The following is a 1,153,433-nucleotide window of genomic DNA, read 5'->3' on the forward strand; positions in this document are numbered from 1 at the left end:
CTTTTGATCCACTCTAACTTTAATGCTACAATATCTGCAAGAATGGAAAAAAAAATATTTATTACTTAAATGACAAAAAACAGGAACTCATTTCATATCAATCTTCCACAGAACAAAACAATTGAAGGAGGATTAATGAGGATTGTGATCATAGGAGGAAAAAGACCTCAGACACCCTGTGGTGTCTCAAGTTTATAACACCGCATACTCGGGGGGGGGGGGTTAGCTTATTCACTGGTCAAATATCCTCCTCAAAAAACATTTATCCAATACACTAGGGGCTCCTTTTACTAAGATGCGCTAGTGTTTTCAGCGCGTGTTAACTCCGCGCTATGCGCCAAAAACTAATGCTAGCTCAATGGTGGCATTAGCATCTAGGGTGCGGAGCAATTTAGCATGCGCTAAAACCACTAGTGCAGCTTAGTAAAAGGAGCTCTAATGAAGCGGGCAGAAGAATTTCTAGTGTATTCACATTTCATAGCACTTTAATGAAGAATTTTCTCTGGATCCCCTGATGAAGCAGTGAAATGAGTTCCCATTGGGATCACAGTAGATTAAAGATAAGTGCTTTTTCAATGTTTCCTGTCATAGACAATTGAAAGTGTATTGGACAAATGTTTTTTGAGGAGGTTTTTTTTGACCAGTGATTAAGCTAACCCCAAGTGAAGGTGTAAACTTGAGATACCATAGTTGAGGGGTTTCTGAGGTCTTTTCCTTCAGATGATTGCAATCCTCATTAAAAACTTTGTATAATTACTTAAATCAGTGTTTTTCAACCTTTTTACACCTATGGATTGGCGGAAATAAGAGAATTATTCTGTGGACCGGAGGTTGAAGAACACGGGGTTAAGTCGTGGGTCAGACCCCGCCCATCTCTACCCAATCTCCACCCCAGACCCCGCTCCCATAATAGTTCTAATTGCACCTTGCACGTCCCGTGCCTCATCTGGAAGCCTTCCCTCTGACGTTGCAATGTCAGAGAGAAGGCTTCCGGTTCAGGTGCAGGATGCCCGTAGGAGCCACTGCACGTGGCTTTGTGCACTGAATCAGTTAGGAAGAGGGAGCTGGCCCTAAGATAACGCCGCATCAATCGCACCGTGGACCAGCAGTTGAAGAACACTGTTTTGGGCCTGATGCACGTGCTGGCCCTGTAGACCGGCAGGAAATTTCTGTGGACCGGCACTGGTCCATGGACCGGTGGTTGAAGAACACTGACTTAAATGATTTGTCCTCCTTCAAACATTTTGTTCTGAAAAACTATTTATCAAACATAAGCTATGAAAATATTTCAAAACTGTTCACGTTTCATGGGTAGTCTGGGCAAAGCCAACAGTGAATATAATGTAATCAACTACACTTTCAAAATTCAAGTATAATATTTTACTTTATTTAAATCAATGTCATGAGAAGAAAACCCAGAATATTTGTATCACTGGCACCGAACACTTTCAGACAGGTTCATGAGTTGCCTTAAAAGAATTCAACAATGAATGTGTCGCCATGAGGCTGGCCTAAGCAGGTCACTTGCTCAAAGAGTATTGTTTGCTCAAGAGAATTGTTTGCTCCTGATATCATAGATTTGAGGATCTTAACATGGTTATTTAAAATGTGCTCATCATTGTTCTGCAGTTACATTTTTACCAAATGTAGAAATATGGAATGGAGAAATAAACCTAGAAAATATAGACTCAATGAGGGGGAAAAATCACTCCTATAGTGTATGTCTAGAACAGGGGTGGGCAACCTTTATATACAGAGGACTGACTGCATGATTGTCAGTACTATCCCTAGTGAGCCAAACCCAAAAAATTAGCAAATGCATCATATACAGTAATTCACTGGTGATAAAACTCAGGCCTCCTTTTATGAAACTGTGATAGTGTCTAACACAGGGAGCCACACTGAATGGCCCATGCTGCTCCTGACGCTCATTGAGTTCCTATGAGCGTCGGGAACAGCGAGAACCTTTCAGCGCGGCTCCCCGTGCTAAAAACTGCTATCACAGTTTTGTAAAAGAGGGGGGTCAGTGTGATGACTGAACAAATAGAAATTATTACCCGAATGGTTGGTTACTGTATACTTCTATCTTTCCAAACACTATCAATCCCAGTCTTGCCCTATTGAATCCTTCAGCAATTCCACTGACAACAAAACTGGTTAATGACATTTGTGCAGGTCATTTTCTGTATATACTTCCCACAGTTTTGTGGACTACATTAAATTCAATGGCGGGCCACAGGTTGCCCCCACCTGGTCTAGAACAATGATGAGGTCAAAATAGTCTATTCTTGATCTCAATGGAATATGGCTGTTATATTCAGGCATAATTGGCAGGGTGTGATAAAATAAGACTTTGTTCCTCCCCCCTTCAGGGTATTTACATTCTCAACCCCACCCCACCCCCATATGGTTCAATGTGGGAATGTAGACAACTGTTTTTCAAGTTTCTCCAACCAGATACTAAGCTTCAGTTCACTGCCTGCCAAACTTGATTAACAAACTTATTAATGCTACACAGAAATGACCTCCAATAGAATGCTTGTGTTTGAGAAGGCATGTAATGTGAATAAAATCGGGGTGGGGGGGTGTAAAGTTTTTCATTGTTAGCAGAACCATTTCTCTACAAGGAGCAACCAGTATCAAGATATTAAGTTTTTCTAGCATGAGCTACTAACATGGCTTCATTTTCATTGTTTATTATGAATGTTGAAGAATTCACATACAAATGGAATGTTGTCAGTTTTTACCATGTACATCTTTCATGCTAATTATGTAAACTTTAAAAAAAAATTTAAATTAAACACTGTTGCCCAGACCTTAACCTAGTGATTTCATTCTAATGGAATACTGGCCTGTTCATGTTGGAACATGTGATATAAAATCAATTCAGCTGGATCGAGGGCTTCTACATGTGTTGTTTCACCACTGCTTTATTTTAAAATAATCCTTATACATCTCAAATGTACACCAAAACTTTAAAATAGCTCTGCTGGCTTAGTTTTAAGTACTTTTAGATACAAGTGCCAGAGACGATGGTACTTATTTCAGAAATACATTAACTAACATTATACAAAGTTGGGATATACGAGTACGTACATTTCTAAAACTGAAACATGCATATAGCAAGGCCGTATTGGTCAGGCCTACAAATTGAACATGTATTCCCCATTTCAAAAGGGTAATGCATGTCTTATGTCCAGATTTAGATTTGTATACCTAGGCCATCAAAGTTTCTAAAAATACTTCCCATTGAGGACCTCTCTTCTGTAAAAATTTAGGAGAGCACATCTTCTTCATCCTACAGTGGTGGCTGTTCTCCTCCCCCCCCCGAAAATGAAATGTAAAACTAACAAGGGATACCAGACTCTATGATAGGTTTGGAATAAGCCACCATATTTTTCGGTCTATAAAACGCACCTACTTGTAGAGGAGGAAAAGCAAGAAAAAAAATTTGGTGCAAAATTTTTTTTTCTTGGATTTTCCTCCTCTACACGTAGGTACGACTGGTGGTAGGCAGCCCGCAGCCCCCAGCCCCTGTACCTTTTTAAAAATGCCAGTGGTCCAGCACAGTCTCATCAACTTTCCACGCTCCTGCTGGACGGCTGCCTCATTTGTAGTTGCAGAGCGGCGAATAGGGCAGGAGAGTGATCTTTTCGCATTCTGCCTGGTCCCACGCCGCTCCATGAATGGCTTCTGTCAGTTCTCAAGATTCACGAGAACTGATGGCAGCCATTCATGGAGTGGCATGGGACCTGGCAGGAACTGAAAAGCTCACGCTCCTGCCTTATTCGCCGCTCTGCAGCTACAAAGGAGGCAGCCGTCCAGCAGGAGCACGGAAAGCTTCTGGTGAGTCCGTGCTGGAATGCCAGCATTTAAAACAAAAGTACCAGGGGGCAGCAGGGAGGTGTTTAAAAAATTGTCTTCGCTCCATAAGGCGCACTCACCTTTCCACCCACTTTTGGGGGTGGAAAAAGTACATCTTTTAGGGTGGAAAAAGTGCATCTTATGGAGCGAAAAATATGTTATTTAGGTTTCTAAAATGGCAAAAAATGTGTATGTTCTGGCACGGAAAGGGAAAGGGAGGGGGAGGGATGGGATGGAATTTGATATACAGTGGTACCTTGGATTACGAGCATAATCCATTCCAGGAGCATGCTCGTAATCCAAAATGCTCGTTTATCAAAGCGAGTTTCCCCATAGGAAATAATGGAAACTCACTTTGATACGTTCCCACCACCTGAGGCCAGCGTCACTGCTCTATCCCTCCCCCCCCCCCATGAGAACCGGCATTGCCCCCCACGAAGGCCCCCCCTGCGATCCGGCACCCTCCCCCCCCCCGTGATTGGGCAACCCCCCCCTGCCGTGATCGGGCACCCCCCCCTGCTGCTTCTTACTGTCATCTGGGCACCGGCACCAGCATGTCCTATGCGTTGGTGCTGGTGCCCAAAGATCAGCCTCCTCTTCTTGCTATGCCTTGAGCTGCACATGCTCAAGGCCTGCGAGTTCACGCTCTCTCCGAGATTCTCGGAGAGAACGTGAACTCCCAGGCCTTGAGCATGCACAGATGCTCAAGGCCTAGCAAGAAGAGGAGGCCGATCTTCGGGCACCGGCACCAACGCACAGGACATGCCGGTGCCCAGATGACAGTAAGAAGCGGCGGGGGGGGTGCCCAATCGCAGCGGGGGGGGGAAGGGGTGCCCAATCGCAGGGGGAAGGGTGCCGATCGTGGGGGCGCCACTCGCAAATCGAGACACGCTTGGTTTCCGAGGCGCCGAATTTGCAAATGTTTTGCTCGTCTTGCAAAACACTCGCAAACCGGTGCACTTGTAAACCGAGGTACCACAGTACTGCCTTTCTGTGAATATAACCAAATCAGTTTATATATTGTATACAGGCATTTACTGCTGGATTCTATAAATGGTGCCATTTGGCAGCTGCCTTAAAAGTAGCCACCGATCACATGTCAATCTCGCGATGGCACTGTTTAAAAAAAACAACAAATCACACCTCTGGCAAAGATAGGCACCAGAAATATAGGCCTACATTTCCAGCACCTACCTTTGATGTGAATCATGCCTCCAGAGGCGCCTACCGGCATTAGCCACACCTATAGTGGCATTATGAGCTGGTGTTTTTTCACTTAACTTAAGCGCTTACATTAAAAAGTGCCATTTAGAGAGCATGGCCCTTATTTTTTATACCTAGGGCAATGGAGGTTAGGTGAGTTGCCTAGAGTCACAGAGAGCTGCAGTGGGAATTGAACCTGGTTTTTAACCCACTGCATTAACCATTACACTGCTCCTCCACTCCCAGCTAGTATCTCATAGCATAAATTTTTATGTCCATTGATCTTTTATAATAATAATAATAATAACAACAACAGTTTATATACCGCAGGACCGTGAAGTTCTATGCGGTTTACAAAGATTAAAAGAAGGTTAAAAGATTAAAAGAAGGTACAAAGAGATTGAACTTAACATGGTGGAAGCTAGAGATTAACAGTTCAAGGGATCAGTTATTGAGGAGAGAGAGTTGTACGGGTCAGCTACCTAGATATTTCAGGAACAGATATGTTTTTAAGCGTTTCCTAAATTCCCCATAGGTAGTAGGCGTAAGTGTAAGCAATTGTTCTAGATCTTTACCCCATAATGCTGCCTGATGCGAGAGAAGGTGTTGATGGTGTCTTTTGAGTTTGCATCCTCTAACTGGAGGGGAAACAAAGATCGAATGTGAGCTTCTCTTATGTTTGTTGGCTGAGAAGGAGAAAAGGACAGTTATGTATTTAGGGGCTAGGCCATATAGTACTTTAAAGTAGAAACAGGCGAACTTGAACTTCACGCGTGCCTCCATTGGCAGCCAATGCAGCTGTCGGTACTAAGGTGTTACATGATCAAACTTCTTTAAGCCGAAAATCAGTCTGACCGCCACATTCTACATTAATTGTAATCGTTGCATGTTCTTTTTGGAGATTGCTAAATAGGCTATGTTACAGTAGTCAAGTTGACTCAGTATAAGGGATTGTACCAGGATTCTAAATGCTGGCATATCAAAATATGCTCTAATGGATCAAAGTTTCCAGAGAGTGAAAAAGCCCTTTCTGATTAAGGAGTCTACCTGGTCCTTCATGGTTAAGCATTGGTCTAGTGCAGGGGTCTGCAACCTTTAAGACATAAAGAGCCACTTGGACCCGTTTTCAAAAAGAAAAAAAAACTTGGAGCCGCAAAACCATTATAAAACAAATCTAACACTGCATATATTGTTTCTTATCTTAATGCTATATACAGGATCACTAAATTGAAAATAAAATCATTTTTCCTACCTTTGCTATTTGGTGATTTCATGAGTCTCTGGTTGCACTTTCTTCTTCTGACTGTGCATCCAATCTTTCTTCCTTTCTTTCAGCCTCCTGTATGTTTCCTCTCCTCCAGACCTCATTCTCTCCCCCAACTTTTTCTTTCTGTCTCCCTGTTCCCCCTTCTTTCTGTCTCCGTGCCGTCCCCCAAGCCACTCGGTTTGCTGCCACCGCAATCGGGGAACAGCCCCCAAGCCACCGCCGTCCCAAGCTTTCCCTGCAGAAGTGTTGCGCTGACCAGCATTCCGCTCCCTGACGTCAATTCTGACGTAGGAGAGGAAGTTCCGGGCCAACAAGGCATTTCTCCTCATTCCATCCAGCCTGAGCCCCATCTCTCCTTGATCCAGCATTTCCCTTCTGTGTCTGTCAGAATTACCATTCCACCTATTTTCCAGCATCATGGTTTGTGTCCATCCTTCTTTGTGTCCATCTCACCTATATCCCTATCTCACCACTTTTTCAGAATCTTCATTTGTCTCTGTCCTTATCTTTACGCCATGTTCACCATTTGCCCTTTCAATGTCTTTATCTCCCCCCCCACACACTTTTTCAGCATTACTTCTATGTCTCTATTTCACCTCCTCTTCATGTCCCCTCTGTATCTCTATCCTTATTCAGTAGGTCCTGCTTACCCTTTCTCTTCTTTGTGTCACTATCTCCATTTTCAGCTTTCCCCCCTTTTCCTTTGTTACTGCACCCTGTAGCTAGAATCTTTCCACCCTCCCTCCACTCCGGCCCAGCCCAGTATGAAATATTTCCTTTTGTTTCCCTCCCCTCTCTCTTTCTCTCTCTCTTCTGCTCCCTCACCCACGAGTCCTGCATCTGGCCCTCTCCCTTCTACCTGCACCTGGCAACACCCCCCTGCTCCGCGGCTCTCTTCAGCAACTCGTCAGCAGCGGTGATCAAGACAAGCTGCCGACATCGAGGCCTTCCCTCTACGAGTCCCGCCTTTGTGGAAAAAGGAAGTTGAAACAAGCGGGACTCGCAGAGGGTAGGCCCTGACGTCAGAAGCTTGTGTCGATCGCTGCTGCTGAGTTGCCGAAGAGAGCCGCGGAGCAGGGGATGTGGCCGGAAGCAGGTAGAAGGGAGAAGGAGATAGGAAGGCTGTAGATCTCCGGAGCATGACACCGACCCCGGCCAGGATGATTTCTTTTTCAGGCGTGCACCTTACAAGTCCAGCGTCGCGGCGGGAAATAGCCATGCTGAGCAGTGAGCTCAGCACGTACACAGATGAAAGCCTTGCTTGCTGATTGGTCCGGCGGCACGGCGGGGCGGGGCTGCCGGACCAATCAGCAAGCAAGGCTTTCATCTGTGTATGTGCTGAGCTCACTGCTCAGCATGGCTATTTCCCGCCGCGACGCCGGACTTGTAAGCTGCATACCTGCGTGACACACTACCGGAGCCGCAGCAAAGGTGGAAAAGAGCCGCATGCGGCTCTGGAGCCGCAGGTTGCCGACCCCCGGTCTAGTGTTACAACCAGTACCTTCATAGTGGACTGAATAGGATAGCTAAGATTACTGATGCATAGTGGTGTTTTGGTGTCAAGCAGGTGTGGCGAAGCTACAAAAAATTTTGTTTTTTCCGAGTTAAGTTTCAGTTTGAATTCAATCATCCATTGTTCCATCAGATTTAATGCTTCTGATGCCTTGGGAGTAGTTTCTGAGAGAGAGTTAGTAAATGGAATGATGATCGTAAAGTCATCTGCGTAACTGAATACTTTTATCCCCTGCTGGGTCAGTTGCACACCTAGTGAGGACATGTAGACATTGAAAAGCAATGGGGATAGTGGTGATCCTTGCGGTACGCCAGATTGATTGGTCCAGGTATCGGAGAGATCGTAATTGAAACGTACTTGATAGGTGCGGGACATAAGGAAGCCTCAGAACCATTCCAACACCTCTTCCCTAATACCAATTGCATCTAGGCATTGCAGCATTTTTCCATGGTCAACTAAGTCAAAGGCAGAGCTCATATCAAATTGCATGATCAGGGCATTAAAGCCCTTACTGAACAAGAGACGCAGATTATCTAAGATGGCCGCAATTACTGTTTCAGTACTGAACAAAGGTCTAAAGCCAGACTGAGTTTCATGCAAGAGAGAGAACTGATCAAGATATTGCAGCAGTTGGGAATATACCAATCCTTCCATGATTTTTACGATGAATGGAATAGATGTTATTTGTCTATAGTTGGTTACCAGCACTGATGATTCTTTACAATTTTTTGGAATTGGGGTTATTATTATGTGACCATTATTAGTGAGGAATTTTCTATTTTTTAGATTATGGGCTAAGTAATTCAGCAGAGATAGTTTAAATTCTAGAGGAGCCGCTTTCATGATTTCTGGGGGGCATGAGTCCAGACTGCAGAATGATTTAGATTATTTGTTATATAGTTTGATGTAATTGTTCCATCCTAAATCTTGAAAGGAACTCCAGATCATGTCTGCTGGTATTTCATGTTCTTGTATGTTAGCTAATTGTCATTTGTTGAGCAGTTTCTTAGGTTTTTAATTTTTGAATCGAAATGCTGTGCTAAATCATTAGCTGAAGGTAGTTTAATATTGTGCACAATTTGAGTGTGGTGTGTGGTGTCAACTAAATTTGTAATCAAGTTGAACAGCTCTTTTGTATTGATTCCTTTTGAACTAGTGCTTGATTTTAGAAGAGTAGAATGCTTTACTTTTATCTTTTATCAATTGTTTGTAGATTTTTATGTTAGATCTCCAGTTGTTGCGGTCTGACAATTCTCCTGTTTTTTTCCAAATTCTTTCTAGCCTTCTTACTAGTTGTTTCATTTTTAGAAGTTCGGTGTCAAACCATTTGTTATATTTATTTGCGCAGCTTTTGCTTTTTAGTTTAGGGGCTATTTCATCTAAAATGGCTGTGCTAGTTTTCATCCAGTGATCCTAGAAATCGACTTCTTCTCCTAACTCCACTTGGAATTCATATTGTGACCAATATTCTTCTGGATTGATATGACCCCTTGGTGTGATGTTCTCTTGTTATCTTTGGGTGTGTTTTAGATTTTGAATGAGTCCAGATTAATTTGAAATAGTAGGTAAAATGGTCAGACTAGATATCATGAGACCAGGTGCCATTGAGTAGAGAGATGGCAGGGTCTAAAATATCCTTTGTGGACATAGCTACTACATCTAAGTGATGACCTTTTTCATGTGTTTGTGTGGGTAGGGGGAGATTGTAATTGAGTAGAGATAGAAAGTTTTTAAAGTCTTTCATATCTGGATTGTCTTCCTCATCTAGGTGTATGTTTATGTCACCTGCGATGAAACTGTAGGAAGGATTAATTGAGTTATGTAGGACAAATTCGCAAAAGTCCTCTTTGGCTTTTGGCCAGCTTTTCGGTGGGACATAGAATAGTCCTTATTGCTGATTTTACAGGCTAATATTTCTAGCTGATTGGTTATTTTAGAATCCAATAGTTCAAACTCAAATCCTTCCTTAAGAATAATTGCTAATCCTCCCCCTTTTCTTCCCTCACGGTTTAGCATAAAGATTTTAAAATTATCTGGTAGAAGATCAATTATTATTGGATCTTCATCAGACATTAGCCATGTTTCGGTAAGAAAAAGACAGGTTATTTGTTTGCTGATGATCCAATCTTTGATTAGGAAAGATTTATTCCTGACAGATCTCGTATTGAGATAAGCACAGGGAACAGAGGCAGATGTGATATTGATAGGAGTAGTGGTTCTGATAGTTTTTACTTTCCTTATTCTTTTTTTAGGGGTTCGTTGATGTCTTCCTTTATTCGAGATTACGTCAATATGATTTACCCTGTCTTCTTGTGGGTTAATTATGTGCTTGATTGATAGATCAGGGTGGTGGATTGAGCATAGTTGTGGATAAAGTGAGTTAACTTCTTTGATGCTACCACCTATTAGATATACCAGTAAAATTAGTAGGAAATTCATGGTTGCGGGTAATATGTCTCTTCCTGTTGCAATAACTATATTGGTTTCCCTAGCACTCTCAATTTCTAATTTGTGTAGTTGGTGTCAGGCAGATTGATTTAGCTCTTAATATGTAGCCAGGAACTGATAGTAGTGGTTGTTTTGGGTGGGTTAATTCTCCCAGCCTGTTGTACATTGCATATAACACTCACTCATGCGTTTAACATTAAAAAAAATTGTTGGAGCCGGGGTTTGAACCGGCTCCAGCCTAGGACCCTGGGGACTACAGGGCGGGTGCTCTGAACTTCTTTTTCTCCATCTGTTTTAGAAGAGGCTCTATGTCAGCAGATCCTATTCCAATATACTAGTGCAGGGGTAGGCAATTCTGGTCCTCGAGAGCCGGAGCCAGGTCAGGTTTTCAGAATATCCACAATGAATATGTATGAGATGGATTTGCATGCACTGCCTCCTTGAGATGCAAATCTATCTCATGCATATTTACTGTGGATATCCTGAAAACCTGACCTGGCTCTGGCTCTAGTCTAGGAAAATGCTATCCTACAGAGATGTCACCATGGCTATCACCATAGTTTCTGGAGTCTTTTTTAAAATGCTACTCAATACATGGGTTTAAAAGTGATGCTGCCATGTGGCGTATGATGACTATGATAAAAGAGTCTCAAATGTGTGATCCATTAATGTAAATCAAATCAAACAGAATGGCACAAACAACAAATTTCTTCTTGGACTGTCAGATGGCATGTGTATATCAGACTTAACCTAATCTCCAACTTATCGGGCTCCAGTCACATCGTCATAGGTCCATCAAGTTAACACCTTTTAAATGTTATACTTTATAGTGAATTCATTCACAACATTTAATTTTAGGATATTTAACCAGTCAACATATCCTCATTTAAAGAATTTGTGAATGAAAATTTTGATGTGATATATACCTGCTCCACATTTTTGTTCAGTGTCTTTGTTGACTTTTCAGTGGAGTATTTCGTTTGTATTTTTGTTATTATCAAGGTAAGGATGATCTCTTTAGGCTTTGCAATGCTTCTGAAAACAAGAACTGGTAAAAAAGAATCCTCTTATAATATTTGATTTTCCATTAAGCTTCCATAAAACAATGTGCTGTTTTTCCTGAACCATTTGGACTAATTCTTTCAGATAAGTAGTTGCATATTTTTTGAATCACTGTATTATGAGAAACATTAATGCTTTGTGGAAAGTTAATGGAAAATGAAGTACAGTATTTCAATGTTATTTTCAGCAATGATAAAAATTGTACCATTTAAAAACTTTTGTTACCTTCAAATAATCTATTGTTGAGGGGCAGAGAAATATGGCCAACTGAAAGGACACTTGAGAAACCAGCTCTGCTTTTTACCTTTGTGCCTTTGAAATGTAAAGGAAGAGTGAGGGTCTCTCCCTCTGAAATCCCATCAAATCCGAAAGTACTAGAGGCTTTTGCTTGTCACAAACAGGAGGTATTGGAGGGGAGAGAAATATAGAAACATGACCAAGTTTCCAAATTTATTAAAATTTTGATAAAGCGCAAATCAAGACTTCTAAGCATTTTACAATTTGTATTAAAAGGGGAAGACAATGAACAAATAAATACCCACTAAACAATACTTGACAAACATAATAAGAATAAGAAAGTAGGAAGAACAACAAATTAAAAGTAAAGAATACATGAAAGTTAAGCCATAGTAGGGAGGCTAGGGAACAAGGATTATTAAACAACTCTGGCTGTATCCAAGTCTATTTAGCAGTCGTATGCATCTTGGAAGAGGTAACACTTTAGATTTCCCTTAAATTTATCTAAATTATTTTCCGCCCTGATATGAAGCAGTAAGGAATTCCATACTGTGGGAGCCGCAGTTGCAAATGAGGTGGCCCGACGTGTGCTAATGATTTTCAAGGATGGTGTATGAAGAAGATGCTGAGAGGCAGCTCTTAGAACTCTTGTACGTTCATGAGGAATAAGAAGTTTGTGAATAAAGGCCGGTTCTTTAGAGTTTTGAGACTTGAAGGAGAAGATGGCTATTTTATATATGATTCGGTGTAGAATTGGTAGTCAGTGTGCATTTTTTAACAGGGGAATGACATGGTCAAATTTTTTCCTGTTTGTAATAATTTTTATGGCAATATTTTGTGTCACTTGTAGGCCCATCCACAGTAACCATGATCTCTTTCTCTCTCTGAAAGATCCTGCGGGAGAGTCCTCACTTACAGGACAAATATAATTGTTGCCCTTATCAATTAGCCCCACTGCTTCGCCCGATAGATAGAGCCTTTGGTGGTAGCAGAGGCGGTAGTGGTTGCAAAGCCAGAAGGGAATGTAATAGTCACAGCCTCCAAAGTAGAGGGAGGCAGGCGGCCTGAATCATTTAATTGGAGTGACGGTGGAGAGAGGCCTTTCCAGCAAATGGAAGATCAGCAGCTTCAGCTGTGAAGACTGTGAGCTCGGACACAACTGACTTGATTGAGCGACATTATCTAAAGTACCAAGTCTAAGGTTTGTCCTGCCATGTTATGCCATTCTACCACTTAGAAAAAAAACAAACAACCCTTGTACCAGAAGGCAAAGTTTGACAACAAATGTTAAAATCACGTGACACTGTATTAGGATACTTCAAAGAAATTGCAGAAATAAATTGCATGATAAATTAACAATAGTATAACTGTAATTAGCCTAATAGCTTTAACAGAAGGACCCTTAGATGATGGAAACAGAAAGGGAGTGGTAAAAGATGAAAAAGAGATAGCGGACAAGTTAAATGAGTTCTTCACGTCAGTCTTCACGAGGGAAGACACAACCAACACTCCGGAACCTGAGGAGATCGTAAATGGAGACCAAGATGTTAAGCTGGTCAAATTAGAGGTAAGCCAAGAGGATGTCCTCAGGCAGATAGACAGGCTAAAGATTGACAAATTGCCGGGTCCGGACGGCATTCACTCAAGGGTACTCAAGGAACTAAGGAACGAAATAGCAGAGCCACTTCGACAAATATGCAACCTATCCTTAAAAACTGGAGAGATCCCGGAGAACTGGAAAATAGCAAATGTCACGCCCATCTTCAAGAAGGGTTCAAGGGGTGACCCAGGTAACTACAGGCCGGTGAGCTTGACCTCGGTCCTGGGAAAGATGATGGAAACGCTGGTTAAGGACAGCATCTGTGAACACATTGAAAACAATGGGCAGCTAGAGTCGAATCAGCATGGCTTCTGTAAGGGTAGGTCATGCCTTACAAACTTATTGTACTTCTTTGAGGGGGTAAACAGCCAGGTAGATAAAGGGGAATCTATAGACATCATTTACCTTGACTTCCAAAAAGCCTTCGACAAGGTACCACACGAAAGACTGCTTAAGAAGATATGGAACCACGGGGTGCAAGGGGAGATCCACCGATGGATCAAAAACTGGCTGGCGGACAAGAAACAGAGGGTTGGAATAAAGGGACATTACTCAGACTGGAAATGGGTCACAAGCGGAGTACCGCAGGGGTCAGTGCTGGGACCGCTCCTGTTCAATATCTACATAAACGACCTAGAGGTGGGAACAAAATGTGAGGTCATTAAATTTGCGGATGACACCAAACTATACAGCAGGGTTAAAACCATGGAAGACTGCGAAGATCTCCAAAAGGATCTAACGACACTGGAAGAGTGGGCCAAAAAGTGGCAAATGAGCTTCAACATAGGGAAATGCAAGGTCATGCATGTGGGGAAAAAGAACCCGATGTTCAGCTACAAAATGGGGGGATCACTACTAGGGGTAAGTAACCTGGAAAGAGACCTGGGAGTGATGGTAGACACAACACTGAAGGCGTCGGCGCAGTGCGCCACAGCCTCAAGGAAAGCAAACAAAATGTTGGGTATCATTAAAAAGGGTATCATGACCAGGTCGAAGGAAGTCATCCTGCCACTGTATCGTGCAATGGTGCGGCCGCATCTGGAATACTGTGTCCAGTACTGGTCGCCGTACCTCAAGAAGGACATGGCAGTACTTGAGGGAGTCCAGAGAAGAGCAACAAAGCTGATAAAGGGTATGGAAAATCTCTCATATACTGACAGATTGAAACAGTTAGGACTTTTCTCCCTGGAGAAGCGGAGACTTAGGGGAGACATGATAGAAACCTTCAAGATCCTGAAAGGCATAGAGAAAGTAGACAGGGACAGATTTTTCAAACTAAGGGGAACCACAAGTACAAGGGGGCATGCGGAGAAATTGAAAGGGGACAGGTTTAGAACAAACGCTAGGAAGTTCTTTTTCACCCAGAGGGTGGTGGATACATGGAATGTGCTTCCAGAGGCTGTGGTAGACAGGAGCACTGTACAGGGCTTCAAAGAAGGTTTGGATAGGTTCCTAGAGGACAAAGGGATTGAGGGGTATAGATAGGTGTAGATATGGGTTGTAGGGATAAGAGTAGAGGTAAGTTACAGGAATAGGAGTAGAGATAGGCTATAGAGCTAGTCAGGGACCACTGCTCAGGCAATGTGCCTGATGGGCCGCTGCGCGAGCGGACTGCTGGGCGAGATGGACCTCTGGTCTGCCTCAGCGGAGGCAACTTCTTATGTTCATTCTTTTCCAGGTGACTGCTCTATGGGTATCTGAAACGCTGTATATCTTTAATACATATTATGCCAGAACCATTTCTCTCTCATGTGGGATACTTTTCATCATAAATCCAACAGCCTGGCAAATAGAGCTCTTCAGGTCCAATCATATCAGCCTCTCTCAACAAGTTTTAGTAAAAGAAAAAAAAAAAAAAAAGACCATCAAGATTGTTGTCAGCGAGTAACCAAAAATTGTAGAAGATGTTGATCTGACAGAATGAACACTGATCAGTGCAGCACAAAACGGCAAATCAAGATACCGCTGCTCACTCCTAGGGGCAGAAAGCGCAGACATCAAAAGCTGGCCAGCTAAACAGAAGTTAATGGAAACTTATCCAAAGCTCAACTATATTACTAGAATTAATCACATTTTCTGGCAGCAAATTCTATAGTTTAATTTTGTGCTTCTCCAATTTGTTTTAAATCTGCTATTAGTTTAATGATGTATCACCTAACACTAGTTCTTTTGGAAAGTATCAGTAACCATTGCCTATCAACTAGTTCTACATCATTCATGATTTTATAAACCCACCTCTTCTTCATACTGAGGATTAAAACTTTCACTGATTGGCAGATCAAAACAATTTAGAAATCAAATAAAAGAAATAGAAAGGAGCTGCAGAGTACATGAGAAAGAAAAAGAGATCATGTTCTTACCTTGATAATATCTTTTCCAGTAGATAGGAATGATATATTGAACCATGGGGTTGTCCATGCCTGCTCACGAGCATTCTGCAGATGTCAATCACAGCTTTGCAGCTTCTCCTCTTCCCTAGTCTCTGCTGCCCTCCAGTTTATACCAAAGCCAGCAAAGAGACAGAAAAAGGGGAACTACCCGAAACCAAGGGCTCCTTTTACAAAGGTGCTCTAGCGTTTTTAGCGCACACACCAGATTAGCGCGCGCTATATCAAGCGCTACCCGAAAAACTACTGCCTGCTCAAGAGAAGGCGTAGCGGCTAGTGCGTGGCATTTTAGCGTGCGCTATTCTGCACATTAAGGCCCTAACACACCTTTGTAAAAGGAGCCCCAAGTGTCTGATCTGCTCAGATAAATGTAAAACAATTATTGAATGAATAGTAGTGCAAGGAAAACATTAACAAGCCTCTGAGAGGAAACATGAATGCAAGAAAAATATGTTAAGAACAAAATAGCCTGAGCTCAAGCATTTCTCAAGCCTGAGCTCAAGCATTTCTCCCTTTTAAGTATATACAGAGACTTCATAATCCCATTAGTCTGACTGACAAGAAATCGTAACTGTGAAGCTGACCATAAGGCTTGATTCAGAAAGCAGGCACTTCAGATAATTGCTGGACAGGGGTTCAGCATACCATTCCTATCTACTGGAAAAGGTATCAAGGTAAGAACCTAATCTCTTTTTCTAGTGCAATAGGAATGTATGCTGAACTGTAAGGATGTATCTAAGCAGTCCCTAAACTCTCTGGTGGGATACAGGAGCCTGTTCATAGTACTGAAGACCCAAAAATGGCATCCTCCCATGCTGCTACGTCCACCCTGTAAAATTTGGTGAAAGTATGAAGTGAGGACCAGGTTACTGATCTAAAAATCTCTTCAGGTGGAATTGCCTGAGCTTCCATCCAAGAGGAGGCCACTCCTCTTGTCGAATGCACATTCAAGGAGACAGGTGTACTTGCAGCAACCAAGTTAGGCAGAGGATACAGCTCTATGAATCCATCTAGAGATAATACCCTTGGAGGTGGGCCTGCCTCACCTCACCTGATTGGTTAACACAAAAAGATTATCTGAGACACGAAACTCGTTGGTTACCTCCAGGTAATGTAAAAATACTCTTTTGAGGTCCAAAACCTTTTTCTTGGACTCTGTGGGTGAAATGCTGACACTAACTCACGGGTGGGGAAAGAGAGCCGCAATCCAGTTGAGTTTTCAGGATTTCCCCAATGAATATGCATGCGATCTATTTGCCCAGACCAACACTTTTTGTAAACTGCTTTGAACTGAAAGGATTGGACAATTTCCTGCTGGAAAAGGGGATAGAGGGGTATAAATAGAGGATTACTGCACAGGTCCTGGACCTGTTGGGGCCGCCGCGTGAGCGGACTGCTGGGCATGATGGACCTCAGGTCTGACCCAGCAGAGGCATTGCTTATGTTCTTATGTAAAACACTAATGTAATGTAGTCTATTCCTGCCAGAACAAGCTGAGGTATGGATTCAATCTGTCAGGCTCTGGTTTCTTAGTCTGACATGTGATACGAAGGAGGCTGCAACTGCAGCCTTGAACCCTAAGGTCAAAGTCTCAAACTGTCTCTTGAGGATCATATCCATTCTGCAACCTGTGGATCATTTAAAACCACCCTTCCCTCACTGGGTAGGGAAGCACGTTTGGTCACCTGGGCTACCAAGAAATCCACTTTTGGAATAGCAAACATTTGCTGGAATTCCTGATCCATGAGATACAGTTTAGCCACTCTCAGGGAGCCTTCAGGGGTCTCCCAAGGCTCTGTGATTAAGACCCTCATGTCTGGGTGCCACAGGAAAGACGTGGGCTGAGCTTGGACCCCGCTCAGAACACTGTGAAGATAGGGTTTGCAGAGGGTCTATTTTCAGTTCTTGGAGGGACTTGATAATGTTCTCCATTAGGGCAGAAGGCTTAAAAAATTGGCAGATGGAGAGATCTTTTTCTTGATCTATAGTCAATAACTCTTGGCCCACTAAATGTAACCTATCAAGGAAGCCTCACTTTGGGAAAGAAAAGAGATCAGATCTGACCCCTCATCCTCCAAATCCCTGTCTGAAGGACCATCCTAGTCCAGATTAGTCTCTGCTTTTAGGGAGGAAATGCTCAGACTCCAGCGAGGTCAGCATGCTGGCCCAATCATTTGCAGAATGGCCTGGCAGATTTCTGCCTTGTGCATAAGCCTGCCAGAGGAGATTAATAAACTCTGGGGTAAAGGCCTGAGAGGGCAAGACTCCTTATACCTTAAGATGGAGCAGACATCGTTTCTTGGGCGGTAAAGCTTCTACGTCCTTATGGTGCACAGAAGTGCTGTCCCGGGACTACAGAAGGTATTTCACTCCCTCTGATAGGCCCCATCTCCAGTCCCAGAAGCCTGCATAGAGTGAAACTTCATCCAGCACCCTAAAGGATTCTATTGATGCCAAACTGCCTGCACTCAAGCTCTTGACTGAGTCAAGGAAGCGAGGGAATGCTGAGGGCTCGGAACCCTGAGCTCCACAAATATTCATCAGGATGGCTGAACAGGGTAATCCCCGCTTCCCTCCTCAGGCACCGTTCCGGCAAAGAAGCCATCCTCGGGGGGGCCTGGTGGGTCGACCTCGGCCCGATCTTTCAATACTCCTAGGGAATATTCGTTGCCGAGGTCGCCCTCTGTGGAGTGCACAATGGCTACCGACATGCCGTCCATGATGGCGGTCCCGGTTTTTTAGGACATGCTCCGGGCTCTTATTTCCTCAGAGCTGTCCTCGGCCTTGGCCCATTTGCAGCTGGCCTCGGCCCCGGCCTAGCCTGAGCGGGGCGTCAGAGTGCCCCGAGACAAGGTGCGCCGGACTCGACGGCTTTCGTCCTCGAAGTTGTCCTCCAGAACCTCGGGGGGTTCTTCGCCTTTAGGCCGGCCTCGGGAGAAGCGCCATTCCAAGAGGCCAAAACGTTCTCGGGGTTCTCCTCCAAGGCGGGGTCGCTCCCTGCCGGCCAGGGACGTCGAGGCTTTTCGGATCTCTGATCTTTCCCTTTCGAACCCGAGGTTGCTTCGATCGCCCCCTCGGAAGGGTTCGCTCCGGGGTTCCCGGGATTCCTCTCCGAGGCGTCGGAAGGTTTCGGTGCCCCGGACCCCGAGGTCCTCCCCGAGGGGCTCCTCGAGACCTCGGAGGTCTCCGACCCCAGCACATTCTTTCGGCGCTGCTTCTTGGGGGTTGGATGTGGGGGCTGGCCGCGAGGCCTCGCCTTCCTTTTCGGCGGCTCGTTGCTCTCACTCACCTACCCCGGAGGATGATCGGTCCGGTCTGCGTCCCTCCTCGTTTTTGAGGTTTGTTCAGGACATGGGACGAGCCTTGGATGCACCATGAAGTTTAATTGCCTTCTTACATTTCTTTATAGATGGTTCTACACTAATGCACATTGGTAAGTTGTTCCAAGTAAAAGGGGCAACAAAACAGAATGCCAAGCATCTTTATAGGCAAGTAATGATCTGGGTTGAACCAATCTTTGATCATTTAATGAAGAGAGAGTGTGAGTAAATGTACAGAGTTTATGTAAGATGGAATACCTATCCAGAATGCCTTAAATATAAGGTTTGTTTACTTACCACTGATACTTTTAATTCTGAATTCCACAATGAGCCAATGAAGGTTTTGGTTTGTTTTTAAGAGTTGACATGATATCTGATCAAACCTGTACAGACTACTTGACAACTGTGAAACATTGCACGAAGACCTTAGGAAACTGGAAGACTGGACATCCAAATGGCAGATGAAATTTAATATGAATAAATGCAAAGTAATGCATATAGGGAAGAATAAAATCCAAATCATAGTTACCAGATGCTAGGGTCCACCTTAGGAATGTCAGTGGGTGTCAGTGTAGACACTATGCTGAAATCTTCTGTCCAGTGTGGGGCTGTGGCAAAAAAAAAAAAAAAAGCAAACAGGATGCTAGGAATTATTAGGAAAGGGATGGTAAACAAAGCCAAGAATATTATACCACCTCTGTATTGATCTATGGTGTGTCTTCGACTTTTACTGTGCATAGTTTTGGTTGCCATATCTCAAAAACGAAATAATGGAATTAGAAAAGGTTCAAAGAAGAGTGACCAAGATGATAAAGGAGTGATCTCCCACATCTTGCTGCACCAGTCTGGTTTCCACAGGCTGGGGATCCTTCCCAACTGCTCTACAGTTGTAGGTGGCTCCCTCATGGAAGTGGAGCTGTCCAGGGGGCTTGTCCCGTCTGATCATGATGGTTCCATGGTTGACATCAGTGTGTGTGTGTGGGGGGGGGGGGGGGAAATGGAGCAATCTCCCATACCTTGGTAGAAATGGAGTTGTCTAGAGATCTTGTTCCCTCTGATCAGGATGCAGTTCATCTCGTGCATATTCATTGTAGATATGCTGAAATTTGACAGGCTGTGGGATCGCCAGGACAAATTTGGGAAGTCCTGCTTTAGAAAAGATTTGGGGGAATGAGAAACCTATTTTCAAAAGATGGGCTCCACTAACTTGTGTGGAACTAGATTCAAAGGCAATGTTAGGAAATTCTACTTTACGGAAAGAGTGGTGGATGCCTGGAATGCGCTCCGAGAGAGGTGGTGGAGAGTAAAACTGTGACTGAGTTCAAAGAAGCGTGGGATGAACACAGAGGATCTAGAATCAGAAAATAATATTAAAAAATGAACTAAGGCCAGTACTGGGCAGACTTGCACAGTCTGTGTCTGTATATGGCCATTTGGTGGAGGATGGGCTAGGGAGGGCTTCAATGGCTGGGAGGGTGTAGATGGGCTGGAGTAGGTTTTAACGGAGATTTCGGCAGTAGGAACCCAAGCACAGTACCGGGTAGAGCTTTGGATTCTTGCCCAGAAATAGCTAAGAAGAAAAAATTATAAAATTTAAATTGAATCAGGTTGAGCAGACTGGATGGACCATTCGGGTCTTTATCTGCTGTCATCTACCATGTTACTATGTAGATAGTGCAGCTTCTTAACTAGGTCATGGAAAAAAAGGCCAAGTGAAACTCAGGGGTGCATGGTTTATTGAGCTACAGTAGAATCTCAGTCAACCAACCAGAAAAATAAAAAAAGTCTCCCATGCTCATGACCCAACAACCCCCAACTGCCTCCTTCAACCCTTGACAGGGTGTTTCCTCTGCCATGTCACTTCCTAGGTGATAAAGACCCTGTCGGGACTGGCTGCAGCCTGTTTACAGCGCTGCTTCTGCTGACTGGCTGCCACTTCTGCTTTGGGAGAGCCGCAGGTAAGAGCTACCGGTTCTACAGGGTGAGGGGGGTCCATCAGAGGCCAGACCTGAGCAGAGGGAGGGGGCAGACCCAGGGACGAAGTGGACTAAAAGTGTTAGGAGTAGGAAGGGATATGGATGCTGGACCTGCAGGGTGAAGGGCAGGGGAGGGGAGATGGCTGGATGCTGGACCCATAAGTGATGGGGGGGGGGGGGGAAGTGACCCAGGCCAGAAAGAAAGGTGGGAAGGAAGGGATGGGATATAGTATTAGCTAGGCCCATTTTTTTTTTTTACATACTCGTAACTCTTAAGCAACCAGAAACTATATTTTTTCTGGCATCTACCAATGCCGGTTAACTGAGAATCTACTGTATCTTCTAATGCTACTGGCAAAATGGAGAATGTCACTAAAACAAATGGTTATTATTTTTGATTTAATAAAAATATGCCCCAGTGAAGAAAAAGACCCACTATTAATCATTTTGTGGCCAAATTCTCCTCTACTTAGTGTTCCACAACTAGTTTATAAAGTAATTCATTCAGCAAGTCAAAAATTCACACTTTTCTGCTTTAAATGCTCAAAACTGTTTTCCACCTTAACTGCAAAAGGACTTTAACTACTCTAGAAGGAATAGCCAACTGATTTTTTTTTTTATCAAGTAGTAGAGGTTTTTGGCCATGCCATGATTAATAGTGTTGATTCTTTTTCTCTACTAGTAATCTTATTTTTTATTAAGTCAGCAGTAATTTTGGATAATAAAATGAATAGAGAGGGCAGTAGCATCAATGATTACAAAAAAAAAAAAAAAAAAAATCCAATATAAACCCATATAAACCAACATTTGTTTCAGAGGGTGGTGGACCCTGAGGGTTCTGCTTCCTAGAACATTAATATATCATTGTGGTTTATTACTTTGTTGTGGTTAGTGCTCCCCTTCCTATTGATCTTTAATTTAACTAAAATTTTTCCCCTCTGGGACTGAATTTTGTTCAGCTCTTCAGCGTCGAAGAGACGGCTGAGGGGAGATATGATTGAAGTCCTCATAATCCTGAGTGGAGTGGAATGGGTACAAGTAGATCGATTTTTCTCTCCCATCAAAAATTACAAAGACTAGGGGACACTCGATGAAGTTACAGAGAAATACTTTCAAAACCAATAGGAGGAAATATTTTTTCACTCAGAGAATAGTTAAGCTCTGGAACGCGTTGCCAGAGGATGTGGTGAGAGTGGATAGCGTAGTTGGTTTTAAGAAAGGTTTGGACATGTTCCTGGAGGAAAAGTCCATAGTCTGTTATTGAGAAAGAAATGGAGGAAGCCATTGCATGCCCTGTGTCGTTAGCATAGAATATTGCTACTCCTTGGGTTTTGGCCAGGTACTAGTGACCTGGATTAGCCACCGTGAGAACAGGCTACTGGGCTTGATGGATCATTGGTCTGACCCAGTAAGGCTATTTTTATGTTCTTATATTGGAAATTAAGAATATTCCCCCCCCCTTTTTACAAAACTTTAGTGCGGTTTTTAGCGCCGGCCACAGCAGAAACAGCTCAGACGCTCATAGAATGCCTATAAGCATTGGAGCTGTTATCGTCACGGTCACTGCTAAAACCAGCACTACAGTTTTGTAAAAGGAGGGGGGGGGGGGTAAATGAAGACAGATATAATAGGCATTTCAGAGACCTGATGGAAGGAGATAAATAGGACACAGATACCACCAACAGTGCATCTATGATTTGCATGCTGTACAGAACAGCGTAGGAGTTCTGAGCATCAGCCAGTAAAAGAATTGCTTCAATCTTTACTGCAGAAAATGCTAGGGAGATACAAAATGCAGAAATCATCCCCCCCCTTTTTTTTTTTTTTACAAAGCTGTCGTGCGGTTTTAGTGTGGCCGCTGCGGTAACAACTCCGAAACTCAAAGGAATTCTATGAGCATTGAAGCTGTAATCGCCATGGCGCAGTGGGTTACAGCTGCTCCTTGTGACTCTGGGCAAGTCACTTAATCCCCCCATTGCCCCAGGTACATTAGATAGATTGTGAGCTCACCAGGACAGACAGGGAAAATGCTTGAGTACCTGAATAAATTCATGTAAACCGTTCTGAGCTCCCTTGGGAGAATGGGATAGAAAATTGAATAAATAAATAAACTACAGCATGTAGGGAAAATAGTCCTCCCTGTAGGGATTCGATACTGAATTCAAAAGAGAATGAACCCTTAGTGACCAGGTGTTTAGGCGAGTGTCGATGTGTCTTAGATTTTTTCAGAGGTCCTCTGAGGTCTGACACTCGTAAGAAGAAAAGCTGGAGTCTCCTCTGGACAGAGCCAGAGGCTGACTGGATGTCGGCATTGACGTCTATAGAAGAGGCGCCTGGGCTGGTAATGGGTAGGTAGACATGGTGGACTTGGACCCAAAGAGCTTCTCAATCTGAATTTGGCAAGCCTTTAGAGCCCTCTTTTGCAGGCACGCACAGAGATTATAAGAAATGTCCTGATGCTCAGGACCTAGACACTACACACACCAGTTGTGAGGGTCTGAACCTGAGAAGGTTCTGTTATTTTGAGAGTACTTCTTAAACCCACTGGACATTGGGGACATCGACGGGAAGATCACATATGCTAAAACAAAGGGCTCAATTGTAAGGGAGATCGAGTAAAGCCGCTCCCGAAAAGGAGTTGACATGTGTGGCCTCAATGGAGGCGGGAAGCTGCCTGCAGGCTCGAAAAAAAAAAATCACAAGTATAAAGAAAAAATGAAAAAAATATGAGCAAAAAATGTTATGGGAAGGCACCAGAAGGGAAAGTGTTTACTGTACACAGGAGTTTATGTTTTATTAAAACTTGGTATACCGCTTGTTCTTGGAAAATAAAGAACTGAAGGTCCCGCAAGCTGACATCGGGTGGGAAGGCACATGCGCACACATGATATGGACAGTGCTAAAGTTTTTAAATGACAGTACATTTTGGTAAATATTTATGCTGGGCTCCATGGACGTTGCAACTCATGTGAGAATATACTGCCTGTTTATCCTCAAAGAATGTGTGTTAAGGATTTGCATGCATAAAATGGTATCTGGAAATAATAAATCTTAAAGTGTGTTAGTTCCCAGCATCACTATTAAATGAATCTAACCCTAAGCAAAATACTGTAGTTCATTTTTAATGTGAGATAAGAAAATTGGTATGCAATGCAACCCTTGTTCAAGCTCTCGTAACCTCACGCTTTGATTACTGCAATCTACTCCTAACTGGTATCCCTCAGTGTCACCTCTCCTCCTTGCAATCTGTGCAAAATTCTGTTGTGCGACTCACCTTCTACCAACCTCGCTATGCTCATGTCACCCCTCTCCTTAAGTCACTTCACTGGCTCCCTATCTGCCATCGCATACAGTTCAAGCTCCTATTGCTGACCTACAAGTGTGTTCATTCTGCTGCCCCTCAATATTTCTCCTTGCTTCTCTCTCCTTATACACCTCCCAGATTACTCCGTTCCTCAGATAAGTCACTCTTAACATTACCATTCTCCTCCTCTGCCAATTCCAGATTTTGTTCCTTTCACCTAGCCGCCCCCATGCCTGGAATAAATTGTCCATCAGACCCCTTCCTTTCCCTTGTTTAAAAGCAGACTGAAAACCCACCTTTTTGATATAGCCTTCAATTCTTAACCCTACTCCTCTGCCCTCCAACCCAGCCAACTGATTAATAGTTCCCCTTAACTGTATCCATGACATCTTGTTTGTCTGTCTTGCCTGTTTAGATTATAAGCTTTTCGAGAAGGGACTGTTTTCTTACTCTTTGTGACTCTGTACAGCACTGCATGCATCTGATAGTGCTATAGAAATAATTAATAGTAATAGTAATGCTAAATTGATGACTATGCTTTTAGAATGGAAAGTAAATCCTGTTGTAGAAAAAAATAATTTTCCATTCAAAAAACATGCAAAGAATAAAAGTTCTGACAAAACAATTAGAGACACTACATTTTTATTAACAGAGAAAGCAAGCTCTACAAAATATACAAAATACTTTGCAAAGTATAACACAGATAAGGTCTGTCTTAGACATATTGCCTTATTCTAGTTTGCAGAATACCATTAATTTCTTAAAAGACATGCTACATATCAAATAGAAATGAAGAAAAAAGTAGGGATAAGCAATGGAATTCCAACACAGAGGAAAAAACCCAAGGTGCAAAATAAATAAATTGTACACATTTTGAAAAAGACGAGAAGTCCAATTAACAAAGGCACATATAGAGGACCCGATATGGTGCTGTGTTTTGGAGATGATCACACCTGCCTCAGGGGTCAAATCATTCTGTATGGCAAGATGTTACCAAAAATGAGGATCTGAAGGCTCTATATAATATATAAACAAATCTACCTCCGAGTACAAACTGTTAGACTAGTTTATACTTGGAGGTAGACTTGTCTGTATATATTATATAGAGCTTTCAGGCCCTCATTTTTGGTTAGTAATATCTTGCCATACAGAATGTTTTGACCCTTGAGGCAGGCATGATCTTCACCAAAACACAATGCCGTTTTGGGTCCTCTATATGTGCCTCTGTCAATTGAACCTCTCTTCTTTTTCAGGATTTATACAATACATTTATTTCTTGTGCACCTTGGGTTTTCTCCTTTGTGTTAGAATTCCATTGCTCATCCCTGCTTTTTAATTCATTATCTTTCGCTGTGGGGATTGTTTTTCCTCATTTTTAGTTCGACAAACCAAACAGTTCTGCCCAGCAGAACTTAATATGGTTTGTTTAGTAATTTTACACTAATATGTATAGAAAACAAATACTGCACTTTCAGAAGGAAAAATAATGTTAAACATAATTTAATACTCTTATCAAGTATAGTACTGGCATTCTTTTCAAATGTATTCTGAAGAGTAAATCTGTACAAGCACTTCTGCATGCCACCTTGAATTCTGTCAGATGTGGCAGCAAAACCTCTGCAGCTGGGTGGGTTCTTCTTCAATGACTGCTGCAAAGAACTCCATTCATTGCCACGTCCCACCCCTCCAAACACCACAATAAGCCCAGCATCAGTAAGCTGCTGGCAACATGTATACACGTTGGTCTCTGTTTTTCCTCCACGGAGACAGATTGGAAGTTATGATGATTAATCATGATCATTGGGGGAAGACGTGGAGAAAGGAAGCACAAGGGAAAAAGAGAAGAGGCAAGAAAGAGGTCAGGGTTTCAAGTTTCCTCTGTAACTTCTTCAAATATTTAGAGGGCTATTCACTAACGGCATAGCCTCACACAGTTATCAAGCATTATCTACCGCAGGTAGCTCGCTGAATAAAACAGAGACGCAAGTATGAAAGCAGAATGACCAAACATATGAGAGATGTTAAGCAAAAACAATTGTGCTTTAGAAAGGATAAATTGTAGTGATTTGAAGTTCTTTTTCTCACATTAATAATCTTGACTAACAAACAGAAGAGAAAAAAAAAGGGAATGCTGGGAATTAAGAAAATGAAAGAGGCAAACAATCTTGCTTCCAGATTATCAGGCTACTTTTCATTTTTCAATTCATTTAATTTTCAAAGGTACAAATAGCAACCCTTCTACAATAATCTGTCAGGCAGGAGGAATACAGAAAAGGCCATAACAATAACAGGGGTCACTTATGCCCCCCACTTGCAGCACACCATTTTCCTTTCATTATATAAACCTTGTTCTTTAATGTGCCAGCCATGGTATGCATTATTTGTCTCTCCTTTCTAGTTCCCATTGAATAACCTAAAGAATCAAATGAAAACATAATATGAAATGTATATCTGGGAAAAAAAATTCTGACCAATGCAAATATAAATATTCTATAGCTCTAAATACATTAGTGATATAACTTCTTAAAAACACAGATAAGAGGTTCAATTAACTGGAAAAGTTATTTTTATAGCACTGTACATGAAAATTACATTTTCTGAAAAGTATTACTGTTGCATTCTCATAATACAAAATGATGGTAATATAGATTTATCTGTTTTAATATTACCTGCTGAACAAAATCATACAAAAATAGTGCTATTATTTTTCATAAAACTTGAAGAGGCAAAATGACAATTCCACAAGCACCAACACCAATGATGAAAAGCATCTAGGCATTACCAAGGAAAACAACCCAAAACACATCTACCAGCTACTGAAATATGTTGTAGCTTGAAATTCATTTTATGACATTGTTTGTATTTTTTATGCTATTGTGATTGTTTTATTTGTAGTTTTGTTTATCACTTAATACATAGAAACATGACGGCAGATAAAGGCCAAATGGCCCATCTAGTCTGTCCATCCACAGTAACCATTATCTCTTTCTCTGAGAGATCCCATGTGCTAATCCCAGGCCCTCTTGAATTCAGACACAGTCTCCGTTTCCACCACCTCTTCTGGGAGACTGTTCCATGCATCTACAACCCTTTCTGTAAAAAAGTATTTCCTTAGATTACTACGGAGCCTATCACCTCTTACCTTCATCCTATGCCCTCTCATTGCAGAGTTTCCTTTCAAATGAAAGACTCCACTCAAGCACATTTATATTATGTAAGTATTTAAACGACTATCATTTTTCCCCTCTCCCGCCTTTCCTCCAAAGTATACAGATTGCGATCTTTAAGTCTATCCCTATACTAAGTTATTCAGAGTAGTGAAGATGAAGGATTGTGAAGATCTGCAAAGTGACATAAACACGCTCGAGAAATGGGCCGCAACATGGCAAATGAGGTTCAACGTGGATAAGTGTAAGGTGATGCATGTCGGAAACAAAAATCTTACGTACGAATACAGGATGTCTGGGGTGGTTCTTGGAGAGACCCCCCCCCAGGAAAGAGACTCGGGAGTACTAGTCGACAAGTTGATGAAGCCGTCCGTGCAATGTGTGGCGGCGGCAAAAAAGGTGAACAGAATGCTAGGAATGATTAAGAAAGGGATCACGAACAGATCGAAGAAAGTTACCATGCTGCTGTACCAGGCCATGGTATGCCCTCACCTGGAATAATGCGTCCAGCACTGGTCACCGTACATGAAGAAGGACACGGTACTACTTGAAAGGGTCCAGAAAAGAGCGACTAAAATGGTTAAGGGGCTAGAGGAGTTGCCGTACAGCGAGACATTAGAGAAACTGGGCCTCTTTCTCCCTTGAAAAGAGGAGACTGAGAGGGGACATGATAGAAACATTTAAGATACTGAAGGGAATAGATTTAGTAGATAAAGACAGGTTGTTCACCCTCTCCAAGGTAGGGAGAACGAGAGGGCACTCTCTAAAGTTAAAAGGGGATAGATTCCGTACAAACGTAAGGAAGTTCTTTTTCATCCAGAGTGTGGTGGAAAACTGGAATGCTCTTCCGGAGGCTGTTATAGGGGAAAACACCCTCCAGGGATTCAAAACAAAGTTAGACAAGTTCCTGCTGAACTTGAACGTACGTAGGTGAGGCTGGATTCATTTAGAGCACTGGTCTTTGACCTAGGGGCTACTGTGTGAGTAGACTGCTGGGCACAATGGACCACTGGTCTGACACAGTAGCGGCAATTCTTATATTCTTATGCCTTATCACGAAGACCACACACCATTTTAGTAACCTTCCTCTGGACTGACTCCATCCTATTTATATCTTTTTGAAGGTGCGGCCTCAGAATTGTACACAATATTCTAAATGACGTCTCACCAGAGTCTTATTCAGAGGCATCAATACCTCCTTTTCCCTACTGGAAATACCTCTCCCTATGCAACCTAGCATCCTTCTAGCTTTCACCATCACCTTTTCAACCTGTTTGGCCACCTTAAGATCATCACATAGAATCACACCCAAGTCCTGCTCTTCCGTCGTAAACATAAGTTCTTCACCCTCCTAAACTGTACTGTTCCTTCGGGTTTTGCACTATGACCTTTATCATAGTGGTGTATCAAGGATAATAGATCCAATCCAATCCTTATCATGCACTCTCCATTTTGGTGGTTTCTCTTTTTTTGTGTGATGGAAGTGTTAAGTATGCAGTACAAAGTATTTGACGCTTTGGCAGATTAGCACAGTCAAAAAAATGTTTTTGATCACAATCACATGATTCATAATAGACTTAGGAAAATATTCAGAACTTTCAATATTCTGTTATTGCACTTGGAATATTTCAGAAATGTAATTACCTGTTTTGCATTATTGTTAGCTGTTTTCTTCATCTCTTCAAACAAACCTCTAGAGGTTTTCAGATCCTAAGGTAAAAATGAGAACAGCACATATGATCATATGCTTTGGAATGGGGGAGCTCAGAATAGCTCTACTATGGCCACTCAGTCCAATGCCTACCCATTTTAGATACAGTTAAATATTTTATATTCTGCTTTTGCCAGCAATTAGATGATAGCAGATAACATACAAAGAAGACAGATTAATTGATCTAGAATATAGGCAAAGACATTATCCCATAATTAACTACTGAGACTGAATTTTTGGAACAAAAGTTTTAAGAGCTTTTTTAAAGACACTGAAGGTAGATCAAATTTGAGCTGGCAAAGTTGACCAAACAAGAGCAGCCTTATAAGAAAAAAAGAGCTGTAGTCTTGAAGATATAATTCCCTTTGAACTGGGGAAGTTCTCGCGGGATTCGCGGTTCTCACAGCAGCCTATCAAGGAGCGGTGCAGGGCTGGCTGGGAGCACAAAAAGCTCACTCCTGCGTGCCGGCCCAAGTGTGCCGCTAGCTACTACCTTAAAAATCTAAAGGATTGCAGCGCGGGATACATGCTGGACTACCAGGGAATAGGTACGCGAGGGAGGGAAGGTGGTAATTATTAGTGTCGTCCGGGGCAGGAGACGGGAGGGATGCCTCCTGTCCCAGCCTAAGGCAGGCCTGCAGGAAGTCAGGGGGGGTTTCGGGTGGTCACTGGGGGATGACCCGAATATAAACCGGGACCCCCTTTTTTGGCCCAAAAATCCCGGTTTATATTCAAGTATATACGGTAGTTAAGCTCTGAAACTCATTGCCAGAGGATGTGAAAACAGCAGTTAGTGTAGCTGGGTTTTAAAAAAAGGTTGAACAAGTTCCTGGAGGAAAAGTCCATAGTCTGCTATTGAAACAGACATGAGGTGGAAGGCACTGCTTGCCTTGATATCAGTAACATGGAATGTTGCTACTTGGTTTTCTGCCAGGCACTTGTGACCTGGATTAGCCACTACTGGAAACGGGATACTGGGTTAGATGGACCACTGGTCTGACCCAGTATGACTATTCTTATGTTCTTATTTTTTTCATATAAAAGGTTAAGTTCTGGAACTCGTTACGTGATTTAAAAAAGCAGTTAACGTATTTTGTTTTTAACAAGATTTGCAAAGTTCAGGGAGGACAAGTCCATAAACCATTAAGGTAGAAATGGAGAAAGCCACTGCTTATCCCTGGTATTAAGTAAAATGGAATCTTGTTTCTTTCTGAGATTCTGCCAAGCACTGTACTTGTGATCTGGATAGGCCACTGGTTGGAGGCAGGATGCTGGTCTAGATGGACCTTTGGTCTGACCCAGTATTTATAAAGGCACAGGCAACTATGTCTCTTTATAAAATTATTCTTTTGATATGGACACGTGCCAGATAATGCACACAAGGAAAAATAAACTCAATTTCAAAATACAAGATTTCAAGTTAGGTGTCACCAAACAAGAAATTCATTGGAATCATTGTAGATAATATAGTACATTGAAATTTTCAGCCCAATTTACCACAGCTACTAAGAAAGCAATTATGTAGAATGATAGCGATTATCTGAAAATGGATTGAGAGCAAGAAACATCAACATTATGCCTTTGGATAAGTTGCTGGGCTCGATGGACCATGGTGTGATTCAGGATGGCTTTTCTTATGTGGCAGCAATGAGTGAAGTCATCAAAGCAGTTAAATTAGGAGCCAATAGTAAGAAATTGTAATATAAGAGCAGTGAAGTGATTTATAGAGGGAAAAAAAATCCAAACTATGGGCATGTGATAATAGAGGAGATCACAATGCTCCTGTTTTGATTCATAGTGCGATAAATAGGATCTGAACCACGCAAGTATTATGCCACTGATACCTGTTTCTGCTAGTCATGATAACACGATATTGCCATCCACATTGTCAAAAGCTGCTGTGAAATCTAGCTGTACCAACACCAAGGCAAATCCCTTGTCTCAGTTTTTATGATCATCATCTAGCAAAGACACAAGAACAGTCTCCATTCCATAATCAGGTCTGAATCCATAAGAACATCAAATATAATAAAACGCTAGCTGCGCATGCGCACTCCCTCTCGCGTGTTCCGTTTTCCATGCGCTGTAGGGCCCCGCAGGTAGGAGTGCGCATGCGCGGCTACCGTTTTATTATATTAGATATTGGCTGCTGGTAGGGGCTAGAGTGATGCTGAATATCAAGGTATTGCATGGAATGGGTTCTGTATAGGGTTGTTTTTCATCCTGTTGTTCGGTCTGGCCTGCTCCCTGCCGTATTTAAGTTGAAAGACTCGGCGGTGGCTCCTATCACGATACCCACCTGCGTCGGACTTCCGACGCAGGTGGGGATCATGAGAGGAGCTGCCGCCATGTCTTTCAACTAAAAAATACAATATGGCAAGGCACGCAGGGAGCAGGGCAGACCGAAGCTCCGAATTGAACTGCCAGTTGACCGGCTCCCTTGCCGGAGTTATTTTTCAGTTTATAGGTACTGCCGCGACTCCTGTCACGAGCTGCACCTGCTTCAGAGAAGACTTCCGATGCAGGCGGGGATCGTTAGAGGAGCCGCGGCGGCACCTTTAAACTGAAAAAGAACTCCGGCAAGGGAGTCGGCCAGACCGCGGGAAGATTAGGGGATTGGAGAAATCCTGCTGCTGCACAGGGAAATGGAGGGGGAGGGATGCTGTGGCTACTGCACAGGGAAGTGGGGGGAGGGGAAAAAATGCTGCTGAACAGGGAAATGGAAGGGGAGGGAATGCTGTGGCTACTGCACAGGGAAGTGGGGGGGGGGGGAAGTGGTGCTGAACACGGAAATGGAGGGAGAGGGAATGCTGTGGCTGCTGCTCAGGGGGATGGGAGGCAGGCAGGCTGGCATCAGGGGGTGGGGGGTTTAAATGGAAACATGCTGCTCAGGGGGATGGGAGGCAGGCTGGCATCGGGGGTGGGACAAAGTCTGGAAGATAATGATGGGAACATAGGAAGGAGGCACTGGGGGCACTAAGGACATAGAAAGGGGCACTGAGGGCACTAAGGACATAGGATGCACTGATGGCACTAAGCAGGACAGAGGCACTGGGGGCACTAAGGACACGGGAAGGAGGCACTGGGGGCACTAAGGATATAGGAAGGGGCACTGGGGGCATTCAGGAAACAGTACGCTGGCACTGGGGCACTAAGGACACAGTACGCAGGCACTGGGGCACTAAGGACACAGTACAGAGGCACTGGGGGCATTATGGACACAGGAAGGAGGTACTGGGGGCACTAAGGACATAGGAAGGGGCACTAAGGACATGAGAAGGAGGCACTAGGGGCACTAAGGACATAGGAAGGGGCACTAAGGACATAGGAAGGAGGCACTGAGGGCACTAAAGACATAGGGAGAGACACAGACAGAAAAAATGACAGACAGACAGGCAGCATGCAAGGAGAGAGAGACAAAGAAAAAAAAAACCAGACAGACAGACAGACATCTACTCTAGCACCCGTTAATGTAACGGGCTTAAAGACTAGTAAGAATATAAGAATAGCCTTACTGGGTCAGACCAAAGGTCCATCAAGCCCAGTAGCCCGTTCTCACGGTGGCCAATCCAGGTAACTAGTACCTGGCCAAAACCAGTTTAGCATGGATCTAAGCAGTTTATTTCTTCTAGTCAATTGTTAAACTAAATGCAGTCTGTTTATATGTTTTGCTAGAAATAAGAAATCACTGGCAAGTGAGCTTGTTCTGTCAAGATTGTTCTTTGACACAGGGTGCACCATTGCCCTTTTTAAAGCTGTTGGTAGTTGGTCAAAGGCTTCTCAGGATTTTATCAAGGCCCGCCTCTGTTTTTGGCTTGAGTGTCCCATATGTTCATGTTTAAATTGCAGAGTGATTCAAACCAAAACTTTATTGATCCATGATATCTTAGAATCCCATCCTAAATCCATGTTTTTTTTATAACAGAAACATGGCTTCGAGATGATGAAGAGAGTATCTTGAATCAATGTTTACCACAGGATTATTTTGCATATTCTTCACCTAGAATTTATGCTTTTAAAGGTGGTGGTCTGGCTTTATTAGCTCCTTTAGAAAACTCTGTTTTACATTTGTCTTCATCTTCTCTTCCTCAAACTGAGATGATGCTTTTTTGGTTTCCCACTTTATCTTTACATGCTTTATTACTCTACTTACCACCTCCTCCTTCACAGTCGGTTCACTGTCTTATCTCTCAGACCTAGCTTTAAAATATTCAAATTTGATTGTCCTAGGTGATTTTATTATTCACTATGACAACCCCCAGCATTCGTTTGATTTTCAGTTTCTCTCATTGGCCCATGATTTAGGACTAATCTAACATGTTTCTCAAGCAACTCATTCAGCTGGACAAACCCTTGAACTCATTTTTTCCTATTTATCTGATAATTGGTTAATCTCTACTACTGTCACATTTGTTCCTTGGTCCCATCATGCTATAATATATGTAACTATCATATACTATTATGTCGGCAAATTCCAATTCCAATTCCAATTTGTCGTCTCATGTAATCACTAAGCGTGATTTTCATGCTGGTGATATTTATACATTATCACCTTTTATTTTCTCATTTTCCAAGTGACTTTATTTTTCTACCACTCTCAGTGCAATCTCAGTTGTGGAATTCATCTTTTGAAAATGCAATTAATACTAGGGTTACCATAAAAGGTTTGCTCTAGCGCTCGAAAAAGACCATGGTTTTCGAAAGATTGTCATTCCTTCAAGAGGTGCTTAAGGCACTCAAACGCAGATGGCATAAATCTTGTCACAATGCAGACCTTGCAATCTATCATGCGTTTTACACATGCATTTATCATGTGTTTTCAATCTAACGTGCACCTACATAAAATCTGCACGTCTTTTCTATTATACAAGTCAAAATAAACAAGCTCCAAATAGGTCTAAGCAGTTATTTGCTACATTGCATAAACTTTCTTCTATTAAACCATCACCATCTCAAACCTCAAACTTTGACAATTTAGCAGATTTTTTCGTGAATAAAATTTCTTCATTGAGAGATACATTTCCAGCTTCACCAACTTAAGTTTCTCCTTGTAAAACTAAAAGTTTATTAGTAGGTGAAAGTTCGTCTAAGGTTGCCTCAGTGTGGTGAACTTTTAATTTTCCTTTCTTTAGTTACAGTGGAGAAAGCAATAAATTATATGAAAAAGACTACTTGTCCATTAGACCCAATACCTTCAACTTGGATCCTTGATAATAAACATAGAAACATAGAAATAGACGGCAGATAAGGGCCACGGCCCATCTAGTCTGCCCACCCCAATGACCCTCCCCTACCTTTCTCTGTGAATAGATCCCACGTGTCTATCCCATTTGGCTTAAAATCAGGCACGCTGCTGGCCTCAATAACCTGAAGTGGAAGACTATTCCAGCGATCAACCACCCTTTCAGTGAAAAATAATTTCCTGGTGTCCCCGTGCAGTTTCCCGCCCCTGATTTTCCACGGATGCCCCCTTGTTGCCGCGGGACCCTTGAAAAAGAAGATATCTTCTTCCACCTCGATGCGGCCCATGAGATACTTGAATGTCTCGATCATGTCACCCCTCTCTCTGCGTTCCTCGAGTGAGTACAGCTGCAACTTATCCAGCCGTTCCTCGTATGGGAGATCCTTGAGTCCCAAGACCATTCGGGTGGCCATTTTCTGGACCGACTCCAGTCTCAGCACATCCTTACGGTAATGCGGCCTCCAGAATTGCATACAGTATTCCAGGTGGGGCCTCACCATGGATCTATACAATGGCATAATGACTTCAGGCTTACGGCTGACGAAACTCCTGCGTATGCAACCTATGATTTGCCTTGCCTTGGATGAAGCTTGCTCCACTTGATTGGCAGTCTTCATGTTCTCACTGACGATCACCCCTAAGTCTCGTTCTGCTTCAGTTCTTGTTAGGATCTTGCCATTAAGGGTGTAAGTCTTGCATGGATTTTGGCTGTCCAGGTGCATGACTTTGCATTTTTTGGCATTGAAGCCGAGTTGCCAGGACTAGACCAGCACTCCAGTAGGAGTAGGTCTTGCATCATGTTGTCGGACATTGAATTTATTCTGTTGTGCTTTTGCCCACTACATTGCTTAGTTTGGCGTCATCGGCGAATAATGTTATTTTACCTCGCAGCCCTTCTGCCAAGTCTCTTATAAAGATGTTGAATAGGATCGGGCCCAGGACCGAGCCCTGCGGCACTCCACTGATTACCTTCATCATTTCAGAGGGGGTGCCGTTCACCACTACCCTCTGAAGCCTACCTCCAAGCCAGTTCCCAACCCATTTCATCAATGTGTCGCCCAATCCTATAGAACTCATCTTGCTCAGCAACCTGCGGTGTGGTACGCTATCAAATGTTTTACTGAAGTCCAGGTATACGATGTCCAGGGACTCCCCAACATCCAGCTTCCTCGTCACCCAGTCAAAGAAGCTGATCAGGTTGGATTGGCAGGATCTCCCCTTAGTAAATCCATGTTGACGGGGATCCCGTAGATTCTCCTCGTTCAGGATCGTATCCAATTGGCGTTTGATTAGAGTTTCCATTAGTTTGCACACTATTGATGCGAGACTCACCGGTCTGTAGTTTGCTGTCTCCATCTTGGAGCCTTTCTTGTGGAATGGAATGACGTTAGCCGTCTTCCAGTCCAACGGGACGTTACCCGTACTAAGGGAGAGATTGAAGAGCGCGGATTGTCACCTTTAATTCTTAGCATGAACAACAATAGTTTATCCTCAGGCGAGGTTCCTTTGGAATGGAAGACTGCTTTAGTCTATCCAGTTCTCAAATATCATTCCTTAAGATTCATCACAAGTATCTAACTTTCGCCCTATTTCTAATATTCCATTTGTATTGAAAATTCTGGAACGTGTTGTTTTTCAGCAGCTCTCTCAACATTCTGAGCTGTCGCATATGCTTCATCCTTTTCAATCAGGTTTCAGGAAGTTTCGTTCTACTGAGACAATTTTAGTTTCACTTCTTAATTATTGTTATACTGCAAAAGATCAAGGAAAAGCTTAATTATTCATCTCATTGGACCTTCATGCTGCTTTTGATTTAGTTAGTCATTCTCTTTTGTTATCCCATCTTGAATCAGTAGGGATTTCAGGAATGGTACTTAGCTGGTTTGAATCATTCCTAAAAGACAGAACTTTCAAAGTTTCCTTTGGCACCTCTTGTTCATCAACTTGTCGCCTGTCTTGTGGTGTTCCACAAGGGTCTATATTATCACACTTGCTATTTAATATCTTCTTAAGTCCTCTCGCTCTGACAATTCAGGAGCATCAGATTAAATGTTATATCTATGCTGCTGATATTTTGTTGGTATCCACACATTTTGTTTAGATATGATCGATGAATGGATTTCACAAAATAAAACTAATATTAAATCCTCAAAAAACTACTGTTTTTTTACAGTCTCCAGCAGAGTCTCCACTCCTACGATCCCATCCTGTAGAACTTCAAAATTCTATAAAGTATTTAGGAGTCAATTTAGATACAGCTTTGACTTTTCATCTTCAATTGGTCTCGGTAGTTAGGTCTTGTTTCAATTCTCTGCATATGATACACTCTATACGGCCTTATATAGATACTTCCTGCTGCGAATCTCTCATTTATACGCTGGTTACATCTCTTTGTTTTTATGGTATCTTAAATGCTATTTTTTTTTTTTTGGATCAAGCAAATCAATTGTGTGTTTAAAGTTACCTTTAATTGGTTTATCTTTTTTCTTTACTATTATTGTCTTCCATAAACTGTATTCTAATCTAGAATATTACGATACAGCCAATACATTTTTTAATTAAACACAACACAGTAGCACCCACTAAATGCTGAAAAAAATACCTTGAGGTAGTACTTTGAAATATCAAAGAGACGCTGGCTGCATGCTTCAAAACATTTATGATCAACTCCAATACCATGTTTCTCCAGGGTTTTAGCAACCACCTCTTTTAGCATCTTGAAGAGAACAAAAAAAAATATATGTACAAGCGATGAGTGAAGGATAAAATACATAATAAAGAATTCACCAGAAACACTCTAAATATTCTGCTTGCCATTTACAGTTATTTTCCATGAAACAGGATACCAACATCTGATACTACTATATATTTATTTTTAGTCCAGCAGTTTCCTCCTGCTCTTTTGTACCAACAGCTCAGTCAGAATGAGAACTGGGATCTGGCATCATTAGATTTATTTATATGTATATCACCTTTATCTGTGTACCCAAATCTATTTAAAGCACAACTAAATTACAAAATAGTTCTTAGCACATTTCCAATCACTATTGTTTATGTGTTTGTAAAACTGTATTATTCTAATTTGTTAAAAATTACTGTTTCTTGATGTTTTTTACTATCCTGTATACCACCTTGAACCGAAAGGTTAATGTGGTATATAAATAAACATTTATATTATGTTAACTCTCCTGAAACTCATCCCCATTGGAGATCGGAAAGGTAATTTCCATCCTCTCTTATCATGTTCCATTACACTTTATTTGTCAAAGTGTTTAAGGGTGTGAAAGGGGAAGATGCTCTTTTACTTGCAGCCCATATGTACATTTCTCCACTTCAAAGTTCATTCAGAGCTACTCAAGCCTCTTCTCCTGCTACCCCTTACTCTTTCCAACTGTTTGCCAGGTGCTGGGGAGAGGGTTTGCAGACCATTTCATATACCTCCCAGTAACTATCACCCCAACCTCCCAGGTCCACCCCAAGCTACCCAATCTCTTACCAGCCACTTGCCATATCATGTCTCCAAAAGTTTGTATTTTCATTTCTCCTATTTCCTAGGCCTCCACTACATTTGCTAACTATCTTGTCTTATTCTCTATCCCAAACTGCTACACTGCCATTTTCTACTTTGGTCACCTCTCCAGCCTTTTGTCTTCCACCCTCTTCTTGGCTCTTGACCTTCAAAGTTTTCTTCTTTTCATTCAGATCTCAGTTTCATCATTGTTGTCATGCCTCCCTATTCTTCTCTGTATTCTCTTGCTTCTCTTCCTCTCTACTGAAGATATCAATCCCAATCCTGGTCCACCAAATCAGCTTTCAATGCATCTTTGCAGATCAAACTTGCAACCTCTTCAGTCTTAATCCTATTTCTCTCTTTTCTGTCTTTCCTCATGTGCCATTCTCAAGAGGAATGTCTGCCCTGTCTCTACCAAGCTTGCTTACATTTGTGACCTCTATTTCTCATACATAGACTTGGCTTTTCTCTGAAGATTCTCCTTCAGTTGCTGCTCTCTGCCACAGAAGTTATCTTTTCTCCCATAAACCTCACCCTGTTTGAAAACAGTTTGATGTCAAGCTTCTACTCTATCCTTCTTGTATGTTCCAACCCCTTCTTCCACTTCTGACTCACTTGCTCCTTTTCTTCCTTTGAAGTTTACTCCATCTCTCCAGGTAGCTGTCATTTACTCTTCCTTTCTCACTAACTCCTGGCTTTCCTTCTTTTGCCAATCATCCTCTCCTTCCCTCATGCTTGGAGACTAACACTTACGCTGACTACCCTTCAGATTCTTCTGTCTCAAAGGTTATGACTGAAGTCTACAAAATCCAGAGTGGTGTAGAATGGATACAAGTGGATTGATTTTTTCCTCCATCAAAAATTACAAAGACTAAGGGGCACCTGATGAAGTTATAAGCTGTCTTCTTGGAATTATTTCACTCTTTGGTGAATCCATGCTAGAATATTTTAATGGTTTTTTATATTGGAGGTACATAAGTGTGATGTGCCTTGCTCTTGAAATAGCATGACCGCAAAACAGAGCTGCTGTTAGGCTTGGCTGCTGTAATTTCTGAAATTGTGAGTGCATATGTACTCCCCAATTTAATCTTCTGTTGTTCCCAGTCTACAACTACAAAGATAAGTACATCACTGCTCATTTTTCTTTTTCATTGTGAATTTGTGGAATAAATGGAGTCTGTTGTTTTTTTTAGAGACTGATAACTGTTTAAAGCCCTTTTGCAGGACTCTTTTGGACTGAGAATAAGGGCTGTTTTTTTTTTTTTTTTTTTTTGAGCTCTGTCTCTCTCCACGTTTTTGTTTAAATTTAAAAGGGAAGCTGTGCTTTGTCTAGATCAGTGGTCTCAAACTTGCGGCCCAGGGGCCACATGCGGCCCGCCAGGTCCTGTTTTGAGACCCTCGGTATATTTATCATAATCACAAAAGTAAAATAAAACCGTTTTGATCATGTCTCTTTACCTATAAATTACAATATTATTATTAAGACTTAGCCAAAAGGAAAGATTTATAAATTATAAAGAATTTTATCTCATGCAAAATTGTCATTTCTTTAATAAGAAGAAATTAACTATTCTTTCTGCGGCCCTCCAAGTACCTACAAATCCAAAATGTGGCCCTGCAAAGGGTTTGAGTTTGAGACCACTGGTCTAGATGTAGGAGCACTGAAAAAAATACTAGTCCTATAAAACCACAGAATGCTGTTACTCTTTAGTCCAAGGATATCAAGATTCAGAAATCCATATGGAGAGAAATGTAAAGTAAAAATAACAGCTGTAAAATGGAAAAAAAAAAAAAAAAAAAAAGACTACCATTTTTTGCTGTTTTGATCATGGGAAGTAAAACAGTAAACATATTAAGTTCATAAACAGCAAACATACCCGAGTGTGTTTCTGTGATCTCGATTCCTTGACCTCTTTTGAGATCTTTGGCTCCGGCATGTTTTGTTTACTTGTCTGACCTGTTGTAGTAGTTACTTCTGAAGCTTGGCTTCTAGACTGTAGAGAACTAGAAAATGTGTTTTTTGATTGCTCCAGTCCTTGTCTGATGGCAGCTGCTGACTGGTAATGACCACTACTTCCACTTGCTTGGGAGACAACAGAGTCTGTGCTTTCACATTTTGCTAATCTGGAAAAAAAAAAGTATATGTTTAGTTCTAGTTTTAAAGTCTATATACACTGAATTTTAGGGCTCCTTTTATCAAGCTGCGCTAGCGGTTTAATGCGCATTAAACTGTCAGCTGCGCTAGCCACTACCGCCTCCTCTTGAGCAGGCGGTAGTTTTTGGCCAGTGTGGGGGCTACCGCATGATGAAAAGTCGCGCGCGTTAACCCCGCTAGCGCGGCCTGATAAAAGGAGCCCTTAGATTTTTATACTTTACACTAGTGTTACATTAACGGGAGCTAGAGTAGATGTCTATCTGTCTGTTGTTGTTTTTTTGTCTCTCTCTCCTTGGACGCTGTTTGTCTGTCATTCTTTCTGTCTGTGTCTCTCCCTGGTCCCCTGTCTGTCTATCTTTCTTTCTGTCCTGGCTGCCTGTATTTCTCTGTTGCGCCATGCCTGCCTGTCTCTCCATGGCCCCCTTCCTATGTCCATAGTGTCCCACAGTGCCTCCTTCCCATGTCCTTAGTGCCCCCAGTGTCTCCTTTCCGGTTCATAGACAACGGCGTGAAAGACAAAAGCGTGCGCCGACAATTGAGCGCAGCGCGCGCCGCCGCGCCGCTCTAAATTACAGTTTTTAGGGGCTCCAACGGGGGGGTTTGTTGGGGAACCCCCCCCAGTTTACTTAATAGACATCGCGCCGGCGTTATGGGGGGCTTGGGGGGTTGTAACCCTCCACATTTTACTGTAAACTGCACTTTTTCCCTAAAAACTCCCCACACCCCCCACAACGCCCCCACAACGCCCCCACAACGTTGTAATAAATTTAGCATTTTCCCATTTGAGATCACATCATCTAAAGTACATATGCCTGCCAGCAACCAATGTTTCCAGAGGATTTTAGACTCACCAATTTGTATCTTGCAGTTTAACCATAGAGATTGATACGTGGATTGTTGTATTGGAGTAGGTGTTAAATTATTAATAAATTTTAATATATTCCAGATTGAAAAAAAGAATACTATTGTCCTTATATATTCTAGGCAGTTTGATACTCAAAATATGACTCAGACGTAATGGGGACAAAAGACAAGGTAGGGAGAATATGAAGGTAGGGAGAATATGAAGAGAGGCTAGCCAGGGAAGCACGAAATTTCAAACCGTTCTTCAGATATGTTAAAGGGAAGCAGCCTGCAAGGGAGGAGGTGGGACCACTGGATGACAGAGATAGGAAAGGAGTGGTGAAGGAGGACCAAGAAGTGGCGGATAGACTAAACATGTTCTTTTTGTCAGTATTTAGAAGAGAGGATACATCATGTGTGCCGGAACCTGAAAAAAATCTTTAAAGGAGATCAAGCAGAAAAATTAACATCCATGGAGGTAAGCCTCGAAGACGTGCTTAAGCAGATAGATAAATTAAAAACTGACAAATATCCGGGCCCGGATGGAATCCACCCTAGGGTATTGAAAGAGCTAAAAGAGGAAATAGCGGAATTAATACAGCAGGTTTGTAATCTATCCCTGAAAACAGGGGTAATCCCAGAGGATTGGAAGATAGCAAATGTTACACCCATCTTTAAAAAAGGACTGAGAGGCGACCCAGGGAACTAAAGACTGGTAAGTCTGACTTCGGTTCCGGGGAAGATGGCGGAAGCGCTGATAAAAGACAGCATCGATGAGCATCTAGAAAGGAATAAACTGATGAAAACAAGCCAACATGGCTTCTGCAAGGGAAGATCGTGTCTAAAGAACTTATTGCACTTCTTCGAAGGAATAAACAAGCAAATGGACGAAGGGACCCCCATAGACATCGTATACTTGGATTTCCAAAAAGCCTTCGACAAGGTACCCCCATGAACGCCTACTTAGGAAACTAAAGAACCATGGGGTGGAAGGGGATGTACATAAAAATTGTTTGGCAGGTAGGAGTGAAGGGCCACTACTCAGACTGGAGAGGGGTCACGAATGGTGTTCCGCAGGGGTCAGTACTCAGACCGATGCTGTTCAATGTATTCATAAATGACCTAGAAACAAGGCTGAAGTGCGAAGTTATAAAATTTGCAGATGACACAAAACTTTTTAGTGGGGTTAGGAATAAAGAGGACTGTGAAGAGTTACAAAGGGACCTGAACAAGCTGGGAGAGTGTGCAAATAAATGGCAGATGAAGTTTAATGTAGAGAAATGTAAAGTATTGCATGTAGGAAACAGAAACCCGATGTACAGCTATACAATGGGAGGGCTGGTAATAGGAGAAAGTAGCCTAGAGAAGGACTTAGGGGTACTGGTGGACAAAACAATGAAGCCGTCAGCACAGTGCGTAGCGGCCTCTAAAAAGGCGAACAGAATTCTAGGTATTATCAAAAAAAATATTACAACCAGACGAAGGACGTTATCCTGTCATTGTATTGGGTGATGGTGCGCCCGCCTCTGGAGTACTGCATCCAATATTGGTCGTCTTACCTAAAGAAGGATATGGTGATACTCGAGAGGGTTCAGAGGAGAGCGACGCGAATGATAAAGGGTATGGAAAACCTTTCATATGCTGAAAGATTAGAGAAACTGGGCCTCTTTTCTCTGGAAAAGCGGATGCTTAGAGGGGACATGCTAGAGACTTACAAGATCATGAAGGGCACAGAGAAAGTGGAGAGGGACAGATTTTTCAAACTTTCAAAAACTACAAGAACGAGAGGGCATTCGGAAAAATTGAGAGGGGACAGATTCAGAACTAATGCTAGGAAGTTCTTCATCACCCAAAGGGTGGTGGACACCTGGAATGCACTTTCAGAGGGTGTGATACGACAGAGTACGCTACTGGGTTTCAAGAAGGGATTGGATGATTTCCTGAAGGAAAAGGGGATTGAAGGGTATAGATAGAGGATTGGATGATTTCCTGAAGGAAAAGGAGACTGAAGGGTATAGATAGAGGATTACTATGCAGGTCCTGGACCTGATGGGCCGCCGCGTGAGCAGACTGTTGGGCATGATGGACCTCTGGTCTGACCCAGCAGAGGCATTGCTTATGTTCACGAGAGGGCACTCTCTAAAATTGAAAGGGGATAGAATCCATACGAACGTAAGGAAGTTCTTCTTCACCCAGAGAGTGGTAGAAAACTGGAACACTCTTCCGGAGTCTATCATAGGGGAAAACACCCTCCAGGGATTCAAGACAAAGTTAGACAAGTTCATAATGAACAAGGACGTACGCTGATAGGACTAGTCTCAGTTAGGGTGCTGGTCTTTGACCAGAGGGCCGCTGCATGAGCGGACTGCTGGGCATGATGGACCACTGGTCTGATCCAGCGGCAGCAATTCTTATGTTCTTATGACTCTAATATCAGCCAGTCCGATAGATTCTCCATGAGTTCAAGAAGGATCCAATACATACCCTAATGCAATATGAAGGCTTAATGATACCTATAAAAATTTGGAAAATTTACCCCCCCCCCCCCAATTGTGGTTTTTGCAAAGATACTAAGGCTATTCTAGCAGTTTTGCCCAGCCAAATAAATTTTGTAAGAATCCCATTTAATTTCTTATAAAATGAACTTTGAAAATAAACCGGTAACATACTCATTTGGTAACAAACCACAAAATCATCATTTTGATGGATTGGACTCTCCCCCACCAGGAAAGATGTAATGTGTTCCAATGCTCACACATTTCTTTGACTTTCAGCAATAAAGACTTTTCATTTACTGTCATTGTGTCTTCCAATGTTCTTTGAATCAAATATTTTATACCCTCTTCCTTCCAAAGAAATGGGAATGAATCAAATAAACCTTTTACACAATGCACATTTAATGGAAGAACCTCTGATTTGCTCCAATTTATTTTGTAACCAGAAAATTTGCCAAATCAATCAATCAATTCCAGTAAATGCGGGATGGTAAATTCAGGATTCTTCAAATGAAGCAATATATCATCTGCTTAGGCCAAAACCTTATAATCTCAACCCGCATATGGAATTCCCTGTATCTCCTTTGCCTACCGAATAGCCAACAACAAGGGTTCCAGAACAATATCAAAAAGCAAAGGGGATAAGGGACATCCTTGTCTAACTCCCCTCTTCAGACAAAAACGCTCTGAGAATGTATTACTGATATATAATCTGGCAGAAGGGGAACTATACAAGGTTTGAACCATTTGAATAAATCCAGATCCTATACCAAACCAAGCCATTGCTTGATACATAAAAGTCCATTCTACATGATCAAAGGCCTTCTCTGTATCCAAAGAAACAGAGAAGGCTGAATCATTCATTGGCATTTCATATTCTAAATTTAGCAAAAACAATCTGGTATTATTTGAAGAATTTCTACGAGCAACGAAACCCGTTTGGTGCATACCAATCATATAAGGGAGAGCCTTGACTAATCATAAAGCCATTAATTTAGCCAGGATTTTCCCATCCACATTAATTAAAGAAATAGGCCTTTAGTTTGAAACCAACATGGGATCTCTGTTTGGCTTAGTACCCGATATACAACCCTTATTCAGTTGTGATTGATATAAATTTAAAAGATGAGGTAATAATAAACTTTGAAATGATTTGAAAAACTCCACAGTGAATCCATCACTACCCGGAGCAGATCCAGCTCTGAGAGACTTCAATGCTGCCTGGAGTTCCTTAGATGATATAGGCGCTTCAAGATTTATTTTTATATGTTCAGGAACTTTTGGCCCATGATTTAAGTTTAAAAATTCTCTACCTTCCAATTCTTTATATGAATAAAACTCAGAATATAAAGATTTATAATAATCCAAAAATTGTTTTAAAACATTTCCAATTTGAGTATGAATTTTACCTCTCTCATCTTTAAAAACCGCAATCTTCACTTTCCTTTTTTTAGCTTTAAGAAAATTAGCCAATAATCTTCCCGCTTTATTCGAGTTTCCATAATACAAAGCCTGTTGAAAATAAATCTTTCCTAGCCAATTGTGAGGAAATCTCATTATATTTTGCTTTCAACAGGGCATTCAAAGCATTTTGTTCCCAATGTGAAGCCAATTGTAACTCTAAAGCCTGAATAGTTTCTTCCAAATTTGAAAATTCTAATTTAAGTAATTTCCTGATATGGGCCAAATACAAAATTATTTGCCCTCTCACTGTAGCTCTGAAAGCATCCCAAATAGTTTCCAAAGAGATTTCCTCTGAGGTATTGAACTGAAAATATTCATTCTTGTAACGGAATTTGTTTAATTATTTTCTTTTTTTTTTTAATTAATATGTTAAATCTCTCTTCCCTATATACATACTGTATGAATGTATATTTATAAAACTAAATAAATAAAAAAAAAGAAAAAAGAAAATATTCATTCATTTTTATTTGAATCTCCTCGAGAAAGTCTGAATCTGTAAGCAATGCATTATTAAACCTCCAAACAGGTCTATTAGAATCTTCTTCAGTGAACTGATATTCTATCCAAATTCCAGCATGATCCGACAAAAGGATCGGGTCTATGCTGGCCTTTATAACCTGTTGAATTAACTGATCTGAAACAAAAAAATAATCAATTCTTGAAAATGATTTATGAACTTGGGAGCAAAATGAGAATTTGTGAGCATTAAAATGAAAAATCCGCCATATATCTTTCGATCCACAGGAATTAATAAGATTATCTAGGCATAATGATTTTAATTGTTTACTGGGTTGTTTGTCAATTAATGGATCCATGACAGCATTGAAGTCTCCGGCCACAATTAAATTGGTTGTAGCCAGTGATAGAATTATTTGTTGGAGTTTTTTAAAGAACTCTGCCTGATTTGAATTAGAGAAGTGTCAGGGCATCATTTCCTGAAGTCATATTAACATGGAGCCATCTACCCATAGGATCTGCCTAAAAGTTACCAAATGTAGCAGACAACCTCGTACTGACAAGGATAGGCACACTCGCTTTCTTCCTTATTGCTGGTGCAAAAACCCAGTGTTTTACCCCCCCCCCCCTTTCCAGTTTGGCTGACTCAATAGATGATAAACATGTTTCTTGTATGAAATAAACGTCTGCCTCCTGTTGTTTCAAAAAATTAAGTATCTTTTTCCTTTTGATGGGATGATTGAGTCCATTAACGTTCAGGGAATAAAATTTTAAAGGCATTTTATTTGATTAGGACTTAATAATAGATGAACCCTCAAATTCCATTTGATCAAATCTAAAAATAAAATCATCACACACATCCAGAACCCAAATCCCACCCAATCCAATCCCAACATATAATACAAAAGCTTGTATGCGAACATATAGACCAGTGATTAACATCCCCCCAAAGCACATCTAATTTCCTCCCAAAATTAACCCATACTGTAATTACTGAAGTAAATAATTAAAGTACAATTTCCAGAAAATTTTATCTTATACCGTATTTTTCACTCCATAAGATGCACTTTTTTTTCCACCCAAAAGAGGGTGGAAATCTCGGTGCGTCTTATGGAGCGAAGATACAAAATTTGTACCCCCCCCCCATAGTGTTGTAAAACACCTTCCCACCACCGCTGAACCTTTTCAAAATTCCCCGCCTTTCAGCACTGCTGCCGCACTTTTTCTAAACCCCCTCGCCTCTTAGCACTGCAGACGCACTTTTTCTAAACACCCCGGCTCTCAGCATCGCTGCAGCACCTGTTTAAAACAAACACCCGTCGCTGTCAGTACCTTGTTTTAACAGCCTGGTGGTCCAGCTGTATCCCTCCCTCGCTAGACGGCTCTCGTATTCAGGTCAGGAGCGCGGTTGTCAGGAGCAAGCTTTGCATGCTCCCGCTTGGGCCCGCCTTCGCCCAAGGAAGATTAGGTTTTTACCTTCGATAATCTTATGTTAGTCCCTGTAGGATTCCATATGCTAGGTGTTCAATCCCTTCCTGCAATCCAGGAGTTGCAGAAATCCAAACACTTTTCTGAGCACATGCTCCTCCCCCTTAGAGTGAGAGCTAGAGCCATCTGCAGTTGAGTCCTAAAGTCAAGCAACATACCTGAACAAATTCTTGAGAAGATCCCCAGCAACATAAATAATTTATTTACTTATTTTAAAAATTTCTACACCTCTTCAGACCTAAGCAGTTTAATTGTTCTGATCTGTGAAACATGAAACAAGTAATAAACTGGCATAAAGGCAACCCAGAAAAGCATTGAGGAACAATACAGAACTAACCTGCTGTGTGCAATGAGCACCCACATAAGACAGTCTTCAGTTTAGCATACTCACAGAGGTAGAAAACTTTCTACAGGATCCATCAACTGGCTGGAAAGTCTTTAAGCCTGCAAGGGTAATAATTGAGGCAGAAAGAGGCAGGCTATTCCAAACAACTGAGCGTACACAGAGGGGGCGGATTGTATGGAATCTTACAAAGACTAACAGAAAGAAGATTATCGAAGGTAAAAACCTAATCTTCCATTCTGTTATGTCTCTTCCATAAGCTAGGTGACTTACCAAAGAAAATGGTAGCAGCTAGGGAGGGACAGAAGAGCCTGCCCTCAACACTGAGGTCTCAAAAGTGGCATCAGAGTGAGCTGCCACATCCACTCAGTAAAACTGGGTAAAGGTATGAAGAGAGGACCAATTAGCCACCCTGTAAATTTTATCTGGATGAATTGCCAAGACTCTACCCATAATGTAAAAACTTTTCTAGTTGAGTGGGCCTTAAGAGAAACTGGCAGCTGCTTGCCGCAGGCAGAAAACGGCCAGATGAACCCATCAAGCGATCGAGGACTTGAACTTCGATCGACCACGGCAAGGCAAAGCAATCAGGTCAAAGAGGTGATCAGACAGCCGGAAATCATTAGTCCTCTCCAAACAGTGGTGCAAGACTCTCCTGACATCCAACTTGCTCAAGATCTGATCCTGTCACTCCGAGCCTGAAGAAGAAAATGCAGACAAATGAACCTCCTGGCTGATATGGAAGGTGGAAACCACCTTCGGTAGAAAGGAAGGTACAGTATGGAGAACAACTTCTGTGTCACAAATATGGAGAAAGGGTTCCCTGTACAAGAGTCTGAAGCTCCGAAATACGCCGTGCCAAGGATAATGGCGACCAGGACAGTCTTGAAGGTCATATCCAGAAGAGTAGCTTCCTTCAGTGGCTCGAATTGGGCTTCCCCAAAGCCCTGAAGAACAATGTTAATATTCCACAAAAGAAATGATGACGCAAGGGAGACCACAAATGAAGCACCCCTCTCATAAATCTGGTCACATCTGGATGAGCAGTAAGCAAACTAGAGCCTCTGCGTGCTTAGAAGCATGAAAGACCTGCAACCAGAACTTTAAGGGAGGCCACTGCTAAACCCAGGCCTACCTGAAGAAAAGCCAGGACTATAAGAACTCTTCCCTTATACTTAAGAACCGAAAAAAACTTACAAAAATTTAAAAGCAGCCTAAAGTGCTTTCTTTTTAAAGATGCCTTCAGCTGACCATATAATCTAATATAATAAAATGGTAGGACGCGCATGCGCACTAAAAAAATCGTGTTCCCTGATCTGTCGCGAAAACACGAGTGTGCATGTGCGGGTTTTACGTCACCAAACTCTGTTCCTCCTCCACCATGCCATGCCAGGCATGTCCACCGCCGGCCTCAAGCTCCTGGGGGCCCCATGTCCGCCGCCGGCCTCGAGTTCCTGGGGGCCGGCGGCGCGAGTCGCCTGGCCGGTGCTGAGGCCCCACCTCCCGCTTCCGCCCTACACGCTCTTCAATTCCTCCAGGCAGTGGCAGACCAAACAGGACCCAATCGGTCACCAGGGTTCTACACACTCGCGGAATCCAAGATAATGTTCACAAAGAAGTTATTTTTAAGTTCAGCAGACCCCAAGGTAATGTTGTGGCCGAAGTTGTTTTTTAAGTTCTAAGCCGCCGCCGCGGCTCTTCTCACGAGCTGCACCTGCGTCGGAGAAGGCTTCCGACGCAGGCAGGGATCGTGAGAGAAGCAGAACTTAAAAATAACTTCGGACACAACTAAGGGAGTCATGGCTACAAAGCATTGGGCATTACTCGCGATCCCGGCTGCTCCTCACACCCACTAGCCTACAAAACAGCTTCCCACGAGGAAATAAGCAAAATGGCCCTACACTCACAGACCCGCGAGCAGGGTTGCCATGGAAACGCAATCGCAAGGGTCAGTGAGAGGGGATCAGGAGCGACATGCACAGCAGGGGCTTAGAGGGCAATAGAGTTGCAGTTGGAGAGACTGAGGAAGGGAATGTTCAGATAAAGAACTGAGACTGAAGAAGGAATTAAAAAAAAAAAAAAAAAAAAAAAGGGAAGAGACACCTACAGGGAAGTTTGCAGGAATCAGGAACAGGACAGGGTAGGTAAAAGGAAGGGAGAATGGACAGGGGGAGCAGGCAAGGGGTGGTGGTGGACAGCCAAGGAAAAAGAAAGATAGAAAGCGCAAAGGACAGACAGAGAGAGAGAAAGAATTAAAGACAGACATACACACATATATTCTAGCACCCGTTAATGTAACGGGCTATAAGACTAGTTCTTAATAATGTTGAATGGTTACATTCACCACCGGGGAAACTGTCCACAATTTACTTCTTTCTGCTTCTCATTCTTATCTTCCCATCTCCCTTTTGTATTTACCTTAATTGTTTTTCTCTCTTTCTATGACGATTGTATTTCTCCCCCCTTCCCTATTTGTTTCTAGGGGCTCTACAGTTCCACCTACCCAGTATGTACTTGTAATTGGTCATATACGTCTTACTTGACAAATCACTAGTAGATTTGTTATCATGGCCAAGTATGTTCAGTATGTCTAATATTTATTTGTTTATATGTCATTTTTTAATATTTTGTAAATCGCTTTGCATTTTGAACATGCGTTTAATCAAAAACCGGAATAAACTTGAAACTACCAGAATGGGAGCCCTCTCAGACTCAATCTGGTCCTTAGCACACCACTGTTGGAAAACCTTCCAGACTTTGGCATAAGAAGCCATAGTAGAGGGAGTCTTTGACCACAAAAGCATTGAGATGACTACATCTGAATAACCACACTTCATTACGGCTAAGCACTTAAGAGCCATGCTGTAAGACCAAAGCGCTGTGAATTCTCCATGGGCACCAGACCCTGACTGAGATTGTAGCGATGACAAGGGAGTCGAAGCTTCCTGTTCCGCTGAAGATGGATGAGATCTGTGCATCACGGAAGAGGCCAGTTCAGAGAAACTAGAAGCATGAGGCAGGCATGCGTCGCTATCCAGCGAATGACCCGACCACCCAGAGGTCACGGATGGAATACATAAAGGAGCTCGTGAACCATCCAGGGCTGAACCAAGGCATCCAGCCCAAAGCCTCAGCGCTCTGTTCTTTGATTGAAGAAGTGCCTGATCTTCATGTTCTATGCTGAAGCCATCAAGTCCAGGTGGGGCTACCCTCAACACCACACGATCATACAGAAAGCTTTCCATGAGAGGGACCATGCTCCTGGATCTAGGACTTGTTGACTGAGGAAGTCTGCCTGTACATTGTCAACTCCAGCCACATGGGCTGCCGATAGGGACAGAAGATGTGATTCCATCCAGCGAATCAACATGGGTGCTTCCTGGCCCAAGGGGGCACTTCTTGTGCCCCCATAACGAATTATGTACGCCACCACTGTGGCGTTATCAGAGAATACTCGCACTGCTGTTCCTTCCAGAATGGGCTGAAGAATGAGTAACTCTGGCCGAATCGCCCAGAGCTCCAGATGATTGATGAATGCTTCGGACAAGGAGTCCACTGCCCCTGAATGGAACGGTCCCCGCAGCAAGCACCCCAACCTGACCGGCTGACATCCATCATAAGAGTCATCCACTCTGAAATTCAAAGAAGCCTGCCCTGGCGGACAGCCTCCCCCTGAAGCCACTAGCCCAAACTGTTGCGAGCCAGTACCGTTGAGGGGAGCGGCATCTGAAGGGGATTATACTCTGAAGACCACCGAAAGAGGAGGGATTCCTGTGCGCTCTGGCCCAGGGGACCACCTCCCAGGAGGCTGCCATGGACCTCATCACCTGCAGACAAGCCCAGGCCATGGGAGCCGAACAGTCCAGGACATCTCTGATCTGCTGTTGAAGTTTGTGTCTGCGTACCTTGGGAAGAAACACACAACCCTGCTGGGTGTAGAAGAGAAGGCCTAGAGACTTGAAGGACTGGGATGGCGTCAACTGGCTCTTCTGGAAGTTGACAATGCAACCTAAAACCTGTAGCAGAGACACTACCAACTCCACCGCACTTTCGCACTCCCATTGAGACAAAATCCAGATCAAACAATCATATAAATAAGGAGAAACCAGGACACCCTGCTGGCAAAGAAAAGTTGCCAAAACAACCATCACTTTGGTGAAAGTGCAGGATGCTCTCGCAAGGCCAAATGTCAGAGCTGCAAACTGGCATAATGCAATCGAGCTTTGCCATAGCCAGATGTGAGGGCTTCTGAAAAGGGACCTCTGCCACTGGTGCAACTGGATTAGAAGAAACAGACACGCCTGCTGGCTGCGTCCAATGAGCTGGGTCAGAAAAATACACTTTCCAGAGGAGCCGAAAAAAAGTCTGGTGAAAATTTACACTGTGTGCACTGCAGGGCCCTGCTGAGGTGCTTGCACTGCACCAAGAGTCTTCACACTTGTAACAAGGTGTTCTGTGCTAAACTCCAGAACGGCCTCTGTGCGAGATATCTCCCCAAAATCATGGACCCAGGCCAGCTCCTCAGCCCTGGTGGACCTAAAGGAGCTGAAGTCTGAAGCTCCCACCCCATCCCCAGCGCACTGCGGCACGTGGTATACAGTCACAGATCCGGGTCCAATCCAGCGCAGCCAAGGAACACATTTCACAAATCGAGGGGTTTTAAGGCAGAAATAAAACTTTGAAAAAAAGATTGATAAAAATTCAAGATGGCCGCCGCCAATGAATTCGTGCCAGTATTTCATTGTACTAGGGAGAGATTTCGGTGCATTTTATGCTATGTTAATGATGTGGGGCTAGGGTAAATAGAAAGTCCTTTGGTTAAAGTTAATATTTAAAAGCATCTTAAATTCAATGAATAATAAAACGCTAAGCGCACATGTGCACTCTTAACGCCGTATTGCCTGATCTGTAGTTCCGTAGCCGGCAGAGTGAGCATGTGCGCATACCCCGCATTTCTCTGTCTCGCAGCGGGTTGCTGGCTCCAGCCAGACAAAGTTCATTTTTTTGTTCAAAGCCCCCGCTGTGGCTCCTCTATCGAACCTCACCAGAGTCGGAGAAGACTTCCGACTCTGGCGGGGATCGAGAGAGGAGACGCAGTGTTGTTTTTGAACTAAAAAATGAACTTTGTCTGGCCGGAGCCGGCAAGCCCGCTGCGAGTCAGAGAGATGCGTTGCCAAATTTCAGTCGTAGGAGTCAAGCTTACGTCTGACCAGCTCCCTTACTGTCCCCTCCTTCCCTTTCCGCGGTCCCGACTACATCAGGGACGTGCCAGAGTAAATCAGGGCAGTAGAAAGCCCCGAAGCATCATGTGTACAATGCTGCACACACTGCTGAAATCAGCAGGTTTGTAGTCGGGACCGCAGGAAGGGAAGGGGGGGGCAGTAAGGGAGCAGGCAAGACTGCGGGAAGAGAAAGGGGAGGTAGGGGAAACTCTGCTGCTGCACAGGAAAGTGGTGTGGGGGGAGGGAATGCTGCTGCTGTTGTGGCTGCTGCACAAGGAAATGGAGGGGGAGGGAATACTGCTGTGGCTGCTGCACAGGGAAGTGGGGGGAGAAAAATGCTGCTACATAGGAGGAAGGGAGAGAGACAGACAGAAATAAAGACAGCAGGAGGGAAAGAGAGAGACAGAAATAAAGACAGACAGACATATATTCCAGCACCCGTTAATGTAACGGGCTAAAATACTAGTGAATATTATAATTTGCTAACAATATTGAACTCATTTTTGCTCTGCATATATGATTTGTTGAAAAATAGCATATTGCTTTGATAATTAAAACAAATTAAGTCTTGTATATAAATCTAAAACTGAATACCACAGTCAAGAAAGGTATGCTAAGATTATAAAGGGGAAAAAAAGACACATTTACACAATAAACTTGAATATTTCATACTATAGCTTTACTTTTAACACTTTACCTTTTGGTAGGGTAAAAACTGTCCATGTCTTTGGATCTGCGTTTCAGTCTTGATGCTTCTGTTCGGACTTCACTCAATGATTCCCCATCAGGTACACTTCCAGGATCAGAGAGAACTGCAGGAGATGGCAGAGGACTCAAAACACTTGGAATAGGACAGCACTCTCTGCTACAAGTAGTTTGAGTTTCATAACGAATAAGTCGAGATTGAAGTTCAGATATTCCAATATCACGCTCCAGGGCTTTCTGATTGTCCAGACAATATCTAGATAAATAAAAATAGGCATATGGAAAATTGAATTGGATTAGAGGTCTGAAACCGTATCTTTCCTCTCAGGCAATGACCAATGTAGTAATTTTGCTTGTGCTTTCTGTTTTTGACCATTCTAATGCTGTCTTTCTGGGTCTACCAAAGTACACGATCAGACAAATTCAAACAGTGCAAAATGCAGCGGTAAGATTCCTGCTGGGAAAATCATGACTGACGAGCGTCACCCCTTTATTGAAAAAGCTGTACTGGCTCCCAATCAAGAGCAGGATGAAATTCAAGATCCTGTTACCGACATTCAAGATCCTGCACCTATCCGAACCACAATATCTGTTTACCAGATTACAAAAACTTGTACCACCACAGTCCCTATGTTTCAATCAAGAGCTCTTGCTGGAAATACCCTCCTTCAAGGAGTATCGGGGTGAGAGTGTTCTCAGTGATGGCTCCTGTGTGGTAGAACACTCTACCAAGAGAACTAAGAACAGAAACAGACATTGCCAAAGAATAAACTGAAGATGGTCCTCTTTACAGGCTACTTCAGCTGATGTATGTGCTAGACACTGGAAAGGCATCCTGGAGCTTCAGTGCTTTTAATCTATTATATGTAACATAGATATAGGTATTGTTCCTAAACTTCAAATGTTCATTGTACACCATTGTGTTAAATTTAATTTGTACTATTCGTGACACCATTTATATGTTTGTAAGTATTGTTCCTAAACTATGTATGTTCATTGTACACCATTTTGAATTGACTTTCTAGTTATTATAAACAGTATAAAGAGATTAGGTTCTCACATTGCTAATATATTTTCTAGTAGATAGGTGTGTCATTCAGTGTCAGGTCAAAAGCGCGCCGGGACAAAGGCGCGAGCAGACAATTGAGCGCAGCGCGGAGGTGCGCGCCAAAGAAAATTACTGTTTTTAGGGCTCTGACGGGTGGGAAGTGGGGGGGGACCTCCCCACTTTACTTAATACAAATTGTGCCGCGTTGTAGGGGGTTTGGGGGGTTGTAACCCCCCAAATTTTACTGAAAACTTCACTTTTTCCCTGTTTTTAGGGAAAAAGTTAAGTTTACAGTAAAATGTGGGGGGTTACAACCCCCCAAACCCCCCACAACACCGGCGCGATTTGTAGTAAGTAAACTGGGGGTGCTCCCCAACAAAACCCCCCTTCGGAGCCCCTAAAAAACAGTAATTTTCTTTGGTGCACGCCTCAGTCTTGCGCTCAGTTGTCGGCGCCCGCCTTTGTCTTCCGCGTTGTTGTCTATGAACCGTGTCATTCTGGAGAATAGGGTATTCTTCCCATGCTCATGAGCAGTGCAAAAGGGAATTCAATCAAGGTTTTTGATTCCTCCTCCTTCATCAGAGGGCTCTGCTGCTTCCTTCAGTTTGTATTAAAGCAGGCGAAACCCTATATAGGAACCCTATATAGGAACACAAAAGAAGGAGGGGTACGGGGAGACTTCCCAAAATAGGGTGCTACTCTGCTCATCAGAGGGCTCTGCTGCTTCCTTCAGTTTATATCAAAGCAGGCGATATCCCTATATAAGAACACATAAGAAGAAGGGAGACAGGGATACGGGTGCTGCTCTGCTCTGAACAAACATGTTAATGTTAAACAATACAATGGAATAACCATACATATCAGAAACATTTATCGAGTTCAAACATTCCCCAATGAGCTATAGCAATACATTACTCTTCATACCCTTGAGGGCTGACCAACATCAAAATTTCTGGAGCACAGAAACCCACCCCAAACCATCAAAATAACACTGAAAACAATAAAATTATACAGAACAGATCAGAAAGATTCCTTCTGGCTCATGAACAGAAGGAAAAACTGAATGAGGCAGCAGAGCCCTTTGGTGAAGGAGAAAGAATCAAAAACCTGTAGTGGATTCCTGCTGCATGGCTCGTGAGAATGACACACCTATTGCACTAGAAATAAATCTGCAATAAAGATAAAACCAAGTTTTATAACACTTTTCAAAGCCTGTAATATCTTCTACTCTGGGATCGGTTTATTGGCCTGCTTTGAAGCAAGAAAACTGTGCGCCTGTTATCTTTCCACACTCATTCATAAAGCTTGATGAGGCTGCCTACTACCTTGGCCATCAAACTGCAAAAGGGCATGCAATTTCTACATATGGGCAAGATGTTAAGTGGCTCAAAATTAGCTTTCATTAAGTTGGTTAAGACAATAATGAGATCCCGTGATACTATGGGAGGCTTCAACAGAAGCAAATCCCACATAAAGCAAACAGCCAAATGCTATACAGAGATGGGTAAGCACCAAAAGCACTAAGGTGTACCCTAACAGAAACCAAAACAAGCCCAAAATTCTGATTTGGCCATAACACCCTCATCCTAAAAGAGAAGTCCATAGGCCATTATTGAGATGGTTTGGGGAAATCCACTGCTTATTCCTAGGATAAGCAGCATTGAATCTGTTTTGCTACTTGGGATCTAGCTAGGTACTTGGGACATGGGTTGGTCACTGTTGGAAACAGGATATTGAGCTTGATGTTCCTTTGGTCTGTCCCAATATGACAATTCTTATGTAACTAGATTTTATTCACTATTTTTAACACTGTCCAAATATCTTGTTGCAGTTTGTATCTAGAGGAGAGCTGAAGAACACAGAACACCAACAGACTTCCTTGTAAATGTTCTGTACTATAATTGAACAGGCAGCTTTGTAATGGAACTTACTCTAATCCATGATAGCAACACATTGCTGCTTTTTCAAAAGATAACTTTTTCACTTTCTGCACAGTCAGCTTTGGTGTCAGTAGAAAAGCATTTTCACTGTAAGACAAATACAAAGAGATATATTTAATCAAGTCAGGTAAAACAAAGCTCTTATTTCTGCAGTTCAACTGGACAACAAAATGCAGCAGCATGGATAGCATTCAGCAGCAGATAATAAACTTACAGGTAATAAGTATAACAAAACCTCCCTTGAATGCTACTCTTTCTTTTGGTGGTGAGAGAAAGGCTGTTTAATACACTATTCAAATGCAAATCCAAAATAAGCAGCTGCTATCTTAACCCTGCTGATAGTTATTCAACATGAAAGACTGGAAAAACATAAATAATACCTCATTTATTTTTTTACTATTTTCCCTGTGCCGCTTTTTAGGAATGTAATTGTGTTAATTTTCTCAGCCATCAGTTCTTTCAAATAAAACCAAAATACATTTTACATCTCATTAACGTGTGAGCTAAATCCAAGTCTAAATAAGCCACAGACTGCTGTATAATGCCAGCCCCAGTTTCAAATTAACACTAAATAGCAATACCATAGAATCAGTCAAGAACGGGGCGAGAAACATAGGAGTATGGCTGGGCCCAAGCCTAGACATGACAACACAGATCCAACGCCATTGTCAACTTTACTGGGTTAGAGGACTCATCAAACAATGTCCAACATAGTAATATTCCTGGTACTGACAATCTTCGACTACTGCAATGCAGCCTTGCTGGGTTACAGAAATACATGATCAGTTAGATCCAAACAGTACAAAATGCTGCAGCAAGGTTTTTGCTAAGAAAATCAACACAGACACGGAGCAGCCCGCTACTGAAAGAGTTACACTGGCTGCCGATTGAAAGCAGGGTGAAATTCAAGGTCTTACCGCTGATACACAAAACTGTTCACCTCTCAGAACCACTTAGGCTATAAGTGGTATATAAATACCTAAATAAATAAATATCTTGTGGCCAGACTACATAACCATACTCCACCACACGCCCTACACTCAAGCTAGGAGTCTCTACTACAAATACCCTCTTTCAAAGACATCAAACAGAAAAGCACAAGGGCAAGAATATTCTCTGTACTGGCTCCAACGTAGTGGAACGCCCTACCAAAGGACACTGGAAAAGGGCACTGGAAAATTCAAGAAAGCGATAAAGACTGTCCTTTTCTCAGACTATTTCAACTGAAACTGAGCTGACAGAGGAAGGAAGCAACATAGAGGAAAATGATTGACAGCATTCTGCAAGTAGTTTGCAGGTTCAGATGCAAAACCCTAGCTAGCGTTCAGGACCACTGGACACATTGTACTAGAATGGGACATTTCAATTACCCTAATATTGATTGTGTAAATGAATTACTGAATACTTTAAGGAGATAAATTTTCTAGATGCCATAAATGGCTTGATTCATAGAGCAGCACCTGGTCCATGAAGCAGTGAAAAGGAGGAACAACTTTACATCTAGTACTGCAACATTATTCACTTGTAAAAGTTAAGGGATACTACTCAAGCTAATCAATATGTCAGTGTCTATGCTAAACCTCCCCAAAGGAGCCTTTTAATATAGCTTCTATACAACAAATTATGTGTTCTTTCCACAATATTTATCAATGTTTCATTTCCTTAAATATGAATACCAAAATAGTGAACCTGAACATTTGCTGAGATCTTACCCTCTTTGAACTTGCAATGGTTGGAGCTCTCCAACTGGTAAACCTTGTGATGTGAAGTATTTCAGCAGTTCTTTAGCATCTAGAAGCATTACTGATTCTCTCTGACTATCTTTTCGGCCTAGCAAGTGCTCTGATGAACCAATCAACACAGGAGCTCTGGAACATGAAAATATTTTTGATTATAAGGAAAAGGCTTTAGATTTGATTAGAAAACACTGGATGCAACCATTGCTCAGAGGGAAGCCCATGCCTGCCAGCTATATAATAGAGGGATTGTGAAAATATGGCTTGGAGTCCCTGAGGTGAGCAGAGCACTGGGGCAGAGCATTGCATTCCTCTACTCAGCTGGAGACTAATATAGCTAAGGCTTCAAGTACTTGCCTCAGAGGAGCTGTGGCTGTTTACCAGTAAGGAAAAGCTATGGTTATTAGGCAGGATGAATGGGACAGACATCTGATTGCAGGGAATATAATCTAAGTTGTCTGTCAATGTAGCTTGGAAGGGAACAAAAAACACAGATATGAAGCAAAAATTTGGGCATCAAAATATGCTAGAACTTTGCTAACATACTAGTATTAGTTATACGTAAAAGCTCAAAAATTTACTTGTGTGTTCAATTTTTGATGCAGCTTTGAACTTTCATTTCCTTATTTATCTACATTTCTCTATATATCTATATACAGTAAAACCTTGTCTATATATAGTCTTATCTATATACAGTAAAAGCAAGTAACTTGGTTTGCAAGTGTTTTTCAAGACAAGCAAACCATTTTATTAAATTTTAACTTGATATACAAACAATGTCTTGCAATACAAGTACAAACAGTATACATGTGTCATATCATCACAACTGAGCCAATGGTTCTTCTCTCTCTGACGCTGCAGGAGTGTAGTGACTGCTCTAAATTAGCGAGATCTTGCAATACAAGTACGTATAGTATTTTGTATTAAAGTTTTTGGGTTGTGGAACGAATCGTCTGAGTTTCCATTATTTCTTATGGGGAAATTTGCTTTGATATACGAGTGTTTTGGATTACAAGCATGTTTTCAGAATGAATTATGCTCGCAAACCAAGGTTTTACTGTATATGACAAAACAGTGGTTCCCAATGCTATCCTGGAGACCTCCAGTTTCTCAATTTCAGGATATCTGTAATTAATATTTCTGGATTAGATTAACATGCACTGTATCCATTAAAGGCAATTCTTTAACTAGGTGACTGAGGTTAGGCACTCCTTTATGTGCTACATATGCTAAGAAGTAGCGTTAAAGCACTTCAGTGCCCTAACCATTATACTATAAAGGTTCGTATATAAATGTTATGGTACACAAATGGAAATGTTGGGCAGTTATACATGCTACTTAAAGAATACTGTGTTACACTCACCCTTGCCAAATTCAGGCACACTCACCTACACCAATTCTAAGGCTAGTCTAACTGGGGGCACTTAAACTTATGGTGCACCAATTTTGGGCTATGCTAATATTTTATAATGGGATCTGGGTACTCACTATGCCATTACAGAATAGGCACTCCCTTCATGGCATCAAAGGCACTTACACAGAAGTGCCCACTTATAGAACTACCATCTACTACTGTCAATTCAGTCATGTCTGACTCTTGGATACTCTGTAGGCCAGTCCTCGCCATGTTTTCCACAGCTTTTTTCAATTGCTTAATGTTCATTCCCATATCATTCTTAATGGTATCTGGCCAATGGGCCTTTGGTCTCTGCTGCTTCCTTTTACCACTGGCCATTCTGAGTAGCACCGCCTTTCCTAGTGAATTCGCTCTCATCACATGACCAAAACAGGTTAGTGTCTATCTGGCAGTCAACTCTAGGTTTATATGATTAAGAACATCTTTGTTGGCGATCCTAGCTGTCCATGGGATTTGTAGAAGTCTTCTCCAACACCACAACTCGAAGGCATCGATTTTTCTTCTATCTGCTTTCATGAGTGTCCATCACTGTATGTAAATTACTCTCAAGATATTTATTGTGAATATCCTGAAAATCTGACTGGCTAAGAGTTCTCTCCCCTTCCCCTTTCACAAGACAGGTTTGAGAACCACTGCATGTATAAAGTGAAATTATACACTGCAAGAACTTATCTGTAATGCAAGTAGAAATTTATCTGTGTTAAAAGATAATTTAGTCCAATGCAGGAAAATGAAGATCATGAAAGTGGCAACAAGAAACAAGTTATAATTTATTAATTTCTCCAAATTGCTCATCCAATCTTGAAATTTTTAATTGGAGGTACTTCTTGGAAGGATTAAAAATTCCCCAAAACCAAACAGTCAAATTTGACCAAAGTATACTATCTAATAGGGCTGCATCTTTATTAAAAGTTGTAATTGCCTGATTGTGATTATAAGTATATATATATATATCCCCCCCAACTGTGGCTCCTTGTGAATTTGGGCAAGTCACTTAACCCTCCACTGCCAAAGTCACAAGAAGCTGCAGTTGGCTGGGGGTGGGGGGGCTGGAACAAACATACCTGAATTCAAGACAGCTTGGGACAAGTATGTTGGATCTCGAAAGGAGAGGATTGTAGATGGCATGGTTAGGTAGACTAGATAAGCCTTTATCTGCCTTCATTTATCTCTGCTTCTATCTTTAATCGCAGAATTAAAGCACAGTTACTTACCTGTAACAGGTATTATCCAGGGACAGCAGGCAGATATTCTCACATGTGGTAATGTCATCCATGGAGCCCAGTACGGATGGAGCCCAGTACGGACGGAGATTTGTTCCCATATCACATATTCAGCGGGCTGGGAATCTCAGAGAGCTCCTTGGGGTGAAAATTACTACTACTAAACTGAATTTGAAAAGCTGTTGGACCCGAGGTAAAAAAGAACCTTTGACAGTGTTCCAAACAGATGTCTAACAAATAAACTGAGCACCCTCAGGATGGGTCCCAAAGTGATGGGATGGGTCAAGAACTGGTTGAGTGGAAGTCGAAAGAGGGTAGTGATCAATGGAGATCGTTCTGAGGAAAGGGATGTTACCAGTGGTTTGCCTCAAAGTTCTGTTCTTGGGCCTATTCTTTTTAACATTTTTATAAATGATATTGCTGAAGGGTTGTCAGGTAAGATTTACCTCTTTGCAGATGATACCAAAATCTGCAATAGAGTAGACACGCCGGATGGTGTGAATAACATGAAGAAAGACCTGGCGAAGCTTGAAAAATGTCCTGAAATTTGGAAGCTAAAATTTTAATGCCAAGAAATGCAAGGTCATGCATTTGGGCTGCAAAAACCCGAGGAAGTGGTAGTTTATAGGGTGAAGAACTTATGTGCACGACAGAAGAGCGGGACTTGGGTGTGATTGTATGTGATGGTCTTAAGATGGCCAAACAGATTGAAAAGGTGACACCAAAAGCTAGAAGAATGATAGGTTGCATAGGGAGAGGTATGGCCAGTAAGGAAAAAGAGGTATTGATGCTCCTGTATAAGACTTTGATGATTTAGAATATTGTGTACAATTCTGGAGGCCGCACCTTCAAAAAGATATAAAAAGAATGGAGTCAGTCCAGAGGAAGGTTACTAAAATGGTATGAGGTCTTCATCATAAGGCGTATGGGGACAGACTTAAAGATCTCAATCTGTATACTTTGGAGGAAAGGCGGGAGAGGGGAGATATGATAGAGACGTTTAAATACCTAAGTAATGTAAATGCGCATGAGTCGAGTCTCTTTCATTTGAAAGGAAACTCTGCAAATGAGAGGGCATAGGACGAAGTTAAGAGGTGAAAGGCTTCAGAGTAATCTAAGGAAATACTTTTTTACAAAAAGTGTGGTAGATGCATGGAAAAGTCTCCCAGAAGAGGTGGTGGGGACAGAGACTGTGTCTGAATTCAAAAGGGCCTGGGATAGGCACATAGAATCTGTCGGAGAGAGAAAGAGATAATGGTTACTGCGGATGGGGAGACTAGATAGGCCATTGGCCTTTATCTGCCATCATGTTTCTATGTTTCTACCATATATGCCTGCCTTAATAGTAGGTCCAATCTCCCCCTGAAATACATATTAGCTTAGGAAGCAGATTTGGGCTGGAATATAACTCCGGAGGAATGGAACATGACCTGGAAATATATTGCTAAGCTTGGATACTGAGATGGTGGAAAATGGGTACAAAGCTTTGTTATGCTGGTACTATACCCTATTCTGCTAGCAAATCTCTCTTGAGGGGGAAATGGGCAGTGTTGGTGGAGATACGGGCTCCCAGGTACTTATTTGCATATGTGGTAGGATTGTGGAATGGCTCGGGGGTTCTGGACCTCAGTATTCCAAGCCTTGTCATCTATTCTGCATAGAGCTCTCAAGCCCTACATTATGTTAGTATTTCTACATCATTATGATAATGTTTGGAAGGAGGGGGAAGTCTACTTCACTAAGCTGTTCCTAATGGTGGCTCACCTGGTGCTGGCAGCCAGTTGGAAACAGTCTGCTGCTCCAAATATGCAATTTGTGCTGACTAACCTGGACGACTGGTACTCTCTGTACAGGCTGATGGCCTTGAAGTATCACAGGATGGGGAGCTTTATTAGGAAATGGCACTGCTATGAAGAGTGGAAGAAAACTTTATAGTGAAGGTGACGTCTGATGTATGTGGATCTTGAGGGAATTAATGAGATTTAATGTTGCTGATTAATTTCTGTATAATAATGGCCATTCTGTATATGATGCCTTTCAGTTCTATTGTTTTTGTGCTTATTGAGCTTATGGACGCTTTGTTCTGTATAATGTGCATTGGTGAAAAATAAAAGCTATAATTAAAAAAAACCCAAATTGATTCTGGAAGAGATCAAACTGGCTATGTCACTTGAAGCCCAAATGATGAAGTTACAACAGTATTATTTTGGTCATATCGTCAGAAGAGAGCGAGCATTGGAGAAGGACATCATATTTGGGAAGATTGAAAGAACCAGATGAAGAGAGTAACCTGCAACCAGATGGCTGGAGATGTTGAAAATAATCATGGGGATGAAGCTGGAGGACCATACTGCAAAAAATTATATAGCACAATTAGAAAAGGTAAATAGAAGGGCGACAAAAATGATAAAAGGAATGGGATGACTTCCTTATGAGGAAAGGCTAAAGTGACTAGGGCTCTTCAGCTTGGAGAAGAGATGGCTCAGGGGTGATATAATAGAGGTCTATAAAATAATGAGCGGAGTGGAAAGAGTAGATGTGAATACTACTAGGACTAGGGGACATGTGATGTAGGGGACATGTGATGAAGCTACTAAGTAGTAGATTTAAAACAAACTAAAGAAAATATTTCTTTATACAACATGTAATTAAACTCTGGAATTTGTTGCCAGAGAATGTGGTGAAATCTATTTACTTACCGGGGTTTAAAAAAGGTTTGGATAATTTCCTAAAAGAGAAGTCCATAGGCCATTATTGAGATGGCTTCGGGAAATCCACTGCTTATTCCTAGGATAAGTAGCAGAAAATCTGTTTATTACTTGGGATCAAGCTAGGTACTTGGGGCCTGGGTTGGCCACTATTGGAAATAGGATACTGGGCTTGATGGACCTTCGGTCTGTCCCAGTATGGTAATTTTCATGTTCTTACCACACTAGCACAAAAAAGATTTCTTTTTAGATCTATAATTCATCAAGTCGCTTGGACTTGATGAATTACACTGCACTTGCCTTTTTTGTGTTCTATTGCCTCTCGATTTTCTCATTTCACTGTTGGAAACAAGACACTGGACTTGATGGACTTTGGTCTGAGACATTATGATAATTCTTATCTTCTTATGGACTTTTCTGATAAATTGGTTAGCAGTTCCATAAGAGCATGCTTTTCTCACAAGAAGAAAGTTTGGAAAGAGTGTAACTGACTTCTGTTCTGGCTGCCAGTGCATTACACTCCCTGAGGGACTAAGAGAAAAATTCTGTCAAAGGCTGGTGCCTAGCCAAGTAAAACTCTTAGGGCTCCTTTTACTAAGCTGCGCTAGCGGTTTTAGCGAGTGCGTGCTAGACGCTAACGCCTCCATTGAGCTGGCGTTAGTTTTTCCGTGTAGAGTGGGGGTTTGCGCCTGCTAAAAATACTACCACAGCTTAGTAAAAGGAGCCCTTAGTGATCTTAAATTCAGTTTAATATTTTATTTTTATTTATTTTAGAAAGCTATTGTACACTACTAAAGCACCAATATATATATAATATTTCACAGTGTAAAAGAGGGGAGTCATATTAAAATTCCTAGAGGGGATATATAGTCTAGTTTTCAAGATATCCCTAATGAATATGCATGAGAGATATTTATATACAACTGAAGCAGCAAATATATTTCAACATATTAAACACATCCTGAAATCCTGACCTGACTTTAGCTCTCCAATAATGCTCAACTTTGGCGTAGTACGGATCAGCGCCAGGAAATATCGCGAGAACAGCACAGCAAAATAACCTCCCAGTGCTCAACACTAATAACATGCAATGCTGTTAGTGTTGAGCATTGGGAACTTAAGGGAGGGGAACGTGCCTGGTGAATGTGCACAAGAGCTGTGCAATAGGCTCAGCTCTTGTGTGCTGGTGCCAGGCAAACCCAAAGGTGAAGCACACTTTGGAGCCTGTTTTCTGCACCTTTAAATGTAAGCTTTTCATTTTTTTTATTTTTTAAACTTGGAAGGCTTATATTTAAGCTGGAAACAGGCACCAACGGGTGCATTCAGTTTCAGGTTTGCTCCAATTTGCACATATGCATCTCACTGCCATTACCAGTGTTTATGAGTTTGCGTAAGCTTCCTTCTGTTTCTAATTTCAATAAAAACTGGCAGATTTTAAAGACAGAATCATGGGAAATCTTACTTCAAACAAACCTAATCCCTTCTTGAGCTGGTGTTAGGTTTTCAGCGGGGTAAGGGTGGCTTTGTTTTGTGCACTGTTCTGTGTACATGGGAAGAAATAGGAAATGACCTTATTAACATCTGTTTGACTACATTTGCAAGTACTTGTGCTAATCTTTGGAGTGCACATTACTACTACTATTTATCATTTCTATAGAGCTGAAAAACATAAGCAGCACTGTTCATTCAACATGCAACAGATGGTCCCTGGACAGATAGATAGGACATCTAGGGGATTGTCTCCCATGCTACTGCCCTCTGAGCATTCTACACTCAATACTGTCACTCCTCCAGCGCTAATTGCAACTAGTGCTTTGGTATTAACTTTTCAGGATTGCAGTTGGTATTGCTGTGGCATTAACTTTTCAGGATTGCAGTTTGGACACCCTGGTGCAACTAATTCAACAAAATTATGCAAAGGAAAAAAAAAATCATGCTGCAGGTTTTCGGGTCTTGCTGCATCTTGTCAGGTAGAAACCAACATTTCAGCTACAATGCTGTGGCTTTCTTCAGGGTATGCTCTGAAGTCTGCAGTTTGACCTGAGAGAATATGTAACCCAGCTCCACAGGGAGAACATCTTTAAACCCACCAGACACTTTTCCATTCTATGGGAAAAAAAACAAACAAATTCAAATTTCTGACCAATTGACTTTCCCGCCAAAATTCACTGACCTGAGAGAACATGTAACTCAGCTCCATAGAGAGAACATCTTTAAACCCACCAGACATTTCCATTCTATGGAAAAAGAAACCAACTGACTCTCACAACAAATTCAAATTTCTGACCAACTGACTTTCCCACCAAAATTCAAATTGGTGGGCTGCCCTGTTCCCAATTAGATCAGTGAACCCACTATTTACAAAGGCAAAATACAGACTTCACAGCATACCCTGAAGAAAGCCACAGCATGGTGACTGAAACATTGATTTCTACCTGACAAGATGCAGCGAGACCCAGAAACCTGCAACAAGCACAATGTCAGCTGTGCAAACCTTGAGAGAAAATAACAACAACAACAACAAAAAAAGCAAACTAGTAGTAGTAGTAGACTCCAGACTCTCCAAAAGGGCAACAAGTACCCAGGAACCATTCTAGCAGATCAGAAGTATCCTTTTGTGGACATGTTTGCCACATTTGACCAGATCTTTTAACATGTGCTAGAGGAAGAAGTTATGAACAGCAAAGTACTTTCAGCCTATAATATATTGTAGATTTGGTAACAAAGTATGCCGTTGGCAATAGGAGTAAATCTGAATATTAAATCTGTACATCAAGTCAGAGAAACAAAATGGGCATTCTCCTAACAAATCACTTTTTTCAACTCTTACCTGAGTTTTTGTTTAGTTTTTTCAAAATTTTCTAAGTTCTGAAGGACACATTTTTCTAGCCATTCTGTAGGATTTGATCCTACAATATCAGACTCTAGAAAATCAAAAGTAATTAGATTAATACAACAGACTTTGACTGAAATGTTACTTACAAAGCAGTCAATTCAAATCACATCTTTAAGGTCAAATGACCCAATGACCAATATTAAATATAAGAAAAATAAAAATTAGAATAAATGTATTTTATGGTCATATGCATCAAACTCAAAGCTACAACGGATACAACTCCATCAACTTTAACAGTCAAAAGTAACTAAGTCTGCTTCTTTGAACTAGTCCAAGTGCTTCCTTATGAGCCCTTTTTGTGGACAGTACAAATATGCCTTACCGGCCAGATAAATGGGATTAAACCCTCACTCCAGCAAAAGCAAATTCCTATGCCACTATACATGTCAAAAGTAGTAGGATAGCCTGTCAGCATTCTTTCAGCAAGGTGCCTCCATAGCTGTGCTTTGGATCTCTCATTGCCTATTGTCCAACACTGACACTCATATTGACCATTCCCTTTTTTTATCTGTTTACACTTTGCAAGTTTTATAACTCAGGGTGTACCTCCACCCCCAACTCCCTGTATTCCCAGATTCTTTAGACAGGTTTTGTAGACTACCTAAGAACATAAGAATTGCCATATTGGAAAAAAACTGAAGGTCCATCAAGCCAGCCCAGGTCCCAAGTGCCATTTTGTCACAGAAATGCTAACGGCTTTGTTTGGCACTGCATGTTCCACTCTTTGGACTACTGGTGTTTAAGCAACTGCTTATCCTTATGCTCTTTCATTCCTTTGACCCCTGAGGCAGACATTTCTTTTTAACAAAACACAGTCCATATTGGGTCCAACAATAAAGTTGATTTGATTATCCCACATCTGGATGGTCCTTGGTGTCTTTCACTAAAATCAGACAGCAATTCTTTCCTGAAGGGTCTAATCACTGAAAAGTCTTCATCCTCTGGCTTCCATGCATCACCGTAATCACATTCCTCAATGCTAGCTTCTGGTGCTCCCTCAGCAATGAGTGAGCCAGAGGTTGGGTGAATTGGGATGAATGTTGAGTCTCTCCCATCATCCTGGGTCTCTCATCCTGTTGAAGTTGATGCTGTCTTCATGCCAGACCCTGATAAGCCTAATGCATCTACATCAGGAAATCAAGAGAAAAAGAACCCAGAAGAGAGAGGTCCCCCAACAGAGCTGTTTCTATCTCTACTTGGTCCATGGGATTTGAAAATATGCAGATGAGGGTGAGGATTGAGCAGAGGACCCTGGCAAATCATCCTCTCAGTGGGTCAACTCTGCGGGGGAGAGGGATGGGGCACACTTCCAGATGCCTCGCGCTGTGGCCACTACATTTACTGTGTCGCAGCTCAACAAAAGTTTGCAGAACATTGCATTATAACATTCTTAGCTTTGTTTACCATCCCTCGTCTAATAATTCCTAGCATCTTATTTGCTTTCTTAGCTGCAATTGGGTGGAAGGTTTCAGTGTATTGTCCACAATAACACTCAGATCTTTTTCCTGAGCGCTGACTCCCAAGGGGGACCCTAGCATCAGGTAACTATGATTTGGATTATTCTTCCCAATGTGCATCACTTTGCATTGTTCCACATGAAATTTCATCTGCCATTTGGACGCCAGTCTTCCAATTTCCTAAGGTCTTCCTGCAGTTTTTCACAATCCGTGTGCATTTTTTTTTAAATTAAAATTTCAAATTACAAGTTACAAGAGAAAATCTTGTTATAGACAACCCAGAGAGAATAAATTTAAGGTAATATAACAATTAACAAAATAAAGAAATATCCTTAACTCTTCCTTAGACCTCAATTAAGAGGGAGTGGGCAAATTTAATAATGGAGAATATCAAGAAAAAAGTTAGCAAGAAAAGGCAATAATGTGAATCCATTTGTTAATTTATATGTCCCAAAATTATTCTTTGATGATCTTCTTGAGTTTCAGGAACTCCTTCAAATGGTCTGAAGGAAAAAAAAGTATACTTAGTTCCCAAATATCGGAGCAAACATTTGCAAGAGCAAGCAAGGAGAAAAGTAGCTGAAATTTTAATAGTCTCTTGTCTTAATAAAAAAACATTTTTCTCCATTCTTGTGTGGATTTTGATACATCTGGGTAAACCCAGATCCTTTGACCCCTAAACAAAGTTTGAGCATTTTTGAAAAACAATCTCAGAGAATCATATTCATGTCCTGCTCAAACACAAATGATACTTAGGGCTCCTTTTACTAAGGTGCGCTAGCGTTTTTAGTGCGTGCTTAAGATTAGCACGTGCAAACCACGCGCTAAATGAAAAATACTAACACAAGCTCTATGGAGGCGTTATCGTTTAATGCGCACAGCATTGTGGTGCACACTAAAACCACTAGTGGACCTTAGTAAAAGGAGCCCTAAGAATGTCGCTCTCTCAGAAATTTCTTTCAACTCCTCCAGTCCCGACTCCTCCAGAACTGCCCAAAGACTTAAACTAGCCTTCCCCTCTCCACACGGCATCCACTATTCAGGCAAACTGGGAAAATCCCTTCTCTTCAAAATCACAGGTCTTTGGAACGACCTCACCACCCCGCTGCGGAACCTGAGCTCCCTTCAGTTATTCCGCAAACAACTGAAAACCTGGCTTTTCAGCAAATTGTAGCTCTATCCTTCCCCCCTTTCTCTCCCCCCTTCTACACATAAGTTCATGTAATCCTTTTTCTTCTTCTCTACCCACTATTTTAAGTTCTTGTAAACCGTGTCGAGCTCCATTCTCATGGAGATGATGCGGTATATAAACTTAAGGTTTAGATTAGATTAGATTATAGTTTGTTCAAAAGAGCAGACATATTTTCAAAATCTACTTGTAAAGTATTATCATTAACCTTTTCAACATCATCTTCAGGACTTTTTTGTTTTTTGCTAATTTTTTTTATTTACTGGAAGAATAGCATTAGAGGAAACCTTTAAATTCTCAATCAGATATTGCTTGAAAAGGTCTATATGCATTTTAACAACTTTGTCATCTTCAAATTTAATCACCTCACTCGTAGTTACAATTTCCAGATCATTTATAAATAAGTTAAACAACAACGGTCCTAGTACAGATCGCTGAGGCACACCACTATTTTCCCTTCTCCATTGAGAAAAAATGGCCATTTACCGTATTTTCTCGCATATAACGCGCGCGTTATACGTGGTTTTTACGTACCGCGCATACCCTTGCGCGTTATACGTGTGAGCGCGTTGTACAAAAATTTTTTTATATAGTCCCCCCCCGACGTCCGATTCACACCCCCCCCCCCGCAGGACCGCTCGCACCCCCACCCCGAAGGACCGCTCGCACGCACTCCCGCCCGCACCCGCACCCCCACCCTGAAGGACCGCTCGCACCCCCACAGCCTCCCGACCCCCCCCCCATCATGTAGAAACTCCTACCTGTGTCCTGCTGCTTCCTCTTAGCGGTCCCGACACCCGACACGATCGGGGCAAGAGGGAGCTCAAGCCCTCTTGCCCCAGCCAACCGCGGCACCTCCGACACGATCGGGGCAAGAGGGAGCTCAAGCCCTCTTGCCCCCCCGACACGATCGGGGCAAAAGGGAGCCCAAGCCCTCTTGCCCCGCCGACTCCCCAACTCCCCGACAATATCGGGCCAGGAGGGAGCCCAAGTCCTCCTGGCCCTGGCGACCTCCCCCCCCCGCTAGTTGTTCAGGCCAGGAGGGAGCCCAAACCCTCCTGGCCACGGCGACCCCCTACCCCCACCCCGCACTACATTACGGGCAGGAGGGATCCCAGGCCCTCCTGCCCTCGACGCAAACCCCCCTCCCCCCAACGACCGCCCCCCCAACGACCCCCCCGCCCCCACCTGGGGGCGGGGCCTGAGGCACATGGGCCCAACCTGACCATGTGCCCAAGGCCCCGCCCCCCAGGAGGGACCTAAGGCTCCCGGGCCTATTCTGATTGGCCCAGGCGCCTTAGGCCCCACCAGTAGGCGGAGCTTTGGGATGGATGGGCCAATCCGGCCTCATTCCGTCGTTGGCTGCCTGCCGGACAGGCGGGTTTGGCTCCCGTCTGTCCGGCCAACTACACAAAGGTACGGGGAAGGGGGGTGGGGGTGTCATGGGGATCGGCCAGGGGGGTTGCGGGTCGGCTGGGGGGGCGGTCGGAGGTTCTTGGGGGGGGCAGTCGTTGGGGGGGGTTTGCGTCGAGGTCAGGAGGGCCTGGGATCCCTCCTGCCCGTAATGTAGTGCGGGGTGGGGGTAGGGGGTTGCCGTGGACAGGAGGGTTTGGGCTCCCTCCTGGCCCGATATTGTCAGGGAGTTGGGGAGTCGGCGGGGCAAGAGGGCTTGGGCTCCCTTTTGCCCCGATCGTGTCGGGGAGTCGGGGGGCCAAGAGGGCTTGAGCTCCCTCTTGCCCCGATCGTGTCGGGGGTGCCGCGGTTGGCTGGGGCAAGAGGGTTTGAGCTCCCTCTTGCCCCGATCGTTTTGGGGGTGCCGCGGTTGGCTGGGGTAAGAGGGCTTGAGCTCCCTCTTGCCCCGATCGTGTCGGGGAGTCGGGACCGCCAAGAGGAAGCAGCAGGACACCGGTAGGAGCTTCTACATGATGGGGGGGTCGGGAGGCTGTGGGGGTGTGAGCGGTCCTTCGGGGTGGGGGTGCGGGTGTGTGCGAGCGTTCCTTCGGGGTGGGGGTGCGAGCGGGTCCTGCGGGGGGGGGGTGAATCGAACATCGGGGGGGGGGCATCAGGCTTTCAGGGTGGGAACAGGACTTCAAGGGGGAGAGGAGAGTCGGGGCGGGCGAAAGGAGAGTCGGGGCGGGCGAAAGGAGAGTCGGGGTGGCCAGAGGAGAGTCGGGCAGCATGCGCGGTATACGGGTATGCGCGGTATATAAAAATTTCTGTACATAAATTTGTGTTTTTCACACGCTATACCCGTGTGCGCGTTTTACACAAGTGCGCGTTATCTACGTGAAAATACGGTAACTCTACCCTCCTATCCCATGACTTTCATTTTCTCAGGAGCCTCTCATGAGGAACTTTATCAAAAACTAATTGTTTCAACTATTTTGCCCGGCATTGAGGTCAGGCTTGCCGGTCTGTAATTCCCCGGATCTCCCCTGGAACCCTTAAAAAAAAAAAATTTTTTTTAAAAATCAGCATAACATTGGCCACCTTTCAATTTTCAGGTACTACAGACGATTTTAGCGACAGGTTACAGATCACTAACAACAGATTAGCAGTTTCATGTTTGAGTTCTTTCAGTAGTCTGGGATGTATAACATCCAGTCCAGGTGATTTATCACTCTTTAACTTATTGATTTGGCTTATTACATCTTCCAGGTTCACTGAGATTTCTTTCAATTCCTCCACCTCATCACTCTTGAAAACCGTTTCCAGTTCTGGAAGATTTCTTATATCTTCTTCCATAAAGACAGAAGCAAATAATTCATTCAGACTTTCCGCTATGGTCTTATCCTCCCTGAGTACCTTTTACTCCTTGATCATCCAATGGTCCCACGGATTCCCTCATAGGTTTTCTGCTTTTGATGTATCTAAAAAAATTGTTACTATGAGTTTTTGCCTCTTTGGCAAGTTTCTCTTCATATTCTTGTTTCGCTTTCTTTATCAATGTTTTGCATCTAACTTGCCAGTGCTTGTTTCTTCTTATTTTCTTTACTGGGATCCTTTTTCCATTCTTTAAAGGATGTTTTCTGGGCTGTAATAGCCTCTTTCACTTCACCTTTTAAACATTCCTCTTTGAATTCAGAAGAGAAAAAAGAAATGTCCTGACCACCAGGAATAATGAGAGACCTGAACCAGGTGTAGGACTTCTTTCTCCGGTGGCACTCCGGTTAAATCTTCAGGGGAGGTGGTGAGGATTTCTTAGGGCTGCAGTGGAGCCTGTGCATGCTGCATTTCCCCTTTTCTTTCCTTCTGTTGCTTAGCTATGTTCTTTTTTTAAAGAAATTGCATTGCCAAGCTGCTTGAGCCAAGAAATCCTCAGAGTAAATTCTTGATTGGCCTCAAGGGCATCCTCCATAGAAAAAGGACTAGGGCAGGGATGGGGAAGAAAATTTGTACTACAGGAGTTCGATCAAAAGTTCCCTGGAGCACCTGGCTCCTGCTTAATGGTGAAGCCCATGGCTACAGGAGCTTTTAATTATTTCTTTATCTGCTGCACAACCACTGTTCTCTGCTGAAGACAGAGAAATTACTGACAAGCTACCAGCTGCAAAAACATATAGAGCATGAGCTGGGATGGTTTAGATGAGCTGGAGTGAGCTTTGACGGAGATTCCAGTAAATGGAACCTATGCAAAGTACTGGGCAGAGCTCTGGGTTTCTGGCCCAGAAATATCTAAAAAAAGAACAATTTAAATTAATTAATTAAATTATAGAGTGTATGTTTGGGGCATACTGGATAGACCATTCAGGTCTTTATCTGCCGTCATTTACTATGTTACTATGTCTCACCCTGATGGGAGATTTGGTCTGGCATGGATGAAGAGACATTACCTGTTACTCTGTTAAACATATAATGCAAGCTGCAGAGTTCTAAATAAAATACTGGCACTCCAAACTAAATTATTAGCCACAGCCAAGACTGAAAAACATCCTTATATCCAATATAATGCTACATTATTATAAAATCAGAGACATTATAAATAACTAACCTTACAGAAATTGATGAACCTAAAAATACATATGAGAGTATCTACTGACATCATTCAAACCATTCATCACTGTGGTTAACTTAACTAAATCAAATTATCTGAATCAAAAAGGAAAATAAGATTGCGACAGAAGTGGTATAAACAACTAGACTAAAGTAACTGTTCAATCAAACTCAAATGGTAAAGTCCCCAGTATAAAGTCAGAAGTTTCCATGAAGAAAAGCACAAGATCTTCAGCTGGAAAACAAGCCATGGCTCTGTGGAAAACATGCTTATGCTGACATTTTATTAGAGGAGGAAGAGGGGAGGGGGAAATATTGTCTTATGGCTCAGTTGCTACAGCTCAAGACATCCTCTTGAAATTCTCATTCAACAAAGCTGGCAAGTCAGATGTGCCGCACAGATGTGATGTTCTGACCCAAGAAAGAAGAGAGAACACAAGGGTTGTTAAAACCAAGTTGGATGCACCATGCAGCTCCCAAAATACCATTTGCTTTGGGCACTTACAAATTCAGCCTGATGTGGCACGTCACAAACAAAAATGACCGTCATGGAATACAAAAATCAGGATGGTTCTTTCAGAGCTGACATCAGACAATACAACTATTCTAAATTCTAATGTTTTTCTAGTGTTGTTTACCATGGGTTTCAGCAACCTGTGCTACTGGGATCCCATAGGGAATCAAGATGCAGTAAAAAGTGATCTTTTACCACATCTTGATGAATTTTTCTTCTGTATGTCCTAAAACCCCCTACTCATCCTGTTGGTCTGTTAATTAGACTGTAAGCTCTACTGAGCAGGGACTGTCTTATATGTCTTAATGTATAGTGCTATGTACATCTAGCAGCACTATGGAAATTATAAGTAGTTGTAGTAGTAAAACTACATCTCATAAGAACAAAACTATCTAATAAAAAAAAACAAAAAAAAAACAACAAAAACTTTCTGGAGACCTGAAAACTAAAGTAGGTGCAGTTCTTACTCGTGTGTTCTCAAAAAGTGATGCAAATCCATTAAAGGATAAAGCAGCACGAAGGTAGTTATTACAGAAGGCACTTTATAAACAGCACCAAATATTCTGCAAAAAAATTCATGTAACCAGAATCAAAATCACTGAACATCTTATACAAGCATTATCAAAGCAAGGATGGAAGAAGCTTTTGTAAAAACGTAGGTGTCAGACAAAATATTTAGAAACTGGATGAAAATTTTTTTTGCAGTTCTTGACAAGAATTATTACCGTATTTTCACGTAGATAACGCGCACACGGGTATAGCGCGCGGGAAACCGAAATATATGTAAAAAAAATTTTTTATACCGCGCACACCCGTATACCACGCATGCTGCCCCGACTCTCCCTTCCCCGCTCAACTCTCCTTTCGCCCGCCCCGACTCTTCTCTGGCCACCCCGACTCTCCTCTCCCCCCTTGAAGTCCTGTCCCCACCCTGAAAGCCTGATGCCCCCCCCCCCGACGTCCGATTCACCCCCCCAAGCAGGACCGCTAGCACCCCCACCCCGAAGGACCGCTCGCACGCACTCCCACCCGCACCCCACCCTGAAGGACCGCTCGCACCCCCACAGCCTCCCGACCCCCCCCATCATGTAGAAGCTCCTACCGGTGTCCTGCTGCTTCCTCTTGGCGGTCCCGGCCCTTCTTTGAGCCCTGCGCCTGCGCTGCTTCCTCATCCGGCGGTCCCGCCCCTTTCTTTGATGTCTTCCCAACTGCCCTCCCATCCAGCATCTCTTTCTTCTTCCTCCTTTCCTCCCTCTCATCCACTACTCCAAATTCACCATCTCTCTCTTTTTCTTCCCAAATGCTATCCCATCCAGCATCTCTCCCTTCCTCCTCCTCCTTCTAGGAGCGTTAAGGGGGTCAAGCAGGGCAGCTCCGGGAGGAGCCTGCAGTTGAGATGTCATTCTTCTCTTCCCCCCAACTGCCATTTTGAAGAGGCAGAAGGAGCAGAGTCAGGAGTTGACAGTAGAGGAGAAGGGTACAGACAAGAGAGACTTTCCTAAAGAACAGAGTTCCTGGGGTGGGATATAGGGAGAGAGATAAGAGGAGAGATATTGAGGAGCCACAGAGTGAATGGCAGTTGGGGGGAAGAGAAGAATGACATCTCAACTGCAGGCTCCTCCCGGAGCTGCCCTGCTTGAACCCCTTAACGCTCCTGGAAGGAGGAGGAGGAAGGGAGAGATGCTGGACGGGATAGCATTTGGGAAGAAAAAGGGAGAAATGGTGAATTTGGGGTAGTGGATGAGAGGGAGGAAGAAGAAAGAGATACTGGATGGGAGGGCAGTTGGGAAGACACTGTGGCCCCGATGCTCAAAAGCTTTCCATGGCAGTAAGAGTTGTTAACTATCTCCAAAGAATATGATTAATAATAATCCTATGCTCAGAGTGTAAACTCTAATTTTAATATTGTAGATACTCTGGAGCATCTAGAACATCTTTTGAATATTTATCAAAAGAATTTATGAGCCTCAGTCCCACCCACTCCACCGCATCAAACAGCTTTCATCGCGGTGAGCTTTATGGAGAAATTAGGTTCTTACCTGCTAATTTTACTTTCTTTTAGCTTCTCCAGAACAGTAGAGGTTAACTTTACGATTGGGTATATATCTAATCATGACCAGCAGGTGGAGACTGAAAACAAAACTTTGGGACAGTATATCCTAGCCCCTCCTCTCTATTTCCCTCAGTCTGCCGAATAGCCCAAGCAGAACCAAGAACTGGAAAACAACAGAGAGAAAAAACAATACTCCGAAAGGAGTAACAAATAAACATACCCAAAATGCTGTTGGAAAATGCAGAGGAGAAATTCCCGAAGGAAGAAGGTCCCCACAGCTCGCCAGCTAAGCCAGCCGAGCCACAGCCGCTGTTCTTCAATTCTCCCGGCCCTAGAAAAATACTAGAACCCGCAGCAAAAACCAAAAACTGCCCGCGCAACAGCCCCAACACACAACAACAACAGACAGGGTGGGGACCTCTACTGGTCTGGAGAAGCTAAAAGAAAGTAAATTAGCAGGTAAGAACCTAATTTCTCCTTCTTTAGCACTCTCCAGACCAGTAGAGGTTAACTTTACGATTGGGACGTACCAAAGCAGTCCCTCTCACGGGCGGGACCCCCGAAGGGCCGATACCAGAACACGCTCACCGAACACCGCGTCCCGACGCGCCTGAACATCTACCCGATAATGCCGAACAAAGGAATGCAAGGAGGACCAAACCGCAGCCTTACAAATATCCACCGGAGGCACGAGCGACGACTCAGCCCAAGAATGCCGCCTGACCCCTAGTGGAATGAGCCTTGAGAAACTCCGGAACCGGCTTCTGACTCAGAAGATAAGCGGAAGCAATCATCTCCTTGATCCAGCGCGCAATAGTAGCCTTAGAAGCGCCAGCCCCCCGACGAGGACCCGCCAGAAGCACAAAGAGATGATCGGAGCTCCGAAAATCCCGGGTCCGCTGCACATAAGCATGGAGGACCCGACCGACATCCAACTTGCGCAGCTGTCGTTGCTCAGAAGAACCCTCCCGACTACCCAAGACCGGGAGGACCACCGATTGATTGACATGAAAAGGAGAAACTACCTTCGGCAGAAAGGAAGGAACAGGCCGCAAAACAACCCGCTCCTTCGAAAACTCCAGGAAGGGAGCCCTACAAGAGAAAGCCTGTAGCTCCGACACCCGTCTAGCGGAAGTAATGGCCACCAAAAAGACCGACTTCAGCGTAAGGTCCTTCAACGAACAGCCATCCAACGGCTCGAAAGGAGGGCGCACTAGAACAGAGAGAACCAGATTGAGATCCCAAGAGGGAATCGAGGGCCTTATGGGAGGCCTGATCAACTTGGCCGCCCTAAGAAAGCGAATCACATCAGGAATGGCTGACAAACGCTGACCTGTCACCAGCCCCCGAAAAGCCGACAGGGCCGCCAGATGAACCCGAAGAGAAGACCAGGCCAGGCCCCTATCCAGGCCATCCTGCAAAAACTCTAGAATGTTAGGCAGAGAAGCGCGAAAGGAGACCACTCCCCGCGCTCGGCACCATTCCTCAAAAAGACGCCAAACCCGTACATAAGCCCGAGAGGTAGAAAGCCTCCGGGACCCCAAAAGTGTAGAGATCACCTTGTCGGAATATCCCTTCTTACTCAGGCGGCCCCTTTCAAGAGCCAAGCCGTAAGACAAAGGGAGACGGGTCGAACATGGGAATGGGACCCTGCGTCAGAAGATCGCATCCGAGAGGCAGAGGAAGAGGATCCGCCACCAGATGCCTCACCAGATCCGCATACCACGGACGACGAGGCCAATCCGGAGCCACCAAGACCACCAGCCCCGGATGGCGAACAATGCGAAGCAGTACTCTGCCCACTAATGGCCAAGGAGGGAACACATACAACAGCCCCTCCGTTGGCCACGGTTGGACCAGAGCATCCAGACCCTCGGCCAGACCGTCCCTGCGACGACTGTAGAAGCGGGGTACTTTGGCGTTGCCACTTGTAGCCATCAGATCCATCAGGGCTGCCCCCAAGCACGCACTAGCAACTGAAACGCCTCGGCGCCGAGACACCACTCTCCCGGATCCAAGAAGTGACGACTGAGGAAGTCCGCCTGAACGTTTTCTACCCCGGCAATGTGAGAGGCCGAGAGGTCCAGAAGATGCGACTCCGCCCAAACCATGAGCCGAGCCGCCTCCTGCGCCACCAGAGTGCTCTTGGTGCCCCCCTGACGATTGACATAAGCCACCGCCGTGGCATTGTCCGACAGGACTCTGACCGACTTGCCCAACAAAAGGGAGTGGAAAGCCAACAGCGCCAGCCGGACCGCCCTGGTCTCCAACACGTTGATCGACCAGGAGGCCTCCTCCGTGGACCAGGTTCCCTGAGCTGAGTGACCCAGGCACTGGGCCCCCCAACCCAGGAGACTCGCATCCGTAAGGAGCACCGTCCACTGCGGAAGATCCAGACCCACCCCCTGAACTAGGTGAGGGGTCCGGAGCCACCAACGCAGACTGCAGCGCGCCAAGCCTCGCAGGGGAACCGGAACATCCATCCCGTGCCTCTGGGGAGACCACCTCCGGAGCAGAGCATACTGGAGAGGACGCATGTGGGCCCGCGCCCACCTCACCACGTCCAGGGACGCCGCCATCGACCCCAGGACCTGGAGGAAATCTCGCGCCCGAGGACACCGGGACGCCAAAAGCAGGCGAATCTGAGACTGCAATTTGCTCACCCGGGCCTCTGGGAGGAAGACCTTCCCCAAGGAGGTGTCGAACAGCACCCCGAGGTACTCCAGACGCTGAGCCGGAACCAACCGACTCTTGGAAAGGTTGACCACCCAGCCCAGCGACCGGAGAAACTCCACCACCCGAGCCGTCACCCGGGAGCTTTCCTGCAACGACTTGGCCCGAATTAACCAGTCGTCCAGGTAGGGGTGTACCAGGATGCCCTCCGACCGCAAGGCTGCCGCGACGACCACCATCACCTTGGTGAACGTCCGGGGAGCCGTGGCCAGCCCAAAGGGAAGCGCACAGAACTGATAGTGCCGACCCAAGATCGCAAAGCGCAGGAAACGCTGATGAGAGGCCCGAATAGGAACATGCAAGTAGGCCTCCGTCAGATCGAGAGAAGTGAGAAACTCCCCCGGCTGAACCGCCAGAATGACCGACCGCAGCGTTTCCATACGGAAAGAGGGAACCTTGAGAGCCCTGTTGACCCCTTTCAAATCGAGGATGGGCCGAAAAGTCCCCTCCTTCTTGGGCACCACAAAGTAAATGGAGTACCTGCCCGTGCCCCACTCCGGGGGGGGCACTGGAACTACTGCCCTGAGATCTAGCAAGCGCTGAAGGGTCTGGCGAAACGCCAGCGTCTTCCCAGGAGTCTGACATGGAGAAGCGAGGAAAAAATCCGGCAGAGAGCGGGCGAACTCCAGGGCATAACCGTCCCGCACCCACCTCCAGGACCCACTGATCGGACGTGATCTCGGCCCATTTGGGAAAAAAAGTCGCGCAGCCGGGCCCCCACCGGAACCAAGGGGGGCGCCGGCAAGGCGTCATTGTGCAGGACGGGAAGCGGGGGAACCGGCGGAGGGATTCCCTGCCCCCCCGACGGGCCCCCCGAAAGGGCTGCATGCGCTGGAAGAACCGACCCCGGGAAAACCCCGGAGACTGGAAAGAAGCAGCCCCACGCCCAGGGCGATACTTGCGAAATTCCCGCAAACGCCCCCGGGCCGCACCACCCCGAGACGCCGGGCGGGCACGGTCCTCCGGCAGACGGGGAACTTTCGAGTCCGACAGAGTCTGAATCAACTTATCCAAGTCCTCTCCAAATAAAAACGACCCCCGAAAGGGAAATTTAGTAAGCTTAGCTTTGGACGCAGCAATCCGCCGCCCAAGCGCGCAGCCACAACACACGCCGTGCGGCCACGCCAAAAGCCATGGACTTAGCCGAGATCCGCACCAAGTCATACAGAGCATCCGAGAGGAATGAGGCAGCCATCTCAATCTTCGCTACCTCCTGATCCACCAGAGACCAGTCGTCAGACTCTCGATCCAAGACCCGCTCCGCCCACCGAAACACGGCGCGAGCGACCAGTCCCCCACAAATAGCCGCCTGGACCCCAAAGGCAGAGACTTGAAAATTTTGCTTAAGGATGGTCTCCAATTTGCGCTCCTCAGAGTCCCGCAAGGCAGAACCGCCCTCAACAGGCACGGTATGCCGCTTGGAAATAGCCGAGACCACCGCATCCACGACTGGCGAAGCTAACGTAGCCCGATCCCCTTCAGGAATGGGATACAGGCGAGCCATGCTGCGCGCCAGCCGAAACGGCGTCTCCGGCGTTTTCCACTGCTCAAGAATAATATCCCGAATATCCTGATGCATAGGAAAAGAGCGGGAAACGGAACGGATCCCTCGTAACAGAGGGTCCCCCACACGCGGAGTCTCCGGCGGCGCGTCCTCAAAACGCAAAGCCGAAGAAACCTGTTGAATAAGGTCAGGCAGCTCATCTCTCTGAAAAAGGCGCACCACGGACGCCTCGTCACTGGAGAACGGGAAACCCGATAACCCGCCGCCAGCTTCCGTCCCCTCCAGAGGGTCCTGGAATTCCTCAGAAGGGTCCAGGTCCTCCTCCAGACCGACACGTTCCTCCGACCACAAATCCTCGTCCCACGACACCCGCGGACGCTTGGACAGAGAGGCGGCGGAGGGGACGTCACGTCAGACGAGAGAGGCAAAGCCGCAGGGAGCGCGGAGGAAACCCCACCCCCCGAGACCCCCTGGGCGCAACCGGGACCCCCAGCCGCCTGAAATAGGCTTTGCATAATGAAAAGAAAAAATCAGGGGAAAAAACCCCCCGAGGGCCCCAAGGGACTCCCTGCCACAGCAGGGGACCCAGCAGAAACCTGCCCCTGCTTAGCCAAAACAGGGGGGAAGGTCACCTGAGGTGGAAGACAAAATGGAGGGGCCAGACAGAGAAGATGGCGTCTTTCCCGCCAAAACAGCTCCCTCCATAGCCTGCAGCGGCTGAGAGACCTGAATAGTCTCAGCCGCTAAAACAGGCAAGCCGGCATCAGCTGTCAAAATATCAGCTGAGAGGGAATCCTCTAAAACCCGACCGTCGGCGGCTCGGGGAATCCCTCCGTGGGCGGACGGAGAAGACCGGGCTTCTCCACCGTTCCCTGCCGACTCGCGAGGCACCATCGGCGGGGAGCTCTGGGCGCCTGCAGCCGCTGCCGACGGAGCTCCTCCACCGCACCGGCCTGAACACCGCTTGCACAGGCCGGCCGCGAGTGCCTCGCGTCTGGAGCACAATGAGCACTTTTTCCCTTTAGAAGTGCTCATTGCTCCATACGCGACCTAGCTGTAAAAAAAGTGCCGGTTAGTTGAAAAAAAATACAGTAAAATACAGTTTTCTTAAAGGGATACAACCCTCCAGACCAGCACTACCTCAGGATTTTTTTTTTTTTTTTTTTTTTTTTTTACAGAACAGACTCCACAGGCTCTCGAAGCAATATGCCTTGCTTGATTTAGGGGGCAAGGCTTACTGCTGAGGCTCCTCTAAAAAAATATGGGGAGGTGGAGGAAGTGGGGGGAGGGACCCCGCTCGTGACCCGCCGGGTTTGACACCCCCGAGGTCGGACGAACCCCCCAAACAGAGTCCGTCCAAGCTCCGTCCGGCTAAAAACAGGGACAATAAACCTCTAAACAAATTCCAACAGCCCTACCAAGGGAGATGGGTACAGATCACTCAACACCTGCTGGAGACTGAAAGAAGACTGAGGGAAATAGAGAGGAGGGGCTAGGATATACTGTCCCAAAGTTTTGTTTTCAGTCTCCACCTGCTGGTCATGATTAGATATATACCCAATCGTAAAGTTAACCTCTACTGGTCTGGAGAGTGCTAAAGAAGTGGTTATTTCCTCATTGGCTCTTTCTATTTCTTATCTTTTTTTTTTCTTTTATTCTCAAATCTTTTAAAAGTGCATTGTGCATTATGCTATTGCTACAATTCCTTTAACATTTTCTATAGAAGTGCTTAGTGCTTTCTCAATTCATTATATTTCTACCTCATTTCATAAAAGTCCAACCCTTCCAAACTGAACGAACTAAACTATGAAGATAGATGAATTAAAATACATGAGCTAAGTTCTTTGATATATTTATAAAACTTTTATGACTTGAGGTAGAAATATAATGAATTGAGTAAGCACATCTATAGAAAATGTTAAAGGAATTGTAGCAATAGCATAATGCACTTTTAAAAGATTTGAAAATAAAAGATTATGGGAATAATGTTATTTCTGCTTTTCGATCTTGGCTTAAATATAGAAAAGATGTGTTCTCAAAAAAAAAAAAAAAAGAAAAAAAGATAAGAAATAGAAAGAGCCAATGAGGAAATAACCACGTAAAGCTCACCGCGATGAAAGTTTTTTGATGCTGTGGAGTGGCGGGACTGAGGCTCATAAATTCTTTTGACAAAATATTCAAAAGATGTTCTAAATGCTCAGAGTATCTACAATATAAAAAGTAAGAGTTGTTAAAGCACTCTTAATGCCCAGAAAGCTGTTCTGCCGATGCACAAAAGGGTTCTCTGTGGCTGATGCCAATTGTCGCAGCCGTCACTGAGAATCCTATGCTAATGCATTACAAGGAGCTCATTAGTATTCTAATGAGCCTTCCATGAAATGCACAGCAGGAAAAGCAGTTGTTTCCCGTACCAACTTTAATGGCAGGATCTAAGCTGACGTAGCCTTACTTTCCTATCAGTACCTGAGCGCTGATCGGCTCAGGCACTGACAGTAAGCTGAAAATTTGCTTTGACATATACATGATAGACTTGCTGATTGATGAAGGACAGATAGCAGAGTTTATTGTTCTGATAATTTATTTTATATTGGTTATACTGTCTATTGATTTTATATGTTTTCAGTTACTCAGTTATAAGCAGGATATACATATTATAAATAAAACACATTTTTTCTTCCTTTCTTCCTTCCAAGGAACAAGAACCTCAAACACTTCGCTCTCCTGTGCTAGGACTGGATACTATGGAATCGTTTTTATTGCCAGGATCTCCTTGGATCTTATTCTCCTTTTTCTTTAGCTTAAATGTCTAGCTTGGTCAAACCCAGTCAGCTTGTGGATGGCAGCAAAAACAACTGACAAAAATACAAAAAATGTTTCTCAACGGTTTATCTTACCATGGGCTAAAGAGAAATGGGATCTCAGGGCTCTGCTGAAAAAAGAACTACTGAAGTGAGACATGGGGGAGCCATTGCTTGCCCTGGATCGGTAGCATGGAATATTGCTACCCCTTGGGTTTTGGCCAGGTACTAGTGGCCTGGATTGGCCACAATGAGAACAGGCTACTGGGCTTGATGGACCATTAGTTTGACCCAGTAAGGCTATTCTTATGTTCTTATGACTCTGTGCAGCAAACATAGATATAAGAAACACTGCAGATACACAAGTCACTGGTCTATGAACCTCTGGGAGCTTTGAGAGGTCCATCAGATGGTACCACCCACTTGAAGGGCTACATATTTTTCTTGTTCTGTGAGAAATGTCTCAAGCAAATAAAAATTCTTACCTGCAAGGAAAGCAACAGTATTCCTCTTGTCAGCTGTTCTCAGTACACTTTTAGGAAGATTTTTATCATACAAACTAAACAGATGTTCCCTTGTAAGTGTTAACAGTGTCTTGAGATCACTAGCAGAAAGAGTTGGAGAGGTCTTGTTTACTTCTCTCCTTCCTATAATTAAAAGACAAAAGATGAAAGAAAAAAAAGTTTCAAGAAATTTCATAAAATACTTCAAGTACACAGGAAGATACCAGTTTATAATATTAATTTTAAATTAAAGGACATATAATTTGGAAAGACTTATAAAAATACAACTGGAAATAGAAATGCTGTCTGATTTTTCCTGAGATTTAGAATACAGCCTCTTAATACTTTTAAGAGAAGCTGAGGAGTTGACAAAGGAATCTATGCCTCCTTTCACACAACACATTTTTATATTCTAGGAAGAATAGTGAGTGGGGGGAAGAGTCACAATGACAGGCTTACATGGTATCTCTTCAGATGGACTCAATGAGATATGAGTTGGGGTACAAAACTAAAAATGTGAATGTGTAAGTGTGAGAATGTGTGTGTGTATCTAAAGAAAAATAAAAAATACGAGATCCTTTAATAAAGCCATGTAGCTAATTTTCCCTATGGAAAATACAACAAACCCCATTTAATCTCTATGCACTTTGGTGCATTTGCCACAGAGGAATCACCACAACATCTTTATGGGCCCTAAACACACACATTTCTATACATGCACCGAGGTGGACTGAGGGGGCAACATATTCTTCCCCCAACACAATTAAACTTCTACTGGTGGGGATGTCAAAGCCCTGCCAGCCAAATAAATACACTACTGCCACTCCTTTCCCCTCATGAAACTTCATGTAGAAGTCAGTAGCATGCCTTCAGTCACTGACGTCTAACGTACAAGTAGTCCCGGTGTCAGCAGCTGGAGGTAAGCTGCCAACCTCTACATGAAGGAAGCGGTGTAAGGAGGAGGGGAGTGGCAGTACTGTATTAATTTGGCATTTCCACCAGAAAAGGTAAATGGGTGCTGCAGTTCTGGAGGGGGCCTGGGCCCCCTTATGTCTATGTCACTAGTTCTAGGGCCACACCAAGACATTTCACACTGCAAACTTCTGTTAGATTATGACTTTGAATTCTGTTGTTTTATCACAGTGACTTGCAACAAGGACATAAGACCAAATTTGTTTTAAATCTTACCATTTTTAAACTTCTGCATTGTTCAGCTTATCCTAAAATGAAATTATGCATGAATTCCTAATTTATTGATAGTATTAATTATTTCATTACTTACGCAAACATTCTTTCAAAGCAGAAGTCTGTGCATGAATCAGCCTTTTCTCTCTCTGCATAAGCTGATCTCCGTTGAAATGTGGGAGACTGCAAATTAAGTCTTCAATGAAATTCCCCTGAAGATAATTCCAAAAATTTTATAAAATGTTTTTCTTGTTATCAACTTATAACTTGCATATAGGTGCACAACGCAACTAGCCTACTTGTATTTAACTTATAAGTTAAATACCAAGTCTCGATTATCTGATGTAAATAGGACTGACCTGTTGTCAGATAAGTGAAAACTCAGATAATATAGAAAACAATATTAACCTCTTAAAAAATGTGTGCAAAAGGAGAAATTAGGTTCTTACCTGCTAATTTACTTTCTTTTAGCTTCTCCAGACCAGTAGAGGTCATGATTGGATATATACCCACTCGTAAAGATTAACCTCTACTGGTCTGGAGAGTGCTAATAGAACATGCTTTATGATTCAAAGAAACAAGTACTGGTATCTGTATTTTAAAATATCATTTATTAACACTAATCAGCAACAAAAAAAATTGCAGGGGACCCAAATCCAAAAATTGCTGCATATACTGGAAAAGCATGGTCTCAGCTAGAAAACATGGCTCCTTGCAGCAACTCTATGTCTCCTCTCTTCCTTTCCTCTTATGATCCAGTAGCTCCTTGTCCTGCACCCCCCCCCCCGCTCTTCCCCCCCAAAAAAACAACAAACAAACGTAAAGCAGCTCGAAGGTGAGAGCAGCTAGATGAAACCCAGCCTGGTGGCAGAAGATGTGGCTACACAAATTCCAATGCCTTGCTTCTTTCTGGGTTGTGAAAGTGGCACACTGTACAATCAGAAGTGAAAGCATGCTAAATGCGGTTTACCGCCTACACAACTTGGGAAGGAGTACAGCTCAGGGTTCATGTAGCCACATTTCTCCTCTCTCTTCCCTTTATCTCCTGCAGTCTAGAATCTCTCTCTCATACTGTCTTCCTCTTCCTAACCTCCACCTCATTGTCCAGCATCTCCCCCCCCCCATCTTTCCCCAGTTCCCCCACCTATAGTGTAACATCTCTCCTGTCCTCCTCCCCACTACAGGTCTAGCCTCTCTCCTTCCTCTCCCTTGCTCCACTTCCACCTCCTCCTTATAGGCTGAGCATCTCTTCCTCTGCTCCCACTCAATCCATTAAACCCGAGTTCTTTGCTAGCACCAGCAACACACTTCTTTGGCTGACCCAAAACATTTCCTCTGTCACATCCTGCCTGTGCAAAAACAGAACGTTGCATCAGAGAGAAGTAAAGCTCCAGGTCAGCCCAGGCAATGTGTTATCACTGCCTTTGCTGCAGGATTTGTGAGTGGGTGGGGAAGGGGAAAAGACAAATGTGCTGCATAAGCTTTCCAGAAAAAAATGCAGCTGTGTTTCTGTGCCAGCCCTGCAACATACCTCCCAGGCACTCATGACATACTAGTGTGCCAACATATTGGTTGAGAACTCTTGATTTGGAGGTATACAAAATGAAAATGGCCTAATTTAGTGCATTTTACTATTTGTCTGAAAGTAGATGCACAGCCTTAATGAACATGCTAGAGATTTACATGCAGATTTATTAGGAGCATTCATTGTTGATATCCTGAAACTACTGTATTTTTCGCTCCATAAGATACACTTTTTTTCCTCCCAAAAGTAGGTGGAAATGTTGGTGCGTCTTATGCAGCGAAGATACTTTTTTTTTTTTTTTTAAACACCCCACCCCCACCCCGTTGTACCTTTTTAAAGGCCCGCGCCAAATACGGCTCTCCCTAGCGTCTGTGAGCACCCGGCTGTCTTCTTAGTTTCCACACAGCACCCTCCAGATTCCCCCCTTTAAAGCTAATTAGGCTCGTGATGGGCGGGAATCCTTACCTCCAAGCTGCTTCCCGCACCCAGCAAGAGAGGTTGTCTTCGGCGCTGTAACTGCCGCTGAGCTAATTGTGGCAGCCTGCAGAGTGAACCTAGCAGGCTGCTATTGGCCTGCGAAGCACATTGTCTCTGCCGCGGTCCCGCCCCTGAAGTCAGAGAAGGGAAAGGACCACGGTAGAGGAAATGTGCTTCGCAGGCCAACAGCAGCCTGATAGGTTCACTCTGCAGGCTGCCGTAATTAGTTCAGTGGCGGTTACAGCGCTGAAGACGACCTCTCAACAGAAAAGGAGAGCTGTGTCTCCCCCGATCTCCTGCCCCAGGTAGCGATCAAGAAGAGCAATTGTTGGGGAGGCGATGAGAGCCTGCCAACCCCGGAACATTAATTCAGATCCGGGCAGAAGCTGCAGCCCTGCACTATGAGGGATTCTACCAACCATCCCAGCTCAACCCAGCACTGTCTGGGAGCTGGAGAGAATGACCTTGCAGGAAGCAGGGAAGGTAAGGCCCTACCAATCGTGATGGCCCCAGTGGGATGCTGGATCTGGACAGGGGGGGGAAGAGACAGGAAAGGACGGGAAACAGACTTGAAGACAGGGCAGATACTGGACTAGAGGGGGTAGAGAGGGGAAGACTCAAAATGTTAGCAGAAGGAAGATAGAGAGAGGGAGAAAACTGAAACAAAGGGGAAGCAGAAGAGAGGGGGACAGATGTAGGACTTGGAGGTGTATAGAGGGAAGAGAGAGAGAGAGAGAGACTGCAGAGAGGTGGAAAGATTCTGGACCAGGGAGGGAGGCAGGAAGGAGAGAGAGAGAGAGAGAGAGAGAGGCCTGGACCAAAGTGGTGGTAGGTACAAAGGAGAACTGACACTGGATCTGCGGAGAATAAGGAGAGGGAAAAAAAAAAAAAAATAGAGACCTGGACCCAAAGGGGATGGGGCTGGATTGTGAAAGAAATGTTGGATGCACAGTCAGAAGGAAGTCCAATCAGACACTAATTAAATCAGCAGACAACAAAGGTAGGAAAAATGATTTTATTTTCAATTTAGTGATCGAAATGTGTCAGTTTTGAGAATTTATATCTGCTGTATGTATATGAATAATGAAAGGAAAAAATTGCATTAGTAGGGGAGGGGGGACAGGGTGCAGAGCCTTGCAAGGAGTGTGGGACTGGGTGCAGAGCCTGGCAGGGAGTGAGGGGGACTGGGTGCAGAACCTGGTATATGTTAGTACACAATTTGGTTTAGAATGTTTTTTTTCTTGTTTTCCTACTCTAAATCTAGGGTGCATCTTATGGAGCAAAAAATGTGGTAAATTGCTGGAGGACCCCCAGAGGTGGTTTGGGAAGTTCTGCTTTACTTGACTAGGCAACAAACTGAGAATACAAAAATTGTATTCCCTATTCAAATTTGGGATTAAATTCAGTTTCTATAGTTTATGAACTTAAAAAAACCCCATGACTTCCTTTTAAAAATGACTCTAAATGGTGTATTTAAATGATTACAAGTAGCTATTCTGTGTTTTTTTAACCTATATCCCAGTATTGCAATGCTTATATTCTTATGTATTTTCCAGCTTCCCTAACTGTAGGTCAGGATCTCAAATGGGGTTATAAAACCTATGTTTGGGGGGGGGGGGGGTCATGTTTTGGTTGAGCTTCCATAGGTGTGTCATTATTCTGCATCTGTAAGGAGTCGCATAATTTTATTTGGCCGTAATCGTGGATTCATAGCCACAAAAAAAATTGATAAACACTGCATTAGAGATTCTTTGAGAGTAGAAAAAGTCATTTTTTACCAATGTTTTCATGCCACAGGTACAGTATCTTATTTTACAAATATTTGTATTTTTTACTGTATTATTGTATTTCACTGATTGTCCAGATCTTTTTAGTATAAACCGCCTAGAACTTTTGGTTATGGCGATATAAAATAATAAAGTTATTACTATTATTATTATCTTTTCTGGTGGAATCAAATAGGTTCATAAGTCACTTAGGAGCCATCTGTGCAGAAAAGGTACAAATATTTAGTGATGGATGCAAGAGAAACCAGGGGAGGGGTGACTATCAGAAATGTTTTAATGGTATATTGGTTAAATCCTAAATTCAGAAGCGCTAATAATAAAGTCCAGTTTCCCTACAGATAGCTAGGCTGAAAACTGCTTTAAAAAGCACATGACATTTCTTTCCTGCACTGATGCTATCAACAAAATTACCATATTGCCTAACAATTTCATGACAACATATCATCCAAAAGCCACTTTCCTAAGTAGTATTTGTACCATAAATTAGACATGTTAAGTCTTACCTGTTTCAGACTCTCTTCTTCTCTCTCTTAATCTTCCATTTACTACTGCAAGAGCAGCTGCACCACTAATCTGGTTGGCTGAATGAATCAACTTAGCTTTACATTCTCCACTACCATTGCTTTGGATGAAGAAATAATAGGTATACATCTCTCCTTTCATCTCAACATAGGGCACTAAACAAATGGGAACACAATTGTGAATTATCTGGGAAAAACTTAACAATTAAGCACATGAACGTGAAACATAGAAAAACTCATGAATAACACAAACAATGAATGAAACTGAAAGAAGCGAGAGATATAGAACTGGCAAAAGCACAGGCAGAACAAATGTAAGGAGGGTGACTGATTAATCATGAAGACAGCTGGCCATACTGACTGAATCAGTCTTTTTCTATGGAAACACTAGAAGAAATATATTCAGGTTACAAAGATTTGAAATGTTTCTACATTGCCACCTTTACAGAGCTCTGCTAGAATCTAGAAAGCGTATTCCATCTTCTGTATTGTATTTGACACAAGACACACAAAGGGGTCTTCTGGCAGTCATAAAAAAAAAAAAAATCAAAAAAATAACCAACAAATATTCAGAATAAAGCTGCTAATAGTGGAAGGAAACAGGCTGAAAGGCAAGTAACTAACATGGAGAAAAAGACCTGTGTTTCAAGGAAACAACCAAGAAACTATATGTTCAGTTATAAACTGCCATACAAAACACATCCCAGGTCAAAAAACTCCATGGAAAAGATTCATAAAGATACAGTTTAAAATACACAAGTTAAACTGCAAAAAAACCAGCAAAAAACTGTAAAAACTTGCACTTATCTTCCATTCATCTCCCACAAGCAGTGGAAATAAATATCCATTGCTCCAATACAGAACCAGACACACTTTTCAAAGAATGAACTCAGTATTCCCGAGTCATAAAAAAAAACATACTATTTACACGACAAATTTTTAGAAAGGTTCTGACCTTTGCACTTCAATCATTCTACTGCATCTCAAAATAAGAGAAAACCAGAAAAATAAAACAAAAGACATTGTCATTATCTTTAACCTTAATAACTAATTAGAACACAGTGATTTTCTATTACCAACAAAAGCTGCAACATGCATAATGTTTTTGCCCTACATATTAAAACAGCATTCACAAATGCAAACAGTATAAAATAAAGAACAAAATGACAGAAAAGGTGTACTCCACGAAGTACACAGTTTCCAAAGATGTTCTTTACACTGTCTTGTCTTCACAATATTTAAGCCCTTTCTCTTCTACTCAACCCACTTTTCAACCAACACTCTCTCTCTAGAGAATGACACAGGGACAAATTTCTCCCCGTCCCCGTGGGAACTCATTTTTCCATCCCCGCCACATTCCTGCAAGCTCTATCCTCATCTGCACAAGCCTCAAACACTTTAAAATCATAAGTGTTCAAGCTTGTGCGGTTAAGAAAGAGCTTACAGGAATGGGGCAGGGACAGTAAGATGGGGAAATTGAGTTCCTGAGGGGATGGGAACAAAATTGTCCCCATGTCATTTTCTATTTCTCTCCTCTTACATGCAGTCTCCCTCTATCAGTACCCACTCATCAAATCTCCATCGTCTACCCCTCAGCTCTGAATGACCCTGGACATCCCTGCCACTCAGACTTAATCATGCACTCAACATCCCAATAAGACCATCAATCAGCAGACTTCCAGTTTCCTGCAACCCTTCCTCTGCTCAGCCTCCAATTCTAACCCTCTCAATCCCAAAGAGCTCAAGGATCCCTCTGGTTCTGTTATTACAATCCATAGCCCCATGTTCACTTGCCTCTCACACTGAAGCCCAGAGGGAACAGAGATGCTGGAGTCTGTAGTGCCTGTGAGCAGAGCCTCAGGCTTACTCAGAGCCCTCACTCCTGTCCTCTGGTAGCAGCACTGCTCAGACAGGAGAAAACGTCAACCAAGGTGTATAAGGATAGGAAGAAAATGGAGTGGTGTGTGGAAATCCAAGGTCTCCCATGATCAGACACATTCAGCTGCTTCCTAGTTTTCGCATCCATCCCCTATTTTAAAACTACAAGATTAGGGGCTCCTTTTATGAAGGGGCGCTAGCGTTTTTAGTGCATGCACAGGATTAGCGCGCACTAGCCGAAAAACTACCACCTGCTCAAGAGGAGGCGGTAGCGGCTAGCGCGCACAGCATTTTAGCGTGCGCTATTCAAGTTTCAAGTTTAATAAATTTTGATTATACGCAATATCCAGTACTTCAATGCGTATTACATAATTCTAATATACAATATAAACCGGGGATGACAGATACAAATAAGACATAGTTATACAGACTAATCATTTTGTTCTATTTATACAAACTGGGACAGTTAGGTAAGGGGTAGAAATACAATTTATACAATTTATAAAATAAAATAACATTTAAGGTTTGCACACAAGGGTAGGATCATTTAAGAAAAAAAATATAAAAAAGAATTGATTGTAAAGGACTAGATACAGCTTAAATTGGGATATTCTATCTATGTATTAAATGCATCTTTGTAAAGAATGCTTTTCAAGGCGTGTTTGAATTTGTCTAAGGATGATTCATTGCGTAAAAAGATGGGTAAATTATTCCACTGTTGGGGTGCTTGTACTGAAAACATAGTTGCTCTTCTAGTCCCAATTATTTTCAAAGAGGGAATAGTTAATAGATTTTGTTGCGATGATCGTAGTGTCCTAAGTGAAGAGTAAGGTATTAATAGTCTATCCAGAAATAACGGCTCATGTGATTGTTGAATTTTAAATGTTAATAATATAATTTTAAATGTTATTCTGTGTATAATGGGCACTTGTAGGAGTGGTGTAACATGGTCATATTTTTTTGAATTTGTTACAATTTTTATTGCTGTATTCTGTATTATCTGTAATCTTCTTATTTCTTTATGAGCTATACCACAGTACAAAGAGTTGCAATAATCTAATCTAGAAATGATTAGAGAATGAATAAGAATATTAAGTGCTTCCGGTTTAAGGACCTTAGCTAATGATTCCATGCGTTAAGGCCCTAACGCGCCTTTGTAAAAGGAGCCCTAAGTTTATAGCTCATGGCAGATGAAAAAGTACACAAACTGACGAAGCTCATGGAAAAAGGAGCACACACTGAAATAAATTTAACCTTGTATTGTTATCAAGGAGAAGATACATTTTCACTGTAAAAGTTTGACAATTTCTAAATTCTACTTAAACAGAATTTAACATTACAATAGTAAATATGGTGTCTCTTACCACTGATGGCTTTTGGCTTTCTGGCCATATACTCTTTCCATTTTTTTGTGTTAAGTTGACTGGACGGTGGAACAAGTATACTGCTGACTTTGCAGGGCAAAATAAATAGTGCTCCCACCTACAGGAACAAAGTAAACCAGAAATATTTCCTCAATATATTCATGTTTATTGTGAACTTATTGGCAATGCAAGTCAAAGTGGTTCACAAAATAAAATATATACCCTTCAAAAAGGGAAAGGAACTCCAATAAAGTCGTAGGAAAGACACAATGATACAAGTAAGGCATTCAAGTGCTGACCAGTATTCTGTTAGACTAGAAAGTTCACTCAGATGTAATAAGAGCAGTATGCCTCTTCACTCTCCTAGAGGTACGGTGTCTACTCTGTCTACTCTTCAATACTGAAAGCATCTAGGGCAGTGGTTCACAACCCTGTCCTGGAGGACCACCAGGCCAGTCGGGTTTTCAGGATAGTCCTAATGAATATGCATTGGGCAGATTTGCATGCATGACACCTCTGTTATATGCAGATCTCTCTCTTGCATATTCATTAGGGCTATCCTGAAAACCTGACTGGTTGGGAACCACTGATCTAGGGTATATGCCTGAAATCTTGACAATCTCTAGGTAACAGGGGACTGATTGGTGAGGCCTGACTTTAGTACAGGAAGAGGCGGTCGGAGCATACCGCGAGTGATTTCCTTCACTCGCTGGTGCTCCGGTTGCCCTCTCCTGCCTCCCCTTTGCGGTTGGAAAATGCCGCGAATGACCGGGACCATGAACCGTGGACAGCGAATTCGCAGGGGAGCTTTGTACATCACAGGACCAGATGATGTACATCAGATATAGATAGCAGAGGAGCTGCCAGGCTATTGGTCTTTCCTGACTGACTGTACAGTGTATTTCATTAAATTTTTTGTTGGTAAAGGGATGTAGTGTGAATATAAGAAAGCTCTGATGGCCAAAAAAAGATTTCAAGCTTTCACATACTACTAATTTTGCAAACCACCTTGCCCTGTTCAGACTGGATAATACATATTAAAATTTAATACTAATATTGATTCTACAGCACTTCGAGGATATATTTTAAAAACTGACTATTTTGGATGTCAACTGTAGCAAGTTCCACAAAATGAGATACCTGAGCATACTTAAGAGATTGTGCAGTTATCATATCACGTGGACAAGATTAAAATTAAATGCATTTACAGGATTTGAAGAGCATTTCAACCAACTGTTTGAGGGCCACAAAGGAGGACTTTGGGGGATACATGTGGCCCTGGGAATGCATATTGAAGACCATTGGGTTAATCAAATGATAAAGCTTGAAGTATTTGGTATGCATAGATACCTTTGTAGAAAAAAACAACAAAAAAAACACACACTCAGAGGTTGAGCAGCATTTAGTGTTGGAATACAAAAATATAGACAATGCACAGATGCCAAAAAAGAGATGGCATGTAGTAACAGTGGTCCACAGAATAAACTCATGTCCAACTTGGTAATGTTGAAGAGAATGTGGTCTCTTAAGACTTCTTAATTTTGGCAAAGCAAAAAAAAAAAAAAAAAATTTTCTGGCATACTCACACAGAAACTGTATGTCTCAAAAAAGGGAATAAGGTCCACACCAAATAATAAAGTCCAATATATACACACATATACACACACACACAATGTGGGACCACAACCGGACTTAATGGTATTACTATTACTACATTATTAAATTATATTTTGTCATACATGAAGGAGGGAAAAAAAGACCTCAGTGAGTGGAACAGACTGCGCTAATGAATATCACTGCAGTGCTGCACAACTCAAACTCAATCCAATCATAGGTCAAAAACCTCCAAAAAACAATGTCTGTAGTTATTACTCAATACAAAAACTATAATGGCACTTAATTTAGAAATCCCTATGGAGCAACTCTATTTCACATACAGCTTCTTCAAGGGAAAATATGCTGTCTATATCAAAACAGTAGTGCAGGCATTCTTTTACGCTCTGCCACTTTGCAATGCAAAACTCCCCTTAGGCATCTGGGATCCTGGGATGCACCGGGAAGGGGCCTAAGACTCTGATTGGCCCAGGTGCTTAAGGCCAACCACAGCCTTAGGCCCCTCCCTGGTGCATCCCAGGATATACCGGGAAGTGAAAGGCCTGCCATTTTGAAGAAGCAGGCCTGCCGGCAGGAGGGAATAAGCACCCCTCCGTCATAGAGGTACAAGGAGTGGGGGGGGGGTCATTGGGGTGGACCCCAGTGGGGAGGGAGTGGGCATCCCTCCTGCTGGGAGTTTCAGGGGTGTTGACGGGGGGTGGGACCCCAGCAGTGGGAGGGAGTGGGCCTCGCTCCTGCTGGGGGTGTCAAAGGATTGTTAGGCATGCCTCTCGGAAGGTTAGCTCCTACCCTACTCATCTTGAAAGGGTATCTGAGGTATCACACAATTTGGACTACTCAATTTAGGATCTTTGAGTGTTTGCTGAAACATAGACCATGTAGGGTCCGTATTTCACTTCTGTGAGCAGACACATTCTGTACCTAAATAAATCCTGAGGCAGCTTTTACCTCATATACGTAACCATCAGGCAAATAGATGGGAAGCTATGCCTGCTGTGCAGTATCCTTAAGAATGGAAGAAAAGCCATGCTAGGTCAAAACCAAGATCAATTGACCCAGCATGCTGCCTCTGTCAGTGGCCAGTCTGGGTCATAAGTACCTGACAAATGCCAAACAGAACCATTCTCTTCTATTCTCCAAGATCCCCCTTTTTAGCTCCAAGCGGAGCACAGCAGTAGTGTGGCATTGAATTGAGTTGCATTTCTGGGAGTCCCAATTAAATTTGACGGCTTTCTCCCCTTTCAGACAAAGATTTTATAATCTGTGCAGCATACACATGTATATGTGCACCTCCACCTATGTGTACACCCAAATGCTAAGTAATGCACTTAGAATATACCACATATCCTCATATGCATGGATATGACTAGTATATTGGCATTTGCACACATTTTTGGCACCTAAGCAGCTCCTTACAAAAATATCCCCAGTTGTCCTACACACACGTCACTTATAAAATTACCTCCAATCCTAGTCAGGTTGGTTGAAGTTAATTTTTCAATGGCTATAACTCTGCACATATTAGGGATGGAACGTTCAAATGGGTATGATCAGGCAGGAACCCACTACTCATGCTCAGAAAACTTTGTAAAGGTCAATCTGAGCTATTAGAGAAAGGCCACTCGGTGCCGTACAGCCATTGAAAAGTTAACTTCAACTAAGAGATGGGTAGGGCGGGATTGTGTGGCTGTTGTATTCTGCTATCCACAGAGAACACCTGTTACAGGTGTGCAACATTCGCTTTCTCCATGGAAAGCAGTATAGACAATGGCCACACATATGGAGACTCCAAAGCTACGAGTTGCTGAATTCTGACTAGGAGCAACCCAATACAGAAGGAAGAAGAGGTAGGTTGAAGTTATGTAACTGAATTCTTAAGGATCAACATGGAACTGTTAATACAACAATGACAGATAAAGTGTGAGGGGAGCTCCAGGTGGCTGCCCTACCAATATCCATTAAAGGGTCAGAATGGAAATACTCAAGGTAAACTGCAGAAGTCATGATTTATGAGCCACCATTGTTGATTGTTCATTTTGTTTAGCTTTTAAAGCAAATCAAAGACGGTTAATGTAAGAACTTGATGAACAGATACCCCAGAAACAGCAACTTGGGACAACCTGAATTCAAAAGCGGCACAAAGTCAGGCTCACTTAGGACAACCTGAATTCAAAAGCGGCACAAAGTCAGGCTCACTTAGGACAATTCGCAATTGGCTGTTATGTGAATTATTGATTGGCCAATAATCATCATCATATCCCACTGCCTCACTTAAATACGAGAGCTTCTCTAGACAGGTGGAAAGACATTACTGCACATCAGGAAGCTCCTGGCTAGCTTGAACAGCCATTAGAAACTACTTTTAAAATTATTTGATAACATCAGTCAACATAACATCGTACTTCTTAACCACGCAACCATAAGTTCTAAACGGTTTACAAAAGATTATAAACTAAAGACAATTTAATGATGACAAAAAGAAATTATTTGACCAAGTATTTTGAAAAGAGATGAGTTTTCAGTTGAGTTTTGAAATGTTTATAAGAACAGGCTCCAAGCAATAACAATCAAAATTCTCTATCATGTGAAGCTGCTTGGAATGCTAAAGTATGATCCAGAAGTTTTTTGCTTTTACAGTTCTCTCCAGCTCTGGTCTAAAATTTATACATTATGTATCTGCAGCCACAGAATTCCACCCTCCACTTGAGTGGAAGCAAAAAGTTCAGCATTGGCACCAGCTTTTTCTGCCCAAGGTAAATATATTAAGAATTACACCCAAACTTCCAGACTTACTAGCAGCAGCTCAGCACAGCACAGCCTCTGCTGACTAAATCTAAACTAAACTAGACTAAACCTTAAGTTTATATACCGCATCATCTCCATGGAAGTAGAGCTCGGCATGGTTTACAAGAACTTAAAAATGAGAAAGGGTAGGAAAAGGTTTACATAAGTTTATAAGTCGAGTGGAAAAGTAAGGGAAAAGAAATTACATGTTAGAGAAGAGCCAGGTTTTTAGTTGCTTGCGGAATAAATGGAGGGAGCTCAGGTTCCGCAGCGGGATAGTAAGGTCATTCCAAAGACCTGTGATTTTGAAAAGAAGTGATTTTCCCAGTTTACCTGCATGGAAAATACCATGTAGGGAGGGGAAGGATAGTTTTAATTTATGGGTGGTCCTGGTGGAGTCAGGGCACGAGGAGTTGAAAGAAAGTGGGATTAGGGAAGGAAGGATGCCGTGAATAATCTTAAAAGCCAGGCAAGAGCATTTGGATTGGACTCTGGAAATCACTGGGAGCCAATGAAGATTGGCCAGGAGTGGGGAGACGTGGTCAGATTTACGTTTTGCAAAAATCAGCTTGGCTGCCGTGTTCTGAATAAGCTGGAGTCTTTGGAGGCTTTTTTTTGTTAAGCACAGGTAAATGGCATTACAATAGTCAAGTTTGGAGAGGATAATGGATTGGATAAGACGGTGAAATGTTTTTGGTGGACTTTTCTTAATGAGCCCAAAACTAGCAGCCTGAAAGCCTTACTTCAAAGTAAACAGAACACAAAGACTATTAAAATATAACCCCCCACCCACCCCAGTGTAGTATGGGTACCTTTTTCTTTTCTTCGAGTCCTTACCTGCAGACTTCAGGCTGCTGGCAGCATCAGTCAGGTGAACATGCTGCCTTCTGCAGCAGTCCTGGAAGCTTTTCCTCTGCTACACTTTCTGACCCTGTAGAGGCAGGGCACTGTAGAGAGAAAGCTTCCGGGCGCCACCAAAGGCAGAGTGTTCAATTGACTGATGCTGTCAGCAAACCGAAGTCTGCAGGCGCTGAAGCATGGTGAGGGAAGAGCACCCCTCTATGACCTACACCCAGGACGAACTGCCCAGACCTCCTTGGTACACCACTGCTGCATCCAAGGCTCTCCTTATGGTTACTGCAGCCAGGATATGCATTCAGCTGCTACCTGGGGTTCCACACAAATGTATATCTACGAGTGTCCCACTGACAGCTGAAAATATCTGATGCCACAAAAGCAGCATCCAACCATGTCATATATGCAGCTTCTTTAACTGTTTTCTGAATTTGAAAGTGAGTGAGGGAACGATGGATACAGTGAAACAGGCTCTGTGTCAGAATGAGAACTCCCTAGCCATTTCTAAATCTAAAAGATGAGTATTACTCTAAGTTATTAAGTTTAAACAGTTTATAAGCTAAAGAGATATACACAGTTTGAAAATGAAATTGAAAAATTAAATTAAATTGCAGAATACAGCAATAAACTGAAGAAAAGGCATTCTAGAAAAGGGTAAATTACAGAGAGTATCTAGCTGTTATCAGAAAGAAAATGGTGGAGCTAGAAAATCCAGCTCATAGAAACTGCAGGATAAAAGCTATTAAGGGTCTCAAAAACATACCCAGAAAGGACCCATTAAGAGCCATTAGCTCAGGAGATAAGGGAAATTAGCCAACCTTAGGATCCACAACTAAGGACAAAAAAAGGTCTCTCCTTCTTATTCTAACTTGAGAGTAGCTAATAAATGTCTGGACTTGCTTACTGTGAATCAAACAGCCAGAAAGCACCTGAAAAGGCAACACATCTGCTGACAGAAATGGAAAGAATTCTGGTGGTCTCAAACGCAAACTCTTTGCAGGGCCACATTTTGGATTTGTAGGTACTTGGAGGGCCTCAGAAAAAATAGGTAATGTCTTATTAAAGATGACAATTTTGCATGAAGTAAAACTCTTTATAGTTTTTCTAAATCTTTGCTTTTGGCTAAGTCCTAATAATAATATTGTAATTTATAGCTAGAGACTTATGATCAAGAAACTGCTTTATTTTACTTTTGTGATTATGATAAAAATATTGAGGGCCTCAAAATAGTACCTGGCGGGCCACATGTTGCCCCCAGGCCGCAAGTTTGAGACCACTGATCTAGACTGAGAAAACTAATACCTCACAGAAACACAGAGTCATAGAAAAATATTAGCTGTTAACAGAGTCACAAAGAGAAACAAGCCAAATACCTGTTTGTGTTTAATAAGGAAAAGAGGCCCGAACACCAGTGTCGAAATAACTAAAATAAATCAGAACAGGTTCATTAAATGAAAGCTGACTTCCAAAGGAGACGGCAGTTTGGAGGGGTGGAAAGGAAGAAGTGGAAGAGAAGTATGGATCTCGAAGACATACTTCAGTTCCATAGAATAGCTACTTTTATTTTTTAACAGGAGCTTATACCAAAGAAGGCGTTCCCGACTCAATTGAAATCCAGGCATTAAACTGGATCAGGATTCAGGAGAACAAGTCCAGAAGGACACTCCAAAATCAACTGAGACTCAGAATTAAGCTGGCTGGGGAGCATAAACCCCCCCAAAAGGGTACTTGAAACTCAAATGAAACTAGATAGAAATCAGTTCAGGAGCAAGACTGTTAGCCTATAATCTATCCACTTGGGAAAACAGAGAAAATCATTCCATGATGCATAATAACCTTAAAGGGCGAGTAACTTGATGACTATTTTCTTCCTTTGCTGGTTGACAGAAACAACCCATTTGTCTGGATTGGTCTGATAACATGCTAAAGAAAAGATACGGTACACACTTAAATTCCAGTCAATTTTAACTTAACATAAAAGAAAATGATGTACCTCTCCATGCAATGAAGACAGTTGGTCCAATAGCAGCTTGGATTTCCCTCCAGCACTGTTTCTTGTCAAACCTCTGATATTTTTGTTACAGGAAACACCTCTGCACAGATTTTTTTTTTCTATCAGAAGTATTCTATGGTCACATAGGACAAAAATTTAACCAACTGCATAAGCTGAAGAGCTGATTCTGCCTTGGTTTCAAATCACTAAACATGGATTATTAAAATTTTTATCTCCTGCTCCTGTTGGTTTAACCTTGAGGAGAAACCTTTGGTGTGTTCTCCAAATTACATTGGAGGACAGCCATTTCCCAACTTAATTCTCAAAAGCTTTACTCTCCATTTTTAATGTTCTTTAAAATTTAATGAAGGTATGAAAAAAAACCTCAGAGCTTCGGACTAGGGTAGTAATTTTGATATACCTGCATATTATCAGAACAAAAACATAGTAACATAGTAAATGATTGCAGATAAAGACTTGAACAGTCCAGCCAGTCTGTCCATTAGTTATTCTCATTAAAAATATATGATTAAATTAACTTGTTTCTTCTTTTATATTTCTGGGTCATGGACTAAAGTCCACCTGGTATTGTCCTAGGTTCCAACTGCTGAAGAAAGAAAATGTTCATCTGATCCTATGTCATGAAACACACTACTGCAGGGAATATTTACTGTTGCCCTTGTATTCTTAGTGGTCTTTAATATTACCATTCCTCTTCTGACAGCCACTCCCAGGAATTATTTGCCAGCCTTAGCATCTCTAACTGTGCATCAGAAGCTACTACTGTTAACAGCAGTTCATCTTAGCTCCCTCTCTGAGCACATCACCCCTATGGGAACTTTGAACCTGAATAAAGATTAACTGTGGGAAAAAAAAATCATCATCATGATAATTTCACTTTCACAGTCATGCATAGATAATAGAGGGGATATGAGGGTCAACTGAAACGTTTCTGGCCTGACCAAGATTAGCATCACAATTCCAGAAGATGGCATTGACAAACATCTACGGCTAGATTTTCAAGTAAGTCTGATGTCTAGTTTAGTCTTGTCAGCCTTTTCAAGTGAACAACTGCTCCACTTTATAAAAAAACAGAAAAAGTTGAAGAGGAAGTGACATCATTGAGTTGAATGTCTGCTTGAGCCTATGGTTCCTCAACAATTAGAGGCAATCTGCAAACATTAGATCATTGGAGTGATATAATTTGATGCTCTGGATCACTCTGTCTAGCCCAGTGGGTCTCAAACTGGTTTTTTTTTAGCTCCGACACACTAAACAGAACAAATGTTTTTCATGGTACATTATAACCAACAAAAAATTAAATTTGAGAGTCATTTATTTAAAGTTCTTTATGCTATGTAATTGTAACAATGGTGAAACTAGAATAGAATTGCTAATCAATGCAATGGATAAGCTTGATTTAAGTGCAAATTAACTCAAAACACGGCTCAATAGTCGACAAGCAAACATGCATTTCATCATCCACCATCTGCAGTCATTCTCTTTTTTTTTTAATTTAATTTCTGTCAGAGCTGAAAATCCAAGTTCACAAAGATAAGAAGATCCAAACAGTAGCAAAAGCTTTGATTGCTTTGTAACTCAAGTTAGGATAACTTCTGCATAAAAAAATAAAACTAAAAATGACTTGTAGTTAGTTTTAAGGACCAATTACATTAAAGAATGATGTTTGTCTAGGCGGTTGTATTCTTTATACATGCAATGCTCATAACATTGACAGACTCTTCCATACGCAACATACATGTCATCTATTCTAGTGTATACTTATGAAGGGAATTTTTTAAAATAAAATAAAATTTTGGAATCTCTTGTGGCACACCCGTAATCTCTTCAGGGCACATCACTGAGCTGCAGCATACAGTTTGAGAGATACTGGTCTAGCCCAAGCTTCACCATCAGGAAATGAGCAAAAAGAAAGTGGAAGATCTTCAGGAATTTGCATTAAAAGGCATCAGTCCACGGCTCTTGCTACTAGCACTGGCGCTAGTAGACAGATCTGCAGGTAACTACAAAAAACAGTGTAGCAGCCTAGGAGAACATTTGAAAAAGTCAGCATTGATGGTGAAACAGGTACCGTCAGGCCATGGCTGTTTGCAACCATCAAAATAAGTGTAGATTGTTCTATTTCAACATGTTGTATTTATTCAAGCACAAAGCATGAGTTTTTTTGCATGAACTTAAAATATTAAAAATAAGAAAAGAGTGAGAGGTATTTTAGGATCGATGATAGAAAAGTGGAACCTCATAAGATTTCTGAGATCATTTTCCTCTCACATAAACACTTATTGCATAGTGATAGGTGAGATTTTGTGTATTCATTGTGGATTGCTCCATATTAATCCCCCATACCATCTTTTTTGTGGATCAGTGTTGCACGTGGCATCTCCCCATACTGCATACAGTTTCCTAGCTGCTTCTACACACAAACACATACCCATGTGCTTCCAAGATCCAAACCCTGATTTGAAATGGAGTGATAGTTGATCAAAATGCAAAGGATACAGTTTAAACTCAAGGTCTGAAATGAAGTATGGTGGGAGATCTGAAAGCATCACCATCTGTATAAAATCTAAAGCAGAGCTGTAATAATGGAAAACCTGAAAAGACAAGGAAAAGTCAGTTGGTCAGAATGTCATCAAATTTACAAAATAAACAAAAATCAGGCATTACTAGTGAACTTCCCAGTTCCAGTCACTATTGTTCCAAAATAAACAAATAACCAAACATTATTTTGAAGTCTGCATTTTTTTTTTTTTTTAATTCTTTATTCTTTATTCATTTTCATATTTTACATGAAGTGTACAAAATATTGAATTACAACTAATGAATACACAATATCACTTTTATATCTATTACATAATATTCTAAACATATTTTTATCCCCTCTTCCACCCCCCACCCTTCAAGTACTTTCCAATCACCTTATACATATTGTATACCATATTATAACATGTTATGTAAAATTATTTTCACTACCCCCCCTCCATGTGTGCCACAAAGAAGACAATGAAAAGAAGAAAAGAAGAAGAGAAATCCTACTATTCATTCACTACAATATTTTGTCAATGGCCCCCATATTTTTATAAATTTAGGATATGTCCCTCTTTGTATTGCTATTGCTCTTTCCATTTTGAATATATGACAAATTGTATTCCACCAAAATGTATAATTAAGGTTACTATGATTCTTCCAGTTATTGGTTATATGCTGAATGGCAACCCCTGTAATGACTAGTAAAAGCTTGTTATTTTCTGGTGAAATTTGACTTTTTTTTCTCATCATCATTCCAAATAACACTGTATCTTATGATATTGCTACATGATTTTCCATCAATTTATTAATTTGTGGCCAAATTGCATTCCAAAAACTTTTAATGTAGGAACAATGATACAGTAAATGATCCAACGTCCCAGGTTCCAGATTACAGTGCCAGCATTTATTGGACTTAGAACTATCTAATTTTTGCAAACGTGTAGGGGTCCAAAAAGCTCTATGTAATAAAAAGAACCAAGTTTGTCTCATAGATGCTGACACTGTACATCTCATTCTCCAAGACCAAATTAGTGGCCATTGAGATGCAGTAATTTGATGCTTAATCTCAATGCTCCAAATGTCTCTTAGACCATTTTTTGGTTTTTTATTCAAATATCCAGATATTAATTTATACCACAATGCGGCTTGATGCCCTAGGAAGTCTGCTTGGAAACATAAGAACTCTAAACTATATTGATTATTCAATGTTTTCCATTCAGGGAACCCAACCTGAATGGCCTGCTTCAATTGCAACCATTTAAAACTTTGTGTTTTACTAAGACCAAATCTATGTTGCAATTGTGAAAATTCCAGCAGTTTACCTTCTGAAATAACATCATTTAGAGACCGAATGCCTGCAATAATCCAGTTCTTCCAAAGGATTTGAGCTCCGCCAATTTTGATCTTGGAGTTTATCCATAAAGACTGATTAGTTGACTTGTTTATTGGGATAGGTGTTAATTTACTAATAAATCTCAACGTTTTCCAAGTATCCATTAATATTTTATTTTCTCCGTATCTTCTAGGCATGTTGATACTTGGAAGATGAACTAAATTTAGGGGAAACATAAGGTGCCATTCCAAATACAACCAATCCGGTGCATTATCTATAAGTTCTGGGAAGATCCAATACATACCCTGACGTAAAATATAGGCTTGATGGTACCTATAAAAATTTGGAAAATTTACCCCTCCCTCCTTAATTGATTTTTGCAAAGTTACTAAAGCTATTCTAGATATTTTACCAAGCCAGAGAAATTTCGTTAAAATGCTATTAAGCTTTTTATAAAAGGACCCCTGAAAATAAATAGGTATCATACTCATTTGGTAACAAACTACAGGCAATATCATCATTTTAATAGTTTGAACTCTCCCCCACCAAGAAATATGTAAAGGGTTCCATTGCTCACACAACTCCGTAACTCTTTTTAATACAAATTTTTCATTTTCTTTTACAGTATCTTCAATTGTATTTTTAATTTGAATACCAAGATATTTAAATCCTTCTTCCTTCCATATGAACGGAAAATCATCAAATAGTCCTTTCACACAATGAACATTTAAAGGTATAATTTCCGACTTACTCCAGTTAATTTTATAACCTGAAAATTTACCAAACATATCAATTAATTCTAATAGACAAGATAAGGTAGACTCTGAATTTCTCAAATAAAGTAAAATATCATCCGCATATGCCGAAATTTTATATTCCATATCAGAATATGGAATACCCTGTATCTCCCCTGCTTGCTGTATTGCTAACAATAAGGGTTCTAATACAACATCAAATAACAAAGGAGATAAAGGACAACCTTGTCTAACTCCCCTTTGCAACTTAAAACCTTCAGATAACCTATTATTAATATTTAATCTTGCAATCGGGAAGCTATACAATGTTTTTACCATTTGTATAAATCCAGAACCTATACCAAACCATTCTAAAGCTTGATACATAAAATTCCATTCTACCCTATCAAACGCTTTTTCTGCATCCAATGAAACTGTAAAAGCCGGTTCATCCATTTTTTTTATAAATTTAACATATGAAACAATAATCTAGAGTTATTAGAGGAATGCCTTTTAGCAACAAAACCAGTCTGATGCGTGTCTATAATATGTGGGAGAGCTTTGGCTAATCTCAAAGCCAAAATTTTCACCAAAAGTTTATTATCAACATTTATTAAAGATATAGGCCTGTAGTTCGAAACCAAAGTAGGATCTTTATTTGGCTTAGGCAAAACAATTACTATTGATTCAGCCATAATACCTTTAATATCACCTTTTATAAGTTGTGTCTGATATAAATTTAGTAAATATGGGGAAAGGACATTTTGAAATGTTTTATAAAATTGTACTGTATAACCATCACCACCTGGAGCGGATCCAACTCTAAGAGATCTCAATGCTGTTTCTAATTCTTTTAATGATATAGGTTCATCTAAACTCCGTTTTATATGATCAGGAACCTTAGGTTCATTAATTAAATCTAAAAAATTTTTACCATCTTTTTGCCTCTCCAAATAAGGCTCGGAAGAATACAGGTCCTTATAAAATTTTAGAAATTGTTTTAAAATTATATCCGTTTGATTTGTTATTATACCATTATCATCTTTTATCCCATTAATATTAGTTTTTCTTTTTTTTGCTTTAAGATAATTCGCTAATAATCTTCCCGCCTTATTAGAATTTCCATAATATGGAGGGACAGATTTCATGTCAGATTAATTGTATTATCAATAAGGGATGTATAATTATATATAAATTTGGAAGGAATATTTTATTGATATGGAAAAGGGTGGGAGGTGGGGGGGGAATAAAAACATGTATAATAATATTGTTTAAGAATGCCAAGTGTGTTATGTAAATTAATTGTAATAATACTGTACCCTTGTTGAAAGAAATAAAAAGGAATAAAGATTTAAAAAAAAAAAAAGAATTTCCATAATACATTGTCTGCTTGGAAAACAAATCTCTTCTTATCATTTTTGAAGCTAATTCATTATATTTACCTTTTGCTTTCAAAAGAGCTTGCAAAACCTCATGTTCCCATTTACTTACCAATTTAGTTTCTAATATTTTAATTTCTTTTTCTAACTCTATATACTGCATTTTAATCTGTTTCCTAACAAAAGCTGAATAGGATATAATATAACCTCTCATAGTCGCTTTAAATGCGTCCCATACATTTTCAATAGATGTATCCTCCACTAAATTCATTTGGAAGAAATCACTAATTTGTGTTTTAAAGTTTTCCAAAAATTTGTCGTCCACAAGCAATGCAATATCAAATCTCCAAAGAGGTCTTCTATTCTCTAATTGATCTAATTGTAATTCTATCCATACTCCCGCATGATCCGAAATAATAATAGGATCTATGGAAGCTTTAATCACTTGTTGCACCTTATATGATGAAATAAAAATATAATCTATTCTTGAAAATGATTTATGAACCTGTGAACAAAATGAAAATTCCTGATCATTAAAATGAAGAATACGCCATATATCCTTCAAATCACATGATTGAGCCAAATTATCTAAACCTAAAGATTTTATACTTTTACCTGGTTTTTTATCCAATAATGGATCCATTACAGCATTAAAATCTCCAGCCACCACTAAATTAGAAGCAGCCAGTGGTAACAACATACTCTGCAACTTTTTTAAAAATTCTGATTGATTCGAATTAGGGGCATATATATTGAACAACGTCAGGGTATTATTTCCCATACTTATATCAATATGTAACCATCTTCCATTGGAGGAAGAAGACTGGCCCTACTCCAAGGACGTGGACCTACGCCCCCCAAGGAACTCCCGAATAAAGAAGATGGGGATCATCGTAGGCGACTCCATCATACGACATGTGGACAGCCACACCGCAGGAGGAAGAGAGGACAGAGTTGTCACCTGTCTGCCTGGAGCAAGAGTGAAGGATGTGACCAACAGGATCTCCAGGATCATAGATGGAGCAGGGGGAGAGGACACCGCTGTACTTATCCACGTGGGAACAAATGATGTGAGCGGGCGGAAGTATGACAGGGAAGAGATGAAGGGCCAGCTCACTCGGAAGACAACTGAAGATCAGGGAGGTGAAGGTGGCCTTCTCTGAGATCCTCCCAGTACCAAGAGCGGATGGAAAGAGACAAGGGGAATTGCAAGTAATCAACGCCTGGATGAGACGATGGTGCGAAGAAGAAGGCTTCGACTTCGTGCGCAACTGGACGGCGTTCTGGGGAAAAAGCAAGTACTACAGAAGGGACGGACTACACCTCAACAAGGAAGGAGCAAGAGTTTTGGCAGGCAACATGAAGAAGGCAATCGAGAAGGCTTTAAACTGAAAGATAGGGGAAAGCCGACAGTCGACCACCGGTCGATGGTACGGATAGCAGGATGCCCCGGCGAAGAAGCCAAGGACTACTACTCCTACACAAGAGAAGACGACCTCACAGCCAATAAGGGAGAAAAAGCAGGAAGGGACAACTCAGACACAGGAGGGGACGACCACACAGCAAACAAGGGTGATAACACAGGAGCAGTAAATGATACCGTAATTGAAACTACAGGGACAGCCAAGAGTAGAAGGTCCAAAAAGGTAACACGAAGGGAACTTAGATGTATGTATACGAATGCTAGAAGTCTGGGTAACAAAATGGGGGAACTAGAGACAATAGCAAGACATGACATATTGGACATCATTGGCATAACAGAAACATGGTGGAATGAAGAAAACAAATGGGACACAGTACTACAGGGATACAAACTGTATAGAAGAGATCGAGTAGGGCAGAAAGGTGGAGGTATTGCTCTATATGTTAAGGAGGGAATAGATTCTGTTGAAATGGTTACAACAGAAATGAAAGAGAAGCTTGAGTCACTCTGGATCAAAATTCCTGGTCAATATGGTGCAGATACGAAAATTGGCCTTTACTATCGTCCCCCAGGACAGGCGGAGGAAACTGACTCAGAAATGATGGAGGAAATCAAACAAGAATGCAAGACAGGCAATGTAATTATATTGGGAGACTTCAATTTCCCAGGGATAGACTGGAAACTAGCAACCTCCAACTGCGGCAAGGAAGCCAAGTTCCTGGAGGTGCTAGGGGATTGCTTCCTGGAACAAATGGTAAAAGAGCCGACAAGAGGCAACGCCACCTTGGACTTGGTCCTAAATGGCCTCACGGGACCGATAACAGAAGTGGAAGTCATGGTTCCACTGGGAACGAGTGATCACAATGTAATCAACTTTAAACTTGACATCGGGAAAGGGAAACATGCCAAAACCTTAACCACCACCTTGAACTTTAAAAAGGGTAAATACGATAGCATGAGAGCCATGGTAGAAAAACGACTCGAGAAGATGGTGGACAAACTTGAAACGGTTGATCAGGCATGGACCCTACTGAAAAATACTATCACAGAAGCACAAGATCTCTACATTCCGAGGATTTCCAAAGACCAGAGAACAAAGAGAAAAAGAGAACCGGCATGGCTTACCATACAGGTGAAGGAAGCCATAAAAGAAAAGAAGGACTCTTTCAAAAAATGGAAATGCATAAAGACAACCGAAGCCTGGAACAAACATAAAGATGATCAGAAGAAATGTCACAAGGCGGTGAGGGATGCAAAACAGGAATATGAGGAAAAAATAGCCCAGGAGGCCAAAAACTTCAAGCCCTTCTTTAGATACGTGAAAGGGAAAAAACCTGCAAAAGAGGCAGTGGGACCCCTGGACGACCAGGGAAGAAAAGGGTACATCAAGGAAGATAAACAAATCGCAGACAAACTAAATTCCTTCTTTGCGTCCGTCTTTACGAAAGAGGACACCTCAACAATACCTGAAGCGGAGAAAGTGTTTGCAGGAGAAACAGAAGACAGCCTCACCACAGTTGAAGTGGACTTAGACCAGATATACTATCAGATCGACAAACTTAAAAGTGACAAATCCCCTGGACCGGATGGGATTCATCCGAGAGTCTTAAAGGAATTGAAGGTTGAAATCGGAGAGTTATTGCAAAAACTTGCAAACCTGACAATCAGAACTGGACAGATACCGGACGACTGGAGGATAGCGAACGTCACCCCAATTTTCAAAAAAGGATCGAGAGGGGAACCGGGCAACTATAGACCTGTGAGTCTTACGTCTGTCCCCGGCAAGATGGTTGAAGCACTGATCAAGGATAGCATAGTCCGGCACTTGGACGCACACGACTTGATGAAACCCAGTCAACATGGATTCAGGAAAGGGAAATCATGTTTGACGAATTTACTCCAATTTTTTGAGACCGTGAACGAGCAAATTGATAGTGGGAAGCCGGTGGACATAATATACTTGGACTTCCAGAAAGCGTTCGACAAAGTTCCACACAAAAGACTTCTCAGGAAACTACAAAGCCATGGCATAGAGGGGGATATACAAAGATGGATAGGCAAATGGCTGGAAAACCGAAAGCAGAGAGTGGGCATAAATGGGAAGTTCTCCGACTGGGAGAAAGTGACTAGTGGTGTACCCCAGGGCTCGGTACTTGGGCCGATCCTTTTTAATATTTATATCAATGACCTGGAGGAAGGAACATCCAGTGAGATCATCAAGTTTGCAGACGATACAAAACTATGCCGGGCGATCAGATCGCAGGAGGATAGAGAGAAACTCCAGAGCGACTTGTGTCGGTTGGAAACATGGGCAGAGAAATGGCAGATGAAGTTCAATGTGGAGAAATGCAAGGTAATGCATTTAGGCAATAAGAATAAGGAATACGAGTATACAATGTCAGGTGCAACTCTGGGGAAGAGTGAACAAGAAAAGGACCTGGGTGTACTGATAGATAGGACCCTGAAGCCGTCGGCACAATGCGCGGCAGCGGCAAAGAAGGCAAATAGAATGTTGGGCATGATAAAGAAAGGAATCTCGAGTAGATCGGAGAAAGTTATAATGCCGCTTTATAGGGCAATGGTCAGACCCCACTTGGAATACTGCGTCCAACATTGGTCTCCCTACCTAAAGAAGGATATAAAACTGCTGGAGAGGGTGCAGAGACGAGCAACAAAACTGGTGAAGGGTATGGAGAAACTGGAATACGAGGACAGACTTATAACACTAGGATTGTTCTCCCTTGAGAAAAGGAGACTGCGTGGGGATATGATCGAGACCTTCAAAATACTGAAAGGAATCGACAAAATAGAGCAGAGAAGATTATTTACATTGTCCAATTTGACACGGACTAGAGGACATGAAATGAAGCTAAGGGGGGACAGGTTCAGGACTAATGTCAGGAAGTTCTGCTTCACTCAGAGAGTGGTTGACACCTGGAATGCCCTCCCAGAGGAGATTATGACGGAATCGACCGTCCTAGGCTTCAAGAGCAAACTAGATGCATATCTCCTTAAGAGAGGCATATAAGGATATGGTGGACTATAAATTAAGCCAGGTGTACACCTGGCAGGGCCTCCGCGTGTGCGGATCGCCGGACTTGATGGACCGAAGGTCTGATCCGGAGAAGGCAGTTCTTATGTTCTTATCTGAATTTACTACCTTAAAATTGGCCATACACTTTTTATTTATAAGAACTGCTACCCCTGCTTTTTTACCTGCTGCTGGAGCAAAAAAAACATTCCTTCACCCACCCACCCTTTAGTTTCTGTGATTCCTTTATATTCAGATGAGACTCCTGCAAACAATAAACATCCGCATTTTGCTTTTTTTAAAAATGCTAATACCTTTTTTCTTTTGATTACATGATTCAGGCCATTGACATTAATAGAAAATAACTTAAAAGACATAATATATTTTAAACTTCTCATCATAATCTTCTTCCTTCCTTCCTTCATATTTAAGATCTAAAGAACTTCTCTCAATGACACACATTTTTACCCCTAAAGTACCCAACCCCTTATTGATCTTTTCCTTAATTATTCTAGTAATATCTTTAAAACCCATCTTTCCCCCCCCCCAATATAATGACTGCTTAAGGACACACATTGGAACAGCAACCCCAACTTCCCCCACCCCCCAGGCAACCAATATTTATTAATATCCCCTTTATCATTTCTTAAGATAAACTCATTAACCCTCCACAATGTATCTTAATATATCTCTCTTCTAATCATAAAATCCTTTTTTTTTTTTTTTTACCATTTTAAAATAATTACTTTCTCTATCTGTTATTTAACCTTTGGTCACATTAACCATTCAAGTTCTTTATTCCTTTCTGTTCACTCTTTACTCCAGCCATCCATCCCTTAATCGTCTAAAGTTCAGTCTCATGAATTTCCAGTCCATCCTTCTTGCCTTTACTTCTTTATATTTTTTTATTGTCTTTTTCCCTTGTTCATTTTATTTCCTGTTCTTTATTTCATATTCTTCTTTCTTCAACACTCCAGAAGTCTCATAGTTTTACATTAAATTTTTTGCTCAATATCCATCAAAACCAGACTTAATATTTTCTTTTCATTTCAACATCCATTATGCTAAAATGACATAGGTTCTGATTTTGAAAGAAAGGTCTTTAGCTTTTCCGGATCTTCAAAATACAAAGATTTATCCCCAGAAGATACCCTCATTTTTGATGGGTTATACAACCCATATTTATATCCTTTTTCCTTTAATTGAGGTCTCAATTCAAGGAATTTCTTCCTTTTGTTTGCTGTATTTTTAGCAAAATCAGGTAAAAACCATATTTTGGATCCTTTATAATTTAAATTTTTATCTTTCTTGGCAGCATTTAAAATTTCTATTGCTTGCTGGTATCTTAACATCTTAAAAATTAATGGTCTTGGCCTCCCTTGATTTTCCATATTTTTTATTGGAATCCTGTGCGCCCTTTCTATTTCCAAAGGCTGTTTAAAATCCAACTGCAGTATTTTAGGGATTAGATTTTCTAAAAACTGTATGGCATTTTTCCCTTCCAAATTTTCCTGCATTCCAAAAAGTTTTATATTCTTTCTTCTTCCTCAGTTTTCATAATCTTCCAGCTGATTTTTCAATTGAATCAATTCCAAACTGTCATTTTTACATCTTTTTCCTTCACATTCTAAACCCTCCATTTTAGCTTCTAACTCTGTTGTTCTTTTATTAGTTATTTCCATTTTCTGTGGATATTCAGTATTTCTTCCTTCATTTCAGCCATATTACTCACAGTCTCTTTCAGCATTTGTTTAATTTTCCTCAGTTCCTCCATAACTTCGGCTTTGCTCAACTCCTCCGACTCTTCAGCAGGAAGCGGAACCTTACTCGGGGTAATTTGATCCTGCTTCTGCCTTTTCGCCGACCCACCAGTTTCATTTTTATTTTGTCGGGTGCTTGCCATGCTCCCGCGAAGTCTGCATTTTAAAACTTTTACTCAGCTGATTTCTTAAAAGTAGTTGTACTTGAAACAATTTTTTATGCTGATTCTAGAAATGATTTCCATTTTTGCCTATGATATCAGGTTTTTACACAAAATAAGAAGTTATTTTTTCACGATTTTAACTACTGTAAACACAAATGTATTCAAGCACTATTTCACACGAGGTCAATTTTTATTACAAACACATTTTAAAAATACTGTAAAGAACTATCCTAATTTATTTCTCGACTACCCTGTAACAAAACAAAAAGCAAACAATGTTCCATTAATTTTCAAACTTTCTCTTCTTTGACTTCCATGCAGATCCTTGAAGATCTTGATTGTCCCTCTTCAACATCCAACAGTAGTCGGCCATCATAGTTTCATTCCATCTCCCCTGGTATCTCCTTTCCATCTCCTTAATATCTTGGTGAAAATTTTCACTTTGCTCTTCACTATAATGCCCAAAATTTTCCTGAAAGTAGTCGATGTGGGAATGTAAAAAGTGAACTTTTACACTCATGTTACAACCCAACTTCTTGAAATTTTCCAACATTGTTTCAACAATGGCCCTGTAATTAGGATCTTTGTTATTCCCTAGAAAGTTTTCAGTAACAGATCGGAAGGCGGTCCATGCATCTTTTTCTCTCTCATTCATTGTTTTATCAAAATCTTCATCCTTCATCTGTTTCTTTATTTGAGGACCAACAAAAATTCCAGCTTTCAATTTTTTCTTGTGTGATGATGGGCAATTTCTTAGAAAGGTACTTTAAGCAGGGCCCATCTTGTGGTAGAGCCCTTACAAACTGCTTCATCAAGCCCAATTTGATGTGTAGTGGTGGAAGCAGGACTTTTTGGGGGTCTACAGTGGTTCATGCAGGATATTTTTAGTTTCAGGCACAAAATTTCGCCGCTCTGGCCAAACTCTCACACATAGAAAACAAGGCATTTTTGTGAACCCAGCTTGTTGTCCTAATAGTATTCCTATAACTTTGAAGTCACCGCAGATAAGCCATTTGTGTTCCTCATACTGGATACTTGTTAAAATGTTAAATGTTACAATGTTAAAAGTAGCTTCAAGTTCTCGAATGTCTCTTTCATTTGAGCTGAATGGGCCACAGGAATGAACCCATACACATTCCCATTATGCAGTAACACGCCTTTGAGGCTCCTCTTTGATGAGTCTATAAAAAGTCTCCACGGAGTAGGATCATGTTTAGTGCCATGGAAGTGCATTAACTCGTTTATGTTATTGCAGTAAACCAAGGAATCATTCTGTGAGAATAAAGGAACTAGTTCTTTTTCTCTGTGTCTGTACCATGAGTAATGTGTTCCTGGTTCCAGAAGATTCTTATTTTAAGGCAGTGAGCCAAGTAATAATAATAATAATAATAACAACAGTTTATATACCGCAGGACCGTGAAGCTCTATGCTGTTTACAATGATTAAAAGATGGTACAACTTGAGTGGAATAAACAGAATTAAGAGCTAGTGATTAACAGGTATAGATTAATAGTTATTTTGGAGTAAGAACTGTACAGGTCAGCTGCCTAAATACTTCAGGAACAGATATGTTTTTAGGAATTTCCTAAATTCCCCATACGTAGTAGGTGTAAGCAATTGATCTAGATCTTTACCCCATAATGCTGCCTGATGCGAGAGAAGGTGTTGTTGATGTCTTTTAAGTTTACATCCTCTAACTGGAGGAGAAACAAAGTTCAAGTATGAGCTTCTCTTATGTTTGTTGCCTAAGAAAGAGAAAAGGTCAGTTATATATTTAAGGGCTAGACCGAATAGTGCCTTAAAGCAAAAACAACCAAGCTTAAACTTCACACGTGCCTCCATCGGCAGCCAATGCAGTAGTCAGTAGTAAGGTGTTACATGATTGGACTTCTTCAGTCCGAAGATCAGTTTAATTGATGCATTTTGCACCAGTTGTAATCGTCGCATATTCTTTTGGGCAATTGCCAAATAGGCGATATTACAGTAATCAAGTTGACTTAAAACGAGGGATTGTACCAGAATTCTAAAAGCTGACATGTCAAAATATGCTCTAATGGACCGAAGCTTCCATAGAGTGAAAAATCTCTTTCTGATTAAGGAGTAAACCTGGTCTTTCATGCTTAGGCTCTGGATCCAATGTTACACCCAATATCTTCATAGTAGATTGAATAGGGTAACTAAATTTATTGATGCGGAGTGATGTTTTGATGTCAAGTGGGCGTGGGGAGGCTATGAAAAATTTAGTTTTTTCTGAGTTGAGTCTCAGTCTGAATTCAGACATCCACTGCTCCATCAGATTTAGTACTTCTGTAGTTCTGCAGATTCCTTAGGCAAATTCAAATCATGTACTAGATCATTAAGTGCATCTGAGAGAACAGTTGTGGAGCAAAGTCGTATTCAGGATGGTAGATATCATCAGTATTGTCTTTGGTGATTACGTCAAGTTCACTTACAACATGATCTTCTGCCAGGTTCTCTAAAACATCTGGAGAAAGAGGAGCATGCAGGTTTTCTCCATGTGGAACTGGCCTAATGGCTGAAGGAATGCTTGGATACACAATCTGGTTCTTATTTTTCAAATTGCACCCCTGAACATTAACTAAACAGAAATAACAGTCATTAAGGTGGGCTTTAGACTCTCTCCACACCATAGGAATTGCAAATGGCATGCACGATTTCTTTCCTTTTGTCTGCAATCATAACCTCTCAACACAATGGCTGCAAACTTTCTTTAGCGCCCATGCCTTATCTTGGTCACCAAGTTTCACTTTAAAATAAGCATAGTAAGCTTTTTTCACAAAGTCTGTTATATCCGTTCTTTGCTTAAGCACTGTATAATTTCCACAAATGTAAGAAAACATTTGGATTGTTGTAGACATTGTAGTACCTGCAGTCACAATAGAGAAATAAAATGAGAACAGCACTGGTAATGCAAACGTCTGAGATAAACACTTCCAAGGTCACACAATAACAACTAGCAGCAAAAGTTGTGCCAGCCTAAAGGCTTACAGGTCTGTATTGAGAAATTTCCCTTCAACAATACTCATTACCTACTGGCACAGCAATAAATCTTTGAAGTAAAATTGTGAAAAAAAACTGTATGTGATAAAAAGAAAACTAAGAACAGTTCTTGAATCAGCATAAAAAAGTGAGGTAATATCACCTATCAGTTTTCAGTCATCTGATATGCAGACTAGTCGAACACTGTCAGGTAAGTTAAAAAAATAAAAAAAACTCCAAAGTTGCCCTAACTGCATGTACTTTATACTTAAACTGTGGAAACATTTTTCATTTAGCCTGGGTAAACTTTTAAAATCAAGAAAAACTTGAACAAGATAACCACAAAAGGCAAATCCATTTTTTTCTTTTTAAATAATATTTCAAAACCGTTTCCTGACAATACAGAAGAGAGACCAAGACAGTTGCCTATGTTTCAATAATATCTTCAGAGTTTTTAAGAAACTCAGTAAAACTGAATGATTTGGGAGTATTTAATATATCCAAGGCATCTTCTCTCTCCTTCTATATGACTTTTCTACCTGGAACGTATAGACAGACATGGGGGGAAGCCACTGCTTCCTCTGGAATCAGTAGCATGGAATGTTGTTATTATTTGAGTTTCTGCTAGGTACTTGTGACCTGGATTGGTTATGGTTGGCAACAAGATACTGAGCTAGATAGATCATTGGTCTGACCCAGTATGGCTATTCTTACATTTTTATAAGCTATAGAATAAAGTCTAACATCTGTGTTACTTGGTCAATGTGAGCATCTCTGAGAAATTTCCTAAACAGAATTTCTGCAGACAAATAAACAGAAAAATTCAGGAAATGGAAATTCTTAGATCACTATCGCTGATCTTCTAGCATTTAGAGTTTCCAGCGCAGAAGTAAACTATGTTTAACAGCTGACATACTAGTTGCTTGCAGGGTAGAGACCCAAGCTTCAATCTTATCACAATCTACCACATGAAAAATCTAGTATCCAACTCGCTTAACTTTGCAGACACTTGTTGGGAAAACTCTGCAAAATGAGTCACAGACAGTGTCATACCTAGGGGGTGTGGGATGGAGGGGGCAGTCCGCTCCAACTGTACACTCTAAACAAATGCACAGCCGGCACACCCGTTTTGGGACCTCCCACTCTACCCTGCCGCTGCTGTTTTCCTAAACCAGCAGCAGCGGCAGTAAACTTTAAATTTGGCCATCGCAGGACCTCCCCATAGCTGCCGGTCTGCCCCCTACAACATCATTTTCTTGCTCCAGAGCAGTGTAGGAAGCTGCGGGAAAGTGTAGGAAGGTCCTGTAATGGCTGCATTTAAGTTTACAGCTGCTGCTGCTGGTTCGAGAAGTACACAGCAGCTGTAGAGAGATGAGGGGAGGCAGGATACTGGTATGGAAGTGGGGTGGAGGGAGAGGGGGCAGATGCTGAGGAACTGGGTGCAGGAAGAGGGAGAGAGACAGAAGGGGGAAGGATACTGGATGAAATTGGGTTGGAGGGACAGAACTGATGGGCGTGGGGTGGATGGAGAGAGAGAAGGGGGGCAGACATTGGATGTTAGTGGGGATGGGAGAGAGGGGTGCAGACATTGGATGCAAGTGAGAATGGGAGAAAAAGAGGGAAGCAGATGCAGGAAGGAAGTGGGGAGGAGAGAAAAGGGAGCAGACGCTGAATGGAAGTGGAGAGGACAGAGAGGAGAAGATGCTGGATGGAATGGGTAGAGAAAGATGACACATGATGGAAGGAGGGGATAAATAAAAAAGGGTATATGCTGGGTGGGGGGGGGGAAGAGGATAGAATTAGTGAAATACTGGAGGGGGTGATGGAAAGAGGTGGCAAGTTGTAGGTAGACACAGTGAAAAGAGGGAAATTGAGGACTGGATAGTTAGAAAAAAAATGAATCTAGACAGAGGCAGAAAATAAATTGAGAAGGAAGATTAGGGAAGAAAAGGGAATGGAGAGAGTGAAATGCCAGACCTTGGGGGGAGAGGGAGAGAGATGACAGACCATTAGGGGAGGAGAAGAAGGGAAGAAGTTGGATGCCAGACCAATTGGGGTGGAGGGAGAGCTGGAAGGGGAAAGCAGTCAGTTTCTGGAAGGGACAAAGAAGGAGAGAAGATGCTATATGGAAGGGACTGAGAGAGGGCAGACAATGGATGGAAGGAAGAGAGTGACAAGAAGATGAGGAAAGCAGGAACCAGAGATGAGAAAGGTAGAAAAAAATATCTATTTCTTTTATTTTTTGCTTTAGGATAAAGTAATACTGTAGCTGTGTTGATAAACATTTATAAACAAAAAAAAGGAAACAAGGTAATCCTCTTATTGGACTAATTTTAATACATTTTTGACTAATTCAGAGACCAAAACACCCTTCCTCAGGTCAGGACAGGATACCATAACAGCAGTATACTTTTCTGACCTGAGGAAAGTTTCGGCTTCTGAAAGTTAATTGAAAAATTTATTAGTCCAATAAAATATCTTATTTTTCATTTTTCGTTTTATTTTTATTTGTTAATTTGTAAAGTGATGATTGCTATTTCTCAGTTTTTTTTCAAATCTACATCTGCTATCTTTATATTTTACATATTAGGGGACATGCATCATTGCATACAATGCAGAACCACAAAAATGAAACAAAGTCTGGCTTTTTGTGGTTCAGTTTAACTTTTGTCTACATATTTCTATTTTTAGTTCTATTTCCATACTGGGTGAGGGTGTTTCTTTATTCTGTGTGTACGAAGGACATGGTTTTCTGTTAGCATTGACTGTGCAGGATCGATCAGTACTAGTCTGGCTTGTTCAGCTTTACAATGGGTGTACTGATGTTCTACTGCTCACTGAAATATGTAAGATGCTGCCTTTTCCTAGGTACACTCTTGTTGTGTGACATGTGGATTACTTCTTTAAATCATGATTTTCATATAGAGGAGGGGGTGTTTACAATGATGGCCCTGGGTGTCATATATGCTAGGTATGCCACTGGTCATTAATGTCAGCAATATGATTGGTAGACATATGATCAATATTTACTAAAGTAGCATCTTGCTTAAAATCTGAAAGTAATGACTCTACCACCTCAGACATCATATAAGACCCATCTATAGGTAGAGAAACATTAACATGAGACAAAGAGCAGACTTGAAGACAGGACTTGCTTCAACAACGGGTTCAGAATGCAGTGAAACGAATTGAGAATCCACTTCTGAAACTTCCAAGGGAAATATTGTTTGGGTGTGGCGGGGTTGAGAGGGTAGATAAACCCCCAGAGATAAGCCCCCCCCTCCCTTTTACAAAGCTGTGTTAGGCTTTTTTTTTTTTTTAAATTGCTGGCCACTGTGGTATTAGCTCCAATGCTCATAGGAATACTATGAGTGTCAGAGCTAATACCACCACAGCCAGCGATAAAAAAGCCTAACGCAGCTTCGTAAAAGGGGGGGGGGGAGGAGAGGGATAAGTTACTTCAAAAGCAACAAACATTGAGTGTGTTGCTAGGAGTCAGGGACATCCCTTCAGCTTTTTAATTTTATATTTCTTTAAGATTATTTCATAGGAATATACAGAAAATGAAAGAAAAAATAGATAATACTAAAAGAAAATTATAAACCATACTTAAAATCAGTATGTTGTCCATCTGCCAACAAAAAAATCATTCCCTTACCTATGATTTTTGTCACATCTGATTCTTAAATCTAGTAGGAATTTTCCAAATGAACAGGATCAGAAAAATCAAAATTATTCTCTAGAAAAGTAACTACACTCTTGCAGAGGAACTTTAAAAATAGCATAAGTAGCACTCACAGTCAGCTACAGGACCTCAAATAAAGAAAACACTTGGATTTCTCCTGTGTAGACCTAGCTACATCAGGAAAAATCCTAAGGGCTCCATTTACTAAGGTGCGCTAGCATTTTTAGCGCACCCAGGATATTACTGCACGCTACGCGGCTAGAACTAATGCCATCTCAATGCTGGAATTAAGGTCTAGTACGCGCGGCAATTCAGCGCGCACTATTCTGCGTGTTAATGCCCTAACGCAGCTTAGTAAACGGAGCCCTAAGTTTCTGACCACAGTATTAGGCAGTGTAACAGCTAAACTTTTTATCTTGTTTTTACTTTTTAATATACAGTGGTACCTCGGTTTACGAGTGCAACGGTTTGCGAGTGTTTTTGCAAGACAAGCAAAACATTCGCAAATTTGGTGCCTCGTAAACCGAGCTTGCCTCGCTGTACGAGTGCCCCCTCCCCCGAGAACCGGCACCCCCCCCCCCCGCGATCCGGCACCCCCCCCCGCCACCTGAGATCCCCCAACCCACCCGAACCATCTTCTTACTTCCCTCCGCATCGGCATCGCCGGCATCAGAATGTCCTCTGCCTGAAAATCTGCTTCCTGTGCCGGGCCTTGAGCATGCGCACATGCTCAAGGCCCGGCACAGAGAGCAGATTTTCGGGCACAGGACATGCTGATGCCGGCGATGCCGATGCGGAGGAAAGTAAGAAGAGGGTTCGGATGGGTTGGGGGATCTCAGGTGGCGGCGGGGGGTGCCCGATGGTGGCGGGGGGTGCATGATGGCGGTGGGGGGGGTGCCGGATCGCGGGGGGAGGGTGCCCGTTCGCGGGGGGGGGCTTCGGGGGAGCAATGCCGGTTCTCGTGGGGGGGGGGAAGGTTTGGGGTGGGAGCATATCAAAGCAAGTTTCCCTTACTTCCTATGGGGAAACTTGCTTTGATATACGAGCATTTTGGATTACGAGCATGCTCCTGGAACGGATTATGCTCGTAATCCAAGATACCACTGTATTTAAGAAAGAGAAGTAGTTAGCCAAAGAGGTAGGTTCTTCTAGATTCTCAACCAATCATGAATTCCAAAACCTGCTGTGGCTCCAAAGGGGCCAGGCATGTCCTTGCGGTCACATGTCACAAGACGCTTTTTCTTTAGTAACAACAGTTGACACTTACCAATGATGTTGCCGTCAGCTAACTCCCCTTCTCTCTCTCCAGGCAGTTACAACCCTACCCAACTTACCATCTATGTTAGCCACCACAGCCATCTTTAAGCAACAACGAGCAAAGAAGCAATTCCAACAAAAACAAGAACCACCAAGTTTCCTGATAAGAGATAAGGGACAAGAACTCAAGTGCCGCAAATCTCCCACCTCAGTTCAAGGAGCAAAGAGCCTGAAGTCAAGCTGTTCATCCACTCATCACTCCTGTCCCTGCTGTCCAACCTTTGAAAACCCTAAAGTGCATTGTTTTTCTTTTTTTTATTTTATTTGATGCACTGGCTATGAAGCACAAAGAGCTGTAATAGAAAATTAAAGCAACAATGTTCCAAAAAGCGAGACTTTTCTACCACTTGATTCTTACCTCGGGCAATATGTTTTTCTTTATTTGGACAGTTTTCTTGGTTGTTGAGTGACTTTTCTCGTTTAATGCATCTAACTTCTTGCATGAAGAATCCCTCAAACAAAAATCTGGAAATATGATGTCAGATCCAAACTAAAAAGCGCATAAACACACCAAAAAAAAAAAAAGATGCTGAATTACTGAAAAGATGCAGGTTAATTTCCATATTTTTTAAACTCACAGAAAATAATGACCACAAAAATCTGTGGAACCAAAGTGACACAAAATTATACTGCATATAATAAATTTGAGGGTTTTTTTTTTTAAGGAGTGAAATATAAAAGCCATTCCAACAGAAAACCATTTTACTGGGCAATACATTCCATTTGGTATCACCATTTGGTATTGCACAACTGAGATGAGTGATGTCAGTTTAGGAAAAATTAGGTTCTTACCTTGCTAATCTTTCTTGTAAACAGAAATAGTAGTACTGACCAGTGAGTTAAACACTCATTAGAGGATTGTAGAAAGCCCATTGCTTTGTTTTAATGTTCCACCTCTCATCACTCTAGGATGAGCTCTATCCCCTTAGTTGGTACCAAAGTTTCTAGCAAGTCCTAAAGTGCAAATATAAGACAGGGGTGCGGTGAAACTCCCCAAAATAAAGCCACTACTAAAAAAAAGAAACAAGGACTAATGCAGCCATTTTGATAGAGAATTGAAAAAAGCGAAACATTCTCAAAAAATCATCCATACAAATGAGGTTGGCAGACAGCAGCAAAGATTCGCTAAATTTGCTTTTGCCCATCGTGGGTGACAGAGATGGGCATATGTGCAGGAAAAAAAAACCCGTGTAAAAAAACAACACACAAACACAATATCAGCGGGAGAGATGTTCAATCTCTCCCGCTGCCAACCAACAACTCCCCTTCCCCAGCAGTGAGATATGCGCCCTCCCTTAGGAGGGGGCTTTAAACAATTTGGGCCAACAGTGCTTCGGGCTCTTCCCTGGTGCATCCCAAGATGCACTGGGGATGGGAAGGCCCATTTTGGATGATGCAGGCCAGCTGGGAGGGAATCTGCGTCCCTCAGGTCATCTATTTAGACTAGGCAAGGCTGAGGGGGGGAGGTATGCTAGATGCGGGGGGGAGGTGTTGTATGGCAAGGGGGGGTCACTTGGAGGTGGGAGAGAGTTGGCATCTCTCCTGCTGTGGAGGGTGTGCTTGGCTGGGCGGCAGCAGGAGTTTCTTAGCAGCGGGAAAGAATCAGCATCTCTTCTGCTGTAGGGACGGAGGTATTGCTGCCACTGCAGTTAGGGGGGAGGGGGTGTTTGCTGCTGCTGCAGGGGAGGGGTGTTGTGATGCAATGGGAAAGAATGAGTATCTCTCCCCCTGCATCACAACACGGCTTTCTAGTAGTCTCTGACACTATCATGCCTGTACCGGCAACCCTGAACCAGTCACTTATTTTTCTCGCCAAAAGTTGACGTCACTTTTTGAAAATGGCTTGGCATTTTTTAAGAATCCACTCAAGGGCTCATTTCAATGTTGAAGAGCCCATCTGCATGTCATTGTTGGAGACTGCTAGAAAGCTCGCTATTAACAGAAACCTTTAAAAATGACTTTGAAGGATCCACTCCCCCGCCCCCCTTGATTTTCCCCAAAGGCTGCAATAGCCTTACTCACTGTTGCTATGCTTCTGTGCTGAAGCTGCATAGGGAAACCTCTGATCAGAGGGGAGAGAAGATTTCTGCCTCAGACAAACCTGGAGTCCAACAAATGGCTCATTTCTTTGAACTATCATCAAGATTTAAAGCTTCTAAGCATCTGCACCCTGGGCTCCATGGATATGTCACCCACATGTGAGATTACTATGGCCTGCTTGTGCTTGGAAAATACATTTTAGAGATAGGTGGACAAGAGGTCTCTGGCAACTTAACACCTTCTAGGAGGTACTTTTAAAATATATCATATGGAGAAACTAGCTGCATTTTTGAAAAATTCAAGATATTCTCCAGATTTTTAACCTTCTTATGTAGCATAGCATTGCTTTTAATCAGCATAGCCATAATAATAATAATAATAATTTTATTCTTATACTAGTCTTTAAGCCCGTTACATTAACGGGTGCTAGAATATGTAAGTGTGTGTGTATTTTTCTTTCTTTCTCTCTCTTCTGTCTTTCTTTTTCCTCGGCGGTCCACCACCACCCCTTGCCTGCTCCCCCTGTCCATTCTCCCTTCCTTTTTCTTCCCCTGTGTCCACCACCACCCCTTCACTGGCCCCCTTATCCAGCAGCAGCCCTTCTCCCTGTTTTAACTCCCCCCCTGTCCAGCAGCACCCCTTTCTTGCTCCCCCTGTCCAGCAATAGGCCTCTCTTCCTTTTTTTGCCCCCCCCCCCCGTCCATCAGCACCTCTTCCCCTGTCCAGCAGTACCTCTTTTCTGTTCCCCCTGTCCAGCAGTAGGCCTACCTTCCTTTCCCCCCGGTCAATCAGCACCTCTTCCCATGTCCAGCAGCAACCCTTACCTCCACTGACATCTGCCTAAAGCTGCCACGGCAAGCAGGCACCGACAGCCTCTGCAGCCTGCTCCCACTCCTTCCTCGCCGTCCATCCGTCCCCCCCCCCCCCCCCGGAAGCTTTGTTTCCGGCTTCGGCAGCCTCCTTTCTGCGGGCGGCCGCCTGCGCCACAGCTCCTCTCTCGATCCCCGCCTGGTGCGGTTCAAGAGAGGAGCCGTGGCGGGTGGGTGAGGAGGGTGAGAAGATCCTGGCAGGTGCGCCTGTGCCCCCTCTCCCTCTCCGAATCAGCGGCAGACTGCAAACCGCCAAATGCGCCGAAGATGACCGCTGAGAAAGCTCCACAGTCAAGAGCCTCCAGCCCCCGCATGCGCCCTGAGGTTTAGAATGTTGCCACAGAAGCACACCTCAGGGCGCCAGCGCTCACGAATTTTCAAGAGCGCATGCGCCTCTAGCATTTTATTATTATTGATACCGCCACACTGAAAAAGTTCTTATGGTCTAAAGAGAAGAAATTTGTCCCTCAAGATCATTCACACTAGAATTAAAATTTATAACACCTTTCTCCAACCAAGAGAAGGCTCCCAATATTAAAGTCAGTTGCTAAAACAATGTTGAAATCTGGCCAGACAGAAACTGTTGTACAGACTGAATAGCAAGACATATTGATTCTAAGTTGAATACAACTAGTTTCTTTAAAGAAGAAACAGCATGTTTCTAAAGCAAAGGCAGCAATTTATCAACTTGTATCATATAGTCCAGAGGGTCACAGCAAACACCCTTTTATTACACCCAACACCAAAGATAAGTGTAAAAAGTCTGTAGTGCTAGAATGACAAAAACCACAGTGTGTGTGCAGAACTGCTGGGGTACATCCAAAGTAAGAGAACACATTTTGAGCTATGTGATTTGTCCCAACTATGCATAACCAGTTTAAGAGTGTCAGCCTTATGGTGGTAACATTTGGTTCTTTTGCAGAAATGTATTTTCAGTGCAAAAAATAAACATAAGAAAATGTAATATTGCAGAACACTAAAGAACTCATAAAAAACAAAGATATTAACTCCAAGCAGAAATTTTGGGCACCTTTTTTTCACATATCTGGATCTTCCCCCTCCATAACTCTTCCCAGTCGATTACTCTTTCAAGGTCAGCTGTAGTCACGACCCCAGCTGACAGATATGCTGCAATCTTTTGCCAACTGAATACACAGAAAATAAAAAGTAAAATTTATTTCCTCTATGTTCTGTCATTGGAACAATTATAATTTAGATGAGTACAGTTCTTCATTCAAAACAGGACACTTGTCACAATATTTTACAAACACACACAAAAATAAAACCATCTGAGTCTATACCAAAAGTTCTATCAGATGAGAATTAAGGATGCCCCTCTCTGCTAAGGCCTTTGTATGGGGCTTAGGGAAGGCAATGTAAGGAATGCCACATGAGTGATTGAGTGAAATATATCATTTTCAGAGCCATTTGAACATAGGGCTTTTATCTCTAAAGCTAAACTAGAATAAATTTATGTATTATTTCCAAATCCAGCATTTTGTCTTAACGAAAAGGTATAAAAAGCATTCAACATAGAACCTCTAGAAGTTGAGACTTTGTTTAAGGAAATGGGTTTAAACATATTATTGTTTGTTCCTATGCAGCCCTTATGTCTATTTGGTCTTCACAATATGACCCGTGCCAGAGCCAGTGAGAGAAAATTTTGGGAAAGATTTGGACATGTGTTCAAGGCTTCAATATCAATGAACTTGGGTCTCCTTACAGGCAAATATATCAATGAGATTTTTTTATTTTTTTTTTGTAAATGTCACCCCCACCACAAGTATGAGGGTCCAATGAGTATTTTGATCATTTCTGGTGAGGTTGCCCCGTTATTCAGAACTACAGGGAAGAAGTACAATCCATGACTGAAGGAACCTCACTCCCTTTGAGATATGAGGTTTTTTGTTCTATGAGATAAGCTGATTTGTCAGCTTATTCAGTGCCTTTTCTTAGCAGAATGCTGTGCAGTAGCTAACCAGTGGAATAAAAGTTTGTGCACCATTGCTGGATAATTGAAAAGTTGAACAACACAGAACACATTCAAATTGCATAGAAAATGTGTATTTCAAATGCTGCAGTGAAAGCAGGGCCTCAGTAGCAAGCAAAGCCAATCATTTTTAAATGCTGCAGTGAAAGCCAAACAAAGGCAGGTGCTGCTCTTCCACTGAATCGGACACCAGGAAAGTGGAAAAAGTTGTTATTAGGTGTCCAATATGCTGGATGGCTGGAATCGAAGTCAGATAATCAAGACTGCACTGTAGTTTACACACCTAGTCATGGGGGATATTGACTACACCATGGGGATTTATTACTTATTTGGTTATTGGAATTTATTAACCGCCTTTTCATAAAGAGATTCACCCAATTTAATGTTTTGCTGATAAGTTGTGGCTGTTGACCTGGATTTAGACAATTTTGGGTAGGGAGAGTTCATATTAAATGGGTTTTCCACAGATTATGCAGCATTTGGTTTATGTTTTGTACTGTAACAAATATGCTGGACTTTCTTCTAGCTTGTGCATTTTTATAGCCATTTGTATTGGTTATACATTTTCAACCTCTTTAATAAAGTGAAATTTATTTATATCTGTTAGTTTGCTAGATCAGTCCAGACCAATGAGCTGCGACTCCCTAGAGAGAGGTAGAGAATTGAAGTTTTCTAGTGATATCACTTATATAAGGGCTGGTGTAGCCTGGAACTCTCTAGCACAATGGTTCTTAAACCTGTCCTGGGTGGACTCCCTCCCCCCCAGGCAGATTTGAATACCTGTCACTTTATTATTTGCAAATCTGCCTCATACACATTCATTAGGGATATCTTGAAAACTCAATTAGATGGGGGGGTCCCCCAGAATAGGTTTAAGAACAATTACTCCAGCAGATTTTGCAATCAGATTCCACCATTCAATACCCTTTGGGAACCACTACATAATGAATTAACAATCCCTAGCTGTAAAAAGAGATTATTGTTCTTACCTTGATAATATCTTTTCCAGTAGATAAGTCATTCTGAAGAAGCGGGTTATTTCCCCATGGCTGCGAGCCATATGCTGAAGGAATTCAGTACGGATTTTTTCTGTGCCCCTCGTACTTCACTGGGAGTTCTACCATCATCTGCAGTTAGTACCCATGCATGCAAGAGCTCCATCCAAAGTATGTGAATTAAGGAAAATGGGAAACTTCTGCTCGAACACAACAACACATGATCAATGAACAAGTAACAGCCAACAGAAGCATCTAAAGGAGCTCATGTAGTACCCCTTTGGACACTAAACATATTATAAAGTATTCTTCAAGGCCTAAAGGGCTGACTGGTACCAAGATACATACTTGGAGAAGAACAAACAGAATTAGAGAGTAGGCAGGAAGGACAGGACGGGGGTCCAGAATGACACACCTATCTATTGGAAAAGATTATCAAGGTAAGAACATAATCTTTTTTTCCAGTGCAATAGGTGTGTTATTCTGGACAAACGGGACATACAAAAGCAATTCCAGAAATCTAGGGCAGGTTGACTGCACAGGCCCGCTACACAGAGGCACCAAAAGCAGAGTCCTTTTGTATTGTAATATCCACTCTATTTTGCAAATGTGAGTAGAGTGAACCAAGTCGCAGCTCTACAAATCTCAGCTAGAGAGACTGTTCTACCTTTGGCCCACAACAAAGCTATACTCCTGGTCAAATGTGCCTTGACAGAAACAGTTGACTGTTTCCCACAGATAATGTAGGCTGACGAAATGGCCTTACAGATCCATCTGGAAATTATGGTCTTGGAAGTGGGCGCGCTTGCTTAGTGGAGTGAGTCAGCACAAACAGATGGTCAGAGAGTCTAAATTTGTTGGTAACCTCAAGATATCGAAGAAGGACTCCTCTCACAGCCAACTTCCTCAAAATGTGTTCCTGTTTCTTAGAACTAGAAGACTGGAAAACAGGTAAGACCACCTCTTAATCAAGATGAAATGCCGAAACCACCTTCAGCAGAAAAAACCAAACAGTGCATAGGAAGACTCCAGTCACTGAGATTTTAAGGAAAAGCTCTCTACAAGAAAGAGCAAGAAGTTCTGAAACTTGTCTTTCTGAGGTAACTGCTACCAAAAAGCGTGAAGTCCAAAAGGGACATTTTCTCCAGCAGCTCCAACGGAGTCTAGGTGAGATCTCATAGAACCACGTTAAGGTCCCACATAGGGAGCAGTGGTTTAAGCAGTGGTCTGATTCGGACAGCAGCCTTCAGAAACTTGGCAATGTCTGGATGAGACACCAGCGAAGGCTGGCAGTCCCAGGCCCTGAAACAGGACAGCTCTGTGACTTGGACCTGAAGGGAAGCCATAGTGAGGCCCTTGTCAAGGCTTGCTTGGAGAAAGGCTATCACCACTGAAACCAGAGCTGAAAACAACTCCACACGTTCTTGGGCACATCAGTGCTGGGAAGTCCTTCATGCTTTAGCATAGACAGAAACAGTAGTTAAATTCTTAGGCTTGAAAAAGATGGCAATGACCATTGCTGAATATCCTTTACACCATGATGTATGAGCAAAGCAATCAAGATCCTCTATACAGGACCCTGGAAAAGGAGGTCTTGATGCACCTGTAACCAGAGGCTGTGGCCTGTTCGAAGACGCATCAGATCTACATACCATGGCCTGTGAAGCCAATCTGGAGCCAACTGAATGATTCTTCCCTGATGAGTTGCAATCTGTTGAAGGATGCAGTCTATCACGGGCCAAGGAAGAAAGACGTATGACAGGTCACATTCGGGATCAAATCTTCAACTGAAGAATTTGTCTGCAGTCTTGCTTTTCACCATCACCATGAGGTCGAAGTGTGGATGCCTCCAGAGCTGAACAATGGCCTGAAACACTGCTGTCGACAGCATGTACTCATCCAGATCCAAGGTTTGTCTACTGTGGAAGCTGGCTTGAACACTGTCCACACCCGCGACTTCCATTACTGATAACACCTGAAGATGATGCTCTACCCAATGGAAGAGTATGTAGGCTTCTAGATATAGAGATACACTCTTGGTGCTTCCTCTGGCGATTGACACTTGCCAGCACTGTAGCACCTGCTAAGAAAAGCTACTTTACCTCCAGGTCCACTAAGTCTGTATTTTAAGTCTATATGTTATGTCCACACTGTATATGCTGAAATCTAAGACCCTTTGTCTATACTGTAAATGCTGTAACCTGTTCTGGGCTCCTTTGGGAGAGCAGGCTAAATAAATGACTAAATAAATAAAAACTGACCGTTTGTCCTTCGAGTCTCCTGCATTTCACCAGAGCCAACTGAATAGCACACAATTCTAGCCTGTTGATCGACCACATCCTCTGAGAGGGCATTCAACACCCACAAATTGGCTATGGGCTCACCGGCCCAGGAGACTGCCATCTGTCGTTACAACCACTCAGGAAGCAATCCGCAGAGGCATGGCCCTGAAGAGGGACTGAGGAAGGAGCCACCAATCCATGCTAGCTCTAGTCTTCAGCATCCAGGGCAGACACCTCTGTAACGAGTCCACTTGTGGAAATTAGCAAAAGAGGGACGTATTCTGGAGAGGATACATGTGGGCTCTCACCCAAGGCACCACATCTAGTATGGCTTCCATAAACCCCAAGACTTGTCCAAGAGATAAGAAATCTGAGAGCACAGCTTCTGTCTGCGAGCGTCTGGTAGGTAGACTTGGCCGCAGCCGTGTTGAACAAGACACCCAGATACTCCAGGGATTGAGTCAGCATTAAATTGTTGTTTTGGTAATTTACAATCCAACAATATAACAATAAGCAAAAATGTACGCTAGTCAGTCAAAGAAGTTCCTACCAAAGAAACCAGCTCAATGAACAATGCTTGCCCAAGTAGGAAAAGGAAACAAAGGATCTCCGATATCCATACCAACGGCACAAAAGTGTCAAATAGTAGTATCTGGATGATGGTATCTATCATCGATCCTAAAAAAAAAATATTTTATTATTTTTTTTTCTTTTGTTTTCTTTTCTAGGACTTGTGTATATAAAAATGTACAAAATGTTTATAACTAAACTTTCAAAAACTTGAAACTTCTCAAGCCTAAATCAAATGGCAGGTACTATAATGAAACAAAATAGCAAACCGCTGAAACAGAATGGCACTTGGCTAATGCTCTGCAAAAATGTAACTCTAAAATCCGTCAGCAGTCATTTATGTAACAAAAAATAGCGAGTCACTAATAAAGAGAACAACTTAGCGCAGAACATTTTGTGAAAAACACAATGGCTAACAAATTCACCTCGAGGAACTCTTTTTGGCAAAATGGGTCCCGTAGAATCATTGGTCCACATAGCATCAGCAGAATGAACATTTGGCATGGCTTTGCTCCTCTGTGGAGTTCCATGAAGGCGCTCATGATGTCTTTCGAAGTTCTGAGCTAAGTGGTTCTCTTTATTAGTGACTCACTAATTTTTGTTACATGAATGCCTGCTGATGGATTTTAGAGTTACATTGTTGCAGAGCATTAGCCAAGTGGCATTCTGTTTCAGCAGCTTGCAATTTTGTTTCATTATAGTGTCTGCCCTTTGATTTAGGCTTGAGAAGTTTCAAGTTTTTGAAAGTTTAATAAACATTTTGGATATTTTTTATACACAAGTCCTAAATAAAGAAAAGAATAAAAGGGTTTTTTTAGGATTGATTATAGATACCATCATCCAAATATTACCATTTGACAGTTATGTGCCATAGGTATGGATATCCGAGATCCTTTGTTTTCTTTTCAAAAAAACCTATTTGGGCACGTTTTTCATTGAGCTAATTTACAATCCAACCCATGTCCTCCAGGTCTCAGATCACCTGATCCGCTGTGTACCAACCTTCAAGCAATGAAGGGCTCTGATCAGCCAGCTGTCTAAGTCAGACATTGGCAACTCCGATCTTCGAGGGCTGGAATCCAATTGGGTTTTCAGGATTTCCCCAATGAATATGTATTGAAAGCAGTGCATGCAAATAGATCTCATGTATATTCATTGGGGAAATCCTGATAACCCAACTGGATTCCATTTCTCGAGGACTAGAGTTGCTCACGTTTGGTCTAGGTCAATGTAGGCAATTCTAGTCCTCGAGAGCCGGAGCAAGGTCAGGTTTTCAGGATATCCACAGTAAATATGCATGAGATAGATTTGCATCTCAAGGAGGCAGTGCATGCAAATCCATCTCATACATATTCATTGTGGATATCCTGAAAACCTGACCTGGCTCTGGCTCTGTCTCTCGAGGACCGGAATTGCCTACCCTGGTCTAGGTACACTCCTATCTTGTGCAGAGCTAGTACCACAACCATCACCATGGTAAAGGTGTGAGGAGCTGTTGCCAGGCCAAAGGGCAGAGCTGAAAATTAATGATGATTGTCCAGAATATGAAATGTGAGAAACTTTCTGTGGTCTGGGAAAATAGGGATATGCAAGCACTCTCCCAGGGTCACCGTCGCTATGCCAGAGCAAACCATCTGCATGCAAAAGCTTGGAACTCTGAGTATTTCATTCATGTCCAGGTCCAGAATAGGTCTCCATTGACGGAGTCTTTCTTTGGCATGATAAAGTATATGGAGTATCTCCTTGAACCCAAGTCCTCGGGGAGCACAGGCTCTAAAATCCTGAATATCGAACAATCTTCTCACAGTGGCTTACAATTTTATTGCTTTCTCTGGGCGGCCTGCAGGAGTCCACATACCAGGCAAATTCCAGCTGGTAACTGGACCAAATGATGTCCAGAACCCAGCAATCAAATGAAATCTGAACCCAGGCCTGCAAAAACGCCGAAAGGCAGCCCCCTATATAAGGAGCATTTATTAGTGGATGGAGCTGCATGGAAAGTGGAGGCCTGGTTACACCCGGATCCAGAAAACCTATGCCTATAGTCCTAGGAGAATATCTGTAACATGAAATGGAATATTGTCAAGAACACCTGGAGCCATGAAAATTAGAGCACCCTGAGCCTCTAGAACAGGGCTGCCCAAGTCTGGTCCTCGAGATCTACTGGCAGGTAAGGTTTTCAGGATATCCACAATGAACATGCATGAGAGAGATTTGCATACTAAGAAGGCAGTGCAGGCAAATCTCTCTCATGCATATTCATTGTGGGTATCCTGAAAACCTGGCCTGCCAGTAGATCTCAAGGACCGCACTTGGACAGCCCTGCTCTAGAGGTTCTGGGTGTACTATCAGACAGTGTCTTGGGGCGATGGCAATCATCCAGCCTTTACCAAATAATAGCTGCCCCTTAAAAGGGAGTCTGGCAAGAGAAGCTTTAGAGGTGGAATTGCCAGTCTATTGTCTGATCCAGAGCATTCTACGAGCAGAAACTGAATAAGCTGATGCTTTACGCAGGACACATAAAAGTAGCTAAGGAGGAGGGTCATCTCCCTCACTCTCCAAAGTGCGCAGTCTGGACAGACAAGCATGTGTAACAAAGGATGCCATCGAGGTAACTTGGACTCCCAAAGCTACCGTCTCGAAAAGTCTCCTAAGGAGTACATACACTCAGCATTCCTGCATATCCTAGCAGCACCAAAGAATCCACTTCAGACTGATTAAATAGCAAAAAGATGCTGCACACAGTGTAGGGAATAAGAGAGTGAGAAATATTATGTGGCAGTAAAAACAGTTGAAGAGAGTCACCCTGGATCCCTCTCTCTTTCCCCACTCCCTTTGCAGCAAGGGAGGGAATGAGAGAGAGATGGTGAACAGTGAGAGAGAGGGAGACATTGCACATGGGGGTGGAGGAGACAGAAAGAAAAGCTGTGCAGGGGTGGGAAAGGGAAAAGAGCGTGCTTTGTGTAGTTTAATTTTGTGGTTACCACTATGTGCTGTTAATAAAATTATATTGTGTCATATGGAAGAAATGGCATTTATAATTAGTACTATTATTATGGGGCAGGATCTGGGGAAGAGCTTGGGCAGGTCTAGAGAAGGGCTTTTGGGCCCCCGCAAACAAAAAAAGTGTTTCGCTGCCTATGGTCTTGATCCCCTCCACCATCCTAGCAGGTTCAATAACAAGGTTCCTTCCCCATTCTCTAGGCTGGACATCTCCCAGCATTCTCTCCCTGCCCCTAGCCCCACTCTTTTACCCTTTTCTTTCTCAATTCCAACCACCGACCCTCTAGCTTTCTTTAGCCCCAAAACTCTTCCCCTATTTCCAGCCCCCTCTCTTCTCCCCCAGTTCTCTATCCTCAAAGCTCTCTACCACCTTCAACCCTCTCCCAAAGTTCTCTATCACCCTTCTGTTCCAATTATATGGCAAAAGGAGAAGGAAAGTGCCTGGACAGCAAACCATGTCCACATCATTGACCCAGGGTAAAAAGAGGAAGACAATGTGGTTCAACATGCACTCACCTTCCTCCTTTTCTTACCATGATCATCTTAGGAGTGGAGTAGGGAACAATCAGACAAATCACCACTACTGTCCCTTCTACGTCATGCTCCCTGACAAAAACTGACTGCCAGTACATCAAACTCCGTCCTTGGCAGTATTCAATTCCACTCTAAAAGTCCACTCTTTCAAGATTGCTTTTAAACCCTAACCCACACTCGCTTGTAAAGAACCCATGCCCGAGAAACTCCCTAACCCCCTACTTGTCCTGTTTTGTCTTTTGATTAGACTGTAAGCTCTACTGAACAGGAACTCTCTCTTGAATGGTTTTAATGAACAGCACTGTGTAGGTCTAGCAGCACTACAGAAATGATTAGTAGTAGAAAACTGAGCATACAGGGAATTCTGATCTGCACTACACATAATTCCACCAGAAATGTAGAGTTTACAGCATTATACACAAACAGTAGAATATCTTAATTGAGTTGTATCAAAGAAGAAGATACATAGTAGCAAACCTTTACCCTTTGTTATCTTTTACTGCCATTGTGATTTTTGCTAAATGCCACTCTCTCATGTGTTTTAATGCCCCAATGGCAGGCAAGCAGTCTTTTAACCTTGGAGCATCTTGGTCAGTTGTTAACAGAATCACATCCACCATAGCTCTCCCTGTAAAGAGAAGACATTTCTTGCACATAAAAATATTGATCCAGTCCAACATGAAGCCTAGGCTAAAAGAATCAATGCACGCTGCGAGGAGTACTCATTGTAAGCAGCAGCTCAGTAAACTGATTCACCAGTTTGTAAAACACCTAACTGACAAAAACGCCTTTCATGGAGTTCTGTTTTATAGCTTAAACAAGTCTCCAGACGCTTTACTAACACTAAAAGCCCATTAGTTAAGGAAAGCTGACAGAAGGTTAACACGATACTTGGCAGGATCTTATAAAAGAAAAGAGCAACCTTAATAAAGTTAATGAGAAGTTTATTTGCAGTTTCAGCACACAAGCTCTGTTACACACTACTGCACCAATATACCTCGCTGGCCTGCTTCTGTTGTATTAACAAGAGACATATTAAACTCTAAATTTTGTCCAATACCAAATCACATCACTGATACTTAAAATTAAATACTCCCATAATGAAAGATGTCAAGGCGGATTTATGATGTGCATTAAATATCCATCTAATTCATTACCTGGAACAGGAAGTTTGTCTGATAACTGATGAAGACACTCAGCAGATTCTGCAAACAAACTGAAAATTAAAGAGAATTACTAGATCAAGTGCAAAGCATTTTTCTACTAAATTAAGGCTGATATCAAACAACTTTATTTTATTTATTTTTATTTAAGCATTTATATACCACTTCTAGTCTAAGGCAGGGGTGTCAAAGTCCCTCCTCGAGGGCAGTAATCCAGTCGGGTTTTCAGGATTTCCCCAATGAATATGCATTGAAAGCAGTGCATGCACATAGATCTTATGCATATTTATTGGGGAAATCCTGAAAACCCGACTGGATTCCGGCCCTCGAGGACCGACTTTGACACCTGTGGTCTAAGTGGTTTACATTCAGGTACTCAAGCATTTTTCTCTATCTGTCCTGGCAGGCTCACACTATCTAATGCAGTGTTTTTCAACCTTTTTTGGGCAAAGGCACACTTGTTTCATGAAAAAAATCACGAGGCACACCACCATTAGAAAAAGTTAAAAAATTTAACTGTGCCTATATTTACTATATATAAATATATAGGAATCAAATAAACACAAAGAAAGTATTTTATAATGCTGCCACCGCCACTGGGGAATAGGCTGCCACTGCCGCCATCGGGAACAGGCCGGCACCGAGTTCTCCCTGCTTCTCTTCCCCGCAGGGCCGACCAACTCTCGCCACCCGTCGTCAATTCTAACGTCGGAGAGGACGTTCTAGGCCAGCCAGGCAGCGATTGGCTGGCCCAGAACGTCCTCTCCGACGTCAGAATTGACGCGAGTGGCGAGAGTTGGCCGGCCCCACAGGGAAAAGCAGGGAGAACTTGGCGCCGGCCTGTTCCCGATGGCGGCGGTGGCACTCAAGTGGCTAAAGAGCCGCAGTTTGCCAGCCTAGGGACAACACTGGAGGGTGGCCAGCTGTGCACCCCCTTGGGATGTAAACCTGGGGTGGGGCAGACCCCCCCCCACCCTGGTATGCCACTATCTGTACCTCACTCCCTCCCTATGACCAAAAATTCTCCTTTCTTCTATTCCCCGTGTACACAACCATCTCTTTCCCTCCCTTCCTCTCTCCAAAGTCCATGCCTTCTGTGTCCAAACACTCATTCCCTCCCCCACCTCAGCATCTCTTTCCCTCCCTTCCTCTCTCCCAAGTCCATTTCTTCTGTGTCCAAAAACACATTCCCTCCCCCACCTCAGCATCTCTTTCCCTCCCTTCCTCTCTCCCAAGTTCATGCCTTGTGTCCAAAACGCACTCCCTCCCCCCTTTTGTGTTCCGTGTTTGCCTCCCAGCCCATCTTTGCAACTTTCTCAGCAAAACGAAGCTCAAGCCGCGAGGCTTGTCTTCTGCTTCCTGCCTGCCCTGCCGCGCACAAATAGCCGAACGGAAGTATTCTCCGACGTCAGCGCTGACGTCGGAGGGCAGGCTTTGCTTAAGCCCTCCCTCCGACGTCAGCGCTGACATCGGGGAACGCTTGCAATCGGCTATATGTTAGCTGCAGGGCAGGCAGGAACAGAAGACGAGCCTCGCGGCTCGAGATGTATTGAACTCCGCGGGTCCCCCGTCCAGCTCTCTCATGTCCACGTGGGGCGGACCGCCCCTCTCCCTAGACTGGTGGTACTGCCCTGATGGCGGCCCTGACCGTACGGCACACCAGGCAACATCTCGCGGCACACTAGTGTGCCGCGGAACAGCGGTTGAAAAACACTGATCTAATGTACCTGGGGCAATGGGGGATTAAGTGACTTGCTCCAAAAATCACACAACCTCAAGGAAACCAACAATTCAATACTCCAAACACCTAGGGCAGGGGTGTCAAAGTCCCTTCTCGAGGGCCACAATTCAGTCGGGTTTTCAGGATTTCCCCAATGAATATGCATGATATCTATTAGCATACAATGAAAGCAGTGCGTGCAAATAGATCGCATGCATATTAATTGGAGAAATCCTGAAAACCCAAGTGGATTGTGGCCCTCGAGGAGGAACTTTGACACCCCTGACCTAGGGGATATATTCACTTGTTTCCTAATTAAAAGGGATTAACTTTCAATATAGTGTTATGCTATCATATGCTCAAAGGATACCACAAGGAAAGGAGAAAAGAGCCTCAGACTCCCAGCCTGCCATTGCTCATTAGCTTTCAAGCAGCCTGTATTCATGAGCTACCTCAGGGGTAGGCAATTCCGGTCCTCGAGAGCCAGAGCCAGGTCAGGTTTTCAGAATATCCACAATGAATATGTATGAGATGGATTTGCATGCACTGCCTCCTTGAGATGCAAATCTATCTCATGCATATTTATTGTGGATATCCTGAAAACCTGACCTGGCTCCAGCTCTTGAGGACCGGAATTGCCTACCCCTGAGCTACCTCATTGGCTCAAAAACCTCCTCCTCCCTATGTTTCTTAGTTGATTTTATAACTCCTTATCAATTTTATAATTTCATAATCAAATAATTAATTTTATAATTTAGTAATAAATTATTTTAGAATTTTAAAATAGAGAAGTTTTTATATTAAAAAAAACTTCCTCAGAGTTACACACTACATTCCAGACTTACTTTCTTAAGCTGGAGGGGGCCTAACAGAGGTACTCGGGAGTGACCATAAAATCAATTCCCGCTAAGTCCCTCCTTGAAGGCCGCAATCCAGTCGGGTTTTCAGGATTTCCCCAATGAATATTCATGAGATCTATGTGCATGCACTGCTTTCAATGCATATTCATTGGGGAAATCCTGAAAACCAGACTGGATTGCGGCCCTCAAGGAGGGAATTTGAGATCCCTGCGCTAGTGTGTTAGAACTGCGATCAGATCAGTGCTAGCATAAAATATGCACAAAAGCCTTAAGCTACAACACTTATCTCTATCCCTTGCAGTTCAAGGTATCATCAGCATTCCATACTCTTGTTCAAAGCAGTAAGTCTGCTAAGCCCATCATCCAAAATACGATGATGGCCTGCCAGCGTTTTGCTATGCTGTGTCAGGGCAATAAGGCTGCATATCGGCACTTAACTCTGTGCTAGCCTTTTGAGCACAGAGTTAAGTCCAAAAACAAAGTTACAACAGGGCTAAGAGGGGATCCAAAATTAGCCTACCGCCTGCTATCGGACACTGAGGAAGACTGGATTAGTACAGAGGATGCTATACTGATATACAAGTTTAATTTCAGTCTCCACCTGCTGGTAGCAGTGAAGTATAATATCCATCTGTAAGGAACTATACTGGTCTATCAAGCGATACAGAATGGCTATTTTCTAGTTGTGGTAAAAATGGACAATGCACAGGAAAAACTCACATAAGGGTGTGTTAAGACCACGTGATGCCATACTTCAAACAGCTACACTGGCTGCCGATGGAAGCTCGTGTAAAGTTTAAGTTCTCCTGCCTCTGTTTTAAAGTTTTCTATGGTCTAACCCCTAAATACATCACTGACCTATTCTCCTTCTCAGCCAACAAACACAAGAGAAGCTCCCACTCGCACTTCGTTTCTCCCCCGGTTAGAGGATGCAAACTAAAAAAACACCATGAGCATCTTCTCTCACATCAGGCTGCTCTATAGGGTAAAGACCTAGAACAACTCCTATTGCCCACCACTTATGAGGTATTCAGGAAACGCCTCAAAACTCACCTATTCCTGAAATACCTAGACAGCTGACCCACTTCCCTCCTTCCCCTCTCTTGCCCTTTCTCCCCATTGTTCCCACATCCCTTAAGTCAACTCAACTTGTACGTCAACTCAACTTGTACCCCACTAATCTTCTGTAAACCGAATAGAACTTAACGGTATTGCGGTATATAAACTGTTATTATTATTATTATTAAAGGACCTCTATAAGTCAACTGCATTTGCTCTCTCGACTATTAAGATGTTTCACTGTATTGTATGACAGCATTAGCATCACATATCCATTATTTAAATATTCAAATGCAAAATCTTTCCAACCCTAATGAAAACCAGAAGTAGGAGAAAAATGTGAATTGTTCAACTCTCTCCTTTGCTTTGTCTCTTAAATACAAGGGTGGATAAAAATAAATTTTTATTTTTTAAATAATCAGATTTTTAAAAATACTCGTAAAATGCTTTTTAAGGAAAAAAATCTATCTAAAGATAAATAAATTGTAGTCAAAAATGTTATTCATCATGAAATAAGGTTTAATTTTTAATTATGTAGCATGAGGCTATATATTCATGCAATGTTTACTTCTTTGGTAAATTAATTCTATTAATCCATTCATAATGTCAAAGGCGATTTTTCTATCTAGAAGACATCACAGATGCTTGCTTTTGCATTTCTCAAAACTGTGAATGCTTCTTTACAATGAAAATGTTATAAAATATATAAATATCTATGAGAAAAAGACTTTAGCCCCACTGTTACTTGCAAATCGATATACATTCAGATTCAACCCCTTACCTCTTAAGTTCTAAGTCAGGGGTGCCCAAAAGGTCGATCGTGATCGACAGGTAGATCGCGAAGGCAACGTGAGTCGATCGCGTTGCCTTCGCGTTCTACTTGCTTCCCGACTCAGAAGCGCCGAGCCAACCAACTTTCCCCACCCAAGTCAATTCTGACATCTGAGAGGAAGTTGCGGAATATTGTGTACAATTCTGGAGGCCACATTACAAAAAGGATGTGCTGAGAGTTGAGTCGGTTCAACGAATGGCCACAAGGATGGTCTCGGGACTCAAAGATCTCCCGTATGAGGAAAGGCTGAATAAATTGCAGCTATACTCACTCGAGGAACGTAGAGAGAGAGGAGACATGATAGAGATGTTTAAATATATCATGGGCCATATTGAGGTGGAGGATGATATTTTCTTTCTTAAAGGTCCCTCGGCCACAAGAGGGCATCCGCTGAAAATCAGGGGTGGGAAATTTCATAGCGACACCAGGAAGTTCTTCTTCACTGAAAGGGTGGTCGATCATTGGAATGAACTTCCACTTCAGGTGATTGAGGCTAGCAGCGTGCCAGATTTTAAAAGGAAATGGGATACACATGTGGGATCTCTAGGAGGGGTAAAATCAAGGGGGTGGGTCATTAGAGTGGGCAGACTTGATGGGCTATGGCCCTTTTCTGCCGTCATCTTCTATGTTTCTATGCCAGCAATCGCTGCTTGGCTGGCCTGGAACTTCCTCTCCGACTTCAAAAATGACAGGGAGAGCATGGAGTGGTTTGGAGGCCTGTTCCCTGATGGCGGCGGCAGTGGCTTGGGAGCAGGCAGGGAGACAGAAAGAAGGGGGAGCAGAGAGATAGAAAGAAGGGTGACAGGAAGACAGACAAAAAGGGGGCATGGAGAGAGAAAGAAAGAAAGAGACAGAAAGGGGAGGGGGCAGGGAAAGAGAAAGAAAAAGTTGGCGGAGGGAATGAGGTCTGGAAGCATACAGCAGGCTGAAAGAAAGGAAGAAATATTGGATGCACAGTTGGAAGAATAAAATGCAACCAGAGACTCATGAAATCAACAGACAACAAAGATAGGAAAAATGATTTTATTTTCAATTTAGTGATCAAAATGTGTCCATTTTGAGAATTTATATCTGCTGTCTATATTTTGCACTATGCCCCCTTTTACTAAAACGCAATAGCGGTTTTTAGCGCAGGGAGCCTATGAGCATCGAGAGCAGCGCAGGGCATTCAGCGCAGCTCCCTGCGCTAAAAAACGCTATCGCGGTTTAGTAAAAAGGGAGGGGGTATATTTGTCTATTTTTGTATAGTTGTTCCTGAGGTGGCATTGCATAAAGTCATCTGCCTTGACCTCTTTGAAAACCTGCAGAATATAAATAATTAATATTTTCTCTGCGTACAGTGTGCTTTGTGTTTTTTAAAATTTTATCATTGGTAGATCATTTTGACTTGGCCATTTTAAAAGTAGCTCGCAAGCCTAAAAAGTGTGGGCACCCCTGTGCTAAGTTTATATATCTGCACAAGGAGCTAAGTGTGAGAAGGGAGGGGCAAGCAGTAAAAATGAAAGTGAAACCTTTTGAGCAGAATACTCCACGTCTGAGGTTCAGTGGCGTACCAAAGGGGGGGGTAGGCAGGGGAGATCTGCCCCGGGTGCAGCCTTACGGGGGTGCACAGCCGGCCAGGTCCGGAAAATGATTGATCGCCAAGGCAAAGTGAGTCGATCGCAGAGCCCATCCCAGGTTCCGTGATAGACTCACTTTGCCTTGGCGATCAACCATTTTCCGGACCTGGCCGGCTGTGCAACCCCCTAAAGCTGCCGTCGGAGAGGAAGTTCGGGCCATCCAATCGCTACCTGGCTGGGCGGAACTTCCTCTCCGACGGCAGAATTGATGTCGGTGGGAGGAATGCTGGTCAGCCCGTCGGTGGGAAGCAGAGAGAGCTTGGGGCAGCCGCGGCAGCGGCTTTGGGGCCTGTTCCCTGATGGTGGCAGCAGTGGCTTGGTAGAGGATAGGGAGAAAGAAAGAAAGGGGGCAGGCAGGGAGACAAGGGAAACAGAAAAAAAAGAAAGGGGGCATGAAGAGAGAAAAAAAGAAAGGGAGGCAGGGAGAAAGAAAGGGCAGGGAGAGAGGAAGAAAAAGTTGGGGGAGGGAATGAGATCTGCAGGAGAGGAAGCATACAGGCTGAAAGAAGGGAAGAAAGATTGGATGCACAGTTAAAAGAAAAAAGTGCAACCAGAGACTCATTAAATCACCAGACAAGGTAGGAAAAATGATTTTATTTTCAATTTAGTGATCAAAATGTGTCTGAATTTATATCTGCTGTCTATATTTTACACTATGGCCCCCTTTTACTAAACCGCAATAGCGGTTTTTAGCACAGGGAGCCTGAGCGTCGAGAGCAGCCCTGGGCATTCGGCGCAGCTTCCTGCACTAAAAACTGCTATTGTGGTTTAGTAAAAAGGGAGTGGGTATATTTGTCTATTTTTGTATGGTTGTTACTGAGGTGACAGTGCATAGAGTCATCTGCCTTGACCTCTTTGAAAAAAACCCAGAATAGGAATGATAATTAACATTTTCTCAGTGTACAGTGTGCTTTGTGTTTTTTTAAAATTTTATTGTTGGTAGATCATTTTGACTTGGTCGTTTTAAAGTAGCTCGCAAGCCCAAAACGTTTGGGCACCCCTGAGCTAGAGCGTTGAAGCTGCGTGTGGCTGCCGTGAAGGTCATCTCTGACACAACCGGAAGTTGCATCAGAGACAACCTTTACGGCAGCCATATGCAACTACAACGCTCCGGCTGCTGTAACAAGGCAGTTTAGACATCGCCGGCCACAGGGCAGGGAGGTTTGTCGGACCAAGCCTGTTGTCCGGGGGGTGGGGGGGGAGGCGTTGCAGATCCTGTTGCCAAAATCAGAAAGGTGAGGAAGGGAGAAAGATGGGCCTGTTGTGGATGGAGAGATTGAGAGAAGGGGGCAGATGATGGAAGTGGGTAGAAAGGGGAGAGAGAAGAGGTCAGATGATGGAGAAGGGAGAGTAAATGCTGAATGGAAGTGAAGAAAGAGAACACATACTGGATGGAAGGAGGGATAAAGAAAAACGACATATGCTGGATGGGGGAAGAAGATAGAGTTAGTGAGATAGTGGAGGGGTGAAGGAAAGGGGTGGCATGCTGTGGGTAGACATAGTGAAAAGAGGGAAACTGAGGACTGCATAGTAAGAAAGAATTTAATTTAAAGGGAGGCAGAAAATAAAGAAGGAAGACCAGAGAAAGAAAGGGGAGAGAGAGATGCCAGAGAACGGGGAAGGAGATAGAGATATCAGATCTGAGCGGAGGAAATGAGAAGAGAGAGATGCTAAAAACCACAGGGGGGAGGGAAAGTGAGATGAAAGGAGAAAGATGCCAGACCATGAGGGAACAGAGGGAAGATGATGGATGCCAGACCAAAGGGGGGGGGGGGTCTAGAGGAGAGATGAAAGGAGGAGGCATACAGTTTCTGGAAGGGGCATAGAAGGAGAGAAGATGCCATATAGGGAGGGGCAGAGAGATGGCAGACAGTGGATGGAAGGAAGACAGTAACAAGATGAGGAAAGCAGAAACCAGAGAAGACAAAGGTAAAACAAAAATTTTCTATTTATTTATTGCTTTAGGAGACATGTCACTATTTCTGTGGTATTACATTTTATGCAGAGTCCAGCTTCTTGCTGGTTCAATTTAACCTTTGTCTATGTATTTCTATTTTATCCCCCCTTTTACAAAACTGTGGAACGTTTTTTAGCGCCAGCCGTGGTGGTAGCAGCTCTGATGCCCAGAATTCTATGAGCGTCCGAGCTGTTACCACTATGGCTAAAATCCACACTACAGTTTTGTAAAAGGAGGAGGAGTTAGTTTGTGATGATATATTCCATACTAGGCGAAGGTGTTTTGTGTTCTGTGTGTTCGAAAGACATGGTTTTCTGTTAGGATTGATCTGTACTGGTCTGGTTTGTTTAGTTTTACAATGGGTGTATTGATGTACTGCTCACTGCAATATGTAAGATGCTGCCTTTTCCTAGGTACTCAAATGTGACGTGTGGCTTGTTACTAAAAATCATGTTTTTGTACAGATGTGGGGGGGGGTGCAAAAAATGATGGGCCCCGGGTGTCACATATGCTAGGTACGCCACTACTGAGGTTTATTATACTATTCTCTCTTTAGAAGGAAAAAAAACTATAATGGCAACAAGCCATAAAAGTGACCCAGTTTGGGAAATAGTTTTTCTCTACTTATGGGTAAGGCAGGCATGTGTGAAAATGCAAATACTGCAACAAAGAAATGCAAGGTCTGGTGGTCCATATGAAACAATCATGAAAAATGCTTTGATGAAGATGACAATAGGAACATATTTGAACCAACAGGACCTTCAGGTTGATAAATGTTTTGATCTCATCACATTTCTTAAAGACTGCCTTGAGGAATTGTCTTATTTCAGCAAAAATGTATTTTACAATTATTACCGCTTGATACCGTTATGAAGAAATAAAGATTTGAAACAAATAATTAACCCTTTTGTAGGCAGTACTGACTGAGTAACAGTGAATACAATGAGAAAAACCATGATTTCAAATAAAATCCACAATTAAATACTGTAGGAATCTATGTAATCAACTGCAGATAGATGGCAAGTTTTGCATCCCAAACATTTAAATGTAGATTTTGCACATCATGGTTAATGTGTAATTTGTTCTTGCCTCAAATTGATCAGTTGCCATCAAATTGATATTAGTGACAATGAAGGCCATTACTTGTCCTATATAGTGATGTAGAAAGTTTCTCTCCTCTCTCAATTTTATATATTACATATGTTATTGCAAAGAAATAACATAATAATGTCAAAACTGTGTCCTGAGTTTACTCAGTTAAACAAAAAGTATGAGACAAAGGAACCTGTCAGAGGTCATTCAGTGTGGCACATATGCAATAAGAGAAATCAGGAGGGAGAACTTTTTCACATTGCTGAGATTACTCCCTCTCTTACTCTCTGGGTTGATATAAGGGGCTAGACAAGGTCACAAAGTTTTTGACCCTTTCTGTGTTTTTAGAGGAGCCAATAGAATTTAAAAAAGCAGTGTTAATATTTGGTTTCATAGCAAACAAAGATGCATCATCCATATGCTTCTATGAACATGTTCACGTAAGGCTGCTTAAAGTGTCACCCTAACTTTACATATAAACAGAGCTAGGATGGCTATTCCTGCATTTAGACTAATGCAGAAAAAAGTTATACAGACAAAGCTGAATACCATCACTATCCAGACTACTTCTGGCCCACTCCTGGCCATGCTTTCAATCCTGCTCCACTCTATTTGCAGAGCTTTTGGCCATATATTGACTTACACAGCCAAAAATTATTGATATGATAAGGATTTTGACAACAAAGGACTTGTTTATCTTCTTAAAATTACATGCAGAGCAATTGTTCAATGTAAAGAAATCTACTTAAACCCTACTCTACATGTAAATACTACTCAGTTTCTAAGCAAATTATTGGAATGTTTTGTAGTATCCTAACTTACCTATCCTTTTATAAAAGTGTAGTGTGTGTTTTAGCACTGGCCCTGGCGGTAACAGCTCTGATGCTCATAGAATTCCTATGAGCGTAGGAGCTCATATCACTGCAGCCAGCGCTAAAAACTGCGATACGCTTTTATAAAAGGAGGTGGGTTATTTCTTAGAGGAATCAGCTGGCCTGGATCCATTTCAGTTCTGCATCAGAATAGGAATCAATACTTTATCAGTTAATGTCATCAACAAAGATTAACTTATATTGTAAGCTAAATCAACGTACATCTTGTTCACGGATGCTTCTTTATTATCAGTTTTTGAGAAAGACATCCTTGATCACACTCTCATTCAAGAGACCAGTAGTTTAGTGGGATTTAGAGAAGAGGCCATTAATTGATTTTCACCCTTTGTTCTCAAAATATTTTATTGGATTTTAAGTGAACAGAAACAAATATGAATACAAGTACACTTAACAGTATGAATACACATATGCTTGAACATGAGTGCTTATAAAAAAAAAGGGGCAATGAGAAACAAGCTGTGAGCAATAAACAGTAAATAACAGAAATTATTATTAATTACAAAATTTATCTAGAGGTGACAGATTTTATGCAAGCTATCGCAATTAAATATCATAATATTGCATAATTTCCTAAAATTTTCATATGGAGCAAAGGTAACTCCATCATTCAGTAAAATTAAGTTGTAAGTTATCTTTCCAATAATAAATTATTAAATGTCTGGCCAATGCAAGTAAAATATTAAATACAGTGGTGCCTCACACAACAAACTTAATTGGTTCCAGGAACAAGTTTGTTATGCGAAAAGTTCGTTATGTGAAACGCGTTTTCCCATAACAATACATGTTAAAAAAAATAATTCGTTCTGTAGCATAAAATATGCTAAGATGACATAAAAAAAGATAAATTTTTTGTTATTTTTATTTAGATACATCTAAAAACATACATCTCCCTGTCCTTTTACTTCCACTATCTTCCTATCCCATCTCTATTCCCTTTTGTCCCTCTCCCCATGATCAATCATCTCACCACCTCTCTCTTCCCTCACCCTCAGGGTTCAAGATTGCTTCCACTCTTTTTCCTGTTGTTCTCTCTGCCTGTCACCCTATGATTTAGCATCCCTTCTGCCCTTGTCCAATATTTCCCCTTCTCTCCCTCCCTCTCATCCCCTGCTCCAACATACTGTATTTCGACTGCCCTTTCATCCCCAGGCCTGCCAACTTCCACTCATTTACTGCTTTCTCCCACCTCTGCCAAAGCCCGCCCCCCCCCCCCGCAGTGATCGGCAACACCAGGCACCCCCCCTCGATCGGCAACACCAGGCACCCCCCCTCGATCGGCGAAACAGGGCCCCCCCTCAATCGGCGAAACAGGGCCCCCCCTCGATCGGCGAAACAGGGCCCCCCCTCGATCGGCGAAACAGGGCCGGCGACTGCTTTCTCCCGCTGCTGTTGAAGTCTGTAAAGGGCTCTAACAGTGCGTATGCTGCCAACTGCTTCCTTCCTCCTTCCTCTCCCCTCATGATGTAACTTCCCATTTGGTTGATGGAGGAGGAGGAGGAGGGTAGCCGGTAGCGTCACGCACACTGCGCGGAAGGATGCAGCTCGGGCGACTTCGTTGTGTGAAACGAAGTCCGTTGTACGAATCAAGACCTGAAGTTCGTTGTGCGCAGCGTTCGCTGTGCGAGGCGTCCGTTATGCGAGGCACCACTGTAGTTTTATCAGGAATAGTAATATCTGGATTAGATAAGTGTAGAATAAGTGTCTTATTTGAAAAGATCAGAGTCTTATCAATATCCAAAATATTGATAATTCTGTTCCATAAAGAATTCCAGAACATTTGTAAATTAGAATAGAATAAAAAAGTGTACCAGATTCTTTGAAGCAGGACCAGCACATATTTGAGGAGTTTTGTGAAAGTATTCTTACAATTTTATTAGGAGTCCAGAATGCTTTGTAAAATGAAAAATATTGATTGGCAGATTGAGGTTGACATTTTTAACATTTATATCCAGCCTATACCTAGGCGGGTTACAGAATAAAACATACATAAATTATCAATACATAGACAATCTAAAAATGACAACATTCAAATCTACATTCCTCCCTCTTAAATCATAATATAAACGATGAAAACCTTCCTAATAGTTGCACTGCTCGGTCTTATCATATAAACATACACCACTTGGCAACTTGCTCAGTAATCTTATATTTCTACTTTGAACAGTTAATTTAACATTACAATTCCTGTAATCTACATTCCTCCCTCTTAAATCATAATATAAACGATGAAAACCTTCCTAATAGTTGCACTGCTCGGTCTTATCATATAAACATACACCACTTGGCAACTTGCTCAGTAATCTTATATTTCTACTTTGAACAGTTAATTTAACATTACAATTCCTGTACAAATAAATGAGTTTTAAGAAATCTACAAAAATGTTCAATGCTCTTATACAATTGTATACTACCTAGCAACTTAGTCCATAGACTCGCAGCCACCACTGAAAATGCAGAATGACTTGTTATAGTATAATGTACAGTATCCACAATCAATTGCATGGTTGTCTCAGATCTTAAACTCTACCTGCAATATTCAATAATAATTTATTTTCATTCATCCAGTGTTCAATTGCACTCGTACACCTAATTCAACTGTTCAACAAATTGTTGTCCCCAATTTAACAGGCACAAAGAAGAACACCTCGCTTGACATACAGACAGTCCAATAAAAGACAGTGTCAGGTCAAAACCGCGGAAGACAAAGGCGCGCGCCGACAACTGAGCGCAAGACGGAGGCGCTCGCCGAAGAAAATGACAGTTTTTAGGGGCTCCGACGGGGGGTTTTGTTGAGGAGCCCCCCACTTTAATTTATACAGATCGCGCTGCGTTGTGGGGGCATTGTGGGGAGTTTGGGGGGTTGTAACCCCCCACATTTTACTGAAAACTTCACTTTTTCCCTAAAAACAGGGAAAAAGTTAAGTTTACAGTATAATGAAGGGGGTTACAATCCCCCAAACCACCCACGCCGCCGCGATCTGTATTAAATAAAGTGGGGGGGGCTCCCCAACACAACCCCCCGTCGGAGCCCCTAAAAACTGTCATTTTCTTCGGCGCGTGTCTCTGTCTTGCGCTCAGTTGTCGGCGCGCACCTTTGTCTTCCGCAGTTTTGTCTATGAACCTAAAAGACAAAGGAGATGTCTATTCAACCAGTGAGAAGATTTTTATTCATAAATGTAGTCCCAACAAGGATCCACGTTTCAGTGTAATCAAGACGCACTGGAGCCTTGTGGACTTTTCTTAGAACTCAACTTGCACTAACCTTAGACATGCACAACTTTTCATGAATTATTTTCCAAACTGTACCTGCCAAGAAGCCTATTTCTTCAGCTATTCGGGAAACCTTAATCTGTCAGACAAAATTAAATCCTCAATTTTCATGCACATTTCTGTAGAAGTTGCTTCCAAAGGCCGTCCAATGTGAGGGTCATCTTTAATGGACTCTCTACCCCAACTTAAACTGCTTGCTCCAAAATTTTACTTTCTAGAATGATGTAGCAGACTCACCATAAACTGCAGTCATGCATTCATGGATCTCCTTTGGCTTTTTCCCTTCTTTTGTGAGAAATGTTATCACTGAACGGTGCTCCAAATTTTGCAGTTTCTTATTTGTTTTGCATGAGAACTCTCCTGTCTCTTGGAATGTTAGGCTCGCACCGAGTCGCAACTGCGCATGAGTAACCTTGAAACATGTCACAAAATGCTTGCTACTTTCTTTCATACTCAGGCAGATAAATTATTCTACGCCCCTCGTAGTTCAAGTAGGTCATCATTAACTCATCGTTATATCCCAGGAGTTTCATTAGACAGTCTAGAAATGTACTTTTACAATTACCATTTTGCATCCGCAAAATAAGACAACCTAACTTCCAAAGCAGGAAGAAAGTCTGGAGTAGAGTCTAAAGAGAATTGTTGTGCCCAAGATTGGTTCTTATGTAGCAAGGGCATTGCCTAAGGATCATGGCCTGAAGACTCAGTGCCGATATTTGAAAGGAAAACTTCAAAGATGACTCAAGCTTGCAGTCATGGACATCTTAAAGAACGGTACTGCTTTCCACAAGGATGGTTGTAGTTTCCTTAATGACCATTGTAATTAAGGAATCAACCTTAGGTCAAACAAACATCTCCACTTGAGAAGAGAGAATAGGGTTAATATATCATAACCCTTGCATACCTTGAGAATGGCATCAGGAACTTTCTACTGAGCTGAAATAAGCTTTTGTATAGCTTCATGAACATGAAACAAATTTTGGAGGCTTTTTGCTCCCTGACATAATAAATGGTGGCATAGAAACCCCTTGAGAATGCAGAGAGGAAATAATTAAAGCCTTGGAGGTTCTGAATAACAGTGGTAACTCCTCCTCAAGAAAAAGTCTAGTTGCAGTAGGATCATCCCCTTCAACACCTGGAAGGTCCTCCTCCACATAATCCTGAGTAGCTGAGTATAGTGACGTGATACAATGATCCTGTTCAGAACCATGCAGAGAGGGAAGAGATACTTCATCAAAATCTTTAGCAGCCTCCAATCCGTGCTTCTTTGCAACTTGCCAACGAATAGTAGCCTGAGGAGACACTGTGACAATGTCAGGCTGACTACACTTCAATAAATAAGACTGATGTAGAGCATGAATTTAGAAGATAAAGGCAGAAAAGCAAGTATTCTGCCCTAAATCGAACTCCCTAAGCTTGGGAGGGGGGGGGGGCAGTTTGAGACCTTGAGGCAGTTATTAGCCATGGTAAACTCAACACGCTACTGTGTGAAGAATCCAAAATGACTGCCATAGCCTCGCTGTCTGCAGCTGAAGCCGCCAAAACCTCAGTTATGAAATCTTCCTCACTCATAGAGATGGGACCTGCTAAAGGCTACAAATCGTACTGTGCTGAGCTTTCTACTTGACAAGAACACATACTAAACTGACCAGACGCTGTTCTCTAAATTGTACCGACTAACAGTATCTTCAGTAATAAAATCTCTGTATTTTGACCATAGCACTTGGACTTTTCTCTATAGTCTATTCGCTTTGTGTAAACTACAAAATACAATTTACAGGTTAAATTTGTCATAGTTACGGTGCAAGATTTTATCCTAACACAACAAATACTGAAGATCTTGTATTAATGCACATTTTTTTGTAATCTATTGAACATAACATAAAGAACATAAGAACTGTCATCTCCGGATCAGACCCATGGTCCATCGAGTCCGGCGATCCGCACACGCGGAGGCCCAGTCAGGTATACACCTGATGTAGTTTTAGTCACCCATATCCCTCTATGCCTCTCGTAAGGAGATGTGCATCTAATTTGCCTTTGAATCCTAGCACAGTGGATTCCTTAATAACCTCCTTTGGGAGAGCATTCCAGGCGTCTACCACTCGCTGTGTAAAGCAGAACTTCCTGGCATTTGTCCTGGACTTGTCCCCCCTTAGCTTCAAACCATGTCCTCTTGTCCGTGTCACGTTGGACAATGTAAATAATTTATTTTCCTGCTCTATTTTATCGATGCCTTTCAGCATTTTGAACGTCTCGATCATGTCCCCTCGCAGCCTCCTCTTCTCAAGGGAGAACAGTCCCAGTTTCTTGAGTCGTTCCAAGTTCTCCATACCTCTTATTAGCTTCGTTGCTCGTTTCTGCACCCTCTCAAGCAGTTTTATATCCTTCTTTAGGTTGGGAGACCAATGTTGGACACAGTATTCCAAGTGTGGTCTGACCATTGCTCTATAAAGCGGCATTATGACTTTCTCCGATCTACTCGTGATTCCTTTCTTTATCATGCCCAACATTCTGTTTGCTTTCTTTGCCGCTGCCGTGCATTGTGCCGACGGCTTCAGGGTCCTATCTATCAGTACACCCAGGTCCTTTTCTTGTTTGCTCTTACCCAGAGTTGCGCCTGACATTCTATACTCGTGTTCCTTATTCTTACTACCTAAATGCATTACTTTGCATTTCTCCACGTTGAACTGCATCTGCCATTGCTCTGCCCATTTCTCTAACTGATACAAGTCGCTCTGGAGTTCCTCGCTATCCTCCTGCGATCTGATTGCCCGGCATAGCTTTGTGTCGTCTGCAAATTTAATGATCTCAATGGATACTCCTTCTTCCAGGTCATTGATGTAAATATTAAATAGGATCGGCCCAAGAACCGAGCCCTGGGGCACACCACTAGTCACTTTCTCCCAGTCTGAGAACTTCCCATTTATGCCCACTCTCTGCTTTCTGTTTTCCAGCCATTTGCCTATCCACCTGTGTATATCTCCCTCTATACCATGGCTTTGTAGTTTCCTGAGAAGTCTTTCATGTGGAACTTTGTCGAACGCCTTCTGGAAATCCAAATATATTATGTCCACCGGCATTCCACTATCAATTTGCTTGTTCACGGTCTCAAAAAATTGAAGTAAATTCATTAAACATGATTTCCCTTTCCTAAACCCATGTTGACTGGGTTTCATCAAGTCGTGTGTATCTAGGTGCCGGACTATGCTATCCTTGATCAGTGCTTCAACCATCTTTCCAGGGACAGACGTAAGGCTCACAGGTCTGTAGTTGCCCGGTTCCCCTCTCGATCCTTTTTTGAAAATTGGCGTGACGTTTGCTATCTTCCAGTCTTCTGGTATCTGTCCAGTTCTGATTGTCAGATTGGCAAGTTTTTGCAATAGCTCTCCGATTTCAACCTTCAATTCCTTTAAAACTCTCGGATGAATTCCATCCGGTCCAGGGGATTGGTCGTGGGCGGGGAAGTTAGGAGAACAGGTATGTGTTTTTATTGCTTTCCTAAATTTGAGAAGTTCTTCAAAGGATCTAATTTGTGGTTTTGATAGCCAATTCTGAAGAGTAGTGTCTAGTTTTTTTCTCTATAAAATTTCAGGGTTTAATCTCTTTCCAGTGACAAATTGTGGTCTACTTTTTTTATTTTCAAACCTTAATATCTAAGGACTGCTGAGCTCTGGGAATTATAATACAGTGGTGCCTCGCACAGCGAACGCCTCGCACAGCGAACGCTGCGCACAACGAACTTTATGTCTTGATTCGTACAACGGACTTCGTTTCACACAACGAAGTCCGGGGTTCCTGCGGGGTTGGATCGCAGCGGGGTTGGTCGAGCCGCGAGGGTAGTCTCCTTCTCCTTACCTGCCCTGTCGCAGCACACAGCCGAACGGAAATCTTCCCGATGTCAGCGCTGACGTCGGAGGGAGGGCTTAAGCAAAGCCCTCCCTTCCTCCGACGTCAGCGCTGACATCAGGAAGACTTCCGTTCGGCTGTGTGCGGCTGCGGCAGGGCAGGTAGGAAGAAGGCAATGGCGAACGAAAGAGGGGGGAGGGGGAGGGGGCGGTCCGCCCCGAAGAATGTGCACAGCTGGTCAGGTCCCCCGATCGACCGACAACAGGCCCGGCCGACAAACCTCCCTGCCCTGTAGCCGCGAATCTAAATTACCTCTTACAGCAGCTTCAATAATCCAGCTGCTGTAAGAAGGTAATTTAGATTCGCGGCTACAGGACAGGGAGATTTGTCCGACCGGGCCTGTTCTGTTGTCGGTCGGGTGCAAAAGCGCCACAAAGGTGGAGGCAGGGAGGGAGGAAAGGTGGAGTGGAGAAGAAAAGACGCTTAAGGGGGGAGAAGGCCGCTGAAAGCACATGTTGGAGCAGGGGATGAGAGGGAGGGAGAGAAGGGGAAATATTGGACAAGGGCAGAAGGGATGCTAAATCATAGGGTGACAGGCAGAGAGAACAACAGGAAAAAGAGTGGAAGCAATCTTGAACCCTGAGGGTGAGGGCAGAGAGAGGTGGTGAGATGATTGATCATGGGGAGAGGGACAAAAGGGAATAGAGATGGGATAGGAAGATAGTGGAAGTAAAAGGACAGGGAGATGTATGTTTTTAGATGTATCTAAATAAAAATAATAACAAAAAATTTATCTTTTTTATGTCATCTTAGCATATTTTATGCTGCAGAACGAATTATTTTTTTTTACATGTATTCCTATGGGAAAACGCGTTTCACATAACGAACGTTTCACATAACAAACTTGCTCCTGGAACCAATTAAGTTCGTTGTGTGAGGCACCACTGTATATGTTTTGAGAAAGCAATCATCTGGGACTATATTTGTTGTTGCAAATTTTAGAAATAAAGTTTTGCACAATGGGTGTTAAATCCACTACGCTCTGTGTTAGAAACAAATACCAAACCACTAATCTAGTCAGTCTAGAATAAGTGTAAATTTCACCTTGAGTATATTTTACATCATTTTATAAGGAATAAAATGCTTTCTTTCAAACTTCATATATATGAATAGAAGCTAAGAACTGAAAACCCCAAAAAGTCTCCTCTGAAGAAGTATCTTGTTTCTTCCTCTATAAATTTAGGTTTTAATCTCTTTCCAGGGCTATTTATTTTGAAATCCACTTTTCCGATTTTCAACCCTTAATATCTCAGGAACCACTAGGCTGTGCAAATTATAAGTTTTCAGAAAGCTCTCATCCGAGGCTAAATTAAAAAAAACAACAAAACCCCCAAAAAAACTCAACACTAACTTTAATTTGATTTTTTCATGTATAGTACATTATGGATAATGGTATTAGTAAGGATAAAAAAACTTGTACCAGAAAAAACACTTGGAACTATGGCAAATAGTAACCTATTAACTGTACATTATATGCTAACCTGTAACCCATCCTGAGTTCTTTGGAGAGGACGGGATAGAAAAATGAATTAAATAAATCCCCAGCACCAAAACAGTTTTAGCAGGTGCTTAAAATTTTCTAAATATTTTTTTACATACTCTAAATACACAGCACTGGTACACAAAATTAAAGCTTGAAGGGCTCATAGGAGTAGATCTGAGAAAAGCTACAGAAGCCGCCATGGGCTGCGACTCGACCCTGTAGATGCAGTCCAGCCTGAGCACAGCAAAAAGAGATGCAAGCAGCCAGCCAATTGGAGAGTGTTCGCTTGGAAACTGGATGACCCAACTTGTTCGGATCAAGGAAACATCTATGTGGCTTAGTCCTTTGCAAGTAAAAAGCCAAAGCACACTTATGAAGAGCTGTTTCTCCAAGATGAGAATGAGGCTTTGGAAAAAACACTGGAAGTACAATTGATTGATTGAGATAAAATTCTGTAAGAATTTTGGATGAGTTTCACCTTGTAGTGATGGAATACTGTGAAAGGTGGGTCCGCTACTAAAGCTTGTAGCTCACTGACTGCGAGCAGACATGAAAGCGATAAGTAAGACCACTTTCCAAGTGAGATATTTCAGATGAGACAAAGACATTGGTTCAAATGGGGGCTTCATCAAATTAGCAAGAACAACATTGAGATCCCAAACCACTGGAGGCGGTTTCAGAGGTGGTTTGACATTGACAAGTCCTTTCATAAATCTGGAAACCACAGGATGAGCAGATAAAGGTTTCCCCTCCAACAGCTGATGAAAAGCAGCAAATGCACTCGAATGGAGATTGATTTGAGGACAGACTGAGATAAATGAAGGAGGTAATCCAGAACTGAAGACAAGGAGGTGGACTGAGGCTCTTTGTGATGAAGATGGCACCAAGCAAAAAATCTAGTCCACTTTTGGTTGTAACATTGTCTGGTGGTAGGTTTTCGGGAAGCATCTAAAATATCCTTGACAGATTGAGAAAACTGCAGGATTGAAATTAAGTCAAGAGGTGCCATGCTGTCAGATGTAGAGACTGCAGGTTGGGATGAAGAAGCGAACCGTGACTATGTGTAAGCAGAGATGGAAAAACTGTTAGAAGTTGTGGCTCCCTGCTGCTGAGTTGAAGTAGAAGGCAGAACCAAGGTTGTCTGGGCCACTGAGGAGCTATCAGAATCATGGTGGAGTGTTCTTGTTCGAGTTTGACAAGTGTCCTGAGAATTAGAGGAAATGCATATAGAAATTTGTTTGTCTATTCCAGAAGAAAGGCATCTGCCTCCAGCTGGTGAGGAGAGTAGATCCTGGAGCAAAACTGGGGCTGTTTGTAGTTGTGGGGAGATGCGAACAGGTCTATCTGAGGAGTCCCCCACTGAGAAAAAAATGTGACAGAGAGGGAGAATTGAGTGTTCATTCGTGAGGTTGCAGGAGACTACTCAAATTTTCCGCTAGAGCATTCTGGTCTCCTTGAATGTAGACCACTTTCAGAAAAATGTTGAAGAATTGCCCAATTCCAAACCTTCTGAGCTTCTTTGCACAGAGGAAGAGACCCTGTGCCTCCTTGCTTGTTGACGTAGTGCATGGCGACTTGATTGTCTGTATGAATGAGTACTAACTGATTATGAAGAAGGTGTTGAAAAGCTTTGAGAGCATTGAAGATCGCTCTGAGTTCCAACAGATTGATGCGATGTCGACGGTCCTCGGTGGACCAATGCTCTTGAGTCCGAAGACCATCTAGATGAGCCCCCCAAGCGTAAGTTGAAGAATCTGTTGTGAGAAACTTCTGGTGAGATGGTGTTTAGAATAGTAAACCTCTGGAGAGATTTAACTAAAAGCATCCACCAGTGAAGAGATTGCCAATGAGAAGGAGTCACTATAATATACTAAGAGATGCCACTGAGATGCCAGTGTCCACTGAGGAATTCTGAGGTGAAGTCTGGCAAAAGGAGTCACGTGAACTGTAGAGGCCATGTGACTTAGAAGAACCATCATGTGTCTCGCTGATAGTGACGTGAGGGTCGACACTTTGTGGCAAAGTTGCAGAAGAGCATCCTGAAGTTGTTGAGGAAGGAATGCTCCGAGTTGCACCGTGTCCAGTACAGCTCCAATGAATTGCAAGTCAGAGGGCTGCAGTTGGGATTTTGAAAAGTTGATCTCGAATCCCAAACTTTGCAGGAACCAGATAATCTGTTGTGTCGCTACAGTAACCCCCTGGCATGTTGGGTCTTTAATAAGCAAGTTGCCCTGATACGGGAAAACCTGGAGACCGTGGCTTCGCAAAGCTGCTGCTACCACTACCAGGCACTTGGTGTAAACTCTGGGAGAAGAGACGAGGCCGAAAGGTAGCACTCTGTACTGATAATGCTGATTTCCCACCTGAAATTGGAGAAACTTGCGAGATACTGCATGAATAGGAATGTGAGTGTTAGCTTCTTTGAGATCCATGAAGCGCCCCTCCTGGCCTAGTGGAACCACTGCATAGACTTTAGAAGGATGAGATCTCTTCAAAGATGATTCAACCACAAGAGAAAGTTGTGGTTTCTCAAATCCTTTATGAGAAACTGTTTTGTAGCAAGATTCCAACTTGGTTGGCACCGCAGGAATGGAATATGGTGTATCCAAATTATGCTCAAAAGTATGGTTCAGAATGGCATTCATGAGCAATCTGAGAGAGTCCCTAGGAGGATGAGGCATTTCAAGTTCCTCCAAAAGTTTTTTTTAGTGTATTTGGAGTCGGGCTCCAAAGAAATGTCCAGATCCTTACTCATCTAGCAAAGGAACTTTGTGAAGGACACCATATCAGCTGAGGCATGATCTTCCTGAGTATAAGAGGGATGAGATTTCTGAAGAGCAGAAAAAGAAGGGGACGCCTCACGTGAATACTGGTACTAAAGATCTGATTCAGGTGGTAGGGATGTAGAAGAATACCTGCTTTGAGAAGGAACTGGAGAAACAGAATGTTTGCTTTGAGAGGAATGAGCTGGAGAAGATGGTCGTGATCCACGAGGACCATGCGCCAGGTGAGAACGAGACTCCTTTGGCGACTATTTTGACAAAAGGAGTGCGTGGCCTGGAAGAGCCTCGATGCAATAGTGAACGAGGTGTCGAGACTCGATGACCTCAAGAGGAGGAGCGCCTCAAGGAACGATGTTTTGGCGAGGACAATCTGCGCCTCGAAGAACTGGAATGTGAAAAATCCTGTTGCTTCTGCCTCGAATGATAATACTCAGAAGAGCCTCGAGTCTGACAAGGTGACATCGAGACTTGTCTCAATGCATGCTTCGATAACTGAAGGTGCAGTAGAGCTGGCATTTGAGACCTCGGTGACTGGGATCTATGCTCTGAAGAATGACTCGATGAAGATCGAGGTAGAGACACTCTCAAGGACTTGGCTCCTTGCAGAGTAGACGAGTGCGCAGGCTGGACTGCAGGTAACAGAGACGAGGTTGCAGTTAACTTGGTCAGCATGTTATCAAACTCTTTTTGCAGGAGAGCTTCCAGTATGTCCTGAAAAACAGGTAGCGATACCAATTGAATTGGTATGTTTGGTGTTGCCGAACATTCCATCGAGGAAGACCTTGATGAAGAAGGGACTCTTTACCTGGAAGCACGGCTTGCAGAGGGTTTCTGAATGACCGGCAGAGCTTGACTGTCTGCATGAATGGCCGGAGACTCTGCTTGAAAGACTGGTGGTGGCTTCTTAGGCAGCATACCTGAATGAGGAGACATCGACTTGGACGGAGCTCCGTCCGGCAATGTCTTCGACGACTTCCCTGAGGTCAAAAACTTGACCATCGAAGATGGCTTAGTCAAGGCCGAGGTCGGAGTCGAAGTCAAGATCGAGGCTTTTACCATCGAGGAAGATTTAGTTGAGGTGGATGGCTTGTCAGAGGTTAAATCCATGCCTCCAAATATTTTTTCTTGCTGTACCCGACGCTTCTTTAGAGCGCACGACTCCATACAGTGGTCTGGTCCGACACTAAATACACCAATGATAGGGGATCGGTGATGGAGATCACACATTGACACCGCGTACACTTCTTGAATCCTGTGAGCGGACGGGACATCGAAGTAAAGATGGCCGCAGCCAAATCGAAGTCCGCAAATTTAGGCCGCAGAATGGGTCCCGTTATACAATATATTATTTTATTGATTTTTTTAAATACATAAAAAACCACTACAACTCTCGTACGAAAAAAAAAAATGAATGAAAGCTGTGGTAGAGAAAGCAATTCGAAAAATCAAACTAGTTTGACGCTTGCACAGAACTGAAAAATAATGGCTTCTCAGCTCCGCGGAAAAACTAGAACTGAGGAGATGCTGAGGAGATGCACGCCCTACGTTGGGCGGGAAAGCACTCGCGCAAGCCCGGTGCGACAGTCGCAAACTTTCTAAAAGTTCTTCAAGCAAGTCTGCTTGTGAAGCTGTCCGCATCAGGGCTCCATGGATGACGTCACCCATATGTGAGAATATGCTGCTTGCTTGTCCTGGGATAAACTACAGTTATTTAGCATCTACCTATCCCCATGAGTGCCGGATAACTGAGAGTTTACTGTACTAATCTTTAGCTTTGAGTAAAATGGGGCTTTTAAGAATGCCATATGTGCAGTTTACCATGTTTTGATTATACTTATTATTATTTGATAAGCCATTTTTGACTCAGGGAAAATATCCATAAACCAGAAAAATCCATTATCTAGAAAGGTCTTGGTTCTAAATTGTGCTATTTAATATATGCTCTATTGCGTCATAAGAACAGTTTTATTTATTACTGTTCTGTACCATCTCTCCTGATGCGACTCCAAAATGGTTAGCAATATAAAATCATACAATGCAAATATAATCAGAACATCCTAAAAATATAGAACACTCAAGTACCATAACAAATCTTAAAACAACAATGTTCTGCAACAAACAGCATTCTATTAGAATAACATCCAAAGGAGTTTGCAATTATCCCTTCCGGGATGAATACAATGGTGGGAGTTTTAGACATATACAATAAATACCCTGGCATATGTATTTCAAAAAAAGTATAATGGCCATACTCAGCAAGGGAAATGGAATCTCTACTGTCATCTTCTTCAAAACTTTGAATAGCACCCAAGCATTCTTCAATTGCTGTCTGTACATTATCCTCAAAGTCTTCATTTTCGGTGTTCAAATTGAACTCTTCCCAATTTGAACTAGAAAACTAGATTAATAGATAATAGAAGTCAGAAAATGTTTTTATTAAAAAGGTATTAGAATTCATTTAATACCTTTTTGAAGGATTTGACTTAAGGCAGTGTACAGCAAGAATAAGTCAAACAAACAAAAACAATAAAACAAATTACAGCATTAAATATTCAAATTACAATACAAAGTTTGACATTGTACACTACATTATTAGTGCTATCCTTTCCATTCCTCACAAAATAATACCTGAAAATCTCCATATATTGCTTGAACCGCAAAGAACCACTTTCTCACACCAGGAATTCCAGCAAGTGAGCAGGCTGGAAAACAAAATGGTATTAAAATTCTGGAAGAGATGATATCCAATTTCTAATCTATTGAACACTAGTATGTGAGGGTTCACTGAACTACTCCTAAAACATTAAAAATCTACATTCATAGGCAATGAATTACTTAATGCCATCATCAACCATTTTCCCTGCACTATTCTACTTCTCAGTAATACAGTCAAGTATTTATTATTTGCCACATATATATACCGCCTTAATCAAAGTTGTTTACAATAAAACATACATATATACGTAAAACATAAACGCATTTTTAAAAAAAATCTAGCATCACCTCTCAGGGAAGATAAACACACTGACTCTGAGACCCTAGAGAGGAAGAAAAGAAATTCAAACATGTCTACTTAGTGGTGATTAGATGGTAACATTAGAAATCGCAAAACAAAGTCAGTGCTTGGCAGACTTTTACAGTCTGTGCCCTGATTGTGGCTGAACAGATATACCAATGCCGGGCAAATTTCTATTGTCTGTGTCCCATATATGGCAAGACAGATCAGGATAGGCTAGAGTTAGCTTTGATGGCAACTCCAGCAGTGGAGCCCTTTAAACAGCAAGGACAAATCAACTATGCGATTTATGTTGTTTGGCAGACTGGATGGACTGTACTGTTCTTTATCTGCCATCATGTTATTATATTAGAACCACCAGAATCCTGTTGTTCTGTACTAGAGATTGACACTGTGACTGAAGCTGAATGGAATGAAAAAAGGTGCTGGACCCATGTGGGTGGGGCTGGGGTTGCAAGGGACAGAGGGACTGAACCTGCAGAGTGGTAGACCCATGATGGTGGGGAGCTGGAAGGAAGGGAAAGATGTGCTGGACCTATGTTGGGGAAAAAGAGAGAGATGTTGAACCTGCAGGGAGGAGGAGAAAGAAGGGAAGGGCAATAGAAGATGCTGAACCAAGGGGATGAAGGAAATGAAATTCTGAACACAGAAAAGGGAGGGCATTAAGAGAACAAAAGACATATTGGCGTAAGGGAGTACTCTTTGGGTTTTGGCCAGGTACTAGTGACCTGGATTGGCCACAGTGAGAACAGGTTACTGGGCTTGATGGACATCTTTGGTCTGACCCAGTAAGGCTATTCTTATGTTCTTATGAGAAACAGAAACCAGAACCTGAGATCAACATGGTTCACATGATTTGAAAAATAAAAGGACCTGACAACAAAAGATAGAAAAAAAAAAGAGAAGAAATTAGGTTCTTACCTGCTAATTTTCTTTCTGTCAGCTTGTAGACTGGTATAGTCCTTATGAATGGGTTATAGGCCTCACTGCTACCAGCAGGTGGAGACTGAGCACAAACTTGTATATCAGGCTACAATCTGCTTAGCAACTCAGACTGCCGAATAGCCAAGCAGAACCTAGGAAAGACTTCAACTGAAAACAGTATAACACACTCCGAACAGGAGTGGAAAAAACAACAAATACTTATAAACTACTGTTGGAACATGTGTAGAACTTAATCCTGGTATAGAAAACATCCCCACAGCTCACCAGCTAAGCCAGCTCAGCTATAGCCGCTGTTCTTTCTTCTCACCGGCCCTAGAAAAATTCTAGAACCTGCAGAAAAAACAAAATCTGTACGCGAGTAAAACAAAAACCCGTAATCACCGCACAAAGACAGACAGGGTGGGGGACTATACCAGTCTACAAGCTAACAAAAAGAAAATTAGCAGGTAAGAACCTAATTTCTCCTTCTGTATCGCTTGGAAGACTGGTGGTATAGCCCTTACGAATGGGACGTACCAAAGCAGTACTCATTAAGGGTGGGACCCCCGAAGGGCTGAGACCAGAACACGTTCACTGAATACCACGTCCTGACGCGCTTGAACATTGTAGTGTCTTACAAAGGAATGCAGAGAAGACCAAACTGCAGCCTTGAAAATATCCACAAGAGAAGATTCAGCCGAAGAAGCTGCCTGACCCCTAGTGGAATGAGCCTTAAGAAATTCTGAAACAGGCTTCTTCTTCAGAAGATAAGTGGAAGCAATAGTCTCCTTGATCCAGAGCGCAATAGTACCCATAGAAACACTATCCCCCTTACGAGGATACGCTAGAAGGACAAAAAGATGATCCGATTTCCTGATCTCCTGGGTCCTCTGCACATAAGAGCGAAGGACCAGACTGACATCCAACTTGCACAGCTGTCTCTGCTCTGAAGAGCCCTCCCAGCCACCCAACACCAGGAGGACCACTGCCTGCTTAACATGAAAAGGAGAAATTACCTTTGGCAGAAAGGAAGGAGTCATTGAGCAGGGCAGGCGGCAGGGGACATGGCGGGGGCGCTACCCGCACCCTGATGGGCCCCACGGAAGGACTGCATGCGCTGGAAGAACCTGCCTCTAGAGAGCCCAGGAGACTGAAAAGAGGCAGCCCCTCGACCAGGGCAGAAACGGCAGAAATCACGACCAACCCTACGAGCAGCACCACCTCGAGCCAGTGGCCTAGGCCTATCTTCAAGCAAATGAGGCACCTTAGAATCAGTGAGAGTCTGAATCAACTTGTTCTGGTCCTCACCAAACAAGAAAGATCCTTTAAAGGGAAACTTTGTCAACTTAGCTTTGGACGCTGAATCCGTCGACCAAGCGCAAAACCACAAGGTACAGCGAGCTACCACTGCAAACACCAACGACTTGGCAGAAGCTCACAAGGGGTCATATATGGCATCTGAAAGATAAGAAGCACCCAATTCAATCTTTGCCACCTCGCGCTTGAGCAATTTCCAATCCTCAGATTTACTGTCAAACACATGCTCGGCCCAGCGAAAACACACCCAAGCCACCAGCCCATCACGCATTGCTGCCTGGACCACCAAAGCTGTCACATCAAAACTCTGTTTAAGGAGGGACTCCAACTTACACTAATCCGGGTCCTTCAAGGCCGCACCACCCTCAACAGGCACGGTATGCCTCTTAGAGATGGCTGAGACCAACGCATCCACCACAGGCAACTTCAGAGTGTCCCTATCCCCTTCAGGAATGGGATGCAGGCAGGCCAAAGCATGTGCACAACGAAAGGGAGCTTCCGGCACTTGCCACTGTGCGAGCATAATGACCCGATTATCCTGATGCATAGGAAAAGAGCGGGAAGCAGAGCGGATCCCCTTCAGCAAGAGGTCCATCGTACGCGGGGGCTCAGACACGGTGTCCTCAAAGTGCAAAACTGAGGAAACCTGAAGAATTAGCTCATGAAGGTCGTCCCGCTGAAAAATGCACACCACAGACACCTGGGGGGTGCGCGAACCCCTCGTTGGCGGAATCTGACTCCCCAAGAGGATCCTGGAAATCTCCCCAAGGGTTCAGATCCTCATCAATAACATCTTGCTCCTCTGGGCAAAAATTCTCAACCCAAGAAAACCTCGGGCGCTTTGATGAGAGAGGAGAGGTGTGCAAAACCGCCACTGTAAGGGGCCGCACCAGGGAAGACATCGAGGGCAAACAACCCCCTCCCCCAAGACCCCCCCCCGAAATGGACATGGAACCTCCAGCCACCAGTCCTTAAGCTTTATATAGTGCAAACATACATTTAGGGGGGAAAACCCCGGCGACCCCAAGGGACTCCCTGTACCAGCAGCGGACCCTGCCATACCTTGCCCCTGTATTTCCAGAAGGGGGAAGGTCATAAGAACATAAGCAATGCCTCCGCTGGGTCAGACCTGAGATCCATCTCACCCAGCAGCCCGCTCACGCGGCAGCCCAACAGGTCCAGGACATGTGCAGTAATACTCTATCTATACCTTTCTATCCCCTTTTCCAGCAGGAAATTGTCCAATCCTTTCTTAAACCCCAGTGTCCGTCCACCACACGTTGGGTAAAGAAAAACTTCCTGGCATTCGTTTTGAATCTGTCCCCTTTCAACTTTTCCGAATGCCCTCTTGTTCTTTTATTTTTTGAAAGTTTGAAGAATCTGTCACCTGAGGTAATAGAAATGAAGGAGGAGGTTCCTGCCGAAATTGGACCTGAAACTGCCAAAATCGAAGCTCCTGCGGCCTGTAGTGTCTGAAAAGCCTGGGACTTTCCTGACACTGAGGCCGATGAATCAACCAATGCGAAAAGGGAAACCTTCGCGAGGTACATGCGGCAGGGTGCCCTGGCCGCCGGCAACCACTGCCGACGAGACTTCCCCACCGCTCCGGCCTGCACAACGCTTGCTGCACAGGCCGGCCACGAGTACTTCGTGTCTGGAGCACAATGAGCATTTTTTTCCTCCTTAAAAGCACTCTTTATGCTGAAAAATGCCCTAACTGTAATAAAAGATGAGAAAAAAAACAATACAAATGGCAGTTTTAAAGGGAATTGAGCCCTTTAGGCCGGCATACCTCAGGATTTTTTTTTTTCACTTAGAACAGGCTCCACGACTCTCAAAGCTGGAGAGCTGACCAACCAGGGGGCCAGGCCACCGACTGAGGCACCTCTACAAAAATATGGGTAGGTGGAGGAAAGTGGGGAGAGGGACCCAGCAGACGGATCCCCAAACAGGATCCGTCCAAGCTTTATCCAGCACAAAAGGGGAACCCAGGAGGCCAAAACAATATTCCAACAGTACTAAGAGGGGAGTCGAATTAGTCTTACCACCTGCTTTAACAGAGACTGAGGAAGACTGACGGCCTCTTTTACAAAGCCGTGCTAGCGGCTGCTGCTCGGCAACAGCCCCAAAGCCCTTTAAATATCTATGGGCTTCGAGGCTGTTAGCGCAGCTTTGTAAAAGAGGCCGTGAGTTGCTAGGCAGATTCTAGCCTGATATACAAGTTTGTGCTCAGTCTCCACCTGCTGGTAGCAGTGAGGCATATAACCCAGTCTACCAAGCGATACAGAATTTTTATTTTGTGATTAGAATATATCACATTTGAAATGTGTATCCTGCCAGAGCTGGTATTAGATATAGTTGGGGACCACAAAGCCCACTAACAGGCTGTACCTTGTTTCAAGTTTATTTAAAATTTCTTATACTGCCCAATCAAGCCTTCTAGGCGGTGTACAAAAACGCTAAAACAATGTGCTAAATAAAAAACATTTTAAACAAAAATTTTTAAAGACATGATAAACAGGAACAAAAGGGAAGGAAGGGTTTGAACTACAATTGATAGAGAAAAAGAGAACATGCAAGGGGAAGAATAACAAAGGGAGGGGGGGGGGCTGAAGGTAAAAACCTTTCTTGAATATAAGTCGCCCTTAAAAGCTTCCAGGGGGCAGTTGCCCTTGTTGCAGTATTCTGTTAGCATGATTTTTCTATTAGCATTCTCTAGTAATTTGGCTTGTTTTGTTTTCTTGATAGTGGAAGGGATATTTGTGAGAGGAAGGGGTTTTGTTGATCCTTGCTCTGTATTATATGTGATTTATGAAACTGACAATTGTACAGAATATTATTTTTATACTTTAATAAAATAAGTTCAATATAAAATCTTTCAATATAAAATCTTAACTATTCGAGGCTTGTGCGGATGGGATCAGAGGGTTTGCGGGGACGGTGAGGGGACAAATTTTTTCCCTACACCATTCTCTATTCTGTACTTCCTATAAGATCGGGGTTAGGATGAAGGTAGAAAACACTTGTGTTGTCAAACAGTAGCTGAGCAAGGAGTGACAGAAAAAGGGGGCAGGCAAGCAAGGTTTACTGCTGCCAGGTAAAGGGATGGAGAAGCACAGCAGCATAAAGACTAAGTTGGTTCAGGAGAAAGGGTTGAAGGCGTGAAAGAAGAGAGAGTATAGAAGAACTAAATGGAAAGCTGCTAAATTGGCATGAAAAAGAAGGTGAAAGGCAACAGATACCAGTGGTGAATACAAGATGATGAATAAGAAGGAAGTGGTGCCAGAAGGGAGGGGGGAAAAACAGGTGTAAAGGAGTTAACTGGAGATGAAAGCCACTGGACACTGTGAAAAAGGTTTTCTTTTCCCCCTATCTCAACCTTGGCCAGGTTACCCTTAACTCTCAAAATTATGGCAGAAAAATTGGTGCTATAGTTTGCATGACACAAGATTCATCACCCCCTCCTGGTGTATATGAAAAACCTTCTAAAATTTAGAGATGCTTACTACTTAAAAAAAAGATGAGGAATACAATATTGAACAAAAATACAAATTAGTGTGTAATGCATGTTCATAAAATCTAATTCCCTTCTCCTCCTACCCATCATTGATTAAATAACTGTTTCTCCAACTACAGACCTTCTGCACTACCTTTCTCTTGCATGCTTCCTCCCATAGAGGAGAGCCTGGAGGAGATCAAGGACAAGATAAATCTAACCAAGCTGTATAACACCTTGAGTGTATTCCTTTAAAAAGGAAATAAACCAATAACCAAGACACATACAAGGTATGGAGAGTCAGAAGCTCAGACACACTATGGCTCACTTGTATGCTTCCTTTCCTCCTAGCCTCTCCCTGATTATTCAAAGACTGCATGCAATTACATAGTAACATAGTAACATAGTAGATGACGGCAGATAAAGACCCGAATGGTCCATCCAGTCTGCCCAACCTGATTCAATTTAATTTTTTTAATTTTTTCTTCTTAGCTATTTCTTGCACTGAAAGCCTATTCTACCCATAAGGCTCCTCTTGTTTGACCATCCATCTATAACCACAAAAACAAGTAGGCTGCTCTCTTCCTCAGAGGTTAACTTACAGGGTTTTGTTTTGTTAACCCTGTACACATTTCTGAGTACACTCAAAAGCTTACTTGAACTCACTGATTGAAATCATTCCCCAGAAATAGAACATATTCACCTGGAAATGGGTTTGTAGCTGAAGCAGATCTGCAGTTTTCTTTAATACTATTATAAATGTTGTTTCCAACTTCCAAACCTGAATATTTAAAACAAATACACAGAAAGTAAATTAGGCAGAAAATAAATATTTTAATAATCATATCTATTCCTACATTTCTAGGCAAATTACAACTCACAGTCAAAAAACCAAATATTAAAACCCAAATATTTCCATTTATAATGCTAGTTATTGTTCAAGGCAAGTAGCATATGTACTCTAATATAAACCAAGATTTTTGGGTTAAAAAAAGCCCAAAAATGGGGTCTCAGTTTATATTTGGGTCATCACCCACCCTCCTGGACTTGTTGCAGGCCTCCGCCAGGCCTGCCATACGGCCTGGTAGGGTTAGCTGAAACAGGAGGGATCTGATACCACCAGATGTAGCTCCTAAAGTAGAACTGTTTAGCCTAAACACCCCCTACTTAACTGAACTAAGAAACTTGGAATAGAAGCAAAGGAGCTAAGGAGCTTGTGAAATACCATCCATCCACCTGCTTGGAGATAGAGAATACTGGCTTCCCATCCTATATATGACAGCACTCAGCTTTTGTGTTCTCTATATCTGCCTGCTGGTGAAAGATCTTAACCCACTTATCTCTGGATTAATCTGCTGCTGATGACAAGGAAGTATGATACTACACTTACCTGGTAACTTTTTTTCCTTGAATTCTGCTAGATCAGTTCAGATAAGAACATATTTGGATAGACCAGAAGTCCATCAAGCCCAATATCCTGTTTCAGACAGTAGCTAAGTACCAGGCAAGAGCACAAAACAGTAAAGCATATTTTATGCTGCTTATCCCAGGAATAAGCAGTGGATTGCTAAGAACATCTTAATAATGGCTTATGGACATTTTAGGAACTTATCCATACCTTTTTAAACTCTGCTACACTAACTGCTTTTACTACATTCTCTAGCCACAAATTCCAGAGTTTAAATTACAGTGTTCCCTCGCAAATTTACAGTTTGCGAATCGCGGACTCGCTCATTTGCAGTCTGCTCTGACAGTCTCTTCCTATAGTAAAGTCGGACTACATCAATCAGGAGCTGCATGTCAAAGCAGTAATTTTCTTCACCCACCAGCGCTCCAGCTGCCCTCTCCTGCCTTTAGACAGGTAAAAAACCGCATTCCTAGAACAGCTGCAGTGTTGGACACATCGGAGGCTCAGCCAGGTGTACCCTGGCGAATACATTAGTCACTCGTATCCCTCAAGGTCTCCTGCAAGAAGATGTGCGTCCAATTTTCCCTTAAATCCTAGAATGGTGGTTTCCTCCACCAGCTCTTTCGGGAGAGAGTTCCAGGCGTTCACCACTCGCTGTGTGAAGCAGAACTTTCTGGCATTTGTCCTGGCCGTGTCCCCTCTCAGCTTCAGGCCATGACCTCTGGTCCGAGTCTGGGTTACATTTGCCAATGTGAATAACGCTGTTTCTTGCTCACCATCCTTTCCCCCTGCTGGTGAGTAAGCTTGCTCCATTTTGTCGATTCCTTTTAGCAATTTAAAAGTCTCTTATCAGATCCCCTCTCAATCTTCTCTTCTCAAGGGTGAATAATCCCAGTTTTCTGAGGCGATCTTTGTAGCTCAAGTTCTCCATACCTTTTACTAGCTTTGTCGCTCGCCTCTGCACCCTCTCCAGCAGTGTTATATCCTTCTTCAGGTATGGAGACCAGTTTTGGACACAGTATTCCAAGTGTGGTCTGACCATTGCTCTATAAAGCGGCATTATGACCTCCCTTGATCTACTCGTGATTCCCTTCTTTATCATGCCTAACATCCTGTTGGCTTTTTTTGCCGCCGCTGCACAATGAGCCGACAGCTTCAGGGTCCTGTCTATCAGTACCCCCAGGTCCTTCTCTTGTTTGCTCTTCCCCAATGTTATACCTAACAGTTTATATTCATGCTCCTTGTTTTTGCAGCCCAGGTGCATCACTTTGCATTTTTCTACATTAAAATTCATCTGCCAATTTTCTGTCCATCTCTCAAGTTGCTTCAAATCTCTCTGGAGTTCTTCGCTGTCTTTTTGTGACCTGATTGCCCGGCATAGCTTTGTGTCATCTGCAAACTTGATGATAGCACTGGTCGTTTTTTTCTTCCAGGTCATTTACAAAGATATTGAATAAGATAGGCCCAAGAACAGAGCCCTGAGGCACACCGCTAGTTACTTTCTTCCAGTCTGAGTACTTCCCATTTATGCCCACTCTCTGTCTTCTGTTTTCTAGCCATTTTCCTATCCATCTTAGTATATCCCCTTTATTCCATGACTTTGTAGTTTTTTGAGAAGTCTCGCATGAAGTACTTTGTCGAACGCTTTCTGGAATCCAAGTATATTATGTCAACCGGTTCTCCGCTATCAACTTGTTTGTTCACTCCCTTGAAAAACTGAAGTAAGTTTGTCAAGGACGACTTCCCTTTCCTGAAGCCATGCTGACTACCTCTCAGCAGGTCATGGTTATCCAGATGCTGTACTATGCTGTCTTTAATCAAAGCCTCAACCATTTTCCCAGGGACCGATGTGAGACTCACAGGTCTATAGTTTCCCGGTTCTCCCCTTGATCCTTTTTTGAAGATTGGGATGACGTTTGCTATTTTCCAGTCTTCTGGTATCCATCCTGTTCTAATTGACATGTTAGCGAGGGATTGCAGTAGTTCTCCGATTTCCACCTTTAGTTCCTTTAATACTCTCGGGTGAATTCCATCTGGGCCAGGGGATTTGTCACTTTTTAGTTTGTCAATCTGATAGTATATCTGGTCCAGATCCACCTTCACTGTGGTGAGGCTCTCCTCTATTTCCCCCTTGAAAACTTTCACTGTTTCGGGTATTGATGTGGCGTCTTCCTTGGTAAAGACAGAAGCAAAGAAGGAATTTAATCTGTCAGCAATCTGTTTGTCCTCTTTGATGTATCCTTTTCTTCCTTGGTCGTCGAGAGGGCCCACTGTCTCCTTTGCAGGTTTCTTCCCTTTAACATATCTAAAAAAGGGTTTGAAGTTTTTGACCTCTTTGGCTATCTTCTCCTCATAGGCCCTTTTGGCTTCTCTCACAGCCTTGTGGCACTTCTTCTGGTCGTCTTTGTGACTGTTCCAAGCCTCAGTTGTTTTCTCGCGTTTCCATTTTTTAAATGAGTCCTTCTTTTCCCTAACTGTATCCTTCACCTCTTTGGTTAGCCAAGCTGGTTCTCTTTTGGCTTTAGTTTTCCTTCCTTCGGCTATCTGCGGGATGTATAGATTCTGTGCTTCGGTGATAGTATTTTTTAGTAGGGACCATGCTTGCTCTACCGTTTCTATTTTGGCTGTCCTTTTCTTGATCTGTTTTCTTACCATGGCTCTCATGTTATCGTATCTTCCTTTTTTAAAGTTAAAGGTCGTGGTTAGGGTCTTTGTTTGCTTCCCCTTCCCGATGTCGAGTTTAAAGTAGATCGCTCGTCCCCAGCGGGAACGTGACTTCTACTTCTTTTGTTTGCCCAGTTATGCCATTTAGGACCAAGTCTAAGGTGGCGTTTCCTCTTGTCGGTTCTTCTACCATTTGTTCTAGGAAGCAGTCACCCATCATTTCCAGGAACTTTATTTCTTTGCCACAGCTTGAGGTTACTAGGTTCCAGTCTATTCCTGGGAAATTGAAGTCTCCCATGATCATTACATTGCCCGTCCTACATTCATGTCTTATTTCTTCTATCATCTCAGAGTCTGTTTCCTCCGTCTGACCTGGGGGTCGATAGTAGAGACTTATTTTTGTGTCTGCTCCGTTCTGTCTGGGGATCTTTACCTAGAGGGACTCCAGTTTCTTTTTCTCCTCCGCCTTCCCTTCTCCAGTAGATTCTACTCCTTCCTGGACATATAGCGCAATGCTTCCCCCTTTCTGCCCTGTTCTTTCTCTTCTGTAAAGCTTGTATCCCTGCAGTACTGTATCCCATTCATTTTCCTTGTTCCACCATGTTTCTGTTATGCCAATGATATCTATTTCTTCACGTCTTGCTAATGTTTCCAACTCCCCCTTTTTATTTCTCAGGCTTCTGGCATTCGTGTTCATACATTTAAGCTCCCTTTGTGCTACCTTCTTGGACTTTCTGGGCTTCACAGTCCCTATTGTATCTTTCACGGCATCTATTTGCGCTCCATTGTTGTCTCCCTCATTTGCTGCAAGTTCTTCCCCTTCATCTGAGCGGAAGTCCTTATTTCCTGCTGTCCGGGCCATCGACTGGTTGTCGACTGTCCGCTCTCCCCTGATCTTCAGTTTAAAGTCTTCTCAATGATCTTCTTCATGTTTCCAGCCAATATTCTCGCCCCTTCTTTAGTGAGGTGTAGTCCGTCCTTCCTATAGTACCTGCTCCTTCCCCAGAACGTCGTCCAGTTGCGCACGATTCAAATCCTTCTTTCTCGCACCATCGTCTTATCCAGGCGTTGATTTCTCGCAGTTCATCTTGCCTCTTCGCATCTGCTCTCGGTACCGGGAGGATCTCAGAAAATGCCACTGTCACCTCCCTGACCTTCAGTTTTCTTCCAAGTGAGCGGAGCTGGTTCTTCATTTCCTCCCTATCATACTTCTGTCCGCTCACGTCATTGGTTCCCACGTGGATAAGTACAGCAGTGTCTTCCCCTCCTGCACTGTCTATGATCCTGATGATCCTGCCGGCCACATCCTTCACTCTTGCTCCGGGCAGTCTGTCTTCCCTTCCTCCTGTGATGTGGCTGTCTACATTGCGTATAATGGAATCTCCAACGATGATCCCTATCTTCTCTATTCGAGGGTTTCTTGGGGGTCGCAAGTCCACGTCCATGGTGTAGGTCCTGTCTTCTTTCTTCTGTGACACATCCCCAACCTCCGCTTCCGACTCTTCATCAATTGTAGTGGTATCTCCGCCCATCTCACCATGGCCTTCTTCCTGGGTAGTTCGGGTACAGCTCTCCAACCCTGGGACCTCCACATGTTGCTGGTGGGCTTCCTCGATGAATTTCTCAAGTTCCTCGATCTCTTCGCTGGCACTGGACGGCGGGATGGGCCGGGAAGGGGCGGGCCCGCCTCATTTCGACGAGGCGGTGCCTGCCGGCTGGACGTGCAAGACCCATCTGGCCGTAAGAACAGGTTTGGTGGAGTGGAGGTTTGGGGGTTGTTAGCGCCGGGGGGGGGTGCGTCTTCGGGCAGGAGGGATTGGGCACCCTCCTGCCAGCGATCGATATTGTCGGGGGGGGAGGGGAGATCGGTAATGTCGGGGGGAGGCATCTTCTTGCAGGAGGGTTTGGGCACCCTCCTGCCAGCGATCGGTCAGGGGGCCGCGGAGCAGCAGAGAGATCCCTTGCCGTGATAAGTGTAGCGGGCCGTGTCTAATCTAACCTGATTCTCTAACCAGCGTCTGTAACATGGACGCCGGTTACAGAATTGGGGTTTAGTTTAGGCCGATTCTGAATAGGACGCCTCTCCCGGGCGTCCTGTACAGAATCAGGGCCTAGGTGTCTTGCGGGCCTCGCCTTCAATATAGGCGGCCTGCCTGGGGAGCATTTTTTTTTTAAAACGTGCATCCCGATTGGCTGATTAGACAGCTGTAGGACGCCTACAGCTGCCTAAAATCGGGACGCACTTTTGGAGAATCAGGGCCGAAATGTTCCCTGCTGTGTGGCTAGGTAAGAAAACCCTTGTAACTTACGCTTTTGGTCTTTCTTTTGGGCGACCTAACTTCCTGGCTCCTTCGCAAAGGCTCCTTCGCAAAGGCGCACTCACTAAGGCGAGCGCCTTTGCCGCGCGCCGAACGGCTGCGCGCCGTTGGCTCCCTTCCTGTTAAGGGGGAGTCGGGTCGATGACGCTGATGATGCGGAGGGGGTGGGCGGAGCTTCCTCTCACCGCTACCCGCTCCTCTCCACCGCCGCTGGTAGCTCTCTCCTGATCTTCCCGGCTTCTCCCCACCCGCTGTTCACTTGCGCTTCCTCTGCTTCTTCCGCTCCGCTGCTCCTCTCTACGCAGCCGCTGAAGTGGCCTTCGCGCCCTGGCTCCCTTCCTGCTAAGGGGGAGTCGGGTCGATGACGCTGATGATGCGGAGGGGGTGGGCGGAGCTTCCTCTCACCGCTACCCGCTCCTCTCCACCGCCGCTGGTAGCTCTCTCCTGATCTTCCCAGCTTCTCCCCACCGGCTGTTCACTTGCGCTTCCTCTGCTTCCTCCGCTCCACTGCTCTTCTCCATGCGGCCGCTGAAGTGTAGTGTAGTACACAAAAGCAGCCATGCAGTTTTAAAATAAACATGAACACTTACAGTTGAATCCAAAAAGCTGTTCCTCCAAGTTCTTCTAAGCTCTTTTAGCAGACAGAGGAAGTTGAGCAGATGCTGCTGCCTTTATCTTTGTTTGCTGATCTGCTGAAGACAGGGCAGTGGGAGGCTCCAGGGTCAGGGGGGCCACTTAACTAACTTTCTATTATTAGGTGGTGTGCAAAATGATGTTAAAGTTCAGCCCTGGATCGGAGCATATATGGACAGTGCAGAAAAGACACCTGAACACACATCAAGGCCATAGCACTCACCTACACCTACATCACTACTCTTGTTTACACTCAAATGAACTTGTTAAACACATTATACCTAAAATAAAAAGAAAACACTTTTTGTAATGTACATAATCCAGATTACAATAATGTGAATGTCAGGTTGTATAATAGCTCAGCTGAACTTCACAGTAGTAGAAATACAACTATGTACTGGGAAACGAGTAAACACGTTTTTTGCATACTATCATTAGAGAGCGGGAGTCGACAAAACTTGGTTTCTCCAAATTAGCGCTGGGGTGCGGCAAAAGTGTAAACATGGTTATTCGACAAATTAAAAATTATGCATTATCTATCGATAAGACGTTTGGCGGTGAAGAGATACCTGACGATCTGTGGAATTAGAGTCGGTAGGGAGATCAAAATCATAAATAAAATAGCGGTAAAGTCAGTTGTCTTTCCTTAAATTTCTTCAGTATAAGTTTTTTTTAATTTTGAAATTAACCTTGAATGTTGTAATTGTTTATAACAAAATAATTTAAAAATGTGTTCAAATTATAATAAAGAATTCAATATAAGAAAAGAAACAAAGTTTTATTCAAAAATAAGCAATGGTTCTGAAGTTACATCTATTTTACACAAAACAATTTCCCGTGCAACATTTAAAAAATTTGTCAGCTTTTCAGAGTAGATGTGCGAAAAATGCCCGCAAACAATGATTTAATTATGACTATTGTTTGTGAAATGGGACATTTGAACTTGCTGTATTTTTTTATTGTAATTTAAATTTATCAGGAGTCTGAGTCAGTACATTTTTTATCGACTGACTCCAGGTACCCAAAATTGTCTCCAACTCCGACTCCATAGCCCTGGATGTAATTGCAGGTAAACAACAAAGTTTTCCTCGATTTACTCATGAAACAAAAGATATCCACAAAAATCTGTATTCTAACTGAGGAATAAATTAGGACACCCTACACCCTAATAGCTAGTGTTACCCCCTTTGGCTGAAATAACTGCAGCGAGACACTTCTTGTAGCCATCAACCAGTCTTTGAAATTGATCTAAAGAAAGTTTGGCCCACTCCTCAATGCAGAATTCTTTCAGCTGTGAGATGTTTGAGGGGTTTCTTGCATGTATAGCCTGTTTCAAATCACCCCACAGCATCTCAATGGGTTTAAGATCAGGGCTTTGACTCGGCTACTCCAGGCTTCTCCATATCTTAGTTTTCAGCCAGTCCTTTGTGGATTTACTGGTATGTCTTGGGTCATTGTCGTGTTGTAGGGTCCAGTTCCGCTTCAGCTTTAATTTTCTTACAGATGATCTCACGGTATAATTCTTGGTGGAATCTATGATGGTGAGCTGGCCAGGTCCTACTGCAGCAAAGCATCCCCAAACCATGACACTTCCACCTCCGTGCTCCACTTTTGTTCCCGGTGGTTCCTTTAAGTTGCAGCTCAAAGGAACAATCTGATGGCAGAGGAATAGGAACTAGCCCAACGTGCAGCTGGGCAGTTCATCTTCGTACCACGATGAAGGGGGAGTGTACAAAGAGGGGGAAGGGTTGCTGAATTCCTCTTGGAGTAAACTGTGGAAACCAACAAATGTGGAAAGCACATGACATTCTTTCCAACACCTGTATACATCTTTAAGTACTACATGTTTCAGTTTTGTAATTTCTTGTTCTTCCTGACTTGAAGAGGGAAAAAGTTCAGAGATGGGGAAAGAGCAGGAGCATGGAGGGGAGAATGAAGGCAGGGTCTGCGATTGTTGGGTGGGAAAGATAGGATGTAAGAATGTGAAGAATTGCCCAGTGCACTGCTGATGTTATGCAATTGCAAGCCTGGTTGGTATGAAAAAGTTTGGGCTAAATTTGGCAGTTAGATGAACAAGGACATGAACTGTGGTTTTCAGGGGGTTGATGCAGCAGTAATGACAGGAAATACTTTCTCATGGAGAGGGTGATGGATACATAATATGCCCTCTCATGGAGGTGGTAAAGATTAAAAGTGGTAACAAACTTAAAAAAATGCATGGGATAAACAAAAAAGATTCTAATATGGAAAGAGAACGGAATCAAAATAACTTAGTGGTACTTAGATGGCAAATTCAATAATTCTGAAAAGCACAGTTACTTACCGTAACAGGTGTTATCCAGGGACAGCAGGCAGATATTCCCACACATGGGTGACGTCAGCAACGGAGCCCCACAGCGGACAGCCTCGAAAGCAAACTTGCTTGAAGATCTCGCGCTTTCGAGTGCTGCATGCGCGCGTGCCTTCCCGCCCGAACTAGGGGGGCGCATCTCCTGTGAGGATCCTCAGTTCAGATACCAAGCCCAGAAGCCAACCAGGGGAGGTGGGGGGTTGTGGGAATATCTGCCTGCTGTCCCTGGATAACACCTGTTACGGTAAGTAACTGTGCTTTATCCCAGGACAAGCAGGCAGCATATTCCCACACATGGGTGACCTCCAAGCTAAGTAAAAAGGGAGGAGGGAAGTTGGCAATTTACGAAAAAAGATTTTGCAAAACAGATTGGCCAAAATGGCCATCCCTCCTGGATAAAGTATCCAGACAGTAATGAGAGGTGAAAGTATGAACCGAGGACCAAGTGGCAGCCTTGCAAATTTCCTCAATAGGAGTTGATCTGAGGAAAGCGACAGATGCCGCCATAGCTCGAACTTTGTGGCCCATCACTCGACCCTATAGAGGAAGACCAGCCTGAGCATAGCAGAAAGAAATGCAAGCAGCCATCCAGTTGGAGATGGTACGCTTCGAGACAGGACGTCCCAACCGATCTGGATCAAAAGAGATGAAAAGTTGAGGAGATGTTCTATGAGGTTGAGTACGTTGAAGATAAAACGCCAACGCACGCTTACAGTCCAAAGTATGCAGTGACGCCTCACCAGGGTGAGAATGCGGCTTAGGAAAAAATACTGGTAGTACAATAGATTGATTGATATGAAAATCAGACACTACTTTAGGTAAGAATTTCAGATGTGTACGGAGTACCACCTTATCATGGTGAAAAACTGTGAAAGGCGGGTCCGAAACCAAAGCTTGCAACTCACTAACTCGACGAGCCGAAGTGAGGGCAATCAAGAATACAGCTTTCCAAGTAAGATATTTAAAATGAGCCAAGTCAATAGGTTCAAAAGGAGGTTTCATCAGTTGAGCCAAAACAACATTAAGATCCCATACCACAGGAGGCAGTTTGACTGGGGAATGGAGATTAAAAAGACCCTTCATAAAACGAGCAACCAGAGGGTGAGCCGAGAGCGGTTTCCCATCCAAAGGCTGATGAAAAGCAGCAATCGCACTAAGATGGACTCTAATAGATGTGGATTGAAGGCCTGACTGAGATAAATGAAGCAAATAATCCAGAACTGAAGTCAAAGGGGAAGATTTCGGCTGAAGACTATGAGTGGAACACCAAGCCGAGAACCTGGTCCATTTTTGACCATAACATTGACAAGTGGATGATTTCCTGGAAGCTAGAAAGACATCCTGAACAGACTGAGAGAATTGAGAAGGATCTGTCAAGTGGAAAGGAACCAAGCAGTCAAGTGAAGAGACTGCAGGTTGGGATGAAGTAAAGACCCCTGACTCTGAGTGAGCAGAGAAGGAAAAACTGGTAGAAGAAGAGGTTCCCTGATGCTGAGTTGAAGAAGAAGCGAGAACAAAGGTTGTCGGGGCCACCGGGGTGCTTTGAGAATCATCGTGGCATGGTCCGACTTTAGTTTGACAAGAGTTTTGAGAATCAGAGGAAACGGAGGGAAGGCATAAAGAAACTGACCCCTCCAGTCCAGAAGAAAAGCATCCGCCTCGAGACAAAGAGGCGAGAAAATGCGGGAGCAAAACAGAGGTAGTTTGAAGTTGTCGGGAGACGCAAAGAGATCCACCCGAGGAGTTCCCCAGCGCGCAAATACTTGACGAAGTGTGGGGGAATTGAGCGTCGATTCGTGAGGCAGAAGCAGACGACTCAATTTGTCTGCAAGACAATTCTGTTGACCCTGAATATAGACAGCACGAAGGAGGATGTTGTGAGAAATCGCCCAATGCCACAACCTCAGAGCTTCCTGACAAAGGGAGTGGGAGCCCATCCCGCCCTGTTTGTTGACACAATACATCGCTACTTGATTGTTCATCCGAACAAGGACTACTTGGTCGTGAAGGAGGTGAAGAAAAGCCTTTAGAGCAAGAAAGATCGCTCTGAGTTCCAACAGATTGATGTGACATCGACGATCTGTGGCGATCCACAACCCTTGCGTACGGAGACCATCTATGTGGGCTCCCCATGCGTATTCTGACGAATCTGTTGTGAGTACTTTCTGATGAGGAAGATGGTGAAACTGCAAACCTCTGGAAAGATTGGAAGAGAGCATCCACCAGCGGAGAGACTTCTTTAATAAAGGCGTCACCGCTATATGATGAGAAGGTGGATCTAGGGCCAGGGTCCACTGAGGAATGCGAAGGTGGAGTCTTGCAAAGGGAGTCACATGCACCGTAGACGCCATATGCCCGAGGAGGACCATCATTTGGCGGTCCGTGAGAGTCGACAGGGAAACTACTTGATGACAAAGGCGTAGGAGAGTTTCTTGACGATTGAGAGGAAGGAAAGCTCTCATGTGAACAGAGTCCAACACGGCGCCAATAAATTGGATCGATTGAGTTGGAACCAACTGAGATTTTGGAAAGTTGATATGAAACCCCAGACTTTGAAGAAAAGAAATAGTCTGAAGGGTCGCTTGAGTAACCCCTGGAAGAGAAGGGGCTTTGATAAGCCAATCATCGAGGTAAGGAAAAACCTGAAGGCCCCGAGCACGGAGGGCTGCAGCCACCACGACTAGACACTTGGTGAAGACCCTGGGAGAGGTCGCCAAGCCAAACGGAAGGACCCTGTATTGAAGATGAAGGTTCCCCACTTTGAACCGGAGATATTTACGAAAATTCGGATGGACAGGAATGTGAGTATAAGCCTCTTTGAGGTCCAGTGAGCACATCCAATCTCCCTGATCCATGAGAGAGTACAAAACTGGAAGAGAGAGCATGCAAAATTTCTCTTTGACTAGAAATTTGCTGAGAGCACGGAGATCCAGAATGGGTCGCAAATCCCCCATCTTCTTGGGAACCAGGAAGTATCTGGAGTAAAACCCCAGATTGTGTTCGGAAGGAGGAATCTCCTCCACTGCTCGAAGGCAAAGAAGAGCCTGAGCCTCCTGAAGAAGAAGGGGGAGTTGCGAGAGACTGGAAAGACACTCTCCGGGAGGATGATCTGGAGGCACCTGAAGCAGGCGTAGAGAGTATCCCTCGCGGATGACTGTGAGGACCCAGAGGTCCGATGTAATGGTTTCCCAGACAGATGTAAAAAGGGAAAGGCGACCTCCGATGGGCAGGGAGGAGTTTGGATGCAAAGAGGTTGGAATGCTCACTACTGGACCGTCAAAAAGACGGAGCGGGTTTGGTTGGAGCAGGCGTCTGGGACTTCTGAGGCCGCTGTTGTTGGGGCCGTCTAGGTGGAGGCCTGGAGAAAGCTGGCGTGGACTTCATAGGGTAGCGCCGAGCCGGAGACTTGTAAGCCCTAGTTGTAGAAGGTTTTAGTTTAGGGCGAAGAAGAGAGGCGAAGGAGCGTTCATGCTCAGAGAGCCGTTTAGTCACCGCCTCAATCGAGTCATCAAAAAGCTCAGAACCTTGACACGGTAGGTTCGCTAACCGATCCTGTAAATTTGGATCCATGTCCACTATTCTGAGCCAGGCGAGACGGCGCATGGCCACTGCGAACGCCGATACCCTAGAGGAAAGCTCAAATGCATCATAAGATGCCTGTAACATGAAGAGACGCAATTGTGAGAGAGATTGAATAATTTGTTTATACTCAGCAAGGCGGTCTCTGGGCCAGTCTGGGCAAAAGGATGACAACTGCTTCAAAAAGTAATTAAAATAAGTGAAGACATAGTTGTAATTTAGAATTCGGTTAGTCATCATCGAATTTTGATATAGTCTTCGCCCAAATTTATCCATAGTGCGACCTTCACGCCCTGGTGGAACTGTGGCAGACACCTTAGAAGGGTGAGCTTTCTTCAGGGATGATTCCACCACTAAAGATTGGTGAGAAAGTTGTGATTTCTCAAAACCCTTGCACGGCACAGTGCAATATCTAGACTCCAACTTAGACGGGATCGCCGTCACAGAATATCGATTTACATTCGGATTCAAAGTACACACCTGAATACTTGGCAGATATGGAGCTTTCCCATCCTCCAAAGGAGACTTTGCGTCTGCCCATGACACCGGTGCTGAAGCAGACTTTCCTGCGGAATATGGAAACTCCTTATTAAGGGCCTGGCCCATATCGAAAACAAACTTCGCAAAGGAAGAAGACTTCGATGTAGAGGCTTCCTGAGGCGAAGCAGAACGAGAACGAGGTGCCACTGAAAAAGATGGGGAAGCCTCGCGGGAATACTAAGAAACAGGCTCTGAATCGAGACGTAGAGTAATGGAGGACGCCGCACTACCAGTCAGAGGCGGAGTGGTGGAATGTTTCCGCTTAAGACTCCGAGACGGAGAAGTGCGCGGAGTGCGAGGCTTTTCAAGAGGAGATAGATCCCGAGGCAAAAGTCTCGAAGGTGGAGTCCTCGACCTGGAATGCCTCGATGAAACAGAGGAGGCAACAGTACTCTGGGAACGAGGCACATGCTTCGAATGGAGATCCATAGGCCTCGAGCTCCTCGAGGAAGGAATCTTCGAAGACTTAGAGCGGTGCTTCGATCGAGGCAAAGACTTCTTAGAAGCTCGGTCAGGTGAAGAGTTCGAGGAAGAGACCCGAGATCGAGACCTGTGACGAGGAGACCGCCGATGAGGCAGAGACTGCTGCTCAGGCTGGACCTGTGAAGACAGGGTCGAGGTCGGGACCAACTGTGCCACAATTGAGGAAATTTCCGTCGTCAAAATTGACTTGAGCATGTCCTCAAACATGGGGACAGAGACCAAGGGACTTGGAGTCACCGGAGGCCTCGTGCATTCCAATGAGGGCGACCTCGGAGGAGAGTATTCCCTCGATTTGGAAGCACGTTTGGAGGATGGTCTAGAAGACGGAGCTGAACCTGTAGTCCCAGGTTGCGAGGAACTAGACTCCGTCGGCTTCTTAGGAATGGTACCTGAAAAGGAAGCAGGAGACTTACCCCCCAATCCAGGCTTCGAAGACACCGAGGAGGCCTTCGAGGCCGAGGACCCGGAGGTCTTCGAGGCCGAGGCCTGCAGAGGAGGCGAAGTCGAGGGCTTCGTACTCGAGGCTTGTCTCGAAGTGGAAGGCTTCGTAGATGCCTCGGCCTCGGCCACCGCTTTTTCGGGCTCCATTCGAGGGAAAAGCTCGAAGAACCTGTCGCAGCGGCGCTTAAAGGCACGAGGTTGAAGAGTGAGGCAGCGAAGACAGTCTTCTGGACAATGGGTCGTCCCCAAGCAGAGCATACACCGGCTATGGGGGTCGGTTATGGAAATAGTCCTGCCGCACTGATAACACCTTTTAAACCCGGTAACAGGCCGGGACATAGAAAGGACAAAGTCCGTGTCGAGAACGAGGGAGAGAGGCCTAGGCCTCAATCTCCCAACCCGACGCAAAAATTACAAAGAAAATTAACTTTTTTTTTTTTTTTTACAAAGAAAAAGAAGAAACAATCACAAACACAGCGACCGAATGAAAAAGAAATACTACTCAGCCGCGGTGAAGAGAAGGCACAATGCTACGGGAACTAAGTCGACAAGTCTTCTCAGCTCCGCGGAAAACGTTGAACTGAGGATCCTCACAGGAGATGCGCCCCCTAGTTCGGGCGGGAAGGCACGCGCGCATGCGCGATGCAGCACTCGAAAGCTCGAGATCTTCAAGCAAGTTTGCTTTCGAGGCTGTCCGCTGCGGGGCTCCGTTGCTGACGTCACCCATGTGTGGGAATATGCTGCCTGCTTGTCCTGGGATAATAAGGCTAATGCTGGGCAGACTTCTATAGTCTGTGCCCCAATTAGAGCTAGACAGATCTGGATGGGCTAGAGTGGGCTTTAATAACAAGCCTAATAGTTGGGGGATAAGGCAAGCACGAGGCAGACTTCTGCCTTCCCCACAGTGCACGCACTCTCTCTCTTCCCTACAACAGCACAACAGGCAGAGAGAGAGAGAGCACTGTGGGGAAGACACAATGCTCTGGGGATTTATGGGTTGGGAGTGGACGGAGGATTCAGAGAGGCTACTGTTGGGATCAAAGATGTGACAAGACTGCTGTTGGGGCGGCTTTGTAGGTGAGAGATAGAGGCTTTAGGCTGTGGTTGCTAGGACTAGGGATTAAAACTGCAGCTGCTGGAGGTAAGTGCACAATGGAGAAAGAATAAGGTTGCAGTTTTTGGAAATAGGTGGATGGGTGCACCATCTCACTCACCCTTAGAAGCTTAAGCTTCTCCCCACTGCTCAAGCAACCACAGCCTAAAACCGCTCTCCATCGCTTTATAGGCTGCAGGTTGGTGGGCAAAGTGGAGTGCGTAGCCTCTTATCCACTCCTTCCCTGACATTTTAATAAATAAACAAATTATGAATGCACTTTTTATAAATGTACATAAATAAGAATTCCAGTTATTCTAAATATGGCTCCTAGATCCTAAGAAACTTTGTTAAACCCTGCCTTAGTCACTGCTGCATACCGAGCAGAGGGTTTCAACACAAAATCAATGACATCTAAATCCTTTCCTGGGCATCACATAGCTATAGTTTTGTTTCCTGTTCCCTACATGCATTACTTCTCATATCAAATGGCATCCAGTATTATTTGGATGCCCAGTCTCCTAAATTCCTCTTGAAAAGCTCCTCTTGTCACATAACATAAAGCTATTCAAAGTTGTTTTATCAGCAAATTTTATCCCCTCACACATTCAGGTTACAGGATCATTTTATAAACACCCATGCTGAATATGTACAGTCCCCTGCATTGTAAACTGCGCTCAACTGCATAGTACATTTCCTTGCATTGTATCTTCGCTGTGTATGTACAGTCTCTCTTACATTGTAAACCGCTCTGTTTGTGGTATTGCGGTATACAAAAATAAAGTTATTATTATTATAAATATGTCAAAAAGTAGCAGTCCCAGCATAGATCCCTGGGAAACCCCATTATTTACCCTTCTCCATTAAGAATACTGACCCTTCAACCCTACTGATTTCTAGTCTCTTAACCAGTTCTTAATTCACAAAAGAACAGTCAGGACTGGACTTAAGCAGGGGCGAGCAGCACAGCTGCAAAGGGCTTTGGGTTGCCAGGTCATCCCCTTCCTGCTCCTGACCCGCCCATCCCCACCCCCAAGCCTTCCTAAATCAGCAGCTGGACAGCAGAGGCTGCTTGTGATCAGGGTCTTCCCTCTGCTACATGACATCACATTAACTAAGGGTACCTAAATATAATTTGTTTAGTTTCTATTTCATTTAAAAATATTTATTTATTCATTCAGTTTTCTATATCATTCCATTTACATGAATTTATTCAGGTACTCAATCATTTTTCCCAATCCACCTGTGACAACACACACCAATAACCCACAAATGACCACCTATAAACCTTACTCAAACTACTGCATAACTCAATACACCTAGGAAAAAAAAGGTGTGGGTGTGTGTGGGGGGGAAGGGGGGCCTTCAATCAAAAGCCCCCCCCCAAAAAAAAAAAAAATAAAGCCACAAGAACAATAAAGTACAGAACCAAACAAAAGGAAGAAACAAAGCATCAACTTTTTCTCCGACTATAGAACAACGTAAATCTGGCTGAATTTCCACTGACACAATATTCTTTAAAAAAAAAAAAGGAGCCAAGACAGAGAAAGCCTTTTTCATAAAGGTTATTCCAAAACATAACTTGCTGAAAGGCAAAACTTTTACCCAGGATAATTTCATTAACTCAAATAAGAGAGCTTTAAACGCTAAGACTAAAACTTCCAAATGTCACCGGCACCACTATGGCTAGGATGAACGATTCCCAAATTCTTTCCCTCTCAAACCCGAAAGGGAGGAGTGGAGTAGACTGAATGTGAGATACTGTGTTAGTTTGACCTAGAATTTTTAACATAGTAGATGACGGCAGATAAAGACTCAAATGGTCCATCCAGTCTGCCCAACCTGATTCAATTTAAATTTTAAATTTTTTCTTCTTAGCTATTTCTGGGCAAGAATCCAAAGCTTTACCCTGTACTGTGCTTGGGTTCCAACTGCCGAAATCTCTGTTAAGACTTACTCCAGCCCATCTACACCCTCCCAGCCATTGAAGCCCTCCCCTGCCCATCCTCCACCAAACGGCCATACACAGACACAGACCTCTGCCCAGTACTGGCCTTAGTTCAATATTTAATATTATTTTCCGATTCTAAATCCTCTGTGTTCATCCCATGCTTCTTTGAACTCAGTCACAGTTTTACTCTCCACCACCTCTCTCGGGAGCGCATTCCAGGCATCCACCACCCTCTTCGTAAAGTAGAATTTCCTAACATTGCCCCTGAATCTACCACCCCTCAACCTCCCTCAAATTATGTCCTCTGGTTTTACCATTTTCCTTTCTCTGAAAAAGATTTTGTTCTATGTTAATACCCTTCAAGTATTTTTCTCGTTTTCGGGAGGAAGCGCCAACAATAACACAAGATAATAATAATAATAATAATTTTTAAAAAAAGATAGGCGCGAACTAAGACAGGGGACTAGACTTAACCACCCAAAAAGAACAGCTCACCTCCCAGCAGCGGTTCCTCGCCTCCATCGCCGACAACAGCTCTGCTCTGCCAGCTCACAAACAGCACGAAGCGGTCCATGGTCTCCACCGGCGAGCGCCGAAATCCTCCAGCCAGAAACCGGGCAGAAAATCAGCTGCCCCGCTTCCACGGGGGGGAAACCAGGCGTTAAGAAAAACCCCTAACGAACTGCGACATCTGCTGAAAGCTGCGACACATCCAAAGCCCGTTCCCGACACTTGGCAACCAAACAATCCAAAGCTTACAGTCGCTTGACAACTGCAAACTCGACTACCCGCGACAACCGCAGTAGCCCGGGAGAGCTTTCGCTGATCCAAAAGCGCCGCCACAGCCGACGCACTTCCGCTTCCGCCTCTCCACCCTGCTAGAGGGCCACCTCTTGACTCTTCCGGTCGGGAACGGCGGCTGGCGATTGCGTACCCTTAGCTCCAGAGATAGGGGAGGGGCTTGGCGATCCGATCTCCAGTCGAGTCAGCAGAAGATCGACGCTGCCCGGAGGAGTTTGAGCGGCGGACACCGACCGACTGAGGGAAACATGGCGGGGGTTAGTCGGGCGAATCAGGTGAGTGATGGACAGTGGTGATATTGTGGGAGTGACTCGGAGAAGGTCCGGTACAACTCTGCTTATGAGACAGAAATATACAAAAGGTGATTTAGCATAAGCAGACTTGGAATTAAGGGGTTGCCTTAATTCATATGTCCACCCTAGTCCTGGAATCAAACCCAGATCCTTCGCATGATGGTATAACATGTCCTATTCAAATCCCCAAACTAACCACTTGGAGAAATTGCCTCCCCAAGAAACCCCTAGGTCGGGATTATAATGTAGTACGCTACACTAAAAAAAATTTCTTTATAAAAGGAGCTAAAACTTTTCATAGATAAGCAAATATGCAAATTTAAACATGAATCGGATGACTCGAAATATAAAACCAAATGATTGGATTATTTACTAGAGTTATATAAAAAGAAAAAACTATTTTCTTATAATGACCTTTTTAAAATGAGCCAATATTACTGTAGCAGCCGAGGGTACATGATTAGTGGAGAATAATTTAATGTGTTCAGTGTGATCTAATAGCAAGCATCTCTTCACTGACAGCTAATTAGAGTGGGTTTCATATTTTTAGGCGCAAGAGCATCTGTCAAGAGCCTATCTCAACACATGTTGCAGGGACCTTCTCAATGGATAGATTTTTACTGATATTTGGTAACAGTGTGAGCACCAGCTTATTGTTAGTGTTATGCCCGGGCAGCCTTTATAGCATTAAAACAATGAACCTGTCAAACACTGTCTCTAGTTATTTTTATTGCAAATATTGTCAATAGGTACCAGGGTCAAACTTTAAGCGCTGAAGAAGAGACATTGGCTGTGACATGAGTATTCCAAAATCATCCATCTGAAATGCCAACTATAATACACTTCAGAGCTAAAGAGGAACCATTTAGGAAATATATGTTTGCTGATGATGTTTTACAGAAAGTCAAACCAGTGAACTGGTAGATAGATGCCACTTATTAAGCATGTGGTTTTAGAGACTGTTGAAGTAATGGTTTCATTTTTAACAGCAGTAGCTTTTAACACCAGTAGCTGGCATAGAAAGAATATTCTCTTCCTTTGGACTCATTCAAAGTTGAGAAATTGTTTAGGACCCAAAAAAGCAGGAAAGCTTGGTTTTCTTTTCCAGATTATGAACAAACAAGAAGACAGTATTTTAAGTTTTTCATGTGTGGTCCTGGCTGATAGTATAAGTTTTTTTTTAAGATTCTTTGTTTAACCACATCAGTTACCATGGATGTTTTGAGCAAATACAAGAATACATTTGCAATATTATTTTGATTAAATAAAACTGTTTAAATTGTTAATAAGGTAATGATTATTTTTCTCCTTTTTATAAAGTACAACATAAAAGTTTCACTAATATGAATGATTAGCCTATTAAACTGGAGATAGTAAACCATGCAATGATTTAATAATTATTAATATATTTCTAATACCATGTTTCCCCAAAAATAAGCCCTAACATGATTTTTAAAGATGGTCCTAATAAGCCCTAGTCAAGCTCGACCCCTGAAGCCACCCCGACACTCCCCAACTCCATCCCCAAAAGTATTTTTGCCTGATTTGCCAATCATCTCTCCCTTCCTCTCCTCCACCCCAATTCTTCCCCTTTCCTTTCTCCCCCCCCCCTGCATGTGCAGAATCTTTCCTCGCCTCTCACCCATCCCCTTGTGCAGCCGCTCTGAGGCCTCCAAAAAGAGTGGCTGCACTCTGAACATTCATATGGACATTCAGTTGAGAACGGGCTGGAGAGGGTTTCGATGACTGGGATGGTTAAGATGGGCTGGAGTGAGCTTTAATGGAGACTCCAGTAGATGGAACCTAAACATACTACTGGGCAGGGCTCTGGGTGTCTGGCCCAGAAATATCTAAGTAAAAGGACCATTTAAACTAAACTAATTTATGGAGCATGTATGGTTGGGCAGACTGGATGGACCACTCAGGTCTTTATCTGCCGTCATTTACTATGTTATGTTACTTTGAATGGGCCTTCCCTCTGCAGTGTCTTTCTATCCCTCTGTCCCATCCCTATGTGCAGCGGAATCCCACCAACCCTCTCACCTTGAGCCTAACATACCTCCTCTCTGAAACCTCCAAAACAGCGGTGGCGGCAGCACTCTGAATGGGCTGCTTCATGGCCTTCCCCACTGGGGCCTTTTCTCTGCCACATCACTGATAACATCAAATCCACCCTTGTTTCTTTCCTTAGAATTTATTTTTTCTCCTAGTCTGCTTCTCTTCCATCCAGAAAGCCTGATTAGGAGTCTTATTCCAGTTCCACTTCATAACTTCTCTGAAGTACATGGATCTCTCCCTTCCCATTGTTTTTCCCATAAGTGTCTTATTTACTATCAACAACTTGTATTTCTCTTCTCCTTTTTATTTTTGTTTTAATTTGTTTGTAAGGTTAGTCTTTAAAATGTCTTATATTTAGTTTTTGTCGTTTGGTTTGCTGTCCCCTAAAAATCTGTAATTTTATACATCACTTAGAATTTTGAATAAGCGATCAATCAAATTTATATTAAACTTGAAACTTGAATTCTCAGCATTAATCACACCCCTTAAACCTCCAAAAAGAGCCAAATGCAGTATAGTGAACAACCGAAATATTAGAACAAAATGACAGTTTCTATAAAGTAGAACAACATTTTGCATTATTAATATATATATAATTTTGCAAATTCCCTCTTTCCTATTCAGCCCCCATGAAGTAAATTTTTTCCAATGCAGCCTGAGATTAACACCCCTAGGCTAAAAGGTTAATCTCATTTTGTATCTTTGTACTTAGAGTCTTTACTATTTCTTAATCTAAACATTTTTTTTTTGTTTTCCTAGCAATGGGCCACCTTTGCCAGAGTGTGGTATCTCATAGATGCTAAGATGCAGCCACCTGGAAAAATTGCAGCCGAGACCTCAATTCGACTACAGGGAAAGCATAAACCTGTGTTTCATCCAATAAGTAAGTAAGCTTTGGAAGGAAAGTAGTTTAATTTTAGATGCAGATATTATTTAAACCATATTATAGTGTTTAATAGTGTGTATATTTTATAAACTGGTATAATAAAACAAAAGCTCTTTACACTTACGCTGATGACATCCTCGTCCTTCTTGAGACCGACTCAAACTTCACTAACCTCTCTACGAACATATCCTCATGCATAACGAACCTCCAATCCTGGGCATTCACAGTACAAATGAAACTGAACTAGTCCAAAACAAAACTCCATTGGCTCGGCCCAAAATTAGTCCATTTACCCTCTTCCATCCCATTGTCCTCCGGCTCCTCACTACAGCTTGAGTTTTCAAGCAAAGTTCTGGGTGTCACCTTGGACTCTTCTCTATCCTTCAACGACCATCTCCAATCCTTGGTAAAAAAAAATGCTTCTTCAGCCTTCACATGCTAAGGAAAGTCAGACCCTATTTTCATCAAAAACACTTTGCAGTCCTAGTACAATCCATCATCCTTTCCAGATTGGACTATTGCAATTCTATCTACCTCAGCCTAACCAAGAAAAGCCTCCATAGACTTCAGCGGATTCAAAACGCCGCGGCTAAGCTTATTTTCACGAAAAGCAAATTTGATCACGTCTCACCACTCCTGTCTAAGCTTCATTGGCTCCCAGTAATCCCCAGGATCCACTTCAAATGTGCATGCCTAGCCTTCAAGATCCTACATGGCATCCTTCCTGCCGTTATCCCTTTATCCTGGAACTCCCCAACTCCTACCTCCTCCAGATCCTCCCAAACTCTTAAACTATCCTTCCCTTCCACAAAAGGTATTTCTCATGCAGGCAAACTTGGGTCATCCCTCCCCTTTAAAATCATTGAGCTCTGGAATAACCTTACCTCCCCGCTCCGAACCTCAAGCTCCCTCCAACTTTTCCATAAACACCTAAAAACCTGGCTATTCTCAAAACTGTAACACTTCCCCCCCTCTTAGGCCTCTCCCACCCATCCTCACCCTTTTACACCTAATCCTTAAACCCTCCACTGGAGTTCCTCTCTCATCCTATTTCCTGTAAACCGTGCCGAGCTCTGCGTCTACGGAGATGGTGCGGTATATAAACCCAAGGTTTAGTTTAGTTTAGTTTAAAAGCTCTTTGCTGACTGTGTCTCTCTGTATTTTCTGGAGAAAGTTTCTTAAGGGTACTTTGAACCTTACTAGAAGGGCTAGCAACACTAATTTATAGTAGAATTTTCAAAAAGGTTTACTCACCTTTCAGAAGAACAACTCCATTAACCGATTTTTTTGCCAGGAAGACATGGGGAATCACTACCATTTATTTTTAGGACTAAGCAACAAGAAAGTTCTTCTTCACCCAGAGAGTGGTAGAAAACTGGAAAGCTCTTTCGGAGGCTGAACCAGAACATACATACGTAAGGCTAGTCTCAGTTAGGGCACTGGTCTTTTTCCTAAGGGCCGCCGCGTGAGTGGACTACTGGGCATGATGGACCACTGGTCTGACCCAGCAGCGGCAATTCTCATGTGAACTTTCCCATTAAGGTCTGCTGGTTACTGTCAGAGACAGGATGCTAGGCTTGATGGACTGTTGATCTGACATGTCATTTCTTAAGGTTTTATAATAGAAATATTTCTGAGAAATAACAGAATTTTCAGTTCAAACAATCTGAGATACCTGAAAAAATGTATATATGTAGTACAAAAAAAAAACCTCCAGAGGAACACTAAGGCCCTGATTCTGTAAACTACGCCTAGCTTCTAGGCGTTGTTGAGCGCGATTGTCAGTCTAGGTGCTGTGTATAGAATTGTGCACTGGTGGGTGTTAAAACTTTAGGCACGCTGCCATTTAGGCCAAGGTTGTCTTGGCCTCAGTGAGTGTGCCTAAGTGAACCCGTGTCCAAAATGCTTCATGAAAACACTCTTAATCATGCCTACATGCCTACTAGATGCCTCGGTGTAGAAGGTTAAGTCAAAGTGCTAGGCACCTACCAGCTAATTAATTGTTTTAATGGTTTTCTAATTGTTTTTTTTTAATGGCACTATCAGTTAGCACTGATTAAGCTAATTAAAAAATTGAAGTTAGGCACCTACATCGGTTAGGCGTGCTGAAGTAGATGCCTAACTTGAGGTGTTTTTAAGACTGGGGCCTAAATGCAACCATATATACAAAAACATAACAAAGTAATAATGAATAAGTGTTAGCAGTTTCACAAAATACTTTCCAAAAGATTCTTTACACAAAAGTAACAGCTGTACTCAGCAAATAGCATGAAACTATTTACAGAAAACATAAAAACCAAGGAGTTCTTCAAGGACAGACAGAGTGTCAAGTCCACACACATGGGTGATACTATCTGATAGAACTCGAGTAGGAAAAGTCTTCTTGTAGCTTAAAAAAATAATATTTATGATACCCCGTGACACGTGTATCTCTTCTCATGCTGCATTGCCATGAAGGGCTTCGGTTTTTAGTTTTCCATGGAGGTGACAACCAGCTAGCCACATTCTACTTCAACAAGCTGGAAGAATAGACTCATACTTCCTAAGTGACTCTCAGAATTCGTAACCAGGCCATCTCTTAAAGCCACAGATCTGGCAAGAACAGACAAAATCCTAGCAAAATGAACTGCAACCACATGAGTAGGTATCACTGGGATGAGTAGCATAAAATCTTGCTACTCTTTGAGATTCTGTCTGGATTGGCCATTGTTAGGAGCAGGGTACTGGGCTTGATGGAACTTCAGTCTAACCCAGTATGGCAGTTCTTATGTCCCTGGAACTGGATTAGTGAAAATATTTTGCAAGTGGGACACACAGGCCCGGATTCTGTATAGGATGCCCGGTCTCATAAGCCGACGGGCATCCTATATAGAATTGGGCCTAAGGCTCCTTAAAATAAACCCGATTCTGTAACCAAAGTCCATGTTACAGACGCTGGTTAGACAATGAGGTTATTGTAGACGCAGCCGCTACACTTAGCGAGGCAAGGGATTTCCTTGCCACGATAAGTATAGTGGCTGCGGCCTCAAGTCCCCCCCCCCCCCCTGAATGACCGTGGCAGGAGGGATGCCCAATCCCTCCTGCCTGGAACACCCCACCCGCCCTGAAGATCGCCAGCAGGAGAGTGCCCAATCCCTCCTGCCGGAACAACCCCCACCCCCTGAAGATCTCCAGCAGGATGATGCCCAATCCGTCCTGCTGGAACCCCCCGCCCCACTGAAGATCGCCTGCAGGAGGGTGCCGAATCCCTCCTGGAACACTCCCCCCGCAGATCACAGAACTCCCTGCTTGGATCCCCCACCCCCAATGAAACCCCCCTCCCTGAACCCCCCCAACAAGATCCCCCATCCAAGGACCCCCCTCCCCCCACTAACCTTTAAAGATGGTTGGACAGAAGGGTCCTCCAACCGTCCGACAGGCCCGCCTCTGTCGGAATGAGGCGGGCCTGCCCCTTCCCAGTGCATTGTGGGATGCACTGAGGAGGGGCCTAAGGCCTGATTGGCCCAGGCACCTAGGGCCTCGCCTATGGGCGGGGCCTTAAGCAAATGGGCCGAATAGTTAAGCTCTGTAATGCATTGCCAGAGGTTGTGGTAAGAACGGATAGCGTAGCTGGTTTTAAGAAAAGTTTGGACAAGTTCCTGGAGGAAAAGTCCATAGTCTGTTATTAAGAAAGACATGGGGGAAGCCACTGTTTGCCCTGGTTCGGTAGTATGGAATATTCCTACTCCTTGGGTTTTGGCCAGGTACTTGTGACCTGGATTGGCCACTGTGAGAACGGGCTACTGGGCTTGATGGACCATTGGTCTGACCCAGTAAGGCTATTCTTATGTTCTTAAGTTCATTCTTTATGTTGAAACAAAACAATGCTGATTGATAATTGCATAGAGTTTTTATGCTTTTACATGTTCTCTATTTTTGAAATAGTGTAATTTATAGTATTGTGAAATTTAAGTAGTTTGACTTAAAACTATGGGGTCTTTTACAAAGCCGCTGTAGCCATACTGCTGCGGTAAATGCACCAAAGCCCATAGAAATTGAATGGGCTTTGGTGCATTTACTATGGCAACATCGCTACAGTGGATTTGTAAAAGGAGCACTATATGATCTATAGCTTGTGCATAAATTCTAGCACACATAAAAACATTTCTTTAACTTTCTGTGTCTGGTAGAAATCATTTACATATCCAACCTATAATATTATGCTTATACCGTATTTTATTATTTCTATTCCACCTTTCTAATAGAAACTGTTCAAGGGATTTAGAGCATTAATCTCAAAATATACAGAAAAAATACAATAAAACCGTACTTCACAAACCCTTAAAAATGTACTGTATAAGATAAATTCTTTTTTGTTTTATTTCATTTTGTTTCTTTTTATTTCATTTTGTTTCATTTTATTTCATTTTGTTTCATTTTTGTTTTATTTCATTTTGTTTTATTTCATTTTATTTTATTTTGTTTTTTGTTTTATTTCATTATGGGGTCCTTTTACATAGTAACATAGTAAATGACGGCAGATAAAGACCCGAGTGGTCCATCCAGTCTGCCCAACCATACATGCTCCATAAATTAGTTTAGTTTGAATGGTCCTTTTTCTTAGATATTTCTGGGCCAGAAACACAGAGCCCTGCCCAGTAGTGTGCTTAGGGTTCCATCTACTGGAGTCTCCATCAAAGCTCACTCCATCTTAACCATCCCAACCCTCCCCAGCCCGTCCTCAACTGAATGTACTGAAGGGGTAGACTTAGTAGATAAGGACAGGTTGTTCACCCTCTCCAAGGTAGGGAGAACAAAAGGGCACTCTCTAAAGTTGAAAGGGGATAGATTCCTTACAAACGTAAGGAAGTTCTTCTTCACCCAGAGAGTGGTAGAAAGCTGGAGTGCTCTTCCAGAGGCTGTTATAGGGGAAAACACCCTCCAAGGATTCAAGACAAAGTTAGACAAGTTTCTGCTGAACAAGAACGTGCACAAGTAGGGCTAGTCTCAGTTAGGGTGCTGGTCTTAGACCAGAGGGCCGCCGCGTGAGCGGACTGCTGGGCATGATGGACCACTGGTCTGACTCAGCAGTGGCAATTCTTATGTTCTTATGAATGTTCAGAGTGTTGCCGCTCTTTTTGGAGGCCTCGGAGCTGCTGCACAAGGGGATGGGTAATAGTCGAGGAAAGATGCTGCACATGCGGGGGGGGGGGGGAAGAGAAGGAAAGGGGAAGAATTGGGGTGGAGGAAAGGAAGGGAATGATGATTGATTAAGGTGCGCTAAATGCTAAGACATCCATTGTATTCCTATGGACATCTTCGCATTTTGCATGCACTAAATCGGTTAATGCACCTTAATAAAAGGACCCCTATATTAACACGGTACCAAGAAATAGACACTTCAGATGAACAACTATTAAAATAAAAAAAGAAACCAGTGTAATAAAAATACCCAATGCAAACATGACAGTTTACAAAAAGCAAACTCTTGAACAATTCTTAAAATCAATCCTTGGCACACTTAGGAGCCCTTTTTTTAACCTGTGGTAAGCATTACCATCTGCTTAACATAGCATAAAATGGCTGACGACAGGACACATTCTGACATTTTGCGGTAATTTCCTAATATATATGCACAAACTGCATACTAAAAAAATATTTACAATTTTTTTATTATGGAGGGGGTGTCTGGGGGGGCAAAGATCAGGTGTTGTTCATGCACTAATCAGTAAAGTTACATTTTCACATGCTGATTGTTTGTTTTTATTTATTTTTTAAATTTCTATTCCTCCTACAACCTAGGTGGGTCACAAATTATAAAACACATAATAAAATTAATACTGTACATACAAAGGATTAGTGCATGAATCCTTACCGCCTACAAATTAGTAGAGTAAATGCTCATGCAGTAATATTTTTTAATGGCTGCATGCTAATGACTTGCATCCGCCTTGAACCGTAAGGTAATGGCGGAATAAAAATCACTAATGTAATGTAATTAATTAATTAAATAAAATTTTTTAAAAAATGGAAACGCAATCATTTTCTGGCTACAGTAAACATGGCGTTAGCATGCAGAAAAACCTATGTAAGGGCACACTAAGGCCTCTTTTTAACACAGCTTAATAAAAGGACCCCTTAGGGCTCACTTGGTATCCTTGATGATAACTTCTGTATAGCTGGGGCAGCACAAGAAAAAGTGTGCTTTACTAATACTATCCTTACTAATATCTGTTCTTATAAAGAAGAAGTGCAAAGCAGACCACCTTCTGCAGATCTTAAAGTTCTGAGAAATAAAGATTGGAAAATAGATTTCCTTTTGGTAAACTGGTTTTGTTTCTCATCTAATTTAGAAGCCTAAATGTTAAAGATAACACCTTTAAAATGACATGCTCTTTAATAATCATCAATCATTATAGCTTCCTCAGCCATCTAATACCATATCATTTGCATTGTGAAGTGTTTGCATGTTATCAATCTATACATATCATTGCAATTTTGTAGGTGACTGTGGAGACCATGTTGTTGTCATTAATACAAGGCACATTGCTTTTTCTGGGAATAAATGGGAACAGAAAGTGTACTCTTCACATACTGGGTAAGTGTTTCTGAGCTGCATTTTAGTTTGTACTAAAGAACTGATTCCTTTTTAATTTTAATTGGGAAGTTTAATCCTTCTGCTCTGGCAATGGAGCTTTTGAAAAATCCTGAGTTTCTATATCAGGGGGATAAATACTGAGCTGATTTTTGATTTATTCTGGCATTTTTTGTGAGTGTGATGATTTTGCCTTCTTTGCAACGATATGGACACTGTAGTAGTGTTCTAATATAGGGTACCAGCAGTTTAGCCCTATTTTGATTTTGGCACTAAGAATTAGTGCACCTTTGATTCACTTCACTACGGGAGCGACCCAGGGATGTTTCGCAAACAATTACCCTTGTGGGTTTATTAGAGTGACAAACACCCTCTTTTCGGAGGGTGGTTTATTCTTTTTTCCTCCCAGTTATGAGTTGTGAAGACTGAGGACCCTCCCTTCACTAATTATTTAATTTCAACATTGCTTGAAACAGTGGGCTCTCCTACTGCTGCTCTATTTAGGACAAGAAAAGGGAAAAGGTTAATTCTCTGGCTATGGTCATAACATAAGCCTGTTTTTAATTGGGTCAGATGACAGGGCATGACGGTACTTGAGAGAGTCCAGAGAAGAGCAACTAAGCTAATAAAGGGTATGGAGGACCTCTCATATACTGACAGACTGAAGAAGCTGGGGCTTTTCTCCCTGGAAAAGCGGAGACTTCCAGGGGACATGATAGAAACCTTCAAGATCATGAAGGGCATAAAAAAAGTAGACAGGGACAGATTTTTCAAATTATGGGGAACCACAAGTACAAGGGGGCACTCGGAGAAATTGAAAGGGGGAAGGTTTAGAACAAACGCCAGGAAGTTCTTTTGCACCCAGAGGGTGGTGGATACATGGAACGCGCTACCGGAGGATGTGATAAGCAGGAGCACGCTACAGGGCTTCAAAGAAGGTTTGGATAGGTACCTGGAGGACAAAGGGATTGAGGGGTACAGATAGGAGTATAGGTAGGTTATAGGGATAGGATTAGAGGATTAGAGGCAGTTACAAAATTAGTCAGGGACACTGTTCAGGCAATTAGGCCTGATGGGCCGCCGCGGGTGCGGACCGCTGGGCAAGATGGACCTCTGGTCTGCCCCAGCGGAGGCAACTTCTTATGTTCTTAGGGCATGAAAACCACCCTACCTATTCTGTACAGTTCACCCAAGATAGGACAGTACTCCACATTTAACTCAGGCTTGCCCTTAGGTCTTAAGCAAAATGCAAACAGGTATTAAAGAATGAATAGAGCAGAAAAGTGCTATTTAAAGAACTGGCTTCCTTTTTGTTTTGATGATAAAATGAATGGAGACATTTTTGTTTGTATCACAGAATCAGAATCAAAACCAAACAATGTAGCAATTCTCCTTTTTTATTGCAGAGCTTCCCAAACTGTGGGTCGGGATCCCAAATAAGGTCCCAAAACCCTTGTTTGAGATCGCAACCTGGCTGGACTCTCCCTAAATACACTATTATTCTACATGTTTCGAGGGTAAACAATTTTATTTGGCCATGGTGATGGCCACAAAAGCACTGTTCTAGTGTGAGATGATATTTATAAGGGACAATTCCAAATGCAACTTGGGTTATACATGAAGAAATGAATTTGAGGCAGACTGAAAGCACAACCTCTCTGAAAGCAAGCACTATACCAAGTCACACACATGGCTGACTTGACCACATGAAATGGATAAATTCTTCTGGAACTTTTCCAGTTCCTGCTCTGGAAAAGCCCTACTGATCTCCTCTATTTTTGTCCATTTAGACTACTTGAAATGATATTCTTCTCTCCTGTGACTATGTAAGGATCAACGTGCAACACACAGTGGTCTGTGGTTTGTTTGTTTTTTAACACCAGCTGTCATGGGTTTTTATACCTGGATATTGGCACTGAATGTCTTGGTTTAATGCATAAATAAGTAATTGGCTTAACTGAATAATTTCCTACAGGGAGATTGTTTTAGCTTGAAAAAATATAACAATAAAACTTCGGGCCCTGATGCCACCAAGTTCCAAGAACAACTTTCAGATTTACAGGTTTCTTTGCAAGAATTCCGTAAAAAACAAAAACAAGGTAAACTCAAGAGATACACAAGATTATAGCCAGGGGTCGGTATACCCTTGACTTAATCCTCAAAATGGTTCATCTCCTACCAGTACCAGTAAGGACCCACAGTCCAAATATCAAGGTTTCTCTGATGATAACCAAAGCTCAGCCAGTGGGAGTGATACAAGATCCCAATCTAGAGATAGGACTTTTTTAGGCCAACAGAACAGACAGGGCCAATGGCTCGCAGACGCAGAGGACGAGGACGGATACAGTACAATCAACAGAGCCGCCCACAGACACGATCCAGCAGTCCCAAGACATATTAGTTACCAACATCTCGGGACACCCTCTTTCAGAGAATCAAGTCAATGTCCTTAATAAAGGTTTGTCGTTTGTCCCTACAGTGAGATATGATCCTTTCAAAATCAGATGCGACTTGGCACGTATCATACGGAATTTACAAGTCAAATTATATTTTTCTAGTATTACCTCTGAATCTGATCAATCAATATTACGTCCAAAATCAGCCTGGAGTCCTCCAGGTCCGGTGGATCCCCACACAGCCACTTTTCGAGATCTAATATTAAAGGACCTGGACCAGATTGAATCTAATCATCGCAAAAGATTTTTCATTAATATGACTACAGTGGAATCACGAGCCTTACAATCTCTTCAACAGGATCACCAACTGATTATTAAACCTGCTGACAAAGGTGGATCCATTGTGATCCAAAATAGACATCAATATCAGGCCGAAGCTTTACGCCAATTGAATGATCCTCACAGTTATATCAATCTAGACCATGATCCTACTAAGATTCTTCAGTCAGAAATATGTAAAGTGGTCCAGGAAGCTTTAACAACGGGTATGATTACCAAAGCTGAAAGTCGCTTTTTACAAACACGTCACCCTAGAACTCCTCTCTTTTATACAGTGCCTAAAATTCATAAAACCCTCATTTCCCCCCCTAGGCAGACCAATTGTTTCCCTCAAAAATACCATACTAGAAATTTTGTCCCAATTCTTGGATCATTTCCTCCAACCTTTTGTGAGTAGAGCCAAGTCATATATCAAAGATACAACTGATTTTTTACATAAACTTCAATCTCTAGCTATTCCTGAGCCTGAAGCCATATTGGTCCCAAGATCAAGCCATATTGGTCCCAAGATCAAGCTATGAACATCGTTCAGATTACCCTTGACCAAAGAGAACCTCCTTTTCGTGTGACCACTGCTTTTTTGATGAAATTAGCTCACTTGGTTCTCACAAAAAATTATTTCAAATTTGATTGCTCCTTTTACCAACAAGTTCGAGGAGTTGCTATGGGCACCACTGCAGCTCCTAGTATCACGAATCTGTACATTTCCAAATTTGAAGAAGATTTTCTGTACACTAACCCCTTCGTCAGTTCAGTTCAGGGTTGGATGCGTTTCATAGACGACATTTTCTTTATTTGGACCGACTCTGAAGAACAACTCGGATACTTTTTTAATTGGCTAAATTCTCTTACTTCTCATTTGTGTTTCACCATGACTAGCCATAAACATGTCATCACTTTTTTGGACACCAATGTCATATTGGAAAATGGCCTATTACACACCAATGTGCATCATAAAGTGACCGAGAGGAACAACTTATTGTCTTTTAAAAGCTGCCATCCTAAACGTCTAAAAGCAGCTATTCCCATCGGTCAATTTTTACACATCAGGTGCATTTGCACCTCTGATGAGGCTTATAAAAGAGAAGCTAATCTCTTACAAAAAAGATTTTTAGCCAGAGGATACCCCAGGAACATCATCAGAAAAGCCTTTCTCAGAGCATGGCATGCTAATAGGGACCTTATGTTGACCTGTATTCACAATAAAGAAGTTTCTTCTAACCAGATTTGTGTTTTGTCCCATTCTATCAAGTCTCAAGAAGTGACTGCCAGTATAAGGTCTCACTGGCACATCCTTCATTTACATTTGGCTTTTCAAGAAAAACCCTGCATTGCTTTTACTCGGGGAAAAAACTTGGCTGAGCACTACTTCTGATTTTTAGGCTCAATCTCAGAGCCCCAGGGGTAGTGGCTACCACTCCCCCTGCGGCAAATGCTCAGCATGTAACACCTCGATCTCTAGTAGTCAGTGGATTCATCCCACCACAAAGAAGATTTATTATTTAAGATCCAATACCACGTGTAAGTCCAAATATGTTGTATATGTAATCTCGTGGGGTGCACTACCCGCAGCATCAGGATTAGACTTATCTAACGCCGGAGCTGTTTAAAAACAGGTAGAACTACAGCTCCCATGGACACCTATAACATTACTCAACAACATGACTTTTCTCAGCTGCGGTGGTGCATTTTGGAACAAGTTCCCCCCACTTTCAATGGGGACAAGCATACTTATCTATTAAGACGAGAAAATTTTTGGATTTTTCATCTTAAATCCTATGTTCCTAAAGGACTTAATGAAAATGTGGACAAATGTTTCATTCACTAATTCTTAGCTTAGAGTCGGGTTTCTCCCGACGTTGTACGTCTTTTACGTCATCACGGTATTTAGAACGCTGCCCCTGCTGACTCTCCATGGCGTTCTTATACTCCTGAGACACCATCATTATTTTCCGCAGTGATAGTTTTTGATTTTTTTTCTCACACTCTGGAATTTTGGAGCCGACAGCAGTAAATAATCTCCTGTCGGTAATAACCCTAATACTTCCCGCTCCTGACAAAGAGAACGAAATGGAGCTCTGTCGAGTGGTAGTATTTTTCTAAGTGGCAGTACTTTTTTCTCCATTTGGTTTACCAAGTACTCCTCGTGTATTAATGTTTGGTTTCATTTGCGTTTCATTATGGTGCTATTTGAATGTCTATGAAATGAAGTGACTTTATATATAGTGCATGAAGTGAAGCAATTTTATGAATATCTAACTTCTAAATGGACCATTATTATTTTTGATTTGAGAAATTTATGAATTCATAGCGTTAGTTCTTTTTAATGTTATTTCTATGCATGTTTTTCAATTTTCTATATATCGTAGTTAAGCCATGCATGTATGTGTTTTATAGCATCTTAGAACAATATTTTTAGTATATTTATTGTATGTTGTACCACATGACTTTATCAATTTATCAATCTATTAACTTTTTTTTCAAAACACCATTAATCACTGAGGGGTCTTTATTAACTTATTTATTCTTCCATTTGAAAAGAATTCCAGCACCTGTATTTGCACTAGGTAGTTTCTTGGGAGTTATTACATAGTTTTTTAGCTTAAGCTTATTCTTTCCCAGGGATGATTGTTTACATTTGATGATCTTAGCACTTTATTCCAGCGTGGTTTGCACACCAAGGGCCTAATGATGTATGAGGCAGTGCTTGAGACTTCGGTCTGATGCTAGTCATCCATGAGTCACTGCCTGAGCTCAGTGTCCTTCGTTCGTATTCCAAGAGCTCATACTGAGGCCTCCTAAATTCATTTTTCTTACAAAGATCATTTTCTTCAAGATAATTTTTTCATAGATTTTTATATTTTTTAAGCTAAAACAATCTCCCTGTAGGAAATTATTCATTTAAGCCAATTACTTATTTATTTATAGACTTTTGGACTTATTGGCACTGATTAGTCCAGAGGGTTAGTTTCTTTTGTGCTTATATTGGTTTAATGCAGCCATTGGACCTTATCCCAATACTGATGATATTCAGACCAATACCTGAAAAAACTTAGGGCAGCCTTTTTGCTGTTTTCACTTTATCCAGAGATGCCAACAGGAGACATTTTTGTTTGTATCACAGAATCAGAATCAAAACCAAACAATGTAGCAATTCTCCTTTTTTTATTGCAGAGCTTCCCAAACTGTGGGTCGGGATCCCAAATAAGGTCCCAAAACCCTTGTTTGAGATCGCAACCTGGCTGGACTTTCCCTAAATACACTATTATTCTACATGTTTCGAGGGTAAACAATTTTATTTGGCCATAGTGATGGCCACAAAAGCACTGTTCTAGTGTGAGATGATATTTATAAGGGACAATTCCAAATGCAACTTGGGTTATAAATGAAGAAATGAATTTGAGGCAGATTGAAAACACAACCTCTCTGAAAGCAAGCACTACACCATGGCTGACTTGACCACATGAAATGGATGAATTCTTCTGGAACTTTTCCAGTTCCTGCTCTGGAAAAGCCCTACTGATCTCCTCTATTTTTGTCCCTTTAGACTTCTTGAAATGATATTCTTCTCTCCTGTGGCTATGTAAGGATCAACGTGCAACACACAGTGGTCTGTGGTTTGTTTGTTTTTTAACACCAGCTGCCATGGGTTTTTATACCTGGATATTGGCACTGAATGTCTTGGTTTAATGCAGCCATTGGACCTTATCCCAATACTGATGATATTCAGACCAATACCTGAATAAACTTAGGACAGCCTTTTTGCTGTTTTCACTTTATCCAGACATTTCCCTGATGCCAACAGGATAAATATCCTGATAATTATTCATGCTAACTAAAATAACTCATGGCTCTACATGGACTCTATCCCTGGTGATAGGAATTGGCACATGCGCAGAATGCACCCACAAATTTTTTTTTTAAAAAAAACAAATCAAAGATCGGCAGGAGGGATGCCCACTCCCTCCCGCCGTCAAGTAACCCACCTAACACCCCCCCCCCCTCCCCTGGCAATGGGAGAGATGCCCACTCTCTCCTGCCACCGACATCAAGCAACCCACCCTACACACACATCCCCAGCAGCGGGAGAGATGCCCACTCCCTCCCGTCACCGCCTTAAAGCAACCCACCCGTCCCCCCGTCCCCCCCGGAAGCGGGAGGGATGCCTACTCTCCCGCTGCTGCCATAAAACACCCCTCACCTGACATCCCCTGGCAGCAGGAGGAATGCCCACTCCCTCCCGCCACCACCGTAAACAATCCCTCCCCCACATGACACACCCACACCCCCTACCCTCGAGCAGCAGTAAGTAAGACTACAAAAGCTCAAACCTGCTGGAAAATGTTACCTGCAAATGTAGGACAGCGAGGTTAGGGAATCACACGTTGATGATAGAGAATCGCCCAGAGTGCTTATTTAAATATTAATGTAATATATTTGCATGGCAAAGTCGGAGTTTCTCAGGAAGCTCTGAAAAGACTACAGTAAGCCTTTTTGAGAATTGGCTGGTAGAATACTTCTATGCTAAACCGCTGGATCCAGTTTAGCGACCATCGTTAAAGGCACAGTGGTTTTGAGAATCTTCCTCTTAGTTAAATTTTTTTGGTGCTTCTGAAAGTTGTTTTCTTCAGCATTCCTACTGAACTGGCCTGTATTTATTCCAGTTTGGGCATGCCAGGAGAGCACCCAGCCAAATGTTTCTCATCTCTTCTGACTTTTTTCATTTAAGTGGAAAATTTCTCTCTTTGATTTTCTCTTTGTCAGTTTACTTCTCAATGTCCAAAGAGCATGCAGCTTCAAGCACAACCAACAACTACAGGTTCTGTTACAAAAGTTTGAAACATAGCTATGACTAGGCTCTGAGACTTCTTGCCAAGAGCTAAGATAATGCTCCTTGAAGCAGGCATTAAAAAGGCTCAGTCCTAGGTATGGCTGCACCAAAAAGAAGAAAGCCAGGAATTAAGAGAAAGATCACTGGCCTCACTTGAGTCAAGGTCAATGTGGTGAGTGCTTGAAAAAGAAGACCCGGGTAGAGGAGGGGGTCAATGCTGAGCTGCAAGGTTGTCTGCAGCATCAGCCTGTCCTTTCACCTCACTTGGTTGAGCTGTGACACACATGAAGCTCCAATTAAGCAGCCACACTTCAAGATGAGCATTACTGCCTTCCAGTTACAAATGACTTACCTCCAATTCCAACAGTGACCTCCAAACAGCTGTATTGTGATGCGTGGCCTTCTTTTCCAGCATCAACACCTTGTATATTCATTTATTAACGATTTATAGGCATTACAGCATTCCTACACAGGTTTGGGGGGTTTCATCTGTTTTCGTACTTGAATGATTGGCTTGTCAAGAGTACAAGTAGGTTTTATTATTCTGAGGTGTTCACAGCAAAAAGGGATTATATCAATCTTAGACTGGATAAGGTTAATAGCAGTTCTTACCATCTTTTTAAAATAGTGCGTGAATTGATTTCCCCTCCTGCTGAACACTCAGAATGAGTCATTGACTTCGTCTGGATTTGCTGATTTATTTTTTTTTTTTGCCAAAAAAGTTGACAGTTTGATTAATATTAGTTTTCCCTCTTCCGACTGTTATGCGGCCGATTTAGATATTGTACAGGGCTCAACTGAGGATGTTTGGTTTCAGGTCCAAGCATATTCTGATGCCACAGTGATTAAGTATCTTCGGGGACTGCACTCTTCTGCAAGAGCCTTGGATTTACTTCCTTTTATTATTCCATCTCAATGTAGTGAAGTTTTTATTGCCCGTGATTTCTTATTCGGACTATCTTTCTTTGCAAATCGGGCTGGCACCTGATAGATTGAAAACAAGCCGTGAGTACACCTATTTAAAAAAAAAGAGGAAAAAAGCTGATGACTGACATTCTAGTTTTCATCCAATTTGTCATCGTTGACTAAAGTGCTTGAAAAGTCTGTTTTAGAACAGTTAAATGATTTTGTGGAAAAAAGGACAGCATCAGATATAGATCGCATCACACAGTAGTACTAAGCTTCTTCCTAAGGGCTCCTTTTACTAAGCTGCGATAGCGTTTTTAGCGCGCACAGAATTTCAGCGCGCGCTAAACCACCGCTATGCGGCTAGAACTAACGCCAGCTCAATGCTGGCGGTAGCGTCTAGCGCACGTGGCAATTCTGCGCGCGCTAAGCGTGTGCTAAAACCGCAATTGCGGCTTAGTAAAAGGAGCCCTAAGTGTCTGCTCAAGATCATTTCCTACGAGTGGCTTTGTGTCCAACCAGCAGATGGGGAGATTGAGACACAACTAGTGAAATTTAGGGCTCCTTTTATCAAACAGCGCTAGCGGGGTTAACGCGCGCGATGTTTCATCACGCGTTAACCCCCGTTCTGGCCCAAAAACTTAATGCCTGCTCAAGGGAGGCGTTAGCGGCTAGTGCGGACGGCGGTTTAGCGCGCGGTATTACGCGCATTAAACTGCTAGTGCGGCTTGATAAAAGGAACCCTTAATGTGGACAAATGCAAAGTTTCACATTGGGAAGAATAACCCAAATCATAGTTACTAGATGCTAGGGTCCACCTTAGAAGTTTGCACTCAAAGAAAAAGATCTGGGTGTCATTGTAATGTAGACGATACGATAAAACTTTCTGTCCAATGTGCAGCGGTGGCCAAAGAAAGCAAACAAGATGCTACGTGATGGTTAACAAGACTAAGAATGACCCAATGTTCCTGAATAATAAAATATTTTACTGGCTATAACATGAATAATAATAATAATAATAACTTTATTTTTGTATACCGCAGTACCACAAACAGTTCAGAGCGGTTTACAGTGTAAGAGACTGTACATACACAGCGAAGATACAGTGCAAGGGAATGTGCTATGCAGTTGAGCGCAGTTTACAATGCAGGGGACTGTACATATTCGGCATGAGTGATTATATAGCGAAGATACAATGCAGATTTACCATGCAAGAGCCTGTACATATTCAGCGGAGATATTTATACAGTGAAAATACAGTGCGAGTGACTTATAGAACAGGATAAGATGCAAGAGACTGTATAATGCGGTTGAAATGGATTACTATGCAAAGATAGTTACATTCTGGTTATTCTGGTAGAGTTTGGTTATTCGGGGGGGAGGAGTTCGAGAAATTTATCATAGAGGTAAGATTTGAGGGATTTCCTGAAGTAAGAGTAAGATGGGGCAGATGAGATGAGGGTGGTCAGGCAGTCTGTCCATCTGCCAGCTTGGAACGAGAGAGTTCTATTGAGGAATCTTTTGTAGGTGCATCCCTTTGGGGATGGGTAGGTAAACAGATAGGCATTGCGTGTGCGAGTGGTGCATGAGTACGCAAAGTGGTGAGAGAGATATATCGGGGACAAGCCAGATAAGGTTTTGAAGCAGAGGCAGGCGAATTTGAAGATGACTCTCGCTTCAATTGGCAGCCAGTGTAGTTTTCTGTAGTAAGGGCTGATATGGTCTGACTTTTTGAGGCCATAGATTAGGTGGACGGCGGTGCTTTGAATGAGTCTCAGACGTTTGATGGTTTTCTTGTAGGAGCCCAAATATATGATGTTACAGTAATCCAGGATGCGTAAGATTAGGGATTGGACCAGCAGTCTGAAGGAGGGGAAGTCAAAGTAATGTTTGATGGTACGGAGTTTCCAGAGGGTGTAAAAGCATTTTTTGACCTGAGCATTGGTGTGGTCTTCGATGGTCAGGCAGCGGTCTAGGATGACTCCAAGGATTTTGATGGTGGGATTGATAGGGTAAGTGAGACCGTTGAGTTGTAGGGTGGTGGTTGTTAATTTGTGATTGGGACTTGCAAGGAAGAGATTAGTCTTTTCTGGATTTAGTTTTAATTTGAACCTGGTGGTCCAGTGTTCGACCATGGTGAGAACTGAAGCGATGTGCTGTTCTGTTGCTTGTGACAGTGAGGAGAAGGGGATGACAATTGTAATTGTCATCTGCATAAATGTAGGATTTCAGCTTTCGTGCAGATAACATGTGTCCCAGTGAAGCCATGTAGATATTGAATAGGGAAGGTGATAGGGGGGAGCCTTGTGGAACTCCACAGGGGTTAGACCAGGTATGAGAGTAGGTTCCCTCATTGTGGACTTGGTAGGTGCGGTTTTTTAGGAAGCCTGTGAGCCAAGTTAGTACCTGTCCCAAAATGCCTATGGAATCGAGGCAACTAAGCAGAATGTCATGGTCTACCAAGTCAAAGGCACTACTGAGGTCGAACTGGAGTAGCAGAGCGCTGTTTCCCTGGGAGAATAGTTGGAGGAGGTAGTCGGTTAGTGACGCTAGGACGGTTTCCGTGCTGTAGTTAGTGCGGAATCCAGACTGGGAGTCATGGAGGATGTCGAACTTCTCGAGGTATGACATGAGGTCCCGGTTGACAAGGCCTTCCATGATTTTGAGGAAGAAGGGAATGTTGGCAATAGGTCTGTAGTTGGTGGCTGTGGAGAGTGGTTCTTTGGGGTTTTTGATAGTTGGGATATGAGGATGTGGCTGAGTTCCAGCGGGAAGTAATCGGTGGACAGGCAGAGGGTGACCCAGTTGAAGAGCTCCACTTTGAAAGGAAGGGGAGCTATTTTCATGATGGAGGGTGGGCAGTTGTCTAGTAAGCAGTTAGATTTGGAATATTTAGAGTTTAGCTCGAGAAATAGGTTCCAGTCTGGGTTTTCAAAGTGATTCCAAGTCATGTCGGCGGTTGAACCTTCATTGCTTGGGGTAGGTAGGATGGTTGGTGGGCTGGTGTTTGTTGTTGTAAGAGTGGTTTTTAAGTTATGAATGACCGGTAGTGTATACCTGGTTCGCACCACAAGCCGTCTTACAGTATTTACATAGTAATGAGCTGTTTTATGAGCAATTTCTTGTTTTGCATCGCCTTACAATGTAACGCAGCATGACCTAATACTGCGCCAGGCCCTAACACAGTTTGATAACTGTGTAATTGCACAAAAAAGGAAAAAGTACAATTACATATATTGAACAGAAAATAAAACATACAGCATAGTACTAATAAAGTACATATATCCTATATAATAAAACCCTAGAGCGCTTATGCGCTCTTGAAATTTCGTGATCCCTGCCGCCGTGATTTCTGATCTGTGGCAGCCAATCCAGCGGCAGGGAACATTCTGGCCACTCCCCTCCTCCCGCACTCACTCACCCTGGAAGCCAGGCAAGCTCTCTCCCTGCCCGCGTCCTCGGCAGGGAACACAACTCGGCCCTCACTCGCCGCCGCCACTGCTGCTGCTGATCCTCCTGTAAAGAGCAGCCTGCGATGGTGGCCGGCTTTAGCGAACCTCACAGGCCGCTCTCCAACTCGGTAGCACGTTCCCTCTGACGCGATCCCGTGCGTCAGAGGGAACGTGCTACCGAGTTGGAGAGCGGCCTGCGAGGTTCGCTAAAGCCAGCCACTATCGCAGGCTGCTCTTTACAGGAGGATCAGCAGCTGAGAGGAGCCGCCGCCGGCTTAAAACTTAAAACAAAAAACTTAAATCTTCGGCCGCAGCAGGCCAGCCCACGGGAAGGGAAGGGGGAGGGGCCGAATGGAGCAGGCCAGATCGCAGGGAGGGGCTGAAACAGAGCAGGACAGCTCAGGTAAGAGAAGGGAATTGCTTCAGCAGGGACCTGGAGGGGAAGGGAAATATCACTGCTGCTTCTGCAAAGGAAAGTGGTGGGGGGGGAGAGAAGGGAATGGGGGTGGGGGAAAATGCTGCTACTACTTCACAGGGACCTAGAGGGGAAGGGAATACGCTGCTGCTTCTGCAAAGGAAAGTGGGGGGGGGGGGAGAGAAGGGAATGGGAGGTGGGGAAAATGCTGCTACTACTTCACAGGGACCTGGAGGGGAAGGGAAATACGCTGCTGCTTCTGCAAAGGAAAGTGGGGGGAGAGAAGGGAATGAGGTTGGGTGGGGGAAAATGCTGCTACTACTTCACAGGATCTGGAGGGGAATGGAAATATCACTGCTGCTTCTGCAAAGGAAAGTGGGGGGGAGAGAAGGGAATGGGGGGTGGGGGAAAATGCTGCTACTACTTCACAGGGACCTGGAGGGGAAGGGAATACGCTGCTGCTTCTGCAAAGGAAAGTGGGGGGGGGAGAGAAGGGAATGGGGGGTGGGGAAAATGCTGCTACTACTTCACAGGGACCTGGAGGGGAAGGGAAATACGCTGCTGCTTCTGCAAAGGAAAGTGGGGGGAGAGAAGGGAATGAGGTTGGGTGGGGGAAAATGCTGCTACTACTTCACAGGGACCTGGAGGGGAAGGAAAATACGCTGCTGCTTCTGCAAAGGAAAGTGGGGGGAGAGAAGGGAATGGGGTTGGGTGGGGGAAAATGCTGCTACTACTTCACAGGATCTGGAGGGGAAGGGAAATATCACTGCTGCTTCTGCAAAGGAAAGTGGGGGGGGGAGAGTAGGGAATGGGGGGTGGGGGGAAATGCTGCTACTACTTCACTGGGACCTGGAGGGGAAGGGAAATACCGCTGCTGCTTCTGCAAAGGAAAGTGGGGGGGGGGACAGAAAGAAATACAGACAGACAAAAGAAGGCCAGGGAGAGAGACAGACAGAAAAAAAGACAGACAGGGAACCAGAGAGACAGACAGACAAAGGGTGCCAGGGAGAGAGAGAGAAAAATAGCAGTAGGGAGAGAGACGGAAAGAAAGGAAGAAAGAGACAGGAGCAGGGAGAGAAACATAAAGAAAGACAGACAGGCATATATTCTAGCACCCGTTAATGTAACGGGCTTAAACACTAGTTAGTATAAATAAAGCAAAGAGTACATTTTAAGATCATTGCAATCATCCATCAGATATTGTACCAAATTGCTCCAAGGGTATTAAAAGAATTGAAATTTACCAACCTAGAAGAAATTTAAGGTCTGAAAACACTGTGAAATTGAGTTTAGAGGGGAGGATACCTATTATTCACGTTAGAATTGGAGCATCAATGATGTCAGTGGCGGGTGTCAAACTTTGGAATGCTCTACAAGGCATACTGCGCTTTTGTGTTGGAAAGATCAATTTTAAGAAAATGTTGAAAACACAGCTCTTTGTTAATGCTTTTCTATGAAATGCTGCTACTTTTATTCTTCCTGTAAGATATAATAATAATAATAATTTTATTTTTTATATACCGCCAAAGCCATAGTAGTTCGAGGCGGTTTATAACAAGAAGAGCTGGACAGTCAGCGAATGTAAAGTAACAATGGAGAGTTTGGATACAGCGAGAAGAAAAAAATAACAGTGAGGATTTTGGTTACATAAAGTCACAATGTGGGGAAACAAGAAGATGTGAAAAGGGGTACAGTAGAGGGTTTAAGGGTTCTTGGTTACAAATCGGTTGAACAGGTTTGTTTTAATTAGTTTTCTGAAGTTAAGGTAGGACGAGGAGAGTTTGATGAAGTTGCCTAGCCAGTTGTTTTGTTGACTTGCTTGGAAGGCTAGTGCCAATAAATATCTAGGTTTTAACTTGTTACAGTTTTATTGTTGAATGTTTTATTGATATGATGTTTGTCTATTGATTGTACATATCCATGCGACTAAAGGGTGATCAGTATATATTAGGGGGCTCATAATCGAAACAGGAAAACATTTAAAAACTGGCCTAAATCGGCACTTAGACGATCAGTAACAAAAAACGTCCAAGTGCCGATAATTGAACGGGGTTTTAGACGTGTTTAGGCCTTCACAGTGCTGCTGAACAACCAGAGCTAAAAGGGCGTTTTAGGAGGAGTGGTGAGGCAGGATTTGGGTGGTACATGGGCCATCCTAGACTTAGTCGTACTGCATGTATAACTGAAGGTTTTACAACACTGCCTAGACGGAACTTGGACGCTGTGACTTAGGCCATCTAAAACCAGGTCTAAGTCCACAAAAGATATCCAAAGTGACCATATAAGCACTGCAGACACAAAGTACAGACCCTCATACATAGCCCCAGTGATCACTGACCCCACCCCCATAAAAAACATAATAACAACTTTACATATCTGCCTCCAGAGCATCGGCACCTGGCAGCCTGGCATAGGAAAGCCTAGTAGAGCTGCATAATAATAATAATAATAATAATAACTTTATTTTTATATACCGCCTGCTATCTTGCGACTTCTAGGCGGTTTACAGTAGAAGAGATTGTGAATACAATAAAAGAAAAAGTAAATACAATAAAGGGAAGCTTTACGTACAATGAATTAGGAGTTTAACAGTGTACATCTCCATACAATAAAGAGAAACTTTTCGTACAATGAGTTAAAGAGTATAGCATTATACATCTCGTACAATGAATTAGAGAGTGAGGCAGTCTACATCTGATAATATTAATAATGTTAACAACAGTTTGTGTGTTGCAAGGCCCGGGAGTGCCAAGCTGTTTGCACAGAAGTAGAAATATTCCGTGACTTGAATGGAGTGTTCGTAGTTAGTGATTCGGGGTTGGGGTTAACAGTTTGCAAGTTTAGTTATGTGATGATGTTACGAGGGGGGTTGATGTTCCGGTTCGTTGCCTAGGTGTTTCAAGAATAGGTAAGTTTTTAGATGTTTCCTGAATTCTTCATAATTGTTTGTGTGTGCAATGAGTTTTTCTAGGTCTTTACCCCATAGGGCTGCTTGATATGATAGCAGTTGTTGATGGTGTCTCTTATATTTGCATCCTCTAGCCGGTGGGGAGACAAATTTCATGTGTGTTTTTCTTTCGTGTCTGTTGGTTGGGAATGAGAAGAGATCTGTGATGTATTTTGAGGCTAGACCGTTTAATACTTTGAAGCAGAGACATCCTAGCTTGAACTTTGTGCGCGCCTCCATCGGCAGCCAGTGTAGGAGTCGGTAAGAAGGGGTTATGTGATCGGACTTCTTCAGCCCGAAAATCATCCTGACTGCTGCATTTTGTATCAGTTGTAGAGGTGGCTTAAGTGATCTTGGGGGTGGGTTAGTGAACCATGGAGAGGAGGACCCAGGCTCATAAGCCACTCTAATCACTGCATTCATGGAGAAACGTGCACCTCCCATAAAGATCCCAAAACCCTTTTGTACTGCCATATAAGTGGCTCCTGCAGCCATAAGGGCTATTAGAGTGGTAGATAGGTGAGTCTAGTAGATTCTGGGGGTGTTTTGGGGTGCTGACCATGACCTATAAGGGAGCTGTGAGGTGTTTGTGGCACCCTTTTTGTGAAGTTCACAGCAGTGCACTGTAAGGTGCCACATTACTCTGTTGCCATGTCTGGGTGTCCAGTCCCTTACTTTTCTGTCCTCTCCCACGTCCAAAAGGTCTTTTTCTAGGCATTTTTTACTTGGCCAAATTTTTGGACAAAAATGGGTTATAAAGATGGACGACTTAGTGGTCTGGACGATCAGATGGCTGGATGTATAGCTGTACGATTTTTGGAAAAAAAAAATATGCTGGACATATTTTATGAAAATGGACATTTTCCTGTATCCGACTTTGGATGACTTGTGAGTTAGGCCAAAACACACTTGGACGTTTCTTTTGATTATGCCCCTCCTTGTGTATAACCAATATGTTAACCGCATAGTTTTATGCGGTATATAAATTTTTAAATAAATAATAAGTAAATAAAACAGATAACGTACAATAATAGCAGGAGCGTACAATTTCCAAGTATATCCTCAATCGGCCTATTCCAGAAGCTTGCCCTAATAAAAATGTTTTCAGGTTTGCTTTGAATCGGGATAGCGAAAGCTCTTCCTGGAAGTGAGAATATATGGAAATTCCAACAGAGTAGCAAGGAGATAAGAACTTTGGAGAGGGGAGAGGTCTACAGGACTGTACGGTAGCTGATATTTATTTAGTATTCCTGATTTCAGCACCATGACATTTAGAAGTAAAATCTAAAATATTTCACAACATGATACAGGAAGCCAGAGCACTGGAATTAAAGAAATAATGTGACAATTTTCCCAGCATTATATGAAAACTGAATGGCTGAGTTTTGAATAATTTGTAACCACAGATGACAACTTTTTACTAAACCTTAGCATGTATATAGATATTGCTTGTCCTATTTTTATACTTGTGGGCCATGTGGCACTTAGCACAAGCTATTGTCTATGGGGCTCATTTCCAAAAAGAAAGACATCCCAAAAAAGGCATAAACTGGCCCTTGGAATTTTTAATTGCCAAAATGTCCAAGTGCAAATTTTCAAATCCTACTTCCTAGACATCTTGCTAGGCTTTTTGTCTGCAGTGCATCTAAAGTTCAAGGGCCCATGTCAGAAGAGTGTTATGGGCAGACTTGGGGTGTGCTTAGCGCTTGGACGACTTGTGTCAGTAATCAAACCTTTACCAAGGTGTCCAGGATGCCATATAGACATCCAGAGTTAGACCTGTTTTAAAAGCATCTAAGTGCCAAAAAAGTACCCAAACTGGCCAGATGACCACTGGAGGGGCCATATTCACACTGTAGTCAAGGACTTGTATTTGGACTTTGGACCAATTATCAATCAAGTATATGTAACTGGAGGTTGGTTTTGACATCTCATGTGCCTCTTCTTTTGTTGCACTGGAGGGATTAAGTCATGACCTTCCCACTGGTCACCCTCCCATTCCCCCAAAGATATGAATGAAACAATACATGCCTGTGTCTAAACAGCAGTACCTGGTATGGGAAACCCTAGTAGAGCAGCAAGCAGGTATCTGGAGTAATCTGTTGGGTGGTGTAGTGAACCATAGAGAGGGGGACCCAGGTCCATATCCTGCTCTAGCCACTACATTTATGGTGGAAAGTGTGAGCCCACCAAAACCCTACTGTACCACCATTTATGTACAACCTGCAGGCATAACGGCTATTGGAGTGGTAGACAGGTGGGTATAGTAGGGTTTGGGGGAGTTTTGGAGGAATCACCATACATTATAAGGGAGTTATGATGAGATGTACACCTGACACCCTTTATGTGACATTCACAACTGTGCCCTCTAAAATGCTGCACTGCTCTGCTGGCATGTCTGTGTGGCCGGTGTAGTATAAATGGTGGCCCCCGCCTATGTCCAAATGGCTTGGTTTGGACATTTTTAACTTGGATGTTTTTATTTTCAAAAATTACCAAAAATGTTTAGATGTCATAAGAGCCAAAACGTTTAAATAGGTCATTTTTAAGAAAAAAAAAAAAAGACTGTCATCTAATGGTTTTGAAAATGGACATTTTCTCCACCTGATTTTTGGACGCATTTCTCAAGACATCCAAATTAGAGAATGACACGGGGACAAATTTTTCCCATCCCCTCAGGAACTCATTTTCTCATCCCGTCCCAGTGAGTTCTTTTCCTGTCCTTTCCCTGTAAGCTCTGTCCTCATCTGCACAAGCCTCAAACCCTTTAAAATCAGAAGTGTTCGAGGCTTGTAAGGCAGAGCTTACAGGAATGGGGCAGGGGCAGTGACAAAACTCACAGGGGCAGGAAGGGGAAATTGAGTTCCTGCGGGGATGGGGAAAAATTTGTCCCCATGCTATTCTCTAGTCCAAATCTTATTTAGACACATTATCAAAAATGACCCTGTATTAGTACATGCTAAACTTTAGTAAAAGGATTCCTTAATGTCAAAGTATTGGGGGACCAGGTAAAAGAATCTGTGAAACTATGAAACTTTTTTCTTGTTTAGTATTTCTTTAAACTATTTCATTTTGTTTTGTATGGACAGTTTTTATATTCTGTATTTCCTCCGCTGCACATTTTTTTATGGTGTTTCTATAGCTTGCAAATACCCTACAGCATACAAAGTGATTTGTGATTTATTATCTTTTGATATAGAAATGAATGGTCATGTATGAAATATTGGCCATTTTTCTCAGTGGAGTGCCACAGGGATCTGTATTGGAATCGGTGCTATTTAACATATTTCTCAGACAGGTATTTTTTCAATAGGTCAATGGGAGTCATCACCAGAGATTTAGGAAAATTGAGAATTCTTATATTCAATCTGCGAGTTTTTCCTCTGACAATATCCCGCCAGTAAACCGTATTTACTATTTGCCAAAGGAAAAAGAAATGGGATTGGATCCAGCGAATTTACAACTAAGTCCAGTTAATGCTCCTTTAAATGTTACGAACTTATTGGAATCTACTATCACTGAAAATACTGAAAGAGCAATTTTATTGGTGTCTTTTGTGTTTGAACAGGACGTTAATGCAGTCTTTAAAATGTTCTTTAGAATTTCTCAGGTACCATTTTGTGATAAAAAAAAAAAAGTCTGGATATTTCCAGACATTACCAGACAAACTCAAGAACGAAGGAAATAAAAACATTTTTAAAAAACCAAAACATATTTCTAAATGATCTGGAAATTGAAACAACAAGGGGAAGTGAATAAGGGCAAATGCGACACAGCCCACAGGAATTGAATGGACTGTATTGCATTTGCCACCTGGGAATTGCTACCGTGGCTTTTTTAAAAGGGGCCCTAAATTTGCAGATGACACCAAACTATTCAAAGTTGTCAAAATACATGAGAACTGTGAAAAATTGTAGGAAGATCTTAGGAAATTGGATAAGTTTTTGGACGAAAAGTCCATAGCGTGGTGATGAGACAAACACTGAGAAAGCCGATGCTTGTCCTGGGATCAGTAGTATAGAACGTTGTGACTATTTGGGTTTCTGCTACTGTTGGAAACAGGAAACTGGGCTAGATGGACCTTTGGTCTGGTCTGGTCTGTTCTTATTATTCAGAATACATGTCATTTTGAGAATATAACTTCTTGATTAAGGTCCTGATGTCTTCCCAGATGTAGTCTGTAGAAATAGCTGATTGGATTTCTAATTCCAAATGGAAGACTAGCCTAGTGGTTACAGTAGGGGCCCTAGAACCAAGGAAACCTAGTTGCAAAAGCACATTTTCCACCGGTGTTCCTTGTTACTTTGGATGAGTCATCCCCCCCCCCCCCCAATTCCCTTAGGTTTTTACTTAGAATATAAACAACCTGGGGCAAGGACTTACTTATCATGCCTGAATCTGTAATTTGTCTTGAGTAAAAATTTGAAAAGTTGAGAAATTGTCCAGTTCAGGGAGATGGGTGAGGTCGCTTGGACACACAGTAGAAGACCAGAGGCAGCAACAGTCTCAAGCATCAAAGACATAGGTCTAGCACTATTCAAAGCTACATTCTAAAAACTTACTAGATCAAACTTCTACAAAGCAAACAGCTATTTAAATATTTTTATTTATTTATTCAAAAAATTTCTTACCCATTTAAAAACCTAAGCAGCTTACAAACATAAAATATCAAACACACAAACCAGGACATAATAATTCCAATGCTCTCATAAAATACCACTACTCATTCAATGAAAAGCTTCCAAAAATAAAGTTGTTTTAAGTATCTTCTTAAATTTTTGCATGTCCGAAAGTAATCTTAATGGTCCTTTCAAATTGTTCCATAGTGATACCCCTGCTATCGAAATTACAGATTTTGTATTGTAGTGGAAACCACCTCAGTTATCCACTTTATAAGCCCGTTATAGCCCGTTACATTAATGGGTGCTAGAATATATGTGTGTGTGTCTGTCTTATTTCTTTCTCTCTCCTTCTCCTTAGCCGCTTTCTGTATTTCTTTTTTTATGTCTTTCTTTTTCCTCGGCTGTCCACCACCATCCCTTGGCTGCTCCCCCTGTCCATTCTTCCTTGCTTTTACCTCCCCTGTGTCCACCACCATCCCTTCACTGCTCCCCTTATCTAGCAGCCCTTTGTTTTACCTCCCCCCTGCCCAGCAGCACCTCTTTCCTGCTCCCCCTGTCCAGCAGTAGGCCTCTCTTCCTTTTTCTGGCCCCCCCCTGTCCATCAGCACCTCTTTCCTGCTCCCCCTGTCCAGCAGTAGGAATCCTTTCCTTTTTCTTCCCCCTCCCCTTTACATTTACCCTTTCCTTAGCAACAGCAGCAGATGAATCCAGAGACCAATGGGGATAGCCCACATCTACCAGCAGGCGGAGATAGAGAAACTGATTGACAGGTGGTCCTATTGGCTGGCACTTCTCCTGTTATCATCAGTATGCTCTATCTCCCAGCAGGGGTTGGATCGCTATTCTATTAGCTCCTGGATTCTGGCTGTGTCTGGAACCTTATTTTCTCCTGTTGAGTTTTTTATCTTCAGTGAGCTACGAAGTCTATTTTTCCTGTTGAGGTTCTCTCTTCAGTGAGACTGGGGTGTCCGGCTGAACGGTGCCGGCTTTAGAGGTTACACCTGGGCCCCCCCAGCTCCCTGCCTCACCCTCCCTCCGGTGATAGAGGGTTTGACTTAGTCCCTGTTTTTTCTTCTTTCCCTTATTTAAAAAAAAAAAAAAAAAAAAAATACAAAAAGGGACGGAGCAGTTGCATTTCTGCCCTGCTAGTGCTGAGCAACCGGCATTTGCCGGTGTCTACCGGCACTCCTAACAAGGTTGTGAGTATATGTTTAACTCTTCTTGTATTTGACCTGCGGGTGCTGTTTTGTGCTGGGGTGAGCTCAGTTGGTTCACTGTTAAGTGGTTCTTCTTGCTAGAACTTTTCTTTTGTTAGCCGCTGTTTTCTTGTGGGGTAAACGTTTGGTTTTCTCCGGAGTGGCTTCGGTGCAGGGCTATACTTGGTTAAGGGAGCCGGTGCCTTCCCACGTGGCAGAAGCACACGCTTCTTTCTTTCCCTGGCAATAGAGCTGCAGTGGTTGTAGGTTTCTGGGGCTGTTCCTCCTCAGCGTTACAAAGCAGCCAGCCTCGTCTTGACATGTTATGCTTCCTAGTTTCTGCGGCAAACATAGGGAGTGGGAGTCCAAGGGGGTAGCAGCGTGGCTTCTTTCTCGCCTCTGGTTTCTCTTTTTTTCAGGGTTTCCCATGGCTAATGATGACTTGGCTTGGCCATCTCACGCTCGCTTTCAGGGCGCAGTATTTGTAGACTCTCTGGATTGGCTGCGCCATTTTTGCTAGGCGGTTCTGATGAGTCTGTCGTCCGCCGAACTGTTGAGTTTCTTGGTGTCTCCGGGTTGCTTACCTAGAGTCCGATCAACATGCTTATTTGTACTACTTTGGTATTACGACCTCACTTTTGAAAGGTCTCGTCTTGCGTGTAGGGGTTATGCGCTGGCAGGTTGTTTCTTCTCTTATTCTGGTGATACAGGCGTATTCCACTGTGGCTTCTGCTTCCTTTTGGAGATTTTTTCCTTCTTGGGTAATTCTCTGCAGTTGCACCCTTCCTGGGTTCTTTTTTGGCACTAGTGTATTGCCAAGGGCTTGGCATTCATTTCCCTTCAGCTTCAAGGGCTTGTTATCTTGCTCTTCGCTTACTTCTCAGCTTCATGTAGTTCAGTTCCTAAACGGAGTACGGTATATTCGTACACCTCGTAGTAAGCCCTGTTCAGAGTGTAGTCTTAAGGTACTTCTTCGCAGTTTACCGAAGGCTTCGTTTCATCCTTGTCTTTTGAGACGCCAAGAGGCTGTGCCGTGGCACACGTGGTGTCTTGTGGCCATGGCTTCGGCTCGGCGGTTTTCCGAGTTGCGGGCCTTGTTTCGGCAGGGATCCCTATTTCTGATTTACACAATCTGGAGCGTCAGTTCGGACGGTACCTCCAGTTCTTTCTCAGGAGGTGTCATCTTTTCTTTTATGGCATTCTCACGTTTCCTTCCTTCTTCATGGGGGGCCGTGCTGTTCACTGCATTTTTTGCATGTACTTAGCTTTCTCCACGGGCTAGAATTCTCATGACTTTTCGTTGTTTAGATTGCCTTTTTTGTATTCTTCATAGCATCCAAAGCCTCCATCGCTCGATGGGTTCAGGAGGACATTATTTCTGTTTGCTTGATGCGGTTGGCGACAGATCTTCATGGCCATTCCGACTGAGCGCTGATTACTTCTTGGACTCGGTCCAGAGGTGGTTTTTTCCTGGGAGGGGCTTGGTCTCGCGGCTACTTGGTCTTCCGAGAGTGCTTTATCTTAGTTTTCCCAGTTGGATACGGGGGAACGTGCGGTGGTTGCGTTTCGTGCTTCGGTTGTTGCGGAGGCAGCGTTTGCTTCCCACCCAAATTGAGGATTGCTTTGCTACATCCCATTGGTCTCTGGATTCATCTGCTGCTGTTGCTAAGGATGAAAAATTATGTTCTTACCTGTTAATTTTCTTTCCTTTAGACGCAGAAGATGAATCCAGAGCCCCACCCTTTCTGGATATTGTCTGTCGGTTTTTTCTTTTGCAGCTTTCCGAGTTTGTTATTGTTGATGGTTGTATTTTGTATTATTGCATTTTGTGATTTGTTATGGGAAAGAAGTTTTTTACATGTTATGCCTATTGATGGTTACGGATGCTTGGGCAAGGAGCTATATTGATGATAACAGGAGAAATGCCAGCCAATAGAACCACCTGTCAATCAGTTTCTCTATCTCCACCTTCTGGTAGATGTGGGCTATCTCCATTGGTCTCTGGATTCATCTGCTGCGTCTAAAGGAAAGAAAATTAACAGGTAAGAACATATTTTTTTCCGTCTCTCTCCTGCTCCTTCCATCCTCCCTGAATTCCCCTGTCCAGCAACGCCCCTTCCCTGCTTCCCTCTGTCCAGCAGTAACAGCATCCATAATTCAGCAGCTCACAATCAATACGTTTGCCACCCACTGACCTTCACATCAAAGTTGCATTCGTATCATCGAATGAGAGCAATGAAGGAGTCCTTGCCCGATGCTGCCAGGGGACCTCAACTAAGAAACCCTGTAAAGAGCAGCAGCAAAATCAGCACAATAGTAGCCCTTCCTCTATAGAGCAAGCAGCCGCTGCGGCCTGCAGGCACCAACAACCGCCACGCACGTGCCAGAAGCCAAGCCGCAAGTGTGGGGCCGTTTCTGCCCGAAGTTTATTTTTAATTTTGAAGGTACCACGGCAGCTCCCCTCATGATCGCCGCCTTCATCGAAATCCTTCGACGCAGGTGCATCTCGTGAGAGGACCCACTGCAGCGGCGCGAGGTGGAGAGCAGGGAGGCTTGTCTGGCACGCATGTGCACTCCTACCGGCCACAGCCCGACAGATCAGATCTCAGGGAACACGCCAGTAAGAGTGCGCATGTGCGCTTAACATTTTATTATTATAGATGGTATTGTAATACTGTAACAGTCACTGATTTCCAATTTTTATTTGCAACAAATTTGCAAGCAGGTACATTTTTCTGTTAAGCTTTTTACTCTCACATACCCACCCTCTACTTCCACTTCTGGTTAAGGTAAATTTCAAGAAAATGTTTTCATTTATCTTAATAGTTACCGTCATGGCTTCAAACAAGTGACTGCAGCAGAGCTACACCGGAAGGATCAAACAGCAGTAAGTAGAAGTCGTCTGACTATGGTGGTATAGAAAAATAAAGTTATTATTATTATATCTTTGTATGTGGTTTGGAATTTTTCTTCTCTTATTTTTTTAACATATTTCTGTAAAGCTAGGCTCCAGAGCTCACTGGCAGAATCTCTACCTTGAAGTCCAAAAAGTGGTCATTTCAGATATCAGAAGAAAAGTTGCTAAAGTCCTCTCTACAGATCGTTACTGAGACCTCAGTTCAGGCCCTGTTTACCAAACTGTTAGACTTTAACACGGCAATTCACGCATGACAAAGTAAACTTAAGTGCCTTTTTTATTTTTTATTTTTTTACAGTTACCACATGGTAATTTGCCCTTTGCAATTAATGCAACAAGTGATGCAGCCCAGTTGTGCCCCCCCTGAATAGGTACCTAATCACATTGAGGGGCATAATCAAAACATGCGTCTAAGTCCGATTTGAATGTATGGCGCTACACGGCCAAAGTCAGCAGTGGGAAAATGCCCATTTTTGAAAAATACGTCTAGAATATTTCTTTGTTTTGAAAATCATCATCTGGACGTCCAGGCTATTGTTCTTCCAGACTGCCAGAATGTCTATCTTTATACCAAAATTTCATCCAAATCCCAAATGCCCAGAACAAGATCATTTGGACATGGGAGGGGTCAATATTTTAATGGACTGGCCACTGAGACATGGCAACAGAGAAGTGGGGCACCTTACAGCGCACTGCTGTGAACTTCACAAAAAGGGTGCCACATAAACATCTCACCAGAACTTCCTTATAGGTTATAGTGAGCTCCCCAAAACCCACTATGCCCACCTGTCTACAATCCCAATAGCCCTTATGACTGCAGGTGGCACCTATATGGCAGTAGAGTAGGGTTTGGTGGGTTTTGGTGGGCGCACATGTTCCACCATAAATGTAGTGGTTAGAGTGGCTTATGGGCCTGGGTCCCCTGTGGTTCATTAGCCCATCCCCCATGCTATTTAAAAGACCTGTGTGCAGCTATACCAGGTGCTGAAGTTCTGGAGACAGTACTGTATGTACCTTTTTATTCTGATCTTTGTAGAGTGTGTTGGGGTCTTTACTTTGTCTCTGCAGTGGTTATTTGGTCACTTTGGATACCTTTTTGGCACTTATACCTGTTTTCACATCTTCTAACTCACAACGTTTAAGTTTAAGTTTCGTCCATGGTGTCTAGTAAAACATTCGATTATCCCTACAGGACAACTACGGTAAGTCTAGGTCAACCCACAACCCGCCCACATATTGCCCTAACCACTCCTCCAAATACGCCCCTTTTAACTCTGGGCGGCATTCAGAGCATAAAAAGTCCTGTGACACATCCAAAAAGTCAGTTTGTTTATCGACACTTGGATGACCTGGCTTTTAGGTCGTCCAAGTGCCTACTTGTTCGGGGTTTTAGACGTGTTTAAGTTTTGATTATGAGCCCCATTGTGTTAAAGGTTTCCTGCATTATCCGAACCGTAAACTGCTGGAAATACCTCCCAACAATTAATGCAGATGTTTTGTGCTTATTGAGCATTAATTTTACAATTAAAACATAGTGACTGTAACATTTTATCACATTTTAAGGATCACAGAGTACTACATTAGGTTCTAGAAATTGTTTCTTTACAAAAAATCCTAGATAAAGTAGAGACAGACCAGAGGAGGGTTGCTGAAATGGTACAGAATCTATACTTTGAGTCTTAAAATGGATTTAAATATGTATACTCAGAAGAGGGGAAACATCTAATAAAATCATTTAATTTCCTCAGTGTTATAAAGAATATGCAAGAAGTAGGAATTATTACATAGAAAAGAAGTTACGGAACATGTGATCATGCAGTAAGCTGAAAGAAGACAAATTGTAGAATAACAAAGATTTTTTTCAAAGAGATAGTGGCAGATACATGTAAGTGGAAATGGCGGAGGAAAAAACAGCATTGGAAATTAAAAGAGCAAAGAATAGACATAGAGGATCCTTAGTTATAGAAAAATGAATATAAAGCCAAAACAGGAGGCTAATCTTTCTGCTTTGGAAATGGTTGGAATATAATCGTGCTCCCGTTGAGGTTAGTTAGCAGGACACTGTCCTCCTTCTTATTATGCATGTTCTCAGTCTCAGTAGAAGGTCCCACGTAGGGATCCTTCTCATCTCATCCAATAGCTCTCAGAGTCTACTCTTGGATCTTAGTCAAAATGCCAAAAAGCAGAGTAGTGGTGTTATGACAGGAAGGAAATGAGCAGATTAGATGAGCATAGAGATTTTATTTTATGTATGCATTTATTTGTATTTAGCACATACTTTTTTCTAGTATAATTCAAGCCGTTCAAGTATAGTCAGTATTTATTTGTTTTCATATTCCATGTTTCTATGGATAACCAGCTCATGATGATATCTGCATTTTTAAATTCACTGCTCTCTATAATATGGATTCACAAGAGGCAGGTCTTGTCAGACAAATCTGATCAATTTCTTTGATTGGGTGACCAGAGAATTGGCTAGAGGGAGTGTGCTAGATGTGGTGTATTTAGATTTAAACAAAGCCTTTGACACCGACGTCTAATAAATAAACCACACAGACGTCTAATAAATAAACTGAGTGCCCTCGGGATGGATCCCAAAGTGACAGGCTGGGTCAAGAACTGGTTGAATGGAAGGCGACAGAGGGTAGTGATCAATGGAGATCGCTCTGAGGAAAGGGATGTTATCAGTGGCTTGCCTTAAGGTTCTATTCTTGGGCCTGTTCTTTTAAACATTTTTATAAGCAATATTGCTGAAGGGCTGTTGGGTAAGATTTGCCTCTTTGCGGATGATGCCAAAATCTGCAATAAACACCCTGGAGTAGACACGAGGAACAACCTAGCAAAGCTTGAAGAATGGTCTGAAATTTGGCAACTAAAATTTAATGCTAAGAAATGCAAGCTCATGCATTTGGGCTGCAAAAACCCGAAGGAACAGTACAGTTTAGGGGGTGAAGAACGTATGTGCGCGACAGAAGAGTGGGACTTGGATTTGATTGTATGTGATGATCTTAAGGTGGCCAAACAGATTTAAAAGCTGATGGCGAAAGTTAAAAGGATGTTAGGGTGCAAATGGAGAGGTATGGCCAGTAGGAAAAGGAGGTATTGATGCCCCTATATAAGACTGACGAGGCCTCATTTAGAATATTGTGTACAATTCTGTAGACCGCACCTTAAAAAAAATATAAAAAGCATGGAGTCAGTCCAGAGGAAGGCTAGTTGGTCTTTGTCATAAGGTGTATGGGGACATACTTAAAGATCTCAATATGTATACTTTGGAGGAAAGGCAGGAGAGGGGAAATATGATAGAGACATTTAAATACTTACGTGGCATAAATGCGTATGAGTCGAGTCTCATTTGAAAGGAAGCTCTGGAATGAGAGGGCATAGGAGTAATCTAAGGAAATACTTTTTTTACCGACAGGTCTACCCCCCCATTTTTTTTTTCAATGACACAGATATGTGTTAAACAAGCAAAATATCTGTCCATTAAAAAAATGAAAACAAAAAAAAAGTCTCCCTCTGCCGATGACGGCCAATGACCCCCAACGAACCTGGCACCAGGAATCCCCCCCAAGAGAAAATTGGCAGGAGGAATGCCCACTCCCTCTTGCTATTCCATCCCCACCACCCCCATGAGAAAAAATTGGCAGGAGGGATGTCCACCCCAGTACCTTTGCTACCCATTGGGAGCTGGAGAGAAGCATGTCCTCCAGCTCCAATCCCCGCCCATGGAAAATGACATGCCTTCCCCTCCCCAGTGTACCAGGTGATGCACGAGGAGGAGCCTAAGGCTCTGATTGGCTCAGATGCCTAAGGCCTCTCCCCCTAGGCATCTGAGCACATCAGAACCTTAGGCCCCTCCCCATGTATCACATGGGATACAAAGGGAGGAGCCTAAGGCTGTGCAAATCTTTTTCATGCAAATTTGGTAGTGCATCAGTCGCTGTTCCACAGTCGGCCAGAGAATCGGCTAACAGCAATCCAGTTGGTATTACCGACTGACTTTAGTGCAAGAAGCACTTAGTTGGCCTTTACAATAGTAGCAGTGTTTACTTCAGCCAAGGGAGAGGAGGAAGACCAGCTGTAGCCCATCAAAGCACATCCTACTGGCCACCAAACCCTCTTCTTTTTCTTTCCCTGCCACTGAAATCAAAATAATGACAGCTGCAGGCAGGTTGATGGCAGCATGGGGACATGGTGAGAGTGTTCACTGATCTATTCTGTTTCTTTTACCCTTTCTTTTCCATTTCTTGTTGTTAAAGCATGTGAGAAGGGAGAGGGACAACTGTTAGAGCCAGGAACTTGCTCTCACTGTGTTCCCCTTACTACCACCCTGATTATGAATTTGGGACAAAAAATTTCTATAATCTCCCATAGAGCAATATCTTTTTCAGGACCATTGTTGTATAATATGGGCAGAAAAACCAAATCTTACGCTTAGGTATATATTTCACTACAGAGTTGATTTATAAAACTGAAGCTAGGTTAGTGAATTGGGTCAGAGGAAATTCGGGTTGCTAAGTGGTCGGGACTTGATCGGTGGGCTTAGTGAATCTAGCCCTAAGTAGGTGTTTTAGCTTCATTACTTGTTGATTTTCCTGCCATGCTTTAACTACAACTGTACACTAGGTGGTGCTGTCTCCTAACATTTGAGTGCTTAAAAGACAGGCGTGCAATTTCAAAACAAAAAGTAATATCCATACTCACCCATTTCAAATGTGCAGTCGCTATTTATTAAATTGTTAAAATTGCTTCCTTGCAATTTCCCTGAGTTCTTAGGAGTCCTAACTCCAACCCACTTCTAAAGCACCCATATCTGTTTGTCATTCCCGCTATAGTTCCTACCCTATCTGCCTTATCATTCCCTCTGTAATTCTTTACCTGAGCAAAGTGTTTAGATTCACCCTTTTTGACCTGTTTGTCTGTCACAGATTGTAAGCTCTCTCAAGCAGGGACTATCTCTTGTGTGTTAATGTACAGCACTGCACGCATCTGGTAATACTATAGAAATGATAAGTAGTAATAGTAGCATGTTAAGAAAAGTTTCACAGATTACCTCTTTTTCATTATTCCCCTCTTTTACTAAGGCATGCTAGCCGATTTAGCACACGCTAAACGCTAACATGTCCATAGAATATAATGGGTGCTTTTGGGACTTTAATTATGATGAGTAAATAGTAATTTTGTCATATAACTGTTACTTCATTTGTTTTATATTATGTTGACTCACTCATATTCTGTACAAGAAGATTATTCTTGATAATATGTTTAAAATTTAAATAAAGATTAAAAAAAAAAAAAAAAAAGAATATAATGGGTGCGTTAGCATTTAGCACGTGCTCAATCGGCTAGCACGCCTTAGCAAAAGGACCCCTATGTGATTTGCTCATAATGTCACAGATAATGTACCATACAGTAAGTACATGAAGTCCTTTATATTATATTATATTATATTATATGGATGTGTTAGCGTTTAGCATGTGCTAAATCGTCTAGCTCAGTGGTTCCCAATCCTGTCCTGGAGGATCCCCAGGCCAATCGAGTTTTCAGGCTAGCCCTAATGAATATGCATGGAGCAGATTTGCATGCCCGGCACCTCCATTATATGCAGATCTCTCTCATGCATATTCATTAGGGCTATCCTGAAAACCCAACTGGCCTGGGGGTCCTCCAGGACAGGGTTGGGAACCACTGGTCTAGCTGTTATGAATATTTTGTTTGTTTATTTTAAAATTTTCTTCACCACTTAAAGCCTAAGTGGCTTACAACGTAAACATACACACATGTAATCAGTAATAATATTTTTTCTACCTAATCCTCTCAGCTCTTCTAGCTGTTAATAAAACTAGATACAACAGATTCTCAAAATCTAAAACATCGCTACCTAGTAAAAAGCTTTCACAAACAAATACGGTTGTAACCAGGGTTTCCAAGGAATTGCAGGAAAGTAACTGAAAAATTGAAATGTTAAAACTTACAGCTGTAATTTTCTCTCTGCATTAGCAAAAAGTACACACGCACTTTCTGCTAGACAGACCCCAGATTTTCTAAGCAAAAGTACATATATTCACATTGAAAATTATCCTAGGGAAAACTATTCATGCACATTTACATTTGGTATGGTTAATTTTGGGGTGAAGATGTATGTACATTTATTTAACTTTTCAAAAAGTGTGTTCAAAACTAAGGGCTCCTTTTACGAAGCCGCGTTAACGGCTTTATGGCACGCAACTTTTTAGTGCGCGCTAACCCCCGCGCTAGCTGAAAAACTACTTACTGCCTGCTCAAGAGGAGGCGGTAGCGGCTAGCACGCGCTATTACGAGCGTTAAACCGCTAACGCGGCTTCGTAAAAGGAGCCCTAAAACAACCTAATCCAGTTCACCACTTTGGGTTCAAACTAGAGGTCTGCTCGGGAACGGAGATCACGGGAATCCTGCGGGTGTCCCGCGGGAACCCCCCCTAACCCACGGGACTCCCACGGGGACCCCCCTCTAGCCAACGGGACTCCCATGGGGATGGAAGGCTTTGGAAGCAGGGTTCATCCATATAATATAATGGACACGTCAGCCTTACTAAAAGAGGGGGTTTATAAGTTAATTACCTAAACAGAAAACAAAAAAAGGGTTCCACCAAAGAGATTCCACAAGGAAAACAGCAGCGCAAACACAAAAGAAACTGTGGAATTGATGATCCTGTCAGAAGTAATTGCTGCTTTTTATGGGGACGGGCGGGGATGGAGGTAATTCCTTGCGGGGATGGGTGGGGACTGAGAGGATCCTGACGGGGACGAAGAGGATCCTGGCAGGGACGGGTGGGGACGGAGAGGATCCTGGCAGGGACGGGCGGGGATTGGTGAGATTTCTGTCTCCGTGCAACTCTCTAGTTCAAACGTCAGCAGGTCAAGTTTGCTCAAGATCCTCTTGTGAGGAACCATGTCAAAGGCTTTGCAGATTTCCCTACAAACTCACCTGTGAACAAAGCAGCGTGATAGCTTTTTTTTTTTTTTTTAAATAATTTTTATTAAACAGAATAGCACTGTACAGCCACAAAAAACAGTACAATACAGACATGGCAAGGAAGCTATTTTAATTTAATTTATTGCAGTGTTTATATACCGCTAAATGGCTTCAAAACGGTTTACAAAAACAAATAAAATCTGATTTATGCAATGGCCAAAGGTTAATCAGGTACTTTAAGTAAATTCCCTCTATGTCCCAATGGGCTCACAATCTTAACTATGAAAAGGAATAAACGAACAAGCAATTATAATTATACATACCAGGAATAAAGAAAGGGAAGAATGAGAAAAGAACAAAAAAGCACAACAGAAAAGAAAAAAACTCTAGAAGAAGTAAAGTTACTGGGCAGATAGATAGTTAACAAACATGTAAGTTTTAAAATGTTTTCTGAAGATGAGGTAGTTCAGTTCTGTTCTTAAAGGGGCTGAAGGTCATTCCAGGTTCTGATAGCAGCTAACGTAAAGAGGGTGTTGAATTTTAGAAGTCCTTTCACAAAGCCGTGCTAGCGGTTTTATCGCAAGCACCGGATTAGCGCGCGCTAGCCGGGAATCTACCGCCTGCTCAATAATAGGCAGTAGTGGCTAGCGGGTTAAGGCCCTAGCGCAGCTTTGTAAAAGGAGCCCATAGTCCACTTAAAGGGTGATTAAATAAAGCAAAAAAATGGAAAATAAGGCAATGTATTTTTATTGTAAATATTTTTGACTAGTTTTTGAAGTTTCCTTCCTTAGGTCAGGACAGTGTGCAGAAAAAGAAGAGAATATCAGGATATATAAGTAAGACATAAAAGCATTCCAGTGCAAGACTTAAGGGGAAAGGGAGCAATAAAAACATAACCTCTTCATCTGACCTCCTGCCCTTCATCCATGGACTACAAAGACTTGTATATTGGTAACTGAAGTACATCCAAAAGGTTGACCCTTAGTACTCCACAGAAATAAAAATCTAATAAAACCAAAGACACTGTGGAGAAGATGATCAAGATGCAGGCTTTATTAAAAGTTCAATCCAATAATCCACAAAAAGAAATATCTAGGACCCAAACCATTGGGGACTGTGGACCCAACATGGTCAGTGTTTTGACAAAACTGTCTTCCTCAGGGGTCCCTAAAGGTCCTGATGCAGAAACTCATGGGGCAGAGGCTAAAAATGACTCTTGGCAAAACTCTGCGTGGTTTTGGTCCTAGCTATTTCGTTTTGTGGATTGTTGGATTGAACTTTTAATAAAGCCTGCATCTTGATTATATTGGTAACTGAACCAGTCTGGGTCACTCCTTAGATCTATGAATCAAAACTTATTGACAATACCCTCGATCAAGGATCTATACTATCCTAGAAATTCTATTTTTTCTGTAGTCGCACCCTCGCTTTGGAATTCAATGCCACTTTATCTCCGCAACAAAAATTTCCAAAATAAATTTAAAACGAATCTTAAAACATTTTTTTTTTTTTTTAAACATGCCTATCAATAAGAGGGGGGGAAAAAGTTTTTAAGAAGCGCCATCCCTGTCTCCCTCTCATTATTCCCTATCCCTTCCTTTTTATTTTTATTTACACATTGTAATTAAAACTTCCCTATCCCCTAGTACCTTTCGTCTCTAATAAGTCTTAATTTGTCATAGTTTTAGTTTTACCCTCCTCTTATTTTATTTCAACTAAATCTTAAATTTTTAATATTGTAAACCGTCCTGTTACATGTGATGGTCGGTATATCAAGCCATAAATAAACTAGGATGAAAACTTGCATTGTAATCTTGTACTGATATCCGTTCTGCACTCTTTGGGGACAACGGGATCGAAAATAAGATGGATGGATGGAAGGTAATAAAGCAGTATTTTATGGAAGACTTCTTTTCAAAACTAGAGCTTTGTATCAGTAACCCCCTTACGCTCAGAAAACGAAATCTCCAACACTTGAAGTTAAAATAACAAACTTTACAACTAATGAGAGAGGGCGTAGCAAAGACCTGGGTTTTGCTACCACATTATACATCATATAATTCTATAGTTTTGTCACCTTCTGTTCACCTCATTCATCTCTCCTGTGGCAGATCCACTGCCCGGGAGCCACATAGCAATACTGTTTGAGCTGCAGTCTTTTGATATGCATATCAGGGCCAGGTAGGAAAACACTACGCACTAAGGGCTCCTTTTACTAAGGTGTGCTAGCGTTTTTAGCGCACGCTACATTGCTGCACGCGCTAACCTCACACTGCGTGCCAAAAACTAATGCCAGCTCAATGGTGGCATTAGCGTCTAGCGCACGCGGCAATGCTAAAACCACTAGCAGCAATAAAAAGTGGCTAAATAGTTAATGGCAAAACAAAGAAAACTGAAGACGGGCGTACAATGATGCAGGCAAAGTTTATTATAACAATAGATAAAATGCGGTTAAAAACATCACCTAAAAGCAAACAAGTTGTTTTATTTGATTTAATAGGACCCCTGATGAAAGCGTGTTTTCCGAAACACGGGCCGTGTCGGGTCCACTTGTTTGCTTTTAAGTGATGTTTTTAACCGCATTTTATCTATTGTTATAATAAACTTTGCCTGCATCATTGTACGCCTGTCCGCAGTTTTCTTTGTTTTGGTTTTGCCTTCGTATTCCTGACTGCAGACCCTTGTTGGTTCTCCCCTTTGTTGTTTGCTCTTAATAGTTAATGCACCATCAACAAAAATATATAAGTCCCAGTATGGCAATTCTTATGTGAGCCAAGTATAGGATAATCAAGCCATTGTGACATCTCTGATTAGGTTGGCTCTTATTGGTGGAATGAGGCATTATGACATCACAATCTCAGCTCTGGAATGTTGCTACTCTTTGAGTTTCTGCCAGGTACTTGTGACCTGAGTTGGCCACTGTTGGAAACAGGATACTGGGCTTGATGGACCTTCGGTCTGTTCCAGTATGGCAAATCTTATGTTCTTAATTAGCAAAAAATTATTAATACCGGTGTGCGAGTGTTTTGCAAGACGAGCAAAACATTTGCAAAATCGGCGCCTCGGAAACCAAGCTTGCCTCGATTTGTGAGCGGCGTCCCCCGCAATCCGGCATCCTCCTGCTCGCGTTGCACCCCACCGCCGCGATCTGAAATCCCCCAGCACCCACCCGAATACGCTGCTTACCCCCATCTGGCCACCGGCACCGGCACCAACACTCAGGACATGCCAGTGCCGGTGCCCGAAGATCTGCGTCTTCTTCTTTGCTGGGCCTTGAGCATCTGCGCATGCTCAAGGCCTTCAAGTTCACGCTCTCTCTGAGATTCTCGGAGATCTCTGAGAATCTCGGAGAGAGCGTGAACTCGAAGGCCTTGAGCATGCGCAGATGCTCAAGGCCCAGCAAAGAAGACGACACAGATCTTCGGGCACCAGCATGTCCTATACATTGGTGCCGGTGGCCAGATGGGGGTAAGCAGCGTGTTCGGGTGGGTGCTTGGGGTTTTTAGATCGTGGTGGGGGGTGCGACGCGAGCGGGGGGGGATACCGGATCGCAGGAGAGGGAGGGTGGCGGATCGCGAGGGGGGGTGGCGGATCACGTGGGGAGGGCCTTCAGGGGGAGCAATGCCGGTTCTCGGAAGGGGGGGGAGAGCAGCGCCGCTGTCCTCGGGGGGGGGGTGGGGGTGGATGGGAACATATCAAGCAAGTTTCCCTTAGTTCCTATGGGGAAACTCGCTTTGATATACGAGTATTTTGGTTTACGATCATGCTTCTGGAACGAATTATGCTCATAAACCAAGGTACCACTGTATACATATAAACATACAAATTCATTACCTCCCATCATGCTAGAGAACTACAGATCAGCATTTTAGTAAAGGTTTTTGTAAAGGGCTGTTGCTTCTCACCTAAGAAAATCTCAGGTGTCCTTTTAGTAAGCTGTAGTAGTTTTTGCATGGGTGCATGCCACCTATGTGCTAAATTTTTTTTTTTTTAGTACATGGGCATGGCTTTACTTATTGGTTAATGTTTGGACACTGCCACTTGCTGATTAGTGTAGGATTAGAGCATGGGGCCCTATATCCTACAAAATAGGTGTCAGTAAGTGCTCATGTGCTAACGGACACATGCTAATGGGAAATTGAAGAAATAGGAAAATCGTCCATTTCCCAGTAGAGCTAAAAGTGGCCTTAGCATGCAATGTAGGCACGCTATAGAGAATCAGGCCCTAACTGCCTTTATGAAGAGATTTACCCAAGATGATATACAACAGATATAGGTTTGATATATACAACTTTCATTGTGTTAATAGTGTAAAAAGAGTAAAATGGCCAAATGTCAGCATAAAACACAGTTAAAACAATGATATAATAAGGCAAATTAAATCCTAATAAAGTGCTCCCCTGGTCATTCGCGAACGGCAATTCGTGGCCCCACTCATTCGTGGTATTTTCTGACTGCAAATGACCAAGCAGGAGAGGGTGGCAGGAGAGAGCAGCCGGAGCGCCGGCGAGTGAAGGAAATCACTCGCAGTATGCTCCGACCCCCTCTTCCTGCACTAAAGTCAGACTTCACCAATAAGGAGCTGCGTTGACACGCATTTCCTGATTGATGAGGCCCGACTTTAGTGCAGGAAGAGGCGGTCAGAGCATGTCCTTCACTCGCTGATTTTCAAGATTCGCCAATTTTCAAGATTCGCGGGGGTTCCGTTCTCGGGGGAGTACTGTACAAGCAGAAATATGATAGTGTCTGACATAAGCAATTTAAAACAACATTGTACAATATAACAAATATGATAAATGTCAGCAGAATATAAATGATATATCATAATAGGGCAGCATGTTAGAATATTTGCCTAAGTATGATACAAATTCAACACAATACAATGGAACATCATAATAGAGATACAAAATGGGTAAGACAGAAGAATTGGGTTAAATAAGTGGAATACAGAAATAATCTGGATGAATACAGGTAGCAGTCAGGGTCTTCAGGAGATTTGCACCACCCCCTAAAGGCCCTGAGGGCATTGCTCTGAATTTGATTGGTTGAGCAGGCAACAGGCAGATGCTGTTCAGCCAATCAAATTCAGATCAGTACTGTCAGGACCTTCTGGAGGTTCAGAGAATCCCCAGTCCAAGAGCCCTGCTTTTTTTTTTGTTTACATTTTCTTTGATGCAGCAGGCTGCCTACTCAACAAATCAAACTGCATTAAGCAAAGAGTAAACAAAAAAAAAAAAGCAGGGCTGTAGAACTGGGGAATCACTGAATCCCCTGAAAGACCTCACCACACGCCAATGCCAGGTAATTTTAGTAAACAGTCCAGTAGTAGCTATACAACTGTACTCAGTTGTAGGCAGTGAGATGATGTGCTAAGACCCAACAAAGTCCGTATTTCCAAAATTCCTGTCTTCATCAGCAATCCATATATCCAAGAATCACATCAGCTGCACAAGTGAGTTTGCAACACAACTGGCATGATATCTAGACTGAAGGCAAATCAAATGTACTGCTGAATAACATCAACTTATTGGGATACAAAAGTCAACTTTTTAATCTTTTGCATTTTTCTTACAGATTGTGAAATTAGCTATTTATGGAATGCTACCAAAGAATCTACAAAGAAGAACTTTGATGCAAAGGTTGCATCTTTTTCCAGAAGATGTAAGTTTATGATTTTGTTATATGAATTTCATTTTTTTTTTTAATTTCTTTATTCATTATAAATTTTCAAACAAGTGTACAATAAATCACTTCATAATATACATTTCCACTTGAAATTATTACAAATTTCACACCACAAGAATTATCTCCCTCAACCCCATACATATATCTTTATAAATATCCAACACTTTTAAAAACCCCTCCCACCCCCCACCCTCCACACATACATAATAAATGGGGTTAAATACAATTTATTTATTATAATAATCTATTAATGGCCCCCAAACATCTTTAAATTTATTAAAATATCCTTTTTTAATTGCCAATGTTTTTTCCATTTCATACATATGACACACCGAACTCCACCAAAAGCAGTAATTTAACCCTCTATAATGTTATATGAATTTCAGCTACAATCAATATTATAGGAAGAGTACCGTAGTAATTATTATTTATATAGACTCTTCTATCTTAACAAATTTCAAAGCATTAATGTTTACAACTATCTATAGTGACTAAGTCTCGCATTTTTGGCACCTTGACTGCAATGAACATTAGCGATATAAAAGAAGAGGAGACATACGTAATAGCACATTGATTGAAATTAACCTGATCAAGATTGAATGAAAAGTTAACTAGAGACAAAGATTTTAAAACAAGTGTTAATGTGTTTGCTATATTATAATTGAAGGTTCTGCCCTAGACCACGCTTTATTTCTACAGTGAATATGGTTATAGGCAGTCCCCAGGTTAAGAATGTCCAACTTACATTGGACTTGTGCTTATGAACCGGGGTCCTGCTTCTCCCTTTGTGTCCCAATGTGCCCTTCTTCGTCCTGGTTGGCTCCCTCCTCCCAGCCGCACTTCTCTTCACAAAGCCACGAGCAGCGACTCCTACAAGCTACCAGCGGCTGACCCGGAAGCCTTCCCTCTGATGTCAGAGGGAAGGCTTCTGGGTCAGCCTCGGGCTGCATGTAGGAACCATAGCCACGGCTTTGTGAAGAGTAGTGCGTCTGGGAAGAAGGAGCCAGCCAGAACAGCAGTGCGTATCAAGGAGGGGAGCGGTCTGCCCTGTGTGCAGCGTCGTGAACTTCTTCCGGCAGTGGCAGCATTCATATTTTGCTGCTCTGCTGGCATCAGATCTGGTGTCAGGTCTTCCTCTCTGCCTGGTCATGCCAGGAGAGAAGGGAGGGTGAGAGAAATGATGCACCCAATTGGGGAGAAAGAGGGATGGAGGGAGAATGAAGACCAGAGAAGGAAGAGGAGAGGAAAGAGATGCAAGAAGAAGGGAGGGAGGGAAAGGAGATACCAGACCAGGGGTAGGGAGAGATGCCAGTGCATGTGGGGAGGGAAGGGGAAGAGACAGAGATGCCAGAGCGGGGGGTAGGGAAAGAAAGGAGAGGAAATGCCAGATTATGGAGGGAAAGGGGGAGATGGAAGGAGAGAGATGCCAGGTCATGGAGGGAAGGAAAGGAAGGTGTGGAGGCATAGGGGAACAGTGGAGAAGATTAAAAGCCTGACTTGTAGGCACATGACTGTGGAGGAGGAGAAAGAAGGCAGAGTTCAGGACCTGGGTAAGTGAAACACACGTTACATACAAATTCAACTTAAGAACAGTTTTAAAAACAGAACCTTTTCTTATCCTGGGGACTGCCTGTATTTATAATTAAGGGACACATATAGAGGTGGTTTGGTATTGTCAGTTTTGTTCTCTATTCCAAACCCCCCCCCCAAAAAAAAAAAAATAAAACAGAAATTCTAAATACTGGAAATGTTAAGAGCACATGAGAATCATGATCCGAGGATCACTGGGTGTGTGGCCAAAATTTAAAATACATGGTTCAAAATAAGCTTAGGGCTTCTTTTACTAAGGTGCGCTAGGGCTTTAACGCGCGGAATAGAGCACGCTACATTGCCGCACGCACTAGACCTTAATGCCAGCATTGAACTGGCATGAGTTCTAGCTGCATAGCACGCGGTAATATCCTGCGTGCGCTAAAAACGCTAGCGCGCCTTAGTAAAAGGAGCCCTTAGTAGAAAGAACAGACATGATAATTCTACAGGCCAGAAGAAAGTTAGGATTAAAAAAAAACAACAATCTAATATGCAATGGTAGTGGTTGAGCAGATGGATTAAATGTTCTTTAGATCTGTTTTCTGGGAAAAAAATGTTTTAAAATGGATTTGGTGTGGGAAATTGTTACTTCATCATACTCATCATCATCTTTCCTGGGCTGGGCATTATGGATCACCATCAGTCCATGGTTCCGTGTGTCTGCCTGAATCTCTCTTTCCTTTAGGTCAGGGGTAGGCAATTCCGGTCCTCGAGAGCCGGAGGCAGGTCAGGTTTTCAGGATATCCACAATGAATATGCATGAGATAGATTTGCATCTCAAGGAGGCAGTGCATGCAAATCCATCTCATCCATATTCATTGTGGATATCCTGAAAACCTGACCTGGCTCCGGCTCTCGAGGACCGGAATTGCCTACCCCTGCTTTAGGTCAATATAAAAAGGATCTGTTTTTATTGCTTCTTAGATTATTCCGGAAGACATACGTAAGAATCTGGTAGAAGAGCTCCCACAGCCGCGCCTAGTGCCTAAGAGGTTGGATGAGTATACACAAGAGGAAATTGACGCCTTCCCACGACTCTGGATTCCGTATGTATCTTTAAAACTCTTAGAGCAAAACAACAAACGTACTGTTAAGTGTGTTTGGCAGGAAATCACATTCATCCAAAACAAAACAAAAAAACTGACAGAAACTAATAAATACAAAAAAAACGGAGAAAAACAGACCTCATACACGGAAGGCCGGAACATCACTGGTCTGAAAAAAAAACTCCGTACATCAAAATTTTCTCAATCTCACTTCTGTCAGATAGACTTCTTTTTCAAAACTTTCTTAACTTCTCAGAGCTGGATAATAATTAGATTTCATCTGCATAAAACTTAGGGCTCCTTTTACTAAGGTGTGCTAGCGTTTTTAGCGCACGCAGGAAATTATCATGCGCTACGCTTCTAGAACTAACGCCAGCTCAATGCTGGCATTAAGGTCTAGTGCGCGCGGCAATGTAGCGCACGCTATTCCATGCATTAAAGCCCTAACTCAGCTTAGTAAAAGGAGCCCTTAGTAGCAAAGACTACAGCTGGGGGAACAATCTCTTCTTTTACAAAGCCACGCTAGCGGCTGTGCTGCACTACCGCCCCCTATGCCCATAGGGATTTAAAGGGCTTCGGGGCTGTTGCCACGCGGCAGCTGCTAGCGTGGCTTTGTAAAAGAGGTGTTAAGTTATAATATACAGTGGAACCTCGGTTTGCGAGTAACCCGGTTTGCGAGTGTTTTGCAAGACGAGCAAAACACTCGGCAAACTTTTGACTCGCAAACCGAGCACTGCCCTGATAAACGAGCACTTACAGACCAGGAAGCGCTGCTTTGGGGGATTCCTCTTCCGGCCAGCCTTCCACGTCAGGTGCCATCTGCAGGTTGGAGGACCTTTGTCTGGGCCTGCGCGGCCTGTGCTGTCCTGCCTGCGCGTTGCGTGTGACGCGCACAGAGTCAATCATCGGCGTTGTGTGTGTCATGCGTAGTGTGTGGGTGGGGCGGCGATCGGCTGCTTGGGCTCGGGTGTGGGCTCTCCAGCATGCGAGGGGCATCTGACGCGGAAGGCTGGCCGGCGGATGGAGGAGGCATCCCTCTGAAGGTACTGCGGGGTTCTCCGGCAGCTGGTGGACATTACATGCATCCCCCCCCCCGAAGCGGCACTGTCAGGTTCTTCTTCTGATGACGGACGGAGGAGGCAGACGGAGGAGACGACGCTGCAGCACCCGGCCCCGACAGGTACAGACCCCGGGTTCTGGAACCAATCGTTGCTTTTGCCACTATTGTCTATGGGGAACTTGTCTTTGATAAATGAGCATTTTGGATTACGAGCATGCTCCTGGAATGGATTATGCTCGTAATCCAAGGTTTTAAACTGTGTTTAAAAGTTTCTCATTAGGAAAGAGCGTAAGTGAAAACTTATTTTCACGTAGTCTGCCAAAGGTAATCCATTCATTACTTCTTCATGGAGAACCACGACAGCCAAATCCCAACAGTCTGTCCTACTGTTTCTCCTCTTCATCGAGGCTACATCAGGGGAGCAGCAATCAAAATTTCATTAGCTAACACACACACTTTTCTCCAAACACCCTCTTGTAACTGTGATTAGAGATGTTGGCAGGGCTTCAAAATGGCTCTTGACATGGCATTTATGTATGTACTAATTTAGATAGCATTGTTCCTAAAAGATTTGATAGTGAAATATAGTAAAAATGTTATCTACCAGCAACAGGGCAGTTTCTAAATTTTTTTATCCAGCCTATCATTTTTGCTAGCCTTTAAATCAGCATATGATTTCTATTAGGTACAGAGATTGTTTGTTAGTCATAAATTTTCATGCCAGATAATTTGTTTCCTTTTTAGTTTGGGGTTTATAAGTGTTAAAACTTGTGTAGTATCCTATGCGAGCAGACAGAAAATGAGTGTCCTAGAGCTGGCTTAATTAGAGATACAGCTTCCAGTTTCCTATAGTAGCCTATAGCCAGATATGTTTTGGAAAAATTAGCATTATTTCTCTATCATATTTACATAAATTTGAAAATTTAATTTGGTTTCATTTAGATTAACATTTAAGTTCAATCAGTTTTATTAGCATTTTGTTATAGAATATACAACACAGACCTCATGTTCATAATATGTCAGTACAAAGTGTAAATACAGGCGGTCCATGACATAGCAACAAAAACAGTATACAAAAATGGTAATAACATAACCCAACTAACAAGCTATCAGTCGTGTGTACAAGGCTGAGATAAGCGTACAAGTATAAGAAGACATAATAATGTAGAGTGTCACTTAAGATTATAGGGTGGCTCATACATTCATATAGATCAATAAGATGATACAGTAAAGTAAGCCTTATAGTCATGATTATCTTGATTGTCTTGATTCTGGCTCACCAGGACGGTCATGAGGCAACTCAAACACCATCTCACTGGACAGCGGGGCCCACATTTTTGTGAACTTCCGGAGCGAATTATTCCGTTCCGCAGCAACCCTTTCGTAACGAGCATACAGGCAAACAATGTTCCACCACTCATTATACGAGACATTGGAATAATCTTTCCAATTGGCTAAAATGAGTCAAATTGCAATTAATAAAAGTAGTTGGATCAATTGGAACGTCTCATGTATAACTGGGTCCTGTGTAAAGTAGATATCAAGCAGGAATATGTGAGTGGAGTATTACTACCTGTCAGATTTTGCTTTACCCAGGGTAATCCGGTTCAATGCAGATTACAATCAAATTTATAAAAAGCAGCTTTAAATGAGAAAGACTATAGACAATTAGTTAACAACAAAACAATGGCTAGCCACTATTTATAAGACCATCTTCAAAGGCATTTCTCTGCATAATGCAGGGTTTTATGCAGTGAATTGAAGCTCTTCCACATTGGCCAAAATCATACAAGTGTACTGGGGAAGCTTTATGATTTAGGCTAGTGCAAGCAGGGCAGTCTCCCAGGATGCTGTGTTACAAGGCCAGCCACTGGGAGCTTTAAGCTTGGTTTGACACTGGACAGAAGGAGAAAAGAGTAAGAATGTTCATAAATGGGGGAAAAAAGAAATCCCCCTGGGTCGCACACCAATTTCCTGCCTGCCCTAAACAGGCTAAAATCTTTTGTTATGGAGATAATGATACCCTGCTGATTCCAGTGATTGGTAATAGAATAGACTTCTTAGGCCCCGTTTCTCAAAGCTCCAGCTTAAGAACATACGAATAGCCTTACTTGGTCAGACCAATGGTCCATCTAGCCCAGTATCTCGTCTTCATGGAGGTCAATCCAAGTCACAAGTACCTAGCAAAAACCCAAATAGTAGCAGCATTCCATGCCACCGATCCAGGGCAAGTAGTGGCTTCCTCCATATCTGTCTCATCAGCAGACTATGAACTTTTCCTCTAGGAACTTGTCCAAACCTTTTTTAAAACCAGCTGCATTAATTGCTCTTACCACATCCTTTGGCAACGTGCTCAGAGCTTAACTATTCTCTGAGTGAAAAAATATTTCCTCCTATTGCTTTTAAAAGTATTACTGTGTCCCCTAGTCCAGTGTTTTTCAACCTTTTTACACCTATGGATCGGCAGAAATAAAAGAATTATTCTGTGGACCGGCATCGGTCCGTGGACCGGCGGTTGAAGAACAATGAGCTAAGTCGTGGGCCAGACCCAATCTCCACCCCAGACCCCGTCCCCATAATAGTACTAATTGCACCTTGCACGTCCCGTGCCTCATCTGGAAGCCTTCCCTATGACATTGCAATGTCAGAGAGAAGGCTTCCAGTTCAGGCGCAGGATGCCCGTAGGAGCCACTGCCCGTGGCTTTGTGCACTGAATCAGTTAGGAAGAGGGAGCTGGCTCGAAGATAACGCCGCATCGATCGCACCATGGACCGGCGGTTGAAGAACACTGTGTTGGGCCTGATGCACGTGCTGGCCCTGTGGACCGGCAGGAAATTTCTGTGGACCGGCACTGGTCCATGGACCGGTGGTTGAAGAACACTGCCCTAGTCTTTATAAATCATGGTATTAAATACCATGTTGGGAGCACAATAGCAAGCAAATTACATGTATGCTATTTGTGCGGTGCAGGCCTGGCACCTGCTCAGAAGAGCAGTCACTAGTCACAGCTCTTCCTCCTGCCTGCAGCCTCCGTTCTCCTCCTCTCCCCAGCTGATGGTAGAGCCATGATCAGCTGAGAGCCAGCAGAGGGGAGAGCAGCGGCTGCCGGCTTAGCTGATTCACGGCTTTCCCTGCCGGCTCCACAGGCACAGTCTGCTAATTGGGGGTTTCTCCTGCTGACTCCTGCTTTGGAGCCAGCAGGGGAAAACCCGATCAGCTGATTTGCAGCTTCCCCTGCCAGCTCCGGCCCTGGTGTGTGTTCAGACAGACTTTACTAACGTGGAATAATGGGTAACTTAATAAAGATATTAGACCTTCACAGAACTTGACCCCCTTTAATGGCATGTTGAAAAATAGATTGGATTTTTCATTGGAATCCTCTGTAAGAATTTTCAGTGTAATATTTGATTCAGCTCTTTCCCTGGATGAACAAGTTAAAACAGTGTCAAAGAAAGCATTTTTAAGGTTAAGACAATGATGTCAAATTTGGAAGTATTTCATATTTGAATACTTCAAACTATCATTCAGATGTGGATCCTATCCCAATTGTAATTTATCTATATAGACTGTTTGGGAAAGATTTGCAAGGCTGCAAAGTATGCAATATACCAGAGCTAGACAGTTGTGTAGCACACAAAAATACGATAGAGTAACACCATTAATGCAGCATCTTCAATGGTTAACAAAAAGGGGTTGAGTCATTTTTAAAAGCACTTTAGGTCACAAGATATAGGCAAGCACCCTCTTATATAACGTCTTTAATACATGTACCACCTATCACTATGGCTCGCTTTCCTCAAAATGGATCATCATTACATTTCCCTTGCTAAAAGATATTCTTCGTAAAGCATATCTTACCATATCAAGCAACAAAAGAATGGAATACTTTATTATTTTCTGTAAGATCTATTCACAAGCACAAAGAATTAAAAACTCACTTAGAAAATTCATTGGAAAATTTTGATTAGGAAGTTATTTTCATGTGATAGATTTTGTTCAACTGCTGTTTAAACTGATTACCTGTATTATTACTATAATTTTGAATGCCTAGTAATGCAGGAGGGAGGAAGCCAAATCTGGGCTCTTAGATGGAAAACTGAAATCCAGAACCTCCAAGATAGTACAAAAGTGCTCCCCGTTCTGTGCGCAAGAGACAGGCAGAGATCTGAAATCTCAATGTGGGAATGAGGCAATGGTACAGAGAGGAGGGTTTTAGATTTGTTAGGCAATGGGCAACATTCTGGGGAAGGGGGAGCCTATTTTGCAAAGATGGGCTCCACCTTAACCATGGTGGAACCAGGCTGCTGGCATCAACATTTAAAGGAGATAGAGCTGCTTTAAACTAGAAACTGAGAATGCTGACAGTTGCTCAAAAGCACATGGTTTGGAACAAGGTATCTTTAAAAGATATCAGCAAAACAGGGAAGATAGGGTAACCTAATATATATATATATATATTTTTTTTTTATTTATTTATCATTTTAATGCATCCTATATACAAAGATGTTTAAAGAAATACAGAAATATAATATTCTCTTAGTCATAATACATACTAAGAATTGAAATTTAAACATCCATAACAAATCATCTAATACAGTCCACAACTTGGGGAGAAGAGACAAGATGAAAATAAAACCCCTCGGAAAAGGGGAAATATACAAAGGAAACTGAAAACATTAAGAAATAGAGCAGTCAGATCTTAACCTATCCAAAATAAAATTACCGCATTATTAACCTGTATCATTCGGACTGTGTGGAGATACCTTTACCTTCAAGGAAAAAACCTAATTGGGCAGGTTCAAAAAAAATATATTTACTTCCCTGATAGGAAATAAAACATTTACAAGGAAATCGCAACTGAAAACTTCCCCGCAAAGCAATCACCTTTGATCTATATGACAGAAATTCTTTCCTCCTGGATTGCGTCCACCTCGAAACATCAGGAAATATATATACCCTTTCCCCCAAATAGGAAATCTGCTTTAAATTAAAATATAATTTCAGCAACATCTCTTTATCTTGAAGAAATACTAACGAGACCAATAAAGTTGCTCTTCCCTGAATTTCAATATCAGAGGACTGCAGAATAGCAGAAACATCTAATTGAGCATTTTCATCTGCTATAGCTTTTTCTTTCTGCACTTGTTTTATATAATAAATTCTTTGTATCGGGGGAAGACTTGCTTCAGGTACATTTAAAACATTCAACATAAAGTTCTTAAACAGTTCTTGAGGAGACATAAACTTGGCAACCGGAAAATTAAGAATCCTCAAATTTAAGTTCTTCTGCTGGTTTTCCAGGTTTTCAATCTTCCTCAAAATCATCATTTTATCTGTTGTTTGTTTGGTAATTAAATTCTTAGTCTCTGTTGTTGCTTTATATAGATTTTTTAAGTCCACTTGATGTTGCTGGGTAATAGTCGCTAAGGAGCTTATCCTGGAGGTAGAATTCTGAGTTATAGTAACAAAGTTAGAACATACCAGGTGAAGATTCTCGATTGCAGCCCAAATAGAATCCAGGGTAACAGCCTGTGGTTTCACCAACGGTCCGAGGAGGGAGATACCAGCCGACTTGGGTACGGCTCCCGCTCCAGCGATGGAAATCTGGGCTCCTGCAACCTCCCCACCGCTGGCCACCGACGGCTCCTCTCCCCCAGAACGCTGCCTCTCCGACGTCGAAGTCAGCGTATCTGCTGCGTGTTTCACTTCCGGGTCAACTTCGGAGAGAGAGCAAGCCTCCCCCCACACACCGGGGGAGCCCTCTTGCCAGTTCCGTTGCAGCAAAGATTCTCCGGGGATGGGAGGGGTGTGTGGTCCTCGCGGGCTCAGCGAGAGTGACATCTCGCTGTCCAAGCTGTGGATTTCCCGTTCCACAGCAGCGGAGACGCCCGATGTGGAGGAAGGGACTGTGAATGCTGTTATCACAGTCTGCCTCGGCGTCGAAAAGCCCGGGGTAGGTAGAGGGATACCCCTCGGTTTTCCTCTTCTTTTAGGCATAAGAAATATCGTTATTTGAAAGTAAAATGAAGAAATTTTTCTCCTAGAAGATGGAAGTGCTTCTCTCAGCGTCCTGCTCCAGACGCCATCTTGAATATAGGGTAACCTAATATTGAGAATGCAATAGTGACCATAGGAGACCAGGTGTCCTAAATACAGAGCAGACAGATTTTAAAGACTGCAAATTATCACTGTCAACTTCTGAGCAAGTTGTAAATAGGAATGGCAGACATTGTTTGAAATGTCTATATACAAATGCCGGAAGCCTAAGAAACAAGATAGGAAGGTTCAAATATGAGGGTGAATCAAAAATTAAAGGTAATTGTTAAATTACACGATAACCAGAAAGAGCTAGCGAAATGGAACATATGTACTCGTACATTGCCTGTTGGATAGTTCATCCATGCACAGTGCAGCACTTGACCTTTTGTCGTGTGGCAGCCACGAGGTCAGAAATACGGATGCTGTTTTGCAAGATTACACCATTGAAGAACAACATGCAGTAGTGCGCTTTCTTTGGGCAGAGGGAATTAAACCTATGGAAATTCACCATCGGATATTGACTCAATATGGACATAGCACCATGAATCAATGAAAGGTTTATGAGTTTAAAAGGTTTAAAGCAGGAAGAACAGGTGTAACCGGTCGTCCATCAACATCATGCATACAAGAGTACATTGACAGGGTGGATGCCTTGGTTAGAGAAGACAGACAGATAACGGTGTCTCAATTGGCTGTAAATTTGGTAGGTAGAAAGGTTTAAAGCCTTGATTAGAGAAGACAGACAGATAACGGTGTCTAAGTTGGCTGTAAATTGGGTTATCAGCTATGGAACTGCATTTGCCATAATGCATGACAACTTGGGATACAGGAAAGTCTGCACACAATGGGTTCCCAAACAGCTTACTGATATGCACAAGCAACAGTGTATGGAGGTTGCGATCCAGTTCCTGAGATAGTATGAAGAAGATCCGACTCTTCTAGAGAGAATTGTCACTGACGACGAGACATGACTGCATCACTGCAACCCAGAAAGCAAAAGGAAGTGCTGGTATAGCAGGATCCTGTTTCGTGTATAAGTTCTGAGTAGCGGATAAGGGCAATTGGGCCTTGGTGAGACAGTATTTGGTTGTTGCTCTTTGTGAAATTGCTACGGTGTTGAAGGGGGGGATGGACTTTCCAATCATGAAAAGTTAGTAACAGACTTTGTATTATGGAAGGCAGAGAGGTATTAATAAGTTTCATAAAGTATGAGCTTCTTATGTAGCATAATAATAATAATAATTTTATTCTTATATACCACCATACCGAAAAAGTTCTAGGCGGTTCACAACAAGGTGAGCTAATACATGGGATACAGATAAAATACAAATTAGAATAATGGACTTAAAAACAGATAAAGATAGAAAGCATTTACAATATAATGCAGAAAATACCGGCATGGCAGGGAAAGAACTAATACATTGAACAGATAAAATACATCAAGTTGAATATAAGGAACTTGATTGAAAAAATGAAGCAGAATCCATTAAGATACCAGCCTATCAAAGAGTTGAGTCTTTAACAATTTTCTAAAATCAAGATAGACAAAATGTGGATAGTTGTGTGGGGTAGATAATGATAGATCCATTCCAAGGGGGAGAGGATTAAGGTGGGAATTAACTTTCTTTATAAGAACAAGCTCTTTGTTCTGGATGTGGATGTTTTATTATGGCTGTTAAAAATAGTTATTAAAAATGATTAGTTCTTTGCTGAGGATAGATTATCAAGCATAATCTTGGAGAGCAGCAGGATGCAAATTGAATTCACAGAGAGACAAAGAACATGATTTGGCTCTATTCGATAATTTGTCAGCAGGGTAGAAGTATAAAGAAACTGCAGTTGAAGAAACCTTTAAAACACAACAGTGGGGAAGAGATCAGACCTCTGGTTGGGATAATCAAGACAGTTTTGATATGAGGCAGTTTGGGGATTTGACAGTATCTTAATATTTCAAGTAATATTGGTTTCCTGTCTTAGTACTTAATGTACTGAGAGTTTAAGAAACTGTTCAAAAGCTCTAAAGATCTGGTATAATCACCTGGAAGTGCATGTTAACATCAGATGACACTGATATCTGGAACAATATAGTGAATAAACATGTTTAGTAGAAAAGCATTGAAGGTCCTTCTTTTAAGGAGCATTCATAAGAGACAGCGAGTTTCAGCAATTACAATCAACCCTAAGTTATCTAGTAATTCCTCACATATGTGACACTGAAAGTAAAAAGAGATTGTCTGAAAAAATCCAGGACTATAATGTAAAACTGTTATGCAGTTCATAGTGACAGTTGTGTTGGTTATCTCACTAGGTTTTGGGTAAGATTATTAGTCATTTGCGTTTCCTAAAGATAAACTTTTGTAGTTATAATTTTGTGGCAAGTTGTATGTTTAGTCAACTATTTATATTCTCAAAACAACAAAGGAATCGGGGAAACAAAACTCAAAACAACTCACTTCCAAAAGGAACGAATATTAAAAAAAAAAAAAAAAAAAAATGGAAGTGACACTACTTGTTTTAAAGCAAAGGTGATTCAAAACTGCAACTCATCTGCATATCTCTTTAAGCACCCTCACCCTCACTAACATCTTAATATTTCATGCCACGTTTTAACGTCTCCCTGTTGTGACGGAAAAGGTCAGCCAGGTTAAAAGAATGCATACCTGATCAGAAACACATAGAATGTGAACAAGAAGGAAAAAAGAAGCCTAAGGCATAGTTCATTAAGGCTGTGAAATATGGGGACTTTTTTTTAATATAAAACTTGTCAACAAAGTAAAAAACATACAGACTATAAAAAGACTTTAAGAAAAATAGGAGTGTACTCTAATCTTGAAACTTTTGTATGCAGTTCTGTGCATCAGTTTAAAAAATTCATAGTAAGCTTCATATAAAAAAATACAAAAATGAAATGCTAAAGTATGCACTTCCTAACCTCCAACTCCTCACGATGCATGGAATTCTCTCTCTACCTCGCACTCTCATTTTCTTACTATAAACATGACTCCAGCTCTGTCCAAATGCAGGAAAAAGTAGAAATCCATATGTTACAGGCAGCCTGCTTGGTTGATGAGCTGACTGCTATATGTGACTGTTAGAGATCCATCAGAGTCATAGAAAACAGAAATATTTTCTTCACACTTCTACCTCTAACCCTCTGTTGTAGTTCCTTCCTATTTCTCCTACTGTAAACCGCGTCGAGCTCTACGAACGTGGAGATGATGCGGTATACAAACCTAAGGATTAGATTAGATTAGATAAAGACCATATGGCCTGTCTAGTCTGCCTAACAATGCCATCAAGTCACATCCAGTTCTTGGTACGTGCTTTTTTTTGTGTGTGTCATTTTGCCTGGGGATAAAACAAAGCCTGAAAGGACTTGAAGGGGGAGTCTCAAGAGGGAAAGAGGAGGAAGTACTGGTTTTGTGATGCCCTGTTAATGCCTGAGCACAGTCCAGTTGCTGTCTGGGCCTGAATATCAGGTTTGACTGCTCACTGGTTTGGAAAACTGGCTTAAGGAGCTAAAAACTAATTTATTTATTTTGTTTGTATTTGCATAGATAGACTAACTCTCCCCCTTTTACAAAACAACGCAAGAGGTTTTTAGTGCCGGCCGGCGCGCTGAAAACTCTGCACTGCTCCGACGCTCATAGGAACTCTATGACCATCGGAGCAACACAGAGCATTCAGTGCGCTGGCTGGCGCTAAAAAACCTCTTGCGTGGTTTTGTAAAAAGGGGGCGCGTGGTTAATTAAAAATGTGGCAAATATAAACAGTGGCACCCACAAAGAAATGTACACGCCAACAGAACTGGGACAAATAATTCTTTATTCAGTATTTCGATCCCTTTCTGGGCCTCTCTCTGAATAAAGAATTATTTGTCCCTAGTTCTGTTGGCGTGTACACCTCTTTATGGGTGTTATTGACATTTTGTGTATTCCGATCCCTTTCCATGTGTTGTACTTGAATATAAACAGTGGCCCATCTTACTTTCTTCCCTGAAACGGAATGTGTTGACTAAAATTTATGAGAAGTAGAACTAGCATATTTTGGGATTGAATGATTTTATATTTGCTTTGTTTAGTATGCCAATTCTGTATATTTTAATGTACAGTTTTTTACATGAATAAATACACTTCCCCCTCCCGATTCGCGGTTTTAGGACTCACAATTTCAATTATTTGCAATTTCCTAAAACCAGAATCACCCCCACCTCCCCAGACCTTACCTGGTGGTCTAGTGGTCTTTCGGGGCAGGAGCAATCTTCCTATGCTCCTGCCCCATGAAGTTCACTCATCCAAAATGGCTGCCGTGTCTTCCCGAGAGACTACGGGAACTCACGGCAGCCATTGTGGATGAGTGATCTGCATAGGGCAGGAGCGTAGGAAGATCGCTCCTGCCCCAAAAGACCGCTAGACTACCAGGTAAGGTCCTGTGCACTGCAGCCTTGGGTATTAATCAACTTAAGGAGGGAAGTGGGGGTGGTCAGAGCTGGCCCAAAAGTTATTCACAGGCCGGCTTTGCCCCTAACCCCCTCGAATATTGAGGGATGAGTGTACATCATCTACTATATAATTCATATCAAATGCAAAAGAAAAAAAGGATAGGGAGACATCATGGGGCTTTGTTCAGAAAGAGACCTGGTGTGAAGATGACCTCAAGGCTCCATATGCTAGACATACAGTACAATTGATTTCTGTTTTTTTGCATAGTGCTTGGTGTCAGCAAACTTCACTTGCTTACATATTTTTTATAAAACAGATGTTGCATTTTGAAGAAACCTCACTTACTGGGAAACAATACAATACACTGCCAGAATTGTTAATTTGTTTCATACATTCATCAGTGTCTCAATCAATAACATATTTGTAAGGGAAAAGGTGGGCAATACTGACTGGTCTTAGTCTCTGGAGCTCCTGACTATGATGTACCCTGCTGATATTAAGCACCAGTAAGCTACCCTTAATCTTCTGGAGAGAGAGATGTACTCTGATTATGAGAGAAGAAAAGTGCTAAAAAAGAAATTAAATCAAGTCATGTTTCCATAATAAACTATGGTGCTTCTGAGGTCAAATCTGGCAGTCTAGTTAGATTATATAAATATTTCAATTTTATATTAAAAACACGTGTCTTTTTTGGCACCGTGAAAGGACTTTTTCGATTTAGTTGTCATCACAAAACATTGAGTATTAACAGGACAGTATGATAATAAAGAACACTACAGTTCCATTAACTAAAGCAACATTCTGTAATAATGATATACCACAGTCTCTATATAACTATGAGGGCGAATCAAAAATTAAAGGCAATTGTTAACTTACACAATAACCAGAACAGAACTAGCAAAATGCAACATATGTACTCATGCATTGCCTGTTGGATAGTTCGTCCATGCACAGTGCAGCACTTGGCCTTTTGTCGTGTGGCAACCACGAGGTCAGAAATATGGATGTTGTATTGCAAGATTACACCTTCGAAGTAGTGTGCTTTCTTTGGGCAGAGACCATAAGAACATAAGCAATACCTCCACTTGGTCAGACCTGAGGTCCATCGTGCCCAGCAGTCCGCTCACGCGGCGGGCCAACAGGTCCAGGACCTGTGCAGTAATCCTCTATCTATACCCCTCTATCCCCTTTTCCAGCATGAAATTGTCCAATACTTTCTTGAACCCCAGTACCGTACGCTGCCCTATTACGCCCTCTGGAAGCGCATTCCAGGTGTCCACCACACGTTGGGTAAAGAAGAATTTCCTAGCATTTGTTTTGAATCTGTCCCCTTTCAACTTTTCTGAATGCCCTCTTGTTCTTTTATTTTTCGAAAGTTTGAAGAATCTGTCCCTCTCTATTCTCTCTATGCCCTTCATGATCTTGTAAGTCTCTATCATATCCCATCTAAGTCTCCTCTTCTCCAGGGAAAAGAGTCCCAGTTTCTCCAATCTCTCAGCGTATGAAAAGTTTTCCATATCTTTTATCAAACGTGTCGCTCTCCTCTGAACCCTCTCGAGTATCGCCATATCCTTCTTAAGGTACAGCAACCAATATTGGATGCAGTACTCCTGATGCGGACGCACCACCGCCCGATACATTGGCAGGATAATTTCATTCTGGTAGTAATACCCTTCTTGATTATACCTAGCATTTTATTCGCTCTCTTAGCGGCCGCAGTGCACTATGCCGTTGGCTTCATCGTCATGTCCACCATTACCCCCAAGTCCCTTTCTTGGGTACTCTCAATCAATAACATCCCTCCCATCGTATAGTTGTACCTCGGGTTTCTGCTTCCCACATGTAATGCTTTACATTTCTCAACATTGAACTTCATCTTCCAACCTGTGGAAATTCACCTTGGATATTGACTCAGTAGGGACATTGCACTATGAAACAGCAAAAGGTTTTTGACTGGTAAAAGATTTAAAGCGGGAAGAACAGGTATAACCGACAAAGGCCGTCCTGGTCACCCATCAACATTGTGCACACAAGAGCACATTGACAGGGCAGGTGCTTTGATTAGAGAAGACCGCCAGATAACGGTGTCTCAGTTGACTGCAAATTTGGATATCAACTATGGGGCTCATAATCGAAAGAGAAATACATCCAAAAACAGGCCTAAGTCAGCACTTGGACGAATATTTTTCAAATACGTGAAAGTGCCGATAATAAAAACAGATTTTGGATGTATTTCTAAACGACCTAGGTCTACATAGTGCCGCTGAACAACCAAAGCTAAACGGGGCGTTTTGGGAGGCGTGTCGAGGGCGGGAGTTGGGCGGGATATGGGCCGGCTTTGACTTAGTCGTACAGCATGTATAACCGAAAGTTATACAGCCCACGATCGACGGAACTTGGACGTTGTGACTAAGTCACAAAAACCCACCTAAAGTCACCAGATAAGCACTGAAAACACATAAAACAGACCCCCACACTACCCCAGTGATCAACGACCCATCACCCCCATAAAAATTTTAATCACAACTTTAAAATTCAGCCTCCAGACCATCATCACCTGGCCGCCTGGCATAGGAAAGCCTACTCGTCCAGCACAGAGGCAGCTTAAGTCGACTTGGGGGTGGGTTAGAGACTCATGGGAAGGAGGACCCATGCTCATAAGCCCCTGTAATCACTGCATTGATACTTAAACATGTGCACTGCCCTTTACACCCCTAAAACCCATTTGTAGTGGCATATAAGTGGCTCCTACAGCCATAAGGGCTATTGGGGTTGTAGATAAGTGGGTCTAGGGGATTCTGGAGGTGGTTTGGGGGGCTCACCATGACCTATAAGGGAGCTGTAGTGAGGAGAAGACATGGCACCCTTTTTGTGAAGTTCACAGCAGTGCCCTGTAAGGTACCCCACTATTTAGGTGGCATGTCTGGGTGGGCAGTCCATCACTTTGCAGACCCCTCCCATGTCCAACAGGGCTTGTTCTAGGCGTTTTGGACTTGGACGGAAATGTGGTATAAAGATGGACGATTTAGCGACTTGGACGTATAATTAGACGGCAGGACGTATAATTAGACGATTTTTGAAACGAAAAAAAGTTGGACGTATCTTTCGAAAATGTGTCTTAAGCTGTTTTTTTACTTTGGATGACTTGTGAGATGGACGTAAACGGATTTAGACGTCCCTTTCGATTATGCCCCTCCACGGATCTGCATTTGCCATAATGCATGATGAGTTGGGATACAGGAAAGTCTGCGCATGATGGGTTCCCAAACAGCTTATTGATGTACACAAGCAACAGCATGTGGAGGTTGCAACCCAGTTCCTGAGACAGTACGAAGAAGATCCAAATATTCTGGAGAGAATTGTCACTGGTGAGGAGACATGAGTGTATCACTGCAACCCGGAGAGCAAAAGACAAAGCATGATGAAGTAAAGGAAGCAGTGCTCACCTGGCTTTGGGAGCAGCCAAAAAAACTTTTTCTCTGAGGAATGCAGACACTAGTAACCACTTCAGATAGTATTTGCTCCAAGTGGGTTATTTGAGAGGAGATGAGCTCAAGGTGCAGTTCCAGCACCTTGGCAACTGCGGCCTTTAAATCACTCAGTGCTGCCTCGGTAAACTGGGACACCGTCGTGGGTGCAGCCTCCGCAATTTTGCTGTCAGTAGGCCATGCATAGTCCCGATCTTTTTTCGCCAATTTTGCTGACATAGAGGCTTGAGAGCGAGCGAGAAATTTGTCCATACAATCTGGACACTTCCCCGATTGATTCTCACCTGTTAGGGGGGGTCTAACAAATTGCAAATATGTCCATAATTGGAGAAAAGCCCTGGGGTAAGCAAGTGCATGTCTTTACGCGCTCATCGCGTCACGTGACCTCCACAGAAGCTAGTAAAACGATGCAACAAATGTATTATCTTGCAGGGGGACTATGTGGAAAAGTGATGTGTTCAATTGCTCACAGTTACTTCTGTTAAAGCCGTTAAATTTATTTTGCCTTTACTCTTTGATTTACCCTTGTATATTGATTCTATTCCTGCATTATAGCGCAATCTAATACACACACTTCTCTGAAAATAACCTGCTTTTCTTTGTAATAAAATGGCACATCTTTTTGTATCCCTCAGTAAAGAGCTTTGCTTCCAAGGAGAAAGTTCTGAATAAGTTAATATCAGAGTCCGTTAGTGTACCATGGTGAGGACACCACAGAGTTGGCCAGTTCTGCAGAAGCGCCATAGTATTTCTGTACTGGGCTAAGCCAGGCTAAAGAAATGTAGCTTTTCTTGATTTTTACCCCCCTCTTTTACTGGATTGGATTATCGGTGCTTTATATACCACATGGATCAATGTGGTTTACATTTCTCTTTCTTCAGGTACGCTTAACTATTTTCCCTACCTGTCCCTGGGGCTCACAAACTAACTACGGTACCTGGGGCACTGGACGTTTACTGCATTCCTCTCATGCCATCTAAGGGCTTCAAGGAGAGCAATGGTAGTAAAATGCATTGTGCCACATTGTCCTCTTCTCCTGTCCGAATATGTTTACAAAGCAGGACATTCAAGCCCCAGGAGGGTAAAGAGGAAGACATAACTTGAATGCTGACCTTTTCCGATTCTCAAACCATGGGATGAAGGTCAGTGATGGTATCAGATAGGATGCCATGGAGTTAACGGAACACCAATTGCAAGGATAGTGAGTATGGAAAATTAACTGGAGAAATGTGAGGGCGGAGATAGTGTCTGAGGAACAGAGCAGGAAGTAATTGGGAGGGGGAGTGAGGAGATAATTAGATTATGAAGCATGAGGGGCAGAGGTGACCAAAGGAATGTGTAGATGGGGGCAAAGGAAGAAAGTGCCTGAAGAAGATGGGGGTGTGAGTTGCAGGCAGAGAGAATGTGAGCAAGGAGATGGGCAATGCAGTGATGAAATCCAAATGAGTATGGGAGGATAGATAGAGTGAGTGATGAGATTCAAGGAGGGAAGTGGGGCAAGAAGAGATCAAACGTAATGCCATGAGCTGTGAGAGACAATCAGAGATGGAAATAGTGCTGTGGGTTGTGGATGAGGATTGGAGGTGGCAGGCAAAGAGAGTAACAATAGTAGATGATGACAGATAATGACAGTCTGTCTAACCGTCACACTCAGGAGCCAATCCAGGTCCTAAAACTTAGCAAGATCCCAAAAGGGTAAAATAGATTTTATACATTCGATTCCCCTCCTTCGAAGTCTGCCAGTGAGAAGAATCTGTGTCATGAAACACTTGGGATCTGCCAAATTACCTGTTCTCATTCCTATCTTTATTGTATTTCACTTTTTTTTTTATTATTGAAAAGACCCTAAGGGTGGTAAACCAAGTACTAATACTACTTATCCCAGAAATAAGCAGTGGATTTTCCCAAGTCCGTCTTATAAATGATTTATGGACTTTTCATTTTAGGAATTCGGCCAAACTTTGGGGGTTTTTGTTTGGTTTTTAAAACTCTGCTAAGCTAACTGCTTTTATCACATTCTATAGCAATGAATTTCAGATTTTAATTACACATTGAGGGCTACTTTTACAAAGCCACTCTATTGATTCCCATGTGGGAAACGTGATGAAGCCCATTCAGTTTTTGTGGGCTTCGCTGCATTTGTCATGCAGGAATCACTAGCATGGCTTTGTAAAAGGAGCTCTAAGTGAAGAAATGTTCTCTGATTTGTTCTAAAGCAGGGGTGTCAAAGTCCCTCCTCAAGGGCCGCAATCCAGTCAGGTTTTCAGGATTTCCCCAATGAATAAGCATGAGATTTATTAGCATACAATGAAAGCAGTGCAAATAGATCTCATGCATATTCATTGGGGAAATCCTGAAAACCCAACTGGATTGCGGCCCTCGAGGGAGGGACTTTGATTCCCCTGTTAAAGGAATCAAAAAGGTTCTGAAGTTTTAGCAGAGGTATGAGGGCTGTGGAGAGGATCTTTCCTAGGGCCGGTGCAAGCAGGAGAGGGAGGTGCCCAGTTAGGAGTGTCCAAAAGCTGCCATGACCACTTTTAACTGTTGTGCTTGTCCCGAGGAGCAGTAGGATGGACATCAAATCACAGAGCATGGACCAATCCCTCTTTCTTTTGTTGTTACTATCACTGCCTTTCATGCCTCCAAGCCCATAGCAGACATGAACAAATCACCAATGATAAGCGCTAAGGAGCCCTCAAGCCCATTTGTATTCAAAGGCCCTGCTGGCTTTTCCTTCTTTATGGTGTTATTTGTATATGCAGAGCTTAAGGTGTTTGTTACTAGAAGAATAACTGCAAATAAGTTGATTTTTGTTTCTTTTTTTTTTTCAGCCCTGAAGACTACAGAATGAAATAACAGAATAGACATGGCTAAAAGAAAATAATTAAATTTTTAAAAACCCAAACATTTTATTTTTCATGATTTGTCTTGTATGAAAAGATAGTTCTATAGCTGTTAATTTTGTAAAATACATTTTTCAGTATAACAGGAAAACATTTCTTTAAAACGTGTAAAACTACAAATCAAAAAATTTACACAATCTGCAGTGTCGATAATAGAATGAGTGTATAGCTGTGTGTCAAAAAGGTACAAACTGAGACGGTCCTGAATTTTACTACATCGCTTGTATCATTAAGGCCTCCTTTTACAAAGGTGCGCTTGCGGTTTTAGCGCACGCTAAAATACCACCCGCGCTAGCCGCTACCGCCTCCTTTTAAGCAGGCGGTAATTTTTGGACTAGCACACGCTAATCTGGTGCATGCGCTAAAAACGCTAGCGCACCTTTGTAAAAGGAGTCCTAAATCACAAATAACATCTGAAACCTGAATAATGCAAATAAAGGAAACAAGATGCTGGTGTGTATTGTGTTACAAAACGAACAGTTCTAGCAAATCAAACTTTTTGGTAATCTCTCCTCTCACTTTTACATGTACAGTGTATGAATTTTATATACAGTGGTACCTTGGATTACGAGCATAATCCGTTCCAGGAGCATGCTCGTAATCCAAAATGCTCGTTTATCAAAGCGAGTTTCCCCATAGGAAATAATGGAAACTCGCTTTGATACGTTCCCACTCCCCCCACCTCCGATAACCGGCATCGCACCCCCCCCCCCCGCTCCAACTGCCCCCCCCCCCCCCGCCAGTACAACTTAAATTTACCCACCTCCCCGTCTAGCACCAGCACTGGCACCGGCACGCAGGCACAGCTCGTGTGCCTAGAAGATCTTCCTTCTTCGGTTCATAGTCAAAGCGCGCCTTTGTCCCGGCGCGCTGTTGACCTGACACCTCCGGCTTCTGCCTGCCTGCCTGCCTGCCTTGAGCATGCATCTCGGCGAGAGGGAGAATTAGAAGTCCTTGAGCATGCGCAGATGCATGCTCAAGGCAGACAGGCAGAAGCCGAAGGTGTCAGGTCAAAAGCACGCCGGGACAAAGGCGCGCTTTGACTATGAACCGAAGCCGGAAGATCTTCTAGGCACACGAGCTGTGCTTGCGTGCCGGTGCTGGTGCTAGATGGGGAGGTAGGTAAATTTAATTTGTACTGGCGGGGGGGGGGGGGGGCGGATGGAGCGAGGGGGCCTTTGCGAGCAGGGGGAAGCGATGCCGGTTATCGGGGGGGGGGTGTGCTTGCAAATCGAGTCAACACTCGGTTTGCGAGTCAAAAGTTTGCTGAGTGTTTTGCTCGTCTTGCAAAACACTCTCAAACAGGGTTACTCGCAAACCGAGGTTTGACTGTATATCTTTCTAGGAGTGGTGATACTACTATTATTTATTATTTCTATAGCGCTGAAAGGCGTATGCAGCGCTGTACATTTTAACATACAGTAGACAGTCCCTAATTAGATAGAACATTTCAGGGTTGGAGAGGTTATAGCGGGTCTAAGTATCTGACAACAGTGAGGGGGAGTTAAGAGTTGAAAGTAGTTTCAAAAAAAGGGGGTCTTTAGCTGGGATTTGAACACTGCCAGGGACGGAGCACGACGTATTGATTCAGGCAACCTGATCCAGGCCTACGGTGCCGCAAGAAAGAAGGGAGTATATGAAAGTTGATGTCCATTCTGTCTGCACAATAAGGCGGCCAGAGCTGCGCCTGCCACTTTCTGCACCCCCGTTCAAGTGCCGGTTGATGACCGAATCTTGACTAGTTTTTGAGAGGAAGTGCAACGTATTTATTCTGTGCTTAGATCACTCTCAAAAGGTGTCTTCAGAAATTTATTGTTGACTTAATCAGCCATAAGGGTTATTAAGGTGGTATATCGTTTGGTACTGTGGGTTTTGGAGAGCTCAGCATACACCATAAGGGGGTTATGGTAGAACTGGGCCTTTTCATGTAAAGTTCACTGCAGTGCCCCGTAAGGTACCCCATTGCTCTGCTGGGATATCAGTGTGGCCACTAAAAATGCTGGCCCCTCCTACATCCCAAAGGCTTGTTTTGTGCATTTTTAGAAGTTGTTTTTTTTTTTTTTCTTTTTTCAAAAATGGTTCAAAAAGATAGATGCACCGAGGACAAGCACATCTGAGAAATGACCATTTTTGAAACAAAAAGAGATATTTTTCTGTTTCCAAAATGGCCATGTTCGCTACTTTATTTTTGTGCTTGTTCTGCAAAATGTCATATCAAAAATGCCCCACCACCTCGTTTGCTTCTGTTTTGGCTCATGAGCTCCCTGCTGACCATCTGACCCCTAACATAATGTTCCCTCCTCTCCTGATTATACCAGCAGCCTCAGCTGTTATTTGTACACACTTTTCTATGGACTGGGTGTGTGATAGACAATCTGGAACCATCATGGGCTTGCTCAGAAATGCTTTAATTTCTGCTGTTGTCATGTACAAGGTAAGAGGAAGCTCAGAGTCGAGCAATTGTGTGTGTGTGGTTGATGGATGGTGTTTTCCTGGGTCTCACCTTGCTGTCTCCAAGCTGTGTCTTCTCTTCACATCTGATCTTCAAGATCTTTCTCTCCTGTTTCTCTTCACTGCATAACAGAGCTTGCAGAACAGACTGGCTGTAACCATACCAAGCTGACTTCACCGTAGGCATGACTATCTTCCTTACCTCTTCACACAGTTCTTTCAACAGGTGCAGCTGGAAGAGGGGATGCCCGGGACCTTGTGTCCAATTGCTACTTATTTTTATATTGAACCAGTTTACCATGTAAACCCCAACACAGAAATCTACAATTGTTCTCAAGTTTGTCAAATTCACAGTAGGCTTGGAAATCCATATTCTCATGAACCTGAGAACTGTTGGAAGCCATCTACTCTGTGACATAGGTCCTATTTCCTACAGAGCTAGATCCTTGAGGAAGACACCTAATGGTAATTACAGTTCTATAGCCATAGCTTTGGCCTGTACTTAAGTCTTTGATCACTTCATTGTTTATTTATCTCCCGCCCTTATCCAGGGCAAGTTACATACTCACATAACAAAATATAGCATTACATTTAACATACAAGTCACATCAATCATGTAATCTTACAGTACATTTTGAAAAGGGATTAAGACTGTACTATTTGACAAATTCATTTCTTAACTGAAGTTTTATTCATAACAAAAATTTTATACTGTCTAAGTAATATGTTGTACTTTTACTCTCAATACTTTGTACTTCGCTGATTGTCCAGTTTCTCTTCTGTGTAAACCGCCTAGAAGTCGTTTGATTGTTGGCGGTATAGAAGAATAAAGTTATGTTATGTTATATATTATCAACAACAAACATCACTATAAAACAAATTACACTCTTACATACAGAATATAAAATTACATACAACATACAAGTTGCCTCAACGACAAACATCATTATAACCAATAAAAACTAACCAGCACCCCACACTCAACAATCTCCACTCCTCCCTAAAACAATCTCAGACCCTATATTTCATTTGACAGAACAAGTGTACTTTCTTAAAATTCTGTATAGTCTGCTGTTGACAAATATATTCTGGAAGGTTGTTCCATTCCCTGGGCCCAATACAATGGAAAACGCTATTCTTGGATGATGATGGCCTCAAGTCCCGCACAGAAGGAATTGACATCAAAATGATCAGTAGACTGAAGCAATCGCAATGACTCATGTGGCATTGCTGAGCTGTGGAAGATCGGGGCCAACAGAGATCTTAAAATCAGGATTTATTTCTAGTCCAGTAGTATGAAATGGTATGGTGGCCGTGTTAGTCCACTCTTTAAGGTAATGGGTTTTGTTTTTTTTTTAGTTTATTTCTACATACTACCTAGTTCTGTAGCAGAATTCAACATTTTTCTAATTGGACCTTATTTATTGTTGCTTCATGTCTTGCCATCACCCAGATTCTATAAAAGTCGCCTATAGTTAGGTGCCTAGATCGACACACCTGACCAATAGATGCCTAACTTACCCTCCCCACCCTTTATTAAGCCACTGTAGAAGTTTCTACCAGGGCGCTAAATGCTCTCAAGCTCATAGGAGTTCTATGAGTGTTGGAGCAGCAGTGGAGCATTTAACGCGCTGAGCCATGGTAGAAATCTCTACCGCGGCTTAGTAAAAGAGGGGGTTAATTATTTAAAAAGCTTAATCAGTGACAATAAAAAGCTTAATTGGCTTAAATTAAACTTAATTGCTAGGTGCCTAATTCAGTAGGTGCCTGCCACTTTTAGATAGGTGCCCAGTCCAAGGTGTCTACCAGAAAGTAGGCGTGGTTAAGGGTGGATTGTGGGCATGTTTTGCATGTAGGTGCCTAAATTAGACTGAGGTGCTGGTATTTAGGCCATAAATAGGGGGCAACTAAGGACTTGATGCCTACTGGAGCTAAAGTCCAACAAACAGCGCCTGACTCATGACTAATATATACTATGTGATGCATTCCTCTACAACTATGTTTTAGGTGTCAGTTGTAGTTCACCAGCTTTTGTAGCTTCTCCTGAACCTACATAATGCATCACTCCCCCCACCCTTCCCAACCAATGTTTACATTACAGGATTCGCCTCCAACAGCTTGAAGAGTTTTGTTTGCTCCTCTATCAGCCATACAACCTTAAGAACCTGAAAACATAAGAATTTTCCATACTGAGACAGACCAAAGGTCCATCAAGCCTAGTATTCTGTTTCCAACAGTTGCCAACTCAGGTCCCAAGTAACTAGCAGAAACCCATATAGCAGCAACATTCTAGAGCTGGTATTGTAACATAAGACCATAAGCCGTGTCTCTGCTGGGTCAGACCTGAGGTCCATCATGCCCAGCAGTCTGCTCACGCAGCGGCCCATCAGGTCAGGACCTGTATACTAGCCCTCTATCTATACCCTTCTATCTCCTTTTCCTTCAGAAAATTGTCCAATCCCTTCTTGAACTCCAATACTGTACCCTGTCCTATCACACCCTCTGGAAGCACGTTCCAGGTGTCCACCACCCATTGGGTGAAGAAGAACTTCTTAGCATTGGTTCTGAATCTGTCCCCTTTTAATTTTTCGGAATGCCCTCTCTTTCTTGTAGTTGTCAAAAGTTTGAAGAATCTGCCCCTCTCCACTTTCTCTATGCCCTTCGGGATCTTATAAGTCTATCATATCCCCTCTAAGTCTCCGCTTCTCCAGCGAAAAAAGCCCCAGTCTCTCTAATCTTTCAGCGTATGAAAGGTTTTCCATACCTTTTATCAAATGTGTCGCTCTCTTCTGAACCCTCTCGAGTATCGCCATATCCTTCTTTAGGTACGGTGACCAATATTGGACGCAGTACTCCAGATGCGGGCGCACCATCGCCCGATACAACAGCAGGATAACTTCTTTCATTCTGTTTGTAATACCCTTCTTGATTGTGATGTCATGATGCCTCATTTCACCAATGCCTAAGAGCCAACCTCATCAGTGAAGTCACAATGGCTTGATTGTCCTATACTTGACTCACATAAGAATCGGCAATTATCTCTTTAGTTGCCACAGACATCTGCTTCCTGCGTGTATGAGGCATTAGGATGGATGTGTGAGGTGTGTGAATTTAAAAGGTAGGGGAATGTGTGTGTGGGGGGGGAGGGTGATGATTGTAGGACTATGTGAATTTGTGTGGAGGGATGTAATTATGTGAGTTTCTATAGGGGAATAGGATGACAGGTGATTGAAAATAGGGATGTGAGTATGGGGGAAGAAAGAAATTAAGCTATGTGTAGGTGGGCAAACTAGATGGGCCATTTGGCCTTTATCTGCCATCATGTTTCTATGTGAGAGGAGATGTACACGTGTGAGGTGTAGATATATGTGGGGGAGTTATGGGTTTAGAAGTAATCTGTATTAGGTGCAGAGGTGTACGAATGTGTGAGGTGTATCTCTGGAAATGTGATGGAGGTGGCTTTGAAATTGTTGCCAGCTGCTTCAGTTCTTTTTCACTGTCCTTTTGCTACTAAGAACATAAGAATAGTCTTACTGGGTCAGACCAAAGGTCCATCAAGCCCAGTAGCTTGTTCTCATGGTGGCCAATCCAGGTCACTTGTACCTGGCCAAAACCCAAGGAGTGGCTTCCCCCCATGTCTTTCTCAATAACAGACTATGGACTTTTCCTCCAGGAACTTGTCCAAATCTTTCTTAAAACCAGCTACGCTATCCGCTCTTACCACAACCTCTGGCAATGTGTTCCAGAGCTTAACTATTCTCTGAGTGAAAAAAAATGTCCTCTTGGTTTTAAAAGTATTTCCCTGTAACTTCATCGAGTGTCCCATAGTCTTTGTAATTTTTGACAGCATGAAAAATCAATCTGTTCTACCCCACTCAGGATTTTGTAGACTTCAATCATATCTCCCCTCAGCCATCTCTTCCAAGCTGTTTTAGTCTTTCCTCATACGAGAGGAGTTCCATCCTCTACCATCTTGGTCACTCATCTTTGAACCTTTTTTAGCGCCACTATATCTTTCTTGAGATAAGGAGACCAGAATTGAACCAGATGAGGTTGCACCATGGAGTGATATAGGGGCATTATAACATTCTTAGTCTTTGTTAACCATCCCTTTTTAAAATAATTCATAGCATTTTTGGGCCACCGCCGCACATTGGAAAGAAGGGTTCATGTATTGTCTATGATGATACCCAGATCCTTTTCTTGGTCGTTACCCCCAAGGTGGACCCTAGCATCCGATAACTATGATTCAGGTTATTCTTCCCAATGTGTATCACATTGCATTTGTCCACATTAAATTTCATCTGCCATTTGGACGCCCAGTCTTCCAATTTCCTAAGGTCTATCTGCAATTTTTCACAATAAAGTGCTGGAAGGGTGAATTTGGGGGACTTTGGAATGGAACAGTAGTCATCTTATGTTTCTCCAAGAAAGCAATGGGATTTATTTTTTTATTTTTTTTTTGAGGTTTGGTTCTCTGAAATACTGATCAAATGTTTCTCATTTTCAAATCCATCCAAGATATTCACATTTTCTTCCCACATGCCATAGTTAGTGAAGTTCAGTCCCTGTTTTGGGGAGTTATTGTTGGAAAGCCTATCAAAATAACAAGTAACTTGTGAAGCCCAGATTCCAAATTACCAGTAGGGTGATCATATTTCTCAAAGCCGCATAACTCTTCAACATACAGATGTTCTTCATATAAAATTGGCCTCAAGGTTACAAGAAACTAGAACCACCCAAATGGACAGATCTTTGAAAATATTCACTAACCGTAAAGTATTCTTTTTCTTAATAGAAACCAATACAAAAAAAAAGCAGAAAATTAAAATAATAATAACCAAGCACACTTCCACTTTTCATCACCGCACAGACCTGCAAAACACCACTGAGGTGGTTTATGACAATACAGGTCTGTGCAGTGTGTTCACATCCTGAAGCAGCCATGAATGTGAAACACTGGCGATCATCGGTGTGACAAACGTTTCCTAACGTAGATAAGCCTGTTATTTATTAATCTTTGGAATTTCAGTGGATTTATTTGCATTGCACAGAACACCAATTTAATTTGTATACAAAGAGGATTTTTAAAGCCTATGAGGTTTACCCTGCTATACCTGTCACTGTAGGGTGGAGGTTGGGATCTGAGTCTTTTTCCTCCTCATTTTTCATTTTATTGACTGCTTTTCTCCTCTGGGCATTTGTTGCAGTGCCACTGTATTAGTGTTTATTTAGAAGTACGTACCAGCTTTGTTTCTGAAGACAAGTAGAAGTATGTGTTCTTTCGATGCTGTGATGCAGGATTAGGCCTCTAATAGATAAGGTACAGTGTATTCAGGACTACCCCCGACCAACCTCGAAGAAACAATTGCGGGGATTTCTGGGACTTTTGGGATATTATAGGAGATTTATCCCCGAGTTTGCTACTAGAGCCACCCCATTAACCAACATGTTGAAAAAGGACAGTCCCGACAAGTTACCATGGGGGTCCGTTAGTGTGGAGGCTTTTCAGGACTTGAAGGGAAGTCTTTGTAAACAACCAGTACTAACAGCGGTAGATTTCAATAAGCCTTTCACTCTACAGACAGATGCTTCCGGGTGTGGTTTGGGGGCCATTCTCAGTCAGGAGAAACAGGGTATGGAACACCCCATCTTATATCTGAGCAGGAAATTGCACCCTAACGAGAGAAACTATGCGGTAGTGGAATTAGAATGTCTGGCTGCAAAGTGGGCAATGCAGACCTTAGTGCACTACCTAGAGGAACGGCCATTTACTTTAGTTACGGATCATGCAGCTTTGAAATGGTTAGGCACTATGAGAAATAATAATGCTCGTCTCACACGGTGGTACCTAGCGCTACAAACCTTTAGATTCACTGTGGTACACCGTCCAGGTAGCCTGAACACTAATGTTGACATTCTTTCCCGTATCCCAGAAAACACCTCGAATACTCGTGCTTATCAGGATAAGCATCCTTTAAGGGTAGGGGTATGTGACCAGGCAGACACGATGCCTGCCAGGGTCCCTGGTAGTTCAGGAAAAAAAGTAAAAATGAAAACCCGAGGTGGAATCAGGAAGGTCCATGTAAATCCTGAGACTGATAATTTAGCCTGTGACCACCAGAGGGAGCCTGATTTATGTAATGAAGAATTGGGTGATTCATCCCCGAGCTACCACTGGGGGAGCTCAAGAGGCCCCTGGAACACTGCTGAGTCACCCAGAGTAGGGCGTTGCCCCAGAGTACTTAAGCCAGCAGTGGAGAACAGACAAGCAGGCCAGCTAGGGAGAGGGTTTAAACCTTTTCTCCCTAGAGAGTCCCCTGGGCCAAGCAGGAGCAACCAACCTTCACCCATGGAGCTGCTAGAGGCTGGACAAGCTGAGGAGCTGTTATTTCCAGGAGAACAGCCCATGGAGTATGAGGAGAGTCTGACAGAGTATGCTCCTGATGTTTCTGAAGCCATGCAGGTGGGCTGGGCTTTCACCTATGAACAGTGAGTTGTGAGTTTTGCTCTGGACTGTTTGGGGACTATTTTTGTTGTGAAAGCTAGGAGGGTGATTTGTTGGGAGAGGTTTTGCTAACACCCTGGGAGGGAATTTTTGAAAGCCTGTCTAGAGGCTTTAATTTGCAAAACCTGACACTCTCCTGTCCTGGCAGTGAATTGAACTGGCCAGAGGCTTTAATGAACTTTGAGCACTAGTGTTACTGAATAAGTGCCATGAACTGTTTTTTTTTTTGTGTGTTTTTGAAACTGCCTGCCTGGGAGCAGTCAGAACTAGCTCTGAGGAGAGCTGAACTCTCAGACACAGCTGTGACTAAATCATTGCTGAGAGCAAGCCAAGGACTTTATTGTATGCTGTTTGTTTGCTTGCTTATTTTGATATTTTGTTTGCTGCTGTTTGGGAACATTCTGACAAGTTTGGCAGCTGTATCATGAACTACTTACCTTCAGGAAGGAATGAGTAAAATTGATTTATTTCCTATGAACTTCAATTGTTGTGTTTTGTTTTGGGATTTTTCGTTCCTGTTGAAAACAGTTCAGTCCTGCAGGGTGACTCCATTTCGGGTCACACACTGGTATGCTATTTTGTAGTAACCACTGAGAGTGCTATTGAGCCCTGTCCTGGGCTACAGTGGGCTACAATATCCTCATAAGAACATAAGAAGTGCCGCTGCTGGGTCAGACCAGTGGTCCATCATGCCCAGCAATCCGCTCATGCGGCAGCCCTCCGGTCAAAGACCAGCATCCTGAGACCAGCCCAACTAGCGCATGTTCCTATTCAGCAGGAACTTGTCTAACTTTGTCTTGAATCCCCTGAGGGTGTTTTCCCCTATGACAGACTCCTGAAGAGCGTTCCAGTTTTCCACCACTCTCTGGGTGAAGAACTTCCTTACATTTGTATGGAATCTATCCCCTTTCAACTTTAGAGAGTGCCCTCTCGTTCTCCCTACCTTGGAGAGGCTGAACAACTTATCACTAAGTCTATCCCCTTTAGTATCTTGAATGTTTTGATCATGTCCCCTCTCAATCTCCTCTGTTCGAGGGAGAAGAGGCCCAGTTTCTCCAATCTTTCATATTTCTCATCCTTTCATGTACTCCTACAAAAGTGTAAAGGAAGGGCCCATACACATCTCAAATATGTAGCTAATGTCACTGTCTTTGGTGAAAAAAGAAAACCCAAACAAAACAAAATTTTAAAAACACATGTAAAACAACTTGTCTCTGAGTACAAGTAGGCATAATATTCTCACTTGTGGGTGATGTAATCCACGGAACCCAGTATGGGACATTACCAACTATGCTGTCACTTTAAATCTTTAGGCAGTGCCCATACCTTAAGCATGCCAGTGTCTTCCTGCCTAATATTGGCTCATGGGACCATCAGTTCTTTATTTTCTGTAGAGCTGAGAAACTGTGTCTTCAGTTCTCAGCACATCAAAACTTTTTCCATTCTTTCGTGCCTTCCTGTACTTATTTTTCATTGTTTTCCTCATATTTTGTTTTTATCCTGTTCCAGTATAATAACCGAGTTTGGTTTATCTTTGTCTACTTTTTATTTTTTGGGTCTTCAAGCCACTCCAAAGTTCTTATTTCCTCCTGGAAGCATCGATCATTTTCAGCATCCTAGTTACTTGACCTCCTCAGGTCATTAAGTTCTAGTCAGTGAATAAAGGATCAATAAATGGGTGAGGTATAATGAAATTTCAGACATAAAATTTTAAAGGAAATCCTGTGGTTAATAGGTAACCAATGTTCTTCCTTCAATGAGGGGGTTACATGGTCATATTTCCTAGAATTTTGTTATCAGTTTAATTGCCTTGTTCATCACAGTGTAACCATTTAGTGGTTGCTTCTTATGTAATTATAGGGTTAGATACAATACAGGCCAAACTGAACAAATCTAAGACAAGAATATTGTGGTTTGGACATTACTCGCTACCAAGCACAGAGCTAAAACTGTCCACTGGTAAAAGTCTAAAGAGAGAGTCTAAAACTAGACTCGAAATTAACCTTCAACACACGCATTACCACTCTAGTGAAAAAATTCTTCTTTAAGATAAGACATGTGAGGACAATAAGACCAACCCTGACCGAAACCAATTTCTGGATAGTAGTACAATCTGTCCTAACACCATACCTGGACTATTGCAACTCACTATATGGTGGCATTACAGAAAAAGAATGCAAGAGACTTCAACTACTACAAACACAGCTGCAAGATTAATTCTAAAAAGGAACCGATACGAGAGGGCAAGTCCACTATTAGAGCAACTACATTGTCTACCAATGAAAAAAGGATCCAGTTTCCAGATAGCCTGCATGGTCCACAAAGCAATCTATGGTGAGAAATCAGAGGGACTAACTTCTGGCATTAAAGTCCCACATTCCTTCTTCAACTCATGCACTACTCAACACTACAAACTATCCTTCCCATCTCAACAAGTACGGTGAAAGAAGATATTCAAAACTACCTTTGAATATCAGGGACCTCTCATTTGAAACAAACTGCCATTACACCTAAGACAACCCAACAACTACTTTGAATTATAGAAGAAACTAAAGACATATCTCTTCTCACTATAGTCACTTTCCTACCCCTCACTCATTCCTTCTAAACCAAACGTTCTTGCCAACAATGTAACTTATGAACTTGATCTAAATCTTTTTGTAAACCGCAGAGATTACTTGCAGAAAATTGTAGTATATAAAACTCTTAGTATATAATATATACTAATATATTATATATACTATACAATTATATACTAATATATAGTATATAATTGTAGTATATAAAACTCCTTTTACTAAGCTGCGTTAGGGCATTAACGCAACGAATAGCGCGTGTTGAATTTCCGCGTGCACTAGACCTTAATGCCAGCATTGAGCTGGCATTAGTTCTAGCTGCATAGCGTGTGGTAATATCCTGCATGCACTAAAAATGCTAGCACACCTTAGTAAAAGGAGCCCTTGGGCCCAAATTCTGTAAACGGCATCCGGATTGTAGGCAACGGTAGGCGTCCTACTGCTGTCTAACCAGCCAATTGGGATGCACATTTTTTTTTTAAACTCCTGAGACAGGCAGCCCACATTGGCGGTGCTTCCGGGTGCCTAGGGAGGCCCACATGCCCACCTAAGCTCCCCTAAGGCTAGGCATGGGCGTGGTTTGCTCTGGAAGTAGCCTTGGGTGAACCTAAGGCCGTATGTATCTCCCTAGTCCAGTGGGAGATGCGTACAATGTAGGCCAAACTAAACTGGCAGGAGGGTGCCCAATCCCTTTTGCCGGAAAACTCCCCACCCAAATGAAACCGGCAGGCCCACCTGTCGGAATGAGGTGGACCTGCCCCTTCCCGGTGAATTGTGGGATTCACCAGGGAGGGGCATAACGCCTGATTGGCCTAGGTGTCTAAGGCCTGCCCATAGGAGGGGCATTAGGCACGGGCCAACCAGAATCTTCAGTAGGCCAATGTGTCTGCCCATGGGTGGGATCTTAGGCACATCGGCCTACCAAAGATTCTGGTTGGCCCAGGTGCCTAAGGCTCCTGCTATGGGTGGGGCCTTAGGTGATTGGGCCAATCAGTCCTTAGGCTTCTCCCTGGTACATCCCCACCTCATTCTGATGGTGGAATGAGGTTCACTTTATTATTTAACCAAAACAAAGAAATTGACACTGAGATATCCACAGAGAAGAAAATCGAAGAGAAACCAAAAGACACTGTGGAGAGACGATGTTCCTGAAATGGACTTTATTGAAAATTTAAAAGTTCCACAAGTTAACATAAACAGTTCACATAGAAATAAAATGGTCCACATAGAAACCTTGAGGACCTAATCTGCTAGCAGCATGGGACCCAACATGGTCCCTGATAGTCCTAAGGTAGTAGATATGTGGAATAAACAGTCCAAAAGAGCATATGCGTGGAACTCTGCAGAGAACGCACTGCATATTGCTATTGGTTTATGCAGCGTGTTCTCTGCGGAGTTCCACGCATTTGCTCTTTTGGACTGTTTATTCCAAGTATCTACTACCTTAGGAATATCAGGGACCCCTGAAGAAGACTATCTTCTCGAAACACGGACCGTGTTGGGTCCCATGCTCTCAGCAGATTAGGTCCTCAAGGTTTTTATGTGGACCATTTTATTTCAATGTGGACTGTTTATGTTGACTTGTAGAACTTTTAAATTTTCAATAAAGTCCATTTCAGGAACATCGTCACTCCAAAGTGTCTTTTGGTTTCACTTTGTTATTCTGCAGCAGCTTTAGGATGCAGATAATTCATATTGCATCTTCTTGCAAAATGACCCACCCGTTGTACACCTTGGTCACTAGTATTTTTTAAGAACAATTGTAATTGATGCAGGATGTTCACGTGCACAGTTAATTTTTATTTTTTTCACAAAAAACACATGGCAATCTGACCATAATAATTTACCATTTATGCTGGTGTAACATTATGCATGCCATGAATGGGTTCTATTGAAAGAAATCCCAGAAAGAAAACAAAGAAAGTTTCAAGTTTTCAACCAATCAGGGACAACGTAATGGTTTCACAGCTGGATTCAGTTGGTTCACTTTATTAACAAATCAAATTACTCTTTGACACTGTCCAAAACACATCTGCATATATCGAAAACATTTATTTCAGAAAACTATTCCTGGAGGGTTTCACATTATATCCCATTGCCCAATTTCCTTAGAAATAAACCACTTAGTTACTTATTTGGTCCCATGATGTTATACTACACAACAGTTTCCAAAAATGTATAATGGAATTCAAATGTGTGGGTTCTTTAATAGCACCAGTCCATTAATATACACAATTAACAATTGCTTGTCATGCAATTATTGTTAGACATGAAATGAATAATCTTCAATTCTATATTAAAAAAATATCTCTCCACGTGGGTGAGGTTTTGGCATTGCTTTTCATTTATTTATTTACTTGTTTTGGCATCTCTGAGTCTGTAAACATTTTCAAACTGATGTTTTGTGCTATCCTACAAAAAGAAAAAAAAAATCCCAACCTAGTCTCCATATAAAACCAAATATGAAAGCCATTTCTCTTCAAGAGTCTTTTGTCTTCTTCCTCTTTAGCAGTGAATATACAGCACGTTTTCTTGACGTGTCCCGCGAGACGCGGTTCATTCCTGGCGATCTTATTTCAAAGGCTTCTCTCTCTTCTTGCACAGGGGTAAACTCTGGTTGTACAGGACCAGGATCTGGATAGGAGGGTTGGGGATATGGGGCTGGACGGGGGTAGGATCCATGAATTATATAACTCTCTTGGTCTCCATCATAAAGGTCTTCGGGATCATATATTTGGTAGGTGTTATGTGGTAACTGTACTACAGGGATATCTTGATCTGTTGGCTCACTGTATCCACCTTAACCCACCACCACCAAAAGCATTTATATGGTTAGCATAGAAGGAGGAGGGAGCAAAAAAAATTAAAATAATCATTATGAAACTGAAATATTACAAAACTATTTTTTTTTAATAGCAAATTTTCTTTCTTTATAATATATTATTCAAATTTAAAATAAAAACAAAACAAAGATTGGAGAGTACTTATCTGCTGACAGCAATGCCAGAAATAACCACCAGAGGCAGTAATAATGATATTTACACTTTTATAGAACATCATTGCACTAATGATGGTTCAACAGTGTCTTAAGGACCCTGCAATTCGTTATAATGCAAGACTGAAGAGAAGGGAACTTAATCCTGGTATGCATGAACGATTGATGGAGAATGGTGGTCAATAGTCTCGGGAAGCAGCACGAAGGACTGCTCGGGATCCAGTTCAGAAAAGATGAATGAAGCCAGAATCCATATTTTTTTCATTTCAGGGCTAATAGCCATTATATCGAATTATGTCTTAATATCGGGAAAGAGTGATAGGGGAGGGGGTATGAAAATAGGAAGAGATGAACAACAAAGAAAAACACAGAAATCAGTACACACAAAACCTAAATTGCATACTTCAAACAATCTGCACCGTATATATGCGTGGTTCTAGCTAACCCACCACATTTAGGGCCCCTTCTACAAAGCCGCGGCAGCGATTCTCCAGCGGCAAATGCACCGAAGCCCATGGGAATTGAATGGCTTTGTAAAAGGAGCCCTTATTTATTAGCTCATGTTAAAGGTTAAAATACACACACACACACGCTTATGTCATAATGCTGATTCAATGGTTTCCATTGCCCTCGTACTGAGATATAAAGAAACAGTACAGACAGGCATATAGTTCACATACTTTTGAGCCCTTTTACTAAAACGTAGCATGAGCTAATGGAATTAGCACATGCTAAATGCTAAGAAGCATTTAGCATGCATTAATTCCATTAGTGCATTCTAAGCTTTGGGGGAAAAAAAGCTCCTTAATAATTTATTTACATGATTAATGCTCAACGTATTCAGTTTTCTTTTTCAAATTAATGCATTTATAGCGCATGCACTCTGTGCATAATTTGAATAATGCAATCAAGATGGAGCTTTACCACCAGACAAAATATTAGTACAAACACCACAGCAAAAAACTTAAAGTAGCAGTATCGGAGGGAAAAAAGCTTAAACAAGTTGTTCATTAAAAACAACTAATATACTATGTTAATTTTTTTGTCCCAATTTACATTATATACTTGAAATAATAGGTTTATAGTTTTTTTTTCAGTTGCTTTTGCTCAGCTATTTGAAACAGTTATCCACCAAATTCTATAAGTGGCATAAGAACATAAGAATAGCTATACTGGATCAGACCTATGGTCCATCTACATTATCCTGTCTTCATGGAGGCCAGTCCAAGTCATAAGTTCCTGGCAAAATCCCAAATAATGGCAGCATTCTGTGCCATCGATCTAGGGCAAGCAGAGGCCTCTCCCATGTCTGTCCCAACAGCAATTTATGGACTTTTCTTCCAGGAACTTGTCCAAACCTTTTTTTAAAACCAGCTACATTAACCGCTCTTGCCTCATCTTCTGGCGCCTAAAGTTCCATTGGGATCAGAGGTATAGACTAGAGGCCGGTTATGTGCATAACTTACCCCCCTTACACAAAAGCACGGAAGAGATTTTTAGCGTCGGCTGGTGCCCTGAATGCTCTACGCTGCTCCGACGCTCATAGGAACTCTATGACTTTTGGAGCAGCGCAGAGCATTCAGCGCGCCAGCCGACACTAAAAACCTCTTCCGTGCTTTTGTAAAGGGGGGGGCTAATTAGTGAATTTGGGGCTAAATTGGCTCTTAATTGGCAATAAGTACCAATCATTGGCCTTGACAAGCATTAATTGGCAGTTACGCGCAATAACTACTATTCATCTTTTCTTTAACTGCCATAAGTTGCTGTTCTGCTGTATAAGTTGTGGGCCCAAAATCTTAACGCGTGCAACTGCAAGGGTGCATGGACCTGGGAGGATCATGGGCATGATCACGTTATTCCTTTTCTGATTAAATCGCACTGGCTTCTCAATGGCCACCACATCACTTATAAAATTTTATTATTAGTATTCAAAACCCTTGATACTAACGAATCCCAATTAACTAATAAATCACTTATTCCTTATAGCACGTCGCACTCCCTTCGGTCTACTAACCAAAAACTCTTAGTGGTTCCCTCCCTGAAAATTATTGGAACTCGATGACAAGATATGTTCTCGGTGATGGCTCCACAACTTTGGAACACTTTACCTCAGCAATTGAGAGAGGGAAATAATTTGAGTCATTTTAAAAGTAATTTAAAAAGCTTTCTTTTTAAAGATACTTTTAATCCATAAATTATGTTTAAAAAATTTTACATTATCATCTTCCCCCTCCTAATGTTTCTTGTTTCTTATTTCCCATTTATGGTTCTCTTCTGTACCCTAAAAATATTAAATTGTTCCGCCTTTTTTTTTTTTTTTTTTACCTATTGTTTCGGTCGGTCTGTATGTCTGTTGGTCTTAACTACTGTTTTAAAAAATTTTAAGCATTATGTTAAAATAAATGTTATTTTTTTGTTGTAATTTGCTTAGTAACAATGACATTAAGCGATTCATCAAATTAAAATAAAACTTGAAACTTATGCACGCTGGTTATGGACTACTGGAATACTGTCACCTTTGCGCCTAACTGGGTGAGCATTTACACCAGCCATTGAGCTAGCATCATAGTACTTGCGTCTAAAGTTAGATGCATAAATATGTCATGCGTGAATTTTTGCTTAGGGTGCATCATCTCAGCGCCAAACTTTAGGCAATTTATAGAATTACCCTTTATAAGCAATGTTACTTCTAAACTGTGTAGGAGTCCTCTAACTTCACCAAAGTTGCAAATTGATCACGTATGTTCCAAGTAGCCAGACCTTTACTATGGAATTCGGTTCCAGGTTCTATCCATCTGATCTCAGATTTTTGGGGGGCATTTTGGAAAAGTTTGAAAACCTATTTTATTTCGACTTGCCTTTTCAAATTTGGCTGCTTTGTAATCTTGTAATTGCTTGGCTTTTTATTTTAAGGTATATATGTAAGTTGTTTATTGTATGCTGTTATTTTAATAATCTGCTATGTTCTGTTTTATTATGTACTAGCTGATAACCGGCGTTGCCCGGATATTTATTTATCCCAAAATGTCCAACCCCCTACATGTCCCACCCCCCTATGTCCCACATGTCCCACCCCCCACGTTACCCCCCCCCCACATGTCCCAACCCCCTACCCTCCACATGTCCCAAAGGAATGTCCCTCTCTATGGGGCTGAACTTAGACTTAAACGGCATTGGGAGTGTCGGTATTCATCTCTGCGAGCCCGAAAACTATGGGTTGGACATTAATATCTGTCGCTTTTGATAATTTTAACATATCACCCTCTTCCCACCCCCACAGTATTTTACCCCGTCCCACCTGCACAATATTTTTCCCCAGATAGTAAGTCATATGTGTACCAAGTTTGGTTGAAATCTCTCCATGCGTTTCAGAGTTATGGTGAGTATTCATCTGTGAGCCCGAAAACACTATGGGGTAGATACTAAAATCTGTCATTTTCAATCATTTTTACATATCCCCCCTTCCCACCCCCACAGTGTTTGTCCTCAGATAGTAAGTAATGTGTATGTCAAGTTTGGTTGAAATCTGTCCATGCATTGAAGAGTTATGCTGGAACATACATACATACACACACACACATATATTCAAATTATAATGTGAAATATTTAAAAAAATGAATACAATACAACTAACGCAAAACTTGATTATAAACAACATTTTTAGTTTCACCTCCAGGAGCAAGAACATAAAATCTTGGGTGAACCCACCCTTGAGCAAGCAACATAGAGTTGTGGGCCGCGAGACCCCCAGAACATATCACCCCAGGTAGTGAGGGATCTGCATACCAAGTTTCGTTCAAATCGGTCAAGCCGTTTTTGAATTACTGTGAGAATGGCAGCTTTTTACATTTTTTCCATTGACATGAATGGGTGAAATCTGATTTTCTGTTTATAGCTCCGCCCACGTGTGCAGGTGGGCTGCGAGACACCCAGAACATATCACCCCAGGTAGTGAGGGATCTGCATACCAAGTTTCGTTCAAATCGGTCAAGCCGTTGTTGAATTACTGTGAGAATGGCAGCTTTTTACATTTTTTCCATTGACATGAATGGGTGAAATCTGATTTTCTGTTTGTAGCTCCGCCCACGTGAGCAGGTGGGCCGCGAGACTCCCAGAACATATCACCCCAGGTAGTGAGGGATCTGCATACCAAGTTTCGTTCAAATCGGTCAAGCCGTTGTTGAATTACTGTGAGAATGGCAGCTTTTAACATTTTTTTCCATTGACATGAATGGGTGAAATCTGATTTTCTGTTTGTAGCTCCGCCCACGTGTGCAGGTGGGCCGCGAGACCCCCAGAACATATCACCCCAGGTAGTGAGGGATCTGCATACCAAGTTTCGTTCAAATCGGTCAAGCCGTTTTTGAATTACTGTGAGAATGGCAGCTTTTTACATTTTTTCCATTGACATGAATGGGTGAAATCTGATTTTCTGTTTGTAGCTCCGCCCATGTGTGCAGGTGGGCCGCGAGACCCCCAGAACATATCACCCCAGATAGTGAGGGAGCTGCATACCAAGTTTCGTTCAAATCGGTCAAGCCGTTTTTGAATTACTGTGAGAATGGCAGCTTTTTACATTTTTTCCATTGACATGAATGGATGAAATCTGATTTTCTGTTTTTAGCTCCGCCCACGTGTGCAGGTGGGCCGCGAGACCCCCAGAACATATCACCCCAGATAGTGAGGGAGCTGCATACCAAGTTTCGTTCAAATCGGTCAAGCCGTTTTTGAATTACTGTGAGAATGGCAGCTTTTTACATTTTTTCCATTGACATGAATGGGTGAAATCTGATTTTCTGTTTGTAGCTCCGCCCACGTGTTCAGGTGGGCCGCGAGACCCCCAGAACATATCATCCCAGGTAGTGAGGGATCTGCATACCAAGTTTCGTTCAAATCGGTCAAGCCGTTTTTGCGTGATCGCGGCACATACACACATACCTCCGATTTTATATATATAGATGTAATGTTTTGTTTTAATTATGTATGTATCATTGTTATCCGCATAGATGATTGATATGTGGGCAACAAGTGTTTTAAATAAATAAACTTCATTCCTGCCAGTGAGGGGTGAGGCTTCAATACTGTGTTTTCAATTTCTAGGGGCAGGCAGCATAGCTATAAATTTACTTACCATTGAAAATGTGCTACTGAGACAGCACCCTCCAGTGGAAGGAATGTACATGGAGGACTCTGGCACAGCTTAGAAGGAACCTTGCTTATGAGTCTAAGGGGCACGTTTACTCAAGCATGCTAAGCAGTTAGCACTGAATTCGCATGCACATTTATCTATATATATAAAATCGGATGTATGTATGTGCCGCGATCACACAAAAACGGCTTGACCGATTTGAACGAAACTTGGTATGCAGATCCCTCACTACCCGGGATGATATGTTCTGGGGGTCTCGCGGCCCACCTGCACACGTGGGCGGAGCTACAAACAGATAATCGGATTTCACCCATTCATGTCAATGGAAAAAATGTAAAGAGCTGCCAACGCAAAAACGGCTTGCCCGATTTGAACGAAACTTGGTATGCAGATCCCTCACTACCTGGGGTGATATGTTCTGGGGGTCTCGCGGCCCACCTGCACACGTGGGCGGAGCTACAAACAGAAAATCAGATTTCACCCATTCATGTCAATGGAAAAAATGTAAAAAGCTGCCATTCTCACTGTAATTCAAAAACGGCTTGACCGATTTGAACGAAACTTGGTATGCAGATCCCTCACTACCTGGGGTGATATGTTCTGGGGGTCTTACGGCCCACCTGCACACATGGGCGGAGCTACAAACAGAAAATCAGGTTTCACCCATTCATGTCAATGGAAAATATGTAAAAAGCTGTCATTCTCACAGTAATTCAAAAACGGCTTGACCGATTTGAACGAAACTTGGTATGCAGATCCCTTACTACCTGGGGTGATATGTTCTGGGGGTCTCGCGGCCCACAACTCTATGTTGCTTGCTCAAGGGTGGGTTCACCCAATAATTTATATGTTCTTGCTCCAGGAGGTGAAACTAAAATTGTTGTTTATAATCACGTTTTGCGTTAGTTGTATTGTATTCATTTTGTCAAATATTTCACATTATAATTTGAATATTGTACTTTTTATTAAGCTGTAAAAAAATAATTTAATTCACCACTATAAAGTATCCTTATTTGAATCCATTTACAGTGTTATTGCTATAATTAAATACCCGTGCAACGCCGGGGCATCAGCTAGTACAGCAATAAAGTGAAAACCAATATACCAATAAAAAATGCTCCACTTAAACTCTTGCTATACTTATCAGGGGTATACAGTAACTTCGTATGTCTTGTAAACTACTATAAAGAAATACAGTAAAATGGAAAGAAAAAGCTTTACAAAGCATTTTATGGCTTGTTAGGCCTATGAGGCTTTTCCCTTCCATTGTAGTTATTGATTTCAAGCAGTTTTAATAGTAACCGTTACTGCACTGGCGTAAGAGTGCATGCTAATTCACACCTACAGTGCATGCTAAATGACACCTACAGTTAAGTGCCTAGACCGGTGCACCTAGCCAATCTAGGACCTAACTTAATTGGCTTAATCGGCACTGTTAATTGAACAGCGCCATTGAAAATAATTTTTAAACTTTTAATTAGCTAGTAGGCGCCTACCTCAAAGTCGCTATTCATCACAACATCATGATTCAACACCTCAACATTGATCTACATCCAAGTGTCGAGCTTTCATGTCTTGATGTCAAACTTCTCGATGTCATTCACCTCATGCCTTTAAATCAAGGTATACTTCCCGAGCCTCCTCTCGACGTTCGACATCTCCATTGAGGTACTCTTGATGCACATCTCCTTCACAGTCTTGATGGTCTTTACACAGTCCGTGGACCATTTGACATAGTCTAATGCTTCTTTGAACTCTACTCAAGACTCCTGTTCATATTCCATATGAATGGGAAGAGCCAGACCCATTTGCCTGATTAACTCCATAAAAGAGAAACTTTCAGGTGGGGATCTTCTCCTAGGGAGAGGAGGTGAAGGATCCAATGAAATTCCATAAGACTCCTCAACAGAGAAGTCAATGTCAGATATATGGAGAGAGAGTTCTGAGTCAGTGTCCTCGATATGATGTCTAGTACAACGAGATATCTGAAGTCTTTAATTCAGCAAGTGCCAAAGTTCCAGTAATACCTTTCTTCTGACCAATAGGAAGCTTTCTATCACCTCATCAAAGATTTTTTTGGAACTAGAAAATAAATGGTGGGGTCTACCTTTGATGCTTTTGACATCTCATTTAGAACATCAGCAGTTTCTATTGCTATGCACAGGCAGGCATGGCTCCATGTTTCCAACCTTGAGCCCAATGTCCAAGACCATCTGTCAAACATACCTTGTATGGGGATAACCTTTTTGGAGATAGAATAGAGGAAGCTACTGAAAAAATAAAAAAGCATACTGACTTTATGACAACATTGTCCAAAGCATAATTTACACAGCAGTCACAAAAATACGTTGCTTCTTATCAACCACAATCTTATTATCAATCCATGCATCGTTTTTCTCAGCCTGCCTCATTTTCATGCCAATTTTCTCATAGATGCCATCTTCAAAGAGACATCAAAAACAAAGTCTCAGCTGTCTTTCTCATAGAGAGCTTAGCCACTGTCTTTCTCTCTCTTCCAAAACAGTTACCAGTGGTGGGTCAAATCTACCATTTTTATCCATGCTGGACCCACATAACAGTCAAATGGGTCCTTCAGGTAGTATCTTGAGGATATGCTCTTCGCCTTCTGAAAAAAGCCTCCATCCCACCCTCCAAAAGAATCTACTTTCAACTCACTCCAGAAATATCTGCTTCACCAGGAGCTCTTAGTCCTTCTTCACCTCAATGCAATACAACCAGTTCCACCAAAGGAGAGGGGCAGATGGTTCTACTCCAAATACTTTCTGATTCTGAAAAGGATCAGAGATCTCAGTTCAATATTATATCTCCATGTGCTCAACAAATATTTAGTGAAGGAGAGATTTCACATGATTTCTGATACCCCTGCTAGAAAAGAATGAATGGGTTTTCTCTCTAGATTTAAAAGAAGCCTACATTCATATTCCAATCTTACCAGCCCACAGAAAATTCCTATGATTTTGAGTGGGATCTTGACACTTCCAGTACAGAGTCCTGCTGTTCAGCTTTGCTCTGCTCCGAGAGTCTTCACCAAGTGTCCAATCATAGAGCTGCGACTTTGCACAACTATGGGTTTCATGTCTACCCATACTTAGTCAAAGCTTTCATGTCTACCCATGACTAGTTAGTCAAAGTTTTCTCACCATCTCTGGCTCATCAGGTTACCACTTCTACGATTCATGTCCTAGAACTCTTGGGCTTCATAGTCAACTACCTGAAATCACAATGCTCTCTGGCTCAGAAACAACAGTTCATAGGAGCCTTCTTAGACTCCATCCAAAGTCAAGTTTTCCTACCTGAACAGATGCTCAACAATCTCCTACACCTCTGCCAGACAGTCTCATCACAAACATATCTTAAGGCAAGACACATGTTACGCCTTTTATGTCACATCTATGTCTATCCACCATACACATAGTTCTATTTGCATGCCTTCACCTCAGAGTGCCACAGTAGACTCTATGCTCCCAATAGATTTAGGCTACAGACTCCATGTCTTCGAGTCACCCCAGAATTTCAGCAATTGCTTCACTGGTGGCTCAACCCATCCGATCTTTCCAGAGGCCTACTATTCAACTTCCTCTCCACTAAAAAGTCCTCACAACAGATACTTCACTTCTCGGTTGGGGAGCTCATCTAGACGGCCTCAGCACTCAGGGGATCTGGTCTCCTCACGAGAAAACACTACAAATCAACCTACTAGAATAAAGAGCGATCTGCAATACCCTGTTCACCTTTCAGGATTGCTTGCAAAATCATGTAGTTCTCATGCACACTGACAATCAAGTACCCATGTATTACATAAACAAGGTGACACAGGCTTTCATTTCCTTTGCCAAAAAGCCATCCACATTTGGACTTGGGCAATTGCTCACATCTTCCTCAATACAGTATATCTAGCAAAGAAAGAAAACTGCTTGGCAGACAAATTGAGCAGACTTCTCCAACCTCACAAGTGGTCCCTCCACATAGCGACCTTTATGTCAGATTTTCATATTATGGGGGACTCCTGACATAGATCTCTTTGTGTCACCCACCAACCACAAGCTGCTGCTTTATTGTTCCAGACTATTCAGTCCTAGCCATCTCAAATCCAATGTCTTTCTCCTCAACTGGCAAAGATGCTTCCTCTATGTGTTTCCTCAAATATCACTAATCAGGAAAACTCTACTCAAACTTCACCAAGAGCAAGCCTCAATGATTCTCATAGCACCACACTGGCTGTGACAAGCCTAGTTTCCTCGCCTCCCACAGTGATTGGGTCCCATTCCGCTCCAATTATTTCCAACTCTTACTAACTCAGAATGAAGCTTCCCTCCTTCATCCCGATCTATGTTCATTGGCACTCATGGCCTGGTATCTATCTTCCCAGAAGTAGATACCACTCCCCTGTTGCCTTCAGTCTTGAACATTATTGAAGCATACAGAAAGCCACCTACTAGATGCTGTTACCAATTGAAATGGACACGATTTACTATTTGGTGTGATCTTCTCCACTCCTTAGATCTAATCACACCTCCCCTAGATGGCTTCTTAGCTTTTGGATGGAACTGAAGGTCCTGCAAGCTGTCGTTGGGTGAGAAGGCAAATGCGCGCACACGCACGTTATGTTTTAAAGTGACATTACACTTTGGTACATGTCTAATGCCTGATGTCCTCGAAGAACACCTACTACAGGTGAGTAACTTTGCTATCCTGCTAATGCTCCTCTCAGACTCTGCCTATGTGTACATCTTCCTGTCAAATATGTGCTAGATAAGATATGTGCATATTTATAGAATAGCACTAAAATTAATTTTGGCATTTACATATGTATGTGCACACATGTTAGTGTGTATGCCATTGTTCTAATTGATGTAGTTGAAACTGCTGGCACAAATGTTAAAGAATTAACCCCATGTGCACAGGCTGAGGGGAGATATGATTGAAGTCTTGTCAGTGCATAAGTTGTCTACAAAATCCTGAGTGGTGTAGAATGGATACAACTAAATCGATTGATTTGCTCCATCAAAAATTAGAAAGACTAGGGGACAATCAATGAAGTTACAGGGAAATACTTTTAAAACCAATAGAAGGAAATATTTTTTATACTCAATGAACAGTTAAGCTCTGGAGGAAAAGTCCATAGTTTGCTATTGAGACAGACATGGGGAAGACACTCCTTGCCCTGGGATTGGAAGCATGGAATGTTGCCTGCTATTTGGGTTTCTGCCAGGTACTTGTGACCTGGATTGGCCACTGTGCTAGACGGACTGGCTCAGAATGGCTATTCTTATATTCTTACGTTCTAGTGCTAGTTATACAACATAGGAAAGAAAATTGAACTAAAAAGAAGCACTATACTGCTGAGAGAAAAGCAATTTGAAATTTTAAAGATTTTAGTTAGTACTGCTGCTTTAAATATAATGCGACAGAGAAACAGCTGGACAAAAGCAGAAAAGAGACGATGGATGTTATTCAGTAAAGATTTGTTTCCATAGACATAGAATAGGACAGTCTTTTTTGAATAAGGCCCAGCATCTGTCACACACTGTTGCATACACATTATTGTGTGGCCCTATTTCATGTGCTTTGTGGTATCTCCTCAAAGAATCACCTGGCAGAGGGCTGCTATCTCACAAGATCATTCAGAATCTGCTAAGTTAGTGGTTCTCAACCCCAGCCAGTCGGGTTTTTATGATATCCCTAATGAATATGCATGAGTCATATTTGCTTGCCTGTCTCCTCCATTATATGCAAAACTCTCTCATACATATTCACTAGGGATATCCTGAAAACCCTACTGGCTGGGGGTTCCCCAGGACAGGGTTAAGAACCACTGTCAGCTATAGCACTGGTTCGCAACCCAGTCGTCAGGGAACACCCAGCCAGTTGGGTTTTCAGGATCTCTACAATGACTATGCATGAGATAAAGAAGGCAGTGCTTGCAAATCGATCTCATGTATATTCATTGTGAGTATCTTGAAAACCTGACTGGTTGGGTGTTCCCTGAAGACTAGGTTGAGAAGCCTTATGCTAAGAACACCGTGTATGGTAACATCATGGAGTAAGGTTTACATAGCAAGCCGCATACACTATTGCAGTGTTTCTCAACTCAGTCCTGGAGAACCTCTTTGCCAGTCAAGTCTTCAACATATCCACAATGAATATGCATGAATGAAATTTGCATATAATGGAGGCAGTGCATGCAAATCAAGCAAGAGGGCACTCCAGGACTGAGTTGAGAAACGCTGCACTATTGCATACTATACTGAGTTAAAAGGTCAATAACTGGTGGTCATGTTAAAATTATTATGCTACCACAAATAATTAGAGAAGAGGATTGAATCAATAACTATACCATATATTCTCCCAAAATTATGACAATATTTAGGTGCTCAAAAATATAATCTAACACATTGAGAGTCACTCATAAAAAACTGAGTAGGAAAAAGTCTCAGAACCACACCTCCTCTCCAGGTATTGGAAGTAAGGATTTAAAGGTGAACACCTCATTAGCATAACAAAACCTTGCTTATACCAGTGAGGTATTTATCTTTAAATCTTTACCGCTGATACCTGGTGTTCAGATGTGGTTCTGAGGGTTTTCCTTCTCCTCATTTTTTTATGAGAGAGACTCTCAATGCATTAGATTATATTTTTTGAGCACCTAAATATTCTCATAACTTTGGGAGAGTATGTGGTATAATTAAAAATAATGCTACCTAGACTACACTGATCCTATCAAAATATCATAAGTCAGCAGCCAATAGGTCAGGGCAACTCAATTCCAATCCTCAAGGTCTACAGGTCAGGTTTTCAGGATTTCTACAATGAATATGCATGAGAGATTGGCATGCCCACTATTTCCATTGTATACAGGTCCCTCTTATGCATATTTATTAGGGAAATCCTGAAAGCCTGATCTGCTTGAGGCCCTCAAGGACTGAACTTGGACAAGACTGCACAAGTTTTGCATTTGGAGTCGGATGATAGTGGCTACCTCGGGAGACCCTTGATAAAGCGTAACAACGCGAAACATGTCAGGTCTGGCTCCCAGGTTGGCGGATGCAGAGATAATCTCTTATTGATTCCGTCAATAAAAGAATTTTATTACACACGCAAAATAAACTTCGCAGTAACTACCCCGACATTGTGGAACTCCCTTCCACAACCAATTCGTGACGAACAAAACCTAGACAAATTTAAGAAAAACTTAAAAACTTTCTTATTTCGAGATGCATTCTCTTCCACTTAATATCTATCCTCTCAATCTCCTTTCAATCTAATTTTGCTCTTTTAAACATTCAACATATCTTATCCCCATCCAACATGTTTCTTCCTAATCCCTCTTTCTCCTTTTCTTACTTACAATGTAACTTTACCCATCCATTCCCTCTCTCCTCACTGTCAAGTCTGTCTTGTTATTGTCGTTAATGTTCACTATACATTATTTAATTTATTTAATATCTTTTGTTTTTTATTTTTTCTCAATTGTTTCTACTCTTATCTGTAAATTTTTTAAATCCAATGTAAACCGTCCAGATATTTGCTTGATGGTCAGTATATTAAAATCTAATAAACTTGAAACTTGATAAGTACACAATATCATAAATAAGCAAATAAAAAAGAATGGCACATAGCACTTAAAATGCATATTGAAATATATTTAAATTATTTATGTTTTAAATATTTATGAATGCGGAATAGCCAATGATGAAGGTTATCACGTAATTCTCCCCGCAGTTGCAAACGGTAAAGCGGTGGAGTGGTGGGACTGAGGCTTCCACAAATATTTATTGGAGAATTTTTAAGAGGATTTGAATATCCAGTCCCCTGTGGCTGTACTCTTAGCATGTGAAATACACTCCACAGCTTAATAAATAGCCCTTTAAATAGTGCACGGTATTACAAGTCCAAACAAAATGAAAATGCACCCCCAGAGGAGGACAATCCATTAGGGCTGATCCTAAGGCTCAGGCCAGAGTTCTTTGAGCTGTAACAAAGAGCATACAGGTCTGTTTCCATCATACAGCTGTGCCAGAAAGAGAAGATTAATATTGTAAAATCAGCAGTCCATTTCATCCAAAGGGTCAGCAGCTCTACAGTGGAAGCAATAGTTAGTTCTGAGTAGCTACAAAGAGTGGCAGTAATTTAAGGTTTGCACAACAAAGAAAAATGGGGAGACCCAATGATCCACAGTGAAAACAATCCACCGATGAAAACAAAAACTGTGGATACAGATGTTCTGGAGATAATTTATTAAACACTGACATATAAAACCATGAATATTCAATTAAAAAAGTACAATGATAAAAAATACTGTGATAAAAGTCCAACCGGACCCTACACGGTCCATGTTTCGGCGAACACACCTTCCTCAGGGGTAAAATGGTTTGCAACCTCACATATAAAGAATTGGACTGAAAACAGTCTATTGTCTTTAAACATGTGAGCAAAGAACACCGCAGACAAGCTGAAGTAGCAAAAAAAATGTCAGTGTTTAATAAATTATCTCCAGAACATCTCTATCCACAGTTTTTGTTTTCATCAGTAATTTAAGGTTACCATATGGTGCCAGAAAAAAAAAGAGGACGGATTGAGATATCTGGGTTTTACTTCCACTGAAAGCAATGGAAGTAAAATCCCGGATGTCTCAGTCCATCCTCTTTTTTCTGGAGTCATATGGTAACCCTAGAAAAGATGAACTTTTATAATTCAGCATTCAGATGCTGCACTCTTGCAATCTACATTCATCTTTTTGGCCACAGTTCCTGAATTAAAAGAGGAGGTTATATTTCTGGAGCAATGTTATAGCTTTGCATTGCTACCTCATTGGACTCGCTGAAAAGAGCTGAACTCACCCACGGCACCATAACCAGCGCAAGAAGAAGGATCACAATATCCAGGTTGGCCTTGCTGACCCTGTGGACCACTTGTGCCTGTATGACCAGGTTGACCTCGAGGCCCTGGAGGACCAGGAGGTCCCTGGCTGCCAGCTCGACTTTCTCCTGGAGTTCCTAAATAAATAAAAATATTTTGTAGCAGATAATATGAACTGAAAGATGATTCAAAGTGAATTATTTAGTGCCACAGATCTGGCACTCAATTGGCATTTGAAAATAACATCCTTGCCCAAATCTCACTGGCTATTAAATGAAAAACAATTTAAAAAACATTTGATGATACCTAAAAACAGCTTATAGATCAGGGGTAGGCAATTCCAGTCCTCAAGAGCCAGAGCCAGGTCAGGTTTTTAGGATATCCACAATAAATATGCATGAGATAGATTTGCATCTCAAGAAGGCAGTGCATGCAAATCCTTCTCATACATATTCATTGTGGATATCCTGAAAACCTGACCTGGCTCTGGCTCTCGAGGACCGGAATTGCCTACCCCTGTTATAGATGAAAGAAAATATCATTTTTTTAAATTTATTGCTCTATTTTTCAGTGGAACTTAAATTCTAAGTCTAATATGACATGCTACACAGTATTTTCCAATCTCACATTATAATAAGTTTTTCATACCTAAAATTTAGATCTGGTTGCATTATCTAGCAGTATTTCAGTGTTGATTCAAATGTGCTTGATAGCAAATTGAATTATATCATAAATTGTTGTAACCATCTGTCACCGTAGAAAAATAAAAAGGCGATATTCAGCTTGTGTCAGTCAGCATTTTTTTTTTTAAATGTTGGCCGCTGTGGGCTAATTTAGAAACCTAGAAACATGATGGCAGATAAAGGCCAAATGGCCCATCTAGTCTGCCCAGCCTCAGCATCCAGTATCTCCTCCTCTCCCTAAGAGATCCTTTGTGCCTATCCCATGCTTTCTTGAATTCAGACACAATCTTTGTCTTCACTGCCTCTATAGGAAGACTATTCCACGCATCTACCACCCTTTCTGTAAAAAAGTATTTCCTGAGTTAACTCTTGAGCCTTTCACCTCTTAACTTCATCCTATGCCATCTGGAGTTTCCTTTCAACTGAAAGAGACAGGCCTCATGTGTATTTATGCCACATAAGTATTTAAACAACTCTATCATATCTCCCCTCTCCCTCCTTTCCTCCAAAGTATACATATTGAGATCTTTTAAATCTGTCCTATGCCTTACAACCATTTTAGTAGCCTTCCTCTGAACCAACTCCATACTGCTTATATCTTTTTGAAGGTGTGGTCTTCCAGAATTGTATACAATTTTCTAAATGAGATCTCACCTGAGTCTTATACAGGAGCATTAATACTTCCTTTTACCTAATGGCCTTTCTTCTCCCTATGTACCCAAGCATCCTTCTAGTTTTCGTCGTTACCGTTTAGCCCTTAAGACCATCACATACTATCACACCCAAGTTCCGCTCCTCTTTTGTACACAAAAGTTCTTCAACCCCTAAACTGTACCATTTCCTTGGTTTTTTTGCAATCCAAATGCATGATCTTGCATTTCTTTGCAGCTAAATTTCAGACCTTTCTTCAAGTTTTACTAGATCTTAGCTCATGTTATCCATATCATCAGGGGTGTCTACTCTATTGCAGATTTGGTATCATCTGCAAAGAGACAAATCTTACCAGACAGCTCTTCAGCAATATTGCTTACAAAAGTTAAAAAAGAGCAGGCCCAAGAATTGAACCTTGAGGCACACCACTGGTAACATCCCTTTCCTTAGAGCAACCTCCATGGACCACTACCCTCTGTCGCCTTCCACTCAACCAGTTTCTAACCCAGTCTGTCACTTTGGGGCCTATACTGAGGGTCCTCAGTTTATTTATTAGAAACCTATGTGGAGCAGTGTCAAAGGCTTTGCTAAAAGCTAAATACACATCTAGCGCTCTCCCTCTATCCACATCTCTGGTCATCCAATCAAAGAAATTGATCACATTTGTCTGACAAGACCTTCCTCTAGTGAATCCATGTTGCCTTGGTTCCTGTAATCCACTGGATTCCAGAAAAGCACAGTTACTTACCTGTAAAGGACAGCAGACAGATATTCTAACTTGTAGTTGACGTCATCCACGGAGCCCAATGACAGTGTACAAAGAATACTGTTTACTTTAAATCTTTTGAAGGTACCGTGCATGTGCTAGTGCCTTCCAGCCTGACTTCTACTCACGAGACCATCAGTTCAGTAAAAAAAGTTAAGAGGCTAACTAGGGGAGGCAGGAGGGTTGTAAGTATATCTGCCTGCTGTCCTCGGATAACACCCTTTACAGATAAGTAACTGTGCTTTATTCTATGACAAGCAGGCAGCATATTCTTACATATAGAACACCCTAGCTACTAGAGTTAGGGTTGAAGGGTAGTTGGCATTAAAATAGAGAATACATTTTGTAAAACAGCTCGACCCAAACTGACTATCCAGTCTGGAATAATTCTCCATACAGTAGTGAGATGTGAATACATGCATGGATGACCATGCAGCTGCTTTACAGATGCTTTCAATGGAAGTGAAATTTAGATGAGCTTCGGAAGTGGCCATAGCTCAAACTTTATATGCAGTGGCACAACCTTCCAGCATCAGCCCAGACTGAGTATAGCAAAAAGAGATACAGTCCGCCAGCCATAAGGAGATGGCTCTTTTGGTAACAGGAGCTCCAAGTTTGTTTGGATCAAATGACAAGAACGGCCGTGTAGAAGTTCTGTGAGGCTTGGTCCAATTTAAGTAATAAGCAAGAGCACATTTATAGTCATAGAGAATGACACAGGGACAGAATTTGTCCTTGTACCCACAGTTAACTACAGGAAACTATCCCCATGTCATTCTTTAAGGAGAGAGGGAAGAATCAGAGTATGAATGGGCCCAGCCACTGACCCTCAAGCCTTGCATTGAAGAATGCTGGTGTAGAAGGACTGAGGTTGAGATAGACACTAAAGAATGGCACAGGTACATGGTTATCCACAGGGACAAATTCTGGCCCCATGTCATTCTCTAGGAAGTGCTGCTTTACCAGGGTGAGAATGTGGTCTTGGAAAGAAGATAGGAAGAACTATAGACTGGTTGAAATGAAATTTCAAAACTACCTTTGGGAGGAACTTCGGATGAGTACGGAAAACCATTTGTCATGGTAAAATGTTGTGTAAGATGGATCTGACACCAGTGCTTGCAGTTTGCTGACTCTTCGAGCTGAAGTAATGCAGATTAGGAATACTACTTTTCATGTGAGGTGTTTGAGAGATGAAGTAGCCAGTGGTTCAAATGGAGGCTTCATCAGATTTGAAAGTACAACATTAAGGTCCCAAGCAACTAGAGGAGTCTTGATTGGAATCTGGAGACTAAAGGATGCACGGATAAAGGTTTCTTATCCAGCATTACATGAAATGAAGTTATAGCACTGAGATGAACTCTGATAGAAGTAGTTTTGAGGCCAGAGTTAAAGGAAAGAAGGAAATGAAAAAAATTAAAGGAAAATAAACATGGGAAGGCACAAAAAACTTTGAGTCTGCTGCGCTTTAGATTGACTCCAAATAACACAACTTCTCAGCTCAGCTGAAAACTGAGAACTGATGGTCTCGCGAGCTGAAGGCACCGGAGCAAGCGTGGTACGGGCAGTCTCGAGACCTTCAAAAGATTTAAAGTGACAGTACACTTTTTTACACTGTCTGTACTGGGCTCCAAGGATGACGCTATACACACATGAAAATATGCTGCCTGCTTGTCCTAGGATAACTTCACTATTTTCTGTTTTAAAAGTGTTCCCATTAATTTACTTTACCACAGAAGTCAGACTTACGAAGTAGACCTGTCGTTCCCTACTTCTTCCTTACTTCCACTTTTGTGGAGAGGGACCACTTCTACCATTCTCCAAATCTCCAGCACCACATCGGACTCTAGAAAAGCACTGAAGAGGTCAGCTAGCAGAGCCGCCAGAACTTCCCTAAGTTCCTTCAGTTAGCTCGGATGTACACTATCCGGCCCCCATCATTTTGTCCACCTTTAGTTTAGCTAGCTCCTCATGAACACAGTCCTCAGCAAATCAATCGGGGTCTACCATATCTTCAGCCCTATTTGTTTTTGTCTTCTGTGATCCTGCTCCCGGCGCTTCAGCTGCGAACACAGAATGGAAATATCTGTTAAGCAATTCAGCCTTATCTTTATCTGCTTCTACATGTTCCTCCCCTTCACCTTTTAGTCTCAGAATGCCACTTTTGCAGTTCCTCCTATCACTAATATATCTACAAAAATGTCTTGTCTCCCTGTTTTACCGTGTTGGCTCTTTTTAATTCCATTTGCATCTTTGTTTTTCTGAATACTTAACCAGCCTTCCTTAACTTTTCCAGATATTCTAACCCAGTGGTTCCCAATCCTGTCCTGGAGGACCACCAGGCCAGTCGGGCTTTCAGGATAGCCCTAATGAATATGCATGAGAGAGATCTGCATATAATGGAGGTGCCAGGCATGCCAATCTGCTCCATGCATATTCATTAGGGCTATCCTGAAAGCCCGACTGACCCAGGACAGGGTTGGGAATGGGAACCACTGTTCTAACCTTTCTCTTTCTGCAATCTTTTGTAGTTTATGAAAGCTAAGCTCTTTTTCCTTACCATTTCAGCTACTACTTTTGAGAAACAAAGCACTTCTTTTCCTCTTTCTATTTACTTTCCTTACAAATGATTTGTTGCCCTTTCAGTTTTGCCCACTGCTTTCCTACTTCTTCCAGATGTTACAATCCAGACAATTGCTTGACATAATCCCTCATCTGAACAGTTAGTTTTTTTAAAGTCTAGAACCTTCACTTTCGAATGAGCTCTCTCTACACTTGTCTTAATATTAAGCCACACCATGCCATTATCACTGGATGCCAGAGGATCACCCACTATAACATCAGAAACACTTTCCCCGTTTGTAGGCACTATGTCCAGTATGGCCCCGTCCCGTGTGGGTTCAATTACCAACTGCTGGAACAGTTCTCCTTGTAGAGAATCCATGATCTCCTTACTTCTAGGAGATCCCACTATAGGGATGCCCCAATCAACATCTGGCATATTACAATCACCTATTAGTAGTATTTCACCTTTTACTGCTATATTTTGAATGTCTTCTGTTAAATCTCTTTCCATTTCTTCTGTCTGTGAAGGAGGTATTTACACCAATGTAAATACATTTTCCATTCCCTCTTTCCAGTTTGAACCACAGTGTATCTCCCGTACCCTGTAGATCCTGCAATTGTGTGGCTTTAATATGATCTTTAACAAATAATGCCACTCCCCCTCCTTTTCTTCCTACCCTGTCTTTCCTGAACAGATAATAGCCCACTATAACTATATCTCACGCATCTTTCCCCGTGAACCACGTCTCCATGATCTCCGATAAATCTAACTTGGCCTCTTCCATCACAACCTCTAGATCCAGAATCTTGTTTCCCATACTTTGAGCATCAGAATATACTGCTTTCCAGACATTGCCCCTTTTTCTCATTTGTGTAAAGGCATTTAGTGATTCACTTACCTGAGGGCTTTGATCACCCTGCTCCAACAATTCTAATTTAAAGCCCTCTTCAGTAGATTAACTAGTCTGCTGCTGAAGCCCCTTCTCTTCTTTGATAGATATATACCATCTCTGTTCAGCAGCCCTTGGAAAATCATCTCATGGTTCAGGAAGCCATGATATTCACTGTTGGCACCTATGAAGGTGCCACACTGGATTTCTGATGTTTGTGCAAGCTCTGGCTGCATCCAAAATGCTGTCAGCTAGCTCAGATATTTAGCTAACCAGACACTGGGCTGAATATCAGGTTAGCTACTAATAACTTCTTCCCCTCTCCCCAATATGAGCTAGCACTCTCTCTGGTCCCTACCACTGAAAAGTGTTGAGGCTTCCCATTCCACTCCCCCCAAGACCCTCCAAAAGAAGATCAGCATCCCCCTCCTAGACCCAAAGAGGGTCAGCATGCCCACGTTCTCCTGCCTACTGCAGCTTCTCCATCAAAATGGCTGCTATGAACTTTAATGCAATGTTCCCTCTAAGCCAGGGAAGCAGCTGTGCAAGTCATGATGTGTTCTGAGTAGTGATTGATTTGGGTTGGGCTGGCGGGGGGGGGGGGGTAGTGCACATGCTGCCTTTGGCACCCGGAAGCTTTCCCTCTGCTACTGCTTCCCACCTACGCTGTTGGCTGCCCGAAGAATGAAAGAGCTGCAGAGATGGATTCCATGTGGCGAGGGGGGAATGGATGGAACCCCAGATTGCAGGCAGCAGCCAGTTGGCCTGCTCCAAGATACGTCCTGGAGGCGGGAGGTGGGGAAGTGCTTCTTCTGTTGCACGGCAGCCAAAAGCTGCTGCGCAGGGCTCTGATGAGACATGCACAGCCACACCCTGTGCAGCTTAGAGGGACCATTGCTTTAGTGGCAGTACTGCAGTGTTAGTGGTAGTACCACAAGACTGCTGCTAAGGGTTGCAGCAGCCATTTTGATGGAAGGGCTGCAAAGGGCATGAGGGGGAATCGTTCCCAACAACAGCTAGAGCAACAGTGATTTAAAGGGTAGGCCAAGGAGGGGCCTTATGGTGGGCGGTCAGGAGAAAGGCACTTCAAGCCATTACCCACAAGATTTTTGGGCACCAGCCAATATTCAGTGCTTGAATAGGTAAAGATAGGACTGCTTTTTATTGCCAGTACCTGCATAACTTTCAGCTTCTTCCTGACTCTGCCAGAATGCCCTTCTCCTGCCCAGATTAAACATGGCTGGATAGTGCCGATATTCAGTGGAACTGCCCGGTTAGATGCTGGTGAATATCGAAGGCTGGCCCGTTGAGCTAGAGTTAAGTCACTTTTAATACCGGGCTCTAAATTTCTATTATATTTGAGATTTCTGCTTTTAGATGTTTATAAATTGTAAGGTTAGGTGTTTTTATTTTCCAGGTAATTAGTATTTGTTTCAGGATGCAGCAAATCAGTGTTTTCACAGCTTATGAGCCATGGCTGGGTACTTTTTCTGGTGGAATCAAACACATAGATTTGTGCAGCTGAGCAGTTATCAGCATAAAAAAGGTACAGAAACAGTGCAAGGATGAGGTGAGGGAGCACCCAGGAAATGACATTATCCCCAGCCAATGGAAAAGCACCTAAGTACTGTATTTTTTTTTTTTTTAAATATCAGATAAAACCTAATTATACAGTAGTTGTGTTACCTGTGGGTCCTGGTGGTCCTCTTGATCCTTGAGCTCCGACTCCTGGATTTCCTCGTTCTCCTTTTTCACCTGGTAAACCTGTTTCAAAGTTAATTATTAGAACATCAAGTGAGATAAAAGTAGAATTATCTCATTCATGGTGAATACCAGTCCCAAAAAGAATAATGAAGTCAATAATATGAATGGTTACATGTCATAGTGCAGTGATTCCCAAACCTGTCCAGGGGAAACCCCAGCCAGTCAGGTTTTCAGGATATCCACAGTGAATATTCATGAGATCAATTTGCATACATAGCCTCTTTGGTAGGCAAATCTATCTCATGCATATTTATTGTGGATATCCTGACAACCTGACGAGCTGAGGTTCCACCAGGACAGGTTTGGGAATCGCTGTCCTAGTATCTACATATGCAGCCATACTGCCAAATTTCCCTAGAGGGCTAGGAAATTGACTAGCCACAGCTGGATCTATCTAGCATACTTCAAGTACTATATTAAAACCAGGTTTGTCTGGCAGGCTATGCAGAGAATGATCTTGAAGGTTCATCAGTAATGATCAGGTTTCAAGTTTATTAAAAATTTGATATACCACCTTTTATCATTTATTTCAAAGTGGTTATACATTTTTTTTTTTTTAAGTTCAATCATTTTTATTGAAAATTTTTGAACAGTTACAATACAATTAGGCAACAATGACCGATATATAAAGCAGGGAACAACAGAAAATATTAAAATAGGGTAAAAACAGATAATACAATTTAACATTACTTTAACAAAATAAACATACACGATTAGACGAAACAATAACATACACGACTGGACAAACGGGTACAAATGGAAAAAAGGGGAGAACTACAATGATTAAAGAAAAGTAATGTATAAAGGTATAAACAAAGGGGTGGGGGTTAAAAACAAGTAAGTCCAATACAAGCGGACTCATAAAAGATAAAAAATGTCAGGAGCAAGCCAGTAGCTGGGTCTGTCTACTAGGCTGCAAATCCCATAAAATCCAGTAGGGGGCCCAAGAGGCTAGATTTTAGAAATGATCACATTTGTATGTCTGGCTATTTAGTTAGACCTGAGAAAGGTGGGGTACAAAGTGCCAGCCTTAAGCAGCGGCAACAAGGGCAGCTGCCAGGGCGCCACACTTAACCTTTGCGGCTAGCAGATGACCCAAAAGTGACACGGGGACAAAGATTCATCTCCATTCCCTCCCTGCAGCCAAAGATTTTTTTCTGTTTCCAAACCATCCCTCAGTGAAACACACTTTTCATCCCTATCCTTTAAATTTTCTTTCCCGCATCTTCTTGCTCAAAGCAGAAACATGATTTCATGCAATTTTATGGGCCCTAAGGCATTGCAAACAAGCATTTCCCCCCCTCTTTTACTAAGGTGTGCTAACCAATTAGCATGCGCTATTCAAATTAGCGTGTGCTAAATGCTAACACGTCCATAGACTAACATGCACGCATTAGCGTTTAGCGCACGCTAATCAGTTTGCGCACCTTAGTAAAAGAGGGCCTTTATGTTCGTATGAAAATTTTCTGTTATTTTCCACAAAAAAAGTGCAGATACTGAAAATTCATTTAATAAAACACTGCTAGAATGTTTGCATGAAATGTCTTTTTTCCAATGTATGATTGTTAATTAATTAATAATAATAATAATTGATAATTAATTGTTTACTAGATAACCCAGTGGCATTATCATATGATACTGTGCTATTTGGTATGGTAATGAGAGCAAAAAGTCAGATTTCTACAAATAATAACAAATTATTACTTATAATGACTGGGGTTGCCATTCAACAAATTACATATAATTGGAAAAATTGGAGTAGATTCAATTATAATTTCTGGTGGAATTCCTTATGTCATGTTTATAAAATGGAAAGATTTATTGCAATACAGCGTGTTTTTTTCAGGAAATTTCAGGATGTGTGGGAGCCATTAACAAAGTATTGCATCGATTAGATGACATTTTATTTTTTTATTTTTCCCTTAAAGTTACAAGTTTGATTGTGAGGGGGGGAGGGGAGGGTAAATTTATTGTTACATATTGTATAAGGTATTGATTATATGATAAGAAAGGGTGGGAAGGGTGGGAGATAAGAGCATATTATTTGTACCATTGATGATTATTAAGTGTTATATTTATTGTTAATTTGTTCGGATATATTGTTACACTTCTTGTAAATTTGAAAATGAATAAAGAATTTTTTTTTAAAAAAAACAAACAATGTATGATTGGTGAGTATGAAAACATAAAAGTTATAGCTACAATACCAAGAAATTTGCTACATTAAATAAAAATAATAGCAAATTTTAAGAGAAAAGGAGCTTTATGTAATCAGTGGCTTTTAGGGACGCCAGGATGGGTTTAAAAATTTTTTTTTTTAAAAAGTTAATTTCTGCTCAAGCACAATCAAATTCATGGGAAAAACTTCAATTCGCACAGTTGTCTTCGGTTTTTTTTTCCGGACAACCCTAAAGTGCAGCCTGTGCCAAGAAAGGGTGTGCAAGTGTAGGCAATCCTGGGGGGGGAGGGGGATAACTGGGAAGAGCAAGGCTGAGTCATGAAGTATGTGCTGACTTTGATACAGCTTCCTTTCGTTTGTTAGTTCAGTCATCGATACTGAGTATCTTTGATTATTGTAATATCTTGGGGTGATAGTGTCCGAAGATCTAAAGGCGAAAAAACAGTGTGACAAGGCGGTGGCTGCTGCCAGAAGGATGCTGGGCTGTATAAAGAGAGGCGTAGCCAGTAGAAGGAAGAAGGTGTTGATGCCCCTGTACAGGTCATTGGTGAGGCCCCACTTGGAGTATTGTGTTCAGTTTTGGAGACCGTATCTGGCGAAGGACATAAGAAGACTTGAAGCAGTCAACGAAAGGAGGGCAATGAAAATGATAGGAGGCTTGCGCCAGGAGACATATGAGGAGAGACTGGAAAACCTGAATATGTACACCCTAGAGGAAAGGAGAGACAGGGGAGATATGATTCAGACATTCAAATACTTGAAGGGTATTAACATAGAACAAAATCTTTTCCAGAGAAAGGAAAATGGTAAAAACCAGAGGACATAATTTGAGGTTGAGGGGTGGTAGATTCAGGGGCAATGTTAGGAAATTCTACTTTACGGAGAGGGAGGTGGATGCCTGGAATGCGCTCCCGAGAGAGGTGGTGGAGAGTAAAACTGTGACTGAGTTCAAAGAAGCGTGGGATGAACACAGAAGATTTAGAATCAGAAAATAATATTAAATATTGAACTAAGGCCAGTACTGGGCAGACTTGCATGGTCTGTGTCTGTATATGGCCGTTTATATGGGAAGGGCTTCAGTGGCTGGGAGGGTGTAGATGGGCTGGAGTAGGTTTTAATGGAGATTTCGGCAGTTGGAACCCAAGCACAGTACCAGGTAGAGCTTTGTATTCTTGCCCAGAAATAGCTAAGAAAAAAAAATAAAAAAATTTAAATTGAATCAGGTTGGGCAGACTGGATGGACCATTCGGGTCTTTATCTGCCATCATCTACTATGTTACTATGTTACTATATAATCTACCTAGGCGCCTATAAGAAAATCTTCAAAAAAACTAAGAGTGGTTCAAAACACTGCTGTCTGACTGATTTTTGGTCTGAAAAAAATGGGAGCATGTCACTCCTTATTACCAAAAATTACACTGGCTACCAACTGAGGCTAGAGTTTTATTCAAATTCACATGTATTTGCTTCAAATCAATCTTCGGTATGTCCCTAGGTTACCTTGTTTCCCATTTCTTTTTAAACCACTGCAATAAGCCCACACGAAGAGTCCAGTTATTCACATACCCTACTGTCGATTTGTGTCATTTGAAGAGATTTCTCGAGAGAACTCTCTCTTTCCAGGCAGACAAAATGAACTTCTGGTTTGGCAAAATCATGCCAGGAGTCTCATCCTATTATTTTTTTTTTTTAGAAAACTATTAAAGACACATTTATTTGACAAATTTGTAACCCAAGCTTCCTAATTGCTTTTTAATTACAACATGTATTGTGTACATTCTAGAAATTGATGTATTTTTTTGAACTGTATATTCGCTGGATGTTCAGCCTTATCTGCTGTGAACCACCTAGAACCATTCGTGGTGTCTGGCGGTATATAAGAATAAATTATTATTATTATTTAAAGATATGAGTTTACTCTTTTCATTTTTTCATATAAGTGTAAAATATTTAAGAGAAAGTTTAGAAATTAAAAGAAAAGTTTAGAAATTACCCCCCCCACACACACCTTTTACAAAACTGTAGCGTACGAATTTTATGAGAGTCGGAGCTGTTACTCCCGCGGCCGGTGCTACAAACTGCGCTATGGTTTTATAAAAGGGGAGGGGGGAGGGAGATAAAGAACTGAACAAATTGGGATAACATTGTACATATGAAGATTTTGGTGTATTATTTATTTATTTATTTATTAGGGTTTATTTACTGCTTATTTGAAGGAATTCACTCGAGGCAATGTATAGCAAGAATGAGTCAGAGATAAGCAATAATCTTGGCAGAAACTGTGTGCATATGAGTGACATCTCTGAAGGTTCGATATCCATATATATGAACTTCAACAACCAGTGAGAGAATTTAATTGGGTATTTCACAAAATACACTCATATGTTCATACTTAGCATTTCTACTGTTCTGTTACTCAGGCTGAAGGTAGACAATCTAGTTTCAAGTTTCAAGTTTATTTAGCATTTGATGAATCGCTTATATGAGATTTCTAAGCGATGTACAATTTAAAAGCCACCAGGTGGTGGTCTCATATACAATTTAAACGAATTAAACACAAGACAAACAATTTACATCAATTGGCATTATAACAATTGAGTTAAGGACAGACATGAATGAGTAGGGAAGGAGGGGAAAGTTACAATATCATAATCTGTTGAAATTTACATAGAATGGGAAACACAATAAGGAGTAAAAGGGGTTCGTGAGTTTAATAGTCATAACAGAATGTAAGAATTAAAATGTGCCATATTACATATCAAACGCGTCTTGAAATAGAAAGGTTTTTAAAGTTTTCTTAAAGGATAAAAGATCTTTTTCAATTCTAATATAGTTAGGAAGGGAATTCCATAATGTAGGGGCCATAACGGAAAATATGTCATTTCTTCGTGTGCCTATAATTTTTAAGGAGGGAATTGATAATAGGTTTGAGGAGGATGATCGTAACGAGCGAGAGGCATTATATGGGATGATCATTTTTGACATAAATTGTGGTTCATTGAAAATTAGTGTTTTATATACCAAAAATATAATTTTAAAGGTAATTCGGTGAGAAATGGGAAGCCAATGTGATTTAATCATTAATGGAGTGACATGATCATATTTTTTTGCTTTGTGAATTAATTTTATTGCAGTATTTTGAATTAACTGAAGTCGTCTTTTCTCTTTCTGAGTTATATTGATTAAGAGAGAATTACAGTAATCGATTTTGGATATGATCAAAGAGTGGACCAGGATATTAATCGATTTAGAGTCTAGGAAAGTAGAAATTGATCGGATAAGACGAAGTCTATGAAAACATGATTTAACTATTTCACTGATATGACTGTGAAATGATAAGTCTACGTCAACTATAACTCCAAGAATTTTCAGTTTAGGTACAGATTCCAGAGGGGTGCTGTCTAGAGTAAATGGTGAGATTGGTATTAAGTTTTTTTTCCAGGTGAAAAACATGGTTTTAGATTTTTGAATATTCAGTGCCAGCTTGTTACAACTCAGCCAATTTTTTATTGATTCTAGTTTTTCATTAATGGCTTTTATTTCTTCATCTTTTTCTGGGTCGAAGGGATGTAAGAGTTGAATATCGTCTGCGTAGGAAAAAGATGTAAAGCGTAATGATTGCGAGATGGTAAGAAGAGGTGATAGAAAAATGTTAAATAAAAGAGGTGACAGTATTGATCCTTGCGGCACTCCATAGGTTGAGGTGTAACGTGAAGAATAGACATCATTGAATTTGACTTGGGAGGAACGGTCTGATAGGAAGGAAGTTAACCAATTTAGAACTTGACCACCTATATCTAAGGTGTAGAATGATAACTCGCTTTTTCTCCCTGTGTCCCACAATGCATTCTGCGGAATCTTATAACTCAGCAGATTCAGCATCGTAGGAGGGCACAATGAGGGGAAAAAAAGGAAATTAAAGAGTTGCTGAACATTTCACTTTGTCAACTCAGCCAGTGTCCATTGGTACTTTAGTCAACCCATTTTAGTCAACCCATTTTATTTTATTTAAAGTGCATGCCTTTTCATAATGGATTAAGAGGATGATTAGTTGGGGAATTAAAGATCTCCATCTCACATCTGACATTCAAATTCAATTTTGCTTCTCAACACAATTAGATATGGGTCAGTGGAAAATTCTACAAGTAAAACAGGTAATTATCCAAGCTGCCTTGAGAGAAAGTAGGCAAAATAGAGGGGAGGGGAGATATGATTGAAGTCTACAAAATCCTGAGAGGATTGAATTTTCACTCTGTCAAAAATTACAAAGACTAGGGGACACTCGATGAAATTACAGGGAAATACTTTTAAAACCAATAGGAGGAATTTTTTTTTTCACTCAGAGAATAGTTAAGCTCTGGAAAGCGTTGCCAGAGGTTGTGGTAAGAGCGGGTAGCCTAGCTGGTTTTAAGAAAGGTTTGGACAAGTTCCTGGAGGAAAAGTCTATAATCTGTTATTTAGAAAGACATGGGAGAAGCCACTTCTTACCCTGGATCAGTAGCATGGAATGTTGATACACCTTGGATTTTGGCCAGGTACTAGTGACCTGGACTGGCCACCGTGAGAACAGGCTACTGGGCTTGGTGGACCATTGGTCTGACCCAGTAAGGCTATTCTTATGTTCTTATGCCTACTGGAAACACAGTTATCATTATTATTTTTGAGTATGTATTTTGAGTTTAAAATTAGAAGTGAGACCAAATTCAGGTTTTTTTTCAATAATTTATAGACTACAAAAATGTAAAAGTTATAGGTATTTTCATATGTGCATTTTGGGGTTGTTAGTTCTTCAGTTGATATAGCTGAGTTTGGAATATTTGTGACTTCAGAAATATTTTCTCTATTTATGATAATGTTTATGTTTATTTTATATACTGCTTTTAACCAGCAGGCCAAAGCAGTGCACATTAAAAAGACATAAAATCAAAAAGTGAAAGAATTGCCAGCTAATCTTTAAAGAGGGAAAGGGTCGCTTCTACCCACACATCTGGGTTTCCTCTGGCCAATGAATTTAAAGAAATTAATTTTCAATAAACATGGAAAAACTCATTACATTATAGCACATACAACGATGGTTCATTCAAACTCAAGGATCCTAAAGCAAGAAAATTGTTAAGATGGAAGAAGGAGTGCTTCAAGGTGGCTTTAGCAGCAGGTGGGGGAAGCAGCAGGCAAAATGGAAAAGGAGATTTTGTAAAAGCAACAAACCTTTTTTGTTTGGAAAGTAACTAGAGGGAAAAGAGACCACTGTTGTCTTCAAAAGACATCACTATAAAGAGGGAAATAGTTAGCACTCATACAACAGAGCAAAGAAAGAAGACAGAACAATATCTGGAAATGGTAAGACAAGCTGGGAAAGTAATCAGGAAAGCAAAGTTGCAAATGGCAGAAACAGTGCTAGTATGTAAAATGGGAGACACCAGGATATTGTCTATATCTATAAAATGATTTTGTAAGAACAGAAACTATTGTGTTACTCGGGCTTGGCATTCCATCCTTGTGGGTAAGAACATAAGAATTGCCGCTGCTGGGTCAGACCAGTGGTCCATCGTGTTCTTACCCACAAGCCTGAGCCCCCCTCCCATCTCTCCTAGATCCAACATTTCCCTTCTATGTCCATCAGTGTCACCATTTCACCTATATGCCTATCTCACATCTTTTCCTGAATCTTCATTGTGGCTTTGTCCTTATCCTCCCCCCCCATGTTCACCATCTGCCCTCTCAATGTCCTTATCTCCCCACCCCTTTTTTCAACTTTGCATCACTGTGTCTCTATCTCCTCTCCCCCCCCTTTCAGCATTGCCCCATCTGTATCCCCATTAACCCTCCATTTCAGTATTATCCCCCTCTGCCCATCTAGCCTCTTTCAGCTTTGCCTCCCTCTGTAAACCCATCTACCCTCTTCAGCACTGCTCCCTCTGTGTTCCTATCTACCACCTCCCCCTTTCAGAATTTCCCCTCTGTATCCCTATCCTTATAATTCCCGCTTGCTCCTTTTCTGTGTTACTATTTGTCTCCATTTTCAGTGTCCCCTCTCTTCCCTTGTTCCCGCACCCTGCAGCCAGTATCTTTCCACCCTCCCCCAGCCTGTGTGACATTTTTTCTATCCCTCCCTTCCCCCTTCTCAATCTCTCTCTCTCGGTAACAAAAATCTCATGCACGAATACAGGGGCGGTACATGGAGTACAGGGGTACAGGGATAGTACATGGAGAGACCTCCCAGGAAAGGGACTTGGGAGTTCTGATTGACAAGTCGATGAAGCCGTCCGCACAATGTGCGGCGGCAGCAAACAGGACGAACAGAATGATCACGAACAGATCGGAGAAGGTTGTCATGCCACTGTACTGGGCCATGTTGCACCCTCACCTGGAGTACTGCATCCAGCACTGGTTGCCGTACATGAAGAAGGACACAGTACTACTCAAAAGGGTCCAAAGAGTGACTAAGATGATTAAAGGGTTGGAGGAGCTGCCATACAGCAAAAGATTAGAGAAACAGGGCCTCTTCTCCCTCGAACAGAGGAGATTGAGAGGGAACATGATTGAAACATTCAAGATAATGAAGGGAATAGACATAGTAGATAAAGACAGATTATTCACCCTCTCCAAGGTGGGGAGAATGAGAGGGCACTCTCTAAAGTTGAAAGGGGATAGATTCCGTACAAATGTAAAGAAGTTCTTCTTCACTCAGAGTGGTAGAAAACTAGAACGCTCTTCCAGAGTCTGTCATAGGGGAAAACACCCTCCAGGGATTCAAGATGAAGTTAGACAAGTTCCTGTTGAACCAGAATGCACTCAGATAGGACTAGTCTCAGTTAGGGCACTGGTCTTTGACCAGAGGGCCGTCACGTGAGCAGACTGCTGGGCACGATGGACCACTGGTCAGACCCAGCAGTGGCAATTCTTATGTTCTTACCCACAAGTCCTGCATCTGGCCCTCTCCTTTACACCTGCACCCCCTTCCCCGCGGCCCTCTTCGGCGACTCTACAGCGGCAGAGATTAAGACAGACTACCGATGTCGGGGCCTTCCCTCTGCGAGTCCTGCCTGTGCGGAAAAAGGAAGTTGAAACAAACAGGAGGGACTAACAGAGGGAAGGCCCCGGCGTTGGCAGTCTGTCTTAATTGCTGCCGCTGCAGAGTCACTGAAGAGGGCCGCAGGGAAGGGGATGCGGGTGCAGTTGGAAGGGAAAGGGACAGATGGGAATGCTGCCAGAATAGGAAGGAGCTCCGGAGCATAACGCCGACCCCGGTTGGGTTGATTTCGTTTTTAGGCTGCTGGCGCCTCCCCCCCCCCCAAAAAAAGAGTAAATTTGGACTACAGCAGCAAATTAGAAAAGCCGTCCGGACATCCGACAGAGCCCCTAAAAAGAGGACATGTCTGGGGAAATTCGGACATTTGGCAACCCTAACAATCGGGGATTACCGGTGCCTAGCAAAGGCCCCAGGCACCGGAAATGTAGGCCAGCTTAAGAAGGTTTAGTTAAACAGCTCAGGGTGCTATATAGTCTTTTGCACTAAGGGCTCCTTTTACAAAGGTACGTTAGGGACTTAACGCGCGGAATAGCGCGCGCTAAAATGTCGCGCGCGCTAGCCACTACCGCCTCCTCTTGAGCAGGCGGTGGTTTCTCGGGTAGCGAAAGCTAATCCGGTGCATGCGCTGAAAATCCTAGCGCACCTTTGTAAAAGGAGCCCTAAGTGTCACTTGTATGATTATCTCCCGGTTGGCGCGAAGTTGTATGTGTGTGCTCGGCGCAAAAAGCTCCTAGCTCTCAAGAGAACAAGACTGTTCCCTTGAGGCTAGAGTTGCAGACTTCGGGGAACAGAGGAAAACAGAGAGGTATCTAGAGGGCACCTACAGGGATGCTGTAGAGAAGTCCCATCTCCAATCTGGCAGTCCCTATGCTGCCTTGGAGGAGGGAGGTCTCATAAAAGGAGAGCATCGCCCTAGTGAAGTAGGAAATAGAGAATGACACGGTGGCGGTTTACCCACGGCCACCGCATTTTAGCCGCGGGTCACCCGCCGAAAACGGGGAAGAAAACTAGCAGTCGCTGCGGCGACGGGGACAAGGCCATTCACCGCCCGCGGGGCGGTGAATGGTCTTGTCCCCCGCAGTGAGGCATGAAGGATCGCGCGGTCCCCGCAGCTCACACCCGCCCGCCCAATCGATTCCAGTGTCCAGCCAGCTCTCTCCCCTCTCCTCACCCCAGTCCACCCGCACGCTACCAGAGAGCCGCGCACACCCGCCGCTGCTCAGCCTCGATCTTCTGCTCTGACGCAACCGGAAACAGAAAGTTGCAGCAGAGCAGAAGATCGAACACTGAGCAGCCGCGCGTGTGCGGCTCCCTGGGAAAGCGCGCAGGTTGCCGAAAAAGAAAACCCACAAACCAAGGCAGTAGTTTTTAGGCCAGCGCGGGGGTTAACAAATGATGAAATGTCGCGCGCGTTAACCCCGCTAGCGCGGCTTGATAAGAGGAGCCCTAAGGGTATGAGTAGGAACAATATCAAAACAGTACCAATCTCTCCTCACTTCCAAAGAGGTCAAAAGAGTTGTTGCAATCAATTTTTAAAGTGGAGAAAAAAAAAAAACCTCTGTGTTACTTGAGCCTAACTATTACCAGCATATGCTCCAAAACAGCAGGCACATCTTCAGTCATCGGTCAACCCCCCCCCCCCAACACACACACACATATAATAATGATAATAACTTTATTCTTGTATACCGCCACACCACACAGTTCTAGGCGGTTCACAAAAAAGAGAACTGAACAATCAGTGATAAAATACAAGTGTTAGGGAAATACAAGCTATGGAGAACAGAAAGATATCAAGTAACAAATTTATCAAGCAAAGAGGTCTTCGCCAGTTTTCTAAAGGAATAATAAGACGGAACATAAGGAATAATAACGCCTAGCCAGGGCATTCATTTTGCCTGCTTGAAAAGCAAGTGTTTTATCCAAAAATCCCTTATACCGACAAGATTTCATGAACAGCGTTCTTAATCCTTAATTGCAAACAGCCTTTAGTCAATTTTTGGAAAAAATATTTACTCCCTCTTTTACAAAGGTGCGCTAAGCTTTTTAGCGCGCGGTAAATATTAGTGCACGCTAAAGGCTAATGTGTGCATGTTATCCTAACGCTAACGTGTGCATGTTATCCTAACGCTAACGCGTGCATGTTATCCTAACGCTAACGTGTGCATGTTAACTGCTTTAGCAATTAGTGCACACGTTGATTTAGCGTGCGCTCAATCCACGCTAAAACGCTTAGCGCGCCTTTGTAAAAGAGGGCCTTAGTCTCTCGATATTGTCATAGGAGGGGCAGTGCAGAGAAGCCTGGAGCCTCATTATGTCTTGATAGCCCCAAGCCTTTGACCTATATTCCTTGCCCAGATGATGCCAGTGTACCCCAGGCACTCCTAAAAGTCCGTACACAACTTAGTTGCAGGTATTTAGGCCTGGTTTTTCTTGGCCTGAATGGATGAGCCTAAATGTTGTGTATGGCTGCAAAATGTGATTCTATGTATGGTTAGGGTTATCAGATTTTACTTTAGTACAATCTGGGCCCAACCAGTTCCACCCATCCCCACCCCATTACACCCCAGTCCCACCCTAGTCCCGCCACCCATTTCCTGCTCTCTTCGGGCAGGAGGGCATCTGCGCATGCACGGATGTCCTCCTGCCTGACGCGATTTTGAGGAAGCTTTTCAAAACCTGTACAAAGTGCCAGGTTTTGAAAAGCCGTCCGGACCCCCTCCCCCCCGCCCCGGACATGTCCTCGCAAAAGAGGACATGTCCAGAGAAACCCAGCCATCTGGTAACCCTATCTATGGTGCATGCCTTTTATAGAATTGTGCTAAGCACTATTCTGATCGGTAACAATTTTTTAGATGCCATATATAGAATCGGGCCCTCAATATGTAATTAAACTCTGGAATTCGTTGCCAGAGAATGTGGTAAAAGCACTTAGCTTAGCAGGATTTAAAAATGTTTTGACAATTTCCTGACGGAAAAGTCCATAAGCCGTACTTGGGAAAATTCACTGCTTGGTTCTAGGATAAGCAGCGTAAAATATATTTTGTTCTTTCTGGATCTTGCCAAGTGAAGGTGACCTGGATTAGCCTCTGTTAGAAACAGGATACTGGGTTTGATGGCAAAGCTTATGTTCTTGTTTCAGATGCCAAAGAGCTGCATGTCACTTACACAGCAGCTACCTTTGCCTGTCTCATTAAGAAGCTAGTTAGGATTTTTTTTTTACTTATGTTCAGCATTCCTTTTTTTTTTTTTTTTTTAATTCTTTATTGATTTTTAATCACAAACAATGTCATACAAATGAAAGAACAGAAGGTATTACATACATTACACCAATATCCTTATAGGTAACATAAATATCATTCAATAATTTCAATTTCTTATAAATAACAATATTAAAATATATCTTAATATTTGATACAACAGAACAAAAGCTTGACAAAATGTAGAAAAATATACTGCATACTATTAAAGAATAGAATTTATATCCACCTAGGGTTGCCAGATTTTACTATAGTAAAATCTGAACCCCTAGCCCGCCCTCAGGCCTGCCCAGTTCCATCCATCCCCGCCCCCATTATACCCCCAACCCCACCCTAGCCCTGCCCCAGCCTCATCCCCTGCTGCTTGCTCTCATCAGGCAGCAGGGAATCTATGCATGCGCGGATTTCCTCCTACCCAATGCAATTTAGAGGAGGCTTTTCAAAATTTGGACAAAGTGCCAGATTTGAAAAGCTGTCCAGGGAAATCCAGACGTCTGGTAACCTTATATCCATCCATAGGAAACAGTCTGCAAGAGTAAAAAGTATTATCTCACATTCTAATCTGTATCCTACCTCTGTCTCCGTGTGTGCCTGCCTGGCCTGGATTGCCTGGAAATCCTGTTCTTCCTGCTGGTCCTTGATCTCCCTGTGGACCAGGGGGTCCCTGTCGACCTGGCTCACCCGGTGGCCCCGAAACAGTTCGCACAGATGTAGACTGACTTGGAATTTGATTCAGCATAGAATTATACCTGGCCAAGTGACCTGCAAAATATTTCACCAGGGTAATAACAATTGAACATTACATTACATTAGTGATTTTTATTCCGCCATTACCTTGCGGTTCAAGGCGGATTACAGAAGAGGATTTCTGGACATGTCCAGAGGTGTTACAGAGTAGAGCGGGTTGCTTCAGAAGATTGAAATGTTCCAGAAATTCTGTCCATCGTGAAGTATTTAATTTAATTTAATTCTTATATACCGCTAATAACCGTGAGGTTTCTAAGCGGTTTACAAAAATGATGCATTAAAGATACAATAAATAAAAACGAAATAAATAAGATAGGTACTTGGAAATTCCCTAACTATCCAAAAGGCTCACAATCTAACTAGTCCTAGACTCCTCAACATATCATCTTCCTCATTTCTTGGCTATATTTTCTCAGATTTATGTAGCAGGATGCTAGCCTCCGCTTTTACTAAGGTGCGCTAACCGATTTTCACGCGCTAATTCGATTAGCACGCACTAATCAGTTAGCGCACCTTAGTAAAAGAGGAGGGTAAAAGGACAATTCTAGCAAGGCTATAATGGGGCATATACATTTAAGTACAACACTACCATTAAAAAAATGATATGTGAAATAAATATGAAACCTTCGCAACACACAACAAAATCCCACCGATCACCATACAATAAGGATCTCAGAAACCTGCTTGATTAATCGCAATGAATCTTAACCAAGACTTACAAGGTTCCACGTTTCTGTCATTGATCCTAAAAATTTTCTAAATAAATAAATAAATCCGCCCACGATCTGCCTCTGGCCTCACCCTCTTTCACTGGACATGGCACGGTTCATAGACAACCCCGTGAAAGACAAAGGCACACGCCGATAACTGAGCGCAAGACAGAGGCGCGCGCCAAAGAAAATTACAGTTTTTAGGGGCTCCGATGGGGGGTTTTGTTGGGGAGCCCCACAATCTACTTAATAGAGATCGCGCCGGTGTTGTGGGGGGTTTGGGGGGTTGTAACCCCCCACATTTTACTGTAAACTTAACTTTTTCCCTAAAAACAGGGAAAAAGTGAAGTTTTCAGTAAAATGTGGGGGGTTACAACCCCCCCACCCCCCACAACGCCCCCACAACGCAGCACGATCTCTCATAAGTAAAGTGGGGGGGTTCCCCCCACGCCCCCCCCATCGTAGCTGTAAAAACTGTAATTTTCTGCGGCGTGCACCTCCGCGCTGCGCTCAATTGTCTGCGCGCGCCTTTGTCCCGGCGCGCTTTTGACCTGTCACCACATGGCACATAGCACTTTGTTGTGCAGACTAAACTAGGGTTACCAGATTTTACTTTACTAAAATCTGGACCCCCTTAGACCTGCCCCCAGGCCCGCCCAGTTCCACCACTCCTGCCCCGTTATTCCCCAGTCTAGCCCCACCCCAGTCCAACCCCCCCTCCCCCTGCTGCCTGCTCTCGTCGGGCAGGAGGGCATCCACACAAGTGCATTTGGAACGCGATGACCTCACGTGCACACGCACGTTACAGCACCGCGTGGCATCCGCACATGCGTGGATACCCTCCTGCCTGATGTGATTTCGTGGAAGCTTTTCAAAACCCGGACAAAGTGCTGGGTTTTGAAAAGCGGTCCGGACCCCTGGACATGTCCTCAAAAAGGAAAATCCAGACATTGGTAACCCTAGACTACACGAGTAATAATAATAATAATAATAATAACAGTTTATATACCGCAGGACTGTGAAGTTCTATGTGGTTTACAGTGATTAACAAATGTTACAGATTGAGTAGTACTGACAGAGTTAAAGTTTAGCGGTCAGTTAATGCCTTTTTGCTCCATCTACTCGTTTGGCCTGCTCTTTCTTCTACACCTGAATCATCACAGATCATCTGCCTCTCTTATGTCCCTCTCACGTAACACTTTGTGCAATGCACCTACCCAGTTGTGTGCGTAATTTCTAACATTTCAATTAGCATTAATTCATGTATGTTAAATTTCAATAATTGGTGCCAATTAAGTCAATTAATCAATTAAGTTGTGCGCACACTTTAGGCGCAATACACAGAATTTGGAGATAGGTACATAAACACTGACATTAATGTGTGCATAATTGTCAATATACCACATAAGCCTAGTGTTTACGAGTTCGTTCCCAGTATTTTTGAATAAGAGGGCGGTGAAACAACATATGCTCCAGGATGCATTTTGCAAGACCGGCATAAGGGAGAGGTGGCAGCACTGATTTTGTTGGATAAAATATATAGTTAAAGGCCCATCCAGTTTGCCCAACCAGGTGGCCAGAATTGAATCTGGCCCTCTGCACTTCTTCATTAATCTCTGTCTCTCCGTGCCAATTTGGGGGCACAGGCAGTAGAAGTCTTTCCGGCACCAGTCCTAATTCCCAGCTACTGGAGTTGCCATCAAAGTCCACTCCTGATCTGTTTTTGCCATTTGTGGGAACCAGACCTTAGAAGTCATGCCAGGCATTGGCAACCTCTGAAGCTACTGTGAAAGCTCACTCCAGTTATGAGGTTATTTAAGTTTTGCTCTAATTGAATTCCATCCTTTTGTCTACATAGTGCTTCTCTATGTTTATCCCATCATTCTCAAATTCTGTCACCGTTTTTGTCATCACAAATGCCCATGAGAGAGCATTCCAGGCATCCACCAACCTTTCTCTGAAAAAGTATTTCCTGATAATATTCCTAAGGCCTTCTTTAACTAAGGTGCGTTAACCTATCAGAGTGCGCTAATTCAATTAGCGCGCACTAATCAGTTAGTGCTCATTAGTAAAAAAGGGAGTAATGCTCCCACCCTGCAACCTCAACTCATGACCTCTAGTTCTACCCCTTCCCCAGTTCTTAAAAAAGATTAGTTTGCATATTAATAACTTTTTAATATTTAAATATCTGTATCATATTCCCTCATCCCTCCTTTCCATTAGGGCAGTGGTTTTTAAACCTGTCCTGGGGGACCCCCAGCCAGTCAGGTTTTCAAGATATCCCTAATGAATATCCATGAGGCAGATTTGCATATAATAGATGTGACAAGGCATGCAAATCTGCCTCATGCATATTCATTAGGGATATCTTGACAGGTTTAAGAACCACTGCTCTAGGGTATACATATTCAAGTCTCTTCTCATAAGGCTTTTGGCGCAATTTTGTCACCTTCTTCTACACAGCCATCACCTTGTCACACTGTTTTGCTGCCTTAACATCCTCTGACACCATCACCTCAAGGTCTGTGCTTATCAGCCACTCACCCCCTTGCAGATACAACTATTTTGGGTTCTACACCCCGTGTACATCATTCTACACTTCTAATGTTTGGCGGTTAAAATTTAATACAAGAATCCAATTAAAGCAAAACTCAAATGACCTCATACTGAGATGAGACACTAGTATTCTATAATGGAACCCAGGTGGCCAGACGGCAGTAACAAATGGCAGATAATGGCATCCTTCTATCGTCCTTATCGTCCTTCTATTCTGTCCAGTAAGATAGCTAGCATTATACCTGCTGCTTTATGCAGAATGTACAGATTGCCCTCCACTCTCTCAATCTAGCTGTGTGTTAAGCTGTAATTTTAATAAGAAGACGCTCAATATCTTTCAGACTGCGTAACATCTAAACAGAAGCAAGAGGTTATATTATCCCTTTGAGACTACAGTATTCCCCCGCTCATTTGCGGTTCGCGAATCGCGGACTCGCTCATTTGCGGTCTGCTCTGACCGCCTCTTCCTGTAGTAAAGTCGGGCTACACCAATCAGGGGTTGCGTGTCAAAGCAGCTCCTGATTGGTGTAGCCCGACTTTACTACAGGAAGAGGCGGTAGGAGCAGACCGCGAGTGATTTTCTTCACCCACTGGCGCTCCAGCTGCCCTCTCCTGCCTCCCCTGACTTTTGACAGGCGAAAAACCGCATTTGTGGTTTTTTAAAAATTCACGGGGCTTCCTGGAACAGAACTCCCGCAAATTTCAGGAGAGTACTGTAGTCTAGATCTCAGTATTTTGTTACTTTTAATCTACTAGTCTTTGATTACAATTTCGAAGGTCATAGTTCTGCTAACTACAGAGTAAGCTAAAGTACAATCATCCCCAGTGAAAGCAATGATGCTACTGTAGCTTGCCACATTACTACTGCTACTACCATTACAAGTAAATCCAGGAGACTGACACTGTATCAAAGGCATAAATGGCATTTGTAAAATGGAGATACTTACTTTGGATAAGCTGTTCACATACTTGACGAGCAATTGCACGCACCATAGTTTGAGACTGGGTATCACCCTAGATAAAAGAAAAATGAGGAAATTATTGTTAACATTGGTCTTCACAGGAACATACTAACAGCTAGGGAGGGGGGTCAAAAAGGGGTCTTTGTTCCTGGATGCCAGCCTGAGCAGGGCACTGGAGGAGGAGGAATGAAAAGGTGAAAAACCCCCCCAAATGTACAGTGCCTTTGTGAGATGGTTCACGTTGGCAGAATGCAAAATTAAACACTGCCCCCCACCAGGTACTGGAGATCCATGGCATGGCACTGGTTTTCATAGTATGTCTGCAGTACAAATTTACCACTGCATTCAGTTCTGTATACTGTAGTATAGCGAGATAAGTTTTGCATGTGGGGAGGGGGTACCCAGCATCACCGTGCCATGTGTTTCCAGCATCGCTACACTGTGTGTCCCCAATGCACCCTTTCCCATGCCATGCATCCCCCCACCAGACGCATCTTTCTCTGCGGTACTCCCCCCCCCACCTCTTCAAATCTTCACAGGCAGCAAACAGCTATTTCTTACCCCCTGCTTACACAGGCCTCATCATTCCCTCTATCATCACTTCCTAAGCCCCGTAAAAAGGAAGGAGGGAGGGATGAGGCGGGCGCGATAAGTGGGTAAGAGATGATGCCCGCTGCCAGCAAAGCAAAGATTTGAAGAGGTATGGGGGGGGGGAAGAGGTGACGGTGCTGAATAATTGGACTGGTACTTTAATTGGTATATGAAAAATAAATGTTGATTGGCATATGAAATAATATTTTTTAATTGGCTTGATATAAAATTCATTTAATTGGAGTTGGCAAAACACCTGACAGAGAAAAACATCTCTGTCAGTTTCCCCTACTTGTTTTTTTTTTTTACAGTGGTTCAGTGATGTCATCATAGATGACAGACTTACTTGACAGCTACTGACGTAAAAATAACCCAAGCTGATCAAAAATTCTGATAGCAAAAGGCCGTGATGTGAGGAACCAGTACAGACCTGGCCTACATGAAGGATATGAGATGAGCTGTTTTTGTTCCTTAGAGACACTGACCCCCTCTTTTACTAAGGTGCGCTAACTGATTAGCGCGCGCTCTACGCGAACGCGTCCGTAGACTAACATGCGCGCGTAAGTGCACCTTCGTACAAGAGGGCCTGAATGAGTCTTGCTAGGCACGTGACCCTACAGATGCATAACAGTCAGAATGTCTATGATAAGAAACTTAGGTAGATCAAGATATATGATAGTTGGAACTAAATTAGCATCATTTCTAACTAGGCTTTTAGCACGAAATAGACTTCTTCTGCTTCATAAAATTCTATAAAAGCTGCCTTAAAACTCCCTTCAGGGGAGAGAGTTTCACATCCCTGATCAGAGGCAATTGGCCCAGGAAGGTCCCCTTTCCCATTTCCTGTCCCCAGTCCTTGTCTTTGTAACTTTGTGCTTATAATGAGTGTTGGCTTGGGTCAGTCATAATGTTCATACTAATTGTACCTAAATAGAGGATCTAGTGCCATATACTTTATGTATACATCTCTTTTTTCCCATATGGCATTAGGCAAGGGGATTTTGGTAAAGAGGTAAGTTCTTATCGCTTTTCTAAAGTTTAGGAGCCCTTCAAAGGAAATTTCTATTTGTCCTATACAGTATTCCCCTGATATTCACGGGGGTTACGTTCTTGGGGTGACCGCAAATGTTGGAAAAACCGCGAATATCGGAAGAGTACTGTAATCGGCACTCTCCCTCCTCCTCTCTTACCGTGGCCCCACCCGCTTTGCTTGGGGTTTTTTTTCTGGAGCTCAGCACCCCCTGCCTTCACCCTCGGACTGAGCTACGCCGCTTACCTGGTCCCAGTTGCCTAAGTCGGCGGCACCGCGCACGAGCAGGGAGACAGCTGTTACTACGGAGTCCAGGAGCTGCACTGCAGCCGGAACCGCGAGGGTTTACTGTGGTTGCTGCAAAAGTGTTGGTTAGCAACACGAGCCCCTCCCAGTGATGCCACGAGAGCCGAGCCGGGCCAGGCCCCCCAGAGGAGGAAGGACAAGTGCAACATTGATCTCTCACCCCCTGCCTTCACCCCCCAGCCCGAGCTGCACTGCTTACCAGGTCGCGGTTGGCTTAGTCGGCGGCGCCGCGCACGAGCATGGAGATAGCTGCAAAAGCAAACCCCGGAATCTGTATGCGGGGACCGTAAAGGATGGGAGAATGCACCAGAGAGCGGAAGAGGAGCTGAGCTGTTACTACAGAATAATTACAAAGAGAGGAGGGTTTTAAAGAAAAAAAAACAAAAACCCTGAATTACTGAATCCGCAAATTCAGAACCGCGAATTCGCAAGGGTTTACTGTATACCCTCTTTAGTGGCGTAGTAAGAGTGATCGGCGCCCGGGGCAGTGGCATCCCTCCCCCACCCTCTTCCCCGCCCCCTTTCCTTTCCCTTTTCTTTCCTTTTTAACTTCTCCGGCATGAGCAGCATACCCATGTTGGCTCGCCCTTTGACGTCGCTTCCTAAGCACAGGCCCCGGAAGTGACATCACAAAGAGTGCCAATGCTGACGTGGACAGCAACCTTGTGCCAGGGAAGTAAAAAAGGTGGGGCACATATGCAGGGCAAGGATAGGAGCGGGGGGGGGGGGGCAGAGATGAGTAGGGGTGCCATGCCCATAGCAAGATGGCCCCCCCCCCATTACTACACCACTGCCCCTCTTTTTACCTGATAGTGTTCTTCTGGTCTCCCTCCTGTGCACATAACCAGCTATAGAGTAGCATAGGACGCTAAGGATTACAGTAGGTATTTTTCTATTCCTAGAGGGTTCACAAATGTAATAAAAACACCGATAGCTGGTGGGATTTGAACCTGCATCCCTAGGTTCTCAACTTTCTGTGTTACCCATTAGGCTACTCTTCAGTTCTACATAGAGGGCTCTTAAGAGGTTACACTTCCCCTTATGCATTCGCAGTTTCACGGTCCGCGGTTTCGGTTATTCGCGGTTTTTCAATCGAAGGCCCCGCCCCCAAATTTACATCACAGGAAATCGCTGCTCCCGGCGTTGCACAGAGAAAATCGCTCCTTCCTGCTGCACTTTCTTCACTGGAACAAGGTAAGGTTATTTGCGATTTTGTGGGGTTTTTTTACAGAAACCCGTGAATAACATACAAAAAGTTATTTGTGGTTTTTCTGTATTCGCTGCCTTACCGTTCCCCTATCCCCGCGAATGCAAAGGGGGAAGTGTAATTTTTAAAAAGTCTTTAGTGCCATGTGTACTCTATGTACCTAATTCCAGAAGCTGTCATAGAGCCCTGTATCCCTTTCTAGTTTCACATTTGGGAGGAGAGGGGAACAGCAGTCACTGGAGGATTAAGGGGATGACTCGCCTTAATACTTCCAGTAGAAAACTGCTCAATCAGAGTACCTTTCTGTAAAATGGATGAGCCAAGCACCAGGTCCAAATAACAATATACAATTTTTTTTCCATTTGAAGTAGGACATCCATATCATTGCCCCTCCCTAGTCACGCTCAAAACACCCCCCCCCCCTTGCTATAAGATCATACTGCAGTTTTAGACATATACATATTGAGATCATTAAGGGGTCCTTTTATTAAGGCATGCTAACCGATTTAGCGCACCCTAAATGCTAAGGCGCCCATAGAATATAATGGATGTCTTAGCATTTAGCGCATGCTAAATTGGTTAGCGCACACTAAATCGGTTAGTGGGAGCTAAATTGGTTAGCGCGCCTTAATAAAAGGGTCCCTAAGTTTGTCCGCATGAGTTTTATGACAAAGACCACTAAGCATTTTAGTAGCTTTCCTCCGGACCAACTCCATCTTGTTCATATTATTTTGAAGCTAGGGTCTGAGAATTGTACATAATACAGTCAAACCTCGGTTTGCGAGTGCCGCGGTTTGCGAGTGTTTTGCAAGACGAGCAAAACCATTTTTCACAAATCGTGACTCGCAAACCGAGCATTGACTCGATTTGCGAGTCCCCCCACCCACGAACTGGCATCGACCCCCCCCCCCCGCCCGCAAACGCCGCCCCCGCAAACCAGCATCGCCTCCCTCGCAAACGCCCGCCCCCCCCTACGTGAACCGGCATCCCCCGCCCGCCCACACTAAAGGCTTGCCCCCAAGCTGGCACCGGCACGCAGCACCAGCCCACAGGAGGTGCCAGTGCCGGTGCCCGAAGATCCTGCCTCTTCCCGGACTGGGCCTTGAGCATCTGCGCATGCTCAAGGCCTTCTGGCTCTCGTTCTCTCCCCGCGCATCCTTCTAGCTTTTGCCGTCACCTTTTCAACCATTTGGCCACTTTAAGATAGATCACATACTATCACTCCCAAATCCGTCTCCTCTTTCATGCCCCAAAGTTCTTCATCCTCTAACTGTATTTTCCCTTGGGGTTTTTTTTTGCATCCCAAATGCATGGCCCAACATTATTTTTAACATTAGCTGCCAAATTCATAACACTGTACTGGTCCTTTTACATTTACATTTGTGATTTCTATTCCGCCTGTGCCTTGCGGTTCTAAGCGGATTACAGTTAAAAGAGATCAGGGCATTACCGAGAGAATAACATAACAACAATCAAGTAAATTACATGCTGTGGTATAGAAATACAGGTACAGTGGTGCCTCGCCTAACGAACGCCTCGCACAGCGAACGCTGCGCACAACGAACTTCTTGTCTTGATTCGTACAACGGACTTCGTTTCACACAACGAAGTCGCCCGAGCTGCATCCTTCCGCGCAGGCACTGCACTTAACTGCCCTCTCTCACTTGTTTCCCCCGATTATCCAGCATCTAGCCCTCCCCCCCAAACACTTCCTGTTTCCAGCGTCAGAGGGGACGGGGTATCGAAGCGCGAGCGAGCTGCGGAAGTGGTGTTGGTGGTGGACGGCCTAAGGTATGAGTTAGGATGGTGGGGTGGGGAGGGGAGGCCTGAGAGTGAGCATGCGCGCACAGGGAGGAGACGGGGAGAGACGCGCTGGATTGGCAACGGTTGCTCTCTGTCGCCTCCCGGGTCCAGCGGCGTGACAGTTTTCAAACAGGCGACCACCAGCTTTAACGGCGCTGACTCCCGACTACAGCCTCCAACAGATGACTGCTTCCCATTGCATCCGGCCGCTGGCAGGTCTCGCGCGCAGCAGCCAATGGGTGCCAGCCACGAGTCGGCCAGCACCAGAGGGGGGAATCAGGAGAGACGAGCATCAGAGGGTGGAGGAGAGGCAAGGTAGAAGAAGAAAATCAGAGAGGAGGAGAGAAGCAGAGAGAGAGAGATTGGACAAAGAGGAGGGGATGGTGAAGGAGGAAGAGAACAGAAAAGGAAAGCATAGGAGGAGCATTAGAGAGGGAGAGGAGAAGACAGTTTGCCAGCCTGAGAAACTCCCTAACCCCTTATGCTGCTGCACAGGGAAATGGGGAAAAATGACAGACAGACAGTGGGAGGGAGGGAGAACGAATTATTTTTTTTTACATGTATTGTTATGGGAAAACGCGTTTCACATAACGAACTTTTCGCATAACAAACTTGCTCCTGGAACCAATTAAGTTCGTTGTGTGAGGCACCACTGTATAAGAAATCTGGATTTCTCGATAGAATAACTCGACAGGGATCAAGTAGATTACAAGGTTCAGTGGGGAAAATAGTATAGGCAACTGAAGAAAGGTACCTAACTTTGAAGGAATCAATTAAACGGATACCTAAGGGAGATTCTTATTTAGGAGAAGGTTAAATGGATACCTTTAGGAGATGCTTATTTAGGAGTCTGGATATTTTTGGTAAGTAAGGTTCGAGGGGATGACTAGAGTGTTATTTGCTGGGAGGAGTGCATGTGCGATTGGGGAGGAGAATATTAAGTAAGGACGTGTTTTTTGAAAAGGAATGTTTTGATTTCTTTTCGAAATATTTTGATGTCTGTTGTGTTGATCATCAGTTTGGTGATGGTGGGGTCAATTTTCGCTGCTTGTGTTGCTAGAAGGCTGTCGTAAAGTTTCTTACGTCGGGTGCCATTATGAGGGGGGAAGGTGAACAGGTTCTGAGGTCTTCTTTTGAAGACCAAATCTAAGTTCAAGTTCAATTTATGAGTATGATTATTTTATCCAATCCAATTCAGTAAATACAGGTGAATACAGCTATAGATAACTTACTCTTTCACCTCTTTCTCCTTTGGAACCAGGAAAACCCTACAAAAAATGAAAATACAAAGTTTGTAACTGAAATCAATCTAGAGTTATTGTACATATAATTTTTTATTGAACAAATGCTTTCTGGTTCAACATTTTTTGCATATTACATACCCAATCCCCCTCCCCTATCGCTCCCTTTTTATCAGTTTCTATGCAAATATTTTTATTGGAAAATTCAATAAACAATCCAAGAAAAAATACAATATGTCGGTTGCATTTTACGTTCAAATTCTCTCCTTCCCAGTACTCCCCTAACAGAATGCTTCTAAACCATAACCATCGAGGCATGAAAGTTATAAATAAGTGAACATTTTATTATGTCCCTTTAAAGCGGTATTATGTACTTTCTCACCCCCTGTATTATACCCCCATCCCAGAGTTATTATGGCTATTCTGTATATCAATCCCAATGAAAACTACTGGGTCAAACTTAAAACTATGTCTCCCAAAAGAGCAGAATCATACAACAAAACTGGAAAGGAAGAACTAATAAAGTAAACTTCACTTAAATATATAAACTTTCAACCTGAGAGGTGCTCAGAACCTTGAAAAACAAGGTGGAATAAATGCTAATGGGGACAAGCCCCTATAGACATTTCAGTGTTCTATCATTGCATCCTCTCCCGTGTTAGAAAGAATATAGTGAACCAATTTTTCTAAAAATTGAATTAATGTACCAAAACAATCATGTGAACAAAATAATAACTTCAGCGTTTTTTCAAAAATGTGAACTTAGCTTGCATGGGTGCTTTAGGAAGCTGTCTCACTCCAGCGGGCTCTAACGCGTTTCGCCGCAAGGCTTCTTCAGAGAGCCGCCAAACAAGCTGGAACTGAGTGAAAACTTCTTCCTTCCTCGTCACCCGTGATTACATCACTTCCTGTTTTTCAAGGTTCTGAGCACCTCTCAGGTTGAAAGTTTATATATTTAAGTGAAGTTTACTTTATTAGTTCTTCCTTTCCAGTTTTGTTGTTATTCTGTATATCAATCAACTATGACATGTACAGCCAGCACAACAATGTCTCTTATGTAGATATTAAAGAGCTGTGAAATCACCTATTAAATTTCTCTCCCTTTTATTTTAAATTGGCACATTTTTATTGAACAAATCAAATATCACTAATCCTATAAGAAAATATCAGGAACATCTCTTCCCCCCCCACCTCCCTACCCCCCCCCCACCAGTTATTGTACATATAATTTATCATACGAGATGATTATGGGTGTCAAAATGATCAGAAAAGGATTTGAATAATTATTAGACTCAAATTTCTATAAATATTCTAATTATGAGATCCTTAACCATGCACAGAAACAAACAAATCAAGAATCATGCAGTCACTTCACATGGAAAAACATATCTTGTTAATGTTCAGTTCAATCCCAAATTGTTCATTAATACATGTCCAAATAAGGAGTCTCCAAAACTCTTTAAAGTGTAACATCAAATGCTTCACAGAGAAGTTAAAGTTTCAAGTTTAATAAATATTTTGATAAAATCACAGTTAAATGCAGAAGTTGCCTGTACAACATAAAGTATTCTGAATTATCAAATCTATAAAAATGTTTTTGACTATGCTGTATCATATTTAAAAGAAGCTACATTCCTTAATTACAGAAAAGCCAACATGGAATGGATCTGTCCTTTTGGATCCTGCAGGGTGCTTGTGACCTGGATTGGCCACTGTTTGGAACAGAAAGCTGAACTTGATGGATCATCTGACCCAGTATGACACATCTTATATTTTTGTGCCACTATATATTTAAGGATAATATATAAAAACATGATCAACTGGCAGAATGCATATTAAAACAGGCTAGCTTTCAGAATTTGGGAGATCAAGTGCCCCGAGAATTGTTCTCCCTCTCTTTCTCCCATTAGAACATAAAAATTGCCATACTGGGACAGATCGAAGGGCAATCAAGCCCAGTATCCTGTTTCCAACCATGGCCAACCTAAAGAGCAGCAACAGTCCAGAGCTGAGATTGTGATGTCATAATGCCTCATTCTACCAATGCCTAAGAGCCAAACTCATAAGTGATGTCACAATGGTTTGATTGTCCTATACTTGACTCATCTAAAAACATACAACTTGTCATACTGGGACAGACCAAAAGTCCATCAAGTCTAGTATCCTGTTTCCAACAGTGGCCAACCCAGGTCCACTCCCAAGTACCTAGCTAGATCCCAAGTAGCAAAACAGATTCTGCATGATCCTCCCTCCCTCCCTCTCTCTCTACCAATTATTCTCCCACCAGGAACTCCTCTGCCTCGTTCTGTTCCCCCCTCCACATCTTCTTCCCTTTAGCTGGCTGGAGAAAAGCAACATGTCATGTCACGTCAGCATCATCTGCCAGCTGGTTTCAGTCTGCAGTCTGAATGTGAAGGGTCCCATAGTCTCATAGGACCTGTCAGCACTGTATATTCATACTGTCAGAACAAGTTGTGAACCTAGCTAGCAGAGATACGGCATGAAATACTGCCCCCCCCCCCAGTATGCTACATATAAACTGGATTTATGTCTTGATTTTTTTTGTTCAGTTATTTATATTCCACCCACAAGTGAGCAAATTACAATTCAAACATACAGTATATTATAATATTGTAATCCAGAGGACTGCAAAATAGAAACTGGGCAACAACTAGAACAGAGACGATTATATCTAAAATTAGGATTTGGGGGATTTAAAATTTAATTATTTGATTCCAAAACTGAGCTCAAGGCAAGCTTCATTAAAGTGCAGTGGTCTGTTCTTTGCCTATAAGTATTTATAGTCTACAATAATTCTAGTTAATGCACCTCAAAATAGATAGAACAGAATTAGAAAAAGTACAGAAAAGGGTAATGAAAATGATAAAGGGGATGGTACAACTTCCCTTTGGTGAAAAGCTAAAGTAACAGAAAGAGACAGCTCAGGGGAGATATGGCAGAGGTCTATAAAACACTGAGTTGAGTAGAATGGGAGGATGTGAATTGCTTGTTTAATTTTTTCAAAAATACTAAGACTAGGGGGCATGAAACTAGATTTAAAACAAACTTGATAAAATATTTCTTCACTTATCATGTAATTAAACTCTGGAATTTGTTGCCAGAGAATGTGTGAAAGCAGTTAGCTTAGCAAGGTTTAAAAAATGTTCTTTTCGAAAAATTATCCAAAAAGTCCATATGCCATTATTAAGATGGACTTAGGAAAATGAACTGCTTATTTCTAGGATAAGAAGCATAAAATCTCTCCTATTCTTTGGCATCTTGCCAGGTACTTGTGACCTGGGTTGGCCACAGTTGAAAACAAGATACTGGGCTTGATGGGCCTTTGGTCTGTCCAGTATGACATCTCTTATGTTCTAATGTTCTAGGACAGTGGTTCCCAACTCTGTCCTGGAGGACCACAAGGCCAGTCGGGTTTTCAGGATAGCCCTAATGAATATGCATGAGAGAGATCGGCATATAATGGAGGTATCAGGAATGCAAATCTACTCCATGCATATTCATTAGGGCTAACCTGAAAACCCGACCGGCCTGGGGGGTCCTCCAGGACAGGTTTGGGAACCACTGCCTTAGGGCAATTAATGTTATAGTACCTTAACTGTGTTTATCACAAATATTTGCAAAGCAGCTCATTATTATTCAAACCAATTAATACAGATTCTGGTAAACTTCGCAAGTTGCATTATTCAAGAAAAATTCTCTGGACTTTCCAAGGTATAAATCAGTGGTTCCCAACCCTGTCCTGGAGGAACACCAGACCAATTGGGTTTTCAGGCTAGCCCTAATGAATATGCATGAAGCAAATTTGCATGCCTATCACTTCTATCATATGCAAATCTCTCTCATGCATATTCATTAGGGCTAGCCTGAAAACCCGATTAGCCTGGTGTTCCTCCAGGACAGGGTTGGGAATCACTGGTCTAAATTATCCTTGGGATTATCAGTTAATGCTTCCTGATACCATATTTGAAAAGGTCTCAAACACAGTAGTGATTCCTCACACCCCATTTTTTAATTACTGTACTGCAAACACACTTGAATTATATTTAAGTTTACATAAAATATTCCTCTATGTATCGATTACATATTTTACAAATTAATTTTTTTTGTACAGTGGCGTACTTCATGCTTAAAAGTTATATTTTTATAAAAATGTGCCGCCAGGTGTCCGAGGTCCATCGCGCCCAGCAATCCGCTCACGTGGCGGCCCAACAGGTCCAGGACCTGCACAGTAATCTTCTATCTATACCCTTCTATCCCCTTTTCCAGCAGGAAATTGTCCAATCCTTTCTTGAACCCCAGTACCATACTCTGTCCTATTACGTCCTCTGGAAGCACATTCCAAGTATCTACCACACGTTGGGTAAATAAGAACGAACAAGCACCTTGTTATATAAATAAAGGTGAAAGTGTCTCTTTCCCTCCACCCATTTTGCTTAGGTATGGTGAATCTCATGCAACATAAACTCATGGCATATGCTAGTTTCGAGTCCACAGAGTTTAGGTGTTTTCTGTCAAAAGCAGGCCTCCATCTGCTTCACAATGCCATCAAAATATACAGTTTCAAGCCGCGAATGAGAAAGAAGTGAATGAAACTCAAACAAATCTGAAAGTCCATACTGCACATCCTAGAGTACCCTGGGATTCCTGGGCTGAAACACCAAACAGTTTCCAGGTGATTAAACAACTTCCCATCTGTGCAAGATGCCTGTCTCATTAGAGTAACTACTGATGTACACATCTCCACCACGGTGGTGGTGGTGGTGGGGGGGGGGGGGAGAGGGAATCTTATTTCTAAATGCACAGCCCCCTGTCCCGGCACCTTCCCGTGATACCCCTGTCTATATAGAAGGATTTATTGTCCTGTTTCATCTCAGCCTTGCCTCCTTTCTGTGGCCCTGTACCTGGTCAAATAAGGTATCCCATGGAACCCAGCCTCCCAGTCCCTATCCCATTGCAAGCCTATTTTCCATTCTCAGGGGTTGAGGGTGTGAGCGGGAATGAGTTCTACAACTCTGCTTTAAGCCATGGAGGAGCATAATCGAAAGGAACGTCTAAGTCCGTTTTCGTCAAAGTCGCAAATTGTCCAAATTATAGAATAGCTTAGGACACATTTTCGAAAAATACGTCCAAATTTTTTTTCATTTTGAAAATCGTCTAACTATACGTCCTGCTGATCTGATCGTCCAAGCCGCTAAATCGTCCATCTTTATGCCACATTTTCATCCAACTTTTCGTCCAAGTCAAAAACGCCTAGAACAAGCCCTGTTGGACTTGGGAGGGGTCTGCAAAGTGATGGACTGAACACCTAAATAGTGGGGTACCTTACAGGGCACTGCTGTGAACTTCACAAAAAGGGTGCCATGTCATCATCTCACTACATCTCCCTTATAGGTTATGGTGAGCTCCCTAAACCACATCCAGAATCCCCTAGACCCACTTATCTACCACCTCAATAGCCCTTATGGCTGCAGGAGCCACTTATATGACAGTACAAAAGGGTTTTGGGGCTGTATAGGGGAGTTTCAATATCAATGTTTCAATATCAATGCAGTGATTACAGGGGCTTATGGGCATGGGTCCATCTCTCCATGGGTCCTTACTCACCCCCAAGACAGCTTAAGACGCCTCTGTGCAGCATGATTAGGCTTTCCTATGCCAGGCGATGATATTCTGGAGGCACAATTTTCAAGTTGTGATTAATATTTTTAGGGGAGGGAGTCGGCGATCACTGGGGTAGTGTGTAGGGGTCTGTATTATGTGTTTGCAGTGCTTATCCGGTCACTTTAGGTGTTTTTTTTTTACTTAGACCATGTTTTAAATGGTCTAAGTCACAACGTCCAAGTTCTATCTATGCTGTTTAAGTTTCAAGTTTATTAAAAAAAATTTTATACCGCTTATTCAGATTTCTAGGTGGTGTACAGCATTAATAAAAGAGATATCTTTAAAAGAAACAAAACAAATGAAAGTTAAAATATTATACAAGACAATGTTAGGTTAATCGATATTAACAAAAGACACATATACAGACTAGAAACCATTGGGAAAGAAATGCTGAACTACAATTTTTAAATAAAGCACACTTAGGGATAAAACAATTGTGCTGTATAACAGTACAACTAAGTCTAAGCCTGCCCACGTCCCGCCCAAATCCCGCTCTCAACACTCCTCCTGAAATGCCCCGTTTAGCTATGGTCGTTCAGCGGCACTGTGAAGGCCTAGGTCATTTTAAATACGTCCAAAACCCGGTTTTATTATCGGCACCTGGACGTTTTTGACCGATGATCGTCCAAGTGCCAATGTAGGCCGGTTTTTGGACGTTTTTCTCTTTCGATTATGAGCTCCATAGGGTATAAGTTCCTATGCTCATATATACCGTATTTTCACGCATATAACGCGCGCGTTATACACGATTTTACAAACCAAGTATAACCATGCGCGTTATATTCGCGAGCGCGTTGTACAAATTTTTTTTTACATAGTTCCCCCCCCCCCGATGTCCGATTCACCCCGCAGGACCGCTTGCAACCCCACCCCGAAGGACCGCTCGCACTTGCACTCGCACCCCCACCCTGAAGGACCGCTCAAACCCCCACAGCCTCCCACCCCCCCATCATAGAGAAGCTGCCTACCGTTGTCCTGCTGCTTCCTCTGCTGGCGGTCTTGCCCCTTCTTTGAGCCCTGCGTCTGCGCTGCTTCCTCTTCCGGCGGTCCCGCCCTTTCTCTGACTGTAGATGGATTGCGCATGCGCTGGCCCTCCGTGCTTGGTAGAGCAGAAAACCTTTTCTTTTTTTTGCTATTTTTTTCTTTGCAAGCCCGTGGTTTTAACCCCCTTTAAGCCCGCAGGTTAAAACCACGGGCTTGCACTGCGGGGAAGGGCAGGAGAGTCGGGGCGGCAGGAGAGATTCGGGGCGAGAACAGGAGATGGGGGCAGAGAGCAGATCGTGGCAGGCAGGAGATCGGGGATCAGAGCAGGAGATCGGGGCAGGTAAGAGATCAGGACTGAATGCAGAGAAGTAGGGCAGAGAGCAAGGTGGCAGAAGGCAGGGCAGTCGGAAAGGACCTGAGGACTGGTCCTCAGCAGTCGCTTATTTTTGGATCGGTCAGCCCAGTCGGTGTCCCTCTTCTTTTTTTTTTTTTTTTTAGTGAATCGCGTCCCTGCCTACTTTGCATGTTGTTTCCCCTCATTTGCATGCATGGATCAGAATCGGATCGGAAGAGAGGTTAGTGAACTGGGTCGGAGGAAAATCGGTTTGCAAACCAATCGGTACACGATCGGTTTGCTTAGTGCATCTAGCCCTATGTCTCTTGTATAGATATGAAGCTAACTTAGCTGAAAGGTCGGGGAATATGGCCTCATTTAAGGATGTATGGGGCCCTTTGGAAGGTTTTGTTAAGCAGTATGTGTGAGCGCATGAATGACCTGCCAGACAAATGGAAGGGAGGAAGGGTGGGGGGGCTAGGTAAGGGTGAGTGGGGGGATTTGGCAAGGGTGGGTTGGGTGGATAAGATATTGATGCGTTCTTGTTAAAAATTTCTTATTGTAGGTACATATATGTTATGATCTATTTGTGAATTGGAATATTCTGTAAGATGTAAAAATTTTATTATAATAATAATAATGACAGTTTATATACCGCAATACCGTTAAGTTCTATGCGGTTTACAATAGATTAAGCGAGGTACAAATTGATTGAATTTAAGAGGGGGGGAAGAGGAGAGTTAATAGGACCGGAAATGCGTTGTTGAGGAGAAAGAGATTAATAGGACAGAGGAATCACTATGGAGGAGAAAGAAGATGAGTGGGTCAGTTGTCTAGATACTTAAGAACAGTTGAGTTTTTAGACGTTTTCTGAATTCCTCATAAGTAGTGGGCGAAAGCAGTTGATCTAGGTCTTTACCCCACAATAAAGATTGAACTAAAAAAAAAAAGGAATGAGTTCTACTTGTTCCTGTCAGTGCCTGTAAAACACAGCAGCCACATCATTTTGCCACATCTGAGAAGGCACAAACCAGTTGCCTGTGGCTACACTAAGACAATTACCAAAGAATTTCCTAAACATTGGTAAACAGATATCACAGTAATTTTTCTGCAGTACAACAGTACATAAATATACTGTTTGAGCACAACTTAGTAAACTGGACTGACACCCATAAGAATTTGAAAAGATTACTTACCACAGGCCCACTGTCACCTTGGGGTCCTTTGACTCCTGGAACACCTGGTGAGCCTGGGGAACCAGGACTCCCCTACATAGTTGTAGGTTAAGACAAAGAGAATCAGTTAATATTTGGTGCCACAGCATATTTTTTCATCTTTTATTTATTTTAGCGATGGACAACAATTGAACAGAAGTGTGATTAAACATGCAGGTAATTAAATGTATAGACCGACCACTTATGTTCTCCTGAGAGGGGGAAATTTTTCTAAATTCTTACGCCAAGGGGAACAGTATTAAAAAGTTGCACAGATTAAAACTATTTGAACCGAATTTAGATCTCGAAAGACAAGCGTTTTTGTGAGAGAAGTTTTGCATATGACGGTGGAGTCGATATTCAAAGCAATTTAACTGGTCAGAAACAGCTCCTGGTTGGTTAAATTGCCTGAACGGCACTAACTGGTCATATTTAGCGGCACTTAACTGGTTAGTGCCTCTGAAAATGTCCAGTTAGCATCTAACGCAAAACCAGCTATTTTGGGAGCATTCTTGGGGCGCAGTCAGCATTTTTCTGATTGAGGGGGAATTCCTCAGTGGGTGCCAATTGCGTTAGCATGCCCTAACAATTAGCACGTGTTAAATGCACCCATTATATTCTTATGGGCATCGTTAGCGTTTAGCGCATGCTTATTATTAGCATGTGCTAACATGCTTAGCACCCTTTGAAGAATTCTCCTCTAAGTGGCAATATTCAGCACTTAACCAGCCCAGGTAACTGTGTCAATAGGACCGCATAAAATTCAATCGTAACTTTATGTGGCAACCCATAGCTAGTGAAGTGTTGAATATCACACTTAACCAGCTATGGTTTATCCCAGCTCCACAAACTCAGTACAGGAGTGCCTCTGAATCTGCGGTTTCAATTATCCACAGCTTACCACCCGAGTGCTGAGCACTCCCACCTGCCTGAACTCTACCCCACCGTACCTCCCAAAAATTTCACCAGCAGCAAGCATCATCTCCTGCCCGCTGCTCACGAAGTCCTGAGCTCCCTTCTTCTGAGGTCACATCCAAGACACAAGACCAGGAAGTGACATCAGAGGGAGGGAGCTCAGGCAGAAGGCAAGAGATGATGCTCACTATCAGTGAAGATTTGAGGAGATACGCTGTGGGTGCTGTGGGCATGGTAAGGTAAAGTGTGAGTAGGCGGGGGTGCTCGGCACTCGGGCGGCAAGCCACAGTAAATAGTGTTCGCTATTATCTGTAGTTTCACATATCCGCAGTTGGTCTTGGAACCCATTACCTGTGGATACGGGGGCCCCCCTGTAATTCAATGCCAGTGCCTTGACATGGCTCAGCAATGAATTTCCAGGTATATGGCTGGTGGCAGTCAGCAAAATATTACACTGAGTGCCACTGGCTTAATATCAACCCCAATGTTTTCAATCTTGTGTGACATTAGCTCTGCAATAAATTTTATGGGTGAGAAATGCACATGTGCTAGTTTTTAAAGCTTCAAAAACAGTATGGAGCGGGTCAAAGTACACAAAAACATAAAACAAGAAAAATACAGCGGGCCTCAATGAACCAGGACAAAACTTTATTGACCCAGCACCTGCATCATAGGTCAAGCAACGTCCTTGATTATTGAGACAAGTCAGAAAAACAATGCATGGCCAATACAAACAAGATTCAGCATACCAGGGCACTCAAAGATAAACTGTCGGCATCCCATAACAAATGGTGGAAAGTTACCGGGACGCTGACAATTTATCTTTGAGCGCTTGACTCCTGATGTTGGCGCTGAGCACCAGAACACGGCTCATGTTGGGTCACTAAAATTTTGTTCTGGTTCATTGAGGCCCGCTGAGTTTTTAAAGCTTCCCCCTTAGCTAAGTTTTATGTATGATACCATCTTCTATATCCTGGAGTCTGTTTTCGATATGCAGTATTTGTATTATTATTCAATTGTTCATTATTATGCTCCATGACAAATTAGGGAAATCTCTGCTTTTCCAAAATTACTGAGCTGTAGAAAAATTTTCCTGTTCAACTGCATGATCTGGACTCCTTCCAACTATTTTGAAAACATTTGAAAACTTGGCTATTTCAAAGTTGTAAATTCCGCTCCTTCCCATACTATTCCAAATTCATATTGTACTTGCTCTCTTTTCTAATTTTTTGTAAACCGTGCCGAGCTCTATTGTTATAGAGAAGATGCGCTATATAAGCCTAAGGTTTAGCTTAGTTTAGCCCAAAGAGATGAAATCACCAACCAGGCTGGAGATAGATGATTATGGAGCTATAGTTGTTATGAGATTGTAATTTACCTACAGGACTTTGTGGAGTTATACAGTTCTATTGAGTCATGATTTAAAGAAGTTTAAACAACTGAAATTGACATTGCATTGAGATAAATTTTCATTTTTTTCATATTTTTGATTTATCAAACACTTATTTTGCAAACTTAGAAAAAGAAAAAAAAAGAGATTATGGGCAATGATGAGGTGAGAATAATTAAATTGACAGTTGGATTAAGAGGCAGAAAATCCTGCGGACCTTAAATCGCCAGTGAATTGACGTTGCCTTTTTGCAGGAGACCCATTTGCCTAAAGTAGAACATCTGAAACTTAAACGATGGTGGGTGGGGGAAGTGTAAGAGGCTCCTGCTTCTCACAGGAAGGCTGGGGTTGTGATCTTGTTCCGGAAGGGACTGAATGTTATAACTCACAAAGTGTGGTCGGACCCACAGGGCCATTATTTAATAGCTAGAGTGACCCTTCATAGACAGGAGTTGTTGTGCAATATATATGCTCCCAATTGGTATAAAGCTTTTATTCAGGTATTCACATGCCTTCTGCATCAGAATCTTCCTATTGTGCTGGGAGGGGACCTCAATCAACCTTTTGATCCTACTCTTGACAAGTCTCAAGCCCTCCCTCAGGACAGGTTTGTTTCAGACAGGGGGCTCCCCTTATTTGCTTCCTCTTTATCTTTGCTAGATGTGTGGAGGACATTACATTTGGGGGATCGGAAATACGCTCATACCTCTAGGGGCCATGCAACGCTGTCCCGCATTGATTATTCGCTGTTTTCCCAGGTTCACTCGGTGGAAATCGGGGGCTATGATGTCTCTAACCATGCTATGATTCTGTTAGATTTAGATTTTCTAGGAGATGTTCAGAAGAGTTACCATTGGCAATTCCCTCTTTCTCTCTCTATTCTGATCTAGAGTTTGCTCCCTATTTGATTGTTAAATGGCGGGATTACACTACTCATAATGCAGGGCACGTGGGGGAACCCATCTTGTACTGGAAGGCAGCTAAAGCAGTTCTGAGAGGGGAGACCCTGGCTTTTCTCCAGTAGGAAGACGAAACAGAGGGACCGACAGTTAATGCATTTGGAGCGTCAGGTTCGGGAAGACCGACATCGCTATGGGCTTCGCCCCACTGGTTTCAATAGGGCTTTATTGTTGGCGTCCCAGCAGATCTTGCAGGAACTTATCCATGACCGCACTGTTGCTGATGGCCAATTTAGAGTGGCGGGCGAAGGGGTTCTCCCCTATTGCCCAAGTGCAGGCTGCTGACGGGAGGCTCGTTCATTGGGATGATGAGATCGCTGCAGTGTTTCAACAATTTTATCAATCTCTTTACGCTGCTCCACAGGACTCGCCTTTGGCAGGAAATCTGTATTTAGATCAGGTGGACCATCCAGGCCGCCCAGTTGCAGGCTCCTTTTTCAGAGGAGGAAGTGGCATATGCAATTGGACAGTCTCCTTTAGGTAAGGCTGTGGTGCCCAATGGTTTTTGGAACGAGTTCTATCGGTTGCTACAACCTAACATCATGTCGGCGTTGGTACGTATGTTCAATCGGGTGGTAAAAGTTGGATCTCTTCCTCCGTCGCTGCAGATGGCTCAGATCGTGGTTTTGCTTAAACCAGGGAAAGATCCTCTCTCTCCTTCTTCGTATAGGCCCATCTCTTTACTGACAGCTGAAGCGAAGCTTTTTGCTAAATTACTGGCAAATCGCCTTGCTCGGGTTCTTCCTCGGTTGATTGCGGACCCACAGGTGGGTTTTGTTAAGGGTCGGACTACACCACGGAATCTTTGCACTATCTTGACGTCTCTAGAGTGGGTAGAACGGGAGCATATCCCCTCATTGCTGGTCAGTTTTGATGCCAACAAGGCATTTGATAGGGTGGAGTGGGCATTCTTATTTAGTACCTTACAGCATTATGGCTTCGGGGGATTTTTTTAGTAAAGCGGTAGAGGTGTTATATAGTCAATCCCAGGCAACAGTGCTTGTAAATAGAGTCCAATCCTCAGTCTTCCCTATACGGCGGGACATGCAGCAGGGCTGCCCTCTTTCACCCCTTCTGTTTGTGTTATTTTTAGATCCTTTGATACAGGACATTATTTCTAATCTGGAGGTTCGGGGAGAGCGACTCAGGGGTCATGAATTTAAAATTTCAGCCTTTGCGGATGATTTACTTGTTCATTTAACTGCACCCTGGGACTCCTTTCCGATTCGTTTATCGCTTTTCAAGGAATATGGTGATTACTCTGGCTTTCAGCTTAACTATGATAAATCTTTGGCTATGGCGCCTGAGGCATCTATTCGATTGGAGTGGCCAGGGGATTTTCCATTACGCTGGGTTGAGGGCTTGTTTCATTATTTGGGGGTATTACTCACTTGTTCTGTCCGGAATCTTTACGAATCTAATGTCACTGCTTTGTTGGCTTCGACTTCCCAATGTTTGGAGAGGTGGATGAATCTTCCTCTTTCCTTTTATGGCCGGGCTCAATTATATAAAATGATCATCTTTCCCAGGTGGCTTTATATGCTTCAGCTATTACTTCTTCGTCTCAAGGGGATGGATGTTCAGCAGCTCCATCGGCGGTTGGCCCGGTTTCTTTGGCAGGGGAAAAAGGTATGGGTCTCCCTGACATCGCTGAATACAACGTGGCTTGCTTGCTTCGCTATCTGGGGGACTGGTATTTGGTCACTGAGGACTTTCTTTCTAGGGATTTTGAATCTGCTTTGTTCTATCTGTGGCATCTTCTCTGCTTCAGGTCCCGGCACAGATGATGCCCTCGGTAATGAAATCAAGAGTTCTTTTACACTCTTGGTGCTCTAACTGGAAGGAGTTGGTCAGTCGGCTTGACGGGAATTATCGGGAGTCCGATCAGTTATCTATTCAAGGTAATCCTCAATTTCTTCCTGGTCTTGATAACCTTAAATTTGCTCTCTGGACTTGGGAAGGGTTGCTCCTTCTTGAACATCTCTTGGATGGGGAGGGTAGAATCAAACCTTGGGTGGATTTTCCTGCTTTGCACCACTCTGGTCTGGGGGGTATTTTTGCTTATAAGCAGATACACCACTATGTGGGTTCCTTATCGTTAATTGGACTGCAGTTTTGTTTGGGCCATAAAATTCATGCTTTTCTTGCTCAGTTTTAAGAGGTTGGGGTGTCGGTGTCTGTGTTGCATGGTGCCTTGACTATCTTAGGCCCTCCTAGGTCCTATGGGACACTGGGTCAGAGATGGGGAAGAGATTTGGGGGTGCCGTGGATTCCCTGAATTTTTCTTCCCTCATTAATCATATCTCAGGGATCTCTCTTAGTGATGAACTTAGGGAGTGCCAGTTCCGGGTGCTTCACAGAGCATATTTTTCCCAGGAACAGGTTCACAGGGTGGGTGGAGTTCCTACTCCATTATGCCCTAAATGTCATCTTTTTTCCATGCTTTTTGGGATTGCCCAAAGGTTAAGGCATTTTGGAGGGCTATTCTCCGTTTCTTGGAGAGGCTCTTTGGCCAGTCTTTACCGCTGTCCCCCGTAGGCTTACTCCTGGATCGTTATGAGTCTTTTCATATTCCCAACAAGGGGAATCTAATGCTGATGCGGAAGGGTGGCCTGATGGGGAAAAAAATAATTCTTGCTGTATGGATGTTGGAGATGTACCTGCTTTTGGGCCTGGCATAATCGTTTTCATGGGCTGATGTTACTGGAGCAACGGCATGCCCGTCTCACCTTTAAACATAAGCGCCTTTTTTTGCAGATTTGGGATGCCTACATACAGATTTTGTCTCCTAGAGCTCGGAGCCTAGTATTGAATTATTTTTAAAGTTTTGTTTTCTCTTCTTCTCTTTCCTCTTTTTCTTTTGCTTGTGGGTACTCAGTGGGGAGTGGTGGGAGGGGAGTGTAGGTGATATGTATGTGGTAGGGCTGTGGACTGCTTGGGGTTACAAGGGGGTTGGTTGCCAAAGGGGAGGGAGGTTCCATTGGCGAGGAGGTGGTGGGGGTCTCTTTCATGGGGTGGGGGTGAAGAGTCTTTGTTCGTTGATTGTCGTGGAGTATCAGAGTACAGCTCGCCGACGACTGTGCCTGTTGGTTTTCTGCTATTTAGAGAGTTAGGGGTTGAGGGTCGTTTTAGAGGCTCTTTTCTACTATAGAATATTTGGGAGGGATGAGTATTGTTTTAGGCTTGTTCCGCTTTTTGTGTTTGCTGGGGGGAGAGGGGTCTCTGTGTTTTTTGGGGAAAAGGGTTTTTTTGGGGGGGAGTTGTGGATGGGTTGGGAGGCTCTCACCATATGAAAAAAAATTTTGATGACTACCTTTTTGTTGTATACTATTGTTTGCTTGTTATCTTTGTATTTCTGAAGTTTGGTTCTGGATTTGTTTGGTTCTGTTCTGGACTTGTCATCAATAAAATATTATTTGACATAAATTGACAGTTGGTTGTTCTGTTGAATCCATAATTCCTTCTTCATACACAGGTGGATAGGGATTAATAAAATATTTTGAAATTAATCATGAAAAGGGAGAAATTCCACAACTGTGGGTTTTTTCTTTTTGTTTAAAAGAGTCTGATATTAATCTTTCATTTAGCACAAAACGAGTACCTTTGAAAAGCATGCTCAGTGTGCCCGATATTCAGCTGGCTGTGATAAGCATGTTGCTGACCACCACCGGTCTTATACCTGGAAATTGAATGCCAGACCATGTCTGGGCTCCAGCATTAAATTTACAGGTTTATGAAGACAGCAAAAACATAACCCCCCCTCCCCCTTTTTTTATCAAGCTGCAGTAGTGGTTTCTATCGTGGCCCGGAGGCATTTTCTCCGAATATTAACCGATGAGGAAATTGTGCTCCAGAGGATCAACTATGGGCTCCTTTTGCTAAGCTGGGGTAACGTTTTTAGCGCGCGCTGAAGATTAGCGCACGCTAATCCCTGCGCTACCCGGAAAAACTAATGCCAGCTCTATGGAGGCGTTAGTGTCTAGCTCGCGGGGCATTGTACCGCATGCTAAACGGGCGCTAAAACCGCTAGCATAGATTAGTCAAAGGAGCCCTATGTTTGGAGGTACTCTCCTTGAACCAGGTGAAATCTGGGGTCTGACGACGAGCAATATTAGCAGTTCAGGGTGGATTATGGTAGAACAATCTACATCCTGAAGTAAAGAAAGCAGCAACTTGACTATATTTTAGGAAGTTACTGAAGACAAGAGTTATTCAGACGCAGCTTTTCTTCCTGATTTCCGGATAGTAAGTAGAGCTGTTTAGCAGACAGGTATTTATCAAGGCTGTTGTACAATTTTGTGGCCTGTATTTTGTGGCCTGTATTTTAATGATGAATGGTATTCTGTAACTCGCACAGAACTAGAGGATGGCGCGAGCAATAAATTTTGGAAATAAATAGATGCTCTGACGCTGCTCCGACACTCGGAATTCTTATGAGCGTCAGAGCATTTAGCGGACTGGGCTACGTAGAAACCTCTACCGCGGCTCAGCAACTGAGGGCCGTAGTCAGTTAAGTGTGCTATTCAGCACATAGCCAGCTACGGTGTAACCGCACAAAGACAGGACTAACTTTTATGCATTCCTCCTTATGCGGTTACCTCGATTGGTTATGTGCTGAATATCGGCGGTTAATTGGCCAAGGGCTGTCTCTGCCCCTGGAATGCTCCCAAAATAGCTGGTTTCACGTCGGGCATGAAGGGCCTGAGTCTAGTAATGGCACCTACATCGGCTGGCACCACCAAACCTGGCACCGGCCGCATGTCAACTACGCGTAGGCGCCGTTAAGAGAATCGTGGCTTACATCTAACATAGGTGCCGGAAATGTAGGCCAGGGTTTTGCAAGCTTTTATTACTGGCACCTATGCTTGACGAGAATCTCGTCTACAGTCGTGCCTAAGGTCATTTCCAACATAAACCACGTCTACTTTGACCATTAGGTGCCTCCTTAGCTGTGATTACGGCATCCTCTTTGCGGGCGCCTACATTTTTAAAAATGACTTTTTAATTGGTTTTAAATGACATGATCAATTACCACGCCAATTAAAACAATTGTTAGGGGGCAGTAGGGTGCCTACCTCCACCTAACTTAAGGGTACTTTTATTAAGGTGTGCTAACCGATTTAGCACGCGCCTTAGCATTTAGCGCACACTAATCTTTAGCGTGTGCTAAACCAGTTAGCTCACCTTAATAAAAGGACCCTTACAATGCTGTTACTAGAATCAGGTCTTAAGTAATAATAATAATAATAATTTATTTCTTATATACCGCTATACCGTGAAGTTCGAAGCGTAGACATTTTCAGTGACATTACCCTGTTAAGTGCCACTGAAAATGGCCACTTAGACCTGAACAAGCAATTTCACCAGCCAGGAGCCATTTCTAGCCTGTGAAATCGCTTAGACTATTGACCTCATTGTTTTTTTCAAACTCAACAATGACTCTACAACAGACACAACAGAATACCTACGATATGTAGTTTGTATGTTTTGTGGCGCATCACTAATTTGAGTATTCTGTTTTTAAATTCAATCAATCTTTTAACCTAATTTGTAAAAACTTATTAACACTTCTGCAATATAGAAAAGTATGTCAATTATCGATACATATTACTCACAATGGACCCAGGTGAACCCTGTGGTCCGATAGATCCATCGTTTCCTGGAACTCCCTGGCATACAGAATATGAAAAAGCCAATGTTTAGTATATCAAGAAGATATCAGTCCTGTATTTAATTAATTCAGAACAAAATTCACTTATCACTAATAATCCAAACAGCTTTCTTCTTTACTACCTTACCAATTGGAACAAGAGTCACTAATGCTTATACTGCCATAACATGCTTCTCATACATTTCATTAATAAATCTGTTTATTGTGGCACTAAAATACATATTTTAAATTTGAAACAATTCTTTATTAAAGTTATCCAAAATGTAAATAACAATGATGTCATTATAATGGAAACACCCCCCCCCCCAAGAAATATACAGCACTGCAACATAGAAAACAGTTACCAGTTTTGTAAATTTCTCCTCCAAACAAAATAAACAAAAAAGTCCCCATCATGTCACCTTCCCCTCACCCCAAATTTATCTTTTTTTAAAAAAAAAAAAAAAGGGAGGGGAGGAAAAAGAAAATAAGGGAGAAAGAGCAAAACCACTAAGTTCAATATATTCTACCCAACTGTGTATAAGAGAGAGACTCAATTTTCCAGGAACATCTTCTCCAGATACATCTTCATTTGCCAACAGTCTTACGTCTCTCAGCTGTTAACTTTTCAGTTTTATATACATGATACATCTTGATTCACCAAGTAAGAAGGGATTGGATCCCAGGTCCTTCCATGCTGCAGCCATCTTTAATTTGGCCGCATGTAAGAAATGATAAACCAAATTAGTCTGGTGTGGCACAGTGGTTAAAACTACAGCCTCAGCACACTGAGGTTGTGGGTTCAAAATCATGCTGCTCCTTGTGACCTTGGGCAAGTCACTTAATCCCCCCCCCTTGCCCCAGGTACGTTAGATAGTGTGAGCCTGCTGGAGCAGACAGGGAAAAATGCTTGAGTATCTGATTGAGTTTCAATAAAACATGGCATTATACAAGGATGCATCTTGTCACCTTATCTATTTAACCTGTACAGTGAAACAATCTTAATAAAAGCAAATTTGGAAGATGAGAGTGTCAGTTTCAAAGTTGGTGGATGAAATATTAACAGCCTGTGCTGTGCAGATGATACAACGCTCTTCACCATCAGCAAAGAAGACCCACTGTATCTACTGAGAAAAGTCAAAGCCAAAAGTTATAACATGGGATTAGAACTGAACATAAACAAGATGAAGATCACGACCATGGAAAATGATGAAGATTTTGAGCTTGAAGGCGATAGAATAGACATTGTAAAGGATTTCAATCTCCTGGGCTGATGTCGCTTCCGGGTGCCACGCATAGGAAGGGGCATCAGAGGGAGAGACGCAGTTGCGAGGAGCACATTGAAGGCCTTGTTGCTTGCAGTGGTGAGCAACCAGAGGTATAGGGGAAGGGAAGGGTCGTGCGCGCGGCAGGGGGGTGATCGGGGAAGGAGTTCGGGGGACAGAGACGAGAGTGGGGGAGGGGCACCACCGCTTCAGGCGCCTCACACCCTCACTACACCACTGGCTGTAGCTTATAGGTAAATCTAGCACTGGGGTAAAGGCTGGGGAGGGGACAATACACTATCATATTTTGCCGCTAATTGACGAAACACGCAGCAAAATACAACAGTATATATATTGGCTCTCTAAATGTTACAAAATATATAATGTGGCCCCTGTAGAAAAAGGTTGAACAAGCTTGCTGTATATAATATGTTATACTGATTGTACCATGTAATGGTGGTATATAACATAACATAACATAAAATCTCACTTGTATACTGCAAATACCGTTAAGTTCCATGCGGTTCACAGAGCTCAGCAATACAAATGAATAAACAACCAGTATCTAACTTCCAAAAGATTCTGTAAAAAGATGCGTCTTTAAAGCACGTCGAAATTGTTGATACGAATTAGAAAGTGTGAATACGTTGAGTCAGATCCCTAATCCATGAGGCTGCCTGGAAGGACAACAGTCGTTCCTGGAACTTCTTATATTTGCGTCCCTTTGCGTGAGATTTTCTAGAATGTTTAGAATTTGTAATGATGAAAGATTCCATAAGATACTCTGGGATTAGACCTGTTAATGCCTTGAAACAAATACAGCCGAACTTAAATCTAATCCGTGCTTCAACCGGAAGCCAATGCAGTTGACGATAGAAATCGGTGACATGATCTTAATTCTTTAGATCAAAAAAAATCAATCTAACTGCTGCATTCGGCATTATGTGAAGTCCTTGAAGATTTTTTTTTGAGTTCCACAAAGATGGACGATGTTACAATAATCCAGCTGACTAAGGACCAATGATTGGACTAACAGTCGAAAGGAATTAATATCAAAATATGCTCTTAATAGTTCTTAGTTTCCATAGAGTATAGAAACCCTTTGACATGACCTAATTTGTGCAGTGGAATGCTATACACAGAAACAGTGTATTATTCTAATGCACAGCATAATAACATAGTAGATGACGGCAGATAAAGACCCGAATGGTCTACCTAGTCTACCCAACCTGATTCAATCTAAAAATTTGTTGGGGTTTTTTTTCCTTCTTCTTCTTAGCTATTTCTGGGCTAGAATCCAAAGCTCTGCCCGGTAGTACTGTTCTTAGGTTCCAACTACTGAAGTCTCCATCAACGCTCACTCCAGTCCATCTACACCTTCCCAGCCATTGAAGCCCTCCCCAGCCCATCCTCCACCAAACGGCCATATACTGACACAGACTGTGCAAGTCTGCCCAGTACTGGCCTTAGTTCTTCGATATTTGCTATTATTCTCTGATTCTAGATCCTCTGTGTTCATCCCATGCTTCTTTGAACTCTGTCACCGTTTTCCTCTCCACCACCTCTCTCGGGAGCACATTCCAGGCATCCACCACCCTCTCTGTAAAGAAGAATTTCCTTACATTGCTCTTGAGTCTCCCACCCCTCAGCCTCAAATTATGTCCTCTGGTTTTGCCATTTTCCTTTCTCTGGAAAAGATTTTGTTCTACGTTAATACCTTTCAAGTTGCATCAAACCCCTTAAAGGGTTATTTTCTTCTTTTAGTTCTACATGTCATAGCTTTTACAGTTTAGGCTCAGTCCTCCCTCCCCCCCAACCTTCTTTCTACTTTTCCTTTTTTTAATCTATTTTCTGTTTTCCATTTTGTTAGTTTATGTCAGGAAGCTGTTGCAAACTGGCTCTTTTGAGATAAACTGAGACTTTGAACCCTTTTAAATCAGAAGCTCTGTGGATCAGTTGGCGTCACATATTATTAACTATTCTTCCTTCAATTGCCAGAGTCAACATTACTTTAAAAGGCACAGTGTCAGTTACTAGTCTAGGCATGAAACTTGATGTGAAGTTATACGTGCCAGTCCAGATTTTGGCGGTGGTGCAGGGGATGTTTCTATTGCTTAGTCAAATTTATCAGCTTAGGCCACTGCTAAACAACAAAAAAAGATTTTATTACAATCATTAATGCATCAATAACAAATTACCGGTAGTTGTATTATTGTAATGCACTGTAACAGGGTTCTGCTTTTCCAAAACATTGTATTTGGCATTTGCAATCTCTTTTGTAGGAAAAGTCACGGTAGATCCTGAATTGAGTTTATGAAAGGAAATAGTACAATTTTTAGTAGACTGATTCTTTGCATGCAGTTTTTAGCATGATTTCCTTGCCTTTTCATTAAGTGTTCCTAAGAAAGTAACCCAAAAAAGGAAAAAATATCAAAAAGATAAACAATAAGATTTTTTTCACCACAACTAGGAAATGAAGCGGTGAGAAAGTATATAATTTGTGTGCGTCAGAAGGAAGGTTTGTGGGTCAGCCACGTGCAGCATGTGAATCACTGCCTTTGCGTCCCCCCAACAAGCTGCTGAAGGTGCGAGTGCGGCTCGAATAAGTAAGGGGACCCAATCTTTCTGGATCAAAGGGAGAAAGCGGGGGGGGGGGGGGGAGAGGAGTGCATTGGGGCACTGGAGGGGCACGATTCTGGGACAATGGCTGGAAGGCAGTGAGGGGTAGGGGACATGAACATGGGACCCAGAAGAGAGGGAAGAAGGGGCACTAATTGGGACATAGGAGGGAGGGAGTAAAAAGGGAGAATTGTTGGGCAGGAGTGTATGAGTGAGAGGGAAAGAGATGGTGCACATGGGGAAAGGAAGAAAGAGGAAAATTGGGCATAGAGAAAGAGAAGAGAGAAGTAGAGATCCATGGGAAAGAGAAGTATGAGAGGGAGAAATGTTGAATATGGTGGTGGAGAAGGAACAGAGGGACAGATTGAAGGGGATGCAAAGGGAGGAATATTGGACATAGTGATGGAGGGAGAGATGTGGCATGGTGCTGGAGAGGGGTGATAGAAGGTGAAATGGACATGGAGCTGGTGGACAGTGGTGAAAAATGCTGTACATGATCCGTGGGTTGAGAGAGGAAGAAATGTTGGACTCATGGAGGGAAAGAGATAGAGATGTTGGTTGGGAAAGAGAATGAGGTCTGGAGGAAAGGAAGCGTGCAGGAGGCAGAAAGGAAGAAACATTGGATGCACAGTCAGAAGGAAGTGCAACCAGAGACTCATGAAATCACCAGCCAACAAAGGTAGGAAAAATTATTTTATTTTCAATTTAGTGATCGAAATGTGCCCGTTTTATATATCTACTGTCTATATTTTGTACTATATTTTTCTGTTTTTCTACTGTTGTTACTGAAATGACATTGCATATTTTAAAATCATCCGCCTTGACTTCTTTGAAAAAAACCTCCAAATATAAATGATAATTAACATTTTCTCTGTATACAGTGTACTGTTTGGTTTTTTTTATTTTGTGGTTACCATTATGTATTAGTAAGATTATATTGTGTGTATATGACAAAGAATTCCAATTAGTACTATTTGCATTACAATTAGTACTATTATTATGGGGGTGGGATCTGGGGTGGAGCTTGGGTGGGGATACTTGATTGATATTTGTTAGACTTAGGGGGTACTTGGCTTAAAGAAGTTGAGAAACACTGGTCTATTGAACTTTGGCTAAACGGTTTACAATAAATTTGATAAAATATAGTGGCCCCGCATTCCCTGGCCATACATTCCCAGGCCCCTTCCTCCCATATATATTGCCTGGTAGTCTAGTAATACTCTCCCTCTCCCAATATCTAGTAGTCTAGTGGGTTCCCACCCAACCTACAACCCCCAGTTTAGCCTCTGATCCTGTACCTCAAATGAGGCAGGAGAAATGCCTTCTTGCTCCTACCTCCTGGTACTGTCATCAGCAAAATGAGATGCCCCACCCTGTGCAGTGTATCCTGAGATGCACCAATCGGGGCCTGCCTACCATATAAGGGGATATTCCATTATATGGTATAGGGCCCTCTCCCAGTACATCCCAGAATACACTGTGTTGGGGCAAGGTGCAGCCATTTTAATGATGACAACACTGGAGGCAGGAACGAATGGGCATTGCTCCTTCCTCATTTGATGTATGGGGTCAGGGGGCTAGGCAGGGGGGTCCTGCTAGACAACCAGGGACTTATATTCTACACTGGCTCACAAAACACCATTCTGTACAGGACTCTTCAGATTGCCGCAGGTGTAACATAACACCAAGCGGCTGCAATCCTCATTAGTGCCCTGTATCACGGTGCTATTAAATTTTTCTTTTTTCAATAATTTAATTCATTATTTAATACTTATTTTACTTCTTACTAAAATATGTAAACTTAGCTTAATAATGCTGCTCCGACATTGACTCATCCTCTCTCTCTCTCTCTCTCTCCGACATGTTTCGATCACTTTCTCAAGGTTGGGGAAGACAGTCTAATAAAGGGGCACTTAGCGTCAATGCTATCCATTATTCAACAACGCCAGTAACGGTGTTTTGTGATCCAGCGTGGAATATAAGTTTATGGACACAGTTTATAAAATTGTTGTGTATAAGAACTGAAAGACTACTGGGGAGTTATCTCAGGATATTTTCACTACACAGAATTATTTGGGGAATGATTTAAGAACCAGCTTCAGAAGTGGATGCACAGCCAATATCTCTTGCATTCTACATATGGCACCCAAAATTAGGTTGCACTAACTAATAGCCAAGTTTGTTAATGAATTGCAAAAGGGGTAGTCTGGGACAAAACCTTTAACAAATGGCAAGCCTCAAAATCAAACAACAGGCTTCACAATTTATTTTAGTATTTATATGCCACTTATAGCCGTATGTGGTTTATATTCAGGTATTCAAGCATTTTCCCCTATTTATCCTGGTGGGCTCGCACTCTATCTAATGTATCTTGGGCAATGGGGGGATAAAGTGACTTGCCCAGGATCACAAGGAGCAGTGTGGGATTTGAACCCACAACCTCAGGGTGCTGAGGCTGTAGCTCTAACACTCCACCACACAGTAGTGCTGCCCGTAATATGCTGGGTAATGGACTTATTCAAGACGATTTGAATTGATTCATTGATTCACTTCAGGTGGGGACAGGGCAGGCCTTCAATGGGACAGGCCTTTGGGGGGATGCAGGCCTTCAAGGGGGGAGGACAGGCCTTCAGGGATGGTAGCATAGACCTTCAGGGGTACAGGCAGGCATTCAGGGGTGGAGTGCAGGCCTTCGGGGGGGGGATGCAGGCCTTCAAGGGAGGCCAGACCTTCAGGGGAGGGGGCCCTGGTGTAGAAGTACACGGAGGGAGGGAGGGAAGGGGGTTCAAAGAGACGTGTATATGCTGGACTTTGGGGGGGAAGAAATAATGGGACTAAAAACAGAAGAGAGGGAGAGAGTTGGTGAACAATGAGATTTAGGGAGGGAAGGAACAGAAAGGGAGAGAAGTTGGACACAAGGGATGGTGTGGAGGGGGAGGATAGAGATACTGGATAGGAGGGTAGTTGGGAAAAGAAAGGGAGAGATGGTGGATCCTGGGGTGGTGGGGAAGGAGGGAGAGATGCTGTATGAAAGGGTAGTTAAGAAAAGGTGGATCTGTGGATGGAAGCAAAAAAAAGGAAAGATGCCAGATCTCCAGGGGAGGGAAGGGAAACGGAAGGGGAGGACAGAGATGGAAGATAGTTAGCACGGAGAAAGAAGAAAGAAGGAGACCCTGGCAAGCAAGTTATCAGAAGACAACCAGAGCCTGGGACCAACAAGATTTGAATAAAGACCAGACAACAAAAGGTAAAAAAATAATTTTATTTTCTGTTTTGTGATTACAATATGTCAGATTTGAAACGTGTATCCTGCCAGAGCTGGTGTTAGATTGCGAACGTGAGCTAGGATTTAACAGAGAGGAAAAGTCTTTTTTGTTTGTTTATTTTGTTTACTGCGTGTGGTTAGGAGAAGGCAAAGGGGGTGACGAGGTTATAAAAGAGGTGAAGAGGCTATAAAATAAACCCACCAGAATGTTTGAAAAAAAACAAACAAACACCCAATTGGGCAGGAAAATTGAATCGAAAAATCGATTCAATAGGCTGAATCGAATCAAAATTTTTTTTCCTGAATCGGGCAGCACTTCCACACACTCCATTATTAGACTCAGAAGCCCTACTCATATCACTGGCTTACTTTTAATAGTTGGGAAAAAGTGGAAAAAAAACTCCACAGTATCGTGAGAGGAAAAAAAAACCCCTGCTTCCTAATTCCACACTGCCTTTTGCAAAACACCAGCAGTTCAATGAAATATCGTTGCAATCCTCTCCTTATCTTAACATACTGAATATCCATGGAGTTCACATCAGATCCAGATAGCTTCTTTCAAATAGTCTTGTAGATACCAATCCAGCCAGAGAGGATAAACAGCCCCAGCAATCCCGACAAGGGCCCCTTGCTTCGCGGCTTCCCGCTGTGTTAGGAGAAATAAATTTACCTCAAATTGAGTGCCAAAATTGACTAATGAGCCAATTAGTACCAGTATTGGGCGCTAATTGGCACCCATTGGCACCGAGTTGAATTTGTGCCCGGATTTTGTTATGCACTATTCTATAACAGTGAGGCCAAAATCCTAGGGCATGCAACCAAAAAAGGGGCGTGGCCATGGTAAGTGCATGGGCAGGTCATCGCATCACACCTGAGGTCATCGCATCACACCTGCGCGGTGCGCAGATGCCATCCCAATGAGCAAGCCGGTCGAGGGGGCAGGGCTGGGGCAGAATGGTGTGTGACTCGGGCGGGACGTGGTGTGGCCAGTTGGAACGGGGCAGGGTGGGCCTGGGGTGGGGCCAAGGTTTAACCAAATTGGTGAAGCAATAGTGAAACACCACTTGGTTGTTTTGTGCCCCTGAAGTAGCCCTTGTGGGCGAAACACAGCCAGTGTTAGGCTCTAATAAAGTACATGAAGGCAAGATTTCCTGTTTGGATCTCTATTTCCTGTTATACCTATATCCTCCTATAACTGATGAAGAAGCAGTTAATGGCTGACAAGATCATATGCCACGGTTAAATCTAGGGAAATCATTACTTCTATCTTGTCCTGATCAAAACTGTATTGTATAAAGAGGACAATTGCAATGAGAGCTGATTTTTGTGCTATGACTGTGTCCGAACCTTGTCTGGTTAGGGTGTAATATGTTTGTTTATCCCAGAAGTTGTTCAGTTTATTGCCTACCACTAGGGTGATAGGTCTTTCTTTGGAAATAAACCGTGTGGAGTGAACTGGAAAGACTCGGCAGAAGTGAGCCGTCATCTCTGGATTTAGGACCTTGAGAATAAGCTTTCCCCCACCCCCCTCCCCTCAGGAACTACAGAGGTACTCAAATCCTAGCCCCACGAGGGGCCCTCTACAGAAGTAAGAAAGTGAAGAATGAAAGTCGTAGGCATATCAGGATCTCTCCCCGCCCCCAACAGTTGGAAAATGAAACTATAATTACTACTAAATCAACGACTTCAGATAAACACCACTTTGAACGAATGAAAGAACCCAGATCCCCACAATATATGGACAAAACTGGAGGAAATGCTTTCTGAGCAGTTTTCCAAAGCCCATAAATAAAATACAGAATACAAAAAAATTGGCAGCATTGTTTTGGCATTAATGATTGGAATATGAAATATAACATATTGTACATATCTAACACAAATAAAAGCAGAAGGTCATACACATCATTTAAAACTCACCTCTGCACATGAAGTCTGCTGTTTCAGCACATTGTTTGCCGTTGTGCCTTTCTGCTGGTGAGCCATTGCTTTCTCATGATACTCAGTGAACCAAGGCTGGCCTAGGGGGGGTCCTGCATTTAACTGAGTCAGCACTTATGTTTTCCTCTCCTCTGCTCTCAGATCTAGCATCTCACCCTTCTCTTAACCCCTCCCTTCTGCATTTGCCCTTCTCTCTAACCCCCGGCCCCGCGATCTGGCATTTCCCCCTCTCTTTGACCTTTCTTCATGTTGCATCTTAAACGGTGTCTCTCCATGAGTCTACAGTTCACCGGTGGCAGCAGCGATTCACCTACACTGTTGGAGACTGGTCCTAGAAATTTCCCTCTGTGGCATCTCACATGGTAATAGGAAGTATCCCATCCCTCTGACAAACTACCTGTTTCAGCAGTGGTTAAAAGGTTCTCCTGCTTTATTGAGGCACTTATATGCATGTGAAACATAGAAACATGGAAATATGTTGGCAGACAAAGGCCAAATGGGCCATCTAGTCTGCCCATCCGCAGTAACCATTATCTCTTTCTCTCTCTGAGAGATCCCACGTGCCTATCCCAGGCACTGTTGAATTCAGACACAGTCTCTGTCTCCATCACCTCTTCCGGGAGACTGTTCCATGCATCTATCACCCTTTCGGTAAAAGTATTTCTTGAGCCTATCACCTCTTAACTTCATCCTGTGCCCTCTCATTGCAGAGCTTCCTTTCAAATGAAAGAAACTCGACTCATGCACATTTACATCACATAGGTATTTAAACGTCTCTATCATATCTCCCCTCTCCCGCCTTTCCTCCAAAGTATACAGATTGAGATCTTTAAGTCTGTCTCCATACGCCTTACATGAAGACCACACACCATTTGAGTAGCCTTCCTCTGGACCGACTCCATCCTTTTTATATCTTTTTGAAGGTGTTGCCTCCAGAACTGTACACAATATTCTAAATGACGTCTCACCAGAGTCTTATACAGGGGCATCAATACCTCCTTTTTCCTACAGGCCATACCTCTCCCTATGCAACCTAACATCCTTCTAGCTTTCGCCATCACCTTTTCAACTTGTTTGGCCACCTTAAGATCATCGCATACCATCACACCCAAGTCCCGCTCTTCTGTCGTGCTCATAAGTCTGAATTCTGGAGGAACCTAATCAATTTCTAGTGGCCTTTTATTCTGTGCCAATATCCAGGAAGGCTCCAGCATTGAATATCCAAATATAAAAGGTCTGGGGCTGCTAGAGATTAAGGGCTCCTTTTATGAAGATGCGCTAGCGTTTTTAGTGCACGCACAAGATTAGCGTGCGCTATAGTGCGCGCTAGCTGAAAAACTACCGCCTGCTTAAAAGAAGGCGGTAGCGGCTAGCGTGCGGGGCATTTTAGCACGCGCTAAGGGTGCGCTAAAACCACTAGCGCACCTGTGTAAAAGGAGCCCTATAAGATGGTGAACATTGCAGGCTAAATACAGGAGGATGACTTTTTGGCATATTTGTATCAGTGAGCCGAGCTCCATTAAGATACACTGTATTGTTGTGGGAATAATTGTCTTAATGAGGAGCCCTGATAATTTATATGAATTTCTTTTTATTAAAAGTTATTATGGGCATTACTATCTTTTTAATGTTTACGCCATTTTGTATTTCTAGAATGAGAGGGGTTTATATTTGTGGGGTTTTTTTTATGTTTTTCTACTCAACCTTATTCTTGCAAGGTTATGCAGATCATACAGTAAGAACCTCAAATTAAATTAAATTAGCATTATCTATCTGAATGAATATGTATTTACCAGTGCAGATTTTTCTGGGTTAAATTGCTCCCCCTCTGTCCTAAGGGGAGGGGCCTTAGGCGTTTGAGCCAATCAGGACCTTAGGCCCCTCTCTGTGCATCACATGGTGCACTTTGGAGGGGAAGGCCCACTATTTTGGACTGGCAGGACTCAGTGCTGGAGGGACTGGTTTCTCTCCTGATCTCAACTTCGTACAAAGGTACAGGGGGGTGGCGTTGGGGAAGCATCTGGTGGCATGGAGTTGGCTTCCCTCCTGACTTTTGGGGGGGAAAGGAGGAGGGGAAGGGATGGTTTGCAGGGGTGCACCTGGCGTGGTGGTGGGGGCCTCCATTGGCAGGAGGGAGTGGGCATCCCTCCTGCCATTTTTGCTGCTGCAGAGAGGGGGGGAGTTCACCTGGCAGGAGAGAGTGGGAATCCCTCCTGCCATTCCTGCTGCCACGAGTTACTGAGGCAGGAGGGTGTGGGCATCCCTCCTGTTTCTCACAGGGGAGGCCGTCATCATCAGGGCCCAGGGGTTGAAATGGCTGTGGTCGGGAGGGGAAGCCAGCACAATGTATTTTTTAAAAATTGGGACAGATATATTAAATGGGTAACACGCATAACATCTGTGTTCATTTAAAAAAACAAGAAAAAAAAAAAGGTTTCCTGCCCCGAACAGCTGTTCTAGTCGGTGCCAATTTTTTAGGTGATCTATGTTTTTACTATTAACTTTTCTAACTTATGCGAGCCCAGCGAGCCCGTGATTTTAACCCGCTTTAAACCCGCGGGTTAAAACCACGGGCTCGCACTACGTGGAAGACGATCGGGGCAGAGTGCTGGAAAGTTGGGGGCTGAGAGCAGGAGATCGGGGCAGAGAGCAGAGAAGCAGGGCAGAGAGCAGGGCGGCAGAAGACAGGGCAGTCGGAAAGGACCTGAGCGACTGATCCTCAGCAGTCGCTTATTTTTGGATCGGTCAGCCCAGTCGGTGTCCCTCTTTTTTTTTTTTAGTGAATCGCTGCCTGCCTACATTTGAATGCCGTTCCTCCTCATTTGCATGCGCGGATCAGAGGATAATCGGGGCAGAGATTAGTGAATCGGGTTGGAGGGAAATCGGGTTGGTACCGATCAGTTTGCTTAGTGAATCTAGCTCATAGTAACAATTTGCAATGCAGCAAGAGAGCATGTGATAATTTTAAAAACGGGTCAATCACAGACTGTGACAACCACAGACTGTGGTAACAATTTGCAGTACAGCAAGAGCAGGTGTAACTGCGACAGGGGAACGGATGTGGGAGAGACATGGACGGGGTAGGGACATGCCAAGCACTTATGTGCTAAGCTTTAGAGAATGCTGTCAGTTATGCACATAATTGCCGCATTTAGAGGTGAACATTTATGCCTGCTATAGAGTTCGCGTAGGTACCCACGCTGAAAGTTACACACGTAAACTGAGGAGTTACACCAGTATTCTATAATGGCAATTAAGCGCTGAATTGCTGAAACAGAATTCGCACTTAGCGCACATACTTTAGACGCTTATCATTCGGTGACCTGTACCGATTTACCCCCATAATGCGCAGATTCGCCATACTGGTGGAGGTGCAGTTAAGATTTTGCAAAACCATCTGCATAGGCACACTTTACTGTATCTCTAATATGCATGCCATTAACATACACTAATGGCTGATGCATTTTTCATATTTAGAGCCTCATATTAGAAATATCAATGCAGCATCTTACCCGTGGACCTTGAATCCCATCTCGCCCCGGTGATCCAGACACTCCAGGCACACCCTAGACCCAATGAAGAGTTAAATATTAGCACAGCAGCAGCTTTTCCATTGTACACTTTACATCAACAGCTGTGTGCTTTGTACAGAACAAATTAGTTCACCTCTAGCATAGTAACAAAAACCACACACACACACACACATAACTAGGAATTCATACCAAGTGCACAAGCCCTATCCTGTTCATTGTGCTGCTGGCAAAGACCTAAGCAAGTTAGCTCATGCAGCAGCCTTTAGCTATGAATTCCCGTTGAAGGGGTTGCTTTATCCAAACAACATTTATTACACGGTGACAGCACAGTTTCATGCCATCGTAGGCTATGGTTGTATTTCACTGCATGGAAAAGCATCCATCCCAATCAACATACTTACATGCAATATGGAAGGCTGAATGAAAGTTTTACACAATTAAGTCATCACACACCTATCAATGTAGAAATTATGGGCTCCTTTTACAAAACTGCGATAGTGTTTTTAGCGCACGCAGAATTTTAGCGCGCGCTAAACCCGTGCTACGCGGCTAGAACTAGCGCGCGGCAATTTAGCGCACGCTAAGATCACGCTAAAACCGCTAGGGCAGTTTTGTAAAAGGAGCCCTGTGACTTTGCCTACCTATATTTATTACTGCATCTTTACGACTGGAGTACCTTGCATGCTGATCTAAATAAAGGAAGGCATAATAAAGATCCTACCTGTTGTCCAGAATTACCAGAATCCCCTTTATCTCCTTTTTCACCTGGTGAACCCTGGAAATGAATCATGATGTGCAGGCTATCATTATCTCATGGTGGCAATTATTGGCGCAGTTAGCTAAGATCTGCATGCAACTCAGCCGGTCTTTTGCACGACTGATCCGTGTGCAAGAATTTCTAATCCTAATAAATACTCACAAAAAAAAGTTTTGCCCTAAAATCTCTGCAACTTGAGAAAGAATATATGCCTGTTTTTTTTTTTAAACTATTAAATGGGCTTAGCACATCCTCACTACTACTGCTACTTATCATGTCTATAGCGTTGAAAGGCGTACGCAGCGCTGTTCATTTTGACATTTATAGGCAGTCCCTGCTTGGAAGAGCTTACAATCTAACATGGCATTTTCCCTTGCAGCAAGCCCATTTCAATTTTCCCGCATCAAGCGTGTGCTAGGCTTAACTGAGTTTATTAAAAGGACCCCAAAGAGACTTCAGGCAAACCAGAAGCAAAGCAGAGAGAAGATCTGAATTTTATTTTAAAAAACTGAACTCTCACGTCGAACGTGAACTCTCAGGCCCAGCACAGGAAGCAGATCTTCAGGCACCGGCACGCACAGGACATGCTGATGCCGGTGCCGCTGCGGAGGCTACAGAAAAGTAAGAAGAGGGTTCGGGTGGGTTGGGGGGACCTCAGGTCGCGGCGGGGGGGGTGCCCGATGGCGGCAGGGGGGGGTGCCTGATGGCGGCGGGGGGGTGCCGGATCGCGGGGGGGGGGAGGGTGCCGGTTCGCAGGGGGAGGCGCTCGCAAATCGAAGCGCGCTCGGTTTCCGAGGCGCCGATTTTGCGAATGTTTTGCTCGTCTTGCAAAACACTCACAAACCGGTGCACTCGTAAACCGAGGTACCACTGTATATGGATGTTTGGGAGCCATTGGCTAAATATTGTAAAGAAGAAAAATTATTCATTTTGTGGACATGTAAACATACACATCCGGGGGGGGGATGGGAATGGAAATAGTATTGATATAGGAATTTATGAATAGTTTCAATAAGATTTTAATATATTTATATTTGGTGGGGGGGGAGGGGATAAAAATAATAGAGCATTAATGTTATACATTTGTTGTGCTTGGTTTGTAATACCCATATTTGTGATTCATTTGGTGCACAATTGTAGCTTGAAAAATCAATAAAGATTTATTTAAAAAAAAAACTCCCAATAAGAATCCAATGCTGTCTGTAACTGAAAACATACGAATGAGTCTGGATAGGGCTATTTGAAAATAATCATCCAAAAAGCAACAGCTGGCATTTTTATTACAGCTCGTGCTTTTACAGAAAACGCCAACTGTTGCTTTATGGGTAATTATTTTCAAATAGCCTTATTCAGACTCATTCGTATGTTTTCAAGTTATAGACAGCAATGGATTTTTATTGTTAACCCCTGAAGAAGGTGCATTTTTTGCCAAAACTTGGTACTATGCTGGGTAATGGACTTATACAAGACGATACCAGGTGTGAAGTTATCTTTTCGACTCTACTCTTCTTTACCTCTATGTGGGTCTTTTATTCATTTTTAAAAGATATGCTTATTATAATCTTTTGATATATGGTGATGATATTAATGAAATTTATTTGTATTGCTTTTTACAGTCAATATACCAAAATGCAGATTATTCAAAATGTAGCCATGTCGAGTGTTTGTGATATATATTAATAAAAATCTTTTTTTTACCTAATACTAAAACCAGTGTATTAAATAAGTCTGCTACTCTATTTTCTACCTATCATTTCTATAGACATAAGCAGCTCTATATACAAAACATGTATAAAAACAAAAAAAACTGTGGATATACCGTAGATGTTCTGGAAATGATTTATTATATGCTCTTTCACAATAAAACCATAAAAATACAAATATAATAGTCTAACCGGACCCTGCATGTTCCGTGTTTTGGCGAACATGTCTTCCTCAGGGGTCCAATTGATGTAAAGTACCCAAATAAAGCAATTTTTCATGCCACTTTGCTAATCTCCAGTCATTTCCGGCTATCTGCTCAAAGACAAGTACCACTATTTTTAGTCCATTTCTTTATTTGTGTACATTACATCAATTTGACCCCTGAGAAAGATGTGTTCACTGAAACACGGACCGTGTAGGGTCCAGTTGGACTATTATATTTGTATTTTTATGGTTTTATTGTGAAAGAGCATATAATAAATCATTTCCAGAACATCTATATCTACAGTCTTTTTTGGTTTTATCATTGGATTGATTCTACTATGGATTATTGGGTTGAGATAGATGACAGGAGCCTATGGGAGACTTTTACAGGTTTTGAGACCTATTCCTGCATTTTGCTGGAGTTGCTGAAGTCATGGGCTTGTACAAACTGGTTTCAGTTCAGATGCTGAGATGCTAATGTGTAGCATGTGAGTGTGTAGATTTCTTGCTGTGAAGTTTCTCAAGGACACCAACCAATGCTAGAAAGACAATGAGCTATTTGCCAGTGCTGAAAGCAAATGCAAGTCAGCAGGACACTCCATCCAGGAACCTAAGAACTGATAAAGTGATGCCAGGCTAATGTACTGATACTGATGTACCCGTGTGAAGAATGGAAACTTCAAGAAGAAAGTTCCAGAAGCTATGCCTGTCCAGGGCCCCCCAGGGAAGAATGGAGGCATGGACTAGGAGAGGGTTAGATAGGCAGTTGGTCTGATCCAATAGGGTGATACATATTCACAGCTTGGGGAATGGTCTAAGACAAAGACACTTTCTGTATAAAACCCCCATACTTTGGCGGAGTTTCTTTAGAGAAGCTGCGCCATACTTATAGAAATATGCTGGCACTGTTTGTATGAGGCTTTTTTCTCTCCATTGTATATGTCCAAACTGATTTATTTCTGATTTGACAAATGCTGCTATAATACTTATTACTAGAATAAAAAGTTATTTGCTTTGGAATATACAATGTAATCTTGTTGGCTTTATTTTTGTTTTGGTTTTTTTTCCTTCACGATGGATCCCCAGTGAGGTAAAGTAAGGTCTTCTTTTTTCTTTTGTTGTGTTGCACAAAACATGTATGACACAGTCCCTGCTCAACAGGAGCTTACAATCTATTCAAGACAGACTAACAGGACAAATAAGGAATTAGAAAGTCATTGTGGGAATGATTAAGAGCTCCTTTTATCAAGCTGCGGTAGGCAGTAATCGCGCGGAATACCGCGCGTTCAACTGCCTGCTGTGCTAGTCACTAACGCCTCCATTGACAAGGCGTTAGTTTTTTGGTGTGCTGCGGGGGTTAGTGCGTGATGAAATGTCCAACGCGCTAACCCCCATAGCGCACCTTGATAAAAGGAGCCTAAGACTGACATAGGTACCTCCTCAGTTATTTTGCGGACCTTGCCTATGTCCTTCCATTTAAATGAATCCAGTTCAGGTTTTTCTATCTGCTGACTACATGCTTTGTTTGAGTTTCACAGCAAGCAGTACTGCCTCTGTTTCTGACTTTACTCTAACCAGGAAAACACTAGAAATTGGTAAGGCTACTACTCAGATCAAGGAGACTGTAACCTTTATTTAGTAAGGCCCTCACATTTATGGAGTGTTTTTTGGGGTTTTTTTAAGAATATGATATAAAAAGGTGAGAGTTGGTCAGAATCATTATTTGAAAAGTTGTATGTATAACTGAGATAAAAATTTGCACAGAAAGGACTTACAGATGGTCCTTGAATTGAAAGTCCACTTGGGCCTTGTGGCCCAGGAGGTCCCTGAGGCCCAGTAGAGCCATGCTCTCCACGAGGCCCCACAGGTCCCTACAAGAAGAACAGAGAATATTTAGTAATAAGTTAAAGAATTACAGATAACATATTTACTAGTAAAAACAAAAATCAAGTTCTTTGAGCAAGATTTGAACACCAAACACTTATAAAAAGATTCATAAATTTTCAAAATGTATGGGTATAAGCAACAGCCTTTATGAAATATTCTCAATTACAAAACAAGAGAGAAATGTTTTATTTATTTAATTTAAACTTAATTGCTTGACCAAACAGACTAAGGGGTGTAGTTATCAATGCGGACTACTGTTAAGATGGGTTATTTTTAACACTAAAGTTATAAAGATGAATAAACTATACATTCTTACTAGCAACACCTAAAAATATACAGAATATAATTAAAAGCAAGATAAGTACATTAGCAATTATATCAATAGAGACTGTACTAGTTTCAAATAGTGGAGAAATAAGCCCTCAGATATTTTGCCTCAAGTCCCAACTTCATGAGACTGAATATATATATATTTTTATAAAGGAGCTTCTCCAGTCATTGGTCATAAAAATTCCATTTTAAGTACAGTATATCACTCTATTGCGGTCTTCAAAAAAATTGCAAAAATGTGTCTTTAAGCACAGTTTATATAGACACAATCCTATATCATTCACAACTTATAACAATAACAGTTGGAAAAAAAGCAAAGTCCAGCTGTATTCTTTATCGCGCAATAAAAAAAAGCTCCAAAGTGGCCCTGTTTCGCCTCCAGCTTTGTCAAGGGCTGCAACATTAATTCTCCTTCAGAAGTCTTCGCCTAACACAACATTCTTTACCCTCACTAAGGGATTGCACCAAACAGCTCAAAACACAGATAAAAAATATATTCAGTCTCATGAAGTTGGAGCAAGATATCTGAGGCCTTTTTGCTCCACTATTTGAAACTAGTGCAGTCTCTATTTATTTTAACACTAACATAAAATGAGACCTAGTTACTAATAACTGGGTTTAACAGTAAAATAACATATCTTAACAGTAGACTACTTCCCCCCCCCCCCCCAAGAGGGGTAACTATTAAGGTAGCTTGTGATATCTCAGTACTACATATTACTGACTGCTTGCAAATTACTGCCTAGGAATATCAAGTACTATGCCAGGGGTAGGGAACTCCGGTCCTCGAGAATATGCATGAGATCTATTTGCATGCACTGCCTTCAATGCATATTCATTGAGGAAATCCTGAAAAGCCAATTGGAATACGGCTCTCGAGGACCGGAGTTCCCTATCTCTGTGCTATGCCATGGCCAGATACTCCTGGTACACATTTTAAGAAAGCTTGACATTAGTTTGGTCCCCTATCCTTGATACCCCCCGAGCAGAAATCCTGCCTGAAGCATCCCCACCCATCACATACCTTTACAAACCCCAAACCCCAAGGTCACATGCTCCCTTACATGGCAGCTTGATCCTTAGTGGTAGAGACATGAAACTACAGCCAGGAGATAGATCACTGGTGCTATTTTGAACTAATGAAAGGAGATGCAGCGATGATTGGGACTCGCTCGTGCCCCAGACCCACTAGACTACCAGAGATTTGTAAAGGTAGGTCTGGGGGGGGGGGGGGGGCCTACAGGAAAGTGAAGGGCTTTGGAGGAAAGGGGCCCTTCAGGGGGTACGATATGGGAAGGAGGGCATCAGTGGGGATGTGTCTGCCAGGGTGAACATGTGGAACAGTCCTCTGCAAAGAGGACATGTCTGGGTTTCCCTGGACATCTGGTATCCTAGGCATAAATTCACACTTTAACTCTTTTGTTTATTTCTCTACAAATATGTGGGCCTTCCTGAAACATAGAAATACCTACTGTATCTGAATTTATAAGACACCTGAAAGCATGATGGCTATTGTAGTGGTATACCTTTAGGCAGAGTAGAGCTCCCAGTATACATAACGGAATTAAGGTGGAATTCGGTCCCATCATTTAAAGACCACTGTACTGAACACTAGGGCTGCCCCTCTGCTTAGGGTTACCAGGGGGTCTGGACGGCTTTTCAAAACCTGGCACTTTCCTTCGAGTAGGAGGGCATCCGCGCATGCACGGATATGACACGATGATGTCACGCGCATACACGTCTTTGCACCAAATCTGCGCATGCGCAGATGTCCTGCCCGAGGAGAGCGGGTAGCGGGGTGGGGGGGTGGGTGGGGAGGGCTGGCACGGGATTGGAGGCGGGGCTGGGGCGGGCTTGGGAGGTGTGATGGGGCAGAACCGGGGTGTGGCGGGGCAGGGATGGGTCTAGGGGGTCTGGATTTTCCAGATGGAAAATATGGTACCCTACCTCTGCTCTGCAGGGATGTCTGTGTGGCTATTTTTGTGCAAATGATGCCAGACTGACAGTTTTGTGCCTGCTTAGTTTGAATGTTTCATTTGGGAGTAAGAGTGGAGTCAAAATGTGGAACAACACCGTGAGAAATTCAAAATACTTCTGAGATCTTCTTTGTAGATGTTTGTTCAGTTCTGGAGGTCACATATCCACAGGCTGCTTAAAGAAAGGCAACCAAAATGGTGCAGAGTGCCCAAAAAAGGCCTATGAAACGAGACAAGGACCTAAACAGAGCGGGGAGAGAATGGAAGCCATTCAAGCAACTTAAAGGTAAAATTAATGTGCAAGGATAAACCTTTACAGAGGAAAGTTCTAGAACAGGTTTGGCAAACTTCTGGACCTGAGGATCATCTTAGGCAACTACTCAAGATGATTTGGGAGACTGAGGAAGTCCAAGGGCCAGAATGGAATGTTCTCCCAGAGATCTGAGAGGCTCGTGGGGGAGAGAGAGATGACGACAGAGACCTGGTTGTAAAACTAGTTCCGGCCTGCTGATGTCACCTCCAGCCAAATGTGAAATGGACTCTTTACTGGTTGGGAACTGCACTCTGTATTGCTGGTCCACTATCATAAGCAAGAGCCTAACATAGATTGGAGATAGCCTGCAGGTTGTAGTTTGCCTATCTCTGTCCCAGAATAAACAGTTATAATATAAATCTCAATAAGGAAAGAGTAAGGCCTAATATTAAAGAAAGAAAAAGTTTCTTCATGGACAGAGTGGTAGGTGTATGGAGCAAACTCTCAGTGAAGGCAATGGAAGGATAAATAATAACAGAAAGCAAGGGACAAGCACAGAGGCTCCTTACTTACAAAATTGTGTAGGAAATCTCAAAAAACAAGTGATGTCTATGGCAATGCAACAGGAATGAAATTGGACAGACATATATTCTGTTTCTATTGTATAAATACAGGGTATTAGCACTCCCATTTATTGAAAGTAAATAGAACTTACCAAAGACCCTGATTCTCCTCGTTGACCTTTTGCACCCCTGATTCCTGGGCCACCCTGTCAAACATTACATTAAAAAAAAAAAATTTCCTTAGTAGAAAGCAATCATCATAAATGTACATTATTGATTTTCCAGATGCTTTTGTTGTATAAGATTTAAAATGTTGTTACAATTGTCTTCATATGATATCTGTCGAACCTAAAATCTGTACGTCCCACCATCAGCATTTTTTTGTTAAACACCAGCCATAACATTTAAATAGCGGTACTTCTTGTATATCCAGTGCCAAAATCTGTACAAGTGACAGTGATGAATATACTCTACATACAGACCGTTTGGCAATGCAGAAACACCCACATTCTATGCAGGTCGCCCAAAGTTGAGCGTGCAAATTTGGGCATGGATCATAGACCTGTACGCAAACTAATGAGTTAAAGAGTCATTAATAATCAATAATAATTGCTGTCAATTGGCATTCATTTGTGTTTGAGCTGGGATCTGCACCTAAATTACATGCCAGGATTTACACCGGGTGTAGAAATTGACTCTAAGGGCTCCTTCTACTAAGCTGCGTTAGCGTTTTTAGCGCATGCAGCATTTTAGCGAACGCTAAACCCGTGCTGCGCAGCAAGAACTAATGCCAGCTCAATGCTGACGTTAGCGTCTAGCACGGGCGGCAATTTAGTGCGCGCTATTCCACACGTCCGTGTCCTAACGCAGCTTAGTAAAAGGAGCCCTAAGTGCTATTCTATAAATGGCGTGGAATTCACTCCCGCTTTACCTAAGAGGAGAAGAATTTGGAAAAATTTAAGAGCCAACTTAAGAGCTTTCTTTTTAAAGATGCGTTCAATACTTAATTGAAATGTTAATTTGCTCTTTCATCAATTGCTCTTTTGTCTACCTTTATTTTTACCTATTTATTTGTCCTTTTATTCCTGTTGTGTTTTACCTTTAATTGTTGATTCTTTCCTATCCAAGATTGTATTTCTATCCCACCTGTCCTATTGTATTCTTGTCTTATTTTAATTAGTTCGTTTTGTGACTTATCCCCTTGTTAATTATATGGTCTATGTTATGTATATTTTAGACTAGTGATTCCCAACCCTGTCCTGGAGGAACACCAGGCCAATCGGGTTTTCAGGCTAGCCCTAATGAATATGCATGAGAGAGATTTGCATATGATGGAAGTGATAGGCATGCAAATTTGCTTCATGCATATTCATTAGGGCTAGCCTGAAAACCCAATTGGCCTGGTGTTCCTCCAGGACAGGGTTGGGAACCACTGTTTTAGACAATTTATTTTACTAATTTGTACATCGCCTAGAATTTGGAATAGGCGATTAATCAAATAATAAATAAACTTGAAACTTGAACTTGGAGCACTGTTTCTAGAATAATGTTCTGAGCAGATTTTTTTCAGCATTCTTTTTTTTTAGCGCAATTTACTGAATCTAGTCCAATCTGTATAGCTAAATAGTTTATGTTAGGCCAGCTCTGTTCTAACCTAAACTGAATAACGATGGACTGGTTTGCAGGAATTTTCAACAGCTCTATTCATATGAAGGGCAATTCTGTAACCCAGGTGCTCACATTATGGGGCTCATAATCGAAACTGAAATACTTCTAAAAACCCATCCAAGTCAGCACTTGGGCAATCTAAAAGACAGGCCATCCAGGTGCCAATAATCGAAAACGGCTTTTTAGACATATCCAGAGACTTTTTAAGCCTCTGAATCCCACTGTGCACCCAGAGCTGAAAGGGGCATTTTTGGAGGAGTGGTTAGGGCGAGATGTGGGTGGGATATGGGCCGACCTAGACTTAAGTTGTCCTGCAGGGATAATCGAAGGTTTGACGAGACTGCTTAGATGGAACCTATATGTTGTGACTTAAACAATGTAAAGACACATATAAGTGACCAAAAGGTATCCAAACTGACCAGTTAACCACTGCAGGGACAAAGTAAAGACCCCCCTCCAGTATTCACTGACCTCGTCACACCTCCACAAAGTTCAGAATAAAAACTTACATAACTGCCTCCAGAACATCAGCACTTGCTATAGGAAAGCCTAATAAAGCTGCACAGAGGTGGCTTAAGTAATCTGTGGGGTGGGTTAATGAACCATAGAAAGGAGGACCCTGGCCCATAAGCCACTCTAACCACTACATTAACGGTGGAAAATGTGAGCCTACCAAAAAAAAACAAACAAACCCTACTGTACTGCCATATAGGAGCTACCTGCTTCCATAAGAGCTATTAGGGTTGTAGACAAGTGGGTATAGTATGTTTTTGGAGGGGCTCACGATATCTATACCAAAGTCTGAGCAAGTTGTAAATAAGAATGACAAACATTCTCCCCTTTTACAAAACCGCAATAGTGTTTTATAGCGCAGGCCGGTGCATTGAATTCTCTGTGCTGCTCCCGACGCTCATAGGAACTCTATGAGTGTCGTGAGCAGTGCAGAGCATTCAGAGTGCCGGCCTTCGCTAAAAACCACTTCCGCGGTTTTGTAAAAGGGGGGGAGATTGTTTGAAATGTCTGTATGTCAATGCCAGAAGCTTAAGAAACAAGATGGGAGAGTCAGAGGGCCTGATATTCAGCGCTATTTAGATGGCCGGGAATGGCTTCCAGCCATTTACAGAAAATAGCACACAGCCAGCTAAGTTCAGCAGCCAAAAACAACCACCTAAAAAGGTGGTATATCTTTGGCCGTTGAGACTTAGAAGGTCAACTGCTGGTATAGCCGGCTATGTCTCGGACAGCCCAAAATAGACCGGAAATTCAATGCCGGTGACCGAATATAGCACCAGCACTGAATTTCCAATATTGATGGGGACTGCAAGAGATCACCGGCAATCTGCCATGGTCTGAATATGAAGCTGAGAATATATTGCACTAAATGAAAAGATAGATATAATAGGTGAGACCCGGTGGAAGGAAGATAACCGATGGGACACTGTCATACCAGGGTACAAATTATATTGCAGTGATAGGATCGAATTGGTGGAGGCACAGAGTAAAAATTTTATAGGAACCAAAACACACTTTGAAATCCTTATGGGTAGAATTCCATGTCTAAAGAGGGAAAGGAGAGTTGATAGGAGTGTATGACTGTCCGCCTGGCCAGGATGAAGGGAAGATTAGGTACTTATCTTGATAATTTTCTTTCTAGTAGAAAGGCATATGAGTCATGATCAGTGGGTTGTGCACCCTTACTCAAGAGTTTGTGTAGAAGGCATCATCTACATTTTTTGGCTCCTTCTCCTCTGACACTACTCTGTGCTCCTCATTTTGTACTAAAGCAATTGAGAAAGAAAGAGAGAGAGGAAGGAAGGAAGGAAGGACGGACTCCCCTTTTGCTGTGACTGTAAAGAAAATTGATTAGAAAATGAACAAAGAACCAAACCATACTACAGCGCAACAGGCACTGACACTGAAATAACAACCATACAACCATGTAAGGTGGATATAAGAATATAAGAAGTTGCCTCCACTGGGTCAGACCAGAGGTCCATCGTGCCCAGCGGTCCGCTCCTGCGGCGGCCCATCAAGTCCTCGACCTGTGAAGTGGTTTCTGACTATTTCTGTAACCTACCTCCACTTCTATCTGTACCCCTCAATCCTCTTTTCTTTCAGGAACCTATCCAGACCCTCCTTGAACCCCTGTAGCTTGCTCTGGCCTATCACAGCCTCCGGGAGCACGTTCCATGTGTCCACCACCCTCTGAGTGAAAAAGAACTTCCTAGCATTTGTTCTAAACCTGTCCTTTTTCAATTTCTCCAAGTGCCCCCTTGTACTTGTGGCTCCCCACAGCCTGAAGAATCTGTCCCTGTCCACCTTCTCTATGCCCTTCATGATTTTGAAGGTTTCTATCATGTCTCCTCTAAGTCTCCGTTTTTCCAGGGAGAATAGCCCCAGCATTTCCAATCTGTCAGCATATGAGAAGTTTTCCATACCCTTTATCAGTTTTGTTGCTCTTCTCTGGACTCCCTCGAGTACCGCCATGTCCTTTTTGAGGTACGGCGACCAGTACTGGACACAGTACTCCAGATGTGTACTTTTTTTTTTCAAAACAGAAGGAATTTTACCTGTGTGGCAATGGCACCCCCCTCCTCCCCCATGGAGGCATCCATCTAAAATCTGCTGAGCTGTCCAGGATATTCAACACTCTGCAGACCCTGGAGCAGCAGATCAAACGTAGACCCAGTACACCTATGTCTGAGACAGTAAGCAGGCGACATGAAAATTTGACAGGGAGGGATGTCATAAGGCTTTCTACTAATCTTCCCTTCAAGTGCAAAAGGTATTTGATTCTTGACCAGTGAGATGTACCAAAACAGTCCCTCGAGGCTAGGGCGAGATAAAGGAGCCTGCTGACAAAACAGAAGACCCAAAAATGGTGTCCACACGAACTGCCACATCTATTCTATAAAATTTAGTAAAGGTATGAAGAGTGGACCATGTAGCTGCCCTACAAATTTCATCAGGCAGCACCACTCAGGACTCCGTCCACAAAAAAGCCATCCCCTAGAGAAATGTGCTCGCAAAGAAAACAGAGGTTGCTTACTGCACCTGGCATAGGCCGATGAAATAGCCGAACAAATCCACCTTGCAACCGAAGCTTTAGAGAACAGTTTCCTTAAACAACAGGATTAGTCAATATAAAGAGACGATTCAAACAATGAAAGGGATTCATCATGTCCAGGGACCAGATGAGAACTCTGCAGACATCCAGCAAGGCCAACACCGTATCCCTTTTCTTAGAGTCCATTGAATGAAGAGTGGGTAGCTAAACATCTTGATTCATATAATAATAATAATAATGACAGTTTATATACCACAGGACCATGAAGTTCTATGCGGTTTACAATGATTAGAAAGATGCTACAAAATGAGTGGAACACACATAGTTAGAGATTAGTAGCTAACACTTTAAGGGATCAGTTGTTATGGGAGAGATTGTGATGGGAGAGATTGTACAGATTCATTACCTAGGTACTTCAAGAACAGGTATGTTTTTAGGTGTTTCCTAAATTCACCATAGTTATTTGCATGTATAATTGGTTTTTCCAGGTCTTTGCCCCATAAGGCTGCCTTCACTTCCTGGCTAACATCTTCAGCTGAAGAAACAAGGGACTTTCTTGGCCATCAGATCAAACGTTGTAACCCCCTAATGTCGTACAATCATGGAGAATGCCTTCTGGGACAGAGACCACTCCCCTGGATCTAGCATTTGTCTGATGAGGTAGTCGGCTTGCATATTGTCCACTCCTGCCATGTGCACTGCTGACAGTGCTAGCAGATGGTCTTCGCCCAACAGAACAACAGTCTGGCCTCCTGCATCAGCGAGGTATTCTTGGTGCCCCCTTGTCTGTTGACATAAGCCATTGCTGTTGCACTGTCCAAGAAAACTCTGACAGCCTTGCCTTTTAGGCACTACAGCGCCAACCAAATTGTATGCAGCTCCAGTCTATTGATAAACCATTTCCACTGGGAAGGCAACCACTGATCCCGAACCGGATAACCATTGTAATGACCTCCCCAGTCAAAGACACTGATGTTCATCATCAGTATTACCCAGGATGAAATGCAGAGTGGCACACCCTTTGCCAGGAACTCCAGCTTGAGCCACCACTGCATGCTGCGGCGTGCCTCAAGCATCCAGGGCAGCATCTTCTGGAGCGAGTTTGACAGTAGAGACCAATGGTACAGTAGAAAATTCTGGAGAGGCTGAAGGTGAGCTCTCTACCAAGGCAGAGCTGCTCCAGGAATCCTGAGTTGCTTCTAGATACCAGACAGCCTTTAAGGCCCGGATATTATAAATGGTGCCGTTGTTGGCGGCCGCCTTAAAAGCAGCCTCCGTTTGCATATCAATCATGCGACAGCACCATTTATAGAATTACGCCTTTGGGGAAAGGTAGGTGGGAGAAATGTAGGTCAGGGTTTTCATTTACTTGAACTGCGTATCCAGAGGCACTTTTACGATGCCGAACGCCACTTTTGGCATTAGCCATGCCTATAGTGGCATTAGGCATCATAAAGCACTTCCAGAGGTGTGATTCCTGTGCCATTTTTTTAGGGGGAAGAGAGAAGAAGAAACTGACAGATGCATTTATGCAAATCCCAGTCAATATTCAACCAGGATCCATATAAGTATCTTATGCAGGTTTCAGCTGAATATTGGCCAGGACACACATAAATTCAGGAGGTCAACAGAAGCCAAGTCAGACCTGGATATTCAATTCTTGTACCTGGGCATGGCCTGGCATTGAATATCTGGGTCTAACTTAGCTGGTGACAGCTTTTAAACCCATGTTGATTGCCACCGACTGAATATTCATTGGATAGTTCCATTCTTATCTTTAATTTTTTGACTCATGTTCTGCACTATTTTAGCTTTCAACTGATCAGCCAATAATATAACTTTATTACTGAATTCATAAGATTTCTTTTTGTGTTAGTTTTACTTTCCAATTCAAGCCTCCTTTGTTCTAAAGCAACTAACTCTAATGCAGAGACAGTTGCTTTATGTTCTAGTTCTAATTTATTTCCTCGTAAAGTTTGTCCCATTTTATCTTTGGACATTTTTTTTTTGTTTCCAGCTACTCCCATAACAAGTCTTTCTTATATCACTGCTTTTAGTGCAACCCAGACCATCTCCCGTCCTACGTCCTCACTGTCGTTAAGCTTTTAGATGCCGGTCCAAAACTTTTATAAGGTGGTCCAAAACCCTTTCATCTGTCTAGCCGACATTTTCTCACACTCTGTGAAGACAACCTCCTCAAGGATACCCACAATGGGGAATGATTCAACAAAGTTATTGCCTCTGTAGTCAACTGTGTTTCATCAGGGGGTCAAGTTCTGGTCTACTAACAGTAGATGAATAGTTCAAGGGTGAGAACAATAATAATCTCTCTGCTTTGGATATAATACTGTCCACATGTCTGCCAGGTTGAATTGGGATATCTGCCCATCTGATCTCTTTCTTAAGTTTTTTTTTAATCATACTCCAGCTCTGGGGCTAGTTTACAATTCCCTGCTATTATTAGTTTTGCCTTTGCCCTTTCTAGTTCTCCATCTCTCAAAGCATTCCAGAAGGGGTGCCTGGTCTTCATTAGGCATACATAGATTAACTAAAGTAATTCCTTCTCTCTTCATTTCTCCTAAAAGTACCAACCCCTGGATCTAATCTAATCTAATCTTTAGCCTTATATACCGGGTCATTCCCCTGGGGGACTCAAACTGGTTAACAAAACTTAACTTAAGGATACATTAAAAAACAATATTAAGACGGGAAAAAGTCAGTAGATGTCAATATTCAGTCATCAACTAGGAAATTCTTAATAGATACATCATCTTTCAGTTATCAGTTAGAAATTTCTTAAAGTTTATTAAGTTTCAAGTTTATTAGGATTTTATATACCGCCTATCAAGGTTATCTAAGCGGTTTTTACAATCAGGCACTTAAGCATTTTCCCTCTCTGTCCCGGTGGGCTCACAATCTATCTAACGTACCTGGAGCTATGGAGGATTAAGTGACTTGCCCAGGGTCACAAGGAGCAGCGCGGGGTTTGAACCCACAACCCCAGGGTGCTGAGGATGTAGATCCAACCACTGCGCCACACACTCCTTAAACAAATACATTTTCAAAGTTTTTCCAAAGCAAGTTAGCGAAGAGACAGTTCTAATATCTGAAGGAAGATCATTCCAAGCTTTCACCATAGTAAATGCCAAAGAGTGTGAAAGCCTACCTAAAATTTGAATCCCTCTAACAGGAGGGAATATTAATTTGAATTGATGTATATTCCTAGTGAACTGGAGATGATAAGAGTCAAGCCAATCAAGGCCTTAGGATCCTCCCTCAGTATCTTGGATACAGAGGGAAGTGCCCCTTGGTAGGGGCCTTAGATGACTGAACCAATCAGGGCCTTAGGCTCCTCCCTGTGCATCAAATGATATACCAGGGAGGGAAAGGCCTGTCATTTAGGACTGGCAGCCTGAAGCAGGAGCCTCAGAGCGTGCTTCCTGCTTCCAACTTTTTAAAAAGGTATGTGGAAGGTTTGGGGGAGGGAGGGGTCTGGTGGCAGGAGGGAGTGGGCATCCCTCCTGCCTTTTTTAGGAGTTTATGGAAACAGACATTTTGCATCTGTAATATGCAGAATTCTAATATTTTCTAAAACATAAGAACATAAGAGTTGCCATACTGGGACAGACCGAAGGTCTATTAGGCCAGTTTCCTGTTTCCAACAGTGGCCATTTCAGGTCACAAGTACCATTTTTAAAAATATTACAGTAATGTCTCAGGTGAAGGGAATATCTAACACCCCAAGGGTAGGTAATATGCCTTGCCTGGTCCCTATACATATCCCTATGCCCTGCCCCGTTTTACCCCCCCCCCAACCACAGCCCCAAACAAACCTCATCTCTTCGGGACCGTGTCTGGAAGGTCTCTGCCCATGCGTAGATGCGATGCAATGACATCACACGCATGCGCACATACATGTGACATCATCTTGTCACATCCACGCATGCACAAAGAACCTTCAGACGTGGCCCTGAGCTAAAAGCTTTTCAAAACCCAGACAAACTTCCAGGTTTTGAAAACCCAGCCGGACACCTGGACAGTCCTCTAAAAAGAGGACATATCTGGGTATATCTGGACATGGGTATATCTGGACATTGGTAACTCTACTCCCTCCCCTCTCATTCATTTCTTTCCTCCCCCTGTTGCCTCCCACAAAAGCCAGCAGTGAAGAATTCTCAGGAGACATCTAGGGGCAGCTCTGAGCGATAATTATCTTTGGAGGGGGGGGGGGGGGCGAAGTCTTCAGCTGCCGTAGCGTCTCCTGATGATTGGGTGACTGGGCCAGATCTCTTCATGGTTCCTTCTTTCACCAACAGCCAGCTTCATCTCCACTCTTTGGCGGTAGGCCTGGCTTTTTTTGCCACCCTGTAATTTTCAAATCATGCTATCACTAGCGTCTCCATTCTTCAGTGGCTGATCTGGCCTGCCCACCAGCCTATAGCTCACTGTTTCTTGCCTTCTCTGCAAATTTTGATTCTACATATTTCTTAGTCCAAACAGCATGCATATGGACTGATTAGGGATACCAGATTTTACTTTAGTAAAATCCGGACTCCCTAGACCCGCCGACCCCCCCAGGCCTGCCCATTCCACCCATCCCCGCCCTGTTACGACCCAGTCCCACCCTCGCCCCACCCCCAGCCCATGCCCGGCTGCCTGCTCTCGTGGGGCAGGAGGGCATCTGCGCAAAGCGATGTCACGAGCACCTGCCCTCCTGCCTGACACGATTTCGAGGAAGCTTTTCAAAACCTGGACAAAGTGCCGGGTTTTGAAAAGCCGTCCGGACCCGCGCACATGTCCTCGAAAAGGAGGACATGCCTGGGGAACTCTGGACTGATGGACAGAGCAGGACCAGATTGTAAAATGCCCCCACTCCATCTAAGTAAGAAAAGACATTTTAGATTAGATATGAATTTTTCACTTCATCCACTATCCAATACGCATTCTCTTTGAGTCTAGACCCTCTAAATTTCTATACTGAGCATTAATAGCAAACAGAACAAAGATAAACCTTGCTAAGACTTGCCAAATTGTGACTCATGCGCAGCAATTGACCTTTCTCTGGCGTTTCTCTTTCTCTCTTTGTGTCAGAGAAATTAATTCAGATCAGTTGCAGCGCAAATGACAGAATCAAAGCAGATGTAAAGTTTAAAATTAGAACAAGATACAAAAACAAGTTTGTTTGGCAAGATGCAATTTCTTTCTTTGTTCAACTGCAAATATTTCTACTGTATCTTTTAAGCAAAGAATGAATAATCAGGAAAAAAAAAAAATGCCTCCACAAAAGTCTGCAAATAAAAAAAAAAAGCCAACAACTTTTCAGATCAATATTCAAAGCACTTCAGCTTCAAGAGTTCACTGGATAACAAACTACGAGTATTTTGAAAATGTGCGCGCCAGCGAAAGGATAACATTTGGTGGACATCTTGATTATTAATTGGTAACTGCTTTGACACCCAATAGCAAAGATTTTGGCTTTCGTTTGTGCAGTTTGCTTGCAGGTGTGCCTGGCCCTGTTCCTTCACTCCTTCCCTCACTCTGGTGACTGCTGTACAAGAAGTTTAAGGAGAAGAGTCTCCTGGCGGCCACATGGCTGATGGAAGAGGCCACATACCATACTCATCACACTCTTACAAGCATCTGTGAGAGGCCTCTGAGTGTTTGCACAGGACAGCAGCGATGAGCAGCTCCAGCTGTTCATTTCCTCCTACGTGGCAGCTACAACCTGAACTTACTATAGGATCTCAACTGGTTTTTTCAAATATGTTGTCCACATTAGTCTGAGGCTTTTTCTCCCTCTTTTTGGGCGCATGCTGGGTTTGAAGAGGGGGGATACCTCGGTGCCACGATCGCACAACATTTTGAATCATTATATGAATATATTATATGTTGTGCGTTCTCATATAATGTGTTGTCCAGATAACTTTAAGTTCAATATGTTTTTATTAGTTTTATAAGAACAGTGAATAAAAAAATACATATACTTTGTGGACATGCACAAGTACATAAGCATTGCAATGTGTTGTCATCTATCATGAAAAGGTACAAGTGCAATGTATATCAAAATACGTCTAAATCTCAAACAAAACAAATATAAAACTGAGGAGAGAAAAGATGTCAGTCATAGTCGTGTTATCTAAATTACATCATACCCTAGATTACAAGAGAAAAATCTGGTACAAGAATATGACATTAAAGAGAGTCACAGTAGTTAAGTACAAGAGAGATCATGACTACTGTGGATGGGCAGACTAGATGGGCCATTGGCCTTTATCGGCCGTCATGTTTCTATGTTTGATTACCGGTAATAGTTTATTGAAAGTCTTCACAATAAAGTGATGTAGATCACGGCCATGTGAAGCACAAGATACTGCATGACACTCTCTGGACTGCTCACGCTTATGAAGAGTGTCTTGTACTTCGCCAGTGCTCTGGATTTTAGCTCATGGTATATATTTTTGGCTGCTTCTTGGCATATCTTTCTTCGTGGCATCATCAGATTGGACCCCTAAAGAAGGTTGTCATTTCCAAAAATAGACCGTGTCGGGTCCACATATCTGTACTGTGATATATATGGAATGATCCACTGATCTGCATCACTTTATTGTGAAGACTTCCAATAAACTATTGATCAAGATCATTGATTCCACAATCCTGTTTCTTTTGCTTGGTTTTCCCTGTTTTGCTGTAGAAGATTTTGGTGTTTTTATTTGGCTTGTCCAGATAACTTTGGACAGAAAAAAGCTGCCCTAAGCGTATCTGGATAGCAGCTGGATATTGCTGCTATTTAGATAGTGCTGGACACTCACCATAATATCTGGATATTTAGCAGCAACTAGAGAATGATACGGGGACAATTTTTTTCCCTGTCCCTGCAGGAACTCAATTTTCCCATCCTGTCCTCATGAGTTTTGTTGCTGTCCCTGTCCCATTCCTGTAAGCTCTGCCTTAACTTTACAAGCCTCGAACACTCATGATTTTAAAGCGTTTGGGGCTTGTGCAGATGAGGACTGATCTTGCAGGAAAGGGGCAGGGACAGGAAATGAACTCATAGGGATGGGAAAGGAAAATGAGTTCCAGCGGAGATGGGGAAAAATTTGTCCCCGCGTCATTCTCTAGCAGCAACCACTCTCTGGGTATAGCTCAGGGATGCCAAAGTCCCTCCTCGAGGGCCGCAATTCAGTCAGGTTTTTAGGATTTCCCCAATGAATATGCATGAGCTCTATTAGCATACAATGAAAGATGTGCATGCAAACAGAATATCTGCTGAATATTTATTTGCCCACAATGGTCAGGGTTTATTTATTTCATTCCTTTAAAAAATGTATAATCCACATTATCTTACAATTTTAAGTGGCTTACATGTTTGAGGGAGACTTGGATGTTGTTGCTACAACACCACATATCGATAACGCCACTCACTTATCAATAATGCCATATTGCAAATGTAGCTCAACTTGCTGTAAGCCACAATGATTCCATGTTGGAAATTTGTGGGGCATAAGAAGTTGTATTGTACTGTAACATAGTCCAATGGTTCCCATTCAAGGACAACAACTATACTGGGCTATAATCAGTTTAGGATGGATAGGGAGGCTGAAAAGATAGAGGAGTGGCGCTGCATGTGAAAAATAATGTCAGAGCGGTAGAAATACAGAGAACCTGAGGAAAGAAAGAAGCTATATGGATCGTCCTGGAAAGAGAAGCTAGAACCTGTATCTTCATGGGTGTTAATTACAGATCCCAGGCATAAATGAGCGAAAGATTAGAGAAACTGGGCCTCTTCTCCCTCGAACAGAGGAGATTGAGAGGGGACATGATCGAAACATTCAAGGTACTGAAGGGATAGACTTAGTAGGTAAGGACATGTTGTTCACCCTCTCCAAGGTAGGGAGAACGATAGGGCACTCTCTAAAGTTGAAAGGGGATAGATTCCGTACGAACGTAAGGAAGTTCTTCTTCACCCAGAGAGTGGTGGAAAACTGGAACGCTCTTCCGGAGTCTGTCATAGGGGAAAACACCCTCCAGGGATTCAAGACAAAGTTAGACAAGTTCCTGCTGAACCAGAACATACGCAGGTAGGGCTTCTCTCCCTGCAATCTTTTAAATGATCTCCCTTCAAATCTCTGTATACTTATGCTGATGACATTTTTGTACTCCTTGAGGTAGGCTCAAACATTTCTAATCTATCCACAAACATAATCAAATACATAACGAAACTTCAATCTTGGGCCCTTTCAGTTCAAATGAAGTTAAATGAGACAAAAACAACTGCTGTGGCTTGGCCCAAAGTTAGACCATCTTCCTACTTCTATTTTATTACCATAGGGGACATCTTTGAAGATTGATTTTTCAAGCAAAGTTTTGGGCTTTATTATTGATTCATCACGTTCATTCAACAAACATATTAACTCGCTGGTAAAAAAAAACATGTTTTATTAGCCTCCACATGCTGAGAAAAGTCAGGTCTTGTTTTCATCAACAACACTTTGCTGTTCTTGTACAATCAATCAATCATTCTATTGTGGTTAGACTACTATAATTCAATTTATCTAAGTATGTGTAAAAAAAAGTCTACAAAGACTTCAGTTGATCCAAAATACCGCTGCTAGGTTGATCTTTGGAAAAAGCAAATTTGAGCACATATCTCCACTCATGTCTAAACCTCATTGGCTTCCGATAATCTCTAGGGTTTATTTTAAATGTGCCTGTATAACATTCAAGATCCTGTTTGGTATTTGCCCTTTCTTAATCCTTTTGTCTTGGAGTTCAAAAAGATATGGTCTAACTACAACTACTCAAAAACTCACACTTTCTTTCTCTACACTAAAAGGCATCTCCACTGACAAACTGGGGAAATCATTACTTTTCAAAATTGCCGATCCATGATACAACATTCCTTTACAGCTGCGAGATCTGGGCTCTCTTCAAATATTTCGCAAACATCTGAAAACTTTTTTTTTCTCAAAATTGTAAAATCCTCTCCTTTTATCTTTTTATTACTGTAGATCTTAATTGCAAACCAAGTCAAGCTCTATTTGTTTGGAGATGACACGGTCTATAAATTTAAGGTTTAGTTTAGTTATTTGTTAATTATCACTAACCGTTCATTGTCTATTGTTTCATTTAATTATGTTGTAATCTGCCTAGAACTTTGGATAGTGCGGAACAGAAATGTAGAAAAGAAAAAAAAAGAAAGAAATATAAGCATCTTAGACTACTGCAACACGCTACTCTTAGGCCTTCCACTTAGACATCTCGCTCTCCTCCAATCCGTCCAGAATTCATCTGCACGACTCATATTCCATGAGAGCCGTTATACTCACATTACCCCTTTCTTAAAGTCACTTCATTGGCTTCCCATCTGTTTCCGAAAACAATTCAAACTCCTCTTAATGACCTACAAATGCACTTACTCGGCTGCCCCTCACTATCTCTCTTCCCTTATCTCCCCCTATGTTCCAGCTCCCCCCCCCCCTGTGAGCTCCACTCAGCTGGTAAGTCCCTCCTCTCTGTGCCCTTCTCTTCCTCTCTTCCTACTCCATCCCTTCTACCTTGCTATGCCATATGCTTGGAACAAGATGCCCGAATCCCTATGGCGGGCTCTGTCTCTGGCAGTGTTCAAGGCCCAGTTAAAAGCCCACCTCTTAGATACTGCTTTCAACTCCTAACGCCTCTCACCACGGGTTTGCATCCTTAACCCTATATGTCTGTCTGTCCAAGTTAGATTGTAAGCTCTTCTGAGCAGGGACCGTCTATTAAATGTCAAAATGTACAGCACTGCGTACGCCTTTCAGCACTCTATAGGTGATAAATAATAGTAGTAGTAAATTATGGTGATATGTGTACCTGGGATTTTTTATGTGATGTTCCCTGCAGTTTTGTGTGTGTCCAGTTTGCTATGAAGGCTGGCTGCTTCTACTATACGTCCCAATGACTTGTTTGTGTACGTTTTTTCTTTGGACATTCCCCCCCCCCTGAAAATGGTCCTGAAAGATAGACGCACTAAGCTCAAAACCATCTAGAAAATGGTCATTTTCGGGGGGGGGGGAATACGTTTTTTCTTTTTTCAAGTTTCAACTTTAATAATAATTTGATTAATCGCTTAATCTAAATTCTAAGCGATGTACATGATAATAAAATTACAAAATAAGGGGAATAATACAATAAATAAAAAGACTAAGACTAACAAGACTATTGACAAATTTAACAAAACTAGGAACATAAGGGATGAGATGGATAAGAATTACAATTTGTATAAAAGTTAAAGAAACAAATAAGGGGGATACATAAGGAGAGGGAAGATAAAAAAGTTACTTCAATAAAATTGTAGAAAGAAAAATAAAATTAGTTCAAAGACTAAATGATTAGTTTACAAAGGCATCTTTAAAGAGAAAACTCTTTAGTTTACCTTTGAATTTTTCTATGTTGGGTTCTTCCCTTAAATGGCTAGGGAGAGAATTCCAAGTTTGGGGGGCCGTAACTGAAAAGATCAACTACAATTATGCATGCAACTAATTCATGTACATATAATATTAAAAGAAAAGCACAATAAACTTACAGACATTAATAAGCAATTATATTTCCCCACTCTCCCACCTAGTAATCAAGAAAATAAATACCCACAGGAAATTATCTAAAAAAAATCCCCGAACCAATTCCAAACGCCTCCCCCCTCCCTCCCACCCTGGATGTATATGTTTAAAGGTCAGTAAAATAAAGTTAGTTATCATTCCTTACAAAATTTAGCCAATGGCTCCCAAACATCCAGAAATTTCCTGTAACTTCCCTGCTGTATAGACATCGAACGTTCCATTTTAAAAGTATAACAGAGAGATTCCCACCAGAAAGTGTAATTTAACCTATCCCAGTTCTTCCAATTCTTCAATATAAGTTGTATGGCAACCCCTGTCATTATAAAGAGAAGTTTGTTATTCCTAGCAGATATTTGGCTTTTAGCTGTCATTAACGTACCAAATAGGATGGTATCGTACGTCATAGCCACTGGATTTTCCAATATTTTGTTCACATGATCCCATATGGATCTCCAAAATTTAAGTATCAAGGGACAATAGTACAGTAAATGGTCGAATGTCCCGGCTTCGAGATGACAGTGCCAGCATCTATTAGACTTTGAACTATCTAGTTCGTTCGAAAATACTTTTTTTCTGATTTGAAAATGGCCTTGTTCTCCACTGGATTTTTGGATGCTTTTCCAAACTCAGACTTAGAGGTCATATCGAAAATGCCCCTCCACGTTACAATATAAATTGTTATCTGGATTATCTCCATTCTATCTTTTTTCTCACTTCGAATTGTTTAGTCCAATTAAGTCTACTCGTCGCTCTGGTCTATTTACTTTTTCCAGTCCCAAAAATTGCTGTTACAAAAAGTTTTTTGGATAGAACCTTGGCCTATCAAGCAGGTAAAATCCAAGCTTGGTTAGAGATATGATTCGACAAACTCCATCCTATTGCACTTTCAGGAAATTAGTAGAGACTTATTTGTTCAAGAAATTTGTTACTTAATTAGTGACTACATCATTGTATTCACACTACAATAGTATAAAACTGTACATTGTACTGTTGCTTTTCATATGTTCTGTATTTCATCACTGAATTGCTCAGTTCTCTTATTTTGTGAACCACCTAGAACTCTTTGGGTGTTGGCGGTATAGAAAAATAAAGTTATTATTATTATTATATAACTAGTGTTTGAGCCCGTTACATTAACGGGTGCTAGTAAAGCCTCCTTCCCTCACATGTCCCCTATTTTCAGCCCCAGCTCCAAACCAATTTTACCCCCCCCCCCCAGCACCCTTCTCCCCTGGCCCAGTAGCACCTCTTCCCTGCTCCCCCTGTCCCTCTTCCATGCTCCCCCGGTCCAATAGCACCTCTTCCCTGCTCCCTGTCCCTCTTCCTTGCTCTCCCGGCCCAGTAGCACCTCTTCCCTGTTCCAGAAACACCTCTTCCCTGTTTCCCCGGTCCAGTATGCAGCGTTGTGAGCATCGCAGCCGGCTTTTGTGAACCTCGTAGGCCGCTCTACCCCTCAGAAGTATGTTCCCTCTGACGTGATCGCGTACGTCGGAGGAAACGTTCTACTGAGGTGCTATGTGGCTGCGAAGTTTAGTAGAGCCAGCCACGATCCTCACTGGAGCAGCGCCTGACCCTCAGCAGATCGAAGCCTTCCTCCCAGCAGCCGCTGCCAGTATCGTTGCAAAAAGCCTTCCTCCCGGCAGCCGCCGCCAGCACCGCTCCGCACCGCCTCCTCAAGCCGCCGAATGTGGCCAGCTTCCTCCAGCGGTTGGTGAGTGAGGGCGGGAGGAGGGCAGTGGCCATAATGTTCCCTGCCGCCGGGTTCTAAAATGGAACACGGCCATGGATCACACACCACATCGGCAGGGATCACGATGTTTTCAATGCACATGCGCCGGTAAGCTTTTATTATATAGGATTAAGAAAAATAAAAACAAAATACAATTATCAAAACACTCCAAGCTGTATAAAATTACAATCTTGTCATAAATACTACACCTCCCCCCCAAATTACAACTGCCACAGAATGAATATCTGAAGGTCATTGGTAAAATCTTACCGGTGGTCCAGGGGGTCCTGATGGCCCTTTGCCATCCTGCGCACAGTCACAGTCGTGTGGAAAAGCTGGGCAGTTTTCTTCATCCCTCTGTTAAGAACAGAAAGCAGTCTCGGTAAAACTCTGTCAGAAACTTAGGGCTCCTTTTACGAAGCCGCGTTAGCAGTTTAACGCGCGTAATAGCGTGCGCTAATTTGCCGGCCATGCTAGCCACTACCGCCGCCTCTTGAGCAGGCGACAGTTTTTCGGTGAGCGAAAAAGGTGCGAAAAAGGTGCGATAAAGCCACTAACGCGGCTTCGTAAAAGGAGCCCTTAGGGTCTCTTTTACTAAAATGTGCTAAAAAGTGACCTGCGCTGTACTCGGCGCAAGTCTTTCCCACATGCTGAGGCCACTTTTAGCATGGTCGTAAAATGGCTTCATTATTGTGGCTTGGCCCAAAACTGGATTATCGCCCTAGTTCTGTAGCATGGACTTCTGGAACTTCTTTACAAATCAAATTTTCTGCTAAGATTTTGGGAGTCCTTTGTGATTCCTCGCTCTCTTTTAAGGATCAGATTAGTTCTGTGATCAAGAAATGTTTTTTCAATCTGCGTATGCTGAGGAAAGTCAGACATCTTTTCCATCAACAGCATTTCTCCATTCTGGTTCAGTCGATTGTTTTATCTCATCTTGACTATTGTCACGCTCCTCTATCTTGGTATTACAAAAAAACTGTCTTTCTAGATTACAATTGATCCAGAACACTGCTGCCAGATTGATTTTCAGGAAATATAAGTTTGATCATGTAACACCATTACTTTATAACCTACACTGGCTTCCTGGCAAGGCATCACAATAAATCATAAAAATAAACTAAAACCCTCCTCTCAAAAATCATAGGCTGGTTTACACTCCTGGAATTAGCAGACTTTTCGAGTCACTTAAATTGGGAGGGAGACTGCTGACCAAGGAGTGCATCCCCTGCTTTCCACACAAGGGCTTAGGAGGCAGAGCAGAGAAACACTGGAATCCTGGTGCACAACAGTTCAAGCTCCACTTCCAGTTCAATATTTTTTTTATTGAGTTTTTTGAAAAAATATAAGAAACAGTTCAAGTACAAGATATCAAAAAATAAAACAAAACATTTAGTATAACAAATATTCAGTTACAGTGTGCAATGTAGAATTGAATCGTTTTAAAAGATCTAAAGTACTAGGACTGTTTATGAAAAAATAATAAAAGAAAAGATAAGAGTACAGTCCTAGTACTTTAGATCAAGCTCCACTTCCACAAAAAATCTGCACATTTAATGTGACATTTCCTGCTTCCCATCTCTCGAGATCGCCAACAGGCCCATGAGAATTAAATTTGTCTGCAGTGCTAGAAAAGGAGACATGGAGCATGGGCTGGAACAGAATGGACTCAGCTTCTGTAAGGAAAAGGCCTTTGAGAGGCTGAGGGATATAGAGGGGTGAACAATGAGTTGCATTTGGTGGAAGCATGGGCAGGGATGGAAGGTGGAACTATTTATTTTTTTTTTTTTTTTACTGTGGCTGAAATTAGGTATAATGAGGAAACCGGTGTCCATTTTTAGTCACAGTGATGGGCCAATCTGCAGGACAGGCAGTCTACCTGAGCACATGGTTCTGAAAACTGTCCTTGAGAAGAGAAAGATTTGGGCACGAATGCCGAGTTGAACAATAATTTAGCTTGGTCTGTTCTAAACAAGAAAAATGGGTCCCTCTTTGGGAAGGAAGGTGCCATTTTGAACGACAACAGAAAGGAATTTAAAACAACACTTACCAAGCCTGGAAGTTCACAGCATTTGTCTCTATTGGCCCAGGATGTTGTACAGACAATGTCGAACATCTGTAACTGGAACTGAAATAAGGGAGTGAAAGAAATGTATAAAAGCCAAGTTATAAGGAAGTCAATGACAAAGTGTACGAGTATTCTTACTCCCAAAAAATGCAATTCTACTTTTTTCTAGGATAAGAACTGGTAGAAGGGTATTAGATATCCTAAGTGAACCTTTGAGGAGAATTGGTAGCAGCCACGGAGAACCATTTGGAGCATCAGGAGGAGAGCTTCTGTACCAGTAAGACGGTTTTAACGAGTCTTACAGGCATGGAAACCTTTTAAGCATCGGAGCCTGAGGGCTCCTTTTAAAAAAGCTGCGCTAGCGGGGTTAACGTGCGCGACTTTTCGTCACGCACTAACCCCCGCGCTAGCTGAAAAACTACCCCCTGCTCAAGAGGAGGCGGTAGCGGCTAGCGCGGCCAGCGGTTTAGCGCATGCTATTACACGCGTTAAACCGCTAGCGTGGCTTTGTAAAAGGAGCCCTCAGTCTTGAAATAAACCTAAACCATAAGGCGATATTCTTGGATTACACCTCTTGGTTTTTGTTTTAAATTCTTTATTCATTTTACATCTTACAAGTGTATCATAAAATAACATTTGAACTTATACAATATCACTTGATTTTCTATCAATTTAACTTAAATTATAGTATTTAAACCCTCCCTCCCAACCCTACTAATTCATATATAGTTGCATATGTCATATAATATATTATATAATCTGTCCTATTAATCTAATCATTTAATATCAAATCAGAAATCCCCCCCCCCCATACTTTGCAATTATACCTTTTAGGGAAAATTGATATTCCAATAATTACTCATTACAATATTCTATTAATGGCCTCCAAACCTCCTGAAAGTTATTAAAATTTCCTTTCTGCAAGGCTAACATTCTTTCCACCCAAAACTATAATTTAATCTATTCCAATTTTTCCAATTAAATGTAATCTGCTGAATGGTGACTCCTGTCATAATAAGTAATAGCTTCCTCATTGACATTCCAAATAATATAGTATCGTAGGATAGAGCCACAGGATTTTCCAACAAACAATTTATTTGGCCCCCAAATCGATTTCCAAAAAGCCAAAATGAATGGACAATACAACAATAAATGATCTAAAGTCCCCGCTTCGAGATGACAATGCCAACACCTATTAGACTTGGAGCTATCTAATTTTTGCAAACGAACAGGGGTCCAGAAAGCTCGGTGCAGCAGAAAAAAACAAGTTTGTCTCATAGATGCCGACATTGTACAGCTCATCCTCCAAGACCAAATTTGTGGCCGTTGAGACGCAGTAATTTGATGCTTAATCTCAATGCTCCAAATGTCCCGAAGACCAGTTTTTTATTGGTTGGTTTTTTACTAGCCCCTGACGCAGCCCTTGTAAGGGAGAAATATGGCCATGTCAGACTTTTAGGGGCTGATTCTGGAAGCGACGCCTGCCTGGGCAAGTGCTTACAAAACGGGGGTCTGCCGCATGCCGCTCATCGACAGGCGCTGCTTCCAGAAACCGCAAATCTCTCTCATGCCTGTTCATTGTGGATATCCAGAAAACCTGGCCTGCCAGTAGATCTCGAGGACCGGACTTGGGCAGCCCTGCTCTAAATAATGAAACATTCAACAGCAACAGCCAGTTTGGGTCAGAAAACATCCAACTGATGACCTACAACTTGCCACTGAGAATGTTGGTGCTCAACATTTACTGCCCGATAAAACATTGAGCAATGATGCAGGAAAATGAATGAAGCCTTTAGATATGTGTTTGTATCTTTACACAAGCTTCTGTGAAGCCCACGCTTCAAACAACTAAATATTTCTATGACATCACAGTTTGTTAAATAACCAACACTTCAACAATGTGCATGACTGAAACAAGAGCAGCAATTTCCTTCCGATATCTCATACAAAGAACTCTTTAATTACCAGTTTTTTGGACGTCTGCCTTCATCTCCTGTCACTGGATTGAGTTCACAAAGATTGCTCTGTTCTGCTTCTTTTTTCCGTTATAAACTAGATTTATATTCATTATTATTCATAAAGCCTAAGGTCAAAAGGCCTTTTTATTGCTTCCAGGCATTACTGTTTGAGTTCTCTTGGCTTACAGTCATTTTGACCATATAATATGTTGTATTGATGCAGCACACATGCTCTAGGGTCCATGATTTTCATTCATAGAAGGCAGCGTGTCTCAAACTTTTTTTTAGCTCTGGCACACTAAACCCCTCTTTTACTAAGGTGCGCTAACCGATTAGCGCACGCTAAATGCTAACACGTCCATAGACAAACATGCACGTTTTAGCGTTTAGCGCGCTAATTTGACTAGCGTGCACTAATCGGTTAGTGCACCTTAGTAAAAGAGGGCCTAAACGGGGCAAATGTTTTTCACGATGCACTAAATGGATTAAATACTTTTTGTTGCACATTATAATTGAAATTATAAAATTGCAAAACCAACAAAAAAATTAAAATTTGAGAGTTATGTAAAGTTCTTCAAGCTATGTAAGGGTAATAGTAACAAAAAAAATAAATCTCCCCTGCCCCAAACACAAAGGGGTGAGGGGAAGAGAATAAAAAAATATAATAAAGAAAATAACTGTGATAAAAGGAAAACCCTCAGTCACACAGCTTGCAAAGGGGAATCACCCCTAAAGCACCAGCTGTCACAAGTATAAACCCAATCAAGGGTATTATCTGTGAAACATCCCTGGGCTGACCTTATGTGAATTTAACGTGACAAACCAGTGCACAAACCAGTGTGCTAACAGTGAAAAAAATCAATAATATCTACAAGTTGTAAAGGCTGTCTCTGCTCCCCCCCCCCATCCGGGGAGCAAAATCAGCCAAGCGGGCACAGGTGGAAACTACTGAAAGCACTTAGCTTCTCCAATGAAAAGGAAAAATAGCCAGCCAAGATGAAGCTCGTCCAACGGGACTCCATTTCAAGGGTGAAAGCCCCCTTCGTCAGGAACCGACCAGGCTATCTCGGTGAGATCTTGAACACCAGCCAAAGATGATGTCACGAAGTTGAAAATGGCGCTGACCCGAGGGAAACGCCTCCTAGAATTTAACTGCAGCGTAACCATACTTCACACGTAATGAGTGACTCGGGAGATTCAAAATCTCTCCACAAAAAAACTCCAAAATAGAAGTCAAAAAGTTTATTACACAGATTTAGTGTACAGTGTTGTTCGGGCTGTCTCTTCCCCTCACACCTTTGTGTTTGGGGCAGGGGAGATTATTATTTTTTTACTACAACGTTTTTCTTCCCTTGTTGTGGGTTCTTTTTGAATCTTTATTGGGTAATAGTAACAACAGTGAAACTAAAGTAGAATAGAATTGCTAATCAATGCGATGGATATGCATGTTTTTAAGTGCACATTAACTCAAAACGCAGCTCGATATTTGACAAGCAAACACGCCTTTTCATCATCCACCATGTGCAGTTCTCTCTTTTTAAAATTTAATTTCTGTCAGAGCTGAAACAAAGCCTCGATTGCTTTGTTGCTCAAGTTAGGATAACTACTGCATAAAAAATTAGCATAAAATGACTCGTCAGTTTTCATTAGTTGCCATTACTTGATTCGTTTTTAAGGACCAATCACGTCAAAGACTATGCTTGTCTGTGTGGTTGTATCCTTACGCACATAGATGCTCAGAACATTGACAGACTCTTGCATATGTGATGTACATGTCATCTACTCTAATGTATATTGATGAAGGGAATTTTTAAAAATAAAAGTAAAATTCTAGAATCTCTCATGGCACACCTGAAATCTCTTTGGGGCACACCACTGTGCCATGGCACACAGTTTGAGATAAAGTAAGGAGTGAGAGGTCTAACCGGAGGGATTACATTCCCAGCTTTGGCAGAGAACTTAAGAGGGTTTCACAATAGAAAGTATTTTGTAATCATTTTCTGGCTTTAAAGAAGGAAGTACCCAGCAATATTTCCTCTCTCGTGGCAGATCTTGCTTATGCATTCGCATTTTGCTTATCCATGACCCTGAAGCTTCCTGAGACAAGGACAACAAATAGACAAGGTATCTTCTAAGAATATCTGTTTGGTCTACTTACTGGTGCAGAATTATCCCTTGGTCCTCTCGATCTGACCATCCTCCCCAGCACTTCTATCCCATCGGAGGTAATATTACCTGCTGTGTTAATTGCCTTTTCGCCCACTTGTTTGCAGTCTATAATTAGTCTGGAAGAAGTCTTGCTGATGACTACATGTAACTATAAGATTGAAAAAAATATTTCAGGAAGGTTAAGAAACATGTGGAAAGTAAGGAAATATTATGGGTTCAATATACAGTAGCAGCAGTGACAAGCATTTCAGTTTAAAAACAAGTACTATAAAATTTTGCCATTATAAGAAGTTCTTTGAGAGAACTTTCTCATTTCAGGCTGCCAAATTGAACATGAGGCTTGGTAAAACTATGCAAGAGGCTACTTCCTATTTTGATTTTAGAAAACTGTTAAAAACACATCTGTTTGATAGGTTGATATCTTAATGCATTCTGTTTAAACTATCTTGCTTTTTAATTGATGTATTTTAATAATATTCGCTTGTTTCATCTGTGTGTTATCTATTTGCACTGTATGTACCAACTTTTCCTGTTGTAAACCGCTTTGAACCTTTTTTGGTATGACGGTATATAAAAAATAAATTATTATTATTATTATTATATAGATTTGATAACACTCTATAGAAGGGGTCTCAAAGTCCCTTTTTGAGGGCCGCAATCCAGTCAAGTTTTCAGGATTTCCCCAATAAATATGCATGAGATCTATGTGCATGCACTGCTTTCAATGCATATTCATTGGGGAAATCCTGAAAACCCGACTGGATTGCGGCCCTCAAGGAGGGACTTTGAGATCCCTGCTCTATAGGGCCCTTTTACCAAACAGTAGTAAAAAGTGGCCTTAGTGCAACCTTATGCACGTCATTCCTGTGTGCTAAGGCTATTTTTACCACTATAGCAAAATGGCTGACATTCCTATATTTGGTATTAATGGCTACGTGCTAATTTTCAAAACAATTAGTTCTACCAAAGCTAATCAAGAATTATCACATCATAATAACACTCCAGTAGTGAAGTTCCATAAAGTTTTTTAATAAAATATCGCTCATATTTATATTTTCTGTTGTTCTTTTTCTTATTATTGTTATGGGGATCTTCAGAAAACTGTTTGGGTATATTTAAGTATTTTACTCCGAGCAGCTACATTCCTCATTGATTATTTAAATTTTTTTGCAATATAATTTTTAAAATTAAAAAGGTTTAAATTTAAGATAAGATGTCTGAAGGTAGTAAATTGGACTGATGAAATGTGTGGTGATAGACACATTTTTGAAGTAAAAGATATACACTCTTTAAGTTGCAATTAACTTTCTGATGGTCCACTTTGTTGACATAAGTGGAGGTAGAAAGTTTTATACCATGCCGGGACATCTGTATGTTGAATTACGATATCCCTTGTGCTACATTTAGGGCCTGTTTTACAAAGCCGCACCATGCGGCAACAGCCTCGAAGCCCTTTAAATCTCTATGGGCTTTGGGGCCATTACCATGCTGCAGCCGCTAGTGTGGCTTTGTAAAACAGGCCCTTAATTTTTGGACTAGTTTTTAAAAAATTTTTTTAGTTTATTTAATGAATTTTAATAGCATGTTTACTTAAACCAGCAAAAATGTTTTTTTTTCTTTATAATGGTGATCTCTAACTACTACTGATTTGGAAAATAAATATTTCCTGTTTCATGACTATTTCAACTTCAATTTGTCAATTTAAGAGAAGTCATTCATATTATGGACAACTTGTACAATTATTATCAGTATCAATGATAGTTTTATAAAATTGATGTAAAATAATCTATTTGAACGAACCTTATGAAAACTTCCATAAAATATTTTTCTGATTTCAGGTCCCTCAAATGTAACCGGCTGAAATTCTCCTTTGTAATCATAGTTAAAGAATGTCAAAGTTTTCCCACCATCTGTAAAGCAGAAATTACAAATATTATTGTGGGCAGAGTTCTGGTAGCCACATAGCTCATGGAGAAAACTGATGTGTAGGTTGTCAGAGCTTTTTCTAGCCCGTGATAAAAATGGCTCAAAAACTGGTTAGTGACAAATTCTTTGCTTCTTTAGAAATGCATTAAATATTATCAGAAACACATACAGTAATTTAAATGTCTAAATCAAAATAATGCATCATGTGTATAGTTAATAGTTTGTTGATAGGAAAATGGGTTTACATAACTTTCTGCTCAAAAAGTTTGGGATAGGACATCTAGGTTGGAAAAAGACATCCAATTTGGGACACTCACTATTAGTTGTTTTTTGGTGGGGTTTTTTTTTTTTTTTTTTTAATTGTCTTTATTAGCAATTGCAAAGGGAACAACAACCAGGGTCAAAACAAGCAGAAAACATAACAGGTAGAGAAAACAATACTGGAAAAAAAGCAGAGGGGCACAATACAGAAACCCAATGGCCGGATGCCCAACGCAATTGACATTTTTGAAGTACAAAACCCCCGATCAACCACACACAAACCTCAAACACTCGGCCTCATTTTACAAAAGACTCACTGAGGCAGTCTTTTATAAAATACATATAGGTCCACAGGAAATATTTGTATTTCCCTAAATATGCAGTGGGAGAAAATATTTTGAAAAACTATGCTTTGGAAAGAAGTGCAATGTCATTTAGAGGCTTGAACATGGAAATGCCTGTGCTTGCATGTATAGGTGCTGATTTTTCTCAGTATACATGTAAATACTGTATAAGAACTGTATTTAAAAACAACAACAACAAACTAGGAGGCTGATATTCAATATGATTTAAATGGCCAGGAGAAGCTACTAGGCGTTTAAATTGTCTGTCCAGGGCTAACCGTACACTTTCAATGGCATGTAAGTGAATAGTGAACATAAGAACAGCCTTACTGGGTCAGACCAATGGTCCATCAAGCCCAGTAGCCTGTTCTCATGGTGGCCAATCCATGTCACCAGTACTTGGCCAAAACCCAAGGTATAGCAATATTCCATGCTACCGATACAGGGCAAGCAGTGGCTTCCCCCATGTCTTTCTCAATAACAGATGCGGCTTTGTAAAAGGTGCCGTAAGTGTCTACATCTGAACTTATTTCGATATGTGATATAGGATAAATAATACAAAGTAAGCTTTCATTCATCTTGCTCTATTAGAGGAACTGCTGCTAATTTGAGCTTTTTAAGGGAGAGGGATTCATCAAGCAGTCTTAGAACCTTAATGCTTGTTATTTGGCCTTTAACATGACATTTGTATGAGCCGGAGAACAAATTAATATCAAGTTTAATTAAGTTACCAGACCTCAAATACCCAAGGCACTACTTGAATAATTTTTCATGCCCTTGCTGGGGTGGTAAATTCATCACTGGGCTTGGTAAAGTGACATGTGCTATAAATATTTTTTTATAATTTTAATTTCATAGCAATCAATAAATATAAAGTGCATTTAGTGCTTAAGGTGCTAAAGAAAGGAAGGCACTTATCTTTTGTACCCAAAAGTTAAGTGCCTTCCTATCTTTAGCACCTTAAGTAGTGCCTTGGGTATTTGAGGTCTGGTAAATTTGTTCTACGGCTCATACAATAGTTATCTGTTTGAACAAATTTTGTTTTCTTCAGTTCAAGTTGCTTTAACATGACCTACAGGGCCCTAAAGTCGCTTGATTAAAAATATCATTGTAATATTTAAATCATTGTGAGTTAGGTAGTAAAGAGATACAAAATATGCAAATGCATGTTTTGCATTTCATTAGTATGCAAATACCCTAATGTGACTAGCAGCGACATCCTACAAGTCACTTTAGGGCCTAAAAACTATGGTAAAATATTCACAGCTTATTGCTGCGGTTATTACTGTGTGGGAGCATCAGGCCACAAAGCTGCAGCCCGATGCTCCCAGGCTGCCAGTGGGGGGGGTCCCCTCAGGTATCTGCCCCCCTCACCACAAGCCCTCCCTCACCCCAAAGGGTTTCCTTCTCATTGATGGTCCAGAGGGGCCTAGTCACACTTACTATCTAAAATGATTCCAACCAGTGGCTCAAACTCTTTATTTAAAATTTCCCATAAGGCAAACGGTTCCTGTGGAGTATCTGGCAGTACTCGAAAGAGGAATGTAATCGTGTAGTCGGAGGGCAGTCCCTCGGGATGAATATACCTGTGAAAAGAGAGAAGGTCTTTGTTAAGTCCTGTCTGGTGGGTGTCAAAATATTTTATCTTTTTGATATCAAAGGTCTTACATGCCTGGATTTTCTTAAAATTTCCTTTTAATATTCTCAAAAAAACCCCAAAAAGAAACTGCAGAGCAGAATGTACAAGGTACAGGAACTTTTATTAAAAGTCAATAAAATATTTTTTCCAAAGGATAGCTTTCATATGCATGGAGACCAGACCCGACATGGTCCGTGTTTCGGAGAAACACTCCTTCTTCAGGGGTCCAAGTTGTTCAGTGCTAACAGAGAACCACATGGAATACAACAATGCATAAAATCTTTATAATTCATGAGTGAACAGGCAATACTCCTGTCAGACTGACGCTCAGCGTAAAAACTGCGCACGACTGAAGCCCCTAATGGCAAACTTACTTTTTTGTTTGAATCTGCTTATTGACTATCAAAAGATACATATGTTGCATGTCTCACTACCAAAGCTTTTGCATTATAGCAAGGTTTGTCTAGTCAGGTGATCTCACTAATATACAACTATTGCTTTAACTAAACTTTTATTTTTTTAATGCTGAATAAGATGTAAGGGTGTTAAGCAAATCTTCAATCACTTCTTTCAAACCCTGGCTGAAATGTGCACTTTGCATAAACATGCATACCTCAGGAGAGGCAAAGCCAAATAAACCCATTGCAAAATGGAGAAATATGTGCATAATATTTTGGCCCAGCAAACACATGTCCCCTTTAAATCGGTGTGTCCCGGGCCATCGATGTATGTAAATAGCGGCATTCTAAAACCACCATTTACACATGTATGGGATCAAGCTGTGTAAATGCCACTTATACATAGAGTTGGTGCACAAGGCCTCTAAAATGACTTCCATATAAGCTGTTAGTTTTTATATATATTTAGAAATATTCCAGGGCTACTCATACATACTTTGTAGGCTGAGACACTAGGGCGTCCTTATGTAGTCGGTAACAGGGAAAGCTATTGAAGGTCCCAGGATCCATAGAAACTCCTTCTATTGCTGAGAATTCTTTCTCAATCAAACCAAACATCTCCATCATTTTAAATCCTGTAAGGAAACGTGGTGAAACAGTTCAATAGAAATACACTGTTCGGGGCAGAGACTTTCTATAGTGTCCACCCAGTCTGTCCAGTTTCCTTCTCAATGCAATGCCATGGATCTCAATAGAGGGTTTTTTTTTGTGGTTATCTCATACTATCTTCAATTGTATCACTTCTTTGCTTCTACTATAATTTTTTGTTATGGATGTAACTGACAGAAAAAGAGAGGTGGTAAGAAGCAGAGAAAAGAATGGAAAGGAAGGGTTTGCTCAATAGATATGGGGGAAATTCTATAAAGGGCATCTAATCTAATCTAATCTTCTATTTGTGCGTCGATCATACCTATATAGGCTCAAGGAGACTGTAAAGAGAGGTAAGAGGAGAGAGAAAGAGGAGGTGGATAGGTAAGAGGGAGAGGAAGGGGAGAGAGGAGGAAGGGAGGAAGGTTTCTAGAGGTAGGTACCACTTAAATGTGTCAAAGGAACTGTTGATTGACAGGTAAGCACCTATGTGCATTAGTATTCATGCGGTGGGAGACAGCCTGTATAAGTGCCAGGGTCGTGCGCTGACCTTGGATTTTTAATGTCGGGCAATTTCATTTGGCCCGTTAAATTAGTGCTGAACTGGGCTAAGTGAATATTCAGCGCTGGCCAGTTAACTTAACAGTGGGCAAAGATAAGCCTTCTATTTATACAGACTGCTAAATTTGGCCAGTCAGCGCTGAATATTGTCAGTTATCGCGTGATGTAGCTGGTTAACATTTCGGCACCGACCGCGAATATTTAGTGGAAATAACTGATTCTCTCACGATTTAACCAGTCAGCGGCTGTTTTCTGGCTGATTAAATAGCTTTGAATAACGGGAGGATAATGCCTAGCTGCAAGGGAGGTGTAGAGCAGAGGCAGCCCGTGAGTATGGCTCCCTGGTATGCCTATAGGCCTGGGTTCTCTAACTGGCGCTTACTTTTTAAGGCACCCAAACTCTAAAAAAACGCCACTAAAATGATGTTTTTAACTGAGTTTCAAGGTGCCTCCTGGCGTCTAAAAAATTGGAACCAGAATCAAGTTTAAGTTTATTAGGATTTGATATACCACTTATCAAGGTTATCTAAGTGGTTTTTACAATCAGGTACTCAAGCATTTTCCCTATCTGTCCCGGTGGGCTCACAATCTATCTAACGTACCTGGGGCTATAGAGGACTGAGTGACTTGCCTAGAGTCACAAGGAGCAGCACAGGGTTTGAACCCACAACCCCAGGGTGCTGAGGCTGTAGATCCAACCACTGCGCCACCCACTCCTTCAATCGCTCCTCTGTAGGCACTTTAGGCCACCTAACGCCACTGTGGGCATGGCTAACGCCAGAAGTGGCATTAGGCAGCTTAAAGCACCTACGGAAGTGCAATTCATGACAAAGATAGGCGCCGGAAATGGAGGCCCGGAAAACCCTGGTCTACATTTCCGGCGCCTAGCTTTCCTGTACAGAGAATCCAGGCCATAGTTTATATAATACTACACATAAATAACACTCGTTACCACTGTTCACTCTAAGCTGAGCAGGTTCCATCACCTACAGTCTTGCCAGTGAGGGGTGCTGTTTTACTGTCACATTTTCAATGGTGAGAGACAGGCATGCTCTGCCGGAATCCAGGTAACCTGCCTGTCTCTAGCGATTGAAAGCACGAGATTGAAGCACCGCCCCCCCACTGGCAGCAATGCAGTTGAAGGACTTCCGCTCAGCTTAGAGGGAACAGTGCTCTTCACTTGGCACTTCTAAATACATCAACTTACACATGCCAAGACCAGCTGACACCAGAATTCCGTAATGGAATCTTCGCATCAAGATGATGTCATAGAATTAGCGCTAAGTACAGGCCTTTGGTAATTCAAAGTGAGGTGCCAATTTATAGACTTGCCAGTGTGTGGCGCAGTGGTTGAAGCTACAGCCTCAGCACCCCGGGGTTGTGGGTTCAAACCCCGTGCTGCTCCTTGTGACCCTGGGCAAGTCACTCAGTCCTCCACAGCCCCAGGTACATTAGATAGATTGTGAACCCACCAGGACAGATAGGGAACATGCTTCAGTACCTGATTGTAAAACTGCTTAGATAACCTTGATAGGCGATATATAAAATCCTAATGAAAACTTGTACAGAGCATTAGGACTTGATCACCCAAAGCGATGTGATCCCATGCCCTAAACGATCATTTTTTTGTGCTGAAAAAAGTAAAGTCTGGGCATCATACCTGCTAAACTGTTGCCATGCATCATCGACAATGGGCACACTGCAAAACATAAAAATAAAATAAAATATATATATATATGGAGAAGGATTTGAAATGTGAACGATCTGATTCATCCTTAGGAAACCTGAGGAAGAACGAGTTCAGGCCAAAAACATCTACATCTCAGTCTGGAGTCTTACTACAAAGAAAAATCAGTGATTTTTTTTTTTCTTCTGTTTCAGATAGCACCAAAACTGGATCCTGGTTTTTTTTAAAAAAAATTTGTTTTAAGGACAGTAGTTTGTTATTTTCTGCATCATGTCTATCTACTCCTACCCTAGATGAGATTTCAAGCACCAGCCTGACCCTCATGCGAAACTTCTTTCAAATTAGTCCTTTATTTTCTAACCTCCGTTGCTCTCTCTCTCTCTTCTATCTATACACGTCTCCCTCTGTATTCGCGGTGATGGGGGATTAACAAACCTGCAAATAACTTTTTCATATGTTATCCGCGGTTTTCTATTAAAAAAACCATCGTGAATATGGTGAAACCGCGAATAACATGTCGGGAGACCTGGCCTGTTCCCGAAGGAGGGGCAAAACACGGTGAAGAAAAGTGCTGGGAATCGGCGATTTTCTCTGTAAACGCTTGGAACCAGCGATTTCTCTATGCAAGCTGATGTAATTTGAGGGGGGGGGGCTTGGAGTCAGCAAGCTAAAAATGCAAATAATCGAAACCACGAATACGGAGGGAGAAATGTACTCCTTCTTTGCTTACATCCTATGGTGTCTATTAAAATGTTTTATCACCACATTCTGAACCCCTGAACTCATCACACTGTTTAGTAGAAGGGCCCCTGTCTCTGTTAATGTGCATGAAGTGCAAAACCTTAGCAGAAAGTTAATAAATATGTTATCACATGTTATTCATGATTTATTTATTTATTAGGATTTATTTAACACCTTTTTGAAGGAGTTCACTCAAAGCAGTGTACGCTGTGGTGCTGAAAAGTTCTCAGCCCACCCAAGAAGAGAATGACTTGGATATGGTTCAATCAATGGTCTGAAACAATGTCACAACATAGAATTTTGTTTCTGCAAATTGGCACTTAATGGAATAAGATAACACTCCAGTTACAGTGGTAAAATAATGCTCAAAATTTAGGAAGTTGGTTGGTTGGGTTGAGATCTTTTCAGCTCCCCCTCATATATAATAAAAGTGAGCTAAGTATAGGACAATCAAGCCATTGTGACATCTCTGATGAGGTTGGCTCTTATTGGTGGAATGATGCATTATAGCATCACAATCTCAGCTCTGGTTACCAGATTGAAAGTGTTCACACTACAAGAGGGTGCAGAAAAGTTCTCAGCACAACCAACCAACTTCTTAAATCCACACTCCCCGCAGCAACGATCGCAGCAGGAGAGATGGCTCATTTCCCCTGCCGCGATAGCGATGCCCCCCACCCCGAATGGCGGCACATCGGGGTGAACCATCTCCCCTGCCGTGATCCTCATCCCTGAAGTGCTACGGATCGGGGGGGGGGACAAACGCCATCGCGGCAGGAGAGATTGGCCATCTCTCCTGCCGCGACCCATCCTCCCCCCAATTGGATCGGGAAGGAGGAAGCCCAACCACTCCTGCCCTGGCGACTACTCCACTGCGCGACTCGATCTGGGCAGGACAGAGCCAAACACCTCCTGCCCCGGCAACCCCCCCCCCCACCGACTTGATCTGGGCAAGAGGGAGCCCAACTCCTCCTGACCTGATGGAACCCCGCCCCGCTGATCTGATAGGCAGGATGGAGCCCAACCTCTCCTGCCCAGGTGATCCCCCTACCCCCCACCCCCACTAAAATACAGGCAGGAGGGATCCCAGGTCCTCCGGCCCACAACGCACCCCCTCCATGAAGGCCCCTCTGAACTCCCGATCGGCCCCCCGAAACCCCCCCACCCGCCGTCCCTGCAATACCCCCCACCGACCCTGCGACCCCGCACCCCTGAGACCCCCCCCTTTACCTTACAGAAGTTTGACGGATGGATCCCAAGCCCATCCGCCCTGCAGGTCTGCCATTCGCAGAATGGTGGGCCTTAGGGCCTGATTGGGCCAGGTCGCCTAAAGCTCCGCCCACAGGAGGGACCTTTGGCACCTGGGCCAACCGGAATTGGCCCAGTTGCCTTAGCCATGATCCCCCCAAACTGCGGCACTTCGAAGGGAGGATTCTCATCCCGAAGTGGCGCAGTTTGAGGGGGGGGGGGATTGCCATTGCGGCAGGTAAGATGAGCCATCTCTCCTTCCGCGATGGTTGCAGTGGGGGGTGGGCAGATTGCCGGGGCTGCTAAGCTCATCGCGGCAGCCGCAATCAGCTCAGCGGCCCCTTTTTCGGCACTTATACCTGTTTTGACTTGGTCTAAGTCAAAACGTATAAGTGCCGACTAGGCAGCCTGTTTTAAGTTTTGGTTATACCTGCTGTATGACTATGTCTAGGTTGGCCCACCTCCCGCCCTTTCCCCTCCTCTAAAAACGCCTCTTTTCACTCTGTGCATTTAGAAGCAGGGGACAGGCCTAAGCTGGTTTTAGATACGTCTAAAACCAGCTTTGGTTATGGGTACTTGGACGATCAGGCTTTTTGATCGTCCAAGTACCCATTTAGGCCACTTTGTAGACCTTTTTTTTATTATTATGAGCCCCATAGATTCTAAACTCTTCAGAACCAATTTCCAACTCCCTAGGCATGCTTCCCCACTATTTTCTCACTCCTTTGAACTCAAGGGGAGTAGATATCCTCTTCTGTTATTCTGACTCAGCTCTGCTCAGTTCACACTCCCACATTCATTTTAGCCCAATCATTAGATAACCTCTTAAAATGCACAACATTTTACCCATGTGTTTGAGTGTTCATGATATGCACACAGCCACAAATTGGATACAATTCTCCTGCAATCAGGTAAGAGGCAGACAGAAACCCCTTTTGAGTTTTACACAAACAAATAACTACTGGTTTTCAAACCCCTTGCTCACAAACCCTTTTTTCTAGGCTATCAGAACACATTATCATTGGGGGTAGAGAATGACACGGTGACAAAATTCATCACCGTTCCCGTCCCCGCAGATAACCGCGGGAAACCATCTTCATGTCATTCTTTAAGGAGAGAGGGAAGAATCAGAGTATAATTGGGCACAACCACTGACCCACAAGCTTTGCTTTGAAGAATGCTGGTGTAGAAGGACTGAGGTTGAAATAGACACTAGAAAATGACATGGGATTATTTCCCGCGGTTATCCGCAGGGACGGGGACGGTGATGAATTTTGTCACCGTGTCATTCTCTAATTGGGGATTTCATCAGCATACTGCTTTGCAGTTCTTTTAGGTATTTTAGTAGCTCAGCTGACCCCTGATGTAGGCATTCTGGCCGAAACACGGCTTGTGTTGGGTTAATGAAAGACTAGTCGCTGTTCATTGAGGCCCTTTGTACTTTTTTTTGCTTGACTTACTTCAGTGTGCTTTTTCAGACTCAGCTCTTGAACGGTGCTGTGGTGCTCTTCATGCAGTTCATTAATAATAATAATAATAATTTTATTCTTGTATACCGCCATATCCATAAAGTTCTAGGCGGTTCACATCCATTAATTAAGGTCCGTGATGACTCACGGATTTACAAAATTTTTGACAAAGTTAACCAGAGCGAGAGCTTTCTTTTGTATTTCACCATATCTTTGGAATTCTCTTCGAAATATAGTGCGTCTTTGAACCCACTTATTTGAAATTTAGAACTGTTTTGAAGACATTCCTGTTTTAAGAAAGCTTTTTTCTATTCAGTTAGATGATTCTGGTGTCGTGAGGGTTTACTAGTGAGGCAGTCTGCAGAATATTTTATTTTTTTTCTCATCCCTGGCTTTCTTTTATGAATATGGAGTTCTTTTCTATTTTAATTATAATTTTGTAAACTGCTCTGTTATTGCCTAAGGATAGGGTAACCCCTCCTGTGGGCGGGGCTTTAGGTGCCTGGCCCAATCAGGCCCTAAGGCCCACCATTCTGCGAATGGCGGACCTGCTGGGTGGACGGGCTTGGGACCCGTCCGTCCAACTTCTGTAAGGTAAAGGGGGTTTCAGGGGTGCGGGGTCGCAGGGTGGACTGCTCAGTTCTGCTCAGTTCTGACTGTATCCCGCCCCCATCCCTCTTATCCTGTTTGTGCGACGGGGCAGCCACCGCACATGCGCGGTTGTGACGCGATGATATCGCGTGCGTGTGCAGATGCGACACGTTGACATTGCGCATGTGCGCATGATGTCACGCGTTGCATCTGCGCGTTCACGGATGCCGTACCCACATCAGAAGCTTTTCAAAACCCGGACAAAGTGCCGGGTTTTGAAAAGCCGTCCGGACATGTCTGGGGAAATGCAGATGTCTGGTAACCCTACCTAAGAAAGGGTGGTATATTAAATAAAATTAAACCAGAAACCATAAAGGGGATTTGCACCAGCATCGCCTAATTAATTGCTACTGAATATCCCCTCCTGACTGGTTAAATAATTTTGCAAATTGGCTCCTTAGATTTCTGGGTGTCTTTTACTGTACAGTGTTCCTCCATGAATTTGCAGTTCGCGAATTGTGGACTCATTCATTCGCGGTCCGTTCCGACCACCTCTTCCTGTAGTAAAGTCGGGCTGCACCAATCAGTGGCTGCGTGTCAAAGCAGCTCCTGATTGGTACAGCCCGACTTTACTACAGGAAGAGGCGGTCAGAGCAGATCGCGAGTGATTTTCTTCACCCGCCGGCACTCCAGCTGCCCTCTCCTGCCTCCCCTGCCTTTTTGACAGGCGAAAAAACGCATTTGCGGTTTTTCAAAATTCACAGGGGTTCCTGGAACGGGACACCCGTGAATTTCGGGGGAGTACTGTAGTTCCGATACTGAGCTTCAAAATGTTGGGAGTAGGTAATCATCTTCCAAAAATCTCCTCAGGAGTGAAACAAAAATCAGAATTATGCAACAGAAGGGCGGAGTGTGTATGGGGGGGGGTTCTTTCTCAGCTACCTAAATCATCTGAAAAATGTTCTGGCATTGCTATGGCTGCAGCTGCTTTCACATCTATTTTTCCTTCTCTAAGGGGAAGCCATAACACAGTTTTCACAGGAAATAGATATGTTACTTGCTGATGCCGTTTCACAGATGAAAGTGATCAGTTCGTCTTCTATCTTCTTAAAGGCGTCAAAGTCATCCACAAAGAAGACGTGCCGCTCAATGGGCTTGCTGCCAATGTTCACCAGTTCTGCATAGTCTGCATCCGCCACTCCAATAGCAAATATACTAAAACCTGGGGAAAGAGAAGATAAGTCAATATTCCATTTGTTCATTTTAAGGGCTGTATGGCGTAAGCTACAAAAACATTTACCTTGGAATATTTCTTGACCTAAGAAGGCACTGAATTATGTGTAATATTGTGAGAGAGGAAAATACATTTGTAATCATTTCTGCGCACTGCATACCTAATTGAACTCTGATCAGTTCTATACAGTATCTAGGTATTCTTCATTTTAAATGTATGCAAAAATCACAAATTTATCTTATTAAGTGGTAGAGATGTGCTGGAAGGGGATCACTAAAGCCCCATTTAACATAGTAACATAGTAGATGATGGCAGATAAAAACCAGAAAGGTCCAACCAGTCTGACCAACCTGATTCAATTTAATTTTTGTCTTCTTCTTCTTAGCTATTTTTGCCCGGTACTGTGCACAGATTCCAACTACTGAAGCCTCTGTCAAAGCTCACTCCAGCCCATCTACACCATCCCAGCCACTGAAGCCCTCTCCAGCCCATCCTCCACCAAACGGCCATATACTGGCACAGACTGTGCCAGTCTGCCCAGTACTGGCCTTAGTTCTTCGATATTTGCTATTATTCTCTGATTCTAGATCCTCTGTGTTCATCCCATGCTTTTTTAAACTCCGTCACCGTTTTCCTCTCCACTACCTCTCTCAGGAGCACATTCCAGGCATCCACCACCCTCTCTGTAAAGAAGAATTTTCTTTCATTGCTCTTGAGTCTACCACCCTTCAGCCTCTTTTATTTCTTTATTTTATTTTCATCAAGTAAATAGAAAATATCTTTATCACTGCCCTTCCTCTTTTTTTTTTTTTTTTTAAACAAAGGGGGCTCTTTGAATGGCCTAGACCAGGGATCGACAACCTGCGGCTTGCGAGCCACATGCAGCTCTTCTTGCATGTGGCTGTGGCTTTCCAGGCCCCCGACCCTTTAATCTCCCTCCTGATTCTACAATCTCCCCTCCCCATGGACCTACTTAGGTACCTGGTGATCCAGCAGGGATCTTTGTGGTAGGAGCGCAGCCCTCTCACTCCTGCCTCCTCATGGCTTCTTTCTAAAATGACAAAAATAATAGCGAAATACCACTATATCAAACAATACACATCAGTATTGTCAAGCCTTCATCTATCAAGGCATCCTATACGGCCTCAGAAATGGAGCCTACGCACAGCAATGCAGTCACAAACTGAGACAATCCGCGTAGTAGAAATGCTCCTGCTCCAATCATTGGCCTTTAAAACTATTTTTTTTTTTAAGTGCTATTTTTTAATCACTATTTTGTAATATAAACCCTACACCACTCAATATTTAAGATGTGGTTTTAAATACGTAATGCTTATTCAAAAAATCTGCATCAAATACTGTGTGTAATATCAAAATTTGAAAAACTCGACCACAAAAACTTATCTTATTTGTTTAGTAGTCTTCACTGTCGGAGTCTTAATAGTAAAATCTCAATTCATGTCCATTCGCCAACGCGGCCAGCGTTTCGCGGGAATTGCATACATCCGCTGCATCAGGGCCACCTGGACATTACCACACACATCCTCACTTTTCTCCTTCTGTTGGAATGGGCTCCTAGTCTGACCTCTCTGGCAACCTGGGTGTGGAGAGTATGGCAGCCAGCTGTCCAGGTTCAGCTCACCTCCAGCTGGTTGCTTGAACTGTTGAAACAGAGCTGTTAGCTTTCTCTAACAGCTCTGTTTCAACAGTTCAAGCAACCAGCTGGAGGTGAGCTGAACCTGGACAGCTGGCTGCCATACTCTCCACACCCAGGTTGCCAGAGAGGTCAGACTAGGAGCCCATTCCAACAGAAGGAGAAAAGTGAGGATGTGTGTGGTAATGTCCAGGTGGCCCTGATGCAGCGGATGTATGCAATTCCCGCGATACGCTGGCCGCGTTGGCGAATGGACATGAATTGAGATTTTACTATTAAGACTCCGACAGTGAAGACTACTAAACAAATAAGATAAGTTTTTGTGGTCGAGTTTTTCCAAATTTTGATATTACACACAGTATTTGATGCAGATTTTTTGAATAAGCATTACGTATTTAAAACCACATCTTAAATATTGAGTGGTGTAGGGTTTATATTACAAAATAGTGATTAAAAAATAGCACTTAAAAAAAAAAAATAGTTTTAAAGGCCAATGATTGGAGCAGGAGCATTTCTACTACGCGGATTGTCTCAGTTTGTGACTGCATTGCTGTGCGTAGGCTCCATTTCTGAGGCCGTATAGGATGCCTTGATAGATGAAGGCTTGACAATACTGATGTGTATTGTTTGATATAGTGGTATTTCGCTATTATTTTTGTATTTGTGTTATATACCACTGGGTTATACTACATTAGGTTTCTTTCTAAAATGGCCACCATGACCTCTCACAGCTGATCGTGGCATTTCCTGTAGTACTGTGAGTCAGTGGCGTACCTAGGGTATGTGGCACCCGGGGCCCATCATTTTTTGACACCCCCCATGTAAAAAAATATTTTTTGTAATGACCATGAAACGGAATAAATGGTCAGAATAGAAACAGGCAGTGAAAATGTTCTTATATTCCAAACATAACATAACATAAATTATGTCTGAATTGTCATGACATCAGAAGTACATATGGAGTAGTTGCAGGTGATGCTTGGGACAGTTCTGATTGTGTTAGTTCGGTTTTATGTGTTTTTTGAATAGAAGGGTTTTTATTTCTTTTTTGAAGGTTTTGTAGTCTGTGGTCAAGGTCAATAGGTTGTAGAGTTGGGGGTCGAGTGTTGCAGCTCGAATGGCTAGGAGGTTGTCGAACATTTTTTTTCTTTTGACGTTTTTGGTTGGAGGGTGTGTGAATGGTGCGTGAGTTCTCCTATGTCTGTTCGAAGTGGATTGAATTATTTAGCTGAAGAAATTAGTTACCCCCTCATCCCACACACATTAATTCTCTTCCATTTTTGTTCCCATTATAAAAAACACTGATAAGTTCCCAGAAAAAAAATACATTAAAATAAGAAGTGAAAACAAAGGCCCCTACAGATGAGAACATAACATAAGAATAGCCTAACTGGGTCAGACCAATGGTCCATCATGTCCAGTAGCCCATTCTCATGGTAGCCAATCCAGGACACTAATACCTGGTCAAAACCCAAAGAGTAGCAACATTCCATGCTACCGATCCAGGACAAGCAGACACTTCCCCCATGTCTTAATAACAGATTATGGACTTTTCCTCTAGGAATTTGTCCAAATCTTTCTTAAAACCAGCTACACTATCTGCTTTTACCATAACTTCTGGCCACTTCATTTTTAAGTTTAGATCTTTCCTTTCAAACAGAGACCTTGCTAGATGTTAAATACAGCACAAGGTCTTCACATGGACTTAGCTGTGCAGGAAATGTGAATCTCCTCATACACCCACCATATAGTGCAAAAATGTGCAAAGGTCTGTTTTTTTCTTTCGATCACTACATAGCCTAATGCCACACAAGCAGCGCTGTTACAAACATATTCTGTAGGTCAATGCTAAGGATAACAAAGTTTTCTTCCTTGGACCAGAAACCACTGGAAGAGATCCCAAAACAACACCCAAAGACCCACTCAGTGTGTGAACCAGTTGAGTGGAGTGGACTAACTGGGGGGGTGGAAATGGGCCGGGAGTTTGCTCAGCAGAATTTTCCAGACCACCTCTTCCTCTCAACACATTGACACGCTGCCACCATCACCACTATGAACACCTCACTGGGTAGGCCAGCTATGCTATAAACTTTATAAAACACATTGTTATATTTTCTTATAAAGCACATATTTTAACTGAACTCTCTGACATCCTCAGCCTTTCCATTCACAAAAATAGAAGGAAGAAAAGTTCCCATTTCCTGCTGTCTCATGTTCCCGGCCTATACAATATTTTTTTTCTGCAGACCCTTCAAAAGTCTGACCAAATCCTCATTTCACTTGCATTATAAAGTACTGAGAATGCCATCTCTCCCCAATCCCAGGTCCTAAAGTCTAAGACAGTAGCGCAAACTAATGCTGCCAGATTCAGGAAAAAAAATTTCGATTCGATTCAGCCTATTGAATTGGTTTTTCAATTCGATTTTCCTGCCCAGTTGGGTGATTTTTTTCAAAACTCCTGGTGGGTTTTATAGCTTTTTCACCCCCTTTGGCTTCTCCTAACCACACTGGCGCTGTGGTGTAAATAAAATAAAGAAACAAAAAGGACTTTTCCTCTCTCTGTTAAATCCTAGCTCACGTTTGCAGTCCAACACCAGCTCTGGCAGGATACACATTTCAAATCTGACATATTATAATCACAAAACAGAAAATAAAATTAATTTTTCTACCTTTTGTTGTCTGGTTATATTTCAAATCTTGTTGGTCCAAGGCTCTGGTTTTCTTCTGATAACTTGCTTGCCAGGGTCTCCTTCTTTCTGCATGCTAACCATCCATCTGCCAACTCTGTCCTCCCTTTCCATTTCCCTTCCCTTCCCAGGAAGTCTGGTATCTTTCCTTTTTCTCATCTCCCTCCACAGATCCACCTTTTCTTAACTACCCTTTCATCCGGCATCTCTCCCTCCTTCCCCACCACCCCAGAGTTCACAATCTCTCCCTTTCTTTTCCTAATTACCCTCCTATCCAGTATCTCTATTCCTCCTCCACACCATCCCTTGTGTTCAATTTCTCTCTCTTTCTGTTCCTTCCCTCCCTAAATCCCATGGTCCATCATCTCCCTCCCTCTCCTCTATTTTCAGACCCATTATTTCTTCCCCCCCAAAAAAGTTTGGCATATGCATGTCTCTTTGAACACCCCCTTCCCTCCGTGTACTTCTAAACCAGGGTCCCCCCCAAAGGCCTGTCCCCCCTTAAAGTTCTGCCTGTCCCCCCTTGAAGGCCTGTCCCCCCCCTTGAAGGCCTGCACCCCCTTGAAGGCCTGCACCCCCCCAAAGGCCTGCACCCCCCCCCCGAAGTCCTACACCCCCCTTGAAGGCCTGTCCCCCCTTGAAGGCCTGCCTGTCCCCCCTTGAAGGCCTGCACCCCCTTGAAGGCCTGTCCCCCCCTTGAAGGCCTGCACCCCCTTGAAGGCCTGCACCCCCCAAAGGCCTGCACCCCCTTGAAGGCCTGCACCCCCTTGAAGGTCTGCACCCCCCCATAGGCCTGCACCCCCCGAAGGCCTGTCCCCCCTTGAAGGCCTGTCCCACCCCCTTGTAGCTTGTCCCCCCCCTTGTAGGCCTGTCCCCCCTTGAAGGCCTGCCTGCCTGCCCCCCCTTGAAGGCCTGTCCCCCCTTGAAGGCCTGCACCCCCTTGAAGGTCTGCACCCCCCCATAGGCCTGCACCCCCTGAAGGCCTGTCCCCCATTGAAGGCCTGCCTGCCTATCCCCCCTTGAAGGCCTGCACCCCCTTGAAGGCCTGCACCCCCCTTGAAGGCCTGCACCCCCTTGAAGGTCTGCACCCCCCCGAAAGCCTGTCTCCCCTTGAAGGCCTGTCCCACCCCCTTGTAGGCCTGCCCCCCCTTGTAGGCCTGCACCCCCTTGAAGGTCTGCACCCCTCCCAAAGGCCTACACCCCCCCCAAAGGCCTGCACCCCCCCGAAGGCCTGTCCCCCCCCTTGAAGGCCTGTCCCACCCCCTTGTAGGCCTGTCCCACCCCCTTGTAGGCCTGTCCCCCCCTTGAAGGCCTGCCTGTCCCCCCTTGAAGGCCTGTCCCTCCCCCTTGAAGGCCTGCACCCCTTGAAGGTCTGCACACCCCCCGAAGGCCTGTCCCCCCCTTAAAGGCCTGTCCCCCTTTCAAGGCCTTCCTGCCTGCCTGTCACCCCCTCCCCCTTGAAAGCCTGCCTGTCTGCCCGCCCGCCCACCCCACCCTGAAGGCCTGATGCCCCGACCCACCCCGAAGGACCGCTCGCCCCCTGGCCTCCCCGCACCACCTATGAAGCAGCCGCAGCAGGATCGCGACATCAGCGATCCCTGCGCTGCTTCCTGCGCCGCGGTCCCGCCCCTCCTCTGATGTCAGAGAAGGGGCGGAACCGCAGCGCAGGAAGCAGCGCCCAAGCAGCTCCGGGATCGCTGACGTCGCGATCCTACTGCGGGCTGCTTCACAGGTGGTGCAGGAAGGTCAGTGGGGCGAGTGGTCCTTCGGGGGTGGGGGGGGACTGAACGGCAAGGCCGGGAGCACCCCCTCAGGGCTGGCACCCGGGGCGCACCGCCCCCGCCCGCCCCCCCCCCCCTTGGTACGCCACTGCTGTGAGTTGCCACGAAAGGTCGCAGCAACCATTTTAGAAGGCAGCCATGAGGAGGCAGGAGCGAGAAGGCTGTACTCCTGCCACAAAGACCCCCGATGGACCACCAGGCTTTGGTAGGCCTAGGGATGGATTGTGGGGTTGGGAGGTAAATTTAAGGATTGGGGCCTGGAGAGCCACAGCCACATGCAAGAAGAGCCACATGTGGCTCGGGAGCCACAGGTTGCTGACCCCTGTCCTAGACGGAACTTAGATGTTCCAAGCTAGACCTGTTTTAAAAGTGTCTTAAGTGCCAAAAAGGTATCCAAACTGACCAGATGATCTCTGGAAGGATTAAGTAATGATGCTACCATATTCCCTCAGAGGGCACTAACCCCCTTCCACCCCTCAAAAATATGAATAAAACAGTACATATCTATCTCTAGAATAGCAGCACTTGGTATAGGAAAGTAACCTGTTAGATGGGCTAGTGAACCACAGAGAGGAGGACCCAGTCCCTTAAGCCAGGGGTAGGCAATTCCGGTCCTTGAGAGACGAAGCCAGATCAGGTTTTCAGGATATCCACAATAAATATGCATGAGATAGATTTGCATCTCAAGGAGGCAGTGCATGCAAATCCATCTCATATATATTCATTGTGGATATCCTGAAAACCTGACCTGGCTCTGGCTCTTGAGGACCGGAATTGCCTACCCCTGCCTTAAGCCATTCTAACCACTATGTTTATAGTGGAAAGTGTAAGCCCACTAAAACCCACCAAAACCCTACTCTGCTGCCATATAGGTGCTACCTGTAGCCATGAGGGCTGTTGAGGTGGTAGACGGGTGAGTTTAGTAGGTTTTGGGGAAGGTTTGGAAGGCTCACCATAAATTATAAGAGGTATATGGTGAGATGTACTTCTGGCACTCTTTATGTGAAATTCACAACAGTGCCTTCTAAAATGTCCCACTGCTCAGTTGGCATCTCAGTGTGGTCAGTCCTTCACAATGCTGGCCCCTTCCTCATCCAAATGGTATAAATTAGGACGTTTTCAACTTGTATGTTTCTTTGGTTGAAAATGGGGTATAATGTTGAGCATCCTAAGGGTTGGACATCCTGACAGCTTAAACATCCAAGTAGACGATTTTCCCAAAAAGTATTTTTGGATGCCTAGCAGTTCGGCTTTCAAAAATGGACAATTCCGTGCTTCTGACTTTGGACATTTAGCGGGAATCATCCAAACTGGACTTAGACGTCTTTTTAGAAAATGGCCCTCCATGCATGCAATAAATAAAAAATTTAAAAGAAAAAACTCTGGAATTTGTTGCCCAGAAAATGTGATGAAAGGAGTTAGTTTAGCAGGGTTTACAAAAAGGTTTTGATAATTTTCTAAAAGAAAAGTCCATAAGCCATTATTAGGATGGATTAGGGAAAATCCACTGCTTATTTCTAGGCTAAGCAGCATAAAATTTGTTTTACTCTTTTGGGATCTTGCCAGGTTCATTGGCCTCTTGTTGGAAACAGGATACTGGGCTGGATGGACCTTTGATCTGTCCAAGTATGACAATGCTTATGTTCTTATGCTCTTATTTGAGGTACAATGCCATAGATTTCCCCCACTCTCTCCCCTATACCTTATCTCCAGTTGATCTCTGGCTGTTCCCTTACATTTTTATAACTAGACACTTGTTAAATCTGTTATTGTCTGTATGTTCCAGGAAAAAATGGGTCTGCATGTTATTTCGTGTCGATTTTCTTGAACAGGAAAAAAAAGCAACACTGTTTTTTCTTCATGTGTTAATAGTGCACACTTTCCTGACCAGAGTGTGCACTTTTTATGAAGATTGAGCACTGTTTGTAAAGGGGGCGCACTTGTTCTCAATAATGTGCGTATGCGTGAACCATTACAAATAGTGTAGTCTTTCGGACGAGCGCATATGTTTTACAAAACTGTGTGTGCTCTTCCTGAACGAGTACACACTCTTAACAATGTTGCTTGCAGTGAAGAATGCTGGTGTAGAAGGACAGAGGTTGAGGTAGACGCTAAAGAATGTCACAGGATGGTTTTCTGCGGTTATCCGCAGGGACTGGGAACAGTGATGAATTCTGTTACTGTGACATTCTTTACTTTAGAGATAAAGAAGCTTCAGAGGAATTTTCATCTGGAGAACAGACACTCTCAGACAGGGACCATAAAAAAAAAACCAGAAGCCATTATCGGAAACCTCCAAGGTGGGGAACATGTGATGAAGTAGACAAGAGACTAACTTTTAGAATTATTTTTTGCTTTCCCTCTGCCTGTACATACTTGGCCCTGTTACTTAAGGCTCCAAGTTTAAGAAAAATCCCTTTTGGTTCAAAACAAAACTTCTGGCCAGACTATATTACTGTCTGCCAGCAGGCTGCAGAGTGAGTGGATTAATAGTGCCAATGGCCTCCCAGTGAAAGCTGATCCAAGCCATAACCTCCTTACAAACCTTTACTAAAGTAACCTGCCCAAGCTATCTCTTTGAAAACATTATAGCACACCAAAAGAGCCTAACTATTCAGAAAGAGCAGCATGGTCGGATGGAGGTAGTTTGTTACCTGGCCCACCAAAGGTTTGGAAACCAAGCAAGCATAAGTACGGAAAGAAAAGAAAGCCCAGTTCCACAACTCAATCAACTCCCAAGCTTCATCGAGGTCAGCCGTAGCCTCACATGTGTGTTATGCATCTGGTCTTATATCACATCAGCACACACATACAAAAAAAACCCAGCTAAAGGGAGTTGCTGGAAACTCATACGTCATCCTCACCTGGAGATTCCATCATAGCAATTAATTATAGGCCACTGAATTATTTGTTTTGCTATTCACTCATTCTACTCAGAGTGGAATTTCAGGCCATATACAGACACAGTCTGTGCAAGTCTGCCCAGTACTGGCCTTAGTTCTTCAATATTTGCTATTATTCTCTGATTCTAGATCCTCTGTGTTCATCCCATGCTTTTTTAAACTCCGTCACTGTTTTCCTCTCCACTACCTCTCTCAGGAGCACATTCCAGACATCCACCACCCTCTCTGTAAAGAAGAATTTCCTTACATTCCTCTTGAGTCTACCACCCTTCAGCCTCTTTTATTTCTTTATTTTATTTTCATCAAATAAATAGAAAATATCTTTATCACTGCCCTTCCTCTTTTTTTTTTTAAACAAAGGGGGCTCTTTGAATGGCCTAGACCAGGGATCGACAACCTGCGGCTTGCGAGCCACATGCAGCTCTTCTTGCATGTGGCTGTGGCTTTCCAGGCCCCCAACCCTTTAATCTCCCTCCTGATCCTACAATCTCCCCTCCCCACGGGCCTACTTAGGTACCTGGTGATCCAGCAGGGATCTTTTTGGCATGATGGCAGAAAAGGGCCGGCGGCCCAACAAGTCTGCCCACTCAAGAACCTTCCCTCCCACAAGTCTCCCACTTGAGACGAACCCTCCCTCCCCGGAGTACTCATCTTTTAAGCATAACTCTGTGGAACCTCCACCTGTTTGTCCCTTCGACTCTTTTTTTCCCCCCCCCTTCTTATCTCTAATAATGTACCCCACTCCTCCCTCTCAATCATCACTTTCAAGTCTGTCTTGTTGATGTCCTTAATATTCACCTCCCTTTCTTTCCTTAGACATTTTGTTTAAGTACTATTTTTTATTTTTTTTTATCTCTATTTTAGTATTTTATTGTAAACCGGCTAGATACTCGTTGATGGTTGGTATAATAAAAATCAATAAACTTGAAACTTGAAGTCGAGCACGCTACTGGCCTCGACCACCTGGCGTGGAAGACTATTCCATCGATCAATCACCCGTTCGGTGATGAAGTATTTCCTGGTGTCACCATGAAATCTTCCCCCCTTAAGTTTTAGCGGATTCCTTCTTGTCGCCATGGGACCCTTTAGAAAAAAGATTTCTTCCTCCACTTCAATGAGACCCGCGATGTATTTGAATGTTTCTATCATGTCCCCCCCTTTCTCTGTGCTCCTCGAGAGAATACAAGCGCAGTCTGGTCAGACGCTCATCATATTAGGAGTAGATCTGATTCATTTTGTATCTATTGGTACAATCCCTGAGTTGCTGTAGTAGTTCATAACTAAATACTGCAGAAAAGATTAGAAAATTCTGTGGAAAAAATTTTGCAGCAATTATGAAGCAAATTTGCATATAACTATAGAACCTGGTAAAGGTAAGAGGGGTAGACAAAGTAGCTGCTCTGTTGATTTCCTCAGGCAAAACCGTCAGAGTTTTGCCCGAGGAAATGCGATTGCCCATGAAATAGCGATTCCTCTAGTGCGGTGTGCTTTCAATGTGATCGGCGGCTGCTTACCACAGCCAATATACACAGAGGCTTTAGACAATGACCTCCCTTTCTTGGCATGACTGGTCGGAACAAAAAGGTGATCCGATATGCAAAACTCATTGGTAACTTTAAAGTACTCACTTGACATTCATCAAATGTAATGCTTTATCCTTTTTCTTAGACCCTGTAGGGCAGTGGTCTCAAACTCAAACCCTTTGCAGGGCCACATTTTGGATTTGTAGGTACGTGGAGGGCCTCAGAAAAAAATAGTTCATATCTTATTAAAGAAATGACAGTTTTACATGAGGTAATACTCTTTATAGTTTATAAATCTTTCCTTTTGGCTATGTCTTAATAATATTGTAATTTATAGCTAAAGAGACATATGATCAAGAAACTGTTTTATTTTACGTTTGTGATTATGATAAACACACTGAGGGCCTCAAAATAGTACCTGGCAGGCTGCAAGTTTGAAATCACTGCTGTAGGGTGAAATGCAGTCAAAAGGACTTCCTGATTGACATAGAAGGCCGAAACTACTTTCCGTAAGAAGAAAGGAACCGTGCACAAGGAGCACCATGCTTCAGTAAACTTAAGCAACGGTTCCCTTCAGGACAGAGCTTGTAACTTGGAAATTCATCTCACCATTATGAGGTTAATTTTTCAAGCCATTCCTACCATACACATATAAATTATCTCCTATAACATGTCAACTGATGTAAAAGTATGCGCTTTGGCATGATATCATGTACTTTGTTGGTAGGTGTGTATAGGGATGGAGATTAGACAGTGAACATGCAGATTTTGTGTGATGGTATGCAAATTATAAAACATCAAATCCCTGCCAGCCATAAAGGGCAGTAATGGGGGATCATTTGTGAGGAGACATCCCTCTGGACCATGTGGCTAGCAAAGAGTCTTAGTGCCATCTGGGCATGTCATGAGGCAAAGTTAAGGAGGGGGGAAATACGAGAAAAAAACTGTCTTAATATCGGATATCAAAGACATAAGGTAAACAATGAAAATAAAATCCTATTCTTACCATCTAGTTGCATATCTCTGGAGATATTATTCACATCATCCTGTGATCTTCCATCAGTAATAACCACCAAAACCTTGGGTATGCCTCTTCTCATGCCAGAATTATTCGTAAACAAGGACTCTCGAGCATGCTTAATGGCTTTGCCTGAAAAAAAATACATAGAAAAGGAAATCAACAGTTAACTTGTCTGTGTTTCATCTTTAGTGGGATGCTAGAGAAGGACAGACTGCATAGGCAATTTGGCCTTTATCTGCTATCATGTTTATACACTTCAGCTCTCTTCAGGTCCTGTTGCAACGTACTGAGTCAGCTGTGACCCACATCCCGAAGAAGACTAAGCATCGCCTATTTATTTTGGATTCCCCTCTGTCTGGTAGATGGACAGGAATAGATGTGAAGTAAGATTGCTATGTGCCTGTGACAGAGGCAAAAGCAATTAGTAGGCCAATTGTTGTGATACACAGTTATGAAAATCCTGCCCTTGAGGATTCCTGGCTCTGCTCTCGCATGAACTCAGACTAAAGCACCAGGTTTTAAACATTCATAATTCTTCTCGCTGTCATGCTGACTGTATAGTAGGTATTAGGACCTTATTTTTCTTTTGCAGTTCTCTTAGTAAGCAGATTAAAAATGTTTCCTGACAAATGGTTGTTTTTATTTATTTAGTTGGGGGTCCTTATACTAAGGCGCGCTAATCAATTTAGCGTGCACTTATTGTTTTAGCGCGTGCACTAAATGCTAATGCGTCCATAGAATATAATGGGTGCGTTAGCATTTATCGCACGCTAATCATTAGCGTGCCCTAAATCGATTAGCGCGCTAAATCAGCTAGCTTGCCTTAGTAAAAGAGGGGGTTAGTTAGTTTTATGGCCCGTTCTCCCCAGGATCCCAGATTCATTTAGAGAATGACACGGTGACAAAATTCATCACCGTTCCCGTCCCCGCAGATAACCGCGGGAAACCATCTTCATGTCATTCTTTAAGGATAGAGGGAAGAATCAGAGTATGAATGGCCACAACCATTTTGCTTTGAAGAATGCTGGTGTAGAAGGACCGAGGTTGAAATAGACACTAGAAAATGACATGGGATTATTTCCCACGGTTATCCACAGGGACAGGAACAGTGATGAATTTTGTCACCGTGTCATTCCTAGACCATTATCATTCACTATTAATACCAGTTCTGTGGTCCGTACAATTATTCATCTCTAACCAACCTTTTTCCTGGGCAATGTAAGAGAACATAATTTCTCTTACATATTCAGTGGCATACTATGGGGGCTATGGTGGGGGGAGGGGCAACCACCCTGGGTGCCAACTTGGCAGGGGCACAGCGCTTCTCCTCTAATGGGATGGGTCTCTAAAAAGCACACACACACCACTACCGCTTCAAATTTTCACCTCATTCTGACACCACTTCCTGTTCATAGGACCAGAAAGTGATGTCAGAAGGAAGGCTCAGCTGGCGTTCGCTGCTGGCAAAGATGTGAAGAGGTATTGGTGGGGGGCAATGTTGGGGAAGAACATGGAGGAGGTACAGCGACGTTGGGGTGGTGGGGAAGAGCTCATGGTGGGGGGGTGTGCAAGGGCAGCGATGCTAGGCGCTTCTACCCTGGGCACCAACTTCTCATGCTATGTCATTCATTATTTATTTGCATATTCTACGCATATTATAAATACACATGATTTTAACATGTATATGAATAATATTTGCTTGTGTTTACATAATCCCCCAGATTCTATATACTGCGACTAAAGTTATATGTGCAAATCTGTCGCATTGCCAATTTGCACATACAACAATTAGTTAACAAGCCAATCTGTGCCGATAATTACCAATTCACAAGCAATTATTGGCACTAAGTACAATTTATGCACACAACTTTATAAGCATATGCTATAAAGCAGTACACATAAAGTCTACTGTGCGGATCTCAGGGAAAGGCATATGCGAGTCATGGGCATTCCTAAAAGTTAGGAGCACTGGTATAGAATACGCTCAATCCATGCACAATTTAGGCGCAGGCATTTATGCTAGGCTTTAGCTGGAATAAATGGCTATGCCTAAATTTTAGTCATCTAGACAGGTGATACATGTATTCTATAACTGCAACGAACTGTAGATACGGTTTATAACAGGGGGAGAGTGTGGCACAGTGGTTAAAGCTACAGCCTCAGCACCCTGAGGCTGTGGGTTCAAGCCCACGCTGCTCCTTCTGACCCTGGGCAAGTCACTTAATCCCCCCATTGTACATTAGGTAGATTGTGAGCCCACCAGCATAGACAGGGAAAAATGCTTGAGTATCTGAAAAAATTCATGTAATCCATTCTGAGCTCCCCTGGCAGAACAGTATAGAAAATTGAATAAATAAATAGCATGGATTTTTTTGGCACACTTATTTTTATTGAATTAAATAGAATCTGGCCCAATATATATTTTTTGTAGAAGGACCTGATCAATGTTTTACCAATGATGGGCAAGGCATTTCTTTTGGTTGAACATTTAAGTACACAAAGCTGTTGTAAATTTGACAATCCCACCTATGAGTCCAACAATAGTCTGCCGTCATGTGTGCATCCCATCTTCCTTGGTATCTGGCTTCCATTGTTTTTAGGTCTTGGTGAAATCTTCCACCTAGCTCTTTGCTTAAGTCACCAAGGTTCTCCTGAAAGCGATCTAAGTGACTGTGCAGATAATGGACTTTAAACCCTCATGTTACAGCCAGGCCTGTTGAAATGAAAGAGCCCACGCTCGGAGGTCTTACAAAAGGAGCTTCTTGTGTGTCGAACGACTGGAAAGTTTGTATCATAAACTTGTGCTTTTGGTATGAAATAAGTAGATTTTCATGTTGTACACTTTCCTTTTAATTTTTAATATGTTTCCTTCATGCTTAAAATATATTAATTTAAACACGACATTAAAATATCCTGATTTTTTTTAAATAGGCGAGCAGAGTAAACAGTGGTATATGGCACATGTTCTGTTTCTCAAAAGTAGAGCTGATAGGAGAAAACTGGTGCCATTTTTGGAATCAGCAGGTCAAATATACCCAGAAACAGGTCTAACATTTGAGGCACCAAAATGAGGGTTGGGCAGCGATTAGTGCAGATTAAGCTTATTAAATAATTAGGTTATGCACCTAGATCAGCCAGCATGTGACCATTTAGGCGTCTAACTTTAGGTGTCTTTTATAGAATCAGGGTCTCAGTGACACTATCTAGTTAAGTGTCATGTCATGTTGCCTGATGAAGTCTATAATCGAGTCATATTTTCTCAGATTGACAGCGGTGTTTTGGATGAGTTGCCTTTTATGAATCAGAGTGGTGTTGATTCCCATGTAGATGGAATTGCAGTAGTCCAGTTGAGGTAGTATCATCAGTTGTACAACTAAGGCAAAGTGGTGTTGGTGAAAGTATGGTCTGATTAGCCTTAGTTGTCTCAAGGTCCATCCAGTCTGCCCAACCTTACCCACTCTTTAAATTACTGATTTAATTTAAATTTTCCTTCTTATTAGCAATTTCTGGGCCAGAACCCAAAGCTCTGCCTGGTACTGTGCTTAGTCAACCCTTTTTCTTTTTTCTGTTAAAAGTGATATGAAACATCTGCAGAGCATATTGGTCAACCTTCTGAATTCTTCTGTGCAGAACCCGACAGCTTTTTTCTTTGCAACAAACAGCTTCCTGCTGCTACACTGATAATTTTTAGGATGAGAGTTGCAGCCAAATATCTTTATTTGAAGACACGTATCAAATTTTGGCTGTATGGCAAAAAACACCGCATTCCTAAATCAACAGTATTTCACAGTAGACAAATTGTCTAGCAAAGGCACACTACAGCAGTGTTGTTGGTTGTTTTTTTAATTATTTCAGCAATCTAGCAGAGTTCACTTACAAGGCAATATAATTTTATTTTTATGCACTAAGCCAGTGGTCTCTAACGCAAACCCTTTGCTGGGCCACATTTTGGATTTGCAGGTATTTGGAGGGCCGCAGAAAAAATAGTTAGGGGTCCTTTTACTAAGGCGTGCATGCCGATTTAGAACGCGCTAAATGCCAACACATTCATTATGGACGTCTTAGCGTGCTAAATCGGCTAGCACGCCTTAGTAAAAGGACCCCTAACTATTTTTTCTGCGGCCCTCCAAATACCTGCAAATCCAAAATGTAGATTATCAGAAGCAATTAAGGAAAGATTTATAAATTTTTCCTTAATTGCTTCTGATAATTTCATCTATACACAGCTGAAAGCAGTGCAACCTGCAGAAAGTGAAAAAGTATCAACAGCTCTCACCTCCTCCAGCACTGGACACACGCACAAGCTGCACTGCCTCCAACCATTGCTCCAAGCTGCACACTCTGGAACGTTGCCCGCCTCACTGCTGTAACCTCACGCCAGCACTTTCCTGCGTCGGCACGTGATTGGACTCCACCTCACAATCGCGTACAGATGCAGGAAAGCGGTTGCGTGAGGTTATATCAACTGCTGAACACTTGTGGAGTGGACAACGAGGGCCTCAAAATAGTACCTGACGGGCCGCATGTGGCCTGCGAGTTTGGGACCACTGCCCTAAGCTAAGCAGATTCCGGTGCTGAAATATTACTATGCCACTTGCCCAGTCTTCTTGGTGTTTTCCTTGGGTTTTTATTTTATTTCTCAGAAAAAAAGGAAGTGTTGATGCTATAAGTTTCTTCTTTCATGTATGCACATATCGATCTGTAAAGAAGGCTTAAATACTTAAACACATTTAAAAGCTTAAAGGAGATTTTACTGCATCTCTGCTCTGCCATAGCAAATATGTGCACATTTTTAGAACTGCCTGATGACGTGCTCAGGAAAAGGAATGAAAGTAAATCTGATCCAATCTATTAAGATTTTAGCACCCATAGGCAGGATTGGGAATGAGGGCAAGGATCCTCCCCTGGAGCTCAGTAGCCAAAGGGGCTCCCTGAAAGACTAGAAAGAAGGGATGGGGATGCTGAGTCAGAGATACTATGGGGGGAGGTGCAGTTAAGAGACCCCCCACCACCACCGGGGGGGGGGGGGCAGTAGAACAGAGATGCAAGGAGTCTTCAGATGGAACCAGGAAGTTATGTCAAAGGGAAGGTTCAAGCTGGTGTTTTGAAAACACAAAAAGTAGAACACAAGTTTCTGGAGATACAGAAAGCTTATATTAAAATATTTATTCTACAAAACTCCATATAATAAAAGAAGCATGTCAGGTACAGAATGTCTGTGTCAAGAATATTACAGTAATTACATCATATATTGAATGCTCAGAATGAGACCTGACACGGGCCGTGTTTCAGCAGTGCTTTGTCTTCCTCAGGGGTCCTGATGATAAGTTTTGAATGAAGTATGGATCAAAAGATTGAATACTGTGTACAATACAATGAATTTCAAAACTGCCTGTAAAGGATGTTACAATTTGCGCCACATCCAAACTTTTCGATGAGCTTGTAACAGCTTCCATCTTTAACCACAAATGGCCAAAGAAATACGCTTACTGGGTATCATAATAGACAATACGCTGAAAGATTCCACCCAATGTGTGGCATCGGCCAAGAAGGCAATTATTAGGAATTATTAGAAAAGGGATGATTAACAAGACTAAGAATGTTATAATGCCGCTGTATCGCTCAATGGTGCGTTCAGTTCTGGCCTCCTTATCTCAAAAAAAGATATAGTAAGGGGGAGGCAGGGGCGGTCTGCCACAGGTGCCATCTTACTCAGGGTGCCAGTACCTCTCCTCTTCTCAACCCTGGGCATGCCCCTTCCTTTCCCCATACCTTTTAAATTTTGGCGCAAGCAGCCACCAACTTTCTGCCCACGTCGGCTTTGGCGCTCTCTCTAATGTCACTTCTGGAACCCACGCCCAGGAAGTGATGTTGGGAGAGTGTCAAAGCCGGCACAGGCAGCAAGTTGGTGCCTGCTCATGCCGAAGTTAAAAGGCATGAGGAAGGGGTTGCACATGCATGGTTGGGGGGGGGGGGCAAGAGAGGTGAACCACTGCCCCAGGTGCTGTTCACCCTCACTACACCACTGTATAGTGGCACTAGACAAAGTTAAAAGAAAAGCGACCAAGATGCTAAAGGGGATGGAACTCCTCACGTATGAGGAAAGACTAGAGAGGTTAGGGCTCTTCAGCTTGGAAAAGAGACGGCTGAGGTGAGATAGGATTGAAGTCTACAAAACCCTGAGGGATGTAGAATGGGTACAAGTGGGTCGATTTTTTACTGCATCAAGATTTACAAAGACTAGGGGACACCTGACGAAGCTACAGAATAATACTTTTAAAAACAATAGGAGGAAATATTTTTTCACTCAGAGAATAGTTAAGCTCTTGAACACATTGCCAGAGGATGTGGTACGAGCGGATAGCGTAGCTGGTTCTAAGAAAGGTTTTGACAAGTTCCTGGAGGAAAAGTCCATAGTCTGCTGTTGAGACAGACATGGGTTGGTAACATGGAATGCTGCTACTATTTGGATTTTTGCCAGGTACTTGTGACTTGGATTGGCCTCCATGAAGACGGGATACTGTGCTAGATGGACCATTGTTCTGATCCAGTAAGGCTATTCTTAAGTTCTTATGTATCTCCAGAAACTTGCATTCTACTTTTTGTGTTTTCAGAACCTTCGATTTTTGAGTAGATCATTGGTCCTTCTCTGTAGACCTTGTGTTTGCTCAAGCTGGTATTTTTATATTTCATTTGTATTATACTTAAAGATATGAAGTTTCAAGTTTCAAGTTTATTATGGGACTTGATAAATCGCTTAATCGGATATTCTAAGCGATTTACATTTAAAATTTACAATGTAAAATCAAAGAACAATAACAATGCAATACATAATAATACATACAATTTAAATAATGGCTAAAATATTCTAAATTTTAAACAATGTTAAACACTAGGAAAGGAGGGATGAAATATAATTTTAAAGTAAAGAAGAAACATTAAGGGCAAATACAAAAAGGATATAGTTAAAACAGGTTCAACCAAATAAATAATTCATGAAGTATAAAATTATGTAGAAAAGGCATCTTTAAAAAGGAAAGTTTTTAACTCAGTTTTAAATTTTCCAAGGTCTTTCTCCTCCCGTAAAGTAATAGGGAGGGCGTTCCATGTTTGAGGTGCCGTACAAGAAAAAATGAGTTGTCTTCTTGTATTAATAATTTTTAAGGATGGGATCGTTAGCAGATTTTGTTCGTTAGAACGTAAAATTCTCTTTGCAGAATATGGAATCAGTGATCTATATAAAAAAGCAGGGGTCTTATTAATCAAAGTTTTAAAGATAATTACACATAACTTATAAGTGATTCTGTAATTAACAGGAAGCCAATGAGCCTCTTTGAGAAGTGGTGTTACATGATCAAATTTTTTGGAATTATTTATTAATTTTATTGCTGTGTTCTGTATAATTTGTAATCGTTTTATTTCATATTGTGCAATTCCTTTGAATAAAGAGTTGCAGTAATCAAGTTTAGAAATCACCAAAGAGTGAATCAATATAGTGAGTGATTTAGCACAGAGGAATTTCGAAATGGAACGAATTTTACGTAATCTATAAAAGGTGATTTTCACAATGTTACTGATATGATCATGGAAATTTAGTTTGTTATCAAAAATTACACCTAAAATTTTTATATTTTTAACTAATTGAAGGGGAACATTATGAATTGAAATCGGATGAACAAGAGAAAAGTTCTCTTTCCAAGGAAATAACATAACATTGGTTTTTTTAATATTGAGAGCCAATCTGTTTTTGTCTAGCCATTGATATACATGATCAAGTTTCTCATTGATAGATGAAATTTCAACTGTATTATTATTATTTAGAGGGTGTAATAATTGTATATCATCAGCATATGCAAAAACATGAAATCCTACTGATTGGCATAATGTCATTAATGGAGCTAGAAAAATATTAAAAAGTAAGGGTGAAAGAATAGATCCTTGTGGAACCCCATGAGAAATCTGAGATGGAAGGGATGAAGAATTATTGAAATTAACTATTGAAGTACGCTCACTAAAGTAAGATGTGAACCAAGCCAGAACTTCATCTCTAACCCCAATAGATTGAAGTCTAGCAAGGAGTAATTGGTGATCAATTGTATCAAACGCTGCTGACAGATCAAGAGAAACTAACAGCACTGATTGATGGTGATCAGAAGAAACCAAAAAAGCACTGTGGAGTGACGATGTTCCTTAATTGGACTTTATTAAGAATATGAAAGTTCAAAATGTACAATACAATCATCCACATAAAAATAAAATGATCTACATAAAAACCATAAAGGACCTAGTCCACTAAGGGCACAGGACCCAACACGGTCTGTGTTTTGACAAAAAGTCTTCTTCAGGGGTCCCTGATGATATGGTGGTGAATACGTGGAAAAGCTAGTATGTAGAGAGCCTCAAAGTGAAACACTGCTACAAACCAACATGCGTACCCTGGAGGAGAAGAGGATAATCGCCATGGCTGACATTTTCAAAAATGTTGACTGCAGCCTTTCTATAAGGACCTGCAAGTTTTTCTACCCTTAAGGTGCCCTAATGAACTGGAAAATAGACATCAAAATTTATAGCTTGCAAATAACTGAAACAGAAGCCATAAATGTAATGTAAAAAGGCTTTCGGGAATAATTAACCTAATCGGACGTACCTGTTTTTGTGTTTCCTCCTTTATATTGTATATGTTGTATGGCTTCAAGGAGAGACTCTTTATCTTTGAATGAGTCGAGTTTAAACTCTGTCCGGGCATCATCACTGAACTGAACAAGTGCCACCTGTGAACAGCATATAAGCGCCATCTTAATCCAGAAAAATTTAAAACTAGGGGCCCTTTTAATAAAACTTGGTGCACGCTAACATATGTTAGCATGTGCTAAGTGCCATGTGGCCCTTAGATATAAAATAGAATGTACAGTTTTTAGTGCATGTCAATGTCTGATGGCGTTCACTAAGCTTGCTATTACTTTCTGACGATCTTTCCCAATAAGAAAAATTACTGTAACTCAGTAGAATAGCCTGATGTGCACTTTTGGGTGGGCCTGAGCCCAAAGCGGGTGGGCACAATGTTTTTCCTCTGCCTCCACCTTTCCTCTCTGCCTCACTCAGGACCCCCAACTCAAATTATAAATATCTGAGCTGGTGGAAATCCTCATGTCCCACTAGTTAATGAGGATTTTATCCAGCAGCCAGGACACATCCCTACACTGTGCAGTCAGCAGCACTGTCTATGGGCTGCAGCCACACTTATCCCCCTCCCCTCATACTCATGTTTTTTGCACATGTGCAAAATCTGAGCATGCAGTAGGGGCTATTGCAGAGGCAGATCATAGACAGTGCTAGCGACTGTCAAGTGTATGGGAGTGTTTTGTTTGTTGGAGAAGGATTCCTTTGGCTGGCAGGGCTTGGGGATCTCCAAATCCCTGCCAACCATAGCAAGGATGTCACAATTATGGATGGATGTGAGCGCACCCATAGGTACACCGTTGCTGTAACATGAAAGCAGAGAAAAACATTCCAAAGATCTTTCAAAGCCGAATATTCATTTTTGAGTTCTTAGTTCTTAGGACAGGACTTCCCAAATATGTCCTGGGGATCATTTAGCTAGCCCATTTTTAGAATATCCACAATAATGATGCATGAGATAGATCTGCAAACAATAGACACAGATTTTCAGTTACTATTTCATGGATATTCATTGTGGACATCCTGAACTCCTGACTCATCTCTTCAGGGCAGGTATGGAAAGACCTGTCTTAGGATAATACAATTTGCAAGCTGAAAAATTGCTCCGGACGGCTTTTCAAATCCTGGCACTTTGACCGGGTTTTGAAAAACCTCCTCAAATCATGTTGGGAACTTCCTCCCTGCCCGACTTGAGCAGGCAGTGGGAGCAGTGGCATACCTAGCATATGTGACACCTGGGGCCCATCATTTTTTGACCCCCCCCCCCCCCCCCATCTATATGAAAAATATGATTTTTAGTAACAATCCACATATCGCACAACAAGAGTGTACCTAGGAAAAGGCAGCATCTTAAACACTGCAGTGAGCACTAGAACAGTGTTCTTCAACCACCGGTCCACAGAAATTTCCTGCCGGTCCACAGGGCCAGCACTCCAATCAGGCCCAAAACAGTGTTTTTCAACCGCCGGTAACACGGTGCGATCGATGCGGCGTTATCTTCAAGCCAGCTCCCTCTTCCTAACTGATTCAGTACACAAAACCACAGGCAGCGGCTCCTATGGGCATCCTGCACCTGAACCGGAAGCCTTCTCTTTGACGTTGCAACGTCAGAGGGAAGGCTTCCAGATGAGGCACGGGATGTGCAAGGTGCAATTAGTACTATTATGGGGGCGGGGTCTGGGGTGGAGATTGGGTAGAGATGGGCGGGGTCTGGCCCACGACTTAGCCCCATGTTCTTCAACCGCCGGTCCACAGAATAATTATTTTATTTCTGCCGGTCCATAGGTGTAAAAAGGTTGAAAAACACTGCACTAGAACACCAACACATACATTGTAAAACTAAACAAGCCAGATCCCGCACAGTCAATTGATCCTTCAGTCAATGACAACTGAAAACTATGTTCTTTTCATACACACAGAACAGAGATACACCCTCACCCAATATGGAATAATCACAAACTAAAAATAGAAATATGTAGACAAAAGTTAAACTGAACCGCCAAGAAACCAGACTCTGCATACAATGCAACACCACAACACCACAAAAACAGTAACACATGTCCTCTAATACTGTGCAAAATATAAAGACAGTAGATGTAAATTTGAAAAAACTGATATATAACAATCACCACTTTACAAATTAACAAATAAAAATAAAACAAATAATGAGAAATAAGAAAATACCATTTTATTGGACTAATCCATTTTTCAATTAGCTTTCAGAGGCCAAATCTTTCTTCAGAACAGTAGTGTTATGGTATCCTGTCCTGACCTGAGAAAAAGGGTTTAGTTCCAAAAATTGCCTTATTTCTATTTCCTATTTATAAAATTTTATCAATACAGTTACAATACTTCTTGATTCTAAGTAAAGCAACAAAAAAATCTTTCTACTTTTGTCATTTCTGCTTTAATCATCTTCTCTTTGCTCTCTTCTTTCTATACAGCATTTGTCCTCTCTCCCTTCCATGCAACATCTGCCCTCTCTTTGCCACTTCCACCCAGCTTATGCCCTCTCTCTCTACCCCTTCCACCTATTGTCCAACCTCTCTCTGTTCCATATGGCATCTTCTTTCTTTCTATGTCCCTTCAATAAACTGTATATCCTATGCCCTTTCTCTCCTTTGTACATGATTCATTTTGGCTTCACTCCCTCCCCTATGCTCTGGCATCTCTCTCTTCTCCTTTCCTTCCTTCCCACTCCACCCCATGGTCTGGCATCTCTATTTCCTTCCCTTCTCTCCCCCCATGCCCTGGCATCTCCCTCCTATCTCTCCCTCTGACACCTCCTCTCCTTTCTTTCCCTCTGGTCTGGCATTTTGTCTCCTTTAGTTTCCCTTCCTTCCCCCCATGCCCTGGCGTCTCTCTCCTCTCGTCTCCCCCTCCCACTCCATTATCTAGCATCTCTTCTCCTTCCTTTCTCTCCTTCCTTCCACCTGGTCTGGCATCTGCCTCCTCCCCCACCCCCTGACATCTCTCCCTCCCTTCCATGGTCTGGTAGCTCCTTTCCTTTCCTCCCATGGTCTTGGCATCTCTTTCCTTTCCCTTCCCTGGTGTTCCTTATCCCCTCCCCCTCCCCAATTGGGTGCAGCAGCAGCATCTCTCTTCCCCCCTTCCCGGGTGCAGCTGCAGCAGCATTTCTCTTCCCATCTCTCCTATCGGTGGAGTTGCAAGCTTCCCTCCATCGTTGACCTCTTGCTTGCCTTCCTCATTGCTGGGTCCTGCCTTAGTGGAAACAGAAAGTAGGCAGGACCTGGCAGCCAGGAAGGCCCGTAGCAAGGAAGAGCAACAAGACAAGTTTTAACTTCCCTCCATCACTGACCTGTCTCCCTTAGCTTCCTTCCATCGCTGACCTTAGCCTTAGCGAACTCATGCTTCGGGGTTCAAACATATGCGTGCCTTCTCTTCTCCTCTCCCTCCCCCCCCCCCAGAACGTAATTTCCGGTTTCGGAGGGAAGAGAAGGGAAGTTGGCACGCACACCTTAAAGCCCCGAAGCTTGACTTCGTTATGGGCTAAGGTGGGAAATCACCAAGCCGGTAAGAGGTGGGGGTTGGTTTTGTTTGTTTTTTTTAAATGTTGAGCAGCGGCAGGATTCGCGATAAATGGCAGCCGGGCAATCATTTAAATTAGCCGGGCGCAGCACCCAGCTAAAAGGCCCTAGTGCAGTGGTAGGCAAACTCATTAGTCAAAAGAGCCAAAATCAGCAGTACGATTAAGATTTTTTTTGGAAAGCAATACCCCGTGCCTGCTTGCGCTACGACGGCTACGTCAACCCCGCTTATCCGCACATAGTCGAAATCAATTCGTGGCAGAGCTTAGAGAATGACACTTGGAAAAAATCTGTCTCCGTCCCCTCCCCATCCCCGTAAGTTCGGTCCTCATCCCCGCAAATTACCTGATTCCATCCACACAAGCCTTGAATTGTTTTATATTGAACTTATTATATTAAAGTATAAAAAGAAACAATATTCTGTACATTTGTCAATTTATAAATCAGCATCTTCTTCCTACTCTCTCTTCCCCATTTCCCTTCAGCGTCCTCAGCCCACACTCTCTCCACTTTCCTTCAGCGCATGCACATAAAAACAAGCAAGTAATTTTATATCATTTTCATTCTAATCATTCATAGAAATTAAAGTCTAAATAATGCCAGTCACATAACAAAACATGATTTTACAAAAATAATTCCCTGCACAGTCAAGCCTGCAAGGATTACTAGATGTCTTTCAGCAGCTCCAATCCCTCCCCCTTACCTTCGTTGCCAAGTCAAAATGATCTACCAACAATAAAATTCTAAAAACACAAAGCACACTGTACGCAGAGAAAATGTTAATTATCATTTATATTCCACGGGTTTTCAAAGAGGTCAAGGCAGATGACTTTATGCAATGTCACCTCAGTAACAACTATACAAAAATAGACAAATCCAAAAATTATTCGACAGGAAACAATTCCAACTTTTGGTACAATCTCTTATCCTTGGACTAATAGACTACTGCAACATACCTCCCCTGCCCAGTGACCATGATAAAGCAATTACAAACAATACAAAATACAGCCCTAAGACTCATCTACTCATTGAAAAAATATGACCACATCACAGCAGCATACCACGACTCACACTGGCTCCCAATACAAGCAAGAGTACACTTCAAATTCTACTGCCTACTATTCAAAGCTATTAACGGAGAAAGCCCAACCTACTGGAACAACCGACTAACCCAATCCACCTCAACCAGGCACAGGAGAACCCACTCTCTATTCACACACCCACCAACCAAAAATGTTAAAAGAGGAAAACTATATGACAACCTAATGGCCACCAAAGCAGCTAAACTAGACAGATAAATCACCAATCTGCTGTCTTCGACCACAGACTATAAAACCTTCAAAAAAGAAACCAAAACCCTACTCTTCAAAAAATACATAAAACCTATCTAACACAATCAGTTCCTTCCCAAACTCCACCTACCACACACTCCACCCATATCTAATCTAAAATGTTTCTAATTACCCAACATGTATCTCCTTAACTTCTCAACAATTCTCCAAGTAATTCTTACAACAATTCTTATGTAATGTTATAATTCTTGTAACCTCCTGACAACTCTTGTGTAATCCGCCTTGAACCACAAGGTAATGATGGAATAGAAATCACTAATGTAATGTAACAAATATACCCCCTCCCTTTTTACTAAACTGCAATAGCGTTTTTAGCACAGGGAGCTTTGCTGAATGCCCCACGCTGCTCTCAACGCTCATAGGTTCCCTGCGCTAAAAACCTCTATTGCAGTTTCATTTTCTATGTCTGTCTTTCTCTCTCTCCGTGCCCCATTATTTTCTTTCTTTCTTTGTTTCACCCTGCCCCCTTTCTTTCTGGCTCCCTGCCCCCCCCACCTTTTCTTTCTTTCTGGCTCCCTGCCCTTCCCCATGCCACTGCCATTGGGAAACATGCTGCCACTGCCGCAATCGGGAACAAGCCGGCGCCGAGTTCTCCCTGCTTTTCTTTCTTACGGGGCCGACCAACTCTCGCCACCCGACGTCAATTCTAACGTCGGAGAGGACGTTACGGGCCATCCAGGCAGCAATTGGCTGGCCGAGAATGTCCTCTCCAATGTCAGAATTGACGTCGGGTGGCGAGAGTTGGTCGGCCCCGCGGGGAAGAGAAGCAGGGCGATCTCAGAACATGGCGCCAGCCTGTTCCCCGATGGCGGCGATGGCTGTAGACGAGCCGTGAGCCGCAGTTTGCCGACCACTGCCCTAGGGAGAACACTGGAGGGTGGCCAGCTGTGCACCCCCTTGGGGCATGCACCCAGGGCAGATCGACCCTCCCCCTTGGTACGGGAGGTGGGAGGCAGGACTTGGGGCGGGGATGGGCAGACCTGGGTGGGCCTAAGGGCAGGTCTAGGGGTTTCAGATTTTCTGATTGGAAAATCTGGCAACCCTATGTTGAGTTATATACTCAAACAGCTTTCTGAAGATCCTGAAGAAAAATTATATATACATCCGCTGGACCAAGCTGAGTCGGTCCAGCGGATGGCCACTAGGATGGTCGCCGGACTCAAGGGTCTCTCATACGAAGAAAGACTGGGCAAACTGCAGCTCTATACCCTAGAGGAGCGCAGGGAAAGGGGTGACATGATTGAGACATTCAAGTACGTCACAGGTCGTGTAGAGGTGGAAAACGATATATTCTTTCCCAAGGGACCCTCGGTCACAAGGGGACACCCGCTCAAACTCAGAGGAGGGAAATTTAGTGGTGACATCAGGAAGTATTTCTTCACAGAAAGGGTGGTAGATCACTGGAACAAACTTCCGGTGCAGGTGATCAAGGCCACCAGTGTGCTCGACTTTAAGAATAAATGGGACATCCAGTGGGATCCCTACGATGGTCAAGTTAAGGAACTAGGTCATTAGACTTATAGTAAATATAGTGAGCAAGGATCCAAGATGGCGATCTGAGACAGGACGCGCTGAGCTGCGTGTCCCAGGACTGTGCTTCTCTCAATTTTCTTAACGGTAATTACTTACCGCGATGCCGAAGAGACGGGGCCGGAGTGCCGCTTCTGCCTCGCGGCGTCCTGGAGCCCCGGGTCTCGGGAATATTCAGGATTTACTGCGGCGCATGCAGGAGGTCGCAGTGACGTCGGATGGCGGCCCGCTGACAACACAGGGAGGCGAAACCAACGTGGATGTTCCTGGGCCCGACACTACACTGAGCCCCGACGTTAGGGCACCGCCCCCGCAACCCCAGACGACCAGCTCTCCCAGGGGCGGGGAAACCCCGGATTCATTGGTTTTCTCCTCTCCAGAGGCAAGGGAAGAGTTACTGGAGAGCTTGGAGACTGGGGCCCACTTTTCCAGGGCCCCTATGGAGGTACCTGGGGGAATATCATCTCAACATGAGGGGGAAGGGCTGAAGACACCCCCCGAAGGACTTCAGAACGGTGAGCACTCTACACCTACACAAACCTCAATTGAACTGATTAAACCTGCAGAAGTGACTTTAGACTCTATCTGGGACTTATTGGCTGGTTTTGTTAAAAAAATTACTCCTACACTCCAACAAATTGAAGGGAAAATTAAGGAACATGATAAAGAATTGAAGGATTTAAGGAAAGAAACGAATATTTCTAATTTATCTGTTCAAAAAATGGAAAAAGAAATTGTATCATTGAAACAAGTTCAAGAGGCTTTAGTTAAAGATAATATTAACCTAAGGAAGAAGACTGAAATGCTCGAGAACAATTCACGCAGTAATAACTTAAGGTTAATTAACTTTCCAAGACTCGAGTTAGTAACACCTAGAGAAATGCTAAAGAGATATCTAGTAGAGAACTTAGAGATACCCGAAGATTCATTACCACCATTTTCACGGGTTTATTATTTGCCTGATAAAGAACAAAATCAACAACTAAAAGAAAAACCCTCAGATCAAGAACTTCCAAATATATCGCAGATCTTAGAAACATCTGAGAAGGATTTAGCATCACCAGCCACCATGATTATTACTTTAGCTTTGCCAATTGATAAAACATGGTTGTTAAAACTTTTCTTTAAAAATAGACAAAAAAGCTTTCTTGGTTATAAAATACAAATGTTCCCAGATTTGGCACGGGAGACGCAAAGGCGTCGCCGTGAATTTCTTCTATTGAAACCTGGGGTTTTATCTTTGGGAGCAACTTTTTATTTGAGACATCCGTGTAAATGTATTGTATATCACCGTACTCTTAAATATGTGTTTTTTGAACCATCACAATTGACAAACTTTGTGGCTATGTCTCGCCTGAATGTTAACAATCTTTGAGCCCTATATTTAGGATATTGTGACCTCATCTCAGTGCTATAGTTCTCAATTTCTTTTACAATTTTCTTTTTAGATAATTTCACCAATTTTCAATAATTCTTGGATCCTAACTGTGGACTTGAGCATAAATAGTATATTTGTTTAATTTAAGATTTATATTGCTTTGTATTTGATATCTATCCTATTCTTGCTTTCTGTACAAGTGAAATACTTGAAATTTAAGTTGAAAATAATAAATAAATAAATTAAAGGAACTAGGTCATTAGCACTCAGACTTAATAGGGTGGGTAAATGGAGTGGGAAGACTTGATGGGCTGTAGCCCTTTTCTGCCGTCATCTTTCTATGTTTCTATTATAATCAAATATATACATTTATGAGAAAATATTATTAAATATTAAAATAACATCTATGTCACATGACTTAGCCAGTCATCACCCAATAAACAGGACTATCTTCGACCACTAGGCCTTGTCTGACCAGCCGCTGAACTTTGACTTGGATATTCAATGCTGGTGGCTACATATGGCCCTGGCATTGAATATTCAGAATCACCGCGGAATGCGTGAAGTAGCTAGGCTGCCTCCCATGGTCTCAATATCGACCATTATTTGTCTTTTTTCCTCTTTTTCATTAATTTTCTTACTTGAGTTCCATCAGCACCAATCTGATCCAGGGCTCCAGCAGTACTGTACAGAAATCGAATGATTTTGTTGAAATTTTCATCTCCAATACTCCAGGATCCATCCACCAGAAACACAAGATCAGCTCTAGCGGCTTTACAAACTGCACACCAAAGGAAAAAAAACCACATTTAGAGATGAAAGAAAAGATACAGCAATCGGCTCATGTTACCGTATTTTGCATACATCATTAGACCCACCATAAATTCCATGGATGAGAAGTTAATGTTCTCTCATTTATGGACCAATTACCATGGCCGGCAATAGTCACGTTATGTTGTCTCTTTCACTTGCGATCTCAACAATTACTCACAGATTATCTCGTTATTCTAATGCTCAATTTTATGGCCTACACTGCTGTCTAATCTTTTTCATATGTCGGATATAACTATTTCATTAGTTGACTCTATTAAAATCCTAGGAATTATTATTGATGATAATCTCAATTCTCAATCTCATATGTAATTAACAATGCTTTTCAAAATTGAAATTAGTATATTCCACCTCTCTCTAACCTTTCTCTTTGGCCACTGGTTCGTGCATTAATTCTTAGGGTCTACAGATATCAGACTTATGATGCCTTTAGATAATATAGCTCATTTCAGGGTACATCGGTATAATGGAATTACTTCTCTGCTCAGGAAGGAGCACTGGTTACCTATCTCATATTTATTTATTTAAAAATTTATTTTCCTCCTACAACCTAGGTGGATTACAATAAAACAAACACAAAATATTTCACATAATCTTTACAACAAAACAAACTATAACAAATAACCCTATGCCATCATTCCCCCTTCTACAATTTCAAATATAAAATCTCACAAAGACATTTCAATCAAAAGAGTATTTCACAACATTTCGCTCTGAAAAACAAAGAAGCTTGTACAAATAAGTAAGGGCCTCTTCTACCAAATTGCGCTAGCAGTCTGTAGCGCGATGAGCCGCGCTGAATGGCCCGCGTAGCTCCCGACGCTCATAAAGTTCCTATGAGCGTCGGGAGCAGCGCGGGCCATTCAGCGCGGCTCTCTGCGCTAAAAACTGCTAGTGCAGTTTGATAGAAGAGGCCCTAAGTTTTCGATTCCTTTTTAAAAGATTTTAGCTCCCTACATAATCTCAACTGACCTGGCAACTGATTCCACAATCGTGGACCTGCAACTGAAATTGCTGTCGTCTGTGCTTTTTTGATAATGAGTCTCCCCAACTGAATCAATCGCCAATTGCATCGCTGTTTCAGATCTTAAAGAACGTGTTGGCAGGTACTTCCTCGGTGCGTGTGTTAAATACCAAGGTGCTGTGCGGTAACTTGAAGCACAATTGTCCAAAACTTTATATTCAGTCCTAAATAAATCTCCATCGGTAACCAGTGTAATTGTTTTAACACTGCTGAAATATATTCTATTTACTGCTTCCGTTCCTTACTCACCATCCTGAACCTTTTGTTAGTTCCATCTTTTAGCCATATTCTGCTCGATAATATATGGAACTCGGTTTTTAGCATGATAGGCCTCTCCCTCTGAAAGCCTCTCTCTTCACTAAGTTCTACTTGTGTTGAGTATACATTAATAGGCTGCTGGATAATAAAGGATGGCGCCTGGCTTAGGGTTTAGCATGCTTGGTTCACTGACACTGGCGATGACAGAGGGGTTGCGGCAGCGCTGGGTGAACAGGCACAGGATGGGGGGGGGGTTAAGAAAGATGCTGGACCATGGGGATGGAGAGGAAAGGGAAGGAAAGAGGCCCTAGACCTCCAGGGGAAGAAAAGGAAGGGGCAGCTAGAGATACCAGACCATGGGAGGAGGGAAAGGGAAGGAAAGAGATGTTAGACCACTGGATGGGGGGAGGGGGAAGAAGAGAGAGATGTCAAACCAGGAAAAGGAAGGAAGAGCAATATATCAAATTTTAATACAACTTGAAACTTTGTTATCGTGATGCACAACAACTTCAAAAGAATTACAAATTAATAGGCAAGGTATACTTGTATTCACAACATAAATTACAGCCTGAGCTTCTCCATACTTACTTTAACCCTTTAATTGGCAGATGGTGAAAATGGTTGTTTTACGTAACTTAATGTTGAACGAGAGCAACCATGCCAAGTAACAGGCATTTGGAGATGCAAATCTCCCATAAGAGCCATAGAAACAAATGTTGCTTCTGAGCAACAATTCCAAATAAAGGTTTAATGCAAATAATGATGTGATAAAATATTTTACCCAATATTCAAATCATTTATCAGGGTAACAGCCAACATTTATCAGTATAGTGCCGACGCACTGCATGGGCGAAGCAAGGGCTGTCCAAGACATAATCCAGATTGCAGCTATATTCATAAGATAATAAGAATTGACATATTAGGACAGACCAAAGGTCCATAAAGCCCAGTATCCTGTTTCCAAAAGTGGCCAACCCAGGTTCCAAGTACCCAGCTAGATCCCAAGTAGCAAAACAGATTCTATGCTGCTTATCCTAGGAATAAGCAGTGGATTTTCCCCAAGCCATCCCAATAATGGCCTATTTCTACAAAAATGGCCTTAAGTCTACAAACTTGCATTCACAATTTAACGCTTACGGCTAGATTCACTAAACCTCCTTTGCTTCCCCGATCCGTGGCTGATCCGTGCAGGCCCGACGAATTCAGAAAACAAAAAAATTCAAATGAAGTCAATTGGAGAAATGCTCCTGTCTGACCGCATGGATCACTAGAGTGCGATCCCAATGCATACACAGACCATCTGTAGATGGTCTGAGCATGTGTCTAAGAGCCATCTAGAGCCCCGACTTTTTATTTTTTACCTTTTACTAGCCCAGTGTACAAATGAGCCCGTGGTTTTAACCTGCTTTAAACTTGCGGGTTAAAACCACGGGCTCGCAGTGCGGGGAAGGGCAGGAGAGTCAGGGCGGCAGGCAGGAGAGATTCGTTGCAAGAGCAGGGTGGCGAGTTGTGGTGGCAGGCAGGAGAGATTCGGGGCGAGAACAGGGCGGTGAGTCAGGGCAGCAGGCAGGAGAGATTAGGGGCAGAGCACGAGATTGGGGCAGGCAGCAGACAGCAGGAGATCGGAGCAGGCAGGAGATGGGGGCTGAGACAGGGCAGCAGATCAGGGCAGAGAAGCAGGGCAGAGAGCAGGGCGGCAGAAGACAGGGCAGTCAGAAAGGACCTCAGCGACTGGTCCCCAGCAGTCGCTTCTTGTGTTGATCGGCCAGCCCGGTCGGTTTGCAAGATTTCTGTAGTGAATCGCGTCCCTGCCTACTTTGCATGCCGTTCCCCTCATTTGTATGCATGGATTGGAATCGGATCGGATTGGAATTGGATCGGAGGAGAGGTACGTGAATCGGGCCGGAGTAAAATTGGGTCACAAATCAATCGGTACATGATCAGTTTGTTTAGTGAATCTAGCCCTTAGTGTGCAAAGTTACATTACATTACATTAGAGATTTCTATTCCACCATTACCTTGCGGTTCAAGGCGGATTACAAAAGAAATAAAAAACAGAGGGTTATAATGGAAGACCATGATGCGTGCACAAGTTATAGAATAGTGTCAGCTGCATATGTAACATAATAATTAGCTGTTAGTTGGCTATGATTGGTGTTAATTGGTGCAATTTGGGCCTGATTCTATAAATGGCACCTAAATCATAGGCGCCTAAGAATGTGGCACTTAACTCCTTTCAATCCTAAATTAGGCATTGTTTATAGCAGGGGTGTCAAAGTCCCTCCTCGACGGCCGCAATCCAGTTGGGTTTTCAGGATTTCCCCAATGAATAGGCATGAGATCTATTTGCATGCACTGCTTTCATTGTATGTTAATAGATCTCATGCCTATTCATTGGAGAAATCCTGAAAACCCGACTGGATTGCGGCCCTCGAGGAGGGACTTTAATAATAATAATAATAATAACTTTATTCTTCTATACCGCCATAGTCGTGAGACTTCTAGGCGGTTCACATTGAAGAGAGCTGGACAGTCAGCGAGTTACAATATGCAGTTAGTCAGAGAATTACAGTATGCAGAATCTTTAAAGGCAGCGAATTACAATATACAGATTGTTAAAAATTGTTAAGAATTTCAGACTTATACACAGGAGTGGACATATTTGAAATAATAGAATTTGATTTAGTGTTTGGTGTAGTTACTTTTTAGGAGATATTTCTGTCGAATAAGGCAGTTTTTATGGCTTTTCTAAAGGCGTCATAGGTCATCAGTCTTGCTCCATTAATGTAGTTGTCTAACCAGTGTTGTTGTTTGTTTGCTTGGTACATAAAAGTTCTATCCAGAAAGATTTTGTATTTACAGCCGGTAATGCTTGGGTATGCAAATAGATTGCAGCTTCTGGTTTGTCTTGTAGGGCTGTATAGTACGAAGTGAAGTAGCAGGTAGGTAGGAGCTAATCCCCAAACCAGCTTGAAACATATGCAAGAGAACTTGAATATTATTCGCGACTCCACTGGCAGCCAGTGAAGCAGTCTGTAGTAGGGGCTAACATGGTCGCTCTTTTTCAATCCAAATATCAAGCGGACTGCTGTGTTTTGAACAATTCTAAGTTTCCTCACTGTTTTTTTGGGTATACCCATATAAACGATATTGCAATAGTCCAGTGTAGAAAGCACTAGCGATTGCACTAGTAATCTAAATGATAATGTGTCAAAGTATTTTTTGATGGTCTTTAACTTCCATAATGTCAGGAAACACTTTTTTACCACTATGTTCATTTGTTCAACCATTGTCAAATGTGTGTCTAATGCGACTCCCAATATTTTTATTGTTTTAGTAATCAGGCAGTCGTGATCTTTTATATGTAATGTTGTTTTGGTAATTTTGTCCATTGGGCTTGCAAGGAAGACTTGTTTTTTCTGTGTTTAGTTTCAGTTTGAAGTTGATTGACCACTGTTCTATTTCGGTCAAATAGTGGTACCTAAAGTAGACAGAGGGGTACCCTATTTTTGCCAGGGTTTTCTTGGCCTAAATACTAGCGCTTAAGTCCACTTTAGGCGCCTACACGCAAAACATGCCCATGAGCTGCTTCTAACTATGCCTATTTTCTGATAAGCACCTTGGGCTAGGCACCTACCAAGTTCAATGCCTACCACCCATTTGATTTTAATTTAAACTAATTGTAAAGTGCTAATTACTTGTTATCGGCACCATTTAAGCTTGTTAAATAATTAATACCCTCTTTTATGAACGCATAGTGCGGGTTTTAGCGCCGGCAGTGGCGGTAACTGCTCCAATGCTCATAGAATTCCTATGAGCGTCGGAGCAGTTACCGCCGCTGCTGGCACTAAAACCCGCGCTATGCATTCATAAAAGAAGGGATAAGTTAGACCCCCCTAGATTGGTTATGCGCCATCTAGGTGCCTAAATTTAGTCGTCTTTTATAGAATCAGGGCCTTTGTGTACACAAAATCCATCACATGCAACTGCAAGGGGGTGTGAATGTAGGAGGGGCATGAAGGGGTCAAGGCGTGCCTAGCACTTAACACAGGTTATAGACTACTAGCAGTTATACACCTACAGTTAGATGCAAGGATTTGCACCAGGTGCTCATGCCTAAAGTTAGAACAAAAATAGAACAAAAACTTCTTGTACTATTTTATAGCCACTGGGAAGTCACAACCAAATCTCCAATCTACTAATTATGACCCCAGACTGCAAACCATTCAGAAAAGAAATAAAGATCCTACTCTTCAAGAAATTCCTGAAAACGACTTAATACCGCTAGCTCCTTCCCACTTCCCAATACCTTCCCGATTCCCCAAAGCAACCTCATCTACTCCGTATCTCCTCTAGAAATTACCAGATATTACATTACATTACAGATTTCTATTCCGCCATTACCTTTCGGTTCAAAGCGGATTACAAAAAGAGTTATGGAAGGAGAGTTACAAAGTTAAATCAGAGATCAGTTCCAAGAGTGGGTTAGGTAGGATCAGGGGTTAGAGAGAGGATGGTAAGAAGGACGGTATTCGTGGTTTTAAGCCTTATTCAGGGATTTCTTGAAGAGTATAGTTTTTATTTCCTTTCTGAACATCTTGTAGTCTGGGGTTGTTATCAATAGGTTGGAGATTTGGTTATCTAGTTTTGCTGCTTGAGTGGCTAGTAGGCCGTCATATAGTTTTTTCCGTTTTACTTCTTTGATTGGGGGGTATGTGAATGGGGTGTGTTTTTCTATTTCTGGTAGAGGTAGTTTGGATGAAGCGGTAGTTTAGGTAGATTGGGCTGTCACCGTTTATAGTATTAAATAGTATACAGTAGAATTTAAATTGTATTCTTTCCTGGATTGGAAGCCAATGTGAATCGATGTATGCCTCAGTAATGTGGTCATGTTTCTTCAATGAGTAGATGAGTCTTAGAGCTGTATTTTGAATAGTTTGTAGTTGTTTAATCATTATTGCAGGGCAGGGGAGGTAGAGGATGTTGCAATAGTCCAGTGTACTTAGGATTAGAGATTGTACTAGGAGCTGAAATTGAGTTCTTTCGAAGAATTTTCTGACTTGTCTAAGGTTTCTCATAACTGCGAAAGATTTCTGTATTGTTTTGTTTATTTGTGGTTGCATGGTGCAGCCTCTGTCAATAGTCATACCTAGTAGTTTTAGGGTGAATTGCATAGGGTAATTGATTGAGTTGATTTCTAAGTTGGTTGTGGTTGGGACTTTATTATTTTCTAGGAGGATGAATTTAGTTTTGTCTGGGTTGAGTTTCAGTTTGTGGTCTTCTATCCAAGTCGTTACTGTGATTAGTGTTTGGTGTAGTATGTCTGTCATTGAGAGCTCTGGTTGGTCGAAAGGTATGAGGATTGTGATGTCATCAGCATAGCTATAAGAGGTTAGGCCTTGTTTGTTCAGGTAAACACCAAGAGAGGCCGTATATAGGTTAAAGAGAGTAGGGGATAGTGGAAATCCTTGCGATACGCCGCAGGGGTTAAACATAGAAACATAGAAATAGACGGCAGATAAGGGCCACGGCCCATCTAGTCTGCCCACCGCAATGACCCTTCCCCACCTAACTCAGTGAATAGATCCCACGTATCTATCCCATTTGGCCTTAAAATCAGGCACGCTGCTGGCCTCAGTGACCTGAAGTGGAAGATTATTCCAGTGATCAACCACTCTCTCAGTGAAAAAGAATTTCCTGGTGTCACTGTGCAGTTTCCCTCCCCTGATTTTCCACGGGTGCCCCCTGGTTGCCGTGGGACCCATGAGAAGGAAGATATCTTGGTTGGACCAAGGTTTGGATTTTTCTTTGTCTGATTTTACTTTGTATGTTCTGGATTTTAAGAAACCTTCAAACCATGAGTATACTTTATCTGAGATGCCTATTGAGTCCAAAATTTGCAGTAGGATGCTATGGTCTACCAAGTCAAATACCGCCGTCAGGTCCAGCTGTATGAGCAGCATTTTTTTTCCAGTGCTGAGGTGTTGGCTTGCTGTGTCGATAAGGGAGCCTAGTAGTGACTCTGTGCTGAAGTTAGTTCTGAAGCCAGATTGCGTGGGATGGAGTAAGTTATGGTCTTCGAGATAGTTGGTGAGGAGTTTGGCTACTAGTCCTTCTGTTAATTTGATATATAGAGGTATTGAGGCGATTGGTCTGTAGTTGGATGGGTTGTCTGTTGGTCCTTTTGGGTCTTTTAAGATTGGAGTGATGATGATTTCACTGAGGTCAGTTGGGAAAATGCCGTCTGTGAGCATATTTTATATCCAATGTAGGAGTAGAGTACGGAACTTAGTGCTCGCGGATGTCAGGAGATATGGTGGGCAGTGGTTGAGTTCACAGGATGCGTGGCTGTACTTGTTGTAGAGTTTGTTGAATTCGGTCCAATGTATCTTAGGGAATTGGGACCAGGTTCTGTCTGCAGCACATGATTCATTTTCTGTGGGAAGTATTGTGACATCAATTAGGTGTGCTGGAGTACTATTGAGGGTAGCTCTGGTGTTTGTAATTTTATTCTTGAAGTGCTCTGCTAGGAGGGAGGCTGAGGGGGAGGGGTTATTGTTAGTGGTCATATAGGGTTTGGTGTTAGTTAAATCTTTTAATATTTGGAATAGTTTTTTGGTGTCTTGGGTTTCCGTGCCTATTAGGTTGGTGCAGTATATTTTTCTCTTTTCTTTTAATAGAAGTTTGTATTGTTTGTTAATTTTTTTCCAGGCGGTTTTTGTGTGGTCTAGGTTGGTTTTCTCCATTTTCTTTCCAGTCCTCTACATTGTCTCTTGAGAAGGAGTAATTCGTCGTTGAACCTAAGGTCTGATCGTCTTCAGGTTCTGGTTTTGGTTCGTAGTGGGGCTTGTACATCAAGGATGTTATTGCTAAATTTGCCCCAGTGTGAAATGAAGTCTTTGGGGTTACATTCTTGGATTGATTCATCTACTTTTGACCAGAATATGGTGGGCTCTAGGTGTTTGCGTGATGTGTAGGTTATTATTTTGGGTATTGGTTTTTGTTTTTGGACCAATTTATGTTGAAGGTGTATGCGTAATGCTCTGACCAGAGGGATGGGGACCAGGTTCCATTAGATGTTTGAATTTCTGAAGTAGATGTTTGATGGGTCTAAAAGGCTGCGATGTCAAGTTGGTGTCCTTTCTCATGAGTAGGTTGTGGGTTTAAAATTTGAAAGAATAGGGCATTGAGGAAAGAAAGGAGGTTGTCTACTGGCTTGGATGAAAGGTTTAGATCTCCTAGGATAAGGTTGTGAGCTGCTGTTAGTGAGTTTTGGTATATGAAGTTTTCAAATTTGGGCCTAACCGTGGCCCAGTTTCCCGGTGTTATATAACAGAGCATGCAATTAAGTGAGTTTTTTAGTGTGGTGGCTGAGATTTCACATGCTAGAAGGTCCATGTATGGGATGGATGTTTTTTCCAGTATGTTTAGGGTTAGGGAGTCTTTGATTAAGATTGCTAATCCTCCTCCTCTTTTTTTTTCTCTGCAGGTCACTGTAATTTTGTATCTCTGAGAACATAAGCAACATAAGAACATAAGCAATGCCTCCACTGGGTCAGACCTGAGGTCCATCGCACCCAGCAGTCCGCTCACGCAGCGGCCCAACAGGTCCAGGACCTGTTCAGTAAACCTCTATCTATACCCTTCTATCCCCTTTTCCAGCAGGAAATTGTCCAATCCTTTCTTAAACCCCAGTACTGTACTCTGCCCTATAACGTCCGCTGGAAGCGCATTCCAGGTGTCCACCACACGTTGGGTAAAGAAGAACTTCCTAGCATTCGTTTTGAATCTGTCCCCTTTCAACTTTTCCGAATGCCCTCGTTTTTTTATTTTCTGAAAGTTTGAAGAATCTGTCCCTCTCTACTCTCTCTATGCCCTTCATGATCTTGTAAGTCTCTATCATATCCCCTCTAAGCCTCCTCTTCTCCAGGGAAAAGAGACCCAGTTTTTCCAATCTCTCAGTGTATGAAAGGCTTTCCATCCCCTTAATCAGTCTTGTCGCTCTCCTCTGAACTCTCTCGAGTAACGCCATATCCTTCTTAAGGTACGGTGATCAATACTGGATGCAGTATTCAAGATGCGGATGCACCATTGCCTGGTACAGTGGCAGGATAACCGAGGGCAGACTTCCGTAATTCTTGGGTCAGTGTCTGATGTTAGCCAGGTTTCTGTGAGGAAGAGGCAGTCTAGGTTTTTATATTTTATCCAGTTTTTTATAAGATCTGTTTTTGGGCCTAGGACTCTGATGTTTAAGTAGGCACATTTAAGAGTGGTAGTTTCTGTTTGGTAGTTGTGATATGTTTTAGGGTAGATGAGTGAATTTGGATGATGGTGAGGTTTGTTCTTGGGTTGTGTTGCTCTTCTTCCCCATGCTGGGGGTATGGGATGTTGAACGCTTGTTTGATGGTTAGAGTTTCTGTCTGTTAGAACTCTCCTGTTGGGGTGATAGGTTTTGTTTGTAATTGAACTACTGGGTAGGTTGGGTAGGTTGTTTACTACTACCTTGCAGCTGGAGATAAGAAGGATTATCAATAAGATGGTCTGGGTGTTTATTTGTGGGTTAGCTTCATTTTGAAATTTGGGGCAGGAGGTTAGAGGAAGCGTGGTTCTCTGTGATTAGGTTGTTGTTCTTATACTGTGTCTGGGTAAGCGTATGGTTGTGAAAAGAGGAGTAGAAGTTGTGGTAGAGTGGTTTGATGTGGATGGAAGGTCTCTTCTTGGTCGCTTCGCAAAGGTGCTCTCACTAAGGCGAGCGCCTTTGACGCGCGCCTTAGACGGCGCGACGAATGGCTGCGCGCCGTTAGGCGCTGAGCCTTTTATTGGCTCAGTGGTGCACCGTCGGGAGGAGAGGGGCGGAGTTCGCTCCCACGCCCAGAGTGTGCCTTTCTCTGCTCTTCATGTAATACCCTTTTTCTTCTTCATGTAATACCTTTTTTGTAATTCTTTTGTAATCCACCTTGAACCGCAAGGCAATGGCGGAATAAAAATCTCTAATGTAATGTAATTGTTTGTCCAATAGATAATTAATACATAATGAATGAATAAATAATGGTCCTCAGTATTCACTCTTCTTGAGTCAGGACTAGCCAGTAATGAGAGTCGTGAGCGACTGTTACCCAAAGGGGTACTCAAGCATGAAACATCCTCGGACCTTACACCCTCAGTGAAAGTGCTAAGTGCAACTGATACAGTGCTCAAAATTACACAAAAAATGTTTTTTTCTATTTTCTATTTTCTTTTTACTTATCTTTTGTTAATGTTTTTCTTGCTCTTTTAAATGGTGACAAAATCACTCCCAATGTACAATAAAAAATATTTTGAAATCCATACGACGAGATAAGAATCCAACTCAGAACTAGGTTCTTGATGACGCTCCCCTAACATCCACTATTTCAAACATATAGTCAAAAGTTCATTGAAGAAAAGTAGAACGAGAGAGGTGGTGGAGAGTAAAACTGTGACTGAGTTCAAAGAAGCGTGGGATGAACACAGAAGATTTAGAATCAGAAAATAATATTAAATATTGAACTAGGCCAGTTACTGGGCAGACTTGTACGGTCTGTGTCTGTGTATGGCCGTTTGGTGGAGGATGGGCAGGGGAGGGCTTCAATGGCTGGGAGGGTGTAGATGGGCTGGAGTAAGTCTTAACAGAGATTTCGGCAGTTGGAACCCAAGCACAGTACTGGGTAAAGCTTTGGATTCTTGCCCAGAAATAGCTAAGAAGAAAAAATTAAAAAAAAAAAAAAAAAAAAATTTAAATTGAATCAGGTTGGGCAGACTGGATGGACCATTCGGGTCTTTATCTGCCGTCATCTACTATGTTACTATGTTACAATGGACTTATCTGTGTCAAGGCAGTTGCAAACGCTCATATGACTTGCTCAACAGAGCTCCGTTTCAGGGAATTGATTAAGTTTCAAGTTTATTTAAAATCAGGCTTCTAGGCGGTGTACATTAGTCTTCAGGAGCAAACACTGGATGCTGGCAGAGAATCGTCGGGGGAGTGCAAGCGTGAATATCTCAAGGCAAAATGGCGTTTCTTTTGAAGGTTATATATTTTGGCATGCTTAAAGTTAGTCACTTAACTGTGGATTTAAACTTCTATAACTTTGGGCTTATAATGGCAATTGCATGCACAACTGTTGTTACAGAATTTGAGCTTAGCCCACATTATCCCGTCACCTAACTTTATATAATCTATAGAGAAATACCCCTTATTTGGTCACAGAAAAAAATCCATCCTAATTTTATCCAGATTACAGGATCAATGTTAATATTAAAAAGGAAAGCAACAGACCCCACAATGGTAAACCAGTCAAGAAATGTAGGGCCAGATAAATGGTCTTCCAAAAAAAAGGGGAAAGAAGCCTGAAGAGGTCTAGATAACGATTTTATTAAATAACAGGTTAAAAGAGCTCTCAATGTCCACCACAAAGCTGCAACTCAACACGGCTGGGTGGCAACAACAATGTTTGATATTACAGCCACAAAGGTTTGGGCCTGTACATGTTTCCAAAATTGTGTGCTCTCACATATTTATATGACTGTGCATTTACCATAAGATTAAGACACCTGAAATATGGCCCCATGTTGAATCGTAGCTTTGCGGTGGACATTGAGAGATCTTTTAACCTATTATTTAATAAAATTTTTGCCTGGACCTCCTCAGGCCTCTTCTTCTTCTTTGTAACCAAAGATACAGCACAAGCAGTTTCAAGCATGTGTGGTCAATCATCACATAATAAGTATTGTATTGGGCCCCTACATTTCAGCCTCAACTTTTTTCCAGGGTCTGGTCAATGTGAGTATAAACCTGAAGGAGGGTACAGCTGGCTCTGACCAGTATTTGGCACTGTATCTGTATTCTTGGGATAATGATGGTTCACAAAAATAAAAATAACGGTTTTCTACTGAGAACTCTGCACATTTTTAAGAAACAAAAAAATAAATTAAGAAGTAGATTGCTTTCTCATGGCTTCTGAGCCAAAATATTTCAGGTCTTTATAGAGTACAAACTGAAATTCACTGTGGCATTAAGTTCCCAGATTCATACTGGGCTCCATTTCCAAGAGAAGTACGGAATGGAAAATAAAAACCATTCCAACAGCCGGGCTTATTGTGCTTCCAAAAGCAGACAAACATCAAAATGCACTTGAATAAAGAAAGGTAATTAAGTGGGGAAGTTATTGACAGGGGCTTCCATCAAGACATGCTATTTTACAATTAACCCCAGTTATTAGTAATAAGGTCTGATTGCATAAAATAAGACCTGCGCTAAAATAGTGCCAATTTATTGGTAAAATAACACATCTTAATGGTAGCCCTAAATATAATTGGCATTTCTTCCCCCCCCCCCCAAAAAAAAAAAATCTGTAATTCATTAGAACATTTGTAAGCATTACAGATATTACAGATACTCTAACCTTCGCCATAATAATTTTCATGTCACATGGTCTCCACTGTCCATGGAGGGAAATAAGATTAAGCTGTTTAACATTGTAATGGCATTAGCTATCCAAAATATTCTTTACTAGTCTTTAAGCCTGTTACATTAATGGGTGCTAGAATAGATGTGTGTGTGTGTCTTTCTTTCTTTCTCTCTCTCTCCTTGGCTGCTGTCTGTCTTTCTTTCTTTTTCTTTCATCAGTTGTCTACCACCACCCCTTATCTGCTCCCCCTGTCCAGCAGTAGCTCTTCTCCCTTCCTTTTACCTCCCTCGTGTCCAGCAGCAACTCTTCCCTGCTCCTCCTGTCTAGCAGCAGCCCTTCTCCCTTCATTTAACCTGGCCCCCTTTCTGTCTGTCTCTCTCCCTGTCTTTCTCTGTTGCGCCATGCCTGCCTGCCTCTCCGTGGCCCACTTCTGTTTCCTCCCCTCTCCCAGAGCAAAGCATGATTGCTGTCTGCCCCCCCAGCACACTCCTCCCCCCAAAGCAGCCCCCTTTCCCTCTCCCCCTCCACTTCTAACCAGCATGAGACACCTTGCAGCGCCTGCATGACACCCTCCTGCCGTTGTAGAGACAAACCGCCGCTCAATCTGCGCCCCAAGCCGGGGCACACGCCGTAAATGGAATTCGGCACAGAGGCACACATCACGGCGGCAAGGATCACGGCCTCCTAAGTGCACATGCGCGCTTAGGGTTTTATTATAGAGGATAATTGGAAAGACCTCTCTGTCGTTGATTTCCATGCCTGGTGGAATAGTGTGTGTTTAACTGGAAAATATGTAAAAGTGTTAGCCGAGAGAAATAATAACCTTTCCCGATATGCGCTCATATGAGCACTACCGTTGAGATATTGTGAATCCTAGTTAGCCCGTTAACTTGTTACATGTGTTTCATTATCCTCCTGATTTATCACATATGGGGCTCCTTTTACAAAGGTGCGTGGAATAGCGTGCGCTAAAATTATGCGCGCGCTAGCTGTGACCGCCTCCTCTTGAGCAGGTGGTAGTTTTTCAGCTAGCGCGCGCTAATCTGGTGCGTGCGCTAAAAACGCTAGCGCACCTTTGTAAAAGGAGCCCATATTCTTTGTAATGTAAACTGAATATACCCATGTAGATGCCTTGTTCTTCTGTATTTTTCAAGAACACTATGTTTATGTAATGTACAACTGTTATAGTGTCTGGTTAATAAAAACTTTTGAACACACACAAAAAAAGAACATATGTAAGCAATCATTATTACCCATTAAGGTCATAGAAACATAGATGACGGCAGATAAGGGCCATAGCCCATCAGGTCTTCCCACTCTACTGACCCACCCCCAAGTCTACTATTCTAGGGATCCCACTCCTGGTGACAGGTTCTCTTGGCTTAACCCTCTAAGGGATCCCACATGGGCATCCCATTTGCTCTTAAATTCTTGCACGCTGTTTGCCTCGATCATCTGCACCGGGAGCTCGTTCCAAGGATCAACCACTCTCTCGGTGAAGAAATATTTCCTGGTGTTGCTGAGCTGTTATGTTTCTCATCATGCAATCACACAATTAGCTTTGGGTTATAAAGGGCTGCTGAAAAGGTCTCAGCCCAACCAGCAAAGCTGCGGCAGTCTCCATCGAGGGCTATACACTCAGCCAAGCGATTTTCCACTTTTTTTTCGTTCTGTTGGACAAAATATGGAACGAGAAAAGTGGAAAATGGCTGGAATAACCCCCTCTTTTACTAAGGAGCGCTAAATGCTAACGCATCCATAGATTAGCGTTTAGCGTGTGCTAAATCGATTAGTGCACGCTAATCGGTTAGCGCACCTTGGTAAAAGAGGGCCTTGGTGTATAGCCCTCAGTGGAGACTAGACGGGCCATTTGGCCTTTATCTGCCATCATGTTTCTATGCTTGTGGGTCGGGCTGAGAACCTTTCAACAGCCCCTCATATTTGATGACCTGAGAAAGAAAAATGAAGGCTACAGGTTAGTCATCAGTAAAGGACGCTTTGAAAACTGATTGGTCTACCACAGGGGTGTCAAAGTCCCTCCTCGAGGGCCGCAATCCAGTTGGGTTTTCAGGATTTCCCCAATGAATATGCATGAGATTTATTAGTATGCAATGAAAGCAGTGTATGCAAATAGATCTCATGCATATTCATTGGGGGAAATCCTGAAAACCCGACTGGATTGCGGCCCTTGAGGAGGGACTTTGACACCCCTGGTCTACCACAAGTAGCTTCAGAGATTCTGTGCCAACCAGTTGGAAGTGAGACCAGTGCTGAGGGATAATATCCATACAATCTATCCAAGCTGTCCATCCATACCAGCTATTGAGCACTAAAATCATTTCTTCTCCTTTAGAGATCCTCTGTTCTTGTCTCGTGCTTTTCTCATTTCAGATGCAGTTGTGTCTACTACATCTGCTGGGAAGCTTTTCTACACATCTACCATGCTTATATTAAGAAATAGTTCCTCACATTGGTTCTTCATCTGGCAGATACTGGTATTAAAATAGCCACCTCAGCCTCTTAGAGTGGTGGCCCTATGGGACTTCTGCTAGGGAGTCAGGCCATCAAATAAGGGATTGCCCTGCTGAGCCCCCTACATGACTCACCATGGAACATAAGAACAGCCTTACTGGGTCAGACCAAAGGTCCATCAAGCCCAGTAGCCCGTTCTCACAGTGGTCAATCCAGGTTACTAGTACCTGGCCAAAACCCAAGGTGTAGCAATATTCCATGCTACTGATCCAGGGCATGCAATGGCTTCCCCCATGTCTTTCTTAATAACAGACTATGATTTTTTCCTCCAGGAACTTGTCCAAACCTTTCTTAAAACCAGCTATGCTATCCGCTCTTACCACATCCTCTGGCAATGCGTTCCAGAGCTTAACTATTCTCTGAGTGAAAAAAATTTCCTCCTATTGGTTTTAAGAGTATTTCCCTGTAACTTCATTGGGTGTCCCCTAGTCTTTGTAATTTTTGATGGAGTGAAAAATCGATCCACTTGTACCCATTCTACTCTACTCAGGATTTTGTAGACTTCAATCATATCTCCCCTCAGCCGTTTCGTTTCCAAGCTGAAGAGTCCAAACCATTTTAGATAAGTCAATGAAGCCGTCCGTGCAAACAGATCGAAGAAGGTTATCATGCCACTGTACTGGGCCATGGTACGCCCCCACCTGGAATACTGAGTCCAGCACTGGTCGCCGTACATGAAGAAGGACATAGTGCTACTCGAAAGGGTCCAGAGAAGAGCGACTACAATGGTTAAGGGGCTGGAGGAGTTGCCGTACAGTGAGAGATTAGAGAAACTGGGCATCTTCTCCCTTGAAAAGAGGAGACTGAGAGGGGACATGATTGAAACATTCAAGATAATGAAGGGAATAGACATAGTAGATAAAGACAGGTTATTCACCCTCTTCAAGGTAGAGAGAATGAGAGGGCACTCTTTAAAGTTAAAAGGGGATAGATTCCGTACAAACGTATGGAAGTTCTTCTTCACCCAGAGAATGGTAGAAATCTGGAACACTCTTACAGAGTCTGTTATAGGGGAAAACATCCTCCAGGGATTCAAGATGAAGTTAGACAAGTTCCTGCTGAACCAGAATGTATGCAGGTAAGGCTAGACTCAGTTAGGGCACTGGTCTTTGAGCTAAGGGCCACTGTGGGAGTGGACTGCTGGGCACGATGGACCACTGGTCTGACCCAGCAGGGGCAATTCTTATGTTCTTTTCTAGCGTCACTATATCTTTCTTGAGATAAGGAGACCAGAATTGAACGCAATACTCCAAATGAGGTCGCACCATGGAGAGATACAGGGGCATTATGACATTCTTAGTCTTGTTAACATCCCCTTTTTAATAATTCCCAGCATCCTGTTTGCTTTTTTGGCCACCACCGCACATTGGTTTGAAGAGGGACTGGAGGGTGCAAGATGACTGTTGGGGGGGGATGGGGGCATATTGCCAGGGGACAGGCTATCAGGAGGACTGGTACTTAGTGGATGTAGGGAATTAGGGGTTGGTACTAGGTACTTGGGTAGATTTATGGTGGGGTAAATTATTTTGTAATGCAGTGGCTTCTTTAAGAGGCTGCATGGGAGCATTAGTTCATCAGCTACCAAAGGACTGGCCTTAGCAATTAGTGGGCCCTGTCTGAAGTGTCATGGATTTCTTTACTTATTTGAACAGAATTCTTTGATCACAGTCTATTATTGTAATCTTAATGATTTACAAGCTTAGGATGCCTTGGCATTTGAATCAGGAATGGTTTTGGAGGACTGGAGAAGGATGGATAATGTCCCTCTTGTGATGCTTTGTGCGGTGGGGAGGGGGGTGGGGGAAGGTCCAGGTAAAAGAAATGTTGCTGGTGCAAGAACCTCTTAGACAAAAACACAGTCATCTCATTAGCAGCTGGGTTAACTCTGCAGTGGCCAACACAGTCAGGATTCAGTGGCTTCAGCAAAACAACCCCTACTGTGCAGCTCCAAGACACGTGTTTATTCCACAAAACTCAAAGTAAAAGCAAAATAAATGTGGGTGGATGACTGTGGTAGAGTGAGTGTGGAGTGTCTGGTGAGTTATGGGTGGTGCGTATGGGGATATGATTGTTTCTGAGGTAGATGGAAGGGCTGCGTGTTTGTGGGGGATAAAAAATGAATGTTGCAATTGGGCTGTTGACTAGTTGGTAGCTGCTTTTTGCTGGTGTTCTGCTATTATTGCCGGTGGAATGCACTTTTCTTGCATTCTTTGTACTGATCAAAATTGTATCGTTTGATGGTTGTACGGTCTTTGTTGCAATTCTCAATAAACACAAAAATAAAAAATAAAAATAAAAAAGCAATCCTATATTTGCCCTGGTTAGCTATGCAGGTACCGGCACAGTATTGTAATATTCATGCGTCCTTATAGAGTATCTGAAGTGCTCCATTAATGCCTGTATGAAGTCATACATTTTGTTTATTGAGGGAGAGTCCCTAGATGATAAAAAAGCACTCACAGAGCTCAGCCTTTAGTCCACATACATTAACTATGAAGAGTAATCTAAGGGTTAGTGCAGGGAGCTGAGAAACAGGAAAACCAGGATTCAGATCCCACCAATACTTCTTGTGATCTTGGGTAAGTCAATGAACCTTCCCATGGCTTCAAGTACAAACTAGATTTTAAGGCCCTCAGGATATGAAAATACCTACCGTACCTGAATATAAATTATTTTGAACTACATCCAGAGTCCCGCAGTGTAATCAGATTTGGCCCGTGAGAAAATACCCTTTCTGTTCCTTCCCTCCATCCCATTGTCCACCATCTCTCTCCCAGATTCCCGTTCTCACCTTCAAAGCAGCCTGCAAAGGATCGCCGGTCGGCTGTAGCAATCCTAGCAGGCTGCTGTAGCCTCCGCAGCACATTCCCTCTGCCGCGGTCCTGTACGTCAGAGGAGGGGTGGGACTGTGGCAGAAGGAACGTGCTGCAGAGGCTGACAGCAGCCTGCTAGGATCGCTATAGCTGACCGGCGATCCTCTGCAGGCTTCTTTGAAGGTTAGACCGGGAAGCCAGAGGATGCTAGAAAGAAAAGGGAAAACATGCAGGCCTTTGGGGGGGGGGCAGGGATAGAAGTATGGGGAAATCATGCAGGCCTTCTGGGGGGGAGCTGGTGTAGAAGTGCTTGGAGGGGAAGAAATAACGGGTCTAAAATCAGAGGAGAGGGAGAGAGATAGTGGACAATGGGGTGGAGGGAGGGAAGGAACAGAAAGGGAGAGAAGTTAGACACAAGGGATGGTGTAGAGGGGGGATAGATATACCAGATAGGAAGGTAGTTGGGAAGAGAAAGGGAGAGATGGTGGACCCTGGGGTGGTGGGGAAGGAGGGAGAGATGCTGGATGAAAGGGTAGTTGAGAAAAGGAGAGATGGTGGATCTGGGGATGGTGGGGTCCATCACTGCAGCTGCGGGGATGGAGACGAAAAAAGGAAAAATGCCAGACCTCTGGTGGAAGGAAGGGAAATGGAATGGAATGGGAGGACAGAGGGAAGATGGATGGTTAGCACCAAGAAAGAAAAAAAAACAAGAAATGGGCAGGAGACCCTGGCAAGCGAGTTATCAGAAGACAAAGAGAAATCAGAGCCTGGGACCAACATGATTTGAATAATGACATTATGTCAGATTTGAAATGTGTACCCTGTCAGAGCTGGTGCTCAACAGCAAGTGTGAACTAGGACCTAAAAGAGAGAAAGTCTTTTTTATTTATTTTGTTTACACCACAGAGCCAGCGTAGGGTTGGAGAGATTGTAACCCTATACTTCTACTAAGACTCGTATCTTAATAAAAAATTCAGCCCGTGACTTAGCCTGTGTTTTAGATTTCAGCCCTTTATGTGACTGAGTTTGTCACCCCTGTTCTGGACTATCCCTCAACACCATTTGGTGGCCAACAAGGGCTGCAACAGTAATGGAAGTCGATTTTCTTCCCTTGCCTAGAATGAATGCATTTCTTTCATGATGTGCCCAAATTGTCCCTATTGGATAGGAAAGTGAAACATGAGCCTGCTGTGGATTTAGATTTTAGATTACTCAACGCAGTTTAGAGCATTACAGCCTGAACCAAAGCGCCTGTCCACATAAATTAGTTTTAATTGGATTTTGTGAATGCAGGTTTTTATGAGGCTGCTAATATTACACATTGTTAAGCATTATTTACAAAAGACATTTTGAGAAAAATCTAGACAGTTCAAAATACTAAATCTTCCATATCAGGCAGAGAGTTTGTTTTAGAGCTGAGAATAATCCCAGACATTAACCAGGAAGTCATTTCTCTTCCATGTATTGCTTAAGCGGCTTTGTATGACAAAAGGCTTGTAAATTCCAGGTATAAAATATCTAAATTGCTGCTTCTCATACATGTCCTGAGGGACATCAGGATACCTCTAATGAATATGCATGATATAAATATGCATATATATCTATCTCATGCATATTCATTAGAGGTATCCTGAAAACCCAAATGGCTGCTGTGCCCATCTAACTACTGACCTAAAGGACACATAGGAATATATTTTTAACCATTGGGTTGCTTTTCTTTAAAACATGCTTTTTAAATGCATTCATAACATTGCTGACATCACAGTAATAATTTTGACTTCCTATTGCCAGAAGTTCTCAAAAATTAAAACTTACATTTCCCTCTCTTAGTGGTAAAAACAGAACCTCCAGTCACTCTTTTGCTTTTAAATTAACCAAATTCTGGAATGTTTTACCGCTTACATTAAGAGGTTTAGGTTCTTTTGCTTTATTCCGGAAAGCTCTGAAAACCTTTTTGTTTGCTAAACATTTTGGAAACTAACTATTCTAGTCTCCTTTTCCTTGTCAAGTTTATGTATTATGTATTACACTTCTCCCTCGGTATTTGCGGGGGATAGGGGCAGAGCCAGACCGCAAATTGAGAAAAACCGCGAATAACTTCTCGTCCAGCTCTGACCCACCTCTGCCTCCCTCCCGCCCCCTCCTAGCATCCCAGCCTTACACTCGCGGTTTCACATATTTGTGATTTTTTGGGGAGGGGGGGACCCCCCCATAGTATAGAACGTTCCCGCCTCCCTCCAGCCTTCCTCCCGGCAGCCCAGCCTTACCTGGTGGTCTAGCGGGCTTTCGGGGCAGGAGCGATCTTCCTACACTCCTGCCCTGTGCAGATCTCCAATAGGAAATGACTGCCATGAGTTCCCATAGTCTCTCGAGACTACGACGGGAGCTCACGGCAGCCATTTCCTATTGGCAATCTACAGGGGGCAGGAGTGTAGGAAGATCGCTCATGCCCCGAAAGCCCGCTAGACCACCAGGTAAGGCTGGGATGCCGGGAGGAAGGCTTGAGGGAGGCAGAAACGTTCTATACTATGGGGGGGTCCCCCCCCCAAAAAAATCACAAATATGTGAAACCGCGAGTGTCAAAACCGTGAATAGGGAGGGGGGAAGTGTACATTACTGTTAACCGAGTCGAGCTTCTTTTGGTTGATGACCCGGTCTATAAAACTAAGGGCTCCTTTTGCTAAGCCGCGTTAGGGCTTTAATGTGCAGAATAGCGCTAAAAACGCTAGCGCACCTTAGTAAAACGTTTTAGTTAGTTAGTTAATAACAAAGCCAGTATAAATTCAAGACTCCTAGCAGTAGCGTACCTTCTCTTGCAGGAGGAATTGTAGTCGGCGGTGGAGTTGTTGGAGGGGGTGTTGGTGCTACAGTCGGGACTGGCACTGAAAATGAACAAAGAACGAAGCAGAGATTTCAGTAGCAATAATTCCAATGAGACACGTTTAAATAATACAGACATTTCATGGCTATTGATTCCAATTTAAAAAAAAAAAAAAAATGATTTATATACTGCTTTCCTGATTAATCCACTCCCCCCCCCTTTTTTTACAAAAGCACGGAAGAGGTTTTTAGCACCTGCTGGCGTGCTGGATGCTCTGCGCTGCTCTGACGCTCATCGGGTTAATGAGCAATGAAAGTGGTTTACATGGGCGGTATCACCTACTATGAAGCAACAAAACATGAAAAGCAAATTATACTACCTCATAGAAACCCAACCATCTCTTCTGCTCCCTTCCCCACCAGAACTAGCTTAGACACGCTCCAACCATGAACTACACTTCCCCCTCCGTATTCGCATTTTCTGTATCTACAGATTCGCTTATTCATGGTTTTAAACCAAAAAAATACATGCCCATGGATCGTGTATCGTCATTTTGGGACAGAGGCGCGGATGCACTAAAAATGGTCGTTAAACCATGTGGGTCGCTTTGGGCCAATCTTTTTGTCCGATTTCCACACAGCGATTCATGCTCAAATGGCTTCCCATGCAAATAAGTTTCGCAGAGGTCTGTTGTAATCCCACACCACCAGTCATTAGAAAACCGACTCTGACACATGTGCAGAGCGGTAGGGGAATCCCAAACAGCTGAGCTACAGAGAAAGACCTGAAGCATCTTCCTGCTGCTCAGCTGATCAGGCAGGAAGCCTCAGAGAATCTATGAATGCGCGGAAAACACATGGTGGGCCACTGTGTACAATGGATCAGCAAATTAGTTTGTCGTTAAACCCAGTCAAACTGGTTTAGCGATAATCATTAGACAACTGGAGAGCTTAGTGCATCCGGGTCAGAGTCCAGAAAGGCTACTCTTATTAACTTTCTTTATGTAAGCAAGGACACACACAGACAGAAAATAGATAGTAGATGGAAGAGTAAAAGGATTTATCATATGACTATATGCTTCCCTCTCCGTATTCGTGGTGGTTAGGGGCAGAGCTGGCCCGCGAATATTAAAAAAATGCGAATAATATTCGGGCCGGTTCTGCCCCTAACCCCCGCTTCCCCTGGCTATTTTAAGCCCTGAAAGCCCACCCACCCCTTAAGCCTTACCTGGTGGTCTAGCGGGTTTTCGGGGCAGGAGCGATCTTCCCATGCTCCTGCCTCGTGCAGATCGCTCACAGGAAATGGCTGCCTTGAGCTCCCATCGTCTCTCGAGCCATTTCCTGTGAGCGATCTGCACGGGGCAGGAGCGTGGGAAGATCGCTCCTGCCCCGAAAACCCACTAGACCACCAGGTAAGGCTTAAAGGGGGGTGGGGGGCTTGCAGGGCTTTAAATAGCCAGGGGAAGCGGAGGTTAGGGGCAGAACCGGCCCGAATATTATTCGCGGTTTTTTAATATTCGCGGGCCAGCTCTGCCCCTAACCACCGCAAATACGGAGAGGGAAGCATATAGTCATATGATAAATCCTTTTACTCTTCCATCTACTATCTATTTTCTGTCTGTGTGTGTCCTTGCTTACATAAAGAAAGTTAATAAGAGTAGCCTTTCTGGACTCTGACCCGGATGCACTAAGCTCTCCAGTTGTCTAATGATTATCGCTAAACCAGTTTGACTGGGTTTAACGACAAACTAATTTGCTGATCCATTGTACACAGTGGCCCACCATGTGTTTTCCGCGCATTCATAGATTCTCTGAGGCTTCCTGCCTGATCAGCTGAGCAGCAGGAAGATGCTTCAGGGCTTTCTCTGTAGCTCAGCTGTTTGGGATTCCCCTACCGCTCTGCACATGTGTCAGAGTCGGTTTTCTAATGACTGGTGGTGTGGGATTACAACAGACCTCTGCGAAACTTATTTGCATGGGAAGCCATTTGAGCATGAATCGCTGTGTGGAAATCGGACAAAAAGATTGGCCCAAAGCGACCCACATGGTTTAACGACCATTTTTAGTGCATCCGCGCCTCTGTCCCAAAATGACGATACACGATCCATGGGCATGGGCAGAGCTAATCCGGGGCTTCCCAAACTTCTTCTGGTTACCCTGTAGTTAGTTGGGATACCCAGAATTAAAATTGCATGACATAATTTGCATACATGGTAGACTTTATATATGAAAATGTACCACATTCTGTATCGTAGCACTGAATATCCATAATTTATTTAACCGTCACAAAGATCATTTTAATAAAGCTTGCTGCAACAGCTCAAATATTGATATGTACACTCTTACTTTATGTCTCATGTAATAAGATAATGATATACAGAAAGCAGTGAAGTAAAAGTGGAAGCGAAATCAAAATTGTTTAAAAAGTAGATAATATTTTGTGAATCTTTGCATTGGTACGGCATGCATGTTTCTTGCCTTGTCAACATTTATTGTACTTCATCTACTAAACTCAATAAAAAATTTTTGAACTAAAAAAAGTACACTTAACTTTGAAATACCTTTATACCAGTGGTCTCAAACTTGCAACCCATGGGCCCTATTTTGAGGCCCTCGGTATTATAAAGAATGATTCTTTATGGAAAACTTGTGCCTTAGGTGAGCGGCGGTCGCTGTAACCTCATGCAAGCGCTTTCCTGCATCTGTACGCAATTGTGAGGTGGAGTGGAGAGGACAATCACATACAGACGCAGGAAAGCGCTTGCGTGAAGTGACAGCAGTGAGGCGGGCAAAGTTCCAGAACGTAAGATAATCATTGGAGGCAAGTGCAGCTTGTGTGTGTGTCCAATGCTGGAGGAGGTGAGAGCTGAAGGCGGTTGCGGACGCGACTGCCGGACACTTAAGGCACAAGGTTTCCATAAAGAATCATTTTTTATAATACCGAGGGCCTCAAAATAGTTGGTCCAAAATCTTGCCTCTTGCAGTTGATACTTTGATAGTTTTTCACTTTCTGCATGTTGCACTGCTTTCAGCTGTGTAGAAATGATATTAGCAGAAGCAATTAACCCCCTCTTTTACTAAGGTGCGCTAACCAATTAGCGCATGTTAATCGAATTAGCGCATGCTAAACGCTAGCATGTCCATAGACTAACATGCACGCGTTAGCGTTTCGCATGCGCTAATCGGTTAGTACACCTTAGTAAAAGAGGGGCTAAGGAAAGATTTATAAACTATAACGAGTTTTACTTCATGCAAAGTTGTCATTTCTTTAATAAGACATTAACCATTTTTTCTGCGGTCTTCCAAGTACCTACAAATCCAAAATGTGGCCCTTCATATGGTTTGAGTTTGAGACCGATGCTTTATACCTATCTAAATATAAAAACCTTGGAGGTTTTCTGTACCAACGATCTCCTGGCCCAGGATTCCACGAGCCAGGGTCTTGGGCCAGAAAGCCCCCAAATCACACACCCCTACCACCCAGTGGTCCAGCAGTACTTACCTGGACCTGCCCACTGGTTGCCTGTCGCACACAGGGTAACTTACAAAATCGCCCTCCTGACATTCAAAACAATGCAGACTAACACACCAGCATTCATAGATAGATTTTTGATTCCTTATGACCCCCCAAGATCTTTAAGATCTATCTCTCAACATAACCTTAACATTCCTTCTTTAAAAATTATAGGCACACGTCGCACCTCCACTTTTTCTGTAACAGCCCCTACGATCTGGAATGCTCTTCTTTTATATCTAAAAATGGAAAAAAACTTAAAAAATTTTAAAAGCAACCTAAAGTGCTTTTTGTTTAAAGATGCTTTTAATTGAACTATTGTATTTTAGCTATCAATTTTTATGTGTTCTTTTTTATACTGTTCCCCAGTTCCTAAATGTTTTCCTTATATGTTCCTCACATTTTCTATTGCAATTGTATTTCTCCCCCCTTCCCACTTGTGTCTATGGCCTTTGGGTCAATAGTTACCCAGTTTGAACAGTTGGTAGTCTAGTAGTTTTTATAGGAAAGTATGTTTAATTGTTATTTTGTTTAATTGTTATTTTTTATCTTGTACAACGCTTTGTAGAAACGAAAAAGCGTTTAATCAAAAACTGAATAAACAATAAAGACATATCATCTATGCATCTTATTTTGTCACCTGCTGTCTTGGATAGCCACTGGAGTTCAAAAGAAACCATTTAAGCCAGCTGAACCTACATCATTTTAAAATTACTTCAGCTAAACCTTCATCACTTTCCAAGATGGCAGGCAGCAAAATAGGATACATAAGCAATACTTCCCTAGGTCCAGATAAGCACTGGTGAACAACTGGGAGGAGGCAGGTGATTTGGAAGTCTCTGTTCCTCAGGTCGCCATGTTTCAGGAGTCCCAGGCTAGAGACATCTGGGCAAGGGATACCATGGGATCTCAGACTATGGGTTAGGTGATCTGGAGTCTGTGTCCAAATTTTCAGATGCTATCTCCAAGGTCCCCAGCTTGGGGATCTCATAGCAAATTGTTTTTCCTTTCTGATGACTTAAATACTTATGGAAACTTTACTTACGAAAGCTGTGAGGAAGTGGAGAGTGTAGTGGGGAACACTTCCTTGCTGAGGGTGCAGTTTAGCTGCCTGGCAGCAGGGGGCACTAAAAAGCTTAAGCAAGACCTGAGTCAAAGGGTCAAGGCTCAGGGAGAAGGAGGTTCAAAAGCTTTGGGAGAGTGTAGAATCAAGATACTTCCCAGCACCATGGAGGGAGGGAGGGAGGAAGCTGGAGAAACAGCATGGAGGAAGGGAGGGCTGGAGAAGCATTATGGAAAGGAGAGAATGCTGGAGAAAAGAGCATGGAGTAGAGTAGTGCTGGATGGGAAGGCAGAGATAGAAACAGCAGGAGAGGAGGTTGAAAGGAGAGAGAGGGACACCCATGGGGGGGGGGGGAGGTTGGAAGGAGAGAGAGAGAGAGAAGCACCTGTGGGGAAGGAGGGTTGGAGAAAGAGAGAAGCACTAAAAGATTATAGAGGGTGGGAAGAAGAACCAAGGAAATGGGTGGTGTGGACGAGGCTGTGGGTGGTATGGGCAGAGCTATGGGTAGAATATGGGCGGGGTCATGTGTCCTCTTTTTTTTTTTTCTGCAAGTATGGTAACCCTAATTCAAGTGTCCAGCCTGTGGAAAGAACAGACTTGAGACATACCTGTTTTGAACCTAATCAAGTTTTGTTTTACTTGCAATCCATGTGTGTTAGGCTGCATTCCTGGGAGTTCCAGCCTTGACCATAGAAGTGAACTAAAGTTTAGCAGTATCAGAGAAATATAAAATTGCACTAATTTGGGAGGCAGTTTGCTTCTTAAGAAGTAAGGTAGTTTCATATGAGAGAGTGGTGGAAAACTGGAACACTCTCCCGGAGGCTGTCATAGGGGAAAACACCCTCCAGGGATTCAAGACTAAGTCAGACAAGTTCCTACTGAACAAGGACGTACGCTGGTAGGCTTAGTCTCAGTTAGGGCGGTGGTCTTTGACCAAAAGGGCCGCCGCGTGAGCGGACTGCTGGGCATGATGGACCACTGGTCTGACCCAGCAGCAGCAACTCTTATGTTCTAACCATTCCCGTGCTAATTGCGCTAAGACTAGCACAGCAGTTTATTTTAATGCTGAGTAATCTTAGCGCAGACAGGTCAGTACTAAACTGGAAGTAAACTGATGCACCAAGCTTGATGCAGTTTATGGCATCAGCTCATAAATACTGTTTGGATAAACAGATTGATATTCTTTTTTTTTTTTTATCTTTATTGATTTTTCAACTATCAACAGTGCAATACGGAAGTATCTAAACATATAATAACTCAAGAAAAGCACATTCATCTTACAGACATATAAGAGCAACCACTTTATCCCACCCACCCAATGACTAATCAATAAAACACAAATAACCTTTTCTTACTTAAAATAATAACAGGTTGATATTCAAAAACATTTACGTGATCCATAGTTGTACCAGCTGCATAAGTGCTTTGAAAAAGTTGTGCCAGATCTATGGACAACTTTGGCCATTTTAATTGCAAAAGAGCCAAAGTTATGTGTTTAAAAAGGGAAGTAGTTTGGGGTGAGCCAAGGACGATCTAAAAAAGTTGTTTTGTTTCATGTTCAGCACACTTTGTTCCTGTCCCCCTGATGGCATAACTGCCCCGTGGAGAAGAGTAGAAGAGAAAAATCAGAGGAACTGTTGTTGTTTATTTGTGTGTGTGTGTGTGTGGGGGGGGGGGCTGCTGGATTCAAGCCACAGGAGATCCATGTGTCAGTTCGGAAGATGAAATAGACAACTGAGGAGTGTACTGGAATATCCAGGAGATGAGCTACCCCGTTTCCCCAAAAAATAAGGCCTATCCCGAAAACAATCCGAAGTTAAGATCAACCCCTGAAGCCTCCCCCACCCCCGCCAGAATGTCCCTGACACTCCCCGACTCCATCCCTGACACTAGCACTGCCTGATTCGCCAAAAAAAATCAAACTTTATCAATTCAGCGATCCCCACCCTGGTGAGACCTGACATATCTTCGCTCGGAGGCCTCCTAAAGCAGCAGAGACGGCGGTGCTCTGAACGGGCTGCTTCATGGCCTTCCCCGCTAGGGCCTTCCCTCTGCCATATCATGGTGGAAAGGTCAGTAGGGTTCTGCTGCACAGGGGGATGGGACGGAGGGATAGAAAGATGTTGCAGAGGGAAGATCTAGCCCCGGTGGGGAAGACCGTGAAGCAGCCCGTTCAGAGCGCTGTCACCGCCGCTGTTTTTGGAGGCCTCAGAGCGGAGGTATGTCAGTCTCACGGTGGGAGGGTTGGTGGAGTTCTGCTGCACAGGGGGATGGGAGGGAGGGATAGAAAGATGCTGTACAAGGGGATGGGTGAGAGGGTAGGAAAGATGCTGCATATTGGAGGGGGAGGGGAGAAAGGAAAGAGGAAGAATTGGGGTGGAAGAGAGGAAGGGAGAAATGTTTGTTGTACATGAAAAAAAAACAAAATAAGACATTCCCTGAAAATAAGCCCTAATGTGTTTTTTGGCCCCATAATTAATATAAGACACTGCCTTATTTTTGAGGAAACATGGTATTTCCTGCAGTCCTGCATCCCACTTTCTCTACCATAAAGACTCCAAGTCTATCCTTACTGCCTACAGTAGAATTCCAATTTCTCTCTTTGTCCACACCCCTCCTCCTGGCTTACAGGTACTAGCCACTAACTTCCTCCTGGGCGCTACTGCGGTGGCCTGGAGGACTGCCAATTTCCCTAGCCTGCCTTGCGCCTCACTTCCCCCCTTGCAACTACAAAATGAAATGAAAGCATGCGCAGGACCATAGCCCTGTGTACAATGCTGCTGGTTTCCCTCCTCCTCCTCTCAAGTTTTATTAGGATTTTATATACCGCCTATCAAGGTTATCTAAGCAGTTTTACAATCAGGTACTCAAGCATTTTTCCCTTTCTGTCCCGGTGGGCTCACAATCTATCTAACTTACCTGGGGCTATGGAGGATTAAGTGACTTGCCCAGGGTCACAAGGAGCAGCGCGGGATTTGAACCCACAACCTCAGGGTGCCGAGGCTATAGCTTCAACCACTGCGTCACACACTCTCATAATGTAACTTTCTATTTCAGAATCCATAAGGATTTTAACTTGTTCCATCAAACTCCATACCTCTCCCCCGAGCCTCCCCAAACAGTAGCCTATAATAGATTGGAAAGCAAATCTGGAAGTCAGTATGAGGAGCAAGAAAATGGGGAATCTGAATCTGTTTTGCAAAATCTTCAAGGAGAAGAGAGAATTTGGAAGGGATATTTTAAGATCAATTCTATAACAGAATAGGAGCCTATTCTATGAAGGAAAGTAGGTATCTATCAGGTGCCTAAATATAGTTGCTTTATTATAAAATCACTCTTTATGTGTTTATGTGTGTGTGGGGGGGGGGGGAGAGGCGAGGATTTAGAAGTGATAGGATTCTCAAGCCCCTTTTGTGCTATTATGGGGAGATGGAAGGACGGGTAGTGGGACTGCCAAGCCCCTTTTGTGGTGTGGTGTCTATCTAGAGTATATTTTCCACCTAGAGATTTGTAACAGTCCAACTTGTTCTGTTTTCCTAGTAGGAAGTGTATTAATGTTCTAGGAAATTGTTTTCTAATCAGTGATCATGGTAAACTGGTATACTGTTAATTCTCATCTCAACCCTTTCATTGTATTTAAAATGGCTTCCTTCACAAATCTGTAAGGTTTAACATCAATAAGTAACACTCGGTGCTATTTAACTTATTTATAAATGATCTGGAAATTGGAATGGCGAGTGAGGTGATTTAAATTTGCAGATGACACTAAATTGTTCAAAGTTGTCGAAACACATGTGGATTGTGAAAAATTGCAGGCAGACCTTAGGAATTTGGAAGACTGGGTGTCCAAGTGGCAAATGATATTTAATGTGGACAAGTGCAAAGTGATTCACATTGGAAAGAATAACCTGAATCACAGTTACCGGATGCTAGGGTCCACCTTAGGGGTTAGCACCCAAGAAAAGGATCTGGGTGTCATCGTAGACAATACGATGAAACCTTCCACCCAATGTGCGGTGGAGGCCAAAAAAGCAAACAGGATGCTAGGAATTATTAAAAAAGGGATGGTTAACAAGACTAAGAATGTTATAATGCCCCTGCATCGCTCTATGGTGCGACCTCATCTGGAGTATTGCGTTCAATTCTGGTCTCCTTATCTCAAGAAAGATATAGTGGAGTTAGAAAAGGTTCAAAGAAGAGCGACCAAGATGGTAAAGAGGATGGAACTCCTCTCGTATGAGGAAAGTCTAAAATGGTTAGGGCTCTTCAGCTTAGAAAAGAGAAGGCTGAGGGGAGATATGATGAAGTCTACAAAATCCTAATTGGAGTAGAACGGGTACAAGTGGATCGATTTTTCATTCCGTCAAAAATTACAAAGACTAGGAGAGAATAGATGAAGTTACAGGGAAATACTTTTAAAACCAATAGGAGGAAATTTTTTTTCACTCAGAGAATAGTTAAGCTCTGGAACGCGTTGCCAGGGATTGTGGTAAAAGTGGATAGAGTAGCTGGTTTTAAGAAAAAATTGGACAATTCCCTGGAGGAAAAGTCCATAGTTTGTTATTAAGAAAGATATATGGCAAGACACTGCATGCCATGGAATGTTGCTACTCTTTGGGTTTTGGCCAGATACTAGTGACCTGGATTGGCCACCGTGAGCATGGGCTACTGGGCTTGATGGACCATTGGTCTGACCTAGTAAGGCTATTCTTATGCTCATATCAAAGTGCATATGCTCCTTGTCAAACTACAAACTTCTGAAGGAGGCTGTTTTCGACATAATGAAAAGTGCTGAGAGTTTGACATCGCCTTCGGGCAACATACTCTGATTTAAGAGTGAGATTCATTCCTTTAACTGTTATGGGATACACAAAACCCTGCCCTCAGCTCCACCCCCTTCCTGCTCCTTCCCCAATCCCCTGCCGCACGCACACACCCCTTCCCTCCCCAGTACCTCTAGTTGTTCACCGCTGCCAACAACAATAACTTCGTCATGCTCCTCAAGACCCTGTTGGCTCTCCCTCTGATGTCACTTCCTAGGCGTGGCTCCCAGAAGTGATGTCAGCAGGAGAGACGACATGGTCGCAAGGAGCACGTTGAACTTGTTGCTCGCGGCGGTGAACAACTAGAGGTATGGGGGAAAGGAAGGGGTAAGAAGAGGCGGGGCAGAGAGGAGGAGGGGTACCGGCACTCCCACCAACATGGCCCCCGGGGCAGACCCCCACCTTTACTATGCCACTGACTAACAGTATATAGGTTGCAGTTAACACTTAAAGGGTTGCAATAAACCAGTGTCTCACAAACTCTCCCGAGCCGTAGCACACTAAACTCAGGGCCGTGATTGGAGGGCATCCATAAATGCACAGACGTCGATGCGATGATGTCACACACATAGACTATGTCATCATATTGACATCCGTGCATGTACGGAGGCCCTCAAGACGGAGTCCTGTGCAGCAAGTGGAGAGGCACAGAGAGGAGGAGCCTGGAGCCTGGAGGAGGAGCCATAGGGATTGGACTGGCTTAGCATTGGCAAGTCAGACATGACAGAAATTTGGCTACTAAAGCGAATAATCTAGCACAAATATTCCATAGGAACTGAGCTAGGAAGCATAGGTATGACGGATGTGACATTGCTTATTCAGGGTGGGCCACGGAAAAGTAGCCCGCCTCTAATACCGGTGCCAGAAAGATGATGTTCTCCCTGGAACAGCGAATAGTGATTGTGGAAGGTGCATAGATGTGAACGGGGACCACTCTCACCATCTGTGGCAACTTGTGGGTAAGTGAATAAAAACGATCCACTTGCTCGTTCATCTTGTCAAATTATTGCCGGAGGCGGGGCTACTTTTCCGTGGCCCACCCTGTACAAGGATAGCCTACCACAGTAGATTTGGCCATAGTCTATAGTGGGTTCCTCTTGGCAATTGCTGGAGGAAAGGGAAAAGGCAATATGAGGAAGTGTAGGTGAGGCTAGTCTATAGCGCTACTAGATGCACGCGGCGCCATTAAACATGCAAGAGATAGTCCCTGCTCAAAAGAGCTTGCAATCTAATTATGATAGACACACAGATTGTATAATAGTATTGTATGCTAGTATTGTATAATAGAGGCCCCAGGCAGAACTACTGTTAAAAAATTTTTCATTTAGTGCACATCATCCCAGCGCCTACATTTCAGAGCTCTTCCTTGAAATTTTTGGTTAAGGGGCTGGAGGAGTTGCCGTACAGTGAGAGATTAGAGAAACTGGGCCGCTTCTCCCTTGAAAAGAGGAGATTGAGAGGGGACACGATTGAAACATTCAAGATAATGAAGGGAATTAGCTTAGTAGATAAAGACAGGTTGTTCACCCTCTCCAAGGTAGAGAGAACGAGAGGGCACTCTCTAAAGTTAAAAGGGGATAGATTCCGTACGAACATAAGGAAGTTCTTCTTCACCCAGAGAGTGGTAGAAAACTGGAACGCTCTTCCGGAGGCTGTTATAGGGGAAATCACCCTCCAGGGATTCAAGACAAAGTTAGACAAGTTCTTGCTGAACCAGAACGTACGCAGGTAAGGCTAGATTCAGTTAGGGCACTGGTCTTTGACCTAAGGGCTGCCGCGTGAGCGGACTGCTGGACACGATGGACCACTGGTCTGACCCAGCAGCAGCAATTCTTATGTTCTTACCCCAAAGTGCATTATATAGAATTGCCTTTCATATTTTAAATGGTGGTGTTAACTAATGAACAATATTATTAACAATGCTTTTTGTACTATTTGGTATGCAAAGTAGGTGGGCTTTGGTAAATACATCACACAAATGCACTTACATGTTGTTTCCATTATTCCGATAGCTGGTCCCTCTACTTCCTGGAACTGGGAATAAACACTGATTTTATACTGTGTGTTAGGTTTCAGCTCATAGAAACAGTGCTGGGATGTCCCTCCACTGAGCAGCACTTCATTCTTTCTCCCATCTGAAATGATAAAAGGTAGAGATCGGTGCTCGTGAATGCGGAAACGCTCCTCGTTGCAATCAAACCAGGCATGAATACTCTGACTTACATTTACTCAAGATACCATTGTTACAAATTGAAATACATTTTTAAAATTTCTATATCTGTGAAGTTATATGGTACGGCGACCCGTCAAATGCGCCCAGGACAATTGTGCCCCAACATTTGCGCGCAAGACAAATGCGCACTGAATAAGGGGGGGGGGGAGGGTGACCTGATCTGACCTGACAATTGTGCCCCAACAGGATACTCTTTTGTATTTTTGAGAGTTACAAAGTAACCCTCTTTTTTGAGGGGGGAACCCAACCCCCACTACACTTAAAACATTCCCTTGCTATCTCGTGTTAGGATAAGGTTCACATGATGATTATAGGAAGCGAATGTTTTAACAGGGCGCGATTGTCATATGGGCACTTGTTGGTGCGTGCATCTGACAGGGCGCAATTGTTGGGGGTACAACTGTCCTTCGCGCAATTGTCGGTGTACCATAGAGTACAGGGTACGTTGTGAGATCTGCCGTTTCTCTTTGTAAATAGCGGGTTCACCGACCTGATCGGGAACAGGGCAGTCCGCCCATCTGAATCTACAAAGACAAACTGCAGATCGCACATCATCCCCCAAAGAAAGCCACAGACATGCTGTTGAGCAGAATCTTTTATTACAGTACTCGGACCGCTGCTGTTCAATGTATTTATTAATGACCTAGAAACAGGGTTCATTCCTTAGTTGTTTCCCACCTTGATTACTGTAACTCTCTTTACAGCGGACTCCCCCCCAAAAGAAATCCGACGCTTACAATTAATCCAAAATACGGCAATAAAACTCATTTACAAAATAGGCAAATATGATCACGTTACCCCTCTTTTGAAAGAAGCACACTGGCTTCCTATTTCACATCGCAAGACTTATACAACTATCCTGCTGACCTTTAAAATAAAACTCTCTCACCAGCCTTCATATCTTGATAGGCTTCTCATCCCTCAATGCCCAACACGCACACTGAGGTCAGCAGATCAGAAGCTCTTTTTAATTCCTTCTATAAAAGATTTCTTTTACACCAGGAAAATAAATTTCACAGTAGTCGCCCCAACATTGTGGAATGCTCTGCCACATCAACTCCGATTCGAACAACAACTCGATAAATTCAAGATAAGCCTGAAGACTTTTTTATTTCGTGACGCTTTTACCTGTGCTTAGAGCATCTCTTTTTTACTCAACCAACCGCTTTTATAAAGCGGACCCACCCCATATGTTTTATCCTATTCCCTCTTTTCCTTCTTCTTCTAATTATAATATAATAATAATAATAATAACTTTATTCTTATATACTGCCAACAATCTTGCGACTTCTAGGCGGTTTACAATGAAGAGAAACTGGACAGACAGCGAATTACAGAGTATAGCATTGAACATCAAGTGATAGTAACAGGAGAGTTACAGGGCTGTGTATTACATGGTTTCACAATGAGTAGCATTATACAGTCGACGATATTCAGAGCATAAGTAGGAGAAGAGAAAGGAGATTGCGCTTTGAGTTACAAAGGTGCAAGGCTGCGAAGGTGAAAAAGATAACATAAGATGTTGATGAGAAGTAAGTTGTTAACTTGGTACATTTGAATGAAGGACGGGCACCAGTGGGAAAAACTGGTAACAATTAAAGATAGAAATTTTGGCAGAAGAGGGTAGACGGACTCCTTGGGATGGGAGGGAGGCTCCGATTTTAGGGGAGAAGTCTGGTTAGGTTATAAATTTATTAAACAATGTGGTTTTTAGTTCTTTCCTAAAGATACTATATGATTCTCTGGCGGCATAAGTGAAGTAGCCTGTCCAAGTTTGTATGTAACTTTTCCCCTCCTTTCCCTCTTACCCTCACTCTCAAGTCCGTCCAGTTAATGTCCTTAATGTACACTTTTATTATCTTTTTTAAATATTTATTATCTTTTCCTCTTTTTAAATATTTTATTGTAAACCGGCCAGATACTTGTTGATGGTCGGTATATTAAAAGTCAATAAACTTGAAACTTGAAACATGAAGTGTGAAGTTATAAAATTTGTGGATGACACTAAACTCTGTAGCAGGGTTAGAACGGTAGAGGAATGCGAAGAATTACAAAGGGACCTGAACAAGCTGGAGGAGTGGGCAAATAAAAGGCAGATGAGCTTCAATGTGGAGAAATGCAAGGTCATGCATGTAATAATAATAATAATAATAATTTTATTTCTTATATACCGCTATACCATAAGTTCAAAGCGGTTTACAACAAGATTCATGCAATGAGAGAATGCGATGTTTACAACAAGATACATTAAGTTCAGGGCGGTTTGCAAGAAGATACGTGCAATAAGAATACGAGATATTTGCAACAAGAAACAATGTTTGAAGCAGGATACAGAAGTACAGAGCGGTTTACAACAGGACGCATGAGTTCAAAGCGGTTTACAAGAACGTTGGTTTCTAACTGACAAAACACAGCGAGACCCGGACACCTGGAACAAGCACAATGCCAGCTGCGGAAACCCTGAGAGAACATATAGAGTGAATGTATGGCATAGACGCACAGTGAGGGTGGTAGAGACAAGAACGGTGTGTAGAATTCAAGACAGCACGGTGAGAGGATGATATTATAGCACTGGGCGTTCTTATTGTCATTATGTTCTATATTTCCTCTTGTCTATCTTTCTAATCTAATCTTCAGGTTATATACCAGGTCATCTCCTATCAGAGCTCAACTCGGTTAACAGATAATCAGAAGACCAGAATATACATAAAGATGTGGAAAGGAGAGAGGAGTAGAGTTTAGCTTAGCCTATCGTAAAAGTAAGTCTTGCAATGTTTATTGGTTAGTAGATCTTATGGGTAAACTGTTTAAATATTGTGACAATAAGAGTTTTTAAAGTTTTCCGAAACAATTGCAGCTGACCTATCGTTCTAATAGAGCCAGGACGTCCATTCCAAATCTCTATTAACTTAAAAGCCTACGACTGACAAAAGTTTCCCAGTCAATTTAATTCCCTTAAAAGAGGAGAACAATAGTTTATACTTCTGTGTGTTCCTCGAATAACAGGATCTATGAGCATTCCAGTGTAATGGGATCAAAGAGTCAAATATTCCATAAAGAAGTTTGAATGCAACACATGCACATTTAAATTGAATCCATGTCTATAATATAGTGAATGAAAGGAGATAACTGATCGGCACCTCCAGTCTGCCCAATAGTCACACTCATTATACAGTATGTTCATGGTTAAATTGTCTTTTCTTTGATATTTCTGGGCAATAGACCATAGAAGTCTGCCCGGTACTGTTTTTAGTTTCCCAAAGCTAGAGTTGCCATCAAAACCCATTCCAGCCTATTCTAACCATCTTGTCACTGGAGCTCCAATCAAAACCCTCCCCAACTCATCCTAAGCTAAATCACCATATATGGGACACAAACCACGCAGGATTGCCCAGTGCCGCCCATAGTTTGTTTTATACTGTTCATTTTCTGATTAGAGATCCTCTGTGTTCATCTCACATTTTTTTGAATTCCATCACCACCTCCTCCCTCGGGAGGGCATGTAATTTTTAACATAAACTGCCTGATTTGAACATTTACTGTAAGGTAGCATTCAACTGATTAGCACTCACTGTATTATTATATAAGGTTCCTCAATAAAAATATCAAAAGAAAATTGAGTCTATAACTCTCTGTACTGCAAAAATTGGAGATTTGCAGAAAACGTCCATGCACAAAATGGAATGCTAATCAGATGCTTATATGGATTAGGAAAAGAGGTCAACAGCTATGTTGAACTGTACTATATTTATAGATTAATTAATCTTCATAACGCCAAGACAAATAATTTCTAAAAAGATTGGAAGCAAAAGCTACAGTATTAAAAAGTGAAAACAATAGTCTTCATTTTTATATGTGCCAAACCATTGCTTGGCGTTTATAATCTTCTGTAGATAACCCTAAATACTTTAATGAATTTTGGGTTCAGTAACAGTGATAATCACTGGCTGAATAAGAGGAAGACCAGGTTGAACAAAGAAATCTCTTCATTATAAATGTTAATCCAAAGAAATATAAATGACTCTTTTGTTCTTTTTTCATTAAACCATGCCTATTATGAGAAGGACTGAGGCGATTTCTGGCAGTGTTCCACAAGGCCAAATGGGGAACAAAGGAAGCCTGAACTTGGGTTACTCCTAGATAAGGCGGACATTTTTAATCATTGATATCAGGAATGATCTTGGCTTAAACAGAGCTTGTGCTTAGCTCACATTTTGGATCAACCTTATCTGTATTTATAGACTCTAGTTTTAAAAGGCATGAATAAATACACTGATAGGTTTTAACAGTATCTCTTCTCATAGTAAAGACAACTTAATTTCTAAATAATTCTGTCTTTATATCATCATTTTCATTTTGTAAGGTTTTTAGAATGTGCATAGGAGTTTTTAACTAATCGTGTTCCTGTTATAGAAACATAGAAACATGAAAACATGATGGCAGATAAAGGCCAAATGGCCCAACTAGTCTGCCCATCCGCAGTAACCATTATCTCTTTCTCTCTGCAAGAGATCCCACGTGCCTATCCTAGGCCCTCTTGAATTCAGACACAGTCTCTTTCGAGAGACTGGTCCACGCATCTACCACCCTTTATGTTAAAAAGTATTTCCTGAGCCTATCACCTCTTAACTTCATCCTTTGCCCTCTCATTCCAGGTATTTAAACGTCTCTATCATATCTCCCCTTTCCTGCCTTTGCTCTAAAGTATACAGATTGAGATCTTTAAGTCTGTCCCCATATGCCTTATGACACAGATCACGCACCATTTTAGTAGCCTTCCTCTAGACCAGGAATCTCAAAGTTCCTCCTTGAGGGCCACAATCCAGTCAGGTTTTCAGGATTTCCCCAATGAATATGCATGAAATCTATGTGCATGCACTGCTTTCAATGCATATTCATTGGGGAAATCCTGAAAACCTGACTGGATTGCGGCCCTCAAGGAGAGACTTTAAGATCCCTGCTCTAGACTGACTCTATCCTTTTTATATCTTTTTGAAGGTGCGGCCTCCAGAATTGTACACAATATTAAAAAATTAGGTCTCATCAGTGCCTTATAGCGGGGCATCAATACTTTCTTTTTCCTACTGGCCATACCTCTCCCTATGGTATATATAAGCACTTTAGCCAATTCACTGATGTCACTACTTTTCATATTTGCATTCTACCAAGAGGGAATGCTTGAAATCTCAGCATCTTCATGCTTATTTTTGAAAATTTTGGCTCTGAACAGACTATTAACCACGGCTGCTCCACGCTGGCCAGACTTTGGAAGAGTGCAGTTTCCTTCAAGGCTCTTTTTAGTAGTGAACTAGGCATCATTTTATTTTAACTTATTTTAGTTGGTGGTGGGAGGAGGGAGGTCAGGAAAATGTTGACTGCAAATAATTAACCTCATTTAACTAACTTCCATTAAATCGCTTTAGCACACATTAAGTAATTCAAGTACATTATTCTTAATGATGCCTATTAACTAAATATAGGGATAATTTTTATAATTGGTGCCTGTGTGACAAGTCCAAGAAGGCAGCTGGTTTAAACCTAAAGGCAACATAGGCACCTATGCACTTTCTATACAATAGGCTCCCAGAGCTAGTCCTAGTGCCACATAGGTCCAGTGTACAAATTTACACTTACTCCAATGTATGTACATTGTAACTTCACCTCACTCTGTCCCCGGAAACGCCTGCTCTCAGATCACTTAACAATGGGCTCACTGTTAAAAATGTGCCTACTTCGTAAGCATGTGTACCCTCTGTAAGAGTTGCTTCCACCACTCTATAAAATTACTCCATGTGCTTATTAACTCAGATTAATGTAAGTGAATGTGCAACAACCCAATTAACTCATTAATGCTCATTCATAAATCAGGGCCAGACTTGGATGTAAGATTAAAGGATTCAACTTTATACAAATGAATGTATGTGTCACAGAGCCAAGACATTATTAACATTAACTTAGTTCACCACCCTTTCCGTAAAAAACTATTTCTTCAGAATACTCCGGAGCCATGAGAAGGCATAGGATGAAGTTAAGAGGTGATAGGCTCCGGAGTAATCTGAGGAAATACTTTTTTACGGAAAGGGTGGTAGTCTCCCGGAAGAGGTGGTGGAAACAGAGACTGTGTCTGAATTCAAGAGGGCTAGGATAGGCACGTAGGATCTCTCAGAGAGAGAAAGAGATAATGAGGCAGACTAGATGGACCATTTGGCCTTTATCTGCCATCATGTTACTATGTTACTAAAGTTCTATGGCATCACAATGCAGGTATAAAGAGCTTTAGCCAATAGGGAGAGGAGATGATAGTTGATGTTGCAGATGGGCAGACTAGATGGACCATTTGGCCTTTATCTGCCATCATGTTACCATGTTACTAAAGTTCTATGACATCACAATGCAGGTGTAAAGATCCTTAGCCAATAGGGAGAGGAGATGATAGTGGATGTTGCAGATGGGCAGGCTAGATGGACCATTTGGCCTTTATCTGCCGTCATGTTTCTATGTTTCTATAAATTAGAGCCAAGACAATACTGACATTAGCTCAACTTATAACATGGTTATAAATTAGTCTAAATCCATGAAGCACAGAAAAGTGTGTAATCCAGGAAACACTAAAGAGAAAGTTTTCAAAGAAATCTAACCACCTAACAACTCCTCTGCCCTTTCTTTCTTCTGGACAATATATCTTTGGCTGCAAAAGACTTTCCATGTATGACTCACAGTGCAGGTCATATAACGAGTTTTGATTTAATGCATTTTCTTTGTCAGAACTGGATGCTAGTAAAAATAAATAGGAGTGCTCTTTCTTTCAAGAACTTAAGAAAAAGAAAAAAAAAAGTGAAACAGTAGGAGTATGAATACTGGCAGGGGCCTGGTAGTGCAGTCTTTCATTTACTTACCTAATAGTGATTCCAAAATAATCCTGTATGCAGTTGCATGCCTATGAAGCTCCCATTGAGCACACATGCTAGTCATTCGCACCTGATACGCATTCAGATTCGTCACCACCAAGTCCACTGAAATAAAAGTACAATCCTTGAGACAGTTGTACTCTGCTAAACTTTTAGAATACATCAGGAAAACATAAAATACCATCGTACCATACTGCACCGTGATATCCTACTGAAGCATATGGGAAGTCAAAGAAAATTTGTTAGCAACGATGAACTAACGTTGAAAATTCCTGTAAATACACGGTGCAAAATAAAAGAGTGAAGCAGTCAACTGTGACCTTGGATAGGTCACTTGGTCCCCCTTATGCCCCAGGTATATTAGATAGATTGTGAACCCACTGGGACAGACAGGGAAAAATGCTTGAATACCTGAATTAATTCATGCAAACAGTTCTGAGCTCCCCTGGGAGAACGGTATAGAAATTTGAATAAATAAGCATGGACTAGATGATAGCCCTTGAATGCAGAATAAACACACTGCACAAGACCTCTGATGGATTAAGGTAACATTCCGACCTGTTCAACTTGAGTCCCCAAGCAACAGTTTTGGAAAGGGCTCCAAAGCCATAGAGGGTCCACCTCAGAAGATCCTGGAACAGCTGCCCATTGGGTCTACTTCTTCCTCAGGACCCAGAACCACAGAGCCTGCTTGGGTTGAATGTATGGCAGTCTCTCCTAGAACAAGACACGCTGCGTGCAACAGTTATCAAACTGAGGGATGCCAAACTGAGGGATGTCCAATCCCTCCTGCCTGGAACATCCCCCCACCCCCCAACGGATGTGGCAGATGATATGCCCAATCCCTCCTGCCCGGAAACCCCTCCCCCCTCCCCCACAATGAAACCAGCAGGAGGGTGCCCAATCCCTCCTGCCTGGGACATCCCCCCACCCCCGACGAATGTGGCAGGAGATATGCCCAATCTATCCTGCTCGGAAACCCCCCCCCAATGAAACTAGGAAGGTGCTCAATCCCTCCTGCCTGAAACCCCCACCGTAGATTCTGCAATGACCCTCCACCCCCACCCCTACTCCTCCTAACCCCCACCCTTCCCGGACCCCATACAGACTCCCCTAACCTGTAATGATGGCCAGCTGGATGGGTTTTCCCACCATCCGGCCGTCCAGCCCACCTCCGTCAGAATGAGGCGGGTCTTCCCCTTCCTGGTGCACTGTGGGATGTACCAGGGAGGGGCCTAAGGCCTGATTGGCCCAGGCACCTAAGGCCCCTTCCATGGGCAGGGCCTTAGGCACCTGGGCCAACCGGAATCTTAGGTAGGCCAATGTGCCTAAGGCCCCGCCCCGCCCAGTCAAGTTCCCTGAAGAAGCCAAGAACGTTGGCAAGACGGGTCCCATCAGACTTTGGGATTTACAATAATTTCAAGCACTAAGATAAGTGCCTTGATTTATTGCTTATTTACTGCTGGTTTAAAAGTTATTTAAAAGAATTATTACTATTTTCAAGTATTTATCAAACATTTCATTAATTGAGAGGTTTTTCTGATCAATGAAAGATACTCTGACCTGCTAATGCTGGCTGAATCTCTATTCGAATCCAGCGCAGGCATCTGAGATCTTTTCCTCTTAATGCAATTTACGCACTAGAGTTGTGTTTGAAACCTATTTTTCATATTTGCTTGAAAGTCTGTAAGACTTTATACAAACTATATTGGAACTTTATGGAAAGGCTGCATTTGTAAGTAATTGACTTTTGATAAATATTGAATAAATATTTTCAATTGAAAATGCATATATTTATAAAAATTCTTAAATTTATTGTTTATTGAGAGTTTCTATACCGCCACAATTTCAGTATGGAAGTAACGTCTAGCGTACAGTGACTTAGAATGTTAGGACTGCATGAAGGTGAGAACAAGATGGAGCCATTCTTACATGTCTTAGCCACACCCATTAAGGCATCACTGACACCTGTCGAGTATGAAGCAAACACTTTGAGGCTGTATTCTGTCCCACTCAGCAGGTTCACAATCAGCATGTTGGTAATATCATCTCCCACAAAGGTCTCCAGTGCAGGTCCAGAGACTGAAGGAAAAAGCACACACACAAAAAAAAAAAATACCTGTAATTGATTAAAATCATTGCCAGTGAACACAATGTGTTGTAAGAATACCGTCTCAGTGAACTTTGCCTCTAAAAGAATTTGCCAGCTTATCTTCCATCTCTTTTAGAAGAAGCCAGGTATACATGACTGAATATTGGCTATAGTTAATTTAGAATAAACACAATATATAAGCAGTATGTGGATATTGGCTTACAAACATGACTTTATCCTCAGAAGAATTTTTATTATGCGTGAATCACTGATTTTCTTCCCCCAGCAGCTTCCACGTGCTCCTTTGGGCTTCCTGTTCAATTAGAACATGCTCAGCAAAGGCCAGGATGCTGGATGCCTTTGTTCAGCAACAGCAGTCCTCAACCAGCAGCTAAGGACCATGGGGCTCATAATCAAAACAGAAATACGTCTACAATTCCGCCCAAATCGGCACGTTGACGACCTTAAAGACAGGTCGTCCAAGTGCCGATAATCGAAACAGGTTTTAGATGTATCTAAAAACAGCTTAGGCCCTTTCAGTGCCGCTGTATGCCCAGAGCTGAAAGGGGCATTTTAGGAGGAGTGGTGAGGGCGGGATTTGGGCGGGATGTGGGCTGGCCTAGACTTAGTCGTATTGCAAGTATAACTAAAAGTTTAACAAGACTGCCTAGATGTAACTTATATGTAGTGACTTAGGTAGGGTTACCAGACGTCTGGATTTACCCGGACATGTCCTCCTATTGCGGACATATCCTGGGGGCCGGACGGCTTTTCAATACCCAGCACTTTGCTGTTCCGGGGGGGGGGGGGTTGCCGTTGCTGTGGGGGGGGAGGGGCATTGCCATTGGGGGCCCATTGCCGTTTATGCCGGGAGGGGGCCGTTGCTGTTTTATAAAATATCAAGGTGAGTTGTCCTCCTTCAGCGGGCCCCCCTCACAGTTTCGGGCCCTACGCACGTGCCTACTGGGCCTATTGATTAATCCGGCCCTGCCTGGAAGGAAGGGATAATTTAAATTGTTGATTACCTCTTAAAAAAGAATAAGAGGAGTAAGAATTCCATATAAAATTTTAAAAGCCACACAAGCACACTTAAATTGAAATAAACCAGGAGCCAATGAAGACTCTGGAGCAACGGAGTCACATGCTCAGATTTACATTTCCCAAAGATCAATTTCGCAGCAGTATTCTGAATCAGCTGCAATCTATAAAGACAATTTTTTTGTGATACTGAGGTAGATAACATTACAATAGTCCAGACGAGATAATATAATTGACTGAACTAAAATAGAAAAATGACGATGAAGAAAAAGATGTCTCACCTTCCTCAGCATACGCAGACTAAAAAAGCATTTCTTGACCACAGAGTTAATTTGATCTTTAAAAGAAAGAAAGGAGTCAAAAAAGACTCCCAATATCTTAGCAGAAAACTCGATTTGTAGAGAGAATCCAGAAACCAGGGTTACAGAAAGAGGAAGACATCTATAATCTATCTATATAATAATTTGGCCAGTCTCTGGAAAACAGCATTAAAAAAAAAGTTTTCATATTGCAGTAAGGCATTTTGAGCTTCACATGGTAGCAGAGATCTCCTCTCCTCAAGTAAAGGCACAAGGCTCCAATACACATGAGGCACAGCACCATTTAGCCTCCATCTCATGCCTTCTGGCTTAGACAGGATGTTACAGTACGTTCTTCCATTGTATTTTACTTTATACTGACATTCTTTTAAACCAAGAGCACACAGTGGGATGATGCCACACACAGAGTGGCTAACCACAGTTTTCTCAAGTGGTTCTTAGAGGCCAGCCAAAATTGTTGTGTCATCTATGTCAATATTGTTGTGGTGCCATAGAAATGATAAAGAGGAGTAGCTGTAGCGGCGGAAGTGGGTGTGGGGGAGGGGAGGTGGTGGTTTGCCTAAATTGTTTGGCCATGCAAACAAAAAGAAAAAGCCTTGCAGCAGTGCAAACAAACTACCACACACTCCCTTGAGAACAGTAACTAGGAGCAGATGTGATCAGGAGAATGGGAATGGGGACGTGCATACCGCCTTTTTGTCGCTTTGGCATTTCAAAGCCGATATTCAAAGCGGTAAGCACTGGAGGATTAAGTGACCTGCCAGGGTCATAAGGAGCAAAATCATACAGTTGTGGTGGGCACTCTTGTAATGAGAGATGATTTTTTTTTCATTAGCAGTTCTTCAAAGCAACTACATTGCGCGGCCGCGCTTGCCTTTAGAGCACAACGGTAATGTTTTGAATTTCAAATATATTTATTGAATTTTTAGTAACCAAAACAGAGATACAAAAAGAACAAAAAGAATAATGAACAAGTGAACAAAGAGGTTCAAACGAACCAACCAGATATCAGAAGAGTACATAATACAGAATACATATGATATGATGTTTATAATTTTCGTTGCAAAAAAGAAAAAACACAAGGAAACCTGGAGGCTCAAAAGAACCCACTGTAGAACCTGGAGAGGAGAAAGAGAGAAAAGAGGAAGACTAAGAAAAGGTGAGGAGGAAGAGGTAGATCAAGTAGAAGATGGAAGAGAGAGACTAGTAATGAAATAGTAATGAGTGAAGAATGATGAGTAATGAGTAAAGGATACGGGGCGGACATCCCATGCCAACCTAGAGTAATGGATAGAGAAGAAAAAGAGAGAGAAAGTTGGACATAACAAGATCAAGAGAAATTAGAGGAAAGACAACGGTTAAGGAGAGTTGTGTCGAATAGGATCCCATATCTTGGAAACGCGCTGCAATCGGTTTGTAAATTCAGCAGCTTTTAGTTCATAGGAATGAATCATGAGAACAGTATTCCACCAGAAAACAACATTAAGCAAATCTGTGGATTTCCAATTGTGAAGAATCATTTGAATTGTTAAAGCAATTAAAATATTAAGAAGAGCTTGTTGACTGGCGGAGAGGGGATCTGACACAGCTAAAGCTCTGTAAAGCAAGATATCGAAGGAGAATCCCGACGAAATAGGGAGAATACGTTGAACAAGACGCCATATTTGTGTCCAAAAGTCCTGAAGGATAGGACATGCATAAATCATATGATGAAGGTCCCCTAACTCCGAAGCACAGTGCCAACACCTATTGGAATCCCTAATGCCAGCCATATACATCTTGTTAGGAGTCCAGAAAACTTTGTACGCAAGAAAATAAAGCGACTGAGATAAACTTGCAGATGCTGTTGGGCGAATTATTTTGCTGAAATAATGGTCCCAGTCCTGTTCGGTTCCACGCCAAGTGGAGTAAGATAACCAAATATCCGTAGATCTCTTGGATCTAGGGTATAAATGTGATCTGAGTTCTTTATAAAAAAGGGACGTGGTATGACCTAGTTCTAGCGCTAATTTTGAGAGAGTCATGAAAGGAGAGGTTTGGGTATAGGAAAAAATGGATGGGGAACATTTAAGTAGACAGTGAGAGAGTTGAATCCAATGATAGCATTCTGTTGTAGGTAAGTCAAACCTGTCCATGAGCTGAGCAAAAGAAAGGAGTTTACCATTATCCATGAACTGATTTAAAGTCCATATCCCTTTGTCAATCCAGAACTCCAGTGAATAGGGCGATTACCAATACAAAAAGAGGGGTTGTACCAGAGAGGAGAACCGTTCGTGTTGCGTCTATCGGACCCGGAAATACAATCAAAATGCTGAACCGCTTGGAGGGTGGCATATATGGTGGTAGATTTACAAGGTAATGAGGAAGTAGAAAGGAAAGACAAATTAGATAATGGGATCGGACTGACAAGATGTGTTTCGACTCGAAACCAGGCAGCCAGTTCGTTAGAGAGACTAGGATCCAGTGTCCAGAATGAACTATACCGCAGAAACGAGGCAACATGATAGAGAAAAAAGTCCGGAAAGCCCATGCCCCCATTTTCTTTAGAGGCTTTGAGAATTTTTAGGGAAATATGAGGTGTTTTCTTACACCAGAGGTAAGCTGAGAGCTTCACTTCAATAGATTTATAAAACTCCTTGGGGGCTAATCTAGGGAGCATAGAAAGATAGTAGTTAACAGTCGGTGTGATAGTCATCTTGATAGCCTCAAGACGTCCCCACCACAACAAGGAAAGAGGGGACCACCTCTTCACCAATGCATCGATCTTGGATATTAAAGCAGCTAAATTGATAGATATCATGGTATCAGTATCATGATGAAACAGGATACCGAGGTATTTTAAGGAAGAGCTGGCCCAACGAAATGAGATATGACCACAATCAGCCAGTGAAGTAGAATCATTGAGAGGCATAACCTCGGATTTATCCCAGTTTATACGATAACCGGAACAGCGTGAAAAGTCAGACACTATTTGGAGAAGAACAGGAATGGAGGAGGCTGGTTTCGAAAGGAATACCAACAGATCGTCAGCGTAAGCTAAGGTTTTAATTTGTGAAGAGCCCACAGGAATGCCAAGTAAATGCGGATGTTGGCGAATCGCCAATAGCAATGGTTCGAGAGCTAGGTTGAATAAGAGGGGTGACAAGGGGCAACCCTGTCGGGTACCTCTGCGGAGAGAGATAGGGGTAGATAAAGAGTTGTTGATCCGCAATCTAGAACAAGGCTTGTTGTATAGTAATTTGATCCATTGTATAAAATCTGGGCCACATCCAAACCATTGGAGAGCCGCAAATAAATGATTCCATCATATCGAAGGCTTTCTCTGCGTCCAAGGAAATAGCTATCATCGGTTCAGTGGTAGAATGGGCGATGTCTAGAACAGAATGGAAAGTACGTGCATTATCACCAATAAAACGAGCTTTCATAAAGCCTACCTGATCCGGATGAATGAGGTTGCCCAAGATCTTATCCAATCGAGATGCTAGGACTTTAGCCAGTATCTTACAGTCAGTGTTGAGTAGAGAAATAGGCCGATAATTGGCTACCCGTGTTTCGTCTCTCCCCGCTTTAGGTAAAACAATAATGTGCGCTTCCGCGAAACCACCTTGATCATCAGGATTAGAAAAAAGGTAATCAAAAAGGTGTTTCAGCCAAGGAATAAGATCAGTAGAGAAGGTTTTATAGAATTCCATCGGAAGTCCATCGGGCCCTGGTGATTTATGTGAGGAAAGGGATTTTATGGCTTCCAGAATCTCGGTTTCTGCAATAGGAGCCCCAAGACATGAGGCCTGGGAACAATCCAAAGAGGGATGGGATATATCTTGAAAGAAAACAGAACTAGAAATAGAGGAGGAGTTGATGGACGAAGAGTATAAGGCACTATAAAAAGTGGCGAAGAGCTGGGATATGGAGCAATCATCTGTAGCAGAGGTACCATCTTCTCTCACTAGTGCAGCCACTCTAGATCTTTGCTTATGATTAGCCAGGTAACGAGCCATAGAACGACCAGCTTTGTTGGCAGACATGTAGGTGCCCGCTTTGGATACTAAGAAGTCCTGTTGAGCTCTAAGCCGAGATAGAATGTTATATTCAACCTTTTTCTGAACTAAATCCGAGGACATTTGAGTAAGATTATTCGTGATCTGCTGGCGTTCCAATAAAGATATATCCTTCTCCAAAGATTCCATATTAGAATGATCTGACCTACGCTTCCAAGCAGAGAAGCTGATTACTTCACCTCTGAGGGTCGCTTTAAAAGCTTCCCATATGGTGGTATAGGATTCAATGGAAGAAACATTATCAGTGAAAAAGTCCGCAATAAAGCTTCGGAATTTATCTTGGAAAGCAGAGTCCAGGAGAATGGCTGAATTGAGCTGCCAGATTCGATTGGGGCGTGTGTGTTGTAATTCCACATGTAACCCAATGGGGGCGTGATCCGAAAGTATAATAGGATGAATGATAGCAGCACGAATCGTAGGGAGAAGAGATTTAGAAATAAGAAAGAAGTCCAGTCTAGAGTAAGAACGGTGAGGGGCAGAATAAAACGTGAAGGATCGTTCACCCGGATGGAGTAATCTCCACGGATCGCAAAGGCCAAGATCTTGAATAACGTTGTGAAGTTCAGATCGCATTTTAGAGGGACGGAACTGTGATTGAGAGTGCCTATCTAGATCGGTGTCTAACGGGAGATTAAAGTCCCCGCCGAGTATTAAAGGATGGTCGGCTACATCTAGCAGTACGTCCCTCAAGGTTTCCATGAAGGATGGCAGGTCAATGTTTGGAGCATAAATGTTGACAATAGAGAAACATAAGTCACCGAACTGAACTGAAATTGCAATCCATCGGCCTTCAGAATCCAACAATTGATGTAAGATGTGAGCTTGTAACGAAGTCTTCACAAGAATGGACACTCCTCTTTTTTTATGGAAAGCAGGGGAAAATGCATGCGTAGCATATCCAGGAATACGAAGCTTGGAACAGTCTATGGGATTCAGGTGAGTCTCCTGTAGCAAGAGAATGTCATAATCTTTCGCTTTAAGATAATCTATAATTTTCTTACATTTGAGAGGTTGGTTAATACCGTTGACGTTCCATGATACTAGTTTAAGAGAAGACATACAAGTAGGAGAAAAAGCCGAAATCACAGAGGGTATGACATGGAATGCCCACCCCGCATGGTATTAAATTAGGCATGACGAAGAGGAAAAAATCACGAATATGAAAAAGGATAAGAAGTCCTCTCCAGGAAGGAGAAAAGAGGGGAGAAAGCACCAGTTTGATAAGCAAGTGGATCGGAAGTCACAAGGACCACCCAAGCTGAGAGTCATATGTACTCTGTAGATACCAACCATGGTAAGTGTTAAATAAATATATTGCCTGAGTCCGGAAGCAATATAGTGTACAGTGTGAACATATGTGGGTCGGAGACAATAAATACTAGTATAAACTGAGCAATGTACAAAGTACAATGCATAAAACATGAGAAAAGTGAATACAATACTTGAGATAATATAAAATATGAAAAGCAATGAAAAGAGAAGAGGGGGAAAAAAGAAAAATTAAATTTTTGTTCAAATACCATCAATGGTAAATGCCATCTGTAAACCTTATTCAGAATGTTGAAAGGAATATCATTTGTAGGATGAATGTGAAACCAGAGGAACATATTACATTATGTGTTGATCAATTTGATAAACCAGGCAATAAAACAGAAGAGATATGCCATATTAATAATAAGAGCAGAATAACAGTAACATTAACATTTGCGGCTACACTGGGTCAGGGAACGAGTGCAGCACAACACTACTTGGTGTTAACATATAGAATATCCAGGAGGCGTGTCTGAATCAAAATGATGTCTAGAGGGGACAGACTCCTGGATATAGAACCAGCTACCCAGATTAAATCTAAAACACAAGGAAAGGAGTGGGACGTAAAAATGTTAGGGCAATAACAAAGGGAGTATGTTGAGAAAACAAAGTGCTATATGTCTGAGAGAAAGAGAGAGAGGGAGCACATTTGGAGGCAATACAGTACGAATGATATAAATTCATTATTAAGTAAAAAGAAAAAAAAAAGAAAAAAGAAAAATTTAAATTGATCAGATGGGTTAAGATGTTAATGGATTATATATCAGGGATAGAAATAATCCAAATAATATAAATAATATATAAACTTGTAATAAAATATGAATTCATCTATCAGTTAATAAGTTAGAGCTGTACATATGGAGAGCAAAAATCATGAAATGTAGGCTAAAGATGCTGTAACATTAATCCGGGGGGGTAACACAAGTCAGGATGGGCAATAAAATTAGAAAATAGAAAATATAAAACTATTTAACAATGATACACAGATAGGGTAAGTAAAAGAGGGTTATTAAGAATTCATCAGCAAGGGGAGTAGAGGAAAAAGCATGAGTAATAGATAAACTAGTTATAAAACATGAGTTCATCCAACAGTTAATAAAGTAGAACAGTATATATGTAGGATAGCTATCATGAAGACAAAGCTAAAAATGATTTAAAATTCATCAGGGGGGTATCACATGTTATAATGGGTAAGGAAAAGTAGCCAATCAAAAAGTATAAAACAATTTAGTAAAAGTTCATAGATCGAGATAAATAAAAAAGGGTATAAAGAGTTCATCTGCGAGAGGAATAGAGGAAAAAACATGAATAATATATAAACTAGTATGAAAAAATGAATTCATCCGTCAAGTAATAAAATAGAGCCGTACATATGAGAGATAGTTATCATGAAAACAAAGTTAAAAAAAGTTTTAAAATTCATCAGGGGGGTATCACAAGTTATAATGGGTAATAAAAATTAACCAGTAAAAAGTATAAAGCATTGTATCAACAATTCATAGACTGAAATAGATAAAAAGGTTAATAAGGAATTCATCAGCAAGGGGAATGGAAGAGAAAACATGAGTAATATATAATAGAGAATGACACGGTGACGGTTTACCCGCAGCCACCGCATTTAAGCCGCGGGTCACCGCCGAAAACGGGGAAGAAAACTAGCAGTCGCTGCGGTGACGGGGACAAGGCCATTCACCGACCGCGGAAACGGTGAACAGGTTTGTCCCCGCGGGCCAATGTACCCCCTTCTAGGAACCGCTATTTACCTGTGTTTCACCGTGCTCCTCATTTGTCAGATCAACCCTTCCTGCCAATCGCAGCAGAAGGGTACCCAACCCCTCCTGCCGGTCCTCCCAATGGCCTCCCCTAAGATCGCCGGCAGGAGGGTACCCAACCCCTCCTGCTGGACCCCCCCCCCAACGAACCCTCCCACCCCGGAACCCCCTTAGTCTTACTTTCCAAGTTGGACCGGACAGCTCCTCGCTCGTCTGGCCAGCAGGCCTGCCTCCGTCCAAATGAGGCGGGCCCGCCCCTCCCCTCCCCTGCCTAACCCACAGGATCCTAGGGCCTGATTGGCCCAAGCACCTAAGGCCCCTCCTATAGCGGGAGTGGCTTTAGGTGCCTAGACCAATCAGGCCCTAGGATCCTGTGGGTTGGGCAGGGTAGGGGCGGGCCCGCCTCATTTGGACGGAGGCAAGCCTGCTGGCCATACGTGTGAGGAGCCGTCCGGTCCAACTTGGAAAGTAAGACTAAGGGGGTTCCGGGGTGGGAGGGTTCGTTGGGGGGGGGGGGTCCAGCAGGAGGGGTTGGGTACCCTCCTGCCGGCGATCTTAGGGGAGGCCATTGGGAGGACCGGCAGGAGGGGTTGGGTACCCTTCTGCTGCGATTGTCGGGAGGGCCGTTGGGGGGGTCTACAGGAGGGGTTGGGTGCCCTCCTGCCGTGATCGCTGGGGGGAGGGGAGACTTGCAGCCGTAGCCGCGGTCACTATGCTAATCACGGCAGGGAGATCTTTGCCGTGATTAGGTACAGCGGCCGCGTCTACTTACCATATAGGCTAACATTGTAAGCATTTAAAGTACATGTCGTGTTTGTTTTTGCATTGCTAGCCCCAGGGGTGGTGGAAGATTAGTGATTGAAAAACTGTATGAAAAATAACTATTTTAAATTTAGTGATCAAAATGTGTCAGTTTTGAGAATTTATATTAATTAATTTTTTCTCTGCGTGTTTTGTTTTTGTATAGTTATTAACTAATATTTAACTAAGTTTTAAAGTTTTAAAGTTTTAAAGAATGTTTCCTTTATACGTAAATAAAGAAAAGTGAATGGGATTGCAGTGGCGGTGACGAGGCGGTGAATGGGGTGGCAGTGGCGGTGACGGGGCGGTGAAGAGGATGGTGAGACGGGGACGGGGCGGTGACGGGGATGGTGAGACGGGGACGGGGCGGTGACGGGGACCAATTTTTTCACCGTGTCATTCTCTAATATATAACCTGGAGAGAAAATATGAATTCATCCATCCATCAATTAATCAAGTAGAATTATACATAAGGGGGATAGCTATCATAAAGGCAAAGTTGAAAATGGTTTAAAATTCATCAGGAGGGTATCATAAGTTATGATGGGTAAAAAATTATCAGGGAAAAGTATAAAACAATTTAACAGTAGTGTACAAATCAAGAAAAATAAATGAAAAAAAAGGGGGTTATAAGGAGTTCATCAGTAAGGGGAATAAAGGAACAAACATGCATAATATATAAACTAATAGGAGAGTGTGTGATCATCCGTCAGTCGGTAATTTAGGTCTGTACATAGGGAGGACAGATATCATAAAAGCAATACTAAAAATAATTTAAAGTACATCAGGGTTGGAGTGCAGGCAGTAATGGGTAAGAGAAATTAGTCAGTAGTAAAAATACATTAAAAAGCAAATTAGCAGCGAGTCGTATTCAAAGGCAAAGAGAGGGGAAATATTATGTGGCTGAGCAGCAGGAGAAGAGAGATAGAAAATTATAAGTACATATAGCATAACATGAGTCAATGTGATCAAGATAAGATATAAAAAATTCATGACAGTAAATTCATATCATCCGAAGGACAGAATATTAGGCAAAGAAAGAGATAGGAAACGTTGAGCTAAATTATACTGCATGAAGAGAAGCATCGTGGAGGAGGGAGGAACAGAAAAGAAAAACAAAGAACCGTTGGAAAAGCGAAGGTCACCATGACAACACTCGTAAAAGTAAAGGGTATGCAAAATGCAGAAAAAGTTAAAATATAAATATAACAGCAATTGAACAAAATTTCAACGAGTTGGGTAGGTAAGAGGCGGGAGAGAAAAATGACATACAGTATGTTAGAGTGATTCTAGGAGAGAGAAAGCACGTGTAGAAATGGCAGGGAGAGAACATGAATAAATAGGTATAAATTACAAGCGTAGTATAAATAGGTTGTAGAGAGAGAAGGGGGATAACAAACTTAAAACGAGAGGGGAGAAAGCTCCGGTTAAAGAAAGTAAAATCTTCGCTGCAGGAGGGAGAGCAAGATATAAAAAAAAAAAGAAAAATTGAAGAAACTGAAGAAGGAGGACCCAAAATGGCGGGAGGTGGACGCGTGAGGGAAAAAGATTAGAATAGAGTAGAGCCACTTATAATATCGAGAAAGAAGCAGAAAAAGGAAGATTTGAGTATGGGCAGGTAAAGTAAAATAAGCAACAACAGGTCAGGGTTTAAGAGGGTGGAAAGTCCATGAGTTTGCAGGCAGCGTAGTGAAGAGTCCGATGCGGGGAACCAGGGAGCATATGGCTGGAGAAATCAGAAGGATTGTACAGTCAAGTCCAGTGAGAAGAGCCGTTGGTAAGCTAGTCGGGAAGCAGCAGTGAGTCAGAGGCGATGTAAAAGGGGATAAGTCGTCCCATAGACTTGAAGGCAGTTCGGTGAGGAGATCGCAGCAGGTAACCGGGTAGCACATGATGGTAGATCACATAGTGAGTACGGCGCTAAGTCCAGTGCAGGGAGTCGCAAATAAGACAGTCAGAGATCGACTACCCCATCTTCGTCTGTTGGAGCCACGCACGCAGAACCTCCGGGTCACTATAGTTGTCCGTTTTGTTGCGATAAGTCACCCGGAACCTAGCAGGATAGAAGAGTCCATACTGTGCGCCAAGGTCTTTTAAATCTTGCCGCATGGAGAGGAAGGACTTTCTCTTCGCTGCAGTGGCGGGAGCTAGGTCGGGCACAATTATAATTTTACGTCCCTGATGTAACATGGACGCCTTTCCCTTCGCGGCATTTAAGATTTGTAAGGCATGCTGGAATCGGAGTACCTTGACGACCAGCGGGCGTGGGCGCTTGTTTCCAGGCTGCAGGCTGGAAGGGGAGCGATGAGCACGCTCGAGCTCTAAGATCGGGGAGAAGTCAATGTCCAGGAACTTCGGGAGCCATGAAGTCAGGAAGGCTATCGTATCATTACCCTCAGCCCCTTCCGGCATTCCAAGGATCCGTAAATTAGATCTACGGCTGCGATTCGCCATATCCTCGAGGTCAGTGGTTAGTTTAGAAATGGCCGCCGAGTTAGCACTTATTGTCGGGAGATCTTTTTCCACAGCAGTGACTCGTTCAGACAGTGAGTCGAAACGCTGTTGAGATGCAGCCATCTGTGTGTGGATTAACTCTAATTCCCCTCGCATATCTTGTGATATTTCCATGTGTGATTTCATTAGAGATTTTATATTCTGCAATTCTGTTAGGATCGGGTCGATCTCCTCCATGAGGTCTGCAGCGGAGCCAGGCTTCTCAGGAGAGGGGGGAGCCGACTTGAGACGTTTACTTGCTGGAAGTGTGTCGGCTTTAGATTTTTTGCTAGCCATGATATATTAAAAGTTAGAATAGTTGTTAACAAGGCTGCAGCTGAGAAAAAAAATGAAAGAAAGCAAAAAGAACAGGCAAATTCTCAAAGATAAGCTTAGAAAAGGGTGGGAGCAAGCAGCTCACGCGACCATCTTGCTCAAGTCCAAACCGGAAGTCAACGGTAATGTTTTGAAATAAGAATTTGATGAGGGGCAACGCTGGTTATTACCCCCTGAGGAAGATCTGCTTTGGACAGATTGAAACGCCCGTTTCTCCTGTCAGAAGGGCTTTGGGAGTTGTACATTTGAGATAAGTGTTGCTTTCCCTCTTCACACATATGATTTGAGGGTTTATATTTACTACTTTTGTGATTAGTGGTTTTTGGAATTTTTTTATTATTATTATACAATATATTTCAACTAGTATTTTAGCCCGTTACATTAACGGGTGCTAGAATATATGTCTGTGTGTCTTTATTTCTGTCTCTCTCTCCCTGGCCCCCTTTATCTGTCTGTCTTTCTGTGTCTCTCCCTGCCCCTGTGTCTTTCTTCTTTTCTTTCTATCTATCTGTCTCTCTCCCTGCCTCCTATGCAGCAGCATTTCTCTCCCACCACTTCCCTGTGCAACAGCCACAGCAGCATTCCCTCCCCGTTCATTTCCCTCCCCCCACACCACTTCCCTGTGCAGCAGCAGCGTTTCCCCTACCCCCTCCTTCCCTTCCTGCGGTCCTGACAAACCTTCCGATAACAGCAGTGTCTGCAGCACTCTACAAACACTGCTTCGGGGCCTTCTACTGCCCAGCAAATCAGGGCAGTAGAAGGCCCCGAAGCAGCATGTATAGAGTCCTGCAGACGCTGCTTGAATCAGAAGGTTTCAGGACCCGCAGCCTTTGCCGGACCCGAAGCGAGCTCTGGGGGTTTTTGGTTTTTTTATGTGGGCCCAACCAGAGCAGGAGGAGAAGCCTGGGAGCCAGGAAGTAAAGTCTGTTGGGGGAGGGGAGGAGAACAGCTCCTCTCCCTTCCAGCTCCGGTCTGGCCCCCACTGACGTCGCCCTGGCCAGTTCAAACTCCGAAGCCGCGGGAGACGCGGCGCTATAAGGCCTCTTCTTTCTGCTGCTGTGAGCATGGGTTCTGGGGAAGGACGGTGGCGGCGGCGGCAAACTTACAGGAAGGGAGGGAGGGAGTACTATATACTGCAACTTACAGCCTTCTCATAAGATCTTCAGATGTGCTCCTTATATATTTTGTGCTTCTTGGCTTTATCCTTCAGCCGGCAAGAGCCGCCGCGGCTGACAGCCTCCGCGCCGCCACGCGCACTCCTACCTGCGGGGCCCTACAGCGCACAGAAAGCACAGTTACTTACCGTAACAGGTGTTATCCAGGGACAGCAGGCAGATATTCTTAACACATGGGTGACGTCACCGACGGAGCCCTCGGTACGGACCTTTTTAACTAGAAGTTTCTAGTTGGCCGCACCGCGCGTGCGCGAGTGCCTTCCCGCCCGACGGAGGAGTGCGTGGTCCCCAGTTAGGATAAGCCAGCTAAGAAGCCAACCCGGGGAGGTGGGTGGGACGTAAGAATATCTGCCTGCTGTCCCTGGATAACACCTGTTACGGTAAGTAACTGTGCTTTATCCCAGGACAAGCAGGCAGCATATTCTTAACACATGGGTGACCTCCAAGCTAACAAAGAGGGAGGGGGGATGGTTGGCCATCATGAAAATAAATTTTGTAACACCGATTGGCCGAAGTGACCATCCCGTCTGGAAAAGGCATCCAGACAGTAGTGAGTAGTGAACGTGTGAACTGAGGACCAAGTGGCAGCCTTGCAGATTTCCTCGATGGGCGTGGAACGGAGGAAAGCTACAGAAGCAGCCATAGCTCGGACTCTGTGGGCCGTGACAGTACCTTCCAGTGAGAGACCGGCCCGAGCATAGCAGAATGCAATACAGGCAGCAAGCCAATTCGAAAGTGTCCGTTTGGAGACAGGGCGACCCAAACGGTTGGGATCGAAAGACAAAAACAGCTGAGGGGATGCACGGTGAGCTCTGGTACGATCAAGGTAGTAAGCAAGGGCACGCTTACAGTCCAGCGTGTGCAGCGCCTGTTCCCCAGGGTGCGAGTGAGGCTTAGGGAAGAAGACGGGCAGCACAATGGACTGGTTGAGGTGAAAAGCCGAGACCACCTTGGGAAGGAATTTAGGGTGGGTACGCAGAACAACCTTGTCATGGTGAAAAACAGTGAACGGTGGGTCAGCAACCAGTGCATGCAGTTCGCTAACTCTCCTGGCAGAGGTGATGGCAATTAGGAAAAGTACCTTCCAGGTAAGAAGCCTGAGCGAAGTTGTGGCAAGAGGCTCAAACGGAGGTTTCATGAGTGCTGAGAGAACCACATTCAGGTCCCAGACGACAGGAGGAGGCTTGAGAGGCGGCTTGATATTGAAGAGCCCTCTCATAAATCTGGAAACCAGAGGATGAGCCGTGAGGGGTTTTCCGAGGATAGGCTCATGAAACGCAGTGATGGCACTGAGGTGGACTCTGATGGAGGTAGTTTTGAGGCCAGCGTTGGACAGCGAGAGCAAATATTCCAATACAGTTTCCACCGCTAAGGAGGTGGGTTCCTGATGATGCCGGAGACACCACGAGGAGAATCTGGTCCATTTCTGATGGTAACATTGGAGGGTGGCCGGTTTCCTGGAGGCGTCCAAGACGAGGCGGACCGGCTGAGATAGATTCTCTGGAGAGGTCAGCCCGAGAGAAACCAAGCTGTCAGGTGGAGCGAAGACAGATTGGGATGCAGTAGAGACTGATGCCGCTGCGTAAGTAGAGTAGGAAACACAGGAAGAGGAATGGGCTCCCTGGAGCTGAGTTGGAGCAGGAGGGAGAACCAGTGTTGTCGAGGCCACCGAGGGGCGATGAGAATCATGGTGGCGTTGTCCCTGCGGAGCTTGGACAAGGTCCGCAACATCAGAGGAAGTGGAGGGAAGGCATACAGGAACCGGTCCCTCCAATCGAGCAGGAATGCATCCGGGGACAGACGGTGAGGAGAGAAGAGTCTGGAACAGAAGAGGGGCAGTTGATGATTGTGAGGTGCTGCAAAGAGGTCCACCTGCGGCGTGCCCCATCGAGCAAAGATGGAGAGCAGAGTCGGAGGGTCCAACGTCCACTCGTGAGGTTGAAGGAAGCGGCTGAGATTGTCGGCCAGGGAGTTCTGTTCGCCCTGGATATATACCGCCCTGAGAAAGAGATTGCGGTCTGTGGCCCAGGTCCAGATGCGCAGAGCCTCCAAACAAAGGGGGCGAGATCCGGTGCCGCCTTGTTTGTTTATGTAGTACATGGCGACTTGATTGTCTGTGCACAGGAGGAGGACTTGAGGACAGAGGAGATGTTGGAAAGCCTTGAGGGCGTAGAACATGGCTCTGAGTTCCAGGAAATTTATGTGATGACGACGCTCCTGTGGGGTCCAAAGTCCCTGGGTGCGTAGATCTCCCAGGTGAGCTCCCCACGCATAGGGGGATGCATCCGTGGTGATGATCATAGAGTGAGGGGGTAGATGAAAAAGAAGACCCCTGGAAAGATTTGAGGAGTTCAACCACCATTGGAGAGATTGCTGAAGAGATGATGTCACAGAGATGGGATGAGAAAGAAGATCCGTAGTCTGTGACCATTGGTTGGCGAGGGTCCACTGAGGTGTGCGAAGGTGGAGACGTGCCAGAGGAAGGACATGCACCGTCGAGGCCATGTGACCCAGGAGGACCATCATCTGACGGGCAGGAATGGAGGGATGCAGAAGCACCTGACGACAGAGGTGGAGCAGGGTTTGCTGACGATCGGAGGGGAGAAAAGCCCTCATTAGTGTGGTGTCCAGAACTGCTCCAATGAACTGAAGTCGCTGGGTGGGAAGCAGATGCGACTTGGGGTAGTTGATCTCGAACCCCAGGAGGTGGAGGAGAGAGATGGTGTGATGAGTAGCCTGTAGCACAAGTTGAGACGTAGGTGCTTTCACCAACCAATCGTCCAAATAGGGGAACACCTGGAGGTTGTGAGACCTGAGAAAGGCCGCCACTACTATAAGGCACTTGGTGAAGACCCTGGGTGAGGAAGCGAGGCCGAACGGTAGCACCTTGTACTGATAGTGGTGATGCAGCACCTGGAACCGCAGGTAGCGGCGAGAATTCTGATTGATGGAGATGTGAGTGTAGGCCTCTTTGAGGTCCAGGGAACATAGCCAGTCGTGTTGAGAAAGAAGAGGGTAGAGCGTGGCAAGGGAGAGCATTCTGAACTTCTCCTTGACCAGACACTTGTTGAGGTCCCTGAGATCGAGAATGGGACGGAGGTCTCCCGTCTTTTTGGGTACCAGGAAGTAGCGGGAGTAGAATCCCTGACCCCTTTGATCTGGAGGTACTTCTTCGATGGCATTGAGAAGGAGGAGGGATTGAACCTCCCTCAGGAGGAGGGGGGTTTGAGATGAGTGTGAAGCAGACTCTACGGGAAGATTGTCCGGTGGAAGAGTCTGGAAGTTGAGAGAGTAGCCGTGGCGGATGATGTTGAGGACCCACTGGTCCGATGTGATGACCTCCCAACGGCTGGAGAATATGGTGAGACGATCTCCGATTGGTTGTGGAAGAGGTAGCGAGGGTGGATGACTGGCTATGCCCTGGAGAGAAGAGTCAAAAGGGCTGGGATTGCTTAGCAGGCTGAAGAGGCTTGGAGGGTTGAGTGGCCTGAGAACGAGCCTGGGCATGGTGCTGCTGTTGACGGGGCCGCCGAGGTTGTTGAGGAGGCGGATTGAGTGGCCTGGCTGAGAACCTGCGCTGATAAGATGACTGAGGTCGATAAGGTCGGGCAGGCGGAGCCTTCTTTTTTGGTTTGATCAGGGTGTCCCACCTTGTTTCATGGGCGGAGAGTTTCTGGGTGGTGGAATCCAGTGACTCTCCAAAAAGTTCATCCCCGAGACAGGGGGCATTGGCTAGACGGTCCTGGTGGTTGATGTCCAGGTCGGAGACTCTCAACCAGGCCAAGCGGCGCATGGCAACGGCCATGGCAGAGGCACGGGAGGTGAGCTCGAATGAGTCGTATATCGAGCGGACCATAAACTTGCGCAGCTGAAGAAGGCCAGAGATGTGCTGTTGGAACAGTGGGACCTTGCGCTCCGGCAGGTACTTTTGAAGGGCAGACAGCTGTTGGACCAAATGTTTCATATAGAACGAAAAATGAAAGGAATAGTTGTTCGCCCTGTTGGCCAGCATGGCATTCTGGTAGAGCCTCTTGCCAAACTTGTCCATGGTCTTACCCTCTCTGCCAGGAGGGGTAGAGGCATAGACACTGGAGCCCTGAGTCTTTTTCAAGGTGGATTCAACAAGAAGGGACTCATGGGGCAATTGAGACTTGTCGAACCCTGGAATAGGGATGACTCGATAGAGGTTGTCCAGTTTACGTGGAGCCCCCGGTACCGTAAGGGGATTCTCTAAGTTTTTGTAAAAGGTCTCCCATAGGATGTCATGCACGGGGAGCTTGAGGAACTCTTTAGGAGGCTGTTCGAAATCTAAAGCCTCCAGGAAGGCTTGAGACTTCTTTGAGTCAGATTCTAAAGGGAGGGACAGGGCTGCAGACATTTCCCTCAGAAATTTAGAAAATGAGGACTGCTCCGGTTTGGAGGTGGCATCGGGTGCCGACGGGTCCTCCTCAGATGAGGAGGGATCCTCCTCGGTACCGAGAGGGGTTTCCTCCCATAAGTCAGGGTCCCGGACCTCTGGTGCATGTCGAGACACCGGGGTGGAAGGTGAGGTATGGCGGGTCTTGGATAAAGATTTTCCAGAACGCACCGAAACGGTACCAGGAGAGGAAGACCGGCGTCGATCCCGGTCCCGGGAAGAATGACGCACTGCTTGGTGCCGAGGAGGATCCGATGTGGTATGGGAGTGCACCACTGGATGGGCATGAAGCTGCTCAGCCGAAAGAATCGGCATGGAAGTATTGATGGGTACTGAAGGGGTGGATACCGGGGGCTCGGTACGGGGCTCGGGCCGGTCTGGTACCGGAAGGAGCGGTGCCAGGATAGTGGGCAACAGGTGTTTGAGCTGCTGCTGCAATTGTTCCTGGAGTTGAGCCTTTAAGATGGCCGAGATACGGTCATCTAGGGGTGGCATCGGAACCGCTTTCTTTTTCTTCGGTTCCTTAGATGCCGCTCCACGCCCCGGCAATGAGGAGGCCGATGACGAGGCACTCACCGAGATCGGGGCGGAGCGCTTGCGGGACCGGTGCGATGCCGGCAAGGTCGGCGTCGCCACCGTAGTTGGAGGGCGCTCGAGGGAAGAGGAAGGCTTCTTAGCCGGCTTACCTGGCGCCAGAGACGCCGATGTGGGGTCGGGCGGTGTCGAGGTAGACGGTGCCGATTTCTGTGGTACCGTTGTCGATGTCGAGGAGTCCATCGCCGACCCGGTGCCGAAGAGGAGAGTTTGTTGAATTCTTCGGTTTTTAAGGGTTCTCTTTTGAAGAGTGGCACAGCGGGTGCAGGAGTCCGCCCGATGCTCCGGACCCAAACACTGCAAACACCAATTGTGTGGGTCAGTGAGGGAGATCGGGCGTGCACACCGCTGGCACTTTTTAAAACCGACCTGCGGGGGCATGAAGGGGAAAACGGCCTCCGCAAAATCGAACCCCGAGGCCTGTATAATGGCAACAGGCCCTGCCGGGGCAAAACGAAAAAAGGGGAAAAAAAGCAAAGTTTTTTTTTTTTTTTTTTTTACAAAGCAAAGAAAAAAGAAACCCGAAGGCAAAGGAAGATAAAAAATGGAAAAAAGCGCGAGCGGGAAGGCAAAAAGTGGTTTCAACGGCCGTTGAAAAAACACACGCGTCTTCTTCGCTCCGTGGAAACGAAGAAACTGGGGACCACGCACTCCTCCGTCGGGCGGGAAGGCACTCGCGCATGCGCGGTGCGGCCAACTAGAAACTTCTAGTTTAAAAGGTCCGTACCGAGGGCTCCGTCGGTGACGTCACCCATGTGTTAAGAATATGCTGCCTGCTTGTCCTGGGATAAAACGGAACACGCAAGTGGGAGTGCGCATGCACGCTTAGAGTTTTATTATATTAGATGATGATACAGTTCATGAAGCACACACCTGCAGATGTAGTTCTGTACACAAAATAGGTGAGGCAGGTAGGATGGGACAGGCGTAGGTGATTAAAATTTGGAGTCAGGATGTGGACCTGAAATAATATGAAAATTATAAGAGGTCCTATGATTTGATCACCCACGTTTATGATATGCCTGTCTCTTACCGCAAGTAAATCTACTGTTTAGAAAAAGATAGTAGCTTATTTTGTTCTATATGGCAACAGCTAATATTGAAGATAGACCCAATTTGTTCTATGCCTGGGTCACAAGGAACAGCACTAGGATTTGATCTCACAACCTCTGGACGCTCAGACAGTCCTCTAAAAAGAGGACATGTCTGGGTAAATCTGGAGGTCTGGAAAACCTAAGAAGGGGGAGTGGTAATATCCTATAGACTAGTGGTCTCCAGCTCAAACCCTTTGCAGGGCCACATTTTGGATTTGTACGTACTTGGAGGGCCGCAGAAAAAATAGTTAATGTCTTATTAAAGAGACAACAATTCTGCATGAGGTAAAACTCTTTATAGTTTATAAATCTTTCCTTTTGGCTAAGTCTTAATAATAATATTGTAATTTATAGCTAAAGAGACATAAGATCAAGAAACTGTTTTATTTTACTTTTCTGATTATGATAAACAAAATAGTACCTGGCGGGCCATGAGTTTGAGACTACTGAGTTAAGGGGAATGGTTAATCTGCTGGCTGGGTTGGAGGGCCGAGGGGAGAACAGGACAATCAAGCCATAGTGACATCACTGATGAGGCTGGCTCTTATTGGTGGAATGAGGCATTATGACATCACAATCTCAGCTCTGCTTCCCAAAGACAAACAGGATGTCATGGTTACAGTTAAGCCAGTAGTCTCAAACTCAAACCCTTTGCAGGGCCACATTTTGGATTTGTAGGTACTTGGAGGGCTTCAGAAAAAAATAGTTAATGTCTTATTAATGAAATGATAATTTTGCATGAGGTAAAACTCTTTATAGTTTATAAATCTTTCCTTTTGGCTAAGTCTTAATAATAATATTGTAATTCATGGCTAAAGAGATATAGCTTGAAATTAGTGCTTGAAGTAAAACAAAGGTGATTAGTACAACAGTAAAGAGATATATGACCAAGAAACTGTTTTATTTTACTTTTGTGATTATGATAAACATACCGAGGGCCTCAAAATAGTACCTGGCAGGCCGCATGTGGCCCCCAGGCCGTGTCTTTGAGACCACTGGTTTAGACTCTCTCACTATCTTCTACATGTACACTCTTCCCTTCATTCTATAACAGTTCACCTAAATTTAAGAACCAATTGCACTTGTCAGTCGCATATAGCCAGTATTTACACCAATAACTGTAACAATCATATTCTTAAGTGCTAGTATAATGCTCAGTGGCAATCTACAATTTTAGCATACAGATTGCTTAGCTCACAGGGGGAGGTGTGTGGGCAGCCTTTAAGCGTATACAACATTTATGCGTAACTTACAGAATAGGGTTAGTTACGTGCTAAAGTGCTGCATTTACGTGTGTGCTTGAATTTACACCTGCTATTGACATGGCGTAAGTGGGTGTACCTAAATGTTGGCAACCTATGGTAGCTGCCATTACAGAATTAGCTCTTAGCCTGCACCTAACTTTTGGAACCCTTTATAGAATTGACCCTATATGCTACCTATATACAAGAGTTCTTAAAAATATTTCTGCGCTTTCATATTTTCGCAGGAAATGGTTGGGATGGGAGAAGTGGTAAGAGGGCATGTTACCGTGTTTCCCCAAAAATAAGCCCTAGTCGCCGGCAGCAGCAGCACTTCCCCCTCCTCCCCTCCCCATATTTCCCTTCCATCCAAACCGCGATACAGGAATACCTTATAACAGCGTTGGTAGCAATCTACACAGGCTGCTTCACAGCCTTCTATCTCGCGGGCGTTCCTCTGCCGCATCACTGATGATGTCATCAGCAACGCGGCACAGGATTACCTGGGAGATAGAAGATCATGAAGCAGCCTGTGTAGATTGCTGCCAAAACTGTTATAAAGTATTCCTGTCTCACGATTCAGATGGGAGGGAGAGATGGATCAGTGGGGATGTGGGGGGGGAGTGCGCGGCAGCAGGGGGCGGTGGGGGATAGAAAGATGCTACACGGAGGATGGGAGGAAGGGAGGGATAGAAGCTGCAAGGGTTCTGCTGCACATGGAGATGGGAGGGAGTGAGATACTGCACAAAGGGATGGGTGAGAGGGGAGGAAAGATGCTGCACATGTGGGGGAGAGAAAGGAAATAGGAAGAATTGGGTGGATGAGAGGAAGGGAGAGATGATCATTGTATACAAAAAAAAATAAGACAGCCCCAAAAATAAGACCTGGTGCCTTTTTTGGGCCCCAAATTAATATAAGACAGTGTCTTGTTTTCGGGGAAACATGGTAGTAGGATTCTGGGAAAGATGTAACACAAAACAGGGTGATTATATGGAAATATGATGCAATTTCCTTTTGAGATATTTAGGGCTCCTTTTACGAAGCTGCGTTAGCGGTTTAACGTGCGTAATAGCGTGCGCTAAACCGCCGGCCGCGCTAGCCACTACCGCCTCCTCTTGAGCAGGCGGTAGTTTTTTGGCTAGCGCAGGGGTTAGCGCATGATAAAACGTCACGGTGTGATAAAGCCGCTAACTCGGCTTCGTAAAAGGAGCCCTTAATGAATAATGTTTAAAAAATAAAAGTGTGAAAACATTTTGAAGATCCCTCGTATGTGTTTTCCTAAGAGATCAAAAGCCATACTGATACCTACCACTGATAGGTTTATATACAATCCTGTATCCCATTGTAGGTGACGGAGGGGCATCCCAGGAAATGCGCACTCTGTTGTACCATTCGTCTGAAACCCGTAAGTTTCTTGGAGCAGAAAGAGGCACTGAAAAATAAGACAGGAGGAGAGTTTAAAAAAGCATGGGATGAACACAGAGGATCTCTAATCAGAATATAATGGTATATATTGAAGAACTAAGGTCAGTACTGAGCAGACTTGCGTCAGAGGAGAAGCTTGCTGTGAAGGTAAGGGGGAGGTAGGGTAGGGCCCGTAGGTAGGTAGGGAGGGGCCACGTACAATTGGTGACCGCACGCTTTCCCTCCCTTAAGTTTCAATTCTTTACAAATGCGCCACGAAGGTAAGGGGAGGGAGGGAGATTCTCGTGCCGCTGAAGGGCAGTGAGGTGGTGAGAGGGAAGGGTGGATGCTGCAGGGACGGGGCAGTGAAGGGGATGGTGGTCCGGTGACAGGGCAGTGACGGGGACAGATTTTTTTCCCCCGTGTCATTCTCTAGTTGGGCAGAATGGATGGAACATTTGGATCTTTATCTGCCGTCATTTACTATATTACCTTGTAGATTTTCATCAGAGATACTGCAAATCTACTTAAATCCTGACCCATCACCATCACTGAAGGAGAGAAAAGTCTCTGTGAATCAGGACTTTAGATAGCAACAATCTGTAATGTTAGTCACATTCTTTTCTGCTTCACAAATAATTTTTATATATGATAAGTGATAAGATTCTTTATTTTTCTTGCACTAGTCTCTCTGCACACAGATGGGTCCTTTTACAAAGGAAACAACTGCAATATTAGGGACCAGTTCAATGGTGAAGTTCACTAGCAAAACAAAAACAGCTGGCTTACAACCACTGTAATGAAAATGATAGAAAAATATTACTGGTTAGGGTGCAATCATTAATCACGATTATAAACATAGCCTCAAAAAACTCAACAAGCACCAAACCAACACAAGTGCTCTTATGGAGTCCAGCAATATTATCATTGGCCCAATTAGACTGGTAAAAACTGAGCAAAAAACAAAACCCCAAACAAAGAGGAAAATTAAGAACATAAGAATAGCCTTACTGGGTCAGACCAATAGTCCAGCAAGCCCAGTAGCCCGTTCTCACGGTGGCCAATCCAGGTCACTAGTACCTGGCCAAAACCCAAGGTGTAGCGATATTCCATGCTACTGATCCAGGACAAGCAGTGGTTTTCCCCATGTCTTTCTCAATAACAGACTATGGACTTTTCCTCCAGGAACTTGCCCAAACCTTTCTTAAAACCAGCTCAAAGTTACAAAGGTACATTGCCAAGCAGCACACCTTAAATGCCAAGTCACCCCATTCTATTCCTACGGGTGGCTCAGCATTTATTGTGCTGTTAAAGTAAGAAACATCATGGGCATTGTCTTTCCTACCAAGCAGCTTTCCATCCATTATTAATTAGATCCATGTCTTTTGAACATTTTAGAAAACTGTTGAAAACTTTTCTTTTTTCTAGTTTTAAGTTTTTATTAAAGTTTATACAAATTAAAATATAATAGGGAAAACAAAACCAAAAACATGACTAAAATGAAAACAACGCCAATAACAGGACAATTAAAATAATTTAAATGAAACATCACATAAATGGCGTACTAATGGTTGACAGATTGAACGACAAACATGAGACAGAAAGGAAGTTTTGTTGGAACTACAAGTTATATAGGAAAGAAAGACAGATAAGGAACAAACAAAAGGAAGGGGAACATTGGTACTTGTTTCTTTAGAGGAATTTGAAACATGAAAAGAGTGAAAAAATCAAATGTTGAAAGCTTCTTTAAGTAGGTGGCTCTTGAGTAGGCCCTTGAAATGGACAAGGTTATTCTCCTCCCTTACGGGAGCTGGAAGGGTATTTCAATTAGATTTCTGTATATTATATTATTCCTGTATTTTTTCATAGCATAATCTTTTGTTAACTGCTTTGAACTCATGGCTATGCGGTCTAGAAATCTGCTATTATGTTATGTTATATTATTATGCACCTTTGTAAAATCCTACCAGTGTGAACACAAGTGTTACCAGCAATTTTCATGAACATGAATGATTTCTTGGGGAGGGGTGTACAGAGGAGGAATGTGTTGCCCCCCTCACTTTACCCCTAGGGCCCCCTCAAACTGAAAGGCTGGCTACGCCTCTGTATATATTCAGGTACTCATTAAAGGAAATTAGATTTTAGACCACAATAAAGTGATATAAGATAAAAACCAACAGTCAGCTTGATTACTGTAATACAGTATTGCCTATTTGGCAATATCTCAGAGGAATATGCAGCAACTGCGCATGGTTCAAAATGCGGCGGTCAGATTGATTTTTGGGCTGAAGAAATATGACTATATAATACCTTCCTATCGGAAATCGCATTGGTTGCCAGCGGAGGCGCAGGTGAAGTTCAAGTCTGGTTGTTTTTGTTTCAACTCCTAAATACATAACCGGGCACTTTTCTTTTGCAACCAATAAACACAAGAGAAATTTGCATTTGAATTTCATCTTTCCGCCTGTTAGAGGTTGCAAATTTTTAAAATATCATCAATATCTTTTGTCATACCAAGCGGCATTACGGGGTAAGGACCTGGAACATCTGATCATGCTTTCTAATTCCTGTGGAATTTAGGAGACATTTAAAGACATATTTGTTCTTGAAATAACTAGGTAATTAGCTTGTATGGATATTGTAAGCTTAATAAACCATTTAGAACTCTATAGTATTATTTTCTAATCATTTGTTTATCTAATTTTTTTCATGTAATTGTATATTTTTTAATCTTTTGTAAACCACATAGAACTTCACAGCTCTATGGTATATAAACTGATTATTATTAATAGTTACATTACATTACATTAGTGACTTCAATTCCGCCTGTACCTTGCAGTTCTAGGCGGATTACATTTGAAGATAACTGGACATTACCAGGAAGTTACAAATTAACGATTGGATACATAGGAGAGGTTTTAGAATAAAAGAGGAAGGAAAGAAATTTGAGGAATACCTTTAGGGGAGTTGCGGTTGAGGGGGAAGGTTTCAGGTTAGAGACATTGAGGGGGAGTTACAAGAGGGGAGGAGGACGACGGGAGAATTGCAAGGAAGGGGGGAAAAGAGAGGGAGGGTTGAGAAGGCTGGATATATTTTTTAAATAGCAAAGTTTTGATTTCTTTTCGAAAAGATTTAAAGTCAATTGTTGCTGTCAGCAGGTTGGAGATGGAGGGGTCCAGTTTTGCTGCCTGCGTTGCTAGGAGGCCGTCATACATCTTGCGCTGAGTGCCCTTGAGTGGTGGGTAGGAGAAAATGATCTGGGATCTCCTAGGTCTGGGAGAAAGGTTTCTAATTAGGCGGTTGATTAGGTAGGTGGGAGCAATTTCGTTTATTGCTTTGAATAATAGACAATATAATTTGAATTGAATTTGGGCTCATAACGGTAGCCAGTGGGAGTCGAGGTAGGCATTGGTGATATGGTCAAATTTTCAAAGAGAATAGATCAGCCTGAGAGCTGTATTTTGAATGGACTGTAATTGATTTATCAAGGTTGTGGGGCAAGGTAAGTAGAGGATATTACAGTAATCCACTAGTCCTAGGACAAGTGATTTAACTATGATTCTGTAGTGCTCTTTGTCGACAAATTTTCTTATTTTTCGTAGGTTGCGCATGGTGAGGAATGCTTTTTGAGTCGTTTTGTTGATTTGGGTCTGCATTGTGCAGCATCTGTCTATCATCACTCCAAGGATTTTGAGAGATGCCTGCATGGGGTATTTGGTGGCATTTATTTCTAACTCAGATATGGATTGGATTTTGTCCTTTTCAAGTAGTAGAAATTTTGTAGTATCCGCTATAATAATTACCTTAGCGCGCATACGCACTTCAAACCTGGGGGCTCCGTGCTTCCGTAGCTCCGTGGCTGGCAGAATGCTAAAGAGTGCGGCGCATGCGCTTGGACGTTCGGAGCTGACATTGGGGAGAGAAGGAGGCGGCAGCGGCAACCGAGCTACGGAACTATGGGAGGGAAGGCCACAACCACTGCCGCTCCCTGGTCGCACGGCCTTCTCCTCTGCCTCCAATCTCTCCTCTGGGTCAGAGCACCATTGCAGCTTGCAGGAGCCGCGCTCTCTGCCCACCCAGTGGCGAACCAACACCCCTTACCTCAGAATTTGAGTTCGTTGGATGGGTCGAGAATGAGGATTTGTTTATTCGCTGCCATGGCGCTGGAGGCTGGTGGCGCTGCTGCAGAGAGTGGGGTGGGGTATGGGGGCGGCCAAAGGAAGGGGAGCGGGGCACAGGCGGAGAATGGGAGGGAGGGAAAGAGACAGACAGACATAGAGACAACAGCCAAGGAGAGAGAGAGAGAGAGAGAGAGACAGCGGCCATGGAGAGAGAGAAAGAGACAGAAAGACACACAGACAGCAGCCAAGGAGAGAGAGGCAGAAAGACACACAGACAGCGGCCAAGGAGAGAGAGAGAGAGAGAGACAGCGGCCAAGGAGAGAGAGAGAAAGAGACAGAAAGACAGACAGACACATAGACAGCAGCCAAGGAGACAGAGAGGCAGAAAGACAGACAAACAGCGGCCAACGAGAGACAGAAAGACAGAAAGGCACACAGACAGCGGCCAAGGAGAGAGAAAGAGACAGAGACAGAAAGACACACAGCCAGTGGCCAAGGAGAGAGAGAGAGACAGAAAGCCAGAGGCAAACAAGAGAGAGAGAAAGACACACAGACAGTGGCCAAGGAGAGAAAGAGACAGAAAGACAGACAGACACACACACAGACAACGGCCAACAAGAGAGAGAGACAGAAAGACAGACAGACAGCGGCCAATGCGAGAGAAAGAGACAGAAAGATACACAGACAGTAGCCAAGGAGAAAGAGACAGACAGACAGACAGACAGCAGCCAAGTAGAAAGAAAAACGGACAGACACATCTATTCTAGCACCCGTTAATGTAACGGACTTAAAGACTAGTGGGAAATACAATAATAGTCAAAGTGAAAAAGCAGATCTCCAAATTTAATTCATTACCCAATACCCATTCTATTCAGCATTGGTCATCACTCTAGATTTTGAATAAACTCATGGAATTGGCCATGGTTCATGAAAACCAAAAGAAGCTTCTTGCAGCTTAATTATGCTTTTACAAGGACATTTAAAAAAACAAACATACTTCGCTCCCAAGGAAGAGAGTTCCTGCTGCATAGCAAGGAATGGACTTCTCTGTTCCTGAATTTTCCTAAATACGTCCAAGTAAATACGATTCTTACCACCAAGAAATTTAGAATACAAAAAAACGGAAATCATTATTCATAAGTGAGTCCTTATCTTAAGCAAATACATATGGGACCAATAAAGCTGCCATTTTAGTAACTAACTTGCCAGATGTCTCTAGCAAAGCTGTCAAATTCAAAGTACCAGATGTTTCTCTAGTGGAAATCCCCTGGATATAGTAAATATTATTTAAAGGTGGCATTGTTAAACCTGGAAAGTGTAAAACTTTCCTAACGTATCAATAAAATAGTTCCTTGGGGGAAATTAATATAACACAAGGAAAAATTCAAATAAGAACATTAAAATGCCTAGCAACATGTTCCATGTTCTCAAGTTTCTTGTGAACCGATTTATCCAAAACCAAGGGCTCCTTTTACTAAGCACGCAAAATTGCCGCGCGCGTTAGACGCTAACGGCAGCATTGAGCTGGCGTTAGTTCTAGCTGCGTAGCGAGGGTTTAGTGCGCGCTAAAATGCTGCGTGCACTAAAAGCGCTAACGCGGGTTAGTAAAAGGAGCCCCAAGTGGACTGGATTGAAGCTCTTTAACTTCCTTTTCCAAAATGTCCACCTAAATAGAAGTTGTTCAAGAAAGACTCTGCTCCGTCAGTGAAGTACGTAAGTACCAATTGAGAAGAAAACGATGCAAAAAGAGAGCAAACCCAGGGATAGAAGCAACTGCAGACCAAATATCTTCAATAGTAATTTCTGATGATTTAATTTACAGGAGACACCATATTAAAAATATAAATCCCTCAGATATTTCCCCCACCACCACTTCCCTTTGGGTTTCTTCTGATCCTCCAAGGCCTATGGCCTATGGAATCATCAAGGGGTTAACATCTCTTAGCTCCTGTTCATCTTTCATCTCAGTTATAGGAGCCAGCTTTTCAAAATTATTGGGGGCTGCTAAATCTAATGGAAATTACTTCTCCCTAGACAAAGGCAAAGAGTCTGCTCAATATTGGGGGTGCTCAAGCACCCACAGCACCTACAGAGTTGGCTCCCATGATCTCAGTTGCCCTGCTCATCTTTCCTCCAGCAACGCCTGATAGCTCATCTGGCAATTGGCACTGTTGAGTCATACTGGAGCTGCTAAGGGCTGACAACAGATTGGGTGTCTCTGGACTAAGTGATGTCTTGCCTCCCAAGGGAGAGTGTTACTCTTTAGCACTAACACCAGCAGAAATGCCCACAGAATAAGGTACCCTAGTGAAGCCCAAATCGACATAAGACCCAGCTGAGAGATGGGAGTAGAAACAGAAGGGGGTTCCTACTATCCCCTTCTTTTAGGCATGGCACAAGAATGAAAAGGTAAGTTTGAGTAGAAATAAGCTAAAGTCAAGGAGCTCCTTCTCAGCATGGTTATTTCAATGTCATCTTGGATTTCCCAACAGAATCTGATCTTAGACACTTTCTGCTGGAAGTCCAAGGAGCAACATCATTGATACAGGCCTCAGGGAAATATGAGGGGCCGCTGAAAATTTCTGAGTTCAGTCAACAAAGTTGGGGCAGTCTCCATCAAGGGCTATACTCTTAGGGGCAGATTCTGTATAGGCCACTGGTCTCAGCAGCCACCTAAAAAGCGGCTGAGAATCACACACCAGCGTCCTATACAGAATCACGCCTGCCCTAACCCCGCCTAACCACCCTGCTTCTCTAGCCAGTGCTCATGTCACAGGCGCCGGTTAGAAAATCGTGTTGCCATCAGCTGATCATGGCAAGGAAATCCCCCTGCTGCAATCAGCTGAGAAACTGTGGCTGGACCCCCCCCTCCCTCGCAATTTTCCCCAGCAGGATGGTTGCCCACTCCCTTCTGCTGGAACCCCCAAACACCCCTCCCTCACCGAGAATTCCCCTGGCAGGAGGGATGCCCACTTCCTCCCGCTGGAACTCCCAACCTCTCTCCCGACAAAGTCCTCCAGCAAGAGGGATGCAACTCCCTCCTTCTGGAGCCCCCCCAGAACTTCCAAACCTGCCAACAGTGACACTCCCCTCCAGACACCCCCCCCCCTCTGAACTCTCAAGATTCTAGATCTCCCATCCCGTTCCTCTTTGTAGAAAGTCCAGCCAGAGGGATGCTTACACACTGTGGCCAGCTGGCCCGCCACACCATAATGGCAGGCCTTCCATTTCCTGGTGTATTCTGGGATGCACCAGGGAGAGGCCTAAGTTTCCAACTGGCTCATATGCCTACGGCCCCTCCCACAGGAGGGGCCTTAGTCACCTGGGCCAATTGGAGTCTAACACTCCAATTAGCCAGATACCTATAGCAGCACCTAAGTCTTTCTCCACCCCTAAACACGCTTACTTTGGTGATAGGCACCTATCTTTTGTAGAATTGCGCCTAAGAAGATAGGCGCCTATCTCCCAATTAAATTTTATGGTTTTCAATTATGAGCTTGTTAAAGCTCATTATTGTAGCCAATTTACTAATTACCGTATTTTTCGCTCCTTAGGACGCATCTGACTATAAGACGCACCCTAGATTTAGAGGAGGAAAACAAGAAAAAAAATCTTTCTGTGTCAAATTCTCCCTGCCAGGCTCTGCACCCAACCCCATACTCCTTGCCAGGCTCTTCACTATGTCCCCCCTTCTGGTGATCTTGTGGTAGGCCGGGACAGGGCACAGCGCAGGTAGGCCTAGTAAGATGCACCGAGATTTCCACCCACTTTTGGGCGAAAAATACGGTAAGTTGGGCACCTAACTTTAGGTGCCTCTTATAGAATTTCCCTCAAAGTGTTTAGTCAAAACCATCTTGTTCATAAAAGACGAATACTGGGTCTTCTAGAAGCATATACACAGCCATTTACTACTTACAGGTTTTGCCATAGGCTGAAATGTCGACTCCTTCTCCACTGTAGTAGACAGGTGTGACTGTGACTTTGTATTCCGTATCTGAGAGCAGAGGCTGAATGCGAAGACTATTTTGTCTTCCTGGAACCATTACCTAGAACAGCAGAAAAACAGAATGCTGCTAAGAACAATTAACTTTGAAAGATTCCGGAACCAAAAAACAAACAAACTAAAGAAATGGTGTGTTCTACTCATTCAGAGTAAGAGAGTAAATGGAAGGATTTAGATAGTTACTGTTGCTTCAGGTTAACATTATTTACTAAGCTTCTTCTGCAGAGCTTTTCAATTTCTCATTGTTTATGTTGTTATCTATTTTATATCAATTTTACCTAGAACTTATTAATCTGGTCTCTATATTCTTGTTACTCTATGGGGTCAGTATTTAGCAGTCAGCAGTGAAACTGGAAATTCAATGCCGGTGCCATATCCAGAGGCCGGCATTGAATTTACAAGAATTATTTGGGGACATAGCCAGCTAAGTTCAATATTTAGTGGCTGGACAGTTAAGTCCTAGTAGCCAAAGATAGATCCTCCTGAAAAACAGGTCTTTCTGGCCACCAAACTTAGGCCCAGATTCTCAAAACTCTAACACCATCGCTTAACTGTTTTCCGACGGTTTAGCCTGCATGCATTTTGGCGGCATATTATCTAAGTGGATTATCTCTGTCTTAGTGACATTTCTAGCAGTCTCCGACAATGACATGCAAATGGGCTCTTCAACACTGAAATGAGCTTATTTCCTATTTGATCTGCACATCCAGGGAGGGAGGGGGGTATTATATTTTGTTGTATTAATTGACCAAATGAAAAGAGTTTGTGTTCTTGAATTAGGGTGGGAGGAGTGGGAGGAATGTTTTGTAGTATTTCTTTGATCGATTGTAAGTGTGGTCTTGAAGTCAATTGTATGTATAATTTAATGCACTGTTTTCATATGGAAAATTAGTAAAGATTAAAAAAAACAAAACCCCACTGAAATGAGCCCTCCAGTGGATTCTTAAAAATTGCGGAGCCATTTTCTTAAAGCAGCGTTGACTTTTGGTGACAAAAATAAGAGCCTGGTCCAGGGGTGCCGGTACAGGAATGGTAATGTAAGAGACTGCTAGAAAATCCATGTTGTGATGCCCATTCTCTCCTGCTGTACGGTATGGGGGAAGGGAGGGGATGCACATTAGGGGGAGGAGTGGGAAGGGGGGACGGAGAGAAGGAGGGGGTGCCGGCACCCTGAGCAAGATGGCACCCCTGGTGGACCACCCCTCCCCCCCCTTTATGACGCCACTACACTGAGCCCAGTTTAACATAGCACTTTGTAGGGCACTTCCTTTTTTGGTTGTTGTTCCAGGTCATGCCCTAATGGTTCTCATTAGCACACAGAAACTGCAAAAACTTCACAAGGGAGCACTTACCAGCTCCAATTTAGGAGGCGCTAAGTGCTCCTGTGTTATCCGGTGATGGGATAATCGCACGCCAGCGCCAACAATCCAGCGCCGACAATTCGCTCCGACTGGGGATTTGGGGTGGCAACCCCGTCACTTTATTGGTTAGTGTTCGTGCTGCTGTTGCGAGAGGGGGGGTGAAACCCCCACATTATAGAGAAAACAGAACTTTTCCTGAAAAAATCAGAAAAAGTTCTGTTTTCTCTATAATGGAGGTTTCCAACCCTCCGAGCTCCTCTCCAACAGCAGCACGAACACTAACCAATAAAGTGGGGGGGTTGCCACCCCAACACCCCTCATCGGAGCTCTTTAAAAATTATTTTTTCCCCCGCGCACTTCTGTCTTGTACCGAATTGTCAGCGCTAGATTGTTGGCGCACTGGCTTCTTGCGCGCCACTGACTATGAACCGTGTTATCCAGTTAGCTGCTGCTAATACTGATATACTAAGGGCCACATTCTATATTTCAGGGATCTGGAAGACTATGTTGACAATTCAGGGGGCGATTTGCTGGAACCTACTGCCACTGGAGGTGAGACATAACATTAGAACATAAGAATAGCCTTACTGGGTCAGCTCCATCAAGCCCAGCAGCCCGTTCTCACGGTGGCCAATCCAGGTCCCTAGTACATTCCAGCATCTCAAAGAATAGCAAGATTCCGGAACCCCACTGAGAGCAATATTCCAGAGCTGAGATTGTGATGTCATAATGCCTCATTCCATAGTACCTCAGAGCCAACCTCATCAGTGATGTTACAATGGCTTGATTGTCCTATACTTGGCACATGTAAGAGCGTAAGAACAGCCATACTGGGTCAGACCCAAGGTCCATCTAGCCCAGTAGCCCGTTCTCACGGTGGCCAATCCAGGACCCTAGTACCTGGCCAAAACCCAAAGAGTAGCAACATTCCATGCTACCGATCCAGGGCAAGCAATTTGGAAAATGTTGAAAACTGTGCTATTTGATCGTTTCTATGTTTGATAGATGAAGAGTCCTACTCTGTGATACATGATTTTTGTTAGATGGGGAGCGTTCTGTTATTGGTTTGTTTGATTTTTATTACTTGCTGTTACTTTATTAGAGATTATTTAGGCTGTGTTGTTTTGGTTTTTGTTGTTTGTTTACAGTAGGGTTTTGTGGGTTGTTGTTTTTTTTGTAATATCATGTTTATTATGACAGAAGGCAATCACATACAAACATAGCCACAGCAGGGAGGCATAACAAATCAACACATCAACAAAGGAAATAGTATGAGATACAGCAAGATTTTCCCATCCTGACCCCGCGACTTCTTTTCCTGTCCCTGCCCCATTCATGAAAGCTCTGTCCTCATCTGCACAAGCCTCAAACCCTTTAAAATTATAAGTATTAACATTCTAGAGCTCTGATTGTGATGTCATAATGCCTCATTCCACCAATGCCTAAGCTCTGTCCTCATCTGCACAAGCCTCAAACCCTTTAAAATCATAAGTAGCAATATTCTAGAGCTCAGATTGTGATGTCATAATGTCTCATTCCACCAATGCCTAAGCTCTGTCCTCATCTGCACAAGCCTCAAACCCTTTAAAATCATAAGTAGCAACATTTTAGAGCTCAGATTGTGATGTTATATGCTTCATTCCACCAATGCCTAAGCTCTGTCCTCACCCGCACAAACCTTGAACACTTTAAAATCATAAGTAGCAACATTCTAGAGCTCAGATTGTGATGTCATAATAATCAAAAATGTCTCCACAAGTTTACTATTAAACCAAAACTTGAATAAATAAACCTACAAAAACTCCTAATAAAGGACAGATATTTTGCATGTGTAACACAAGCAAAATATCTGTGCCATGGAAAAAAATGAATAAAAAGACAGGCAGGCCTGTCAAAAAACCTGCAGACCTGACGGTAACTCAGCAGTCGGGTTTGCTAATAGTAAAACCTGATTCAATCGCTTGGCTATTTTGAATCAATCGCTTGACTATTTTGCATGGGGTTTTGCTAATTTGCATGGGAGGATCGCTACAGGCTTTAGTGAATGGGGTTGGAGGGAAATTTGGTCGCAAAGGGCTCGCAAAGCGATTGGTACACGATCGGTTTGCTTAGTGAATTTGGGCCAATATGCTTAGAAAGTTCTAATTAGTGCTAATAATTATTTGTTAATTGCCAACTATCACCAATTGGCTTGTTAATTAAGTTGTGTGCACAAATCAGCAATGCACGCAGATCTGTGAGCACAGCAATGGGCGCAGAATACAAATCAGGTCCTAACTGGATAACATGGGAACGCCCACTCTCCGCCCATGACATGCCCCCTTCCAAAAAATAAATATTAAAAAAAAAATCGATAAACCACATGCAAATAGGCAAATACCTCATAATGCTTTAACATGTGTCTGTGGTAGACAGCCTGTGCGCATGCGCTAACCACGTGCTAAGAGCTTAACGCCTTTTAGTAAAACTTTACTACCAGCTCCTCAAAAAGAAATTAAAACAATCACAAGAAAGCAGAGATGCTACGGGTTCAGGATATTCCAGATGTTTTTAGCTTGTCCTAAAATGTAGCATTGATCTCTAGAAAGATCAAAATTTTATGAGCATGGATGGACTCACATGCTTTAGATCAGCGGTCTCAAACTTGCAGCCCACAGGCCGCATGCGGCCCTCCAGGTGCTAATTTGCGGCCCGCGGTCTGGACGCGATGATCAACTGCTCCCTTGCTGCAGTTGATTGTTCCGGTCAAAGCTGCGGCCGGTGGCGGCTCTTCGCGCCATCCACACCAGCATTTCTCTTCCCCCTTCCCTTCCTTGTGGAGCAGCAGCGTGTCTGGCTGGCTCCCTTGCTCAGTCGATCGTTCCGTTCAAAGCCGCAGGTGGCGGCTCCTCGCACTATCCACTCCTGCATCGGAAGCCTCTCTGATGTCACAACATCAGAGAGGCTTCTGATGTAGGCGCGGATCTCGCGAGGAGTCGCCACCCATGGCTTTGAACGGAATGATCGACTGAGCAAGGGAGCTGGCCAGACACGCTGCTGCTCCACAAGGAAGCGAATGGAAGGGGAGGGGAAAGAGAAATGTTTCTGCTGCATAGGCAAGGGGGACCCTAGGGAAATGCTGTTGCTGCTGCACAGGGAAAGGGAAAGGGAGGGAAGGGGGAAGAGAAATGCCTCTGCTGCACAGGAAAGGGGGAAGGGAAATGCTGCTTCTGTTGCTGCTGCACCCAACTGGGGAAAGAGAGGGAAGGAAGGAGAAGGAAGACAAGGGAGAGGCGAGGAACAAGATATGCCAAGTTATGGGAGAGAGGGAAGGAAAGGAGATACCAGACCATGGAGGGGGAGGGAATTATGCCAGGGCATGGGGGGAGGGAAGGAGACAGATGCCAGACGAGGGGAAAGGAAGGAAGGAGGGAGGGAGAGAAAGGAAGGAAAGAAATGTCAGACCATGGAAATAGGATGGAAGAAGAGAGAGATGGGAAGGGAAGGGAAGACATGGAAACGTAGATTTTGAAAAGAAAGCAGAAAAATTGAATATTAAGTTAATGCCAAAGAAGGATGCAAGGCAGAAAGTGAAGATGGAGAGAAAAACAGTCAAAGGACAAGAAGGCCTTGGAAACATAGTTAAAAGAACACAAAAATAAAGTCACCAGCCAACAAAGGTAGGGAAAATGATTTTATTTTCAATATAGTGATTGAAATGTGTCAGTTTTGAGAAAGAAAAGATATTAAACTTTAAATGTGAGGGCTGCAGAAAAAATAGTTAATGTCTTATTAAAGAAATGAAAATTTTGCATAAGGTAAAACTCTTTATAGTTTATATATCTTTCCTTTTAACTGTTAAAGGAATGTTTTATAAACTATAAAGAGTTTTACCTCTTGCAAAATTGTCATTTCTTTAATAAGACATTAACTATTTTTTCTGCGGCCCTCCAAGTACCTACAAATCCAAAATGTGGCCCCACAAAGGGTTTGAGTTTGAGACCACTGCTTTAGATCATGTTTTTCCAGCTATGGCCTATTAGTCATTGTGGCCCCGTTTGGGTGAAAAGGAGCTCTGTATAGTGCTTCGTGCAGCAGTTAACACTGTGGCTAGGTTACTATTATTTCCTTTATCAAAGGCTGCCAAAAAAATCTACTTCAAAGGCTTTATCTTTGCAAAATACAGCTGCAAAATACAGTTGCAAAATATATCTCAGATCATATTACATCAGTACTTCATCCCCTATACTGGCTGCTATTAAGCAGCAAAATAAATAAGAGGTATTGTTTTTTACTTTAAAAAAATGTTCATCCCTCACTGTATTTATAATCATGTTTCTATCATATTCTAGAACTACAGCCACATTCTATACAGCAAACATTACTACTCGTAGAAACCCAAAAGGGATTCCATCAATTGCTATGCAACCAAGAGTCCATATGTATAAAAGGCCAAGCCTCTGGAACAGGGGTGGACAATCTCGGTCCTCGAACACTGCAACCCTGTTGGCTTTTCAGGATTTGACCAATGAATATGCACATAATGGAAGCAGTGCATGCACGTACATAGATCTCGGACATATTCATTGGGGAACTCCTGAAAGCCCGAATGGGTTGCAGCTCTCCAGGATCGAGGTTGCCCATCTCTGCTCTAGAAATTGCTGCCTTTTGAATTCTGAAAACAGCACAAACCCTTGCTAAAGCTTGCTATTTAAGCCTTAAGCTCCTTCCTCTGTATCCCGGGCCGCTCCCCTTGGCTCAGATGCTTGAGGCCCCTCCCAATTAGGGCCTTAGGCTCCTCCCCACGCATCATATGATGCACTGAGGTGGGGAAGGCCTGCCATTTTGGATAGGCGGACCTCAGAGCTGGAGGGACCGAGCCTCTCTCCTGTTCTCTTCACACAAAGGTATTGGGGGGGGGAGTTTGAGGGAGCATCTAGTGGCAGCAGGGAGTGAGCATCCCTCCTATCAAATGTCACTGGTGTATGTGTGGGGGGGGGGGAAGCAAGGCAGGAGGTAGTAGGCACCTCTTTTGACTATTTTCGCTGGTACAGGGTGGGGGGTCGATCCCCACTGCCGGTTCATTGGGCAGTGGGGAGATGTCAGCAAGGGCTGTCAGCGGCAGAGGGAGGGCTTTTTTTATGGGGCAGATATTGTGCGTGTGTAACACACACACATCTGTGCCCATTTTTTTTTTAAAAAAAAAAGGTTTCCTGCCCTGAACAGCTGAGTGGCAGGAGGCTGTTTTGGGGTTTCCCCTGCCTCTTAGTTGTTCGGACTAGAGAGTTACGCAGGGACAGAAATCCCGCCCGTCCCCACTAGTATCCCATTCATTTCCACCAATCCCCACCAGTATCGGGTCCGTCCCCTCCCATCCCAGCCAGAATCCCCTCCATCCCCGCCCATCCCCATGAGGAATCCCCTCCGTCCCCGCTCGAACCCGCGAGGAATCTCCTCTGTCCCCACCCATCCCCCATAAAAGTTACCTGTCCCCATAAAAAGTGGCAATTACTTCTGACAGTTTTTACTTTTTTTTTTAAGTATTAGTTTATTTAAACCAACAATAAAATGCAATATAAACACATAACAGTGAATAGAAATAAGAGATGCATACATCACCGGAAAGAATTAGAATAGAAATTAGGTCATGTGACTGTAGGGTCAACGATTTCTTGTTAAAAGAAATAAGAGTTGGATTTTTTGGCAACATAAATCTCATATCTGTAGCGCAAAGAAATCTGATTCCACCATGCATAGGTAACTTGTGGTTCCATCTGGCATAAGTAACTTGTGAGAGGTCCTTCCAAGATCCACAAATGGTTTTTAATGCAGCAATGAGTAAAGAATCAAACAATACAGCATCAAAATCATTTAAAGCAGAATTGAAAGAAGCACTTTTCAGGACAATGGTTGCATAAGAAAAATGTGCCAAAACTGAACTGGAAACCCCAAAACAAACTCAGCAAGTACTTCATTTTATACTAAACACAATTGGTGGCATAACCATGAGAGGGGGCTGGGCCTCTCACTTTGAGCTTAGCCCCCCTAAAAATGAACATCTCCCTTGCTGTAGCTGGTGGGACATTTTGTTTTTCCATCATCTTGGCCCCAGTTTCTGCTTTTGTCTATAAGAACATAAGAACATAAGAAGCGCCATCTCCGGAACAGACCCTAGGTCCATCAAGTCCGGCGATCCGCACACACGGCGGCCCCGCCAGGTGTACCCTGGCATAGTTTTGGTCCTCATATCGCTCCAAGCTTCTCGTAAAGAGAAGTGCATCTAGCCTACCTCTACCCATGTCACTTCATGCCACTCATAAGGAGATGTACATCCAACTTACCCTTAAATCCTAGAATGGTGGATTCCGCAATTACCTCTTCTGGGAGAGCATTCCAGGTGTCCACCACTCGTTGCGTGAAGCAGAACTTCCTGATATTTGTCTTGAACTTGTCCCCCCTTAGCTTCAGCCCATGTCCTCTTGTCCGTGCCACATTGGACATTGTAAATAACGTTTTTTCCTGCTCTATTTTGTCGATTTCTTTCAGTATTTTGAATGTCTCGATCATATCCCCTTGTAGTCTCCTTTTCTCAAGGGAGAACAACCCCAGTCTCTTAAGTCTTTCCTCGAAATCCAGGTTCTCCATTCCTTTCACCAGCTTTGTTGCTCGTCTCTGCACCCTCTCTAGCAGTATGATATCCTTCTTTAGGTATGGAGACCAATGCTGGACGCAGTATTCCAAGTGTGGTCTGACCATCGCTCTATAAAGCGGCATTATGACTTTCTCCGATCTACTCGTGATTCCCTTCTTTATCATGCCTAGCATTCTATTCGCGTTCTTCGCTGCCGCCGCACATTGCACCGACGGCTTCAGTGTCCTATCGATTAATACTCCCAGGTCCTTTTCCTGTTCAGATTTTCCCAGAGTTGCACCTGACATACTATACTTGTGTTCCTTATTTTTTCTGCCTAAGTGCATCACTTTGCATTTTTCCACATTAAACTTCATCTGCCATTTATCTGCCCAATTCTCCAATCGGCTTAAGTAACTCTGGAGTTCTTCACTGTCCTTCTGCGATTTGATGGCCCGGCATAGCTTTGTGTCATCTGCAAACTTGATGATCTCACTGGATGTTCCATCCTCTAGGTCATTGATGAAGATATTAAATAAGATGGGCCCAAGTACCGAGCCCTGGGGCACACCGCTAGTCACATTTTCCCAGTCCAAGAACTTCCCATTTATGCCCACTCTCTGCCTTCTGTTCTCCAGCTATTTGCCTATCCATCTTAGTATATCTCTTTCTATTCCATGGCCCTGCAGTTTCCTGATGAGTCTAACATGTGGAACTTTGTCGAACGCTTTCTGAAAATCCAAGTATATAATATCCACCGGTTCTCCATTATCAATTTGTCTGTTCATTGTCTCAAAAAATTGAAGTAGGTTCATCAAGCATGACTTCCCTTTCCTGAATCCATGTTGGCTGGCTCTCATCAGGTCGTGTGTGTCTAGGTGCCGGGTTATGCTATCCTTGATCAGCGCCTCAACCATCTTTCCAGGGACCGACGTGAGACTCACAGGTCTATAGTTGCCCGGTACTCCTCTTGATCCTTTTTTGAATATCGGCGTGTCGTTCGCTATCTTCCAGTCGTCTGGTATCTGCCCTGTTTTGATTGACAGGTTGGCCAGTTTGTGGAATAGTTCTCCGATTTCCACTTTTAGCTCTATCTTCTACTAATTCTCTTTGTAGGTCTCGGAAACCCCGGTTCCATCCCCGTGGGAGTCCCGTGAGCCTAGGGGGATCCCTGCAGGAGTCCTGCGGGACCCGCGGGATTCCCGCAATCCCCGTTCCCGTGCAGACCTCTAGTTCGGGCTTCCCCTGCTGGCTCTGCACTTATATGACAGTCACTCTCGCAGCGATCAATCGGATGGGAGAGACGGGGATTACGACTAACCTCCGTGCAAATCATTTGCATGCAAAATTTTTAGTGTTTTAGAATTGGTCAAAAATCAGAACATAGCGGACCCACCGATCCTGTTTAATGCATCTAGCTCTGGAGCATGGTTAGAATAGTTTTGGAAAGTAATCCTTTTTCAGATCAGAAATAAGCAAATGAAGACAGGTATCAGTATATAAGAGCAAAACAAAGGGCTAAATTCACTTAGCGACCCCGGCCCAATTCACTTACCTCTCTTCCGACCATCCTGCGATCTGTGCATGCAAATGAGGGCAACGGCATGCAAAGTAGGCAGGGTCGCAATTCACTAAACAAAACCCTGCAACACCGACTGGGCTGGCCGATCAAAAAAAGCGACTGCTGAGGACCTCAACCCTTTCCGGCTGCCCTACCTTCTGCCACCCTGCTCTTTGCCCTGTCAGCCCCTATCCTGCAGCCCCAAACACACTCGCCTTCCTGCCCCGAATATGCTGCCTGCCTGCCCCAAATGCGCCTGCCTACATGCATGCCCAAAATGCGCTGCCTGCCTGCCCCAAACATGCTGCCTGCCTGCCTCCCTTTCCCGCACTGCTAGCCCCTGGTTTTAACCCGCGGGCTTAAGCGGGTTAACACCACGGGCTCCATTAAAATGATCGCCTTAAAAAAAAAAAAAAAAATCTCTGCTGGCCCTAAGGGCCAGCGCATGCGCAGACTATCTACAGATGGTAGATGGTCTGCGCATGCGTGGGGATCGCTATCGAGCGATCCGGGAAGGCAGATGGGGGCATTCCTCCGATCGCCCCATCTGCATATTGGGGCTTCGTGAATCCATCAGACCTGCCCGGATCGGAGGTTCATGAATCTAGGGCAAAGTATTCAAATGACAGTCTTACAGGAAGAGGGAGGGTGATATGAAGGTGTGATATGAAGGTGTCAGAGCAGTAAAACATGATAAAACATTTTTAAACCCTCCAGACAGGACTTAACAACTAGAGAATGACACGGTGACAAAATTCATCACCGTTCCCGTCCCCGCGGATAACCGCGGGAAATAATCCCATGTCATTTTCTAGTGTCTATGTCAACCTCAGTCCTTCTACACCAGCATTCTTCAAAGCAAAGCTTGCGGGTCAGTGGTTGTGGCCATTCATACTCTGATTCTTCCCTCTCTCCTTAAAGAATGACATGAAGATGGTTTCCCGCGGTTATCCGCGGGGACGGGAACGGTGATGAATTTTGTCACGGTGTCATTCTCTATTAACAACGACATTGGATTTCTCTAGCATTATAAAGCATAACAATTTTTACTGCTCTGACACTTTCCTATCATCCAGTTTAAATGAGACTGAAATATAACAGATCATATCACGCCAGTTGTTATGTATGTTGCTTAATTAGTTACTGTTTATCAATAAAATGTCCGTTTCAAAATCTGAGCTGCTCAAAGCTCAGGGGTACTGCTTACCGATTCTACACCCCGATCACCTTTTGCACCTATATAGGTAACCCTGAACTGTCGAACACTGGCATCGGAGATCTGCCATTTGATTTGTAGACTAGATGTAGTTTCATCATCTATCACGAGATTTCTTATTCCTGTTCGAACAGCTATGAACAAAGAGGACAAAATATGTTAGCCCTTGTTGTGATGTCACTGACAAATAGTTACATTGTATAAAGCATCCCTTAACAACAGTGCATTCTTTTCTTTTCTTTTTTTTTTTTTAATATCTTTATTCATTTTGAAACCAAAAACAAGTGCAAACATATTATATGATCATATTGCACTATAATAGCATCTAAATTCAATCAAAATTGTAATCTATGACAAATAAATATATCAACCCCCCCATCTTCACATTCAAAAATTGCACTCAAATTAAAGATTAAAAATACTTTCTAACCCCCCTCCCACCCACCCTTCTATTCTTAAATACAGGCAGTCCCCAAGTTACAGACGCCTGACTTAAGTATGACTCATACTTAAGAACGCAGTTGCAGCTTCATTTGATTTTACTGAGCAGCATTTCCAGTGGCCTAGACGCCTACACTTCTCCTGCAGCAGATTCAGGAATGACGCATGGCCACATTAAGAACAGTGTGTGGTTGTGCATGCTGTACCTTAGAGGGAACACGGGTAGGGGCAGTTGGCCCTTTTGTCAGCTGGGAGCAGAGTTCAAGAATCTTAAAATCTGCAAGTTCTGAGTTACATACAAATCCGACTCAAGAATAGCTTTAAAACATAACTCGTTCTTAACCTGGGGACTGCCCTTATATTGACTTTTTCTTTACCTGCTGTCATGGATCTTGTGGTTGTAGTGATTGTAGTGGTGGTGGTGACGGCAGCACTAGTTGTCTTTAGCACTGTAAAAAAAAAAAAAATAAAGCATCATTAAAATGATAGGAACCAAACCGGCCACGCATTCTTTTCATCCATGGGTTTCTGTATCTGTAACTTAGAGCTGCACACTAAACCAAGAAGTCTCTATACTTTTCACATGAAAACGAACGGATCGGTATTCAGACAAAGTTATACATTCGCTGGTGGCTGATGAGCATTTAGGGGTCCTTTCACTAAGGCACGCTAACTGATTTAGTGCGTGCTAAATGGTAAGGGGCGAAAACGTCCCAAAACCGGCCTAAGTTGGCACTTTCTTCGGGGAGAAAAACGTCTCGAAACCGGCCTAAGTCGGCACTTGGACGAGCATTTCTCAAAAACGCCCAAGTGCCGATAATAAAACCGGGTTTTGGACGTATTTCTAAACGACCTAGGCTTTCATAGTGCCGCTCAACGTCCACAGCTAAACGGGGCGTTTCGGGAGGCGTGTCGAGGGCGGGAGTTGGGCGGGACGTGGGCCGGCTTAGACTTAGTCGTACAGCATGTATAACCGAAAGTTTAACAACAGAGCCTAGACGGAACTTGGACATTGTGACTTTAAATATCACTGGTTCCTGTGACATTTAAAGCTAAGTCTCACAAACTTTAGTACATCTTTAAGTTTTGAAAATATAACTCGTTACTACCAGCATTAGTTTTGACTCGTATTGAACACTGCAATGATTGGGTGGTGAGGCGGTGGCATCTGCCTTCATGTCTCTGAGCAGAGTTCGATTAGAAGTGGATATGAATCATATTTTGGTTATTCCATTTTGACTTCATAGAGTGACTCTTCTTAAAAATTTGCAGTGTAAAACTAGCGGCATAAAGTTAAACAGAGCACAGCACTAGCCTAGCTAAAAATGATTGGTTTAGTAAATTAACTGAGAGTTAATTTGAATATTTTAAAAAAGTAATTGCATTTGAAACGTTAATCTATCTGTGTCATCTCGGTAATTATTTTCCAGCAGACTCATCATTAACCCCCCCCCCCCCCAATTACAAATCCATGAAAGCAGTTTTTAGCGCTGAATGCTCCTGACACTCATAGGCCCTCTTTTACTAAGGTTTGCTAACCGATTAGCGCACGCTAATCGGATTGGCGCGTGCATATTAGTCTAGAACTAGTTTGTTTATCAATGACTGAAGGGTCTGCTTCCATTTTTTCTAGTTTTACCCACTGGGCATGCCTGGACTTGTAAGTATGATTTCTCTAATAAAGGCGGTACAACAAGCCCATGCACTCCATAGATCAAACCAAAGACTGGATTGGATTGCCCTCCGAGCTGATTATCCTGGGAAGTTATCATTCTCTGGTACATACAAGACCTGCTTATTATAGTGGGAAGTGCAGTTCAAAAGACTATATACAGATATAACATAGTAAATATACCTTTCCGAACTACATTTTTCAAGCCAGCTTGTCCCTAATAAAATTCTGGTGTGTGCCGCGGTACAAATTCTGTTCCAACTCACAGGGCCGACACTCTCTTGGACTGTCTTAAAGCTTTTATCATCAGCAACTGAGTGTTGTTGGAACTTAAGTTCAACTTTCAGTTCCAGTCTATTTCAAAATTATTAAACAAAAATAAAAGAAACCTCTAGCTGATCCGTGGAATTTGCGTTTTACTCCTGGCTCTCATGAAAACCAGCTGAGTGACTCAGTGGCAGTGCTGTACAATGTTATTCAGAGAATCCTCAGTATAATTCCTGGATGAGTTCTCCCATACCCAGATCAGCTAAGGATGCGGTAAATAATGCTCAAATATTGGCACCGATAAAAAAAACTGGCACTAAGCACTGTCCTATAAAGGGCTCTCCAAGGGTGTAGCTAGGGGTGGGCCTGGGCCCTTCCAGCAGCAGTGCAACCTTGATAACACCAGCCATGGGAACAAGCTAGGTTCCTGCTGCTGTCTGCAAAGGGTCACTGGGAGCATGTAAAATCACTGCTTCTGCTGCCAGCTGACCCAGAAGCCTTCCCTCCCAGGCTGTAATTAGGAAGTTGCACCAGAGTTGGGGGAGAGGGGACATGGTAGAGGAAAGGCTTCCAGGTCAGCCAGCAGCAGAAGCAGTGATTCTTCATGTTGCCAACAACCCTTTGAAAGACGCAGCACAGGAGGGAGAGGGTAGGAGAGAGGGATAATTGTTGGCCGTGAAGGTGGAGGAATAATTGTTAGACGTGAGAGAGAAGGGCAGGGTAGATGCTGCACAGGAAGGGTGAAAGGCGAGAGAAGAAATGTTGGAACTTGGAGGGAGGGAAGAGAGAGAGGGAGATATGCTGGACATGGTGGTGGAGGTAACGAGAGAAATGGAGAGATGCTACAGGGGGGAGAAAGATGCTAGACCTGGGATGTAAGAGAGAGATGGTGGACAATGACAGGGAAGAGAAAGAGACAGAATGATGTTGGACATGAGGGTGGAAAAGAGGGAATGAAAGATGCTGCACAAGATGGGGAAGAAGGGGAGAGATATTGGATCCAGGGCAAAATGAAGTGGAGAGATGCTAGATTGTGGTTGGGAGGGAAGAAAGAAGGAGAAATGCTGGACCACGGGGAAGGAGGCAAGAGAAAAGAGAGAAGGGACAGGACAACGTTGGAGAGGTGGAGTGGAAGGGGGAGGGCGATATCAGACTACAAGGGTGGGGAGGGAAGAAAAAAGGACTGATACTTGGCCATAAGGTGGGGGTGGAGAGCCACTTGGAATAATGGAATCATGTGAGAGAAGCTAAGGGGGAAGGTGGAAAGGAAATGAATGAGAGGTGGATAGTGATTACAGGGGAGTAAAATATGGTAATAGGGATTAGATGGAAGATGGAAAGGAATGGAAGGCTTGGGAAGGAGTGAGATGGGGGCTGAGAGAGCTAGTGGTTGAAAGAAGGAGAATGCATTCTGATAGGTATCTGATAAGTACAAAGAAGAAAAGAGGTTAGAAAGAGGGTGAAATTTGAATGGGCAGAGGCAGAAAAGAGAAGAAAATAAAGAGAGGAAAGAGCTAAAGCGAAAAGATCAATATGTCAGAGGCAAATTTAGTAAGGGAATGGAAGGAGACAGGAGAGAAGACAAAATGGACAGCAGTCACTTGAAGAAGAATTAGCAGAAGACAGACAGGAAAGCTGAAAAGAGAAACTGTAACCAACATGATGGAAAAATAAAATTTCCAGACAACAAAGGTAGAAAAGCCATGTTATTTTGAATTTATTAATTGAAAGATGATAGCTTGCGAAATGTGCATAGTGTGTTCAGTAGAACATGTGTGTTCAGTAGAAAAGGGAATACATTTCTGTTTTTATTTCTTCACTGTTGTAGTTCAATTTTTGTCTACAGATTTTAATTTCTAATTTTTGATCCTTAGTTCTGTATTTAGTGAGGGAAGGGGGGTGTCTTATATATTTCCTGCCCTGGGCCCTAGTATATCTAACACCAGCTCTGACCCTTACTGTAGCTGGTGGGGGATCCCCAAGTTCCATCAGATGAGCATTTCCTCTGAAGGCAGCTAAAACTCCTTTCTACTAAGCTTGGCAGATGGCGGCAGCATCCTTGAGCCACCAGCATGCATGCGGAGCCTGCATCGGTGACTCAAGGAGTTTCTGCTGCTGCATGTCAAGCTTGGTAAAAGGGAGTTCTAGCTATCTTTGGAGTAAGTCTTCAACTGCCAGAGCTTGGAAATCCTCATGAGCTAAAGTATTTGCATTTTGAGTTGGGAGGTCCCAGGGAGTGCTGGAGAGTGGGGGAGGGCAGAACAGAGAGAAAATGTTATGCCTACCTGCTTTTGGGCTCAGACCCATCCAAAACTGGTTGTCTGGCTATGCCACTACTATAGGCTGAGTGCCCTAGAGTAATGCATAGAAACATAGAAACATAAAAATAGACGGCAGATAAGGGCCACGGCCCATCAAGTCTGCCCACCCTACTGTCCCTCCCCTACCTTTGCCCTGTGAATAGATCCCATGTGCCGATCCCATTTGGCCTTAAAATCAGGCACGCTGCTGGCCTCAATCACCTGCAGTGGAAGACTATTCCAGCGATCAACCACCCTTTCAGTGAAAAATAATTTCCTGGTGTCACCTCGTAGTTTCCCGCCTCTGATTTTCCACGGGATGCCCTCTTGTTGTCGCGGGACCCCTGAAAAAGAAGATATCTTCCTCAGCCTCGATGCGGCCCGTGAGATACTTGAATGTCTCGATCATGTCCCCCCTCTCACTGCGCTCTTCGAGCAAGTACAGCCGCAATTTGTCTAACCGTTCCTCGTACGGGAGATCCTTGAGTCCCGAGACCATCCGGGTGGCCATTCTCTGAACCGACTCCAGTCTCAGCACATCCTTGCGATAATGTGGCCTCCAGAATTGCACACAGTATTACAGGTGGGGTCTCACCATGGATGTATACAATGGCATAATGACTTCCGGCTTACGGCTGACGAAACCCCTGCGTATGCAACCTATGATTTGTCTTGCCTTGGATGAAGCTTGCTCCACTTGATTGGCAGCCTTCATGTCCTCACCGACGATCACCCCCAAGTCTCGTTCTGCTACCGTTCTTACTAGGATCTCGCCATTAAGGGTATAGATCTTGCATGGATTTTGGCTGCCCAGGTGCATAACACTGATTCACTCCCCAAATTTGGTATAAATGTTGGCGTCCAGCTCATGGCATTCAAGTGCATACATGGCATGCGAGTTTTCAGATTTTCAGAATTCCCCTGACCCATCTATGCCCCTCTTTGGGTTTTGCGCTATGGAATTTAAGTGCCCTGGGGTTACAGAAGAACATGCATGTGCAAATCCAAATCAGTGCCAATTAATGTCAATAACTGATTGTTCACCGGGCTGTAGGGAATGTCAACTTCTGCACACATACAAATGACAATCCAAAAAGAGCAGAGCAGTCCAGGTCTTCAAACCAAAGGGAATTTAATAACAACCATACATGTAGAACAATGACTGAACTCGATATTGGCCGTGTTTCGGCTCCAAAGCCTGCCTCAGGAATCCTAGGGTCTCATAAGTTGAATCAGATCACATGTAGCAGTAACACATATGCAATTTAAGGTTAAGTTTTCTCTTTAAAGATGCTTTTAGTGAATAAACATAATTCTTTTGTCTCTCTTCATCTAATATTTCATCTCTAATCATTTTTGTTTCCCCTCCTAATGTTTTTACCTTAATATATTGAATTTAACACTGATTGTAATCCTTAAATAATTTTTCCTTTTGTTTTGATGTCGTATGTATAAATTATTTAACTTAAATGATTTAAATTTTGTATAAGAATGTCCGTATTTGCAATTTAATTTGTTAAGCTGTATGTTTATGTGATTTGTTACCTATATTTTAGATATTTTAACAATTTGTACATCGCCTAGAACTTGGAATAGGCGATTAATCAAATTATATAATAAACTTGGAAACTTGGAAGAACATAAATCATACCAGTAAAATGGAGAAAGCAGAGGCCAGCACTAGGTTAGATGCCCATTTTCAATTCAGTTAGGTCCTATGTATTTAATAAACCCACTTTCCAATTGAAACCATTTTTATTTTTGTATAAACTTAGGGACGGAAACCTTTTCATCAGAAATAGACATTTTTTTAGCGAGTCAGAAAATATGAAGGGCTCCTTTTACAAAGCTGCGATAGCGGTTTTAGCGCGCGCTAGACGCTAACGCCAGCATTGGGCTGGCGTTAGTTCTAGCCACGTAGCGCGGGTTTAGCGTGCGCTAAAATGCTGCATGCGCTAAAAACGATATCGCAGCATAGTAAAAGGAGCCCTAATTAATAGGATAGATGCATCTTTATGAATATGTTCATTGGACAAAAACAAAACTTAGGGTTATGATTGTTATGTACTCTGCATACAAATTAGAGCATGACACGGTGGCGGTTTACCCGCGGCTACCGCGTTTAGCCACGGGTAATCCGCCAAAAACGGGGAATGAAAATTAGCAGCCTCTGCGGGGACGGGGACAAGGCCATCACCGCCCCGTGGAGCGGTGAATGGTCTTGTCACCGCAGTGAGGCATAAAGGATCATGCGGTCCCCGAAGCCCCCACCCGCCCACCCGCATGCCGGCTCGATCGTTTAACCAGCTTCCTCTCTCCACCTCACCTTAGTTTGCTGGCTTTCTTTTTCGGCGACCGGAACGCTTTCAAAAGAGCCACGCATGCGCGGCTGCTCAGTATTCAATCTTCTGCTCTGACCCAACCGGAAACAGGAAGTTGCAGCAGAGCAGAAGATTGAACTTTGAGCAACCGCGCGTGCGCGGCTCTTTGAAAGCGTGCCGGTCGCCGAAAAAGAAAGCCGGCAAACTAAGGAGAGCTGGAGAGAGGAAGCTGGTTAAACGATCGAGCCGGCGTGCGGGTGGGGGCTGTGGGGACCGCGTGTTCCAGCTCACACAAGGAAGGAGGGGGTGAAAGGGAAAAGTTTCTCTTCCTTGGAAATGTGGAAGGCAGAGTGGGGAGAAGACGCTGGAAGGGAAGAAGACTATGGGGGAGCGGAGGGAAGAAGATGGGTTCTAGACCAATTGGGGGGGAGGGAGTGAAGGGAGAGGCACAGTAACAGCAAATGGAAGACGCAGAGCGAAGATACACAGTGGATGGAAGGAATTGAATGAGAAGATGTGGAAAGCAGAAACCAGACAACAAAGGTAGAAAAAAAAATATATTTATTTTTTACTTTAGGATAAAATAGTATATTAGATCAAAATTTATAAACAAAGCCCTGCCAGCTGAACATCTCTTTCTCTAGTTCAGCAGCAGGAACTTTGATTTATAAGAAAGGAATAAGCTAAATATTACAGTACTAAGGCTTATATGGATGCAGCGGGGGCGGTGACGGGGCGGTGAATGGGATGGCAGTGGCGGTGACGGGGCGGTGAAAGGGATGGCAGTGGCGGTGAAAGGGATGGCGGTGACGGTGACGGGGCGGTGAAGGGAACAGCGGTGACAGGGTGGTGCAGAGGATGGTGGGCCGGGGACGGTGCAGTGACGGGGACAGATTTTTTCCCCGTGTCATTCTCTAATACAAATCTTTGCAGATCTCTGAACTTGTTCACAGGAAAACTCATTCAGGTGAGAGTACAGCTGGACTCCCTTGAGGATCCATTTGGACTCTGTCAGTTTTACAAATGCAAACACCAAACCATCTGTACAAATTAAATAAGATTTGGTGGCATTGTGTACTAGGGATAGAGTAACAAACACCTATAGTTTATTCTCCTATTAACATAATATAACATAACATTATACTTATAGACTGTGTTACCAAAAAGTTCTATGCGGTTTATAAAAGATTATAAACATTAAACACAATCGTATATTTGAATGAGTCAGCTAGTCAGGTATTTGGAGAAAAGATAGGTTTTTAGCTGTTTTCTAAAATATCTGTAAGAAACAGCTGTGAGCAACAATGACTGAAATTCTTTTTCATGAGAAGCTGCCTGAGATGCTACAGAGTGATTTAGGAATTTCTTGCTTTTACAACCTTTTACAGAAGGGAAATTGAACAGAGCGTGAGTTTTTCTACTGCATTTGTGCAAAGCTATGGAAAAACTATTAGCCTCTGTGAGGTCCTTTTGTTTCCTGTAACGCAGTGCATCGCAAACTGTGTGTCGAGGCACACTAGTGTGCCGCAGCAGATTCCAGGTGTACCTCGATGAGATGCCGGTAAGGAGGAGAGGTGCCTGCACAGGCTGACTGCTTATAGGACATGCCTCTTGCGGCAAGAAGCACGTCCTGTAAGCAGTCAGCTGGCGCCGACAACTCTCCTCCTCGCCAATGTCTCTCCTCCTCTCCCCGCACCTCCCCTCCTCTAGGATCCCCACCGAAGTGGTGGTTCAGGGTCGCGGCTGGAGGGACGCTGCACACTTCCAGGTGCCATCTGGCCGGGGCACCGGGTTTAGCGTGCCACTGGCTGAAAAAGTCTGCGGGACACTGCTGTAATGTGTTATTAAAGTTTTAACAGCATGAAAAAAAAGAACCAAGAAATATAATTGAAACCATGGAGAAGACTTTCTTACATGTAGCTGCAAGGACAGCAACTGCATCGCTTTCACTTTCATCATCAAAGATTGCAGACATTGAAACTTCGTACTCTGAATTATGTGACAGTCCGTCGATAATATATGAGTTCACGTCGCTTTTCAGGAGCACCTAAATTGGCAAAGACCAGAAACACAGTGTACACCTGTTCACATTGTTGCTTTATTACCACAGTACTAGCAATTAAGATATTGAGGCACTTGGATTTTCCGAACCTTACGGTCATCCTCTGGCCTCTTCTCTAGCCACCCCAAGACAAGCTGGTTCCACTTTGCAGAATTGTGCACCTTTGATAAAAGATATAGACCAGGGGTGGACAACCTGCAGCTTGTGGGCCACATGCAGCTCACCATTGAATTTTATGTGGCCTGCAGGACCATGGGAAGTATACACAAGAAAAGAACAGCCTGCACAAACATCATTAACCAGAGCTTGTTGAAGGTTTCCGGGTCTCGCTGCGCCTTTGTCAGGTAGAAACCGACGTTTTAGTCACCATGCTGCGGCTTTCTTCAGGGTATGCTCTGAAGTCTGCAGTGTGACTTTGGAAATAGTGGGTTCACTGACCTGATTGGGCAGTCCACCAATTTGAATTTTGGCGGGAAAGTCAGTTGGTCACAAATTTGAGTTTTGTCGTGAAAGTCCATAGAATGGAAAAAGTTTCTGGTAGGTTTAAAGATGAAGAAAGCCACAGCATGGTGGCTGAAACATTGGTTTCTATCTGACAAAGACGCAGCGAGACCCGGAAATCTGCAACAAGCACCATGCCAGCTGTAGAACATCATTAACCAGAGTTTTGTTGTCAGTGGAACAGTTGAAGGATATCACCATGGGAAGACTGTTTGAAAAAGATAGAATGATAGGGTAACACCATTCTGGTAATAATTTAGGTTCCTTCATGGCCCTGCAAAGGGTTTGAGTTTGAAACCACTGTCTTATATACTATTATTGTGATTTACAACAACCTTTTTCAATATACACTTCTCCCTCCGTATTTGCGGTTTCAGCAATTGCAGTTCCGATTATTCAGTTTTTAGCTTTCTGGCGCCTCCCCCCAAATTATTTGTGGTTCACCATATTCATGATGGTTTTTAATAGAAAACAGCGAATAATATATGAAAAAGTTATTTGTGGATTTTCTGTATTTGCGGTTCTGTTAATCCCCTATTACAGCGAATACGGAGGGAGAAGTGTATACTTTTAATTTAAAAAATATCAGAGAAACATTGCTTTTTATCTGGCATTTAACTTACAGTATAGTTTTTAATCTGCTTTATTTATATTTCGCAAAGTACAATATGAAAGTATCCATTAGGGCCAGTTTTCCCTTGTAGTTTAGGTAGAGGTCCTGAAAACTTACCTCTTCCGATTTTCCACCACTTAACGGAACCCAATTTAGTCGGTACAGTGCTACATCAGATGATATGGATTTCCAGGAAGCTCTGAAACTCTCTGTGGTTATATCACTAATCTCCAGATTCTTGGGGACAGGAACTTTCTCTATGAACAAATAAAAAAGGAACATACAGAATCTCAGTTAACCAGCTCTCGATTAACTGGCCCTCTCACCCAACCAGCAAAAAAATTGCCAGTGAAAAAAAATGTTCCCTGAAGCAGCAGCGGTCCCTCTCTCAAGCCCCCAAAAACTAGAAGTGGCAGCAGTCCTGAGCCGCAAATCACCCCTCCCTCCTTCAAGCCCCCAAGTCCTACAGCAGCTGAGAAATGAACCCCTCTCCCTCCCGCCCTGAAGCACCTGTGCGGCAGCGGTCCTGAGCCGCAAAGCCCTCCTCCCTCAAGCCCCGAAGTAGGCAGCGCTACTGTGCCATGAGCCCCCTTGCTCCCTCTCTGCATACACAGCACAGAGATGGTTCAAAAGTCATGTCATGGCTTCTGATGAATGTGTAAGCGGTAATTCTGGAGGAAGAATGAAAAAAAAATAATCAAGAAATGCCTGAAGGAAAGGGTGCCCGGATGAAAAGCGATCCAAGAAGATTCGTTATGCAATGATGTAATTGGACAGTATACCCCCATGAATTTGTGGTTTGGGATTCGCGGATTCATTCATTCGTGGTTTTTTCTGACCGCCTCTTCCGGGATCCGGGACCCCCCGTGTACATCCTCCGACCCCCTGATCCACTCTGCCTGACTAGCCTGCAACCTGGGACCCTGCCGTGCGCATCCTCTGACCCCCGATCCGTAAGCACCACTGCCCGCATTGGCACTCGCAGCACCCCCCACTGCCCCTGCAGCCCTCCCCGCCTCTGATCCCTGCTCCTAAACCACATCCAATGTTCATGGTTTATCAAAGTTCGCGGGTGCTCCTGGAATGCAACCCCTGCGAATTTCAGGGGAGTACTGTATTTGAGAAGTAGGTGAGGACTTGGGTCTTTAAGGGAAGGATGGTATGTTTGATTTGTGGATCTTTATGGCTGTTAGCAAAACCAGACCAAAGCTACCAAATTTGTTGAACTTGCCCACATTCCTCGTTGTATATGGTTGTGTTTTTTGTTCAACTGTTTTAAGATGTTCTGTTTATAATGTATGTTTTTGTTTTGCAATAAAAAGATCAAACAGTCAGATTTAAAAAAAAAAATCCATACTGAAAGCAATCCTTGAGATGTCTGTTTAGGCTGCACTAGAATGTTTGCTCATTCAAAAGAATTCTTATTCTGTTGTCACCTCAGTAATAGTGACACAAACTCTCTCCATTGCTGGTCACCTTGGGGGCCCTTTTTCTCAAATGCAGAAAGTTTTTTTGCATTTACTGCCTGAGCGGATTTCTGAGGTGAAGTCTGTGCACACTCAGCCAGACACAAATCGAAGGTACAACAAAACTCTTTATTAATTCAGAAAACCTGAGCCTGTTACTTCACAGGCTCAGGGAAAGAAAAAATAGTCTCTCAGTTCAAAAGTAAAAGTCTTGAAATGGGCCTGTGATTTACAGGGTCCAAGATACTGTTCATGACCAGTGGCTTCCATGCCCCAAACACAGATTGCAATTGTATTTTTCTAGTCAGTTGTCCAGGTCTGGTGCCAGCCAGACCAAGAACATGGCTCACAGTACTTCAGCAAAAGTAGCTGACTTAGAGAATGACACGGGGACAAATTTTTCCCCGTCCTTGTGGGAACTCATTTTCTCATCCCTTCCCCGCAAGTTCTTTTCCTGTCCTTGCCCCATTCCTGAAAGCTCCATCCTCATCTGCACAACCCTCAAATACTTAAAATAATAAGTGTTTGAGGCTTGTGCAGTTAAAGCAGAGCTTACAGGAATGGGGCGGGGACAGCAACAGTGACAAAACTCACAGGGATGGGGAAAATGAGTTCCTGCGGGGACAGGAACAAATTTGTCCTTGTGTCATTCTCTAAGTTTACTTATATCAGCCAAGCAAGAAAGCTAGAGCGGAACTAGAAAAGGTTCAAAGAAGAGCGACCAAGATGATAAAGGGGATGAAACTCCTTTCATAGGAGGAAAGACTAAAAAGGTTAGAACTCTTTAGTTTGGAAGAGACCGCCAAGGGGAGCAAAATCCTGAGTGGTGTAGAACATGTACAAGTGGATCGATTTTTCACTCCATCAAAAATTACAAAGACTAGGGGACACTCAATGAGGTTACAGGGAAATACTTTTAAAACCAATAGGAGGAAATATTTTTTCACTCAGAGAATTGTTTAAGTTCTGGAACGTGTTGCTAGAGGTTGTGGTAAGAGCGGCTAACATAGCAAGTTTTAAGAAAGGTTTGGACAATTTCCTGGAGGAAAAGTCCATAGTCTGTTATTGAGAAAGACATGGGGAAAGCCACTGCTTGTTCTCTGTCCCTAGCATGGAATGTTTCTACTTTTTGAGTTTTTGCCAAGTACTAGTGACCTGGATTGGCCACCTTGAAGACGGGCTACTGGGCTAGATGGACCATTGGTCTGACCCAGTAAGGCTATTCTTATGTTTTTATGTTCCAGTCACTACCGGTCACTTGGGTCTCTTCAGGTCACCACCACAGGTACCTTCTGGTCACTTCCAATCACTCAGGTCTCATGCTACATTGGTCCCTGCAGACCCGCTGGTGACCAGTCAATTCAGCTCTCCTTGTACACTGGTCCCCAGAAACCCACTGGTCAATAGTCAATTCGGGTTTGAACTTACTGGGTGTTAGGTGGATGCCAGCATATATCTCTCCCCCACCCCCCTCCCGAACAGAGAGAGGAAGCGCATTCCAGACAGACAGGTCTGTAAAGTAAAATGCTCGATTACATGTGGGCTCAAGTTGTGCTTGTTGTGGACCTGGTAGGATTAGGCGAAAATCGTTCTGGGAGCGTAAGAGCCGTCCTAGATTGTAGGGGATGGTGAGAGGAGTAAGATACTCTGGGGTTCCGAGCTCATAAGGGTGGCAGGTCAAAAGCGCGCCGGGACAAAGGCGTGAGCAGACAACTGAGCGCAGCGCAGAGGCGCGCGCTGAAGAAAATTACTGTTTTTAGGGCTCCGACGGGGGGTATGGGGGGAACCCCCCCACTTTACTTAATACAGATCACGCCACGTTGTGGGACATTGTGGGGGGTTGTAACCCCCCACATTTTACTGAAAACTTCACTTTTTCCCTGTTTTTAGGGAAAAAGTTAAGTTTACAGTACAATGTGGGGGGGTTACAACCCCCCAAACCCCCCACAATGCCGGCGCGATTTGTATTAAGTAAACTGGGGGTGCTCCCCAACAAAACCCCCCGTCAGAGCCCCTAAAAACAGTAATTTTCTTCGGCGCGCACCTCCGGCTTGCGCTCAGTTGTTGGCGCGAACCTTTGTCTTCCGCGTTGTTGTCTATGAACCTCCGATAAGCTTTGAAGGTCAGTAGGAGAACTTTATATATACACATGCAAAATGGCTTTTCACATTTGGCAATAGTACCTAACCCATCCAAAATGTTTTCCTTATAATATCCTCTACTGCTGAGGGTGGTGCTGTAGAGATAGGGAAGGGGCATGTCCTAATTTAGCGATCTCACAACTTCCACATTCTTGAAGCCTATGTATATGAAAGTTGTGTTGGGAAATTAGAAGCAACTTACTTGTAGTAAAAGTGCCAGTAAGTGATTCCGATTGACCTTCATCATAAATAGAAAAAATGGCCACAGTATATTCTGTAAGGGATGATAGGCTTTTCAGAAGGTATGTTGAAATTTGGTCAACCTCCACCTGTGGAAAGAATAAATCTAATGAAAACTCTTTCTACTTCAGGAATGATTTTGCATTCAAAGCTGAGCAGGAGTCCTCCACCCACAGTCTCACCAATAGAGGGTGCTGTTTTACTGTCACATTTTTCAATTGTGAGGGACAGGCAAGTTCTGCAGGACTCCAGGGAACATACCTGTCCTTAGCGACTGAAAATATTCCACCCCCTAGTGGTAGCAATGCAGCTGGAGGACACCTGCTCAGCTTAGAGGGAACACGCCTAGCTATTCTGGGTTTATTGAATACCAGCGATAAATATGCATGTGATAGGTTTGTATACACGTGGAAATAAGAGTATGCAAATATCTGATGTATATTCATTGTGGATATCCTGAAAACAGGACTGTGTCTTGAAACTGACTTGAAAACGACTGCACCAAAACATTCAATTTAAATTGAATTAACAGCGTAAGAGAAAAATCTCACTTACCGCAAATAAATGAATTCGGAGAAACTGTCATAACTCTCTATCGCATTTATTTATTCAATTTTCTATACCGTTCTCCCAGGAGCTCATAATCTAAGGCAGTGGTTCCCAAACCTGACAGGTATGCAAATCTTTCTCATGCATATTCATTAGGGATATCTTGAAAACCTGACTGGCTGGGGGTCCCCCAGGACAGGTTTGGGAACCACTGATCTAGGTTTTGTATTTGGGAGGGTTAAGTGACTTGCCCGCAGTCAAAAGAAGCTAGAGGGGGGAATTTAACCCACCCAGTTTTAAAAATAGGTCCCAGATGCAGCACCTGTAGTATAAAAATGTCAATCCACACAACTGCATTTGCTCTAAAGGGGGGGGGGGGAGGAAAGGGGTAAGATTATGGGGGCATGGACATCAGTAGAGGTGATTGCGAGAGGACCCAGATGTTGGGATTGACAACTGCCCTTTACAGCATTCATGAGAAGGGCCATTCTATAACCTAGGCACCCACACTGACCAATGTAAATGTTTGGGTTACTAGAATGGGTGGGACCTAGACGGGGCTCCCACTTAAGCACATGAGTTACAGGATAGTGTAAGTCAGTGTTCTTCAACCACCGGTCCATGGACCAGTGCAGGTCCACAGAAATTTCCTGCCGGTCCACAGGGCCAACATGTGCATCAGGCCCAAAACAGTGTTTTTTAACCGCCGGTCCACGGTGCGATCGATGCGGCGTTATCTTCGAGCCACCTCCCTCTTCCTAACTGATTCAGTGCACAAAGCCACGGGCAGTGGCTCCTACATGCATCCTGCACCTGAACTGGAAGCCTTCTCTCTGACGTTGCAACGTCAGAGGGAAGGCTTCCAGATGAGGTACGGGACATGCAAGGTGCAATTAGTACTATTATGGGGGCAGGTTCTGGGGTGGAGACTGGGTAGAGATGGGTGGGGTCTGGCCCATGACTTAGCCCAGTGTTCTTCAACCGCCGGTCCACGGACCAATGCTTTTATTTCTGCCGGTCCATAGGTGTAAAAAGGTTGAAAAACACTGGTGTAAGTTACATGCTTCCTTAGCTACCTACACTTACACCAGCATCTTGGCTAATGTATTTATTTATTTATTTAAAAAATTTATATACCGTTTAAAACGAAACAGTTTACACACAATATTTGAAATGAACTTATAGTAAAAACAAACGGACAGTTAAAAACATAAGATCAATCTTCAAGAGGTACCGTAATGTAAAATCATGGTTAGTTCATCAACTTTGTCAAAAGTACCTTACAAAAGGCATCAACAAATAGCTGCATCTTTAGTAATGTTCTAAAGTTACACTTTTCACAGCAATTACGTATTTGCCCCACCAAGGAGATCCATAACTTAATCCCATGTGCAGCAGAAAGTCATTTTGCTAGTCTCAACAAGTCTTGGGTTCAAGGACGTCTTCAGTAGTGCTAAGTTCTCAGAACGCAAAGATCCTTTTGGTATATAACTGAGTATATTGCTTTTAAGCAATTCTGGAATGTTACCATATATAAGTTGATGACAAATCATCACAACCTTATACTGAACTCTGAAAGCGACTGGAAGCCAATGCAATTTTTTAAGATGTGGTGAGATATGATCATACTTGGACAAACCCATTATGCCACTGCCCATCTACAGTAACCATTATCTCTTTCTCTCTCCGAGAGATCCCACTTGCCTATCCCAGGCCCTTTTGAATTCAGACACAGTCTCTGTCTCCACCACCTTTTCAAGGAGACTGTTCCACGCATCTACCACCCTTTCTGTAAAAAAGTATTTCCTCAGATTACTCCGGAGCCTATCACCTCTTAATTTCATCCTATGCCCTCTCATTGCAGAGTTTCCTTTCAAATGAAAGAGACTCAACTCATGCGCATTTACATCACATAGGTATTTAAATGACTCTTATCATAGCTCCCCTCTCTCGCCTTTCCTCCAAAGTATACAGATTGAGAGTTTATGGTGTTAGGAATCAACAGTGTGCAGTCAGCAGGGTCGCTTAGGACCTAACCCCCTTTTTCTAATTTAATCAATGGAGTGTTCTAGGATAGAGAGTTGCACGGGGACAGATATCCCACCCATCCCCGCCAGGATCCTCTCCGTCCCCACGCATCCCCACAAGGAATTACCTCCATCCCCACCCGTCCCCATAAAAAGCAGCAATTACTTCTGACAGGATCATCAATTCCACAGTTTTTTTTGCTGTTTTCCTTGTGGAATCTCTTTAGTGGAACCCTTTTTTTGTTTTCTATTCAGGTAATTAACTTATAAACCCCCTCTTTTACTAAGGCTGACGTGTCCATTATATTATATGGACGAACCCTGCTTCCAAAGCCTTCCATCCCGGTGGGAGTCCCGTGGGCCAGAGGGGGGTCCCCATGGGAGTCCTATGGGTTAGGGGGGATTCCCGTGGGAACCCCGCAGAACCCACGGGATTCCCGCGATCCCTGTTCCCAGTGCAGACCTCTATTCTAGGAATCTAATCCCAGCAAATAGCGAAAACACACTGTATCTATTTCTGCTGTCCAGATACTCACATCATTGGTTTCGGTTCCATCGGTCTTAACGTACATAATGCGAAAACCTTTCACTTTCTTTGAAGAACTCTCCCACGACACCTTTGCTGTGCTGTGTCCAATATCTGAAAATTTCAGGTTCCTTGGTGGACTCAGAGGCACTTCACAGGAAGAAATGAAAAAAAATGAAACTCTAACAATGAAACATTTTAGAATATTATTTCAAGTCTTAGGGGACGATATCCAAAGATGCTGCTAACCAGGTTTATGGTGGCGAGAGACATACCGAGTAGCACTAACCAAATAGTACTGCTGTCCTCAGCATTATCTAGTCTTATAGATGCAAGTGCTTATGCCAGTTCTATGGTTAGTGGGAATGCTCACACCTAAATTACAGGTGTTTATTTTCACTGTTATCCTACTACGGGGGTAGGAAATTCCGGTTCTCGAGAGCCGGAGCCAGGTCAGATTTTCAGGATATCCACAATGAATATGTATGAGATGGATTTGCATGCACTGCCTCCTTGAGATGCAAATCTATCTCATGCATATTTACTATGGATAGCCAGAAAACCTGACCTGGCTCCAGCTCTCGAGGACCGAAATTACCTACCCCTGCCCTAGTATTTTATGAAAGTGCCGAGGAAGCCATGAGCAGTGCTAGAGAATCGCTGCCACGCCGGCAGTCCCTTTGCATTTTAAAAGATAAGGAGTTTCAGAACAGGATCCAGGTTTCCAAGTTTTATTAAAATTTGTTATCCCGCTTATCAGATTTCTAAGCGGTTTACAGTAATAAAATTATTTTTTAAAATGGGGGATATCCAAACATTGGTCATTAACAAGACAATATAAACGTACATATAGAAATTAAAGACTAACAACGATTACAAAATACAATTTTAAATTGGATAGGAAGACATAGAAGGCTAATGCATGTAGGAAAGGGGAATTACGGCTGTGGTAGAAGATAGGAGCTGGCTGTTATGAGTTATAAGTCAAATGCATCTTTGAACAAGAAGGTCTTTAGGTTTGATTTGAAATTTTCGAGGTTAAGAACATAAGAAGTTGCCTCCGCTGAGGCAGACCAGAGGTCCATCTCGCCCAGCGGTCCACTCCCGCGGCAGCCCATCAGGCCTATTGCCTGAGCAGTGGTCCCTGACTATTTCTATAACCTACCTCTACTCTTAACCCTATAACCTACCTCTACTCCTATCTGTACTCCTCAATCCCTTTGTCCTCTAGGAACCTATCCAAACCTTTTTTGAAGCCCTGTAACGTGCTCCTGCCTACCACAGCCTCCGGGTGAAAAATAACTTCCTAGCGTTTGTTCTAAACCTGTCCCCTTTCAATTTCTTCGAGTGCCCCCTTGTACTTGTGGTTCCCCATAATTTGAAAAATCTGTCCCTGTCTACTTTTTCTATGCCCTTCAGGATCTTGAAGGTTTCTATCATGTCTCCTCCAAGTCTCCGCTTCTCCAGGGAGAACAGCCCCAACTTTTTTAGTCTGTCAGTATATGAGAGATTTTCCATACCCTTTATCAGCTTAGTTGCTCTTCTCTGGACTCCCTCAAGTTGATTTCTTCCCAAAGGTGATTAGGGATTGATGGGGAGAAGGGAAGGATATCCTGGGCCATGGGGGAGCTGTGATGGCAATGTTTGTACTCCTCCTCCTTCCCCCCCCCCCAACCAACGCCAGCCCTGCTCATTTCACTATTGTTAAGCTATTAAAAAACTGTAGGATTTATGTGAAGTTCTACTCACTACAAACCATCCTGGGCTAATCTAATCTAATCTTCTATTTCTGCATCACTCATACCTAGGTAGGCTCAAGGCGACTTAAAGAGGGGGCTGAGGAATGAGAAGGGGGAGGAGGAGGGGGAGGGAGAAGGGGGAGGGGGGAGGAGAGGATACAGGTGATTAAGTGTCAAATAGATGAGTTTTCAGTTTCTTCCGGAATATGGTGTAGTTAGGTTCCATCTTGGTCATTTCAGTAAGGTCATTCCAAGTTTTTACACCTAGAAAGGTGAGCATGGAGTGGAAAACACGTTTGTATTGCAGATTTTTTGTGGAAGGGAGATTTAGAAGTATTCTGTTGAGGGTTCTGCGGGAAGTAGACCATGCCTTGGAGAAGAATTGGATGAGAGGAGCCGCGGAGTTTCCGTAAAGTATACGATGAATGATGCCATGCAACTCTGTTCATAAAAGTGGTTAATAAATTCGTAAATAAATAAATCAATTTGTTACACATGTTTGAACAGAGGAATTCTAATTTGCATAGGAAAACATGCAGTGCTTTGTGAGAATGTTAGCAAAGGCACGCCACATACATGTTGTCTCTTGTGCTGTGAGTGGGTCACTGGCTTCCTCCCCAAACATGGCATAAACCGTCACGGTGTATTCTGTACTGGGGGACAATCCATCCAGTTCTACATCAGTGACCAGTGCTCCAACTTTTATCTGAAAAGCACGCATACAAGTATCATTCAATGTGGCATACAGACTTTACATTGAAAACAATAAGGGCAAAAATATACACATATTTTATAGGCAGACGTACATAAAGGTGAAGTCCAAATGGTATGGGCGTTATTCACAAATCCACTTGTAGCTTATAATATTATAATGCATATCTCCAGCATTTAGGTGCAAGCACTTATGCCAGATCTACGGCTGGCATAAATGATCGCACCTACATTATAGGTGTATTTTCCCTGTTATCCTAGTATTTTATAACAGAAAGGTGACTATATTACTTAATACAGCAGGTCTTACCTAGTGCCCTCTAGGTGCCTATTTATAGTTGCTGAACCTCCGAAAAAATGGTATCGTACATCTGATATTAAACTTTTTCCAACAAACAGGATTTATAACATTGGGGGCAACTGAGTCAGTTTCCCTGGGCCCCAATGTTGAGATGCCCAATGCTACCATAGAGGCAAACAGAAGAGCCCCTCGCCTTAGGATACAAACAAAACAACAAGAAAAGACAAGGGGGATGTCTTTACAACCAAAACAAGTTTTTATTAGAAACAGTAGATCCCAACAAGGATCCCAGTTTCGGCGTGTAGAAGACGCCTTCTTCAGGGGACACTTTGCTGAAAAGATGTAGATTCAAAATACACTTCTTGAGCAGTAAAATCTGGGCTAAGCTTGACGCTGTTATGCTGTTACACTGTGGGGGTCTGAGCAACTCCGGCGATGAAGAGCCCGCTGTCTTCTGCCACCCTTCCACTGCCTATCAGTGAGTCCGGAGTCTATACAAGGCCCAGCACTGGCGCTAGCTTAAATGACGCAGAGCCTTCGAGTCTATCCGCTCTTCAGGCCCTGTTGGTACCACCTCTCTGACACAAATGTGTCAAAGTGGGTGGAGTCAACAGGGCCTTCCCGAGCACGTGGAAATGAAGGATCTTCATTGAAGTTAGCGCATGTGCCGGGCCCTGTGTGGACTCCAGATTCCAGGTCAGACAGTGATAGGACAGCAGAAGGAGGAGAAATGCTGGACTTACCAGGGTAAGGAGAGAGGGAGTGATGTTGGACTGAGGGATGTGGGGAAATGGAGAGAGTTGATAAGGCTGGCTGGTTGGCTGGATGGATGAGTGTGGAGAAATGCTGGACATGGATGGAAGAGAAGGGGATAAGGGATATGCTTCATATGGGATAGAGAGGAAGGGAAGAAAGAGGAGGAAATGCATATGGATGGAGGGGAAGGGAACTGAAGAGAAAAGGAAGATATGCACATGGATGAAGAAGAAAAGAAGAGACAGGAAGTAGGTGCACATGGATAAAGTAGAATGGAAGGAATTAGAGAGAGAAGATGCACATGGCTGGAAGGGAAAAGGAAGAGGAGAAAAGATGGATGTGGATGGAGGAAGGGTAGGGCATGAACTTGAGACACAGAAGGGAGGGAGGAAATAGAAAGGGAGAATTGTTGGGCATGAGTGTGTGAGTGAGAGGAAAAGAGATGGTGCACATGGGGAAAGGAAGAAAGAGGAAAATCGTTGGGCAAAGAGAGCGAGAACAATGAGGTAGAGATGCATAGGAAGAGAAGGATGAGAGAGAGAAATGTTGGATAGGGTCATGGAGACTGAACAGTGGGACAGATTGAAAGGGATGTAAGGGGGAGGAATGTTGGATATAGTGGTGGAGGGAATGGATTGAGAGATGTGGCATGTGCTGGAGAGGGGTGATAGAAGGAGAAATGTTGGGCATGAGGCTGGTGGGCTATGATGAAAGATGCTGCACATGATCCGGGGGATGAGAGAGGGAGAAATGTTGGATGTGGCAACAGAGGGGGTGGGAGATATGAATCCTGGATCTCTCTCGCTCTCTCTTTCCCACTCCATTTGCAGCAAGGGAGGGAATGAGAGAAAGACAGATGGACAGTGAGAGAGAGAGGGAGACATGTTGCCAATGGGGGTGGAGGAGAGAGGAAGAAAAATTGGACTCATGGAGGGACAGAGAGAGATGTAGTTGGGGAAGGGAATGAGATCCAGAGGAGAGAAAGCGTGGAGAAGGCAGAAAGAAATGTTGGATGCACAGTCAGAAGGAAGTGCAACCAGAGACTCATGAAATCACCAGACAACAAAGGAAGGAAAAATGATTTTATTTTCAATTTAATGATCGAAATGTGTCAGTTTTGAGAATTTATATCTGCTGTCTATATTTTGCATTATATTTGTCTATTTTTTGTAGCTGTTCCTGAGGTGGCATTGCATATTTAAAGTCATCTGCCTTGACCTCTTTGAAAAAAACTCCAAATATAAATGATAATTAACATTTTCTCTGCATACAGTTTGCCATGTGCTTTTTAATTTTGTGATTACCATTATGTATTGTTAATAAGATTATATTGTGTGTATATGAAAAATGAATGGAAGAAATTGCATTACAATTTATTATGGGGGCTGGGGCTGGGGCGGAGCTTGGGCGGGGGTACTCGGTGGATAGTTGTTAGACTTAGGGGGTACTTGGCTTGAAGAAGTTGAGAAACACTGCTCTATGGAACCTGTCTGTTCCTAGTGATTGAAAAAAAATACTGAAGTACCACCCACCTCCCCCAAGCAGCCCTGACTGGAGCCATACCTGGATATTCAGTGGCATTGTTCAAATTATCTTTAGCATGGGACAGTCTGGAAGCAGAGATATTCAGCACTGGATAACTATCCAGATAATTTAGGACTGTAAAGTTACGAGTCTGCATGCTTATCTGGATAACAGCACTTAACATATTTGTTATCTGGGTAGCTCTTCGTGTTGCCCCCCCCCCCCATACCCTAATAGTTAGCCCTGGCAAATACCCAGATATTTGCACTGCACCACCACAGTTGAATATTGGGCCAAAATCACTTTGCTGCTTGCCCCTGGGTTCCTGTGAAGGGAACATGAGATGGACACTTTCTAAAAAAACATAACGCCAGCAGAATGAGAAGGTTTTGATATGCATTGGTTTATTTTCACGGTTGCCTTGAATTGCAGCGTACAAACCTCTGAGGAATTTTTGGAGCTTGTGGTAAAAATCGTTCAAGAAGTAAAGAACTAAAGTTCTTCAAAGAAAGCATAAAACTCTTCAGTAAATCTGGCCCTGAGTCTTCAACGAATGAGAGAAACCAGATGCTTAACTTTAGAAACTGGAGCACAAATTTATTTTGTGCCTCTTTGGTTTTGATTGGCTGAAAATTCATATTGGCATTGGCACTGTTCTTTCCAAAAACATCAGCAAAGGTCAAATACACTATGAAATAGAGTGTTTTTAATATACACATAATCAAAGAGAGGAAATAACTTTTACATTAAAATTATTTTGAGTGTAACCTGTCTAAGGGGTCCTTTTACTAACTAAAGTATGCTAAAGATTAGTGTATGCTAGGTAGCACGCAGTCCCCTGCATGGCACTTAATGCACGCTAATTTGTTAGCACACATTAAATTCATTAGTTCATCTTAGTAAAAGGAGTTCTTAGGGCTCCTTTTACTAAGGTGCGTTAGTATTTTTAGCGCACGCTACATGGAAAATACTAACGCAAGCTCTATGGAGGCGCTAGCGTGTAGCGTGCGGGGCAATGTAGCATGCGCTAAGCACATTCAAGTAAAACCGCTAGCGCACCTTAGTAAAATGAGCCCTTAGTATTTATTATATATGTGATATTGTAAGCAAGGGATATTCCGAAGTGCAATACAGAAAAGCTTTAAAACATTAAACATTATTTTCACAGTAATTGGGAAACTGCCATATAAACCAGTTGCTCCTTAGCTTTCAGCAGAACTTACTAGAAGTATGTACTATATAGAACAGGGATCTCAGAGTCTCTCCTTGAGGGCCGCAATCCAGTCGGGTTTTCAGGATTTCCCCAAATGAATATGCATTGAAAGCAGTGCATGCACATTCATTGGGGAAATCCCAAAAACCCAACTGGATTGCGGCCCTCAGGGAGGGACTTTGAGACCCCTGATATAGAACTAGGGTTACCATATGGCTCCAAAAAAAGGAGGGTGGATTGAGACATCCGGGTATTACTTCCATTGCTTTCAACAGAAGTAAAACCCGGATGCCTCAATTCGTCCTCCCTTTTCTCGAGCCATATGGTAACCCTATATAGAACAGAACTTTCTGGGAGGTTCTGCAAGGTCTTGGAGCAGTGCCAAGAACGGTTTGAGCCTTCTCCTGAAGCAGTCCATGGAGAAATTTTATTACTTCTCTTCTCCTTGGAAACATTTGAGCATTCTATCACTTGCTCATCATTCTAGGGGAGGGAGGGGGAGGGTTACACTTCTATGATTTCCAGCAGAACAAGAACTATAGTTGAGATTCCATGCAATAAGTCAGGGGTAGGGAATTCCGGTCCTCGAGAGCCATATTCCAGTCGGGTTTTCAGGATTTCCCCAATGAATATGCATGAAATCTATTTGCATGCACTACTTTCAATGCATATTCATTGGGGAAATCCTGAAAACCCGACTGGAATACAGCTCTCGAGGACCGGAGTTCCCTACCCCTGCAATAAGCCTTCGTTTTGCAGCTACCCATCACTAGGGTTATCATATTTTACAAAGGAAAACCTCCTAATACATAACCCTGCCCTGTTCTGCCTCCAGCCCCTCCCAGTTCCGCCCATGCCCCACCCCCAGCAAGCCCCGTCTCATCTGCGATGAGCTCCAGTCACGTCTGGAGGGCCTGAATCAGGGGTAGGGAACTCCAGTCCTTGAGAGCCGTATTCCAGGATTTCCCCAATGAATATGCATTGAAAGCAGTGCATTGCAAATAGATCTCATGCATATTCATTGGGGAAATCCTGAAAACCCGACTGGCATACGGCTCTCGAGGACTGGAGTTCCCTACCCCTGGCCTGAAGCTTGCGCGGATGTATGTGACAGGTTGGAGCTGCTGCTCACGCCTGTAAGGATGAGCCCCCAAAATGTAAGGTTTTTGGATGGGGTGATACTGCAGCAGGCAAGCCTCCAGTGAAATAAGGTGGTGACCTTACAATCCGCCAGGGCCCAGGTTCAATACCTCATAGAAGGTTCAGTAGGAAATGAAATTAATGACAAGGACAGCCAAGAGTGGTTGCAGACAGGATGTATTGTGCAGTAGGTTTAATATTACAGAAAGGCACTGTTTAGAAAGATACATCAAGCATATACTGGGTTACAAATGTAAAGAAAGAAATAGAAATAAGCTTCAGAGACTGCTTCTGTGTGGGAGAGAGAAAGGACAGTTTACATGCACAGGTGCTGTGAGGGCAGAGAGAGGGTAAACCAGGGTTCCAGAGAGAATGGGGTGGACAAGGGTCAAGAGAGAGAGGGGTGTTGCAGAGAGAAGGCTTTTATAGGTTGGAATTTTATTCTAAAAATAGAATCTATTGTATTTCCCAATATCTTTCTGTTTATAATTTGTAAACTCTTTGAAATAATGGTTAGTTTAATTGATAAGGAAGGTGTGACACTTGCAGGAGTGGTAGATGGAATTAGTATGTCTGGCTTCTTTGTCACATTCAAGTAGCATATCTTCTTGATAAACAATCCAGTCTAGCTGGATGCTTAATGTATGTGAATTCTGTGCAGGAGCACTCAGGGTCTATCTGCATCATCATTCCAGAGTCAGATTGATATAATGTCCCATAGGCCTCTGCTGACATTGGCTAGGCCAACAAAATATGCTGATGGCTAGCAAGGCTGACAATGCCGACAGAGAGAGGCACTAGGGGGAAGGCAAAGGCGTGTACATGGCGGGGGAATGGCAGGAAAGGACTGGGGAGGGCAGAGAGAAACAGAGAAGGAGATATCCCAGTGCCCCCCACCAAGATGGTGTCTGGGGCAATCCATCCCCCCTTACTACGCCATTGCCTGCCACTGAATTTTAGACTGCCCATGAGGCCATGGAAAGGGTGTCAGGTCAAAAGCGCGCCGGGACAAAGGCGCGCCCAGACAATTGAGCGCAGCACGGGGGTGCGCGCCGCACAAAATTACTGTTTTTAGGGATCCGACGGAGGGGCGTGGGGGGGAACCCCCCACTTTACTTAATAGAGATCGTGCCGCATTGTGGGGGCATTGTGGGGGGTTTGGGGGGGTTGTTGTAACCCCCCACATTTTACTGAAAACTTCACTTTTTCCCTGTTTTTAGGGAAAAAGTTAAGTTTACAGTAAAATGTGGATGGTTACAACCCCCCAAACCCCCCATAAAGCTGGCGTGATCTCTATTAAGTAAACTGGGGGGGCTCCCCAAACCCCCCCCCCGTCGGATCCCCTAAAAACTGTAATTTTCTTTGGCGCGCGCCTTTGTCTTTCGCGGGGTTGTCTATGAACCCATGGAAAGTGTATACAAAAAACAGCCTACAAACATCATTAACTGGAGTTTTGTTGTCAGTAGAACCATGGAAAGATACAATAGGACAAGACTTGATTGACAATGATACAACTGTTTTGAAAGACAGAAGTATTAGGGTTGCCAGATTTTACTATAGTAAAATCCAGACCCCCCTAAACCCACCCCCTAGCCCCGCCCCAGCCCTGCCCCCCCCTTCCCACCCACCCCCGCTGCCTGCTCTCGGCAGGCAGGAGGAAATCCACGCATGCACAGTTTAGAGAAGGCTTTTCAAATCTCAGACAAAGTGCCGGCTTTTGAAAAGCCGTCCGGACCTCCGGACATGTCCTCAAAAGGAGGAAATGACTGGGGAAATCCAGACGTCCGGTAGCCCTAAGAAGTATAATGTAACAAACCGTTCTGGTAATAATTTGTGCTCATTCAGTCATCGCATTGACTTTTGTTGACAGTGAATTAGATGGTTCGTCTGTTAATTTTCTGTGTATAGCCCGCTAGGGAGGCTACTGACATTCACATGGTCCTCTGTGTGGAAAGGTTGCCCACACCTGATTTAACTGGATAGGAGCCATTCTTTGAATATCAGGCCCAACATTTTAAAGATCAGTCTCCCGAACATGTTTGTTTTTTTGTTTTTTTTTAAATTTTTTACTCATTTTAAAACTGACAAACAAGTGATTAATATTAAAACATTACATTACTAATAAAATATACAGCACTTGACATTCTTATACATATAATCCATTAAAGTAGAAATTATAACCCTTTCCCCCCACCCAACAATTCTTCAACAGAAATCCAATCATTAAATAAAAATATTAATCATCCAATTTCCCTCCCTCCCCCCAATAAAATACATATATCCATCAGATAGGAAAACGATGTTCATTCATTACAATAATTCTCTAATGGCCCCCAGATCTTTATAAAGTTGTTATAATTACCTTTCTGTACAGCAATTGCTCTTTCCATTTTAAAAATGTGACAAAGTGAATTCCACCAAAAAGAATAATTAAGATTTGTATAATTTTTCCAATTAGCCGTAATGTGCTGAATTGCCACCCCTGTCATTATTAATAGAAGTTTGTTATTCTCCCGAACATGTGTTAATTTGATAATGGAAATGCTTGAGTATTTAGCAGCACTGAGAACCATCTTCACTTCAAGTACAACATATTACCTCTTTTTCATCCGGTGACACTTCCTCAGTGAGGGGCGCATAGAGAATCATATAGCCAGTGGCTCCATTCACTCCAGTCCATCTTGTCCTCATACTGTTGTGTGTGATGTCACGCAACTCAAGAGCCGATGCCATTGGCAAAGCAACTGCAAAAGAAAAAACACAAGCACCCCTACTTTTCTGATGGGCAAGGAAACCATGTTTTCACGGATTTAGGGTTGCTAGATTTTATTCCACCTAATTCCACCATCCCTGCCCCAGTCCTGCCCCAATCCCACCCTAGCCCCCCCCCCCCCTGAGCCCCAGCCCCCCCCTCACCTCCCACTTCCTACTCTCATCGGGCTAAAGTAAAATCTGGTAACCCTATCCTCCATGTATGTTATAATTTTTTAGCATATGCAGATTGACATTGGCTCTTATTTCAAAAGTCATATTCACAATTTATACATGCAAATTCCAGCATTTACACCTGTAAAACCAGTTTAGAAAGCTTTATTTACAAGAATACATCTGCACTATGTTTACTTTTTAAAGGGGCATGGTTTGGGCAGAGTTTGCAGGATTAACGTCTACTCACCCAATATTCAAAAGGGTTTAACTGGGCAAGAGATGCTCCTGCCCAGTTAAACCCTACTGAGCAACACAGCAGACATAATTTAGCAGCATTTAACTGGTTTCTGCCCCTGAATATCTCCGCTAACCAGCCACCTCCTAATTGGGGTTGGGTTGAGGGTGGAGCATGGGTGGAGTGCCAAATTTAGCTCATTAGTGTGCAGGTTCTTGATTAACTTCCAGGTGACCCTTGATACCTGGATATTCAATGCCAGGAACCGCACATACCTCAACATAGAGTATCCAGGGGTCATTTAAGACTGGGGGCAGATGCTGCTTACTGCCACATGCTGAATATTGGGAGGTATATGTATATTCACTATTTCAGAGGAGAATGCACTGTGTTTGTCCCAATATATCAACTTCAGGATTTACTGCTGCTATTTGGCATATATAGATTTCATTAAAGTGTCATTTCAGACAGCCCTTTACAGGATGAATAAGGAAGGTAGCCTCCTTAACCCTGCTTTGTTACTTCCCCCCTCCAAATTGAACTAAATAAACATTGCTGCCTCTGTAGGTTTCCAACACTTACATGTGCAAGTGGAGCAGCCGTTTTAGCATCGCTGCCAGGGTAAATGCACCGAAGCCCAAAGGAATTGAAAGCGGCCCTCACAAAAGGAGCCCTTTAAGCTCCAAGTTAACCAACCCCCCGGTCTGAAAATCGGCTGGCGCACTCACTCGAGGAACGCAGAGAGAGGGGTGACATGATCGAAACATTCAAATATCTCACGGGCCGCATCGAGGTGGAAGAAGATATCTTCTTTTTCAAGGGTCCCGCGGCAACAAGGGGGCATCCGTGGAAAATCAGGGGCAGGAAACTGCACGGGGACACCAGGAAACTCTTTTTCACTGAAAGGGTGGTTGATCGCTGGAATAGTCTTCCCCTTCAGGTTATTGAGGCCAGCAGCGTGCCTGATTTTAAGGCCAAATGGGATAGACACGTGGGATCTATTCACAGAGAAAGGTAGGGGAGGGTCATTGGGATGGGCAGACTAGATGGGCCTTGGCCCTTATCTGCCGTCTATTTCTATGTTTCTATGTTTCTAACTTCTGGGTCAGTGGACATACCCAGACATTCAATGCTGGGAGCTAAGTATGCCCTAGTGTAGAATATCATTTATGTACTCTCCTTTCAAGCAGGGGGTCTGGAACAACACCTTAAGTGACCTAATCCTGAACTCTCTAACATACCACTCTTTCAGAAAATCACTAAAAACCCGCCTATTCGACAAATCCACCTGATCCTCCACATCTACGCAACACTTACCTCTTTTCACACACCTCTTCCTCCTACCCTATGCCGTCTCGTCACATAACTGTCTTTCTATCCCTCTCCAACTCTAATTTGATGTTACCTCGCTGTCCTTACAGCACCTCTTGTTGTACACCGTCTTCAAATGAAAAAGTATGACGGGATATAAATAAAGCTATTATTATTATTACTGAACTATCCTTAGGTAGGTCAAGCCATAAGGCTATAAGGATAGCTATTCTGGGTCAGACCAATAGTCCATCTAGCCCAGTACCCTGTTTCCAACAGTGGCCAATCCAAGTCCAAACCATTTTTAAACTTGTCCAAACCATTTTTAAACCCATTTATGTAAACCACGAGTTCTACAACTTAACTATGAGTGGAAAAATACTTTCTCCTATTGGTAACTTCAATGAGTATCCCATAGTCTCTGTGATTTTTGAAGAATATTACTACCCCCCCCCCCCCCCCCCCATGATATCAAATGAAATCCTCTTCAACACACCAATCGGTCAATTCCTATCTTGTGACATACATCACACTCCAAAGAACGAGGTAGCCATTTCCTTCCACCTTCTTGACTGAATTAAAGCTTCTACTGTGGGGAATTCATTGGTGTTCTACATGTGGCAGTACTTACGTGTAGTTTCGGTGCCCCGTAGGCCCTCGCTGGCAGAATCGATATATACCGCAAACACTGCTAGCTGATATTCAGTCAAAGACATGAGGTTCTTCAGTACTACTGTAGAAACACTTCCATCCACCACCACCTATTAGGGGGCAAAAAGACATCGAAATGAAGAAATAGTGTTATACAGACAGTACCTGTAACTTTCACAGTGGACTGCTTTACCCACAAAGATGGGATTTAACCAAACTCTCTATTCAGCGGAGAGAATATTTTTATATCAGAGCAGGGTAATTCTATTATCTAGCAGCCAAATATCCGCTTTTCTGACAGTTGGATATTTGGGAAAACTGAACATGCAGCTGCATTTTGCTTAGTGCAGGCCCAAACCTCAAGGGGTGACTCAAGTCCATAACAAACAACTTGAATAAGACTAGTTAGTTACGGTTGGCAAAACAATGGCAGCATTTCTACGGCTTTAGTAAATATTTCCATCTGAAGAGTTTTATTTATCTGTGCTTGCTGGGGGGGTTTGTTTGCGGTTGAATAAAGAAAAGTTTCCAGAAATTAAATCTCATGTTAGGCAACATGGTCTCTCTGAGATCTCTAAAATACCAGCCCATGAAAAAAGCTGCAGAAAAGAAAGGGCAATATAGTACCAGAAAGTACTTAAGTCCTTTCACCATTCATGAGCAATTGCTTCACCACAAAACTTTAACCTATTTGCAGAGTCAGAAGCTTGCAAGACAGAGCTATTTTTTTTCCGGGCGATGGGAGGTAGTTCTTATATTTCCTGCCCAGAATGGTAGGTGATGCTAGTTATAAGTATTTTAAATAAATGCATAAGTAAAGATCAGTCAAAACTGGATAAATTCCTATATTTACTCATATTCTTAGGGATTTGAGCCTTTTCCAAATGAAGGAATGCTCTGGAATGAGAGGGCATAGGATGAAATTAAGAGGTGATAGGCTCAGGAGTAATCTAAGGAAATACTTTTTTTACAGAACGGATGGCAGATGTGTGGAATAATCTCCCAGTAGAGATGATAGAGAAAAAGACTGTGTCTGAATTCAAGAAAGCATGGGACAGCTGTGTGGTATCTGTTGCGGAAAAAGGAGATAGTGGATGTTGAAGATGGGCAGGATTGGAGGGACATTTGGCCTTTATTTGCCATCATGTTTCTATGATTAAAAGAAGGGGAGTGTGTTTATTTATGAGCATGGCTTATCTTGTCAGATAAAAGGGCAAGAGCTCCATCCCTTATATTGGCAATGGAGGAATGTACTACACTAAGGGTGCCCAAAAGGTCGATCGCGGAGCTCATCCTGGGCTCCGCAATAGACTCGCATTACCTTTGCATTCTCCCTGCTTCCCCGACACGCAAAAGCCAGGCCCATGCAGCCACTGCATAAGCGTTCCCCCCCCCCTTGACGTCACGGGGGGAGAACGCTTGTGTAATGGCTTCAGGGGCCCGGCTTTTGCACGTCAGGGAAGCAGGGAGAAATCGTCAGCTGCGGCAATGGTGGCGGCTTTGGGGGTCAGGGAGAGAGAAAGAAAGATGGTGGCTTGGGGGGGGCAGGGAGAGAGAAAGAAAGACACAGAGCTCCAAGCTTCCTGGAATTAAACAGGCTGCTGTTCCTCCATCGACCAACTAACAGTGCTGCCTTCTCTGGAGAGAGACAAGAGAGAATGAAGGGGGGGCAGAGAGAAAGAAAGAATGAGGCAGAGAGAGAGAGAGAGAAAGAAAGAAAGAGGAGGAGACAGGGAGAGAGGAAGAAAAAGTTGGGGGAGGGAATGAGTGTGTCGGGTGGCAGGGGGCAGGCAGGGAGAGAGGAAGAAAAAGTTCAACTCATGGAGGGACAGAGAGATGTTGGTTGGGATGAGGTCTGGAGGAGAGGAAGCATGCAGGAGGAAGAAAGAAAGAAAGAAAGATTGGATGCACAGTCAGAAGGAAGTGCAACCAGAGACCCATGAAATCACCAGACTACAAAGGTAGGAAAAATGATTTTATTTTCAATTTAGTGATCAAAACGTGTCCATTTTGAGAATTTATATCTGCTGTCTATATTTTGCACTATGGCCCCCTTTTACTAAACCACAATAGTGATTTTTAGTGCAGCGTCAGGAGCAGCGCAGGGCATTCAGCACAGCTCCCTGCTCTAAAAACTGCTATCGTGGTTTAGTAAAAGGGGATGGGGTATATTTGTCTATTTTTGTATAGTTGTTACTGAGGTGACATTGCATATTTTAAAGTCATCTGCCTTGACTTCTTTGGAAAAAAATCCTGAATATAAATGATAATTAACATTTTCTCTGCGTACAGTGTGCTTTATGTTTTTCTAAATTTTATTGTTGGTAGATCATTTTGACTTGGTCATTTTAAAAGTAACTCGCAAGCCAAAAAAGTGTGGGCACCTCTGTACTACACAGTACAATGCAGTTGTAGAAAGTGGTAATGGCAGGCATAGGCGGGCAGCAGTAGCAGAAGGAAAGCTTCCGGGCCATGAAGGCAGTGTGTTTACTTCTCTCATGCTGCCAACAGCCTGAAGAGTGAAAGAGTGGCTGCTGGGAAGGAGAAGGGTGAGCAAGTACTGGATCCCACTGGATGAGGTGGGGAGTTACAGGCGGATTGAAGGAAGAGTACATGGTGAACAAAAAAGAAGTTCAAGCATAGCATACTTTATGTATTCAGACTGCTGGGGACGAGATGGAAATAATCAGATGTTTTTTTTCTGAGGCTACAGCATGTTCCAGAAGTGGTTAGGTTAGGATTTTTTTTCGGAGGGAGGGCGGTGGAATTTGAAGTTCATTGCAGGGATGAAGAGAGATCTTTGGAGATGATGGGTAGGAGTCTATTGTTTGCTGAAAAGGGGCTACATTAATACCTTCCACTGGGAGTACAGCCAATTGAAATGTGCTAGGTCAATGGTGCAGGATTACAGGAGGAAAGAAGCTCAGTTGGCCACTGAGCCTTCGTCTTTGCTCAGAGGAATAGGATCCATAAATCCACTGAGCATTTGTCATGGTTTAGGGTTGGGGCTGGTAGAAGGGAGAGTAGAGGCCACCAGATCCTTGCTCATTTTTTGAGAAAGGGAGTGAAATGGTGTGGTGGCCATGTTAGTCCGCTTTTCAAGGTAATATAAAGCTATATCACAGAGGTGGAGGAACTATCAAAAGTATACAAATCCAACCCAATGCCAATTTGGTCCATTGAATTAAGATAAGTGTCACTATCATTGAAAATGCGTTTTATTCACTGACTAGATTTAAATATAATGAAATTTAAGGTAAGGTGCACAGTGTGCGAGCCGATAAAGAGCACAAGCGAGCCACAAGCCTGTGTGCTTGTGTGAAAAGAGTCGCTGTTGATGGCTCATTTGTGAAATGAGGCATATTTAAACATTTTCAGTTGGCGTTGATATTTTGGCAGAAGCCTGTTTGTGCTAACCAACTCCTGGTCTATTTGGATTTATGTTTAGAAGGGATATTAAATACCTCTTCTGGTTGTCCTCCTCTAGTCGGATAAAACACAACTCTGTACTTTTCCACTTTTCCTGGCGCATGATTCCAATTAATGCGAAATCCCCTGGCCGTTAATTCAGATGTTACCAAATTTGTTGGAGTTCCCACAATGCCACGCACTGCTCCTGAAATTGAAAAAAAACACAATAAATTTCATGGTTTTGGCATTTAGGAGGCTGCAGGAACACCTGTTAATGGTAGTATTCCAATAATTTATGCCTGTATGTGGCCTCATTTAGAATACCGACTAATGGCAAAAAATATGCCATATGTTGATGGTATAATGGAATAGAACATTTATAGGCAAAATTGTCAAGTTTCTTGGTACTTACATGCATAAGGCACACATGTACCCAGTTATAGAATTACCCTGCCCACAATTAAATTCTGAGTTTTATTATACTGGATGTCTAGAAAGAATCAGCTAAAGGGCTGGGTGAAATAACTGGATTTTTTTCTTCCTTTATTATGATTGATTTACCTCTTGTTTGAAGGAATTCATTGAAAGCAATGTACAGCAAGAATAATTACATTTCTAGGTAGTTTCATAAACCAGAAAGGTAAGCATTTTTTAAAAAAGTTTGCATGTATTTTACAATACAGGAAATGCCTAGATATTTATCTGCCTTTTCCAAAACAGGAGGAAGAGAATTGGCCTGTTTTTGAATTGTTAAGTATTTTTAGGCATATTTGTTTGAGATGGGAACATTTTGAACATTGGAATACACTGACTTTTTGAACATTGCCTGAACACTGGGACACATGAAAGGGATTTTTTGCACATTGGGATTACCCGACAACGGAAAACTATATCTAATAGCGTTTTCAGCCTCCCTGTGAGATCTTGGTCTTCTATATCATTCAAAATACTGAATCCAACGTGTATAAACGTCATGTAAGACTTCTAAAGTAAGCTCCTATATTCCTAGGCACTATTTATACTGCTTAAGGGGAATGCAGTATCATTATCCCCATATGCCTGTAAGTCATTTTTTTGAAAGGGAAGCCCTATGCAGATTTTCCCTTAAATATGTGGTTGGATGTGGAAATGGGGCTTCTGTGGAACAGCAAACATTTGCGCCTGCTTTAAAATAAAGGGAGTAAAGGGTCTTCGATTTGATGTGGGTACAACCAAAGTGGTTCACGTATGCTATATGCAGATACTTTTTCTGTCCCTAGTGGGCTCACAATCCTATACCAGAGCAATGGAGGGTTAAGTAACATGAGGCTGACTGAGAACATTGGGGAGCCTGGTTCCAGTTCCACAGTGATTCCTTGTGACCTTGGGCAATTCACTTTAATAAACTTTTACTAAGCAGTGTTAGGCACTAATGTGTGCCAAAAGCAGCTTAAAGTGGCAGGACGCTGTAGCAGTCCTGCTGTAACTACCAATTGCACACATGTTCACTGTTTTGAGGGATGTGTCAGAGGGGCAGAGATTTGGTACTCCTGAACTAAACAAGCCCTGATGCTATAAAGGCCACCTAAAGTTAGAAACATAGAGACATGACGGCAGATAAAGGCCAAATAGCCTATCCAGTCTACCCATCTGCAGCATCCACTATCTCCTCCTCTCCCTATTGGCTAAGGCTCTTAACATTTGCATCTCCTCTTCCTATAGGCTAAGGCTCTTTGCACCTGCATTGTGAGGTCATAGAGCTGCCCATCCACAGTAACCATTATCTCTTTCTCTCTCCGAGAGATCCCACATGCCTATCCCAGGCCCTCTTGAATTCAGAATGCCTAATGCCACCTAACTTACAGCACTGTTATTAGAATCTGGCCCTTAGTGCTCATGTGGTAATTTTTTTAATGACCACATGCTAATGGCAACATGGCCAATCTCTCCTGCCGCAAATCCCATAACAATCCCCAGCAGGAGGGTTGCCCACTCCCTCCTGCTGGCACCCCCCCAACATCCCCGGAAGAAAGGATGCCCACTCCCTCCTGCCAGCGCCCACCCGGACCCCACCCCCGTACATTTATATGCAAGGTCAGCAGGAGATATGCCTACTTCCTCTGGCCAGCAGGCCCGCCTCTTCAGAAAGGTGGGCTTTCCCCCTTCCCAGTGCACCCATAGGCGGGGCTTTAGGCACCTGGGCCAATCAGAATCTTATGCCTCCTTCCCAGTGCATTCTGGGATGCACTGGGAGTGGCCTACAATTTTGATTGGCCAGATCCTTAAGGTTGTTCCCATGGTTTATGGCAGGAGGGGGTGTGGGGGTTCGGGGGTGGCAGTGGGAGGGAGTGGGCAGCCCTTCTGCCAGCTGATTTGCGGTATGTGCTAAAAACAAAAATGAGACAAAAATAAGTAAATGGAAAATGAAACAAAGTTTTCCCAGTGCATGCTCTTTGTTATATCATGTGTTTGTATCTGTTAAGATAAACTATTTTCTGGTAGGCTCCTCGGTGTAGACACCTACCGACTTAGGCACCTACCAGATAATTTTTTTAAAATAATGTAATTGTTTTCTAATGGCACGTTCAATTAACGGCACCGATTAAGCTAGTTAAGAAGAGTTAGGCACCTAGATCAGCTAAGCGTGCTAATCGATGCTCCTAACTTTAGGTATCTTTTATAGAAAGGGCCTTGGTGTTCAGTGGATCCACCATCATTTCTGTAAAGAAATTTGTTTAGATTATTCTTGAGTCACCTTCATCCAATGACTCTTCTTCCAGAGCTCCCCTTTCAGTTTGAGAAAGGCCTACTTCCTAAGTGGTAACACCATAGAAGCGTTTAAACATGAGGTATTTAAAGGTGTACATTATTGTTTCAGCAACTAAATGACCGTAAGAACATCTCATTTACCTTGAATTTCCTTCACTTGCTCTTCAACTCTAATACACAGAGTCATGGTAAGGCCTTCCACAATGGTGTGCATGATGTTAAAATCAGCAACATTGTAGACGTGTGTGCTGTGGGGTTCTGAGGCTATTGCCTTCAGCTCATTCTCATCGGCATTTTTCACACCTGGCACGTGACAGAAAATGACCACGAGTTATTCACATGAGCTACTTAATGCATATGCAAACGTGCATTCAACTTTTATACATTTTAAAGAATGTATAAAAAAATCAAGAGGGGAAGGGGCAGTAAATCCTGTTGCTGGCATACGTTTGCTAGGAGGAAGTGAATCAAAACATTATTGAGATGGCTTGGGGAAATCCACTGCTTATTCCTAGGATAAACTGCGTAAAATTTGTTTTCTACTTGGGATCTAGTGTAGGGGTCCATAAAACTCGATGTAACAAAAACATCCACGTTTGACTCATAGATGCTGACCTTGTAGACCTTAATCTCCAGGACCAAAATCAAAGGGTTAATCTTACCCTCCTGTATATGTATGTTAGCATTCCTATAGCTCTTGTCACTAAATTGTTGAGCTGTGACTTCCCTATTACCGCTCATGGTCTGTGGCAGGATTTGATCTCACAAGTTCTTTGTTTTACATTTTTCAACCAGCAGATCACACCTCATTAGCACTCAGGGAGAGAAAACTGAAATAATTAGCAGCCTTTGAAATACTGCAGTTTCCCTGATATTCTGTGCCACTGTGTGAGAGCTTTAACTTTTTGGGATACATACCGATGGCAAACAGCTCAATGCCAGCATCCCGTAAACTTTTGGCAGGTGGAATCACATCATCTTGGGATTTTCCGTCAGTGATCAGAACACCAATTTTTGGTATTCCAGCTCTTGCGCCAGCCTCGGGCTTAAAACTGTTTTCCAAAATATATGTTAAAGCCAGACCTATAGAAATGCAAAATTGTTTAGAGCATATCACTTTAAGCCAATAACAATACTAGTCTTTTTAAAAAAAATTTATCTAAACATATAAAAGTAACTAATGCACCAGGTTATCTTAGAGAAATCAAGAGTTCATAACTGCTTGCTCTAGCAGACATTCATGGATCTGAGCAAATGTGGCAAATGTCCACAAAACTGCTAGAATGGTTCCTTGGTATTTGTCACCCTTTTGGAGAGGTTGGAGCCTACTACACTCAGTATAACTTTCACTTGTAGTTTGCTAATGTTTTTTCCTTTGCAGTTTCATTGATCCTGTTCTGTTGTGTTGAAGCATTCTTCTCAGAAAGGATCCACACATGAGAATAAACTACGAGCTAGAAGTTCTTCTAAAAGACTGGCCTCGAACTCAAGCCCTTTGCAGGGCCACATTTTGGATTTGTAGGTACTTGGAGGGCCTCAGAAAAAATAGTTAATGTCTTATTAAAGAAATGACAATTTTGCATGAGGTCAAACTCTTTATAGTTTATAAATCTTTCCTTTTGGCTAAGTCTTAATAATAATAATATTGTAATTTATAGCTAAAGAGACATATGGTCAAGAAACTGTTTTATTTTACTTTTGTGACTATGATAAACATACCGAGGGCCTCAAAATAGTACCTGGCGGGCCGTATGTGACCCCCCAGGCCGCGAGTTTGAGACCACTGCTTTAACAGGTTCATGGGTCCACCGCATATCTTTTAGGAAAAATACCTGTTAATGTGTTTCCTCCTTTGTACGGAAGATTCCGGACTGCATCAAGCACAGCATCTTTTGTGACATAGGTGTTCAATTGCCATTCTATGCGGGGGTCACCACTGTACTGTGCAAGACCTGGTAACCAAGCATTAATAGGGGTTACACATCATGTGTGAAAAGCAGTTAGTTTACAATGGGGTCCTTTTATTAAGGCGTGCTAACCGATTTAGTGTGTTCTACAGATTAGCACACGCTAAATGCTAAGGTACCCGTAGAATATAATGGATGCCTGCATGTATCAGAGTCGGAAAAAAATCCATTGCCTGTACATTGTTGAAGAAAGTAAGTAAGTAAAAAATATTTTTATATTCTGCCAAAACCTAAATCAAGTTCTTTAGAGCAAGAAACCGGTGTCAGGTCAAAAGCGCGCCGGGACAAAGGTGCGCGCAGACAATTGAGCGCAGCGCGGAGGCGCGCGCCACAGAAAATTACTGGTTTTAGGGCTCCGAAGGGGGCGGCGTGGGGGGGAAACCCCCCCCACTTTACTTAATAGAGATCACGCCGCGTTGTGGGGCGTTGTGGGAGGTTTGGGGGTTGTAACCCACATTTTCCCTGTTTTTAGGGAAAAAGTTAAGTTTACAGTAAAATGTGGAGGGTTACAACCCCCCAAACCCCCCACAACGCCGGCGCGATCTCTATTAAGTAAACTGGGGGGGCTCCCCAACAAAACCCCCCATCGGAGCCCCTAAAAACTATAATTTTCTTCGGCGCGCGCCTCCGTCTTGCACTCGGTTGTCGGCGCGCGCCTTTGTCTTTCGCGGGGTTGTCTATGAACCCAAGAAAACAGGCATCCCTGGGAATTACCATCAATAATAGTAAACTAACCTAGTAAATATTTCCTAAAATAAAGTGACTTAACCATAGGACTTAAAGAATTCGGATTGTGAAGCAGAAGAAGAGTTCCAAATTTGTGCTGCTAGATAAACAAATCCCATAGGTATGTTACCATAAATATAATTTCACTTAGACAGACTTGTATTAAACAGTGAAATTTGCAGCCTGTGAAAATTGCTGATTTTACTCTTTGAATGGTCAAAAACTCCTCATTTTCTCTAGAGAAAAAAAAATAGCCATTCAGTCAGTTACGATCAAAACTAGTGAGGAAACTTCTTCAGTATTCATTCTTAAGATACAGGAATAAGAGTGTTAATAAAGAAAGTTGTAAACAAAACATTGCAAAATAAGATATTTTTAAGACACTAAGGCCTACCTATTCTCGTTTTATCAGAGCCCACATTGAAAGCAGTCACCAGGTTTTCCAGGAAGAGCCGAACAAGTTTGAAATTGAACCTGCCGATGCTCCAGGAACCATCCACCAGGATGACGATATCAGCGATTGCGGGAGTCTTGCAAGTGAACTGATCTCCTGAGAACCAGAGAGAAACAAAAATCTTGGGACAGATCTTTAAAATATCAAGGAGGCTACCAGTTTGATTTGCCAAAGGCCCTATTTTAAATGGTGGAAGACCCATGAAGATCTTACAAAGAGAAAATTTATCATGTGCATGGGGGATCAATTCTGTTCTGAACAGCACACAAATTCCCTCCAGTACTGGTCTGATCAAATTTTCTAGACATAAAATGTGGTGAGGCAAAGACAATCAAAATATTAGAGAATCAAGGACAAAAGTAATAAGCATAGGTATTCTCTGATGTGCAGATGTACCCTGGAAACATCATTGACCAACACAGATGCAAGTTCTTTAAAAGTATCAGATATTCAAAAGATGGTCTAGATCAGGGGTGTCCAACCTTTTGGCTTCCCTGGGCTGCATTGGCCAAAAAAAATGCACAAACACTGCAGCAAGACAGTGGAGGGAGCTGGCAAGACGGTAAACACCCAGGGACAGCAGATGAAAACACTGCATCGCTCTCGATCGGGGCCACACAAAATATTTCACGGGGCCGCATGCGGCCCTCGGGCTGCAGGTTGAACACCCCTGGTCTAGATTAGAGAATGACACGGTGACAAAATGCATTACCATTCCCGTCCCCGCGGATAACCGCGGGAAATAATCCCATGTCATTTTCTAGTGTCTATTTCAACCTCAGTCCTTTTACACCAGCATTCTTCAAAGCAAAGCTTGCGGGTCAGTGGTTGTGGCCATTCATACTCTGATTCTTCCCTCTCTCCTTAAAGAATGGCATGAAGATGGTTTCCCACAGTTATCCGCGGGGACGAGAACGGTGATGAATTTTGTCACCGTATCATTCTCTAGTCTAGATCCTCATTTCAAATGTGAAAGATGAACGTAAGCAAATGTTTAAATATAACACATAACAAATGGAATGTTTTAAATTCTCAGCTTACAGTCTTAGTTACAGAGACACACAAAAAAAGAAGACTCTTCTGGTGCTTTTAGAACTTTTATTTAAGACCAATATGATGCATGACATAAAAAAAAAAAAAAATTAACAGCATGTTTTGGCACGTAGATAAATATGCACTACCTTTCCTTGGCATTACACCCTTAGCTCGCAGTGTCCCACACGTTAGCTATTTTTAGAAGGAGAGTGGACATTCACACATTATCCAGCTAGCACATTAGGATTAGAACGCACCAACTCGATAATGCAGGGTTATCACAGGAGCCCTTAGAACCTCCTAAACAGGAGGTGGTAAGTGGTCCCTCGACAATCAGAATGGAACCCAACCACATCTCATTTAAGAAGAAATTGAAAACCCTTCTATTTGATAACTGAACTCTCTTCGACAAATTAACTCTAGATGAACACCCAGTAATCTCTTGATATTGGCCAGGCTTCGTTCTCTCTATTTCATATCTATTCTCCCCTTCTTCCCCCAATTCTCCTCCATGTCATATGTATCCTTTTCTCATAACACTGTAAGACGTCTTGAGCCTGCACAGGTATACGCGACGCATAAATACTAGATTAGATTCCTTCAGGATCCCTTTAATCAAGCTGCGCTAGAGGATTTCAGTGCAGGTGGACACAGTAAATGTTCCAATGCTCAGAAAATTCGTATGAGCATTGGAGCACTTACCTCACCAGCCTGTGCTTAAAGTGCAGTTTGATAAAAAGGAGGAGAGCGGGTCATTTTCTTTAAGCCTTGTTACAATTGATTTCGGACAGGTTTGCAAGTCTATAAGATCCATAGTAAGCAATGATATATTATTTACGAAGGCCCTGATTCTATAAATAACGCCTAAGTCATAGGCACCTTGGAGCACGATTGTCAATCATCCACTGGATACTGCTTATAGAATCATGCATAGCAGCTTGTAAGCAGTCTTAGGCACCGGTAGGCGTTGAAACTTTAGGCGCACTGGCATTTAGACCATGGTTTTCTTTGTCTAAATGAGCACCCAAACTCCACGCGAAATCCACCCTTAACCACATCTACTTTCCATGCTGGTAGGTGCCTCGGTGTAGATGCCTACAGTCCTAGACGCCTACAGACCTAGACGCCTACCTGCAAATTCATTTTTTAAAAATCATTTTTTAATTGTTTTTAATGACACTTTCAATTAATAGCACTGATTAAGCCAATTAAGAAAACTGTTAAGCGCCTATGTCAGCTAAGCAGCAATCTAGGCATATTTAATAAAAATCAGTGCGTTAGTAGATGTCCAGGCCCAACTCTGAGCGTGAGGACTTTCACCATCTGAAACCTGGTATAAATCCTGATACGCAACTTGGACACATAGGACTGAATTCTATATATATCCTCTAAAAAAATTGGCACTGAATAAAGCAGTGTCCTATAAGCTGCACTTACAGTTAGGTACGATTTATAAAATATTGCTTATGCCCAGGAACATAAGAATTGCCGCTGCTGGGTCAGACCAGTAGTCCATCGTGCCCAGCAGTCCGCTCCTGTGGTGGCCCTTAGGTCAAAGACCAGTGCCCTAACTGAGACTTGCCTTACCTGCGTACGTTCTGGTTCAGCAGGAACTTGTCTTGCTTTGTCTTGAATCCCTGAAGGGTGTTTTCCCCTATAACAGCCTCCGGAAGAGCATTCCAGTTTTCTACCACTCTCTGAGTGGAGAAGAACGGAGTCTATCCCCTTTTAACTTTAGAGAGTGCCCTCTCGTTCTCTCTGCCTTGGAGAGGGTGAACAACCTGTCTTTATCTACTAAGTCTATTCCCTTCATTATCTTGAATGTTTCAATCATGTCCCCTCTCAGTCTCCTCTTTTCAAGGAAGAAGAGGCCTAGTTTCTCTAATCTCTCGCTGTACGACAACTCCTCCAGCCCCTTAACCATTTTAGTCGCTCTTCTCTGGACCTTTTCGAGTAGTACTGTGTCCTTCTTCATGTACGGTGACCAATGCTGGACACAGTATTCCAAGTGGGGGCCCAGTACAGCGGCATGATAACCTTCTCCGATCTGTTTGTGATCTCCTTCTTAATCATTCCTAGCATTCTGTTCACCCTTTTTGCCGCCGCCGCACATTGCGCAGATGGATTCATTGACTTGCCTATCTTTATGTGCAGCCACCTGCATCAATGAAAACATGGTGTAGGTGGCAGTGCTTAAATTTAGGCACAGATGCTCTTATTCTATAAGAATGCATGCAGCTGAAAGGAATGTTCCAGATCCACCCATTATCTGCCTATCTCCATGCCTCCATTTATGACTTGTGCTTAAAATTTAGGCGCAGATCTCTTGCCTAAATTTACACGCATAACAATAAAAATCTAATTAGTGTCAATTGCTTGCTATCCATTAAATAGTGCGTGCAAATTGGTTATATGGGTAAATTTGCGTTCACAATTTTCAGAAACTTTAATAGAATTAGGTGGATAGCTCCCAAATTCTATAACACCATGCATCATTTTTTTTGGAATGCACCTGTGACCTGCCCCTCCCATAACAATGACTCATTTTGGGTTGCCTGCCAGAGGATTTGGGCCTGGATCTTTATAGTGTCACGCGCAGCCAGATCCACACAAATCCAAATTAGAACCAGTTGATGTCAAGAATTGGTCGTTAACAGGCAGTTATTGATTGTTAATGGTTTGTTAACAAATTTATTGGTGTGTGGATCTCAGGATCACATTCAATTTTAGTCACCCAAATTTGGGATCAATTTATAGAATCCATGGGATAGCTCAAATGCTCTTTACCTACTGGAAAGTTGTCTGATTGGCCCATGTTTTTAAAGGGATCTTTCATGAACAACTCTTGTAAGAGTGCTGGAGAGCAATTTATTAATAAGGTACATTATACGGAGGCCGATCAGCCAATATATCTCCATTACTGTGCACAAGGTCCTCTGCACACAGCATGATGGAAGCTAAATGCACCAAGAGGTCTGTGTTTTTTTTCTTGGGTGGGGGGATCTTGCCAGTCTGCAATCCTTATGATTCTGGGAAAAAAAATCTCATATCCTAGTTTCGCTTGTCTGTCGTGTCCGGGTTGCTTGGCTTGGGGTGCTCTCTTGAAAAGAATCTGCAAAAGAAGACTTTGTCTCTTACGAGAAATAGAAGATCTCATGGAAATGCATTGACAAATGTACAAGCAGGTTTATAAATGCTGGGTCTAGCACGCTAAACATTTGATCCCCTATAAGCTATAAAATGGGTGAAACACTTTTCAATCTCTGACCCTTAAAATCAGCCTTTAATGCAGGTCAATACACCTCTTTTAATGCACATATTAGCAGTGTATATAGGTCATTTTAGACTGTACTGTTTGATAAATTCATTTCCTAAATAGAAGTTATATTAATAACAATAATTCTACTCTGTCTATTCTTAGGAAATATGTTGTACTCTTGCTATTTGTATTTTGTACTTCACTGATTGTCCAGCTCTCTTCAATGTAAACTGCTCAGAAATTGTCTGATTGTGGCAGTATAGAAGAATAAAGTTATGTTATTAAAAAGTGCCTAGTTTAAGCCTATTTTATGAAGGTAACATACATCCAAGATCAGCCCCAGTAGCATGCAAATTTATACCTGCTCTGAAGATGGTATAAAGTTCCATGTGTGTTCTAAAATACATATGTAACTCCTACCAGGCTGGAGGCCCCTCACAGCTGCTATTTTTGGCTATATAGCAGGTTGGTATACAACTTCAATAAAGTAACATGGCTCCCGGTTTTAATCTCTGGGAATTTGGTCTGGGTTCCAAGTCAGGACAAGTAAACCTAGAAGGTCATTGCCACAAAAATGCATTTTCTCCTCCTCAATAAATCAACCCAGGTCATAAATTGTTCTAAACCACAGATTTACTGCAAGCTTTAAGGGGTAGGTAATTTTAAACCAGGACATCAGTGTGGAAAGTCTAAAAAGTGTCTACAGATTTACGTGTATAAATAGCAACTTTCTAAGGCAGCAGTTTACATGTTCATATAAAACAACAAAACTTAAATTGTTGCATGGGTGTTTAATAAGTCAAGCGGTGCTTAGACGATGACTCTGGCTGTGAAGAACTAAGAACTTATTGTAGAGTCTGTGTCCCAAAGTCGAGCCCTTTTGCAAGGGATGAATCGGTATATAAAGTCAAGGAATGGATTAGTATATGGCAATTCGGTTTAGGATAAACTGGGGAGAACTTCAACAGAAACGCCAGTAATTTGCAACATGAAGACAATGCTGGGAAGACTTTTATGGTCTATTTCCCGCAAATGACAAGATAGTTTGGATAGGCTCCAGTTGGCTTTGACAGCAACTCCAGTACAGGTACAAGATCCTTTACCCCAAATCCTTGGGTGTGGCCATATTTCATTTTTGGGGAATTTTTCAGGTTTCAGAATGAGATTATGGCAGTCTACTCGATCAAAGAGAGCCTAACTGAAACAGAGACCTTTGTTAATTAGACAGATAACATAGTAACATAGTAGATGATGGCAGATAAAGACCCGAATGGTCCATCCAGTCTGCCCAACCTGATTCAATTTAAATTTTTTTTTTTTTTCTTCTTAGCTATTTCTGGGCAAGAATCCAAAGCTTTACCCGGTACTGTGCTTGGGTTCCAACTGCCGAAATCTCTGTTAAGACTTACTCCAGCCCATCTACACCCTCCCAGCCATTGAAGCCCTCCCCAGCCCATCCCCCACCAAACGGCCATGCACAGACACAGACCGTACAAGTCTGCCCAGTAACTGGCCTAGTTCAATCTTTAATATTATTTTCTGATTCTAAATCTTCTGTGTTCATCCCACGCTTCTTTGAACTGGAAGAAGTCTGTAAACAGAGTGTCACTGTTTCTTCATCATTGTCAGATAGCTGAATACAGACATGTTAGACATTTTTGGCTAAGAAAAACTGCGTCTGACTAAAGACTATTCCCCTCTTTTACTAAGGCGTGCTAGCCGATTTAGCACGCACTAACTGATTTATCACATGCTAATCGATTTAGTGCGTGCTAAATGCTAATACGCCCATTATATTCTATAGATGCGTTAGCAATTAGCGTGCGCTAAATCAGTTAGCTCACTTTAGTCAAAGGACCCCCTATGTCTGGAACATATTTGTGTTTGATGTGTTTAATGTTTACGACTCTTTCCCCAGTAATGCACACTCTTTTGGCCCCTTTTACAAAGCCTGTGTTAAGTCTGCTGCAACTTTTTTTAAAAAGTGGAGAAAAAGAGACCTCGGAATATAAATCCCACACAATTCAGCACCATCAAGTCATGTAACATGGAGCTCAATCACAGTCATAGGTCTCTCAAAAAACTCCACAAAAAAACCACAAGTATAAACATTGTACATATTTTCAGCCAAATCTGCTTAACCACAGGAGTACATAGGACTCAAGTTCTCCAATTCAATAATGCTGCTATTTCAAGAGTAGTATCCCTCCTCAAACTTTAGCCAAAATTAATTAAAACCAAAAATAATTAAAATTAGAAAAGAAAGACTTGTCCCATTGCAGGCTCGTCATTGTGCGACATGTGAAATAGAGGTCTGCATGGGAACGGGAAACGCGGGAATCCCGCGGGTCCCATGGGAAACCCACAGAATTCCCAAGGGGACCCCCCTCTGGCCCACGGGACTCCCATGGGGTCCCGCCTCTAGCCAATGGGACCCCCTTGGGGATGGAAGGCTTTGGAAGCAGGGTTCGTCCATATAATATAATGGACACCTCAGCCTTAGTAAAAAAGGGGGTTTATAAGTTAATTACCTGAACAGAAAACAAAAAAAAGGGTTCCACCAAAGAGATTCCACAAGGAAAACAGCAGCGCAAACACAGAAGAAGCTGTGGAATTGATGATCCTGTCAGAAGTAATTGCTGCTTTTTATGGGGACAGGCGGGGATGGAGGTAATTCCTTGCGGGGATGGGTGGGGACGGAGAGGATCCTGAAAGGGACAGGTGGGGATGGAGAGGATCCTGACGGGGATGGGTGGGGACGGAGAGGATCCTGAAAGGGACAGGTGGGGATGGAGAGGATCCTGATGGGGATGGGTGGGGACGGAGAGGATCCTGACGGGGACAGGTGGGGATGGAGAGGATCCTGACGGGGACGGGTGGGGACGGAGAGGATCCTGACGGGGACGGGTGGGGATGAAGAGGATCCTGGCGAGGACGAGTGGGGATGGAGAGGATCCTGGCGGAGATGGTGGGATTTCTGTCCCCGCGCAACTCTCTAATGTGAAACAGGGCCGCTGTCGAGTCTGGCTGTCTTTTGCTTGATGTATTCTATCCTTCTGGTGTCCGAATTGTTTTATTTTGGAGAACTTGAGTCCTAGGTGGAGTTTTTTGAGAGACCTATGACTGCGATCGATCTTCATGTTACATGACTTGATGGTGCTGAATTGTGTGGGCATTTATATTCCGAGGTCTCTTTTTCGTCACTTTTTTGAAAGTTGCAGCAGACTTAGCACAGGAGTCCATACTATTTAAAGTATTGTTTTGAGTTTCTGATTTAGATACAGTTTAGCACGAGTAGACTGCCATAATCTCATGCTCACTATACATGCAACTTGTTCCATGCCAGAAATTATCTGGTCACCCATTTTCACCATACCATCTATAGGGGTTTTTCCTCCAGTGCTCACAAGGTCTTCGTCATCACTACTATCCTCAGGCTTTTTTTAATTTAACGCCATTTCAGCAATCTCGCCATCACCGAAGGAATGCACAACAGGTGCATCGTTGTCAATATTCAGCACTTCATTCATATCAGCTGCCTCTAACTTATTCACATTTTCAGATGATAGACTTCTGGCATAAGCAACGAGGTTTGATATCATCACCGTTTCATCACTGACTTGGAAACCTTCAAAGTCTTCCTCTTCAGGTTCACTTGCATTGAACATCGTTAATGGCCAAAGTTTATGATAAGCATTTTTTAATGCTGACTTATACCCCTTTTTATTAAACTGCGCTATCAGTTTTTAGCACGGGGAGCTGCGCTGAATGCCCCGCGCTGCTCCCGACGCTCATAGAGTTCCTATGAGCGTCGGGATCAGCGCGAGGCATTCAGCACGGCTCCCCGTGCTAAAAACTAATAGCGCAATTTAATAAAAGGAGGCAAGTGCATAAAAAGCATCCTTAAGACTGAACACCTTAAGAAAATTTTGAATTCTTATGCCTCATAATTGAGTGGGGTTCTTTGATTGGTTGAATGTTTCCCTGTGGATTAGCTATGCCTCATAATTGAGTGGGGTTCTATGATTGGTTGAATGTTTCCCTGTGGATTAGCAAGGGGTGGGGTTAAGACAATATGGAAGTAACTATAAGTATAGGTTAAAGAGGACACCTCAGCCATCTTTATATAAGAACTTGAAGTGAGGTTGATCATTTTTGGCGGTTATGGTAAAGAAATGTGATGTATTTTTTGGTAGATGATTAAAGGATGGAGGTTTTAGAAGGTTATATCTCTTAGGTGGTCTGATAAGATATGTATGTTGATCTTAGTTTTGTTTTTTAGGGAGGACCCTTGAAACAGCGCTATGCGAAACATGTCGGGTCCAACCCTCCCAAGCCGAGTTATTCTGACAATGAGTGAAGACTGATTAAGGAAATAACTTTGAAAACAGCTGCGAAGCTAAGTTCTTAAATATTTATTTCTATAATTAAAATCTTTATAAATTGGTAGTAAAGGATATGGAACAATGGAATAAATGATTAAGCATTTACACTTTAGAGATATAAAAGGTTTAGCACAAAGCATGGTGCACTTTAAATTCTTTGAAAAAGTAAAAAAAAAAAGTTTTTGTCTAGCTGAGCCGATGAGGAGTTTAACACATAAAGCTCCCCGCGATAAAAGTTATTTGAGGCTGTGGAGTGGTGGGACTGAGGCTCTATAAGCTACATTATATATATAAACTAGTCTTATAGACCGTTACATTAACGGGTGCTAGAATATATATGTGTGTGTCTCTCTTTATTTCTTTCTCTCTCTCTCCTTAGCCGCTTTCTTTCTTTCTTTTTCTTTGGCTGTCCATCACCACCCCTTGCCTGCTCCCCCTGTCCATTCTCCCTTCCTTTTACCTCCCCTGTGTCGACCACCATCCCTTCACAGCTCTCCTTATGCAGCAGCAGGCCTTCTCACTTTGTTTTACCTCCCCCCTGTCCAGCAGCACCTTCCTTCTCCCCCTGTCCAACATTAGGCCTCCGTTCCTTTTTCTTCACCCCCCCTGTCCATCAGCACCTCTTTCTTTCTCCCCCTGTCCAGCAGTAGGCGTCCCTTCCTTTTTCTCCCCCCCTCCTTCTTCTTATCCCTATGATACACTTACCTTGCTCTGCCCCTGATCAGAGGCTCCCGACAGCCGCCCAGTTGCACCCATTGGAAAAGTTCCCTCTGCGGCATCCCACACCCCTCCTGATGCGACTCCCGCTGTCCATCACCTGCCCCTGTGTCTTTCTTCTTGTCTTTGTGTCCCTTCCTCCCTCTGTCTGTCTGTCCAAAGCATTTCCTCCCCCCACACCAGTTCCCTGTGCACCTGTCCCTGTGTCTTTCTTCTTGTCTTTCTGTGTCCCTTCCTCCCTCTGTCTGTCTGTGCAAAGCAGCATTCCCTCCCCCTTCCATTTCCCTCCCCCCACACCAGTTCCCTGGGCCTGCATTAGCGTTTCCTCTACCCTCTTTCCCTTCCCACAGTCGCGACTACAAACGCGGGCCCGAGTCCTTTGCGGCCCCCTCCTTCCCTTCCCTTCCCGCAGGCCCGACTGGCAATTTAAGCAGCATGTCAGCAGTCTTCACACGCTGCTTCGGGTCCTTCTACTGCCCTGATTTACTCTGGCACGTCCGGAGCAAATCAGGGCAGTAGAATGGCCCGAAGTAGCGTGTGAAGACTGCTGACACGCTGCTTAAATCGCCAGTCGGGCCCGCGGGAAGGGAAGAGGGGGGGCGGCAAATGAGTCGGGTACCGGGCAGCGGAAAGTTGCTGGGCTCCTCGGTGGGGGCGCTGAGTGGCTGCGATCCCTCTCCTCCCAGACCCCCCCACCCACCCACCCCCCGGAGGAACGGAGATCGGCGGCTACAGCCCCCTGGCTTCGTCGTCTTCTATCCACTGCGGCCAACCCTAGCGGAAACAGGAAGTAGTCAGAGAGGGCGGGCCGCAGTGGACAGAAGACAGCAAAGCCTGCGTTAAGACAGCATTTAAAAGCGGGTGAGCCGGCGAGAAGGAGGAGGTGGTGGTTTTGGCAGTGAGTGAGGGGGGGAGTCTCCGGCTGTGCTTTCACGATCTGTCCTCCGCATACGCACTCTGGCCACGAGGCCAGACCGTAAGCCGCGCATGCCACTTCCTAGCTGCAGCTCACGGAAAACGGACCCACGCATAGGAAGTGCGCATGCGTGGCTTACCGTTTTATTATATTAGATAATTCTATTCTAAAGTAGTTATTTATACTTGGAGTTTTTCTATAGATTTCATAATTGCATCTAGCATGCTGTTTAGAAAGCAGTCTTTATTCTTGGTCTTCATGGAATGTAAAATTCATAAGAACATAAGAATTGCCATACTGGGACAGACCAAAGTTCCATCATGCCTAATATCCTGTTTCCAACAGTGGCCAACCTAAGTCCCAAGTACCTAGCTAGACCTTAAGTAGTAAAACATATCCTAGGAAAAAAACAGTGGATTTCCCCAAGCCATCTCAATAGTGACCTATGGTCTTCTCTTTTAAGAAATTACCCAAACCTTTTTTAAACCCTGCTAAGCTAACTGATTTTACCACATTCTCCGGCAATGAATTCCAGAGTTTGATTACATGTTGTGTGAAGAAATATTTTCTCCAGTTTGTTTTAAATCTACTACTTAGTAGCTTCATCGCATGCCCCCTAGTCCTAGTATTTTTGGAAAGAGTGAACAAGCGATTCACATCTACCCTTTACACTCCACTCTGCATTTTATAGACCACTATTTTTTTTTATTTGCCGGCGTATAAGACGACTGGGCGTATAAGACGACCCCCCAACTTTTACAGTTAAAATATAGAGTTTGTTATATACTTGCCGTATAAGACTACCCCTTCTTCCGCACACCTTCTGCACAACCTTCTGCCTGCCTGTCCCCCCCTTGAAGGTCTGCACCCCCGAAGGCCTGCACCCCCCCGAAGGCCTGTCCCCCCCCTTGTAGGCCTGTCCCCCCCCTTGTAGGCCTGTCCCCCCTTGAAGTCCTGCCTGCCTGCCTTTCCCCCCCTTGAAGGCCTGTCTCCCCCTTGAAGGCCTGCACCCCCCCTTGAAGGCCTGCACCCCCCCTTGAAGGCCTGCACTCCCTTGAAAGTCTGCACCCCCCCCGAAGGCCTGTCCCCCCCTTGAAGGCCTGACACACCCCCTTGTAGGCCTGTCCCCCCCTTATAGGCCTGTCTCCCCCTTGAAGGCCTGCCTGCCTGCCTTTCCCCCCTTGAAGGCCTGTCCCCCCCCTTGAAGGCCTGCACCCCCTTGAAGGTCTGCACCCCCCCAAAGGCCTACACCCCCCCGAAGGCCTGCACCCCCCTGAAGGCCTGCCTGCCCCCCCCTTGAAGGCCTGCACCCCTTGAAGGTCTGCCCCCCCCCCGAAGGCCTGTCCCCCTTTGAAGGCCTGCCTGCCTGCCTGTCACCCCCTCCCCCTTGAAAGCCTGCCTGCCTGCCCGCCCGCCCCACCCTGAAGGCCTGATGCCCCGACCCACCCCGAAGGACCGCTCGCCCCCCTGGCCTCCCCGCACCACCTATGAAGCAGCCGCAGCAGGATCGCGAAGTCAGCGTCAGCGATCCCTGCGCTGCTTCCTGCGCCACGGTCCCGCCCCTCCTCTGACATCAGAGGAGGGGCGGGATCGCTGACGCTGACTTCGCGATCCTGCTGCGAACTGCTTCACAGGTGGTGCAGGAAGGTCAGTGGGGCGAGCGGTCCTTCGGGGGTGGGGGGGGGATTGAACGGCAAGGCCGGGAGCACCCCCTTAGGGCTGGCACCCGGGGCGCACCGCCCCCTCCGCCCCCCCCTTGGTACGCCACTGCATGTAAACAGTACCCGGCGTATAAGACGACCCCCGACTTTGGGGAGGATTTTAAGGTACTGAAAAGTCGTCTTATACGCCGGCAAATACGGTATTTTAAAAATTTATATTCCACTCTATCAACATTTCTAGGTGGATTCCAACAAACATAAATAATTTATAACAAACAAATACATTAAAACAGCAATTAGTATCACATCAATCCTGAGCCATCTCTTCTCCAAGTTGAAGAGCCCTAGCCGCTTTAGCCTTTCCTTATAGGGAAGTCATCCCATCCCTTTTATCATTTTTGTTGCCCTTCTCTCTACCTTTGCTAATTCCATTATAACCTTTTTGAGATACGGTTACCAGAATTGCACACACAGTATTTCTTTCCTAATTCTCTGTACCTTCATTGCATAAATTACAGTTCTTATCTCCTGTAAACTGCTCTGAACTGTTTTGTGGTATTGCGGTATACAAAAATAAAGTTATTATTATTATTATTTCCTGACTTATTTATTTAAAAATAAATAAATATCCCGCATATCTAACAATAAATAAATAAGTATCCCGCATATCTAACAATTCTATGCAGGTAACAAGCAACATACATAATATCATACATAAAATACAATTTAAAACAAACAATACAATGCCCACAACAACAAAAACATCATAAAACAATCAATTAAAAATAATCTTATAAAAAAAAATCATACATTACACCTAATAAGCATACGCACCTAAAATACCAGCAACATCACAATAACATGATTCCTAACATTCTATTTGCTATCTTAGCAGCTGCTGTACATTGATCTGAGGGTTTCAATGTCCTGGGCAGTGACTCCTAAAATGAAACCCTGTATCACGTAGCTATAGTTCGGGTTCCTCCTTCCCACATGCATCATTTTGCATTTGCTCACATTAAACATCATCTGTCATTCTGATGCTTAGCCTTCCAGTCTCGCAAGGTCCTCTTGCAATTTTTCACAATCCTCTTGCGATTTAACGACTTTGAACAACTTTGTGTCATCGGCAAATTTAATTATCTTACTCGCTATTCCCATCTCTAGATCATTGATAAATATGCTAAAAAGCAGTGGTCCCAGAACAGACCGCTGAGGAACCCCATGATTTATCCCCCACTATACCCACCGTTGTATAGTGCACAGAGCATATGGGCCAGACAAGGTTAACAGAGTATCTCCTGCCCTGATGCAGCCACAGAGCAAAACGGCGGTGTGCCTCGTTTTGGCAGGGAGAACTGGAATCCTGAGACCACAGAAACACGAGCCCGGCAGCACACTGAATGGCAAGATAAGTGTTATTTCCCGCTGATTTTTCAAACTTAACTGTTGAGTGTGTAGCAGAAGTTAAGAACTTTAATGAATGGTACATTGAAGTAATCAGAGTTGATTTAATAATTTGGAATGGGCTACAACTGACACCGTTTACACAGTGGGGCTGAGACAATCATCAGGGGTTTTTGAACGTGTGAAGCAATTTCCCTTTCAAGCACTGCCTCAAGATTTGTTCTGTCAACATGCGGGGATCTGAGACTTTTTCCCCTTCGACAGAAGTGCGCCAGGTATGCTCAGTCTAAATTAAAGTGTTTTTGAATAGTGTAATACAATGGGGGGAGGGGGTTTATAGTGGTGGATTGATAGACGATTTCCCCTTCTTTACAACTTGCAGAGTGGGCCACTGATCAGTGATTTACACTTCTGATCAGTCCATTTTGTTGCTGCCCATTCATCTCGCGAGAATTGACTGTAGCCATTTATGGAGCAGTGCAGGACAAGGCAGCGCGCGAAAAGCTCGCACCTGCCTTTTGGGCCAATCTGATGCTGCTTAGCTCAGTCAGAGGGAAGGGTAGGACCGCCGGACCAACTAAAATAAGGTATGGGGGAGTTCGGGGGGGGGGGGGGAGTCTGCCTGCTTGCCTCTGGGTGGGGGGGCCCTGCCGGAGGGTGGAGGGCCCTGCCTGCCTGCTTGCCTCAGGTTGGGGGGGCCCTGCCTGCCTGTTACTAGGCCACTAGGCCTGCCTTCCTGCTTTGTGCCCTGTCCTTGCCTGCCCTATGCCCTGTCCCGGCCTACCACTAGACCATCAGAGGGGGGACAGGGTGCAGAGCCTGGCAAGAAGTGTGGGGTTGGGTGCAGAGCCTGGCAGGGAGAATTTGGTTCAAAATGGGTTTTTTTCTTGTTTCCTCCTCTAAATCTAGGGTACGTCTTATGGTCAGGTGTGTCTTATGGAGCAAAAAATACGGTACCTTGTCACAGTGCCACACTATTCAACTACTACAAGGACACACCCTAAATTCTCAGGTCCTCCCACATTCATCTCTTAATTCTAATAAAGTGAGACTGTTTTTGAATTCCCCTCATCAAAAAAGTTAACCATTGGATGAAAGACTACCCATTTGAGACAGCTAAACACCTTTATAATGGAGATGGTACGACCTTCCTATACGGTAAGGCTAAAGAGGCTAGGGCTTTTCAGCTTAGAGAAGAGATGACTGAGAGGAGATATGATAGAGGTCTATAAAATCCTGATTGGAGTGGAACAGGAAGACATGAATCGCTTGCTAAATCTTTCCAAAAGTATGAGGACTAAGGGACACATAATGAAGTTCCTACAGTAAGTAGTACATTAAAACAAAACAGAGAAAATATGCCTTCTCTCAATGTATAATTTGCCAGAGAATGTAGTAAAAGCAGTTAACAGAGCAGGACTTTAAAAAAAAGTTTTGACAAATTATTTTTGTAAAGAAGTCCATAAACCATTAAAGAGACAATCCACTGCTTATTTCTGGGATAAGAAGCATACAATGTTTATTTTGTTTTTTTTAGTCTTTTAGGATTCTGCCAGGTACTTGTGACCAGAATTGGCAACTGCTGGAAACAGGATACTGGGTGTGATGGACCTTCAGTCTGTCCCAATACAGCAAGGCATATGTACTTATCTACAGCCGTACACTAGCCACACTAGCAACACTCCTGCCTCAAAGGGTTTCTCTACAGAAGAATACAACTTCATCAAATTATTTTTCAAACAACATTTTATAGATAACTTTCACATCTAGAAATGCAGCCTTTGGACCACAATGTTTGCCCACCCCTGATGCAGTGTTTAAATGGAATGTCAATGATGGCTCCTGCTGTGCATTTCAAATATCTATTTTCAAACCCCGCTGAGTGAATATCCTTTGCATTTGGGCTGAATGTCTCAGGAAAATCTCATTTTCTGGCAGTAGCTATTTGTGCAAACTATTTCCTGCTCTTCAGCTTCCAGAACTCAGTGCCTGATTTGGGTGAATCAGGTTCCAAGTGAATATCAAGAATCATATGAAGAGAATTACTGTGTCCGGTTTGGAAATAAAGGACAAATGCTATTTGGAACAGTGGGTGAACATAAACCAGGACCAGTGAAGGAAAAGCTATCTGTCAAGGGCAAATTAAAAGATGTAACTATTTGATGGTGTTTTGCAGCATGACAAAATTCATTATGGGGTCCTTATACTAGGGTGTGCTAACCAATTTAGCGTGCATTAAAGATTAGCACACGCTAAGGCCCCCATTACATTGTATGGGCGCATTAGCATTTAGCGTGCGCTAAATCGATTAGCGTGCCTTAGTAAAAGGACCCCTATATTTAGTAGAGCGGCAAAGAAAGCAAATAAAATGTTAGGCATGATAAAGAAAGGAATTGCGAGTAGATTGGAGAAAGTTATAATGCCGCTTTATAGGGCAACTAGTCTTTAAGCCCATTACATTAACGGGTGCTAGAACATATGTGTGTGTGTCTGTCTTTATTTCTTTCTCTCTCTCTCCTTAGCCGCTTTTTTTCTTTCTGCCTTTCTTTTTCCTTGGCTGTCCATCACCACCCCTTGCCTGCTCCCCCTGTCCATTTTCCCTTCCTTTTACCTCCCCTGTGTCCACCACCACCCCTTCACTGCTCTCCTTATGCAGCAGCAGCCCTTCTCCCTTTGTTTTACCTCCCCCCTGTCCAGCAGCACCTCTTTCCTTCTCCCCCTGTCCAACATTAGTCCTCCGTTCCTTTTCTTCAACCCCCTGTCCATCAGCATCTCTTTCGTTCTCCCCCTGTGCAACAGGTGCTAGAGTAGACGACTGTTTTTTTTTCCTTTCTCTCTCTGTGCTTGGATGCTGTCTGTCTGTCTGTCATTCTTTCTGTCTGTGTCTCTGTCTTGCGCCATGCCTGCCTATCTCTCTGTGGCCCCCTTCTCTTCCCCAGCATGATTGGTGTGTGCCCCCAGAACACCCTTCCCCCCAAAGCAGCCCCGTTTCCCAATGCCCCTGCCCCCTTTTGTGCCATGCCTGCCTGCTCCGTGGCCCCTTTCTGTTTCCCCCCTATGATTGCTGTCTGGCCCAGGAAACCCCTCACCCCAAAGTAGCCCCCTTTCCCTCTCCCCTTGTTGAGCCATGCCTGCCTGTTCTGTGATCCCCTGCTCATGACTGCTATGTGCCCCCAGCACACCCCTACCCCCAAAGCAGCCCCTTTCCCTCTTCCCCTGCTTGCCTGCCATGCCTGCCTGCTCCCTGTGCATCAGCATCAGCATTTCCCTCCCCCTCACCTGTTCCTTCGTAGCAGCATGGAGATAAAACGGCTCCCTTAGTTCTTTGCTGGATTTTTTTTTAAGTTTAAAGATGCCTACGCGGCTCCTCTCACGATCCGGCCTGCGTCGGAAGCCTTCTCTGACACAGGCCGGGATCGTGAGAGGAGCCACGGCGGCAGTTTTAAACTTTAAAAAAAAAAATGCAGCGAACTAAGGGAGCCGTTTTCAAAGCCGCCGCCGCGGCTCCTCTCATGAGCTGCACTTATATTATGTCGGAAGATGAGAGAGGAGCCGCGACGACGGCGGCAGATTTCAAATTAAAATAATTTATGCGGCCAGCCGGCTCCCTCGAAACCCTCCCCCCCTTTCCCTTCCCGCGGTCCGTCTGGCTGCGTTGTTCTCTCCCTCATTCTCAAACCGTCCGTGTCAGCTGAAGTGGGAGTGGGGGGGACTCAGCACCGGCTGGGCGACTCGAGCCGCCGGCCCCCAGGAGCTCGAGGCCGACGGCGGACATGGCTTGCGTTGCCGAGTTTGGTGACGTACAACCCGCGCATGCGCACTAAAAAAAACCCGACAGATCAGGGAACACTTTTTTTTAGTGCGCATGCGCGTCCTAGCATTTTATTATATTAGATGGTCAGACCACACTTGGAATACTGTGTCCAACATTGGTCTCCCAACCTAAAGAAGGATATAAATCTGCTGGAGAGGGTGCAGAGACGAGCAATGAAGCTAATAAAAGGTATGGAGAACTTGGAATACGAGGAATGACTTAAGAGACTGAGATTGTTCCCCCTTGAAAAAAGGAGACTGCGAGGGGATATGATCGAGACTTTCAAAATACTGAAAGGAATCGACAAAATAGAGCAGGAAAAAAAATTATTTACAATGTCCAATGTGACACGGACAAGAGGACATGGACTGAAGCTAAGGGGGGACAAGTCCAGGACAAATATCAGGAAGTTCTGCTTCACGCAACGAGTGGTGGACACCTGGAATGCTCTCCCAGAGGAGGTTATTGCGGAATCCACCGTTCTAGGATTTAAAAGCAAACTAGATGCACATCTACTTACGGGAGGCACAGAGGAATATGGGTGACTAAAATTACGCCAGGTGTACACCTGGCTGGGCCTCTGCGTGTGTGGATCACCGGACTTGAGGGACCGAAGGTCTGATCCAGAGATGGTGGTTCTTATGTTCTTATGGTTAATAAATAAAAAGAAAAGATGATAATTTTTTATTGCACTTCTTGTCTAACTTTTGAGAGTTCAGTCCTGAACAGAATGAGCAAAAGAAGACACTACCAGGTAATATAAACAACTCATCAAAAAAGAAGCATTCCAATGATAGTCAGGAGAAAAGAAAGAGAAAAAGGGGTATGTTGATGGCTAATCAGATGAGAGGTAGTAGAACTTTAGGGTTCAAACTGAGTTGGAAAGCTGGTCCTGGGACCATCACGTGATGTTAGAAGGGAGCCGAGGCCGGAGCAAGCAGGAGGTGGAAGATGCTGCTCGTGCTGGTGAACATTTCAAGAGGTACACAGGGGAGTGCTCAAGCAGCGGTGCACAGTGCGGCGATGCCAGGCACCACACCCTAGGCATCTCTATCCCTCACTTCGCCACTAACAGAAAGTGTTCAGATTTAAGAAGAGGGGTGACATGGTTGAACTTTGAGTGATAGTACAGGAAACATAGAAACATGTCAGCAGATAAAGGCCAAATGGCCCATCCAATCTGCCAAAACACAGCATCCACTAGTTCTTCCTCTTCCTATGAGATCCCATGTGCCTGTCAGTGACAGGGTGAGGATCCTGTCATAGGCCAGCAGAGGAAGCCTGAGCAGTTGGGCTCATTTGTATAAGATCTGGTAAAGGCTACTGGGAGCTGTCCACTCACTCTAAGTGAAACAAGGTGCTGAAAAGGAAAGGTCCAAGAAAAGCAAGAGCTCCTTTGGGAGATGGGCAATCCTAGGGAGGAGGAATGCTGGCCTCTGGCCTAACTCTTGATAAGCCCAGTGTTGACAGGGGGCCTAGAACAGCAGAAGGAAAGATAGGAGATGCTGGGAGAAAGTCCTCATTGAGAGCAGCTGAGGGACTGGCAGGAGTCCAGTCCTCAATGAGAGGCAAAATGGTCTGGAAGTTGAAGTAACCAGAGGGCCTTGTAGAGCTTGGAGTCCAAGTAGGACTCAGGCTTGATGACCAGTGGTGGGACCAGTGAAGAATCCAGGACCTATGGGGACTCAAGAAGCTGGGGAGCAGAGAGACTGGCAGTGGCCCCACAAGTCCTGCTCCTCTTTCGTGCACAAAGGTTCTTCACCCCCTGAACTGTAGCATTCCCTCAAATTTTTGCAGCCCAAATACATGACCTTGTATTTCTTAGCATTAAATCTTAGCTGTCAAATTTCAGACCATTCTTCCAGCTTCACTAGGTCCTTCCTCAAGAGGGGTGTCTACTCTACTTGATATCATTTTGGTATCATCCACAAAGAGGCAAATTTTACCTGACAGCCCTTCAGCAATATCACTTACAAAAATGTTAAAAAGAACTGGCCCAAAAACCAAACCTTGAGACCCACCACTGGTAGCGTCCCGTTCCTCAGAACAATCTCCATTGACCACTACCCTCTGTCACCTTCCACTCAACCAATTCCTGACCCAGTCTGTCACTTTGGGGCCCATTTTGAGGGCACTCAGTTTATTTATTAGATGCCTGTGTGGATCACTGTCAAAGCCTTTGTTAAAATCTAAATACACTGCAGTATTTTGAACAAGCTAGAGTCGATGGAGCTGATAACAAGGGAGAACAATGAAAGGAGAGTTGCAATAATCAAGCTTAGAAAAGATTAAGGAGTGCAATAGAGTGCTGAGTCCAAATGAAAAAGTGATCGAATGGAATGGAAACAGCAGAGACCAAGAAAAGATGAGGAAACTATCTTGGATATATGAGAGTGAAAGGATAAGGTACTATCCAGAGCAGCCCCAAGGATTTTAATTGATATAGACTATGAGAGTTTTGTTCCCTTCATGGTGAAATGTAGTGGGTTAGAGGAAGGGGACCTGGAGGAAAAAAAATCATCTCAACTGTTTTGTCAGTTGATTTTTAGCCCAATGGACTCTGATAGGACAAAGAACAGCCACTGAGGTTCTGTCCTGTTGCTTCTCCTGGGATCTCCTTTGGACCTCTTTCATTCTTTAGGCTTGATCTTGTTATCCTTCTCCCTCTCCTGTAGCAGAATGGAGGTGAAGTACTGGTTCCCTGATCCAGAATCCTCCTGATGTAGATTCAGCAACTTTTTCTAGGCTCTCTTCAAGATCATGAGGGGCATAGAGAAGGTGGATAGGGACAGATTCTTCAGACTGAAGGGGACAGCAAATACGAGGGGGCATTCTGAGAAACTGAAGGGAGACAGGTTCAAAACAAATGCAAGGAAGTTTTTTTTCACCCAGAGGGTCGTGGACACTTGGAATGCGCTACCGGAGGAAGTGATCAGGCAGAATACGGTACAAGGATTCAAACAGGGATTGGATGGATTCCTGAGGGATAAAGGGATCGTGGGATACTGAGGGAGGAGCTGGGATATAACACAAGTATAGGAAGTAAATCAGGTAATGAGTATAAACTAACCTTGTCGTGCATGTGCAAGACCGGAGGGCTAGGACTTCGATAGGAAGGTAGGACTTAAATGGGAAACCAAGGTGGCAAGGGAGCCCCTTCTGATGATTCAGACAGGTCTTGACCTGTTTTGGGCCGCCGCGGGAGCGGACTGCTGGGCAGGATGGACCTGTGGTCTGACCCGGCGGAGGCACTGCTTATGTTCTTATGTTCTCTTAGGAATACTCCAAGTGTAGTAACTATGCTAACCAGAGACCTTTAAAAATGACAATGGCATTATTTCACTGGGGGGGGGTTTATAAATCTAAAAAAAAAATAAAAAATGAATGGGCCAAGTTATAGAATTGACCCTCAAATGTTTAGAAGAGGATCTTTCAGATCTGCAATTCAATGACTCTCAAGATAGATTTTGTCCTGGTAAGTAAGCTGCTGGCAGACAGAAGTCAGAAATGTATGTGTGTGGGGGGGAAAGAGGGGAGGTGGAAGGAGTCACTGCTGTTCATAGAGATCTTTATATTTTCCCTACCCAACCCTCCCCTATTAGTTTCCCTTTAGTCAGCAGGAGGATTCTTACTTGACCCCTCCTACTTGCCAGTTTTCCTCCACAGTTAGAACCATGTTGGAGCTTATTTGTCAGGGTTTAATTTGTATTTACGTATGATGTGGGGGTAGAGCTTTTTGCCTAAATCATACCATAGAGTTAATGTAACCCTGTTAAGTAAAGTGCATGTTTTTAATACTTAATATAAAAGTACAGTGAAGAACACAAACAATTTACTTAAGTGAAAGTTAAAAAAGTTACTGTTTATGAGCAAAAGTACTACAACTATACTGTTCTCCCAGGGGAGAATTTATTCAGGTACTCAAGCATTTTTCCTTGTCTGTCCTGGTAGGCTCACAATCTATCTAATGTACCTGGGCAATGGAGGGGGAGTCACAAAGAGAAGCATGGGTTTGAACCCAAAACCTCAGGGAGCTGCAGCTGTAGCTTTAACCACTCTTCCACATTCTGTTATTGGTGTTACCTTAACAACTTTATTAAGAACATAAGAATAGCTTTATTGGGTCATGCCCAGTAGCCCATTATCACAGTAGCCAATCCAGGTCACTAGTACCTGGCCAAAACCCAAAGAGTAGCAACATTCTATGCTACTGATCCAGGGAAAGCAGAGGCTTTCCCAATGTCTTAATAACAGATTATGGACTTTTCCTCCAGGAATTTGTCCTACTGATCCAGGGAAAGCAGAGGCTTCCCCAATGTCTTAATAACAGACTATGGACTTTTCCTCCAGGAATTTGTCCAAACATTTTTTAAAACCAGCTATGCTATCTGCTTTTACTGCAACCTCTGGCAGCGTGTTCCAGAGCTTAACTATTCTCTGAGTGAAAAAATATTTCCTCCTATTGGTTTTAAAAGTATTTCCATGCAATTTCATCGAGTGTCTCCTAGTCTTTGTAATTTTTGACGGACTGAAAAATTGATCCACTTGTTCCCGTTCTACTCCACTCAGGATTTTGTAGACTTCAATCCTATCTCCCCTCAGCCTTCTCTTTTCCAAGCTGAAGAGCCCTAACCTTTTTAGTCTTTCCTCATACGAGAGGAGCTCATCCCATTTATCATCTTGGTCGCTCTTCTTTGAACCTTTTCAAGCACCACTATATCTCTCTTGAGATAAGGAGACCAGAATTGAACGCAACACTCCAGGTGAGGTCGCACCATGGAGCGATACAGAGACATTATAATAATCTTTAGTCTTGTTAACCATCCCTTTTTTAATAATTCCTAGCATCTTGTTCTAGAATTCAATCCACTTTGCTTTAGCTAAAACTAAATTTTAAAAATGACTGTCACTCATATGGGTACGTTTGTGATTCATTAATCCAGCACGGCTAAAAATATGTTTAACAACTGCACTGGCAGGAAGTAGAGTGTTCAGTCAAATCTGGCCAGGCTGCAATACTACGGTGGCCTTTTGGCTAGGGAATTTGTCTGAAACATTTGACTTTCATATAGAAAAGAACATCATCCATTGTCATGATTATTAGCATTAAAATAGTGCTATTTAATTCATCACTTGCATCTGGTTCATAGACAACCCCGCGAAAGACAAAGGCGCGCGCTGACAACTGAGCGCAAGACGGAGGCGTGCTCCGAAGAAAATTACAGTTTTTAGGGGCTCCGATGGGGGTTTTTGTTGGGGAGCCCTCCCAGTTTACTTAATAGAGATCGCGCCGGCTTTGTGGATGGGTTTGGGGGGGTTGTAACCCTCCACATTTTACTGTAAACTTAACTTTTTCCCTAAAAACAGGGAAAAAGTAAAGTTTTCAGTAAAATGTGGGGGGTTACAACCCCCCAAGCCCCCCACAACGCCCCCACAATGCGGCGCGATCTCTATTAAGTAAAGTGGGGGGGGTTCCCCTCCCACGCCCCCCCGTCGGAGCTCTAAAAACAGTAATTTTCGGCGGCGCACACCTCCGCGCTGCGCTCAATTGTCTGGGCGCACCTTTGTCCTGGCGCGCTTTTGACCTGACACCCTTGCATCTTCATCTTCATCTTCATTACCGTTATCATGATGTCCAATTACAGAAAAGGGTTTTACAAGAGCTGCAATCATTGTCTGTTGTTCTAACAAGTTTTCTTTTGATGGCAAACTGTGAACCCTTTAATCTTAAGGCCAGACAAGGAGTCTTCCTCTCAAAAGACTCACAATCTAGTGGATAGTCACTCCAATATAAATTTTTCCATGGGATGAGCAGCAGTCCGTCATGGTGGAAACATATGTCTATTCACCAAGAACTGCAACCAGTTCCAGATATCATCTCCACTTCAAAGTGACCCCCCCAACTCATCACTGTTCTCTTTGGCTGGAGACCAGTAACCAATTCAACAAACAAACTTCATTCTTCTCCTAGACCGTCTTCCCTGAAGAGCAACATTTAAGATGAAATGATCCACTGCTGCCTGCGTGACAAGGTTTGCATTAGCAAAATCCTGGTCCAGATTTGCTGCTTCATTTGGTTTACTGAGGAATCATCATTATCGTCTCGCGTCTACATTTATTTTTTACTTTTAACTGCAAGCATCAGATATAATTAAGAAAACGTAGTATAAATTGATGAAATTATTACATTGCCACAAGGAAAAGTAACAAATATATTTGAAAATCCGTTTCAATTGTACTTACCACCCCCTTTTTTAAAAAAAAAAAAAACCAGTAGCGTGTTTTTTAGCACTAGTCGTGGTGGTAACAGCTCCAATGCTCATAGGAATTCTATAAGCGTCGGAACTTTTACCACCGCAGCCGGCACTAAAAATCGCGCTACTGTTTTGTAAAAAAAAAGGGGAGGAGGTAGTTGCTACCCACACTATTGACAAGAGGTAAGAAAGGGCCAAACTTCTACACACCCTGCTCTGGATCCCAGGCCATTAGAGGATTATTTTTAAGCTCTTGATTATGGTTTTTAAATCTCTTAGAGGTATAAGGCCTAAATATCTTGCTCAGTCTGTTAAGCAATACTTTCCTACAAGAGATCTGAGTTTTCAAAGAGATTTATATGCGGTGATCCCTGCTGTTAAACAAGTCAGACATTTAGCCATGCAAAAACATCATTTTCAAGGATCAGCTCCACTGACTTGGAATTCTCTCCCTCCAGATTTAAGGTCTGACATGCACTATTTGGTTTCTAGAAGGAAAAAAAAAAATTGAAGACATGTTTTATTGTTCCAATTTTATTTAATATACCACAAATCAAATGATTGTTTATTGATTTTGCTATACCACCATAGTTACACAAGCAAATTAAAGTGGAATCTCCCTGCTGCGATCAGTTTAGCGGCCGCGGCAGGGAACTTTCCCCTCCCCTGCAAAGACGACAAGCAGTTGGGATGCTCAGTTCTTCCTGCCAGGACCCCCGAAGCCAGCCCCCCCAAATGTTCACGGCAGGAGGAGTGCCTAATTCCTCCTGCTGCCACCCGTCAAAGACATCCCCAGCCAGGAGGGATGCCCAATCCCTCCTGCTGGAAAACCCCCACCCAAAGATCAGCAGCAGGAGGGATGCCCAGTCCCTCCTGCTGTAACATCCTCCCAGTTCATATCCCCCAACCTCCCCAGCCCACCCGTACCCCCAAATACCTTATATTAAGTTGGATGGACGGATGGATGCTTCCTTTGTCCGTCCAGCAGGCCCGCCTTCACTGAATGGCAAATCTGCCCCTTCCCGGTGCATCATGGGATGCACTGGGGAGGGGCCTAAGGCCCTAATTGGCCCAGGCACTTAAAGCCTCTACCATGGCCGGACCCTGCCTCCCACTGATCCTAGTCCCACCACCTCACCTTTCACCATTTCCTTAGTCCTCTGTACCCTTATCATGCACTGATTCGCTTCCCTGCTCGGCGGTTTTATGGTACTGCGCATGAGGAGGCACGGAGTTTCAATCCTAGGGCGCATGCGCTAACTAAGGGCTCCTTTTACAAAGGTGCGCTAGCGTTTTTAATGCACACACCGGATTAGTGTGCGCTATAGCACGCGCTAGCCAAAAATCTACCACCTGCTCAAAAAGAGGCGGTAGCAGCTAGCGCACACGGCAATTTATCGCGTGCTATTCTGCACGTTAAGGCCCTAGTGCGGCTTTGTAAAAGGAGCCCTAAGGGTTTTATTATATTAGATGTATTTATGGTATATGTTGACCGTGTTTATTTTGTTGTTTATATGGTTCATTTTATTTTTAACTTTTTTGATGTTTATTTTGTTATTCTGTTTTTACTTTCAAGAAGTAATCTACCTTCTACTGGCTTGCTGGATACGTGGACCATAAGTGCCAAATTAAAGGCTCCTTATACTAAACAGCACTAGAGGTTTTTAGCATGAGCTGGCGAGGTAAATACGCCAACGCTCATAGAATTCCTATGAGCGTTAACACATTGACCTCGCCGGCCCACGCTAAAAACCTCTAGCGCCATTTAGTAAAACCCAGCATAAATTAAATCAAGTTAAATTACATTAAAACTGTTTCCATAGACTAGAATGGGAGTTAAGTTGCTGTACTTTTTGCAGATACTCCTGCCCAGATACATTCAAGGATAAGGGTATTTGTGTATTTTATCAGCATACAAGAGAGGCAATACAATACAAGATTATAAGGTGCCCTAGGAGACTCTAGACACCCCCCTGAGATTTTGTTACATTCAACTGTCATGGTCTTCTCGATGCCACACCTAATCTTCATTTCTAATTTATCATGTATTTGGATTTGCTAAAACTTCCTTATTTGCAGTGCAAGTCAAGGTACGTAAACGGTTAAAATAAAGCAAAAAGGATCTCCACAATAGCTATAGGAAAGCAACCAATCAAACAAGAGATACATTCAAACACCGAAGCACAAATCATGGTCTTATAAAGCAGGTTGAATTATCCAATTTAGGCCCTGACGTTCCTTCAATAGCAATAATTTTTTTTAAATGGATCTTTAGGGCCATCTTAAAGTTTTATTGAAAGCTTTTGAGTGCATGGAGAGTGGCAAGGCATTCCAAAGAGGAGGAGCTAAGTAAGAAAAAGACGTTCTTTCTGACAGATTCCCAACTTGTGCGAGAAGGACCAGGGAGGACCAATCTGTGATCGTTCATGGAACGAAGATAATGTGCAGGAACATAGGGAATATTAAGAGAGGCTAAAAGCTTGAGGTGCCATTACAGACACTTGTAACTTCTATAGGAAAAGCCAGTCTTGTTGCTCTTAGTGATCCACTGATAGCCAAAGTACATTGCATCACAAACCAGTGGCGTAAAAAAATATAATTTTTGGGGGTGGGAAGGGGAACCAATGTTTAGCATGAGGTACGCAATGGGCACCTCTTTGCCTCTTCCCTCCCTCCCCTGATCCCACAACACAATTAAAACTATACATACCTTAGCTGGCAAAGATCCCCAACCTCTGCCAGCTGAAGAAATGAGGTAAGGGGGTGCCAGCAAGGGGTCTTCTGTTAAGGGGAGGGTAACAACACTAGTGAGAAATGTATTCAACCAGGGTGGTTAATAGCAGGGGTGGTCTCATGTTAAACAGTGAACTGGCAAGGATAGGGGGCAGATTATAAATTACAGTAGCAGGACACTATCCCCCCCTCCCCATACCCACGCAGATTACATACATTTCCCACCCAATCCCCTCAATGGTAAGAGGCTTACATTAAGAGTTGGCATGCTAATTCCTTTACATCACCCTACTATTGAACTAGAGACTGTCCAAAGCCAGGGCAGGATTAACCAATAGGCCAAATAGGCACATGCCTAGGGCCAGAAATGGTCAGGGGGGCCTGATGAAGGAGGGCATCAACATTGTTTATTCCAAATGGCGATGGGCCCCTCCAGCATCGATCAGCAACGCGGGCCCCCCCCCCCCCCGATCGGCAACGCAGGCCCCACCCCGATCGGCAGCGCGGCCCTCCCCCCATCAACGGAAAGTAAGACAAGCAAGCAACGCGGGTAGGAAAGGCAACGGGAACTGTAATTGTGCAAGCGGTGCTACTTGCCCAAAGCTTCCCTCTGACGCAGCTTCCTGTTTCCGCCTGGGCGCATGATGGGGTGGGGTGGGGCAGGGGGCCCAGTGTACTTGTGTGCCTAGGGGCCCTCGATGAATTAATCCTGCCCAGTCCAACACCTGTGGTAAAAAGCAGCCTTAGAACCTACCTTTTTTCAAAGGCTTTTACCGACATTTCGTCCACATGAGCCATCTGACCCATTTGCCTGGAACATGGTTGAAGACACCATTTGGGACGTTATATAGCCTCTCGTGTGAATATCTACTTTTCTATATTTTTATGGGGCTCCTTTTCTCATTGTACATCGCTTTGATTTATGCTTTTTAAAAAGCTATTATAGCGAAGCTCATTAAATATAAAAATAAAAAGAGGTGTCACTCATATTTTTATTAGAAAAAAGTGTATCACTCAGAATCCAGATAGAATAGCAAAAGAGAGAAGCAACAGTCCAAAAAGCACAAAAGAAAGCCTTAGAAGCTGTTTTCCCCCATTTATTTATTTATTTTTAATATTTGAAAGTATTCGTTGGTATTTAAGAGGTATTTGAGGTGTGGTTGAACCAATTAAGGGTGAGTTAACATTCCCGAAGGTAAAATAGTAACTGGTTAACCACATCATCTATTGTGGACAAGATTGTTCAAGTGCGTTTAAGGTTCAATCCAGTTATTTAAAAAAGAGAGAGCGAATGAGAAGTTAAGGCAACCATCAAAGAACGGATTATTGTAGCTTCATGGTGAAAATCTTACACACAAAAGAGTCTGTGTAGAAAACAGGAAGGGAGAGATTATCCCAGCAGGCTAGATTCAGGTAGGAGTACAGTAGTAACTTTTGTTGTTAAAGATTAGCAAACAAACATCTTTCTTTATGACAAAGGGCTCCTTTTACAAAGCCGCGCTAGCGGTTTAACGCACGTAATAGCGCGCGCTAAACCACCGGCCGCGCTAGCTGCTACCGCCTCTTGAGCAGGCGGTAGTTTTTCAGCCAGCGCGGGGGTTAGCGCGTGATGAAAAGTCGCACGCGTTAAGCCCGCTAGCACGGCTTTGTAAAAAGGAACCTAAAATGCATAAGGTATTATCGAGCAACTAGTCTCTACTAAGCTTGATAACAGATGGTTAAAAGGTACCTCCTTCTTTTTTTTTTTTTTTTAAATCTTTATTAGTTTTCAATTATTAACAGTGCAATATAGTGAATTTAAACATAAACGAATCACACAAAAGCACTTTAAATATACAAAAATTTCAACAACAAACATTTTAACCCCCCCTCCTCCCCTTAACTAATGAAAATAAAACCACATGTATAATTTCAATAAAATAGATATAATGAATAATAATTATAATGTTTTCCCATCCCCCTCCCTCCCACCCTGGATGTGTAAGGAGGACAGATAAAAAGAAAAGGTACATGACAACTATTGTGACTCATTTTAAGCAGAAGGGAGAGCATCTGCCCACTGCCACCTCCTCTGCTTTCTTTCTACCCCTCCTCCCAGCACTAACATATATGACCCCCCCCATTTAAAAAAAAAAAAAAAGCTTCTGCCTCAAGCTCAATGGTGTTGGATTTTTCAGAAAGTCACTGAGATTTTATGTGAGTGGATAGAAAGGGGAAGTGGATGGAGTTGGAAGTAGCCCCAGGAGAGAAAGGACACTTAAGTGAGCTCCTTAAGAACCCTTGAAAAAGCCTTTATGTGGCGAAACGGGTCCCGTCGGGGCACATTAAAAGATAAGTGAAAATACTTTTTGTTGTGATGTTTCTTTTAATTTGGTTTATTTAATTATAAAACAACAATAAGTATTAAGGAAGACATCAAGGAGGAGGTGAAAATAAGGGTCAAGGACGAGTATCATTACCCACTGGTATATTTGAAATACACAATTTGTGTGCAATTGAGTGGGTGTTGGAGACCCTTTAGACTTCTATCCATACTGGACACTCGGAACTGGGGTGATTTGCTACTGTGGATGTTTCCAGTTCACCTCATCATCTTCTGCACCTTGTTAGTGATTAACTCATTGTCCCGTCCCAGCGAGTACTTTTCCTGTCCTTGTCCCTGCCTCATTCCTGCAAGCGCCTTCCTCATCTGCATAAGCCTCAAACATTTAAAAAATCATAAGTGTTCGAGGCTTGTGCAGTTAAGGTAGAGCTTAAGGGAATGGGGTAGGGGCAGGGACAGCGACAATACTCATGGGGACAGGATGGGGAAATTGAATTCTTGCGGGGGACGGGGGACAAATTTGTCCCCATGTCATTCTCTAGTTGGAAGCCCTTTGCCTGGGTGGGAGGGGGTGTGATAAAAAAGGGAATAAGAGAGCAGATCGCTGGCTTTTGGTTGATCCTGATTCTCCTGTCAAAACCCAGTGTACTGAGGGAGACTCCTATTCATTCCTGGGAGAAGACAGAGAGTAAAGAATTAAAAGAGCAAACTGTAATCTTTGGGGTGGGGGAGAGAAAAGGAGCTACAGGGCTTGGTTATCCTTGTTCTTCTACCAACACCCTGTACACTGAGGGAGATCTCTCTATGGTTCCAGGGGGGGGAGGATGGATCAATCAATAAACGCTGCATATTCAAGGCCCTTGTAATAGCACATAAAAGATTCCATGCCATCACCCCAGCCTATATAAGATCCAAGCCACGCCTGTACACCCCCACCCTCCCCCTCCACTCTGAAACTGAGAGACGACTGTGCATCACCCCCCCCCCCCCCCTAGGAAGGTCTCTTCTGATGGAAACCGCCCTCAAACGCTTCTACAGTCACTTCGTCCCCCAGCTTTGGAACTATCTCCACCCCCGACAATTCAGGTCACAGAACTCGCTGATAGCTTTCCTAAGAGATGTGAAGACCTTTCCCTTCAACTGAAGGTCCGTCCGCAGACAATCTCCTCTGAATTCTCCCCTTCCAACAATCACTAGTTAGCGGCTCCTCGGGTCCAATTTACCACAACTTCTCCTGGAGTTTTCTATGAATACCCCTACCTCCAGGCTTGTCCTTAAGTTACTGGATTGTCAAATGTTCTATCCGATGTAACCTACTGTGAACGTTTGCTTGTAACACGTTCTCAGCTCCCGGGAGGATGGGATAGAAATCGAATTACAAATTAAGAACATACACCAAACCAAATAAGGACCAACATGATACAACAGGGGCAGGGGTCGAAATACAATAGTTATAAAAAAGAAAACAAACCAAGGAAGCACAAAAAGGGCTAAAAGGGAAAATGTCTGATGCCTCCTGAGGTTCATGTTTCTTTAAAAAGAAACATCATACAATTAATATTTAAGCTTGAATATATATAAAAAGGACATGAGGGACTTAAGCTTGAATATATATAAAAAGGACATGAGGGACTTAAGCTTGAATATATATAAGCTTGAATTATATATAAGGTCTTAAGCTTGAATATATATATAAAAAGGACTTCAGGGAGCTCTTAAAGCGATCGAGATTTTGTTCTTCTCTGAGATAGAAAGGTAATTACTCTATAGCTGCAGGGATGGTGAGGGAACAGGGATGAAAATGCGAGGACAGTGAGGGGATGGGGGATGAATCTTTGTCCCCACATCGCTCTGTAGAGGTGACCCATAGCCAGTTAAGTGCTGAAGATGACAATTAACTGGCTATACAATAGGGGCCTGATTCTATAACATGCGCCTAAGTTAAGCGCTGTAGGGCACCAACATTGAGGACATCCAGTGATACCTAACTTAAATCCACGCGCAATTCAATTGTTTTAAAAAAAACCCCATTAAAAACCTATTTCTTTTAATTGGCAATTTAGTTGGCGCATGGATATCCGCATGGCGTCTAATGATGCCTAAACCAAGGCACCCTCCAACTACTAATGAAGCCTATCTGAAAAGTAGGCGTGGTTAGGGAGCGGAGAATAGGCTTGGCAGACTTAGGCATCGCTAGGCATCTGAGTTAGGCACTGGGAAATAAAGCCTGGCCTAATATACCAGCGCTCACCTCTAGGACGCCTAGTGGTGCCTAAGTCCGCTTAGGAGCTGCTTGGTGTGACTCTATAAACGACACTTAGGACTCCTTTTACGAAGCTGCGGTAGCGGTTTAACGCGTGTAATAGCGTGCACTAAACTGCCGGCCGCGCGAGCCGCTATCGCCTCCTCTTGAGCAGGCAGTTTTTCGGCTAGCACGGGGGTAGCGCGTGATTAAAAGTCGCGCGCGTAAAGCCGCTACCGCGGCTTCGTAAAAGGGGCCCTTAGTGGTTTATTGACAACAGCACTGACTGGCGCCTAGAAGTTAGGAGCGGTTAGGCACCATTTATAGCAGTGTATCGCAAACTTTTTAAGCCACTGCCACACTAATCTCGGGGCTGCGGCTGGAGGGCACTCGGAAATGAACAGATGTCATCACACTGATGTCGTTGCATGCGCGGATGTCCTCCAGCCGCAGCCCTGAGCCTCCTATTACTGCCAATGGAGGAGAGGGGTGCTGCAGAAGGAGAGGTGAGGAGAAGGAGCAGAGGTGACAGTGAGAAGGAGAGGCGCCGGCGCTGGCTGACTGACTATAGGACGTGCCTCTCATGTCTCCTTTAAGCCGGCGCCTCTTCTCTCCGGCATCTCGGGGCATACCTGGAATCCTCCAGGGCACACAGTTTGCAATACACTGATTTATAGAATCAGCCCATATGTGGCTCTGCCAGAAGATGTAGTAAGAGAAGTTAATGTAGCTGTTTTTAAAAAAGGTTTGGACAAATTCCTGGAGGAAAAATACATAGTCTGCTGTTGAGACAGACATGGGACGCATGGAATGTGACTTTGATTGGCCTCCGCGAAGACAGGATACTGGGCTAGATGGACCATTGGTCTGACCCAGTAAGGCTATTCTTATGTTCTTATGTGAGCCGAGTATGGGATAATCAAGCCATTGTGACATCACTGAGAAGGTTGGCTCTTAGGCATTGGTGGAATGAGGCATTGTGACATCACAATTAGAGAATGACATGGGAACAAATTTGTCCCCGTACCCGCAGTAACTCAATTTCTCCGCCCCGTCCCCGCAAGTTTTGTCGCTGTCCCATTCCTGTAAGCTCTGTCTTAACTGCACATGCCTCAAACACATGATTTTAAAGTATTTCAGGCTTGAGCAGATAAGGACAGAGCATGCAGAAATGGGGCAGGGGCGGGGGCAGGAAAAGAACTCGCCGGGATGGGACAGAAAAATGAGTTCCCACGGGGACGGGGAAAAAATGTATTCCCATGTCATTCTCTAATCACAATCTCAGCTCTGGAATGCTGCTACTATTTGGGTTTTCGCCAGGTACTTGTGACTTGGATTGGTCTCCGCGAAGACGGAATACTGGACTAGATGGACCATTGGTCTGACCCAGTTAGGCTATTCTTATGTTCTTAATTCCAGTGCCCAGACAAGGCCCGGCACTGAATTTCTGGGTTTATTTTAATGCCGGCAACAGCCAGCAGAAGCTGATCGCTGTTCTTAGACTATCAGGCCTATAGATTCCAACTTATGCTAACATTCTATAATAGAATCTTGGCACCCAGATTCCATTATAGAATTAGCACTCAGCTTGCTACATCTAGGCATCTAACCTGTGGTGCCCAGTTATGGAATTGCCCCATAAGGCATAAATATTTACCTTCACCTATCCAAAGGCAGAGTTAGCATTGTCTCATAGGTCTCCCAAAATTTACTGGCATAAGCAATCAGAGTAAGACAAATTTGATTTAGGCAGAAAAGCAGGTAACATACTTTCAATCAGCAACAAGTGTGTGGACAAGGAATCATTAAGCACTCTGTACACGATCCTGTTAGAGCTGTCATCAGAATTCCAAGAAGAAATATGTTAAAAGATCTGACCTTCTGCAAGCGAATTTCTCCCATATCCTATGTCCCTGAATTTGGTTTTATTTGAAGCAGTTGCGTTCTTTCTGGGTGGTGCTGGTGGTGGTGTTTCCTTAACTGGAAAAATAAAGAAGAACAGTCAGAATCTTCTTAGCTGACCACTTAAGGTGAAGCTTCTCATAGAACTTTAAGGAACATAGAAGATGAGGGAAGGTGGAATCCTTGTTTTTTGTTTTTTTTTTGTTATCTCTTTTTATTGAAATTTAAACATAATTAAAACATACAAAATAGAAAATCCATTTTAACAATATATATATCCATAAACATAATAGCTATAAATACATTCTTTTATTATATTATATCAAATCCCTCCCTCCCCCCTAATATTAAATATATATTAGGATCCAGATCTCTTCATAATTCTATAAATTCAATAAATTCAGTTTCTTGGTGATGACAGTCCAAGTTTGTAACGATTGTTGGTAGTACCCTCGACGTTTAGCTACATAAATTTCCATCTTTCCTATCATTGAGAGTTTCACTCTCCATTCATATTCATCTGGTATCTGGGGCTGTTTCCAATAAGCAGCTATAAGACATCTGATTGCTGCTAACCCCATGCGTAATAAAGGAATTTGGAATTTAGTTTAGGCCTTTTCAATTGCAGCTTAAGGCCAGTTAAAGCTAGGGTTGCCAGATGTCCCGGATTTAACTGGATTTATTTTGTCCGGAGTTTGAAAAGCAGATTGTGTCGGGAGGGGCGTCACATACACGCACATGCGTGTGACATCATAACTTCGCATCCGCGCTTGCATGGATGCCCTCCCAATCTAGACGAGCAGGCTGAGGGGGCGGGGGTTAAGGGCGGGGCTAGGGATGAGGCCGGGGCATGGCATAACGGAGCAGGGATGGGTGGAACTGGGCTGACCTGGGGGCAGGTCTATGGGTCTGGATTTTACATATGCAAAATCTGGCATTTACATATGCAAAAGCAGGCATTTCTCTGTCCCCGGAGGGCCTTATAATCTAATCTTGCACTTCAGGTATTAAAGAGTTCAATGACTTCCCAAGTGCTGTTCATTGCGGGCTATAGTCTGCGGTGACAGCGAGAGAAAACCAGCATTAAGATAAGCATTTTTTTGCATATTTTACATTTTTTCAAATTTCAGTACATGCAAAGCTTATGCTTAAAATTTACGCATAAAATTTACGTTTGAAATCTACACCTATTACAAAAAAGGAGGTTTTTCCAGCGACCTATGATAGAAGCTTGCAGGGGAGCCTGTGTGTACACGTAGTTCCTTCCTTCCCAGCTCCTGGGGTAATACTTCTCCCCGTGGCTTCTGAAGCCTTCTTCCTTCTACGAGATGAAGTGTTGTATCCAGGCAGGAATTAGGCAGTATACTCAGCATGGATAACTGGGGTTTGTATTGTAAGAATATTGTGACCTACAGAGTGGGTGCTAATGTCTGTTAGCATGCACTAAACTTTCATAAAAGAGCCCCTTGACACTCTATTGTCTCAGGTACAAATATGAGGAGCAATTTTATAACTGCAAACATGTAGTTATGCATGCTCTGTAGTGTATACACACAGGAAAGTTGGATTTATATGCATAAGTGCACTAGGTGTTGATTTATAAGGGGGAGCGTGTGTTGCAGTGGTTAATGCTACAGCCCACGGCTCCTTGTGACTAGGGTTACCAGATTTTCCATCAGGCAAAAGAGGATGTGTGGCCCCAACCCCCTCAAACCCAGCCCCACACAAACCTCATCTCTGGGCTGGAGTACATATGCAGATGTGATATGATCATGTCACATGCACAGATGCGCTGCAGACTCAGCCCCAATCTGAACAGCTTTTCAAAACCTGGAGCAAGTGCCGGGTTTTGAAAAGCTGCCCGGACATGTCCTCCAAAAGAGGACATGTCCAGGGAAATCCAGACATCTGGTAACCCTACTTGTGACCCTGGGCAAGTCACTCAATCCCCCCCCCCCCCCATTGCCCCAGGTACGTTAGATAGATTGTGAGCCCATCAGGACGGACAGGGAAAAATGCTTGAGTGCCTGAATAAACTCATGTAAAAACTATTCTGAGCTCTCCTGGGAGAACAATATAGAAAATTAAATAAATAAATGTGTAACTGCACAGGGAGTGTAGACATGGATGGGTCTCCTACTCATGTGTATAACTTACAGAATGCTGTAAGTTGTACACATCAAGCCCAAACATCCAAGGCACCAATTTCAAAAATATTCAGTTGAAGAGGTAAGTTCAAATCAATGTACAGATCCAAAGATTATACCCCTTTATAACATAAATAAATAATTACATCATTTTAAATGTTGAGTTTTTTGTGGAGCTTTAGAGGGAACTCCTAGAGGCAAAACATTTTGGGCTGGATTCTATAAACGGCGCTGGTGTCGGCAGGCGCCTAAAAGATGGCCGTTGATCGTGTGCCAATCACAGAAGAGCGCCGTTTGTGGAATCACAGCTAGCAAACACAGGCGGCGGAAATATAGGCCAGGGTTTTCAAAGCCTACATTTTCAGTGCCTGTGTTTGACACGAATCGCATCTACGGTGGTGCCTGAGGACGCCACACCTATTTTTGGCCTTGGGTGTCCATAGGTGCTGCCGAAAATTCGACCTAGGTGCCGAGTTTGTAGGCGCCTCCAAGCGCCTATGTTTTTTGTTTGAAATAATTTTAAGGGGGGGGAGTATCAAATGGCTTTGCTGCTTAAGATAGGCGTCAGAAGTGCGGCTACTGGTGCCGTTTATAGAATATGGGCCTTTATTCATAATTCCTCTACGTGATATATGCCCCACAATCATCTTAGATCAAAAATTGTTTGGTGTAGAGCAGTGTATCGCAAACTGTGTGCCACAGCAGATTCTAGGCATGCCCTGAGATGTCAGCAAGGAGATGAGATGCCGGCGCCGGAACTGGATGACTGCTTACAGGAAGCGTCTCTCACGGCGAAAGGCACGTCCTGTAGGCAGTCAGCCAGCGCCGATGACTCACCTCTTCGCCGGCGTCTCTCCTCCTCTCCCCGCATCTCCCCTTCACCTGAAGTGACAGGTTCAGGGTCGCGCCCGGAGGGTCTCCGCGCATGCTTAGACATCGACGTGATGATGTCATCCATGCACATGACATCATCGCGTCGACATCTGTGCATTTCTGGATGCCTTCCGGCCAGGGCACCAGGTTTAGTGTGTCGCAGCGCCAAAAAGTTTGTGGGACAATGGTGTCCATTCAAAAAACAAAATTCAATTATTACAATTATTAAGGGCTCGTTTCACAAAGCCACAGTAAAGGTTTCTACCACTGGCCAGCGAGGTAAATGCTCTGACACTCATAGGAATTCTATCAGTGTTGGAACATTTACCTTGCCTGCCCGCGGTAAAAACCTCTAACGCAGCTTTGTGAAAACCAGCATAAAGGAGTAAATCATTAACCAATGATGCTCAAAGAAACTTTAATTTGCATTCGCAAATAATGCCAATGGATTCCAAATTTTGTTAAATAGGACACTACTTCCTGAACTTTCTGCGTTACTCTTTCAAATCTATATGTAGTCCACCATCTATATTAGTCCACCAAAACGTGTAATTTAACCTATCATGATTTTTCCAATTTTTTGTGATCATTTGAACCTTCTGAGTTTTTGCCTTCTGAGTTTTTTCATTACACATCTGGGTTGGGATGGGCGGGAGGGTTGGGTAGGGATAGATACTGATTAACATAGATATTGAATCTTCTTATTAAGATGTTTAATATTGTTACTATCAATAATTGATGGAAGGGGGGCGGTTATAGTTATGATTCTATACTTTCTGCTTGTAATAGTGTTTTCTTATAATATTTTCATGTTGTCAATTTACTGCATTACACTATTGTAATTTAATAAAATAATAAAAATTATTAAAAAAAAGAAACTTTAAAGACATTGTCAATCACTAATCTTCAACAAGAATCCGCTTCAAAAATATTTACAAATGCACATTCAGGGAGACATCTCCTTCTGGGTGTGAATTCATGTTTCACGCTCCGCTCCATCCTGGGAAGATCTCCTTGTTCAACAGCTCACTTTTTCGTGCATGGTTCCTTTCAAAATGGATAAAGCGGAATGTGAAACATGAATCATGTTGGAAGGAGACACCCTCCTGGATGAGCATTTATAAATAATTTTGAAGTGGATTCCTGTTGAGTTACTTACATTTAAAGTGACCTTCAGCTGGCTTGCTCTCTCTGTCTTCAGTATATGCAGTGATGTAAACCTTGTAGCGTTGTTCTGGTATGAGACCTTGGATAATTGCTCTAGTTGCATTACTCTGAAGGATCAATTGGTTGGTTTTCCCCTCTGAAATGAAAAAGCAACACAAATCAAGCCTGAACCACAATAGCATCACAATCATAAATATACCAACGATGGCTTTTTCTAACCAATATAACACACGGGTTTTTTTGTTATATCAAGTTTCAATATTTAGGGTACAGTTTGAAAGTGATACCTACTAATAACTACTAATAGGGATATTCAAAATCATGCAGTGGTGGCTTTAGGTCAGTGGTTGTCAACCCTGTCCTGGGGAACCCCCCAGCCAATCGGGTTTTCAAGATATCCCTAACGAATAGGCATGAGAGAGATTTGCATATCTGTCACTTCCATTATATGCAAATCTCTCTCATGCCTATTCATTAGGGTTCATAGTCTAAAGCGCGCGAGGACAAAGGCGCGCCGACAACCGAGCGCGGACAACTGAGCGCAGGACTTCATCGCGCCAAAGAAAAAACGTATTTTAAATGGCTCCTACGGGGGGGTGTTGGTGGGGAACCCCCCCCCCCACTTTACTTAATAGAGATTGCGCTAGCGTTTTGGGGGGTTTGCTTCAAAACCCTAGCAGGCTCTTCTCCAATCTACCTATCCGAGCACCTTGAAATTGCAGGCCCCTCTCGTACACGAAACACCTACCTGTTTTCCTTTCCTTCCCTGAAAGGCTGCCTCTACAAGAAATTCCTCGACAGATCCCTAGCATTCCAAGCGGGCAAATGGAACAAATGCCTCACTGCACTCATCTCCAATTCCCCCCCCCCCTACCAAATGTTCAGGAAGTCAATCAAAACCTACCTTTTTGATAAATTCCTCTAACTTCTCCCCCCCCTCTTCCTTGCCTCCTCCTCGGACCTTGACTTACCTCAGACTCTCGACTCCTCCAATCTTGTCAGCCACCAAATGGTTAAACTAAATGGATCACCCTATCCAACTAATCACCCCTTCTTCGTTACCTCCCATACTAAATGCCTCTGCTCTGCCTTATCGAACACCGCAGTATGTATCACCGCTGTATGTAATACTACTGTATGAACTCCGCTATATATATGTAACTTACAGCAAATGTAACTTCTCTGCAATTTGTAACCTAGCTGAAAAATAACTTCACCGTAAATGTAGCGTCGCTGAAAATGTTGCTATACCAAAAAAAAAAAATTGTAACTTCACTGTAAATGTACAGCCTCTTCATTTGTTAACCGCATAGAACTTCCATGGTAATGCGGTATACAAAAATAAAGTTATTATTATTATTGTAACCCCCCTCATTATACTGGAAACTTAACTTTTTCCCTGTTTTTTAGGGAAAAAGTTAAGTTTTCAGTATAATGTGGTGGGTTACACCCCCCCACGACCCCCCCCAACATGGCAGCATGAGGCAGCGCGATCCCTATTAAGTAGAGGGGGGGTTCCCCCCCCCACATCCCCCATCAGAGCCCTTTAAAATACGGGTTTTCTTCGGCGCGATTGAGCCTTGCGCTCAGTTGTCCACGCTCGGTTGTCGGCGCGCCTTTCTCCTCGCGCGCTTTTGACCCGTCACCATTCATTAGGGACATCTTGAAAACCCGACTGGCTGAGAACCACTGCTTTAGGTATTTGGGAGACGCAGCAAAAGCTTTAGTTGAATCCAATGATAAACTGAAGAATGCAAACACATCAATTCTTTTCCCTTCGTTCTTTATAAATCATGTACAGTTCCAGGGCCAGGTTCCAGATAAAGTGCCATCATCGGTGGCCACCTACAAAACAGCACCATTATGGCGCCGTTTGCAGAATCACGCCTCCCGTGCAATTTCGTATACAGTATAAGATGCTATATTTACCCCCTCTTCTATGAAACCACGCTAGCGGTTCTTAACCCTTTCAGGACCAAGGGACATATTTGTCCCATAACTTTAAAATCCTATAAATTTTGATTGGGATAGCCTACAGTTCTAAATTTGATATGTACAGATTCCATATGATACTGCCTTTATGTAAACAAACTGGTTCCCGACATTCATTCATTAGCGTCGTTGCCAGATTGACGAGAAGATTCACTCGCCACACTGTCCATAAGCCAGAAGTGTGATTTTTTTAAAATAAAAATAATGATATTTCACAAAAAAAAAATCAATTTTTTGGCATCTGCAAGCCCTTTTTACCATAAAAATGTCGTCAAAACCACAAAAATTGGCCCACGATCCTTAGGGTCCTGAAAGGGTTAACGCAGAGAGCCGCGCTCAATAGCCCGCGCCGCTCCCAACGCTCATAGGAACTCGATGAGCGTCAGGAGCAGCACGGGTCATTCAGCGCGGTTTTGTAGAAGAGGGGCTTCGTTTTTCAAAGCTTGCCCTGCGCCGCTTCCCCTTTAAGTCTGTGACACAATTTTACACTGCAAGGAGAGACTTACGGATCGGTGAGGAGAAATGTGCAGCTATGCCTGATTTACAGTGCATACAACACGCTATGACTACTTGCACTTTTTGTAATAGGGCCTAAGCTGTGGAATGCTCTTCCAACGCCTCTGCGCTGTTGCACCTTAAAAAAAAAACTGTTAAAAAAACACATTTGTACATAAAAGCCTTCCTATTGGCAGATTAAGCGTCTCAAGACTGAAAGAATCTATGCAAAAGATATGCTAAGCTGTAAAATGGACTCGGGCTGTTCTTCTTTTTTCCTTTTACTGCGTACGCTCATATTATACGCCGCTTAGGCCCTCTTTTACAAAGGCGCGTTATGCGTTTTAGCGTGGATTTAGCGCACGCTAAATCAACACATGCGCTAGGATAACACGCACGCGTTAGAATTTGGCGCATGTTTAGCACGCACTAAAAAGCTTAGCGCGCCTTTGTAAAAGAGGGAGGTTATTTGTAGGCAGGTTATAAGTGTGAAAAATAAAATAAATAAATATACCACCTTTCTGTAGTTACAATCGAAGCAGTTTACATATTATATACAGATACTTGTTTTCTACCTAAGTTTGCCTACAGTCAGTTCTCCAGATTTTCAGGCCACTTCGTATGACCTTACACTAAAGTTCATTCATAAAAGATTCTATTTCCATATAAGAAGATATTACAGAAGAAAAAAAAACCCCAAAACTACCAATTTACCACAACAGAACAAACTAACCCCCCCCCCCCCACGGCTGGCGCTAAAAACCGTACTACGCTTTTGTAAAAGGGGGAGGGGGAAACTACTGATCCCCCAAATCTGCGCTACACCACCTCATCTTACACCTCATCTTACTCTGGCATGTCCCTGATGACATCATCAGAGACACGGCAGAGCAAATCAGGGCAGAAGAAGGGCCCGAAGCAGCGTATGAAGACTGCTGCACACGCTGCTGGAATCGCCAGGTTCATAGTCAGGTCTGCGGGAAGGGAAGGGTGGTTGCAAAGGACTAAGTGAGCCGTCAGACGTCGTGAAGGGATGGGAGGAGGGTCAGACCGGCGAAAAAACCTTACCGAGTGGGGAGCCGGCAAAGGAGTGTTTTCTGCTGCCGCGAGCGTGGGGTCTGTTAAGCGCGCATGCGCACTCCTGCGGCCACAGACATACGGAACACGCAGATAGGAGTGCGCATGTGCAGCTAGCGTTTTATTATATAGGATGTGGTGAATTCTATATATAGCACTGAAAAGATCTGTGCTGAGCCCCTTTTCTATAAAGGGCACCTGATCTTTAAAAAATACTGGCATAGCACACAACTCGTGCCTAACAGATCCATCACAACTTAAATGATGCACCAGTTAGCAACAATTAAGGGATGAATTGGTGCCTATTTATTTATTTAAAACACTTGTAGGCTGCTTATCAACCATCTATGCGGATAACAACGATACATATATAATTAAAACAAAACATTACATACATAATAAAACAGAACATAGCAGATTATTAAAATAACAGCATACAATAAAAAAACACACATATACCTTAAAATGAAAAGCCAAGCAATTACAGGATTACAAAGTAACCAAATTTGAAAAGGCAAGTCGAAAAAAAAAAAAAAAAAAAGGTTTTCAAATGTTTCCAAAATGCCAAAAAATCTGAGGTCGGACGGATAGAATCTGGAACCGAGTTCCATAGTAAAGGTCCGGCTATCTCCTCATTAAGTTACACATGGATTTTATGCACAAACTCCGGCACCCAACTTTGGGCGACCTAGATAAAATCCGGGCTAAATTTATAAAACACTCTCGGTTATGCGCGCAGCTGCCAGGATGCAGCGGGACATAAATTGCTCACGACTAAAGTTAAGTGCTGAAATGCTGACTTATGAAAGCATTCCACAGTGGTAATAACACACGTAATTTCAGATTCAGCATTCACACCCAGCATTTTAGTGTCAAACTTTAGGCGACCTTTACGGAATTACCTTCTTTATGATAGTGAAGAGAGTTTAATGGAGGAACATAGGGCGTAAACCCCTCTGTCACTGATTTTCTGGGGCATGTGTGAAAAGTTTGAATCCGGTGCACAACTGGCTAAATTCTGTCTCACAAGTCTCCTATTAATCCTATATAATAAAACCCTAGCCGCGTATGCGCACTCCTACTTGCGTATTCCATTTTCCCTGATCTGTGAGATGTAGGTCCGTGGCCGCAGGAGTGCGCAAGTGCGAGTCCCCAGCCTTAAAGCTTCCCAGCACCTACCTACACTCGCCGGCAGGACTGGCCGCCAGCGCTGGACTCCCTGCTATCCACAAGATCGCGGTGTCGGCTCCTCTCGTGGGTCGCACCAGCGTCGGAGAAGGCTTCCGATGCTGGCGGGGATCGAGAGGAGCCGCTGCGACACTCGCCCGGAGCAGGCCAGACCGCGGGGCAGGCAGGGAAGCGCCGACAAAAAAAAAAAGACTCCAGCCGCTCGCCGCTCAATGGGACCAGGCAGGCAGCCACGCGAGGGAGGGCAACAGAATGAAAAAAAAGGTAACGTGCAGGGAGAAGCTGGGCCTGCCTGCGGGGAAAGCATTAAGGGAATGGGGGGGAGGGCCCTTGGAACAGGCTAGACTGTGGGAAGGGAAGGGGGAGTGGCCAAAAGGAGCAGGCCACATCGTGGTAAGAGTAGGGAAGGGGGGTGGGGGAAAATGTTGCTACTGCTGCACAGGGACCTGGAGGGGGAGGGAAATGCTGTTGCAGCTGCAACGGGAAATGCAGGAAAAGAATGACAGACAGACAGCAGGAGGGAGGGAGACAGAAAGAAAGGAAGAAAGACACAGGGGCAGGAAGAGGGACAGAAAGACAGAGAAAAGGGGCCAGGGAGAGAGACAGTGGGAGGGAGAGAGACAGAAAGACAGACAGACATATATTCTAGCACCCGTTAATGTAATGGGCTTAATGACTAGTCATACTATAAAGAGATATTTCTAGTGATAGATCTGTAGCAGTTTCTATTCATCAGGAAAAGTGACATAAAAAGACATCTTAGAATATGTTAAAAGCCATAATGACTTTTTTGTTATTGAGTATCTTGACCCTCTCCTCCGGCACTTCTGCTTAAGGATAACCATGAAAGGTAAACCAGATTCCACTCTATTATTTATTTCCTAATGTACAAAAGATAGTTTCACGGAGCAGAACTACTTATGACCCTAGGGCAAAATATACTCTCAACAAGTACAAACTTGGAAGGCCAATACCAAGCTGACATCTCATTATGTAGTTTACCTAGTTCCACAGAGGGAAAAAGGCTTATGTTTTTGGAACAATATGTTGATAATAGGTTGCACCGTTTTGTGGCAAGTTTAGTTATAAAGTTATAAAGTTTAGTTATTCCCTAATGTTCTTTCCTAATGTTTCACAGTTCGTCTGTATTGTCAATTTGTCGTAGCACCTTAAAAATTGTTAATGTAAAATAACTTGTTTTATTGTTCTATATTATAATTTTTTTATTATGTAATTCGCTTAGATTTAATAGGCGAACCATCAAATTTTAATAAACTTGAAACTTGAAACTTGAAACTTGATAAAGATTTACAAACTTTCCCCCCCCTCCCCCGCCACCCCCTCCCAGTTCAGCAAGCCGGGCTGCTGAGCAGTGAGAGCTAAATGCTGAGTCGCCCATAGGAATAGAATGGGCAGCTCAGCATTTAGCTGGCATTGCTTGACAGTGCAGCTTGATATAAGTGGGGCTTATTTATAATTCTGGTCAACATGTCTCAAAAAAGATGTAGAGGGGAATTTTCAATATGACGTCTAAACCCGATTTTGGACATTTGGGGAAAGACGTTTAAAATCTAGTAGAGAAAATGACCATTTTCAAACCAGAAAAAAGTCTTTTTTTTAAAAAAGGTCTTAAAGGCACAGATTTTCCAATTCACTTTCAAACCTTGCCTATATAAATAAAGTAATGAATTTCATCAAATGTCTAGTATTATTAGAATATCTTGTGGAAAAATTGCAGACGGGCCTTAGGAAATTGGAAGACTGGGCGTCCAAATGCAAGATGAAATTTAATGTGGACAAATGCAGTGATGCACATTGGGAACAATAACCTGAATCACAGTTACCGGATGCTAGGGTCCACCTTGGGGGTTAGGGCCCACGACAAGTATCTCGGTGTCATCGTGGACAATACGATGAAATCTTCCGCCCAATGTGCGGCGGCGGCCAAAAAGCAAATAGGATGCTAGGAATTATTAAAAAAGGGATGGTTAACAAGACTAAGAATGTTATAATGCCCCTTTGCGACCTCATCTGGAATATTGCGTTCAATTTTGGTCTCCTTATCTCAAGAAAGATATAATGGCGCTAGAAAAGGTTCAAAGAAGAGCGACCAAGATGGTAAAGGGGGTGGAACTCCTCTCGTATGAGGAACGACTAAAACGGTTAGGGCTCTTCAGCTTGGAAAAGAGGGGAGATATAATTGAAGTCTACAAAATCCTGAGTGGAGTAGAACAGGTACAAGTGGATCGATTTTTCACTCCGTCAAAAATTACAAAGACTAGGGGACACTCGATGAAATTACAGGGAAATACTTTTAAAACCAATTGGAGGAAATTTTTTTTCACTCAGAGAAAAGTTAAGCTCTGGAATGCGTTGCCAGAGGATGTGGTAAGAGCGGATAGCGTAGCTGGTTTTAAGAAAGGTTTTGACAAGTTCCAGGAGGAAAAGTCCATAGTCTGTTATTGAGAAAAACACGGGGAAGCCACTGCTTGCCCTGTATCGGTAGCATGGAATATTTCTACGCCTTGGTGTTTTTGGCCAGGCCAGGTACTAGTGACCTGGATTGGTCACCTTGAGAATGGGCTACTGGGCTTGATGGACCATTGGTCTGACCTAGTAAGGCTATTCTTATGACACTCATAGGACCGAATGGGTTTGAGTGATCTTCCACTGTGTCTTTTCACTAGTTCCGTTTTTTGTATATTTTTTTAAGTGCATTCAAGTGCTTAAATATTTGCAATGCATTACATGGTTAGATTGTTGTTTGAATAACCAAATGATTTTTGAGTAACAAAATGATTTTTAAAACTTTGTAGCAGAAAAAAACTTAAGGAAACTTAGCTTTGTCGCGTTGCTGACACAATCATATTTCGCCAAGCAGGCTATTTCAAGGTGCACTCCCCCCTGTTTCATATACAGCTTGTTAAAGACTTTAATGCTTAGTTTGACAGGTTGCCTGGTCAGAACTTATATGTTTTGACTTAGACCAAGTCAAAACAGGTATAAATTCTGTATTGGGCCGCAGAGCTGATCGCAACTGCCACGATCAGCTCAACGGCCCAGGCAACCCGTCCCCCCGAAAGTTCACCAGCAGGAAGAATGCCCAGTCCCTCTTGCCAACATCCCCACCACACCCTGAAAGTTTCCCCCCACCCCCACCTGGACCACCCACCCCTACCAGGACCCTCTAATCCCACCCAGAACCGCCCACCCCAACAGGACCCCCTAATCTCACTCGGACCCCCCAATCTGATTTAGTTGGCCGGCCAGATGGCTCCTGCCTGCGTCCGGCTGGCAGGTCTGCCTTCACTGAAATGGCAGGACTGCCCCATCCCGTTGCACCGGAGAGGTGCCTAAGGGCCTGATTGGCCCAGGCGCTTAAGGTTTAGGCACTTGGGCCAACCGGAATCTTAGACCCATCTCCCAGTGCATTCCTGGATGCACTTGGAGTGTCCTAAGATTCCGATTGGCAAGATCCCTTAGGCCACCCCCATAGGAGGGGCCTAGGGGATCTGGCCAATCAGAATCTTAGGCCACTTCCAGTGCATCCCAGAATGCACTGGGAGATGGGCCTAAGATTCTGGATAGCCCAGGTGCCTAAGGCCCCTCCTACAAGAGGGGACTTAAGCACCTGGGCCAATCAGGCCCTTAGGACCCTCCCTGGCGTATCCCAAGATGCACCGGGAAGGGGCAGGCCCGCCATTCCAGTGAAGGCTGGCTGGCCAGCTGGAGGCAGAAGCTGGCCAGCTGGCTAACTAAACTAGTTTACGGGGGTCCGGGTAGGGGTACGGGTGGGGTTAGGGGGGTTCTGGTGAGGTTGGGAGTAAACTTTTGGGGGAGTAGGGGGTGTCAGCAGAAGGGACTGGGCATCCCTCCTGCCAGTGAACTTTTGGGGGCTATGGGGGATGTCAGCAGAAGGGACTGGGTATCCCTCCTACCGCGATGCTTGCAGGGGGGTTCACGGGGGATCACGGCAGGAGGGATTGTGCATTCCTCCTCTCAGGGAAGATCACGGGAGGGTTCGGGAGTGTTGGCAGGAGAGATTGGGCATCTCTCCTGCCAGCAAAAATTGTGTTTATGTGTGTGTGTGGGTGCCGAGAAGGATGACTGGGCATCCATCCTGCCACGATCATTGCTGGGGGGGGGGGGGGGAGACAGTGTCACTATTCTCTAACCAGTGCTTATGACAGACGCTGGTTAAAGAATCATGCTTTTAGGCGAAGGACTGGAACCTCCCACGCCTAAAAGATCTTGTTTTGGCCGTTTGGGACTTGGGCAAATTTTTTTTCGAGAATGGGGCTTAAAGGTAGACGTAGTGGTGATCCGGGCGATTAAACTCCTGAATGTACAGGTAGGCCATTCTTGAACAAAACCACATTTTGGACGCTTTTTTTCGAGAATGGACATTTCCTTGCTGCCAACTTTGGGCACCTAGGGCCTTAGGCCAAAAAGGGACTTAGACATTTTTTTTTATTATGCCCCTCCACGTTTTAATAAACTTGGAAACTTTGTCCAGCTTTGCTTAGGTGGTTAAGTGCTGAATATCACAATTACTATAACCACATCAGAGACAGATAGCCGCACAAACTTGGATATTCAATGCTGGTGCCTGGATATGGCCCAGTACTGAATATGGGGACATAAAGCTGGCGATGCCTACAAAATAGCTTACCAGCTGAATATTCACAGTAGAATAAATTTTTATATTATTTGCACAAGAGAGAGACTCAGATAGCCCCCAAGAGGGGGAGGGGAGAATTCTCTGTAGGCTTGGGGCTCTTCTTTCTTGCCAGAGGAACTCTGGCTAAACTAATTTTAAAGATTGATTTTGATTTCAAGCATTTTGCCTCGAGTGTAAAGGCAGTCTTCTTGGAGAACTTGAAGGGCTGACAGGCCTTAAAGGCAGCTTTTACGCCTGAATTCGCTGTATGGTGCTGCTGATATTGGTGGTTGCCTAAAAAGCAGTTGTCAATTATGTCTCCAGCACAGACGGGTGCCAGAAATGTAGGCCAGGTTTTTCTAGGTCTACATTTCTGGCACCTATCTATGCCATGAATTGCACCTAATGTTACTTAGAAACATAGAAACATAGAAAGATGACGGCAGAAAAGGGCTATAGCCCATCAAGTCTGCCCACTCTACTGACCCACCCCATTAAGTCTGAGTGCTAGTGACCTAGTTCCTTAACTCGACCCTCGTAGGGATCCCACGTGGATGTCCCATTTATTCTTAAAGTCAAGCACGCTGGTGGCCTTTATCACCTGCACTGGAAGCTTGTCCGGTATTAGCCATGCTTATAGTGCTGTAAAGTGCTTACATAGATGTGATTCCAGCACCAGTAGGGCCTTTAATTTTACTGGGGGTTTTTTTGTCATTTTAAATGTCATTTCTCAATTAACTTGAGCACCTACCAGCACCTAAGGTTCAGCACCTTTTCTAGAATATTCCCTTTAGGCTCTTTCGGGCCTTTGAGAGGAGGACTTTTCTATTGTGTGTGAGGAGTTGGAGTCCTACAGTTTTCCCTGCTTGCTTTAAGCCCCCAAATGGTTAATTCACTGCTATTATAAACCGAGGTAATCAAGGCTTGGTTCTCATTCTCTGGGCATTAAGGGATTCTCTTTGGTTATTATCAATAATACCCCTCTGTGTTAATTTCTGTACTCCAAAGTAGAGACTAGTAGTTAGTGTTCTTTGTCTAAACTTATCTCTGACAAATCAATACTTATTTAATATTTTATATTTTGTAAGGGGAGTGGCCTCAGATCCCCGTGCGCTGTCAGTTTGTTAACTTTACAGCCGCACTAGATAGGGAAACTACCTCATCGGCCCTTCTCCCCCTCTTGCCTGGTGTTCTGTTGAATCTATAAATCTGTATTCCAAAAAAGAACTTAGCTCTGGCAGGGACGATTGTTCAATTGTTCATGACTTTCTTGCTGACCAACAAGGATGGATGCATCTCTTCTGCCTTGGGACTGATGCAATCTCCCGTTCTTTAAAGCTCAGTTCCACTGTTCTGTTTCATTGTGTTTGGATTCCTGTCACATTTAACAGAGGGATGGGACCTATTTATTTTTAATTTATCAATTTGCAAACTGTCTTGAGTTTTATAGGGAAAGGCTATAGACATATTGAACCAGGCATTTCTCAAACCATAACTAGATTAAGAAGGGTGTTTCTTTTAATAAGATTTTACGTGATGCAAAAAAAAAAAAAGAAAGAAAGAAGATATTTAGGTTTAAGAGAGATTCCTGTTGAATTCCGTGGGAGCCTTTGGTTGAGAGTTTAATAAATTTCACGGCCACAAAATTAAACAAGGAGGTATTCAGCCAGTTCAATTTTTAAGATGCTTGGTATGTTTGGCTCTTGTGCAGATAGTTCTAGTTTTGACCTAATTTATTCTTTTTATTTTTTTTTTCCTCTGATAGCTATAATTCCAGACACTTTAGAGCAGCAAATAGAGCAACTGGCCAGTATGCAGGCTATTTATGTCAGGCACAACATGTCTGAGTTACTGTGGGAAAGCAGGCTCTGTGGCTGATAAGAAGCATTTTACTGAATTTCATTAACCACGTCAGCACTGGGAAATATTTCGCCCTCTCTTAACCGTGTATAGAGAGATTCTAACCCCTCGGCATAAGAAGCCAGTAGATATAATTTTGCAAATATTTATTGCTGTGCGAACAGTGGAAACTATGTGGTAAGCGCACTAACTTCAGGTGCTTTGAATAGGTCGTGTAGTAGAACTTGTTTCCAAGGGCGCTATCTTGGAGCCCAACGAGCATTGTTTTAGAACATATGTGAGCATATTAAGAGGGGAATTCATCAAAGCTTTAATGCACGCTAAATGTTAAGATGCCCACTTAATGTGTGCTAAGGGTTTGATTATATATATACAGTACTCCCCCGATATTCGCAGGTGTTCCGTTCCAGGAACACCCTGCGAATCTCAAAAAAACGCAAATACGTTTTTTAGCGGGGGGAGACAGGAGAGGGCAGCCGGAGCGCCGGCGAATGAAGGAAATCACTCACAGTATGCTCCGACCGCCTCTTCCTGCACTAAAGTCGGGCCTCACCAATCAGGAGCTGCTTTGACACGTAGCTCCTGATTGGTGAGGCCCGACTTTAGTGCAGGAAAAGGCGGTCAGAGCATACCGCGAGTGATTTCCTTCGCTCGCCGGTGCTCCGGCTGCTCTCTCCTGCCTCTCCGGCTGCTCTCTCCTGCCCGGTCATTCGTGGTTGGAAAATGCCGCGAATGACTGGGACCATGAATTGACTGCGAATGACCAGGGGAACGCTGTATAGTACACACAAAAAAAATCAACACTGAATGGCGCTTAGTGCAATTCTACAGGGTAGGTCACGGAGAAAGTATCCCGCCTCCAGCGATAGTATGGCAAGATGAATGAGCCATTTCCGATCCAGACTCTGAATACAACGATTAGCTGGTAGTTTTGTTCCTGGGTACTTGTCGGCACATAGCCTTCCACAATCACTATTCACTGTTCCAGGGACGACACCATCTTTCTGGCACCGGTATTAGAGGTGGGCTATTTTTCCATGGAGAGTAAAACTGTGACTGAGTTCAAAGAAGCGTGGGATGAACACAGAAGATTTAGAATCAGAAAATAATATTAAATATTGAACTAGGCCAGTTACTGGGCAGACTTGCACGGTCTGTGTCTGTGTATGGCCGTTTGGTGGAGGATGGACAGGGGAGGGCTTCAATGGCTGGGAGGGTGTAGATGGGCTGGAGTAAGTCTTAACAGAGATTTCGGCAGTTGGAACCCAAGCACAGTACCGGGTAAAGCTTTGGATTCTTGCCCAGAAATAGCTAAGAAGAAAAAATTAAAAAAAATTTTTTTAAATGAATCAGGTTGGGCAGACTGGATGGACCATTTGGGTCTTTATCTGCCGTCATCTACTATGTTACTATGTATGGCCTACCCTGTATAAAAGGTGTGTACACCTTATAGAATCTCGCTAAGCACCAATGCATTGCAAAACTTTTAGGTGCACCCATTTAGACCAAGAAAAACTAGAAAAATCCCTGCACCTAACTTGCGCACGCATCAGGCATATTCTATGACAGTGCGCCTAAATTTGAGGAACAACCATTTTTATTTTTAATTAAAAATGTCTTATGTACCGCAAATCTACCAATCTAAGCGGTTTACAACATACATACATAGAATAGGCTTCAAGGTAAAATAACACTATTCGCCGATGACGCCAAACTATGTAATATAGTAAGTGAATGCAGTTTACAGAATTATATGGCGCAGGACCTGCTTACATTGGAAAGTTGGTCCTCAACCTGGCAGCTAGGCTTCAATGCTAAGAAATGTAAGGTCATGCACCTCGGAAGCGGAAATCCATGCAGGACGTACTTCTTGAACGGAGAAACTTTAACTAGGACTTCAGCAGAACGAGATTTAGGAGTAATCATCAGTGCAGATTTGAAAACTGCCAATCAAGTGGAGAAGGCTTCATCTAAGGCAAGGCAGATATTGGGTTGTATCAATAGAAGTTTCGTCAGCCAAAAGCCTGAAGTCATAATGCCGTTGTACAGGGCCATGGTGAGACCTCATCTGGAGTACTGTGTGCAATTCTGGAGGCCACATTACAGTAAAGATGTGCGCAGAATTGAATCGGTTCAATGGACGGCCACCAGGATGATCTCGGGGCTCAAGGGTCTCTCGTACGAAGAGAGACTGAACAAATTGCAACTCTACACTCTCGAGGAACGTAGGGAGAGGGAAGACATGATCGAAACATTTAAGTACCTCACGGGACGTGTCGAAGTGGAAGATGATATTTTCTTTCTCAAGGGACCCTCGGCCACAAGAGGGCACCCGCTCAAACTCAGGGGTGGAAAATTTCATGGCGACACCAGAAAGTATTTCTTCACAGAGAGAGTGGTTGATCATTGGAACAAGCTTCCAGTGCAGGTGATCGAGGCAGACAGCGTGCCAGACTTTAAGAATAAATGGGATACCCATGTGGGATCCCTACGAGGGTCAAGATAAGGAAATTGGGTCATTAGGGCATAGACAGGGGGTGGGTAAGCAGAGTGGGCAGACTTGATGGGCTGTGACCCTTTTCTGCCGTCATCTTCTATGTTTCTATGTTTACTGCTCTTCGAGACATACAGTAGTCAAGAACCTGAGCACTGTCTAAAATTTCCGTTTTAATTCACAAAAACGCCTGAGAAAAGAAGACGGGCCTTTAAAAGTTTTGTAGAGGAACTCAAGGACTCAATCTTCCTCAATTCCTTCGGAAGGGAGTTTCATAACTGAGGTCACACGACCATAAAGATCGAGTCCCTCTACATCTCCAATCTAATTTGCTTGAAATCTGCGACATCGAGTAGGGCCTGATTACTTGAACGAAGGGAACATCCTGGCACATGAACCTTTAGGGCTGCGGCCAGGCGCAGTGCTTGTGGTTCATAAAGAATTTTTAAAAATTAGCATTAAAGTTTTAAAATGAATAGGCAATCAATGAAATTGCTTAAGAATTGGCATAATGTGACTATACAAAAGACTTCCTGAGATTTTTACAAAAGCGTAGCGCAGTTTTTAGTGCCGGTCACAGTGGTAATAGCTCCGATGCTCATAACAATTCAGTGAGTGTCGGAGCTATGACCGCCACAGCCAACGCTAAAAACCGTGCTACCTTTTTGTAAAGGGGGGGGGATAAATAAGCAGCAGCATTTTGAGCTACTTGTAAAGCTCTTAAATCTTTTTTAGGGAGTTACAGTCATCAAACAATTCAGTCCTTTCAAAGGTCATAGCGATTTCAACTTCAAAAAATATCTTCTCAAGAGCCAATTTGAGACGCAGTCTCATTGACACTGAAGTGCTTCCAAATATTTTCAGTTCTCCCAAAATGGGAATTTCAGTATTCTCATACGAAAAAGTCACAAGAAGCTGAAGATTCAATCTCCCAGAGAGCAATAAAACCTGAGTTTTTGATGGCTTTAAATGTTATTTATTGACTGAAAGCCAGGATTTAATAGTATTGAGACAGAAATGCCAGAAATGGAAATGTATCAGAAATAGACTCATGAGCTGAAAAATAAAATTGAATATCACTGGCATAAAGTCGGTACCACACACCCAAACAACTCAATATTTACAGAGTGGTGCAATATAAGTTTAAATCATTTTTATTCAGCAACCAAAACTAACACAGATATCTGCAAGTATATCAAAAGCAACAAAGAGCAAGCTCAAACAGTTTTCAATTTCAACCTCCCACCCCAGCACCCCAATCCACCCTTTCGACATAGTAATGGAGAGATCTGACTCCCACGCTGCTGCATATGTTCTATACACAAGGGTAGGAGAGGAGTCCAAAAGCACTCTATGATGGTATCGCAGAGAGACACCGAGTGGTGCAATAGATATGTTAACCAATAGGAGGAAATATTTTTTCACTCAGAGAATAGTTAATCTCTGGAACACGTTGCCAGAGGTTGTGGTAAGAGCGGATAGCGTAGCTGGTTTTAAGAAGGGTTTGGATAATTTCCTGGAGGAAAAGTCCATAGTCTCTTATTGAGAAAGACATCAGAGGAAGCCACAGCTTGCCCTGTATCAGTAGCATGGAATGTTGCTACTCTCTGGGATTCTAGAATCTTACTACTCTTTGGGGATTCTGTAAGGAATGTTGCTACTATTTGGGGTTCCGGAATCTTGCTTACTCTGAGATAATGGAATGTTGCTACTCTTTGGGTTTTGGTCAGATACTACACTCCCCCCATCGTTGCGGGTACAGGAACAAGGCCATTCACTGCCCCATGGAACGGTGAATGGCCTTGCCTCCACAGTTAAGTTCGGGAACACGCATGGTCACCGATCAGGCACCTCCCTCCCTCCTTTCCTTCCCTCCCCTTACCGTAGCAATTTTCTGGGCTTTTTTCGTTTCCCAGCTGCCCAAGCCAGCTTTCATCAAGTTACGTGCAGCTGCCGAAACTTCTCCTCTGACACAACTTCCTGTTTCCGGTTGCGTCAGAGGAGAAGTTTTGGCAGCCACACACAATTTGATGAAAGCTGGCTTGGGCAGCTGGGAGATGAAAAAAGTGCAGAAAATCGACATGGTAAGATGAGGGGATGGATGTAAGGGAGGGAGATGCCCTCGGATGACTCGGAGATGACTTCGGTGCTAAGGAGGGAGGATCTCCAGTGATCGGGAGGATTTCTGGCGATCGGACGGTGGGGGGGCTGCTGGACCGCGCGTGCACTGAAGGGAAGTGGAGAGGGGGGTTGAGAGAAACAGACGCTGAAGGGAAATGGGGACGAGAGAGTGGGCTGAAGACGCTGAAGGAAATTGGGAAGAGAAGTGGAGAATGGGGAGAAGACACTGAAGGGAAATGGGCAAGAGAGAATGGGGAGAAGACACTGAAGGGAAATGGGGAAGAGAAGTGGAGAGTAGGGAGAAGACATTGAAGGGAAATGGGCAAGAGAGAGAGGGGGAAGATGCTGAAGGGAAATGGGGAAGAGAAGTGGAGAGTGGGGAGAAGACAATGAAGGGAAATGGGGAAGAGAGAGATGCCAGACTATGGGGGGAGCAGAGGGAAGAAGATGGGTACCAAACGAATTGGGGGGGATGGAGAGAGAGAGGGAAGGGAGAGAAAAAGCAGACAATGGACGGTATGAACTGAATGAGGAGAAGGTGAGGAAAGCAGAAACCAGACAACAAAAGCAGAAAAAAAATTTTGCTTTAGTACAAAGTAGTATATTAGTTGTGTTGATAAACATTTATAAACAAAGCCCTGCCAGCTCAACATCTCTTTCTCTAGTTCAGCAGCCAGAACTTTGATTTATAAAATGACAATTGTACAGAATATTGTTTCTTTTTATACTTTAATATAATAAGTCCAGTATAAAACTATTTGAGGCTTGTGTGGATGGGGTCAGATGGTTTGTGAGGACAGGGCAGGGACTGAGCTCGTGGGAACGAGACGGGGACAGGGACCGAGCTCGCGGGGTCAGGACGGGGACTGAGCTCACAGGGAAGGGGACCGAGCTCGTGGGGACAGGATGGTGACGGGGTCCGAGATCGTGGGGATGGGACGGGGACAAATTTTTTCCCCATGTCATTCTCTAATGTCAGAGGGAGAGCCCACGCAGACCTTCCTGAATTTTGTTGACTTACCTGACACCTGATCCCTCTCCTTGTATTCTTTCCATTTGTACTTTTCTATTTTAAATAATGTAGTTCTACCAGGTCCCTCTTGTTCCCAGTCTATCTGTTTATCTTGTCAAGTCTTTGTATGACAACCTTAAACTTAGCATTTTGTATTTATAAATAAATGTACTATTTAACCTTTGAATGTACACCGCCTTGAAATTTGATTTGGCGGTATAACAAATTTTTAATAAAACTTGAAGAGGTATGGGGGAAGAGAAGCGGCACGCACGGGACAATGGGGCGGGGAAGGAGCATGGAGAGAGTGAAGAAAAGGGCGGAGGAGGGGCACCACTGCCTTGGGGTACCTCTCACCCTCGCTACGCCACTAGTCTGGAGTATATTAAAGCCCTAGTATGATGACCCAGGACAGCAGGAGTTTAACAAAGGTGACCCCTCCCCCAAACCCTAGAGAGAACCTAAAGGACGTGTAAAAGGAACACATGCTTAAAGGGCTGAGTTCTCTTTCTTGCAGCCCTTCAACGGGCGTGCGCCTTTTACTTCATTATTTTAGTATTTCAGGAGCTAAAGCTGACGTGGATTTTAGCATGCTTTTCAGTATATACCTGAACATCCCTAAAGTGTCAACCTCAGTGAATTGTATTTTGCCATGCAGAGGTATAAAACAAGATTCTATTGTGCGTATCAGTCTCTTCTATTTCTTTCGCCTTCAGTTTTTCTAGCAAAATCACATGCTGGTGTCTCTAGTAGCAAAAGCTTTATTTGTTTGAAAAGTGTGAGCTTCTTAGAGAAGGATGTATCTGTGTGTCATTTAGAGTATGTTGAGCTGCCTGGCAGCAGGCTTGGGAGCTGGAATGTCATACTGGCGGCTTTCCACTTGTCATATTTCTTGGCCGGTTTGCTTCAAGATACAATAGCTTGAGAACGCCAACCAGATTGCCCCAGTACACTTAATAGCATCGGTATTTGGCATTTCTATACATTGCTATATATATATATATATATATATATATATGCAAATTCTAAATCTGGAAAGGGGTGAAGAAATGGTCATGTTCTTCATGATAACTTTAATTTTATAAATGTATGAATGAACCGGCAAGTACGGAAAGGACAGGGAGAAAGATATGGCTTTGAACAGCGGCTGGTCTATTTCTTCCTCTGAGTCTTACGTTAGAGAATGACACGGTGACAAAATTCATCACCGTTCCCATCCCCGCGGATAACCGCGGGAAATAATCTCATGTCATTTTGTAGTGTCTATTTCAGCCTCAGTCCTTCTACACCAGCATTCTTCAAAGCAAAGCTTGCGGGTCAGTGGTTGTGGCCATTCATACTCTGATTCTTATGTGAGCCAAGGATAATGAAGCCATTGTGACATCACTGATGTGATTGGCTCTTAGGCACTGGTGGAGTGAGGCATTATGACATCACAATATCTGCTCTGGATACCAGAGACTGTCATTCTGTAGTGTCTGTTTCAACCTCAGTCCTTCTACATCTGCATTATTCAAAGCAAAGCTTGCGGGTCAGTGGTTGTGGCCATTCATACTCTGATTCTTCCCTCTCTCCTTAAAGAATGACATGAAGATGGTTTCCTGCGGGGACGAGAACGGTGATGAATTTTGTTACCGTGTCATTCTCTATCTTACGTCTAACCGTAGATTGAGGGTGAGCATTGGATGTGGTGTACTTGGGTATCAACAAAAACCTTTGATACTGTGTTGTACAGGAAGCTCACAAATATCTTGAATATCAGACTTTTTAAGCTCTGGCACACTAAACGGAGCAAATGTTTTTTGTGGCACATTATAATTGAAATGATAAAATTGTAAAACCAACAAAAAAATTAAATTTGAGCATTATTTAAAGCTCTTTAAGCTATATATGAGTAATTGTAACAATGGTGAAACTAACCCCCCCGCTTTACTAAACCACGATAGTGGTTATTAGCGCAGGAAGCCACGCTGAAAGCTTCGCGCTGCTCCTGGCGCTCCTAGAGTTCCTATGAGCTTCGGGAGCGGCATGGATAAGAAGATCCAAACAGGAACAAAGCCTTAATTGCTTTGTTGCTCAAGTTAGGATAAATACTGCTTAAAAAGTAAAAATAAAAAGTCTTCAAGGACCAATCACGTCAAAGGAAGATGCTTGTCTGGGCGGTTGCATCCTTACAAGCACAGACGCTGATAACATTGATAGACTTTTGCGTACGTGACATACTTGTCATCTATTCTAGTGTATAATTATGAAGGGTATTTTTTAAATTAAAGTAACATAGTTAATGACGGCAGATAAAGACCTGAATGGTCCATCCAGTCTGCCCAAACATACACTCTCTATAATTTAATGATTTAATTTAAATTGTTCTTTTTCTTAGATATTTCTGGGCCAGAAATCCAGAGCTCTGCCAGGTATTGGGCATCTATTGGAGTCTCCATCGAAGCTCACTCCAGCTCATCTAAACCATCCCAGCCCAATCCTCAACTGAATGGCCACACACCATGAAAGTCTGCCCAGTACTGGCCTTAGTTCTTCAATATATACCATTATTTTCTGATTAGAGATCCTCTGTGTTCATTCCACGCTTTTTTGAACTCACCGTTTTCCTCTCCACCACCTCCCTCAGAAACGCTTTCCATGTATCAACCACCCTCTCCGTAAAGAAGAATTTCCTAACATTACTCTTGAGTCTACCATCCCTCAACCTCATATTATGCCCTCTGGTTTTACCATTTTCCTTTCTCTGGAAAAGATTTTGTTCCACGTTAATACCTTTCAAGTGTTTGAACATCTGAATCATATCTCCCCTGTCCCTCCTTTCTTCTAGGGTATACATATTCAGGGCTTCCAGTCTCTCATCATACGTCTTTTGGCACAAACTGTCCACCATTTTAAAATTCTGGAATCTCTCATGGAACTCCTGGAATCTCTTCAGGGCACACCACTGTGCCTTGGCACACAGTTTGACGGACACTGATCTAGGTAAGACCATCACTAAATTAGAAAGAGGTTGAGGGAGAGATGGCAGTGTAGTTGCAAAATCATTCTGAAGAAGGAAAGGTGATGAGTGGGTTGCCTCAAAAGTCTTACAGCTGGTTCTGTTCAATATCTAATATAATAAAGCCCTAAGCGCGCATGCGCACTCCCACCTGCGTGCCCCGTTTTCCGTACGCTGTAGAGACCCGCAGGTAAGAGTGCGCATGCGCGCGGCGGCGCAGAGCCTGTCGGCCGTGGTGGCTCTTGCCGTCTGAAGGATGTGAACCGGCGAGGGCGACATCAGCGGGGGCCGGAACGGACTTTAATTCCTGCCTCCCAGGCTTCTCCTCCTGTTCCGGCTGGGCCCGCGTAAAAAAAAACAAAAACCCCCAGAGCTCGCTTCGGGTCTGGCAAGGGCTGCGGGTCCTGAAACCTTCCAATTCCAGCAGTGTCTGCAGCACTCTACACACGCTGCTTCAGGGCCTTTTACTGCCCTGATTTGCTGGGCAGTAGAAGGCCCCGAAGCAGCAGTGTGTAGAGTGCTGCAGATGCTGCTGGAATCGGAAGGTTTGTCGGGACTGCGAGAAGGGAAGGGGGGGGGGGGCGGTAAGGGACTAAGGGAGCCAGCCAGACCGCGGAAAGGGAAAGGGGGAGGGAATGCTGCTGTGGCTGCTGCACAGGGAAGTGGTGGGAGAGAAATGCCGCTGCAAAGGAGGCAGGGACAGAGACAGATAGATAGAAAGAAAAGAAGAAAGACACAGGGGCAGGGAGAGACACAGAAAGACAGACAAAGGGGGCCAGGGAGAGAGACAGACAGCGGGAGGGAGAGAGAGAGACAGAAATAAAGACACACAGACATATATTCTAGCACCCGTTAATGTAACAGGCTAAAATACTAGTCTTTTATAAGATGTTGCAGAAGGCTTAAGAAGACATATTTTGTGGATTAAACTCAAAAGAGCAGCTGTGTCTGAGGGAGTATGCATGTCAAAAATAGGCTACCTCAGAGAGTTCAAGGAGTGGTTGGATACTTGGCAGCCAAATTGCAATAATGGAATCTTGTTTTATACCAGAAACCGCAGTTATACATTTTGGGTATGAAACTGAGGAAGCAATATTACAAATAAAGAATTTTAGTACGTTTAGCCTCTCTTGTTAATAATTCAAATCTGGATACATTCAATCCCTGCTCCAAAGCACATAGAGGGGTATAATCAAAGCATACATCTAAGTCTGATTTGGGCGGATGGCGCTAGACACCCAAAATCGGCAGTGGGGTATAGAAAATTTTTTTTTTTTAAATCATCTATCTGGACGTCCAGGCTGTTGTTCATCCAGACCGCCAGGATGTCTATCTTTATACCACATTTTCGACCAAAATTTTGTCCAAGTCCCAAACGCCCAGAACAAGACCATTTGCGAGCACATCGAGAGAAATGGCCTACTGAGAACAAGCCAACACGGATTCTGTAAGGGAAGGTCATGCTTAACGAACCTTCTGTACTTCTTTGAGGGAATAAGCAGTAGGGTGGACAATGGGGAACCCATAGACATCATTTACCTCGATTTTCAAAAGGCTTTCGACAAGGTGCCACATGAAAGGCTGCTTAGGAAGCTGTGGAACCACGGGGTGGGAGGGGATGTGCACAGATGGATCAAGCACTGGTTGTCGGGTAGACTGCAGAGGGTCGGAGTAAAGGGCCAATATTCTGACTGGCGGGGAGTCACGAGCGGTGTGCCACAGGGATCGGTGCTGGGGCCGTTACTCTTCAACATATTTATCAACGACCTGGAAAAGGAGGCAAAGTGCGAGGTTATAAAATTTGCAGACGATACCAAACTGTGCGGCAGAGTTAGGTCCAGGGAGGAGTGTGAGGACCTGCAAAGGGACCTGGACAAGCTGGAAGACTGGGCAAACAAATGGCAAATGCGCTTTAACGTGGAAAAATGCAAGGTCATGCATATAGGGAAAAAGAACTCGTTGTTCAACTACAAATTGGGGGGGGCATTGTTGGGAGACAGCAGACTTGAGAGAGACTTGGGTGTGCTGGTGGATGCATCACTGAAGCCATCTGCACAGTGCGCAGCAGCCTCGAAAAAAGCCAACAAGGTGCTGGGCATCATAAAGAGGGGCATAACAACCAGGACGAGGGAAGTCATCATGCCATTGTATCGAGCGATGGTGCGTCCACATCTGGAATACTGCGTTCAGTATTGGTCGCCGTACCTCAAGAAGGACATGGCAGTACTTGAGAGAGTCCAAAGGAGAGCAACGAAACTGGTAAGAGGGCTGGAACACTGCCCATACGCCGAGAGGTTGGATAGGCTGGGGCTCTTCTCTCTGGAAAAAAGGAGGCTCAGGGGAGATATGATAGAGACCTTCAAGATCATGAGGGGCATAGAGAGGGTGGATAGAGACAGATTCTTCAGACTGAAGGGGACAACAGGTACAAGGGGGCATTCAGAGAAACTGAAGGGAGATAGGTTCAAAACAAATGTAAGGAAGTTTTTTTTCACCCAAAGGGTCGTGGACACTTGGAATGCGCTACCGGAGGACGTGATAAGGCAGAGTACGGTACAGGGATTCAAACAGGGATTGGACGGATTCCTGAGGGATAAAGGGATCGTGGGATACTGAGAGAGGATCCAGGTAAAAAGTATAGAAACCCAACCAGGTCGTGCATGTGCAAGACCGGAGGGTTAGGACTTCAATGGGAAGTAAGGACTTAAATGGGAAACCAAGGTGGCAAGGGGCCCCTTCTGGTGATTCAGACAGGTGACCTGTTTGGGCCGCCACGGGAGCGGACTGCTGGGCAGGATGGACCTATGGTCTGACCCGGCGGAGGCACTGCTTATGTTCTTATGATGTAGGAAGGGCCAATCTTGACTGGCTACCCAGACATGGCAACAGAGCAGTGGGGCACCTTACAGGGCACTGCTGTGAACTTCACAAAAAGGGTGCCACATAAACATCTCACCAGATCCTCCAAAAACCCGCTATACCCGCCTGTCTACAACCTCAATGGCCCTTATGGCAGCAGGTGGCACCTATGCGGCGGTAGAGTAGGGTCTGGGCGACTTTTGGTGGGTGCACATGTTCCACCATAAATGTAATGGTCAGGGCTCCTTTTACTAGGCTGCGCTAGCGGTTTTACCGCACGCGCTACACGCTAACGCCTCCATAGAGCTGGCATTAGTATTTTCCGCGTAGCGCGGGGGTTAGCATGCGCTAATCTTCAGCGCGCGTTAAAAACGCTAGCGCAGCTTAGTAAAAGGAGCCCTTAGAGTGGCTTATGAGCCTTGGTCCTCCTCTCTATGGTTCAATAGCCCACCCCCAGGCTACTTAAGACACTTGTGTGCAGCTCTACCAGGTGTTCCTATACCAGCAGCTGATGTTCTGGAGACAGGTATGTACTTTTTTATTCTGATCTTCGTGGAGTTGTGAGGGGGGTCAGCATATACTGGGGGAGTGTGTGTGTGGGTCTTTACTTTGTCTCTGCACTGGTTATTTGGTCACTTTGCATACCTTTTTGGCACTTATACCTGTTTGTTTGTTTTTTTACATCATCTAAGAACATAAGCAGTGCCTCCGCTGGGCCAGATCAAGGGTCCATCATGCCCAGCAGTCCGCTCACACAGCGGCCCATCAGGTCCAGGACCCTTTATAGTAATTCTCTATCTATACTCTTCTATCCCCTTTTCCTTCAGGAAATTATCTAATCCCTTCTTGAACCCCAATACCGTACTCTGTCCTATCACACCCTCTGGAAGCACATTCCAGGCGTCCACCACCCTTTGTTTAAATTTTGTCCAGGATGTCTAGCAAAACATTCGATTATCCTTGCAGGACCACTTCCCTAACCCCAATCCCTGCAGCACATCTTTCACTAACCACTCCTCCAGATACGACCCTTTCAGCTCTGGGCACATTGTCAACCCGCCGCTACATTAAAAGCATACCTTTGCTGGCAGGGATGCCAAGTTCCAGCAACAGAAGTATCTGGAGTAAATCCCTGCACGTGCTGCCACAATAGTGCTCATCAGACACCAATGCTGGCAGAATACTGGGCTCGATGGGTGTAGAGTCGAGGGTTTGTGCAAGGGTGGCAGGAGAGAGTGGGCATCTCTCCCACTGTGGGGGTAAAGTCAGGGATTGTGCGAGTGCGGCAGAAGAGAGTGGGCATCTCTCCTGCTGATCTTCAATTTGGGATTTGTTTGTTTTTATTTTCATTTGTGTATATGTGTGGAGGGGTCTGAGCTGTCAAACTTTATTTCCTGTTAGTTCCTGAGCCAATCAGCACTCAGGCACTGATCAGAAAATAAAACTACGACCTGTCGGCAAATTTTGGCCGCAAACGTGGCACAACGAGGTTAGCGAATCACTCGGCAATTATAGAGAATTGCTCGGAGTGCTCATTTTAATATTAATGACCTCGTTGTGCTACGTTTGCATGGCAGTATCGGAGACTGCTAGACACCTCAGAAGAGAGCACGGTAAGCCTTTTTAATAATCCGCCGCTAAAATACATGCACGATAAACCGGCTGGAACTGGGGTAGCGACCATATTAAAGGCAACCTTAAATTTTATTTAATAATTTTTAAAATTAATTCATTTTACTATACCGTTCTCCCAAGGGAGCTCAGAATGGTTTACATGAATTTATTCAGGTACTCAAGCATTTTTCCCCGTCTGTCCCGGCGGGCTCACAATCTATCTAATGTAACTGGGGCAATGGGAGGGATTAAGTGACTTGCCCAGGGTCACAAGGAGCAGTGTGGGTTTGAACCCACAGCCTCAGGGGGCTGAGGCTGTAGCTTTAACCACTGCGCCACACACTCCCCACTGGCCCCGAGTCGCAGACTGCCTATGACCTCCAGAGCGACCTCTCACCACTAGTGAGAGGCCAGTTACATAAACCTATTTCCCATGACCCTGAAATATTTGTTGCCCTGCTTCTTGATATCTGTTTCGTAGAGAAGGGAGAAATAAGACTACCACTAAAAAAAAAAAAAAAAAAAAGAAAAATGGGTATCTTTAAAAGTTTGTAAGGAACACACATTTAGTTTTCAGTGTTTCTTCCTTCCTTCTCCATCTCCTTAGCTGGAAGCTTCCTTCAGAAAGTGCTCAGACTGCGGGAGAATGTACGGAAATAAGTAGGCCCTGCTTTGTCGGGATACTTTTGTAATATTGTTAAATTACATGTTGTTCTAACATCTGGTCCAAACAAATGCAAATGTGTGCATGTACCTGCATATTTGATAAAATCTCTACTTCAGGATGCAGATGAAAGCTCGGCTCTTAAGCCTTTAATGGTAGCAGCAACTAAGAAGCTATTCACACACACAAGGACTAACGCCAGCACACCAGCTGCACATACCACAGCAGGATTTGCTTATCCACTCCTACTCAAGCTGAGATCATTTTCATGCACCTTTTTCTCAGTCCAAGTGCAATTTTTGCTTGAGTTAGTCACCCTTATTTTCTATCTAACTCCAGTCACTCTACCTGATCTGTAGATGCAGTATGTTCCACTTTCCCCTTAAAGCCTAGGCTCTCTATTAAGATGCTTCAATGTGTATTTTGTTGACATTGTAATGTAGATTAGATAGCCCAGCCTAATCCAAACTATCTCAACCAAACACAGGAGAACTCACAAACCGTTCACGCATCCCCCAATCAGAGGCATCAAATGAAAAAAAAAACTGTACGCTGGCCTTCTAGTCACACAAGCAGCAAAACTAGACTTACTGTAACCATGGGTTACAAAAATAAGTTTGAAATATGTTATAGTTTATAGGGCAGAAGACCTGATAGAAGTTTTTATTTTGAAGTGAAAAGTTTTGTTTGTTGGTTTTGCTGTTGATCAAAATTGAACTCAAAAGAAGAAAAAAGAAGCGTTGGTACCCAACGGCTGTGTAAAATAAACAACGGAGTCCTGTGAGAAATTTTACATTTGAAATCTGTGAGAAAAATCTTTTGAAAGGATTAAATTCTATGAGGAAAAGTGTATTTGGGATTTTATGTTAAAGTTATTTGGATATATATCTTTTAGAATTGTAATAATAAAATAACAAAAACTCTTATTTCTTGTAAATTTTTTTAAAGGTAATTTTAGATTTTATGTTTAACTTTTCCCTCTCAAGAGACTGAAAATAATGAGTTTCAAAGAGGGAGGGGTTACATTACCAACTTTCCAATTTACTGATAACGACTCCAGACCACAAATCGTTCGGAAAAGAAATAAAAACCATCCTATTCAAGAAATCCTTGAAAACGAACAATCACCGCTAGACTCATCCCAATTCTCTGAAGCAACTCGCTCTACTCTTCAATTCCTCTGGAAATGGCCAGATAACTCCTTTTGTAATCCGCCTTGAACCACAAGGTATTGGTGGAATAGAAATCACTAATGTAATGTAATGTAATATAGGTAGGGTGACGAGGCGTCCGGATTTCCCCGGACATGTCCTCCTTTTGAGGCATAACGGGGCAGTTTAAGGCATAACGGGGCGGGAATGGGTGGAACTGAGTTAGCCTAGGGGGCGGGTCTAGAGGTCTGGATTTTCTGTTTGGAAAATTTGGCCTTGGAATAGTTCCCCGAATGCATTATTCGTAATCAGCCGAATAGTGATTTAAATTTCAATACTAATAATCTGGGGCTCCTACTGAAATAAACACTTGATCTCTATTCCATGTTGCTTCTTTTATTATTTTTGTTATGTTAAAGCTCAATGCCCATTATTCATACAGCTCCTCTTTACGTAACGGCCAAATTCTATTCTTACGACTCAGTCATTAAGCAAATTGATCGTTAACTGAGGAGTGTTTTAAGTCCGTCCCCCCCCCCCCTTCCTCAACCTTACCTTAAAGCACTGGTGGTCTAGCGGCGAAGCAGGGCAGGAACGATCTTCCTACTCTCCTGCCCCATGAAAGCCACGATCAAAAATGGCTGCTACAAGACTGCAGGAGCTTGAGAAAACCACCACGGAAACTAGCAGCAGCCATTTTTGATTGTGGCTTTCACGGATCAGGAGCATAGGAAGATTGCTTCTGTCCCGATTCACCATTAGGATGCCATGCTGCCATTTCCACCGACTGGTTGGAGAGCTGGTTGTCAGTCCGGGCATTCATTAGCCGGGTAGTGAGAAATAGCTGTATTTGGTATTCATATTCAGCAGAATAACTTTCATTATTCGTATTTGGCCAAATAATAAAATATGCTATTCAGTACATCTCAAATGCCATATGGTGTACTGTTATTTGAATAATTTTGCCGCTGTAACTGGCTATTACCCATGCCTGGATTATTCTTACTGTATACTGCCTTGGTTGAATTTCTTTGAAAAGGCTGTCAGCAGATCCTAATAAATAAATAACAAGCATTTGGATTGCAAGTTCCCTCCAACTCCTCTCAAACTACAAGGGTCATTTCATAAATAATGCACACTATTTTTTTAAATTTACATGTTGTTGTTTTTTTTTTTTTCCCCAAGTATTTCTTTACAATCCTTCAATATAGTCTCCCTGCTTTGCAATGACCGAGTTCCAACATCCGGGAAGCTTCATTATTCCATCCAAGACACCGTTTTTGTTCAGTTGCCGAATGGCTCGGGTACCGGCGGAAGAAAGCTCTTCCAGAGATGCAAAACAATGTCCACACATAGGTTGTTTCAACTTTGGAAAAAGGTCAAAGTCTGGTGGTCTCGTGCCTGGACTGTAGGGAGCATGAGGTAACACCTCCCAGCCGTATTCGTGTAATTTTTCAATGACGACATTCCCTATGTGCAGGCGAGCGTTGTCGTGAAGAATGAGTGGCCCAGCCAAGAACAACTGAGGTCGGGTTTTGTGCATTTTTCTGCACATTGTTTGCAAAAAATCACGATAATACACTGCTGTAACAGACAAAGTTCTACATGGAACTTTGTCTGTGATGATGATGCCTTCATGATCATAAGCAAAAGTCATCATTTGTTTGACTTTTGATTGAGCTCATCGAAATTTTTTTGGTCGTGGGGAAGATGGGGCTCTCCACTCGTCATTGAAAAACTACGCGAATACGGCTGGGAGGTATTACCTCACGCTCCCTACAGTCCAGACATGAGTCCACCAGACTTAGCCCTTTTTCCAAAGTTGAAACAACCTATGCGTGGACATCGTTTTGCCTCTCTGGAAGAGCTTTCTTCCGCCAGTATCCGAGCCATTCGGCAACTGAACAAAACGGTGTCTTGGATGGAATAATGAAGCTTCCCGGATGTTGGAACTCGGTCATTGCAAAGCAGGGAGACTATATTGAAGGATTGTAAAGAAATACTTGGAAAAAAAACCCCATGTAAATTTTAAAAAAATAGTGTGCATTATTTATGAAATGACCCTTGTATATCCCCTAGGAACACCTAAGTGCAATCTTTCTGAATGCCTACATTTTACAGTGTATATCTGCATAGATACCTCTTCTTGAGAGGTGCAAGAGAGAAATCAGTTTAGATCTTTGCAGCTTTAACTACCAGTAGGCTAATCCCACCTGCCACAACAGTCCATTTTTATCTTTTTATATACAAACAAGAACATGAAGTGTGACTGAGGATCAAACATTAGCTCATATCAAAAGGATACCAAACTATCCCAACATCTGTGTGATATTTTGGCATAAGCCTGCCTCAGAGCTACGGTGTAAATGAAAATATAAATCACAACTCTCTTGAAAAGGAGTTTTGGAGATGCAGCAATTTTGCCTGTCTTCTTTTTAGATTTTATTGAACAGGAAGATGATTTGGGTATCTTTATGTTTTTTGGCTCTTAAGAGGTATCAATGTACACATCGGTTGCAGCTAAGCTGTGTGATGGTACAAAACAAAAACACATCTAGCAAGGATGGACAATATGAGCAACCAAGGGACAAGCAAAGGATAGATAAAAGCTTGCTAGTATCTCAAAGGTATGGTAAACTACCCTTCTCACTGTGTTTGTTAAGAACAAATGTCTAAGAAATCATAGCTGCCCTCCTCTAGCTTATTATCTGTCACAGTACCAATTCTCCAGATAAATGCTACAGATTGGAATTCATTCTGAAACTATGTGAAACTGAGGTTCTGATTATATAAGTGGTGCCTAGATAAGGCACCTAGCTGATTTTCACACAGAAGCTGATTTAATTTTTTTTTTTTTAAATTGGCTTAAATAGTGTGATAATTGAAAAAACAAACAAACCATTAAAAGCCACTTTTAAAAAGCCAATTAAAAAATGATCAAAGTTTGGCACAAAAGTCAGCGCGGTGCCTACCGGAGCCTACCTGCACCTTCCTTGAAAAATAGGCGTGGTCAGGAGCAGAGAATAGGTGCGGTATGATTTAGACATCAGTGGGCTTCTGTGTTAGGCCCCAGTAAATTAGGCCATGAAAACCCTGGTCTAATATACTGGCACCTAAACTGAGTCAAGCGCTGCTAGGCGCAATTCTGAAAAATAGTGGTTAATTGACAACCACGCTGAATGGCACTTAGGAGTTAGGCACCACTAGGCACTGTTTATAGAATCAGGAACTGACAGCGGTATAGCGAGGGTAGAAGGCGCCCGTGGCAGTGGCACCCTCCTCTCTGCCCTCACACGCCTTCTGTGCCATGCCCCGCTCCTTCCTCGCCCCCACGCCACCCTCATGCCTTCCCTTCCCACCTCTTTAAATCTTCACCAGCACGAGCAGCTTCTCCGGCCTGCTGCTTGTGTTGGCTTTGGCTTTCTCTTTGATGTCATTTCCTGGCCCCTGCACCCTCCTCTCTGCCCTCACCCTCCTTCTGTGCCATGCCACGCTCCTTCCTCACCCCCACGCCACACTCATGCCTTCCATTCCCACCCGTACCTCTTTAAATAGTCACCAGCATGAGCAGCTTCTCCGGCCTGCTGCTCGGGTTGGCTTTCTCAGTTCCTGGCCCCGCAACCCAGAAGTGATTTCAGAGTAGCCAGGCCAGCATGAGCAGCAGGCCAGAGTAGTTGCTCTCACTGGTGAAGATTTAAAGAGCTACAGGGGGGGAGGAGGAAGGAGGGTGCGAGTGTGGTATTGGGGAGGGGGGGTATAGAGGTGCCAGCACCCCCACTACGACGGTACTCTGGATGATCCGTCCCCCCCTTACTACACCACTGGGACCTGAATCTGTAGTCCAGATATTTCTGCTGAGTAGGGGCTGTCAACCTCCCTTAAAAGCTGCAGATGCTACCAATGCATTCCTCTCCAGACTCAAGTGACTTGAGGAGCATGGACTAGGTCTGTGATCCCTTAGGTTAGGGGTGTCAAAGTCCCTCCTTGAGGGCCGCAATCCAGTCGGGTTTTCAGGATTTCCCCAATGAATATGCATGAGATCTATTAGCATACAATGAAAGCAGTGCATGCAAACAGATCTCATGCATATTCATTGGGGAAATCCTGAAAACCTTACTGGATTGCGGCCCTTGAGGATCAGAGTTGCCCACCCCTGGACTAGAGCCACCGCTATACACAGAAGTTGTCTTTCCTCCCAAACCCCTGTCCAATTGGCAGATAGAACAGTGAGCAGAGCTTCTTATCTGATGGTTCTGCTCTGCCCAATGGCTTAGTAAGAGGGGGTCTGCCCTGGGTGCCGGCAACCATCCTCCTCCCCACCCCCCAATCATGTGCACTCCCCCCTTTCCTTCCCCTGTATCTCTTTAATGCTCCTGGCACAAGCAGCAACCCCAAACTGCTGCTCGCACTAGCATTGGCTCTTCCTCTGATGTCACTTCCTGGACCTGTCTAGGAAGTGATGTCAGAGGAAGAGCCAACGCTGGTGTGACATCAACTTGGGTGTTGCTGCTCATGCCACAAACGTTACAGTGATACAGGGGAAGGGAAGTGGACTTTGACACTCCTGCCTTAGGTCAAACCTGGAGCCCCTACATGATATACACAACTGCCATGCCAGCTTCTTTTTATAACCAGTGTTTCCCTACCTAACCACCTTGTCATAATAAGGCGCAATAACACATTTAGAGAGCAATAATAAGCACTCACACCATTTGTTACCTGATTCTGAAATGACAAGAAGTTTATATCCGCTAAATTGTCCTTTTGGGGCTTTCCATGAGATCTGAATACTGTCCTCAGATAATGTGTTATATCGTAGTTTTGTTGGGGGTCCCACTGCAGTGGAGATTAAAAAAAAAAATTAGTCTTTTAAATCATTCAATCATAAATAATAATAAAAAAAATATGAGTTAGACATAACACCACATATACAACACCACATTTTGACACCACAAAATCTGAGCTCTTTAAAATGGACACAGAACATTGTACAGTATTAGTTTATACATTCACAGTAAGATCCCAGATTCATTATTTCCCCATGACACACATTAATCATTACGTAAACAAGACACACCATGTTAGCTGTTAATTCCAGAGAATAGCCTATGTTCCTCATTAACTTAAAAAAAAAAAAAACAACAACTTTTTTATGATTAGTTAGAAATATGGCTGTCACATTGGGTGCTGTTGGAAATTTTTCTGTCAATATTTGGTGATAATTAAAAAAAATACAAAATGCTTTTCACTTGTTATCTGTAAAAGACAACAGTGTCAGGCAAGTTTCTACAGGAATGTTCAGCAAGCTCTAAGTCTACTAATGAAGGTGTAGGCATGATAAGAATTTTGAAGCCTGACAAATGGAAGCTATGCTTTATGTTTTAATGCCTTTTGCAGCTATGTAGTGAGCGCTCAAAGGGACAAGCAATCAAATTATCCTAAGGCTCAAAATTTCATCTTTACCTTTGTAATTGTATACATTTTTATCTTCTCATTTGTCACATGGAGAAAGCTCTTGAAAATGTCTTTCGTGAACTGACAGTCATTGATGGCATAAAAAATGTTTCCTAAGTCCTAAAATTCTTCTGGCTTTATCATTGAGAGAATTGCTTTTAATTGCATGGCACAGATTCAGAAAAAAAATTGTTATGTTATGAAAAAGCAGAACTGTAGTAAGGGAGAGAGACAAACTGGTCCAGGTCACCACCACCACCAAACATGATACAATTTAAGCCCCTCCTACAAACAAGCAAACAAAACAACCAACCAATCACCTGCTCCACATAGGCTAAACAAAGACACAACGACCAAGTGTGTTTGAGTTTACACAGTATGTCTAGTATGAGGTAGACCAAGACAGTTGTGCCAAATTAGTTTTTACATAGCTACAGTTGTAAGCCTAAACTATTTCTTCACTAATAGCTCTTACATTCGGTAAAAATCCAATTGCTTTCTCAAAAGATCAGATTGCTAGGAAATGGTCCCAAAAGTAATCACTTGGAATTTAGCTATGTGAAAACCAGTTCTTTTTGGCACTAGAGAAACAAAAACTATGAGTCATAATAGTCGGACGCACATTACAGAGTATGGATTCAGTTGCAAGGACATCACCAACCTGATGTGGGAACTTTGATCTTTGTCTGGACACCTTTTTTTTTTTTTTTTTTTTTTACTTTTTTAATCTGTGGAATAAAATCTTACATTTCATTAAAAAAAAGCAACAGAAGAAAAGTATGTTATAGGAAATAGCTTCCTACAAGGAACTCTAGTCTGTATGAGTTAATGTAATGTCACATATCTCTAGCCCCCCTTCCCCCCACATACACACACATACTTTTTAGAAAGCCGCACTTGCGGCTGCTGCATGGCAAAAGCCCCAAAGTCCTTTAAATCCCTAGGGGCTTCAGGGCAGTTAGCACAGTGGCAGCCGCTAGCATGGCTTCATAAAAGTGGGGATTAGTTTCATTTGTACGCAGTTTGGGCAGCCATCTGAATGGTTCACAATAGAATAAGGTACTCTGAGTATTTCCCTCTCTGTCCCAGTGGAGTCACAATCGCAATGTGTGGCACAGTGGTTAGAGCTACAGCCTCAGCACCCTGAGGTTGTGGGTTCAAATCCCACACTTCTCGTTGTGACCCTGGGCAAGTCACTTAGGGGTCCCTTTAGTAAGGTGCGCTAATCGATTTAACACATGATAATTATATTCTATGGGCGCCTTAGCATTTAGCGCATGCTAATCTTTAGCGCGTGCTAAATCAGTTAGTGCGCCTTAGTAAAAGGACCACTTAATCCCCCATTGCCCCAGGTACATTAGATAGAGAATGTGGTACACCGTCAAAAGTGCGAGGGACAATTGCGCCCCGACAATTCTGCTCTGTCAAATGCGCTCACCGAAAAGTGCACGCATGAAGGGAGCGGGATTTTTGGGGCAGAATTGTAACTGTGTTTGGGGGGTTAGCGACAATCGAGTGCATTGGCATGGGCCAGGAGGGCATGATGGTAGTGGGGGGGGGGTTACCCCCACACCCCTCTTAGAGCAGAAGAGCTGAAAAGAGAAGTTTTCACAGGGAGAGTGAGAGTTTTACTGTAGTGGGGGGTTCCCCCCACACACACATCCTCAGCTGGAGCACGAGTGTGTTGGGGGGTTCTCCCCCCCAAAAAAAACCCCTCTGAATGTATACAGGCAGGCCTGGAAGCAGGTACAATGGTGGCGCAAATTGACCTGCGTGCAAATGTTGGGGTGTGATTGTTGGTGCGCCATTGTCCGGCACGCTTTTGATGGATCATCCCTGAATATAGATCACTTAGGCTATAAGTGGTATATAAATACTAAATAAATAAATAAACTATGGTACCTGGGACAATGAAGGGTTAATTGACTTGCCTAGGAGTGGGCAGCTCTATTAGGCCACACCTCTTTGCTGTTAGGACAAACATTTGGAGCAAGCATCGCCCAACCTGATGTATACACTCGTACGTCAAATGTAACTTGTCAATAGGCTCCTTGAGCCTAAACTTTTGGACTTGTACCTCCTTGGCAAAATTTTGGCATTTGGCTTAGTTTCCTTGGAGATAATGTCAAGTTGCAACTAAAATCAGAGATAATAATGTTTGATGATTTATCAGGGCTTTCTAAGGAGAATAAGGATGAAAAATTAATTTAAAAAGCGTTTGATTTAGGGAAAATCACAGCTCAGTTACCTGGAGATTAGCAGAGCCACCGTCTCAACACGGTGAGGTATTGCACTACATAACTTACTAATACCAACGGGTTGACATTTTTATGAAATATGAGAATATTATTTAGACCATCAGTCAAATAGATCACTTACAGGCCATTTACTAAAGTGTGTTAGGCAGTTAATGCATGAATTAGCATACCAATACAATACAATCTTTATTTATATACTGCCAATACCTCATGGAAGTTCACAGCGGTTTACATAAAATAAATGATCTAATACAACATTATGAACAAGTTAACGTAAAGTTATATCTTTTTAAGTACAAATTCATCAAACATATAGGTCTTCAGGTCTTTTTCTGAAACTTTTAAAGTTATTTTGTTGATTAATCCCAATAGGTCAAGTTTTCCACTGTTTGGCCGCTTGCTAAGCCCAGGTTGAACTGAAAATTCTGAAGTATTTTAGATTTTTAATTTCAGGAAAACGAAAGGTATGAATTCATCTTAAATTCAGGGATGACTCTTTGGAGACTTTACAAAGTTGAGAAATGTAATCTGGTGTGTCCCCATGCTGCTGTGAGCGTTTGTATATATCGTGTTACTCAGGTTTTTTCCAGTTTCTTTATAGTCACTTCAGTTTTATCCAGAGACTGAAGCAGGCTGAATTGGTCGAAACGCATTCGTGCCGAGTCATTGAATTAATAAAATGCACCAGTCGGTTGGGCATCTCCACTGTTTTCTCCTAAGTACCTGCCCATTCTCTGCATTCCTTCTCTGAGCATTGCCTTACGCTTCCTCATGTTCACTGTTCACATTTACCCCTCCAATCTCTATAAACAGTGCTCAAAATTGATTGTTCAAATTTGGAACATGTGCCCAGTTTGCCTGCCCAATTTAATCGCACGATGAGCCAGTTAGGGCCACTAATTGGGCACTAACGATCAATTATTGGCGACAATTTGAATTTATGCGCACATATCCTTAGTCAGTAGTCTATAAAGATGAACACATGGATTTTTATGCACGCATCTGACAAGGGGGCGTGACCATGGGAGGGGCATGGGTGGGTCAGGGGCACTCACTTCAGATCCACAGGGTATTAGGAATGAGGATTTACGTCATGTTGCGGTTGTTCTAAATCCTCATGCCCCAAATTGGGCATGGATCCCAGAACTAAGGCCCTCTTTTACTAAGGTGCGCTAACCGATTGGTGCGCGCTAAACGCTAACATGTGCATGTTAGTCTATGGACACATTAGCATTTAGTGCGCGCTAATTCGATTAGCACGCGCTAATCAGTTAGCGCACCTTAGTAAAAGAGGGGGTAAGTGCTGTTCTATGCGTGGCGCCCAGCTCAGAGCACTGTTTATAGATGGAGCCCAGCGATCATATTTTTTAACACCCACTACTGGATGCCATTTACCGAATTTAGTCCTTAGAATCTACTAGACATTCTGCCTTCTGTACCATGGTGACAGAATTCAAAAAAGTGTGGGATGAACATAGAGGATCTCTAATTTGAAAATGAACGGTATAAATTGAAGAACTAAAGCTGGTACTGGGCAGACTTGCACAGTCTATGTCCCATATAATAATAATAATAATAATTTCATTTTTTATATACCGCCTAGCCAAAAAATGGTTCTAGGTGGTTTACAGCAAATAATAACTAGTCATGCAGTGAAGAGTCCAATTTAAAAGGAAAATACAATTGTAAGCAATGTACAATGAATAGGAACTGATCCTACAGTGAAGAATATGATTTAAAAGAAAAGTACAATTTAAAAGGATGGTTCTGAACGGTTTATAGCAAATAAGAACTGATCGTACAGTAAAAATGCAATGTAAAAGGTGATACCTTACATAAAAGAAGCATAGAATTTTTAAAAGAGAAAACCAGTTAGGATACAAATTTTTCAAATAGTTGGGTCTTCAATAATTTTCTAAACTCGAGATAAGAAGATCCTAACAAAATGTTACCGAACCAACCGGTCAATTTAGCAGCTTGAAAAGAGAGAGTTCTCTCCAGAAATCTTTTGTAACAACATAATTTAACAGAAGGAAATGTAATTAAACAAACTTTGCGTGTGAACCTTATTTGGGTGGTTCAGAGAAAAATGGGAAACGAGGTATCCAAATGACAAGCCAAAAATAGATTTGGCTTAGGATAGGCTGGGGAGGTCTTTGATGGAAACTCCAGTAGTTTGGACTGTGCTGGGCAGACTTTTACGGTCTGTATCCCTTAAATGATGAGATGGTTTGGATAGGCTGGACTGAGCTTCGACGGCAGATCTAGTAATTGCAACCTAAGGACAGTACCAGGCGGACTTCTCAGAGAAGATCTTTGAAGCAGCAGCTCACTTTTCAAACATATTCCCCTGATGCAGCATGGTTGCGAAACAGGGCCTGTCGGGAATGTCTTGGTTATCTCCAGTGCTATGTCAGATTAAGTGAAACAGCACCGAGTGATTTTTTTTTTTTCACTTCGCTGCAGTGATCTTGCCCACACCAAAGGACAGAAAGATACCATTAAAAATAAGTGCAGGTCTTATCTACAAGATTTTTGGAAATAGGTTTTTGTGATAATAATTTATTGAACGGAGTTTTTCTTAGACCAAGGATGAGTTTCCTATGACAGTTTTGTAATTGCCATAGAAGTTCCCTGAGTTTTTCTCTTGGAACACTGAGGTCTTTTCTCCATATAATTTAGATACCTGCTCAATTGAAGTCTCTGGTAAGGGGATTTAGTGTATGAATATCCTTTTAGTGGTTTTATAATGTTCTTATGCTCTTACATGTGCCAAGTGTAGGGCAATTAAGCCATTGTAACATCACTGATGAGGTTGGCTCTGAGGCACTGTGGAATGAGGCATTATGACATCCCAATCTCAGTTCTGGAATGTTGCTCTCATTGGGGTTCCGGAATCTTGCTATTTTTTGAGATGCTGGAATGTTGCTACTCCTTGGGTTTTGGCCAGGTACTAGGGACCTGGATTGGCCACCATGAGAACGGGCTACTGGGCTTGATGGACCATTGGTCTGACCCAGTAAGGCTATTCTTATGTTCTTATTGACCTTCCCTGATCTATCAGAGGACGGCTATGGAGCTCTCTTTTTTTCTTCTTCATCTTTTTACTATTTTCATTTCCCGGCTCATCTTTACTGTTACTATTGATGCAGTTAATTTCCTGTTCTTTCTTTGGTTTTAGAATGCACATTGTCTTGATTGCTTCGGTTTAAAGGTAGTATATCAAATACATAATAAGTGCATCTACATTAATTGCAACCAGAGTATCATATACTAATGGACAAAGGACATGCTGGGCACACCCCAATAGTTGTATATTAATTTCACACTTAAAGTGCACTAATTTCTTATTTTATGGGGCAGAAACTGCAAAATCTACAGTAATACAAGAATCCCTTAATTCAGTAATACATAAACAATTCTAATTGTGAGGAAAGCAGAATAAATTTAGGATTTTTCCCATATATGACTGCAAGCATAGTCTAGCTCTCTGCCATGTTATGAAATATGGGGCAAGGGGTGGAAGGGGAGAGAGAAAAATGAAAAAAAAGAACAGTCTGTTAAAGGGCAATATTGCATACTTGGGATACTAACTGACAATAGCGGACAATAAAAAGTTATTAAAAGAAGGCAAACTGAGACAACTGAGAAACATTTGCTGTGCAAAGATATTGAGTTGGATGGCAGGAATGCAAAGGTGAATGCCCACTGGCTACGTTCCAGCAATCATCCACAATAAAAGCAGAGGCAAAGCTCACCGAGACACTGGATGTCACCCCCGGGCATGGCTGATTAGGAACCAGAGAGGACATGCTGAAACATTTAACCGGGGCCCTCCTGCTAGCCCTGACCCTCCTGAGTATCAAATGGTCATAGAGTTACCTCATACATAGTTTTCACTTTTCATTAAAAAAGGGAACTTTCCAACGTGTCACTAATGGAGAAACCCAAAGCAAATACCAAGTCTAAGATTTCTGGTATTCCGTTAAATACCATGAAAATGAATGATTAATGTTTTATGCTTAGTTTAGATTTATTTGTTATATGTTATGACACCCTATGATTTTTTTTTCTGTTTGTATCCTTTTAAATTTTAAAATTTCAATAAATTATTTAATGGAAAAAAAAAAAAATACCATGACAGATTAAGTTCCCATTTTTAACTCAATATTCTTATTAATTCCTTTTTCTGACTCTTAAACCCCTCCCCCACCCTTTTATAAAATTACTTTAGTACACAATCTCAAATGTAATTATCAAGTTAACGGCCAAAACCAAATGATGTGCGAGCCACTTGGGAATTCTCATTTGCTCAACAGATTCTTTGAACTTCATAAAAGGAACTGACTAGATTTCATTGCTGGATGTTTGAACCCTTGGCAATTTAAATGTGACTCCTTACTGAGGTGACATCATATGCCCCTGAAGAGGCAGAAGCTGAAATGTGGTTGTGTCGGGCAGGTGACATTTGTACCAGCAAATGAACTAAACATTATGAAAGATATTTTACCATTGTTTTCTTGATTTTTTCCAACCCTGTCTTCTGACTGCATTTACTAATTATGCACAGGCCCACCAGAGAGGGATTTCTGGAATTTTATACCCTTCCTCCCTCTCTGTGATAGTGTAAGATGCTTTCACAGAGCTTTGAAAATATTTTTAAACAGGCAAGTCGCTTCAGAGCATACGACATGCAACTAAACATCTATGATACCGGAATAACAGCATTTATGTTAGGTGGCAAAGCCTGTGGGTTTCCAGAATGAAAACAAGATGCATAAGGCCACGGTGAGCAACGGAGCAAAGAAATTTCACCCACAATCATTTCAGTGCGGTGAAGCAGCACAGTGTGTGCATCGAAGGAGTGTTTTCCTTACTTTACCTCAGGCTCCATTCAAAATCTGCTCAGAACTTAAATCATGTCTCCCTTTTTTAAGTTACTGGATGAAAAACATTCCCGTCAGGACTGCAGGCACAAGAGCAGCTGTGGCCTCAGAAAGCTTTCTTTTTATTTTCCCATGAGTTCTAAGATAATTTTTTTTTTTTTAAATGCCAAATGAAAGGAATATATGAACTCTTTAGCAACTTTTTGATCACCCACACATGAAAACCTCTTTAAAGAACCGCATGACCTCGAGGTGATTTGAAAACACGAGTGCGTAGGAGCTAATTTTATAATGCGCCACCTACCTTCAGGAAGCAAGAATGCACATAAATCGTATTTATTGTATTTGATATGACACTTGTACATGAGTATTAATCGGTTTACAGAACTAAATAGAATAGGCACATTAAACCCTCTCTGTCCCAACCGGGCTCACAATCTAAACTAAAGTGCCTAAGAGAAGAAAACCACTTATATAAAAGATAAAATTGAAAGGAGAAAAGAAAGGAGAAGAAACCCCAGAGAAAGCATCATAATATTAGCAATCCAATAGCAAAATTGAAAACAAAGTAACCAGGAAGAATGAAATAAAGGTTGCATTTCAAAATTAGAATAGTAAATCTAATAAATTAAATATATAAATTACAAATCAAGCAAAAAAAAAAAAAAGAGAAGAATGAAAATAAGAGATAAAACAGAAAAATTAAAACAAACCCAACAAAAAACAAATAAGTTATAAGTTAAAAATAAATTAAATCTGGCTCGAGTCCTGTCCGCCTAAACTTCACTATTTATGGAAGGCCGGCAGAGCAAAGGAGGGATCACTGCAGGGAGAGCTGAGGCTGACTTCAAACAGCTTCCACATAAACGATTTGACCTTTTGCTAGGAGAACTGCTAAGAGATATTGCTGAGAAGTGTTATTCGAATCATTTATGTGTATATCCGAACACATATGTAGAAACCCCCGGTTTCTAAATATGGCATCAAAATTTTGACGCAGATCCAAGATGTGTACCCAAGCAAATTGGTTGACAATCAATCATTGAAGTTAACGGGCACTCATTTGGTTTTGTCCCTACATCTGCCAGTTCTTATAACACCGGGCGCCTAAATCCCATAGCATGCAAATCGAAAGGGGACATGGACAATGGAGGGGCATGGACGAGTCAGGGGAATTCCAAACATTTGTGCACAATATCAGACCGGAAAATTACAGACCGGTGAGTCTCACATCCATAGTGTGCAAACTCATGGAAACACTGATCAAACAGAAACTCGACAAAATTCTAGACGAAGAAAATCTACGTGATCCACACCAACACGGATTTACCAGGGGAAGGTCCTGCCAATCAAATCTGATTGACTTCTTTGACTGGGTGACTAGTCATCTGGATGCCGGGGAGTCCCTGGATGTGATATATTTGGACTTCAGCAAAGCTTTTGATAGCGTCCCACACCGCAGGCTGTTGAACAAACTAAAATCGATGGGATTAGGGGATACACTCACTACATGGGTTAAGGATTGGCTAAGTGGTAGACTTCAAAAGGTGATGGTAAACGGTACCCCCTCCAAAACGTCAGCCGTGACGAGTGGAGTACCACAGGGCTCCGTCTTAGGGCCGATTCTATTCAATTTATTCATAGGAGATATGACCCAAGGGCTCAGAGGAAAAGTATCACTGTTTGCCGACGACGCCAAACTATGCAACATAGTAGGTAAAAGCAGTGTGCCTGACAGTATGACACAAGACCTACGACAGCTGGAACAGTGGTCGTCAACTTGGCATTTAAGCTTCAATGCTAAAAAATGTAAAGTGATGCACCTAGGAAAAAAAAAATCCACACAGAACTTATACACTAAATGGTGAAACCTTGACCAGGACCATGGTGGAACGTGATCTAGGAGTGATCATCAGTGATGATATGAAGGCTGCCAATCAAGTGGAGAAGGCTTCGTCCAAGGCAAGACAAATGATGAGCTGCATCCGTAGGGGTGTTGTCAGCAGAAAACCTGAAGTCATAATGCCGCTGTACAGATCCATGGTAAGACCTCATCTGGAGTATTGTGTTCAATTCTGGAGACCACACTACCGGAAAGATGTGCTGAGAATTGAGTCGGTTCAGCGAATGGCTACCAAGATGGTCTTGGGGCTCAGGGATCTCACATATGAAGAAAGGCTAAAAAAACTGCGGATGTACTCACTGGAGGAACGAAGAGAGAGGGGAGACATGATTGAGACCTTTAAGTATATTACGGGACGTATAGAGGTGAAGGATGATATCTTCTGTCTTACAGGGCCCTCGGTCACCAGAGGGCACTCGCTGAAAGTCAAGGGAGGGAAATTTCATAGTGATGCCAGGAAATACTTCTTCACCGAAAGGGTGGTCGATCATTGGAACGAGCTACCTCAGCAAGTGATTGAGGCCAACAACGTGTCAGATTTTAAGAGAAAATGGGATATCCACGTGGGATCTCTAGGGGAGTAAAAGTCAGGGAGTGGGTCATTGGTATGGGCAGACTTGATTGGCCGCGGCCCTTTTCTGCCGTCAATTTCTGTTTCTATGTTTCTATCATAGAATAGTGCCGAAATGCCATGAGATGAGGTGGAGGCGCTCCCCTAAAACTATCTAAGCTAAGTAATAAATTTCAATGACATATAGTAATTTAAAACGAAAAACAGAGTAAAAATATATATATAAAAAAAGCACGTTTGATCCCATGAAGATCGGGTTCGGTGACTTCTGTCACATGAACCTTTGGGTAATTTAACCCTCTGAGGATCGGGTATATCCTGAATTGAGGATTGCTTCAAATGTGATTCTATAAATAACACTGGAAGTTTGGTTTGCTGTATAAGATGACATGGGCACCGGCATTTATAACAGGTTTCAGCTAGTGTACATTGGGACTTACTCGTACACTGCCTTTTTGTAGTTACACAACCATATTCAAAGCAGTTTACATATATAGAGGTACTTATTTCCTACCTGGGGCAATGACATAAGTGTCTTGTCCAGAGTCACAAGGAGCAGCCCTGGAATCAGTGGCATAGCGAGGGTAAGAGGTGCCTGGGCCACCCCTCCCCAACCCTCTTCTCCGTGTCCCCCCCCCCCCCCGCACAACCTTTCCCTTCTCCGTACATCTTTTAACTTCCCTGACACAAGCAGCATCACCAACCTGCTGCCCGTATCGGCTCTCCTCATGTCCCTTCCTAGGCGTGGGACCCAGAACATAAGAACATAAGAAATGCCTTCACCGGATCAGACCGTGGTCCATCTTGTCCGGCGATCCGCGCACGCGGTGGCCCATTTAGGTACTCCTTTTTGGAGACCCAGATTTCCCGTATCCCTCAATATGATTTGCAAGAAGGTGTGCATCCAACTTGCGCTTGAAACTCGGAAAAGTAGTCTCCGCCACAACCTCCTCCGGGAGAGCATTCCAAGAGGGCGAGCCGACGCGGTCAGCAAGTTGGTGATGCTGCCCATGCCGAGGAAGTTAAAAGAGGTACGGGGTAGGGAGAGCACACGCGGAAAGGGGAGCAGGGAAGGCGCAGGGGGCAGAGAAGAGGAGGAGTGCTGGTGCCCTCACCAACTCGGAATGGATTTGAACCCACAACCTCTGGGTGTGGAGGCTGTAGCTAGTAACCACTGCACCACATACTCCCCACCTTGTAGAATAGCATCCAAACAGGCATGTTTGTAGCATCTAAAAAGAGTTGCCCATTTATAGAATCGCCCTCCACGTGCGCAGTCATGTTGAAGGGCGGTTGCAGGCATGTGTTGATGTGCCATGCTCTCTCCGTCCTGTCTTTTCAGCCCTAAGCTGGGATGATTTGTGTGTTTTTGTGAAGATTGGAATCAAGCTCTGTGTACATTTGAAGGTGTCTCTTTGGAGCTTCGCAATATACACTTGCTGATGTATATTAAGGAGTGTCCTTCCCTTTAAATAACCCTGAGGAGCAACTTCACAGGATGATTTTGTTCCTAAATATCTGTCTTTTGTTAAAAGAATCTCTGTGTCTGGTACCACCAAGCAAGCTGTTTACATTTCTCTGCTGGGAATTTGATGCACGGAGCAGAGATCAGCCAAGTAAAAAAAAATTGTTGCTTTATGCCATAAAAAAAAAAGGAGGGGTAAGTGTCAAAGTTAAATTCTTGCCATTTTGTACGCAATAAAGTGCAGAAGGGTTTTAAACACTGCCCTAAGCATGGACAAACTGTTTTGTGCTTTTGCTGGTTTGCAACCTAGCTTCTCGTCATTAGAACTGTTTATTGTCCTACTCTGTTTATCAGTGATGGAGAAATTAGTTTTTAGTCCTAAGAGCATGAGGAGAGAATGGCAGATTTGAGAATGATCCAGGCCTAACACAGAATATCGGGGTTTAAAATCAAATCTCCAGGAAAGGAGGAGCAAGCAGTATATGGTAAAAACACTATGCACTAAGCCCCTAATGCAGAGGAAAGCATGTATTATTTGGTGTACTGTATATACAGATGCTATACATTTTAACACATTCATGCAGGCAGATTGATAGGCTTAAAAATGATAAATCCCCGGGACCAGATGGCATCCATCCGAGGGTAATCAAGGAACTGAAAGGACTATAGCTGAACTGCTTCAACTGATAGCCAATCTGTTGATCAAATCGGGAGGGATTCCGGAAGACTGGAAAGTGGCGAATGTTACGCCGATCTTCAAGAAAGGTTCGAGAGGAGATCCAGGAAACTACAGACTGGTACCAGGAAAGATGGTAAAGGCACTGATAAAGGATCGCATCATTGATCACATTGACAGACACAATCTGATGAGGACCAGCCAGCACAGCTTCAGCAAGGGGAGATTTTGCTTGACAAACTTGTTGCACTTCTTGGAGGGAGTAAAAGGCGTTCGACAAGGTCCCGCATGAACAACATTACGACAATTTGCGAGCCATGGAATCGAGGGTGACATACTCATGTGGATAAAAAACTGGTTGGCAGATAGAAAACAGAGAGTGGGGATAAAAGGACAATACTCAGACTGGAAAAGCGTCACGAGCGGAGTGCCACAGGGTTCAGTGCTTGGACCCGTGCTCTTCAACATATTTATAAACGACCTGGAAATTGATACAAAGAGCAAGGTGATTAAATTTGCAGACGATACGAAGCTATTAAGAGTAGTGAAGATGCAGAAGGATTGCGAAGACCTGCAACAGGACATAAACACGCTCAAGAAATGGACTGCGACATGGCAAATGAGGTTTAACGTGGATAAGTGTAAGGTGATGCATTTTGGTAACAAAGATCTTATACACGAATTCAGAATGTCCGGGGCAGTTCTTGGAAAGACCCCCCAGGAAAGAGACTTTGGAGTACTGGTCAACAAGTCGATGAAGCCATCCACGTAATGCGCGGCAGCGGCAAAGAGGGCGAACAGAATGCTAGGAATGATTAAGAAGGGGATCACAAACAGATCGGAGAAGGTTATCATGCCTCAGTCTGTACCAGGCCATGGTACGCCCTCACCTGGAATACTGCGTCCAAAACTGGTCACCATACATGAAGAAGGACACAGTACTACTCGAAAGGGTCCAGAGAAGAGCAACTAAAATGGTTAAGGAGCTGGAGGAGTTGCTGTACAGTGAGAGATTAGAGAAACTGGGCATCTTCTCCCTCGAAAAGAGGAGACTGAGGAGACTGAGAAGGGACATTCAAGATCTGAAGGGAATAGACTTAGTAGATAAAGACAGGTTGTTTACCATCTCCGAGGTAGGAAGAATGAGAGGGCATTCTCTAAAGTTAAAAGGGGATAGATTCTGTACAAACGTAAGGAAGTTCTTCTTCACCCAGAGAGTGGTGGAAAACTGGAACGCTCTTCTGGAGGTTGTTATAGGGGAAAACACCCTCCAGGGATTCAAAACAAGGTTGGACAAGTTCCAGCTGAACCGGAATGTACGCAGGTAGTGTTGATCTCAGTTAGGGCTCTGGTCTTTGATCTGTGGGCTGCCGCGGGAGCGGACTGCTGGGCGCGATGGCCCACTGGTCTGTCCCAGCAGTGGCAATTCTTATGTTTTTATGTTCACACATGATAAAGATTGGGAGAACAATTTTCAGAGCCAGGTAAAATGGCCTGAATGAAAAATGCCCTCTTCCACCCGGTTCTAAAAGGGACATGCTCTTCCATAGCATTAAAAACAGCCAGACTTTGACGAGATCCTTCTTAAAGATGTATAGTGGCTCTCAACTCAGTTCTCAGGATACACCTAGCCAGGCTGATTTACACGATAGTCCCAATGAACATGCATGAGATTGCACCGCCTCTAATATATACAACTCTTATCTCAAGGATATTCACTGTGGAAACCATGAAAGCATGACGGGCTGGATTGGGTCCCAGGGAGTGGGGTAAGAACCTCTGCTTTACTAAACTGCTAGGGCCTTAATTTGGCTTGTTAGCAGTTAACAAATGGGGGAAGCAATATTCTCAGCCTTTCCCCAACATACTTATATCCCAGAGCAGTAAGAAACCACCCTGAGGAGGCACGTCGCACTCACACTACCAAGTCTAAGGTAAGTACCAATGATATCCACAATAATTCAGGGAGAAATATCACTGATAATTTAGGAGCCACACTAACTCATAAAGTAAACTCTTCACAGATATGGAGGGCTATGTATGTTAATGCACACAGCTTGGGCAATAAAATTCTAGAATTAGAGACTGAGATAACTAACGCCGATCTTGACGTGTTAGCGATATCCGAAACCTGGTTCACGGAATCGCATGGGAGGGATATGGTTATACCAGGGTACAACCTACTTTGTTGCGACCGAGAGGGTAAATTGGGTGGAGGAGTAGCGCTATACACTAAGGAAAGCATCAAAACCACCAGAATCACAGATGTTAGATACACCGGGGAATCCCTCTGGGTGAACCTGGCCAGAGGGAATGAAAAATGCCTATACCTTGGGGTGATATATAGACCTCCCAGGCAACAGGAGGACAAAGACATGGAATTAATCGAGGACATAGAGAACATCACACTGCGCGGTGTGGCCGTCTGAGCAATCCGGGCTAGGATTCTGAGGCTCTGAGCACGGCTACACCAAAAATGAACATTTGCGTGTGACCCGACATGGAGTCATCCTGTAGGACTGGATTTCCTTATATTAAAAAACTCCAAAATAAAGTTCCAACACTCAGACAGGTTAAATAAACAGTTCACTTTACTCAATGTCTTTGGAACAGGTAAGTAATGTCTTTCAGCATTCTGATATTTTTCTCAAGATTAGATACAGCATTTATCAGAGAAAAAGAAAACCAAACGTTTGCCAAAAAGGGCAAAGAAACAAAAGTAAACTTGATTAGCTACCAGCTTTACTTTGTCACTGCTTTCCAGGTCTCGCCTCATACAGAGACCTTGGCTCCCTAGAGCTTACTTAGACTGCTGGAAAGCAGTTGCTTTATTCAGTCCAAACAAAAATTATAATCCAACATTCAGGTATCCTTCATTCTTAGTCCATAGCACAAAAATAAAGGAAAAACAGCCTCTGGCAATCACTAATTATGGCTGCCAGGAAAAAGAGAGAGTCACAGGATTTGCACAATTACTGGCCTGAAAAACAGACTACAAATTCCCTCCCAGGTGGCAGCAAATCCTCTCCCACCCTCTCTCTAAGCTATCAAAGCAAAATCTTCATTCAAACAGCAAAACACAGCACACAAACAGTTTGCAAACACCTTCACTGTCTGGGGCTCAGCATTAAGTTCACCTGCATGGGTTCAGGTTCATTCTCTTCACGAGTCCAAGCCTCTGGGATATCCATGAACTCTTCAGATTGAGACAGATCTCCAGGCTGTTCAAACTGCTCTACTTCCATAGGCTGGCACTCGTTGTCCCTGTCTGGCTGGACAGGATCCTTAGGAAGGCAAGGACCTAGCTTCCTTCCTAGCCGGCTTGCTTTTCTACTGGGAGAGACAGGGTTATATAGTTTGGGGAAACGCCCTGCTGTGTCAGCCCTGGCAGTGTTCCAAGGGCCTCTTGGGCTCCCCCGGTGGTCAGTGCTATTATTTAGCTCATCCCTAACCTGATCCTTCCCAATTCCTCCCCGGTATTTCTTTTTCACTTCTTTCTTAGGTGAGCAGACTGGGACCTGTGCTTGGTGTATACCTGACTGGTCACATACCCCCACCGTTAGAGATTGGTTATCCTGGCAACGTTCCACATTTTCGGGGATACGAGACAGGATATCCACATTGGTATTCAAATGACCTGGCCGGTGAACTACCGTAAACCTAAAGGTTTGTAGGGCTAAGTACCATCTTGTCAGATGGGCATTGTTGTTCCTCATAGTCCCTAGCTATTTCAATGCCGCATGGTCAGTGACTAGAGTAAATTGTCGCTCACCTAAGTAGTGTTCTAGTGTTTGCATCGCCCATTTTGCTGCTAGACACTCTAACTCTACTGCCGCGTAGCTTCTTTCGTTAGGGTGCAACTTTCTACTCAGATACAAAATTGGGTGTTCAATACCTTGTTTTTCTTGACTCAATATGGCCCCTAAACCACAGCCCGAAGCATCAGTCTGTAATATCAGTGGTTTCGAATAGTCAATGGCCGCTAACACAGGCTGTCTGCACAAACTGTCCTTAAGATCCTGAAAAGCCTTTCTGCTCTCTGTCCCCCACTGTAAGTGGTCCGGGGCGTCTTTCTTCAACAGGTTAGTGAGTGGGGTTGCTCTGGTAGCAAAATCAAGAATAAATCGTCTATAGTACCCCATTAATCCCAAAAACCCTCGTAACTGTCTTTTCGTATGCGGTTGAGGATATTCACGGATACATTGTACCTTATCTACTAAGGGTTTAATATGCCCCTTCCCCACGGTATATCCTAAATATTTGACTTCACGTTGCCCCAAAAAACATTTCTTAGGATTAACTGTAAAGCCCGCTTTTCTTAACGAAGTCAGTACTGCCGCCACCTGTTCAAGATGCAGAGACCAAGAAGAAGAATATATCACTATATCATCTAAATAGGCTTCTGCATATGACTGATGCCCCCTCAATACCTCGTTTACTGCCCTTTGACATGTCGCCGCTGCCCCATGTAAACCGAATGGCATACGGGTAAACTGGTATAACCCGTAGGGTGTACTAAAAGCAGTTTTTGGTTTTGCATTGTTAGTCAGCGGGATTTGCCAATATCCCTTGGTTAAATCAATGGTGGTAAGGTATTGAGCCTGCCCTAGGCGATCCAATAATTCATCCACGCGGGGCATTGGGAAGGCATCAAACTGTGACACCTCATTCACCTGCCGAAAATCTATGCAAAAACGTGATGAACCATCAGCCTTGGGGACTATAACAATAGGGCTGCACCAGGGGCTTTGTGAGGGTTCTATAACCCCTAATGTCAGCATTTCTTGCACTAATTCATTAACCAATTTTTTCTTGTCTTCTGACAATCTATAGGGACGTACTCTAACCACCTTACCTGGGTCAGTTATGATATCATGAGAGACACCTTTGGTACGCCCTGGAATAGATGAGAAGACATCAGCAAATTTCTTAACCAAAGCTTGGACCTGTTGGGCCTGTATGGATGATAATTCCATCCCTATATTCACTTGCTCTACCCGTTCCCAATCCGCAACCTGGGGCCCCAAATCATCCTCCTGGCACCTTTGTGCCACCAGAGCTAGGACTTCCCTATCTCGCCAGGGTTTAAGCAGATTTATGTGGTAGGTTTGTATGCGGCCCTTCTCGTCCCTGACTTTATAACTCACAGGTCCTACTTTCCCTATTACCGTTGCCGGGCCTTTCCAGTGAGCTAAAAATTTATGAGGATCAGACGGTACCAAAATTAGCACTCTGTCCCCTACCATAAACTGACGCTCTTTTGCTTTACGGTCATAATACACTTTTTGTTTCTTTTGGGCCCATTCAAGATTCTCCTTTCCCAGTTTAGACACTTGGGTAAGTTTTTGCTTTAATTGGGAGAGATAGGAAATAACATTCATGTCCTTCTCCTCAGGAGGGTCCCAACCTTCCTTAACTATATCCAATAATCCCCTCCGACTAGCGCGCGCGTTAGACTCCTTGGTCCGTGTTTCAAGACAGGTCGGGTGGGTCACCGACATCGCCGCGGACCCCTGGCGCCCGTCGTGGGCCTCCCCCGCCCTGCGGCGCGACGCGGTCGGGGCGCACTGAGGACAGTCCGCCCCGGTTGACAGTCGCGCCGGGGGCGGGGGGCCCCGTCCCCCTTCCTCCCTCCGCGCGCCCCACCCCCGGGGGGAGGCGAGGCGGCGGTCAGGGATCCGGGGAAAAAAAGAGAGTCACAGGATTTGCACAATTACTGGCCTGAAAAACAGACTACAAATTCCCTCCCAGGTGGCAGCAAATCCTCTCCCACCCTCTCTCTAAGCTATCAAAGCAAAATCTTCATTCAAACAGCAAAACACAGCACACAAACACTTTGCAAACACCTTCACTGTCTGGGGCTCAGCATTAAGTTCACCTGCATGGGTTCAGGTTCATTCTCTTCACGAGTCCAAGCCTCTGGGATATCCATGAACTCTTCAGATTGAGACAGATCTCCAGGCTGTTCAAACTGCTCTACTTCCATAGGCTGGCACTCGTTGTCCCTGTCTGGCTGGACAGGATCCTTAGGAAGGCAAGGACCTAGCTTCCTTCCTAGCCGGCTTGCTTTTCTACTGGGAGAGACAGGGTTATATAGTTTGGGGAAACGCCCTGCTGTGTCAGCCCTGGCAGTGTTCCAAGGGCCTCTTGGGCTCCCCCGGTGGTCAGTGCTATTATTTAGCTCATCCCTAACCTGATCCTTCCCAATTCCTCCCCGGTATTTCTTTTTCACTTCTTTCTTAGGTGAGCAGACTGGGACCTGTGCTTGGTGTATACCTGACTGGTCACAGCGGGGACACAGTAATGCTAGGAGACTTCAACATGCCAGATGCAGATTGGAACACACTCTCCGCGACTACGGGTAGCAGCAAAAGAATATTAACCTCCATAAAGGGTGCACGTCTCAAGCAATTGGTATTGGAGCCCACCAGGGACCAGGCATTACTAGACCTAGTTCTCACCAACGGAGATAGCGTCACGGAAGTCTCAGTAGGAGACACACAGGCCTCCAGCGACCATAATATGGTATGGCTCAACCTCAAGAAAGGTTTCCCTAAGACAAACACAGCAACAAGGGTTCTCAACTTTAGAGGCACAGATTTCAACCGCATGGGAGATTTTGTCCATCAGGAGCTACATAAACAAGCAATATCTGACAATGTGGAGGATATGTGGTCGTCTCTGAAGTCCATCCTACACGAAGCAACAGACCGATACATAAAGACAGTAAGTAAACGCCAGGAGAAACAAAAGACCCCAATGGTTCAGTAAAGAAACTTCAGACCTAGTTAAACAGAAAAAAGACGCATTTATCACCTACAAACATTTAGGCAGAGAGGGGGCAAAAGAGGACTATCTAGATAGATCTAAAGCTGTCAAAACAGCAGTCAGAGAAGCCAAACTCCGAATGGAGGAAGAGCTAGCACGGAAAATTAAGAAAGGGGATAAATCTTTCTTCAGCTATATTAGTGACAGGAAAAGAAACAAAGATGGGATAGTACGCCTGAAGCAATCGGACGGTAACTTTGCGGAATCAGATTATGAGAAGGCAGAACTACTAAACAAATACTTCTGTTCAGTGTTCACCCGCGAAGCGCCGGGAGCTGGTCCACAGTTGCAGACGGGAGATAACCAGAAAGACCCGTTTCAAGATTTTGAATTTACGCCCAGTAGCGTCTATGACGAACTATCAAGACTCAAAGTAAACAAAGCCATGGGACCGGATAACCTACACCCCAGAATGCTCAGGGAGTTAAGGGAAGTCCTGGCAGAACCATTATCTGTTCTTTTCAATCTTTCCCTAAGCACAGGAAGGGTCCCCTTGGACTGGAAAACCGCCAACGTAATCCCACTCCACAAAAAAGGCTGCAGGACAGAGACAGCAAACTACAGACCAGTGAGTCTCACGTCTATAGTGTGTAAACTCATGGAAACACCGATCAAACAGAATCTTGACACAATCCTAGACGAAGAAAAACTGCGTGATCCACACCAACACGGGTTCACCCAGGGTAGATCCTGCCAATCTAATCTGATTAGCTTTTTTGACTGGGTTACTAGACAACTGGACGCCGGAGAGTCACTGGACGTGGTATATTTGGACTTCAGTAAAGCATTTGATAGCGTCCCTCATCGAAGATTACTGAACAAGCTGAAATCGATAGGATTAGAAGACACTCTAACTACATGGGTTGGGAATTGGCTGAGCGGTAGACTTCAGAAGGTGGTGGTGAACGGTACCCCATCCGAAGCATCGGACGTGATCAGTGGAGTGCCGCAGGGCTCGGTCCTGGGCCCGATTCTATTTAACTTATTCATAAGAGATATGATGCAAGGACTTAGAGGAAGGGTATCACTGTTCGCCGACGACGCCAAACTTTGCAACATAGTAGGCAAAAGCTTATTACCTGATAATATGACACACGACCTACTGTTGCTGGAACAATGGTCAACTACTTGGCAGCTAGGCTTCAATGCTAAAAAATGCAAGATAATGCACCTGGGTAAGAGAAACCCGCGTAGAACTTGTGTACTAAATGGTGAGACCTTGGTTAGGACCACGGCGGAACGCGACCTAGGGGTGATCATTAGTGAGGACATGAAGGTTGCCAATCAAGTGGAGAAGGCTTCCTCCAGGGCAAGACAAATGATGGGGTGTATCCGCAAAGGTTTCGTCAGCAGGAGACCTGAAGTTATGATGCCGTTGTACAGAGCCATGGTGAGGCCTCACTTGGAGTACTGTGTTCAGTTTTGGAGACCACACTACTGAAAGGACGTGCTGAGGATCGAATCGGTTCAGCGAACGGCCACCAGGATGGTCTTGGGGCTCAAGGATCTCACATATGAAGAAAGATTTAAAAAATTGCGGCTGTACTCACTTGAGGAAAGAAGAGAACGGCTCATGGGACCCTCGACCACCAGAGGGCATCCGCTGAAAATCAGGGGAGGGAAGTTTCATGGCGACTCCAGGAAGTACTTCTTCACCGAAAGAGTAGTGGATCATTGGAACAGACTCCCACTCCAGGTGATAAAGGCCAGCAGCGTGACGGATTTTAAGAGAAAATGGGATACTCACCTGATTCCTTCGACTCACGTGGGATCTTTAAGGGAGTAAATTCAGGGGAGGGGATACTTGGAATGGGCTATAGCCCTTTTCTGCTGCTTTTTTCTATGTTTCTATGATCCCTTACACAGACACTTCTGCAGAATTCCCGTGTCAGGCAGAATTTACCTTTCCTGTGCAAAATCTTATCGCAATGGCTCCCTGCACCTGATCCTAACTGGTGCACCCAGGCCTCCTTCATCAGCAGCATGCAGCACTCAGAGGGCATCAATGGGTCATGGCAGCAGCACCTCAGATCACCTTTCTCAGGGACGTGCAGTGCTCAGAGGGCTTCAACAAGTCCCGGCAATGACGGAGATTCCCATATGCTGCCTGCCTGCCTATCATCCAATTAAGTTTTATTGTTTTCAATTCTGAGCTTATTAATGCTTATAATTGAAGCTAATATACTAATTAAGTTAGATGCCTAATCTAGGCGCTTGTGTGGCGCCTATCTTTAGGCGCCTTTTATAGAATTTCTCTGTAACCCCCTCTTCTACTAAACCGTGCTAGCGGTTTTAGCGCAGGAAGCCACACTGAATGGCCCGCACTGCTCCCGACGCTCATAGAGTTCTCATGAGCGTCGGGAGCAGCGCAAGTCATTTAGCGCGGCTCCCGGCGCTAAAGCCGCTAGCGCGGTTTAGTAGTAGAGGAGGTAAATGTCCCAGTTTGTGGTCATGGTCTCAATAGGTTCTTCTCAACTCTCTCCTGGAAACATATCTTGCCAGTCAGGTTTTTAGGATGAAAATTTTTGCACAAGTTTTGTACAAGTGGATCGATTTTTCACTCCATCAAAAATTATAAGAGTTGTGGTATAGGGGGGGTAATCAATTATGCCATTGTTTTCTTTTTGAGTGTATAAGTAACAAAATTCAAGCTGTATTTTTCCCGCAAGAAGTTAATTTTCTTGTAAAATTGTTGAAAATTATAAATAAAGAATTTAAAGAAATAATTACAAGGACCAGGGGACACTCAATGAAGTTACAGGGAAATACTTTTAAAACCAATAGGAGGAAACATTTTTCACTCAGAGAATAGTTAAGCTCTGGAACACATTGCCAGAGGATGTGGTAAGAGCGGATATTGTTTAGCTGTTTTTAAGAAAGGTTTGGACAAGTTCCTGGAGGAAAAGTCCATAATCAAGTTATTGAGAAAGACAAGGGGATAGCCACTGCTTGCCCAGGATCAGAAGCATGGAATGCTGCTACTCTTTGGGTTTCTGCAAGAGACTAGTGACCTGGATTGGCCACCGTGAGGATGGGCTACTGGGCTTGATGGACCATTGGTCTGACCCAATAAGGCTATTCTTATATTCTTATCCATTGCATGCCAATCTATCTCATGCATATTCACTGAGTAATGCTGAAAACCTGACTAGCAAGGTGTACCTTAAGGAGAGGATTGAGGAACAGTGGTTTAAATCTCCACCCACAACCCAGCTATTACCATTCAAGATGTACAATAAATTTACAGTGGTACCTCGGTTTACGAGTGCACCGGTTTGCGAGTGTTTTGCTAGACGAGCAAAACATTTGCAAAATCGGCACCTCGGAAATCGAGTGTGGCTCGATTTATGAGTGCCCCCCCCGCGATCCGGCACCCTTCCCCCGCGATCCGGCACTCCCCGCCGCCGTGATCCGGCACCCCCCCGTCACGATTGGGCACCCCCCACCGTGATCCAGCACCCCCCCAATGCGATTGGGCATCCCCCCCCGCCGTGATTGGGCACCCCCCGCCACTTCTTACCGTCATCTGGGCACCGGCACCGGCATGTCCTGTGCTTGGTGCCGGTGCCCGAAGATCGGCCTCCTCTTCTGCTGGGCCTTGAGCATCTGAGGGGGGGCCGGATCGCGGCGGGGGGGGGAGTGTCGGATCACAAGGGGGAGGGTGCCGGTTCGCAGGGGGAGCCTTCGGGGGGAGCAATGCCGGTTCTCGTGGGGGGGGAACCTATCAAAGCGAGTTTCCATTATTTCCTATGGGGAAACTCGCTTTGATAAACGAGCATTTTGAATTACGAGCATGCTCCTGGAACGGATTATGCTCGTAATCCAAGGTACCACTGTATTTATTTATTTAATTCGTTTTATATCCCGTCCTCCCCAGAGAGATCAGAATGGGTTACAAGGTAACATATATAATAACTGAACAAAAACAAGATATAGATAACCAAGGCAGTACGGGCTACAGCGATAATCGTCTAATACGGTTGCTCATCTTAAATTAACAAATACAGAACGAGGATTTTTAAACTACAGATAGTCCATCTACATTAGCAATTCCAGAGATATTAGTTTCACATACGAGGTATGTTCAAAAGGTTCCCAGGCTGATTTTATAAAAATTTATTAAGCAATCTTACAACTTATTCCATTTCAGGTTACTAACTAAAACAAAAAAATATCCCAATACCGCGCTTTTTTTACATCGTGGCAGCAGTAGTTCGTTTTTGATCACAGATGCCTTGAATTAAGGTGGGGAACTCAACTGATATTCACAGACAGGAATCAACAGATATGGTGTTAAGAAAAATGAAAAAGTATCTCCACAAATAAGACGTTGCTTTCAGATTGTCTTTTGGGCACTTATTTGAAACTCAGATTTCTACTCTCGACAGCATGGTGGATGAGAAAAAATCAAGATCTGAAATCATAATCTGATGAGTCACCCTTTATACAGGTACATTTTCAACTTAGGACATGCCAGAAAACCACACCCCCTAATACCGGGATAAAGGGCATCATTTCACATTACAATGAATCATAATTTGTTTTTAAAAAGTATCTCAATTTCAACAACATAAAGGCTGAACCCTGTAAAAATATGCCAGTAATTAAATTTCACAACTAGATTACATCCTGTTTCTTATGGAGGAATCTGTAAAATTATCTTAAATGTCCCAGAATATTAGGACATTTTTCCAATAGGGTTGCAATGAAAGTGTCAATATTCAGCGTGGTTTAAGCAGCAATGCTAGTGAATATCAGCTCCGCCCACTGTAGCACTATTCGGTTAGCTGTGGGGGGGGGGGGGGAAGAGTCGGTGACTGCAGTCGGGAAGGAGCTAGCAGTTATGTAGCCACTGGCCATATTCAGTGCTTGTGTCCCCGTAGCAGATAATGACATGGTGCCAGAATATGTCACAGTCTCCGTCCCCTTGGATAACCGCGGGAAACCATTGCCATGTCATTCTTTAAAGAGAGAGGGAAAAATCCGAGTATGAATGAACACAGTATGAATCAGAGTATGAATGGCCACTGACCTTTGAGCCTTGCATTGAAGAATGCTGGTACAGAAGGACTGAGGTTAAGACAGACACTAAAGAATGATACGGGATGGTTTCCCTGCGGCTATCTACAGGGACAGAGACGGTGGCAAATTGTGTCATTCTCTACAAAGAGCAGAATGTATTATCCAGCACCCACATAACTTCCAGGTCACCAACTGACCCCCAGATATTCAACGCTGGTGCCCACACACAGTCTGGCGCAGGGTTTAGAGCTACTGCCTCAGCCCCCTGAGGCTGTGGGTTCAAATCCCTCACTGCTCCTTGTGACCCTGGGCAAGTCACTTAATCCCCTCATTGCCCCAGGAACACTAGATATAGTTTGAGCCCACCGGGACAGATAGGTAAATATGATAAAGTATCTGAATGTAAACCACGTGTAGTGGTATATAAATGATAAAATAAATAAATCTGGGGTTCAATCTATCTGCGGCTTAACAACTGCTGACCACCGCGAGCTGAATTTCAGACAGAAAGAACCCGTTGACCAACTAGCCACAGCCAGACGAGCAGTGGAGTTTACACCAGAATCACAAATAGGCAGCGTTGCAGAAAGAAAAAAAAAACGCTGCAGAGACAGATCCTCGTAAAATACTTGTGCGATACGAAACGCTGCGAAAGGTGAGAACTTGAGCTCTCTCCAAGTTTTCCGCAAACATCTGAAAACCTGGCTTTTCTCAAAAAATGTAAGTCTCCCTCCAACTTAGGAATCAAGGAAACTCTTATATCTTGGCATCCCAAGTCCTCTAAATTTTCTTCCCACTTCTACCTCTAGCCCTCTGTTGTAGTTCCTTCCTATTTCTCCTACTGTAAACCGCGTCGAGCTCTACGAACATGGAGATGATGCGGTATACAAACCTAAGGATTAGATTAGATTAGATTAGATTAGCATAGGTGTGCACGCACACGTCTGTTTATGAAAGGGTAAATACACATCTGCACATCAGAGGGACACCGGCGAGAAGATCATTTTGCAAGACTCATCAATTACCTTGACGCTGAGCGTGGCTAGCGAAATGTGCTATTAATGCTGATAAAAGCAAAGGGAACAAGGTCTGCAACTTGCGTCCGGGCTTCATCCTTCTTCTCTTCAGCTGAGGTCAGCAAACCTGAAAATGAACAGTAAAACCTGGTAAGCCGAAAACTACTGCACACTTACACAGCCTGGCTGATCTATTTGTGATTTCGAGCGGAGTAGCCTAATGGGTAAGTACAGTGGACTGAGATCCTAGGGAACTGCATTCAATTCCCAGTGCAGTTCCTTATGACCCTGGGCAAGGCGCGTTGAAAGGTCACTTGGACACACAAAGTCAGAGGCGTGAAGAAAGTACAAGAAATTTATTACGGTATACCGGACTCTAGTGCAGTTAATAGCCTGCCTACTAGAGTATACCGTAATAAATTTCTTGTACTTTCTTCACGCCTCTGACTTTGTGTGTCCAAGTAACCTTTCATTTGGCGCACCAACAGGGACATACATTTTAGGCAGATGAAGTCAATAGATTGTACACTTTCTTCAGCTATGTAGGCCAAAGCAATATTTTAAACAACAGTTAACCATTTCATGACCCTACATTGTAACCCTAGGGCTACCAGACATCCGGGAGTACATGGACATGTCCTCTTTCTAAAACCCGGCATTTGTCCAGGTTTTGGAAAGCCCTGATGAGCTCTGGGTCGCATCTGGAGGGCCTCTGAGCGTGCGCGGATGATGTGACGCACATCTGCACGTGCTCCAGGCCCTCCAGACACAGCTGGAACTCGTCCGGGAGAAGAGGCTTTGTGGGGGCGGGGCTGGAGGTGGAACTGGGCGGGGCTGGAAACAGGGTGGGGCAATGTGTCCGGGGTTTCCCCGGAGAAAAATATGGTAACCCTCCATTGCCCCAGGTACAAAAAAATGAGATTGTGAGCCTACTAGTGACAGAGAAAGTACCTGCATATAATGTATACAGCACTGTGCACATAAAGTAACACTATACAAATGAATAGTAGTAATATTTCTACTTCTCTGCATTTTTCAGACCAATTTTGAGTTTCAAACAAAAGCAGTAAAAAAAAAAATAGAACCCAGAAAAGTTTACAACTGACTTTGCTTGCTGCTCTGAACTAGTACATTATTTGACCAAGGATTTAATTGCCAGCAACATCTATGAAAGTAAAAATGCACATGAAATAGCAAACTATGCTGTGGGACCTTTGTACAAATCTGAAATATAGTTCCAGTCTGGGCAAAAGTATTACAACAGTGGGGATACACAAAGAAAAGAGGGGACAAAGAGAACAGAGAAAAGGGTGAGAAAGCAAGACAGAAAGAAGGTTAGGATGGATGGAGAGAAAGAAGGAATGGATAGAAGGAATAGAAAGGCAAGAAGAGGAAGGGAAAAGGAGGAATAAGACAGATAGAAAAAGAAAGTACAGAAACAAAAGAAAAGAAGGAGGGATGGACTGAGAGGATAGAGAAAGAGAGAAGGAGAGGAGGAAGGAAAAGAGAGGTAAGTTTCACGGATAGAAAAAGTAAGGATGAGGAGAAAGGCTTTTTGTGGCCAGTCCTGGCTCCCGCACATGTCTTCAGACAGCAACAGGGGAAGGCAGGATGCGAAATAAAGAATTAGAGAAAGACCTGCAAGCCAATGTGTACTCACAGGCCCAGCAGTGGCCGTACTCCCTCTTGACCCAGAGGCTTCCTGTTGCCAAGAAAAGCCATACAGGAAGAGGCAAACCAGTGTGTTGTTTAAAGTACTTGGCCAAAGTACTTAAGTAAAAATAAATGTATTTTTAATATCAAGGACAGAGAATAACACATTAAAAATGTACTTAAATGAAAGTAAAAAAGTAATTGCCTAATGTAATATTTTTTTGAGTAACAAGCAAATGAATGCTAGAATTGTTAATGTTTTTATCCCAACAACTCTACAATTCAATCCACTTTGCTTTTAGTAAACTAACCCCCCACCCACCCACCCCTTTTTAAGAAGCCTCGTTAGGCTTTTTTATTGCCAGCTACAGCAGTATTAGCTCCGATGCCAATAGGAATTCTATGAGCGTTGGAGCTAATACCGTCATGGCCGGCGGTAAAAAAGCCTAACATGGCTTCGTAAAAGGGGGCCTAAATTTGAAAAATGATTGTTACTCATGTGAATAAGCTTGTGATTCAAATGAATAGTACTAGACACTTATAGGTCCTTTTACTAAAGGTGCGCTAACCGATTTAGCAGGCGTAAACTGATTTAGCGCACGCTAATCAAATTAGCGCACGCTAATGTGTTAGTCTATGAACACGTTAGCGTTCAGCGCTTTAATTCAATTAGCGCATGCTAAATCAGTTTGTGCGCCCTAAATCAATTAGCGCACCTTAGTAAAAGAGGAGGTTAATTTCCTATCTCTCCCACTCCCCTTCCCCCTCCCACTTCCTCTCCCCCTCTTACCTATCCCCTTTCCCTCCCACTTCCTCTCTCCCCTCTTCTCCTGTCCCTCTCCATCCTCTCCCCTCTCTTTAAGTTGCCTTGAGCCTGTATAGGTATAAGCGACGCACAAATAGAATATTATTATTATTATTGTTACACAAGCATAGCTAAAATGGTGTTCAACAACTGCACTGGCAGAAAGTGGATTGCTCAGCCTGATTTAAAAGTTCCTTCAAATCAGGCCAGGCTGCAGTATTACTGAAATCTTTTGACTGTGTCTGCAGATATCGATCAAGGAAACCTGGAACACTTGACTTCCATACAGTGGTAGAGCTACAGCCTCAGCACCCTGAGGTTGTGGATTCATATCCCATGCTGTTCTTTTTGACCCTGGCCAAGTTACTTAATCTCCCTTTGTCCCAGATATGTTAGATAGATTGAGAGCCCACCAGGACAGACAGGGAAAAATGGTTGAGTACCTGAATGTAAACCACTTAGGTTATAAGTAGTATATAAATACTAAAAAAAATAAATAAATAATCTTCATTGAAAGTAATATAGTCTAATTGCATCTTCATTATCATAGAAGGCTTTCACAAATTTGGAACCATTGTCTGTTATTATTCTAGCACAGTGTTCTTCAACCGCCAGTCCATGGACCAGTGCCGGTCCACAGAAATTTCCTGCCGGTCCACAGGGCCAGCACGTGCATCAGGCCCAACACAGTGTTCTTCAACCGCCGGTCCACGGTGCGATTGATGCGGCGTTATCTTCGAGCCAGCTCCCTCTTCCTAACTGATTCAGTGCACAAAGCCACGGGCAGTGGTTCCTACGGGCATCCTGCGCCTGAACTGGAAGCCTTCTCTCTGACGTTGCAACGTCAGAGGGAAGGCTTCCAGATGAGGCACGGGACGTGAAAGGTGCAATTAGTACTATTATGGGGGTGGGGTCTGGGGTGGAGATTGGGTAGAGATGGGCGGGGTCTTGCCCACGACTTAGCTCAGTGTTTTTCAATTGCTGGTCCACGGACCGATGCCGGTCCACAGAATAATTATTTTATTTCTGCCGGTCCATAGGTGTAGAAAGGTTGAAAAACACTGTTCTAGCAGACAGGCAGACAGAAGACCACCTCGCCTTGCGGTATAGTCAGTCAAACAAAAAAAGGCAAGGGAGGCGTCTTTTCAGCCAATGATAAAGTCTTTGTTTGAAACGGTGGTCCCAACAAGGATCCCTGTTTCGGCGTGTAGGAAACACCTTCCTCAGGGGACACTATCAGGAATTATGTAACACATAAAAAACATTTAAAATCATAAAGCACATATCATGATAAAAGACTGCATTTAAAACATTTCGCAATCTAAATTTCAAAAAATGGCATAAATATGCAAAATATATTGAAATAAAGCATGTTCCAAAATAAAACATACTGTATACCCAACTGGTTTAATTTCCGTTCTTTATACTTCGGCCACATGTGGACGTTTTAGGGCTCCTTTTACTAAGCCGCGTTAGGGCTTTAACGCGCGGAATAGCACACGCTACATTGCCGCTCACACTAGACCTTAATGCTAGCATTGAACTGGCGTTAGTTCTAGCTGCGTAGCATGGGTTTAGCGTGGTGACAGGTCAAAAGCGCACGACGACAAAGGCGCGCCAACAACCCAGCGCAGACAACTGAGCGCAAGGCGGAAGCACGCCGAAGAAAAACAGTATTTTAAAGGGCTCCGACGGAGGGTGTGGGGGGAACCCCCCACTTTACTTAACAGAGATTGCGCCGGTGTTAGGGGGGGTTTGAGGGGTTGTAACCCCCCACATTATACTGAAAACTTCACTTTTCCCCTAAAAAAGAGAGAAAAAGTTAAGTTTCCAGTAAATGAGGGGGTCGGTGACAACCCCCCAAACCCCCCACAATGCCGGCGCGATCTCTATTAAGTTAAGTGGGGGGGGGGTCCCCACTAACACCCCCTGTCGAAGCCCCTTAAAATACTGCTTTTCTTCGGCGCGCTTCCACCTTGCGCTCAGCTGTCTGCTCTGGGTTGTCAGCGCGCGCTTTTGGCTATGAACCGTTTAGCGTGCGCTAAAATGCTGCGTACACTAAAAACGCTAACGCGGCTTAGTAAAAGGAGCCCTTACTTAGAGAGCATTCTGTATTTTAAGACCCTATCATTTTATTGGTTCATGCACACTGTCCATTCACATTTTCAGTATAGAATCTTTATTTCATCACAAATGGCTCCATTTTGGGTTTTTATCCATGCTTGCCTAATCTGTTTCTGCCTTATGACATCGGTTGATTTATTTGGGTAACTCATCATTGTTCGGTTTTGCTGAAGGCTAGTAACCAGTTCAACAAACAGAGGCTATTTTACTGTTCTCATAGGCCAGGGGTAGGCAATTCCGGTCCTTGAGAGCCAGAGCCAGGTCAGGTTTTCAGGATATCCACAATGAATATGGATGAGATGGATTTGCATGCACTGCCTCCGGAATTGCCTACCCCTGTGACATAGGCTATATTCCCTGAACATCAAAATTTAAGATGAAATGATCCACTGTTTGTGTGATGAGGTTTACAATAGCAAAATCCTGTTCCAGGTTTTTCTGTTTCATTTGGTTTACTGAGGAATCATTTACATCTTGCTTCTTATTTTACTTTTAGCTGCAAACAGATGTAACTAGGTAAAAATAGTGAAATTTTGTGAAATTATTACTCTAATAAAAGTAACAAATATTAACCTGTACTATGAAAGCTAATCATAAAATGCATTGAGTTAGTTCAATAAAAAGGTATTACCTTATTTCCTTTGTTTTGGTTTTATCCTATATAATAAAATGCTAGCTGCGCATGCGCACTCAACTGCGTGCTTCCGTTTTCCCTGATCTTAGATGTAGGCCCGTGGCCTTGCAGGAGTGCGCATGCGTGCCTAGGGTTCTTTTCAGTTCGTCTTTGCCCCCCCCCCACCCGAATCCCCGTTGAGCCTCCCACCACGGTCTGACCCTCCCATCCGATTTTCCCTTCTCGCGGTCTGGCCGGCTCCCTTTGTCCCTTGCCGCCGCCGCCGCCACCACCCCCTTCCCTTCCCGCGGTCGACAAACCTCCTGGCTCCAGCAACGGCCGCAGCACTGTAAACACGCTGCTTCGCGGCCTCTACTGGCCTGATTTGCTCTGCTGTGTCTCTGATGATGTCATCAGGGACACGGAAGAGCAAATCAAGGCAGTAGAGGCCGCGAAGCAGCGTGTTTACTGTGCTGCGGCCGCTGCTGGAGCCAGGAGGTTTGTCGACCGCGGGAAGGGAAGGGGGGTGGCGGCGGCGGCAGCAAGGGACTAGGGGAGCTAGCCAGACCGCGGGGATGGCGCGCATCTTCCAAAAAGTGTAGGCGGGAGGCGCGTGAAGGAGTTTCAGCTCAGAGGAACGGCTGGAGGGTGCTGCAGGTGGCCCATGCAGGTAAACATTCTCACAGGAGGGGAAAGGGGGCTGCTTTGGGGGGAGGGGTGTGCTGGGAGGCAGATCGTTTTGCTTAGGGGGGGAAGACAGAAGGGGGGCCACGGAGAGACAGGGAGGAACTGGAGGGGGAGAGGGAAAGGGGCCTGTTTTGGGGGAGGGGTGTGCTGGGAGACAGACAGCTTTGCTTGGGGGGGAGACAGAAGGGGGCCCACGGAGAGACAGTCAGGGAGGAACTGGAGGGGCAGAGGGAAAGGGGCCTGCTTTGGGGGAGAGGTGTGCTGGGAGGTAGATAGCTTTGCTTGGGGGGGAGACAAAATGGGGGGCCACGGAGGGACAGTCAGGGAGGAATTGGAGGGGTAGAGGGAAAGGGGTCTGCTTTGGGGGAGGGGTGTGCTGGGAGGCAGACAGCTTTGCTTGGGAGGGGAAACAGAAGGGGGGCCACGGAGAGACAGTTAGGGAGGAACTGGAGGGGGAGAGGGAAAGGGGGCTGCTTTCTAGCACCCATTAATGTAACGGGCTTAAACACTAGTTTCTAAATATTACCTTGAAAAGTGGACTAACACAGCTGCCACCACATTTCACTCAAGTAAAAGTAACAGAGCTTTAACTTAAGTTCAGTTAATGTTTACACATTATATGACACAGAGCTGAACATAGGCACTCCAAGGCAAATGAAATACCTTAATCTGGCCCTGTAGACGTCTGTACCACCAAGAGGGGGAACATGAGGGGGAGATGAGTGAGGAGAGATATTGGGGGCTGCAGAGTGGATGCACTAGTAAGTCAGTAAGCGGAGTTTGGACTGTATAGTATATGGAAATGGATGGGGAGCCAATGAAGTGACTTGAGGAGAGGGGTAATGTGAGTAGAGCAGCTCTGGCGGAATATAAGGCATGCAGCAGAATTCTGAATGAAGGGGGGGAGAGATGGTTGAGCAGAAGACCTGAGAAAAGAAAATTGCAGTAGTCTATGCGAGAGGTGATAAGAGTGTGGATCAGGGTTTTGGTTGTGTGCTCAAAAAGGAGAGGTCAGATTTTGGTAATATAGAGGAAGAAGCAACAGGCTTTGGCGATTTGTTGGATCTGAGCGGAGAAGAAGAGGAGTCACAGATGACCCTGAGGTTGTGAGTTGACAGGACAGGGAGGCTAGATTGTAAGCTCTTCTGAGTTGGGACTGCCTATTGTTTGTTAAATGTACAGCGCTGCATACGCCTTTCAGCGCTATACAAATGATAAATATAGTAGTAGATCTGTGCATGATTTCCACTTGCTAAAAAACTGAAAATTATTTTTAGGCACTGGAAGCATGTTTGGGTGTGCAGCTATATCGGCACACACCAGCCAGTTAGCATGGGAATAGCTAATGGCCTTGCGCTAATGGGAAAATTAGTGTATGGCCATTAGAGAATGACACGGGGACCATTTACCGCAGTAAACCATGGTCACCGCAGTAAATCCGCAGGAATGGAGACATTTGCAACTGGTTTTACTGGGGACAAGACCTTTTACCGCCCTGTGGGAGCAGTGAAAAGTCTTGCTCCTGTGGTAAAAAAAAATTGTACCTGTGTCAGACTCGGCATCTCCTCCCCAGCTCCTCTTGTGCCATGCCACAATGAAGACAGAAGGAACCCAAAACCAAAGCCTGAGACCAATGTGATTTGTAGAATATAATTACCAGACAACAAAAGGTAGAAGGAAAAAAAATTATTTAAAATTTTGGTATTAGAATATTTCAGATTTGAAATATGTATCCTGCTAGAGCTGGTATTAGACATAACTGAAGACCGCAAAGCTCAGGCTGTGCTTCTTTAGCTTCCAGCTGGCTTAGGGCTCTCTCTCTGACCAGGGGGCAGTTGCCCTAGTTGCACTCCCCTAACATTATTCTTGCCATGTGTGACTAAAGTATTCTGTTAGCTTGATTTTTCTAGGTAGCATTCTGTAGTAATTTGGTATGTTCAGTTTTCACAATAGTGGAGGGAATATTTGTGAAAGGCAGGGGAGACAGGGGTTTTGCTGATCCTTGCTCTGTATTATTTGTGTTTATAAAATGACAATTGTACAGAATATTGCCTCTTTTTATACTTTAATAAAAATAAGTTCAGAATACAATCATAACTATTCGAGGCTTGTGCAGATGGGATCTGACAATTTTCAGGGCAGGGACCGAGCTTGCGGGGACGGGGTAGGGATGGGGACGAGCTCACGGGGCGGGAACGGTGATAAATGTTTACTCCGAGTCATTCTCTAGTGGCCATTAATGGAGGCATTAGGAAATGTGGCCATTTTATAGCCACGCTAAAATGTTCTCAGTGCATAGGAAAGCCCTACACTAGTAATAACACTGGCAACTTTTTTAACAGCTTTGTAAAAGGACCGCTTTGTTTGCAGAAACTCAAAGATTCAACTTTATTTCTTTATCCTCATTCATAATCCTTTAGAAAGGGACAAAAGAGTTTGCACTGCAGAGCAAATTTTTGAATGTGATTCATCCCCAAGTTAATAAATGACTCCTTTATCATGGTTACAGGTGGTTTTTTCATATTCTCTCTGTGCCAACCAAAAATTCCATCACAAAAATAGGAATTTATGTGGTTCTCAAAATTCAATGAATGATTAATAACAAAACCACCGCGTAACAGTGAAGATGAAACTGGAAATACTTTTTATTGTCAGGGTTGCAAGCCTCAGAATTTGGAGCTATTTTTATCCTATTACGGTTATCCTGTGGAAGCTGTCCACTTGCTCCTGCTCACGTCACCGGCTGTAACCCGCCCTCACTCTCACTAACATTTATTTAAATAATCACTTCATTTCTTTATTTTCAAAATTCTTTTATACCTTTAAAATTAGATTTATGCGATCTAACAAGTCGATAATTTATGGCTTCTTAATAGAGCTTCAACTTAGCTATTTAAAACGTTCCAGCTCATTTCAGAACACAGAATCGGCAGGCTAATGCAAACAAAAAATGTAAACCATTTGAGGTGGTTATTTCTTAGTACTTATCTGAAGTAGCACTTCAATATCTTTTAGCATTGCGTTCCTTGCCACATAGCAGTGAAGTTTAGACCGTTGCTTGTTGTACTAGGCACTCATTTTTCTATCCGATGCGGGGCAAAACGCACTGCGTCAGGGAATTAAAAAACAGCAAGGTCTAAAGAAACAAAATAGCCATCAGCTAACTCATCATAACATACCAATTCTTATATTATAGCAGATTTTTAAATCTCTTACCCTTCACAAGCAGTGTAACAGCTCCTGCCGATTCTGAACAACAAATTAAAATGGCGACACGTATTTAAAAGCGTGATGACGTCAACGTGATTTTTTCATTTCTGTCATCCCATTGGGTGACAGAACCCACAAATCAATTTGATAAATACTATTATCTTTAACATCATTTTTTTAAACTTAATTTTTTAAAAATTTTAACAGGATCTGCTATAATAAAGAATTGGTATATTATGATGAGTTAGCTGATGGCTATTTTGTTTCTTTAGACCAGGGGTGCCAAAGACCTCATCGAGGGCCGCAATCCAGTTGGGTTTTCAGGATTTCCCCAATGAATATGCATGAGATCTATTTGCATACACTGCTTTCATTGTATGCTAATAGATCTCATGCATATTCATTGGGGAAAACATTACATTACATTAGTGATTTCTATTCCGCCATTACCTTGCGGTTCAAGGCGGATTACATCCAAACTAAAACAAAAATTACATTCAAAATTTGAAGGAATAGAATAAGCGATGACATAGAATTTTTAAGGTAATATATGTTGAGTAAAGAGTTACCAAAGGGAAGTGGAGGTCTTTAGGAGATAAGAATAGGGTGAAATTATGGGTTTTAGATAACGTTTGGTAGATAAAAGAGTATTAGAGAGATCTAATAGAGTGTTGGCTATTGGGTTGGGATTGGTTGTGCTGGATAGGTTTTATGTGTTTTTTGAAGAGTATGGTTTTAATATCTCTCCTGAAGGCTTTGTAGTCTGTAGTCGAAGATAACAGAGTGGTGATTTGTCTGTCAGGATTGCAGCCCTCGAGGAGGGACTTTGACAACCCTGCTTTAAACCTTGTTGTTATTAAGGATTGAAAGCTATATCAAAAAGGTGGGTTTTCAGTCTGCTTTTAAACAAGGGAAAGGGCTTGACGGACAAACTCAGGTAATTTATTTCAGGCATAGGGGGCAGCTAGATAAAAGGAACGAAGTCTGGAATTGGCAGTGGAAGAGAAGGATAACGCTAAGAGTGACTTATCTGAGAAACGGAGTTCTCTTGGAGGTGTATAAGGAGAGAGAAGCAAGGAGAGATATTGAGGGGCAGCAAAATGAACACATTTGTAGGTCAGCAATAAGATCTTGAATTGTATGCAATGGCAGATAGGGAGCCAGTGAGGTAACTTAAGGAAAGGGGTGACATGAGCATAATGAGGTTGGTAGAAGATGAGTCGTGCAGCAGAGTTTTGCACAGATTGCAAAGGGATAGGTGGCAACTGAGGGATACCAGTTAGGAATAGATTGCAGTAATCTAAGCTTGAACAAGTGTCCAGGTAGTGTGCTTAGAGAGCAAAGAGCGAATTTTGGTGATATTGAAGAAATAGAAGCGACAGGTCTTAGCAGCTTGTTGGATATACGTAGAAAATGAGAGGTCAGAATTGAAGACCACTCCAAGGTTGCAAGCAGAGGAGACTGGAACAATGACAGTATTATTAACCGAGATGGAAAAAGGAAGACGAGCAGAGGGTTTAGGAGGAAACAGGAGCAGCTCAGTCTTGTATATATTTAGTTTCAGATGACGGCAGAACATCCAGGCAGCAATGTCAGCCAAATAAGCAGAGACTTTTTCCTGGATTTTAGGTGAAATTTCAGGTGTAGAGAGGTAGATCTAGGAGTCATCAGCATATAGGTGATACTGGAAGCCATGGGAGGAGATCAGGATACCGAGGGAAAAGGTGTAGAGAGAGAAGAGAAGAGGTCCTAAGACAGAACCCTGGGGTAAACCAACCACTAACGGGCTAGGAGCAGAAGAGGACCCACCATTACATAAACTAAAGGTGCGTTGGGAAAGGTAAGAGGCAAACTGGGAGAGGACAGATTCACGGAATCCAAATGAGGACAGCATATCAAGGAGTAAGCTGTGATTTACAGTATCAAAGGCAGCAGACAGCTCAAGAAGGATAAGGATAGAGTAAAGGCCCTTAGATTTGGCCATGAACAAATCACTGCAGACCTTAGTGAGGGCAGCCTCTGTGGAATGTTGGAGGCGAAAATCAGATTGTAGAGAATCGAGAATCTGTCGAGTTGAAAGGAAGTCCAAGCAGCGACGAAGAATGGCATGCTCGAGTATCTTGGATAGGAACGGAAGAAGGGAGACAGGGTGATAGTTGGATGGACAGGAGGGGTCCAGCAAGGGTTTTTTGAGAAGCAGATTAACCACTGCAGGTTTGAAGGCATTATTATAGAACAGAGAAGTAGTCAAATGGTTAGAGTACTGGGTGTGATAAAGGGAAACTAGAATTCAAATCCCACTGCCACTCCATATGAACTTGAGTAAGTCACTCAACCCCCCTCCCCCACCTCCTTAATACCTCAGATACAAAATTTGATTGTGAACTCTCTGGGGTAAGGGAAATACCTATATATGAGACCTATGTACATGTAAATAGACCACATCGGACAAATCTAAAAACTCAATTGGGTTATGTTTCTCAAAGACCAGATTTGAGGATTTCTGATCCAAAAAATAAGAACGTTAGGAGCAAGAAAAGAATTTCATTTGTTGCAAAGTTTTCCATTGCATCCACTGCTATGTAAAGGATTTTGTTGAAACATTGGTATTTCTTAAAACAGAGTTCTAAGATGCAGTGATGGTACCAATCTCCAGCATTATTTTCATACACGAGGGAAAGAAACATCATAAGCAAACTATATCTGATGAATGAAACCATGACAATTTGGCCCCACAGGGATGTTGTGGTTGGCACAAATATTTGTGTAAGTATAGGAAATGTGGGAAAATCACGGACAACTATTTGGCCATTTTTAACAATATTATATGTGCCATGCTATGCTGACAGAAGTTTTGTATGTCTCTCTTCCTAAGACCATCTCAGAGTAAACAAAATCAAGAGATTCTTAATTATGTTTTCATAAGAACATAAGAATAGCCTTACTGGGTCAGGCCAATGGTCCATCAAGCCCAGTAGCCTATTCTCACGGTGGTCAATCCAGGTCCTTAGTACATGGCCAAAACCCAAGGAGTAGCAACATTCCATGCTACCGATCCATGGCAAACAGTTGCTTCCCCCATGTCTTTCTCAATAACAAACTATGGACTTTTCCTCCAGGAAATTGTCCAAACATTTCTTAAAACCAGCTACGCTATCTGCTCTTATCACAACCTCTGGTAATGCGTTCCAGAGCTTAACTATTCTTTGAAAGAAAAAAAAAATTCTTCCTATTGGTTTTAAAAGTATTTTCCTGCAACTTCATCGAGTGTCCCCTAGACTTTATAATTTTTGACAAACTGAAAAATCGATCCGCTTGCTCCCATTCTTCTCCACTCAGGATTTTGTAGAATTTAATCATATCTCCCTTCAGCCATCTCTTTTCCAAGCTGAAGAGCCCTAACCTTTTTAGTCTTTCTTCATACAAGAGGAGTTCCATCCCCTTTACCATCTGGGTCGCTCTTCTTTGAATCTTTTGTAGTGCCGCTATATCTTTTTTGTGATAAGGAGACCCAAACTGAACGCAATACTCCAGATGAGGTCGCACCATGGAGCGATACAGGAGCATTATATCATTCTTAGTCTTGTTAACCATCCCTTTTTTAATAATTCCTAGCATCCTGCTTTTTTGGCCGCTGCTGCACATTGGGTGGAAGGTTTCATCATATTGTCTACGATGACGCCCAGATCCTATTCCTAGGCGCTAACCCTAGTTTCCGGTAACTGTGATTTAGGTTATTCTTCCCAATGTGCATCACTTTGCATTTGTCCACATTAAATTTCAGCCACTTGAACATCCATTCTTCCAATTTCCTAAGGTCTGCCTGCAATTTTTCACAATCCGCATGCATTTTAACAACTTTGAACAGTTTAGTGTCATCTGTAAATTTAATCACCTCACTCATCATTCCAATTTTCAGATCATTTATAAATAAGTTACCGTATTTTTGGCTCCATTAGACACACTTTTTCCCCCCCAAAGTGGATGGAAATTAGGGTGCGTGTTATGGAGCGAATACCCAAAGGGCCCCCCCCGTTACCTATTTTTAATGCAGCCACTCTCCCTCGCTGGACGTGGCGCCCTCCCTCCCTCCCTGAGAGTGGCGCACAAGGCTGGCTTGCTGCCTGGTTCCTGCCGCTTCCTCCAAGAACTGCTGGTTGACGGAGCTGCTTCCTCTTCCGTTCTCTCACAGCATAACAGCGCACCAGGTTGCCTGGCTAGTCCCGCTCCACTTCCCGTAGAACTGAGTTCTCACAGGAAGCAGCGCAGGACCAGGCAGGCACACCACTATGCTGCAAGAGAACGGAAGAGGAGGCAGCCGCATCAGCTAGCAGTTCTCAGAGGAAGCGGCGGGAACCAAGCAGCCAGCCAGCCTTGGCTGCGAACAGAAGTAAAAAAAAAAAAAAAGGTACATTTGGGGGGCGGTAGGGAGGAGGAAGAGGGCCAGGGCCTGCTTGTCGCTTGCCTGAGGGTGAGGAGGAAGAAGCTATGGCCTGCCTGATGCCTGCCTGGGGGGTAGGGAGGGAGGAGGGAGAGGCCGGGGCCTGCCTGTTTGCCCTGCTGAATTAAAAATAGGGAGGGAGGAGGGAGAGGCCGGGGCTTTCCTTCTGCCTGCTTGGGGGGGGTGGCCTAACTGCCTGCCTGCCTACCTACGTGCCCGCCCAGTCCTGTCCCTACCTGCCTGCTTGTCCTGTCCCTGCCACTAGGCCTGTCTGCCCTGTCCTTGCTTGCCCTGTGCCCTGTCCTGGCCTACCACTAGACCACCAGAGGGGGGACAGGGTACAGAGCCTGGCAGGGAGGGGGGACAGGTTGCAGAGCTTGGCAAGGAGTGTGGGATTGGGTGCAGAGCCTGGCAGGGAGAATTTGGTTCAGAATGGTTTTTTTTCTTGTTTTCCTCCTCTAAATCTAGAGTGCGTTTTATGGTCAGGTGCGTCTAATGAAGCGAAAAATATGGTAAATAGCACCGGTCCCAGTACAAACCCCTGCAGCACTCCATTGTTACTCTCCTCCATAACCAATTCCTAATCCACAACTGAACTTTGCCACCTATCCCATGACTCTTTAATTTTCTCAGGAGCCTCTCATGAGGAACTTTGTCAAAAGCTTTCTGAAAATCTAGATACACTATATCAATCTGCTCACTTTTATCCACATGTTTATTCACACCTTCAAAGAAGTCAAGCAAATTGGTGAGAATCAGTTGGACCACTAGAAACACAGAAACATAACAGCAGATAAAGGCCAAATGGCCCATCCAGTCTGCCTATCCATGGCATTGAATATCTACTTTTCTCCCTAAGAAATCCCATGTGCCTGTCCCAAAATTAAGAGTAGCAAATCACCTGAACCAGATAGTATATATGTATATCCCAGAGTATTGACAGAAATAAAAAAATGACACTGCAGTTCTATTAGTAATTTATAACTCATTTTAACATCAAGTATGGTAGCTGAAGATGGCCAACATAACAACAGTTTTTTAAAAGGGCTCCAAAGGTGACTTGGGAAATTAAAAACTGGTGAGCTCGACATTGGTGCTGGACAAAATAATGAGACTTTTATAAAGGACAAACTTACTTAACATATACATGTACATAGGCATGGATTAATGGAACAAAGTCAAAAAGAATTTAGCCAAGGGAAATCTTGCCAAATCAATTTGCTACAATTTTTTTTAAAAGATGAATAAACATATGGGGAGAGTATGGTGCAGTGGTTAAAGCTACAGCCTCAGCACCCTAAGGTTGTGGGTTGAAAGCCGCACTGTTCCTTGTGACCCTGGGCCAGTCACTTAATCCCCCTCATTGCCCCAGGTACATTGCATAGACTGTGAGCACACCAGGACAGATAGAGAAAAATACTTGAGTACTTGAATACATTCATGTAAACCATTCTGAGTTCCCCAGGGAGAACAGTATAGAAAATTACATGAATAAATAAAAATATGGATATAGGTAAGACAGTTGATATCACGTATCTGGATTTTCAGAGAGTATTAGACAAATCACTTCATAAATGATTCCTGAGAAAATTAAAAAGTTATAGCAAAGGAGGCAGTGTCTATTGTGGCTTAAGACCTGTTTAAAAATAGAAAACAGAGTAGCGTTAAATGTCAATATTCTCCATGGAAATTGGGAAATGGTGGGGTTTCCCAAGGATCCGTGCTGGGACCACTGCTTTTTAACATATTTATAAATAGTCCAGAAACAGGAGTAATCAGTGAGATGATGCATGGTTCTACATTAGAAGTCAACACCCAGGAAAAGGATCTAGATGTCATCATTGATGATACATTAACACTCTCTGCAGTGGCAGCCAAGAAAGCAAATAGAATGTTAGGAATTATTATGAAAAGAATGGAGAATAAAACAGTGGATACAGTAGAATCTCAGTTATCTGGCACCCACAGAGATTGATGGATACCGGATAACTGTTTTTCTGGTTAATTGAGAATGTGTTAGATACCTTGCCTAACACAGTCTCAATTTCTTGCCCTCCCCTCCTCCCCCAGCCCTGAAGCACCAGTGCAGCAGTGGTCCTGAGCTCCAAAGCCCTCCTCCCTCCCTCAAGCCCCTTAGTGGCATAAGCAGGTGACGTCCTGAGCCGTGAACTCCCTTGCACCAGTGTGGCAGCAGTCCTGAGCTGCAAAGCCCTCCTTCCTTAGGCCCCTTAGAGGCAGAAGCAGACGGCGGTCCTGAGCCACAAACCCCCTCCCTCCCTTACCTGAGCGCAGATGGTCACAACAGGCTGCTCGTGGCTAGCCCTGGCTGGGCCTTTCCTCTGACATGTCAGAAGTGATGCGTCAGAGGAAAGGACCTGCCAGAGATAGCCACGAGCTGCCTGTTTTGAGGCAGCCTCCTGCTGATCAGCTGCGCTCGGATAATGGAGGGAGAGAGCGAGGGGGTTTGTGGCTCAGGACCGCCGCCTGCTTCTACCAAATAGACATTCATACCTACATTTGTATCTACACACACACATACTCCTTCTCAGGCACCTACAGAAGAAACACACACACAATTAGAGGGAGAAAGTAGAAAGCAGAAGAGAACCACAGAAATTAGAATAGATTGTCAGTTAAAATGTAATGTGAATAAGTAATAATAATAGTAATAACAGCTTATATACCGCAATACCGTGAAGTTCTATGCGGTTTACAAAGATTAAGCAAAGGTACAAATTGATTGACTTTAAGAGGGGAGGAAGAAAGAGGGTTAATAGGACAGGAAATCCATTTTTGAGGAGAGAGTGATCAATAGAACAAGTTAATCGCTATAGAGGGGAGAGAGAAGAGAGGATCAGTTGTCTAGATACTTTAGGAACAGGTGTGTTTTCAGACGTTTCCTAAATTCCTCATAAGTAGTGGGTGAAAGCAATTGTTCTAGGTCTTTACCCCATGATGCTGCTTGGTGCGAGAGAAGATGTTCATGGTGTTTTTTCAGTTTACAACCTCTCACTGGGGGGGAAACGAAGTTGGAATGTGAGCTTCTCTTGTGTCTGTTGGCTGAGAAGACGAAAAGGTCAGTTATATATTAGAGGAAAGTCCGTGTAGTGCTTTGAAGCAGAAGAAGAACAGAGTGATGCACTTGAGTTGCAGAAATACAAAGGAGATATACAGTATTGGAGGTGAGAGCCTGAAAGGCATGCCTCAGGAGAGAGATCTTTGGACGATAGTGTCTGCGGATCTCATGGTGGCAAAACAAAGCGACAAGGCAGTGGTTGTAGCCAGAAGGAAGTAGGCTGCAAAGAGAGATATAACCAGCGATGCCCCTATACAAGTCATTGGTGAAGCCCCACTTGATGTATTGTGTTCAGTTTTGGAGGCCATGTCTCACTAGGATTTGTGAAGACTAAATCTTGTTATACCGCTTGACTTTATCAAGTCATAAGAAAAGGAACTCCACTCCACTGTAAATAGAGTCTTCAACATTCACACCAACAAACATTATGGCCCCCTTTTATCAATATAGTAAAAAAGAAAACCCTATAAGGTATATAGCCAATAAAAACTATTGTCAAATTACTCCTAGAATTGGCTAAATCCCTTTGTGCCTGAGCCAGAAGTCTGTAACTGTACTAAATACAAGAACAGTAATGAAGTTAAGGTCAAATATATCAGTATGAGCCCACCATGAATCATGGGAACCTTTTGGCTCAGGCTAAGTCTCACAGGTGACTAGCACCAGACGTACGTCTAAATGAGAATTGCCTCATACATCATCAAATCTGTGACCATCTTCTATAAACAAAATCATTCGTTTCAAATGAAAAAATACAGGCTTATAGTTCAGGAACAAGGGGAATATAAGGACATAACAAACAAATACCCCATCACAGACTAAACCAACACAATAAATATGATAAGTTATGAAAACTGAAGAAAATATGTGAATAGTGGTTGAAGATTTACACATGCATAATTTTAAGCCTCAAATTTAATAAATACTAAAACATTTAAATTAGTAAGTTAATGTATAACATCTAAAAGTTAATCTAAATAAATATGAGAATCCATTAAAAGAATTATATTGTGCAAATTGTGCTAAATGTGCAAATCTGCCCAGACCCTGAGAAACAAGTAACTACAGTACGATAACTAATTATATGCTCATGAAAAGTGCCAGTGCCAGCACCAATACAGAAATTTCTGTCTATAATAGCAACAAAATCTTTCTCATTAAAATAAAGTGCAATGACTCAAGTACCAATTGGATTTCAAACATTCAAATGCAAATATAAAAAATATGTGAATATCACTCATATAACCCAACTATAGTGGCTAATAAAGCATCAGTACTATAACAATTAACTATAACATATAACCAGGGGCTCAGACTATTACCAACCCCACACGTATACACACACAATACCACTCAAACCGAGAACATATCGTCATTCATCACCACTCGACAGAGCTCCGTTTCGTATCTTCATCAGGAGCAGGATGCCAAATAATATAATATAATGGCCCAGTGGAAAACACCGACAACCAAATTTCACAGTTAGTCGGTCCAAAGTTTCAAAACCAAAAATCAAGGAAAATACTCAGAGCTAGCGTGTACAAATCAAACAACGCTGCGATTGAAAAAACATGGCGTCTATGGGGTTTAAGAACGCCTCGGAGAGCCAGCCATGGATGCGCCCACAGACTGTGTGGTGACGCAAAAGAACGGCACCCGCAGAGGGACAAACATAATAAAGGCAAAATTATGTACCATAAGAAAAACGTATAAAAAGATAAATGTAAAAAATTATTATATGAAAGAAAAAAAGGGGGAAAAAAGGAGAAAATCATATAATAAACTAATCCATGTAAAGAACTGACCAGACAGGTATAGAATTAACAAGTAAAACATTTGTCAACATTTTCATTTAACCCTATGGGAAAATATGCTTGAAGACAAAATATCCAGAAATTTTCACGAGTCAGCAGGTAAGTATGTCTGTCCCCTTCAAATGTAGTGGAAACCTGTTCCAAAATACACCAACGTAATTGAGAAAAACTATGTTGATGGGACATATTGTGAGACACCATAGGAGCTGTAATTTTACCAGTTTTTAAACAACTCCGGTGTTCAATTAGGCGAGTGCGAATACTTCGGGTAGTGCAGCCCACATAAATAAGTCCACAAGGACAGGAAATCACATACACTACAAAATTTGAACCACAAGAAGTCCTAGATTTCAAATTGTATGCGCGTTTGGTAATGGGATGTACCCATTGATTGCCAGAGAGAGACGTATCACAAACAGAACACTTCCCACAGGGGGCATGCTGTCCCATGTCCAATATAGGGCTGGATCTAGGTGGAAAGACAGAGGAAACTAAATATTCAGAAAGATTCCTTCCCCTGGTGAATGCAATGCAAGGGTTCTCCTGGAATACTGTGTGGAGTTGTAACACATGCCAATGCGTTCTAATACTGGCAGCCACTGCTGCCGACTGTGTGGAATGAGAAAGAACGCATATATGATTAGAGGATGTTTCTTTATTAGTACCTTGCAGCATAAGCTCCCTGTTTGCATGCTTGGCCCTGAGGTAAGCCTTCCGGATCACCCTTCTAGGGTAACCCCTGGCTAAAAATTTATTCCAAAGGGCATCAGCTTCCATCTTAAATGCTTCTTCTGTAGTACAGATACGTCTCACTCGAAGGAACTGGCCGATGGGAATTGCAGCTTTGAGACGTCTGGGGTGACAACTGGAAAATGCTAACAAATTATTCCTTTCTGTAATTTTATGATGGACTTTAGTTAAAATTTTGTTATTGTCAAGGATCACCGTGGTATCTAAAAATGTGATAGATTGTCTGTGATAAGTCATAGTAAACTTCAAATGTTGAGTCAAAGAATTCAACCAATTCACAAAAGAATGAAGATGTACTTCTGAATGTGTCCATATGAAAAAAATATCGTCGATAAAACGTGTCCAACCTACTACATAAACTAACTGAGAGTCAGGATAGAGAAAATCTTCTTCGAACTGGCTCATAAAGAGGTTGGCTATACTGGGAGCCGCAGTAGTGCCCATAGCGACTCCCTGTATCTGTTGGTAAAACCGTTCATCAAACTTGAAATAATTCCTGGAAAGTACAAGCTTGGCCAAATTCATCAAAAAAGAAGTAGGAACCCTGATGGGGGCCTGACGAAGATCAAGAGTTTTTCTAACGATATTCAAAGCTTGATCTTGTGGAATACTAGTGTAAAGGGCCACCACATCAAGGGAGACAAGATAAGCCTCAGCAGCATTTATGTGTAACATTTGGAGTTTGCGTAAAAAATCAGTGGTATCCCTGATGTAAGATCTTGCTTGACTTACATAAGATCGTAAAAAATAGTCCAAAAATTGAGACAAAGGTTCTAATATGGTATTTTTTAGGGAGACAATAGGTCTCCCTGGAGGACTACTAAGGGATTTGTGGATCTTCGGTACTGTATAAAACACTGGAGTCCTAGGATGTGGATTCTGAAGGAAACGACTTTCCGCCTTCGTAAGTATCCCAGATTGAAGAGCCTCATTGATCAACTTGCTTATTTCACATTGAAGATCTTTAAGGGGTCTTCTAAAAGTAACACATAACATTGAGGATCACTTAGCTGACGGATCACTTCAGTTTGATACTGTAACTTATGTTGTATTACAATTGATCCTCCCTTATCTGCCGGTTTTATAATTAAACGTTGATCACACCGGAGGTCATGGAGAGCTTTAAATTCCATCGTTGTTAAGTTTACAAAAGGCTTCTTTATATGTCTGGATTCAATGCTAGTCAGATCTTTGAGAACTAGATCACGGAAAGTAGCTATATGTGGATCCAAGGGACGCGGAGGGGTCCAAGAAGATTTAGGACGAAGAATGGAAACATCACCATCAGTTACATTCTGAGCGAAGTATAGTTTTACCTGTAGGTTACGGATAATACGGGCAAGGTCACATCTGGTCTTAAAAGGATTATGTTTGACCTTGGGGACAAAAGAGAGACCCTTCCCTAAGACTGAGGCTTGAACCTCAGTTAATGGACACCCCGAGATATTGGTGACTAATACGTCTTGGGATTGGTGGATCGGGTTTGAGGGCGATTCGCTTGATTGTATTGGACTCTGCCTCGTCCCCTCCGACGTCGAGTCCACTGTCCTTGACGGTTGCGTTGCCCTAAAAAATTACGATCCCTAGATTGTGATCTGGAATCACTTCCACTACTCGAACTTTGATTGTCTTCAGAAAATCCCTGGTATGTATTCAATTGGGGTCTAGAATTAGGGAAAGTAGTCCCTTCCGTGGTTTGTTGGTCAGCCTGAGTGTGTAACCATAAATACACACTTCCTTGAGAATAATCCTGTGTGTCCCTTTGCAATTTTTTAAGTTTCCCCTGTTTTTGTTTTTTCCGAAACTCTTCCAGGGAAGATTGTAATTCTGCTAATTGATCCTGAAATTTAGAAAGATCAGGACCTGAATTCAACGCTTGGAATTGAACATCGGCCTCTCTGGTTTTACATTTATCTTTTTACGTTTTTCTTATGGTACATAATTTTGCCTTTATTATGTTTGTCCCTCTGCGGGTGCCGTTCTTTTGCGTCACCACGCAGTCTGTGGGCGCGTCCATGGCTGGCTCTCCGAGGCGTTCTTAAACCCCATAGACGCCATGTTTTTTCAATCGCAGCGTTGTTTGATTTGTACACGCTAGCTCTGAGTATTTTCCTTGATTTTTGGTTTTGAAACTTTGGAACAACTGTGAAATTTGGTTGTCGGTGTTTTCCACTGGGCCATTATATTATATTATTTGGCATCCTGCTCCTGATGAAGATACGAAACGGAGCTCTGTCGAGTGGTGATGAATGACGATATGTTCTCGGTTTGAGTGGTATTGTGTGTGTATACGTGTGGGGTTGGTAATAGTCTGAGCCCCTGGTTATATGTTATAGTTAATTGTTATAGTACTGATGCTTTATTAGCCACTATAGTTGGGTTATATGAGTGATATTCACATATTTTTTATATTTGCATTTGAATGTTTGAAATCCAATTGGTACTTGAGTCATTGCACTTTATTTTAATGAGAAAGATTTTGTTGCTATTATAGACAGAAATTTCTGTATTGGTGCTGGCACTGGCACTTTTCATGAGCATATAATTAGTTATCGTACTGTAGTTACTTGTTTCTCAGGGTCTGGGCAGATTTGCACATTTAGCACAATTTGCACAATATAATTCTTTTAATGGATTCTCATATTTATTTAGATTAACTTTTAGATGTTATACATTAACTTACTAATTTAAATGTTTTAGTATTTATTAAATTTGAGGCTTAAAATTATGCATGTGTAAATCTTCAACCACCATTCACATATTTTCCTTAGTTTTCATAACTTACCATATTTATTGTGTTGGTTTAGTCTGTGATGGGGTATTTGTTTGTTATGTCCTTATATTCCCCTTTTTCCTGAACTATAAGCCTGTATTTTTTCATTTGAAACGAATGATTTTGTTTATAGAAGATGGTCACAGATTTGATGATATATGAGGCAATTCTCATTTAGACGTACGTCTGGTGCTAGTCACCTGTGAGACTTAGCCTGAGCCAAAAGGTTCCCATGATTCATGGTGGGCTCATACTGATATCTTTGACCTTAACTTCATTACTGTTCTTGTATTTAGTACAGTTACAGACTTCTGGCTCAGGCACAAAGGGATTTAGCCCCTTTTATCAAGCCACGTTAAGGGGTTGTTGTTTTTCGCTGGCTGCTTTGGTAAAAGCTCCGACGCTGATAGGAATTCTATGAGCAACGGAGCTTTTACCACAGTGGCCGCCATTAAAAAATAAAACCTAATGCGGCTTGATAAAGGGGGGAGGGGTCTATATTTTATAATTCTCTGCAGTTGAGTATCAATGTACTGCTTCCACTCTTGCAAAACATATGCCTTAATTTAAAAATATATATATGTTCTTAATAATATTTTAAATTGTTTCGAAGAAGCCTCTGCTCTTAATGAGCCAGGAAGTCTATGCCATAAATTAGGAACAAGCCAGAAAAACACTCTCAGGGATAATTTCCCAGCACATTGCAAATACAGAGGGCACAACTGTTTGGTGGTCAGTAAGAGTTCACGAAGTTCAGCCCAGTACATAAGGTAGGGCTTATTCTGCCCCGGGCAACCTTGCACTATTCTTTATAATGCCTCTTTAAAATATGTTAATGTTCTTCTCAGTTTTTAGGATTTTGGTACTGCAGTACTTCCTGTCATGGTACGTGAGCAAATTATTTGTTCAAAAACGTACTGTATTTAGGTTTAACAGAAGGATTTCATTCATTCACATCAAAAGATACAACAGACAAAAAAAATATAATAACAAGACGGAGAAAAACAAACCTCATACACAGGCGGCCGGGACTACACAAGTACCCTAAGCCACCTGTATCACCACTGGTTTGAGAAAAAACTCCGTACATAAACATATAAATGTCCTCTCATTCATTTCAAAATTCAAATTTTATATTTCCAAATTTCATTTTGTCATAAGTATCAAAAAATGTATATAAAGAGAAGGAATTCCAGTCCAAGCTGTTTAAAACTGTTTGTAATGACAACAGCCTGGTATAAATATAGATGTAAGCACTTCTAAATGGTAACGTGAAAGCAAACAATATAAAACTTGGAAAAACTTATCTTAGTTTGGCCGCTTCCCAACAGAAAGCACCTCTGTTTCTCCTCAAAAGGCTACTTCAGGGGGAAAAATTATAATTGTTTAAGTTAAACCTAAATTACAGTACATTTTTGAACAAATAATTTTTTTAGATAATTACAACTGTATCCCTATATATATCAGTCATGTTTATAAGTACATTTTAATTTTTATTGTAATCCACTGATTCCCTCTTTCCTCATGTTCTCAAGTGTTTTTTTTACGTTTTGTTTTACTTTTTTTGTTTTCTACTCTATTTAATTTGTTTATTTTAAATTTTAAATCTTTTATTGTAAACCGCTTAGATTTACATCCTGGTTTTATATTTGCGGTATGTTAAATTGAACTTGAACTTGTTACCCTTGTTACTTTACTTTTATTGGTCTTTTCTTCTGCAAAGACCTCCTATTTCTCTCAGCCAAGCTTGAGTCCTTTGTCTACCTGCTGCTATTTCCTGTTTATCTTTTTACTATTTTTGCTCTGATGGGTCACCCAGGATATTGTTTGTTGTTTATTGAAAGCTTCTATACCACTACTAATGACTGGGAAGTCAATGCACAGCGGTTTACATAAACTTCTGTAATGGCGATACAATACAGGAGCTTCTGTAATGAGACGGCTGAGGGGAGATATGATTGAAGTGTAAGAATATAAGAATTGCTGCTGCCGGGTTGGACCAATGGTCCATCGTGCCCAGCAGTCTTCTCACGTGGCGGCCCTTAGGTCAACGACCAGTGCCCTATTTGAGTCTAGCCTTACCCGCGTACGTTCTGGTTCAGCAGGAACTTATCTAACCTTTTCTTGAATTCCTGGAGGGTGCTTTCCCCTATGACAGCCTCCAGAAGAGCGTTCCAGATTTCTACCACTCTCTGGATGAAGAAGAACTTCCTTACGTTTGAAAAACATGCCCACAATCCACCCCTAACCATGCCTACTTTTTGGTAGGCACCTACCGTCCAATTAAGTGCATTTTACAAGGTACTAATTGTTAATTATTGGTGCCAAATTTCAAGTTTATTTCATATTTGATAAAATCGCTTTTTTCAAAGATTACAAAGCGATGAACAATAAATAATTTTCAAATAAGGGAAACATACAATATAGGGACGGACAGACATGCACTCTAACTCAAAGTGGTCTCCGACTTCCCGCACAACACATTTCAGATATTATCAAAGGCTAATTTAAAGAAATACTTAAACTTTTTAATGATCTAATTCCCCTCAAATTTCTCTTGGTAACTTATTCCAATGATTCAGTGCCACCCAGAAAAAAAGCTCGCTCTCTCATGGCACTTGAGCAAGGGACATCAACGCTTAATCTGTAGTATATTTTTCTGGCTTTATCTACATTCATATTCAGATTTTTTATTTACCCGTCTTTCATACGCTTCCATTGGGCGTGGCCCTAACTAACACATATGCTTGTATCTAACTAGAATTACCCAGAATCATACGAAAAACAGGCTCTTTTGTAGAAAAACTCCACAAAAATACTGCACCATCATGTTCTGCTATCCATTCCATTACCGTCCCATAAACATCACCCCCTACTGGCCACGAGCCACTACTCCTCACACTCCATTGCGCCCTTACTAAAGGAGGAATTACCAATCTTTAATCTTGTAGCGATCTTTAACATCTTACTGGTGTATAAAGTATAATTGATCTATTTAAATATGCTGGTCTGGCATCCCAAAGCGATTATGTGCCATACATAACATTTTATATGCGATTGGTATTTCACAAGGAACCAATGAAATTCAAATAACAAAGGGGTTACATGATCATATAAACGTGCATTAACCAAGGGCTCCTTTTACAAAGGCGCGTTAGCGGGGTTAACGCGCGTGACTTTTCATCACGCTCTAACCCCTGCGCTGGCCAAAAACTACCGCCTGCTCAAGAGGAGGCGGTAGCAGCTAGCGTGTCCGGCGGTTTAGCGTGCGCTATTACGCGCGTTAAACCGCCTAGCGCGCCTTTGTAAAAAGAGCCCCAAATGTTTTACTGCCAAATTTCGAAGAGTTTGTATCCTCTGATTTGAGACGCTGGCAGGCCTGCATAAATAATATTTCCATAATCTAACCTACTACTAAGTAGAGCATATATAAGGATTTGCAATACTTTCTGATTATAATAACTTCTTTTTTTTTTTTTAATCTTTATTAATTTTCAAAACTAATACAAAGTGCCAAGAATTATACAGACATTAATAATCAACGTAAGCACTTAAATTCCATCAAAAACGATGCAGAAGAAAACTATCCCTCCACTCCCATGCAACAATTTAATCAAGAAATAAACCAGAAAGATATCCTTCCCCCCCCCACACACCCCGTCCTGGATATGTATAAAAATAAGCAAAGACAACTATGTTGAAGTAACAAAGGATATCAATGGGCCCCAAACCAATTTAAATAATTATAATAACTTCTAATTGATCTTAATAGTCATAGTGTATAAAAATTATTTTGAATTAGAGTTGAGATTTGATCTACGAAATCCATACAGGAGTCTATTATAATTTCTAAATATTTGAACTTCTGAACCAGCTCAAACTGAAGATCAAATAATACTGATTTAAAAGAGAAGACCAGCACACCAAAGATTTCCTGATGTTAATTATCAACTTGTTATGCATGATCCAATCTTTAACTTTATGCATAGCAAGTTGTAAATCAGTTACTGCATATCCAGAGATATTAGAGGAGGGGTGTCAAAGTCCCTCCTCGAGGGCCACAATCCAGTCGGGTTTTCAGGATTTCCCCAATGAATATGCATGAGATCTATTAGTATACAATGAAAGCAGTGCATGCAAATAGATCTCATGCATATTCATTGGGGAAATCCTGAAAACCCGACTGGATTGTGGCCCTCAAGGAGGGACTTTGACATCCCTGCTTTAGACCTTGGGCATCCCTCCTGCTGTCATCATAATTTAGAGGTACGGAGGAGGTTTTGTGGGAGTGGGGGTGGTTTGGGTGGCTGGGGGGATGGGCATCCGGTGGCATCAGTCAGCAATCTCTCTCTTGTCTTGTCTCTCTATGCCAGCTAGCATCCCCTCTCTGTCTCTTTCTCTCTTCCCATTTCACCATCCATCTGTAGGCATTCTTCTGTCCCTGGCATGCAGCATTGCCCCTCTTTCCTCCCTCTCCCCTGCACCATTCAGCATGCCCTTTCTCTCTCTCTCCCCGCATCCAGCATTGCCCCATCTGTCTCTCTCTTCTTGCCATCCATGTATCATCTTCTCTATCTCTCTTCCCCTCTCCCCATCATCTATCATTGCCTGTCTGTCTTTATGTTCTTGGTATGCAGCACTGCCCCTGTCTCTCTCCCTACACACACACACACAATCATTCAGCATTGCCCCTAATTCACTTCCCCCATCCAGCATTGTTCCTCTCTATCTCTCTCTCCTCCTCCTATGTAATATTTCCCCTCTCTGCTATCTCTGTGTCTCCAGCCTATCCAACATTGCCTCTGCCTCCTCTCCACCACTATTAGGTATTACCCCATCTTTTTCTCTCCCCTCCCCATCCGGTATTGCCCTGTTTCCTTTCTCTCTTTTTCCACTCCCATCCCATCTTACCTCATTTCTCTTACCCCTCTCATCCACCCCATGCTGCTCAATTTCCTCACCCCTTCCTGCTGCAGCTTCACTGGGCCTGTGATAATAAACAGGACTACAGCTCTTTGCCTGCTGCTACTGCTACTGCTTCCTATGCTGGTCCCAGAAGTTTACATCACAGGTGGCATGAGGAGAGAGAGAAAGAAATGGGGGTAACATGAGATGGAGAAGGATGGAGAAAGAAATGATGGAAGGGAAGAGAGGCAGTGGCTTTGGCAGGTGGGAAAGTTTGTGGTTGGAGCCTATGGGACAGGAGGTGGGAAACTCCCAAGTGCTTATAGATGTTTCTGTGTACTGACTGATCTAAGAGCTTACTTCTGAGTTTCATAAGAAACAGCACTTGATGCCTTTCAGACAGAAACAGTTAAGCATTGTGTGTTTATTTATACAGTTTTCTATACCATTCTCCCAAGGGAGCTCAGAATGGCTTACATGAACTTATTCAGGTACTCAAGCATTTTTTCCCTGCCTGTCCTGGAGGGCTCACAATCTATCTAATGTACCTGGAGCAATGAGGGAATTAAGTGACTTGCCCAGGATCATGAGGAGCAGTGTGGGCTTGAACCCACAGTCTCACGGTGCTGAAGCTGTAGCTTTAACCACTGTGCCACACTGCCCCCCCCTATAGAAATATACATTCATTCTGAATACTAACTTTCTAGCATGGACCAAATCTAAAGGGCTCTGTATCTGAATAACATTTCTCAAAAACTTCCTTTAGTGCTGCTATAATATATTCAGACAATTGAATAATGTCAGACTGTTTTACCTGTAATAACATTTCAGTACAGGAAACATTATATGCTGTTGACATCAGCGAATGGCTCCAGAATGTAAAACCTTTGGTTGATAAATTTATATCTACATGCACTGGTGTAAATTTCAGCCAATCAGTCCATATAATGCCAAGGGCCCAGGCAGTGGCATAGTAAGGGGGTGGTATGCCTTGGATGCCATCTTGGTGAGGGCACAGGCACCCATCCTCCTCTCTACTCACCCCCCCCCCAGCAGCTTCCCTTCCCCCATACCTCTGTAACGTTCCTGGCACGAGCAGCAACCCCCAATCTGCTGTGGTGCCAGTGTCGGCTCTTCCTCTGACATCACTTCCTGGACCAGCTCCAGGAAGTCAGAGGAAGAGCTGATGCTGGTGCCACAGCAGCTGGGGGGTTTGCTGCTCACTCCAGAAATGTTACAGAGGTTTGGGGGAAGAGAAGCAGAGTGCACGGCAGGAGGGGAGGAAAGAGCATGTGGAGGTGGGGGTGGAGAAGAGGGCGGGAGTGGCACCTCCCTGGGTGCCTCTCATCCTTGCTACGCCACTGGGCCCAGGGAACCAGAGGTCCACCTATATCCATCCCTGTATCTTCAGGGTATCTCCTTCAACATTCAAGGGGCTCTTTATGATATTTTGCTTGGGGTGCACTTAACTGGAACATCTGTTACTGTTTACATGGCTACAGAATGTCCCCTCAAGCAGGTGCTCAAAACGAGAGGGTTTTATGCATAATTAAGAGTATAAGGATACGCAGTTACCCCAAATTTTATAAAGTTAGGTGTCCAGCTTTAGGCTTAGAACTGAATTCTATATATTGCACCTAAAAAATCAGAACCCAAAAATAAAATTCAAATTCAAATTTATTTATAACCCGCTACACCTTGAAGTTCTTAGACAGATTTGTCAAAACAAATACATTCTGAATTATATTATTTCTATGGCTGAAATTTCTTAGCGTGGCACCAGTTATAAACTAGCACACCTGGGAGCCACGGTTTACTTTAAATTAACTAAACTTAAGTTTATATACCGCATCCTCTCCATAAAGTTAGAGCTTGGCACAGTTTACAGGTACTTTAATAAATGAGGGAAGAACATAATAAGAATTGATTAGTGGTTATAAAGGGGGTGGTGAGCTTTACATTTTTGAGAAAAGCCAGGTTTTCAGATACTTTAGACACATCAAGTTTATTTTAAAATTTGATTAAATCGCAATATCATATTTCAAAGCGATGTAAATTTTTTTTAAAATCGGGGTACCGCCAACACTCAAATCACACTAGGACATGGACAGTAACAGGCGACAAAAGGAAGGCGGATGGAACTTCAATAAATTAAAGAAAGAGAGAGCATCGAAAATTAGAACTCTCCTCCAGGGTGCACGACAGACTAGGGACGGGGACCCAGAAAGCTTTTATTTTGAGCCGGATTCTATAAACAGCATCCGATTGTGTGCACCCAAATTTAAGCATCTGGCTGCATGCTATTCCACAAGACATGGTGCCTCAATCTACTAGCTAGCACATAACTTAAAATAGGGTGTGACCACGGGTGTCCCAAAAAGTTACACATATAGTTACAAAATACGGCCTCGCCGCGCCTAACGTGGGTACCAGCATGAACCTCAGGTTTCAGCAATTCTGGCACTCTTTAGACACATGCACTTTGGTGCCAAAATTCTCTAGCAAGGAACTTTCAGTGCCATTTATAGAATTCCCTCCATTGTGTGCCAAATAACACACATTCTTTGAGGCAGTGGTCTCAAACTCGCAGCCCGGGGGCCACATGTGGCCCGCCAGATACTATTTTGAGGCCCTCTGTATGTTTATCATAATCACAAAAGTAAAACAAAACAGTTTCTTGATCATATATCTCTTTAGCTATAAATTACAATATTATTATTAAGAGTTAGCCGAAAGGAAAGATTTATATACTATAAAGAGTTTTACCTCATGCCAAATTGTCATTTCTTTAATAAGACATTAACTATTTTTTTCTGAGGCCCTCCAAGTACCTACAAATCCACAATGTGGCCCTGCAAAGGGTTTGAGTTTGAGACCAATGCTTTAAGGTGAGCTTGGACTAGGTGTGCCTAGTACACACTCTTATTGGTTGCACCACATTAGTCCGTCCCTAGCACAGGCACGTGCAACCTTATCGACCTCCTCATCAAGAGTTCCTTCCGGTCATACACACAGGGCAGGGTTAGGGGGTGTCATCGGTACAATTGCCTCGCATCTCAGCCATGCTAGTTGGTTTGGGGGCTCACTTCCATGTCCCAGCACGACCCTACACAAAGGCATATCCCCGAGGGACCCCGAAAGCAGTAGTGCATTCAACACTCTCAAAGCACGCCATGGACATTGTTAACATGACATTTAGACACCCCGGCAGGATATAAGAAGTTTCCTGAAATCTCCTCTGTAGCTTTAGCTCCTCTTTCCGCAGAAGAGTACTGAAAAAGAATCGCTCTTCCGTCGGAAGGAGAAGGTGGAGCTGAGGCTCGCAGGATTGCCAGATTCAGCGCCAGACTAATTGTAAATCTTTTTTTTTTTTTTTTTGTAATGGATAATTTGCTCCGGGCTATAAAATACTTACTGAAATCAAGCTGCGCCATAGCTCCCCGCCCCCACCCTAAAAACAATACCAGCTTTGCAAAGCTAAATAGGCAGAAGAAAGCGCTTCTAGTCTCTGATCTCCTTTCACCTTGCAGCGAGATACAAGAAAAGCGCTTTAGTTAGGCTAAACGTATATTCATCCCTGGGCAAAAGGAAAAAAAAAAAAAAATCAATCACCCAATCTGAATATTTAAAAGGAATTTTTTTTTTTTAATGGGTTAGGGAGAAACTAAATGCACCATTTCGTTACTTTTTCAACACTGCCAATAAGTGTGAGATGGTTGTGCAAAATACACGGATAACTAAAATATATACATTATCTGCAGGAAGCCACTCTTAACAGACACTACACAGGTCTCTCTCTTTTTTTTTTTTAGACATTCCCCCTCATCGCATCCTCTGCTTTTGTTTGCAGGTGATACACACTCACACACACACACAAAACGGGAGTTTAAGTTACTGCGGAGCAGGTTGAAACATTTGCACGCTCAATGCTGAAGCAGGCGCCTACAAATATCCGTGCATTTTGCTCAGCGGCGCGCATCTGACAGGTCGGACAGAAAGACCACCACCCTTCAAATAAAGAGGAAGCAAACCAGACAGACCTTTGAAGTCATGAGTGGCACCGTTTCCTGATGGGGTCTGAAACTTTTCCTTGTTGATGTTTTTATATATATATATTTTCTTCCTTCAGACAGGGTCCTTCTCCCCCACCTTCTTTCTTGGTATCCGGTGAGGTGCTTGCTCTATAGAGTGGAGATTTTTTTTTTTTTTTTTTTTAAATCTCTCCCTCCAGCTGCTGCTTCCTTCTAGGCTCTGGGTCCGATAAGAAGAAAAGAGAAAGAAGAAAAGAAGGCAGCCAATTATAGAGCAGAAGGTGGAAGTTAAAAAAAGGCAGAAGAAGAAAGGAAAGGCATGGATAATTACTGACATATCACTCCCTTCCCTCCCCCCTCCCCTCTCCCCCCAACATCTTCCTATCCTACCAGTCCTGGCTACAGTATTCCAGGGACCGATGAGTGATAACATGTCATGAGATATTTCATTGCAGTTTGGCTGCTAGCTACAACACTCCAATGTTAAAACCAAGAATGAAATCTCTGCCGAGGACACTGTATTCTTTAATATGTTTCCATCCAAAGCACTGCAAATAGCAAAATGGGAATCTCATCTGAATATTTATTTGAAAAAAGATGAGCAGTGTTAGGGATAGTCATTTTCTTAGGTAAAACTATGCTGGGTTTTTTTTTTTTTTTTAATCTATTAAATTTCCAGACTACCATTGTGCAAACAAACAATTTCAATATACATAATATTACACGAAATGCATATTAAACATATAGACATTAATGCACAACTATTTCCCCTCCCCCCAAATAATCATAAAAAGTACATACCTACAGGAAACCATCCATATATCCCCCGAATTAAATTCCAATGCAAAACCCTCCCCCCCTCCCATCCACCCTGGATGTGTATGCTTAAGGGTCAATAAAATAAAATCAGTTATTCCTTACAGAACTTAGTCAATGGTTCCCAAACATCCATAAATTTCTTATACCATCCCTGTTGTACGGCCATCGAACGTTCAATTTTAAAAGTTTATCAGAGAAATTCCCACCAGAAAGTGTAATTTAACCTATCCCAGTTCTTCCAATTCTTCAAAATAAGTTGAATGGCAACCTCTGTCATTATAAAGAGTTTATTATTTCAAGCTGATATTTGACTTTTAGCTCTCATTAACGTACTGAACAGGATGGTATCGTACGTCAATGCCACTGGATTTTCTAATATTTTGTTCACTTGATCCCAAATGGATCTCCAAAATTTAAGTATCAAGGGACAATAATATAGTAAATGATCCAAAGTCCCAGCTTGGGAAGGGGTAAAACGCAGACCTCACAGACCTGACAGACCTCACGGATCTAAACCCGTACGGCCTTAAAAATCTGAGATCCATGTCGGTCCGTGTCCGTGGCGCTTGTAGTTTCTGTCACTGACAGCCAGAGACTAGTGCTGGAGTTTGGAGACTTCTTTTCCATAACGCACGTCCAAAACCTATGTCCCCGCTCTCTTGGCTTCTGCTCTGCCGCTCCAGCACTAGTCTCTGGCTCTGACAGACCTCGAAGAGATTTTTAGCGCTGACGGATCCTAACACTTTTCCCTCCCTATGCTAAGACGGATCCGTCAGCACTAAAATCTCATCAAGGTATGTCAACGACAGAAACTACAAGCGCCACGGACACGGACCAACACGGACCTCAGATTTTTAAGGCCGTATGGGTTTAGATCCGCGAGGTCCGTCAGGTCCGCGTTTTACCCCTTCCCTCCCAGTTTCAAGATGACAATGCCAGCATCTATTAGATTTTGAACTATCTAATTTCTGTAAACGAACTGGGGTCCAAAATGCTCTATGTAATTAAAAAAAAACCACTTCTATACTATAATCACAGTGTCTTTTTTAATTCTTAATTAAATATAGTGAATATCTCAGAACCAACACCCGTGACTGGTGAATTCACCAAAATGGGGTTAATTGGGGGACCATCATTGAAATTCACTGTCCCCTCACCATCCTAATTTGTATAATTGAAAGTTCCAAAGTATGGTCACTTATCTTGTGGATCGGATGGTTAGATCTTGATGTTATTCCCCATCGGTGAAGTATTTAACTTATGTGCATAAAGTGTTAAAAACCACTGTAGTAACTCCTCCAAACATTATCCGGGTCCCCCCGACTCGAGTTTCGATAGATATCGTCTTCAGGGAAGGACTCTTATATCGGCTCCTTTTAGAGGCTTGGGGCTAACATCTGTTGCTGAATACCATCCGATCCACAAGATAAGTGACCATACTTTGGAACTTTCAATTATACAAATTAGGATGGTGAGGGGACAGTGAATTTCAATGATGGTCCCCCAATTAACCCCATTTTGGTGAATTCACCAGTCACGGGTGTTGGTTCTGAGATATTCACTATATTTAATTAAGAATTAAAAAAGACACTGTGATTATAGTATAGAAAGGTTTAAATTAATATCACAGTATATGAATTACATTTCTCCTTATAGAAGTGACTATTAAAAAAACCCAAACATGTTTGTCTCATAGATGCTGACACCGTACACCTCGTCCTCCAAGACTAGATTTGTGGCCATTGTGAGCCAAATTTTAACTAAAACTTGGGTGCAGGGACATTTTTATGTGCAGTTTCACTACGCCAATAAATGTTCCTGAATTAAAAACAAGAGGAGAGGACTGAAGAGGAGTTTGCATTTACATCAATACTTCTGAATTTTTAAAAGCATGCATGCAGGAAAGTGTCCACAGCACTCAGTGGGTGTAAATATGTGCAAATCAATTGTGGTAATTTTCAAAGATATAAATGGCATTTCACTTTGAAAATTAGTGTTAAAAACCACAGATAACAGATACTCATGGACTTTAAATCAATGTGCACATTTGCAAAATGATCCCCTTAGTACAGTGGGCAACCCTGGTCCTCAATAACCACAATCCTGTTGGGTTTTCAGTGGCGTAGTGGTTAGAGCTACAGCCTCAGTACCCTGAGGTTGTGGGTTCAAACCCCACGCTGCTTCTTGTGACCCTGGGCAAATCACTTAATCCTCCACTGCCCCATGTACATTAGATAGACTCTGAGCCCACTGGGGCAGATAGGGAAAATGCTTGAAGTACCTGTATGTAAACCACTTTGAGTGTGGTTGTATAGCTACAAAAAGGTGGTATACAGATCACTTTCCCTAAAATATGAATGAGATCTATTTCAATACAATGGAGGCTCTGCATGCAAATAGATCTCATGAATATTCATTGGGAGAAATCCTGAAAACCCAACTGGGTTATGGCCCTCAAGGACAAGGTTGCCCACCCCTGCTTTAAGTAAGTATATAACTAAAAGACAGCTATTTAACTGTTCATGCTGCCACACACTGATAGCATAGAAGGACTTTATCAGGGTCAGCTTAACCTATGAACCAGGTGAGTCTCTGTCCCAGGGCGCTGATGCTAAAGGGTGCCAAAAGCCCAGGGCTGTGATGTCACCAGCCCATACGTTAATCTGTCCTGACGCTGGTGCCTGGTCCTGGCAGAGTGTGTCTTCAGAGGCCAGCTGCTGTGAGGAGGGAGAGTCCGTGCAGCTCTTCACTCCTCCCTCCTATGACGCTCCTGGTGCATAGAAATGAACTTTGGATTCCTAAACCACGGCGAGACGCTCCAGGGACTACAAGGACCAGACGGACTCCATCTAACCAGAAGAGGTAGAAACGTATTTGGACATCGATTGGCCCGCCTATTCCATAGGGCTTTAAACTAGGTAAGTTGGGGGAGGGTACATACTTATATCCTAGAGCAGTAAGAAACCACCCTGAGGAGGCAAGTCGCACTCACACTACCAAGTCTAAGGTAAGTACCAATGATATCCACAATAATTCAGGGAGAAATATCACTGATAATTTAGGAGCCACACTAGCTCGTAAAGGAATCTCTTCACAGATATGGAGGGCTATGTATGTTAATGCACACAGCTTGGGCAATAAAATTCTAGCATTAGAGACTGAGATAACAAACGCCGATCTTGACGTGATAGCGATATCCGAAACCTGGTTCACGGAATCGCATGGGTGGGATATGTTATACCAGGGTACAACCTACTTCGTTGCGACCGAGAGGGTAAATTGGGAGGAGGAGTAGCGCTATACACTAAGGAAAGCATCAAAACCACCAGAATCACAGATGTTAGATACACCAGGGAATCCCTCTGGGTGAACCTGGCCAGAGGGAATGAAAAATGCCTATATCTTGGGGTGATATATAGACCTCCCAGGCAACAGGAGGACAAAGACATGGAATTAATTGAGGATATAGAGAACATCACACTGCGCGGTGACACAGTAATGCTAGGAGACTTCAACATGCCAGATGCAGATTGGAACACACTCTCCGCGACTAAGGGTAGCAGCAAAAGAATATTAACCTCCATAAAGGTGCACGTCTCAAGCAATTGGTATTGGAGCCCACCAGGGACCAGGCGTTACTAGACCTAGTTCTCACCAATGGAGATAGCGTCACGGAAGTCTCAGTAGGAGACACACTGGCCTCCAGCGACCATAATATGGTATGGCTCAACCTCATGAAAGGTTTCCCTAAGACAAACACAGCAACAAGGGTTCTCAACTTTAGAGGCACAGACTTCAACCGCATGGGAGATTTTGTCCATCAGGAGCTACATAAACAAGCAATATCTGACAATGTGGAGGATATGTGGTCGTCTCTGAAGTCCATCCTACACGAAGCAACAGACCGATACATAAAGACAGTAAGTAAACGCAGGAGAAACAAAAGACCCCAAAATATTTCCTCCTATTGGTTTTAAAAGTATTACGCTGTAACTTTGAGTGTCCCCCTAGTCTTTGTAAATCTTGATGCAGTAAAAAAATCGATTCAGTTGTACATATCAAGATAACATCAGCCAAATATTTATTAATAATAGAGTTCAGTTAGGCCAGCATTGTCCAAATGGATTGCAGAGAAACCTCAGGGTTGGGTACTAATATTATCTCCTACTGCTGAAGTTTCAGTCACACTCTCCAGAGCACTTCCTGGTCACTTCCTCGTCACATCCTGGTCACAGGACCAGGAAGTGATATCAGAGGGAGAGCTGATGCCGGCACAAGCAGCAGCTAGGAGATGCTGCTCGCTGGCGGTGAAGATTTCAAAGAGGTACAGGGAAAGCATGCTATTCTCAGGTCACAGACCATAGAAGTTGGCCCAGTACTGGTGATACTTCTCAACCACTGAAGTTGCCATCAAAGCCCACTCCAGCCCATCCAAGTCCATTTTGCATAACTGGGACACAGACCATAGAAGTCTGCCATACAATTTATTAGAAGAGACTTTAAAATGATGGGGTCATACTAGGTATGATTTGTCCCTCAAGCTATCAAGCCTTAGCACGTTCCCGTACACACAAAAAAAGGAGGAGGGGTAGCAGCCATTACCTGCCCATGACCGATGGATTACAGAGAAATGTTTATTGGTACTAGATCCCAGAATGTGTGACATTGAGATAAAAACTTGTGTTGGAAAATCTTGCACCGTGACTGTGGCAAATTTAACCTGTAAACTGTACATCACGTGTATTAGTATTGGATTCCTAGAGTGTGTCTAGTTGGGATAAAAACTTGTATTGAAAAAACTTGCACTGTTAAGGCTAACTATGGCAAATTGTAACCTGTAAACTCTATTTTATGTATGTTGGTATTGGACCCCCTAGTTTGTGTCAAGTTAGGATACAACCTTGTATCGTAAACTTGTACTGTAATTATATCAAATTGTTAACTGTACATCACATATGTTTAACCTCTGAGCTCTTTGGGGAAAATGGGATAGAAAACAAATTTAATTAAGTAATTTATTTATTTTAAAAAATTTTATTCCGCCTATCAACTAGGCGGACTACAAAGTAAACACACATAAAATGTCAGACCTACAAAAATACAAATTCAACTAAAAACATACTAAAATACAAACTCGGTAAAAAATGAATTCAACAAAAAGAATAATCCTAGGAAAGAAGCACATCAAAGCAGTAATTCCTTATTAATAGAAGGCTTTTACAAATAAATGAGTTTTCAGTTTTATGAATGACCCAAAATTAGAACATAATCTTAATGGTCCATTCAGTGCATTCCACAATTTTTAATCATTTAATTAATGAATTGATTAATTGATTAAAGATTTGGCAATTGATGTTTCTACTAGAGTACCCACTAAAAACTGCAGTAAAACCTTCACAGAAAGAAGAAAAGGTATACTTGTGAAAGAAGAAGGTATACTTATGAAATAATGTAATTTTAAAATAATTTTTATTGTATACACTTCCTGGTGAACAGACGCACTCTTTTTTAGCAACATATATAATTGCTATGCCAGTAGGTCTTGGAAGGGGTGGTCGTCTATCATCATTTTTGCTATTTTTCATTAGACTTGAATTTAGATTTAGGCAATCTAGGTCCCAGTGGTTCTCATACCTGTCTTGGGGGACCACCAGCCATTCAAATTTTCAGGAAATCCCTAATAAAAATACACAAAACAGATTTGCATGTTTGTCACCTCCATTATATGCAAATATGTCTCATGTATATTCAATAGAGGCATGCTAAAAATCTAACTGGCTGGTGGTCCCATAGGACAAGTTTAAGAACCACTGATCTAGGCAACTGCCTAGGGTAAAGCATCTTCACCCCGATCTGACGACTGGAAATCCACAATGCATATGCATGAGAAAACTGTACGCTCTGCCTCCTCAGTATGCAAATCTATCTTAATTTTCATTGCAGGTAGCTTGAAAGCCTGACTGGCTTAGAGTTTCCCAAGGACTGGGTGGAGAATGCATTTTCAAGGCTCCAAAAACCTGGCCTAGACTGGAAGCCTGACTCCACTTGCTTTTTAGGATTGTACTCTCCGACCTGCGGTGCAGCAATTTACCACTCTGAAATCCTGCTTTATGTGTTTCTCATCGTTCTTCCATCCCATGCTGGAAAAAAAAAATTCCACGAGCTCCTTTGTCATCCTGTTTTTCCATGTAAGTATTTCCAATAATTTTCTCTCCTCATAAATTTTATGCTGGCTGATCAGTTCAGTTGAGCATAATGCATTCCCATGCAAGGCCAAAACCCTGTGGCACAGTTGTCCATTCTGAGAGCCAGTTTCGTACTGTCCACATTGCTGTAACGTCTGTGGATGCTTTTCACCCGTGGATTTTGCACCAATGTTTAAAATGGACATACACATTTATTTTCACTATGAAAATGTCCTAGCTTAAAATTAAACAATAAACAATGGAAAAAGTCCTCTTTGTTATCAAACTTGCAACCTATATGGACTTTTTGAACACAATTGCCTCCTTTTACGAAGCCACGTTAGCGGTTTAACGCGCGCTAATTCGCCGGCTGCGCTTGCCGCTACCGCCTCCTCATGAGCGGGTGGTAGTTTTTCGGCTAGCGCAGGGGTTAGCGCACATCTGCGTGCGATAAAGCCGCTAACGTGGCTTCGTAAAAGGAGCCCCATGTGTAATATAATTTGCAACTAAGCTCTCAGATGCCTTCGCTGATTGATCATTGAATTTTTAAATCAGCCTCAGCAGGTGTAAGATGTCTTGTGTGTACTCTTTATTTTTTTGATTTTTCAACGATTTATGCTTTCAATAACCAAAGAGCTTAGTGTGATAAATATTTAAATATGAAAAGAACCAGCACTTATCTTAGGGCTCCTTTTACAAAGCCGCGCTAGGGCCTTAATGCGCGGAATAGCCGCTACCACCTCCTTTTGAGCAGGCGGTAGATTTTCAGCTAGTGCACGCTATAGCGCGCGCTAATCTGGTGCATGCGCTAAAACACTTAGCGCACCTTCGTAGAAGGAGCGCTTAGTTTTTGCCACTTCTTCTATAGCTAATACTCATAGCTTAGTTCTTGGCCCAACGGGACCCATTTCGCCAAATTGTTGGCTTCTTCAGGGGTCTGCGTTTATACTACAAGAAATAGATAAATGAACTTGTGATACTTAACAAATTTGCATATAAGCTAGCAATCATATAAAAACAATATGAGAGACTAATCTCTGAACAGCTATGCTTCCATTCTAAAGCAAAAATGGTGCTGGCAATTAACAAACACCGCACATGCACTCTTAAACTGAATCTCTATGATGTCATTCTTGTTAACGCGCATGCATCATTCAATGACCACTCAATAATTCATAATTTAAAAACTACTTAATGATTTATAATTTAGAAAAAAGAACATCAGTCCACTGTGGTGTTAAGTCCCGCTGGTTTTAAGGTACCAAATTTAAAAATCCAATGCGATTCATGTTGATGTAACTTTCTTTGTCTGTCTCCACCCCGACTGTTCGGAATTTCTTTATCAGTGCAGAAACATTCAAGATCAGAAAAATTTGTGTTTCATCTGTATGCAATGTTCTACTAGGGGAGCATTCTGTTTTTCACATTTCAGCCTCGATTTATGTTCTGTCATCCTCGTCTTGAATGGACATGTGGACATCCCACATACCATTTTGTACAGGGACATGCTATTATATAGCTGATATGATGAGAAGTGCAAGTCAAAAAATGTTTAATTGTATATTTCTTACCATCTAATGGATTCACAAATTCCTTTAGAGATGTTGTGATCTTGCAAATGCTACACTTACCACATTTAAAGAATCCCCATGGTAACAAATTCTTATCCTTATAGTTGTCTAAAATGCAAACTGCTGGAGATAAAATGTTTTTGAAATTCGTATCGCATGAAAATGCTATTCGCAAGTTTAAATCATTGAAATTCGGATTCGTTTGAATAATTTTCCAATTCTCTCTCAAAATATTAACTACTGCATTTCCTTGTGTTCAATAGCGTAGCACACAGGTAAGCATTCCATCTGTGTTATCATCCTTTTTATGGTCATTCTTTTGTAACAGCCAATCTCTGTTGTAATACTTAGCATGCTTAAAAGCCTGTTTCAAAATCTTTTTAGGATAGCCACAAGCTTGCAATTTTGACATCAAGGATTTAGATTGTTGCTTGAATTTGCTTGTCGTTGAACAATTCCGTTTAATACTAAAAACTGGGAAAAAGGAAGGTTCTTTCATAAATTCGCTGGATGATTACTACGGAAATCCAAAAATGTGTTTCTATCTGTGGACTTAATGTGGACATCAAAACTAAAATGATCCACTTCCTGTATGATTATCAGATCTAAAAAGACCAACTGTGATTTTGAGTAAGTCATTGTGAATTTGATATTAGCATCACAGCTGTTAAGCCAAATGGCAAACCTCTTCAGATCTTCTTCATTACCCTTCCACAATACCAATACGTCATTAATATAACAAAACCATTTGTAAATGTATGACAAAAAAGGTGAATGTTTAATCCATGAGGACTTGAAATCTGCCATATATAAATTTGCGACAGATGGAGCAAAAACTGCCCCCATTGCTACACCCTTTTTTTGTTAAAAAAAAAATGTATTAAGAACATAAGAAGTTGCCCCCGCTGAGTCAGACCAGAGGTCCATCTCGCCCAGCGGTCCGCTCCCACGGCAGCCCATCAGGCCCATTGCCTGGTCAGTGGTCCCTGGTTATTCCTATACTTGCCTCTCACTCCTATCCCTGTACCTAACTCTACTCTTACCTGTACCCCTCAATCCCTTTGTTGCAAAGAAAAAAATTCTCTTTCATAGAGATCCTTGCTAGATTTAATAAAAAATCAGATGGATTGGTATATGGTCTTTCCCTCTTTTCCAAAATCTTTCCAATGATATTCCTCATCTTCTTGAGGGATAGATGTATATAATGAGGTCACATCAAATGAGGCAACTATAAAAGGAAATGTCTCACTTGGAACATCATCCAATTTGACTATCAACATCTCTAGAGTCCTGAATGTAAGAGTCTGCTTTGATTACTTCATATTTTAAATTTTTGATCAATAAACATAGAGAGAGGTTCCAAAAGTGACCCACAAGACGACATAATTGGCCTGCCAGGTGGATCTTCTAATCGTTTATGTATTTTTGGCAATGTATAAAACACCGGCACTATTGGACATTTTTTATTCAAGAATTTATGATCTTTACATGTTAGAAAACCTTCCAATAATCCTTGATCTGTCAACTTCAAAATCTGTCTTTGCAATCTTTTCGTTGGATCTAGGGTCAACCTCTCCTAGACTTCTTCATCATTCAGTTGTCCCATAATTTCCATGTGGTATTTTTCTTTCGCCAACACTACTACTACAGCACCACCTTAGTCAGCTTTTTTTAATGACAATTGAATTATCCTTTTTCAACATCATAATGGCATGTTCTTCTTTATTTAAATTTTGCTGCCAATTCGAAACATCTTTAAGTACAAATTGCTTAAATGCATTCACTATAGGGTCCAAAGGAATGGGTGGAGACCAAGTTGTATTTGGAGCAAGTACTGTACGATCCTGAACTGATGTTCGAGTCGAATAAAAATATTTTTAGCTGTAATTTCCTTATAAATTTCTCCAAATCCACATGGAATTGAAACAAGTTAAATTTGGTAGATGGAACAAAAGAAAGGCCACGTGATAATACTGTCATTTCAATATCATTTAATGGTCTTTTTGATAGATTAATCACCACTGATTCTGCTGGGACTGTGACCTGGTGTTGGGTTTGATGTTCGCCTCTTGTGCGACCCCGTCTCGTTGTCTGACCTCTTCTTAAAAAAGTGGTTAAAGCTACAGCCTCGGCACCCTGAGGTTATGGCTTCAAACCCATGCTGCTCCTTGTGACCCTGGGCAAGTCACTTAATCCCCCATTGCTCCAGGTACATTAGATAGACTGTGAGCCCACCAGGACAGACAGGAAAAAATTATTGAGTACCTGAATAAATTAATGGAAACCATTCTGAGCTCCTTTGAGCGAACAGTATAGAAAATTGAATAAGTAAATAAAAGATGCTTGCACTCACTTATTCTTTTATGAATTTGGAGAACAGCAAGCATACTTTCTACCTGCAAGAATTGCTTTAAAAATTGTTCTTCTTGAGGTTACTCCCAAACAGTTCATTGCACTGAGTAATATCTTCCTCAGAAGCAGGGACTAGGAGACAGTGCCAAAGGCAGCCCAGTTATTTTTTTTTTACTTTTGGAGAACGTAGAAGCTGGCACAATGCCCACTTTCTACCTTCAGATGAAACTCATACACCTCCAGGGATCAGTTTGAACCCTTAGCCTCAGTGAGGAAGCCACTCTCTCTAGACATGTCTTTCTATCCTTTACTGTGACAATAAACAGAAATAAAAGACAAGAAAATAAAGATGATATCTTTTTTATTAGACCAACAATGCAGACCCTTCTTCAGGTCAGAAATGAGCATGAGATGCTTATATCAGAATATATAAATGAAACATCAAAGCATTCCAATGACAGTCCGAGAAAGGTAGGTATGGAGGGGGGGGGGGGGGTGAGAAACAGAAAAGGTGGGTGATCGGAGGGTGATAAAACAGTATAATTTGGTGGTTCATAATGTAATAGGAAACTCAGATCTCTGTGAAGTCCTCTTTTATTTTTAGTGTCAAAATATTTCATCTTAAGTTCAAAGGTCTTACTTTCCTGGATTGTTTTAAAATTTTCTGCCCAAAAAGTCAATGATGCATGACTTGCATGAGTTGCTGTGGTAGCACACTGCCATCTGTTGGCAAGATGCACACAAATCCTCTCTGTGCTGCTATTTAAAAAATTTTTTTTTTACTAGTTTACGAGTATAAAATCCACAGAGATTTAATGCAAAGGCCAACGTTTGGTTTGATGTGGTGGACTCAGCTTGCAAGTGCCCTGTTTGCTAAAATATGTAGAAATTATTTTGAGGAATTTTATGAGGACAGTTTTCCAAGTGATCCACATTAATCTGTTTTCTGAAAATTGCACATACCCACACCTTCCCCTATAAGGCTTTTGGCCATCTTAAGAAAAGAGGCTCCCGGGGATATGCTTAGATCAGAGTAGAAAAAGTATCTGTGTAGATTGTATTTTCAAATGTTCGCATGCACTTTCCCATCAGGTGATCATTTTCAAAGGAACTCATACATGCACTTTACATTACATTACATTAGTGATTTTTATTCCACGGATTATAGAAGAGGATTTCTGGACATGTCCAGAGGTGTTACAGAGTAGAGCGGGTTGCTTCAGAGGATTGAAATGTTTCATACAGTGTTAGTTGGTCTTAATGGATTTCTTCAATAGCAGGGTTTTTATTTCTTTTCTGAAAGTTTTGTAGACTGGGGGTTGCGATTAGTAGATTGGAGAGTTGGTGGTCTAGCTTTGCTGCCTGTGTGGCTAGAAGGCCATCGTACAGTTTTTTTTCCATTTGATGTCTCTGATTGGAGGGTATGTGAATGGTGTCTGGGTTCTCCTGTGTCTGGTTGTGGTAGTTTGGATTAGGCGGTTGTTCAAGCAGGTCCTTTTTCCAATGAGGGCACTTAACGAACTGCCTCATTTATCTTTTTTTTTTTTCTGATAGCCTGATAATGGCAGAAAGATCCTATATTCTATGAGTCAGCAGTAGTAATTTTTTCTCATGTATACTACTAGCTGCATAGCCAGACCTTTAAATTTGGGAGAGGGGGGAAGGCACAAAATTTTGCCTTGCCCCCAATCTGTGCCCTCACTCTGCTCCCTTTCCTCTCTTGAGCTGGAGAGGTCCCCAAGCTCTGCCACTAGAAGAAGTCTTCCACCAGTGGCCTGGCAGTCAGTAGCTCATAATACACCCACCCAACCCTCCCCCTCCTTCCACGCATGCTCATTTTTTTTACGTACCCAGCATGGTGGTGGCCCATGAATAGAACTGACTGCCAGGCCATCAATGGAAGATCTCTTCTGAAAACAGTGCCACAATTTTGGGGAGAAGTCTCTAGCCAGAAAGGGGAGTAACTCCTCAGCAGTTTGTTTGGGTTTTGGAAAGCCTCGACAAGCTCCAGCTTCATCTGGAGGGCCTCTGAGAATGCGCGGATGACATCACACACATCTGTGCATGCTCCAGGCCCTCCAGATATGGCCAGAGCTCGTCGGGTAAGAGAGGAGGCTTTGTGGGGGTGGAGATGGGGCTAAGGGCAAAATGGGGCAGAGCTAGAGGCAGAACTGGGCGTGGTTGGAATGGAATGGGGTGGGGCTGGAGGCAGAATGGAGCAGGGTCATGTGTCTGAGGTTTTCCAGACTAAAATATGGTCAACCTACCCCTGATGGATCCTTATAGCAAAGGAGGGGGGTGTAGACAGAGGAGCAGCTTAATGGTTAGTGCAATGGACCAAGATCCTGGGGAACTGGGCTCAATTCCAACCACAGCCCCCTGTGAACCCTGTACAGATACACCCAAACCTCCATTGCCCTAGGTACAAAAATACTCAGATTGTGAACACGCTAGGAACAGAGAAAGTGCCTGCATATAATGTATACTGCACTGTGTACATCTAGTAGCACTATAGAAATGATTATTATTAGTAATATGTTGAAAGGTGAAGACCTTGAGAGAGAAAGGTATGGAAATTCTCATGTAATTACATGAAGTACTGAAGCTGATCCTCTGTTGTGAATGGAAGTAACTAGTAGGTGGAGCAGTAAGAACACATCTATAGCCTGGGAGCTTGAGAGTCCACCAGGGATCTTCACAGATTAAAAAGAGAGGGCTGTTGAGCCCTGATAATAAGAGAGGGATGAATTTGATGAGGAGGCCTGAGGAAGTCCTAGGAATTCTTGTTGTAGTAAAATGAGTAAAATGGCCCTAGAAGCATTTTACTAAGCAGCCTGGAGAAGAGTTGTGCACTACAGCTTGGAGGGGGGAGGAGGGAGGGAGGGAGGCAGGTGGAGAAGCCATTTTGATGAGCAGGTAGGATGACCAGGTTACCCATTCCGGAAGCGAGACTTTTGGAAAGTCTTGGTTTCAAAATTACATCCCAAAGCAGTGTAGTATTTGTAATCCACAGTGACATAGAAAGGAGGGGGTGGTCCACCCCGGGTGCAACCCATAAGTGCCTGATCTGAGGGCTGGCATTATGAACTTTTTCCCTGCAGCAGCTTTCGCAATTTGCTGCTCTACTGGCGTTAGACATTCTTTGCTGGGTCCTGCCTTTGTAGAAACAGAAAGTAGGTGGAACCCAGCAGAGAGGCAGGCCCAAAGCCAGCAAGAGCAGTGAGTTGTGAAGGCTGCCAGTGGGGGTGAGGGTTGAAAAAAAGAGGGAGAGAGGGGAGGGTGAGAGAAATGCTGCATCCAATTTGGGGAGATGGAGGGATAAGGATGACCAGGAAAGGAGGAGGAGATGCCAGATCATAGGGGAGAGAGGGAAAGAAAGCAAGGAAAGGAGATGCCATGGAGGGGGGAAAATACCAGGGCATAAGGGAAGGAAAGGGAGGAGACAGATGTGACACCAGGGGGAAAGGAGGGAGGGAGGAAAAAGAAGGAGAGAAGATACCAGAGCATGGAGGGGGGAGATGGAAGGGACAGATAAGAGAGAAAAGCCTGTTCATGGAGGAAGGAAAGGGAAGGAGACAGATGCCAGACTAGGGGGAAAGGAGGAAGGGAAAGGAAGGAGAGGAGATGACAGAACATGAAGGGGGAGCAAAGGGAGAAATGGTAGGGAAGGAAAAGAGACAAATGCCAGGGCATGGGGGGAGGGAAGGGAATAAGTCAGATGCCAGCCTATGGGGTGGGGTGGGAAGGAAGGGATGAAAAGAGAAGAGAGATGCCAGAACATGAGGGAGGGGGTGGAAAGAGAAAAATGGAGAAGGGGTGAAGCTGAAAAGAATCATGTACAAAGGAGAGAAGGGTCACAGGATAGACAGTTTATAGAAGGATGCCATATGGAAGTGGGAGAGGGTGGACAGTGGATGGAAGAGGCAGAGAGAGAGAGAGAGAGAGGGCGGCCAGTGAATGGAAGGGACTGAGAAAGAGGTCAGAGGCTGGATGGAAGGGGATGAGAGAAAGGGCAAATGCTGCACAGAAGGGAGAGAGAGGACAGATGCTGGATGGAAATAGAGTGAAGAGAAAATGATTAAAGCAGAAATGACAAAAGGTAGAAAAAAGATTTTTATTTTTGGTTCCTTTAGAATAAAGTAGTATTGTAGCTGTATTGATAAACATTTATAAATACAAACTGGAAATAAAGTCATCTTTTTATTGGACTAATTTTAATACTTTTTTTTTTTTAACTAACTTTTGGAGACCAAAACCCCATTACTCAGGTCAGCACAGGATACCATAACAGCAGTATTCCTTACTGACCTGAAGAAGGAGGTTTTAGCCTCTGAAAGCTAATTAAAAAATGGATTAGTCCAATAAAATGGTATTTTCTTATTTTCTATTTTTTGTTTTATTTATATTTGTTAATTTGTAAAGTGGTGATTTTTTTTTTTTTTACATCTGCTATCTTTATATTTTGCACAATATTAGGGGACATGTGTCACTGTTTCTGTGGTGTTGCATTGTATGCAGAATCTGGTTTTTTGGCAGTTCAGTTTAGCTTTTGTGTACATATTTCTATTTTTAGTTTGTGATTACATATTCTATACTGGGCAAGGGTGTATCTGTGTTCTGTGTGTATGAAAAGGGCATGGTTTTCTCTTAGCATTGACTGTGCAGGATCAAACTGTATTAATCTAGCTTGCTTAGTTTTACAACGAGTGTATTGATATTCTAGTGCTCAATGCAGTGTTTAAGATGCTGCCATTTCCTAGGTGCACCTTTGTTGTTACTCGTGGATTATTATTAAAAAATTTTATATATATATATATATATATATATATATATAGTAGAGGAGGGTGTCAAATATACTAGGTGTGCCACTGGTAGTCCATGAGTTTATCCATTGAAATCAGTGCTGCAGGTCCCATAATGCACCAGAATGAGATTGGCAGAAATCCAGGTCTGGTCAAAAAAGTCTCCCTTCTGGAATGAGTAACCTGGTCATCCTATGAACAAGCCATGCCAGATAGGGGCTCCTTCTTATTTCCTCATACACCTCTGGGGACCCACAAATGTAGGCCTAGGAGGGCCTACAGGGATGAGGCCTGGAGCCACCTTAGATTTTCTTCAGGGAGGATGGGAAGGGAGACAAGAGGTATCTCAAGTTGAGGGGGTGGATTGGATGGAGGTCTGCTGAACCTTATTGGCCATCACCTGAAGGTGAACTGGGCACTGGTCGATATTCAGATCAGTGTCTGGTTAACCTCACCACATAGAGGGCAGTCTTTTTTATGGTCTAACTTTTTGTGGTTACTTAACCAGTTAGTGGAATGAATATTGCTGGTAAGTGGCTAGATGCTGCGCCACCCAAATTCCATCACCAGCCCATCCCTAATCTTGCCAGTTAGTGGGAATGTTCAGCAGCACTGGTTAGATGCCACTGAATATCCTCAATTAAGCCTGACCAAGCGATTTAAGCTACTGGCCGTTTAAATTGCTTGGAAATTTGACCCTTACGAGCTAAATGATTAAGTACCTGAATGTAAACCACGTAAGGATATATGTGGTGTATATATATATAAATAAATAAATATTCAGCTAGCGGTGGTCAGCAACATTTTTGCCACCACCGGCTACGTCTTGATCAATGCCAGATCATGTCCAGGTACCAGCATTGAATATGGCCCAACATATAAAGCAGCCAAAATAGAACTACGGAGTCCTATTTAAATATAGAGAAACCTAGAAAAATGAAGGTAGATAAATACTGTATGATCTATCTAATCTGCCTAACCATGCCATTTACTATACCTTCCTCTTCCTTAGAGATTCAACATACATGTCCCAAGCTTTTTTGAATTCATATACACTTTTTGTCTCCACCACCTGCACCATGAAGTAGTTCCAAGCATTCACTATTATTTCTGTGAAAAAGTATTTTCTGAAGTTACTTCTGAATCTGTCCCCTTTCACCTTTAGCCTATGCCCCCTCATTCCAGAGTTTCCTTTCAATTGAAGGAGATTCACCTCATGCACATTTATGCCAAGTAGGTATTTCAATATCATATCTCCCATCTTTCCTCCAAAGTATACATATTGAGATCTTTAAGTCTGACCCACATGCCTTATGACAAAGACCACCAATCATTTTAGTAGCCTTCCTCTGGACTAACCCCATCCTGTTTATATCTTTTTGAAGGTGAGGTCTCCAGAATTGTGCACAATATTCTAAATGAGGTCTCACCAGAGTCTTATACAGGGGCATCAATACCTCCTTTTTCCTACTGGCCATTCCTCTCCCTGTGCACCCAAGCATCCTCTAGCTTTCACCGTTGCCTTTTAAACCTGTTTGACCACCTTAAGATCATCACATACTGTCACTCCTAAGTCCCACTCCTCTTTCATGCACAAAAGTTCTTCACCCTCTAAACCAGTTGTTCTTAACCTGGGTTCGACCGAACCCCAGGGGTTCGGTGAGTCAGTCTCGCGGGTTCAGCGGAGGTCAAAACACACCTCCGACTCATATAGCGCTTCGGTCATGTTCAATCATCTATCAGTTATTCAATGATTTTGATCAAGACTGATCGTGTACTCGGTTTCTTGATCTATCAATCTGTAACTAACGCCTTATATACATCAATCAATTCCTGATCAAAATTTGTGATTTAACTGATAGATGATTGAACGTGACCGAAGCGCTTATGATTCGTGATGATACGCCCCTGTCCATAATTGGCTGCAGGTGATCACGCAACATCGCTTGGCCTATCTGTGCTGCAGGGGATTTGATGCGCACAGTAGTCGAATTGTAACTGTTGTGATGGTACGTCGTGTGATACCTATCTTAATATTTTAATCCCTTACTAACTATGTCGAGCAAAATACGAAAGTGGTCGGACGAATATGTACAATATGGATTCACATGTATAACGGAACGTGATGGGAGTTAGCATCCTAATTGCATGATTTGCAATGCTAAGTTGAGTAATTCTAGTCTAGCTCCGGCAAAACTAAGGGAACACTTCCTTAAGCTGCATGGAGATGGAAAATACAAGAACACAACGCTCGCTGAATTCAAGGTGAAGAGAGCAAGATTCGATGAAAAAGCTACTCTGCCTGTTCTCGGCTTTGTACCCATCAACAAACCGATCCTCACAGCATCGTACGAAGTTGCTTACCTGATCGCAAAGCAGGGCAAACCACACACCATTGGTGAAACACTCATAAAACCAGCTGTGTTGAAGATGGCGAATATCATGCTGGGAAAAGCGGCTGAAGTTCAGTTATCTGAAATTCCTCTTTCAAATGACATCATCAGCAACAGAATAGAGGACATGAGCAAAGACATCTTGGCTCAAGTAGTTGCAGATCTGATTTCAAGCCCGGCAAAATTCAGCCTTCAACTCGACGAGACCACAGACGTTTCCAATCTTAGCCAGCTTGCAGTATTCGTGCGCTATGTGAAAGACGACGTGATAAAGGAAGATTTTTTATTTTGTAAGCCTCTTACAACAACAACTAAGGCAACTGATGTGAAGAAACTTGTGGATGACTTCTTCAAAGACAACAATCTTTTGTGGGACATGGTTTCTGCAGTTTGTTCGGACGGAGCAAGAGCCATGCTCGGAAGAAAGTCCGGTTTTGGTGCGCTAGTGAATGCCGATGCACCACACATCATTGTTACACATTGCATTCTGCACAGGCATGCGTTGGCAACAAAAAACTTGCCTCCAAAACTGGCAGAAGTTTTAAAAATTGTTGTGGAATGCGTGAACTATGTGCGAAATAATGCTCTGAAGCACCGCATCTTCAAGGAGCTGTGTAAAGAAATGGGATCTGAATTCGAGGTACTTCTGTACCATTCTAACGTTCGGTGGTTATCCCGGGGACAGGTGCTGAATCATGTTTTTGCCATGCGTGTGGAATTAGCTCTGTTTTTGCAAGAGCAGCAACATTGTCATGCAGATTGCTTCAAAAATTCTGAGTTCATTCTCATTTTAGCGTACATGGCTGATATCTTTGCAGCTCTCAATCATCTCAATAAGCAGATGCAGGGTGGTGGAGTCAACATCATCGAAGCGGAAGAAAACCTGAAAGCTTTTAAAAAAAAAGCTACCATTATGGAAACGACGAACAGAAAACGATAACTTCGCAAACTTTCCCCTGCTAGACAACTGTGTAAGTAAGATCAAAGATGTATCTGGAATTGGAGACATTTCTGTACCCGCGGAACTGAAGCAAACTATTGCCACACACTTAGATGAGCTTGCAAAGTCTCTCGACGTATACTTCCCTACAAGAGAGTCATATCCAGCATGGGTGAGACAGCCGTTCATGTTTAGTGTTGAGACAACAGATGTCAATACCTCGATGAAATCTTTGAAATTCAGCAGAGCCAGGTTCAACAGCAACTCTTCAGAACAACAACGCTCTCAACGTTTTGGTGTCAACCATTGGTAACGTACCCTGTTATTGCTAAGAAAGCTCTGGAAATTTTCATACCGTTTGTTACAACATATCTTTGCGCGCAATCCTTTTCGAGGATGCTGGACATAAAAACGAAGAAAAGGAACAGACTTTGTTGCTAAAATGGCATGAGAGTGGCACTTGCCAAGGTAAAGCCGCGCATTTCTGAACTGGTCTCTGAGAGGCAACAGCAGAAGTCACACTGATTTGCAGTAAATTTCATTATTATGTTATTATTATTCGAAATATAGGAGAACTTTTTTGTTTTCAAAATTGATATTAGTTTTTCCCTCACTGTATACCTATGTTTTGAATTTGTAAAGTGGCCATATTTTATTTTTCCAATAAAGAAGGGTTCGGTGAACACGCATATGAAACTGGTGGGGTTCAGTATCTCCAACAAGATTAAGAACCACTGCTCTAAACTGTACCATTCCCTCAAGTTTTTACTGCCCAAATGCATGATCTTAACTGGTTAGGGCTGAATATCGGCATATAGCCAGTTATGTGATGTCTCTGCTCCTAGACTACCCACTGAATAGCTAGTTTTAGCTTAAGCAGTTAGTGTTGATATTCAGCAGGTCTATCTCCATAAATATCATTGGAGTCTCTTCTGCCTCGCTTTGAATATTGGCCAGTTAAATCAAACTGCACCTAGCGTATCTATGGAAATTGAGCACTGGGAATATTCTAGAAAACAATTGGGGCAGCTTGTGGGGGGTGCAAAGGAAGTCAGAGTTATGTGGACTGACTTCTTGTGGGGTCTTATTTGCATAAATTAGTAAGGGGCCACTCATTAGTTAAGCCAGCCCTGTCACCAACATACCTCCAATTGGGAAAAGATAATAAGCCAGGATACTACAGATTCCTATTTTAGATTTGGTCCTTAGTGGAATGCAAAACATAGTACAGGAATTAACTGTGTTGGGTCCACTGGGTACAGTGATCATAACGTGATCAAATTTGAGCTGATACCGGGAGTAACATCGCAAAAGAAATCTACTTTAGGGGCGTTTAATTTTTGAAAGGGCAACTATGATAAAATAAGGAAAATGGGTCCAGGGTCAATGAAAAAAGTAGCAGAGACAAAGGACATCCGTGCCTCATTCCTTGACCTACCGCAAAAAATTTATTTATTTAATCATTTATATCCTAGGTGGTTTATATTCAGGTATTTTATCATATTTTTCCTATCTATTCCAGCAGGCTCAAACTCTATCTAGTGTACCTGGTGAGGAGTGTGTGGCGCAGTGGTTGGATCTACAGCCTCAGCACCCTGGGGTTGTGGGTTCAAACCCCGCGCTGCTCCTTGTGACCCTGGGCAAGTCACTTAATCCTCCATAGCCCCAGGTACATTAGATAGATTGTGAGCCCACCGGGACAGAGAGGGAAAATGCTTGAGTACCTGATTGTAAAAACTGCTTAGATAACCTTGATAGGCGGTATATAAAATCCTAATAAACTTGAAACTTGATTGCCCAGGGTCACAAGGAGCAGCGAGGGATTTGAACCCACAGCCTCAGGATTCTAAGGCTGTAGTTCTAACCACTGCGCCACTTCCTTTGATCCCATTCCCTGCTGTCAGCTGATTATGTGGCATAATAGTTTGGGCTACTAAGGCGTTGCAATGCCAAGGTTTGGGGGTTTGATGCCCATTGTTGGTGTTTGTGGCAACTGTGTTTATTTTTTTTTTTCCCGCAGCTGCAGCAATGAACTATATATGTGTGTGTGGGAGAATGTATCCTTTGAAACTGATGGGTACTGGTGAATATATGTCTTCCCCCTCCCTTGATCCTTCCCATGTCATTTCACTGGCTGAGGTCCTGGGCAGGGTTACCATATGGCTCCAGAAAAAGGAGGGCGGATTGAAACATCTGGGTTTTAATTCCATTGCTTTCAATGGAAGGAAAACCCGGATGACTCAATCCGCCCTCCTTTTTCTGGAGCCATATGGTAACCCTAGTCCTTGGGGATGCAGAGAAGAGGTAGGCATATCACATCTAGGATATGATGGGGACCAGGGAGGCTTTAGGGGTATTGTGTGTGAGGTATTTAAGTTGAGCTCTGAGGGCTGTCTCAGATGCACCCGCCTCATGGACTCAAGATCCCTGTGTGTCCTGAAGTGCCTACAAGACACAAGTTGGTGAAGATGATGATGGACCTTCTTGCCATCACATACATGGCTGTGCAATGCTCCACACATGGCCTTAGACAAATAGCTTGCAGGGAGGGTTGTGGGGCTAGTAGGAGCTGACATCATTGGGGTCCCCTCATATTAGGAGGCCATAGGTATTATGTGGGCCCCCTGAAAGCTCCTGAGGCCCTAAGGAGCACAGGCTGCCTGTGTATAGGGATTAGATAGTGGAATGCACTGGCTGACACTCACCTCTGGAGGGTGCTCCTGATGACCTGCCAGGCCCTCAGGGAAACACTGAGGGGTGACCTCCACTCATGGAACTGAAAGAGGTGCCTCTAATCTTCCATGGGGAGTAATTGGGTTCCCTTCGTTCCCCCATCACACACTCTTTCACTCATAGATTCTCTCACTCACTCACACACTCTCACTGTCTCACACCCACTCTAGGGTCACTCTCTCTCTCACACACACATACTTTCTTATCCTCTGTCTCTCACTCTGTATCTCACAGTCTAGATGTCACTCTCACTCTCTCTCTCTCTCTCAGTCTCTTTTTTTTATTTTTTTCTCCTCTCCAAACACAAACTCCTCACTATTTATTTATTTAATTTTCTATACCATTCTCCCAAGGGAGCTCAGAACGATTGTACATGAATTTATTCAGGTACTCAAGCAATTTTCCCTGTCTGTCGGGGTGGGCTCACAATCTATCTAATATACCTGGGGCAATGGGGGATTAAGTGACTTGCCCAGGGTCACAAGAAGCAGGTGGGTTTGAGTCCACAGCTTCAGGGTGCTGAGGCTGTAGCTTTAACCACTGCACCACTCTAGAAATCAAAATGTAGTAGAAGTGAGCCAAGTATAGGACAATGAAGCCATTATGACATCACTGATCAGGTTGGCTCTTAGACATTGGTGGAATGAGGCATGATGATGTCACAATACCAGCTCTGGTTATCGGAGGCTGAAGCTTTTCACACTATTTATTCATTCAATTTTCTATACTGTTATCCCAGGGGAGCTCAGAACGGTTTACATGAATTTATTCAGGTAGTCAAGCAGTTTTCCTTTTCTGTCCCGGTGGGCTCACAATCAATCTAAAGTACCTGGGGGCAATGGGGGGATTAAGTGACTTGCCCAAGGTCACAAGGAGCAGCGTGGGTTTGAACCCACAACCCCAGGGTATCATTCCACGTGCAGAGATATATATAGACGTCCAGGATGCTGGGAATGTCCTGTTACTACCATGGTGGTGTTTTGACATCATCAATGACGTTTTCTTATACAACTAATGGACCATCTAAATTAGACATCCTCCGGGTCGTATAATTAAATTTTTAGTATGTCTAAAGTTGGAAATTTTAGAAATCCGATAATCAAAACACTTGGGTGTTCAGTAGAAACGGTGTTTTTTATGGTGATCTTAGAGACATTTAGGAACATGTTTTTTGAAATGTCCTGCTTTTCCTGGATGTCTTTTCAATTATGGGATTTGATTTTTGGACATCCAGCTCTGGACGTCCTGAGTCAGACTTAGATGCCCTATTGAAAATGTCCCTCGCTTCTTTCAGGGACCCTGGCTTAAATCTAGCCACTAGATGTCACTGTTGCATTTCTAGTACCAGCCAACCCACATTGGAAGACCTGAGCAGGGAATCAAACACAGATCCCTCTGTACGGCCTTGTACAGCAGAGATTTGCATCCATTAGCACACGCTGAAGAATTTGAAGTGTGCAAAATCAGTTTAACATGTTTGACCTATGCCACATCCCTACTGCGCATCAATGCCACGGAACCACTGGGCTGATTCTCATCTCTGAGCTCAGATAGATCCCTATTGACTTTTTGAGCAAAACTCAGAACTTGCATAACATGGGGGATTAATGCTGTATCCCCTCACTGGAGACACAAAATTAGGTGGACCTCAGCCAAACTGGGATGATTTAAGTTCATGGGAAAACCCAACCCCTCCAATTTACAATAGTGTTTAAGTGGAGAAAGAAACAACACAGTGTTCTTGTCTTTGGGAACTCCGAAGATTCCCAGACTATAATATCCAGGAATTTGAAAGCAAAACCATTCATTCATAGACACATATGTTTGCTTTTTTTTTTTCTCTCTAATGTGTTTATGTTCTCCCCAGAGGCCCTTGAAGACATAACAATCAATGTGCAAGAAGCTACTGACAGCTTTTTTTTTAACATATACACAGATTAGCTTGTTTAAATTAAAAACCTGTGGTATGCTGCCTGGTGAAAGGGGAAGCAGATAATTCTCTCTTCACTTTACCAGGTGCTTAAGAAATGTTAAAATAGCAAAGCCAAGGGGAAAACCAGGGTAAATACATATGTACTCCACAGGTTAATAAATACAAAAAAAAAATTTTATACAAAAAAAATACAGAAATAAAGTGCAGCAAAGTGCTTATAAAGTGCTCAGATCACCAACCAAAAAGTGCTTTAAAGTACAATTGCAAGTACTAGGGCTGGTTGTGTATAGGGACCATCATGGCACCCGACTGTCCCTTATACCGCCCTCAAGATCACTATAGCAAACTTTAAATACTATGGGCTCCTTTTACTAAGCCGCATTAGGGCTTTAACGCGCGGAATAGCGTGCGCTAAATTGCCCCGCGCGCTAGACCTTAACGCCGGCATTGAGCTGGCGTTAGTTCTAGCCGCGTAGCGTGGGTTTGGCGCGTGGTAAAAATGCTAACGCAGCTTAGTAAAAGGAGCCCCATATTGACATATAGCATACTGAATGAAACACTTATCTTGAGTTGATTTTAATTTCATAAAAGGGAAGGCGATGTTTCCATGTTTCTCCTGCGCTTGTACAATATAGTATTTAAAATTTGCTATAGCGATCTTGAGGGCGGTGTAAGGGACACTCGAGTGCCATGATGGTCCTTATACACAACCAGCGCTAGTACTTGCAATTGTACTTTAGTTTAAAGCACTTTTTGGTTGGTGATCTGTCCTTCCAAAACACTTCAAGTTTCAAGTTTATTTAGATTTAATGGTTCGCCTAATAAATTCTAAGCGAATTACATAACAGTATAATAGGGATAAAACAATTAAATAAAAAGTAAAAATATAAAGAAAAAACAAAAAATACAGGGTTAATGCAGACTCACAATTTGGACAAAACTGGAATAATGGGAAAGAACATAAGGGAATGAAAGTTACAAATTTGTTGGGTTCCCAATGGGAAGAGAAGAAAATAGTAAAGGATGGGAAAAAACATTAGGGATGGGGTTTTTAAAAAAAAGTAAAAACTTTTCTCTTTTATTATTTTAAATTGTCAAGGAAAACGTTCCTTTTTTACAGATTGAAAGAAGCTTTAAAGAGAAATGTTTTTAAGTTGGTTTTAAATAAAGCGAGGTCTTTGATATTTCTAATATATAAAGGGAGAGTATTCCAGATAAACTTGAATAAACTTAACATGCCAATGTAATTTTGAAAGTTCTCTATAATGTCGCTGTCTGTATACAGTCTCTTCCCCTGTAAAACGCTTAGAACTGTTTGTGGTATGGCAGTATATAAAAATAAAGTTATTATTATTTATAAGCACTTGCTGCACTTTATTTCTATATTTTTTCTATAAAAAGTTTTGGGTGTATTTATTAACTTGTGGAGTATTTTCTATATTTGATATTATAACACAAGTATTAAATTTGGTAACTCCTTAGTGCATTGCTTGGTAAGGATGGCTCTGAGGCCCTGATGTAAACTTGCCGTGCTTTTATTGCTTCAACGGTTCTCCCTCTGCATCTATTCTTATCTCCCCTCTTTTTTCAACCTTTCAAAGTCCTTTAGATCGTTGTAGTCTTATTAGAATGTTTATTTTCTTATTTTTCTCATCTATTCTCTATTTTATTTCTTCATTACTCTACTAATTGTCATTTTTCCAGGTACTTTAGTTAGATTGTGAGCCTTCGGGACAGGAAGGGAATTTCTAAGTACGGTACCTATTTTACTTATAATTTTAATGCACTCTATTGTCTATTTTTCTGTAAACCGCTTAGAATCCTAACGGAGTTTAGCGGTATATAAGAAATAAATTACATTACAATTACATTTCATTTAACGAGCGATGCAAAACCGCTTCATAGAATTCTTTGATAATACTATGTAAATGTAGTACAATGAGGTCATTAATTTTAAAACGAGCACTCAGGGCGATACCCAGACATTGCCTGGTGATGCATGATATGAAGCGGTGACCTTTAACGCTCCAAAATTACTGGGGTATTGGGGGGAGGGTTCACCAGGTTTTTAAAGAGTGGGTGTGAGGGTCTTGGGGGAGGGTCTTTTATGTGTGGAGGCCATGAATTTGGGCGGGGGGGGAATCAGAGGGAGAGAGGGAACCAAAGATTTTTTTTGTTTGTTTTTAATGGGCCATTGGTGCCAAAATCAGCAGGGTCTGCTGTCATAGCCTTATTGTCCTGTCAGTGCCTGAGACAAACATTGACAGGAAAGTAAGTCTACAGACCCTTTCATTAAAGCCCGTTAAAGTTTGCACAGGAAACAATGTGATTCCCAGCTCTGTATTACATGGAGTGCTCATTAGAATGCTAATGTTTATGTTTATTAAAAAACTTTATTATACTGCTAACATAGCCAATGAGCTCATTGTAATGCAGTAGCTTAAGATTCTCGGTGGCTGCCACTGATGATCAGTAGCTGCCACGGAGAACCCTTTAGAGCAGTGTTCTTCAACTGCCGGTCCATAGAAATTTTCTGCCAGTCCACAGGGCCGGCACATCCATCGGGTCAAGTCAGCATTCTTCAGCCACCGGTCCACGGTGCGATCAACGCATCTTTGGGCCGGCTCCCTGAGGGCTGCAAAGCACAAAGCCATTGGAAAAGGCTCCTACCCGTGTACTGCGGCTGAACTGGAAGCCTCTCTGACATTGCAACATCAGAGGGAAGGCTTCCAAATGAGGCGCAGGACGCTGCCCACAGCTTTTTGCAATGCAGCACTCAGGGAGCCAGTCCAAAGACGTTGCGTTGATCGCACCATGAACCGGCCCAAAAATAACAACGGGGGGCAGGCCAGAATGCAAGGCACATGGAGGGAGAGAGACAACAACGGTAGGGGAAATGCTTTTATTTTTTTTTTTATTTAGTGATTGATTTGTCTGTTTTTTTAATTTAGTGATTGATTTTTCTGTTCAAGAAGAAATGCATTTCTTTCTTTTCCTCTGGGGTTGTGCTGCTTGCAGAGTCTTGCATCTTAGGGTTTGTTTGTAAATATTAGTACTTTTAGTTTTTGGTTCTGCATTTGCATGGAGTTATCTGTTTTCTGGTAGGAATGAATGTTGAAAAGCATACAGTGTGCTTTGTGTATTTTAATTTTATGGTTAACCATTATGTGTTGTGTATATATGAAAAATGAATGGAAAAAATTGTGTTACAATTAGTACTATTAAGGGGGCGGGGTCTGGGGCGGAGATTGAGTGAAGATGGGCATGACTTAGCCCAATGTTCTTCAACTGCCGGTCCGCGGACCAGTGCCGATCCACAAAATAATTATTTTATTTCTGCCGGTCCATAGAAACATAGAAAAAAGCAGCAGAAAAGGGCTATAGCCCACCAAATCTGCCCATTCCAAGTATCCCCTCCCCTGAATTTATTCCCTTAAAGATCCCACGTGAGTATCCCATTTTCTCTTAAAATCCGTCACGCTGCTGGCCTTTATCACCTGGAGTGGGAGTCTGTTCCAATTATCCACTACTCTTTCGGTGAAGAAGTACTTCCTGGAGTCGCCATGAAACTTCCCTCCCCTGATCTTCAGCGGATGCCCTCTGGTGGTCGAGGGTCCCATGAGCCAGAAGATATCATCTTCTGACTCGATGCGTCCCATGATGTACTTATATGTTTCAATCATATCTCCCCGTTCTCTTCTTTCCTCAAGTGAGTACAGCCGCAATTTTTTAAATCTTTCTTCATACGTGAGATCCTTGAGCCCCAAGACCATCCTGGTGGCCGTTCACTGAACCGACTCGATCCTCAGCACATCCTTTCGGTAGTGTGGGTAGTGTGGGTAGTGTAGGTATCAAAAGGTTGAAGAACACTGTTTTAGAGCATCGGAAGTAAGACTGGTTAAAACCAGTTTTACTTGTGAGGAAATGTTTTGTGCAACTGGGCCTGAGGCTGAAAATCAATATGCACCTACAGTATATTTCTTCATTTTAACACCATACCCCTCTTTTTTAAGCTCCTGACTCCATGAATCGAGTGGTTGGAGCTTCTGAGGCCCAGATGCACAAAAGATTTCCATGCCCATTCAATTTAAAGGTGGGTGTTGGGGGGGGGTGTGCTATCTGGAGGTCTCAGGGTGAGAGGCGAAAATTGGGGGCTCTTCCTGACAGCTGAACTTCGGAGAGTCCTGCAGGCTCAGCTGATGCTGATTTCGGCAGTTGGAACCCAAGCACAGTACCGGGTAAAGTTTTGGATTCTTGCCCAGAAATTGCTAAGAAGAAAAAATTTAAAAAATTTAAATTGAATCAGGTTGGGCAGACTGGATGGACCATTCGGGTCTTTATCTGCCGTCATCTACTATGTTACTATCAGCTCAGCCTGCAAGGAGAGCAGCAGTGGGGGGCATGTATTTATTTTTTTTTTTTGACAGGAGGGTTGGGGTAGGGAGAGGAGCTGTGTCTAGCCATTGTTCTTCTGAGCAAGCGCCAGCCACAGTTCCCCCCCCCCCCCTTTTATTGGTGATTCTCTGCACGAATAGCTTGCATGTAATTTGTTTCTATCGTGCTGAGCATCACTAGTAAAAAAAAAAGATTGCTTCCGCCATAGTATTTTTTACCTGTGGTGTGGGTCGGAGCTTTGTGCATCTGGGCCTGAAACTTGACTTCTTGCATACAATAAATCATTTCATTTATTTATTTATTTATTTATTTATTTATTTATATACCACTTATATTCTAAGTGGTTTATATTCAGGTACTTTATCATATTTCCCTATCTGTCCCAGTGGGTTCAAACTCTATATAGTGTACCTGGGACAATGAGAGGATTAAGTGACTTGCCAAGGGTTACAAGGAGCAGTGAGGGATTTTGAACCCACAGCTTCAGGGTGCTGAGGCTGTATCTCTAACCCCTGCACCACACACTCGGTCCTGGAGTACCCCCTTGCCAGTCAGCTTTTCAAGATATCCACAATGAATATGCATGAAAGAAATTTGCATATAATGGAGGCAGTGTATGCAAATTCAATGTGGATATCCTGAAAACCTGACTGGCAAGGAGGTACTCCAGGACCCAGTTGAGAAACACTGCAATAAATCACTTTTATACTCTGGCAGCGCAACACTGGTAAAGGCTGAGCTCTGGTGAGTCAGCACAAGCCTGTGATGATCAGCTGACAAATTCAAACATTTACTTTCTAACACGTGGTGTTTAAACTAGAGATGGTGAGATAAGAAAAGGAGTTAAGGTCGTCAAGGTAATCGCTTGCTGAAGCTAAACAAAGGGAGCTTATTAAACTCTGAAGCTCTGATTTTTGGAGGGATATTTATTCATCGGGGGTTACAATATATGGAAGCAGCTTCTTTATCGGATTGTTAAAGCAATAAGGATGCAGACCAGAAGAAAAGCACCAAGGGGGAAATTCTGTAAATGGCATTTAAAAAGATAGACACCTATAATATAGGTACCTGTTTCTTGTCAATCATGCTTACTACTATTAATTATTTCTATAGCGCTACCAGATGCACGCAGCAATGCACAGAGTCACAAAGAAGAAGAAAACAGTCCCTGCTCGAAAGAGCTTACAATCTAAACAGCCAAGACAGACAAACAGGATGTCATGGATACAGTTAAGGGGAACAGTTAATCTGCTGGCTGGGTTGGAGGGCAGAGGGGAGTACAGGACAATCAAGCCATTGTGACGTCACTGATGAGGTTGACTCTTATTGGTGGACTGAGGCATTGTGACATCACATTCTCAGCTCTGCTTCCCAAAGACTGAAACTCTTCACACTACTACTATTACTATGAACTACAGTATTTCTATAGCGCTAACAGACATACACAGCGCTGTACAGTCATGAAGGAGACAGTCCCTGCTCGAAAGGGCTTACAATGTAAGCAGACAAGACAGACAAACTGGATGTCATGGATACAGTTAAGGGGAACGGTTAATCAGCTGGCTGGGATGGAGGGCAGAGGAGTATCAAAAAGGTGGGTTTTCAGTCTGCTTTTAAACACAGGAAGGGAAGGGGATTGACGGACAAACTCGGGTAATTTATTTCAGGCATAGGGGCAGATATGAAAGGAATAAAGTCTGGAACTGGCAGTGGAGGAGAAGGGTAACGCTAAGAGCGACTTATCTGAGGAACGGAGTTCTCTGGGAGGTGTATAAGGAGAGAGAAGCAAGGAGAGATATTGAGGCACCTATTACAGAATCGTGCCTAACTTAAACTTAAGCACCTGTAATATAGGCCAAGGTTTTAAAGGCCTAAATTATAGGCACCTAAAAGTCCTTGAGAGAATCGCACCTCAAGACTACGATGGGTGCTCACGGCAACCATTTCCTATGAGTGATCTGCACGGGGCAGGAGCGTAGGAAGATCGCTCCTGCTCCAAAAACCCGCTAGACCACCAGGTAAGGTTTAAGGGATGTGGGGGGAGGGGGTGGGTCAGAGCTGGCCAGAATATTATTCACAGTTTTTTAATATTTGTGGGCCGGCTCTGCCCCTAACCCCCGTGGATACGGAGGGAGAAGTATATATTGAAACATGGTGCGATATAATAACTTTTTGATACAGATTTGTGGATAACATTATTAATTTTGGTCATATTCTCATAAAGCTTTTGACAAATTTTCTCATGAGAGGATCCAAGATGGCGTCTTGCTGAGAGGCTGCAGTGGTCTGCTTCTCAGGTGCTCCGTGGTGGCGAGAGCATCGGTTCTCTTGCTGGGAAAATGGGCAAGAGAAAGGGAACGGCGAAAGCTCAAGCCCTGGTGGCTAGCCAAGTACCACCGATGAAACAAGCTACCTTGGAGGGATTTAAAATGCCGACTGAAACCGCGTTAGTTGTCTCTTCTGAGCAAGTGCAGTACGCACAAGGAATGCGTGTGAGCTGCGCCAGCGGTAACGGGATTTCATTGAGTCCCGAAAGTAGAGCGGCCCTCCTGCAACCTGGAAGGAGTCTGCTGGATGGAGAGTGCCAGCGTAGGAAGGAATTCAAGCTTCATTGTCGCTGTCCGGGAACCTCTCTCCAATAGAGTTTTCCTCCTCACAGCCAGGTGTGTCGGTGAGGGTATCCACTCCACAGCCATTGGATCCAACTGTAACTGTGAGTGGGGCATGTGGGGGTAAAGAACCTTCCAAGAGTTGTGCAGGTGTAAGAAGTAGGAAGCCAGCAGTCATAACCTTAGAGGTACTATGGGAAGCCATATAGGACTTAAATTCCTCTTTTCTGAGAAGAGTGGATAAAATAGGAGGTGAAATGAAAAATGTTTCAGAACAAATTGCTTCTCAGTCCCAGGGCTTAGTTCAACAACTGGAGAAAGTAACATCTTTGGTGCAGAAAGTAGAGGAGGTACAGAATTTGGGAGTAGCTTTGGTGAAAGATAAGACTCTAACCCATCGAAAGTTTGAATATCTGGAAAATCAATTAAGAAGGAATAACTTGAGATTCTTACATTTTCCCAAGTCCCCGATTTCAGCGGTGGACTTGGTGAGACGATATTTGAAGGAGGTCCTTAAGATTCCAGTTGAGGCACTTCCACCAATAGTAAGAGCTCAATATGCTTCTTGACCTACCGACCGAGAATGATTGCTTTGGAAACCAATTTTGTATTAAAATTTTCTTGTATTTGCTGTGAACTTTACAAAAAGGGTGCCACATAAACATCTCACCAGAACTCCCTTGCAGGTCATTGTGAGGCTCCCAAAACACCCACTATACCAGTGGTCTCAAACTCAAACCCTTTGCAGGGCCACATTTTGGATTTGTAGGTACTTGGAGGGTCGCAGAAAAAATAGTTAATGTCTTATTAAAAAAATGACAATTTTGCATGAGGTAAAACTCTTTATAGTTTATAAATCTTCCCCCCACTCCCTGAAAGCCTGCATGTTCCCCCCCCCCCTTCTTTGCAGCATCCTCCAACTTCCCCCTTGGCCTCCCGGTCTTTATTTCAGCTAATTACCACAGCTTGCAGAGAAGATTGCTGATGCTGTAGCGTTCCTTGCAGGCTGCCATCGGCCTCCGCAGCACATTTCCTCTGCTGCTGTCCCACCCCCTCCTCTGACATCAGGGGCAGGATCGCAAGAGAGGGAACATGCTGCTGAAAATGACGGCAGCCTGCAAGGATCGCTACAGCACTGACAATCCTCTCTGCAGGCTGCGGTAATTATCTGAAGGTAAGAGCGGGAGGCCAGGGGGAAAGCCGAAGGACGCTGCAAAGAGCGGTTAGCACTAGTACAGACAACACTAGTACAGATTGCAGGCCGCAAAATAGTACCTGGCAGGCTGCATGTGGCCCCTGGGCCGCGACTTTGAGACCACTGCACTATACCCACCTGTCTACAACCCCAATAACTCTTATGGATGCATGTGGCACCTATATGGCAGTACAGTAGGGTTTTGGTAGGCTCACAGTTTCTATCATGAATGTAGTGGTTAGAGTAGCTTATGAGCCTGTGTCCTCCTTTCTATGGTTCGTTAAGCCACCTCTGTGCAGCTCCAGTGACAGGTATGTATGTTTTTATTCCAATCTTTGTGGGGGTGCAACAGGGTCAGTGGACACAGGGATCTTTACTTGGTCTCTGCAGTGGTTATCTGGTCACTTTCGATACCTTTTGGGCACTTATACCTGATTTTAGATCGCCTAAGTCACAGCATATAAGTTCTAGCCAAGAAGTCTCGTCAAACTTTCGATTATCTCTGCAGGACGAGTAAATCTAGGTCGGCCCACATCCCGCCCACCTCCTGCCCTAACCACTCCTCCAAATCTATCCCTTTGAGCTTTGAGCGCACAGTAGGATTCTGAGGCCTAAAAAGTCCTTGGATATGTCCAAAAAGCCGTTTCGATTATCGGCACTTGAACGACCTATCTTTTAGGTCATCCAGGTACCGACTTGGGTGGGTTTTGGGAAGTATTTCGCTTTTGATTATGAGCCCCTTAGGCACCTATTAAGAATGCCTAACTTAAAACATTTCATAATCTTTTCAGGCTTCAGCGGTGTCACTCAGTGCTCAATTACTCTCATTGCACTGAGCTTTACACACCTCGTCATCAGCCCTTAGAAATTAAACTATTCTTATGCTCTCAGCGGACTGGGTCCTACACTCTCAGCGGACTAGGTCCTTAAAGTTTTTATGTGGATTATTTTACTTTTATGTGGATTGTTCACGTTGACTTTTGGAACTTTTAATTTTCAATAAAGTCCATTTCAGGAACATCGTCACTCCACAGTGTTTTTGGGTTTCTCTTGGATTTTCTTCTCTGTGGATCTTCCAGGGTCAATTTCTTTGTTTTGACAGCCCTAGTTTCAACATATTTAAAAGTTTAAACTTTTTTGGGTAAAGTGCCAAACCTTTTATTAATATATCTGAATTTTTAAACATTTGGCAATAATTCTATCTCATTATCTATGGCACATCAGAGACCTGAAAAAGTCAGATTACTTTATTTGGATTTTGCTCATATTTTTTCCAGTAGTAGCTTCAGGTGACTTACATTCAGGTGTGCTAGGTAACCTGAAAAGTGTGTGGGAACCTCTCCAGGTTACTAGCCATAAAAATGTTTATGATACATCAATTATTTTTTGTACAAAAAAGATTTATATTCTGGTATCACATCACAAAATAAGCAGGATGAATGACCTACACTGTAGATTTGTAGATCACTGAACTACAAATCAGGATGAACCTTGAGATTGGAGTTCCAACTGAAGAGCACTTTTCCAAAACTCAATCAGTCCATTTTTTAAATCAGTTTTCAGCTATGTGATTAATTTCATTCATCAAGGCAAGATTCATTTACTAAAGCTTATTCCTATGCTAAAACTCCTTATTACTAGCTAAAAAATAAAAGCTCAATCTTTTTAAATACACATACCCTCCGGATTCCATATATAGCGCTTTGTTGGTTGTTCACACAAATTCTGCATGCAACTTAATTGAATAATGAGCCAATTAGCACTAATACAATTGGCATCTTAACAATTACTAGTTCTAATTCGATTTAATGAAAAGTTACATGCATAAATTTAGGTATGGGATCTGCACCTAAATTGTATAGGTGAGTCCAAAAAGGGGGCACAGAGATGGGAGGGTCATAGGTGGATCGGGGACATTCCTAGAATTTACACACATTGTTCTACAATAAGGGAGATCCGTGCCTAATTTAGGCATGAGGATTTGTACCATATTTTACTTTATAGAATATCACTCAGCAGGTTTTTTTTTTTTCAGCACCGATTTTTTGGAGGCACCATGTTTAGAATCCAGTCCAAAATATATATACAGTGTTGTCCATAGAAAAGGGCAATTCTGTAACTGGGCATATGCATTTATGCACCAGTAAATATACAGAATACCAGCACTGTTGCGGGTAAATGTGATGGTGGCATGTGAAGTGGCATAGCACATAAATACAAGAGAGAAATTCACCTGGCCCTCTTGTGCAGTGCTGCCATTTACATGGGGAATTTACAGAGGCACCCGCAATTCTGTCAGGTCTATGGCAGGTGTAACTGCAGACGCGCTGATTGCTAGGTTATACTGGTATTCTGAAATGGAATCTGGCCCAGATGCTGTCATAAAATAGGCTCTTTTAACCATACAGCACTGGGGCAACTAAAAGGAGAGACCAGACTTACAGAACTGCACCAAATCTGTCTTTGCGTCTCGCTACTGGCCACAACAGGGCCATGGGTGGCTCAGTCGAATGACATACAGCTGCCATGGAATTACATACACTCAGCCTGATGAGACTCAGCAGACACAAAACGTTAGCGGACAGCACTGCATACTTGAGCAGAGCCATAAAAAGCTGCTGTTATCAGTCTGCAAACAGTTGCCCTCCAGTGTCCTGCCTGAAGTCCCTAACAGGGTCTTGCATTTATGAACTCAATTCTGCTAAGTACACAGCAGCAGACCGCAGGGAATGGAATTTTGATTGGTACTTTCCAGTCTATGTGGACACAGTGGAAGTTGGCAGGCACTAATTCTTCTGTGGCCAGGGGCAGTGGAGCAGAGAGGCCAAACAACCAATCTCCAGCCTCCCCCCAGCTCTCTAGTTGCTTATGTACCGGGCAAAATGTTGTCGACGCCATGGCCACTGTGGCCCATCCCATTCCACTGTCTATGTCTGTAACAAGCATGAGTCCATATAAAGATCAGGTTAGCCCCCCTGGGTGACAGTCAAAGGGGGCAATGAAGGCAACCGAGTGAGAAATGCATGACAGAGGCATTCTAGGTTTTTCATGCACACAGGAAAAGCAGTTCTTTCTTTGAAAAGAATCATAGCTTTCAGGGAAATTACCAGCTTCGGGTAACATATCCCACTTAATCACTGTCTCTCAAGTTCAAACAGTTCCTACATAAAACACACCATATTTATGCATCTAAGTTCTACTAGACTAGAGCAACAATCAGATTGTGCAGTACAACAGCCAAATTTACATTTTCCAAGGTCGGCGTAAAATTGATGCAAAGTTTTCACTTTCAAATTTCTTCATCATTATTGCGGATAATCAGAAGTGTGAGCCACGTTTACCGTGGCGCCTGGGCTTATGCATAAAACAGAAATGATTTGGCGTCTCCTTTTCGCCCTGTCTTCCTCATAAGTCCAGCTCCTCCATCACTTCCATGACGATAGTTCGAGGGCCGGTCAGAATGAGGTTGCTCACTGTCTTGTAGTCGACATGGAGGACGTTGAGTCCGTTCACACAGACCACAAACTGGCACACCTAAAAGGCAGCAAACAGATGTGTTTTATTGGTTGCTGTTGATTCCACCTCATGCTTCCCATTCCACCCAATCCTACTAATGACTCTCCCCAAAGTGATAACATGGATCCTGCTGAACTTTTGACTGAAACTACTGCGTATCAGTTCTGTATCACTTTTAGATGCCTGGAGCATTGTACAGACGCATATAATTATTTATTAAATTTTCTATACCGTTTTGAGCTCAGTACAAGTACACACATACACCCCCCCCCCCGCCGTTGCCTGCTCTTGTCGGCTAGGAGGGCATCCACGCATGACCTCCTGCCCGACAGTGATTTGTTGGAAGCTTTTCAAAACCCATACAAAGTGACGGGTTTTGAAAAACTGTCCGGATCCCCAGACATGTCCTCAAAAGAAGAACATGTCCGGGGCAATCCAGACGTCTCATAACCCTAGCCAGTAAGTAAAAGGAGGCATTGATGCCCCTGTATAAGACCCTGGTGAGACCTCATTTAGAATATTGTGTACAATTCTGAAGGCCGCACCTTCAAAAAGATATAAACAAGATGGAGTCAGTTCAGAGGAAGGCTACTAAAATGGTGTGTAGTCTTCGTCATAAGGCGTATGGAGACAGGCTTAAAGATCTCAATATGTATACCTTAGAGGAAAGGCAGGAGATGAGAGATATGATAGAGACATTTAAATACATACGTGGCGTAAATGTGCATGAATCGAGTCTCTTTCATTTGAAAGGAAGCTCTGGAATGAGAAGACATAGGATGAAGTTAAGAGGTGATAGGCTCTGGAGTAATCTAAGGAAATACTTTTTTACAGAAAGGGTGGTAGATGCATGGAACAGTCTCCCAGAAGAAGTGGTGGAGACAGAGGCTGTCTCTGAATTCAAGAAAGCCTTGGATAGTCATGTGGGATCTCTTAGAGAGAGGAAGAGATAATGGTTACTGCGGATGGGCAGACTGGATGGGCCATTTGACGGTTATCTGCCATCATGTTTCTATTTGCTTTGGTTACAGAGTCTAAGGCAAAAGAAATAGATGACATCCAGATATGTCAGGGCTGAAGGTGGGGCACAGGGTTGGAAAAGGGAAGAGGGTAGGTGGCTGTTGGCATCTATCTCTAAGGTGACAATAAGGTAGAAAAATCTAGATAAATTCAGAGATACAAAAGCTGGTAACTGTTCCCCAGCAGTCGCTTGTTTGTTGATCGGCCAGCCCAGTCAGTGTTGCAGGTTTTTTTTTAGTGAATCGATGCCTGCCTACATTTGAATGCCATTCCCCCTCATTTGCATGCACAGATCAGAGGATGATCGGGGCAGAGGTTAGTGAATCGTGTCGAAGGGAAATCGGGTAGCAAACCGATCAATATACAATTGGTTTGTTTAGTGAATAGTAACATAACATAGTAGATGACGGCAGATAAAGACCCGAATGGTCCATCCAGTCTGCCCAACCTGATTCAATTTAAATTTTTTTTTTTTTTTTTTCTTCTTAGCTATTTCTGGGCGAGAATCCAAAGCTTTACCCGGTACTATGCTTGGGTTCCAACTGCCGAAATCTCTGTTAAGACTTACTCCAGCCCATCTACACCCTCCCAGCCATTGAAGCCCTCCCCTGCCCATCCCCCACCAAACGGCCATACACAGACACAGACCGGGCAAGTCTGCCCAGTAACTGGCCTAGTTCAATATTTAATATTATTTTCTGATTCTAAATCTTCTGTGTTCATCCCACGCTTCTTTGAACTCAGTCTAACCCTTAATTCCTTAGAAAACATATACAATATTAATTACAACTCATAAAGGCTTGTACGAAGAAATGCGTTTTCAACAGTTTTCTGAAGTGCAGAATATCTTTGCACAAGCGTATTGATCCTGGACTAGCATTCCATAACACAGGTCCAACAGCAGAAAATGCAATTTTTGCAGTGGTCTGTATCTCACTTCCTGACTCTTCCTCACTTCTAACAATCCAAGACTTTCAGATCTTAATGACCTTTTTGATTTATACCAATCCAAACATCCCTTCAAGCTGACCGTAAACTCCTTGATGAACTAATTTTAAGATTTTATACTGTACATAAAAGTATATTGGTAACCAATGGAGATTCTTGAGTATTGGTGTTATATGTTGTAGTTCCTGTACCAACGATGAAGGGAGTAAATAAATATTTTAGTGCTGGAAATGAGAATACTACAAGGAATTGCTTATATGCATAGTATAACGGAAGCCTCCTTATTTTGCTATGTTGATGTTTTGCTATCTTTATTCTTCTTTGTGTTGTGTTTTAAGCAATAAATCATTTTAAAAAATCTCACTGCCAACATTTCCTCCTGTGAGATTAACAGGCAGGAAGTGTGGGCTGCCAGATATGAAGTTCTTGAGTGCTGCACTGTTAGCAAAGAAGTATTTGAAAGAGAGTGGAGTGGGGGCAGGGCATGGGCATGAGGGGGTAATGCCAAAATGTCCCACTTAAAAATTGCTCCCCCTTGGCATCTCTGAGGGGGTCCCAGAAGAATGTGCAAGGAAGGCTCTCAGCCCCTGTTTTGCTTTTGTACTTGTAGACTGCATAGGGTTACCAGATTTTCCATTTGGAAAATCCGGACCCCCCCTAGACCCGCCCCCCCTCCCCATGCCAGCAACTTCCCTCCCTCTGACATCACTTCCTGTACACAGAATGAGAAAGTGAGTCAGAAGGAAGGCACAGCTTGCTTGTTGCTGGTGAAGATTTGAAGAGGTACAGGGGTGGGGTGGGAGCAAGGTGATGCCAGGGCGGCAGGGAAGAATGCATGGGGGAGAAGGTACACAGCACAGCGATGCCAGGTGCCTCCGCCCAGGGTTCCAACTTCCCTTGCTATGCTACCAACTTCAAAATAGTACAACAATGTCTGCTGTGTCTCCTTGTACCAAGTGCCCTGAAGTAGAAAATCTCTCACCCCCCCACCCCACCTCCATGGGAAAATAAATAAATATATTATTTGCACTCAAGCTTAGATTTGAATAAACTTCTTACTTTATCTGGAAGACCCCTAGTACTTTTTGTTTTGCTGTTAGCAACCAAAGTTAGAACGCGACAGAAAAAGAGGCGTCTTCCTTTGCCCGGCACAGCGAGAAGCACAACAAAAGAAAGGCAAAGCCGATGTCGCAAGACAACACAAGGGATTTTATTGAAAATTCCTACGGGAAGTCCCAAGATCCTAGTTGGGACTTCCCACTGAAACTTTCAATAAAATCCCATGTGTTGTATTGTGACATCGGCTTTGCCTTTCTTTTGTTTAGCAACCCAAGTTAGGCATGAAGGGTCCGATTCTATACAGGTCGCCTAAAAAAATCGACACTGGCCAGTGTGATGCTAAGTATGATTCTATGAAAATTAGGCACCCATTATAGAATCATGCATAGCGCCACCTAAGCGTGACTTGGGCACTGCTACGTGTTCGAACGTTTAGGCGCTCCTTATTTATGTCAGGGTTTTCTTGACCTGCGCCTGTTAGCAGTCAAGCAGCTCCTAAGTCAAAAACAGGTGCCTAACTCTAAAACATGCCCACGACCCACCCCCCTAACCACACCTACTTTTAACTATGCAATTTGCACTAAACGCCTGTTTGTAGAATCACACCTACCAAGTTAAGTGCCTAACTCTCCATGATTAAAGGGTAGTTTCATAGTTTATTTGAATTTTGATTAAACGCTTCTCCAGAGGTACAAAGCGTTGTACACAGTAATATAAAAACAGATAGGGACTTGATATACTGCCTAGAGAATGACACGGTGGCGGTTTACCCGCGGCCACCGCATTTTAGCCGCGGGTCACCCGCCGAAAACGGGGAAGAAAACTAGCAGTCGCTGCGGCGACGGGGACAAGGCCATTCACCGCCCGCGGGGCGGTGAATGGTCTTGTCTCCGCAGTGAGGTATCAAGGATCGCGCGGTCCCTGCAGCCACCGCCCGCCCGCCCGTAGCATTTAGCCAGCTCCCTCCCTCCACCTCACCTTAAATTTCGAGTTTTCCGGCTTCCTTTTTTCCGAGCCGCACGTGTTCAAAAATCCGTGCACGCGCGGCTGCGCGAGTCAATCAATCTTCTCCTCTGACGCAACCGGAAACAGGAAGTTGCAGGAGAGGAGAAGTTTGATTGACTCGCGCAGCCGCGCGTGCACGGATTTTTGAACACGTGCGGCTCGGAAAAAAGGAAGCCGGAAAACTCGAAATTTAAGGTGAGGTGGAGGGAGGGAGCTGGCTAAATGCACGGCTTTTTGAACGCGTGCGGCTAGGGAAAAAGGAAGCCGGCAAACTCGGAACGAATATAAGGTGAGGTGGAGGGAGGGTGGGGGCTGCTGGACCATTCTTCATTACTTTGCCATACTAATTCCATTCTATGTTAGGTGCCACGGACTCAGATTCGAGTCCTAGCGATGATGAGTTAAAGATCCCAAAAGATGCTGCGGGGACGGTGACGGGGCGGTGAATGGGATGGCAGTGGCGGTGACGGGGCGGTGAAAGGGATGGCAGTGACGGTGACGGGGCGGTGAATGGAATGGCGGTGACGGGGCGGTGCAGAGGATGGTGGGCCGGTGACGGGGCGGTGACGGGGACAGATTTTTTCCCCGTGTCATTCTCTAATACTGCCTTTTCTGTGTGTGGTTCCAATCAAAGCGGTTTACATATTTCAGACAGGCACTTATTTTGTGCCTGGGGCAATGAAGTGTTAAATGACTCACCCAGAGTCACAAAGAGCTGCGGTGGAGATTGAACTCAAAACCCACAGGGTGCCGAGGCAGCTGCTCTAACCGCAAGGCTACTAACTCCACTCTATTAACTCCAATTACCTCATTTTTACGCATATAACGCGTGCGTTATACAAGATTTTACAAACCACGCAATAACCATGCGTGTAATATCCGTGAGCGCGTTATACAATTGTTTTCTGTCTTGCTGGCGCCCTCCTCCATCTTTCTGCAGCGTTCGCTGAAAGCCGCGGCAGCGGTTTCCATGCGCCTCCTGCAGCTGGGAAGTGTTCCCTCTGACGTCGCGACGTCAGAGGAACACTTCTGGGTCAGCCGCAAGAGGCACTTAGGATCCGCTGCCCGCGGCTTTCAGCGAACGATGCAGGAAGATGGAGGAGGGCGCCAGCAAGACAGAGAACACCGCATCACCCTCGAGCGTGAGCCGGGCCGCACAAAATACTTCTTGGGGCCGCGGGAAACAAAATTACTTCATTGGTAATTTCCCTGCTGGCGGCATTTGCTGATAGTTAAAATAGCTCAGCTAATATTTCTTGTGAAGTCATTTTGCATACGAAGCAACAGTTAGATAAATAGGTCTTAAACGCTGGCATGGATTATGAAAGTTCAATGAGGAGCATGCGCGGTATACGCGTGGGCGCGCTATAAGGAAATTTTTTTACATAAATGCTTTGTTCCTGCGCGCTATACGTGTGTTATACACGTATGCGCGTTATATGCGTGAAAATACGGTAATGCCAATAACTGCCCCCCCCCTTTTACTAAGCTGTGGCAAAGGTTTCTACCATGGGCCGGAGCGCTAAATGCTCCGACGCTGTTCTGATGCTCACAAAATTCCTGTGAGTGTTCTGGGCCGCGGTAGAAACCTCAACGGCGGCTTAGTAAAAGAGGGCCTAAGTGTTGAGTGCCAATTTAGTCTGTTGCTTAATTAAATTAGGCGCCTAACTTTAGATGCCCTTTACAGAATTTGGAGGGAAATGCACACTGAGCTGGTATTTTGTACAGGGTTGCTCTTCATTATCGCCCCCCCAACAAAAAAAAAAAGAGATTACCAAACCTTTGACAAGAAAATGTTCTTTTGTCATCAAAACATAATTAATACAAACAATTCACACAAAAATATATATATATTTCTCTCATGGCCTAACCATAACTAGTTACAGACTTGGCACCTGGTACTGTCACTGGAATTCATAGGTAGAAACTCTTTTTCCTATAAAGTAAAAATTAATTAAACAGTTGTCGATACATCTCTGAATAATTAAAAAAAAAAAAATCTTAGTATCATATTGTCAAGAAAGCTAATGGGCACCTTCCCACTCCAGAAGCTTACAACAGTTCTCTGCAGCTAACAATTAAAACTATCGGCCATCTTTAATTATTCCATATTCTCTATCATGGGTTCTCCAATCTCTATTAGACAATAGACTAGTGAGTGATTCCTCATCCCTCAAAAACAAAATGGAAGACAACCAGGAAGTCAGCATTCTTTGCAATTGCCCTTGCTTTATGGAACTCTTTACCGACTAGTTTATGCTTGGAAACTTCATATTCTCGGTTTCAAGAACTTTTGAAGACTTACCTCTTTGAACGTGCTTTCTCTTAATCTAGCAAATTAGTACAGAACACATTTTTATTTATTCATTCATTCAGTTTTCTATACTGTTCTCCCAAGGGAGATCAGAACGGTTTACATGAATTTATTCAGGTACTCGAGCATTTTTCCCTGTCTGTCCCGGTGGGCTCACAATCTGTCTAATGTACCTTTTTGCAGTGGTGGACCATGTTTTATATGAAGTATTTTATTGTAAACCACCTTGAATTGTACTGCAACTAAGGCAGAATATCAAGTTTATTAAATGATAAACTATATTCAATAAAAGAAAGGAACTCTATAACGTCCATTAAATTAATATATAACGCTAAAAAGTACGATCACGTTTCTCCACTATTAAAGGATGCCCACTGGCTGCCAATCAGCCATAGGATTACCTTTAAAATACTGTTACTTATCTTTAAAACACTAGCATCCAATGAACCACTATTTATTTCCCGATCTCTAATCCCACACAACTCTCAACGTTCTCTTCGATCATCTGGCCAAAACCTGCTTCCAGTACCCTCTTTGAAAATCATAGGTACAAGGAGATCAGACATGTTCAAGTGATGGGACCACAATGGTGGAACGCCCTCCCTCAATACATTAGATCCGAAAAAGACATCGTAACATTTAAAAAACTTTTAAAATCTTATTTATTTATCGATGCTTTTAATAACTAAAACTTTTACAAGCTTCAAAGATGCTTTTAACTGTGCTTTGGATTTTAGCCCCATACCTCTTGTTTTTACCTTTTTCTACCAAATTTAAGATTGTAAACTTTAATCCTTCCCTACCTCCTTATGTCCGTATTTTATGTAATTATATTGTTAATTGATAGTTTCTCTGTATTACTTTTTACATGGATTTTTGTACATCGCCTAGCAATTTTAATAGGCGATTCATCAAATGAATAAATAAACTTGAAACTTAAGACCTATGCAATCATACAAGAAAAAAAAAAGGGAGAGCATGCCTTCAAAAAAATGCTCCATAGGAAATACATTGGATTTGGACATATTCCTTGAGAAAAAGTCCATTAAAAATCATTAGCCAGGTAGACTTGGGAGAGCCATTGCTTATCCCAGGAAATTAATAATAAAAAACACATCTCTTTTTTGGAGCTTCTAGCAATTGGAGGAACTGGCAATTGTCAGAGACAATATGCTGGACTTGATGGTCCTTGGTCTGACTAGCATGACTTTTCTTATATTCCCATATCGTATTTCCCAGTCTTTCAAAACGGTCTCTGAATTATTGAGTATTATATGGGAACATAATTTAGCAGGGAATTATTTATTGGAATTTGTTAATCGCCTTTATGAAGATAGCTTCACCCAAAGTGGTGTACCGCAAGTACAGTCCAACATAAAACTTACAATTTTGCTAATAGCATGCATATGCAGAACAGCCGTAACCTTTTTAGTCTTTTCTCAGACAAGGGAGTTCCATCCCCTTTATCATCTTGGTCACTCTTCTTTGAACCTTTTCTAGTGCTGCTATATCTTTCTTGAGCTAAGGAGACCATGGGTGAGGTCACAGCATGGAGTGACACAGGGGCATTATGACATTCTTAGTCCTGTTAACCATCCCATTTTTAATAATCCCTAGCTTCCTGTTTGCTTTTTTGGCCGCCTCCACACATTGGGCGGAAGGTTTCATCGTATTGTCTACGATGATAACCGGATCTTTTTCTTGGGCGCTAACCCCCAAGGTGGACCCTAGCATTCAATAACTGTGATTTGGGTTATTCTTCCCAATATGCATCACTTTGCATTCTTCCACATTAAATTTCATCTGCCACTTGGACTTCTGGTACTGCTCCTCTTTCCAGGTGCATTGACCTAGCTAGCCAGAGACCCTCTTCCTTTTGCTTAATGGTGCAATGATCAGGGAAGCAAGAAGCAAAGACACTGGAATTCAAACTGGCCTGGGTATTTATACCAGCATGTTTTCCCTCCCAGAGGTCTCTCCTCCCACAACTGTTAGTTATTGCTAAGGAGAGCCAGCCACTTGTTTCAGAAACTGGGGGGAAAGGGGGTATGCAAAACTCAACGTCCAGTAGCCCAATAGAGCCACTAGATATCTTTGTGATCCTTAATCGAGCAGCGCCCTACGGGTAAGGGGATGGAACTTGATAGTACCATATTTCAATGGTTACAATCAAAGCACTTTACATATTATAGACAAGGACAATGGAGGGTTAAGTGACTTGCCCAGAGTCAAAAGGAGCTGAAGTGGAAATTGAACCCTGCTCCCAAGGTTCTCAAGCTGTGGGGTCTACATTTCTATGGTTCTGTTTCTTTAGAAGCTGAAACTTACCTGTGTCTTTTTTTAAATTAGAAACATAGAAACATGATGGCAGATAAAGGCTAAATGGCCCATCTAGTCTGCCCATTCGCAGTAACCATTAGCTCTTTCTCTCTCTGAGAGATCCCAAGTGCCTATGCCAGGCCCTCTTGAATTCAGACACAATCTCTGTCTCCACCACCTCTTCTGGGAGACTGTTCCATGCATCTACCACCCTTTCTGTAAAAATGTATTTCCTTAGATTACTTCGGAGCCTATCACCTCTTAACTTCATCCTGTGACCTCTCATTCCAAAGCTTCCTCTCAGATGAAAGAGACTCGACTCATGCTCATTTATAAGATGTAGGTATTTAAACGACTCTATCATATCTCCCTCACCCCTCCTTTCCTCCAAAGTATACAGATTGAGATCTTTAAGTCTGTCCCCATACGCCTTATGACACAGATCACGCACCATTTTAGTAGCCTTCCTCTGGACCAACTCCATATCTTTTTATATCTTTTTGAAGGTGCGGCCTCCAGAATTGTACACAATATTCTAAATGAAGTCTCATCAAAGTCTTATACAGGGGCATCAATACCTCCTTTCCCCTACTGGCCATACCTCTCCCTATGCAACCTAACATCCTTCTAGCTTTCGCCGTCACCTTTTCAACTATATACTTATTCTATCTTGGTAGGTATTATTGTGATACAAAGCATGAGAACATTGACATCTGGCTCAGCCCACTGGTCAATGAGAAATACCAGTAGCCTGGATTTCTAGTAAGGGGGGGGCGTCCGCCTCAGGTGCAGTCTTCCTGAGGGCGTGGCCCCCTCCTCCTCTCTGCCCCCTCCCTCGCTCCACTCCTTGCTGTGCGTGTGTGCCCCTTGCCTTCCCCTGAGCCTTTTTTACTACCTCGGCATGAGGTCGCCGCCCGCATTGGCACTCTCTCTGACATCACTTCTGGGACTTGTACCTAGGAAGTTACGACATGGGGCGAGCCGACACCAACACGGGCATGCTGCTCGCGCTGGAGAAGTTAAAAAAGTACAGGAAAAGGGAAGGGTGTGCGCGGGGCAGGGGGGTGGGGTAGGGAGTGGCGCCACCGCCCGGGCACCTCTCACCCTTACTATGCCGCTGTTTGTCACCTTCCTACTAATATTGTTTCAGCCTGTTTTTCCAAATCTTTGTAAGGGGAAGACTACGAGATACTGCTACCCAGATGTATGAAAGCTCCTTAAACACAAGGCATGTTGTGTGCTTCAAAAATAGTTCCTCTTCACCCTCTCCCCCCACCCTCCACCCCCAGCCTAGTACCAAAAAGTCCACAGAGGAACTTTTCACTTTCAATAGGCTTATTCATATGTAAAAGAACAGGCCGGGATGCCTGCGCATTTTTTTCTTCTCTGCGACTGTGAATTTGGACTGCAGGAAAATGTTATAAATTGGCAGCTGTGTGCTCAGTGCTGTAAATATCTCCACTAAGAGACTGAACTACCGGGCAGCTGTGGGAGCAGGCTACGATCCAGTATTTCTTGAACAAACAACACACCACATTAGGTCCCCAGATAATTATAGCTCTCCTCTCTCTTTAAGCCTAATTAATGCAATGCTGTATTCCAAGACGCTACTATCAAGAGAGGTGGGAAAGCTTCTCACTTGCCGAGTGAATACTTTGGGCTAGATTCACAAACCTGCCCGATCGGGACCGATCCGGGCAGGTCCGATGGATTCTTCAAACTGAAATATGCAGATGGGGGCGATCGGAGGAAGGCCCCCATCCGTCAGCACGGATCGCTGGTGTGCGATCCCGACGCATGCGCAGACCATCTGTAGATGGTCTGCGCATACCTGTCAGAGCCGCAACTTTTTTTTTTTTAACTTTTTAGCCCAGCGAGCCCGTGGTTTTAACCCACTTTAAACTTGCGGGTTAAAACCACGGGCTCGCAGAGCAGGAGAGATTCGGGGCGGCAGGCAAGATAGATCCGGGGACCAGCAGGCCAGGGTGGCAATTTGGGGCAGAGCAGGCAGGAGAGATCGGGAGAGAGCAGGGTGGTGATTCGGAGCAGAGCAGGCAGGAGAGATGGAAGAGCAGGGCAGCGATTCGGGGCGAGCAGGCAGGAGATCGGGGCAGAGCAGGCAAGAGATCGGGGCAGAGTAGGGCGGCGATTCGGGACAGAGCAGGCAGGAGAGATCCGGGGAAGAGCATTGGGGCGGCAGGCAGGAGAGATTTGGAGCAGCAGAGAGCAGGGCATGCAGAGAGCAGGGCTTCTATGGAGCTGGAGAGTCGGAAAGACGTTTTTGACTGGTCCCCAGCAGTCGCTTCTTGGGTTGATCGGCCAGCCCAGTTGGTTTTAAAAATTTCATTGGTGAATCACGTCCCTGTCTACTTTGCTTGCGTTTCTCCTCATTTGCAAGCACGGATTCGAAGCGGATCACAGGAGAGGTTAATGAATCGGGCCAGAGGGAAATCTGGTCACAAAGGGGTTGCAAACCGATCGGTGAATGAAGCTCATCTACTTTATGCCTCTGCTGCTATGACTCCTATCTTTACTTCTGCCTCCGTATATATTTGATGTTTCATATTTTTATAGGGGTTAATATTCAGCTGGCGGCAGTGAGCATTTTGCTGACAGACGCTGGTATTATTTTCGGATATCCAATGCCGGGAGCCATCTGCAGGCTTCAGGAGTTTATGTAGCACTGGCTAAAACATGGCCAATTAAGACAATATACAGAACGTAACCAGCCATGGGTTGCAACATAAAAATAGGACTGTGTTTTATGTGGTCCCTTTTATGCGGTTACTCTGGCTGATTAAGTGCTGAATATTTATGGCTGGTTTTTCTTCGGGTGGCTTTGGCTATTATTGTATTGTATTATTGGCTATTATTGTATTCCATTTCTTGATTAGTCTTTTGATTTTTTTTTTTACATTTTAAACTGCTTATATTCTTTTTTTAAGTGAGAAAGTGGTAAAAAAAAAAAAAAATAATAGTTTGTCCAAGTTTTGGAAAGCTCTGACCTCCGGCCGCATCTGGAGGACCTCTGAGCGCGCACGAATGACGTCACATGCATCCGTGCGTGCTCGGAGGCCCTCCAGACACGGCCCGGAGGTTGGAGAAGAAAGATGAGGCTTTGTGGGAGTGGGGCTGGAGGCAGAATGGGGCGTGGTCATGTGTTTGGGTTTCTACTTTCGAAAAGCTGCTAACCCTATCTGCCACTGTCTTTCTCTTCTTCTTGTTCTCAATCATAAAAGCTGAACATCTGAGCTTGCCACCGACTGCCAGAGTTATATAAATAAGAGCGATATTGAACACCATATAACATAGGAGAGCAATTTTTCTGTCCAGCCTTATCCAGATAGTTATCTGCATAACAGTGCTGAACAGTGCTTCTATATGCATAATTTTTCTTCTCTATCTCCATATTGCCTCAGCACTATACCACCAGGGTGGTCTGTAAAGAATTTCAGCAACATTATCCAGACAAAGTAATTTGCAACTGCATGAAAATATGCCACAGTCTCGCTGCAGAATTTTCGAACTCTTTATTATGACTGGGATAGCCATGCCGATGATAACACGTAATTGGAAGAATTGGGATCGCCTCAATTTATGCTCCAGTTATAGGTTTGAAAAAATGAATGCTGAAATGCTGGGGCATAGTAATGTATTTAAACTGGTCTGGGGCCCGTTGACATCCTTAATTACTTCTCTGTAGCTGTTTTTTGTCTTTAATTTCTGTGCCATTTCCTTACATATCCAGGGTGGGATGGAAGGGGGAGGGATTGTACTATTGTATTATTTTAAATAAGTGTAGGTTATTGAAAGAGTATATACATTTGTGTTATTGATTAATCAATGGGTGGGTGGGATAAAATGATTGATTTTGAATATCTGTAAGTTGAATGTGCTTTTCTTAACTTGTTATATGTTCTTATACCTGTTTGTTGCATTGTTAATATTTGAAAATTAATAAAGATTTAAAAAAAAAAAAAAGAATTTTCTAACTCTGAGCTATCATAGACAACCAGGTTTTTGATGCTAATCAACCAGTTTCCATTTCTAATGAAGCGCTGCTATCTCAGCTTTCAAGGCTATTTACATTCCAGTATCACAGGTGCTTCCCACTTCATGGGAGGTTTACATTTTGTGTCGTCTGAGACAAGGGTGGATGAAATGATTTGCCCACAAATTATAAAATGTCAGTGGCATTAGCACCCTAGTCCAACTAGGCCCATCTACTCTGCCAATTTTCATTCCTGGTGCACTGCCATAAAACCCAGCTGATCACTGTTTTTTTATTTCCATGCCATTACAGATCCTGGTTTTATCCCAGGCTTTCCTGGATTCTGCTACTGTTTCTGCCTCAAATGGAGGAGCCATTCCAAACCTCTCTATCCCTTCTTTAAAGATATTTTCTTGTGATGTTCCTTCTGAGTCTACTTCTTGGAGCAATGGACTGGAAACCAAGGTTCAAATCCTGCTTTTCCAACTGACAATCTTTGTCATCCTGGACCAGACACTTAACCCTCTATTGTCTTGAGTGAAAAACTTGGAGGTTTTTTTTTTAAACTAAACTGTTTTATGTTGATATGCAACTTAACAGAAATCTTCTACAGCCCAATGCATACATGAGTTATGTTCCGTGCCAAGCAGCTTATTAATAAGCAAAATGAATAAATACATGTGTTAAACTTTACAAACTGGGGTTTTCACTGAGAAGCTCATGGAATGAACCATAATAGATTGAAAGCAGGCAGGACTAAATCACTGCTTGAAGTGTACCCCCCCCCCAAAAAAAAAAAAAAAAAAGGGACTAAAAATAGTGCAGTTCAATCAGTAGTCAGTGTGTCCAGATAAGTATCAGGGAGACAGCAGTAGTCTGTTAAGGAGCCCCACAGAGTTTAATGTAGTAACATAGAAAATGATGGCAAATAAAGACCTGAACGATCCATCCAGTCTGCCCATGAGTTATACCCATTACAAATACATGATTAAATTAACATCTCTTCTTTGATATTTCTGGGTCATAGACTGTAAAGTCCACCTAGTATTGTCCTAGGTTCCAAATGCTGAAGTTGCCATCTAATCAAGCCATTGTGACATCAATGCAGAGGTTGTCTCCTAGGCAGTGGTGGAATGAGGCATTATGACATCACAATCTCAGCTCTGGAATGTTGCTACTCTTTGGGTTTCTGCCAGGTAACATTGTAAATGACGGCAGATACACATACATGATTAAATTAACCTGTCTCTTCTTTGATATTTCAGGGTCATAGACTGTAAAGTCCACCTGGCATTGTCTTAGGTTCCAAATACTGAAGTTGCCGTCCAAGCTCACTCCAGCCTATCCAACCATCCTGTTTGCATGATATCTACCATAAAGTCTGGCCAGTAACATCCTCATATTCCAAGTTACTGGAGTTCCCATTGATGCCCTCCCCAGCCCACCCTACACCAAATAGGAAGTGAGAGACCTGAAGTGGTATCTTTCAGGAGTCAGGTGAGGAGAACTTCTCTTGGAACCCATGTCTAATGTTGTGAATCAAAGTCTGGGGAGGAAGACTTTGAGAGGTGTCTGCTGCCCTTTTTATGATCCAGTCTGAGAGGAGAAGTATAGAAGCATCCACCCATTCAGTGCTGACCAAGGAATCCAGAGAGGTGGAGGAGAACCACACTGAGGAATCCAGGTAGAAAAAGTGAGCCTATGGGGTTCTGGAAGCCCAGAGGAAAAAGGAAGCATGTTTGCCCAGAGAAGTAGAAGAGGGTCTGCCCAGAGAAAGGGACCCTATTACCCCCTATTCCACTGCACTGTACAAAATTCCAATTTTGCTGGATTATTTGTAAACAGGAGACGGTTTTGTACATTAAAGAATTAATTCTCCAAGCAAAGATTATTTTTGAAACATCACATTCACATCTGGAGTGTTTTTGTGACAAGAGAACTATGCATATAAACTTGAAGTCGGGAAATCCTTCCCCCTGACAGAGAATCCATGCCATGTTTTCCAAAGGAGGTTCATAGCAGCAGAGAATCCAATGAGCCCTATGAACCACACAACCCAAAAGTAAAATTATACTTGTAGCCTTACATTCCCCCATCCCCTGGTCGTCTTTTCTCCAAAACCTCATTCTCCTATTTGGCAGCCTGACTCTTTGTGGTTGTACCACTCAGGAACAGAGTACACCATTTTTATAAAATAGAGCGCCAGGGCACGAATGACCAGAGGTCACTCCTGCCCCCACCAGACACCAGAATGCCTTAGTAAGTGCCACAGGGACAACTTGGAAAGTAAAAGATTTGGAAAAGAGACTGGGGTAGGCTGACCAGAATGGTATGGGAGGGGAATGGGAAGAGGTTTGGCAAGACAGCACGTATACAAGGCTTTGGAGAAAAGGGATTAGGGATGAAAGGGCAATTTCTGGTTACATAGTCAAGCACCAGGTGGTGTGCAAAAGGGGGGAAAGAGGCAACTTGGTCTTTATACTAGGCTACCATGCCAGAGGAGATGTCTGAGGGGAGGGCATTTTTTAAAGCAGGCAGCTTTAAAAGATATTAGCTCCTTGACAAAGGCCTAGATTCACTAACCTTCCTTTCTATGTCCGATCCTTGGGCGATTGCAAGTAGGCCAACAAATTCACTAAAGGCTAGCATGCAAATGGGGGCAATTGGAGGAACTCCCCTCACCGACCACATGGATCGCTAGTGAGTGATCCTAAAGCATTATGGAGCTGCGAGTTGCTTTTTTTTATTACTTCGCGAGCCTGTGGTTTTAACCTGCTTTAAACCCACGGGTTAAAACCACGGGCTTGCACTGTGAGGGAAGGGCGGGAGAGTCGGAGCAGCGAGTCAGGGTGGCAAGACAAGATTCAGGGCGCAACGCAGCGAGTCAGGGCAGAGAGGAGAGTTGTGACTGAAAAAGGCAGGAGAAGTTGGCAGAGAGCGACTGGTCCCCATCAGTCATTTTCTAGTGTCTATTTCAACCTCGGTCCTTCTACACCAGCATTATTCAAAGCAAAGCTTGCGGGTCAGTGGTTGTGCCCAATTATATTCTGATTCTTTCCTCTCTCCTTAAAGAATGACATGAAGATGGTTTCCCGCGGTTATCCGCGGGGACGGGAACGGTGATGAATTTTGTCACCGTGTCATTCTCTACTCGTAAACCAAGGTACCACTGTAGTCAGACCTTCAGCAGTAAGACTGCAAACCGTTTTATTATGGCTCCCACTGTGCAAGCAGCAATCTGCAGCCAAGATTTTCAGTTGGCCTGCCTGTCAAATCATCTTCCATTTTTAAAATGTGCTGTTAAGATCTTGCAAGTTGATTAAGGGTGGGGGGTGGGGGGAACCACCACAGTTTGCCTCTCTTGAGAATTAACCGCTGAGAAACAACATCCATTTTCATTTTGCTGGCAGCGCTGATTAAGAAGTCAAGCTTTTTTGCTTTCTAAGGAAAAAAAAATCTGCTGCCAATATGGAATTTCAGGTTTTCTTTAAAAATACCCATGCATATTAAAGCCTTCCTGCACTAAAGAGAGTACACAGCTTTTGTTTCTACTGTAGATGAGATAAACTAGGTCATATAATCAACTGTACTGAGTGGGAAGATTTCATTTACTGTTTTGATTGAGAGAGTTTGCCCTTTCGTGAAGCAGGCCATGGTGTGCGGGAGTGATTTGTGCTCTTTGCTGAAGGGGGGAGGGAGGGGGAGGAGGTCACAGCTGTTCTGCTGCTAAATCTTTTCTTTGTGCATGATAATGTCCGAGCCAGAAACTGAAGTTGCGAGGTGATAAGTGCCACTTCTTTGCGTGCTACGCTCTCCCAGTATTGAACAAACTCCATGTACTCTGACCAAAGAACATTCACTTGTGTCGAGTCTGTTTAGCACCCCCAATCTTTTTGAAAAGTTGACTCCTGTGGTAACGGTGTATAACTACAGTTCTTTTTCACGGGGACAGCTGAAATTAAGATTACTGTGTGCATGAATGGGCACAGCTGTAAACAGTCAGAAACCAGAATGAAAAGAAATATTTCCTGTCCTGCTGGGTGCCGCAGGCCTGCTCAAAAACAATCTTTCAGCCTTAGGGTTACCAGACTGCCCCCCCTTTTGAGGACATGTCTGGGAGTCTGGACAGCTTTTCCAAAACCCGGCACTTTGCCCGGGTTTTGAAAAGCTTCCGACGTCGGGACGGCAATCCGCCAACGTGCGGATACAACGCGGTTGACGTCGCATGCACAACGTTATCGTGTCACACGCACAGGGTGTCAGGTCAAAAGCGCGCCGGGACAAAGGCGCGCCCAGACAATTGATTGCAGCGCGTGCCGCCGCGCCACTCTAAATTACTGTTTTTAGCGCTCCAACGGGGGGGCGTGGGGGGAACCCCCCACTTTACTTAATAGACATCGCGCCGCGTTGTGGGGGCGTTGTGAGGGATGTGGGGGGTTGTAACCCCCCACATTTTACTGAAAACTTCACTTTTTCCCTGTTTTTAGGGAAAAAGTTCAGTTTACAGTAAAATGTGGGGGTTACAACCCCCCATAACGCCGGCGCGATGTCTATTAAGTAAACTGGGGGGTTCCCCAACAAAACCTCCCATCGGAACCCCTAAAAACTGTAATTTAGAGCGGCGTGGCGGCGCGCGTTGCGCTCAATTGTCGGCGCGCGCTTTTGTCTTTCGCGCCATTGTCTATGAACCCATGCACAGATGCCGTCCTGATGCATGAACAGGTTAAGGAGGCGGGGTCGAGGTGTGTGACGTGGGCAGGGCTGGGGTGTGTGACGCGGGTGGGCCTGGGGGGTGGTCATAGGTCTGGATTTTCCTTCGGGAAAATCTGGTAACCCTATCCAGTCTCATCATGTTAAGTTGCTTACACATAGTACAGCCTCTGAACTCCAGAATGCAAATACTACCGTGAATGTTAGCAGTAAATTTGAGAGACTAAGAACAAATTCCACATACCCCGGCCTAGAAGTGAGGTTCATTACTGTTGTACCCATAGTTGCCTAGTGAGCCTGGGTTCATAATCTAAAGCGCGCGAGGACAAAGGCGCGCCGACAACCGAGCGCGGACAACTGAGCGCAGGACTTCATCACGTCGAAGAAAAACCGTATTTTAAAGGGCTCCGACGGGGGCTGTTGGTAGGGAACCCCCCCACTTTACTTAATAGAGATCGCGCTGGCGTTGTGGGGGGTTTGGGGGGTTGTAACCTTCCTCATTATACTGGAAACTTAACTTTTTCCACAGACTCCAACGGATTCAGAATGCCGTGGCCAAGCTCATCTTCGCTAAAAGTAAATTTGACCATGTCTCCCCGCTCCTGGCCAAGCTCCACTGGCTTCCGATAATCGCCAGGGTCCACTATAAATGCGCCTGTTTAGCTTTCAAAATCCTATATGGTATCCTCCCTCCCTTTATCCCTCTTTCTTGGAATTCCTCAAACCCTAATACCACCAGATCCTCCCACAAATTAAAACTATCCTTCCCCTCGCTAAAAGGCATTTCCCACACAGGAAAGCTAGGGACCTCCCTCCACTTCAAAATCACTGAGCTCTGGAACAACTTTACCTCCCCTCTTCGGAACTTGAGCTCTCTCCAAGTTTTCCGCAAACATCTGAAAACCTGGCTTTTCTCAAATATGTAAGTCTCCCTCCAACTTAGGAATCAAGGAAACTCTTATATCTTGGCATCCCAAGTCCTCTAAATTTTCTTCACACTTCTACCTCTAACCCTCTGTTGTAGTTCCTTCCTATTTCTCCTACTGTAAACCGCGTCGAGCTCTACGAATGTGGAGATGATGCGGTATACAAACCTAAGGATTAGATTAGATTAATGTGGGGGGTTACACCCCCCACGCCCCCCAACATGGCAGCATGAGGCAGCGCGATCCCTATTAAGTAGAGTGGGGGGAACTCCCCCCACCCCCCACCCCCATCAGAGCCCTTTAAAATACGGATTTTCTTTGGCGCGATTAAGCCCTGGGCTCAGTTGTCCGCGCTCGGTTGTAGGCGCGCCTTTGTCCTCACGCGCTCTTGACCCGTCACCGTGAGCATCAGAGCTAGGGTTACCAGCCGTCCAGGAATACCTGGACCTGTCCTCTTTTTTTTTTTTGAGGACTGTCCAGGTGCCCGGATGTTTGGTTTTTTTTTAATGGGGGAGTCTGTCCTGGTTTAGCTGGCTCTCCCGACTCCCCCACCTACTTCTCCCCTAGGCTGGCCACTGTAACTGAATCTTCAGGCAACCGGCAGTGGCAACGAGTAGAGCCTGGTGCCGGCACCCTGCCCCATAGCCTCCTCTCTGCAAGTCCCACCTACGTGGGAACAGGAAGTCGCCGCAGAGAGGTGGCTTCCGGGGCAGGCCGGCGGCAGCAGGCTCCCTTTGTTGCTACTGCTGGCTGGCTGCCTGAAGATTCAATTACAGCAGGGGTAGGGAACTCCGGTCCTCGAGAGCCGTATTCCAGTCGGGTTTTCAGGATTTCCCCAATGAATATGCATTGAAAGCAGTGCATGCAAATAGATCTCATGCATATTCATTGGGGAAATCCTGAAAACCCGACTGGAATACGGCTCTCGAGGACCGGAGTTCCCTACCCCTGAATTACAGCAAGCACGAGGGTAGATAGGAAAATTGCTTGAAGTGCCTGTGTGTAAACTGCTTTGAGTATAGTTATATAACTACAAAAAGGCATTATACAAGTCCTAATTCCTTACTACTACTAATCATTTCTATAGTGTTACTAGATGTACACAGCGCTATACACATTCTATTCAGGTACTTTCTCTGTCCCTACTGGGCTCGCAATCTAATTGTTTTGTACCTGGGACAATGGAGGGTTAAGTGACCAGGGACACAAGCAGCTGCAGTGGGAATTGAACCCAGTTCCCCAGGATCATAGTCAGCTGCATTAACTATTAGGCTAGTCCTCCACTGATGCACTATTTAGCCTCTAGCAGCAGTCAATCAAGCTCCCTATTATCTCTGGTCAGGCCCATAAACAATAAATAAACTTCAGGAGAAGATCTCATCTCACCTCCAAAATCAGTTTGAGATTCTCTTTCAATCCAGACCCAGAATTTCCTGACCAACGGACAGCCTCGCCTCATTTGGAAATAGGTGCCCAGTTTATCATACCCTCCAAATATAAATTTCTATGCTGCAGCCCATTAGTTGCTCTATCTTAAGGACTGATTAGAAGGATCTACTGCTCATGTCCCATTATTTTTTGAAATGAATTTAAGTGCTAAAGGCAATACAAAGCCCGTCCACTCTGACAAATCAAGTACTGCAATAATCTCTAAGCATAAACTTTCATTTATTTGCAACCAAGAGCTAAGAGAAACTAGTGAGGAGGAAAACGCCTCAGATCCCTTCCTTTCCCCTACAGCAGTGTCTCACAAACTTTCCACGCCGGCGGCACGCTAATCCCAGTGCCCCGGCCGGAAGGCACCCGGAAGTGCGCGGGTCATCGGCGCAACGACGTCACGTGCATGCATGATGTCAGCATGTTGACATTCGCGCGTGCGCGGCGGCCCACCTGGCCGCGACCCGCTTCGGTGGAGGTATCCGGGAGGAGGGAAGGTGCGGGGAGAGGAGGAGAGTCATCCGCGCTGGCTAACTGCCTACAGGACGTGCCTCTCGCCGTGAGAGGCACGTCCTGAAGGCAGTCAGCCATCGCGGATGACTCTTCTCCTCACTAGTGTGTCGCGGCACACCTGAAATCTCAGGAGGCACACAGTTTGCGATACACTGCCCTACAGAAATCAGGTGAGAGGTATGTTAGGGTAGCAAACCTCCTTGGCATAACAGCGCTAATCTTTACTCAAAACACAAAAAGCGCTAAAGACTACATTAGTTTATGTGATACGTGCCAAAACCAACCAATTCTAGTTAAGGGGAAAACAGAATGTGCAGAGAAATCCCCTGGGGGGAGGGGGGAGATTGAAGGTGGGGGGGGGGAGGCTGGCACTGGCTTTGCAAACAAAAGGGATTTAACTCTAAAGTGGCCCCTTGGTTGAATGGGCTGGTGTGCGTTTGCATGAGTGAGCAACCGGGTTCAGGCACCTGAGTGGATAGGGGACGTCTGCAAGTGTGTAGTTGTGGTCTGAGTGTGCAAGAATATAAGAGGGAGGTGTAAGCAGTGGTGTAACTAGGGTATGTGACACCCGGGGCCCATCATTTTTTGACACCCCAACCCCCCCCCAGATTATCATATTTTTGACACCTCCCCTTGGCCCATCATTTTTTGACACCCCAACCCCCCCAGATTATCATATTTTTGACACCTCCCCTCGGTCCATCATTTTTTGACACCCCAACCCCCCCCCCAGATTATCATATTTTTGACACCTCCCCTCGGTCTATCATTTTTTGACACCCCAACCCCCCCCAGATTATCATATTTTTGACACCTCCCCTTGGCCCATCATTTTTTGACCCCCCCCCCGGCCCATCATATTTTTGAAACCCCCCCAGCCCATCACTTTTTTGACACACACCCCTACCCTTGGTATGCCACTGCTAAATTTCGTAAAAGGCTAAGAAGCCTGCGGGAGCGGCGAAAGCGTCCTTTAAGGAACACCCTCCCAATCTGGCTCTATCCCGCCCCTTCCCCTGGTTTTTAGACAGTGACTGGGTGACGTTCAGTGTATGATTCTCTCCCTTTTCTCTTTCTGTCTGCTCTCACCTTTCTTTCCCCCTTCCACTTTTTCCTTTTAGTTCCCTCCTCTCTCGCCACCCCTTCTTTCCTTCCTATTTCTTGACTTTTTTCCTTTCTCTCTCTTCCAATTTGTTCCTCCATCCCTTTCTTCTACCACAAGTTCTGTCCCTCTCTCTCACAAACCCCCAAGTTCAAACTCATCCTCTACATTAGGGTTACCAGGCGTCTGGATTTCCCCGGACATGTCCTCCTTTTGAGAACATGTCCGGGGGTCCGGATGGCTTTTCAAATCCTGGCATTTTGTCCGGGTTTTGAAAAGCTTCTATCAAATCACTGTCGGGCAGGAGGGCTGGCAGCAGGGGGGGGGAGTCTAGGGTGGGGCTATGGCAGGGATGGGGCATGATGGGCGGGGATGGGTGGAACTGGTAACCTTCTCTATCACAACCTCCTCCTTGCTCAAACTCTCATACACTTTCCCTCCAAAACTCATTGCTTTTCTCCAGGGCTGGATTAATCAATAGGCCCAGTAGGCACGTGCCTAGAGCCCGATGAAGGAGGGCATCAACTTTGTTTTTTTCCAAACGGCGATGGGCCCCCTCCAGCATCGATCGGCAATGCGGGCCCCCCCGATTGGCAACGCGGCTCCCCCCTCCCCATCATCGACGGAAAGTAAGACAAGCAAGCAATGCGGGTAAGAAAGGCAATGGGAACTGTAATTTTGCAAGTGGGGCTGCTTGCCCAAAGCTTCCCTCTGACACAGCTTCCTGTTTCTGCCTGGGTGCTTCAGAGGGAAGCTTTGGATAAGCAGCACCGCTTACAAAATTACAGTTCTTGCTGCCTTTCTTACTCACGTTGCTTGCTTGTCTTACTTTCTGTTGATGGGGGGGGGAGGGGGGAGATCACGTACTTGTTTGCCTAGGGGCCCTCAACGAATTAATCCTGCCCTGCTTTTCTCTCATCTTCCTCCAGATTCAACCGTTCATCCAAATACCCAAAATATATCCCAAGAAGTCTTTCGGAAAGTGGAATTTTACCTTCATTCCAGCTGCTGCTGCAGGTCCACTGGGATCCACAGCTTGAATATAACAGGGTTTACTTCCACGTACAACAAATCCCCATCCTACTGCATCGCCTACAATCTGAAAGTGCAAAAAACAGGCAGGCCCATGAAATGCAAGAGAGAGATGGCCAAGACTGTTCTCTTTGCAAGAAAAACACATTTATACATGTTTACCATATCCTAATCTTCATTATCAAACTCAGTCGAGCTGGAACGTTCTTCTGTAGTCTGTCATAGGGGAAAACACCCTCCAGGGATTAAAGGCAAAGCTAGATAAGTTCCTGCTGAACACAGATGTACGCAGGTAGGCCTAGTCTCAGTTGGCGCTGGTCTTTGACTGGAGGGCTACCACGTGAGCAGACTGCTGGGCATGATGGACCACTGGTCTGACCCAGCAGCGGCAATACTTATGTTCTTATGTTCTTATTTTGCAAATAATCTTTTGGTTGAAATTCAAATTCACTCTATTCTACCTGGTAAAATATAGAGTGAATTTGAGCCAAGAATTTGCATAATAAAATCAGCTGAGTTTGACAATGAAGATTGTGGACTCCTCTTACAAAGCCACACTTGCGATTTCCGCACGGCAAATGCGAGGAAGCCCATAGCTGCACTGGGATCGATAGCACAGCTTTGTAAAAAGAGCTCCGAGTTTGTTAACTTGCTTGAAAATTTTGAGATTTGCCTGTTATTGTGTATTATATCCTAATGTGGTTTTTCATTAGTCTATACCAGGGGTAGGGAACTCCGGTCCTCGAGAGCCGTATTCCAGTCGGGTTTTCAGGATTTCCCCAACGAATATGCATGAGATCTATTTGCATGCACTGCTTTCAATGCATATTCGTTGGGGAAATCCTGAAAACCCGACTGGAATTACGGCTCTTGAGGACTGGACTTCCCTACCCCTGGTCTATACAAAGTATCACTAACTACTGACCAGTGAAAGGTATAAAATGACCAATTTCCTGGTGAAAAGAAAGGTTCAGGTATCAGACTACAGCTGATGTAATGACATCAAATGCATTCTCTTCTAATTATTAAGGGCTCCGTTTACAAAGGCACGCTAGCGGTTTAACGCGCGTAATGGCGTGTGCTAAACCGCCGGCAATGCTAGCTGCTGCTACCGCCTCCTCTTGAGCAGGCGGTAGTTTTTCAGCCAGCGCAGGGGTTAGCGCGTGATTAAAAGTTGCGTGGCTTTGTAAAAGGAGCCCTAAATTTATTAACAGCAGCAAGATTTATTGAGGTAATATTATTCTCCATGTTATAAGTGCTGCCAGTGTCTTCTTGCATCAGCCACACTGGTAGCCTAAATTTGATTATGTTTGCTGACAAACTTAAGAAGTCAATGGTGACAAATATTGACTCCAGGAGATGACAGTGATTAGATGAAGATTATATTCCTTCAGGGCAAAAGTAATAAATTCAATTTAATCTTGATCACATGATCTGGTCTAAATCAAATCAAGGTGGTTCTGGATAATATATAAATAGATTAATGCAGGGGGTTAGGTAAATGTTCTATTTTCATGGATTCGTAGCTCAGCATGCGTTTCTGTAAATCATTAACTTCAACGTCAAGAGTTAGTGAGAGAAGCTTCTCCCTTCAGGAGTCGGCAAAACCAGTAAAACCTTGTATCCACCAAGCCATCACAATCTCATTTGGGGATGTAATATAATGATGTGCTGGTTGGGGGAAAAAAAAAGGTTTAATCAATTCCTCATCAGGATGGGTGAAGCTGATGTGGCTTTAGCTTGAATATCAGGGCCTACATGATGGGGGTCTTTTAATCCGATATAGAAACATAGAAATATAATGGCAGATAAAGGCCAAATGTCTCATCTAGTCTGCCCATCTGCAGTAACTATTATTTCTTTCTCTCTCTAAGAGATTCCATGTGTCTATCCCACGCATTCTTGAGTTCAGACACAGTCTCTGTCTCCACCACCTCTTCCGGGAGACTGTTCCACGCATCTACCACCCTTTCTGTAAAAAAAGTATTTCTTGAGCCTATCACCTCTTGACTTCATCCTATGCCCTATTATTCCAGAGCTTCGTCTCAAATAAAAGAGACTCGACTCATGTGCATTTACATCACGTAGGTATTTAAACGTCTCTATCATATTTCTCCTCTCCCGCCTTTCCTCTAAAGTATACAGATTGAGATCTTTAAGTCTGTCCCCATATGCCTTATGACGAAGACCACGCACCATTTTAGTAGCCTTCCTCTGGACCGATTCCATCCTTTTTATATCTTTTTGAAGGTGCGGCCTCCAGAATTGTACACAATATTCTAAATGAGGTCTCATCAGAGTCTTCTTATTCAGGGGCATTAATACCTCCTTTTCCCTACTGGCCATACCTCTCCCTATGCACCCTAGCATCCTTCTAGCTTTCACCGTCACCTTTTCAACCTGTTTGGTCACCTTAAGATCATCACATAGAATCACACCCAAGTCCCGCTCCTCTGTCATGCACATGCCATGGCCTAATTTAAGTTAGCTAGATAAATTGTCTGGTTAATTTGAACTGGTTATTCAGACACTTAGCTGAACATTCCTGGTTCATGTTTATCGGAAAATGTATCCGGTTAAGGTTAAATTAGGTGTTTTTCCAATCAGACATAATTGTAGCAAAAAAATTGGCACTTGTATGAATAAAGGAGCTTGTAAGTGCCTTAGTGTACAAATGCAAATGAAGGTATTCACGTGGCAAGAACATGGGCAGGACGTCAGTATATCTCCAACTTTTGCATGTAGCTTACAAAATACTATAAATTATGCATGAAGATTTTCACACTTCGGTACACCTGCCACTGACAGAGAAGAAGTGGGAACACCTAAATGTACATGTGCCGATGCTGATTTATGCTAGTATTCTTAAACCGCATCTTGGTACTCAGATGCCATTATAGAATTAGCACTCAGTACAAGGGGTCCGGACGGCTTTTCAAAACCCGGCACATTGTCCTTCCTTGAGAGCAGGCAGCGGGGGGTGGGGCTGGGATGGGGCTAAGGTGGGACTGGGCATAAATGGACGGGGAGAGGTAGAACTTGGTGGGCCTGGGGCGGATCTCAGCTACCATGACTCCATTAGCCTAGCATTCTATGCAGCTCACTGGTTACCAGTCAAAAAGCGATGCTTCTTCAAAGCCCTGGTCATGACACACAAGAGAATCTACCAAAAAACCCCAGCCTACATAGCATCCAAGTTACGCCTATACACTCCTAACCGCCCCCTCCGCTTCAAATCAGAACAAAGACTCAGCATGTCGGTAACAAAAATCTCATGCACGAATACAGGATGTCCGGGGCGGTACTTGGAGAGACCTCCCATGAAAGAGACTTGGCAGTTCTGATCGACAAATCAATGAAGCCATCCGCGCAATGTGTGGCGGCGGCTAAAAGGGCGAACAGAATGCTAGGAATGATAAAGAAGGGGATCACGAACAGATCTGAGAAGGTTATCATATCGCTGTACAGGGCCATGGTGCGACTTCACCTGGAGTGCCGCGTCCAGCACTGGTCGCCGTACATAAAGGACACAGTACTACTCGAAAGGGTCCAGAGAAGAGTGACTAAGATGGTTAAGGGGTTGGAGGAGCTGCCGTACAGCGAAAGATTAGAGAAACTGGGCCTCTTCTGCCTCGAACAGAGGAGATTGAGAGGGGACATGATCGAAACATTCAAGGTACTGAAGGGAATAGACTTAGTAGATAAGGACAAGTTGTTCACCCTCTCCAAGGTAGGGAGAACGAGAGGGCTCTCTCTAAAGCTGAAAGGGGATAGATTCCGTACAAACATAAGGAAGTTCTTCTTCACCCAGAGAGTGGAGGAAAACTGGAATGATCTTCCGGAGGCTGTTATAGGGGAAAACACCCTTCAGGGATTCAAGACAAAGTTAGACAAGTTCCTGCTGAACCGGAACGCACGCAGGTAGGGCTAGTCTCAGGGCACTGGTCTTTGACCGGAGGGCCGCCGCGTGAGCGGACTGCTGGGCACGATGGACCACTGGTCTGACCCAGCAACAGCACTTCTTATGTTCTTATGAGATCCCTCCGAATGAGTACGGCGTACAAACAATCCTACAGCCATTTTCTACCTCAGCTATAGAACCGACTCCCCACACAGATCAGGTCGCTAGACTCACTAATGACCTTCCGCAGAGCAGTAAAGACCTTCCTCTTCCGCCAATCGGGCCATTAAAAACTGCCTTCTCAATATACTTCTTCTAGTACTCTTCACTATGACCAGTCTGGTCACTAGAATAAGCTCTGTTAAACTAAACTAAACTTTAAGTTTATATACCGCATCATCTCCACAGAAGTGGAGCTCTACATGGTTTACAGGAATTAATAAAGAAAGGAACGCCAATGTTAGTGTCTCCTGTAACCTATTTGTTGCCATGACTAGTCTGTTTTCAAACGATTGTGAATGTCTACTTTTAACCCATTCTGAGCTTCTGGGAGAACGGGATAGAAATTGAAATAAATAAAGTAAAATCTGGTAACCCTAGCTTGGGCATAAAAACACACCCCAGGTACGAGAAGTGAGAAGTGGGTGTGGGAGAACTTCTAGCAGGACTTTCATAGTGTCACTGGAAATCCCATGTCCTGGGCAGAAACATTGAGGACTTTGAGAAACAAAAGACTCTGGGATGTGAGGGATTGGGGTGGCTTTTACCGCCTGCTGTTTCCTAACACTCGAGTGGATTATACTGAAACTGGACTGGTGTGTGGCTTTTCTTTTTCCTCTTTGGGCTTTGATTTTGAGAGGAAAGAGTCTGAGATATAAATTGCTCACTCGGATAGTCTGAACTGTAAATATCAAAGTGTTTGTTGAGTTCCTGTTCAGTAAAGCAAGCTGAAGTTACTTGAGACTGCTGATTGTTTATTTGCTGAGAGTAAAATAAAGTATGCTCAGGAAAGAGTATTCGGTAGTATCGGAGGAAATCCGGCCCCGGCTTATACCCAGTTTGAAAAACAGAGACTTTTTTTTTTTTTTGTAGATCCTGGTCAGGGTACCTGACCAGAAGAGCTAGCTGGTGTCCTAAGACATCATTGAGGGTTACACATGGTATCAAGGCACCCACATTGTGGCACGTGGTTATAGAATACCCGCTGTGCATTTTTCTTTGACTTCCTGTCACTGTGAAGTGCACAACTTCCTCCACTTCAGGCCAAGATAACATATAAAAGTTTAGGGCGGCCTTGAAGGCTTATTTCTATGAGATTTTCAATGGTTGAGGGACCTGTGATGCCCGGTGAGACTATTGTTCCTAAAGTTTCAAATCTATTAACACTACAGGGACTACAGGGACCAGACGGACTCCACCTGACCAACAGAGGTAAGAACGTCTTCGGACACCGACTAGCCTGCCTACTTCGAAGGGCTTTAAGCTAGGTAAGTTGGGGGTGGGTACCCACTTTTACACCAGAACAGTAAGTAACAATCCTGAGGTGGCGAACCAAAACTCCGCTTCCAAGTCCGAGGTAAGTACCCTTACTACAAAAGATTCGCTAGGAGACACTTTAACTCATCAGGAGCTCAGTAAACACCAAGAGTGGAGAGCTATGTACGTTAACGCACACAGCCTAGGGAACAAACTTCTAGAACTGGAAACAAATGGTTAATGCAGACTTAGACATGGTGGCTGTGTCCGAAACATGGTTCACGGACTCTCATGGGTGGGATGTGACTATACCGGGATACAACCTGCTTCGCCAAGACAGAGAGGGTAAGCTAGGAGGAGGGGTAGCACTTTACATCAAAGAGCACATCAAGAAAACCAGGATCACGGATGTTAAGTATACTGGGGAATCCATCTGGGTAAACCTGGCCAGGGGCCGAGAAAAATGCCTGTACCTCGGTGTGGTATACAGACCTCCTAGACAATCGGAGGACAAAGACGCAGATTTAATTGAAGACATTGAGAATATCACCTTGCGGGGGGATGTTGTTCTATTAGGTGACTTCAATATGCCTGATGTAGACTGGAACACACTCTCAGCGACAAATTGTGACAGCAGGAGGATATTAGCGTCCATGAAGGGAGTACAGCTCAAACAAATGGTGCTAGAGCCTACTAGGGCCCAGGCCATCCTGGACCTGGTACTTACGAACGGGGAAAGTGTCTCGGAGGTCTCGGTGGGAGAAACGCTAGCCACCAGTGACCATAACATGGTATGGTTTAACCTTAGGAAAGGCTTCCCTAGATCCCATACAAGAACAAGGGTACTCAATTTCCGGGGCGCTGACTTCGAACGCATGGGAGATTTCATTCATCAGACACTACAGGTTCAAGAAGTGACCGATAATATGGAAGCTATGTGGTCAACCTTGAAATCGACCATTCAGGAGGCAACTGTCCGCTACATTAAATCGGTAAATAAACAACAAAGAAACAAGAGACCCAAATGGTTCACTGATGAGGTCTCGTACCGCGTCAAGGAGAAGAAAAGAGCATTTCTCTCATACAAACGCACCGGGGAGAAAGAAGCGAACATTGAATACAAGACAAAGTCCGCAGCGGTCAAAACAGCAGTCAGGGAGGCCAAACTTCGAATGGAAGAAACTCTAGCGAAGAATATTACAAAAGGGGACAAATCCTTCTTCAGGTACATTAGCGAGAGGAAGAAGAACACAAATGGTATAGTACGCCTTAGAACGCCAGACGGGAGTTATGTGGAAACAGATTCAGATAAAGCTAAACTGCTGAATGATTACTTCTGCTCTGTCTTTACCTGTGAGGCACCAGGACACGGGCCACAGTTGGAAACAAAGCAAAGCATGGAAGAACCATTTCAGAATTTTGAGTTCACAACTGCTGATGTTTACAGAGAACTGTCAAGACTCAAGGTGAACAAAGCCATGGGGCCGGACAATTTACACCCACGAGTGCTCAGAGAGTTATGCAATGTTCTAGCGAAACCGTTAGCCATGCTCTTCAATCTCTCCCTAAGTACAGGGAGAGTCCCCCTGGACTGGAAAACAGCTAACGTCGTTCCTCTGCACAAAAAGGGATGCAGAGCAGAGACTGCAAATTACCGACCAGTGAGTCTCACATCAATTGTGTGTAAACTCATGGAAACTCTACTCAAAGGTAAATTAGACACGATTTTGGATGAGGGAGACCTAAGGGATCCCCGTCAACATGGATTCACTAGGGGTAGGTCATGCCAATCCAATCTTATTAGCTTCTTCGATTGGGTAACGGGAAAGCTAGACCTGGGAGAGTCTCTGGACATAGTGTACTTGGATTTCAGCAAAGCGTTTGACAGTGTCCCGCACCGCAGACTATTAAACAAGATGAAGTCGATGGGTCTAGGCGAGAAGCTAACTGCATAGGTAAATGATTGGCTGAGTGGAAGACTTCAGAGGGTGGTGGTCAACGGCACCCTCTCTGAGACATCGGAGGTGACTAGCGGAGTGCCGCAGGGCTCGGTCCTGGGACCATCCCTTTTCAACATATTCATAAGAGACTTGACCCAAGGGCTTCAGGGTAAAGTAACACTGTTCGCCGATGACGCCAAACTGTATAATATAGTAAGTGAAAACAATCTTAAGGATAGTATGACGCAAGATCTGATCACGTTGGAAAACTGGTCCTCGACATGGCAGCTGGGCTTCAACGCAAAGAAATGTAAGGTCATGCATCTCGGCTGCGGAAACCCATGCAAAACTTACACCTTGAACGGAAAAACACTAGCTAGGACTTCAGAAGAACGGGACTTGGGAGTAATCGTCAGCGCAGACATGAAGGCTGCCAGACAAGTGGAGCAGGCCTCATCCAAGGCAAGGCAAATGTTGGGATGCATCAATAGAGGCTTCATCAGCCGCAAACCTGAAGTCATAATGCCGCTCTACAGAACCATGGTGAGACCTCACCTGGAATACTGTGTGCAATTTTGGAGACCGCACTACAAAAAAGATGTGCTTCGAGCTGAATCAGTCCAGCGAATGGCCACTAGAATGGTCTCCGGACTCAAGAATCTCCCATACGAGGAAAGACTGGACAAACTGCAGCTCTACTCTCTTGAGGAACGTAGAGAAAGGGGAGACATGATTGAGACATTTAAGTACATCACAGGTCGTGTCGAGGCGGAAAGCGATATATTCTTCCCCAAGGGACCCTCGGTCACAAGGGGGCACCCGTTCAAACTCAGAGGAGGGAAATTTAATGGTGACACCAGGAAGTATTTCTTTACAGAAAGGGTGGTGGATCAGTGGAACAAACTTCCGGTGCAAGTGGTCAAGGCCACCAGTGTACTCGACTTTAAAAATAAATGGGACATCCACGTGGGATCCCTACGGGGGTCGAGCTAGGGAACTGGGTCATTAGCACTCAGACTTGATGGGGTGGGTCAGAAGAGTGGGCAGACTTGATGGGCTGTAGCCCTTTTCTGCCGTCATCTTTCTATGTTTCTATGTTTCTAAATGTACTGTTTATTGTTTAATGAAAGCTTCTGTACCGCTTCATAGTCGGTTCAGAGCCGTTTACATGAGATTCTACAACAACGGTTCTATGTGAGAGCTTGAATAATAGTATACGAGGTATAATTTATGAGCTTCTGTAATGATGTTACTGCCTTTCTTAGAATCTATTATATCTGTTATTCTATCCAATCAGACAAATGGAGCTCTATTTCTTTTCTATTGCATTGTAAATTCTTTGACTTGCCTGTCAAGAAAGGCAGTATAGCAAATCTGAATAAACCATAAACTACCGTTTTTTCACGCATATAACGCGCTTGTTATACACGATTTTACAAACCGTGCATAACCATGTGCGTTATACGTGTGAGCGCGTTGTACACATTTTTTTTTTCATTCAAATCCGGCATTCCCCCTGCGAACCAGCATCATCCCCCCCGCTTGCGTCACTCCCCCCTCCCCTGCGATCCTACATCCCCCCCAGCACCGCAAAGACAACTCTTACCTGATTGGGCACTGGCACCGGCACCAGTACCAATGCACAGGATGTGCCAGTGCCCGAAGATCCTCCCTCGTTGGGTTGGGCTGGGCTGATAATCTCGGAGAGAGCGAGACCAGAAGGCTTTGAGCATGCGCAAATGCTCAAAGCCTAGTCCAGCCCGGCACAGGAAGAAGGAGGATCTCTCTCACACCCAGCCCAGCCCAGCCCAACCCAACGAGGGAGGATCTTCGGGCACTGGCACATCCTGTGCATTGGTGCCGGTGCCGGTGCCCAATCGGGTAAGAGTTGTCTTTGTGGTGCTGGGGGGGATGTAGGATCGCGGGGGGGGGGGGTGACGCGAGCTGGGGGGAGGATGCCGGTTCAGAGTAGGCGGGAGGAGGTTTTAGCATGCGCAGTATATGCGTGTGCGTGCTATATTAAACTTTTTTTACATAAATTTGTGTTCCCCGCGCGCTATACCTGTGTGCGCATTTTACACGGGTGCGCGGTATATGGGTGAAAATACGGTATATTCCGTAGCTATACAGTTAAAGTATACCATGATCTGGCATGCCTCGCTCCCCCTTTTAAAAAACAAAAAAAAACAAACAGCTATATTTGACCTGGATAAGTTGTCATGTTTACCAGCTTGTGTGGCAGTTGCTTTACAATAGAGAATGACGCGGGGACACATTTGTCCCCGTCCCCACGGGAACTCGTTTTCCTGTCCCATCCCGGAGAATTATTTTCCTGTCCCTGCCCCGTTCCAGCAAGCTCCATCCTCATCTGCACAAGCCACAAACACTTTAAAATCATAAGTATCCGAGGCTTGTGCAGATAAGGCAGAACTTACAAGAATGGGGCAGGGGCAGTGACAAAACTCATGCGAACGGGATGGAGAAATTGAGTTCCTGCAGAGACAGGGGAAAAGTTACCCAGTCAAATTGTTTGAATATATTGATCTTCGTGCAGTTGACCAGAATGAAAATATCCAGCACCATAACATCTGATTGGGCAGAGATGGTCCAGGGCAGTGTATCCCAAGCTAGTCCTGCAGGGAGACACACTAGTTGTGTCCCGCTTTAAAGTTTGATCGGTTTCATTACATCCTGAGGCAGCAGAATTGTGAAACACTTGCCACCATTGGTGTACCGATCAATTGAAGATAAGTTGATTTGTTTCATCTATCTTTTTTCAGAGTTTTCACCGCACAGCACAGAGCTTTTTTTCAATCAACAGAAAAGGTTTTCTTTTAATGCCAATGAGGTTATTGCTCAATCACCTTTAAACCACCATTGTGGAGGTGGGAGGGCCCGTTTCTGAGCCTTTTTCCTTCCCTGCACTTTTTTGTAGGGCCCGTGCCATCTGGTACTTTCAGACTTTGCACCACATAGAAACATAGAAATCGACGGCAGATAAGGGCCAAGGCCCATCCAGTCTGCCCACCCTAATGACCCTCCCCTGCCTTTACTTTGCGAATAGAACCCACGTGTCGATCCCATTTGGCCTTAAAATCAGGCACGCTGTTGGCCACATATGTGAAAGAGTTATTATTGACCTGGAGTACTCCCTTGCCAGTCAGGTTTTCAGGATATCCACAATGAATACGCACGAGATCAATCTGCATACACAGTCTCCATGTATGAAAATCTATGTCATGCACAATCATCGTGAATATCCTGAAAACCTGGCTGGCAAGGGGGTACCCCAGGATTGATTTGGGAAACACTGGCCGAGGGCAACACTGCTTCAAGGGCTAAAAGTAAAGATATTAACGGATTGCAATTTTTACTCAACACCGTGTAGTACAGTGATATTTATACCAGGGGTGTGGCAAGGGGTGGGCCTTGGCCCCTCCATTCTGAAATCTAGCCCAACCAGTAAGCAGCAATAGAACAGACAAAGGCCCTCTTTTACTAAGCCATGGTAGAACGCTCATCGGAATTCTAAGAGCATCGGAGCATTTACTGCTTTGGGTCACGATAGAAGCCTCTACCGCAGCTTAGTAAAAAGGGTGGGGAAGGAAAGAAAATCTGGAAGTGGTGCCAACATCTAGACTAACCCACATTAAATCTCAGGCCTCCCCAAACAGTCGGTGCCGGTCACGCCACCGCTCAACGCAAGGTTAGGCAAACTAGATGGACCATATGGTCGTTACCTGCCTCATTTTCTATGTTAATTCTACAGAAGTGAGGAGCAGGCAAGCCAGGACTGTTCCAGAAAGCTTCTCAAAACAGTCCCTGATAATAATTTAAAATAGCCAGTACATTTAGTCTTATCTTTTCCCGACTGCCAACGGAAGTGCATATCATGTGCCGTACGTGAAGCAATCAACATACTGTAAGAGTCTTCCTCAAGTATGGGGCCCCTGGAGTCAAAAGTTCATCGGGAGTCACCGACTTCTTTAGCACTGCGGAAGTAGAAAGAAAGCATTGTATGGAAAAGGAAACTTTCAGAGCACACTAATGTCATACAGTGGTCTTTTCCCCCTTAAAAAAAAAAAGATTGGTAGACAAAGTAGGAGCTCCTTGTAAAGACAATTGGTTACAGCTCATCTAGACTACCTCAGCTTAAAGAAAGATGATGCTTGCAGGAAAAGTATAGTAAGGCATAGGTTTTAGGCCCAGATTTATGAAAAGGCGCTATTAGGAACCATACATTAACATGAATTAATATGCATTACTTATCACAGGTTACATTTTATGCATTGCGGCCTATTTACTGATAGTACATGTTAAAAAGCATTAGCGCATGGTAATAGAGAATGACACGGTGACAAAATTCATCACCGTCCCCGCAGATAACCGCGGGAAACCATCTTCATGTTATTCTTTAAGGAGAGAGGGAAGAATCAGGGTATGAATGGCCACAACCACTGACCCTCAAGCTTTGCTTTGAAGAATGCTGGTGTAGAAGGACTGAGGTTGAAACAGACACTACAGAATGACAGTCTCTGGTATCCAGAGCAGATATTGTGATGTCATAATGCCTCATTCCACCAGTGCCTAAGAGCCAATCACATCAGTGATGTCACAATAGCTTCATTATCCTTGGCTCACATAAGAATCAGAGTATGAATGGCCACAACCACTGACCCTCAAGCTTTGCTTTGAAGAATGCTGGTGTAGAAGGATTGAGGTTGAAATAGACACTAAAAACGACATGGGATTATTTCCCGCGGTAATCCGCGGGGACGGGAACAGTGATGAATTTTGTCACCGTGTCATTCTATACATGGTAACACACATAACTAAATCTAATTCTCAAGTCTTCCCATGGGCCCCAAAAGCAATCTTTGGGGACTGCAACTCAGCTGAGTTTTTTAGGATTACCACAGTGTGAATATGCATATGGTCTATCTGTATTCAAGTTCCGAGTCTAACCAATTTGGCTGAATGGCACCGATAATTGAAAATGCCGTAAAAAAATAATTTTAAAAAAATGATCTGGTAGGCACCTATCATTACTAGAAAGTAGGCAGGGTTAGGGGCGGATTCTGGGCAGAGTTTGGGTGTGGTTTAACTTAGGCGTACTCATTTAGGCCATAAATGGGAGTGTACCTAAGGTTTTGATGCCTACTAGCATTTCAGAACGCTTAGACACCACTAGGTGCAATTTTATAAACAGTGCCTAGTGAATGACAGATTTGCATATGCAAATCTCTCTCATGCCTTTTCATTATTTCATACACCTTAAAGAGCTATACATCTATTCCCCATTCAACCAATCAAAATTTATTTCTTACTTATAATTTCCCATAAATCACCAAAATTTCATATGATTTCATATAAACCCAATTGTACATAAATATGTCTAATAAATGTATCTAACTATCCACCCCACCCAATAAAAGTTCATATCAAACTTGTATCATTGTCCATCTGTTGAACTTCAAAATCTTCAAATGTACAATTGTGGTTTATATGAAATCATATGAAATTTTGGTGGTTTATGGGAAATTATAAGTAAGAAATAAATTTTGATTGGTTGAATGGGGAATAGATGTATAGCTCTTTATGGTGTATGAAATGATGTTTTAATATATGAGAGCTATTGAATAGGCATTATAAATCCCATTGTTATTTAATAAATGCCTATTCATTAGGGATATCCTGAAAACCCAACTGGCTGGGGGTACCCCAGGACAGGTTTGAGAACCACTGGTCTAGGGCAGTGTTTCTCAACTCGGTCCTGGAGTTCCCCCTTGACAGTCTGGTTTTCAGGATCCAGAATGAATATGCATAAACTTGATTTGCATATAGTGCCTCCATTGTATGCAAATTTCTTTCATGCATATTCCTTATGGATATCCTGAAAACCTGACTGGCAAGGGGGGTACTCCAGGACCGAGTTGAGAAATACAAGTCTTGGGGAATCAGATGGCAAGACAAAACAAAAAGGAACAATAGTCTCTGGCTGTCACAGGAATCGTTGGTCAATGCAAATTTTATTAAGTCAAATATCCAAATTTAAAGTCATCAGCACTCACATTCCTTTTTACTAAACCGTGATAGCGTTTTTTAGCGCAGGGAGCCGCGCTAAATGACCCGCGCGGCTCCCAACGCTCATAGGAACTCTGTGACCGTGAGGAGCAACACAGGTCATTCAGCGTGGCTCCCTGTGCTGAAAACCACTATCGCGGTTTAGTAAAAGAAGGCCTCAATGTATCTGAATTGCAAAAAATACCAATTGCTCATGAAAATAGCACTGTATACCATAAAAATGGAAACATATATTGGACCCAACATGGTCCGTGTTTCAGCGTTCTTTGCCTTCGTCAGGGGTCCTAATATGGTCAGTCCAGTGGTGTAGGGTGTGCCTCCTCACATTTTAAGATGGTTTTATCTTTATTGAAAGTCACACACTTTGGCTTCATAGTACAATATCAGTCATGTTGCTCATTGTTTGCATCTTAAGTCATATATGAAGGCGACATATTAGAACCCCTGACAAAGGCAAAGAAAGCCAAAACACAGACCATGTTGGGCCCAATATATGTTTCCATTTTTATGGTATACGGTGCTATTTTCATGAGCAATTAGTATTTTTTTGCACTTCAGATACATTGAGTGCTAATGTCTTTAAATTTGGATATTTGACTTAATAAAATTTGCATTGACCAATGATTCCTGTGACATCCAGGCTATTGTTCCAATTTTTTTTGTCGGGGCATTTTAGAAATAAATGTTCTGGGATCTCACTGCAAAGTAGAAGGGCGGGGAAAGGGAAGGAAGAGGACATTTGAAATCTGTGCCACTTGTATTTCTAACATGTCTATGCTGTGTGATGACCAACATGAATGAAGAAAAAACATAGGTTAAAAATATTGTACCGACAATTATTTAATTTGTAATAAAATATCAAAGAAAACCAAGCATAATATATATCTTAAACATAAAGATATATGGGAAAAATCCATCGAGTACAGCAGTAAAGCAAACCTTACCGATTTGGGATTATCATAAAATTATACATGAATTTGTAGTAGTAACAACCATGCTTTTATTAAGTTAACCATTAATGGTTATGAATGGTTTGTTTAGAAACTTAGGGCTCCTTTTACGAAACCGCGTTAGCGGTTTAACGCATGTAATAGCACACGTTAATTTTCCAGCCGCGCTAGCTGCTACCGCCTCCTCCTGAGCAGGCGGTAGTTTTTCGGCTAGCGCGGGGCTTAGCGCACGCTAAAAAGTTGCGTGCGATAAAGCCACTAACGCGGCTTCATAAAAGGAGCCCTTAGAAACAGACGGCAGCAAAAAGTTGTAGGCGATACTGTAGCTCACAGCGTTCCAGTCTTTTTCTGGTTGTGACCCCATGATTACAATCTGGAACCACCTGGAAGTGCAGAATAATGAGGCACCTATGGAAAGTCCACCTAAGTCGTGACCCCCATGTGGGGTCCCTCCTGACCCACAGTTTGGGAAGCTCTGTTGTAGTCGCTGTTCACCGCATTTCTCCTGGTTTTGGTGTTCTTTCAGAACTAAGGGCTCCTTTTTACTAAGGTGCGTTAGCGTTTTTACTGCACGCGGCTAACCCCGTGCTACGTGCCAAGAACTAATGCCAGCTCAATCCTGGCGTTGGCATCTAGCGCTCACTAAAGCCGTTAACGCAGCTTAGTAAAAGGAGCCCTAAGTCTATCAGAGGAAATAGCAGACCTCGGGTGATGACTGAAAGTCAATTTTCTATCTGTGGCTTTACATAACAGAAGTGGCAAAGGATGCCATATTGCACACAGAAGTTGATTCAAGAGCCAGCATGTTGAGAAGCTAAAGGGAAACATTATGTTATAATGAGCATTGACTTTTATGAATCTCTAATACACACTTTACAATAACATACTGCTATAAAATTGTTCAAGGATCACTCATCCATTCCAGAAATAATACACAAAACTCATAAAGGAGATTTTAAAAAATGTGGAGAAAACCAAGACCTCACTTATTTAGCGCTTTGATTTACAAGAAATCCAATGGAGCAAATGTCATCATAGGTCTGTGAAAAAACACCACAACATAAATCAATGTTCTCATTTTTAAATCCCCCAACACGGATTGTGTTTCATTATGTGTCTTCGAATTGTGAATCCTCTCCAATCATTTGTAGCGATAGGACTCTTCATTCATTATGGGCCATTTTGAAGAGATTGATGAAGCAGTTTGCTAGTGGAAAAGTGGAAAAAGTTTTGAGACCCCGGCAGAGGTTTTTTGAAGCGAAACAGAAGGGCCGCTGTTGGGATTTTTGACGTGAAAGACACAGCACATTAGAAGTATCGTGGAGTAAGGAGCACAGAATTTTGGAAATATCGTTGTAAAAGTACCAACATGTTTTGGGGTGGTTTTTTTTTTTTAATTCTTTATTCATTTTTAAATCTTTCAATAAGTGCAATATAAAATACAATCACTTAATATTCCATCAAAAATTAATACAAATAAAATATCCCCTCCCCATATACCCTCAATTGTGTTTTAAACCTAAGAAAACATAACTTAACATATCTCTCCCCCCTCCCCATCCTGGAAGTGTATAAAGGGAAAAAACAATATTCATTCTATACAGTAATTTGTTAATGGCCCCCAAACATCCTCAAATTTCCTAAAATGCCCCTACTGTATAGAAAGTACTCGTTCCATTTTAAAGATGTGGCACAACGAACTCCACCAAAAACTATAGCTCAACCAATCCGTTTTTCCAATTTTTCGTAATTTGCTGTATGGCAACCCCTGTCATAATAAGTAAAAGTACCATTTTTTAGGGCTCCTTTTACTAAGCTGCGTTAGGGCCTTAAAGTGCGGAATAGCTCATGTTAAATTGCCGCACGTGCTAGACCTTAACGCCAGAATTGAACTGGCGTTATTCTAGAAGTGTAGCGTGCAGTTTAGTGTTTGGTAATTTTGTGCATGCGCTAAAAACGCTAGCGCACCTCAGTAAAAGGAGCACTTAGTTTTAAGACAAGGATTACAACCAGTGGCGTAGTAAGGGGGGGGAAGGGGTGTAGACCGCCCTTGCGCCATCTTGGTGGAGGCACCAGCACCTCTCCACCCCCCTATACCATGCTCTCGCCTTCCCTTCTCCACCCCCTTGTACCTCTTTAAAATTTTTGCCAGTGCAACTACTCTAGCCTGCTCCTCGCATTGGCCTGGCTCCCTCTGAAATCACTTCCGAGTTGCAGGGCCAGGAAGTGACATCAGAGGGAAAGCCAGTGCGAGCAGCAGATTGGAGAAGCTACTCATGCTGGCAAAGATTTTAAGAGGTTTAGGGGTGGGAAGGGAGGACACAAGTGTGGCGTGGAAGAAGCGGGGGGAGGAGGACGCAGGGGAGTTGGCATTGAAGGAGTGGCGGGGTAGAGAGGAGGGCGCTGGGAGCACCACCTTCCCGGGTGCTTCCTACCCTCACTATGACACCGATTACAACCTTGATTGGTACACATTAGGAGTTGGAATGATTCTTCTGTTCCTCTGTATTCTGTGCAAAATCGTGTTTATTTTTTCATAACGAATGAAAAGTCATATCACTACAAATGATTGCAGAGGATTCACAATTTGAAGACACAATCAATTTTGGGGATTTAAGAATTTAAAGAATGAATGAAAGCATTGGTTTATGATTGAGAACATTTATTTATGTTATGGAATTTTTTCACGGTTCATAGACAAAATCGCGCGAGACAACGGCGTGCAGACAACTGAGCGCAAGGTTGACGGCGCGCCGAAGAAAAGCACTATTTTAAAGGGTTCCTGCGGGGGGTGTTGGTGGGGAACCACCCTATTTTACTTAACAGACATCGCGCTGGCGTTGTGGGGGGTTTGGGGGGTTGTAACCCCCCTCCTTATACTTGAAACCAAACTTTTTGCCTGTTTTTTAGGGAAAAAGTTCAGTTTTAAGTATAATGTGGGGGGTTACAAAGTCTGTTTAAGAATCCGGAAGATTTGTATAAGATGTCCTCCCCCCTCTGCCCCCCATGATAAAACCTAGACTCGGAAGATATGACTGGTATATAATTAGCATACTTGCTCCTAATCCGTCTTGCCATAATATACAGGTCACACACAATAGAAGTCTGTCCGGCATCAACCACATTACCGAGTGCTGGAGTCGCTTAAAGCTAATTCCAGCCTGTCCTGATCTATATTGCCATATACGGGACAAAGACCATAAAGTATATCCGGCATCAGCTTCACTTTCCCGCTGCTAGGGCTGCATTTAAGCATCACAAGTTATAGTTATTGATCTGATGATCTTTTGAGTTTTGTGTTACATAGAAACATAGAAATAGATGGCAGATAAGGGCCACGACCCATTTAGTCTGCCCACCCCAATGACCCTCCCCTACTGCCCACCCCAATGACCCTCCTCTACCTGTCACTGTGAATAGATCCCACATGCCTATCCCATTTGGCCTTAAAATCAGGCACGCTGCTGGCCTCAATGACCTGAAGTGAAAGACTATTCCAGCGATCAACCACCCTTTCAGTGAAAAAGAATTTCCTGGTGTCACTGTGCAGTTTCCCGCCCCTGATTTTCCACGGATGCCCCCTTGTTGCCGTGGGACCCTTGAAAAAGAAGATATCTTCTTTGACCTCGATGCGGCCCGTGAGATACTTGAACGTCTCGATCATGTCTCCCCTCTCTCTGCATTCCTCGAGTGAGTAGAGCTGTAACTTCTCTAGCCGCTCCTCGTAAGGGAGGTCCTTGAGTCCTGAGACCATCCGGGTGGCCATTCTCTGAAAAGACTATCCTCAGCACATCCTTACGGTAATGCGGCCTCCAGAATTGCACACAGTACTCTAGGTGAGGTCTCACCATGGATCTATACAATGGCATAATGACTTCAGGTTTACGGCTGACGAAACTCCTGCGTATGCAACGTATGATTTGCTTTGCTTTGGAGGAAGCTTGCTCCACTTGATTGGCAGTCTTCATGTCTTCACTGACGATCACCCCTAAATCTCGTTCTGCTTCAGTTCTTGTTAGGATCTCGCCATTAAGGGTGTAAGTCCTGCATGGATTTTGACTGCCCAGGTGCATGACTTTGCATTTTTTGGCATTGAAGCTGAGTTGCCAGGACCTAGACCAGCGCTCCAGTAGAAGTAGGTCGTGCATCATGTTGTCGGGCACTGAATTACTGTCTGATGTGCTTTTGCCCACTACATTGCTTAGTTTGGCGTCATCGGCGAATAATGTTATTTTACCTCGGAGCCCTTCCGCCAAGTCTCTTATATAGATGTTGAACAGGATCGGGCCCAGGACGGAGCCCTGAGGCACTCCACTGATCACCTCCGTTGTTTTGGAGGGGATGCCATTTACCACTACCCTCTGAAGCCTACCTCGAAGCCAGTTCCCAATCCATTTCGTCAATGTGTCGCCCAATCCCATAGAACTCATCTTGCTCAGCAACCTGCGGTGTGGTACGCTTTCGAATGCTTTGCTGAAGTCCAGGTAAACGATGTCCAGGGACTCCCCAACATCCAGCTTCCTCGTCACCCAGTCAAAGAAGCTGATCAGGTTGGATTGGCAGGATCTCCCCTTAGTAAATCCATGTTGTCGGGGATCCCGTAGATTCTCCTCGTTCATGATCGTATCCAATTGACGTTTGATTAGAGTTTCCATTAGTTTGCTCACTATTGATGTGAGACTCACTGGTCTGTAGTTTGCCATCTCCATCTTGGAACCTTTCTTGTGGAGTGGAATGACATTAGCTGTCTTCCAGTCCATCGGTACGTTACCTGTACTAAGGGAGATATTGAAGAGCGCGGATAGCGGTTCCGCCAAGACATCACACAACCTACACCCCAGCACCCTGGGGTGTAGGTTGTCAGGCCCCATTGCCTTGTTAACCTTGAGCTTTGACAGCTCGCAGTAGACACTACTGGGTGTAAACTTGAATTTACTAAATGGGTCAACTGATTCAACCGTTGTTTGTAGCTGAGGGCTGAGTCCCGGCACCTCGCGGGTGAAGACTGAGCAGAAGTATTCATTTAACAGTCAGGCTTTTTCCGAGTCCGTTTCTACATAGTCGCCGTCTGGTTTTCTGAGACGTACTATCCCACCTGAGTTCTTATTTCTATCACTGATATACTTGAAGAAGGATTTGTCTCCTTTCTGGATGTTCTTTGCTAGAGACTCCTCCATGCAGAATTTGGCCTCCCTAACTGCTGTTTTGACGGCTTTTGACTTGGCCAGATAGTCTATTCTAGAGTCCAGTTTCCCTGATTGTTTGTAAGAGATGAATGCTTTTTTCTTCTCCTTGATGAGGTCCGAAATCTCCGTAGAGAATCACTGTGGCTTATTGTTCCTTCGCCGTTTACTTACTGATTTAACATAGCAGTTTGTTGCTTCCTGAATGGTGGCTTTCAAAGTCGACCACATTTTTTCCACGTTATCTGTTTCTGCTTGGCTTTGTAGCGCCTGGTGAACGAAGTCTCCCATGTCTTGGAAGTTTGTGTCCTTGAATCTGAGGACCTTGGTCAGTGTGGTAGTGTCCTTCTCCTGCAGCCGCGTGGCAGGAGAAGGAAGCAGCGGCTTCAAGGCAGCGAGGTAGCCGGGAGAGGAGAAGAGCGGCGGTGAGGAGCGGGTAGCGGCGAGAGTTAGCTCCGCCCACCCGCGTCACCAGCCACGACACCAGGAAGATCAGCGCCCGGACTCCCCCTTAAAAGAAGGGAGCCGGCGCGAAGGAAGCCACTGCAGCCGCGTGGCAGGAGAAGGAAGCAGCGGCTTCAAGGCAGCGAGGTAGCCGGGAGAGGAGAAGAGCGGCGGTGAGGAGCGGGTAGCGGCGAGAGTTAGCTCCACCCACCCGCGTCACCAGCCGCGACACCAGGAAGATCAGCGCCCGGACTCCCCCTTAAGAGGGGGGGTGCCAACGGCGCGCGGCCATTCAGCGCGCAGCGAAGGGGAGCGGCAAAGGCGCTCGCCTTAGCGAGAGCGCCTTTGCGAAGGAGCCTGCGAAGGAGCCCAGCAGCGAATCCTAAACTTCTAACTTTAAAAAAAAAAAATTTTTCTTCTGTTCCCATTCTCCTCTTCTCTCTCTATTCTTTTAGCTAGCTGCCCGCCGAGCTAACTCACACTCAGCCAACCCTTCAGATACCTTCAGCTCTTAACTTCTTATTCTCTCAGACACTCAAATCTTTCATAATCTCACACTAGCCCTCAGTAGGATCTTTCTAACTCTCTTTTCTTTTTCTAATTACTGACAGGCAGACCTAATTCACAACTTGGAAATGGCAGGGAGGACTAGAAGCGCCAAGGCTACAATCAAATCCAGCATTCCAGCCACCATGGGGACCCTGAAAGAGATCACGGACGGCGTACGAAGGGAGGAGGACTCAGGACGGCGGACAGAGGTCTCCGTGCAGACCAAATCCACCCCCCGACACTACACTACAGTCTCCACGCAGACAGAGGAGGCTGCTCAGCTGGATGGAGCCCTCATGCAGGAACTATGGAGCCTCAGGGAGGAGGTGGTTCGCCTGAGAAGCATCCGAGAGGATGAAGCCTACATCGACGGAGTCGTTCAGGAGTTGTCCCAAATTACAGAGCAGACCCTCGACAAGTCCATTCTCGAGACACCCAAATCATCAGCTTTGAAGCCAACATTTGGGATACAGGAAATGGCTGGCGGCAATGACACCTGGCAGTTGGTGACCTCTTCCACAGGTAAACATAGAAAATCCCCCCCCCCCTTTTTCAATCTCTTCATCCTCTTCTTCTTTTTCTTCCCAACAGGCCAACCCTACATCAACCCCTCAACTCGTCCTGAAGAATAGATTTCAGATTCTTCAGGAAGAAGCTGCCGACAAGGTACAGGAGCAGGCCCAGCACGAAGAACTCGAAGAACAGGAGCAGGCCCAACACACAACCCCATCTGCTGACCGACTTCCCCCTCCACAACGGAAGAAGCGCAGAGTTATAGTCATTGGGGACTCCATGCTGAGGGGCACCGAGGGACCAATCTGCAGACCGGATGCACACTCAAGAGAGGTTTGCTGTCTGCCTGGAGCCAAAATATGGGACATCACCACCAGCCTGGGTAAACTACTTACACCTCGTGACCATTTTCCTATGCTTCTTATCCATTTAGGTATGAATGACACTGCCAGGAACACCCCGGAGACAATCACCAGAGACTTCGGAGCCTTGGGTGAGAGGCTGAAGCAGACAAGTGTGCAGGTAGTCTTCTCATCAATCCTCCCAGTTAGAGGCAAGGGAAGAGCCAGAGATGAATGCATCCTGAGAACGAACGAATGGCTACAAGGATGGTGTCGAGATATGAACTTCGGATTCCTGGATCATAGAGAGGCGCTACAGGGACTACAGGGACCAGACGGACTCCATTTGACCAGCAGAGGTAAGAACATCTTCGGACACCGACTAGCCCGCCTGCTTCGCAGGGCTTTAAACTAGGTAAGTTGGGGGGGGGGACCTACTCATATACTGGTGTGGAAAGGAACTATCCTGATGGGACGAGTCGACACTCTGTTTCCGAAGTAAGGACCCAATTTGCAAACAGTTCTATAGGAGCCACACAGACTCAGTCAGGAATAGCCTTACAGGGACTCAGCAAACACAAACACAAAGTGTGGAGGGCCATGTATGTTAATGCACACAGTTTAGGCAATAAAATTCTAGAACTGGAAACTGAAATAAGGGATGCCAACCTGGACGTGGTGGCAATATCCGAGACTTGGTTCACGGACACACATGGGTGGGATATGGCTATACCTGGGTACAATCTACTTCGTCAGGACAGAGAGGCAGGTTAGGTGGAGGGGTAGCACTATACATTAAAGAGGACATCAAAACCACCAGGATCACTGATGTCAAGTATACCGGGGAGTCCCTCTGGGTAAACCTGGCAAGAGGTGGCAAAAAATGCCTGTATCTTGGTGTGGTATACAGACCTCCAAGACAACCGGAAGACATGGACGCAGAATTAATTAAAGACATAGAGAATATAACTCTACGGGGCGACACTGTCCTGCTAGGGGACTTCAACATGCTTGATGCAGACTGGAACACATTTTCAGCAACAACCAGCAGCAGCAGGAGGCTTTTGACCTCCACAAAAGGAGTACATCTCAGACAGATGGTAAAGGAGCCCAGTAGGGCCCAGGCGATCCTAGACCTGGTACTCACCAACGGGGAAAGCGTCTCAGAGGTCTCGGTAGGAGATACGCTAGCCTCCAGCGACCATAACATGGTATGGTTCAACCTTGGGAAAGGGTCCCCTAAATCAATTACAAAAACAAAGGTGCTCAAATTCCGGGGCACCGACTTCGCACGCATGGGAGATTTCGTTCATCAGACGCTGCAGGACCAAGCAGAGACCGGCAATGTGGAAATTCCTTTATTTAAAGGAATTGCGTTACACGAAATAAAACGATTACAAATTATACAAAATGCATCAATTAAATTAATAACCAAGTCTAAAAAATTTGATCATGTAACACCACTTCTCAAAAATGCTCATTGGCTACCAGTCATTCACAGAATTACTTATAAATTATGTATAATTATTTTTAAAACCCTATATAACAAGACCCCTGCATTTTTATTTAGGTTTCTAATTCCATATACTGCAAAGAGAATTTTACGATCTAGTGAACAAAATTTATTATCTATTCCCTCACTAAAAATTATTAATACGAGACGACAATTTATCTTTTCTTGTACTGCACCGCAGACTTGGAACGCCCTCCCTATTTTTTTACGGGAGGAGAAGGAGTTTGGGAAATTTAAAAATGAGTTAAAAACCTTCCTTTTCAAAGATGCCTTCGCAACTTAATTTTACTACTTTATTGTCTTATTTAACTTTGCTATACTTTTGTTAATTATTACCCCTTTGTATTTTCCCTTAATGTCTTCTCTTTACTTTAAGAATTGTATTTCTTCCCTCCTTACCCACTGTTTAGTAATGTTAATTTAATGTAAATTAGCCCTATTTAAGTATTTGTACGTATTGTATTGTCCCCTAAACAAATGTGAATTTTAAAGTGTACATCGCTTAGAAATCCTGATTAAGCGATTAATCAAGTCACCTAATAAACTTGAAACAAACTTGAAACTATGTGGTCGTACCTGAAATCATCCATACACGAAGCAACTAATCGCTACATAAAATCAGTAGATAAACGACAAAGAAACAACAAACCCCAATGGTTCACTGAAGAGATCTCGCACCTCATTAAGGAGAAGAAAAAAACATTTCTTTCCTACAAACGTACGCAGAGAAGAGAAACTAAAGTAGAATATAAGACCAGATCTGCAGCGGTTAAAACAGCAGTTAGGGAGGCCAAACTTCGAGTGGAAGAAACTCTGGCAAAAAACATTAAAAAGGGGACAAATCCTTCTTTAGGTATATCAGCGATAGGAAAAGGAACACAGACGGTATAGTACGCCTTAGACAACCGGACGGAAACTACGCGATGGCAGATTCAGAAAAAGCAGAACTACTAAATGAATATTTCTGCTCAGTCTTCACCTGCGAAGCACCGGGACACGGACCACAGATGATGATAAAACAAGACGTGGATGACCCGTTTCAGAATTTTGTGTTCACACCTGGGGATGTCTACAACGAACTGGCAAGGCTAAAGGTAAACAAGGCCATGGGACCGGACAATTTACACCCAAGAGTGCTCAGAGAATTGAGAGATGTTCTGGCGGAACCGTTGGCAGTGCTCTTCAATCTCTCACTAAGTACGGGGAAAGTTCCGTTAGACTGGAAAACAGCCAACGTCGTTCCTCTACATAAAAAGGGTTGCAAGGCTGAGGCTGCGAACTATAGACCGGTAAGCCTCACCTCAATAGTGTGTAAACTCATGGAAACACTAATTAAGTATAAATTAGATACGATCCTGAATGAGGAAGATCTCTGGGATCCCAGCCAACATGGATTCACCAAGGGTAGGTCATGCCAGTCCAATCTAATCAGCTTCTTTGACTGGGTAACAAGAAGACTGGACTCAGGAGAGTCCTTGGACATTGTGTACCTGGACTTCAGCAAAGCGTTTGACAGCGTCCCACACCGCAGGCTGCTGAACAAGATGAAATCGATGGGATTAGGAGAGACTCTAACTGCATGGGTTAAAGATTGGCTTAGTGGCAGACTTCAGAGGGTGGTGGTTAACGGTACCCTCTCTAAAATGTCGGAGGTGACTAGCGGAGTGCCACAGGGTTCAGTCCTGGGCCCACTCCTCTTCAACATATTCATTGGGGATCTGACTCAAGGGCTTCAAGGCAAAGTAACCTTATTCGCTGATGACGCCAAACTATGCAATATAGTAAACGGCTATAATCTACAGGATGCTATGGAGCAAGACCTGCATACTTTAGAAAGTTGGTCCTTGAACTGGCAGCTGGGCTTCAACGCCAAGAAATGTAAGGTCATGCATCTCGGTAACGGAAATCCTTGCAGAACTTACACCCTTAATGGAGAAACTTTAACCAGGACTACGGCAGAACGAGACTTAGGAGTAATCATCAGTGCTGACATGAAAGCAGCCACTCAAGTGGAGAAGGCTTCATCTAAAGCACGGCAGATGATAGGTTGTATCAAGAGAAGCTTCGTCAACAGGAAACCTGAAGTCATGATGCCATTGTACAGAGCCATGGTGAGACCTCATCTGGAATACTGTGTGCAATTCTGGAGGCCACATTACCGTAAGGATGTGCTCAGAATTGAATCGGTTCAGCGGATGGCCACCAGGATGGTCTCGGGGCTAAAGGGTCTCCCGTACGAAGAAAGACTGAGCAAATTGCAGCTCTACACTCTCGAATAGCGTAGGGAGAGGGGAGACATGATTGAGACATTTAAGTACATCATGGGACGGATCGAGGTGGAAGATGATATCTTTCTTCTCAAGGGACCCTCGACCACAAGAGGACATCCGCTCAAACTCAAGGGAGGGAAATTTCGTGGAGACGCCAGGAAGTACTTCTTCAAGGAGAGAGTGATTGAGCATTGGAACAAGCTTCCAGTGCAGGTGGTCGAGGCACGCAGCATCCTAGACTTCAAGAACAAATGGGATACCTATGTGGGATCCCTACGAGGTCATGCTAAGGGATAGGGTCACTAGGACTTGAATGAGCGGGTCAGTAGAGTGACAGTATAATTACAATTATACTTTAGGGGGTCAGTAGACTTAAGAGGGTGGGTAAATAGTGTGGGCAGACTTGATGGGCTATAGCCCTTATCTGCCGTCATCTTTCTATGTTTCTATGTTTCTAGATTTAGTGAAACCTTTCCTGAGATTGAACCATACCATGTTGTGGTCACTGGAGGCCAATGTTTCGCCCACCGAGACCTCTGTGACACTTTCTCCATTGGTAAGTATCAGGTCCAGTATTGCCTGATCCCTTGTTGGTTCCAACACTAGTTGCCTGAGTCTTGCTCCTTTCAAGGAGTTTAATAGCTTCCTGCTGCTGCCGGAAGCAGAGGAAAGTGTGACCCAATCCACATCAGGCATGTTGAAGTCACCTAACAATACTGTGTCCCCACGCAAGGTGATATTTTCTATATCTCCGATTAATTCCATATCTAGATCATCCTGTTGTCTTGGGGGTCTGTATACTACACCAAGATACAGGCATTTGTCCTTCCCTCTGGCCAAATTTACCCAAAAGGATTCCCCAGTGTACTGTACATCTGTGATTCTGGTGACCCTAATGCCATCTTTAGTATATAATGCTACACCTCCTCCCATTTTGCCCTCCCTGTCCCGGCGAAGCAAGTTGTAACCCGGTATGACCATGTCCCACCCGTTGGAGTCCGTGAGCCAGGTCTCAGATATCGCCACCACATCCAGGTCGGCATTTCTCATTTCTGTTTCCAATTCCAGGATCTTGTTTCCCAGACTATGGGCGTTGACGTACATAGCCCTCCATGTTGTGTGTATGTTACGTCTCAGTGGGGACCTTCCTGCTTTAGCAACTAGGACACCTTTAGCATTATTTGCATCTCGTACTCTCCCTAAACCCAGAGCTACAGTATGTACCTGTCCCGGACTCCCCAGACTCAGAACTACAGTGTGCTCCTATCCCAGACTTGGAAATGTGTGTACCCTGTGGGGATATTTCCGCTTGGGCTACTTAAACTCCTTTAGTACAATTTGCAATGTGTGTACTCTCGCTGGACCCAGAATTACAATGTGTACACCCCCCTAGACCCAGAATTGCAATGTGTACTCCCCCTAGACCCAGAATTACAATGTGACCCAGAATTATGTGACCCAGAATGAAAGTGTTTACTTACCTCAGTCTCAAAAAAGTATTGACAACTTAGCTCGTCAGGTATGTTGTTTGTGCCCGTACCCTCCCCCAACTTACCTAATTTAAAGCCCTGTGAAGTAGGCGGGCTAGGCGGTGTCCAAGGACGTTCTTCCCTCTTCAGGTCAGGTGTAACCCATCTGGTCCCTGCAGTGCCTCTCCATGGTGCAGGAACCCAAAGTTCATCCCCTTGCACCATCCCTGCAGCCAGTTGTTCACCCTCCGGACTGGCACTGCCCTTGCCCCGCACTGGGCGGATCGAGAAGACCACCTGCGCATCCATCCTCTTTAGCTTCTCACCCAGGGCTCTGAAGTCTTCGGGTATGCTCTCCGGGGTGCTCTTGGCAGTGTCTTTGGTTCCGATGTGGATGAGCATCATGGGGAAGTGATCTCGGGGCTTGATGAGTCTGTCCAGGTAAGCGGTTACATCCCAGATCCTGGCCCCTGGCAAACAGCAGACCTCTCTTGATTGCAGGTCTGGTCTACAAATTGGTCCCTCGGTGCCCCTTAGCAGCGAATCCCCAATGACCACCACTCTGCGCTTCTTGGGGTTGGGCCGACCTGTTGACTCCGGAACTGGGACCGTCTGCTGAACAACTTCCTGTACCTCGTTGTCAGGACCCTCCTGTAGCAGCTGGTATCTGTTTCTAAGGGTGATTTGTGGTGTCGATGTAGAGCTGCCCTATATGTGAGAGAAAGAAACAGAATAAGGTCTTCTGCGTTTTCCTGTGGAGGAAGTCACCAGCTGCCAGGAATCAGTGCCTCCAGTAACTTCCTGAATTCCGACGGTTGGATTCAAGTTTGCAGGTTTGGAAGCTTTGGGTGTCTCTAGGATGGTTTTGTCAGGTTCCTGTTTGGCGATCTGAGACAGCTCCTGGATGACCCCGTCGATGAAGGTCTCGTCGTCACGGATGCTTCTTAAGCGTTGAACCTCCTCTCTCAGGCTCCTCAGCTCTAGCAGAAGGCTTTCATCTGGCTGATCCATTGGTTCCGTCTGTGTGTAGACTGAAGACATCTTTGAGGGGATGGCTTCGGTCTGTACAGAGACCTCAGCCCTCCGTCCTGGCTTCCCTTCCATCTGCACGAAGACCGTAGCCATCCCCTCGGTGCTTTCGGCGTCTGAACTGTCTGTCTTGATCGAAGTCTTGCTGCTTCTAGTTCTGCCTGCCATTTACAACAAGTTTGGGGGTTTTTTGTTGTTTTTTTTTTTATTTTTTTAAAGATATTTGTCAGGATGGGGGCTGGTAGGTGTTGGTCAGAAGGTGTCAAGGTTGGAGGGGTTGGAGGGGTAAGGTTAGTTAGTTAGTTCTTGGTCAGAGGGATAGAGTAGTTAGTTGATTGTCAGTTAAGGTTGCCTGCTTGTTAGTGTGCTAGAGAGGACAGTCTGATTTAAATGTTAGAGGATAGTGTGGTCTGCCTGTTAAAATGGTTTGAGGATAGAGTGATTTGTGTGGTCCGCCTGTTAAGTGTGAAAGGGTTAGGTTAGGTAGAAGTAGAGAGTTGAAAAACTTGGAAGAAAGAAAGATTGAAGAAAGACTGAAGTTAAATGTTTAATTAGCTAGTTGTAGAGGTTAAGAGACCGGCTAAAGTTGATAGCCCTTCCTTGATGCTCTTCTTGAGGCCCTTCGTAAAGGCGCTCTCGCTAAGGTGCCATTGGCTCGACCCCTTTTATGGGGGGAGATCGGCTGTGACATCGGGGGGTGGGCGGAGTTACCACTGTGTCCCGTCCACCTCCTCCTATGCCCCTGGTGAGTTCAGTGCTCCTCTCCACTCCCCTGCGTTCTCCGCTGCTTTCCGCTCCCTTTCTCTGCCTCTCCGCCTCACCGTATGCACTCTGCTCCTCTCCGCTCCCTTTCTCCGCCTCACTGTATGCTCTCCACCCCTTCCTCCGCCTCTCTGCACACTCTCCGCCCCTTCCTCCGCCTCTCTGTATGCTCTCCGCTCCTCTCGCCGCTGCTATGTGCCTCCTGCATCTCTCAGCGCTAAGACAGCCTCTCTGCCCTCTCACCCTGCAAGCACCCTCTCGCTGCTCCCACGTGCTTGCTCGGCTGGCCTAGCGCTGAGGACACCTTGTTGGCTTGACCCCTTTTATGGGGGGAGATCGGCTGTGACGTCGGGGGGTGGGCGGAGTTACCACCGCATCCCGTCCGCCTCCTCCTCTGCCCCTGGCGAGTTCAGTGCTCCTCTCCGCTCCCCTGCTCTGCCTCCTCCATCTCCCGTGTGTTCTCCGCTGCTTTCCGCTCCCTTTCTCAGCCTCTCCGCCTGTCCGTATGCACTCTGCTCCACTCCGCTCCCTTTCTCCGCCTCCTCTGCCTCACTGTATGCTCTCCGCCCCTTACTCCGCCTCTCTGCACATTCTCCGCCCCTTCCTCCGCCTCTCTGTATGCTCTCCGCTCCTCTCGCCACTGCTATGTGCCTCCTGCGTCTCTCAGTGCTAAGACAGCCTCTCTGCCCTCTCACCATGCAAGCACCCTCTCGCTGCTCCCACGTGCGTGCTCGATTGGCCTAGCGCTGAGGACACTATCTGCACTCTGCTCCTTCCCCCCTTCTACTTTTCCCCAAGATTCTCATTTCCCTTTCCTCTGTCACCCCCTCCCTCCCTCCCCATTTTGCTCTTTCTCCTCTCTAGGGTTCATATAGAAAGCCACATGGCAGAGCTATGTGCCAAAGTCTGAGCACACAGAATCTACCACAAACATAAAACCAAGCCATGCAGAAAACTAAAAGTTTCATACACACAGAACATCTGGGTTAATTTGGGGTGGGTGAGGAGCCTGCCAAACACATGCCACACAGGTTCAGTTATAACTATGGCTTCTTGTGCACATGCCCAAAGAAAAAGAAAGCGCCAGCACACATCTGCGGCTATTGTTCTTTTTGCTGATACGTGCTGGCGCTTTTATTTTTGTTCTGATACGTGTACATTATTGCTGTATTACCTCCCGTCTTTCTTTTAAAGTTACTGATACTTGTTCTGACTGCAGAAAAAAATAAGAACAAGATAATTAAGAACTTAAGAATTGCCATACTGGGAAAGACTGAAGGGTCCACCAAGTCCAGTAGGGTCTAGGATGATTTATCACGGTTGAATCAGCATGGCCGTATCATCGCTGAATTGACCACAATGAATCGTCCACAGCAGCACCTGAACTCTGGGGGGGGGCTATGCCCCCACCCCACCCCAAAATAAGACTTCCACCCGCATCCCCCCATGGTAGGAGCGCCCCGCTTACCGCTTGAAAAGTTTGCTGGCGCGAGCAACATCTTCTACCTCCTGCTCGGCTCCCCTCTGATGTCACGTCCTGGGCCCGCAACTATTAAGTAGCATCAGAAGAAAGCCAAGGCCAGCAGAGCAGGGGGTGGAAGATGCTACTTGCACCAGCGAACGTCAAGAGGTATGCATGGGGGGAGAGAGGATGAGAGGCACCAGCAAGGGGGGGGGGCGGAGAGGAGGAGAAGCACTGGTGGGGGGTAGAGAGGAAAGGCATTGGCAGGGGGAGGGAGGAGAGGCACCGGCATTGGTGGACAGGCATCAGTGGGAGGGGAGGAGGAGAGGCACCAGCAAGGGGAGAGGGGGCAGAGAGGAGAGGTACTGGTAGGGGGGGAAGGAAAAGTGGCATCAGCACGAGGAGAGGCACTAGCGGAGGGGAGAAAGGCATGATTCATTGCAGCTGTCATGGCCATTTCATCGCAGCTGTGATGAAACATTCCGTGATAAAATGCCGCAATAAATCATCCCATTCCGGCCCAGCGAGACCCAGATACCTGCAACAATGCCAGCTGCGGAAACCCTGAGAGAACACACAAAAAATTATTTTAAAAATTTGCATATTTGTTTTTTGGATTTAATATTGGGTGTGAGTGTCCTCAAGGATGGGCTCAGAAAGAGGATCCCTCTGTTTCTCCCAGATGCTAGCAGAGGGCACATAAAGTTATTTTATTTGGTGAGGACCATAACAGAAGCCAACTTCCATGGTTGGACTTCACAATGAGTACACACCAGACTTCCACTCGCTCCTCAAATGATGTTAGATCACACAAGTTGCTGAATAACTCAAACCTTTCACTTTTCCTTGGAACACAGAAGAGGCAATACGTTTGAACAGTAACAATTTATTTCAACAACTGCAAAAATTATGTACAAAGTCCCAATCAGATGTAAATAGTTCAGATACACTGGGATCCTCCTTGTTGGACGGATCCTGCTGCAGTTCAAAAGTACAAGTCTACTGGTATGGGATAGACCACAGACCTAAATGTTTTTTTTTTGGTGATCAGCTGGGTTGTTCTGCCCAAAAGACAAACTTCCCTCCCAGAGCCAGGGCAAGACTCCTATCTGAGCCCATCCTCCAGGAAGTCCCAAGAACTGGCTTGGCTTCTCACATTATCCTTCAATTTCTGGAAACTTCTGGAAACCAAAGACAGTTTCAAAGGTGCCTAACTGTCTGCATCTAGCCTCCAGTTCCCAGGTACTGGTAGCTTAGTACAGTGTTTCTCAACCTGCGGTACGCGTACCCTAGGGGATACGCAGGCCACCTGTTGGGGGTAAGCAGGCTGGCTGCCGCCCATGATCTCTCCCTGCCTTCCCCCCCCCACTGAAGCCACCACCGCTGATTATTTCCTGCCACCCAGCACGCTCCATCCCCTCCATTCTCCCTCCCCCAACCAACACCGTCACCCAAAACGCTCCATCCATCCATTCCCCGCCGCCACAACTCTGGGCAGGGATGGGCCAGGCACGTGCAGCAATTGCACACAGTCAGCCCACAAGCCTTCCCCCTCCCCTCCCCCACAACGTCAATTCTGACATCAGAGAGAAGGTTTTGGGCCAGCAAAATCGCTGTTTATCTGGCCCGGAACCTTCTTTTCGACATCAGAATTGACATTGGGGGAAAGCTTGTGGACTGGCTGCGTGCAATCGCTGCACACACCTGGCATGTCCCTGTGCAGAGTTGCGGCAGCGACGGGGGATAGATGGAGCATGTCGGGCGGCGGCAGGGTTGGGGTGGATGGAGCGTGTCGGGTGGCAGGGAGGAATCGGCGGCTTCAGGATAATGGAAGGTCTGGGGTGGAGTTTGGGTGAGTCTGGGGTGCAGCTTGAGCGTGGGTACTTGGCTGGTATTTGTTAGGCTTAGGGGATACTTGGCTTGAAAAGGTTGAGAAATACTGGCTTAGAACACACATACAGGTCAGAAGTTCACACTCCATTTTCATCATTTACTTGCAGTCATGGGGAATATATGTACTATTCCTTACCCCCAGTACATAATATAAACCCAGGGATCCAGTCCTATAATTTTTTTACTACCTATAACACGCCTCCTAACACACCCCCTTGAACTCTGGATAGTGGGCAAAACACCTCGCTAGTCTTTGAAAAGCAGCACTTGGGCGTCAGAGTGTCAAGTTATGATGATTTTTGGATGTCTTAATTTTTTTATTATGAACCTTAGTATGCCTGTTAGCATTTGTATCATTTTATAGAGTTCTTTTTCATTCTTTTAATTTGATTTTATCTATTAATCACCTTGATATGCTTCTCATATAAGGCAGTATATTAAACCAGAATAAATGAGACGAAGCCTATGCATACAAAGAGTATATCTGCTCTCATATGATCTGCATATAGGCATTCCCAGAGGCATAACAGGGGTGGAGCAGAAACAGAGTTGCAATATACTCGTATATTTTATGTAATGTGCTAGCATGTGCTTACAGTGCACGTACAAAGATGAATAACCAAAGGCAAAAACTGCAGAGACGATGTACAAAGTGCCAGGCTACTTTATTAAAATAAATAAAATATGATGATCTCAATGGTAGTTCTCGTGTGTGAAAAAACTGGACCCGACAAGGGCCGTGTTTCAGAGAAACACTCCTTCCCTCAGGGGTCCTAGAGGTAAATGTAATATAATGAGATCTTGAGAGTGGTGGGGTGCTAAAAGGTGCTAACAGAGTATGGCCAATGGAGTGTGGTGTGTTCCTAAGTGTGAATACATGATTCTTTGAAATGGCTAGCCAAAACATGCATGATCTCTGTGATACAGTGGTTATGTGTCAGGGTGAACCAGCGTGTGCCATAATGCTTGGAAAAAAAATGGATGGCAAAACAACAAAAGAATAGGGCTTAAAAATGAATAAAGATATTAAAAAAAAAACTATACTGGTGAAGAGCAGTGAAATTAAAAAGATTATACAGTGTATGTGTGGTGATAGTCAAAAGATGCGATTAACACACCGTGGCCCGATACTGTGGGAGAGAAAGGAAACGGGGAGAATGTTACATACCAGATTGGATAAAATCACAATAGTGGAGAATGGTGGGTATCAAGAAACAGGTATGACAAATCTTAAGAGATAATAAAAAAAACAAAAGTGCAGTACAGTACACGTACACACATTTACAAACTTTGGAGCAGATGTAAATGATGTGTGCAAGAGCCTCCGTGCATTATTGGCTCTGGTTTACTATTTTATAAAATAGAAAATCATTTTATTTATTGAGATTTATTTACTACCTTGGTGAAGACATTCACCCGATATTCACAATAGGGATATAGGCAATAGACAATTTCAGCAGAAAAAAAAATAACAGTGCGTATTATAGCATGGTATGCTACCTACAATGTCAACACAATACACAGTTAAACCTCTTAGGGGTCGATAATCAGAGCAGATTAACAGGGCTGGTTAAATCGCTTATATGGGGCTATATGCTGATATCCAGCGACATTGAACCGGTTAGCGCCACTGACTATCAGCACTAACTGCTAAAGGAATGGTAGCCTAAATTATGGATTGGTAGCTTAAAATGAGGCCCTGATTCTATAAACAGTGTCTAACTCCTTGTTTATAGAATTGCATCATTAGGTGCAATCTCATCAACCTTCATTCCTCGACAAACTCCTGATACCTCAATGCTCCTCCCGCACTCTAAGATCCTCTGATCAAAAACTTCTTTTCATCCCCCCTCTAAAAGATTTCTATTATACTCGTAAAACAAATTTTGCCGTAACTGCTCCTACATTATGGAACTCCTTGCCACAATACCTCCGCGACGAACAACAACTTGTTAAATTTAAATCTTGTCTAAAGACTTTCTTATTTCATGACGCTTATAACCGAACCTAGATTTTCTTCTATCCATTTTCTCTCTCTTCTCTTTTATTTCTATTCTCTCTCCTCTTGCAAGCAATTATCATTACAATATGCCCTTACCTTCACGTTTTTTCCCTACCCATTCTTCCCTTTTCTTCTTATTAAATGTAACTTTTTCCCCTCCACCCTTACTATCCTCACAGTCAAGTCTGTCTTGTTTTGTCATTCATGTCCCACTTAAATATTTTATCCATTCTTCCCTTTTACCCCCTTTTTTAAACTATATTGTTTACCGGCCAGATATTTGGTTTATGGTCGGGATATTAAAAATTAATAAACTTGGAAACTTAGGTGTTGAATCCTTAGGTGCACTGCCATATAGGCCAGGGTTTTCTTGGCCTGAATGAGTGTACTTAAGCCATTCCATACTCAAACTCTACCCTGAATCCACCCCTAACCATGCCTGCTTTCCATATAGGTGCTGGAAGCTGCCTCAGTTTAGACACCTACTGCAAGGTGGTAGGCACCTACCAAGTTGGGTGCCTACCAGCAAATTTCTTTTTTTTTTTAATTTATCATTTTTTAATTGATTTTTAAAGGTGCTTTCAATGATCAGATTTACTAGCATTGTAGCCTGCAATTTTTAATTTTTTTTTTTTTTTGAGAAGTAGCTAATTTTATTGTATGTATGTCATAGGGGAAAACACCCTCCAGGGATTCAAGACAAGGTTAGACAAGTTCCTGCTGAACAAGGACGTACGCTGGTAGGGCTGGTGTCGGTCAGGGCGCTGGTCTTTGACCAGAGGGTCGCCGCGTAAGCGAACTGCTGGATATGATGGACCACTGGTCTGACCCAGCAGCGGCAATTCTTATGTTCTTAATTCTGTGAACCACTCTGTTGTTATATAAGGAACGCGGTATATTAAATAAAATAAACCATATCAGTGTTGATTAAGCCAATTTCAAAAATTAAGTTAGGCGTCTAGATGGGCTAAGTGCACCGATCTTAGAGCCTGTCTGTCGAATTAGGGCCTGACTGGACAAATCAGACAGCATAAAAGTCATTCCTATCTTTATTTGGTTTCACTTAGGTGGTTAAGGGCTCCTTTTACTAAGGTACGCTAGCGTTTTTAGCGCATGCTAAAGATTAGCGCACGCAAACCACGCGCTAAATGAAAAATACTAACGCAAGCTCTATGGAGGCATTAGCATCTAGCACGCGCGGCATTGTAGTGCGTGCTAAAACCGCTAGCGCACCTTATTAAAAGGAGCCCTAAGTGCTGAATATGGCCCATTAAGGGATAGCTGGCTCCACAAATCTGGATATTGAATGTCAGTGCCTGGACATGGCCCATCATTGAATATCTGGGCGTAAATGCTGCCAGAGGCCAATAAAATGCCAACTACTGTCGGCAGAATTTTTACCCCCATAATGGACAGCATAAGGCAGAAACAATGGAACATACAGATGAGATAGAGTACGGTAATAGGATTTCTAGGCATTCTGTAGTAGACCCAGCTCCTATTTGAACACTGCTGTGTGCATATACTCGAACTACAGAAATAAGTACACTTCTCCCTCGGTATTTGCGGGGGATAGGGGCAGAGCCGGAGTGCGAAGTGTGAAAAACCGCAAATAACTTCTCATCCGGCTCTGATCCACCCCCACCTCCCTCCCACCTTCTCCCCGGCTTCCCGGCCTTACCTGGTGGTCTAGCGGGCTTTCGGGGCAGGAGCGAACTTCCTACGCTCCTGCCCCGTGCAGATCGCCAATAGGAAATGACTGCCGTGAGTTCCCATAGTCTCTCGAGACTACGACGGGAGCTCATGGCAGCCATTTCCTGTTGGTGATCTACACTGGGCAGGAGCGTAGGAAGTTCACTCCTGCCCTGAAAGCCCGCTATACCACCAGGTGAGGAGTAATCTGTGAAATGCTGAATTTTAAGTCCTGTAGGGAGGCGGGAAGGTCCTAATCTGTACTTTTCCACCCCTCCCAAAAAAAATCACGGATAATCGAAACCGCGAATAAGGAGGGGGAAGTGTAGCAGTACTGCTATCTTTCACTAAAGCTTGAGAATGTGGCCGTTCTGTAAGACGAAAAAAAGGGTGTGCTTACCTGATTTTGGATTACAGAGTACTGGTGGGCTGCTGCTGAGGGTAGGACTACTGCTGAAGTATCCACTGCTGCCACTGCTGCTCATACTACTCCTCCTCACTGCTGAGATAATCTTTATCTCCTTGGTGGGACTCACTGCACAAACCAGAGAAAGGAGAGTCCAGAAAATACACCTCAGATCTCAAGTAATACCAGTGGTTCTCATCCCTGTCCTAGGGGACCCCCCCCAGCAAGTCAGGTTTTCAGGATATCCCTAATGAATATGCATGAGAAAGATTTGCATATAATGGAGGAGACAGGCATGCAAATATGGCTCGTGACATTCTGTATGTAACCTTCATTTTAGCAGGGCAAAAAAAGCCCATATTGAGCTCCTATAGATTATAGTCTGGGTCTCATTTCGAGAAGGCAAAAATCACAGCTAAAACTTGATAAAACTAGGTCTGGTGTTATGATAATATTTCTTCCTTAACAGGTAGTTTGTGAAGGTTCTTTAGATGCTTGCAAGATTTCTAGAGCATGATTATATCTGAGCAAGCTTTAATACGAAGGGTCTTGGGTATTTCACATTCTTAATAGGCCTGGATGGGACTCTGCGCTTTCCAATGGAAGATGAAAATCTAGCGAAAACAACTGTGGGAGCAGAGCTTATAAAAAAGAAATAGGATCTTTACCTTCAGCGTTTTCTGATATTCCAAGAATCCTAATGTTACTTCTCATTCGATCTGCTAAAATCAGTGAGGTCAGATTGGAGATCTATTTTGTTTAGGCAACGTTATAATTCCAATGACTGTACATCATAAGCTGCCATGCGTTCTTCTATTGATTCCATTCATGAGTTCAATCTGTTTCAACTGTATATTAATTTCAGAGATCTCCAGTTTTAAATCTGATGTGACTTTTAAGTTCTGCTGCATTAACTCCCGAAGGCATTTCATTTCATCAGCCAGAGAGACAGCGATTGAGAGGGGACAAGATCGAAACATTCAAGGTACTGAAAGGAATAGATAAGGACAGGTTGTTCACCCTCTTCAAGGTAGGGCGAACAAGAGGGCACTCTCTAAATTTGAAAGGGGATAGATTCCGTACGAATGTAAGGAAGTTCTTCTTCACCCAGAGAGTGATAGAAAACTGGAACGCTCTTCCGGAGTCTGTCATAGGGGAACACAATCTCCAGGGATTCAAGAAAACGTTAGACAAGTTCCTGCAGAACCGGAACATACGCAGGTAGGGCTAGTCTCAGTTAAGGTCTTTGACCAGAGGGCCGCCGTGTGAGTGGACTGCTGGGCACGATGGACCACTGGTCTGACCCAGCAGCGGCAATTCTTATGTTCTTATTCCAGTGAATTGGGTGGTAAGGCCGCTTTTTCATGAGTGTGCGGTTCCGTTTTGGAATATTTTGTAGCAGATTGCATTGTATAAGAATGATCGTTTTTAACAGACTTTGTGGTCATGTTATATAGTAAGCTTAACTGATAATACTAGCTTCTCAATTTGCAGCTTTGCAATTGATTTAAAGACTAAATTATATGAGGCTGATACAGAGGTGCTCGATCTTGGATTCAGTCACGTGGTTCCCCCGTGGTACTTTCCTTTTAATATAATTTGACCCTTGTGAATTATGGAAGTGTTCTGCTGTGGCTGTTTCTTTATAGTGAGGTACTGCAGTTCTAGCAGTCTGTTGAACTAGTATTTGTTTACTGATTTTGACATTTATTTATTTAACAGATTTATAGTCCGCTTATACTAAAGTGGGTTCTAGAAGTATATACATAAGTTAATTACAAAACATCATCTTGACATGAATAAAATCCAACACAAAATCCAAAATGAATTTGATCTCAACATTCCAAAAGCAATTATAAGCAATATTTTACACCCAACATGGTTTTTTACTTGCAATATCTTATTACACAAATGGTTGATATTGTAAAATTATTATGAAATCTCAATTGTATTCTGCACCTATATAAGATGGGTTTATTGTTCTAGCAGAGGCACATTGCTGGACTAAAACAAAATGTGTCCTTGATCACTTCCATTCATTGGTGGTGGGGGGGGGGGGGGTAAGGGGAGCTAGAGAAAGAGAGGAATGCACTGTGCAGTTTAAGGAGTGCATATTTGGAGCCTGTGAAGGAAGTGGATAGGAGAGAGAGTGAGCACATACTGGATGGAAGGAGGGGATAAAGAAAAAAGGTCACATACTGGATTGGGGAAGAGGATAGAGTTAGTGAGATACTGGAAGGGATGAGGGAAAGAGGTGGCAAGCTGTAGGTAGACATAATGAAAGGGAAATTGAGGACTGGAAAATAAGAAAATAGACGAGGTAGAAAACAAAATTGAAAAGTAAGAGCAGAAAAGAAAAGGGAGAGGAGATAGAGATATCAGAGCATTGGCAGAGGGGGAGGAGAGATACCAGATCTGAAAGGAGGAGAGAGATGCTAAAAACTACCTGGGGGAGGGAGTAAGAGATGGAAAAGAAGACAGAGATGCCAGACCATTGGGGGAGCAGAGGGAAGAAGATGGATGCCAGACCAATGGGGGAGGGGAGAGGCAGATGCTTATGGAAGAGGCAGAGAGAAGGCAGACAGATGATGGAAGGAAGAGATTGACGAGAAGATGAGGAAAGTAGAAACCAGACAACAAAGGTAGAAAAAATTCTATTTCTTTTTTTTGTTGTTTTAGGATAAAGTAGTAATGTAGCTGTGTTGATAAGCATTTATAAAGAAAGCCCTGTCAGCTGATGATCTCTTCCTCTAGTTCGGTAGCCAGAACTCTGATTTACAGTATAAAATGACAATTGTGCAGAATATTATTTCTTTTTATACTTTAATAAAATAAGTTCAGTATAAAACTATTTGAGGCTTGTGCGGATGGGATCAGATGGTTTGTGGGGGCGGGACAGAGATGGGGGTCTGAGTTGCAGGGATGGGGCGGAGATGGGGACAAATTTTTTCTCCGTGTCATTCTCTAATCTGAATTTCAAAGCAATCAGCCTTCGAGTTCTGTTATAAGCAGTCAAATCTAAACTGATTTTAGAAGCTGGGTGGCTGAGTTACCTGAAAGAAAACTTGTTGCCTTGCTGTCATGGTTCTGCTTGCGCAGGCAGAATGGGCTGTCATAGTTTTCTGGTAGCAAGGGGGATCTTTCACTGAGCAGCTCCATTAGTCTCCTGCGCCGGCGGAAGTTCATCCGAAACTGATACAAGAGGTTGCTGTCCACAAAATGGTGCTTGTTGGACACTGAAAAGAAGAAAAAACAATTTCTCAGTAGAAAAAGAACCAGAGGCATAGTAAGGGGGGGGAAGAGGTCCACCCCGGGCGCTGTTTTGGTGAGGGCGCAGGTATCTGTCCTCCTCTCTGCCCCCCCAAAATGCCTTGTGTGTGCGTGCCGCTTCCCTTCCCTCATACTTCTATAACGTTCCTGGCGCGAGCAGCAACCCCCAAGCTGCCAGCATTGACTCTTCCTCTGACATCACTTCCTGGACTCACGCCTAGGAAGTGACGTGTATCAGCTCTTCCTCTGACATCACTTCCTGGACCCACACCTAGGAAGTGACATCAGAGGAAGAGCTGGTACTGGCACAACAGCAGCTTGGGGGTTGTTGCTCATGCCAAGAACATTACAGAGATATGGTGGAAGGGAATTGGCGCACGCGGGGAAGGAATGTGTTGAGGTGGGGGTGGCGGAGAAGAGGGCAGCTCTCACCCTTGCTACACCACTAACAAAAAAGAAAACCTTTTCAACTTTGTATCATAGTTTGACACATGCAATATCAGTGTATACAGTTCTCAGGTGCCAGTCCAGTCAGAAGAGATATATGCATATGAAGGCATGAAACACAAGGGTCCCTCCTGACCAGTGTAGATACCTGGGTTCATGCTGCTCTACCAGCAGATAAAGACTGAGAACTACTGACCTATGATGTCTTCACTTAAGAACCCTGTGCATTCCCCTGGCCAGTCAGTATTTATCATAACAAAGCAGTAGAACAAAGGCAATTAAAAAGAAAAAACTCCCCCAGGAACTAATGAACCATTCAAAAGAACTACTGTACTAAGAAAGGATATAGCTCACCCGAATAAAAATCCAACAAGAATAATGAACAACCTAAATTGAAATCTTTACACTTAAGAGAATAGAAAACCCATTGATGCTAAGAACTATGAGCAGGTTCTGGTCTACAGGAACACAAGGAAAGAAAATTAAGAAATAAGAACTTAAGAATAGCCTTACTGGTTCAGACCAAAGGTCCATCAAGCCTGGTAGCCCATTCTCACATTTGCCAGTCCAGGTCACTAGTACCTGGCCAAAATTCAAAGCGTAGCAACATTCCATGCTCCCAATCTCCCATGTCTTTCTCAATAACAGACTATGGACTTTTTCCTCCAGGAAATCGTCCAAACCCTTCTTAAAACCAGCTCCACTATCCGCTCTTACCACAACCTCTGGCAACGCGTTCCAGAGCTTAACTATTCTCTGAGTGAAAAAATATTTCCTCCTATTGGTTTTAAAAGTATTTCCCTGTAACTTCGTTGAGTGTCCCCTAGTCTTTGTAATTTTTCAAGGAGTGAAAAATTGATCCACTTGTACCCATTCTACTCCACTCAGGACTTTGTAGACTTCAATCATATCTCCCCTCAGCCGTCTCTTTTCCAAACATGAAATTGCTGACCTGCTGTTAGTGATCTGTAACCTGTCGCTAAAATCGTCTGTAGTACCCGAAGATTGGAGGGTGGCCAATGTTATGGCGATTTTTAAAAAGGGTTCCAGGGGAAATCCTGGAAATTACAGACTGCTAAGCCTGACTTCAGTGCCGGGTAAAATGGTGGAAACAATTATAAAAAATAAAGGGGTCCTTTTACTAAGGCACGCTAGCCGTTTTAATGCGTGCTAAATATTAGCGCGCGCTAAACGATAACGCGTCCATAGACTATAATGGACGCGTTAGTGTTTAGCGTGCAGGAATATTTAGCGCGCGCTAAAACGGCTAGTGTGCCTTAGTAAAAGGACCCCAAATTTGTGGAACACCTAGACAAACATAATTTAATGAGACAGAGTCAGAATGGGTTCAGCCAAGGGAGATCTGGCCTCATCAATTTGCTTGGCTTCAATTAATTGAGCTTAGGCACGATTCTACAAAAGACAGACACCTAGCAGTAAAGTAGATGTATTTAGTTAGTTAGTTTTCTAAACTGTTCTCCCCAGGGAGTTCAGAACGGTTTACATAAACTTATTTTATTTATTTTTAACTATTTAATCTGCTTAAACCTAAGCGTAAAAATTTGTATTGTCTTAAGGCGCGTTGAAAACTTCCCTCTCTGTCCCAAGCGAGCTCACATTCTAAACTAAAGTGCCTGAGAAAACAAGAAGATGAAAAATATGAAAAATAAATACATATCTGGCAAAAAAAATAAAAGAAATAGAGGAAATTAAACAGGAAGGCAAAAAGATTAGAAGAAGACTCAACAGAATAAAAACTAAAATAAAAAACAATTAAATAAAATAAATAAAGTTGAGTTTAGGGGTGGAGAGTGACTTAGGTGTCACTAGGTGTGATTCTGTAATGGACTTAGGTGCCTACAATGTAGGCCTTTAAAAATCTAGCCTACATTACAGGCATCTAAGTTTTAAGTTAGGCACTGCTAAGTGTGATTTTGTAATGGGTGCCTAAGAATGGTTGACATGGGATAGGGATCTAACTTTAGATGCTTATTTATCTATTTTGGCACCAATAAAAGAATCTGGCCCTAAGTTACTTTTAGTTTATAGTATGTCTTTCTCTTGTCAGCAGCACTGGAGGATTGTATATAGAAAAGTGGTGTCGTGTGGATAGCTACCAGGTCAGTGCTGTTTTAAGCAATTCGTGATAAAGTTTGATAAAATTGTTATAATATATATGTATATAACACAGTAACATAGTAGATGAAGGCAGATAAAGACCCGAATGGTCCATCCAGTCTGCCCAACCTGATTCAATTTAAATTTTTTTTAAATTTTTTCTTCTTAGCTATTTCTGGGCAAGAATCCAAAGCTCTACCCGGTACTGTGCTTGGGTTCCAACTGCCGAAATCTCCGTCAAAACTCACTCCAGCCCATCTACATCTTCCCGGCCATTGAAGCCCTCCCCAGCCCATCCTCCCCCAAACGGCCATACACAGACACAGACCGTGCAAGTCTGCCTTAGTTCAATATTTAATATTAATAACATATACAACAAATTTGGTAAATAGCAGTGATTTGAGGTCTAAAGATGTGATGCTACAGCGGTGAGGTGCCGTCTTCTTCCCGTTTTACTAGTGTATGGATGTTTCTTCCTTGATCTCAAGGGTTTTCATGCAGCCATTTATTGATTAGGTGCCAGAAAGATATGCACTAGACTGGTATGGCGCATTTCGGAAATAAATTAAGACTGTATTTTTTGATAGATTCATTTCCTAAAGAGAAGTTATACTAATTACAATAATCTTACTGTCTTTTCTTAAGAAATATGTTGTACTTTTGCCATTTGTATTTCGCTGATCGTCCAGTTCTCTTCAGTGTAAACCGCCTAGAAATCATCCGATTGTGACGGTATAGAAGAATAAAGTTATGTTATGTTATAAGGAAAGCGTGAACGTGGAGCAGAGTTCTTAAACAAAATCTGGCCAAGAGCTGCATGCTCTTCAGAAACAAAGGGAATTTTGTTTCTCTTTCCCAATTATTTCAAGTATGCAAAACGTCTCCAGGGCTTTGTAAATTTATTGCAATTATAATTGCTGGCACCGGAGAGTACCATAAAGATCGAGATTGTTTCCGGTTCTGAATATGTCCGAGTTAGAGCTGCTTTTCTCAGATACTTGTATCAAGAAATAAGCAGCTTCCACCAACACCCACAATTTCTCAAATACAGCGACTTTTTCTAGTCTGAAACTCTACACCAGGGGTTCCCAAACTAAGACATGTGGGGCTGGATGTGGTCCTTGAAGCAAGCTTTTCTAGCTCTCCAGACTTTTTTAACCCATTAGACCCATTCTGCCTCTTTTTGTCTCTCTCTTTCCTTCTTCCCAAAGTTTAAGGATGTCAATTGGAAATCGGAACGTTAGATCATCTTTTATTTCACTATCCTTTAATATTTGGGTTCTGGAAGTCCATTTGGAACAAAATAATTTATATTCTTGAAGTTCCTATTCCATTATCATATGGAATTATATTGTTTGGTACTTCAATTTTGAATAGGAGCCCACTCACTAATTTCAAGGATAAACTTCTTCTCATTATGACAGGAGCTGCTATATAAATGATTACAAGCAATGGGATCGGTTAAATATGCCGTTGTGGTAGGAGACTCTTTGCATGTATTATCGATATGAGAAAATGTTAGCTGAGAAAGTGAATAATTCCCAAAAATTCAAAGGAATCTGGGGTCCATTAGATTCTTTTGTTAAACAACTTTAATAGTATTCTTGAACCTGCCAAAATAAAGATTTTCTATTCTACATACAAACCCAGAATTGAGGGAGGGAAGGGGGTTGTTTATTTTGTGTTTCATGTATAGTACATAAGCGCTTTTAAGGAATGTTTTTGATGGTTAATTTGTTGCACTTTTTGTAAGATACATAGTAGCATAGTAGATGACGGCAGATAAAGACCTGAATGGTCCATCCAGTTTGCCCAACCTGATTCAATTTAAATTTTATTACTTCTTCTTAGCTATTTCTGGGCAAGAATCCAAAGCTCTGATGTTTTTATAAAATCAATAAACAGTTTAAAAATGAAATGAAGGATTTTGAGGATAGAAAAGTGAAGGCAGATGAAGATCATATGGCCTATCTAGTCTGCCCTATCCATGATATCTACTATCCCTTCCTTTCCCATAGAGATCCAATGTATTTATCCCAAGTTTTCTTGAATTCAGATGCATTTTTTTTTTGTCCCTACCACTTCCACCTCAGTACCCTTTCTGGAGGTTACTTCATAGTCTATCCCCTTTTACCTTTATCCTGTGCCTCCTCGTTCCAAGAAGCTTTCCCACTGCAGAAACAGGAAGTGATGCCAGAGGAGGCAAACCAGGCTAGAGGGACAGCTTCGGAACAGACTACAGGCAGCGTATGTGCAACACTGCCACTGCTAGTAGAACAGCCGGGGGGAGGGGGGAAGAAGGGAGGGGAACAGATGCCAAACCATGGGTAGAGAGAGGGAAGTGAGCTGTAAACCTGCAAGTAGAACTGGAGGTATAGGAGAGAGGGAGATTATAAGTCCTTTAAGGAAGGGAAGGGGAATGGGATTTAATATACCGCCTTTCTGTGGCTACAGTCAAAGCGGTTTAATTTTATACCTGGGCAATGGAGGGTTTTGTGACTTGCCCAGTGTCACAGAAAACTCTGTGGGAAATAAATATCTTGACTTCTGTAATTAATTGCGATTAAAAATTTTAATCGAAATGCAGCTCTACTTTCAGGTATTCAAACATCTGCATCATATCTCCTTGTCCCTCCTTTTCTCAAGGGTACATGTTCAGGTCTTCAAGTCTATTCTCATACATCATTTGGTGCAAACTCCACACCATCTTTGTTGCCTTGCTGTGATCTGCTTGAAGTCTTCTTATGCTCTTAATGAGATGACTTCCAAAAGTGAACACAATATGCCAAGTACGGCCTTAACAATGACTTGTTTAAGGACATTCATATATCCTTTCTTCTAGAACAGGGGTGTCAAAATCTCTCCTCGAGGGAGTCAGGTTTTCAGGATTTCCCCAATGAATATGCATGAGATCTATTTGCATGCACTGCTTTCATTGTATTCTAATAGATCTCATGCATATTCATTGGGGAAATCCTGAAAACCCGACTGGATTGCGACCCTCGAGGAGGGATTTTGACACCCCTGTTCTAGGACATAAGAATAGCCTTACTGGGTCAGACCAATGGTTCATGAAGCCCAGTAGCCCGTTCTCATGGAGGCAAATCCAGGTCATCAGTACCTGGCCAAAACCCAAAGAGTAGCAACATTCCATGCAGAATCCCCAAAGAATAGCAAGATTCTAGAATCCCAAAGAGTAGGAACACTCCATGCTACAAATCCAGGGCAAGCAGTGGCTTCTCCCGTGTCTCTCTCAACAACAGAGTATGGACTTTTCCTCCAGGAACTTGTCCAAACCTTTCTTAAAACCAGCTACGCTATCCACTCTTACCACAACCTCTGGCAACACGTTCCAGAGCTTAACTATTCTGAGTAAAAAAATATTTCCTCCTATTGGTTGAAATTCTCAGATTCTATCACTCCAAGGTTCCTCTCCTGATCTGTGCATACCAGATTCTTGCCTAATAATACATACAGCTCCTTTACACCCCAAGTGCTTCACTCAGCACTTCTTTGCATTACATTTTAACTGCCAAATATTAGATCATTCTTCTATTTTTTGCATATCTGTTCTCATGTTTTCCACTCCCTCCAGGGTGTCCACTCGGTTGCAAATCTCCATACAATTTACAAAAATGGTAAGAAGGCAAAGGACGGAAGGGTGACCCACCTGCCCATGTTCATAACTTTTATGAATTGTATTTTTATAGATTTTTCTCCCAACACCAATGTCTCTAAATATATTGCTTTACTATTTATGCAAAAAAATTTAAAAATAATTTGCATAAGAAGTAATCCAGAGTACTGAAGAAGTAAAATTACACTTCTCCCTCCATATTCGCTGTGATAGGGGATTAACAGAACTGCTAATACAGAAAAACCGCAAATAACTTTTTCATATGTTATTTGCTGTTTTCTATTCAAAACCATCATGAATGGTGAAACCGTGAATAACATGGTGGGAAACCTGGCCTGTTCCTGAAGGAGAGGCAAAACACAGTGAAGAAAGTGCTGGGAATCAGTGATTTTCTCTGTAAATGCTTGGAATCAGCGATTTCTCTATGCAAGCTGACGTAATTTGGGGGAGGAGCCAGCAAGCTAAAAACTGTGAATAATCGAAACCGTGAATACTGAAACCGCGAATACGGAGGGGGAAGTGTATTCACCTCCACTGAACCCTCCCCGATGAAGGTAATACAGCAAAAAAAAACTGGAACTAGGTTAGAGGGTAAGATGTTAATCTCTCATGTTAGGATTGGGGCAACAATGTTGTCTGTGGCAGGCGCCAAGCTCTGGAAGGCGCTGCCTGGTATCCTGAGATTTTGTGCCGGGAGGATGAATTTCAAGAAAATATTGAACACGCAATTATTTGTCAGTGCCTTCCTGTGCTAATGATTTTCTTTGATGATGCCCTTCCTTTGTCTGAAAACGCCTCACGCAAGTTTGTGATAATCTTGGGAGAATGAATTTGAAGATGGCTGGCTGTGAATCCCTTCCTATGTTAGCCTTGTACTGACTTGATTTGGTACTGTTCGTATTTGGAGCTCCAGATGATTTATTTGTAATTTTGTAAACCACATAGCTAATATGTGGTATAGAAATTTTTAAATATATAAATATATGGGATTCTGTCTTCAATTCTTGAACTGTATCTTTGCTAATTGTGGCCCCCCCCCCCTTTTATCAAGCTGCGTTAGGTTTTTTTTAATCATCAGCTGCTGTGGTAAAAGCCCCGATGTTCATAGAATTCCTATGAGCACTGGAACTTTTACCACAGTGGCCAGCGATTAAAAAAAAAAAAACCCTTAAATGTGGCTTGATAAAAGGGGGCCTTGTATATGGGTGAATGTTTTCTGATGGATATCAATTAATTTGTTTAAGTCAATTTTCTAAAATTACAATTGTATTGACAGATTTTTTTTACCCCTTATGTATATTTTTGAATTTGTAATATTACTGATTTGTTTCTTTTGTATTCCCCTCCTTCAGACTGCTGGTCCAATCCCTAATCCTAAGCACCCTGGATTACTATAATATCATATATTTGGGCTCCTAAGAAAACCATCAAACGTCTGAGACTCATTCAAAACATTGCCGTCCGACTAATCTAAGGCCTTCAACTTATACAAAACACCGCAATAAAACTCATCTATAACCTAGGTAAATATGATCATGTTACGCCAGCTCTGAAAGAAGCTCACTGGCTACCCGTCGAATCACCTACAAAATTATCCTTTTGTCATTTAAAATAAAATCTTCTCACCTGCCGCTATATCTTCACAAACTTCTTATTCCTCAGCGCTCTACTCGAACTTTGAGATCTTCAAATCAAAATCTCTTATTGATTCCGTCTATAAAAGAGTTTTATTACACACGAAAAATAAATTTTGCGGTAACAGCCCCGACATTATGGAACTCTCTTCCACAACTACTTCGAGACGAACAACATCTTGATAAATTTAAGAAAAACTTAAAAACATTCTTATTTCATGATGCCTTTTCTATTATCTAATTTCTCTTCTATTTAATTTATCTCTCTTATAAACATTTCATATATTTTATCCCCATCCAATTTGTTTTTTTCCCAATCCCTCTTTCTCCTTTTTCTACCTACAATGTAACTTTACCCATCCATTCCCTCTATCCTCACTGTCAAGTCCGTCTTGTTAATGTCTTTAATGTTCACTATATATTATTCAAATTACTAAATAATTCTTCAATTGTTCTTATTCTTATCTGTCTTTTTTTTATAAAAATTTAATGTAAACCGTCCAGATATTTGCTTGATGGTCGGTATATTAAAATTTAATAAACTTGAAACTTGCCTTAAAAAGTCAGACCATATCAGCCCTTACTACAGAAAACTTCACCGGTTGCCAATAGAAGCGAGAATCATCGTCAAATTCGCCTGCCTGCCTCTGCTTCAAAACCTTATCTGGCTCATCCCCGATATATCTGTATCACCACTTTGCGTTCCCAGGCACCAATCGAACGCGCAATGCCTATCTGTTTACTTACCCATCCCCAAAGGGATGCACCTACAAAAGATTCCTTAATAGAACTCTCTCATTCCAAGCTGGCAGATGGACAGATTGCCTGACCACCCTCATCTCATCTGCCCCATCGTACTCTTCCTTCAGGAAATCTCTCAAATCTTACCTCTTTGATAAATTTCTCGAACCCCTCCCCTCCAAATAACCAAACTCTACCACCTCTCCTTCCCCCGACCTCTCCTTGCATAGTAATCCACTTCAACCGCATTATACAGTCTCTTGCATCTTATCTTGTTCTTAAGTCGCTCGCACTGTATTTTCACTGAATAAATATCTCCGCTGTAAATGTACAGGCTCTTGCATTGTAAATCTGCATTGTATCTTCACTGTATAAGCACCCATGCTGAATATGTACAGTCCCCTGCATTGTAAACTGCGCTCAACTGCATATTACATTCCCTTGCATTGTATCTTCGCTGTGTATGTACAGTCTCTCTTACATTGTAAACTGCTCTGAACTGTTTGTGGTATTGCGGTATACAAAAATAAAGTTATTATTATTCCTTTTGTGCCATAATTACTGATGTGTTTTTTTTTTTTTTTTAAAACATGTATGAACACAGTTATTTTACAGAAACATAAAAATTGACAACAGATTAAAATCTAATCTAAGCCACTGCTTGCCCTGGGATCAGTAAAATGTAATGTTGCTACTATTTAGGTTTCTGCCACGTACTTGTGACCTGAATTGGCCACTGTTGGAAACAGGGTATTGAGCTAGATCAGTGGTCTCAAAGTCCCTCCTTGAGGGCTGCAATCCAGTTGTGTTTTCAGGATTTCTCCAATGAATATGCATGAGATCTATGTGCATGCACTGCTTTCAATGCATATTCATTGGGGAAATCCTGAAAACCCGACTGGATTGCGGCCCTCAAGGAGGGACTTTGAGATCCCTGAGCTAGATGGACCACTGGTCTGACCCACTATAACTATTATTATGTTCATATACCCATCTACACTAACTACTAAGCTCTATCCTTATACAGTTTATATGTTTTTTTAATTTGAGGTCCTTTCATTTGCTGATTAAAATATGATTTACATCATAAATTACTTTGGAACCCTTTAACTATGCTGCAGTACAAAGTGTCCTTAGCACCAGCTTACTTGTGTCATCCCTGCATGCTAAGGCCATTTTTACTGCATGGGTAAAATGACTGACTTCTCTTTTTCCAGCATTAATGGCCATGCGCTAATTTTCCTATTAGCGCATGGCCATTAGCACATGAGCACTTAACTACACCTATTTTGTAGGGGTAAGGGCTCATGCATTAACCATGCACTAATTGGTTAGCACGCAGCAATGTAGCTACACTATCCAATTAGTGCAGAACACATCTACTCTCTACCCCTTACTCACCCCAGCACTGATTTGGGTCTTTATCTGACGTCACTAACTATGTTACTATTTTATTTTTTTTAGCACTTGGGAAGCACACATGCAAAAATTACTGTAGGACACATGAACACACCCTGTGGTAAGCACTTTTTTGCCGCAGTATGCATGCGTTAGTGTTTACCGCAGCTTAGTAAAAGGACCCATTTCTAAAGTTTCAAGTTTAATGAGATTTTTGATTAATCGCTTAATCTTGTTTCTAAGCGATGAACATAATAAAATTACAATATTTAGGGAACAATACAATACTTAACAATGAAATAAGTCCGAGAGGACTTGTGACAAACTTAACATACCCATAAACACAAGGAAAGAAAGGAAAGTGAAATACAAAATCATTAAAGAAAGCAAAACAATCATGGAAAAAACATAAGGCAGGGAAAACAGAAAATAGCCATAATATTAAACAATAAAATTGACCAGAGAACTGGTTAATTAATTATCAAAGGCATCTATAAAAAGAAAGGTTTTTAGATTACTCTTAAATTTCTCCAGATTACGCTCTTCCCTTAAATAAATAGGGAGAGAATTCCAAATTTGAGGTGCTGTAACAGAATAAATAAATTGCCGTCTAATATGAATAACCTTAAGAGAAGGGATCGTCTGTAAATTCTGTTCATTAGATCTCAATGTTCTATTAGGAGTATAAGGGATTAATAGTTTATAAATAAATGCTGGGGTTTTATAAAGGAGGGATTTAAAAGTAAGTAGGCATAATTTATATGTTATCCGGTGAGATACAGGAAGCCAATGTGCTTTCCTAAGAAGGTGAGTTACATGATCAAATTTCCTAGTTTTTGTTATAAGTTTAATAGATGCATTTTTAATAATTTGTAAACATTTTATTTCATTCAGAGAAATTCCCTTAAAAAGGGCATTACACAATTTTAGAAATCACCAAAGAGTGAATGAGGATATTGAGGGATTTTGAACAAAGAAATTGAGAAAGTGAACGGATTTGACTCAGTCTATAAAAGGTTGCTTTAATAATATTACTAATGTGATCATGGAAAGTTAGTTTATGATCAAAAATCACCCCTAAAATTTTAATGTTGTTAACTGATTATAGGGGGACATTTTTTATGGAAATAGGAGAGACAAGTTTAGAACTATCTTTCCATGGGAAGAGCATCACATTAGTTTTATTAATGTTAAGTGCCAATCTATTAGTATCTAGCCAATGGTAAACTTGATCAAGCTTCTTATTAATCGCTATGATGTCAGAAGAATTACTAGCATCTAATGGATGTAAAAGCTGAATATCATCAGCATAGGCAAATACATGAAAACCAACAGATTGGCACAAAGTCATCAATGGGGCAAGAAAAATATTAAATAATAATGGAGAGAGAATAGATCCTTTATAAAGCTAATCATTTTGCTTACATGATCCCTACACTGGCTATACCTTAGGAAACATGTTGTACTTTTATTATTAGTATTTTATATTTCGCTGATTGTCCAGCTCTCTTCTGTGTGGCGGTATAGAAGAATAAAGTTATGTTATGTTTACTGATTGCAGCACAGTGGCTCCCAGTATAAGATACTTCTTCTGCTGCATAAGTCTTTTTATACTGGGCATCCACTGTACTTATTCAATTTGCTTATAAGAAATTGCAATCTTCAGATGCTAATCTTGATTCCTCAAGCATGGGTCAAGATCATGGAACCAATTACCCATTTCTTTGCAGTCTATCCCCCCACCCCCTGTTTATCAAGCTGTGCTAGACATTTTGGGCCAGATTCTGTTTAGGATGCCCAGTCTCAGAAGCCGGGCTTTAAGAGAATCGCACACAGGCATCCTCTATAGAATCCCTTGCCGCAGTCAGTTCAGCGGCTGTGTCTATTTGAAATGTAGGCCAGCATTTTGCTCGCCTACATTTCAGACGCCTAGGGCCATCTAAACTCGCCTACGGCTACTTCTGGGCAAAACCACACCCAGCCTTGAGCGAGCTTAGGCGGCCCTTCATGCTCGCAAAGACGTCTACAATATAGGCAGCCTGCCTCAGAATTTTTTTAAACGTGCGTCCTGATTGGCTGGTTAGACAGCGGTAGGATGCCTACCGCCACCTACAATCAGGATGCCATTTATAGAATTTGCCCCTTTTAGTGACAAATGCTCCGAAGCTCATAGAATTCCTATGAGTGTCGGTGAGCTTACCTCACCAGCTCGCACTAAAAACCTCTAGCACATATCAATAAAAGGAGGTCTATTTTAGATTAAAATCATCATAAAGACGTGGCTTTTCGAGAGAGCTTTTTCTTTATAATTTTTATGCTTCATTACCTTCAAGTTTTAGTGCTACATTTTTTTTCATACCCCCTCTTCTACGAAACTGCGCTAGCAGTTTCTAGCACGGGGAGCCGGGCTGAATGTCCCGCGCTACTCCCGACGCTCATAGGAACTCTATGAGCATCGGGAGCAGCGCAGGCCATTCAGCGCGGCTCTCTACGCGCTCTCTGCACTAAAAACCGCTATTGCGGTTTCGTAGAAGAGGGGGATAGACTTCAGTTACAATTGTTGTGCTCCTACCTGATAAGAATTGGATTCTAAAGTTATACTTTAAAAATAGACAAAGAGTTTTTGGGACAGAGAGTCCAAATATTTCCTGATGTGACAAAAGAAACCCAGAAGCATAGAAAACAGTTCTTGCTTCTTAAACCTGGGGTTACTGCGATAGGTGCTTTATTCTTATTACGATACCCATGTAAATGCATAGTAAAGTATAAATCTTCTAATTATATATTCTTTGAACCTGTACAGTTAACGGGGTTTCTCTCCATGAAACGTCTTGATGGAAAGATAGTAACAACTTAAGTTAAGCAAATTACTCCTGTGAACCACCCTCAGCTATCCGCCTATCTGATAAAATTGATATACTTATTTCTTTTTTATTCTCACTCAGATTACCATCTTAATGTGGGACTTTAAAATTGATTAAGCAGAATAATTATTTCTATATTTTTATATTTTAGTTTCTTCTCTGTGTATTTGCTGGTTGCCTTTTTTTTTTTTTTTAAATTTATAAATTTAATAATTAACAATATCAAATGATACCAAGGAAAAAAAAGGTTTCTTACACAGTTTTAATAATACTTATACAGCACAAAACAATCCTTTTCAAGCCCACAATAATGGGGAGACATGCTACTTTTCAGCTAACAAAATTAAAGGAAAACTAAGAAATTAGTTCTTGATTCATATGAATCTTAACCATTCCCTACTATTTGGGACTCTAACATCCTACCATATTTCTCAGTGATGAATCATTTAAAGGCAAAAGAAAAATCTCATTTCTGTTCCGAGCTATTAGAAATTGTTGCAATTGGATAGGATCCCAAAATACATATTCAATGTCTTGTACTTTAACAAGATACCATAAAAAGAGGCAGAAAAAGATCAATTGGTTCTCGAAGAGACTGTCGATTGGCTAAATACCCACAGCACACTACAATAAACTCCAAACAGGAGATAAGAAAATCACAAATAAAGTTTAATAAATTTTAATAGGAAATGCCCTCAGTGTGATAAGACAGCTTTTTTTGCACTTTTTGCACTGATTGATTTATTCACACACCCTGGAAAAGCCCTATGATGGTGTGGGGGCAGGGACCGGTGGTCCTTGCTTTATGATTTGAGCGCAGGAGCATTGCTCCTTTCGCTGTCTTATCACACTGAGGGCATTTCCTATTAAAATTTATTAAACTTTATTTGTGATTTTCTTATCTCCTGTTTGGAGTTTATTGTAGTGTGCTGTGGGTATTTAGCCAATCGACAGTCTCTTGGAGAACCAATTGATCTTTTTCTGCCTCTTTTTATGGTATCTTGTGAAGTTTCTCTGGCAGTTGTTTTGGAGTTTTGTGTTTTTGTACTTTAACAAGACATTTGCATGGAAATTTTAGGTAAAATGATGCCTCAAGAGCTAAGACTCTTGTTCTTAATTTCAGAAATTCTTTCCTTCTTAGTTTTGTAGCTCTTGAGACATCAGGAAAAATTCTAACCAAATCTCCACAAAATTTAGTCAACCTATTTTTAAAGTAAAGTTTCATTATCAACATTTTATTTATCTCACTCATGCATGTTATTACCATGGTGGACCTACTCTGGATCACATCCTGAGTGTCTTCCAAAAACTCTGTCAGATTTATTTCGTCTGTTACCAGGTGGTCCGCCTCCTTTGCTGGTTGTCTTGATCATATACTGTACAAGAAGTTATTCTTGATAATTTGATTAATAAAATGATAAATAAAGGGAAAAAAATTGTTGTGCAATGGAACTGTCCCCTACTCTATGTCTTATCTTTTGTGGTTTGTTTTTAATGTACTGTATATTTTCTGTTGTTGTTTTTTTTAAATGAAATATTGTAAACTACTTTGATACTCAGTGATATTGCAGTACACCAAATTTGACAAACATATGAATGAATAAATAAACACATTTTCACTAGTTGAGGACGTCATCAACAAACAGTCTTTATACAGTATGCAACAAGGCAAGCGATTTGAAGAAAATGCAGCACGGTCATCTTGATGTAGGGACATTGGATCATCTACTGTTCTATTGCTCCTTGATACTTAAATTTTGGAGATCCATTTGGGATCAAGTGAATGAAGTATTGGAAAATCCAGTGGTATTGACGTACGATACCGTGCTATTTGGCACGTTAATGAGGGCTAAAAGTCAAATATCTTCCCATAATAATAAACTTCTCTTTATTATGACAGGGGTTACCTTATTTTGAGGAATTGGAAAATTTGGGATCGGTTAAATTATACTTTCTGGTGGGAATCTCTATGCCGCATTTTTAAAATGGAGTGTATGATGGCTATACAACAGGGACATTATAAGAAATTTATGGATGTTTGGAAGTCATTGACAGAATTCTGTAAGGAGTGATTGTTGATTTTGCCCTTTGATCATACATGTTCAGGGTGAGTGGGGAGATACTTTTAATTAGAGTGCAATTGTTGGATATGTATAAAGGGGGTATGATATATGTATTTGTCATAAATATAAACATATCTAATCTAATCTAATCCTTAGGTTTGTATACCGCATCATCTCCACGTTCGTAGAGCTCGACGCGGTTTACAGTAGGAGAAATAGGAAGGAACTACAGAGGGTTAGAGGAAGAAGTGTGAAGAAAATTTAGAGGACTTGGGATGCCAAGATATAAGAGTTTCCTTGATTCCTAAGTTGGAGGGAGACTTACATTTTTTGAGAAAAGCCAGGTTTTCAGATGTTTGCAGAAAACTTGGAGAGAGCTCAAGTTCCGAAGAGGGGAAGTAAGGTTGTTCCAGAGCTCAGTGATTTTGAAGTGGAGGGAGGTCCCTAGCTTTCCTGTGTGGGAAATGCCTTTTAGCGAGGGGAAGGATAGTTTTAATTTGTGGGAGGATCTGGTGGTATTAGGGTTTGAGGAATTCCATATATACATATATATAAACATAGAAATAGACGGCAGATAAGGGTCACGGCCCATCTAGTCTGCCCACCCCAATGACCCTCCCTACCTATCTCTACGAATACATCCCACATGTCTATCCCATTTGGCCTTAAAATCAGGCACACTGCTGGCCTCAATGACCTCAAGTGAAAGACTATTCCAGTAATCAACCACCCTTTCAGTGAAGAAGAACTTCCTAGTGTCCCCGTGTAGTTTCCCTCCCCTGATTTTCCACGGATGCCCCCTTGTTGCCAAGGGACCCTTGAAAAAGAAGATATCTTCTTCCACCTCGATGCAGCCCGTGAGATACTTGAATGTCTCGATCATGTCTCCCCTCTCTCTACGTTCCTCGAGTGAGTAGAGCTGTAACTTCCCTAGCCGCTCCTCGTATGGGAGATCCTAGAGTCCCGAGACTATCTGGGTGGCCATTCTCTGGACCGATTCTAGTCTCAGCACATCCTTAAGGTAATGCGGCCTCCAGAATTGCACACAGTACTCCAGGTGTGGTCTCACCATGGATCTATACAATGGCATAATGACTTCAGGTTTATGGCTGACGAAACTCCTGCGTATGCAACCTATGATTTGCCTTGCTTTGGAGGAAGCTTGCGCCACTTGATTTGCAGTCTTCATGTCTTCACTGACTAAGGGCTCCTTTTACGAAGGCGCGTTAGGGCCTTAACCGTGCGGAATAGCGCGCGCTAAATTGCCGCATGCGCCAGCCGCTACCACCTTCTTTTGAGCAGGCGGTAGATTTTCGGCTATAGCGCGCGCTAATCCGGTGCGTGCGCTGCAACGCTTAGCGCACCTTCGTAAAAGAAGCCCTAAATGTTGTTAAAGTGTAAAAATGTCTGTAAAAATATGTTGCGCTTATTTTTGGCGTTAAAATGAATAAAGATATTTTAAAAAAAGAAGAGAAAATGCAGCATCTTCTCTTCTGTTTCCCAAAGAATTTCTCACCATGTTGAATGATGCCGTGCTCCAGCAGTCTACGGCACAGCTGCTCTGCGTCACTCCTTGTCACGACCTCTCCTTCCTGAGTCAGCCATTGGATAAAGTCGCATGCTATGAAGGCCCTCTCATACTTTACCCCCTCCTCTTCCCTGGGTTGTAAGACTTTGCTTTCAGAATTCATCAGCCTGCCATGAAAGAAAGATAAGAGAAAAGCTGGGAAAAGATCAAAACAGACACACATACAGGGCTAGGCATAAAAAAGTACCCCCCCCCCAAACACACACAGGTTTTTGCAAAAATTTTATGTACTTATTTAGTCATCAAGCACAGCAAAAGATGTAGAGCAGACCAAGGTGATGAAAGACATAAAATTTATTTATAATCAGATGAATAAAACCAGTACGACACACAGCAATTTGCTGTGCTGGTATGATTTGTTTGTGAATCAATTTGTAATCACAAGACAAGTTTGAGCCTTATACAGCACTGATTTTTAAAAAATTATTATAGCCTCTGATGCAGCCCTTGATGGGGCGAAACATGGCCATGTCAGGCTGGTAGAGACTGTTATGTTTTATTCACTCGATTATAAACACATTTTACATTTTTCTTCATCTTAGTCTGCTCTGAATCTTTTACTGTTCTGGGCCTCACCAGTTTTTGCAGAACGTTTCCCCGTTTGCTTTTTTGGGAACTTATTTAGAGTGTGGCGCAGTGGTTCAAGCTACAGCCTCAGCACCCTGGGATTGTGGGTTCAAACCCGCGCTGCTCCTTGTGACCCTGGACAAGTCACTTAATCCCCTCATTGTCCCAGGTACATTAGAAAGATTGTGAGCCCACCGGGACAGACAGAGAAAAAATGATGTAGTACCTGAATAAACTCATGTAAACCGTTCTGAGCTCTCCTGGGAGAACGGTCTATAAAATTGAATAAATAAAATAAATGTTGTTTAATCGTAATAAGTATCTTATGTTGATATTACTGACATTATATCATTACTACCTAGCAATTTTTGCGAGTTACAGATGTTCATGCTACAACACTGTAAAACAACATTATTCAAATGATGCAATTAATGTGACTGAATTTCGCAGTCACCGTGAATGTTCAAAAGTGTCTACTCCCCATCCCCCCAACTTCAAACACAGACCTTCAGTCTCTTTAGGAAGTTCTTAGCAACCTCGTCAATCAGTCCCTGTGGCAGGCTGTTCCAGATCACCAGCAGCACTGAGTTTGGCGAATTGTTTGCGGCTTTGGGTGGAGATTATAACAGGCCTCCAACATTGCTCCCCAGACAAAAGTCTACGTTACTGGTAACATTCCTTTCCTCAGAGAAGTGGCATAGCAAGAATAGGAGGTACACTTCTGCGCCCCTCCCAGCCACATGTGCACCCCCTCCCCTGCCACCAAAACTGGGACTCCCTGACACACCCCCACCTTCCAATCACTCCTCCTCTCCCACAAAATCCTGGTGGTCTAGTAGGCTGGGAGTGAGTTTGGATCAGACACCCCTCCCCCAGCTCAAGAACCCCCCCCCCCCCCGTACCTTTCAACAAAAATCAGGCAGGAGGGATACCTACTCGCTTCTGCCTTGAAGGGCTGCCTCTTCAAAATGGCAACCCTTCCCCCCTCCCGGTGCATCCTGGATGCACTGGAAATGGCCTTAGGCTCCTTCCAGTGCATCACCAGCATGCACTGGAGGGGGAGGGGGCCTAAGGCCCCGGTTGGCTCAGGTCTGAACATAACCAGTATCCAATATAGTTCCTGGAGCCACAGGACTGATGCTCTTGATGCCAATGAATCAGTCTTGAAGGGTTAAGAGCCTCTCTCAGATCACCTCCCCAGATTTTATAGCCCTCTTCTGCATTTGAGCATAGAGAGTACAAGTTAAAGAATCATGACATTGGCTGGTTTTGGGGGGCATCAAGGGAAACAGAGCCACAGTGAAATAAAATGACTCAATGGCACAGGGAGGAAAAATAATTAAGGAGACCCAGCCAGGAGCCCAGGCTGTAGAAAAAGAAATCAAAGTATTGATAAAGCTATAGGAAGGGAAGGGAGAGGGAGAGGGTAAATGGTTAGATACCCCACAAGGAAGCAAAAAATACAGCGAGATCACTGGAGGACATAATGTTTGGGAAGATCGAAAGAACCAGGCGAAAAGAGCGACCTGCAATCAGATGGCTGGCCACGTTGAAAACAACCTTGGGGATGACACTGGAGGACCTTTCCGGACTAGTACAAAACCAATTTCTTTTTAGATCCGCAATTCATCAAATCGCTAGGACTCAAACACAAGTTGATGGTACCTAACAACAGACGGTCCCTGCTCAGAAGAACAACCATGAGAAAGACGTAGCTTGTCCAATCTCCAGACAAAAATAAAGACTGACAGTTCCATGTGACTCCAGTGGGCAAGAGGCACTCACGCATGCATGGTGTAGCTCGAGGGTCGCATGTGGCCCCGTGAAGTATTTTGTATGGCCCCCAAAAATTTTTTGCGGCTAATACGGCCCAGGGAAGCCAAAAGGTTGGACACCCCTGGTATAGACCTACCAAGTTTCTAAAAGGGATAGATACGCTGGCTAGCATCCGCACCAGGGCTTCATTGAGAATATTACCCACATGTGAGAATCTAAGTCCTGCTTGTCCTCAGAGAAACATCATTACCTTGAAAGCGTAAAAAGGAGGAAGTTCCTGGATCTTGTTTCACCCACTGGTAAAAATAAATAAAAAAAAAATAATAGCATCACACTGCCCTAAGTGGGGCAACTATCATATAGGTTTCTAAATGTGCCGTATCTTTCTAAATGGAGTATATGACATACGTTAGACTCCAAAGGTGAACTTTTTTTGCATACTGTATAGACATGTAATCCTTCATATCACAAATCTAATTCTTCAAATGCCTAAGCAAACACATCTAATTGTACCATCTAAAATCTGGAAGCTCTATATTACTCTGACACCACTTTCCACGCAGCTTATGAAAGAGATCCTTGCTCACCTCCCTTCCTAACTAAGTTATATTAGCAATCTGTTTATTAACAAGAGATCCTGCTTCAACAAGCAATATCCGTAGCATTTGTAAAACACACAGATGTTAAGGAAATGACTCATTTTAATAAGACTTATTGTCACTCTAATTAACAAGAGATTTTAACACTTCGTCCCTGCAAGAAATATTTTAAGTTGACAATAATAGGCGCAGTGAAGCTTGTATCTAGTAACACAGTGTTCACAGTGAGATTAATTTTCAAGTATTTAAAAGAATCTGTCACCTACTACAGAGTAAAATGACCTTTCATCTTATCCTTGAGGGAGTTGGGAGTGCTTCAAACTTACTCAGATTCAAAGGTAGCTTTGTAAATGATCCAAACCAAGCAAAGTCCTCAGTTAAACAGGATAAAGAAGCCTCTACATTCACAAAATACACCAAAATGTCATCTGCAAATCTGTTGATCTGGTTCTCTAGGCCCTGATTTTCTTATATACCACACAGCAAAGGTTCAAGAATTAGATTGAACAGAAGGGAGAGGAGAAGGCTGGCTGCCCACCAACTCAGCAGATTCCTTTGGCATATAGAATATGAGAGCTTCCCATTTATATAAGAATAACTGTGCAAGAGAGACCAAGGCACACCAAATGTTTAGAACAAATCACATGGAGCAGGATACTGAAAACTGTATGTCCCTAAATAAAAGGCAGCAAGAGGGATATTCTGTAAGAGCTGTCTGCCAGGGCCTAAATTTAGACAGCTACTACTACAAGGCGTAAATGTGTATGAGTCGAGTCTCTTTTATTTGAAAGGAAGCTCTGGCATGAGAGGGCATAGGATGAAGTTAAGAGGTGATAGGCTCAGGAGTAATCTCAGGAAATACTTTTTTTACAGAAAGGGTGGTAGATGCGTGGAACAGTCTCCTGGAAGAGGTGCTGGAGACGGAGACTGTGTCTGAATTCAAGAGAGCGTGGGTTAGGCATGTGGGATCTTTTAGAGAGAGGAAGAGATAATGGTTACTGCAGATGGGCAGGCTGGCCATTTGGCCTTTATCTACCATCATGTTTGTTTATTTATAACCCACTTTTTACAGAGCGGCTCACAATTTAAACATACACTATAAAAATCATACACATTTAAAACATAAACAGCGCTAATACCAATACAGAATGTCAAATCCCATATTTCATATTACAAAAGAGTTGTAGCTTCAATAACTTCTTTAAAACACCAAGATCACCCTGCTGTCGTATATACATAGGCAAGAGACACAAACAACCTTAGATATCTCCGATTCTGTCCCACTTTAAGACCTCAGCGGTGCAGCCTGCGTGTAGATTTCATTCAAGTTTAATTAGCACCAGAGTCTTCATCGGTCTCTTTATTTATATATATATTTTTAGTTTTAATAATTTAGAACTCTATATTTATTTGTTTCTAATACTCATCTCTTTCGTGAAGCATAGTAAGGGTTCTTCATTCCAACATAGGCTATGTTTCACCCATGGGGCTTTATCAAGGTATTTCCCCTTCGTTATGCCGGTTCCATGAATGCTATGCCGGTTCCATGAATGCTATACCGTCAGTTTCCTCAGGCCTATGTTACCAGCGTCTAAGTTCGCTGTTAGGCGCCGGTAGCCACGATTCTCTAAGTGGTACCTGAATATGACCGACATGTGGCAGATACCATTGTTCTCCACAACGGCATATAATAAACTTCAAAGTGCCTAATTTCTAAGCAATCTTTTTTTCAAATAATACATTTCTAGGTACTTAGAAATGTATTATCTGAAAAAAAGATTGCTTAGAAATTAGGCACTTTGAAGTTTATTATATGCCGTTGTGGATTGATGGTGTATATTACACTGACAACGTCATAAACAACATTAGTACACAGTCATAAATAAAACAAATAGGAAAATGGTCATTTTACGGCTATGCAAGAGATGGAATTAGTGCATGGTAGTGAGCCATGTATTAGCGCACCTTAGTGAAATAAAAAGCCCCTTAGTTATCCTTCATATATTCAGCCTTTGGTTTATTAGTAACAGAGTAACATAGTAGATGACGGCAGATAAAGACCCAAATGGTCCATCCAGTCTGCCCAACCTGATTCAATTTAAATTTTTTTTATTTTTATTTTTTTGTAATTTTTCTTCTTAGCTATTTCTGGGCGAGAATCCAAAGCTTTACCCGGTACTGTGCTTGGGTTCCAACTGCAGAAATCTCTGTTAAGACTTCAGCCCATCTACACCCTCCCAGCCATTGAAGCTCTCCCCAGCCCATCCTCCACCAAACGTCCATACACAGACACAGACCGTGCAAGTCTGCCCAGTAACTGGCCTTAGTTCAATATTTAATATTATTTTCTGATTCTAAATCTTCTGTGTTCATCCCACGCTTCTTTGAACTCAGTCACAGTTTTACTCTCCACCACCTCTCTCGGGAGCGCATTCCAGGCATCCACTACCCTCTCTGTAAAGTAGAATTTCCTAACATTGCCCCTGAATCTACCACCCCTCAACCTCAAATTATGTCCTCTGGTTTTACCATTTTCCTTTCTCTGGAAAAGATTTTGTTCTACGTTAATACGTTAATAGAGGGTTAAGTAAAGTAGGCATATCTGAGTATTTTGTTGGAATCTCTTTTCCCCTTTTTTTTTTTTTTTTTTTAAAGACTGCCCTCATCCCAGATTGAAGATACGATTTCTAATTTCCATTTCCTCTTTTTTTTTTCTGTGCTGCAAGCTTCTTTATGGAACAACTTCTTGTAATTTTTGCAAAATATTGATACATATTATACCCCCCCCCCTCTTTTAGCAACGCGTAGCGCGGGTTTTAGCGCTGGCAGCGGCGGTAACTGCTCCGATGCCCGTAGGAATTCTATGAGCATCTAAGCAGTTGCCGCCGCTGCTGGCGCTAAAACCTGTGCTACGCGTTAGTAAAAAAGGGGGATAGTTAGGAAAAAAAAAACCAAACCCCAGAGAAATACAGATTTTCAAAGCCGATACATTTCATTCTCTAAAATCAAAAATAATTTTTTGGGGTACATCTACTCTCTAATTTTAACATAAGAATTGCCATACTGGGACAGACTGAAGGACCATCAAGCCCAGCATCCTGTTTCCAACAGTGGCCAATCCATGTCCCAAGAACCTAGCAAGATCCCAAGTAGTTAAATAGGTTTTATGCTGCTTATCCTAGGAATAAGCAGTGGATTTTCCCAAACCATCTCAATAATGGCCTATGGACTTCTCTTTTAGGAAATTATCCAAACCTTTTTAAAACCCTGCTAAGCTAACTGATTTCAGCACATTCTCCAGCAATGAATTCCAGAGTTTAATTACACATTGTATGAAGAAATATTTTCTCTACTTTGTTTTAAATCTACTGCTTAGTAGCTTCATCGCATGCTCCCTAGTCCTAATACTTTTGGAAAGAACAATTAGTGTTTCACATCTACCCTTTCCACTCCACTCAGTATTTTATAGACCTCTATCATATCATCCAAGCTGAAGAGCCCTAGCCACTTTAGCCTTTCCTCATAGGGAAATCATCTCATTCTTTTTTATCATTTTCATCATCCTTCTCCGTACCTTTTCTAATTCCACTATATCTTTTTTTAAGATATGGAGACCAGAACTGTACACAGTTTTCAAGGTGTGGCCATACCATAGAGCGCTATAAGGGCATTATAACATTTTCACCTTTGTTTTCCATTCCTTTCCTGATAATTCCTAACATTCTATTTGCTTTCTTTGCCACTGCTGCACATTGAGCTGAGGGTTTCAATGTATCCTCAGCGATTGACACCTAGATCCTTTTCCTGGGCAGCATCACGTAGCTAGAATCCAGTTTCTTCTTTCACACATGCAATATTTTGCACTTGCTCACATTAAATGTCATCTGCCATTTCTCCCAGTCTCACAAAGTCCTCTTGCAATTTTTCACAATCCTCTTGTGATTTAACAACTTTTTGTCATCAGCAAATTTAATTGGGTTGGTCCTGGTCTCTCTTTACCACATCCTCTTGTTTTCTACTATGTCCTTTTCCAGGGTCTCAGTTCCATCTTTTGTACCTTTACTCTTCCTGACTTCTTCTGTCTCATTCCTAAATGCAGCGCACAGAAGGACAGAGTACTGCATTTTGTTCTTTGGCTGACCCCTGATGCAGGCATTGTACGCCAAAACAGAACTTGTGTTGGGTCAATAAAGTCATGTCTGGGTCATTAAAGATTGTCCTTGTTCACCGAGGCCCTTTGTGCTTTTGTTTTTGCTATATCACTCCTACATGCATTACATTACATTACATTACAGATTTCTATTCCGCCATTACCTTTTGGTTCAAAGCGGATTACAAAAAGAGTTATGGAAGAAGGGTTACAACGTTAGATCAGAGAAGGTTTCCAAGAGAGGGAAATCTTTTGTTCTCCATTCTCACCTGCCTTTTTATTTACTGTGATAGAACATCGCAGTCTATCTTGGAGGAAAGCAGAGAGTAATCCGCCAGAGAAGGTAAAAGGAACATATTTGCTATTCGAGCTGGGAAAGATGACTTCAAGTCCAAGTAGACAAAGTAGCTCTGGGGGAGAGGACTCAAGAGTAAAGAGTTCTCAAACTGTGGGCCCAATGCCGAATGCTCCTCTGTCATTAATGCAAGTTTAACCGGGGTTTACCACAAGATAGCAATACAGAAAGGGTTTCAGCATGAGTGGTAACTAGAGCAGAAACTCTTGAACACACATTGCATGCAAATGCAGTGAATATGCTATACCATAGCATACAGAGTAAAAAAAAAAAAAGTTTTTGGCGATGTGGTTACTGTGGGAAAAGTTACACCAGGCTCAAGGCAGTATAGAAAGGTTGTGCCCTTTTTGCATGTCTCCTCAAGATGATGCACAGACTCATTCAATTTTTACTACCTGCCCCTCTCACCTCTCTTGCCACCTTCTTTTGGGTCTCCTTATCTATCTGTACCAGTATTCGAAAGCTGTTCACCTACTTGAGTTCTTCTTGTATTAGCATACCATAATTGTATTTGACTGACCTTTTCATGATCCTATGTTATTTGTACTTATATCCTGACCTCTCATGTACGGTCTTCTACTTAATTCCTGTTAACCGCATGAAACTTCATGGTGTATTGCGGCATACAAATAAAATTTTATGTTATGTTATTGGCACTCCATCCCTCCTCCCAACCCAACTACCATGCCCCAGATACCTGCATCCCCACCCCTGACTCAATTACAATAATGTTATCCCTGGTGTCTAGTGGCACCTACCAAACCCCCACTGACTCCAAAAATCACCCACTCCCTAGTATCTAGCAGAAGCACCCTCCCTTCCTTTTCCCCACATCTGCTAAAAAATCTCCGGTGTCTAGAGACACTCCCCTCACCCACCAGACCTCATGCACAAGTAAATTCAGGGCCCTCTCCTTCAATTAAAAAGAAGAATACCCTGGTATCTATTATTACCCCTCTTCTATCCCTTTAACAACAACAAAAAAAAATCCCTATCTAGTGGCACCCGACCATATCTTAAGTAAGACAAGATGACGCCCACTCTCTTCTGCCTCAGCTGCCGTTTTCCTCAAAATGGCAGAGCCAATCCACCATATACAGGAAAAATTCCTTTATATGGTTGACTGGTACCACCTTAGTGCATTCCAAAATTCAATGTGCAAGCAAGGCACAGCCATTTTGAGGATGATGGCTGCTGAGCAGAAGCGCGTGTGCTTTTTTGAAAGGGGGAGGAAAGAAGAGGGTCACTAGACTAACAGAGACCTTTTTTTTAAATAGGGATGGGGTGGGGTCACTGGACTACCAGGTCCAGGGTACTTTTAATATCCAGGAGAAAGGGGTTTCAGGTCAGGCAGGGAGAGAAGGAAATCGAGGCCAATGACCACCTGTAAGGATTTTTTTAATATCACCATTCCTGTAAGTAGTTCAGGCACCAAGAGGAAGGGTGACATCTGCAAAGAGTTGCAGATTACTGCTGCGATTTTAATGTAGTAGTAATTTTTAGGATCACTGTTTCTAGCATGCCGCAGTTGTTTCCATTCTGTCTGTCCTCTTTAAAATACTTTAGAAATATGTAAAGGCTGAGAAGCTTGTGGGGGGAGGGGGGAATAGCCTAGAGATTAGAACAACAAGCTGTGACCTGTAGAATCCAGGGTTCAAATCCTGTTTCTTCCACTGTGGTTCTTCTATGGCAGTATGAGACAATTTATTTTGTATTTACATTAAAGAGATTTTAGATAAACATAGTTTATAATTCAGATATGTTGAAAAATGCAGTATTTTTCCACATCTCATATTCTTATTGACCTTATCAACTTAATCCTGAGCATGCAAAATGCAAGTGACCTACTTTTCATACAGTCTCTGGCCTCGCATGAAAACCTTCACTTCGTTGTCCATTGGGAAGGTGCCATCATCTTTTCTGAAGCGGTAGAAGAGTTTGGCGTCCTTGAACTCTTTGTGTTCATCGCACACTGAAACATAAATAAAGTGAACTAAGGGATCAAAATGTAGCCCAATTTAAGAGATTTACAAATACCATCTTGGAACACTCTTCTGGTTTAATTCTTATGACATGGCTGAAGTCTAACATGACCTGGGTGCAATCATATAGTGAGTTTCTCCTAGCCAGATGGCTGAGGGGAGATATGATTGAAGTCTACAAAATCCTGAATGGAGTAGAACAGGTACAAGTGTATCGATTTTTCACTCCGTCAAAAATTACAAAGACTAGGGGACACTTGATGAAGTTACAGGGAAATACTCTTAAAACCTACAGGATGAAATTTTTTTTCACTCAGAGAATAGTTAAGCTCTGGAACACATTGCCAGAGGATGTGGTAAGAGCGGATAGCGTAGCTGGTTTTAAGAAAGGTTTGTACAAGTTCCTGGAGGAGAAGTCCATAGTTTGTTATTGAGCAAGACAAGGGGGAAGCCACTGCTTGCCCTGGATTAGTAGCATGGAATGTTGCTACTCCTTGGGTTTTGAGCAGGTACTAGGGACCTGGATTGGCCACCGTGGAAACGGGCTACTGGGCTTGATGGACCATTGGTCTGACCCAGTAAGGCTATTCTTATGTTCATATTTTGCTGAATGATGGTATATTTTGGGAGGTGCTTCCAGGTGGAGAGGAGGAAGGAGACAAAATGCCATCAGATCATACACATAAAGGAGGGTAATTTTACTATAAAGTGCCTCGCATATAAGAGTACATGCATATATTTGTTTAGCTTTTTAGCGCATGCCTTTTTTCAAATTTGTAACTCAAAGCAAGTTACGTTTTTTAAGAACTGTGCAAAGCGCCATCTTTTGTTGGCGCTGATTTTTAGGCATTATGTATAGTATATAGCCAATAGTGCCTCCAAACCAATGTGTTCAAAAATTTGCCAAATTAAACTTTATAGAAAAATAACTTATCTTTCAAATTAAATCAGTCACATGTCTTCACTCTTATTTGTCTGATACAACATCATGTTGTTATGCCTAGTTTTTGGGGTGATTTTGGAGCTATAGGGAAGTTAGGTTAATGTAGCAACATTCCATGCTACCGAGCCAGGGCAAGCAGTGGCTTCCCCCTTGTCTTGCTCAATAACAGACTATGGACTTTTCCTCCAGGAAAATGTCTCTAAACCATTCTTAAAACCATTCTTAAAACCAGCTAAACCATTCTTAAAACCAGGAGAGATAATGTTAAGTAGATGGAATGGGATAGGACAGAGGAGCAAGTGGTCAGCTTTGTTCTCAGATTGTCTGTACTTGGACCATACATCTGCTGGTTCCACTGTTTTCTATCTGTGGCTCCCTATCGGTGTTCTTTCCACCTTTGTTCCTGATCCTGCAGACTGTTCCTGGCTCTTTCCCCTGTGTAGACACCACAGAGAGAAGCTAGACTCTTGACAAAGGCAATTCCTGATGAAACACTGTCAGTGTCGAGTCAACTATTGCAACTATCAATAAAATTTCTCCTGATTGACCCACACTTGAGCCGGTGACATCTCTCCTTCATGACTCCTGCGTTTGCTGTTCCCTCTGTGTGACCTCTCTTACCACAACCTCTGGCAACATGTTCCAGAACTTAACTATTCTCCAAGTGAAAAAATATTTCTTACTATTGGTTTTAAAAGTATTTCTCTGTAACTTCATTGTGTGTCCTCTAGTCTTTATAATTTTTGATGAAGTAAAAAAATAAAAAATTTATCCACCTGTACAGTATACCATTCAGGATTTTGTAGACTTCAATCATATCTCCCCTCAGCCATCTCTCTTCCAAGCTGAAGAGCTCTAACCTTTTTAGTCTTTCCTCATATGAGAGGAGTTCCATCCCCTTTATCATCTTGTTTGCTCTTCTTTGAACCTTTTCTAGTTCCGCTATATATTTCTTGAGATAAGGCAACCAGAACTGAACGCAATATTCCAGGTGAGGTGACACCATAAAGCGATACAGAGACATATAAACGTGATGGCAGATAAAGGCCAGTCTGCCCATCTGCAGTAACCATTATCTCTTCCTCTCTCTAAGAGATCCCATGTGACTATCCCAGGCTTTCTTGAAATCAGACAGTCTCTGTCTCCACCACCTCTACCGGGAGACTGTTTCATGCATCTACCACCTTTTCTGTAAAAAATTATGTCCTTAGATTACTCCTGAGCCTCTTAACTTCATCCTATGCCCTCTCATTCCAGAGATTCCTTTCAAATGAAAGAGACTCGATTCATGAACATTTACATCACATAGGTATTGAAATGTCTCTATCATATCTCCCCTCTCCCGCCTTTCCTCCAAAGTATACACATGAGATCTTTAAGTCTGTCCCAATATGCCTTATGATGAAGATCACGCACCATTTTAGTAGCCTTCTACTGGACCGAGTCCATCCTTTTTATATCTTTTTGAAGGTGTGGCCTCCAGAATTGTACATAATATTCTTAATGAGGTCTCACCAGAGTCTTTTTTTAGGATAGGTCAAACTACCGCAGACTTCCAGTTTCTTGGTGCAAAGCCTGATTCTAATGATTCATTAATTAGAGGTAGAATAAGGGTAGATGGGCAAGAGTCTAGAACAGAACTCAAGGAGCACAGAGAGTCTATTATACTTAGGTCATCGTAAGAAATAGTTGTAAAATGATTTAAGGTTACAGTCTTAGTTGTTTTACCAGCTGGCATGTCAGTGGGAGTCTTGCAATCAAGGTTTACCCAAATTTTGTTTATTTTTTCTTGGCAGGAAGATAGGGTTTCACTATCATGGTGCAAATGCAAGGGTGGGCTGCTGAAAATAAGTTTTTAGTCAGGGGGAAAATACCCCTTGATTTGTTTGCGGCCTTCAATAGTTTGGTATAGTAATCTTTTTTGGCCTCATAGATGGCTGATTTGTATCTGATTAATAACTCATTCCAAAGTGTCTTGTCTTCATGACTTTAGGTTTTGCTCCATTTTCTTTCATCCTTTCTTAGCTTTTTTTTTTTTTTGTCCTCAATTTGTCAGTGAACCACAATAGGAACATTCCATGCTACCAATCCCAGGGCAAGCAGCAGTTTCCCCCATTTCTATCTCAATAGCAGACTATGGACTTTTCCTCCAGGAACTTATCTAAACCTTTTTTAAACTCAGCTATGCTAAAGCATAGTTGCTAACCTGTAGCAGGTGTTATCTGAAGACAAGCAGGCATTATATTCTCTTGGCTATGGTTTTGAGTTTTGTGATTTGCTCTATTTTAGAGCCATGATTGTGTTGGACTTGTTTTCGGTAAACATTCTTGATAATTCTTAACATTGCTGTTAACAAGAGGTATCACAACCAGTAAAACAAAATAACTGCAATTCTGCATCACGCTCATCACAGATACAACTCTTTAGTCCTGGTGGAACGACTCACTCACCATGGTGAATAATACTATGATCTAATAATTTCTGGACAAGTTTGACTGCTGTCTCCCTCTCCGATGTTTCCTTGTGATCGATCAGCCAGTCAATTAGTTCTTTGGCAACAAAACAGTTTGGATAAGTCTTGAGGTGATGTCGCCGATCTTTAATGATCTTTTCCTCATGAAGTCTGAGCCTGCAATAAAGCAGTTTTTGTTATTTCATTTTCATATGATGCCGTATCCAAGGTACTTTACAGAATGAATATATATATATATAAAATTAAATCATTAAACATACCAAAGAAATTTTAACATACAGGAAAGGAAGCTATATTTCCAGTTTTTGACCACAAAACATTGAGAGGTAGTGTATTGAATAAGAGGAACTAACTTATTCCAAAGACAAAATTTATGAAACCGAGTTGTCCAATTTGTACAAACAAAACAGGAAATGAGATACAGTCTAGTGGGAGAAGAATGGAAACAATGATTGCTTTTTTGTTAAAGAGTTTGAAAAGTTAAAACACTACATAAAACTCAACAAGACTTTGCAATCATTCGGAGACACATCACCAAGTGAAGGTAATGCAAGGAGCACAGCAGTGGCTTTCAGCACTGGTAAAAGAGGTGTGGACGCCAATGATTATTCTCAGCAGTGGCAGACAGAAGCTCCTCAAGTACCAAGAAATGCAGAAGGAGATCACATAAAATGTGGCAGAGAGATATAGAAATAGTTCCCATTATGTTGGGTGCCAATGAACTGATTAAAAGCAACTTTCAAGCACACCTTGACAGATTGACTATATTACATCCTATGATGAACTCCCACCCTGAGATTCTCAGAGAAGGTGGGAGTTGGCAGGTCTTGAGCATGTGCAGATGCTCAAGGCCCCGCACCAGATCACCATACAGCTTTAGCGGCAGGTGCTTACTTCAGGTTCAGTGGCTGCAGCAACATCTTGCTTGGTACCGGGAGCAGCAGTAGCAGCTTTCTTTAATCGTAAGCATAATGCCGGCTGAGGGGGATGTCTATGAAGGATGGTGGTGCCTTTATTAAGTTCATTGGCTGCAGGAACAGCTTTCTTTGGCGTTGGGGGTGGCAGCAGCTTTCTCCAACAATAAGCACGATGCTGGCTGAGGGGGGGAGGGTCCTTTCTTAGGATAGGGAGGCCACTAGTTCTCCAGGCTGCTTCACATTCAGTTCGCTCCTGCTAGGGCTGCCACCCCTCCTCTTTTTTACTGTACCCCCTTTTATCTCTGTTTACACTCTCTTCTTCACACTTCATCCTACCCAATTAAGTGCATTTGGCCCAGCTCAGGGAGACTGGAGTATTGTGTTCAATTCTGTTCTCCTTATCTCAAGAAAGATACAGTGGCGCTAGAAAAGGTTCAAAGAAGAGCGACCAAGATGGTAAAAGGGATGGAACTTCTCTCGTATGAGGAAAGTCTATAAAACAGTTAGGGCTCTTCAGCTTGGAAAAGAGACGGCTGAGGGGAGATATGACTGAAGTCTACAAAATCCTGAGTGGAGTAGAACGGGTACAAGTGGATCAATTTTTCACTCAGTCAAAAATTACAAAAGACTAAGGAACACTCGATGAAGTTACAGGGAAATACTTTTAAAACCAAGGGCTTCAGGGTAAAGTAACATTGTTCGCCGACGACGCCAAACTGTGTAATATAGTAAGTGAAAGCAATCTCAAGGATAATATGACGCAGGATTTGATCACGTTGGAAAACTGGTCCTCGACATGGCAGCTGGGCTTCAACGCTAAGAAATGTAAGGTCATGCATCTTGGCTGCGGAAATCCATGCAAAACTTACACCTTAAATGGGGAAACACTAGCTAGGACTTCAGAAGAACGGGACTTGGGAGTAATCGTCAGTGCAGATATGAAGGCTGCCAAACAGGTGGAGCAGGCCTCATCCAAGGCAAGGCAGATGTTGGGATGTATCAATAGAGGCTTCATCAGCCGCAAACCTGAAGTCATAATGCCGCTTTACAGAGCCATGGTGAGACCTCACCTGGAATACTGTGTGCAATTTTGGAGACCACACTACCAAAAAGATGTGCTTCGAGCTGAATCTGTCCAGCGAATGGCCACTAGAATGGTCTCCGGACTCAAGAGTCTCTCATACGAAGAAAGACTGGGCAAACTACAGCTATACACTCTTGAGGAGCGTAGAGAAAGGGGAGACATGATTGAGACATTTAAGTACATCACAGGTCGTGTCGAGGCGGAAAGCGATATATTCTTCCCCAGGGGACCCTCGGTCACAAGGGGGCACCCGCTCAAACTCAGAGGAGGGAAATTTAATGGTGACACCAGGAAGTATTTCTTCACAGAAAGGGTTGTAGATCACTGGAACAAACTTCCGGTGCAGGTGGTCAAGGCCACCAGCGTGCTAGACTTTAAGAATAAATGGGACATCCACGTGGGATCCCTATGGGGGTCGAGCTAAGGATCTGGGTCATTAGCACTCAGACTTGATGGGGTGGGTCAGAAGAGTGGGCAGACTTGATGGGCTGTAGCTCTTTTCTGCCGTCATCTTTCTATGTTTCTATGTTTCTATGTAATAGGAGGAAATTTTTTTTCACTCGGAGAATAGTTAAGTTCTGGAACACGTTGCCAGAGGATGTGATAAGAGCGGATAGCGTAGCTGGTTTTAAGAAAGGTTTGGACAAGTTTCCTGGAGGAAAAGTCCATAGTCTGTTATTGAAAAAGACACGGGGGAAGCCACTGCTTGCCCTGTATTGGTAGCATGGAATGTTGCTACCCCTTGGGTTTTGGCCATGTACTAGTGACCTGGATTGGCCACCAGGAGAAAAGGCTACAGGGCTTGATGGACCATTGGTCTAACCCAGTAAGGCTATTCTTATGATGGGATCATGTTCTCAATGGCTGGTTCAGAAGATCATCGATGAAAGATAGTGGACGGGGATTTCTGCAAGTGTTGCTGTGCTTGTTTAATACAATTGAGGGCAAGGTAGGGATTATGAAGCTGAACAGATAGCATGGATGGGTGGACTGGATAGGGCATATGGGTTTTTGGGGAGGTTTCTTCTGTTTATACCATCCTGTTCTACAGTACGTTACTGCTTCTTACCTTCAAGCTCATGTAGCCACTAGGGAACCTTCATGGGCAGACCCCAAAATTTTTCTCAAAGGATTCTCAAGCTACTAGGGGTGTGGGAACAAAAACCTAAAATCAGAGGAACTGGTTAAACTTCTGTTATTGTAAATGTGTGGTTTTGTGCTAATAAAAACACTAAATTGTGTTAAAACTTATGGCAAGGATATATAATCTTTGTAGACTTTCTCACCAGGTTCACCAAAACTTCTAATCTTGGCTTATATTTGAGTCAACCTTTTTTCCTCATTTCTGGGCACCTGTTTATATTCAGATCAGTATATATTCGAGTATATACTGTAATAAGTCTATGAATGTGATTTGTTGGGACCTGTACTGTATATATTACATTACATTACTGACTTCTATTCCGCCTGTACTTTGCAGTTCTGGGCGGATTACAAAAAGAGACATCTGGACATTTCCAGGAGAATTACAAGACGATTGGAGAATTACAGTTTTGGGAATGGGATACAGCAAGGAAAATTGGGCTATTCTAGTAGATTTACAATTTGGGGAGCTGTACAAGTAGGAGATAGTGCAGTTCCAGTATATATACAGTTTGGGAAGCAGTTGGATTTCAGGGGTAGGATAACTGGGGAAGGGGAGAGGTTGAGGGAATTACACGGAGGAGGATCAAGGGTTAGAGTTAAGACATCTGGATAAATTTTTTGAATAGTTGGGTTTTGATTTCTTCATGAAAAGATTTGAAGTCGCTGGTTGTTATCAGCAGGTTGGAGATGGTATGGTCCAGTTTCGCTGCTTGCGTCGCTAGTAGATTGTCAAACATCTTCTTGCGCTGGGTGCCTTTGAGTGGGGGGTAGGTGAATGGAACATAAGAACATAAGCAATGCCTCCACTGGGTCAGACCCGAGGTCCATCGTGCCCAGCAGTCCGCTCAAGCGGCGGCCCAACAGGTCCAGGACCTGCGCAGTAGCTCCCTATCTATACCCCACTATCCCTTTTTCCAGCAGGAAATTGTCCAATCCTTTCTTGAACTCCAGTACCGTACCCTGTCCTATTACGTCCTCTGGAAGTGCATTCCAGGTGTCCACCACATGCTGGATAAAGAAAAACTTCCTAGCATTTGTTTTGAATCTATCCCCTTCCAATTTTTCCGAGTGCCCTCTTGTTCTTATATGTTTTGAAAGTTTGAAGAATCTATCCCTCTCTACTTTCTCTATGCCCTTCATGATCTTGTAGGTCTCTATCATGTCTCCCCTGAGTCTCCGCTTTTCCAGGGAGAAGAGCCCCAGTCTCTCCAATCTTTCAGTGTACGAAAGGTTTTCCATGCCCTTAATCATTCGTGTCGCTCTCCTCTGGACCCTCTCAAGTATTGCCATATCCTTCGTAAGGTACGGTGACCAATACTGAACACAGTACTCCAGGTGCGGGCACACCATTGCCCGATACAATGGCAGGATGACTTCCTTCGTTCTGGTCGTAAAGCCCTTCTTAATAATACCCAACATTCTGTTTGCCTTCTTCGCGGCTGCTGCACATTGTGCCGTTGACTTCATTGTTGTATCCACCAGTACACCCAAATCTCTTTCAAGGTTACTTCCCTCTAATACTAATCCCCCCATTTGGTAGCTGAACATCGGGTTCTTTCTCCCTATATGCATGACCTTGCATTTCCCTACATTGAGTCTTAGTTCTTCTTTGTCTAGTGGTGAGGTTTTGGTTCAGGCGTTTATTTAGGTAATTGGGGGCTGTGCCATTTATTGCTTTGAATAATAAACAGTATAATTTGAATTGAATTCGCGCTTGTATTGGTAACCAGTGTGAGTCTAGGTAGGCAGTGGTGAGGTGGTCAAATTTTTTTAGCGAGTAGATCAATCTGAGAGCAGTGTTTTGGATTGTCTGTAGTTGTTTTATCATGGTAGCAGGGCATGGTATATATGCTGTTTTCACTCCTGGTGAAATTCTGTGTGACTGCGCAACACAGAATTCGTGCAGAATTGCAGAGTCACGCAGAATTCCCCCTTTCCTGTGCAGAATCTCAGAAGGTGTCAGCTATCGAGATGGGGTATCAGCGGCGATTTATACACACGCTGCCTGCCGCTAACCTGGAAGTCTTTTCTGTGTATAATGGTGTTCTTTTTTAAAAATTTATTGTAAACCACTTTGATCAATCATATGTTCATGTGGTATATTAAGTTTAATAAAAATAAACATAAATAAATAAATAAAAACTTGAACTGGAAGTCAAAGCAGAAACACAAGCACCCAAGTAGGTGGGTCTGACAACTTGCACATTTCTCATATTCATCAGATCACTGCGGTAGGCTGGTTGTGGCAGGACACTATTTAGAAAGGCCAGAGAGTTCTGGAAGGTCTGATGTGTGGGTAACAACTGGACCAGTGTCAGCGTCTATTGGATTATCGCAGGCCCTGATTTTGGATATGAGAGCAGATATGTGTAGTATGTAAATGCAAAAGGGAATTCTATATGCTTAGCTACCTGGGTTTGGAGAGGGGGTGATGAGAGAGGGTAGATATGTTGAAGCTGGAGAAGTGGTGAATGCAAGGGAATAGGAAACTGCTTAATAATAATAAAAACAGTTTATATACCGCAGGACTGTGAAGTTCTATGTGGTTTACAATGATTAAAAATGTTACAGATTGAGTAGTACTACCAGAGCTTAGGGCAGTGTTTTTCAATGTAAGGCCAGGGAGCCAATAGAAACTCCTGGAGATCTCTGGGTTGGCCTCCATTGTCACTTTTCAGCACAATTTGCCTCTATATCCAAGATTGCAACAGAAAGGGGGGGGGGAAATGAATTGGGGGGAGGAGGCAACTACATGCTTGAAGGACAAGGCATTTCTCAATAAAAGAAGGTGGGTTGGAAGGGATGAATATCACTGACACATGCTGGTCAGCAATGTCACATCCCTACATGGGAAGATATTTGGCCACTCTCTTTCAGCTCATTTGGATCCAAAGTGGCCCTGACTTACAAATTAATGAATACCATTAAGTTAGGGAATAAAAGAAAATCAAAAGGGGCTGGAGCAAGGATGGAGCTGGGAATGGAGAGAAAAAAAAGAGGTAGAGGAAGGTGGTGTAAGGTGAAAGAAAGAGAGAGAGAAAGGGAATGTTGGAGAACAGGTGAGAATGGGAGCATGGGTTAGGAAAAATTATGTCTTGCCTGATAATTTTCTTTCCCCGTGTCAGCGGCCTTGGGTCCTTCAGCAACCTGTGGATTTGAATTTGAAGCTTGACTCTACATAAGAAATACTTCCCTTGAGCCATGTCAAGCAGAACCTCTAGATATTCCAGATTCCCTGAGGGCACCAGATGGCTCTTGGGAGCAAAGATCACCCAACCTATTGACTGGAGTACAACCATCACATGGGATGCAGCCTGATGACTTTTCTGAACTGAGATGCCCTGATCAGCCAATCATCCATACAAGAGTGTATTCTGATGCCCTCCTTCCTGAGGAAAGCTGCTACAACCACCAAGACTTTGGAGAAAGTCCATGAAGATGTCGCCAAACCAAAGGGCATTGTTCGGAACTGAAAGTGATGCCACAGCACTGTAAAGCACAGAAACTACTGATATGGAAGTCAAATTAAAATGTGCAAATAAGCCTCCTTCATATCCAGAGATGTTAAGAACTCCCTGGGTTGGACTGCTGCAATCATGGAACGCATAATTTCCATCTGGAAAGACATGACTTTCAATAACTTTTTTATGTCCAGTATGGGTTAGAAGGAGCCACTCATCTATGGTACCAAAAAATAGATGGAATATCTGTCCAAACCTTGTTCTTCCAATGGTACCAGAGATACTTCTCCTACGCACTGAAGCACCTGCAGAGTAGAAAGCTCTGCTGCCTGTTTGCAGGAAGCACTGCCAGGACTCTAAGAAAGAATCAACAATTGGGAAGGTCAATTCTAACCTGTAGCTGTTGTGAACAATGTCTACAACCCACTGATTCATAGTCATTCTGGTCCACTCCCTGAAGAAGAGGAACAATCACCTCCTATCAACCAATCTGAGCAGTGAACCAAGGCAAGCCCATACAGTATGTCTGGATTCATCTGCTGCTGATGACAGGGAACAAAGTTATTTCCCACAGTGATGGAAGCAATGGAGAAGACTAGCAAAAGCTGTCTTGAATATGGAAAGAGAACCTGCAGGTCACAAAGCCAGCATTAAGTGAATACAGAGCAAATGTGCCAAGCCTGTCTAAAGCTGAAGGAGATTTAAGGCCCCCCCCCCTCTAAAAATTTTTGCCTTGGTCCCCAGCATGGTGAACTGGCCCTGTACAGGCAGCTGCACTCTGTATCTGGCAGCTGGGATTTATCTGGCAATATGCACAAGAAATATAGGGCAGACTGGATCAGTCAAATGATCTTTTTCTGCTGTCATCTACTATGTTCCTATGTGTGTGCAGGAAAAGAAAATTGGGCGTACTGAACGGCCCTTATCTGCCAATATAGTCTTATACTTAAAACAGTACAAGGCCATGCAACTCTTGCTTAAGCTAAAAGGACCCTGTTGCGCAATATCATTTAGCTCTGTCGGATCTATTTACAGCTACGTTTTCTAAGAAAAATGCAGCTGGCCTCCACTTGACACTGAACTTACAAAGCAACAGACAGGGTCTGATTGCTGAAAAGCAGTCTGAAGTTATAAGGAGCAAAATTAACTAAGAAGCAAATAAGTGGTGGCAAACCCACAGCTCAGCCCAGATGACTGTGAAACATTCATACATTAAGCACTGTACGGAGAGTTTACAAAGGAAAATTACTTCCTATAGCCAATACCAGCGTTTCTCGATCATCTCCTGGCAACACACTGCACTGTCACTGAACTTATGTTGTACTCGATAAACAAGCACAAGTCTGAAATATGTGAGCAGTAACTAGGGCAGAATTAACATTTTTTTGTAGGCCCGAAGCAAAAGAGCACCCATATTTGTCTCCCCATTGTAACATAAATAGTGCTTTGGATAGAGAACCTAGGGATCTGGGTTTGATTCCTGCTGCAGCTCCTTGTGACTCTGTGCAAGTCGCTTAATCCTCCATTGGCCCGGGTACAAAAACGCAGATTGTGAGCCCACTAGGGACAGAAAAAAGTACCTGCATATAATAGATGCAAGCCACTTGACAATACCACAGAAAGATGGTATAGCAAATCCCATTACCCTTAACTCCCTTTACAAGGAAAAAGCACAGTTCACTTGTTGACTAGAGGACAATAGATAAGAGGTAGAAAGAATAGACAGGCGGACTTCTGCAAGGCAGCGGTGGCCCCATCCCCTCCACCATACACAGGCACACTCTTCTCTCTACCAGCAGCTGAAATACCAGAGCATAAAAAGTCTGCTTTGGCAGCTGCTGAATTAACAGATCTGAGAGTATCCTCCCAAACATTTGGTCCCTGGCATGTGCCTCTGATTTAATTCTGCCCTGGCAGTAACAGTGTTTTCAGAACTTTCACATTACACTTGGCAGATGTTGGCACCGAGTGCAAGAGGACACTACATGCAGGGGTAGGGAACTCTGGTCCTCGAGAGCCGTATTCCAGTCGGGTTTTCAGGATTTCCCCAATGATCATGCATGAGATCTATTTGCATGCACCGCTTTCAATTCATATTCATTGGGGAAATCCTGAAAACCCGACTGGATTACGGCTCTCAAGGACCGGAGTTCCCTACCCCAGTGCTACAGAAACCATTTGCATAAAAAGCAAAATGGTGCACTTCCCAGCCTGGCCCCACCTTCAGCGCCCTCCCTCCCGTGCCTTTTTACCTCTTCCTTCTCTGCACATGCACGGTCTGCCACGCATGCACCGTTAACTGTATGTCTCACCGCCGCTCCCCTGGAGCCCTCCTTGCTGGCCCAGAGTGACAAACCAGTGGCCACTTCCAGTTTGCTTCAGAACCGGGATCTGGCTCCACACTGCCTCTGCTACCTGCAGGGACCTAGATGCTCCAGAGCCCTGCCCATTCTGGAGTGCTGCCAACTCGGGCCTACTCTGTCTGCCCTTGTAGTGGCCTCAGTCTTTGGCTATAGCAAGCCCTCCCCCCCCCCCCAGGTAAGCTCTTCTTTATTTAAAAAGAAACAATTATTTTAATCCTGGTTACATTCTCTTTTCTCTCGTCTTCTTCCCTTCTTTCTGTACATCTGACTGGCACTGATCATATTTTGTTTCTTTTTTCACTTTTCTTTCTCTGTATCCACCCATATGCGATTTTACCTCTCATTCTTGCTTCCTCTTACCCTTCAGTCCTAGCTCTCTCTTTTCCTTTTCATACTCTCCATTGCTTCTTGTCCCCTCACCAGACCCAGCCCCATCACTGTCTCTGCTTCCTTCCTTTTTCTCTAAGATTTTCTCTTATTCTCTACCAATTTCCTATTTCCTCTCTTTTATCATTTTAACTCCATTTCCACCATCACTCAGCCCCTTCAGGGACCTATCTCGTTCCTCTCACATCTTCCTTCACAGCATCCTCATATTTCTACCCTCTGCACACATTACTCTCCTCTTACTCATCTCTTTGACAACCCTCCCATAGCCTCTCCCACATGGATCCATCATTCCTAACATCTTCCCTCCTTTACCCCTTGTTCTACCCTGTAATCTAGGATCTCCTCCATTCTGCCTCTTCCTCCTGAGTCTGACATTTCTGTTCCCCCTTCTGCCCCTAATTTCTTCTCCCTCTCCCATTTTGTTCCTCTGCTTTCCCCTCTCTTTCCCTCTTCTGCTCCTCCTCCACCCTCCTATGTCCATTTTTCCCCTCTTCCTCCTTCTTCTGCTTTTCCCAAGTCCATTTCTCCCTCAACGCTTTCAGCCCCCTCTGCCCTCCTGAGAACATCTCTTTCACTCCCTCTTCTGTCCCTATACTCCAGTGAGTCCAACTCTCCCTCTTCCTCCCCATCCCCTACTCACCCCCTCCGACCTATTCCAAGTTAATCTCTCACTCTCCCACCCCTCTCTTCCTTCTATTATATCATCCTTGAGTCCAACATTTCTTCCTCCTGCCATCCCCTCTCCAGAATCCTTCTCTCCCTTTAGACCCTCTCTCAAGTCTGCCATTTCTCTTTTTATCCCTTCTACTCATTGAGTCTGCCATTTTTTACTCCCTGCTTTCTAGCACCCCCAAGCCAACATCTGTCCCTTCCTCCTCAATGCCACAATCATTCATTCACACTCTCTTCCCCCACTGCCTCCACACTACCCCCCCCTACACCAGGCCACAGTCTGGCATCTTGCATCTTACTTCCTCAACCTCCTTCAGCTTTCACTTCCCTTCTCAGAGTCTCTCCTTCTTTAAATTGGAAGCTTCAGCCCCCACCTCCACCGCACCCCTACCCCGGCATCTGTCCTTCCCGGCCAGCATCTCTCTTTCCTCCATCCATCCCCTCGCCACTGCCGCAGAATCTACCTTATGTGCATTTCAGAAGTTACTGGTGGCACCGATTCACATAGGCTCCTAACCCTAGTGTCTCCTTCTACTACTACGCCCGCCCCTAAGGAAACAGGAATATATATCAGAGAGGATGGATCACAGTAGTAGAAAGAAAACACTAGGGCCAGTGGCCTATGTGAATCACTGCCACTGGTAACTCCTGAAATGCATATAAGGCAGATTCTGCGGCAGCAGCGGGGAGGGGGGGTGCAGACTGGGAGGGAACGACAGATGCTGGGGCAGGGGTGCAGAGGAGGCAATGGCTCAAGCTCCCATTTAAAGATTAAAGGAGGGAAGTAAAAATTTGCCGATCCCTAAAGAGTGCCTCCTGAGGCCCTCGCCTCAGTTGGCCTCATTATAGGGCCGCCCCTGCTATCATATGTATATATGTCACTCCTCTACTCCAGTGGTAACTTTATTTCTAAAAAAAAAAAAAACCCCCACCAAGTTGGCCTTTCATTCCAGCTCTAGTGAGGGAAAAGGAAGTTCAAAAAGGTTACAGGTTGTCAAAATGTTCCAGGTCAGTAACTTGGCATGACCTAGCATAAAATCAACACTTGTCTTCTCCAAGTAGAGTATGCATGCAACTGAAAGCGAGTCAGATGAACCCTATCCTGCCAGTATATCCAATAAAAAAGATTGATTGGACCAGCAGCCGACAAAACAGCTGTGCATGAAGGTATTCTCTTACATCCATGAATTACTGCTATTTAGAGTCATTGGTCAAAGGAAAAGGCAATCTTCCCCAATCACTATATCCCTGAGCTTGAAGCTCTGTAGTTATGACCTTTCCTAGCTACCTCAAGGGTTTTCTAGACTACTTCTGGAGAACTCCCGGCAGACAAGGGAATTTCTGTGGTAACAGAGATTACAATATTTCTGTGATTTTTGCAAAGTCTTAAATGAGTTTTAAGTTATTAAATACGAAACATATATATATGCACCCATAGGATAGAGCCTAGACCAGGGGTCTCCAAAGTCCTTCCTTGAGGGCCGAATCCAGGCAGGTTTTCAGGATTTCCCCGATGAATATGCATTGAAAGCAGTGCATGCACATAGATCTCATGCATATTCATTGGGGAAATCCTGAAAACCCGACTGGATTCGGCCCTCAAGAAGGGACTTTGGAGACCCCTGGCCTAGACAGTCACTGGCCAATAGGAGGTGCATGAAGTCTCCCTTAAGGTGGCCAAAGCTAAGGTGGTAAGATCTGGATGTCCAATGCCACAGACGAGCCCTGTGATAATAAAGGCAGGGACTTCCAATCATCCCAGTCCTGCTCTGAAGAGTCACTAATACTGGGAGCCAGTATGGTATAAGCTGTGTTTCTGAAGCTATTGTTTCTTTGTTTATTTATCGCCTGCCCTTATCCAGGGCGAGTTACATGTTGGTCTTGCCTCCTCCTACAGCCCGTTGATCAGATATTCCTCAGCCAGCCAATAAGATGAAAAGGAGGCAGGATCCCCCTTAGGCAGAGCAGGTGCACCCAAAAGCAGTGCAGCACTTCCTGGTCCAATTAAATCTGGCTTTCCATAAGAGGCTGACAGAATTGGAGAAGCCTTGCATCGGGGAAGCTGAGACTCCTTGCACAACCCCAGACTGGAGAAGAGGAGGTTCATCTGCCACCACACATTTACATTTCGCTCCATCGCTGCTCGGATCGTCTGAGCAGAATCTCTTCCCCTTAGACTGGATTTTCTGGGATTTGGGGAGTTCCAAGGCCTTGGGGAGAACTGACTAGGGGCCGAGTTCCAAGTCCCACAACACATGGAACACGGTTGATCCTCAATTGGCAACTCTTCGCAAAAAAAACCACAGATCTGGGACTAGAAATGCTTGGAGCATCCATGAGAGACAGGCTCCAGCAAAAATGAGCAGTTTTGAGGCAGAAAAAATAAAGTTTAAAATAGATCACTAAAAATCCAAGATGGCCGTCAAGAAAATTGTGCCAAAAATGGCCATTGGAGCCAGAACAAAAAATTTAAAAATAGCAATTTTAGGATTTTGGAGGAGGGGGAACCTAATCCTAGCCTCAAAAACAAAATTTACAGACCCACCCCTGAAGTTCCCCATAAGGAATAATGGGAGTACTCACAGTGACTTCTGGTGCTCGTTTTCTTGAATCAGCCTGCCTGCAGGGAAAGGATTCTGTCTCAGAAGTTGCATCGTCGAAGGAATTTTTCTGGCTGCCGGTGGGAACGACCCCGGCCATGGACTCCCACCTCCGAGATTCCTCATGCAGTGACAGGGGAAGAAACTACGCAGATGGCTCGCTGATACCCAGGGGGTACTCAGGGGCCACACAGCCTATGCACAAGCCTCTGATAAAATCAGCAGGTAAGCCACTCCCAGGGGGACGAACCTCAAGTTCCTGAAGGGACACAAAAGCAGGCTAGTTCCACAGTCACTCAAAGAGATTGGCCTGGGAGCAGCAGTCCACCCACATAGGACTGAATCCTGTCCCAAGAAGGGGACCTTCGAGCATTGAAGCCACAAAGAAATTCAAAAATTTAACAGAAAAAAAATCCAAAAAGAACAAAAAGGAGCAAAGCAGATCAGAACACACCTTCTGAGTTCGCTTGCAAAAGGAAAAACTGAGAAGGGAGCTCTGGAATGTGTTGCCAGAGGTTGTGGTAAGAGCGGATAGCGTAGCTGGTTTTAAGAAAGGTTTGGACAAGTTCCTGGAGGAAAAGTCCATAGTCTGTTATTGAAAAAAACATGGGGGAAGCCAGTGCTTGCCCTATATTGGTAGCATGGAATATTGCTACTCCTTGGGTTCTGGCCAGGTACTAGTGACCTAGATTGGCCACCGAGAGAACGGGCTACTGGGCTTGATGGACCATTGGTCTGACCCAGTAAGACTATTCTTATGTTCTCCACTGCAGAAGGGGAGGAGTTCAAGTTCTTAAAGTGATATCCTTCTGCAGTTTTGAGGGAAGTGGGAATCAACAGCTAAAAGTACAGACTCCTGTGTATCCACAACAGAACTTTCATTCTTGCTGGATACATTAATCTGTACTGTGCTCCAAGCACAATAATTTTGCTGAGATCCAGGAAAAATGAAATTTTTATACCATTGTGGTAAATTGGAGATTTGATTTTAACCTTTTGCCGTATCATATGAGACTGAGGATATCTTAAAAAATGAAGGACAAATGGTTGCTGTAACAGTTTTCTGGCGTGATATCTGTGGACCCTCTCTATTCCAAACAACATCTCAAATTGGGGTTCAATCCCTCAGTGCCTTCTCTTATACCAAGGATTCTGATGTTTCTTTTTTGATCAATGGCTTAGGTCCATTACTTCCTTTTGTGAGGCTGGCAATCTCTTTTATCTTGGAATGCATCTATACAGTTAGTCAATTCAGGTTTCTGTTTGTGGCATATTAGATTTTATTTGACTTATCTCTTCGTTTAATTCTATGAATGAGTTGTGGTTATCCTGCAAAATGCCTTTAATGGAGAGGATTCGTCCATAATGTTTTGTAGAGGAATTTCAAGGTGTGATCACAAATGATGTGGAGTTTCAAGGTGTGATCACAAATGATATGTGCAATCTGATGGATCCTGTGCCTCTGATTGGGAGCTAAGAATTAGGCAGCCATCTTCATCAACGCTCAGTAGCATCCCTACCCCCAGCCCCTGCTCTTTGAATCCTCTCCCTGCTATTAGCCCATTGCTCAGACATTCCTTAGCCAGCCAATAGCTGCAGGAAGAGGTAGGACTAGTAGCTTAGGAGACACCAACCTCACATCCTGTTTTACTCTACAGTCTACTGGCTGGCTAAGGAATGTTTGACCAATGGTATTTCCTAAGCTACTGGTCCTGCCTCCTTTTCATCTTATTGGCTAGCTGAGGAATATCTGATCAACAGACTGTAGGGGGAGGCAGGACCAATAGCTTCAGAAACACAGCCTTACTTCCTGCAGCTCTACATCTAAAAGATTTCAGTTCTGATATCTGGTCAGTGCTGGAAAGAATATTGGGGGTTCTATAGCACCCCAGAGCTGGCAACTATGCATCCATGTGGAAGCAGCTAGATTAATATATTTGTAAAATGGCTGCTCCGACTGTACATGCCAACATTATTTGTAAAGTGGAAAAAAAAGAGGACACATGACCCCGCCCCCAACCCACCATGACCCCTGTCCCCAGGAGCTAGTTTGGCAGAGCCAGCTTACAAGGAGTCTGGTGGCTCTCTCCCCTATTACCTCCTCTGCTGCAATTCAGTTTTTTTCAGGCCGCCGGCAGCTCAGCAAGGTGAGCCTGCTGCCGTCCACCTGCCCCGGACCTTGCCTCTTTGCAGGTCCCACCTATGCAGGAACAGGAAGTCACTGCAGAGAGGTGGCTTCCAGAGCAGGTCCACCCATGTCTTTCAGGATACTTTACAAGTATAACCTACTTACTTTTCAGATTCTGGTTCGCCTCTATTTTTATTTTCTCATTTGATTCCATATTCTCCTAGAAGAGAGCTGTATTCCTCCAATCAATCCTTACCAACCATTCCATCAGTTAGGCAGCTTTTTCTAGATATTTACAGAGGTTCTAGTTTCTCTGTAATGGCTCCAAAACTTTGGAACTCCCTTCCGCTATATCCAAGCACAGAAAAATCTCTTAAATCATTTATCACACTTGAAAGACTATTATTTCAAACTAGCGTTTGACCCTAGTTGTTAACACTTCAATTTTGTTCTTCCTTTGCTTTTCTTCTCGCATTTTTCTCCCTATCCTCATGTTCTTACCTTATCTGTTCTTACCTCTTGATGTTGTAAACTTTTCCTGCCCTTGATTGTCATTTTGGGCTCCTTTTACGAAGGTGCACTAGCGTTTTTAGCGCACGCACCAGATTAGCGTGCGCTAGCCAAAAAACTACCGCCTGCTCAAGAGGAGGCAGTAGCGGCTAGCACGCGCTCTTCCACGCACTAAGGCCCTAACGCGCCTTTGTTAAAGGAGCCCTTTGTGTCTAGTATTGTTAATTGTACAACATACATTTCCCTGTTGTGTTTATTTTACTTTATTGTTTTGTTTCTGATTAAATTATTTCCCTTTGATTTTTATCTATTGTTAACTGCTTTGATTTGACTTTTTTTTTTAAATAATGGCAGTATATCAAATAAAATAACTGTAAGCAATTTATTTAGATTTAGCTTTTTCATTTGCTTCTGAGCCACCATACTGCCCCCAGCTATGCTTTTTTTCTTTCTTTCTTTTTTGAGAGGGAGTGAAGTGGAATTACTGTCTCCTCCCCTTTTCCAAGCAAGAAAGCAAGCAATCTTAAGCTTATATCCTCTGTCCCTCGGAGTATTGCATAAACCAGTCTCTGGTTCATTTAAACCTTCAGAAGGAACTGTTATGCCATGCTGCAGTCCTCCATCTAATGGACTCAACATTTCATATTAATGCTTCAGCCAAGCAATTATTTTAATGCACAAAAAATTTGGCATCCATGGCAAACAAAACAACAATGCTTTCTAAAACTCTCTGACATACCCAGGGAGACATGCATACTTCGCATCTTTTAACTGTGAAGCATGGGTTTATTTCCACCTGATCTGAAAGCTAATCATAAATTACGTTAAGTTAGTTCCCATAGCAAAGGTTTTATTTTTTTTCCAAGACAATTAAGGAAAACCACAATTCTTAGCTTGGGCTGTGAAGACGAGTGAAGCTGTTTCAGCTCTTTACCTTAACTGCTCTCCAGTGACAAGAACCTCAGCCATGCGCTCCAGTTCAGCCACCTTTTTCTGCGTGCTGCTCTCAAGGGTTTCCATGTCTTCATTGAAGCAGGCCTCTTATCTGACACATAAAACAGAATAAATACCCTCTGAAACTGCCTTCAAGGTCTGAAGTATTTATTAATTTTTTTTATTTATTTCAAGCACTTAGGGCTCCTTTTACTAAGCTGCGTTAGCGTTTTTTAAGCATTAGCGTCCAGCATGCAAGGCAATTTAGCGCACGCTATTCTGCACGTTAATGCCCTAATGCAGTTTAGTAAAAGGAGCCCTTATTACTGCCTGCCTAACACCTAGGCGGGTTAACTATAAAAACATTTACCACTGAATACTTCTCTTAATGTTTTATTTATTGACCATGCGCCTAACACTTACAAGGGGAGGGGGGAACGCATCGTTTCCCCCAACCACAAACCTCTCTAGCTTGGATCCAAGCGGGAAATTATGAATCCTAACGTATCCTGAAAATCCTGCCAGAAGCCAGCAGGTCTGTAAAATGAATCAGCTGCCACCTCTTCTTACACCTTCTAATTTCTCCTGGATATCAGAACCCCAATCAACTCCTTCCCACTCCCCAGGAAACTGATCATAAATTATATTTCTTTAAAGCAAAACATATATAATAATAATAATAACAACAGTTTATATACCACAGGATCGTGAAGTTCGATGCGGTTACAATAATTAGAAGATGCTACAAATTGAGTGGATTTAACAAAGCTAGTGATTAACAGCTCTAGGGATCAGTTATTGTGGAATGAGATTGTGCAGGTTAGGTTAGCTATCGATTTATCTGGCCAGAAGTTACATAATAAGCTACCCACAAAATGGCTTTTACACCACTGTTTAGGTCTAGCACAGTGGTCTCAAACTCAAACCCTTTGCAGGGCCAAATTTTGGATTTGTCAGTACTTGGAGAGCCGCAGAAAAAAATAGTTAATGTCTTATTAAAGAAATGACAATTTTGCATGAGGTAAAACTCTATAGTTTATAAATCTTTCCTTTTGGCTAAGTTTTAATAATAATATTGTAATTTATAGCTAAAGAGATATGATCAAGAAACTGTTTTATTTTACTTTTGTGATTATGATAAACATACCGAGGGCCTCAAAATAGTATCTGGCGGGCCGCATGTGGCCCCCGGGCCGCGAGTTTGAGACCACTGGTCTAGCATTATTCTTGCCTCCTTATCTGCCCCATTGGCAAAACTGGTCATGCACAAAACAAGAAGCAATGCACAGTATTGCACCCTCCTTGTGGTGTGCATCTGGCTCCCCTCTGCTACCTCGGAAATGCGGAGAGCAGACTCACCACTGGGTCCCTCCGGATCGTTTTGCTTCCAGGAGCTCCGGTGCCAGGGCGAAGAGAAGCGAACGGTGCACCGACCGTTCCTCGGTGTCTCTGCTCATCGCACGGGCTCGCCACAAGGACACTGAAAGCCAGCGTGCAAGCACAGATCGAAGGGAGGGGGATTATAAGAAATGTCACCGCCCGACAGAAAAAAAACACAAAAAAAACCCCAACCCCCACACACACTCACAAAGCAAAAGAGATGGAAGCAGGCCAAGTTTACGGACTGCGATCTGCGTTAGCCATAGTGAACTTTGATATTAGACATGGACCAGCTGCTTATCAGCCTTGCATGCTTACTCACTGTGCAGACTTCTTACGCCTTTTTTTTTTTTTTTTCCTTTTCTTTTCAATGTGGAGCTCCAAAACAAAATTTAACATTCAACAAGTTCCTCCCAAAACATTTTAAAGAGCTCCACGCGCTGTTGACAAATGCTATTTTGCAGAATGCTGTCTAACTCCTCCTCTTGCACGCTGCCACTTTTTTTTTTAAATAAAATTCTGCCCTTTTAAAAAAGACAACGTGATCTCAGCACAGCTCAGGATCGCGCAAAAACTCAGGGCTTGAAATCCGCCGCCCCCCCCCCCCCCCCCAATAATACAATTCAGAGCCTTATAAGCTTCTGATCATTCTTCTTTACGTCAATACACCATGTGTACAAAGTAGCTCTGCACAGGCACGTCACTCCGATGACAGCTTAGCGGCGAGGGAGGAGGGGAAAAGCAAGGAGGAACTGCTTGCAAGCCTGTTAGTGCTAGGGCGGCTCAGGAGGGACATTCATGTGTGATATTTCGCTCTTAAAACCCTGTGAAATGTGATTGAGCCTTAAGTGTATTACTGTAAACATAATATTTACTCTGGGTTTGTTGCTGTTTGCATGATGCAATATTGTATGTACATATCTCGTGTGCTATAAGCTAAGTGCATATCCTACCGCGGATATCAAATTTAAAAACTGAAGACACTTTACTTACTTTTACAGGGCATCTGAAAAGATATTTGGTTTGCACGGTGTTTTTTGAGTGCCTGAAATAAGTAAGTTACACAGAACTAACAGGTAGCATCTGCTTTTGAAAGGTTTCAGGCTAATGGAGGTATTTAATATATTAATTTCTATAATTCATGTACCGTATATATCGACGGTCTCCATAAGCATATACTATATGCAAGGCGGGCTGGTCATTTCCCAAAGGAATAAGTAAGAGACTGGGCGGGGCTTTAGATGCCTGAGCCAATCAGGGCCTTAGGCCCCTCCCAGTGCATTGTCGTCACCAGGTGGGAGATTGGACAGACTCCGCTGTGTTGGCGCGTTTTTGAAGCTAGTTTTGGCGTTCTGTCTTGTGCAGCGTGCCCGTTCTGTTTCATTTTCTCCGTCTAGTGAAGTCGGTGGCAGCCTTTGTGACGTAGTTCGTGGGGGGAGCAGAGATGAGCCGCTCGCGGGAGGAGGTGGAGGCCACACTGCAGATCGCCAAGCTGAAGGTGGAGGAACTGCGGCGCACCGTGCACTGTTTGTCCTTCAGCCCTAGCCTTACTGCTGGCGAGCACTGCCTCCTTGAGCTGGACTCGGAGCTTTGCAATCGCTTGGAAGCCGGCGACAGGTATCCTCTCCCGCTGTAGAGCTTTCTCGGTCACTGACAGGCTGTTCTACAATAGTACCTATTACTTGGGGCTAGATCAGGGGTCTCAAAGTCCCTCCTTGAGGGCCGCAATCCAGTCGGGTTTTCAGGATTTCCTCAATGAATATGCATGAGATCTATGTGCATGCACTGCTATCAATGCATATTCATTGGGGAAATCCTGAAAACCCGACTGGATTGTGGCCCTCGAAGAAGGACTTTGAGATCCCTGGGCTAGATGTTCTAATATTCGTTGTAAAATCCGACCTGCTGCTATCGAAGCCCTACTGTAACGATTTCAAAAAAGACAAAACATTCTCAAAAGATCCTGCATGCAAATGAGGGGGAAGATTCTCAAATGTTCCCGGCAAAATCCGACCGGCTGCTGTTGCAGGGGTGTCAAAGTCCCTCCTCAAGGGCCAGCAGTCCAGTCAGGTTTTCATGATTCCCCCAATGAATATGCATGAGATCTATTAGCATACAATGAAAGCAGTGCATGCAAATAGATCTCATGCATATTCATTGGGGAAATCCTGAAAACCCGACTGGAGTGTGGCCCTCGAGGAGGGACTTTGACACCCCTTCGCCATTGTAATGGTTTCAAAAATACCAGTCATTCTTTAAAAAACCACGCATGCAAATGAGGTTAGCAGAAGGCCGCTAAATTTACATGTGACACGTGCAGAATAAGCCTACAAATTAAAAAAAAAAACAACCCAAATTGAAGATTGGCAGGAGGGATGCCTACTTCCTCCTGCCGCCGCCATAAAGGAACCCTCTCCCCGACATCCCCCATCACCACCGCTGCTGCCATTCAGTAACCTCACCCCTCCACATTGTTCACGATGGCTGGCCGGAGGGATTGGGGGTGGCGGCAGCAGCAGTAGGAGGGAGTAAGCAACTGCTGCTGGGGGCGGGGGCAGGTGTCAGGGTGGGCTATGGCAGCAGGAGAGAGTGGGGGGCAGCAGGAGGGAGTGGGCATCCCTTTTGCTGCTTGGGAACAGGTGTTTGATTGTTATGGGGGAAGGGCTGCTGGGGGGGGTTGTATGCTGGCAGCGGGAGGGAGTGGGTATCCGTCCCACTGCTGGGGATGTTGTGCTGTGGCAGGATGGAGTGGGCATCCCTTCTGCCAATCTTCGATTTGCGGTCTCTCTTTTTTTTTTTTTTTTAATTTGTGGATGGATTCTGTGCTTATGTTGATCGCTATCACCAGTGACTCATTCCATGCAAACTTAGCAACTCTCTGCGAACCTCATCTGCATGCACGGCTTTTAGAGAATGGCTCGTCTTTTTCAAATTGTTAGATTTATGACCGCGATAGCGGTCCCTCTGATGTTAGCACGAGGGTTAGAGAATCCGCTCCTGAGAGTCAACTCATTCCCTTCTCTGTTTTGAGGAAGGGAAATCTGTTGAGAAAAAGGTATTATTTGATTTGGAGCAAAATTATGAAAGACATAAATTAGTTTGTGTCAATTTTAATCTTAGAAACTCTTTTACTAAAACAGAGTATTTATTGTGCGAATTCACATGTGGTATCCTTGTGCATGGCTTGAGCACCACTACTTGGATAGTTGAAATACAAATATTAAGCACTGGTTAATGGACACACCCACCTGTCTGGCCTGGTAAGTTTCAAGCAGAGAAAATTATCAGGTAAGATAATTTTTCCTTCCATTTCTTGTCAGTTCTAAGTGACCATAAATAAATTTGATAGTAGCTGATGGCACATAAATGTAAAAATATACATAATGCCTTTTGAGGGACAACTGAATGTGTATTTCTCTGGCATCGTTTTGTCCATTGAGCATAAAGGTAGCAAAAATTGAGCATTGAGCATAAATGTAAGCACCTAGTTAAAGGTCTATTTTTGAATGTTAGAGGTTTCACTTTTTTTCTGCATACAAAATGTATAGTTTTTGTTTTTTTTTTAAATTATTGTAGCCTTGTGATTCGTGGTGATAAAGATGAGCACGCTGTACTGTGCAGTGGGGACAAAACCTATGAGCTCAAAGTAGCTGATACTTCAAATTTGCTGCTTTTTGTTCCCAACTGCCAAACTCCGGACCAGTTTACAGATGAACAGCCAGACCTGAATCTTCTTTACACCCAGGTACAGCTGACTTTTTTTGTGGCTTATTTTTCTTCAGCTCAGGGAGCTGAAACCAGGCTAGGGAATTTGAATCTAAGCTTCCCATGTGGCAGTACAAAGTACTGCCAATTAACCACCAGTTCATCTTTTTTCAGGATTCAAAATGCTCAACTCTTTAAGCAGTATTTAGAGGGGAAGATATTGGATGTTCTTATGCCATAAAATCTGGTGCTATCTGCTTTGATAAATTAGTTCGAGTGGGGAAGATTGGTGTCAGGTCAAAAGCGTGCCGGGACAAAGGCGCGCGCAGACAATTGAGTGCAGCGCGGAGGTGCGCCCCGCAGAAAATTACTGTTTTTAGGGCTCTGACGGGGGGGGCGTGAGGGGGAACTTCCCCACTTTACTTAATAGAGATCGCGCCGCATTGTGGGAGGTTTGGGGGGTTGTAACCCCCCACATTTTACTGAAAACTTCACTTTTTCCCTGTTTTTAGGGAAATAGTTAAGTTTACAGTAAAATGTGGAGGGTTACAACCCCCTATAACGCCGGCGCGATCTCTATTAAGTAAACTGGGGGGGGCTCCCCAACAAAACCCCCCGTCGGAGCCCCTAAAAACTGTAATTTTCTTCGGCGCGCACCTCCGTCTTGCACTCAGTTGTTGGCGCGCGCCTTTGTCTTTCGCGAGGTTGTCTATGAACCAGGAAGATTAATGCCACATAGTTCCTTTTTCAGTAGGTAACATATAATAAGCTTTTGAACTATTTACGAGGGGGTGCTGAAACGTTCTCAGCCCAACCACTAGCTAAAAAGAGTGTTATTTTATTTTGCGAAGTGTCAATTGCAGCTTGGAGCGGCTGGGGCACGGGCAGTGTGTCTGGGAGGGAATGCATGGATGGAAGAACATAGCAGGGGAGGAGACATAGGCATCCTGGGACTGTCTGCCAAGTCTCTTCCCTGAAGAAGCCCTTTCTGGAAACGTCAATCGCTCCTCCTAAAAACTTACTTGCTCCACTTCATCACTGACGCTGAAACCGTGGATTGAAGACAAAGTTTTATTTTATTTTTCTTTCCAGCTTATGATTTATCTTTAATCTTATCTATTGTTTTGCCTTTTGTCTTTGTTTTGTTCTATTTCTATCATTTAAATTTCTCCAGAATTCTACTGTTCAACGGCTCCCCCTTCTGCTTCTATTCCTTTCTCTCCTCTCTTCTACCTTACAAAGTATTTAGATCAATGCTGTCTTGTTAAAATGTTTATTTTATTTTTATTTTTCCTCTAACTCTACTTTTCACTTCTCTATTACCCTCCAGGTACTTTAGTTAGATTGTGAGCCTTCGGGACAGTAAGGGAATTTTTCAAGTACCTTTCTTATTTCTAATCTTAATGTATATTTTCTGTAAACCGCTTAGAACCTAACGGATGTAGCGGTATATAAGAAATAAATTACATTACATTATTATAATGCTGTGTTTTGACATTGTTTCAAATCATTGATTGAACCATGTCAATGAAAATTGTGGAACTCCGAGCTGTCATGTAGTTCCTATTCCTGCAGAAGAAAACTCCAATGGAAATCTGTGAATGTATGATGAAAATATCGAGTGACAAATGCCCATCATACTCCACAATGAAGAAGTGGTATGCAAACTTTCAGTGTGGAGATTTTGAGACCGAACAAGCAGCAAGGTCTAGCAGGCCTCAAACGGTATCAGCTGCTGATATTGTTGACCATGTCCATGATCTGATTTTGACAGATTGGCAAATATTGGCTAAAACGATTGCTGAGATACTACAGATATCCAGGGAGTGTGTTGGGTGTATAAACCACGAGCAGCTGGGTATGCAGAAGCTGTCAGCCCAAGTACATGCCCAAATGTTTGAATGCTGATGAGAAGCAACATTGAGTGGACACTTCCAAGTTGATTTTGCAGCATTTTCAGTGCGCTAGTGCCAACCTTTTTGGAATGACTAGTTACTGTTGATGAAACATGGTTACACTACTGTGATCCTGAGTCGAAGTAGAAACATAGAAAGGTGACGGCAGAAAAGGGCTACAGCCCATCAAGTCTGCCCACTCTACTGACCCACCCCATTAAGTAGTCCATGCAATGACAGCACTCGGGTTCTCCAAGGTCAAGGAAATTCAAGAACCAAAAGTCAGCCAGGATAGGTCATGACCACAGTGTTTTGGGATCATGAAGATGCTGTAATAACTGACCACCTTCCAAGGGGCCAGTTAATGCAGAATACTACTGTAAGTAGCTATGCCTATTTAAGAAGGCATTGAAAAAAAAAATGAGGGGAAACAGCGGAAAGGAGTTCTCTTTTGGAAGACAATGCGCCTACTCACAAGGCCGGCAAAACAATGGATGTTTTGACACAGTTGGGAGTTTCAGTGTATACCATGCACCCTACTCGCCAGATCTTGCTCCATCTGACTTATTTTCTGTTTCCAAACTAGAGAATGACACGGTGACAAAATTCATCACCGTTCCCGTCCCTGCGGATAACCGCAGGAAACCATCTTCATGTCATTCTTTAAGGAAAGAGGGAAGAATCAGAGTATGAATGGCCACAACCACTGACCCACAAGCTTTGCTTTGAAGAATGCTGGTGTAGAAGGACTGAGGTTGAGATAGACACTAAAGAATGACAGTCTCTGGTATCCAGAGCAGATATTGTGATGTCATAATGCCTAAGAGCCAATCACATCAGTAATGTCACAATGGCTTCATTATCCCTGGCTCACAAAAGAATCAGAGTATGAATGGCCACAACCACTGACCTACAAGCTTTGCTTTGAAGAATGCTGGTGTAGAAGGACTGAGGTTGAAATAGACACTAGAAAATGACATGGGATTATTTCCCGCGGTTATCCGTGGGGACAGGAACGGTGATGAATTTTGTCACCGTGTCATTCTCTATTCCAAACCTTAAAGAGAATTTGAAAGGGTGACAATTTTCAAGTGATTTGGAGGCGATTGCAGCAGCAGAGCAGTATTTCAGTGACTAGACATCAGAGTATCTTTTATAATGGTTACAGAAACTTCAGACTTGATGTGCCAAGTGTGTTGAACTTGGGGGTAAAAATGCAGAATAACTTGTAAATTACATGGTTCCATGTCATTTCAGTACCCCCTCATAGACATGTATATTTTTTGTTAGAATCATGGCTTATCTTGTATAAAGAACTGTACACACACAGCAATATGACAAAATATTGTGTAGGTTTTTTTATCCCCCCCCCCCCTGGAGAAGACTACCTCCTGTAAAAGGCAGAGTCCTTCAAAAAGAGTTACAATTTCAACCTGTGGTGTGTGACCTGGTTTGCTTTTAGTGAATTATTAAATGTTTAGGCAGGAGAATTGGACATTTCTTAACATGCTATAACGCTCTTTGCAGGTTTGTGGTTTCTCCAGTCATTATTGGGAGTTAAGAAAATGCCGGCCTAAATTGAAGAAACTGAAGAAACTTCTGATGGAAAATACTTATGAGGGGCCAGATGTGGAGAAAGAAAAGAGTTTCTGTGGTTCTAAGGCAAGGCTTTTAAATGTGTACGTTTGTTCCATCTGTAGCTGAGACCTAGAAATTCATAGCTGAGCTTCACCTCAGTTTATTACAACTTCTAGCAGGTTGTTTAACTTTCTTCTACGCAGATTGAGATAGAGGGTTGTTTGTATCCTATGCATGTTGGAGATGGGGGTAGAACCCTCTTACTGGTTTAGATGAGTGGGCAGAGGTAACATCATATTGGTGTTATAATGCTAAGTACTGAATATTTGGCTTTTATATTTGTTGTTTCAGGCTTGGAACATAGGAATTTTAAATTGTAACCTACTCTGTATGACCATTTGGTTGAAAGCAGTAGATTATAAAAATCGATCAAAGAGACTATAAATCAGGGGTGTCAAAGTCCATCCTCGAGGGCCGGAATCCAGTCGGGTTTTCTGGATTTCCCCAATGAATATGCATTGAAAGCAGTGCATGCAAATAGATCTCATGCAGATTCATTGGGGAAATCCTGAAAACCCGACTGGATTCTGGCCCTCGAGGACCGACTTTGACACCTGTGCTATAAATAATAAACCATATAACAGTGAGGAGAGGCATTTGCCTCTTTCAGATGTCTTAGTTTGCAGGAATGGGCAGAGCACCAGTTAAACTGAAAAAAAATGGAAAAGAGTTGAACCGATAGTTGTTGATCCCTAAGTGGGAATGCTGTGAATCAATTGAATCTCACAAGTTAACTGTAAGCATGTTTATTCATTATTGCATACAATGATATCACCAGGCAAGGAAAAAGATCTGATCAAAGAGAAATTGTCTTTCCCACGGTCATATGATTTTCAAATTCCAACTAGCAAACCTTCTCCTTTTTTATAGGCAAAATTTGTCAAGTCATAGTGGTGGTCAGCTTTTGGAAAAATTACATTTTGGCATAAACAAGACACAGACTTCCTATAAACAGGACTAGACTTAAAACCTACGTTTCTAGGTACCGTATATACTTGAATATAAACTGTGATTTTGGGGCGAGAATTCGAAGGAGCCATTATGGAAGCCACTCAGCACTGAACAGCAGCGCAAAATCGCGCGCCTGCTTGTGCTTCATCTCAGCGGCCGAAGACGCTCACAGGCAGCCAGTTAATAGCGGGGCAGGAACTTGGAAAGTTTGTTCCTGTCCGCTGCACCTCCGCCGACGATCACCAGTAGAGCCTGAGGCTAGGACAGGGAGGGTGGCAGGCTCCAGAGCCTGAATGGTAGGGAGGGTGCAGAGTCTGACGGGGGAGGGAAGGAAGGGGGCTGGGTACAATGCCTGACAGGGGAGGGATGGAAGGGGGCTGGGTGCAATGCCTGACGGGAAGGAGGGAAGGAAGGAAGGGGGCTGGGTGCAATGCCTGACAGGGGAGGGAAGGAAGGAAGGAGGCTGGGTGCAATACCTGACATGGGAGGGAAGAGTGCTGGGTGCAGTGCCTGGCAGAAAGGGAGCTGGGTGCAGAGCTTGACAGGGCAGGGTACTTGAATATTAAGCCACCCGACTTATATTAGAGTCAACCATTTTTTTCCCCTTCTTTTTGGGGAGAAAAGGGGGGTCTCGTCTTATATTCCGGTTGACATATTCGAGTATATACGGTAGGTTTACAGCAGGGCAGTGACTGGGGAGGGTTTCCATATCCTCCCATTCTGGGTCTGACCAATCATCAGGCTGTTCTATCTGTCTCTGTGGTTTAGCCTGTGAAGATCGCTTTCTGATTTTACCTCCACCTTTTCTATGCAACTTCACTGGGACCATAGCAGGCACGGAGCCTGACTGGTCACAATGTATTGATAACATTTATTGAAGGGGGGTCCATGATGGTAGAGGTGACTGACTGATAGCAATCACAGAGTTTTAGTGCAATGGAAAGTCAGACTTGGAATGTGAGCATCCCAAGCTGTAATGTTTTTAAAGGAATCTGTTAATCTCCCTTTTAAAAAGAAATCGGAGTAACAAATCTGTTGCAGGTTGTGCAGGCTATTATAGCACAATTAAATTATTTTAATGTTTGGGAATTTCAGCTAGATTAGTCTCTTATGTGTTTAAGGTACTGTACAACATTGTGTGCACCTGGTAACGCTATAGAAATAATAAATAGTAATAGTGACCTCAATAGCTTCTGTATTCTATGGCATTTGCCCAGAAATAGGTATGAAGAAAAAATTTAAATTGAATCAGGTTGGGCAGACTGGATGGACCATTCAGGTCTTTATCTGCCGTCATCTACTATGTTACTATGTTTTATGTATTTGCAGATTGGTTGTGGGAAGTAGGTGGTGGGACAGAGCAGCCCCACCCCTTTAGAAAAAAAAAAGCTTTGGTTCTTTTATTCGTTCAAGCAAGGGTTATTTTAAAATTATCCTGTTTAACTTTCAAGATCACTCACAGCTTGGCTCCTTCTATGATGTCTGGTTGGCTAGATATGAGATCTGGTATAAATATGTTTATTTGATTTCTGCTTTTTTAAAGAAAGTTTGCACAAATGTGCAAGTTTTGAGGCTGCTCACTTTTGGAATAGCCTTTCCTTGAATATTAGATTTATTTGGGATGTCTTCAATTAAAAATATTTCAGAAATATTGTTTCTCTATGCATTTCATTCTTTCCATGTTTATGTATTGGATGAGTTGAATTAGTTTAGCTTTTGAGATGTTTATGAGCATGGTTCAATTTTTTTTTTTTCTAATTTCCTTTTTTTATCTGCCTTGAACTATTTGTGGTTAAGCAGATGATAACTTCTTCATTTATTAGGAACACACTAGTGTCACTGAAATACAGAGAAAGCAGAAGAGAACAATGCTTAACTGTTCTTCAGTTAGGAGCTAACATTATGTTTGGTTTGGTGTGCCATGAGGATTGAGTGAATTCCAGTGTACCACAAAATAGAGTGAAAAGCACTGATGCTAAATTTTACATTTGGTTTTCAGTACGGCACACTTTATCCTTTAGCTCGAACCAATCCTTAATATTTACCTCTAGTAGTCCACTGTTAGTGATTACTGTCAAATTCAAGCTTTTGCGTTTTTCATAAGAACCTCAGAACACCACATTTGGGCCACTTTGGGTCCAAAAGATTTGAAGTAGAGCTGACAAATATCTTACCACATGGAGCCACACTACCAGCCAGTGTGTGCCAGTGACATCCGTCCTCCTTAATCTGTGTTTCTCTCGAATTCCCCGTCCTCCCTTATCTAGACTTATGCCACCAGTCTTTCTTCTCAGCCCCCACTACACACATATACTAGATCTGGAGCAGTGTATTTATATCTTCTCTCTCCCTGGAACCCTCACTGTACACACCTGACCCAGACATACCTCTAAAGGCAGGAGTAATTCTGAATTGCCCCTGCCTTCTTCAGAAAGGCAGTGCCTGACCTCCTAGTGGTGTGTTGAATGTTGCCATTTTGAAAGATGGCAGCACGAGAGGCAAGATCGATTCTGCCTTAGAAGTTGGTAGGGTATTTGGCAGCCAGAAGAATATCCAGGAAATATTTGGGAGAGGGAAGGAGTTCAGGGCTGCCTTTTGACTCACAGGTCTTGCATTGAAAAACATTGTCTTAAGAAACTAATAGTGGTACTTAGTTATTGTGGAAGAAATAGATGTATTCTTCATGAACTCCTATTTTGTCCCTGTGTCTAGCTACCTAGTCCTTGTTTTCCTACATAAATATTTTTCACTCTCTTGCAGTACACTACAGAAGACTTGCTAGATCACATTCAAGCCAGTGAGCAAGAATTAATGGATCAGTTGCACACTATACATGCATGCAATATTGAAGGTACTGTATATATTAATTAGCAGATGTATTCTGGATATTACATTTTAGCCCCTATCAATAAGAGCTTCTAATGAAACCAGAGATCTTTCAGGATGCACTGCTTTGCACATCACAGGTGGTTGGATTACCTTCCCTTTTTTTCCTCCTCTATTTGAATGCTTTTGATATTTATGCAACTTATTTAAATTTGAATTATATATTCACCGAGGACACACAAGCATAATATTCTCACATGTGGGTGATGTCATCATACAGATACTGCCAAGTGCATTGTCATTTTTAAATCACTATGCAGTACCCATACCACGTATGTGCCGGTGCTTTCCTGCCCGACGTCAACTTGCAGGGCCACCAGTTCTTAGTTTTCTGTGGAACCAAGAAGCTGTGTCTTTTGGTTTCTCCTTAGTACGTCACATTTTGAAATCTTTTTGTGTCTTCCCGGTTGCATTTTATAGTACTTTTCTTTATAGTTCTTTATTGTTCTTGATTTTCTTAGTCATTACTTCAGTTTTGGTTAAATATTTCTTCATTTTTTATTTTTTTAACCTTTGGGCCACTTTGAGACCTTTTTCATCCTAGGGAGCATTCAGTATACTCGAGCTCCTGGGCCATCAAGCTTTTTGACTTCACATCAACTGTTTTTCCCTCCACATTAAGAGGGTGCCAAGTGGCTTCAAGAAATGTATTTGAAGTAATTGGACCATTTCAGGCTCTGATCTCCATAATTGGTGTGTTCAAAGTCTAGATTCTAACCATTGGGACATTCGCTGTGACTTCTGTCTTTGTATTGCTAAAGAAGGCACTTAAAGCCTGATAACATAAGAGTGAAAACTTTTTTGGTTTGGCATGCTTTTTGTTACTATATAATAGGGCATGGGTAGATGATATGCACCCTTGAAACATCTTGGATATTGTCTTTTTCCCATTACTGCCAACTTTAATTTGTGTGCTTGCAGCATTGGTACATGCAAGAACAGTTACCCTATCCTTTGTGACTTAAAACCAGATGGTGCTTGTTCATCAGCTGTTGTCATGTTTTTCTAGGAACATAACACCAGTAGAGAGCTGTTTCATCAGCAGTGTAAATTTCTTCAGGACCAAGGTTTCCATCAGATATCCTCTTAGAACATTCATCAATGTAACTTTCAACTGCAGAAGCTTTTTCACCACTGATTTTGTGATATTTAACACCATAATACTTCCTAAATTTCTACAGCCAACCTTCTGAATATTCACTCACCATCGATGTTCAGTTCTTGATGATATATTTTGGCTTCATTACCATTAAACCAGTCAATGGATTGTGTTCACGCTGCCTTTGCTGAACCCACTCGATCAGCATACGATCAAAATGTTCTCATTTTTAACCTATGCAATGTTTTTCTGTTTTTCATTTATTTCTGGTCATCGCTCTCACTGTAAAACTTCAACAACTTATCATTGTTTCTTTAAGTAGTATATGGCTGTTGTTCCAACAGAATATTCTTCAATTAGTCGTTGGAAGGACACACTATGATCAAGCTTTAACTTTCTGGCCCTGATTCTACAAAGTGCGTCCCAATTTTAGGCAGCTGTAGGCGTCCTACAGCTGTCTAATCAGCCAATCGGGATGCACGTTTTTTTAAAAAATGCTCCCCAGGCAGGCTGCCTATATTGAAGGCGCCTCCGGGAGCCTAGGGAGGCCCGCAAGACGCCTAAGCTCGCCTAAGGGCCTTAGGCGGGCCTTAGGCGAACCTAGGCGGCTCTACGCGTCTCCCTAGTAGAGGAAGAGACGCATAAAATGTAGGCCAGCAAAATGCTGGACCAATCAGGCCTTAGGATTAGTGGGGATGGGCGGCCCGCTATGCCTAAGGCCTGATTGGTCCAGGCTTCTAGAGCCTGGGCCAATCAGGCCTTAGATTTAGCGGGGATGGGCCGGGAAGGGGCGGGCCCATCTCATTTCCACGAGGCGGGCCTGTCGGCTGGACGGCAGCAAGACCCATCCAGCCGACCAACATTTAAACGTTAGTTAGGGGAGGGAGGTTAGTTTGGGGGGGGAGTCGTTGGGTCGTCGGGCTTTCCGGCAGGAGGATTGGGCATCCTCCTGCCGGTGATTACCAGTTTGGGGGGGGAGAGGGGTTCCAGGGGGGTTCCGGCAGGAGGATTGGGCATCCTCCTGCCAGCGATGGGACAGGCGGCCGCGGCCGCTATACTTATTGCAGCAGGGAGATCCTTTGCTGCCTTAAGTATAGCGGTCGCGTCTAATTTAATCCGATTCTCTAACCGGCGTCTGTACCATGGGTGCTGGTTACAGAATCGGGGTTTAGTGTAGGACCGATTCTGTATAGGACACCTCTCCTGGGCGTCCTGTACAGAATCAGGGCCTCTGTGCTGTTGACAGAGATAAATACTTCCTTTTCTGGCTTCTCACTACTCTTAGTGGAATCTGTAGCTCTTTGACATTTTCTAGCCCCCTCCCCCAACCTGCATTCGTTTCAGCATGTGTCAAGTTGAGGAAATTGACTATTTTTGGGTTGTGTCAAATTTAGGCTTTTGAAGCTTTTCGGTGTTCAGAATTTTGGGTAAAGTATCTTGTTACTATAGTAACTTTTTAGTACAAGGGATATTTGGCTTAGAGCTTTGCACTACCCTGCTGACATTTTTGTTATTTAATTATGATTACGTAATTTTTAATTCTCTTCCTCTCTTCTTTTTCTTCTTTCTTTCTTTGACTCCTGTTTATTTTGTTGTTGCTGTTTTTAAATTCCTTCTGTTAGGATTTTTTTGTATGCATACTGCATAAAAGATACATTATTTGTCCATCTGTGGAATATTAAGTTCAAGTAAATAGCCTGGTTATTTCACAGGGTTTAAAAAAAAAATATGGTAACTATTAAGTGTAAGATTTGTTAGACTAATGAATTAAATGTGAAACTTTTCTGTTAAGGTGGTTAATATAAGGAAAATATGGGAAAGCTGGGGTAACGTATGATAAATATCATCCATTGGATGAGATTTATCTCATTAGGCCAGTCTAACTAAGGATACATCTTCTCAGTTGTAATCTGCCTTCAATTGTAATGGTTAAACTTTAAAAGCTCATTTATTATTATTTCATTCCCTTTTTAGCTTATTAGCAACCTCTGTAAGTTAGATTTTTATAGCTAACTACTTTTGAATGGCAACTTTTAACAATGCCCATCAGAGTAGAACACATTGAACGAGTGGAACCTTCAACATATCGGAATGAATGCCCATAAAATGCAAATATCCTTTCATCAAAAGTAGTATGAAATGAATTCTTTAGCTTGGTGTACTTTTGTGCTGTTTCCTGGCAGGATGTTGGCGGATTCTTGATTTTGATTATGAGATGAAACTTCTGAGTCATGTCATCCAGCTTGTAGACTCCGAATCCTGGTCCTTCAGTAAAGTGCCATTAAGTCTGTGTCTTCAGGAGCTTGAAACCTTGGAACCAAAGTAAGTATATTATAAGTGTATGATAAGTGGTGAGAGGCTGATGTGCACAGAGTAGACCTTGGGGGGGGGGGGATTGTTTTGCCACCTTGAGATCCTATGATGCTATGGTTCTCATTTTTAAAAGAGAAAAATGTCTCAAAAGCAGCACAGAGTGACAGATGATTTTCAGAACTCATATTTGAGACTTTTTTTTTTTTTTGCTTCAGTTTGTCTAAATCACAAGGGGATTGTGTTGGGAGTGGGATTTGGGAGGGCCCAGAATTTGGACATTTTTCAGCGATAATGGAACAAGATAAAACCATCTAGGGACATATTTTGTTTAAATTTAAATCTATTTCAATCATGACTAAATCACAAAATAGTGCCTTGACTGACCAGATGATCATCAGAGGGATTAAGGCATTAACCCCCCCCCACAATCTCCCAGTGATCATTGACCTCCCTCCCATCCGCCAAAGATATGATAGTACATACCAGGCTCAGTAACAATTTCAGATATTATGGCCAGCTGCAAAGGAGTTGGGTTTTGTTTTTTTTAAATGTGTGCTGTGTGCTCACACAACATATGCACAGAGGAAAATTTTGGGATGGCATTCCTGTTTGTGAATCACAAGGAAAGTTCATTAGAATACTAATGAGCGCCTTGTAATGCATTTGCATAGGGTTCTCAGTGGCTGCTATGCCAATCGGTAGCAGCCACAGAGAACCCTCTTGTACATCGGGAGGAGAACTTTCCATGCCCGTAAGACTGTTTTAACAAGTCTTACTGCCATGGAAAGCTTTTGAGCATCAGGACCCTAGTTTTTATAGTTTTTGAGAGAGTAAACAATCACTTTGCATTTACCTATTCTCCATAAAGGAGTTTTTTTTAGACCTCTTATCATATCTCTCCTCAGCAGTCTCTTCTTCAGGCTGAAGAACCCTAAACTCTTTAGCCTTTCCTCATCTGAGAGTTGATCAATTCCCTTAATCATTTTGGTTGCCTTTCTCTGCACCTTTCCAAGTTTCACTGTCTTTTTGAGATGCAGTGACCAGAATTGCACACAGTATTTAAGATGAGGCTGCTCTATGGAGGTATTATGATAGTCTTTGTTTTATTATTTATTCCAGTGAAACGAGTGCAGAAGTCCTGAACTTGTGGGTAGTCAGCCTTAAACCGCAAGTTTCTTGCAGAAGGCATCAATTATTTTCTTTGACTCCACCTCCCTCTCTAGTGGGCTGTAATGTAGCCATTTAATTTTTCCCTTCTGAAAGCAAATTGTAATGGTGTCTCTAATCTGCTTTGACTTTTTTTCAATTCTTTTGGGGGGTTTTGTTCCCGGGATCTCAAAGCTTTTGGTGCTGCAGAGGTTCCCAGTGTCCATGGGACAGCTCTGACTGCAAGAAGACAGACTTTTGGTAAAGAAGTCTGTAGCTAGCAGTCTTCTCTAATTTAGAGTACCTGCCTAGCCAGCCTGCTTTAACAGTTAAGGATGCTCGGGGCCCGTTCCCTTTTTAGCAAGTCTTACTTCTGATTTTGTTTGGGGCTTGAGCACAGGCTCTGGGGCTTCGAGGAGGGCTGGAGTGGGAGCAGGCTGTATTCTCTCTCCCCCTATTGATGTGCATGGAGCTGTGGGAGTTGAGGTCTCAGCCCACTGTCTGTGGTTTGGCTGGCATCTGGTAGACTGTAACATTTTTTTCTTAAGGATTCAAAGGGGAAAATAAATCTAAAAGAGATGATGGCGTAATGAAATGAGTAACGGCAATTGGCACCAGGATTATGTTCCTATTGTATGTAGTTCACACTAACTTGCACAAAGTCACCGATACAGGTGATTGAGGCCAGCAGTGTGCCTGATTTTAAGGCTAAATGGGATCGAAAGGTGGGATCTCTTCGCAAAGGGAGGTAGGGGAGGGTCATTGGTGTGGGCAGATTTGATGGGCCTTGGCCCTTATCTGCCGTCACTTTCTATGTTTCTAAAGTCTCTCAATTGTATGTAGTAACGCTCGGGGCTCCTTATACTAAGCTGCGCTAGCGTTTTTTAGCGCACGCTAACCCCACGCTACACGCCAAAAACTAACGCCAGCTCAATGGTGGCATTAGTGTCTAGCGTGCAGGGCAATTTAGCACGCGCTAAAACTGCTAGCGCAGCTTAGTAAAAGGAGCCCTCAGTGTCCCTTTAAATGGATTCTTACATAGATTCACTTCACTGTACTTGTATGACTAGAAGTTGCATTGTTAATTTGATGTTGTTTGGTTTGGGTTTTTTTTTCCAAGTATCTTTATTAGCAATTGTAAAGGGAACATACAGCCAGGAGTGGGGAGAATTCACTTATTATTTCTTCTTTCAGGGATATGATAGAACACTGTTTGGAATGTTATGGAAAGAAATGCACAGATGAAGGTGAGTTATATTGACCGAGTATTTAAAGACTTTCTCTCCTCTCCGTGGGTACTCATTGGAAAAAAAAAAAATTAATTTTGAAGTTATAATGGGGAATGGAAGGTATGATTCATTGATGCCAGTGGGAGCTTGCAGACATGAGTATCTGGGTGTAACTACTGTGTTTCCCCGAAAATAAGCCCTAGCACAATTTTTAAAGATGCTCCTAATATAAGCCCTACCCCAAAAATAAGCTCTAGTTAACATCAACCCCCAAAGTCACCCTGACACTCCCCAACTCCATCCCTGATACTAGTGCTGCCCAATTTTCCAATCATCTCTCCCTTCTCCTCCTCCTCCCCCCCAATTTTTCTTCTTTCCTTTCTCTCCCCCCCATGTGCAGCATCTTTCCTCGCCTCTCACCCATCCCCTTCTGCAGCAGCTCCGTGGCCTCCAAAAACAGCGGCAGTGCTCTGAACAGGTTACATCACATCCTTCCCCGCCAGGGCTGAAGCAAGGCCTTTCCTCTGCAGCGTCTTTATATCCCCCCTCCCATCCTTCTTTGCAGTGGAACCCCACCTACCTTCCCACCATGAGCCTGACATACCTCCACTCCAAAGTCTCCAAAACACCAGCAGTGGCAGTTTTTCTATCAGTGATGCAGCAGAGGAAAGGCCCTGGCAGGGAAGGCTGTGAAGCAGCCCATTCAGAGCACTGTCGCCGCTGCTGTTTTGGAGACTTTGGATTGGAGGTATGTCAGGCTCATGATGGGAGGGTTGGTGGGATTCTGCTGCACAGAGGGATAGAAAGATGCTGCAGAGGGAAGGCTATGGAAGGCTGCAAAGCAGTCTGTTTAGAGCGCTGCCGCTGTTTTTGGAGGCCTCGGAGCAGCTGCACAAGGGGATGGGTGAGAGGTGAGGAAAGATGCTGCACATGGGGGGGGGGGGAGAGAAAGGAAAGAGGAAGAATTGGGTTGTACATGAAAAAAATAAGACATTCCCCGAAAATAAGCCCTAGTAGGTTTTTTGAAGCACAAATTAATATAAGACCCAGTCTTATTTTAGGGGAAACACAGTACTTGTTTGCAATGTGTGAATGTGTTAAAAGAGCTTAAAAATGGTATGAAGTTTGCTTAAATAAATGCGAGGTCAGTTAGGAATAAACTTCCTATAATCTATTTGTTGTGTATGGACCAGTATGATGTAATTATGTTTGACAGAATTATGGCTGTTGAAAACGGTTCATAGAAAACCCCGCGAAAGACAAAGGCGCGCGCCGACAACTGAGCGCAAGATGGAGGCGCGCGCCGAAGAAAATTACAGTTTTTAGGGGATCCGACGGGGTTTTTGTTGGGGAGCCCCCCCAGTTTACTTAATAGAGATCGCGCCGGCGTTATGGGGGGTTTGGGGGGTTGTAACCCCCCACATTTCACTGTAAACTTAACTTTTTCCTTAAAAACAGGGAAAAAGTGAAGTTTTCAGTAAAATGTGGGGGTTACAACCCCCCATGCCCCCCACAACGCCCCTACAACGCGGCGCGATCTCTATTAAGTAAAGTGGGGGGGTTCCTCCCCACGCCCCCCCCCCCCCGTCGGAGCCCTAAAAACAGTAATTTTCTGTGGTGCGTGCCCCCGTGCTGTGATCAATTGTCTGGGCGCGCCTTTGTCCCGGCGCGCTTTTGACCTGACACTGTTGAAAACAGCTTTAGTTAGACAGTGTTACCCTTAAGGCTGTGCTTGGGACTAAGCTTGCAGAGTGAGGAAGTGGGGAGGCGGAGATTTAGGGCTCCTTTTATGAAGCCGCAGTAGCGGTTTAACGCGCGTAATAGCGCACGCTAAACCGCCGGACGCGCTAGCCGCTACCGCCTCCTCTTCAGCAGGCATTAGTTTTTCAGCTAGCGCAGGGGTTAGCGTGCGATTAAAAGTCACGCGCGTTAAAGCCGCTAACGCGGCTTCATAAAAGGAGCCCTTAGGGTTTCATCGATCAGTATTGGGTTTTAAATTGGTTGATGCCTCAGCGAGTGAGATGGGGGAAATGTGTGGTGATACAGAATGAAAGTTTGGTGCTCTTTGTGGTATCTTTTACCTCCTGGTGTTGTGGTGACCCAAGGTTTTCCTTTTATGGATTTTTAAATGAATTTTAACAATAGATTTTACAAAAATGTGTTCGTTAGGTGATTTTTAATGTTCCCATTAAAGCCTGGCAATTTGGAGGGAACTGATTATGTAATGTTTGCGATGCTGTCTGCATTATTGCTCAGGTGTTGGGGATTTTTTTTGTTTTGGTTTTTTTTTTTTTTTTAACACACCAGGTGGGCCATATATTTGATATTTTTATCACCACAGTTGTTGGGGATCATTAGAATAGGATGTTGTATCAGCAGCTGAACAGTCTGACTATTCTCTTTTTTTTATTTTATTTTTTCATTTAAGACCGGTGAAGGGGACGATAATAGTTTTAAGGAAAATAACAGTGCGCCCACATTTTGACGTTTGTGATTTAATGAATGAATGAATGAATACCTGGCTTAATTATAGATGATTCCATGTCTATACATTATGGAGCAGAGCATTGAAGTACTATTTTTACTGGAGCTCCTGAGAAAGTAATTGAAGTGAAGAATGTTTATGTTTCATGTCCCTGGAGGTCTGCAGCAGTGTGTCAAGTAAGGAAGGAAGTTAGAAAAACAGAACGGAAGTAGTGAAAAACAGGGAATAGCGAGGATCATGAGGATTTTAAGTTGAGACTACTATTATTTGAGTTTGTGTGAAAATAAGTATAATAAATTCTTTCAAGAAAGGGTGAAGAATGCATTGAATAGACTTTGTGAACTATATCGTACTGTTTGGTTCTTTTTGATAAATGAATATAAGAAGTTTGAAGGAATCAGATGTTGAGCATTATATGGAATATTTGAGATATAAATTGAAATCTATTGGGAAAGTTTTTTGGGTGGTGTGATGAGAGTAGATGTGCAATTATATAGAACAGCTAAAAAATGGGTAGAATTTGAGGGGGTTGAGGAAGATGATGTAATTAGGGAGATTAGAGGATGCTTGAACTGCTGCTTTTATTATTGAATTCCTGACTGCTTCCCTTGCTTTTAGAGGGCATGAACTGCTGTGTCTGTTTGTTTATGGACTTTTGGCTGCCCTGCTTAGCGATGTGCCTGAAATGCTGTTTCTTTTCCTATTATAAAGCCTGCTATCCTAAGTTAATTGAATTTTTATTTACTTTTCCTGTTTTTGTAAAGTACTGGATTTCTGTTTCAGTTTATGAGCATTGTGTGGGCTAAAGAGTGACTGGCTACCAGTTCCTTTGGCCTAAAGTCACCTAAAGTTAGGAAATAAATGCTGGTTTGCACTAAACACTGGATTGCCTCAGGGTTTTTTTTCTCCTTCTTCCCCACCCACACTGTTGCAGTGGGTAAAATACCCATTGGTCAAGACCAATATTTCTGTTTACAAGAAAGAAGATTAGCAAAGGTAAGAACCTAATCTTCCATTACAATGCTAAAGTGCTTCAGCCAATCACTCCCTAAAATCTATGAAATAAAAAGACATACATTAAAATGCCCAAGTGCTTGACCTAATTGTTCCCAGCATGCTTCAAATTTTAACTAGTGCTAATTTATAGTTACTACTTTTTTGACCTACAGAGATGGATTGGAAATGATTAGAATGGATAAAAGGACTTTGTGCAAATGTGAACAGGGCAGAAAGGATATAACAGAGTACAGATTTATTTATTTTATTTTTCAGATTTCAAATCCACATATTGAGAAACCCATCGAGGCAGGGTACAGGGTCACCCACCATATTCATGTTTATAGAGTAATATACATTTGTTTTCAAATGTGAATATATTCATTGCTACTGAACACTCAAAAAGATAGTCTCAACAAATCTCTTGTTTTTCAGTCCAAACCAATTATGCAGCTGTGTACCTTTGAGCTCTTCCAAGGAAACGGAGCACAGAATTGTCTTTATCTTGTATATGCAACTTTGCTTTCCAGTACTAAAGTTTTATATGAAATGTAAGCCTGTGACTAGACAAGAATCGAGATTATTTCCATAAACTCTGAAGGGGAAAGAGAATGCAGCTGCTCAATCCATCCTATGATTGAAAGCCATGGATTAATATCCAGGTCTCTCTCTCTCACTCCTTTCTTAGTGGAAGATGTTTATTTTGCTCTGAATGAGGATAAGATCTGCAGAGCCATGGCACAGATGTTGCTGCAGAACGCAGTGAAGTTCAATCTGGCTGAATTCCAGGAAGTATGGCAGCAGAGTGTTCCTGAGGGCATGACCACTAGAATGGACCAGCTCAAGGTAGTAACTAGTGCCAACATGTTTTGCTTTTCATCCAATTCTAAATGGTGACTCTAGAATAGGTCTTGCGGTCACATCATATTACATCTTCTATGCCAGTTTCTTCCTTAAGGCAGGATATTTCTTTTTATATTTTTCTGGTCATGCTTTAATTAAATTATTATACACTGTCTCTATAAAGGAAGTAGTTTGTATTAGTTGAATCTGTCTGCCATCACAGTAGTTTAAGGTTAAGGAGGGATACCCTGTAAGAAGTAATGCTGCTACGGGATAGATAGATCTTTAGTATGTACAGACTTGTTTGGCCAGTTGACTTATTTACAAAGGGGTACTGAAAAGTTCTCAGCCCAACCAACTTCCTATATTCTAAATGTTATTTTGCCACTGTAGCTGAAAAGTGTTATTTTATTTTGAAAAGTGCCAATTTGCAGAATCATAATGCTATGTTTTGACATTGTTTCAGATCATTGATTGAATCATGTCAACGAAAAGTGTGGAATTTTCAAGTATGGAACTCTGAACCGTCATGAAGTTCCTATTCCTGCATTGTCTGTGTTACTTAAAACTATTGAATTCAGTACAGTTTGATTCAGCAGGTCTCAACCCATCACTCAGAGCATATTCAGCCAGGTTTTCAGAATATTTACAATGAATATGCATATGAGAGACTTGAATTTCAAGAAAGAGAGTACATACTCATCATTCCCATGTGTATTCATTTTGGATATTTTGAAAACCTAATTAGGGTTAAGAACCAATTTAAATGAGTATTTTGTTTTGACCATCCATTTTACATGTCTAGGACAATATCTCAGCTGGATTTTTGTGCTTTCTTGTTTGTGTTTTTCAACCTAGTTCTTTCTCCTGCCTGGTCAATCTGGTGTGCAGCATATGAAAACATCTGTAATGAAAATCCAAAAATTAACACAAATGAAGGGGTGCTGAAAAGTTCTCAGACAAACCAAGAACGAAATGACATTGAACCATGAAATTTTATTACCACCTTGCTTGTTTCATTTAGTTGTGGTTTAAAGGCATTGTTCTTTAATATTTGCATTTAGAGCAGAACTAAACTTACATTGTTTCGGGGAGTTTCTCCGCACCCCCCCTCTCATGCTTGCACTATAGGACTTGCTAGCAAGTTTGGCACTGACTGAGGCCTAGATGCACTAAACGCTCCGATTGTGTACCAATGGTTGCTAAACCAGTTCAATTAGTTTAGCGACTAACTGAATTTGCCAACCTAATGTTCAGAATGGCTCACCACTTGGTTTTCCTTGCGTTCATATATTCTCTGACTCTGATGTGATAACTCATTATTGTTACTAGGAATAATTACTAATGAAAGAAATCATATGATTATATTTATTTATTTATTTAGATTTTTATCCCGTCCTCCCAGTAGATCAGAACGGTTTACAAGTAAAAATTCACAATGGAGTGAATTGAACATACAAGATTACCGTATTTTCACATAGATAACGCGCACCCGTGTAAAACGCGCACACGGGTATAGCGCGTGGGAAACACAAATTTATGTAAATAAATTTTTATATACCGCGCTCACGGGTATACCGCGCATGCCGCCCCGACTCTCCTCTGGCTGCCCCGACTCTCCTCTGGCTGCCCCGACTCTCCTCTGGCTGCCCCGACTATCCTTTCACCCGCCCCGACTTTCCATTCACTGCCCCGACTCTCCTCTGGCCACACCGACTCTACTTTCGGCTACCCCGACTCTCCTCTGCCCCTTGAAGTCCTGTCCCCACCCTGAAAGCCTGATGCCCCCCCCCCCCCGATGCCCGATTCATCATCCGGAAGGACCGCTCGCACCCCCACCGCTCGCACTCCCACCCGAAGAACCGCTCGCACCCCCACAGCCTCCCCCCCTCCCCCATGGAGAATCTGTCTACCTTGTTTCCGGATTCTAGTGAGCCCAGCTGCTTCCTCTGCCGGCGGTCCTGCCCCTTCTCTGAGCTCTGCGCTACACTGCTTCCTCTTCCGGCGGTCCCGCCCTTTCTCTGATGTCAGAGAAAGGGCGGGACCGCCGGAAGAGGAAGCAGTGTAGTGCAGAGCTCAGAGAAGGGGCAGGACCGCCGGCAGAGGAAGCAGCTGGGCTCACTGGAATCCGGAAACAAGGTAGACAGCTTCTCCATGGGGGAGGGGGGGAGGCTGTGGGGGTGCGAGCGGTTCTTCGGGTGGGAGTGCGAGCGGTCCATCGGGTGGTAGTGCGAGTGGTGGGGGTGCGAGCGGTCCTTCCGGATGATGAATCGGGCGTCGGGCGGGATGGGAACGATGTAAAAAAATTTTTATATACCGCGCAAGGTTATGCATGGTTTGTAAAAACACGTATAACGCGCGCGTTATATGCGTGAAAATACGGTATACAGTAGATTTAAATACTTGGACATACGAGACTGTGCAACAGTGTAAATATAGGGACTATATAGCAAATTAAGAACAGTAGTTTAAATATAAGTAGTTTAGTTTAGATACAAGTTATTTAAGTATAGGCTGAGAGTGGACTATACAGAAATTTAGGCAGAAAATTAGAATGGAGAAAGAAGGGTAGAGGTGGGGGTTATAACTAACCAAAAGAACATTGCTGGAGTATGCAATTTATCATTGGACCTTAATGAAGCAATTGTAATTCAATTGGAAGATATATCAACTACATATGTTTAATTATTTCCTTAAGTGATGTCATAAATCCAATAAAATGGCCAATCACTTGTAATTCAGAGAGATTCTTGGTTGGTATTCTACCAGTTAGTGGAACGCCAAAAACTCCCAAGGCCTTGATATTTAAACTATACTTTTGTGTCTGGTAATTATTTCCATGGCATCCTCCAGAGATGGAAGACAGAGCTGAGGGGTATAAAACCTGTTCATGTAGTTATTCAGAGCAAACATAAGCAAGCCTACCTTTTAACAGAATCTTCTCAAGTCAAAGAGCCTGGGAAACTGGTAGCTTTTTGGCTAACACTGATTGATTGAAAATTGAGTTTCGTATCTGATATAGAAATATGATGGCAGATAAAGGTCAAATGGCCTATCCAATCTACCCATCTACAATAACCATTATCGCTTCCTCTCTTTAAGAAATCCCCATGTGCCTATTCCAGGCTTTCTTGAAATCAGACAGTCTCTGTCTCCACCACCTCTACCAGGAGACTGTTCCACACATCTTCTACCCTTTCTGTAAAAAAGTATTTTCTTAGATTACTTCTGAGCCTGTAACCTCTTAACTTCATCCTATGCCCTCTTATTCCAGAGCTTCTTTTCAAATGGAAGAGACTGTATCATATCTCCCCTCTCCCGCCTTTCCTTCAAAGTGTACAGATTGAGATCTTTAAGTCTGTCCCCATACGCCTTATGATGAAGACCACGCACCATTTTAGTAGCCTTTCTCTGGACTGACTCCATCCTTTTTATATCTTTTTGAAGGTGTGGCCTCCAGAATTGTACACAATATTCTGAATGAGGTCTCACCAGAATCTTATACAGGGGCATCAATACCTCCTTTTTCCTACTGGCCATACCTCTCCCTAGCATCCTTCTAGATTTCACCATCACTTTTTCAACCTGACTACATTAAGATCATCACATACAATCACACCCAAGTCCTGCTCTTCTGTCGTGCACATAAGTTCTTCACCCCCTAAACTGTACCATTCCCTCTGGTTTTTGCAGCCCAAATGCATGCACTTGCATTTCTTAGCATTAAATTTTAGCTGCAAAATTTCAGACCATTCTTCAAGCTTCATGTTATTCACGCCATCCTGGGTATCTAATCTATTGTAGATTTTGGTATCATCCGCAAAGAGCAAATCTTACCTGACAGCCCTGCAGCAATATCATTTATACAAATGTTAAAAAGAACAGGCCCAAGAACAAAACCTTGAGGCACACCACTGGTAAAGTCCCTTTCCTCAGAGCGATCTCCAATGATCACTACCCTCTGTCGCCTTCCACTCATCCAGTTCTTGGCTCAGGCCATCACTTTGGGACCCATCCCGAGGGCACTCAGTTTATTTATTAGATGTCTGTGAAACACTTGTCAAAGGTTTTGATAAATCTAGCGTATTTTTCGCTCCATAAGATGCACCTGTCCATAAGATACACCCTAGATTTAGAGGAGGAAAACGAGAAAAAACATTCTGAACCAAATTCTCCCTGCCAGGCTCTGCACCCAACCCCACACTCCCTGCCAGGCTCTGTACCCTGTCCCCCTCTCTGGTGGTCTAGTGGTAGGATGGGACAGGGCACAGGGCAGACAGGTCTAGTGACAGGCAAGCAGGACCCTCCACCCCCTGGCAGGGCCTCCCACCCCGGTACCCTTTTTGAATTGCTGCCATCCAGCGCTGTATCCTGCACTGCTGCCCTTCCCTCCACTGCGTATGTCTGACAGTGCCATAGAAGGGATTAGTAGTAGTGGATCAGCCTCTTTCACCCTCAGGCAGCAGAACAGATTTGGCCGGCTAGCTCACGGGGATAAAGGGGACGAAGTCAGTGGCGGAGGAGAAGAGCATGTTCGTGGCGGAGGAGCCGTTCGCTCTCTTGTCCGTCATGTCTGAGCTGCTCTTGCATGTCTCCACGTCCGAGCCCGAAGCCAGATCCTGCGCGCAGTGAGCCAAACAGCAAATCTGACGCTGACTCTCAATTCGCGGGGACCGCACAATGGGGACGAGTCCGATCCAATGGAATGGCCCATGGCAGTAACTCGCTTGAGCAGCAGAGGCGGAAGCGGCAGTGAGAGCGTCCATTCGTGAGGGAGAATGGCAGGTGGTGGGGATTGGCTGCTGAACCCCCTCAGTGTGGTGCAGGAGCTGTTCGGTGAGCGCGAGGCAGTAGAAATCAGGAAATGGGACCTGGGAAAAACTTAGGCTGTTTGAGTGATAGGTTGGGGGGGGTATTCGCTCCATAAGACACACCCTTATTTCCACCCACTTTTGGGGGGAAAAAAGTGCATCTTGTGGAGTGAAAAATATGGTAAAAACACCACATTTAGGAGACTCCCTCTATCCAATTCTCTAGTCACCCAGTCAAAGAAATTGATCAGATTTGTCTGACAAGACCTACCTCTAGTGAATCCATATTGTCTCTGGTCCCGTAATCCACAGGATTCCAGAAACTTCACCATTCGCTGTTCTAAAAGTGTTTCCATTAATTTGCTTACCACAGAAGTCAGACTTACCGGCCTGTAATTCCCTACTTCTTCCTTACTTCCACTTTGGGGAGAGAGACCACATTCTCCCTTCTCCAGTCCTCCAGTACCACTCCCAACTCTAGAGACTCATTGAAGTCAGCGGAGCCACCAGAACTTCCGTAAGTTCCTTCAACACCCTCGGATGTACACTTTACTTTTGACCTATCTGAGCATACAGGGTCATGCCCCTAGATACCTGGTCCGGTGTATAACCTCATGCATTTTCCTACCGCAATTATGCTCTTCAATGCAGGGTGACCTGATGATACCAGCAAGGGAAGAGGTCAGATTGAAGGCAGTCAGGACAGAGGTTTTCTCCTGAGCACCCCTGAAGAATGGAATAAACTCCCTTCCTATATTAAGAAGCAGGGAAAGGTGGGGGGAGGGGGATTAAAAAAAATTGCTGAAAAGACGCCTGCTTTATCTCATGAATTATGTAGGTTGATTGTGGATTTTCTTTTAAAATCATGCTGTGGCTGGTGTACTGATATATAGGGCTTCTTTTACAAAGGTGCATTAGGGCCTTAACGCATGGAATAGCGGGCACTATCCGCTACCGCCTCCTCTTGAGCAGGTGGTAGTTTTTCGGGTAGCACGCGCTAATCTGGTGCGTGTGCTAAAAACGCTAGCGCACCTTTGTAAAAGGAGCTCATAGCGTGGAAAAGAATATGTAATTATCCAGTTTCGTGGCTGTGAAGGATTTTGGTTTATGTATTGTAATATTTTAAATATTATTTTAGATGTTGGTATGTAATTTTATTATGTATGTTATTTTTGTGCTCCGCCTTGATAAAGGCGGAATATAAACAAACAAAATGTTTTACTGTTAGCCAACCTGGCTTGCAGCCCATAGTTTAGCAGCTCCTGTCATAAGATAGCACTTTAGTAAGTCTTGTGGTGGAGAGTGATAAGGTTGAAGTGGAGTAAGAATTTTACATTACTGTTCCATTACTTCATCTTCCTTCCCAGATTCCATTGTGATCAATGATCTTATAACTACTACAGTGTTTTCCTGAAAATAAGACACCGTCTTATATTAATTTGGGGCCAAAAAACGCACTAGGGCTTATTTTCAGGGGATGTCATTTATTTATTTTTTTTGTTTACAACTCTCTCACCCATCCCCTTGCGCAGCATCTTGCCGACCCTCCCACAGCGAGGCCGACATACCTCCATTTCAAACAGCAGTGGCAGCAACACTGAACAGGCTGCTTTGCAGCCTTCCCCACGCCACGTCACTGATGACATCATCAGTGAGGCAGCAGAGGGAAGGCCCCGGTGGGGATGGTCTGTTCAGTGCTGCTGCCGCCGCCGCTGTTTGGAATGGAGGTATGTCGGCCTCAATTTGGGAGGGTTGGCAGGGTTCTACTGTGAGGGATGGGAAGGAGGGATGGAAAGATGCTGTGCAAGGGGATGGGTGAGAGAGGAGGAAAGATAGTGCACATGATGGGGAGTGGGGGTGAGGTGAGAAACCTGCCAGCGAATTGGGGAGTGTCGGGGACATTTGGGAGGGGCTTTGGGGGTCGATCCAACTAGGGCTTATTTTGAGGGTAGGCCTTATATTGGGACCAACCCCGAAAATCATGCTAGGGCTAATTTTTGGGGTAGGTCTTATTTTCAGGGAAACACGGTATATGCTTTATACCCTGTTTCCCCCAAAATAAGACCTATCCCAAAAATAAGCCTTAGCATGATTTTAAAGATTCTCCTAATATAAGCCCTACCCCAAAAATAAGCCCTAGTTAAGAATAACCCTTGCAACCTCCCATCCCCGACACTCCCTGACTCCATCCCTGCCCGATTTTGCCGAAAAAATCGGACTCGTCAATTCAGCAATCCCCACCTCAGTGAGACCTGACATACCTCCACTCTCGGGAATCTTAAAGCAGCGGCAGCGGCGGTGGCAGCACTCTGAACGGGCTGCTTCACGGCCTCCCCTGCCGGGGCCTTCCTTCTGCCGCATTACTGATATCAGTGATGCAGCAGAGGGAAGGCCCCAGTGGGGAAGGCTACAAAGCAGCCCGTTCAGAGCGCTGCCGCCGCTGCTGTTTTTGGAAGCCTCAGAGTGGAGATATGTCAGTCTCACGATGGGAGCGTTAGTGAGATTCTGCTGCACAGATGGGAGGGAGGGATATAAAGATGCTGCACAAGGGGATGGGTGAGAGGGAAGGAAAGATGCTGCACATGAGTGTTGGGGGGTGGAGAGAAAGGGAAGAGGAAGAATTTGGGTGGAAGAGAGGAAGGGAGAGATGGTCGTTGTACATGAAAAAAAAATGACATCCCCCAAAATAAGCCCTAACACGTTTTTTGGACCCAAAATTAATATAAGACACTGTCTTATTTCCGGGGAAACATGGTATTTGTGAAGTACAAAACGTCGTATTTTGCAGTTTTATTTTTTTTAAACCGTTATTAAGTCAGTCTGCTAGCAAAGAACTGATTAAATCTGTTGTTGGCTGTTTTTCTTTGAATCAAATGACAGTGTTTTGAGTCTTGAATGTGGAAAAGCTTTGGTCATACATCTTTGCAATTTATACATAACTTTGGATGTAAACTATGTGAAAGCGAATGAAATGTTAGTCCATAGTAGAACAAAATTTGTATTTCTGCCTGTTTGATCTCCAGGGTTTAGCACTTCTCGATCAAAATTCCAAACCAGAGACTATATCTTTGCTAAAACTGGAAGACTTGCCTGAGGATACACAGGAAAGATTCACCAACCTATTTAGCATTCGTGAAAAATGGACAGAAGCAGACATAGCACCATATATTGAGTAAGTTATTCATGGCTCAAAGACAAACATTGCAGGAATTAATGTTTTTGTGACTCAAGATTGTGGATGAAGACGGGAAAGATGTATTTGAAGGCTGTCCTTTTTCACTTGGTGACTAGAAACTTTGTGGCTGTGGCAATATGCTGGATGTCGAAATGGGACTCCTCAGAACTGCATGCTCAAAGCAAATTCTTCCTTCCTAATTGAATGTGAAATTGCATTTCTTCCATCTTAAAATTATATTGAGTTTTTTAACTTGATGGAGGCATGAAAAATGAATTGGGCACTGATTAGCAAACAAAAAACCCCCAACATTTTTTTTAAAGACACTACTAAAGATTTCCTTTCTTGCATCTTTTGTGTTAAGCCCTCTATCACCTAGTCTAAAAAGGTTATGTTGCACATTAAAGCTGAAAACAATTATTGAGTCGGCTCTACAGTTTTAGAAATCAGCTGTGATAAATAACAGCAATTAAGGAAGGAGAACAGGTTAAAAAAAACAACAAAAAACAGAAACCTCTCACCTCACAAAAACATGCTTGATATTTTTTAGCCATCTTCAACTTTTGTGACTAGCCATTGTATAAATACATAAACAAAACATATAAATCATCTTGTGAGGCAAAAGGTTAACCTGCCCCATCCCCTTGAGGTGTGCACACTCCATGTATTGCAACTGGCATTGGGTAATGTTTAAAGGGCAGCACAGCATACTGTAGGCAGGTGTATCTCTTGCTGGGTGTTTCTGGAAGCCATCATAATCATTTGTGTCCCTATCTTGCTGTCTTTGAATCCATATTTGCAATTCCTAGTGACATTTAGTACAATCCAGTACATAGTATGTAAGCTGTATACTTAATCATTAAGGGGTCCTTTTATTATGGTGCATTAACCGATTTAGCACAAGCTAAATGCTAAGGCATCCATTGTATTCTATGGGCATCTTAGCATTTAGTGCACGCTAAATCGGTTAGCGCACCTTAATAAAAAAAACCCTAAATATATCGACCCAGTGTTCCGTGGGCGAAACATAGAAACATATAAATAGACGGCAGATAAGGGCCACGGCCCATCTAGTCTGCCCACCCCAATGACCCTCCCCTACCTTTCTCTGTGAATAGATCCCACGTGTCTATCCCATTTGGCCTTAAAATCAGGCACGCTGCTGGCCTCAATCACCTGAAGTGGAAGACTATTCCAGCGATCAACCACCCTTTCAGTGAAAAAGAATTTCCTGGTGTCCCCGTGCAGTTTCCCGCCCCTGATTTTCCACGGATGCCCCCTTGTTGCCGCGGGACCCTTGAAAAAGAAGATATCTTCTTCCACCTCGATGCGGCCCGTGAGATACTTGAATGTCTCGATCATGTCACCCCTCTCTCTGCGTTCCTCGAGTGAGTACAGCTGCAACTTATCCAGCCATTCCTCGTACGGGAGATCCTTGAGTCCCGAGACCATCCGGGTGGCCATTCTCTGGACCGACTCTAGTCTCAGCGCATCCTTACGGTAATGCGGCCTCCAGAATTGCACACAATATTCCAGGTGGGGCCTCACCATGGATCTATACAATGGCATAATGACTTCAGGCTTACGGCTGACGAAACTCCTGCGTATGCAACCTATGATTTGCCTTGCCTTGGATGAAGCTTGCTCCACTTGATTGGCAGTCTTCATGTTCTCACTGACGATCACCCCTAAGTCTCGTTCTGCTTCAGTTCTTGTTAGGATCTCGCCATTAAGGGTGTAAGTCAATCCTTTTTCAATTAATTGTGTACATTTTGTTCTCTGAAAAGCAGATATGATCAGGCACATATGAATTAATGTCCTTACATGGTGCTAGTATAAATTAGTTCCCCCAGAGCTCAGAACTATTGTAAAGTTGGGAACTTGTGCAGTCTCTCCCCCTTACAAGAGAGTCTCATTGGTCCTGTTTTGCTTTATCTGCTTTGCTGAAAACAAAACCAAAGTTGTCCTGTTTCTCTTGTTAGTCTTCCAACATAATTGGAAGAAAAACAACGCGAATGAAAAACAAAAAATAATATTTTATCTTAATTTTTTAATAACGTGGTGCAGGCCAAGTTGGGGTTCCAACTTCCAACCACATCCATGCTATGATAAAATCCAGAACATTGACACCAATTCTAGATGTTTAATCTGGGCTCATAATGTTACAGGGCCAAATGCAAACATAGTGGAAGATTGTCTCCATGATGTGAAAGAGTCACCCTAAACACTTTGCGATTTGTTACGAGGTAGAAATTAGATTTCTGCCTGTGCAGAAGGAGTGGCACAGGCATCTGACTCTACTTGTTCAGTAAATTCTTATCAACCTCTACTATAATCTCGTGCTTTCCCTCGGCCAATGATCTGGTGTTATATTTTGACAAAAAAGTGAAGAAACTTAAATCTATGTTCGATACACCTAGGCACTTACTTGCATCGGGGCAACTGCAGCTAATGGTCTGGACAAACCAAAGTCCCTGGTTGTTCCATTTTGTACTGTATCTCTTGCAGCTTGCTTTAGGGGAAATGTGTAGTATGGTTCTGGATTTTCAGCTACCATGATTCTTATAGGACTTCCTTCTGCCAGTAGTCAGTTGATTTCTTTTAATATTCTTTAGCCACTGATCACAAATTCTTGAAGGCTGCTAAACTGATTATTGCAAGATACCAACGGAAAGGCAGAAAAGATCATTCGGTTCTCAGAGAGACTGTCAGTTGACCAAATCCAAACAAGCACACAAGTGATAAAAAATCAACAACGGTTAATCAATATAATTTATATAATTTAGTGATGGCGTGCCCTCAGTGTAATTAGGCAGCAAAGGAAGCAATACTCCTATGCTTTACATCTGAGACAAGGACCAACAAGTCCCTGCCCCCACACCATCATCGGGCACTGCCGTAATGTGTGAAAAATCAAACAGTGAAGGTGCAAAATCAAGCACAAAACTATAACATGAATAAGATCAATTAACAGTCTGTCAGAGAACCACCCCCAGAGAACTCCCGATCAAATCAAAGCCGACTTAGCTGGAAAAAATAGCAGATGATGAAGCGGTCTCCCACAAGCAGGGAGCTCCGCAAATGCCAGGTCTAACCAGGCTGGTTTCGGAAAAAATCCCTTCTTCAGGAACCCAGATTACAACACTGATTAAAACTGATTATTGCAGCACATGATTCAATTCATTCAATGTTAGTGAAGCAATTTGACTCACTGTTACCTTCATGATTTCGTTTTATCCTCTAACAAAAAAGTATCATACTGAATGTTGGAAGCTTGCATGTGTTTGTCCCACAGTTAAGAACGGCAGGAAGGGCGCATTAAAGTTATCCAGCTATCATCCTGTGCCCAACCTGCCTTTTGATCTAAGCTCACTGAGTCCAAAGTGGTGGATCAACGTTTTGTGCGTTCTCAATCAGCAAAATATTTTATACCTATGCCAAACTGGCTTCTGTAAGGATCACACTATTTTTAATCTTGATTGGGATAAAGTGGTATTGCTAGTGTTGGACTTTTCCTTGGCCTTTGATCTGGTAAACTATTCTTTATTGCTCACCTGTCTCCATGACTTCAGAGTTACAGGCACAACTCTTGGAGAGTTTTGATCTTATCTTTATAACAGACAATATAGAGTGTAATGAGAAATCAGTTATCTGTATCATTTTCTATGCTATGGAGTCCCAAAAGGTTCAATCTTGACTCCTACTTTTTTTTTTTTTTGTATACATATTTTTCTTTCCTCTTTAGCCATGTTGATCCACACATCAAGAATTACTGTCTTTATGTACGCAGATGATTCAACTTTTTGTACTATAGATCTCGCATTGTCTTCCTCAGTTCAGGAAGTGAACAACAAATTAGATATCATTGCCACTTTAGCCTACAAGAATGGAGCCAAAGCAGTGGTTTTCTTGGAATATTTGGTTACACAATTGCCCTGTTCCTTACTCACTGATGGATTTCAGGTTCAGATAGTTATCAGAACATAGGAATAGCCATACTAGGTCAGACAAATGGCCATTTGCCCAGTATTCTGCTTCCATCATACTCCAATCTAGATCACAAGTACCTGGCAGAAACCCAGAGTAGAAACATTCCATGCTTCCAATCCCAGGGCAAGGAGTGGTTTCCCCCCATGTCTATCTCTATAGCAAACTATGGACTTTTCCTTAAGGAACTTGTCTAAACCTTCTTTAAACCCAGCTATGCTAATTGCTGTTCCAGTGCAATAGGGATGGTATGCTGAACTGTAGAGTTATCCATTTATGTTTGAGAGTATACTGCAAAAAATGTCAGTCACAGTTTTTCAGCAACATCACCTTCTCTACAGTCTTTGCTGCCCCTTTCAGTTCTTCCTTTTGCAGGCGACCATGAAGGTGTCTTGCTATTTTGCTCATATTTTAACATTTAAAGAATATTGCAAGGCATAGAGAATAAAAGATCTAAGTAAGTCTGCCTTGTATCTTCTACTATAATAAAACCCTTAGCTGTGCCTCCGTGCCACAAACGCATGCACAGTACAGTAGAACCGCTGAGCAGGGAAGTGCTGGGGAAGCCAAAACTGTGCAATCCTGGAAGCCTTTTCACAGGCGAACAGACAATCCGGAAAAGTCTGTTTTCAGCTCCCTCCTTCTACCCAACTTGCACTTAGTCCTTCCCCTCCGTGCCTCCAAGCATTCCTCTCACACCATGAAGCAAGCAGCCGACTCCGAGCCAAAGCCCAAAAAGCTCAAGCTGGAGGAGAAAGGACAACCGCCGAGATAATTCCCCTTCGCTTCAGGGAGTGATCAGGTATGGTGAAAAGAGATATACCCTGTTTCCCCGATGGTAAGACACTGTCTTATTTTTTTTTGGAAGGCCAAAATATGCTCTAGGGCTTATTTTCGGGGGGATGCCTTATTTACCCATGAAGAAGACTACAGTACACAGTTATTGTTGAAAAAAAACAGAATTTTATTACGTTCGCGATAGGTACGTTCGCAATGCGTTCGTTGGAGGAAGAAAACGGTCGGCTGAAGAATTGGTCGGCCGAAAAATCGTACCGTGTATGGCCAGCTTTATCCATCATACCATATATTGTACCATTTAATGTCCCCAATGTTCTCCATCAGGGAAACACAGTAAAGAGATTATTCTGTAGTGCAGCATCAGAGGGGACTTGACAATGTGAAACCATTGTTTATATACCGTATGCATTTTAAACAGGCTTTATATACAATAAGTGGTATTGCTCACAGCAAAAGAAACCTGTCTGCGTGTCTCACTTTTGGATGTTCTGGCCGTGAACAAACTCCTGCAGTCTCCGTTAGGGAGGGATGAGGGAAGCTGCCTGTGTTTCCTTGCGCGGAGTCACGTGCGCGCGCTGCAGTCCTGTCACTTCCTCCTCTTCACTTCATGATGAGGCGCGGCACGCAGCCATGGAGGCAAATACGGTAGATGGAGGGACCACACGGAGTCACCCACCGTACCACCCGATTCGGGTAAGCGCAGGTATCGGTGGGTGGCTTATTTGCGGGGGGGGGGGTGCCTTATTTTACATTTTTTTCTAAAAAGGGGGGGCTGTCTTATTTGATGGCCCTGCCTTATCATCGGGGAAACATGGTAGCATATTTCAGCTTCGATTATTTACCTCCTTTAAAAGGGCACACACTTCCACATTTGAGCATTTTAGACAGTATGATCTATTCCCGATCTGTTTGAATAAGTATGATGTTGATAAGTTTGGCCACTCACGTGACTTCTGTCATAGGCGCTTTTCTCATGCAACGGCGTTTTCTTACTTCACCGATCGGGTTCTTTAACACGCAGTAAAACCATCTTCACTTAAGGACTTTTGGGAGTTTGTGCCGCTTCTTCTTCAGCATTGCCAGTGTATTTAATTTCACTTGCGATATTTTTGTGTGCTAGCTTTTTAATTTTGTTGTTTTTGTATCAAGCAAATCAGTTCTAGGGTCAGAAAGCAGGAGGGAAAAGAGAGCAAGAAACTATAAGATGGGAGAAGGGGGCTGGAGGGGGGGCTAAAAAGGGATTTGAAGCTGGGGGCTGGTATAGTAAAGTATAGGAGTTGGTATAGTAAAAAGGAAACATGTTAGAGAAAGGAGCTGACAAAGGGGATGTGTAAGAGAAGGGGGCTGGGGGCAGAGAAGGGGGCTGGGGGCAGAAAAGGGGATATGTGTGAGAAGGAGGCTGCAAAAGGGACATGTGAGAAAGGGGGCTGGGGGGCTAAAAAGGGGTTTGGACCTGGGGCTGAAAAAAGGGGACATGAGAGGGGAGGAGGCCTCTTGGGAAAAGAGACCTGGTGTAGGAGGCTGTTAAAAGAAGACAGTTCAGAGAGGAGGGCTGGAGCTTGAGCAGGTATGAGAAGGGGGTTAGGGTTGGGGGCTATAAAAAGGGAATGTGTGAGAAAAGGGAGCTGGGGATGAAAGAAGGGGGAGGTGGGAGAAGGGGGCTACAAAAGGGGACATGTGAGAGAAAGGGGCTGAAGATAGAAAGGAAGATGCAGAAGCAAAGGTTGATGGGAAAGGGTGAATGGAGAGGGAGTTCTATGGAGGTGAAGGACAGAGAAAGTGACCGATTTTTAAGGTGGTGAAAAAAGGTGGAAATAGGGAAGGTAAAAGGGGAAATGGGAGCCTGAATATGGGGGTAAAACATAAGAAGAATAGCCATACTGGATCAGACTAATCTATTGTAGCACCCATTAATGTAAGGCTTAAACACTAGTAAATTATAATTTCTGTGAAACTTCTGCTAGTCTTATACAAGTCTTTTGGATTAATGTATATACTCCTATTTCTGTCTAACATTTGCTTTTCCAAACAAAGAAATGAAAAGCATTTCTATGCACAGTGCTTTCCTGGAGATATAAACTGTGTTCTAAAATTGTCTAACGTATTCTTATCTGTTTCCTTACTAACCAGAGACCTGTGTGGAGAAAAACAGACGATAGGAGCCCTGCTGACAAAGTATGCCCGCTCTTCCATGCAGAACAGCATAAAAATGTACAATTCCAGAAGACCTGTTTCTTGATGCCAAATATTGATTATAGAATATGGTTGGGATTCTTATGAGCTGTTTTCTAGGTACCTACCACTGTGATGCATGACAACATTCCTTTTTAAGTATAACACTTCTGGCTATAATTTGTACTGTTTGACTAATAATAGTGTATCAGATATTTAATAAATACTATTTTGAATTGAACTTTTATGACTTGATCAGTGTAATACACCTCAGAAAATTATTTACAATCTATAAAATAACAGACCATAAGTAATGCATATATTGACAAAAGACATAACGCAAAAATAAGTTGAGAAATGTATGTTCTAACCATTACAAAAAAACATGTTTACTGAGTGAGTGGGTGAGATGAGAATGCATGAATGTAGGACACGGTACTACTCGAAAGGGTCCAGAGAAGGGGTTGGAGGAGCTGCCGTACAGCGAAAGATTAGAGAAACTGGGCCTCTTCTCTCTCAAACAGAGGAGATTGAGAGGGGACATGATCAAAACATTCAAGGTACTGAAGGGGATAGACTTAGTAGATAAGGACAGGTTGTTCATCCTCTCCAAGGTAGGGAGAACGAGAGGACACTTTCTAAAGTTGAAAGGGGATAGATTCTGTACAAAGTTCTTCTTCTCCCAGAGAGTGGTAGAAAGCTGGAACGCTCTTCCGGAGGCTGTTATAGGGGAAAGCACCCTCCAGGGATTCAAGACAAAGTTAGACAAGTTTGTGGTGAACAAGGACGTACGCTGGTAGGGCTAGTTTCAGTTAGGGCGCTGGTCTTTGACTAGAGGGCCACCGCGTGAGAGGACTGCTCGGCATGATAGACCACTGGTCTGACCCATCAGCGGCAATTCTTATGTTCTTATAGGTAGTAACGTGGGCTGTGTGTGTGACTGTTTGTATGGAGCGTGACGTGTATGGTGTGGATAGGTGGTGAGTAATATATGTATTGGTGAGTGTGGACATTCTCAATCCTGATACATTGCCTGTGCTTGATCTTAATCTACCACCCTTTTCTAGTTTTCAAGTTTTTATTAAAATTTGGGTCGCTTATCTAAATTCTAAGCGAGATAAAAATTAATATATTGTTAAAATCATAAATAACAAAGAAAGTATAAACATATTTAAAAATAAAAAAAAACAACACCAATAACCAAATAATGAAAAGAGTTTAAATAAAACATCAAATGGCGTACTAAATGGCTGACAATTTATCAGGCAAACATGAAACAGGAAGGAGGCTGGGTTGGAACTACAAGTTATACAGGAAAGAAAAACAGATAAGGAATAAACAAAAGGGAAGGGAACACTGCTACTTGTTTCTTTTGGAGATAATCAAAAAATAAAGGAGTGAAAAAAAATCAAGTGTTGTATGCTTCTTTAAACAGGTGGCTCTTAAGTAGGCCTTTGAAACGAACAAGTTTATTCTCCCTAACAGAAGCTGGAAGGGTATTCCAAAGTTGCGGGGCCACCACTGAAAAAATGTCATTCCTTCTTGTTCCTATGTTTACTTTTCTGAAATTATTGTAGTTCCATCCTGTCCCTCTTGTGTATTTATGAATCTTTCATTATCCATGTCTCATTTTAAATATGTTTTTAAGATTATAATTATGTTCCTTTTTTCTATGTATGTCGCCTAGAATTTATGATAAGCGTTCAATCAAAAATTTTAATAAACTTGGAGCAGGATGTGTCCCCATGCCCCTAGCTTCCCCCATTTATTTTCTTTCTCTTCTACTTCTTGCCAGCTCCATTTTCAGAGATGGGAATTGGGAACCTCACATGGTTCTGACTTCTCCATACAACTGCAAATCGGCTCCTCTTCATCTTCCTTCTTTCCCTGCCCTCTTTTTTTTTCCTCTGTTTTGCTTTAACCTCTTTTTTTTCTCTGTTTTGCTTTACATTTCCCTCCTTTAATCTATGTGCGGGCATCTTCACTGGGGAAGTGGAGGCTCCTGCTGGCAAATACAAGCAAAAAAATCCAACGAAACTGCAGTGATGTGGCAAACAACAAAGAAAACTGCAGAGATGATGTACAAGATACCAAGGGTTAGATTCACTAACCTGCCTGATCATGACCGATCTGTGTCCGATTCGGGCAGGTCCAATGGATTCAGAAAGCAGTAATATTCTAATGGGGGCGATTGGAAGAATGCTCCCATCTGCCGACACAGATCACTAGTGTTCAATCCCGACGCATGCGCAGACCATCTGTAGATGGTCTACGCATGCGTCTAAGACCCGTCTGAGCCACAACTTTTTAAAAAACTTTTTTACCCGCTTTAAATCTGCGGGTTAAAACCACGGGCTCGCTGTGAGCGGAAGGGCAGGATAGATTCAAGGGAGAGCAGGGCAGCAGACAGGAGCGATTCGGGCGGCGATTCGGGGGAGAGCAGGTTGGCAGGCAGAAGAGATTCGGGTAGCAATTTGGGGGAGAGCAGGGTGGCAGGCAGGAGAGATTCAGGTCAGAGAGCAGGGTGTGCAGAGAGCAGGGTGACAATGAAGCTGGAGAGTTGGAAAGGATGTTTGCGACTAGTCCCCAGCAGTTGCTTCTTGGGTTGATCGGCCAGCCCAGTTGGATCGTGAAATTTGTTTGTGAATCGCGTCCCTGCCTACTTTGCATGCTGTTCCCCCTCATTTGCATGCGTAGATCGGAATCGGATTGGCAGAGAGGTAAGTGAATCGGGCCTGAGTAAAATCTGGTCTCAAAGGGGTCGCAAACTGATCGGTACACGATCTGTTTGCTTTGTGAATCTAGTCCCAAGTCTTTAATTGATGAACAGTACTTTGAGCAATAAACAGTTTGTATCCAAAATATATGGTCCAATTGTGCTATAACTACAGCATAGGACAGATCTCTTGCCCACAAGTACTAAGAGCTCTCATCAGCACTTCATTATGTGGTTAATTTTGATTGATTTAAGAATTATAAAAAGTATTGTTTAAACTCCACTCTGAAAAAATCTGGCTCAGTGGGGTTCTTCCAGGTGCTGGCTGCGATTTTGCCTCCCTCCCTTCTCATGCACAGTTCTGTGGGTGTTGAGAATCAGTGTGACTTTGGTCTGATTGGCAGCCTAAAGAACTCGGCGTTTGGAGGACTGGCTAACTGAAGCAGGGTTTCTTCTCCCAGATCCAGCTATTGCTTAGAGCTGAGTAAGGCCACTAGGGCCTATGAGCAAAATCGGGGAGGCCTGAAAACTATTTTTAAAGCTTTATGCCACTTCCTCTAGGGTCCCCCAAAACCCTATTTTTTGAGGGTTTTTTTTTTTTTTTTTTACTTTTAGTAAAGTAGTTTCTGAGTCTTTTTGGCATCAAACTGCTGCTGCGGCAGCCATCTTAGATTTTGCGTTCTTTTTTCTTTTTTTAAATCGCCTTGTTTTGCCTCAAAACTGACAGGGATAGAGTCCTTGGGCTTTTTTTTATCCCTAATTCATAAAAACATAAGAATAGCATTAATAATAATAATAATTTTATTTCTTATATACCGCTATACCCTAAGTTCGAAGCGGTTTACAGTGAAAGTCGTGTCTAGAGAAAGTACAGTGTTAACAGTAGGATACAGGATAATACAAAGTGAGCAGGTACTGGGGTGTTTACAGTAAGGTACAAGATATTAACAAGAGAACAGTTACAGGATGTTTTCAATAAGATACAAGATAATACAAAGTGAGCAGGTACTGGGGTGTTTACAGTAAGGTACAAGATATTAACAAGAGAACAGTTACAGGATGTTTACAATAAGATACAGGAAGTTATACTAAGTTATAGGATGATACAATATGAAGAGTTACAAGAGATCAATGCTGTTTACAGCTAGATATATATAATGTGCGTAAGAGAAGTGTGCAGCATTAAGCGTTGGGGGAAGGGAAAAGGGAGGGGGAGGACTTTCGAGGAGGATTATAACTGGTTTTTACATTGAATTTTAGTTGCCAGATATTAGACCAGGGATGGGCAATTCTGGTCCTTGAGGGCCGGAATCCAGTTGGGTTTTCAGGATTTCCCCGGTGAACATGCATGATATCTATTTGCATGCACTGTTTTCAATGCATATTCATTGGAGAAATCCTGAAAACCCAACTGGATTACAGCACTTGAGGACTGGAGTTGCCCACCCCTGTATTAGACCATTCCTCTAACTTTTGCAGTAGTGTACCTAAATGTACGAGCATGGAAGCTGCAGAGCTCAAGAAATTCAAGGTGGAGTTACCTAAAGGTGACTCAGTGCTGCCTAGTAAAGCCTTTGGGGTGAGCCAGGGCTCATGCAGGGGGACTTGGGCTCTCAGGGCACCTCAGTGTCATTGGCAGAGGCTGACCAGGATGCTGTGCACCTTTATGATAGAGACTCAAAAGGTGAGGGATCAGTCTATATGCCCTTGCTGTCACAGAGTGAGTCTTCCCTACTGGGTGATATAGGGTCCCAAATGAGCATGTATGCAGGAATCAGTGGTGGCCTTTGACCAAGGGGAAGATCCCACAGTACATCGGCTGTTCAAGCCTTCGGTACTATTAGGGCTCATTACTGACTCCCTGTGGGAGTTAGTTAGTCTCCCAGCAGGCCCCTTCCACTCATGCGTTCCATCCTGTGTGAGAGCAGCCCACATCTTTTCCCTGGTATCCTGATATGACTATTTTAGTCGTGGAGCACGGGGGATGATCCTGAGGGCTCTTTAAAAATAGCCAAAACAATGACTAAGCTGTATCTTATGGCACAGCAGTGGCAATAGATATTCACTCAGCCTAAGGTGGATTCCTTGGTAACTCAGGTAATCAACGCATGTCCATGCTGAGTGAGGGAAGCATAGTATTAAAGGATATGCAGAATCGCAGAGTAGATGTGGTCCTAAAAAGGCAGTTTGTAGCTTAGGCCCTAGGAATCAAAGCAGTTGCTTCAGTTTCCTTTGTGGCACACGCTTGTCATACCAAGAGAGAGAAAACTCTGAAAAGTGCAAGTGAAGGTGAGGGGGTGTTTGATATACCGTTTATCATGCCGGTATTTAGACGGTTAACAATAAAATAGAATATAAAAATTAAAAAATAGAAATAAAAACATGTCTAAGCTAAAAGGAGGGAAACACGCATTGATGTACAATGATATGAAAGGGGAAAAATGGAGAGAGGAAAATTATTAAATACATCGAGATGGAAAATAAAAATAAAGGGAGGAAAGTGGAAGCAGGACGTACATTTGGGTAGGGGGGGGTCGCTTCAAAAGAAGCGTTTTGATTGTCAAAGAAGTTCTGCAAAAGAAGAACAATTGTTGTTGAAGTCAGGGTTTACAGGGTGTGGCGTCTTTAAAAAGGAAGGTTTTAAGTTTGATTTTAAATTTATCTAAAGAGTTTTCTAATCGAAGGTCGGTAGGAAGGGCATTCCACAGGGTGGGAGCAGTAACAGAGAAGATGGATTTGCGGGTAGTGTCATAGAAGAGTTCTCTTATCGGAGGGATGGTGAATAGATTTTGATTACTAGATCGAAGAGTCCTACAAGATGCATATGGAATTAGAAGTTTATCAATGAAAGCTGGTTGATGGGAGTGTTTTGTTTTGAAGACAAGAAGAGTATTTTATAGATAAGGTGATGTTTGATGGGCAGCCAGTGCTTTATGGAGGAGTGACATGATCGAATTTCTTTGCATGGTAGATTAGTTTCACCGCAGTGTTTTGTAGTAGTTGGACGTGACAAATTTCTTTCAGGGTTATGCTTTGGTAGAAAGTATTACAGTAGTCTAAGGTCGAAATAACAAGAGAATGGATCAAGCAATCAGAAACTACATTTATCTTATTTACTCTCAGGAATATGAAGAAAAATACATTGGGCTGGTGTGGGGCTGCTTTTTCAAAGTAAATGGGATTTTTAAAGATGTATCTGACAACCTCACAAAAGAAGAAATCTCCATTTTTTAAAACCAGGAACCAAGCGATCTGCAAAAAGCCGTAGCTCTTAACCTGAATTTATGTGGGGATTTTTTTTTTTTTCCCAGCAGAGGATCCGTGAGATCCGTCTTTTACGCTCTTCTTTCTGCGCCTGCGTTGGTTACAGACTCTTCTCGCGAGATTCGCCGTCTTTTCCGCCAGGAAGTGGAAGCGCGTGTGAAGTTCTGAGATGCCGGTGCGCTCGTCTTTCGTGTCCCCGTGACAACAATAACAAACATTACGGCCATGTGTACTAGTCAGTGCTAAAACAGAGTGGAGTGTTGAGGGGGGAGAATCAGTTACCCATCTCAGAGCCGGCGTTCGTCAGCTGGCCTCCGGGACAGAGGCTCCAATGCAGACCGTACAGCTGCCCAGGATGAACCGCAAGAAGGGAGACAAGGGATTCGAGAGTCCGCGCCCTTACAAATTATAAGTATCTCTCGCCTTTGCTTCATTTTTCGCCCGGTCGGGGGGGGGGGGGGATGTGCTAAACTGAAAGGAAAAAGAATGATGGATGGGAATAAAGAATTATAAGTATGAAGGGGAGCTCTGGAATCACGGGGTGGATGCAGTGTCCATAATCTACTGTGTTGTGATGTTCTGAAACCTTTGGTCATTGCTTATGAGGATGCAGACTAAATGGAAGGCGAGGAGGTTCAAGAAGTGGATGGATAGAGGAGAATTAGAGGAACCAGGGAATGCAAAGTGCATTCATGTTGGAAAGGATGAAATCAGATGTGCCCTCACAGAGTGCCCCTGTGAGTTTCATTCTTAGAAGCCATAGGTTCTCCGGGTTACAGTCTTTTGCTTCAAGGCAGGGAGTGCTGCTGTAGTTTAGGCACCTGTATGATAGAGATCAGACAGATACCTTATGAGGAGGCTGCGCAGAGGAGATGCTGAAAGTAACCCTCCTTGTCATTCAGGGGTTGCTTTTTAAAAAAAAATTTGTTTGTGTGTCTTAATTAGATAATATGTTCCAAAGAGCAAGGGCCATCTATTATTTTTATGTTATGTGCAATTTTATATCCTGCTGAATCCTCAAATATTGGCATTCTAGGTGGGTTACAAGCAGCAGTGTTTCATACTATACATCTTGTAGTGTTATAGAAATGATGAGTAGTATGACATAGTCTTGGAAACTCAGGTGCCTCATCTTTGGATACATCACTGCCAGCAAAGCCTCTGGGGGTTTTCTTGGACCAATGTTACCATTAAAACATTGCTGGCAAGAAACAAGTATTTACCTTAACTCAAACCTGAAAGTAACACACTCTTATTGGAGGTAAAGATGAAAAAGTTTATTGTACCGGGAGGGGCTTCTCTTAAGGGGTCCATGAGAGAGAGGTACAGTCTTGTTGGGGAGTGAGGATGGGCCCAATACTTTGGAGGAGGAGGGGAGAATACAGGACTCTATAGGCTACTACTTGATATTCAGTGCCTGCACCCACGTAACTAAGTAACCATTTAGAACAGCCTTTTGTGAGTCCTATGTGGTCACTTAGATGTGCTGGCACAGAATATCTTGCCCAGTTTTGACATCGGCACTGACTGGTTAAGTATTATTGAATATTGGCGGCAGGTCTGCTAAGACTGGTTTAAACAGCCAGGAACCTCCCCTGTGTAGTTAAACCCTTTTGAATATTGGGCCCTGAATTTCTAGAAAATGATTACAAAGCTTTTGGATTGCTCTTTATCTTAAGGTATTTATTGTGTTCAACTCTCAGGCTGTGTATATACTCATTTTTGGCATACTTATTTGCTCTTATTTTGTTTTGTTTTCTCTACAACCCACCAGGTAGTCTGCATTAACAACATAAACTTCCAAAGAAAGTCTGTAGTAGTAAGTACACATTCTAAAAGTAATTTTCTTGTGAGGTTTCTGCTCTTAGGTGGCATACATATTTTAAATAAGAATAAATGAATAAAACTGTTACTGAAACTTTTCCTTAAAATATATAAATATGTTTGTAGTATCGTCCACTAAAGGGTGTGTTAATCATTTAATGCAGTGGTCTCAAATTCGCAGCCCGGGGACAACATACGGCTCGCCAGGTACTATTTTGTGGCCCGCAGTCTATACTACTGTTGTCTGTACTAGTGCTGCCCACTCTTTGCAGCGTCCTCAGGCTTCCCCCTGGCCTCCAGCTCTTACCTTCAGCTAATTACCGCAGCCTGCAGAGAGGATCACCAGAGCTGTAGCGTTTCTTGCAGGCTGCCATCATCCTCAGCAGCATTTTCCCTCTGCCACAATCCTGCCTCTGACATCAAGAGGAGGGGCGGTAGAAGGAACGTGCTGCGGAGGCCCTTGGCAGCTTGCAAGGAATGCTACAGCACCGGCGATCCTCTCTGCAGGCTGCGGTAATTAGCTGAAACTAAGACTGCAAAGAAGGGGGAACATGCAGGCCTTTAGGGGGGGGGGGAGAAGATTTATAAACTATAAAGAGTTTTACCTCATGGAAAGTTGTCATTTCTTTAATAAGACATTAACTGTTTTTTCTGCGGCCCTCCAAGTACCTACAAATCCAAAATGTGGCCCTGCAAAGGGTTTGAGTTTGAGACCACTGATTTAATGTGTGGTAAGCACACTGAAATAGGCAGATGACTACATTACTACGGGGTTTTGTAGTAATCTGTCTTTTTTCATGCTTTAAACCAGTGTTTCTCAACTCGGACTTGGAGTATCCCCTTGCCAGTTAGGTTTTCAGGATATCCACAATGAATATGTATAAACTTGATTTGCATACACTGCCTCCATTTATGCAAATTTACATTACATTAGTGACTTCTATTCCGCTCGTACCTTGCAGTTCTAGGCGGATTACAAAGAAGCTAACTGGACATTTCCAGGAACATTACTGTTTAGGAATTAGGATTACAAAGAAGCTAACTGTACATTTCCAGAAGATTTGCAAGTTAGGTAGTGGTATACATGGTTGATACTTTGGAGGGAAAAAATTTACAAGAGGGGTGAAACTATTTGGGGGGGGGGTTTACAAGGGAGGGGAAAGGACAAGGGGAAGAGTTAAGATGTCTGGATAAATTTTTTGAATAGCAGAGTTTTGATTCCTTTTAGAAATGATTTGAAGTCGCTCGTTGTTGTCAGGAAGTTGGAGATGGAGGAGGAGAAAGGACAAGGGGAAGAGTTAAGATGTCTGGATAAATTTTTTGAATAGCAGAGTTTTGATTCCTTTTAGAAATGATTTGAAGTCGCTCGTTGTTGTCAGGAAGTTGGAGATGGAGGAGGAGAAAGGACAAGGGGAAGAGTTAAGATGTCTGGATAAATTTTTTGAATAGCAGAGTTTTGATTCCTTTTTGAAATGATTTGAAGTCGCTCATTGTTGTCAGTAAGTTGGAGATGGAGTGGTCAAGTTTCGCTGCCTGCGTTGCTAGTAGGTTGTCAAATATCTTCTTGTTCCGAGTACCTTTGAATGGGGGGTAAGTAAATGGGATCTGAGTTCTTCTTTGCCTAGTAGTAATATTCTGATTTAGGCGGTTGGTTAGGTAAGTGCATATTCATTGTGGATATCCTGAAAACCTGACTGGCAAGGGGGTACTCCAGGACTGAGTTGAGAAACACTGCTCTAAACTGCACATTACTGGATTTTTCTGTCTGGGCTGTGGCCGTGGTAGTGTTAGCCAGCTAATGAGTTACACTTACTGTGTGCTAATGGGCTAATGTGGAGGCAATGCTTACTGTAAGTGCTTTTGAGTTTAACTGGAAGCAGTTACCACACATAAATCTGAATGTTAATGTACAACCTGCATTAAAAATAGTGGGATCACTCCTTCTTGATGTAATGTAACTTTTGAATTTGACACATGTTAAAATCCCACATTACACTTGTGTCAAGCCCAAAACATCATGCTGTTTTGAAGAAGGGCCCCTTAGAACAGCACTTGCTTTCATTTCTGATGTTCAGACTGGGAGTAATAGAAACATGATGGCAGATAAAGGTCAAATGGCCCATCTAGTCTGCCCATCCGCAGTAACCATTATCGCTTTCGCTCTCTGAGAGATCCTATGTGCCTATCCAGGCCCTTTTGAATTCAGACAAAGTCTCAGTCTCTACCACCTCTTCTGGGAGACTGTTCCATGCATCTACAACCCTTTCTGTAAAAGAGTATTTCCTTAGATTACTCCAGAGCCTATCGCCTCTTAACTTCATCCTATGCCCTCTCATTGCAGCGTTTTCTTTCAAATGAAAGAGACTCGACTCACGTGCTTTTACATTATGTAGGTATTTAAACGTCTCTATCACATCTCCCCTCTCCTGCCTTTCCTCCAAAGTATACAGATTGCAATTATTTAAATCTGTCCCCATACGCCTTATGATGAAGACCACATACCATTTTAATAGCCTTCCTCTGGACCGACTCCATCCTTTTTATATCTTTTTGAAGGTGCGGCCTTTTCTAAATATTCTAAATGAGGTATCACCAGAGTCTTATACAGGGGCATCAGTGCCTCCTTTGTCCTACTGGCCATACCTCTCCCTATGCAACCTAGCATCCTTCTAGCTTTCACCATCACCTTTTCAACCTGTTTGGCCATCTTAAGATCATCACATAACAGTCACACCCAAGTCCCGTTCGTTCTTCTGTCGTGCACATAAGTTCTTTACCCCCTAAACTATCATTCTCTCTGGTTTTTGCAGCCCAAATACATGACCTTGCATTTCTTAGCATTAAATTTTAGCTGCAAATTTCAGACCATTTTTCAAGCTTCGCCAGGTCTTTCTTCATGTTATTCACACCATCCACCATGTCTACTGTATTGCAGATTTTGGTATCATCCGCAAAGAGGCAAATCTTGCCTGACAACCTTTTAGCAATATTGTTTATAAAAATGATAGAACAGGCCAAAGAACAGAACCTTGAGGCACACCACTGGTAACATCCCTTTCCTCTGAGCGATCTCCATTGATCACTACCCTCTATTGCCTTCCACTCAACTAGTTTTTGACCCAGCCCATCACTTTGGGACCCATACCGAGGGCACTCAGTTTATTTATTAGACGTCTATGTGGAATACTGTCAATGTTTTTGCTAAAATCTAAATATAGCACATCTAGCACACATCCTCTGTCCAATTCTCTGGTCACCGAGTCAAAGAAATTGATCAGATTTGAGTGAAAAGAGCTACTTCTAGTGAATCCATGTTGCCTCCAGTCCTGTAATCGACAGGATTCCAGAAACTTGACCATTCTCTGTTTAAAAGTGTTTCCATTAATTTGCTTACCACAGAAGTAAGTCTTACCAGCCTGTAATTCCCTACTTCTTTTTTACTTCCACTTTTGTGGAGAGGGATCACATCCGCCCTTCTCCAGTCCTTCGGTATCACTCCCAACACTAGAGACTCGTTGAAAAGGTCAGTTCCTTCAGCACCCTCGGATATACACCCGCCAGCCTCATTGCTTTGTCTACCTTTATTTTAGCTAGCTCCTCATTAACACAACCCTCTGAAAATCAATCAAGGTCTGTTACTCCTGCATCGCTATTTACATTTGTCTTCTGCGGTCCTGCTCTCGGCGCTTCAGCCGTAAACACAGAATAGAAATATTTGTTAAGCAATTCGGCCTTTTCTTTATCAGCTTTTACATGTTCCTCCCCTTCGCCTTTGAGTCTCACAATGCCACTTTTGCATTTCTTCCTATCACTAATATACCTAAAAATGTCTTTTCTCCCCATTTTACCTTGTCAGCTATATTTTCTTCCATTTGCATCTTTGCTTTCCTGACTACACAACAAACCTCTCTTAACTTTTTCAGATATTTTTTCTGTCTTCCTCTTTCTGCGATCTTTTGTAGTTTATGAAAGCTAACCTCTTAATCCTTACCTTTTCAGCTACTACTTTTAAGAATCAAAGTGGCTTTCTTTTCCTCTACTTTTACTTACTTGACTCACAAAAAGGTTTGTTGCCCTTACAATCGCTCCTTTCAGTTTTGCCCACCGCATTTTCACTCTTTCCAGACGTTCCCATCCAGACAATAATTCCTTGGTGTAAACCATCATCTGAACAAAGTTAGTTTTTTAAAAGTCTAGAACCTTTGCTTTTGAATGAGCCCTCTCTATACCCATCTTAATATTAAACCATACCATGCATTGATCACTGGATACCGGATGATCACCCACTGTAACATCAAAACACTTTCCCCGTTTGTAAGCACTAAGTCCATCCACTATGACCCCATCCTGTGTGGATTCCATTACCAACTGCTGGAACAATTCTTGTAGAGAATCCTGAATCTCTCTCCTTCTAGAAGACCCTGCAATAGGCATACCCCAATCAACATCTGGCATGTCAATCACATCTTTCAGCTCCTTCTTCTTCACCAGTGGAGTGTAACTCCCTCTTCAGTTTTTCCTTCTGCAAGCAAATGAAGAAGAGGTGTTTGATCTCCTCTGTTTGGATTTTATTATTTTGGGGTCTTTTTACTCCATTTTACATTACATGGAGGACCCCGTATTTGAGGCTACTCTGCCGGAGAGAAAACATAGACTCTGTGAGGACAGACTGCAGCTCACAGGGCAACCCCCAGATGAACCAGCCTGCTTTGTGTTACTTTGAGGCTTGGGGTCTGTTTCCTAGGGACTCTGCTTGCCTTCTTATTTATTACTACTACTATTAATTATTTCTATAGTGCTACCAGATGCACGCAGCACTGTACAGAGTCACAAAGAGTAAGAAAACAGTCCCTGCTCAAAAGAGCTTACAATCTAAACAGGCAAGACAGTTAAGGGGAATGGTTAATCAGCTGGCTGGGTTGGAGGGCAGAGTAGTAGGGTTAAGGATTGAAAGCTATATTAAAAAGGTGGGTTTTCAGTCTGCTTTTAAACAAGAAAAAGGAAGGGGTTTGACGGACACACTTGGGTAATTTATTCCAGGCATTGGGGACAGCTAGATGAAAGGAATGAAGTCTGGAATTTGCAGTAGAGAAGGGTAACTAACATTAAGAGCGATTTATTTGAGGAACGGAGTTCTCTGGGAAGTGTATAAGGAGAGAGAAGCGAAGAGAGATAATGAGGGGCAGCAGAATGAACACACTTGTAGGTCAGCAATAAGCTCTTGAACTGTATACGATGGCAGATAGGGAGCCAGTGAAGTAACTTGAGCGTAGGCGATGGGACCCCTGTGTGAATCTGGGGTTTAGGGAGCCAGCTGCATTTTATTCTCCCCTTGACCCTTCAGCGGCACTTGTACAAGAACCGCTGCAAGTGTCCCTGCAAATAAGTGTGACTGAAGGCAGGAAGGAGCAGCCCAGCTAGAAAGAGGACTGTTGAGGTAACTGGGATCCCCGGCTGACCTGGAAGGCTTCACTCTGACATCAGCAGCAAGCCTTCCGGGTTGGCTTTGGTGGAGGGGGGCATGCCCAGCTGGATGGCCCTGAAGGGAACAAGTAAGGGAGAGAGGGGAGAACGTGGGACAAAGGGAGAAATGGTGGGAGGGGCACAAATTTGGGACAGAGGTTGGAAGGCAGGGAGGGGGAGCGAACTTGGGACACAAGGGAGGGAGGGAATAGAAAAGGAGAATTGTTGGGCATAAGCGTGTGTGTGAGAGGGAAAGAAATGGTGCACAAGGGGAAAGGAAGAAAGAGCAAAATTGTTGGACAAGGAGAGAGGAGTGAGGTAGAGATATATGGGGAAGAGAAGGATGAGAGGAATATGGTGGTGGAGAGAGAACAGAGGGACAAATTGAAGGGTATGCAAGGGGAGGAATGTTGGATATAGTATTGGAGGGAAAGGTGTGACATGGTGCTGGAGAGGAGTAATAGAGGGATAAATGTTGGTCATGGGGCTGGTGGGCAATGGTGAAAAATGCTGCACATAATCTGGGGGATGAGAGAGGGAGAAATGTTGGATGTGGCAGTAGAGGGAGTGGGAGAGATGCACCTTGGATCTCTCTCTCTCTTTCCCCACTCCTGTACACAGGGGGAGGGGATCATGGAATGGTGAGATGATGAAAGCAGGGAGATGAGCACAGGGGAAATACCAGAAAGGGACATAGAGAAGGGAAATGCTGAACATGGGAACAATACATACACAGAGATAGAGTGAGTTTAGAGAAGACAAAAGAAAACAGAGACCAGTGCCTGAGACCAACATGATTTGAAGAATAAAATGATGAGGCAACAAAAGGTAGAAAAAATAAGTTTTTTTCTATTTTGTGATTAGAATGTATCAGATTTGAAATATGTATTCTGCTAGAGCTGGTGTTCAACATAACTGGGGACAGCAAAGCTCAGTCCATGCTTCTTTAGCTTCCAGATGGCTTAGGGCTCTCTCTGACCAGGGGGCAGTTGCCCTAGTTGCACTCCCCTAAACTATTCCTGTCATGTGTGACTGTGGTATTCTGTTAGCATGATTTTTCTGTGTAGCATTCTGTAATAATTTGGCTTATTCAGTTTTCTCGATAGTGGAGGGGATATTTGTGAAGGTGAGGGGAGACATAGTAACATACATCGTTACTATGTCTCCCCTCACCTTCACAGGGGTTTTGTTGATCCTTGCTGTGTATTATTTGTGTTTATAAAATGATAATTGTACAGAATATTGTTTCTTTTTATACTTTAATAAAATAAGTTCAGTATAAAATCATAACTATTTGAGGCTTGTGGGGATGGGATAGGGACCGAGCTCGTGGGGGATGGAAACTGAACTGGTGGGGATGGGGACTGAGCTTTCGGGGATGGGGCCGAGCTCACGGGTACGGGGACAATTTTTTTCCCCCATTCTGTAATTTGCATAAAATAAAAAATACTTTCTTTTGCTTAAAATACAGTATTGATATCATTTTATATATTTGTAGGGTTTTGTGGAGCTGACGATATTTCCCACAGTTGCAAATTTGACTCGGATCAAATTGAACAGCAAGCAATGCAGGATATACAGAGTGAGGGTCAATGATTTGGAGGCTGCTTTTATATACAATGATCCAACCCTGGAGATCTGTCACAGTGAATCAAAACAGTAAGTATAATTTAGAATGGAATGTTTAGTGAACCTCTTAGGCAGTTAAGATTAGGGCTGTACATCAATTAAAATTTTTAAACGCATGATTAATCGTATAAAGCATCAGTGGAGGTGTAGTCATACATAGGAGTTTGACTGGCAGCCCAAAGATCAGCTTTGCAGAAGCATTTCCAGCATTGTGGCAGTGAATTTTCTCATCCAGTTACTGCAGATCCTGTCAGGTCACAGTGAGTATACAGGCTGACAGCCTGTGAGAGACATTGGGGGAGGTTAGAAAAGTGGGGTTTTGAGTATTTCTAGATGTTCCCCTGTGTTCCTCCTCCTGAAAAAAATACTAAAATCGCTGGTTTTAGATTAGAGTTTAGGAAGTGTGAAAAATATTGTGATTTTTTTGATGCCAGCCATGAACAAAAGCTGGGGCTAACAAAACAAAAAAAAGAACCCATTCCCGTTCAGCCATCCCCCAGGAGCCAGCACGCACCCTCCCCATGCTGAGACACCCCTCTGCTCCGTACTTTAAAAAAATATATATATTGACAGGAAGGATGCCCACTCCTTCCTATCACAGTCCAGGTCCCACCACCTGGCTACATGGTCTCCCAACCCACCCCGTACCTTTTATAGAAGTTCCAGCAAAATGGATGCTTATTCCCTCCTGCTCTCAGGCCTGCCTCTTCAAAATGATGCATCTTCCCCTTCTTGGTGCATCTTGGAATGCACTGTGCATGGGCCTAAGACCCTGATTGGCTTGAATGCCTAAGTCCCCTCCCACGGGAGAAGGTCCGTAGGCATCTGAGCCAGTCAGGGTCTTAGGTTCCTCCCAGTGCATCCCTGGATGCACCAGGAAGGGGAAGACATGCCATTTTGAGGAGGCAGGTCTGCTGGCAGGACAGAATGGGCATCTTCTAAAAAAGGTACAGGGGGAATGGGTTGGGAGGTTGTGTGGACAGATTGGGGGGCCCTGAGGAAGGAGGGAGTTGGCATTCCTCCTGTTGATTCAATTTAAAGGTGAGGAGGTTGTCATGGACGGTAGTCCTTGAGGCAGGAGGGAGTGGGTTTCTCTCCTTTCCATTCAGTTTAAAGGTGGGGGGGCCTTTTCTTGGTGGGAGGAGTTTGTGAAATCCAGAGGGCTCAAGGAGGCTTTGAGGAGTCCTGTTGGCTCAGCTGATCAGGGCTCTCTCTTCCACGATCAGCTCAGCTGGCAGGGAAAGTAGCAGCGTTGGCATGGTTGGTTTTTTTTATGGGAGGAGTAGTTGGAGGAGCTGTGCCTAGCGATTGCTTTTCTGAGCAAGCATCAGGCACAATTCATCTCCCCTTTTACCAGTGATTCTCTGTACAATAGCATGCATATAATTTGCATGATATTATGCTGAGCATTGCTAATAAGAAAAAAATAATCGATCACACCATGGTATTTTTTTACTTGTGGTGTAGGAGCTTTGAGCATCAAGGCCCAAGTTAATTGGTTAATATTGTTAAAATTTTTAAATGCATTGATCACATTATTAACACGTTAAATGTTCAGTCCTAGTTAAGATATTTTTAAATATCAGCTTTACAGAAGACTTAAGGGCCCTTTTATTAAAGCCTGGCACATGCTAAAGGATTTTATTTATTTTAAAATTTCTAGTTCGCTTAAACCCTAAGATTACAAATAATATACATAATAAAATTCAACGTTCAGAGACAAACCAAGTCCTTAGCAACAATCTTTCCAGAAGTACAGATTCTTTCTTTAACTGGTGGGACCGCCATTAAAAAAATGCCTCAAAATGATATTGGCGTGCGCTATATGTTGTGCATCCTAGTTCATATTTATGGTCCACGTGGCACTTAATAATAATAATAATAACTTTATTCTTATATACCGCCAGCAATCTTGCGACTTCTAGGCGGTTTACAATGAAGAGAAACTGCACAGACATCGAATTACAGAGTGTAGCAGTGAATATCTGATAGTAGCAACAATAAAAATAATAACAACAGTTTATATACTGCAGGACCGTGAAGTTCCATGCGGTTTACAATGAATTAGAAAAATTCCATAAATTGAAAGGAACATTCATAGTTAGAGATTAGAGGTTAACAGTTTACAAGATCTAATTTGGGGAGGGATTGCGATGGGGGCTATTGTCCTGATTCGTCACCTAGGTATTTCGAGAACAGGTATGTTTTTAGGTGTTTCCTAAATTCACCATAATTGTTTGTGTGTGTAATTAGTTTTTCCAAGTCTTTGCCCCATAAGGCTGCTTGGTATGATAGAAGTTGTTGATGGTGTCTCTTATATTTGCATCCTCTGGCTGGTGGGGAAACGAATTTCTGGTGTGCTCTTCTCTCATGTCTGTTGGTTGGGAATGAGAAGAGGTCTGTTATATATTTAGGGGCTAGGCCGGATAATACCTTGAAGCAGAGACATCCCAGTTTGAACTTCGTACGTGCCTCCATTGGCAGCCAGTGCAGGAGTCGGTAGGAAGGGGTTATATGATCGGACTTCTTCAGTCTGAAGATCAACCTGACTGCTGCATTTTGTATCAGTTGTAGTCTCTGCATTTGCTTCCGGGTGATTGCCAGATGGGTAATGTTGCAATAATCAAGGTGGCTTAGTATTAGGGATTGTACCAGAATTCTGAATGCTGAAGCGTCGAAGTATGCTCTAATGGACCTAAGCACACTAAGAGCTCCTTTTATCAAACTGTGCTAGCGGGGTTAGCGCATTGGACATTTCATCACTCGCTAACCCCCGTAGCTGGCTAAAACCTAACGCCTACTCAATGCAGGTGTTAGAGGCTAGCGCGGCAGGTGGTTTAACGCACGGTATTACGTGCGTTAAACCCCTACCGCAGCTTGATAAAAGGACCCCTAAGTTAAGTAAAAGAGACCTTTAGTTGTAAATATACAGACTAGTCTGATCAGGTAGACTTTAGTTTGATTTATTAGAAGTTGCTCTGACTACCAGAAATTTCTTATATGCCATGAGTTTGATTTCATTCTTTTATGCTAAGGTAAAATCCTCTGGGTGCTGTAATCTGTTGTGTGTTCCTTTAAATGTGGTTTCTGTTACATAAACACAGGAGGCTGTACATTAGGTGATAAATCTGTGCTCATGAACTACTTGCAGAGGGGTGTCAATCACATCTTTCAGTTCCTCCTACTTTATCAGTGGAGTATTGTGTCCTTTTCAGGTTTTCCTTCTGCAAGCAAACTGAGAAGTTTTGTTCTAATCTCCTCTGTTTGGTTTTTATTATTTTAGGGCATTTTTCTTCTGTTTTGGGAGGCTTTGGTGCTAGAGGACCCCATTTTGTGGCTATTCTGCCTGGGAGGGGACACAGACTCTGCAAGGACGGGTTGCAGCTGCAGGGCAACCCCCGGGTGTACCTGCGGAGTCAGCCTGCTTTGTGCTTTGAGGCTCGGGGTACATTTCCCTGGGAGCCAGCTCACCTGCTGATTTATCAGAGGCTTGAGTGCAGGCTAGGGGGGCCCCCTGTGTGAACCCATTTGGGTATCAGGGAGCCGGCTGCATGTTTAATCTCTCCCCATTGCGCTATGGCTGTGAGGATCTGAGGGGGTGGAGTCCTCAGTCAGCAATTATCTAACTGGCAACCCGAAAATCTCCAATTGTAGAATGTTTCCTACAAGGATTTGAGGCGGAAAGTCCTCCCCATTCAGGCAGACACTAGCACAGCATAGTGAGTACAGTCCTTTACTTCCTATGGGTGAAATTGGGATGTGTGTGTGTGAAAAAGTTGATTTTAAGGGTTTCTGAGGCCAAAGATAGGGTTTCCTACCTCTAAAACCCCTTTCCCTGAGATTTTTAAACTTTAAACTTCAAGAGAGCCCCACGGGCCATGTTGGGTGTGAGTTTTCTGGCAGCTGCTATCTTGTCTGTTAAGCTATCTTGTCTGTTAAACAATCTTTTTTCTAAAGCTTCCATCTGCCTCAAACCCTTCGATTTGGCTCAAAATTGACTGGGATGGATTCCTCAAGCTGTTCTGTCCCTATATAATGCCAGTTTTGCAGGCTAGGACATGTATGTTGTGTGCATTTTTTTCATTGGGAAGAGTTGCAGAAGCTCATGCTTTAGGTCTCTTCAGTTTTACACTTTGAAGAGGAAACTAAGGACCCTCTTGTGTGGTTGACCCTCTTCTTAGAGGGATCTGGTCAGCATCCCGCTCTTTCCCTATGTATCAGGATGGTCAGTGGAAATTTCCAGACACACTTTTTTGATTGACACAGACGGTGGCCAGACTCTATTTCATTCCAGATGGGGATAGAGATACCTTTAAGTCTCCTGCGGTGGTCTTGGCGATTGCACGCAGACAAACCATGTTGGTGAAAGGCAGCTGGGCCCTGAGAGATCCTCAGGACCGTAAGATAGAAGCTCTACTTAAATGCTGTTTTGATATGACTATCCTGGCTGTCCAGGCAGCGATTTGTTGCGGTCTGGTGGCCCGAGTATGTTTCCGGTGATCTGCAAGAGTTCTTGACCATGAAGCGGCTGACTGGATCAGGAAGTTTTTAAGATTGAGCTGGAAGCTTCTTTTCTCTCTGATGCCATGTCTAATCTGTTGGGTGCCTCAGTCAAATCCATGGCTCTGTGTGTGACAACCCTCCATACCCTGTAGCTTTGGGGTTAGTCAGCAGAAGCAGCGTCTGAGGTTAAGCTCAGTAAGTTTCCCTTTTCGGGCTCCTTTCTTCTGCCCTCTTTTCAAATTTCAAGGACACAATGAAACATTTTAAAGCACAGTTTAATCCTATTCATCCATTAGCAGAGGCAGCTTATAAGAAAAGTAAGATGAGAGAGTTATTCCCCTCCACACTGCTGCTTCCAGCTATAGAACATGACAGAACGTAAGATCTCTCTCCTTTTTCAAGCCAGGTTTTGTAATCTTGCATCTTTCCTCTATACTCTCTTAAGTAGACAGCCATAGAGGATCCTTCACTTAGGGCTCCTTTTACTAAGCCGCATTAACACGCAGAGTAGCACACGCTACAATGCTGTGCGCGCTAACGCCAGCATTGAGCTGGCGTTAGTTCTAGCCGTGTAGCGCGGGATTAACGCACGCTAATCTTCTGCATGCACTACAAACGCTAACGCACCTTAGTAAAAGGAGCCCTTAGATCTGGAATTACTAACCTGCACCAGCACTATAAACCTGCATTATCTTATACAAAGGGACCTACGCATCCTTCCCAACAGTGCATATTAGTAACTGAAGTCCACTTCCAGCACCTCTTCCTTCTTTGTTTAATCACAAAGCTTTATAGAAAACAGAAAAGTCTTTTCTATGTACAGTACATTTGTTAAGAGTGGCAAAAAATATTTGATTACAGTAAATTAGGCCTAAATACAATGTAGTAAGATTCAGAGGATATAAATAAATTTTATTGTCCATGCTTATTGGGGGAATATATTTTGTTTGCATTATATGTGTCCATTGCAAGCTTTGTATTCATGAAGTATTTGATATGGCTATGTTAAAACAAAATGTTGTACTCCTTTTTTGTTGATGTTATTATGTATATTTTAATGCTGTAACCTGTCTAGATTTGTAGGATGGAGCGGGCTATTTTAAATAAATCCAAAAATGGCAAAGGCCAGTGGCATCTTTTAGACTAACTAATTTATTAGGCATGAGCTTTCAAGGACAATGGCCCCGATTCACTAAAGTCAGCTGCTAACCGACCCAATTCACAAAACGTGTTTTCCCACTTGGTCGCCCATTTTACGATCCGGCCATGCAAATTAGTAAAACCCCATGTAAAATAGCCAAGCAATTGATTCACTTACATTGCTTGCTGGTTTTTTGGGGGTTTAAAAAATTTTTTGTAATGGCACTGATATTTTGTGTGTATTACACTCGCAAAATATCTGTTCCATAAAAAAAAAATCCTCCACCGCCACCCCCGAATGACCCGCCCGACATGCAACAACCCACAAATGGCAGGAGGGATGCCCACTCCCTCCTGCCATCGCCCCCCCCATACTGAATTGATATGGTTGGAGGGATGCCCATTCCCTCCTGCCATTGCCGCCCCCCCCCCCCCGCCAAAATGATGTGACAGGAGGGATGCCCACTCCGTCCTGCCATCGGGACCTGCCACCATAGTTCCCTTCCCCCTGAACCTTTTAAGTTGGGAGCAGGAGAGGTGCTCAGTCAGACCCTCCTGCTCCTCTGGCTGTTGTCTGCTCAATGCGGGCCTTAGGCCCCTCCCCGGTGCATCATGTGATGCATGGGTAGGGGCCTAAGGCCCTGATTGGCTCAGGTGCCTCGGGCTCCTCCCTTGGGAGGTGTCTGAGCTAATTAGGGACTTCCTTAGGGAGGAGCCTAAGGAAGTCCCTGATTGGCCAAAACCGGCAGAAGCAGTGACGGGAGGCTGCTTCTGTCACTACTGTCAGGGCTCTGCGCATGTCTCAATCACTCAGTGAGCGATTGAGTTGGTGAGTTTGTATGTAAATGATTTGCAGTTTCGTGCAAATCATTTGCATGCAAACTTGATAGTGAATCAATTGCCGTTTGAAAATCGGCCAGAGAATCAGCCAACAGCGATTGAATCGCTGTCTTTAGTGAATCTGGGCCAATATGTTTATTCAACAGATGCAGGAAGCGTTCAGGATTTGAGGTTTTAGCAGTCTGTTGGATATGTACACTCTTGTAAATATGAATTAAGCATTTGTTTTCACTTTCAACTCTGTGTTACTGTGTTTGAGGCTTCAAGCCTGATTGCCATTCATGCTTCCCCAGGGAGCTAGAGGAACAGGGAGGAGAAGATGTGCAGTTTCTTCTGTGATTTTAATAAAGTCACAAAAGGTAGCGGATTGAAGGAAGAATGTGATAATGAAGTTGGAGAAGGGCGGATGGTTACTGATGATGAAAAATGTTTCTCTAGTCCTGGAAATAGCACATCACTAAATGTTATTTAGTGAATCAATCTCCTTTCTCCTTCATTTATTTTTAGATTAATGATATATGATCCCAGTCTAAAGCAGTTTATAAAATTAAACAGAGATTGCCTTGTTGTACAAAGTGGTGGTATATTAAACCTAATAAACCATAAATCAAACTTCTGAAACTGACCCCTGATTATAGCTTTTGGTTGAAATACCTTTTTTTTTTGTTTAATTTAGGAGAAATCTCAATTATTTTTCCAATGCTTATGCTGCTGCAGTTAGTGCTGTGGACCCTGATGCTGGAAATGGAGAATTGTGCATTAAAGTTCCATCAGAGCTACGGAAGCACGTTGATGGTAAGTGGTTAGCAAAAGAGCATTTCTATAGGATTCGGGCATCTCTTGGAACAATTCATGATTTAAAGGGTGCTTGTCAAATAGCACAAATCAAAGCTGAAGAAAGAACCTTAACTTTCCATAAGGAGATGCCTTCCCCTAATGATTTTATTATTACTATTGCCAACTTCCTCTATGCAGAAGCAAATGGAAACATGTAGAACTTTGTGGGACAGTTGAAATGGTTAGGGGAAAACCAAATGGAAAGTTCATCAGCAGACTCTGAGGCACAGTAGGAAACATTTCTGTTGGGCTACTCTTTGAACTGTTCCTCCCCATCCCTCTTGATACTTATTACTGTTGTTATTGCTTGGGTCCCTAGGACCTCCCTTAAAATCATAAGTGTTTGAGGCTTGTGCGGTTAAGGTAAAGCTTACAGGAATGGGACGGGGACAGGGACAAATTTGTCCCCATGTCATTCCTTCTTCAGCTCCTGCTTCATAAGAACATAAGCAATGCCTCCGCTGGGTCAGACCTGAGGTCCATCGTGCCCAGCAGCCCGCTCACGCCGCCGTGCAGTAATCCTCTATCTATACCCTTTTCCAACAGGAAATTGTCCAATCCTTTCTTAAACCCCGGTACCATACTCTGCCCTATTACTTCCTCTGGAAACGTCCACCACACGTTGGGTAAAGAAGAACTTCATAGCATTTGTTTTAAATCTGTCCCCTTTCAACTTTTCCGAATGCCCTCTTGTTCTTTTATTTTTTGAAAGTTTGAAGAATCTGTCCCTCTCTACTCTCTCTATGCCCTTCATGATCTTGTAAGTCTCTATCATATCCCCCCTAAGTCTCCTCTTCTTATCAGTCTGTTCTTTTGGCTGTTTTTCATCATCAACATCCCTCCTTGGGCCTTCTTGCTTTTTGCTGCTGTAACTTGCACCACCTTTTTATTCCTAGCCCATAGCTGTAGTACACCTTATAGAATAGTGCTTAGTCAATTTGCAGCTATTTACATGTATAAGTGTATACTTATCTGCGAGCATGCAGTAGTCTGCACATTTACTCACGCAAGTGGCACGTAAATGTGGGTGCCTATGTATTTTTTAGCAATACCTAGTCATACAATTAGGGAGCAAAGGTTAAAATACTGGGGTATATTAAATAATTGTATGAAATTGTTGTAGCTAGTCAGGCTGAAGGCTTCTTCCCATATTGCTCAGCTTGTACTGTTGGATGCCTCATTCCATATCAGTGTAGCTTTGCTGATCAACAAATTAAGTGAGTTGGGTATAGGTGGATTTGTAATTAATTGGTTTAACTATTTTTTTAGTTTACAGGAATTATAGTGTGCTGAAGGATGGAACTTTTTTCTAGGAGCTTCTTTGGAGTTCCACAAAGCTGTACTTCTACGTTTTTAAATATCTTTTTGTGTACTCTGCAAAACATACATTTCTCAGCTGAAGTTTGTATGTTATCCTATTTTATTAATTCCATTAATTTCAAACAAGGAGGAAATTTCAGCTAAGATCACTGATTGCATGAATAGAATTGGAAATTGGGCTTCGGCTGTTAATAAGTTGAAATTGAATTCAAGTAAGACAAAGGTTCTTTGGTTTCATAATTCACTCTCTTCTGTTCCTTCATTTCTTACTCTACTGCAAATAGATAAAAGGACTAAAATTTTGGGTATTCTTTTAGACTCTTCTCTTGCATTTGAAGATCAAATTTCTAATTTATGGAGGAAGATTTTATATATTATGAGGAAACTTAGGGCTCCTTTTACAAAGCCGCGCTAGTGGGTTTAACGCGCATGACTTCTCATCACGCGCTAGCCCCTGCGCTGGCCTAAAAAATATCGCCTGCTCAAGAGGAGGCTAGCGCGGCCGGCCGTTTAGCGCACGGTATTATGCGCGTTAAACCGCTACCACACCTTTGTAAAAGGAGCTCTTAATCCAGTGAAGTTGTGATTTTTTGAACCTCATTTTGCATTGTTGGTTCAGATGTTAGTGTTATGTCAACTTGATTACTGTAATTCTTTATATTTAAACTTAACATCAAAACTGATCATAAAATTGCAGTTGCTCCAGAATGCTGCGGTTAGATTAATATTTGGTCTAAAAAGATATGAAAATGATGCATTAGCACAGTGGTTACCAACCCTGTCCTGGAGGAACACCAGGCCAATTGGGTTTTCAGGCTAGCCCTAATGAATATGCATGAAGCAAATTTGCATGCCTATCACTTCCATCATATGCATATCTCTCTCATGCATATTCATTAGGGCTAGCCTGAAAACCCGATTGGCCTGGTGTTCCTCCAGGACAGGGTTGGGAATCACTGCATTAGCATATACAAATCTTCATCGGTTATCTTTCGAGAGGCAAATTAAGGGCTCCTTTTACTAAGCTGCGTTAGGGCTTTAACGCGCGGAATAGCGTGTGCTACATTGCTGCATGCGCTAGACCTTAACGCCATCATTGAGCTGGCGTTAGTTTTCCCGCGTAGCGCGCGGTAATTTCCTGTGGGCGCTAAAAACACTAGCACACCTTAGTAAAAGGAGCCCTAAGTTTAAATCAGGGGTCTCAAAGTTCCTCCTTGAGGGCCGTAATCCAGTCGGGTTTTCAGGATTTCCCCAATAAATATGCATTGAAAGCAATTCAGGCTCATAGATCTCATGCATATTCATTGGGGAAATCCTGAAAACCCGACTGGATTGCGGCCCTCAAGGAGGGACTTTGAGATCCCTGGTTTAAATCATCTTGCATTATTATATTGCAGACTGACTCTTCAGATAATCTGATTTTGCTTTTTTTCTCATTTGCATGATTCTTCCACCAGATTATGTGGTACTTTATTACTACATTTTCCACAGATTAGAGAAGTACGGTATAAACGACAGCTCAACTCCCCTTATGCTTATGCTGCCATTACAATTTGGAATAATCTACCTGTTTACATTTCTTTGCTCATTCTTCCTGAAAAGATTTGAACCGTGCTTGAATTTAAATATCCTTTATAAAAATTAAATTATATTTAAATTTAATAAATTAATGTATACAGACAATATAAAACAAGTTAGGAGACAAGTTAAAATGAGGACAAGTTAGGAGGAGATGTATAATAGTTGGGTATTACCTTTTTAAATGAACTTATCAATTTTAAGATTTTTTTTGTATTATGTGATTTTGGTCTTGTTAAATGTTTTGCCTTGCTAATCTAATCTTATTAAACACACCAAACATTTACATGTGATTATTTCATTGCTGCAGAACTTAAGCCCCTAAAGGTGTACATTGAATTTTCTTTGGACCAGCCTAAAGGAGGTCTACATTTTGTGGTGCCTAATGTAGAAGGCAGTATGGCAGAGAAGGGGGCTCATGCTTTTTCCTATGGCTATCAGAATTCTACAAGGTAAGAATGCAGTTTAGATTTGATACTTATTTTGGTATTTTATATCTGGGCTGTGGAGTCGGTAGATACATCCCTTGACTCTGACTCCTCAGTTTCTGGTACCCAAAATTGTCTCCAACTCCTCGACTCTGACTCCACAGCCCTGTTTTATATTTAAATATTTTATTAGTTTTTCAATGTTATACATAATCATTATACACTAAATTCCAACAAGTGTTTAATTTAATTTGATTTGATTTATTCTTGATATACTGCTATGATATCAGTATTAAGTAGTTTACAATACTATAGTTCAGTAGTCTACATAGATTTCACAATACTACAATTCAGTGGTCTACATACTGTGTTTCCCCGAAAATAAGACCTACCCTGAAAAATAAGCCCTAGCATCATTTTCGGGATAGGTCTTAATATAAGCCCTACTTCAAAAATAAGCCCTAGTCCCGGGATTCGCTGGCAATTCTTCAACCTGGTCCCCCCCGCCCCCGCAGCCACCCCCCTCCCCATCAAGCAGCAAACTCCTGCTGACCCTCCATCCTTCCCTCCCCGCTGACAGTAACGTGGTAGAGTGAAATACCCAATGGACAAGGCCAAGCAGCCTGTTTAGAGTGCTGCCGGCCTGACGCTGCTTTGGTTGAAGGTAGGGCTTGCTCGCGGTCGGCGGAGAGGAAAGGATGGAGAGTCAGCAGGGGTTCGGCTGCACGGTTGGGGCGGGGGGAGTGCTCAAGGGTTCTGCGCAAGATATTGGAGGGAGGGAGGGAAGGATAGAAACTGGGCGAGGGTTCTGCTGCATAAGGGATGGGAGGGAGGGAAGGATAGAAGCTGGGCAAACTTCTGCTGCACAGGGGGATGGGAAGGAGGGGAGGAAAGATGCTGCACACGTGAGGGAGAGAAAGGAAAGAGGAAGAATTGAGTGAAGGAGAGATGATCATGTGCATACCCCGAAAATAAGACCTAGTACCTTTTTTGGGCCCCAAATGAATATAAGACTCTTATTTTTGGGGAAACATGGTAAGTTGCACAATATTCAAGTAAATAACATAAGGTCATATCAACATCTTTAACAGTCTAATAAGTTCTGAGTCTAAAAACTGACAAGATTCAATCAAAGATTTGCTGATCCATAATATTGTTGAAAAAGGATGGTCTTTTTTTACAGTAAGGGTAGTAGATGCGTGGAATAGTCTTCCAGTAGAGGAGACTGACTATGTCCGAGTTCAAGAAAGCATGGCAGAGGCACATGGGATCTCTTAGGGAGAGCAGGAGAAAGTGGATGCTGTGGATAGGCAGACTGAATGGTCCATTTGGCCTTTATCTGTCATCATGTTTCTATGTTTCTGTTTTTTATGATTTGCGTTCTAAGTATTATGTGTTAATGTGATATGAACAGAATACGTTTCTCGGGAAGTATCTCCATACTTCTCCCTCTTGTGTTTCCTGTCTAGGGCTAACAATCTGCTTTGATATAAACTGAGGAGTTGCAGGATAGCCCAGAGTGGTGGGAGGTGGAGCAAAGAACATGCTAATGAGGCTCTCTACACAGAATCTCACAGGATGGGATTGACTACCAAAGAGTTCAGGAGTGATGTGCCTATTTACTAGAAAGAAGATTATCAAAGTACCTAATCTTCCCATACTACCAATTCCAGAGCAAGCAATGGCTTCCCCCATTTCTGTCTCAATAGCAGACTATGGATATTTCTTCTATGAATTAGTTCAAACTTTTTTTAAAACCAGCTACATTAACTGCTGTTTCCACACGTTGACAGCACGTTTCAGAGATTAACTATTCTCTGAAAAACATATTCTATAGGATTTAAAAGTATTTCCTCATAACTTCGAGTGTCCCCTAGTCTTTTGGATAGAGTAAAAAAAAATATTTACTTGTACTCTTTGCCTCCTATCTGGAAATTTGTGCCACAAAGCTCACAATTTAAATTTGATAACAGACTACACCACCTTTTGCTACCTGCAAACAGACTTCTCTTTCCTTGATTGTATTGGGGCTCATCAAGTACAAGCCAAGGCCAGAGATTACCTGTGTTTTTTAGATAAACATGTTCCACTGCTAGTCACACTGACATACTGAGATACATCTTTGATGTTGATTATTCAGTATATGTGATGCAAGATATTCGTCATGAAACTCTAAATTTAAGAGTAGCAGCATAGGGCCTCTTCTATTAAACTGCGCTAGCAGTTTTTAGCGCAGAGAGCTGCGCTGAATGGCCCACACTGCTCCTGACGCTCATAGAGTTCCTATGAGCATTGGGAGCAGTGCAGGCCATTCAGCGCGGCTCTGTGCGCTAAAAACTGCTAGCGTAGTTTTATAGAAGAGGCCCATAGTGTCTGTTTCTCTTCTTAAATGGGATTTCTAAATCAGAACTAATTCTTAAGTTATAAATCAGAATTGTGAAATCAGTACACCAAACCTCCAGCTCAGACTCCTACTGATATTATACTTTAAATATTTTGTTCTGTATCTAAAGTATTGGTAAATATACTGTTAGATCCAGGACAAAAGATATGTGTAGATAAGTATAAAAGGTTAAATTTACCATCTTATTGCAATGTTTCTCCATTGCCCCGGGTACAAAATAAGTACCTGTATATATGTAAACCGCTTTGAATGTGTAACCACAAGAAGGCAGTATACAAGTCCCATTCTATTTCCCATTTCTCTTTCTTTTTTAAAGCTGGAGTCACAGTTGGTAAATTTTTACCAACTGATTCCACCCAAAATTGCCCCTGACTCTAACTCCACAACTCTGACTCTGTTATGAACAAAGCTGTTCTCAAAATTCTTGTAATCCCTTCAAAACAGCATACTGATGTGAAACTATTGTTAACTCATTGATGCCAATATTGTATCTATTGTTGCTCACTGACAATGGTCAGCCCATCTCTTGTAAACTGCATAGAACCGAAAGGCTTTTGCGGTGTATAAATAAAAGTTTATGTTATGTTATGCTATGCTATGATTAGATGGAAGGGTATTTAGGCCCTGATTTTATAAAGGGCGCCTAAGGAATGCCTAAAGTTAGGTGCGCTTTAGGCGTCCAATCTGAGCAGTTAATGAGCCAATTAAGGTCTTAAGTGATAATTGGTACTTAGGCAGCCAAAGGACGTAGACACCATTTTGTTGACGCAGCCACAATTTCATGGACGCCCATGTGTAAAACTCGTGCCTAACTCAATAAGCGTGGGTGTGGAATGGGCATGGTTTGGGCAATGGCTCAATTTGGGCGTCCTTTGATTCATTTACATAACACTAAGCGACCTAGGGTGTCCATATGATGCCTATATTGTAGGCGAATGAAAACCAGGTCTACTTTTGAGCTTAGTTTGGGCTTCAAATAGACCTGAGTTTTATGGATGGAACTTAAGCACTCTTTGGGTGTTCTTCCGGAACTTAGGCACAATTTGGATGTCCTTAATGTGATCTGCTAAATAGCTCTCTAGGTTTTTATTTTTGCTTTATTAAGCTCAAAATACATTAATAAGGCACCACATAAACAGGGCACATCAAAACAGATATAAGAACATAAGAAGTTGGCTCCGCTGAGGCAGACCAGAGGTCCATCTCGCCCAGCGGTCAGCTCCCGCGGTGGCCCATCAGGCCCATTGCCTGAGCAGTGGTCCCTGACTATTTCTATAACCTACCTCTACTCCTATCCCTATAACACATGTTTACTCTTATCTGTACCCCTCAATCCCTTTGTCCTCTAGGAACCTATCCATGCAAAACCTATTTTTGTGGACAAATAGCAATGTTATTTGCTAATTAGAGGAAAAGATCCATTAACTGAAGCACAGCACATGAAAAACATAGCTTTAGTTTTCTTGCTAAAAAGCTATCCTTTTTTTCTGACTAAACAGTGCTCCAATCAGCTCATTCTTGAAAGCAAAGAAAGCACATGACAAAAATATATAGATTACATACATAACTTCATTTGCAAAAGGTTAAAAACAGAAAAAAAACAGATACAGACCTTAGCATGGCTTCTACTTCATTGCAAATAGAGGTTTGCAGCTGCACAATTGTGACCTCATTGTGAGATCATCAAGGTGCACCTGCAAGGTAGAATGCCACAATTAAAATATGTGCTGGGAGAGCTGATAAGGATTTGAACTTATGACCTCTGAAAGATGAGCACAGGGCTTTTACTTATTGAGCTATAGCAGCTTTCAGGCAGGTGTCTCTGACGGCCCTGTGATATGATAGCTTAGCACAGGGGTGCCCACACTTTTTGGGCTTGTGAGCTACTTTTAAATGACCAAGTCAAAATGATCTTCCAACAATAACATTTAAAAAAAACACAAAGCACACTATACGCAGAGAAAATGTTAATTATTATTTATACTCCGGGGGTTTTCAAAGAGGTCAAGGCAGATGACTTTATGCAATGTCACCTCAGTAGCAACTATACAAAACCTCCCTTTTTACTAAACTGCGATAGTGGTTTTTAACGCAGGGAGCTAGGCAGAATGCCCTGTGCTGCTCTCGATGCTCATAGGCTCCCTGCGCTAAAAACCACTATTGCGGTTTAGTAAAAGGGGGCCATAGTGCAAAATATAGACAGCAGGTATAAATTCTCAAAGCAGACACATTTTGATCACTAAATTGAAAATAAAATCATTTTTCCTACCTTTGTTGTCTGGTGATTTCATGAATCTCTGGTTGCACTTTATTTTTCTGACGTTGCATCCAGTATTTCTTCTCTTCTTTCAACCTTCTGTATGCTTCCTCAACTCCAGACCTCATTCCCTCCCCCAACTTTTTCTTTTTCTTTCTCTTTCCCTGTCCCCCTCTCCTTTCTTTCTGTCCGTCTTTTTCTGTCTCCCTGCTCCCCTTTCTTTCTGTCTGTTTGTCTTTGTCTTTCCCTGTCCCCTTTCATTCTGTATGTCTGTCTTTCTTTCTGTCTTGATACCCCCCTTTCTTTCTTTCTGTCTTTTCTCTCCATGCCCCCTTTCTGTCTGTATGTCTTTCTCTCTCCCTCCATGCCCCCTTTCTGTCTGTCCTCCTGTCTTTCTATCTCCATGCCCCCTTTCTTTCTGTCTCCATGTCTTTCTCTCTATGCCCCCTTTCTTTCTGTCTCTATTTTATTTATTTATTTCTATACCGTTCTCCCAGGAGAGCTCAGGACGGTTTTACATTAATTTATTCAGGTACTCAAGCATTTTTCCCTGTCTGTTCCAGCGGGCTCACAATCTATCTAATGTACCTGGGGCAATGGGATTAAATGACTTGCCCAGGGTCACAAGGTGCAGCATGGGTTTGAACCCACAACTCCAGGGTGCTGAGGCTATAGCTTTAACCACTGCGCCTCACTCTATGCCCACTTTCTGTCTGTCTCCCTGTCTTTCTCTTTGCCCCTTTTCGGTCTGTATCCCTGTCTTTCTCTCTCCATGCCCCCTTTCTTTCTTTGTCCCCCCTTTCTGTCTCCCTGCTCACCTTTCTTTCTCCCTGCCCTCCCCCAAGCCACTGCCGCCGGCATTGGGGAACAGGCTACCACTGCCGCCGTAAAGAGAACGCAGAAGCGCCGGAACCAGCCTTCCCCATCCGACGTCATTTCTGAGATCGAAGAGGAAGTTCCGGCCAAACCAGTTAGCAATTGGCTGGCCTGGAACTTCCTCACCAACGTCAGAATTGACGTCAGGTGAGGAAGGTTGATCGGCCCGGCATTTCAGCGTCCTCTTTACGGTGTCGGGAAACAGGTAGAATCCGAAGGCAAAGCGAGTCTTATCACGGAGCACGGAATGGGCTCTGCGATTGACTTGTGTTACCTTCGCGATCTACTGGTCGATTGCAATCGACCTTTTGGACACCCCTGGCTTAGCAGATCTCTAAGCTATCCTATTACAGGGCAGTCAGCAACACCTACCTGAAAGCTGCTATAGTTCAATAAGTAAAAGCCCTGTGCTCCTCTTTCAGAGGTCATGGGTTCAAATCCCAGCACATATTTTAATTGTGACATTCTACCTTGTAGGTGCACCTTGATGATCTCACAATGAGGTCACCATTGTACAGCTGCAAACCTCTATTTGCAATGAGGTAGAAGCCATGCTAAGGTCTGTATCTGTTTTTTCTGTTTTTAACCTTTTGCAAATGAAGTTATGTATGTAATCTATATATTTTTGCCCCACAAAAATAATATTTATCTAAATTCGTATTATCAGAAACAAATGCCTATTGCTCTTAAACGGAGAAAGAGACCTCAGTGTTTCTCCAGAATAATCTGAGGAAACTTTCTATGGCAAGTGCTTTGTTGCCATAGAGAAATACATCCTAGGTCCTTTCTAAAGGAAAATCATTGAAGCGACAGCTCTTTTTTTAAAAATAATCCCCTGATGCAGCCGATGCGCGAAACAGGGCCTGTTGGGATATCTATATGAAGCAGTGAACGATATTTAATGTTACTTCCTAAGTGTAGTGAAACTGCACTGGGCTTTTGACTGCAGTCCGCAGCGATTTTTTGCAGTACTATCAGACAAGATTGACAAGATAAGTGCCTTGCCTTGCCTATTATGAGTGTTTAAATCAAACTTTAAAATATATTTAACACTGATTTAAAAATAGTACGGAGTTTTATGAGACCTAGGATGTATTTCTCTATGGCAACAAAGCACTTGCCATAGAAAGTTTCCTCAGATTATTCTGGAGAAACACTGAGGTCTCTTTCTCCGTTTAAGAGCAATAGGCATTTGTTTCTGATAATACGAATTTAGATGAATATTATTTTTGTGTGGCCATAATTATTGAAGATATTCAGCTTGTATAGAAATTGATTTTGTCATCTATATATTTTTGTCATGTGCTTTCAAGAATGAGCTGATTGGAGCACTGTTGAGTCAGAAAAAAAGGATAGCTTTTTAGCAAGATAACTAAAGCTATGTTTTTCATGTGCTGTGCTTCAGTTAATGGATCTTTTCCTCTTATCAACAAATAACATTGCTGTTTGTCCACAAAAAATAGGTTTTGCATGCAATATATCTGTTTTGATGTGCCCTGTTTATGTGGTGCCTTATTAATGTATTTTGAGCTTAATAAAGCAAAAATAAAAACCCAGAGAGCTATTTAGCAGATCGCATTAAGGACATCCAAACTGTGCCTAAGTTCCGGAAGAACGTCCAAAGAGTGCCTATCTGAAGCCTAAACTGTGCTCAAAAGTAGACTTCCTTACAATGCCTAAAAGACCCTGTTTTACAATTACTAAGCAGCTTGCTAGCTCACTCTGTAGCACACTGGTTAAACCTGTACCTTTCTATCCTAATGTTGGTGGTTCGAATCCCAGTCTCTGTCTGATGGAAGAGAAATAATTAAAAGTATTAAACAGATCCATCTCCTAGTATTACAATTATAATGAAAAACAGCATAAAATTGCCATTCTAATAACATAATAAAAAAATATTTTAACCTTAAGGACATTGTTTGGATGTCTAAATTTCACCTAAAACCTGATTCTCTAAAGGACGCCTAAAAAGTTAGACGCATAAACAGTGCTGAACTCTGCTGATCGCGATTCTACAAAGGACGCCTAACTTAGGTGCCTAATTTTAGATGCGTTTTGCAGAATCATTGCCTTAGTATTTAGCAATAATGGGAAGGGTTTAGAGATGTAGGATAAGTGCTGAATTTCATTTGTTATGGAATGCAGTGAAACACAAATATGAACCAATGCAAATTTTCATTGCTAATTTGGATTCTGTCAAGCATGGCTAATATGGTACTCTATCCTAACTCCTTTGCTCTGGGGCTCTTTTCTTTAGTCAGAGTGGTTTGAAATGGAACAGTAATGAATCCAATATAGTTTGACCTGGGTAGACTGATTCTACATGATTTATAAAACCACTAAAATGAGCAATATATTAATAATAGTATCGACTTAGTGCTCACTGATTCTTGTAAATCAGAGTATAAACATATTGATTATTTGTATTGTTTTTTGTTATTGGTCTTTTGTTTAATTATCAGAGTAAATCATGATCTCATAAGAATAGCTTTACTTGGTCAGATCAATGGTCCATCTAGCCCAGTATCCCACCCTCACTGTGGCCAATCCATGTCATAAGTACTTAGCAAAAACCCAAATAATAGTAATATTCCATGCTATCAATCCAGGGCAAGCAGTTGCTTCCCCCGTGTCTATCTTAATAGCAGACTATGATGGTCTTTTCCTCCTGGAATTTGCCTAAATCTTTTTTTGAAACCAGCTACATTAATTGCTCTTACTGCATCTCATGCATCTTTTTACTCTTGTTTCTAGATTTTGGTTTCCTTGTGTGGATTCATACTCTGAACTGTGTACATGGAAGCTGGAGTTCACAGTGGATGCTGCTATGGTGGCTGTTTCAAATGGAGATTTGGTGGAGACCGTTTACACCCATGACATGAGAAAAAAGACCTTTCATTACACACTGACTATTCCTACTGCTTCTCCTAACATCTCTCTTGCTATTGGGCCTTTTGAAATCCTTGTTGACCCTTACATGCATGAGGTAATTGGTTACATATATTTGAAACTTACAAGCCCAAAACTGTGTTTGTTTTATGGCAGTTTGCCTTTTTTTCTGATACTAGGAATAAGGGAAAAAAAGAATGTTTTTGCCACTGAAAAGCTGATGTTAATTTCCTGGAGATGCATTTCATAGGACTGGAGTTCAGGGTATCCATAACAAATAGACAATTTGCATATGCTTGATCTCCAGTACAGTATATTCAAATCTGGCTAGTGCATATTATGGCTATCATGAAAACCTGGCCAATTAGATTGCTTCAAAAGGATTGAGAAACACCACAGTAAAGGGAGAAGGGGGTGGGGGGTAATAAGGTAGCAAAAAATGAGAAGTCACCTATGTGAACATTTTTGCCACCTGTTTCAGTATCTTCCTCAAGCACTGTTCAGGCAGTGGGCCTGATGGGCCGCCGCGGGAGCGGACCGCTGGGCAGGATGGACCTCTGGTCTGTTCCAGCGGAGGCAACTTCTTACGTTCTTATTTATGGGGGAAGAGATCCTCTATAACAGATTTGTTTCAGGACAAATTATATGCATATAATGCAATTTAAATCCTTTACAAGCAGCTTTTTATAGAAACAGATTATCTCAACAAGTGTGAGATAATTGAAGCTGAGACATGAGAAAGCACTTTATATGCAATTAGAAACAGAGTGTGTGTGTATGCATGTGTATATATATATATATATATATATATATATATATATATATATATATATATATATATATATACATACAGTCTGTTCTCGTTATTCACAGTAGTACTGTTTCTGAAAATATTCACAAACTGCAAAATCAAAAATAATGAAATGTTGAGTCTATGGGAAAATAGAGGTTAGGTTCCAGTAGAGAATGACAAGGGTAAAAAATTTGTCCCCGTTACCACCCCGTCCTTGCGACCACCGTCCCTGTCACCGCCCTGTCCCTGCGACCACTGTCCCCAACCCGTCCCCGCGACTACTATCTCCGCAGCATCCATACAAGCCTCAGTACTGCAATATTTAGCTTATTCCTTCCTTCCTGGCTGCTGAACTAGAGAAAGAGATGTTCAGTTGGCAGGACTTTGTTTATAATTTTTTATCAACACAACTAATATACTATTTTATCCTAGAGTTGTCTGGTTTCTGCCTTCCTCATCTTCTCATTCAATTCCTTCCATCCACTATCTGTCTTCTTGCTGTGTCTTCCATTTGCTCTGTTACCGTGCCTCTCCCTTCACCCCCCACCCAATTGGTCTGGCACCCATCTTCATCCCTCAGTTCCCCCCATAGTCTGGCATCTCTGTCTGCTTCCCTTCCAGCACCTTCTCCCCACTCTGTCTTCCACATTTCCCTTCAGCGTCTTCTCCCCCATTTCCCTTCAGCGTCTTCTCCCCACTATCTGTTCCTCATTTTCTTTCAGCATCTTCTCTCCACTCTCTCTTCCCCATTTCCCTTCAGCATCTTCTCCCCACTCTCTTCCACATTTCCCTTCAGAGTCTTCTTCCCACTCTCTGTTCCACATTTCCCTTCAGAGTCTTCTCCCCCGTTTCCCTTCAGCATCTTCTCCCCACTCTGTCTTCCCCATTTCCCTTCAGCGTCTTCTCCCCACTATCTGTTCCCCATTTCCTTTCAGTGTCTGTTCCTCTCCACCCCCCTTCAGCGCCTGTTCCTTTCCTTTCCACCACCACTCTTCCCTCTCGCCACCTCACTGCCCTTCGGCACCCCTCGCGCGGTCCGAGCATCTCCCTCCCTCCCCCTTACCTTCCCAGCGCGTTTTAAGTTTAGAGTAACTTGTTCAAGCTGCCGGACCTTGCGAGCAGTCACGTGCGTCTGTGGGCGGAAGCTTCTCCTCTGACGCAACCAGAAGTTGTGTCAGAGGAGAAGCTACCGCCAATAGACGCACGCAACTGTACGCAGGCTGTGGTGGCTTTGAATAAGTTACTCAAACTTAAAACGTGCCGCGAAGGTAAGGGGGAGGGAGGGAGATAGATAGATTCGGGTAGGTAGGTTGGGGGCTGCGCACGATCAGTGACCGTGCTTGTTCCTTACTTTAACTTTGGAGACAAGGCTATTCACCACTCCACAGGGCGGTGGATGGCCTTGTCCCCTTACCCACAGTGAGCACTTCACCACCCCCGGCTAGCCGCTGGTATCAGCCACTATGTCATTCTCTAGGTTCCAGCAGTACACACTGCGCCTCAGAACTGTGAAAAGAGAAAAGTGGATCTTATTGGGAAAATAGGGTTAGGTTCCTGCATGGGATAGCACATGAAATACTTGTAATTCACTCTCTAGACACTTGGGGGCTATATCTGGAAGCAAAGCCTGTGAGGTGAAAGTGAAAGCAAAAAGCTGTGTTTTTTTAAACACCAGTCCATGTACACAGCTGTGTGAATGGGGAATATTAGTTGCAATTGATGCATCCACAGATAAATAAAATTGTGCATCGTGAATGCGCAAATAACAAGAAAGGAATGTGTGTGTGTATATGCATATATCTCTATCTACATATATATACAGTAAACGTATTTATGTTTCAGTTAACATCTCCTCAGGAGTCTGTACATTAGGTGTTTAATCCAAACCTGCAAATCGGGTCTTGCAGAAGTGTGATACACACAGCTTTCAGCACCTCCCACATTGCCAGTAGAGTATAGTGCCCCTTTTAGTTTTTTCCTTTTGCAAGTGAACCGTTCAGAGGTGTTTCTGCTCTGCTTAATTTTTCTTATTTTTATCGAAAGTTCGTTTTTTTTCAGTGGCTTCGGTGCCCTACTTAGGGATTTTCTGCCTGGGGAAGGATTCAGGTTCCATGAGGCCAGACTGCAGCTCATAGGGCAATCCTTCAGGTGGACCTGTGGAGCCAGCCTGCTGTGTGCCACTTCAGGGCTTGGGGTCTGTTTCCCTGGGAGCTAGCTTGCCTTCTGAATTTTGCAGAGGCTTAAGCACAGGCTAAGGGTGCCCTTTCTTTCTTGGGGTATCAGGGTGCCATCTGTGTATTTCCCGCCCCCGTCGTGCTTTGAGGTTCTCTGGGTAGAGGTCTCAGGCAGGGTCCCTCCGACTGGCAGCCTGAAAATTTCAAAGTTTGGAGATTTTTCTGAGGCAGAAAGTTCTTTCCATCCACTTCAGCTGACAGGCAGGCACTTTACAGAACTGCAAGTACAACCCCATTATTTCCTATGGTAAATTTGGACTTTTTTGGTGTGATATTTTTTTCTGGTGGTGGTTATCTTGGATTTAAAAAAAATCTTTTTTTCTGAAGCCTCTATTTGCCTCAAAACCCCTCAATTTTTACAAAAAAATCCCAGCTGTCAGCAACCACTCTGACCCAGGCTGGCTGAGTTGGAAGTCAGATTCCACGCCTAGCGGATGTGGTCAAGGAATTGAAATTAGAAACGCAACGTTCCACTTTTCAGTGTACAGTCATTAGCCACTTCAATATTTGGACTTCCTTTTTTCCAGTGCATCCAGACATCACAGTGGGAAACCCAGAAAGCTCTTTTAAGGTGGTGAAAGCTATGTCCAGGCTTTATCCCATGGCTCTGGAGTTCCAGCAGCTGTTTCAACAGCCGAAGGTGGACTCTGTGGGGGCTCAAGTCACCAAGTTTACAGCCCTCCTTAGCGAAGAAGGAGTGATGATAAATAGTTTTCTAAAGAAAATTTTGATCTATGTAAAGCCAAGCTTAGCTTTTGTATATGTAGTTTAAGTCCCCTTGCTGACGCGTTTCGCAATCACTTCATCAGGACGGGGAAATCTACAAAAAAACATAAGCATAAAGCATTTAGCTATATGACATTGCCTCCTCTATTCAATATAACAACAAGAGGAAGCACTCCTTCTCAGGAGCCCATACCTTAGTTAATAGTTGCTGCTTAATTCACATAGCCGCTGGTGGGTTTAAAATGGCCGCAGCATTCACTGTCACCCTAAAATAGACAACCTCCAGTGACGTCAGCCCGATTCGGGCCAATCACAACTACCACCCACCCCAGAGGAGAGCCTGGTTCAAACCCCAGTCTAAAGACTCTAAATGAGCGCCCAATATTAGACCGAGTTCAGGAAATTACAACGCGGACAGGGTCAGGAAAAAATATCATAAAGGGAAACATCCCCTATGTTTCTTTCAATTAAAATCTACCTGGGCCATCCAATCCGATGTCTCATTTAGCCCAGATGAGATTTATTGAGAAGAAAATATAATCTTCTTTTTGTTAATCTTCTCAGGAGTCTGTATGGCCCACCTTCAGTTTTCCTCAGTTACGCCTACTTTTCTGCTTAGGATATTTCTTTCTTCCAGGCTTGAAATTCTTCTCCTGCCAGCCAGATGGCCCCACACATATGTATAAGATTGTTCTTTATATTGTGACTGGGTATAGGCAGAGCAGGTGCCCAGCCTAGGATTTAGCCACAGGTAAATACGACTGAGCGGTTAGTGGCATGCACAGGGAAAAATAAAGAGAGTCCTATTCACTTCTGCTTTTAAATAATGAAGTATTTTATGGAAAAACTATAAATCAGTATGTTTGTAGGAAACAATGCAACAGTTATATTTTCACTGTGAAACGGCATATCTTCACATAAGTGCTTTTAGCTTCAGTTCCTTTTCTGGTCCTTATTCCTTAGGCTTCCAACTTCCAGTCTCTGGTCTTTTTGGGTACTTGCTCCCAATGTTACAGCCAGAAATGGAAGAAAAAACCAGGGTTGTGGAGTCAGAGACATTTTGGATACCTGGAGTCGGAGTTGTGGGTACCAGAAACTGAGGAGTCGGAGTCGAAGGATTTATCTACCGACTCCACAGCCCTGTAAAAAACAAAACAATTAGCTTCTCCAAAAATACAGCTTTTTCAAGCCAGCATCTGTATTCACCTGGGCAGGAATTGCACACTCCCCAAAATCTCCTGCCCTTCCTCTGGTCTAGAAGCAGGCCTTAATTTTCATAGCCTTTAACATTTAGGTTGCGGCCTAATACAGGCCATCACTCATAGGCCTTAAATACTTAGGTGGATGGTGTTTCACCATTCGTTCACCACAATAAAAACCTGATAAAACTAAATTTGAGCCTTACTGCATAGCTCAAAGGAGCGGGTTCAACCTCCCAGAATAATTCTGTTGTTCCTGTACTTGCCCAAGAACCCTTCATCAGAATTCATAACTCTTTCCTTTTTTTTTTTTTGTCACCTCATTCCATTTCCTCACAGCTTTCCAAGAGGGTTCAGCTAACTTCATGAGCTGCTTTTTGTAAAGAAAACATTTACCTTTCAGGAGGTACTGTCCAGCAGCTTTTAGAATCACTGTGAATCAAACTCTGCACTTTGTAGCAGTTTCCCCCAGTTGCAGTCTTTTGTCTCAGTCCTGGGTTTGACCTGCAGCTTTAACTGCAATGCAGTATAACAATTAAACAGCCTTTTCAAACAGCATTTCAATCCAGCATATTCCAAGTCTTTAGTCCCCTAAATTTCCATGGGGTCGTACCCTACTCCAGAGCACTCCATAAACTCAGTCTCTGAATCCATTTCTATTTCATCTAGTTCAAGATTACTCTCATTTACTGTTTCTGAGCAAGACCTTCCAGCCTGTTAGAAGCTTCCTGCACACAGCGCTGCTTCGGAACCTTCTTGCCACCTAGTCCCTCCTTTTGATGTAACTTCTGGTTTCCCTGGAAGTTACATCGGAAGGAGGGACTTGGCAGCAAGAAGGTTCCAAAGCAGCGCTGCGTGCAGGAAGCTTCTAATAGCCAGAACATATGGAAGAGGAGGAGGACTAGCAATAATCTTCCAAGACCACCTCAATGCTTCTATTCTCAACACAACCTCTTTGCCCAACTCTGAAATTCTAACCATCACCCTAGCTTCTAAATCCCTCCCCTCCTCACTAACCATCACATTATTCTACATACCCCCCCAAAAATGGTCCACGACCAAAGATGACTTCGCTGAATCACTACTTACCAATTCTCTAACAAGCCCATACAACCTACTTTGCGGGGATATCAACATACACCTCGAGCAAACTGACCAGCCTGAAATCTCGGATTTCTGGTCATTGCTTTCCCAACTAGGCTTTGACAAACACCCCCCTATCAAAACCCACCAAAGAGGACACCAGTTAGACCTGGTCACACTATCCTCCAAGGAACAGGCCAATCCCAATTTTTATTGGAAACAAGGCAGCTGGTCAGACTCCCTTTGGTCTGACCACCGCCTATGTACCTTCACCATTGGATGCCAACTCAAACCCACCAAAAGCGGCAAAACAAGAACCATCAAGGGGGCGCTAGAGTGCCCAAACAAGATGGAGGCTTAGGGCTTGAGCTCCCGTCACCGGCTCCGTTATTTCTACTCCATTTGCTTACCAGCTCCCTCGTTCGCGCTGAACTCTACAGCGGAGATGCCTGCCCCGAAGCAGGGCAAAATTGAGGCTGCATTTGCAGGTACGTCGGGCACTAAACGACAGAAACCGGACCCGCCATCTCCAGTTAAGGGGGAAGCGCCGCGGCCACGTGTAGACCCGGATCTAACGATATCGGACCAATTACAGTTCATATCTAACATGCTATCGGAAAGCAAGGATGATATAAAAGATATCAAACATGAAATACAATCACTTACTGAAAAAATGTCAGCCATGGATTCCAAGCTGGCGCTTTTGGAGCGCAAATGCCTGGCTATAGACGATCTTGCCTCCAATCAGACCATGGACCGGAAGGCCCTGCACACCCTGGAGGATCAGCTTAATGATTTGGGTAACCACAGTCGTCGAAATAATCTACGAATTACTGGTCTCCACGAGGGGACCGAAGGGTCTTCAGCCTGTACATTCTTTGAAGAATGGCTTCCCAAAGTTCTTTCACTAAAATTTGATCGGCCGCTCGAAGTGGAGCGGGCCCACAGAGTGCCAACTAAATCACCGACTGGGTCCCAGAAGGCGCGACCAGTGCTCATGAAATTGCTCCGCTTCCAACACGTGGCCCAGATTCTCGATAAAATGAGATCCATACGGAAGATTGAATGGCAGGGTCAAATAATTTATATTTCAGCTGACTACACCAAAGCTACCGCTGAAAAGCGCCGCCAATTTTTGGCTTTGCGACCCCGTCTGCGTGCACTTGAAGCACGTTTTGGTCTTCTTTCGCCGGCGAGATTTAAAATCACCCACAATAATCGCACCAAAACATATACCGACCCAGCGGAAGTGGATCGGTTCCTAAAAGAGCAAGAGGAACTGCACCAGATGGACACTTGAGTTTGTAAAATCTGCGCGAATGGTTTTATATTCAATATGAGTAGCCTTACTAGTTATTCATAACTGCGCAATCTAATTTAGCTCTTTTTAGGGCTAAGAGTGGAGTAGTTTCTCAATATGCTTCTGTTTATGTCACTGACTTGTTATGGGGTCGGTGGGGGGGGGGTACGCGGCCTCGAGCCTCCATGTTGTGGTGCCTCTTCCCCTCCATAGGCCCATGAGGCGCCTTTTTGGCGGGTTGGTTACAAGGCACTTGTCTTGTGGGTGGGAGGGAGTTGGAATGCATGTAGGGAGGGAGGGGGGTTGTGTGATTGAGTGTATGCATGTGTTTTACTTTTTGTTTTTTAATCAGATCTCAGTATGCAAGACCACTTCATGTGCTCTCACAGCGATGCATTTCAGTAGTCTCTCACTTTGTACTTAACAGATATTAGACCATAGATGGCTTCCTGTAAAGTGTTATCATTGAACATTAGAGGTTTAAATCACCCTATCAAAAGAAAGAAGGCATTACTGTACTGTAAACATCACTCAGCTCAGGTGGTATTTCTGCAGGAAACTAAATTGAACTCCATTGAATCAGCTAAATTGAAGAGAGACTGGGTCTCACATTGCTTTTTCTCTCCTGCAATCTCGTCTAAGGGAGGGGTGGCCATCTTAATATCTAAACGCCTCAAATTTACTGTCTTACATTCATCCCATGACTCTCAAGGGCGCTGGGTAACAGTAACTTTAGACATCAATTCTCGACGGTACACTTTTTTCACAGTATATGGCCCCAATAATCCATCTACTGACTTCTTCAAAGACCTAGCCAAAGAACTAGCCTCCACATCCACTGATTTCTATATTATGGGGGGAGATTGGAATCTGGTTCTTGATGCCCATCTTGATCGCAGATCACAGTCATCGTATCGCACTCCTCCTACGCTCCCAATTCTACAGCATATCTCCCAGTCCTACAATTTGGTTGACGCCTGGAGACTTTTTCACCCTAGGGAACTTGAATTTACTTTTTGGTCTGCTCCCCATGCATCAGCGATGAGATTGGATTATTACTTGATATCACAATCCCTCATACAATATATACGCTCAACTTCTATTATTGCATGTCCTCTCTCAGACCATTCAGCGATTCTACTTTCCTTTACTCTTCCTACTTCGTCTTCTCCCACCTCCTCCTGGCGCCTCAATTCTGCTTTATTAACGGACGAAGCATTTCTTCATCAGGTTGAAGAATGGACTGCGGAATATTTTTTACATAACACTACCCAGGAGTTGAAATATCATACAATTTGGGACGCTTATAAAGCGTACTTACGTGGCAGAATCATAGCATTCTCAGCCCACCTGTCCAAAAACCGTAAACGTGAGCTTACTATTCTTGAAGCCCAAATTAGATCTCTTGAACTAACCTACCATATTTCTCCTACTTCTCTCGATTTGATGCAGATCCGTAAACTTAAATTCCAATACAATTCTATTCTGTCAGAGCGTGCTGGTGTACAACTGATCCATGATGGGGCGATCTACTTTGAACACCGTAACAGAGCAGGGACAATGCTGGCAAATTATCTTAAACATAAAAAACGAGCGGGACATATCAAAGCCCTTAAAATAGCGGATTCCCTGATCACGGATCCGAATGCTATCGCTGCCCAATTCAAATCCTTTTATGAACACCTTTATACATCAGGAGTTAGCCCTATGCAAGAGGATTTTGATAACTTTTTCAAAGACATGACTCCCCCCACACTTCCTCCTCAAATGATTGAGACACTCAATAGACCCCTCTCTGAATCGGAAATAGGATTGGCCATTGGGGGTTTGAAATCAGGTAAAGCGCCAGGAGGAGATGGACTTCCCTTAGGTTTTTATAAAACTTTTCAAAAGACACTCACTCCTCATTTATTCACCTTATACACAGCGTTCTTACAACAGGGAACTAGTGATGGCACCTTTGTGGAGGCGGATATTGTGGTCTTCCCCAAACCAGGGCGGGATCCGTTACTCCCTAAAAATTATAGACCCATATCATTACTCAATTATGATTGTAAAATATACGCAAAACTCCTTGCGGATAGACTAGCTCAGGCTCTTCCTTTACTTATTCATCCTACTCAATGCGGATTTGTGAAGGGCCGTCTGACTGCTGATAACTCTAGGGTGTTCTGTCATGTGTTACAAGCTGCAAGAGATATCTCCACTCCGGCGTGCGTTATGTCTCTAGACGCAGAAAAAGCCTTTGATTATGTGGAGTGGAGATATCTTTTCTACACTTTGAAGTGGTACCAACTGGGTGATGTTTTCCATGATATGGTTCGCCTCCTATATGTGAGTCCCAGGGCCAGATTGAATGTGGAGGGGTATATGTCCCCCTACTTTTCCCTATCTCGTGGCACTAGGCAGAGGTGCCCGTTATCGCCGCTCCTATTCAATCTGGCCCTTGAACCTCTATTGCGCAAACTTGACTCTGATCCCAACATTGCTGGTATACGGGTGGGACCAACAGAGGTACGGCTCTCGGCTTTTGCCGATGACGTGCTTCTGTATGTTTCCAACCCCAAGGATATCCTCCCAAACATTCTTGACCTTCTTTCCAGGTTTGGTCGCCTTTCTGGCTATTCCATCAACTGGGATAAGACTGAAGTTTTACCCCTGAATGTGCACTGCACGCAGGCAATGGTTGCTCCGTATGGTCTTACTTGGTGTTCCACGTCTCTTAAGTACTTGGGTATACATTTCTGTAGCACTTGGCAGGATACAGTGGATATTAATGTTAAGCTCCTCATAGCCAAACTTCAAACATTGTGTGACCAATGGTCTCCAATGTACCTGACGTGGTGGGGTAGATTGGAGACCATTCGTATGATGATTACACCTCAGATTCTCTATGTACTTCAGATGTTGCCCTTACCTCTCCCACATACCTTATTTAAACGAATTGACAAGATCTTAACAAAATTTTTGTGGTCTGGGAAGCCCCCTCGTATTGCCTTATCTACCCTTAAAAGACCGTGGCATCTAGGAGGGGTCAACTTTCCACAATACTCACGCTATTCCTATGCTGCCACCTTACGGGGTGCGAGTAAATGGTTTATGCCTTTATCCAATATATGTTTGCCCTATTGGTGTACATTGGAGCGTGCGTTGGCACGGCCTTATGACCTAGACATAGCCTGTTACTCCACCACTATCCCTTGCTTTCGTAAGTGGGAGGTGTTGCAGACCGCTCAAAAAGCGATACTCCGTCTAGGTCGTACCTTGCAGCATCCCGTGTTTACTTCCATCCACTCTCCCATTTGGGGTAACCCCAATATTAAGGTGGGAACTCGCATGATACATTGGGGTGTATGGATAGCACATGGTATATGGTATATTAGAGACATATTATCTGCTCATGCTTTCTTGACATTTGACCTGCTGTGTAAAAAATATAACCTACCTACCAACCAGGTTTACTCCTACCTCCAATTATGTCATAGCTTACGTGCGGCTTTCGGCCCCACGTTGGAACACTTGACTAAAACGCCTATATCATTGACCAACAAGCTAGTTCTCTGGAGCACGAAACCGCATGTGATGTCCAAGATTTATGGTGTTCTACAGAATACTGATTCAGATGCCCTGCTTCCTGTACAAAGATCGTGGGCTCTTGATCTTACTTGTGAGATCTCTGAACAGCAATGGTATCAGCTTTGGTGCCACAGCAATAGACCATTGCACTCCGCTTCCCTCAGACAATCACTACTATTTATACTCCACAAATCGATCTGGACGCCAGTTAAACAGCAACGTGTCTCCAAGTCCTCCTCAAATAACTGCTGGAGATGTGAATCCGAGTTGGGTACCTTCCAACATATGCTTTTTAACTGTACCTCTGTTTATACTTTTTGGACTGAAGTGAGAGACATAATTAGCCAAGTCATACCATTTACATCAAAATTGACTTACTGTCTGGTTATTCTGCGATCCGCTAGCCTAGACCCACCACTTCCTAAATATCAATCTATTCTATTTGACATACTTATGGGCCTGGCTCTTAGAATTGTGTTATTTCATTGGAAGAAGCAGGATACCATACCTACATCTCAATGGTGGAATTTGGTGCTTATGTGTTATAAATATGAATTCAGACTAGCTGAATGTAAGGGATCCATGAAGGCCTTCCGCAGTATCTGGGACCCTTTACAACATTACTGTGATAATATTTCCAAATAGGACATGGTCCCACGGTTAAACTTACTTTATTTTTGTGACCTGGCACCTTATGACACTGAATGCATCGCTACTGTTCCTGGATCTTGTACTCTGGATGCTTAGATCTGATGATTATCTTTTTGTTGTCTTTCTGTTGCTATTATGTATAATTTGTTTAGTTTTAGTTTTATTTGCTCAATAAAAATGCTTGACTTTAAAAAAAAACAAGAACCATCAAAACCCACTCCTCCAGAGGAAAAATTGACCCAACGGAATTCTGGTCCCATTTTGAAATCAACACCAATCCAATAGAAGGTACGGAACAAATCATGACATCCTGGATACAAGATAGTACCAACATACTAAACGAGATTGCCCCCACAAAAACACGTAGAATAAGAACCCCAAACCAAGAGGGCTGGTTCGACCCAGAACTACTGCTATGCAAGAAGGACCTCAGAAAAGCCGAAAGATTATGGCAAAAAACTGGATCCCCAGAACACAGATTGGCCTGGAGAAAAAAATTAAAAAAATACAAAACCCTTACTGTTGAAAAAAGAAAAAACTTCTACTCCCACAAAATCGGTAATACTAAAACCAATAGCAGGAACCTCTTCAGACTGGTCAACGATCTTTACAACACAGAAACCTGCACAAACTTACAAGAAGAATCCACCTTAACCGCCAACACCCTTGCCGACTTCTTTAACACCAAGATCCAAAAATTAAGAACATTATTACCCGCCAGTCCCAACCCCCTCGAGCTCTTCCCCATCCTCACAGACTTGGATTCATCATACCCAGACCCAGGAACCAGAGCCGACCTCAGCTGGAAACAATTTGCATTAACCGACTGGCAAACCTTCAATACTTACTACAACAAGTATACACACTCCTATTGCCACCTGGACACATGCCCTCCAAATATCATGAAAACCGCCCCCCCCCCCCCACACTTTAAAGCAAAAATGATGACATGGGTCAATCACCTACTATCCACAGGAAACTTCCCATCTGAGCAAGGTAATATAATGATCACCTAAATTCTAAAAAACGCGAAAGAACCACCTAACTCCCCATCTAACTATAGACCGGTCGCCAGCATCCCCCTATTTACCAAAATAGCGGAAGGGATGGTAAAGGCGGAACTTTCTGAATACCTCGAAAAATTCATCATTCTATGTGACAACCAAGCAGGCTTTCGCGCGGACCATAGCACTGAAACCGTCATAGCCTCCCTTCTCGACCACCTCCACACGCTCTTCAGTCAAGGCTCAAGTGCCGTGATCATACAACTCGACCTGAGCAGCGCCTTTGACCTGGTCGACCACACCATTCTCCTTGAATGCCTAGCTCACATTGGCATCTCAGACCAGGTCCTTAACTGGTTTCAGGGCTTCCTACAAAACAGATCATATAAAGTATTCATGAATAACTCTTTCTCTTACTGCTGGGACAACACCTGTGGGGTCCCGCAGGGCTCCCCCCTCTCCCCCATCCTATTCAACGTTTACCTAGCCTCCCTAGGTAAACTCTTACACAACCTAAATCTCAAATTCTTTATTTATGCAGACGATATCACAATAGCCATCCCACTAACCAACTTTTCACAAGAACTACTTGAACACACTTCAAACATTCTCAACCAGATAGAACTCTGGATGCTTTCATTCAGACTGAAATTAAACCCCGACAAATCAAAATTCTTCTTAGCCTCCCCCAAAGATAAAATCAAGGAAACCACAATTCAACTAAAAGGAAAGACCTTCCCCCTCGATTCGACCATAAAAATTCTGGGAGTCACGCTGGACAAAAACCTATCCCTAGAAAACCATACCGACATCATCGCCAGGAAAAGCTTCTCGGCACTCTGGAAACTTCGCACCATAAAAAAATACTTCAATGACACTGCATTCCGCCTACTCGTACAATCCTTCATCCTCAGCACTCTCGACTACTGCAACATCATCTTCCTTAACGCTACAAAGAAAACTACCAGGAGATTAAAAATAATTCAAAATACCGCAGTGCGCCTCATTTTTGGCCTAAAGAAATGGGAACATGTCACTCCATTCTATCACCAACTGCACTGGCTGCCAGTAGAATCTAGAGTTCTCTTTAAATTTGCATGCTTTTGTTACAAATCGGTTAACGGTTCTTCCCCAAGTTACATAAATACCCACTTCAACCTTTACTGCAACAAAAGGACACCACGCAGAATTCAACTGTTCGCCTTCCCCTCGCCAAAACACTGCCTTCTCAGAAGATCCCTCGAAAGTACTTTCGCATTCCAAGCAGCCAAGTTGAACCCATGGCTGGCCCAGATGATACTCGAGGCCCCTAATTACCTTGCCTTCAGAAAACTACTAAAAACTTACCTATTCAACAATCACGACCCCTATTTAATCCCTTCACCTCACATAACCCCGGCCCCTCCCCCAACCCCTTCCTCCCACACCTGATTCCCCCTTGACCCTCTCTCCTCTTCCCTTGTCTAGTCCGATCTAATCCACAATTTTCAGTTAAACTGTTATACATCTTCCTTTCATTGCAGACTACTGTAAATTGTGGTAACTTCATTGCTGTCTGTTGTAAATTGTAAACTGTTGTAATTTACTGTAAATCTACAGGTAATTTGTTTGTAAATCTGCTTGTAACATGTTGTAAATAAGCTTGTCAATGCAGACCATTTGTTAATTGTTGTAAACCGCCTAGAACTCGATGGGTATGGCGGTATATAAGAATAAAGTTATTATTATTATTATTATTATTAATAGGCTGGTAGGCCCGCCCCGGGAGGTGCGAGGGGTTTGACCCGGAGAGTCACAGGTTTGTTGTTTTGTTTTATTCCTGCTGGCAATCGTGAGCAAGGGAGGGGGAGTGCGAGGGCTGTTGGACCCATAATAAGGAGGGATGGAGGGAGGGTTCTGCTGCTGCAATCGCGAGGGGGGTGCTGATCAGGAGGGATGGGAAGGGAGGCAACTCGTGGCAGATCCTTTACTGTGAGGACAAGGCCATTCACTACTCCACAGGGCGGTGAATAGCTTTGATCCCCATACCCACGACAACCAGTCTATTTATCCTCCATTCCTGCAGGTTACCCACGGCTATCCATGGGTAACGGTCACCGTTTCATTCTCTACTGTTAATCTAGTTGTTATTCCTTCTCCTCTCTGGCTTGTAGTGCTAGAATATTTATGGCTAGTCTCTGATTGGTGCAGTGATAGGAGGTGTGTTTACCTGGCTTTTTAGGGCTTTCTGCCTAAGATTTATATTCCCTTTTAGGACTAAAGTGTCTGGTTTAACCTCTCCTTTCTGCCTCAAGCTTGTTGACTTAACTTTTCCTGCCTGTTGTGCCTCTTTAGAAAGATATAAATAAGAGGTCAGTTTCTGGTTTACTTTTTGATTAATGCCTAGGCTTAGCTATGGGTGGTGTACAGCTAGCATTTGGCATTCCTGAGTGCAACTCAGAATTCACAGGGGTTTTCCAGTGATAATATGTAAGTGCATTATTCAGCCTCTAGCTCCTTTGATGTTAGTGCTTGTTGCAAAGAGCAGATTGGTTATTATTGCTACTATGTTTGACATGTTTTCATATTTTATTACTAATTGTTCTGTTATAAGCTGCAGAGCAGAACAGATCTGTATAATGTCAGTGGGGAAGTTCTTTGTGTTTTATTCCAGTGATGATCAATTGCTTTGGGACAAAACTGAAGGGGGCACTATACTCCACTGGCAATGTGGAAGTTGCTGAAAGCTGTGAGTATCACACTTCTGCAAGACCCGGGTTTGGATTGAACACTTAACAGATTCTTGAGAAGATTAACGTGGGTCCATTATCTTTTTTCCTACCCACAGCTCTTCCAAAGTGTGGCAGCGGCTGGCTGGCTGGCAGAAGCAATGATGTGAATGCAATTCTCCTAGGGCCTTTCCTCTGCCATGTTATCTGTTTACAGGAAGCAACATCACAGACAGATGATGTGACACATTAAAGACCCTGGCAGGACCAGCTGCAAACAACCTGTTCAAAGTTCTGCCTCTGCTGGCCCACTGCCACTGCTGCTGCTTTAGGAGGACTATTAATAGAAAAAGAGATGCTGGATACACACAGGGGTGATATGTTGTGGGGTGGGATCAGATCAGGAAGAAAGCAGGAAGAACTGAAGGCCCCTGCACTGTGGGAGTGTGGGAGATGACAGATCTGGGTGTCTGCACTGAATTCTGTGCAAATTCTGCACTGCACAGTTGGGCATAATTCCGCCAGGAGTAGTAGATGCCACTGAGAATGAGCAAGGGGAGGGGTGGGATCAGCATTAATACATATATTTTTATAAAATGTGCATATGTGTTTATTCTTACCAATATATAGATGCATGAAGTTTCTTCTGCCTTTCAACAGGTGTAACTTTGTGTGGAAGTTATGTGCCTCTATAGAATAGCCTCTCCAAAAGCTATATATGTTGCCTTTCTGAAATACATCCCAGAGAGAGAGAAAAAAAAATCAAAATTTTCATCACAAAACACACATACAGTAATGTGAAAAAATTAGAAAGCCCCATGAAATATTCAGTTCTTTCTTAAGAAATGTTCACATATTGATGTCAAATCCTTTTTCTTTTTTTTTAATCTCTGGAAAAGAAAGTGATGTAATTGCAGGTGAACAACAAAACTTTTCCTTGATTTACTCATGAAACAAAAGATATCCACAAAAATGTGCATTTTAACTGAGGAATAAATTATAACACCCTCCACATATCCTCCTACTTAAAGTGACTCAAATCACACATAGGTGTATCACATCAGGTGCACATGATTATAACATCGTTACTCCGCATTTTGAATTAAGTTTGCTCTACTTAATAACTTTATTTTTCTATACCGCCAACACCCAAAAAGTTCTAGGCGGTTCACAGAATAAAGAGGACTGGACATTCCAGTGATGTTACAAAGCACTCAGAAAAGCAGCACAATATTTCAATAGTGAAAAATACAATAAGAAACTATGACATAGTCATCAATCAAGGAACAAATTTTTTGAACAAATAGGTCTTAACCAGTTTTCTAAAGATGCAATAAGATGTAGATTGTTGAATCAGGTCATCTAACCATATTTGAACTTTACCTGCTTGATATGCCAAAGATCAATCAAAATATTTTTTATAACGGCAATTTTTGGGATTAAGGAAAGTAAATAAACCAGTATGCCGAGGAGGCCTAGTTGAATAGTACCATTCAAAATGAGAGAGGAGCATGAGGGGCATAGAGAGGGTGGATAGGGACAGATTCTTCAGACTGAAGGGGACAACAGGTACGACGGGCATTCGGAGAAACTGAAGGGAGATAGGTTCAAAACAAATGCAAGAAAGTTTTTTTTCACCCAAAGGGTCGTGGACACTTGGAATGCGCTACCGGAGGAAGTGATCAGGCAGAGTACGGTACAGGGATTCAAACAGGGATTGGACGGATTCCTGAGGGATAAAGGGATCGTGGGATACTGAGAGAGGTGCTGGGATGTAATACAAGTATAGAAAGCTAACCAGGTAATAAGTATAGAAACCCAACCAGGTCGTGAATGTGCAAGACCGGAGGGTTAGCACTTTGATGGGAAGATAGGACTTCAATGGGAAACCAAGGTGGCAAGGGGGCCCCTTCTGGTGATTCAGACAGGTCGTGACCTGTTTGGGCCGCCGCGAGAGCGGACTGCTGGGCAGGATGGACCTATGGTCTGACCCGGCGGAGGCACTGCTTATGTTCTTATGTAATCCAAATAACATCTTATAGCAAATAAAAGCAAATTTGAAAAGTACTCTTGCTTCCATTGGCAACCAGTGCAGCTGATGGTAGTAAGAGCTGACATGTTCCTGTTTTTTTAATCCGAAAATTAAACGGACCGCTGTATTTTAGATTAGCCTTAATCTTCCTAAGACGGTTTTATAAGCTCCCAAATAGATTATATTAGTTGTCAAGAATAAATAAAATTAATGTTTGAACTAGTAATCTGAAAGAAATAGGGTCAAAGTATTTTTGAGGGAACGCAACTTCCATAATGCAAAGAAACATTTCTTTACAAGCATTTCAGTAAGCTCCCCCAGGGTTAAATGGCGGTTGAGTATGACTGCTAAAATTTTAAGACACGAGGCTATTGGATATTCTTGTCCAGAGAGTTTTATCCGTAATTTTATCGTTGGGACTAGCCAAAAAGAATCTGTTTTTTTCAGTGTTTAATTTCAATTTCAATTCAATGGTCCATTTAGTTTGGTGTGCTGATGACTCCTGCAGTGAGAGTGAACACCATGGTGAGATCAAAAGAGCTGAAACCTTCAGAAAGAAGATTGTAACAGCTTATAAGTCTGGTAATGGAATTTTAAAAGATCTCGAAAGAATTTGACATTAGCCATTCCACAGTCCGTAAAATAGTGTACAAGTGGAGGACTTTCCAAACAAGTTTACAGGTTTATTAAAAATTCCAAATCAGGTTTCAAGGCGGTTAACATAATTAGAACAAAGGGGGGGTGCATAAAACTTTTTCTAAAAAGACAAATAAACACAAAACAGATAAACACAAGTCATGGACTAAACAGGAACAAAAGGAAAGGGGAAGAACTACAATATTTTGGATAGTAAAGGAGGGAAAGGAAAAATGAAGGGGCGGGGAGACATAAGGCTGGCATTGGTGCCGGTAAAAAGTAGGCGCAGCATCCTTAAAAAGACGATCATAAATCAAAAGGCGTCTTTGAATATAAATTTTTTCAAATTTGATTTGAAGATGGTAAGTGATGTACTTTCCTGTAGATAAGTAGGAGCTGCATTCCACAATGTAGGGGTGGGCACTGAGAAAATGTTAATTTGCATAGTGTTGATGTATTTTAAAGATGGGACCGAAAGCAGATTTTAATTAATAGAACAGAGGCAGCGTTGTGAAGAGTGTGGAATTATGAGTCTATTAATGAAGTAATTTTATACGTAATGCGATGTTCTACTGGAAGCCAGTGGGCGACGGGCATTAATCAATAGGGAGGGTAACATGATAATAATAATAACAACTTTATTTTTGTATACCGCAATACCACAAGCAGTTCAGAGCAGTTCACAGAGGAAGAGATTGTACACAGACAGCGATGTTACAGAGAAAACTTTCGAATTACATTGGTAAGCCGGGGGTAGTTAGATATATCCAGAAATGTTTCAGAGATATTACAAAGCAGGAAGGAGTCAGAGAAATTTATCAAAGAGATAGGTTTTAAGTAATTGATTTCCTGAAGGATTGGTAGGAGGGTGAATTGGAAATGAGGGTGGTTAGACATTTATTCTATTTGCCTGCATGAAATGAATCTCTTGTAGATACAGCCCTTCGGGGAGGGGAAGGCAAACAGGTATTACGTGTGCAAGTGGTGCCCTGAAATTCAAGATGGTGCGAGAGGTAGATTGGGGATGAACCAGTTATGGTTTTGAAGCAGAGGCAGGCAAACCTGAAGATGACCCTTGCCTCCATCGACAACCAGTGTAGTTTTCTGTAATACGGGCTTACGTGATCAGATTTTTTTGAGACCATAGATGAGACGGATGGCAGTATTCTGAATGATTCTCAGTCGTTTGATGGTTTTCTTAAAGGAACTCAAGTATATGATATTGCAATAATCTAAGGTACTTAAGATTAGAGATTGAACCAGCTATCGAAAAGAGAGGAAGTCAAAATAGTGTTTGATGGTACGAAGTTTCCAGAGGGTGCCAAATAATTTTTTTAACTTGAGCATTAGTATGGTCTTCAAAAGGCAGGCATCGGTCTAGGATGACTCCAAGGATTTTGATGGTAGGGTTGATTGGGTAAGTTAACCCATTTAATTTCAAGGAGGTGTTTGTTAGTTTGTGGTTGGGACTTGCCAGGAAAAGCTTGATTTTTTTCTGGTTTTAGTTTGAATTGTGTAGTCCATTGTTCTACCCTAGTGAGGATAGATGAGGTGAATTGTTCCGTCTCTTGTGTCAGTGAGGTTATGGGAATGATGATTGTAATGTCATCTGCATATATGTATGATTTCAATTTTAAATCAGATAACATATGTCCCAAAGGTGCCATATAGACATTGAACAGAGAAGAAGAGAGAGGGGACTCTGCAGGGATTACACCAGGAATGGGAAAAGGTTCCTTCGCTGTGGACCTGGTAAGTGCAGTTTTTTAAGAAGCCTGTAAACCAGGTTAGGACCTGTCCAGAGATGCCAATAGAATTGAGGCATCCGAGCAGAATGTCATGGTCGACAAGATCAAAGGCACTGCTCAAGTCAAATTGAAGTACCAGTGCGCTTTTTCCCCAGGGAGAATAGATGGAGGAGGTAATCTGTCAGTGAGGCTAAGACTGTTTCCGTACTGTAATTTGTGCGAAATCTTGACTGAGAATCGTGAAGAATGTTGAACTTCTCTAAGTATTTCATGAGATCAAGGTTAACTAGGCCTTCCATTGGTTTGAGGAAAAGAGGTATGTTGACAATGGGTCTGTAGTTGGCAACCGAAGTGACTGGCTCCTTGGAGTTTTTGATAATAGGCGTTATGAAAATGTGACCGAGTTCTAATGGGAAGTAGCCGGTGGACAAACAAAAAGTAGCCCAGTTGAAAAGTTCAGCTTTAAATGGGAGGGGGGCTGTTTTCATGATAGTTGGTGGGCAGTTATCTAGTAGGCAGCTGGATTTAGGATATTTAGAGTACAGCTTGAGGAATTGGTTCCAGTCTGGGTTTTCAAAATGATTCCAGGTTATGTCTGCAGTTGAGCCATCATTTCCTAGGGCAGATAGATTGATAGATAGGTCTATGCTTGTAGCTGTAAGGGACGTTTTCAGTTTACGAATTTTTGAAGCGAAGTAGTTGGCTAGGATTGAAGCAGAGGGTGGGAGATCTGTCGGAGAACGTTTATGTAGCTCAATATCAAATAACGAATTGACAATTCTGAAGAGTTCTTTGCTATTCAGCGAAGGAGAGTTAATTGATTGGGAATAATGTTTACAGCGCTTTTCTTTAATCATTCGTTTGTACTCTTTAACTTTTAGTCGCCAGGTGAATCTGTCCTGGTCTTTTCCTGATTTATACCATGTTCTTTCCAGTTTATGGACTTCTCGTTTTAGTGCCAGTAGATCAGCATCGTACCAGCAGGCTGTTACACGGTGTCTTTTCTTGCAAACTTTCAATGGTGCAATATCATTTAGAACCTGATTGCTGAAATTTTTCCATCCTAGGATGACGTTTGGATCAAAGTCAGGAATGGATGTTAACCTATAGTGCGACCAAAATTCTGCCGGGTTTAGTTGTCCTCTTGTCCAGATCGTTTTCTCTCTGTGATTGATCCTTGGTGTCCTTTTGGGTGGTTTCTTGGTCCAGTGTAATTCAAAATTACATAGGAGGTGGTCTGACCAAGGGGTGTTGGCCCAGGTTTCACTTTTAAAACTTATGCTGGGGGTAGTAGGAGCATTGGTAAGAAATGTGATTAAGTCTAGGTGGTGACCTTTCCTGTGGGTTTTAGTCGGAGGTGGTTAGGAAAAGCCTAGAGATGTGAGGAAGGAGAGTAGATCTGCTAGGTTGGAATTCTCATCCTGCTCGAGGTGTAAATTAACATCACTGGCTAGGAGATTGTAGGCGCCGGCTACCGAGTTAGTAAGGAGGAATTCGTAGAGGTCTTTTATTAGGTTCCATTTGTTAGGGGGCATGTAAAATACCGTAACGATCAAATAATCTTTGCAGTCCTCTTTGGATATTTTGCAAGTGAGAATTTCCAGATCGTTGGTTAGTTTAGAGTCAAGTATTTGAAACTCAAAGTGATCTTGGAGAATTATTGCTAGACCATCTCCTCTTTTTGAGTTTCTTGATAGAGGAATAATTTTGTAATCGAATGGTAGTATATCACCAATGATTGCATCTTGGTCAGAAATTAGTCATGTTTCGGTTAAAAGTAGGATGTCTAGGTGTGTTTTTTCCAGCCAGTCTTTGACCAATTGAGCTTTGTTTCTAACTGAACGGATGTTCAGATATGCTCCCGAGATGGTGTACTGTTCCGAGGGAGTTGAGGGCTCAGCACATTGTAAGTTTTTTAGGGATCGTTTTCTTTTGTGCGATGGTCTAGAGCAGTGGTCTCAAACTCAAACCCTTTGCAGGGCCACTATTTGGATTTGTAGGTACTTGGAGGGCCACAGAAAAAATAGTTAAAGTCTTATTAAAGAAATGACAATTTTGCATGAGGTAAAACTCTTTATAATTTATAAATCTTCCCCCCCCCCCCCACAAAGGCCTGCATGTTCCCCCTTTCTTTGCAGCATCCTCCAGCTTCCCTCCTGGCCTCCCAGTCTTAGTTTCAGCTAATTACCACAGCCTGCAGAGAGGATCGCCAGTGCTGTAGCATTCCATGCAGGTTACCATCAGCATCCGCAGCATGTTCCCTCTGCTGCGGTCCCGCCCCTCTTCTGACATCAGGGGCAGGATCGCGGCAGAGGGAACGTGCTGCTGAGGACGACGGCAGCCTACAAGGATCGCTACAGCACCAGCAATCCTCTCTGCAGGCTGCAGTAATTATCTGAAGGTAAGAGTGGAGGCCAGGGGGGAAGCCGGAGGATGCTGCAAAGAGCGGGCAGCACTAGTACAGATCGTGGGCCGTAAAATAGTACTTGGTGGGCTGCATGTGGCCCCCGGACCGCCAGTTTGAGACCACTGGTCTAGAGGAATGGCGGGTGGCATTAACCACGGTGATTGGGAAGAGACCTGTTTCCATGCAGTCGTGGAGGACACGAGGGGGGCGAAGAGACTTTTCAGGCCCAGTGATTCTATCCCATGTGAAGTAGGTTGGGATCGGTTCAAAAGCTAGGGCTCTTGAGACCCAATTTCTCGTACTAAGCAAGTAGAGAAAGAGAAGGGCTATCAACTTTCCTGTAAAGTCGGCCATGTGGTTAAAAGAGGGATTTAAAGTGAGTGAGACTAAGGCCAGCAGATCGAAGGGAAGTGGAGCAGGCTGTATTTTGTGTAGAGAGGGGGACAATTAGCTTCTCTACGCTCACTGAGCTGGTGGGAAAGACAGCCAAACGTTAGGTCAGGATTAGAAGAAGGAGACCGGGCGTCCCGCTAATGGGAGGAGGAGCTGGTAGTTGGCGGACCCTGCAAGAACTTATTGGATTAACCAGTCATGAAAAACTTAGTATAAACGAGTCTGGATTCAAGATGGCTGCTGCCTATGCGATCGGGTAACACACACCCAACCTGAGCTCACCGATTATTTTGATTTCTTGCTGGTGACAGTTGTTTCCAGCCTAACTACGTTCCTACCTGGACGCGATGCCGAAAAGGAGAGGCCGGAGCACTGCTGGTGCCTCGCGGTGCTCAGGAGGGCCGACTATTGGCAACATCGAGGACTTGCTCCGGAGGATGCAGGGAGCTGCGTCTACAACTCTGGAGGTCAGCCCGCTGAGGATCCCAGGTGTGGGTGAGACCGGCAGGATTTCTCTTGGGCCAGATACCACTCTCAGCCCGGAGATTAGAGCACCGCCTCCTCCACCACAGTCAGCCAGTTCTCCCAGAGGCGAGGAAACCCCAAAGGAAGGGGTGGTCCTATCCCCAGAGGCAGATGATTCAACATCAGGGAGCCTGGGAATGGAGATCCCGGTTCGGGCAATCTCTGAAGAGGACTCTGTGGATATTACAGCAGCAGGAGGAGGTTTGATCCAGAAGGAACATAGCCATGGAAATCTTAAGGAAGGTGAGAGACTATGCACTTCAATACAAGTTTCTTTTTGGGATAGGCCTGCTGAAGTGATCTTAGAAGCCCTTTGGGACCTGGTAGCAAATTTTGGGAAGACAATTAGCCCTAATTTCCAACAAATTGAAAATAAATTGATTCATCATTCAGAAGAGCTAGAAAAATTAAAAATGGATATGACTTCTTCAAAAAATATACTTCAAAAGACTCAGCAGGATATGGTTTCAGTAAAACAACTCCAGGAAACTATAATTAATGATAACTTGAATCTTAGAGGAAAAGTAGAGTCATTAGAGAACCATGTGCGTATTAATAACTTTGAGACTGATACATTTTCCAAGAGTAACTATGGTTACACCTAGAGACATGCTTAGGAGATATTTAACAGAAATTTTGGAAGTTCCGGAGGGAAATCTTCCACCATTCTCTCAGGTGTATTATCTCCCTAACAAAACTCTGCATCAACAGCAACCTGAACCTACTGAAGGACAAGTATTGAATATTACTGAAATTTTGGAGAAATCAGATACGGAGGTGGCAACACCAGCAACATTAGTTGTTACATTGGCTCTTTCTATTGATAAGTCATGGTTATTGAGACTATTTCTTAAGAATAAACAGAAGGAATTCCTTGGTTGTAAAATTCAAATGTTCCCTGATGTTTCAAGGGAAACGCAAAAACGTAGGCGTGATTTCCTTCTTTTAAAACCAGGGGTCATCTCACTAGGAGCTACATTTTATTAAAGATACCCTTGTAAGTGCATTGTTTAGTATCATTCAACTAAATATGTATTCTTGGAGCCTCAACAATTGACTAATTTTGTGGCTATGTTCCGTCTGGACAAGGATAAACTTCAATCTTGAGCTCTAAAAGGAAAATAGTAGCTCCATTCCCGATGTATAGAACAGCATTACTTTGATGTATTGATTATATTTCTTTCTATTTAGCTTGCCAGTATAATTCTTGGATCTAAAGAGGACTTGAGCTAATTTCACCATAATAATTGATTAATATGCTTTGGTTAAATTTGCTTTCTGTACAAGTTATACTTGATAATATATTAAAATAAATAAAAATACTTAAATATTAAAAAAAAACAACTTAGTATAAACTTAGGATAGGCTGGAGACATGCAGGTACTTAATAAATTATCCAGACATGCCGGTAGTAAGTTGTCTAGTCAAGCTGGAGTCGTACATACAGATTAACTGGGGTCATGCAAGTACTTAATATATTAACCAGACATGACAGTACTTAAGCTATACAGACATGCAAATACTTATCAGCTTGACAGGTCTGAGACTCGGGGGAGATGACTTAGAATAACTTAGAATTAGCTGGAGACATGCAAGTACTTAATATATTATTATTATTATCGAGACATGTGAGAACTTAAGTTATCTAGCCTAGCTGGAGTCATGCAAACAGGTTAATTGGAGTCATGCGAGTACTTAATATCTTATCCGGATGTGCCAGTACTTGAGTTTTCCAGACATGCAAATACTTATCAGCTTGTCCGGTCAGAGATTCCGGGGAGATCTTATAGAGCTGGAGGTAGGAATGTTCGAAACAGGCAGTCGGTAGCAGGCTCCCACACCCGTAGATGGGTCACGTAGGGCGGAACCTGGTAGTTGGGTAGAAGGTGTCTCTTCTTTTTGCTCCGCTCAGTTGCTACACAAAGGCGCATTCTAAGGCACGCGCCATTCAGCTGCAGCAAATTTAAGAGCTCCAGGCAGATTCTGGGGGGCGGAGCGCGCTCACACGCCCAGCCCAGCAGGAAGGCAGACGGTCTTGGGGCCCTGTGGGTCGTTGGTTTCGGCGCGGGTTGCCGGTATCGGTGGGAGCGAGGCTGGGCAGCAAAACTGATGATGATCAAATTTCAAATGATCAAATTTCCTCTTATTGTTTATGATTTTAATGGAAGAATTCTGGATAATTTGCAGGATCCTAATTTCTTTTTTGATGATTCCTTTGTATAAAGCGTTACAGTAGTCAATACAAGAAATTACTAACAAGTGAATGAGAATGTTAAGTGCGGAGGGGTCTAGCAGTTTAGTGAGTGAATGAATCATCCGTAAACAATGAAAGCATTTTTGAACAATTGATCCTATCGGTTCGTGATATGATAATTTTCCATCGAAGATTAGTCCCAGTAATTTAATTGATTACACTGTTTGGATTGGGTAGATTCTAGCTCAATCGGACTGGATAAAGTTAACCCTTCCTTGATGGGGAAAATCATTGATTTCGATTTGCTGGTGTTTAGTGACAGCATATTTGAGCTCAACCAGCTACTGATTTTCATTAGTTTTTGGTTGAAAATGGATATATCATTTGGGTTGTCCAGATCGATAGGGTGTATATCATCCACATAGGCGAATACAGTAAATCTGATGGATTGGCCAAGTGTAATCAATTGAGCTAAGAAAATGTTAAATAATAATGGGGAAAGGATAGAGCCCTGTGGAATGCCAAAGTCAAGTAGAAAGGAATCTGAGGATGAACCATTAAAAAGAACTGATGAAGCCCGATCGTTAAAGTAGGAAATAAACCATGCTAAGACTTGACCGGTTATGATTATTTCCTTCAGATGATGTAATAATAAGTGATGATCTATTGTGTCAAAGGTGGAGGTTAAGTCAAGAGAGATGAGAAGAATGGATTTATGATGATCCAGATGGTAAATGATATTTGTGATTAAATCTATCAGTGAAAGTTTCATTGAATGATGCCTACGAAATCCTGTCTGGTTTGGATGAAGCACATTGGGTTTCTCTATAAAGTCTAAAATTTGAGAGACTACTTTCTCGATAAGCTTTGCTAGGAACAGAATGTTAGAAATTGGTCTATTATTGGAGGGATTTAATGTGTTTCCTTCCAGATTTTTGGTAAAGCACTAGTAGTAACACTTGAGGCAAATAAGTCAAGGATGTGTGGGCCGAATATTGAAAAAAATCATTTCAAAATAAAGGGGGGATGATTTCTAAACAAAACCCCTTTAATATTTATAGCTTTTTGAATATCTGAGAGTGTAGGAAGAGTAAAGTGAGAGCACTTAGAGGATGGTAGAGTAAATTGATCATGTTCCTTTGTAAGATCTGGAGAGCCTACTTGAGCAACCTGTGAAAGTAATGATCTAATTTTCTTTATTTTGTCATTAGAGTGCCAATTCCTGTGCACATGGATATTGTGTTAAATCAAAGTTTTGATCCTTTTTTGTAGTCAAAGAACATAACACTGCAAAAAGGGCACTAGTGTTTTTAGTGTTTAAAATTATTTTAGAATAGTAATTTATTTTTACTTGTATAATTTTAGATCTATAAAAGGCTGCGTGATCCTTATATCTATAGAGATTGGCCATGGATTTTGTACGCCTCTATTTCCTTTTCAGGGAGCAAAGCTGTTTCTTAATTAATTTAAGGTCTGCTGAATACCATGGGTTTTTGTGTTTTCGATTTGATATTAATTTGGTTTGGAAGAGGGGGCCAGGTTGTCTAAAAGAGTAGTTAAGGAATTATTCCAGCTAGCGATTTTGTCATCCAAAGAAGAATCAGGGGAAACTTCACTGTTCAGTTTAAAGAAGAATTTGCTGTAGTCTCTAAACTTGATTAATTTAGGCTTGTGTGTTAATAGTTTAGGTGTAGAATGGTGAGCAAAAATAATTAAAGAATGATTTGACCAAAGTACTACTACATTTGATGTTAGTGAGAATTCAGAACTTATGAACATAAGAGATGCCGCAGCTGGGTCAGACCAGTGGTACATCATGCCCAGCAGTCCGCTCACGTGGCGGCCCTTTTGCTCGAAGACCAGTGCCCTAACTGAGACTAGCCCTACCAGCGTACATCCTTGTTCAGTAGGAACTTGTCTAACTTTGTCTTAAATCCCTGGAGGGTGTTTTCCCCTATGACAGCCTCCGGGAGAGCGTTCCAGTTTTCCACCACTCTCTGGGTGAAGAAGAACTTCCTTACATTTGTACAGAATCTATCCCCTTTCAACTTTAGAGAGTGCCCTCTCGTTCTCCCTACCTTGGAGAGGGTGAACAACCTGTCCTTATCTACTAAGTCTATCCCCTTCAGTATCTTGAATGTTTCGATCCCCTCTTAATCTCCTCTAAAGTTTCAGTGGATGAGAAGCCTAGATTCTCTAAACTGTCGCTGTATGGCAGCTCCTCCAACCCCTTAACCATCTTAGTCGCTCTTCTCTGGACCCTTTCGAGTAGTACCATGTCCTTCTTCATGTACGGCGACCAGTGTTGTACGCAGTACTCCAGGTGAGGGTGCGCCATGGCCCGGTACAGCGGCATGATAACCTTCTCCGATCTGTTTGTGATCCCCTTCTTTATCATTCCTAACATTCTGTTCACCCTTTTCGCCGCCGCCGCACATTGTGTAGACGGCTTCATCGACTTGTCGATCAGAACTCCCAAGTCCCTTTCCTGGGCGGTCTCTCCAAGTACCGCCCCGGACATCCTGTATTCGTGCCTGGGATTTTTGTTACCGACATGCATCACTTTACACTTATCCATGTTGAATCTCATCTGCCATGTCGATGCCCATTCCTCGAGCCTGGTTATGTCACATTGTAGATCTTCGCAATCCCCCTGCGTCTTCACTACTCTGAATAACTTGGTGTCATCCACAAATTTAATCACCTCGCTCATCGTATCTATGTCCAGATCGTTTATAAAGATGTTGAAGAGTCCGGGAACAAGCACCGAGCCCTGCGGCACCCCACTGGTGGTGCTCTTCCAGTCCGAGTATTGCCCATTTACCCCCACTCGCTATTTCCTATGCTCCAGCCAGTTTTTTTATCCACGTGAGTATTTTTCCCTCGATTCCATGGCTCGCAATTTTCAGAAGTAGTCGTTCATGCGGAACCTTGTCAAACACCTTCTGAAAGTCCAGATATACAATATGGGTGGTGGAATAAGGATAATATTTAAGATGTGTCCTGCTTTGTGTGTTGGGCTAAATATTATTGGAGATAGATTTAAGTTGGTAAAGAGAGTAGTCATTTTCAATGAATTAGTGTTGCCATGGTCCTCGAAGTGTATGTTGAAGTCTCCGAGGATAATCGGATTGGCGGTTGATGTGCAAAATTCAAAGATAGTAGATTGAACTTGTGTTAAGTTATCACGACTACTAGGGGGAGGAAGAAGATAAAGGAGTAAGCAATCAAAAGTGGGGTTTGCTTTAAACTTGAATTGGATGAACTCCAATGGACTTTTACGAGGGGAAAATTTGAGATTAGAGACAAATTCTGATTGGTGAACAATTGCTACTCCTCCACCTCTTTTACCTTCACGATGGTTGTAATGATAAGTAAAACTGGGAGGGCAAGAGAAAGCCAAATATGCTTCTTCGCTATTACGTAGCCAAGTTTCGGTAATGCAAAGGAGATCTAAATTGTTTTGAATAATGATGTCATGAAGTAAATGGTATTTAGACTTCAGTGATCTAGAATTGATTAAACCTATATTGGTCTTACTGACCTGAGAGTAGCTTGAGCTTCAACTTGAATTAAGTTAGAGGATGCCGTCAGATGAGTTTCTACTTTTTTAAGTTAGGGGATGCCATTGGATGACAAGGAGAGTGCTTATGTTGGTAAGTTGGTCGATGCCCCTAGATTACTGGGATCTCTGAGATGGAAATGACCATAAAGGCGTTGGAGGTGGAGGAAAATAAAGATGAAGAATTGGTTGATAAATTGGGTGAAGGGGGCAGGAACAAGAGAGGCAAGAATCAGAGAGAAATGAATCACTGAAAGTGGGTGGGGTCTGCAGCGGCAGTATTTAAAAGAACAGCTGAGAGACTATTCAAAGACAGATAGTAAAGGTTCCAGTTCAAAAGCAGTTTGTATTCAGCGTGAGAGTGAAAGCATGAGACAATCAATGGGAGGTGTGCAAGGAGGAAACCTTTGCTCTCTTAAGAGAAACATCAAGGCCAGACTGAAGTTTGCCAGAGAGAACGTAGACAAACACCAGGACTTCTGGAATAGTGTTCTATGGACAGATGAGTCTAAAATTGAATTATTTTGACACCAGAAAAGAGGACACGTTTGGCGTACACCAAATACCAACTGTGAAGTATGGAGGTGGAAGTGTCATGGTTTGGAGATGCTTTGCTGTAGCAGGACCTAGCCATCTCACCATCATATAATCCACCATGAATTCTACCATGTATCAGAGGGTGCTTGAGGAACATGTGATTAAAGCTGAAGCGGAACTGAACCCTACAACATGACAATGACCCAAAACATACCAGTAAATTCACCAAGGACTGGCTGAAAACTAAGAAATGGAGAGTCCTGGAGTGGCCGAGTCAAATCCCTGATCTTAATCCCATTGAGATGCTGTGGGGTGATCTGAAACGGGCTGTACATGCAAGAAACTCTTCAAACATCTCACAGCTGAAAGAATTCTGCATTGGGGAGTAGGCTAAACTTTCCTCGGACCGATGTCAGAGACTGGTAGATGGCTACAAGAAGTGTCTCATTGCAGTTATTTCAGCCAAAGCTATTAGGGTGTAGGGTGTCCTAATTTATTCCTCAGTTAGAATACACATTATTGTGGATATCTTTTGTTTCATGAGTAAATCAAGGAAAATTTTTGTTGTTTTCCTGTAATTACATCACTTTCTTTTCCAGAGATAAATTTAAAAAATTTGACATCAATATGTGAACATTTCTTAAGAAAGAATTGAATATTTCATGGAGTGTCCTAATTTTTTCACATGACTGTATATAACTATAATGGACCATCAAATATGAGAATCATACATCTGTATAGCCAGCATTTAGTTATAACTGGTTCTCAGTTTTCATCATCAGTCCAATCAAATGAAATTTGATTGTGCATTTGTGCAAACAACCATAGGAGCCAACTTTTCAAAATGATTGGGGGTACTTAAAAGCCCCGTTCCCAGACTCCGCCCAACTCCATCTCTGACTCCACGATAACATACACATGATATAATCTTATTAATAATACATAATAGTTAACCACAAAATTAAACTACACTATGGGCTCCTTTTACAAAGGTGCGCTAGCGTTTTTAACGCACGCACCGTATTAGCGCTCGCTATAGGACGCACTAGCCATAAATCTACCACCTGCTCAAAAGGAGGCGGTAGCGGCTAGTACATGTGGCAATTTAGCACGTGCTATTGCGCGTGTTAAGGCCCTAGTGCGCCTTTGTAAAAGGAGCCCTATGCTTCTCAACATTCTTTCCTACCAGGACATCTGGCCTTGGTCACACATGCAGAACACAAAAAACCACTGTGCAAATACAGGACCACAAACTAAAAGTACTAACATAACACAAACTAAACCCTAAGATGTCAGACTCTGCATGCAATATAACACCAGAGAAATTGAAAGAAATTAATTTATTCCTGAACAGTACAAAATATAGATAGCAGATATAAATTCTCAAAACTTTCACATTTCAGTCCCTAAATTAAAAATAAAATCATATGCCCTACCTTTGTTGTCTGGTGATTTTATTTTTCTCATTATCTTTTCCCAGTTTCTGGTTGAGCTTCCTTCTGTCTATGCTCTTAACTGTTTCCAAGACCACCTTATCCATATTTGTTTCCAAGACCACCTTATCCATATTTGCTGTTTTTCTCTCTTTCTTCACTTTCTGTCCTACATACTTTCTGTTCTTTCGATAATCGGTCGATCTTCAGGAATCTTCAGAGTTCCAGCCAGGTAATGTAACCTTTGCTGGTGCAATCGTCATTGATTCCACTTCATTTTTCTAATTTATCCTGTTTTTGTGCAAATTTGGTGCTATTTATCTAAGCAGCTAACTAAATATAAATAGGACAGTTTTGCTTATTAATGTCAAAGGTTACTTATCTTTAACAGTTGCTTATCTTTGACTTATCTTTAACAGTTATACCTCCGACGTGTGTCACGTTTCAAATATTTTCTTCAAGGAATAAGGTGACAATTTATGTTTCCTTCCAAGAGGTCATCCCGTTTTGCATTGCTAGTCAAAATTAAACTACAGTATGCTTCTCAACATTCATTTCACGCAGCTGACTAGCAATGCAAAATGGGATGACCTCTTGGAAGGAACCAAGGACTGGCTGAAAACTAAGAAATGGAGAGTCCAGAGTCAAATCCCTGATCTTAATCCCATTAAGATGCTGTGGGAAATATAATTTAAATATATTAGAAGATATTTATGTGTAGTTGTTTGCATAGGCGCCAGCTCTGGGGATGCTGTGAGTGCCTGAGCACCCCCAGTATTTTTGGGACTTCACATGACCGGGGCTTGCATCCAGTCCGGGAATCTCTTCCCCTTCTGCCCATCTTCCTTGCTTCCCCTCACCTTCCCAGTCTCCTTTCAAAGTCAAAGCTTGTTTTTTGGAGGGGCCCTGGTGCGGTAGCCATTCTCACAAGCTGCCAGTGCTATGCTGAAGCTTTCCCTTTGCCATGATGCGCCCCCGATGCAACTTCCTGTTTCTGTCTGGGCGGATCACGGCAGAGGGAAAGTTTTGGAGCAGCGCCAGCAGCTTGTGAGAATGACTGCTGCTCTGGAGCCCCTCCAAAAAATAAACTTTGACTTTGAAAGGAGACCAAGAAGGGGAAGGGAGGGAGAGGGACAGAAGGAGAATAGATTCCTGGACTGGCGTCGGCCCCGGTCATGTGAGGTCCCAAAAATATTGGGGGTGCTCAGACACCCACAGCTTCCACAGAGCTGGTACCTATGTAAACAACTACATAGAAGAAGTTTTGTCAGCTGGAAACCCGAAGTTGTAATGCTGTTGTACAGGTCCATGGTGACACCTCATCTGGAATATTGTATTCAATTTTGGAGGCCACATTATCAAAAGGATGTGCTGAGAGTGAAGTCGGTTCAGCGAATGGCCACCAGGATGGTCTCAGGACTCAAGGATCTCCCATATGAGGAATGTCTAGGTAAGTTACAGCTATACTCTCGAGGAATGCAGAGAGAGGGGAGATAAGATAGAGACGTTCAAATATGTAACTGGCTGTATTGAGGTAGAAGAAGATATCTTTTTTCTTACAGGGCCTAGGGCAACAAGAGGGCATCCGTTGAAACTCAGGGGTGGGAGATTTCATAGCAACACTAGGAAGTATTTCTTCATTGAAAGGGTGGTTGATCGTTGGAATGATCTTCCACTTCAGGTAATTAAGGCAAGCAACGTGCTCAATTTTAAGAAAAAATGGTTTAAGCATGTGGGTTCACTTCGTGGAAGTGCTTAGGGGGGAGGGTCCTTAGAGTGGGCAGACTTGTTGGGCCAGTGGCCCTTTTCTGCCGTCATATTCTATGTTTCTATATAAATATCCCCTAATATATTTTAGGTTCAAACAATTTTTATTGATGCAAACACAGCAAATACAACACCAGCGCACCCCAAAGGTACACAGTACAAATAATAATGCATCATATAAAATAATAGAACAAGCATATACAATAAAAGAGTAACATCAACCAAACTCCCTCCCCTTCCTTCATGTGTGTCATTCTAGACAAGCAGATTATCTCCCCATGGCTCCGAGCTAAGTGCAGCAGGCATCCACTCCAGATATTTTCTGCAATCCTTTTGCTTCACTGGGAGCTCTACTGCTACCTGCAGTTTTTCTTTTCTGCACGTGAGCCAGAAGGAGTGTTTCTATTATGCTCTTCCTTTTTTATTATTCGGTCTTTTTTATTTTATTCGGTGCTTTCAGTGCTCAGCGCTTTTACCTTGGTTTTCAGCTCTGTCTGCGTATAGAGGAAGCAGACTGCAGTCTGTAGCTGACAGGCCAATCCCTGGAGCCAGCCTGCACAAGTATTTTTGGAGCTTGGGCTCGTCCCCGCGTTTTATCCTCACCTACTGTTTAGCAGGGGTTCACATGCAGGCTGTTAAGCATCAGTTAGGAGGCTTAGTGGTGTCCCAGGGCACCAGTTGCAATTTTTTTTTTTTGCCCCCCCCCATTCTGTTGGCACATCTGTCGATCCACAGGGATGGGTATACAAGACACTGTGTCTGACTGGTAGCCCAAAGATCAGTGTTGAAGAGGCATTCCCAGCATGAGGCAGTGATTCTTCTCATTTCCAGGCAGGCTGCAGCACATTGTTAGCACAGGTCACACTGAGTAAAGCTGTTACAGCTTAGGAGGTGAATTGGGGGAGGAGGAGGGTTGAAAAACAAGGTTTGAAGGTTTGCCTGTGCTTCCCCCATCTAAAAAAAAAAATCCTAAATTTGCTGTTTTTTAAAGTTTGATGTGTTGGTTTTTTTTTTTTTAGTGATTTTAGATTTGAAAATCCTGACGGCAGCCATCTTAGATTTTTAGTGATCTTTTTTTCAAAAGTTTCTTGCACGTCCAAAACTTCAATTTTTGCCTCAGGAGCATCTTTGTGCTACGCGGTGTGGACCGGAGAGGTGGGAGTGACTTGCTTAACCTCTCTGTGTACTAAGATGATAAAAAGGGCAGCTAGCCTGTTGGGGTGGCCATCTTTGTTTTTGGGGTCTGAAAATGGTGACTGTTCCACAGGTAAGGATGTGCATGCCCCTCTCTGCCCAAAAAACGCAAAGTAGAGTCATCACGGGGTGACTCAGTGCTCCCTGGTCCGAATTTCAGAAATTTTTATGGAAAGCCTTTTATGAGACAGGTAGAAACACAGAGCAGACCAATGATATCAAGAAGACTGCAATATATTAGATAAATCAAACCCAACGTGGCCACTTTATCGTGCCAAAGAAAGGCTCCGACGATTGGAAACCCATTCTGGGCCTTACTCGCATAAATGCAACACTCAAAGTTCCGTGCTTTCACATGGGGACGGTTTGATCTGTCATAGGAGTGGTGACCTCAGGAGAATTCCTAGCCTCTCTTGATCTGACAGAGGCCTATTTGCATATACCTATTTTCCGAGACCACAGAAAGTTTCACAGATTTCATGTGCTGGAAAATCATTATCAATTTTTAGCTCTACCCTTTGGCATAGCAACAGCTCCTTGCACCTTCACCAAAGTGATTGTTGTGGTAGCAGCTCACCTGCGCAAGTTGGGGCTGCAGGTGCATCCCTACCTGGACGACTGGCTGATCAGAGCCCCCTTGTTGTCCGAGGGTTGGCACACAGTTTATCAAGTGATCCGAGTCCTGGAGGGTCTGAGTTAGATTGTAAATTACTGGAAGAGCAATTTGGCGCCAACTCAATCCCTGGAGTACCTGGAAGCCTTATTCAACACGGTAGCCAGCCTAGTCCATCTTCCAGAGGCATGCAGATTGTGCTCTCAGATTTCTTGTCTCCTGGACAAAGCAACTCTGTCAGCATGACTATCTTCCAAGTCCTGGGATCCATGGCAGCCACTACTCTCACGCTGGTCTCCACAGATGGGCACGTTACAGAAGTGTCTACTCTGGACACTGGAAGCTGGAGCCAGTATGGATTGGTGGCTCTATCCTCAATCCCTCTCCAAGAGTATACCTCTGTGGATTGCTTCTTGGGTGGTTGTAATGTCAGATGCCAGTATCCTGGGCTGTGATGTCCATTGCAACCACCAACCCATTCGGCGGCATTGGACACCCTCTCAGAAATAGTGGTCGATCAACAGACTAGAGCTGCATTCCATTCGGTTAGCTCTGGTGAAATTGCAGAAGACTCTCAAAGGTCAAGCAGTCTGAGTCTTCTCCAACAATGCTACAGCAGTGACATATGTCAGTCGACAGGGAGGCACAAAGAGTGCACTTCTATGTCTGGAAGTTCACATGCTCTTTCACTGGGCGGAGTGTCACTTCAGGTGCTATCAACAGTGAATGTCGTAGGCGTGAACAGTGTTCAAGCTGACTTTCTCGGTAGACAGACCTTGAATCTGAGTATGCTGTTGACAGCAGCATTACTGGCCATTGTTTAGCTAGGGCCATCCATGTTTTGACCTTATGGTGCTGGCAAAAAAACAAAAAGGCAGACAGATTCTTCAGTCAAAGATTCGATCCTGGAAGCAAGGGTCTAGATGCTCTAGTCCAGCCGTGGCTTCAGGTCATCCTGTTGTATTTCTTTTCTCCCTGGCCCATGATAATTGAGTCATTCAACGGATTGCATTGCATCAGGGAATAGTCATTCTAGTGGCTCCAGATTGACGATTGACCTTGCAGGCTGTGGTACGTAGATCTGATGTGTCTTTGAACAGGCTATGGCCTTCAGTTGCAGGTGCATCCAGACCGCTAGCAGGGTTCAGTATGCATGAAGGATCCAAATTGGTTTGCTCTTACAGCATGGCTCTTGAGCGAGAGGTGTTAGAGGTGGTCATTGCCACCCTTCTCAAGTCTTAAGAAGTCAAGTACAGTCTCTGCCTATGCTAAGGTGTGGAAGCGCCCACCCTTGGTGCGCCCAATGGTGATCCCTCCAAAACTCACCCAAAACTTACTGTACCCACCTAGACCCCACAGCAATAGCCCTTATGCCAGTAGAAGTCATCTTTATGTAGGTACAATAGGTTTTAGGTGGTTTTTGGAGGGCTCACCATACCATATAAACAGGTTATGGTGAAATGTGTATCTGGGACTTTTTAATGTGACATTCATTGCAGTACCCCCTAGAGCAGGGATGGGCAATCATGGTCCTCGATGACCATGGTTTTCAAAATTTCCGCAATAAATCTGCATGAGAATGATTTGCATACAATGGAAGCAGTCCATTTAAAATAATCTTGAGCATGTTCATTGTGGAAATCTTGAAAACCCAACTGGGTTGTGTCCTTCAAGGACTGTGATTGGTCACCCCTGCCGTAAAGTGCCCATCTGCTCTGCCGAGATGTGCTTGTGTGACCAGCTGAAGATGTCATTACAGGCTGGAATGTACTGTTCCTTTCACATGTTTGGGTGGTGGGAGGGGGTCAGTGACCACTGGGGAAGTAATGGGGGAGGGTCCTTTCAGTGATCATCTGTTCAGTTTGGGCACCTTTTTGACCCTTATTCATTTTTAAAACAGGTCTAGCCCCAAACATCTAAATGGTGCCCTGGACATTTTTTGTTTATTATCACTGCAAAATGTCTCAAGCCTTAAGCTCGCCCAAAACATGCCTTCAACATGTCCCCTTGGAATTTAGATGAACAATGAAAAACCAGTCTAGAAAGATGTCTAAAAAATAGGTTTTGAAAATAAAAATAAAAACATAAAAATACCACTTCATGCCATTTTTTAGACATTTTCTCTTTTGAAAATGAACCCTGTAACTACTAATTGGTTATACAGATGTATGATTCCCACATTTGATGGTCCACTATATACACATATGCATTTATGTGCCTTTCCTGCTTAGGTGCCCTGTTATACACTAAAATTGCCCTTTCTATGTTTACCAAAATGTTTTCTTTTTATAAATCAGGAACTTTTTCCTTCCTAGGTAACTCACTTTTGCTTACCTCAGCTTCTTCCATTGTTAAAACACACCACTTCTTACCTCCATGAAGTCTTTGAGTTTTATGAGGAGATTCTCACCTGCCGCTATCCTTACTCCTGTTTTAAGACGGTCTTTGTGGATGAAGCTTATGTTGAAGTAGCTGCATATGCCTCTATGAGTATTTTTAGGTTAGTAGTTATGTGTGCATCTAAAAGTTTTTTCTGTTATTGGTACTCTGAACCAACCCAGCAACAGAGGGTAACATTGTAGTCATATTTATTGAAGTGATTTAAACTGTCCAGTTTCAGATTTTATTGTACCAACAAATCATTAGATAGAGAATGACACGGGGAAAAAAATCTGTCCCCGTCACTGCACCGTCCCCGGCCCACAATCCCCTTCACCGCCCCGTCACCACCATTCCCTTCACCGCCCCGTCACCACCATCCCATTCACCGCCCTGTCACTGTCCCCGCAGCATCCATACAAGCCTCAGTACTACAATATTTAGCTTATTTCTTCCTTATAAATCAAAGTTTTGGCTGCTGAACTGGAGAAAGAGATGTTCAGCTGCCAGGGCTTTGTTTATAAATTTTTATCAACACAACTAATATACTACTTTATCCTGAAGCAAAAAAAAAAAGAAATAGAATTTTTTTTTCTACCTTTGTTGTCTGGTTTCTGCTTTCCTCATCTTCTCATTCAATTCTTTCCATCCACTGTCTCTCTTCTCTCTGCATCTTCCATTTGTTCTGTTACTGTGCCTCTCCCCTTCTCCCCCTTCCAAATTGGTCTGGCACCCTTCTTCCTTCCGCTTCCCCCCATAGTCTGGCATCTCTGTCTTCTTCCCTGCCAGCATCTTCTCCCCACTCTCTCTTCCCCATTTTCCTTCAGCGTCTTCTACCACTCTGTCTTCCCCATTTCCCTTCAGCGTCCTTCTCCCCCCTCTGTCTTCCCCATGTCCTTTCAGCATCCTTCTCCCCCTCTGTCTTTTCCATGTCCTTTCAGCATCCTTCTCCCCCCCCTCTGTCTTCCCCATGTCCTTTCAGTGTCCTTCTCCCCCTCTGTCTTCCCCATGTGCTTTCAGCATCCTTCTCCCCCCCTGTCTTCCCCATGTGCTTTCAGCATCCTTCTCTCCCCCTGTCTTCCCCATGTGCTTTCAGCATCCTTCTCCCCCCCTCCCCATCTTCCCCATGTGCTTTCAGCGTCCTTCTCCCCGCTTTCTGTTCCTTATTTCCATTCAGCATCTTCTCCCCACTCTGTCTTCCCCATGTCCTTTCAGCGTCCTTCTCCCCCCTCTGTATTCCCCATGTCCTTTCAGCGTCCTTCTTCCCCCTTTCTGTCATCCTCATGTGCTTTCAGCGTCTTTCTCCCCACTCCCTTCAACGTCTTTTCTTCTCCACCCCACATTTCCTCCTCCTTGCCCCTTACCTTCATGGCACTTTCATCCCCCCTCCCCTCTCCTCCCCCCCCCCCCCCCCGGTAACAGGCCTGGTGCGACAAACCTACCTGCCCTTTATCTGTGGCCGGCGATGTCTAAACTCCCTTCTTACAGCAGCCGGAGCATTGTAGTTGCATATGGCTGCCATAAAGGTCGTCTCTGATGCAACTTCCAGTTGCGTCATAGATGACCTTTACGGCAGCCACACGCAGCTTCAACGTTCTAGCGGCTGCTGTAAGAAGGCAATTTAGACTCGCGGCCATGAAGGTAAGGGGCAGGGAGGGAGAAAGGGAGCTGTTTCAACTTGGCGGCGGCAGTAAGGAGGGAGGGAGTGTGATAGATGACTATGCGCGTTCCCTCCCTTAACTGCGGGGACAAGGCCATTCACCGCTCCACAGCGGTGAATGGCCTTGTCCCTGTAGCCACGGTGGACACAGGTTTTTCCTTACTGTTGTGGCGGGTTACCTGCGGCTATCCGTGGCTAGCCGCGGGTAACAGCCACCGTGTCATTTTCTAATTGAAAGCTTGATATCTTGTTTATCCTCTAAGCTGAAAATATTTTGCTTAATTGCTCTGTGTGGCTAATATTTAGTAAATCTCTTGTTTGTCTTGATATCTGCTTTATGTCTCTCTGTGGGGGCTGGGTATTCAACAAAAAAGGTTGTAATATTGAAGCTAAGAACTTTTAACTTGATTAATCAAGCTAGCTATTCATTCTGTATTCTAGGTTTTTGAGATTGGTACTGGATTTTGATAGTGCCTCATAGTTTAGAAATCAGATTACTATGCTTATATTCCCTCCCTCCCTCCCTTCTCTATACCCACCCATCCCTAAGGTTGCTTTTTCTGTATATTTTATTTATTTATTTAAAACATTTCTTACCCGCTTAAACATAAGCTACTTACAAAATGCAATCATAATTATAAAAACATACATACATACAAAACATAGTACAGTATCTATCTCAACCTCAGACCTTCAACACCAGCATTCTTCAAAGCAAGGCTTGAGGGTCAGTGGCTGTGCCCATTCATACCTTGATTATGACATGGAGATGGTTTCCCATGGTTATCCATGGGAATGGGAACGGTGATGAATTTTGTCACCGTGTTATTCTCTAGCTCCTACATTATGAGCAGTAACACAGCCTTCAAGCATGAGTCCAGTCTGAGTATATGTAGAGGAGATGCAGTCCACTAGCCAAGTGGAGATGGTTCTCTTGGTAACAGGAAGTCCAAGTCCGTTGGGGTCGAAAGACACAAAGAGTTGAGGCTTAGTGTGATCCAAGTAGTATGCAAGAGGACATATACAGTCCAATGTGTGAAGAATTGCTTTACCAGAGCGAGAATGCGGCTTTGGGAAAAATACAGGCAGAACTATGGACTGGTTCAGATGAAATTCAAAGATGGCTTTCAGGAAGAATTTCGGATGTGTTCAGAGAACAATCCTATCATGGTAGAATCCTATATAGGGTGGATCCAAGACAAATGCCTGAAGTTCACTAACCCAGCATGCAACTATAAGGGCTATGAGGTATACCAATTTCTAAGTAAGATATTTGAATGAACAAGTCGAGTGTGATTCAAAGGGAAATTTCATAAGTATATAAGAACATACGAATTGCCGTTGCTGGGTCAGGCCAGTGGTCCATCGTGCCCAGCAGTCTGTTCCCGCGGCGGCCCTTAGGTCAAAGACCAATGACCTAACTGAGTTTAGCCTTACCTGCATATGTTCTGGTTCAGCAGGAACTTGTCTAACTTTGTCTTGAATCCCTGGAAGGTGTTTTCCCCTATAACAGACTCCGGAAGAGCATTCCAGATTTCTACTACTCTCTGGGTGAAGAAGAACGTTTGTCCCCTTTTAACTTTAGAGAGTGCCCTCTCGTTCTCCCTACCTTGGAGAGGGTGAACAACCTGTCTTTATCTACTAAGTCTATTTCCTTCATTTTCTTGAATGTTTTGATCATATCCTCTCTCAGTCTCCTCTTTTCAAGGGAGAAGAGGCCCAGTTTCTCTAGCCTTCATTGTACGGCAACTCCTCCAGTCCCTTAACCATTTTTGTCACTCTTCTCTGGACCCTTTCAAGTAGTACTATGTCATTTTTCATGTATGGCGACCAGGGTTGGACGCAGTATTCCAGGTGGGGGCGCACCATGGCCCGGTACATTGGCATGATAACCTTCTCAGATCTGTTTGTGATACCCTTCTTAATCATTCCTAGCATTCTGTTCACCCTTTTGGCTTCATTGACTTGTCTACAAGCACTCCCAAGTCGCTTTCCTGGGGGCTCTCTCTGAGTACAGCACTGGACATCCTGTATTCGTGCATATGATTTTTGTTACTGACATGCATCACCTTGCACTTATCCACGTTGAACCTCATTTGCCATTTTGCGGCCCATTCCTCGAATGTGTTTGTCTTGTTGTAGGTCTTTGCAATCTTTTTGTATCATGACTGCTCTGAATATCTTTGTATCGTTTTCTTTTCTTTTCAAGTGTGAAGGTAGACAAGTCCTGAAATTACTGCACATCAGCAGCCTGAAATTTAAAGGACACAAGCCTCTGGGAGCGGTCTTTGTCCACAAATCTTGCAAAGTAAACCACACAATCTTGAGGTCTTTTAAAGGGGGATGCACCCAGAGTTCTTTGTGCCCATTCCAGTTCCATTGGCACCTCAGGTTCCATTGGCAGGCAAACTCAATTGGCAGGCTTCCAACAATTATACAGACAAATCAGTTTGATGATTTCTGGCTCATTTTCCTGATCTGAATTTTCAGGTACACCTTGAATGCACACATTTTTCCTAAGCCCTTGATTTTCAATATTGTCTATTTTATAGCAGAGCCCTTCATATTGGTCCAGCAGACAATCACTCTTGGTCTTGGCTTAGGCAGTACTTCCTCTTGTTCATCTAACTCCTTCACCCATCCTCCAAGCTGTCTCATGTCCTGGTACATAAGCTCTATCTTATCTGTAATCTCTTTTCTCATATTATTTAGTTAGTTCTCAGCCTAGATTGTCAAAATATAACTTTAATTCAGGGCTCACTTGCTAACCCCTTGGTTCCAACACACTTGTATTTCTTCAGCACCTCCCTCAATTCCACTTCTTCAATTTTTGATCCATCCTGGATGTAAATACTCACTGTGTGAAGCTAACAATCCGTATAAAAATTGCCATTTTCAACAGATGTGGCTATGGTAGCTGGAAGGAGAAGGGTGCAATTGAGTCAAGTGGCCATCTTGGGATGTGATGTTACTTCCTTTCCACTGGGGATTCACTCTTGATGTATGCTGTACATGCACTGTCAGGTGTTCTGTATTTTTATTTTATAGGAGACAAATGGGATATGCTAGAAACATTCAAATACTTCAAAGATATTGAGCAGACACAAGAAGCAAACATTTTGCAGAGAAATGAATGCTTTGAGAACAAGAGGGTTAGATCTATGAGCAGCAACAGAAAATATGTTTTCATGGTGTAAGGGTGGTAGATATATTAAATTACCTCCCAGTGTAGACAGAAATGGTAATGCAATCTAACAAAGCCTGGATGCGGATTCCTGTTGGTAGGGAAAGGAAAACCAGAAATTTACTGAGATATAGCATTAAATGAATACTGGAGGGGAGGAATTCTGTACCATTGTGCTATGCAGATTTGCAGTTTTCCCCACCTGCAGAATTCTGTATAGCAGGGGTGTCCAACCTGCGGCCCCCATGTAGTATTTTGTGTGGCCCCGGTCAAGGCGATGCAGTGTTTTCCTTTGCTGCCTCCAGGTGTTTACCGTCTTGCCGGCTCCTTCCTCTGTCTTGCTGCAGCGTTTGCATGACCCCAGAAACTTTTTTTTTCGGCCAATGTGGCCCAGGGAAGCCAAAAGGTTGGACACCCCTGCTGTATAGGGAACAGGAGGCAGAAAAATGGCATCTCTCCACAATCCTCTCCTGCATCTGGCATATTCCTACAAATTGCTGATGGTTCTTCTTCCTAACTTGCAGCACAACTTGCCCCCCCAATTCCAGCAAGGCTTACCTGTCATTCCTCCAATCATATAGCAAAAGAGGAGGTGAGCTGCTACATTTTGGGTCACATCCTGGGGCTGACTGCTTATTTAACCCTTGTAAGCCTCCATATTGCCATATGGTTGAAATAAGCAATATAGGCTGGCAGTGGATGAGGATAGACTGATCTGCAGACACTCGCTGCTGCCACTTGTTATTTAATTGGAGAGGACAGGTAAGCTGGAATGTATGTGCTACAGGAGTGAGGCCTGGGCAAACTTGGGGGAGGGTAGTTAGCTGGAGCAAGTTAGAGGATGTATGCTGTGTCATGGAGAGGGAATAAGATGTGAGATGGAGAGTGTGTGCTGCAAAGAGGCCAAGGATGGGGGGAAGAGCAAGCTTGGGAGTTTATTCATTGTGGGAGGGAGGACAAAGGCAATGGTGAGGTGGACAAAGGCTAGAGGGGTGTGGAGAGAAAAATGAAGTTGGCAAGGAGAGAAAGAAGGGGCAAACAGAATTGGGAGAGAGAGAACTAGAAGGTGGAGTGAGAAAGCTGGGATGTGTGCACCTTTGAGGGTAGAGAAAGCTGAGGATCAAACTTAACTAGGAGAGGGGAAGGAGTTCAAGCTAAGTGGGGCAAAGAATGCTGGGGAGGGTTAACCTTGCCAAGTGATATTACTGGGGAAAGGCCAGGCCTTTATAATAGGGGAATTCTGCACAAAAAATGCAGAAATGTTAAATATTGGTTTTGCACAGAACTAAAACAACTTCTTTGTAGTAGTAGTATTTAGGAGTAACACTGGTCAGACTTGAAAGACATAACAGTTGCTGAAAAAATATCTTGCAGGCAGGGGTTGCTTTTAGCCTCTTTCTTCTTCCCTTTCAGGCTCGTATGTTTACATGGACTCACTGCCTCAAAAAGCAATGTGGGTACTCTAAGCTTGGAGCACAGAGCAATCAGGCTGCTTGGAGTCCACCTCTTGTGACATACCTGTAGATGAACTTAATGTAGATAATAATAATTTTATTTCTTATATACCGCTATACCATAAGTTCAAAGCGGTTTACAACGGAAGATACATATAGTCAGGGATAGAGATACAAGATAAGTAACATTCGGTCTGAAGTACAAAGAACATTTGGTCAGAAGTGTAAAAAGTATTCAATCTGAACTTATTGATCTTTATCTGTTGTTTTATTCTGTATCTTTGTGCCTTTGTATTTAAGAATTTTACTAACTTTTCATTTTTAAAATCTAGCACAAATCTTCTGCACAGTGCCATGATTATAGATCAAACTCCACTGACCCGAAGGTGTTTAGCTCAGTCCCTGGCCCAGCAGTTTTTTGGTTGCTTTATATCCAGAATGTCTTGGTGAGTAAATAGAGAATTGTAACATTTAAAAGAAACCCGGAAAATGTTTCTCATTCCCTCTGTATCTCCCTACTCTCTTTACCTCTTCATCCCTTTATATTTCCTTTCATGAGCAGCATATATTGATTCACCCTTTGTCCTGTATATCTGTCATAATTAGATTGTAAGCTCTTTCAAGCAGGAACTGTCTCTTGCATGTTTAATGTGCAGTGCTGCGTGCATCTGGTAGCGCTATAAAAATAATAAATAGTAGTAGTAAAAAGTAAAATCGTACCCATGATGTAGAATAAAATGCAAATCAGTAAATTGAACCCACACTGGATTTAGTACAGTTAACGGTGTATGAAAGTTTTGTTTTAGGTTTTCTGTTAATCATGTAAAATAGCACTAAGCTTTTTTATTGACTACAGCTAATGATGCAGTTCATATTGACTTGTCTCTCTTCAAAAGTAATGAAGTTTGAAAGCTTTTTAAGTTATCTGATAGTTCAGCCATCAGCAGTATTATACTGGAGAACTGCAAACTGCATTTTCATAGTTTTTCTTTAAAGAGAAGCACCCTATAGCCAATGTTATGGGGTTCCTCTCTATCCTTCCCCCTGGTAGTTGATCAGGGAAGGTGGAATTTGGAAGGGATGCCTTCAAATTGCTTTTCTTTTCTAGTTCTCAAGGGTTGGGGTAGCTAAGTGTTACTTAGATTAATTGTAATTGTTGGAGAACATAGTTAATATAAATTTAGGTATGTCTTCAAAAGTGTGCCGTCCTGGACACATTTCTGGGCTTCTCCAGTGGGCTTCTCTAGCCCCTGGGTCCTCAGTTGAATTGGTTCTATGCGTGTCTAGCCTTTTGTGTTCTCCAGATGGAACCTACTTCCTTACAGGCTACAGATTGCATAGTAACATAGTAGATGACAGCAGATAAAAGACCTGTATGATCCATCCAATCGGCCCAACAAGATAAACTCATAGTATAAGATATGATTCGATATTGCATCTTGATTTGTCCTTTCAGGGCACAGACTGTAGAAGTCTGCCCAACACTGGCCTTGTTCTCCAACTACTGAAGGAGGAGTGCGTGGTGAGGTGGCTAGAGCTACAGCCTCAGTACCGCAAAGTTGTGGGTTCAAACCCCACGCTGCTCCTTGTGACCTTGGGCAAGTCACTTAATCCTCCACTTCCCCAGGTACATTAGATAGATTGTGAGCCCACCAGGACAGATAGGGAAAATGCTTGAAGTACCTGTATGTAAACTGATTTGAGTGTGGTTGTAAAACTACAGAAAGGCGGTATACACAACAAGCTGTAAGAACGTTAAGCTGCATTACATTATGTAGACAATATTTTGTGACTCTTTGCATTGGTATGGCATGCATGCGTCTTGCCTTGTTAACATTTATTGTACTTTATATACTAAACTCACTAAAAATTTTGAATTAAAAAAAAAAAATAAAGAAAGGCGGTATACAAGTCCCAATCCCCTTTCCCCTATCTTCCAAACCACCTCTTTGGATCCTAAGTTCAGCCTTCTTAGCTTATTCATGAGTCTTCTGTGAGGAACTGTATCAAAGGCTTTGCTGAAATCCAAGTAGTTTACATTTAGCACACGTCCTTTATCCAGTTCATTGTCACCAAGTTAAAGAAATCAATCATGTTCATTTGGCAGGATTTTCCTTTGGTAAACCATGCTACCTTGAATCCTTCAACCCACTGGATCTGAGAAGGGATTACATATGTACCAGCTTTCCTCATGTGCCCAGTCAACTTCTCTGTAATATGCTGCTATCTGTTAATTGTTGGCTTGATTTTTTTTGTTTTTATTTACTGTAAACCACATTGCTGCTGCTTACAAATCAAATGCAAAAAAACCTTTTAACTTTACTGAAAATTGATTTAAATAATGCATCTATTCCAGTATTTCAAGCTATTTAGCTTGGTAGTGGTTTCTACACAAATAAACAGTGCTGACTGGGCCAACCAGTAATTTTCAGTGGCTTAAACTGCATCTCTCTCAAATCTATATCTATTAAAGCCAAATAGACTTCCTCAAGACATGCTTACTGTCTTCAGGGGTCACTGTTTGCCTTAAATCATGACACTAATTTGTGCTAAGATTTCTTCGACAAGCCTTTTTATTTTATTTTTTTTTAACTGTCCCTGTACCCTGAAATAGAATTCCTGCTATTTCTTCCTCTCCTCTAGCCTTAGCTTTAAACTCTGTTTCTAGCCTTACTCTCTATATTTTATCTCATGGAGGATACATAGGAGCAATTCTATAAAGGCCACTAACTGGTAGGTGCTCAAAATCTAGGTGCTAAGCTAGTACGCTATAGCAGCATAAAACATAAAATACTGGTATCGGTTAGCATTTTGGAGCCTAAATTTAGGTACCACCACTTATGCTTGCTCTATGGCAGATATGAAGAGGCATGCAGCAGTTAGGCGCTCAACAGACAGTGTTCAATAAAACATGCAATCACACTTCCTCCTCCTGATTCGCGGTTTTAGGACTCGCGATTTCGATTATTCATGATTTCTTAAAACCGGAATCACCCCCACCTGCCTCCCGGACCTTACCTGATGGTCTAGCGGTCTTTCAGGGCAGGAGCGATCTTCCTACGCTCCTGCCCCATGCAGATCACTCATCCAAAATGACTGCCGTGAATTCCTGTCTAAGGTCTGGGATGTCGGGGGGGGGGGGGGGTCAGAGTTGTCCCAAACGCTATTCATGAATTTTCAATATTCATGGGCCGGCTCTGCCCTTAACCTTCACGAATATTGAGGAAGGAGAATAAATAGAATGCCCATGATTCGCCCATGACCCTCAAATGTGAATGCCCTCCTTTGACGTACTAAAACACCCGGTGCCATTCTATAACTGGGCATCTTAATTGCCAAGTCACTTCCATTTTTTTAATCATTATTTTTTATTGAAACTCACAACAGAATATAGTTTCAGAAAACTTGTAACAGAGACGTAATTGTCTTAGACAACCACTAGGAATCATTGTTACTAATATAGGATGGAATATTGAATGTGTTAGAGAATTTAATTCCCAAACCTAACAGATCATTTCACCTGGATCAATTTCTTTTCAAAAACTTATTTTGTTTCTTTCAAAGAGGTGGATTCACCCCCATTTTGATGCTTAACTACCATTAACTTCTGTTTGAGCACCAAAGGTTAAGCACCTAATTGGCAACTTTTGGTGCACTGTGTAGGAATTAGGGGGGGGATGATGTCTCACCTGCATAAAACATGTAAAAATGTTTAGAGGAAAGGCCATATTCCCAGTGTAGCAATGGATAACTGCACATGCATTCATGCTTCTCATAGAAAATGTCTTGTACCTTAACCTGGAGTTTGGCCTTCCATTCTTTAAGCGTCTCTCCAGACCGGCACAGCTCACTGATGGGTAATAACTCACCATGACCAGCAGGTGGAGACTGAGACACAAACTTTTGGCTGGAGTACAAGTAGGCTGTGCAGTCTGAAGCAATCAGTCTGCGCTCAGTCTCCAGCAGGTGGAGGTGGTAAGTAGAGAATGATACAGGACAAATTTGTTCCCGTGCCCGCAGGAACTCAATTTCCCTGTCCCGTCCCTGTGAGTTTTGTCACTGTTCCTGTCCCTGCCTCATTACTGTAATCTCTGCCTTAACCGCAAAAGCCTTGAGCACTTATGATTTTAAAATATTTGAACCAGAAGTCGTTTGGTGGTGCAGGAGGTGGCTGTGCTCATGGCCTGGGCAGAGGCTATCTTCTAGACATCTCGGCTTCCCACATAGTGGGAGCGGAGAATGTCCAGGCGGACTTCCTCAGTCATGTGCTGGATCCTGGGGAATGGTGTCTTGGTGCCACGGCCCTCGGGTTGCTTATGCAGGCCTGGGGCAGCCGGTCATGGACCTGATGGCCACAAGTGTCAACGCCAAAGCGCCAAGGTCCTTCAGTCAATACAGAGATCTTCAGATCGAGGGGCTGAATGCTCTGGTGCAGCCTTGGCCTCCTGTACGTGTTTCCCCCGTGTCTGATGGTGGGCAGAGTCCTTCTTCGCATTGCTCGGCACCGCAGCTATGTGGCTCCAGACTGGCCAAGGCGCCCATGGTATGCAGATCTGGTTCGCCTTCTTGTGGGAGATCCTTTTCCGCTGCCCCTCTCGCCCAACCTTCTGACGCAGGGCCCCATTCCAATGTTCGATACAGGTCCCTTTTGTCTTATGGCTTGGCTCTTGAAGAGGAACACCTAGGTAGGAAAGGTTATTCAGATAAAGGGATCTCCACTCTCTGGGGTCCTGGGGACTTTCCACCTCTCGCGCTTATGTCCGAGTTTGGCGTTTCTTTGAGGAGTGATGTTCTGCACGTGGCATGGTTTCCATTTGTGCTTCTTTACCTCACATCTTGGAGTTTTTGCAAGATGGCCTGGACAGGGCCATTGCCTGGTCTTCCCTCCGGGTTCAGCTTGCGGCTTTGTCAGCGTTGCTGCATGGTCAGTGTTTGACCTCTTCTCCAGATGTGATTCATTTTTTGAAGACAAAAAATAGAACCCTATATGGAGGAGGTACAACAACAAGCTAACAAATGAAAGAACCTCCCTCACCCCAAGAAGTCTACAAAGATTAGGGAAAAGAGATGAAGTCCAACTCCAAACTGAGCAAAAAATGAAAATAATTCTATAATTTAAGAGTATTAAACGGACAAGCCCTCAGTCACACAGCAACCTCTGGAAACTCCAGGGAAAAGCTGTCGCGGGTTTACACCCAGAAAGGTGTTAACTGCGAAACATCCCCGGGCTTGCTCCGGATAATATTTATAGTGCTTAACTAGTGCAAAATGTGCAATGTGTGAAAAAACTCAAATGAAAAAAACACACATTATCAAAATAAAGAAGGAATTCATCTCTTACCCCTAAGCTGGAGGCCAAACTGGAAAGTTAGTGTCCAAATCCAACCAAGCTCAAAAATACACAGCCTGTAAGAACTTAGCTTCTCCGTGTGTAGTGGAGATGGTGATCCATAAGCAGTAAATGAAGTAAACGTCCAACGGACTCCGTTTCGGGGGTGAACACCCCCTTCCTCAGGAACCGCACTGCTCAATGACTCTCAAGTTCGTGAATGAAGCAGGAAAGAAATGGCACTGGTTTGGAGAGGACGCCCTCTTTTTAACTCGCAGAAACAGAAACAGGTGAAATGAAAAAGTCAGGTGATCAAGCACCTGACCAAGACAGCTTGCAAAGGAACTTGAAACAAATCCTTTAAAGAAACATTCACACTTAGTAAGTATGTTGCCACTCTATATAGTCATTCAGACCCTTAGGGGTTAAAGATTGAAGCTCGAATATCCAAAATTGTCCGTTTAATACTCTTAAATTATAGAATTATTTTCATTTTTTGCTCAGTTTGGAGTTGGACTTCATCTCTTTTCCCTAATCTTTGTAGACTTCTTGGGGTGAGGGAGGTTCTTTCATTCATTTTTTGAAGGCAGGCAAATTACTCCGGCGTCCGGTGCAGCCTTCGGTTCCAGTTTGGGATCTTAATCTGGTCCTGTCATTGCTCATGCACCCTCCTTTTGAGCCCTGGGCTCTTGCACGTTGAAGGACCTTACTCTTAAGGTATTCTCCCTGGTGGCCATTACTTCTGTGAGACGTGTTTCCGAGCTGAAGGCTTTCTCTTGTAGGCCTCTCTTCCTGAAGTTTTCTAGTGAACGCTTAGTGCTGTGACCAATTCCTTCTTTTCTGCCGAAGGTGGTTTTGCATTTTCATAGTCGGGAAGGCTCTTTGAAACAGAGGCAGTTGTGCAAGTTGGATGTCTGCCGGGTCATTCGCTCTTATGTTCAGCGGACCCAGGAGTTCCGGAAATCAGTCATCTTTTTGTCCTCTTAGTGGGTTCTCGTAAGGGGGACGGTGTTTCCAAGACTACCATTGCGTGCTGGATCAAGGAGACTATCGCTTGAGCTTATCTTCTTCGAAAGAAGTCAGTTCCAGAATTTCTCAGAGCTCATTCTATTCAGGGTCAGGCTGCTTCTTGGGCTGAGTCTTCCCTGGTGCCTCCAGTAGATATCTGTAAAGCGGCGGTTTGATCTTCTCTACATCCCTTTGTGCAGCACAACCATGTGGATGTTCAGGCATGTAGGGAGCACATGCTTCTGGCGGCCCTTCAGGGGTCCCACCCATGATGGATACTGCTTTGGTATGTCCTATCAGTGACCTGTGCTGGTCTGGAGAGACACTTAAAGAACAAGAAATTAGGTTTTTATCTGTTCATTTTCTTTCTTTTAGTCTCTCCAGACCTGCAAGCCCCCGCTTTGTCTGTTTTCTTTCAAGATTCGCAGGAAGAGTGCGTTTTTTTTTTTTTCTGTGGGTTCTCATGTTTTTAGTAGATTAAGGGAGATTAAAAGAACAGCAGCCTTTGGTTCATCTGATGTAGCTTGCAAACTGTGGGGACGTTTCTGAAGGACCTTCTCCTATTCAATTTCCAACAGTGTTTTTTGTGGGTTTTTTTTCTCTGGTAATTGTTACTCCTGTGAGGAGTGTTGTTTTTTCAGCTTATTAGTTTCTTAGTTCTGTTTGGCTATTCGGCAGACTGATTGTACTTGGGACTGCACAGCCCACTTGTACTACACCCAGAAGTTTGTGTCTCAGTCTCCACCGCTGGTCATGGTGAGCTATTACCCATCAGTGAGCTGTGCCGGTCTGGAGAGACTAAAAGAAAAAAAATTAGCAGGTAAGAACCTAATTTCTTCTTAGTCACTTTCTTAATATGATCTTTCATGGTTAAATGGGAATCTAAAATGATCTTTAAAATTAATTCCTAGTGAAGACTCGTATTTCTAGTGTTAATATAATTATATGTGGAGATGAAGATGGAGAACCAAACCAGATAAATTTACCCCCTCTTCTACAAAGCCGCACAAGCGGCTGCTACGCAGTAACGGCCCCGAAGCCCATAGAGATCTAAAGGGCTTCGGGGCTGTTGCCACGCGGCAGCTGCTAGTGCGTCTTTGTAGAAGAGGGAGGTTAGTCTTCTCCATGTTTAACTTTAAAACAATGAAAAGGGTCCAATCCTCAACAATTTTAAAACGTTTGCAAGTTACAATATCCAATATAGAAGAACCAAAAGGAATTACTAAGAAAATATCAGTGTAAGTATAAAAATGCTTTTTGAATTTTTGTTTCCTTTTACTACATGCTTATACTACAAATAAACTTTTATGTTCTGAAAAGAGGCTATTTTTCAAATAAGTTGATAGCTAATTTACTAGCTCTTTTTTAAGCCAATCTAAGCTTCATAAAACTGTTTGGAGTTTTTCATCTTCCAGAACAGACTTCTTTTGAGAATCTGTATTCTACTTAAATACATACACACATATTGCATTAAACTTCAGCTAATGGATTTTTATATTTTTCCCTCTGGTATCAAAATAGATACAAATGTGTTGGCTATTTATTGTTGGCAGGTCAGATGAATGGGTGCTAAAAGGAATCTCAGGCTATATATATGGTCTTTGGATGAAAAAGACCTTCGGTGTCAATCAGTATCGATACTGGATTAAAGAGGTAAGAACAAAATAGTGTTTTACTTTGAATTTTAAGTGAGTACGCACATTTATGGCAAAATGCAAGGACCATTTATTGTTCAGTTTATGTTTTTGTGCAGTGCTGTGAGGGCTATACAGTCCATAATTTCTCTGCCCCATCTTCTATTCCAACAGTGATTGTACAGCTTGGTAGTACTTTTTGAGGTTTGGAATACCTGTACCTCTTTGCCATAAATAAAGCCTGTCATACTGTCCTAACTCTTTCCTTTCCCCAGAAAAACCGGAAAATTTTCTATGCCACATATGAAATATCTTAGATGGTATATTAATAGGCAGGGGCCTGAAAGAGAGAAAGTAGTGTAAGGTAACACCATGATGACTTCCATTCTCCTAATCTCTCTCCAAGGGCATGCCTCTATATATTGCTTCTTGGGTGGTCTTGATGACAGACGCCAGTCTCTGGGACTGGGGAACCCATTGCAACTATTGTCCAATTCAGGGGCATTGGACTCTCTCTTGGAGGAAATAGTTGATCGACAGGCTGGAACCGCATGCCATTTGGTTGTCTTACCTAGTCTCCTTACAATAATAGCCTTTTATAGTTCTACAGTTTTGTAAGCTTGAACCTTCTGCTAGAGATAGTTTCTGGCAGGCAGAGTAGGGTCAGGGTTAGTCTCCATTCCCACCTCCCCTCTCTCACCCACCCCTAGTTCATTTTTTAACTTATGGTCTTAATTTATTGTCCATTATTCTAATTAGGACAGCAGGAGAACTCTTTATATTTCATTACCTACAAAGAATCAAACACTAAATAAGCATACAATATAACCCTAAGATTATCTAAGAAAGAAACGCTAAATAAAGAAAAAATAAAATCCTAAAATTCTCTATACTAGTCTAATATATTCCTAGTAGCTTAATAAGGTTCATTAATTAATCAGCTCAATAACAAAATGCAGACAGTAGTTCAATAGCAAGAGGGTTGCTATCCAGTCTTTTGCACTGAGTGTCACATGTATGACTTTCTCCCGGATGGCGAGAAGTTATATATGTATGCTAGTTACAAAGAGCTCCTAGCTCTCGGAGAATAAGTATGTTCCCTTGAAGCTATAGTAGCAGACTTGGAGGAGCTGAGGGAGACAGAGAAGTACATAGAGGAGACTTACAGGGATGTTGTAGAGAAGTCCCACCTCCAGTCTGGTAGCCCCTGTGCTGCCTTGAAGGAGAGAGGTCTCCTAGAAGGAGAGCCTCACCCTGGTGAAATAGGAAATAATCCTGTAGCCAACCTGCCCACCAGGGGATGCAATATCCTCTCACACTGAAGATGTGTCTCCAGGGACTTCTGTCCAGGAGGGAAGGGTTAGGACAGCTGTTGTAGTTGGTGATTCGATCATTAGGCATGTAGATAGCTGGGTAGCTGTTGATCATGAGGACGCCTGGCCACTTGCCTGCCCGGTGCAAAGGTGGTGGACCTCACGCGTCACATAGATAGGATTTTAGATAGTGCTAGGGAAGAACCTGCTGTCTTGATACACTTAGATACCAATGACATAGGAAAATATGGGAAGGATAAGAAGGTAGTTAGGAATGATGTGCTCCAAGGTTTGGCCTTATCGGCTTTAATATTTAACATCTATATGGCCACACTGGGGAAAAAGGTTCCGTTCTTTGGGGGTCGATTACAGGATATATGCAGATGATATTTGTTCTTTTTTCCTATGAAATCAAATTTTCAGGAATCTGAACTATATTTTAATATATTCATGACCGAGGTTAACAATTGGATAGATGAGCATGGTTTGCAACTGAATGTAGGGAAAACTAAGATCATGGTGGTGAGCAATGAATGTGATGAAACTCTTCCAGTTTCATTCAGGGTTTTGGATTATCATTTGATGGTGATGAAGGAGAAGACAGTTCTAGGTGTCAGCCTGGACTCTGCCCTTTCAATAGGTAAGCAGATTATTAAGGTGATTCAGGGAGGGTATGCACATTTACACATCTTGGATAGGTTGAAACCGATGCTTTCTCAATTCGATTTTTGATCTGTGGTACAGGTTTTGATACTAACTCGACTTGATTATTGTAATATGTTGTGCCTTGGTTTGACTAAGATGAAATTTAAATCTCTGCAGCAAGATTAATAACTGGTACTTCAAGGTCTGAACATATCACTCCAGTTTTGAAAAAAAAACACACTGACTTTCAACTATGCACCAGGTGGTATATTCTTCTGCACGAGCATGTCTCCAAAACCTTTGGGAAGTCTTATCAACCTAACCGTAGGTTACGATCTGAGGGTGGGACGAGGCTTGTGAATGACTAAGAAACAAGAACACACAATAAGAAAATGAAGAATTCCATGTTTTCTATAGTAGGTGTAAAACTTTAGAATTTGCTCCCTGGGGTCATGAGATTATGTAAAGATCATATAAACTTCAGGAAACAGCTGAAAACTCAACTCTTTGTCAATGCTTTTATGTAATATGCGCAGAGGGACCATTGACCTATTCCTGGGCCATGCTCGATGGATGTTTAATGCAGTGGGTGCAGTAAGATGATAACTGAAATGCAAATGTTAACTTTTCTCTACTTTATGGGTACTTGGTTTGTTTATGTTATTTTGTATACCGCTTTGATTCTAAGCGGTTTATAAATAAATAAAATTCCAATAAATTATATTTTAGCTTTCCATCTGGTTTGTGTGGTCTGCTCTGTATCTTATGTAATTTTATACATCTTTCCAGGCTTAACCTCATTATGCATAATTTTGTGCAATAGTCCAGTTACTGAGCAGATGAATGGATTCTATAAATTTGATTTATAATCTGACATACAAATGCAACCTCTCTAAAAATGCAATAATTCTTATGCTCTACTGTTACATTTAATATTTTTTCTAGGAGTTGGATCAAATAATAGCATATGAACTGAACACTGGAGGAGTTCTGTTGCATCCAATGTTCTCTGTGGGAAAGGAGAAAGATAAGTATGTGTTTGGTTGAATTCATTAACTTTAGACATTTTTAATTGCTCACAGCCAATCTGTGAGGCTGCAACTACTTTGCTATTTTATCCACAAAGGAAATCATTCAGAGTTTGGTGGATTTTTTTATTTTTGCAAGTACAAGCGACAAAAATGGTAGGAGGTTTATACCAAAAGACGTATGAGGAGAGACTGGAAGCCCTGAATATACTTTATATATCCTAGAGGAAAGAAGGTACAGAGAAGATATGATTCAGACTAGAGGATGACATGAGGAAAAAAATTTGTCCCCGTCCCTGCCCCCGCGAGCTCAGACCCAATCCCCGCTTCGTCCCCGCAAACCATCTGACGCCATCCAAATAAGCCTCGAATAGTTTTATACTGAACTTATTTTATTAAAGTATAAAAAGAAATAATATTCAGTACAATTGTCATTTTATAAATCAAAGTTCTGGCTGCTGAACTAGAGAAAGAGATGTTCAGATGGCAGGGCTTTGTTTATAAATGTTTATCAACACAATTAATATACTATTTTATCCTAAAGCAAAAAAAAAAGAAAAGAAAAATAATTTTTTTTCTACCTTTGTTGACTGGTTTCTGCTTCCCTCATTCAATTCCTTCCATCCACTGTCTGCCTTCTCTCTCCTCCACCTCCCCCCCTTATTGGTCTGGCATCCATCTTCTTTCCTCCACTCCCTCCATAGTCTGGCATCTCTCTCTTCCCCAGTTCCCTTCAGCGTTTTCTCACCAAGCTCTCTTCCCCAATTCCCTTCAGCATCTTCTCACCACGCTCTCTTCCCCAATTTCCTTCAGCATCTTCTCCCCCTCTTTCTTTTCCCCAATTCCCTTCAACGTCTTCTCCTCTCCACCCCTCTCTCTCTCTCTCTCTTCAGCACCCTTTGCGCGGTCCAGCAGCCCCCTCCCTCCCGCCATCCATCTGGGCATCTCACTCCCTCCCTCCCCTTACCTTCGTGGTGATTTCTAATTTTCTTTCTACAAGCAACCAGAGCCTTGAAGTCGCATGTGGCTGCCAGAAAGTTCTCCTCGGACGCAACCGGAAACAGGAAGTTGTGTCAGAGGAGAACTTTCCGGTAGCCACACGTGACTTTAAGGCTCTGGCTGCTTGTAGAAACAAAATTGAAATAGCACGAAGGTAAGTTGAAGAGAGAGAGGGTGATCAGACGGACGGCAGCGGTGACAATCGGTAGTAAGGAGGGAGGGGCTGCTGGACCACGCGATCAGTGACCGCGCGCTCCCTTCCTTAACTGCAAAGACAAGGCCATTCACCGCTCCACGGGGCGGTGAATGGTCTTCTCCCCATACCCGCTGAGACCTTTTTTTTTTTTTTTTTTTGGCCACCATTTCGGCAGGTTACCCACAGAACAGCCACCACGAAATTCTCTCTAATTCAGACATTCAGATACTTGAAAGGTATTAATGTGGAACAAAATCTTTTCCGGAGAAAGGAAAATGGTAGAGCTTGAGGGGTGGTAAACTCAAGAGTAATGGTAGGAAATTCTTCTTTATGGAGAGGGTGGTTGATGCCTGGAATGCACTCCCGGGGGAAGTGGTAAAGAGGAAAACAAAGAGGATCTCTAATCAGAAAATAATGGTATATATTGAAGAATGAAGGCCAGTACTGAGCAGACTTGCACGGTCTGTGTCCCGTATATTGCTATTCAGTTGAGGATGGGCTGGAGTGGGCTATGACGGACACTTCAGTAGATGGGGCATGTGCACAGTGCCAGGCAAAGCTTTGGGTTTCTGGCCTAGAAATATCTAAGAAAAAGAACAATTTAAATTAAATCATTAAATTATAGAGAGAGTATATTTGGACAGTCTGGATGGACCATTTGGGTCTTTATCTGCCGTCATTTACTGTGTTACTATGTATGTAGTATTGTAAACCACTTAATACGCTAATGCCAACGGTATATCAAATGTAATCAATCCATTCCAATCCTGACTGAGTGACATTGTCTGTTGGAACCTGGACTGTTAAAGGAAAAAGTAATAAAAGAGTAGACTTGAAGGGTGCTCTGGTATGTGGAACTGTGCATGTGTGCTTTCTCCCAGGTTGGTTTCAAGTAGGGCCAATCTTCTCTCCAAACCATATACCATAATCATATACCTACACAAACACAAACCAAGATATCTTTGTCATAAATCCTAATGAAATAATGTACTTGGAGGGCCACAGAAAAAACATAACCAGGCTCTTTTAAATTGTATGTTGCATTGAATTCTTTCTAGGGCATATTAGCAATCCATAAATAACATAACATAACAAATCATTTGTATACCGCAGCTTCCTTGTAGTTCTGTGCAGTTTACAATTCTAAGATATTGCACATTCACAGTGAGATACAGTTCAGCTTATTTAAAAACTTTTTCAAATAGATAAGTATTTAACGATTTCCTAAAACATACGTAAGAAACAAATCTTAGAATCAAAGTACCAAAATTCCTATCCCATAAAGAAGCGGTCTCAAACACGCGGCCCGTGGGCTGCATGTGGCTCTCCAAGTTTTATTTGCGGCTCGCGGTCTGGACTGGATCATTCTCTTCCTTTTGGAGCAGCAGCGTGTCTGGCTGGTTCGTTCCGTTCAAAGCCGCGAGTTGGCGGCTCCTTGCGCTATCCACTCCTGCATCGGAAGCTTCTCTGACATCACAACATCAGAGAGGCTTCAAACGCAGACGCGGATGTCGCAAGGAGCTGCCACCCGCGGCTTTGAACGGAACGAGCCGATCAGACACGCTGCTGCTCCAGTGGCGTACCAAGGGGGGCGGTCCGCACAGCTGGCCACCCTCCACTGTTCTCCCTAGAGTGCGGCTCATCTAGAGCAGTGGTGCCCAACCTGCTTCCCTTCCCTTCTCACCGCTGCCATCGGGGAACAGGCCGGCACCGTGCTCTTTGATCTCCCTGCTTCTCTCACCGCCCGACGTCAATTCTGACGTCGAGAGAACGTTCTGGCTAGCCAATCGCTGCCTGGCTGCCCGGAACGTCATTTCCGACGTTAGAATTGACGTCGGGCGGTCGGCCCCGTGGAGAAGAAAAGCATGGAGATCTCGGCCTGTTCCCGATGGCGGCAGCAGCAGCAGCGTATTCCCCGGCGGCAGTGGCATGGGGGAGGGCAGGAAGGAAGAAAGAAAGAAGGGGGGGACAGGGAGCCAGAAACAAAGCAAAAAATAGGATACAGAATCAGAGAAAGACAGACAGAGAGAAAGAAAGAAAAAGTTGGGGGAGGGAATGAGGTCTGGAGGAGAGGAAGCATTCAGGAGGCTGAAAGAAGGGAAGAAATATTGGATGCACAGTCAGAAGAATAAAGTGCAACCAGAGACTCATGAAATTACCAAAGGTAGGAAAATGATTTTATTTTCAATTTAGTGATTGAAATGTGCCAGTTTTGAGAAAGAAAAGATATTAAACTTTAAATGTGAGTGCTGCAGAAAAAAATAGAGTACTTGGAGGGCCGCAGAAGAAATAGTTAATGTCTTATTAAAGAAATGACAATTTTGCATAAGGTAAAACTTTTTTTTTTTTAAAAATTATTTTTTATAGGTTTTACAAATTGTTAAACAACATGGTAAAACTCTTTATAGTTTATATATCTTTCCTTTTAACTGTTAAAGGAAAGTTTTATAAACTATAAAGAGTTTAACCTAATGCAAAATTGTCATTTCATTAATAAGACATTAACTTTTTTTTTTCTGCGGCCCTCCAAGTACCTACAAATCCAAAATGTGGTCCCGCAAAGGGTTTGAGTTTGAGACCACTGCCATAAAGCCACCTGATAAGCCAAAATTTGATTAAAGAATCTCATGTAATATAATGTAATCTTGAGTATTGTCTGTAGTTTGGTCATCACATCAATAAAGGTATAAAAAAATACTGAGAAGAGTGACCTAAATGATAAAGGAGATGGAGTGGCTTCCCTGAGGAAAAGCTAAACAGGTTAGGACTTTTCACCTTGGAGAAAAGATTGTGTGAAGATATGATAAAGGGAGAGGAGGAAATGGATGCTGTGGATGGGCAGAATGGATGGGCCATTTGGCCTTTATATGCCTTCATGTTTCTATGTCTATAAAATTATAAGTGGAGGGGAGCAGGTAACATGCTTTCAAAATCTGATATTGATAGGATTCCAAATGGAAATTTATTAAGTGGGGAGGGGGGTTGACGTCAGACACACTGAGAAGATGTTGCATATATGGTATTATTTCCCTTCCCCCCCTATTACCCATGGCAGCTTTATCACTGTTGCTTCTGTCTTATATTAACATATGAAATGCCTATAGGCAACCTTTCCATTCAAGCCCTCAGGCAGCCTGAAGGAAATCCTGCCAGTATGCTGAATTTTCTGGCTCTGATTTATTTCCTATTCCATTTAAAAGTTACATGCATTCACTGGTGATAGAGCCAATTTGGTTAGCTAGTTCAGTTGTTCTTAACCTGTCCTGTGGGACCCCCAGTCAAGTCGGGTTTTCAGGATATCCCTAATAAATATGCATGAAGAGATTTGCATATAATGGAGGAGACAGGCATGCAAATATGTCTTATGCATATTCATTAGGGATATCCTGAAAATCCAACTGGCTGGGGGTCTCCCAGGACAGGGTTGAGAACCACTGGGTTAGTTCATTACTGTATTCCTCTCTGCTGGGGGCTGTATGTCACTTGTACTTTCTTGAATTATTATCAGTGTATTTAGTTTGCTGTATCTCTTTTCAGCACTGCATCACATCTTCACTTTTCTATAAAACATCCTCACACCTTGTCCTGGGAATATTACAACATGTTCCAGTGCAAAGCCCACCTTGTCATGCGATTGATTGAAAACCGGATCAGTATGGAGTTCATGTTACAGGTAATTGTTCTGACACATGTATAAAACATTCATAATCTGTACTAGTAATTCTGAAATAGTACTTTGATAATTTTTGTTCTTATAATGCATTTCATGGAATAAAATATTTAAAATAGCACTTTAGTCTTCCTTCAAAAGGTGGCCAGATTAAAATGCACACTTGTAGGTGTACCAATAAATAAGACTGCTCCACTTATTAAAGAAAAAGCCTCAGGTATTATCACGGTAGAGCATGAAATGCTCAAACCTCCTCCACCCACATCATCGGCAAAAAACTTCTGGAGAGAATGTGCTGTTACCACTACTCTGTTTATGCAGGACTAAGATCATTAGCTGCCTTTTTAAATTGTGAAGATATAAGTGATACAACGTGTTAGCCAACGTTTCACGGCTTTATCAAATGTCACTTCCCCACATTTGTCTGTGAAAACAAACACAAACAATCGTCTTATGTATCTCATTATAGTATCTTGATCTGTAATAGATGTAACCAGCCACAATACTCACAGCGTTGCTTGCTTTTCTGCTCTTACCAGCGTCCTGTCATTGTAGTGGTATCTCTTACTCCATTTTAACGAGAGCTTCGCCAATCAGTCTGCTCCACATCACTCACGTGGGGGACATTGGCTACTCTTCACTGATTGGCCCGCTCAGCCTGGACACTTCCGGATAGGTCATCTTAGAAGCGCAGAGTATTTAATCTCATTCTCTGAAGCTGTATGCTTAACAAACCACAAATTTAGTAGAAATAGTACCAATCTATACTCATGTTTAAACCTTTAGGTGTTACAGAATCGAGCTCATAAATCCAGCGCTGCTCCTTTTGTTGAAGAAACAACTGTCTGTTCCCTCCCCTTTTGTCATGTTCCACATAATCCAGGACATAACACCGAAGCTGGAAAAATTCATGATTATGATCTATACAGTGTTGTACCATCGGGGCTTGTGTAGCCTGCCTATTAATTGCACTTCTGTGCTCATTCAACCGGATCCTAAGTTGTCTACTCGTTTGACCTACATAAACTTTAGAACATGGGCACATTATGCAGTATACTACAAATTCGGACACACAGGTCATCTAATGTTTGAATGTATACCTCTTCTGATTTAAGGGATTAATAAACTCCGTGTACAGCATTACAATATACTACAGCATAGTTGACTCTTAATTAATTAATTTTTTTTTTTTAAATTCTTTATTTGTTTTCAAATTGAACAGCAAGTGCACAAAAGAATATATTATACAAATTATTTCACAATAGCACATTAATATCTACCACATAAAGATCTAGTGATGCAATACCCCCCCCCAACGACCCATCCTTTATCACATTTTCAATAGGAATATACACATATTATATAACATATTATGAAAAATTATTACCAACTCCCTCCCCCCTTTAGTGTGCTAAAAAAGAAAAGGAAAAGAGAAGAATTGATTACTATTCACCACAATATTTTGCCAATGGCCCCCATATTTTTATAAAGTTAGTATATGTCCCTCTTTGTACTGCTATTGCTCGTTCCATTTTAAATATATGGCATAATGAATTCCACCAAAATGTGTAACTAAGGTTTCTGTGATTTTTCCAATTATTGGTTATATGTTGGATGGCAACCCCTGTCATAACTAATAAAAGCTTGTTGTTATATGATGATATTTGACTCTTTTTCCTCATTATCATGCCAAATAACACTGTATTGTAAGAAAGTGCAACATGATTTTAATTATTCCCAACTCCCTCCCCCCTGAAAAAGAAAAGAGAAGAATTGATGACCATTCACCACAATATTTTGCCAATGGCCCCCATATTTTTATAAAGTTAGTATATAAGAACATAAGAAATGCCTTCACCGGATCAGACCTAGGTCCATCTAGTCCGGCGATCCGCACACGCGGAGACCCATTTAGGTACTCCATTTTGGAGACCCGGATTTCCCGTATCCCTCAATATGATTTGCAAGAAGGTGTGCATCCAACTTGTGCTTGAAACCCAGAACAGTAATCTCCGCCACAACCTCCTCCGGAAGAGCATTCCAAGCGCCCACCACTCGCTGTGTGAAACAGAACTTCCTGACATTTGTTCTGAACCTGCTGCCACTCAGTTTCAGGCTATGACCTCTTGTCCGTGTCACATCTGAAAACGTTAGTAATGCTGCTTCCTGGTCTATTTTGTCAAATTCTTTTAATATTTTAAAAGTTTCTATCAAATCCCCTCACAGTCTTCTCTTTTAGAGGGTGAACAGTCCCAATTTTCTGAGGCGTTCTTTGTAGCTCAAATTTTCCAAACCTTTGACTAGTTTCGTGGCTCGCCTCTGCACCCCTCTCCAGCAAAGTTATATCCTTCTTAAGGTATGGAGACCAGTGTTGGACACAGTATTCTAAGTGTGGTCTGACCATTGCTCTGTAAAGAGGCATTATGACTTCTTCCGATCTACTCGTGATCCCCTTCTTAATCATGCCCATCATCCTGTTTGCTTTCTTCGACCCCGCCACACATTGAGCCGATGGCTTTAGGGTTCTGTCTATCAGTACCCCCAAATCCCTTTCTTGTTCGCATTTGGCTAATGTCACCCCCAACATCCTATATTCATGTTCTTTGTTATTCTTTCCCAGATGCATCACCTTGCATTTGTCTAAGTTAAAATTCATCTGCCACTTTGTCGCCCACGTTTCCAGCTGGTTCAGATCCTTCTGAAGATCCTCGCAGTCCCTTTGAGAGCCAACCGCCCGACATAGTTTTGTATCATCTGCAAACTTTATTAAATTGCATGTTGTTTCCTCTTCCAGGTCGTTTATAAATATATTGAACAAGATGGGCCCTAGAACTGAGCCCTGGGGCACGCCGCTAGTCACTTTCTCCCAGTTCGAGAATTTCCCATTTATGCTAACCCTCTGCATTCTGTTCTCTAACCATTTGCCGATCCATCTGTGCACTTCTCCTCCTATTCCGTGACTTAGTAGTTTACTCATAAGTCTTGCGTCCCTCTTTGTACTGCTATTGCTCGTTCCATTAATAAAAATTTATTTTTTTCTGTATTTTTGGTTCTTGTGTATATTTTTAAAGCAATTGAACAAAATCTGCTTGTTTGACTACATACTTCAACCAAACTCAAACCTAAATCTGAAAAAATGTTTGAGCTTTGGATATCTTTGGTTAGTTGAGTAACTAAAGCCATGTTAAGTACACTCATAGAAACTGAAAAAGAGTGCACCTTCATTAATAATAATACATGTAAAAGACAGATTTATTACTTTATAATGAAATATATAGAGTCAGTCCATGCCAATTGGACCAATTCTAAAAATCATCTCCACTCAGCCATCTTTATTTTTTATTATATTTTGGCCCTGATTCTGCAAAGTACGTCCCGATTGTAGGCAGCTGTAGGTGTCCTATAACTATCTAATCATCCAATCAGGAGTCATGTTTTCTAAAAAAATGCTCCACAGGCAGGCCGCCTATATTGAAGGCACATCCAGGAGCCTAGGGAGGCCCACAAGCCCGTCTACGCTCGCCTAAAGCTAGGCGGTAGCCTTAGGCGAACCTAGGCGGCCCTGCGCGTCTCCCTCGCAGAGTGGGAGACGCTTACAATGTAGACTAGCAAAATGCTGGCCTACATGGTAAGTAGACTCGGTTGCTATACTTTATCGCGGCAAGGGTTCTCCCTGCCGCGATTAGTATAGCGGCCGCAGCTACAGCCACCAGTCTCCCCAAACCCCCCCCCCCCCCGATGTTCACGGCAGGAGGGTGCCCAACCCGTCTCCCCCAAAGATCGCCGGCAGGAGGGTACCAAACCCTTCCTGCCGGACCCCCCAACGACCCCCCCCAAACAAAATGCCCTAACCACCCTCCACGAACCCCCCCCCATGGCCTCCCTGAAGATCGCCGGCAGGAGGGTGCCTAACCCCTCCTGCCGAAAGAACCCGTCCCCCCAAAGATCGCCGGCAGGAGTGTGGCCAACCCCTCCTGCCTGACCCCTCCCCCCCGGAACCCCGCTGAAGCTTACCGCCAAGTTGGCCGGATGGGTCTTCGCACTGTCGGGCCAGTAGGCCTGCCTCTGTCCAAATGAGGCGGGCCCGCCCCTACCCTGCCCAACCCACAGGATCCTAGGGCCTGATTGGCCCAAGCGCCTAAGGCCCCTCACACTATAGGAGGGGACTTAGGCGCTTGGGCCAATCAGGCCCTAGGATCCTGTGGGTTGGGCAGGGGAGGGGTGGGCCCGCTTCATTTGGACAGAGGCGGGCTTGCTGGCTGGACGGTGCGAAGACCCATCCGGCCAACTTGGTGGTAAGCTTCAGGGGGGTTCCGGGGGGGGGGAGGGTCTAGCAGGAGGGGTTGGGCACCCTCCTGCCAGCGATCTTCGGGGGGGGGTGTTGAGGGGTCCTGCAGGAGGGGTTGGGAACCCTCCTGCCGGCAATCTTCGGGGGGGCATTGAGGGGTCCGGCAGGAAGGGTTGGGCACCCTCCTGCCAGCGATCTTCGGGGAGGTCGGTTAGGGCATTTTGTTTGGGGGGTCCGGCAGGAGGGGTTGGGTACCCTCCTGCCGGCAATTTTTTGGTGGGAACAGTTTATTTCAGTAGTAAGGGTTGGGCACCCTCCTGCCGTGAACGTCGTGGGGAGGGGGGTTGGGGAAACTGGCAGCCGTAGTTGTGGCCGCTATTCTAATCGCAGCAGGAAAATCCCTTGCCGCGATAAAGTATAGTGGCTGCGTCCTATACAGAATCCGGGCCAAAATCCCGATTCTGTAACCGGTGTCTGCAACATGGACATCGGTTATAGAATCGGGTTTACTTTGGGCGGGTTTTGTTCCGATTCTGTATAGGACACCCGGGACGGGCGTCCTATACAGAATCCGGGCTTTTGTGTATATATTCCTAGAGGTCTTAAACTAAAGTCTGCAAAAGTTTAGAACAAGATTCCATCTAACTATATAATTAATTACCGTATTTGCCGGCGTATAAGACGACTGGGCGTATAAGATGACCCCCCAACTTTTACAGTTAAAATATAGAGTTTGTTATATACTCGCCGTATAAGACTACCCCTTCTTCCGCACACCTTCTGCACGACAAATAAAACTTAAAAGAACATCAGAATTTATTTCAACAATTTTAATTAATTCACTAAAGCAATAGAATTCTTTTCCTACCTTTGTTGCCTGGTTTCTGCTTTCCTCATGTTCTCATTCAATTCCTTCCATCCACTATCTCTCTTCCTTCTGCATCTTCCATTTGCTCTGTTACTGTGCCTCTCCCTTTCTTCCCCCTTCCAAATTGGTCTGGCACCCATCTTCTTCTCTCTGCTCCCCCCATAGTCTGGCATCTGTCTTCTTCCTACTCTCTCTTCCTCATTTCCTTTGTGTCCTTCTCCCCCCCCCCACCCTTCCCATGGCCTTTCAGCGTCCTTCTCCACCCCTTTGTATTCCCCCATGTGCTTTCAGCCTCCTTCTCCCTCCTCTGTCTTCAAGTGCTTTCAGAGTCCTTCCCCCCCCCTCCTGTCTTCACCATGGCCTTTCAGCGTCCTTCTCCCCCCCTCCTTCTCTACCGCCCCGGGTGCAGCACAGCCGGCCAGGTTCCCTTACTTTTGTGGCACTTCCCCGACCGACCGACAACAGGCCCGGTCCGACAAACCTCCCTGCCCTTAACCGCGAATCTAAATTACCTTCTTACAGCTGCTGTAAGAAGGTAATTTAGATTCGCGGCTACAGGGCAGGGAGGATTGTCGGACCCGGGCTGTTATCGGTCGGTCGGGGAAGTGCCACAAAAGTAAGGGAACCTGGCCGGCTGTGCTGCAACCGGGGCGGGGCGGCCGCCCCTCTCTCTTGGTACCGCGAGGCTACTCTCCTTCTCCCTACCTTCTCTGCCCTGCCTGCAGCACAGAGCCGAACGGAAGTCTTCCCGACGTCAGCGCTGACGTCGGAGGGAGGGAGGGCTTTGTTTAAGCCCTCCCTCCCCTCCGACGTCAGCGCTGACGTCGGGAAGACTTCCGTTCGGCTCTGTGCTGCAAGCAGAGAAGGTAGGGAGAAGAAGAGCCGCGTACATCCAGAAAACTGAGCATCCAGCCCCGCAGGAGCCCCGCGACCCTCGGAGGCGTCCCCATGGGATCCCCGCGACCCTAGGGGGCGTCCCCACGGGATCCCCGCGACCCTAGGGGCGTCCCCGTGCAGCTCTCTAAACAGTACCCGGCGTATAAGACGACCCCCGACTTTGGGGAGGATTTTAAGGTACTGAAAAGTCGTCTTATACGCCGGCAAATACGGTACTAGAAAGTGAGCAACTTTTATAATTATGCAATGCAGCTCAATAATGCAAAGTTTGCAGTCTCATTTTCTTTGAACAACATCATTTAGCAGCCTGAAATTCAACGATCTAGGTACGTTTTTGGTACTTACTGTAAATATTTCATTGAGGCCCTCATTTTTCAGCATTTTTCTTAAATTTGACTCAAAGTTGAAAAATGTGTACAATATAATTATCATGGATTTTTGGACTAAGGGCTCCTTTTACTAAGCTGCGATAGCGTTTTTAGCACACATAGGATTTTAGCGTGCGCTCAACCTGCGCTACGTGGCTAGAACTAATGCCACCTCAATGCTGGCATTAAGGTCTAGCGCACACAGCAATTCAGCGCGCGCTAAAACCGCTATCGCAGCTTAGTAGAAGGAGCCCTAAGTTCCCTCTCAGACAATAAGCTTAAATAAAATAATAATTGAATAGCTTGTTAACAGCAAGGTTACTAACAGGGTAACTTGTTTTGGGGTGCATATTTATTGACATAGCTGAAACTGTTTAAAAACACATTTTATAGAGAAATTTTTTGCCCTAATTTCAGGTGCAGATTTCCAATCCACACATCTACCACCCTTTCTGTAAAAAAGTATTTCCTTAGATTATTACTGAGCCTATCACCTCATAACTTAATCCTATGCCCCCTCATTCTGGAGCTTTCTTTCAAATGAAAGAGATTTGCCCTATGCACATTTATACTACATAGATATTTAAACATCTCTTATCTTATCTCCCCTCTCCCGCCTTTAATCCATAGTATACATATTGAGATCTTTAAGTTGGTCCCCATACGTCTTATGATGAAGACCACAACCATTTTAGTAGCCTTCCTCTGGAGAGACTCCATTTTGTTTATATACAGTATATATTTTTTAAGATACGGTTTCAGAATTGTACACAGTACACATTATCCTAAATGAGGTCTCACCGAAGTCTTATATAGGCGCATCAATACCTCCTTTCCCCCACTGGCCATACCTCTCCCTATGCACCTCAGCATTCTTCTAGCTTTTGCCGTCGCCTTTTTAACCTGTTTGGCCACATACTATCACACCCAAGTCCTGCTCCTCTTTCGTTCATAAAAGTTCTTCACCCCCTAAACCAGGAGTCTCAAAGTCCCTCCTTGAGAGCCGCAATCCAGTCGGGTTTTCAGGATTTCCCCAATGAATATGCATGAGATCTATGTGCTTGCACTGCTTTCAATGCATATTCATTGGGGAAATCCTGAAAACCCGACTGGATTATAGCCCTCAAGGAGGGACTTTGAGATCCCTGCCCTAAACTGTCCCGTTCCCTTAAGTTTTTGCAGCCCAAATGCATGACCTTGCATTTCTTAGCATTAAATCTTAGTTGCCAAATTTCAGACCATTCTTCATGCTTCGCTAGGTCCTTCCTCATGTTATTCACACCATCAGGAGTGTCTACTCTTTTGCAGATTTTGGTATCATCTGCAAAGAGTCGATGGATTCAGTTGAACATGTTGATCAAGGTGGTCCCAAATGTGCTCAATTAGGTTAAGGTCTGGGGAATTCGGAAGCCAGAGAAGTAGCTGGAAGTCTTGGTCATTTTCTGCAAATCACTCGCAAACAATTCTGGCGGCATGACATGTTGCATTGTCCTGTTGAAAAATTTCATAGGGAAGACCATCAACATGTACAGGTGTTCTTAATTGGCAAGGATGGAGAGATACCCATATCGTTTGAGTGCGCCTTCCAGAGGTACCAAGGGACCAAGACTGTAATGCTGCTGCCACCAGCTTGTGTACATCCAACAATGGTTGCTGGGTGTTTGTTCTCGGCGGTTTCACACCAGACACACCAACATCTATCCGTTTGATGGAGCTTAAAACGTGACTCATTGGAGAAGGCAACCCTCTGCCAGTCGAAATCCAATGTCGGTACTCCTGTGCAAATTAAATCCATTTTTACAATGAAACTTCATGAGCATGGTACAGTCACCAGCTGTCTGCTCCAGAGCCCCATTTGCAAAACGGTTTGCTGCATAGTCATTTTGGGCACACATCTGGAAACCCCCTGGTTTGTTTGGATGGTGAGTTGCTCCACGGTAGCATACCAATCAGCCCATACCAATCTGCGCAGCCGACCTCTCCTATCGATGGCTCATGCTATCCCACAGTTACCATGCGGGTCATCAAAAAAAGTTCCGTTTGTCCACTCACGGTACACTTAACCACAGCAGCTCATGAACAGTTTTCAAACTCCGCCATTTTCAAAATGTTGCCACCCTTGGCTCAGTAGCCGATGATCATTCCTTTTTCAATGTCTGATAAATTGCACTTTTCCCCCCATGACAGCCACAGTAGCTACATTAGCAACTTGCTGACATCCCACCATATATACCAACAAAGTCTGCACATGACACATACATTCGTTCATTGGCTGTGTGTCCCTGACATCAGAGGTAAGTGGTGATCATAATAATCTGACTCGAGCATGTAGATTTGCATGCAGTGCCTCCAGTGTATATAACTATAGCTCAAAAGAGCAGTACCAAGAATTTGGAGAACCAGAAGTATATTGAACAAAATATATTCAACTTAGAAATTCTTGAAAACCAGTTTGGTTGGGTGTTCCCGAGGACTTTGTTGAGAGCCACCAACTTAGATGATAATAGTTTTCATCTGTTGCATTTCATTTCTTTTTCCCATAAATTAAAAATATTATGCTTCTGCAGTTCTTCACTCCATCTAGACTCGATAGTATGAGGCCTCTCTGCCCTTTTCAACCGAAAAATCTTGTACCACTGTGATGCCTCTTTCCTTTTGAATGACAGTAAAGAGCAATCATAAAAATCTTATTGAACTAAAAAAAAAATTATATATATATATATATTATGCTTCTAGAAAATAAGATTGTTAATGAACCCTAACTGTAGATTCCTGGGTACATGTTAAAAAATATTGTCATATGGGAATACCATACGACATGTTTTAAATTGTTCCTTCAACTGTAGGTAACTAGATGCATACTGAATGGTACTGGTATACCTAAAAGAAGTGAATTTACATGGGTCCAGTTTTTTGCTTTTTGACACTTGTGTCTCTTGTTCTAGGTTTTCAACAAATTGTTGAGCCTGGCCAGCACTGCATCATCACAAAAGTTTCAGTCCCACATGTGGAGTCAGATGTTGGTTTCTACATATGGATTTTTGAAATCCATTTCCAATGTGTCTGGCAAAGACATACAGCCTTTAATAAAGCAATGGGTGTATCCTTTTCATCTGCAGTTTGATTTAATAGTTTAAAAGGAAAGTAGCATTCTCTTGGCATGCTTGGGGATTTGTGGGAAGACCTACAGAACCAAAATTATACCCAGCATTAAAGACAGTAAAGCTCAGATGGAAGATAGATACATTGTCTGTTTTTAGGTATTTAAAGTTTAAGTATGGTATTTTCAGTCTTTCTCTGATGAGGAGTAAAATAAAAGCTCTTAAATCGTTGCTTCTAAAATTTAAATGCAGTCAAATATCTAATCTACAATTTTTATTTCTTATACAATCCCGCTCTATTCCTAGACAAGAGGATTATGCATCCCCTGTCGCTAGACTGCTTGTAGGAAGCCTCATTTACATAACTTTTAGGCCTTCCCCTCTTACCACAGGACTACCTTCAGGTATTCAGTTGCTTTCCTATAAGCAAGACAGTAGGAGCTAGTCTTTTCTGCTCGTGTTTATTTTTCTTTAAAGTCAGTATTTTTTGTCACACTTTGTGCCTTCGTGCTGCAGAGGTTCCCAGTGGGTATAGTTCTGGCTGTGGAAGATTGCAGACTTTGAAGAAAAGTCTGTTTCCGGGGGGTAGGCTGCCTGGCAGTGCACTCTCTGGACAGCCTGCAGATCACTTTCAGCATGCACTTTCAGGGATTGTTCCCTTGGGTGCTATCTCACTCCAGGTTCATACACTAGTGGGTTTGAGCAGTTCATTGCAAGGCTTGTTGAAGCAGAGGATCTCCATGTAAGCTGTTTCAGCTTCCTTTATTGCAGCTTTTAACACAGCATGCACGGTAAGTACAGGGCTGAGAGCCTGTTTTCAGCGATTTGGGGGGATCTTGCAAAGTGAGTTTTGGGTAGTTTGAGAGAAAGCTTTAGTACCTCCACCGCCACTGCTAAAATCCTAAAATTGCCATGTTTTGGGTTCCTGTGCTTTTCCTGGACTTTTTTTTTTTTTTTTTTTTTTTAATTCATCCATGGCAGCCATCTTGGATTTTCCGGATTTGAATGTAAAGTTATTTTTTGCCTCTGCAAGCTTTGTCTTTGCAAGAAAACCACTCAGATGGACTCCTTAGGGCAGGATACTTTGGATTCATGCCTGTTGCAGTGGATGGCTATCCTGCGAGCGGCCATGTTCCACATGCTGTGCTGAAATGGGGGCGAGATCTTATCGGCCCAAGTTCCCTCAACCCCTGAAGGGGGTCCTGCCACTCTCTCCAGCTTAGGGAAGCCCAAAATGTTGAAAGTGAGACCAGGAGACAGTGCCCTTGTGGCTCTGTCTAAACGCAACTGCGATTCGGCATCTAAAGTGTACAGGTCCTTCAAAAGTTCTAAGAGGGGCTCCAAAGAAGCGGCTGCTGCCTCAGACAGTGGGTTTACCCTGGACTTTATTAACATGCTCTATCAGGCTTATTTGGCTAAGAATAAAGGCACCTTCCATGCCTCCTCAGGCGTCCTCTCTGGCAATGGAGGTTTCCCTTTCCCAGGACACTGTCCTTAAGTCCAATCTCCTCGAGTTGTCCAAAGATGTTTCGCCGGCTGATGGCACAGACGACCAGGATGACTATATCTTTGCTTACACAGTCTGGTACTACCACTGCAGGGGATGTTGTGGTGCTCTCGGATCTCCAGGATCTGTATCTGCTTGACTTCTTTGAAGGTGTGAATAAACATATGGATAAAGGTGAGCCAGTTGATGTAATGTATCTAGATTTTCAGAAAGCTTTTGACAAAGTTCCTCTTTCGAGGCTCCTGAGTAAATTAAAGAGTCATGGGATAGGTGGCAAAGTGCAGTTGTGGATTAGGAATTGGTTACCAGATAGAAAACAGAGGGTAGGGATAAATGTTCATTTTTCTCAATGGAGGAGAGTAAACAGTAGAGTACAACAGGGATCTGTACTGGGACAGGTGCTATTTAACTTATTTATAAATTATCTGGAAACATTATTGGAACGAGTGTGGTGATTAAATTTGCAGATAACACTTAACTGTTCAAAGTTGTTAAATCGCATGCAAATTGTGAAAAATTGCAGGAAGACCTTAGGTAGCATGGAATGTTGCTACTCTTTGGATTTTGGCCAGGTATTAGTGACCCGAATTGGCCACTGTGAGAACAGGCTACTGGGCTTGATGGACCTTTGGTCTGACCCAGTATGGCTATTCTTATGTTTACTGGAAGACTGGGCATCCAAGTGGCAGAAGAAATTTAATGTGGACAAATGCAGAGTGATGCACTTTAGGAAGAATAACCCAAATCACGGTTACAAGATGCTAGGGTCCACCTTGAGGGTTAGTGCCCAAGAAAAGGATCTGGGTGTCATTGTAGTCAATATGTGGTACGTCCAGGAGCACAAGGATCCGTCTGTACCTCTGATACTGGATTTCCTTCAGGATAGACTGGAAAAGGGACTGGCTGTTGATTCTGAGGGTTCAAATCGGCAATCTTTCCTGTCTGGATCCTAATCCTCTGAGAGGGACTTTGGCCGCTCACCTGGATGTTGTCCGGTTTCTGAAGGTCATTCTGAGGTATCAGCCCCCCACTGTTGCTACCCTGTCCAACTTGGAATCTCAATCTTGTGCTCCGGTCTCTGGCCCATCTGCCTTATGAGCCTTTGGAGCAAGCATCCTTAATGGATCTCACTGTCAAGACAGTCTTCCTGGTGGCTATTACTTCTGCTTGCAGGGTTTCTGAGCTTCAGGCTTTATCCTGTCTGGATCCTTTTCTTAGCATGACGGATTCCAGTGTGTTTCTGTCACTGTTCCCTCCTTTCTTCCAAAAGTGGTCTCTAGTTTCCACATTAACCAGCAGGTTTGACTTCCTACCTTTACTTCTTCAATTTTGAAGGAGCAGGACCAGGTGTTTTCGCTGGATGTGTGCGGGATTTTATTGTGGTACTTTGGAGGTCACAAACAAGTTTTGGGTCTCCGACCACTTGGTTTTTGCTGGTTGGTCCTTCTCGGAGGGGCAGGCCGGCTTCAAAGGCCACTATTTCCAGATGGATTTGTATGGCTATTTCATCTGCCTACGTTACGGCCAGAAAGAAGCCCCCTGTTTCTGTCAGGGCTCATTCTATAGAGGTGTTTCCTTTTCTTGGGCAGAGTCATTGGCAATCTCTCTGGAGGAGATTTGCATTGCTGCTATGTGGTCCTCCTTACATACTTCTACCAAATTTTACAGGATTGATGTGGCGGCCAGGCAGGATGCTGTTTTATTTCTTTTGTCTTGGCAGCAGATTCATCAGACTGCTCTATTATGTTCCACATGTCCAGGAATAGAGCGAGTTGTACAAGAATGAAAGATTAGGTTCTTTCTTTTGCTAATCTTCTTTCTTGTAAATCCATGGTGTTCCTGGAACCCGCCCTGGGAGTTGCTGATTTGTCAATTGTCTGCCCTAACAAATATGGGTAAGCTGGACTTCTGGTTTCCTGACCAGCCTTTCTAAGAGTACCATCCGAATATGTTTTACACTTTGCCTTGGGAGTCCCTAGTTGTAGCGCCTCCTTCCATTAGTGCAGGTTTTGTCTCCTATTAACACGCTTTATTTCAAGTTTATACTGTTTAATAATCTGTTTCGATTGTTTCAATTGTTTATGATTCTTATGATATTTCATGTTATGAGCAGATTAGACTGCTTTGTCGGGGAGTTTCCCTGTACCCCTCTTTTGTATGTGTCCTCTATAGATGACTGTCTACTTTTCTACAAATTGAATACCTGAGAGCAGTCCAGAGGTGAGGGCCTTAAAAATGATTTAATGAGGCTTCTTACAACAGTCTCGCAACAGGATGCATAACCCACTTGTCCAGGAATAGAGCATTGATTTACTAGAATGAAGATTAGCAAAGGTAAGAACCTAATCTTTTGTTGTGTATTCTTTTCTTTGTCCTTGACAATTTTATCACAGAGACCAAAGCGGTGTTGTAAAATTTTATGGCAGTTTTGCATTTAACAGAAAAAGAAATGTTCTTGAATTGGAAATAAAACAAGACTATACTTCTCCAGGAACCCAGAAATATGTGGTAAGAAATCTTCATGCTTTCAGTGGTAGTCACTGAAAAAGTTTGGCCTTTTTGGATAGTTAGGTGTATGTGTGGCTTTAAAAGTGAATGCTAGGGTATGGAAGTTATAATTAAAGGTTAAATTTGAATTAGAATTGCATTATCTTATGGGTCAGATATTTTGCATACATACGCAAAATATCTGGTCAAAAAAAAAAAAAGCCTTCCCCCATCCATCTCTTCCCCATCCCCGAACCACAAAAAATGTCAGGAGGGATGCCAATTCCCTCCTGCCGTCGATGCTCCCCCCACCGCACTCTAAAATATGGCAGGAGGGATGCTGACTCCTTTCCTCCCCCTCAAAAAAAAAACAAACCAACAAACAAGCGATAGGAGGGATGCCCACTCTCTCCTGCTACCAGACATGGACCTTCGCTCCCCATCCTCCTCCCCTTACCTCTAAAAGTTGGGAGCAGGAGGGGTGCTCAGTCCATCCTGCTCCTCCAGACTCCTCCGACGAACTGCGGGCCTTAGGCCCCACCCCAGTGCATCTACTAACTGAGGTGTTGAAGGGAGTACAGAATATTTTTTTGAGAATGAATGTGTAATTGTATGCAGTTGCTTTTCTATATGTATCTGTAGTAATACATTAGTTATATCTATATACCATTAAATATTGGTTGCCTTTAGATGTTTAGAATGTTACCATATAAAAGAAAAATATATTGGCAAATCATAAGTACAAAAAGGAAATGAGTAGATTAAGTGAACATGTTTGGGTTGTATTTTTGCTGTGGATCCTTTCTATGGTTATGAATGCATATTTTCCCCCTTGATAGGGCCCACTTAAAGTTACTGTGCAAGAGCTGGATGGGTCTTTCAACCACACATTGCAAATTGAGGAAAATAGTTTGAAACATGACATACCCTGCCATTCAAAAAGCAGAAGGTAGGTTTTGAAATTTGAGCCTTAGGTAGTCACTGAACCATTGTATTTAGCTATGGTGCATGACATATATTATGGCAAATCTGTTGATCTTATATCAGTTGTTAATCTGAAGAGTTTAGCTAAAGGTTCTGTTTCTATGTCTTGTATATTATAGTTGTGGTTTTTTTTTTTTAAACTGCTCTAATTCAGGAGTGTCAAATGTCAGTCCTCGAGGGCTGCAATCCAGTCAGGTTTTCAGGATTTCCCCAATGAATATGCATGAGATCTATTTGCATGCACTGCTTTCATTGTATGCTAATAGATCTCATGCATATTCATTGGGGAAATCCTGAAAATCTGACTGGATTGCGGCTCTCGAGGACCGACATTTGACACCCCTGCTCTAATTTGATCGTATTGATTGTGTTTCTCTTGAGGACAGACATGAAGATCTCAGTATGTATACTTTGGAAGAAAAGTAGTAGAGGAAATATATAATAGAGATAATTTAAATACCTCCATGGTATTCAACTGAAAGGAAGCTTTGGAATGGTAGGGAGGGGTGAGGGGCATAGGATGAAGGTAAAAAGAGAGAGGCTCAGGAATTAGCTTAAGAAAATAGTACTTTTCAGAAAGGGTAGTGAATGCATGTAAAGCCTAGCCTTCCCAATAGAGGTGTTGGAGATGTAGACTATCAGAATTCATAAAAGCATGGAACATGAGTGGAGGGTCCTAAGGAAGAAGAAGGAATTGAAGAGTTTAAAGATTTGTATGGATGGACAAGCAGGATACACAATATGGTCTTTATCTGCTATCGTTTTCTGTTCCTTTTTTTATTTATATCTTTTTTGAGGCAACAAGAACAATGTAACATAAAGGAAAAGAATAACATCAATGTAATCCAGTTTTCTTGTACAATCCCACTTTATTCCAGGACTAATGGGTTATTTCTGTCTACCTACCAGCACTTTGTAGAAAGCCTCAAACTTCAGAGGCTTAAACCCCTCCCCCTCATCACTGTCTCTGTAACATTAGTCAGTCTTTAAAGCATCCAGGAATATCTGGAGAGGATAATAACAAGAGAGAGAGGAACAGGGAAATTCCCCAGCAAGTAAGTCAATTCTGTTCATATCAACAAATGCAAAACAGGAACAATGAAAAACAAGATAACAGGTTATGAAACATTGGAAACCTGAACGACAAAACAGTTAGACAGGAAGACACGGCCTGCACTGTCAGAAGGGGGCTTCTGAACCAGGGACACCCCCCCCCTAACTAAGTGCTAAACCCATTCTGATGACACTCTTATAAAGGCTGGTCAGAAAACAGAATTCTTGTACAATCCCACTTTATTCTGGGACCAGTGGATTTTATGTATCCCTAGCCGCCAGGCACAGTAGAAAGCTTGAGATGATTGAAGTCATAACTCCTCCCTCTGCTAGCATATACTGGAGCATGCCCGTTAGATTCCAGTCTTGCTGTCTACATGCCAAGCCTGTAGGAGCTTATCTCTTCTGCTCATTATTTCTTTTGCTAGTTTCAGTAATGTTTTCAGTATTTCCTTCGCGGGTTTGCCCTCATGCTGTGGAGGTTCCCTGCGGGGACATCCTTGCGACGGGAGATTGCAGACAGTTGGAGAATGTCTGCTTCTGATTCCATATGAGACAGTAAGCCCCCTGGACAAGCCTGCAGGACAGATTGGGGCTTCAGGATCGGGAGCTAGCTCACCCCAGGTTTGTCCGCTAGTTGGTGTAATGCAGGCTGAGCGGTTCTGTGGAGGCGCAACCAGGATTGGAGCTGGGCTGCGTGCCTCCGCATGGTGGTTGCGCGACGTATTCAAGGGTAGCAGAGGTCACTGGCTGTGGTGGCCGTGCCGGTGGGGCAGTCAGAAGACTTGAAATCCAGCTTTACAGCTTTCTGAGACATTAGATCTCCCTACATGCTGTTCCAGTATTGCTTGCATTCTCTCCCATTTAGCACAATGGAAAGTGAGTAACAGTGTGATAGCCTGTTTTGATGATTTTGGGGAGTCTTAAAAATGGGTTTGGGGTGGTTTCCCTGCATGCCTTACCCCCCTACCCCCACCTCTAGAATCCCAAAATCACCGTTTTCTGGGGATTCCTGTTCCTTTCCCAAGCAATTTTATTGCAAAATCAGCACCTGTGGATTTTCCTGATTTGAATAAATCTATATTTTTTATAGTTAGGAGCTTCATTTTTGGTCCAAACTTCACAGATGGCCTTCCCAGGTTGGAATGAATCGAATTCATGCCTTGTTTGTGGCGGATGGCTGTCAGATGCGCAGCCGTGTTCCACGTACACTGCAGCCTGAGGGGGGGTGTTAAATTTGCATGGATGCGGTGCCTTTTGCCTCAGGGGAGACCCTCCTTGAACTTTCTGTCCCAATTTACATGAAAAATCGCATCTTGGGGGCTCTCAGGAGAGCACTGGCGACGTTTTGGTGAAACACAAGCATGGTTCCTGAGAAAAACCTTATAAGTCTTCCAAGTACACTAAGTCTGAGGTGCACAGGGTGGCTCTCGCCGCAGCAGACCTTTTTCACCCAGAATTTATACTTAGGCTCTCTCAGGCATGCTTAGTCAAGAAGTCCATGCCTGTTTTTACCCCACTGACGTCTGGGCCATCCATGGGGACGTCACTGCTGAGTTTTTCACTTGGTTCCCCACCAGGAACCCCGGGGCATAAAAGGGCAATGCCTGCGATTATGTCGGGCACTCTATCCCTCTGCTTTCGCAGGGAGGTTCGGCAGCAGCTACTGATGTGGAATGTTTGGTGGAGCTCTGCTCTCAGACTCTGTGTGGATCCCAGGATCTGCCAGATGATTCCACAGCACACAGATTCTTCAAACCTGCTCGTCTGGAGGACTTCATCAAAGAATCTTTACAGGAATGGACACAGCAGCCTCCTTTCCTGATAACCATGATGCGGTTTGTATCCTGTTGGAGATATGGGATAACCTGGAGGGTCCCTGAAATGTGCTTGGGCCATGGCAAGGCTTTGTCCCTTGGTGAGCAGTTTTACCAAGTGCTTTGCTTCTCCAAAATTGGATTCAGCTGTGGCTCAGGTCACCAAGTCGGAGGAGTGATCCTGAAGGATATTCATGACAGGTGTATGGATTACGTTCCTTTTTTGCTTTGATTGTGGCTTGGATCAAGGCGGTGACAGCCTCATCATTCGTTGTACAGGTGTGCCTCTTTGGTTTCAAGCAGCATCTTTTTCACAACTGTCCACATATCAGTTTGTTCCACATATCTACAACCATAGGACTCTCAGGGACCCCTGAAGAAGACTTTTTGTTGAAACATGGACCATGTTGGGTCCCATGCCTTCAGCGGACTAGGTACTTTAGGTTTTTATGTGGATTATTTTATCTTTGAGTGGATTATATTATTGTACATTTGAACTTTGACATTTTTAATAAAGTCCATTTTAGGAACATCGTCACTCCACAGTGTTTCTTAGGTTTCTCCTCTCCACACTTCACCATGACCCTGTCACTGTGGTGCTGCTTGATTTGGACTTTCTCATCTCTGTAGTGGATTGTATGGCTGATGCCTTATATGACATTCTGCCAGCACAATTGCAAGAAAACAGTGAAAAACACACTTCTCATACCGAGAATCAAACTTACTGTCAGCGCATCAACTTGATCAACAGTTGATGTGCCAATAGTAAGTTTGGCTCAGAGATCTAGACAGAGGTTCTGGGGCTCCAGATGACCTCATGCATCAACGCCCACGTCAGCAACAATTACGAAGAAGTCCCAATGACAACAGATAAGAGTCCGAGTTTCCCTGAATAGGAAGAAGACTCAGAGTGCAAGGAGGCCTGTGCGAGGATCTGTTCAGACAGATGGGTGCTGACCTTATTTGCATGGCCGGATCAGAGAAAGAGCGATCCTGCAGAAAACCACGCAGTGAGCTGTTTTCTGCATCGGGTTGGCAAATCCGATCATTGCTAACTTAGTGATGATCGTTTGAGGATCACTGACTTTGAGGATGACTGACTAGCTCTGAGTTGGCTTGTACATTGTTCACTCTCGCTATATGTGCCACCAATATGGCTTCTAGGTGGGCTTCCGCCAAACGAAACAATTGGACCTGCAGTTTTAACTGACCACTATTGGTGCCTCCTTCTCTGTTGCTAGGGTCCACCTTGGGGGTTAGCACCCAAGAAAAGGAACTGGGTGTCATCTTAGACAATGCGATGAAACCATGCGCCCAATGTGCAGTGGCGGCCAAAAAAGCAAACAAGATGCTAGGAACTATTAAAAAAGGGATGGTTAAGACTAAGAATGTTATAATGCCCCTGTATTACTCCATGGTGCAACCTCATCTGGAGTAATACGTTCAATTCTGGTCTTCTTATCTCAAGAAAGATATAGTGGTGCTAGCAGAGCAACCAAGATGATAAAGGGGATGGAACTCCTCTCATATGAGGAAAGACTAAAAAGGTTAGGGCTCTTCAGCTTGGAAAAGAGATGGTTGAGGGAAGATACGATTGAAGTCTACAAAATCCTGAGTGAAGTAAATCAGGTACAAGTGGATCAATTTTTTATTCCGTCAAAAATTACAAAGACTAAGGTACACTCGATGAAGTTACAGGGAAATACTTTTAAAACCAAAAGGAGAAATTTTTTTTTTTTTCACTCAGAGAATATTTACGCTCTGGAACGCGTTGCCAGAAGTTGTGGTAAGAGCAGATAGCGTAGCTATTTTTAAGAAAGATTTGGACAATTTCCTGGAAGAAGCATAGTCTGTTATTGAGAAAGACATGAGGGAAGCTACTGCTTGCCCTGGATCGGTAGCATGGAATATTGCTACTCCTTGGGTTTTGGCCAGGTATTAGTGACCTGGATGGGCCACCGTGAAAACAGGCTACTGGGCTTGATGGACCATTGTTCTGACACAGTAATGCTATTGTTATATTCATTCACCCTTACAGTATGCATCACTGATGGATCTTACAGTTTATATGGGTTTCCTGGTAACTTTCGCCTCAGTAAGAATAGTTTGGGAGCCCCAGGCTGTATCGTTCAGGGAGCCTTTCCTCATATTTACGGACTTGGAAGCAGGCATGGTCTCAGCTTTCCATGTAAATCAGGAACTCCGATTTCTGGCATAAAGGACAAAGTCTTGGTGTTACTGAATGTGTGGTGCTTTGGTACGTCCCACTTGTCAAGACTACTGTACGCTTCATACTAGAAGGGAAGATTAGGTTCATACTTTGATAATCTTCTCTCTAGTAGTAGGGTGCAGTAGTCTTGCCATGTCAGATTTTAAGTTAGCCTGCTTTCTGCCTTAGACATATGTGGGTGTCTCCAGACGTTCGTCTGAGAATAACCAAGAGAGAATGAAGACACTTAATGTTCTTCTGTTAAACAAGTATGAAGAGAATCTGTTAGCTCTATAGTGAAACCTTTGGGAGAGGCTATAGGAGCTGCATAGCTGTTAGTGCGGGTAACACTCAGGTAGGTAGCTTGTTTGGTTCTATTATGTGTCCATTGGGCTAATTAATTGTTCTTGTTGCAGAACAGAAAAGACTTGAATTGGCAGGAAGTTTCCCATGCCCTCCTTGTTATTTCTCCTTCTTAGGAATTATCTATTGCTTTGGTACAAACTGAGAGCTGAGGCACTGCCCAGTGACACAAGAAGCAAAGTTGAAAAATGTAGATGATGCCTTCTGTAATCCTTGTGGGTGAAGGTAAAAAAAACACTTGTCAAGACTACTGTACCCTTCTACTAGAAAGAAGATTATCAAGGTAACAACCTGATCTTCCCTTACAGAGGGTGGCCTATTATAAAATTACCCTCCTTGGTCCTGGCAGTCAGATCACTTGTAATGCAATTGAGCCTTCTATTGCATAATACAGATTATTAAAATCTTAATTCGTGTTACTTTTTTCCAAATATAGAAATAAGAAGAAAAAGATTCCACTTATGAACGGAGAAGAAGTAGATATGGATCTTTCTGCAATGGAGTAAGTTAATTCCTTTGAAAATGTGGAAATTTTCTTAAAATTAAAATGGTATGAACATCACATCTTGTAAATAATTATATCATACTAGTTTTATAGCCCGTTACATTAACGGGTGCTAGAATATATGTGTGTGTGTGTCTCTTTATTTCTTTCTCTCTCTGTCTCCTTAGCCGCTTTCTGTATTTCTGTCTTTCTTTTTTTCTGTCACCAGCCCTTGCATGCTCCCCGTCCATTCTCCCTTCCTTTTATCTCCCCTGTGTCCACCACCACCCCTTCCTGCTCCCCTTATCCAGCAGCAGCCCTTCTCCCTTTGTTTTACATCCCCCCTGTCCATCATCACCTCTTTCCTGCTCCCCCTGTCCAGCAGTAGGCCTCCCTTCCTTTCCCCCCCCCTGTCCATCGGCACCTCTTCCCCTGTCCAGCAGCACCTCTTTCCTGCTCCCCCTGTTCAGCAGTAGGCCTCCCTTCCATATATTTTTTTTGATGGCTTTAATAAACATCAATAAAGATCTTTTTAAAGGAGGAAAAAGACTCAGATTCCCGTATGCCGCCAGTAAATTACTTGCAGGCTATACTGGAAAGGGATACCACTTCACTGGCTCAAAAAACCTCCTTGTTGTACATTCAATGTCCAAGCATACCCATGTTATCTCAAATTCTCCACTGCACTCATAATATAAAAGTGTTTACAAAACTTCACACATCCAAATTCTAGCATAGATATGCGTTATAGCTAGTTATGCATTAGAAGAAGAACTTATCTTTTTCGAGTTCACTGTGTCTGTAGGCTGCATCAGGGTAAGGGACCCAAATACCCAGTCGGTGCCCAAATTTCACGCTCATTCTCAGCAGCAAAGATAGCCGCGGGTCAGGGCAGCCTCACTTTGATCAGGAGTCAGAGGATTTATTTACTACCTGAGTGCTTTAGCTGTGCTGCCTTGAAGGAGGGCCAAGGCAGCCGCCGCCAGCGCCGCTCTGTGAAGGCCTCCTGGCAGCCGCCGCGCGCACCTGAAACCGACGACTCCTGGCAGCTGCCGCTCCGGCCTGAAACTGACACCGTGGCCTGCAGGCGCCGACAGCGGGCTCAAAAGTGGAAGCGTCAGCGCCAAATAGCTGAAAGAGCAGGCGGAGGGATTCCCATGTGCCTTGCGCAGAGCGGAATGTGGGATATGGAGGAGTTCACCTAGCACTGGCGAGCGGAGTTAGCAGGCGAGGACATTCCTGTGATGCAGCTGCTCTCCATCCTGGCCCTGTGTCTGCCTTCCGCCGACAGCCGCCTGCCTCAAAGCCTTCCTCCCGGCAGCCACCGCTCCGCATGTCCTGGAGTCCTGGTGTAGTAAGCGCGCATGCGCACTCTTGCCGGCACAGCGCGACAGAAAAGGGATTGGGGAAGCACGCGGTAAGAGTGCGCATTTAGCATTTTATTGTTATAATAACAGTAAATCAAGATGTGCCATTTGGAAATATTTTCAGCAAGCATATGAGGTGAAAATAATTTGTATAAGATTAGGATTATTTCAGTTTTTAGGAGACGTTTAAGTTAACACAAAGTAATTTGCTTTTGGGCTTGAGTTGTTTTGTGCAGATTCAGCCCCTTCAATAAAAAAAAGCAAACAAACCACAAGAGCATTAAAACAACTAGTCATGTTCACAGGATTTGAGAGCAAGAAAGTTTCAACCCGCATTACATTTCTAATGAGTTTCAATTCTCCCACTATAATAAAAGGTAGTTTGTGCATATACTGTTTATGTCAGGGTGGTCTGCATATGTGTGCAGTCTGCAGTTCCAACAGCCATCAAACAAAACATTAAATGTAGTGAGTGGCATGACAGGCAGACAGCCAGGAAGCTGCTTGCCAAAACGAGGACAATACTGGAGGGTCTGAGTGTCTGTGCCTCTGCCCACAAACCCTCTACAAAGACAGATACTAAAACATCTACTCAGCATTCCCTATAATGAAACAGGCCAGTTTGAATTAGTTATAATCTTAGGGAGAACAGACTATATTTTGTTACCCTGCCTTTAATGATTGACTGTAGTACTCTGATAAACATGGTTTGTAATATAGCAACATGTGATGCATGTCAGCTGTCTCTAAGGAAGTAAAGGAGAAGTTCACTTCTTATGGAGGACAGAGTACATTATGATGTCATTGAGGGGTTTTTAAGTTATCCTGTTATTGGGAAACGCCAGCAAGTTAATCAGAAATGAATGCCTAGAGAGAAAGCAGTGCAGTTGATTTTATATGTAAACTCCTAATCACTCTTCAGTGCAATTTTCCTCACCAGAACTGATTTATTTAGATGGCTCTGTGACCATGAACAAATTGGATAAACTGAACATGCTGCTCAAGGGATTAAAATATCTAAATGGGATCTACCATCCCCCTTGAAAATGTCAGGGCACTAAAGAAGGTGGGGTTTCTCTTCAGATTGTCCTTCATGAAATTCTAAATGTCAAAGATCTGTTACAAAAGTACTGCACAACCCTCATGGAGATGAAGCGCAAAAAGCACTCCAAAAATTTAATGTTTTTATATCAACTCGATGCTCTCCATATCGTCTATTAATCCACACAAACTTTTTGCCATTCTCAATTCTTTTCCCCCATCAGCAATATATGTAACCATTATTCTTTCTCAAAACCTGTTTGTTGAATCCATAGCATCAGTACAGCAAGCTGGGTGGTCATGTGATACAGTGGGCCTGTATACTACTTATTTTAATCCTCCTACATCCATGTAGGTATCCTGGCTGATGCACATCTGACTAGGATGCATCTTCTTGTACAATTCCACTTTATTCCGGGACCAGTGGGTTTTTTCTGTCTACCCACCAGGACTTTGTAGGGGTTCATAGACAAAACCGCGGAAGACAAAGGTGCACACCGACAACTGAGCGCAAGACGGAGGCGCGCGCCAAAGAAAATTACAGTTTTTAGGGGCTCTGACGGGGGGTTTTGTTGGGGAGCCCCCTCACTTTACTTAATACAGATCGTGGCGGCGTTGTGGGTGGTTTGGGGGGTTGTAACCCCCCTCATTATACTGTAAACTTAACTTTTTCCCTGTTTTTAGGTCTTATTGCTTTATAATTTGAAGAGCTTTGGCATTTAGGTCTCCCACAGTCTGATTCCATCCTATTTTCCTGACTGGTTTCATTGGCCATTAAGATAATTCTGTTAAATTGGAAGAATAATACTACTTTTATACCTAAATATTTGTTGTAATCTAATACAGTAAAACCTTGGTTTGCGAGCATAATTTGTTCCAAATGCATGCTTGTAATCCAAAACACTTGTATATCAAAGCAAATTTCCCCATAAGAAATAATGGAAACTCAGACAATTCCTTCCACAACCCAAAAACTTTAATACAAAATACTATACGTACTTTGTATGGCAAAACCTCGCTCATTTAGAACCATTGGCTCAGTTGTGATGATGTGACGCATGTATACTGTATGTACTCGTATTGCAAGACTTTGCTCGTTTAGAACAGTCACTACACTCTTGCAGTGTCAGAGAAGAACCGTCGGCTCAGTTGTGATGTGTGAATACTGTATGTACTTGTATTGCAAGACATTGCTTGTATATCAAGTTAAAATTTAATAAAATGTTTTGCTTGTCTTGCAAAACACTTTCAAACCAAGTTACTTGTAATCCAAGGTTTTACTGTATATTCATTTGTAAGGCATGAGGGTAATGGTGGTGGAAATTAATATTGGTTCCTGAAATGTTGACAAGTTTGTGCAGCGTATACAAATTGTATGACATTATCTCCTCTATTAATTTTATGCTGAATATGATGTATATTTCTATTTTTTTTGTAAGATGTTTGAACTGTTTGTGAAGTATTATTATGTGTATTATTGTACTTTGTCTTGTGAAAGGCGGATTATAAATAAACAAACCATAAACCATTGTATGAATATTGTCCAGTGCCATAATTGGTGTACAGATACTCCTTTGTGGCTATTGTAAAATTAAACATTTGAATAAAAATACTGGAATTAAAAATAAAAATGTTGCATTGCACTTGATTATTCATCATAACCATATGCAAAGTTCATCTCCAAAAGTAGAAAACTAGGTACTGTATTATCAAATATTTACATTTTTCTGTGTTAAAAATATGTATGAATTGAGCCTTTACAAAGTAACACTTGTGTTTGTAAAATGTGAGCTTTGCACAAACTTGGATTTCATTTTTGCCTGTCCTCTCTTTTTAGTGTTGATTCCCCCTTACTCTGGATAAGAATAGATCCAGATATGTCTGTATTGAGGAAGGTGGAGTTTGAACAAACTGATTTTATGTGGCAGTACCAGCTGCGCTATGAAAGAGATGTAGTTGCACAGGAAGAATCTATTTTAGCACTTGAAAATTTCCCTACTCCAGCATCGCGACTTGCATTGACTGATATCCTTGAACAAGAGCAGTGCTTCTACCAAGTGAGAATGCTGGCATGCTTCTGTCTTGCCAAGGTGAGTTCATGCAACAGAAAAAACCAAAACTGTGATAAATGATGTGGAAAGAAGTTAAACCAAAGAAGGAGTGGGGAAGAGTCTGAAAACATCAACCTTAAGGAACAAATACAATTTTATTATAAGCAAAACTAGCATAAAATCATATCATATATGTAAAACCAAGCCTTATAAAAAGTCCAAGTCTTGTGAATTTTATGGACCCCAAAAATTCACAAGACTTAGGGCTCCTTTTACGAAGCCGCCTTAGCGGCTTTATCGCACGTACCTTTTTAGCGCTCGCTAACCCCCGCGCTAGCCGAAAAACTACCGCCTGCTCAAGAGGAGGCGGTAGTGGCTAGCGCAGCAGGCAAATTAGCGTGCTATTACGCGCGTTAAACCACTAACGTGGCTTCGTAAAAGGAGCCCTTAGACCCTCTTTTACTAAGGTGCGTTGACCGATTAGCACGAGCTAAACGCTAACCCGTGCATGTTAGTCTATGGACGCGTTAGTGTTTAGCGGGTGCTAATCGGTTAGCGCACCTTAGTAAAAGAGGGGATTGGACTTTTTATAAGGCTTGATTTTACATATTTGATATGATTTTATGCTAGCTTTTCTTATAATAAAATTGTTTTTGTTCCTTAAGGTTGATGCGTTCAGTCCCTTCCCCACTCCTTCTTTGGTTTACCTAGTTTGTTCGTGGGGAGAGGTTTCCTTCCTTTTGGATTATTTTGTGGAAAAAAGTTAAGACATAATACCTTTTACACAGACCTGATGCCTAGCATTCTTGAATCATTTATCAAGTGCTTTTAATGTGGTTCATTTGAAACTAAAACTGTGTTGTTGTCTAAAATAGATAGAAATTGATGTGCTGGAGAGCTAGGAAGTTTATCCATTAAGATTAAAAGAACCTCTGAAAGCTTTCTTGAGCTGAAATTCCTTGGTTTGTTCCTTATGAGTGTTTTATTTTTTGTTTGGTTTTGTTTCAGTTTTGTGGTTGTGAGCTGTTAATAATAATAATAACAGTTTATATACCGCAGTACCGTTAAGTTCTATGTGGTTTACAAAAGAATAATGAAATACAAGTTGAGAGAGCTTAAGCTTAACCTTGTTGTTCCTGACAATATGCTTAGAGGCTCATAATCAAAAGAGAAAAACGTCCAAAAACCGGTCTAAGTCGGCATTTGGACGATCATCTAATCTAATCTAATCCTTAGGTTTGTATACCGCATTTTCTCCATGTTCGTGGAGCTCGGCACGGTTTACAGGAGATGTAATAGGAAGGAACTACAATAAAGGGTTAGAGGTCGAAGAATGAGGAATATTTAGAGGACTAGGGAAGCCAGATTTGAAGAGATTTTGACGACTTGGGATACCAAAGTTGGAGAGAGGCTTACATTTTTGAGAAAAACCAGGTTTTCAGATGCTTGCGGAAAACTTGGAGAGAGCTCAAGTTCCGAAGAGGGGAGGCAAGGCTATTCCAGAGCTCAGTGATTCTGAAGGGGAGGGAGGTCCTCTGCTTTCCTGAATGGGTAATGCCTTTTAGTGAGGGGAAGGAACATTTTAATTTGTGTGTGGGGGGGGTCAAAAAAGTCCAAATGCCCATAATAAAACTGGGTTTTGGACATATTTATAAACTTGTCAGGAGGAGTGTCGAGGGCGGGATTTGGGCAGGACGTGGGAATGTATAACCGAACGTTATACAGCAAGGATCGATGGAACGTGGATATTGTGACTTAGACCATTTAAAACATGGTCGAAGTCACAAAAACCCACCTAAAGTGACCAGATAAGCACTGCAAATACATAATACAGACCCCCATACACTACCCCAGTGATCACTCCCCACCCCCCATAAAAATATTAATCATAACTTGAAAATTGTGCCTCCGGAACATCATCACCTGGCAGCCTGGCATAGGAAAGTCTAGTCATGCTGCACAGAGGCATCTTAAGCCGTCTTGGGGGTAGGTTAGCGACCCATGGAGAGGAAGACCCAGGCCCATAATCCCCTGTTATCACTGCATTGATATTGAAATGTGCACTCCCCTATACACCCAAAACCCTTTTTTACTGGCATATAAGTGGCTCCTGCAGCCATTAGGATTATTGGGGTGGTAAATAAGTGGGTCTAGGGGATTCTGGAGGAGGTTTGGGGTGCTCACCATGACCTATAAGGGAGCTGTAGTGAGATGAAGACATGGCACCCTTTTTGTGAAGTTCACAGCAGTTCCCTGTAAGGTACCCCACTATTTAGGTGCCATGTCTGGGTGTTCAGTCCATCACTTTGCAGACCCCTCCCACGTCCAACAGGGTTTGTTCTAGGTGTTTTTGACTTGGACGAAAATGTGGTATAAAGATGGACGATTTAGCGACTTGTATGATCAGATCGGTAGGACGTATACTTAGACGATTTTTGAAACGAAAAAAAATTTGGACGTATTTTTCAAAAATGTGTCCTAAGTTGTTTCTTACTTTGGACGACTTGCGACTTAGACGAAAATGGACTTAGACGTTCCTTTCGATTTTGCCCCCCTATGTGTGTTAATTTGATGGCACTAAAAGCAGCTTTTAATCATTTTAGAGGAAGTATATTCACTGGCTTATCAAGAAAAAGCTATTTTCTCTTTACATATGTTTGCCTTTGTGCAGCGGTCTTCCTTCAATCCTGTGTGCTGCTTTGGTTCATAATCATTACTCAGAGGGCAAGATATCTTCTGTGCTATTAGTCACACCACAATTATAGAACTGATATTTCCCTAATTGGGAAGGATCATTTATCTTTGTTGGGGTAATTTTCCCTGTCATTTCTCCCCAGCGTCTTTAAAGCTGAGTTTGCTCTCTATGAGTTTCAGCCTCTGCTCCTTTGCACTCCTTTTTTGCTTCTCATCAAGGTATTTGTTAGATTCCTACATCTTCAATCCTTATACTAAGTAATCTTTAATTCTATTGCAATAGGTGTGTCATTCTGGACAATAGGGTATTTTCCCCATACTTGCGAGCCGTGCAGAAGAAATCCGCTTCAGGTTTTAAACTCCTCCTCCTCCTACCAAGGGCTCTGCTGTCCCCTTTAGTTTTTCCTTCTGAATACAAGCCTGACGGTGTCTTTTGGATTTGCTCTGTATGTTTCTTTATTATTTTTTATATTTTTCTTGGTTTTTGTGGCTATCGATACCAGAGCTCCCCAGTTCAGGGGAGAACTCTGCCTTCATGGAGAAGAAGTAGACTTGGGTCTACAGCTGGCCTTTGTGGCTTTCAGAGTCCCTATCTCTAGTACCTTAGCTTGCCTACTGACTCGCAGGGACTTGAGCGCAGACTATTAGGCATCCACAAGGGGGCTCAGTGGGGCTCTTTAGGATGCTGGCTTCGATTTTTGCATCCCCACTTCACTTTTGGGGTTTCACAGGGGTTGAGGATCAGTCCAACTGGTAACCTGAAGATCTCAACATTGGAGGAATGGCAGATTGAGTCAGAATTCCTTCTCCCATACCCAACTACTACTTAAAGCTGATGCAGGCTGCAACACCTTCAGAGCACATATCACAGTGAATAAGGCTATTACAACTTATGGGCAAAATCAGGGGGAGGGTAAAAAATCCTGTTTTTAAGGGTTTCAGCCACTTCCTATAGTGATCCCCCACCTCTAAAATTCTGTTTTCTGTTTTGTTATTTTTACTTTTGGGTAAGTCGATTTTGAGCCGTTTTTTGGGCACTGAAACACTACCACAGTGGACATCTTGGATTTCCTAATTTATTTATTTTTTAAAGTTCTCCAGAAACTTCAAATCACCTTATTTTGCCTCAAAACTGGCAGGGATGGAGTCCTCAGACTCTTTTACGCTTAATCTTAATTCTTGCCAGTGTTGCACTGGATGGTCACTTGAAGAGGTACACAAAGAAGCACACAAAGAAGAGACAAGAACACCCGGCTTAGTTTTCCCTTTGGTTTCTAGGATTGGGGAACAGTTGGGGGGGACTTGTCTATTAGGAGAAAATCCCTTCCAGAGCCCTAGAACAGTGGTGTACCTAGGCACAAGAGCATGGAAACTGCGAAGCCCAAGAGACATAAGGCAGAGTTACCTAGAGGGGACTCACTGCTGCCTAGAAATGCTTTTTCTCCTGTATTCATTAATTTGATGTGGCGAGCTTATTTGGATAGCCAGGATACTCATATGAAATCTGGCAGCAAGCTAGCCGTCGTGAATTTTGGGCTTCCAGGATGCATCAGCAGCATTGCCAGAAGCTGACCAGGATCCTGTGGACCTTTCTGACAGGGATTCAAAAGGCGAGGAGTCTGTTGTATGCTTTTGCTCTCGCAGAGTGAGTCTTCATATCAATCTTCTCATGCATCTGGCAATTCGAAATGCTTTGTGTACATTCCAGGATCATCTCCTCAATCAGGTAGTACTCATTTAAACTGACAACCAAGTAGCCATATATTATGTGAACAAACAAGGAGGCAAGGGATCTCGCCCGCTTTACCAGGAATCAATTGGAGATTGGTCCTGGGCAATTCCGCGTAACATATTCAAAGCGGTTTATCTCACAGGGAATCAGAATGTCTTAGCAGACAAGCAGATTCCTACAACCTCACAAATAGTCACTCAACCGTGTTATGTAAAATATTTGCATATTGGGGTCTCCAGAAATAGATCTCTTTGCTTCCCTTACAGTTACTAGCTTCCAGTTTTTTTTTTTTAATCTTTATTGATTTTTAAACTTTAATCGTGCAATACAAATGGTAAATCATACAAACTGTATAAAAATACACTATTAACTATACAAAGATCCAAGATGGCCGCGGATGCAAGCCGCTGAAGCAGGTCGCCGAACAGACGCTACTGTTAAAGATTCTGAGCTCTTTTGAGCTGTTTTGTTTAGTTTTTCTTTCCCTCAAAATGCCGAAAAGAAGGGGAAAGAGCTCTGGTGGGGCCTCCCAGCGCTCCGGAACACCTACCTCCGGCAACATAGAAGCGCTGTTTCGGCGATTCCAGGGCACCATGATGACGTCGGGACTGCAGTTAGAGACACCCCGTGGGAACGGAACGGAGGTGTCTCACCGAAGTCTTGAGACCACTCTGAGCCCCGACGTAAGACCTCCTCCTCTGCACCCCCGTGCAACCAGCTCCCCAGGGATTGAGAGCTCACCGGAAGTCGGGATGAGCTCTCCCCTAGAGGCTGCGCGGAGCTGTGTTGAGGGAGCCGATTCAGGCACACAGGTTCTGCAGGAGAGCCTGAATATGGTTGGGAGTGCTGTAACAGCTGAAACTGGACCTACTCAAGCAGAGGGAAATGGAGGAGAGCGGTCGAATGGTGAGCACAAACTTTTGAATACTCATTTACAAATTCCTACCATAGTTAAGCCCCAAGAAGTTACCTTAGATGCCTTGTGGGACCTGGTGGCAAATATGGCGAAAACAATTAATGTCCAACAAGTGCAAGTGGAGGGGAAAATGAAAGACCAAGAAAAAGAAATTTCCTTAATAAAACAAGATATTGCTGACTCAAATACATCTTTGGACAGTATCAAAAATGAATTAAAATCCTCCAAACAGCTTCAAGAGACTTTAATTAAGGACAATGTAAACTTAAGAAGGAAGATTGAAACATTTGAAAATTTTTCAAGAGTCAACAATATCAGACTGATCAATTTTCCACGAATTACAACAATTACTCCGCGAGAGATGTTAAAACGATACCTGACGGAAATATTAGAAGTTCCTGAGGGTTCATTACCTCCATTTACACAGGTGTACTACCTTCCCAGGAAAAATCAAATTCAGCAACAGGAAGATAGCCATGGACCAATAGATGTATCGGCATTACTGGAATTATCAGAAAAAGAAATGGCTACTCCTGCAACATTAGTGGCAACTTTAGCTTTAACAATGGATAAGAATTGGATTTTGAGACTTTTCTTTAAAAATAAAGCAAAAGAATTTATGGGACTCAAAACTATACAATTATAATCTTAAACAATCATTTTTTCCCCTTATCATGATTATTAAAATAATAATACATATGATATAATTTCAGTATTATAATGAAATAAATTAACTCCTCAAAAAACATTCCCCCCTACCCCTCCACCCTCACTGGATGTGTAAGAACACTGATGGAAAAAGAAAGAAAGAAACATAACTCTAATTATAATGCAATAAAATTAGTCAATGGACCCCATACATCATTAAAGGACTTATTAGTCCCCAACTGCTCCGTCATCATCCTTTCATACTTATACGTGGTACACACAGTTACCCACCAAAAAATAAAATTAATCCTATCATGGTTTTTCCAGTTATGAGTAATCAGTTGAACCCCTATTCCTGTCAAGATCAAGAAAAGGCGACTTTTATACTTACCTAAAGTAGGTTTAATGTGAAGTAGCATCACATATTATTGCCTCATATGACAAGGGGATAGATGATTCAAGAATGAGATTAATTTGTCCCCAAATTGACTTCCAGAAACCAAGTATCAATGGACAAAAATATAACAGATGATCCAAAGTCCCTATATTAATATGAGAATGCCAGCATCTCCTTTGCTATTTGATATTGCTCTGGAACCTTTACTTTTGGCTATTCAGCAAGCGGAGGAGATACGAGGTATTCCTTATGCAGGTCGGAAATATAAAGTCTCTGCGTTTGCAGATGATATTTTGATTCATTTTTTTGAATCCTGAGTCGACCATTCCACATTTACTGGATTTAATAGATAGATTTGGAAAATTCTCTGGTTACAAAATAAATTGGAGTAAATCAAAGGTTCTTCCATTAAATGTACATTGTGTAAAAGGATTATTTGATGCGTTTCCTTTTATCTGGAAGGAGGATGGTATAAAATATTTAGGGATTTGGATAAAAAGTACATTGGAAGTAACGATGAAAGTAAATGAAAAATCCTTACTGTTAAAGGTCACGGAAATGTGTGAGCAATGGAACCCTCTACATTTGTTTTGGTGGGGCGAGTTCAAATGGTCAAAATGATGATTTTGCCTGTAATTTGCTACCAATTGGGTATGTTGCCAGTTTATTTTCAAGGGTCCTTTTACAAAATTTATTTGGCTTGGAGAAAATGCAAGAACTGCTTTAGTATCTTTGCAAAAACCAATTGTGGAGGGTGGGGTAAATTTTTTCAAAATTTTTATAGGTATCATCAAGCCTATATATTGCGTCAAGATATGTATTGGATCCTCCCTGAACTCGTGGAACATCAGCCAGATTGGCTATATCTTGAATGGAAAACAATGTCCCCTATGCGATTAGCTCATGTACCAAGTATCAGATTACCTAGATATGCTAAGGACAACATAATTTTATTGGATACATGGAAAACAATTAAATTTATTGATAAACTTACAGATGTTCCTATAATGAAATCTACTTTGCAGTCCTTATGGTTAAACTCCAAGATTCAAATAGGCGGTGCTGGGATCGCCTGGAAGAATTGGATGCAGGCAAGTATTCGGACATTAGATGATGTTATGTCTAATGGAAAACTGCTTGATTTTTCACAGCTACAACAATCATTTGGCATTTTAAAGTCTCAACAATATAGGTGGTTGCAGTTGAAGCAGGCTATTCAGAATGGGTTCCCTGAATGGAAAAATTTAAAAACTTATTTCAGCTTGCAGATCCTTTGCTACCAGACAGATCTAGTAGGGCATCAGGCTGCCCAGTGGTACAAATTGATTTCTGAATTTTTAAATAAAACCCCCAAAAATAGTCTTAGAGATATTTGGAGCATCGAGATAAAACAGTATATTTCTGTAACTTGTTGGCCACTAATTTGGATTTGGAAGTTGAAATGTACAGCGTCAGCATCTATGAGACAAACTTGGTTATTTTTTATTACATAGGATTTTTTGGACCCCAGTTCAATTACAAAAAAAAAAAAAGCTTCCAGTTTTCTGTTCCAGAATCTACACTCCGAATCGCCTGGAGTCCAATGCCTTCCTCCTGGACTTGAGAAACAAATTTCTATATGCTTTCCCTTCAATATCTCTAATCAGGAAGACCTTATTCAAACTTCGCCAAGATCAAGCAGCCATGATTCTTATAGTGCCCCAGTGGCCACTTCAACTGTGGTTTCCTCTTCTTCTACAGTTCAGTGTATGAGATCCCATTGCACTTCCAATCTTTCCAACGTTGCTGACACAGAACAAGGGTGTTTTTTTTCAGCCCAATCTACATTCGTTTGCTCTCAAGACATGGTATCTTTCGCTCAACAACTAGATACTTTACCACTTTCTGCACCAGTGTCGGTCATCATTCAAGCTTCTAGAAAACCTTCCATATAACACTGTTATTGCTTTCAGTGGACATGCTTCAAAGTCTGGTGTAATCTCAACTCGCTGGATCCAATAACTTGTCCTCTCTCATCAGTTCTGGACTACCTCCTGCATTTCTATAACTTTGGTCTCAAGACTACTTTAGTAAGAGTACTCCTCAGTGCTATTACAGGCTTTTCATACACTTCTGGATAAAAAGCCATTATTAGTACATTTTCTAGTTTCCAGATTCATGAAAGGCCTTTTTCATACCAAACCACCTTTGAAGCCTCCTCCAGTTGCTTGGGATCGTAATGTTATACTTTCCATTCTGATGAAACCTCCATTTGAACCACTCTCAACTTCATCTCTCAAGTTTCTACTTGGAAAGTGCTCTTCCTAATCTGCATCATATAAGTGCGCTGAGTCAGTGAACTTCAAGTGTTTGTGTCAGATCCACCTTATACAGCCTTCTACCACAATAGAGTGGTTCTTCACACTCATCTGAAGTTCCTTCCAAAAGTCATCTCAAAATTTAATCTGAACCAGTCTATACTTCTCCCTGTCATATTTTCAAGGCCACATTCTCACTCTGGTGAAGCTGCTCTCCACACATTGGACTGTAAACATGCTCTTGCTTATTATTTGGATTGGATCAAGCTCACAGAACTTCCTCTCAGCTGTTCCTCTCATTCAGTTCTAACAGACTTGGAATTCCTGTCATCAAGAGAACCATCTCTACATGGCTGGTGGACTATCTCCTTTTGCTACGCTCAAACTGTGCTGCTGCTTGGAAGATCGTGAAATTTATTTATTTCGTCCTCTAGACCGTTCTCCCAAGGGAGCTCAGAACGGTTTACATGAATTTATTCAGGTATTTAAACATTTTTCCCTGTTTGTCCTGGTGGGCTCACAATCTATTTAATGTACCTGGGGCAATGGAGGAATTAAGTGACTTTCCCAGAGTCACAAGGAGCAATGTGGGTTTGAACCCACAACCTCAGGGTGCTGAGGCTGTAGCTTTAACCACTGCGCCACACTCTCCCACATAAAGAACAATGACAACTTCAGTAGCCTATCTATGTTCCAATCCCATTGAGGACATGTGTAAAACAGCCACCTGGTCCTCAATTCATGCATTCACATCCCACTATTGTTTGGAGAATCATTCCAGAAGGGATAGTCTGTTCAGCCAAGCAGTTCTACAGAATTTATTTTTCATTTAGATGCCAACTTTCCTCTAAACCTTTTGATTTCGCCAGGCTCATAATCATGATCCTGGCAGCTAAGGAATCCCACATGTGAGAATATGCTGCCTTCTTGTCCTAGGATAATGATTACTCTTTATAGATTTCAAACCTCAAAAGTACAAACTAAATGCCACCAAAGTGCATGTAAAAGTACAGCATTAGATTGCTAGTGAATCACCTCGAGGTCTTCAGAATACCAGCTGGGTCGCAAGACTCACACTGGCTGGACTCCTCATTAGTCCCGTCGGTTTATTACCGTGTTTCTCCAAAAATAAGGCACTGTCTTATATTTAATTTGGGGCCCAAAAAAGGCACTAGGTGTTATTTTCAGGGATGTCTCCCTTCCTCTCCTCCACACCAATTCTTCCTATTTCCTTTCTCTCCCCTGCATGTGCAGCATCTTTCCTCCTCTCCCTCCCTCTCATCCCTTGTGGAGCAGAACCCTTGCAGCTTCTATCCCTTCCTTCCTCCCATCTCCTTGTGTAGCATTTTTCTATCCCCCCTGCTGCCACCACGCACCCCCCAACCCCCCACCTCTCCCTCTCATCCGAACCACGAGACAGAAATAAATACCTTATAACAAATCAGCAGCGTCAGCAGCAATCTAGACAGGCTGCTTCACGGCCTGGGCTGTTCCTCTGCTGCATCACTGATGACATCATTAGCAACGCGGCAGAGAAACGAGTGGAGTGCCGCAGGGTTCGGTGCTTGGACCCGTGCTCTTCACCATATTTAGAAACGACCTGGAAATTGGTACAACGAACGAGGTGATTAAATTTGCAGACGATGCAAAGTTATTCAGAGTAATGAAGACACAGAAGGATTGCGAAGACCTGCAATGTGACATAAACACTCTCGAGAAATGAGCCACGACATGGCAAATGAGGTTTAACGTGGATAAGTGTAAGGTGATGCATGTTGGTAACAAAAATTTTATACACGAATACAGGATGTCCGGTGCAGTACTCGGAGAGACCCCCCAGGAAAGAGACTTAGGAGTACTGGTAGACAAGTCAATTAAGCCATCCGCGCAATGCACAGTGGTGACGAAAAGGGCAAATAGAATGCTAGGAATGATTAAGAAGGGGATTACAAATGGATCAGAGAAGGTTATCATGCCGCTGTACTGGGCTATGGTACGCCCCCACCTGGAATACTGCATCCAGCATTGGTCGCCGTACATAAAGAAGGACATAGTACTACTCGAAAGGGTCCAGAGAAGAGCGACTAAAATGGTTAAGGGGCTGGAGGAGTTGCCGTACAGTGAGAGATTAGAGAAACTGGGCCTCTTGAGAGGGGACATGATCGAAACATTCAAGATAATGAAAGGAATAGACTTAGTAGATAAAGACAGGTTGTTCACCCTTTCCAAGGTAGAGAGAATGAGAGGGCAATCTCTAAAGTTAAAAGGGGATAGATTCTGTACAAACATAAGGAAGGTCTTCTTCATCCAGAGAGTGGTAGAAATCTGGAACGCTCTTCCGGAGGCTGTTATAGGGGAAATCACCCTCCAGGGATTCAAGACCAAGTTAGACAAGTTTCTGCTGAACCAGAACGTACGCAGGTAAGGCTAGACTCAGTTAGATCACTGGTCTTTCACCTAAGGACCGCCGCAGGACCGGACTGCTGGGCATGATGGACCACTGATCTTACCCAGCAGTGACAATTTTTATGTACTTATGAAATCTCCCTTTGAACCACACTCGACTTACTCATTCAAACATCTTACTTAGAAATTGGTATTCTTCATAACCCTTATAGTTGCATGCTGGGTTAGTGAACTTCAGGCACTTGTCTTGGATCCACCCTATATAGGATTCTACCATGATAGGGTTGTTCTCCGGACACATCCAAAATTCCTCCTGAAAGTCATCTCTGAGTTTCATCTCAACCAGTCCATAGTTCTGCCTGTATTTTTCCCAAAGCTGCATTCTCGCTCTGGTGAAGCAATTCTTCACACATTGGACTGTAAATGTACTCTTGTATACTACTTGGATCGCACTAAGCCTCAACTCTTTGTGTCTTTCAACCCTAACGGACTTGGACTTCCTGTCACCAAGAGAACCATCTCCACTTGGCTAGTGGACTGCATCTCCTCTACATATACTCAGGCTGGACTCGCGCTTGAGGGCTGTTACTGCTCATAATGTAGGAGCTAGAGAATCAAAAAGCTACTAGAATTGGCTAAACCCTGAGGTGAAAGTCTGGAAATATAGAATTTTTTTCGAAAGGAACACCAGAGAAGAGATCAAAGACATCAGAATGAGCCCGCCATAAATCGTGGAAACCTCTGGCTCAGGCTAAATCTCATAGGTGTCTCGCACCAGACATAAGTCTAAATGAGACTTGCCTCATACATCATGTAGTCTGTGATCATCTCCTGTGAGCAAAATAATTATATTTCCAAGTGAGAAAATACAAGCTTAACAGTCAGGGCAAAAGGGGAAACAATAAGGACATCACAAACAAATACCCATTCAAAGACTAAACCAACACAATAACTACACTAAATAATGATAAATAAGGAAAGTATGTGAATGGTGGTTGAAAATTTACAAATGCATAATTCTGAATTTCAAGTCTTAATAAATACATACAAAAACATTAACATTAATAAATAAATACATATCATCTGATAAAAAGGTGCATAATAACTAATAAATAATTCACTGAATAAATATGAAATTCTATTACAATTATATAAAAACAATGTATGAAAGGATTGTGCAAATATATAGAAAGACCCTGAGATTAATAACTTAGTTGCTATGAAAAAATTGTATACTCATGAAAAGTGCTGGTGCCTGTGCAAAAGTCCCTATCAGTGATAGCAGCAAATCTGATTGAAAACCTTAAATGTCCACTACAGATAATAATAATAAAGTGCTGCTGCTAAAGTGCAAATGCTACACTAAAAGTACAAAAGATACCACTCATATAACAGAACTGCAATAGCTAATAAAGCACCAACACTGCAGAAAATTACCAGGGTCGCAAACCATTACAAACCCCCAAACACATACACACTCTACACTCTACACCACTCAAACCATAAGTATATCACCACTCGACAGAGCTCCGTTTCGCGTCTTCATCAGGAGCGGGATACAAATGAATTAATAACCCAGTGGCAAGAACGACAACACATTTCTCAGTAAATCGGTCAGGAGTCAAAAGAATGAAAATAAACAGCATGTACAAGTCAAACAACGCTGATAATGAAGGAACCAACATGGCATCTGCAGGGTTTAAGAACGCCTTGGAGAGTCAGCCGTGACAACGCCCTAAAACTGCGTGGTGACTTACAACAACGGCAACACGCTGAGGGACAAACATAAAAGACCAAAATGTCAAAAAAATATATATATAATAAAAAACATGTTGGTAGAAAATATAAATATATAAAGAATGGATATGACTGTATGTCAATCTGAGAAAAAAAAAAACAAAAACAAACAATCACAAGTTGCCCCAGTTCTGCTCCAGACTTTATTCACCTTACCATCTGGAAGCAATGCATTTCTCCTGGATTGGACGCAAATGTTTCTCTATGTGTTTCCTCCCACTCCTCTCATCTTGAAAAGTCTTTTCAAACTCAAGCAGGAGTCAGCCACCATGATACTCATAGCTCCTCCGTGGCCCAGACAGCATTGGTTCTCCCTTCTACTTCAACTCAGCACTAGAGAGCCCATACCTCTTCCAATCTTTCCTTTTCTACTTACACAGAATCAAGGAGCCCTTCTTCATCCCAACCTACAATCATTACACATGACAGCTTAGTATCTCTTGGGCTGAACTCAGCTGAATTACATCTTTCTCAGCCTGTCCGTATTATTATCGATGCCTCCAGGAAGCTAGCCACTCAGCAGTGTTATCAACAAAAGTGGACTCAGTTTTCTTCCTAGTGTCTTCTTCATCATCACAATCCAACTTCATTATCAATGGACTTCGTGTTGGATTATCTTCTTCATCTGTCTGACTCTGATCTCAAATTTACATCTATCGGAGTCCATCTCAGTGCCATTACAGCTTTTCACATGCCAGTCGAGGGAATACCTCTTATTGCTCATCCTTTGGTCTCCAGATTCATGAAAGGACTTTTCAATATTAAACCACCTCTCAAACCTCCTCCTGTAGTCTGGGACCTTAATGTAATTCTTTCCAGGTTGATGAAGCCACCATTTGATCCAATAGCCACAACTCATCTTAAGTTTCTTACCTGGAAAGTTGTTTTTCTTATCTCGCTCGCTTCTGCCAGGTGGGTCAGTGAGTTGCAAGCATTGGTGGCAGATCCACCCTTCACAGTGTTTCACCATGATAAAGTAGTTCTACACACACATCCAAAGTTTCTTCCGAAAGTGGTCTCGGAGTTTCATCTCAATCAGTCAGTTGTCCTTCCAGTTTTTTTTCCCTAAGCCTCGTTCTCATGCTGGAGAAACGGCGCTGCACACTCTGGACTGTAAACTTGCTTTGGCCTATTTCATCGACAGGACAAAGCCCCATAGAACATCTCCCCAACTCTTCATCTCTTTTGATCCTAACAAGTTGGGGCATCCTGTTTCCAAGAGAATGATTTCCAACTGTTTGGCTGCCTGTCTATCGTTCTGCTATGCTCAGACTGGACTGCACCTGGAGAGTCGTGTCACAGCCCACAAAATCAGAGCTATGGCAGCTTCTGTAGCTTTCCTCAGATCTACTCCTATTGAGGAAATCTGCAAAGCTGCCACCTGGTCCTCAGTTCATGCCTTCACTTCTCATTATTGTCTGGCCAGTCTGTATTACAAAATTTATTTTTTTAAAGGCCAACTCGCCCACCATCCCCTTCTAGTTAGCTTTGAGGTCACCCATGTGTGAGAATATGCTGCCTGCTTGTCTTGGGATAAAGCACAATTACTTACCGTAACAAGTGTTATCCTGGGACAGCAGGCAGATATTCTCACAACCCTCCACCTCCCCTGGTTGGCTTCTTAGCTGGCTTATATTAACTGCGGGACCACACGCATGCGCAGTGTGGACTGATCGCGAACTTTCTAAACTTAAAGTTGCGATTCACTTTTCAAGTGTCCATACTGGGGCTCCATCGTGTAAGAATATCTGCCTGCTGTCCCCGAATAACACCTTTTACAGTAAGTAACTGTTCTTTCTTTTCCTAGATACCAATTTACCTTCAACCATTTTGGGTTTCGCCAGGCTCATGTTTGTTCACTGTAACCCTACCCTTTTCCTATTGGTATGATCTTGGCAGCATGGGAGTCCAACATGTGAGAATATACCTGCTTGTCCTCAGAGATAGCAAAGTTACTTATCTGTAGCTGGTGTTCTCCAAGGGCAGTAGGTATGCATTCTCACAACTCTCCCACCTCCCTTAGTTGGCTTCTTAGCTTTGTTACTGAGCCAACAAGTGGGAAGGCACCAATATGCGCGCAATACAGCAGTGCCTTAAAATTTAAAGTATCTGTCTGTACCGGGTTCCATGGATGACATCACCCACGTGAGAATATATCCTCTGTCCTCGGAGAACATTTATTATAGGTAAATAATTTTGCTTTTTATGTATTTCACAATAGGATAATTTATGCTAGTAGTAATGCTGTTTTCCATATTATATCATTTCCACAGATTGCGAACTCGATGGTGAGTACTTGGACCGGCCCGCCAGCTATGAAATCACTTTTCACGCGCATGTTCTGTTGTAAGAGTTGTCCAAACATTGTGAAGACCAACAACTTTATGAACTTCCAAAGTTACTTTTTACAGAAGGTAAATGAATTTCTTTTAAATTTTGTAATATATTTGTGTGCAGACATAAGAAAAGGACCACTGTGGAGCTTTAGGAGACAAGTCTTGCCAACAGTCATGTTGACTCTTCCCCCAACCCACATTATTTTTTCATAATGCAAACATGTTATTGAAGTGTATATTGGGTAAATTTAGATTTAGAGTGCTATACATTAAACCCAGACTGTATACTTGATCATGTTTTGTAAATATAACAACATCACTAAAGCTCAGTCACCGTAGCTCATATATTGTAACACCATTACTGAAGCTAAATGTATTGTAACATCATTCTGAAGCTCATGCAAACCACTCTGAATTGACTCCCCAGTCATTAGTTAGTGGTATATAAGCTTCCAATAAACAATATACACACCACATAAACTCCAACCACAAATAACATGAGAAGAAAACAAAGGGAATAGACAAATTGTTCCTGCTGAGACAGAAACGTGACATAAGTCCATCACTGAGAGGCAGTGGCCATCAAATACTTCTCCACAGGTGAGAGATAACAGCAAATGTATGTGTTTTCTGCCACTTTTCATATTTGTGAGTTTAGCATATTAGGTTCCAGCAAAAATTAATTCTAAGCATCATAGCATTCTTCCAATTAACAAGTACCATCTGTATAGACAGTAAGACTAAAATATCAATCTTTTGTGAACTTTTCTAAGTTGTAAACACATTTTAACTATCTGAAGACAACAATTTCAGTTGACAACTATTGTCTCAGGTGTAGAATTCCTTGAATATACTAATCTACATCATTCCAAAACACCTGTACACAGGGGCATTCATAAATTAGAAACATGATGGCAGATAAAGGCCAAATGGCTCATCTAGTCGGCCCAACAGGCACACTAATTCAGTAATACTGCTCTCCACAGTTTTTAGAGCATCCAAATAGCACAAGGAGCAAAAAAGAAGAGGGATTGTGTGAGATTATTGGACAGAGTAGGATGATTAATTCTGTGCCAGAACTGCACCTTGATTTCTGATTCCCAAATCTGATAACGTTTTCCCTTAATATTTTATAAAAATGCTAACGTAGCATGCACGATAGCTATAACTACACATCTTTGGTGTAAATATCTCTTTTCTTGTAGGGACATAAATCTATTGAACCCTAATTCTACAGTGAGATAGTTGAGCCAAATTCAGTTCCTGAGTGAGGGGGAGACTGAATCTGGAGTTCAGTTCAGGAAATGATAGTAGAGCATTATTGTCTACCATGTTACACTGTTTTAATCTTGGTCTGTAGAGATGGATGAATGAATTGCTATATAGAATTATAGTATAAAATTCCTGTCATTGTCTTGATGTTATCAGTTATAGGTCTTCTAAATATATATATATATATTTTAGTAGACCTAGGCAATAAATGTAACCCCAAATTAGATCTGCAGTTTACTGCTCATCACTAAAAAAACTTACCGCAGTATAAAAAAAATTCCAAAGATTGTAAATCGTCAACAGAACAGTCCCAAAGGACAAATGCATCAGAGCAACGTGTCAATATAAGGATCTTGTTCCTGTCATGTTCTTAATGAATGAATATTTCAATATGCTAAAAAAATCAGCTTCTTTTAACAAACACTTTGCACATGCATATGTTGCTTTGACACGTTGCTCTGACGCATTCATCCTTCGGGACAGTTCTGTTGTGCACTGCGAGCCGTTAAAGTTATATTTTGGTATGTATGTATTTTTCTATTTAACATCCTCTGGCCACATTTCACCTTAGTGCACACAGAAGCAGCCTTTTTAGATTAGTCATCCACACTTGCAGTGAGAGCCTTATTGTTACAACGGCTTTGGTTTCTATCTTATACTATGTTGCACAAATTTGTTAGTGGAAAGTACTAAGATCACATTTGTTTTTTGTTTTCTTGTGTAGGTTCAATCGTTATCAATTTGCATGTTCTAGAATTAACATTTCATTATTCATGTACTCATATCTTTTATTAGTGTTTCCATCGAAAAAACATGGTTCATAGTCAAATGCACGCAAGACAAATGCGCATAGTCAAATGCATGCAGACATTTGGGCGCAGGACAATAAAGTGCAGGACAAACGTGCGTAGGTCTATATCGCACTAGACAATAGCGTACAAGACAAATGGGCGCAGGTCTATATCGCGCTAGACAATATCGCGCTAGACAATATCGCGCAAGACAAATATAAAAGTCACATACATAACCATTTTAATGAAAAATGCCCTCAGGGTAATGTTGTAACATGTCCCTTTACGTCAATTCTTACATTTTGTCCCTTTTCTTAGATTTCTTAGGACGTATGTATGAAGTATGTATGACATGCGTACATCATGCATAGATTTCTGAGGCACATAGAACATTTATATTGCACATCATTGTTTCTCGTGCCATTGTCTCTCGCTCATTTATCCTGCGTGTGATTGTGCTGGTTTGCAATTGTCTTGCTCAGTATTGTCTGCACACATTTGTCTTGCGCGTATTTGACTTGTCACTGAAAAACATACATTTTATTGTTAATATCATACCCATATTTCTGATGTTTTATGTTGTTATATTTTAAATTGACTGTTTTACAGGTATATGTTTTTTTATTTTCTTGGTTTATATATATATTTTTATAGTTTTTTATGTCCCCTGAGGAAGGCAATTTTTATATTGTCGAAACTTGGATCCTTGTTGGGATTCATAAGAATAAAAATTAATTTGGATTGGATTTGACTTCTCATCTGTCCCCTTCTTTGGTTCTTCTGTGGTTATTAGTGGGGCAAGTTGTCTTATTTCCTTTCTTCAATAATGCAAATGCAACCATTTGTCTCTATGAATGACTACAGTTTATTTTCCTAACAGACTATGCCCGTTGCTATGGCACTGCTGAGAGATGTTCACAATCTCTGCCCTAAAGAAGTCTTAGCATTTATTTTAGATCTTATCAAGTACAATGACAACAGGAAAAACAAGGTAAGATAAAACTGAAATATTTTGACACAAGTATAACTTAAGTATGTAAGTTTGAAAAAGGTCAAACTTTTTCCTGTTCATCTACCTAGCATTTCACATTCTTAATTATATGCTAGTATGCCAACTGATTGCTAAATTTGCACAAGGCTTTGTTATATAAAGTCCAAGTTATGTCAATCTGGAGAAAGCAAAGTTGCTTACCTGTAAAAGGAATCTCCATAGATAGCAGGATTAATTAGGTTTATAAGTAGGTGACAACAGACACCACTGAGGCAGAACAGCAGAACTAATGAAAGTACTGAGCATGTGCAGTGATCTCCTTGGTCCCATCAGTTAGTTCCATAGCTCAAGATGTGCAATTCTCAGGGAGTTGGTAGGAATTGAGTGCCTGATTAATCTTACTGTCTTCAGAAAACATCATTTACAATTAAACAACTTTAAATCCTGCTCCTCAGTGGAGAAAGTAATCAGCCACACATGTGGGTGGCTCCTGAGCTAAGAGTTATTCCAGTTGACAGATTATTTTCCATTTCTCAGTAGTAAACTGGTCAGATGAAATAGGTGAGAGTTGCTTAGCTTATGAGAGCAGATAACATCACTAGCACTTGATTGAAAGCTCTGTCTGACTGAAGAGCGGTGCAGGCAGTAATGTAAAGTGTATGTATAAAGCAAAGACCAAGTAGGTACTTTGCTTATGGTTTCCAGGGAAGCAGGCTTTAGAAGAACTTCAGAAGCAATAGCTTATATTTGACCATCCTGGAGAGAAGGATTCCAGTCTGCTCATAAATGAAGCACTGTAAATAGAGAAGGGCTAAGTAATTACTGTGGTTAGTGTTTGCTTTGCCATTGGATTCCAAGTTTGTTGGGGTTGAAAAAGAACTGTGTACTTCTTTTAAGATAGTAGGTCAGAGTCCTTTTGTAGTCTAGAGTTTGGAGGGATGTCTCATGTCGATGCTTTTGAGTTTTGAATAAAAACATTTGAACCACCATTCATTGAGATGAAACAATGTGATCAGCTTTAGTGAGAATTTAGGTTGAGTAAGTAGGACTATTTTTTTGATGGAATGGAATATAAGGTTCATAGGCAGCCAAAGTTTGAAGTTCACTGATTGGACATCGGCAAGCCAGAGCCTTGTCTGTGAAGACATGGAAAGTTGAGAATGCACAGAAGTAAACTCTAGTAGAGGAGTAGACCTCACCAATAAAGATGTTACACATATTGGAGTACCTGGCGTTGAAGACCATTCCATCTATCAATTACCCTTTCAGTGAAGAAGTATTTCCTGGTGTCCCCATGAAATCTTCCCACCCCTTGAGTTTTAGCGGGTGCCCTCTTGTCGCCGTGGGACCTGTAAGATAAAAGATTTCTTCCTCCACTTCAATGCGGCCCGTGATGTATTGAATGTTTCTGTCATGTCCCCCCTTTTTCTGTGCTCTTCGAGAGAATATAAGCGTAGCCTGTTCAGACGTTCTTCATATGGGAGATCTTTGAGTCCTGAGACCATCCTAGTGGTCATTCGCTGAATCGACTCCATTCTCTTCACATCCTTTTGATAATGTGGCCTCCAAAACTGAACACAGAACTCTAGGTGAGGTCTCACTATGGATCTGTATAACGGCAGTATAACTTCAGGCTTTCGGCTGATAAAGATTCTTCTAATGCATCCCAGCATTTGTCTAGCCTTTGTTGAAGCTTTCTCCACCTGATTGGCAACTTTCATATCTTCCCGGATGATTATTCCCAAGTCCCGTTCTGCTGCAGTTTTTGTTAGGGTTTCACCATTCAGGGTGTACGTTTTGCTTGGATTTCTGCTACCAAGGTGCATTACCTTCCAATTTTTGGCATTAAAATTCAGCTGCCAAGTACTGGACCACTGTTCTGGTAAAAGTAGGTCCTGTTCCATAGTGTCGGGCATGGTTGTGCTGTCAGGTTCTGCGCCGCCCACAATGTTGCATAGTTTAGCGTCATCAGCGAATAATGTAATTTTGCCTTGAAGTCCCAGAGACAGATCTCTTACAAAGTTATTGAATAGTATCGGGCCCAAGACCAAGCCCTGCGGTACTCCACTGGTCACTTCCGACATTTTTGAAGGAGTACCATTTACCATCACCCTTTGAAGTCTGCCGCTAAGCCAGTCTTTTACCCATGCAGTTAGTGTTTCTCCAAGGCCCATCGTGTTCATCTTGTTCAGTAACCTCCAGTGTGGGACACTATCAAAAGCCTTACTGAAGTCCAAATACACGATGTCCAGGGACTCTCCCTTATCCAGTTTTTTTGTTACCAGTCAAAGAAGTTTATCAGATTGGATTGACAAGACCTTCCCTTTTTAAAGCCATGCTGGTGTGGATCCCTTAGTCTTTCGTCATCCAGAAACGTGTCCAGTCTGTTTTTGATCAACGTTTCCATAAGTTTACATACTATTGATGTGAGACTCACTGGTCTGTAATTTTCGGCCTCTGATCTGCATCCCTTTTTATGGAGCGGAATAACATTGGCAGTTTTCCAGTTCAAGGGAACTTTTCCCTTGTTTAGGGAAAGATTAAAAAGTTCAGCTAACGGTTCTGCTAGGACATCTCTCAATTCCCGAAGTACTCTGGGGTGTAGATTATCCGGGCACATTGCTCTGTTCACTTTTAGCTTTGATAGCTCATGGTAGACATTGCCCGTGGTAAATGCAAAGTCCCGGAATGGGTCCTCTGAGCACCCTGCAGCTGAGGTCCGGATCCTGGCGCTTCACAGGTGAAGACTGAGCAGAAGTAGTTATTGAGTAGTTCTGCTTTGTCTGCGTCCGAGTCCACAAAGTTACCGTCAGGTTTTTTTAGGCGCACAATACCACTTGAGTTCTTCTTCCTGTCGCTAACATACTTAAAAAAAGATTTATCCCCTTTTTTAACCTGTCTTGCTATATTTTCTTCCATCCGGAGTTTGGCCTCCCTGACTGCAGTCTTAACCTTTCTAGATTTTGTCAGATAGGTTTCTTTAGTTTCCGGCTTTTGCAATTGTTTGTAGGTTACTAATGCTTTTTTTCTTTTGCTTTACTAGTTCTGAGATCTCAGCAGAGAACCACTGTGGTCTATTTTTTCTGGGCCGTTTACTCACAGTTTTTATGTATATAATAATAAAATAATAATAATAATAACTTTATTTTTGTATACCGCCATACCTAGGGAGTTCTAGGCGGTTCACATCAATTACCGTATTTTCGCGGATATAACGCGCACCATTGTAAAACGCGCACAGGGGTATAGCGCGCAGAAATCACGATGATATGTACAAAAACTTTTCTATACCGCGCTCAGGCATATAACGCGCATGCTGCCCGACTCTCCTTTCGCCCGCCCTGACTTTCCGTGCGCTGTCCCGACTCTCCGTTCACCCCCCCTGACTTCCGTGCACTGTCCTCCCTTGAAGTCCTGTCCCCCCTTGAAGGTCTGTCCCCATCCTGAAAGCCTGATGCCCCCCCCGACGTCCGATACATCCCCCCCCCCCGGCAGGACCACTCGCACCCTCACCCCGAAGGACCGCCGACTCCCCAACAATATCGGGCCAGGAGGGAGCCCAAACCCTCCTGGCCACGGCGACCCCCTAACCCCACCCCGCACTACATTACGGGCAGGAGGGATCCCAGGCCCTCCTGCCCTCGACGCAAACCCCCTCCCCCCAACGACCGCCCCCCCCAAGAACCTCCGCCCGTCCCCCAGCCGACCCGCGACCCCCCTGGCCGACCCCCACGACACCCCCACCCGCCTTCCCCGTACCTTTGTGTAGTTGGGCCAGAAGGGAGCCCAAACCCTCCTGGCCACGGCGACCCCCTAACCCCACCCCGCACTACATTACGGGCAGGAGGGATCCCAGGCCCTCCTGCCCTCGACGCAAACCCCCCTCCCCCCAGCCGACCCGCGACCCCCCTGGCCGACCCCCACGACCCCCCCACCCCCCTTCCCCGTACCTTTGGAAGTTGGCCGGACAGACGGGAGCCAAACCCGCCTGTCCGGCAGGCAGCCAACGAAGGAATGAGGCCGGATTGGCCCATCCGTCCTAAAGCTCCGCCTACTGGTGGGGCCTAAGGCGCGTGGGCCAATCAGAATAGGCCCTGGAGCCTTAGGTCCCACCTGGGGGCGCGGCCTGAGGCACATGGGCCAAACCCGACCATGTGTCTCAGGCCGCGCCCCCAGGTGGGACCTAAGGCTCCAGGGCCTATTCTGATTGGCCCACGCGCCTTAGGCCCCACCAGTAGGCGGAGCTTTAGGACGGATGGGCCAATCCGGCCTCATTCCTTCGTTGGCTGCCTGCCGGACAGGCGGGTTTGGCTCCCGTCTGTCCGGCCAACTTCCAAAGGTACGGGGAAGGGGGGTGGGGGGGTCGTGGGGGTCGGCCAGGGGGGTCGCGGGTCGGCTGGGGGGGAGGGGGGTTTGCGTCGAGGGCAGGAGGGCCTGGGATCCCTCCTGCCCGTAATGTAGTGCGGGGTGGGGTTAGGGGGTCGCCGTGGCCAGGAGGGTTTGGGCTCCCTTCTGGCCCAACTACACAAAGGTACGGGGAAGGCGGGTGGGGGTGTCGTGGGGGTCGGCCAGGGGGGTCGCGGGTCGGCTGGGGGACGGGCGGAGGTTCTTGGGGGGGGGCGGTCGTTGGAGGGAGGGGGGTTTGCGTCGAGGGCAGGAGGGCCTGGGATCCCTCCTGCCCGTAATGTAGTGCGGGGTGGGGTTAGGGGGTCGCCGTGGCCAGGAGGGTTTGGGCTCCCTCCTGGCCCGATATTGTTGGGGAGTCGGCGGTCCTTCGGGGTGAGGGTGCGAGTGGTCCTGCCGGGGGGGGGATGTATCGGACGTCGGGGAGTCGGCCGGGCAAGAGGGCTTGGGCTCCCTCTTGCTCCGATCGTGGATGCGGGTGCGGGTGGGAGCGCGTGCGAGCGGTCGTTCGGGGTGGGGGTGCAAGCGGTCCTGCTGGGGGGGTGAATCGGGCGTCGGGCGGGGTGGGAACTATGTTTAAAAACTTTTGTATACCGCGCTCAGGCATATAACGCGCGAGGGGTATGCGCGGTACGTAAAATCACGTATAGCGCGCGCGTTATATCCGCGAAAATACGGTAATCAGAGTTACAAACGGTTCAATATCAATTGATCAAAGTTGCAGGCAACGAAGTAGTTGAAGTTGGAAGGAGTAGAAAAGAGTGGGTCAAGGGGAAGTGGGTAGGGTGGTAATAGGGAGAGGGGGTGGAGGTTTTTGGTTCTTTGAGGAGGGGCATTAAGGGTCCTGGCCTTGGAAAAGGTGAGTTTTGAGTAATTTTCTAAAGCCAAGGTAGGTGGGGTATGTTGGTTGCTTCTTGAAGGGTGGATTTCAGATACGACCATAGTACCTCCACATCGTCCATCGTGCTTTGGTTTTGCAGCGCTTTGTAGACATAGTCCCCCATGCACTGAAAATTAGTTCCTTTAAAATTTAGGACTTTAGTTGAAGTATTTGACCTAGTGGTTCCCTTCTTCAGGTGGAACCACACCATGTTGTAGTCGCTGGAAGCCAAAGCATCTCCCACCGATACCTCTGTGACACTGTTCAGATGGGGAAATTAAAGAAGGAATGATAAACAGATATTGGTGCTTAGCAGGTGGGTTGGAGTTTGGAATAGAGAGTTGCGTGGGAACAGAAATCCCACCCGTCCCCGCCAAAGTCCCACCCGTCCCCACGAGGAATCCCAACCGTCCCTGTGAGGAATCCCTCCGTCCCCACCCGTCCCCGTGAGGAATCCCCTCCGTCCCCGCCCGTCCCTATAAACTTCAGAAATAGTTATTTCATTTAATTATGCTACTGAATTAAAGGCTCTGGTAGAAACCCATTTACAAATAAGCAAAAAGACTTTATTAATTGGAAATATTAATTGGGAAGAATACATACTTTGTAAACGGCTTGCTACCAGAGCCTCTAATGTTTATAAATTTTTATCAACACAACTAATATACTACTTTATCCTGAAGCAAAAAAAAAAAAAAAGAAATAGAATTCTTTTCCTACCTTTGTTGCCTGGTTTCTGCTTTCCTCATGTTTTCATTAAATTCCTTCCATCCACTGTCTCTCTTACCTCTGCGTCTTCCATTTGCTCTGTTACTGTGCCTCTCCCTTTTCCCCCCCTTCCAAATTGGTCTGGCACCCATCTTCTTCCCTCCGCTCCCACCATAGTCTGGCATCTCTGTCTTCTTCCCTGCCAGCATCTTCTCCCCACTCTCTCTTCCCCATTTCCTTTCAGCGTCCTTCTCCCCCCATCTTCCCCATGTCCTGTCAGCGTCCTTCTCCCCCTCTGTCTTCCACATCAGCGTCCTTCTCCCCCCTCTGTCTTCCACATGTGTTTTCAGTGTCCTTCTCCCCCTCTGTCTTCCCCGTGGCCTTTCAGCGTCCTTCTCCACCCACCCCCATCTTCCCCGTGTCCTTTCAGCGTCCTTCTCCACCCCTTTGTCTTCCCCATGTGCTTTCAGCATCCTTCTCCACCCCTTTGTCTTCCCCATGTGCTTTCAGCGTCCTTCTCCCCCCCCACGTCTTCCCCATGGCCTTTCAGCGTCCTTCTCCACCCCTTTGTCTTCCCCAGTGCTTTCAGCGTCCTTCTCCCACCTCAGTTTTATCCATTTCCCTTAAGTGTCTTTTCCTCTCCACTCCACCTTTCCTCCCTTTCTCTCTCCCTGCCCCCTTACCTTCGTGGCGCTTCCCCGTCCAACCGACAACAGAACAGGCCTGGTCCGACAAACCTCCCCGCCCTTAACCACGAATCTAAATTATCCCAGGACAAGCAGGCAGCATATTCTTAACACATGGGTGACGTCACCGACGGAGCCCTCGGTACGGACCTTTTTAACTAGAAGTTTCTAGTTGGCCGCACCGCGCGTGCGCGAGTGCCTTCCCGCCCGACGGAGGAGTGCGTGGTCCCCAGTTTCTTCGTTTCCGCGGAGCGAAGAAGACGCGTGTGTTTTTTCAACGGCCGTTGAAACCACTTTTTTGCCTTCCCGCTCGCGCTTTTTTCCTTATTTTTTCTCTCTTTACCTTCGGGTTTATTTTTCTTTGATTTGCAAAAAAAAAAAAAAAAAAACTTGCTTTTTCCCTTTTTTCTTTCGTTTTTTGCCCCGGCGGGGCCTGTTGCCAGTATACAGGCCTCGGGCTTCGATTTTGCGGAGGCTATCTTCCCCTTCATGCCCCCGCAGGTCGGTTTTAAGAAGTGCCAGCGGTGTGCACGCCCGATCTCCATAACTGACCCACACAATTGGTGCTTGCAGTGTCTGGGTCTGGAGCATCGGGCGGACTCCTGCACCCGCTGTGCCACTCTTCAAAAGAGAACTCTTAAAAACCGAAGAATTCAATCTCAAACCCCCCTCCTCCTGAGGGAGGTTCAATCCCTCCTCCTTCTCAATGCCATCGAAGAAGTACCTCCAGATCAAAGGGGTCAGGGATTCTACTCCCGCTACTTCCTAGTACCCAAAAAGACGGGAGACCTCCGTCCCATTCTCGATCTCAGGGACCTCAACAAGTGTCTGGTCAAGGAAAAGTTCAGAATGCTCTCCCTTGCCACACTTTACCCTCTACTGTCTCAACACGACTGGCTATGTTCCCTGGACCTCAAAGAGGCCTACACTCACATCTCCATCCATCAGAACTTTCGCCGCTACCTGCGGTTCCAGGTGCTACACCACCACTATCAGTACAAAGTGCTACCGTTTGGCCTCGCTTCCTCCCCCAGAGTCTTCACCAAATGCCTGATAGTGGTGGCGGCCTTCCTCAGGTCTCACAACCTCCAGGTGTTCCCCTACTTGGACGATTGGTTGGTGAAAGCACCCTCATCTCAACTCGTGCTACAAGCTACTCATCACACCATCTCTCTCCTCCACCTCCTGGGGTTCGAGATCAACTACCCCAAGTCGCATCTGCTTCCCACCCAGCGACTTCAATTCATTGGAGCAGTTCTGGACACCACGCTGATGAGGGCTTTTCTCCCCTCCGATCGCCAGCAGACCCTGCTCCACCTCTGCCGTCAGGTACTCAGGCATCCCTCCATTCCTGCCCGACAGATGATGGTCCTCCTGGGTCACATGGCCTCGACGGTGCATGTCCTTCCTCTGGCACGTCTCCACCTTCGTACACCTCAGTGGACTCTCGCCAACCAATGGTCACAGACTACAGATCTTCTTTCTCATCCCATCTCTGTGACATCATCTCTTCAGCAATCTCTCCAATGGTGGTTGAACTCCTCAAATCTTTCCAGGGGTCTTCTTTTTCATCTGCCCCCCCACTCTATGATCATCACCACCGATGCGTCCCCCTACGCATGGGGAGCTCACCTAGGAGATCTACGCACCCAGGGACTTTGGACCCCACAGGAGCGTCGTCATCACATAAATTTCCTGGAACTCAGAGCCATGTTCTACGCCCTCAAGGCTTTCCAACATCTTCTCTGCCCTCAAGTCCTCCTCCTGTGCACAGACAATCAAGTCGCCATGTACTACATAAACAAGCAAGGCGGCACCGGATCTCGCCCCCTTTGTTTGGAGGCTCTGCGCATCTGGACCTGGGCCACGGACCGCAATCTCTTTCTCAGGGCGGTCTATATCCAGGGCGAACAGAACTCTCTGGCCGACAATCTCAGCCGCATCCTTCAACCTCACGAGTGGACGTTGGACCCTCCGACTCTGCTCTCCATCTTTGCTCGATGGGGCACTCCGCAGGTGGACCTCTTTGCAGCACCTCACAACCATCAGCTGCCCCAATTCTGTTCCAGACTCTTCTCTCCTCACCGTCTGGCTCCGGATGCATTCCTGCTCGACTGGAGGGATCGGTTCCTCTATGCCTTCCCTCCACTTCCTCTGATGTTGCGGACCTTGTCCAAACTCCGCAAGGACAACGCCACCATGATTCTCATCGCCCCTCGGTGGCCTCGTCAACACTGGTTCTCCCTCCTGCTTCAACTCAGCTCCAGGGAGCCCATTCCTCTTCCTGTGTTTCCTACTCTGCTTACACAGCAGCATCAGTCTCTACTGCATCCCAATCTGTCTTCCCTCCACCTGACAGCTTGGTTTTTCTCGGGCTGACCTCTCCGGAGAATCTATCTCAACCGGTCCGCCTCATCTTGGACGCCTCCAGGAAACCGGCCACTCTCCAATGTTACCATCAGAAGTGGACCAGATTCTCCTCGTGGTGTCTCCGGCATCATCAGGAACCCACCTCCTTAGCGGTGGAAACTGTCTTGGAATATTTGCTCTCACTGTCCAATGCTGGCCTCAAAACCACCTCAATCAGAGTCCACCTCAGTGCCATCACTGCGTTTCATGAGCCTATTCTCGGAAAACCCCTCACGGCTCATCCTCTGGTTTCCAGATTTATGAGAGGGCTCTTCAATATCAAGCCGCCTCTCAAGCCTCCTCCTGTCGTCTGGGACCTGAATGTGGTTCTCTCAGCACTCATGAAGCCTCCGTTTGAGCCTCTTGCCACAACTTCGCTCAGGCTTCTTACCTGGAAGGTGCTTTTCCTAATTGCCATCACCTCTGCCAGGAGGGTTAGCGAACTGCATGCACTGGTTGCCGACCCACCTTTCACTGTTTTTCACCATGACAAGGTTGTTCTGCGTACCCACCCTAAATTCCTTCCCAAGGTGGTCTCAGCTTTTCACCTTAACCAGTCCATTGTGCTACCCGTCTTCTTCCCTAAGCCTCACTCGCATCCTGGGGAACAGGCGTTGCACACACTGGATTGTAAGCGTGCCCTTGCTTACTATCTTGATCGTACCAGAGCTCACCGATCATCTCCTCAGCTATTTGTATCTTTCGATCCCAACCGTTTAGGTCGTCCTGTCTCCAAACGGACACTTTCAAATTGGCTTGCTGCCTGTATTGCCTTCTGTTATGCTCGGGCCGGTCTCTCACTGGAAGGAACTGTCACGGCCCACAGAGTCCGAGCTATGGCTGCTTCTGTAGCTTTCCTCCGTTCCACGCCCATCGAGGAAATCTGCAAGGCGGCCACTTGGTCCTCAGTTCACACGTTCACTACTCACTACTGTCTGGATGCGTTTTCCAGACGGGATGGACACTTCGGCCAATCTGTGTTACAAAATTTATTTTCCTAATGGCCAACCATCCCACCTCCCTCTTTGTTAGCTTGGAGGTCACCCATGTGTTAAGAATATGCTGCCTGCTTGTCCTGGGATAAAGCACAGTTACTTACCGTAACAGGTGTTATCCAGGGACAGCAGGCAGATATTCTTACGTCCCACCCACCTCCCCGGGTTGGCTTCTTAGCTGGCTTATCCTAACTGGGGACCACGCACTCCTCCGTCGGGCGGGAAGGCACTCGCGCACGCGCGGTGCGGCCAACTAGAAACTTCTAGTTAAAAAGGTCCGTACCGAGGGCTCCGTCGGTGACGTCACCCATGTGTTAAGAATATCTGCCTGCTGTCCCTGGATAACACCTGTTACGGTAAGTAACTGTGCTTTACCTTCTTACAGCTGCTGTAAGAAGGTAATTTAAATTCGCGGCTACAGGGCGGGGAGATTTGTCGGACTGGGACTGTTGTCGGTCGGGGAAGCGCCACAAAAGTAAGGGGACCTGGCCGGCTGTGCTGCACCCGGGGCGGACCGCCTCCCTTCCTTGGTACACCACTCGAGCCACGGGGCTACTCTCCTTCTCCTCTGCCTGCAGCACAGAGAGCCGAACAGAGGTCTTCCCGACTTCAGCGCTGACGTCGGAGGGAGGGAGAGCTTTGTTTAAGCCCTCCCTCCCCTCTGTCAGTTCTGACATCGGGAAGACTTCCGTTCGGCTCTGTGCTGCAAGCAGAGCAGGTAGGGAGAAGAGGAGCCGCGCGACTGAGTACATCCAGCCCCGCAGGAACCCCGCGACCCTCGGAGGCATCTCCACGGGAACCCCACGACCCTAGGGGGCATCCCCATGGGATCCCCGTGACCCGAAGGGGGAACCCGCGGGATGCCCGCGGGATTCCCGTCGTCCCTGTTCCCGTGCAGCTCTCTAGTTTGGAATTGAAAGCATCTTCAAGGAAGTGGGCTTTGAGTCTGAATTTGAATATTGCCAGAGATGGAGCTTGAGGTACCGAGTCAGGCAGTTTATTCCAGGAATACGGTGCAGCAAAAAAGAATACATGTCCAGGTAAATTTGGGTGTCTGGTAACCAGTTCTACCTTTTTTTTTTATTTATATCAGTTCTACCTTTAAGGATTGGCTGGGTGTGTACAGATTTTTTCTCACGTAAACAACAAGTTCTAAAAAATATTTTTCATGTGAGCAACAAGTTCTTAAAACCAACAATTTTCTAGATTTGCAAGTATTTTTGTGTGCGATCATGTAAAATCTGTGAGCAATGCTCATAGAATGTATGATCTCTGCTTAGAGGCAACATAGCTGGTAACCGTAAGCATATTTCTTCCTCCCTTTTCATTTTTTCTTTTCTTAGTTGTTTGGCATTTCTCTTTTCCCCTTCCCTAATTGTCCAGCATATCTTCCTGTTACTTCCCTCCCCTTCCTAATGGACAAACATGTCTGATTCCCCTTTCTTTTCCAGCGGTCCAGCATAGCTCTTTCTCCCTTCTCTTTCTTGCTTAATGGTCTAGTAATTCTCCTTCCTCCTCCCTCCAAATGTTCCAACATGTCTCTTCACCCCTTAACATTCCTCCACACTCTCTCTCTTTTCGAATGGGCCAGCATTTGTTCTCCTCCCTCCCCTGCTGGCAATGGTATCTCTCTTGCTGCCTCCCCACCCCGATGTACCTTCTTAAAAGATTTTTATGCTTGGAGCATGACTTAGCAGCACTACAGCAATGTATATGCATTGCTGGCACCCTGCCCCATAACTCTTCACTCTGACAACTTCCTGTTTTTGCAAAGGCGGAACCATCAGAGTGAAGCATAACAAAACCTCTTGCAAAGGTACACCTGGGGTTGAGGGTGGGGAAAGGCTTGCGAGGGGCATTAATGTTGCTGCAACAGAGAAGGTGCTGGGAGCAGTAATGTAACCCATACAGTTAAAAAAAAAATTTTTTAAGTACCTGGCATGCTGTCAGCGTCAGGTCATAGGACGGAAGGTTCTGCAGCCGGCAGGGTCAGGTTGATGCTGTGTTGAGATGACAGGGGAGCTGTTCTTGTATTGCTGTATGGTACGGCCACACTTCGTATGCTGTGTGCAATTCTGGTCACTGTATCTCAAAAAAGATATAGCGGAATTAGAAAAGGTATAGAGAAGGGCGACAAAAATTGATAAAAGGGAACTTGTATACCACCTTTTTTTTGTAGTTATAGATCCACACTCAAAGCGGTTTACATACAGGAACGTCAAGCATTTTCCCTATCTGTCCTGCTGGGCTCACAATCTGTCTAATATACCTGAGGCAGTGGTGGATTAAGTGACTTGCCTAGGGTCACAGGGAACAGCATGGGGTTTGAACTTACAACCTCAGGTTGCTAAGGCTGTAGCTCTAACCACTATACCATACTCTCCTCAGAAGGGATGGGACGACTTTGAGGACAGGCTAAAGCGACTAGGGCTCTTCAGCTTGGAGAAGAGATGGATCAGGGTGATATGATAAAATACTGAGTGGAGTGGAAAGGGTAGATGTGAAACACTTGTTTACACTTTCCAAAAATAGTAGGACTCTAAGGGGCATGCAATGAAGCTACTAAGTAGTAGATTTAAAGCAAACCAGAGAAAATATTTCTTCATACAATTTGTAATTAAATTCTGGAAATCATTCCTGGAGAATGTGGTGAGATCAGTTAGCGGGGTTTAAAAATGGTTTGGGTAATTTCCTAAAAGAGAAGTCCGTAGGCAATTATTGAGATAGATGGTTTGGGTAAGCAGCATAAAATCTGTTTTACTACTTGGGATTTTGCTAGGAAAGAACATAAGAATAGCCTTACTGAGTCAGACCAGGTCTGACCTAGTAGCCCAATCTCATGGTGGCCAACCCAGGTCACTAGTACTTGGTCAAAACCCAAGGTGTAGCAATATTCCATGCTACCAATAACAGGACAAACAGTGGCTTCCCCCCATGTCTTCCTCAATAACAGACTGTGGACTTTTCCTCCAGGAATTTGTCCAAACCTTTCTTAAAACCAGCTACGCTATCCGCTCTTACCACAACCTCTGGCAACGCATTCCAGAGCTTAACTATTCTCTTAGTGAAAAAAAATTTCCTCCAGTTGGTTTTAAAAGCCTGTAACTTCATCGAGTGTTCCCTAGTCTTTGTAATTTTTGACGGAGTGAAAAATCGATCCACTTGTACCCGTTCTACTCCACTCGTGATTTTGTAGACTTCAATCATATCTCCCCTCAGCTGTCTCTTTTTCAAGCTGAAGAGCCCTAACCGTTTTAGTCTTTCCTCATACGAGAGGAGTTGGGACCTGGGTTTGCCACAGTTGGAAACAGGATACTGGGCTTGATGGGGGTACGGGCTTTAAACTAGGTGAGTTGGGGGAGGGTACGGGCTACCAATACTATTTTGGAACTGAACTAAGTAAACACTGCATTGGGTCACATTACAATTCTGGGTCTAAGGGGAGTACACGTAGCAATTCTAGGTCTAGAGGGAGTACACACTGTAATTCTGGGACCAGCGAGAGTGCACACGCTGCAAATTGCACTAAAGGAGCTCAAGTAGCCCAAACGGGAATACCCCCACAGGGTACACACATTACCAAGTCTCTGATAGGAGCGCACTGCAGTTATGGGGAGTCCGGGATAGGTACAAGCTGTAGCTCTGGGTCTAGGGAGTGTAAGAGACAAGCGAAAAATACTAATGGTGGTCTAGTTGATATAGAGGGATTGTCCCCACTGAGATACAACAAGCACACAACATGGAGGGCTATGTACGTCAACGCCCACAGTCTGGGAAACAAGATCCTAGATTTGGAGACAGAAATGAGGAATGCCGACCTGGATGTGGTGGCGATATCTGAGACCTGGCTCACAGACTCCCACGCGTGGGACATGGTCATACCAGGTTACAACTTGCTTCGTCGGGACAGGGAGGGCAAAATGGGAGGTGGGGTAGCATTATATACTAAAGATGACATTAAGGTCACCAGAATCACAGATGTACAGTACACTGGGGAATCCCTTTGGGTAAATTTGGCCAGAGGGAAGGACAAATGCCTATATCTTGGCGTGGTATACAGACCCCCAAAACAACAAGAAGACCTAGATTTGGAATTAATCGGAGATATAGAGAATATCACCTTGCGGGGGGACACAGTATTGGTAGGTGACTTCAACATGCCCGATGTGGATTGGGTCACGCTTTCCTCTGCTTCCGGCAGCAGCAGGAAGCTATTAAACTCTTTGAATGGAGCAGGACTCAGGCAACTGGTAATTGAGCCAACAAGGGATCAGACAATTTTGGACCTGGTACTTACCAACGGAGAAAGTATCACAGAGGTCTCGGTGGGTGAAACTTTGGCCTCCAGTGACCACAATATGATTTGGTTCAATCTCAGGAAAGGTTTCACGAAATCTACCACATTGACCAAGGTTCTCAAGTTCAAGGACACAAATTTCCAGGACATGGGAGACTTCGTTCACCAGGCGCTACAAACCCAAGCAGATACCGACAGCGTGGAAGAAATGTGGTCAACTTTGAAAACCACCATACAGGAAGCAACAAACCGCTATGTTAAATCAGTAAGCAAACGAAGTAGGAACAACAAGCCACAGTGGTTCTCTATGGAGATCTCAGACCTCATCAAAGAGAAGAAAAAAGCATTCATCTCTTACAAACAATCAGGGACACAGGACTCCAGAGTAGATTATCTGACCAAATCAAGAGCCGTCAAAGCGGCAGTTAGAGAGGCCAAATTCCGCATGGAGGAGTCTCTAGCAAAGAATATCCAGAAGGGAGATAAATCCTTCTTCAGGTATATTAGTGACAGGAAAAAGAACTCAGGCGGGATAGTACGACTCAGAAAACCAGACGGAGACCATGTGGAGACGGACTCGGAAAAGGCCCAACTGTTAAATGAATACTTCTGTTCAGTCTTCACCCGCGAGGTGCCGGGAATCGGCCCTCAACCACATACAAGGATTAAATCAGTAGACCCGTTTAGTAATTTCAAATTTACACCCAGCAGCGTCTACTGCGAGCTGTCAAAAATCAAGGTCAACAAGGCAATGGGGCCTGACAACCTACACCCTAGGGTACTCAGGGAGTTGGGAGATGTCTTGGCGGAACCACTATCCGCGCTCTTTAATCTCTCCCTTAGTACAGGTAACGTCCCGATGGACTGGAAGACGGCTAACGTCATTCCACTACACAAGAAAGGCTCCAGGGTGGATATGGCAAACTACAGACCAGTGAGTCTCACTTCAATAGTGAGCAAACTAATGGAAACCCTAATCAAACACCAAATGGATAGGATCATGGACGAGGAGAATCTGCGGGATCCCCGCCAACATGGATTTACTAAGGGGAGATCGTGCCAATCCAACCTGATCGGCTTCTTTGACTGGGTGACGAGGAAGCTGGATGTTGGTGAGTCCCTGGACATCGTCTATCTGGATTTCAGCAAAGCATTTGATAGCGTGCCACACCGCAGGTTGCTGAACAAGATGAGTTCTTTAGGTTTGGGCGACACTTTAACAAAATGGGTTGGGAACTGGCTTGGAGGTAGGCTTCAGAGGGTGATGGTGAATGGCACTCCCTCCGAGATGTCGGAGGTGATAAGTGGAGTGCCACAGGGCTCCGTCCTAGGCCCGATCTTGTTCAACATCTATATAAGAGACCTGACAGAAGGGCTTCGAGGTAAAATAACATTGTTTGCCGATGATGCCAAACTGTGCAATGTAGTGAGCAAAAGCACAACAGACAAAAAAGCAATGACAGACGATATGGTGCATGACTTACTGCTGCTGGAGCACTGGTCTAGGTCCTGGCAACTCAGTTTCAATGCCAAAAAATGCAAAGTCATGCACCTGGGAAGCCAGAATCCATGCAAGATCTACACCCTAAATGGCGAGATCCTGACAAGAACTGTAGCAGAAAGAGACTTGGGAGTGATTGTCAGGGAAGACATGAAGTCGGCAAACCAAGTGGAGCAAGCTTCATCCAAAGCAAGGCAAATCATAGGTTGCATACGCAGGAGTTTCATCAGCCGTAAACCTGAAGTCATTATGCCACTATATAGATCCATGGTGAGACCGCACCTGGAGTACTGTGTGCAATTCTGGAGGCCGCATTACCGCAAGGATGTGCTGAGACTGGAGTCGGTCCAGAGAATGGCCACCAGGATGGTCTCGGGACTCAGGGAGCTCCCGTACGAGGAGCGGTTGGGGAATTTGCAGCTCTACTCACTCGAGGAGCGTCGAGAGAGGGGAGACATGATCGAGACATTCAAATATCTCACGGGCCGCATCAAGGTGGAAGAAGACATCTTCTTCTTCAAGGGTCCCGCGGCAACAAGGGGGCATTCGTGGAAAATCAGGGGCGGGAAACTGCACAGTGACACTAGGAAGTTCTTCTTCACTGAAAGGGTGGTTGATCGCTGGAATAGTCTTCCACTTCGGGTTATTGAGGCCACCAGTGTGGCGGATTTTAAGGCCAGATGGGATAGACATGTGGGATCTATCCGCAAAGATAGATAGTGAGGATCACTGGGGTGGGCAGACTTGATGGGCCTTGGCCCTTATCTGCCGTCTATTTCTATGTTTCTATGTTTCTATGATCTTCGGTCTGTCCCAGTGTGGCAATTCTTATGTTCTGGTGCTGCAGGGCGCATTGGGGAAATGACAGTGTTGACGTCAGGTTGTGGCCATAGCTGAAGCTTGCAGCTGGGAGAAGGGCTGAGCAGCTGGGTGCTGGAGCAGGTGAGTGCTGGGTCCGTGGGCTTCCTCTGTATCTGGGGAATGTAGGCCAACTTAAATTATGGGCTGGTGACATCACAAACTCAGGCATTTGTCGCCCTTGATCACCAGTGCCCTGGTTCAGTGTTTCATCTGCTCCATAGGTTAAGCTGGCCCTGCTCCCAGTCAGCTATTTTTAAAACATTTGGTATCCTCATAAAGCTATCATCTCAAACAAATCTTTTGGTTTGATTTTAAATATTTATATTTTTGATGGGCTAAGATGGCACAGTACAATAAATGAATTGATTCAGGGATGAATGTAAATCTTAAATAGCAGTTTTCATTACCATGTGTCCAAAGGCCAGGCACATATATCTTGTCAGAGATGAGAACTGCCCTGTTTAAAACTTTCTGTGGAGGCATCCCAAGATTAATATGTATTGCAGAGAACATAAAGTTCAGTTCTCTCAGTTTGGGTAAACATTTTAGACCTTTTCAGCTGGACATGCATATGATCCTGTTTCCAGTAGTTGAATCATCCTTATTGGAAGGACATTTGATTTTGTTTTATATGATATGCTGCCAGGAAATTATTTTAATTAGTTTAGTCGGAGTACCTCATCCCTGTTCATACTAATAACTTTCTGCCAATATTGTTTCTGCTTCTGGTAATATGGGCAGTTATGGTGATTTGGACTAATTGGAATCCTCCTTGAACTTTAATTGCTAGCAGACTTTTTCTCTTGTCATCAGAACAGTCATACACAGAAATATGTGTATGACTATAAAATACCTATAAAATTGTCCTGGGTTATATACATGCATAAAAGATTTTTTCTCTTGATGCAAAACACATACACATGTTATAAAGTTTTCATATTTCTGAACATATTTAGACAGAAAAGTTATGTTTGCCTTCGAGCAGGTGTAACATTTTGTGGGAATTTTCAAGAAGGTATACTCAAATATAAACCAAGATTTTTGAACTAAAAAATGGCCCCAAAATTGTGGTCTCTGTTTATATTCGAGCCAACTTCTATCCTGCTTCTACCACAGGCCCCCTTGAAGAATGCTGGTTTAGAGGTTGAGATACATTAAAGAATGACAAAGGATGATTTCTCACAGTTATCCATGGGGACAGGAACAAATTCTGTCTCTGTGTCATTCTCTAGTCCAGCGATGAGGCGGGGCAGGAGCAATCCCTCTAAGCTCCTGCCCAGTAGCCTCCGTAGTAAAAAAAAAAATGGCTGCCACAAGATTCCTTATTTTTTTAAATACAGAGACTGCCAGACAGGAGCGTAGAGGGATTGCTCCTGCCCCACCTCACAGCTGAACCACTAGCTACCTAAGGTAGGTCTACAGGGGGACCGGGAAGGGGTGGGCTGATTAGCTAGTTGCATGAGCAAAGTTGCCATGAGGGAGGAAGGAATTGATGGCAGCTCCGGCTCCCCACAGCACTGGACCACCAGGACAGTACTGGAGGCCCAGAGGGAGAGGGAGTGTGTCCGGGAAGAGGGACAGACTGGCTAGCTACACGACTGGACTACCAGGGCAGTACTGGAGGCCTGAAGTGGGTCTGGGAGAGGAGTGTCTGTTAAGGGGTGGGGGACTGGCTGGCTGCTTGGCTGCAGAGCCGGCAGAAAGGACACCAGGGAAGGGAGGAAGGGTTGCTTCTGCCCCGGTACCGATACTTAAATATAAGCTATCGGTTTATATTCGAGCCAACCTTTTTTTTTTTTCCCTTCCTTTTTTGGGGGGAAAAAGGTTATCTTGTTTTGTATTGAGATATGTTTATATTTGAGTATATAAGGTATATAGTTATAGAGGTGCCTAGACCACGTTTATAAAATGGATATGTGCAGTGTGCCTGCACAGCTAAAGTGCCCTATTGAAAAATTACTCATCTGAAATGCACCCAGATATTGTATAAACTGGTTGGTAGGAATTGTAGTTTATACAGTAGATGTTTCTTCTTTTTATCTCCTGTTAAGTACATACACAGTTTATTCCTATATATATTAATATGATGCGTGCATGCATGGGCATGCGTGGGAGCAATGGTAAGAAACTATAAAGCAATTTATAATATACCATGGATAAAATAGAGCCCAGTTTAGGCAAAGAGGACACACACTTTCTAGCCCTCTGGTGGTGAGCCAGGAGCAGGAGCTATTCCTAATCCAGGCTGGCAGAAGAAGCAATGTGTCATTAGCTGAGTCTGTAAACACTTGCTGAAACATTGCAACAGAGAGGCCTCTTATGGGATAGAGGAAAATGCCTAAAAGGAAGTATATTCTGCAGCCATAGCGTAGTCATGTGGTGGGTGAAGGGGAGGAAGACTTTGAAGGATATGTAATATGGGCAGGGATGCTATGCTAATAAGAACCTAAACAAAACCCGCGAGAACTGATGGCAGCCATTCAGGGAGCGGCACAGGGTCAGGCTGGAGTGCAAAAAGCTCACTCCTGCCTTGTGCGCCGTTGGTTACAAGAAATGATGAGCCAGCCATCCAGCGAGGGAGGGGCAGAGCGCGGAAAGCTCGCTCCTGCCGATACACCACTGGACCACCAGAATTTTAAAATGTACCCGGGGGGGAATTGTTAGTCAGCTGGGACGGATCCCTCCTTTCCCGGTCTACCACTAGACCACCGGGACAGGGTAGACAGGGTACAGAACCTGGAAGGGTACAAACTTGTGGACAGGCTGCAGAACCTGCAGGGAGAAGGGCTGGCAGCATAGCCTGGTAGGGCTGGGTACAGAGCTTGTTAGGGAAGGGGCGGGGGGGGGGGGTGATGAGCCAGGCAAGAAATGTGGGGTTGGGTGCAGAGCCTGGCAGGGAGTGAGGGGGGCTGGGTGCAGAGCCTGGTATATTTTATTAAATATATTAGTACACAGTTTGGTTCAGAATGGTTTTTTTTCTTGGTTTTCCTCCTCTAAACCTAGGTGCGTCTTATGGTTAGGTATGTCTTATAGTGCGGAAAAATACGGTAATTAAAATTTAAATAATCCTTTTTCTAAAATGAATCAGTAAGACAACCTGATGCAAAGAAAATATCCCCAGAAAAAAAACTACCGGAATCTGCACTTTCCTCCTAATTGATTGAAAAGCCTATAAATCAAAGATCAACCATGGGGTGTGTAGTAGAGAGCTGCACGGGAACGGGGATGACGGGAATCCCGCGGGACCCGCGGGGATCCCGCGGGTTCCCCCTTTGGGTCATGGGGATCCCGTGGGGACGCCCCCTAGGGTCGCGGGGATCCCGTGGGGACGCCTCCGAGGGTCGCGGGGTTCCTGCGGGGTTGAATCGCAGCGGGGTTGGTCGAGCCGCGAGGGTAGTCTCCTTCTCCTTACCTGCCTTGTCGCAGCACACATCCGAACGGAAATCTTCCCGATGTCAGCGCTGACGTCGGAGGGAGGGCTTAAGCAAAGCCCTCCCTTCCTCCGACGTCAGCGCTGACATCAGGAAGACTTCCGGTCTGCTGTGTGCGGCAGGGCAGGTAGGAAGAAGGCAATGGCGTACGAAAGAGGGGGGATGGGGCGGTCCGCCCCGGAGAATGTGCACAGCCGGTCAGGTCCCCCGATCGACCGACAACAGGCCCGGCCGACAAATCTCCCTGCCCTGTAGCCGCGAATCTAATTACCTCTTACAGCAGCTTCACTACTCCAGCTGCTGTAAGAAGGTAATTTAGATTTGCGGCTACAGGACAGGGAGATTTGTCCGACCGGGCCTGTTCTGTTGTCGGTCGGGTGCAAAAGCGCCACAAAGGTGGAGGCAGGGAGGGAGGAAAGGTGGAGTGGAGAAGAAAAGACGCTTAAGGGGGGAGAAGGCCGCTGAAAGTACTGGGGAAGACAAAGGGGTGGAAAAGAACGCTGAAAGGACATGGGGTAAACGGGAGGAAGGGGGGGGAAGGACCCTGAAAGCACTGGGGAAGACAAAGGGGTGGAGAATGCCACTGAAAGGACATGGGGAAGGCAGAGAGGGGAGAAGGATGCTGCCTGACAGGACATGGGAAAGATGGTGGGGGAGAAGGACACTGAAAGGAAATGGGGAAGAGGGAATGGGAAGAAGACGCTGGCAAGGAAGAAGACAGAGGTGCCAGACTATGGGGGGAGCGGAGGGAAAAAGATGGGTGCCAGACCAATTTGGGAGGGGGGAGAAAGGGAGAGGCACAGTAACAGAGCAAATGGAAGACACAGAGAGAAGAGAGGCAGTGGATGGAAGGAACTGAATGAGAACATGAAGAAAGCAGAAACCAGGCAATAAAGGTAGGAAAAAAATTATTATTATTTTTTTTTTTGCTTAAGGATAAAGTAGTATATTAGTTGTGTTGATAAAAATTTATAAACATTAGAGGCTCTGGTAGAAACCCGTTTACAAAGTATGTATTCTTCCCAATTAATATTTCCAAATTAATAAAGTCTTTTTGCTTATTTTTAAATGGGTTTCTACCAGAGCCTTTAATTCAGTAGCATAATTAAATGAAATAACTATTTCTGTAGTTTATAGGGACAGGCGGGGACGTAGGGGATTCCTCGCGGGGACGGGTGGGAACGGAGGGGATTCCTCGCGGGGACGGGTGGGTACGGAGGGATTCCTCGCGGGGACGGGTGGGGACGGGTGGGAGTCCTCACGGGGACGGGTGGGGACGGGTGGGACTTTGGCGGGGACGGGTGGGGACGGGTGGGATTTCTGTCCCCGCGCAACTCTCTAGTGTGTAGGAGCTGGGGTTGAGGGGAGAAAATTAAACATTAAAATAGAGGCTTCCTTTAACTCTCAGCTGTGCTTTAAGCTGATGTTATGGTAAACACTAACTTGCAACCTAATATACTAAACTAGGCTCTAAAGCAGTTTTTATATGAAACTCTGAGACTTTAAAGGCTACATTATATATCTAAACTACTTTACTGAATAAGCGAAGTAATTTTTAAAAAGATAATAAAATTACCGTATATACTCAAATATAAGTCAATCCGAATATAAGTCAAGACCCCATTTTCCCCCCAAAAAGGAGGAAAAATGGTTGACTTGAATATAAGTCAGGCGGCTTAATATTCAAGTGTTCTATCAGGCTTTGCACCCAGCCCCCTCCCTGCCAAGCTCTGCACCCAGCCCCCTTCTCTCCCTCCCTTGACAGGCACTGCACCCAGCCCCCTTCCTTCCCTCCCAGGCTCTGCACCCTGTCTCCCCTCCCTGCCCTATCTTCGTACCTCCTCTGCTGATCCCTGGTGGTCCAGAGGTGCAGTGGGCAGGAGCCAGTAAGGAAGCCGCACAGCGCCAAATTGCACTTCTACTTGGTGTCTAAGAAACTCGATTTCATGGCAGCCATTTAGCAGCGGGGCAGGAGCGCAGAAAGCTCGCTCCTGCCCGCTGCACTTCTGGACCACCAGGGATTGGCAGAGAAGGTACAACGGGCAGGGATGGGGGCCAGGGTGCAGAGCATGGCGGCGGCAGCCTTCAATAATTCTGGGAGGGAGGAGCCGGCTCACATATAAACCGGGAATTTTGGGGATCACAAAAACCCAGTTTTTATTCGAGTATATATGGTACTTATTTAACAAAAAATTTACCTATTTTCAAGTTTGATTGCAATTTCCCAACAGGCAAGATACTCACCTGTAAAGTTCTCTTCCCCTCAGTAGGTGCTCTCTCAGCACCTTTTCAGGATTCAACAGCGAACAGCTGCAAACAAAACACAATGCTGTCCTCTGCACTTTTGAGTTTCACAGAGGATGAGGGTCCCAACTTTTCTGTTTCATGCAGAGAATCACTATTTCTAGGCATATATCTCACAGTTCCAGCAAAGAGTGAACTTTTGTCCCTCTGATGACTCCAGTGTGAAACACCCCTATTCTGTTGGCCTTTGTGTTTTGAAATCGATATCTGTTGAAATTGATACCAGTGAATGACTGAGATATAATATCGATTTAAGTCTTAAATTAATATTATGTCTCAATCACTGACTGATAGTGATTAGTGCAGTGAGCTTAGTACCTGGGGAATTGGGTTTAATTCCCACTGCAGCTTATTGTGACTCTGAGCAAGTCGTTTAACTCTTCATTGCCCTAAGTATAATACTTAGATTGTGAGTCAAGTAGGGACAGAAAGTACCTGCATATAATAAATGTAAACCCCTTTGATTGTACCACAGAAAGGTGGTATATTAAATCCCATTACCCTTACAATGGGAAAAGTAGAACTTACTGTAGTAGAGAAAAGCTATATAAACTAGTGCTACCCGATTCACGATTCGAATCGGTTCACCGATTCACTTCAGGTGAATCAATTCGAATCGATTAAAATTTAAAAAAAATTGGTTCCTGATTCAGCTGACCCTCGCCCCTAAAGCAGGAGTGGCAGCGCTGCTCTTGCTGGCCGACCGTTGCCGCAGCTGCTTTAGAAGGCGAAGGGGGAGAGTCAGTCGGGAAGTGCTGCTATCTGGCTTCCCCCTGACCGTTTCCCTCCCCTGGCGTTCGGCTTCCTCCACCCTGGCCTCCCTGCACAGCTTACCTTCGTGGAACAGCCTGCAGATAAGATCGCAATGCTAGCGATCTTTTCACTGCTTCTGAGCTGTTTCCTCCGCGATCCTGCCTCTGATGTCAGAGGAGGGGCAGGACCGCAGCAGAGGAAGCAGCTCAGAAGCAGTGAAAAGATCACTAGCATCACGATCTTATCTGCAGGCTGTTCCTCGAAGGTAAGCAGTGCGAGGAAGTCAGGGGGAAAGCCGGACACCAGGGGAGGCCAGGGGGAACACACAGGCCTTCCCGGGGTTGTGGGTGTGAGCAGTTCTTCCGGGTGGGGGGTGGGACAAGCCTTCAGGGGGGACAGGCAGGCAGACCTTTGTGGGGGGGTGGGGGTGGATGCAGGCCTTCAAAGGGGGGTGAAAGGCCCTCAGGGGAAGGTGCAGACCTTCAGGGGGGAACAGACCTTCAAAGGGGGGGGCAGGCAGGCAGACCTTCGAGGGTGGGATGCAGGCCTTCAAGGAGGGACAGGCCTTCAAGGGGGGACAGGCAGGCCTTCAGGGGTGGGATGCAGACCTTTAAGGGGGGGACAGGCAGGCAGGCCTTCGGGGGGATGCAGGCCTTCAAGGGGGGGACAGGCAGATCTTCATGGGTGGGATGCATACCTTTAAGGGGGGACAGGCAGGCAGACCTTCAAGGGGGGACAGGCAGGCCTTCAGGGGTGGGATGCAGACCTTTAAGGGGGGGACAGGCCTTTAAGGGGGGGACAAGCCTTTAAGGAGGAAGCAGGCCTTCAGGGATGGTGGGACAGGCAGGCCTTTAGGGGTGGGTGCCGTCCTTCAGGGGGAGGTACAGGCCTTCAGGGGAAAGGGGCCCTGGGGTAGAAGTAAACGGAGGGAGGGAGGGAAGGGGGATTCAAAGTGACGTGCATATGTTGGACTTTGGGGGGGAAGAAATAATGGGTCTGAAAATAGAGGAGAGGGAGAGAGATGATGGACAATGGGATTTAGGGAGGAAAGGAATAGAAAGGGAGAGAAGTTGGACACAAGGGATGGTGTGGAGGGTGGGGAAGAAATACTGGATAGGAGGGTAGTTGGGAACAGAAAGGGAGAGATGATAGACCCTGGGGTGATGGGGAAGGAGGGAGAGATGCTGGATGAAAGGGTAGTTAAGAAAAGGTGGATCTGTGGAGGGAGACAAAAAAAGGAAAGATGCCAGACCTCCTGGGGAGGGAAGGGAAACGGAAGGGGAGGACAGAGATGGAAGATGGATGGTTAGCATGGAGAAAGAAGAAAGAAGGAGAACCTGGCAAGCAAGTTATCAGAAGACAACCAGAGCCTGGGACCACCAGGATTTGAATATTGACCAGACAACAAAAGGTAGAAAAAAAATTTTATTTTCTGTTTTGTGATTACAATATGTCAGATTTGAAAAGTGTATCCTGCCAGAGCTGGTGTTAGACTGCAAACGTGACCTAGAATTTAACAGAGAGAGGAAAAGTTGTGGTTTTTTTTTTGTTGTTGTTTTGTTTATACCACAGCGCCAGTTTGGTTAGGAGAATGCAAAGGGGGTGAAGAGGCTATAAAATAAACCCTCCAGGATGTTTGAAAAAAACAAAACAAAACACCCAATTGGGCAGGAAAATTGAATCGAATCGAAAAACCAATTCAATAGGCTGAATCGAATCAAAAAAATTTTTTCCTGAATCGGGCAACACTAATATAAATTAGCCCCTCAGAAATGAAGCCAAGAAAGGGTATAACCTGTATGAATAACTTTGTTTCAAATTTCTCTGTCTTTCAATAAAACATTTGTATGACAGTCCTAACAGAGGGGAACTTTGTTTCTTTCACATAACTTTTCTTTTTTAAATTCAACTGTATTATAAGGTTTTATTTTACTTTGAAAACTGAGAACAAATAAGGTAGTGTTTTGTCAGTTTTAAGTGCTTTAGCAGATGTATTGTCTTGTTTTATTTATAGTCCTTGAGCAAATCTTCTCTGAATTCAGTTTTCAGACAATTACTATCGTGCAGAACTGATAGATGCTTTAGCAAATTCTGTGACCCCTGCAATAAGTGTCAACAATGAAATCCGGACGCTTGAGAACTTGAATCCTGATGTCCGCCTCATCCTTGAGGAAATCACGCGGTTTCTAAACATGGAAAAACTTCTGCCAAGTTTTAGGCACACTATAACAGTGAGGTATGTTTTATATTTTAACTGCATATATATACATGCTCATGTATACCTAATGAATATTTGGTAAGAAATAGATTTTGAATATTAGTCAAGAGTTAATTTTATTTATGGAATTAGATGGCCCTAAGAGACTGGAAGTGGTCCTAGGAAGGATGATTGTGAGACTAATGACCTGTGTATTGGAAATAGGAAACTGCTAGCAGTATGTTTGTTACTGTCATATTTATATTGTTGACTTGTCTCTGTTTTTGTTATTTTCAGATTATGCTGTGATTATGTTTTAGATGATTATTATTTGTTAACTCTGATATTCATCCTGCTTTGTTGTTTCTTTACTCTATCTACATTTGTATTGGCCATTTATATTTGTAGTTAATTTTGTATTCTGCTTTTTGACCTTGTGCCAACTTTTCAAGTGTTCATAAAAAGCCTATCTATGCAAACTGGGTATTTGCCTCCGTTTCCCTATATGGAAGATGGGCTAGTAAAGCATGCATCTTGACAAAGGGCAGAAGTATGAGTATGCTTAACTTTTGGGTGTTGGAGTTTACTAGGATTCATCATAATTTATTTGAAGTTTGCTACTACAATTGGAGTTTGCACCATTATCTTTTTGAGGGAAAATGGGGGAGCTGAATGAACTGGCCAACCTTAGTGTGGATTGAGTCTCGTTGAGCCTGGAGCTAAAACTTGCAACCACAGTGCATGTGCAGCCTTGGTATATCTTCATTTTAGCCAAGCCCAGTGGACCTTATCAACATAGTGGACTTGGGCTATTGGAAGTCTTTGGGATGTAATAACTGCCACCAGTTCTCTCTAATACGCTGTCCCAGTGCATGGTTCTTTCCATTCTGACAAAAGGAATACCTTCCAAATCTCTCAAATTAAAACGCCTCTGACACATGCATCCAAACTGGACCGAGCATTCATATAGATCAGTGGTTCCCAACCCTGTCCTGGAGGACCACCAGGCCAATCGGGTTTTCAGGATAGCCCTAATGAATATGCATGGAGCAGATTTGCATGCCTCTCACTTCCATTATTTGCAAATCTCTCTCATGCATATTCATTAGGGCTAGCCTGAAAACCCGATTGACCTAGTGGTCCTCCAGGATAGGATTGGGAACCACTGATATAGATAGTTTCACACCCATGATATATGGTGTCCTCAGGAACAACTTCACCTGATAAATCTTCTAGAGCTAAGAGCAATTTGGAACTCTCTGAAAGCTTTGAGATTTTGTCCAACAAGGTTATGTTCCTTGAAACAAACAACATAGAAACATAGAAGATGACGGCAGAAAAGGGCTACAGCCCATCAAGTCTGCCCACTCTGCTTACCCACCCCCTGTCTATGCCCTAATGACCAAATTTCCTTATCTTGACCCTCGTAGGGATCCCACATGGGTATCCCATTTATTCTTAAAGTCTGGCATGCTGTCTGCCTCGATCACCTGCACTGGAAGCTTGTTCCAATGATCAACCACTCTCTCTGTGAAGAAATACTTTCTGGTGTCGCCATGAAATTTTCCGCCCCTGAGTTTGAGCGGTTGCCCTCTTGTGGCCGAGGGTCCCTTGAGAAAGAAAATATCATCTTCCACTTCGACACGTCCCGTGAGGTACTTAAATGTTTCAATCATGTCTCCCCTCTCCCTACGTTCCTCGAGAGTGTAGAGCTGCAATTTGTTCAGTCTCTCTTCGTACGAGAGACCCTTAAGCCATCTATTTTGTAAATAAGCAGGGAGGAACAAGTTTATACCTTCTGTGTTGGGAGAATGTGGAAGTAGGCCATTTCTCATGGAATGTCCTTCAAGGCCACATATGTGACAAAAAAGGAGAACATCCTGGCAGACAAATTGAGTTGAGTCTTCCTTCCTAATGAGTGATCTTTGGATGATGGCATTTGCCACAAGGTTTTTTTTTATAGTGAGTCACATCCTTGATAGATCTTTATACCACTCAGTTCAACAAGAATATACCCTAGTTCTGCTCCAGGAAGGGGACACATGACAAACTAGTCTCAGATCCTTTCTTCTTCATTAGGCAAAAGGTCTACTGTATATCCTCTGATTCTTTTAATAGCAAGAACTCTTCTAAAGCTCAGACAAGATCGGGTAACCATGATTCTCATAGCTGCTATTTGGCCAAGAGAGGTCCGTTTTAGCTTCTGCTGGATCTCTCTGTGAGAAGTCCAATAAGACTGGAATATTTTCCTATCTCTGTGCATGTCCCATGTTTTCTTGAATTCAGAGACTATGCTTGTTCTACCACCTCCAAGGGAATGGTGTTCCACAAATCTATCATCCTTTCTTTGGAGAAATGTTTCTTTAGATTACTCCTGAGTCTACCCCCTTTCATGCTTACTGTGACCTCTCACATAAGAATATAAGCATTGCCATATTGGGACAGACTGAAGGTCCATCAAGCTCAGTATCTTGTTTCCAACAGTGGCCAATCCACATCACAAGTATTTGGCAAGATACCAAAGAGTAAAACAGATTTTATGCTGCTTATCCTAGGAATAAGCAGTGAATTTTAGAAAATTATTCATACTTTTTAAAAATCCTGCTAATCTAACTTATTTTACCACATTTTGTGGTAACGAGTTCCAGAGTTTAATTACATATTGAGTGAAGAAATATTTTCTCCAAATTGTTTGAAATTTACTACTTAATAGCTTCATTGTGTGCTTCCTAATCCTTATGGTAACATAGTAAATGACAGCAGATAAAGGCCTGAATGGCCCATCCAGTCTGCCCATTAGTTATTCTGATTAGAAATACATGATTAAGTTAACTTGTCTCTTCTTTGATATTTCTGGGCCATAGACTAAAGTCCATCTGATAATGTCCTAGGTTCCAACTTCTGGAGTTGCCGTCCAAGCTCTCACCAGCCTATCCAACCATCCCGTTGTTTGTAGGATATCTATTGTAAAGTCTGGCCAGTAACATCCTTATGTTCCAAGTTAGTGGAGTTTCTATTGATGCCCTCCCCAGCCCATCCTACACCGAATCAGCACATATGGGATACAAACCATACAAGTTTGTCCAAATACAGGCCTTAGTTCTTTAATTTATATCATTTGTTTGTTTTCGAATTAGAGATCCCTTGTGTTTATACCATGCTTTTTGAATTCCATCACCGTTTTCCTCTCCACCACCTCCCTCGGGAAGGAATTCCAGCCATCCACCACCCTCTCCATGAAAAAGAATTTCCTAACGTTACTCCTATGTCTTCTTCCCTGCAACCTCAAATTATGCCCTCTAGTTTTACTATTTTCCCATCTCTGGAAAAGATTTGGTTCTGTATTAATACCTTTTAAGTATTTAAATGTCTGTATCATATCTCCCCTGTCCCTCCTCTCCTCTTGAATATACGTTTAGGTCATCTAGTCTTTTCTCGTACTTCTTTTGGTTCAAGCCTCTTACCATTTTTGTCGCCTTCCTCTGGACCATTTCTAGTCTTTTTATATGCTTTGCCAGATACGGCCTCCAAAACTGAACACAATATCCAAAGTGTGGCCTCACCAATGACCTATACAGGGGCATCAATTGCCTGCCCAGATACAGGGACATCAATTGCCTGCCCAGATAAGTTCACAAGACTTGCTGATGACCTTCCGGAAAATGCTGAAGACCCATCTCTTCAATTGAACAGTCCCAACGGACAGCCTCCTCCTTGTTCCCCTTCCTTATTCTCCCCTCCCCCTCCTCCATTCCCATGCTCCTCCTCCATTCCCATGCTCCTCCTCCCCTTCTCCCCCTACATCTTCTCACCTGTCTCTACAAATGCATGTGATTTTTGTCCTGTTATTTTATTATGAATGTCAATCAAGGTAATGGCGGAATAGAAATCCCTAATGTAATGTAATGTAATGTAATTATAACCCGTCCTGAGCTCCCGGGAGAACGGGATAGAAATCTAAATAAATAAATCAACACCTCCCTTCTTCTGCTGGTTATTCCTCTTTCTATACAGCCAAGCATCCTTCTGGCTATAACCAACGCCTTATCACACTGATTAAATGCCTTTTGATCCTCAGACACAATCACCCCAAGGTCCCTCTCTCCGTCGGTGCTTATCAGCCTCTCACCTCCCAGCACATACGGTTCCCTTGGATTTCTACACCCCCCCCCAATTCATCACTCTGCACTTCTTCGCATTTAGTTGCCAGATGTTAGACTATTCTTCTAACTATTGCAGATCCTTTTTCATGTATTCCACTCCCTCTGGGGTGTCTACTCTGTTATAAATCTTGGTATCATCTGCAAAAAGGCTAACCTTACCTTCTAACCTCGGATCTTGTAATACATTAGTTTCTAAGAATTTCACTATCCTTTCCTTCAGCAACGTTTCCATTATTTTTCCAGTAACCAAAGTGAGGCTTACCAGCCCGCAGTTTCCTGCTTTATCTCTGCAACCACTTTTGTGAAGAGGGACCACATCTGCTCTTCTCCAGCAACATATACTGTATTTTTGGATAGTTCAAACAAGTGATTCATGTCTACACACTTCACTCCACTCTGTAGTTTATAGATGTCAAACCTTTTCCAACCTGAAGAGCCCTAGCCTTTTAGCTTTTCTTCATAGGGAAGTCATCCCATCCCCTTAAGGTTTTTTTATTGCCCTTCTCTTTACCTTTTCTAATTCCTCAATATTTTTTGGTGTTGGTTCAGAGACTCTTTTCCACTGAAAGAGTCTATACATTCTGTGCATTTATATCTTGGAATTTTTGAGATGTCTCAGTTATATGTATTATCCCAGGACAAGCAGGCAGCATATTCTTAACGTATGGGTGACGTCACCGACGGAGCCCCGGTACGGACCTTTTTAACTAGAAAGTTCTAGTTGGCCGCACCGCGCATGCGCGGGTGCCTTCCCGCCCGACGGAGGAGTGCGTGGTCTCCAGTTTCTTCGTTTCCGCGGAGCGAAGAAGACGCATGTGCTTTTCAACGGCTGTTGAAAACTCTCAATTTGCCTTCCCGCTCGCGATTTTTGATCCAATTTTGGTTCTATTTTTGTCTTTCGACTTCATTCTTCTAAAAAAAAAAAAAATTCTTTTCGTGTCTTTTTTCCTTATTTTTGCAGCCGGCCCCGGCGGGGCCTGTTGTAATCATCCAAGCCTCCGGGTTTGATTTCGCGGAGGCCGTGTTTCCCTTCATGCCCCCTCAACCGGGCTTCAAGAAGTGCCAGCGGTGTGCACGCCCGATCTCTTTAACTGACCCACACAACTGGTGCCTTCAGTGTTTGGGTCCAGAGCATCGGGCTGACACCTGCACCCGCTGTGCTACTCTCAAGAAACGCACTCTTAAGAACCGGCAAATACAGCAAAATATTCTTTTCGGTACCGGTTCTACCATGGATCAGGCCCCGACGTCGACGGCACCGCCTAAATCGGCACCGACCACATCGACACCGCCTGATCCTCCTTCGGGGTCGATAGCGCCAGGTAAGCCGGCTAAGAAGCCTTCCACTTCCCTTGAGCGACCTCCAGCTACAGCGGTGACCCCGGTTCTTCCGACGTCCCGCCGCTCCCGTAAACGCTCCGCTCCGATCACGGTGAGTGCCTCGTCATCGGCCTCCTCATCGCCGGAGCGTCGAGCAGCACCTATGGTACCGAAGAAATCTAAAGCGGTACCGGTGCCCCCATTGGAGGACCGAATCTCGGCCATCCTCCAGGACAAGCTTCAGGAGCAGCTACAGAAGCAACTCCAACAGCTCCTTCCAAACTTACTGGCACCGCTCCTTCCGGTACCGGTCCAGCCCGAGCTTCGCACCGCTCCACCGGTATCCACCCCCTCGGTACCGTTGAACACATCCATGCCGGTCTTATCTGCTCAACCTGCACTTCAGACTTGCTCGGCAGAGGACCTTTCCCAGGCCCCAGATCGACGCCGGTCGTCTCGGGATCGGGATAGGCACCATTCCTCCAGGGACAGAGATCGACGCCGGTCTTCATCCCCCGGCACCGTATCCATGCGATCTGGCAAGTCCCTTTCTAAATCCCGCCATACTGAACCGGCTATCAGGGACCCAGACCTATGGGAACAATCCCCACTCGGTACCGAGGAGGATGCCTCTTCTACAGATGAGGAACCCTCCATGGCTGAAACCACTTCTAAGCCTGAGCAATCCTCCTTCACGAAGTTCCTTCGGGAGATGTCGGCGGCTCTCTCCATCCCCCTTGAGTCCGACTCTAAGAAGTCCCAGGCCTTTTTAGAAGCTTTGGACTTCGACCAACCTCCCAAGGAGTTTCTTAAACTTCCTGTACATGATATCCTCCGGGAAACATTTTATAAAAATTTGGAGACTCCATTGACTGTTCCAGGTGCCCCTAAAAAACTGGACAGCTTATACCGGGTCATCCCTATTCCGGGATTTGACAAACCCCAATTGCCACATGAGAGCCTCCTTGTAGAGTCCACTCTCAAAAAATCTCAAGGCTCCAGCGTTTATGCCTCCACCCCTCCTGGCAGAGAGGGAAAGACAATGGACAAATTTGGAAAGCGCCTGTACCAGAATGCCATGCTGGCTAACAGAGCCAACAATTACACCTTTCATTTTTCATTTTATATGAAACACCTGGTCCAACAACTTTCTGCTCTAGAAAAATATATACCTGAGCGTAAGGTCCCACTCTTCCAACAGCAGATTTCCAACCTCCTTCAGCTCAGAAAGTTTATGGTGCGCTCGATTTACGACTCCTTCGAGCTCACTTCACGAGCCTCCGCACTGGCTGTGGCCATGCGACGCCTAGCCTGGCTGAGGGTGTCTGACCTTGATGTAAACCACCAGGACCGTCTCGCCAACGCGCCCTGTCTTGGTGACGAACTTTTTGGGGAGTCTCTTGATACCACAACACAAAAACTTTCGGCTCATGAGACCAGATGGGACACCCTCATTAAACCCAAAAAGAAAACTCCACCGACACGACCATACAGACCTCAGTCCTCTTATCAACGTCGATTCTCTGCCAGGCCGCTGAATCCTCCTCAGCAGCAATCTCGCCGTCCTCGCCAACAGCAGCACACTCAGGCTCGCTCTCAGTCTCACCAGGCGACCAAGCCTCTCCCTCAGACTAAACCTCCTCAGCCCTTTTGACTCCTTTCTCCAGGGCATAGCCAGTCTCCACCCTTCGATGCCTCTTCCTCAACCTATCGGAGGCCGCCTCACCATCTTTCTCCAACGCTGGGAGGCCATCACATCAGACCTGTGGGTTCTCAACATCATCCGCCACGGATACTCACTAAGGTTCCAGACTCTTCCCATAGATCATCCTCCCGTAGAGTCTGCTTCTCACTCCTCCCAAACTCCTCTCCTCCTCAGGGAGGTCCAATCCCTCCTCCTCCTCAATGCCATCGAAGAAGTTCCTCTAGACCAAAGGGGTCAGGGATTTTACTCCCGCTACTTCCTGGTACCCAAGAAAACGGGAGATCTTCGTCCCATCTTAGACCTCAGGAACCTCAACAAGTGTTTGGTCAAAGAAAAGTTCAGAATGCTCTCCCTGGCCACGCTTTATCCTCTTCTATCTCAACACGACTGGCTATGTTCCCTGGACCTCAAGGAGGCCTACACTCACATCCCAATCCATCAGGCTTCGCGTCGCTACCTCCGATTCCAAATACAACATCACCACTATCAGTACAAGGTACTGCCCTTTGGTCTCGCATCATCACCCAGGGTGTTCACCAAGTGCCTGATTGTGGTAGCGGCTTTTCTCAGGTCCCACAACCTACAAGTGTTCCCATACTTGGACGATTGGTTGGTGAAAGCACCTACATCTCCGCTTGTGCTACAAGCCACTCATCAAACCATCTCTTTCCTCCATCTCTTGGGGTTCGAGATCAATTATCCCAAGTCACATCTGCTTCCTACGCAGTGCCTGCAGTTCATCGGAGTAGTTCTCGATACCAATCAGATGAGGGCGTTCCTTCCTGCCGACCGGCACCGGACGCTACTTCACCTTTGCCGGCAGTTGCTCCTTCATCCATCCATCCCTGCTCGCCAGATGATGGTCCTTCTAGGCCACATGGCCTCAACAGTCCATGTGACTCCTCTGGCACGACTCCACCTCAGGATACCTCAATGGACCCTTGCCAACCAATGATCACAGACCACGAATCTTCTTTCTCATCCCATCTCTGTGACATCGTCTCTTCAGCAATCTCTTCAATGGTGGTTGAACTCCTCAAATCTCTCCAGGGGACTTCTCTTCCATCCGCCTCCTCATTCCATGGTCATAACCACGGATGCTTCCCCCTATGCATGGGGGGCCCACTTGGGCGATCTCCGCACCCAGGGACTTTGGACCCCTCAGGAGCGTCAACATCACATCAACTTCCTGGAGCTCAGAGCCATGTTTTATGCTCTCAAGGCTTTCCAGCATCTCCTCTACCCTCAGGTTCTTCTCCTGTGCACGGACAACCAAGTCGCCATGTACTACATCAACAAGCAAGGCGGCACCGGATCTCGCCCCCTTTGTCAGGAGGCCCTCCGAATCTGGACCTGGGCCATAGCCCACAATCTGTCCCTCAGGGCTGTCTATATCCAGGGCGAACAGAACTCCCTGGCCGACCAACTCAGCCGCATCCTGCAACCTCACGAGTGGACCCTGGACCCTCCTACTCTCCACTCCATTTTTGCTCGCTGGGGCACCCCGCAAGTGGACCTATTTGCAGCTCCTTACAACCATCAGCTGCCCCAGTTCTGTTCCAGACTCTTCTCTCCGCATCGTCTGACCCCAGATGCATTCCCACTCGACTGGACGGATCGGTTCCTCTATGCCTTTCCTCCACTCCCTCTGATGTCGCGGACCTTGTTCAAGCTCCGCAAGGACAGGGCCACCATGATTCTCATCACCCCCCGGTGGCCCCGACAGCACTGGTTCTCCCTCCTGCTCCAGCTCAGCTCCAGGGAGCCCATTCCTCTTCCTATGCTTCCTACTCTGCTTACACAGCAGCATCAGTCTCTACTGCACCCCAGTCTGTCTTCCCTCCACCTGACTGCTTGGTTTCTCTCGGGCTGACCTCTCCAGATACCCTGTCTCAGCCTGTCCGTCGCATTCTGGATGCCTCCAGGAAACCCTCCACGCTCCAATGTTACCATCAGAAGTGGACCCGGTTTTCCTCTTGGTGCCTCCTGCATCATCATAATCCCACCTCATTGGCGGTAGAGACCATTCTGGACTATCTGCTCTCTCTGTCCGAGGCTGGTCTCAAGTCTACCTCAATCAGAGTCCACCTCAGTGCCATCACTGCGTTTCATGAGCCTATCCTCGGAAAACCTCTCACGGCTCACCCTCTGGTTTCCCGCTTCATGAGAGGCCTCTTCAACATCAAACCACCTCTACAGCCTCCTACTGTCGTCTGGGACCTAAATGTGGTTTTGTCAGCCCTCATGAAACCTCCTTTTGAGCCTCTTGCTACTACTTCGCTCAAACTTCTCACATGGAAGGTGCTTTTCCTCATTGCCATCACCTCTGCCAGGAGGGTCAGTGAACTGCATGCACTGGTCGCCGATCCACCGTTCACTGTTTTTCACCATGACAAGGTGGTTCTGCGTACCCATCCTAAATTCCTTCCCAAGGTGGTTTCGGCTTTTCACCTCAACCAATCTATTGTATTGCCTGTCTTCTTCCCGAAACCCCATTCTCATCCTGGGGAACAGGCGTTACACACACTGGATTGTAAACGTGCCCTTGCATACTACCTTGACCGTACCAGGGCTCACTGATCCTCTCCTCAACTTTTTCTGACCTTCGATCCCAACCGTCTGGGTCGTCCTGTCTCTAAACGAACGCTGTCCAATTGGCTTGCTGCCTGTATTGCGTTCTGTTATGCTCGGGCCGGCCTGTCACTGGAAGGAGCTGTCACGGCCCACAGGGTCAGAGCTATGGCTGCTTCTGTGGCTTTCCTCCGTTCCACGCCTATTGAGGAAATCTGCAAGGCGGCCACTTGGTCTTCAGTTCACACGTTCACTACTCACTACTGTCTGGACACCTTCTCCAGACGGGATGGACACTTCGGCCAATCTGAGTTACAAAATTTATTTTCCTAATGGCCAACCATCCCCCCTCCCTCTTTGTTAGCTTGGAGGTCACCCATACGTTAAGAATATGCTGCCTGCTTGTCCTGGGATAAAGCACAGTTACTTACCGTAACAGGTGTTATCCAGGGACAGCAGGCAGATATTCTTACGACCCTCCCACCTCCCCGGGTTGGCTTCTTAGCTGGCTTATCTTAACTGGAGACCACGCACTCCTCCGTCGGGCGGGAAGGCACCCGCGCATGCGCGGTGCGGCCAACTAGAACTTTCTAGTTAAAAAGGTCCGTACCGGGGCTCCGTCGGTGACGTCACCCATACGTTAAGAATATCTGCCTGCTGTCCCTGGATAACACCTGTTACGGTAAGTAACTGTGCTTTCTGTTCTAGTTTTTTTCAAGGGTATACATCTAATATAATAAAATGGTAAGCCGCGCATGCGCACTTCCTGTGCGTGCGCCGGTTTTCCGTGAGCTATAGCGACCTGCAGGTAGGACTGCGCATGCGTGGCTTACGGTTCAGTTTTTCGGTCTGGCCTGCTCCCTGCTACTCCTTGCCGTATTGTATTTTTTAGTTGAAAGACGCAGTGGTGGCTCCTCTCACGATCCCCGCCTGCGTCGGACTTCCGACGCAGGTGGGGTTCATGAGAGGAGCCAACGCCGCGTCTTTCAACTAAAAAATACAATACGGCAAGGAGCAGCAGGGAGCAGGCCAGACCGAAAAACTGAACCGTCTTTCAATGCCGTCTTTCAACTGAACGTCTTTCAACGCCGCGACTCACCCCCCCTTTCCCCCCGCCGTCCCTACCCGACACAACTGAAACCCCCGTTGACCCTCCCACCACTACAAGGCTGACAAACCCGGCAGGAGCAGCAGCGTCCCAGGCACACTAAACACTGCTTCGGGTCTTCTACTGGCCTAATTTCCTCTGCCGCGTCCCTGATGACGTCAGGGTTTCAGTTGTGCCAGGTAGGGTCGGCGGGGGGGGAGGAGGCGGGTGGGGGGAGTCAGGCAGGCATCGGGGGGGAGGTTCAGTGGAAGGGGAATGGGAGGCAGGCTGGCATCGGAGGAGGGATGGGGGGGTTAAATGGAAGGCAGACAGGCAGGATGGCATGGGGGGGGGTTCCATGAAAACATGCTGCTCAGGGGGATGGGAGGCAAGCAAGCAGGCAGGCATGGGGGTGGGGGGGTTCAGTGGAAGGGGAATGGGAGGCAGGCAGGCTGGCATCGGAAGGGGGTAGGGGGTTCAATGGAAGGCAGACACGCAGGATGGCATCGGGGGGGTTTCCATGGAAATATGCTGCTCAGGGGGATGAGAGGCAGGCAGGCTGGCATGGGGGGGTTTCAATGGAAGGGAAATGGGAGGCAACGGAGGGGATGGGGGGTTTTCTATGGAAGGCAGGCTGGCATCAGAGGGGGAGAGGAAGAAGGCACTGGGGGCACTAAGGACATAGAAAGAGGCACTATGGACATAGGAAGGGGCACTAAGGACATAGGAAGGAGGCACAGGGACATTCACAGACAGAAAAAATGACAGACAGGCAGCATGCAAGGAGAGAGACAAATAAAAAAAATACCCAGACAGACAGACATGAAGGGAAGGAGGGGGCCGACAAAGAAGAGGACTAGAGAGTTGCGCGGGGACAGAAATCCCACCCGTCCCCACCCGTCCCCGCCAAAGTCCCACCCGTCCCCGTGAGGAATCCCTCCGTCCCCACCCGTCCCCGTGAGGAATCCCTCCGTCCCCACCCGTCCCCGCGAGGAATCCCCTCCGTCCCCACCCGTCCCCGCGAGGAATCCCCTCCGTCCCCGCCCGTCCATATAAACTTCAGAAATAGTTATTTCATTTAATTATGCTACTGAATTAAAGGCTCTGGTAGAAACCCATTTACAAATAAGCAAAAAGACTTTATTAATTTGAAAATATTAATTGGGAAGAATACATACTTTGCAAATGGGTTTCTACCAGAGCCTCTAATGTTTATAAATTTTTATCAACACAACTAATATACTACTTTATCCTGAAGCAAAATAAAAAAAAAAGAAATATAATTCTTTTCCTACCTTTGTTGCCTGGTTTCTGCTTTCCTCATGTTCTCATTCAATTCCTTCCATCCACTGTCTCTCTTCCTTCTGCATCTTCCATTTGCTCTGTTACTGTGCCTCTCCCTTTCTTCCCCCTTCCAAATTGGTCTGGCACCCATCTTCTTCTCTCTGCTCCCCCATAGTCTGGCATCTGTCTTCTTCCCTGCCAGTGTCTTCTCCCTACTCTCTCTTCCCCATTTCCTTTCAGCGTCCTTCTCCCCCCATCTTCCCCATGTCCTGTCAGCGTCCTTCTCCCCCCTCTGTCTTCCACATGTGCTTTCAGTGTCCTTCTCCCCCCTCTGCTTCCCCATGTCCTTTCAGCGTCCTTCTCCCTCTCTGTCTTCCCCATGGCCTTTCAGCGTCCTTCTCCACCCACCCCCCTGTCTTCCCCATGTCCTTTCAGCGTCCTTCTCCACCCCTTTGTCTTCCCCATGTGCTTTCAGCATCCTTCTCCCCCCTCTGTCTTCCACAAGTGCTTTCAGAGTCCTTCCCCCCCCCCCGCCCTTCCCATGGCCTTTCAGCGTCCTTCTCCACCCCTTTGTCTTCCCCATGTCCTTTCAGCGTCCTTCTCCACTCCTTTGTCTTCCCCATGTGCTTTCAGCATCCTTCTCCCCCCTCTGTCTTCCACAAGTGCTTTCAGATTCCTTCACCCCCCCCGCCCTTCCCATGGCCTTTCAGCGTCCTTCTCCACCCCTTTGTATTCCCCATGTGCTTTCAGCGTCCTTCTCCCTCCTCTGTCTTCAAGTGCTTTCAGAGTCCTTCCCCCCCTCCTCCCGTCTTCCCCATGGCCTTTCAGCGTCCTTCTCCCCACTCCTTCTCTACCGCCCCGGGTGCAGTACAGCCGGCCAGGTCCCCTTACTTTTGTGGCACTTCCCCGACCGACTGACAACAGCCCCGGTCCGACAAACCTCCCTGCCCTTAACTGCGAATCTAAATTACCTTATTACAGCTGCTGTAAGAAGATAATTTAGATTCGCGGCTACAGGGCAGGGAGGATTGTCAGGGCAGGGAGGATTGTCGGACCGGGGCTGTTGTCGGTCGGTCGGTCGGGGAAGTGCCACAAAAGTAAGGGGACCTGGCCGGCTGTGCTGCAACCGGGGCGGGGTGTGGCGGGGCGGACCGCCCCCTCCCTTGGTAGCCACTCGAACCGCGAGGCTACTCTCCTCCTTACCTGCACTGCCTGCAGCACAGAGCCAAACGGAAGTCTTCCCGACGTCAGCGCTGACGTCGGAGGGAGGGAGGACTTTGTTTAAGCCCTCCCTCCCCTCCGACGTCAGCGCTGACGTCGGGAAGACTTCCGTTTGGCTCTGTGCTGCAAGCAGAGAAGGTAGGGAGAAGAGCCGCGCGACTGAGTACATCCAGCTTTGTTTAAGCCCTCCCTCCCCTCCGACGTCAGCGCTGACGTCGGGAAGACTTCCGTTCGGCTCTGTGCTGCAAGCAGAGAAGGTAGGGAGAAGAGCCGCGCGACTGAGTACATCCAGCTTTGTTTAAGCCCTCCCTCCCCTCCGACGTCAGCGCTGACGTCGGGAAGACTTCCGTTCGGCTCTGTGCTGCAAGCAGAGAAGGTAGGGAGAAGAGCCGCGCGACTGAGTACATCCAGCCCCGCAGGAACCCCGCGACCCTCGGAGGCGTCCCCACGGGATCCCCGCGACCCTAGGGGGCGTCCCCACGGGATCCCCGCGACCCTAGGGGCGTCCCCACGGGATCCCCGTGACCCAAAGGGGGAACCCGCGGGTCCCGCGGGATTCCCGTCGTCCCCGTTCCCGTGCAGCTCTCTAAAGAGGACTCGAACCGCAAGGAAGAAGCTGGGAACGCTATAAGGGAAGGGGGGCCATGGAGCAGCTAGACCACGGGAAGGGAGAGGAGCCGAACGGAGCAGCCAGATCGTAGCAGGCCACAACGCGGGGGAGGGGCCTAATGGAGCAGGCCAGATCGCGGTAAGGGAAGGGGTGAGGGAAACTTCTGCACAGGGACCTAGAGGGGAAGCCAAATACCGCTGCTGCTGCACAGGGAAGTCCTGGGGTGGGGGGGAGGGAAATGCTGTTGCTGTTGCTGCTCCACAGGGAAGTGGGATGGAAATGCTGCTGCACAGGGAAATGGAGGCAAAGAATGACTGATAGACAGCAGGAGGGAGGGAGACAGACAGAAAGGAAGAAAGACACAGGGGCAGGGAGAGGGACAGAAAGACAGACAGAAAAAGGGAGCCAAGGAGAGAGAGAGACAGCGGGAGAGAGAGAGAGAGACAGAAAGAAAGAAAAACAGACAGACATATATTCTAGCACCCGTTAATGTAACGGGCTTAAAGACTAGTCTTTATATATTTGTCTATTCCCATATGGTTTGTGATGAAGACTGCTGACAATACTGGAGACTTGGCAGATCTGCTGGTTTGAAAGTAACCAGGGGATTGGTGTTTTTGACAGCTTTTTTGGACTGTGGTGTACCTTTGTATGAATGTGAAATTCTGGTTAGGGGGATATTCTGTTATAAAATGATGTTATCTATAATCATTATCCAATTGTTCTGGGCAATAACTATACATAAGAAGGATGGCAAGGGCTCACAACATACATGACAACAGTGATGGAGCTTGGCATGAGAAATACTACTCCATTTTAGAGTTTTTGAAAGCTTCTGTTCAAGTGCACCACTTTCTCCTTGCTGCTATTGTGCAGGACAGGTTCATTTATCTGCAGAACCAGTTGGATGTGCATCACTGGAGCTCACATCAGACATATATATTTTTTTCTCATTAAATTCAAATTTGGAAGGTTTTTTGAGTCTTGTTGCTGTCATGTGTTGACTTTTCCAATGGCATCTTTAGTTTGGTTTATTTGATTGATTATAATTTTCCTTTCTTTTGTCAACCACTTCAGAAATATTGTCATGCAATAAAGACTAACTTTACCTGACAGGGACAAAGGTAATATTGTCCAGATTTCTAATTTCAACTTAGTGAATTGCAGCAATTATGAAATATTGCAAGAGGATCTTGTGAGACAGAGAGACTGGGCATCAAAATAGCAGATGACATTTAATGTGAGCAAGTTCAAAGTGATGTATGTGAAAGGAGGAACCAGAACTATAGCTATGTGATTCAGGGTTCCACATTAGGAGTCACTGCCCAGTAAAAGGATCTAGGTGTCATTGTTGAGGATACATAGACACATAGAAACATGATGGCAGATAAAGGCCAAATGGCCCATCTAGTCTGCCCATCCACAGTAACCATTATCTCTTTCTCTCTCTGAGAGATCCCACGTGCCTGTTTCAGGCCCTCTTGAATTCAGACACAATCTCTGTTTCCACCATCTCTTCTGGAAGACTGTCCTATGCATCTACCACCCTTTCTGTAAAAAAGTATTTCCTCAGATTTCTCCGGAGCCTATCACCTCTTAACTTCATACTATGCCCTCTCATTGCAAAGTTTCCTTTCAAATGAAAGAGACTCGACTCATGCACATTTATATTACGTAGCTATTTAAACGTCTCTATCATATCTCCCCTCTTTCCTCCAAAGTATACAGATTGAGATCTTTAATCCCCATATGCCTTATCACGAAGACCACACACCATTTTAGTACCCTTCTCCTGGACTACTCCATCCTTTTTATATCTTTTTGAAGGTGCGGCCTCCAGAATTGTACACAATATTCTAAATGCGGTCTCACCAGAGTCTTATACAGAGGCTTCAGTACCTCCTCTTTACTTTTGGCCATACCTGTCCCTGTGCAACCTAGCATCCTTCTAGCTTTCGCCGTCACCTTTTCGACCTTTTGGCCACCTTAAGATCATCACATACAATCACACCCAAGTCCTGCTCTTCTGTTGTGCACATAAGTTCTTCACTACTATTAATTATTTCTATAGCGCTACCAGACGTACGCAGTGCTGCACAGAGTCACAAAGAGTAAGAAAACAGTCCCTGCCAATCTAAACAGGTAAGACAGACAAACAGGATGTCATGGATACAGTTAAGGAGAACCCCTGAACTGTACCGTTCCATCGGGTTTTTGCAGCCCAAATGCATGACCTTGCATTTCTTAGCATTTAGTTTTAGATGCCAAATTTCAGACCTTTCTTCAAGCTTCACCAGGTCTTTTTTCATATTATTCAGACCATCCGGCATGTCTACTCTATTGCAGATTTTGGTATCATCTGCAAAGAGGCAAATCTTACCCGACAACCCTTCAGCAATATCATTTATAAAAATGTTAAAAAGAACAGGCCCAAGAACAGAACCTTGAGGCGCACACCACTGGTAACATCCCTTTCCTCAGAGCGATCTCCACTGATCACTACCCTCTGTCGCCTTCCACTCAACCAGTTCCTTGCCCAGCTCGTCACTTTGGGACCCATCCCAAGTGCACTCAGTTTATTTATTAGACGTCTGTGTGGAACACTATCAAAGGCTTTGCTAAAATCTAAATACATCACATCTAGCGCACACCCTCTATCCAATTCTCTGGTCACCCAGTCAAAAAAATTGATCAGTTTGTCTGACAAGACCTACTTCTAGTGAATCCATGTTGCCTCCGGTCCTGTAATCCACAGGATTCCAGAAACTGACCATTCTCTGTTTTAAAAGCATTTCCATTACAGTGGTGCCTCACACAACGAACTTAATTGGTTCCAGGAGCAAGTTTGTTATGCGAAAAGTTCGTTATGTGAAACGCGTTTTCCCATAACAATACATGTAAAAAAAAATAATTCGTTCTGTAGCATAAAATATGCTAAGATGACATAAAAAAAGATAAATTTTTTGTTATTATTTTTATTTAGATACATCTAAAAACATAATTGTTTTTTAAAACAACACACATTTTTTAAATTTAAAGACAGACTAAGTAGAGTCTAATTTTACAGTGAGAGAGGGCAGAGTCTCAGCTGCAAAAACTGGGACTTAACTGTTCATTTTTTTTTTTTTCTAGCATCGGGGAAGCGGCGAGAGTAGCTCCGCCCCCCCAAAGCAGCCCCCTTTCCTTCTCCCGCTGACTCTCTCTCTGGCCCCCTTTCTCCGTCTGTCTTTCTGTCCCTCTCACTGCCCCTGTGTCTTTCTTTCTTTCTTTCTGTCTCCCTCCCTCCCGCTGTCTGTCTGTCATTTTTCCCCATTTCCCTGTGCAGCAGCATAAGGGGTTAGGGAGTTTCTCAGGCTGGCAAACTGTCTTCTCCTCTCCCTCTCTAATGCTCCTCCTATGCTTTCCTTTTCTGTTCTCTTCCTCCTTCACCATCCCCTCCTCTTTGTCCAATCTCTCTCTCTCTGCTTCTCTCCTCCTCTCTGATTTTCTTCTTCTACCTTGCCTCTCCTCCACCCTCTGATGCTCGTCTCTCCTGATTCCCCCCTCTGGTGCTGGCCGACTCGTGGCTGGCACCCATTGGCTGCTGCGCGCGAGACCTGCCAGCGGCCGGATGCAATGGGAAGCAGTCATCTGTTGGAGGCTGTAGTCGGGAGTCAGCGCCGTTAAAGCTGGTGGTTCTGCTTAGAAAGAACCACGCGCCTGTTTGAAAACTGTCACGCCGCTGGAGCCGGGAGGCGACAGAGAGCAACCGTTGCCAATCCAGCGCGTCTCTCCCCGTCTCCTCCCTGTGCGCGCATGCTCGCTCTCAGGCCTCCCCTCCCCACCCCACCATCCTAACTCATACCTGAGGCCGTCCACCACCAACACCACTTCCGCAGCTCGCTCGCGCTTCGATACTCCGTCCCCTCTGACGCGGGCCGCCTCGCTGGAAACAGGAAGTGTTTGGGGGGGAGGGCTAGATGCTGGATAATCGGGGGAAACAAGTGAGAGAGGGCAGTTAAGCGCAGTGCCTGCGCAGAAGGATGCAGCTCGGGCGACTTCGTTGTGTGAAACGAAGTCCGTTGTACGAATCAAGACAAGAAGTTCGTTGTGCGCAGCGTTCGCTGTGCGAGGCGTTCGTTATGCGAGGCACCACTGTAATTTGTTTACCACAGAAGTCTGACTTATCAGCCTGTAATCCCTACTTCTTCCTTACTTCCATTTTTGTGGAGAGGGACCACATCCGCCCATCTCCAGTCCTCCAATACCCCACTCCCAACTCTAGAGACTCATTGAAATGGTCAGTCAGCGGAGCTACCAGAACTTCCCTAAGTGCCTTCAGCACCCTCAGATGTACACAATCTGGCCCCATCGCTTTGTCTAGGTTTATTTTAGCTAGCTCCTCACAAACACAACCCTCTGAAAATCGATCAGGGTCTATTACACCTCCATCCCTAGTCACGTTTGTCTTCTGCAGTCCCACTCCCGGCGCTTCAGCCATGAACACAGAACAGAAATATTTGTTAAGCAATTCAGCATTTTCTTTATCAGCTTCTACATATTCCTCCCCTTCACCATTGAGTCTCACAATGCCACTTTTGCACTTCTTCCTATCACTAATATATCTAAAAAGTGTCTTGTCTCCCCGTTTTACCGTGTCAGCTATTTTTTCTTCCATTTGTATCTTGGCTTTCCTGACTATACAATCAGCCTCTCTTAACTTTTCCAGATATTTTTCCTGTCTTCCTCTTTCTGCGATCTTTTGTAGTTTATGAAAACTAACCTCTTATTCCTTACCTTCTCAGCTACTACTTTTGAAAACCAAAACGGCCTTCTTTTCCTCTTACTTTTACATACTTGCCTCACAAAAAGGTTTGTTGCCCTTACAATCGCTCTTTTCAGTTTTGCCCACCGCATTTCACTCCTTCCAGACGGTCCCATCCAGACAATAATTCCTTGATGTAAACTCCCATCCAAACAAAGTTAGTTTTTCTCTTTAAAGATGCTTATCAAAATCCAAACTGAAGTCCCAAATAAAAACAGGACAACAAAAATGCTTCTAATGTTGCTAATGCCTCCAATTTATGGAAGTTAAAGCAAAATCCAGAAATAAAGAACCCATACTCCAACTACTTTCCAACAGATTTGGGAGAGACTGATGAGACCATGAGAGATGTACCAATAAATAATCAGCAAAAGCCACAATCGTAAATGCCTAAGTCCCTATGTGTACCCCCTGAATCTATCAGTTCCCCATGATTTCCCTAATTAGTGATAGCAGGACAAAGGGCCATCCCGTCTTATACCTCTGTTTATAGAAAACTGGTCAGTAATTATTCCATTGACATGGAATATTCCATTGACATGGCCACCAGTGTGTCCTGATATAAAACCCCATCTGAGACTGGTTCTTGGCAACTGTACTGTTCTGAATTACCCACACCACCTCTTCTAAGATAATAGGTCTATTAAGAAATTGCTTGTCTTCAACACTGACATGTGGCAAGCCCAAACTCAACAGGTAGGTACTACTATCCAAGCCATGATCAATATTTTCCATATATAAACTTGCTAAAAAAGATCCTACCTCTCATCTGATCTTGTTACATTTCTTAATCTGCTTTATAATATTGGCGTGGGCTGTGATCTTTGCAGCAAATTCCACAAAATCTCTAGTATCTTTATTCCTTTATAATACCAAATGCCAATGACATTTGTTTTACTTTCAAAACTTTTTCTTGAGTTTTCTTAAGTTTTTGTCTTTTTCATTATTGGACAAGTTCCTTTCATTTAATGCTAGTATATGAAGCATTGCTGAAAAGAAAAGATAGAGTTGGATAATTACTGTTTTTTTTTTGGGGGGGGGGTTTGATAGAATATTTCTTGTCTCATTAATTTGGTGTGGAACATGCATTTGGGCATCAGTTATCTCATTTTGAAGGCAGCGTCGTTTTACTATTTTGTGCTTTTCAGTTGGATGATGACAAAGCAGATTTTCAGGTGGCTAAATTAGCATTTTTTTCTCATGCAGTAAAATCACATGGACTTTTGCACTTACCAGTCAGGTTGTAGGAATTTGTTTCACTTTAGTATGAAAATCTGTGTTTGTATTTCTTTTAAAATTCTACATGGCATCTTTAATCCTCTTCTTTCTTTATTTTGGAATGTTTACCGATTCTCCTTTGCAAGAGGTAGCCAACAATTTAAACTCTCCCTTCCTTCTAAAAAAGGGATTAAAGGAGTCAAGAGCTTCAGTCAATCTTTGGTCTTTAAACTTTCTCAACTCTGGAATGATCTCCCATTTTTTAAGGAGTTCCAGTTCATTTCAATTTTTCCGTAAATCTTTCAAAACTACTCTATTTGCCAAACATTTTGAAAATTAATTATCTTGAAATGTTGCTATTATCTTCTATTTATCATTTGTAAATCATTCCCTGTTTATTTAATTGCTGTAAACCGAGTCGAGCCTTCTCAGAATAATGACTAGGTATACAAAGTTAAGCTTTAGTTTAGTTTAGTTTTCACTTGGTTATAAATATTTTGAATGACTTGGGGGGGGGGAGTTATCATTGTGGGCTACAATTAAGACAAATTATTTTATCACTAACTTGTGCTATTTTAGCATTGATCCCATTTTATGCAGTGAAGCCTAATTAAGAATAACCCGGCTTAACAGTAAAATACCCCATCTTAACAGTAGCACACATTGATAACTTTCCCCATAAATGAAAGACAACCCTGTGTTTGTGTTTGTATTTCTATAGTATGAAAAGATATTTGCAGCAATTTTTACCAGCCTTCTTGTGATTCAGTAATTGACCTAATAAACTTGGTTTTCCAAAGTTTTAGATCTCTGCAATTCAAACATAATTTTACAGAATTAATGGTATGAATTATTTTTCTTCTAGCTGTCTGAGAGCTATTCGCGTGCTTCAAAAGAATGGACATGTCCCCAGTGATTCTACAGTTTTTAAGTCATATGCTGAATATGGGCACTTTGTAGATGTTCGCATAGCAGCATTGGAAGCAGTTGTCGATTACACAAAAGGTAGAGTCTATTGTGCTTAATATTTAATTCTTAGAAGTTACAAAATAAAAGTAAGCAGAAAACTGTTAAATGTCTACACAAGGAAGTAACTTATTTTTTTAAGGGAGCACTTCAATATAAACCACTCGGAATTCAAATTAATTTGTTGAAATGCTCTCTTACATTGGTGTAAAACTCTGCAACCTCCCAAGCATCGATGCACTGAAGATCACTCTCTTTCCATCCAGCTGATGTCTCATCGTAGGCATACCTCGACATCATAGTCACCTGTGCTCTTGTCATCCGGTACATCAGACTGTTTCCATGCTGTCTCTTCTGGTATTGGCACCATCTCTCCAGGATGAGATTTGAGCTATTGTCATTCAAGAACTTTTGGGGCTACTACAGACGCAGTCTTCACAGGTTTTAAAGGCTTCCATGCCTGCCTCAGCTCAGCCCAAGAATACATTGAAGGGTTGTTCAAGGACTAAGTCACACACCCCTGCTCGATGTCGAGCACGGGGATCAACATGGACTCACTTGAGGCATGCATTGTTATTGGCAGAGGAGTTAACTCCTGGGTCAGACCATCGGCTTACACCTTGACACACAGTTGACGCTTCTCTCGATGCACACTCCTTGATTCACCTAGTGGGGAGTACTTCAAGGAGTCTGACAGATATCTCCAACCATTCAGATGAGAATTTGCCAGAATACTCAGCAGAAGAATCCTATGGTATACCTATTGATCCTTCTCTTCCACCTCAATTATGCAAGTCTCTGCCAGAAAGTATATCTTTTACTGCTTTTGTCAGGCAGATGGGCCAGGCTTTTGACCTCCTTGACTATAAAGCACCACCAGATGAATGCATTAAAGTACCTTTGTCTAGGGTTATGAAGGATACTTTATTTAAGAACTCTCAGTCCAGATAACTCCTAAAAAGATAGACACAATGTATAGAATCCAAAAGTGTCCAGGATTTAAATCAACACCATTCATTAGTTGTGGAATCTGCCCTCAAATGTTCATACAGCTCATGATCTTACACTTCTGCTCCTCCAGTCAGCAAAGCCAGGACATTAGTCTCTTTTGGCAAACACATTTTCCAGTCATCTATATTCATTAGTAGAATTATGGACTACCAATTCTACATGTCCATTTATTTTAAATCCTTACTTAAACACCTCTCAGAGTTTTGAGAAATTCCTCCCTCCAGACAAACTAAAACAATTTCAACAATTATCTAAGACTTGCTCACTACGAGAAAGTATATGGCAAGAGGAATTTTTGATGCATTTGATGTTTCTTCTCGAACATCTGCAATTGCAATATGCCGTTTAGCCTGGCTTAGAGACTCTGATCTGGACACTTGCTTATCTGTACCCTTCTCTTCTACTGCCAACTCCTGATGCCTTCCCTTCTACTTTTTGCTGCACCGTATGCCCGCAACAGACTGTCTGACTCATTACATCAAGCTCCATCTCTGGCAGTATTCAAATCCAGACTCAAAGCGCACTTCTTTGAAGCTGCTTTCAATTCCAAACTCCAACCCACCTGCTAAGCACCAGTATCTGTCTTATCATTCCCTCTGTAATTCCCCCACCTGAGCACAGTGTATAGATGCACCTTCTTGTCCTGTTTGTCTGTTTTGACTAGATTGTAAGCTCTTTTGAGCAGAGACGGTTTCTTCTATATTTTGATGTACAGCGCTGTCTATGTCTATTAGTGCTCAAGAAATTATTAGCAGTAGCAGTAGAAGATTATTTAAAGTTCACAAACACAAATTAATGATAGGGTTTTTATATTAGTTTAGGTATCACTATTCACTTAACAAATTTAAATAACTAAACAACTCACTGATATTAGGATGCAGACAGCAGTCCTGTAGTGAGATGTAAGGGCTCGCTAGTCTTTTGCATTGAGTGCCATGTGTATGATTTTTTTTCCCATTTGGTGAGAGGTCATGTGTGTGTCCTCAGATCAAACAGCTCTTGACTTTCAGAGAACAAGTCCAATCTTTGGAGACTAGAGCAGCAAACTGGGAAGAACTGAGGCATACAGATGGGTATATATCGATTCACACTGGAGTAAGCTAAATATATTGTTGATATTTGGCTGTATGATTTTTGAAATGGACTGAGACTTTGGATTTTTTATGAGGATGGACTGTTTTCACTTTTTTCATTATTATTAACTTACGATTCAGCAATTACAATACAATACAGAGTCTTAAATACTGCAGTTGTCTGCAAGGAATCTTTGCGGTTTGCAATAAGATTTAGATCAAGTTCTTGAAGTTACATTTTTAGAAGGAGAAGTGGTTGTTAGAAGGAAGAGGTGAAGGATAAGAGACTGTCTATAGGGAGAAGAGATATGTCTTAAGTTTCTTCCTGACATCAAGGTAGGTGGTAGGTTATCTTAGGTATATTGGCAGTTTGTTCCAAATGAGAGGTCCTTGGTATTCAAAGGTATCCTCAAACATCGTCTTCCGCCATACTTGTTAAGGTGATGGGAAGAATAGGTAGAAGTGTTGCAATTACTTATTATATTGATATGGGTGCTATAGTAAATTAGTGAATTGTTGAAAAAATTGAGAGGCAAATGATTAAGAAGCAAACTCATAGTAAATCCGTTTTGGGATAATTCATATAAGAGCCTGCTGGGTGAATCCTGTAAAAAGAACAACCCCCCCCCCCCCATGGGTTCCCCGATACTGAATATCCTCTCTTTTCTACAAACACCATATATAGCTAGCACTTCCTGTTGTTTTCATTTTCTGATTTGGGGAGGTGTGTACACATAATTAGGGTTGGGGTTTTTTTTTGTCTTTTTCTGACATAAACATCCTACATGAATTGAAGTTTATAGTGTATTTGGATTTTCAGAAGGCATTTAATAAATTAGTCCCTAAGAGTCACCTATCTGCTATGGTTGAAAGACATAATTCAGAGAATAGGACTAAGTGGTCAGTACTCCAAAAGAGAAAAGTTAATATTGAGTTGTCTCAAAAGAGTTTGTACTATTTCCTATGCTATTTAACACAGTGGTATTCAACCTTTTTATACCTATCAACCGGCAGAAATAAAAGAATTATTCTGTGGACCGGCATCGGTCCATGGACCGGTGGTTGAAGAACACAGGGCTAAGTTGTGGTCCAGACCCCGCCCATCTGTACCCAATCTCCACCCCAGACCCCGCCCCCATAATAGTACTAATTGCACCTTGCACATCCCGTGCCTCATCTGGAAGCCTTCCCTCTGACGTTGCAACGTCAGAGAGAAGGCTTCCGGTTCAGGCGCAGGATGCCCATAGGAGCCACTGCCCGTGGCTTTGTACACTGAATCAGTTAGGAAGAGGGAGCTGGCTCGAAGATAACGCCGCATCGATCGCACCGTGGACCGGCGGTTGAAGAACACTGTTTTGGGCCTGATGCACGTGCTTGCCCTGTGGACCAGCAGGAAATTTCTGTAGACCGGCACTGGTCCATGGACCGGTGGTTGAAGAACACTGGTTTAACATATTTGTAAATTACTTGGAGAAAGAAGAGATGAGTGAGCTGATCAAATTAGCAGATGACACAAAATTATTCAAATTTAGTGAAACAAGAGGATTGTAAGGAATTGCAGCAGCATCTTATAATGATAGGAGATGAACATCTGAATATTTAAAAAAATTACCGTATTTTCACGCGTATAACGTGCGCGTTATACACGATTTTTACAAACTGTACATAACCGTGCGCGTTATACGTGTGAGCGCGTTTTACAACTTTTTTTTTTCAATCCGATCCGGCATCCCCCCTGCGAACCGGCATCCCCCCCCGCTCGCGTCACCCCCCCTCCCTCGAGATCCTACATCCCCCCCCAGCACCACAAAACATCTCTTACCTGATTGGGCACCGGCACCAGCACCAATGTACAGGATGTGCCAGTGCAAGTGCCCGAAGATCCTCCCTCGTTGGGTTGGGCTGGGCTGGGCGGTGCAGTGCAAGAGAGATCCTCCTTCTTCCTGCGCCGGGCTGGACTAGGCTTTGAGCATTTGCGCATGCTCAAAGCCTTCTGGTCTAGCTTTCTCCGAGATAATCTCAGCCCAACCCAACGAGGGAGGATCTTCGGGCACTGGCACTGGCACATCCTGTGCATTGGTGCTGGTGCTGGTGCCCAATCGGGTAAGAGATGTTTTACGGTGCTGGGGGGATGTAGGATCGCAGGGGAGGGGGGGCGACGCGAGCGGGGGGGAGGATGCCGGTTCGCAGGGGGAATGCCGGATTCAAATGAAAAAAAAATGCTCTCTCGGGTAAGCGAGCGGGGGGGGGGAGGATGCCGGTTCGGAGTAGGCGGGAGGAGGTTTTAGCATGCACGGTATACGCGTGTGCGTGCTATATTAAATTTTTTTTTACATAAATTTGTGTTCTCCGTGCGCTATACCCGTGTGCGCGTTTTACACGGGTGCGTGGTATATGGGTGAAAATACGGTAGATGGACAAATTCACACAGGCATATAGAGAAAAATAATACTAACTATGGATATAAAATGCTGGATCCTGAGTTAAGTCACCACCGAAGAATAAGATTTCTTTAATCATTTCAAAATATTGAAATTTTTCAGCACGGTATTAAGTATTGAAAGAAGCAGGTGAAGAGGGTGACCTGCAATCAGATGGCTAGACACATTGAAAACAACCATAGAAATGACGCTGGAGGACCTTACCGCACTAGCACAAAAACGATTTCTTTTTAGATCTGTAATTCTTAATGTTGCTAGGACTCGAACACTAGTCAAGGACACCTAACAACAACAATTAAGTATTTGAAAAGGTATTGAGAACAAAACTGAGAATATGGAATGACTTGCCTTTTCAGATAACAGAAGAATATAATTGCTTTCATATTTGCAAGTTGGTGAAGACGTTCTTATTCATTTTAGTTTATGGGGAAGGTCTTTAGATGGAATATTTTATGTTAATGAGATAATTAATACAATATTTTTAATTTTCCTGATTTTTTTCTATTAATTATTTTGTGATCCAATTTGATGTAAAATTTTCAAATATTAATAAATCAAGTCCATATAATGTGTTTGCATATATCCATGGTGCATTCTCACCTTGAGTACTGTATTACTCTCTACAGCAGAGCTCAAAAATGTTCAGAGAAAAGCAACAAGAATGATGAAAGGAATACCTTTTTTATGAATAACGACCAGATAGGTTAGGACTCTTCACCTTCAATAAGGGAGAACTGAGAGCAGATCTGATTGAAGTAAAAAGAATAATAGTGGGGTAGAATAGTAAATAGAGAACAGTTTAACCTTTCAAATATCACTAAACTAAGAGAACGTTCCATGTAATTAACAGCCTGTAGATTGACAATAAATCATAGAAATTATTTTTTTTCACTCAATAAATAAACTGTGGAATCTTTTGCAGGAGAATGTCAAGGCAAGGCTTGGACAAATTGCTGCAGGAAATTTCCATGAAAAAATATTAGCTTGGCAGATGTAGAAGAGCCATCTCTCATCCACAGAAATTAGTTATGAGAATTTGATCTACTTGTGGGGATCTGTTGGGTACTTTTTATCGGGACAGGCTACTGGCTGAGACTGGATATATAAATCTTGGTCTGGCTTGGCTTTGCTTATTGTATTTTTATGTAAGAAGTGAGGATCACAGGAGTGCTCTCCTCAAAAATGGATTTCCTGTCCTACTAACCCTCTTTCTTTCTCCCCTCTTAAAGTCAATCAATTTGTACCTTTGCTTAATCTTTGTAAACCGCATAGAACTTCACGGTATTGCGGTATATAAGCTGTTATTATTATTATTATTTAATAACATCAACAATGCTATACTTATATTGTCTTGAAGTCCCTTTTATTTCTTTGCTAAAATTTCCACTCATGGACCACAGAATGATTTTACTTATCAGCAGGAATAAAAAGCTTCATAATGCATTTGGATGAATTCTGTTTGATATATTATTATTTTTGGGAGAGTTCTGGAGGCTAATTAAAAAATTTAGGGGTGGCCCTTATTTTTATTTTTTTACAGAAGAAAGAATCACTTTTTAAGGATTTTTCTTCTTAAAGTCATATTTTTTCTGGTTCCTAACTGATCACAGTTTTTTAATCTCTATTTTTTCTAGTGGACAGAAGCAGTGAGGACCTACAGTGGCTTTTGAAAATGGCTCAAACAGATGCTTTACCATATATCAGGTTAGCATATAAGTGGGGGGTTTTTAATGTATGTTCAATGGGAATGGAAATAGGACTCGATATACCGCCTTTCTGTGATTACAGTTATAGCGATTTACATATTGTATACAAGTACTTATTTTGTACCTGGGACAGTGGAGGGTTAGGTGATTTGCCCAGAGTCACAAGGAGTTGCAGGGGGAATCAGTCCCAGTTCCCCAAGTTCTCAGGCCGCTGCATTAACCACTAAGCTACTCCACTCCAATTTTTTCACTATACTGCGTGTCATAAAAGCAACAAAGAAATTAAGAAATAAAATACATATACCGTATTTTCACGCATATAACGCGCACGTTATACACAATTTTTACAAACTGAGTATAACCATGCGCGTTATATTCGTGAGCGCGTTATCCCCTTTTTTTTTTTACATAGTTCCCCCCCCCGACGTCCGATTCACCCCGCAGGACCGCTCGCACCCCCACCCCGAAGGACCGCTCGCACCCCCACAGCCTCCCCCCCCCATCATGTAGAAGCTGCCTACCGTCGTCCTGCTGCTTCCTCTGCCGGCGGTCCTGCCCCTTCTCTTAGCCCTGCGTCTACGCTGCTTCCTCTTCCGGCGGTCCCGCCCTTTCTCTGACGGGCAGCGACGGGAGAGTTGGGGCGGCGTGCGCGGTATATAAAAATTTATTTACATAAATTACAGTTTCCCGCGCGTTATACCGCGTGAGCGGACTGCTGGGCACAATGGACCTCAGGTCTAACCCAGCAGAGGCATTGCTTATGTTCTTATGAAAGGACTGCGAGTAACAAAAAAGGAGAGAGAAGAAGCAGCTTGATTACAACTGACATCACCATTGTTCCTTCACTGATGTCCAGAGAGCCTTTACTCTAAATAATGACAAAATGCTGACTTGAAATATTGTCTCTATAGGCCCACCTTAAATTTCCTATAAAATGATTCCTTTTGGAGGAGGACAGGCAAATAAGTAAAAAGGTCAGCTTTCTGATGGAATTGAGTCTTAACTCTATGTTAAAATAGTTGTTTGAAAATTTTTAGATTCTGCTTATTCTCAGTTGAATCAGGGACTTTTGACCCAGCTTCAGGCACAAAGAACTCTTACATCTTGATTTAAATAATTCAATTAGGTTTTCATAAAATTGTAATCTGGTGCACTGGTGAAGACCTTGATCAGAAACTTTCCAATCCATGTACTGCATCTGTAGAATATGAAAGATCACATGCAACATTTTTTGACTGAATTCGGATCACATGAGCTGGCAGTTACCAAGACAGGGCTACTGTATATGACCAAAGTTAAACAAAGTAAGAAATTATAGTAATTGTTCTGTAAAGGTACCAGTAAAGTACATATGGTTAAGATGAGGCATACTGTGTGTCATCCTCTTGTCAAATAAAAATGAGACATTGCTGGCTGGAAGCCATGTTTGTCTATGCCCCAGTATCTATTAAAAATGTCATCATCATGGAACATCTGCTTTAGCTGTCATTTTATGGAGTACTATGGCTGCTGCATGTTGCAGTCTAAAAACTAATCTGTTTAGCAGAGAAATTGCTATTAGGCAAAAGGGAGAGTATTTCAAAGGGCTCCAGTTTGCTCAACTTCTGATTTTAGACAGCACATAAAGTCAGTGTACCATATTTGCTGAGAGATTCAAGGTTCGGATTTTTGTTATTTTTTGTGGTATCTATATTTATATACTGAAGGCCAGACCAACTACAAAATTGTAATGTATCATTAAACAAGTTTGTGAGGAGTTTTCTTAACCTCAACAAAGACTCCAAGTTGTAAGCAGTGGCATAACCTTCTATGCTTTCTAGATCAGCCAAACCTTATGTTAAGATTGCTGTTCTTCTGCTTTAGAAAAGATATATACCATTCCAGGTGGATTAAAGTTAGGATGTTCTAAAGCTCAAATTATTTTTCTTTGGGCTACCCCTGGGTTTAACGCTATAGCATTATGCTTTGTGGCACAGGGAATCTATATTCTTATCCCTCACATATCAAGGTTAGGTATGTCCTGAGCATGTTCTTAGGTCCAAGATGACAGTGTAAGGTTACTGATATTATACCATGTCACTGATCACTGCACAACAAAGTTTTTGCTTCCTGAACACTGCTGGGTGTTTCTTATAGAATTTTGGGTGCTGATCATGAATATTACATCAAAAATTACCCATCACGTACCATTTCAGAGAAATCTTCAATTTTGTCGTGATTTTTTCTTATATTTGGATGCAAACAATTTTTTCTCCCATAAGTGTCTTATCAACAACGGTTTGTGCCGCCTGGGTATGTCCATGCATAAAATCTAGCCAGGTTGGAAGCTGTTTTATGGAAGATGACATCCTGGGCATGTCTGGGCAGGTCTGAACGAGCTTGCGCTGTCTCACCATGCTATAATGGTGGCTTCCATACACCGATCCTGCTCATTTGGTTAATATAGATAGTCCGTGTGTGTATATAGTATCAGTATAGTAAAGTATAGTAGTATAGTAGCTGTAGCAATATAACAGTAAGTAAGCTTGATGCTATAGACGTTTTGGTGTCGGGCAATATGTCTCGTCGGTGTCGTAACAGCCGCGACACATTCTGCTATATCTGTGGGGAATATACACTTACGCCTCAGAGACGTTCGATGACTGCCCTTGTAAAGAAAGCCTATCATCTGTATTTTGGCTGCAAAATAGGTGATCAAGACAAGCAATGGGCGCCTCACATTTGCTGTGCGACATGTGCTGTTAGTCTGAGAGCCTGGCTCAGAGGTACTCGAAAGACGATGCCATTTGCTGTTCCGATGATATGGCGAGAACAGAAAGACCATGTGACGGACTGTTATTTCTGTTTGACTAATGTGTCTGGTTTCTCTGCCAAAAACAAGAAGTCAATTGAATATCCTAATCTGCCTTCAGCAATGAGACCCATGCCACATGATGACAGTCTTCCAGTTCCGAAACCACCAGAGGATTGGACCTTAGACGAACCAGATGAAGAAACTGCAGTGCAGGGTTCTAACAGTGACATTGACCCGGATTTTGAACCATCCTCATCAGGCGATCCACATCTGATAACACAGTCCGAATTGAACGATTTGGTCAGAGATTTGGGTCTGTCAAAAGCAAAAGCTGAGCTGCTAGGTTCGAGACTGCAGGAATGGTGTTTGCTATCACCAGGTACGAAAATTTCTGTGTTTCGAGACCGGCATCATGATATAACCAAATTTTTTGCAAGTCGACAGTCTCTGTTTCTGTTGTGACATTGAAGGATTGTTCTCGGTCTTTGGTTGTGATCACAACCCGGAAGAGTGGCGTCTTTTCATTGATTCGTCAATGTTAAGCCTGAAAGCTGTTCTGTTGCACAATGGCAACGTTTATCCTTCAGTACCTGTTGGCTATGCAGCACATATGAAAGAAACATATGAGAATATGGAAATGTTACTAAAGTATGTCCAGTATACCAGGTATAACTGGAATATCTGTGGAGACCTCAAAGTCGTTGCTCTGTTACTAGGACTGCAGCTTGGCTATACAAAGTACTGCTGTTTCATCTGCGAATGGGACAGCCGAGACAGAGAGTCGCACTATTCTAGAAAGAACTGGCCACTCCGTAAAAAGTTAGTTCCAGGACAGAAAAATGTAGCACATGAATCGCTTGTTGACCCGACAAAGATATTTTTGCCTCCTCTTCACATTAAACTGGGACTCATGAAGAATTTTGTGAAAGCAATGAACAAGGAAGGGGAAGGTTTTCGTTATTTAAGACAGATGTTCCCAAGAATAACTGATGCCAAGATCAAAGAGGGTATTTTTGTTGGCCCCCAGATCAGACATGTTATGAGTGACAAGCGATTTGAAGATCTGTTAGTTGGGCCGGAAAAAATTGGCTGGAAAGCCTTGAAAGACGTTGTTGACAATTTTCTGGGCAATTACAGAGCCCCAAACTACATTCAGCTGGTAGACAAACTTCTCAAAGCATACAAGAGAATGAAGTGCAATATGTCACTCAAGATTCATTTCCTCCATTCACACTTGGACTTCTTCCCCGCAAATCTCGGTGCTGTGAGTGACGAGCACGGTGAAAGGTTTCATCAAGACATAGCTACGATGGAGAAACGATACCAGGGCAATTGGAATCCGTCAATGCTTGCCGACTATTGTTGGATGCTACAACGTGATGCACCAGACACTGAATATAAAAGAAACTCGGGAGCAAAACACTTTTAATTCTGTTTCATTTAGTCGCTTGTGCGAAACGTAAACTTGACTATATATTTTATTGTCAGTAAACATAAAAATGTCTATTTCTCATAGTTCTTACGTGATGCAGTAAAACCAAAACCATATTTGAGCATACCAAGTTGGTACCTGTCATAATCACCAAAAACTTTTCAGGAATCAAGACTTAACCAAAAAATTGTTGTGCAGTGTATTATACCATGTCACTGATAGAGGTACCTTGTGCCTAGATGTATGCATTGTTCAGCTATATGTGTCAGTGCAAGGCTTGGCCTTCCCAACCTTGAGTTCACTGGATAAAGAAAATCCCTCGGCAGCAATCCGGTTCAGAAGGTCACAACAGAAAAACAATCCCAGATAACAGAGAAAAGTCTTAAAAGAAAGAAAAGCTCAGCCACTCTGGATATGCTTCAGTTACATCATTTTCTTTTATTGCAACTTTCTGTCATAGTAACATAGTAAATGATAAAAGATCTGCACAGTCCATCCAGTCTGCCCATCAAGATGACCAGAGTTGAATCTGGCACTCTGCATAGGTTCCACTTCTCCATGATTAAATACTTATATACCGTATACACTTGAATATAAACCTATTCAAATATAAACCAACATAAGTTTTCCTCTCCAAAAGAGGAGGGAGGAGAACTGTTAACTCAGATATAAACCAAAGGGTTTACTTTCAAGTGAATGGTAACTGTCCTCTCAAACCAATGATGGGCATGTCTTCCTCCACACACTAGCTCCCCATGGTTACCAGCATTTTTCTTCCTTCAGTTCCCCCTCCCCCCCATTTACTGGTTTTAAATGCAGCTCCTTCCATATATTGGTTGTTTACCCTGGGGCAATTGGAGTCTGTAGAAGGGCTGGCGGTTTGATGCTTGTCTACTGCAGGTAGTTGAAGGCTGCTGAGAAAGATTGGGAAAGCAGAGATGATCGGGTTTGCAGCAGGAGCTCTCCGGAGTGGTGGAGACCTAGGGTGCTGCGAGAAGAGATGCTTCAGGCTATATTGAGGCCTGATGGCAGAAACTCCTTCCTCCTTTGGCTGACAATGACAAAGACTGTTTCTAATGGCTTGAGTATTCTTTTTTTCCTCTTGATATTGACTTTTCCCAATCTCTTTCTCTATTTCAAACCACTACATACCTCATTGCCAACTTTTTGCTCTCATCCACTCACTATCCTCTTGATATTGACTTTTGCCAATCTTTCTCATATTTCAAACCACTGTATACCTCATTGCCAACCTTTTCCCTTCATCTGCTCACTATCCCTTTGTCCTCAAGCTTCAACATTGTCTTTTATGTTGCCAATCATCTCCATTTTGTTTAAGAATAAAAGAATTGCCATACTGAGACAGACGGAAGGTCCATCAAGACCAGTGCCCTGTTTCCAACAGTGGCTAACTCAGGTCCCAAGTAGTAAAACAGATTTTATGTAACTTATCTTAGGAATAAGCAGTGGATTTCCCCAAGCCATCTCAATAATGACCTATGGACTTCTCTTTTAGGAAATTAGGCAAACTTTTTTTAAACCCCGCTAAGCTAACTGATTTCACCACATTATACGTTGTGTGAAAAACTATTTTTCTGATTTGTTTTAAATCTACTACTTAGTAGCTTCATCGCATGCCCCCTAGTCCTAATATTTTTGGAAAGCGTGAAAAAGCGATTCACATCTTCCCTTTCCACTCACTCATTATTTTATACACCTCTTATCATATTACCCTGAGCCATCTCTTCTCCAAGCTGAAGAGCCCTAGCTGCTTTAGCCCTTCCTCATAGGGCAGTCACCCCAAACCTTTTAGCATTTTCTTCACCCTTCTCTGTACGTTTTCTAATTCTGCTATGTCTTTTTTGAGATACATCGGCCAGAACTGCACGCAGTATTCAAGTTCTGGCCGTACCATAGATTGATAGAAAGGCATTATAACATTTTCATCTTTGTTTGAGTGTGTCTCATCTTCATCGCCATTATCATGTTTGTGGTGAGCAGCTAAAAGCTAACTGGCTATATTACACAATAACTGGCAATTTTCAGTGCTGAGCGGCTAAATTTATCAGCCAAATTGGATTGCATAAATAGCAGTCTCCTCTTTGCCGTTTTAAATTTAGATAGTCAGTGCTGAATATTGACTTAGTCAATTAATTTTTTAGCATCCAACCCCTCCCCCCTCCACCCCCCCCCCAGATATTCAGTGCCGGGCACCGGAAATGTCCCAGCAGTGAATATCTGCGGTCAGCACCGACTGCAGGAATTATCCAGGCTGTTTCTCAGTGGCTGAATATTGGGCCCCCAGAGTCTGCGATAGCATCATTAGATTTTGAACCCTAATGAAATAATGTAAATTCTGGACATGACCAGGCTCTTCTAAATTGTAAATCGCATTACATAAGTTACATAAAAACCGCCATCTCTGGATCAGACCTTCGGTCCATCAAGTCCGGCGATCCACACACGTGGAGGCCCAGCCAGGTGTACACCTGACGTAATTTTAGTCACCCATATCCCTCTATGCCTCTCATAAGGAGATGTGCGATTCATAAATACTCATGTAATTTTAAAACAAGAGTTAGTGCCATAGTTTTGAAAAGCAGACAAAACCCTGGTTGTTTCCAGCGCTGCAGAGGGCTAGTGTTTGGTAGCTGGTGGGTAAAGTCTGGTGCAGGGTTTCTTGCAGTTCTTCCCTAGGAAACTATATATTTGGAATCTATGGGGCTTTGGATGAGGTGGGGGAAGGGAAAGTAGGGTGGAAAGAAGAGAAACCAACAAAATTCCAGACGTAACTCACTATAGTATTCCAAGGTAAAGTACACAGTTGAACAGTGTCTGCGGTCTTGTTCAAGACAGGAAAATTGGGCAGACTAGATTGTGTTTATCTGTTTCCACTCTTCCGTTTATAAACTTTGTTCTACTGTTGGGCCATAGGGAAATGCATATTTTCTGTTTATCTCTTTGGTATATTGAATAGATACAAGTTATTAAGTGGATTGACATGAAGAATTTTCTTGTACTATAATTTATTATTCCTTTATTTTGCTTTATCAGAATTCTTAAAATCTGAGTAGCAATAGAAGCAGTTAAGACATAAAAACTGATTAACAAAAATGTTTTTATCTTAGACATAAAATCCTTCACATGTTAACAAAGAATCCACCATTTACGAAAAATATGGAATCACCCTTGTGTAATGAAGATCTAGTAGATCAGCTTTGGAAACTTATGAATTCAGGTTTGTATTCAGCTTTGACTGGATATTGCTTTCTTTTACTATTTTCCCAGAATTTAGCATGTATACCACAGAGTGGCAGAAATTCTAGAGGCATCTATACACATAAATTACTCCTGATGGAATTCTGCACAACTACGCAGGACAGAATTTGCGCAGAATTCCCCATCCGCTTAGAATTCTACACATGTGTAAACCTTCTATTCAGTCCCTGTCCCTATCCCCTCTGCCCCGCACGGGTCTGGCCTCCCTCCCTCTAAACACCCCCTCCCCCAGTGAGATCAGACATACTTGCAGGCCTTCCAAGGAAGCAGCGGCGGCAGTTGGCTGGCAGAGGCAGCGCAGAAAACTTTTCAGGAGCTGGGGAAGGGATTAAAACCTTTTTGTAGCCTACATATGAAAAAGGAGAGGAAAGAGTACTAAATACTGAGCTCTTCAATAGGTGACTCAGAGCCTGGTGTCGTCAAGTAGACTTTAGGTACATAGAGGATAGGGAAATATATGGAAAAACAAGAGACTATATTGTAATGATGGACTGCATCTTACTATGGCAGGTAAAAAGAATTCTTGCTGAGAAATTCAGGCAATATGTTTCTAGGCATTTAAACTCCAGCTTTTATTTATAAAGCATTGATACCATATAATTCTTCTAGATTATTGAGATCAAATGACCAACATTTATTGGTCATTCCTTCACTTAAAATTATCAATACTCGGCGGCAATTTTTCTTTACTATTACGGCGCCTCAGACTTGGAATTCACTCCCACTTTACGTAAGAGAGGAAAAGAACTTGGAAAAGTTTAAGAGCAAACTTAAGAGTTTTCTTTTTAAAGATGCATTCAATATTTAATTGATTTGCCTACTGCTCTTCTGTTTATTTTTAAACCTTCAATTCAGTTTTGTCTTTCCCTTCCTGTTGTGCTTAACTTCTAATTGTTGACTCCTATATTACTTAGATTGTATTTCTTTCCTTGCCTTACCTATTGTTTCATTGTGTTAGTAAATGTATGTTTATTTTATGTATATTTTAACTATGTATTTTGCTGATCTGTACATCGCTTAGAATTTGGAATAGGTGATTAATCAAATTGTAAATAAACTTGAAACTAGAAGGTGGGGGTGGCATATGTATGCTGGACACTTACGGTAGCCATCCCCAGTAAAAGACATGAAGTGACAGTAGTAAAGATAGTAATGCAAATAACAATATTAGCAATACACTTCTTAGCAAGGCAACAGGAAGTGAGACTAAACAAAAAAGTAAACAAAAAATAAAATTGCCACTGAAAAGTAGCTGGAAAGCAATGACCACAAACACTCATAGTCTAAGCAACAAAAATCATGATCTGCAAGCCCTGATGATAGAGGCAGACTTGGATATTGTAGCGATCACGGAGACATGGTTCAGTGATTCCCATGGATAGGACACAAACGTACCAGGCTATATAATCTTTTTAGGAAGGATAGAGATGGTCAAAAAGGTGAAGGAGAAGCTCTGTGTAAAGACCAATATCCAAGTGACCGAAATGCAGGGGGCCTGGGGAAAGAAAGAAGGACTATGGATAGCTTTGAAAAGAGTACATGTAACTTCTATTTAACCGGGTGTTGTCTAAAGACCTCTGACTCAATCACAGCAATTTCATAAAGATCTTGTTGCAGATATCCAAAAGCTAGGGAAGAAAGGAGAGGTGCTGTTGCTGGGTGATTTCAACCTGCCGGATATTAATTTGGAAGTTCCATCTGTGAAATCGTAAAGAAATAGGGAGATAGTGGATGCCCTTCCAAAGCCTGTGCTCAGATAAATGGTGATGGAACCAACGAAGGAAGAAGCGTTACTGAATCTGGTGCTCACAAATGGGGAAAGTGTCTGTAATGTCTGAGAGGGTGCTGACCTGGGCAGTAATGATCATCATACGGTTTGGTTTGATATAACAGTTAAATGGGAGGCAGCCACACAAAACTCAAGGTCCTGGATTTCAAAAGTGTAGACTTTAGTAGCATGGGGGAATATCTGAAGAAAGAGCTTTGGATGGGAGGACATAAGGGAAATGGAAAAGCAGTGGTCCAAGCTGAAAAGAGCAATAAAAATGACTATAGACCTTTATGTGAGGAAAACAAACAAAAACAAGAGGAAAAAGAAACCGATGAAAGTACGATGAAACCTTATGCCCAATGTGCAGCGGAGGCCAAAAAAGCAAACAAGATGCTAGGAATTATTAAAAAAGGGATGATTAACACGACTAAAGATATTATAATACGTTTGTCATTGACGGACATCTCAAAAATGCATTACGAGAGCACAAGAACGTCTGCTATTCCCATCATGGGAGTAATGCTGTGGAACAAATTAACTGGACCACTAAGGATATTCAGCTGTTTAAAAAATACTTAAAACTACTCTATTTTTAGAAGCTTTTTAATAAATGATACGTTGTTTAATGCTGGTTTTAAGATGAATGATTCTGTAAGGATTTATGAAATCTTGGTTTTACGATGTAACTATTCACTTGTACTTTAAGATATGTGTATAAGTTGTATTCGTTTTACTTTATGTATGTTACTTCTGTAATGCCATTTAGGAATAGGCAGTTAACAAATTTTTAAAATAAATATAATGCCTCTGAATCGCTCCATGGTGTGACCTCACCTGGAGTATTGCGTTGATGACAAAGAGGATGGAATTCCTCTCGTATGAGGAAAGACTAAAAAGGTTAAGGCTCTTCAGCTAGGAAAAGAGAAGGCTGAGGGGAGATATGATTCAAGTCTACAAAATCCTGAGTGGAGTAGAATGGGTACAAGTGGATCGATTTTTCACTCTGTCAAAAATTACAAAGACTAGGGGACACTTGATGAAATTGCAGGGAAATACTTTTAAAACCAATAGGAGGAAATATTTTTTCACTCAGAGAATAGTTAAGCTCTGGAACACGTTGCCAGAGGTTGTGGTAAAAAAGGATAGCGTAACTGGTTTTAAGAAAGGTTTGAACAAATTCCTGGAGGAAAGTCCATAGTCTGTTATTAGGACATGTGGAAGCCTCTGCTTGCCCTGGATCAGTAGCATGGAATGTTGCAACTCTTTGGGTTTTGGCCACCATGAGAATGGGCTATTGGGCTTGATGGACCATTGGTCTGACCAAGTAAGATTATTCATATGTTCTTATGATATTGTTCTCCAGACTAGTGGCAGAGAAAATAAAGGCAAAAGAATAGGTGTTCATGAAATATAAAAATACTCAACAAGAGGAGCACAAAAAGAGGATGAAAATGAAAGAAGCCAAGAGAGAGATATGTCTGGCAGGAGAGCAAATGGCTAGAAATATAAAAAAAGGGCAACAACTTTTTTCAAGTATATTAGTGAAAGAAGGAAGACGAGAACTGGAATTGTGAGAAAGAAAGAAGCTAGAAACTGCTATGTGGAGAGTGATGATGAAAAAGCAAACGTGCTAAACAAATACTTCACGGAAGAAACAAATGTTCACGGAAGAAAATCCTGGAGAAGGACTGCAATTGACTGGCAAAATTGCATGTGAAAATGGTATGGATTCCGAGCCATTTACAGAAGAAAGTGTTTATGAACAACTTGAAAAATTGAAGGTGGACAAAGCTATGTGACCGGACAACATCCATCCAAGGATATTGAGGGAGCTCAGAAAGGTTCAGGTGGCTTCACTTAAAGATTTGTTCAATAAATCCCTGGAGACAGGAGTTGTTCTATGGGATTGGAAAAGAACAGATGTGATTCCTCTTCACAAAAGTGGTTGCAGAAATGAAGCGGGAAACTTACAGACCTGTAAGCCTCACTTCAGTTGTTGGAAGTGTTGCTAAAGGAGAGGATAATGAAATTCCTAGAATCAAATGGGTGACAAGATCTGAGACAACATGGCTTTACTAAAGTTAAATCGTGCGAAACAAATCTGATTGAATTCTTTGACTGGGTAACCAGAGAATTAGTTTGAGGAAGTGTGCTAAATATAATTTACTTAGATTTCAGTAAAGCCTTTGACACAGTTCCTCATAAAAGGCTCTTGAACAAACTTGACTGGCTAAAGTTAAGCCCTAAAATAGTGAACTGGATTAGAAACTGGTTGACGAGCAGACTCCAGAGGGTGGTGGTTAATGGAATTCACTTGGAGGAAGGAAAGGTGAGTAGTGGAGTGCCTCAAGGATCGGTGTTGGGGCCGATTCTATTCAATATATTTATGAGCAATAATTTATAGTCTAATTTTGCTGCCCAATTCTTCACATGTTCATATATATCTTTACTTATATATATATATGGACTTGTGAAGAATTGAGCAGCAAAATTGGACTATAAATTAAAAGGTCCACAGCAGCCATCTGAGGATCCATTATACAATCTTTTGACTGATAATGGTGTTATAGAAGATGTAAAATTTAGTCAGTCTACTTTAAGCCATTTTGTAGCTTTGAGTTTATTCAGGTTTCAGCGTGAATTTTTTTAGCATAGATTTTTAAATACCTGATGCATATGCAAAGCAGTTTGAGGCATCCAACACTGGTCTCCATACCTAAAGAAAGATATAACCCTGCTGGAGAGAGTGCAGAGGCGAGCCACGAAGCTAGTAAAAGGTATGGAAAATTTGAGCTACAAAGAACGCCTTGGAAAACTGGGACTGTTCACTCTCGAAAAGAGGAGACTGCGAGGGGATATGATAGAGACTTTTAAAATATTAAAAGGATTCGACCTATCTTGGCCTCCGCGTGTGCGGGTCGCCGGACTAGATGGACCTAGGTAGGGTCTGATCCAGTGAAGGCATTTCTTATGTACTTATTAGGCATTAATCTTTTTCAAGCGTAAAGTAAAATGTGTGCTAAAAATAAACATACACTTTTACTTACCTTGTTTTACCTGTACTGAAATCACTTCTCATCAAAATTTGCAAAACCACAGTATACACAACACAGTCACAAATATCTAAAAACACGGCCTTTTAAGAAATCCCGACCAGGGATCCAAAGAGACTCATAGTATAATAATAATACAAGTCACCCAAAACAAAGACATTGTTAATGGACAGCTGCTATTTTTGATATATTGCCTCAGATTGTATATATAATTTGATAACTTTGGGCTCCTTTAACGAAGTCGCGTTAGCGGTTTAACACACGCTGAACAGCCAGACGCGCTAGCCGCTACCGCCTCCTCTTGAGTAGGCAGTAGTTTTTTGGCTAGCATGGGGGTTAGTGCGTGATTAATAGTCGCACGCGCTAAAGCCGCTAATGTGGCTTCATAAAAGGAGCCCTTTATGTAGTAAGTAGGGTTCATAGACAACGGCGCGAAAGACAAAAGCGCACGCCGACAATTGAGCGCAGCACGTGCCGCTCTAAATTACAGTTTTTAGGGGCTCCGACGGGGGATTTTGTTGGGGAACCCCCCCAGTTTACTTAATAGACATCGCGCCGGCGTTATGGGGGGTTTGGGGGGTTGTAACCCTCCACATTTTACTGTAAACTGAACTTTTTCCCTAAAAACAGGGACAAAGTGAAGTTTTCAGTAAAATGTGGGGGGTTACAACCCCCCACCCCCCCACAACGCCCCCACAACGCGGCGCGATGTCTATTAAGTAAAGTGGGGGAGTTTCCCCACACACACCCCTATCGGAGCACTAAAAACAGTAATTTAGAGCGGCGCGGCGGCGCGCGCTGCGCTCAATTGTCTGGGCGCACCTTTGTCCCGGCACGCTTTTGACCTGACACCAGTAAGTAGAATTCTTTGTAACATAGTTAACGCTGCACAAAATTCTATGCAACAATAAGTTGCCTGTAACCTGCCTAGAACTCTAATTAATGAGGATTTGGCGGGATATGAGATTACACATAACATAATAGTGTGCACGCTTATGGAAGCAATTGTGGTTTATGGTTTTTATTTATATTCCACTTTATACAAAGCGGGTTTCAAAAACACATGCATGGTTTAAAAAAAAACACACATTGCAGAACACATGCATGCAAGCACGAACTTGCCTTAACTGCCTTGTCCTACATAAAGTACGCATCATAAACAATCCACCCCACCCTCACATACAGTACTCTCCCACACGCCACAAATAGCCACCCTTGTCTCTTTGTATCATTTATACGTTCAAGTTATAACACTATATTGTCTTCTCTCTATTTTACATGATGAACTTTTTTTTACATTACATTAGTGACTTCTATTCCGCCTGTACCTTGCAGTTCTAGGCAGATTACATCAGAAGATAACTGGACATTTCCAGGAAAAATTACAGTTTAGGGAGCTGGTTATATAAATTGAGTCTTTGGGAGAACTTAAGGGACAGGTAGAAATTTGAGGATTACATCAAAAGAAAAACTGGACATTTACGGGGAAATTACAATTTAGGGAGCTGGTTACAAAGTTGAGTCTATGAAGGGGAGTTAGAAGAGGAGTAAAAATTTGATGGGGAATTTTACAGGGGAGGGGGAAGGGGGAGGGGTTCTCTAGTCATATATCAACCTAAAAGCAATTCTGTCACTGAACTGACGATTGTAAAAGATTAGTTTCTGTACCATGTACAAGTAGGTTGCAATATTTGAATGATTCCTCCTCTTTTTAGGAACTTCGCATGACTGGAGGCTTAGATGTGGGGCTGTGGATCTCTATCATGTACTGTTTGGACTCAGTAGACCCTCTTGTCTGCCACTACCAGAGCTTGGCTTGGTTCTTAATCTGAAGGAAAAGAAGGCAGTACTTAATCCTACTATCATTCCAGAGCCAACTGCGATCGTTCAAGAGCCTCTGCCCAATCCTAACTTTCAGAGTCTGTTCCCTGGATTTCAAAACACTGTAAGATCTCTTTATGTGCAAAGTGGACAGTATATTTTGGGTTGTAAAATCATGTGTAAAGATGGAAGATGCTTCTACACTGACAATATGTGATGCCAGCTTTGGTGCTATACCCACAGGTTAGGAAGCCACTTTATTTTAAAGGTTTAGAATTGGAAGATTTTGTGCTTCTTTAATTTAGAGAAAATAGTGGTAGTATTTTCTTTAGAGTGCATGTCCATGTAATTATAAAATTTCATGTTTATTTTGTCAGTAATAATAAAATATACCATGATGTGTTAGTCCAGTGGCAAAGAAAAAACTGCAGAGCGGAATGTACAAGGTGCAGGAATCTATTAAAAGTCTATCCAAAATTGTAATCCATAAAAATGGCTCTCATATACATGGAGTGCGGACCCAACATGGTCCGTGTTTCGGAAAAACACTCGTTCCTCAGGGGTCTGGTATGTCTGATGTATCACATATAGAGAGTCATGCGGAGAACAACGTTGTGATATAAAATAATCAAAGTTTTAGAATTGGAGGCAAGAAATTCTCCTTCTAGGCTAATGCACAGGGTGAATACTGCTACCGAAAATGAAAGTATTCACCCTGTGCGTTAGCCCAGAAGGAGAATTTCTTGCCTCCGATTCTAAAACTTTGATTATTTTATATCACAGCGTTGTTCTCCGCATGATTCTATATGTAATACATCGGACATACCAGACCCCTGAGGAAGGAGTGTTTCTCCGAAACACAGACCGTATTGGGTCTGTACTCCATGTATATGAGAGCCATTTTAATGGATTACAATTTTGTATAGACTTTTAATAAAGATTCCTGCATCTTGTACATTCCGCTCTGCAGTTTTTTTCTTTGTTTTGGGTGTTCACCTTTTACTGCAGACCCGTTGGATTTTTCTTTGTCCAGTGGCTCAGGTGGCAATTTCCATAAATGAAACATTCCCTATTCATACTTGTATCGGGTCTTCTGTTTCTCATGCCAGCTGGATTTCATTGGAGGAGGTAGAAAACCACTGTCATTATGGTTGGTTTCATAGTCCTTAATTGTAGGGTTATGGAATGAGCCCTACTGCATAGCCTCCAGCTGATGACTCTCACTGCAGTAATCAGGCATGCAGAAAAATTAAAGCAATAGAGGGGACTTCAGTCCATCTCCATTTCTTGCATAAGTCTGAACTAGAAATAATCAAGTAGAAACTGGGATTCCTTTAAGAACTAAAAAAAAAAAAAAAAAAAATCTCATTTGACTAGGCTTATAAAAACTTCGCATATTTTCTAATCTAAGAACACATTTACAAGGATATTGATATACTCAGATGCATCCAGATTGACTCAGGATAGAAGAAAGAAGTTTCTGTTGCTGTATCAAGAAGTGTTGGCCCTTTTGGCTAAATTTCAATTACAATAACCTTGTAAATATGTTCTTAGATTAGAAAATATGTCATCACAGCAATGTGCGCCATGGGATATTTAAAAAAAATATATATATAGGAGAAAAATCCCAAGTAATTGCGAATGAAGTCTCATGGTGCCAGATCCTACTCATGATTCCGATTTAGTTGGAAGTATAGAAGGAAACTGTTGTGTGAAAGAAAATCAATATGCTAGACCTTGTTAAAAGGTACAGACTGAGAAGTAATTCTATAACTGTACCCATAACCAGATATACACACGTATGCACTTAAGTGCAAACACGTATGCCACCCAAAGAGCTGGAATAAATGTGTGTTCCTATATTCTAGAGATATGGATATAAAGTGTAGGATTCTATAAAGTACTCATGTAAATGTGTGCCCTGCCCATGTCCCACCTATGTGAATGCCTATCTGCTAACATCAGAGATGTGTACATAGTTATAAAACAGCACTTAACATGGCATATTGACATTTTTGTCCATATGTGCACATATGTTAGTATTCTAAACATTTAGGCACAAGGGCCAAGTCATGAATGACTTATGGAGGCCACTACTTTCATGGCAGTGGTTTGCCATTGTATTCTCCATTTATCTTTACCCATTAGCCAAGTCTGGGTATTCGTTTATCGACTGAAAATAAATGTATGGCTGAGTTGGCCAGAGGCCAACTACCTGTCAAAAATTCCATACTAGCACAGGATTTGAACTCAGATAAGCAATCTACTGATTGGACCATGAGACCTCTTTCACCTATAATTGCCACATAAATATTAACGCCTACTATGTAGAATTACCCTTGATGACACAGTTGAAAAATAACAATAATCATCCTGATCATTGTGATGATTGTTCAGTTCTTCCAGGTTTTAATTTCATGTTTAGTTTGTTAAAAGAAAGTCTAAAATTCTGAAGTTTTAAAACAAATTTTCATAAACAAATTTCTACTGTGTATAATCAGTATTTGTTTCATATATAGGATGTATTAAGCACCCTCGTTTTCTCGTCAGATTCTAACTCAGCTCTCTTTATACAGCTTCAGGATGATGACCTCTTTGTGAAAGAAGAATCATGCATTGTCCCTTTTCAACAGCAGGGGATAAAAAGGAAGGCAGACACACCACTTGGATCACCATTAGAACCTGGTCAAGTGCTGGAGAAAAATGAGGACAATAGTAAAGTCAAACTAAAGATTAGAGTATGTAATATATTTATTTATTTGTAGTATTTATATACCACTTATATTCTAAGTGGTTTCATTCAGGTACTCAAGCATTTCCTCTCTTTGTCCTGGCAGGCTCACACTCTATCTAATGTACCTGGAGCAAATGGGGGATTAAGTGACTTGCCCAGGGTACTAAATTCAAGTGCATTTATTTAGCCGTTGTATCTCAAAAATATCCATGTGGGGATAATTTTATATAGAATTGGTGGAAGGATCTGTGTATATTAGAAAAGAGGGCTCCCTAAATCTGCCCTTATATTTTACAAACAAAGGAAGGGGCCATACAGTTTATAAAATAGGCATATATCTATCTTCCCCCCACTTCAGTTAACATACACAGAAATGTGCATGCTAGATTTGTCTGTACATTTTGAAAATGGTGATTGTAGTAAAGATTTCATATTTCATGTTTATTTAATATAACACAAATCTAGAATTAAAATCTAAGTGGTTTACATTCATTGAATAAGTAAGAAAAACAGAGAGTGACCAAATCAAAACCGTGACTGTATATAAGAATGCCATGAAGCATGATCCAAGGCCCTCTGAATAAGTCCCAGATGAAAATGCCTGATCAAAATAAATGTTTTTCAGGGTAGTTTAAGTTTCTTGAAAGACGTTTCCAAATGGATGTCTAAGAGCAAGCCATTCCAGGGATGCAGTACTGAAACGAGTGTTTTGTGCAGTCTGAAGGATGTGTAAGTGGGATGGAATTACAAGAATAGTGTGCTGTGTGGAATGAAACAATCGCAAAGATGTATAGGGTATAAGTGAACTGTTAAGTGAAATAAAGGTAAACAAGAATAAAAATTACAAAGAGAAAGTGTACCATATAGCAATAGTGACAGCTTTCTGATATTTCAGTGTAGAGAATGACATGGGGACAAATTTTTCCCCGTCCCCGCGGGAACTCATTTTCCTGTCCTATCCTGTGAGTTCTTTTCCTGTCCCTGTCCCATTCCTGCAATCTCTGTCTTCATCTACACAAGCCTCAAATACTTTAAAATCATAAGTGATTGAGGTTTGTGCGGTTAAGGTAGAGCTTACAGGAATAGGACAGGGACAGGGGCAAAACTCACGGGGATGGGAAAATTGAGTTCCTGCGGGGGACAGGGAAAAATTTGTCCCCTTGTCATTCTCTACTTCAGTGTTCTCTGTGCAACAGTCCAGAGACATAGTCATACACCCAATTTTGCGTGGGCCTGAGCCCAAGATGGGTGGGTAGAAGAACCCCACCCCACAGGTGATCTGGTCTCTCCCTCTCCTGCCCAGGTGATCTGCTCTTTCACCCCCTCCCTCCGCGGCATACCTTTTAAAGTTCAGATCTTCACTTACAGCGAGCAGCTGGCCCCACAACCCTTCCATCTGATGTACTCCACCTAATCGGAAACAGAAAGTTGCATCAAAAGAAAGGCTGTGGGGCAAGGCATGAGAAGTACACCAATCACGCTTCTTGCTGCCAATGAAGATCAATTTTAAAAGATACATGGGAGAGAGAGGTATTGGGAGGTTTTTTTAGCTTGCAGGATCTGGAAATCCCCTCCACCTATATCACTATGCCACCGAGTCTGTCATGATTGATTACTTATTTATAGGATTTATTAACCGCACAATTCAGAAGTACTTGGCGGTGTGCAAATAACATAGTTCTTCCTCCACAAACTAATCTAGCGACAAGAGCAGCAGGCCAGATTGTATTTAAACATTGTATGGGAATGAACTGAGCAGTCAGAGCCAAGTCTTGAAACGTTAGAATAGCCATTCAGTTACATCTACTCTGGATTCTGTACATGTGATGATTTTTATTTCTTTTTTTTTGTAATTCTTTATTTATCTTTATTTGAAATTTCTTTGTGTTCTCTTGCTTTAACTTTCATGTGTTGGCATTGTTCACTGATATTGAAAGAACTGATGATATTATCCAGACTGTCTTATTGATACTGATGGTGATTCCATATACTATTATTTATTTCTGCTAGTCATTCATATGTTTAACTTTTTTAATTGAGATATCATTTCATTTTGTCTTACACTTATTTTTAGTATTATTTTATTCTAATTTCATATTTACATGTGCTATTTTAATATTTAATTTATCTTTTCAAGTTTGTTTATAGGTATATTTTTATATTGTTTTTAATAGACCTCTTACACAGGGGTTACACTAAAACACAGCCCATCGGTCCTTCATTAAAGCTTGGATACCAATCCACTCTTGGAGGCTTGTGCTTTTTTGTGTGTGTGGCTTGGTTTCATTTGATTTGTATCTCTATCTCTCTGGCTGCTGTGATGGGTAGCTTAGATAGCAACTCTAGTAGATAGGAAGAAGTAAGGCCAATGACTGATCAGTATCAAGAGTGCAGAGTTTATATCAGTTTCATATTACCGGTATATGCTGTTTATCTCGGTGAGAGAGGGAAAGCCATCTTAAGGTTGAGATTAAAGAATAAATTGTTGTTAGCAATACTGTTGAATTGTTGGTTTAATTATGTGATTGCATCACATATAACTGCCAGTAGCCCTGTTTGTAATGCCAGTGTTCAATCATAAAGGAGTGTAATCTTCACAGAGCAGGATGTGTGGCTCTGGCCACTTGGGCTGATTGGATGGGCCATGGAGGTCTTTATTTGCTGTCACTTACCGTGTTTCCCCGAAAATAAGCCCTAACCTAAAAATAAGCCCTAGTCCTGGGATTTGCTGGTAACTCTTCAAAACCCCCCCCCCCCCACTGCGCAGCCAAACCCCTGCTGACCCTCCATCCTTCCCACCCTGCCGACCATGAGCGAGCCCTACCTTCAACTGAAGTAGTGTCAGGCCGGCAGCACTCTAAACAGGCTGCTTGGCCTTGTCCATCGGGGATTTCACTCTGCCGCATTACTGATGACGTCATCAGTTGAAGATAGGGCTCGCTTGCGGTCGGCGGAGTGGGAAGAATGGAGGGTCAGCAGGGGTTCCACTGCACGGGGGGGTGGGGTGTGCTCAAGGGTTCTGCTACACAAGGGATGGGAGTGAGGGAGGGAAGGATGGATAGAAGCTGGGCAAGGGTTCTGCTGCATAAGGGATGGGAGGGAGGGAAGGATAGAAGCTGGGCAAGGGTTATGCTGCACGAGGGAGGGAGGGAAGGATAGAAGCTGGGCAAACTTCTGCTGCACAGGGGGATGGGAAGGAGGGAGGGGGAGAAAAGATGCTGCACATGTGGGGGAGAGAAAGGAACGAGGAAGAATTGGGGTGAAAGAGAGGGAGGGAGAGAGGATCATGTGCATACCCCGAAAATAAGATCTAGTGCCTTTTTTGAGCCTCAAATGAATATGAGACACTGTCTTATTTTTGGGGAAACACGGTACTATATTACTATGTTATCTTTCCCATTCAGACCACTCCGCTTTTCTAGGCACTTCAATACATCATGTTATGTATACCCTCTTATTACCCCCTTTATAATGTACTTTACACAAATCCTCAATATATATACGTACTGTATATGCCATTTTTAGACGCATAATGGTGCATAAGCATTATAAAATTTCCCCCTTAAAGAGATAAACAGTAGATAAAACTGCTATTAACTTTCACAAAAAATGCCCCTTTAAAATGCTTTCTAGTGCAATAGGTGAGATATTCTAGATAAGTGGGTTGTGTCCCCATGGCTGTGTGCCATCTACTGAAGGAATCCACTCCAAATTTTTTCTCTGTGCCTCTGTTGTACTGCAATGGGCTCCTTAGCTCCACCTACAGTTTTTCCCTTCTGCCCGCATGCTAGTAGGAGTGTGTTTGTTCTGCTCTCCATTTTATTTGATGTTTTTACATCCCTTTTTTCCGGGGGGGGGGGGGGGGGGGAGGTGTTGTGCTCGGAGCAATTATTCAGCTCTGTCTGCATTGAGATCACAGACTTTGGTCTGCAGCTGACAGGCCAATCCCTGGTGGTACCTGTCAGTCAGCCTGCATTTGCTTCACTAGAGCTCGGAGCCGTCCCCAGCTTTCTCCTTCTGTCAAACAAAAATTCAAGCGTAGGCTGTTGGGGCATCCATAGGAGACGCAATGATGTCTCACAGGGTGCTGACTGTGTCTTCTCACCTCCACTCATCCCTTGGTGCTTGGTGGCTTCCCCTGCAGTCTCCCTGCAAGGTGTTCCATTGAGGATTTCTTTCTGGATCGTGGTGATGACAAATTACAGCCTTTCAGAGGATACCCTTTCAGAGGAAATAGTCAATCAACTGGTTTGAGCTGAGAGCCATTTGACTGGCTCTGATGTTATTGCAGAAGACTCTGGAGGGCCAAGCGGTCAGGGTCTTCTCTGACATTGCGTGGCAGTAGCCTATGTCAACTGCCAGGGAGGGACCAAGTGTACCCCTCTAGCTCAGGAAGCCCGCCTTCTTTTTCTGTGAGTGGAATGCTGCCTCCAGGCGCTCTCAGCAGTGCTTGTGGTGGGAGTTGACAATGTTCAAGTCAACTTCCTCAGCAGACAGCCTTTGGATCCAAGCGAGTGAGCCCTGTCCTCAGTAGCGCTCCAAACCATAATATGGTGCTGGGGTTGACCCCCCCTTTTATCTCATGGCCATGGCAAAGAACAAGAAAATGGATCGTTTCTTCAATCGAAGATCTGAGCCCAGGAGCAAAGTCTTAACACTCTTGTGCAGCCATGGCCTCAGTAGCTTCTCCTGTATGTCTTTCCTCCCTAGCCCATTATAGGCCAAGTCATTCGGCGGATTGCAGTCCATCCAGGCCTCATCATTCTGGTGGCTCCAGATTGGCCTCGCAGATTGTAATACGCAGATCTGATGCGTCTTTGCAAGAGTTGTAGCCTTTGACTAAGCGCCAATCCGAACCTGCTTACGCAGGGTCCGGTCTGCATGAAGGACCTGGGACGCTTTGATATTGCAACATGGCTCTTGAGCTCGCAACCTTAGAAAACAATGTAGTGTCTCTTCAGGTCCAGGTAGCTGGGCTTGCTTATTTTAGAGCCTAGGATCATAGTTCCTCTTTGACACCGCAACAATACCAGATGCAGTGGAAGTGTTCAATGGAGTAATAGAGGACAGCCTCACCACATTAGAAGTGGACTTGGACCAGGTATACTACCAGATTGACAAACTTAAAAGTGACAAATCCCCTGGACCGGATGGAATTCACCCGAGGGTCTTAAAAGAATTGAAGGTTGAAATCGGAGAGTTGTTGCAAAAACTTGCCAATCTGACAATTAGAACTGGACAGATACCGGACGACTGGAAGATAGCGAACGTCACGCCAATTTTCAAAAAAGGATCGAGAGGAGAACCGGACAACTACAGACCTGTGAGCCTTACGTCTGTCCCTGGAAAGATGGTTGAAGCACTGATTAAAGATAGCATAGTCCAGCATTTAGATACACACGACCTGATAAAAGCAAGTCAACATGGCTTCAGGAAAGGGAAATCATGTTTAACGAATTTACTTCAATTTTTTGAGACCGTGAATGAACAAATTGATAGTGGAAAACTGGTGGACATAATATACTTAGACTTTCAGAAAGCGTTCGACAAAGTTCCACACAAAAGACTTTTCAGGAAACTACAAAGCCATGGAATAGAGGGGGATATACAAAGATGGATAGGCAAATGGCTGGAGAACAGGAAACAGAGAGTGGGCATAAATGGGAAGTTCTCCGACTGGGAGAAAGTGACTAGTGGTGTACCCCAGGGCTCGGTACTTGGGCCGATCTTATTTAATATCTATATAAATGACCTAGAAGAAGGAACATCCAGCGAGATCATCAAGTTTGCAGACGACACAAAGCTATGCCGGGCAATCAGATCGCAAAAGGATAGCGAGGAACTCCAGAGAGATTTGGATCAGTTAGAGAAATGGGCGGAGAAATGGCAGATGAAGATTAACGTGGAGAAATGCAAAGTGATGCATTTAGGCAGTAAGAATAAGGAACACGAGTATAGAATGTCAGGTGCAACTCTAGGTAATAACGAACAAGAAAAGGACCTGGGTGTACTGATAGATAGAACCCTGAAACCATCAGCACAATGTGCGGCGGCGGCAAAGAAAGCAAATAGAATGTTAGGCATGATAAAGAAGGGAATCACGAATAGATCGGAGAAGGTCATAATGCCGCTTTATAGATCAATGGTGAGACTCCACTTGGAATACTGTGTCCAACATTGGTCTCCCAACCTAAAGAAGGATATAAAACTGCTGGAGAGGGTGCAAAGACGAGCAACAAAACTAGTAAAAGGTATGGAGAAAATGGAATACGAGGATCGACTTAAGAGACTGGGATTGTTCTCCCTTGAGAAAAGGAGACTGCGAGGGGATATGATCGAGACCTTCAAAATACTGAAAGGAATCGACAAAATAGAGCAGAAAAAACTATTTACATTGTCTAATTTGACACGGACAAGAGGACACGAAATGAAGCTAAGGGGGGACAAGTTCAGGACTAATATCAGGAAGTTCTGCTTCACTCAGAGAGTAGTTGACACCTGGAATGCTCTCCCAGAGGAGATTATTGCGGAATCAACCATCCTAGGATTCAAAAGCAAACTAGATGCACAACTCCTTACGAGAGGCATAGAAGGATATGGGTGACTAAAAATTATGCCAGGTGTACACCTGACAGGGCCTCCGAGTGTGCGGATCACCGGACTTGATAGACCGAAGGTCTGATCCGGGGATGGCGCTTATTATGTTCTTATGTTGACATCTCATCCTGTTGTTGCTAGATTTCGGAAGAGGGCTTTTTGCATCAGACTAGTTAAACTGCCGTTCCCTTCCTGGGATCTCAACCTGGTGCTGTCTAGCCTCACCATGGCTTCCTTTGAGCCCCTTTGGGATGCTTCCCTTTTGGACTTGACACTCAGGACCGTGTTTCTGGTCGCTCTTGCCTCTGCATGGCGTGTCTTCGAACTTCAGGCTCTTTCTTGAAGGGAACCTTTCCTCTGCATCTCAAGACTGTTTCTGGTCGCTCTTGCATCTGAGCGGCATGTCATAGAACTCCAGGCTCTTTCTTGAAGGGAACTTTTCCTCCACATCTCGGAGACTGGGAGTTCCCTACATGGTTCCTTCCTTCCTGCTTGTGGTTTGGTCGGCTTCATTCGGCTGGCTCCCTCTTCCTGCGCCACCTACCTGAAGGTGTAGGTTGAGTTTTGGCTCTTCTTAAGTGGTCTGGACACCCTCATGTGTCCGTACTCTGTTGGTGCACAGATCCCCACCAGCCATTTTTTCCCTACTGATGTATAAATCCCCGCAGATCTTCCCACCACCGGTTGCTGTAGCTCTCTGCTGACTAGGCCCCCTATCAGTACCAGTCAGTAGGGATCTTGAGGGCTTACCAGGAGTTGAGCTCACGCCAGCGTTCCTCCTCCCAAGGATTGTCCTTAAGTCCTAGTTTCCCAGGACTCTCTCAATGTACTATTTTCTCTGGAAAGTCTGAAATAGTGTCTCCCCTGTTTAGGGTGAGTGAAGTTCAGTTCAAGATCTTTAAAACCCTCTAACCCGAAAGATGGGATTTCCCCTAGTCCTGAGGGTCTCTTATTAAGTTCTCAAAAGCAAATCAGTTCACTTTCTTCTTTTAAGATTTCTTTTATTAGCAGTCACCCCAATTGGAAGGATAGGGGATATCTTAGACCTGCTACCACCCTTCTAGTCTTTCCACACTGACTAGATCCTCTTCAGCAGGATTGCAGTTCCCCCAGTCATACCCCCCTCCCAGAGATGGCTCCACAAGGGGACAAGGAGACCCCTGGTTCCTGGGAAGGGATGTACACCCTGTCAAACTGCTGAAGGTGATTTCAGCTTTCCATGTTAATCAAGAAGTGTGTTTGCCTGTTCTTCAGCCTAGTGGTTCCAGGACACAGGATTGCCTTTTGAAGAAACTTGATGTATGCAGAATGCTTCTTCGCTACCTGGAGGTTCATAACTATTTTGTCTCATTCTGACTCATTTTGTTAAGTGAGATGCTCCTGCTTCCAAGGCCCCAATTTCTAGTTGGATCTATAGGGCCATTTTGTCCGCCTATATTCTTTCTGTGAAAGAGTTTCCCGTTTCCATCAAGGTGTATTTTACCAGGCGTATGGCTTCTTTGTGGCCCACAGCTAGAGCTGTCTCCCTTGAAGAGCTCTGAGGGGCAGCAATGTGTTCCTCTCTATACATGTTTGCCAAGTTTTACAGAATGAATGTGGCAGCAAGCCAGGACTCTACCTTTAGGTCCTCAGTCTTATGGGTCATCACAGCCTTTAGGTCCTCAGTCTTATGGGCCCTAGCTTTTTGGGGACTGCTTTTGTACGTCCCACTTGCCTAGAATGTCTCACCTATTGCATTGGAAAAAGAGATTATGTACTTACCCTGGTAAGCTCTTTTTCAATAGGTAGGTGAATCATTCTAGATTCCCACCATGTGCTTCCTGCGACTGCCTACTGTCAATCTATTTCTGCTTCTCCAAATTGTTTTTTGTATACCTGTCAACCCTTGGGAGCTTGGAAGAATACTGTATACATGTTACTTTTTCTGCGGGAGTAGTTTCTAAGCTTTTTTGTAGCCTTTGTTAGCTGTTTTCAGTTGATGTTCTACTATTCCTTTTCAGCATAATAGTTGCTGAGCTTGATTGCTATAGGTGTCTCTACTTAATGTTTATTTGGTAGCTCTCGGTGCTTGGGTGCCAACTGTAGATGGAACTAAGGATCCCAGTGAAGTACAGCAGAGGCACAGAGAAAAACTCTGGAGTGGATTCCTTCTGCAGATGGCACGCAGCCATGGAGACATAACCCATTTGTCTAGAATGTTTCACCTATCTACTGGAAAAGAGCTTACCAGTGTAAATACATAATTTATTTTTATGTTGTCAGATTACTATAAATAAGAATGTCAAATGGTTTCTGTTAAATTCTTTACTCCTTTGTGTATCTTATTGAAACTTTTTTTGTGTATTATAATCGGGCATCTCCACCTGGAAGGAAGCAAATTTTAGATGGTAGTCCTTCTTTCTGGTTTTATACTTAGTGGTTTTTGTTACATTTTAGTTCTCAAACTCTCAAGAGGAAGAAGAGATTGACATGGATACTGTCCACGATAGTCAAGCTTTCATCTACCATCATTTGAATATGTTAGAAAGGCCGTCTACACCAGGTAAGAGTAAAAAATTGTAATTCATGGCACATTCTCATGGTCTTGAAACAATTCTCCCTCCCTCCCCCCCAGTTCGCAATCTGGATGAATCTGGCACAGTTATTATTAAAAAGCTTTACTTTACGCAAGGAAGGAACCTAGGAGATATGCCTTGAGATTTTTCCAGCCATCACCAAACTCCTACTGTTGGAAAGAAAGAATACATTAATGTCTAAGGTTATATATATGTTTTAATCAACTGAAAAGATGTATATCTTGTCAACCAAAGGATAATGATCCATTTTTTTGTTTCCTATTTGCCATGGAGAACTACTTACAAGAGCTGCAGTTGCTAGAAATTCATACAATAATCATATCCATTTAACAGATATCTCAAAAAATGATAAAGTATGGTTTTAATCACTGTTCCTTCTAAGGTGAGCAAAGGTACTCCAGCTGTTCTGCTGCTAGTGAGTGGTAGTGCTTCAACATTATGTTTCTAAGAACAGGCAGGTTCCCTGGAGTCCTGCAGAGCATGCTTGTACCTCATTATTGAAAATTTAATGTGAAACTGTATCCCTCACTGGCAGGACTTTAGGTGGATGATTCCTGTTCAGTTTAAGGAAATAAAAATCTTTGGAGAATCATAATGCATCCTCTAAAATTTTACATTTGATCACACACACATCTTTTTTGAGTTTTCTAATATGCATCAGAATTCTTGTATGAAAGAATCTTTCTTAGATCTAAAACATTTAGAGTAATGAGAGGGTATTATCCAGCTATCAGAATAAGTTGTAAAACTAGACCATGCTTTTCTTTTATATCATTCAATATCTTTCTGAAGTTGCTTAAAACGAGTCTCGAGCAGCCTTAGGAAGAATGCTTTGCAACATAAGAGCACAGGATATTATTCATCTCCATAGATTTTATGCAGTGAAAATAGTGTTATTTTTATCAGGCTACAGTATATCTTGATAGGTTTGTTTTTTTTCAGGTTTCCTGTAGAATGAAGCCTGTCTCTTTCCTGACTCACTTAACAGCGAGAAGAGCTACAGCTTCATATTAGAGATATGAAATTTATTTTGAAACAGTGTAAAAATGCAATGGAACAGGCTTGTTTGGTTTCAAATAAACTGAAAAACAGTGAAATTGGGTATTTTTGCTTCACTTTTAGTGCAAATTATTTGCAAATAACCAGGGTTATAACCAAAGTTGTAACCAGAAGTCAGTTTTAGGGGGAAAGGGCAGGTATGGACTGAGGGGGCCATGCATTTCCTCTCAGCTCTTCTCCTCATTCTCCATCCCAAGACATGAACTGAGTATTTGCGGAAGTGCTGGTGTTGGTAGCTGAAGCAGGCTCATTGTGGTGACCACTTCATTCAGGGGTAGTGGACCCCTGGTCCGCAACGTTGGTTGACCTATCGTCTGGAGCTTTGGGAACTTTGCCTGGCGCTACGCGTTCTCCCTTCAGAAATACCAGCGGTGCAAGTTTTCTTCGATGCCACAGCAGTGGCATATGTACTTCATGAGGGAGCTTAGTGTTCTCACTCTTGAGCCAAAAAGATTGGTGGTATTCCACTGGGCTGAATAGTTTCTTCTGTCTTTCTCAGTGGTCCATGGGGCTGGAGTCGACAATGTTCTGGCAGTCTTTCTCGGCTGACAGTTCCTGGTCTCAGGAGCATAGTTCCTCTTACAGGAACCATTCCGTTTGCTCTTACAAAAGCTGAGGTTTCCCCCAGAGGGTCTTGTTAGCTTCGGCAGAGATCTCTAAGGCCAGCACCTTTTTGGTTTATGAATAGCATGGAAGCTATGGCTGAATGCCTTGGTTTGGCCCTGGCTAACTTATGAGTTCCTATATGCTCTTCCCTCCGTGGCCTCTGGTTGGTTGGGTCATCCGCCTGACAGCGACACATCCCTGTCTTGGGTCTCTAGTGGCTCTGGATTGACCTCACCACCATGGTATGCGAGTCTCGTATGTCTTTAGTGAAACGAGAAGCTTCGGCTCCCTTTTCATCAATATCTTCTCAGTCAGGGACCAATGTCCATGGAGAACCCTCGGCGTTTTGGTCTTACAGCATGGCTCTTGCGCACTCAGCCTTAATGATGTGTGGTTATTTGGAGGTAGCTATCTTGACTCTTTTGCATTAGAAGTACCCTCTGCTATGGCTTCTTCTGCCAAAGCCTAGTAGGCTTTCTCACAGTGGAGTGCTAGGAATCAGGTAGAGCCTGAGAAGGCTCCCAGTTAGGTAGGTCTGGCTTTCCTTCTGGAGGGTTTCGACAGAAGTCTGGCAGTGGCCTCCTTGACAGTTCAGGTTGCAGGCTTTGCGTGTATTTGAGCACACTGAGGCACTAGTTCACTTACTGCAAGGTGATGCATGTCGGTAACAAAAATCAGTGCTTGTAGACAAGTCCATGAAGCCATTCACGCAATGCACAGCAGCGGCGAAAAGGGCGAACAGAATGCTAGGAATGATTAAGAAGGGGATCACAAACAGATCAGAGAAGGTTATCATGCTGCTGTACAGGGCTATGGTGTGCCCTCACCTGGAATTCTGCGTCCAACACTGGTCGCCGTACATGAAAAAGGACATAGTACTACTCGAAAGGATCCAGAGAAGAGCAACAAAAAATGGTTAAGGGACTGGAGGAGTTGCCTACCCCTTATGTGTCATCCCCTTTACCCTCTATATCCTTTCTTCTTCTTTAATTATGTAACTTTTTCCCACCTCCCCATCTTTCCTCACTTTCTAGTTTGTCTGTAAATGTCATACTCGTTCACTCTATTTACTTTTTTACATATTAAATTATGTTTTGTTTTTTCTTTTAATTTTCTTTATTTATAATTGTAAACCGGTCAGATATTCATTTTATGATCGGGATATTAAAAACTAATAAACTTGGAAACTTGGAAACTAGAGAAACTGGGCATCTTCTCTCTTGAAAAGAAGAGACTGAGAGGGGACATGATTGAAACATTCAAGACATTGAAGGGAATTGACTTAGTAGAGAAAGAGATTGTTCACCATCTCCAAGGTGAAGAGAACAAGAGGGCACTCTCTAAAGTTAAAAAGGAATAGATTCCGTACAAACGTAAGGAAGTTCTTCTTCACCCAGAGAGTGGTAGAAATCTGGAACGCTCTTCCAGAGGCTGTTATAAGGGAAAGCACCCTCCAGGGATTCAAGAAAGGGTTAGATAAGTTCCTGCCAAACCAGAATGTACGCAGGTAAGGCTATACTCAAGTAGGACACTGTTATTTGTCCTAAGGGCCGCTGTGTGAGCGGACTGCTGGGCACAATGGACCACTGGTCTGACCCAGCAGCGGCAATTCTTATGTTCTTATGTACTGCTCTTTCAGATGTGACCTGTGACTAGGTGTATGTGGAGGGTTCTTTATCTGCATCCTTCATTTTCCTTCATGGAATCTTAACATCGTTTTACAGGGCCTTGCTGAGGCCCATTTTGAACCACTAAAAAATGGATTTCTTCTGGACTTAACGATCAAGATAGTTTTTTCTGGTCATCGTTGTCTCAGCACTGTGTATTTTGGAGTTTCTGCTCTTTCGTGCAGGGAACCCATTCTTCGTTTTTCAGACACAGATGTTTTCCTCCGTAGTGTACCTTCCTTCTTGCTGCAGGTAGTCTTGGCTTTCAAAGTCTGAGAGTGTACCAAAGGCCTTTCTTGGGGTGCTCACTGCACTTCAGGTTAGTACTACATTGTTCTTCAAGTTTTTTGGAGTTTCCTTTGTGCCTGTTTCTCACTTGTTAATATTTTGCAGAGCAAGCCAGTTCATGGTTTACTTGTGTTGAGGGGAATTCTCCCCTGTACCCCTCTTGTACTGGATTTGCAGGTATGTGCTTGGCTTTGGGATTGAACTAGGGTTGTTTGCTAACTCTCAGACTAAGGGGGTGGAGCATGTGTTCAGAAAAGATGTGGATTCTGCATCACCTGGACTTCGGGTTGGGATTGAACACCTAGCATATGGAATCCTCCAGGGATAAAGAAGATTATCGAAGGTATACACCTAATCTTCCATTTAAAATTATGTTGTCACCTTGCTTTTCCTCCATTTATAATTTTGCCATCCTGCCTACCTTCCCTATTTCCTTAGTCTTTAAGAACATAAGAGCGTAAAAGTTGCCATACTGGGACAGACCAGAGGTCCATCAAGCCCAGTATCCTGTTTCCAACAGTAGCCAACCCATGTCACAATTACCGTATTTTCACGCATATAACGCGCGCGTTATACGCGTTTTTACCTACCGCGCATACCCCTCGCGCGTTATATGCGTGAGCGCGGTATACGAAAGTTTTCAAACATAGTTCCCACCCCGCCCGATTCACCCCCCCAGCAGGACCACTCGCACCCCCACCCCGAACGACCACTCGCACGCGCTCCCACCCGCACCCGCATCCACGATCGGAGCAAGAGGGAGCCCAAGCCCTCTTGCCCGGCCGACTCCCCGACGTCCGATACATCCCCCCCCCCCCCCGGCAGGACCACTCGCACCCCCACCCCGAAGGACCGCCGACTTCCCGACAATATCGGGCCAGAAGGGAGCCCAAACCCTCCTGGCCACGGCGACCCCCTAACCCCACCCCGCACTACATTACGGGCAGGAGGGATCCCAGGCCCTCCTGCCCTCGACGCAAACCCCCCTCCCCCCCCAACGACCGTCCCCCCCCAAGAACCTCCGACCGCCCCCCCAGCCGACCCGCGACCCCCCTGGCCGACCCCCACGACCCCCCCACCCCCCTTCCCCGTACCTTTGGAAGTTGGCCGGACAGACGGGAGCCAAACCCGCCTGTCCGGCAGGCAGCCAACGAAGGAATGAGGCCGGATTGGCCCATCCGTCCTAAAGCTCCGCCTACTGGTGGGGCCTAAGGCGCGTGGGCCAATCAGAATAGGCCCTGGAGCCTTAGGTCCCACCTGGGGGCGCGGCCTGAGGCACATGGTCGGGTTGGGCCCATGTGCCTCAGGCCGCGCCCCCAGGTGGGACCTAAGGCTCCAGGGCCTATTCTGATTGGCCCACGCGCCTTAGGCCCCACCAGTAGGCGGAGCTTTAGGACGGATGGGCCAATCCGGCCTCATTCCTTCGTTGGCTGCCTGCCGGACAGGCGGGTTTGGCTCCCGTCTGTCCGGCCAACTTCCAAAGGTACGGGGAAGGGGGGTGGGGGGGTCGTGGGGGTCGCCAGGGGGGTCGCGGGTCGGCTGGGGGAGCGGTCGGAGGTTCTTGGGGGGGGCGGTCGTTGGGGGGGAGGGGGGTTTGCGTCGAGGGCAGGAGGGCCTGGGATCCCTCCTGCCCGTAATGTAGTGCGGGGTGGGGTTAGGGGGTCGCCGTGGCCAGGAGGGTTTGGGCTCCCTTCTGGCCCAACTACCAAAGGTACGGGGAAGGGGGGTGGGGGGGGTCGTGGGGGTCGCCAGGGGGGGTCGCGGGTCGGCTGGGGGAGCGGTCGGAGGTTCTTGGGGGGGGGCGGTCGTTGGGGGGGGGGGGGGGTTTGCGTCGAGGGCAGGAGGGCCTGGGATCCCTCCTGCCCGTAATGTAGTGCGGGGTGGGGGTAGGGGGTCGCCGTGGCCAGGAGGGTTTGGGCTCCCTCCTGGCCCGCTATTGTCGGGGAGTCGGCGGTCCTTCGGGGTGGGGGTGCGAATGGTCCTGCCGGGGGGGGGGGATGAATCGGACGTCGGGGGGGGGGTGAACGGAGAGTCGGGACAGCGCACGGAGAGGCGGGGCAGTGCACGGAAGTCAGGGGGGGTGAACGGAGAGTCGGGACAGCGCACGGAGAGGCGGGGCAGTGCACGGAAGTCAGGGGGGGTGAACGGAGAGTCGGGACAGCGCACGGAGAGGCGGGGCAGTGCACGGAAGTCAGGGGGGTGAACGGAGAGTCGGGCAGCATGCGCGGTATAATCGTGAGCGCGTTATACCAAAGTTTTTGTGCTTATCATCGTGATTTCTGCGCGCTATACACGTGTGCGCGTTTTATACGGGTGCGTGTTATTTGCGTGAAAATACGGTACTTGGCAAGATCCCAAATGAGTCAAAACAGATTTTATGCTGCATTTTTGTTCCCTTTTTTTCTGAGATGCTTGTAACATTTTATTGCTATTTTTTTCTCTTTTCTAAATCTTCATTTGAAAACCATACTGTTCTCTGCTTTTTTTTTGTATTTTATATACTTTCCTAATGTAAAGATTAGTTGTCCTTATAATAGCTGCTATTAGTTTAACCCATCATTTCCATTGCTGCTTTTTGGAATTTTGTGCAAGTCACCTGACCTTTCATTGTCTCAGGTACAAACTTAGGGCCCCTTTTACAAAGCTGCAATAGCAAGTATTAGTGCTTCAAATGTGACAGCTCATGGGAACTGAATGGGCTGCATCGCATTTGCTGCAAAGGACTTCTACCGCAGCTTTGTAAAAGGGGCCCATAGATTGTAAATCCTCCAGAGACAGGAAAGTACATATTGTACCTGAATGCAAGTTGAACTACTACTGAAAAGATTTGAGCTAAATCTAAACTCCGTTCCCCTCCTCTTACCAGTTGCCCCCTCCCTTAGTCTTAATAAATCGATACTTCTGTGATTAATGAACCTCAGGTGAACATCTATAGTGACTTTAGAAGCACCTTTCTCCATTTATAAATACAGAGAACAGTTTTCAAAGATACATAGGGAAATTGGTATTTACCTAGGTAAAATGATTTGATTGACATTGCTATCTACAACAATAGCTAAAAGTACATGTTGGTTTCTTAGTGCACACTCTTTTAGCCACATTAAAAAGAGGTGTTTCTGAGAGCATGTTTAGAACAAGAAGGAAATCGGTACACATACCATTTATTTTCAAATGCATATTTGCTATGTTATTCTCTTTCCTTTACTGTTCCCTGCAGAAATAGGTGCAAGGTAAATAGACAGTGCACATGATAACTACCTGGGTTGTTTTGCTTTGAAAATCTTCCGGAAGCAAGTACATAGTTTGCAGCTACTCTGGCTTTTTAATATTGTCATGTCCCTTGCCTGAGAGTACTCTTTTTAATGAGTTTGAGATCTTTATACTCCTCCCCCCTTCATTGCAGATACAATGCAATGAGTTTTAAAACAATTTAGTTATGTTTTAAGGTCCAAAAACTAAAGTTCACTTCCAGGTACTATATATGGATAAAGAAACCTAAGAGTATTCCAAATTGTTAACTTCATCACATTATGCATATTTTAATTCAAATTTGATAAAGCAGATTTACAGTAAGGTATAGCAATTTTCCATCATTGTCTTAACATGTAAATTTCTGATTCAGTCTGTTTGCTTTTAGGTAAAGAACAGTCTTCATTGGATTTGCATATGTTGCCAGTACCATCAACTCCTCTTTCAGTGTTCACTAAAGAGTTAACATCATCAAAACACAGTGACCATCACCATCACCACCACCATGATCACAAGAAAAAGAAGAAGAAACACAAACACAAGCACAAGCATAAACATAAGCATGAAAGCAAAGAAAAGGAACGAGAGCCTTTTACTTTCTCAAACAGTCCAGCCAGTGGTCGATCAATCCATTCTCCCTCACTTTCAGACTGAGATAGAAGCTGTGAGATGAAGAACATTTGCAGAGGACTCTGAAGAGTGTACTTAATGACAAATGCAGAAGCTGAACAAAATAAAATCGGTTTTTAACTGATCAGACTTTATAGACTTTCTGAAAAGTATTTAAACATTTATTTTCTTCCATCCCCTAAATTTCTGTAAAGGTTTTATACTATTAAAAATGTTTTGCCCTTTTTCTGATAATTGAACTTTCAATGTGCTTTTTCCTACTTACAGAAGAAGCCTTCCATTCCTTTTTTTAAATGAGACAGCTTTTGCAGCAGTAAGATCTCACTGCCTGCATTCTTGGCATCATGCTTCCCCACAACTCAAGCAGGCTTAATTATGTTTCATACTAGCCTTTGATGAAGAATGGATATGTTTGAACTAGAAGCAATTACCAAATCTATGGTTAAGCCATTATTTCCAGGAGCAGACTGTGAACTCCCATGCGATAAGGCAGAAGCTTTCATTTTGTAACTCCATTTCTCAGGTTGTCACTTAAATCATTAAGCTTTGTGCAGGTTTCTAAATAGCACATGCGACAGTACAACTTCTTCAGATGACAATGGCAAAATTAGGGGGAGGGGGGTTAGTGCACAAACTTTTCTCTGAAGATGCAGCTTCTCAAAAAGCTTTGTTTTGGTAATGATTTAATTTTGGAAAAGGAGAGTGAAACACTAAAAAGTCCAGGATATACTTTAATTTATTCCACAAAGAAAAAAACAAAGATACATAAGATGTATTGCATCAAGTTCTCGATACGGCCATGTGTCGGATGGTGCGCCTTTGTCAAACATATAAAACATACAAATTATAAAAGTCAAAAAATATATATCAATCATAAAATAAAATAGAACAAAGCAATGCAACATTATACAGGTAATAATCATATAAAACACACAGTATATGAAAATCAATTAATTTTTTTTTTTTTTAAATAGCCAAACAGCAGAGTAAACAATTTTATATCAGTTAATACGTAAACATGAGGATAATAGTAGTAAAAACAAACTAAGAAACAATCATAAATTTCAAGTAAAATGTATACGATAAGCAAAGGAGGAAAGTATGATGCAGTTTTTAGAGCTACAGCCTTGACATCCTGAGGTTGTGGGTTCAAATCCCGCATTGCTCCTTGTGACTCTGGGCAAGTCACTTAATCCCCATTGCCACAGGTACATTAGATAGAGTGGGAGCCCGCTGGGACTGTTAGGGAATAATGCCTGAGTACCTGAATAATTTGTAATCTGCATAGAATTATAGGATATGCAGAATATAAATCATTAAAAAAAATTAAATGCAAAATAAAATATTGTCATGAAAAATTGTTGAACTAGAAAGCCGATACTCTAAAACTTGAAAAAGAAAACATACCTCGTCAAATTATGGCCCCTTTTATCAAGCCGCGTTAGGGATTTTTTATCGCTGGCTGCTGTGGTAAAAGCTCTGACACTCATAGAATTCCTATGAGCATCGGAGCTTGTACCGCAGCGGCCAGCAATTTGAAAAAAACCTAACGCAGCTTGATAAAAGGGGACCCTTATATTTAAAGAAAAGCAATGACAGGAAAACACCCAATAGAGCATAAGCTAATAGAAACAAAAACAGAAAAACTATTATGCTAATCACCAAAAAAGTGGCTACAGAATTGCAAAAACAGTATATTGTGTCGTGAGTATGGAGAAAAGGAAATGTGGTTTGTATAAATTAATTTTTAGAAAATTGGCTTTGACTAAAGACAGGAAGCCAGACAAAATGAAATTGTGAGCAATGAGTTGTAAAAAAAGTGTAGTCAACATAGACAAAAGAATTCATATATTAAAACGTAAACAAAAGAATTCATATATTAAAAAAGGAGATTAAAAATCAGAGACTAAAGTGTATAACAAAAAGGGGGATATAAATATGTACCTTCATAAAAACCTGTGATTATGTGGCAAAGCCATGAGAGAAAGCAAAGGTGTATAAAGCATAAATGCATGATTAGCTCATGAACATTAAAAATCATGACTCAAAAACATCAACAATCAGAGAAATGCACTAAAATCGATATTACATTACATTATATTACGGATTTCTATTTCGCCTATACCTTGCAGTTCAAGGCGGATTACAAAAGATTTGACTGGACATTTTCCAGTGAAGATACAATTTTTTTTAATTTTTTTTTTTTTTAACAGAGGAGAGATAGCTGGATAGAATCCTAGGGGAACTTAAGGGTTGGATAGTAAACTGACAGTGCCGAACTGTGTGATATAAACAAATAGAAACCTTACTTCCCCTCTTCGGAACTTGAGCTCTCTCCAAGTTTTCTGCAAACATCTGAAAACCTGGCTTTTCTCAAAAAATGTAAGTCTCCCTCCAATTTAGGAATCAAGGAAACTCTCATATCTTGGCATCCCAAGTCCTCTAAATTTTCTTCACATTTCTTCCTCTAACCCTCTGTTGTAGTTCCTTCCTATTTCTCCTACTGTAAACCGCGTCGAGCTCTACAAACGTGGAGATGATGCGGTATACAAACCTAAGGATTAGATTAGATTAGATTAGAATACAGTTAGAGTAGGTAAGATTACAATCTATTTTAGGGGTCTGTTTACTTGGAAGGTGTTTTGGGGGTTATTTGGGGGAGAATTATCTGGAGGTAGGTGAAGAGGGGTTAAGATATTTGGATGAATTTTTTGAAAAGCAGGGTTTTGATTTCTTTTCGGAATGTTTTGAAGTCATCCGTTGTTGTCAGCAGATTGGAGATGGAATGATTGAGTTTTGCTGATTGATATTGGAATTGAAACCACTTGGATGAATAGTATTTAATGCAAGCCAAAAATGTAAACCATTTTAGGTAGTTATTTCTTAGTACTGTACTTATCTGAAGTAGCACTTTAATATCTTTTAGCATTATGTTCCTTGCCAAGTAGCAGTGAAGTTGTTCTGAGCAGGTGAGACATTTATTTTTAATTTGTTTCATGATAATATTTTATTTTGGAGTTAATTTTATTTTTTTATGTTCTTTACTTATCATATACATTTTACTTTGAAATTTATGATTGTTTCTTTGTTTTATGATTATGTATTATGTGATATAAGATGGTTTACAGTGCTGTTTGGCTTTTTTTATTTTTTATTTTTTTAATTAATTTTCATATACTGTGGGGCTCATAATCGAAAGAGAAAAACATCCAAAAACCAGCATAAGTCGACACTTGGACGAACATTTCCCAAATACGTCCAAGTGCCAATAATAAAAACGGGTTTTGGATGTATTTCTAAACGACCTAGGCCTTCATAGTGCCGCTGAATGTCCAAAGCTAAATGGGGCGTTTCATGAGGAGTGTCGAGGGTGGGAGCTGGGCAGGATGTGGGCCGGCTTAGACTTAGTCGTACAGCATGTATAACTGAAAGTTATACAGCCCACGATTGACGGAACTTGGATGGTGTGACTTAGACCATGTAAAACATGGTCTAAGTCACAAAAACCCACCTAAAGTCACCAGATAAGCACTGCAAACACATAAAACAGACCTTCATACACTACCCCAGTGATTACCGACCCCCCACCCCTATAAAATATTAATCACACCTTTAAAATTCACCCTCCAGACCATCATCACCTGGCCATCTGGCATAGGAAAGCCTAGTCGTCCAGCACAGAGGCAGCTTAAACCGTCTTGGGGGTGGGTTAGGGACCCATGGAGAGGAGGATCCATGCCCATAAGCTCCTGTAATCACTGCATTGATACTTAAACATGTGCACTCCCCTATACACCCCCAAAACCCTTTTGTACTGGCATATAAGTGGCTTATCCCAGGACAAGCAGGCAGGTATTCTCACTAGTGGGTGATGTCATCAGACAGAGCCCCGGTACGGACGTCTCACAAGCACGTGTTGCTTGTAGAAACTTAAAGTTTCTAGATGCCCGCACCGCGCATGCGCCGGTGCCTTCCTACCCGGAGATCCGGGCGTGTCTCCTCAGTTCTTTCTTTTCCGCGGAGCTGAGAAGTTCAACTTCATCATGCGCTAGCTGAATTCAGTTAAATTTGCCTTCCTTGTCCGCGTTTTTCGCTTTCTTTTAATTACAGTTAACAGTACTTTTCTTTTTCAGTAAAAAAAAAAAAAAAGAAGAAGATTATTTCCTCCGGCGGGTCGAACGGGCCGGCCACGTGGCTCAGGCCCACTGGCTTCGACCTCGCGGCGGAGATTTTCCGGCCTATGTCCCGGCCAATCACCGGGTTTAAAAAGTGCAGCAAGTGCCAACGCGCGATTTCACTCACGGACCCTCACTGGCGCTGTTTGCAGTGTTTGGGCCCTGACCACATCCCGAAATCGTGCAGGCCTTGCTCTACCCTTACGGCACGCTCATTCAAGCGGCATTGCCTATTGTGGGAATCGATGTTCAAGATGGACGCAGCTAAGGATCCCTCAGCCTCCACTTCATCTGATACCTCCCCGGTTCGGGCGAAACCGGCATCGACCCCTCCTGCATCGAGTGTGGTGAAACCGGCATCGCTCGCCCCGACACCATCCACGAGCTCGACGTCGGTGCCTGCCCCGGTCTCCTCGGTTCAGGTACCTCTTCCTTCCACAGTGCCACCAATGGTCATCAAAGTGCCGAAAGCTACTAAGCAGAAGCACTCGGCCTCGAAGGAGCGCGATGTCCGTGCAGGAGGACCCCCTTTCGGTGCGGATCCCTCCTTATCGGCTTCGCTACGGTCCGTGCTGGAAGCTCAATTCGTTGAGCTCATGCAGACCATCGGACCCGGGCTCATCGCTGCCATACAGGGTGACCTCCCGGTACCGGTCCAAAGGGGCGGTCCGCCCCCTCCCCCTCCCCCACACCGTTCGACCTCGACAACCGACGAGGACGAACGGGGGAGGGCGGCGATGCCCACGCGGCAAGCCTCGCTTACCGACATGCCGCCATTAGAACCCATTACGCCTCCGCGCCAACATGGGACCAGACCTCCGATCGATACTCGAAGCCCTGGGCATAGTCAGGAAGAGTTCTTCCGTACTCCTTACCAGACTTGGGTAGCATCGCAAGAACCCGCATCGCAAACCCAGTTGCGATCCACCGCTTCCAGCCCTATCCACTTGGGGGCCTCGGGAGACCATTCGATGCACAGACGATCTCGATCCCCGTCCCACCACCGAGACGGGCACCGATCGAGACACTCATCCTGGCACTCCTCACGCCATTCGGAGGTGTCACCGCAGAAAAAACTGCAACGTAGGGGATACTCCTCATCAGAGGTGTCCCCTCCGGGGGGCCCGGAGTACGAGGAGTCATCGGTGCCCGATTCTCCTTGCCACTCCCCGATGTCCATGAACCTGGAGGCCTCCTCCTCCTCCAGCCCGTCCCACAGACCGACGCTGGCGGAGCAATTGTCCTTCTCATCATTCCTCCGACAAATGGCGGATGATCTGGATGTGACCCTTGACACGGGCTCCCGATACTCCAAAGAGTATCTGGACACCATGCATTTACCTAACCCTCCAACGGAGTCGCTTCGGCTCCCCTTGCATAAATTACTGGACCAGACCTTCATGCAGTGCTTCGAAACACCGTATTCCATACCGGCGATCCCCAGCAAACTCGATGCTCGATACCGCATCGTGCACCATAAAGGGTTCGAGGGCCCTCAACTCTCCCACCAATCCCTACTGGTCGAGTCCTCCCTTAAACGCTCTCATCCCTCCCAGGTCTACGCCTCTGTACCGCCGGGCCGAGAGGGGAGAACGATGGACAAATTTGGTAGAAAATTCTACCAAAACTCCATGATGGCGTCACGGGTGCTAAACTACAATTTCTTTTTCTCTTCCTATCTGGAGTTCTTCTTGCCGGTACTCCGCAAGTTCACTCCGTTCATAGACAACCAAGCTCGATTCGAGTTCGAGGAAGTGGTAGCCTCCCTCTCCCAATTACGCCTCCAGCTGATGCAATCCTCCTTCGATGCATTCGAACTCTCGGCACGCGCCGCCGCAAGCGCGGTAGCTATGCGTCGCCTGGCATGGCTCCGTACAATCGATATGGATCCCAACCTACAGGACAGACTCGCCAACGTACCATGTGCTGGAGCTGACCTGTTCGATGAGTCTATCGAAACTGTTACCAAGAAGCTGTCGGATCATGAAAAATCTTTTCAATCCATCCTGCGGCCCAAACCCAAACCTCAACAGTCTCGACCTTCCAGGCCACCCCTGATTTACCAGCGGCGTTACATGCCCAGACAATCGCCTGCTGCGAGACAGCCTGCGAAGAGACAACCTCCCCAGAAGTCTCAGCAAAAACCTCAGCCACCGGCTGTACCTAAGGCTCCCCAGCCCTTTTGACGCCCCTCCCGGGAGCATAACCTCAGCCTCTCCCATAGGGGGCCGCCTCCATCTTTTTTACCATCGATGGGAGGCCATAACCACGGACCTATGGGTCCTCACCATCATAAGAGAAGGATACTCTCTTCAATTCCACCGGGTCCCCCCGGACCATCCTCCAAGAGAGTATCCTTCAAGCTCGACGCAGACCGCCCTTCTTCTTCAGGAAGTCCAAACCTTACTTCAGCTTCGGGCTGTCGAGCCGGTCCCGTCAGACCAATTGAACCGAGGGTTTTACTCCCGGTACTTCCTCGTCCCGAAGAAAACGGGCGACCTGCGACCCATTTTAGACCTTCGAGCCCTCAACAAGTTCCTGGTCAAAGAGAAGTTTCGCATGTTGACTTTGGCTTCTCTATACCCCCTCCTCGAGCAGAACGACTGGTTATGCTCCCTGGATCTCAAGGAGGCCTACACTCACATCCCCATTCACCCGGCCTCCCGAAAGTTCCTCAGATTTCGGGTGGGAAATCTGCACCTACAGTATCGAGTGCTACCATTCGGCCTATCTTCATCCCCCAGAGTCTTCACAAAGTGCCTGGTGGTAGGGTCTACAGGTGTTCCCATACCTCGACGACTGGCTCATCAAGGCCCCGTCAGCCCCAGAGGTCACTTCGGCGGCCTTGGCTACAACCTACTTCCTCCAGAATTTGGGCTTCGAGATCAACTTCTCCAAGTCTCATCTACAACCCACCCAGTCCCTCCCCTTCATCGGAGCGGTCCTGGACACCACCCGACTCCGAGCATTCCTGCCTCTGCAACGCATGGAGTCTCTTCTTCATATCTGCCAGTCGGTGTCTACTCGCCAAACCCTACCGGCGAGACAACTGATGGTGCTCCTGGGCCATATGGCCTCCACGGTACATGTGACACCCTTTGCCAGACTCCACCTCAGGATCCCCCAGTGGACCCTGGCATCACAGTGGAATCAGACGTCCGATCCACTATCCAAACACATCTTAGTCACACCTGCTCTTCGGCAGTCTCTACTTTGGTGGATGACCTCTTCAAATCTATCCAGAGGTTTGCTGATGCACTCTCCCCCCCATCAGAAAGTTCTCACAACCGATTCGTCGAATTATGCATGGGGGGCCCACCTGGAGGGTCTCCGCACCCAAGGATTCTGGACCAGTGCGGAAAGACTACACCAAATCAATCTACTGGAACTCAGAGCCATCTTCAATGCGCTCCAAGCTTTCCAACACCTACTTCACGACATGGTAATCCTCATTCGCACAGACAATCAGGCCGCCATGTATTATATCAACAAGCAAGGAGGCACGGGCTCGGCCCTCCTTTGCCAGGAAGCTCTACGAGTCTGGGACTGGGCGGTGCGCCACAACGCCCTACTCAGAGCAGTATACATCCAGGGGGAGAACAACGTCTTAGCAGACAAACTAAGCCGTCTGCTACAACCGCACGAATGGACTCTCCATTCCAGCCCCCTTCACCAAATCTTCACGCAATGGGGGACGCCGCAGATAGACCTCTTTGCGGCTCCCCACAACTACAAACTGCCTCAGTTTTGCTCCAGGATCTACACTCCTCATCGCCTCGAGGCAGATGCTTTTCTACTGAACTGGGGGAAACGATTTCTATATGCGTTCCCACCATTCCCGCTGATCCAGAAGACTCTGGTCAAGCTGAAACTCGAACGGGCCACCATGATTCTAATAGCTCCTCAGTGGCCCAGACAACCTTGGTTCTCCCTCCTACTTCAACTCAGCAGCAGGGAACCAGTACCACTTCCAGTGTTTCCTTCACTACTTACTCAACATCAAGGATCACTACTTCATCCCAACCTGCAGTCTCTCCACCTGACAGCTTGGTTCCTCTCAACGTAACCCCTCACCAATTCTCACAAGAAGTGAGGGAGGTCTTGGAAGCTTCCAGGAAGCCCACCACTCGACAATGCTACTCCCATTATTGTCTGGATACCCTCTCCAGACGGGATGGACAGTTTGGCCAAACAGTATTGAAAAATTTATTCTCTTAAGTCGCCAACTCCCCCTCCATCCCACTGAGGTTAGCTTGGAGGTAACCCACTAGTGAGAATACCTGCCTGCTTGTCCTGGGATAAAGCAATGTTACTTACCGTAACAGTTGTTATCCAGGGACAGCAGGCAGCTATTCTCACGTCCCACCCACCTCCCCTGGGTTGGCTTCTCAGGCTAGCTACCTGAACTGAGGAGACACGCCCGGATCTCCGGGTAGGCTGTTTTTTACTTTGGACGACTTGCGACTTAGACAAAACGGACTTCGACGTCCCTTTCGATTATGCCCCTCTGTGTGTTTTATATGATTAATATTACCCTTATAATGTTTCATTGCTTTGTTCTATTTTATATTATGACTAGCTGATCACCTGGCATTGCCCGGATATTTATTTATCCGAATCTTCTATTAGACAGGAAAAGGAATTAAATGTATGTATAGTGTAAAATCAAAGTGATTTTATTTACAGGTTTTTAAAAGTATAAGTAGAATATACAAATTATAAAGTAAAATCTTTTACAAATTCACTGTAATATTACTGTAACACAAAACTTGATTATAAACATTTTTAATTTCACCTCCAGGAGCAAGAATAAATAAATTATTGGGTGAACCCACCCTTAATCAAGCAACATAAAGTTGTCTGTGGGGGAAACATGGTGATCTGAAATCCAGTCTGCACTACTTAATAGATAATAATAATAATAACAGTTTATATACCGCAGTACCGTTAAGTTCTATGTGGTTTACAAAAGATTAGTGAAGTACAAGTTGAGTTGACGTACAAGTTGAATTAGCTTAAGGGATGTGGGAACAATAGGGAGAAAGGGCAGGAACACCGTTAGGGAGGGGAAAGAGAGAAGTGGGTCAGCTGTCTAGGTATTTCAGGAATAGGTGAGTTTTGAGGCGTTTCCTGAATACCTCATAAGTGGTGGGCAATAGGAGTTGTTTTAGGTCTTTACCCCATAGAGCTGCTTGATGTGAGAGAAGATGCTCATGGTGTTTTTTTAGTTTGCATCCTCTAACTGGGGGAGAAACGAAATGCAAGTGGGAGCTTCTCTTGTGTTTGTTGGCTGAGAAGGAGAAGAGGTCGGTGATGTATTTAGGGGTTAGACCATAGAAAACTTTAAAACAGAGGCAGGCGAACTTAAACTTTACGCGAGCTTCCATCGGCAGTCAGTGCAGCTGTTTGAAGTATGGTGTCACGTGATTGAACTTCTGTAGACCGAAGATTAGTCTGACCGCAGTGTTTTGCATTAGTTGTAAGCGTCGCATATTCTTTTGGGGGATTGCTAAGTATGCGATGTTACAGTAGTCGAGTTGACTTAATACGAGGGATTGTACCAGGATTCTGAAGGCAGAGTTATCAAAGTATGCTTTAATGGATTTAAGTTTCCAGAGGGTGAAAAAACTCTTTTTGATTAGGGAGTCCACCTGGTCTTTCATGGTGAGGCATTGGTCCAGAGTTACACCCAGTATTTTGATGGTGGGCTGTATGGGGTAGTTATGTTTGTTGATGTCTAGTGGAGTTTTGGTGTCAAGAGGGCGCGGTGAAGCGACAAAGAATTTTGTTTTCTCACTATTGAGCTTGAGTTTGAAGTCTGTCATCAAATGCTCCATCATGTTTATGGCTTCTGATGCTTTTGGAATTGTTTCCGAGATGGAGATGGCAAATGGGATGATGATCGTAAAGTCATCAGCGTAACTGAATAATTTTATCCTCAGCTGGGTTAGTTGAACGCTCAATGAGGTCATGTAGATATTGAAAAGCAGAGGGGATAGTGGGGACCCTTGCGGAACGCCGGATGGGTTGCTCCAGGTGTTGGAGAGATCATTGTTGAAGCGAACCTGATAGGTGCGGGATGAAGGGAAACCATGAAACCAGTTTAGCACTTCGCCTCTGATTGCCCTTGTGACTTGTTGATCGTGCTGGAGAACACAAGTGTCACTTGAAATTGTAATCTGTTAAAGTTAAAAGGGAGATCCGTTGGAATGAGTGGTATCCTTGGGATAAAAACCGTTTCACCCTCTCCCTTTCCTGTTAAGATAGTCGCTTCAGTTACATTGGCCAACATGTTCTTAACAGAAAGCCTTGTGCCGTTGCAAAGTTTTGGCGGGTCGAGGTCCCGTAGTACAATAATTGAAGATCCCACTTTAATTAAAAGACAATGTGGTAGTAATCCAGCCGAATGAAGTGAGTTTAGGCACTCTGGTGGGAAATTGATGACATCATCGGTATCTACAACAGTATCGATAGACTTGTATTCAGTGATTACGCCTGGTAAAACGGGAAGTATTTGATTGTTTATTTCGTGGACATCTTCATTTTTAGCAAGTTGTACAGCAGCAAGAAAGGCCCTCTCTATGGTGCTGAACTTTGACTTAAACGGCATCTCAGCGAGCCTGAAAACTATGAATTAGACACTAATATCTGTTGTTTTTGATCATTTTTACATGGCACCCACTTCCCACCCCCACAGTATTTCTTCCCAGATAGTAAGTCATATGTATACCAAGTTTGGTTGAAATCTCTCCATGCGTTTCAGAGTTATGCTGGAACATATATACATACACAGATACATCTGATATATATATATATATATATATATATATATATATATATATATTGATAGATTTTTGTTTGTATAGCATTGTCCTTTCTCCTGATGAAGGCGCACCAGCCAAAACATGGTCATGTCGAGAGCATGATGCAATTCATCTTATGTTTTTTTGTTATTTTCATGGTGGAATAAATTTAAATGTATCCTGGACTTTTTAGCGTTCCACTTTCCTTTCCTTATTCTTGTTTGCTATGTGGGACTTTGATTCTCCTATTTTGTCTCCAATGATGTCATTTTAGCAGAAGTACCTATTTTGATTTCCACATAAATCTAGAAGTTAATATCTTCAGCATTTCTGCAAGCATATCATTTTAGGTATATGATTAAAGATATTAAGACTGAAAATATATTTTCCTGAAAAGTAGCCCATAGTAAATCAGAAATCAATATTTATTTTTTATATCAAAGAAAAAAAAAAAAAATCACCACTTTTTCAAAGCTTGGTTAATTTTAAATGATTATCCCCTTCCCTTTTACAAAACCACATAAGAGGTTTTTAGCGCCAGCCAGCACGCTGAATGCTCTGCTTCTATGACACTCATATAATTCCTATGAGTGTTGGAGCAACGCAGCGCATTCAGTTTGCTAGACAGCACTAAAAACCTCTTGTGTGTGTTTGTAAAAGGGGGGTTTATCTTTCACCTGCTTGGGCGGCCTGTGTTGTTTGATATTCATCCTAAGACATTAGACATTACTTTCAAAGTTTTAAATTTTCAATAATAGTAAAACATGGGAAGCATGTTTTTTTCAGTAACTTTTTTTGGAATAGAAGTGGTTTTGTCTTCTCATGTACAGCATTTTCTTTTTGTCTCTTGTTTTTATTTCTTTTTATGGTTTGATGCTGTTTCATTGTGTTTGGATTTTATTCTAATTGTAAAACTGCTCTTTCTACTCATGTTTGAACACATTGGTATCATGTGTGCTGGGAAGTCAAGTACAGTATTAGTATCCATGTTGCTTTTATTCATCTGCCAAGCCAGGAAATCCTGGGACTCAGTAGAAAGTGTTCCAGTAGCACACGGGAAAGGGGCAGAGAGAGTTGAAATTATGTATATGGTTAGTGAATTTGGCTTGGGAGAGAACCCAGCCATTGGAAAATATTTTTTAAAGTACCTCAACAGTATTTGAGTTATTTTGTGTCAACAAAAAAAATGTTAATAAACACATTTTTACTATATATGAGTTGACTGTTTTGCCAGGTGTTTCCTGTATAGTATATGATAATCTTCACTCCTCCTCATTAGTAATGATTATGCCATTGTTTTGAAGAAAAAAAAAATGAATGAGCTGAAAAGAATCCAAACTTGAATGCTTCTGTTCAACTTTCAGCAGCTGTTGAAAACTAACTTAAAGTTCATTAAAACTGAAGTCCTCTCCTAGCTATAGTAACAGATAAAATCCTTTTGGGAGTGAGAAGATAATAGGTGTGTATTTACCTGGCAGTGCTTTTACTGGGTGAATTTTTTACCTGTTTTATATTGCATTTATGTAAACAAGACGTTTAAAGGGTACAAAAGCCGAACTGCTTAATTAATATTTCTGTTCTGTGTTCACGGATGAAGGGCCGGGAGCAGGACTGTGAAAAACAAATGTTAATGGGAATGAATATGTGGTAGATCTATACCGATTCTCAGAAGATTGTATTTGTGAGGAGCAAGGTAAACTAAAAGTAAGCAAAGCAATGGGACCTGATGGCATACATCCAAGGGTGCTCAAGGAACTCAGAAAAGTTCTGTGGCTCTACTGTCTGACCTTTTCATTATTTCTTTAGAGTTTGGAGTGGTCCTGAAGGAATGAAGAAGTGTGGATGTGGTTCCTCTCCCCAAAACCAGAAGTGAGGAGGAAGTTGGGAATTACAGGTCTGTTAGTCTCACCTCTATGGTAAGTAAATTAATGGAAATGCTCGTAAAACAAGAGGATTGTGAGATTTCTAGAACAAAATGAACTGCTGGACCTGAGGTAGCATGGTATTACTAGAGGCAGGTCTTGTCAGACAAATCTGCTTAATTCCTTTATCTGGGTGACCAAACAGTTGGATATAGGAGGAATGCTAGTTATGGAGTACTTAAAGTCAATTTTAGCCTAGGTGACAAATAAATAAACTGCCCTTGGTGTGGGCCCTAAAGTGACTGAATGGGGATGAAACTGGTTAAGTGAAAGGAGATAAAGCATAGTGGCAAATGGAGGTGGTTCTGAGGAAAATGACATCATCAGTGGTGTGCATCAGGGATCAGTCCTTGGGAAGGCTCTTTTTAATGTCTTTGTGAGTGACATTACAGAATGGTAAGATTTGTTTCTTTGTGGATGATACCTAAAGTGACCATACGTCCCGTTTTGAATGGGACAGTCCCATTTTCGGATCCCCTGTCCCGTTGTCCCCATACACAGCTGGCTGGCTTTTGCGCGGCAGAGAGGTAGGTAGGCAGGCAGGTTCTAGGGGAGGTAGGCAGGCAGGCTCTGGGGGAGGTAGGCAGGCTGGCTTTGGGGGAGGTAGGCAGGCAGGCTGGCTCTGGGGGAGGTAGGCCGGCAGGCTTTTTGGGAGGGGGTGGGACAAAGGCTGGAAGGCAGTGAGGGGGACATAGGAAGAAGGGATGAAGGAAGGAGAGAAAGAGGCGGGGGGGGGTTGTAAGTAGAAGAAAGACTAGACTAGATAAAGGCCTGGACCAAAGGGGAAAGACAGGATGCAGAAGCAGGACTTTGGGCGGTGCAGACAGAGGGGGAGAGCCCCTGAGGAAGAGCAAAGAGAGGCAAGATCATAACAGAGGAGGGAGAGAGAGGGAGACCTGAAACAAAGGTACAAAGGAGAACTGACACTGGATCTGGGGGCACTGGGGACACTAAGGACATAGGAAGGAGGCACTGGGGGCACTAAGGACATAGGAAGGAGGCACTGGGGACACTAAGGACATAGGAAGAAGGCGCTGGGGACACTAAGGACATAGGAAGGAGGCACTGGGGGCACTAAGGACATAGAAAGGGGCACTAAGGACATAGGAAGGAGGCGCTGGAGACACTAAGGACATAGGAAGGAGGCACTGGGAGCACTAAGGACATAGGAAGGAGGCGCTGAGGACACTAAGGACATAGGAAGGAAGGAGGGAGGGAATAGAAAGTGACAATTGTTGGGCCTGAGTGCAGAAAGAAATGAAAGGATGCACAGTCAAAAGGAAATGCAACCAGAGACTCATAAAATCACCAGACAGCAAAGGTAGGAAAAATGATTTTATTTTCAATTTAGTGATCAAAATGTGTCAGTTTTGAGAATTTATATCTGCTGTCTATATTTTGCACTATATTTTTCTATAGTTACATCTTTGAAAACCCCCCAAAGAGGAGGGCGACGAAAATGATAGGAGGCTTGCGCAAGAAGACATATGAGGAGAGACTGGAAGCCCTGAATATGTATACCCTAGAGGAAAGGAGAGACAGGGGAGATATGATTCAGACGTTCAAATACTTAAAGGGTATTAACGTAGAACAAAATCTTTTCCAGAGAAAGGAAAATGGTAAAACCAGAGGACATAATTTGAGGTTGAGGGGTGGTAGATTCAGGGGCAATGTTAGGAAATTCTATTTTACGGAGAGGGTGGTGGATGCCTGGAATGCGCTCCCGAGAGAGGTGGTGGAGAGTAAAACTGTGACTGAGTTCAAAGAAGCGTGGGATGAACACAGAAGATTTAGAATCAGAAAATAATATTAAATATTGAACTAAGGCCAGTTACTGGGCAGACTTGCATGGTCTGTGTCTGTGTATGGCCGTTTGGTGGAGGATGGGCAGGGGAGGGCTTCAATGGCTGGGAGGGTGTAGATGGGCTGGAGTAAGTCTTAACAGAGATTTCGGCAGTTGGAACCCAAGCATAGTACCGGGTAAAGCTTTGGATTCTTGCCCAGAAATAGCTAAGAAGAAAAAAAAAAAAAAATTTAAATTGAATCAGGTTGGGCAGACTGGATGGACCATTCGGGTCTTTATCTGCCGTCATCTACTATGTTACTATATATAAATGATAATTAACATTTTCTCTATGTAAAGGGTGCTTTGTGGTTTGTTTGTTTTTAATTCTTTGTGTTTTTTTAAATTTTATGGTTACCATTATGAAATAAGATATTGTGTGTAGAAATTGGGGGCGGGACTAGGGTGGGTTTGGGGGCGGGATTGGGAGTGGGACTAGGGCGGGATTGGGGGCGGGACTGAATGTTAATAGATATCCCGTTTTGATGAAAAAAATAAATGGTCACGTTAATGATACCAAACCTTGTAATAGGGTAGACACCCTAGAGCAGTGGTCTCAAACTCAAACCCTTTGCAGGACCACATTTTGGATTTGTGGGTACTTGGAGGGCCTCAGAAAAAAAATAGTTAATGTTATATTAAAGAAATGACAATTTTGCATGAGGCATGAGGTAAAACTATAGTTTATAAATCTTTTGGCTAAGTCTTAATAATAATATTGTCATTTATAGCTAAAGAGACAAATGATCAAGAAAATGTTTTATTTTACTTTTGTGATTATGATAAACATGCCGAGGGCCTCGAATTGGCGGGCCGCAAGTTTGAGACCACTGCCCTAGAGGGTATAAATAGCATGATGAGGGATCTAGCAAAGCTTGAAGAATGAACCAGAAATTATCAACTAAGATTTGGTTCTAAATAATTCAGTCATGCAAAAGGGCTGCAAAAATCCAAGGGAGTGTATAGTATATCGGGGAAAATACTTCTGTGCACGAAAGAAGAGCGGGACTTGGGGGTGATTGTATCTGATGATCTTAAGGTGGCCAAACAGATAACATCAGAATAGCCTTTCTGGGTCAGACCCATGGTCCATCAAGCCCAGTAGCCATTCTCATGGTGGCCAATCCAGGTCCCTAGTACCTGGCCAAAACCCAAGGAGTAGTATAGAACAAAATAGGGTATATCATGGATGTTGCAGAAAACCTTAGAGATATATATATAAAGTGCCTAACATAGGCTAACTTAGATATTTCTATTCTCAATATTATCTATTGCCATAAGGTTATTTTTGCTTTTTTCGAAACAACCAATTTAATTTAGGTAAGAGGCAGGCATATCATAACTGTGGGTAATCGGAAGCAAAATCACGCATTTGTGATGGGAATTCATGAAACAAGACATGATGTAAAAACATAAGAATTGCTGCTGCTGGGTCAGACCCGTGGTCCATCATGCCCAGCAGTCCACTCACGCAGCGGCCCTCTGGTCAAAGACCAGCGCCCTAATTGAGACTAGCCCTACCTGCATACATTCTGGTTCAGCTGGAACTTGTCTAACTTTGTCTTGAATCCCTGGAGGGTATTTTCCCCTATGACAGACTCTGGAAGAGCGTTCCAGTTTTCTACCACTCTCTGGGAGAAGAACTTCCTTATGTTCGTACGGAATCTATCCCCTTTCAATTTTTGAGGGTGCCCTCTCGTTCTCCCTACATTGGAGAGGGTGAACAACCTGCCCTTATCTACTAAGTCTATTCCCTTCAGTACCTTGAAGGTTTCGATCATGTTCCCTCTCAATCTCCTCTGTTCGAGGGAGAAGAGGCCCAGTTTCTCTAATCTTTCGCTGTACAGCAACTCCTCCAGGCCCTTAACCATCTTAGTCGCTCTTCTCTGGACCCTTTCGAGTAGTACCGTGTCCTTCTTCATGTAAGGCGACCAGTGCTAGAAGCAGTACTCCAGGTGAGGGTGCATCATGGCCCGTTACAGCAGCATGATAACCCTCTCCGATCTGTTCGTGATCCCCTTCTTTATCATTCCTAGGATTCTGTTCTCCCTTTTCGCTGCCGCTGCACATTGCACAGACGGCTTCATCGACTTGTTGATCATAACTCCCAAGTCTCTTTCCTGGGAGGTCTCTCCGAGTACCGCCCCGCACATCCTTTATATCAGGAGTTTTTGTAGCGATAATACTGCGTGGTTTTTTTTCCGGTGCATCATAATGAAAATGTTTTGAGCTATGAATGTTGTACGGGGCAACGCTGGTCATTACCCCCTGAAGAAAATCTGCTTTGTACAGATTGAAACGCCTGTTTCTTCTGTTAGAAGGGCGTTGCGAGTTGCACATCTTTAACCAGTACTGGTTTATGGGTTATACTATCTAAGATAAGTGTTGCTTTTTCTCTTCACATATGGTTTGATGGTTTGAATTTATATACTTTTTTGATGATTGTTTTTTTTATTTTTGTTGTTTTTTAATATCTTTCATTATTATATTATATAGTTTATAAAGTACACATCTGCAATAGGCAATTTTGAAGTTTTTACATGAAACAGTTGAGGGTGGGACAGGCATAGGTGATTACAATTTGGAATCAGGATCAGACCTGAAATAATATATATATTATAGGAGGTCCTGTGATCTAATCATCCACAGTTATGATATGCCTGTCCCTTACCTAAAATAAATCTGTTGTTTAGAAAAAAGAAAAAATAATCTTTTTACATTGACCCTTATGAGAATAGATAATATTGAGAATAGAAATATCTAAGTTAGCCTATGTTAGGCACTTTATATATCTCTCTAAGGTTTTCTGCAACATCTATGATACACCCTATTTGTTCTATGCTATATCTTTGTTTGGGTAGGATGATTATATAATAAAGAAGTCCTCTTCCTTTCTCAAAACCCAAAGAGTAGCAACATTCCATGCTACTGGCCTAGGTCAGGCAGTGACTTCCCCCATGTCTTTCTTAATAACAGACTATGGACTTTTTTTTCAGGAAATTGTCCAAACCTTTCTTAAAACCAGCTACGCTATCTGCTCTTACCACAACCTCTGGCAATGCATTCCAGAGCTTAACTATTCCCTGGGTGAAAAAAAAATTTCCTCCTATTGGTTTTAAACGTTTTTCCCTGTAACTTCATAGAGTGTCCTCTAGTCTTTGTAATTTTTGACAGAGCGAAAAATCAATCCACTTGTACTCGTTCTACTCCACTCAGGATTTTGTAGGCTTCAATCATATCTCCCCTCAGCCGTCTCTTTTCCAAGCTGAAGAGCCCTAACCTTTTTAGTCTTTCCTCATATGAGAGGAGTTCTAGCCCCTTTATCATCTTGGTTACTTTTCTTTGAACCTTTTCTAGTGCTGCTATATCTTTTTTGAGATAAGGAGACCAGAATTGAATGCAGTACTCCAGATGAAGTCACACCATGGAACAATACAGGGACATTATAACATTCTTAGTCTTGTTAACCATCCCTTTTTTAATAATTCCTAGCATCCTGTTTGCTTTTTTGGCTGCCACCACACATTGGACAGAAGGCTATGGCCAAACCCAGAAGAATGCTCAAGAACATAGGCAGAGGAATGGCCAGCAGGAAAAAAGAGGTGATTGTACCCTTGTATTAGCCTCTAGTGAGGCCCCATTTAGAATACTGTATGCACCCTCAAAAAGATATGAACAGATGGAGTTGGTCTAGAGGATGGCTACAAAATTGGTCAGTGTTCTCCATTATAAAGTGTATGAGTAGATATCAATATGTATATTTTGGAAGAAAGGCAGGAAAAGGGGATATGATAGAGACATTTTAATATCTCCATATCATTAATGTATAGGAGGCAGGTGTATTTAATTTGAAAGTAAACTCTGGAATGAGAAGGCATAGGATGAAGTTTAAAAGGTTGTAGACTCAGGATTAATCTAAGGAAATATGTTTTACAGAAAGGGTGGTGGATATGTAGAACAGCTTCCCAGAGGAGGTGGGGGAGACAAAGACTGAATCTGAATTCAAGAAAGCATGGATGGTGTGGAGAGCCAGATTCAATGGGACATTAGATCTTTGTCTGCCATCATGTTTTTAAATAAAATAAATTTTACACAGTGATGACTCCAAGATGAAAATATTCATGAGGAGCTTGAAGCTGTGAAAGAAATCACCCTGCCTGCGCTATCTGTATCAATAGTCTACAAATCATGAGGTCTCTGAACTATGGAATTAAGTTGGTCTCATGTACAGTTTGGTGAGTGGCTTTTATGCCTATGTCTGTCATCAAAGTGTTTGGTGACCAGGTACACATTTTGATTTAATAAATAAAACAAAAATGATCCTCTACTTTTCCTTTAAAGGCAAAGCTATTTGTAAGGGTAAAAGTGTAATAAGGTAGATTTGGAAAACATTTTCTCATGATTCTAATTGGCAGCAGCAGTGGGTAGGCCACAAAGTACATGGCACACTAGATAGTAGGGAGAGGGCGGTGGGAAAGAAGGAGAGAGGTGGAGGCTGAGATGGGGAGTGTAGATAGATGATTGTTGGATGGAATGCAGTGGTTGATGTGGATGAGTGTTTTAACTTTCTGGCTAGCAGGCTTGGATGGGGGGGGCTTAATAGGAATGCTCTAAAGTTCCCATTGGGGACTAAACTGCAAGAATTCTTTACTTCTGTTTCCCTGAGAAATATATCAATTTTGGGAACCCATATATCTTTGAATATCTCTGGGTCTCTTAAAGATTTGTCTATACTGCGGCAGAGATGGGAGCAGGATCTGGGGATTCATGACCACTTGGGATATCTGGGTTAGCATCAAGAGAATTCCCACTGAAGTCCATTGTTCTCTGTTAAGAAAATGCACTTTCCATGTGTTCCATAGGGCTCCTTGAAGATCCACATCTACACCCCTGACGGATGGATCTCAAAGACACAATCTAATATACCAAACGGAATCTCACTAAAACTTGCATGCCACCGCAAATATAACCTGAATTACGACCCCATTCTCCGACATCAAAGATGCACCCACCTGCTAAGAAAAACTATTTTTACCTCCATATTATATCTACACTGAAAATGCTGTAATTTAAGCCACCCTATGTCCACTAAGGGCTCTTTTTACGAAGGTGCACAAGGGTTTTTAGCGCACACACAAAATTACCGTGCGCTATAGCACGTGGTAGCCGAAAATCTACCACCTCCTAAAAAGGAGGCGGTAATGGCTAGTGCACCTTTGTAAAAGGAGCCCTAAGTCTGTATGTTAGATCTATACTGTAAATGCTGTAATCTAAATCCCTGTGTCCATTCTGTAAATTATGTAAAGTCACTAAAATTTGACCTACCCATACTATAAATGTACTCTTGTAATCTGTTCTGGGCTCCTTTTGGGAGGATGGGCTAAATAAATGACTAAATAAAAGTAATAAATATTCACAGATGCATAAAATGAGTTACTCACAGTCACGCCATTGTTTGAAGTGTGATTTGGAAGAGGCCAATTTCTATCATGCCTCTTGGCTTTGTCCAGCTGTTCAAGTCCACTGTATTAGGTGGACTTTGGGACAGGGCCTGTTTATTTCCCCAGAGGCCTGTTTGCTGGACTCAGGCAGGATTTGGGGGAGGAGGACCTAAACTCTGGATCAGGAAGTTGAGCATATTGAATTAAAAAGGCCATTTTGAAGGAGTGGACTTCAGACAGCCCTCTTCCCTCTTATTGAGGGTAGCGAATGAATACACATGAATTACTGGGGTGGGAGGTATTTCATCAGTATGTGGGATCCCTATTTACATACCCTCTCACATAGAATATGCAGCCAGACTTTTAATATGTTATATTCTCAATCACTGCAATCTTGGTTATTATTATTTTTTTTTCCATCTACGATTTGGGGTACATCTATTTGGGAGGTAGGGATTAGGCTGGGTTGGGGTTTAAGCAGTTCTTTTGTTACATTGGAGTGTTTTATGGGATGGGGGGATGCAGATTGAATAGGAATGTGATGTTACCGAGATACTGCATCCTTGGGATCCCTTACTTGGTTTCTTGCTGTTCATAATTCAGTCTGTTTATTTATTTTTTTATTTTAGGTACTTATATACAGCCTATCAAAGTTATATAGGCCAAGGGTGTCCAAAAATTTGATTGCGATCGACCGATAGATTGCGAAGGCAACACGAGTCGATTTGCATTCTACTTGCTTCCCGACTCAGAAGCGCCGAACCGACCGACTTCCCCCACCCGACGTCAATTCTGACGTCGGAGAGGAAGTTCCGGGCCAGCCAATCGCTGAACTTATTTTATTAAAGTATAAAAAGAAACAGTATTCTGTACAATTGTCATTTTATAAATCATAAATAATACAGAGCAAGGATAAACAAAACCCCTGTCTCCCCTCTCCTCCCTTCCCAAATATCTCCTCCACTATCGAGAAAACTGAAGTCAAATTACTACAAAGTGCTGCATATAAAACTCAAGTTAACAAAATACTTCAGTCACACATGGCAGGAATAGTGTTACGGGAGTGCAACTAGGGCAACTACCCCTTGGTCAGAGAGAGCCCTAAGCCAGCTGGAAGCTAAAGAAGCACAGCCTAGGCTTTGCAGTCCCCAGTTATGTCTAACACCAGCTCTAGCAGAATACTTATTTCAAATCTGATATATTCAATATATATTATCTATAAATCATTTTTCGATGTGCAGCTTCTCAAAAAGGGTAGTGATACATTACTAGAATATATGGTAGCTATTGTCAATGATGAGCTCTATCATCACCCATTGTGTATTTTGTTATTATATCGTTCTCCAAATCCCTGGAACAAATCCTCTGAACTTGTTTTTGAGATCATAACAAGCGCTTTCCTAAAATTTCAACGATTACTGATTATTGGTGATATCAATCTTCATCTAGATGATAACACTAGCAAGGACATGACTGAATTCAGCAGTTTTCTCATCTCTCTGGGTTTCCCCTCTCTTAAGACCTCTCCAACCAACGAAAAGGGGCACTCTCTTGATATCATTAGTTTTCTTGCCCTTTCTCATTACAATACTTTAGTCGAAGATGTTCATTGGGAACAAGTCCCTTTTTAGGTGCCTTCTGTCTTCTTGTCTTCATGTCTCACCTTGGGGTTCATTCTCGTGCCTCAATATCTATTACCTTACAAAAGAAAATTGTGAGGAGGAGTGTGTGGCGCAGTGGTTGGATCTACAGCCTCAGCACCCTGGGGTTGTGGGTTCAAACCCCGCGCTGCTCCTTGTGACCCTGGGCAAGTCACTCAGTCCTCCATAGCCCCAGGTACATTAGCTAGATTGTGAGCCCACCGGGACAGAGAGGGAAAATGCTTGAGTACCTGATTGTAAAACCGCTTAGATAACCTTGATAGGCGGTATATAAAATCCTAATAAACTTGAAACTTGAAACTTGTGAGTGAACAGCTCTGGACCCTGTTTCTTAATCAGCTCACTTTCTGTCCTAAGCCTGATGCCTCAGAAGTCAACTGGCATAATTGGATAAACCTTTCTGAGACTATTTATTACTCTCTTGCTCCTCTATCTACTAAGACTGTTTCCTACTTCCGTAAGGCCCCCTGGTATCTTCCTTACCATAGAGAGCTGAAGCAGAAATGCCAAATTTTGGAGCGTAAATGGAAAAAATCTAAATCTCCTGCGGATAGACAGTCTTGGAGGGACAGTATTAGGTTCTATAATACAACATTAAAAAAAGCTAGGAAAAATTTTTACGGTGATAAAATCATCCGATCCAATAATCAAATCAGTACTCTGTTTAACATCTGGTGCACTTTAACTTCTAATAATGATTCATCTATACATCCTTCCTCTCCAGCAGTGGCCGATCTAGCAAAAAATTTTAATGAAAAGGTCGCTGATATAAGAAACTCTTTTCCCTCAATAGTCTCTTACAATTCTCTGGTGACCAGCGACACTACTCTTATCCCAGTAGACAGAACCTGGACAGTCTTTGAGTATGTATCTGAGGCTCAGATTTCAAAATTGTGCCACAAACTAAGATCCTGAAAATGTGCCTTGGATTCGTTTCCTTCATACCTATATGAGAAAATTCCCACCCAGGCTATTTCATCTCTTACCAGACTTATAAATTCTGCCTTACTATCAAGTCTATTTTCTGCAGAGATGGGTCACATTACTCTGCCCCCACTACTGAAAAAAGCTGATCTAGACCCATCTTCACCATCTAGTTATTGACCTATAGCGAATATTCCTTTCCTGACCAAAATGTTAGTCTATCATATCTGCTCAGCTTTCATCATACTTGGAGAGATTTTCCGTTCTTCTACCTTGAGAATATGGTTTCACTAATTTCAAAGGTTCAGCAACTACATTCATGTAATAAGTTCGCAATCCTATTACAATTCGATCTATCTGCAGCCTTTGACATCGTTCACCACAATATCTTGATCTACCAACTTTCTGAGATAGGCATTGATTCTACAGTCTTATACTGGCTCTTAAAATTCTTACGATCTCGCTCATATTCTGTTAATATGAATGGCACTATGTCATCTTCTTGGAAGCTGAATGCAGAATCCCACAGGGATCACCTCTGTCCACTATTATTATTAACATCTATATGTCTACTTTAAAACTTTTCCATCTACTCCGTTTGAAACATTATATACATATGCAGATGACATCTTTGTCCTTCTTGAGATAGATTCGAATCTCACAAACCTCGCTGAGAATATAATAGCATGTATAATGAAACTTCAATCTTGGGTCCTTACTGTGCAAATGAAGCTGAATGAGTCCAAAACAAAACTACTTTGGCTTGGCCCAAAACTAGATCAACTACCTTCGTCCATTTCATTGCTTTCTGGATCTTCACTGCAGATTGAATTCTCAAGTAAAGTTTTGGGTGTCATTATAGACTCAACACTTTCATTTAATGACCATCTTAATTCTCTGGTTAAAAAAAAATCTTTCTTTAGTCTCCATATGCTGAGGAAAGTGAAATCCTGTTTCCACCAACAACATTTTGCTGTCCTTGTACAATCAATCATTCTTTCGAGGTTGGATTACTGTAATTCAGTCTGTTTGTCTAACCAAGAAAATTCTTCAAAGACTTCAACAGATCCAGAATTCTGACTAGGTTGATCTTTGCAAAAAGGAAATTTGATCATGTTTCCCCGCTTTTGTTAAAACTTCACTGGCTCCCAGTAATCTCTAGGGTTTACCATGAATGTGCCTGCCTAACATTTAAGATCTTGCATGGCACTCTTCCCCCTTTAATTCCTCTATCTTGGAATTCTGCGAGACCTGATATTACCAGATTTATCCAAAAGCTTAAATTATCTTTCTCCTCGTTAAAAGGCGTTATCTATATTGGAAAATTAGGGAAATCTCTTTACTGTAAAATCACTGAGCTTTGGAATAATTTTCCTGTCCAGCTGCATAACTTGGGCTCTTTCTAATTATTTTGAAACATCTGAAAACGTGGCTATTTTCAAAAATGTAAATTCTGCTGCTCTCTATATAATCACTAATTCTTATTATATTTTCATTTCTTTAAAACTCTTGTAAACCGTGACGAGCTCTATCTCTATAGAGAAGATGCAGTATATAAGCTTAAGGTTTACTTTAGTTTAGTTTAGTCTAATCACAAAATAAAATATAAAATTATTTTTTGCTACTTTTTATTGTCTCGTCATTTTATTCTGAAATCATGTTGGTCTCAGGCACTGATTTCTGTTTCTTTTTGTCTTCTCTTAACTCACTTGCCAAGGTCTCCTGACCATTTGACATTTCTTCTTTCTCCATGCTCACCATCCATCTTCTGTCTCTGTGTATGTATTGTTCCCCATGTTCAGCATCTCTCTTCTCTATGTCTCCTATATATCTCTTAATAGTATTTCCCCTGTGGTGGATGTCTGGAGAGCCCTCCCGAGGAAGGTGACAGAGAGGAAAACGGTGATGGAATTTAAAAAAATGGATAAACACAGAGGATTTCTAATTAGAAAACAAATAGTATAAATTAAAGAACTAAGGCTAGACTTGTACAGTTTGTGTCCCATATATGGTGATTTGGTGTAGGATGAGCTGGGGAGGGCATCATTGGGAACTCCACTAATTTGGAACATGACATTACTGGTCAGGCTTTACAGTAGATATCCTGTAAACAACGGGATGGTTGGATAGGCTGAAGTGAGCTTAGATAACAACTTCAGCAGTTGGAACCTAGGACAATACCTGGTAGACTTTAGTCTATGGCCCAGAAATATCAAAGAAGAGACAAGTTAATTTAATCATATATTTTTAATGAGAATAACTAATGGGCAGACTGGATGGACCATTCAGGTCTTTGTCTTCCATCATTTACTATGCTACCTGCAACATAAGCCCCATGCATGAGAGAGCTGCTCCTTGTCTATTTGTGTGTTTGATTTATCCTGCTGTCTTCAAAGAAATAAGTACGCAACTATGCTTTATTTACACTACTAATTTGTGTTATTGCAACATTAATATTTATTGTCATATGAAAGAACAAGATGTGGGAGAGTTATTGCTGCCAGAAATGGTATTCAGTTATGATGAACCAGAGAAACTCAAATGTCTGTAACACTGGTTGATGTAATGGGTCAGTTTGACAAATTGAACAATAGCAAATTGCCTGGACCAAATGAAATACATCCCAGAATGCTGATAGAATAGAAAAATGAACTTGCAGAGCTATTGTTAGTACAGTAATTTGTAATTTTTCTTTAAAATCCAGCATAGTACCAGAAAACTGGAGGGTGACCAATGTGACGCCAGTTTTTAAAAAGGGTTTCAGAGGTGATCTGGGAAATTATAGACCACTTAGTCTGACATCGGTGCCGGGCAAAATGGTAGAGACTATTATAAAGAACAAAATGATAGAATATATGCATAAATGGAAGATTAGGTATAGACCTTCGATAATCTTCTTTCTTTTGTAAGAAATAAGAGGTTAGCTTTCATAAACTACAAAAGATCACAGAAAGAGGAAGACAGGCAAAAATATTTGGAAAAGTTAAGAGAGGCTGGTCGAGTAGTCAGGAAAGCAAAGATACAAATGGAATAAAAAATATCTGACATGGTAAAATGGGGAGAAAATACTTTTTTTTAGGTATATCAGTGATAGGAAGAAGTGCAAATGTGGCATTGTGAGACTCAAAAGTGAAGGGGAGGAATATGTAGAAGCTGATAAAGAACCGGCTGAATTGCTTAACATATATTTCTGTTCTGTGTTCACGGCTGAAGTGCCAGGGGCGGGATTGCAGAAGAGAAATGCAAACAGGGTTGGAGGAGTGGTAAATTCTGATCGATTTTCAGAGGGTTGTGTTCGTGAGGAGCTAGCTAAATTAAAGGTAGACAAAGCGATGGGGCCAGATGGTGTACATCCGAGGGTGCTGCAGGAACTTAGGGAAGTTCTGGTGGATCTGCTGGCTGACCTTTTCAATGCTTCTCTAGAGTCAGGAGTGGTACCGGTGGACTGCAGAAGGGATGATGTGAACTGGAGAATGGCGGATGTAGTCCCTCTACACAAAGGTAGAAGTAAGGAAGAAATAGGAAATTACAGTGCAGTAATAAGGTGCTGGTCGCCTGTGTATTTTATGGTTGTATTTCTTGTTTTGTATGGTGGGAGTATTTATTGTTGACAATGTATGCATTTTTTATATTATGTTATAGTTTTGTATGTAAGTTTTTAACCTGCCCTGGGTAAGGGCTGGATATAAATGAATAAACAAACAGGCCAATAAGTCTGACTTCTGTTGTAAGCAAATTAATGGAAATAAAACAGAGCCTGTTGAAGTTTCTGCAATCTGGTGGATTACAGGATCAGAGGCAAAATGGATTCACTAGAGGTAGGTCTTGTCAGACAAATCTGATCAATTTCTTTGATTGGGTGACCAGAGAATTGGATAGCGGGAATGCGCTAGATGTGGCGGATTTAGATTTTAGCAAAGCCTTTGACAGTGTTCCACACAGATAAATAAACTGAGTGCCCTCGGATTGTGCTCCAAAGTTGATGGGCTTGGTCAAGAACTGGTTGAGTGATAGACAACAGAGGATAGTGGTTAATAGAGATTGCTCTGAGGAAAGGGATGCTACCAGTGGTGTGCCTCAAGTTTCTGTTCTTGGACCTGTTCTTTGTAACATTTTTATAAGCAAAATTGCTGAACGGCTGTCAGTTAAGATTTGCCTCGTTGCGGATGATACCAAAATCTATAATAAGAGTAGACACCCCAGATAGTGTGAATAACATGAAGAAAGAACTCGCGAAGCTTGATGAATGGTCTGAAATTTGGCAGCTAATATTTAATGCAAGGTCATGCATTTGGGCTACAAAAATCCAAAGAAATGGTACAATTTAGGGGATGAACTTATGTGCACGACAGAAGATCTTAAGGTGGCCAAGCAGGTTGAAAGGGTGACGGCAAAAGCTAGACAGATGCATAGAAAGCTAGAAGGTTCATAGGAAGAGGTATGGCCAGTAGGAAAAAGGAGGTATTCTGAAGACCGCAATTTCAAAAAGATATAAACAGGATGGAGTCAGTCCAGAGGAAGGCTACTAAAATGTTGCATGGTCTTCATCATAAGGCCTATGTGGACAGACTTAAAGATCTCAATCTGTATACTTTAGAGCAGTGTTCTTCAACCACCGGTCCATGGACCAGTGCCGGTCCACAGAAATTTCCTGCCGGTCCACAGGGCCAGCACGTGCATCAGGCTCAAAACAGTGTTCTTCAACCACCGGTCCACAGTGCGATCAATGCGGCATTATCTTCGAGCCAGCTCCCTCTTCCTAACTAATTCAGTGCACAAAGCCACGGGCAGTGGCTCCTATTGGCATCCTGCACCTGAACCGGAAGCCTTCTCTCTGACGTTGCAATAAAACTTTGTATTAGAACAGATATTTGCTTCTCTTTGGTAGCATTTTTAATAATTTTATTTGCACTTTGCTCAAGAAGGTTGTATTATGAAACATTGACACCATCCAACGTCAGAGGGAAGGCTTCCAAATGAGGCACGGCACATGCAAGCTGCAATTAGTACTATTATGGGGGCGGGGTCTGGGGTGGAGATTGGATAGAGATGGGCGAGGTCTGGCCCACGACTTAGCCCAGTGTTCTTCAACCACCGGTCCACTGACCGATGCCGGTCCACAGAATAATTCTTTTATTTCTGCCGGTCCATAGGTGTAAAAAGGTTGAAAAACACTGCTTTAGAGGACAGGCGGGAGAGGGGAGATAGACATTTAAATGCATACATGGTGTAAATGCGCAATTCAATCTTTCATTTGAAAGGAAGCTCTGGAATGAGATGGCATAGGATGAAGTTAACAGGTGGTTGACTCAGGAATAATCCAAGCAAATACTTTTTTACAGAAAGGGTGGTTGATGTGTGGAATAGTCTCCCGGAAGAAGTGGTGGAGACAGAGACTGTGTCTGAATTCAAGAAAGTGTGGGATAGCACCTGAGATCTCTTAGAGAGAGGAAGGGAAAATGGTTACTGCAGATGGATCATTTGGCCTTTCTACCGTGATGTTTTTATGTTTCTATTTCCCATGCCAGATGCTGCTGTTCTCAACACAGGTAAGTACTGTTTCATTCATATTTTGGGGTGGGTGGGAGGGTGTTGGTGACCACTGGGGGAATGTGGGGGATCATTGCTTAATACCTCCATTGATGATCTGGTCAGTTTGCTCTTTTTTGGCACTTAGACGCTTTTAATACAGGTCTAGCTCTGGACGTCTGTTCCATTCAGGATGTCTTGGGAAACGTTTGATTATCATCTCAAGACAACCAAATCTAAGAAAGCCCAAAGCCAACCCAGAATACACCTCCAACACAATCCCCTTGAGTTTTGGACGCACAGTGGACTTCCAGAAAGATGGTTTTGAAAATCAATACGTGGACGTCCTGGCGATTAGGACGTCCAAGTGCCAGTTCATGCTGTTTTATGGGCATCTTTATTTTTTTGAAAATGAGCCCCATATTGTACATTTATAAACAAACAACTATGTGGCATTAAATCAAGCACAATAGTGTAACAACAGATTTTAATATCTCGACCATGCGCTGGCCTATCAAGCAGCACACCATGATAAAGATTTTCGGCATTTAATACGTACATCTTCTTCTATTGAACAATTTAGAAAACAATTGAAAACTTTTCTTTTTTCAAAATTTCTTATGAATAGCTTAGAACATAACTGAAAACGTTCCTCTTTTTAAAATTTCTGATCTTGATATTTTTTATTCTATCTTTTTGATAAAGTTGTAAACTGCATAGAACTTTTTGGTTATGCGGTCTAGAAATCCGGTGTTATGTTATTTAGAAAAAGTATTTATTCATTCAATTTTCTATACCGTTCTCCCAGGGGAGCTCAGAACGGTTTACATGATTTTATTCAGGTACCCAAGCATTTTCCTCCTCTCTGTCCCGGTGGACTCACAATCTATTTAATGTACCTGGGGCAACGGGGGGATTAAGTGACTCGCTCTGGGTCACAAGGAGCAGCGTGGGTTTGAACCCACAACCTCAGGGTACAGTAGCTTTAACCACTGTGCCTGTTTTAATTCTATTCCTTGCAGCGACGTCATGCTAGCATTTCAATAATACTGCATCAGTAGCAGTCACTTCCTCCTGTTGTTTTATGTAAAGCACTGCTGCCTTGATAGCCTTGAGCCCTTCACTGTGACCGATTGTCACAGTTTTTATCTCTAGTCCATGATCCCATTCATTAGAGCAATTGTATCACTGTCGGATGGATGGTGTCAATGTTTCATAATACAACATTCTTGAGCAAAGTGCAAATAAAATTATTAAAAATGCTACCAAAGAGAAGCAAATATCTGTTCTAATACAAAGTTTTATTGTTAGCAGCAAGATATGTCTTGGCTAAAACTGCAAGAGCAGATCTGTCAAAATTTGAAAGTACTTAAAACATCTTTTTTAAAGTTTTTTTTATATAGAATTTTGGACATTAGTTGAATTTTACTGAATTACAGACACACAACCTTTTTGATTTTTGTTTTCCTTTCCTTTTCTTTTTGCTATCCTGCATCTGACAGCTTATCTTCCTTCAGGGCAGAGGGTGATTGCACATTTTGTTTGAACTATGCCATATTTCTCATTGGTTATTGCATTTTGATGTACAGTAATAATAATAATTATTATTTTATTCTTATATACCGCCAAAGCCATGATAGTTCGAGGCGGTTTATATCAAGATATGCTGGACAGTCAGCGAAGTGGTTACACTGTAGGGTTATCAAATGTAAGCCATGATGTTTCTAGGCAGTTTACAACGAAAGGTGCTGGACAAACAGCGAAGTGGTCAGAATACAAAGTCATCGAATACAGCGAAGTGGTCAGAATACAAAGTCATCGAATACAGGCTTACAGAATGGAAGAAGTGGAAAGTTATAAAAATTCTTAGGTTACAAATCGATTAAACAGATTCGTTTTTACAGATTTTGTAAAATTGAGGTAGGATGAGGAATGCGTGATAATGTTACCCAGCCAATCGTTCCATTTGCCTGCCTGGAAGGTGAGAGTTCTGTCCGGGAATCTTTTGTAGTGGCAGGCCTTTATTGTCGGGTAGGTGAACAGATGAATTCTACCTGTGAGCCTGATAGAACTATCCAGATTAAATTGAGAAACCAGGTACGTGGGGGCCAGACCAAATATTGATTTGTAACAAAGACAGAAAAATTTAAACAGAACTCGTGTTTCCAGGGGCAGCCAATGAAGTTTTAGATAATAGGGGCTTATGTGTTCCCATTTCTTCAGCTCAAAAATCAGTCGATCTGCTGAATTCTGAATAACTGCTGAATTCTGAATAACTGTTCAAGTAATATGCATGTCCATATTCTTGTTTTGCTTGTAGGTTGTACAACAAAAAAAAAAACAAAGGGGGTATTTGCAACATACACATACACAAAGTTGAGGCATTGCTATACTGACCTTCACCAGACTGCAGACAGAATAGAAAAACAGCTAAAGGGTGACTTCCTGTTTTTGGATCCAGCAGAGCCAGTAGCAGCACATAGAGGGGAACGTTCACAGAGGATCTAGAATCAGAAAATAATATAAAATATTGAACTAAGGCCAGTACTGGGCAGACTTGCATGGTCTGTGTCTGTGTATGGCCGTTTGGTGGGGGATGAGCTGGGGAGGGCTTCAGTGGCTGGGAGGGTGTAGATGGGCTGGAGTAGGTTTTAACGGAGATTTCGGCAGTTGGAACCCAAGCACAGTACCGGGTAGAGCTTTGGATTCTTGCCCACAAATAGCTAAGAAAAAAAATTTAACAATTTAAATTGAATCAGGTTGGGCAGACTGGATGGACCATTCGGGTCTTTATCTGCTGTCATCTACTATGTTACTATGTTCATGTCCCTGCCTTTTGCTTGCTGTTCTCTATTCATAAGAATTGCCTTACTGGACAGACTGAAGGTCCATCAAGCCCAGTATCCTGTTTCCAGCAGTGGCCAACCTCGATCCCAAGTAAAACAAATTTTATGCTTCTTATCCTAAGAATAAGAAGTGGATTTCCCCAAGCCATCTCAATAATGGCATATAGACCTCCCTTTTAGGAATTTATCCAAATCTTTTAAAACCCCGCTAAGCTAACTGATTTCACCACATTCTCCGGCAGCAAATTCCAGAGTTTAATTACATGTGTGAATAAATATTTCCACTGGTTTGTTTTAAATCTAGTAGCTTCATTGCATGTCCCCTAGTCCTAGTATTTTTGGAAAGAGTACACAAGTGATTCATGTCTAGCCTTTCCACTTCACTCAGTATTTTATAGACCTAAACTAAACTAAACCTTAAGTTTGTATACTGCATCCTCTCCACAATCGTAGAGCTCAGCACAGTTTACAGGAACTGGTATAGAGAAGGAACTCCAATGAAAGGTTACAGGAACTTAGTATAAAGACGGTTTAGAGGGACTTAGTATACCAAAGAGGGAGGAAGTATTACATTTTTGAGAATAGCCAAGTTTTCAGATGTTTTTGGAAAAGTTGGAGGGAGCCCAGATTCCGAAGTGGGGTAGTAAGGTTATTCCAGAGCTCTATCATATCACCCCTGAAACGCCTCGTCTCCAAACTGAAGCGCCCTAGCCGCTTTAGCCTTGCCTCATAGAGGATATAATGGATGCATCAACACGCGTTAGCATTTAGCGCATGCTAAGACGCACTAGTGCGCCTTAGTAAAAGGACCTCATGATGGCAGATAAAGGCCAAATGGCCCATCTAGTCTGCCCATCCACAGTAACCATTATCTCTCTCTCTCTCCGAGAGATCCCACATGCCTATCCCAGGTCCTTTTGAATTCACAGTCTCTGTCTCCACCACCTCTTCTGGGAGACTTCCATGCATCTACCACACTTTCTGTAAAAAAGTATTTCTTTAGATTACTCCTGAGCCTATCACCTCTTAACTTCATCCTATACCCTCTCATTGCAGAAATTCCTTTCAAATGAAAAAAACTAGACTCATGCGCATTTACATTATGTAGGTATGTAAACGACAACGTCTCTATCATATTTCCCCTCTCCCGCCTTTCCTCCAAAGTTTACAGATTGAGATCTTTAAGTCTGTTCCCATATGCCTTATGTTGAAGACCACATACCATTTTAGTAGCCTTCCTCTGGACTGACTCCATCCTTTTTATATCTTTTTGAAGATGCGGCCTCCATAATTGTGCGCAATATTCTATATGAGGTCTCACCAGAGTCTTATACAGAGGCATCAATACCTCCTTTTTCCTACTGGCCATACCTCTCCCTATGCAACCTAGTATCCTTCTAGCTTTTGCCGTCACCTTTTCAACCTGTTTGGCCACCTTAAATCATCACATACAATCACACCCAAGCCCCGCTCTTTTGTCGTTCACATAAGTTCTTCACCCACTAAACTACACTAAACTACCGTTCCCTTGGGTTTTTGCAGCCCAAATGCATGACCTTGAAGCCTCCAAGGATGAGGGTGAGTATGCAGTAGAGCAGAAGTCTCTTTACTTCATGATAAAGCTCATCTCCTGTTACTCCTGGCCCTGTCCGGCCCATCACCTCCCCCTCCCCCTGCATCACAGTTGTACTTCTTTTTCCTCTACAGATTAAGCCCTGCTGATCTATAATAACAAGGAACAGGCAAGGGTAGGATTACCATATATCTGAACTTACCCGAACATGCCCTCTTTGTAAAGAAATGTCTACGTTTCTGAACGGTTTCCTAAATTTAGCAGAGGTTGTCCAGGTTTTGGCCTCTCTCTCCAGTCCCAAACCCAGAGTCGAGTATGACTTTCCTTTGTCCCCCACCTACCTTCTCCACTGCAAATTAATCTTTGTACCGCTGGCAGAATCAGCCATATGAGCCTGCTGCTTTTGGCCTACTCGGGAAGCCTCCTCACTAGAAGACTTTCCTATTCCTGCATAGGCAGGATGCTGCAGAGAGGCTTCGGAGATAGGCTGAAGGCAACAGGCTCACCTCACTGAGTCTGCAGTTGGCCTGAAGATTGAATTGCAGCAGAGGAGATAGGTGGGGGACAAGAAAGAGCCATACCCGATTCCGGGATGGGAGGCTGGAGAGAGAGCGAAAGGCTGTGCCACTGTATCTTGCTGAAGAAGGTGGTGTTGAGAAAACACCCATGGGAGAGGGAGGGTTGTAAGGCGGGAGAGAGAAAGAAGCAGCTATGGGAGGGGGTTGGAAGGAGAGAGAGAGAGAGAGAGGAAAAAAAGAAGTACCTGCAGGAGGGGGGGGGAGGGTCAGAAGGAGAGAGACAGAGAAGCACTCGGGTTGGAGGGAGAGAGAGAAACACTAAAAGGGTACAGAGGATGGGAAGGGGGGACACAAAATGGGTGAAGGGCAGGGGCAAAACGGGCGGGGCGGGGCAGTGTGGGTGGAGCGGAGCTGGGGTGGAGTCATGTGTCCTCTTTTCACTTCACAAATATGGTAACTCTAGACAAGGGCATAGCTAGTAGTTCATTTTTTGGGTAGATTGGATGGACCATGTATTTCTTCTCTTCCCCACCCCTCATTAAAAATCATACCTTTGCTGGCTGGGGTGATGAGGCTCTCACCAGCCATAGAAATCTGTGGCCCAAGCCCCTCTACCCCTCATGCTACCTCAGAGGTGAGAAAGTCGATGGCATGCTTCCAACACTTCCCATACACTCTCAGTACACACACATGAACTGAGCTTGCACAGGGAGTTTTGACATTGGCGGCTGGAAACACACTGCCAGCTTCATTACTTCTGAGACCGCACGGGTAGGGGGGGGGGGGTGCTTAGGCAGTAAGTGAATCTCTTTAACTTGCAGGGCTTTAGCATCCCCACTAGCCATTCAACAGGTGCTGCTCTTTTAGAGAGGACCTGAGCCCAAAAATGGGGAAGGGGGGCTCCAGGTCCCCAAGCCCCCACTCCAAGTGAATCGATTTTTCACTCCATCAAAAATTACAAAGACTAGAGGACACTCGAAATACTTTTAAAACCATTAGGAGGAAATATCTTTTCACTCAAGAGAATAGTTAAGCTCTGGAACACGTTGCCAAAGGTTGTACTAAAGGCAGATAGCGTAGCTCAGCGGTCTCAAACTCAAACCCTTTACAGGGCCACATTTGCAGAAAAAATAGTTAATGTCTTATTAAAGAAATGATAACTTTACATAAGGTAAAACTCGTTATAGTATATAAATCTTTCCTTAATTGCTTCTGATAATTTCAGCTATATACAGCTGAAAGCAGTGCAACATGCAGAAAGTGAAGTTTAGATAGTCCACAGTCCACAACTGCCTACACCTCTCACTCCTTCCAGCACCAGACACAACCGCCATCTTACATCAAGCAGTCACGCCAGGAGAGGTGCCAAATTTCATGAGAGTTCACGAGATTACGTACATACGCACAAGCTGCATTGCCTTCAATTGTGCAACAAAGCTGGTGAAAGGTATGGAGAACCTGGATTACGAGGAAAGACTTAAGAGACTGGGATTGTTCTCCCTTGAGAAGAGGAGACTATGAGGGGATATGATCGAGACATTCAAAATACTGAAAGGAATCGACAAAATAGAGCAGGAAAAAACGTTATTTACAATGTCCAATGTGGCACGGACAAGAGGACATGGGCTGAAGCTAAGGGGGGACAAGTTCAAGACAAATATCAGGAAGTTCTGCTTCACGCAACGAGTGGTGGACACCTGGAATGCTTTCCCAGAAGAGGTAATTGCGGAATCCACCATTGTAGGATTTAAGGGTAAGTTAGATGTACATCTCCTTATGAGTTGCATGAAGTGATATGGGTAGGGGTAGGCTAGATGCATTTCTCTTTACGAGAAGCTTGGAGCGTTATAGGGACCAAAACTAAGCCAGGGTACACCTGGCGGGGCCTCCGCGTGTGCGGATCGCCGGACTTGATGGACCTAGGGTCTGTTCCGGAGATGGCGCTTCTTATGTTCTTATTACGTTCTGAAACGTTGCCCACCTCACTGCTGTATCCTCATGCAAGCACTTTCCTGCATCTGTATGCGATTGTTCTTTTCACTCCACCTCACAATCGCGTACAGACACAGGAAAGCGCTTGTGTGAGGTTACAGCAGTGAAGCAGGCAACGTTCCAGAAAAATTGTAAAATACCGAGGGCCTCAAAATAGTACCTGGCGGGCCGCAGGTTTGAGACCACTGGCGTAGATGGTTTTAAGAAAAGTTTGGCCAAATTCCTGGAGGAAAAGTCCATAGTCTGTTAAGACATGGGGGAAGCCTCTGCTTACCCTGGATTGGTAGCATGGAATGTTGCTACTCTTTGGGTTTTGGCCAGGTACTAGTGACCTGGATTGGCCACCGTGAGAACAGGCTACTGGGCTTGATGGACCATTGGTCTGACCCAGTAAAGCTACTCTTATGGAATGCCACTGGGAACAATTAAAATAGAATCCACTGCATACAGTTAAAAGTCTATACCTATATTAACCCCACCCTTTTACAAAAGTGTAATGTGGTTTTTAGCACTGGCCACAACAGTAATGGTTCCTACGTTCATAGGAATTTTATGAGCGTCTGAGCTGTTACCGCAGCAGCCGGTGCTAAAAACCATGCTACGCTTTTGAATATAACTAAAATAAAGAAAACATTGAAACATAGAAACATAGAAATAGACGGCAGATAAGGGCCACGGCCCATCAAGTCTGCCCACTCCAGTGATCCTCGCTATCTATCTTTGCGGATAGATCCCACATGTCTATCCCATCTGGCCTTAAAATCCGCCACACTGGTGGCCTCAATAACCCGAAGTGGAAGACTATTCCAGCGATCAACCACCCTTTCAGTGAAGAAGAACTTCCTAGTGTCACTGTGCAGTTTCCCGCCCCTGATTTTCCACGAATGCCCCCTTGTTGCCGCGGGACCCTTGAAGAAGAAGATGTCTTCTTCCACCTTGATGCGGCCCGTGAGATATTTGAATGTCTCGATCATATCTCCCCTCTCTCGACGCTCCTCGAGTGAGTAGAGCTGCAAATTCCCCAACCGCTCCTCGTACGGGAGCTCCCTGAGTCCCGAGACCATCCTGGTGGCCATCCTCTGGACCGACTCCAGTCTCAGCACATCCTTGCGGTAATGCGGCCTCCAGAATTGCACACAGTACTCCAGGTGCGGTCTCACCATGGATCTATACAGTGGCATAATGACTTCAGGTTTACGGCTGACGAAACTCCTGCGTATGCAACCTATGATTTGCCTTGCTTTGGATGAAGCTTGCTCCACTTGGTTTGCCGACTTCATGTCTTCCCTGACAATCACTCCCAAGTCTCTTTCTGCTACAGTTCTTGTCAGGATCTCGCCATTTAGGGTGTAGATCTTGCATGGATTCTGGCTTCCCAGGTGCATGACTTTGCATTTTTTGGCATTGAAACTGAGTTGCCAGGACCTAGACCAGTGCTCCAGCAGAAGTAAGTCATGCACCATATCGTCTGCCATTGCTTTTTTGTCTGTTGTGCTTTTGCTCACTACATTGCACAGTTTGGCATCATCGGCAAACAATGTTATTTTACCTCGAAGCCCTTCTGTCAGGTCTCTTATATAGATGTTGAACAAGATCGGGCCCAGGACAGAGCCCTGTGGCACTCCACTTATCACCTCCGACATCTCGGAGGGAGTGCCATTCACCATCACCCTCTGAAGCCTACCTCCAAGCCAGTTCCCAACCCATTTGGTTAAAGTGTTGAAGACAATAGTCAAGTAAGTTGAAGTTTGAGGAATATGGCTAGGATTAGTTGCTTATCAATTTTGTTTTCAAATACAGTTCTATGGGCATTCCTCCTTTTATTGTATATATTTCTTGGCTTTCCAACACTGGTCTCCCTACCTAAAGAAGGATATAACCCTGCTGGAGAGGGTACAGAGGCGAGCCACGAAGCTAGTAAAAGGCATGGAGAATTTGAGCTACAAAGAACGCCTCAGAAAACTGGGATTGTTCACCCTCGAGAAGAGAAGACTGTGAGGGGATATGATAGAGACTTTTAAAATACTAAAAGGATTCGATAAATTAGAACAAGAAACATCGTTATTCACATTGTAAAATTGTCGGACAAGAGGTCATGGACTGAAACTGAGGGGCAACAGGCCCAGGACAAAAGTCAGGAAGTTCTTTTTCACACAGTGAGTGGTGGACGCTTGGAATGCTCTCCCGGAGGAGGTTTTGACGGAGACCTAGGATTCAAGGGCAAGTTGGATGCACACCTTCTTGCAAATCACATTGAGGGATACAAGTAAACAAGGTCTTCATCAGGGAACACCTAAGTAGCCTCCGTGTGTGCGGGTCGCCGGACTAGATGGACCTATGGCCTGATCCAGTGAAGGCATTTCTTATGTTCTTATGTTTCTCTCTTCCTTGGAAGGTATTATTGTTTGGTTGATATTTTTTTCCCTTCAAATACACATCTTGCTGAGTTAGTCTATTCATTCAATCTAGGAGAAGCTAACTGTTTGATCCAGCAGAGGTCAGGTGGGATCTTTATTTTGTAAACAGAGGACTCTGGAGAACTTCCACTTCTCTTTATTTTTGCTTATCAGGCAGACAGAAACTGCCTTTTGATTCTCTAGTAACCAAGAAACTCTGCTTCTTATTTTTAATGTTGTAGAGGCTTATTTCAGATTTTCCTTTAAACAGAGAATTTTTTTTTTTTTTGGTTAGTATTTATTTAGCATTTTAAAATTCCTACATACATCTAAGGGCTCCTTTTATGAAGCCGCGTTAGCGGATTTAGCGCACGCAGCTTTTTAGTGTGCACTAAACCCGCTCTACGCGGCTAGAACTAGCGCCAGCTCAATGCTGGCGTTAGCGTCTAGCGCAGCCGGCAGTTTAGCGTGCGCTATTATGCATGTTAAACCGCTAACGAAGCTTCATTAAAGGAGCCCTAAGTGTAACAAATAACAAAAATCCAAGACTACATTAATGGAGAGTGAAGAGAAAAAAAAATAATAATCCAAGCAGTCAGCAGTTATATACAGTGGAACCTTGGTTTACGAGCATAATTCGTTCCAGAAGCATGCTCGTAAACCAAATTGTAAGTAAGTTTCCCCATAGGAAGTAAGGGAAACTCGCTTTGATTGGTTCCACCTCCTCCCCCCCTTGAGGCTACCGGCGCTGCTCCATCCCCCCCCTTGAGGCCACTGACGCTGCTCCATACCCCTCCCCTCGATCCGGCATCCCCCCCCTGTGAACCGGCATCCTCCCCCCGTTCGCGTTGCCCTCCCTCCACCGCGATCCTACATCCCCCTTGAGCACGGCAATGACATCCCTTACTACGACTGGGCACTGGTGCCGGTGCCCGAAGATTCTCCCTCTTCTGGCGCGGCTTGGGCTGGGCGGTGCGTTGGAGATCCTCCCTCTTCTGGTCTGGGCTGGGCTGGACTGGTTTTGAGCATTTACGCATGCTCAAAGCCTTCTGGTCTCGCTCTCTCCGAGATTCTGACCTTGTGGGTAGTATGGCAGATTGTCACTCAAGTTCTTTAACAGACATTAGACAGAGGCCACCTAGATGATCTAATTTTCAAGGCTCACAACGTTTATGTCAGTATTCAGGAGGAACCTCAACCAAGAGACCCTATCAAGGATCCCGGCAGAGATACCCAGAGGCCTGGAGTCCTCTGGCTCTTGCCCAGCGACAACCACTGAAAAGGCACAATGACACCAGAAATGCAGCATCCCTCCCACAGATAGTGGGACAGCTGTCAGACTATGTGGAGGCTTGGGAGCAAATAACTACAGACAGATGGATGCTAGATATCATTTGAGAGGGCTGCAAACTCAAATTTGCCCACCCTTTACCAAACTTGTTTGTAAACTCCCTAGCAAGCAGACCGGAGAAAGTGAGCAAAGTTATTTCCACAGTGTTGGTTATTCAAGCCATAGAGCCCATACAGCCTAAAGAATTGAGCTTGGACAGATATTCTATATACTTTGTAGTACCCTAGAAAGGATTGGATGGTTGGAGGCCTATTCTGGACATCAAGTCCTTCAATGTAGCTCTGAAAATCCCATGATTCCACATGGAATCTGTCTGGTCAGTCATTGTGGCCATAGCACAGGGGGAATTCCTGGCCTCACTAGATTTGACTGACACCTACCTACACATTCTCATTTTTCCGGAGCACTAGAAGGTCTTAAGATTCTACGTGCTGAAAAGATGTTATCAGTTGTCAGCAAATCCCTTTGGACTGATGACAACACCTCACACATTCCCCAAAGGGATAATGGTGGCAGCAGCATACTTCCACAAAGCGGGATTAAAGGTGCATCCGTACCTGGATGATTGGCTGATCAGAGCCCCATTCGGGGTGGAGAGAAAGAAGGCAATATCACAGGTGATCTGGGTCTCATTTGCTTGTTGGTTAATATTCAAGAACAGCTAACCATAAATATTATTTTGTTGGGCCGATTTGGCTAAAAGTCTCAATTACAGATGATCTAGCTAAATTATTGCAAATCTTGCTTAACTTAGCAATAAAAACAATTCTTAACCAATGGAATGATTTTTCAAGGGTTGAATATATTGCTTGGTGGAATTCAGTAAGCCTCAGTGCTAAGTCTGAAAGAGCTTTTGCTGAGAAAAAGGGTAGTTTGCATACATTTCATAAGATCTGGAAACCTCTCATAAAATATAGTCGGATTTATAGTCAAATTTATATTTCTGAATATCATTATTAATGTACATCCTTGCTGTTAGTTACGTGTTGATTATTGTTATTGGTAGTTGTACTACCATCATTTGTGCATTGCTTAATTGGTAGTATTTTTTTTTTAATTAACTGTTTAATATGACTATTATTGTACGGGACAAATGTCAGTCTCTATATAATGTAATCTGTTATGATTGGTTTACATTCATAATACAATAAACAAAACTTATTGAATTTAGAATGGGTATCGATCCAAGATGGCTGCTTGCTGCTCTAGATGAGTAACATGCCCTGGGAGTCAGCTAAAATTTCTTCAAAGAACTTTTTCACGGTAGTGAGGAAGTTTATCTCCCTACCTGAAATGCCTAAGAGACACGGCCGAAGCACCGCTGCTGCCTCGCATCGCCCCAGAGGAGTCCCGATGGGTACAATTGAGGATATCCTAAGACGAATGCAAAATGCTCCAGTCACGTCAGTGAGCAGTCCGCAGGAAGTACCGCGATTGGGCGAGACCGCTTAGCCTTCCAAGGACCTGATACAACCCTCAGCCCTGATGTTCGAGTTCCGTCCCCGCAGCCCCGGCCAACAAGCTCTCCAAGGGGTGAGGAAACCCTGTAGATAGGGCAGTTTCCGTCCCCTGAGACAAGTCTACCAGCTTTGAAGAGCTCAGAAGGAGGGCACTCTATCGGGAGAGCCCAGCCAAGGAACCGGAGGCAGTTTCACCTGCGAGTGTGGGAAATTTTAAGCCGGAGGAGAGGAAAGAGATTTCTGCAATTGGTGAGAACTTTTTCACTTGTCAGCAGTAAATTGTTATTAATAAACCCTCTGAAGTTACTCTTGAGGTACTTTGGGATTTGGTGGCTAATTTTGGCAAAGCCATTAATTCCCATTTTCAATACATAGAAGAGAAACTGATTGAACATACAAAGGAACTGAAAGAAGTTAAAATGGGACTGAGTGACTCTAAATCCAGTATTCAGAAAGTTGAACAGGAATTAATTTCCTCCAAAAAGATTCAAGAGACAATAATTAAAGATAATGTTAATCTTAGGAGGAAAATTGAAATGTTGGAGAACACAGCACGAAGTAACAATTTAAGATTGATTAATTTCCCTAAAGTCACTTTGATGACTCCAAGGGAAATGATCAAAAGATATTTTCAGGAAATTCTGGGAATTTCAGATAAACTATTACCTCCACTTTCTCAAGTGTATTATCTGCCAGCTGGTGGTCAAAGTCAGCATCAAAGATCTAGTGCTCAAGAGGCAATGGACCTCTCAGCATTACTCAAGATGTCAGATAAAGAAATTGCGACCCCAGCAACATTAATAATTTCAGTAGCTCTCCAACCAGATAAGGCATGGATTTTGAGTCTATTCTTTAAGATTAAACAGAAAGAATTTCTTGGACATAAAATACAGATGTTTCCCGATTTATCACGTGAGACGCAGAAGCGTAGGCATGAATTTCTATTACTTAAGCCAGGAGTGTTAGCTTTAGGGGCTACTTTTTACTTGCAACATCCTTGCAAGTGTATTGTCCATCACCAAATGAATAAGTATGTTTTCTTTGAACCTTTTCAATTAACCACTTTCTTGTCTATATCCCGGTTAGATAAAGGAAAATCTTAAGCTCATTAATTTATGCATTTTGCTCTCAGCTTAAGACAGTAATTCTTTAAGTTTACTTTTATTTTCTTGCTAAATGTGTAAGTTTTGGATCTAATTTGAGGACTTGAGTAAAGTTAAACCATTGTAGCTTTTATGTCCTTTTATATATATATATATATATATATATATATATATATTTTATTTATTTATTTTTTTTTTTGGTTTGTTGTAGATTGTATTTGGCTTAACTGCTTTTCTGTACAAGTTCAATGCTTGATATTATGTTGAAATTTATAAATAATAATAATAAAAAAAAGAATGTGGGTTGGATTGTGAATGTTCAATAGAGCTACCTAGTACCAACCCAGCCTCTCCAGTATTTGTGAGTTCTTTTTAACACAGTTAGAACGCTGTGTCTATCTTTCAGAGACACACAAACAGAAGATTTGCAAGCAAATAGCATACATCCTGACCACGGCAGCCTCTATGGCACAGCACTATAACCAAGTTCTAGGATCTATGACAGCAACCATAGAACAGGTAAACCTGGGTGAAGGCAAACATGCACTTTATTTTTTTTTCTGCAGCCAGAGTATGGCTGGGAAACATTGTGTCACCAAAGCAGCTGCTCATGTTACAGCTTCTGTCTCTGTGCAGACAGAAAATGTTATCCAGCCAGAGGGAGTGGTTCCATGTGCAAGCTGTCTTCAGCTTGAACCCCTCATGAAGGAAGTAGAACTGAGAAAGGAGGTGGCAAGACTGAAAAGATCTGTGAGCATGAGAGGTACATCGATGAAATGGTTCATGAGGCATCAAAGATTTCCAGCAGTGGGGAAAAAGAGACTGTGCTGAGGGAAGACAGCTGGACTCAGATTACAGAACCCTGCAAGATTGGTACTGTGACTCCACCCGCCCTTGAACTGAAGAACTGGTACGCTGCCCTGGAAGTGGAGGAGATGATAGCATCCCTGGGAGAGGAAGGACCAAAGCTTGAAATCCCCCAAATTGCTGGATCCTTGACCACTAGGAGGCGTAAGGTAGTGGTAGTTAACAATTCCCTTCTGAGGGTACAGAAGTGTCCATCTGCAGACCAGACATGATGTCCTGGGAGATATGCTATCTGCCTGATGCCAAAATCCAAGGAGTTACAAAGAGGTTTCCAAGACTCGTCAAGTCTGATGACTATTATCCAATGCTGCTCATTCACACTGGCACTAATGATAATGCCAGGTACCCCTGCAAATGTATCAAAAGTGACTTTTTGGCACTGGGAGAGAAGGTGTTGCTGTCAGGTGTGCAGGTGGTGCTCTCATCCATCCTCCCTGTTGAGGGTAAGGGCCAGGTCAGAGAAGCCAGCATTCTGAAGATAAAATGCATGGCTAAGCGGATGTTGTTGTCGAGAGCGTTTTGGCTTCCTGGACCATGGGATGATTTCCCAAGGGCTGCTGAGAAGGATGGTATACATCTATCAAAGAAGGGAAGAAGTGTCTTTGATGGCAGGCTGTCTAATCTACTGAAGTGATGGGGCAAGGTGATCAAAGCCCCGTGGGGAGTATAAGTCCTCAGGTAAGTAAATAACTGAATACTTCTGCATGAATGGAAAAAGGGGGCAATGTCTGGAAACAAGATTCTGGATCTAAAAGCTGTGATAGAAGAAGATGAGTTGGATATTGTGGCGATCACAGAGATGTGGTTCACAAAGAACCATGACTGGGATGTAGTTATACCTGTTCAGTAAAGATAGGGTAGGAAGAAAAGTTGGTGGAGTAGCGTTATATATTAAAGATCATATTAAAACCACACTATTGCAGGATCTACAGGGCAAAGAAGTACTGTGGATGAATTTGGAAAGAGGGAATAGTTCATATATTTACATTGGTGGTGATATACAAGCCTCCTTCACAGACGGAAGAAGTGGACAGAGATTTAATAGAACAGATTTAGAATATATCTAAAAAAAAAGGGAAGTTTTACTAATAGATGATTTTAACATGCCGGATATTGATTGGGGTATCCCTTTTGTGGGGTCTTCTAGAAGTATGGAAATCCAGGATTCTCTACAAGGAGAACTGTACTAGCAGTTGGCAATGGAATCCATGTGGGATGGGGGTCATACTGGACTTAGTGCTTACAAATGGGGAAAGTGTTTCTGATGTTACAGTGGGTGATCATCTGGCATCCTGTAATCACTGTATGGTATGGATTAATATTAAGATGGGTATAGCGAGGGCTTATTCAAAAGTAAAAGTTCTAGACTTTAAAAAGCTTACTTTGTTCATATGGGGGATTACATCAAGGAATTGTCTGGATGGGAATGTCTAGAAGGAGTGGAAATGCAGTGGGCAAAACTGAAAGGAGTTATTGTAAGGGCGACAAACCTTTTTGTGAGGCAAGTAAGGAAAAGGAAAAGAAAGCCACTTTGGTTCTCAAAAGTAGCAACTGAGAAGGTAAGGAATAAGAAGTTAGCTTTCATAAACTACAAAAGATTGCAGAAAGAGGAAAACAGGCAAAAATATCTGGAAAAGTTAAGAGAGGCTGGTTGAGTAGTCAGGAAAGCAAAGATACAAATGGAAGAAAAAATAGCTGGCACGGTAAAATGGGGAGATGAGAATTTTTTTTTAGATATATCAGTGATAGAAAGAAGTGCAAAAGTGGCATTGTGAGACTCAAAAGTGAAGGGGAGAAATATGTAGAGCTGATAAAGAAAAGGCTGAATTGCTTTATAAATATTTCTGTGCTGTGTTCACGGCTGAAGTGCTGGGAGCGGGACCGCAGAAAACAAACACGAATAGGGATGGAGTAGACACACAATCAGTGGCCGCTGATATCGGCACCGGATACAGAAACCAGCCCTTAGTGTTTATGCAGTATAGAAGCTGTAAAATAAATAAAAATAAAGTTTATTATGAAAAATTGTGCAGCCCAGTTCCTTACTGCAAGAGAGGACACTCTGAAGTAGAAAATGTATCCATTCTTTTCTCTCTGGTTCTTTTCAGAAAGCTTCTGACATAGATCCCTCATAAGACTCCTAAGAAAATGAAAAAGCCATGGGATAGGAGGCAATATTCTGTTGTGGATTGGGAACAGGTTAAAAGATAGAAGATCTGTATTGGGACTAGTGGTATTTAACATATTTTTTCACTCAACAAATAGCTAAGTTCTGTAACTCATTACTGGAGGATGTGGCAACAGCAGTTAGCATACCTTGGTTTTAAAAAAGGTTTGGTCAAGTTCCTGGAGGAAAAGTCCATAATTTATGATTATCATAGACAGGAGGAAAGCCACATTACAGATAAGAATTACAGAGTAATCTTTGAAAATAGTGCTTTTCATAAGCATTAACAGGCAAAAAAGCCTTTTCAAATAAGGGTTGTACATAGCGAGCCATTTTGTTAATGGTTAATTTATTTTTATCTGATTTTTTTTTTTTTTTTTTTTTTTGGTGGGGGGAGGCAATGTCTTTTTATTCCAAGGCACAGCTTGTTAACCATTTGCCTTTTAAGTGTTGTATACCATATGTTTATTCTAAGCTAATGTAGTGTTCTCAAACTTGGAAATTACTACTTCAGTAGTCTTTAATTATATGTCAGAAGCATTTAGTAAATCTGGTTTCTTTCAGAGCATATCGGAAAAGCTTGATCTCACTGGACCAGCTCACTAGATCAGTGCTTCAACAGGGCACACCCAGCCAGCTGGGTTTTCAGGATATCCACAGTGAATATACAGGAGAGAGATTTCCACAGCAAGTAGGCAGTGCATGAAAATCTATGCCTATTCATTGTGTTAATGTGTTTAATTACCTACAAGCTCAAGGGCTATTGAAATGGTATACGCTCAAGTACACTAAGTACTTTTCTGTCTCTGGAAGGCTCACAGTTAAAAAAATTTTTTTTTTTTTACAAGAAATGCAGTGGGATTTGAACCAAGGCCTCAAGGTTCTCAACATACTTCTGCTGCTCCTTCATTCCACTTGGTTGTCTGTGTGGCCATTTTATAACATCAAAAATGTTTTTACAAAAATATAAACTCTTTATTAATTCACCAATCTATCCATATTTCAGAGCTCTCTAAAGACAATTGAAAGACTCTCCAGCACGAAAAAGTCCTTGCAACCCATTCCGAAATGAAATGATAGGGAAGCCTCACGGAAACATTTGAAAATGGATATTCCACAACATTTAAACTGCCATGTTGTTCTCCTCCAACGGGGTTCACCCTCCACGGGCTTCTTTAGCAAGCGTCATACTTAAACAAGACACACACATATAAGCAACAACATCAATGAAATAATCCAACTGCTATGTTTCCATTACAAATTTCTAAAAATTTATGTCACAAGGCAACAGTGTTCATCCTACATACTGAGACAAAGCTGATATGGCAGTATAAATGTGGAATATTCATTTTAAAATATTTGTGTGAGACTGTTCATTTCTATCATTTCTTTTTGGGAATAATTTGTGAGGGCATTTTCATGCTTGATTATCTTCCGAAAACTCTGAGATGAAATTACAATACAGGAGAATAAAATTATCATCTTCTTGGAAATAATTTGAGCCCTCCTTTTGGGTTGATGGTTTTTATTTTCTGATTACCAGGTTAGTGTATACTTGGCATTTTATAACATGGACATTCCCGTGCATGGTCTTTGTTTTGTCCTGTTCCAGTTTGTAAAACGGATGTTCATGCTAGATATAACTAACATTTATGGATGTTCTTTTAGGCTTCCATGGCTGGCATCATGATTTTTGCAGTTGTCTGGGTCTCCCCAGACATGGCAAGACCCAGATAACTACAACAATCAGCACATGGATGACCCTTCAAATGAGTGCAAGACAATTGCACTCCAACAATTGTGCGCATGGACAGTTGCGGTGGTGGATACTATTTTGTTTTTTTGAGGGTTACACAGTAACCCTCTTTTTTGAGGGGGGTGGGGACCCCCACCCCCACCCTCACCTCACTACACTTTAAATATTCACTTGCTATCTAGTGTTAGGGTAAGGTTATATCATGATTATGGGAACCCTAATCATGATATAAACCTAACATGAAGGCCCTGATTTGCTGAGACTCCTCCCCCTTGGAAGGGGCTTGAGGAGTCTCAGCAAATCAAGGCCTTCCAGATTCATGGGCCACAATTATCCTGTGTGCAATTGTCGGCCCATATTTGTCGGAGCGCAATTGTCCTGCGCTGATTTGTCGGTGTACCTTTAGAACAGACTTTATGTTGGCAATGGCATGCCCATGTCTGCCCTAGTGACAAAGCTCTAGGCTTCGATGCCAGAAGCTCCTGGTGTCGATTCTGAGAGCGTTTAGATATGTCAGGAAATATTCAAATTGTTGAACCCATAAAGAGATCATATATTTAAAGTAAAGATGATGAATATTGTTTTAATCCAACTCAAAGGCAAAAGTAGCAACTAAAGTAGTTCCACTTTGTAATAACATCTAGAGAAGATTCCAGAAAAGCTGTCAACTCCATCACATTTCCTTGAGTTTGAGTGCCCATTTCATCCAAGCTTTTTCCTGAAAAATACTGAACTTCAACTATAGATGGTATCGAGTCCACTGGTATCTTCAACATCTCCATAATATATTATGGGGCAAATCAATGGTGACTGGGAAATACTGGAATAAAGTTTTGTCATGTGCAAGGTGACTCAAAAGCTCCATTTTCAAGGGGACAAGTGCAGCTGGGCCTAGCTTTATGTTCTGGGATTTACTTAATAATGAGATGTGTTTTACACATATTTGCATACGTTGCATCTCACTATGGAGCTCATTTTCAAAAAAGACAGACATCTTGCTGTTTTGAGAACAGATATTTTCTCTATTGGATTTCTGGACGTCTTTCCCAAAACGTCCAAACTCAGACTTAGGCGGCCTATCGAAAATGCCCCTCCACATGTATCCCATGGTAACTTAATTTTAACATGTTATGATAATAATGCGTTCTCTAAGAAAAATAAGACCGCACATCCTTGCTTTTAATGAGGTTAAAAAAAAAACAAAAATCAACTTGCTCAACATTCTTTTCTCCCTGGCATGGAGAAGTTCAATTTATTTTTGAAATACCGCAGTGTCATAGAATATCTATACAGTTTATATCATAATGCAGTACAGTACTCCCCCGATATTCACGGGGATTCCACTCTAGGAAGCCCTGCGAATGTTGAAAAATTGTGAATATGGTTTTTAGTGGGGGAGACAGAAGAGGGCAGCCGGAGAGGCAGGAGAGAACAGCCGGAGCGCCAGCGAGTGAAGGAAATCACTCGCGGTATGCTCTGACCGCCTCTTCCTGCACTAAAGTTGGGCCTCACCAATCAGGAGCTGCTTTGACAAGAATATATATTTTTCCAGACGTTTCTAAGTGGACTCAAGCTAGGAGAAAGGAATATCTAGTTTATTGGGATAAAGTACTCTCCTTAGGTGCTTTTTTCCAATTGAGATTTCCATGTAAATACTTTATTTCATATCAGGAGGTTAGATACATATTTTATGATCCAGTTCAGCTCCGTTTCTTCCTAGAGGGTAAGGGGGATCTTATTTGCAGCCTAGGCGAAAAGTGTAAGAATCAAGTCAGTTAGAAAGCTGAAGGATTTGCTCAGTTTCTATGGCTTAGTATTTCTTTTTGTCTTAATTTCCTCTCCCTGGAGGATTAATATCATCACCCCCCCACTCAGTTTGAGGACTATATTTTGTATTAGATTTTCTCATTTATATTGTATAACTTTAATCCCCAATGGGGAAATTGGGAGTATCATATTCTGTTTTGTTTCTTTCAAAGTTTATGCTTTGTATTTAATTTGAAAATTATAAATAAAAAAAAAATACAAACACCCAACCCTAAAAAGCAGACTATTTTCTAATCATGGCAAAAGGTCTGTATAAAAAGAAATGCCTTTTACTGACCTGTATCAAAAGAGATCCTTAGTCTGCTTCAGTAACAGATTTAATTTGATTTGACAGCACGTTCCATATACAAGGTGCAAATACTGAGAAAGCCTCTGCTGTGAGTAATTTGCTTCCAAGCCTACTTTGCAGTTGAAACTAGGCCAGTACTGGGCAGATTTGCATGGTCTGTGTCTGTGTATGGCCGTTTGGTGGAGGAGGGGAGGGCTTCAATGGCTGGGAGGGTGTAGATGGGCTGGAGTAAGTCTTAACAGAGATTTCGGCAGTTGGAACCCAAGCACAGTACCGGGTAAAGCTTTGGATTCTTGCCCAGAAATAGCTAAGAAGAAAAAAAAAAAAATTTTTTTAAATTTAAATTGAATCACGCAGCGAGTGGTAGACGCCTGGAATGCTCTCCCAAAGGAGGTTATTAAGGAATCCACTGTGCTAGGATTCAAAGGCAAATTAGATGCACATCTCCTTACGAGAGGCATAGAGGGATATGGGTGACTAAAACTACATCAGGTGTATACCTGACTGGGCCTCCGCGTGTGCGGATCGCCGGACTTGATGGACCATGGGTCTGATCCGGAGATGGCATTTCTTATGTTCTTATGTTCTTATCAGGTTGGGCAGACTGGATGGACCATTCGGGTCTTTATCTGCCGTCATCTACTATGTTACTATGAAACAATAAGATCAAGCCAATTGTTTCAAACTATAAATCTGTATAAACTATAAACACTCCCCTGAAAAACCATGACTTGGTTTGACCACAATTGTAGCTACATTAATACAGAATTTATTTGGAGTAGGTGTGTCCCATAACGGAGTAGCGGGTGGGTATTAAAAGCCAGGCTTTTACCGTACATTAATTTCCCATGGGAGTGACTTATCTGTTGCGTCCGATCAACATCCCAAGCAATATTTTCATAGTACCAGGGAGCATTGAGCTGCTAAACTGTGGCCTGATTCTCCGAGGCTACTTCTTCAAGAGACCAGCACTCTACAGAAGGAGCTGCCTTCAACTCCTCCTTCCTATTATACCTCCCCAATCACATCCTTTCCTACCCTGAAGACTTTCCCCTCCTGATGTAACCTCCCCCCCCAAAGCCCTCCCCTATTATCCAAAGCACTTACCACCCACCCCTAGGTCCACAGGTCCTTATTCAGAAGCTTGACCCCCTAGCAGTAGTACTGCAGGATGTCACCAGTAGAGAATGACATGGGGACATATTTGTCCTTGTCCCCACAGGAACTCAATTTCCCCATCCCGTCCTCGTCAGTTTTGTCACTGTTCCTGTCCCTGCCCCATTCCTGTAAGCTCTGCCTTAACCACACACGCCTTGAACATTTATGATTTTAAAATGTTTGAGGCTTGTGCAGATGAGGATGGAGCATGCAGTAATGGGGCAGGGACAGGAAAAGAACTTGACGAGACGGGAAAATGAGTTCCTCTGGGGGCGGGGAAAAATTTGTCCCCTTGTCATTCTCTAGTTTCCATTTGGTGTCTCAGTGTCATTCTCTAGTGCCATTTTGAACCAGTGTTGGCAAGAGGCAGGAGTGACAAGGAATCACTGCTACTCTGACCCCATTAAGACACCATGGGGCCTATGGAAAGGTAAGAGGGTGCTTTGTGGGTTTGGGAGGGAAACATCAGGAGGGGGGGACCTTCTATTAAAAGAGCATAGTGAGGAGGAATGTCTTCAGGGCGAAAGCATTCTACTCCACTTTGTAGAGCACCGGCCTCTTTAAGACGTTCCCAGAAGCATCAGGCGATGGTTTTGTGGCTTGATGCTCCCAAGATGGAAAAATACCACCAGCTTTTTGCTGGCAGTATTTTCCCATGAATAGCATGGCTTGTGGTATTCACTGCAAGCTGTGTTATTTGTTTTGCATTGTATTGGCCCGTAAATCACATGAAACAATCAAGGCCTTAGTTTTGCTCAAATTAATTTTTGATTCATGCTTTGACTCGAAAACAATCAGATATCACAGTAGATTGATTGCCCAAAGAAAAATGAAATGGAACATACATCATAATGTCATCTGCCTAAATATGGGAATATACCTCGGAACTCTTAAGTTATTTGCATAAAGGCTGCTCATATAATTTTTTTTATTTTTTTATTTTTTTTAACAATGCAGACAGAGCTGAGCAGTCTCTTGCTGAAAATGCTCAGCCAGGTAGAATTGAAACCATGAAAGGATTTTTAAAGATATAGTAAAGAAGAATGTCATGGTTAATGGAATTACATACTAGAGAGATATCTTAGAAAATCATTAAAGAAGCCATACCAGAATCAAACTCTGGAATTTGTTGCCAGAGAATGTGGTGAAAGCAGTTAGCTTAGCAGGATTTATAAAAGTTTTGAATAATTTCCTAAAATAAAAGTCCATCAGCCATTATTAAGATGAACTTGGGAAAATCCACTGTTTATTCCTAGGATAAGCAGCACAAGATCTGTTTGACTCCTTGGAATCTTTTTATGACTTGGGTTGGCTAGTGTTGGAAACAGGATACTGGGCTTGATAGACCTTCGGACTGTCCCAGTATGGCAACTCTTTTATTGTTATGGTGAGAATAGTATGGAAATAAAGTGTAATGATCTCATTAATGTTAAAATGAGTATGCCAGGTGATGCACAAAATGAAGTGCTGACCTTTAATGCTCCAAAATTACTGGCAGGTCTGGAGGTGCTGTTAGTGTTGAACTGTGTATGTTAAAAGTGTAAACTGGCAGGTCTGAGGCTGCCGATAGAATGAGAGGTGGAAGTAAAAAAAAAAGTATTTTCTATTTTGCATTTATTAATCTTTATAAACATGAGTACTAAACCATTATTTTTTCTACCTTTGTTTTCTAGCCATTCTCTGGTTTCTACTTTCCTCTGTCTCGTCTCTTGCTAGGATTTTTCTCTCCTCCTTTTGGCTTTCTTCAGTTTATTTTTCTACCTCTATGTCATTCTTACTATCTAGTCTTTAAGTTTACTGTTTTTATGGTCTACCGGCTGCTTTCCATTCTTTCCCTCACTCTGGTTCTCCTATTTGACTTCCTCTTATTCCCAGACTTTCACCAACTATTCCCACTTTCTCTCCCCTTCTATAAAGTGTTTGTCTCCTATATCTCCCTTTCTTTCCCGTTCCATCATCATCTCCCTTCTTTCTGTGTCTACCGCCCAAACATCTGCTCCTTTTCCTCCACTTGTCCATCTAGCATCTGCCGCCTCCTATACAGTATCTGCCTCCTCTCTCCCCCTTTCCATCCAATACCTCCACTTTCTACCGTTCCGTCAGTATCTCCTATATCTAAATCTCCCCCACTTCCATACAGAGTCTCTCCCTCCCTTTTCTTATACATCTCCCCTTTCACTTCTTCCTTCCATCATCTCCTTCCTGTCTCTCCCTACTTCCATCCAGGCCTCTGTCTCCCTCTTTCTATAAAATGTATTTCTCCTCTATTTCCCCTCCTCTTCCATCAATATTTTCCTCCTCCCTGTATCTTTCCCATTCCGTACAATGTCTGCTCCCTCTCTCCCTCTCACCTTTCCATTCAGCATCTCTCCTTTTGATTCCTACACTCCCCCCCCCCCCCGCCTGACTAATTAAGTCACCTCTGTGCAGCTCTACTAGGCTTTCCTATGCCAGGTGCTAATGTTCTGGAGGCAGGTATGTATGTTTTTATCCGCATTTTATGGCGTTTTGGGGGGTCAGTGATCTCTGGGGGAGTGTGTTGGGGGTCTGTACTTTATCCCTGCAGTGTTTATCTGGTCACTTTGGATACCTTCTGGGCACTTAGACCTGTTTTTAGGTCGCCTAAGTCACAACGTATAAGTCCCATCTAGGCAGCCTTGTAAAACTTTAGATTATCCCTGCAGTACGACTACGTCTAGGTTGGCCTACATCCTGCCCACATTCTGCCCTAACCACTCCTTCAAAAATGCCCCTTTCAGCTCTGTGCTTAGAGTGGGATTCAGAGGCCTAAAAAGTCTCTGGATACGTCTAAAAACCCGTTTAGATTATCGGCCCTTGGACGACCTGTCTTAAAGGTCAACCAAGTACCGTAATGGGCGGGTTTATAGACGTATTTCACTCTAAATTGTGAATTTTTTCCCCATTTTTTTTCATCTTTCCAGGAGGACCTACCTTGAAACAGCCTCGTCAAGGCAAAACATGGATTTGTGTCGGCACTAAATCCCCCCCCCCCATACGTCTTCAAAGATAAGTGCTGAATATTTTTTCACAATAGAGAGTAAATAACGTTTAAAGTTAAAACATAATATATTTAAAATATGGATTGATGAAGAAGTAAGGGCCAAGCATTATGTTATGCTTAACCGTATACTTTGTATACCTCTGACGGTCCAAAATCGCAAACAGTTTTTTCTGGAATATAACGTATGCACTGTTCTTGGGTTTGGTTTTTTTTTGCTGTGAACACTTTGATACTGCATACTTTAGAAGAGACTAGTTAAGTTGGTGTGTTCTTTCTTCAAAAGTATACATATTGAGATCTTTAAGTCTGTCACCATACGCCTTATGATGAAGACCACATACCATTTTAGTAGCCTTCCTCTGGACCGACTCCATCCTTTGAAGGTGCGGCCCTCCAGAATGATACACAATATTCTAAATGAGGTCTCACCAAAGTCTTATACAAGGGCATCAATACCTCCTTTTTCCTACTGGCTATTCTTCTATCTATGCACCCTAGCATCCTTCTAGCTTTCGCTGTCACCTTTTCAACCTGTTTGGCCACCTTAACATCATGGACAGTATAGAAAGTGATCCTCCTCCTTAAATTCAATAGCTCTGTTGGTTATACTGGCAACCGTTTCTGGTACACAACTCTTTTTGAGAAAAGGTAACCTCAAGTGCTTACAGCTATTTGACTCTAGAACTAGTCTTATCAAAATAGCTTTCATGTAAGCTATTATCGATACCTTATATTCCCCTTTGCTTTTGTTTTTTCTTCTTTTTTAAAAAATTTAATAAAAAATTTTTAAATAATTTAAATAACCTCAATGTTGTTTGTTTTCAATAGTTTAAATTAATTTAATCCAAACCAATAGCCCTTTCTAGAGGAATGCCAAAGTCTTTCATTTTAACTTTTTGTATTGTACTTAGCTTTGTTTTCCTCAATGCACTCCTCTCCTGGCTTTAAGTACAGCTAATGATATAAACTTCTTGTTGTATTTACTGTTGATGTTAAAGTGCTCTACGAAGTGTCCCCGTTTCATTCTGCAAGGAGCCTCTTCAGGAGTATTTCATTGTTTGCTTTTTAGCTAGATTGCCGGTGTTATCGGGGGAGAAAAACCATTCAATTAGGAAGGAACAAGGATAGTGCTGGATATATTAATTCTAAAATATGTTAGTTCTAAAATATATTCAGGTGAAATTCTTATATATATTGAGCTTGCTAATGTTTTACTTTAAAAAGTTTTACCATTTAAATTAATTGTTCTATTAAAGTACTTACTTAAGAGCTTTCCGTAATATCACATTCAGAAATCTTCGCGCTCTCCCAGAACAATGATGGTATTAAAAGCAGTTTTTAAGTGGCGGTGTTCTTATATAAATACACCCCCTATTCAAATGTTGTGACATCAATAACATGATTAACGTCAGTACATAAATCAATGTACAGCTTTTTGTCTATATGATTCATAAAGGTTATTTAATTTAAATACTTCCTAGTACTCTCTAAATATATTTATTTATTTGTTGTTGTTGATTTAGGAAAGAGAATTTACTGTGAATTCCTTTTATTATCTTAATTAGTTTAAAGTGCCGTAAAAAACGTCATTAACGTCCTAACATAGCTGTAAGGAGTTGGATCCCATTCTATACTGTCCATCAACTTTTTAAGAAGAGTGATTAGTCAGTGACTATAATTTTTGAAGGGTAAGATTCACCTTAAGATCATCACATACAATCACACCCAAGTCCTGCTCTTCTGAGGTGCACATAAGTGCCACAGGGCTAGGTGCATGGACCCATGCTCTTGAACATCTTTATAGATGATCTGGACATAGGTACGACGAGCGAGGTGATTAAATTTGTGGACGATACGAAGTTATTCAGAGTAGTGAAGACGCAGGGAGATTGCAAAGATCTGCAATGTGACATAATCAGGCTCGAGGAATGGGCATCGACATGGCAGATGAGGTTCAACGTGGACAACTGTAAAGTGATGCATGTCGGTAACAAAAATCTCATGCACGAATACAGGATGTCCAGGGCGGTACTTGGAGAGACCTCCCAGGAAAGGGACTTGGAAGTTCTGATCAACAAGTCGATGAAGCCATCCGCGTAATGTGTGGCGGCGGCGAAAAGGGCAAACAGAATGCTAGGAATGATAAAGAAGGGGATCACGAACAGATCGGAGAAGGTTATCATGCCACTGTACCGGGCCATGGTGCGCCCTCACCTGGAGTCATGCATACAACACTGGTCACCATACATGAAGAAGGACACCAGAAAGGGTCCAGAGAAGAGTGACTAAGATGGTTAAGGGATTGGAGGAGCTGCCGTACAGCAAAAGATTAGAGAAACTGGGCCTCTTCTCCCTCGAACAGAGGAGATTGAGAGGGGACATGATTTATTTTTATTTATTTATTTAGATTTTTATCCCATCCTCCCAGTAGCTCAAAACATTCAAGGTACTGAAGCGGATAGACTTAGTAGATAAGGACAGGTTGTTCACCCTCTCCAATGTAGGGAGAACGAGAGGGCACTATCTAAAATTGAAAGGGGATAGATTCCGTAAGAAAGTTCTTTTTCACCCAGAGAGTGGTGGAAAACTGGAATGCTCTTCCGGAGTCTGTCATAGGGGAAAACACCCTCCAGGGATTCAAGACAAAGTTAGGCAAGTTCCTGCTGAACAACAACGTACGCTGATAGGACTAGTCTCAGGGCGCTGGTCTTTGACCAGAGGGCCGCCGCGTCAGCAGACTGCTGGGCATGATGGACCACTGGTCTGACCCAGCAGCGATAAATCTTATGTTCTTATGTTTATCCCCTAAACTGTAACATTCCCTCGGGTTTTTGCAGCCTTGCATTTTTTAACGTTAAATTTTAGCTTCCAAATATCAGACCATTCTTCAAGCTTCACTAGGGGCTCTTTTTAATAAGCTGCGTTTAGCGTTTTTAGCGCATGCTAAACCCGTGCTACGCAGCTAGAACTAACACCAGCTCAATGCTGACATTAGCATCTAGCGCACGTGGCAATTCAGCGCGTGCTAAGCGCACGCTAAAATCGCTATTGCAGCTTAGAAAAGGTCTTAGTAGGTCTTTCTTCATGTTGTTCACACCATCCGGAGTGTCTACTCTATTGCTCTCCTTAACATATAATGTTACGCCTTCACCAATTTGATCCACCCTATCTGTGTGATATAATTAGTGCCCTGGTATGACAATGCCCCATTGGTTATCTTCCTTCCACCAGATCACAGAGATCCACGCACTTTCCTACGGCTTGGAGGAAGGGGTGTTCCACCCTTTGTTTCCACCCTGCCAGGTATGCCACTGCATCCCATTTCTAGGAAAACATACAGAACAGTCTATGTTCAGCTCAGTGATTGACTAGAAGAGAGAAACTGGCTTGATCCTTGTCAATCTGGCTCCAGACCCAGTTTCAGAAAGAAAATGGTTCTCATATCCCTGGTAGCTGATCGTCACAGAAACCGAAACACAGGATTTCACTCGATTTTGATACTGCTGGATTTTTCAGCAACTGTTTACACTACGGATCACAATATCATGCTAGCATGACTGGCAGCAACAGGTGTCTGTGAGACAGTACTTGCTTGGTGACATTCAGCTCGCTAATCGGCTAAGTGAGCACATAGCAAAAAGGCTGTCTGAACTTTATGTGCTGAGTTAACTTGGCACTAGTCTGAATTAGAGGTCTGCATGGGAACGGGGATTGCGGGAATCCCGGGGGTCCCACGGGAATCCCCCCCTAACCCACGGGGACCTCCCTCTAGCCAACGGGACTCCCACGGGAATGGAAGGCTTTGGAAGCAGGGTTCGTCCATATAATATAATGGACACATCAGCCTTAGTAAAAGAGGGGGTTTATAAGTTAATTACCTGAACAGAAAACAAAAAAAGGGTTCCACCAAAGAGATTCCACAAGGAAAACAGCAGCCAAACACAAAAGAAACTGTGGAATTGATGATCCTGTTAGAAGTAATTGCTGCTTTTTATGGGGATGGGCGGGGATGGAGGTAATTCCTTGCGGGGATGGGTGGGGACGGAGAGGATCCTGACGGGGACGGGTGGGGACGGAGAGGATCCTGGCGGGGATGGGTGGGATTTCTGTCCCCGCGCAACTCTCTAGTCTGAATACGGGTCAGCGCCTGGTTAACTTCTGGGTCAGCACACATACTGGAATGTTCAGTGCTAGGAACCATGCAGGCTCTGGCATTGAATATCTGGGGTTGGGTCTGCCCTTGATCAGAAGTGGATTACAAGCTGCTTACTACATGGGCTGAATTTTATCCTCCCCTCTTCTAATTTTGGAGAAACCAAGTGTCTTACAAGAAGGCACCCACAACTTGTAATGATCTTAACTAGATCTCAGTTTCCTTAAGAAAACATATTGCTAAAACTTATTCTACAGTTATAAGCACCCCCATTCCTCAGAGCACCATAATTATAAAAGTTAATACTTTAAGCCTCACCCTAAGAGTGAATAGCAGCCAACACAATTCTCTTAATAACAGAGAAATCTATAACTTCTATTTTGAAGCATTTTGTAAAACCAGCAACTTTTTAAATAACTGTGTAGGAAGAAACATAAAAGAACATTACGATAATCTAGGTACCCAATTATCATGAACCAAACCATCTGGTCAAACACTTCCATATCCAAACACAAATGCCTTTGCTTTACTATACATAATTTAATATAAGCTTTCTTAACCACTCTAATATAAGACTTTCCAAATCCAAGCGCTTCTTCCTATAAGACCCCCAGATCCCTAGCCTTAAAAGGCTTAAAAGGAACATCATCAATGCATGAGTACAAAGCAGTCATCTTGTAGGATGAATCTAAAGAAGATTTTGATAATGATACCGTTTGTTAATGTCTTCCTGTGTTTGTCTTGGTGAAACATGTTTAGCATTTGTTAAATATGTATGCATGGAAAATTGTTGGCTAAGTTATTGGCTCTACGCTTGGCTAAGGCTCTCCCTTATATTATTGGTATGCATCAAACCGAATTTGTTGCTCATAGGCATTCCTCAAATAATACTAGATTGGCTCTTCATATGTTGACTTTGACAAAATCCATGGAGGATTCAGCCTTCTCTGTATCTTTAGATGCGAAGAAGGCATTTGATCGTGTAGAATGGACCTTTATGTTCCAAACAATGGACTGGTTTGGGGTAGGTTCTGGATTTACAGTATGCAAATGATCAAAGCTCTATATAAGAACATAAGAACTGCCATCTCCGGATCAGACCTTCGGTCCATCAAGTCCGGCGATCCGCACACGCGGAGGCCCTGCCAAGTGTACACCTGTCGTAATTTATAGTCCACCATATCCTTATATGCCTCTCTTAAAGAGATATGCATCTAGTTTGCTCTTGAAGCCTAGGACGGTCGATTCCGCAATAATCTCATCTGGGAGGGCATTCCAGGTGTCAACCACTCTCTGAGTGAAGCAGAACTTCCTGACATTAGTCCTGAACCTGTCCCCCCTTAGCTTCATTACATGTCCTCTAGTCCGTGTCAAATTGGACAATGTAAATAATCTTCTCTGCTCTATTTTGTCAATTCCTTTCAGTATTTTGAAGGTCTCGATCATATCCCCACGCAGTCTCCTTTTCTCAAGGGAGAACAATCCTAGTATTATAAGTCTGTCCAGTTTCTCCATACCCTTCACCAGTTTTGTTGCTCGTCTCTGCACCCTCTCCAGCAGTTTTATATCCTTCTTTAGGTAGGGAGACCAATGTTGGACGCAGTATTCCAAGTGTGGTCTGACCATTGCCCTATAAAGCGGCATTATAACTTTCTCCGATCTACTCGAGATTCCTTTCTTTATCATGCCCAACATTCTATTTGCCTTCTTTGCCACTGCCGCGCATTGTGCCGACGGCTTCAGGGTCCTATCTATCAGTACACCCAGGTCCTTTTCTTGTTCACTCTTCCCCAGAGTTGCACCTGACATTGTATACTCGTATTCCTTATTCTTATTGCCTAAATGCATTACCTTGCATTTCTCCACATTGAACTTCATCTGCCATTTCTCCGCCCATGTTTCTAACCGACACAAGTCGCTCTGGAGTTTCTCTCTATCCTCCTGCGATCTGATCGCCCGGCATAGTTTTGTATCGTCTGCAAACTTGATGATCTCACTGGATGTTCCTTCCTCCAGGTCATTGATATAAATATTAAAAAGGATCGGCCCAAGTACCGAGCCCTGGGGTACACCACTAGTCACTTTCTCCCAGTCGGAGAACTTCCCATTTATGCCCACTCTCTGCTTTCGGTTTTCCAGCCATTTGCCTATCCATCTTTGTATATCCCCCTCTATGCCATGGCTTTGTAGTTTCCTGAGAAGTCTTTCGTGTGGAACTTTGTCGAATGCTTTCTGGAAGTCCAAGTATATTATGTCCACCGGCTTCCCACTATCAATTTGCTCGTTCACGGTCTCAAAAAATTGGAGTAAATTCGTCAAACATGATTTCCCTTTCCTGAATCCATGTTGACTGGGTTTCATCAAGTCGTGTGCGTCCAAGTGCCGGACCATGCTATCCTTGATCAGTGCTTCAACCATCTTGCCGGGGACAGACGTAAGACTCACAGGTCTATAGTTGCCCGGTTCCCCTCTCGATCCTTTTTTGAAAATTGGGGTGACGTTCGCTATCCTCCAGTCATCCGGTATCTGATTGTCAGGTTTGCAAGTTTTTGCAATAACTCTCCGATTTCAACCTTCAATTCCTTTAATTCCTTTAAGACTCTCGGGTGAATTCCATCCGGTCCAGGGGATTTGTCACTTTTAAATTTGTCGATCTGATAGTATATCTGGTCTAAGTCCACTTCAACTGTGGTGAGATTGTCTTCTATTTCTCCTGCAAACACTTTCTCCACTTCAGGTATTGTTGAGGTGTCCTCCTTCGTAAAGACGGACGCAAAGAAGGAATTTAGTTTGTCTGCGATTTGTTTATCTTCCTTGATGTACCCTTTTCTTCCCTGGTCGTCCAAGGGTCCCACTGCCTCTTTTGCAGGTTTTTTCCCTTTCACGTATCTAAAGAAGGGCTTGAAGTTTTTGGCCTCCTGGGCTATTTTTTCCTCATATTCCTGTTTTGCATCCCTCACCGCCTTGTGACATTTCTTCTGATCATCTTTATGTTTGTTCCAGGCTTCGGTTGTCTTTATGTATTTCCATTTTTTGAAAGAGTCCTTCTTTTCTTTTATGGCTTCCTTCACCTGTTTGGTAAGCTATGCCGGTTCTCTTTTGCTCTTTGATCTCCGATCTTTGGAAATCCTCGGAATGTAGAGATCTTGTGCTTCTGTGATAGTATTTTTCAGTAGGGACCATGCCTGATCTACCGTTTCAAGTTTGTCCACCTTCTTTTCGAGTCATTTTTCTACCATGGCTCTCATGCGATCGTATTTACTCTTTTTAAAGTTCAAGGTGGTGGTTAAGGTTTTGGCATGTTTCCCTTTCCCGATGTCAAGTTTAAAGTTGATTACATTGTGATCACTCGTTCCCAGTGGAACCATGACTTCCACTTCTGTTATCGGTCCCGTGAGGCCATTTAGGACCAAGTCCAAGGTGGCGTTGCCTCTTGTCGGCTCTTTTACCATTTGTTCCAGGAAGCAATCCCCTAGCACCTCCAGGAACTTGGCCTCCTTGCCGCAGTTGGAGGTTGCTAGTTTCCAGTCTATCCCTGGGAAATTGAAGTCTCCCAATATAATTATATTGCCTGTCTTGCATTCTTGTTTGATTTCCTCCATCATTTCTGAGTCAGTTTCCTCCGCCTGTCCTGGGGGACGATAGTAAAGACCAATTTTCGTATTTGCGCCATATTGACCAGGAATCTTGATCCAGAGTGACTCAAGCTTCTCTTTCATTTCTGTTGTAACCATTTCAACAGAATCTATTCCCTCCTTAACATATAGAGCAATACCTCCACCTTTCTCCCCTTTGGCTAGATTGTATATAAATAATTCTTTTTCAGACAGTTTTCATCTGGAGAGGGGAGTTAGGCAGGGGTGTCCCTAAATCTCCTCTCTTATTTGATATTGTATTGGAACCCTTATTGGCTATTCAACAAACAGAGAAGATTCAAGGTATGCTGGGCGAGAATATAAAGTTTCTACATATGCAGATGATATATTGCTTCATTTGAGGAATCCTGAATCTACTATTCCACATTTATTGGATTTGATTGAAAGATTTGGAAAATTTTCAGGATATAAAATAAATTGGAGTAAATCTGAAATTCTTCCACTTAATATACATTCTCAAAAAGGTTTGTTTGACCAGTTCCCTTTTCTTTGGAAAGAAGAGGGTATAAAATATTTAGGAATATGGATTTATAAGACGCTAGAAGAAACAATGAAAATAAATGAAAAATCTTTACTGTTAAAGGTTACAGAAATGTGTGAGCAATGGAATCCATTACATTTATCTTGGTGGGGGAGAGTTCAAACAGTGAAAATGATGATTTTGCCTGTGGTATGTTATCAAATGGGAATGTTGCCAATCTATTTTCAAAGTTCTTTTTACAAGAAATTGAATAGTATTCTTATAAAATTTGTTTGGATGGGCAAAACTCCTAGAATTACTTTAGTATCTCTACAAAAATCAATTGTGGAGTGAGGGGTAAATTTTCCAAATTTCTATAAGTATCATCAGGCCTATATTCTGCGTCAGGGTATGTACTTGATCCTGCCTGACCTCATGGATCATTATCCAGAGTGGTTAATTTTGGAATGGAAAATTATGTCCCCATCTGTCTCATATATTGGACATTAAGCTATCCAGTTATGCAAAGGATAATAACATCATTTGATACTTGGAAGACCCTGAGATGTATAAATAAGTTAACTGAAATCCCTATAGAACAGTCTTTGTGTCAATCCCTATGGTTGAACACCAAGATACAAATAGGCGGTTCTAAAATTGCCTGGAAAGTTTGGATGCAAGCAGGCATAAGAACATTAGAGGATGTTGTTTTAAATGGGAGATTGCTTGAATTTTCACAGTTACAACAATCTTTTGGTATTTCTAAATTTCAATTTTATAAATGGTTGCAACTGAAGCAGGCTATTCAGAAGGGGTTCCCTGAGTGGCATAATTTGAAAAATTATTACAGCTTGCAATTCCTCTGTTTTCAGACGGACATCCTAGGACATCAAGCCGCTAAGTGGTATAAATTAATATCTGAAGTTATGAATAAGAAACCCAAAAACGGTCTTAGAGACATTTGGAGCATTGAGATTAAGCAGTATATTTCTGCATCTCGATGGCCACGTATTTGGTCTTGGAGGATGAGGTGTACAGCTTCAGCATCTATGAAACAAACTTGGTTTTTTCTGTTGCATCGTTCTTTTTGGACCCCGGTTAGATTGAATATGTTGGATAATTCAAAGTCTAATAGATGCTGGCACTGTCATCTTGGCATAGGAACATTGGATCATTTACTGTTTTATTGCCCTAAGATACTGTGTTTTTGGAAATCGATTTGGGGACATATTACTAATATTTTAGAATCTGAGATTCCTTTAATTTATGAATTAATAATCTGTGGTACCATTTTGTATATCAAAGACCCCCCTAAATAAATATAAAAGAAGTCTCTTATTAATTATGACAAGTACAGCTATACAATTGATTACACATAACTGGAAAAACTGGGATCGTCTCAATTTTGCATTCTGGTGGGCAAGTTTATGTCAAATATATAAATATGAAAAAATGAGAGCTGATCAGTTAGGGAATTTTTTAAAACTTTAATCTAATATGGGGTCCATTGACATCTTTTGTAGATTTAATATAATTATACATTTGTTGTTAGAAGAATTGCACATCCAGGGAAGGAGGGGGAAGGTGGGAGGAATATAAAGGTTATAATCAAATATTATTATGTATGGGGATTGGGTGATTTATAAGTTTAAATATGTCTAAGTGGATAAATGTGTAATTTTATGTTTAAAATATGTAGTGAATTATAGAATTATGATAGATCTGTAGATCCTTGAATGATAAAGAATAATTTGGGTGGGAGGGTTATTGGTCTGTAAGAATCTTGTAATATTTTAAGTGATATCTATAGTGTAAATGTTTTATTTATTTTTCTTCATTTATTGAAATTATTTTAAAATGAATAAAGATTATTAAAAAAAATATATGTATGCATGTAATTTTGTAAACCACATAGTTATTATGTGGTATATAAATTTTTAAATAAGTAAATAAAATAGACAGAAACACTGAAGGACCTACACACAAGTACTCTATTTTATCCATGTGAATCCCCCACCTATATGTAGACTCATTTCAACATCCTTACTGTATGTGCAGAGCAGAAAGTGTTCGATGGACTCTTGGTATGACTCAGCGTGGTATTTCTTATATGTGGCCTGTGGGTTTGTTTGTTTTTCTTTTTTAAATAGAACCTGTACTTAAAAGTCTTGGAGTATAGGGATTGCTATATCACTGTGATTCATGGCATACCCCCAATCATGCTATTAATAGATTTAAAGCAGCAGTAACACTAGATAACTTTAACATCTGCCTGTTTCTGGACTCCTCCCTCTACTTTTGTCTTTCTTCTAGATATGCTTTATTTTGCGGCTGTGTCTTCGAGAAGACAAAACAAAGAGAAATATAACAATTCTGCAGTGGAGTGCAAACGGCCAAACACAAAGCAAAACTGCAGAGGTTAGGTACAGGATTCAGGAACTTTATTGAAGATTTTTAAAAAATCTGTTGCTTTCCACAGTTAGGTTCTCAGTGATAGAAAATGGGACCCGACATGGTTCGTGTTTCGATAAACACTTCTTCCTCAGAAGTCCCTGATTGAAGAACTAGGAATGGAGTCCTGTAGCAATCCGTCACATTTTTGTTTTCAACACCCAACTGCAGTGGTGTCAAAGTCCCTCCTTGAGGGCCGCAGTCCAGTAAGGTTTTCAGGATTTCCCCAATGAATATGCATGAGATCTATTAGCATACAATGAAAGCAGTGCATGCAAATAGATCTCATGCATATTCATTGCGGAAATCCTGAAAACCCAACTGGATTGCGGCCCTCGAGGAGGGACTTTGACACCCCTGCCCTACTGCGATGGATCGCTACAGGACTCCATTCCTAGTTCTTCAATCATGGACCCCTGAGGAAGAAGTGTTTATCGAAACACGCGAGGAAGAAGTGTTTATCGAAACACGGACTGTGTCGGATCCTGGTTTCTATCATTGAGAACCCAACTGTGAAAAACAGTTTTGTGTCTTTGAGAGAACATTTAACTCATAAACCTTCACTCTAAGCACCCTGAGAAACTTCATAAGCCCCCTACTTGTCCTATTCTCTGTTAATTTAGATTGTAAGTTCTACTGAGCAGGTACCATCTCTTAAATATATTGTTGTACAGCGCTGCATATGCCTATCAGTGCTATAGAAATGTTAAGAGGTAGTAGTAATTTCTTCAAACTGTACCTTATCTATTTTATTCTTTAAGAGAAAGTATAAGAGATAATCTAGAATTTGTATGTGGGTTCTAATCAGTGGCATAGCCATAGGCATGCATGGGTAGGTACAAATCCACCCAAGAGCGGCACAGCTGTCATATGACTGGCGGAGATCCCCAAGCTAAAAATATCCAGCATCTCTCCCTCCCCTCCCCTCCTGATCAATTTCTTTGATAGGGTGACCAGAGAATTGGATAAAGGATTGTGCTAGATGTGGTGTTTTTAGATTTTTGCAAAGTCTTTGACAGTGTTCTACACAGGTGTCTAATAAATTGTTAAGCTGTCTAATAAAGTATTGTTAAGAGCATTTTTTAATATCATATGGTGATTCTGTATTGTTTCAATGTATGTGTATTTTTATGCTTTTATGTATGTTATTTTGGAAACCGCTGAGATTTTTGATAGTATAGAATTTTTTTTAAAAATAAATAAATAGAGTGCCCTTGGTAAGGACCCCAAAGTGACAAACTGGATCAGGAACTGGTTGAGTGGAAGGGTAATAATCAATGGAAAGGGCAATAGTTAATGGAGATCACCAAAACAGAATGGAGAATCCAAATCAAACAATACAAAATCAAACTGAAGGAAAAACGGAAAGAATACTATTCCAAACTCATTGGCACCGAAAAACCAGACACAAAAGAACTTTTCAAGCTCGTACGAAATCTCACTGACACCAACTCTTTTCTAGCCACCCAAGGAAACCAGTCTCCAACAGCTCACCAATTAGCGGATCACTTCAAACACAAAATCATCACAATCAGATCTACTTTCAATAACTAACAAAACAACATAGAAGAGATGCTAATAAATTCCACATTAGACGATGCCATCTCAGCAGATAGGATCTGGACCAACTTCCCAACAGTACAATGGTCAGACCTAGATCGACTTTACAAAAAATACAGCAAATCTTCATGCGATCTGAACAATTGCCCACCCTACCTACTAGCTACAGCATCCACAAAATTCAAAGCTAATCTCACGCTATGGTTGCAAACTACTCTCAATGAAACATAGAAACATAGAAATAGACGGCAGATAAGGGCCCACGGCCCATCTAGTCTGCCCACCTTAATGTCCCTCCCCTACCTTTGCCCTGTGAATAGATCCCATGTGCCGATCCCATTTGGCCTTAAAATCAGGCACGCTGCTGGCCTCAATCACCTGTAGTGGAAGACTATTCCAGCGATCAACCACTCTTTCAGTGAAAAAGAATTTCCTGGTGTCACCTCGTAGTTTCCCGCCCCTGATTTTCAACGGATGCCCTCTTGTTGTCGTGGGACCCTTGAAAAATAAAATATCTTCCTCCGCCTCGATGCGGCCCGTAAGATACTTGAACGTCTCGATCATGTCCCCCCTCTCTCTGCGCTCCTCGAGCGAGTATAGCTGTAATTTGTCAAGCCGTTTTTCGTATGGTAGATCCTTGAGTCCCGAGACCATCCGGGTGGCCATTCTTTGCACCGACTCCAGTCTCAGCACATCCTTGCGATAATGCGGCCTCCAGAATTGCACACAGTATTCCAGGTGGGGCCTCACCATGGATCTATACAATGGCATAATGACTTCCGCCTTACGACTGACGAAACCCCTTCGTATGCAGCCCATGATTTGTCTTGCCTTGGACGAAGCCAGCTCCACTTGATTGGCAGACTTCATGTCCTCACTGACGATTACCCCCAAGTCTCGTTCTGCTACCGTTTTTGCTAGGATCTCGCCATTAAGGGTATAAGACTTGCATGGATTCTGGCTGCCCAGGTGCATAACTTTGCATTTTTTGGCATTGAAGTTGAGTTGCCATGTCCTAGACCATCGCTCCAGTAGGAGTAGGTCGTGCATCATGTTGTCGGGCACTGAATCTTCGTCTGTTGTGCATTTGCCCACTACATTACTCAGTTTGGCGTCATCGGCGAATAATGTTATTTTACCTCGAAGCCCTTCTGCCAAGTCTCTTATAAAGATGTTGAATAGGATTGGGCCCAAGACTGAGCCCTGTGGTACTCCACTAATCACCTCCGTCATTTCGGAGGGGGTGCCGTTCACCACCATCCTTTGGAGCCTACCTCCAAGCCAGCTCCCAACCCATTTCGTCAATGTGTTACCTAATCCTATAGAACTCATCTTGCTCAGTAACCTGCGGTGTGGTACGCTATCGAATGCTTTGCTAAAGTCCAGGTACACGATGTCCAGGGACTCCCCAATATCCAGCTTCCCCGTTACCCAGTCAAAGAAGCTGATCAGATTGGATTGGCAGGATCTCCCCTTAGTAAATCCATGTTGTCAGGGATCCCGTAGATTCTCCTCATCCAGGATCTTATCTAATTGGTGTTTGATTAGAGTTTCCATTAGTTTGCTCACTATCGATGTTAGACTCACTGGTCTGTAGTTTGCTGTCTCCATCTTTGAGCCTTTCTTGTGGAGTGGAATGACGTTAGCCGTCCTCCAGTCCAACAGGACGCTGCCTGTACTAAGGGAGAGGTTGAAGAGCGCGGACAGTGGCTCCGCCAAGACATCACTCAGCTCCCTAAGCACCCTGGGGTGCAGGTTGTCCGGCCCCATTGCTTTATTAACCTTGAGCTTTGACAGCTCACCGTAGACACTGCTGGGCGTAAACTCAAAGTTACTAAACGGGTCAACTGAGCCAACCCTTGTTTGTAGCTGAGGGCCGAGCCCTGGCGCTTCTCGGGTGAAGACTGAGCAGAAGTATTCATTTAATAGTTGGGCTTTTTCCGAATCCTTTTCCACATAGTCTCCGTCTGGTTTCCTAAGACGTACAATCCCGCCTGAGTTTTTTTTTCTATTACTGATATACCTGAAGAAGGATTTATCTCCCTTCTGGATGTTCTTTGCTAGAGACTCCTCCATGAGGAATTTAGCCTCCCTGACTGCTGTTTTGACGGCTTTTGATTTGGCCAGGTAGTCTGCTCTAGAGTCCTGCTTCCCTGATTGTTTGTAAGAGATGAATGCTTTTTTCTTCTCCTTGATCAGGTCTGAGATCTCAGCAGTAAACCACTGTGGCTTATTGTTCCTTCGCCGTTTACTTACTGATTTTACATAGCGGTTTGTTGCTTCTTGTATGGTTGCTTTCAAAGTCGACCACATGTCTTCCACGTTATCGGTTTCTTCTTGGCTTTGTAGCTCCTGGTGAACGAAGTCTCCCATTTCTTTGAAATTTGTGTCCTTGAATTTGAGGACTTTGGTTAGTGTAGTAGATTTAGTGAAACCTTTCCTGATATTGAACCATACCATGTTGTGGTCACTGGAGGCCAATGTGTCGCCCACCGAGACCTCTGTGACACTTTCTCCATTGGTAAGTATCAGGTCCAGTATTGCCTGATCCCTTGTCGGTTCCAACACCAGTTGCCTGAGGCTTGCTCCTTTCATAGAGTTTAATAGCCTCCTGCTGCTGCCGGAAGCAGAGGTAAGTGTAACCCAATCCACATCAGGCATGTTGAAGTCACCTAGCAATACTGTGTCCCCACGCAAGGTGATATTTTCTATATCTTCGATTATTTCCATATCCAGGTCATCCTGTTGTCTTGGGGGTCTGTAAATTACGGCAAGATACAAGCATTTGTCCTTCCCTCTGGCCAAATTAACCCAAAGGGATTCCCCAGTATACTGGACATCTGAGATTCTCGTGACCTTAATGTCATCTTTAGTATATAATGCTACACCCCCTCCCTTCCTACCCTCTCTGTCCCGGCGAAGCAAGTTGTAACCCGGTATGACCATGTCCCACCCGTGGGAGTCTGTGAGCCAGGTTTCGGATATCGCCACCACATCCAGGTCGGCATTCCTTATTTCTGTTTCCAATTCCAGGATCTTGTTTCCTAAACTGTGTGCGTTGACGTACATAGCCCTCCATGTTATATCTTTGTTATGTCTCAGTGGGGATATTCCTGTTTGAGCTATTTGAACACCTTTAGCAATGAAGGTCAGTTCCCAACAGAACTTGGCGAAATCATAATTACTCCTATACCGAAAGACCTCAAAGGACCAATAGACAACCCAACAAATTATAGACCAATCGCTTCCATCCCACTATACGTCAAACTAATAGAAGGTCTTGTTGCACAATATCTCACCAACTACCTTGAGGACCACCGCATTCTGCACCCATCACAATCAGGATTCAGAACTAATCATAGCACAGAAACACTATTAGTATCCTTACTAGATATTGCCCGACAACATCTCAGCAAAGGAAACAAGCTGCTAATCATCCAACTCGATCTCTCAGCAGCTTTCGACTTAGTTGACCACCCCATATTACTCCAGATTCTAGACGCCATAGGAATTTCAGGTAGAGTTCTTAACTGGTTTCAAGGTTTCCTTAAAATAAGAACATACAGAGTTAAGTCCAAAGATCTTATATCCGACTCATGGTGTAACCCCTGCGGAGTACCACAAGGATCTCCACTATCGCCCATACTCTTCAACCTCTTCATAGCTTCCTTAGGCACAACTCTAGATGCCCTAAATATAACCTCATTCAGCTACGCGGACAACATAACCATCCTCCTCCCATTCGATATTCAAGACCCCCAGCTCCACAGAACGCCTGACAACAACACTGGTAACAGTAGAAAACTGGATGACTAACCATAAGTTGAAGCTAAACGCGGACAAAACTAAATTCCTACTATTAGAGAAGGAAAAATTACCATCCTTTACAGAACTGGAAGTTAACGCAATCAAATATCCAGTACAGAGCACCCTCAAAATTCTGGGAATACAACTAGACAGACGCTGCACCATGCAGACACAAATCCACAAAATCATCCAAAAAGCTTTCTTTACCATGCGAAACCTAAGAAAAATCAGAAAATTCTTCAACAAAGATCAATACAGAATCATCGTCCAATCCCTGGTGCTTAGCATAGTAGACTACTGCAACAGCCTCTACTTATCATGCCCAAACAGCATGATAAAACAACTTCAGGCCGTTCAGAACACAGCCCTCAGACTCATCTACTCTCTTGGTAAATTTGACCACATCACTAATGCATACTTAGACTCGCACTGGCTTCCGATAAAAGCAAGATCACAATTCAAATTCTACTGTCTACTATTCAAAGTAACCCATGGAGATGCACCAATTTACCTTAACAACCGTCTATACCGCAACCTCACACACAGAACAAGGACAACTCAAAGCCTATTCATATACCCACCTCTCAATGGTACTCACCCAAGAAACTTTACGACAACCTTCTAGTGACACAGGCTGCGAAAATTGACCCAACCATCTCCAAACTGCTGACCAAAACAACAGACATAAAACTTTTCCGAAAAGAAATCAAAACTCTTCTATTCAAAAAACACCTTCCATCATTCTAACCTACACGCATACCCCTTCATAAACACCACCCCTATAGTATCCCCTAGCCAAATTCTTCAAACCTTCCCCAAAATCATACTCAGAAACCTAAAAATACAACCGCCACCTGGGATCAGAATATTGCTTCCCTTATCACCATGTAAACAACCTCCATCTGTAACCAGAATATTCCGTTCCTCAACGTTATGTAATAATCTTCCTAATTTGTATGTATTGCTATTGTTATGTAAAACTGTTATGTATATGTTATTTATCTGATATGTAAACTCCCTGGAAATGTCCAGTTTTCACCCAATTTTGTAATCCGCTTAGAACCGCAAGGCACAGGCGGAATAGAAATCTCTAATGTAATGTAAGATCACTCTGAGGAAAGGGATGTTATCAGTTGTGTGCCTCAAGGTTCAGTTCATACAGTGGCGTACCAAGGGCTGGGGGCAGACCGCCCCGGGTGCACGCCCTAAGGGGGTGCAAAGCCAGCTAGGGCCAGAACCTCCCACCCTTTAACGGGACATGCATCTCAGCACGGCTGCCGTACTTATTCTGGAGTAGAGTGGGCAGCCGTGCTGAAGTGCAGGAAGGTCCAGCGATGACTGCGGCTGCCGGCTCTGCTCTGGAAGAAGTACGTGACGTCGGAGGGGGGTAGACCGGTAGATGCAGTTATCGTGGGACCTTGCCGCAACTCCCTGCCTCTGTTGGTCCACCCCCTCTGACATCACTTCTTCCTGAGCAGAGCCGGCAGATGCAGTCATCGCAGGACCTTGCTGGTTTGGAGGGAGAGAGAAAGGAGCATAGAAGAGTGGTGGAGGGAGAGAAAGGGGGCAGAGTAGTATGGAAGGATGGTGGAGGGAGAGAAAGAGGGTCAGGGTGGTATGGAAGGGTGGTGGAGGGAGAGAAAGGGGGCAGATGCTGATGGAATTGGTGTGCAGGGAAAGGGGAGAGAGACATAAGGGGGAAGGATACTGGTTGGAATTGGGTTGAAGGGAAAGAAAGGGGGCAGATGCTGATGGAGGTGAGGGAAAGGGAGAAGAGAGAGTGAAATGCAAGACCATGGGGGTGTGGGAGAGGGAAGGGAAGAAGAGGAGAGGAGAGAGATGCCAGATCATTGGAGGCGGGTAGAGAAGAAGCTGGATGCCAGACCAATGGGGTGAAGGGAGAGATGGAAGAGGAGACTTATGGTTTCTGGAAGGGGCATAGAAGGAAAGAAGATGCCATATAAAAGGGGCAGAGAAAGGGTAGGCAGTGGATGAAAGGAAAGAGAGTGACAAGAAGATGAGGAAAGAAGAAAACAGAGGAAAAAAATTTTTCTATCTATTTATTTTTTTTGCTTTAGGGTAGATGCATCGCTGTTTCTATGGTGTTCCATAGCTTCTTGGTGGTTCAATTTAACCTTTGTCTATGTATATCTATTTTATCCCCCTTTTACAAAACCTGTAGAGCGTTTTTTAGCGCCAGCTGTGGTGGTAATAGCTCTGATGCTCAAAATTCTATGTGCATCTGAGCTGTTACCACCGTGGCTAAAAACCACACTAGTTTTGTAAAAGGGGGAGGGGTAGTTTTGTGATTACATATTCCATACTAGGCAAAGGTGTTTTCTGTGTTCTGTGTTCAAAAGACATGGTTTTCTGTTAGGATTGACTGTGCAGGACTGATCTGTACTAGTTTGGCTTGTTTAGTTTTACAGTGGGTGTATTGATGTTGGACTGCTCACTGCAGTATGTAAGATGCTGCCTTGTCCCAGGTACACTCTTGTATACATTCAGATTGTTACTAAAAATCATGTTTTTCATACAGATGGGGGGGGGGGTAAAAAGAAACCATGGGCCCTGGTGTCACATATGCTAGGTACGCCACTGAGTTCTTGGACCTGTCCTTTTTAATATTTTTGTAAGCGATATTGCTGAAGGGCTGTCTGGTAAGGTTTGCCTCTTTGCAGATGATAAAAAATCTGCAAGAGTAGATACCCTTGATGGTGTGGATAACATGAGGAAGGACCTGAATGGTCTGAAATTTGGCAGCTAAGATTTATTGCTAAGAAATGTAAGGTCATGTATTTGGGCTGCAAAAACCTAAGGGAACAGTACAGTTTATGAGGTGAAGAACTTTTGTGCATGAAAGAGAATTGAGACTTGGGTGTGATAGTATGTGATAATCTTAAGGTGGCCAAACAGGTTGAAGAGGCGATGGCAAAAGCTAGAAGGATGCTTGGGTGCATAGAGAGAAGAATGGCCAGTAGGAAAAAGGAGGTATTGATGTCCCTGTATAAGACTCTGGTAAGACCTCATTTAGAATATTGTGTACAATTCTGGAAGCTGCACCTTGAAAAAGATATAAAAAGGATGGAGTCAGTCCAGAGGAAGGATACAAAAATGGTTGTTGGTCTTTGCCAAAAGACATATGGGGACAGATTCAAAGATCTCAATATTTTTACTTTGGAGGTAAGGCAGGAGTGGGGAGATATAGAAACATGATGGAAGATAAAGGCCAAATGGTCTATCCAGTCTGCACATCCACGGTAACCATTATCTCTTCCTCTCTCTAAGAGATCCCACGTGCCTATCCCAGGCTTTCTTGAATTCAGACACAATCTCTATCTCCACCACCTCTTCTAGGAGACTGTTCCATGCATCTACCAACCTTTCTGTAAAAAAGTATTTCCTTAGATTACTCCTGAGCCTATCACCTCTTAACTTCATCCTATGACCTCTCATTCCAAAGCTTCCTTTCAAATGAAAGAGAATTGACTCATGCACAGTTACACCACGTAGGAATTTAAATGTTTCTATCATATCTCCCCTCTCCCTATAAACACGAGGAGAGTCTCTTTCATAAGAACATATAAATTGCCATATTAGGACAGACCAAAGGTCTATCAAGCCCATTTTCCTGTTTCAAGTTGGGTCCATGTTACTGTACGTCCTAGTCTGAAATAAAAAAGATTTTACTTCACACCTCTGACTCTTGTTGGGTGCTCATTGTCCATTCCCACTGTTTTCTTTGCTGTTTGGTACCTGTGGGATTGTGTCCTGTTGGATTTTTGGTGATGTTTCAAATAGTGGCCAACCCAGGTCACAGGTACCTGGCAAGATCCTAAGGAGTAAAACAGATTTTATGCTGCTTATCCTAGGATTAAGCAGTGGATTTCCCTAATCCGTTTCAATAATAGCCTATGGACTTCTCATAGGAAATTATGAGAACTTTTTAAAACCCTGCTACACTAGGAAACTCCAGAGTTAGAGGGCATGGGATGAAGTTAAGAGGTGATAGGCTCAGGAATAATTTAAGGAAATACTTTTTTACAGAAAGGGTGGTTGATGCATGGAACAGTCTCCCGGAAGAGGTGGTGGAGATAGAGATTGTGTCTGAATTCAAGACAGCATGGGACACATGGGATCTCTTAGGGATGAGGAGATGATAAGATGCTGCTGATAGGCAGACTGGATGGCTATTTGGCCTTTAATTGCCATCATGTTTCTATGTTTCTTCCACAGGTGATTAAATCTCTCAACACCATCACCCTCCCCCTCCCCCTCTGGTACCTTTTAAAGCCTTCAGTTCTTTGATGGCAGTAAGCAGTTACTGCTGTCCACTGTTCTCATCAGCCCCAAGCCTCCCTTTGATAAAATTAAAACCAATGCTCCCAGTTTATGAATTTTGGATGGTGGTTCAAGCTTTGGTGTGTAGTAATTTAGATTATTGCAACATGCTTTATTTAGGGACTAGTCTTTAAGCCTGTTACATTAACGGGTGCTAGAATAGATGTGTCTGTCTGTCTTTCTTTCAGTCTCTCTGACTCCTTGGCCGCTGGCTGGCTGTCTGTCTTTTTTTCTTTGTCTCTCTCTCTTTGGCCGCTGTCTGTCTGTCTTTCTTTCTGTCTCTCTGGCCCCCTGTCTGTCCATAATTCTTTCTGTCTGTGTCTCTCCCTGGCCCCCTGTCTGTCTTTCTCACTCCTTGGCCGCTGTCTGTCTGTCTGGCCGGTCCCCCATCTGTCATTCTTTCTGTCTTTGTCTCTCCCTGGCCCCTTGTCTGTCTGTCTTTCTTTCTGTCTGTCTCTCTCCCTGGCCCCCTGCCTATCTCTATCTGGCCCCCCGAGCAAACCATGATTAGCTGCCTGCCCCCCAGCACACCCCTCCCCCCAAAGCAGCTGCTTTTCCCTCTCCCCCTCCACTTCCCTGTGCAGCAGTAGCTGCCGGATGCCTCGCAGCACCTCGAAGGACATGCTCCTGCCGCTGCTCTCGCCGCCGCTCAAACTGCCGCACACATCGCAAGCCACCGCACACCGCAAATCGAACACGGCCATGGACAAATCACATTGTCAGGGATCACGATGTAAGTGCGTTTGTGCGCTTAGGGTTTTATTATAGAGGGTGGGGAAAATTTTAAAGGTTTTACAATTGGTTCAAAATGCAGCAGCCAGATTAATCTTATGTGGGAGCAAATTTGGTCATATTGCTCCAACATTGAAATAGCTTCATTGGCTTCCAGCTGAATTTTGGATTCAGCACAAGGTTTTGACACAAAATTTTCAGTGCTTATGTTCAGCAGCCCCAATTTATTTACAGCAGTTTATACGGGTCCACAAACCAGGGCATAAGGTAATCTTTGTTCACTGGCAGTTCCAGATATGTGTCAAGTACACCATGCAGAGACTACCTGCTGTGCTTTTTCCATCATAGGTCCACGACTCTCGAATGTTTTGCCAGGTTACATTTGTTTTAGCCTGATGCTGCAACATTTCAGGAAGGGTTTCAAGACCTATCTGTTTATTCAGGCCTTTCCTGGTGGGTGATCCCATTGCTCAGAAGTTTCTTGAGGGACTGCCCTGTCTGGGAGGAGTTTAAGTGAGTTCTGTGACGAACTGCATTTCCTGTGTGATTGGTTGATGTCTGGGTTGTGCTTTATGATGCGTAGTGATTTGTTTGTGTTTTTAATTACGTAAGTTTTATTGTGAGCCACTTCGGGTGCAAGCGGCATATAAATGGGGTAAATAAATAAAATAATGCTCTCTTTGTCCCATGTTGTATAAAGGAAATTATTGTTCCATAGCATACACCAGGGGTGTCAAAGTCCCTCCTCGAGGGCCACAATCCAGTCGGGTTTTCAGGATTTCCCCAATAAATACGCATGAGATCTATTTGCATGCACTGCTTTCATGGTATGCTAATAGATCTCATGCATATTCATTGGGGAAATACTGAAAACCCGACTGGATTGCGGCCCTTGAGGAGGGACTTTGACACCCCTGGCCTACACTCCTACCAGGTGCCTAAATATTGTCAAGCCTGTTATAGAATTGCACTCTTGGGCCTCAGTTCTAAATCGGCCCTGACTAGTACAGTGCTAAGCACAATTCGACAAAAGGTGCACTTTATAGAATCTCACTTAGAAACATAAACATAGAAACATAGAGTATGACGGCAGATAAGGGCTGACGGCCCAACAAGTCTGCCCACTCAAGACTAGCCCTCCCTCCCTGGGGTATCCATTTTTTTAAGCATAACTCTGTGGTACTCCTACCTGTTTGTCCTATCGATTCTTGAAGTCGATCACGCTACTGGCCTTGACCACCTGGCGTGGAAGACCATTCCATAGATCAATCACCCGCTCGGTGAAGAAGTATTTCCTGGTGTCTCCATGAAATCTTCCCCCCATGAGTTTCAGCGGATGCCCTCTTAGCACCACCTAAGCAGCCTTAGGCTTCGCCAGGCGTCCTAACTTTTAGGCATAGGCCAGGGTTTTCTTGGCCTAAATGCCTGCATCTAAGTTAGGTGCTCATCGGCCCATTTTCTATAATCATGCGCATAATTTAAAAACAACCATGATCCGCCCTTTAACCACACCCACTTTTTAGATAGATGCATTGGACAAGGTGCCTAACTTTCATAGAACCGTGTCTACCAAGTTGTGTGCCTAACATTCGATTAACTTCAATTAATGTCAATTAGGTGCCAATTAAGCCTATTAATTAAATTATTGGCTAAGCCAACGTTAGGTGGACTTTATAGAATAATTTGCTTGTTAGTGGTTGGCAGTCAATGGTTTCTTAATTTATACAGCACTGCTAAATAGTGGGGGGGGGGGGGGGGTTATGAGATAGCCAACGTTTAAAAAAAAATGCTGACCACTCTAGTTGACCCCTAAGGATCTAACTGCTAGGTTTGATTTTAGTTCACCTGGTAAAATAAATTAAAATGATTTTCACTGTATTGAGTCTACGAAGACAGAGCTTTGGTGCTTGGGTCAGGTTTAATCTAGACCAGTGGTCTCAAACTCGCGACCTGGGGGCCACATGCGGCCCGCCAGGTACATTTTGAGGCCCTCGATATGGTTATCATAATCACAAAAGTAAAATAAAACAGTTTCTTGATCATATGTCTCTTTAGCTATAAATTACAATATTATTATTAAGACTTAGCCAAAAGAAAAGATTTATAAACTATAAAGAGTTTTACCTCATGCAAAATTCTCATTTCTTTAATAAGACATTAACTATTTTTTTCTGAGGCCCTCCAGGTACCTACAAATCCAAAATGTGGCCCTGCAAAGGGTTTGAGTTTGAGGCCACTCTCAGGCACAGACAATGGATCTTTTTATTTTATCATTTTAGCCTGTTTTTATTTTATTTTTCCATGTTTTTTTCCTGTTGTTTTTTTGGTAGGATACTTCAATTGGATGTTTATGTGTCAGTTGTTTAATTTTGTTTATTGTTTGTGTATTTGGTTATATATGTATTTTTTGACTCTTATAGTCTTATGTGGAATAGAAATGAAATTAATAAATGCATAATATTTGTTATGACATGATCTTTCTCTCTGTCTGCTGGATATCTCTTGTGCCTTATGTTGAGAAATGCCCTGATAAACTTTGGGCTCCTTTTACGAAGCTGCGTTAAGGCTTTAACGTGCGGAATAGCGCGCGTGCATTGAGCTGGCGTTAGTTCTAGCTGCGTAGCGTGCGGTAATTTCCTGCGTGCGCTAAAAACGCTAGCGCACCTTAGTAAAAGGAGCCCTTTATAGTTGTAGAATTCACAGCTGCCTGGATATTGTTTTTTCTTTTTTTTATGTCTCAAAATATCAAATGTATCTTTTCTCTGTCTTCTGTTTTTATTGTGCCATTTCTGCCCTGTGATGTGTAAATGTCCAATTTTCACTCCATCACACAATCCTGAATACCTGGAAAGCATTCAAGAGATCTTTATAGGCTAGACAAGCAAGTCGATAACATCTTATCTTTGCTTACTATATTTAACTTTTTTTCTGGTTTTACACTCTGTTTATTTATTCACTGTGTTTTATATACCAGTAACTCTTTTTACGATTAACCAGTGTTTGAACTAGACTGCTGATCTGAAAATATACCTGGACTCAAAAAGGATACTTATGAAAAAAAACAAACCCTAAGGTAATCATTACTATTAAAACTTTATTTCATCAATAATTGACATTAAGACTTACAACAACCACAAAATTATAAACAGTGATCAAAGTTCAGAGGTTAGAAACATAGAAACATTACGACAGATAAAAGCCAAATGGCCCATCCAGTCTGCCCATCTGTAGCATCCACTATCTCCCCATACTTTCTTGAATGCAGACAAAATCTTTATCTCCACCACCTCTACTGGGATACCATTCCATGCATCTGCCACTCTTTCTGTAAAATAGTACTTCCTGAGATACTCCTGAGCCTATCATCTCTTAACTTCATTCTATGCCCTCTCATTCTGGAGTCTCCTTTCAATAATCAGGGGTGTCAAAGTCCCTCCTCAAGGGCCGTAATCCAGTCGGGTTTTCAGGATTTCCCCAATGAATATGCATTGAAAGCAGTGCATGCACATAGATCTCATGCATATTCATTGGGGAAATCCTGAAAACCCGACTGGATTCCGGCCCTCGAGGACCGACTTTGACACCTGTGTTTCAATTGAAAGAGACTCGCCTCATGTGTATTTATGCCACATAGGTATTAAATATCTCTATCATATCTCCCTTCGCCTGCCTTTCTTCCAAAGTATTCATACTGAGGTCTTTAAGACTGTCCCCATAAGCCTTATGACGTAAATTAGTGGTTCTTAAGCCTGTCCTGGGAGACCCCCAGTCAGTCAGGTTTTAAAGATATCCCTAATGAATATGCATGAGGCAGATTTGCATGCCTGTCACCTCTCCTATATGCAAACTACATATTATACTGTATATAATTGCTCAGTTTACCTGTTTTTGGCAAACAGTACCAAAATGTGCTACTGAAGGAGCATGGAGTGAACATAAGAATAGCCTTACTGGGTCAGACCAATGGTCCATCAAACCCAATAGCCTGTTCTCATGGTGGCCAATCCAGGTCACTAGTACCTGGCCAAAACCCAAGGTGTAGCAATATTTCATGCTACCCATCCAGGGCATGCTACCCATCCCCCATGTCTTTCTCAATAACAGACTATGGACTTTTCCTCCAGGAACTTGTCCAAACCTTTCTCCCTCTTTTCTATAAATTATTGTAGTTCTACCTCTCTTTCCTTTATATTTCAGTTTATCTTGCATTAGTCTTAAGTATTAACTATACTTTCCCAATTTTTTATACTTTTTTTTATGTCATGTATACCACTTTGACAATTTTTAAGCGGCATATCAAATTTTAATAAAGATTTGGGGGCCATTGATTACATATTCTAATGACTAGACACTTTAAACACCTTTTTATTATATAGGAATATGATTAGTGTGGGATTGGGATGTATGATATATGTTTTAATTGGTTGATTCCTAATGGAAGGGATGGGGAGGGAGGGTTTCTTTTTTATACTTTTGAGATTAATATATAAGAATATCAAGTGATTTGTAAGAATTCTCTGATTAAATATTGTACACTTGTTGTAAGATTTGAAAATGAATAAAGATTAAAAATAAATAAAAAAAACTTGGAAACTGATTCTCAGGTCACTTTTCTCTCTGTATTTATGAACAGTGATTGTGCAGTTTCCCGTAACTGAGAGGACGAGTTGAAGGGGACTTAGATATACCTTAGCTTGATTTGACTGGCTTTTTCTAGTGGAGCATTAGCCCAAGGGTTAGAGCAGCAGGCTGAGAACCAGGGAAGCCTAGTTCAAATTCCACTGTGGCTTCTTGTCATCATCTTGTGCAAGTCATTTAACCCTCCAATGCTTCAGGTCGAAATTTAGATGGTAAACCCTCCAGGAGCAGAAGAAATATACTGTACCTGAATATAACTTGCCTTCAGCTATGTACTACTGAGGAAAAGCGTGAGTCAAATCCCTGCCTAATGTTCAGTGTTGCATAGTTACTAAGGGCTCCTTTTACTAAGGTGTGCTAGCGATTTTAGCGCACACAGGAAATTACCGCGCGCTACGCTTCTAGAACTAATGCCAGCTCAATGCTGGCGTTAAGGTCTAGCACGCACGTTAAAGCCCTTAAGTAAAAGTTTTGTTACTTTTATTTGTAATGTATAGGAACTTTTTTCTTTTTACTTTTACTGAAGTAATAATTTCACCAGTTTGACTACTTTTATCTAATTACCCCTGATGCTTGCAGTACTTCTTCTGTATTTGATGCTGTTGAAACTCTTATGTTTTGTATTTCACTATATACTTCCAATAAATTTTATTGAACTAAAGTTAAAAAGTAAAAACAGAATAGAGACCTAAATGATGATTCCTCAGTAAACCAAGTGAAACAACCAACACCTGCATCAGGATTTTGCTACTGCGAACCTCATTGTGCAAACGGTGGTTAACCGCCTCTTAAATTTTGCGGATCAAGTTACCAGATGTCCGGACTTACTCGGCCGGCTTTTCAAAACCCGGCACTTTGTCCGGCTTTTGAAAAGCTTCTTTGGTACTGCATCGAGAAGGTATGCGCAGATGCCCTCTCTTCCGACAAGAACAGGTTGAGGGGGCGGGGCGGTGTGATGTGTGCATAATGGGGCGGCGCTGTGTGGGGCTGGGGGGCGGGGCTATGGGGGTCCAGATTTAAGTGAACTAAAATCTGGTAACCCTATGTTCAGGGATCACAGGCTTTGATCTAAATACCTGCATGGACATATCACCTGCTCAGCCCTTTTCTCCCATGTCTGAGTGAAGCCAGGGAATAACAGCAGGACACAAATTGAAGTTTGAAACATAAAGGCCTTCATGAAAGAGTACTCAGATGGCCTTCACAATTAAGCAGTATCCACCCAAGTGTCCTATGAGAAGATTGGAGTTGCTTGTTGAACTGGTTATTGTTCTCCAGCCAAACAGAACAGGGATGAGTTGGTCACTTTAAAGTGAAGACGAAGTTGGTTGCAGTTCTTGGTAGGGGTTAAAAGACATCCGGATTTACTGTTTTTACGGCTCTGACGGGGGGAACCCCCCCCACTTTACTTAATAGAGATCGCGCCGCGTTGTGGGGGCGTTGTGGGAGGTGTGGGGGGTTGTAACCCCCCACATTTTACTGAAAACTTCACTTTTTCCCCCCCTGTTTTTAGGGAAAAAGTTAAGTTTACAGTAAAATGTGGAGGGTTACAACCCCCCAAACCCCCCACAACACCGGCGCGATCTCTATTAAGTAAACTGGGGGGGCTCCCCAACAAAACCCCCCGTCGGAGCCCCTAAAAACTGTAATTTTCTTCGGCGCGCGCCTCCATCTTGCGCTCAGTTGTCAGCGCGCGCCTTTGTCTTTCGCCGACTTGTCTATGAACCGTGGGAATCAAACTCATAACCTCAGGGTGCTGAGGCAGCTGCTTTGACCACTAGGCCATTCTCCCACTTTTTTTAATGTGCTCTTCACTGTACTTTTACTTTAGAATATACATTTATTTTACTTAAGTACAATAAAAAACATTAGCAGTGTTGTTGAAAGTACTAGGTCAAAGTAGAAGCAAACCCCCAAAATGACGGAAGATAAAGGTCCATCCATGTCTTTTTTTTTTTTTTTTTAATCTTTATTAATTTGGATAGCCTCTCGGCGCAGATAGTGGAGACGAGGACTGTGTCTTAATTTAAGAAAGCATGGGACAGGCATATGGAATTTCTTAGGGAGAGAGTGGATATTGAGGGTGGCCAGACTGGCCCTTATTTGCTGTCATGTTTCTAGAAGAGGGGTTATTGCATTGTATTTAGACGCAGAACAGATCAATCTAGCTTCAGAGTTTTGAACCATCTGAAGTCTGGGATTTAATACAGCTTAGAAATATAATGTTAAAGTACTAGGAGAGGACTAAAGATTGAACAATAAATCTAAATACTTGTAAGTCAAAAAAACTTACTAACTGCTCTTCATTTCTTTAGAAGAAGAAGAGTTTTTAATAATCTTACCTACTTGGTTTCTTAGTGCGAGTTAACTGTCCACTTACTAGTTTTTAATTCATTGTGATTGTGATATATTTGGTATTATTACCCACTTTGATCCTTTTTTGTAGGGATTTTAACAAATACAAATCCTTAATATAACACAACACTTAGGTAGGCCCACTTACACCTGCTATTGAAATGACATACCGTATATACTCGAATATAAACTGAGATTTTTGGGCCAAAAAATGGTCCAAAAATGGGGGTCTTGGTTTACATTCGGGTCAGTGCTGACCCACACCCTCCTCCCGAACCTAGTTGCAGGCCTCCACCAGGCTTGCCGTGAGACCTGGTGGTCCAGCAGTGGCTGGAACAGGAGGGATCCATCCTGCCTCCTGTCCCAGCTGATTCTAATTATTTTTATTTCCCTCCCACCTCCCCCCGCGTACCTTTTAGTTTCCCTGGTGGTCCAGCGGTGAATCATGCTCCTACCCAGGCCAAGCCACTAGCTAACTGATTGCTTCTAACGGCTCTGCCTTTGCCCTTTAGTATCCTAGGTGGTCCAGCGGTGAATCAGCTGGACCATCAAGCCCAGTGGAGGCCTGCAAGGCATCGGGAGGGAAAGGAGAAAGGATACAGAACCTGGCAGGGATGGAGACTGGCAGGGGAGGGAGTGAGTGAGGGGGGCTTGATGAAGAGCCTGGCAGAGCAGCAAGGGAGGGAGAACAGGGTACAGGGCAAGGCAAAGGCACTGCACATGAATATTAAACCCCCCCTGATTTAAATTTGAGTCAACCTTTTTTCCTCCTTTTTTGGGGGGAAGGAGATTACCTCTGTTTATATTCGATTCAGTTTATATTCGAGTATATACAGTAACTGGATGTGCCTAAATTATACATGAACTCCATTCATTGGCTAAGTCTTTCTTATCTCTACCCTTCTCCTCTGCTGCCAACTCCAGACTCCATTCCTTCTATCTTTCTGTCCCATATGCATGGACTAGATTTCCTGAGTCAGTACGTCAAGCTCCATCTCTGACCGTATTCAGACCTAGGCTAAAAGCACATGTTTTTGAGGCTGCTTTTAACTCCTAACTCTTATTCGCTTGTACCGTACCCATGTCTGTTTAATCATTCCCACCATAAACAATTCTCTAATCCATTATTTGTCCTGTTTGTTTAGATTAGATTGTAAGCTCTGTGGAGTAGTGCTGCATACATCTAGTAGCACTATGGAAATGATATGTAGCAGTAGTAGTAGCTATAGGTGTGCCTTTAAACTGTTACACAATTGGCACTGTGGGCACACCTACATTGTAGGCCGCACTCTGTGCAATTGTCAATCAACCACTAGGCACCGCTTGTAGAATCGCACCTAGCGGCATCTAAATGGACTTTAGGCATCGATAGGTGCCGGTACATAACCATGCTTAATTTACTGGCACCTATCTCGCACGCCTAGCGAGGCCTAAGTTTATTAAGCCTATTAACCGCCCCTAACCGTGCTAGGCACTGCTTTGAGTTCCGCATGGAATTCTTAATCTTTTAAAATTTAGGTCAATTAACTTCAATGGTGCGGACAATTACCAAACCATTTACTGTATATACTCGAACAAAAACCGAAATTTTTGGGCCCAAAAATGGGGGGCTCGGTTTATGTTTGGTTCAGGGCTCCCTGCACCCCCCCCCCCTCCTCCCAGATCTGTTGCAAGCCTCCATCAGGCCTGCCATAAGAACTGGTAGTCCTGTTGTGGGCCCTGACAGGATGGAGCCCTACCACCTCCTGTGCCTGCCAACTCTAACAATTTTCACCTCCCACCTGCCTCTCTGATTAGGGTAAATAGTACCTTTAAAATACCTGGTGGACCAGCGGTGAACCGTGGCAGGAGCGATCTTCATATGCTCCTGCCCCATACAGAACCACTATCTTGAATGGCTGCCATGAGTTCTCGTGGCCATTCAGATAGCGGCTCTGCATGGGGCAGGAGCATATAAAGATCGTTCCTGCCACGGTTCACTGCTGGTCCACCAGGGATTTTAAATAATTGGTGAGACGGAAGGGTGGTGAAAATTGTTAGACGGCCAAGACAGGGGTTGGGAGGTATTCGTTCTGTCCCAGCCCACCACTGACATACCAGATTCTATGGCAGGCCAAATGGAGGCCTGCAAGGTATTGGGAGGGAGGGGTGACAGAGTGCAGAGCCTAGCATGGCAGGCAGAGGAGGGGGGATAGGGTGCAGAGCCTGGTAGGGAGGGAGGGGGGCTGGGTGGAGACCCGGGCATGCGAGGGAGTAAGGAATGGGGTGTGGGGAAAGAATGTAGAGCCTAGCAGGGCAGGGAGGGAGGGGGAATAGAATGCAGAGCCGGGCTGGGTGCAGACCAGGGCACTTAAATATAATACCTTACCCCCACTAAGTCAACCTTTTTTCCTCCTGTTTGGGGGAAAACAAGGTTACCTTGGTTTATATTCAGGTTGGTTTATAGTCGAGTATATACGATAAGTTAATTAGCATAATTTAGGTTGTATATGGATTTTAGTTAGGCGTTGTTAGCTGTTTAGAATTAGGGAGCCTAGCAGCCCCTAACATAGGCGCAATTTATTGAATCTGTTCCTAAATGTGCCCCTTTGTGGCACCTGAAATTTAGTGCTAATTTAGAGAATTGTCCCCTATGCTGAGGCAATAGCACAGAGACATACTCTCATGAGGACAATCTCCAAAACCATTGGAGGGTCAAAATGTGCACATTTCCACCTGCCGTTGCATGCCTCGAGAGAAGAAAATAGTTCAGGACTCGATTCTCTAGGAAAGCACTGAAACTTTTGCAGTGGAAGACTCAAGGAGGCAAGTGTAACAGGGGATTTGGGGTGAATTACTGGTTTTAGATGCAACGGGGGTGGACAGTGGAGGCCGGCTTCACGTCCCTTGTTTTAAAGGTCACTGCAAGTTTCAAAAACAGACTGACTAGCAGCCAAATGTTTGGTTTTCTTTATTTAAAGGTGGTGGCTATTTGGAGACCTGTGCTTTATGGTTGCTATTCCCCAAGTGGGCAGTAAATTGATCCCAAAATGAACAAGGAATACAAGTATGCTAAAAGTTATCTTGACAGATACTGGATAGGTTAATATTAAATTGATGATAATGAGATGAGCCACCATAAATATTGCATTCAGGACTTCGGAGCTATAAAGTGCTTTTCTCTGCCTGCAATCCCTTTAGTATTGTAAGCAGGGTTATGCACGTAAGATATTTCCACTGTATTGGCACTTTCTAGTCTCGTATTAGTCATGGTAGGCAGCAGGTCACATGTGCAAGTGGATTCAATCCTGTGAGCAGCTCCTTTGTTTAAAGAGCATCTGCCAGTAGTGCCATTGTCCCCCGAGGACAGCTGCCACCCCTGACTTCATCTGCATTGGCTAAAAGCTCTAAAGCAAACGAGGCAGTGCAAACAAACCGAGCTGAGATCCCAGCGCCCCTTCAAGTCAAGCAGTGCCGCCTGGACATCTTATGGGAAACATCTAGCCCAAGTTGTAGAAATCGAATAAATTCCTATGGATACAAAAGAGCCTCTGGTACGGTAGGATAAACCTTTTCTCCCGTGGATTTTTATCAGTTTGATTTGATTAAATATGCACTAAGGTGTACAGAGGTAGAAAAGCTCTGCTTTGGTGGAGTAGTTTGAATATCTGCCCCATGTTAAGAATTGTGCATTTAAAATAACTGAAAGTTTTTGTGTTTATGCATTTTTGCATTGTATATAAAAACTCAAGATTAGATTTGCATTTACCTGGTTAGACTTCTGTGTGTGCATGGTACAATAGGGAGTATGTATTGGTTAATTTATACAAAACCATAGCAAGAGGGTTTTTGAAGTGTGTACACATCTGTCAGAAAGGCTGCTTTTAAGTAAAATCATGCAAAGTACATGCTGGCTTTAGTTTTTGAATGATTATGCAGTGCGGTTTTTTTTTTTTACTGCTAGATTTATAACCTATCTTGAGAGATGTCTGTATAGGGGGGGGAGGTGCTCATGGAAACTTGTTTCTTTAGCAAGATGTGTGAATTGTCTCCCCCCCCCGAGTGGTAACCCTTCCAGCATCTGTGAGCCGTCTGTTTGGCTGAGGCCCCAATGCTCTAAAGTTGCCGTTAAAATCCTGTGAGTCGTTGTGGTGTCGGGAAACTTTCTGAATTCTAAACGATGCTCCAAAAACGTCACATGCAAATGAGGTCCATGGAAATATCATTCGATCCCAGTCTTTAGAGAATGCGACTGACACACGTGCAGAATAATTCACAGAAAGAGACATAAAAGTGCGCATGAGCCAGGGAAAGCAACGCCGTACGCACACAAATCATAGGCATGCCTTATTGTATAGCGCATCATAGGCGCAGATCATTAGCATCATTAGGGTAGCGGAAAACTACCAGCAAATGCGTTTTTAAAAAAACTTACACCATGAAATTGGCAGCCCCAGTCTTGCCGGTATACGGTTTTAAAGAACGCACCTGAGAAGCACTTTTAACACGCACGGTTCACCACTACTGGCACTTCCAGACCTGCTGGTAATTTTGGAGCACTAAAGGATGGCGCTTCATTTTGGGTATCATCCAGCAATGTTTGGGCATCACCCAGAGTGCTTGTTTGAATATTTATGAGCTCATTGTAATACAATTATCAGAGGCTGCAACGACGCACGGAAAAGACTGCATAAAGCCATTTTGCGCATCGTAAGCTACAACATTTCAACGCCAAACCGGTTATAACTGGTTTGCCATTGACCATTAAATGCATGCTGACTTTAGAGCAGTGGTCTCAAACTTGCGGCCCGCCAGGTACTATTTTGAGCCCCTCAGAATGTTTATCATAATCACAAAAGTAAAATAAAACAGTTTCTTGATCATATGTCTCTTTAGCTATAAATGACAATATTATTAAGACTTAGCCAAAAGGAAAGATTTATAAACTATAAAGAGTTTTACCTCATGCAAAATTGTCATTTCTTTAATAAGACATTAACTATTTTTTTCCGAGGCCCTCCAAGTACCTACAAATCCAAAAGGTGGCCCCGGAAAGGGTTTGAGTTTGAGACCTCTGCTTTAGAGCATTGGGGCTTGAATGTCTTGCAAATGGCAAATGTTGATTGAAAGCCAGGAATGATAAGGGACCTCACATCATTTCTTTATACAAGGGCTTTTTAAGTGTATCTTTTTAAACTGATAGGATAATTCAGCAGGAGCAATCCTTTGCCACCCCTGTGCTTATGGAACAGATCATCTCTCCTTCTGATCTCTGATTGCTAATCATTTAAACAAACAACTGTTCTGTTTGCAATTAATCAAGCCAGGTGCCAATTTACCATTGATCCAGTGCATGGCTGAGTGCTGAGCTCTGTAGGATCAAGCTGTTCTGGTGGATAATTGTTTCAGACCAGTCTTCCTGTACATGAGCCATTGTGTGATGCTTCATAAAAACCTAGATGTGAAATTTCAGGCTTTAATTTACGAGTATAACAACCCAAAAATTCTTCCGATAAGAAGAAGGCTATAGAATTTTCTTGAAATGTCCCTTCAAACTATATAATGAGTTGGCATAGAGGAAGCAAAATCTCAAAATAACATTTATATATGCCCGTGTCAAAAGACGTAAATAATAAATATAATAGTGGTAAGTGAAAGCCCTCAGTTTTCACAACTCATGAAAAGGAAGTCCCATTATTCAGAGTTGCGGAATTTAATTAAATCCAACCGGGTGCAAGTATGTGAAGCATCACAGGGACCTCTCGTTTGTGCAAATAATGTGTCTAAACACAACTGTGCTCTTCCTTCTGTGCAAACTTGCAATATAAACTACAGTCTTGAGAGATTCCGTTTTAAACATATCATCCTGCGTCCAAAATATTTACTGAAAACAAAATCCAGTTCACAGTTTTTATGCTGACAGAAGAGAAATAAACGCTGTACTTATCTCATAGGTTTTCAGCGACATGCTGCATTTCAATTCAAGTTTTCAGTGGCGGGCTACATTTAGTTCTGCAGAGCTCTGCTTCGGAGGTGATACCCTCTCCCCCCTTCCTTGGGAACTTTGGCACTGATTGCACACTATCAGTTGAGCAGTCTAAATGAACTGGATTTCTGAATAAGAAAATGACGCTTAGAGATGGTTTTAATCTATAACATGCTATTCAGTAGGATTCATCCGTTTGAAACGAATGTCGTTCGCCGATAATAGTGTGTGCTATTCTTAAACAATGTGCACTGCTTGCACATAGGTGCACACTGTTTCCCGATAGTGCATACATGCATGCGCCTGCTATCGGGAAAGAGTATGCACTATTTTCAAATACTGTGCTCGCTAAGAAAAGCGCACATTATCGGGGGAACTCTATAAATGGGGCCTGAAGTCAGACTCGAATAGACACCTAACTTTTGGTATGGCAACAGGAGCTAATGGATGCACTGGCATAGAGAGGGTGAGAGGCAACTGGGGCAGTGGCATCCTTCCCCCACCCTCACATGCTCCTTCCCCCCCCCCTCCTGCACACATGTGCCTCTTCCCCCGTACCTCTTTAACGATCCCGGCATGAGCAGCAACCTCAACCTGATGCTCACGGCAGTGTCTGCTCTTCCTCTGATGTCACTTCCTAGGCAAAGGTCCAGGAAGTGACCTCAGAGGAAGAGCCAACGCTGGTGTAAGCAGGTTGGGGTTGCTGCAAACGTTAAAGAGGCATGAGGGAATGGAAGGGATGTGTGCATATGATAGTGTGTGTGTGTGTGGGGGGGGGGGGGGGATGGAGAGGAGGATGGGTGCTGGTGCACCTACCAAGATGGCACCTGGGGTAGACGGCTTCCTCTATCCCCACCTTACTAAGCCACTGAATGGATGTTAGGCACCAAAACGGATCTGAAACAATAGTTAGGCACAAAAGTGCACTTAGGCACTCTTCTATAACTGAGCGCCAAAGTGTTCTCATGTATAACTGCAAAGGGGGTGTTCCCAAGGGAAGGGCATGGGCATTAAGACTATTTCGGTAAACACTTAGCAGCAGTCAGCAGTACACGCTGGCTTTATAAAGAGCAGTACTTCTCACCATGAGTGAAAGAATACTGTGAATTTGTATGTTTTACCTATTACGATCAAATCACAAGACTCCTGAGGCAGGCCCCCTTGGGCCAAAACACAGTTGTGTCGAGTCAATTACAATATAAAGAGACTGAGCACCAATTGGTCACCTTTGTTGTTATTTCTGGCCAATACTTACACCAGCCATAGACATTGAGTAAGTGGTTATGCCTAAAGATTTATAGATTATAGTTTATTGCTTATATTCTGCTTTTATTCAAAGTAGATTACAACATTACATACATATTCTCTCAGGGTTTCTGCAGCTGGCATCATGCCTATTGCAGGTTCTGGGTCTTACGAAGTAGAACTGACATTTTAGCCATTTTGCTATGGCTTTCTTCAGGGTATTCTGTGAGGTCTACAGTTTGTCTTTATATAGTAGGTCCTCAAACCCGATTGGTGAAGTGAATGAGGCAGAAAGCCGTTGGTGACCAATTTGAATTTTGGTGGGAAAATCACTTGGTCTCACATTTCCATGGAATGGAAAAGCCTCTGGTGGGTTTAAAAAGATGTTCTCCTTGTTAACTCACTAGAAACTTTTCCATTCTATGGGAAAAAGAGACCAACTGATTTTCCCACCAAAATTCAAATGTGTGACCATATTCCAGCCAGGATGTTGCATATCTAGTTCATGCACCAGACAATGTAGATCCAGGTCCCACACCAATCCTTGCTGATGTAGGCCTCACACCTGACAACAATGATGTAGGTCCCAAGGGAAGCATCATAAATCCAGATCCAGGTCCCGATATGAACAGGAGTGGGCATGACAGATCCAGGTGCAGGTCCCACAGCACCCATCGCAGTTCCCACAGCACCCATCGCAGTTCCAGGTCCCTTACTGCCTAGCACAGATTGAGATCCTGCACAGGGTGACACAGATTCAGTTCTCACACAGGATAATGCAGATCTATTTCCAGCACAGGACAACGCAGGTCCAGTTCTGCTTTGGTCAGCACTGATCAGTTCCCATGCAGGACAACACAGATCCAGGTCCCACACTCATTGTTGCAGATCCAAGGTCCAACAGTGGAAAGACTGGAACCTGGTCCCACCCCAGATGACACCATTCCAAACCATGCATTAATACCGACCATGGCAGATGGGATGGTGATGCATACAACAGAATTCGCTGCTTGGTATGAAGAGATTTAATTTATTTTGGCTGATGTAGTTTTGATACCTCTATATCTTGTAAAGCTTTAATGAGAATTTTTTTCATTCGCCTTCCACAGTTTTATTGTTTTTGTTTCTTAATTATTATTGCTATTGTTGTGTATTTTTGTTGTGAACCGCTTTGGTTTAAAGTGGAATATAAATGTTTTAAATAAATAAATAAATTTGATGTCCAGATAAGCTGCTGGAGTCACCGCAGCAGCAGCAAGAAATTCTGCACCATAACCTCTAGTCAACTGCTAACACCAGGATGTTGGACCCTACCTTGACAGTTGGAAGCCACCCACTCACTGCAATCATGTTGAGCAACTTCTGCTCTGCTCGGTTTCCCAGTGATGTAGCCATTGGACTGTCTGACAGCCAGACTGTTGCTGCCAGCACAATGCAAGTACCTACTGGATACCCTACGCAGAACTCAACTGATGTCAATCAACATGGAAGAGAAAGGGTAAGAAGCATAAGTGATTACTCTGAGATAGTTCCTCTTACTTTTCATCCTCCACTTTCTCCTTTTCCTCTCTCTCCCCAACTGGTGAATCACAGGCCCAGCTCACCGCAGCTGCCTTGACTTGTTCAGATGGTGTCCCACCAGAACAGCTGTGGCAAAAAGTTCCGAAATCGCTGAGAAAGAAGGTAATATGCTGAGAGTACTTTGACAACTTTAAGCTAATGGAGGGCACGCATAAGAGGAATGTAAAGAAATGCACCAAAAAAGGAGACTTACCAATTGACCACATCAAGCAAGTCCCATATAACCTAGCATTCTGGATGCTATCATATGCCCACAGGATTACATCAGATAAAGATCTAACCAGTTTGATCCAATGCTTTGCTACTTGGAAATTGTCATCAATATCTATTATGAGCACGAAGGCCATGCCTGGCTCACCTATGATGAACACTTTAGAGACAGTATGGAATCCAATCCGGGAGTCTGTGTCTACAAAACATCTTATCTTGGAGCAGGAGTGCTTCTACCAATTTCCTTCCTTAGAGTAGCGCTCCAGGGGTCAAGACAGGGAGGCCTTCCTTATTATCAAAGGAAGTATGCTGGAAGTACAACAAAGCCACATATATCATTGCAGATTGCAGGTTCAAGCACCTGTGTACCATCTATGAAGCCCTGCATCCCCTCACTTTGTGCCTGAAGAAAACCATAGCAAAACAGAGTGAAACCCTCAAAGCATAATTCCTTTATCAGATCCCCCCACTCCAATACTTACATAAGCAATGCTTCTATGACTATGAAAATACCCCAAACAAGAGGACAATACACCTGCTTCTTCATGGGTTTACATTGGGTTTTAACATACCATTCCATGGATCCATTCCATCAGCACCTACACCCAATACAACCTATCCTCGATCTCACCTGGCCTGCGTGATAGCTGACAAACTGGGGGTTGAGTTGCTGGCAGGTCGCATCATAGGGCCATTTCCCAAGCCCCCTTTCCAAAGAATGTTTGTGTCACCCCTCACAGTGGTGCCAAAGAAAGAACAAGGGAAGTTCCATCTCATACACAACCTTTCCCACTCAGACTACTCTGTCAATGATTCCATTCCAGAAAATGTTACCTTTATGCAGTGTTTATCCTTTGACTTGGTGGTAGAGATGATAAGAGTGACTGGCCCCGGAGCCCTGATGGCAAAAGCAGATACTGATTTGACATTCTGTCTACTCCATATCTACCATAACTGCTTCCTGCTGTTAAGCTTCAGCTTTGGGGACCAATTCTTCTTCGCCTAGAACCTGGAATAGGCGATTAATCAAATTTTATAATAAACTTGAAACTTCTTTGACATAATGTATTCCAATGGGCTGCACAGTGTTCTGCAACCATTTTGAGGCCTTTATCTCCTTCCTACACTGGATGGTATCTCTGCAAGTGCCAGCAAACACCAGTTCACTACCTGAGTGACTTTTTCTTCATTGGACCACATGACTCTAGAGTGTGCATGGAGCTAATGGATGTCTTTAATGCTGTTGCCAAGGATTTCGGGGCCCCACTGCCTGCAACAAAATGTCTGGGCCCAGCCAGGCGCTATCTTCCTTGGTATCAAAATAGACTCAGTAGCCCTCACCATCAGGATACCTGAGCTGAAAATGCTAGATTCAAAGAAAAAAATCAGGAAGGCTGTGTTAGCTTCCAAGCTCACTCTGTAACAATTGCAGTCCCTCATTGGTTCCCTGATTTTCACCTACCACATCATCCCTAAGGGTAGAATATTTGTCCAGAGATTGTCAGCTGCTATAGCAAGTGCAAAGAGAAAACACCATCACCTAAGGATCACCCTCCCCATGAAACTTGACCTTCACATCTGGCTGGATTTGCTCCATAACTTGAATGGGCTAGCCCTGATACAGTTGCAGCCAGTATTGGGTATGGGTCTCAATCTCTTCATTGACAGTGCTGGTGCAGTAGGGTGTGGTGCATACTATGAGGAAGCCTGGTTTGCAGCTTCGAGCCCACAACAGTGGATTGATGCTGGCTTCACCAAAAACATCACCTTCCCCATAGTCTGTGCACTCTAAGTCTGGGGCAATAGGCTTGCTAACAAAAAATTTATCCTATGGTCAGACAATGCATCTGAAGTGGAGATCATCAACAAGCAGATGGCATGCCGTCCATGTGTAATTAAACTTATCAGAGTTTTTGGGTTGTGCTGCCAACAGATCAATCTGATGATGATGATGGCCAAATATATTCCAGGTGTGGACAATCGGTATATCTATTGATCTCTGGTGCTCTGGCGCCTTCCACATGGCTAACCTACCAAAGAGCCACTGATGACATCTGTGACCACTTGCATCAGCAGGGATGGAACTGTGGACTGGTTACGGATCATCCCATTGCACTCTACATCACAGATATGGCATGGGCATTAGCAGAACAGTGGTCGCCTAACGCATCATTGGCTTTGCATTCTTTGCTACACTTTATGGATGGGGTGATCCCCAGGCCAGCTTGCCCAGTATTCCTGGTATCCCAACACTGCCAGGTTCCCGAAGACCCATCATCCACGAGTAAAATCTGGTAACCCTAGCAAGGAACCTATGCATAGCAGTTGGGTTGACAGACCAGACACTATGGCCTAGCTGAACAAGCCAATATGGCGGGCCGCTGCACAGACTGGTAGGCTGAGCTCCTTAGCTGGCAGGACAAGGTGGAGAGAAGGTGGAGAACACTGAACTTGAGGCTTGGGTGCTTCCTAGGATTTCTTTTATTGTGCATTAATAAAGCTGTGGCCTTTGCTTCCCATACTAGGTGGTTGAAGCTACCGCCTCAGCACCCTGGGGTTGTGGGTTCAAACCCCGCACTGCTCCTTGTGACCTTGGGCAAGTCACTTAATCCTCCATAGCCCCAGGTACGTTAGATAGATTGTGAGCCCACTGGGACAGATAGGGAAAAAGCTTGAGTACCTGATTGTAAAACCGCTTAGAAAACCTTGATAGGCGGTATATAAAATCCTAATAAACTTAAACTTAAACTTAATTTCTATATTTAACTTGTGCAAAGCAGCTCCTGTCCAGCACAGCTTTTCTTGTGAAAATGAAACCAGGATACAAGCAAACAGGAAAGACTCACCTTGTTATCTTAAACCCCCATTCACTAGACATCCTGCTGAGCCTTTTGCACTGAGCTGGAGAGGTTTGTTTGTTCCTTTAGTTTACCGGTTCAGGCATTAAGAAGGCTTGGATTCAGAGGAAAGAACCAAAGGAAAAAACAACTCTTTCAGATATGCAGATTGGGAAAGACACACTTTCAAACAGTTTCCATTCGTGAAGATAGTCTCGTTTTATTCATTGATAATGAACTCTGGGTTCAAGCAATAAAAACGGGAGGGGGGGGGAGAGCTGTGGTGTATGTTAGTGTATTTTGAGCTTTTCAATGTCCACACTTTTACATGATTGATTTGACAGTGGCAGAAGTGCAGTAGTTTAAAGGAAAAATCATTTTGAAAATTAGAACATAAGAATAGCCTTACTGGATCAGACCAATGGTCCATGAAGCCCATCAAGCCAGGTCGTTTTTCCTTTTCTCATGTATTTTTAAATTATTGTTAACCGAGTCGCTCTCCTTTTGGTGATGACCTGGTCTACAAATCCAGCCCAGCCCATGTGCCTAAGGCCCAACCCACAGGAGGGGCCTAAGGCAACTGGGCCAATTCTGGTTCGCCCAGGTGCCTAAAGCCCTACCTGTGGGTATGGCTTGAGCCGCCTGGGCCATCCATTCTGTGGATGGCAGGCCGGACAGACGGGCTTGGGACCCGTCCATCCGTCCAACTTTTTTAAGGTAGAGGGGGGTGTCGGGGGTGGGGGTGGGGTGTCATGGGGTCGGTAGGGAGTGTCGTGGGTTGGCAGGTTGGGGGGCCAATTGGGGGTTCGGGGGAGGCGGTCGTGGGGGGGGCTGCATCGGGGCAGCCGATGTGCTCCCTCCTGCCCATATTTTAGAGGGGGTGGGCAGTGGGGTGGTCGCCGGGCAGCAGGGGTTGGGCTCCCTCCTGCCCCAATCTTGTTGGGCGGTGGAGTGGTTGTCGGGGCAGGAGGAGTTGGGCTCCCTCCTGCCCATGTCCGATCAGGGGTAGGCTAGTCGCTAGGGCAGGAGGGATTGGGCTCCCTCTTGCCCATGTCCGATGGGGGGGGGTGTGATGGATCGCGGCAGGAGAGATTGGCTATCTCTCCTGCCGTGATAGCAATTCCAAGTGCCGAGGTTGGCGGCACTTTGGGATCGTTATCACAGCAGGAGAGATGAGCCATCTCTCCTGCCGCGATCGTTGTTTGGGGGGGGGGGGATAGGCAGGTTGTCGGGGCTGCTGAGCTGATTGTGGCAGCTGCGATCAGCTCAGCAGCCCCTTTTTCAGAACTTGTACCTGTTGTACGACTAAGTGTAAGTCGGCCTACCTCCCTCCCACCTCCCACCCTTTCCCCCCTCTAAAAACACCTCTTTTTGCTTTATGCATTTAGAGGCAGGGGAAAGGCCTAAGCTGGTTTTAGATACATCTAAAAACAGCTTTGGTTATAGGTACTTGGATGATCAGGCTTTTTGATTGTCCAAGTACCCATTTAGGCCACTTTTTAGACTTTTTGTTTTGTTTTGATTGTGAGCCCCCACAGTGTATATATCATCATTTTTGTATATTTATTTATTTAATTTGGGTTTTTTAAAAAAATATCCCGTTCTCCCCAAAGAGCTCAGAACAGGTTACCACAAAATACTGTATATACAATACAATTTCTTATATCCCACAATTTTCAACAGGGAATCATTGTTTGCTTACAGCAAGATGGTTACATTAGTGGTATGGTGTTATTAATAAGCGAGTTTAATATTGCCAGGTTAGTTAAAGGGATGGCAGTCTGTGGGACGAAGAGGGCTGGGAAGAGTTGAGTCTACTGGGGGACGAGAGATGTTTTTAGTCTTTTCCTGAACAAGCAATGTGTAGGTAGTCGTCACAGATAGGCAAGTAGACTGTTCCAGATATGTGGTCCTAGTTAACAGGTTACAATTTGCCGTAGACCAGTACAAGTGTTTTTTTAACGCATGTTTTATCCTAACTCTACACATACTAGGGATCCAATACCAATGTACATAATATACAGTGTACATGTTCTCCTTGACATAATTACAGTGCAAGATTTATCAATCTAAGTTTTTATCCTATGTGACACATAACAAGGATCTAGTATCAATATACTCGTACATTAATATTTCTTTGTAATCTATTGGCCTTAGGCAGGTACATTTACACACATCACATGCACGCAATTGTAACATAACACACCAGATTTCTAGATTGCATAACCATTAGTTCAATGCGGCTCACAAAAGTTTATAAAATTAATACAAGGAAGCGATTAGTTCAGGAATTTTGAGAAAAGGAAAATTTTCAGTTGTTTTCTAAACTGTTCCTAAGAACAAGCTGTAAGCAGCTTTCAGGTTTATTTAAAAATTTGATATACCGCCTTATCAAAATTCAAAGCGGTTTTACATAATATAAAAACAAAGAATAAAAAGGGCATGAGTTAAAAACAAATTACAATTAATATTACAAACAATCAAACGCACAAACATTAACATACCGATACAAAATGGAAAAGGGCAGAAATACATTTGTATAATGAGAAAGAGAGGGAGAAGGATCAAAACAAAAGGGAGGGGAACAAAAAAATAAATAAATAGTCTGGTACTTTGTAAAATAGGTTAAAATGATTAAAAAATGGCAAGGAACAAGTTTCCATTGCCGTCGTTATACTCCAAATGCGTCTTTAAAAAGAAAGGCCTTCAAGTTTTTTTTTAATTCAATCATTTTTATTGAACTTTCAGAAATATAAAGAAACACAAAACAAGAAATAACAACCTGTGCTTTACAGAGTTTTAAAATTATCAAGTGATCAGCAGCGATATCCTTTTAGTTTAGGCTTCCTGAATAGAAACATAGAAACATAGAAAAAAGCGGCAGAAAAGGGCTATAGCCCACCAAGTCTGCCCATTCCAAGTATCCCTCCCCCCTGAGTTTACTCCCTTAACGATCCCACATGAGTATCCCATTTTCTCTTAAAATCCGTCACGCTGCTGGCCTCTATCACCTGGAGTGGGAGTCTGTTCCAATGATCCACCACTCTTTCGGTGAAGAAGTATTTCCTGGAGTCGCCATGAAACTTCCCTCCCCTGACTTTCAGTGGATGCCCTCTGGTGGTCGAGGGTCCCATGAGCCAGAAGATATCCTCTTCTGTCTCGATGCGTCCCGTGATGTACTTATACGTTTCAATCATATCTCCCCGTTCTCTTCTTTCCTCAAGTGAGTACAGCCGCAATTTCTTTAGTCTTTCTTCATACGTGAGATCCCTGAGTCCCAAGACCATCCTGGTGACCGTTCGCTGCACCGACTCGATCCTCAGCACGTCCTTTCGGTAGTGTGGTCTCCAAAACTGAACACAGTACTCCAAGTGAGGCCTCACCATGGCTCTGTACAACGGCATCATAACTTCAGGTCTCCTGCTGACAAAACCTCTGCGGATACATCCCATCATTTGTCTTGCCCTGGAGGTAGCCTTCTCCACTTGATTGGC

General features: G+C 43.2%; 6 protein-coding genes and 1 long non-coding RNA gene across 17 annotated transcripts; 4 read left to right on the plus strand and 3 right to left on the minus strand.

Annotated features, from left to right (window-relative positions):
- Positions 1 to 25,931: 25,931 nt before the first annotated feature.
- MTBP (MDM2 binding protein) lies at positions 25,932 to 181,112 on the minus strand. The gene is made up of 22 exons (XM_033933248.1): positions 180,686 to 181,112; positions 163,434 to 163,511; positions 156,606 to 156,679; positions 156,230 to 156,375; positions 132,495 to 132,553; positions 131,821 to 131,965; positions 122,994 to 123,108; positions 119,413 to 119,544; positions 101,199 to 101,293; positions 98,679 to 98,751; positions 91,433 to 91,550; positions 88,173 to 88,346; positions 83,978 to 84,091; positions 82,678 to 82,839; positions 65,886 to 65,979; positions 57,684 to 57,839; positions 55,963 to 56,058; positions 52,976 to 53,239; positions 39,690 to 39,936; positions 36,904 to 37,017; positions 28,993 to 29,058; positions 25,932 to 26,594 (listed from the first exon to the last, which is right to left on the minus strand). The coding sequence occupies exons 1-22, from the start codon at positions 180,762 to 180,764 to the stop codon at positions 26,559 to 26,561; spliced, it is 2,637 nt and encodes an 878-aa protein (XP_033789139.1). The 5' UTR covers positions 180,765 to 181,112; the 3' UTR covers positions 25,932 to 26,558.
- Positions 181,113 to 181,115: 3 nt separating this feature from the next.
- Positions 181,116 to 248,037, plus strand: MRPL13 (mitochondrial ribosomal protein L13). Of its 2 annotated transcripts, none has more exons than XM_033933249.1 (7): positions 181,116 to 181,266; positions 184,102 to 184,225; positions 190,712 to 190,805; positions 214,733 to 214,793; positions 227,355 to 227,441; positions 229,980 to 230,101; positions 247,962 to 248,037. In XM_033933249.1, exons 1-7 carry the CDS (start codon positions 181,240 to 181,242, stop codon positions 247,984 to 247,986), a joined length of 540 nt encoding a protein of 179 aa, XP_033789140.1. In that variant the 5' UTR covers positions 181,116 to 181,239; the 3' UTR covers positions 247,987 to 248,037. The 2 variants fall into 2 exon arrangements, with proteins under 2 accessions (XP_033789140.1, XP_033789141.1); XM_033933250.1 differs by having other exon boundaries at positions 181,221 to 181,352.
- Positions 248,038 to 261,537: 13,500 nt separating this feature from the next.
- COL14A1 (collagen type XIV alpha 1 chain) lies at positions 261,538 to 655,490 on the minus strand. Of its 2 annotated transcripts, none has more exons than XM_033933023.1 (48): positions 655,213 to 655,490; positions 624,331 to 624,448; positions 598,962 to 599,078; positions 568,047 to 568,190; positions 563,844 to 563,945; positions 531,160 to 531,315; positions 529,905 to 530,024; positions 528,991 to 529,155; positions 528,214 to 528,375; positions 525,378 to 525,529; positions 521,894 to 522,023; positions 519,387 to 519,532; positions 511,720 to 511,849; positions 509,415 to 509,554; positions 506,265 to 506,391; positions 502,573 to 502,712; positions 501,194 to 501,326; positions 493,097 to 493,168; positions 492,270 to 492,412; positions 481,444 to 481,573; positions 473,312 to 473,434; positions 451,193 to 451,342; positions 449,249 to 449,365; positions 442,108 to 442,254; positions 430,707 to 430,781; positions 409,654 to 409,793; positions 401,173 to 401,296; positions 392,511 to 392,654; positions 380,780 to 380,944; positions 375,647 to 375,685; positions 373,274 to 373,412; positions 372,184 to 372,326; positions 370,010 to 370,119; positions 368,199 to 368,357; positions 364,065 to 364,142; positions 362,285 to 362,371; positions 345,108 to 345,161; positions 341,722 to 341,817; positions 338,003 to 338,056; positions 337,261 to 337,314; positions 324,627 to 324,680; positions 315,730 to 315,801; positions 307,525 to 307,560; positions 301,341 to 301,407; positions 296,954 to 297,142; positions 283,831 to 283,908; positions 276,574 to 276,729; positions 261,538 to 262,367 (listed from the first exon to the last, which is right to left on the minus strand). In XM_033933023.1, the coding sequence occupies exons 2-48, from the start codon at positions 624,416 to 624,418 to the stop codon at positions 262,048 to 262,050; spliced, it is 5,667 nt and encodes a 1,888-aa protein (XP_033788914.1). In that variant the 5' UTR covers positions 624,419 to 624,448; positions 655,213 to 655,490; the 3' UTR covers positions 261,538 to 262,047. The 2 variants fall into 2 exon arrangements, with proteins under 2 accessions (XP_033788914.1, XP_033788915.1); XM_033933024.1 differs by having other exon boundaries at positions 262,223 to 262,861; positions 655,213 to 655,489.
- LOC117355058 lies at positions 368,147 to 531,314 on the plus strand. 3 transcript variants are annotated; one of them, XR_004538269.1, is made up of 5 exons: positions 368,147 to 368,265; positions 473,351 to 473,407; positions 483,382 to 483,443; positions 529,454 to 529,594; positions 531,178 to 531,314. It is a non-coding gene; the product is annotated as an uncharacterized LOC117355058 (long non-coding RNA). The 3 variants fall into 3 exon arrangements; XR_004538268.1 differs by lacking the exon at positions 483,382 to 483,443; XR_004538270.1 differs by lacking the exon at positions 483,382 to 483,443 and having other exon boundaries at positions 529,484 to 529,594.
- A 32,871-nt stretch (positions 655,491 to 688,361) lies between the features above and the next one.
- DEPTOR (DEP domain containing MTOR interacting protein) lies at positions 688,362 to 800,261 on the minus strand. 6 transcript variants are annotated; one of them, XM_033933071.1, is made up of 11 exons: positions 800,084 to 800,261; positions 797,712 to 797,822; positions 781,484 to 781,662; positions 777,957 to 778,080; positions 768,590 to 768,768; positions 751,955 to 752,137; positions 748,896 to 749,030; positions 724,261 to 724,331; positions 712,985 to 713,089; positions 691,358 to 691,405; positions 688,362 to 690,664 (listed from the first exon to the last, which is right to left on the minus strand). In XM_033933071.1, the coding sequence occupies exons 2-11, from the start codon at positions 797,795 to 797,797 to the stop codon at positions 690,536 to 690,538; spliced, it is 1,239 nt and encodes a 412-aa protein (XP_033788962.1). In that variant the 5' UTR covers positions 797,798 to 797,822; positions 800,084 to 800,261; the 3' UTR covers positions 688,362 to 690,535. The 6 variants fall into 6 exon arrangements, 5 of the variants coding, with proteins under 5 accessions (XP_033788962.1, XP_033788964.1, XP_033788961.1 ...); XM_033933073.1 differs by lacking the exon at positions 800,084 to 800,261 and adding an exon at positions 799,413 to 799,697; XM_033933070.1 differs by lacking the exon at positions 800,084 to 800,261 and adding an exon at positions 799,070 to 799,697.
- A 108-nt stretch (positions 800,262 to 800,369) lies between these two features.
- DSCC1 (DNA replication and sister chromatid cohesion 1) lies at positions 800,370 to 835,454 on the plus strand. The gene is made up of 9 exons (XM_033933076.1): positions 800,370 to 800,707; positions 802,667 to 802,835; positions 806,218 to 806,352; positions 810,040 to 810,130; positions 813,448 to 813,586; positions 815,918 to 815,970; positions 820,122 to 820,279; positions 828,111 to 828,259; positions 835,178 to 835,454. The coding sequence occupies exons 1-9, from the start codon at positions 800,535 to 800,537 to the stop codon at positions 835,284 to 835,286; spliced, it is 1,176 nt and encodes a 391-aa protein (XP_033788967.1). The 5' UTR covers positions 800,370 to 800,534; the 3' UTR covers positions 835,287 to 835,454.
- Positions 835,455 to 840,670: 5,216 nt separating this feature from the next.
- Positions 840,671 to 1,058,549, plus strand: TAF2 (TATA-box binding protein associated factor 2). 2 transcript variants are annotated; one of them, XM_033934551.1, is made up of 26 exons: positions 840,671 to 840,713; positions 842,974 to 843,018; positions 849,985 to 850,145; positions 857,275 to 857,393; positions 860,644 to 860,785; positions 869,053 to 869,284; positions 905,818 to 906,002; positions 912,512 to 912,625; positions 920,070 to 920,169; positions 923,054 to 923,139; positions 927,869 to 928,004; positions 937,368 to 937,522; positions 941,424 to 941,538; positions 942,357 to 942,466; positions 948,380 to 948,445; positions 952,673 to 952,925; positions 968,047 to 968,187; positions 971,053 to 971,163; positions 996,435 to 996,628; positions 1,017,438 to 1,017,577; positions 1,023,698 to 1,023,767; positions 1,031,124 to 1,031,233; positions 1,037,814 to 1,038,043; positions 1,040,496 to 1,040,657; positions 1,049,687 to 1,049,792; positions 1,057,084 to 1,058,549. In XM_033934551.1, exons 1-26 carry the CDS (start codon positions 840,711 to 840,713, stop codon positions 1,057,347 to 1,057,349), a joined length of 3,552 nt encoding a protein of 1,183 aa, XP_033790442.1. In that variant the 5' UTR covers positions 840,671 to 840,710; the 3' UTR covers positions 1,057,350 to 1,058,549. The 2 variants fall into 2 exon arrangements, with proteins under 2 accessions (XP_033790442.1, XP_033790441.1); XM_033934550.1 differs by lacking the exon at positions 840,671 to 840,713 and adding an exon at positions 841,322 to 841,607 and having other exon boundaries at positions 842,964 to 843,018; positions 1,057,084 to 1,058,548.
- Positions 1,058,550 to 1,153,433: the final 94,884 nt, after the last annotated feature.

The sequence above is a fragment of the Geotrypetes seraphini genome, chromosome 2 (assembly GCF_902459505.1).
Source record: "Geotrypetes seraphini chromosome 2, aGeoSer1.1, whole genome shotgun sequence".
Taxonomy (NCBI): Eukaryota; Metazoa; Chordata; class Amphibia; order Gymnophiona; family Dermophiidae; genus Geotrypetes; species Geotrypetes seraphini.

What these genes read in the sequence shown, in the direction of transcription:
- TAF2 (XM_033934550.1), top strand. Translation starts at nt 841,531, where the DNA reads ATGCAGACCGTACAGCTGCCCAGGATGAACCGCAAGAAGGGAGACAAG. An exon ending in CCTTTAATAAAGCAATGGGT is followed by an intron (nt 937,523 to 941,423) that starts GTATCCTTTTCA and finishes ATTTTATCACAG; the next exon opens with AGACCAAAGCGGTGTTGTAA. An exon ending in AGAAAGGCCGTCTACACCAG is followed by an intron (nt 1,049,793 to 1,057,083) that starts GTAAGAGTAAAA and finishes GTTTGCTTTTAG; the next exon opens with GTAAAGAACAGTCTTCATTG.
- DSCC1 (XM_033933076.1), top strand. Translation starts at nt 800,535, where the DNA reads ATGAGCCGCTCGCGGGAGGAGGTGGAGGCCACACTGCAGATCGCCAAG. An exon ending in AAAGAAATGCACAGATGAAG is followed by an intron (nt 815,971 to 820,121) that starts GTGAGTTATATT and finishes CTCCTTTCTTAG; the next exon opens with TGGAAGATGTTTATTTTGCT. An exon ending in CTAGAATGGACCAGCTCAAG is followed by an intron (nt 820,280 to 828,110) that starts GTAGTAACTAGT and finishes TTTGATCTCCAG; the next exon opens with GGTTTAGCACTTCTCGATCA.
- MRPL13 (XM_033933249.1), top strand. Translation starts at nt 181,240, where the DNA reads ATGGCGGGGGTTAGTCGGGCGAATCAG. An exon ending in GGGTTAGTCGGGCGAATCAG is followed by an intron (nt 181,267 to 184,101) that starts GTGAGTGATGGA and finishes TTGTTTTCCTAG; the next exon opens with CAATGGGCCACCTTTGCCAG. An exon ending in GTGTACTCTTCACATACTGG is followed by an intron (nt 190,806 to 214,732) that starts GTAAGTGTTTCT and finishes TTATCTTAATAG; the next exon opens with TTACCGTCATGGCTTCAAAC.
- DEPTOR (XM_033933071.1), bottom strand. Translation starts at nt 797,797, where the DNA reads ATGGAAACCCTTGAGAGCAGCACGCAGAAAAAGGTGGCTGAACTGGAG. An exon ending in TCATAGTATTATTCACCATG is followed by an intron (nt 778,081 to 781,483) that starts GTGAGTGAGTCG and finishes TTTATGTTTCAG; the next exon opens with TGTGCGATGAACACAAAGAG. An exon ending in ACTCTGTAATCCAAAATCAG is followed by an intron (nt 724,332 to 748,895) that starts GTAAGCACACCC and finishes CTACTTCCGCAG; the next exon opens with TGCTAAAGAAGTCGGTGACT.
- COL14A1 (XM_033933023.1), bottom strand. Translation starts at nt 624,418, where the DNA reads ATGAAGCCCGGACGCAAGTTGCAGACCTTGTTCCCTTTGCTTTTATCA. An exon ending in GCAAGTGAAGGAAATTCAAG is followed by an intron (nt 525,530 to 528,213) that starts GTAAATGAGATG and finishes TTTCAATTTCAG; the next exon opens with GAGCAGTGCGTGGCATTGTG. An exon ending in TTTCAATTCAAGGACCATCT is followed by an intron (nt 338,057 to 341,721) that starts GTAAGTCCTTTC and finishes ATTCATTTCCAG; the next exon opens with GGTTCACCAGGTGAAAAAGG.
- MTBP (XM_033933248.1), bottom strand. Translation starts at nt 180,764, where the DNA reads ATGGACCGCTTCGTGCTGTTTGTGAGCTGGCAGAGCAGAGCTGTTGTC. An exon ending in TACTGTTGCTTTCCTTGCAG is followed by an intron (nt 65,980 to 82,677) that starts GTAAGAATTTTT and finishes TTGATTTTCTAG; the next exon opens with AGTCTGATATTGTAGGATCA. An exon ending in TTTCAAAGTACTACCTCAAG is followed by an intron (nt 29,059 to 36,903) that starts GTATTTTTTTCA and finishes TTTTTACCTTAG; the next exon opens with GATCTGAAAACCTCTAGAGG.